The sequence below is a fragment of the Ursus americanus genome, chromosome 21, assembly GCF_024610735.1.
Source record: "Ursus americanus isolate L20-20 chromosome 21, mUrsAme1.1.p, whole genome shotgun sequence".
In the NCBI taxonomy this organism is placed as follows: domain Eukaryota; kingdom Metazoa; phylum Chordata; class Mammalia; order Carnivora; family Ursidae; genus Ursus; species Ursus americanus.
This window is the reverse complement of record NC_142147.1, coordinates 32,279,038-33,388,495: the sequence shown is the minus strand read 5'-3', so window position 1 is coordinate 33,388,495 and position 1,109,458 is coordinate 32,279,038. Positions and strand designations below refer to the sequence as shown.

The 1,109,458-nt window shown below is 42.3% G+C and overlaps 7 protein-coding genes and 3 long non-coding RNA genes across 14 annotated transcripts; 6 read left to right on the top strand and 4 right to left on the bottom strand.

The window, feature by feature from the left end:
• The first annotated feature begins 1,638 nt into the window (after window positions 1-1,638).
• On the top strand, window positions 1,639-14,897 carry GCSH (glycine cleavage system protein H). The gene is made up of 5 exons (XM_045796065.2): window positions 1,639-1,910; window positions 5,576-5,655; window positions 6,871-6,934; window positions 12,831-12,962; window positions 14,766-14,897. The coding sequence occupies exons 1-5, from the start codon at window positions 1,763-1,765 to the stop codon at window positions 14,861-14,863; spliced, it is 522 nt and encodes a 173-aa protein (XP_045652021.1). The 5' UTR covers window positions 1,639-1,762; the 3' UTR covers window positions 14,864-14,897.
• Window positions 14,898-24,766: 9,869 nt separating this feature from the next.
• C21H16orf46 (chromosome 21 C16orf46 homolog) lies at window positions 24,767-34,264 on the top strand. Its single transcript, XM_045796064.2, has 3 exons — window positions 24,767-24,903; window positions 26,020-26,267; window positions 30,156-34,264. Exons 2-3 carry the CDS (start codon window positions 26,058-26,060, stop codon window positions 31,149-31,151), a joined length of 1,206 nt encoding a protein of 401 aa, XP_045652020.2. The 5' UTR covers window positions 24,767-24,903; window positions 26,020-26,057; the 3' UTR covers window positions 31,152-34,264.
• LOC123791339 (uncharacterized) lies at window positions 24,901-29,492 on the bottom strand. The gene is made up of 3 exons (XR_006779340.2): window positions 28,654-29,492; window positions 28,056-28,330; window positions 24,901-25,122 (listed from the first exon to the last, which is right to left on the bottom strand). It is a non-coding gene; the product is annotated as an uncharacterized LOC123791339 (long non-coding RNA).
• Window positions 34,265-37,941: 3,677 nt separating the features above from the next.
• Window positions 37,942-52,806, bottom strand: ATMIN (ATM interactor). Its single transcript, XM_045796063.2, has 4 exons — window positions 52,442-52,806; window positions 43,477-43,602; window positions 42,495-42,694; window positions 37,942-41,832 (listed from the first exon to the last, which is right to left on the bottom strand). The coding sequence occupies exons 1-4, from the start codon at window positions 52,769-52,771 to the stop codon at window positions 40,020-40,022; spliced, it is 2,469 nt and encodes an 822-aa protein (XP_045652019.1). The 5' UTR covers window positions 52,772-52,806; the 3' UTR covers window positions 37,942-40,019.
• A 2,490-nt stretch (window positions 52,807-55,296) lies between these two features.
• On the bottom strand, window positions 55,297-78,405 carry CENPN (centromere protein N). The gene is made up of 11 exons (XM_045796057.2): window positions 77,989-78,405; window positions 73,828-74,008; window positions 72,618-72,663; window positions 70,166-70,225; window positions 69,672-69,748; window positions 62,875-63,051; window positions 62,430-62,531; window positions 61,107-61,170; window positions 59,418-59,530; window positions 56,557-56,683; window positions 55,297-56,321 (listed from the first exon to the last, which is right to left on the bottom strand). The coding sequence occupies exons 2-11, from the start codon at window positions 73,996-73,998 to the stop codon at window positions 56,239-56,241; spliced, it is 1,020 nt and encodes a 339-aa protein (XP_045652013.1). The 5' UTR covers window positions 73,999-74,008; window positions 77,989-78,405; the 3' UTR covers window positions 55,297-56,238.
• Window positions 78,406-78,441: 36 nt separating this feature from the next.
• On the top strand, window positions 78,442-97,016 carry CMC2 (C-X9-C motif containing 2). Of its 5 annotated transcripts, XM_045796058.2 has the most exons (6): window positions 78,443-78,630; window positions 81,488-81,529; window positions 83,875-83,912; window positions 85,561-85,673; window positions 89,919-89,990; window positions 95,545-97,016. In XM_045796058.2, the coding sequence occupies exons 4-6, from the start codon at window positions 85,593-85,595 to the stop codon at window positions 95,629-95,631; spliced, it is 240 nt and encodes a 79-aa protein (XP_045652014.1). In that variant the 5' UTR covers window positions 78,443-78,630; window positions 81,488-81,529; window positions 83,875-83,912; window positions 85,561-85,592; the 3' UTR covers window positions 95,632-97,016. The 5 variants fall into 5 exon arrangements, with proteins under 5 accessions (XP_045652017.1, XP_045652015.1, XP_045652016.1 ...); XM_045796061.2 differs by lacking the exon at window positions 81,488-81,529 and having other exon boundaries at window positions 78,442-78,630; window positions 83,883-83,912; XM_045796059.2 differs by lacking the exon at window positions 83,875-83,912 and having other exon boundaries at window positions 78,442-78,630.
• A 158,304-nt stretch (window positions 97,017-255,320) lies between these two features.
• CDYL2 (chromodomain Y like 2) lies at window positions 255,321-421,459 on the top strand. The gene is made up of 7 exons (XM_045796056.2): window positions 255,321-255,683; window positions 369,379-369,967; window positions 393,552-393,769; window positions 401,489-401,661; window positions 407,784-407,994; window positions 412,471-412,614; window positions 415,336-421,459. Exons 1-7 carry the CDS (start codon window positions 255,660-255,662, stop codon window positions 415,492-415,494), a joined length of 1,518 nt encoding a protein of 505 aa, XP_045652012.1. The 5' UTR covers window positions 255,321-255,659; the 3' UTR covers window positions 415,495-421,459.
• Window positions 421,460-459,552: 38,093 nt separating this feature from the next.
• On the bottom strand, window positions 459,553-468,679 carry DYNLRB2 (dynein light chain roadblock-type 2). Its single transcript, XM_045796055.2, has 4 exons — window positions 468,570-468,679; window positions 466,290-466,365; window positions 460,661-460,828; window positions 459,553-459,794 (listed from the first exon to the last, which is right to left on the bottom strand). The coding sequence occupies exons 1-4, from the start codon at window positions 468,570-468,572 to the stop codon at window positions 459,751-459,753; spliced, it is 291 nt and encodes a 96-aa protein (XP_045652011.1). The 5' UTR covers window positions 468,573-468,679; the 3' UTR covers window positions 459,553-459,750.
• Window positions 468,680-473,316: 4,637 nt separating this feature from the next.
• Window positions 473,317-932,236, top strand: LOC123791332 (uncharacterized). Its single transcript, XR_006779339.2, has 4 exons — window positions 473,317-477,804; window positions 624,121-624,424; window positions 858,196-858,255; window positions 928,383-932,236. It is a non-coding gene; the product is annotated as an uncharacterized LOC123791332 (long non-coding RNA).
• An 81,919-nt stretch (window positions 932,237-1,014,155) lies between these two features.
• Window positions 1,014,156-1,025,484, top strand: LOC148108243 (uncharacterized). The gene is made up of 3 exons (XR_015728077.1): window positions 1,014,156-1,015,736; window positions 1,018,500-1,018,647; window positions 1,018,756-1,025,484. It is a non-coding gene; the product is annotated as an uncharacterized LOC148108243 (long non-coding RNA).
• The last annotated feature ends 83,974 nt before the right edge of the window (window positions 1,025,485-1,109,458 follow it).

Below are 1,109,458 nucleotides of genomic sequence, written 5' to 3'. Positions count from 1 at the left end.
ATGACCTTTCAAATCTCAAGCCATGGATGTTACAAAGATGATCAGTTATGAAAAAAAAATTCTGATTACCCTAATGCCTATTAGATTTTTAAAAACTGACACATTTCCTATTGTTTTGGTGGAAGGGCATGCAATATGGTCCACAGACTGGTATGTGACCTTGTTCTTGCCACCAAATGCGTTAGTTGAGCTGGGAATAAATATTTTAGGGCATGGTTTGCAGCATGCTATGTTGGGGTATAACAAAACAACAATAAAAACAGAATATTGACATAGAAGCTAGCCAAGATCTGGAGTCTGGAGAAGACCACTGTGAGCCAGTCAGCTTCCCAAAAGGAGGCACATAGAACAGAGTTTAAGAGCCGTTGACCCAGAATCCAACTAGAGGTCAAGTCCTGCTACTGCCACCTAATAGCTGCTTAAGCTATAAATGCTTTCCCCATTCCACTCTTGGGCAAGTCATTTAACTTTTCTGAGCCTCCAGTACCTCACCTATGAAATGAAAGTAATATCCAGAAAGGGGTTTGGAGAAGATTAAAAAGGTAATGCTTGCACAGTCCCTAGCACATATCAAGGAAAGGAAAATGGAGCATGACAGCCTTTGCAAGCCACTGCACAGATGTGCTGACAGTGCCCATTTTATGAGCGGGGTGGAAGCTCAGTGCAACATGAGTCTCCCAAACAGCCCTGCACACACATCACTTTAAGGCGCCCAACCCCTAATGAAGATGTGGAGCTTGAGGTGTTTTTCACTCTGGTGTTTCTTTGCTGATTCCTGCCCACTCCATAAAATTTGTATTGAAAGTGAGGTCTTTCCCAGGACTTAATTATTTTCTGTGCCCTTGAATGGGAACATGTCTTCCACTTTTCTGGAAAGGCCTTGGTCATGGGTCTGGCCACGTAAGCAGGGAACTGACCATGCTGGGTTTCAACTTTGCTTTATAATGGCTCCTGCATTAGCTGACAGGTTCCCACCCAGTCTCCACCAAGGACCTTTAGACGCTCCCGACCTTTAGACAAATCCTGGCACCTCTGAGCTTCTTGATTCTATCTGCTCCGTTTGGGGTACCCAGGCCTCCTGGGATCTGTAAAGTAATAAAGTGGGTTCCTGGATTGTTTCCGGTATTTTGAAATGTCAAAGAAACACTATGTGTCAGAGCTCCTTTAGCCCATGCCCAACAATAGGCTTCGTTTGGAATGACTCAGTTTAGACCTGGCTATGAACCCTACTCTGCGTGACCTTGATCCTCTGTAGAAGGAGGGGAGGGTATCCTTTAACAGGACTGGGGACACTCTACCTTCCTGGAGACCTCAGGGACCCATTGGCACAGGAATGCGCGTCCGCGAAGCCATCCCTGCCGGGAACCCTTCTCACTGCTCCGGCGCGGCCCCCAAACCAGCAAAGCTGAAGGTGCTGACCTTGCACTTTCCCTTGCCGGAAAGCGACTCCAGGGGACAGGGCCCGGCCCGGCCCCGCCCCACCCCGCCGACCCCTTCAACCAGCTACCGCGCTAGGCCCCGCCCCCACCCCAGCCCCTTCCGGGCCGAAATTCTTGCGCATATCCCCGCCTCTCTCGCGCGCGTCGCCCTATCCGAGGCCGCGCCCGGCCTGGTGTCCCCGTCCCCGACCCTACCAAGCCCCGCCTCCACGCCCCGGACCAGCCGGCTCGCTCCGGCTCGCTCCGGTCCGGGGGTCCGCCCCTGCCCCGCCCCTGCCCCGTTCCCGAGCCGCTTGCACTGCGACCCCCGCACCTCTGTGAACATGGCGCTGCGAGCGGTGCGGAGCGTGCGGGCTGCGACTCGCAGCCTGCGCGTCGCCGCCGCGCCCGCCGCGCCCTGCCTACCGCGGCCCTGGGGACTGAGGGCGGGCCCCGTCCGGACACTGCGCACGGGCTCCGCTCTGCTCTCGGGTAAGCGCGGGCGGGCACGTGGGGAGAGCCGGGCTGCTTGGGGCGACGGGGCTGGACTCCTCCCTCCCGGGCCGCTGCTTACCTCGAGTCCCCAGTGAACCACCCGCCAGCGAGGCGACCCTTGCCTACGCTTCTTTCTACTGCTGGGATCCCTAGTTGCGTGGCCGACACCGCAGCCTTTGTCCTGCGGGTTGGGGACCCAGGAGGAGGAAGCCTGGAGCACACGCGAGGCCAAGTGCGGGCTCGTTCCGTCCGGCAGGATCGCTGGCCGCTCGCTGCTGGAGAACCGTGCAAGCGTCGCTAAGCTCCTTCGCGACCTTAGGTTATCTCGCGTGTGTGTGCATCGTGGGCCCTAAAATCGGAGACATGGTAGGCTTTAGTTTGTTACGTCGATTGTCACTGAGAACTCTGAAGTAAAATTAAAGAGCAGTTAGTGAAATTAAAGCATCTGAGCTAGATTTTAACTAGCAAGTGAGCATAACTTTGAAGAATCGGCTATTTCTTAAAAACAGTGAGATAAAATCTTTTGGACGCTTACATTCCGCCAAAGTCTATATTGAGTCATGGATGTGTTGGGACAGAAATGAGGCGTCACACGTACATGCAGTTGAAATAACTGGGGCCCCTGTCCACAAATGTCTTGGTCATCTGTGCTACTTTATACTTTAGCATAGTTACCGCAGCAGAAAAAGTTTTCTTACTGCGTGCGCAAATGCTTGAGACGCTAACTGCACCTCCAAGAACTCAGGCTTCTTTCTTAGGGGTGCATAGGCCTGTGATGGCTGTTGTCTCACCAAGTTCACTGTTTTAGAAACCTGTTTGGAAATGGAAGACTTGATAACATTTATTACAGTCTGAAACATAAAGATGCTTCTCTCCCTTTGCTAATATATTCCTTTAGTTCTGTTGGTGACACATACCAGTAATTACCAATTTGAATACAAAGGGGAAAGCATACCTCAGAAAAGAAATGAACTTCAAGTCTGGGGTTGTTGTGTTTTTTTTTTGTTTGTTTGTTTGTTTGTTTTTTTGTTTTTTGGTTATTCAGTGTGATGCTTTTGCTGGCTTTTTGCAGTTTCCAGTTAGCTAGTTAAATATTGTCCAAAATATCAATACCCACGATCAGGTTGAACACTAAGGTTTTTAAGAACAGAGAGACCCAAGTTCCAATTTTGATCTACCTCTTATTAGCTATGTGATCTTGGGCAGAGTCACTTAACTTCTTAGTCTGTTTCCCTCATCAGAAAAATGGAAATGATAACAACTCTACCACACAGAGTTGTTGGGAGGATGAAATGAAATAATGTAACTGCTATACATATAGCCTGACACATAGTAAGTACTTGGTAAATGTTACTCGTTATTAAATATTATAGAATCAAGTAGGTAAAAATTGGCCAATATTTGCTACCTGACTAGTGACTTTGGAACACTTTTTTTTTTTTTTAGTAGGCTCCATACTCCACGTGTGGCTTGAACTCACGACCCTGAGATCAAGAGTCACATGCTCCACCTACTGAGCCAGCCAGGTGCCCCTTGACTAGTGACTTTGAAAAGAGGAAAATGCAGACTTTTCATAAATTACTGAAAACGCCTCATTTTGAGGCCAAAAACGATGTTCTTAAAGGCTCTAAGAAAGTAATTATTTACCTAATCTGTCCACTTTTTTCCTATTGAGCTGAGGGTTAAAGGAGAGTTAAACTAATCATTGTCTTTAGCCTAAACAGCTTGGCCTTGTAAAAAGTCTCCCAGACTTTGAAATTAAGTGGACTTAACATGCATTTACCTTACTAATGTTGCTGTCTTTCCTCTAAAATTGTGTTTCCTCAGTTGTTAAACTGAGTGTGTGTGAGCAACCTTACTCCTAAGATTATCTTTACAATTAGGCAAGATGCCAAGGCCAAAATTGAGAAAATAGTCTCAGAGAAGTCATATTTATTGTTGTCCAGCCCTTACTTTAAAAAGGTATATTTAGATTTAAAGTTTTCATAATTTGTATTGTAATCAGCCAGTTCTAGAGTTGTAACAGAGTGATAGGGAGAATTGAGTGTAGCCAAATACCTATATATTTTGCTCAGAATCTCCTTTACTTAATTAAAACTAAAGAATTTCTTCACTCCTTAACCTTCTGAGTGTTTACTGTTTGGTAAGTGCTGTGTTAGAAGTGGGAATACAGATGAATATGAGATAAACTGTGCTCTTGCTTGCTTTGTACTTCATCTCCTTGCTGGGGAGAATGGACAAAAGGGTAGCTCCTTAGTGCTGTGTGTTGTGGGGTCAGGATCGGGGAGAGTGGTACAGAGTGCTGTCGGAGCCAGTTGGATGGCCTAGGAACCTTGGAGGGCTACAGAGCCTTCTGGAAGGAAAGAGCTTCTAAACTTGTAGTAGTCAAGAGAAGGTGGGGCGGGGGGGAGCCGCAGTCAGAACACCAAGTAGAAACTTTACGGAAAGATCACATTGACCTGAAGCATTTAGTTATTTGAAGTGGAATGAAGCAAAGCAAGTTCTTTTGTGACAGCTTTTACTTCTTCCAGTGAAGAATATGAAATTAATGTTTTTCAATGGTTAGGGGAAAAAGAAAGCAGTAAGTTACATTCTGCTGTGTATCAGTGCTGTGTAATCAAAGCAATTTAATGCTCTTTTAAGTACAGCTATTTTTTTGGGTAAGAGTAAGAGTGAACTAGAAAGTCTTACTCTAAAACAGCATTTGAATTGATGAACCGTAGTCCTATTAACCTCTGATGCATTGTTTTTGGAAAAATACTTGGCCTCAGAATGTGATATATATTTAAGAAGGTAGCATATGATTTCCTAAAAATTATTTATTCTTTAGAGTAATTCTAACATTAAATTCTAAATAGCCTTTTTCACATGTCTTGAACTTCGGTCAGTCTTTTTTCCAGGAATCCTTGAGTAGTTGGGCCATGTCTCTGAAGAGAAGCAGCTCATAAAGCCAAGCAAGGGCTAACCTGTCCATTGAATGTTGAGCAGAGCTTGACTTTCCACCAGTTAATGCCTTAGCTCTGAGGTGACTGTTGAGTTCTGATCTTATAGTTTGTTTCTTTAAATGATAGTAGCCATCTTCTTCAAGGGCAGGCTTGAATTCAGGGAAAATGGAATTTTAAGAACTTAGTCAAGTTATAATTGTTGCCGATCAATTTCATTCATGTAAGATTCCACTTTATAACAAGTTGCAGTGAAACGCTCTTAGGTCAACTCTACCTAAAGAGGCACATTTTTTTTTCCTTCAGGTTAAATCATTTATGAGCATTTATAAGCATTATGAGCATTTATGCTCACCCCAAGTCTACAGAGGGACAGACTACCTTCTGTAAGACAGACCAGTAATAGATGAGTATACATTTGAAGCACGCTCCAAAATAGTTTGTATGTGTGATTTAGACTAATGCTGGAATAACCAAATCTCTGGAAGATGCACAAGGTGTTCATTCACTTCAAGCCATCTTTGCCTAAATACTACTCTTGAGAAGATGTTCCGTCTTTTCATGTGATCTGGTTTTTCCTGGGCAGTGTATGATTGAAAGGCAGTGTCAGTAAGTCAAATAAATACCGGGAAAGTCTTGCCTTTTGACAGTATTGATATGAAAAGTGCTTTTTAAGAAGTAATACCACTGCTTTTCTGAAATATTGGTCTTCTATTTTAGTGCGTAAATTCACAGACAAACATGAGTGGATAACAACAGAAAATGGTATTGGAACAGTGGGAATCAGCAATTTTGCACAGGTATTGGATTATCTTGAAATACTTAAAACAGTCTGCTCTTGCCTAAATTGGATTGTCTCTGCCTTTTAAAAATTGTTTATTCTGCCCTTCATTATTTTGGGCCCTTTAAGGAACACCAGTCAAGTAAACAAGTAAAATATAAATTTAGTTAGGGCAGTATGTAGTGTTTTAAGAGATTATTAAAAGGTTAACACTTAGAAGTAAACATACCTTATTCAAGAAAGAAATATGTTTCATGTTGGGGCAATTAAGGAAAAAAATAAGAGCAAGCAAAAGGCATGGGAGTGTCGACAGTGTTTGTGGATATTGTGATACATGCACAACCCTGGGGCATGAAGAAGGAAAACCTAGACTGGCACAGATTAGACAAAGGCAAACCTTTTATTTAGCCAATCTTTTTCTCTTAATTTCGGTATTCCCACTGATCCCATATTGAGAAATTATGCAAAAGAAAATGGGAAGCCAAATAACAAGTATGAGTCAGTGATTTTCAACTGAGGCTGTGTGTGGAGTGGGGCTGGAAGGGGAAACTGTTAACTGATAGGAGTATATACTATTCTTCAGAAGTGTTGGACTCTCAGGTGTTGAGGATCAATGACGATTCTGTCTTCACTGGCCTGTGTACCTACTGAGCCCCAGTACAGGGTACTGTGTACAGTACTGTAAAAGTGTTATCTTCACCTCCTGGAGTTCAGTCTATGAGGGGCATCACCTACATGGAAAATGACCCACAAAACATTATGTGATGGATGCCCTGAGTAGTACAAGGGTTGTAATTCACCTGGAGAGCTCACTTCTTAACTTGCAGTCAAGGTCTTCAGGGAGTACAAGGTATGAGGACTATAATTTATAGATCAGTGGGTATTTCAGCAAATACAGCAGTGGAAATGGCCTAAGCAAAACTGCAAAGGTGAAAAAGCACAAGGTGTGTTTGTTCTCAGAGAAGCCTAGTATATAGGGGAGTGAGGGGGATATGGTTTGTGACAGGAGTCACTGCTGCTTATGGGCCAGGCTAGCTGGTGGCCTGTTTTCTTGCCGGTCCTGAGCTAAGAATAGTTTTGCATTTTTGAAGGGTTGTAAGAAAAATCAAAGAATGGAGCCCCTCAAGTGTAAAATATGTACTGTCTGAATTATAAAAGGTTAGTGTTTGACTTGTTTCTATTCACCAGGAGGTTTAATTTGATTTCTTAAAGAATTGTGTTTTGTTTGTTTTAGGAAGCTTTGGGAGATGTTGTTTACTGTAGTCTGCCTGACGTTGGGACAAAACTGAACAAACAAGGTATTTTTCTCATCTTGGTATATTATTCATGCCATATGTTTTCTTTACCTTGAATAATAACTTGTTTGTACCTAGGACCAGGTAGAGTGCTTTTTTACTCAAGTAACAGAGAACTTGCCTAAAAGATTAAACAGGGGGTTTATTTTATCTCCTTCAAGAAGTCTGGAGCTGGGTGGAGACAGGAGATTGGCTTAGTGGCACAGTGAAGGGTCATCAAGGACATGACCTCTTTTCATACTTTTTCTGCCTTGGTGTGTCGGAGCTCACAAAATGGCAGCAAAATCTTCAAGTATCACTTTCTCAAATGGCCATATCCAAAAGTAGGATGAGAAAGTTAAATCTGTTTTTCTTTAGAGGGAGTAAAGAATCTGTTTTTCTAAATATCTTTGACAGTATTGGTTTTTTTCTACTTAAACTTTTCCCATCATTTATCTTGCTTGAACTTTTTCTGCTTCCTGGCTCTCATAATATTAGGTCATATTCCTCTTTTTGAAGGTCTTCGTATGAACTTTTTCTGATATCATAAGACCCTTGTGATTAATAATCTTTATCTGTCCATTTTTCTGTGTTCTATACATCAGTTCTTGTTTCTCATGTTTTGTACCCACTCTGCTGCTCTCAAGCAAGAGATCCTGTTTCTGAACATCTCTTTACAGCAAGTGAGCAGCATGAACCTGCTTTCTGTGCTTAAAAAACTTATGTTAACCTAAGTATCTCTAATGGATACTGTCTTTAAACTTTTCTGCTAAAGGCTTTTTTAAAATTGATGTAAAATTTACATACAGTGAATGAAGTGTATAATCCAATGAGTTTTGACAAACAACTGTGTAAACCTTGCCAATTAAAACCCTTCTCAAGACAACCTGTTCTCTGATTTCTGTTACCATAGGTTAGTTTTGTCTATTATTTAACTTCATTCAAAAGTAACCACACAGTTTTTATATTATGTTTGGCTTCTTTTGTCCAATATCATGATTTTGAGATTTATGTTGAGTGATCAGTTTTTCTTTTTGATCAGTTTATTTTTTTTTTATTGAATAGTGTACCATTATATGACATTTTAGTCTTTTCTCCTGTTGATGGATTTCTGTGTTATTTCTAGTCTTTAGCTGTTAGAAATAAAGCTACTATAAACTTTTTTGTAGATGTCTTCATTTCTCTTGGGGGTGTGTGTGAGAGTGTGTGTGTGTGTGTGTGTGTGTGTATGGAATTTCTGGCTTGTAGTGTAGTAGTTGTATGTTTAACTTTATAAGAAACTGCCAGTTTCCCAAAGTGATTGTACCATTTTACATTCTCACCAGCAATATGAGAGAGTTCTAGGCACTGCAGATCTCACTGTGAGATGATAAATTATTCTTGAGCACCCTTCCATGTGCTTTTTGCCACTCACATCTTTTTTTGTTTATAGTCTCTAGTCAAGCCTTTACCAAATTTATTGGGGCTGTCTTTTTACCATTAATTTTTAGGCATTCTATATATTCTAGGTACAAATCCTTTTTCAGATCTATATTTTGTGAAATTTTGTCATAGTTTGTGATTTTGTTTTTTCATTTTCTTAACTGTTTTGATAAGCTTTTAATTTTTAACAAGTCCAAGTTAATTAATGTTTTTATTTATGTATAGAACATTGCATCTTTTCTAAGAAATCTTTGTCTCCATGGTTCCCATCCTATATACCCTAGAGCTATGGGATATTTAAAATTTTCAACCTCTTTTGGACACCACACACTGATAGCTCAATAGAGTTAACAGTTCCAATATCAGATCTGTTATGTTGGGTAATGTGTCTTTGAAGCAAATACTGCGTGAAAGTAAGCAAGGATCATCAATAAGACAGTGGTTGGTGTTCAGTCTGATTCCCTGATGGAGAAATTGTATAGTATCCAACAGACACACATTATAAATAAATAGTTGTAGTTAAAAATGAAAAATATGTTACTAAGATACTTAGGGCACTATGAACCGAGAAAGTTTGAGCAACTCTGGCCTGTACCAAGTTTGCAAAGATACTCTCTGTGTTTTCTTCTTGAAACTTCACATAGTTTTTGCTTTCATTTTCAGGCCTTGTTAAATTCACTGATTCTTAACAGTTTTGTAGATTCCTTTGGATCTTCTATGTAAACAATAATGTAATCTGTAAATAAAAAGCTTTATTTCTTTTCAGTCTTTATGCATTTTCTTTCTTTTTCTTGCCTTATTGCACAGCCCTGAGCCCTCAGTATAATGTTGTGTAGAAGCAGTGAGGTAGACATCATTACCCTGCCTGGCCTTGTTCCTGATTCTTGAGAATACACTAAAATTTCATCATTTAGGCATGATAGTTAGCAGGGGGGTTTTGATGGATGCTCATTATCAGAAGAGGAGGTTCTTTTCCATCTTGTTTGCTGACAGTTTTTATCATTTATGGATGTTGAATTTTGTCACATTTGTTTCATCCATCTTATCGACATGATCATAAGATCATAAGGGTTTTCTCCTTTATTCTGCTAATGTGATGAATAAGGTTATCTTTAAATGTTGAGCCAGATTTGCATTCCTGGTAGTTACGGTGCAAAAATTATCTTTAAAAATATATTGTGGGATTTGATTTGCTAATTAATCACTTTTGTATTAATATTCATAAGATATTAGTCTTTTATGATGGCTTTGTCAAATTTTGGAATTAGTTATACTGACCTCTTTTTTTAAGATTTTTATTTATTTGTCAGAGCGAGAGAGAGCACAACAGGGGGAGCATCAGGCAGAGGGAAAACCAGGCTCCCTGCTGAGCAAGGAGCCCGATGTGGGACTCGATCCCAGGACCCTGGGATCATGACCTGAGCTGAAGGCAGACACTTTTTTTTTTTAATAATAATTTTTTGTTATGTTAGTCACCATACAGTACATCCCTAGTTTTTGATGTAAAGTTCCATGATTCATTATTTGCGTATAACACCTAGCGCTCCATGCAATACGTGCCCTCCTTAATACCCATCACCAGCCTATTCCATTCCCCCACCCACCTCCCCTCTGAAGCCCTCAGTTTGTTTCCCAGAGTCCATAGTCTCTCAGGGTTCATTCCCCCTTCTGTTTACCCCCCTTTCTTCTACCGATCTTCCTACTTATGTTTCATAAATGAGTGAAACCATATAATTGTCTTTCTCTGCTTGACTTATTTCGCTTAGCATTATCTCCTCCAGTCCCATCCATGTTGCAGCAAATGTTGAGAAATCGTTCTTTTTGATGGCTGAGTAATATTCCATTGTATATATGGACCACGTCTTAATCCAGTCATCTGTTGAAGGGCATCTCGGCTCCTTCCACGATTTAGCTATTGTGGACATTGCTGCTATGAACATTGGGGTGCAAAGATACATCTGTATCTTTGGGGTAAATACCCAGTAGTGCAATGGGTGGATCATAGGGTAGCTCAATTTTTAACTTTTTAAGGGGCCTCCACGCTGTTTTCCAAAGTGGCTGTACCAACTTGCATTCCCACCAACAGTGTAAGAGGGATCCCCTTTCTCCATATCCTCTCCAACATTTGTTGTTTCCTGCCTTGTCCATTTTTGTCATTCTCACTGGTGTAAGGTGGTATCTCAGTGTGGTTTTGATTTGCATTTCCCTGATGGCTAATGATTTTGAACATTTTTTCATATGTCTGTTAGCCATTTGTATGTTGAAGGCAGACATTTAACCGACTGAGCCACCGAGGCGTCCCTATCTTGGCCTCTTAGACTAAGTTTGGAAATGTTCTCACCTCCTCTCTTTTTCTGAAAGAGTGCAAGATTGGTATTATTTCTTCCTTAAATGTTGATAGAATTAACCAGTTAAATCTTGAGTCAGATCATTTCTTTCTGGGAAGGTTTTGATACAAATTTAATTTCTTTAATAGATATAAGACTATTCATATTTTCTACATTATCTTTGGTTTTGTTATGTTTTGGGGGGAATTTTTCCATGTTATATTGTCAAATTCAGTAGTAAAAATGTGGTAATTTGTGTGTTCTCTCTTTTCATCAGTATTGTTAGGTATTTATCAATCATATTAATCTTGAAAGAAGCAAATTTTTACTGTTAATTTTTTAATAGTCCATTTATTTCATGCTCATATCTTTGTTTTCTTCCTTCAACTGAGACTTAATTTGCTCTAATTTTTCTTTCGGTAGAAAATTGGGGCTTTGTTTTAGTAAGTACTTTTTTTACCCATACTGTAAAATGCCATCATTTCCCTTGTGGTGGGTAGCAGCTAAAATCTAAGTTTAATTCTTTTAGCTTTAGCTGGGACACCAGCTATGCATGCATAGCTCAGGCATCATTCAGAGACATGGATAGAGTTTATACACAGGATTTGGGGCTCTCCCTTTTAGTCTCTCTCCTTGGGATTTCCCACCTCACTTCCCAGTAGTTATGGTGGCCTCAACTTGTCTTCTGGTCCCTTAGCCAATTAAGACAGATTTCTCTCAGAATTTTGGCTGCCCCAAATGGCATAGATTGATGCCTGTCTTCAGGCCAAAAGCCATTTTTTTTAAAAAATCACTATTGTCCCTTCTTTCAAGTGTTGTGTCCTTTCCATGAACTAACTGCTTTTGTTCATTTTCTAGTGTCTTTAGAACTCAGGTCATTGATTTTTAAGATGTTCTTTGTAAGCGAGACCTAAAGATAATTTCCTTCTAAGCACTATTTTAGCAATATCCACAAACTTGGGTATATTGTATTCTCAGTATCATTCATTTCACATCACTCAGTGTTGTCCTACAGGTGACTAAGGCTCTGTTAATTTTTCAGTCTTTTATTTCAGTCAAAAGACTGAAATATGGTTAATTTCAGGTACTCTTTGTTCATGTTCACTGACCCTTCTGCTCTTATTGTCATTTAGTGATTTTTATTTTAGATATGATATTTTCCAGTTCTAGAGTGTCCATTTTTAAAATTTCCATTTCTTTGCAGGTATTCCCCCATGTGTTCATGCATGATCTTTTTAAAAATCTGAACATGTTTGTAATAGTTACTTTTAGGTTCTCTGCTTATTCCAATATGTGGATCTGTGGGTCATTTTGGAATCTGTTGACTACTTTTTCTTTTAACCATGGCTCCTTTTATAGGATTTCAGCCCTCCATTTCCAGCCACCTTGGCAGGCCCACGTTCCGTCCTCTGACCTCTCAAGCAAATAAGACTGGTTTCTCTGTGTTCTAGTTACACTGTGCACTTTGAATGGGGTAATGTCGTCAGTACAAGTTATATAAATGAAGATCTCACCCACTTTGGGCCCCTTTTTAAGGACTGACTCCTCCTTTGGTTACTCTTCAGAGCCTTCATAAACAATTGTTTTTGTTTTGTTCAGAGTTTATAATTATTGTCTGCAAGAAGGCTGGTCTGATGAGGTACTTCACCATTACTGGAATCTCCTAAAATTTTCATATCTTTTTCGGAGCCACAGCAAATTGGAAGAAAATTAAGTTTACTGGGTTTAAGTACATCTGGTATTCAGATAGATCACCATTTGTTGTTGACTCCGTCTAAAACAGATAGGTCCACTTTATTGAGGATATTTATACCCTTCTCACAGGTGATAAGAGCATGAAGAAACCTGTGGTTTTATTTCTTAATTAAAGACATTTAGAATGTTTGGGGGCACCTGGGTGACTCAGTCAGTTAAGCGTCTGCCTTTGACTCAGGTCATGATCCCAGGGTCTTGGGATCAAGCTCCATGTCAGGCACCCCGCTCGGCAGGGAGTCTGCTTCTCCTTCTCCCTGCTCGAGCACTTGCTATCTCCCTCTCTCTCAAATAAGTAAAATCTTTAAAGATACTTAGAATGTTTTATCATGCCAGTACTAAAGGTGACTACTTCTCTGTATTTTATATTTTCAGGTCATTGACTTTTGATATCTAATATTTTAATTTTCTCAATTTAGAGGAGTTTGGTGCTTTGGAAAGTGTGAAAGCTGCTAGTGAACTCTATTCTCCTCTATCAGGAGAAGTAACTGAAATTAATGAAGCTCTTGCAGAAAATCCAGGACTTGTCAACAAATCTTGTTATGAAGATGGTAAGTTGTTGCTAGAAATTTTTTCAAAGGATTACTGCTGCAGTTAACATTTAGAGTTTAAAGCAGCAAGCCTTAGCAGGTTGTAACTTCATCTTTTTGTACTTTTTGATACTAAGTAGGGATGTTTTGCTTTAAAAAAGGGAAACAGATTAGCTGAATATATAGGGTTAGGTTTAATATCTCTGTCAATAAAAGCATTGCCTTATTTTACAGAGTTCTTAGTATTAAAGTTGTAGACTTTTTATGAATACTTGCAAAGTATTTACCTCTTCAGACATAAAGGTGTCCAGTCATACTGTGTAGTGTAGGTGGTAAAAGAATAATACCTGTTTGCATCAGTTTTGTCACGTTTTCATCTTTTTAATAACCCAGTGAAGTATGGTAGCAGCAATTTTCACCTTTTTTACATGAATTGCAAAATTAAGATTAGCTTGTAGTTCTCTGTTGCCTTGTCACCTAGCCCTTCTCTTAGTAGTGCTTTCTGCTCCCTGCTCCCCTTCACCTCATCAGTTAGTGTCATTGTTCCTTCTGTTAAAGGAAGATATCCCTGGTCTTGTATATTTGGATCCATCAGTGTTGTTGATGGTTATGACAACTTAAGGTTTTTTTTTTTTTAATTTTTAAAAATTTAATTCTAGTATTGTTAACATAGTGTTTATATTAGTTTCAGGTCTACAATATAGGGATTCAGCAATCCTACACATTACTCATAGCTTATCATGATAAATGTACTCTTTAATCCCCATGCCATATTTTATCCATCCCTCTACCCACCTTGTCCTGATAATCATCAGTTTGTTCTCTATACTCGAGTCTCTTTTTATTTTCCCCTTTGTTTTGTTTCATAAATTCCACATATGAGGGGTGCCTGGGTGGCTCAGTTGTTAAGCGTCTGCCTTCAGCTCAGGGCGTGATCCCGGCGTTCTGGGATGGAGCCCCACATCGGGCTCCTCCGCTAGGAGCCTGCTTCTTCCTCTCCCACTCTCCCTGCTTGTGTTCCCTCTCTCGCTGGCTGTCTCTCTCTGTCAAATAAATAAATAAAATCTTTAAAAAAAAAAATTCCACATGATTGAAATCCTCTGGTATTTGTCTTTCTCTGACTTATTTTGCTTAGCATTATACTGTCTAGCTCCATCCATGTTGTTGCAAATGGCAAGATTTCATATTTTTCTTTATGGTTGAGTAATAATCCATTTTATACACATACACACATATATATAATCACCACATCTTCATCCATTCATCTGTCAGTGGACACTTGGGCTACTTCCATAGTTTGGCTATTGTAAATAATGCTTCAGTGAACGTAGGGATGCATATAGCCTTTGAATTAGTTTTTGTATTCTTTGGATAAATACTCAGCAATGCAATTACTGGATCATAAGGTCGGTCTACTTTTAACTTTTTGAGGCACCTCCATGATGTCTTCCAGTGGCTGCCCCAGTTTGCATTCCCACCAAGAGTGCACAAAGGTTCCTTCTCCACATCCTAGTCAACACTTGTTTGTTTTTTGTGTTTTTTTATTTTAGCCATTCTGACAGGTGTGAGGTTAAGAGTTCTTAATCCATATAGTAGAATATGTTCTGGCTTTAATTCTTTTCAATCGTGCTATGCAAGGGTATTAACTGAATTCTTAAGGCTCCTTAAAAATATATAGCTTCTTAAACAAATAATGAGTGGTTTATGTAAAGAATACTAGCTAGATCAATTCTGAGGAACTCAAAGATTTTACATTTTGAATGAATTTGACTTTTACTCTTTAAAAAGATAATTTGAAATATGATACTTTTTTTTCGGTTGCAGGTTGGCTGATCAAGATAGCACTCAGTAATCCTTCAGAACTGGATGAATTAATGAGTGAAGAAGCATACGAGAAATACATAAAATCTATTGAGGAGTGAAAATGGAACCCCTAAATAAACTAGTATGAAACAATTTAATCTAGCATAGTTGTCTTAAATTAGTGGTGCACAGAGGATTTCAAATAGCAACTACTTAGCAATACCAGTAGAAAAAGAAACTACTTGCAACAATACCAATAGAAGAAAATACCCCTTAACTTTATAATGATTGCAAAAAATATAATATGCATCTGTTTTGCAGCACCCTCTGATTTTTATGCTCCAGTTATGATATTCAGAATCCTGAAATTATCTGTGGTTAAAAATTAGTCATAAAAATCATGTAATTCAGGGGTGACATTGTTACCTTAAGTCTTAGGGAATATTGTAACTTGCTTACATCTATTCCTGGATGGGGGTCAAAATACTCAAATAATCTTTCCATTGGAAATAACTGGAAGTAGAGAAAGATTTGTTAGTTGTATAGTGTCAGATAAAGAACAAATGCTACCTTAATTTTGCAATATACTGCACTTGCTGGTGCTATTTTTATACAGTGAAGCAACAGCCTTGCAGGAAGATAAATAGTTTAATAATAAAACATTCAACTTCTTCCTTAACATGTTTTTTTGTTTGCTCTTAATATTTCATTTAGTGACTCTGCTAGTATTTGTGAAAATGCTAATTTTAACTTATGGAAAGTTATTTTTTTTTTAAAGGAAATTTAAGCTGTAACAGTGAAAGGTTCTAAGAAAATGTTTCCTTTTAGTCACAAATCTGGTTTTTCTTAAAGACCTAAATGCCTGATAGCATTAAGTACCATTTTTGGTCATCTTTAATCAAAAAGAAAGCACTTACTTTGGTGGTTTTTGTGTTGTTTTGTTTTTTTAATGCTGCTAAGTTAGAAGACAGAAGACAAAAACAAGGAAAGTATAAGTTTGATAAGCACAACATATGGCATCCTTAAGAAAATAAACCACATTCAGGTTTCCGCTTTAAGTAATGGGACAGAAATGGACATAGTGAAACTTTGTATGAGCTCACACATTGACTTAGTGAATATTCTTCACAGCTTAAGCAATTTACAGTGCCTAGGGGTGTTTTTAAGTAGCTAAACAGCATATTTTCTAAGCCAAGTATAATATGCTGATATTTTGAAGGGGATATTATATATACACACATAACTATAAATATATATAAATGCACACACACACAGCAAGAGCAGACATACCTCTATCATTTTTCCCAGTTAATGCAGGAAAAGGGTATTCAAATACTACCACATTCTGACTGTGAGTAAACTGCAAATGTGAAAACCTAGAGGAAGTAGGTAGGTAAATAACAAATCTTTCCTGCTCAGGAGAAAGAAACCATTTTTTAATGGCCATGTCCCTGCTGAGCTATATCTTTGCACCCTTATCAAGAAAGTATCCAAAATATTTTGGATGACTGTTTCCTTGTTTAAATAATTATTAGTCAATTTTTAATTATTAAAAATTAATTTACTCTGCTTTGGAAATAGAAAAGAATGAGTAATAATTACATAAATTTACTCTTGTTTTGAAGTACTCTCATACATTACCTTTTTTGATGATTAAAGCAATATTCAGAGTTAGGTAGGACAGATCCATAAATACCATCATTTCACAGAAAAGAAAAATAGTGGAAAGGATAAGACACTTATAGAGCTGGACACTTAAAAATCCATGGTTAGGATTTTCACATTTCCTCGTCCATTCTTTATCAGTTCCTTAGCTAATGTTACTATAAAAATACTTAAATTGGAATAGGGGTGGTGGGGAGGGAGAATGAATACTCTAAAGAGGGGGGAAGCAAGCAAAAATGGCAACTTCGGAGTGAAAGGACATCAGTGATTATAATATGAAAGAGATGGGCAGTTTTTTATTCTCCCATCCTTTCCCAAAGACACACACTTGCTTTGTTAGGCTCCCTCTGAGCTTTTTCAAAGAGCCAAACGGTATGGCAACTTGCTCTTTTGCTATTTAGAATATAGAACCATTTCAACACTCATTTCTGTTGTAGTGCTGCCAAAAATAACAGGCATTGACTGGCCTTCCCAAAGTATATAAAGAGAATTTAATTTCTCTGACCTCATATTCCTTTTGAATGGTTTTGGTCTTAATAGAGCAGTTTAATAAAGGTTTTGAATAATGCTTGCTAATAATTAAAACTCAAGAAATGGAACAGGTTATCCTAGAGGTATTACAAAAATTTATCACCTTAAAAATTTTATCACCTCCCTGAGTTTAAAGAACTTGACAACATTACGTTTTAAGAAAGTACTAGGGTCACCTGGGTGGCTCAGTCGGTTGAGCATCTGATTCTTGGTTTCAGCTGGGGTCATCTAAGGGTTCTGGGATCAGCCTGCATCAGGCTCTGACCTCAGCAGAGCGTCTGCTTGAGTCTCCTTATGCCCCGCTCCCTGCTTCTGTGTTCTCTCTAAAATAAATAAATCTTTTTAAAAAATTATGCTAACTGTAACTGTCCTCATTACTGCTTAACGATCACTGTATTCTTTCAGACTCAATCATACACATGCCTTCCTCAGAAAGAGCCCTCACTTTACAAGGAGATTAAAATCTATTTTCCCTGCAAGTGGCTTTACTACTCACTACCTATCCTCATCAGTATTTTCCCTTTCTAGGCCAGATTTAGGTTCATAGCAAAATTAAATAGAAAATACAGCTTTCATATATCTCTTGCCTCCATCTTTCTGTTTTAGAAACATTCCTTGGCCAACTCTAGGATCTTATTCTACTAGAGCTTCTGATATCTTGATTCAGTCTATAATGGCTTTTTGTAAACATGACTAAACAGTTGTCCCTTAACATTTATACTCAGTCATGCTATCAAGGTTCTTACCTGCTGAACTTCAAGAGTGATTACCGCTAGCCCATTTAAAAGCAAAGTGTGCAGGCACAGTTATTTTGAAGGAAATCAGTTACCATCTTTCAACTTCCACATGTGCTTAATGAGAACAATCTTACAGTCAAGTTTAATTAAGAGTCATTTAGTAAAATACTTCATTAAAATTTTTGGTGTACTTCCCAGAAACAGAAAGTAGCTTTAATGAGTGGGTAACAAAGCCTTCCGCTAGTCAGGTGATTTCAAATTTTCTGTTTTCAAAAGAAGTGAAGGAGGACCTAGCCAAACTGTCACCTGATCATTAAAATTTTTTTTTGTTAACTGTGAATTGTGTAAAGGAGCTCTTAAAAACTTGAGAGACTGCTATAACAAAACCTCTTTCATATGCATCTTCATATGAACAAGATATCTCAGATTATGTACGTTTTAAAAATGAATAAAATTGGGCCTGAATCTGTCTCATTCTAGCCATATGTGATATTTATCCACAGATACAAGAATTGTGGAGGGAGGAACAGTGCCACCCATTTCATTCTGATACACTTCCAGCAACAATATTTATCAACCCATGTAATACATTCCTACTATTTGTCAGCTGAATGGGAAGAAAGACAATTCTTGATCTGGAAAAACAATGGACTTTTAGCCTTATCGTCTTTTAAGTTTCACTTCAAAATTATTATTATTTTTTTGCACATCCAATTGATAAGACTACTCAATAAGTCTTGGCCATTTGACCATAACAGGTACGTTAGAATGAAGTTCTGTGTAGGAAGTAAAATAAGAATACAATTATGAATTTAAGAAGAAAAAGCAAAAGAATTTCTTTTAATTAGTTTATATTTTAAAATAGATGTTGATGGGTATCAAACTGTCATTAGATTTCTTTCAGTACTTTTCAAAGAGGGTTGTAATATTTTTATTTTTAAGATTTTACTTATTGGAGAGGGAGAGCATGAGTTTGGGAAGGGGCAGGGGGAGTGAACATCCGAGCAGACTCCCTGCTGAGCGCAGAGCTGGATGCAGGGCTCAGTCTCACAACCCATGAAATCAGGACCTGAGCCAAACCGAGAGTTCTATGCTTAACTGCCTAAGTCACCCAGGTGCCCTGGGGTGTGACATTTTTAAACTCCAAGATTTATGATACTTTGCTACCATTTAAGTTTATGAACGTTTTAGGTTTTAAAACAAATGTGCACAATGAAGTAATGCAGTTTTGTACAACTGTTTTTAGAAGTATGCAGGCATACCATTTCTTCCAGGTTGTGAGATACAAGATCCAAATATGCATATTTTAGGTAAAGAAATGACACTTAAAAAAGTGGTCATGTCTAGAAAAGTACTTTGTTCTGACTTCCCAGAATGTTACACAATTGTCTTTCCATAGACTTTCCAAGCTTTCTAATTACTTTCTAATTACAGAACTGTGGGTTCTGGGGGGAAAAAAAGTAATACATAGCTATTTTTCCAACTGCCTCTTCATCATAGTGTTATAAAAGACATTCTAATGCTTTTATGCAACAGAGATATTCAGACTTGGAAAAAAAAACTAGAAAGCGACCGGTTTTGGAATCAGATGTGAGTTGGATCCAGGCTCTACCACTGAATACCCGGCTTTAGCCAGAGGTCCCACCCCTGGCTGCACCTCTAGGCGTTCAAAAGTGCGAGGATCAAAGGAGGGGAAGAGTGGGTAGCTTTGCATTGTCTTCAATCAGTCGTCGTCTGACTTAAGGGCGTGAGGCTACTTCCCTTCAGGGTTGTACAGGAACACGACACAAATTCAACGAGCGTGACCTGGTGCCCCAAGCGGATTCAAACTATTACTGCCCCATCAAGCAAGCGGGGGCCAAAAGTTAAAGAGAAGTAGATTCCACTAGGAAGTTTTTGACCCGCAGTCGCTCTCCTGGAGGAGGGGCGATTTGCGAACAGCTGGCAAAGTTGGGGACCTTTTTGGTTGCTGGGCATCTAGAGGGTGGGGGCCACGGGTGCTGCTGAGCATCCTACAATGCGCAGGGCAATCCCCCACCCCCAGCACCATCCGGCCCGACGGCAACAGTGCGGGGCGTGAGGTCCAGGGTCTTTGAGGAGGAGCCGGTCCAAGAGCCCTCTCTAACTCCACGGTCCGCGGGGCATCCGGCCGCTGCGTCTATCTCCCTGACCCGCGCTTGGTCTTTCACCTTACCTCAAACGCGTCCTCAGGCGCTCAAAGCTGGCCGCGTCTCCTCAGGCGCGGGTGGAAGGTGCGCAGCCGCGCAGAGCCTTTCGGGAGCACGTGCCCACAGCCATCAGCCGGCGACGCCTTCCGCGCTCAAGCTTTGTTACGCCAGGCGGGCTCTGCATCACTTCCGCGACAACCCCCCGCGGGCCCCGCCCCCAGCGCGTCCGTAACCCAGGGCAACTGTAGCCCTCGCCTGCCGGCGGGGACTTACCTGTCCCGGAACCTTCCATCCCGTGGGGCCCACAGAAGGGTGTAAGCGGCCGCGGCCGCTTCCCCGCCTCCGGGGCAAGGCTCCAGACCACTCCACAGGCGGCAGAGCGACAGGACCAGCCCGGCTCGAAAGGAAGCTGCCCTCCGTGGCGGGGAGGCAAAAGCGAGAGGTAGTGAGGGCCGGGGCTGGAAAAAGAGTGGGCGGGTCCTGCGGAGGAGCGGCGAGGAACGGGTGGGGCAGTGGGAGGAGCTATTGAAAGGGCGGAGCCCTGCGGGGGAGGAGCCAAGGGAGGAAGGGGAGGGGCTCGTGAGCGAGTGGGGACATTTTGCTGGAGAGGACCCCTCTTGAAAGAAGGGTATAGGCATCTTCTTTGGCACGGCAGGAGCTGCTGGATGAAGAGGAGGAAGAAGGATCTTGGAAGAAGGGAAGGAGCCTGGGGGAAGGGGAGGGTCTATTCTAGGAAAGCGAAGAGCCAGGTGTGAAGCGCCTGGGCTTTAGGAGCAACAGGTGGAGTGTGTGTGTTTGATGACTTGAGCTTTCATGTAGACTTGTAAGCTGTGTTGACAGCTAAGAAGACACGGGTTGCTTTACTATTTTGTTACCAGAGCTAGGCACCTAATAGGCACTTAGCGAGTGAATGGGTGTGAGTGGAAAGAGCGGAAGGGTCAGAGACTGGGACTGCAGTAAAAAAGGTCTGATCCGGAGGGATGGTTGTATAAATCACGCCCTTAGGATTCCTTCTATGGGTCATCAAAGCTGCTGTGCTCTCTGGGCACGTAATAAGCATAAGGCACAGATAATTAACTTGGAGAGATAAGATTTATACTCCTGAAAATGTGAACAAACTGTGCAAGTTGAGTGGTGCATGTGCTTAACTTGGAGGCAAAGATTCGACTCCCTGCCGAGTTGTGTTCCAAAACTGTAAATTAGGTTGAAGTCTTCATATCATTTTCCTTTAGAAACTATATTACCAGTGATCAGCATGCCCAAGACAGTCTTCAAGATTTATTTAACCACTTCATATGACTGAAGCTTAGCTCTGTATTAAGAAACTTCGCTTCCACCATAGGTAATGGTGTTTTTATTCATTGATTTCTTCACTCAGCACACGTTTTTAAGGATCCACAGGGCCATCCATTCAGAATTCCAGTTGAGGCTGCCAGAAGCCCGTCTTTCCCAGTCTGAAATTCTGACATAGATTCAAGATTCCTTTAAACCTGAAACTTCCAGGAAGATGGGGGGAGGGTATAGGGCATGGCGTAGAGCCAGGGAGGTGGCAAGGAGTTTTAAGGGATCATAGCTTGCTTTTGACTTAAATATCCTGAGCTTTTCACCTCTCCCGGCCCATCAACATCCCCCCCCCCGCCCCGCCGCCTATTAATTACCTGGGAATGTGTCAACCAGGTATAGGAATCTAGAGTAAGGCATTTGGAATCTGACTTTTTATATAAGCAATGCCAAATAGGTGGCACGTGTATTACCACTCTTTATTCTCTGGCAGACATCATTAATCAACCACAGAAGTCTTTCCTGAAGTGGCTGTCTTAACATCCTTTTCAACACAACACTCTAGTTGTGTTGGGACTATTTGGAACCAACAATGTGGAACACATTCTTCATCCCTAACATAGAGAGTAAATATTTTAAAAAAATTAACAGACATCAGTGTAAATGTAAATTTCTACGACTCTTGGTAGTCCTTTTTTAAAAAAATGAAGTTTATCTAAACCAATGGATCAAGAATTCTGTAGATGAGATTTATATGCATAGGCCAGATAATTGTATAGTGAGGTGAATTTGCAGCCAGTTGGTAATTAATAAATGCCCCAGTACAAAGCATATCCACGTGGCATTGTCCTTTACCCTCTCCTCGCCAACATTTTATCAGTGACTTAGATGAAGTTACAGGAGGTATGCCCATCAAATCCAAGTCTTAAAGTGGGAAGGAATGGCCAAACCGTGGGGTGTCAGAGTCAGATTGGCAAGTATCTAAGCAGGTTGGAATGATGGTCCAAAACCAACAAGAGGAAATTTTAGAAACATCTGATCCATTCAGAGGTCTATATCTAGTGAAAAAAAAAGAAGAACAAAATTTTAAAAGAAAATTAACCGCATGGATATGAAGTGAAGAAGACAGGGATTATTAACAATTCACGTGGAAAAAAATGTAGAAGTTATAGTTGACCTCCAGCTCAGTGTTAATCAAGATTGGGATATAGCTTTTTAAACATGTAGCAATCTTTGTTCAATTAATAGGTGTAGATTTCAGATCAAAGGGAGTCAGATTTCAAAATAAACATTTATAGCCAGACCACATTTGAAATATTACCCTCATTTCCAGGTACTATATTTTAAAGACATTGACAGGCAATTGTGCATTCTCAAGATGAGGGAATTTGAGATTCTCTTCTGAAGAATAATAGCTGTCTTCAGTTATTTTCAGTATTACCATGTTGCTTTTGGGAGGAACACCAGGAACTGAGGAGCATAAGTTTCAGGGTTGCAGATGTCATTCTAATCTTTAGAGCTATCAGTGGAATGAAACAAGATTCTTGCAAAGTAATGAGCTCTCAGTTGTATGATTGTAAAGCTCTCTAGAAGTCAAGAAGTGGAATAGCATGACCTACTGATTTACTTCAAATCTGTAAACTAGGCATAATTTTACTATCAGAAAATATGACTATTACATCCATACAGATGTCTGCATTTCAACGTAAAAGTAAGAATGCATACAATTTGTAAGAAATCACGTATCCACTCTTTTAGTTGATCTTTGATTGCTTCTTGTATACTTCTATTTGTCATCTCTTACATGAACTGGAAGACAAGAAGGGACAATACAACTTGAAGGCATGGTTATTGGAGAAAAATTTTAAATTAAGACTGTTCTTTCCACTAACTGAATTCTTTTTTTTTCCTAATTAGGAAAAGACCACCAACATTCTATTTTAGCAGTGGAGCATCTTGATGCAGCTTGAACACCAGTGTTCCAGAGGAACACCTAGCAATCTGGTATGCAATGATCTGGCCATTTGACTAAGAATACTAAGTTTACTGACTTCAGAGCTGATTCTTAGTGTTTGGTCATAAGGAGTCAATATTGTTCCCATGATCCTCCATTAAATGAATAAAGTACTTATAAAATGCAGTATTTATAAAAAAACATGTAAAGTGCTTATAACAATGCCTGGTGCATAGTAAAAGCTGTTACACAGCTCTTTTATTGTTTCATATTATTGTTACCTGGGTTTCTTTTGGCCCTTTGGAATATAATATGACTGGAACTTCTTCTGGTACCCTCACTGGGTCCAACTTCTATTGATGCAAAACAGGGGCTTTGCCAATACCTCGTCTTTGGCCTCTGCTCTTCATCTGTCTCGATATAGAGATAACATTGTCTTCCTCTCAGATTTCACATGTTCTCATGACATGTCAGAAATAGTTGAAGTTGCTGGAGATGGTTACCCTGACAGAGAGAAGAGTACATGAACCTTTTCATCCTTTTCATAGGGCCGTTGGGGAGCTGAGGCAACGGTCCATCTTCAGATCAATGATTCTTCAACCCTTTGCAGTGACAGACAGCTTTGTACCTCTGATGCAAGCCCTTTTCCTGAAAAAATGCCTGAGCATTTTCCAAGGTGTCCTAGATCTCCTGAAGTCCATCCGTGAATGGGGAGCCTTCCCATCACAGAGTCTTGCTCTGGAGGGCAAAATGAGGACACAAGGATGGAGGATACTGAGAGGGCAGGAAAACCTGTATTGGGGTCAATATAAGGAAGATCTTCGTAACTGCTCTGCTGGATCATACAGTCATGTAGGGTGCTTTTGAAGGCAGTGATGGCCAGACTTTGCCCAGACCAATAAGAATCAGAATCTCTGTGGGTAGGCTGTGGGGCATCATGATTCTAAGGTGCAGCCAAGTTTGAGAACCAGGAAATTAGAGCCATTGAAACAGGCTCTCTAAGTAGTGAGCGCCTTGCCAGCAGAGATACTTCGAGCACAGAACTTTTTTCTTATTCATTTGAATACTCTGGCTATACTTAATCTCTCCTAAAGAGTATCTATTTCCTTGCTATATTAACCTCATGTGCACATTTATTTTCTTACTTAAATAAATGGCTTTGCTTTTGATTCTCTACTTTTCTCCTTTTGAACTGTACACTTGTTAAGTCTTTGGGCTTCTGTGGTACCAATGTGTTTGTAATTCAGAAGGAGACACGACTGAGTCAGGAGCTTCTTTGGCCTGAGCAGTGACTGAAGTGAAATTTCACAAGATGAAAGGATCAGGCTGCTTTGCACAATCTGGTCCTTAATCATGCTTTTGTTTGTAAACAGAATAGCCCTTCTGGTTTTTAGCCACTTCTAATATAATTTTTTTCCTTTCAGATTTCATTAATTTCCTCTGATGTCATATTGGAAAAGATTAGGATGTCCAAAGATATTTGACCTTCCTTAGGTAAATGGACTTTATTAGCATCAAAATGCCACCTTAAGCCTATGTGAAAAAGCCAAAATGGTAATTAAACAGGTATTGTTATAAGAAGTTATTGATCTCTACCTCAACAGAAAATTTAATAAGTGGGTTTCTGACAGGGATCACTACGGTGAGAGAAAGCCAAGTGCGTGGTTCCCAGTCGCCTCTGTGTCATTACAAGCAAGGAATCCTCAAGAAGGCACTGGCTGTTCATCAGCATGCGGCTGGACTATTGAAGGTCGCTGCCTACGCCCTGGGATTCATCTCTGCAGCTTATGGGGTGACCAGGAGTAGCCTCTGTCTGTACGAAGGTACTATACTCATACCCATCTTTGAGATGAGCAAACAGACCCAGAAAAGTAACTTGCCCAAGGTCATATAGCTACTGATAGGATTGGAGCCCTGGCTGTTTGGCAACCAAGTCTGTGCCCCTGATCAGGATGATAACTTTCCATGGGTGGTTCAGTGGGTTAAGCATCTGACCCTCGATTTCAGCTCAGGTCTTGATCTCAGGGTCGTGAGTCCAAGCCCTGCAAAAAAAAAAAAAAAAGAAAAAAAAAAAAGAAAGGATGACAACTTTTGTAACTCTTTGACTGATTATAAATGCCAAGCTCCATTTTTCAACCTAGAAAAATATCAGTTAAGAATAGAAATTACCACTCTCATCCTCACTGTCACTGGTACCATTACCACCAAATATGGTACTAGTGTGCTAGGGCTGCCTTGACATAGGACCACAGACTGGGCGGCTTAAAGAACAGAAATGTATTGCTTCACAGTTCTGGAAGCTGGAAGTCCAAAATCAAGGTGTCTGCAGGGTTGGTTTCTTCCGAGGGTCATGAGGGAAGGATCTACTCCAGGCCCCTCTCTGTGGCTTTCAGGCTTCTCTCTGGGCCTCTTCACATGGCCTCCCTCTCTACGTGTCTGTGTCCATTTTCATAAGGACTCAGTCATGCAGGGTGGATTAGGATGGGCAGACCAGCCTAACCTAGACCACATGCTCCCCAGCCTCGGCCGGTATCCAGAGTTGCCAGGAAGGGAAAGAAGGGAAAGTGGCCAGGTCACACATGCCCACCACAGTTCCCATGGTGTTAGCACAGTAGCATCTGGACTTTTTTGGAATGGAGGGCAGGGGTGCTTAAACCTATCTTCCTTGCTGTGCTCTACCCTGTCACGAGGGATAGAACCTCTGCTAACATCCTCCTATCCTCTTTTCTTCAATCCCAACTTTGGTCTTCAATTAAATCTATTAGTCTTTCCAATTAGTCGTGTCTTTTATCATATCAATATCTGGCAATGGATGGTTTTGTAATATTTCTTTCAGTCTATTCTGAAATGTGTCTTGATGTTATTTTGCCTGGGTTATTAATTCAGTTTTTAAGAAATTAATATTAAAAACTAAGTTCAGCCTGCTTTTCACGCTACAGGAAGAAGATGTTAAAAACCTTCAGCCACAATCACAGTAATGGATCTCTGTCAGAAAAATGAGACTGAGATAGAAAATAGTGAAAATAATGAAATTCAAAGCCCAGAAGAAACAGAATTAACCTATACTTGCCCAGATGAAAGAAGTGAAAAGAATCATGTTTATTGTCTTCTCAATATCAGTGACATTACACTTGAACAAGATGAAAAAGCCAATGAGTTTGTCATCGGAACTGGTTGGGAAGAAGCAGTGAGTATCTCCTTGACTGAGGTGTCTCATGCATCTGTCTTTTGATGTAGGCCTTTCCTTTTACTTTTGCCAAAAATAGTTATTACTAAAAAATGTATAAGCAATGAGATACAGAAATCTTAGGAATAGAGGTAAAATACAAATAATGGTAAGAGCAGTACCTTTTATTGGGTATTTGTGGCCAGTTAGTGTTGGCAAGCACAGGACTAAGTGCTTTACATACATCACTTCATTCAACCTCTCAACAGTCCTATGAGGCAGGTATTATGAACAGCCTCAGTTTTCAGACAAAGATAATGAGGCACCCAAAAGGTGAAAGAGTCTGCCAAAGATCACCCAGCCAGTGGCCAAGGCAGGGCTTGAATCCAGCTCTTCTGGACTCCAGAACCCAAGCTCCTTAACTGCTGTGCTAAGCTCCCCAAGAGACCTGGGATTTCTGTCCTAGTGGTACCACTCAGAGCCCCATGGGTTTATTCTTAAACTATTCTTAGAATAGAATCCTAAATTTAGAACTGTAAGGAAATTTGGTCTAATACAGTGATTCTTAGGTGATGCTTGGCAATGTCCCACAACTGGGAATGAGGGGAAGGGGATGCTACTGGCATCCACTGGATAGAGGCCAGAGGTGCTGCTCCACATCCTACAGTGACCAGGACAGCCCCCACCACAAGGAATGACCCAGTGCTGTCTTAGTTCAGGCCTGCTATAACAGAATACCATAGATTGGGGGCATATGCAACAGACACTTAATTCTCACAGTCCGGAGGGTGGACATCCAAGATCGGGGTGCCAGCATGGTTAGGTTCTGGTGGGGGAACCTCTTCCTGTTTTGTGCTCACATGGTCCTCAGTGGTGTAAGTAGATCCCTTATCTCCACCTCCTCTTATAAGGGCACTGATACCATTTTGAGGGCCCCACCCTCTTGACTTCATTAACCCTAATAACCTCCAAAGGCCCCCACCTCCAAATCCAACACTTTGGGGATTTGGGCTTCAACAGAGGAATTTGGGGGGACACAGTCATGCAATCCATAACATGCCCTAAATCTCTGGTGCTGAGGTTGAGGAAACCTGATCTAATTGGTTTATTTTATAAATATGGAAACTGAGGCCAAGACATGGCAGACCAACTCCCCCAAGTCCACTTGACAGTTGAAGAAGGAGTTGGGTCTTCAGGACCCTCCTCTTATTCTCTCTCTGTTGCACTGCCCCACCCCTGCCTGGTGGACCCACAGGTTCATGCCAACTAAGTCAGGGTTATAGACAGCTCTATTTGAGGATTTAAAACTTTCCAAGTTTAGAAGGTTTGGTTTACTGTGGAAAGTAATGACTGAAATGTATCTATCCAAGGGCTGTTGGAAAAGAATTTTGTATTAATTGGAAGAAATGCTACATGTGCCCTGTGCTGGGAGTATGTTTGCTGCTCACAGTGTGTCGAGGATGATCGTGCCATGCTATCTCCTCCTGCCTGCTGCCTGTTGCTCTTCACTCTCTGCCTACCAGCCCTCCCTGGCTTCTCAGGCGACCTTGTCCCAAGGGGTGTCAGAGGCCTGTCCCGCCAAAACCAGCTTCCTGCCCTGGCTTGGGGCCCTTGATACTTCCTGTGCTGGTGCCAGGGACACGTGGGCCAGCATTTAAATGAGGACAGAGAACACTTTGCTGGTAGCAATTAGTGAGAACTTCCTATGTTTGCAGAGCCAAGGGACCTCTCAGGATGGGTTGCCTCAGGGCTGTACATTTTTGACCCAGACCAACCCAACCAACATTTAGCTTACCCGGGACAGCCCACCTGTGAGAATCAAAAGAGCCAGGCGTCATTGACCCCCTTCTCTGGACTTGGATCCCCTGCCAGGCCACCAGAACACCCTGGAGATATAGATCCTCTGTAGCAGCTTCAACCCAAGGCTCACTTGGGGTGTTTTTAAAACCACCCGCCCAAGTCCATCTTGTGAGTATTGGCTTAGTCGGTCGTGGTGGGGCTCAGGAATCTGGATTTTTAAGAGCAGTCCAGATGAGTCTTAGGGTCAAGCCAGTAGAGAACATTTGTTCACTCATCAGGTGCACCTGTTTAATAGATTAAATAGAACATCTGTAAACATCTGTAGAAAGATTAAATTTCCAGAATTTAGGTTTCCCTCAATAAGTATCCAGGTGAGTAAAAGGTGGCTTGCTACATAAGCACAACCAGCAGAAAAATCACCCCTTGTCTGGCTGGAGGAGGATGCAGGAGGAGTGCTTGGGGGTGGTAGGAGAGTGCAGGAGGGGCATTTGGGGGTGCGGGACTTGTCTTGTTCCAGCTGAAGCCACCTTTGGTAGAGAGGCCAGTTAGCCTGAGGATCTGTTAGCTAATGTGCTAGGTCCCTTCTCTGCAAAAGCTGGAAAATCACCTGGGAAGTCAGGTCTGAAGCAAGCAATGTGGTCCTCTTGAAGACCCAGCACCAACTTAGCAGCACACAAAGGGACAGGGTTCCAGAACAGAAGCCAGAAGAGTAGGCTGGGAGAGGTGTCCTTAGGCTGTCTCAAGAGTGCAGCGCAGGGCAGCGACCTTACAGCGCCCATATATACTTGCCATCTAAGAATTAGGACTCAATTATGCAAAAGAAAATGGGGATTTTTTTGGTTGGAATATATTTGAGGTATCAGTGTGGCTTTGGTAAGGGTACTAGGACTTTGGAGTAAGAAAGATCAGGTTCAAATTCACCACTTACAGGCAGCTAACATTGGGGAGGGCTCCTGTCCCCTAGCTCCAAGTTCCTCATCTGTAAATTCCGGCCAGAGGGGTGTATGAGGAGGACAGGAATGCCGGGATTCAGTGTCGGGCACTTACTAGACTTTTTGAAAAAGTGATGCTTCACACTTCAGAATTTGGGGAGCTGAGCACATGCAGTGAGAGGGTGCAGAGGTCAGGAGGGAACGATGGTAAAGGGATGTTTTTGGGCAAGATGACCAGAGCCTGGCCCTGTGGTCAGGCCCAGGAGACACTGTGCTCCTCACAGCCTCTCCTTGTCGCCTGCGTGGGAGTGCACAGACCTTCTGAATGTGCCAGAACTTTGCCATTGGCTGTCATAACATTTTGAACGGCGGTTTCCACGTATGTATACTGGGCATCAGAATACCTGAATTATAGTGCTGTGGCATGAGTTAAATGAATGAATGCCAATACCAATGGATCCTTAGCTCAGTGCCTGCAACATAGTAAAAACATGGGAACTATGTTTACTTCTTTTTTTTTACACACAAGGTTGCCAGATTTAGCAAACGAAGACACAGGATACCCGGTTAAATTTGAATTTCAGTAAACAGTACCTAGTATGTTTAGTGTTAAGTATGTCTCAAATGTGGTTCTGTATTTTTATCTGGCAATTCTATTTAATGGTGACATCTGTGGCAAGCTCAGCCAGGGCACTCTGGGCGTGGACAGATGGGGGAGCAGGTGGTGCAGGGGTGCCAGGGTACGCTGACTCCAGGACCTGCTTCTGCTCATCGTCTCTCGCTCCAGCCCCACCACACAGCAGTCTTCCAGGGTTTGATAACAGAGCCTGGTAGGGAGACAAGTACGAACAGTTTTGATTTTAAGTGTCCTAACTTTATTTTAATGTGCATCTGAAAACAGACAGAGTCAGCACACCAAGATGGCCATTTACAAATATTTTTGCTTAGTATTTTAGTATTAAATCCAGTGGCTACTTTTCAGATTAACAAATACTGTTACAAATGTTATTACTTAGTATGAGACTAAAATAGTATTAAAATTAAAAAAGAAAAGGGTGAGTGAATTTTAAGAAAAATATCAGTTCAGATAGGATGGCCAAAATGGGGATGTGGCCACAGCTGGGGCAGCTAGAGTTTGAGCAGCTCTGCCGGGAGTAACATGCTGCTTTATTTGCAGGTCCAAGGCTGGGGAAGGACTTCTCCAACTGCCTGCATCTGGCCCAGGAAGAAGCTTAAAAAGGCGAGGGTGGGAGAAAGTGCCAGCAGCTGCTTACTCTGTGGCAGTCTCTCCCAAGGGAGCGCTGAGGCCAGGCCTCAGGCAGAGGCGGAGAAGTTGGGGTCGGGGGCTCCGGCTGAGGTGGGTCCAGAGAAGGATCAAGGCAGCCCCTCCCAGACTCAGGGGACCCCTCTGGGCCCCACCGCTGCCTCCAGCGAGATTAGCAAGATCTGCTTTCCCCCCTACAGTCAGGGAAAGAAAAAAAGTCTGCAAATAAAGGAGTTTATTTGGTGCAAGGAAGACTGGGCCACCCCTGAGGCTCTTAGGGGCAAGGATCCCAGAAGCCCCAGCAGAGGGCCCTCCATCTCAGACTCCTTGACTTCCAGGGCCCTTTTAGTTCTACCTCCCCTGAGGGCTTCACCCCCAAACGGCTTGGATGTTCTGGGTAAGAAGAGTAAGAACTTTTTCTTGCAGCCAGAAGAGAAGGTGCTGAGTGTGGAAAAGGATGAGTGTGTGGCTTGTGCATATGGATTGAAAACAGTTGACGGGAAAGGTGAAAAGAGACCCATTGAGGTGGCCAAGCACCTCAAGGTCAATGACACAATGCCTTTCCCTCCCCGGGTGGCCCCGACATCCCTGTTGGCCAATCCGGAGCGGTGCTGCCTGCACTGGTCCCTCCTGCCTGAGAAAAACCTGGTGTGCCCTCCCAACCCCAGCAACGTGCGCTATCTCGCCACCGTGCAGCTTTTGCAGAAACACGGAGTGCAAAACTACAAGGCCAAATTCAAAGCCAGGGAGCCAAGACCTCCCGTCAACACCCAAAAGCGCATTCTCACAGAGGCCAAGCAGGAACACAGGCCCCAAATGTTGGAGACCAAAGTGTTCCCGAGAACTCTCTTGCCGTCCCTCACCGTGAGCAGAGTTGTTATTCCTGTCTCCACTCACAGACTGCTCTGAGTTGCCACAATAGAATTCCTTGGGAATAAGCACTGTTTGAATTCATTCATCCTCTCCCTGTCTCTCTCTCCCGCCTCATCCCACCCTTTCCTTTCTTCTCTTCTTCTGCCATACTCTTCCTGCCTATCTACCCTCCCTTGCCCTTTTTTTGCAGCAGAACCAGAGGAAAATGGACCTCATTGTATGGGTTTTGATTTATTCTCAAAACCCTCATATTTATGTGTCACCTGCTTCTGTTGCTTAGCCATTTACAAAATGCAAAGTGGTAATGCCAGTCTCAGCCTCTGCCTGCCTTATCTCTCCACTCCCCCTAGAAGCCAATGGACGGTGGGGCTCCGAAGGGCCTCCCAGTGATGCCCACGTCAGCCCGGAGCCAACTGGCAGGGGCTCTTTCCACCCCACCTCCGTGCCTAAAGCTAAGTGTAAGGGCTTGTTTAGACCAAATTGTTTCCTGATCTTTTGAACCAGGCAAATATCTATCTGTTGCTTTATTTTCTCTTGCAACAAAGATCTGAAACATTGCTTTAGTAGATAGTTCCAGCCTGTGTCCAAATAAATATCCTTGTGCCCAAGGTGTCATATCCTTATATCCACAGATGTATCATACCCACTACATGCTGCATATCCCAGGGTTTCATATACTTATGTTCTAGCCTCATGCTAGTCTCCATGTCTGCAAAACTTTTAACCACAGCTCTATAAAGTCCATCTTGGGAAGCAGGTTAAGAGTAATTATTTGAAAAAAAAAAAAGTCATTGTGATTATAATTGTCATCCCACATGCTTCCTGCAGCCTTACCTTGCATCTAATATTTGGGAACTCACAACCCCAGACAGGCACTTATGGAATAGGGATGTTAATTTCTCCCTTCTGTGCCTCTTCTTCCTTCATTTTACCCCAATGCATATTTCCTGAAGTTGTATATACATTAAACATTTGTAAATGAGTTATATTTTAAGTGCCAAGTGACAATGCTATGTAGAGAAATGCTCTGAAAAACCAGTTTTTAAATATGAATAACATTTAGCCGCTCTGTAATTACATAGTTAGCATTTGCTTATGGTAGGTTGTACTTGAACTCTGGACTTCCTGTCCCCTAATGATGGGTAGACAGAATATATGACTGTATTTGTTAACATCTGCTTTCCATAACTGGTCTTTGTAATGTCTTTTCTCTTAGTTTAGGTTATTGTTTTGTGATTTCTATTTACAAAACACCAGAAATGCAGAAATGATTATAGTACAACGGTCATTAAATGTGTATTTTGCCTACTGAGGTTGGACACTTTTTTATAGTCTAGAAGCAGTTTTTAGGCTCTGCCCACTTCTTCTCTGAATGAAGAAACCAACTGGATTTTGCCCCGAAGAAGCTCTGATTTCCCACTGTGTCTGGAACATGAGGTGTTGGATCCAGGGCTGTGTGAGGACCCTCCAGCTCTGGCAGCCTGCCCACCTAAGTCAGTGGTTCACCAAGCCCCTCTTAGAAACAGCAAGATCATGACGAAGCTCAATGTGTAAAACAGGCAAGAGTGTTGATTAGGGTGGGAGCGCGTCTACCAGCATGAGTGAGGGCCAGAGCCCAGCGGTGCTTACATTTTGGATCTTGAGGCAGTCTGAAAACACTAAGTTAAAACAAAATATTTTTTCTTTTTCTTTTTTAAAAGGGTTTTATTTATTTATTTGACAGAGAGAGAGAAATAGCACAAGAAGGGAGAGGAAGGCAGAGGGAGAGGGAGAAGCAGACTCCCCAGTGAGCAAGGAGTCCTATGAGGGGCTCGATCCCAGAACCCTGGGATCATGACATGAGCTGAAGGCAGACACTTAACCGACTGAGCCACCCAGGTGCCCCCAAAATATTTCTTTTGTAAAAAAAAACTCTTTAGTTGAGATAAGGGTTATAAATTCTATAGATTTTGGAGTAAACATAATGATTTAGAATTAAGAGGAGGGCTGGTCTGAACAAAGGAAGGGCCCAAATTTAAAGATGTGTAGTATCCTTCTTTTTGAGCAAATAATTAGTTTGGCCCGCAAAATATTGACTAAGAGGTTTCTCTATGAATAGATATGAGTGTTCTGTATTTGGCATCTCTTTAGGTAATTTTTCAATGAACCTGATTAAGCCCCTCCAGGATCTTATTTGCATTAGCCTGGGTTTAGCTTGTTTTTTGTGGATAAAATCACTCTAGGTTTTGCCTGTTTCCATTCAGATTAAATCAGGATGTCCAGACTGGTCTCTGATGTCCAAGTCTAACTAAAGGAAAAATGTGTAACAGAATGCAGTCTCCATCAGGGTTCTATGTCACCAACAACACTTTCAGGGGGAAATCCTGCCACGTAAGTGTGTTAAGCATGTTATAATGATGGCAACAGCCCTCTTCCTACCTCAGGGTAATGGTCTTAGTTAGGGTTTGGATCCTCTAGTCCTCTCTAAACCAAGCGTGGAGGGCTGTGTTTCATCCCTCATTCTATTAGTTTTGGATGTCTCATTAATTAAACTTCCCAAACTCCTATTTTTCTCAAAAAACTTTAAAAATCACCAAGTGGAACTGTGGCAGCACGTGACACAGGGCTCCTGCAGGGCCTGAGGTCACCTTCTGGGCGAGGCCGGGTTGAGGCCTGGGGCTGCTGCTGAGGGTCTGGGTGACGGAAGGGAGGGGCTGGAAACCTGGGCAGACAGAATGTTTCCTGACAGACAGGAGGGGTTGGCACTTTTGAAGAGAAAGAGGAAGACTTTAAATCAGAATAAGGCCGGACTACATTTGGACAAGTACGCAGGACTTTGGCTACTCAGGGAGACTGTCCCTAATTTTTATTCTTTTTACTCTGGAAGTGGCCCCCTTTTGTGAAATTTACCTGTACTTCAAGGACCATGCTATAAAATGATTGGAACCTAGAATCAAATTGGCTTTCACTCTCCCTCCCTCCAAGTTTAAGAGCTTCAGGACCCAGAGAGACCACAGAAGCCTAGCCCATCTCTCTGGGTAACCCCAGCAGGCCAAGACCAAGCTGCACGACTGGAGGAGGCCTCACATCTGGGGCTTTTTGGGGTGTCTGGGTTTGGGTCCAGTGCAACCTTGGTGCTGCAGTTTAGGGGCTACTGAGAAGCAAGGTAGGGAGTAAACAGAGGGGCTCCTGTGGCTACGACCAAGGACATATCAGGGCAGTCGTCGGTGCCCCAGGGAATACTCTACCACTGTCTGCCAAACTCACTGGGACGCTGGTGCCACGAGACTCAGTGCCGTGCTCTCTCAGTCCAGACTAAGCTCTGCCCCAAGCTCTACTACCATCCACACAATACAGTAATGCCTTTGAATTTACAAGGCACTGTTCTAAGAGTTCTAAGCCCCTTCTGGGTATTACTCTCTTTTTCCTGAGCAAATGCATGAGTGTCAAGGATCATTTTCTCCTTCCTTTGTTCCCATGGCTGGATAATTCTTCATAGGGACTGTTTTGTAAGATATTTAGCAACATCCCTGGCCTCTATCTACTAGCTGCCAATAGTATCCCTCAGTTGTGAGAATCAAGAATGCCTCCCGACATTACCAAGTGCCACAACGGCAAAATCAGCCCAGTTGAGAACCAATGCTTTAGGGAATCCAATCCCTGTGTTAGGAGCTTCTCTGACAGTTTTACTTACAGAGCACAAGCCTTGGCACAGGGACAAAGGAAAAGTGGGCGATGTCTGGCTTACTGCATCCTGGAAAGCATAGGTGCTCTGGATCTAAAGCCCTCTGGTGCTCTCAGCTTTGTCTTGGTCCTTCAAGGTCTTCTGGTGGTACCTGCCCAGGTTCCCCTCAGAAGGAAGAGACCACAAGCCTGCTTTTTCTCTGAGACAATCTCGTAATGACAGTAGGCCCACTTAGTGCCCAGAAAAGCTGTCAATATTCCCATATTTGTCTTTTGAGAATGTGCATTATTGCTTTGGCAAGGTTTTCAAGAAAATTCTATGATGTTAAGTTGATGCATTTACATGTAATGCCATTGTTCAGAATTCCCTACTGTTTAAGCAATACTCTCAACATTCACTGCTTATGATAAATCAGCGTGAGTATTAAGAGGTGGCCAACACTGCATACGTCACACCTCAGTAGCCACTGGCAAATTGACACATCGCACATATATATGAAAATAGTCCTTGTTCCCGATTTAGCTCAAACTACAAACCTTTCTTCCCCGTGTATTTTCTAAAATGAAACAATTTCTCTGCTTATGAAAACTTTGTTAACTTGAAAACATACCATGAACTAGTCGTATTTTTAGTACCACAGGACCATTAGCAATTTTATTTTAGTCAGCATGTGTTCTGAGGAAAACTAGAAATCAAACATTTAATTTGGGCTAAATACCACCTGTTCTGATATTGTTCACGACTCTATGAAGGCTTAGTTTCAATCCTCATGACTGATTTCTTTCATGTAATTTCAGGAAAATGGAGTGTCAGATCCTTATTATGGTAGCTAGAGAACACTAAATCTGAAGACTGACTACTTAGGCACGTATCTCGTTAGAGAACAGTGATTTAAATGGTTTTAAAATAGAACACATCTTACCAAAAAGGTAAAAAAGAACAAACAGACAGCAGCTTACAATTAATAGCACTAGACTCTCAAATATAGCTAAACAGAAATTGTTCCCACAAACTAAGCCAATATAAATAATCCCGAAAGCATAGCTGGCTAGTTTTGATGGTTTCTTAAAAGTGTACTTTAAGGGGTGCCAGGGTGGCTCAGTCAGTTAAATGTCTGACTCTTGATTTCGGCTCGGGGTCATGACTTTGGGGTCCCGGAATCAAGCCCTGTGTAGGGCTCAGCGGAGTCTGTCTCCCTCTCCCTCTGTGTCCCTCCCCTCCTCACCCCCCATGCTAGCTCTCTCTCTAAAGTAAATAAATAAATCTTTAAAAAAGAAGTGTACTATAAAATCTTAATTTCTGAAGGCTCACTTTAAATAGGGATGTTATTGTGGTGCATTGGAAGGTTGAATACCCTTTGTGATTACTTAACTAAGATGCATTTGACTTCTGCCACGTTTTTATTACAGCACAAACTCTACATTTTCTGAAGTCATTAAATTTCTCGTTATAGCACAGGAAAGAGAAGATAAAGTAGGAGGGGGATGACGTTCAAATTCAGTCCTAAACAGCAACATGTCTGAGAGGCAATCATCAAACCAAACAAGGACATGGAAAAAGTGATGGATCACCAGAAAGCAAAGAGTAAAAAAGCTGCTGCCAAGCAAAAGCAGTAAAAGATGCCGCGCTAGGAACAAGGTCTCACTGACACACGCCATGCTAAGAAGCTCATGCCTTTATGACAAAAAAACAAAAAACAAAAAACAAAAAAACTTTGTTCACATTGAAATGACATATACACTTTTGAGAATAACAAAGTCACCATTGGAGATATATTTTTTCAAAAAAAAAGGAATTTTCTCAAATATTTGACCATTTCACTGATAAACTAAAAATGAGTATCACTTTTTACAATTATTTTGTTGTTTCTTTTTTGTAGCATTCTATCCTGTAATACTAACTTTCTTGCCAGTCATGTACCAAAAGTCAGTGGCAGGGCCTTGGCAATAAGTTTCTGCTATGTCAACCTTCACTATTTTGACTTTGTGGACTTAGAACAAAGTTACAAATGTGTATATTTTGTTATTAGTAAGGCAATATCAAATTTAGAGGTTTTTTTTTCTTAAGTTTGTTGAAAGGAATGAATATTGGTACTCTTCAAGCGTTATCGACAATGCTTGAATTTATTCACAGAGTTTGGGCGTTTGCTCCGTCCCCACCCACAGGTTAGTAAACGTAGTGCCACATCTGTTAGTTTGAGAACACTGCAACCTGGGCATCCCCTTCATCTTCAGCCTGCCTCTCCCGAAATGTAAGCTAACACATCAATACTGCTGACACCACTGAGAGAACCCTTTGGATTGAAACACTGCAAAACAAGAGTATTTACTTGACTACCTTCTTGCGTAAGAACATTATACTAGCCAACATCTTGATGAAGAAACTAGATGAAAATCCATGTCATTTAACAGTCTTTTAGACGTTGGGAGTATGAAACCAGAAGACCGACATGCTCTTTCCCAGAGCCAAATCTGATCAGCGACACTTTGAACGCACTTCCGATGGGAACATTCACATCTATTGTGAAATGTCAGGAAAATAAAACTGCATAAATACTTGAGACTTCAAAGCCTCCGTCCCTAAATCCCCAAAGGTACACGTTTCTCCTTCCCTCTAAGAACCTTCCGGGACCCGAGTGAGAAGCACTGCTTGAAATAAAGCAGAGTAAATACTCCTTAGAGTCAATACTAGATGGCAGGTTTTGGTGAGGTTTGGACTGGAATTAAGGTAAACGTAAAACCGAGGCCATAAAGGATTACTTGATCACCCTGTCAACTTGCCACTACTAATAAAACAACTTCACAACTAGACTGACAAGGATACATTTTCTTCCGATCAAAAGAAGCTTCAAGTCTTAGCATCTTTCAGGTTAAGTCTACAAAAATTTTATATTTTTATTTCCCCTTTAAAAGTACCAAGGAATCAGAAACACATTGATTGGGCTTTTCGCAAATTAGTGACTGAGGAAAGAACTACTCATATTCTAACCCTCTTATTTTTGCTCGTAAGAGAATTATATTATTGACAAAGATAAAGGGGACCCTGTTATAAAACGGTCACCTTTGGCAAATGCATGAATTGGAGTAATTTCCTTTGAAATCCTTCAAAAACTTAAAACCATGAGGTGTATAGCTTTTACCAAATAAAAACTTCACATCAAAATAGAAAGTTTAGTAATGGAGTGTCTTTTCATTTTCTTCTGCTAGGAAAATTATTAGTGTATTTTCATGAACAGAGGTAAAACAGTAATGAAAGTAACTAGGCACAGACATTCCATCCTGTGACTATCAGAAGATGATGGGTTTGTGAAAAGTCAAGGCAACAAAATAGGTCACATTATGACTATGTCAAAGAACTCACAAAAAAAGGTAGAATTCTCACTTCTCTTTAATCACTGAATTTCAGTTTTTACGAATAATCTTAAGACAATTCAGGTAACTAAGGTTTTGGGAGGGAAAACAGTTCTTGTACATAAAGAACTAAGACATGCTCAATCGTTCTGTAAATAACTCTATTGGCTGGATTAACAAACATTTTCACAGAAACAAAATTTTTAAAGCCAAAGATCACTGCATTTATATTTACAAAAAAGCCATAAACAAACATGCATTTCTCCTTTACTGGGAGAACTTAAATCAATGTTTGAACATTAAGGCAGTGACGATTCTAAAACAATGAAATTCTAAGTTAAGGCTTTATGTTTGTTTTGAAACCCAGTCATATGCCACTGTGACCAAAGCAAACTCTTATCTACCAGGTTGGGTTCATCTCTCCAGGATGTGTTATTTATTCACTACCAACTATTCTTCTATGGGATAGGAATTAGTAGTAACATCACCTATTTACTTGGGGTTATTAGTCCATTCCTTAGGTTTTATTTTGAGGATTTAGCCTTCGGCAGCATAAGCATGTGCCACAAAACTTTTTCTTAATAAACTTAGAAAACGTACAGGCTGCACTGATTTTTCCTTTACTGAAAGTTGGGCAACAATCCTGAACACAGTAAACCTCCAAAGCATATATGCCCAAGTTCCCATCTAAAAATATGGATGTTCTTATTACTGAAGTGGTGTTCACTGCCTGTTCTTTGAAGACTGAACAAAGCAACAAAATGCAGAATACCTTATCTTAGGTGGATCTGTTCTATACTTGCTATCCTCAAGGCACAAAAACATCCCTGCTAGGCCAATGTCTTTCCTTATTCAAGGAAAAGATGAGAAGCGGACGAGCAGATTCACTTTAGAATAATTGTTGATTGCACCCTTGCCCTATCAACTTGCACTGAAATTTAGCAGGGGGGATGTCCTTTTCTCTTTCCCTTACTTTTAACATTTAGAGAGACAAAACTCAGATCCAGCCTATGGGTACACTTTGAGAAGCAGCTGTGGAGCACCACCCTCGCCTACTGGGGAGAGCAGGAGGGATGTTCCCAGGGCACACTCCAGTACGAGTTTCCACGGCTGGGATGACGTACGGTTACTTAGATTAGAAGGATCACTATTTACACTAAGTGCTTGCCGCTACTTCTTGAAGCAGGAATTTTACAGCAACACGTCTTGTGAGGAAAGTACTGTAGACCTGGGTTGGTATCGGTAACAGTTCATGTAGAGGAAGAATGGCATTGACTACATGAAGATGGTCTCCAAAGCTAAAGACAGCTGTAGTTCTCCTTTGTCTTCAAGTCAGAAAAAAGTGAGATGTCAAAGCAGATGAGGCTGCAGGCAGCATGCGTCCCACGCCATCCAAGCGCTGGCGCTTATATATGATGTGTGGCATCCGATTTCTTTAGATTGACTATCAGGAAACAGGAGTTTCTAACAGGCACTGTCAAATATTTTAGGTGCAACTTAAGTTAAGCAAGACACATTCCCACTGAAATGTTTTGAAGATCTGAAAAGTCTGTACCCTAGTACCTGGTAAGCTTGGCTTCAGCTAATCGCTAGATGGGTTTGAAAGGTGTGAAATACACTTGTGTTTTTAAGATGGGAAGACTAACTGTGAAAGGGCAAATGTAGGCAACACAGGAACAGTATTTTTAGATCAACATCTTACACTTTATAATACACTCACATTTATACACAAATTTCATGTTTACAAGTACAAAAGGCAAAGACCCTTCAAGAATTGAAGTAAATGCATCAGTAACTACATTCAATAGTGTTAACACTGTTGTCCCACTCTCCATTTTCCAAACCCAGAAGGAAACTGTATAAATGCCTTCGCATGCTCGGACTTCATTTTCAGAAGTTGGAGACCGTGTGTAGTTCCGCACACGTCTGGGTTTCTACAGAGCTGAACTGAGATTCCATCGTGTTCCAGGCCAAATCAGCCAGAAGAAAGTCATCCATTGCTGTTTGAGTTTCGTTGCTGGTGAAGAACAAGCTCCCCAGGGTTTCGAAGCCAGAATGCATGGTCTGTGTTTCTGTACTGTTCAACTCAACTTTGCTTTCTACAGCAGGTATGTTTTTAGCAGCGGAGATCCCTTCAGTTTGGGTCTCTGTGTCAGATGAATCAGTACTCATGGAAAAGCTGGAGTGTTTCAGAATACTTCCCAGAGGCAGGTGGGGGCTACTGTCTAAAAAGAAGTTTAAGTCTGTCTGTGTCTGCGTGTCAAACATTTCAAGGCCTAAGAAGTTAGAATTTCCCCTACAAGTATAGGATTGAGCAGATGTGTCTGCAAGGAAGAAGTCCGTTTGGGTCTCTATGTCCAGCGATTCCAAGACAGGCTCGGTGGTCATGGTGTTAAGCTCACTCTCTTCAGTTTGAGTCTGGATATTTGAGGCGGACAAGAACTCTTCAATATCAAAATCAATTGCGGGATTCTGGGTTGGGCCAGATGGGAGCTGGGGATCAGGTCCAGTACTTGTGTCAGACAAAAGACTACGATTGTCCAGTGTCTGACTGGGCAGATTACTTGACAAGATGTTTTCTAAATCACTTAATAAATCTATAGTTTGGGTCTGATTATCTGTCATGTTCTGTGAAGGAAGCATACTGTGCTGTGCACTGAAGTTTATAATTGGTGCAGATTTCTCAAGATCTTGATTTAAAGTCTTAGGGTGGTTCTGAGGTAACAGATCATGAGGGACGGTCTCTGCTACTAAGCTGCTGCTTATAATACTGTCTGTAGAAACACCGTAGGATGAATGGACGCTCTCAAAAATGTCTCCACCCATAACAGCTTGGTCCATCTGTACTCGGTCATCTGTCAGACTTTGCATTCCACTGGTCTGGGTTTCTCTGGAGATCCCACCTGACTGGTAACAGCCATCTATAAAAGCATCAGTCTGAGCAGCTATGGATGAGGTCACCTTAGAACTGGGCAAAAACGTTTGTGTATGAACACTAATGGGAAGGGAAACTTGAGAACCAAACGTCAAATCTGTTTGAGAACAAGAAGATACGGAGGAATCAGGCCCAGCCCACTGTGTGGAAGGTATGAAGTGTTGTGTGGTGTAAGACAGGTCTGTCTGTACATTGATTGAAGAAATGCTGTTCTTCTGACATGTGTTCCCTAGTTCTTGTAAAGGATTAGACAGGCTCTTACCCAAGTTCACTTGAACACCTGTACTAATTGGCTCCATAGCAACAGGACTTACAATTTTTGAAAGAGGGAGACTTTCCTTAAGACAGCCAGCCTCTGAATCTAGGCCGAGGATCAGGGTTCCGATTGACAAGGGCAGTATGTGTACAGCGCCCAGGGCAGAACCCTGATGATCGACACCCAACACCACAGGCTGGGCCGAGGAGTCGGCTGTAGGCACGAAGACAGGCATGGGAGAAAACTGCATAACAGGAAGTTTCACCAGAGCCACTTTGGGCTTGGGTAAAAGCAACTTCTGAGGATATCTTGGAGGTGTTGTAAGAGTCTGCTTTCCGGCATTAGAGTTGCAAGAGTCTTCAAAAGAAGCAACCAGCTTTATATCGGAAGTTTCCAGTTCTTGAGCGTCTGGTCTTGGAGCTGGTTGGGTGCTCAAGGACTCAGTGGTCTTACAGGACAACTTCTGGCTGTGTAGGCAGCTCTCCATTTTCCTTTTCTTACTAGGTGGATCCCTGAAACCAAGGACAGAGTAAAAGAGAAAAACAGTTTAGGCTGCAGCTTTCTTCAACTCTGGTGTGGTCTCTTCAACTACTTATGAATGCTGTTCCCCACACCCAGAGCAGAGGTCAGACTCCTCCAGGTGAGGCGAGATCCATCCTTTTGTGCCTCTCTGAGAACTGGGCCTACTATGTGGTGGGCAGAAGTACAGGAACATGCACGTAGGGAAAGAGGAAGCAGATCTTTTTTGGTGCCATACTGCTAAGTACCCTAGAACTCAGCTTCACTCTGTAAGCACAAGGAAGCTAACAGATTATATAATGCAACTTTTATCGTTCCTAAAGTAGGAAGCTATTACTCCAAATATAAATTTGACCTTTAAGATGAGGTACAATTTCATGGTAAAACTTAACTCTTCAGAATCTAACATCTCTCGGCTGGAAAATGCTGGAAGTTGGGATTTTCAATTGGGAGGAAGTAAGAAAGGACAACTGGGTGAGACAGATGTGGATCCTTTGCCAGCACTGCTCGCTTTTCCAAATGTTTCCCTCTTCCACGTCTTGTTTTTTCTCTGTTATTCCTCCTTTCTCTCTCTGCACTAACGGCTTTTCGGAAGTTTCATTTGAAATTCTTCCCACAGCAACTGACTCCTGGGCCATCATTTCTTCCCCTTTACCTGTGCTCTGCTGGGATCTCGTGGCCAGTGCGGTAGATGTGGGACTGTAAAGCAGTTCTACTGGCGTAGGGACAGCCACACGTGCACTGGAAGGTCTTGCCACAGTCCTCTGCGTGCCTTTTCAAGTCCCACTCCGTGCCGTAGGAATTGTTGCACTTACTGCACTTATGCTTCTTTTCAGCATGCATTTTCATAAAGTGCTAGGAAGAACACAGAAGGGACGAAAGTGGAAAACTGCATCTGCTCAAAACATTTCAAAAACCATCCACGTACCCGCATTAACAACGAGTTTGCTTGACAAACTAGAGCAGTCTAAATCGAAAGAACGGAAAAGCAGGCAAACTGCAGTTTATCACACGCCCCTTCTCCCTGTCACTGCTGCTTTGTGAAAAGTGAGGACCCTGTTTTGGAAGCAATTCATAGTACCTGCCATTTAGGTTTTACAAATTAGTGCTGCAGGCAGGAAAAAATCCACCATACTTTTCTCAGGACCCCTGCAGCCAACCCTCGGGGAAGTATTTCAGCTGCCACTCTCTGCCAGTCCTACATCACCTCTTTCCCCACTCACTGGACTCCTCCCTCCTCCTAAGGCAGCTGCTTCTGGAACTCTTCCTGACTTCTGCAGCTGCATCCTTCCTTAGGGTAACTTTTCCTTTGTGCTTTGCTCCTCTGACCTTGGAGGCACACAGATTCACACAAGAGATACGGAGCACACATTTCTCATTTGCTGCTGAATGGATCTTCTTGTCTTTCTCTCCAAACCCACTTCTGGATATCTTCTCCAGAACAGGCCAGGGCTCCTTCACTCTCGTTACACCCCGCTCACGTTTTCCCCAACAGGGAGACTCCTGGGTGGCTATTCTCACAAGCAGCTTTCTTTGAGAGTTCTCCAGGTATGTTTGGTAAGTGATTAGAATGCATGTTAGGTTTGTATCACCTGCATTTCATCCTCAGAGAAGTATACTTAAGACAAATAAGATACCTGTTTTACAAGAGAAAATTGAGAAAATGGTCTGTCAGGGCCTCTAGGGCATCCTTCAATTGGACAACAGTAGAATTTCGGTACAGTTTTCAAATCTTTTCTTATTGTTGGATTTACTATGCCATCCTGCAAAAGAAAAAATTGCTTTAAATAATTATTAAAAGAACAACAACAATGGAACTGCCTGGGACCAGAAACAGGGAATGATTAAAGATGGGCACAAGGGATCTTTTAAGGGAGATAAAAACATTCTAAAATTAGATTGTGGTGCTGGTGTTAAAACTATGTGAATCTACTAAATAATTAAATTATTCACTTAAAATGGGTAAATGTTATGGTGGATAAACTGTAGTTCAATAAATCTCTAGAAATTTTTCAAAACAACAAAAAAAACCCCCCATGTTGTTTAAAAATCTTCTATCCATTCCTTTAAAACTCCTCCTTCTAAACTTGAAATGTCCTTAAAGCCAGCTTTCTCTGTTTCTAAGTGGTATATTCACAGTTTCTCAGGCTCAAGATCTTGGTACCACCCTCATTCTTCCCTTCCCTTTCATCCCACCCTTAATTATTGGGAGCCCCTGGAAAAAACCTCCTTTCACTATGGTCTAGGCCTTCCTCCTAGCATCATGACTTTCTCTGATCCTTAAACCCCTAAAGTAGCTGAAGCTAGTCGACACAACTTTTTATATAGCAGCTTGAATATAGTCACCATGTTATGTTTGAAATTTAATAATCATTATAGTAACCAATACTTATATAGCTTTTATTACTGTGTCAGCACTTATATATAGTAACTCATATAATCCTAATTATCCTTTATTATTAAGTACGTGATTAAGTTTTTGGCTGGGAGTTTAAAGTAACTGGTGACTTAATTTAGCTTGAAGTGCTCTGTCTTGGTGCCCTCGATGAGCTCATATACTGCAGGTATGAGATACCTGTGACCTCCAGTGTAATTCCTGTCTGGCCCTAAAGGAAGGTAGTGGTGGTGTCGGGGGTTGGGGCTGGGGATGGACCTTTCGACAGGTCACTGGAAACAACAGGACATGTACTCATTTAACCAGGGCTCAAGAGTACAAGAGCACCTGGCTCCAGGGGTCCCAAAACAGACCAAATTTGGCCACTCACCATTGACACAAAGGCAGTGAAATGAGTGGCGGGGAAACAAGAAAGGGATTTATTTCAGTGAGACCAGCACTGGGAGGACAGTGGACTAACATCTCAAAGACTGTCTCCAAAGTGCTGAAAATACTTCCAGGTTTTACGTAAGGAAAATGTGGGACAAAGGTCGGTGGGTACGTGCAGACAGGCAGTAAAGGTCAGGCCAGTCACTGTCCTGGGGTCAACCATGCGGGGTCTTGCTGGTGTAAAGGCAGTCCCTGTTCCTTGAGGGAATAGTTGTGGGTCTGCATCATGGGATGCTTTGCGCCCTGGGTCTTTTGCCTGAGTCAAGACATAAGCTGGAAAGAAGAATATAATCAATTAGAAAGTACAGACTGAGGTCAAAGTGAAGGGAGTAGAAATCCCCGTTCACTCAGGCCTTAGCTACTGCTGTAGCACTCAGGGTATTCCAGTCATCTAGTGTTCTGATGACAAAGGATTCAGTACTGTTGGAACATGTCCACTTCCTTCTCTAGGGAGAAATGAGAAATGAATAATCATGTGGCTAAGACTCCTTCCCTTTGCCTTCCCAGTGGATCTCAGGAGGAACATGTTGATCTTGTTGAGTCTGTGTCCACTTATTTAGAGGGGAAAAGAAGCTGTTCCTGTTTTGTTTTTAAACAACGTAATTTATCTTTCCATATAAAATTCAATTAGTCCTCCATGTCTTCCACCCTGGTCCATCCTTTTACAATCCTACTGCACTATTACTGTCTAGATAGTCATATTCATTTGGGTTATTTAAATGGTTTCTTAAATAACTTTCCTTCCTCTTCTGATGTTATAACGAATTTGACATTCTGAAAACTTATTTGTATCTAACCATATCTTTTTCTTTTTTTTTTGAAGATTTTATTTATTTATTTATGTGACAGCCAGCCAGCGAGAGAGGGAACACAAGCAGGGGGAGTGGGAGAGGAAGAAGCAAGCTCATAGCGGAGGAGCCCGATGTGGGACTCGATCCCCGAACGCCGGGATCACGCCCTGAGCCGAAGGCAGACGCTTAACCACTGCGCTACCCAGGCGCCCCAGAACCATATCTTTTTCTGTTCTCTGTTCATACACTACCTTTCCCAGCCTCTCATTCTTCCCACTTTCAACTGCACCTTCTATGAAGGCCCAAATTGTCCTACATTCTCCTGGCTCTCTCCAGGCAGACTGTGATGGCGGAAAAAGCATTTGGCATTAAAAAACCTATAAACCACTTCTACCACCAAGTAGGGGTGTGACCTTAACCTCTCTGAGCCAGTTTACTCATTTCTGAGACAGATACAATAGTTAACTCTCAGGATTATCTTGTATTGGATTAGCATAAAGCTGAGCCCAGATCACATGCTCAATGAAACAACACTCCCTTGTTCTGCTTAACCACCACCCAGATGTAGAGATCTATTTCCTGTTTGAATTCAAGATAATAAAACTTAAGCTATTTTAAATACTATCATTTTTTTTCTAGAGTTTCTGCCTCGCCAACTAAATTTCTTAAGGGCAGTAACTATTTTGTACACCTCTTGGTATTGTTTTAATGCTTAAAGAAGAGAGCAATTGCCTGCTAAATGCAGAGCATTTTTTGAAAGGCAGTCTAGCATAGGGTAGTGGTTTTTAACTCGGGGCCTATGAAAAATCACGAGACACTTAAAAAAAATCTCTGCTTTGTTCCAACTCCAGGTATTCTGGTATCATTAGTTTGGGGTGGGGATGAGGGATCCGTATTTGGTTTTTAAATCTCCCCAGATGTTCCCAAAGTGCAGTCTAGCTTTGGAACCTCTCGTATAGTGGTTAAACCCCTGGGTTCTGGAATCTGGACTGCCCTAGCTTGAATTCTCTACCTGGCCACTTTCTTGTGACCTTAAGAAAATGAACTGCCTTGGTTTCCTTAGCTGTAAAGGAGGCAAAACAGGACCTACTTCAGGGTTGTTGCAGGGATTTAGTCAATAATGTATAGGGTTTGGAACAATGCTTATCACATAATCACTCAGTTATTATTGCTGAGTTATTTGCTGTGGAGAGTTTTGTTTCTTCTTTTGCTTTTTGCCAACCAACTTAATGCCAACAATCTAATCTAAACCAGTACTTTACATTAAATACCGTCCTTGTGAAAGTCGGACTGAAAGGCTCTTCTGTAAAAACACTGGCAGCTGCTAGCTTTCATGACAACTGACGTGGTCTCTTATCACCAAACTCTTCTTATTCACCAACTCATCTAGTACTGTTGTTTTTTTAAATGAAATATTTTCAGTTAACTTATATTTTTCCATCTAGTGTTATCAGCAAGAGAAAATGAAACGTGGGGAGATTATTACGGAAGACTCAGAAATCTTTCATTCACCGGACAATTATAAAATTCCTTTTAGTGATATACCAGGGAGATGGCCCCTTTCTATCTATGTTCCAGGCTGTTCAAACGTTCCACAAAACTGCCTACAAGGTCACTACAAAATTCATGCTCACTTCCAATAGACTCTCAACTCTGCTTAGCATGCCTTTTATTTTTTTTTAAATTTTCATTTATTTTTAAAGATTTTTATTTATTTATTTGAGAGAGAGAGAGGTAGGAGGGAGCCAGATGCGGGACTTGATCCCAGGACCCTGGGATCACGACCTGAGCCAAAGGCAGACACTTAACTGACTGAGCCACCCAGGCGCCCTAGCATGCTTTTTATTATTCCTTTTTAAATTCCCAATCATGTTCTCAAATACTTGTTTACTTCACTTTTTAAAAGTTAAGGAACTTTGCTTTTTTAGAGATGTTTTAGGTTCACAGCAAAATTGAGTAGAAAGCACAGACAGTTCTCATAGATCTTTCCTTCCCCAAACATGAACAGCCTGTTCCACTAGGAACAATCATCCCCCACCAAATTAGTACATTTGTTACAATCAATGAACCTACACTGGCACATCATTATCACCAAAAGTCCACAATTTATATTAGAGGTCACTGTTGTTGTACATTCTATGGCTTTTGACAAATATGTAATGATACATATCCACTGTTACACTATCACACAGTATTTTCACTGCCCTAAAAATCTTCTGTGCTACACCTATTCCTAACATTCTTTCCCTTAAACCCACACTGGCAACCACTAATCTTTTTTGCCTTTTCCAGAACGTCATATAGTTGGAATGATACAGTATGTACCCTTTTCAGATTGGCTTCTTTCACTGAGTATACACCTGACCTAAATTTCCTCCATGTCGTTTCATGGCTTGATAAGTCATTTCTTTTTAGTGCTGAGTAATATACCATTCTCTGGAGATACCCCAGTTCATCTATCCATTCACCTACTGGTGAACATCTTGCTTGCTTCCGAGTTTTGGCAATTATTCACTTCTCTTTACGTGTCTTCTACCACTTCCCTCACCTTTCCTTTCTCACTGTTACATCATTAGTTCAAGTCATCCTGACTCTGTTTGGACTTTTATCATTAACCTCTTAACTCATTTCTAGAACTTCAATCTGTTTTTCATTCACTTTGCCAAATTCATTTTTCTCAAGTATAGCCCTGATGTGATTACCTACTCAAACATATTTAGTGGCACCCTAAATCTACCCAAGTCCAAATTTCTCTAGCTTGAGACATTCAAGTCCCTTACTATATATAGCTTTGAATTGCTTTCTCTTGTTATTTACCTGTTTTGTCTAATGGAACTACTTAAAATCCCCCAAACCTTTTCAAGGGGAGGAATGTATTTGTATCTTCTGTTGCATTTGGGAATGTTTGGACAGAGTAAATGCTCAACAAAAACTGGGAACATTATACTGAACATGTTCATGTGGCCATCTAAGCCAAAACTGTTATCATGCACCAGGATGAAACACTAAAGACAGCCATAACCGACATCAACAATCCCCTTGTGGCCTTTATTACAGGCATGGCAACAACCTGAGAGTGTTAACTTTCCTGCTTTCTGAGGGCCAACTCCTCAGCCCTCCCCATCACCATCTCTCCATCACAGTTCCGGGGCCTTCCTGTCCTGAGACAATAAAGTGAAAGGATAGGATGGCTGAGATGAGGACAGGGGAGGTAAGAAATGCGGATGGCACAATACCACATGAACTGTGGTAAGAAAGTCATGTTTTGTTCTGGCATTCTCTGTATATGTTCAAAAACAAAATTCACCAGACTTTTTGTACCTTATCTTTTGTATGCGTTTGGGTACCTGTTACATACAAAACAATTTAAAGTAAAAAACAAACATTTCAAAAATGTTTATTAAACATTTTAAGTAGAAGAATTTGGAAAAAAAATCTATGCGAGGAAACAATAAAAAAAAACAAGATGGAAAAAAGGAAACATACAGAAGAGAAAAGGAGTGAGGACACATTTTAAGGAGAAAGGGTAAAAGGAAAGGATTCTAAGAATAGTGGCAAAAATTGGGAGGAAAAAAAAGGCATTATAACCACTCCAGCACCTGACTGTCTTCACAGAAAGCATACAAGAAGAAAATCAGTTTGCTTTGTCTTCTTATTATACATTTTAAATTGCAGGTCTTTGTACAATAGGGCCTATATAACGACTTGGAACCTTTCTTTTCCTTTGTTTTTTTTCTTAAAAAAAAAAATTCCTTGCAAATCATTGAAAGCAAACCCCGGACTGAACATAATATAAAATCCTTCAAGCCAGGTTTTAAAATATAAATGCTGCTGGGTAAGAGGTTCTTTAAGGGCCCTCCTGTCCCCTTCACTGCTTTCAAACAAGGAATAAAAGAATCTTTAACTGAGAAATGTCCATTTACTCCTACTCTTTCTTTCCCTTAATCTTCAGCTTTCATTTTCCCAGGGATCCCCCTGCAGGCAAGGCTAGATAGGGTATTTCCAATTTCCTAACAGGAGATGAAATATAGACATATATCATAAGAACTAGCATAAAACCAAAAGGCAGCATGTCCTTACACGTTACAATTCAATCCCCATTCTTACCTACCATCCTTCAGAAGGGTTTATTAATTAGTTATGTTAAGAAGGGAATAGTTGTTTGGGGGCAGGGTACCTTGTGAAGAAAGTCTAGAATAAAATAAAGACGATACAGCAACTAATGGGGAAGGGGATAAAATATTATCATAACCTAGAAAAAATAAAAACTAGGAAAGAAACTAGAACTTTGCAAGTAGCTGTAACCAAGAGAACCAGCAGGAAAAATTCCCACTGAATATTATGCAAATCTGCCAAGCAGCTATACTCAGACCACCTTCAGGGCAGAAAGTAGGCAGGCACGAGATTGGTACTGCAGTCTCTCCAAAGGGCTTTCGAAACCACAGGGAGCTCCCAGTTAGCTCTCTTCCCTAGGCCTCCTCCTCCTCCCTTCCCCCTTCTAATACTTTGAAAACAACAAGTATCAAGAGAAATGTTTGAACTCAAGAGCCTGCTCCTCAGGATGCAGAGAGTAGAGATTCACCACACTGGGGCACCGCCATACAGGTACAGCTATTTTGTCACATAGGTTACCCTCATAAAAGAAAACGAACCCCTTTCCTCCAACACAGCAGATGTCAGGGGTGGCTGGGTGCTGTGGTTAGAAAAGCAGAACAAGGCAGGAAAAGTGAGCCTCTGTAACAAGAAACAAAAACAAAAACAATGATGGTTCTGGGTGAGATTTCTTTAATTCCTCCTGAAAAAGGTCTCCCTAATGACCTACGAAGGAAAATGAGGAGACTCCACTTTTCCCTTCAACATAGTTCAGAAAGGGATCTTGAGTGCACTGTGCTGTCTTCAGACAAGAGACATCTGAAAACCGACTCAGAAATGGGAGAATGACTTCACACAGGTTCTAAGCAAGGGAGGATACTGCTGCTTTGAAAAATCCAGGTAAAGATTTGACTATCAAAATTTGTATTTGCCTCGAACATACTCTTCCTTCTTTTTTTTTTTTTTTTAAAGATTTATTTATTTATTTATTTGACAGAGACAGCCAGAGAGAGAGGGAACACAGCAGGGGGAGTGGGAGAGGAAGAAGCAGGCTCCCAGTGGAGGAGCCCGATGTGGGACTCGATCCCGAAACGCCAGGATCACGCCCTGAGCCGAAGGCAGACGCTTTAAGGACTGCGCTACCCAGGCGCCCCCATACTCCTCCTTCTTAAGCCTATTATATTTTATATTTTATATGTGCATCGTATATTGCATGTGTTTGTATATTTTGTTTATGTATGGGTATCTTCAGATATTCCTAAACTTAATATATTTCAAAAACATAATTAGAAATAAACCTATTATATGCTATCACACTAGTCCTGAAAAGTAAATGGTATCTTTGTGCTTAACAGATGCTTCACAAAGTGTCTAGAGTGAGAATGCTCCAGATAGCAATTCCAGAGAAAAGGACAATAAAACTGTTACAAAGTGCTTGTTAGAGTGATGTTTGGGCCAATACAGTCCTGGTCAGACTGGCAGCTTCTCTTGTGCTCAGAGATGTAAAGTGTCCAGGCTGTTTCTCAGTGAGGACATGATACTAAAGGTGGGTGATGGTTGTTGTAGATGAGCTGAGAGAATGAAGGGATGTAGAATTCCTACAAACATACAGTTCACTCACTGAAGTTAAAATATAAAAAAAAGGAAGGATTTCGTTAAAATTTAGCATGATAGAGGAAACACAAGATCCAAGACCGTTCCCAGACTATTGAAGTTACTGCTCTTCGGTCACTGAAGAAAAGGAATCTAGTCTGAGGAAAATTGCAGCCCCACCTGCAGGGTCCTCCTCAGCACATTTCCTTACTGGGCTCTGTAATCTTCACAGGGCAAAGTTGTTGCATCTGCTCAGCTGGTGCCAGATGGGGACTGCCTCTCATGGGCAACTAGAGACTATAACCTTTAACCTCCTGGTAAGTTAAATTCTCATCAGAAACCTGATTCTAAGGAAGTCTCCAAGGAGGATTTACCTGAAGGGTAGACAGAACATGCAACTCCATAGGTAATTCAAACTTATTCCTGAATCCAGACCATCAAAAGCTACGTTCACAAAACTGCTTTGAGTGTCATGCTTGGGAATTATGTCACTGTTGACACAGAGAGAAGTGAGTAAGAAGTGGTGGAAGGAAACTTCCTATTGGAATGATTGGGAAATTGTAACTTAACAGGTCTCGGGTGGGGCCGGACATCTGGATTTTCCGTGAGTTTTCCACAGACGTGCACTAAACGTGAAAAATCACCGCCCCATTTTACAGAGGGTGGCAGGGATGTGCACACTATTGTCATGTTAACATAGCGGTTCCCTTTTAAAAGTAGACCTGGGGGAGAAATTTCCCTTAGGTCTCATTCCTGAGCAAACCCGATTCTACCAATACTGTGAAAACGTGTAACTGAAGGTGCTTCGAGGCAAATCTGCACCTCCCTTTTAAAAACCGACCAGAACCTAAAGGCCTCAAGGAGGTATTGTGGGTGTGGTGGAAAGCACTCGGGCTTTAGAAGCAGAGACCAGGTTTAAATCCCAGCTCTAGCCCGGCTGCGCAATCCGCTTCTCATCAGTAGCATGAGGATGAGGATGAGACGGGCCTCACGAAGTTGCTGGGAACTACCGAGGTGCATGTGTCGAATGCCCGGGCCGCGAAGCCAGAGGCCAGCAGTCCTGGCTCGTCCGAGCCCGACAGCAGAGGGGCATGACACAGTGTTTTCTTACTGCGCGTCCCTGCGTGCTAGCTCCCATTCTGCCCCGCCGGGACTCCCTGGCCGGTTTGGCCCGTTTTGTGGTTGGACGCCGGCCGGCGTGGCTGCACACACACCGCGCAATCCCGGCCGCGGGCTGCGCCGCCCCGCGCCCGAGCCTCCGAGCGCCAGGCCTGGGGAGGCGCCGTTTCGAGGAGGGCTCACCTGCAGCCGGTGGCTCTTGACCAGGTGCATGTTGAGCGCCGGGCTGTTGGGCAGGATCTTGCCGCAGCCGCGCACGGTGCACAGGATGTTGGTCCGCACGGCTCGGGACAGCTCGCTCACCGACGGCTGGATCAGCTCCCGGGCCGGAGGCTCCGGACCCGCGGGCTGCTGTCTCGCCGCCGCAGGCCGCGGCCGGCTGCCCCTCAGCCGTCCGGGGGGTCCCCAAGGGCCCGAGGCGGCGGCGGCGGCTCCCCTCGCGGCCGTCGGGACGGTCGCGGCGCCCGAGGCCAGAGGCGCGGATCCCGCCGCCGCCGCCTCAGAGGCCGCCATGGCTCCCCACACGGCAGAAGGACCGAAAGAGCAGGCCCCGCCTCCCGCCTCGGCCACTTCCGGCAGGGGGCGGGGCCTGCAGGTTCATTAGCATCCGGCGGGGCCCGGACGGCAGCGGCGCCCCCTGCCGGCCATGGAGGGAGCGTCTGCGGGAAGCCGCCGCTGAGTGAGGCAGGAGGGTTACGAAACTTCACAGGGGTTCTTGCGAACAGGTCGAAGGTATTGGTCCCACTGATCCATTCTTCATCTTCCCAGAAAAATTAACCTTGGGCAATAATTGGATAGAAGGAAAAGCAATACGCTCAGGAACTTTATTTCCCCAAAGATCAGAAACAACCCATATATTCAATGGCAGGACAGGCAATGGTATGTTAATTACATCCATTGTTTATTGAGGGCTTACCATGTGCTAGACACTGGGGAAAGCACTTTTCATTTTGTATCTCATTTTGTCCTCAAAACATGTACTATAAGTTTTCCCCCATTTTGCAGAGAAGACACAAGCCCTGGGTCGCACTGTACAAACGAATGAGTCGCTATGCTTGAGTTAATCACTTTAAGGGAAGCTGGATTTACTTGCCGTATCTTTTTTGTTTTTGCCTCTTAACTGCTGAAATCCGATTACTATTTAGCGGACAGTATGACTCAGTGCAGGGTTCCAAAACCTAAGTACTTACAAGGACGAGCTAGACCATGTAAATGAGCATAGGAGGCCAGGTGTAGACAAAAGGGAGAAGTGAGGACTGCAGTGAAATGGAAAACTCCATCCTTTGTTTAAAGGGGGGCAGCTGCTACTTATCTTTGGTATCGCTAGATTTATTTTTCAAGGTTTTTATGGGAAAACTTCGAACTTGTATATCAGCAGCTGTACTAGTTTTCTATTGCTGCAGTTACAAATTACCACAATCTTAGTGGCTTAAAACAACACAGATTGTGTCAGAGGTCTGACACAAGTACCAGGCTAAGATCAAAGTGTGGGCAGGGCTACATTTCTTCTGCAGGCTCTACAGAAGAATCTGCTTACTTGCCTTTTCCAGTTTCTCAGTCAGTACTGGTGAGTTGAGTCTTCATCACATCACAGACTTCTCCCTCTGCTCTCCCCTATTCCTGTTGCACTTGTGAAGATCCTTGTGATTACAGTGACTCCATTCAGAAAGTCCACAATAATCTCCCTTTGCAAAAGCTCCTTTGCCTTGTAAGGCAATGTATTTGCAGATTCCAGGGATTAGGATGTGGATATCTGAGTAGGGGGCATTATTCTGCCCATCACAGAAGCTAATTCTGATTTTAAAAGTACTGTGGGGGGTCGCCTGGGTGGCACAGCGGTTAAGCGTCTGCCTTCGGCTCAGGGCGTGATCCCGGTGTATGGGATTGAGCCCCACATCAGGCTCTTCCGCTATGAGCCTGCTTCTTCCTCTCCCACTCCCCCTGCTTGTGTTCCCTCTCTCTCTGGCTGTCTCTATCTCTATTGAATAAATAAATTAAAAAAAAAAAGTACTGTGGGACAAAAAAACCAACCAACCAACCCCTACAATTATGTGTCGGGGGATAGGCTCTACAGGCTACTATTTTTTTCGGCATGGTGTCTAAGAGTGTAGGCTCTGGAATCTGAGTGCCTGGGGTTACTAGCGGAAGCTCTGGTATTCACCAGAGTAGAATAAGACTAGTAATGCTGCCTGCCTTATAGGATTGTTGTGAAAATAAGATAATGCACATAAAATACTTAGCACCGACATAGGAAGTACTCCATAAATGTTAGCCATTCATTTTTGGAGACCCTACCTAATGTGCAATAAATTCCTTTGGCCATAGAGGTCCTTGGGTCTGTACTACTGATCCATCTGTTCCCGAGACTGCATTGGAATGCAGTACGCGTCTCTGGATCATCAAGTACATAACAGAAGTTCCAGTGCAAGACAGTGACGTAGGAAGAAATTGAACTCACCTCCTCCATGGAATATACCAAATTATATCTACTTAAAGAATAATTCCTCCTAAAGAAGAACTGAGGGCCGACTGAACATCAAGTACATAAGAGATAATGAGTTCCAAGTATTCTCATTTCCTGAAGTAGGTGCCTCTGTCTGGGAGGGCCATAGGGTACAGCCTCAAGTGATTCCACTATAGGCTGGATAATATCATGAGTGTCTTCCTTGTTCAGGCTCCGATTGCACGTCACTGCCAAGCACCAAGGAGGGCTGTGAGCCTGTGAGAATCCATCTGGGAACCTGCAGGGCCTCTGTGCAGGCGTAACAGAGGCATTCAGGCACCGAGCGAAAGTGCCTGCCACCTGTGTGCACATAGGGACAGATGCTCGATACCATGTGTATGCCTTCAAGGAAATTAGCATAATTGAGCCCAGACAGACTCAGTGCCTCACTCTGACATAACGGAAGTGTCTATGCCATTTGCTAATTACGTTTAAAAACATATTTTTCACATATCTGTCATCTGTAGACAATACCATTACATTATAAAGCATTGCTCAGCCCTCCTCCTCTGATTGTATTTATATATCTGTATATTAAGCCTGTTTTTGATTTTCATCAAAAGTAACCAATGTACCAGTTTTTAAATATCTTCATTCACAAATTGGTGTTTTCTTTTCTGCTTTGACCACTGGCTGACTTCATTCTAATTGTCCGACTTTCCAGCAGCTGGAGGCCCCTGTATCTTGTCACATGGCTATTTTATCTTTGGCTTTATTCTGTCCTCCTTGCTTTTTGTTTGCTTTCCTATTTGCCCAGAGGGCCTCACCTTTTCATTTTATCATCATTGTAATATATGTTTTTATACCCCAAATCCTTTGTGGAACAAAAGAGGGACTATATTTTGAAATGTTATTAAGAAAGGACATGCTATTTAGTGATGATCATTGAACAATTTCCATCAAAAGTAACTGATATGCCAGTTTTCCAATCTTTATTCACAAATCAGTATAGTGTGGTGAGTCTGAATGTATGATAAAACAGATTATGAAAAGTATCATATTTACAATGAAACTATTATTTTATATTACTGAATCATCTGATATGCTACCTCCTGCAATAACATCATGGACCCAACTCTACCCTTTGACTGGACTGATTTTATGATCTTCCTAGAAAGTTTTGAGTTGAGGATAGTTTTTCGCTGCTACTTTCCAGGGTCCAAGGCTTCAGACAAAATCCTTGGAAACAAGCAATTAGAACCTGGTCTCTCCAGGATGGAGGAGAGAGCAGTGAGAAAAAGGACATGTTGTCACTTTTGAAAGGCCCACAATTGCTATGCTTTGCAGGATATGGCGGAGAGAGGTACACAGTGGAGGAGGAAAGAATCAGTCCCAACAATTATAGTGAATGTTTCTGAACTATCAATATCCAGAATTAATTTCTAAAAACACAAGTTCAAAACAGAAGCTATCTGGCTAGCTGTTGACTGAAATGCAAGAGTCAAAGAGATGCTGTGCTTACAAAACCGCATACATCTCATTTATCTCTAATTTTAAAATAATTCATTCCCTTATTGGGTATGCAAGTAAGCAACGGAGAAAGTGGTGCATCTGCAATACCTGAAATTAAAAAGAAAAGAAAAGAAAAGAAAGTCAGTCAGTTTAACAATGGCTGAGATTCGAGGGTGGATCCTGGACCCCCATGAGGTGCAGAAGCAGAACATGCAAAATAGGGTATGAGGGGATAGCAGACTGAGCCAGGAGAAAACTCAGAGGTAATTAGCCAGCAAAAAGAGAGGATCGAATGTAGTGTGTCGTTAATTCTTCCCGCCTGTAAGATAAGCTGACTACTTACCAGCTGGTGCTAAGGCTTTCAGTGCTTCCAGGAGATGCGGACTGGAGAACTTTATTAGGCACCGGAGGGGCTCTTTTCTCTCCGCCAAGATGTCTCCATTGAAGTCACTTTTGAATTTCGTTTCAAGCTGTCAACAAACACATTTACAAATAACTACTAAATAAGTCAGTGGGAATGGTAAACTATAATGAAACCAGGTTATGCATTTCGTTACTTCTTGTCATCAAGAAATACAGGGATTAAGGGGGGTGTGAGCCATTTGATTTGCTAACTGCAAACATAGAGGGCAACCAGTGTGTCAAATGGTAACACACAAAATGTCTTGCTGCCTGACACACAGGGACCTGGGAGGTGAGTTCAACCCTCAGGTGACCTTTATCTGAGCATTTACTTTGCATTCTCTTTTTTTTTTTTTTTTTTTAAGATTTTATTCATTTATTTGCGAGAGAGAAAGTGCAAGCATGAAAGGGGCGAGGGGCAGAGGGAGACGGAGAAGGAGACTCCTCGCTGAGCAGGGAGCCTGACATGCCAGGCACATGTGGGGCTTGGTCTCAGGATCCTGGGATCACGACCTCAGCCAAAGGCAGATGCCTAACCGACTGAGCCACCCAGGCGCTCCCTAGTTTGCATTCTTTTTTTTTTTTAAATTAAATTCAATTAGCCAACATGTACTACACACTTAGTTTCAGATGTACTGTTCAACAATTTATCACTTGCGCACAACACTCAAGTGCTCATCACATCCCATTTGCATTCTTAATGGCAAATTAGCACTATCCGTTGTAATCTGTCATTTTGATGTAAAAATGTCATGTCTTTTGAGTCACTACCGTGATTTCTTTTTACCTTATTATGGAAGATTTCAAAAGTACACAAAAGTAAGGAGCACAGTACAATGAGTGTCCGTGTGCACATCCCCCAGCTGAAACCATTATCAATTCACGGCTAGTCTTGTTTTATCTATGACCCCCCCCCCTGTTCCTTACTGACCACTGTCACTGGATTATTCTGGAGTAAATCCAAGACATGATGCTATTCCAACTGTGAATATTTCAGTATGTATCTAAAACAGATCTAAGGACTATTTTTATTTTTATTTTTTTTAAGATTTTATTTATTTATTTGACAGAGAGAGAGACAGCCAGCGAGAGAGGGAACACAAGCAGGGGGAGCGCGAGAGGAAGAAGCAGGCTCATAGCGGAGGAGCCCGATGTGGGGCTCGATCCCAGAACGCCGGGATCACGCCCTGAGCCAAAGGCAGACGTTCAACCGCTGTGCCACCCAGGCGCCCCTAAGGACTCTTTTTAAAAACTTTACCCCCATAACCTTACCATACCTAAAAAAATTAGTAACAATCTACCAATCCTTTAATATCACCAAATATCCAAGTCTGCTGCTTCAATAGGTACTTGAGTCTTAGATTCTAATTTCAATTTTTTTTTTACTTAAAGTGACTCTTAAAATTTAGAGGTAGTGTGCTGAATATTTAGAGGGTGAATAATGTCTGTGGCTACCTCAAACAGTTCAGAATAAATCAACAAATGTAAATGTGGCAAAATATTAACAATTGGTGAATTGAAGCAAAGGGGAAATGGGTGTTCATTGTAATATCCTTGCAAGTGTTCTGAGGGTTTGACATTTTTCAAAATAGAAAAGGTAGGGAATATTAATAGAAGGTATGAATCAATGTGTACCTCAATTACAGAATAGAGATATTCTAAACTGTATATACAGGCAGATTTGTGGATTCTTACTTACTCCCGATCAGTGGTTCTCTTTAGTGGGCAGAATCAGCCAGAGGGCTTGTAAGAACAGAGGGTTGGGTCTCCCCTCCAGGGTCCCTGATCCAATAGGACCACAGCGGGGCCAAGAATCTGCATTTCTTACCCATTATCAAGTGATGCTGATATGGTGGGTCCAGAGACCACATTCGGGAACCAGTGTCTTAGAGTATGGGCTGTTCAGAGGAACTGGGTTAAAGCTGTCATGTAGGGAGCCCAAAGTGAAAGATATCAGTCAGCTTTTCCCACTAAAAAAAACAAATCAAAGAAAACAGGTGCTGGGCCTGAGTGATCAGATCAATGGTGGATTTAAAGCATTGCCCATGGCTGTGGGGGGTGCTAAGCAGAAAGGATTTAACTAGGTGGGGGAGGGTGTTAGGAATATGAGCGCAAGTATTAGATTAGGGCAATCATGATATAAACCTTGAATTCTTCTAATGGGGACACTGGGCTTTGCCCCCAAGCTGGCCTTCCTGGTGGGTAGTGGCACACTTCTGAAATGAGCTAGGTTTGCAGTATTGACTAGGCTACTGGTTCTTCTCCTGTGATGCCAGCTGGGCTATGTCATGACTTATTTATTCAGTCACTCTTTTATTCAACGAGTATTTATGAGCACTAACTATGTGTACGTGTTGCTCTATGTACGGATGGGCTAGAAAGGTACAGCCTACAATTTTCTCCCCTCAAAAATACAGACGGTGTCTAGTTCCGCATAACTAAATTAGTATGTAAGATGAAATAAAAAGGCAAAGTCCTAATTTCTAAAAGTCTCCTTTGCTAACAGAGGCACTTAATAAATACGATGAAGAAGTCTATTCTAACTCGTAAATTCATCATACAAAATCAAAGTGATACTGACTACGCTTATCATGGTGAGCGCTGAGTAACATACAGACTTGCTGGACGCCTGAAACTGCTGTAACATCGTGTGTCAGCTCTACTCAATAATTAGAAGAGGAATTAAAAGAAGAAAAGTGATAAAGGAAAAGAAAGTTTCTTATCATTGTTTTCCACTTAAAGTTTTTGTTCTTTTAAAAACACATGGATAACTCGTAGTTCATGTTTAAAGCAATGTCCCACCTTATACTGTGCGAATTCTAGTCTTGGTTGGGGATAGTCTCCAAAAGTTTCTTGAGTCACTCTCTGGACTCTCTCTTTTTCTACTCTGTTTTCATGAATGATCCGTGAATCCACTATATACGGAAGATTTCAAAAGACAACAGATATTAGAAATATATTTCATCCATTAAGTATCCTCCTTTCATTCCTAACCTTTCAAGTTGCTCGCGTCATTTAAAAATAACGTTTACTGTTTCTTCTCTTGACTGCAGTAATTCCTTGTTATAGGAAAGTTGCAAAATGCAGGCTGGTAAATAAAATAAACCCCCCCCCCCATAATTCTACCAACGAAGGGAAAGCACTGTTAACATTTTAGTATATTTCTGTCTAGTCTTTTTCTTCATGAATAGAAAGATGTGTATTTTCTAAACGGCGATTGTAAAATACACACAAATTTGTATTCTGCTTTCTTCACCTAATGTGAAATCAATGGCAGTTCCTATGCCAGCGCACAAAGTCACAAAAATGTTTATTCCTAATTGCTGTACCATTTCATTTGATTGCCAAATCACTGCTGAGAGATAGGAAAATGTTCATTTCTAGAAATCTAGATTGTACCCCACCACTCTTCTCAACTTTCTGGTCCACTGTTGTAGTTTCTTACTCTCTTCTCCTGGGTTTTCCATGGACAGACTCCTGCCATCTGGGAGGAGCAACAGTCACAACTCTGATTAAAGAAGCAGTGTATCCAGCACGTTCGGAGCCAGGGCTCCAGACCTACACGGATTTGGATGCCACCCCTGGCTTTGGTGATTCCTAGCTGTGTAAGTTTGCCTAGCGAGCTACTAACCCTTCTGAAACCCAGCTACCTGATGAACAGGGATTGTTCAGGGGACTACTATGAACGTGAAGAGAGTGATACCTATAAGCAACTGAGTGTGATGCTCAGCACACTAGAAATGCTTGACTATTAATTTTTGTTTTTAAGCGTTATTACTTGATGTTCTAGTAAATTCTAAAAGGAACCTACGGTAGCTTAGTTTTCCTTTTCTTAAAAATTATTTATTTATTTATTTATTTATTTATTTACTTATTTATTTATATATTTTTTAATTTAAGATTTTATTTGAGAGAGGGACACCTGGGTGGCTCAGTCGGTTAAGAGTCTGCCTTTGGCTCAGGTCATGATCCCAGGGCCCTGGGATTGAGTCCTGGTTAGTTTCCTTGCTCAGTGGGGGCCTGCTGCTCCCTCTGCCTGCTGTTCCCCCTGCTTGTGCTCACACACTCACTCTCCCCCTCTCTCTCAGCCTGACAAATAAATAAATAAATAAATAAATAAGTCTTTAAAAAAAGGATTTTAGTAGAGAGATAAAGTCTGTGAGAGAGAGAGAGCATGAGTGGGAGGAGGGGCAGAGGAAGAGGTAGAAGCAGGCTCCCTGCTAAGCAGGGAGCCCATGCAGGAAGCCCTTGTGGGGCTTGATCCCAGGACCCCGGGATCATGACCTGAGCCAAAGGCAGCTGCTTAACTGACTGAGCCATCCAGGCATCCCTTAGTTTCTCTTTTCAACAGAAAGTTAATTTTCAATTTTTCTGAAAGCAGTAGATAGTTCTGAATCCAGCTCCTGGTGATTGAATGTTTAACCGAGTGACAGAAATCTAAAAAGGGACGAAGTGCTTCCAAATTTCGGTTTTATCTTAAAACACACATACTGTGTATATCCAGCTCCAGAGTTCTTTCCTGCAGAGGTGTAGTGGAGTTGTGAGTTTCGAAGGTCTAAAAAAAAGAAGGAAAGGAAGAAAAAAAGTGAATCTTTTCCTAATTTTAACATCTTGAAATATAAGTAATAAATGGTTTTAATACGTAACAGTGTGTTGAATCTTATCTTTATTTTTTTCAACAAAAAGAGATTTGAGGCCACATGCAGACTGAGGTAAGCATTTCTCTCAGAGCAGGAGACTGGCAGGGACTGCTGGGCCAGCAACATGTCTGTTTTGAATGAGCTCTGTACTTTGTTAGCATTGAAATGGATCTGGATGAAGCATGGGTGGTGAGTGCAAAAGCTAGAGGAATCCCAGGCAGGATTTGCAATGTGATGCTTCGCTTTATAGTTATGTCTTCATCACTGTGAAATACTCGCGGACGCTTGTTTTGGAAAAATCACTTTCCTACTGAAGTCAATCTCTCAATCCTTTTTCCCTTTGCAGCCAATGTTTTATAATTGTTTGACAGTGTGAATTATGCTAGGAATGCAAATGTCATAGCAGAACGGGTGGAAGGGTGGTGGGTAAGAGGGGAGCGGGTTGCTGTGGGAGAAAACCACTAACTCAATGTTAGATTTTTTTCCTTAAAGAGTGGCTTGCAGAGAGCCATCACTTCTTTCTACTTAGAACAGATGAAAATACATAAGTGTAACATGTCTAAGGGCTCAAAGTTATACACAGATCATTAACAATCCACCTACAGGAGTCTAAACATAAGAGCACACTGTTGCCATGCAGAGGAAAAAATAACCCTGAGTCTGTGAGTAAGGCCAGATCTCTTCTTATCATTAAAGGAAACAATGCATTCAAATAATTCTAACAAACAAATAAATTGTGGGACTTAATAATAAACCAATGTTTTCTCCTTTCCTTCTAACTCCGGTATCACCTGCCTGACTGATGGGACAAAAATGAATTCTACTTCTCTCTTGAATAATAGATTAATATAATTAGCTCTGAAAGACAGTGTCAAGTAACGGTAAGGATAAAATACATTCTAATTGGAATAGCTGATTTGGAAACTGCGATCTGTAACATAAACTCTAATGAGTAGTAAACAGTATGAAACACAATGCCATTGTAACAAGAGGAAAGTGAGGCACTGTGCTTTGCCTTCATGCGAACCAACTGAAAGCCTTCTCCACTTCAGTAATATCTGAAATGATCTCCTTCTGTTTGAGGTGGACTTTCCCACCTGCTCAGATGCTTCTAAGTCACGTGTGAACGAGAACATGGAGATGTAACTTGAAAGAGAGTCACTGAGGGGCTCACCCGATTATACTGTTTAAAAACAATAGCCTTCAGAGAGTCCAGATACCGGCTTCTGAGGTCCATTTTCACAATCTTATGGTGCTTGCTAGCAACTGTCAGTGCCTGGAAGTGAAAATTCGCAAGACTATTAGGATTACCATGTTTATCGCCCGGTATTTATTAGGATTACCATGTTTATCGCCCGGTATTTATAATATATATAATATTTGGTTGAATTTTTGCATTAAGCATACATTACTTCTAGATGAAAAGACAGTAACAGAGAGCTCCAAACCAATGCTTGTGCCATGCTCCCACTTGTAGAACACCTTCTGCTCCTTATTTTAGGAAATCAAGAATTACATGGGGCATTTTATATAAAATGCTTATTGAGCAGTTTAACCCCACGCAGACCCCTGAGATAAGAGCAGTAAAAATACTGTGGCTCATAGTAATTGTTCCATACCTGACCCAGAAGGGGTATATTGCTCTTTAGCTGGCAGGAGGAAGTGAAGGCGTAGGGAGTCTGGGAGTAGTACACCACGTAAATAGGTTTGTACTGGTTTGGCTTTCTGTACTGTGTTCCCCAGGCAATTCGAATCCATACTGCATTCTCCTCAGCATCTCTGAAGCTGACCGTCACCTTCAACAACAACAACAACAAAAAGAGTTAAGTTTCCTAATCAAAATCTGTGGCACCAGGGGGCTTGGCTGGCTCAGTCGGTAGGGCATGTGACTCTCGATCTCAGGGCTGGGAGTTTGAGCCCCACGTAGGGTGTAGAGATTACTTAAAGAGAAAAAAAGTCACATTAAAAAAAAGTCTGTGGCACCAGCAAGTGCTCTTAGGGGTGAAGGATGTCACTGTAACCTTGCACACAAGCTGAGATCCAGCAGTCTTCTCTGCTCTTCATGACAGTGTTTGGGGGATCTTTGGGGAAAGATTTTATGGTGCTTTGGAAAGATACATTTATACCTTGCAAAGTCTTTGGGAAGGAAAACAAATTTTAAATCGTACAATTAGGGTATCACAATTTTTCAACAATTTCTTGGGCTTGTCTCTAAAAAACTGCTCCCTGACATGTAAGAATTTATGAAATAAGGCAGCCTTACAAATGCCATACTTGTTTAATAAGGAGGACTTTTCAGCATCAAACACAGACCTAGTGTGCACTATAAAGTTTGATAGTACGATTTCTATGTAGTAATGGGCTCAAATATATGAATCCTAATGCTTGTATGCATTTAGCTCAGATGCTAACAATTACTCTAAAGTAACGTGGCAAGAAATAGAAAATTCTATTTCATTTCCATTTCGTGGATAAAACACAGATCTTTCTCAACTTCTAATTGTGATTGCCAGTGGAATTTAATAGCCTGTTCCTAGATTCTTAGCTCCCCCTTGATTTCGCTTCCCTTAGGAAGTCAGACCCCAGACAGGCGGCATCCGAGAGAGGTGCACTTGGCTTCCCCACATCTCTTACTTCCTCCCTCTTGTATCCTACTCTGGAAAAAGCTGGCTGCAATGTGGCTGCTGGCATTAGCAAAGCAGCCAGTTATTCCGACTCTGCCCACTCTTTATCTGGCTGCTTTCTCATATCCCCTCAGTGCATGAGACAAGGAACCCTCCCCGGTCTGGGGTGCAGACTGTGCGGAGCGTGTGGAGTGCGCGGAGCTGTCTGACCTTCCCAAGTGAGCAGCACAGCGCTTGTCCCCAACAGGTGCCCAGTGGACCTCTGTCAGCTTGAATGGAAGAGGGCAGGTCTGATTCTGAAGAGCCTCTTTGTGTCACATTACAAAAGCAAAGCCTGTGAAATCGAGACTGAATGCAGTATATGGAGGGTACATTTTTACCAGAGGGAGAAAATTGGTTGCACTCAACGTATTCAGGTAATCTCTCCAGCCCAGAATGAGGATAACTGAAGTAAAGCCTTGTGGAGAAGCTTAAAGAGCTCTGTGTCCTTATCTTGGATGCAGACTCGGGCACACATGTCTAAGTGTACACTTTCTTATCACTTATCAAAATTTTCATAAGGGCCTATGATCCAAAAATGTTAAATAAAAAATCAATGGGCTAAGAGAAAAAGATATTCACAGAATCAGTATAATCCTGGCCCAGATGGCTTTCAGATGTTTTGTCTCACATTCTTCTAGTAAAGATGATATTCAGATACCCGAAGAGGTAGGGCCCAAATGCAGACCTTTACTGTTTTCCCAAGAAGCTATCTTAACAGATATCATCCTTCAGTAGCCAGGAGAAAACGTTTTTCATTGAGGATAGCTCAGATAAATATTGTTCAAGCTTAACTGGGACACTAGTCCAGCCAAGGGTCCTAAGTGGTTTGGCTAACCTGGGACTGTCCTGCTGGCCAGGGTAGTCAGGCCATAAACTGGTTATAACTGGCCATGATCCACAAGCTACTGAACATATCACAAACAAGTTTAGCATGTGAATCAAATGAAGCTTACAACACATAGAATTGCTACATATTTAACTATATTCATATACTTAGTACAAATGACCATTATTATACTACATGATATGCAGGTATAAAAAGGAGAGTAAATGTGCTACCTTTTCACAATTGAAACATATTTTTTAGTTTGTCTTTTCTTTCTCTATAAGTTTTCCAAGAACACTGTATTTTGAATAGTTTTACCTGGTAAGATATACAGTTAATCTCTCTCTCTCTTTCTCTCTCTTGGATACAAAGACACACACACTCTCAAAGGCTCTGGATCAGACCCTCTGTGGCACAGGCTCCACCCATCGCTCCCCAGTTAGGCTCTCAGTTCCCTGTCATAACAGCTTCTCTACCCAATTGGTTCAAGGGCAGGAAGTTCTTAACCTGAAGTCCCTGGTTAGAATTCAGGGTGTCTACGAACTAACTGAAATTGAGCATCTCCTTCAGTTGTGAAGGCAGGCAATGGTAGAATGTTAGGACCTGTTACTTTGCTGTCTGTAGAAATCCCAAATATTTTCTTAATGCATTACAATTTTTGCACCTGCCTCAAAAATATCATTTACCCCCATCACTACTTTGCAAGTAGTTGTTTTTAGACCTACTGTGAGATGATTTACCAAGTTACTAAAGAAGCACATGATGTAGCACAACTTATTATTTTAATATCTTAATAATGGTATTTTAACATGGTTGGTTTTCCTTATAGTTTTATGTATCTTATTATAGCATTTAAAAATAATTTTCTAAGAAGTGGTCTGTAAGTTTCACTAACAGCAAAAGGGATATTGGCACAGAAAGTTTAAGACGTCTGTCCTACAGCAGCAGGCAAGTTACTTTTCAGTCTGGGAGACTCTATGGGGCATGACATCACCAACATCAGCCTTTGGGAAAGTGGGGTTAGTCAGCTGCTAGTTATGAGGAGGAAAGTGAAGTCGAGCTGGGAGTCCTTGGTCAATTGAGGAACGGGGTTAGCATATGTGGACCAGCTCGGAGCAGGGGGGACAGAGAAGACACAGGGTGGAGGGCGTTTGCTGGCCTTTCAAGCAGAAAGATGTGACCGATAAAAAATCTCCTTTGTTGTCCCAGCCTTTCCCACTAGTCTGCCTGAAATTCATTCAGGAGGCAAAAGCTTTTGGAACACAGCAGTGATAAAAGAGGAAATTTCACAACTGAAATATGTGGCCATTGAAGTATGGGAGCATTTCACTCTTCTCCTGGAATGGCTGGGGCAGGAGGCGTGGGGTTCAGACATCAGAAGTTCCTGGCGTTGGAAAGAAGGGCAGGGAAGACTGTCATGGGGGAAGAGGGCACTGAAAGGGAAGGACACAGACAAGCTCTGAAGTGCAGCTGAGGGCAGCTCTCTCTAGGCTTCTAGTGTGGAGCGAACAGGGCAGGGACACTGTTGCAAGTGTTTCTCAAGAAGAGTTAGCCAGTCATGTTCAGCTTCATAAAAAGGCTGCTTCCAGAAGGGTCCAGACCACATATTCCCATTTATGGACAGCTGGCTCGGGATTCTGTTCCAGTGAGGCTCTTTGTTTAAAGAATAGCAGGTGCACATGCCATACCACAGTGCAGATGGGACTCTCCTTTTATGTCTGAAAATTTCATGGTAAGAATATTTTTCAAATAATATAATAAAAAATAACAACTTAGGAACAGAGTAGCAAAGAGTGCTTATTCACAAAAGAGAAAAAAAAAGCAAAAAAAGAGACATACCTTCTCTTGGCTCACAATTACCCTTGAATTAGTTTATAGATTAAAGTGGACCCCCACTCAAAATGATGAAGATTTTGTTTTGTTTTGTAAACCTGATAAAATGATTCTAAGGTTCATCTTGAAGAATAGTCAGGACATTTTTGGTCAAGAAGAGTAATTGGGGGTAGGGACAGGGTTGCCTTGCCTTAATGGTTATTAAAATATTTTACAAACTACAGCAATTAAAGGAATGAGGAGTTTGCAAAGAATGTGCCCAATCCATTCACCCCCAGCATTTGTTCGGCCCTTGCCCGTGTCAGAGGGGAGAATGGTCGGTTTCCTCTCAGGGAGACTACGGGTCTGGAGGAAGACTGACAATTACAGCAGGAAGTGGGAGGAGTATGGTGATGGGGGAACCGCCATCTGGGGTGGGTCAGGGACACTCCCTGAGGGAGCACTAGTTAAGCAGAGGCCAGAGGGAGAGGGAGGAATGAGCTGTGCAAAGGCCAGCTGCTGGAGGTTGTTCCAAGGAGAGGGAACAGCCTATGGCAAGTTCAAGAACTTAAGGATTGGTTCAGTTCAGCTGGAGTGTGGAGTACAGGTGGTAATGCCCGAGGGGCAGGCAGTGGATCCAGGAGTGCATGAGGAGAAAGAGATCAGGAGTAGAACACAGACTCTAAAAACATGAACGAATCAGAGGAATCCAATGATGATAAACGAGTAGAAAAAGGTAAATTAGTCAACAATGGTGTTGGGACAACTCATTCACTTCTGAAAGGGAAGTGATGAACAACTCTATCTCTATCTCCCTCGTCTCTCCCACTAAAGTCATTCCCAGAAACTCACCGGGGGAAGGCTGGGTGCAGAACCCTGGGGGACGCTCTAGCAAAGGGCAGAAGGAAAGGAAAGGAGTTAGTCATGGAGATGATGAAGAGCAGTTTAGGGTGGGCAGAAGACAACCAGGAGAAGACAGAGATTCAGGATCAAGAGGGTCGGACTGCCAATTCTCTGACAGCATGACCCTCCTGAGCACGAGAAATGGATGTTGTAGGTCTGGCGCATGGCAGAGGCTGAGCTGTGAGAGCCTTTCAGTGCAGGTGTAAAGAGCACGAGCTCAAAGCCACCTGCCTGGATTTCAACCCTGGCTCTGATGCTTGCCACTGTGGGACCCACCTTGCTTCATCAGGACAGGGCAGTGAGTTAGTGACCAGCAAGGGCTCAGCCCAGGGCCTGGCACACACAGGTGTTTGCAATTGGCATTTCTGGTGAAAGAGAACCAGCCATGGGATTGGTGATATCACTGGTGGCCCTGAACAGGGAGGCTCTCACACTGGACTGGGCATTAGTATCACCTGGAGGGCTTTGGCCCACCCCTACCATGTCTGATGGAGCCCAAGTATTTGCCTAATATGTTCCCAGGTGATGTTGATGCTGCTGGTTTGGGGATCACATGAGAACCACGGCCTTTCAAAATTCAGTTTCAATATGGAGGCGAGAGCTGTAGTCTGAATGCAAGGGGCTTAACCACAAAGCTGGCAAAGATGCATTACCCTTTCAAAGGGCCTTTTTGAAAAGGTTTTTGAGGGGGCCAATAAATACCACCCCTTTTTCCTGTCCTTCTGGACCAACTGAGAAATAAGGTGAAAGAATTGGTAGGCGGAGGCCAACACATATTACCAAGAAACTGGTGACTGGCTCCTATCTGCAGGCAAGTGGCCCTCCAGATAACAAAATCCAGAGTCAGGCAGAGTTGCCCACATGGTCACTGGCAGAATGACTCCAGGTAGCCTCCCTTGCAGAGCCGGCCCTGGAGGAACAGACCAGGATAGGTGCCCCTGTGGGCACAGCTGCTCTTATTCACGCGAAGTCAGTGCTCCTGCCAGGGAAAGGCGAAGGGGACAGTGAAGAGGGGCCAGAGTCATTGTACCAATGGACACGTCAGGAACAAGAAAAGAATATTTCCCCACAAAAGTGCTGCAGTAGAATAAACAGAGCTTGAGGATGAGCACAGGGAGTGGACGTCCTTCCACTGAGACCTGAGCGTGTTTATAAGCAGTAGAGAAGAGACTACGAGTGTGACATAGAACAGAGAACAGCAAAGCAGGGGCCTTAAGAGGATGCAAGGGACGGATTCCAACCTCACACAGAAGGGGCACTGTGAGAGAGGAGATGAGAGAATACGCTCGGGTAGAAGTATGGCAGAAGTCACAGAGGTGAGCTGAGGAGACGGAAAGACCAGGTCAGGGAGTTTGTGTATGGGGAGAGAACATTACTATTCTGGAGAGGACGGCCAGAGTACGGTGACCGTGACAGGATTTTGGGAATGTCTTCCTTTGCAAGGAGGACTAAGGCAGACCAGGGTGGGAAGAGAATGCAGTAAGGGAGGCTGTTAAAAAAAAAAAAAAAAAAAAAAGATTGCCTGAACCTACAATAAGATGTTTGGTGGTGGGACACCTGGGTGGCTCAGTCAGTTAAGTGTCTGACTCTTGATGTCGGCTCAGGTCATGTCTCAGGGTTGTGGGATTGAGCCCTATGTCGGGCTCCGTGCTGGGCGTGGAGGCTGCTTAAGATTCCCTCTCCTCCTCCCCTTGCTCTCTCTCAAAAGAAAAAAAAAAGATACTCGGTGGTAAAAAAAGATACTCGGTGGTACTTGTGAAAGTGAAACGGCAGCTGAAGATTCTAGGCCTGCTCTATTGCTATGCTGACCAATCCTACAGCCACTCACCACCCATGGCTAGTGCCCGATTCTAGAACCATTCTAGTTCGTCGGTCACACTGGCCACATGTCAAGTGCACTGCAGCCACGTGTGGTTGTTAGCTAGTATACCAGACAGTGTGGATGTAGAACATCTCCGTCACCGTGGAGGGTTCTACTGCCCAGCGCTCCTCTTAAGAAAGAAGCATTTGGCCCTGAATTGACAGGTGAGGGGAGAGGAAAGTTTTCATAATTAAGTAGGATTTGTCTGTGATCTGGCCTAGAATAGTAAGGAATATTACTAATTAAAATTCTTACAAATAAAAAAAAAACCATGGTAGGAGCAAGTTTTAATTGCACAGATGCCTTGAAATTGAATTTCACGGAAATTCAGATAAATTTTGTTCTTACATTTTTTAATGCTCTCTGAAGAATTTTCACAAATGAACTTTTGAATTGTTCCATATCAAAAAGGTCAATGTCGTCACCTGTCAAAGTGAAAAGAAAAAAAAGACAAATCAAGGGAGCTACAATGTTCAAGAAATACGTCTGCAAAGACTCTGAAGGTAAGCATTTTGCATAACCTCAAAGAGCTACAATGATCAAATCATACCAATCTACGCCAGACACAGCATCACCAAATATATTTCTTGTTATGCCCACAAAAGAGTAATTTTGAAATTACTCATTCTGAAAGAAGAGAAATTTAAGAGGAACATATCGCTATTCATTTTAAAATTTCCAAGATATGACATGTAAATGTTCAATTTAAAAGGGAAAACATTGGGGTGCCTGGCTGGCTCAGTTGGAAAAACATGTGACTTTTGATCTCGTGGTTGTGAGTTCAAGCCCCATGTTGGGTATAGAGATTACTAAAAATTTTTTTTTAAAATGGAAAACATTACCTGGTTCTTTACTCATCTGAAAAACATCCCAAACTTTCTGGTGCCGATGAAATTGAGTATCTGAGACAGGGAAGAAGAGCTTATTACTATTATATCCTAGAACTCCCAAGTAATGTGCTTATAAATACATATTTTAAATATGTATTTAACATAATATGACACCAGAGAAAATAATAGTAATTTACAAATTAGATCATACACATTTTTAGTCAAAATATAACTTTCATATGGATTAAATTTTCTCCAGACAACTAAATAAAATTGTGAAGAATTACTTGATATAGTAGAGATTTGGCATTTACTCATACTTTGACCATTTCTTCTCTTTCCACGTGAGTCTACTCCACAGAACGTGGCACTCACCCAGCCAGGGATGCCGTGCTCCCCATGACTGGTCTTGGCACTGGCTGTTCCCTTTGGCGGGAGCCCTCTTCTCCTAGCTGGTGGTGCACCTCATTCTGGTCTCTACTGAGAGGTCACCTATGCAGAGCGGCCTGACCCGATCCCCTGCCCAAACGCACCCGCCCTCCACCACGCTTTGCTTTCCCTTGTAGCACTTACCACTACTGGAGCCACGCATACTCTTCCCACTCCCTCCACATAACCAAGCCACGAGCAAGACTGGTCCGCTTTAATCGTTGTATTTCCTGGCCCTGCTCACTTCTCTGCATTCCCTCCCCCTTTCGTCTCACCAGGGCTACATTCCTCTCTTGCTTGGATGTTCCAACAGACTACTGTAGGTCTCTCCCATCCTCCCGGGTCTGTCTCTGCATTGTAACCAATAAGTTTTGAAAAAACAAGAACCTGATTCTTTCTTGCTCATAATCTTCAGAAGGCTTTGCATTATTCTTAGAATAAAGACTGAAATCCTTCGAGTGGCCTCTAAGTCTCTGTATCATCTGCCTACCTATGCCTCCTTTGGTTTGACCCCTCCGCATCACTGAGCTCCCATTTCCCGTCTTCTCTCCACTCCTCTAGTTAACCCGCCTGCTCCAAGACTTCCAGTGCTGTGTCCTTTGCCCTCCTGCTCCTTAACCTCCCTTCTCCCCTATGCCTAGTTAATGCCACTCATCCTTTGGCTCTCAGCTCATGTCCTCAAGGAAGTCTTCCCTAAACCCTCAGTGTGGCAGATCCCACTCTGCTCTCACAGACCCCCCTCTATGTTCTCCTTCACGGCACCTACTACAGTCTGCAAGAAGGCATTTGTGTGATTAAGTAACCTGTCTCCTCCATAAGACTGTGACTTAAGAGAGAGTGAATCAACCTATTTGAGCCACCAGCACCTAGCATACAGCCTGCCACATAGTAGCGCTCAGTGAACATTTGAACAAACTTGTGAGAAATGGGAGCTATATGGATCCACCTTTTCTGGTCTAGATAGAATCCAATCACTGAAAATTAGACCGACTTAACCAGAGGCAAATGCATAAATGAATTCCACTATTTCATAGTTGGAGCAGAATATAAAGCTGATTTTTGTTACATACCAGACAGATCATAGAAAGCAGTCAATAGAAATTGATAACAATTAGTTAGTAAATACCAGGCTTTGTTCAAAGAACTGACAAGGACTCTTATTTCATCCTCATCATAACCTTATGTGATATCATCATTACGATACGGGTTTGTCAAGTGATGATACTGAGGCACAGAGATGTCAACGGCCTCCCCCCAGGACTCGCAGGGAGACAATGAGAAAGCCATGAACTGAACCCAAGAAATCTGGCCTTAGGGCCTGTGTTCTTAGACCCTCTACTATGTTGCCTCCTGACGAGGAGAGTAAACATCTTAAAAAAAATACAGAGAAGAAAACTAGGACACAAAGGGAAAAACCCAGAGAAAGGGAAGGGGAGATAACAAACTACACTGTAATAAGAACAAATTCTTGTAAATGTATTTTCAAATTCTGTTAATAACAAAACGAAGCCTAACAAATATCTACTATGTGCTTCCTGTAGTCAGTGACCTCGCTAAGAGCTTTCCAAGCATTACTTTATTTAACCCTCTGAGCCACCCTGTGAAGGAGGTACTGCTGTTTTCTCCATTTTACTTAGGAGGAGTCTAAGCCTCGCAAGGTGATGGGACTCGACCAAGGACACGAGAGTGGTAAGTGACAGAGGAGGGACTGAAACTAGGTCTGCCTGACTGAAGAATCTGAGCCCTTACATACAAAACAGCCTCTCTGATGAAACGGGACTGGGGTCTTCAAGGATGCCTGGGGGCTCAGCTGGTGAAGCGTCTGCCTTTGGTTCAGGTCAGGATCCCAGAGTGCCGGGACTGAGTCCTGCATCGGGCTCCCTGCTCAGCAGGGAGTCTGCTTCTTCCTCTCCCTCTGCTTCTCCCTCTGCTCACGCTCTCTTGCTTGCTCACTCTCTCAAATAAATAAATAAAATCTTAAAAAAAAAAAGGGAAGCAGGACTGGGAAGTGTAAACGCAAAGCACCAACACTCACAAATGATGTCTAAAAGGGCTGCGTCATGGACACTTGCACGCTTCTCCTGAAAGAGAAGATAACATATTTAGTGAACGTGGTAATAGTTTGGTTCTGCTCCATTTACAGCACATTTTAGGGTTGCTTAAAGCAACTGAGTCCGGCCTGTTCTCTCCTGCCAAGTGTCTCGGTTCAGGCACTCCCCACTCTCCTCCCACAGTCTACAGCTCGTTCATCTCCTTCAGACTCCTGTTTTGTTCTTAAATCAGCTGTATCCTTCTAAACTTCCTCTACATCAAGGTGTCCCAACTGGGCAAGACTGACATTTAGTCGGATAATTCTGTGGGTGGAGGGCTGTCCTAAGATGTTAAGGAACATTCTGGCCTCTACCCACTAGAAGCCAGTAGCATTCCCACAGTTCTGACAAGCAAAAACGTCTCCAGACATTGTGTCCTCTGGGAGGCAAAACTGTCGTAGTTGAGAACCACTGCCCTACACACATACATTTTCATGTATGTCTATTATACAGTGTTTCTCAGTGTTGTACATAAAGATCTAGTTTACTCTTTTTAACGGCTGAAGAATATTTTGGTATGTGGATGTGTCATTATCTCTTCTCCTATGTACAGCTGTTTCCAATTTTTTGTTTTTTAAACAAGGCTACTTAACATCCTTATTTATATATAAATATTTACATGTTTATACCTAAGTATATAAATGTTTATCAATTATAAAACTTATATATACCTCCTTGTTTATTAATTTCTTTCATATAGATTTCCCACAGTGGATTTGCTGGGTCATGAAACGTGTTTGTTTAAAAGTGAATGAAGGAAGAATGTACATAAATATGAAAGTTCTGTACTACACTTGCAACTTTTCTGATAATCTGAAATCATTTTAAATTAAAAAGCAAGTAAGTTAATAAATACACGTGAAAGAGGGGGTCTCTTTCCATACAACTTAACCAACCCATCTGAATAGTATTTTTTCATCTTTGACAATCTAATAGGTAAAAAAAAGAATACTGCTCCTTATTTTAACTTGTGCAGATTGTACTTCCTCCCATGGTGTTCACTTTCTTACTGATTTGTAAGCCTTCTACTGGAAGTTAAAGAAGCCAATCAAGAATTAGGTTCTTCAAATCTCTTTTGGATTCAAAAAAGGGAAGAAAGAAAAAAACCAAGGCGGTAGTATGATGCTTAAGGTTCATCATTTTGAACACTGTTACCTCACAGAGCAGAACCAAGTCCTGCACAAGAGATTCCTTCCTCTGCCGGAAGTTCACAGTCTGCAGTTGCTTTTCAGACAAAAAATTCCAGGCTTTGAGGATTGTCATCATTTCAGTCATTGGGATTTTCAAGATGGTCCTCTTGATAAACTCGACAAGAGTTTCATCCATCTCTTCGGCACTTTAATAAAAACAAAAACAGCACAACAAAGTAGTAACACAAAAGTTTAACTTAATTGAATTCTTCAGCATATTTTTAGCCAGGATTTTGATTTGTAGGTTAAACACCCAAATGTTTACCTTTTTTCAGGCACTCTGCAAAGAGTGTTTCAACAGGAGGATTTAGTTATTTTCTCCTTAAGCTGTATATTTATTTTTATTTTTTATTTTTTAAATTTTTTAAAAAAAGATTTTATTTATTTGACAGAGAGAGCGCGTGCACAGGCGGAGCGGCAGGCAGGGAGAGAAGAAGGCTCCCCACTGAGCAGGGAGCCCAACACAGGGCTCGATCCCAGGACCGTGATCATGACCTGAGCCGAAGGCAGACGCTTAACCGACTAAGCCACCCAGGTGCCCCTAGGCTGTTTGTTTGTTTATTTATTTACTTAAGATTTTATTTATTTATTTGACAGAAGAGACAGCATGAGAGGGATCACAAGCAAGGGGAGTGGGAGAGACAGAAGCAGGCTTCCCGCCGAGCAGGGAGCCCGATGCGGGGCTCGATCCCAGGACCCCGGGATCATGACCTGAGCCGAAGGCAGACGCTTAACGGCTGAGCCACCCAGGCGCCCCTAAGCTGTATACTTAAATATGCTTTGGAGGTTTTAAGAATTAGTGCTCTTTTTCCTTGACTGGCTAGAGTATTTTGATCTTTTGATGGTAATGATAAGAAAATCATTCATTCATGCACCAATTCATGTAAAAAATCTGAGCACCTGTGTGTGCCAGGGATTTTTGTGGACATTGGGGAGTTACATCTTTAACCATAAAGACAAAAGTCCCTACTGGTGTGGAGCATCCATTCTAGTGGGGAGAGAAAGGCAACAGGAAAAACATAAAATGTGTTAAAAGTGGAAAATGCTGCGAAGAGAATGAAACAGAGCTAGGAAACTAAGAGTAGTTAAAATGGAGCAGGTTGGGAATGAGGTGGGGGTGGAGTGAGCAGGCCTCATAGAGAAGGGGACATGTGAGCCAATACTTGGAGGACAGAGTGAGCCACATGGCTAGCTGGTGGGGGGACAGCAAGTGCAAAAGCCCTGGGGCTTTCAAGGAACAGGGTGAAGGATGCCTCCAGTGAAGCCGGAGTGGAGAGAGAGTTAGAAGGCACAGAGGAGGGAATAAGGTCAGAGAACATGGAGGCCCAGGGGTCACTGCAAGGATCATAGCTTCTACTCTGACAGAAACTGGCCACTGGAAGGTTTTGAGAAGAGGTGGGATCAGTCTGGTTACTGTCCTGGGGGCAGTGGTGGAAGCAGGAGGCCAGCCAGGAGGCTGCAGCAAGGCAGGTAAGAGATGAGGGTGGATCGAGGTACAGGTGGTGGGAAGAGGTCATATTCTGGATATGTTCTTAAGGGAGAGCCCAGAGGATATCCTGATGGACTAGAGGTGGGGTACGAGAGAAAGAGGACTCAGAGGTGATACCAATGTTTGTACCAGGCAGCTGGAAGAATGGAGTTGTTATTACCTGAGTTGGGGGAGACTACAGGTATAGGCAGAAGAAAGCTCAAGAAAAAAATTTTTTTATGATATTCCATTTCAAATATGTACATTTTAAGGTTAATTGTTGGACTCCAAGTGGAGGCACTGAATAAACAGCGGGATGTCTTAGTCTAGAAGACACAGTAAGAGATGGAGGTGAAGAGGATTGTAGTCTCTTTCTTCTTTAAGGTATCACCAATTAAAAGAGTGCTGCTACCTCACTCTTCCTGCCCGGTGCCTGAAGGGGAGATTTTTCAACAGTCCAAAGGTCCTGAGCCCCAAATCTGGTATGGCTCCTTCAGCAAGTGACAAAGGCAATGATCTTCAGGAGCATAGCTTAGTGGCTGTCTCATAGCTGTGGCACTGGGAAGGGGGTTTCTGAACCCTTTTATGACTTTCCTCAGGGCAGAAGCTATGGGCTGAGGATGACAGTTGACCTCATTTGGGGACCCTGATGGGGCATCTTCCCCCAGCCCCCTTTAAAATGGGCACACAAAAAGCAAGCAAGTGTGACTTCTAAGCGAAGATTAAGTAGGATAGCTGCAGAATTTAAATTTAAATTCTCTGTCTATCTTGCAAGAAAGAGCATACAGATGTTAGTGTCCATGTTTAAGAAAAGAGGCACAAGTCAATCTGTCAATCTCATCTGCTTCCACCACGCCTATGAGATTTGCAAGGACAAAGAGAGAAGTACCCCCAACAAGAATCCAGGCTGCGACTTATTTCTACTGTTTGTTGAACCCTGCATATAATCTATTACCATTGCCCACTTCCACAAAAGATACTGACAGTCAACAGGATCTTAGGAAGGTAGTGAAAACAGCAGTTAAAATAAAAATAAAGCAAACTATCAGCAGTTGTGTAGAAGGAGAAAAACAACTGAATTAAGAACATGAGAACAGAATTAAGAACATGAAAATTGAGCCTGATTTGTTTTCTTATCCAGATACAGGACCAACCTCTCTTAATGTCAAAACTAAAACCCTTACCATGGTCTACAAGGCCCTGTGTTTGCTTCTTGCCTTCCTCCCCATCTCCTACCGCTCTCTCCCTGGCTTTCTGAGCTCTAGCTACATTGGCCTTGAGTTCCTCCAGTACAAAAGGATCCTTCCAGAGAAGGGCTACTGTACCAGGAGTTACCCCCCACCTAGAAGGTTCTTCTTGCACATATTCACATGTGTGGTTCTCGTAACTGATAGCTTAGCTTAGATGCCTTCTAGTCCGAGACTTATTTTGACTACCCATTCTAAAGGTATCTCTCCACCTTCTATTGCCTATTGTCTTTACAGAACTATCTAAAATTATCTTGCTTATTTTTTTAAAAGAGTTTATTTATTTATTTGACACACAGAAAGAGACAGCCAGTCAGAGAGAGAACACAAGCAGGGGGAGTGGGAGAGGAAGAAGCAGGCTCCCAGCCGAGCAGGGAGCCTGATGTGGGGCTCGATCCCAGGACCCTGGGATCACGCCCTGAGCCAAAGGCAGACGCTTAACGACTGAGCCACCCAGGCGCCCCTAAAATTATCTTGCTTATTGATTACTGTATTGCTTTACAATATTGAGCCACTAGGGTAGGAACTATGTTTGCTCTATTCATGACTATATCCCTAAATGATAAATACATGTGGAATAAATTAGATACTCTTTGTAACCAGCGTGCCTGGGGAGATAAGAAACCTGGGGAGAAAATCAGGGTCCACCAGTGATGTATCAAACCAACGTCTCCCATCGAAAACATTGGATTTGTGGGTAAGCTTGTAAAAATGCAGACTCCTGGGGCCCCATCGGTTTGAACTGGGAGGTGGGCATATATCGAGCAGGGTATTAGAGATTGCCTTTTTTTTTTTTTTTTTTTTTTGAGAGCCTGCACTCTTAGAATGCCTCAGAAGATACTTAATTCTGGGTAAAGTTTGCAAAATGCCTTTCTACAGACTTCTTGTAGAAAGAGAGCACTCAATCTCACCAGTAAGATTGGTAAACCCCTGAGTAAACTTTTGATTCCCCGTGAGTATCTGATTTCTTCTTACTTCTAGCTCTTAGTAGTACAGTGCTTGGCATGTATCAGGTGTTCAAGACATTTGGTGAATGAACGCAGGACAAAAAAAGAACACTTTTAGCTAACTTTTCTGTAGATCTCCTCCTCTTACATTAAGGAGCTGCCACTTGAGCATAAGGAAAAACACGAGATGCACATTGACAGAAAAGAAAAAGAAGCCAAGCCTGATTAAAAAAAAAAAAATCAAAACACCCAACTCGCCACAGAGCCTCAACCCAAGCCTCGGGTAGCACAGTAGCCCGTCACGTGACAACTGGTGGCTACTCCGGAGCTGACGTACGTCCTGGTAAGGCCTCGCCCCACTACGGGCGGATGTGACGCCACGTCCAAGCATCACTGCCCTCTCTCATTCCAGACTCAACCGTAGCCCCCCACCTCTTAACCGAGGTCAAGCGCCATGCCCGTACCTTGGGACGTGTGGCAGTCGCGGAAAAGTCGCCCCACAGGCCTGGGATGTGGCTTTCTCAAGGCTCCCGCCACATTCAAGGGCCCGATCCCACGCCGCGCGAGGGTCTCTCACAGTCCGTCATCGCCAGCAGTGTCTCTTCTCAGCAGCTCTTCCCGCCCGCTGCGCCTTCAAAGCCACCAATTGCAGTTCCTGCCGCCCTCCAGCCCCGCCCCCAGGAGCTCTCTCTTTGGACTGTCACCTGGGCACAGGGGGCCGCATGGGAGAGCGGCAGAAGTGAAACTCGCCGAGTCCCCGCATCACTCTTGTTAGGGAGAATATTAGTTAAATGCAGTTAATCTCAGCCCCCTAAATCTGGCTTGTTGGCTCGGCTTGCTGTTTTAGGCTCCGCCGGGCCTCCGTGCACTCGCTCTCCTTCCCCGACAGCGCCCGGAAATGGGCCCGTCCAGACCGGGTGGCGCATGCGCCTCAGAGGCCAGGAGCAGCCGGGCCTGGTAAAGCCCTGAAGGGTCAGCTGCGGAGGGCGTGGGAGGCTTCGCTACCCGGAGCTGGCCCGGCTCTGGCGTCCTGACTGCCGGCCTTTGAATGGGGAGTCTTCGCTGGTGACTGTCGCTTCAGCCCTTCTGGTGTGGCCGCGAGTCGGGTGAGTCTCGGCAGTCCCGGCCGTTCCGAGGAGCGCTCTCTTCCTGGCCGCGGTGCCTGGGGAGGCCGCGGGACACCCACTTGCCCCCCACCTCGTTCCCTGCTCGCGCGCGCCCCGCAGTGTCCCCTCCTGCGGCTCTCGGAGTTTGGGACCTGGAGGGTCCGGCCGCTGGTCTTCGGGGTGGCCGTGGCTCGCCGGCAGTGCACTGCGCAGTCCACCGCGCGAGGGGCTGGAGGTATGTCCTGGGCTCTGCGCCCCTAGGCACTTGCTGAGGACGCGCGGGTAGTTTAGAGCATGCTTTGGCCTAGACTTTTCACTCTCTGCTGCAGTCTATGCCGCCACTCGCGAGCCTAGTGATCTGGGGCGGGCTCCTCCCCTCCTTGAGCCTTGGCTTCCACGCCTGTTAAATGGGTATAACCCATGACATCGATGGTGAGAAGGGAAGCCCTTCCATAGTGTTTGACACGGTGAGCGCTCAATGAATTGTATGATTATTATTGTTATCACCTAGGAGTTTAGAATGTGCATGTAGAAGGTGGGGGCCTTGTTGGGGCACATCTCAGCTGCAGTGAAAATTGCCACCAGTCCGTCTTGCGAAGTGGGAATGCAGTGAGATCCTCGTCAGTACACTTTTCAAGGAAAGGAGACTTTCAGATCCCTTTTACTGGGTTTAAAAATTACCGTGCTTGTAGGTTCACATTAGGTGCTTTATGAAGAGTCTTAAGTAAATCCGAGTTCTGGAAACCTTCATTTAAAATCTTAAGTGCATAAAAGAAGTTTGCACTGGCAAACTTGTGTTGTGATGCCTCTTGTATCTCCTTTCCTATACATACAGGCTTCTGCAATTGTTTAATTTATTTCAGATGAGCCTTATTTTCGCCCCCCCCCTTTAAACTATGTTGAGGTGTGAACCAATTCTCAGATCTATAATAATCCTAAATTCAACATCTGGTAAACATTTATTGAGCATTTACTATGCGCATTTGCGAGAATATTCCCTCACTAGCCTGTATGTTCTTTGGGGTGTATGGACTGATTTTTTTCCTCCGAAATTCAAGTAATTTGGTAGAATGCCCAACATCTACTGAGTGGTAAGTGTTTGTTCAGGGAAAGCTACAACTTGGCCCATTCCTTAAAAACTGTGTGGTGGAACTTACAAGCCCAAAGTCCTTTTCCCTAGGCGTCCTCAGGGTTGCTCTCAGTAGCAGTGGGGCATGGTCTGTATTTGGGAGCACTAGTCACTCAATAGCATATGTTTGGATTTGGTCACTGCAACTGCAAAGAAAAGGGTAGGGTAGGTAGTATACCCTGCTAGGTCTGCTACCTCTGCTGAATATGGTGCATAGTTTGAAATAGTTGCAGAAATACTAATTTAACTAATTCCAGTGCTTTCTGAAAAGTAGACTTTAAAAAAGATATGTTTTAGAAAGCATTAAGTATTAAGTTTACAGTTCTTTCTAGAGAACAGCTTCTTCAAACTTTGCACAAGAGACTTTTCTGGACTTGTTTTTTGTTTGTTTTAAAATGACGTTAGAAATTGAAGCTGTAGTATTAATTTCTTTCTGGTGCAGCCACCAAACAGCAGAATCTTTTGAACGAAAACCCAAGTGGCATTAAAATAAGGGGTTTCCTCCTTGTGACTGTAGATTTGCTGAAATGTTATTTGAATCCTTACTCCTTTTTCTTTACTAGAGTTAATGTATTGGTTACTCTTGGTTTATTTGCTAAAATTGTGCCACCTGGTGGTTGAAGTCTGTCTATCGTGGAATAGTCCTTAGGAAGATTTTACCTCAGTCTTGGTAGAATAAGATGAAGGAATGACTAAAATAAGCCTATAATTTTTATGTCTTTAGTGAGAGTACCATACTGTTTCTATCCTCCCAGCTTACCCCCAGGTAAAAGTTAAAATTGTTTTCCAGGGGCCTGTCACCCAGTTATCGAAACATCAGATTGTCACAGCTGAACATTTTTAAGAGTTTCAGTGGTTGTTTTGGTATAAATGTGTGCACAGTGAGGCAGTGGGTGGAGTTGAGGTGAGGAGAGAAGCACTGTAACTGTGACAAGTTAGCCCTTCTGATGTTTTCTAAATGCCAAAATAAAGGTGGGACTGAAGTTTTGTGTTTAAATGATAACAGTTTGAATGGAATTTATTCCTCTTTCTTACTACAAACACCCATGCATGAAGTCTTATCACAAATGAATGTTCCCTTCACCTTTGTTCAGCAGTGCTGCTGACGTTCTTAATTATTTTGGCACTACCCTTTTGAAGTTGTTTTGTGTATTCTTAGTGGTAACAAGTTTTTTATCCATTGACTGTAGATTTCATTTTTGGAAATAGGTTAAAATCACTTAATTGTGAACTTAGATTTGAGAAGAAACTTAAGAATGCAATGCAAGAGTACACTGTGGCATCCATAATTGATGTAGTCAGTCTGCTTGGGGTATGTGAGGACAGATAACCGGGAACTTCACCTAGCAGCCTGTTTCATTTTTGAACAGCTCCCGGAAGTGGACATCTGCCTTTGTTAACATCCACCCTTTGGTTTCCAGGCCTGTCCTGGGAAGTGCCTTTGAAACACCACTGTAAATTCAGTTCAGCCTTTCCCATCATGTGACAGAGTATTTCGGATATACAAATAATACTTTACATATGTCACACTCACTGCACACCATTTCAGATGCTCCCACATATGTTATTTTAAACTTCATGACCATCCAGAGATACAGGTCAAGAGCTAATTCCAATTTATGGAAGAAGAGACCTAGGTCTCAGATTAAGTAACCAAAGTGTTATAATTTATGGACAGATAATCCACAACTTTTGATTGCAAATCCATTGTTTGTCTTGCTGAACCAGGTTGTTTCGTTTATCTTCTCTGATGTGAGCTTCCCTAAATTGGTAAGTATTCCCAGTTTCATTAATGGCTTCCTGTTTGGATTTGACTGATCAGGACAAACACAATACTGTCCTCTTTCTTGAGGGAGACAGGCTCTCTATGTCTAATAATACAGGATAATATTACACTGACTTATTTGGAAGCTAGGCCTAGAATTAGTGTCTGTTGAACTTGTAGCCAACCAGAGGCTCCTTGAGAAATAGTTTTTACTCTCTTTATTTATTTCTTCCACAAACTGCTGGGAAGGCATGTCTTTACTATTTTGAACATGGGAATTATCTGTCCTGGTGAGAGATTGCATTGGTCAGTAACTCTGCCACTTAGTATGTGACCTGGGCCTTAGTTTTACTATGAAAATGTCAGTAATGCATATTTGAACTACAAAAAGGCAATTTCTTATGGTTCCACTGAATTTATGAAGGTACCTACTTGCTATAGTTACTGGAAGGATTATAAGATTTGTGCCTAGCATGTGGTAAATGTTCAACAAATTATTTTCTACACTAATAATGTACATATATTCTTATGGCTTTGAAGGAATCTTAAAAGTAGGAATATGAAACATACATTTAGTTTTCTTCAGTTCGTAAGTTACTTAGAATTATAATAATGCTGATTAGAATAGGCTTTTAAAGATGACTGCTGGAAGATACTAGCAGTCACATCAGCATGTTCTAAGAACAATGCCGTTGTTTTATAGCTGTGCTTTGTGGATCACACAGGAGAGTCTGGCAGTACACCTGTGTGTGCACCAATGGTTACATGAAACCAGACGACACCAGGTGCCGGAAGGGAGTATGGGTACAGGGTGGATCGAGGGAAAGAAGAAGAAAAAGATAGGGTGGAGGAAAGAGGGGAATGACTGGTAAAGCAGGGAATTTGTAACATAAGGGATTTGGTCCGTGTTTAGAACTCTAAATTATGTAGTAGCTTAGCTTTTTACCAAGAAGACTAGGAAAAGGAAACTGTATGAGAAACCATTTTCTTCTTGGACATAGTTATGTAGGATAAGTAAGTAGAAGGGAAGACATCTTATTGGTACCCTGGCTGGGTCCACAGTGGCATAAACTTTTGTAATAGAGGGAGGAAAAATATACATCGTGATATGTATGCATTTATACTTGTATACAACATGCATGTATTTATCTCAGCAGCCAAGTGCCTTCTAAAGTATTTAATTTGCCAACTAACGAGGTCATTTCAGTATATCGTGAGCTTGTTTCTGAACTGTAAAAGTATGCATTTGAGGGCTGGTTGATAGAAATATGCAAAAATTTTATATCAAATATGTTTATAAAAATATATGTTTTACTGGAAAAAAGACATTTTCTAGAGGGTTAAGCCAGTATACATCTTCCTTAGGAAGAAGTAAGTGAGGCGGAAATCAGATAACCAGATTACTAATAGGTGTAGATACATAATATTGGTATAATATTAGATGATTTAAATTGCTAGACCTTATGAGATCTCGATTTTCTAAGGCAAAAAGATTATGTCATTAAAAAGACTTTGTAGTGGGTGGCAGGCAAACCAAACTTGAACTTGGCTGCACTTCCAATTTCCATTTCAAACACTGAGCTGGCCCCAGCAGCCTGATATGTGATCTTCAGCTGTGGTATGCGTGTGTGTGCGTGTACTCAATGGAAGTCACTCAATGGAACAGTGATCTACTGATGTTTTTATAAATTGAGTTCTGCAATGGTAGGAATACTGTCATTCTCTGGAATTAATTTGTTAATGTATTTTTAAGGATTTTACTTGTTGTGAGTGGAAGGTTGATAGTTTGAATTTCTTGAACTTTTTGGTATTAGCTCTATTAAGGCACAATCTACAGATCATAAAATTCACTCATTGTAAGTGAGTTCAGTGATTTTAGTAAACTGCAATTGTGCACCTTTTACCACAATCCTATTTTAAAACATTTTTATCACATAAAAATATTCCTTTTGTAAATGAATGATTCACATGAATGAATGAATGAATGAATGAATGATTATTTGCCCAATGGCAAATAATCCTCACTGTCACTTTCAGGCCCCAGCAACCCATCAGCTTTTTTTCTCTACAATTTTGCCTTTTGTAGACTTTGCATATAAAAGGGATCATATAGTCTTTTGAATCTGGCTTCTTTCATCTAGCTTGGTGCTTTTGAGGTTCGTCCATGTTGGTGCCTGCATTCCTTTTCATTGCCAAATAGTATTCCATCGTCTAGATATACCACGTTTGTGTGTCCAATGACCAGGTTGTTGGATATTTGGATTGTTTCCAGTATTGGCTGTAATGAATAATGCTGTGAACATTCACATACATGTCTTTGTGTGCATGTGTTTTCATTTCTTTTGGGTAGATTCTTAGGAGTGCAGTTTCCGTGGTCCGGGTCCTTTGGTAAGTTTGTGTTTAACTCCTTAAGACACTGCCAAATTGTTTTCCTAAGAGTATACTATTTTACGTTTCTACTAGCAATGCATGAGGTCTGTTTTCTCTGCATCCTAACTAATGCTTGTTATTGTCTGACTTTTTTATTATAGCTGTCGGGGGCAGATGTGTAGTTACCATCTCATTGTGGTTTTAGTTTGCATTTCCCTGTGACTAATGGTATTCAGCATTTTTTCATGTGCTTAATTAACCATTCCTGTATCATCTTCTATGAAGTATTCAAATCTTTTGCCCATTTTTTAGGTCCATTTTAAATGTTGGATTGTTTATAAGCATTGTTTATATATTTTAGATAACAAATCCTTTTTCATGTATGATGTGCAAATATTTTCTCCTAGTCTGTAGCTTGTAGGATATTTATTTTTTAGAGCAGTTTTAGGTTCACAGCAAAACTGAACAGAAAGTACAGAGATCCCATTTGCCTCCTGCCCCATGCATGCATGGCCTTCCCCACTATCAACATCTCCCACCAGTATCGTATGTTTTTACAATTGATGAACCTGCATTGACATGTCGTTATCACCCAAAGTATGGTTTGTCTTTTTCTTTTCTTTTTTCTATTGTATACATTATGAAATGCTCACCACGATAAATATATCACAATATTATTGACTGCGTTCCCTATGCTGTACTTTTCATCCCTCTGTCTTTTCATTTTCTTCATGGTGTATTTTGAAGTGAGAAAGTTTTTCCAGTTTTATAAGATTTTACCAATTTTTTCTTTTATGAATTGTGCTTTTGACCTATCTAAGAACTCTTTGCCCAACCTAAGGTCGTTATTTTCTTCTAGATTTTCTTTCTTGAAACTTGTAAAAGATTAAAACAATTAATTGATTCTTTTTTTTTTGTGATGTTTTCCAAGTTAAAAAGAATAGGTTAAAAAAAGGAATAGGTACATAGTGCTACATAACTGTGGCAAACACTTCAAAATAATGCTTTTCCTTTGACGTTGGCTAATTTTCTACTTTGTGAAAGAACCAATTAAATTTAATTTCTGAAATTTCAGCCTCTTGCTTTCATTGTAACAGTTGCATTTTATGGATATATCTGCTAAATTGAAAAGCTTTTTTCCCCATCTGCTTTTTGTTTCTTTTCATTGTTTAGTTGGATTTTCTCAGCCCGATGTTAGGAATAAGAAAGCAGTCCATATGAATTGACGCTAACATGAGACTGGCTAACGAGGTGTTAACCCTCTCAGAGGAATATACATTTTAAAAGGATTAATAAGCCAGTTCTCTAATTGTATAGAATTTCATCTGAACAAAATGAGTTGTAGTCAATTTCAGGAACGTGGGGAAAATAATTGAAATCGGGCTTATTAATATAGGCTAGCTGTTTCTGCTGGAGCACTTATTTCCAGGATTGGGTCTCTTGAGGAGTTCTGATCTTTTCTGAACCTGCAGGTTCTCCAAACAACACCTCATGATTTGCTGAATCTGTTAAATTGTTGGATAAAGAAGCTGAGCCTCAGGTTTAATAATTTGCCTAAGGTCAACATTCTTTTCTGATAAAGCTCACTGCACGTTTGTACAGAAATAGTTTTAGGTCGCATTAACAAATACAGTCACACATATTCAAGACACTCTTGTATCCACAGGTTGCTCTGCTGTGCTCCGTCACCGCCTAAAGATGCATCCTGACTTATCTCCACACTTGCACACTGAAGAATGCAACGTCTTGATTAACTTGCTTAAGGAATGTCACAAAAATGTAAGAGTTCAGAAACATGACCATGAAGCAAAAATGAAACTTAGGTGCAACACACTGATGTAAAATGTTACGTCCACTAACAAAAAGGAATGATAATATAGTGGGTCTTAGCTTACTCAAGATTAGTGACTGATGTTTGTGGTGTTTCAGACACCATCTCCTTTCCTGATTAGTAAAAATCAAGCACGGTAGTTCGTTAGGGAACTTCTGAAATGATACGTAATAGTTAGAATCCACGTTCTTAATATAAGATACTTTCCTTTTTTAAATTACAGGGCACCAGAACAGTTATGTTAAATTCTGACTCTTCTGATCGTAATGGAATTATTTTAAGATTTTTCTAAGATTTTCCTTGATGTCTACCATTCCGTGTTTAAAGGAGATTGAAACATTTTTTATAATAGATATTAGCTAAATTTAAATTACGATTGGCCTAATTTGACAGGTTTGCTTACTTGTTAGTGGAATGAAAGTAAAATTCCATGCTTTAAACCAAAATAGAAAGGAAGACCATTTTTGGAAGTCATTAAATTAAGCTGATATTTTTACAGATGTCAAATATTTAGCTTTTTTCATATACTTGAAATGTGAGACGGTTATAAGGAGCATTTCTGTTTTCCTTTAATTTTGCATGATGTGTTATTTTCCTCATGATATTCATAAACTGAGATATATCAAATTATAATAATAGCAAGTATCATTTAAATGAGTACAATTTAAAGACTAATGGTAAGCTATAAGTAATTCCTGTGACCTGTGTAGTTAGGTATTTTTGTTGGTTCAAAGAATGTTGTCATTTGACAGTATACTTTAGGCAGACTCTTTTCAGCATACATCTAGATCAAGAATTGATACTGTCTTTTTAACATTAATCATTTTATGGGTGTGCAGTAGTGTCTTATTTGGTTTTAGATTTATTTTCCTGATGGCTGGTTTTTGAGCATCTTTTCATGTGCTTATTGGCCAGTCACATAAAGTCTTTTGCCCATATTTTATTTTATTTCTTAAAAAAATTTAAATTTTATCTCTTTATTATTATTTTTTTCTTTAGCCCATGTTTTAAAATTGGGCTGTTTGCTTTATTATTTAATTTTAAGAACTCTGGTTTTTTTCGTTCGACATACAAGTCCTTTGTCTGGTGAGTGTAATGTGAATATGTTCTCTAGTCTGTGGCATCATTTTTCACTTTCTTAAGGGTGTGTTTCAAAGAGCAGTTTCTAAGAATGATGAGGTCTAATAACCAGTTTTTTTCCTCTTACTGTTTGTGGGAGGTTGGGGTTTTTTGTTTTTTTGTTTTTTTTTAGTTTTTTTTGCCTTCTGAGTATCTTTGTATGTTTCCTGGTCACACAAAGATTTTCTCCTGTTTTTTTCTTGTGGAAGTGTTGAGTTTTAGCTTTTACATCCAGGGCTGTGATTCATTTCAAGTTAATTTTTGTGTACGGTGTGAGGCATGCGCCAGTGTTTCTTTCTCTTTGGATACTGTTGTTCCGGCACCATTTGTTGCAGAGACCATCCTTTCCCTCCTGAATTATCTTGCTGTCTTTGTCAAAAATCAGTTGACCATATGTGACTGTCTATTTCTGGGCTCTCTAGTCTGTTGCACTGATTTATGTGTCTGTTCTTAACCCCAGTTAATTCCAGTGTTATCTTAGTGGGGCCACCCTGGTCCCCTGACCGTTTTGTCCTCTGTCCCTGCTCAGTTGCACTGGAGTGATCATTCAAACGTAAGTTGAATCATTGTTCCCCTCTAATGGCTCCCTTTGCCTGCAAGTTATCAAATCTAAATTTCTTGCTTTGTGTTGTTTCAGGGCCTTCATGAACCTGGCCCCTACTTACCCCTTGGGCCTCACCACCCTTCTGCTCACTTCTGTGTGCTCCTGTATGGAATTGTGCAGGAACATGCTTCCCTCTTCTAAGCCTTTGTGCTTGCTTTTTCCTTGCTTGTCTTAGAGCTCTCCCCACCATCTCAACTTCCTGTGTGCTAGACCAGGTTTCACCATCCTCCAGGTTTTATTCAGCATCGTTTGTTATTTCCTCTTCCTTTTCTCCGTTCCTGGCCTAAATTCTCTTGGTGTAGTCGCTCTGTTCTCCTGTAACCCCACATGTAATACAGTTCCTACTTTAAGATAGTTCTCACACTTTTTGGTCTCATGACTCCTTTATGCTCTTAAAAATTATTGAGGACCCCGGATAACTTTTGTGTATGTGGGCTACAGCTACCAATGTTTACTTAATTAGAAATTAAAACTGAGAAATTAAAAAATATTAATTTATATAAAAGTACAGTAATAAATCCAATATATGTTAATGTAGTAATTTTTCATAAAAAAGATCTTATTTTCCGAAACAAAAGAATGAAATGAATGACATTGCTTTTGCATTTTTGCAGTTCTCTTTAATGCCTGGCTTAACAGAATATAGCCAGATCCTCCTATCTGCCTTCATGTTCGGTCTTTGGTGATACTGCCCTTTGTGCAGCCTTTGGAAAATCCACAGTAGCCTTGTGAGAGAATGAAAATGAACAGAACAAATAAGATCTTTGATTATCAGGAAAATAGTTTTTATTGTGTACATGCTCTGGAAAGATCTTGGGAACTCGTGGGTGTCTCTGGACTATACTTGGAAAATTACTGCTTTATAGCAATCACTTTGTGAGCTGGCTCTTCCCTTTGACCATGTACTGAGAGTAGGGCCCAGGTCCACCTTCCTCACTGCTGTATCCCTAGTGCTTAGGACATTGTCTTCGAGATCTCAATTGATTGATTCATTTATTCAGTCAATTGCTCAGTCGGTTTGGTTCTCTAGAAACAGACATTGCACACTAGAGGCTTATGCCATGTGTATACAAGAGAATTGTAGAACCCGGGCATTTCGTTAACCAATTTCAATGGAGCACTTTGGGTTTGTTTTTTATGTAATGTCACAAGAGTATAATTCTTCTTTGGTTTTAAGTGTTGGGAAAGCTAAAAAAAAAAAAAAAGGGCTTCTGTCTTGGATTTAAAAATAAGATGTATGTTTATGGGATGATATGAGTCAATGTAAACCAAACTATGAAATACTGCCTTACGTTCTGAAAGTCTAATCCTTTCTGTTAGTTCTGCTTCACCGGAAGGTATGTGAAAATGCATGGTTCCTGTTCATTTGTTGTCAAGGATATAGTTTAGGAAAAATACACAGGAAATACTTATTCTGAAAATGTCCTTAGGTAACCACTAGGAGATCTTAGTTTACCTTAAATGCTTGCCAGAAAAAATGACCCATTTATTCACTGTGGACCAGAAAAGGATATTTACAGTGGCGGTGAAGCAGGGAAAGAAAGGATTAGCATGAGGCACAGCTAATTAATTACGTGTTGTCTGGTTTCCATGAAAGCCTTAATTAGAAAGAAAAGGAAAAGGTGCTTATTATTACAAGTTCAGCACTTATGGCATGTCATTATAGGACATCACCATGCTGTCCTACCCATTCCTTAAAAGTCGTGATATGCAAACACACTAATTATAGCCCGACTAAAATTCATGTTCTTGACTTCAGTCTTCATCTTAATCTGGTTAGAGCACTCATACTTTTTGCCATGATAATCATCATAGGCCTTGAAACCACTAGGAGATTTTTATTTTTGCTTTGCAAAGAAAGACTTTGAACTTTAGATACAGGTTTTCTTACATTGTGGATTAGTGGCTTACTTATGTGGCTCATATAGGCCATTTAATAATAGTGTTATTGTTTCTGATGTATTTTGATGACATTTTGGATGGAGGAAAATGAGAAAATTAGTGTTGGCCCCCAGCATTTATCAGATAATTCTTCAATGGGACAGAATGTTTGCTAATGAGGAACTCACTGGTCATGTTAATATGGCCACACCACACTTGACATCATTGCTCCCTGTGATAGATGGTTGTGCTGTGATTTTCACATGCCCTTAAAGAAAGGGGTATTAGAAAACAGAATTGTTTACACTCTGTCATTGTGAGGTTTGGGCAGGTTAATAGGCTTCCCTTTTATGAAGGAAAACTCTTTTTAGTTTTCATTTCTACCTATAGAGCATTTAGTCCTCCTTTTAGGAAGGCCAGGCTAAGTCTGTTTGTTTGTATATTTTATACCTGTGATTTAACTGTTTGCTTATTAACAAGGTGGTGACACATTAAACCCATTTCTGTAGGAATAAGTATTTAAATTCTATGTGCCAGAGACCTTAGCATATTATGGGATGAAATATTTTACCACTCTTCTTCCTTTTAGCACAGCATTCTGAAATTTTTTGGTCATTGCAATGATCTCGATCGGGAGATGAGAAAATGCTTGAAGAATGAGGTAAGAAAAGTGTTAGGGGATGAAAGTGGTTGAACAGTAGAATAGAAATTTCTGATTAATATTTAGAATACCTCCATTACTAATTTTTATTCCAAATTTTAGTATAACAGAGAGAATTGACATTTTATATGTATGTCCTCCCCTAAAACCAAGAGGAGAAATGAAAGTACTTTGCTGGTTTTTTTGTTTTTTGTTTTGCATGCACATAAATGAAAACAACTTCCTTTTTATAATCATTGTGACTCTGGATGAATCGTAAGGGCTAGGAAACTGAATTTGTTTAGTAGAAAGACTTTGGTCAGTCACCTATTGGCTATAGCAGGTAACTAACACTTTCTGGGCCTCCGCTTCTTTATAGAACATGGCGGGAGCTAGACTTGGGCTCCTCACAGGTTTGAAATTGTGAATTTCTTCGTAACCATGGCATGTATGAGCCACACGGATCTAGTCTGACTTGGCCGGAAAGACTTATTTCCTGAACCCGGTTTTAGGCCATGACTTGGACTCGGGCATATAGCAGAGTGCTTTTGAAATCTTTGAAAAGAAATTTAACTCCATTTCTGTTTCATACATCAGTTGTTTTATGTCCCAAAGCTTTAAAAATACATAACTACTAAAAACCTGCCTTCCAGTTTTCTTTCCTTTTCTATATTTTTGAATTTTTTTTCCAATTAGCCTTGTATTGAAAGGTCTTAGTTACAACATTTGAAGCTGTCCAGCATCTATCTATCTTCAGTTTTTGTATTTTTCAATCTGAAGCTCTTTTTTTTTTTTTCCTTCCCAGAATCCCTTTCCAGTGTCTTTATTGTTCAAGAACTTTCTGGACTTCTGAGTTCAGGGTGATAATTTTCTTTGCACAAACGTGTACATACAGAAGTGTTTTAAATTGATTTTTCAAGAGTTTTTCTTCATATTTACTTGTAAAGCCAGTTTATATGAAAACTGAACCTAGGGCTTTGTTCCTGTTTTAAGATGGTGGGAAAATGAAGCCCACATTACTTTATTCAGTACAACTGTTTATTTCTCACATTCTTTCAGTTGTGTCAGATAGTTTTTTCCCTAAGTTTAGATTTTTTTTTCTTCTTACAGTTCAGTAATTTTTGCCATTAGTTTGGTGATTAGATCTTTATACGAAATTTTCTTCCAGGTGAACAGCTCAGGAGCTGTCAGTGACTGTTTGGTAGAATGTTGTAAATATTTTTCTTACTTTGAGTTTGTTTTCTTATAAATTCTGGATTTTCTCCTTGACTTATTTTCTAAGTCCTCTTCGTGGTTTTTGTGTCGCTTCATTACCTGATTTATAGATGTTTTTGTCTGTTCTTTCCTCCTTCAGTCCTCTGAACCTGTGCTCATTTATTTCCTCTCTGCCTTTAATGCTTTCTAGTTGACCGTTTCCTGCCTCTCTTGCGCTCCTCTAACCATCTCCTTCCTGTGCCATTTGCGTACTTCATTCCTTGATGCTTTCAACTACGCAAAAGGGTCTGGCCAGTTCCCTTATTAGCCTCTCTTTGCTGCTGTGTCGCTGCTTGCTTGCTTGCTTTCTTTCTTTCTTTCTTTCTTTCTTTCTTTCTTTCTTTCTTTTTTATGATAAATTTTTTATTGTTATGTTAGTCACCATACAGTACATCCCTAGTTTTTGATGTAATGTTCCACACTTCATTACTTGCATATAACACCCAGTGTACCATGCAATACGTACCCTCCTTAATATCCATCACCGGCCTATCCCAATCCACCACCCCCCTCCCCTCTGAAGCCCTCAGTTTGTTTCCCAGAGTCCATGGTCTCTCATGGTTCATTCCCCCTTCTGTTTACCCCCCCTTCCTTCTTCCCTTTCTTCTCCTACCTATCTTCCTACTTCTTATGTTCCATAAATGAGTGAAACCATATGATAATTGTCTTTCTCTGACTTATTTCGCTTAGCATTATCTCCTCCAGTCCCGTCCATGTTGCTGCAAATGTTGTGAAATTGTTCTTTTTGATGGCTGAGTAATATTCCATTGTATATATGGACCACATCTTCTTAATCCAGTCATCTGTTGAAGGGCATCTCGGCTCCTTCCACGATTTAGCTATTGTGGACAATGCTGCTATGAACGTTGGGGTGCATATGGCCCTTCTTTTCATTACGTCTGTATCTTTGGGGTAAATACCCAGTAGTGCAATTGCTGGATCATAGGGTAGCTCAATTTTTAACTTTTTTTTTTTTTAAAGATTTTATTTATTTATGTGACAGAGAGACAGCCAGAGAGAGAGAGAACACAGCAGGGGAGTGGGAGAGGAAGAAGCAGGCTCCCAGCGGAGGAGCCTGATGTGAGACTTGATCCCGGAACGCCAGGATCACGCCCTGAGCCGAAGGCAGACGCTTAACGACTGTGCTACCCAGGCACCCCACTGCGCTACCCAGGCGCCCCTCAATTTTTAACTTTTTAAGGGTCCTCCACACTGTTTTCCAAAGTGGCTGTACCAACTTGCATTCCCACCAACAGTGTAAGAGGGATCCCCTTTCTCCACATCCTCTCCAACATTTGTTGCTTCCGGCCTTGTCCATTTTTGCCATTCTAACTGGTGTAAGGTGGTATCTCAAGGTGGTTTCGATTTGAATTTCCCTGATGGCTAATGATTTTGAACATTTTTTCATGTGTCTGTTAGCCATTTGTATGTCTTCATTGGAAAAGTGTCTGTTCATATCTTCTGCCCATTTTTTGATTTGATTATTTGTTTCCTGTGTATTGAGTTTGAGAAGTTCTTTGTAGATCTTGGATACCAGTCTTTTATCTGTAGTGTCATTTGCAAATATCTTCTCCCATTCCATCGGCTGCCTCTTAGTTTTTTGACTGTTTCCTTGGCTGTGCAGAAGCTTTTTATCTTGATGAAGTCCCACAAGTTCATTTTTTCTTTTGTTTCTCTTGCCTTTGGAGATGTGTCATGAAAAAAGTTGCTGTGGCCGATGTCAAAGAGTTTGCAGCCTATGTTCTCCTCTAGGATTTTGATGGATTCCTGTCTCACATCGAGGTCTTTCATCCATTTGGAGTTTATCTTTGTGTATGGTGTGAGAGAGTGGTCAAGTTTCATTCTTTTGCATATAGCTGCCCAATTTTCCCAGCACCGTTTATTGAAGAGACTGTCTTTTTTTCCACTGGATGTTTTTTCCTGCTTTGTCAAAGATTAGTTGCCCAAAGAGCCGAGGGTCCATTTCTGGGTTCTCTATTCTGTTCCATTGGTCTATGTGTCTGTTTTTGTGCCAGTACCACGCTGTCTTTGTGATCACAGCTTTATAGTATAGCTTGAAATCCAGCAACATGATGCCCCCAGCTTTGTTTTTCCTTTTCAAGAATTCCTTGGCGATTCGGGGCCTTTCTGGTTCCACACAAATTTAAGGGCTGCTTTTGTTCTTTCTATCGAAATAGTCACTAATACTACTTTTGCAGCATCCTCTTTTGTCTCTCTTAATATTTCGATCCCTTTTGGTTTGGTTGTGCTGTTCAGTGAAGTTTTGTGAATAATGTCACGTTCATCCTTTTTTTTCCTTCTTTAATTCAAAGGCCATCTGGACTCCCTTTGAGGATATCTTAACATACATTTTAACATAGATTATGTTTTAATTTGCTCTTTAACCTATTTTTTTGGCTGCCTACAAAGTATTATCTTCTGAAGATTTACCCGTAACTCCTTCCTCCCAACGTGATTGCTGGAGGCAGTCCAGTGTATTTGATTAAAGATAGATACCAAATATTTTTCTCAGAGTAGGTATCTCTCCATGTTCAAGAACAGTGCCTTTTTTTTTTTAAATAGTTTTTAAAGTGATGAAATGCCCTTTCCCCCCGACAGTCTTAACAGGAAAATTAATGTGTGACAGATAAAAGGAATGATTTTGGTTAAAGGGAACCAGTGTTTCATCTGTAATTTGAAGTGGCCCTTTGATGAAGAAGAAAAAAAAGTTTGAAAACTATCATTCCAGAGGCTATGTTAGAACTCTTCAGTCAAAACTTCAGATCTAGAAAACTTCTTAGAGATGACCTAGTTAGCTCCTCTTATTTGAGGTTACAGCACCCGAAGATGCAGTAAGCATGAACCTTCCCAGCATTGTCTCAGGGGTCTGGGGCAGGGTACCAGGTTGAGTCCCTGCTTAGCTTTCTATCACTGATTTTCATTTCTGCGGCCTTTTCCCATATCTCTGGCTCTAAAAGGTTTTGATGTCTAGCTATTCACATATAATTAGTTTTTTTCAGCGTGAATTTATTTTTACTTTTTTTTCTTTTTCCATGGGGACCCTTCATTCACCTTTAAAATATGTCTATCGGGGCGCCTGGGTGACTCAGTCGTTAAGCATCTGCTTTTGGCTCAGGGTGTGATCCCAGAGTCCTGGGATCGAGCCCCACATCAGGCTCCTCCGCTGGAAGCCTGTTTCTTCCCCTCCCACTCTCCCTGCTTGTGTTCCCTCTCTCGCTGGCTGTCTCTCTCTGTCACATAAATAAATAAAATCTTTTAAAAAAATAAATAAATAATAAAATATGTCTATCGGTATATATAAGCCTATACATATATCCATACAAAAACACTTACATTCAAGTGTCTCTGCTTTAAACAAGTGCTTTTTCTAAGTGCCTGGCTGTGTATTTCCTGTTACTTATATAACCTACTGGCCAGATCCAAATACTAGGCTGAAAACCTCCAAGGTGAAAACTGGATTTAGATCCAACTGACTACAGAAATGTAGAATTTGGAGAGAATCAGGTTTAATGACTATTCATAATGAAAAAATCCTGGGAAGTTCAGCTGAATATAGGTTTCCATGTGAACTAATAGGATAATATGGTTGCCAAGAGCCAATTACTTTTGATAATATTTACAGAAATAAAATGTCTAGGTCATAAGAACTAGTAGATCCTCTGTAGTCCACAGCTGTCAGACTGCGTAAAACACTGTATTTAATTCTGGTTGTGATATTTTTTATAAGGGATATTGATATTAAAGCACCTTATAAAAGGCACTTGGTAGCTATTAGAAGGCAGAAACCATGTTCTGTGAACCTTTGTAGAAACCAGCAATGTTCAGCCTAAAAAAGGCGTAGTAAGTGGGTTTTCTGTAGTCAGATATTTGCAAGAAGAAATAGAGGGCAGTAGGAGAATTTACAGGGGAACACTTATTGGTTCAACATTAAAAAAAAACTTTTGGAACAAGTAGAAGTGTCCAACAATTAAACAGGCTACCTCTCGGGTAGTGAGCTGCTCATAGCTAGAAGTGTTCAAGCAGAGGTTAGATGACTTCACTAGATTGTGAGTTCCTGCAGAACAGGGACAAAATTCACTCATCTTAAATATTTACTGAATTCATATTTTGGGAAGAAATAAATTCAGTAAATATTTGTGCATCTATTAGGATGTAGATGCTGTACTGTGTATTGCAATTTCTGATTCAGTGAAATAAAAGACAAATAAGAATTTTATCGGCAAAAACTATTTTGCAAATATTTTGAAATATTTAACTCAGCTGATATAAATGGTAATATAATCTGCTGTCTCTTTTCTCCCCCCTTCCTTTTATTTTCCAGTACATGGAAAAGAGGACCAAGAGCAGGGAGCATGGCAATGCGATGCGAAAAAGACTTTTTAATCCCGCAGAGGAATCTGAAAAATAAATTAGAGGCATACCTCGTTTTATTGGGCTTCGTTTTATTGAGCTTCGCAGATAATGCATTTTTTTCCAAATTGAAGGTTTGTGGCAACCCTGCGTCGAGCAAGTCTATTGGCGCCATTTTTCCAACAGTATTTCTCACCTCGTGTCTCTGTATCACATTTTGGTAATTCTCACAGTCTTTCAAACTTTATAAATTACTATCATATTTCTTATGGTGATCTGTGATGTTACTATTGTAATTGTTTTGGAGTGCCACAAAGCATGCCCCTATAAGACAGTGAACTTAATCAATGTTGTGTGTATTCTGACTGCTCACCAACCAGCCATTCCCTCGTCTCTCCCTGTCCTTGGGCCTCCCTATCCCCTGAGAATCAACATATTGAAATTAGGCCAGCTAGTAATCCTACGATGGCCTCTCCGTACTCAAGAGTCCCCCATCTCACACTCTAAGTCAAAAGCTAGAAGTGATTAAGCTCAATGAAAGCCGAGATAGGCTGGAGTGAGGCCTCTTGCGCCACTTAGCCAAGTTGTGAGTGCGAAGGGAAAGTTTTTGAAGGGAATTAGAAGTGCTACTCTGGTGAACACACAAATGTTAAGAAAGTGAAGCAGCCTTGTTTCAGTGGTGGATGGAAGGTCAAACATTCCCTTAAGCCAAAGCTTGATCCAGAGCAGAGTCCTAACTCTCTTCAGTTCCGTGAGGGATGAGAGGCAAGGAAGCTGCAGAAGAAAAGTTTGAAGCTTGCACACATTGGTTTCTGGTGTTTAAGGAAAGAAGCCGTCTCTATAACCTAAAAGTGCAGGGGTGAAGCAGCAAGTGCTGATATAGAAGCTGCAGCAACATTGAGGCAAGACCCTCCACCAGCAAAGAGAGGATGACTCAATGAAAGCACAGATGATACGGTTAGCAGTTTTTAGCAATAAGGTATTTTTTAATTAAGGCATGTATGTTGTTCTTTAGACATAATGCTATTATGCACTTAATAGACTACATTATTGTATAAACATAACTTTTATACGTGTTGGGAAACCACAAAATTCATTTGACTTGCTTTGTTGTGATATTTGCTCTATTTTGGTGGTCTGGAACGAAACCTGTAGGATCTCTGAGGTATACTTCCCCTGGATGCCTTGGCTGAGAGAAGACCTAAAGACTCTTGGTTGATAACCGAAAGAATCTTTTACCTCATTTGGTCTCCAGAATCCTTTGAATGGAAAGTGACCCATGGGGAAATACGGAAAGCCTGATTCTGAATATTTGTTGGGTGGAGCCTTAGGTACTGTCTCTCGTCTGCCGACATACCTGACTTCCAACACGTTTCTTCCCTTTGCCAGCAATCAGTTCACATTTGCATAACTCATCTCCTTCAATAAAATAATTGACTTTAATTATATTTTCTCTGTTCTCTTAGACTTTCCTGGAATTAGGGCAAAGTGGTCCCATTAGACTTTGCTTTTTGACAATGTGGTGATTCTGGAGCTTAAACATTGAAGACACAAACTAGGGCAGAAAGAGTTTGGGGAAGTCTCGGCTGTGTTAACGATATGAAAATGACCCAGCTTTATCATTCTCAGACTCATTTCTAGCAGGCAACCACCCCGTGCCCTTTTTGCCAGGTGTTTCTGAAACCAGTGACAATCTGGAAGTCAGCAACTTCCAGCCACAGCAGAGGATTGATCTTCTTGTCAGATGAGGTGTCAACAGACTGAGCTGTGAGCTCCTTCTAGTGAATTCTGGTGGTATATCCAGAATGAGGCCTTGCTGATGTCATTGTTTAATAAGTGATGTCCCCATCATCAGAGGTGTTCAAGAGGCTGGACATTCACTTAGCAAGGTGGTTACGCAGGATCACAGGCATTTGATGAAGGGATGGAGGACAAAGTAGAATTAATTCTTTGAGACTGAGATTTATGAATATTTATTCAGCCCTTTCCTCCATGTCAGTCAGTACAGGTACAGAAATGAGACTTTTTGCCTTTAGAAGCTTGTAGTAAACTGACGAGTTGACTATTCCAGTAGTGTTGAAGTGCCATGTGGGCCAGTGTTGATAATGGGCCACCAGAGGTGTTTTATAGAGCAGGATGAAACTTTGGGGTCACTTGATTTTTTAAAATTCCACATTTTGATGGAACATCTGGACAACCTAAGTTTTTTATAGACTTCACATTCTAAGACCCCTCAATTCCCCAGAGGCATTGATAACTGACAGTTGGGTGGGTCTTCTCTGCATTTACATCACTATTTCGGGACAAGAAAAGGAACCCTGTATTTGGAGAAGGAGCAGGCATAGAGGGAGAGGGCAAACCATAGCAAATGGTGCCATGGAATTCCAAGAGGGTCCCAGAGGAGGGAGTGTCGTGTCACTGGGTCCAATAAGGACTGAGGTGCCCTTTGAGGCTCTGGTTCCTCTGTCATCCCTGACTGAGAGCTGCTTCCCGTGGTGAGGAGTGGCCAGGAGCTTACGGGGAGCTGGAGGATGCAAGCATATTTGGAAAGGCTTGGCCGTGAAGGGAAGGGCATTTTAAGGTGAGAGAGAGTCTTACAAAATCAAAGGAAATGGTGAGTGACACTAGGGAAAGGGTGTATTTGAAAAGAATGCCCGAAAGGAGGGAGGGGTTGATTTGTGGAGTGAAATCTTTGAGGAAGCAGAAGTGAGTGAGATTCAGGGCCCTTGCTGACAGGATTACTGTTTTTTCCAGAAAACTAATGAGAAGCTGAAAACTTGAAGCACTGTAGGGAATGTAAAGTATTCCTTTCAGAGAGCAGTAAATACCTGTCTGCAGAGGTTGTGCCGCTGTCTCCCAGACTCGGTGTCTGCTCTTTGAGGACCAAAGTCTCAGCTGTGCTAACAGGGTTACCAATAACCAGTTATATGCTGGTAAATGTTTAATACCTGGCCCTGAAAAACAAACTTAAAAGGCACTAATTTGTAGCATTTGCCATTGTCTGTGGTGCACACCCTCCTGCCACAGCAGATTTCAGACTCCCAAGGTGACGTCACCCAAGTGGAGCTGGAAAGACGTGCTCTCCGGAGGCTCTCCTGAGCTGGTCCCAGCTGCCTCCAGCCCCCTGTGGCACACCACTGCCACGTGGAAGGAATGCAAGGGATCATCACGGATTGCCCGGTGATTGCCACCTCTCCCGCTTGTCGCATTTTGTCCATTGAAAGCACCTGTCACCGAAGATGAGCAGTAACGCAAGACTGCTGTGCCTTCTGCGCCTACAGTCCAGGACTGCTAGAGTTCCAGGAGTCTGCAAGGGCGTGTCATTTTGTGGAAGAGAGGAAGCAAATGCCAGGTGGATTCGGGAGGAAATGGGACCTGCCTGTGCCTTGTTGGTTGGATTTGTGCCCCAGCACTCGGCTGTCTGCATCTCTTTCTGTTGCAATACCATGACCTTCTGGTTTAGGACATGTCACCAGTTGCCTGCTTTTTTCAGCCCTCTGTGGGTCAGTGTGAAACCTCACAGTTTTCTCCTTTGCAGAGCAAGCGTACTTTCTTCCTGGGGATTTCTGGGTTGGGTTTTTGTTGTTGTTGTTTTTTTAATCTTTGATTTTTTTTATTGCCACTTGTAGTAGTAGGAGCCTAACAGGCTGGAAGGAGATGGGGGTGGGAGGGAGCAGGCGTCCTGTGTCCTCTTGCCTTTATCAGGCACCTGGCACTGCATTGAGTGCTGGTGTTACAGTGATGAACGAGCTGGACCTAGTCCGGGTGAGGGCTCGTGTCACAAAGGACAACCTAAGTCCTGGTAAGGAATTTGGGTTTCCTTTCAAGGGCTCTAGGAAGACATTGTCAGGTCTATGCAGGATGCAGAGTAAAGTGATAGACGTACTTCACTTCGTGTGGGTTTCTAGTGGCTTTGGGTCATAAAGGACCATCTCTTGAACAGCTCAGGCCACGGTTTTCCTGAGAAATCTAATTTTGTAGACCACCGTGAGCCCTGATTCTCTGTTCATGACAAATTTATTACAGTGTTACTGCAAGAAATACGACACAATTTTACTTAAGAGTGAGGATAGAAAGTTGAACTTTTTCTGACCCTTTATAAATGGAGTTTAAAATCACTTTAATCTCCATGGGGTTTTTGGCTCAAAGCACAGAGTTTGTTTCCTGAGAAAGACTTTGGGGTAAACTAATAAAGGTAATGTCATTGGCCTGCCAGGTGACACACCGGAGAGCTTTCTGTGCTTAGCAGAACAAGTTCCTAAGTCCCAGGGGAGCTGCCTTTGCCACCACACTCAGATGCGAATTGGTGTCCTTTAAATGATGTTATACCCCGGGGGTTCAGACATGCCACATCCTGCCTTAATCCACGGTCATGCCTGCCTCCCCCGGTGAAGTCACTGAAGGAGATGGTCCACAGTGGAGAGTGCAAGTGGAGGCAAGAGGAAGGCTTGTTGTCATCAGTCTCCTGCCTCAGTGATATTCCAGGTGGGGCAGGTGGCCTAGGATGGAGGCCTGGGGGTCAGTCTCCTTCCTCCAAGTACGGCTAGTCAGGACACTGACAACGAGACTGACGGTAGAGAGATGGGGTAGGACAGCAAGCTGGCTGAGCTGCTCTCACTCATGGAAGACTCTGGCTCAGTGTGAACCACTCTGACAGCGTGAGGGACGAGAGTGCCACATGCATGTGAGTCACCTTTGCTGAGCTAGCTAACATTGCCATTCTCTTTGTAAAGGAAATGTCTCAAATTGGCAGAAGTGTGCAGACTCTATGAACACCCACGTACCCACTCTCCAGCCTTATTAACTTTGATATTTTGCCGTGTTTGTTTCAGGTTATTTTTTTAAATAAATAATACATTACAAATGTGGGTGAAGCCTTCTTGTGTGTCTTACCCCAATCCTATCCTCCTTCCTTTATCAGAGGTAACTACCACTCTGATATATTTCATGCCCGTTATGATTTTGTACTTCTAATATATATGTAAGTATCCATAAACTGTATTATTTTGCATGTCCAAATATTTTACTTTGAAGTTGTCATCATGTGTATTGCCTTCTGTACTTTTTTCACAGTTATGTTGATAAATGCTCTTTATTCATTTTAACTGCTGTGTAATATTCCATTGTATGACTGTACCACAGTTTATGCATTTTCCTTTTGATGGTCATTTTAGATAGAGAATTTTTGCTCTTATTAAAATGCCTTCATTAGTATTCTTACATGTCTTGTGCAGTCTGTGAGAGTGTCGCTTGAGTATAAACCTTGGAGCTGTAAGGATACACCTTCAACTGTACTAGAAGTTTCTAAATTATACTGCAAATAGTTGCAGACATAAAATTAATCCATCTTACTGACACTGAGTTGTTTAAATCTGTGAATGTAGTATATCTGTCCATTTTTTCAGGTCTTTTATGTTTCTCAGTAAATTTTTATGATTTTTAAATGACAATCTTAGGCATCTTTTGCTAGATTTGCTCTTAAGTGGTACTTTAAAAATTGCGTGTTCTACTTTGCTATTATTGGTATAATGCAGTTGATTTCTTTATATTGATCTTATATTCAGAAAGCTTGCTGAATTTTCTTAATTCTAATAGTTTATAGATTATTTTAGATATTTCTATGTAGACAGTCATGTCACTTGTGAATATATTAACAGTGTCGCCTCTTCTAACGCTTACACGTTTTTAAAAAATTGCTCGTAGTTCAGGCATCTGGTACAGTGTTCAATGGAAGCATCAGGCTGGTTTTGTTACTGACATACAATCCTAACATTTCACTGATATGTGACGAGTTTGCGGTAGGTTTCTGGAAGACGCCTGTGCCTGGTTAAGGAAGTTCCTCTGTGTGGTGGGTGAACTTGCTCGACGTCCGTTCCGTGTGCCTCTCAGTACTGCTGAAACCAGAAAGCCAAGCACTGCGTTTTTTCAGATTCTCTTACTGTTGGGCTTTAACAAATTAGTGTCCATTCATCACTGAGACTTGAATTTGAAATGGGCTTGAACTGAAGAGAGGGAGGTTGTCTGGTGTTCGTCTTGCTGGTGTGGGTCATGGCGGACATGGCACAGCTATGGTAGGGACAGCAATTTTTGCTGCGGTTTCCCCGTTTTTGCCACGCAGCTTCTTAATTGCGTCAGGAACCTAGACTCAGCTCTGCAGTGTGGCTTTGGGGATTGTTCATGAAGTTTCTTCACCCCTTCCAGTGCTTCGGTAGGTTATGTAATACCTGGTAGTAAATATCTTTCTGTCATTACATGTTTTATATGCATTACACTCGTCCCCCTTTGACTTTCTATCGCTTTCTCTCTCTGCGCTGCCTTCTTGGTGATTTTCTCAAATATGTTTTCCGGTTTATTATCTCTTCTGCTGTGTCTTCTCTGCTGTTTCAACAACCATCAAGGTTTTAATTTCAGTGACTGTTTTATTTGGTTCATTTTCAAATCGACCTATTTTCATAAAGATTTTAAAAATATTTTTAATTCTTTGTTTTATTTTTAGTTTTCTTTATTTAAATTTTTTATTATTATGTTAGTCACCATACAGTACATCATTAGTTTTTGATGCAGTGTTCCATGATTCATTGATATAGTTTCTATTAATAGTTCCATTATTTGAAGTTTTTGATCTCTAACACTCCTGCTTGTGTTTGCTATCTCTTCCTTACGGCAGATAATTTCCTTATGTGTTTTGCTTGATTGTTAGCATATCTCTAGTGGGTTTATTTAACTGGACTTTGTGCAGAGTTGAGGGTGTATCTGTACACCCTTGAGAACTCTTGTATTTGCCTCTGCTAGGTACCCCAGAGATGTTAATGACTCAAAGCCACCTTTCGTGCTAATTGTGTTGTTTAGGGATTCCTGGACCACTTGAGTAACTGCTCAAGTTTAGGTGTGGGAAGACTCTGGTCTCCCTATGCTGGTGAGTGGATGGATGTTTTCTAGTTACCTTTTCTTAGAGGGGGTACACTTTGGTGGTCCAGGACCATTTATTTCTCATACCGTGCCTCCTGCAGACCCAATGTCTTTCATCTTTGTCCCATGCGAGAATGAAGATCTCAGCTTCTAGGTTTACTAGGACTGGTCTAGGATACACAGCATCTGCTGACGGCTTTTACCTTTTTGGTTTGCAGTTTTCTGTGTTCAGCCTCCAAAGATTTTCTGCACTTTCTTCCGTGGCCAGCTGTGCCTTGAAAATATTTGAAATATGTTCTTTAGTATTTTCAAGTACTTTGTATTAGGAAAGTTTTCAGGTAATCGAATCAGCTACATTTCCAGGAGCAGGTGTCCCATGCTTAAAATTTTAAGCTGCAGAGATGGCTGCTTGGGAGGAATGGTTGTACTTTGAACAGTTAGAGGACTAAGTCTTTATTCCTAGAGGACAAGTGGGGAGTGAAAGCAGTTGGGAGGATGTGGGGACATGGAAAGGACATGGCAGAGAGGGGGGTTGTGAGAGAACATTCTCTTTTCATATGTCTTCATCTACATCTGGACTTTGGCTGCTCACACTGTGGTCCATGGACCAGCAATTTCAGCATCACATGGGAGCTTGTTAGAGATGCAGAGTCTCAGGCCCAGCTCCACACCTACTGAGAATCGGCTTATTTATTTATTTATTTATTTATTTATCATTTATTTTTTATTTAAATTCATTTAGCCAACACATAGTACATCATTAGTTTCAGATGTAGTGTTCAACAATTCATCAGTTGCATTTAATAAAATCCCCAGGCGAGAAGTATATTAAAAATTTGATTTAAGGGACACCTGGGTGGCTCATCAATTAATTGTCTGCCTTCAGCTCAGGTCATGATCCCAGGGTCCTGGGATTGAGTCCTTCATTGGACTCCTTGCTCAGCGGGGAGCCTGCTTCTCCCTCAGCTCCCCCTGCTTGTGCTCTCTCTCTCTCTGACAAAAAAAAAAAAAAAAAAAAAAAAAAAAAAAAAAAAAAAAAAAAAAAAAAAAAAAATTAAACTATCTCTGATATAACTACCCTCCATAAAGTGACTACTTCTTTGAGGTTAAAGACCTTTCTCCAGTCTTGTTGGGCACTTCTCTAGCTTAGCTCATTTTCTCCAGTTAATTTTTTTTAAAGGATTTATTTATTTATTTATTTATTTATTTATTTATTTATTTAAGAGAGAGTGAGAGAGAGCGTGAGTGGGAGGGACAGAGGGAAAGGGAGAAAGAATCTCAAGCAGACTCCGTGCTGAGCGTGGAGCCTGACAAGGGGCTCAACTTCAGGACCCTGAGTTCCCAATCTGAGCTGAAACCAAGAGTCGGATGCCCAACTGACTGTGCCACCCATGCACCCTCTTCTATAGTTAATTTTTAAGCACTTCTCTGAAGTGGCTTTTGTGCCAAAGTTCTTTTTTTAATTATTATTTATTTTATTTTTTATGTTTTAAAAAGATTTTATTTTTAAGTAATCTCTGCACTCAACATGCAGCTCAAACTCAAAACCCCAAGATCAAGAGTTGTATGCTGACTGAGCCAGCCAGGCGCTCTGTACTGAAGTTTTTTTGTTTTAGTTTTGGTTTTTCGTACAGCTCCTATTGGTGATCTCTTATATTGAGGGAGTGTTAACATGACATATTGTCATATTGAACGTGGCAGCAAAATTGTACTTAATTCAAGAGCAAAGCCATTAGGAAACTCTCAGGACATTTGCTTTCTACTCAGCTCTAAGGCTAGAGAACTGAGAAGTTGAAGCATTCTCTGTGGAGAGCTTTAGACCTGGTTAAACTGGAATGTTTGCTCTGCACACAGAGCATTCATAATTCCTAAAATCCCCAAGTGCCAATATCCCCTTTTGTCCACATCCTCCCCAACACTTACTATCTCTTGTCTTTTTGATGGTGGCCATTCTCATGGGTGTGAGGTGATGTCTCATTGTGGTTTTGATTTGCATATCTCTGATGATTGGTGATGTTGAGCATCTTTTTATGTACCTGTTGACCGTTTGTATATCTTCTTTGGAAAAATGTCTGTTCAGATCTTCAGCTCATTTTTTAATCCAGTTATTTTGGGGTTTTTTTGCTTTTGAGTTGTATAAATTCCTTATATGTTTTGGATAGTAACCCTTTGTCACATATATGGCTTGCAAATATTTTTTTTCCCCACTCTGTAGATTGCCTTTTCATTTTGTTGATTGTTTCTTTTGCTGTGCAGTCTTGCTAGTTTGGTGTTGTCCCACTTGTTTATTTTTGCTTTTGTTGCTTGTGCTTTTGCTGTCCTCTGCAGAAAATTGTTGCCAAGGCTATTGTCAAGGAGCTTTTTCCTCATTTTTTCTCTAGGAGTTTTATAGTGTTCAGGTCTTATGTTTAAATTTCAAATCCATTTTGTGTTCAGGTTTGAGGGTGGTGCACAATTAAGAGACTCAAGAAACATAACCAAATGTGATGTATTAATCTTGCTTGGATTCTGATGGGAACAAACTAACTGCAAAAAAGACATTTTTGGGGACAGTTGGAGAAATTTGAGTATGATTTGGTTTGAGATAAGATTACTGTAATTTTGTTAAGTGTGATAATGGATTGTGATTACCTTGAAAAAGGTGTCCTTATCAGTTAAAGATGCATTATGGAAGCATTCACGCGGGTGGGGGGGGGGGTGATAGATGTGTGGGATTTACTTTAAAATACCAGCAAACAAAGGGAGTGCAGGGGGGATTAGATGAAATAAGATTGGCCATGAGTGGATAACTGTCGAAAATAAAAGGTGGAGTTATAAGGGTTTATTATACTTTTTCTCTCTAATGAATGCTTGAAATTTCCATAATAAAAAAAAATTTTTTGGAAGAGTCTTAGATTCTTTGAGTCAAGAAGCAATTTCATCTAGAAATACAGTGTGTCATCAATATGTACTTTTCTGAGAAGAGGACTTAATACCGTTGGTTCTTCTTTTCCTAGGTAGGATTTATTTTTGTTTTTATTGATTCTGATGGGTTCTGGGTTTTTCTGCTAAAGACAGAGGGCAGCCTGGGGGAAAAAATACCAACAGATGTTGACAATGGAAACCCTAGGAGCGGCATTAGGAATATGTTCAAAATATGAGGTGTGTATGTATATCAATCCTTATACAACCCTACTTATAACTATTTCAAAGGCTTTTTTTTCTCCCCAGTCCTTATTTTCTGTGACAAATTCCTATAAATCCAAAATGTCTGTTTGGACTTTGTTGAGAGCCAGAGTACTGCCGCGGGAAGGAGTTTAGAATCAGGCAGACCTGTATTCAGATCCCAACTCGTCGCCGATGAGCTGTAGTAATGGAAGACAAATTTACCTAAACTCTCTGAACCTTGGTTCCTTCAGCTGTGAAATGGGACTAATTATAGTACCTGCTGCATAGAGTTGTGAGGATTAAATGATCGCATTTCAGGAGTGGTGAGGTCTAAATTGTGTTCTTGGAATACTGTGAGTGTCCACAGAATCTTAGCATGTGTGCGTGTATGTTGGAAAAAAACTCCCGAACATGGCCATATGGACACAAATGTCTGCTCTCTGCCCTAAAAACCCTTTCTCAATTGTGGCACGTAGCTTTCTGTGTCAGTATAAGGAACTCACTTCTCTGAAGTGAATTTGTGCAACATTCCTCTGTTTCTGGAGTTGACTACTCAGAAGTGCATTTCAAAGTATTTGTCTCATTTCCCTTTGGACTTGATTTGTCTTCTTAACTTCTCCTTGGGGAAGACAGTGAGATGTGAAAACCAAGCTTAAGCATTATTTGATCAAGGAAGGCACTGCTAGATATCACCTGGGCTGCACCAGTGAGCAAGACTCAGCCTTTGTTCTCAAGAAGGCCTAGGACATATCTCTGTGTCTTTAGGGAATAAGGAAAGAGGTGGTGGTGTGAACGGCAAGTTTTTAGAGTCAGAATTTTTCACTAGAATCTTGTCTTCTCTGCAAGCCAAGATCTTATCTTTGGCAAGTCATATCTCTTTACTTCTTTGAATCTGAGTTTTCTCAGTCATAAAATGGAGGTCTCTGCTTCACCAGTGTGTGGATCAAAGGAGACCATGGCATTGCTTTTGAACTCTGAAGGGCCACACATATTTTCTTGAGAGGGTGTGTCAGACTCCTTTTGGCATCCCAAGAGGCATCAGAACAAGTTAGGAGCAGCCCCTGAATGCTCTCTAGACTCTTCTGGGACCTTAGCTGGGTCTAGGGAGGGTCTGAAATAGTCTAGACCCCTTGTCTTATTCTTGGCCTCCCTGTGCTGCTCCTGGGCCTAGACAGGAAGCTGCATGGGGTATGCTTCTTTGGCCCATATTGCAGTATCCCTCCAAGCCAACAGGAAAGCCCTACTCAGCAAGGAGAAGGTGGCAGGGGGGGGTCACAATCCCTGGTGTCACTCTGCTCCTTCATATAAGTCCTTATGGGATTCCTAAGGAAGGCCAGCCAGTGTACTAGGTGTTGGAAATATAATATGATCAAACAGACATGGAGTTTTTAAGTTTGGTGAGAAGATGGCTGAGTGTTCCATGTGTCTGGTCTAGCACTGTCCGGTAGAACTTCCTGTAATGATGGAAATGTTTACCTGTGCTGCATAATTCAGTAGCCACTGAACATCTGTGAGTGTAGGGCTCTTGAAATGTGGCTTGCATAGCTGAGGGACTGAGTTTTAAATTTTATTTAATTTTAATGAATTAAAATTTAGATAGCCACAGGCGGCTAGTGGCTACCATATTGGACAATATTGGACAGTGCTGGAAACATTCTGAGAAGGTTAGAAGGGCACCCAAGCAGGCCAGAGGCTTGACTTCGCTTCTTTAAAAAGAGCTGTGAGACTCAAGACCAGCTCGTAGCTCTGCCTCCCACTGTGTGTGGATTTACTGTGGCACTTGGCCTCTTCTCTGATTTAGTTTCCTGGTCTGTAAAAATGGGAACAGAGGGAGGATTGGACTAAATTTTTCCCAGTCTTAAATTTTGACTGTGTTATGATTTGCCTTTTATTTTTATAGTACGTTAGGATCCTGTGGCCACTGTAACAAAATGCCATAGACACAGTGCCTTAAAACAACAAAAATTCATTCTCTCAGTTTTAAAGGCCGGGATTCCAAGATTGGGTTTCATTGGGCTGAAGTCATGGTGTTGGCAGGATTGTATTCCCACCCGAAGCTCCAGGGAAAAATCCATTCCTCACGTCTTTGAGCTTCTGGTGGCTGCTGGCATTCTTTGGCTGGTGGCTACACCCCTCCAACCTCTGCCTCTGTGGCCACATGGCCTCTTCTGTTTGATCTCCCTCTGCCTCCTTCTTATAAGGGACCCTTGTGATGGCATTTAGGGCCCACCGGAGAATCCAGGAAAATTTCCCCGTCTTGAGACCCTCAATTTAATTACTTCTGCAAAGACCCCTTTTCCAAATAATGTAACATTTATGGGTCCCAGGTATTGGGACCTGATCTCTTTGGGGGCCATTATTCAGCCTCCTATACATAGTAATATTTAATGATAGTGGATTTGCTTTAAATCTGTGTAATTGGATGTGTGAAAGTTGCTGCCTGCCCACATGCTCTCCCAGGGAGCATTTTTTCTCAGCTTTCTGAATAGGGACTTGAGTTTGATTTAAAAAGAAAAAAGAAAGAAAGCCTTCCCTCCTCCTACCTTGATATGTTTATGCCAGAGCATCTTCACTAAAAGATCCGTTAACTTATGAATGTGCCTGAACCCGTACACTGCCACTATTGAGATATTCCCCACAGCACCCCCAGTCTCCAAAACGTGTGGAAGGGGGCTTTGACTGGGATTTGAGTCAGGAAGATCCAAACCTATTGCATGCGAACAAGAGGAGAGAGCATTTGTTGGATCAGCTGGGTAAGTGATGTTTCTCTAGTAGCATACTCATAAATTCGAAAATATAAAGGATTGGCCCTGACACAGCCCAAGAACAGCTTGTTACTCTGGTTTGGAATGTCATGTTTTAGTGTTACTTAATCAAATCTGAGAGCAATGGTTGGGGAAGTAGGCTTTGTAAATATTACTCTGAAGCTTTCACATTTCAACAGAAAACATGCCAAGTGTTTTCATTATTATCAATGTTCAAAGTTATTGGAATAAAGCACAGATCTACTTCTTCATACAGCAAAATGCCAACCATGGCCTGGGGAAGGGGGAAGGTGGAAGATGGGGGAAGAAAAATGAATTTGTGAGGTTTGAATGAGGAATAAGTTGGCTGGAAGACCTTCATTTTTTGCAAATAGGCCTAAAAGTGAAGTGTGTATCACCAGAGGGATATAGAAACACAATTATAATTTAATGTGAGTCACAAACACTGTTGTTCAACCAGGGAACAAAATGACTTGGAGGCAGAATAAAATTACTTCACCTGTGTCTTTTAAGAACTGGGTGTACTGTTGGTCTGCTCATGTCCTTGGGTTAAATGGCCGAGTGTCTATTTTGTTCTGCAAGGCGGTCAGTGGCTTTTTGTTACTGGCTATTTGGGGTTACTTTTCAAATAACAACAACAACAACAACAGTAATAATAATAATAATAATTTATTAAGTGCCAGGCCCTGTGCTTGGTGCCTTACTGACTCATTGAACCCTCATGATACCCAATAGGGTAAGTATCGTTACAGATGAGGAAACAGGCTTGGAGAAGTTTGGCAACTTACTTAAAGTCTCTCGGCTCCTGGACATCACAGCTGAAGTTTGAACGCCTTGCCTTCTGATCTAGAGCCCAGCGCTTAGTCCCTTGCTCTTCCCTCTTTGAGTAAGACAGGCTTGGGAACTCCCTTCACTTTCTCCCGAAAGCCCGTGTAACTGCTCTGGCAAATTTTGCTGCGTGATGTTCATTCATGGTCACTGCCGTACGGTGGTGAGGGGACTGGGGCAGGAAGGAAATAGATGTATGTAAGGTTTTGGCTGCTTTGTAATGTCAGAGCATTTGTGCTTTTTCTTTTCTTTTTTTTACTGTGTATCTTTTCGACTTCCTCATATTTCTAAGTGGGAGAAGAGATAGGCTTGCATAGCTTTCCAGGGATAGAGAACAAAATCTTTTCCCCACTGTTTCACTTACTTCCTGGCAGAGAGGATATTTTCCCTTTGGATTCCTAGTCTGTTTCTGACTGATGAGTTAACGCTCTTGTTTTCGGTGTATGCTTGGAGCAGGCACTTGATTTCTGTGAGCTGGGTCCGTATAAGACTGCATTCACCCATTCTTTCACTCATGTATTTATGGAGATTTTACTACGTGCCAGGCTCCCCTGGGGACACACTTGTGAACATGACACGCCTCGCTTTCAGCTTCCCAGAGCGCACAGCATTTTCAATGGGGGCAGTACTGGCGTTTTAGGTCAGAGTTCCTTACTGTGTAGCTCTGACCTGTTCATTGTGGGCATCCTTGGCCCTGACCCACTAAATTCCCAAGCAGAGAGATAGCTGAAAATGCCGCCGCACATTTCCACGTGCCTCCAGAGGGCGCTGCTGCCCCTGGTTGAGAACCACTGCAGGGAAGCTGGATTTGGAACAAACAAAAAGTTTGGATGCAGTCCCCACTGTCTTGGGTGTGGTGCACACTTGTGCTTTTCTAGGAATTTGGCCCATACTAAATTAGGACAGTAGAAGGAAGTATTTGAAAAAGCAGAGGGAAAACCAAATCCATTTATGAACTCGGAAATTTGTGTGTTGGTATGCTCCCCACCAAGGTGGAACCAGGAAGGCGGCTTTTCTTCTCTTTTTTCATCCCTTTCTCCCTGCTCACCCATCCACTTCCCAACCCCCATCTCCATGAAAGGGTAGACAGGATAGACCTGAACGCCTGAGCCAGAGCCTGAGTAAGACCCTGGCCAGGAGGCTTAGTGTGGGCTTAGGTACCCAGAGCACCATGGGAGAAGGAGAGAAGAGAGGAGGACTCCTGACTGATAGGCAATTTGAGGGCAGAGGTAGAGACATCTTTTCTCCACACTCCAGATCCCATGAGTGTGCTGAGTCCTAATAGCAAGATTTTCCCAGTAACTAGATTCTACCCTCCCTCCCTTCTTATTGTTAGCAGTACAGCAAAGGGTTTATGCAGAGAAGAATGAGGCTGGGAACGTGCCCTAAAAAAGCTCGGCATCTGCCCCATCTACTTGTCATGAAACCTACCAAGTGCTAAGCATTGTCTGGGATCTGGGAGTGAATGGAGTAAGCACAGTGTGGAGTTTGGAGACTAGCAAGAATGACCATTTAAAGAAGATTTGCAAGACAAACAAATTTTAAAGTAGGGCTCAGCATGTGTTGGCAAGGGTGTGGAGGGGTAAAACCCACATATCTAGCTGGTGGGATATAATTTGGTACAGCCTATATTGAGAACAGTGAAAGTTAAAGATATACACACCTTATAACTTAGTGATGCTACTTCTATTATATACCCAAGAGAAACTCTCCTAGGAATACAGAGTCATGTACTAAGAATGTTCACAGCAGCTTTCTTCGTAGTAGTTAAAAAAGCATCAACCTAAATGTTCACGGACAGGAGAATTAATCCATTCACTGGAATGCATCCATGAAAATGTGAGAACCGGAACTTCACATATTCCTGTAGGCGTGTCTCACAAATCCGATGATGAACAGTAAAAGCAAGTTGCAGAATAGTATGTACACATCCCATTTATATTAAGTTTAAAAACATATGAAAGGATGAAACATATTGTTAGGCATACAAACATAAAAACAGAATGAAATCCATGGGAATGATAAGCCCTAAATTTATAACAGCAGTTAACTCTAAGGAGGAAGAAGGGATGTAATGGTACAGAGGAATGCAGAAATCTTCAGCGATGGGTGTATTTTATCTTTTATGGTGGATGGGATGGTGTGCACATTGGTATTGTTGCATCGTCTTTTATATACAATACCCACCCATCAGTGTTCCCTGTCCTTCCTCACAGACCTCCGTTTTGTTTAAATATCTACTCCCCATTTAATGCGTTCTGGGGAGGCCATGGGGAACCTGACCCACCTCAAGGTTAGGGTGCAGGGCTTCATTAGTTTGAGGATAACCCATCATTCTTATCAGCAATTGGTTCAAAGAAAAGGGCATGTGGTCCAATTTTGGCCAATTAACTTGGAGAGGTTTGCTGAAGTCTTCTGAAAAGTACCTTCTCTAAGGAGGGAGCTATAGAAAGCATCTCTCTCTCTGTCTCTGTCTCTCATTCTCTGAGTCTCCTCCTGGACCTAAAAGAGAAGCATGGAGCCCTACTTGCTTAGAACAGCCTTCCTCCCACAGTGAGGGGAAGAGCCTTGAGAAGTAACCAACTTCTGTAAATGGCAGAATGGAGAGATGATAAATCCGTCAATTTTATCACCCTGGCCTTGAAGTCCATCCCACCTTTGCTCTTCCAGAATGTGAGCCAGTAAGTGTTGAGGTTTAAGCCACTTTGGTTTGGGTTTTCCATCATCTTGTAGCTGAAAGTATTCTGACTGCATCACTTCAGTTGCTATGGAAACACACAACAATCACTTACTAATCAGCAGGAAAATTGTTTCTTAAATTCTCAATTTTAAGTTTTTCTCCTATTTTGACTTAAACATTTGTAGTCTACTCTGATGGTTGGCTATCAGTACTAGTAACAGTTAGCCATCGAAGAAATCCACCAAAAAGAGAAGCATGGAGCCCTACTAGAAGGAAACCAAATATTAATGGACGAGATCTTGAAAAGTTCAGTGTGGTTAGTGTGTCAAATTGGCTTTTTCTGTGAACATGTGTATTAGTTTCCTGTGTCCACTGGAACAATTTACTACAAACTAGGTGTCTTAAAACACAAAAATTTATTCTCCGAAGGTGTGAAATCAGGGTGTCAGCAGGGCCACGCTTCCTGCGAATGCTCCAGAGGGGATTCTCTTCCTTGACTCTTCTATCTTCTTGTGGCCATTGGCAATGTTCCAATCTCAACCTCTCTCTTCATGTGGTCTCCTCCTTGTGTTTCTGTGTCTCTCCTCTTCAGCATCCTATCAGGACACTTGTCATTGGATTTGGGACCACCTGGGTGCCCAGAATGATCTCATCTCAAGATCCTTAATTATATCTGCAAAGACCAATTTCCCAAATTAAGTCACATTCACAGGTTTTGGGGGTTAAAACATAGACATATAGATATATATTTTTGATTTTTCCATTCAACCCACTGTAATGTAGTTGCTCTTTGTTGTGGTTCTGTAGTGCAAACAGATAATGTGGTTCTGTTTTCAACCTAAAAAGTGGTTCCTGATTCATAAAAATAGGAATAAATAGATCAGTATTCACTGGTGTTCTGCAGAAAGCATTCAGTCTTCTCTTTCCCAAGTTGAATAACTGCCTAGTTAACACTTGAGAGATTTTTTAAAAAGATTTTAAGAGAGGAGGCATGCCTGGCTGGCTCAGTTGGTAAAGCATGTGACTCTTGATCTTGGGGTTGTGAGTTCAAGCCCCACGTTGGGTGTAGAGATTACTTAAAACTAAAAAAAGTCCTAAAAAGATTTTAACAGGAAATAAAGTTGTGTGATACAAGTGTTGGAAACACTTTCTTGACAGTGTAAGTTCCTGGATCCCTGGGAGAGAGGCAGTGTTAGGCCTCAGATATGTCCCAGGACAAATGTGGACAAAGAGGCTCAACACCAGATACGGGTTTGCCAGAAAAGGGAAGTACGAATGAAATTAGCAGAGAGCAGATGGGTGTAAGAAGGGAAAAAACAGTCACGTTATGAGGCCATTTAATCTCCTTGGAGAGGTGGTGGATAGATCCAGGAAGACAGCTGCAGACGCTGGAAGGGAAAGAAAGGACACTGGACTTGGAATGGGAGAGGCCCAGTCATGTTTTTGATGTGTTTCCATATGATCCCCGAATCTGTCTTATCTCCCCTACATTTTAGGAAAATTGCACTTCCTTTTTTTTTTTTTTAAAGATTTTATTTATTTATGTGACAGAGATAGAGACAGCCAGCGAGAGAGGGAACACAAGCAGGGGGAGTGGGAGAGGAAGAAGCAGGCTCCCAGCCGAGGAGCCCGATGTGGGACTCGATCCCGGAACTCCAGGATCACACCCTGAGCCGAAGGCAGACGCTTAACGACTGCGCTACCCAGGCGCCCCAGGAAAATTGCACTTCCTGACACAAGTTTATGTCATAAAAAATGGGGATGGTCATGCACACCTCTCAGGGTTGTTATGCAGATAAATCCAGTGAGCCTCCTCCACGAGGGGGCTTGATTCATGTCTGTTGAATGAGAATCTGAACTAGAAATGTCTTCAGTGAGTGACTGGTTGGGACCACCTAGAGTGGGTGTGTTACCACAATTCTTCAGATTCACCAATTCCTGTAAGGTTTCGATTAGAAATGGAAAGGCCAAGATAAATACACTGCACTTCAGTTTCTAGCCACGATGGAGTAACAGTACAGATTAGCCCTCTCACCACAAACAACTAGTCCTGACAAGCTATGTGGGTCAACTTTGGTCAGCCAGTGAACCACAGTAGTGTAGCAAGACTGATCCCTGAGACGTGGGAAACTTGAATCGAGTCCTGTAATCGTTCGGTCCCTGCTTAGGGACAGTGTTCTAACCGTGGCATCTGGAACTGGCATTTGAGGAGAACACAATGGTCCCGCTGACTGCAGGAGGCATAGATCAGAGTTCAGGGCAACTGAAGAAGCTAGAATTCATGGGGCGGGGGGAGCTGTGTGTGGTGGTCCCCTCTGAGTATGTGGCTGAGAGACACATGTGCAAACAAGACTACCAGACATTCTGAGAGAGAGCAGCTGCTCCAGGTCAAAGAGCAGAGTGTAGGTACTAGAGGACCAGCCGTGCTGGTCTGAGGCTCATTGCATTTTCAGCCCTGCCAGAGTGGAGAGAGCTGGTTAATGGTTTGTTAATGGCTCATTAGTGGCATGTGGCTGGGATGCTAGGAGGGCTGTGCCTTGGGAGGAAGGACTGTCCCAGAGCAGAGTTTCTCAACCTTGGTTCTATTGCCATTTTGGATAACAGAGTTCTTTGTTGGGGCTGGGGTGGGGAGACTGTCCTGTGCCTTGTGGGATAGCTAGCATCCTGGCCTCCATCTACTAGATACCAGTAGTGCCACACCACTGACTTGTGACAGGCAAAAAATGTCTCCAGCCATTGTCAGCTGTCATCTTGAGGCAGAATCACCACAGTTGAGAACCCTGCCCTTGGGTAAAACCTAATTTGTACCTTCCCTAACAAAACAAACAGGTTCCCAAAACAAAGTCATGATAAGATTTGCAGTAGAGGGGCGCCTGGGGGGCTCAGTCGGTTAAGCGTCTGTCTTTGGCTCAGGTCATGATCTCAGGGTCCTGGGATCGAGCCCCACATCGGGCTCCCTGCTCAGCAGAGAGCCTGCTTCTCTCTGTACCTCTGGACCACCCCCACCCCCGTGCTCTTGGGCGCATGCTCTCGCTCACTGTCTCTCTCTTGTTCTCTCTCAAATAAATAGAAATTCTAAAAAAAAAAAAAAAGATTTGCAGTAGAGGTAGAGTTTTCCAGTCTCATGGTTGAGTCCTACCAAGTTGGAGGAGCTTGGGAAACACTGGGCTTTCCACAGATCTGCACTAACAGCTCCTAAAACTAAACCTACACTAGTTCAAGATGATCCGCCACAAAGTGATCTGTGGAAGCAGAGCCTTTGAGGAGAAGACAAAATCCAGATTCGTAGACAGTCTTGTGTACCCTATGCACAGATTAATCACAACACACAGTATTCAGTCAAGGGACACTAGTGTACAAGCAAACAGAAAAATGTAATGTTTAGTCAGGAAAAAAAGCAGGCAATAAAGACTAAACCCACGATGGTCCAGATGTTGGGCCTAGAAAAGGAAAACTCTAGGGCCACTATTATAAAAGCATTCCAAGAACTAAAGGAGCGAACAGGCAATCTAAGCAAAGAGTTGAAGACCACGAAGAAAAACAAATGGAAGTTCTAGCAGTGAAAGTAGGACTGAAATGAATAATACCTGAAGGTACTTAGTGGCAGATTTGAGATTACAGAAGGCAAGATCCAGGAACTGGAAGGTAGATGAGTAATAATGGTCCAATCTGAAGAACAGAGAGTGAAATGATGTCGAAGAGTGAGCTGAACCTCAGGGACTTGTGGGACAACAACCAATAGTCTTTTATATATGTCCTTAGAGCCCCAGAACCAGAAGGAGGCTGAGAGAAGTCACCTGCAGGAGACCTGCACTATAAGAAATGCTACCAGATACCATTCAGGCACAAAGCAAATGATACTGAAATGTAAAGACCAATCCAGAGACCATGTCATGTTAAAGCAACAACAAAAAATTTCATGATCAAGGCAAAAAATATTCCAAACTTCATCCCCCAATAATATTCAAGGGAATCAAAATCGCAATCCGCAGCAATACACCCCTAAATACTTCCACAAATTCTTCTACATTCCTCCTTTGAAAAGATGGAGGCCAGTTCCTTTCCCATTGAGAATGAGCAGGACTCGGTGGCTCATTCTTACTGGACAGAATATAGTGGAAGTGACAGTGGAGGATTTCCAGGGCTAGGTCAGCTCCCTCCTGTTCCCTCAGCTGGCTCAGTTGCCCTGGGGAAGCCGGCTGCCATGTTGCAAAGACACCCAAGCAGCCCTCTGGGGGGCCCTTCTGGTAAGGAGCTGAGGCCTCCAGCCCACGGCCGTGTGAGGGGGGCTTTTAGTCGTCTTGTCTTGAGGTGACTTCAGCCCTGCCTGATGCGGTAACTGCACCCTCATGAGAGGCCTTGAGCCGGAATAACTCTAATCTCCCCAGTTCTTGACCCACAGAAACCATGAGATAATGCATCTGTATTGCAGTGAGCTGCTAAATTTTGGGAAAATTTATGCAGTAATAGAGAGCTACTCCATCCCCTCTCCTTGGTGCATCTCAGTTACCCGCTCTCTCATGCTATCCAAACAGCTCCAAAGTTGTCCTGTGTCTTATTTTCCTCTCTTCAAAACTTTCACAGATACCCTCACCGTTCAGGCCCACGTCTCGCCTTTTCTTCTACTTCTCTCTCATTTATTGTCTGCTTGTTTTTGTTTTTGTTCTATTTAGCCTTTTCCACTGCAAATCCCTATCCCCACATTTTTCATTCTTCTCCCATTAATTAGCTGGATTTCCCCAATAAGACCTGAAGTGGAGGGGAGCTGGGAGAAGGGACAGAAGGAGGAAATGGTGACCAGGCAGCATCAGCTTTTCTTTAATAGGAGGAGAAAAGCTGCAAATACATATACGTCTATCATTTTTGTCCCTATTACATTAGTTATTTCTAACTGAAATCTGTTATTTGCCTACTATCTGTCAGTACAACGCTAGGAGTTTTAGATGTGTGTATTTAATCCCCAAAACACATCCCAATGAGGTAAATGCTATTATTGTCCCATTTTTCAAGGAGGAAAACTGAGGCATAGAGAAATTAAATGAATTGCCGACAGCCACAGAGCTGTCATGCAACAGGGCAAAAGTCTGTGTAACTCAGAAGCCCACCGCTGAAGTCTTTGTGCACATTGCACCAAATTGGGCTCAAATCAGCTCAAACTCATCGTTAACTTCCATAAAACCCCAGGGCTGACTGTCTCACACACTTAGTGCGAGCGAAGACATTTTTAAGCCCATGTGACCTAATCTCCTTTCTTGGGCCAGAAGGGAACCCAGGATTTCCAACTCATACTGAACTCATGGTGGCCTTTCTCTTTCTTCAACCTCAAATGGGATCTGAGCAGAAAATTCCTGGAACATCTGGGTTGGGGATACACACACACACACACACACACACACACACACACACACACCAAGGAAAAACTTTTCTTGACCACTACCTTTCCATCTGTCAGTCATTACAGTAGGTGGCAGGACCATTTGCCCCAGAGGATTGAAATTACACACCCTTGGTGCATCACCCGACATATGAACATTCCTCCACACCGTGAGGTTTGGCATTGGAAAGCAGTTGTCTCTGCTGTCCATACTCTTTTAGGGTTTAGGAAGGGCTCATGTCTTAAAAAAAAAATGCTTATTTTTATAATTAAGAAAGCAGCACAATGACTATAATAGAAAACGGATGGGAAAATTACTCAAAACCCAAGGCCCTGAGACAATGATTATTCTTATGACACACTCATCAGGCATTCTGTTGGGCCACTGTTCTCTGGTCTTTTGTGAGTTCTGTCTTTGGGCTCCAGATGTTGAAAGCTTTAGCTCACAGGACTTTCTGTTTTTGCCACTGAAGCCTGGCCTGACTGCAGCTGGGACCCTGTCCTTGTTCAATTCACAATTCTCATCGCTTTGTGTCCTCTTCCCAGCAGCCCTGCTGGAGGGCTCCCTCTGATGAAAGGTGGATTTGTCATATGTTCTGTTGTTCTAGCCCATGCTTGTTTCTTGGTGTAATTGATTATGTTATTGTTTGCAACCATCTTCTTCCTCTCTGTGAGGGTTTTCTATATCCACACCCTTTGCCGCGTGACTTCCAGGAGTGATTCCAATGAATGGAATATATTTCTTCCAGGAGTTATTCCAGTAGGTGGAAGATATTGTCAGGGTTGGCCATGTGGCTTGCTTTGGCCAGTGTGATGTGAGGGGACGTGCGTTTATGCCATGTTGGAGCAGAAGCTTTTAAAGATATTGCATAGTCTGGCTTGGCCTCTTGCCTTCCTGCCTTCTGCAGTATGATCAGCATGTCCCAGATGGTGGCTGCTCCTTCAGCCTGAGCCCTGGAGTGAGAAGAGCTGTGAAGTAGAGTGGGGCAGAGATGCAGCTGACTGCAAACCAGAGTGCAAGAAATAAACCTGGTTGTTGGAAGCCACTGAGATTTTTGGAGTCTTTTGCTGCAGCAAAATACTGACTAATATACTGGTTCTCTAGGTAAGCTAGAAAGTGTCCATCTCCTAGGGCAAATGTTCTTCATTGGAAGCATCTAACTACTTCCAGCTCCCTCCCCAGACTAAGGCATGACATCACTCTGCTTTCACTGGTGGGAGTCAAATGCTGGCATGTACTTTCGTGTTGATGGAAAGCGATACAACATGGTGGTTAAGTTGGAGCCCTGCCTCCTCTGTTCTGCTCTGCCACCCACCTCTGTGTGACCTTGGCCAATCTGCTTAACAACTTTGTTCCTTTATTTGGCTTATTTTGGTAAAAAGAATAGAACCTACTTTAGAGTTTTGATGTGAAGAATAAATGCAATGAAATATAGCTATGAAGTTTGTTGTTACTGTACTTCTGTTTACTGACTCTATCCAGGCTGTTAAGAGAGAAATTCACGGAATGCGAAGAACTTCTAGAACTGTAACTGAGTCTCTAGCTGCTGGAGCTCCTGCAGCTACCTCTCATCTCTTCTGGTTTCTGACTGACTTTATTCTCTTCTCTTGAAGATTAGTTTTCTCCAGAACCCAAGAGGCAAAGGGCCTTCCATGCTGTCTCCATTTACGCAGTCCGGGAAGATGGCATGGACTCGGGTCATGTTTCCATCCCTAAATCAGCCTCTCTGTCCAGAAAATGTCCCAGGTAGCTCTGTGCCTCAGCTCACATTCCCTGTGGCTTGGGGCAAAGGCAGGTGTTCACTGCCAGAAGCATGTCATGAGTGTGTGTGTGGGCGAATCAAGACAGTAGCACCGCAAGTAAAGTTACCACGAAGACCAGTGTGTGATCACCAGTGCTTGGGTGTGGTTTGTGGTTGTTGTTGGCAGCATGGAAAACACATGGTCTTGGAAGTCAGGCAGCTGTGTGACCCTGTGGAAATTTCTTAACCTCTATAAACCTTGATCTCATATAAAAATGGGGATAATAATTTCTGCCTCACGTTTGTTATGATTAAGTGAGATAATGTATAGGAAAGTACCTGGAACATCAGTTCAACAGCTCCTAGTTATTACTCCCCAAGTTTTGCTGTACTTGCTCCTGAGCGCCCTCAGATAATGCAGCTCCCCTTTCCCAATGTCCCCATTTCTTACTTTGCAGTGAGAAACACAGCTCTCAAGTGGAGCCAAGGGCCCCCCATCAGTGGCTCACTGCACTCTTTCCCTGGAGGGAAACTACATGGGATAGCAGATTATCGGAGAGTGTCCTGAGAATGAGACTGGAATATACAAAAGAGTTTGGTGGTTTTAAGAAGAGTTTCTCTTTTAGAATGCCTGAAATACTTTCACTTACTACATTAGTAATTCGTAACCTAGTTGGTGTGATGAGAATAATAATTCCTCAAGAGAATCCGATTGAAACTATGGACATTCTTCTCTGAAAGATGTACACGTGTACATACAATTTCAACAGGTTCACAGAACTCCAGGAAGCCCAGCCATTGAACCCCCAGGTGCAGAGCCCCTGTACTAGTTGGGGAATCTTGCCAAGGGAGCGCTGGTACCTGTTAAGCTGTATGGCGCTTGGATGGGGCACTGCCGACTCTTTCTCCTCAACCCTCCTCTGTCCAGGCATACATGTCTAACCAGCTCTCCTCTGAGAGACATTGTCAATGTCAGGTAACTTAGAGTCTAGGCACAACATCTGCCCTCAATAAGTCTTTGTTCAACTAGGTTGCAGTCAAGTCTTGCCAGCTACAGGGCCATTCTGTCTCTTCATTCTCTTCCTGTACTTCTATTTTGTGGATTTTAAAGTTTTTCTCTCAAGGGGTGTTCTTATTTCAGTGTTCTTTAGGGATATTAGGACTATTCTGCTTGTGATTGATGGAAAATCCACATTTAAAATGGCTTAGGCAGAAAGAGGGAATGGCTTACACAGCTGTTCCAAGAGTCATGTCTGACTTCAGGCACGGCTGCATCTAGGGGCTTCAGTGTCACCAGGGGAATGTGGTCTCACGGGCAAACTGTCTCCCTTTGTCTCAGCTCCCTTCCCAGGCAGTGTTTTCCATGTAGTGGCAGCATGGGCTGCCAGCAGTTTCAGACTTACGTCTTAGTCACTCTCAGAAATGTAAACCAGCTTCCCACAATCTGCCTGGGGAAGAAAGCAAATGCAAGACTATCTCCTTTCCCCACCCCCAACCAGAATGTATTCATTCACTCATCCTACTCTATTTGAGATGATGTGGTCGTTGGAGGGGCCAGACTGAGATAGGACTTGGATAAATGCAATGCAGTGAAACGTGTGGCAGGAGTGGAACTGGGGAACAGTGTAAATGCAAAAAAGCAAAGAATGTCCTGGAATCAGTGAAAACCTTCACGTGGGTGGAGGAAGGTGCTTGGGTAGGAGTGTTGAGAGATGAAAATAAATGGGACAGTGTGGCAAAGGATACAAGACCTTGTTTACCATGGTAAGGAGCCTGGGCTCTACTGAGGAGCAAAGGGCAGAGTGTCAAAGAGCTTCAAACTCCTGATACAACCATGTGGAAGATTTCAGAAAGATCACCCTGACTGCAGCGTGAAAGATGAGTTGGAGGAGGAAGGCCCAGACTTAGGAGGCATCTTCCTGGAGAAGCTATTGCTATCTTCCAAGAGACAAAGGATGGAGGCCTGAACTGAGGCAGATGAAGGAAGAATGGGTTTCCAAGCTTTTAGGAGGTAGAGTTGACAGACGTGGAGACCAGATGAATGGGGGATGAGACAGGAAGGGTCTAGGATAATTCCCAGGCCTCTCCATTGGGAAACTAGAAGGATGGTGGTGGTCTGCACTGAGACAGGGAACATGGGAGAGGAGCAGGTTGAGGGGTGAAGGGGAGATGATGAGTTCACTCTTGAACACCTTAGTGCCCTTGGGACATCAGGTTGCAGCTCTCTGGGTGTTAGCTGGGTTCCTGCATCTAGAGCTCTGGATGGGCAGACATGAAGCTTGTGGGCTGTGGGTGGTGGTGGTGATGGGAGCACTGATAATCTGGATAGGGCATCACCAGCAGAAAGAAAATGCCCCACTGTTGTTATAATTTTACTGTTTTTATTAATGTTTTCTTCCGTCTCTGTATCTTTCCATGGAAGTCCTGGGGGGAAGGAGAGTCCAGTTGGCCAAGTTGGGTCCCAGGCTTACTCCTTGGCGTGAGGAGGGCAGGACACTTTGATTTTCAGCTACTCAAGATGACACAGTGCAGGTGAGGTAATTTCCCCAGAAGAAATCAAGATGATATTAACCATAAAAAGGCGGGAATGGATGCCAGATGACCCCCAAAATGACAAATGTTCATTTATAACTCCACCGCTTATTTCAGCCTGTTTTCTCCTGGTGGTTGCTGCTGAAAGGCTAAGGGAGTTATTTCACCTAAAGCTCTCACACCCTCCATCTGCCTCATAGCAATTGCTTTTTAAGTGTTTATTATTTTTTATACCAATGATCCAAAACATAGTTCTGTAGGTAGTAGGCACAGGGCCAAAGTATTTCATAGGAAATATTTAAGAAAGGACACATTTCCTCACGCACTTGGTTACTTACTGTCTCAGGGCATAAGTAACTCTAATGACATAAATCACTCCTGACCAGGTGTGGACCAGTTGGCCAGCACCTGAGGCCATCAGTCGTGTCCCCTACATAGCAGCTTCCTAATGAGTAGATAAACTAACATTTTATATTGAACACTTGGCATGTGTCCGTGGTCAGTCCAGGCATCGTGACCCACGTTATTTATTTACTCCTCACCAGCCCTGGGATGTAAATGGCATTTTCTGCATCTTAAAAACAAGAAAGGTGAGAGTTGGAGGTATCAAGTGACTTGCCCAAAGACACCGGGTGAAAGTGGCAGAGCTGAGCTGACATCCTGAGCCTGTCATTCTACAAGTTCTGGGCAGGTACTGGGAGGACAGCTTGAGCAGGAGGAACCGTATGCGTGGCACCACGTGGGCCTCCCGGCGACCTGGAGTGGGGGCGACATCAGTCAGAGAGGCGAGGGTCCTCTCCCAGGGAGAAGGGCGCCTGCTCTCTGTCCACAGATCCCACGGAGCGACTCGGGTTTAAAAGACAAACCGGCTGATCTCTTCTAGGAAGCCTGGCCGCAGTGTCTGTGCGGGGATGCCCCCCTTCCCGGGGACGCCGGCGGGGGTGAACCTGACAGCTGTGGGCGCGGAGGAGGAGGCAGCGGCGGGTGCAGGTTGGCTTCCTCCTGAGCCTTTGCGTGTTTCTGAGGCTCTGGACTGTCTCCGCAGGAGCTCTGGCCGCAGAGATGGGCCGGAGGAAAGTAGGTCAGCTTGGGGCCAGGCGGTGCTTCCTGCCGGCTCTGGCGCCTCCCGCGCTGCACTCCTCCTCCTCCCTGAGCGCGCTGCTCCTCTCCCAGCGTGCTTCCCTTCCTGCGGCTCAGCATCCTGCCCCTCCTCTTTCCGGGCCCCTCAACCCTGTCCACCTGACACCTTGCCCCTCCCTCTGTCCTGCACCACCTTGGCACGTTCACTTCTGCTGTCCCTGCTTAATACAACCCATCTAGAGTCTTCTTAAACAGATAACGTGCTTGTTCCAAACAGATCATAAGATGCACAGAAGTTAAAACACAGGGGCAAAGGAAAAATCCCGGCGCTGACACCGGGTGAACAACTGCTCTAGATGTATTTTCATGGATATAGGCACATTTTTTATGTATGTGTGTATGTGTATGGTTAGAGTATAGCTGTAAATATTTTGTAGAAGGGAGATGCTATTTCTATTAAAAGCATTCAGTTTAATACTTTTTTATTTTTTTTATTTTATTTTTTTTAAAGATTTTATTTATTTATGTGACAGAGAGACAGCCAGCGAGAGAGGGAACACAGCAGGGGGAGTGGGAGAGGAAGAAGCAGGCTCATAGCAGAGGAGCCCGATGCGGGACTCGATCCCGGTACGCCGGGATCATGCCCCGAGCCGAAGGCAGACGCCCTAACGACTGCGCCACCCAGGCGCCCCTAATACTTTTTTAAAAAAAGATTTTATTTATTTATTTGACAGAGAGAGACAGCCAGCGAGAGAGGGAACACAAGCAGGGGGAGTGGGAGAGGAAGAGGCAGGCTCCCAGCGGAGGAGCCTGATGTGGGGCTCGATCCCAGAACGCTAGGATCATGCCCTGAGCCGAAGGCAGGCGCTTAAGGACTGCGCCACCCAGGCGCGTCTCAATTTAATACTTTTATTTGAATTCAATACTAGAAAATAAATTATAGTGAGAGGGAAAGAATTGTTGAATTTTTTTTTTTTTGACGTGTCTTTACTACAACAGATTTGATAAAGAATTCCTTTAAGAGGAATGAATGGAGGTGAAGGAGGGATAGAGGTGAGACGGGGAGAGAATGAGAATTGAGTGGTTGGAGATTTTATGTACTTTTATTTATTATTTTATTTTATTTTACTTATTTAGAGAGAGCACATGGAGCAGGGGGAGGGAGAGAGAGAATACTAAGTAGGCTCTTCACTCAGTGGAGCCAGACATGGGGCTTGATCACAACACCCCAAGATCATGATCAGAGTTGAAATCAAGAGTCCTACTCTTAACCAACTGAGCCACCCAGGTGCCCCTATTTATTAATTTATATTCTTTTTTTTTAATCAAGTGTTTGAAGATTTTAAAAAGCTGCATGTTTCAGTTTTTAGCAAGTATAATTACTCTTGCTAAGAAAGATGAGAGCATTAACGTGTATGAGTTTCCTATCACTTCTTTTGTTTCTTGATTTTTAAAAGTTACAATATTTTTAATTTTTCAGGTTTATAACATTCACATTCAGTTATTTAAAGATATTTCCCAAAGTTCTTTACTCTTGGTTCTATATTGAAATAGATGCAGTGCTCATCATGGGCCCTGTTCACACGTCTTTTGCATCCCTGAATTATTTATTTAAGGTCATCTCTCAGTTGTCTGGACTTCAATAGAAGTCATTGTTTCCAGAATGATTTATAGGTCCTGCATCACTTGAGCAGCATACTGGACTGGGTATAACATTCTCAAGATACACTTTCTTCCATTTAGAACCTTGTAGACATTATTCTATTGTCTTCTGGCATTGAGTGCTGCTGTGGGACTGTCTGAGGATAGCTAGTTTTTTTCTTCCTTGTAGGTAATTTTATTTTTGTTCCTGGGTATGGGAGGACTTTTTTTTGATTCTGTATAATTCTAGCTTAACCGGGATATATTCGGTATTGAGCATTCTCAATAAAATTTTCCCACAATGAATTATGCCCTTTTAGAGCCGAAAAGTCATTATTCTTTCTATATCAGGACAATTTTTTTTGTTATTATGTCTGTAAGCACATCTTCTTCTTCTTTTTTTTTTTTTTTTAAAGATTTTATTTATTTATTCGGCAGAGATAGAGACAGCCAGCGAGGGAGGGAACACAAGCAGGGGGAGTGGGAGAGGAAGGAGCAGGCTTATAGTGGAAGAGCCTGATGTGGGGCTCGATCCCATAACGCCGGGATCACACCCTGAGCCGAAGGCAGACGCTTAACCGCTGCGCCACCCAGGCACCCCTGTAAGCACATCTTCTTAAATCTTTGTTGGATTAGCAGTTTAAGGAATCAAATATTCGTATGTTGGATAATTTTTGTCTTCCATATCTGTTAGCTTCTTTTGAATAGTTTTAAGATGTTTGTCATTTTAATTGTAATGAAAGACTTTTATTTCATCAATTCAGTTTTCCACCCAAGATCAATTCTTTCTTTGCTGCCCTAAATTATTTGTTGTCCCATAATATTGTTGTTTTGGTTCTCAATTTGTTTCCTTAGTTCTTCAGTCTCCATTCAGAAAATCTCATTCTATTGTTTTTATTCTCTTGTTTGGAGCTCTTGCTTTATTGAGATTTATGTTCTTATTTGTTGCTGGTATGAAGTAGCAATAAGGGATTTCCTCCTCTCTTTTGAGTCATGTTTTCTTCTTGCTTGAGTTCTTTGTTTTATATTTGCATGCTCCTTCCTCCCTCCCTCCTTTCTTCCTTTCTTCTTCTTTTTTTTTCCTTCAGTAAATCTGCATAGTTTCTGTGACATTTCTTTTCATCTTACTTATGCTTGGACAGCTCTGACCAGACATTCTATTTGCAATTATATTCTGTGGATGACTTCTTGACTCTCTTCCTACCCTACCTGAAACTAAATTGTTTCTTCACCAAGCTATATTTCAAGGGCTAGGTATTTTGTGCTCCATCCACTTATCTGTGACCTGGGGGAATGTTGGAGGGAGGGAGAGAGATCTAGGGAAAAGGGCTAGGTTGCTTCAGCCTACAAGGGCAAAAATACTTTCTGTTACAATTGGCTGAGCTCTATTCTCTCTTTTAAATCATACCCAATATCCTGGATCAAGGTTCACTCCACTCAATTGGGGGGTGTATACTCATCTCCCTAGGGGTTGGGATGGCCTGGTGTTCTGTTTTCCACTTCAGTGTATGGGTTTGGAGCTTTTCTAGGTGTTCTCTTTTCTCTGTTGTTCCTGCACTCTCCCTATTTCTTCCCAGAAGCCCTTTCCCCTATTTCTATATCAGAAGAGAAAAGGGTAAGGGTTGGGAGATTAAGTAAAACTTCTCTGGATTTTGTTGATTTAAAGGGACAACTTCTGGGGGATGAGGGTGGTTTGAAAGCCGAGCCATGTTGTACTTTTTGTTTTGCTCCAAAAATTTTTGTTCCTTTCTTTGGTTGATTTTTCATGAGTTTACCCTTTTGGTCTTTGGTTGCTATTGACTCTTTGGTTTTATACTTTAGCTGTTTTGCTCATTGTGTTAGGTTTTGGGAATGGGGAATTTTGAGATGGAATTTCAATCACCATATTAAACCTCTTAACCTGGAATTTCTGAAGTTGTGTTCTGCACATGACCACCAATTGCCCATAGGCTCACACTTTGATTTAAAAAAAGAAATCCTCCCTGGCCCTTGTCGATACTCATTCAATTGATCATTCATTCAAAATTCATTTATGTTTAAGACACTGTAGTAATTATACTTTTTTCAGTGTTGCTGCCAAATCACAAATACTGTATATTCCCACATCACATTGATCCAAACCGTTGAACTGAGTTGAGAACATTTTCATATGTAAGAACTACAAAAAAGAAGAAGGAAAAGGAGGAGAGAAGAATGAATGAATGAATGAATGAATGAATGAATGAATAGAAAAAAGGAAAATTTAAACTTTTTTCAAATTATTAAAAAGTAGCTTAATTTTTAAACACATTCTTCCAATTTTAAAACATCTCCTGGCAATGTTCATTGTAGAACCATCTCATAAAGAGACACATGCACCAAAAACAAAACAAAACAATAACAACAACAAAACCCCCTGGAGTTGTTTAAAACTTTATGTCATCAGCCATTCTATTTATTAGTCTTCAAACTTCCTGTTGAACCGTTGCCTTAAGTTTTTGCTATTTCCTGATACTTTTGCAACATCTTGTTTATATGGTACATTATACCTTAGAAAGTATTTTCCTTTCCTTTTTTTTTTTTTTTTAACTCAACACTCATTATTTACTTCAACTTACAAATGAAGGAACCAAGGCTTAGAAGGTGTGATTTTCCAAAAATGGTAAGGGAGAAGCAAAACAGAAATGGAATTTGACAAAATCCTGGTCCTTATTTTCCAGATAATCCTGGCTCCTGCTGTCTTGAAATATATGGGATGGTTTTGCTTACAGGGAATAAAATTTAGAACTTGCTTATGGTGAAAAACCATTACACATACAATTTTGTACATTTTTTTTTATCCAAGACTCCATCATTAGCATTTTTTAATTCTCCTCAATGTTCTAGACGTCATTTTTAGTGCCTGTGTCATAATATACAACACAACAGTCTACTGTTGGACATTTAGTTTCTAGTTGTTATTTTCCTGTAATAGCTGAGAAAGTAATCAACATTTTTGTGACCTGTAGCTTTTTGCTTTTGTTGAATTATTTCTTTAGTTTAAGTTTCCAGGAATGAAATTATTGGGAATGTTTTATAATGCTGCTTTCCAGAGAGGCCATCTTGATTTATAATGGCACCTGTAATGAATGAGGTTCTAGTTTTGCTCCAACTTGGCCCATGTTACATATTGTTTATTTTGTGAAATTTTGCCAAATTGGGTATGTTTAAAATGATATGTCAAGGTTGCTTTAGCCTGCATTAAAATTTAACAGCACGGATATTTTTTCTGCATGCTTCCTTATGATTTGTACTGGCCCATACAAATTACCTGTTTATATTCTTTACCTATCTATTATTGGGTCTTGAGGTGTCCATATAAATCTGAATTACCTCAGGGTTTGACATGTTATTCTAAATATTTTCCTGTTTTTTTTTCACACTTAAATTTTTAAAACTTAAGGCACAATTTGCATATAGTGAAAAATCCATCCTTTTTAGAAAGTGTTTTGGTAAATGCACATCGTTGTGTCACAACCACAACAGTGTAGATGAATTCCGTAACCCCCCGAATCCCCTTTTGCCCCTTTGTAGCGAACCTCTCCCCTCTCCCCAGACCCTGGTGACCACTGATCTGTTTTCCGCCCCACAGTTTTGCCTTTTCCAGAACGTCATATAAATGGAAACATGCACTCTGCAGCATTTTGAGTCTGGCTGCTCTCCCGTGAATGGGCTGTGTTTCTCCTCCTTGCTGAGCCCTACTCCATTCTGTGGCTGGAGCAGCTTGCTCATCTCCCCTTCTGTTTTTAGTTTTGCGACATCTCCCTTTCTAAAATTTTTTACTTTTAAATACTTATCTGTCAGCCAGTCTTTCCCTTTGCCATCACTTCTGTTGAGATTGTGCTTCAGCAATTTCTTCTGCAAACAGGAGAATTCTAGGAAGCATAATCCATACATTTGTCCACTGTCCTTTCACAGAGTGGCCCACATTTGTGGATGCCTCTTCTCCTACCGTGGGCAAATTCATCTTGGATAAAGTGGCACCATCCTGAGGCTCCCTTGCTGTGAGCTTTTGATTTCAGTGGAATTTTAATCGTTAGTGGCAGACATGAAAATGCCAAAAATGAAACGTGTTCTCCTGGAGGCAAGGGTAGATGCCTGGCACAGCAGGGAAGCAGCAGCACTGAGGAGTGTGAGGAAGTGGGATGGCATCTCACCTGGTTGGGATACTTAAACATGCTGAGAGTAAACATTACTTTAAATTCAAGGAAATGGTTTGTGTTTTTATATCAGTTGAACACTCAAGTAATCATTCTCCTTGGCTGCTGCTGCTGCTTCTTTTTTTTAGATTTTATTCATTTGAGAGAGAGAGAGAGTGAGCACAAGCAGGGGTGGGGAGGGATAGAGGGAAAGGGAGAAGCAGACTCCCCGCTGAGCAGGGAGCCCATGCGGGGCTCCATCCCAGACTCTGAGATCATGACCTGAGTGGAGGCGGATGCTTGACTCACTGAGCCATCCAGGTGCCCCTCTCCTTAGCAACTTCTTAGAGCAGCTGATAGATCGTCTCCAGTTCCTTACCTGGGCCATTATTAGGAATTTGAGCTTGTGTAGCTTCCTTGGAGATACATGGGAAAAGTAGAAAGCTTATGGGACCTGATTAGCATGAGGATTCTTGTACCCTACGGGAAGGGGTCCATGTGACAAAGAATCTGGTTTTTTTCCAGATTTCGCATCATGACCAGAGATTCATGAAGCACCCTCCTGTTTCCCCTTGGCAGGAGACCTTGCTACATAGGGACAGCCTTTCTGAGCCCTGGGATTAATGCCTGTTGCCACCACTGGACTATAACCTCCATGAGAGCAAGGCCATGTCTCTTTTTGTTGCTCTTCTATCCTCAGAACATAGTGCTTGCTAAATGTTTCTTTTAAAAGGATGGATGGATGAATGGATGAAGTAACAGACTGAGAACTTTTTGGTCCATTTCCTGAAGCTACAAAGGCATGCATCACATAAATCCATTCAGGAAGCTGCCTGTGTTCCCCGGCTGGTGCAGTCGGATATGAGTTAGGAAGGCAGACCTTGAGATGGGGCCAAAGGAGCTACATAAAGGCTTTTGGCTATAGCCTCTGAGACTGAAGATCTGGATGGAAAGTGAACCCAAATCTGTGCTGTGGGGGCTCAGAAATGTCCAGATTCTCCATGAGGAGCTAACTCAGTAGTCTATGGTCTGCCTGTGGTTCACTTTAACAGTCAAGGCTAGAAAGGCAGGGCTCAGCCTGATGGGGGATCTCTGCCAGTTTCAAGGGGACAGGGGGAGGGGAGATTCAGAGGAGTGGACTAAGATAGCTCCTTGGCACAAGAAGGTGCCAACACTGGGCTATTATTTGAGTAAAATACTGTCACATTTTCTGAGCCTGTTTCTTGAGCCCTGACAGCCTCTTTCACATCATTAGTCTTCCCTTCTTCCTTCTAAGATACCTTGTAGCCACCACCAGGAGATGGGTCTTCAGCGGCTGTGGAATATAGGGGTTGTGGATTGTTATTTTCAGCCTAACCCGAGTGACACTAACTCAGCAGAGTGATATTGAGCCCCCGTGGAATGCAGTCCTGGTGACTTGGGTCCCTTTGATAAGGATCAGGGCATGTCCTGGGGTTGGCAGGTGCTGTGGGTGGAGAACCTACAAACCCGAACCCCTGTGTGAATCTACTACTTACTTTCTGTTTGTTTGTGTGTTTGTTTTCAGTGTTGATACTCTCTCAACAAAACAAGTTGTTTGACTTTTTCTTTTTGTAGCTATTAGGGTTACAGAGTCCAAAACCCTGTGTCTGAGTAGAGACACTGCTAATTACCAATGTGGAGGAGTTTGATAGAGACAGATGCTGTGCAGGGAACCTGAAAACCAGCCACAAATGACAGAAACACAAACCACAGTCACCTCCTGACTGTGTGGCTCCAGCTGGATATCCCATGGAAACCTGGAGCTCCATATGTCAGAAGCTGAACACATCCCATCCCCTGGTGACTTCTCTTAGCTACAATACTGTGAATATATGCACTTGTTAATGTGGATACCCATGAGTCACTTTCGACTTCCATCTTCCCTTCACCCCCATATCCAGTCACCCACCAAGTCCTGATGATTCTACTTGCTAAATGTCTCCCTAGTCTGTGTAGTCCTTCCCCTCTCCACCATCCTCTAACATCTCCAGCCAGGGCTACTCAGAGAAGAACCTCCTAACCAGTCTCCCTGCCTTCATTATCAGCTCTCCTCAAATTTGAGCACACCACAGGCCTAGATGTTCTGCCTTCTCCTAGGATAAAGATCCTTCATGATCTCACCATTGTGAGGTAGCCCGGCTTTATGCCCTTCCTTGTAATCCAGGCTCTGGCCATACAAACCTGTCTCAGTTCCTGCAACATGTGGACCACTCTCTGTACTTCCCCTCCAACCTGGCCCCCAACATCTTATTCCTGCCGCCTGGCTAATTCCTACCCATCCATTAAGCCAAGTTAGACATCTCTCCCTGGCACCCCAACCTGGGAGAGCTGGGGACCTTCCCATGCGTCCCTCTAGTGGGGCCTACCCATGCGTCCCTCTAGTGCCCTTTATTTCCCCTGCCATGGCAGGTGTCAGGCTGTGTCATAGTTGCTTGTTGATCATTGTAGATCTGCTGCCTCCGACAGAGGCTGGAGCATAGTACGTGCTTAATAAATGTTTGTACAATGAATGAATGAACAAAAACAAGAGAGAGATTGGCTTGGCACAAAATGAGCATATTAAGATCTAATAGGTGGGGTGCCAGGGTGGCACAGTCAGTTGGGCATCCAACTCTTGGTTTCAGCTCAGGTCATGATCACGGGGTCGTGAGATGAAACCCTGCGTCAGGTTCTGCGCTCAGTGCAGAGTCTGCTTGAGACTCTCTCTCCCTCTGCCCCTCCCCTCCATGCTCTCTTCTCTCTCTTCAAAATAAACAAATCTTAAAAAAAGACCTAATAGGTTACCAGGATGTATTAATGAGAAATTATGACTTTGTGAGTAACGATAGTGGTTATTTCTAATTCCTTCCCTATCTTTCCATTCTCTGCCTCCTCCTTTTGGCTATACATTTTCTAAAATTTCTACAGTCAACATGTATTTCTTTTCTAGTAATATAAGAAAATATGATTCTTCCATTTTATTTCCCCAAAGAATGAATTTTGCGTTCTGGATTTTGAATTTTGCATCAAAAGAGAAGGCACTGAACCCTGGGTGCTGCTCCTCGAAGGTCAGCAGCAGCCCTTTACTCTGGATGCATTTTTCTCATGTAGCTACATTTCAGCATTTCAAGGATTTTCAGCCAATTAAGATAGATGTATATGGATGAAATGGCTTTTTTAAAAAGTCTTTAAAATGCTAAAATAGGCAAAATAGCAAACCATATTTAAAAGGAAACAAAAACACTAAAGGGATGAAATGCTACGTATCATGGAAAAGGGAATTAATTTTGACACATGATTGTTACAAAAACAAAATTAAGGTGGACATGTCCTTGGACGAATGAGCTGAATGGGCTCAAGAGTGCAAGCAGGGAAAGGACTCCCTGGCATGTGCGCCATGCAAGGCCATCTGGGTGACTGCACTGTGTTCTGTGTATTCTATCGGGTCCTTCACCGTGAGGCCCCGCCCACCCCACCTGCGGGTAGGGGACCCTTGGCTGGAGGAAACCGTTCTTCCCCAGGTCAGTCACCTGGGTGCCAGGGATTTCTCGGACAGGAAAAGGGGGCTGGAAGTTTTATCAGGTGGGGGAGAAGGAAGGATCTTGTTCTTTGGATCTAGACTTCAGGGAACCAAAATGTCTAGGAAAGTGCTTCCATTCTGCATCTGCCTCCCGGCTGCTTCCTGTCCCACCCAGACATTTGTTCCAGTTCCCCCCACTGTATAGTGCATTCTCCACCACATAGTGGTGTCAGATGAACAATGTTTGCATCTGTACAGTCTGTGGGGAAGGAATTCAAACAGGACACAGTGGGGGTGGCTTTTCTGTCCACCAGTGTTTGGGGCCTCAGCTGGGACAGCTCCGCAGGGCTGGTGGCTGGAGTCCTCTGAAGGCTTCTTGACTTATCTGTCTTGTGGTTGATGTCAGCTATTGGCCTGGGGCCTCAGTTTCTCTCCACCTCATTCTCTCCATGTGAGCTTATACCTGAGCTGGTTTAGTCGTCCTCACAGCATGATGTGGACTTCCCCCAGAGCAAGCATCCCAGAAGGGATGAGCAGGGCAGAAGCTGTATCCTTGGGACAACCTGTCTTCCAGAGTCACATGGCACCACTCCACTGGGGAGAGCAGTCCCAGCCCCTGTCCTGACTCAGGGGTGGAACCAGGACACGACCTCGCACTGAGGATGTGGCCAAGTCACGCTGGAAGAGCGTGTGGCATAGACGATCTTGTTGTGGTCATTGAGGAACAATCCTGCTTCAAGACCTTCGGGAGCATCCCTTGCAAGCCTGGGATAAAGGCTGCTCTCTGTGTTGTATAGACTCTCCCTATCCCTGCTGCCCACTGAGCAGTCCCCTCAGGCCTCCTTTCTGGTTCTCTAACAGATCAGGATCCTGGTCCACCCAGGGCCTTCACACAGGTTCTCCCCACACCTACCATCTTCATTCCAGCTGTGCAAGGCTGGCTGTGTCTTAGAGTAAAGGTTACTCCTTCTACAAGATCTTCCCTGGCCACCCTGAATTGGCTCAGATATTCTGTATCTCCACGCCCTCTTCATTTCCTTTATTGGCCTATTCCAGTTTATTCATATCCCCACTGTCTAGCACAGTGCCTGGCACATGGTACTCAGCCAGTGGAGATGGATTACATGAATAAATGCAACAAGGTGCCTACCTCAGAGAGGCTGGCTGGGAGCTGGAATCTAGGGCTGGCTTAGATCCCCAGGTGATCATATTTCCAGTAAGTCCCTTTGTTTAGTTCCCCTTTGCTCTCCCCTGGTGTTAGCAAATCCTGATAACATGCTTCAGCTTTGACCCCACTGAGCTAAGGTTCCTCATTAATGCAAGGGAGGGCGTTAAGTGGGAAACAGCGCCCCCTAGTGGCCAGGATGCTGGTGGCGGTCACAGATACCCAAAGGAAGGCAGGTGTCTGGGTCCAGGAGGTGAGATCCAGCTGCCCCCACCCACATGGAGATTCACTGAGGGTCATTTCCCGGTTCTACCCGTGGGGAATCTGGGTTTTATTGGTATTAGTGAAGGTCACTTTTGATTACAATTGGAAAGACCCCTTCACATAAATGTGCTTACCAAGGGCTGTTGTGTCATGTATTAAATGTCGCAATTCTTTAAAACGTGACTTTTAGTAGCTGTCACTAGGCGAGCTGACTTACAGCAGCTGTGACTTACCTTTGGCTTATAGCTTCCATTAATAAAAAAAAAAAAACAACCACGTAATTATGCCCTGACCTCATTGGTAATCCTCTTTCCTTTGCACACTTAGCCCTGGGCTAGTTGTCTCTTTGCTAATCTTCAAGCCCATGCAGAATGCCCCATCTCGGCCTTTGTGCATGCTGTTCTCTCTGCCCCAGGTACTCTTGCCCCAGGGTCATGGCTCACCCCTCATCTCCTTCAAGTCTGTTTAAAGAATGTCTTCTCCACGAGGCCTTCTCTGACCATCCTATTAACAACTGCAAACTTCCTGGCAAGGCAGGCCCTATCTCCTCTCCAAAAACCTTAGCTCCTTTTAACGTCATATAATATCGCTAATTGTCTGACTGTTCCCACCAGACTTTAAGCTCTAGGAGGGCAGAAACTTCTGTTTCTTTTCTTCACTGTTGAATCCCCAGCTCCTAGCACAGAGCTTCGAATGTAGTCCGTGCTCCATAAATACTTATTAAATGAATGATTAAACAACTCCATTAATAACCACTCTTTATGCTGGACATTTAACAAATCATTTTGATAATACACTCCAGCAACCCATTAGATATTTCTTTTTGTCTCTGTTTCATAGAAGAAACAGGCTCAGGGAGGTCAAGTCATTTGCTTGGGGGAACACAGCTACTACCTAGCTGAGTTTGGAGTCGAATTCTAATGTGTCTTACTTCACGGTCAATGCTCTGTTCAGTCCTGCTTTCTCCCTTATCGATACAGACACCCAAAAGAGACCCAGCCCTGCTCCGTGAGGCTGGGTGAGGAGGGGCGGGGTCAAAGAAGAGCTGACATACAGTTCCAGGATTGGGAAGTACGGTCTGGGCAGAAAATGTTGGAGATGTGTGTTGTTCTCCACACCATCCCACAGAGGCTGCACACCAGAGGAAATGTCCGTGAGTTTCAGAATAGCCCTGTCTGTCGCAGCCTGACCTGAAAGCACTGGGGAGAACTATTCCAACCCGATTACACACTGATCAAACTTCCCAAAGAAACTATGTTTCTGAAATAGTGGAATTCAGGGAAGTCCATGTCTCATGTTGACAATCATGATTGTAAATGATTATAGGCTATATGATGATAAGTATGGGGAGTCTTTTTAAATACAAGACTTTTTCCCTTAACACAAGGCATTTTAAAGTAAATGCCTGTCATGTGACCACCTAGTGCCAGGTCTCAACAGTGATTCAAAGGAAGAGGCTAGAGGAGTCTGGTCTAGTGCTGTGAGGTTCTCTCTCGTAGCTTGGAGATAAGGTGGACTGAGAGATCTGAGTTTGAATGGGGCTCTTCTGGCACCCCGAGCCTAAGCAGGGGAGTGTGATGGTATAAATCCATGGTCCTCAAAGTGTCATCCCTGGACCAGTGGTGTCAGTATCATCACCTGGAACTCGTTAGAAATGCATCCCCTCTCTCCAACCCAGTGGTACCCAGTATTGATCTGGGACCCAGCAGCCTGGTTTTAACAAGCTCTCCAGGTGGTTCTAAAGTTTGAGAACCACTGGTGCATACGTTAATGCAAAAGTAGAGCCTCACTGACTCCCTGGTTCCTTCAATAAGATTTGTCTCCCCCATGGCTGTGCTGTAGGATCTTGAGTCAGATCTGGGTCTGAATGCTGCTTTGAATGCAAGGGCAGTTAATTTCTCTGGGCCTCAGTTTCTTTCTCATTAAAATGGGGATAAAGAACACCCGCCTTATGGGGTTATTATAGTTAAAATGGAAGGACACCATGTGTATGAAGTTCCTGGCATAGTGTGTATTTAGTACCTTCCTTTGGTATTTGCCTCCTGCGTCCCTCCTCCATTAGTCTGGACGTTTTTGGTTATGAGCAACAGAAAGCCTTTCACAGTGGCTTAAGGAAAAATAAATATTTGATGGGTTCAAGGAATTCCTCAAATAATTGTCCATACTTGCTGGTCCAGTTTCTCTCATCCCACTCATTTGGAACCCACCCCCATCGGGGTTTTGTTCCTCTGCTCCTCCACTCAAAGTGCACTTCAGGTTTGCAGGGACGACCTTGAGGCTCAATCCAGTGGCCCTTCCTGAGCCTTTATCTGATATGCCCTATCAGTAGTACTGGACACAGTTGGTCACGTTCTCCTTGATATGCTTTCTTCTCTGGCTTTGGGGACAGCCTCCTTCCCTGACCCTCCTCCCATTGTTGGGTGACCAGTCTTCTTTGGTGAGTGTCCATCATTGTTTAGCTCTCTAAAGGCTGAAGTCCCATAGAGCTCGGGCTTTGGACCTCTGCTCTTTGCTACCCTACTCTCTTCCTAGGTGATCTCATCCAGCTTCATAGTTCTGATTCTAACCATATGCTGCTGCTTCCTTGCCAATTTATATCCCTAGTCTGGATCTCTGCGCTGGACTCTACTCGGGAATATCCACCTGCCTTTGCAGTGTCTCCACTTAGATGTCTAACAGGTTTCTCAAACGCTGACGTGCAAACAGAGCTCCCATTAGCCCCCATCTTCCGCCTCCCACCGAATCCTGCTCTGCCACAATTTTCCCATCTTGACTGTGATTGGTCAGACCAGTGCCATGTGCTCATTTCCGGAAATGGCAGTGGGTTCTGGGTGGTGGTTACCCTCTTCCCAAGTCACTGGATGGAGAATCAGAGAAACGTGTCCTTCCATAGGAAAATTGGGCTTGCTATTACCATGAGAGAGTGAATGGGTGCTAGGAAGACAAAACCACAACTGCACTATTCCCTCTAATTTTAGACTTATTTGAGATATCTGATAGGTGGAAGTCTCAGGAAGCAGAGAACAGCTTGCGGCCTGGCACAGAAGCTGTGGCACTTGGTCTGGGAGTCTGAAACAGTTCCTTGTCTAGGAGTTTGATGAAAGGAAAATCCATGGGCCACCTCAAACCAAAATCAAGGTGTTGCCAAGCCTATATTACTTCTGGAGGTGCTAGTGGGGAATCTGTTTCCTGGCTTTCTCCAGCTCCTGGAGGCCGCACACATTCCTTGGCTTGGGGCTCCCTGTCATCTTCAGTGCCAGCAAGGAAGCATCTCTCTGACCCTGCCTCCATCCTCACACCTCTGTCTCTAATTGCCTTCCTCTGCCATTTTTAAGAACACCTGTGATTACATTGAGCCCACATAGGTAATCCAGGTCAGTGTCCATATCTGAAGGTCAGCTAATTAGCACCCCTAATACCATCTGCAGCCTTTATTCATCCTTGCCATGTGAGGTCACATATTCACGGGTTCTGGGGATTAGGATGTGGCTCCTTTAGGAGCGCATTATTATTGAGATGGTTAGCTCAATCTGGTTCACGTGGCAGATGGGGCAGGGCACCATAACTGACAATCCCAGAAGTCCCCCTCATGGGTTGGGGGCAGAAGAGTTTCCCCAAAAAAAAAACAGTGAGTGGCATGAGAGAAGAGCACACGCCCACCTCCTTTCCTTCGGAAGGTCTAGGCAAGCTCTGGCAAGCATCTGTTGATGCTGAACAAGACTCTTGTTCAGAATCGAAGCTGCTTTCCATTAATAGACTTCTGATTCCAAAGCGAAGTGCCCCATTGTGAGGGTTAACTTTTCATGTCCTCCATTTCTCTGGAAAGCCATGACAGATGCACCCATGGAAAGAGAGTCAGGAGCCCTGGTCCTACCTGTGTTCATTGCTGACACAACTTTGAAGGTTCTGTCAAGTGTGGGAATTCTAGAATCCTCAGACCTCACCTGGATGGGGTTGGAGAGAAATCATCCTAGAGGGAGAAGTCAGCACGAGAAACTTCTGACTGGCTTTTTCCTTAGAGGGCCGCAGATTCTCCAGAGTTGGAGGTAATTCTCACCTGTAACAAAAGAGAGCGATGGGTCAGAACCCATCAGAGCAGCACCTTTTATCTATTACCTGTGAGAAGCAAACAAACTGTTGCAGATGTTGGCTGGGAGCCCAGCGCTCCCTGGCACTTTGCAGAAGAGGCAGACACTCCTGCTATCCCCCGACTTCTTCTGTGGTCTGGTCTGCACTGGAGGGGGAGATGCAGGCTTCTAGCTCCAAGCAGATCTGTGTCCCCAGCCTCATTTGACTGGGCAGGCACCCACCCAAGAGCCTGGGGGCTCATGACACTGCTTAGGTGTGGAGACAGAGCTAGCAGGGGACTCCAGGCCAGGACGCTGTCAGAGCACAGGTAGACAGACACTGCTTGCAAGGGACTGAATGTTTAACCCCACCCCCCCAATTCATACGTTGAAATCCTAATCCCAGTGTGATGGGGCCTTTGGGTGGTGATTAGGTCATGAGGGTAGAGCCGTCATGAATAGGATTGGCACCTTTGGAAGAAAGGGCCAGAGAGTTAGGTAGTTCTCTTTCTCCTGTGTGAGGATCCAAGAAGATTGTCGACTGTGAACCAGGAAACAGGTCCTCACCAGCCACAGAATCTGCCTGCCCCTTGATCTTGGACTTCTCAGCCTCCAGACTGTGAGAAATAAATTGCTTGTTGTTTAAGTCTGTGGTATTTGCTGTAGTGGATTAAGACAATGTCCTTGATAGTCTTCCAGGGCCTGGAAGCAAGAGAAGGACTGATTTATTAGTCATCAGCTCAGGGCAATCTCAGCTCCCCATTTCTGAAGTTTGGAGTTGGTTAGAGTCCAAAACTTAGAGGTTATATATATAGCTGTGTTAAAATTTTTCCCCTGTCTTTTGTCTAAACCCTGGAGGAAGAATAATCATGGAAATTAGAAGGAAGCATGGAATATTTCTTTCTGAGAGGCTGAAAACAAGTACCAAAGTCCACTTGAGTTATTTATAGAGAGAAAAGTTTGGACAGAGCACTTTAAAAAGTCGTTGATGGAATATAACCTTCAAGATGAACATGTATGCAAGCCTGAGAACATTCTCAAGCTTCTTGGTGGCTCGCGAAGACGAACTGTCTCTGGTAAATCTTGGGAAAACAAAAATAGGCTAACAAGGTTGAGAGCCATGAAAGGCTAATTAGAAAGGTGGTTGACCAACTTGGACACAGGCCTTTGCATATCCTGAAATCCTGTCCTGAAGATTTCCGTTCTGTGTATTTTACTAAGGTTTTTTTTTTTTGATAAAAAAAATTAAGAACTTATAGTTATCTCTTTGAAGGCTTCTTATTTCTTCATTTCTCCTCCTTTCACCCTAACACCTTCTGTGAACTTGCTGTTGTTGCCAAATGGATCATTTGAGTTAGACATAGGAGTTAATTCAAGTAAATGAATGTCCACTTAACATACATGAAGCTTTGTCTTATCAGGCAAATAGCACCTCAAAGAAGGGTAGTGGATATAATCTACAAGATTAGAAACTGTTTTGCTTTGCTTTGTTGATTTAATTTACTTTACTTTTCTTTTTTTTAATGTTTTTTTTTTATTATATTACTTTTCTTTATTTAACAGAATAGAAAATTTAGTGTAAACGTGTACTGGACGGTGAAGCCGTCTTGGTAGGTTGTTTAAACCAGGATTTCCCAAGTGCCATGTATCCATCACCGGGGTAACTTGGTAAAATACAGATGCCTAGGTTTTACCCCTAGGGATTCTAATTTAGTGCCTCATGGGTGAGGTCTGGAGATCTGTGTTTAAAAACACAAAAGTGAATTGAACATCCACTATTGTCCAAGCAGCACGTCCTCCCGAGAGCAGAGGAGCCAGGGGGGAAGGCACAGAGTCCTGGGTGTTAGCCCCAGAGAACTACATCCATAAAATGTCAAGAATGTTCCAGATGGAAATCAGCAACATGCGACAGGGACCAATGGCTGGAAGAGGAGTTCCATCAGGAGGTGGTGAGGGCCCTGGACCTTCCAGGCTGAGATGACCAGTGGACAGGTGCAGACAGGACTCTGCGCTGCCAGAGTCTTGAGCTCACAGACGATGATGAAGGCATGTGTGAAGCAGGATGGGATCAGTCCATCGGGGAGGCGCCAGATGTGCAAGGAACAGACAGAAGATACAGGTGAAGTTTCTTATCTCAGACTCCAGAGGTAGAGCAGAAGTTGCCAAGGGAGCCAGAGACTGGGACTGAGAAATAGGATGTCCAGAGTGACCTTCAACAGGGAAACTTCAGGAGCTTTCAGGGAGGAGAAGAAACCAGATTCAGAGACAAAGCGTGCATGTGCGTGCAGATCACTTGTTTAAGAAGGTTAGTGGGATAAGGAAAGAAGAAATATGATGGTATTTTTAGGTGGTCGAAAGGTCATTTTAAGTTTGGGGAAATCTGAGCTAGTTTGTAGGCAGAGAAGGAGAGGATGGTATTATTGATGTGGAGGGGGAAAAGAATCATGGAGCAACAGTGTTTTAAAGATGGCTTAAGTAAGGATCCTGGCAGAAAACGATCCACTTCAAATGGCTTAAGATTCTTTAGTAATCTTCCATTCTTAGAAGTGTGGTTTGGGTTAAGGGAATCAAGGGATGTCGAGGTACCCAAAGACTAGCAACAGCTGGCAGCCGTCACCACCCATGGCTTTGAAAGGGCAAGAGGAGAGAGTGGGGGTGAGGGAACCCCATGAAAGCCAAGGCTGTGGGCCAGACCGAGGAACTGTGGTCACTGGGGAATGCAGCCACACCCAAGCCTAGCCTGGCAGAGGGGGCGCTCCGGAGGGAGGACTTCTCTCCTCCTACACTCTGATCACCTGCAGGTGCCTCCCATTGGTTGAACCCAACTAACAACTACAAGGGAAAGAGAGTCATGGCCTAATCCTTATAACCGGTGACTAGGTTAGCTTACATGGTGAAAGAAACTTTGCAGGGGCACCTGGGTGGCTCAGATGGTTAAGCATCTGACTCAGGTCATGATCTCCAGGTCCTGGGATTGAGCCCCATGTCAGGCTCCCAGCTCAGCCAGGAGTCTGCTTCCTCCTCTCCCTCTGCCTCTTCCCCTGCTTATGCTCTCTCTCTCTCTCTCTCTCTGTCTCTCTCTCAAATGAATAAATACAATTTTTAAAAAAGAAAAGAACCCTGCAGATGTGATTAAGTTAAGCATCTTGAGATAGATTAAACTGGATTTTCTGGGTAGGCCCAGTGTATTCATAGGAGTTCTTATCAGAGGAAGAAGAAGGCAGAAAAGGAATAGTCAGAGAAGGAGATGTGACAGTGGGAGTAGCCAAGGAATACTAGTGGCCTCTGGAATTAGGAAGACATAAGGAATGGATTCTCCCCAGGAGCCTCCAGAGGGAGCAAGACCTGCTGACACTTTGATTCTAGCCCCATGAGACTCACTGTGGACATCTGACCTCTAGAACTGTAAAAGAATAGGTCAGTGTTGCTTCGAGCCAGTAAGTTTGTGGTCATTTGGTACAGCAGCAACAGGAGACTAATTCAGTGAGGGAGCCCCAGTGACTCATTCCACAGAAGTCAGCTTCCAGGGACACACCGGACAGAGAGGGTGAAGAACGGAACAGAAGGGACAAATGGCATAGGAACAGATGTCAACATCTAGAAATAAGATTTCTCTGGAAAGCTACATTCCCTCGGCTGAAGGGTAGTGCGAAGAGCAGAGGATGACTGGATGGGGGAGGTATTTTATTTTATTTTATTTTATTTTATTTTATTTTATTTTATTTTATTTTATTTTTTAAATATTTTATTTATTTATTCTACAGAGATAGAGACAGCCAGCGAGAGAGGGAACACAAGCAGGGGGAGTGGGAGAGGAAGAAGCAGGCTCATAGCAGAAGAGCCTGATGTGGGGCTCGATCCCAGATCGCTGGGATCACGCCCTGAGCCGAAGGCAGACGCTTAACCGCTGTGCCACCCAGGCGCCCCGGGGGAGGTATTTTAAAGTGTGAAGGGGGATACCAGCACACATTAGTAGGTGGATGTACTTGATTTTGAGTGTAGTAAGATGAGGTGAGGCCAAAATTGGGATGAGAGGCCAAGGCAGGGGCTGGTGAGGGGACCCGCCCCCCACCAACTCCATGCCTATCTATAGGAATTCCCAGTATCACTCTTCCACAGTAGTCTCTGATTTCTCTTTTGGTTTCATCTTTTTCCCTATTCTAAGTCCACATGTTTGGGGGGCCTACTACCAGTGATGGGCATGCAATCTAGGGCTACCCAAGCGGCATAGCTCTGTCCTTCTAGCCAAATGATGGGTTGAAGGATAAGCATCTGACACAAGTTGGTCAATCAGAGTGAAGCCTAAGTATTGCTCAGGAGTTACCTGGAAGAGAATTTCTCTCTTTTCTGCTGGACTTGAACCCGGGAAGGCATGAGGGCAAAGTCTGTCTGAGTCACAGCCAACACAGCAGAAGTACAAGATGGATAGATGCGGGCAACATTGTTCAAGTCCCTGAATCCAGGCACACCTCTGTCTGCCATAGCTCTGGTCTTTTCTGTTTTATGTCAATGAATTTTCCTTTTTGCCTAACCGTTTGTAGTCATCTCTAATTGAAATGCTGCCCTTCTGACACCAGGCCTATGCTTGGGACCAACCCCGCCCTTCACTTGGCCTCTTTTGATCCCATTGTGCATGGAACATTTGCTCCCCTGTGGCTTCAACACCTGTGTAATTTATCAAAGAGGACTGTAGACAAGGTGACAGGTCATTGATGACAGATTTTCTAAGTGGAGAAAACTGTCCCCAAAATAGGATACTTTGTGCTGTTCTTGAAATGGTTTCACAGTCAAGTCACCAAGGGAGGTTTTTGTCCTCTACATATGTAGGTATGTAACATCACAACAAAGACCCAAGAAGCAATTTCCCTTTTTCAGGATGAGTAAATATAGAACTAGCCGTTGCCAGAAACCAATGTGCTAGATAAATGTACTCTCGTAAGAGAATGATTTTCCTTATAAGTGTACCAACTGAACCAGCATTTTTTTTAGTCCTTTACCCTTTGCAAAGTATCATCTGCCTGAATCAACCCAGATTAAAACCACCCCAAGAAGTGGGTGTTATATTCCCCATTTTATGGATCTGGAAATTGAAGCTTAGGAGGTTAAAACAGGTCACCCAAGTTCCCTAGCAGATGAGGGTCAAAGATGGAATTAGAACCCAGGTCTCTGGGATTCCACGATCCCATGTAATTAACACCACACCAAGCTGGCCGGGTAAGAGAGTCAGTGTCAGTGTCAGGTGGATTTGGACTTGGAGTCCATTTCATACTCTCTGCTGCCAGGGCAACCTCTATGGCATCCTCGGACCATTGAATAAGGGTCAGAGAAAAGTCAGAATGTCCTTGGTGGAAAGCAGGGGCAAGAGTTCAGAGCTTACTAACTTGGTCTTCCTCCCTGATCTTTCACCAAGTCCTGTTGATTTTGCTTCTCAAACAGATCTATGTATTTCTGGCCATCTGCAAGCCCCCAGCTTCATTTGCCTGGACAACAGCTATTGTCACAGGACTCTTTGTTTCCACTCTTGTTAACTCCAGCCCATTCTCCAAAATGCACAGGAGTGAAAGAAATAGAAGTCAAGTTATGTCCCTTCTCTCCTTAGGACCTTTCAAGAGTCCATCTTCTCTTAGAATGAAGATCAAATACCTCATGAAGGCTTTTCCTGCATAGCTTGGACCCCTCTGACCCCTCAGCTCCATAACTCACGTCTCTCCCCCCATCTCTGGGCTCTAGCCACACCAGTGCTCTCCCAGCTCCTTTCATGATCATGATCCCTTTGGTCCCGGAACCTGTTGCTACTCCTGGGATGCTCTAACCGTGCCACTCCCCTGTCTCCCACATACAACCCCTTCCACCTAGTTTATCCTGCCCACCAGTCACTCTCAGTCTTCTCTCTTCCTCCAGGAGAGTCACCAGTTATTGGTCCCACTAGCACCTTCTTCATCTCTTTTCTTTGTAGCACTTTCCCCAGTTCGTAATGATATGTTTGTGTAGCCATTACATGCTCTCATCTCAGCTAGATTCTAAGCTCCAATGAGGACAGGGAATATGTTTGTTGGTTGTGTCTCGTGGACACTGGTTGCCTGCTTTTCCTGTTTCCCCTTTCCCCTTCCCAAGAGCACCCATACTTTCTTTCCACAACAGGGTAGAATCAACTCTGGCAAATAGGAGATTCGAGGGGGGCTGACGTATAATCTCATTCTTGGTGTAATGATTGGTATCTGACAGAGAGTAATACAGCCCTGGGATAGTCCACACATCTCCTTACCTGGCCATATTTGGTTTTTCTTTTCCCTGTTCCCCTTTGGACCATTCTAGGATGATTGAGGGAATATCTTCTGATCTGTCTGCAGCCATCTTGCTATCAAGAAGGTAATTTGCATGAGGACAATGGAAAGCTGACATTCAGAAAAAGGGAGAGCTGTGAGCATTGCAGAAAAACCAAGGCAGTGGAGATTCTTACCCTTTAATGAGGTTACATTAAAGTTGATGTCCCAATTCAAAGATTTCTTCAGTTAGTTCAGGTAATTTTCAGGGTGGAAATATTTCCCATAGGTGCTGGAACAAATCATTCATGTTCATTCTCTTTGACTTCCTCCTCCTCATGTGACTCTTGTCTACCTTTATTGGTAGAGTCCTGGTAGAAGTTCTCTACTCCTTTTTGCATCCACACCTTTGCAATGGCTTCATCATAGGTGGAGTGAATTCCCTCAATCCTTAACCAACTGACTTGCATTGTTCAATGGTATATGTGTGGAAGTGACCTTAAGGGGGCTCACATATTTCCACTTGTACTCTTGCTCCTCTGCCATTACCATGAGAGGAACAAGCCCTGGCTAGTCAGGTGGTACAAAGAGGAGGAAAGCTACATGAAGCAGAGGTGCCTCAGTGGATCCCAGCATAGATTAGCTATAGTCTACCTGACTTGAAGACACATGAGTGATAACTGATGATTATTGTTTTAAGATAATAAATAATTATTTGTGGGTATTGATGTCCTTTGTTATATAGCAATAGCTAATCGATATAATTTTCCATGAAAACATTGACCCACTGGGCATAGCCATTTCTGCTTGTGCCCTGTGGTCTGTGGCCACCTGTGTAGGTGAGTATCTTTTCCTCTTCTGCGACCTCTACCGCATTTAGTTGTATGGACCACACAGTAGGATGGCTTATGCTCAACATCTCAGTCTCTTCTGAATGCAACTCCTTCAACTTTTGGCTGTCACCCTTTTTTCTATGAGGCTCAAAACCAAAAGGTTGGGTAGAGAGACAATACTCTTGCCATCCCCTCCATCAGCTTGCTTTCCCCAGTCCCCAAACTGTACATCTCATTATCCACTTTCATAAAAAATAAAATAAGTAAAATAAATGAAAGCATTCTTGCATTCACAGGCCTGCAAACTCAAGCAAACACCTGCCTGTAGACATCAGGAGCCCATTTAATTTGGCAAACTGCCAGTTTCTGTGTGCCAGTTTTGGTCTCTAAGAAGCAGACATTAAGATGGAATTAGATAAGTGGACAATTTAATGGGGGGATTGCCTGTGAAAGGCATGATAAGGGGGAAGAGGTAGGACAAATCTTCAGATTAAATCCATGCCTGACACCTATGAAAGGAGAGTAGGAAGGAAGGAGAGCAGGGCAGGAAGAGCCTCAGCCCATAGCACAGATATAAACACATTTCGGCCAGGCTGATGAGGAGTCCTCAAGTTAACGTCACCCCTTAGTGGAGTCCCATGCTCCATGGGAATGGGCTGGCAGTGTACTGTGCTGTTCTCAATCATTGGGTGGAGTAGCCTGAGAGAAGCATAAGCCTCAGTATGAATGTGATGCAGTCAGACAGGTGGCAGCTGGGGCTGTCCATCAACTGTGTTCCCACAGTGGAGGAGATCTGAGCGATCCATTTTCATGGCTACCATACTCTGAATCCCAGATTGACCCTCACTAACTACGCCTTGGATAGAGAAATGTATTCAAATAAAGTATTGAGAGAATAGGAGATGGGGGAGGGGAAGAAATCAGATCTCCCCAAGAAGAGAATCTGGCCTCTTTAGAACATATTCTGATGAAGCAGACAGACAGACTAGCTGTCTCAGAGACAGGCATCCAAGGCAAGGCAGAACACTAACCAGTTGGCTTTGGGGCAGGTAACAGGTCTTGTGGTGGTTGTTCACCTAAATGGTATTGATTACAAAGGGCACATGGTAGCAAGAGGGGAGTATGGGAATCATTTATGCACTTTCCCCTTCAAAGCAAAGGAGGGGGGAACACAAAATCCTCAAGACCTACCTCCTACAGCCAGACTCAAGGCACAGAAGAGAAGGTTCAGGGTCACAGTGGTCATTCACTTAACAAATACTGATCTCACACTTGTGCTCAGAACTGTACCCGGGACTAGAGGAATGCTCCAGATAGCCTCCAGTTGCCCCTTCAGCCCCACTCTCCAACCTTCTCCAGTATGCTCTGGACCCAGTAGCCTGACTTGTATGGGCAGCATCAGGCTCCAGTGCTCTCTGGTTACCGGTTGTGCCAACAGGGCACCCTGGCAGGAGGTGGAGGGAGGGTGGAGTCAATTTCTTCTTCCTCTGGCTTCCTCCCTGTGGTCACCTCGCATCTCCATGATTGGCTATCACTGTTGTTCTCAAGGGGGCTGATTCGACACAACTCTCTCCTTTGTGGCTTCCCTAACGAGTCCTCCCTTCCTCCATTCAAGACTAGGGTAGTAAGTCCTGGGTTACTGCCCCTACACCCACTCCTTTGTTTAAATAAACCCTCCTCCACTTCTCCAGTTTAGATGTGCCATCAGTGTCCGGTGACGCTGGGAGTGATGGAGGAGCAATTAACAAGACAGATTTAGTCTATCTAGGGCCCCAGATATTCACTTGGTCGGCTCTGGCTGCCACAGCGAAATACCATAGACTGAGTGACTTAAACAGCAGTCATTTATTTCTCCCAGTTCTGAGGCTGGCAGTCCAATATCAAGGTGCTGGTAGGTCCAGTTCCTGGTGAGGACTCTCTTCCTGACACTTTCTTACTGTGACAGAGGGCACACACTAAAAGTGCTCTGGTCTCTTTTCCTTTTTTATAAGGTTGCTGACCCCGTCACAGGTGCCCCACACTCATGACATCATCTAACCCTAATTACCTTACAAAGACCCCATCTCCAAATACCATCATATTGGGGAATTGGGCTTCCATATATGAATGTGGGGGTGGGGGACGCCATTTAGCCAGTAGTAGGCATCAAACGAATTATTCCACAAACATTTTAAATTATAATACAATAAAGTTTACAATGGAAAAGTGCTTAGTGCCCCCTTTCTGGGGTCAGGTGGGCATCAGAAAGGGCTCCCCTGAGGAAGTGACATTGCATGTGCTCTGTCCTGGGAATGGAAGGAAAGTTTCAGGGAGAGCAATAGCACACATGAAAGCCTGAGGTGGGAAGGAGCTGAGGATGTTTTAGGAACTGAGAGAAGGCTTGGCCACAATGGGCAGGAGCCTAGTGATGGTAGTGGGTGCCATCTCAGAGTGGCTGAGAGGAGGCTCAGGAGGAGGGTGGGGATCATGGGGGATCATCCCTCAGAAGATGGGTGAGGAGTCTGCATGGGAAGAGAAGCTCAGCCCTCCAGATTCCTTTATTCTGACCTCTCAATGGGATATACCATTTCTATCTGGCTATTCCCTTGTTTTACCTCAAGTCCTGGGATTTGAGGGTCCCTTGAACTTATTTTCAATTCATGCTTAATCCATTCATTTAAGTCTCAGTCTTTCAATCTCTCTTTCTATCTCTCAAAAAAAAAAAATTAGGCTTCAAAGACCAAGGTCACCTACTGATCTTGAGAAAGACATGCGATTAGGGGCCCCCTGGCTGAGCCAATGGACAAGTCCTCAGGTTGAAACTGCTGAGTAAGCGCTGGGCTATTGCCTTCTGCTCTTCTCATCTTTCTCTGGGCTTGAGGGTGGATGGGAGGATTAACTCCTTGTGGTTCGGGTGGCAAGAGGGTCCAAATGACTCAGAGAGCAGAACCAGCCTAACGTGTAGAAGGCTGGTTATGAAAGGTTCCCAGGTGCCAGGGCATGCAAGACAAAGTGCACTTGGCAGGACACTGTGGGATCTCATTTATTGGGTCCATTATCTGAATTATGAGCAATTTGAAATTAGGACCATGAGATAGAAATAAAAGATAAGAATGTTTGCAGTCATCCTTGTTTCTGCTTATCTGTGTTGTGGGCATTGTGGGGCCTCTCCTACCTCTTCTCATGTTCCAGATCATTTAATTAAATTTAATTAGTTCTCCTGGACCCCAGGAAAGGAAGAAGGGAGCCAGCATTTTACTATGGGCTAGGTACTGTATGAAGCATTTTTTTTTTAATGATTTTTTATTGTATTATGTTAGTCACCATACAGTACATCCCCGGTTTCCGATGTAAGGCTCGATGATTCATTAGTTGTGTATAACACCCAGTGCACCATGCAATACGTGCCCTCCTTACTACCCATCACCGGTCTATCCCATTCCCCCACCCCCCTCCCCTCTGAAGTCCTCAGTTTGTTTCTCATAGTCCATAGTCTCTCATGTTTCATTCCCCCTTCTGATTACCCCCCCTTTCTTTATCCCTTTCTTCCCCTACTGATCATCCTAGTTCTTATGTTCCATAGATGAGAGAAATCATATGATAGTTGTCTTTCTCTGCTTGACTTATTTCACTTAGCATTATCTCCTCCAGTGCTGTCCATGTTGTAGCAAATGTTGAGAACTCGTTCTTTCTGATAGCTGAGTAATATTCCATTGTATATATGGACCACAACTTCTTAATCCAGTCATCTGTAGAAGGGCATCTCGGCTCCTTCCACGATTTAGCTATTGTGGACATTGCTGCTATGAACATTGGGGTGCATATGGCCCTTCTCTTCACTACGTCTGTATCTTTGGGGTAAATACCCAGTAGTGCAATGGCTGGATCATAGGGTAGCTCAATTTTTAACTTTTTAAGGGACCTCCACACTGTTTTCCAGAGTGGCTGTACCAACTTGCATTCCCACCAACAATGTAGGAGGGATCCCCTTTCTACACATCCTCTCCAACAATTGTTGTTTCTTGCCTTGTCTATTTTTGCCATTCTAACTGGCGTAAGGTGGTATCTCAGTGTGGTTTTGATTTGAATTTCCTTGATGGCTAATGATTTTGAACATTTTTTCATGTGTGTGTTAGCCATTTGTATGTCTTCGTTGGAAAAGTGTCTGTTCATATCTTCTGCCCATTTTTTGATTTGTTTATTTGTTTCTCGTGTATTGAGTTTGAGAAGTTCTTTGTAGATCTTGGATACCAGTCCTTTATCTGTAGTGTCATTTGCAAATATCTTCTCCCATTCCGTGGGCTGCCTCTTAGTTTTTCTGACTGTTTCCTTGGCTGTGCAGAAACTTTTAATCTTGATGAAGTCCCATAAATTCATTTTATCTTTTGTTTCTCTTGCCTTTGGGGATGTGTCATGAAAAAGGTTGCTTTGGCCGATGTCGTAGAGGTTGTTGCCTATGTTCTCCTCTAGAATTTTGATAGATTCCTGTCTCACATTGAGGTCTTTCATCCATTTGGAGTTTATTTTTGTGTATGGTGTGAGATAGTGGTCAAGTTTCATTCTTTTGCATGTAGCTGTCCAATTTTCCCAGCACCATTTATTGAAGAGACTGTCTTTTTCCCACCGGATGTTTTTTCCTGCTTTATCAAATATTAGTTGCCCAAAGAGCCGAGGGTCCATTTCTGGGCTCTCTATTCTGTTCCATTGGTCTATGTGTCTGTTTTTGTGCCAGTACCATGCTGTCTTTGTGATCACAGCTTTGTAGTACAGCTCGAAATCCGGCATTGTGATGCCCCCAGCTTTGTTTTTCCTTTTCAACAGTTCCTTGGAGATTCGGGGCCTTTTCTGTTTCCATACAAATTTAAGGACTGTTTGTTCCAGTTCTTTGAAAAATGTCCTTGGTATTTTGATCGGGATAGCATTGAAAGTGTAGATTGCTCTGGGTAGCATGGACATTTTAACTATGTTAATTCTTCCGATCCATGAGCATGGAATATCTTTCCATCTTTTTATGTCCTCCTCAATGTCTTTCAAGAGTGATTTATAGTTTCTAGAATATAGGTCCTTTACGTCTCTGGTTAAGTTAATTCCAAGGTAACGTATGGTTTTTGGTGCTATTGTAAGTGCGATGGATTCCCTAATTTCTCTTTCTTCGGTCTCGTTATTCGTGTATAGAAATGCAACTGATTTCTGAGCATTTATTTTGTATCCTGCCACGTTACTGAATTGCTCTATAACTTCTAATAATTTGGGAGTGGCTTCTTTTGGGTTTTCCATATAGAGAGTCATGTCATCTGCAAAGAGAGACATTTTGACTTCTTCTTTGCCAATTTGAATACCTTTGATCCCTTTTTGTCGTCTGATTGCTGTTGCAAGGACTTCTAGTACTATGTTGAATAATAGTGGCGAGAGTGGGCATCCTTGTCGAGTTCCTGATCTTAAGGGAAAGGCTTCCAGCTTTTCTCCATTGAGAATAATATTTGCAGTAGGCTTTTCATAGATGGCTTTTATGAGATTGAGAAATGTACCTTCTATTCCTACACTCTGAAGGGTTTTAATCAGGAAAGGATGCTGTATTTTGTCAAATGCTTTTTCGGCATCAATTGAGAGGATCATATGGTTCCTGAGTCTTTTCTTGTTGATATGATGTATCACGCTGATTGATTTGCGAATATTGAACCACGCTTGCATCCCAGGTATGAATCCCACTTGATCGTGATGGATAATCCTTTTAATGTACTGTTGGATTCTATTAGCAAGTATCTTGTTGAGGATTTTGGCGTCCATATTCATTAGGGAAATCGGTCTGTAATTCTCCTTTTTGAGGGGGTCTTTGCCTGGTTTGGGGATCAAGGTAATATTGGCCTCATAGAATGAGTTTGGTAGCTTTCCTTCTGTTTCTATTTTTTGAAATAGCTTTAGGAGAATAGGTATTATTTCTTCTTTGAATGTTTGGTAGAATTCCCCAGGAAAACCGTCCGGGCCTGGAGTTTTGTTATTTGGAAGGTTGTTTATCACTGACTCAATTTCTTCATAATTAATTGGGCTGTTTAAGGAATCAATTTCTTCCGGTTTCAATCTTGGTAATTTATAGGTTTCCAGGAAGGATTCCATCTCTTCCAGATTGCTTAGTTTATTGGCATATAGCTGTTGATAAAAATTTCTAATAATCCTTCCAATTTCAATGGTGCTCGTCGTGACCTCTCCTTTTTCATTCATAATTTTAATAATCTGGGTCCTTTCTCTTTTCTTTTGGATAAGTCTTGCCAGTGGTCTGTCAATTTTATTGATTCTCTCAAAGAACCAGCTTCTAGTCCTGTTGATCTGCTCTACTGTACTTCTGGTTTCGGCTTGATTGATTTCAGCTCTAATTTTGGTCAACTGCTTCCTCGTGCGTGGATTAGGCCTGTCCCTCTGTTGCTGTTCCAGCTTCTTGAGGTGAGAATATAAAAACTGCATTTTAGATTTTTCTATTCTTTTGAGTGAGGCTTGGATGGCTATGTATTTCCCCCTTAGGACTGCCTTTGCAGTATCCCATAGGTTTTGGACTGTTGTATTTTCATTCTCATTGGTCTCCATAAATTGTTTAATTTGATTTTTGATTTCCTGGTTTATCGAGTCATTCCTGAGCAGGATGGTTCCTAGTCTCCAAGTGTTTGAGTTTCTTCCAAATTTTTCCTTGTGGTTGAGTTCCAATTTCAGAGCGTTGTGGTCTGAGAATATGCAGGGGATAATTTCAATCTTTTGGTATCGGTTGAGACCTGTTTTGTGTCCCAGAACATGGTCTATTCTTGAGAATGTTCCATGGGCATTAGAATAGAATGAGTATTCTTTGGTTCTGGGGTGTAGTGTTCTATATATATCTATGAGGTACAACTCGTCGAGTATGGCATTCAAAGCCTTTGATTCTTTGCTTAGTTTTTGCCAGGGTGTTCTGTCTATTTCTGATAGTGGAGTGTTGAGGTCCCCTACTATTAATGTATTTTCATTTATATGTCTCTTTATTCTGGATAAGAGTTGGCTTGTGTATCTTGCTGCTCCCCTGTTGGGGGCATATATATTTATAATTGTCATATCCACTTGTTGAATACTTCCCTTAAGAATAATATAGTGCCCTTCTGCGTCTCTAACTATAGTCTGTAGTTTAAAATCCAATTTATCTGATATGAGAATTGCTACCCCAGCTTTCTTTTGAGGACCATTTGTGTGAAAGATGGTACTCCATCCCCTTACTCTCAGTCTGAATGCATCTTTGGGTTTGAAATGAGTCTCTTGTAGACAGCAAATGGATGGGTCATTTCTTTTTATCCAATCTGCAACCCTGTGGCGTTTTATGGGAGCGTTCAAACCATTTACATTAAGACTGATTACTGATAGATATGATTTTAATTTGCCAGTAAAGTCTTTTTTTGTATTGGCTGTGACTTTCTGTTCTGTATCACTCTTGGGGCCTTTTTACTTTTATAGAACCCCCCGTAATATCTCCTGTAGGGCTGGTTTCGTAGTTACAAAATTGGTTAGTGACTGGCGATTCTGAAATGTCTTTATTTCTCCATCAATTCTGAATGACAGTCTTGCTGGATAAAGGATCCTTGGCTGCATGTTTTTCTCTGAAAGAGCTTTAAATATGCCCCCCCAACCCTTTCTCTCATTCCAGGTCTGTGTAGACAGGTCTGACGTAATTCTGATGCTTTTGCCTTGGTACGTGAGAAATTTCTTTGCCCTGGCCGCTTTCAATACTGTATCCTTGCATCTAATATTTGCGAAATGCACTATGACGTGACGTGGCGTAGGTTTGTCGTGGTTGAGCTTGGGAGGGGTCCTCTCTGCCTCTTGGACACGAATGTTTGTTTCCCTTGCTAGATTAGGGAAGTTTTCAGCTACAATTTGTTCAAATATCTCTTCTAGACCTCTGTTTTTCTCCACCCCCTCGGGGATGCCGATGATTCTAACATTGGATCGTTTCATTGAGTCAGTAATCTCCCGTAACCTACATTCGTGGGCGTGGATTTTTTTAAGACCATCTTCTATTTTCATTTTTTCCTCTATTAACCCATCCTCCAATTCACTAACCCGTTCCTCTGCTTCTGCGACCCTGGCTGTCAGAGCCTCTAGTTTTGCCTGCATTTGGCTCATAGAATTTTTAATTTCTGTCAGATTCGCTCTCATTTCTGTCCTTAGGGATTCTATATTCTCAGTAACCTTTTCGTTAATAGTTTTTTCAATTCTACTCATCATTTTGACCATCGTTACTCTGAATTCCATTTCTGATAATTTGGTTACATCCATATCCATTATTTCTGTGGCAGAGGCCACAGTCTCACTGTCTTTTCTTTGCTGGGGGGGGGGCTTCTCCTTCTTGTCATTCTGATGAAGAGAGGTTGCGGGGTTTCCAGAGCCCAAATTATTGACTGGGTCCCAGGCCGTGCCCCTTGTTTTATAGGGATCTTAGGGATGTGGGCTTCTTCTTTAAAGATTTTATTTATTTATTTATGTGGCAGCCAACCAGCGAGAGAGGGAACAGAAGCAGGGGAGTGGGAGAGGAAGAAGCAGGCTCCCAGCGGAGGAGCCCGATGAGGGACTCCTTTCCGGAACGCCGGGATCACGCCCTAAGCCGAAGGCAGGCGCTCAATGACTGCGCCACCCCGGCACCTCGGGTTGTGGGCTTCTTGATTTTTCAGCCTGCCTTCTGGGGGAGGGGCCTGCCGCGCCGATACTCAGGCAGCCCTGTTTGGGTAGAGTCTCGGCGTCCCCTGCGAGGGGGGATGGGGATGGGCACTCTCTGAGCCGGTATTTCCAGGCTTTTGTTCTCTGGCGGCTTTCCCTGGCGGTTTGCTGTGCCTCTTCTGAGAGTCAGAGCAGCAGCGGCCAAATTTCAGCCTCTGTCACGGAACAGAAGGATTGCGGCCCGTTCTCTACTAATGTTCTGGCCACTTTAACTCTGTTTCTGTTGGTGCTGCTCAACCCTGCAGCGTCCCGGGATGTGCGCCCCACACCCGGCGTCCCAGCCCTCACTTCCAGGGCCGGCGCGTCTCTGTCCTTTGTGTTTCTAATGCCGCCAGCCGCCAGCCGCCAGCCGCCCCGCGCGCGCTCCCGGATCTCCCGGTCTCAGTCTGGATCCAGTGAGCGCACCAGGATTCCGGGGTTCCGCGAGATGCCTGGTGGCGCGCGCACCCGGCTCACGGTCTCAGTCTGCTGTTTTGCGGGTGCCGACCGTGAGCCCCGCCCGCTCTCCCGTGCAAGTGGCTACCGCTTCCCGGCGCCCGAACGCGGCGGCTCCCTCCCCCTTCCATTTATCTTCCGATATCTGTGCACAGTTTCATGGCTCCCCGCTTCGTACCTCAATACTCAGCACTGGAGATGTTCATTTGTAGAGATCCAGATGCATCTTCCTGCGTCTCAGGCTGGTTCCGTGGTTCTGTATGAAGCATTTTGATCCTGGAAGCCACACACAGCCATTCACTTCATCATTTGGTCTTCCCAGAAGCCTTCCATAGAAGGTATTATTACCCACATTCCGTGAGTGGGGATGTGCTGGAGCTTAACAAGATTAGATAACTTAATTGTAGTCCCTTAGTTAGAGTTATACACTCATCTGTTCATCCATGCAGCTGTGCATCTAGCCATCTGCCCGTCTATACATCCATCCACTCATCTACCACTTAATCAGTAATACTGTCCATGTTTTATATATTCTCTGCTGGGTACTGGGGTATCATCAGGAAAGGAGGCACCTGGTCTCTTGTCCTTACGGAGCTCACAGCCTAGTGGGGTGGGTGCTCAGACCTCTTTGGGTCCCTTGAGTGGGATGTCTCAAAGATCTTTTTATCCATAGGCTCATTTCCAAGGTCACCTACACAGTTGAGGTCTGAACTTGGGTGTCTGGAAGAACTAAGGGCTTTTCAATGACACATGAGCTACCCTCAACCTTCAAATGGAATGTGTTTTGGGTGAGCGGTGGTGTCAGTACCCAAAAACTAAGGGAGTTTCCCAGGATGTGGGACTTTTAATGCTAAAACCAGAAAGTCCTGGTTGGTCACCATAGTTCAGTGGTTCTCAACAGGAGGCTGATTTTGTTCCCCCCTCAGGGACATAAGACAATGTCTGGAGACATGTTTGGTTGACACAATGAGGGGTGGGGCAGCTGCTCCTGGCATTTGTGGGTGGTGGTCAGGACTGCTGCTAAACATCCTGCAGTGCACAGGGAAGCCCCCTTCACAAAGAATCATTGAGTCTAGAATGCCAACAGTGCCGCGGGCGAGAAGTGCTGCCCTGTTTGGTGGGGGTACAGTTCCCGGGAGGGAGGAGTACATAATCAGCAGTTGGCTTGATCTGGGCCAAGATGGAAACTGAATGGCCTTCTACCAGGTGATTTAGGAACCCCCTCCCCCCGCCCCCCCCCCACCGCCGCCATCCTCACGATCCATGGTTCTGCTGGGTCATTGTTTCTCAGCCTTGCTCAGTTGTAAGAATCACCCAGTTGTAAGTGAATAACCAGGTGACTAGGACCACTCCAGTCCTGTTGAATCAGAATCTGCAGGAGAGGAGACTGGGAATGTCTATTTTTGACGAATTTGGGAAACACTGTGTGGAGTCGCTGGTGGAGTCACTCAAAGCTGAGGATGCTGGGCGGCCTCATGTCGGCTACCTTGGTGGTGGCCCCACTACACCGTGGGACCTGGTCAGGTCCTCATGCTCTCACCCACGCATTACTTGAGCCATGGGAGGCTAATTGGCCATCTGCTCTATGAAGTCACTCTGAGTGGCTGTTCATGCAGCTGGAAGGGCTCTTGAGGTCAAATGGGGACCTCAACTTGAGGAAGTGGAGGCCCCGAAGTCCAGGGAGCACTTGTCACAGAGAGAGAAAGAGTGGGGCCAAGTCTGAGACTTTGAGAACCTTCTCTCAGGAAATGATTGCAGAGGCCCTATAGGTAGGGGAAGCAGGCAGGCTCCCGTGGACTGACCATAAACCCACAGTGGAGTTCTCTCTACTAGCAGAGTAGGAAACTGTTATCTCTGTCTGATTTTGTTTATATCCTGCCATGTTCTATAAAGGATTTTGAATTAGCTTACAAAAAACCTTACATGGAGTAACATGGGAAAATGTACATAAGAATTAAAGAATTTGCACTCTGAGGAATTATACATAAGATTGGGGAATCATCCTCAAATTTGACTTTGAGCTTCCTACCAAGGAATTTGCTAGCATTAATTAATTCGTTCCTTAAATATGTCTTGATTATTTTTATAGTGACAGGTTCTATTCTAGGTGTGGTTGTGCAGGGGTGATCTCAAAGGTCAAATAGCTTATAGTGTAGTCTAGTGGCATTGTTCTTATTAATGACATTGCATTAACCTTGACATAGACAAACACAAGTATGTGCCCGTCTGTGGAGTAGTAGTAGAAGCCCTAGCATATGACAGTATTGAACCAATAGTTAGTTAATTTAATAGTTAATGTGGAGAACCAATGCAGCTCACTCTGGACAAGCCAAGATGAGGAGTCTGGTAGAGGTAGAAGTATGTGGGCACAGTGGGAAGTACCATATTAGCCCTAAGGGTTTCATCATCAGAATGATGTACAGAAGGGATGGGGAACATTGGTTAACCTGGAGAGTGGTAGGTGAAGGTGGGTTAAAAGTTCTCCCACATGTGAAGCAACTGCTGCCAATGCCCTCTCCGTATCCCTTGGCCTGGCCACACACCAGTGGTACCCTACTGAAATATCCATGCCTCTCCACCTGAGAGCCTGCTCTGGCCCATGCACAGGGGGACAGGCTAGAAGCTGAAGAGTTACCCATGCCAGGAGCAGCAGTCAGCCTGTGGTGGTGGGGAGTTGCAGGGTAACTACCTTGGCTTCTTCACCTCTTAGGTGGGAAAACTCTGACATATATTCTGCACTGTGTCCAGATTTTCCCAGTGGAACCAAGCCCCATGTTGCCCATGGCAGCTGCTCGCTCAGTCACATACTCCTTCTTTCCTTGACTCATGCCCCCACTTTCCTACAGATGGCTCTCCCCAAAACTACTTGCATTCTTGTTCTTAACCCAAGGTCTGCTTCCAGAAGAACCCAGTTGTCCTTATAAATAGAAAATCAAACACAGCCCATCTTATTTAAAAGGTAACAGCAGTTTGACCACTTTGAAATGCTGCTTCTCCCATTTTTGGTTCTTACACTCAATTCCAGGGTCCTGCTGTGCAGCCAAATGCAGACATGTGAGAGTAGGTGGCCACATAATGCCGAGCACTTGCTCATGCAGAAGCCTTTCTTGGGCGGCCTCAGGTGCACACAGATTTGCTCAAAGTGACGTGGGAAGGGGGTGGTGGTGTTGAGGAGAGACATGGGAATGGAGAATAGAAGTAGTCAGGCAAAAGGATACGGTAGCTGTACACAGGAGTAAATAAAACATTGGAAAGAGAAAAAAAAAAAGAAGCAGTCAGGCATGCTAGGCTCCGCTGACCTTGCCTCATTGACAGGAGGCACTCATTTCTGGCCTTGTGATTGTACGTTGAGGCTTTTTGTAGCCCCAGTGAGTGTGGGTTAGTATAATAGGGTGGGCAAGGTTCCAGACTCTAGAGTCAGACCGAGATTGGAGTTAGCATTCAGTAGCTCTTTGACTTTGAATAACTTCCTTGGTTCCTCAGCTCATGTGATTTTCATGAAATGAAATGATAACATGCACAAAGAATTGTATGCATTGTACCTGGCAAGCCAGAGAGTATAAATGTAGCAATTATAATATTGGTGGATATCTGTGTCCACACATACCATCTATATATGATGTAAATGTGTATGTGTGTGTGTGTATGTACATCTTTAAAATATAATTAGAGCCTAGAAAATGTGGCTGGCATATGCCCTGAAGTATATACCTGCACAGAGATCAGATCCATCAATGCAGGATAAAGACCTGTTTTCTTCAAAAATTGTTCTCAATATTGGAATTCCCAAATCTACACAGAAGTGGAAAAAATAATGTAATGAACCCCCAAATATCCATCAGCCAGCTTCAGCAATTATCGACATGCTTTCCCAATCTCGCTTTATCATGTCCCCCAACATTTGTTTTCTGGAGCACTTGGAAGCACATTCGAGCAACAAGTCACGACCACTGGCATCTCCAGTTTGCACTGTGGTGGATTTAGCCCCGTTCTTATTCACCCGGGGCTGGGGACCCTGCAGGGAGCCCCACGATTTGGCTGTCTGCCCAGGGCCACAGGCTCTCCATTGTCACTTCCCACAGCCCTGAGGACCGACGTCCCTGCCCTCCACCTGCATGCTTTTTCCCCCCAGGTGGCGGTTTGTAGCGCTGGTTTCGAGGTCGTATCTCCTTTATAGCCAGGTGCCTGCCGCCTGTTTCTCTAGGCTTAGCCGGCGTCATTCATGCTGAGTGTCTGTCTCGATTCTGGGAAGGCGCTGCTGCATCCACATTTCACAATAAATATCTTTTTAAATGGCCTGGTGTTCAGGCTCATTTCTCATTGCCAAGGAGGCTTTTGACTGATGACCTAAAGAATTGCTTCCCTGTGACTGACAGGGGAATACAGCATCACAGACTCCTCTTCTCTCCCTGCAGGAGGCTGGGTGAGAGCTGTGACTTGAAGTGCCACAGGCTGCTTGCAGCAGAGGCGTTTACCCCAGGACCGCCCAGCTTCCTCACCCCCACGGGGCTGCTGGCTGCCAGGCAGGCAGGCAGGTCCATTTTGGTTGTGCTACAATGCAACGCATTTTCACAGGAAATCAATGTGAAAGGCCTCCAAGGGCAAGGTGAAGTAGGGCTCCCTGCTCACTAGGCTCTGTGAATGCCCTTGCTGGAATCTGCAGGTGGCCCACAATGGTGTGGTTTCGTAGCGACCTTGAACTCCACTGAACACAGCCTCTAGCAGGGAGGGAGTTGAGGTTACAAGTCTCTCTGGCATGGAGGATGTAATGTATGTAATGCAATGTAAATGAAATGTAATTCACATATATGTGCCCAGTTGCAGATAACTAGAGGCATGGAACACATCCTTTCCTAGAGCCCTCAGTGAGAGCATGGCCCTGTGAACATGAGGAAGCGTGAAGATCAGTGTTAGAGAACCATGAAGGGCCTGAAGAAGTCACCTAAATTTTTCAGTCATACTTTCCTGTGTTTTATGGAGGAATATATTGCCAAAGTTTGGAGTTCTGTGATACAAAAAAACAACTTGCAGTTCCAGGTGACTCACTGCAGTGGCACAAGCAAGCTGAACCTTTGCTTTCTAGGTGACCTGGGAAGGTTTTTCATTCTTTAGATGAGAATGGAATCCAGTTCGGAGTGACCCGAGTTAATTCTGCTTTAATGATTGATGATGCTTTAGAAGTCTGTCTGGGGGACTTTGTCTGTCTCAGAAGTCAATAAAAAATAAAAGTGCCACAACAGGGAAGGGCCTCTGGAGCATAGTTGGCTGGAGGCCATGAGGAGGCTCCTGAGTCGCTCTGGCCTCTTTGCTCTGAGATCCATCATCAGGTCGTCCTGCTGCCCACAGTTTGGTTCTCTGACTGTGTCCCTCCGAATTCAGGTTGAAGTTTTAACCCCCAGCACCTCAGAATGTGAATGTATTTGGAAAGAGGGTCTTTAAAGAGGTAATTTAAGTTAAAATGAGGCCATTAGGGCAGTCCCTAATCCAAACTGAATGGTGTCCTTATAAGAATAGGGGATGAGGACACAGACATATATAGAGGGAAGATTAAGTGAAGACACAGGGAGAAGACAGTTATGTACAAGCCATGGGGAGAAGCCTCAGAAGAACCAACCCTGTTTACACCTTGAACTTGGACTTCCAGCCTTCAGAACTGTGAGCAAATGAATTCCTGTCCTTTAAGCCCCCCACTGGATGGTACTTCGTTATGGCCCCTGTAGCAAAGCAGTACAGTTCTAGTTGTGTTAATGGATGTCTGCCTCAATCCCTTGGTCTGGGACTCACCGTCCCCCAGCCCCACCCAGGTCAATCCTCCCAACCCCCTCCCAGGGGCTGGTGTCTGAACTCCACCTATGACTGTAGCTTGGTTGTCTGTATACACTTTTCTGAAGCTAGCTCTCAAGATCCATGGCTCTTGGATCCCTTGCTGAGGTGTTGTTGTGGGCCTTGCTTGCCCGTCATCCTTCTTTTGGGAAAACTCACCTTCTTCCATTCCTTGTGTTTCGAGTAGGGCAGTCAGTCATAGCGATTTATTTGCCTTTCCTATATGGAACCACTTGTCTGGTGCACTCCCTGTGCCATTATTCTCAACCAAGAAACATTTCAGAAGGAGAATCAAATAGTTTTGGCAGCCAGCTGGAGAGAGAGAGTGGAAAGTGACACAGCTGTTCTGGCTTGGGCATCTGGATGGATGGTTGTGAGTCTGGTAACATGGAAGGAAGAGCAACTTTGGGGCGAAATGATGAGCTTTGGTTTTCAACAGCTATGAAGTGAGCTGAAAAAGGGCTGTCTTAGGAGGGCTGGTTTAGGACTGAAGGGGACCAGGGAAGAGATAATAATTGATCCTGGTGTGAGAGAGAAAAACGATATATATATATTTAAGATCTATTTATTTATTTGAGAGAGAGAGTGAACACGCAGGGGAAGGAGCAGAGGGAGAAGGAGAGAGAATCTAGACCAGACACCCTGCTGAGCATGGAGCCCACCATGGGGCTCGATCTCATGACCCTGAGATCATGACCTGAGCCGAAATCAAAAGTCAGATGCTTCACAGACTGAGCCACCCAGCCCCCCTCCCCAAATGATATTATTAACCATCCATTCTGTGTCCTAAGGATCGAAGCAAATGCCAGGTTCAGCTGAACCCGATTTTCAAAGGTGGGCTTGGAGCTGTGGTGGGGACTGGAAACCGGGCAGAGGTCATTATTTTGCAATATAGAAGGGAGAGAATTTGATGTTCCCAAGGGCTGTCAGGAGGTGAGGGGTGAGCGAGAAAGCTGGAAGGAGGAGACAGCGGCGGAAAGAAGCCCAGAGATCCACCCCAGCCTGGAGGGTCCCATGCGGGGCAGGGTGACTGGTGAAGAGTCCCTGCTGAGGCAAAGGCTGGGGAAGGTGGAGCGCAAGATGTACAACTCTCTGCTTTGCTCCCAAGCACACAGACTTAGCCAGTTTGTTTGGTTTTGTCTCTGGAAGGAAATCGAGGAAGCGTTCTTGTGTTGGTATTTTGAGCAAAGTGAGAGCATCCAAGACACGGTATGATGCGCGCAGGAAGGGGCACCAGCTGACAGGCAGGTCTCACGTGCACGTCATCTGCCTCAAGTCTGAACTCACCGCCTGGTTGGTTCTGAGGCCTTCCTTCCAGATTGCTGCGTCCCACCTCACGGGGAGGTGCTCCGCCACATGTGTAGATTGGCCGATCGCCTCAGAAAGGCTCCCCTACGAGAAGTCCCCAAATGACCCACCGTCCAGTTCTGTCCAGTGGCCTGGCCTTGACAATGCTGGTCCAAAGATAGCACAGAAATTGCCCGTTGCCACTTTGAGATCACACTCAGGGAATTGGCTGCACGAAAAGAGGCAGAGTTCGCTCAGCAGCTTCAAAAACATTTTTTTTTCCAGCCAAGTTTCTGTTCTGCTAGCAGTTCTTGCTTGTGACCTAGAAGCGGCCAGTGCCCCAGGGAACGATGCTGTCTAAACTTCCTCCTATTTACTGGCGTCCCCTCCCCCTCCCATCACCACTGGGCACTTGTGCTTCCCAGCAGCCTTTGCAGGCCAGCCCTTCCCGCACCCCACAGCCCTGCTCGGACTCTCGTCCTATCAGATGCAGGCCCGCAGCTGGATGGCAGCCAGTCGCAGCCATGAATGTTGGCACCAGGCTTAAATCCACACTGGCCTCCCTCCTCCCTGCAGCGGATCCAGCCTGGTCTTCCTGTTCTAACTTCTCTCTCTGTTCTGGCCAAGGTGCGTGTGCAGACTTTCCTGGTCCAAATCATACTCAAACAGCTGGGGTTTGTGTTTCTACATGCATTCTGAGCTTTGTGGATATGTATTCTGGAAACATTGTCTGTAAATCAATTTATCTTTTGCACACTGGGTTTGTTTGATCCATTAACATATGTACTCCCCCCACCAACTTTAAGAAATTCCAGAGTCCTCTTTTCCTTGTCTTTGAACAGAAGTGATTACTTGTCTGGTTGCCCAGATCTGGCTAGGAGCAGGGCCAAGAATCCCCTCTTATACACACCACTCCGTGCCCACACCCATCCAAAATCCTCTTAAAGACTCAGACTCATCCCCTTTATCACCTTCATTTATTCATTTACAAGAATATTGAAACCCATTGTGTGCCAGGGACTATGTTGGGTGCTAAGGGCACAATGCTGAAACCAACAACAATGGCCCCAGCATCTGGAGCTTGGTGTCTAGTGGGAAATAGAAATAAGTAAACAATTTAATCAACTGATGTAATAGGAAAAGATGAGAACACCTAATGCCGACTTGGACATTCACGGAAATGCCATATGCATGGGGCCTACAAAATGTTGACATTAGGCAGGAAGGGTGGGTTGGTGTTGGTATTAACCACAGCCTTAAGTCACGCCATATGTCTGTCATGCAGGCAAATGCCATAATAGCACCGGACATAAGGAAACAGGGAAAGATGTTGGTCAGTGGTTTTTCCATTTCTTGGTTCAAAAGCTCTTCCTTGGCAGCCTCTAAAAATGGTATTGTGGTGGACTGCTTGTCACTTTTTCACTCATAGAGCCTGTATTTGGTAGAGTCAAGACTTCTTCAGTGTCCTAATGGATATGCTTACTGCTCTGTGCTAAAGCTGTAGTTGGAACCCTCCAAAGTCAGCCTCATCCCTAAGCTCCACTTTCTGGACAACTGACCATAAGCTTCCCATAGGACGAGTGCCTTAAAGATATGTATTGAAGGTGGGCAGACAGGGGAAGAGAACTTAGTATTTTATATACATGAAACCAACTCAGCCAGTAATTTTGGAAAATTCAGTTAAATCTGGCGTTATTTCAGGTGACTCAGAGTAGATAGCATTAATTGAATGCTTGCTGTGTGCTTGGTGCTAAGTGTTTGATATGTATGACGTCATCTCATCCTATAACCACCCCGGGGAGTGGAAACTACTGGCTGTCCAGTGTAGACATGAGGAGAGTCCAGCCAGGCCCAGTGACTTGACCTGTGTGTCACGGTCAATCACCAGACAGGGTTGAGCCTGGGCTCCTGCACCTGCTGCCTCTCAAGAGTACTACTTGCTCTTTGGTTTTTTCCTGCACAGAACTGAGCTCCCTTCTAGGTCCCTGGGTTGATTCTTCAGGTTAAGGTTTGGTCTGGGGAATCTGAGCATGAAGAGAGAAGGAGGCAAGTGAGGGTGTGTGAACTGAGTTGTCCTGGCCGGAGGGCCACCCAGCTGCAGACCCATTCTCACAGCTTCTGCACTCCCTCAGGGCCACCCCAGGGTGGGGGGGTGGGTAGATGGAATCAGAAATCCAGCACAGCTGCTCATGTCGAGCCCAGAGTGGGAGCATTTTTTCCCGTTCTGCAAAGGTGCCGTTAGCTAGCCCTGGCCCACTCCCCTGCGTACCAGCACTGCACGACCGCCCCACCTTCTTGGACGGGCCACTCTGTCTTGCCTACCCTTGGGGGCAGACCCAGGTCCCCAGAGCCCTTTTTTACCTCCAGGCCTGCCCCATGTAGATTGGAAACTTTGTGGGGCTACCATGATTCTCCTTGCCCTACCCCAGACTCACACCCAACTGCCGGAATCTAACATCAGGAGGTGGATTCAGGTTTCTGACTTTCCAGGGAGGGGAATTCCAACAAGAGGTGAGTAGTAAGGAAGACGGAAGACCGGAAAGAGAAGAAGACAGAGAAAGAACTAGCATGGAGTGCCCGTTTGAGGTCACTAAATGAAGCCTTAGGAGAAAGGGGCCACACGTCTCAGGCTGGGTACGATTCCTGCCCCTCAGCTCTTCCCACCTAACGTGGGAGATAAGTTGGACCTGTGGAATCAGCAGATGTTTCCAAGTAGACACAGAATATTGGGTTTTTGATGTCCCCCAAGTTACATGAAAGAAGTATTAGATGACAGATATGAGACCAACTAAATATATTCTTGGAAATCTAACTTCTCTGGCCAGAGTAAGAAATAAGATGACATTTGTTTCTTTTTATTTTTAAGATTTTATTTATTTATTTGAGAGAGAGAGAGAGAGCACAAGAAGGGGGAAGCTGCAGAGGGAGAGGGAGAAGCAGGTTTCCACTGAGCGAGGAGCCTGATGCCAGGCTCGATCTCAGGACCCTGGGATCATGACCTGAGCTGAGGCAGACTCTTAACAGACTGAGCCATCCAGGCGCCCTGGCATTTGTTTCTTTTTAAAAGGTTCACATGTTCCCACAATACAGGGAATCTGTGTCTGCGTTTGTGCGTATGTGTCTGTAGGTGTGCCTGCTGACGCATGTGTACCGGTGTGTGACCGTGTGCATTTGCGTGTGTGCACCCGAGGCTCTCTGCTTGCAGCGTTAGTAACGCACAATGTCACTGTTGCTTTGGAAACAGCATTCTTGTCCTGGCACGCTTGGGGACAAGGGGGCATGGCAGGCTGTGACATGACTCTGTGTGGTTTGTGATTCTCTCAAGGATGTGGAGGCTCTCGGGCAGTTGGTTTCTTCTCTTTAGTCTGTGAATACACATGGGCCACATGGGAAGGTCCCATTCCAGAAAGTTATAAAACCTCCATTTGGAGGCGAATCTGGAAAAGAGAATGCCTGTATAGACATGCTCTTGGATCTTTGTTTTCTGCTGAAGAATAGCACCGATTCCTCTTCTCAGCGAGGTCTCTTCAAGAGGAAGCAGGTGGGGTGCGGTGATGCCCCTTTCCGGCCACTGGGGGGCACTATTTAGGGCATCCTAGAAAGCGTCCTATCATCGTTTTACCTAATGGAATTTTAGCCGCCACACTATATTTCGGGGGTAGAGAGGGCATTTGTGATTGCTGCTGGGCAGTGGGGAACCATCCAGTTAGAGTGGTGGACTTTTGGGAAAGCTTTAGGTACAGGCGAGGATTTATACGCAGTATGTGTCCTGGTGTGCTTTTTAAATAAGGTGTTTATACTCATGTCTTAACGAATAATGTCATTAAATCATTTAAGAAATCTAGGAGCCAGACAGTAAAGATCCAGGGATGAAAGATCCAGCCCGTGCTCTGAAGGAGTTCGCGGAGAGTGGAGAAAGTGATTAATTCAAGAGATAATTGCAACAAAGTGTGATTCGTGCTAAGGGGAAGTTTCAGGCATGGTGGAGCAGGTATCGTGTGTGTGTGAGGGAGGACGAAGCCAGCGGCGGTGACGGGTGGCGGGTTCTCCCTGCCTCTTCCCAAGCCCGATCTTTATTCATACCAGCTTGAGAACTCGCTGTTCCCAGCCAATGAATCTGTTGAGAGGAGAATGGTAATGAGAGAAGGAATGTCAATGTCAGTGTTACTTGGGGGAAAAACCCACACCAGCAGGCTCTGCTGGATTGTAATCTGACAGATAAAAGCACTGACTGCAAATTGGTATGGCTGTTAGTGAATATTAAAGCGGCTTCACAAGTGATCAGCGAATGGGAGTGAGAACATGGTACTAATGATCACGACAAGAACAGCTGTCATTTAATTGGTCTTCAGGATGGCAGGCACCGTGGGAAGCACTCTGCATCCCTCACCTCCTTGCGTCCCCATTCATCCTTGGCCCCAGTGTTTAGTTGAGAAAACTGCCCCTCAACAGGCTTAACAGGTGGTGAAGCTGTTCCGGTCTCTGTGTCTTAAAGGCCTGAGTCATTTCCACTGTCCCCCCCACACCCACGGCAGACAGACAGATGGACCCTGTCCACTTTATGTTCCAAAGGGTTCTCATTGCAGGAATGGGTATGTTCCATCCAACATAAGGGTCCAAACTCCAGGCGTCCGTAACGGTAAAGCTTCTGGCTTGCTCTCCCCCGGCTGGGTCTGCTGCCGGCCGCAAGCCAGTGGTGGGAGAGGCTGTGCCATCAGCCTCACCCCCATTTCTCTGCCTTTTGCCTCACGCAGCTTGGTAAGTGGTTTCTGATCCCTCCAGGTCCAAGGGGTGGAGGGCGGAGGGAGAAAGGACTCACGAAAGGTCTTACTTGTTAAGTCCTGTCTTGAACTTGCTGCCATATCATAGATTGCATGAAGAGAATATCATTTTACCACCCCCCCCAAAAAGAGGCAGATTTGTTTAGTTTTGGAGGAATGGGATCACTGAGAACTGGTAATGATCACTGAAACTTAACTGAGATCATTTTATGTGCTGTGCAAACACATACACACTCAGAAGCGACTATAATTACTTTTTCCCTTTTTATGGGAAACTGAGGCTCCAAGAAATGAGTAATCTGTCAAGGTCGGATAGGTCATTACGTGGAAGACCAGGGATTTGGGCCCAGGGAGTCTGACTTCAGAACCTGGTCTCTTAACCTCTCTGCTATCTGAAGTTGGGTATCTACCAGAGAGAAAGGTACTATTCCTTACCAACTTGACAATTTGCCTTCGTTCTTATTCTAGGAAATATTACCAGACCGGATAGTATTTCCTTTTAATAGCTGGTACTGAAGCAAATCTAATGAAAATGTGCAACCTGAAAAAAAAAAAAAACACTTTCTGAAATTGTACTAATTTATGATCATAAAGGGAACACTCATGTTTGAAAATAACCAACAACTCAATTGGACGGTATGTAAAGAATTAGGAAAACAACAAATCGGAAGGGAACTAATTTGTATAACTAGAAACTGTCTCAGAAAATTATTTCTTGCATTGCGTGATACTTGGGAGCGTATTTCATACAGTCAACATTTTCTTACAGCCAACAGTTTCATGCATATTTGCACCCAGAGATAATTTGTTGTGGGAAATAAGACACCCTTCTCCCAACACGTGGCTTGGAGGGAGAGAAGAATATATCACTGATAATGGTTCTCACATGTAAAGCTGTTATGTCAGTTGCTGCTATTTGTCCCTTTCCCGATACTGTAGTTTATTGACACTCACAAGAGCATCGAAACACTTTTTACACATTACAATTTCTGGGAAGCATTTTTAGTTCAAGAGATTGGGATATTTTGGGTGGAAGTGAGCATTTTGGAGTAGGTGCCTTGCATACGTCAGTCTTCACCCCTTTGTCCAAGCCACCCCCTTCACTGTCTCTACCTGTTGAACTCCTACTCATGATACAAAGTCCACACAGACTGTCACCTCTTCTCGAAAGCCTTCCTAATCACCCCAACCAGATGTGCTGTCTGCCTCTGTTGGGCCACGGGGAGTTTTGTAATTCGCCTTTGCAACATTTTACCTTAAAAGGTAAAAAGCCTAAAATATTTTCTATGTGACCCTTTACGTTTGTTGACTTTTGCTCTGGAGCAGGTGTTCTCAAATTTTCGTGTGTATCAGCATAACCTGGAGGGCTCGTTACACCACGGACAGCTGGGCCCCACCCTTATAGTTTCTGATTTAGAAGGTCTGAGGTGGGTCCTGAGAATCTACGTCTCTAACAAGTTCCCAGATGACCCCTTTGCTACTGGTTGGGACCCACACTTGGAGAACACTGGTCTAGCGGTAAAGGAAGGTCTTTGAAATCACAGATACATCTTGAACTAATCTGTTATTTGTCAGGCAGTTAACCTCTCTGGAGCTAAGTTTTTTCATCTGTAAAATGGGGCTCATGACAACCTGGTCAGGGTATAGGAAGTCGGTCGACGTTTCTGGAACATGTAGTAGGGATTCAATAAATATCCATTTCTTTCTTTCCCTCCTTCCTTCTGTTCTCTCTCTCTCCCCACCCTTCCCTCTGAGAAGGAACTGACTCTGAATCACCTTCCTTCGTGAGGCTGCTTGGGAATTTTATAGCAGTGGACAACTCATGATGTGTTTCCCTCCAATATGGTGCTTGTCATGTAACTCAAACAAGTCAGCCTGGGAAAACCCGCTCTTACCTAATTTACATAAGCACGTACTGTGTGTAAGTTTCTTCACTAAGGAACAAAATTAAGATCAAGGACTAAAGAAGAGATCGTCTGTCTTCTTCACAGAAGTTTTCCTGATAAAGGCAAAGGAGAGGGCTTAAAAAATTAATGGTTGCCCTTTAGTTAATTGTAATCAGGTGGTTTTGTCTTCCTTCCCAGGAAGAATGATAAAGGGCAAATGCCTTCGAAACAAAACCAAGCTGAAATCTTTAAGGAAGCAGAAAGGAGTGCACTCACAGAACTATAGGTGATTGGAAAGGAGGGTTTTTCTTGAGCCTGGTTTTAAAACCACGGTTAAATTAAGCACACAAAAATACTAACTTTTCCCTAGGAATGTTTTTCTTTAAAACTTAGCCATTCCTGCTTCCTAAAACTGTGATGAGAATCAAGTGAGATAATTAATGTAATTGTATTTGAAAATTATAAAGTACTGTTTAAATGCGAAGGAAATCAGGTTTAGCACATTAAGCCGCAATGTAATTAGGCGAGAAAGAGCCTAATGTATTGGATGAATAGCAGGGGCTGCAGAGAATTAAGGGGGTGCTGGAGGACCCCACTGCTTTCCATCTTAGCCCCCGGGGAACCTATGCACCTTAATTTACCTGTTAAGCTAATTATAGAGAAGACCTTTTAACCTTCTTGCTCTCAAATTTCTTACTTTCTCTCTCTACATGTGGCAGAACCTGAAAGATGAATTAACCTCACAGTTTCCCTCAACTAGGGCTCAAAACCTCCGTTGTTGGCTCCCCTTAGTGCCAGTTAGACGTACATTTTCACTTTACCTTTACCTTTTTGCTTGAGTGTCCCCCCCCGCCCCCGCCACGAACTCTTTGACTTCTTCAGCTGTGGCTACATTTGCAAATCATGTTCATCTTAATAGCCCCCTTTTACTGAGAAAAACATATTTTTAGGCAGTGGTGTGCTGGTAAATGCTTCACAACCAGTGTCTCCGGGGACATACATGGATGTTTATTATCAGTATGACCGATTTAAAGGATGCATAGCACACAATTTATAAATGATGATAAACTACACCGTACTCCTCATTGTAAAGTCGTATACATAGCTGGTTGATTTTCACAGGATGCTTTTGTTGATTTGTGTCGAATTCTTGTATCCATAGCCAACCTATGATTGCTACTGACCAGCAAGTATAGTTTTGACATGAATCCAAAATTGATTGGTGGATACTTTCCTTTATGTTTACTAGTAAGATGAAAGTGACACAACCAAAGATGGATGTAGGGATGTTTGTCCATGATATGAGCGACGCCTTTGCTAAATTGTATAATAGCAGTGAATACTGGAAGAATTTTTTCCTTAAGTTTTTATGGGATTATGACTACAGACACAACAGATTTAATTTTAATTTGCATTATATTATTATTTGCATGTTCTCCATCACTTTCTTTTTATTTTATTTTATTTTTTCATCACTTTCTTTTTAAAAAAAGTTTTTTTTTAAGGGGAGCCCAACGTGAAGCTTCAGCTCATAACCCTGAGATCAAGACCTGAGCTGAGATCCAGAGTCAGAAGCTTAACTGACTGAGCCACCCAGGCGCCCCTCTCCATTAATTTCTTAAGCCTAGATGATCAACAAGACAATGAATCAAGTCCTGATTTGTAGCATTTACCACTTTCTGTGGTGTAAATACTCCTGTTGCTCGGTACTTGGGTGCTGACTTGGGACTTGGGCCATGGTTCATCGGTGTCGGGGAAGGGCCTCCAGGTGGGGTAACCCCGGCTCCCCCTGGCTTGCCCTCACTTCCAGTGTCTGCCCTCCAAGTTGGGAGTATCGGCTAAATTTTCAGTGCTTGCTACCCATTCTTTGCTAATTTTACTTCTTTTTGCTTATTTCTTTCAACTTTAGGGATGGAATTTTGGAGATCTGCTTTGTAGCTATTATTCTTAGGGGTTTCTCATATTTTAAACATTGCAGAGAATTCTGAACATTGTATAGAGGAAGAAAATGAAAAGCAGTCATAATCCAATTTCTCGAGATGTTGATGTAGTTGTATCGGTTGCTTTTTTGATGCATTCAGATATACGATCTCACACTTCCTTTCTTTAACCAAATTAGGACCATAGTATACATTCATTTTTAAAACATTTTTTATCGAAGTATGACATATATGCTGAAAAATGCACAAATCAATAATTTATTGCTACATGAAAATACCCATATCACCACCACCTAGATAAGGTAGTGGGATGTTACTAGCCTCTCTGAAGCCCCTGCTCAAGCCTCCTACAAATTTGTATCCTCTCCCTTTTCCCCAAGTTAAAGCCTATCCTTTCATCTATCATAAATTAATTTTGTGATTATTAGGCTTCTTCTTATAATTAGAAGCATATGGAATATACTCTTGTATCTGGTTTCTCTTTCTTAGCATTACATTTGTGAGATTCATCTCTGTTGGTGTGTGCAGAATTTATGCATTTGCACTGAAGATTTTTTTCCCATTATACGAATCCATCGTAACCTATTTGTCACTCTACTTTTGATGGATGTTTGGATTGTTTCCAGGTTGGACCTATTTTGTATATTGCTGTTATGAACTTTTAAAAAATATATCTGTTATCGTTTGATACCCATTTCCTTTGGGTAATCACTAGCAGTGAAATTTCTGTTCAGACATCAACTTGCAGACATCACTTGTACTTTGCATACCTACAGGTTCAGGAGGTGATGCCGAGCTGCTTTCCTCAGTGCTCATGACTTTTTACACTCCCATTAGTGGTGTAGGACACTTCCTGTTATGTCACATTCTCACCAACTCTTGGCATTGTCCTTGTATTTTAAACACAACATCACACTGTGAACATTTCCATGCATTATTAATGTTATTTATTCCCTTATTGTTAATGGCCATATGCAGTTTATTGTAAAGAGCAGGGATTGGCAAACTTTTTCTGTAAAGGGCCAGAGAGCAAATATCTTCAACTTTGTAGGCCACACAGTCTATTGCAACTACTCAACTCTGTCATTGCAGCACAAAGGCAGCTATAGACAACATGTTAATGAATGAGTGTGGGTGACTGTTTCCCAATAAAACTTTATTTATAAAAACAAGTGGTGGGCCAATCTTGGCCCTCACACTGTAGTTTGCCAACCTCTGGTATTTATTTAGTTTCCTAATTATAACACCATTCATACTTGTTTTTAATCAGAAAAAAAATAGTTAAACCTACAATAAACATCAGCTATTTGTCTACTCTGAGCCAAGCACTGTGCTTAGTTTTGAGAACCTGGTTGCATATCACTTGCAGATAAATTCTTCATGGGTCCTACATTCTAGTTGGGGTAGCCTGACAATTACTATCCCTGCCTGCCCACCTCCCACTCCCCCAAAGTGAATCTTAACTGAAACTCAATATGTAAAAGAGGTAAAAGCAGAACTATTTGACTCAAAAATATCTAACTCAGAGTCCTAACAACCTGACCACTTTCTGGCCCCAGTAGTTCTCCCTGTGTTTAACACTAAGTGTCTACTGATCACAGCTTGAAAATCATGAGCAGACTATCAATTGTAGCTTGTTGACAGTCTTTTGTTATTATGTCACTGCTTTGAATGTTTTTGTACATAAATCTTTGATCACATTATTTTCTGCAATAGATTTCTAGCAGAGAATTTATGAGGTCAAAGGATGTAACTATGCTGAAGGCTCCTGCTCTATTTTGCCAAAACATTTTTCAGTTTGTGCTGCCGCAGACAGTATTGTATGAGTTGTGTCTCACCTTTGCCAATATCCAGTATTAGCGTTTAAAAAGCATTTGCAAATTTGGTAGGTGAAAAATACTACCTTGTTGTTTCAATTTACATTTCTTTGATTAGTTGAGTGCTGAACATTTTTTCATATTTATTAGTCATTTGCATTTTTTCTTCTCTGAATTGATGAGAATAAGACATTTTGAGCATCATTGAAATAGAGTTTTGGAAAGAGATTAACAAATCACTTCCCCCCCACCCAGATACCAGACTTTGAATTGGAAAGAGCTCATGGTCAAAAGAAGCAGATTTCTGTAGAATTCTCCTTGGTGTCCAAGCCTGTATTTTATTCTGGACACATTACTATTCTTAATTTGATAAAATATGATATTTTTTTGAAGGTTGAACACACTATTTGAAATTTTATAGGTACAGATTGAAGTATGTGAGAGAAATAGCATTGTGTCAGAAGATGAAACATGAAACTAGATGTAATAAGAGTAACTAGGTGTGTGTGATGGCCCTAATGTTTGTGTTCCACCCCCCCCCCGACTTTCCAAATTTATGTGTTGAAGCCTAAACCCCCAGGGTGCTGGTATTTGGAGGTGGAACATTTGGAAGGTAATTAGGTCATAGGGGTGGACATTCACGAATAGAATTAGTGCCCTTTTAAGAAGGGATATGAGAGAGATGATCTCTCTCTGCTGTCTACCACTAGAGGATTCAAGGTAAATCTTGTCTGCAAGGAAGAGGAATTGCCCTTGCCAGACAGTGGATCTGCTCGCACCTCTGTCTTGGACTAACGAGCCTCCAAAACTGTATGAAATAAATTTTTGTTGTTTAAGCCATCCAGCCTATGGTATTCTGACTGAGATAGAAATCTGTATTAGTCAGGGCTCTCCAGAGAAATAGAACCAATAGGATTTATATATATCTTTCTAGATATATAGAGATTTATTATAAGGTATTAGCTTATAATAAAAAAGCTAAGCAAGAGATTTATTGTAAGATATTAGCTCCCATGTTATGGAGACAGCGAAGTCCTACAATCTGCCGTCTTCAAGCTGGAGACCTGGGAAAGCTGGTCATGTAGTCTGAATGCCCGAGAGCCAAGAGTGGAGGTTTCAGTCCGGACCCAAAGGCCCGAGAAACAGGAGCACTGAGGCAGGAGAAGATGAATCAGCTCAAGCAGTCAGGCAGAGTGAATTTAACCTTCCTCTACCTTTTTGTTCTGTTCAGGCCCTTAATGGATCAGTGGTGCCCACGCACGGTGGGGAGGGCCATCTGCTTTACTACATTCTCTGCACAGGCTCACCCTCCACCCGAGTCACCCTGCCTGTTTCATTCCTGCTTCCAGTCCAGAGTTCTTGGATGTCCTCAGGGAAGCCTCACCTGACCCCTGAGATTAGGTCAGAGTCCCAGTTCTGTGAACCCCCTGACTCTCTACTTCTCTGACATCATCACAGAGGTAATAAAATAACCGGTTGTGTAATTCAGCCTTTGATGTCTACATTATGGTTTCCATGTCAATTAGGGTAGAAACAATTGATAGGCAGAATCAGAGGAATTTTATTGGCCATATGCCACACCTCATGCCATACCTGTCAGGTAACATCCCAGTCCAAATACTGAGGGGGTGAGAGAGTGAGAGAGAGAGAGAAAGGGAGTTAGGGAGACGGACTCATGTATATATTTTTAAATTGCATTTCTCTTCCTTCCTCTCATTGATTCTCACCCCAATGGAGAAAATGTTATAAAGCGGGACAGGATACATTACCTTGTTATTGCTGCATATTTCTGGGAGATCCCCTCCCTCCATTTCTTATAAGCTTTTGGCTTTCTGTCTTCAGCATCTGCCCTGAAATGCTGAAGAAGTTGGGTTTTCAACATCCTAGTGCTTTATTACCTCCCACCCATTATTTCCAAAAGGTATGCAGGAAACCACCCAAAGTTTACCATCCTCAAGGGAAAGGTAAAAAGCCAAAGGGTTATCACCTGGTGGCTGTGTTCATCAGATAAAAGAAACACAAGGTGGATGGTGGGATAGTGAAACATTACCTAATCCTGGGGTCGCTGTGACCAGACCCCTGATACCTAACTCAAGAATATTTTCCCAGTTCCCCCGAAGTCATCAACACATACCATTAGGCCAGAGCTAGGCTCTCAATCCCATGAGTGTGGGGACCCTGGGGTCTTGCCCGCTGCTCTAGCCTTGTGTCCTCACAGTAGTCTAGCTCATAAATTTGTGCCTGGTAAGCATTTCTTAAATGTGTGGAGGAATTAAACTCTTGATTCCATTTAGATTTTATTTTAGTGTATACCATGATTTAGAGAACTAGCCTTATTTTCCCCACCAATGATCAGTCTGTAACTCCAGTGGCAAATGTCAAATAATTTATCCTTTTTCCTATTGACTTAAAACACTGCACTTCCTGTATACTAAAATCACGTATGTACCTGGTGCTCTTTCTGTGCTTTTTATTCTGTTTGTGAAACTGTTGGTCTGTTTGATCCCATTACCATCATCCTTTTAGGAATTGTCTTTGATGATGTTTTCAAAAGGCCAATAATAAATTTACTTATTCCTGTACAAGGATCTTACTTTCATAGATGGTGCAAGAAGATAGTACTTGAATATCCTTGAGGCTCAGAGCCAAAGTCACAGGATATCATAATACTGCATTCTGTTAACACACTTCAGTTAATGTATACAGCGCAGCTAGTCATTGTATTTCCAATTGTGGGGTCCTATTTTAAAATTAAAAATATAGAATATATTAAAAGTACATTCTACTGAAGGTGCCTGTTTACTCAGTTAAAGGAACTTTTAGCAGCTCAAAACAATGTCCTTTTCTCTCTCTGGACAGTTATGAGTGAGCTGGAAGTTTGTCTTGAACTTCTGGTCTTTGAGAGAAGACTAGGAAGTAAAAGACATTGTAGAACACATTATGCATTTCTGGAACTGCTCCTCCTTCTTCATTACTAATTTTTAAAATCTTCTTGGCTACTCTCACCCCTTTATTATTCCTGATAAACCTTACAATTATCATGCCAAATTCTGAAAGGGAAATCCTGCTGATATTTTGACTAGAATAGAGCTACATTCAACGATTAATCTGGGGAATTTTCAGGTCTTTGAAATATTGAATGTTTTCATCCAAGAGCATGATACACTTTTTCCCCCTTACTCTGTTGTCTCTGATGCCCCTTACTAAACATTTCAGCTTCATATGAGTCCCATGTCCTCCCTCTGTTGTTACCTCTTTTCCTTCCTTCTCCCCTGCTTCTTCCCCCCTTCCCTCCCTCGCTCTCTTTCTTCTCTCTCATCTCAATTGTGAATGGATATTTTTTTTCCCCATTAACTTCTCAAAACTGGTTACTTATTTAAAAAGTAATTATTGAGTATTTGTATAGTGCCAATTTTATTCCAAGTATTCCAAGCCATTCACTTTTTTTATTGTGGTAAAATAATGTAAAATTTACCATTTGAAGCATTTTTAAGTGTGTAGTTTAGTGGAATCAAGTACATTCACATTGTTGTCCAGCTGCCACCACTAACCTTCTTCATCACTTTCTCATTGGCTGAAACTGAAACTCTTCCTCAAGCCACTGTCTTTTGAGTAATCAGTGTGATCAGACATTTTAGAAAACTGTGCTATTAGTTTTAATCATTTTACAATTGATTTTTTTGTTTGTTTTCAAGATCTATCCTTGTGTTGTATGCAAATACAGATAAGCCTATCTCCTTTTTAGTAGATACCTCATTTACTTTTCTTGTGTTATTGCAATGGTACATGGAACTTCCCCCATAATCCTAAATAACAGAAGTGATTATGGGCACCTTTGTCTTGTTGTCTATTTTAATGACTTTTCCTTTAGCATTTAAAAAAAATGATAGGTAATCTGTTATTTGGTGGCTTACCATTTGATATGGATATTCTTTACTAAATTATATAAGTATATTTCAATCCCTATTTTGTTGTGAAACTTTTTATTAATCAGGGATGAATGCACTATTTTTTTTTATTGATTTTTTATTATATTATGTTAGTCACCATACAGTACATCCCCGGTTTCCGATGTAAGGCTCGATGATTCATTAGTTGCATATAACACCCAGTGCACCATGCAATACGTGCCCTCCTTACTACCCATCACCGGTCTATCCCATTCCCCCACACCCTCCCCTCTGAAGCCCTCAGTTTGTTTCTCAGAGTCCATAGTCTCTCATGCTTCATTCCCCCTTCTGATTACCCCCCCCCTTTCTTTATCCCTTTCTTCCCCTACCGATCTTCCTAGTTCTTATGTTCCATAGATGAGAGAAATAATATGATAGTTGTCTTTCTCTGCTTGACTTATTTCACTTAGCATTATCTCCTCCAGTGCCGTCCATGTTGCAGCAAATGTTGAGAATTCATTCTTTCTGATAGCTGAGTAATATTCCATTGTATATATGGACCACAACTTCTTAATCCAGTCATCTGTTGAAGGGCATCTCGGCTCCTTCCACGATTTAGCTATTGTGGACATTGCTGCTATGAACATTGGGGTGCATATGGCCCTTCTCTTCACTACGTCTGTATCTTTGGGGTAAACACCCAGTAGTGCAATGGCTGGATCATAGAGTAGCTCAATTTTTAACTTTTTAAGGGACTTCCACACTGTTTTCCAGAGTGGCTGTACCAACTTGCATTCCCACCAACAATGTAGGAGGGTTCACCTTTCTCCACATCCTCTCCAACAATTGTTGTCTCTTGCCTTGTCTATATTTGCCATTCTAACTGGAGTAAGGTGGTATCTCAGTGTGGTTTTGATTTGAATTTCCCTGATGGCTAATGATTTTGAACATTTTTTCATGTGTCTGTTAGCCATTTGTATGTCTTCATTGGAAAAGTGTCTGTTCATATCTTCTGCCCATTTTTTGATTTGTTTATTTGTTTCTCGTGTATTGAGTTTGAGAAGTTCTTTGTAGATCTTGGATACCAGTCCTTTATCTGTAGTGTCATTTGCAAATATATTCTCCCATTCCGTGGGCTGCCTCTTAGTTTTTTTGACTGTTTCCTTGGCTGTGTAGAAGCTTTTTATCTTGATGAAGTCCCATAAGTTCATTTTATCTTTTGTTTCTCTTGATTTTGGGGATGTGTCATGAAAAAGGTTGCTTTGGCCGATGTCGTAGAGGTTGCTGCCTATGTTCTCCTCTAGAATTTTGATGGATTCCTGTCTCACATCGAGGTCTTTCATCCATTTGGAGTTTATTTTTGTGTATGGTGTGAGAGAGTGGTCAAGTTTCATTTATTTGCATGTAGCTGTCCAATTTTCCCAGCACCATTTATTGAAGAGACTGTCTTTTTCCCACCGGATGTTTTTTCCTACTTTATCGAATATTACTTGCCCAGAGAGCCGAGGGTCCATTTCTGGGCTCTCTATTCTGTTCCATTGGTCTATGTGTCTGTTTTTGTGCCAGTACCATGCTGTCTTTGTGATCACAGCTTTGTAGTACAGCTCGAAATCCGGCATTGTGATGCCCCCAGCTTTGTTTTTCCTTTTCAACAGTTCCTTGGAGATTCGGGGCCTTTTCTGTTTCCATACAAATTTAAGGATTATTTGTTCCAGTTCTTTGAAAAATGTCCTCGGTATTTTGATTGGGATAGCATTGAAAGTGTAGATTGCTCTGGGTAGCATGGACATTTTAACTATGTTAATTCTTCCGATCCATGAGCATGGAATATTTTTCCATCTTTTTGTGTCTTCCTCGATGTCTTTCAAGAGTGATTTATAGTTTCTAGAATATAGGTCCTTTACGTCTCTGGTTAAGTTAATTCCAAGGTAACGTATGGTTTTTGGTGCTATTGTAAATGGGATGGATTCCCTAATTTCTCTTTCTTCGGTCTCGTTATTCGTGTATAGAAATGCAACTGATTTCTGAGCATTGATTTTGTATCCTGCCACGTTACTGAATTGCTCTATAACTTCTAATAGTTTCGGAGTGGCTTCTTTTGGGTTTTCCATATAGAGAGTCATGTCATCTGTGAAGAGAGACATTTTGACTTCTTCTTTGCTGATTTGAATACCTTTGATCCCTTTTTGTCGTCTGATTGCTGTTGCAAGGACTTCTAGTACTATGTTGAATAATAGTGGCGAGAGTGGGCATCCTTGTCATGTTCCTGATCTTAAGGGAAAGGCTTCCAGCTTTTCCCCATTGAGAATAATATTTGCAGTAGGCTTTTCATAGATGGCTTTTATGAGATTGAGAAATGTACCCTCTATTCCTACACTCTGAAGGGTTTTAATCAGGAAAGGATGCTGTATTTTGTCAAATGCTTTTTCGGCATCAATTGAGAGGATCATATGGTTCCTGAGTCTTTTCTTGTTGATATGATGTATCACGCTGATTGATTTGCGAATATTGAACCACGCTTGCATCCCAATATGAATCCCACTTGATCGTGATGGATAATCCTTTTAATGTACTGTTGGATTCTATTAGCAAGTATCTTGTTGAGGATTTTGGCATCCATATTCATTAGGGAAATCGGTCTGTAATTCTCCTTTTTGAGGGGGTCTTTGCCTGGTTTGGGGATCAAGGTAGTATTGGCCTCATAGAATGAGTTTGGTAGCTTTCCTTCTGTTTCTATTTTTTGAAATAGCTTTAGGAGAATAGGTATTATTTCTTCTTTGAATGTTTGGTAGAATTCCCCAAGAAAACCGTCCGGGCCTGGAGTTTTGTTATTTGGAAGGTTGTTTATCACTGACTCTATTTCTTCATAATTAATTGGCCTGTTTAAGAAATCAATTTCTTCCTGTTTCAATCTTGGTAGTTTATAGGTTTCCAGGAAGGATTCCATCTCTTCCAGATTGCTTAGTTTATTGGCATATAGCTATTGATAAAAATTTCTAATAATCCTTCCAATTTCAATGGTGTGGGTCGTGACCTCTCCTTTTTCATTCATAATTTTAATAATTTCGGTCCTTTCTCTTTTCTTTTGGATAAGTCTTGCCAGTGGTCTGTCAATTTTATTGATTCTCTCAAAGAACCAGCTTCTAGTCCTGTTGATCTGCTCTACTGTACTTCTGGTTTCTGCTTGATTGATTTCAGCTCTAATCTTGGTCAACTGCTTCCTCATGCGTGGATTAGGCCTGTCCCTCTGTTGCTGTTCCAGCTTCTTGAAGTGAGAATATAAAAACTGCATTTTAGATTTTTCTATTCTTTTGAGTGAGGCCTGGATGGCTATGTATTTCCCCCTTAGGACTGCCTTTGCAGTATCCCATAGGTTTTGGACTGTTGTATTTTTATTCTCATTGGTCTCCATAAATTTTTTAATTTGATTTTTGATTTCCTGGTTTATCGAGTCATTCCTGAGCAGGATGGTTCTTAGTCTCTAAGTGTTTGAGTTTCTTCCAAATTTTTCCTTGTGGTTGAGTTCCAATTTCAGAGCGTTGTTGTCTGAGAATATGCAGGGAATAATTTCAATCTTTTGGTATCGGTTGAGACCTGTTTTGTGTCCCAGAACATGGTCTATTCTTGAGAATGTTCCATGGGCATTAGAATAGAATGAGTATTCTTTGGTTCTGGGGTGTAGTGTTCTATATATATCTATGAGGTCCAACTCGTCAAGTATGGCATTCAAAGCCTTTGATTCTTTGCTTAGTTTTTGCCAGGGTATTCTGTCTATTTCTGATAGTGGAGTGTTGAGGTCCCCTAGTATTAATGTATTTTTATCTATATGTCTCTTTATTCTGGTTAAGAGTTGGCTTGTGTATCTTGCTGCTCCCCTGTTGGGGGCATATATATATTTATAATTGTCATATCCACTTGTTGAATACTTCCTTTTAGAATAATATAGTGCCCTTCTGCATCTCTAACTATAGTCTGTAGTTTAAAATCCAATCTATCTGACATGAGAATTGCTACCCCAGCTTTCTTTTGAGGTCCATTTGCGTGAAAGATGGTATACCATCCCCTTACTCTCAGTCTGAATGCATCTTTGGGTTCGAAATGAGTCTCTTGTAGACAGCAAATGGATGGGTCATTTCTTTTTATCCAATCTGCAACCCTGTGGCGTTTTATGGGAGCGTTCAAACCATTTACATTGGCACTAAGAACTGAGAGATAGAATTTTAATGATGCCATGTTGCCAGTAAAGTCTTTGTTTGTATTGGTTGTGACTTTCTTTTCTGTATCACTCTTGGGGCCTTTTTACCTTTATAGAACCCCCCTTAATATCTCCTGCAGGGCTGGTTTCGTGGTTACGAAATTGGTTAATGACTGGCGATTCTGAAATGTCTTTATTTCTCCATCAATTTGAATGACAGCCTTGCTGGATACAGGATCCTTGGCTGCATGTTTTTCCCTGAAAGAGCTTTAAAAATGCCCCCCCCCCAACCCTTTCTTTCATTCCAGGTCTGTGTAGACAGGTCTGACGTAATTCTGATGCCTTTGCCTTGGTACGTGAGAAATTTCTTTGCCCTGGCCGCTTTCAATACTGTATCCTTGGGGCTCCTGGGTGGCACAGCGGTTAAGTGTCTGCCGTCGGCTCAGGGCGTGATCCCGGCGTTATGGGATCGAGCCCCACATCAGGCTCCTCTGCTATGATCCTGCTTCTTCCTCTCCCACTCCCCCTGCTTGTGTTCCCTCTCTTGCTGGCTGTCTCTATCTCTGTCAAATAAATAAATAAAATCTTTAAAAAAAATACTGTATCCTTGTATCTAATATTTGCGAATTGCACTATGACGTGACGTGTTGTATGTTTGTCGTGATTGAGCTTGGGAGGGGTCCTCTCTGCCTCTTGGACACGAATGTTTGTTTCCCTCGCTAGATTAGGGAAGTTTTCAGCTACAATTTGTTCAAATATCTCTTCTAGACCTCTGTTTTTCTCCACCCCCTCGGGGATGCCGATGATTCTAACATTGGATCGTTTCATTGAGTCAGTAATCTCCCGTAACCTACATTCGTGGGCGTGGATTTTTTTAAGACCAGCTTCTATTTTCGTTTTTTCCTCTATTAACCCATCCTCCAATTCACTAATACGTTCATCTGTTTAGGTGACCCTGGCCATCAGAGCCTCTAGTTTTGCCTGCATTTGGCTCATAGAATTTTTAATTTCTGTCAGATTCGCTCTCATTTCTGTCCTTAGGGATTCTATATTCTCAGTAACCTTTTCGTTAATACTTTTTTCAATTCTACTCATCATTTTGACCATCGTTACTCTGAATTCCATTTCTGATAATTTGGTTACATCCATATCCATTATTTCTGTGGCAGAGGCCACAGACTCACTGTCTTTTCTTTGCTGGGAAGGGCTTCTCCTTCTTGTCATTCTGATGAGGAGAGGTTGCAGGGTTGTCCAGAGCCCAAATTATTGACTGGGTCCCAGGCCGTGCCCCTTGTTTTATAGGGATCTTGGGGATGTGGGCTTCTTCTTTAAAGATTTTATTTATTTATATGTGGCAGAGAGCCAACCAGCGAAAGAGGGAACACAAGCAGGGTAGTGGGAGAGGAAGAAGCAGTCTCCCAGCGGAGGAGCCTGATGAGGGACTCCTTTCCGGAACGCCGGGATCACGCCCTAAGCCGAAGACAGGCGCTCAATGCCTGTGCCACTCAGTCGCCCCGGGTTGTGGGCTTCTTGATTTTTCAGCCTGCCTTCTGTGTTCTGGGGGAGGGGCCTGCGGCGCCGATACTCAGGCAACCCTGTTTGGGTAGAGTCTCGGCGTCCCCTGCGAGGGGGGATGGGGATGGGCACTCCCTGAGCCGGTATTTCCGGGCTTTTGTTCTCTGGCGGCTTTCCCTGGCGGTTTGCTGTGCCTCTTCTGAGAGTCAGAGCAGCAGAGGCCGAATTTCAGCCTCTGTCACAGAACAGAGGGATTGCGGCCCGTTCTCCACTGATGTTCTGGCCACTTTAACTCCGTTACTGTTGGTGCTGCTCAACCCTGCAGCATCCCGGGATATGCGCCCCACACCCAGCGTCCCAGCCCTCACTTCCAGGGCCAGCACGTCTCTGTCCTTTGTGTTTCTTACGCCACCAGCCGCCCCTGTGCGCTCCCGGATCTCCGGGTCTCAGTCTATTTACAGTGAGCACACCGGGATTCCAGAGTTCCGTGAGAAGCCTGGTGGTGCGCGCTCCCGGCTCAGGGTCTGAGTCTGCTGTTTCGCGGGTGCCATCCGAGAGTCCTCCCGCTCCCCCGTGCAGGTGGCCCACCAGCCGCCAGCCACCCTGCGCGTGCTCTGGGAGCTCCCGGTCTCAGTCTGGATCCAGTGAGCGCACCGAGACCCAGAGTTGCGAGATGCCTGGTGGCGCGCGCTACCGGCTCACCCGGTCTCAGTCCGCTCTCTCGAGGGTGCCGTCTGCGAGTCCGCCCGCTCCCCCGTGCAGGTGGCCACCACTTCCCGTCGCCCGAGCGCTGCGGCTCCCTCCCCCTTCTGTTTATCTTCCGATATCTGTGAGCAGTTTCACGGCTCCCCGCTTTGTACCTCAATTCTCAGCGCTGGAGATGTTCATTTGTAGAGATCCAGATGTATCTTCCTGTGTCTCAGGCTGCTCCGTGGTTGTTTAAGCTGGTCTGGTACCTATCCAGCTCGACTCAGGGGACCGGCTGAAAAAAGGGTCCCCTACTCCTCCGCCATCTTAACTCCTGAAGGCTAGCAGTTTTAGACCTGTTGTGTTAACGCTTTTCTGCATAGTTACCTTTGGCTCATCCCCTTAGGAAAGCTCTGGAAACTGTGCAGGCCATACCTCTGAATGCCCTATTTTATAAAAGACTTTTCTGCCTTTGTTGAATTAGGCAAAATTTTTACTATTTAGTCCTAGTAATATGGAACTATTTTTGCATTCTTAAGCTTCATTTTGTTGTAGCTATGGATCTCTTAATACGCTGCTTTGTTAGGCTTGTTTAAATGTTATTTGGATTTTTATGGCTGTACTTAGAAGTGAGATTTCTGAGAGAGGAATTTTATTTTTTTATTCTTCAAGTTTCCTATTTGTATTTTTTCTCTTTCATTTCTTTTTCTCTTATTAAGTTTGCTAAATTTTATCTTCTGCTTAATTGGCCATTCAAAGAACTAGTTCTCAGATATATGAGTTCTATATTTTCTAGTGTATTAGTTTCTCCTTTTTGTAATTATTAATTCATTTTCTGTAGGTTTTGGACTTCCCGTCTTGAATGTTTTTATTATGTCTTGCTTAATAATAAAAGCACTTAAGACTATGAATAGTCATCTGAATACAGCTTTGACCGCATTCTGTGAAATGTGCTGTTTATTGTGTTTGGAGAAATTTTCTAAATTGTCTCAATATATAGATTTACTTCCAACCTGACCCAAGAGCTACTTTGGAAAGAGTTTAAAATTTTCTGGCGATAGAATGATGAGAACACATGGAGTGTACAAATTCTATTTTTGAACATTTTCTGAGACTTTCTTTGTAGACAAATAGAAAGTGGATACTTTCTAGGTATACCTAGTTTATTTAACATGTAAAATGTGTTAGCTTACTTTTTTTGTCAGTTCTTCCTTGAAATTTTTATAGCAATTGCTTTATGTATTTTGATGCCAGTACGTAAAGGGTCTTGACCATTGCCTGTTTATTGGTTCTGCTTTTACCAGGTGGTTGCGTTTTGTGTGAGGGAGATGTTCCTGAAGACTTTGCAAATCCATGACTGAACTCTCATTGGAATAAATGTATAGTATGTGGGAGATGGTATTCTTGATGTGCATAAATCTTCAAGCACTACAGTGTATTTTTGCTTTAATGAGTCTTTGTCCATTTTCTTCTGCTATGTTTTTTTAAAAGACGTTTATCATAATGGCCTTTTAAAATCTTTCTTATAATATTGTATCATATGTAACTTCTACTTAAGTTTTTGGAGTTGCCATTAAGCAATAGCAATCGTATTATTATTTAGCAAACATTCTTATAAATATGCAAATAGTTTAACATTCAAGTTTAACAATTACATTTTATTATAGACTTATTTTTACTGTATACTATAGTAAAATAATAAGTACCCACCAAAATCATCTGCAGAAGTTCTAGCATTTAACAGCAATATGGATCCCAAGATAATGACAAAAGATGGTGGGTATATTTGTTTTCTGATATCACGGTGCCATCATGTGGCAGCATCAATCATCATCATCACCATCATCATTGTCACAACAAACACTATGTAATACATATGCAATGCTGTATTCTAAGTACTTTAAATATATTAACTCATTTAATTCTCTTTAATATCATATAAGATGGTGATTATTATTATTCCCAGTTCATAGATGAAGCAACCAAGACACAAATAGATTAAGCCATTTGTCTAGGTTACACAGCTTATAAATGGTAAGCTTGTAAATGACAGGATTAAAACACAGACAGCCTGGTTCTGGAGTCCACACTCCTAAGTACCATGCTCTGCTGTCTCTTCCAAGTTTACAATTCACTTGGTTGGAAAGCTCTGTAATTTTGCTATGTTTTTCAAGAACTAAAAATGCTGGGCTTTGCATTATTTCAAAATTTGCACAGAAAGTACAATTTTCTTAAGATGTTTATATCCTGTTTAACTTACCTAATTCAAGATCACACATAATGTAACTATACTGGTTTGCTAAACTGCTTTACAGAAAGCTTGCCTGAATTTATATCTGTATTATGATCTTAGTACCATTATTAAAAAGAGATCTTTGTCAACAAGTGGAAATGTAAAATGACCTGTTGTTTTCATTGCATCTTTCACTGTATTAAAAATAACTTTCTTGACCTTAGGTGTCCTTCTGTAAATTTCCTGCTTATGTCAATTTTTCTTCTGGGGTTTGAGTATTTTTCTCTTTGATTTCTGAAAATTCTTTCTGTTTTAAAGATAGCAACTAATCCTCCAAATTTAAAGCACCTTGACAAAATTGTACAGTTGTGTTCAGTATGATTCTGAATTATGTTTGTTGTAATTTTTTTGTTGGCCTTTGTGTCCAAATTTTCTTTCTGAGTTTTTATTCAGTTGATGGAAAATTTACACTTTCATGTTATCAAGTCAGTTGCTGATTCCCTTTGTGATTTATTACACAAGCATTCCTCCTACCTCAAGAGGTTGATAAACGTTTAATAATATTTGTTCTATTTTTTTAATGGTTCAATGTTTTTTAATGATTCAATGTTTCCTTTAACTCTTTGTTCTAGCTGGGATTTCCGTTTGTGTGTGGCAAGAGGAGAAATTCTTACAGTGAATCTTTATGCTCCCCTTGCAGTTGTTAACTAACACAATTTATTAAAATCACTATCTCTGATTGTAGATACACCTTTAATTAAGTTGATGTACACGGTAGATGCCATTTCTAAATTATTAATTCTGTTCTACCAATTCCCTTTGTCTATTTTCATATAATATCACACTGTTTATTGCACCCTAAGATAGATATGAGGGCCAGTCCAACTCTATTTGTATTATTCTTTGACAGCCATATCTATTTATCCTTTCAGTTTCGTTTTAAAAGACAGGTTGCAGAGGCATTTAGAGCATGGGCGCTTGAGCTGGACTTCTCAAGTTCAAATTCTGAGTTAGCCTACCTGCCTGAAAACCTTGGGCAGGTTGCTTAACCTCTCTCTATGCTTTGGCTTCCTCACTTGTGAATAATAGTAGTATCTTCTATGAGAACAATAGTAGTGTCTTCTTCATGGGGCTCTGGTGAGGGTTAATGGAGGTACAACAACCCCAGACCATATTAGAACTGCACACCTGCTCCAGTGAGAGGTAGGGGCTTTTGACTCACCAGTACTCGCAGGCTTGTGACAATGGATACGGGGAATAACTTACACAGACTGTTTACTCCTGGCACCGCTTTGTAGGAGCACTTACTGACTCATATCCTTTATTCTACTCTGTCAAAGTTTGATGCGTTAGAAACTATAGCATTTTGAAAAGCTTGCAGACTGGCTCAAGGTAGTTACTTTTGCTTTCTTATCGAGCACATGCTGTTCGTGAACAAATTTGGAACTTGCTCTTCTTTCCTTATCTTTCAAGGCTAGATAACTATTAACAGAACTTACCAGATAAATATTTGTAGTTTTCTTCATATGCCACACATAGTTTTCATGTAGATGCTTTATAGACATTGTAATTCTTTTGTTATTATTATGAATTGGATTACTTTAAAAAATGTTCTCTAATTCATTATTACTAGTGTTAAAGTTATGATTTTTTTTGAATACGTGTTTTAGCAAGCCACATTACTCTTTTAATCTTTTCCTTTCATAACTTCTACTGAGTTATTTTTCTTATTATCATTCCCCAATATTTGTCTGGTTTAGAAACTATACTTTCTTTTTCCATTCTTTAGCATCTTCTTTAAATTTTTAATGATGTATTTGACTTAGGTTTAAAGTTGATGAATGTCTTTGTCCTCTTCCCAAACATACGAAGACCTTAAAGTGGTTTAACTTTGATCTCCCCCTGCCATCTTCCATATTTTTATCGTTTAGTGGCTCCACCTTAGTTTTTTTTTTTAATACTCTCTCTTTTTTTTTTTTTAAAGATTTTATTTATTTGACAGAGATAGAGACAGCCAGCGAGAGAGGGAACACAAGCAGGGGGAGTGGGAGAGGAAGAAGCAGGCTCATAGCGGAAGAGCCTGATGTGGGGCTCGATCCCAGAACGCCGGGATCACGCCCTGAGCCGAAGGCAGACGCTTAACCGCTGTGCCACCCAGGCGCCCCTAATACTCTCTTTTGAAATAATTATAGATCCACAGGAAGTTGCAGAGATAGTAGAGAGAGGTCCCTGTATCTTCCATGGCATTCCCTGTAAAAGTTACATCTTATGTAACTGTAGTGCAATATCAAAACCAGAAAATTGACACTGGTACAATGTCTGTTTACAGTTCTGGATCATTTTATCAAATGTGTAGATTCGTGTGATCACCCCCACAATCAAAATACAGCACGGACCCACCACCATAAATATCTCCCTTGTGGTATTCCTTTTGGTCTGACTCTCACCCCTGTTCTTCCACTAGCCCCTGGCAACCAGTGATCTGTTCTCCATCTCAACAACTGTATCATTTTGAGAATGTCATATAAGTGGGATCATACAACATGTGACCTTCTGAAATTGGCTCTTTTCACATAGCATAATAGCCTTGAGATCTGTCCATGTTGTTGAGTGTATCAATAGTTCATTCCTCCATTTTGTTAAAGAGTATACCTCCATTTTGTTTCTATTCCCCTAACATTTGTGGTTATTATTGTTACTACCCTTAGATTTCTTAAGATGTTTACCAGTTTCTCTACTTAGCATTATTTCTTGCATCCCCATACTTCCTTCTGAGTTCAAATTCCTACTTTGTGAAAGTACTACAGCCTTTAGTAAGTCTTTCAGTGGGGGTTTGTTAGGGCTGAATTCTTTCCATCTTTTTTTATCCAAAATTATCCCTAGCCTCCTTACTCTGAATAGTAGTTCAGTTCGAAAGATTTTTCTAGATTCAAAGTTATTTTTTCACAAAACTTTGAGGATATCATACGTGACTTCCGTTGTTGTCAAAAAGTCCCATCAGTGTATTCTTTATTTACAGGTAATTTTGTTGACCCTCCTTTGCTAAATACCCATTCCCTGCTCCTCCTACAGCGTTTTAAGATTTTCTTATTGCCTTTTCACTTCCACAGTTTCATCACAATGCTTTTAATTGTAGATTTATTTTTATTTATCTTATTCCCATCTCAGAACAAATTTCCAAAATAAAGATTTATGATTTTTTTTCAAAGTACAGAAAATTCTTACCCAACATTTCTTTAGTATTACCCTCTTTCCTATACTCTTTCTCTAAAGTCAGGAACAGTAAAATTAATTATTTGGACATAATGTTTGGTGAATATTGACATCCATAGTCATGTAACCACCACTATGATCTATAACAAACTATTTCTATTGTTCCAAGAAGTTCCCTTGTTTCCTTTGTAGTTGAGGTCCTATTTCCATCCCATCCCCTGGCAACCATTCATCTAACTGAGGTCTACAGTTTCACCTTTTCCAGATCATCATATAGATGCAATCATACTGTGTAGAACCTTTGTGTCTGGCCTTTTTTTTTTTTTTTCTCCTCGGCATAATGCACTTGAGGTTTGTTGAGATTGTTGCATGTAGTAGTTCCTTCCTTCTTATTCCTATGCAGTATTTCATTTTAGGGCTACACCACCATTTGTTTATACATTCACCAGTTGATGGACATTTGGGTTGTTTCCTGGTTTGTGCAGTTATGAGTAAGGCTGCTATAAATGTTCGTGAACAGGTCTTTAAGGGACATATGTTTCATTTCTCTTGGGTAAATATCCGGGTTTGAAATTTCCAGGTCAGATGGTAATTGTGTGTGTAACTTTATAAGAAACTGTCAGACTGTTTTCCAAAGTGGCCGTGGCATTTTCTATTCCCACCACCACCTATATGTAGAGATATATTTGCTCCATATCCTCACCAGCACTTAATCTTGACAGCTAAAAAAAACTTGTCCATTCTAATATTGTAGTGGTATCTCACTGTAGTTTTAATTTGCATTTCCCTAATGACCAATTATATTGAGCATCTTCTGATGTACCTGTTTTGTCATCTATGTATCTTCTTTGGTGAAGTGTTTGTTCAAATATTTTGCTCAGTTTTTAAAAATAGACTTTTAAAACTATTTGTTTTGAAAGTTATTTAAATATTCTGAATATGAATCCTTTATCGGATATATATATTTTGCAAATATTTTCTCCTCGTTTGTGGCTTATCTTTTCTTTTCCTTAACTGTCTTTTGAGAAGCACATGTTTTTAATTTTTATGAAGTCTATCTTTTTATGTTCTTTCATGGTTTTGTTTCCTGTGTAAGGAATTTTATCTTTCCCATGATCACGAAGATTTTCTCTTATGATTTCCTCCAGAAGTTTTATAGTTTAGATTTTATATCTAGGTCTATGACCTAATTTTTGAACTTGTGGTGAGGTAAGTAAGCATTGAAGTTCCTTTTCCCACTTCTAACAAATTTTGATATGTTACATTTTCATTTCCATGAGTTCAAAACACATTATAATTTATAATTTTATAATTTCCCTGATTTCTTCTTTAAGCCATGCATTATTTTAGAAGTGTTTTATTTTATTTTCACATATTTGGAGGGTTTTCCAGGTATCTTTCTGTTACTGATTTCTTTTTTTTAGTTTAAAAATATTTTTTTCGGGGCGCCTGGGTGGCACAGTGGTTAAGCGTCTGCCTTCAGCTCAGGACGTGATCCCGGCGTTACGGGATCGAGCCCCACATCAGGCTCATCCACTATGAGCCTGCTTCTTCCTCTCCCACTCCCCCTGCTTGTGTTCCCTCTCTCACTGGCTGTCTCTATCTCTGTCAAATAAATAAATAAATAAAATCTTTAAAAAAATATATTTTTTTCATGGTAATTTTCAAACAAAATTAGAAAAATGATTTCTACTTCAATTCTGTTGTGGTAAGAGACTGTATTTTGTTTGACACAGATATTATAAATTTATTGAACCTTATTTCATTGCTCAGAATGTGATCTATTTTGGTAAGTGTTCCATGTACTTAAAGAGAATGTAAAATCTTGCTGTTTTTGCCAGAGTGCTCTGAGGATGTCAGTTACATCAAATTGATTTATATTGTTGTTCAAATGTTCTATGTATTTGCTGATTTTCTCTTTGTTCTATAAGTTATTTAAATAGATTTTGAAACAAATTCTAACTGTGGGGATTTGTCTGTTTCTCCTTGTGGCTTGATTAGTTTTTGCTTCATGAATTTTGAGGATCAGTTATTAGGTGCATACTGTTTAGGACTGTCATGTGCTCTTCATGAAATGACCGCTTTATTGTTATGAAATGATTTTATTTACTATTGGTAATATTCTTTGTTCTAGAATATACTTTTCTGATTTTAATATATCCACCCTAGATTTCTTTTCATCAGTGGTAGCATCCTTTTACTTTTACCTATTTATGTCTTAATATTTGAAGTGCTTTTCTTGTAGGCAGCAAACACATGAGTTTTGATTTTTAAAATCTAATGTGATAGTCTGTTTTTTAATTGGTGTATGTAGTCAGTTTACATTTAATATGATTATTAATTTGGGTAAATTTAAACCGATAAGCTTGCTGTTTCTTTTCTCTTTGTCTCATCTATTTTTTGTTGCCTTTTTCTTTCTTCTGCTTTCTTTTGGATTGAAGGTGTGTGTGTGAGAGAGAGAGAGAGAGAGAGAGAGAGAGAGATTCCATTTCGTCTCCTTTGTTAGTGTATAATATATAACTCTTTGTTTTGTTATTTCAACTTTAAGGTTTATAATATAGATCTTTAACTTATCACAGACTACTTTCAAGTAATATTATAGCATTTTACATATGAGAACTTTACAATAGTATACTTCCATTTCTCTTCTCCCTACCCTTGTATATTGTGAGATACATTTTATTTTTACATATGTTATAAACCCTATTCTACATTGTCATATTTTATACAGCTTTTTGAAAAACAGCTTTACTTAGGTATAACTTACCCATTGGAAACATACAACTGAATGGTTCTCAGTAAGTTTATAGAGTTGTGCAATTATTGCCACAATCCATTTCTGCCATCCCCAAAGGTCCCTCATATTCATTCTCAGTTAATCCCCGTTACAACTTCAGCTCTAGGCAATAACTAATCTGCTTTCTGCTCTATAAATTATATTTTCTGGCATTTCACAACACGTCATCTTTGTGTCTAGCTTTTTCACTAAACATAATGCTCTTGAGATCCATCCATGATATTGCGTGGATCATTGGGTTGTTACTGTATTGCTGAGTAATATTTCATTGTATGAATGTACATAGTTGATTTTTCCATTTGTCCACTGAAGAATGTTTAGATTGTTTCAGTTTTGGGCTATTACAAGTAAAGCTGCTGTGAACATTCATGTCCAGATTCTTGTGTGAACATGTTTTTAATTTTCTAGGATAAACACCTAGGAGTATGATTTCTCAATTGTACGGTAGTACATGTTTAACTTTCTAAGAAACTGCCATACTTTTTTCCAGAGTGGCTCTCCCATTTTGCATTCCGGTCAGCAATATATAAGAGGTCTAATTGCTCCACATTTTTGTAAGCACTTAGTCTGGTCATCATTAATTTCAGCCATCCTAATAGGGGTACAGTGGTATCTTATTCTAGCTTTAGATTGTATTTGCCCAATGGCTAGCGAAGTTGAACATGTGCTTACTTGCTGTTTATCCATTTTTATGAAGTTTCTATTCAAATCTTTTCCCATTTTCTATTAGGATTTTTTCCCTTACTGTTGGGTTTAGAGAATTCTCTATATATTATAAGATAAACTTACTTTCTAGGATGTGTCATTTGTCATATTGTCTCCTAGTCTGTAGTTTGTACTTTCATTCCATTCAGAGTCTTCCATAGAACAAAAGTTTTTAATGTTCAACCTACCAAATTGTTTTTAGTGGATCTTGCTATTAGTGTCATGTCTAAGAACTTTTTGCATAAATTTGAGTTACAAAGACTTTCTCCAGTATTTTCTTCTAAAAAATTTATCGTTTAACATTTGTTATATAAATCACCAAAAGATGGCTTCTGTTTATTGGCCACTAGGTTGTTATTTCTTCACTGCAGGCTGAGACTTATTAGCTCCAAAGTCCATTGGTGCCAAGCCCATTGATGTAAGTTTTTACACACCCTAATATTTTTAAAAACAGCCCTAAACAAGCATATGTAAAGTCTTTTGGCTGTGCATACCCTGTGAAACCTCACCCAGCATCTGCTGAACATTAGTAAGGTTATAAAACCCCAAGGAGTTCTCTGACCAAGAGACTCTGCTGTGTGGTGAAGTGACAGCACCTAGGCATGTAAGCCCTCTCTCTGATTCTCCCCTTCCCCAGGGGTCCCCTTGCCCTCCTCCTGTCTGATTGATGGCCCCCTTACTGCAAACCTCCGGATAGTTTCATATTGTGACAGAGTTCCCTTTTTATGCAATCATATCCAACCTCCACCTAATAAAGTGTGTGTCATGTCTTGTCATGATCATGTCTTTTTCATTAATAGCCCCCAAATTCCTTGAACTCCCTACAACGTTTTACATTTAGATCTATGATCCCCATTGAGTTAATTATTCTTGTGTAAGTGTGATTTATTATTATTATTATTATTATTAATTTTTTTGCTATGAGTTCTATTTGTTCCAATACTATTCATTTACGTGTATCCCTTCTCATTTTAATTACTTTCGTATCTTTGTTGAAAACCAGGGGGACATACTTGTTTGGGTCTATTTCTGGACTCCATATTCTGTTCCATTATTTTATTCTTTTTGATACTATTGTGAATGGAATTGTTTTCTTAATTTTTGGATTCTTCATTACTAGTACATAGAAATACAACCGATATTTGTATGCTCATCTTAGATCCTGGGCCTTGCTAAACTTGTTAGATATTATATTGTATTATAATGTTATGCTTTCTTTTTTTTATTACTTGTTTTTTTCTATATACATTATCATGTCATTTGTCAATAAAACCGGTTATATTTATTTCTTTCTAATTTGAATGCCTTTCTTTTCTTTTATTCTTTTTTTTGGGGGGAGGCTTTATTTTATTGTCCAGACTATACAGAATGATGTTGAATAGATTTATTGAAAGCAGACATTCATGCCTAGTTCGTGATCTTAGGTGAGAATCAGTCTTTCACCCTTCAGTATGATGCAAGCTGTATATTTTTCATATATGCTTTTTATTGTATTCCTGGGTAAACCACAAGGTAAGAACACACTTGGAGTAGTATATAATTTGTTGATATGTTGGTAAATTCAATTTGATGATATTATGTTTAATATTTTTATATTTATATTTGTGATCGATATTGGTCTGTTCTTTTGTTGTCATGTCTTTGCCTTTGTTATCAGGGTAATTCTGGCCTCAAGGAATGAGTTGGAGAATGCTTCCTTCTCTATATCTTGAGAAAATTTGTGAAGAATTGGTAATATTTCTTCTTTAAATATTTGATAATATTCTCTAGTGAATCCAGCTTGGCCTTGGGTTTTCTTTGGGTGAAGGTTTTAATTATTAATTTAATTTCTTTACTTGTTGTAGGTGTATTCAGATTTTTTTTTTCTTTTTGAATGAGTTTTTGGAATATCTTTCTAGGACTCTGTTAATTTCATCCAGGTATCTATTCTTTTGGCCTAAAGTTGCTCAAAATATTACAATTCTCTTATTTTTTGTAGAGTTAGTAATATGTTCCCTCTTTCAGTCTTGATTTTGCTTGTTTCCTTTTTCTCCTTTCTTTTCTTGATTGGTTTTTCTAAAGATTGTCAATTTTGTTGATCTTCTCAAAGAACCAACTTTTGGTTTCATTTTTTTCTGTTTCCTGTCATTTATTTTACTCTTTTCCTAGTTTCTTAATGTAGATGTCAATTATTAATTTGAGACTCTTTTATTTTCTGTTTTAGGCATTTAATGCCAGCTCTAACTGCATTTCATAAACTTAAATATATTGTCCTTTTCTTTTCATTCAATTACAAATATTTTATAGTTACCCTTGTGACTATTTCTTTGAGGCATCAATTATATGGAAGTATATTATTTAAATTCCACATAACTGGGTTTTCCCAGATTTCTTTCCGTTGTTGATTTCTCATTTAGTTCCATTGTGGTTAGAGAATACACTTTGTATAATTGTAATCCATTTGAATTTATTGAACCTTGTTTTATGCCTAACATATGGGCCATCCTGGAGAATGTTCCATGTCTGCTTGAAAAGAATGTGCATTCTCTAGTAATTGGATGATGTGTTCTACTTATGTTAAGTTGGTTGATAGTGTTGTTCAAGTCTTTTACATCATTACTGATTTTCTGTATAGTTGTTCTGTCAATTATTGAGAGTGAGTTATTGAAATCTCTAATTACTGCATTGTTATTTCTTCTTTGGTTCATCATTTTTTGATTCATGTATTTTAAGGCTTTTTAATTAGTTGCATATAAACTTATAATTATTATATCTTTATTGTATATATTTACTCTTTTATCATTATAAAATATTCCTCTTTATCTCTAGTAATATTTCTTGTTTCAGAGTTTATTTTGTCATAGATTAATCTAGCCACTCTAGCTCACTTGTTACTTAGCATTGTAAATGTTTTTCCATCCTTTACTTTGAACCTATTTGTGTCTGAATTTAAGGTGTGTTTTCCATAGACAGCATACAGTTGGCTCTTGCTTTTTAAAAAATTCCATTGTGATAATCTGTCTTTTTTTTATTATAACAATATTTTTTTTATTATATTATGTTAGTCACCATACAGTACATCCCTGGTTTTTGATGTAAAGTTCGATGATTCCTTAGTTGCATATAACACCCAGTGCACCATGCAATATGTGGCCTCCTTACTACCCATCACCAGCCTATCCCATTCCCCCACCCCCCTCCCCTCTGAAGCCCTCAGTTTGTTTCTCAGAGTCCATAGTCTCTCATGCTCCATTCCCACTACTGATTACCCCCCTTTTCTTTATCCCTTTCTTCTCCTACCGATCTTCCTAGTTCTTATGTTTCATAGATGAGAGAAATCATATGATAGTTGTCTTTCTCTGCTTGACTTATTTCACTTAGCATTATCTCCTCCAGTCCCGTCCATGTTGCAGCAAATGTTGAGAAATCGTTCTTTTTGATAGCTGAGTAATATTCCATTGTATATATGGACCACAACTTCTTAATCCAGTCATCTGTTGAAGGGCATCTCGGTTTCTTCCACAATTTAGCTATTGTGGACAATGCTGCTATGAACATTGGGGTGCATATGGCCCTTCTCTTCACTACGTCTGTATCTTTGGGGTAAACACCCAGTAGTGCAATGGCTGGATCATAGGGTAGCTCAATTTTTAACTTTTTAAGGGACCTCCAAACTGTTTTCCAGAGTGGCTGTGCCAACCAATCTCTGTCTTTTGATTGGGGCATTTAAACTATTCATGTCAATGTAATTTATTTATATGGTTGGATTTACACAGGTCATTTTCCTCCTTGGTTTCTGTGTCTCCACCTTTTTTGTTCCTCAGTTCCTGATTTACTGCCTTCTAGTGTGTTACATAAATATTTCAAGTTACTATTTTAATTCCTCTATAGATTTTTTTTACCATATTTTTTGTTGTTTTCTTAATGGTTGCTATAAAGATTATTATCTGCAACTCAATTTATCACAATCTTCTTCAGATTAATACACTCTTAATTTTAATAAAATATTGAAACTGCTGCAATTTGGCTCCATTCCTACCCCTTCTTTATACTAATCATATACATTACATTGATATATGTTAAAATGCAACTATACAATGTTATAATCATTGCTTTATGCAATATAAATTTTTAAAACAAGAGATAACAATATGTTTGTGTATTTATATATATAATTAATAAATATAATATATTAATCTTTTATATTGATCTATGTATTTACCATTTCCAGTGATTTTCATTTCATCTGTATTTTTAAATAGCTGACATCATTTCTTTTTAGCCTGAAAGACTTCCTTTATTATTGCTTGTCATATAAGTCTGCTAGCAACACGCTCCCATCTTTGTTTATCTGGGAGTATCATTCTTTCACATTGATTTTTTGAAGGATAGTTTTGCTGAATATAAAGTTATTGGTTGACAACTTTTTCTTTCAACACTTTGCATGTCACCCCACTGCCTTCTGGCCTCCATTGTCTCCAATGAGAAGTTTATTGTTAATCTATGTTGTTCTTGTGAGGACAGCTGCTTTTGGAGTAGCACGGGGCTGTGGCCAGAGTGGTTCTGTCTTCACTGCCAGCCTCTTGGAATTCTGCCTCAAGCCTCAGAATATGATCCCAAGCTGGTGGTGACTGGAGCATGGAGGAAATTATATACAAGTAGCCTACAAATGGTAAGCTGCAACCAACACGACTGGGGCCAGTACTAGAGTGTCTCTGAATCACCAGGCCAGTGACACATCTCTGGCTAGCTGGACACCTGTACTTTTCCTGGTCTCCCTTGATATCATGTCATTTTTCTCTTACTACTTTCAAGATTTTCTTTGTCTTTGGTTTTCTTTAACTGGACTAGGATGTTTCTAGATGTGGATCTCTTTGTTTTCAACATACTTAGAGTTTGTTCAGCATCTTTGTTGTGTTTATTAGTGTTTTTATAAAAGTTGGGAAGTGTTCGATCATTATGAAAAAAAATCATCGTGTCCCTCTATCTCCCATTATACGCATTTTGGTGTGTTTGATGTTTGACCATGGATTTCTGAGGCTCTATTTCTTTTTCTTCAATATTTTTTCCCTATTTTTCAGATTGGATAATTTCACTGATCTATCTTCAAGTTCACTTATTCTTTCTTCTACATTAGCTGGGTTAGTATGAATATATAATGACATATATCCGTCATTATAATATCACCCAAAGTATTTTCTGTGCCCTAAGAATTCTCTGTGCTCCATCTACTCATTCCTCCAACCTCCCAACTCCTGACATCCACTGACCTTTTTACTGTCCGTATAGTTTTGCATTCTCCTGAATGTTATATAGTTGGAATCATATAGTATGTAGCCTTTTCAAATTGGTTTCTTTCCTTTAGTAATTGCATTAAGATCCGTATCTTTTTAATTAAGCCATATCTTTTCATGGCTTCATAGTTCACTTTTTGCTGCTGAATAATATTCCATTTTTTGGTTGTATCATTTACTTATCCATTCATCTACTGAAGGATATCTTGGCTGATTACAGTTTTTGGCATTTATGAATAAATCTTTTATAAACATCTATGTGCAGGTTTTTAGGTGGGTATATTTTCAACTCCTTCAGGTAAATACCAAGGAGCAAGATTGCTGAATTATATAGTAAGGGTATGTTTAGTTTTGTAAGAAATTGCCAAACTATCTTCCAAACTTGCTGTTCCATCTTTCATTCCCATCAACAATGAATGAGAATTTCTGTTGTTCTACATCTACATCCTTGCCAGCATTGGGCAATGTCAGTGTTTCAGATTTTGGCCATTCCGATAGGAACGTAGTGGTATCTTGTTGTTGTTTTAATTTGCATTTCCTGATGACATATGATGAGCATATATTCATGTGCTTATTTGCCATCTGTATATATTCTTTTTTAAAAGATTTTATTTATTTATTTGACAGAGAGAGAAAACACAAGCAGGGGGAGAAACAGGCAGAGGGAGAGGGAGAGGCAGGCACTTGGAGCAGGGAACCCAATGTGGGGCTCGATCCTAGGACCCTGGGATCATAACCTGAGCTGAAGGCAGATGCTCAATGACTAAGCCACCCAGGTGCCCCACCATCTATATATATTCTTTGGTGAGGTGTCTGTTAAGTATTTTGGGCTACTTTTAAATTGGATTGTTTATTTTCTGGCTAGAACTTAACCTAGCTATGGAGGAAAGAGAAGCTTCACTGGGAAAGCCATAAGCCAAAAGAAGAAACTTGGATGATGAGTCATAGTTGGATAGGTTAAGAGATAAGAAGTGGGAAAAAAAGAGAAATATATAGACAAAAGGAAATAACTCCAATACAAGGAATTAAGAAACAGGTGTCACATTTGAAGAAGACTGGAGGATAATCAAATAAAGAGGAGAATGATGCCTAAAGTATATAGGATCTAGAGTTCTCTAAGATTATTTGAGATTTGAGATACTTTCCTAAAAGAAGAACCAAAATGAAAAGTTTTAAATAGCTATAAGTGGTGGGCAGGTAGATAACATGAAAAATCTTTCTGGTTGCAGAATAGTGAATGGATTTAGGTGCAGGACACAAGATTGGTTGCTAGGAATCCAGATTTGAGGCTATTATAGGAGCCTAGTTAAGAGATAATTGTGCCTTCAAGAAGTGTGGTAGTGGTGGAGGTAGAGAGGTATCCAGACATGAAAAATGCCCAATGTGTTGAATCAACAGGACTAGGTTTTTCAGTGTATGTAAAAGAGAGACAGAGAGAGAAATGTAACAAATAGCTTTGAGATTTCTGGCATGAGAAGCAGAGTAGATTATGGTGCTAGTTTACCAAGTTAGGGAATAATGGCATAGGAACACGACTGGGAGTAGAAGGGAGAGAAATTGTGAAGGCAGGCTGGACCATATTCAAGATAAAATATGTGAATTTGGAGCTTATGGGAAAGGAGATGTGGAGATACGGATTTGGAAGTTGTTGGCATATCCATGGTAATGGAAGCTATGTAGATGGCATCAAGAAGAAAGACAGAGCCTAGAAGATTGCCCAACTTTAAGGATGGATAAAAGGTGGAACCAGAAAAGGAGAATGAGTAAAAATACTTCAGAATGGTGAGGAAGGAAACTGAGAAATTTGACCCCTTTGAAACCAAGGAAAAGAATATTTCTCAGAAAGAGTAGACGGTGTCCAATGTTGCAGGCAAGTCAAACAAGATGAGAACTGAAAAGTGTCCTTTGGATTTAGTTACAAGAAAGCATCAGTTTTTCTTGGTGAGAGCAGTTTCTTGGTGACAGAAATGAAACAGGTGGAAGTCAAAATGAGTTAATTGAGGATTATGTTGGAGGTAAAGAAAACAAGGTCATGAGAATAGACTGCTCTTCAGGAAGTTTGACTATTACCCTGATTTCTGGGTTGCCTAATCCAAAGGCCACTTTCCAGTTCTTTATTTTTCTTTGAAAACTTTACCATTATTTGTCTTGGGAAGTATGTTTATTTGTCAATTTTGTCTGAAATATAGTTGGTTATCTCATTCTCAAAAGTTAAAAATGCTTAGTTTGTGTAATTTTCTCTTAACCATGCTTTTGAATATTGCTTCGATCTACTTGCTCTTTCCCTGCCCAAACATCCACTCATTAGATGACTTTTTGTAATCTATCCAGTTTATCTACCAACTTTGCTAATATCTTCATTTTCATCTAATATTGCATTAATGATTGATTTTTAAAGTGCTGTGTTTCTCAAATTTATCTTCTGCATAATTTAATCAAGACGTGACAGCATTAAGACTTTTTAATTTTTCATACAACTGGTTTTTAATTTTTTCTTTTTAAATTTATTTTATAATAAATTTATATTATGTTAGTCACCATACAGTATCCTTAGTTTTGATGTAATATTCCATGATTCATTATTTGCATGTAACACCCAGTGCACCATGCAATATGTGCCCTCCTTAATACCCATCACTGGCCTATCCCAGTCCCCCACCCCCCTCCCCTCTGAAGCCCTCAGTTTGTTTCCTGGAGTCCATAGTCTCTCATGGTTCATTCCCCTTCTGTTTATCCCCCCTTCATTCTTCCCTTCCTTCTCCTACCGATCTTCCTATTTCTTATGTTCCATAAATGAGTGAAACCATATGATAATTGTCTTTCTCTGCTTGACTTATTTCACTTAACATAATCTCCTCCAGTCCTGTCCATGTTACTGCAAATGTTGTGTAATCATTCTTTCTGATGGCTGAGTAATATTCCATTGTATATATGGACCACATCTTCTTAATCCAGTCATCTGTTGAAAGGCATCTTGGCTCCTTCCACAATTTAGCTATTGTGGACAATGCTGCTATGAACATTGGGGTGCATATGGCCCTTCTCTTCACTACGTCTGTATCTTTGGGGTAAATACCCAGTAGTGCAATGGCTGGATCATAGGGTAGCTCAATTTTTAACTTTTTAAGGGACCTCCACACTGTTTTCCAGAGTGGCTGTACCAACTTGCATTCCCCCCAACGGTGTAAGAGGGATCCCCTTTCTCCACATCCTCTCCAACATTTGTTGTTTCCTGCCTTGTCTATTTTTGCCATTCTAACTGGCGTAAGGTGGTATCTCAGTGTGGTTTTGATTTGAATTTCCCTGATGGCTAATGATTTTGAACATTTTTTCATGTTCTGTTAGCCATTTGTATGTCTTCATTGGAAAAGTGTCTGTTCATATCTTCTGCCCATTTTTTGATTTGATTATTTGTTTCTCATGTATTGAGTTTGAGAAATTCTGTGTAGATCTTGGATACCAGTCTTTTATCTGTAGCATCATTTGCAAATATCTTCTCCCATTCTGTGTGCTGCCTCTTAGTTTTTTTGACTGTTTCCTTGGCTGTGCAGAAGCTTTTTATCCTGATGAAGTCCCACAAGTTCATTTTATCTTTTGTTTCTCTTGCTTTAGAGATGTGTATGAAAAAAGTTGCTGTGGCCGATGTCAAAGAGGTTGCAGCCTATATTCTCCTCTAGGATTTTGATGGATTCCTGTCTCACATCGAGGTCTTTCATCCATTTGGAGTTTATCTTTGTGTATGGTGTGAGAGAGTGGTCCAGTTTCATTCTTTTGCATATAGCTGTCCAATTTTCCCAGCACCATTTATTGAAGAGACTGTCTTTTTTCCACTGGATGTTTTTTCCTGCTTTGTCAAAGATTAGTTGCCCAAAGAGCCGAGGGTCCATTTCTGGGTTCTCTATTCTGTTCCATTGGTCTATGTGTCTGTTTTTGTGCCAGTACCACGCTATCTTTGTGATCACAGCTTTGTAGTATAGCTTGAAATCCGGCATTGTGATGCCCCCAGCTTTGTTTTTCCTTTTCAACAATTCCTTGGCGATTCAGGGCCTTTTCTGGTTCCACACACATTTAAGGGCTGTTTGTTCCAGCTCTTTGAAAAATGTCATTGGTATTTTGATCAGGATGGCATTGAAAGTGTAGATTGCTCTGGGTAGCATAGACATTTTAACTATGTTTATTCTTCTGATCCATGAGCATGGAATATTTTTCCATCTTTTTGTGTCTTCTTCAATGTCTTTCAAGAGTGATCTGTAGTTTCTAGAATATAGATCCTTTACGTCTCTGGTTAAGTTAATTCCGAGATAACGTATGATTTTTGGTGCTATTGTAAATGGAACGGATTCCCTAATTTCTCTTTCTTCAGTCTCATTGTTTGTGTACAGAAATGCAACTGATTTCTGAGCATTGATTTTGTATCCCGCCACATTACTGAATTGCTCTATAAGTTCTGGTAATTTGGGGGTGGAATCTTTTGGGTTTTCCATATAGAGTATCATGTCATCTGCGAAGAGAGACAGTTTGACTTCTTTGCTGATTTCGATAACTTTTATCCCTTTTTGTTGTCTGATTGCTGTTGCAAGGACTTCTAGTACTATGTTGAATAATAATGGCGAGAGTGGGCATCCTTGTCATGTTCCTGATCTTAAGGGAAAGGCTTTCAGTTTTTCCCCATTGAGAATTATATTTGCTCTAGGCTTTTCGTAGGTGGTTTTTTATGAAATTGAGGAATGTATCCTCTATCCCTGCACTCTGAAGGGTTTTAATCAGGAAAGGATGCTGTATTTTGTCAAATGCTTTTTCTGCATCAATTGAAAGGATCATATGGTTCTTGACTCTTTTCTTGTTGATATGATCTATCACACTGATCAGTTTGCGAATGTTGAACCACCCTTGTATCCCAGGGATGAATCCCACTTGGTCTTGATGGATAATCCTTTTAATGTACTGTTGGATCCTATTAGCTAGGATCTTGTTGAGAATTTTGGTGTCCATATTCATCAGGGATATTGGTCTGTAATTCTCCTTTTTGGTGGGGTCTTTGCCTGGGTTGGGGATCAAGGTAATACTGACCTCATAGAATGAGTTTGGTAGTTTTCCTTCTGTTTCTATTTTTGAAACAGCTTCAGGAGAATAGGTATTATTTCTTCTTTGAATGTCTGGTAGAATTCCCTGGGGAATCCATCAGGCCCTGAACTCTTGTTTTGGGGGAGGCTTTTGATCACTGCTTCAATCTCTTCATAATTAATCAGTCTGTTTAAATAATGAATTTCTTCCCATTTCAGTCTTGGTACAACTGGTTTTTTAAATCACAGTCTTTTAAATTGGTTGTTGGTTTATGTCAGATGGTTCTTATTTCGTAGAAAATGTATCCCTTGTATCTTACCAAAATAAGAGCTGGATCTTCTTTGAACTATTATTTCATGAAGTTTAGTATAAGATCATTTATCCAGGAGTCCAAACATAAGAGTGTATGATAGAATTATTATTGCTTGCTATATACTTAAATTTTTAAGAGAAAAACTATTGTCTGCCTTTATTTTTTATTTTTTTATAATAATTATTTATTGTATTATGTTAGTCACCATACAGTACATCCCTAGTTTTTGATGTTAAGTTCCATGATTCATTACTTGTGTATAACACCCAGTGCACCATGCAATACATGCCCTCCTTAATACCCATCACCGGCCTATCCCATTCCCCCACCCCCCTTCCCTCTGAAGCCCTCAGTTTGTTTCTCAGAGTCCATAGTCTCTCATGGTTCATTCACCCTTCTGTTTTATTGTCTGCTTTTAAAAATCATTTATTATAATAACTGAAGAATGATTTCCTGATGATGGTGAGCTCCACTGAGCTGGGTCTGTGATGGTAAGAGTGGTATTGGATAGATGAAGAATACCTTTATCTGATGCTATTTTATACTGTGAAAAGCTCATAAATTTCACGGGACCAGTGTCATTTATTACTGAGCAGGAGATGGCTCACATGTAGAGGCTGAAAGAGAAACCCGAAAAAGAAAAGCAGAGGAAGAAAAGCAGATGATGGATCTTTTCATCAATGCTGTACCACTGTTCCATTCTTCAGCTTCTGTGCTGCTGTGACATCAAATCCTGCTGATAAGGGACCCTCGTACATCCCTCTCTTCAGATCAACAAGGATTTCCTGGAAAATAAAAACCTCATTAAAAAAGGGAATTTATCATTTTTACGTATGTGTCATTTTTTTTTAAGGAAATGAGTGCAAAGCAAATTCTCCCTGTGTATGAGAATTGATCAGTAAAATTTATTTGCTGTGTTTCCATCGTTAGATATTTAGATCTATGTTATTTTTTCCATCTTCGTGGTGCAGAAGTTAATCCAGATATTTCTCATGGGGACAAAATGGTGACTTGTGCCAAATTAACACATTCTTCAGTTACTTTGCATGAAACATTTATATTAGCTAAAACTCCTCCAGGATACCTATCTCTTTAAAACTAATTTATTTTTTCTATGCCATAGGTCCCACATAATATTCTAAAATGCCTTTAAAAAAATCATTGTGCTTGCTTGAAGCTAAGATATCTAAATCTGGAAATATCACTGTATTCTGTAACAGGTCAAATCATGGACATGCTAGCCAAAAGATCCTCCTTTGGAAAACTATTTTACAGAAAAATCTTCTTTGAACCTTTCTTGAACTTTATTCCTTTCTCTTGAGCATGAGAACATTTTACGATCCCTCTTGACTTCTATCATCTCTAGGTGGACTGTGCTATTTTTGGTGTGGCAAGGGACAAGAAGAGCAATTGATTGCTGCCACAATAGCTGGCATCACCAATCAACATTCAGAAATTTTCAGACAAGTAATTTAATCATCTTATTATCCATTCCCCACCCCTCCACAGCACAGTTTTTAAGCAAGAGAGGTGAGTCAACGTAGCTGATTTCATGCTTGCAGTGTTGCAAGCATAAAGATGGAGAAGGATGGCAGGATGATACCACACTAAGGTGCTCTCAAGCATATAGGCTCAATATATCCGTTTTACTCATCCAGAAAGGAGTTTATTATCTGTCAGCTGCAAACACGTCTCTCCAACTACATCACACTTCTCCACAGCTCTCTCTATCACTTATTACATTTACATTCTTCATCAGGTGCACAGGCTCAGTGTTTCTCGGAGGCATGATGTTTTTTTTTTTTTAACGGAAATGTTTATTTAATTCTGATTCAGTAATTCTTGTTCAGTTATTGCAACATTACGTTTTAAGTAATCCCATGCATTTATCACCATGTATGGGACCTCATACCATGACCACTCTCTAGATGTGATATTTAACCAGACACAAATGTCTTTATATTTAATGTACTGCTTTTTCAGTCTTGATCCTTATGGTCCATCAGACTCTACATTGATTTCTATTTTCTGTCTATTCCTTTGCTGTATGGTAACATTTCAATATCCAGCACTGGAGAACAATTAGTATCGCTCTCAATCCTCTCAATCCACAAGGGATATGGATGTTGGTTGATACTCTCTCCTGTACCTGAGGTTGACAGTGGTTCTTTTTGTGTAGTGTGTCCTAACTGTTACTGGCATATAGCAAAAGTTTAATAAAATTTCCCAAATATCCTAACAATCTAGGCAAGATTAAAAGCCTTTGTAAAAAGTTGAATTGTGTTTTAGGAAAAGGAAGATCTATGAGACCAATGGCTTGTGAAAACTGATTGTGAGATTATTGAGGCCCTAGATCAAAGAAGGTGGAGGAAAATATCAGATGAGAGAATTTTCCCCCCTTTTCTTGTTTAACTGCCAAATACAGACATGGCCATGGCTATTTTTGCTGCTGTCAAAGATGGTGGAATGACTAGTTTCATTATTTTGCATTCATTATAGATTGTCCATAATGATTGCATTCATTATAGATTGTCTATAGATTCATTATAGAATGTCTATTATGTGCTAGTTCCTGTACACAGCAAGAGTGACCCCCACATGCACACTGCCCATGGGAATTTTACCACCTGGTGAGTGAGTGGGGAAGGGGGCAAAGAACAGACATGCCAAGAAATGATTATGGCACAGAGTAGTAATAGGGGTTTTTATAAAATGCTATGAGATATACAAATGTTCCTAGTAGCATTATTCATGATAGCCAAAAAGTGGAAACAACCCAAACGTCCATCAACTGATGAATGGAACAAAATGGAGATTATTTGGCAATGAAAAAGAGCTAAGTACTAATCCATGCTACAAGATGAATGAACCTTGAAAACATTATGCTAAGTAAAAGAAGTCAGACAAAAAGGACCATGTATTGTATGACTCTATTTATGTGAAATGTTCAGAATAGGAAAATTTATAGAGGCAGTAAGCAAATTAGTGGTTGCCTCATGCTGGGGTGGGGAAGGATAGAGGAATGATGGCTAAGGGGAGCAGGTTTCTTTTTGGAGTAAAAAAAGTGTTCTTTTATTGACTTTAGTGATGGATGCACAACTCTCAGTATGCTAAAAGTCATTGTTATACACCTTAAATAAGTGAATTATATGGTATGTCAATGATATCTCAATAGAACTGTTAGAAAATGGTATAGGAGCAGGAGTGCCTAGGTGCCCCAGTCGGTTAAGCGTCTGACTCTTGATTTTGGCTCAGGGTTCTGAGATTGAACTCCAAGTCAGGCTTCATGCTTAGCAGGGAGGCTGCTTGAGATTCTCTCTCTCCCTCTCCCTCCGGCCCTACCCCCATGCTCTCACTCTGTCTCTCAAATTAATTAATTAAAAAAAGAAAATGGTGTAGGAGCAAAGAAAATACATGGATTGCTGCCAATGTCTGGGGATGGGAACTAGCATTTTTAGGGTGCATAATCCTCACGATAGCCTGGGGAATGAGCACCATCATCCTCATTTTCAGAGATGGATGTAACTTGTCCTTGGTTACAGAGCAGAGCCAGGACTTGGTCCCCAGTCTGTAGGTCTCCAGTCAGCACTGTTTCTTATTTACTTCATAGAGGAGGTGATACCTACTTTCCTCCATGAAGTACCAGCAGGAGCCCATGAGGCAGAGATGGCCCAAGAGGGGTGTTCAGGTGGAGAGAAGCACATGGTCAGGTCCTGGCAGGAAACAGATGGCACATGCAATGTGGATAATTTGAAGAAATATCAGTATAGTGACTACTTGAGGTATGTGCAGAGTTTAAGGGAATCAAACTGGGGACTGTGACACCCCGAAGCTTTACCATCCCGGGCCTGAAGGGGCAAGGGGGGAGAAGACATTATGAGAACACAGTTGGGTAGGTGTGTATGCAGGGCTGCCTTCTGTAGGGGAGCACAACAACAAAAGCAACCTGGCATGGGAGGAGCTCAGGGACTAACTTCCCTGACCCATTCTCCTTCCCTCTGGTCTCTGCTGGTCCTTATCACTGGCTGCACCTAAAAAAGAAGCCAGGTGGCAGGAGGGCCCACTGATGTAATCTACATAGGCCTTCCTTGTGTGGGCAAAGAAAGGCATGCAGGGTAGACCTGGAGGACAGCACAGGTATGGAGGAGTAACATTAATGGCATGTTCTAGGAATGGTAATTACTTCAAAATTATTTACTTTAATCATTAATTCCTTAAAATTCCCCCCCCTAATTTTTTGCTGATTCCATCAGATTGTTATTCATTCTATTTTTCATTCTGTTTTCTCCTCCTTGTGAATTTGGGTGTTCTATTGAACATTTTGGTTTCATTCTGTTTCCTTTTCTTGAGTTCATAAGGCATCTACGTTGTTATTTGCTAATAGGATTCCAGCTTTTTTCTCAAGAAAGGCAGACCCTTTTCCCAGTGTGGTGTTCTGCTCCCTGCACATCCCAATCTTGAGGAAGATGAAACCTCTAGAATGTTCCCTTTCCCTCTCTCTTCCTCATCACCCCTTCCCACTCCCTAAGGTGAGATCTTTGGGACATTTCACATTATTTCTCCTCCATTTCTTTTTTTTTTTTTAAAGATTTTATTTATTTATTTGACAGAGATAGAGACAGCCAGCGAGAGAGGGAACACAAGCAGGGGGAGTGGGAGAGGAAGAAGCAGGCTCATAGCGGAGGAGCCTGATGTGGGGCTCGATCCCATAACGCTGGGATCACGCCCTGAGCCGAAGGCAGACGCTTAACCGCTGTGCCACCCAGGCGCCCCTTCTCCTCCATTTCTAACTCGTAAGTTTGCCAGGGATTATCTAGGACTTTAGTTGTGGGTTATTATGACAGTCTCCTTTGTCATATGTCCCTTCTGTTTCCAAAGGACCTAAGTAGCATTTACATTGCACAGTACCCAATAGTCCATTAATATCCACTTACCTTTACCTATCTATGTTAGGTTCACTGTTCATCACTGTTTTCTCTCTTCTCCATCTTCCTGTATCTTAAATTCTCTAATCAAATTCTTTCCTTTTTTTTTCTTTAAAGATTTTATTTATTTATTTGAGAAAGAGAGAGAGCTTGTGGGCAGGGGCAGAGGAAGAGGGACAAGCAGACTTGCCCCTGGGCAGGGAGGCCGGTGGAGGGCTCAATCCCAGGACCCTGGGATCATGACCTGAGAGGAAGGCAGACACTTAACCAACTGAGCCACCCAAGTGCCCCTTAAATTCTTTTCTATTCAAGCCTTTGATTGTTTTCCTCAGATGGGAGTTGTGGGTGGTATAATATCCAAATTCTTACATGTCCACATGTCTCCTTTCACCTTGGCTGGTGAATGCCATCTTGACTGGGCAGAGGATTCCCAGTTGATTTCAGCTTGATCATTGGCAAATATTATTCCATCGTCTTCTAGCTTCCAGTGTTGCTGATAATAAGTTAGATAGCAATTGTATGCTTTCCCATTTGCATGTAATTTGTTCTTTCCATCTGGGAGCTTGCCAGATTTTTGCTTTTTAATTTCATTCAGGAATTTTACCAAGACATACCGCATGAGTGTTGTTCTTTGTCAGTCAAGTCTAGAACTCTGGGAGTCCTTTCAGTCTCCAGATTCCAGAGTCTCTTCAGCTAAGTAAGGATTTTCTTTTATCACACACTTCTATTTATTATAATTATTTTTTATTTTTTTATTCAAGTGTAATTAACACATAGTGTTATATTAGTTTCAGGTCTACAATGTAATGATTCAACAATTCTATACATTACTCAGTGTTCCTCATGATAAATGTACTTTTAATCCTGTTTACCTATTTCACCCATCCCCCCACCCATCTCCCCTCTGGTAACCACCAGTTTGTTCTCTGTATTTAAGAGTCTGGGTTTTTTTGTCTGTCTTTTTTTAAATTTTCTTTCTTTCTTTTTTTAAAAAAAACTTTTATTTCAATTCCAGTATAGTTAACATACCATGTAATATTAGTTTCAGGTGTACAATATAATGATTCAGCAATTCCCTACATCACCTGGTGCTCATCACAACAAGTGCCCTCTTTAATCCTCATCTTCTATTTTACCCATCCCCCCACCTCCCTCTGGAAACCGTCAGTTTGTTCTCTATAGTTAAGAGTCTGTTTCTTGGTTGCATCTCTCTCACTTTTTTTTTCCTTTACTCATCAGTTTTGCTTCTTAAATTCCACATATGAGGGAAATCATGTGGTATTTATCTTTCTCTTACAGACTTATTTCACTTAGCATAATACTCTAGTTCCATCTATGTCATTGCATATGGCAAAATTTCATTCTTTTTTTATGGATGAATAATATTCCATTGTATATATATATATATATATATATATATATATATATATATATACACCACATCCTCTTTATCCATTCGTCTACTGATGGACACTTGGGCTGCTTCTTTATCTTGGCTATTGTAAATAATGTTGCAACAAATGTAGGGGCATATATATCTTTTATTACACACCTTAAATTATTGCCTTTTGTTCTTGAAATTCATATTATTGATTATAGTATGTCTCCTAGACTCAGCTCCAGGTCTCACCTTTTCTTTCATTTGCCCACCTCTTTGCTTGCTCTGTGCAGTGAGAGTTTTTTCCATGTGTTTTTCACTCACCAGTTCATAACACTTCAATGAGTAGCATTTCTTCAATTCATTCACTGAGTTGTTCAATGGCAGGGCTGCCAGATATAATACAGAATAGCTAGTTAAATTTGATTTTAGAATAAATATTTATTTTAGTATAACATGAGAAGAATATACTAAAATTATTTATTGTTTATGTGAAATTCTGATTTAATGGCGCCTCCTGAAGTTTTTCTCGTATATGCCAAATCTAGAAACCCTACTCAGTGGAGAAATAATTTTTTTCTGAGGTGTAGGCATTCTTTTTGTGTGCTGCATTTGAATCTCCCAACTGCCCTTGTTATTTGTTTGTTCAGGTTGCCCTGTGTTGTTTCTAGAAGCTTCATTTCACTGGCCAAATGTTTTGTTTGCTCAGATTGGTCTTCCTTTCTCTAGTTTCCTTTAATGCATTATTTTAAAAACAATCATAGATCTGCTTGTTACAGCTCTCCAAATAGAGGCCGATCTCTGACTGGTGGAAGATAAAGGGATTTCTACTGCAGTGCGGGGATGCTGTGTATGTCCGAAGATGCGCAGTAGTGCCTTGTTGGTGGCCTGGGAAGGAGCATCTCAGTGCCAAGGTGTACTCTTCTAGTTCCAAAGAAGCGGATTAAGCCCACCTGTTCAGTATCCCTATGGCCTTTTAGGGGCCATGCATACTAGATATAATCATATAGAATCGATGCTATCTGTCACTTCAGGAGTCATTGTGTCCCCATGGACCATACTCTTTCTGGGATCTGTCATTTTTAATCCCTGCCTCAAGGTTCTCAGATGTTGGCATCATGGCTCTTGCTCTGCTCAGAATGAGGAAACTCTACAGAACCTCTGCCCACTAGAGCCCATTCCCTCTGGCCTGGTCTGTACACACAAGAAGTTGACCATTTCAAGAGAGGAACCAGATGGGAGTGGAAAAGGGAGATGGGTGTTGAATGCATCAAAAGTCTTAAAAGATGAAAACTGCTACAGAAAATAACTACTAAAGTGGCTGTGGGTAAAAGACCAATAATATTTTTAATATTAAAATTTGAAAGATTTCTGTTCTCAGAATGTGTCACAGTTGTCATTAAGTTTTCTTTCCATTTTAAAGAAACCTGGACTGAAAATCAGGAGGCATAGGGGTGTGGTTTATGCAGAAAAGATAACAAAGGACTCTTATCCTGTGCTGTCCAATACAGCCACATCTTTTGTGGCTAGTGATGACTGCATTGGAACAGGTATAGAGCATTTCTGTCATCTCAGAGTTCTGGTTTTGCACACTAGTGTATCCTTAGTACCTAGAACATAACAGGACATCAATAAATATTAGCTGAATGGAAGATTCAATCAACAAAAAGTTAAGAGCCTGATATCACAGGTGTGCATCAAATTGCTTTTATTCCTTCAAGGAAGGAGACATTGTCCCCTAGAGACACAACCATATTTCATTCACATTTATGCATTTGACCCCAAAAATGTCACTAGATTCTTACAACTCATTTACAGTGATGTTTGGGAAAGACTACGGACTCATAAATAACCAGCCAAGTTAAGGCTAAAGAAGAAAATAGTCGAAGAATCTGTTGCTTGTTTTAAAAACTCATTTCATGATGCATTTCTTTTTCTTATCAGAGAGGAGTGAAGCTCCTTAAAGATGAGTATCCTCAGTATCCAAGGAGTGAAGCTCCTTAAAGAACTCACCATAAAGATGAGTATCCCCCTTCAAAATGAGGACAAGCTCTTAAACCTCTCTGTTAACCAATCTCTTCATGGAATATATATGATATATTGGGAGTAGCATGTGCTTATTTAAGTGGGATGCCCAGGGAAGGAAGAGCACCATGGAAAGAAAAAACAAACCTCAATTTCACTTTATTTCAAATACTAACCAATAATTGCACAAGATATTAAAAAATATAAGCAGTCTTTTACATTTCCATTGATAGCTTAAATGTGTGCCCTAGCAATCAGAAAAAAGGTATAAAGTTCATTTTCAAGGACTTGAAATAAAAAGGCAAATAGCAAAGCATATGCCAAGACAGGCAGCTGTGAAGAACATCTTATCCCAGGACTCTCAATGCCTTCGTGAAATAAATATCAATCAGGAAACTTCTTACATAAATAAACTGAAGGAAATATCTTGATTTATAGAACTGATAGGATTTCAAAACAGGAAAGACCCCAAAGCAGATGCAATTAGAAAAAAACACAAAATATTCCTTCCCAAGGCAACATTCATTCTCTAGAAATAAGTGGGCAATCTCTTTGTTGACCTTTCCCCTTGTTCTGAAAGCTTTAGTGGTGACTTGGGTGCCATTTTTTTCATCCTTTTCTTGAGTAAATGTGCCCTGAGTGTCAGTCCCTAAATAAAACTATATTCTTTACAAAATCTCCATCTTGAGAATGAAATATGCGTCTAAATCACAAGAAGAAATAGACATGACAGCTTTGTATTTTTCTAATTTGTGGAGACGAAGGAATCTTTATAATACCAACTATAAGTTTCCTCTAAAAAACCCTTGTAATTCCTCTATTATATACTGTCTCCTTTCCAAAAATCTTAGGGCATCTGAAAGACTCAAACTATGTAAATGCAACATATCAGTTGTTGGAGACAGAGTGGCTCCTTGCCTTCTTTCCCTTGTCTTCTCACTGTTGGGTTGAGAGTATTTGTAAACTTGGCCACCTTAAAACAGATGTGGAGTGGAAACAATTATAGTGCAGCAGTTAAGCCTTCCAGCTTTGTGCTGGACACATTCTCCTGTTGCCACTTTTCTTGACCTTCTTGGGTTTGCCTTGTTTCCTTTGACACACCTGATGGGCAACTTAATCCCTCTTCCTGATGGAGAAAAGCCTCTGCAGGTGTGTTGGAGGTGCTTCCAGTGGTCATCCTTTTGGGTCCTCAAGTAGAATTACTTTGAGACCTTGGTGCAGGAGCAACATTCCTGAGGAGAGGAGTGATTGATTATACAGTAACCCCCCAATGCAGGTTGCTTTATCTAGGAAGCTTTCCTTCTTTTTCCTCTCTTGTAGTATGGTTAACCATTCTCTTGTGTGGCATCACTGTACTCCATGAGATTTCTGCACTAGCACCCACCGCTTGGCTGCAGTTAACTGTTTTCCTGATCTCCCGTCCCCTGATACATACTTCGTCGATTTTGAGCTTCCTGAGAATAGTGATAAGAAATATCATTATTATGACCATCAGGGTCTCTAACATTTACAGATTATTGACTATGTGCCATGGCCTGTGTTAAGTGTATTATATCATTGTTTCATTTAAATTTTGTAATACTTTTACAGAAGAGTAAACTGAGGCCCAGGAAGGGTAAATGACTTGTGCATGTGGGTAAGTGGTAGAGCCAGGATTAGAACCCAGATATACCTGATTCTGTGACCTGAGTTCAGCATGATGTTCTGCTTCATCAAGGCTTATTCATGCTTGGATCTCCAGTCACTGATAGCGATCATAGCCTGAAGCAGTCCTTGGCCAACATTTATTGAATGGATGAATGAATGAGAGTGTGGCAAATTAGAAGGAGCAGCCCAGGCAATGGAATAAACAGAAACAGTGCTGCTCTTGGCCAAGCATGGAAAGAGGCCAATGTTTTCCTTGCCCTCCCCTTGCCTTAAAGGATGTCTCCTATTATTCTACTGGACTACTATAGTCCTTCCATTTTCCTTTCTAGCCAAGCTTATTTTTATAGAGGATGGGATCAATTTTTCAACATGGTCAAGATCCAGGAGTAATGGCATTATAATGGGATATCAAATTTTAAGGAGACCTGAGAATAAAAACCTAACTTGTGCATCCCTGTTAGACTCATCTATAGGGAAGGTCATGGGGTTTTATGACTTGCAAAGCTTCTCAATATAGATGGTAAACAGCGTAGTTTCTCCTAATTGTGCTTCTCTTCAACTGTGTCCTCTTGGTGCTACTGGTTTGCCAGTGAATGGGCTGGGTGCAAGCACCCAAATATGAGTGAAAGATGAAAAATTCATCCAATCATGGACACTTGCTAGCATACTAAAATTGGCTAAATTAATGTTCAACCAGATGTTTCAGCTTTGGCCAGGCAGACAAAGCCAATTGCTGTATTTGAACTATTTAGGAATCTGCTTCATGGAGTCCCCACAGAGTGCATCATGGGCAGGCCTGTCTTCTCCCAGCTTCATCACAGGAGGCCAAAGATGCAACCAACAGCCCATCCCTCCTGGTTCCTTTTGGAGGTCTGAAGCTGTTGTGAGGTGGTGTTTCATAGTGCCCAGGAGCTAATGGGACCAAATGACAAGTGAAAAATCATGTTCAGTAGACCAGTGGTTGCCAAGTGCAGGCCATTTGGCCTCGGGATATTTGCAATGTTGAAAGATAGTTTTGGTTGTTACAACCAGGGAGAGGTACCACTGGCATCTAGTGGGAAGAGGCCAGGGATGCTCCTAAGCATCCTACAGTGCCCAGGACAGCCCTTCATAACAAATAATCATCTAGACCCAGTGTCAGTATGCTGAGGTTGAGAAGCCCTGCAGTAGAGAGGTCTAAACCAGGGAGCAAAAATCTGCCAATTATGAAAAGGGATGAGTGTGGGCTTAGAGTAAGAAGCAAAGCCAAAAAGTCAGAGCACAGTAGGTTCTGAGGTATTAGAAGTGAGAATCAAAAAGCAGGAGCAAAGTGAGAGAAGGCAAGACAATTGCAATGAGCTATTTGCAATGCCTGAGGTTCCTTGAACTTGTGCAGTGTGGGAGTGGGCTTGCCTGATTTCTAGGCATGGGGTTGGAACACATGCATCGGTGATAGCAGATGAGCAGCGCTCCCAGAATGCAGTTGACCACTGGATGGGCGCTAGAGCTAGCCTAGAGGTCTGGAAGTATTTGCACAAGGCACGAACCACAATAGTCATTAATTAGTCATAGAACTGAGTCTAAAGCATCACCATATGTTGACACCACACAGTTTCACCAATTCAAAGCATTTGAATGACCTGACAATTTCTGGATGTTTATTCTCCTCCTCCTCCTCCTCCTCCTCCTCCTCCTTCTATTTCAATGGACCATAGAGGAAAGTGAATTCATTGATGGTGTTTGTCTTGATATATCTTGATAAGATCATGATGCAGTATGGCAGAAAGAAAAAAAATTCTATCAAAAAATAATAGGGGCACCTGGGTGGCTCAGTCGGTTAAAGGTCTTGCCTTCAGCTCCGGTCATGATCTCAGGTCGTAGGATCAAGCCCTGCATCAGGCTCCCTCTCCCTCTCCCTCTGTGCTCTTTCTCTCTCTCTCTCAAATAAATAAATAAAACCTTTTTAAAAATTTTAAAAAATTATGCATATCAAGGTTCTGCCTTTGTGGGGGGAGAACAGTATGAATATCAGAGGTGAATGGCTCTCTGATGAAGTAAAATACTTTGATGGGACTGTGTGGTTCAGAAAGATGAGCCTCTGTCTTGCTCTTTGGCCAAGTTCTATGCAAAGCCTAGACTTGTGAGGATGAGTTGAAGGAACTTAACTGCCCCCACTAAGAAAGTAAGGATTTTGGTGTTGGTAGGCAAACCAAGAAAGAGGGCTTCAGGGGTCCAGCATGTGAGGAGAGGGTCCCAGTAATTGGACAGGAGGCAGCACCTTAAGTAAAATGGTGGCAGGGAGAAACAGCCTGTGGAGGAGGAACTATGGGGAACTATGCAAACAAAAATGGCGCAGTTTTTCCTTAAGTGCTGTTGTGAAGAAGTGGTTTCTTGGAAACCACTTCTGTTATCCCTAAAAGCCCCAGTAAAGTTAACCACACACAACAGCCTTAGATAGTGTTGTTTGGAAGGAAGAGGAAAGAAGGAAGAGTGTTGTCAGAGGAAGTGAGACGACCAGTAGAAATATAAGCCTTACTCCATTTATTCCTCCTCCACATTCCCTCTCTCTCAGACACAAGAAGAGTTCCTAGGGGGGTGCCTGGGTGGCTCAGTCATTAAGCGTCTGCCTTCAGCTCAGGTCATGATTCCAGCATTCTGGGATCGAGCCCCACATCAGGCTCCCTGCTCAGCAGGAAGCCTGCTTCTCCCTCTCCTACTCCCCCTGCTTGTGTTCCCTCTCTCGCTGCCTCTCTCTCTGTCAAATAAATAAATAAAATCTTAAAAAAAAAAAAGAAGTGTTCCTAGGACTTCTGTTAGTTATGACATGGTGACTTGAGCCGTGTTATTTGGGTAATAAAAGAAAATGTGCCCTCAGCAAGCCAGAGTACTGGGAACATCTGGTGTACAGAGCTGAGTCAATGACAATTGTCAAGCAGTGATGATGAAGCGAGTCCTGCCTTTTCATGAGTCTCCTTCGGCAACTGTTTCCTGCACAGATATCTAGAAACTTTCTCATGGCTTCCTCAAGGTCTTTTGGTGACATGTGCAGCCTGAAGCTTTTTCCAGGAGCTGGAGTATAATCACTTCTTACCTAATCTGGCTACATGAAGTAGAGAAAGGGAGATGTGATAGAATAATGCTCTGAGGTGGGATGGTCCGGGGTTGCATGGGTTGGAGCCCAGGCTGTCTGCTGGTATTGCTTTCTTCAGAAGATGGATGAATTCCATGTCATCTTCTAGAGCCCATCCCCTGGAGATCTCTTGGTTTTGCTGCATTGCAAGAATCATATCTGCTGTGCCTCCTTGCAGTTCTTGGAGTGCCCAGCTGCCAAACCCAGTGCAAGGGACTGTTGAAGAGGCTCTTTGCCAAAGATGAAGAGTTGGAGATGCAAAGAGATTTGCTGCAGTCACTTTCCTTGCCCAATATTTGTCCTCTTCCATTAGTCAGGAGTGCTAATGAACCATCACGGAGTGTCCAAATGACAGTGATTCACCTTTCCCCAATCCCACCAAGCCTGTTTAAATGTAGCTGTAGAAATCATAATGTTTGTGCATTATTGCTCTGCTTTAGGTCCCATAAACTTCTCTTTCTCCTGGGTTTTTGCTCCCTCAATTTAAATTTAAAGTGTGATCTGACACTTTCATCTCCTCTCTCTCCCTCCCTTCTACCTTCTCTCTTGTCTTTCCATTGGACCTTGCCCCTAGATCCTCACTCCGTTGATTTCTCCTTATTGCTCATGTCTTCATTCAAATGTTACTTCTTTGGAGATACCTTCATTGACTTCCCGGTCTAGAGTATTGCCCCCAACTCCCTGACATTCTCTAGTCATTTTTAAAATAATACTTATCACTATCTGCATTGGCTTGTTTAATCCCTTCTTTGTTATTGTCTTTCTCCTTCTACCAGAATATAAGCTTAGTGAAGACCAGGATCTCATCTAATACATTCACTCTTATATCCCCCACTATCTCCACTGTGCCCTGCATGTCATATGTTCTCAATAAATATCCGTTTTGTAAATGAACAAATGAATGAACAAGTGAAACTACTCTTTATAATAAGTAACTTCATTGTCTTTTCTTATATCTCATGCTTTTCATTGTCCCTGTTGGTTTCCCACCACATTCAGAATTACTGTTTATATTTCCATGCATACAAAGCCCTATTTAATTAGGGGCTGGTCTACTTTTCTGTCTCCTGCCACTCTGCCTTGCTCCAATTGCACTGTTATTCCTATTATTTGAACAGGAAAATTCTCATTGGTCAAGAGTGCAGACTCTGGACTTGGCTAAATCTGACCACAGCTCTGTTTGTTAGTAGCTTTGTGGTACTGAGCAAATTCTCTACCTTGTTTAACCCTCATTTCCCTCAACTGTAAAATGGAAGTAATGACTGCACCTACCTCGTAGGTAGCACATGGGGCCACATACTCGGAGAATTAAGGAAGTCTCTGTGAATGTTAACTCTTACAAACACAGCATGGTTGGGTCAGGATTGCAGATTTCGGTTTGCAAGTCTTTTTTAGGGAAATAAAAAGTCAGTCATGGGTGTGGCTGGGTTCTCTAGTAAGACAAGTATGGAGCAAGGATGTGAAGGGTCAAAGATCTAGCTGTGTGTTGTGTCCATAGCAAGATGGAAGAGCCTGGGAGAGAAGGCATCTGGAGAGGAAAAGAAGCAGACCAGTGCAGTGGTCGGAGGAGCTGGGAGCAGCCTGAGTAGCTGGAGTGTGGCTGCAGAAAATGTGATCAGAGATATGGGATGGTGGCAGAGTCTCAAGGCCCTGGAATGTTATCTATGACGTCCTGCAGTGTCATTCCAGGAGCTTGGGATATCATTTGTTCTTAACTGTTTAGGGTCAGGGATCCCTAGTGGTTTGAATAGTGCCCCCGAAAATTAATGTTCACTCCAAACGTCTGCGACTTTGTATGGAAATAGAGCCTTTGCAGATGTACTTAAGACCAAGATCAAGATGACACCATGCTGGATTGTGGAGGACCCTAAATCCAATGAATGTCTGTATAAGAGACAGAAAAGGACACAGAGACACAGGGCAGAAGGCCTTGTGAAGACAGAGGTGTGAATAGTGTGACCACTGACAAAGGAGTGCCAGGAGTCCCACTAGGAGTTGGAAAAGACAAGGAGGGATCCTCCCCTAGAGCGTTTGGAGAGAATGTGGTCCTGTGAACCTCTTGATATCAGACTCCTGGCCTCCAGAATTGTGTGGGAATGAATTTCTATTGTTTTAAGCCACCAAGTTTTAAGTAATTTGTTATGGCTGCTTTAGGAAACTAATCCAATCTCTTAGGGAATTTGATGAAATCTATGGATCCCCTCTCCAGAAAAAGATATGCATGTATGCACACACACGTACAATTTTGCTTTCAATTTAATGGATGTTCTGAAGCTCATCCATGGGGCCCAAGGGTAAGCACTCCTCCTCTAGATAATGGGGCATCATTAAGCCGATTGGGTCTGAATTTCAAAACAGTAATCATGGAAGCCACATAGAGATGAATAGGAACTAAGAGATTTTAAATACTGAGAATTAGTTCATCCACTTCCCTTTTCACATTTTGCTGCATTGTTTTTTTTCTGGAAACATTTAAATACAAAAGAAAATTAATAAGGTTGCTTATCATGTGTCCCAAGGCAGAATTTTTAATAAAACAAAAAGGAACAATGATTTTAATTTCTGCAGTGTGCTTGAAAATAATGGTACTGCTGCAAAGAGGAAAAACACCCAGGAGTAAATACTGTTTTGTCTCGATTCTCTGGAATTAGGTGGAGAGGTGAGGGAAAAGTGGGGGTGGGAGTGTTGAATTTTGTGACTTCTGGGGCCAGAGATGAGGATGGTACTGAAATTTCAACACCTGGGGCAAGGCAGATGCCTAGTGAAGTTGGTGGCCATGACCGAGCAGCTCTGGTTGGAGGCAGGAAGAGCCTTGCTAGCCCTGAGCTGTGGAGAAGGGACAGTGCGTTGAGTGGGGCTTTCACCTCATGGGATCCCACCTTCCCTCCCAGTTCTGTGTCAGTGGCTACTCTGCCTTTACAAATTGGGGCAAAGGTAAAGACACTGCTTCTTGGGAGATTCCTATATATTTAGGAAGTATCTGTACTGGGATGCTGGAATATATTTTCTAAACATGAGTGGCATATTTTTACTACCATTGCATGGTCATCAGAAATAAGAGCAATAGGTTCAAATCCAAATTTAGGCTTGTGTGCATTTGGATAAGTCACATGTGTGAGCCTCAGTTTCCCTATTAGAGTAAAAAATGGTAGATGTTGTCTGTAGCTGACTTTTACTCAAGCTATACTTTTTTTTTTTAAGCTAAAGCATCCCAATTTATTCAAGGATAATAGAATCTATCTCACCCTGGTGGCTTATGTCCTAGATCTGGATAAGGAGATGAAAGGGGAAGTTTGCCAAAGAAGGCCAACCTTCCAAATAAAAAGACAAAGTCTCACAGGAAAATAGCCTTTGCCCCTTCTTCATCTGTTTTGAATGTTTGATGTAATGTCCGGGGCTGCAGCAGCCATCTTGTAACCACAGGGATATATGCAGTTTGCAAACGATGGCAGAGCAGTAAGAGAAATTCTAGCTCAGGTTCCGATGTATCACTGAGAAGTTGAACCAAAGGCAGCAATCACTAACTTCTAGGATTTTTGTTATATAGTTAAATAAACTTCTGTTTTCTATCGCAGACAAATGTAATCCTAACTGTGAATCCTAAATGTGAAACCATATGTACTCATCCCAGTACTTGGCAATAGTGAGAGTCAATGGATGCCAGGGCTTTCCCTTCCTTCCTTTCTTCTGGTTTGGTTTACAGTTTGCTTTTTCTGTGTTATTTCCCAAGGACCCTATTTCTTTGTTTTGTGCATACCTTCATTACACATTTAATTTTATTCAATAACATCTTATTTGACCAACTGTCACCTACCAACCAAACCAGCCTTTCTCCAACATAGCTGAGAACTCAGAATTCTATGGAAAAGAAAGAAAAAAAACAATTAGAAGGCAATTGTGCAGAAAATGAGATGCAAAACCTTTATACTCTGCAAGTACTATGAATCTAAAAGTAGCTAGAACCTAAGCAGAGAACCTCAGTTCTTACCCATAGCTTATGTATTCTTACTTTAGATACATTTTTTATCAGAACTTGGCTAAATGATTGGAAGGATGCTCAAAGCATGGAAGTTATGACAACATAGAAAGGAACTAAAAAACCTATAAAAAGCAAAAATGTGAAGTGAGCTCTAAGTCATTTAGTGTAGCTGCAGGCACCCTCTGCACTTGAAAATTCCCAAGGGGATCCCTATATCACAGCACAGTTGAAAGTTGACATTCCTAATTATCCAGAGACATACAGAAATGGTTAATCTAGGCTCCATATATTCTGTCTAAGGCAGGGAAATGTTTTAGCTCCTTTTGAATCATTTCTATGTTTTTTAAAGCTTTTGGTTGAAAACAGAAATCTTCTCATATCTGCAACATTTCACTTCAAATATTTGGATAAACATTTTATCTTGGTTGCCTGCATATCTCAAATGTTTAGAGATTATCATCCTAAATTTTTAACCTATATCTCTGCTAAAACCTGCTATGGAGCTAAACCATTTATGGACTTATTGATCTGACTTACCTTTACCTGTACTGGCTGTTAGTCATTATAACTTCATTCATTTAATTTTTCTGCTTTTACTTTCAAGAGTTTGTGTCACGGGGCGCCTGGGTGGCTCAGTCGTTGGGCGTCTGCCTTCGGCTCAGGGTGTGATCCCGGTGTTCTGGGATCGAGCCCCACATCAGGTTCCTCCGCTGGGAGCCTGCCTCTTCCTCTTCCGCTCCCCCTGCTTGTGTTCCCTCTCTCACTGGCTTTCTCTCTCTGTCAAATAAATAAATAAAATCTTTAAGAAGAAAAAAAGAGTTTGTGTCACAATTAGAAGATTTCAAGTGGCAGAAGTGGTTCTGGTTGGGTGGGTGATCTCAGGATCTCAGGAGTGTTTGGAATGCTTTGTCTACAGGGAAATATGTATATTTTCGGAGTACTGTGTTACAAAATGTGAACTGGCTAGGTAATGATCCTCGGGGCTAATGCCGTCTCCCCTCCGGCATGGAAGGAGGTAAATGGTTCTTTAGTCTGAATCTCAGCCAGCCATGCCATTCAGATAGGGAGAGGAACACAGACTCTCCTTCACTCCACTGTTAGAGAATAAGATGCTAAGAGAACAGACTAGATGAAGTGGACACAGACACAGGGCAGAATTCTGGTGAGATAGCTGGAGTGTCACTCAGCCTGGATAAAGAAGTAGTTGGAAATCCCAGCATGGGACGTGTGGAGCCTCAAACTTGGGAATAAGGTGAGACCAGACCAGAGCAGAACACATTTCTCCATTTTTCTTGGCCGTCATGCATTCCTTCAGAAGGACAGGCAGTCAGATCAGAGACCATATATATATATACTTCCTGGTATATAATGTTTCTAATGATGGAGAACAAATGATGCAGTCCTCATGACAGACCTTGGAATCATTCATTCTCAAAACATGCTTTGTCAACTTAATAAAACACTAACAACATCCAGTCTTGTTCATTATAGATATTTGGGCTGAGTGGACCCAAGGTTATAATATCCAGAAAAGACAAATCAGGTGTATAGTACTTCTATGTCAAGGGCTAGGAAATCTTTATTAGATGTCCATGGATTTATATTCAAGAGCAGTAAGTCACTGGAGAGCCATACAAAAGTCTCTGTCTAGCTATACATGTATATTTCCAAGGCCAGTCAATCAATAGCTTTCAATATATTCTTAGAGTTCTGTGACCCTAATGGGATTAAAGAAACATAGCCCTTTAGGATAGTCTCTTAAAAATGTATTATTTTTTAAATACATAGATAATACCTTGTAGTTTAAAAAATGCATATGAACAAAAAGGAAAAAAATACACAAAAGACTGTTTACCATGTCTCCAGCCTTAGATATTAAAAAATTCTGTATATATATATATATATATATACGCACACACAACAAAATATACATATGTATATATTATTTATGTGATATGTATTAAGAATAAAATAATCAGATATAACCAAATACTTTTAAATTGTTTTTTCCTTTTTTTTTTTAAAGATTTTATTTATTTATTTGACAGAGATAGAGACAGCCAGCGAGAGAGGGAACACAAGCAGGGGGAGTGGGAGAGGAAGAAGCAGGCTCATAGCGGAGGAGCCTGATGTGGGGCTCAATCCCATAACTCTGGGATCACGCCCTGAGCCGAAGGCAGACACTTAACCGCTGTGCCACCCAGGCACCCCTGTTTTTTCCTTTTTAAATCGTGTATGTCTTTCCTTATAAATATACACTTATATAATCATCCATAATGGCTGCATAATATTCCATTGTATAACTATGTCATAATTTACTTAACCCCTTAAAACTTTTAATGATATTTCCCTAGCATAAATGACACTGGGAGATATATATATATATATATATATGCCATGTCTCATCTGTTCACATTTTATTGGCAAAATCAAGTCACATGGCTAAGTCAATGTGAATGGGGCATGGAAGTATAGTCTCATAGGAAGGGCAGTACACAGCTTAAGAGCTAAGTACAATCTATCATATGAATATTTGTAGTAGGGTTTAAATTTTTATTTTTCCAAGTGTTTAGCCAATTGTTTAAATATAATTTATTAATAATCTTATTTTCCACACTGCTCTGTGATGCTACTTTTATCATATGCCACTTTCTTACAGATCCTTCTTTTAGTTCCTGGACATTGGATTGGGTTTTATTGATTTATTTTTCTGGTCCTGCACCAAGACTAGTAGTATTTTAAAATCATCTTGGAAAATGCCCACTTTGTTTCCCTTCATTAAAAAAAGTCTTAAATAGTCTCTGTATTGATTAGTCTAGTTGAATTTTTGAAAACCTGTATTCATTTCCAGAAAGAAGTCCTATTGAGATATTGGTTGGATTATATTATATGATTGAATTAGTTTAGAGAACTGATTTGTTTGCTATACAAAGTCTTCTCATTCATGGACATAGTGTGTTACTTTGTATGTCCAAACTATTTTTATTTTTTTAGAGTTTTGTAGATTTAAAAAGCATGTCTTACACTTAAAATTTATTTCATGAAATTTCATAGTTTTTGATACTTCTGTGAAATAATTTTCTCCCGTGATATTTTATAAACGATTATATTAGTATGTGGGAAAGCTATTGTCTTATTTCATAAATATTTTAAAGATAAATTAGAGCTCTGAACTCATTTTTTAAAATTATTAAGTTTTTAGATTTAATTCCAGTTGAGTTAATACAGTGATATATTAGTTTCAGGTGTATAATATGGTGACTCAACAATTCTATACATTACTCAGTGCTCATCACGACAAGTGCGCTCCTTAATCCCCATCACCCATTTCACCCATCCCCCAACCCACCTCCGCTGTGGTAACCATCAGCTTGTTCTCCATAGTCAAGAGTCTATTTCTTGGTTTGTCTCTCTCTCTCTCTCTCTCTCTCTCTCTCTTTTTTCCCTCTGCTTGTTTACTTATTTTTTAGTTGATTCTTTTGGTTTTTGAAAACAAATAGTTATACATACTATTGTAATTTACATTTTATTTCTTTTTCTGAAAGACTGCAGTGACCAAAAATTCCAATACAATGTTGGATAACAGTGGTTATTTTGGGCATTGTTTTCTTACTCTTGATTTTAGGAGAGGAAATCTTACTGATATTTATGAACTATACTTCTCACCCTAATGCAGTAGCATTGTTTAACCAGGCATGCATTGATTGTTATCAAAGTATTTTCTTTTTATGCTTCACGATCTCCACAGGGCTTTTCTGTTTGGATCTATTACATTAGTAATCAGATTGATGATCTCATAATATTGACCTATCCTTGAACATCTGGAATTAATGCTCACTGGACACAGTAGAATTATTCCTTGAATATACAGCTTTATTTAACTTGCTATAATTTTTTTAAATGTTTTTTTATTATATTATGTTAGTCACCATACAGTACATCCCTGGTTTCTGATGTAAAGTTCGATGATTCATTAGTTGCGTATAACACCCAGTGCAGCATGCAATACGTGCCCTCCTTACTACCCATCACCGGTCTATCCCATTCACCCACCCTCCTCCCCTCTGAAGCCCTCAGTTTGTTTCTCAGAGTCCATAGTCTCTCATGCTTCATTCCCCCTTCTGATTACCCCCTCCCTTTCTTTATCCCTTTCTTCCCCTACCGATCTTCCTAGTTCTTATGTTCCATAGATGAGAGAAACCATATGATAATTGTCTTTCTCTGCTTGACTTATTTCACTTAGCATTATCTCCTCCAGTGCCGTCCATGTTGCAGCAAATGTTGAGAATTCGTTCTTTCTGATAGCTGAGTAATATTCCATTGTATATATGGACCACAACTTCTTAATCCAGTCATCTGTTGAAGGGCATCTCGGTTTCTTCCACAATTTAGCTATTGTGGACAATGCTGCTATGAACATTGGGGTACATATGGCCCTTCTCTTCACTACGTCTGTATCTTTGGGGTAAATACCCAGTAGTGCAATGGCTGGGTCATAGGGTAGCTCAATTTTTAACTTTTTAAGGGACCTCCACACTGTTTTCCAGAGTGGCTGTACCAACTTGCATTCCCACCAACAATGTAGGAGGGATCCCCTTTCTCCACATCCTCTCCAGCAATTGTTGTTTCTTGCCTTGTCAATTTTTGCCATTCTAACTGGCATAAGGTGGTATCTTAGTGTGGTTTTGATTTGAATTTCCCTGATGGCTAATGATTTTGAACATTTTTTCATGTGTCTGTTAGCCATTTGTGTCTTCATTGGAAGAGTGTCTGTTCATATCTTCTGCCCATTTTATGATTTGTTTATTTGTTTCTTGCGTATTGAGTTTGAGAAGTTCTTTGTAGATCTTGGATACCAGTCTTTTATCTGTAACATCATTTGCAAATATCTTCTCCCATTCCGTGGGCTGCCTCTTAGTTTTTTTGACTGTTTCCTTGTCTGTGCAGAAGCTTTTTATCTTGACAAAGTCCCACAAGTTCATTTTATCTTTTGTTTCTCTTGCCTTTGGAGATGTGTCATGAAAAAGGTTGCTTTGGCCGATGTCGTAGAGGTTGCTGCCTATGTTCTCCTCTAGGATTCCTGTCTCACATCGAGGTCTTTCATCCATTTGGAGTTTATCTTTGTGTATGGTGTGAGAGAGTGGTCCAGTTTCATTCTTTTGCATATAGCTGTCCAATTTTCCCAGCCCCATTTATTGAAGAGACTGTCTTTTTTCCACCGGATGTTTTTTCCTGCTTTGTCAAAGATTAGTTGCCCTAAGAGCCGAGGGTCCATTTCTGGGTTCTCTATTCTGTTCCATTGGTCTATGTGTCTGTTTTTGTGCCAGTACCATGCTGTCTTTGTGATCACAGCTTTGTAGTATAGCTTGAAATCCGGCATTGTGATGCCCCCAGCTTTGTTTTTCCTTTTCAACAGTTCCTTGATGATTCGGGGCCTTTTCTGGTTCCACACACATTTAAGGACTACTTGTTCCAACTCTTTGAAAAATGTCATTGGTATTTTGATCGGTATTTTGATCGGTATTTTGAAAGTGTAGATTGCTCTGGGTAGCATGGACATTTTAACTATGTTTATTCTTCCGATCCATGAGCATGGAATATTTTTCCATCTTTTTGTGTCTTCCTCGATGTCTTTCAAGAGTGATTTATAGTTTCTAGAATATAGGTCCTTTACGTCTCTGGTTAAGTTAATTCCAAGGTAACGTATGGTTTTTGGTGCTATTGTAAATGGGATGGATTCCCTAATTTCTCTGTCTTCAGTCTCATTATTCGTGTATAGAAATGCAACTGATTTCTGAGCATTGATTTTGTATCCCATCACATTACTGAATTGCTCTATAACTTCTAATAGTTTGGGAGTGGATTCTTTTGGGTTTTCTATATAGAGTATCATGTCATCTGCGAAGAGAGACAGTTTGACTTCTTCTTTGCCGATTTGGATACCTTTTATCCCTTTTTGTTGTCTGATTGCTGTTTCAAGGACTTCTAGTACTATGTTGAATAATAGCGGCGAGAGTGGATATCCTTGTCGTGTTCCTGATCTTAAGGGAAAGGCTTCCAGCTTTTCCCCATTGAGAATGATATTTGCTGTAGGCTTTTCATACATGTTTTTTATGAGATTGAGGAATGTACCCTCTATCCCTACACTCTGAAGGGTTTTAATCAGGAAAGGATGCTGTATTTTGTCAAATGCTTTTTCTGCATCTATTGAGAGAATCATATGATTTTTGAATTTTTCTTTCTGGATAAAATCTAAGACACTGATAGATTTGCGAATGTTGAACCACCCTTTGTATCCCAGGGATGAATCCCACTTGGTCATGATGGATAATCCTTTTAATGTACTGTTGGATTCTATTAGCCAGGATCTTGTTGAGGATTTTGGCGTCCATATTCATTAGGGAAATCGGTCTGTAATTCTCCTTTTTGATGGGGTCTTTGCCTGGTTTGGGGATCAAGGTAATATTGGCCTCATAGAATGAGTTTGGTAGCTTTCCTTCTGTTTCTATTTTTTGAAATAGCTTTAGGAGAATAGGTATTATTTCTTCTTTGAATGTTTGGTAGAAATCCCTAGGAAAACCATCCAGGCCTGGAGTTTTGTTTTTTGGAAGGTTGTTTATCACTGACTCAATCTCTTCATAATTAATTGGCCTGTTTAAAAAATCAATTTCTTCCTGTTTCAGTCTTGGCAGTTTATAGGTTTCCAGAAAGGCCTCCATCTCTTCCAGATTGCTTAATTTATTGGCATAAAGCTGTTGATAAAAGTTTCTAATAATCCTTCCAATTTCAATGGTGCTCGTCGTGACCTCTCCTTTTTCATTCATAATTTTATTAATTTGGGTCCTTTCTCTATTCTTTTGGATAAGTCTTGCCAGTGGTCTGTCAATTTTATTAATTCTCTCAAAGAACCAGCTTCTAGTTCTGTTGATCTGCTCTACTGTACTCCTGGTTTCTAATTCATTGATTTCTGCTCTAATCTTGGTCAACTGCTTCCTCGTGTGTGGATTAGGCCTGTCCCTCTTTTGCTGTTCCAGCTTCTTGAGGTGAGAATGTAAAAACTGCATTTTAAATTTTTCTATTCTTTTGAGTGAGGCTTGGATGGCTATGTATTACCCCCTTAGGACCGCCTTTGCAGTATCCCATAGGTTTTGGACCGTTGTGTTTTCATTCTTGTTGGTCTCCATAAATTGTTTAAATTGATTTTTGATTTCCTGGTTTATCGAGTCATTCCTGAGCAGGATGGTTCTTAGTCTCCAAGTGTTTGAGTTTCTTCCAAATTTTTCCTTGTGGTTGAGTTCCAATTTCAGAGCGTTGTGGTCTGAGAATATGCAGGGGATAATTTCAATCTTTTGGTATCAATTGAGACGTGTTTTGTGTCCCAGAACATGGTCTATTCTTGAGAATGTTCCATGGACATTAGAATAGAATGAGTATTCTTTGGTTCTGGGGTGTAGTGTTCTCTATATATATTTGAGGTCCAACTCGTCGAGTATGGCATTCAAAGCCCTTGTTTCTTTGTCGATTTTTTGCATGGGTGTTCTGTCTATTTCTGATAGTGGGGTGTTGAGGTCCCCTACTATTAACATATTCTTATCTATTTGTCTCTTCATTCTGGTTAAGAGTTGGCTTGTGTATCTTGCTGCTCCCCTGTTGGGGGCATATATATTTATAATTGTCATATCCACTTGTTGAATACTTCCTTTAAGAATAATATAGTGCCCTTCTTTGTCTCTAACTATAGTCTTTAGTTTAAAATCCAATCTGTCTGATATGAGAATTGCTACCCCAGCTTTCTTTTGAGGTCCATTGGCATGAAAGATGGTATTCCATCACTTTACTTTCAGTCTGTATGTGTCTTTGGGTTCAAAATGAGTCTCTTGTAGACAGCAAATGGATGGGTCATGTCTTTTTATCCAATCTGCAACCCTGTGTCATTTATGGGAGCATTTAGGCCATTTACATTGAGACTGATTATTGGGAGATATGATTTTAATGATGCCATGTTGCCAGTAAAGTCTTTGTTTCTATAGATTGTGACTTTCTTTTCTGTATCACTCTTGGGGCCTTTTTACTTTTATAGAACCCCCCTTAATATCTCCTGTAGAGCTGGTTTCATAGTTACGAAATTGGTCAATGACTGGCGATTCTGGAAGGTCTTTATTTCTCCATTCATTCTGAATGACAGCCTTTCTGGATAGAGGATCCTTGGCTGCATGTTTTTCTCTGAAAGAGCTTTAAAAATGCCCCCCCCAACCCTTTCTCTCATTTCAGGTCTGTGTAGACAGGTCTGACGTAATTCTGATAGCTTTGCCTTGGTATGTGAGAAATTTCTTTGCCCTGGCCGCTTTCAATATTGTATCCTTGGATCTAATATTTGCGAATTGCACTATGACGTGATGTGGCGTAGGTTTGTCGTGGTTGAGCTTGGGAGGGGTCCTGTCTGCCTCTTGGACATGAATGCTTGTTTCCCTTGCTAGATTAGGGAAGTTTTCAGCTACAATTTGTTCAAATATCTCTTCTAGACATCTGTTTTTCTCCACCCCCTCGGGGATGCCGATGATTCTGACATTGGAATGTTTCACTGAGTCAGTGATCTCCCGTAACCTACGTTCATGAGCGTGGATTATATTTATATTCTATTTATATTCTATCTATAAGTCCAGATTCTGTTTTAGCTTTCTCTTCTACTAACCTATCCTCCAATTCGCTGATACGTTCTTCTGCCTCATTCACCCTGGCCATCAGAGCCTCTAGTTTTGACTGCATTTGGCTCATAGAATTTTTAATTTCCGCCAGATTCGCTCTCATTTCTGCCCTTAGAGATTCTATATTCTCTTTTTTTTTTTTTTTTTTTTTTTAATTAATAATGATTTTTTATTATATTATGTTAGTCACCATACAGTACATCCCCGGTTTTCGATGTAAGGCTCGATGATTCATTAGTTGTGTATAACACCCAGTGCACCATGCAATATGTGCCCTCCTTACTACCCATCACCGGTCTATCCCATTCCCCCACCCCCCTCCCCTCTGTAGCCCTCAGTTTGTTTCTCATAGTCCATAGTCTTTCATGTTTCATTCCCCCTTCTGATTACCCCCCCTTCCTTTATCCCTTTCTTCCCCTACTGATCATTCTAGTTCTTATGTTCCATAGATGAGAGAAATCATATGATAGTTGTCTTTCTCTGCTTGACTTATTTCACTAAGCATTATCTCCTCCAGTGCCGTCCATGTTGTAGCAAATGTTGAGAACTCATTCTTTCTGATTGCTGAGTAATATTCCATTGTATATATGGACCACAACTTCTTAATCCAGTCATCTGTTGCAGGGCATCTCGGCTCCTTCCACGATTTAGCTATTGTGGACATTGCTGCTATGAACATTGGGGTGCATATGGCCCTTCTCTTCACTACGTCTGTATCTTTGGGGTAAACACCCAGTAGCGCAATGGCTGGATCATAGGGTAGCTCAATTTTTAACTTTTTAAGGGACCTCCACACGGTTTTCCAGAGTGGCTGTACCAACTTGCATTCCCACCAACAATGTAGGAGGGATCCCCTTTCTCCACATCCTCTCCAACAATTGTTGTTTCTTGCCTTGTCTATTTTTGCCATTCTAACTGGCGTAAGGTGGTATCTCAGTGTGGTTTTGATTTGAATTTCCTTGATGGCTAATGATTTTGAACATTTTTTCATGTGTCTGTTAGCCATTTGTATGTCTTCATTGGAAAAGTGTCTGTTCATATCTTCTGCCCATTTTTTGATTTGTTTATTTGTTTCTCGTGTATTGAGTTTGAGAAGTTCTTTGTAGATCTTGGATACCAGTCCTTTATCTGTAGTGTCATTTGCAAATATATTCTCCCATTCCGTGGGCTGCCTCTTAGTTTTTCTGACTGTTTCCTTGGATGTGCAGAAACTTTTAATCTTGATGAAGTCCCATAAATTCATTTTATCTTTTGTTTCTCTTGCCTTTGGGGATGTGTCATGAAAGAGGTTGCTTTGGCTGATGTCGTAGAGGTTGCTGCCTATGTTCTCCTCTAGAATTTTGATGGATTCCTGTCTCACATCGAGGTCTTTCATCCATTTGGAGTTTATTTTTGTGTATGGTGTGAGATAGTGGTTAAGTTTCATTCTTTTGCATGTAGCTGTCCAATTTTCCCAGCACCATTTATTGAAGAGACTGTCTTTTCCCCACCAGATGTTTTTTCCTGCTTTATCAAATATTAGTTGCCCAAAGAGCTGAGGGTCCATTTCTGGGCTCTCTATTCTGTTCCATTGGTCTATGTGTCTGTTTTTGTGCCAGTACCATGCTGTCTTTGTGATCACAGCTTTGTAGTACAGCTCGAAGTCCGGCATTGTGATACCCCCAGCTTTGTTTTTCCTTTTCAACAGTTCCTTGGAGATTCGGGGTCTTTTCTGGTTCCATACAAATTTAAGGACTATTTGTTCCAGTTCTTTGAAAAACGTTCTCGGTATTTTGATCGGGATAGCATTGAAAGTGTAGATTGCTCTGGGTAGCATGGACATTTTAACTATGTTAATTCTTCCGATCCATGAGCATGGAATATCTTTCCATCTTTTTATGTCTTCCTCAATGTCTTTTAAGAGTGATTTATAGTTTCTAGAATAAAGGTCCTTTACGTCTCTGGTTAAGTTAATTCCAAGGTAACGTATGGTTTTTGGTGCTATTGTAAATGGGATGGATTCCCTGATTTCTCTTTCTTCGTTCTCGTTATTCGTGTACAGAAATGCAACTGATTTCTGAGCATTGATTTTGTATCCCGCCACGTTACTGAATTGCTCTATAACTTCTAATAGTTTGGGAGTGGCTTCTTTTGGGTTTTCCATATAGAGTATCATGTCGTCTGCGAAGAGAGACATTTTGACTTCTTCTTTGCCGATTTGAATACCTTTGATCCCTTTTTGTTGTCTGATTGCTGTTGCAAGGACTTCTAGTACTATGTTGAATAATAGTGGCGAGAGTGGGCATCCTTGTCGTGTTCCTGATCTTAAGGGAAAGGCTTCCAGCTTTTCCCCATTGAGAATAATATTTGCAGTAGGCTTTTCATAGATGGCTTTTATGAGATTGAGAAATGTACCTTCTATTCCTACACTCTGAAGGGTTTTAATCAGGAAAGGATGCTGTATTTTGTCAAATGCTTTTTCGGCATCAATTGAGAGGATCATATGGTTCTTGAGTCTTTTCTTGTTGATATGATGTATCACGCTGATTGATTTGCGAATATTGAACCACGCTTGCATCCCAGGTATGAATCCCACTTGATCGTGGTGGATAATCCTTTTAATGAACTGTTGGATTCTATTAGCAAGTATCTTGTTGAGGATTTTGGCGTCCATATTCATTAGGGAAATCGGTCTGTAATTCTCCTTTTTGAGGGGGTCTTTGCCTGGTTTGGGGATCAAGGTAATATTGGCCTCATAGAATGAGTTTGGTAGCTTTCCTTCTGTTTCTATTTTTTGAAATAGCTTTAGGAGAATAGGTATTATTTCCTCTTTGAATGTTTGGTAGAATTCCCCAGGAAAACCATCCGGGCCTGGAGTTTTGTTATTTGGAAGGTTGTTTATCACTGACTCAATTTCTTCATAATTAATTGGCCTGTTTAAGAAATCAATTTCTTCCTTTTTCAATCTTGGTAGTTTATAGGTTTCCAGGAAGGATTCCATCTCTTCCAGATTGCTTAGTTTATTGGCATATAGCTGTTGATAAAAATTTCTAATAATCCTTCCAATTTCAATGGTGTGGGTCGTGACCTCTCCTTTTTCATTCATAATTTTAATAATCTGGGTCCTTTCTCTTTTCTTTTGGATAAGTGTTACCAGTGGTCTGTCAATTTTATTGATTCTCTCCAAGAACCAGCTTCTAGTCCTGTTGATCTGCTCTACTGTACTTCTGGTTTCTGCTTGATTGATTTCAGCTCTAATTTTGGTCAACTGCTTCCTCGTGCGTGGATTAGGCCTGTCCCTCTGTTGCTGTTCCAGCTTCTTGAGGTGAGAATATAAAAACTGCATTTTAGATTTTTCTATTCTTTTGAGTGAGGCTTGGATGGCTATGTATTTCCCCCTTAGGACTGCCTTTGCAGTATCCCATAGGTTTTGGACTGTTGTATTTTCATTCTCATTGGTCTCCATAAATTGTTTAATTTGATTTTTGATTTCCTGGTTTATCGAGTCATTCCTGAGCAGGATGGTTCTTAGTCTCCAAGTGTTTGAGTTTCTTCCAAATTTTTCCTTGTGGTTGAGTTCCAATTTCAGAGCGTTGTGGTCTGAGAATATGCAGGGGATAATTTCAATCTTTTGGTATCGGCTGAGACCTGTTTTGTGTCCCAGAACATGGTCTATTCTTGAAAATGTTCCATGGGCATTAGAATAGAATGAGTATTCTTTGGTTCTGGGGTGTAGTGTTCTATATATATCTAAGAGGTCCAACTCGTCGAGTGTGGCATTCAAAGCCTTTGATTCTTTGCTTAGTTTTTGCCAGGGTGTTCTGTCTATTTCTGAGAGTGGAGTGTTGAGGTCCCCTACTATTAATGTATTTTTATCTATATGTCTCTTTATTCTGGTTAAGAGTTGGCTTGTGTATCTTGCTGCTCCCCTGTTGGGGGCATATATATTTATAATTGTCATATCCACTTGTTGAATACTTCCTTTAAGAATAATATAGTGCCCTTCTGCATCTCTAACTATAGTCTGTAGTTTAAAATCCAATTTATCTGATATGAGAATTGCTACCCCAGCTTTCTTTTGAGGTCCATTTGCGTGAAAGATGGTACTCCATCCCCTTACTCTCAGTCTGAATGCATCTTTGGGTTCGAAATGAGTCTCTTGAAGACAGCAAATGGATGGGTCATTTCTTTTTATCCAATCTGCAACCCTGTGGCGTTTGAAACCAGAATTCAAACCATTAATGTTCAGGCTGAGTACTGAGAGATATGCTTTTAATTCTGCCATGTTGTCAGTAAAGTCTTTGTTTGTATTGGCTGTGACTTTCTGTTTTGTATCACTCTTGGGGCCTTTTTACTTTTATAGAACCCCCCGTAATACCTCCTGTAGGGCTGGTTTCGTGGTTACGAAATTGGCTAGTGACTGTCGATTCTGAAATGTCTTTATTTCTCCATCAATTCTGAATGACAGCCTTGCTGGATAAAGGATCCTTGGCTGCATGTTTTTCTCTGAAAGAGCTTTAAAAATGCTCCCCCAACCCTTTCTCTCATTCCAGGTCTGTGTAGACAGGTCTGATGTAATTCTGATGCCTTTGCCTTGGTACGTGAGAAATTTCTTTGCCCTGGCCGCTTTCAATACTGTTTCTTTGGATCTCATATTTGCGAATTGCACTATGACGTGACGTGGTGTAGGTCTGTCATGGTTGAGCTTGGGAGGGGTCCTCTCTGCCTCTTGGACACGAATTTTTGTTTCCCTTGCTAGATTAGGGAAGTTTTCAGCTACAATTTGTTCAAATATCTCTTCTAGACCTCTGTTTTTCTCCACCCCCTCGGGGATGCCGATGATTCTAACATTGGATCGTTTCGTTGAGTCAGTAATCTCCCGTAGCCAACATTCGTGGGCGTGGATTTTTTTAAGACCATCTTCTAATTTTATTTTTTCCTCTATTAACCCATCCTCCAATTCACTAACCCTTTCCTCCGCTTCCGTGACCCTGGCCGTCAGAGCCTCTAGTTTTGCCTGCATTTGGCTCATAGAATTTTTAATTTCTGTCAAATTCGCTCTCATTTCCGCCCTTAGGGATTGTATATTCTCAGTAATATTTTCCTGAATACTTTTTTCAAGTCTACTCATTATCTTGACCATTGTTACTCTGAATTCCATTTCTGATAATTTGGTTACATCCATATCCGTTACTTCTGTGGCAGAGGCCCCTGACTCACTGTCTTTTCTTTGCTGGGGGGGGCTTCTCCTTCTTGTCATTCTGATGAAGAGAGGTTGCGGGGTTTCCAGAGCCCAAAATTATTGACTGGGTCCCAGGCCGTGCCTCTTGTTTTATAGGGATCTTAGAGATGTGGGCTTCTTCTTTAAAGATTTTATTTATTTACTTATCTGAGAGAGGGAGACAGACAGTCAGCAAGAACGAAACAGAAGCAGGGGAGTGAGAGAGGAAGAAGCAGGCTCCCAGCGGAGGAGCCCGATGAGGGACTCCTTTCCGGAACGCCGGGATCACGCCCTAAGCCGAAGACAGGCGCTCAATGACGGCGCCACCCAGGTGCCTCCGGTTGTGGGCTTCTTGATTTTTCAGCCTGCCTTCTGTGTTCTGGGGGAGGGGCCTGCCGCGCCGATACTCAGGCAACCCTGTTTGGTTAGAGTCTCCGTGTCCCCTGCGAGGGAGGATGGGGATGGGCACTCTCTGAGCCGATATTTCCAGGCTTTTGTTCTCTGGCGGCTTTCCCTGGCGGCCGGCTATGCCTCTTCTGAGGGTCAGAGCAGCAGAGGCTGCATTGTCGCAGAACAGAGGGATTGCGGCCCGTTCTCCACTGATGTTCCGGCCACTTTAACTCCGTTACTGTTGGTGCTGCTCAACCCTGCGGCGTCCCGGGATGTGCGCACCAACTCGGCGACCCTGCCCTCACTTCCAGGGCCGGCGCGTCTCTGTCCTTTGTGTTTCTAATGCCGCCAGCCACCGGCCGCCCAGTCTCTGTCCTTTGTGTTTCTAATGCCGCCAGCCACCGGCCCGCGCGTCTCTGTCCTTTGTGTTTCTAATGCCGCTAGCCACCGGCCGCCCCGCGCGCTCCCGGGTCTCCCGGTCTCAGTCTATGCCCGGTGAGCACACCTCGATTCCGGAGTTTCGTGAGAAGCCTGGTGGCGCGCGCACCCGGTTCAGGGTCTCAGTCTGCTGTTTCGCGGGTGCCGACCGCGAGTCCGCCCGCTCCCCCGTGCAGGTGGCCCGCCAGCCGCCAGCCGCCCCGCGCGCGCTCCGGGAGTTCCCGGTCTCAGTCTGGATCCCGTGAGCACACCGGGATTCCGGTGTTCCGGGAGATGCCTGGTGGCGCGCGCGCGTTCACGGCTCACCGGTCTCAGTCCGCTCTCTCGCGGGTGCCCTCTGTGTGTCCCCCGCTCCCCCGTGCAGGTGGCTGCCGCTTCCCGGCGCCCAAACGCGGCGGCTCCCTCCCCCTTCTGTTTATCTTCCGATATCCGTGCACGGTTTACAGCTCCCCTCTTCGTACCTCAATACTCAGCGCTGGAGATGTTCATTTGTAGAGATCCAGATGCATCATCCTGCGTCTCAGGCTGATTCCGTGGTTATTTAGGCTGGTCTGGTACCTATCCAGCTCGACTCAGGGGACCGGCTGAAAAAGGGGTCCCCTACTCCTCCGCCATCTTAACTCCCTCCCCCCAGAGATTCTATATTCTCATTAACATTTTTGTTAATACTTTTTTCAAGTCTACACATCATCTTGACCATTGTTACTCTGAATTCCATTTCTGATAATTTGGTTATATCCATATCCATTAGTTCTGTGGCAGAGGCCACAGACTCATTGTCTTTTCTTTGCTGGGGGGATTTTCTCCTCTGGTCATTCTGATGAGGAGAGGTTGCGGGGTTGTCCAGAGTCCAAATTATTGACCGGAACCCATGCCGTGCACCCTTGTTTTATAGGGATCTTAGGGATGTGGGCTTCTTGATTTTTCAGCCTGCCTTCTGTGTTCTGGGGGAGGGGCCTGCCGCACCGATACTCAGGGAACCCTGTTTGGGTAGGGTCTCCGTGTCCCCTGCGAGGGGGGATGGGGATGGGCACACTGTAAGCCAGTATTTCCAGGCTTTTGTTCTCTGGCAGCTTTCCCTGGTTGTTTGCTGTGCCTCTTCTGAGAGTCAGAGCAGCAGTGGCCTAATCTCAGCCTCTGTCTCAGAACAGAAGGATCGCGGACCATTCTCCACTGATGTTCTGGCCACTTTAACTCTGTTTCTGTTGGTGCTGCTCAACCCTGCAGCATCCCGGGATGTGCGCCCCACACCCGGCGTCCCAGCCCTCACTTCCAGGGCCAGGGCGTCTCTGTCCTTTGTGTTTCTAACACCGCCAACCGCCAGCCGCCCCTGCACCCTCCCGGAGGTCCCGGTCTCAGTCTGGTTCCAGTGAGCGCACCGGAGCTCCATTTCAGTCTGGTCACATGCGTTCCCCGGCTCACTGTCTCAGTCTGCTCTCTCGTGGGTGCCAGTCTGCGAGTCTGCCTGCTCCCCCGTGTGGTTACGGTGCTCCACCGGTGGCTACCGCTTCCCGGTGCCTGAACGTGGTGGTTCCTTCCCCCTTCTGTTTATCTTCCGATATCTGTGCGCGGTTTCATGGCTCCCCACTTCGTACCTCAATACTCAGCGCTGGAGATGTTCATTTGTAGAGATCCAGATGTATCTTCCTGCGTCTCAGGCGGATTCCGTGGATGTTCAGGCTGGTCTGGTACCTATCCAACTCGACTCAGGGGACCGGCTGAAAAAGGGGTCCCCTACTCCTCCACCATCTTAACTCCCTCCTCTAACTTGCTATAATTTTTTAATGACTTTTGCTTCCATATTTGATATTGTCATTTATCTTCAAATTTCCTCTTTTGGGGGGTATTTTTGTTAGATTTTTTTATGGTATCAGAATTATATTGATTTTATGAAATTAATTAGAGGGTCTTCCTCTTTTTCTACATTTTGGAACAGTGTCAAGAGTATAGGAATTAATCCCTTCCTTAAAAGTACTCACCTGTCTTGTTCTAACAAAAATTGTTTCGACTTCTTACACTGGCATTTGTGTTTCTGACTTTTCTACCTCCTCTTAAGTCAATTTTAACTAGTTATAATCTCCAGTACATTTTCAATTTCATCAAGATTCTAAAATTGACATAGCATCTAAATTATCTTGTACCATTTAGAATATTCAGAAGCTATAAATTTAAAACCATTTTGAAATTTCAGTTCACAGGATTCTTAGACGCAAAGAAAGCCAGAGCAAAGGTGTCAACTCTGTCTGCCACCAACAGATGGCGATAACAGTCACTATATATTGTTAATTTCAATTCAAGAACAAATGGACTTTGAGTCTTCCCAAACCCGATCACTTTAGAACTGAAGACCTTTTCACCATACTTCGCATTATATGATTGTGCTCTGTGAATTCCCTTCCCTCCCTGCTTCTCTCATTTCTTTATTTTTTTTCTCATTTCTTTCATTCCCCTCTCCCCCCTCCTTTTTACCCTCTGTCCCTTCTTTCTCTTGCCTAGTCTTGGAATGTGTTGGTCTTTTCAAAGAATCAAAGCTTAGATTTATTCTTTGACTGCCTTGTGAACTCCCTGTTTTTATATCTTTGTTAACTCCTTGTTTTTAAATTTCATATCTTTTTCCAGTTTTTAAAAAAAATTAAGTGCTTAGTTTATTTATTTTCAATGTTATTTAATAATGAAAGCATTTAACTCCATAAATTCCCCCACTGGTAACACCTTGACTGTATTCTAGCAGTATTGATATCACCTGTTTTTGTTGTGATAACTTCTAAATAACCTGTCTTTGCAATTTTGGTATCGTCTTACACATAAGTAGGACAGAGTTTGTTTTACATTCCATGAAGGGGAGACTTCAGTATCTAACTCCCTACAATTACGAAGTTGTATAGGGGAACAAAACTGTCATAAACATGAAATGTTCACGGATGAATTAATATGAAATTGGTCTCATCCTAAAGGTCTCTTCACTAGTGAGACCAGAGTCTTTACCGGTATCACCGGTCAGATGTCTTTGTCCATTCACCTCTAGTTGATTTGACTGTAGGATGATTTCCTGACAAAACAAAGCAAACACATTATCTTTGATTAAAAATGGGATAGGCTGGTGATGGGTGGTGGGGAGGGCACGTATTGCATGATGCACTGGGTGTTATACGCAACTAATGAATCATCAAACTTTACATCAAAAACCAGGGATGTACTGTATGGTGACTAAAATAATATAATAAAAAAATACTTAAAAAAAATTAAGAATGATCATTATCTCCTAAGAGATGGTGTAAGCAATAAAAAAATAGTTTTAAGGAAAAATAAAAAATAAAAAAAATAAAAACATCCTGTAGAATTTTGTAAGGTTGAAGGTGATCTTGGAGAACTGCTGGAATTACCCAAATTTCTTTGACAGCTAAGGATGGGGTGGAAGGCAAGAGACACAAGAGGAAACTCTACAAGGTGATACATGATAGCTTCAGAGGAGAAATATCTAAATAAAAAAGCATTGAATGGACCCTGGGAAGACAGATTAAGCTTTGATCTTTCTTTCCAGAAAAACCACTCTTTATTGTTCAAACATGAAGGATATTAGATCTTGAGATTCCAAATTTTGTCAGAACAAATATGTCAAAATCAATATCTTCATTCTTTAATTCATTAAATGCTCAATAAAATAAACTTAACTTGGCAATTTTGTTTCATTTTTCAAGATAAAGTTCCACTCCCAACTTTTCTTCAATGCTCATTGTGAAATTTTGAACTTCCTTTTAAAGGGATTTACTTTAAAAGGATTATTCTCAGGATCAATTATCCACAGGCAATGTCTGTTATTAACATGTAATCGTATTGAATTTTGCACTTTATTTTTACATGTCCTATATTTATCAGTTTTCTAATTGCCAGGAAAATGTACTCTCTCCTCACCCCATTTTAAAAATCAAATTTACTAATTTTATGATTTAGATTCTTTGTATCTTTATTTTTTGTTTGATTTATCTTCTGGTAACAATAATGATACGTGGATGTTTCCCAAAATCATAGTATTTGTGTTTGTTTTTCTTTGTATTTCTAACAGATTTTTCTTTATATAATTAAATGGAATATTGTAAGGAACAGAGCAACTCAAAGTGATATGTATTATTTTAAATTTTAGTAGTATTGGGCATTCGATATTTCACATGAATTTTTTTTTTTATTCCTGAACAGCTGTGGGAATTGATAAGTACTTGCTGCTATTGCAACATATCTTCTTCATTTGGAATGATGTCCATTACTATAATAAAATATCTTCCCCCTTTGTCCCATTTAGTTTTCTTGCCTAGATTTCTTTCCCCTCTAGTATTCGTTCTACATTTTTACCATGCCTTCTTGTATTCTCTTATTTTAAAAACATGTTATATCACTTTTATATACATACATATATATATACACGCATACACTCACATTTTATGAAAAACGTGGTTTTTGGCTTAACGTGTTTTGGGGGCCTGATTTAAGAGTCTTTGCTACTAGACATTAATCCCCTTTACTTTGGTCATTGTAATAAATATTACTAAATATAATAAATATTACTGTAACCTTAACTCAGGTGCTTTGTCTTTTGAACTCCTTGTATCTCCTTTATTTTCTGTCTTATGTTGTGTGGATTATATTGACTTTGCTTTTATATTTGTCTATGTTGTAGAAACTAATAGATCATGTGACTTCTAGTAGTGGTTATCTTCAGTGTTTCAAATTTATTCTCTAATTGCAGGGTCAGGAGCAAAGGAGCATCTTTGGGCTTCCCAACCTTCCAGCTCCCATTTGAGACAAAGTATTTAGTACAATTTACTTCCCCTTTCTTCACAGGTTTTAGTACAAGATATTATTACATTGTGACTTTTACATTCACTTTCAGTTTTAAAACTAGTTTTAAAACAGCTATTTAGACTTAACTATGTTGAACGATTTCAGTGTTTATTGCTGGTCTCTTTATGGTTGTTCTATTCCTGAGGCTTTTATTTTGTACATAATTAGGTAATTTTTTTCAAAAAAAGGTATATTTTCTGAGTTCTTGTTTATATGAGAATGTTATTGTGTTACCTTTACATGTAAATGACTACTTTCTTTGCATAAAATAGTTAACATGTTAGATGTCATTAAGGTGGTAAACCTTAAGCTCACCACTATTTTCTTCTATTATATCTCCGGATTTTTCTTCTGTTCCGAGTTTTTCAGTTCTTCATTTGCACTTTTTAAACATCATCTTTGTTCTCCATCCTCCCTTGGTTATCCTATTTTCTCTTTTCATCTTAATCCTTTGTCCTTTTATTTTTAGATCCTGAGAGGTATTCTGAAGTTTTCCATCTACACCACATACTGTCCTTTATTGTCTGTAATGTTAATTCTCATTCTGCTATGTTTTAAGGTTCCTTCAAATCTTCTGTATCATCTGTGTCCCTTTTTATCTTTTTCCTTTGCCTATTCATCTTGATCTTTTCTTATGACAGGCTGATCATTATTTATAGAACCTATTAATTTTTTGTTCTTTTTTTGAGAATCCCAACCAGATTCTTAAACGTTTCTTCTGGATTTTGGAGTAACTTATCTTCAGACACAGGATCTTCCCTAGATTCTTTCTCTTAAAATGTTTCTTGATGTTTAGATTTGCCTTTTCCTAAGATAAATTCACTGTTTTCCCTCTTGGTGATAAAGAAGAGTGAAATCACTGCCTTATGGACATCTGTATGTTCAGAAAAATCTAATATTTCACTCTTCCTTAATGAAGAGAAAAATATTCTTCCTCTTAGTGTGTATTTTTTACCTATGTGTTAATTGACATTAATACATGTTTTTCTACAGAAAAAACTTGGCTTTAATGACCTCCTACCTATCCTGCAGAAATAATTTCTAAAAATGCTTTTATTGTATTTTGTTACAGAACCATGCTTTAAAAAAACAACAACCTTGCTTTATTTCTTAGGATAGTTCTACCTTTACAGAAAAATTATAAAGATAGTACAGAGAGTTTCCATATACTTCTCACCCAGGTCCCCCTATTATTAACACCTTACATTAGTATGGTGCATTTATCACAATTAGTGATGAACATTGCTACATTATTATTAACTAAAAGTCATATTTCATTTACATTACCTTAATTTATACCTAATATCATTTCTCCCATTCCAAGATCCCATCCAGGATACCACAGTACATTTAGTCATCAAGTCTTCTTAGATTCCTCTTGGATGTGACATTTTTTTTCCAGACTTTTCTTATTTTTGATGAGTTTTTATTTTATTTTTTAAAGATTTTATTTATTTATTAATAGAGAGAGAGACAGCCAGTGAGAGAGGGAACACAAGCAGGGGGAGTTGGAGAGGAAGATTTTATTTATTTATTAATAAATAGAGAGAGAGACAGACAGCGAGAGAGGGAACACAAGCAGGGGGAGTGGGGGAGGAAGAAGCAGACTCCCAGCGGAGGAGCCTGATGTGGGGCTCAATCCCAGAATGCCAGGATTACGCCCTGAGCTGAAGGCAGATGCTTAACGACTGAGCCACCCAGGTGCCCCTGATGAGTTTTTAAGGAGTAGTAGTGGGACATTTTGTAGAATGTCCCTCAGGTGGGATTTGTCTGATGCTATTTTCTTGAGTAGACTTGCATCATGGGATTTTGACAAGTCCCAAGGCTAACATACCATTTTCATCACATCATATCAAGGGTGCATACTGTCAGGATGACTTTTCACTGTTGATCTTGGTCTTAATTACCTGGCTGAGATTGTGTTTGTCAGGTTTCTCCACTGTAAAATTACTCTCCCCTCCTGCTTTTCACACTGTGTTCTTTGGAAGGAACTCACTGTGTGTAGCCCATAGCTAAGGAGTGGGGGGTAATGCTTCACCTCCTTGAGTGTGGCGCATCTACATAAATTATTTGGAATACTTCTGCAAAGGAAATTTGTCTCTTCTCACCCATTTATTGAATCGATAATTCATTGATATCAGTACTGACTCAGGAATGTTTATTTTATACTCTAATATAACCCAACACCAGTTCATTTATTTCATTGTTCACACTGTCCAACTTCAGCCATTGGGAACTTTTTCTGTTGGCTTCTTTGAATGCCTTCATTATTATGGGCTTATTTATTCATTTTGAGCACTTCCTTGTTTACTGTTACTATAAGAGATTCCAGGCTCATTTTTTATATTTCCTGCCTTAGTCCTAGAATCAGCAATTCCTCTAAAGAGCCCTATTCTTTTACTGGGAAATGGTATTAGAAGCCAAGATCTGGGCATTAGGTGTGCTCAGTGCTACTGAGGTGTCATTACTTCTAGGCCCTCTGAGCTGACAGAGCAAAGAGATATATGTGTATATACCAACCTGTGTATATACACACACCTGTAAATATCTCTGTATGTAGTTACTTGCATCTATATCAAGCTAAACATGAGTCCATATTGATGTCTCCAACTCCAGCTCATTACTGTATGAATCATTCTAGCCTCCCCCCCTTGCGACCCTGTAAACTCTCACTCCAGAACCTTGATTTACTTTTAAAATAACATTTTCTTTAAAAAAGTCCCAGGTCTATAAATATGCCTGTTTATGTGTGTACATATTACATACTCATTGTAGAATATTTGGAAAATTCAACAATGTCTATGGAAGAAAGCCCAAATCTCCTATATTCAATCGCTGTTAACATTTTATCCCACCCCCCACAATTTTATGAACAAAACTGTAATCACACCAGAAATACTATTTTGTGATCTGCCTTTTCCACTCAACCATGGATAATGAACTTTTCCTCCATGTCATAACTATTCTTAAAGGTCATGATTTTAATTGCCTATAGAATATTAACCTTTTGGACATTTACATTGTAATAATTTTTGGCATTATAAGTAATGGTAATAAATACTCCTAAAGATAAGTCATTATGCACATACCTGATTTTTATTTAGAATATTTTATGGAAGTTAAATTACTGGGCGCTGGGTTATGACCATTTTAAAAAGAATGATAACGAAAAATTTTCTTCCAGGAAAGATAGCAGCAATTTAGCTTCTTGTCATCATTTTATCTGAGCCATTTTCTCTACATCCTTAGCAATATGAGGTATTGGAATTATTTTTTAAAATCATCAATTAATTAATTAAGATGGCATCTTGCTGGGTTTTTTACATTGAATTTCTTTTATTACCAATGTGTTTGGATACATTTGGGTAGTCTTTTTCTAAGTTATTTGCCCACTATATTTGTTGTTTCTTTGTTGCCTATTAATACTTTTGCCTATTTTTTTTGTTAGGTATTTTTATTTTTTTATTGTTTCAAAATATTATAATTTCAAAGCAAATGTATATTCAATATAGGAAACTAAAAAACAAAGAAAAATACAAAGAAAAAATATTACCATGATCTCATCACTCATCCTGATTTCATTGCTATTATTTTCATTTTGACATGTCTATTTACACATCAGAAATCAATATTTTACATTTTATATATGGCTAATTAGAAGAATGGTACACTGACTCCTTCTTTTGTAGCCTGATTGTTAATCACTTTGTGTTATTAATATTTCCTCAAGCAAACACAATGTCCTTTTCTACTTAAAAGTTAAGACCTCTTGGGAATGAGTGTCCCTGAATCTATATGTATTTTTTTTCTTTTTCTTTTTAAATTTATTTATTTGTCAGAGACAGGGAGAGAGAGCACAAGCTCTCTGAGCAGGGAGCCCGACATGGGGCTCGATCCCAGGAACCTGGGATCACAACCTGAGCTGAAGGCAGATGCTTAACCAACTGAGCCACCCAGGTGTCCCTATATGTCTTTTCTGCAGTCTTCCTTCATCCAGAAGTCTGACTCCATTCAACAGATTGATATAGACCCAAATCTGGACCATCTTGTATTTCCATGGCTCTATTCTCCATGCCACAGGATTTCTACAGGATTAGTACTCACCTTACTTCCTGGAATTGTGAGCCACTGTGTTCCCTTGCACTGCTGCTGCTGCTGCCACTCTTTTTGCCTTGGGGCAGGGAATAGGAGGGATGGCTACTTTCTGCTTTATCACTACATTCCAATCATATATACAGGCTTGTGTCTGAATTTTCCATAGCACAACTAAGATATTGCTGTAGTATTTCACAAATCCTGGGTAAAGGCCTTGCAATGAAAGAAGATAAATTACAAAAAGGGAAAGCTAAAATCAATTACTGGATTATTCCCTGAGACCATGTATCCAGGTTCCTTCATCTGAGTCTCCAGCTGGCACTACAGGGCCACTTCCTAGACTGTGTAATTCTGGTAGTGGTTCACCTCATTTACCTCCATTCTCAATGGTTTCCTGTAATGCCTTTCTCTTTCATGGAGCCTCAAGTTCCCTCCCCACTGAAAGTACTCATTTGTCATCTCTAGATTGGTTTCCTGCCATGATGATTGACAGTTGCAGCAGCCACTCCTCTCAGAAATAGAAATAAACCTAGTGTTCGGCCCACAGTGGTGGGGCTTGTTTTTGGACACCCTCACTCCCAACATATGACCACTAATCATAATGATTAGTACCTTTTTTGAAGTCATGTTATTAAGTATAAAATTAAAATCTCTGTATAGGCTAGCAGAAAATTGAAAAGATACAGGTATAAAGCTAATCATTGCAGTACAGTTTATAACTGCAAAATGAACAACTATGATACCGACACATCATGAAGCATTATGCAACTATAAAAAGAATAATTCCAAATAATGCCAAAGAATGATATTCAAGATGTAATGCTTAGTGAAAAAAGCAAGGTAGAGAAAAATGTGCACAGTATACTAACCTTTGTCTAGGAAATAAGGATATATGAATGTATGTGCATATTTGTTCATATTAAAAATTCAATAATAAGCCATGAAATAAAATGGTTATCTACAAGGGGAGGGAGGGAACAGAGTGGAGAAAAAAATGATAGAATATAGATTTACCTAAATATACCTTGTTTGTAGATTTAACTTTGGAACCATGTAAATATTCACATAATTAAAAAATTAAACAAAAATAAAAATATTACCCCTAAAAATTAAGATCAAAATAGAGACTAATTTAAATGTATCGTGAGTTGGTGACTTAACCAAGCATGGAGAAATTATTTGAAGTGACTCTAAACCAAAGTAAGGTGACTGGACATCCCTGGTGGCATGTATCTTAAGGGCTAAAAGACCTATAAAAAATTTCTAGCTTTGTCCATTGAAAAGGCCTAAAAACAATGACCAATCTATAGCCACAAGCTGGTGTTCACTTTATGATATCTTAATGCCATTTCTCAGTAAAAAGAACCAGCGATCATTGGTGAAATGGTGGATTCCAGGTCTGGTACAAGAAATAGTTAAGATGTCTGAGCATCTTTTCATTTTTTTTAATAATAATTTTTTATTATGTTATGTCAGTCACCATAAAGTACATCCCTAATTTTTGATGTAATGCTCTATGATCATTGTTTGCATATAACACCCAGTGTACCATGCAATATGTACCCTCCTTAATACCCATCACCAGCCTATCCCAATCCACCACCCCCCTCCCCTCTGAAGCCCTCAGTTTGTTTCCCAGAGTCCATAGTCTCTAATGGTTCATTCCCCCTTCTGTTTACCCCCCTTCCTTCTTCCCTTTCTTCTCCTACCGATCTTCCTATTTCTTATGTTCCATAAATAAGTGAAACCATATGATAATTGTCTTTCTCTGTCTGACTTATTTCGCTCAGCATTATCTCCTCCAGTCCCGTCCATGTTGCTGCAAATGTTGTGAAATCGTTCTTTTTGATGGCTGAGTAATATTCCATTGTATATATGGACCACAACTTCTTAATCCAGTCATCTGTTGAAGGGCATATCGGCTCCTTCCACGATTTAGCTATTGTGGACAATGCTGCTATGAACATTGGGGTGCATATGACCCTTCTCTTCACTACGTCTGTATCTTTGGGGTAAATACCCAGTAGTGCAATTGCTGGATCATAGGGTAGCTCAATTTTTAACTTTTTAAGGGACCTCCACACGGTTTTCCAGAGTGGCTGTACCAACTTGCATTCCCACCAACAGTGTAAGAGGGATCCCCTTTCTCCACATCCTCTCCAACATTTGTTGTTTCCTGCCTTGTCCATTTTTGCCATTCTCACTGGTGTAAGGTGGTATCTCAATGTGGTTTTGATTTGAATTTCCCTGATGGCTAATGATTTTGAACATTTTTTCATGTGTCTGTTAGCCATTTGTATGTCTTCATTGGAAAAGTGTCTATTCATATCCTCTGTCCATTTTTTGATTTGATTATTTATTTGTTTCCCGTGTATTGAGTTTGAGAAGTTCTTTGTAGATCTTGGACACTAGTCTTTTATCTGTAGTGTCATTTGCAAATATCTTCTCCCATTCTGTGGGCTGCCTCTTAGTTTTTTTGACTCTTTCTTTGGCTGTGCAGAAGCTTTTTATCTTGACGAAGTCCCACAAGTTCATTTTATCTTTTGTTTCTCTTGCCTTTGGAGATGTGTCATGAAAAAAGTTGCTGTGGCTGATGTCAAAGAGGTTGCAGCCTATATTCTCCTCTAGGATTTTGATGGATTCCTGTCTCACATCGAGGTCTTTCATCCATTTGGAGTTTATCTTTGCGTATGGTGTGAGAGAGTGGTCCAGTTTCATTCTTTTGCATGTAGCTGTCCAGTTTTCCCAGCACCATTTATTGAAGAGACTGTCTTTTTCCCACCAGATGTTTTTTCCTGCTTTGTCAAAGATTAGTTGCCCAAAGAGCCGAGGGTCCATTTCTGGGTTCTCTATTCTGTTCCATTGGTCTATGTGTCTGTTTTTGTGCCAGTACCACGCTGTCTTTGTGATCACAGCTTTGTAGTACAGCTCGAAATCCGGCAACATGATGCCCCAGCTTTGTTTTTCCTTTTCAACAGTTCCTTGATGATTCGGGGCCTTTTCTGGTTCCACACACATTTAAGGGCTGTTTGTTCCAGCTCTTTGAAAAATGTCCTCGGTATTTTGATCGGGATGGCATTGAAAGTGTAGATTGCTCTGGGTAGCATAGACATTTTAACTATGTTTATTCTTCTGATCCATGAGAATGGAATATTTTTCTATCTTTTTGTGTCTTCTTCAATGTCTTTCAAGAGTGATCTATAGTTTCTAGAATATAGATCCTTTACGTCTCTGGTTAAGTTAATTCCGAGATAACGTATGATTTTTGGTGCTATTGTAAATGGAATGGATTCCCTGATTTCTCTTTCTTCGGTCTCATTGTTCGTGTATAGAAATGCAACTGATTTCTGAGCATTGATTTTGTATCCCGCCACATTACTGAATTGCTCTATAACTTCTAGTAGTTTGGGGGTAGAGTCTTTTGGGTTTTCCATATAGATAACATGTCATCTGCAAAGAGAGACAGTTTAACTTCTTCTTTTCAAACCAGAAAGCAAGGATGTGTTTAAAGTCTCAAGAACCACAAGTAATGAATCGTGGAACTTTACATCAAAAACTAGGGATGTACTGTATGTTGACTAACATAATATAATAAAAATATTATTTAATAATAAAAAAATAACCAAATGGAAGTGGCTCCTCCTGACCAAAACAGGAACAATTTGAATAATAAGAAGAGGAACAATGGCAATGGGGTGAAACATATTAAACGTGTTAAAATTCATGGGTTCATATGACACTAAACTAAATACATCATGATCCTTTGGTGATGTTAGAAAACCAACTCATGATTTGGAAAACTGATAAATAGAAGGAAAGAATGAAACATTTAGCCAGCCTTTCCTGTACAAATGCATCTTAGGACAACCAAAGAGTTGGTCAGGAAAGACTTCATAGAACTATCCAGCTGATAAATAAAGAAGAAATGATAGATAATCACCATTTTTCAACCCCAATGAAATGGATCTAGGCAAGGATCATCAGTGGCTGCTAAAATCACAAAAGGAAAGATAAGCAGACATTATGTGCCTTATGGTGGCAGCTATGAAGCACTCTTGACCCCAAAACAAACCCAAACTGCATCTAGCTACCCACATGCAGAAAATATTGGGGAGAGAAGCACATGTTAAGTGACACTACTGACAAATGATCTAGTTTCTCTATCAACAACAACAACAACAAAAAGGCAAGGGGAAAAAAAAAGGAAGGAGATACCTAAGAGTTAACAAAAATTTAAGAGTCATAGCAAGCAAATGCACATATGGATGTTTGAATACTGATTTATACAAACTAATTGTCAAGAAGTATTTCTGAGATGACTGGGGAAATTTGGACATCAAGTGAATATTGGATGATATCAAGGAATTAGTGTTAATTCAGGTGTGGTGGTGGTACTGTGGTTACAGTCAAGAGAACAGTCCTTATCTTTTAGAGATACATATTGACACATTTTCAGAAGAAATTATATGGTTTCTTCAAAGTCTAGCATGTGGGGTGAGGAAATGGGGTGATAGAGGTGTAATAATAATGGCCTTGGACTGTTTTTTTTTTAAATTAAAGATATATTTATTTATTTGAGAGACAGAGAGATGGCATGGGGGGAAGTGGCAGAGGGAGAAGGAGAGAGTGAATCTCAAGCAGACTCCCTGCTGAGCACAGAGCCCGAAGGGGGGCTCAGTCCCATCACCCTGAGATCATGACCCTAAGATCATGACCTGAACCCAAACCAAGAGTTTGTTGTTCAACCGACTGACCCACCCAGGTGCCCCCTGGACTGTTGTTTTTGTACCTGGGTAACAGGTACATGTGGGCTCACATCATTGTTGTCTCTCTTTTGCATACTTTTGGAATTTTCATGTTATAAAAAAAAAGAAGAAGAAGGAGAAGGGACAAGGGGAGGAGGAGGAGGAGGAGGAGGAGAAGAAAAAGGAAAAGGAAAAGGAGGAGGAAGGGGAGGAGAAATCTTCCTGTAGGTCTTTACCAGTACATTTAGTTATGTTTTCTTTGGGTGCCTTCAGAAGCTTGTGGTGAAGAAGGGCACACTCAGGTGTGCAGGGGCCTCTGGGCCTCTATTCTGGGCTCCTTTGGGGGAACTTTGTGAATGATAACATGCACACTCACCTCCCAAGATGTAAGAACAATGCAGCCTAAGTCTATTTAGTGAAAAAAGAATTCCATATAATCTTCAAAGATGCAACTTTACCTATAGCAAAGATAGGCTTTTACATGATTCTGTAGAAGTAGAATTCTCAAAATGTGGTCCAGGCCACCCCAGGGCCCCTGAAACCATATGGTCAAAACTATTTTTATAATAATACTAAGATATATTTGCCTTTTTCACTCCATCTTTCATAGGGTATTGGAGACTTTTCTAGAAGTTGCATGATTCTAGATAACTTGATTTCTCTGGCAGCTAACCGAGTGTGAGCTTGTGTGTTATTTTTATGTGGTTGAGTTCCTGTGTTTTAAATTTTTTCAACATAACAAGTCCAAATTCCTTCTTACAACACAGACACACACACACACACACACACACACACACACACACACACACACACACACTAAAAAATTGTTATCATTTTGCTTCCCAGAATCCACTCACCTCCTACCCCAAGATTTCAAAGTCATAGGACAAATTCTTAATTAAGGCTCAAGGCCAAACACTTGGGTTTTCTTTCCCCCCACAATGGTCTTTGCAAAAAGTAACTTTTCTGCAAACAGGTAGCCCACAGTGAGTCTGGCTACTTTAGGCTACAGAAGCTCTACCTTCCCCTTTCAGAGCACGTCCCTGGGTCACGGCCCTTTTTTTTGCTGCTATGAAATAGCGGACAATTTTTCTTACCTCATTGAAATGATGAAATGATACAACATGCATATAATAACTGGGTTCTGTGTACAGTGACTAGAAGGAATGGCTGGTTCACTCCATTATCCAAAATCACTGGAGATCATGAACGGCTCAACACATTACTTTTCCCTTCCTTAAGATCATTCAAAGAATATCTTGGTTGGGTTTCTGGAAGGTCTTTTTTTTTTTTCTCCCCTTCCTTCATTCCTCAGCCCCTCTCCCAATCCCAATATCTGTGGTCTTCTTCACCTCTCAGTCCTCACCCCAAATTCATCCTCTGTTCTTAATGTCTTCAAGGTTCTGAACATTGATCCTGTTGCCATCCTGTTGGGACAACAGCAGGTCCTTACAGTGTGAGTAGGGGAAGCAAGAAAGAGGTGAAGGAAACAGAATGATCATGTAGCCCAAGGTAGTTGCTCATGAGTGGTTAGCCTTCCTTACTGAATGCTCCATTAGAGAGTCCTTAATCCACTAATTTTTGTTCCAATCCATTGACCAACACCTTTGTTTTTATCACCTCCAACCCAGCCCTCCTGTTATCACATCCATCATTTTGTCATTATGATCACTTCCTTACATATACTCTTAACCCCCTCTCTCCTTCCATTGAACACACATGGCTAATCCCACTAATTCCACCCTTGGTTAAGCCCAACACCCAACTTGCCACTAAACAACTGAATGTGACTGAATAAATCACCACCATGCTTACTGGTCTGATTAACTTATAAATATAAATATCCAGTGGGCCTTCAGTACCTCCCAGCAGTGCCACTCTATTTTCCTAGTCCCTCCACTCTTCTCTCTGACTTGACTTCTCATATTTTGAAATCTGTACTCAAACATCAAATACTAAAAAACCATACATTTATTGTCTAAATCTGGATACCTTTGGGAGTAAAAGGGGGTACTATTAATAGATTTGGGAGACAATAGTCTAAAGCAGTGTTGTTCCAGGCAAATCACATTCTATCTGATACTTTCCTTTCTCCTCACTTTCATCTGGTGATTTCATGGCTTATCTCATGGAGAATAGAGAAATAATGGAAGTGAGTTCTAAACCTGCCAACAAGTTCATCTGCTGCTGTGTGCTTGGCCTTCCTTGTTCTTCCAGTAGACGGAGTATGAGTTTCCTGTGGCTTCCATAATAACTTACTATGAACTTGGTGGCTAAAAATGACAAAAATGTATTCTCTCACAGTTCTGGAGGCTGGAAGTCTGAAATCAAGGTGTTGGCAAGGCCACATTCCCTCTAATGGCTCTGGGGAAGAATTCTTTCTTCCCGGTTTCTGATGGTTGCTGGCAATCCTTGGCATTCCTTAGCTATAGACACATTGCTCCAATCTCTGTTCTCATGGTCACATGGCATTCTCCTGATGCGTCCCTGTCTCTATGTTCTCTTCTTATAAGGACACCAGTTATTGGATTAGGGTCAAGCTTTATCCTGTATGATCTCATCTTAACTAACTACATCTACAAGTAAGGTCACATTCGAGGGTTCCAGGTGGACATGAATTTTAGGGGGACATGATTCAACCCAGTACAGATGGACTCCCAAGTCCAACCCCTCCACTTGGGCTGTCTGCATCCCCTCGCCATTGGCCCTTTCAAAGACTCTGTTCCTGCAGTTCTCTCTTCTCTCTGTTGTATAACCATTTCCTCTTCTTTAGTGTGTCATTGCTATCATGGCACAGACATACTGTCATATTGTCTATATTAAAAACCCTTCCCACATGCAGGGCTCCCCTCCATCTACTGACCCACTTCTCTGCTCTTTATAGCAAAAGGCCTTGAATGAGTCACCTGTGCTCACCATCTGCACTTCCTCTCTGCCCAAATTCTCTTTAACTCACTTTGGTCTAGGTTTCAACTTTATTGCTCCACTACAGCTAGTCCTTTCAGGGTCACCAGAGATTTCCATGTTGCCAAATACCATGGTCCGTGCTCTTATCACCCAACCTCTCAGTGACATTTAATGATCAGTCCTGTCTCTCACTTGGATTTGTGACACAATGCTTTCTTCATTACCTCCTATTTCGGTCCCACCATTCTCAGACTCCTTTGCTGGATCCTCATCATCTTCTTCTTGACCTCTAAATTCCACATGGCTCTAGGCCCTCTTCTCTTTCAGGTCTGTGTGCACTCCACCAGCGACCATCTCTAGTCCCTTTGCTTGCCATTGGTATGCTGATCACTCCTGCCACATATCCAGTCCCAGTTCCTGACTCACATATTGAATAACCCTTCATCTTCACTTGCATGTCTAATACACGTCTCAGAATTAGCATGTCCTAGAACCAAACCATCAATTTCCCCCCACCCAGTATTTATGCCACCTACAACATGCCCCAACACCCATTTTCCCCACCTCAGTAAATGGAACCTCCATTCTTCCAGACTCTCAGACCAAAAATTTAGGGTTCTCCTGCTTCTACACATATCTCCCTGTGTTTCCCCAGTCCCAACCACTCCCCTTCATCTTGATGCCATCCTTCTTAGGCTATATTACTAGGATTTTCTACCTGAACTCCTGTAATGGCGTCCAGCATCCTTCTTGTCCCTCTCCATTCCATTCTCTACCCAGGAACCAATTACATCATGTCATTCTCTTGTTCAAAGCTTCCCCACTGACCTCTCCTCTCATATCACTTAGAGTGGAATCTAAATTCTTTGCCTACCTACAAGTCCCAACATATACCTGGACCTTGGTTAGCTCTATGACTTCCCTCTGCCTATGCTCCCGCAGCTTCACCTATACTAGTTTAATTGTGGGACCTTGATCATACCAAGTTCTTCAGCCTCAGGGCTTTGCCTTTGCTGTTTTCTCCCACTGACATTCTCTGCGCTCTGATTTGATTTGTGTTCTCTCTCATTTTGTTCAGGTTTTAGCTCAAATGTCACCGCCTTAGTGAGGTCTTGCCTCACCACCTTATCTAAACCAATTCCCCTTCTGTCCCCTGTGTACACCCATCTCACTTCTGCTCTGTCTTCTTACCTAGCTTCATTTTTCTTCATACTTTTTCTCAATCCTTGAAATCATACTATATATGCATTTTGTTTTCTTGTCCTTTTCCTCCACTATACTGTAAACTTCATGAGGGCAAGATATTTGTTGTGTTCAGTGAGAACAATACCTAGCATGTTGTACTGAATAAGTAGGACTTTACTTCAATTACTAATATTATTACTAAAGTAAAGAATTTTTAAGTTAATGCTAAAAATAAAGTTTAATTAGTAACAAGAGTTTATGGCTTGAGAAAAATATTCATTTTGAAGGTTTTATTTGATTTAATGGCTTTCTATAGAAATTTTGAACATTCAAGGATATTAGTGATACATATCAAGTTTGAAGCTGGTTTTAGTAGTTTTAATAGTAATTATAACTAATACCATTATTCAGCCCTTATTACAGTGACAATTCTATGGGGTATTTATCACCTCAATTTACAGATGTGGTGTGGTAGTTTAAAAATATGTCCATGAGTTCTTTGATTGCCCTCCCTTTAAAAGGTGGGAGCTCAGTTGCCTCCTCTTGAGTGGGGTCTAGGCTTAGCGGCTCAGTTCTAAAGAATAGAAGATGGTGGAAGTGACTTGGTTTCTAAGTGCTTGGTTTCTAAGATTAGATGGTCAAAGCCATTGTGACTTCCTCCTTGTTATTTCTCTTGGATCACCCAATCTAGGTCTTAGTTTTCTCATCTTTAACATGAAGGGCATGAACCTGACATCCCCAGTCACATAGTCTGATGTGCTGTAAATTGCCTCTGCATCAGATAGCTTTAGCATGGACCAACACATCAGGTTAATTAGGGGCTCTGTGCTAGAAAGAGCTGAAGCTTTGACAGTTGTGCTCTATTTTGTTGTATTTGGGGGACTAGATGAGAATAGCATGAGGTGACTCAGGCAAACCTATGAAGAGATCTGCATAGCTAGGCGCTGAAGCCTCCTGCCAATCAGCCATGTGTGGGCACCATCTTGGAGGTAGAACCTCCAGACTCAGTGAAACCTTCAAATAACTGCAGTCCTAGGCAACATTCTGACTGCAACCCCTTAAGAGACTAGAAGTCAGAAATACCCAGTTAAGCTTTTCCTGAATCTTCAACACAGAGATACTATGGGATAAGAAATACCTTTTGTTTTAAGGCACTAAGTTTTGGGGATAGTTGATTGTGCCGCAAAAAATAACAAATACATTTGGAAATGGAAGGGCAACATGGTTAAGTCAAGAACCTCCCAGCATATAGCTGCCCTTGCTTCTAAGTCCTCATTCTGCCCCAGGTTTGTTCAGTCATATAGTGGATATCTATCTTCCCAGTATGCCTTTTTCCATTCCTTTGGGCTTCTGCTCATCCCCACTTCCAATCATGTAATTCTGGTAAAGCTGCCAATTATTGTACTTTTCTTGCCCCATAGGTGGGTGTGTGACTTAAGCTGGCCAATCATAGAGTACTATCAGTGATTGACTACAGCAATTGGGCCAAAATAAGAGCATATGATCTACAATCAATCAAGCAGAGCCTTTCCCTGGGATTTATATTATATTATATTATATTATATTATATTATATTACTATATTATATTTTATATGTCCTTTGAGAGCTTGAATCCAGCCAACCCTGAGAGCAATTCCATCCTTTTCTAATCTATGTGAGTCAATAAATTCTTTGTTTTAAATCAGTTTGAGTTGAGTTTTATCACTTGCCTTTAAGTTATGACTAGTATGAAGAGCCTAGCCCAGTTTTTGGAGTATGGTAGGTATCTCCCATTCTCCATAAGCAACAGTGGTTCTATGTCATCTGAAGAATCTGGCATGGAACTGTCCATTGGTTGGGTCAACCTTACCACAGAGGATGAAGAACCTTCCCTTCATCCTTCAGGAAGCATCTGGCTTTTCTGGAAGCCAGTGATGGTCTGGAGGCAAGCTCAAAATAGAACAATGTTATGATGGATGGGTAGCTCAGTCACTCAGTTTAAAACCTTAGTCATCTCTGTATCCTTTCTTTCCCTAGTTGCTCACCCCTCCCCCAACTCTCAACACACACACACACACACACACACACACACACACACACACACAATGCACACACACATCCTGTTAGTCATCAAGTCCTGTTGATTTGGATCAAATGCTTTATGGAAGTAAGTGGAGTGACCATAATGAAAGTTGGTGGCTGGCGGGTTTCTTCCTTGCAAATCCAGTTTTTCTTCTTCATTTCTACTGTCACTTCCATGGACCACTGCAATTGGTCTCCCTGCCTCTAACCTCAACTGCTGAAGTCCATTTCTCCTATTTCTTCTAGAATTTGTTTTCTAAAGCACACTTGTGATTGGTACGTGCTTTTGATGGATTTAAAAGTCTTCTCCAATTTTTCACTGCTGACTTGCTAAATTGCAAACCATTCAAGACTCTCCATGAACTGACCCACATTTGCTATCCAAAGTCCTGTGACCTTGATGGATCAGTCTTCTACTCTTCCAGCACCCCTCCCATTGCAACACCACCTACCATCTACTCTTACCTTTTTCCCAAATTAGAATACTGTCCTTCCTTCCCAACGAGTCTTCAAGATGCATTTCAATTCTACCTCCTTCATAACGTATTCCCTGAGCATGCCAATCCACAGTGAATATTCTCTTCTGTGAACTCTGTAACAATTGTTGTCTAGACAAAGTTTTTTCAAAGTGTACTCACATTCCCAAGGAGAATTTGGCCAGTACAAGTCAAGTTTTTGGTGTTTTTATAAAACTACTGATTATAGATTCAAATTTGTCTGAGCAGATTATTTCCAAACACAGTTTCTTTCTTGTCTTCTACTTCCAAATTACATCCTCATGCTATGATGGCGCGTTTATTCCCAACTACAAATTAAGGATCATTAAGATTTGTTTTGTGACTTACAGACTGAGAACTGTTTATTATTAATGTTATTATTTAAAACCATAACCATTGGAAAAATAGTATGAAAAGGGGAGAGGACTGCTATAACAATTTCTACAGTTTTTAAACCACATACACTTTGTTATTTCTACACGCTCACCCTTCCCCCCCTCATTGTTTTAATATGGGATTTTAACTAGAAATTGGTATAAAATCTGTTGTATTGGCATAGCCTGACAAACATTCATTGTGTACTCGCTCTCTGCCAGGAATAGTGATAGATGCTTGTGATACAAAGATAAACAAGCCCCTGCAGGAAGAGGAAGAGTTTTCCAGATGGATTCCATGTGGAACGACATTCTAGGCAGAGGGAACAGCATATGCAAACTCATGTGTCCTAGAATGAGCCAGACATGAAAACTCTGTGGTTCAGATTCTAAGCAGTTTTTTTAATTGAAAAATTTGGTGACTTTATTTAAAGTTTGACAGCCTCTAGATTAAACCCTTTCTCTTTGTCATACACTCTCCTCCACCAACCTTCTCTCCACAAGGGCAGTTCAGGGTCCAGATTCAGACACAAATAACCTTTATTGGGTTCCACTGCTATAGGCCCCTTCATATATATGTAGATCTCTATTTAATTCTTCATTTTAGGTGTTTATCACCATCTCCGGTTTAGAGATGAGTAAAGTGACTTGTCTAAAGTCTCACAAATAGGAAATGAAGGAGGAAGGATGTGAGTTATGTCCACTTCTCATCTGGAGAGAGTGACCAACTGGGCATTTTTGGCGCTGGGATGAGGAAGACCTTCCTTCCAAGTTCAGGACAGTCTTCCCAGACTCTGAATTAACCATATCACTTATAGAGAGAAGGATGACCATTTATCCAGGTAGGAAGAGACTTTAAATTTAGAATTTGTACTTGAAAGCGCTTCTCCAGTTCTTTGAGCTCTGGAGTTTGGCACACAGTAGGAACTCCTTTTTTGTTGAAGGATTGAATCCTGTTCCCACGCCTGTGGCTAGTCTTTCCTCTTGGATTAAAAGCCCCTCGTGGCAGGGTCCCAGTTGTGCCTGTCTAGGGACACTGTGTAGTTGGGTAGGCTTTGGAAAATGTTTTTGTAGTGATGAGTGAATGAATGTGGGACAGGGGACGGCTGTTGATAGGAGGCTACACCTGGCTCTAAAGACTTTCCAGGGTTTGAGGTGCCGTGTTGGGGCCTCCGTACGGGCCATGTCTTTCCTTCTCCCCGGGGCCTCCACGTCTTACAAACCAGACTGGAGGGAGGGGCTATGCAGCCAAGATGGGCTGCGCAGCCACGAGGGGCCAGGTCTCTTAGTACAGCGCCCACTCCCTCCCTGGGCTGGGTAAGGGTGGGAGTGGGAAGAGGTGAGGCCCCTGGCCGGCTGAGCCCAGCTGGGGCCCCTTCCCTGAGACTTGCCACCGCAGCGTTCTACCTGCCTCCCCGGCCGCCCCTTCGCTGCCCGAGGCCGGGTGCGCCCGGCGGGCACCTTGCCCGCCACCCCCGGGGGGCCCCGCCACCGCCTCCGGAGCCGGCCCGGGGCGGCGGGGCGGGCCCGAGCGCTCCACGGCTCCGGGACCGGTCCCCCGGGGCGCGGCCGGGCAGCCGCCCCCGCCCCCCCTCCCCGGGGGCCGGGCCGGGCTCCCGGGAGGCGGGGACTCGCCCAGTGGCAGCAGCGTCCGGGCCGGCGGCGGGCGCGGGGCGGCTTCCTGCAGGCGGCGCCGGGGCGAGCCGTTGCCCGCTGCAGCCACCACCGCCGGGTCGCCGGGTCGCGGGGGCCGCGGCGCTCGGGCCGCGTCGGTGCCTCCCGGGCGCGCTGCGCGGCCGTCGCTGCTGCCCGCGCTCGTGCCGCCGCCGCCGCCGCCGCCGCTGCCGGTTACGCCAGCCCCGCCGCCGCCCGCTCTGATTCTGCGCATAGGCAGCCCCCAAGCCTGTCATTCTGCAAAAACACAGTTTACTCAACACACCACACACACACTCACACACACACGCGCGCACACACACGCGCACACTGGCCCCCTCGCGCACACGCACGGAGGGCGCGAGCGAGCAGACGCGCACACCCGGCGAGCCAAGTTCCGCAGCCTGGCATGGCTTCTGGGGACCTTTACGAGGTACGGGGACGCGGGGGCGCGGCCGGCCCCAGCCCGCGGGCGGCGGCAGGCGGCGGGCGGCGGGGACCGGGCCGGGGCCGGGGCCGGGCGCGAGCCGGAGTTGCCGAGCCCGCGGCGGCGGCGGCGGCGGCGGCGGCGGCCGGAGGGCGGCGGGGGCCAGGCGCGCCTCCCGCCCGCCCTCCCGCGGCGCCCGCGCCCGCTCCCTCTTTCTCTTTCTCTCGCACACACACTCTCTTACTCCATCTACTTTGCGGCCTTGGAGGGGAAGGAGGAAGCCGGGCGGAGCCGGGGCGGGGGAGGTAGCGGTCCCGGGGAGGTGTTTCTCGCCCGACGAGCCGCCTCGAGTGCAGAAAGTACAGGTAAAAGTCGGCGCCGGACGTGCCGGGAATGCTGGGGGCCGCGCGGCGGCCGGCGGGGGTGCGGGGCGGGGGGTGCGCGGCCCGGGCTGGGCGCGGGAGAGGTGGGGGGCGGGCGTGGGAGCGGAGCCCAGCCCCGGCGAGGCGGGGTCCAGGGGAGTGGGGGGAGACTGCGAGGGGGCGACCGGGTTGGGGTTCGGGGGACACCCGCCAAACCGGTCCCCAGGGCCACTGGGCCGCCTCCTCCCTCCCCCCACCTGCTGCCCCCGCCACCGGCTCGGAAGCCCTCCAGGCCGGGGCGTGGGGGCGGTCCTTGCGGGTGTCGTGCTTGCTGGGGGCGAGAGGGGGCGCTGCAGAGGGCCCTGTGTGGAAGGGAGGAGAACATGGAAGTCGGAGGTGGGTGGTAACATGTTGCTGGAGGACCTGGGATGTGAGCCCTGCTCCCGACACTCTGCGTCACCCTCAGTGGATACCTGTGTCCAGGTCCACCCAGGTCCACTCAGGTCGTGGCCAGCCTTGGAGACTTTGAAAGCGTCTTAAAAGTGGTCAAGGAAGATGTTAGTCTGGCATCTGTGAAACAATGGAGGAATAGCTGTGGCCTCTGGGAGCTGGGTAGTAGCTAGCTCTGGACACAACTGTTACAGCTTTTGGGTTCCCGACAAGTGGACAAAATGAGAAACAAGCCCCACTCCCTGGGGAGAATGCCTCCAAAACGGTGTTGGCCCCAAGATAAGGGTCAGAGTAAGGAAGCTAAGAGACCAGCCATCTTCAACCAGAAGGCCCACTGATCCTCCAAGAAATCAGCGTCAGCGCTCGGCCTGGACCCGCACTCCCTAAATAAATAAGGCCGTGAACACTAGCCCTGGTTCTCAAGGCTCTTGACTAAATTGAGATGAGCACCCCGAAAGGGTGGAATTAACCTAATGGGTAAGAAGCTGCAGGGTTGATTCACCCGCAAGAGACTGTAGGGGTGATTCACCTACGATGAGCTTTTTCCTGTGGGCCCTCTGGGCGGCTGAAGCTTTTCAGATGGTAGATTTGCTGGCTGTTGTGTGAGAAGAATGGAGAACAAGCAAGTTAGCATCTTGGCTTCCTGTGTGACTGGGTTTTTTTGGATGATGCTGGACTTGGTAAGGCCCAGTCATGGACCACTACTAACCAGTGGGCTCAGATGGGACACGTGGGTGATCTTAGCACTCCTTGAAAGAATGCTGCAAACTGACCTCTTCTTAACCCTACTGCCTTCCTCATTCTTATGCTAATAAGGAAGGTGAAGTTTGGTAGAAATCTGGTGAAGAACTTTGACAGATCATGGCCAATGTGTCATGTAAGCACTTAGGTCTGTTTCAAGATGGCGGAGCAATGTCTGAAACCAAAAGTTGAAGCACAGTAAAATGGGAGGTCTGATTGAGCTTTTCCAAGTATAGCCAGCACCATTAGGACATTGGTAAAGAGTAGATACTCTTCGGGCGCAAAGCTCATTTCCTGAGAATTGTGGATTTTTCTACCCATTGATTCTGAGTCACCCTAGAGCTGCTCACATTTGCCTAGGTGTATTGTGAAGGCATTAAGAGGCTGTATCAGGAGCTGTCAATATTTCCCCATTTGAAGTTTGGAACTTAAGAACCTTCTGGGGATAATTTCTTGTTTAATGTTCACCTGAAACTACCCTCCTTAACAATGGTAATCATAATCTGTTAAGGGGAATTTTCACACTGGCCTTGGAACTATCTTAGCACCTCAAGAGTTTCTACTGGAGTTTGATAAACAGGACAATAATAATAATTACTTCTGTGATAGTAGGTAATTGTACTAGATGTAAAATAGTTTTCCCATAGCTGATTATTTGCATCATCATTACTAAAAAGGCTAACTTGCATTATGAGAATGTAACCAATGTTAACATTTTTATGGCCTGTGTCTACATTATATAACATATACCGAAGAATTTAATTTGTTGTCCGAATTTAGCTTTAAAAACAATTAAGTGCTGAGAACTGTACATTAGTGTATATATATTTCTAACTGTAAAATTGTTGTGTGTGTAAAAAAAGGATATCGATTTAAGGAAAGATCTTGGAATATCTAGTATATTGACCTTGAAAAGACAAAAAAGAAGAAAACTGATCTTATTCTTAATTATGGTATTATATTAATTAAATATTCAAGTATATATAAGATGGCTTCTTATAACCTCTAACCAAGAAACCATACGTTGAGTGGGCTAAGAACGATTATATTTGTAATTGATACATTTTACCTGTGTGTCTACTGACATTATCCTTGACCCTTTTTAGTGAAGACAAGATTTGGATTATAGAGATGCTTCGTATTCTCTTTGGTGCTTTAGATAATTAAATTGTAAAGAGTAAACCTTCCTCAGATAGCTTTTTTTTTTTTTTAAGAAATAGGTACTGATTTAAAAAATGTCAGAAAATAAAAACTTTATGTAATGGCACTCTTCAATCATAATGAGGAAATACAGAATCAAGCTCCCTTTCCAAAATTTTGGATCTTGATAGGTACTTCTGCTTTGTTTCCCCTATAGAAGAGTTCTTCTCATCATCTTCTGGTGTATTATAGTCATCACCTATAGAAAGGTGATCTTAAATATTGGGTGATTGTCTTAGAATCTGGTATCCGGATACAAAATGAAATTCTTATCCAGATGCTCTGGTCTACATTCTCCTAGACATAAGGGTCATAAAGTGGCAGTCTGTGAGCAGGGTGGGCTATCTATGTATTTTGGTTTGCCTCCATGGTAGATAAGAAAAATGGATTTGAGTATCTCTAGATGGTACATGTGATCTCTAGTTTGTCCTTGTCCCAGCGCTCCCTATTACCATGTGCCCATTCTTACGTTACTTACCTGGCTCCAGCAAACATTAGAGTTTACAACCCCAAGAATATAATCAATCGTTTACTAAGATGTTTGGGTATCAGACATAATCAGGGAATAAGGAGCCCAGTTCTCTTGTCTATTCCCTCTCTGTGTCCCTAGCTTCTTGCACATTCAAATACTCGTTGACAGAATCAGTGAACAGAAGACTGAATTAAGCGTATATAAAGTACCTTGGCTGACTTTTGTTATCCTTGTATTGAGTGTTATCTTCTGTTCTCTTTTTCTCCCCAGCTTGTGATCACTCAGTGGTGGTAACACCATGTGTATGGGTGGCTCTCAGTTCTCTCTGGAAGGAGGTGTGGCTGAGTCCCTTTCCAGAGAGCCAGACCGTTACTCATTAGGATTGAACGCAACTAAGCTTCAACCATGTGGCTTTCCATGTGGCTGTTGGGTGGTGTTTAACACCCCCTCCCTTGTGATTAGCTGACAATTGTGGAGGAGGTCTGTCTCTTCTTCTTTGGCAAAATTGGTCAGAGAATGCTGTATATGTGTAGACAAAGTCAGTAGTAGCCAAGATGGACTTGACAGGGATAGTTCCTTGCGTGTTTGCCAACAGTTTATTTATACACCCCAGAGTTCTTTCTTAAAAGGATGAAATGTGCCATATTTCTTTTTGGGGGGGGGTTGGTAAGCATATGCATCCATATCTAATAGATATATGTGTGTGATTATGTGTATGTTTGTATGTGTGTGTGTATGAAAATACTGCCTGCCTTTCATTCCCAATAAGATAAATAACAATAATAATAGGATAATTTTAGTTTTGTTGAAAGAAATTTACTTTCATTAAAAATTAACTCTGCTGCAATGATGAACATGGGCATTTCTGCCCTTGTATTCTGCAAAATCACACACTAAAAATATGGGAAAATATGGGTTTCTGAGAAAAATGGGATTGAGGCAGATTGTTGAAAACTTATGGAATTTTGTAACCAGAAACGAAACCAAAAATGAATCTAATAAAAACATAGCTTGGTTAAATCTCCACCTGGCTAGTGTTTGCCCTTAACAGGTCAGTCCATCCTTCACAGCCTTCAGATTGGGTTCATGCCTCCTCTCTGTAGATCACAGGGGGCATTTGTTTCTAATAGATACTATTTTCATCAAAATTACCTCTGGCCCAGGGCATAGGCCTCTTTATTCATCTCTACTGGGAGAAATGGTTTCATAGCTTCTTTATCTGCAACTTGCAGCTTCGCCAGGGCTGGTTAACCTAGTAGAAAGCATAGTGGTTCTTGAAGCCATAATCCGCCACCACTCGTGTTAAAAGAAGGCACTGGAGTGCATTTTCAGCTTTGTTCCAAGGTCTTCTTGCATCATTAAATCTTTCTGTTCCTTTGTGAGGGTGCGTTGCTAGGATTGCTTCAGAATATTAACAAGCTAGGAAAAATTACATAAGAATCAATGCAACTTACTTGTTATACTGACATCATTTCCCTATTCACCAGTCAAACCTGAGGTAATTCCTGTCAAATGTGTAGTAGCTGAATAAACGGTCAGTGATGTAACTTCTCTGTACCAGTATTTGAAGAATCAGATATCTTCAAAGAGAATATATTGGTTGAGTTGAATTGATCCCTTGGCACATAGTAGGCACCTGGTGAATATCAAATGGAACTATGATTCTCCCATCTTTTGAAAGTTATTTTAAATTATTCCCTGTGGGTAGATATCAGCTTATTTTCAGGTAGACTTTTATGTCAAGTCATTCTTCATTGTGTAAGATCATTTCTTCAGGGGGTTAAACTGTCCTTGAAAGGAGTTTATACGGCTTCTTGCAATCTGACCAATTGCTAAGGAACGGTTTAGGCATGGTAATTATCAAAGATCTTAAGTATTAGAGACACACATTTAGATTCCAGAGTTATAGGTCTTTCTGCATCTCTTGGATGGTGAAGAGAGGTAGAGATATGGCTGAATTCATAGCATCATCTTTGATTTGTTCATTGTATGTTACTAGAACACCAAATATATGCCAGGCACTAGGGAAATGATGAGATTGTGTTTTCCGTAAGTCCATAGTCTAGTAGAGATATAGTTAAGGAAATGCGCACTTTACAGTGCAATGGGAAAAGTTAATACGGGGGAAGATGGGGTTCTCTGGGATGATGGGGGGAATCCAGCCTTGGAGAAGTGGAAGGCTTCTTAGGAGAGGTGGTGGCCACTGAGGAGTGTAAGGAAATGAGCTGTACCGATCCCTTATCCCTTCAAATTGAGAGAAAGGCAGGAGTTGAGGGGTAACTGTTTGGTTTTTTTGTTTTGGTCCATTAGGTGGATAGTGGAGCCAGTCATGGAGATAGAGAGCCCAGGAAGAAGCATTAATTGAAAGCAGTAGGGTGGTGGAAAGGACAGTGAATTCAGAGTGTTTGTGGAACGTTGGGTATAGAGGTCCACAGCAGTGGTCATGAGAACCTAAAGCTCAGAAGGAGCACCTGGCTCAGGAGATTGGGAATTATTAGTGGACAGATCACAATTAAAGGCGAAGGACAATATGTAAACATGAGGAGGGTCCAGTGATGGAATACTGGAGAAAACCATGGAAGAGGAGAAGGAAGTGATATCAGATTTACAAGGAATAGCAAGAGAGGTAGAAGGAAAAACAAGAGGCTTTGCTGTTATGGAAGACAGTGGGAAACTGTATTTCAAGAAAGAAGGCATGGTCTACAGTGTCCTTTGGATTTAATACCAGGAAGTCATTGGTAACCTTAGGGAGCATCTGTTCCATAGGGTGTGTTGGTGGGTGAGGGAGGGTCTGACTGCGGTATGATCAGGAGCAAGAGGGTGTGTGGGCAACACTTTTAAGAATCTTGGGCATGATTGTGTAGAGAGAGTGAATGTGATATCCAGGGGCAAAGTGGCAGAATGGATCAGCCATCTCCATTCCCCTGGTTCTGCACGTGGATGACTTGGATAACAGTTGTCATGTAGACGGTGGGTTATGGGACTTGCATTCATAGGAGAAGGGATTTTCCAAAAACCCTACAAACCCCTCTTCTGCTGACCTGTGACCGTGGGGTCTGGCATCTTCAGTAATTTTAGCTGGAGAAAAAAGTAGAACATATATAATGTAGAGATACAGAACCTTTCTAAAGATCTTGCTAAATTGAGGACCAGGAGATAAAGTTCTTCACTGAGGGTTTGTCGTACCAGCATTTTTCTGAGAGGAGAGGAATGGTGGACAGATCACCATGGTGTTATAGGTAAATGGCCATGATAGTGTTTTAGGTGTCAACCTAGCTGGCTCCAGTCCCCAATTATTCTGTCAAACACTAATGTAGGTCTTTCTGTGAGGCCATTTTGTAGATGTGATTGAAGTCCATAATCAGTTGAATTTAAGGGAGATTATTCTCAATAATCTTGGTGGGCCTGATTCAGTCAGAACTGAGGCTTACCTGAAGAAGAAAAAATTCCACCTGTGAATAGCAGCTGCAGTTGGGAAGAGTTCCAGCTTGCCCTCCCTAATGACCTGCACTGTGAACTTCCGACTGGCCTAGCCAGCACCCCTCCCCCTCAAACACATAAGCCAATTCCTTGCAGTCTATCTCTTCATGTATATATCCTAGTGGTTCTGCTTCCTTGACTGAGTCCTGATCGATACTGCCAGGTTTCTGGCCCACACTCTGCCACTTGGTAACAGCGTGCTCCTAGATGTGTCCTTTAGGTTTTTTGCACCTGGATGGCCTCTTCTGTACAGGGAGATCACTTGTGTTTTTGAAATCTCTCCTTCTGATTGTGCCTGTTACTTCTTCAAATAAACCTCACTTAGTAGGGAGTGTCATCATCTTGTTTGTCTGCATGTGTGAAGAGCTTCAGGAACCCTGCCGGGCCTTGGTGTTCTGGCCCACGGGGGTTATTCCTGAGCAGGGCACACACTGCCATGCCAGGAATTCCCCGACCAAGGGGCCACCACACTATCGTCAGTTTCTTGACCAGGGAATTTTCCACTCTGATTTTCATTTCCTTGTCTTCTAGTCCAGCGTTTTACAAATTATGTTTCAATGGGCCTCACTAACAAGCCATGGAGCTTATATGAATTCTGGATATGAATTTTACTTAAAAATAGTCATTTGTTTAATAATCCATCAATTAAGTATTTATTATGTGTCAATGGTGTGCCTAGAACCATGCCAGGTGCTGGAGCTGCAGCCACAAATGTTTTTTAAACTGTTGTTCAGAATGTGATAAAGGCCTAACGCCCACATATGGTTGTATACCACACTTTTAACACGTTGGAGTGTTCAGTACATTAAAAGAACAGCCAAGTCAACTATTTTTTGTGAGTACACCTCAGAATACAGCTTTTCCTGCCATCTCTGGACATATATTTGAACCTCTGGTAAACACACTGTTTTAGCAACATTGTAGGTCTGCAATGTTCTTAAAAAAATTCGCGCCTGTTTATATCTCCTCACGTATAATTATACAAGCAAATAGCTTTACAGCACAGTGGACCCCACTCAGTTAACACCCACTCAGTGTTCAAATGGTGGTGGTTGGTGAATGTTCTAGACATGGTGTAATAATCATTGTGTGATAATAACTGACCATCTAATGCTTTCCTCCTTTTATTGTGTAAAAGAGAGTGTTGGGGTTTATTGAGAGTTCTAGGTCATTCTACCCTGACTTTTTAATTTGAGAGAAGTAATATGAGTGATTGTTATGTTTAGAGGGTCAACCACAAACCAAACATTTCCTTTGTTTCTTCTTTCAGACTTCAGGACCCGTTAGAATGCAGAATGCCCCGAGATCATAAATCATAAATCATAAAAATAAAGCAAACCAAACCTGATACCACTTACAACTACTTTTCTTAGCAAATCAAAGATTGTTTTCTTATTTACAAGCAAACCAAATGCAGAAATAAATTGTTGAGGCTGTAACAGGAGGACAGCTAACAGTCTTGGACCTCACTGAAAAATTTCGTTATTAATCAAAATAGGCATTATTGTTCTCATGAGTTAGTTCAGTGATAAGAAAGTGGCATAAATTAAACTTACAAAAGATATCTAGACTAAGAAATTATTGCATGCATCTGATTTTATGTGTTAGGTTTCCTGGAACCATTTTTGATTGGGAAAAGGGTTCCATAGCTGAGGAGTTCCAGCATTTTCTGCAAGACTCTAAACTCTATGAGGGCAGGACCATGTCTGTATTAGTCTGTATTAGGCATTCCCAACTCGTGGCCCTTTACTGGGCACATGGTAGCTTTTCAATAAATACTGTCGGATGAATGATTGAAAATGTTTGAAACCCATGCTCTTAGACCACCTTGCCCTTCTCTTGAGTGAGCTTCCTTTACTGCTTCCCGTAGGGTTTTACTCTTAAGATGGTTCCTTCAGATTGTCCTTGACATTCAAGATTCCATTTTTGCCTTCCACCAGATCTTGTGTAGATTTATTAGATAACAAAAATCCCTTAAAGCAAATTGAAACATTCAAGGCATTGTCCCTCACGATGAGTGATGACTGGATTGAGAGTGGCCATTCTCTGAATCTGGCATGTGACAGAGCCCCTTTCACACCGACACACACAAAACTGTGGTTCACAGCTGCTTCTGCCTCTTGGCTCTGCTCTAGCCTCAGCAGCTTGGCCTAGTTTGATACACACCATCCATTTTAGGTTGAGCTGCCTGGACCCAGACTCTGAAATGGAGAATTCCATCTAGAGGGTTTCCTGAAGAAGTCTCTCAGGAGAAACACGTGTAAGGAAGTGAGGAAGGCAAAATGGGACAGAGGGGCAAGGTGACCTGCAGTGAGGTCACAACTGAGGTCTCACCTGGTGTTGTGGAAGGCTCTGGATCTGGGATAGCCCTACAGAAATGTCCCACATTGAGGGCAGGGAACCGGGCCCTCACCTCCCTGCGTCATCCAGTCACTGCTAGCAGGCTATCCCATGGTGGGGTGGGGAGGGGTGGGGAGTGTTTTCTTGGGCAGGGCAGTTCCCTGTGGCAGGGGGCAGTTCCCTGTGGCAGGGGGCAGTTCCCTTTGAGGGACACATCTGTGCACCTTCTGCAGCAGAGATGCTCCTAGAAGCCAAGGGGATGGGCACACAGACCCTGACAAGGGGACCTGGGTGTGGTGCCCGTGACCCACCACACCATTCTTGCCTTTTGCTGCTTGGTGAGCTGATTTCACTGATCGGTGAGTCCCGCTCTGAGTTCTCCAGAATACACATCTGTCACCTTGCTTGTATTTTCGGTTTTTGGTGCCTTGCTTGAAGACGTCATTTGTCACTTGCCAGCTTCTTGGGGCAGCCTGGGTCTTGATACTGACAGACAGGCTGTGTGTTATGATCATGCTTGTGATTCCTTTGTTTTTCCATTTGGCATGTAGCACAGTGTCGCGTGCAGGGAAGTATTTCAGATGCCATCGTTTCTGTTGGGTCTCCATGCCTTACTGTTGAAACATTTTCCTTGACTGATTCTCCCACTCCTGAGTTGCCTTTCTGTCCTCATCTTCTGCTGCCCGTTTCTTAAACTTTGGAGATTCTTATAGTTTTGACCCGAGGTTCTTCTGCTCTCTCATTGTGATGCAGTGACTGTATGATGATTTCCAAGTCTCTGACACTCGCCTGGGTTTTCCCTTTCAACTCCAGAGTGACCCATCTTACTCCACTGGGGCTCTTTACACTCAAAATATCCAAAGTTGAGCTTACGATCTTCCTATGTAAATCTCGCTTCTCCTTCTGGGTTCCTAGCGTCAGTAGTACCTCTGTCCGTCAGTCCCTCAGCTAGAAATACGGCGTCCTTTGTGCCGTCCTTTATGGTGTTCTCTTGGATCAGCATCCTGGTATTTCCCAGATCTGACCCTTCCCCTTCATATTCTCTCTCCCCACTTGAATCCAGGAGGCAGCTCCCACAACTTGGGTCACTCCAAAACCTCTGAGCTGGTATCTGTGCATCTGTCCAGTTTTTCTCGATGCTGTTCTCATGAGGAACTTTCTAAAATCCCAGTGTTGTCATGTCTCACCTCCTGCTGGTTCTCTGCTTATGGCTGTATTCCGTCCAGAGTTTTGCTCTTGGTTCCCGGAATATTCCATGTGCTCTCCTTTATCTGTACCTCTCCAAATGACTGGGGCGCTGTTACCAACCCTGCCACTTTGCTTGCTTAAATCCTGCTCATCCTTTATGTCTCAATTTAGATGTTGCTCTTGGCAAACCTTCCCTGGCTCCTCAAGGGTTTTCTTTGGGCTCCTGTAGGACCCTGTTTTTTCCTCATTATAGCACTCACCTCAATATGTTATAATTTATCATCTTATTTTCTAAGTCTCCTGCCAGGTTGTAAGTTTGGGGGAGGGGCAGGGATTCTCTGTGTCTTGTTCCAGCTTTAGGACCCAGCCCAATGCGGGATGCAAAAAGCAATCTGTGTAATAAAGGAAAGAATATATTCAGAACTTCCATTTACATGAAAGTTGACACTGATCTTGACAGTCTGTTTTGCATGAAGTTTGAAGGACGGTCAGTCTTTCAGTTTTCCTAAGGGCATGTAACTCTTAAGCCTGTTTTCTCTCTTTCATTGATCAGTTGATCAGTGGACATTGGTTTCTTATAAGCAAAACTCGTGGACAGCGTTTGGCTTTGTATTATCAGTAAAGCTGATGCAGTCTTGTAGTCAAAAGGATTGCTGAGTCTTGGGTTTGGGTAGAAGTTTTTAAGTCATCTGCTTTAGTCTTTTCACCAACATCTCCGAGAAGGGATCAAAAGCGAAAGCCTCTTTTACTCTATTGAAGGAGACAAATGCTTGAAAGGCTAAAACTGGCCATTTGCCTTCACTAAAATCTGAGTGTACCGTACATGAGACAGACAGTATCTTGCTGGACTCTTTCAGAGAATTGCCTTGAAAATCTTGACGTCATTATTACTTTCTTATGCAAGTCTTAGTAAAGGAGGTCAACGAGGCTCAACACAGCCTTGAGTCTCGTTTAATTCTCTCCTTGATGAAGAATGGGGTCAGGACCCATCTCTCCAGCTGATACCACAGGCCTTGACATTATGGGAAACACTTGATATCTGAACTTTCCCTGGAAACCCCAAACTTATTTGTGAACTCCTACTGGTTAAAAGGTGAATGGGTAAGATTTTAGTGTCTTGATGTTTACATTGCTGTATTTGCTTGTCTGTGTTGCCGCCTAAAACCACATTCACTTTGAAGACTATGGTACACATGGAGATCTGTGAAACAGACTTTGGTAAGGGTCTTGTAGTTAATAATAAGAAGAAGGGAACCACACAGTGGCTGCCTTGGGGATGCAAACACATATGGACCTTCTTCAAATAATAGAGCTAATTTTCTCTCTAAATTAATGTGTGTTTTGGTACTTTGTAGAAGGTCATGGATTGTTTTCTTACCTCGGTTATCACACATGGAAGAAATGGCAAAGTCTTTGATATCATAAGGCATTTCTGTTTTATTACCCCCAACCCTTCCACTCTTGTTTAGCCATGTCTCTGGTATTATGGTATTTAGGGGAAGCTGGTGCAAATCCCATTTGCTTTTGATGTAATGAATCAGTATGTCTTTTGAAGAAATCTAATCTCTGATCCTGGCTGATGCATAAAGAGGTTATTGAAGTGCACCTTCCTATGATGCTTGTATAAAATAATCTTAAGAGTAAAAACAGTGATAATAGCATTCAGTGAGTATTGACTATGTGTCAGACATGTCTAAATTCTTGGCATTATCTCCTTTAGTAGTACTTATGGGATGGGTACTAGTTTTGTTGTCCCCATTAATGATTCAGAAACTGAGACTTATAGCTACCAGATGGTAGAACCAAGATTTAAACTAGGTCATCTGGGGGGACCACTACTTATCTCTTGTTAAATTATAAAATGCCCATAGTTTCCCTTCCAATTTCTCTCCTTTTGTTACTTGGTGGTACTGCTGCCCTACCTTGTCAGGCACTGTGCTTGGCACAGAATCCCAGGCATGGGTAGGTGAGTGTTGCATTGAGAACAACAAAAGGAACCAGAAAATATCTTGCTTGTGGTGGTTCCATGTTGGTGTTACTAAATGATGCCATACTTAAATGTAGACCTATCATCTGACCTTGAAAAAAACCATTTTAGGATTTTCATGGAGAATTCACAGAAAGCTCTTTGGTTAGAAGTTTGTAGAACAGGAAAATCAGGGCATGTGTTTCTTTTCTGCCTGCAATTCTTATTTTTTAGGATTAAAAAAAAATTACCAGTCATACCTCTACAACCTTCCTTAGAAGATTTTCGGGTCCTCAGATTATAATAAGTTTGGGTCTGGAGGTTTTAAAATCAGCTACAGTAATAGGTGCTCATATGTCTTCTTTTCAGCTATCTTAACTCCGTTCCTTCTCCCCAGTATATGTTTTCTTAATAAATTAAAAAATAAGATTATAAAGCAAATAAATACCGTCAAAAAGTTTTAAAAATAGAAAAAGCAGAAAAGAAAAAATAGGTCACACTTCTTTTATTTAGCAGTCCACTGTTAACATAGATGTATATCCTTCTGATCTTTTTCTCCTTACATAAGGAATATCAAATTTCTTTATCATATATCCAATATATGATAACTACAAAATATAAAATTATGGCCATACTATCCAAAGCATTATGCAGCTCTTTTAGACAATATAAGTATTTCTTTTATTTAGTAGTATCCTATAACATAATGTCAATATGCTGTCCCATGTAATTGACCACCTTGTAGTCTATTAGATTCTATACATACCCTTTTTTTAAAAAAAGATTTTATTTATTTATTCGACAGAGATAGAGACAGCCAGCGAGAGAGGGAACACAAGCAGGGGGAGTGGGAGAGGAAGAAGCAAGCTCATAGCGGAGGAGCCCGATGTGGGGCTCGATCCCATAACGCCGGGATCACGCCCTGAGCCGAAGGCAGACGCTTAACCGTTGTGCCACCCAGGCGCCCCTATACATACCTTGTTTTAAAATTTTCAGTATTTTAAGTCAAAATCTTTGTGTAAGTTGCTGATACTTCCTTATGGTAAATTTCTAGATGGGGAAGTTCAATGAGTATCCCTTTATAAAGGCTTTTGCTGGGGCGCCTGGGTGGCACAGCGGTTAAGCGTCTGCCTTCGGCTCAGGGCATGATCCCGGCGTTATGGGATCGAGCCCCACATCAGGCTCCTCTGCTGTGAGCCTGCTTCTTCCTCTCCCACTCCCCCTGCTTGTGCTCCCTCTCTCGCTGGTTGTCTCTGTCAAATAAATAAAATCTTAAAAAAATAAAATAAAAATAAAAAAAAGACTTTTGCTAATACTGTCGATTGCTCTCCAGAAAGGACGTCCTTGCCATCCAGAAAAGATATTTCCAGCAGTAACTGGCACGTTTATTTTACTGGGGTCTTAGCGCTATTGGTATTATTGTTAAAAAAAATGCAATTTGAGAGGTGTTTTGCATTTCTTCTTGATGTATAAAGATTTAAAAGACTATTAATCGTTGTCTATAACATACATTAACAAAAATATTTGTTTTCTTTCTAGTTAGTTATTATTTCTGCCTGTTGTGATTTTTTTTATAAGGAGAGTAACTTAAACATTCATACTAGATTAAATATGTATGTATTTAAGATTCCTTCTTGTCTCTATCCTTCCAACTTCCCTCCTTCCTCCTTTACTTCCTCCTTTCCTTCCTTGAAGTAGGCAGAAGGTCTTCCTTGTGTCGAAGCATATAGTCGTTGATCTGTAGTCTTTTCTGTTTCCTATATGGCATAAATTTTGTACACTTAATATTAACTGTAATTTATTTTGCTGTGTGGCGTGAAATAGGGATACGGTCACTGCCATGGCTAATCTGTCGTTTCAACACTATTTATGGAACAATTCATTATTCTCCCTCTGATTTGAAATGCCAGGTTTATCTTTGATGAGATTATTACAGATAGTAAGTAATGTGAATTTATTTACGGGCATTCTCTTGCATACAGTTTTAGTTATTGTGCTTTTAGAAAACATTTTATTGTTTGGTAATTTGAGTCTACGTTCATAATTCTTTTCTCAAAATGTTTTTGATGATTTCAGTTGCTAAAGTTCCCAAATAAAATCCAGATGAGCTTTTTCCTTTAATTGCACTAGATTTACGGATCACTTTGGGAAGAATTGGCATCTTTGTGAGTTTGAGTCTTCTCATTCAAGAACCTATTTCTCGCTATTTATTAAACCTCTTTTTTTAGCAAAGCTTTCTAGTTTTCTTGATACAGATCCTAAGTTTATTATTAGGTCATTTAAATTGTTGTTGCTTTTGTGAATAGGGTATTGTATATAATTTTTTATTGTTTATATATTAGAAGTGTAATTTTTTAGGATATTTGTTTTTAACTATTCACCTGAATTCTTATCGATCTAATGTATATCGTTCAATTCTTTCTGGATTTCTAGTCACATCATCCTCAAATTATCTTACCTGTTCCTTTTTTTTTTTTAAGCTTTTATTCATTTATTTGAGAGAGAAAGAGAGCAAACATGAGCCGGCATTGGCGGGGAGGGGGAAGGACAGAGGGAGAGGCAGACTCCTGTTGAGCAGGGAGCCTGGTGAGGGGCTCCATCCTATGACCCTGAGATCACAACCTGAGCCAAAGCCAGATGCTTAACCAACTGAGCCACCCAGGCACCGCTCTTACCTTTTCTATTAGTCAGATACTTTATGTATTTTTCTACTCTCACTTCGTTAGCCAGAATTTTCAGAAAGCACTATATAATGGTGCAATAGTTAGGATTTGTGTCGTTTCTTGCTTCTGATTTAATAAAACTGCCCTTCATTTCACCATTAATTAAAGCAGTGCCTGTTGATAAAAGGTACATAGTATGTTTGCTGTTAATTCAAGTTCCTTTACCTCGTTTACTGTTTTCTGTTTAACAAGGAATAGGTGTTATACTTTATTAGGTGCTTTTTTTCATACTTACTGAGCTGACCATATAATCTTTCTCTTTATCGTAAACTTCCTGTAATTTAGTAACTGTAATTTCCTAAGGCTAACTTTCCATATTTTGAAAGAAACACACTTGGTGCCAATGCATTTTTAAATTTTAATATTTTGTGAAGTTGGGCCAGCTGCTATGTGTGTTTAGAATTTTAGTATTGATATTCAGAAACGTGGTTGGTCTTTGGTTTCTTTTTGTGTGTGTACCAATTTAGTCAAATTTTAATGTCAGGATAATGCTGGTTTCATGCAAGTAATTGATTAACCTTTTATTTTTTCCTCTGTTTTCAAGAATAGTTTATACAACATGCCAATTAAGCTTTCTCTTGAGTGTTTTTTGAAAGAAATAAGTTGGTTACGATATTTTCTGTGTCTGGAATATTTTTGGAGACAATTTTTGATAGCATTTTCCATTGTTGATTTTTTTCATATGTCCTCTTCTTGAGTAATTTTTGGTAATTTATATTTAGTAAGAATACCATTCATTATTGTCCCTATTTTAACATTTATTTGAAGAGGTGTAAATAGTTTTCCCTTATATTTTCAAAATATCTCTTTCATATACTTGGTGATGCTCTTCTCTTCCTAAGGTTGTAGCTCCATGCTTTCCCGCTTTTTCCTGTTTTTGAGGTTGCCAGCTGTTTGTCTCTTACATTGAATTTTTTCCATAAAATCAACCTGTAATTAAGCTTTATTTTTCCCATTTCACTATTTTCTGCTTTACATTGATCACTTTCTGATTTATCATTATTCATTCCTTCATCTATTTACCTTTTCTCCTTTTATTTATGAACTATAATATGCAAACAAAAATGTATATAGTGTCTATAATTTAATAATATTAATAATCATGAATGTACTAACAGCATACTTTTAAAAATAGAATATGTTTTCAGCCCTCTTCGTATTCCTTTCTCAGTGTATGCCCATCCCTCTAAGAGGCAACTATTCTGAATTTGTGATTCTTTCCTTTATTTTCTCTACAGCTTTACAACAATTTTGCATCCCTAAAGTTTACGTTGCTTGAATTTCCCTGATTTTGAACCTTATAGAATTGGAATCCAGTTGTGTGAATTCTTGTGCATCTTGCTTTTTGCTCAGTATTATGCTTTTGAGATTTATCCTTGTTAATGTATTTCATTTTTTACTGGAGTACAATATTTCTCTGTAAGAATTTATGAATATATGTATTTATATATATAAATCCAGAACTATATTAAAATACAATGCATAGTATGTAATACACGAATATAACATATGCAAATGTATGGAATTCATTTATCTATTCTATTATGGATGGACATTTGGACTTCAGTTTCTTCTTTTATTTTCATGATTTGCTATTACAAACAGTGTTGCTGTGAATATTTTTGGTAGCTGTCTCCTGGTACATCCACACTAGAGATTATCTGTGGTAAATACTTTGATGCAGAATTCCTGAGTCCTAGTGTACTCAAATATTCAGTTTTACTAGATCATACCAAATTATTTCCAAAATATTTGTGTTCCTAATTTTCTGGCTACTTGAGTTGAATATTTAACTTACTTATTTTCACATTTGATATTCGAAAATACGAAACGAAAACATTTATAGCTATGACTTTTTTCCAGAGTCTGATCTTAACTACAGAATTCTTATTATGTCTTCTAATTGATATTTTTTTCCTAAATACAACGTATTTTCAGTTGCTATATGCTCTTTTACCCATGAGTTATTTAGAAAAGTGTTTTACAATTTCCATATAATCAAATTAATATTATCGTTTTGATTCTCTTTTTGCTGCTTTTAACTTCAAGTTTTCATGCATTATGGTTGGAGGTTAAAATGTATATTTCACTTCCTTTTGCAGTGTTACTGAATTTTTAGTGACTTAATATGTGATCAGTATTGATATTGGAAAAATGTGTAGTTTTTGGAGAACACAAAATTTGATATCTGTATTATACAAATAACTATTGATAATTACGATACATACTTAAGTAAATAAAGCTGAATAATTATAGCAAGTAGATTGCTTAGAACCTTATTGATTTTGTCATGAGATGCAGCTTGGAAGTCTCAAGGTCTCTTTGTATGTGTACTGGATAGGTTTCCATGTCAATGTGTATGGGTAATATTGTGAATACTGATATGTTTGAAAATATTTATGACATTGTATTTTATATTTTCTGTTTATCATGCTTTTTTTGTTTTCTTGGGATTGATTATTTTGTGACATTTCTTTTTTTCTCTTTTTAAAGATTTAGTTTTTATTTATTTTAAAGCACAAGTCGGGGGAGGTGCAGAGGGTGAGGACCTCAAGCAAACTCCCATGCTAAGAGCAGAGCCCGTCCCAGGGCTTGATCTCAGGACCCTGAGGTCATGATTTGAGTTGAAATCAAGAGGTGGTTGCTTAACTGACTGAGCCACCCAGATGCCCCATCTTTTTTTCTTTAAGTGTTCTGGTAGTTATATATACACCTCTTACTTTTGTAATGGTTGTCTTTAAATTCTTAAACATATTTGAAACTACTTTTTCTAGTAGTGTCTAGGAGTAAAACAATTCTTATGGTCTCCTTCTTAAGCGAGGTAAGCAACTTAGTCTCTCTTTGTTTTCTCTCTACTCGATCCCTCTCCTGTCTTTTAATTAAATATTTAAATTTTATATACAGACTTTGTTACTATTGTGTTGTTACACTGTACCTACTTTCTTAGCATTACATCTTTAACATTTCCTTAAGTATAATAGTTAAATTATCAACGACTATTTAGATTTAAATATAAATTTACTTATCTTCTTACTACCCTTTTATATATTCCATAATTTTCTTTTTTCTTGGACTTGTGTTTCATAATGTTGGAGTATTTTCTCAGGTAGCTTTTTCAGATGGGAAGAATGCATGGAAAAGTCTTCTGAATCCTTGAACATATTTTAATTTTCTAATACAGTTAAGTTTTCTTTCTGTTTAAATCTTCCTCTTTTGAGCACTTGATATAATTCACAACAAAGTTCCTTTTTTAAAAAAAAGATTTTATTTATTTATTTGAGAGAGAGTGAGTGAGTGAGAGAGCATGTGCGAGCAGGGAGGGGAGAGAGAAGCAGGCTCCCTGATGAGCAGGGAGCCCGACATGGGGCTCAATCCCAGGACACGGGGATCATGACCTGAGCAGACGCTTAACCGACTGAGCCACCCATGTGCCCCAATTTAGAATAAATTTTTTAATGCTAACCCTCTGTATTTTAGAATAAGTTCTACTTGGTGGTGATTTTTTTTGCTTGTTTATTTGTTTATGTTCTGATAAGTTCAGCCAGTTGTTGTGCTTCCTATCCTTCCTTTTGTGGCCTCTGCCTATATCTTATTAATCTTACCTTTGTTTTTTTTGCTTTGTTCTTTCTGCCCTCCTACTGACCTTGATTGTATCATGTTTCATCTTATGAACTGTTGAAAATGCTCTTCAATCTTTGCCTGGAATGTTCTTTTCCTCCTCCATGTGTTAATTTATATTCATTTTTTTGACTTTTATCTCAGATGTCTCTTTCTATAGGAAATCTTCCTTCATATCTAAGACCAAATTAGGTTTCTTTATTTATTTTTTTCATAGGACTTATTATGGTTTGGAATTATTTACATGACTATTGGTTCACGTCTCTCTCCTCTGAAGTTCATGAGGGAAAGAACTTTGTCTCACTGTTGTATAATCCTGTCCCCTAGTTTAGTGAGAGATACATAGGAACATGCAATAAGTATCTGTTGAATTAATTCTGCTTTGTCTTGGTCTCTTTTGATTTTTTTCTGTTTTTATTTTTTTGTCTCTTTTATTCATTTATTTGAATATTTATTTATTAACTACCAAAATTATAAATATGCACCTTAGTGTATTATAAAGTGAATACCTGTCTCATTATCATCAGGTCTTCATCTTATAGAATGCTGTCAGCCCCTAGAAGTCCCATGTACATAAAGTTCATTCTTAGTATTCTTTTACTTTTTTAAGCTGTGTAGTGATTTTCCTTCTTTTGTTCCTGAGACAGCTTATATTTATCCCTTTTCTCCTTTTTTTCCTGATTATTCTTGTCAGTGGTTTAAATTTTTTTGGTAACATTTTGGCTAGCTGTTAGCTTCGTGAATTTTCCTGTTGTATGTTTTCTATTTCATTTATTTTTGCTTTTATCCTTATTATTTTCTTCCTTCTACTTTTTCTGTTTTTCTTTTTTGTTCAAATATTCTTTTTATTATTATTATTTTTTTGTTAAAAAAATTCTCAATGTGGGGGCGCCTGGGTGGCACAGCAGTTAAGCATCTGCCTTCGGCTCAGGGCGTGATCCCGGCGTTCCAGGATCGAGCCCCACATCAGGCTCCTCTGCTATGAGCCTGCTTCTTCCTCTCCCACTCCCCCTGCTTGTGTTCCCGCTCTCGCTGGCTGTCTCTATCTCTGTTGAATAAATAAATAAAATCTTTAAAAAAAAATTCTCAATGTGGTTGTTAGTTCATTAAATTTCAGCCTGCCTTTCCCTGTAAGTATATCAATTAAATTGATACATTTTAATTTAAGGATTACTTTAGCCATATCCCATGTTTTAGTATGTAATGTTTTCACTGGTGAGTTCAAAACATTTTATAACTTCCCTTTTGATTTAGAAGTATATTTCTTAATTTCCAAACATGATGATTTTCTAGTTCTCTTTATTGAGCTTTGGATTAATTGTATTGTTAGAGAACATATTCTGATATTCACACTTTATTTTTTTTATTCTTATGAAGTTTTTAATTTTAATTTCCGCATAGTTAGCATACAATATTATATAAATTTCAGGTGTACAGTATAGTGATTCAGCACTAACATACATACTGGGTGCTCAACACAACCAGTGCACCCCTTAATCTCCATCACCCATCCCCCCACTCACCTCCCCTCTGGTAACCATCAGTTCTCTAGAGTTAAGAGTCTGTTTTCTGGCTTGCCTCTCTCTTTTTCCTTTGTTCATTTGTTTTGTTTCTTAAATTCCACATATAAGTGAAATCATATAGTATTTGTCTTTCTTTGACTTGTTTCACTTAGCATTATACTCTCTAGCTCCATCTATGATGTTGCAAATGGCAAGATTTTATATATATACCACATCTTCTTTATCCATTCATCAGTCGATGGACACTCACGTGGTTTCCATAATTTGGCTATTGTAGAAAATGCTGCTGTAAACATTGGGATGCATGTATCCCTTTAAATTAGTATTTTTATATTCTTTGGGTAAATACTCAGTAGCGTGATTATTGGATCATAAGGTAGTTCTATTTTTAACTTTTTGAGGAACCTCTGTACTGTTTTCCAGAGAGACTGCAACAGTTTGCATTCCCACCAACAGTGCATGAGGGTTCCTTTTTCTCCACATCCCCATCAATACTTGTTTATTTCTTGTGTTTTAGATTTTAGCCATTCTAACAGGTATAAGGTGATATCTTATTGTAGTTTTGATTTGCATGTCCCTGATGAGTGATGTTGAGCATCTTTTATGTATCTGTTGGCCATTTGTATGTCTTCCTGGGAGAAATGTCTGTTCTTCTGCCCATTTTTAATAGGATTATTTGTGTTTTGGGATATTGAGTTGTATACGTTCTTTGTACGTTTTGGATACTAACCCTTTATCAGCTATGTCATTTGCAAATATCTTCTCCCATTCAGTAGGTTGTCTTTTAGTTTTGTTGTTTCCAATCGAATGATGTTGTCGTGTTTTAATGTTGACACTTGCCTTATTCACCTAGTATGTGGCTACTCCTCTGTTTCCTGTGTGTTAAAGCAGTCATATTCTGCAGTTTTTGGGGTACAACATTCCCTGTGTGTCCTTTGTGTCGAGATTATTAATTGTATATTCAAATACTTAGCCTCGTTGAATTTTTAGTCTGCTTGTTCTATCAGTTATTGAGAGGAGTGTATGAAAATTTCTGTTCTGATTGTGGATATGTCTATTTCTCCTTGTAATTTTGTCACATTTATATTTTGATATAGATTTGTCAATTTTTACATTATATATTTTGAGTTTATAAAACTAAGTGCATACAGATTTTTAATTTTTATATCATTCTGGGAAACTGATCTTTTTACCATTATAAAAGAATCCCCCTTAACTCTCGCAAAGCTTTCTGATTTAAAGAATACCTTGTCTTGGGGGCGCCTGGGTGGCGCAGCGGTTGGGCGTCTGCCTTCAGCTCAGGGCGTGATCCCGGCATTCTGGGATCGAGCCCCACATCAGGCTCCTCCACTATGAGCCTGCTTCTTCCTCTCCCACTCCCCCTGCTTGTGTTCCCTCTCTCGCTGGCTGTCTCTATCTCTGTTGAGTAAATAAATAAAATCTTTAAAAAAAAAAAAGAATACCTTGTCTGATATTAGAAGCACAGCATATTCTTTCTTTTTCCATCATTTTACTTGTAGCTTTTCTGTATTCAGATGTTTTAGATGTGTCTTTGTATATGGCATGTAGTTAGGATTAAAAAAACCCCAAACAGATAAACTTTAATGGGAATATTTAAACCACTTATATTTAATATAATTATGCATATATTTGGGTTTAAAACTACCATTTACTGGGCTTGTTCTTTGTCCTATTTATTCTACATTCCTTTTTATTTTCCTTCTTGTCTTTTTATTGATTAAGAAAATTTTATTCCATTTCCCTCTACTATTTTTCCTTTTTCTTAAGTAGTTACTTTAGAGATTACAACATACACATTTGACTTAAATTCTAATTTTAATTGGCAGTTACACTCTCATCAGACAATGCGGAAGTTTTAGAAATCTTTATGTTCCAATATGTGCTCTTATATCTTAGATGCTGTTGTGTTCCCAACCTGACTTGTTTAGGGAGGGCTATGACCAATCCAAAGAAAGCTTATGGGCCTTAAGAGAGATTAGTTTAGTTTTTTGAGAACGAATGGAACAAAAGGAAGTCCTTATACCACTGTCTTGCAATTCAAATTCATCTTCATCATAGCTGATGTCAATTTTCTACCTCCAATCTAGAGGAAGTAAAATCATTCCAGGCCTCAGCTGAGTGCTGCAAACACTTTTTTTTTTCCAAATACAATTCCAAGAACACAATCAAAGATAAACAGACACAAGGGGAGAAGACAGCAGTAGTGAGAACTGCAGAAATACCAGAAAGTACAAGCAGAATTACAGGAGCTCGAGATGTTGAAATGTCAGACAAAGTCTTTAAAATAACTATGCTTAGTATGTTCAGGAGCTAAAAGACAACACTGAAAATTTCAACAAAGAAATGGAAACTGAAAAACAGCAGCTTTCTAGAACTGAAAAAATACAGTACCCAAAATTAAGGCCTCAGTGGAAGAATTTTAAGACAAATTAGACAGATGATTAAATAATTAGTGGATTGGAAGGTGATTTGGAATATAACAAAAATGACCCAAAAAATGATTAAGAGACAAGATACAGTGAAGAGGTTTAACGTGAATTCAAATGGAATGCCAGAAGGAAGAAGAAGAGCAGGGAGGAAGAGAGGAAGGTTGGGCATTCCCCTAAATAGATGAAAAATGCCAACTACATAAATTCAGGTATCCCAGTAAGCACAATGCCAGCCAGAAGACAGTAGAATGGCATCTTTAATCTGCTGAAGGAAATCACTGCAACCTGAAAATTCTCCACTCAAAAAAATCCTGCACGAATCAATGTGAAATAAAGATTTTTCAGATGATCAAAAATAAGGATAATTTGTTATTATCAGCTTCTCCCAAAAGGAAATAATAAAGAGTGTTCTTCAGGACATAATTTCTTTTTCTTTTTTTTTTTTTTAATGATTTTTTTATTATGTTATGTTAGTCACCATATAGTACATCCCCGGTTCAGGACATAATTTCTGATGAAATGTTGGAGATGCCCAGATTCTTGGACTTCCTTCTAAATATCTTTTTATGCATTCATTTATTTGGTTATTTGAAAATTGTATTCATTTTTGTTTAGGTAAAACATGATCATGGTACAGAATTCAAGGAGCAAAATTACAAATAGGGAAATTAGTTTTAAATTATTTTGTTCCTCTGTTTTGTCAGGAATGAAATAGTTTAAAATTTTTTAAAAAGATTTTATTTATATATATATATATTTAGTGAGTGTGTGAGCAGGGTAGGGGCAGAGGGAGAAGGAGATAGAGAATCTTAAGTAGGCTCCATGCCCAGCACAGAGCCTGGTGCAGGACTTGATCCTACGACCCTGAGATCATGACCTGAGCTGAAATCAAGAGTCGGATGCTTAACTGACTGAGCCATTCAGATGCTTAACTGACTGAGCCACCCAGGTGCCCCATGAAACAGAATTTTTAGTAGTTGTCTTATATGTAAACTTTTAACCAGTTTTTGTTGGAATAACCAAGAGCTTTATATTTGTTTTTATAGATTTTTAAATATTGTATCTTATTTAAGGAACTGTTAGCTTTTATTGATAATTAATAAGAATTAATCATCATTAGATATTGTATCTTTGTGCCCATCATTAATTATTTGATGGCATCTCAGTCTCATTTTTTAATTTGTTTCGATTCACTTTTTGGTCAACATATATAGATACATATATTTTCCTCAGGAAGAACATGTGTATAGGTAGTGTACTTTCTGTGTGCTTGCAGATCTGAAAATAGAAAATGTGTTTGTCCTTCCACGTGAACAATATTTAGCTTGGCTGGTTGTGAAGATTTTGTTGCATGTTTGTTTCTTCGAAAACCATGATGTGGAGGAGAAGTCTGATGCTAACATGATTAAAAAATTAATAACCTTTCTTTCTGGTTCTTATAAGACTTGTTCTTTTGCCTTTAAATTAATAAATTTGAGAAGTATATATCTAGTGTGCAGTTTTCATTAGTATAGGTTATTACTTAGTCTTTTAATCTGTAGTGAAGTCCTTCAGAATTATGTCATTGGGTATTACTTTCTTCCTTAAATCATAGTACATTGATTAATATACTGTAGTTTTCCTGGATATACTCTCAATATCTTTTTTAATCATTTTGCTCATCATTTTTTTCTCCTCTTTAATTCTCAGAGAAGTTCTTAGCTTGTCTTTTAATTTACTCATTTGATTTTTTACAGTGACCATTGCTAACCCGCTTCATTTGTTTTGTAAATAGTTCAATTGTTTTCATAAAACGTGGTACTTTATAATACAAGCAATACAGAAACATCTACTTTGTTTAATACTTCTGTAGTTACTTTATTCTCAAACCTTTCTTTCCTTGTCATGGGTATTGTATTTTCAATATGATTGAAAAGGCACAATGTATAATGAATTTTATTAAGAATTTTCTAGAGGTTTAAGAATTTTCTCATTACTGTTGGACTAGGAAATGAACAATCTGATTCCTCAGTTGTCTTCCTAATTTCATCTATGCAAATATGTCTGAATTTTTTTTCGGTGTCCTTATCTATGTTTATTTGTCTAGTATTAGGAGTTTAGCTGAGAATTCTGCCAGTAAAAGTAGTGGTTTCTGTTCAGAATTTTCAGGCCAAGATGAAGGGAGCCAGGAGAAATTTACACTTGCTGCAAGAAGGAACTGTAGCCAGAGTGTTTATGTGTCCAGAAGCTTCTGATCTCTGCCAAAGGATTCCTTCCTATGTTCCTGGTGACAGCTTCATATTGGCAGGCACAGGGTCCCTTCTCTAACCAATGAGGCCGTCCTCATTAGCTGCCAGCCACAGAGTGACTGTTCTTTTACTTAGCATGCCAAGACTAATGGATAATGATGGCATCTACCTTTTAGAGTAAAAGAATTAGTTGAGACTGTTTGTTAAGCTTCAGTACAGTTACATGCACCTAGTAAATTCCCAGTAAATGTTGGCCTCCCCCATCACCTCCCTCAGCTTATGCTTGGGCTAATGTTCCTCTAGTCCTACAGCTTTTTGGCCCATCATCTCAATCACATGATGACTTAATATATTACAGCTGATTAGAATGTGACCATATACCCGAATACACATGACCTTTAGCACCTGAAACACTTCCATTTCTTCTATTTACTCGTGAAGTGTGGAGCCACTGGCTCTGGGCAGGGCTGAAGCAACTGGGTTAGAGTTGTGGGAGATGTTACGGGTGTTTGGTGCCTGCTTCCTGTAGGCTTTCAGATGTCATGCTAAGAAGTTTGGACTTTTTTCACAGGTACTAGGGAGCCCTTGAAGGTTTTCAAGTAGGGGCTGGTGGTTAGAACTACGTTTTTGATGGTTCAGGCTTTATGAGTAATAGAATCACATTAGTAGCAACAGCTAGCCTGTATGAATACTTTTACTCCATTTGCTCATCCAAAGTGCTTTATCTGCATCATATCTTTTAAACCTCAAGCACCTTTTTTTTTATAGATATGGAAACTGAGGCACCCAGAGGCCATAAAACTAATTTAGAAAGCTAGTAGATGGAGGAGGCAGGAGCCTCCTCTCAAGCAGGATCCCTGGAAGTGTAGAAACTGAGGCACCCAGAGGCCATAAAACTAATTTAGAAAGCTAGTAGATGGAGGAGGCAGGGTTTGAACCCGAGCTGTTGTGCTGCCTCTCAAGCAGGAGCCCTGGAAGTGTAGACACAGTTAGGGCAGGCGAGAGATACTTGAGGCATTGACACTGGAGTTAATAACAATAGCCGGGAGCAGACGGCCGACCAGTGACACTCCACAGGGAATATGGGACCATTTGGTGACAACTTTAACTGTAGCTCCTTTCCTGCACGTTAAGAAGCTCGAGATCCTCCAGTGCCTGACACAGAGTAGGCATTCAGTAAGTACTGGTAGAATGAATTCTTTGGTACCAGCCAGCATCTCCTTCTAGTGTCCTGTGACTGCGTAGATGTGAGCTTTTACAGAGTGATGAATGTAGCATTGGCCACCCGTGGCTCATGCCTCATCTACCATGTTCATTATCTAAAAAGTCTTTGGGGATGTCTTGGGCAAGAAAGAAATGATTAGAAACCAAATTATTTTCCATGAGATGTTCAAATCTTATGACCATCTGAGGGTTTTTCATTTAGATGGTTCATTTTCTGTAAATGCAGTTGAATAGTGGAATCTGAGCACAGTGGAAACCCTATGCCAGAATAAGGGGCCGCAGGTTTTCGCCATTGCATTAAACACCAGTTAAAAGTAACAGATAAATCTCTCCTTCCTTGAGAAATGCAGCGTGGTATATTTAGTCTTTCCAAAGTAGATTATGCTCAGAGAGTTCTTTGTAAGTGCTATGCAAAACAGTACTTGGGGCATTTCTTGATACAGTTTGGCAATTGGGGAACGAAAGGGAAGATCCATGTATGTAGTTGTTACATAGTCGAGTAAAAGTTCTATCATTTTGAAAACTAATTGTCTTCTTCTTTTTTTTTTTTTTAAAGATTTTATTTATTTATGTGACAGAGAGACAGCCAGCGAGAGAGGGAACAGAGCAGGCGAGTGAGAGAGGAAGAAGCAGGCTCCCAGCAGAGGAGCCCGATGTGGGACTCGATCCCGAACGCCAGGATCACGCCCTGAGCTGAAGGCAGATGCTCTAACGACTGCGCCACCCAGGCGCTCCTGAAAACTAATTGTCTTCTATTTCTCTGCCTTTTGGGAGAGTGTAAGAGTAGTGTAGTATGGAAGGATGTACGGGTGCTGGGGCCACATGGGTAGATTCAGAACCCACCCCTGCCACTAAGTAGCAGTGTAACCACTGGAAAATTTTCTAAACCACTTTGTGCCTTAGTTTACTCATCGGCAAAATAGGAGTAATAAGAGGCTTCATAGGGTGGTCGTGAGGTGTTGAGTGAGCTCACATATATATATAAAAAACTGCCTGGTGTACAGTAAGCACTTACTAAATGTTTTACTGTCATTTACACCTGCAAAGATTGCGTGACTATTACTTCTTCCTTTTTTCCCCACTGAGGTTTGAAACGTGGATCTCTGTTTTGTGGTGTTGCTTTTTATATTTCTGTTTGGAGAGGCATTTTGCCTCGTGTTGTAGAGCTCAGAATCTGCAGTCAGATATGTGGTATACACAGAGTCAGCTCCATGAGTTACTAGTTGTGTCATCTTGGACAATTTCTACACCTCTTCGAATCCCAATTGTCCCGTATGTAAAAGAGCTTAAGAAGAGTAGTACCTACCATACTGGGTTGTGTTAGGATTGTGTTATTTTTTAAAGCTTTGATTCTTATTACTACCCTTTTTTTTCCTAGAAAGTTTATTCCAGTTTTAACTTTCATTAGCAATTAGAGAATGCTGTTTTCATTAAACACTGGCTGACACTATTACTATTAAAAAGCCATCAGTAAATTTATAGTTGAAAAGTGGATTTTCACTTCAGATTCGTTCTTCTTGGATAGTAGAGGTTATACTTTCCCCTCTGTGTTTTGTTGGCCACTTGCATGTCCTCCTTTGCGAATTTCCTCTCCTTGTCTTTTGCCAGTAACAGTTGTATTAGGAGATGATTCACATAATGTACAATTCACTCCTTTAAACCACAGTTCAGTGGTTTTCAGCATATTTACAGAGTTGTGCAACCATCACCCCTCCAAAAAGCCTGCACCTGTTAGTTGTCACTCTCTATTTGGCCCCCCTTCCCCCAACTTTCAGTGGTTTTACCAACCAGTATGGATCTGCCTATCCTGGACATCTCCTATAAATGGAGTCAGACATTCTGTGGTCCTTGTGTCTGGCTTTTTTCCCTTAGCAGTGTTTCCAAGGTTTATCTTGCAGTTATCAGTCCTTCATTCCTTTTTGTTGCCGATTAATGTTCCACTCTATGTGGACACCACATTTGGCTTATCTATTCACCCGGTGGTAGACATCTGGATGGTTTCCACTTTTTGCCTATCATCCATATTCAAGTCTTTATGTGGATAGGTTTTCATTTCCCTTGAGTATTAGTGCATCCTATGGTAGGTCTATGTTTAACTTTTTCAGGAACTGCCAAACTGTTTTCCACAGCATCCCTATTATTTTTCTTTAAGTTATTATTTAAATTCCAGTGAGTTAACATACAGTGTAATATTAGTTTCAGGTGTACATTATAGTGATTCAACCCTTCCATATGTCACCTGGTGTTCATCACAAGTGTGCTCCTTCATCACCATCCCCTACTTCCCCCATCCCCCCACCCACCTCCCCCTCCTGTAACCATCAGATTGTTCTCTAGAGTTAAGAGTCTGTTTCTTGGTTTGCCTCCTCCTTTTTCCCCATTGCTCATTTGCTTTCTTTTTTAAATTCCACATATGAGTGAAATCATATGGTATTTGTCTTTCTCTTACTAATTTTGCTTAGCATAATACTCTCTAGATCCATCCCTATTGTTGCAAATGGTGAGTTCATTCTTTTTGATGGTTGAGTAATATTCCATTGTATGTATATATACCACATCTTCTTTATCCATTCATCAGTCGATAGACACTCAAGCTGTTTCCATAATTTGGCTATTGTAGATAATGCTGCTTTATTTATTTATTTTTTTTTAAAGAATTTATTTATTCGACAGGATAGAGACAGCCAGCGAGAGAGGGAACACAGGCAGGGGGAGTGGGAGAGGAAGAAGCAGGCTCATAGCGGAGGAGCCTGATGTGGGACTCGATCCCATAACGCCGGGATCACGCCCTGAGCCAAAGGCAGAAGCTTAACCGCTGTGCCACCCAGGCGCCCCGATAATGCTGCTTTAAACATCCAGGTGCAGTTATCCCTTTGAATTAGTATTTTTGTATTCTTCAGGTGAATACTTAGGAATGTGGTTTCTGCATTGTGGGGTAGCTCTATTTTTACTTTCTGAGGAACCTCCATACTGTTTTCCAGAGTGGCTGCACCAGTTTGCATTCCCACCAGCAGTACATGAGGGCTCCCCTTTCTCTACATCCTCGCCAATGCCTGTTGTTTCTTGTGTTGTTGATCTTAGTCATTCTGACTAAATGTATGTGAGGTTATATGTCATTGTAGTTTTGATTTGCATTTCCCTGGCCTATTATTTTTTTATTGGGGTAGAAATGCTTTTCTTATAGGGTGTTTTGTTTGTTTTTTGGGTTTTTTTAATTTTTATGTTCAGGATTTCAGATCTTTGTCAGATTTGTTGAAAACATTTAATCTGTTTCTTAATAATTTTTTTTTTGCAATTTTTGTGTAGTTAAATCTGTTATGTGTGTCTTTTGTCATTTCTTCCACCACTTTTAAACTTAGGAACCGTCTGCCCCCAGGAATTAGATGAATGTGAGATGAATGAGTAACAGGATATGGGCCAGCCTGTCCAGACTTCACCTGCCCCACCTTGCAGGGAGCTTTTGCATTGAGGACCCTTGACATCAGACCTGTAAAAAGGCAGAAAAGCCTATTTATTGGGCTGTACAGAAAGATGTATAAGGCAGAGGTGGCACTCCCTGACCATTCCCCACTCCACTCCCCTCCGTCAGTACCATGCCAGTGTCTACCAGGCCAGGTGCTCTCAGGGTGGAAGTGGCTGGGGAGGGGCCTTTCCCCTGGCTCCCCTTTCCAGTTGCTTATTTTGTTTTCATGGGAGAAGTCTTCAGAGTTAAGTCGGTTCCCAGAGCATCCTTGAAATAACAAGGTGGGTGCTAAGACCACCTCAGTTCTTGGCAGGGCCTCTATTTTCTTAAGAGCCACCCCCCCACCTGCTATCCCCACCCACATGTGTCTTTCCTCCAGAAAGCAGCTGGTATCTGCCCAGCCTTTTCTCTCTGAATCCAGGCTGGCTTCTCATCGCCTCACTTCTCAAAACCTCCTTTAGACAGTTGAGGTCTACGTATGATGTTGGTCCCGCTACTTTATTTTACTCAGGGGGATCAGAATAGTCTCTTGACCACGACAAAATCAACTCTGCTTTATTGCACATTTAAGCGAAAATGTCCTATCAGACCCTACAAGTAGACAGCATGCTTCGCTTTTAGTTTTTGTTTTAATTCTTGCATTTCCAAAGGGAAACCATAATCACAATAGTTCATGTACCATCCGTCCGCTGTTGCCAGACTGACACTGCCTTTTTGCTCATCCTCCACAGTGAGATAAAAATCAGGGGAACTTTAATAACTCATTTATGCAATATTAATTTAGCTTTTCTTGGAGTATAATCAGTATGGAATTAATTCAGGCATATTCTATGAGGAGTGGAATTCATCCCATTCTGTGTTCCTAACCAGTGGACACAGCTCCATTCATTTGCCACGCGTCTTCCTCCACTGACGGAGATGACTCCCACGGTATGTATCAAAGGCCACATAAGCTGGTATCTCACTACAGCACATAAATGTACACCAGCAGGTTTTTAATCTCTCTTCTCTTCTGTCGATCGGTTTTTGTCCCAGCAACATGCCCTTTTACTCATTATAAATATTTTAGTATTGATACTGCTTGTCTCTTTTAATTACTCACAGTAAAAAATTTTATTTCCTATTCTCCCACTGGGCTAGGGATTGGAATTGAGCCAGTCTTAAAATTTAATTTGGGGAGATTTCGATACATTACTCTCTCCGGTCTTCCTCTTTGGAATAAGACACCTAGCTCCATTGTTCCAAATCTCTTTTTATATCTCTCAGAACGGTTTTGTAGTTGTCTTTATATAGGTCATGTATATTTCTTAAGGCCGTTCTTAGGTATTATATAGCTTTTGAGGCTGCTGTGTGAAGACTGTTTAAAATCATGTTTTATAATAGCCGTTGCTGGAATGTAGGACAGTAAGTGATTTTTATTTGTTTATCTTATACCTACCCACTTTATTAAATGCTTATTGTTATCAAATGCCTATATTTCAAATTATTCTTTTTCTTTTCTTTTTTTCAAGATTTTATGTATGTATGTATGTAGAAGGTGGGATCCCATGAGTCGGGGGAGGGGCAGAGGGAAAGGGAGAGAGAATCTCAAGCAGACTCCGCACTGAGTACAGAGTCTGATGTGGGGCTAGATCTCACGACCTGAGATCATGACCTGAGTCACCAAAATTGGATGCCCAACCGACTGAGCTACCCAGGCTCCCCCACATTATTCTTTTTCAAAACATATTAAATCATACCATATTTAAAGACTTTTTTTTTTTTTTTTGGTCTCATCCTTTTCAGGATTTGTAACTCTCATTTCTTTAATGTCCTTTATTTCTCCACTGCTTTTCTTGGGTACCCTATTCTCTTTCCAGTACCCCTCTCTCACTTTATATTCCCTTCCCTGTTTTGTCTTTTCCCCAGTTCTGAACACTCTTTGATGTACTATATATTTCCATTAAAAAAAAAAACTCAACTTATTTATGGTCTCCCAGGGAAGTGTAAGCTCCTTGAGGGTAGTGTTTTTTGTTCATCCTCACCACTGTGTCCCTTAAGACTTGGTACCCAGTAACTACCTGTTGAATGAATGAATCTGCTTTATTTGGAACTCCAGATTATATACAATCTGAGCTCAGAGATCTGAACCTTTAAAGCGGTTTGGTGTTTCCATCTCTTACCCTTTATTTTACCCTTTCTGAGCAGAAGGTCCTGTTCTCTGTTGGATGTGGTAGAAGCAAACCAGGTTTTGAGTAGCTTCAGTGGGTTCTCACTGTTCCTTGCAATGCTTGCTTGTTCCAGCAGTTATGTTCTTGATGAAGTCGCCCTGAACATGGCATCAGCCAATGCTGAACCGTTCCCTTAGAGGAGATAGAGGGTTTTGTTCTTTCCAGCCTCTGCTTACATTTCTGTCAACCTATCAGTATATATCCTTCTTTTGTGTGTGTTTCTGTTCAAAGATCCATTATTTAACACACACTGTGATTCATTATGCACATTGAACTCATCGTGGCCAGCAACACTGTAACTCATGCCTGAAGGAAGCTCATGTCACACACGTGTCTTCTCCATCGGGCCCATCCCAGCCTTCTCAGGCTCACGGACACCAGGCAGCACTCCAGGACTGTTCCTGGGGCTATTTTAAATAGCAAAATCAGGAAAAAGCACAAAATGCAAAATGTGACACAAATAGACCCCCACAAAGGACACCTTTCTACAGTATGAGCTGAAACAAAAAGGCAGAGCATCACCTTGTCCCATCTCAGCTGGGATCGTGCTAGTAGCATGACTCCCATTTTCCCCACTCTGTGCATGTCGTGGAATAACCCCTACATCGTCTGGGTCCTGAGTTTGGGGGTTGGACATACATTATAGAAAGTAGGCTAATTTGCAAATGGGGAATCTACAAATAAAGAGGATCGAATGTAGTTTCATCTGGTATGATTGTAGCATCTTTTCCTGGTGGTAGAGTGGCCTTCCTTGCATGGGCTTTCTGGCTGAAATGACTTGATTCTGACGGCTGGGCAGCCATGAGTTCCCTCTGGGTCTCAGCGTTGTACACCACATTTGGCTGAAGTTCTGTTCTTCTCCTTCCCCCCACCACTGTTGGTTCATGTCCCTTTGCAGCCAAGCTCACCTCGCATTCTCTCTCAGATACTTGCTTTTCTCTTTCCTAGGATTGTCCAACCCCCCCCCCCCCGCATGGTCAGAATTTCCTCGGCGGGGGGCTCTTTTGGAGTTCATTTGAACCATCTTTTTCTTTGCATCCCTGAATAACAGGCATAGCCTTTGAATCTCAAAATGTTTTGAGTTGGTTTTCTAAGTTTGGGTTCTCACATGGAGGTGCACATCTAAACCACCTGCAGGGTTTTATGAACTTCCGTTGTCCCGACCTCGCCCCAGGCCTCCTGAGTCAACAGTGGCAAAGGGTGTGGCCTGTGTATAGATGTGTTGAGAACGTTCCACAGATGATTCCGGAGTGAAGCCTGAGAGGCACATCACTATGATGAAGAGACAATACTTAGAAACCATCAAAATCATGATCACCATTTATAATGATACCTTCAGTAGGTGTCAAGCAATTTGTGTGTTTCAGATTTATAGCTGTTTGCCATAGATTCCTGAACCCAGATTTGCAGGCGCTCTCAGTGGGTTAGTACCTTTTCCAAAGTCACTTAGCTTCTAGGCAAAGGATTGGAACCCAGATGGCTACTCAACCACCAGTGGCTCAATGTGAGCTTCTGCCAGCCAGAATCCCCTGGGGGGCTTGTTAAAGCAGATTCCTGGCCCTACCCCCAGTGTCTGATTCAGTAGGTCTGGAGTGGGGCCTGAGAATATGCATTTCTAACAAGCTCCTTGGCTGAAGTCCCTTACCATCTTTCCTTTTACTGGAGTGAGTTTGTAGCTTTTCATTAATAGGCATCTCCTTTCTAAAATTGACATGGTGTGGTCCACAGGGTCTGAAGTCAACACGGGGTGTCATTCCTGTCATTTTCACTGGCCCAATTAATTCACTTTGTCGCCTTTGCACATTAAATCCACAGAAGCACTTGTCCTCAGTGATTCTTTTAACTTTTTGAGAGAGAACTTGTTATCAGTGTGAGTCCAACTAAGTTACTATGATTTTGAGAATACAGCCCTGGAGAACTGGTCACCTCTGAATCTTCTTGCTCTCATTTCATTCCTCCTGCATTCTAGATGAACTCCCCAGTATTGTAGTTCGTGATCTACTCAGCTTATAAGATTTCTGTCCTCCCGCCAATAGTAGAAGTCTAGGCGAGATGATGCTTGCAAGGAATACAACCAGTATGGCTTTTTTTTTTTTTTTTTTTTTTTTTTTTTTTACATATCAGAGGCAATGCACGTTCTCAGCAATAGAGCAGGATGCTTTCTTGGGGGTAATTTCTATGGACAGTAAGTTCTTGCCTAGCTTAGGTGTGCCTTGCTTGTACAGTATGTGAATGCATTCCCAAGTTGGATAATATTGTAACTGCATGAGGGCAACCTGCTATTTTTAAAGGAGTCCTATAGCAAACCATCCTTGTGCACGGTGACACTCAATTTAAAAATCTAGATTTTCACCTTTTTCTTAAAATGAAATATGCCTTGCAGGTTGGAGCACTGACCTCCGAACAGAGTCTTTGTGTTTCTGCAGTTAATTTACCCAAAGACAGTAATTTCTAGGAATTCCGGTAACTCTAGTAATTTCAAAATAGTCTGAGTCAATTCTCATAGAATTTAGGACAGGACCTCAAAGAAAAAAAAATACACTTCTAGATTTTTCCACATATTTCAGGGAATCTTAGAATTCCCCTGATAGTTTCCTGGTCTTAGGGAAACTTTTGCAACTGTGGTTACACTTGAAGTGGTTTGTGCAATCCCTGAATTGATTATTATTATAAGTTTGTGTGTTTATTTTTCTCAGTGCGGTTCCTTCAGTGCGACTGCATCTCTGTAGTCCTGTGTTTCTTCCAGGTACCGTCTCTGGCTCCTGAGTGTGGTCTGTTATGCTACCTTCAAGTGGCAAACACTATCCTAAACCAAAAAGAATAATTTGATTGCTGGGCCCATAGCCATTAGCGCAAAAGTACTCCAATATTTATAGTGATTACGATTTATTATTTTTTCCTGGCCATTCTTTCAGCATGTTGCTTTAAAATGAGATAGTATTCAATTGGCATGTGGGTCACAATCCTAATCAGTAATTAAAATCATCCAGTTACCCAAGGGTACACGTGCAAGGCCAGTTCATCTTGAAGGGCCTAGCTAAAAGAACCACACTACCAAAGACTAAACTTTGTTGTGTATTTAACAATTGTCAATACCTATTACATAATTATATCTTATTATATTACATAATATCTTTATTTTTATATTTGAAACTTTTATTGACAACACTAGCCCAGTTATCTTCCATATCAGTTTGTGGAATCAATTTTCAAGTAAAAAAATAAAATCTTAGTAGCTGAGGATCAGAATGGTACTTAATTTATTAAACTTGGGAAGAACTGACTTATTTATAATAGACCAGTTGGCTTATCCCAGGGCTCACTTATACACCTCAGTGATTTTTGTTTGTTTGCTTTCTTCATGTGAATTTTACATGTTTCAGGTCATACTTTTTGGTATGTATGCTGATTGGTTTTCATCGTTACTGAGAAATACATCTTTTTCTATTATATTTCCTATTTACTAATTTTATGGGGTAAATTATTGGTTCTTGAATACTTATAACATGCCCTGTTTTCAACTCTCTTATTAGTTATTATAGTCTTCTGCTTATTTTATTAATTTTTTAAGGTCAGTTTTAAGCAAATCATGGTCAGTGTCTCTGTCCTTCTCGTTAATGGAAGCTCTGATTTCTTTAACTTGCTTTGTTTACCAGTGTTCAGTACTTCTAGGTTTCTTTACCAGGATGAATTACTAGTTGTGATAGGTGCCTTACCTGGGAATTTAATGGGAATGCCTGTATTATATCAGCTGAAGTTCTATGTTGGCTGGTGGTTTAAGACTAAGAATGTTCTTCTGGTTCTACTTTGCAATTTTTTTAAAAATAGGGAACAACTTATCAGATGCCTTTTAAAAATTGTTGAGATCATGCAGCTTTTTTTTTTCTTTTTTTGCTAATTAATGTGATGATTCTGTTATTTTATTAACTTTTTTTTTTCTGGGACAAATCCTTCCTGATAAAGTTGTCTTTTATTGTTCTGGTGGATTTCAAAAATATTTTATTTAGAATTGTTTTCTCTATATCTCTAAATAGCACCCGACTGTAGTGTGTGTGTGGGAGCTTTTTCTGTCAAGGTCACCAAAGGTCATAAAATGAGAGGGGAATCATTCCTTTTTTTTTTTTACTGCATCTGGGATATTTTATAAAGCTTCAGAGATCATTTTTTAACAACTGTTTCATATTTGTCTATAACTTTTGCTTATTTTGATGTTAATTCTTATTAAGTCAGTTGTGTTCATTTGTATTTATTCAGAAAATTCTCTATTTCATTGAGAATTTTCAAATTTATTAAGTTTTAAATAATTCCCCTAATTTTTGAATCAGTCCCATTTTTTTGCTAATAATATCCTTTTTCATTCTTTATTGTGTCTGTGTTTTCTCATTTTCTTTAATTAGGCTAGATAGAGGTTTGTCTGTTGGTTGTAGTTTTTGTTTCTAGTAGTGTTTTTCAGGGAACCAGCTCCTGAATTCTACTGCTGGTTTTTAATGAATTCATTTCTTTTTTTTTAATGATTTTTTATTATATTATGTTAGTCACCATACAGTACATCCCCGGTTTCCGATGTAAGGCTCGATGATTCATTAGTTGTGTATAACACCCAGTGCACCATGCAATACGTGCCCTCCTTACTACCCATCACCGGTCTATCCCATTCACCCACCCCCCTACCCTCTGAGGCCCTCAGTTTGTTTCTCAGAGTCCATAGTCTCTCATGTTTCATTCCCCCTTCTGATTACCCCCCCTTTCTTTATCCCTTTCTTCCCCTACCAATCATCCTAGTTCTTATGTTCCATAGATGAGAGAAATCATATGATAGTTGTCTTTCTCTGCTTGACTTATTTCACTTAGCATTATCTCCTCCAGTGCCGTCCATGTTGTAGCAAATGTTGAGAACTTGTTCTTTCTGATAGCTGAGTAATATTCCATTGAATATATGGACCACAACTTCTTAATCCAGTCATCTGTTGAAGGGCATCTCGGCTCCTTCCACGATTTAGCTATTGTGGACATTGCTGCTATGAACATTGGGGTGCATATGGCCCTTCTCTTCACTACATCTGTATCTTTGGGGTAAACACCCAGTAGTGCAATGGCTGGATCATAGGGTAGCTCAATTTTTAACTTTTTAAGGGACCTCCACACTGTTTTCCAGAGTGGCTGTACCAATTTGCATTCCCACCAACAATGTAGGAGGGATCCCCTTTCTACACATCCTCTGCAACAATTGTTGTCTCTTGCCTTGTCTATTTTTGCCATTCTAACTGGCGTAAGGTGGTGTCTCAGTGTGGTTTTGATTTGAATTTCCTTGATGGCTAATGATTTTGAACATTTTTTTCATGTGTCTGTTAGCCATTTGTATGTCTTCATTGGAAAAGTGTCTGTTCATATCTTCTGCCCATTTTTTGATTTGTTTATTTGTTTCTCGTGTATTGAGTTTGAGAAGTTCTTTGTAGATCTTGGATTCCAGTCCTTTATCTGTAGTGTCATTTGCAAATATCATCTCCCATTCCATGGGCTGCCTGTTAGTTTTTCTGACTGTTTCCTTGGCTGTGCAGAAATTTTAATCTTGATGAAGTCCCATAAATTCATTTTATCTTTTGTTTCTCTTGCCTTTGGGGATGTGTCATGAAAAAGGTTGCTTTGGCCGATGTCGTAGAGGTTGCTGCCTATGTTCTCCTCTAGAATTTTGATGGATTCCTGTCTCACATCGAGGTCTTTCATCCATTTGGAGTATATTTTTGTGTATGGTGTGAGATAGTGGTCAAGTTTCATTCTTTTGCATGTAGCTGTCCAATTTTCCCAGCACCATTTATTGAAGAGACTGTCTTTTTCCCACCGGATGTTTTTTCCTGCATTATCAAATATTAGTTGCCCAAAGAGCCGAGGGTCCATTTCAGGGCTCTCTATTCTGTTCCATTGGTCTATGTGTCTGTTTTTGTGCCAGTACCATGCTGTCTTTGTGATCACAGCTTTGTAGTACAGCTCGAAATCCGGCATTGTGATGCCCCCAGCTTTGTTTTTCCTTTTCAACAGTTCCTTGGAGATTCGGGGCCTTTTCTGTTTCCATACAAATTTAAGGATTATTTGTTCCAGTTCTTTGAAAAATGTCCTCGGTATTTTGATCGGGATAGCATTGAAAGTGTAGATTGCTCTGGGTAGCATGGACATTTTAACTATGTTAATTCTTCCGATCCATGAGCATGGAATATCTTTCCATCTTTTTATGTCTTCCTCAATGTCTTTCAAGAGTGATTTATAGTTTCTAGAATATAGGTCCTTTACGTCTCTGGTTAAGTTAATTCCAAGGTAACGTATGGTTTTTGGTGCTATTGTAAATGGGATGGATTCCCTAATTTCTCTTTCTTCGGTCTCGTTATTCATGTATAGAAATGCAACTGATTTCTGAGCATTGATTTTGTATCCCGCCACGTTACTGAATTGCTCTATAACTTCTAATAGTTTGGGAGTGGCTTCTTTTGGGTTTTCCATATAGAGAGTCATGTCATCTGCGAAGAGAGACATTTTGACTTCTTCTTTGCCGATTTGGATACCTTTGATCCCTTTTGTTGTCTGATTGCTGTTGCAAGGACTTCTAGTACTATGTTGAATAATAGTGGCGAGAGTGGGCATCCTTGTCATGTTCCTGATCTTAAGGGAAAGGCTTCCAGCTTTTCCCCATTGAGAATAATATTTGCAGTAGGCTTTTCATAGATGGCTTTTGTGAGATTGAGAAATGTATCTTCTATTCCTACAATCTGAAGGGTTTTAATCAGGAAAGGATGCTGTATTTTGTCAAATGCTTTTTTGGCATCGATTGAGAGGATCATATGGTTCCTGAGTCTTTCCTTGTTGATATGATGTATCACGCTGATTGATTTGCGAATATTGAACCACGCTTGCATCCCAGGTATGAATCCCACTTGATCGTGATGGATAATCCTTTTAATGTACTGTTGGATTCTATTAGCAAGTATCTTGTTGAGGATTTTGGCGTCCATATTCATTAGGGAAATCGGTCTGTAATTCTCCTTTTTGAGGGGGTCTTTGCCTGGTTTGGGGATCAAGGTAGTATTGGCCTCATAGAATGAGTTTGGTAGCTTTCCTTCTGTTTCTATTTTTTGAAATAGCTTTAGGAGAATAGGTATTATTTCTTCTTTGAATGTTTGGTAGAATTCCCCAAGAAAACCGTCCGGGCCTGGAGTTTTGTTATTTGGAAGGTTGTTTATCACTGACTCAATTTCTTCATAATTAATTGGCCTGTTTAACAAATCAATTTCTTCCTGTTTCAATCTTGGTAGTTTATAGGTTTCCAGGAAGGATTCCATCTCTTCCAGATTGCTTAGTTTATTGGCATATAGCTATTGATAAAAATTTCTAATAATCCTTCCAATTTCAATGGTGTGGGTCGTGACCTCTCCTTTTTCATTCATAATTTTAATAATCTGGGTCCTTTCTCTTTTCTTTTGGATAAGTGTTACCAGTGGTCTGTCAATTTTATTGATTCTCTCAAAGAACCAGCTTCTAGTCCTGTTGATCTGCTCTACTGTACTTCTGGTTTCTGCTTGATTGATTTCAGCTCTAATTTTGGTCAACTGCTTCCTCGTGCGTGGATTAGGCCTGTCCCTCTGTTGCTGTTCCAGCTTCTTGAGGTGAGAATATAAAAACTGCATTTTAGATTTTTCTATTCTTTTGAGTGAGGCTTGGATGGCTATGTATTTCCCCCTTAGGACTGCCTTTGCAGTATCCCATAGGTTTTGGACTGTTGTGTTTTCATTCTCATTGGTCTCCATAAATTGTTTAATTTGATTTTTGATTTCCTGGTTTATCGAATCATTCTTGAGCAGGATGGTTCTTAGTCTCCAAGTGTTTGAGTTTCTTCCCAATTTTTCCTTGTGGTTGAGTTCCAATTTCAGAGCGTTGTGGTCTGAGATTATGCAGGGGATAATTTCAATCTTTTGGTATCGGTTGAGACCTGTTTTGTGTCCCAGAACATGGTCTATTCTTGAGAATGTTCCATGGGCATTAGAATAGAATGAGTATTCTTTGGTTCTGGGGTGTAGTGTTCTATATATATCCATGAGGTCCAACTCGTCGAGTATGGCATTCAAAGCCTTTGATTCTTTGCTTAGTTTTTCCAGGGTGTTCTGTCTATTTCTGATAGTGGAGTGTTGAGGTCCCCTACTATTAATGTATTTTTATTTATATGTCTCTTCATTCTGGTTAAGAGTTGGCTTGTGTATCTTGCTGCTCCCCTGTTGGGGGCATATATATTTATAATTGTCATATCCACTTGTTGAATACTTCCCTTAAGAATAATATAGTGCCCTTCTGCATCTCTAACTATAGTCTGTAGTTTAAAATCCAAATTATCTGATATGAGAATTGCTACCCCAGCTTTCTTTTGAGGTCCATTTGCGTGAAAGATGGTACTCCATCCCCTTACTCTCAGTCTGAATGCATCTTTGGGTTCGAAACGAGTCTCTTGTAGACAGCAAATGGTTGGGTCATTTCTTTTTATCCAATCTGCAACCCTGTGGCGTTTTATGGGAGCGTTTAAGCCATTCACATTAAGACTGAGTACTGAGAGAGATGATTTTAATGATGCCATGTTGCCAGTAAAGTCTTTGTTTGTATTGGTTGTGACTTTCTGTTCTGTATCACTCTTGGGGCCTTTTTACTTTTATAGAACCCCCTGTAATATCTCCTGTAGGGCTGGTTTTGTGGTTACGAAATTGGTTAGTGACTGGCGATTCTGAAATGTCTTTATTTCTCCATCAATTCTGGATGACAGCCTTGCTGGATAAAGGATCCTTGGCTGCATGTTTTTCTCTGAAAGAGCTTTAAATATGCTCCCCTAACCCTTTCTCTCATTCCAGGTCTGTGTAGACAGGTCTGACGTAATTCTGATGCCTTTGCCTTGGTACGTGAGAAATTTCTTTGCCCTGGCCGCTTTCAATACTGTATCCTTGGATCTAATATTTGTGAAATGCACTATGACGTGACGTGGCGTAGGTTTGTCGTGGTTGAGCTTGGGAGGGGTCCTCTCTGCCTCTTGGACACGAATGTTTGTTTGCCTTGCTAGATTAGGGAAGTTTTCAGCTACAATTTGTTCAAATATCTCTTCTAGACCTCTGTTTTTCTCCACCCCCTCAGGGATGCCGATGATTCTAACATTGGATCATTTCATTGAGTCAGTAATCTCCCGTAACCTACATTTGTGGGCTTGGATTTTTTTAAGAGCAGCTTCTATTTTGGTTTTTTCCTCTATTAACCCATTCTCCAATTCACTAACCCTTTCCTCTGCTTCTGTGACCCTGGCCGTCAGAGCCTCTAGTTTTGACTGCATTTGGCTCATAGAATTTTTAATTTCTGTCAGATTCGCTCTCATTTCTGTCCTTAGGGATTCTATATTCTCAGTAGCCTTTTCGTTAATACTTTTTTCAATTCTCCTCATCATTTTGACCATCATTACTCTGAATTCCATTTCTGATACTTTGGTTACATCCATATCCGTTATTTCTGTAGCAGAGGCCACAGACTCACTGTCTTTTCTTTGATGGGGGGGGCTTCTCCTTCTTGTCATTCTGATGAGGAGAGGTTGCGGGGTTGTCCCGAGCCCAAATTATTGACTGGGTCCCAGGCCGTGCCCCTTGTTTTATAGGGATCTTAGGGATGTGGGCTTATTCTTTAAAGATTTTGTTTATTTATTTATCTGAGAGAGAGAGACAGACAGCAAGAACGGGAACAGAAGCAGGGGAGTGGGAGAGGAAGAAGCAGGCTCCCAGCGGAGGAGCCCGATGAGGGACTCCTTTCCGGAACGCCGGGATCACGCCCTGAGCCAAAGACAGGTGCTCCATGACTGCGCCACCCAGGCGCCCGGGTTGTGGGCTTCTTGATTTTTCAGCCTGCCTTCTGTGTTCTGGGGCAGGGGCCTGCCGCGCCGATACTCAGGCAACCCTGTTTGGGTAGAGTCTCCTTGTCCCCTGCGAGGGGGGATGGGGATGGGCACGCTGTGAGCTGGTATTTCCAGGCTTTTGTTCTCTGGCGGCTTTCCCTGGCGGTTTGCTGTGCCTCTTCTGAGAGTCAGAGCAGCAGAGGCTGAATTGTCACAGAACAGAGGGATTGCGGCATGTTCTCCACTGATGTTCTGGCCACTTTAACTCTGTTACTGTTGGTGCTGCTCAACCCTGCAGCGTCCCGGGATGTGCGCCCCACACCCGGCGTCCCAGCCCTCACTTCCAGGGCCGGCGCGTCTCTGTCCTTTGTGTTTCTAACGCCGCCAGCCACCGGCCGCCCCGCGCGCTCCCGGATTTCCCGGTCTCAGTCTATGCCTGGTGAGCACACCGGGATTCTGGTGTTCCGCGAGAAGCCTGGTGGCGCGCGCACCCGGTTCAGGGTCTCAGTCTGCTATTTCGCCGGTGCTGACCGCGAGTCCGCCCGCTCCCCCGTGCAGGTGGCCCGCCAGCCGCCCTGCGCGCGCTCCAGGAGCTCCCGGTCTCAGTTTGGATCCCGTGAGCACACCGGGATTCCGGTGTTCTGCGAGATGCCTGGTGGCGCGCACTCCGGGCTCACCGGTCTCAGTCCGCTCTCTGGCGGGTGCCATCCATGAGTCTGCCCGCTCCCTCGTGCAGGTGGCTGCCGCTTCCCGGCGCCCGAACGCGGCGGCTCCCTCCCCCTTCCATTTATCTTCCGATATCTGTGCGCGGTTTCACGGCTCCCCTCTTTGTACCTCCTGAAACGCGGGCGGGCGCCGAGTGGCGCGGTCACCGACTGCAAGCGGCGGCAGCTCCAACCTTTCTAGGGTAATGAATTCATTTCTACTTTTAACCTTATTAATGCCTTGATTTTGCTTTTCTTAGGTTTTCTTTTGTTGTTCTCTATCTTCTTGCATTGGATTGTTGGCACATTATACTTCCATAATGAATAATAAAACCCTTTAATAATTTCCTATGATTCTAGCTTTGGCCATATCTCTATTCTGGAGTACTCTATTATGGTCTGATCTGTATGGCTGTTTTCTGACTAATTTGTGATTTCATTTCTTTCCCTTTTGACCCATTAATCATTTAAGAGAGTCTTTCCTAAATGGCTGAGGGTTTTGTTTATATGTTTGTTTGTTTTTTCCAATCTCCTAATGAATATTTTGCATTTTTTATATCTAAAATCATTCTTTTAGGATACGTTTCCAGAAGCAGGATTAGCAGGTTAGAGGGAAGAGTATTTCTAGGTTTTTGATGGATATGGCCATATTCTTTTTTGGCTGTGTGGGCCGTTGAGGACAGCTGAGCTGCTTCTTGGTTGTAGGTTGGTAGGTCTTTACTGTAGGGGAAGTCATTCCCCACAGCTGCCAGGTCTCTGTAGATGGTGACGTGCTGAGAGTGGGTTCTGTTTCCCCACTGTTTTCTTCTCTTTCCAGCAAGGACTCTGGGGTGAGGGGTCAGGAAGCCCTTCCTATTCAGCCCGACATACACCAAGATGCCCAGACTCCTTGGGAGACTAAGTGGTAAGAATTCACAGTTTTCTCCATTCTGCAAATGCGAGCAGCCTCCCAGCATTCCTGCTGACACACAGAAGTGTGCAGACACTTGCTGAGCAACCAGGAAATGTACAGCATTTTACATGTTTTGCCATCTTAAAATACCTCTATGCATTAAATAGAATGTGGGTGAGGAACCCAAGTCTCCAAGGAGGGGAAGTGAGAGCTGATGCCTGAAGTTGGTTGGAGCCCCCTAAGCCTCTGCTCCTTCCACATTGAAAGTGTGGGTTGTGTAGGTGGGCCATTGCCCAAGTTCAGGAGTGCAGTTCTGAGGATACTTTTGGGAAGTCACATGGGTGTCTCACCCAACCAGCAGTGTTCCCCTTCCTGTCTGAGGCCCTGCCTTTCCCTGCTGCACAAGGCTCCCCTGGTAGCTCATTGCTTCCCTAGTTCTTTAATATTTGGGAGGAAAGAGAGCCAAACCCCTCAGTATACTGAGCTCATAGTCTATGCCTGGTCTCCCTGTGGATTCCACTGCGGAGTCCTCCCTGATGGAGGGCCGTTACCACCTCCATTGTACAGATAAGGGAAGTAAGGCTTAGAATGGCTAAGTGACTTGTCTAGAGCCACACCACTGGCAAGCCGTGGAGCCTCGTGGGCTGACACTGGACTGCCCTTCTCCATGGTAGTACTCCCGGTCACATGAGGCCACACTTTATGGATCATGATAGATGTGACAGCTCCCAGATTCTGGCATATCTTCCAAACTATATGAAGTTTCTCTGCAAAAAACCTCTTCTCTAATGGCAGTGTCCCCTGACTTCTGATATTGGGGAGGACTTGGCTCTTGCTTTATCTCCTTTTGTCCTGAATCCCAAACTCTTGTCCAGGGAGCCCTCAGAAAGCTACATAGTCTAAATATTTCATCTTGGGCTTTGACCCTGTGTTGGCTGATCGCAGGTAGACCTGTGATGATATATTCACCTCCTTGCTAATGCATCACAGACGGGCGATGATTGATTACAGCTTGTGTCTAACCAAATAGTTCAGTCCCCCTTTTCCATGCAAGGTGGTGGCACTTGGGTGTGTGTTGGAGACTAGGATTGTGCCAAAACTGTAGAATGGGTATAAACATTGGAGTTTGCTTCAAAGGATTATTGTGGAGATTAAATGAGATGGTGTGTAAAGCATGCTTACATCATCACTGTCCCACTGTAACCCACGCTCTTGGGGTCTCCTTCATCTGTTCTTCCTAGAAACCTAGGTGTTTACCCCAGCTTTTGACAAAATGGATTATATATTTTGGAAACAAATCCTTTATCAAGAATGTGTATTTGACATACCTTCTCACCATCTATGGATTACCTTTTTATTCTCTTGTGTCTTTTGATAAGCAGAAGTTATTAATTATAAATGAAGTCCAGTTTATCAGTCTTTTCCTTTATGTTGCTCTTTTGTGCTTTTTGGGTCCTAGTTTAAGAAAACGATCATGAAGATAGTCTCCTGTGTTAGCTTCTAGAAGATTGTTTTACCTATTGTGTTTAGATAGGTGGGGGATCTGGAATTGATTTTTTGTGTATGATGTGAGGTAGGGGTCAATATTCTTTTTCTTTCTTTTTTTTAGTGTTGGGAATCCATTGTTTATTGAAAAGGCCATTCTTTCCCTATTGCAGTGTTCTCTTTGTAATAAATTGATTGGTCATACATGTGTGGTTCTGTCTCTTTGACTTATTAAAGACTAATGTAAATGAGGTCTTAGAAAACTTTGACTTGGGGTGCCTGGGTGGTCAGTCAGTTAAGCGTCTGCCTTTGGCTCAGGTCATGATCTCAGGGTCCTGGGATTGAGCTCCACCTCTGGCTCCTTGATCAACGGGAGCCTGCTTCTTCCTCTCCTCCCTGCTTGGGCTCCCTCTTGCTATCTCTGTCACTATCTGTCTCTCTCAAATAAATAAATAAAATCTTAAAAAAAAGAAAACATTGACTCAATTTATACCACTTCTTGTTTTGTTACTCTTTCATTTTAATTCTGCCTCTGTTTTTGATACCACATGCCACTGTTGTTTTCTACCATGAATATTCACTTATGTTACTCATGTATTTATTCTTTCGGTTGATTTCCACTCTTTCTTGAATTTCCAAATTTCAGTATGGGAGAATTTTTCTTCTTCCTAGAGTTCCTTTTGTTGTTGTTGTTGTTGTTCTGTTGGTGACAGTGGTGTGTTCCTGAGGAGCTGATTGGGTACATTTCTTTCTCACTCTCCATTCAGTGGTATCACATTCGTAGCTTAAACTCAGCTGTGGTGACAACACTTACATCACAGAAATCGGCAACTACAAATTAGTGCCTTATGTTTTTTTAACCCAATTGTTAAATATTTACTAGCCCATCACTGATTGGTGGCAAATTCTCAGTTGTTGTGTATCTCAAAGTGTCTTTATTTTTTTCAGTTTAGAAGCATATTTCCATAGAATAAAACATTCTAAGTGGCATTTATTTTCTCTCAGCTCTTCTGTTGTTTTTATTGAGAACTCAGCTGTTGGTTTTATTGTTGCCTTTTATTTTTAAAGATAATATGACTTTTTTTTTCTTATCTGGCTGCTTTTGAGAATTTCTCTTTCCTTTTGGTTTTCTGAAGGTTTTTTTCTTCTTTTTTTTATTGTGTTATGTTAGTCACCATACAGTACATCATTAGTTTTTGATGTAGTGCTCAATGATTCATTATTGAAGTTTTTTTCTTAAGATTTTATTTTGTTTTTAAAATTTTATTTATTTATTTATTTATTTATTTATTTTTAAAGATTTTATTTATTAGAGAGAGAGAGCATGAGCAGGGGAGGGGCAAAGGGAGAGAGAGAAGCAGACTCCCTGCTGAGTAGGGAGCCTGATGTGGGGCTTGATCCCAAGACTGTGGCATCATGACCTGAGCCAAAGGCAAACGCTTAACCAACTGAGCCACCCAGGCACCCTAAATTCATTTTTAAAGATTTTATTTGTTTATTTATTTAGAGAGACAGAGAGCACATGAGTGGGGGGAGGGACAGAAGAAAAGGGAGAGAGAGAATCCCAAGCAGACTCTGTGCCAACTGCAGGCTCGATCCCACCACCCCGAGATCATGACCTGAGCCAAAATCAAGAATTGGATGCTCAACCGACTGAGCCTGCCAGGCATCCCTAAGATTTTATTTTTAAGTAATCTCTGTACCCAGCATTGGGCTCAGACTTACCAACCCTGAGATCAAGAGTTGCATGCTCCGCCTACTGAGCCAGCCAGGCACTCCTGGTTTTTGAAGTTTAACTATGGTATTTCTAGGTATCTTTTTCTTTTTATACATTCCACTTGGGATCTTTGTGACTTGATATTCTCTTTATTTTTAGAAGATTCTTGATAATTATCTTTTCACATAATGCTTCTACACTATTCTTTCTCTTTTCCTCTTCTTGGATTCCTGTCACACTTAGACTTTGCCTCCATATTCCCCAGGCCTACTTTTCTAAAAATTTTATTTCTTTCTGTTTTTGCTCTCCATTTCTACCTGGGTATTATCTTCTAATCTGCCTTTCACTTTACTGATTTTGTCTGTGTTTTATATGCTATTTAACTCATGTATTGAATTCTTGATTTCAGCTATTCTGTTTTTCAGTTTTAGATGAACTCTGCTTGGTTAAATTCTCCATATGGTTATCTTTGTCTCAGTTATTTTGAAGGCCGTGTTTGATAACTCTGCTATTTCTGTTGCCCATGGGTCTAACGTTTAATTTGACTCTTGGTCCTACTTCTTGGTATGCCTGGTGATTTTTGATTGAATGCTGGCCATTTATTCATGTAATGGATGGTGCTGCCAGCCTGTCTTCTTTGAGGATTTATCTTGTCCTCCATTGGGCAGAGGTAGATCATCTTAGTGTGATCAGACACGGAGCTGGTTTGCAGACCTTGTAAGCCTTGTGTGTTTATTTTTGCTTTGGTCAATCCTGACCTCCAAAAATCATTTCCCAGAACAACGAATGTCCTCAACACTAAGCTCAGATAGTCTCTACCTGCTCAGCACTTTAGTCTTACACCCTTTTTTTGTGATAAGAATCATCAAATTCTTTGACGAGAAAGCATGTGCAGAGTGCAAGCATACCTTTCTCTGCCTGCCTTCTCTCCCAGCTTTTGGACCTGCAAGTCTTGGTTGGACCCTCAAGGCCTTGCTAGGTGGTAGCCCCAATAGTTGTCTTCCCAGCCCTGAAAGACTGTATTAAAGCTCTCCTTAGCTTCCTTGTGCTTCTTTGCTTTCTGTTTGTATTTCTGCAAACCCCTTCAGCATCTAACCCCACACCATTTAAGTGCTGGTGAATAACCTGAGGGGAAGACCAGCATGCAGAATGTCAGGCACACCTCCATGAATTCCTTTCTCTGGGATATTGGTGCTTCAGATCCTGGCTGCCTAGGCAGTTCTTGAGTGTCTCAGAACAGGTAATGTATCTTAGCAGCTTTCCCAGTTGTTCTTGGCAGGAATATTGGTTTTCTAAAAGTTGTTCAGTCTTGGCTGAAATAGAAGTTTAAAGTTTCTTGTTTTTGTTTTTCCTGCATCATCAGTGTTGGTTTTGGAACTAGAGTTATGCCAGCTACAAAATAGACTGGGAGATTCCCATATTTTTCTATAATCTAAAGTCTATTGATTAGCTTTTACATTATCCTTTGAAAGTTTGAAAGAACTTATTAATGAAGCCATTTGGGCATGACACATCCTCCCACCACCCCCTGCTTGTTCATTGGCAGCTTTTCCTAATTTCTTTCCTGGTTATTAGTTTTGTCAGGTCTTCTGATAATTGATTTTTTGGGTCTTGTTTTAATACAATCATTAATTTCTTCTGTATTTTCCAGTTTATTGATTGCAGAGGAAATATAATAGTTTAAGATCTCTCTGTGTTTATAGCCTTTTTCTCATGTTTCAGGTTTTGTGTGCTCTCTCTCTTCCTCACTCTGGTTTGGTTTGCTTAAAGTTTGTCTTTTTTTTTTTTTTTAACCAGTCCTTTTATAAAGAACCAATTATTAGTTTTTTTCTGACCCAGTCTGCCCTTTTACTTTTTATTTTTCTTAATTATTTTGTGCTTAAAAACTTAATCCTTTCTCTTGCTTTGATTAGAATCATTTTGTTGGCTTTTTTTCAGCTTTTTATACTGAGTACTTAACATATTTTCAGTCTTTCATACTTTATTTTTAAAGTTTTATATAAGGTTAATTTTTTTTTTCACTCTGAGCCAGGTTTGGCTAAATCCTATACATTTTGATGTGGCTTGGAGCTGTTATCATTATTTTGTATGTATCCCATAATTTATTTGGCTTGCCTTCCTTAGCCAAGACTTAACTCTTCTTTGGAGCATTTTTAGGTTTTGTTTATTTCTTAGCGATTGATTTTGCTTTTTATTGTTTTGCAAACAGTTGGTCAGTTTCTGGGTTTGGTATTTATTGAGCATTTCTGGTGGATGAATACTTGCTCAATTTTTTTGTAAATGTTCAAGGGACATTTCAAAAGACTGTGTTTTGCGTTTATTATTGTGAAAAACCTAAGACTACTATAGACAAATCACCAGTTGCTTTATATATTTTCAATAATTTATTTACTTTTTAAGCAATCATTTAATCGGTTACTTATACTCAATATGACACTGTTAGGGACTCAATAGAGTTTTAATTTTTTAAATGATAGAATAAAATATGCTTACTGGAGAAAATTTGGAAAATGAAAATGACCCATAATCATTATCTTAACATTTTGGCCATTTCTTTTTTTTTTTTTCCGGCCATTTCTTTGAATCTATTTTGTTATAGATATTTTATTTAGACACAAAATAGAGCCACATTGTACATACAGTTTTATATCCACTTGATATTTCAGGCCTTCCTCTTATATCTTGACTATATTTTTCTATTTTAGATGTTCTTTATGGCAATATTCAAACATGTACAGAGAGACATACAATTAGCTTCATTTTTTAAAAATATAGCATGATATTAGTTTCAGGTATACAGCTTGATTCAACAATTCTATACATTACTCAGTGTTCATGATAAGTATATTCTTTTTTTAAACATGATCAACAGAATTTTAATAATTCCATATAGATAATGATTGCATGTATATAAATATGGTGGTTTAGGTCCAGATATCCCTTACCAGAGATGGGTGTTTTTTGTTTCTGTTTTTAAGTTTTTATTTTAATTCCAGTTAGTCAATATGCAGCATTATATTAGTTTCAGGCATACAATGTAGTGATTCAACAATGAGAAGTGTATTCTTAATCCCTTTTATTTCCTCCATTCCCCACCTAGTCCCATCTGGCAACCACCAGCTTGTTCTCTGTATTTCAGAGTCTGGTTTTTGTTTGTCTCTTTTTTGTTTGTTTGTTTTTTATTTTTATTTTATTTTACTTTATTTTATTTTATTTTATTTTATTTTATTTTATTTTATTTTATTTTATTTTATTTTATTTATTTTTGAGAGAGTGAGAGGGGAGGGCAGGGAGGGACAGAGGGAGAGAGAGAATCCCAAACAGGCTCCAAGTGCAGTGCAGAGCCCAATGCAGGGCTCCATCGCACAACCCTGAGATCATGACCTGAGCCAAAATCAAGAGACAGATGCTCAACCAACTGAGCCACTCAGGCTCCCCTGTTCGTTTTTTTAGATTCCACACATGAAGAGATCATATGGTATTTGTTTTTCTCTGACTGACTTATTTCACTTAGCATTATACTCTGTAGGTTGCGTATTGTTGCAAATGGCAAGATTTTGTTCTTTTTTATGGGTGAGTAATATTACAGTGTGTGTATGTGTGTGTGTGTACCACATCCTCTTTATCCATTCATCTACTGATGAATGGCAATTATAAATAATGCTTCAATGGCGCATATATCTTTTTGAATTACTGTTTTTATTTTCTTTGGGTAAATACCCAGTAGTGAAATTACTGGATCATATGGTAATTCTATTTTTACATTCTTAAGAAATGTCCATACTGTTTTCCATAGTGGCTTTGCCAATTTGCATATCCCACCAACAGTGCACGAGGAATCCTTTTTCTCCACATCCTTGCCAACAGTTGTTACTTCCTGTCTTTTTTTTTTTTTTTTCTCATGTACCTTCTCTCTTTTCTCTTTTTATTTTTTAAGTAGGCTCCACACCCAGTATGGAGCCCATCGCAGGGCTTGAATTCACAACCCTAAGATTAAGACCTGGGCTAAGATCAAGAGTTGGATGTTTAACTGACTGAGCCACCCAGGCCCCTTGTCTTTTTGGTTCTTGCCATTCTTGACAGGTGTATAAGGTGGTATCTCACTGTTTTGATTTGCATTTCCCTGACGGTTAGTGATATTGGGCATCTTTTCATGTGTCTGTTGGCCATCTGTATGTCTTCTTTGGAAAAATGTATTTTCCAGTTAGTTTCCTTCTTTGATATGCCCTTCTGATAGATTTCTTCGGGTGGGGTGGGCTGATTTGGAGCCTGTGGCCGCACTGGATCCCTTAGAGCTCTCAGCGTAGAGTTGGAAGTCAGGAGAGGGAGAGACAGGGCACAGTTCAGGTTTAGGGCTCTCAAGTTAAGTTGGGGCTGGGAAAGGGGTAGTTGTTTTTGGTGGTAGTGTGTGTGGGGTCTGATGGTGGTTAGGGGGTGCCGATAATAATTCACTGTGTTGTTTTACTGATATTATTTATTCTTCACAAAGATCCTCTGTGGTGTGTTTTGGTAACTCAGTCTTCCATTTGCACAGACTCAGGCTCTGAGGATTAAGTGGACTAGCTCAGGATTTCCCAGCTGAGTTTTCAATGGCAGAGCAGGATACCTGTGCTCTTTCCTTTATCTACCCTGCTGTCTTCTGAGAATCGCCTACTGGCGTGACTCGGCTCCGTGGTTGGTCTTGTGTGCTCTCCTTTTGAAGGGCACCTACCCTAGTGGGGAAGACAAACAAATGTAGACCAGGACTCAGAGTCCAGGAGTCCCACCCAAGAATTCAGGAAAGGCTTCTTGGTGCCCATGTCTGATCAGAATCTCCAAATGTGAGTAAGGACCTCCTACGGAGACAGAGGTGGGGAAGGGTGTCCTTCAGAGTGGAGGGCAGAAGCCAGATAAATAGGCATGCATGCAGGACACAGGAGACGTGGCAAGGGCATATGAGGCTGCGAGGCAAAGAAACTAGGGTGCGTGTTCAGTGGTTCTAGAGGAATCTGTACAGACAGCTTTTGGGTGTAGCCATGCCTCTTTTGAGTGCCCCGTGCTTCTCTAGCCTCAGAAGTTGGGAGGGAAACAAAGCGCATTCTTGATTCCCCAAGGGGCTCTGGATGGCAAACTCCTGGCTTGTTCCCACCAACTACCACTGCCACTGCCACCACTGCTGCCACTCCTGACAGCATGGGTAACAGTGGCTGCCAGCCTTTACTGAACACTATGGGTCCCAGGCCCTGTGCCTACTACTTTGGATACAGTATCTTTTTAAGTCTGTTCCTGAGCCCTGTGCAGCCTATTCCTTTAATGATGAGGAGGCTGAGGCCCGGAGAGGTTAGGACACACCTTTGGTCTCATAAGCTAAGATGTTGCCAAGCTGGGACTGGAATGCGGACACTTCTGATGCCAGATGCTGTGCTCTTCCCCTGGAGTCCAGGCTGGTAATGCAGATGAGGAAACCTATGTGCTGGACTTTTCCCCATTTTTCTGGAAACCTGTGGCCTTTCTGTCTGCCTTTTGTTCTACTTGCATTTTTTTGATGCTTTTAAATACAAAAGGACATTTCCATGCCGTAAGAAAATTGATGGCACACATATGGTGGTGAATGGCACCTGGCCCTGAGCTTTGGGGACACAGTAGGGAGTAGTGGGGATTGTGGCAAATCCAGGAGGGGTAATCAGTTTTTAAAATCCATCCAGTGGTTGGAATGTAGACCCAGGGCTGCCAATTCTTCCCTTGTCTTAATCTTTTTTTTTTTTTTTTGAGAAGCTGGGAATCTGGATTTTAAGTAAAGTCTACCAGTTTTTAAGTCAGTTCAGTTTTTAAATGACCCTAAGCCAACAATGATAGGGGTGGGAGGAGAGCACAGTCTTCTAGTGAGTGACCTCTATGCTGTACCGTCCTGCCCAAGGCCCTCCTGCAACCTCGTGGGCTGCCTCACACCCCAGGAAGGAGCCTTGCTGACCTACATGGTATAGGTCTTTCCTGGCATGGCTGGTGGCCAAGCGAAGATCCTGCCTGCACTGTCTGAGCCAGGGACTGTTCTCAGTGTGTCTGGGGCACTTGACTTCCTGTGCCTTACATTCTTGGGGTTACTTTTCTTGTCTTCAACACCCGATTCCGAACAGGCAGAAAATTCCAGAACACTTGAGAAGATGCAAGGAAAATTGCTCAGAATCTGCACTTTAAAAATCCGGCCACAAGAAGAAAATAAGAGGTGCCTACTGGGGTCAGGGCCAAATGGAACATTTCGAACACGTTTAAAGAAGCCCTTTTCTTCCCTGTGGCACAATTTATTCCTGAATTCTTAGTGCTGGGGATTAGGGAGTCACATCTTCCCTGGCCAGCGGGGGAGGATAGTTTTGTGTGAGTTTATTATACACTCAGCCTGTGCTTCTGCTCAGCTTCCCACCATGTGCAGATCTTAATGGGGATGGGAGGATGATCGCCCTTACTTTCACCCTGGCATGGGACCCAGTGGAGAGGCGCCTTGTCCCAGAGCCAAGGGGCAAAGGAAGGTCTTGAAAACAGGAGTAGTCTTGTTCCCTTCCCTTTCCATGACACTCTTCAAATTCCAAGGAATTGGGTGTGGGTCATGCTGAGTCAGCTCAGTGGCGGGATTGCTCATGGACGGTAGGAAGTGGCATCCTACCAGCCACAGGACTGTTTCCTCAGGGCCTGGCATTGTGCTACCTGTTCTGATTAAACCAGCAGTAGCCTTGTCCTCTGGGGCAAGAGGGCAGCATGAAGGGAAGGTGGGAGTAGAAGCCTTTCCAAGCGAAGAAGTCCACATCGGTGTTTGGTGTGGAAGCTGTGGTCCTGGGTAGAGTCGATCTCACATTCCCCACAGGTTTCAGGGAATGATGTTACTGTTGTGTCGTTTTGCTGCTGAAAGCCAAATCTGGGGGCCAGATCACCTCCTGTTACACGCTGCTAATTTGTCCGCTGTCATTCTTTGTAGCCACAGTCATACTAGTAATGCTCGTGAACATGATGGGTGCTTTCAGTAACAGACATCGTCTGAAGTGTTTTACAGATATTAGCTCACTTAATCTTCATACCAGCCCTGGTCGGTGGGTGCTCTTATCATCTTTCATGGCTTAGGTGCTTAAAGCACAGAGAGGTCAGGTGGCTTTCCCAAGGTCACACAGCTAGTAAGTGTTTGGGCTAGGATTATGTACCCCAGGGGCCCTTGACTCCACTCTGCTGACTGCCTTTTGCCTTGGAGATTTGAGTATTTGTCCGCAAGGTTTCATTTGACTCCTGGTTTCAGGGTCACTAATGTCATAGGGTTTTCCAGATGCTCAGTTCATGGAAAAGAGGTTGCCTGGTGTCATGCACAGACCCTGGGATTTGGAACCAGAGGGTATTAGTTCAAAATCCCACACCCTTGGGGCACCTGGGTGACTTAGTTGGTTAAGTCCCCGACTCTTGATTTCAGCTCAGGTCATGATCTCAATCAAGGTCATGAAATTGGGCCCAGCATTGGGCTCTGTGCTCAGTGAAGAGTCTGCTTGAGAGTCTGTGCCTCTCCTTCTGCCCCTCCCCCTGCTCTCAAACACACACACTCTCTCTCTAAATAAAATAAACAAAATCTTAAAAAAACAGTGCCACACCCCTGCATTCTACCTGTAGGACCCCCAGGCAGGTTGCTGGAACGTCTTACACTGATTGTTTTGTTTAATGGGCAGGATGCCAACAGTGCCTGGCTCTTGGGGGTTCTTGTGCCAGTGAGGGAGACCAGTGTCGTATTAGCTGGAGGCCTCCAGCAACAGTACATGTCTGTCACTCACCCCTAGGTCATGGATTTCGCATGTTTGTGGCACCAGAAGGGCCCCGGGGTGCCTGTCTGCAGAGCTTTGCTGAGGGGAGAGGAGACAGGTGGCTCAGGGCTGCAGGTCCCTTTTGCTGGGCTTATACAACTCATAGTGTGTGAAGGGGTGGTCCAAGATTGTCACCTTTCTGATCATGAGTAAGGGTGCTGCCTCTTGTCACAGGGACAAAGTTACTTACTACCTTGCTACCCTGTCGGCCGAGAAGGGAGCCTGTCAAAGTTCACTTACCTAGAACGTCCTTTTGCTGTGTACACACATGCAGTCAAAATCTTAGTCTGGGCGAGGCCCCCATGTGGCCTTTCACTGTGGGTCTCGATGGGCTGGTGTGACAACTATTGCTTTAGACAGGTCGCTTAACCTCCCAGAGACAGTTTCTTCACCTGTAAGTTGGGGACAATGACATTTTCTTGGAAGGCTGTTGAAAGGATGAAATAAAATGATGGATGGGAATTACCTAGTATAGGGCGCTCTCTTACAACGATTTCATCTTCCTTTCCGGTCGCCACCTTGTTACCTTCTGAGGTCAGGACTACGGTGAGGCTTCTTGCAGGAAGGAGATCTTCATGGTGTCTGGTGTGATGTGGGTGTTAAAGGATTCAACGTGTGAAAGGGAGGAATCCCCGACAGCTTTCCAGAGCTCTCCTGTGGCTTCTAGAGTTGCTCTGGGAATGGGGATGTGGGGGAAATCAAGGCAGGAAAGGAAAAGCATGGGCACCTGGGTCACATCTGCCACATGTGCTCATCCCTTCCCAAAGTGAGTTGCTAGGGACACCTGCCTTTTCTGCATCTCTAGCCTAGAATCACACCTATTTGATTTGATTTGTCTTGAATCTCTTGCTGCTTTCAGCGTGTGGCTTTGATGAGTTGCTTTAACTCCTCCGTGCCTCGGTTTCTTTATTTTTATAAATGGGAATGATGGTACCTAACGCCCAGGGGTTCGAAAATATTAAATGAGTGAATAAATGCGTCAGTGGGTGTGAAGTTTCTGTATGACAAACTCAAAGAGTAGAATGTTCCCTTTCCACTTAGGGGTATCAGCAGAGCCAACAGGAGCAGTATAATCCTACCATCACCTAACTACTATGATTTCTCGAGCACCTAGTAGGTGCCACTTCTGTGTTCGGGCACTTTGTTTTCCTTTTGGTTTCCTGATCATCAGGGTGTTCTTTAGTTGTTAGATGTCTTCATCCCTAATCATATTTGAAGGGGTTAAATGTTTTAAAAAAAATAAATATAAAAAATTAAAGTAATATAATGTTTATCATAGAAAACAATCTTGCTTGGATGAAGATTACAAATAACAAACAGAGAGCTCACAATGCCCTATGGTTTGGGGGGTTAATGCCGGTCTCTCACCTAGGAAGTAGGTGAGATCCATTCCCTCTCCTGGCTTCTTCTGAATCCTCTTCTCTTGTCCTTATTTTTACCCCCTCCTTGGTGATCTTCTGTATCCCATATGTTCCAGTCCACACTGGCGTGCTGCCTCCTTCTGTCAGAGCTACTCTATCAATGCAGACAGTTACCAGGCTTGTTGTCTGTTGTTCTTTGAGACCTAGACTTGAAAGGTTTCACACTTTGTGACTTCTTTTGAACCCAGTCTATTTTATGAAACAGAGGTTTTAAGAACTTTGGAAAGAGAACACCTTCTGGTTTGAGGGCTACCCCACAATGTCTCTGCTCACCATTTCTTCCTGGGAGCAGAAGCCTTGGGTTTTGCTTTTTAATTTTTTCCCACCTGTTTTGGTAAGGGCTAAGCGGTACCTGAAAATTTGCCTGCCATGAAGTTAGTGTTTAATGCATGTGAGTGGGAAGAAATGTGAGGACAGATTCCCAAATGAATGTTTTATGAATTGAGCCATCAATCCCCCCACCCATTCCCCCATCCGTCCATCCTCCCATCCATCCATCCACGTATCCATCATCCGTCCATCCGTCCATCCTTTAACCCATCCGTCCTCCACCCCATTGATTCATCCATCCATCAACTCACCCATCTATCCATCAGCTATTCACCCATCCACCACCCGTCCGCCCGTCCATCCATCCATCCATCCATTCATCCATCCATCCATCTGTCCATCCTCCAACCCATCCATCCTCCAAACAATTGATTCATCCATCCATCCATCCACTCGCCCATCTATCCATCATCTATTCATCCATCCATCCATCCATCCATTTATCCATCCATCCATCATCCATCCATAAATTCTGTTACGTGTATATGCTGGGGTGTATTTAATCAATCCCTTTTTGCTGGACATTAGGTAGTGTTAAAATTTTGCTATTGGTATTGAAGCTTCTCCATTGGCATCTTAATATTAAGAGTCTGGGCCTAGGCAGTCTCCCCCAACTCCTCCCCCCAGCTATGAATTCTGGCTCCACCACATATTAGTTGTGGGACCTTGGATGATTTTCTTGATTTCTCTGTACATTAGTTTCCTCATCTGTAGAAATGGAGATCATATCAAGATCTAGATATTATTTTTTTAAGAATTAAAATTGGTAGCATGGAATTGTGCCTAATAAATAAGTGCACATGGTGCCCATAACATGTGATGATGATGTTGAAACTTTGCACATAGTTCTGGTTATTTCCTTAGGCTATTTTCTAAAAGTGGAACTGCTGATCAAAAGATGTGACTATTTCAAAAGGTTTTTCATGGGCATTGCCAAATTGCCCTTCAGGAATGTTGTAAATTAGTCCAGCATTTACAACTCCCCAGCAGTATATTTACCTGAACATCTGCCAACACTGGTCAATTATTTTAACTTTTGCCAATTTTGTGAAAAATGCCCATTCATTAGTTTTATTTTTCAAACTTTTATCACTGGTGAGTTTAAATACCTTTTATTTGTTTCCCTGTCATTTCATGTTTCTTTTTTTTTTACCTCTTACACTTCTTTTCCTGATCTTTTTCATTGATGTGTTCATCTATTTCTTACTGAATCATAAGATTCATTTCAATATTGAAAATGTTTATCTACCATTTATGAGTCTTTCCCTCATAATGTTTTTTTTCAAATTTAGATTATGACATTTTTTAAAAATTACGATGTTAGTCACCATACAGTACATCATTAATTTTTGATGTAGTGTTCCATGATTCATTGTTTGCGTATAACTCCCAGTGTTCCATGCCATATGTGCCCTCCTTAATACCCATCACCGGCCTATCCCAATCCCCCACCCCCCTCCCCTCTGAAGCCCTCAGTTTGTTTTCCAGAGTCCATAGTCTCTCGTGGTTCATTTCCCCTTCTGTTTACTCCCCCTTCATTATTCCCTTCCTTCTCCTACCGATCTCCCTACTATCCCTTATGTTCCACAAATGAGTGAAACCATATGATAATTGTCTTTCTTTGCTTGACTTATTTCACTTAGCATAATCTCCTCCCGTCCCATCCATGTTGATGCAAATGTTGGGCAATCATTCTTTCTGATAGCTGAGTAATATTCCATTGTATATATGGACCACGTCTTTTTTATCCATTCATCTGTTGAAGGGCATCTCGGCTCTTTCCACAGTTTGGCTATTGTGGACAATGCTTCTATGAACACTGGGGTGCATATGGCCCTTCACTACGTCTGTGTCTTTGGGGTAAATACCAATAGTGCAATTGCTGGATCATAGGGTAGCTCTATTTTTAACTTTTTAAGGGACCGCCACACTGTTTTCCAAAGTGGCTGTACCAACTTGCATTCCCACCAACAGTGTAAGAGGGTTCCCCTTTCTCCACAACCTCTCCAACATTTGTTGTTTCTTGCCTTGTCAATTTTTGCCATTCTAACTGGTGACATTCTTTGATATATAGAAATTTAAAATATTTAGGTAATAAAACTTTAAAATTTTCCTGTAAGCTTAGGAAAAACTCTAACCCTAAATCACATATGTTAATTTATTTTACACTGAATTCTTGAATTAAGCTGTATTCACATTGATTTTTGATATGATGTAGGCATCTCACAATTTTCCTTTATATAGTTAACCAGTTATTCAAACCCACTTTCTTTACTGAATCCGGAATCTAACATGCCATTTTATTACATACAAAATTATACACACACACACACACACACACACACACACACACACACACACACATATAATGTATACATAGATCTGTTTCTGGGCTTTTTATACAATTTCATCTTTGTGCTTGTGACAGTTACTACTTTATTGTAGTTTTATGTTTGAGTAAATGGTAATACAAGTCCTGAATTTATTTTTCTCTTTGTTTTCTTTTAAGATTTTATTTATTTATTTGAGAGAGAGGGAAGGAGCACAGACAGGAGGAGGGGCAGAGGGAAAGAGAGAAGCAGACACCCCACTGCATGGGAACCTTGACTTGGGGCTCAATCCCAGGACCCTGGGATCATGATCTGAGCCAAAGGCAGGCACTTAACCGACTGAGCCACCCAGGAGCCCCATATTCTTCTTTATGTTTAAAAAAACTTCTGGGATATTCCTGCTTTTTATTTACTTAAAATTGTCAATTTAAAAAAATCCAGATGAGATTTTGATTGAAATTACTTTAAAGTTAATTTTGAGAAAATTAACATGTTTATAGTAACAGAAGTGTTTCCATTTGGTAAAATTATTTTTTAATGTATCACAGTTGTTTTGTGGATTTCTTCATTTAATCCTGCACATTTTTTTTGTTAAAAATATTTCTAGGCATTTTATATTTTTGTTGCTTCCTTAAATAGGACTATTTTCCTATTGTATTTTTTAACCAGTTGTTGCTGAATGTTGATTAGATCTTTATTTTGAAACCAGACATGTTTTCTTAGTCATTTTAAATTCTTTCAGTTACTTCTCTTGAGCTATTTATTTATTTATTTAGACGTATAATGATTTATGCAAATAATATTTTTTTAGATTCTTTCCTATAGATCACCTCCATATTTTTCTTTCCTGCCTTATTGCATTGGCTAGAATTTCTAGTATTTAAAATAATGGTTTTGGACATCAGGGCTGCATTTTTAATGATGGAATTCTATGCATTATAGAACTTGAAAGGGTGGGCGTCATAGTTGTACCTTTGGATTAGGCCTTCCAGGTGCTTCCCAGACTTGTATGTCCATGCTTACATCTGGCTGTTTCTGTACTTCCTCCACCCCTCCCCCAACCTCTGTTGCTTTAGAAGTGAACGATAAAGAATGAGAATATATCTAGAATCTTGGGCCTTTAAATGATGGGAGCTGGAGTAGGGGACAAGTGGCCGATTCAGGCATCCTGGTTTTTGCTGCATCTTCCGGGATATGCTTCTTCCATGTGCTGCATCAGCTTTAACGAGGGGCACTAAAGGGACAGACATCCTGTGCATGTTAACCTTACATAATTTAGTCTCTTTTTTTTCTGAGTTAGAGACCTATAAGCAGCTCTCCTGTAATTTCTCCTTGGCCCTCCCCCCGCCCCACGGCCCACCTTCTGCACTAACCCCCTGCACAGCCACACGGTGGGGGGGGGGGCTAACAAACAAAGGGGATCTGTGAGATTACCCCAGAGTAATGTTCCTGCACTTCAGTGTGATTCAGCTTCACTCTTGGCCCATTGGTCTGTTCCATTGGGCTTTTCTGGGGAATTGGGCTGTAAGGCCTGTGCATGGATGGGAGGTCCCAGGTGTGAGGCTTCTGTTCTGTGGAGTTCCCTTGGCTGGCAGGGAGTGAGTCTTTCTGTCTGAAAGCAGAGCTCCCATGACTCATTCTTGATCCCACATCCCCAAGCTCTGAGCTGGCACGTCGTGCTCCGTGGGCCGGTGCTGGGTGGCTGAGTGGATAGCAGAGCGGGAGGAAGCCAGAGCAACTTCTGGAAGGCAGTGCTGGGGTCTGTCCTGGGACTGCTGGCACTGAGATGCTCCATCTGTTTGCTCTGCTGAGGCTTTAGCTCTGGGCCTTTTGTCCTGTGAGGCCTTCCCCAAATTTCTCCCTCCTTCCTACAGCATTCCTTTCTCCACCTCTTCTATCTTATATATCTTATACCTTCCATCTTAAATAATTTTTTTTGTTGTAGGAAAATACACATAAAATTTGGCATCTTAACCATTTGTATGCGTGCAGTTCTGTGGCAGGAAGTACATCCAAGTGGTTGTGCGACCATTCCACCGTCCATCCACAGAGCCTTTTGTCTTACAAAACTGAGTTGTGTTCTCCTTAAACACTGACTGCCCCTCCCCCCAGACCCTGGCAACCATGTTCTACTTTCTTTCTCTATGGATTTGACTGCTTGAAGCACCTCTTACGAGCGGACTCATATAGAATTTGTCTTTTTGTGACTGGCCTACTTCGCTCAGCATAATGTCCTCCAGGTATATCCATGTTGCAGCATATGACAGGATTTCCTTTCTTGTTAGGCCTGAATAATATTCCATTGTGTGTGTGTATACCTCATTTTGTTTTCCATTCTTCCCTCAATGGGCACTTGGGTTCCCTCCACCTCTTGCCTATCGTGAATGACCCCCCTCTGTTACAGCTGATAACAATCCAGTGTTTTTTACAAAGTTATCCCTCTGATTTTATTTCATTTATTTCTTTTTTTTGGAAAGAGAGCATGTGCATGACAGCTGGGTAGGGGGACGGGGAGAGGGAGCGGGGCTCGATCCCATGACCCCAAGATCATGACCTGAGCCAGAATCAAGAGTCAAATTATCAACTGAATGAGCCACCCAGGTGCCCCTTCCACAATCATTTTAAATTTGCCATTGTCATCATCTTTATTTTATAGATGAAGAAACTGAGGCTTGGAGAAGTTAATAATTTCCCCAGAGTTATTTTATTTTAAAAGCAGCATTACTGAGATAAAATTCACCCACTTAAATGGTAACAGGTCAGTAGTTTTTAGTGTGTTCAGAGATCTGTGCAACCGTGACCATGTCAATTTTGGAACATTTTTTTTTAAGATTTTATTTATTTATTTGACAGAGAGACAGACAGTGAGAGAGGGAACACAAGCAGGGGGAGTGGGAGAGGAAGAAGCAGGCTTCCCAGCAGAGGAGCCTGATGTGGGGCTTGATCCCAGAACGCTGGGATCATGCCCTGAGCCGAAGGCAGACGCTTAACAACTGAGCCATCCAGGCGTCCCCAATTTCGGAACATTTTTATTACCTCAAAAAGCAACCCACACCCATTGGCAGTCCTCCTCCCCAGCCCCTGGCAACCACAAACCTACTTTCAGTCTCTATAGATTGGCCTATTCTGGACCTTTCCTATAGATGAAATCATATACTGTGTGGCCTATTGTGACTGGCTTCTATTACCTGGCATAGTGTTTTCAGGGTTCATTAAGTTGTAGCATGGATTAGTACTTCATTCCTTTCGGAGGCCCAGAGGTACTTTCTGAACCCGGATTCCCAGACTTCAACCACACTGCTGTCCTGCCTTCCCCTCATTCATAGACAAGGTCATGTTTACTGGCTGTATCTTCCCAGCTCCTCCTTAGATCACGGGGCAGGGATTCAGCTTTGTACTTCTGTTGCCCACTGCTCTTGTGGCACCGAGTAAGCACTTAGAAAATTAAAAATTAGCGAATGAAAAATCAGTGCTTCATTTGTCGAATGCTGTGTGTTGGACTGTTTTGTAAACTAAACACACACAAGGGGTCATTTGCATTCATATTCTGAGCGTGGTGGTTATGTGTCATGCTTTGCCATTCGAAATGAGAACAGACAGATGAGAAAATGTTCATTAAAAGCTCTGAAACAATGTGAATCATAAATGTATTGATGGTGGGGATGTGTGACTGTTTGCTGTTAGGCTCAGCAGCAGACAAATGCCTGCAAGAAGGTTTTTTCACGTTGCCTCTGAGCCTGTGGCCAGTGTGACAGCTGGGTGTTCCACTGTCTCAAGGTCACTGGCCTACACCATAAAGGGCTGGTTACTGAGGGCAAGCTGGGCAGGTGACCCTTGGTCCAGAGGCTAGAGCTGACCAAATTTGGGAGTGGTTTTGAGCTGCTCAAGGCCCCTGAGCTAGTAAGTGCAGCCCCGGGGCCTGGGTGCTTCCAGAGTCCCTCCTCTTTTACTGCTTTCTGTAGCCTCTGTCATGGACCTGCTCGTGTCCACGCTGGTGAGGGACAGATATCTTGTCCAAAAGTAGGAGCTGATTAAAGCTCCCTGACTGACTTAGGTTTCTTTTGAAGACACTGTGCTAATGGAAGGTGTGGGCTGAAAGCAGTGCTGTGGCTTTCAGAGCACTCTCTAGGGAGTCCAGCTATTATTTCTATGAGGTCCCTTGAGAAAAAAAAAAGTCTATGAGCAAAACTTCCAGGGTGCTCTTCTTAACCAAACCCCCAGAGCTCTAGTAGGAATCTGGAGCAGCCCTCTGGGGGGTCCGAGCTGCCTCTGAGAATTCCCTTCCCATGCCCAGCCAGGCCACTGGTGCCTCATAACACCAGGCATGGCGATGGTGGGGATCACTTACATTCAATGAGTGCCGATATTGTACCAGCCATGGAGCAAAGCATTTATAGGAATTATGTCATTTATTTCTGACAATGAGATGTTCATTACTAATCTCATTTTACAGATGAGGAAACTGAGGCATAAAGTGGGGGGAAGGTTGCTAAAGTTTGTACAGATGTGTTGGGACTGCATTTCATTTTGTACTGCTCTATGCAACACGATTTCATCTCAGATACGTTTCTGATCTATGTACAGACCCATTAAAATACGGGAGAATACAACTAATGTAAATTTTCTTCATGGCTTACTGGCAAGTTCAGTAGCTTGGGCACCATTTGTCTTCTTGGCTCCTAGGTTCTAGCATGTCCCTTGCTTTTGAATTACATCACAGTCCACTTACTTCACTGGGGCCTGGCTTTCTGCTGTCATTTCATGCTCTTTCAAAGAGTTCTTAGACTTGATGGTGGAGAGAAGGTGAACAAGTAGCATGGCTAGAAGAACCAACCAAGTACCAAGAAAGAGGATAGAGCTGGGTGATCAATGCAATTTGTGGTGACTTGAGGCAGGTGCACCTTTGTGAGATGGGTGAGGGAAACAGGATGAAGCTTAGTGCTCAGTGATGTCTTGGAAGCCTTTGCCTGGGGGGGCATCAGCAATATAACTGTAGCCTGGGGTGTCCAATGATTGCTGGAAGTTGGAACATACTGTCATGGGAGATCCATCTTGACCTCCTCTGCCTTAAATTGAAGAAATGGTAGTGACAAGTTACAAAATTAGGGACTAGCTCTTGAGGAAATGTGCATGTGCAAGGAGTCATCCAATGCTTCCATTTCCTGGGATACATCCTTAAATTTAAGGGAGTTCGTCTGTATCCCCAAGACTCAACAGAGTGTCTTTCACTTAGTAGGTGCAAATGCAGTTAAGCCTTGTTGAATGAATGAGTCCAAACCCCTTGCTGCTAATTGCCAGATAGATTGACCTCCTATGAGAAAACTTCCTCTCATCTCCTTTCTCAAACCTACTTCCATTTGCTGATTTTTTGTCCAGTTGCTTTTTACCCAGATGTCTTCTCTGCCTGGCTACTCCAGGTCCACAGTATGTCTGGTTTCCAGCTCTGCCTTCACCCTTGTGTACCTTGAGCACTCCCTTGTCCCCATGGCCCCTTATCCCCATGGCCCAGGTAAAATGCCCCTCAAACACTCCATAATACTGATACATGTGTGGTCATGAGCCCAACGTTCTACTCCATGTAGCCTGGCTACCATGGCCATAACTTGAAAGCTTTATTTTTCCCCAGGAAATTCAACAAGACTTATACATTGGCCAAATAAAGTCTCAGAGTAACACTACTGAAATACCAAACTTTGGGTGATGGCATTTTAATATAGTCTCTGAGAAGATAACCACTGTGAAAGGTCCACCCAGGTAACAAAATGAAGTATGGCAGTTGGTATCATTAGGTCCATTGAATATTGCTTTTTTTTTTTTTGGTATATACTAATTTATCTGTTACCTGGTACTTAGCAAGTAGTTAGCAAAGCCAGTTTCTCATTCAGAATAATTCTGGGAGACATAGTATGTCTTGCCACCAGGAAGGGACTTAATCCCATTGGTGAGTTATTGCTGAGTTTTAACAGGGGGATAAGACACTAAGATTTATATTTTAGAAAGCTCAGCCTGGCTTCTAAGCAGAGACAAGATTGGAGGAAGGAGATGGAGGGCTGAAGATCAGTTAGGAGCCGCCGCAGTAGTTCTGCATGATGACGACAATAATCATTGTATGTGTGACCCACTAGGAGAGCATCTCAAACCCTTGACAATCTCAGTGCTGCATTACTTATCCTCAGAGTGCCCAGGGTAGTTTCCTTTTTGGCAACAATTGCTTCACTTGAGTTTATTGACACAGCACTGGGGAAGAGGCACATCCAAGATACTCTACTTCCTCTTGCTCAGACGGGCATTTCTCCACCTTGGCGTAGCGGCAATATCCCCCAGGGGGACAGGGGTTTAGAAATTGCAATGCCCTACTGGATATCGAGAGAGGCCACAAATGCCTTCCAGGAAGCTTCCACAAACTTGTCCAGGGAGCCTTGGAAAATGTCCAGAATTTTCAAAATTTCTGGAATGTTGGACAGGCTAGGCCATCATGTAGCTGAAGTGGCTTTGTGAAATTATTCCAAGTGCTTCAAGGAGATACAGAAATTGGTTTCATCCCTGCCCACTCTCCAACCAAGCCTGCAATATGGCCTCCTCGGGGGCTTCAGGGTGTCTTAAAATACGTATAGCTGAGATTCTGGAATAATGTTAGGAGTTTTATGTTTTTTTATTTTGTTTTGTTTTGTTTTTGATAGCGATTTTATGAATCTATTTCCTCAGTTTCCTCCTGACTTCATACTCCTGGTAAACTGTCTTGGTCCTGTCCACCAGGGACACCAGGGTATGGGGGTTGGTGGAAGTAGTTGTGGGAAGAACATCACCTAAAGATACGTCAGCTTCTTGCCACAACCTTTACCCTTTTCTGGGGATGTCTTTGGGTCCTTTTTGGTCAATGGCCTTTTCATGTCTTTTGATAGACTGAATAGATTATGACAACTTGAGGGAGGAACAGAATTAAAACGTGTGTGTGTGTGTGTGTGTGTGTGTGTGTGTGTGTGTGTGTGTGTTTTATTCATTCCATGGTGTTCCCAACTTGACTCTTGTTTAAGGAGGGTTCTCACCAAGCCAAAGAACCTTAAGAGAGGTTACTTTACGTTTTTGAGAACAAATGGAACAAAAGGAAGTCCTTATACCACAGTCTGGTCATTCAAAATCATCTTCATCACAGCTGATTGCCTAGATTCTTAGACTTCTTCTAAATACTTTGTATGTATGCATTTACTTAAGTATTTAAAAATCTTATTCATTTTAAGATAGGTAAAAAGCATTCTCGTGATACAAAATTCAAAAGGAGCGAAATGGTGAATAGGGAAAGCAGTTTTCCTCAAACATCTCCCAGGTAAGACTAGGATGAGTTACAAGCTTCATATAAGGAATTCTGTGCATATTTAAGTATGTTTAGAGAGGAGACTTGATTGGGCAGATTGGTGTTTTATTCTATATTGAAGCTGATGGGGAGCAGAAGGTTCTTGCCAAGATCTTGATTAGAGGGGCCTCCAGACTTGAGTGTAGCTGCTTATATAGGGAACATACCCTATTTCACTGAATCTGAAATGCTGTCAATGATAAGATATGCCACGAAGATAGAACCCAATAGGCAGCCAACTAAACTATGATACTTCCTCAGTTGTAATATATATCCTGATTTAGGAGATGTTGAAATGTGAAAAAAGTGGCCTCAGCATCAGTGAATATAGGGCTCTATCTCTTTGTCATCTAGTCCCATCCATCCTCTGTCATTATCATGGAGGTCATCAACAAAAGTGATGATTCCAGTGACTTACATTATGTCCATTTATTCTGGAGAGAAAGTGGCTCTGAACACAGAGCCTTGCACTATCGTAGACCAAAAAAGAGTCTCACCTGCTCCAGTCTGGACTGCATTCCCCTAAGGTCTAGTGCACAGCTGTTCCCTAGAGTCCCTTCACTATCAGCATGGGGAGTCCCTGCCTTTTCAGCTGCGCTGCATCTCTAATATAGTCTCTTTCTTGATTTACATGCATCCTAATGGTGGAGTAGATTCTGAGAAAGGTTGATGGGAAGTTAATTTTTTTGAGATTGTACATTTCTAAAAATGCCTTTATTCTGTCCTCCATGTGGTTGCTGATTTGGCTAAATATAGAATTCTAGAATCCTAAATTCATTGGGATTTTGAAGGTACTGCTCTCTTGCTTCTAGTGTTCTCTTGCGCTTTGAGAAAGCAGCTCCCATTCTGATTCCTGGTTCTTTGGATATAAGACTTTCTTTTTACTTTCTGACAGATTTTAGAATCTTAACTTTGCAATCCAGGTCTAAATGTCAATAGGGATGTGTTTTTGGTTAGTCCATTTTTGGTCATTGAATGAGATACCTGTTGGGGCTCTGTGACTCTAGAAGCTCATTTATTATGGGAAATTTTTCAGAGTTTTTCTTAAATCAGTTTCTTCCCTTTTAAATTTCTTTGTTTTCACTTCCTGGAACTCCTGTTATTCAGATGTTAGATTTCCTGACTCTCTAGGTTTTTTTGTGTTAACTCTCCTGTGTTCCTTCTGATTGTATTATTGTCTTATATTCTGTATCTCCTCATCTTCATCTTCCAACCCTTCTGTTTCTGTCCTCATGTTTTTACTTTACAAGAACTTTATTTTTTGGGTCTTTGAACATTCCATTTTAATGGAATCCTGTTCTTATTTTGCATGTCAATGATCTTATCTTTTCTTATTTCTTGGAGGGTATTTATCTAACAGCTTTACAGAGATACAACTGACACAATCAATCATACATATTTAAAGTATAAAATTTAATGTTTTGACTTCTGTATACCTATGAAACCATCACCTCAGTCAGTCTAATGAACATATCCATTACTTCCAGATGTTTCTGCATGCCTAGCTGTAATCCCTCCTGCCCCTCCCACTGCTTTCCCCTACCCCAGTCAACCACTGATCTATTTTCTGTTTGCATTTCCATAGTTTTATGTAAATAGAATCATACAGTGTGTGCTCCCTTTCATCTGGATTCTCTCACTCAGTATAATTATTTTGAGATTTATCCATGTTCTTGTGTGTATCAGTATTTCATTCATTTTTTATTTCTAAGTGATATCCCATTGCATAGATACACTGTAGTTTATTTATCCACTCACATAGCACTGGGCATGGGGTCTGATTCGTTTTTGGCTATGACAAATAAAACACTATGAACATTCATGTACAGATCTTTATAAGAATGTATGCTTTTGCCATATATAAAAGATTCACAGTTAATATAATCCTCAATGGGGAAAAGCTGAGAGTTTTTCCTCTATGATCAGGATCAAGACAGGGATGTTCACTCTCATCATTGTTATTTAACATAGTATTGGAAGTCCTAGCCTCAGCAATCAGATAACAAAAACAAATAAAAGGCATCCAGATAGGCAAGGAAGAAGTCAAACTTTAGCTGTTCGCAGACAACATGATACTATATGTAGAAAACTGGAAAGACTCCACCACAAACTAGAACTGACACACGAATTAAGTAAAGTTGCAGGATATAATATCAACGTACAGAAATCTGTTGCATTTCTGTACACCAGTAATGAAGCAGCAGAAAGAGAAATCAAAGAATCAATTGCATTTACAGTTGCACCAAAAACTATAAGATACTTTAGGAATAAACCTAATGAAAGAGGTAAAAAGATCTGTACTCTGAAAATTATAGAACCCTTATGAAGGAAATTGAAGATGACGTTAAAAAATGGAAAAATATTCCATGCTCATGGACTGGAAGAACAAATATTGTTAATATGTCTATACACCCAAAGCAATCAACACATTTAATGCATTCCCTATCAAAATACCACCTGCATTTTTGACAGAGCTAGAAAAAACAATTCTAAAATTTGTGTGGACCCACAATAGACCCCGGATAGCCAAAGTAGTCTTGAAAAAGAAAAGCAGAGCTGGAGGCATCACGATTCTGGACTTCAAGCTATATTACAAAGTTGTAGTCATCAAGACAGTATGCTACTGGCACAAAAACAGTATGTAGATCAATGGAGCAGAATAGAAAACCCAGAAATGGACCCACAACTATATAGTCAACTAACCTTCAACAAAGTAGGAAAAAAGAGTCTCTTCAACTAATAGTGTTGGGAAAACTGAACAGAAGCATGCAGAAGAATGAAACTGGACCACTTTCTTTCACAAGACACAAAAATAAATTCAAAATGGATGAAAGACCTAAATGTGAGACAGGGAACCATCAAAATCTTAGAGGAGAATATAGGCAGCAACCTCTTTGACATCATCTGTAGCAGCTTCTTTATAGACATGTCTCCAGAGGCAAGGGAAACAAAAGCAAACATGAATTATTGGGACTTCAACAAGATAAAAAGTTTCTGCCCAGCCAAGGGAATAGTCAACAAAAAGGCAGCCTTCAGAATGGGAGAAGATATTGGCAAATGACATATCCGATAAAGGGTTAGCATCCAAAATAGATAATGAACTGAACACCCAAAACCCAAGTAATCCAATTAAAAGTGGGCTGAAGACATGACTAGACATTTTTCCAAAGAAGACATTCAGATGGCCAACAGACACATGAAAAGATGCTCAATATAACTTATCCTCAGGGAAATACAAATCAAAACTACAAGGAGATATCACCTCATGCCTGTCAGAATGGCTAAAATTAACAACACAAGAAAACAGATTTTGGCAAGGATGGGGAGAAAGGGGAACTTCTTACACTGTTGGTGGGAATGCAAACTGTTGCAGCCACTGTGGAAAAAACTATGGAGGTTCCTCAAAAAGTTAAAAATAGAACTGCCCTATGACATAGCAGTTGTGCTATTAGGTATTTACCCAAACGATACAAAATCAAGGGGATACATGCACCCAGATGTTTATAGCAACATTATCGACAATAGCCAAATTATGGAAAGAGCCCAAATGTCCATTGACGGATGAATGGATAAAGAAGTTGTGATACACACACACACACACACACACACACACACACACACACACACACACACACACAATGGAATATTACTCAGCCATCAAAACGAATGAAATCTTGCCGTTTGCAATGACATGGATTGAGCTAGAATGTATTATGCTAAGTGAAGTCAATCAGAGAAAGACAAATACCACAAGATTTCACTCATATGTGGAATTTAAGAAACAAAACACATGTAAATAGGGGAAGGGAAGAAAAAAGAGGGAAGCAAACCATAAGAAACTCTTAACTATAGAGAACAACCTGAGGATTGATGGGGAAGAAGTGGGTGGGGGTTGGGCTAAATGGGTGTGGGTATTAAGGAGGGCACCTGTGATGAGTACTGGGTGTTATATGGAAGTGATGAATCATTAAATTCTACTCCTGAAACCAATATTACACTAAATGTTAACTAACTAGGATTTAATCAAAAAATCGAAAATAAAATAAATACATTAGGAGTGGAATACAGGAATCATACAGTAGATGTATGTTTTAAATTTTTAAGAAACTGCCAAGCTGTTTTTCAAAATGGTTGTATCATTTTACATTCCTACCAGCAGTATAGGAGAGTTCTATTTTTTCCACAAGTAACATTTGGTATGGTCAGTCTTAATAATTTTAGCCATTTTTATAGATGTACAGTGGTATCTCATTGTGATTTTAATTTGCATTTCATTAATGACTAATGATGTTGAGAATCTTTTCATGTGCTTATTTGCCATCTTTAAGCTGCCTTTGGTGAAGTGCTCTGCTCAAATCTTTTGCGCATTTAAGAAAAATGTTTTTTATTATTGAGTTTTATGAGTTCTTTATTCTGGATACGAATCTTTTATCAAATACGTGTTTGAAATATTTTCTTTCAGTCATGTTTTGCCTGTTCATTCTCTTAATGGTTTCTTTCAAGGAGCAGAGTTTCAACTTTGTTAAAGTACAGTTTTCCAATTATTTTCTTTTTTGGGTTGCACTTTTGATGTCATATCTAAGAAATCTCTGTCTAACCCAAAATCACAAAGATATTCTATATTTTCTTTTTGAAGTTTTATATTTTTAGGTTTTACATTTAGGTCTATGATCCGCTATAAATTAATTTCTGTACATAGTGTGAGGTATGGATTAAAGTTCTTTTTTGCATATGGATATTCAGTTATTCTAGCACCATTTGTTGAAAATACTATATTTTCTCTACTCAGGGCTTCTGCCCCTTTGTCAGCTATCAATTGTCTATATATGTATTTAGGTTGACCTCAGGGATCCTATTCTATCCCACTGGTCTGTTTATCTTTACACCTGTATCACACTATTTTGAATATGGTATCTTTGTAATAAGTCTGGAAATTAGATAGTGTTAGCAGTTAACTCTGTTCTTTTGGTGTTTTGGTTACTTAGGTTATTTTCCATATAAATTTTAAAGTCAACTTTTCATTTTTACAAAAAAGCCTATTGGAATTTTTATTGGAATTGTGTTGATTCTATAGACCAGTTTAGAGAATTGACATCAGGGCATATTGAGTTTTTGACCTATGAACATGGTGTTCTTATTTATTTATTTATTTATTTATTTATTTATTTATGTCTTTTAAAATATTTCTTGACAATGTTTTATAGTTTTCAGTCTATAAGTCTTTCACATATTTTTATTGTTTTGTTAATATGGTGAATTACTTGCAGTTTTTGAATGTTAAACCAATCTTGCATTCTGGGGATAAAATTTCACCTGATTATATTGAGTAATCTTTTTTAATGTATTGTTGGATTGTATTTGCTAAAATTATAGAAGTTTTGAATTTATGTACGCGATAGATATTGGTTTGTAGTTAGTTTTCTTTTCTTGTAATATCTTTGTGTGGTTTTGGTGGCAAGATAATGTTGCCCTGATAGAATGAGTTGGGAAGTATTATCTTCTCCTCGGTTATCTGGAAGAGTTTGTATTGAATTGATATTATTATTACTAGCAGCAGCAGTAGTAATAATAATAGTTGCAGAAAGTGTTTGGTAGAAGTGGAATTTTCTTGTGAAAAGATTTTAAACTATAAATGTATTTTAATAGATATAGGGCTATTCAGGTTATCTCTTTCTTCTTGAATTCAAGATAATTGTCTTTGTATCCCTCCAGGAATTTGTTCATTTCATATAAGTTGTCAGACTTATTGGAATAAAGTTAAAAAAATATTTCCTGATGATTGTTTCAATATTTGTAAAATATATAGGGATTTCACCTCCCTCTTTTCTGATATTATTAATCTGTATCTTCTCCCTTTTTTCTGATCAGTCTTGGTAGAGGCTTATCAATTTTATTGAATTTTCTCATTGAATTAGCTTTTGGTTTCATCGATTTTTCTCTCATTTTTCTTTCCATTTTATTATTTCTGTTCTGATATTAATTATTTCCTTTCTTTTACTTCTTTGGGTTTAATTTGTTTCTCTCTCTTTTTTTAGTTTATAAAGGTAGAATCTGAGTTAATAGATTAGAGGCCTTATTTCTTTACTAATACAGGCTCTTGTGGCATATCATAAATTTGATGTGTTGTGTTTTCATTTTCATTCCATTTAAAATATTTTCTAATTTACTCTTGATTTCTTCTTAGACCTATGAATTATTTAGAAATATTTTTGATAATTTCAAAATAGTTAAAGATTTCCCAGAGATCCTTCTATTATTAATTTCTAATTTAATTCCACTTTGGTCAGAGAACATACTTTGTATTGACTTCATTTCTCTTAACTTTCTCTTAACTTTATTGAGACTTGTTTTATAGCTGAGTCTGTGGGCTATATTGATAGATATTTTGTATGCATTTGGCAAGAATGTTAATATTTCTTTTATTGGGCATAATGTTCTAGTCCACTAGAGTCACTAATAGTGGTGGATTGCTAACTAGGTCAAGTTGATGGATAGTAGTGCTCAGATTTTTCTGTATTGTGCTTTTGAATATATGTGTGATTTTTTTGTGTACTTGTTTTATTCATTTTTTGAGAGAGGTATATTTAAGCCGTTGACAATAATTGTGGATCTGTCTTCTTCCATTTTTATCAGTTTTTGCTTTTTGTATTTTGAAGCTCTGTTATTAGGTGCATAAATGTTAAGTTTATGTCCTCTTGATGAATTGACCCTTTCAACATTAGAAAATGACTTTCCTTTTCCCTGGTGATACACCCTGCTGTGTAATCTACTTTGACATTAAAGTGGCTAGTCCAGCTTTCTTTTGAATGTTAGCATGATGTATCTTTTCCCATCCTTTTACATTTAACCAATTTGTGTCTCTATATTTAAAGTATGTTTCATGTAGCCATTATTTTGGCTTTTGCTTTTTAAATTCAATTTGGCAATCCTTTTTAATTGGAGTGTTTAGGCCATTTTAATATAATGTTATTGTTTTGTCTAGGCTTAATTCTGTAATCCTAATGTTTGTCTTCTATTTGTCCTATCTGTACATTGTTCCTTTCCCTAACTTTTCTACCTTCTTGTGTAGTAATTGAATAACTAAAAAAAATTTAAATCTCCTTTGTTGAAGTATTAGCTGTGTATCTTTGTTTTGTCATTTAAGTGGTTGCTTTACAAAAAAATAATTTGTTTTTGTTTATCTTGGGACATTTTTACCCTGCTTTCATTTTTGAAAGTTATCTTTGTTAGTTATTGGATTCTTGGTTGACAGTTTTTCTTTCAACACTTTGAATATGTTCCTCCACTGCCCTCTGGTTTCATTGTTTCAGATCAGAAGTCAGTTATTAATCTTCTTCTAGTTCCTTTGTATGTGATGAGTCATTTTTCTTTTATTCCTTTAAAGATTTTCTCCTTATTTTTGGCTTTCAGCATTTAACTGTGATATGTCTATGTGTGATATCATTGTGTTTATTCTGTTTAGGGTTTGTCAATCTTCTTAGGCTTGTAGATTATTGTTTCTCATCAAATTTGAGATGGATTCAGCCATTATTTCTTTTAATATTTTCTCTTCTTTCCTTCTGGTACTTCCATTATGTATATATTGATATGCTAATGTTCCACATTTCTCTGAGATTCAGTTCATTTTTCTTCATTCTTTTTTCTTTCTGTTCAGACTGAATATGTCTACTGATTTATCTTTAAGTTTGCCAATTCTTTCTTCTACTAACTCAAATCTGTTGTTGAGCCTTGCTAATGATATGTTCATTTTGATTATTGTACTTTTCAACTCCAAGATTTCCATTTGGTTCTCTCTTTAAAAACATAATTTCTGTCTCTATTGATATTTTCTACTTGGTGTGTCATAGTCATCATACGTTCCTTTAATTCTTTAAACATAGTTTCCTTTAGTTCTTTGAACATACTTATAACAGCTGTTTTGAAGTCTTTGTCTGGTATATCCAACATCTGGGCCCCTCAAAGACAGTTTCTGTTGCTTGCTTTTATCCCCCTGTGTATTCATCACACCGTCATGGTTTTTTGCTTGGCTCATAATTTTTGGTTGAAAACTGGACATTTTAGATAGTATATTCTAACAAATATGGACACTGATTCTCCTTCTTCACCACCCCTCCAGGGCTTGTTGTTGTTTATGTTTGGCCATTTACTTCAGTGTTATTAGCTAGGCTGAACTAATTTTGTAAAGTCTGTTTTCCCTGTAGTCTGTAGCTTCTGATGTCTCTGCTCAGCTTTTCCCTCTTATTTTTATCTTTTAGCCTTGTTTCTTGAAGATTCTTCCTGGGTCAATGCAAGATACTTACTGGCCAAAAGCGATGCTTATGCCCCTTCAACCACTCTTTACTGTTGGATTTGTGTGTGGCATAGAGACTACATGGATTAGAGGGTTTATGATTTTGTTCTGTGCTGGAGACTGGTATCTGGGATATTCCCTCTCTGGTCACTTCTGAAAGGGTACAGCTTGAGCATATGCACGGTCTTCCAGACAGATGAGTGTGGTTTTAAACCTAGCTTCCTAGGGATTGTAGTTTATTGTTCAGTCAGTGTTTGATCAGAGATTATACTTAAAATCCCCTCTTGCCCCTTGCTCATGGGTCCATGTGGGGGAATGCTTTCAAATTTAATCCACATCCAGCTCTGATTGCTGCTGAATGGGTATAGCCTAATGCATGTGCCCAGGCTTCTGGATTTCCAGTGATGAGTGTAATCCAAGAAGGTCCTTTCTGTATTGTCCCTTTCTCTGCTACTTTCTTTTAAACTTACAACTTGTCTGCCATTTTGTGTGTTGTTACTAGTTTCATGGAACTATTGGCCCCCTCTTAATTGCTTGTCGTGAAAGTCTCCGTTGTTTTCCACAATGTCCTTAGGCATGATCTTCTCCATGCTCTGTTTCAAATAATGTCAGTTTCCCCAGGCCAGTCCTGATGGCCCCTCTCTACTTGGGCAGAACCTCTATACCACTGCTCCAAAGCTGGGGCTAGGGACAGAAGCTCATGTCTCCTGAAATGACACTTACTCTCTATGCATGGACACTGGAGAAAGAATGATAGCCTCTGGTCTTTTTGTTTGTCACAACTGAGGATCTGGTATTAGTAGATAATTATTATTAAACTTTACCTTCCATTTGGACTTCATTGGATTTTCTCTAACATCTTTTGTTGTTGTTGTTGTTGTTCTCAAATCAAGGGATTTAGGGGCTGGTCAAGGAAAAAGAGATGATAGTGAGGTGGCAGTGGCATACACAAGGTTTATTTGGGTGATGCTTTGACAGTTTTGCGTGTGACTGGACAACATGAGACTGTTCAGAGGCTTTGGTACACAGGGGTCACTGCTCAGAGGGGGTAGGGCAGAGAACTCCCAGGGGAGAAGGGGAAGGTGAGGGAGCTCTGTGTCAAGGTGGTATTGCTCCCAGCCCAATGGAGAGTATCTGGGTCAGAGAGCTCCAAAGGGCAACAGGAGCCTACAGTCTTTATAGTTACAGTTTATCTTACCCATCCCTAGCAAATAATGGGCACAGTTTTGCAGAGCATGCAAAACAACCAGGTTGTAAATGGCTAAAAACCGCTCTTTTGGGCTATATTTAAAACAATTAGATGTGTAAAATTTTGAGTTTTGCACCAGCAAGCTTCACAACATGCTACAAAGAAGTAAACAATGTGGAGGTCTGCCTCATTTACAGAACAAGGATCCCATTCAGGATAATAACACGTTACATTTAGTTGTCATGTCTTCTTGTCCTCCTCTCATCCGTGAGTTTCTCAGACTCCCCTCATTTCTGATGTCCTTGACAGTTTTGAGGAATACCAGGCAGGTATTTTGTAGAATGTCCCTCACTTTGGGTTTGTCTGATGCTTTCCTCATGATGATAGTGGGTTATGAGTTATTACAAGGAAGACCCCCGAGGGAAAGTGCCCTTCTCATCACATCATATCAAGGGTGCATGCTGTCAACATGACTCGTCAGTATTCGTGTTGACCTTGATCACTTGGCTGAGGTTGTGTCTTGTCTGGTTTCTCCACTGTGATGGTTCTTTTTTCATATAAAGCTCAGCCCACACTCAAGGATGGGGAGCTAAGCACCCCCTTCTTGAGGGGGGATATCTACATAAATTATTTGGAATGCTTCTGTATGGGAGATTTGTCTTTTCTCCCTAATCTATCTAATTTTGTAATCACTAATTTATATGATTAGACACATGGATATTTTATAATTTGGGTTATAAGTCATTATTTGTTTTGTTTGCTCAAATTGTTCCAGTTTTGGTCACTGGGTGCTCTTTCAGATTGGCTCCTTTGGTATGCTTCCACTCCACCTCACCCCCCACCACCCTCCCCCTTAATTTGGTGGTCACTTTTTAACTTTTTGGCACTCAAAAAGCATCAGCTCCAGGTTCATTTTGTATATTCCGTGCCTTGACCCCAGAATCAGCCATTTCTCCAAGGAGTCCTTGTTCCTTTATTGGAGAATGATATTAGAACTAGGATCTGAACCCTAGGCACTATTAATCTGCTTTTTCATTTTGCTTAGCTCAAAATAGTTTCACTTTTTTTAGATGCCTCAGCTGGTCTTCATTCAATAAATATGTATTGAATGCCAAGCTCTCTACTTGGGTTTGTGTTTTTAGTTATTTAAAACTTGCTCTAAATAGAGTTTCACTTTTTTACATGTAGTAATTAGAAATCCATTCACAGTTTAATGTTACTTTAGTAAAAGATTATAATTAAATTAGAGATAGGGTTGTACAATTATTGTTTGTAGTACTAAAATCAATCTCTTTATTTTACAAACTCCTTCATTTCATTGCTAATTTTAAAAGCAAATTATTATTGGGAGCAAACATATGGATGAATATTGATTAGAGTCACTAAATGCTCATCAAATAATTTTTCAGTGTCCACGTGGAAAATGTCAAATATACACAAAAATAGAGGATTATACTGAACTCCTAAGGACTTAGTAGCCAGCCTCCACAATTTGAACTCATGGCCAGTCTTAATTCATCTGAACTTGACATTTTTTTTTCTGGATTAGCAAATCATTTTCAAACTTGAAATAGATGTCACTGCTTTTTTTTTTTTTTGTGACTCAGACACGCATAATGGAAGAAGCTTAAATATGTGCTAAGGAACATTTCACAGTTGCCCTTTTCAAGAGCCAATCGGTGACTAATTGTCATCAAAAGATTGATGTTCCAACACATTAGAAGCTTGTGCATGAAATGACACCAGGAATGTTTTGGGCAAAGGAGAACTTGAAAAAATGGGGGTTCACTCACCTGGACCATAGAACTCTGATACTCACTCCTCTTGAATAGCAGGGCATGTGCTTGTCACAAAAGCATCCCACTCTCATGGGACTGGCAGGCTTTCAGGAGAAGAATTTGCCACGTATTTTCCAATTCTGCCTGGGTTCAGGTTTCTCAGGTCGGTCAAACACACCCATTCCCAGAATTTCTTGTGCACTGCTGGAACTTCAGACATAGTTTAGGGCACAGTGACTGAGGAGAGTTCCTAAATGCAAAAATGAGAATTCGACATTTGTGGGCTGAGATTTGTGGAGAGTAGGATGAGATTTGTTGACTCAGTCATTCAATAAGTGTTTCTTGGGCATCTGTTGTGGGCCAGGGGTGATGCTGGGGACACGGTGGTGAACAAGACACACTTAGACCCTGCTACATGGGGCGTGCCATCCAGAACTGAAAGGGGACAATCCCCACAAATCATTGATCGCCCGTTACAATCATGACAGGTGTTGTAAGGGATAGAAAAAAAGCGCTAAAAATGCAGGGTCCCTGATGTAAGGTGTCAGAGAAGATGTTATAAGGAAGTGACTAGAAGTTGGTGAGGCATGTATGGGTGTGTGTATATGGGAATTGGGAATATTCAAGCCCCCTATATCCCCAACATAGTAAGTTAATGTATTTACCTAACTTACTTAAGCCCCATTCAACCCGTATCCAGAGGGAGAATACCCACCTCCAGAGGCTCTGCAGTGGCCAAGAGCTGACCATGTCCAAGGAACTGTTAGAAGGTAGCACACCTGGAGTTGTGGGACAGAGTGGGACAGGCAGGTGGACTCCAGACTATGGCTAATGCTATGGGCTCTGATAAGAAACCTGGATTTAATCTCTAAGGCAGTGGGAAACCACCCAAGTGTTTTAGGACAAGGCCTTTCAGAGTTGGCCACTGTGTGGCAAGGGCACTGGGAGGGGGTCAAGGCTGGAAGTAGGAAGACCATGCGGGAGGCTGCAGCAAAGGTCTAGGTGAGAGATTTGGGACTCAGTGATCCAGAGAAGTGGGTATATTTGAGATCTAATTCATGGAGGTTTTTTTTAGTGTAGTGGCTTTCAGACTTTTTGACTGTGACCTACCAAAAGCAATTTGCACCATGAGCTCAGCACACACATGTGTGTGTATGTATATGTGTGCGAAACAAAAGCTTATTCATAAAACAACACCCTTTACTTCAGGCAGGACACACATACGTTTCATGCCGTGTGCATGTCCATGTGCTTGAGGTGGATGGAAGGTCTTATGGGATTTTATGAACCTTACTAACAAATCAGGATCTTTGTCTTAAATGAGGGGGGATCTAGAGGTTTAAGACAGATATATATTCTTCGAGAGAAGGAACCCTAATAGCATGGATAAAAGAGCTCTGTGAAGGGAATACCAAGACATAAGGAATTTCTCTGAGTCCGCTCATCCTCCCTTACTTCTTTGTTTCTGGCAGGGGTCAGCACACTTGTTATGTAAAAGGCCAGAGAGTGAATATTTTTAACTTTACAGGCCACTCATTCTTTGTCCACTGCTCAGATCTGCCCCTGTGATGCCAAAGTAACTGCATATAGATAATATGTAAAAAAAAAAAAAATTGGCATGACTGTGTTATCAATAAAACTTTATTTACACAAACAGGCAGGGGGCCACATTTGCAGGCTGTAGTTTGCCGACCCTTGCCATGAGGAACAGAGGGGAATAACTTGTAGGATCAACAATAAAAGAGGAGGACTTATGTGGATAAAATCAGGGTGCCCGCGGAGGAGGGCTGTTTGTCCCACCTGATCCTCCGAGGGGATCACAGCGTCTGGAGTATGGTGGTTCCTCCCAAGGGAGGCCCAATGAGGCCAGGGTGCATTCTGACATTCAAGATTAGCATTTGGTGAGTCTGGGGTTCAGGAGGAGTTGGACTTAAGGTCCTTACTTAGAGACGTCCCATCTCCCAGCCTCAGATTCAGCCACAGACAGGATGCAAACTGTAAATTGGATGTTTGGCTCAGTTCCTGAGGGCTCTCGGGCCAAAGCTGGGCTTGATACCAGGCCAAGGGTTAATTAATACAATCCTTGTGGGCAAAGCTCCCTACTGTTGGGACCATGCACCAGGAATGTAGCCTTTTGGCTGGGAGAAGAAGCTCCTAAGAGGAGACAACTTGAGATGGCTCTTGGGGTTGCTTTTCTTCTCTCCAGAAATGCCCAGACCTTCACTGTGCACCTAAATGCACCTAGAGGCAAACGGTAAGCCTGAGCATGTGCTCGAAACAAGTACCGTGACACATGGGGCTGTAGAGGGTAGGTATACAGCACTCCTGCTCACCTTGGCAGGTGAGAGGCCTTTGCCCTGCAGCAGGAGGGGGTCATGGCACCTGGGCCCCTTCGTGCCTTTGCCGTCTCCCTCTGCTGCGCTTATAGAAACCCTCCTGACCTTCCAAGGGCCAAGTCCAGAGTGCTTCTCTCTGTAGAAATTGGCTTTTCTGGTGAAGAATAAATTTTCCTCTGTGGACTTCCTCAGCCCTTAGTATGCGGAAAAGGTGGCCTGGATGATGATGACTAGGGTACCAGTCTGCTTCCTGGAGTGGGTTATAAACTCTTGGAGTGCATGGTCTGTGGCCCATCTACCCTTGTATTCTGTCTCCTAGCCCTGTATGCAGTAGGAACACGATATATTGGAGAGCCAGGATCGTGTTTTGGAAAAGGCGTAGGTTTTGGGGGGGAGGGGTCCACCAGTGACTTCCTCTATATCCTTGAGCAAGTAATTGGACTTCTTTGAATTTCAGTTTCCTCATGTGCAAAACAGGCCTAATAAAACCAGTATTAGGTATGTTCAGAGGATGACAGACAAAATATACATGAAGCCTGCATACACATTCTACTGTTGACAGCTTTGCTACTGTTGACCTGTTAGAGTGTCTCAGCAAAAGGAGCTGGAGCGCTTAGGGGATCTGGCTGAGTTCCTGGGTAAACTCTGAGCGTTCCGCACTGCTTTTCCTTTCATTGACTCTGAGACACCATTGGTCAGAAGGTGCTCTGTTATTTTATGTACCTCTAAACATTAGAATCACCTGGGGAGGTTTCACATCTCGATGCCCAGGCCGTATCTCAAACCAGTTACATCAGTGCTTTAGGGTTTGGGCATTGTTTTTCACTCATTCATCCATTTATCCGTTCATTTCTTTCCTTATTTGTTTATATTTTATTGGTATTTTTAAAAAGGCCCCAGGTGGTGCCAATATGCAGCCAGGAACCTGTGCACTAAAAAAGAAAACTGCTGTCAATCATACGAGGACGCAGTGCTTCCTTATCACTGGGCACTTCTGTTTTAATTTGTTTATAGAGCTCTTTTAGAAGTTCCCTCAGCTCCTGAGGTGATCCGTAACCACTTGTTCATCAAGGAGGGTCTCTACGGGGATGTTCGCACAGTTGGCAGATACCAGAACTGGGCAGTGACCAGGATCTCTCCCTTGCCTTTCCTGGTGCCTGATCCAGGCACCAGGGGTGCAGTGGGCGGGGGGGGGGGTGGTGCTCCTGGACTCAGGTTCTGTGGGTGGTGGAAGGGTAGACAGCCACTTCCCCCAGCAGCCCCAGTGGAAGGACTTCCCTGCAGGGCAGCCTTTCTCTGCTCAGGCCTGCTCGTGCCTTGGCAAAGAGCTCAGGCTTCAGAGTCAGTTTGGGTTTGAATCCAGCCTCCAGGGCATGACTTTAGTCAGACCTCTTAATTTTTCTGAGCCTCAGTTTGCTCACATTCCCTAGGGGAACAAGAGCCGTGGTGGACCCAGAGGATTTCTGCAAGGAGTCAGTGAGTTCCCGCACGTGAAGCCTTTCCCAGGACCCCGCACACGGGGATGGCCAGCGAATGGCAGTGACTTGGGGGCTCCTTAGGGCTCTTTCCTTAGGGCTCTTGTCCTGTGGGCGCTGTTCTCATCGTGATCTATTGCACTCCTTGCTTTGGCCGGGCACTGGGGACGCTGAGGAGGATGCCTCTAAATGCTTGGGAGCAGGTGACATTTTTCTGGGGTCTCAACGGAAACCTGTTTACTATGTTTAGAGTCTCTTCAGTATGAGCACGTCATCTTCTCTCTGTAGCCACTTCCTTATGATGATATGATGTGGGTTCTCTCTGGTTATTTTAGTCTATTCTCTTATTTAAGATAAGTTACCCCGGTGGTGACTCTAAAGAAAGCCTTTAAGCAACCACACATGCTCAATTTCTGAAGCGGTTGGGTTCTCAGGGTTTAATTTTAACACAGAAACAGTATTGTGAGTATTGCAAGCCCCACCGACGTGGTCACTCACTAATGTGTGTGTAGCTGCAGCCGACCCTCATTTGTACGTTGGTCCAGGAGGAAAATGCCTCCTGGGTCCCTGGTTGAAGTGCTCGGGACAGGCATTCCGGGTAGCAGCAAGTCTTTCAGAAGCCACACTGAGGGCATAAGCGGATAGTTCCTGGCGCCGTGCCCTCAACGTTGAAAGACTGTCAGCAGAGCACCGCGTTCCTTGCTCTTTAGAAGAGCGCACACTCATCGCCAGAGTATTTCCTGTAGGGATCAAATGGAAATGACAACAAGGTTCGTTGGAGGCATTTCTGTGTGGGGGATGTTTTTGCACTGCCTGGTCATTGGGCCCTGAGTGGTGACTGTTCACCAACATGGCAAGAATCCGCATCAAATCTGCACAGGCAAACCTGGTCCCTGTTTTTTGTCTCCTTGCTTCATGGGTTTCCTGGCATTTAGGGTTCCAGTGACAGTCCGTGGTTTCCGGGATCCAGCGTGGATCGGGGTCCACAGGGAGGAAAGCGGTAAGGGGAAGTGGAGGTGTGCTCCCCGAACCAGATGAGTGGGCTCATCTTCTTGGTCTGCGTGCATATCGTCTAGTCCCAGGGCCCTGAGAAGCCCAAATTCCCTCTCTTCCCACTCTCCTTTCTGACCTGCCTATTTCTGCCTAAATGTTGTTTTGCTCTGTAATTAAAGGCTGGTAGCTTTAGAATATTGAGGCATGGGAGAAGGGGACACTGTTGGGAAATGATCCAACACAGGGAATATTGATGATGCTTTTGAAGCTCCCCTGAATTAATGGGACTTTAGATGCAGAAATGCTGGAGGAGGGCCGGGGTGGAAAGAAGGCGAGCAAGGCAGACCTCGGTTTCCCCTCGGGCTGATTCTGTTGTCATAATCTCTGCACAGACAGACACAAGCTGTGAGCAAGGTGCTTCCTGTCCTCCATGGCTGCACAGTGTGAAGCTCGTTGGGGACGTCCTCCTTGTTTCCTGTCACTGTGTCTAGCCTCCTAGGAGAGACGGCTGCATGTAGAGCTTCAGAATTTGGATCCCAGGTGATCTTGTTTTCTGCCAGGCAGCTTGGGGTACAGATACTTGTTTGTCTCAGTTTTGAGCTGCTGGCTGGTCCCCATGTTGGAAAAGCAGGAACTGCCCACAGAGTTAAAAACAATGCAGTGATTCTCAAAAATTACTGCACGGCCGTGACTAGTGAGTGGTCTTGTTAAAATGAAGACTCATAGACCCTATTCCTAGATGGTGATGCATAAAATTAAACTGATGATCATGATAATCTTGGCTTGTGTTGAATCCCTGTTATGTGCCGAGTATAGTCATTTCATATAGCAGCCTGTGAGTCAGTCCTGTTCCGGGGCCCAGTTACAGATGGAGAAACTGAGGCCCTGAGAAGTTAGATGACTTATTCAAGGCCACACAGCCTGCCACTCCTAAACCTCCTTTAGCAGGTCTGGGACAGGGCCTTGGAATTTGCATTTTTATAGTTACTCCCAGTGGGTCCCCAGACTCTGGCTTGAGAGACATTACCCTGAACTTCAAGCTTATGGGGTTGCAGGGACTGTGTCTGTCTTATTTAAGGCTCTATCTCCAGGGCCTGGCCTGGGCCAGGTATACAACAGGTGCTCAATCACTGCTTTGCAAAGGAATTAAAGAGTGTTCTTCTCTTCCAAGGAGTTCCTTGGGAATCTCTGGGGCTCTTGCTCAGTTCCCTGGGAACATTTAAGTTGTCAAGCTCAGAACTTTGGTCATGTTGCCGAGAACAGTTCTGCCCAGCTTCTTGATTCTGCTCCTGGATCCCTGCATTGTTCCCTGACCCCAAGTCCTTGCCTCCTTTGTACCCCTCCCTGTGTCTCCAGATCCCGGGCCCTGCCTTGCTCTGGAGAGTACCTTTCTTTGAGACTGGCGTTCTGTCTCCAAAAGGCCTGGCTTCTGGGACCCTCTTACCTTGGCAGGTTTCCCCATGACACCTGCTGGACCACTGTTCTGGGTTCTCCATCCCACGACCCACCACCTACCATCTGCTGCTGAAGCCTTGGGCGTCAGGTGACACTGACCAGACTGGACTTCCTGCTCTAACAGCTGCATCTTTTCCTCATAGTGGCCAGTTCTCCTGAGCCTGGCCAATTCTACTCCAGACTGCCTTGCCTGAGAGTATAAGTCAACTCTGTCTATGATCATCAGGTGATATGCATCTTAGGCACTGGGGTGGGTAGGCTTGGGTTCAACTGCTGATTCATAAGCAAGCACTTCAACCCTCGACGCCTCCATTTCTATATCTGTACCTAAGGTATGATGGTCCTAACCTCTTCATCAGTTAATTGATGTGATGAGTAAATGGAATTGTGCATTTCAGGTGCTTAGTGTCTCGGCAGCCATGAGGCTATCCCGGTTTTATCTATTATGTGACAGTTTCTTTCCATCCATCTTTAAACAAGTTGTGAGTTTTCTCGCAGATTATTTTGACAATTATTGTACATTAACATTTTATTTTAAATTCAGTCCCTCAATTTTGTGCAAAGACAGAACAAAACACCCACGTGTCACTCCCTATGCATTGGTATAGCAGTAAGAGCATGGGCTTGGGGGGACAGTCTTGGGTTTCATTACTGGCTCAGCCCTGTGACCAGCTCACCCTCATCTGAGCCTCAGGTGCTACATTTGTAAAGGGGGGTTAATCACCTTTCCTGGGTTTGTCAGGGTGATACGGTGACAGTGCTTGGGAAAACACCCAACCTGCACCAGACAACAGAGGCACACTGCCTGTGTAGGGAGAGCTGGGCACCTTTGGCACCTCTCTAGAGTACCTCATAGCATTGCGTGGCCTTTCCAATGAGAAACCTAATAAAGACCTGCTCAATGCTCCCCTCTTTTGCCTCCACAAACCACATGGGAGAACTGTTCTAAGAGCCATGTCACATTTTGCAAGTCAGGGAATTTCTGATATTTTCTTGAAATTACCACCCTGACCCATCCCACGTTCACTTGCATGCCCTGTTCTTTGCACTTTTGCAGTTAATTAGTCATTTATCTTAATTATCAATTTCCCGTCTGTCTTCTACTTATCCTGGCTAGCCCCAGGGTCAGGTCTCATCTGTCCACTTTTCTGCTCCATGTCCCCAGCAGGTCTCATGAATACTTGTTGCCTCCTGACAGTGGGGGAGACCTGAGAAGGGATCTGGGTCAATCTCCGATTTGCCATGGGGGTTTTCTCTTTATGGCTCCGGGGTGGGGGGCAAACAGCCTTCTTTTTTTTTTTTTAAGATTTGATTTATTTATTCGACAGAGATAGAGACAGCCAGCGAGAGAGGGAACACAAGCAGGGGGAGTGGGAGAAGAAGAAGCAGGCTCATAGCAGAAGAGCCTTATGTGGGGCTCGATCCCATAACGCTGGGATCACGCCCTGAGCCGAAGGCAGACGCTTAACCGCTGTGCCACCCAGGCGCCCCCAAACAGCCTTCTTTGATGCCACCTTGGTAGAATCTTGGAAGGAGGGCTGGAGGCTCTTGACTGCCCCAGCTCAGGCTACCTCTGTTTCCACTGACCTTCCTTTGAGGCAGTGGCTATGTTCAATATTTTGTCATTAGGGTATCTTAGTGTAGTGCCACCAGGAAATCCAGTCCCCCCCTGGATTGTAAGATGGAGCCTACCAAGAATAGTGAGGTGGGAAAGATAATTCGTCATGTTCAAGATCATAGAAGATGCATAAGGTATTCCAGGACTGTGGGTAACTCATGAAGGTGAAGCTATTCGGTGTAAGCTCGATAGTAAGAATGGCTAACCGCCACATTCTGTGTCATCTGGACTATCTCCATCCATCCTTCCACCCAGTTACCCATTCATCTGTCTGTCTTCCACCAGTCTGTCTTCTCATCTATGCATCCATCTGTCCATCCATCCATCTGATCATCCATTCATTTACCTTTTATCTGCCCATCCATCCATCCATCCATCCAACCATCCATCTGTCCATCTTTCATAAGATTTTGAGTATCTACTGTATATCAGAAACGATGCTAAGTACTGGCATATTAGGTGAGCAAAACACGGACGTATACCCTAATCTTGTGACCCGTGGATGGGACATACAATAATCAAACAGTCCCTCTAAAGGATGCATACTTAATGAAGCAGTAAGTGCTTGAAGCAAAGAACGTAAGAAGGAATCTTAATGTGGGGAGCCACAGAGGAGGCTTCTCTCCCTGGAAGTGATTTTTGAGCTGAGATTAGAATAAGGAGCTAATAGTTCCTGAGTGCTTTTTGTGGGCTAGGCCCTGTGGCAATTATTTTTACCTATTTTACACATGTTAACTCTTTCATCCTCACAATGACCCCTTAAAGCAGCAACGATTATCATACCGGTGAGCAACTGAGACACAAAGATGCTTAGGCCTCTGCCCCTTAGGGCATAACTACAAGTCAGTGCCAGGGCTGGACTTTGAACCCAGGAAGTCCGGCTGAGAACCTACTTTTCCTTGGATCTAAGGAGTGGGTAGGAGTTAATTAGGGGAAGAGGTATAGGAGATAAAAGCACCCTCCAGGGCATCAGGGCCAGGCCCCGAGGTGAGGGTGGGGGGCATAGATGATTCCAGAAAGTGGCTGGAAAGTAGAGAGTGAGGAGGAGGTGGGAGGGTGAAGGGGCAGGAGATGTAGGTAGATGTAGATGCCAAACTGTGCAATGCCTTGTAGACCGTGTGAAGGATTTTGCACTTTTTCCTTTGAACACTGGGAAGCCACTGGAATTTTAAGCGGGAATGGGGGGTTGAGTGACATTAGATTTTTATTATGAAAAATACTCTCTCTGGAGACAGTGTGGAGAATGTGGAGAAGGCAAATGAGTTGGAATAGGGATTTCCGTTCGGAGGCTGCTCTGAGAGGCCATGGCCTGCCGTTGCCTGATGCCAGTGGAGAACCGTAAACGTCTTTGAGGGAAATGTAGGAGGTACAATAGCAGATGTTTGATGTGACACGTAGGTTGACAACCCTCTGGTTTTCAAGATAACTACTGTCCTTGGGTGGCTGGCTTAGTTGCAGCCTTGGTGGTGCTTGTGGTCTTCCAAAGCCATGGGTCACTGTTGACTGTGAAGGGCTTATGACTTAGGGCCCACAAAGATACCCGTATCCTCAGCCAGTGCCGAGATATAGAAATGTGTATGCTTTCAAGTCCCTCCTCCTTCGGGGCCAGAGCCAGACACAATATTTCTTCCTCTCTTTGCTGCTCTGGTCCTCGCAGCCATAACTTCATGGCGTGGACCAGGGGCCCAGTTCTGTCTGTGCATTAAGGTTCAGTTATGCTTTCTTGGGTCTCCTCTCAGTTGCTCCTTCAGTTGAATAAGATGTGTCCACTCATATGCAGGAGCTTAACCACCCCCCCAGTGCCTATTGATGTTTCTAATTGGGGATTCTGTCTGATCCCGTGTGCCTTCAGGGGCCTCGAGTGTGTTCTGAGGCTCTGGCTCCCTCCCACTTGGCCGGATGGATTGAAACACCATGTTGGTGCTGCTCTTGGGAAGCTCCTGTCCACTCAAGGAGCTTCACAAATGCTCCCCTTTCATTTGATCTCTAAAAGTGGAGCTTTTGATTAAATGTGACGATAGTCTATTTTTGGGCTCACCTTTCCCTGAGCAGCCTCAAGTGAGCCATAGAGTGAGTTGGATTGAGTATGAAACACAGAGATGGTGTTTCTTCTCAGGGTCCCCAGTTTAGCATCTGTGTGAGGCAGTTTGGGATTTTATGGAGCAGAACAGCCGGGAAGCAGAGAGAGCTGGTGTCAAGGATAGGGTAAATGACTTTATTGACGTGACCAGAACTTGTGGCCAAGTCTAAGCTAATGCACAAGACACAGAACAGATATATAAATGGTGGGCGACAAACCAGGTGGGCAGCAGCCTCTTGATTTTTCTATTTTATTGGTGTTGGATGGTAAGACCCTAAAAAGTATGTAAGGCTGTAGGAGGAAAGTGCCACCCATGCACTTTCAGGGTTACCAGGATAGAGGCTCAGCGTCAAAGCTCAAGCTGAGTGGTCTGGGTCTGGGGACAATGTTTCAGGTCCAGTGTTTCAGTTAACATTGCTGCAAAAGAAACCACCCCATCAATTAATTGTAAACCATTTTTATTTTAATGCTCCTGGATTCTGTGGGTCAGGGATTCAGGCAGGGAATGTGGGAATGGCTTGTCTCTCTTCCACAGTGTCTGGGGCTTCCCCTGGGAAGACCTGAAGCCTGGGGTGGCTTGATGGCTGGGGACTGGAATCATCTGGAAGCATTTTTACTTGCATGTGTGGTGGCTGATGCTGGCTGTTGGCTAGGACCTGAGTTGTGCTGTTAGCTAGAGCACCTATATGTGTTCTCTCCACCTGGGCTTGCTTGGGCTTCCTCACTTCACGGCTGCTGGGTTTTAAGAATGCGTGTCCCATGACAGCATGGTGGAAATGTATGCCACTTTATGATCTAGCCACAGAAGTCACACAGGGTCACTTCAGCAGACTCTTTGGATAGAGGCTGGATGGTGGAGCAAATGTCAAGGTCTCGGTCATCTCTAGATGACTCTTGATTATTTAACTAAAGCTAATCAAAGGTTCAGAGGGATATCTTGAGCTCTGGGCTAAGCCTCAATATCCGAATGGAACATCTTGAACAGTAACCCACGGCTGCTGCTACTGGGATCTAAGTGGCCATTTGATTTAATTTTTAAAAGATTGCCAGTCTTCTGAATGGTTGTCTACACATGGCAGATGCCACTCTGATTGAGTCACCTGGATTATTTCAGACTTTCCTCCACGTGCACTGTAGTCACAGCCCCTCTTCGCTTGTCTCAAAATGTCAACCAACTATTTTTCCACCTGTGTGTTCATCCATACATCCGCCCCCTCTTGCACACATCCACCTAGAGCTTAGGAAGTGCTTACTTCATGCCAGACACCCATGGGACATTACAAGCAGGAGGAGGAAGTGGAGAAGACAGAGCTCAGTAGATCACAGGCCATATCCTCCAGGCCTCACCTGCACTGTCTTAGAGAGATATTCTTGTTCAATAGGTGAGGCTGCGGGGGCCATGGAGAGGCTCTTGTGTACAGCTAAATGCTTTATGAATGAAGCCACATCCACTGGACTGGGGTGTCAAAATCTTCCAGTATCTGCGTGGCCTCCTCCTCTTGGCCCTCTGTTAGGTAATGGCAGAAAGTCCACCTATGCTATCAAGGATGTCAGGCCCCTTTTGGGCTGGACGTTGTTGAGCTGGTGACACCCAATGGGTATCAAATTGATGAGTCAGCTGTGCATCCTACGTAAAATCAGATGGGGGGGAATAGATGTGTCTGATGGCAATTATTGCATTTTCTTTTAGCCATTCATTTTCTTTTCCTCTCAGAGCTGTGCCCTGCAGCTCAGGGCAACGTTACCATATGCACCTTTCAGGGTGGGGGCATTAAGATTTTCCATCCCGAGCACCCTGCTCGGCCCTACAGAGTCCTTCCTGCCTCCTTCTGGCCACCTACCTTCTCTCACATGGAGGGAGGTGCCCCTGCCCCCGTGCTGCTGCCCAGGGTGGGATCCTGCCTGCAAGTGTTCTGTTTTTTGCTGCTGTGACAAGGCAACAGGGAGGCACGAGGGGCTAGCTGATGTGTAGAGGAGCCCAGCAGCCAGCATCTTCACGATGCTGACGCATGAATCAGAGAGAAGTACAAGGGCAAATGAAGAACACCAGGCAGCAATAATTTACACCAGCAATTTCATGCAGACTCCAGGTGACCAAGTGGTTATTTTTGAGGGACTTTTTAGACATTGCTTTAAAACAGACACAAACTTAATTGCATTCAGTTGAATCACAACGAGCAGCGGTTGGATTTTTCTTTTTTTTTTTTTTTTAAGTGAGAAGAACATTTCTTAACCCTCTCCCTTTTGCCTCCCAGTCTCACCATCTCCCACACATAGGGGTGAAGCTGGTTGGCCTAAGCCAGTGTTCGTTGGATAATGGGTAATCAGGATCCTTTTGGGGTCTCTGTCCCTCAGTGCTGTATCAAGTGTGATCAGCCAGGGCATTGTGTTCCTTCTGGGGGCATTAGGCATGGGGTATAGCTTAGGAAGAGAGGCAGTACAAGTGGCTCTTTAAAAAATTAAGCTTCATATTTATTGAGTATTTATTAAGCCCCTCTTAGAGCCAGGTGTGTTGCTTCTAAAAACATCTGTTCCACAGAACAGCCATGTGAGAGATATTGTTATACCTCCATTTCTAAAGAGGAATGGGAAGCTCAGAGAGGTAAAGTAATTTGCTGAGGGCACACAGCACATATCTTACATTAAATCCCATAGATGTTAGGATCCAAAGCTTGAGGGCTCTGTTCTACAGTACATTCCAGGTGTTCAGAGGAGGAGAGAGCTTTTTGGTATGGACAGGCTGACTCATGAAATGTTAATAATCACAGGACTTTCTGTTAAATATTCAAAGCAATTCCATCTTTGTCCCCTCTCAGGTGTACACACAGGCCTGTCTGCCCACCCCCAGCCCCCACACGCACTGTCCATGTCTGGTTCCCCGCATGAGACCTTGGGCTGATGAAGAGATTTTGACCCCAGTGGTTCAAGAATCGGGCTTCCTATTTTTCCGTTGGGTGATTCCTCCTGTGCTAAACATGAAAATGCCCCACTTCCTGTTGGCGTCTGTTTTGTCCAAAAAGTTGTCTTCGCAGTAATAGCCCTGCTTGCATCAAACCTTCCCACCCGTTTCTCTCCCATTAACGCAGTCAATGTGCAAGCGTTGTGCAATTGCCCAGGCTTTCAACAAAACCCTTACTTTCTGTTGGTATGTTTTGCCCTGTGTGTTTGCATGTTGCAAAGGGACTATTGTTTCCATATTTACAGCAAGCAGCAGGGCTGCAAATTGGTTTTAGTGACATACTGAAGATAACCAGCTGTAATTCAGGATTCAGATTTATACTGTTACAAAAATATGTATTCACGAAACTAAAATTTCAAATCACTTCCTTCACATCTTGAAATAAATAGTGCGTTGGGTATGTGATATGCAGCGAAGAACTATTTCTGATTTTTAGCAAACTGAAAATTAGCATATTCAAAACGCTTCTTGGTGACTTAGCTTTCTAAAAATTTAAGACACAACTCTGCTTGCGTGCGTGCGTGTGCAGGCATGTGAGCAAAATCATCGTCTTCCCAGTCTTTGTTTTCATACTATTAATCAGTTTACATCTTTTCCCTCTTCGCTTAACAAACAATATATTATGATCATTTACTATTTGGTTGTGTTGCCTTCCTAATAACAGTTTTTGGTGGCTTTACGCACACACACGCACACACAGATACACACCGGTGTCACAATGAACATCTTAATGCACACATCTCGTTTCCTTTTTCCTGTTGAATTATTGAATTATGCCCATAATCCTCATTGAATTATATTTACGTGGTCAAAAGATATGGGATTCCTCGGTCGAAAGACATGGTCATCACTTGGTAAATATTGCCAGATGATGGCTGGAAGGGTTGTACCAATTTATAATGCTGTGTATTTCCTTTGAAAATTAAATCAACCATGGAAGAACATTCTTCCACGTACAGTAAATTGTGCTGTCCTGTGACTTAGGTAGTCCTAAAAATCACCGTGCGGTCCAGAATCATGCAGTGAATAGCCCACAGGGGTCATGGGAAAAGTGGGGGTTAGGGCAGATAACTCAAAACCTTTGTTGGTGACACAGTAAAAAAAGAAGGGGGCACAGTTTTGCATGTGTGAACTGCAGACGTGGCTGTGGGAAGGCCAAGAGCTCTTGAGTGACCGTGAGGAGAGGTGAGGCGGGTTGTCTGAGCTGCAGACGGAGTGGACAGTGGACACGGGGAGCTGTGTGAACCCCTCGGGGGCTCTGTTCAGCTGGCTGTGGGTTTCTGCATCGCCCCGGTGTTTCTCGTGGACAAAAATCTGCGCAAGCACACGCAGGATTCACGTTATGCTCAAATTGCCCCTCATATGAATTGCATTGGAACAAATTTGTGTTTTCAAAACAAGTTATAGCAGAACTCACTGTACCTTTTCTATTTGTTTTTCCTCTTGTTTGGCGACTTACGCTGCTATTCAATTTGCAAACGGGAGCTGTGTTGCCAGAAGAGCATTTTTATCTTTATATTTAACACTGAGAATGTAGGAAGGTAATTGCCTCATTTTGCTTTATAATAAATAAAGATGGCATCAATTTTACTTCATAATAAAGAGTCCATCATTACCTGATGCCTGTCTGCTCTGCCTTCATACTTTGGAACAGAAAACAATTTGAACTACAAAACGAATTCTAGTACTTTCCATTTATAAGTTAAGAAAAAGCCATTTATTTATTTATTTATTTATCTATCAATCAAGGGAAGTGTGACTATCAGCTAATATTTCTCGATTGCCTCTTGGATACAGTGATGCCCTTTACTGTCAAGGGACAGGTTGAGTTTTCTCCTGGACGGAAATCCTCTCTGAGCCTCATCCTCAAAATGGGTTGCTGTTGTCACCCTCACGGGAGAGTGGTGAGGCTGTCCCCTGATAAGGATGTGAGTCTCTAGTTCCTCTCAGGGGAGTGAGAGTTTCCTTTTATCTGTCCATCCCATTCTGGATTTTCGATTGACCTGACATCCTCCTCAGCCTTCCCATGGGATAGCGGGGAGGGACGGGCACTGTCTTTGCCTCAGCATTGAGGAGCTTGGTCCTCTGAACCCTTCTGCTGGAAGAGGCACCATCTTTCTTGTGTTCTGGGTAACCGTAAGGTCATGTAGCCTCCCTCAGTACCTTACTGGAGAGAAAACACTTATGGTTCAAGAGACATCAACAATCTCTTACTGGAATTTGCCCAGTGAAGGGTGAGGAAACAATGTGCTTTATATTCTAACCCCCTTTAGGTACCACAGGCTTCCCATAAACTGCATTCCCCTAACTATGGGGCTGCCTCTGTGGAGTGCCGGACTTGGTCATTCTGTTACAAACAAGGATTGGGTTTTTTTTTTTTCATACAAACATGAATTCTTTTAAAAATTAAGAAAGTATTATGACTTCAGTATTGTGTCTGGATATCAGAATGTTGCCACTACAATGTTTGGAGTTTGGGGGGGCCAACCCGAGGAGGCTTTGTGTTCTGGCCTCTTTGAGGCTGCCTCCCTACTAGGGACATTTAAAACCCCATTCCTAGAGAGAGTAGCCCAGGCTGTCTAGAGTGTTCTACTGAAAAAATAGTTTACTGAGTGCCTGTGTTTACTACATTATGTGCCGAGCACCTTGGGTTGGTCTGGGTGATTGGGGTGGGGACTGTGATTGATTAGCAATGTCTGGCACGGGTGAGGGGAGGTAAGAAAGGAAAGGAGGGAGTTAGTTGGTGAGTATCCAAAGAGCACTGCATGATGTATCTGACCGATTGGTAGGAAACAAACATTTTGCTCACCTCAGGTATATGAGTTTTTACGAGTCACCTTCATGTACGGTCCCCCCGACCACATGCACACATCTGTCACCTTGTGCAGCTCAGAGGGTTGCCCTGTGTGAGCTTTGAGTACAAGGTGCTGTGAGGGGCGCACACAGTGCTGTGCAGCTGGGTGGGGGTGGGGGCTACGCTTATGTGGCTGCAAGGTTTGATTCCAACACGTTGATTCCACAGGGTGAGGCTGTTACCCAAGGGTGGGCAAGGCTAGGTGTGGTTCTGGAAACAGAGGTCTGGGAGGCAGGACTCAGGGGAGCCCGTACCCAGGACCCTGGCATGGAGCAGACTCTGGCCCTCAGATTCCAGTTCTGGAAGAAGGCCTGGTCACTTCTCTCTCTCCTCGAGTCAGAGGATGATTCAGGGTAGCCAGAATTGTCCCTAGAGGACCCCAAAGGAAGGCCCTATGGCCTGAGCCAGCACAGGCTGACCAGGAGGCCTGCTGTAGGACAGCTTGGTTGGCTGGGCATTGACCCGCAGGCACTGCTCTGCGCCAGTGAACATTAAGGGCAATCCACGGAACCGTGAGGACTCCAGCAGCTGCAGCCCAATCCTGGATCTGGGAAGGTAACAAGCCTAAGGCTCCCCATGATCTTTCATTTATCAAACATTTATTGGCCACCTACTGTGTGACAAGCCTTAGGGTTCACAGTTGAAAGACATAGCCTCTACCAACAAGGAATTCACAATGTAGTTGGGGAGATAAATTAATTTTTAAAGCATAGCGCTGTATACATACATTTTCTATGAATAAAAGGACCCTTTGTAAATAGAAAAGAATACAAAGAAGATAATTAACTTCCTCCTTTTTGGCCTAGGTATGTGCGTATGTGGGTATTGTACTCTCCATGTTTAATTCTATAAATAAGGTTTTATAATCATGTTCACATTTTCTTCTTGTCGAGGGTTTTGTGTGTGATATGCTACGTGACCGAGCTGACTCTTTAATAAAATTTTGTATCATGGTGTATCAGTGGTAGACTTGTTGGCTGAGAATAAGTTTATCATGTCTCATGATTCAGTGGGTAGGCGGGATGTGCCTGTGCTCACCCTCTGGGCTCACTCGCGTAGCTGGGGTGGAGGGTCCAAGGGGGCCGCACCCACCTTCTGGCATGCAGTGATGGCATGTGCCTGGGCACCTCGTGTCCTCTCACTCTTCAGTAGGCTCGGCCACCTTCTCCACGTGGTGGTCTCAGAGCAGTGAACCACGGAGGCAAAAGTAGAAGCCACAGTATGTCTTAAGGCTTATTTAGCATCTGGAGTCGAATGAAGTCACTTCCACCACATTCTGTTGGCGAAAGCAAGTCACGAGGCTAGTCCAGACTCAAGGGTTGGAAAATGGGCTCCACCCTTGATGGGAAGAGCGGCAAAGTCGCATTGCAAAGGGGGCACAGACACAGGAAGATTGATTCATTGAGAGCGATTCCAGGAACGACCTAGAATTCCTTGCAATTATGAAAAATCCTTGTTTTTCATTTCATGTTTCATCACTTTCCCACATCGTTAAAACCTATTTGCGGAGATAATTCTCAGGGCATGCATGTTTCCTTTTAACGTGGTCGTTAGATAGTTAGGTTTTAGTGCATTTCCGTGTAAGGCTGCAATAAACATGCATGATGCTTTGCCAAGTTTTTGGAGTCCTTGAGGAAATCTTGCTAGGTCAAAGCGTAGGGACTGTTTAAGGCTCTTACTACATACGGTAAAATTCCCTTCTGAAAGTTGTCCACTTCACAGCGGTGCTTTCAGGAGCGCCCAGCTCACCTTCTCAGCATTACCCATTATTGATTTTCAGAGAAATCATTGTTCATTTGATGGCTTAAACACCAGAACCTCATTCTTGTTTTTGTTTATATTTCTTTGTTCTCTTATGAGATAAAATGTTTTTACATATTTAATAGCCATTTGTGTATTCTGTCTGTGAATAATTTCTTCCTGTCCTTTGCACATGTATGTTTTTCTCTTAATGATATTCCAGAGATCCTCGTGCAGTGATTAATGAAGTTTTGTCTGACATTTGTCTTGATTTTTTCCATTTTACTGTGCGCCATTTGATTGTGTTTCTGTTTATATACATTTTCCCCCCCGAGTGATGTAGGTTATCTTTCAACTAAAAATCAGATGGCCATTTACCTGTTTTTCTACCCCCCCTTTGGATTTCATGGTTTTGTGTTGGGTGGTGTGTTTGTGTGCGTTTCAACTTGCTGACTCTTGAAGCCACCTGGATTTAATTTTTAAACAAACTACATACTCTGATCCCTCTATTGTGAAGATGTGTTTTCCACCCCATCCTTAATTGTTCCAATGCCACTTACTCAAGAATTCTTCCATTTGTCACTGATTTTTGATGCTACTTTTTTTTTAAATAATTCCATTTACTCGGGGCTTTCTCTCTCGTTCAGCTGATTCTCGTCCCCCTGCCCCAATACGACACTGACAATGATCACAGCTTTATGTTGTGTTTTATTGCGTGGCAGTGCCTCCTCATTATCCTTCTTTTTCAAACCTTCTCAACTATTTTTCTTTAATTCTCCCAGAGGTACTTGAGAATCATTTTGTGCAGTTCTGAAAATGGGACCCATTGGGATTTTGATTGTAACTGCATTACATTTATCGATCAGCTTGTTGCAATCTGACACCTTTAATACATGAAGATTTTCCATCCAAGCACGTCGTACGTACCGCTCCATTCATTTGAGCCTTTTAAAATACTTCTGCCGGATTTTGTGGCTTTTCTTCTTCTAGTCTTTCAATATTTCTTGTTCAAGTTAGGCTTCGCTATTTTAATCTTTTCGGTTGCTTTTTTTGGAATGTGTTCATGCCTCCCCTCATGTCTTCTCACTGGTCATTTAAGTTGTATGGGAAATGGATTCATTTTAAAAAATATTTTTATTGATTTAAATATGGCACCCATGCTTTATAAATAGCTTGCAATTGAGAAAAGTTAAATACAGAAGAATATTGAATAAAAATGAAAGATCCTCTTAGTGCCTCTTCCCCATCCTATCCCCCTGCCTGAGAGCCAGCCCTTGTTAATAAATAGGCAGTAGTTACAGATAATTAACGGTGGATTATTCTAGACCTTTATCATTTGCATATGCATATTTTGACATAGGTGGGATCCTACTATTAGGTCAAAGCATATAGCTCTATTTTAATTTCTTTAACCATTCTCCTTTGAGAGATGGTTACCTATAGTTCACATCTCTTTCTTTTCCCAGAATTGGATACCCAAAATGCAGATTGCTGGGTCAAGATTTGTGCAGGTTTTTATTACCAGTGACTTAATACAACAAAGGTTTATTGCTCATTCCTGCTGTACACGCAGGGAAGGTTGATGGGGCGTTCAGCTCTGCCCATGCCTATCTTGGAGGCTGGACTATCCCTTATCTGCAACCAAAATCAACTCATGGCTTCCTTGGTTATTAGCATGGAAGAGAGAGAGTAGGAAGTGAAATGTTTCTGTTCAGAGAGGACCCACATTTCTTTTGCTCAGGGTCCCTTGGCCTGAACTAGTGTGACTTGACAATATACTGTGTGTGTGGTGGGGGGGCATTTAAAAAATTTTAAGATGTCTGTTAAATGTGCATTTAAAATTTTTTTGTAGTTATTTATTAAATGACCCTTCCTAAAGGGGGTACCAGTTTATACTCTGACCAAGGGCACCTGTGGCTGTCCTTTCCCCCATACTCTTCCCATCATATATTATCAACCTTATTTCTGCCTTTCTCATTGTTTTGTTTTCACTCTTCCTGATTAGGGATGAGATTGACCCTGCCTTTGAATAAGTTGTGTCTGTTTTTAATTCTTTGAATTTTTAATTTTTTCCCCATTTCTTTTGGTTTTTCATTTTTTAAATTAATTTAAAAGGTGTTTGGGGCGCCTGGGTGGCACAGCGGTTAAGCGTCTGCCTTCGGCTCAGGGCGTGATCCTGGCGTTATGGGATCGAGCCCCACGTCAGGCTCCTCCGCTATGAGCCTGCTTCTTCCTCTCCCACTCCCCCTGCTTGTGTTCCCTCTCTCGCTGGCTGTCTCTATCTCTGTCAAATAAATAAATAAATAAATAAATAAAATCTTTAAAAGGTGTTTTTTGTTGTGATGAGCACTGGGTGTTATATGCAACTTATGACTCAAAAACTAATGACTAATATGTTGGCTAACTGAACATAATAATAAAAAAAATTAAAAAATAAAAGGTGTCTTTTTTTAACAGTCTAGACATCAATCCTTTGTTACGAATGTCAATATTTCATTGATCTGTAGTTTCACTGCCCTATCTTTACCCATTTTACCTACATGTAACTTACGCTGCTTCACATGTGGTTTGACAATATTGTGATAGTATATTCCCATTTCCCTTCCTCTTCTCTCTTATTGTCATCTAGCACGTTACTTTAACATTTGTCTTTTTTTTTTTTTTTTAATTGATGGGCCCACTATCACTCAGAGTCTGTAGTGTACATTAGGGCCACTCTTGGCATTGTATGTGCTATGGGTTTGGACAGATGTATAATGACATGTGTCCATCATTACAATACAGAGTAGTTTCACTGCCCTAAACATCCTCTGTGCTCTACCTATTCATCTCTCTCTCCCCAGCCCCATGGGAACCACGGATCATAGACCTACATGTATATCTGTGGGTCTCTGTGGGTGTCCCTTCACTTTTTCATTCCCATTATGGGTAATTTGTATTTTCGTTTTTTTAAAATTTGTTCTAAGTGTGGCTAGAAGTTTAACAGTTTTATAATGCTTTCAAAGGACCAGCTTTTGATTTCATTGATATTCTCTATATTTTATAACCATAAAAAGTTTATAATTTCTTCCTATCTTTATTATTTTCGTCTTTCTGCTAGCTTTGAGTTTAATTTGCTCTTTCTTGTAGTTTTTTTTTTGTTGTTGTTAAGGTGGAGACTTAGACCTTCTTTCTTTTCTTAGGTAAGCATAGAATGCTATAAATTTCCCTCTGAACACTGTTTTACCTGCCTCCTGCAAACATTGATATGATGCATTCATTTCACTATCATTTAGTTTAAAATATTTTAAAATTTTCCTGGAGACTTCTTTGACCCATGGGTTAATTTAGAAATGTGTGTTTTAATTTCCAAATATTAAGGGTGAGATTTTCAGATATATTTGTGTTAATATGTAGTGTAATTTTGTTATGGTCAGAGAACACAGTTTTGATGATTTCTATTCTCTTGAACTTTTCATGGTTTGTTTTATGGCCCCGAGTGTGGTTAAGTGTTCCATGTGCCCTTGCAAGGAACATGTACTCTGCTCTTTCTGTGTAAGGTATTTTTAAAATGTCCATTAGGTCGAATTGGCTCATTGTGTTTTTAAGGTATTTTGTATCCTTACTGATTTTATATTTTCTTGTTCAGTTCATTACTGAGAGTAATGTTGAAGTCTCCAACCATAATTGCGTATTTTGTCTAATTCTCCCTCCAGTTCTTGCAGTTTTCGTTTGATGTATTTGTGACTTAGTTAAGCACATAAACATTTTGGATTGTTATATATTCTTACAGAACTGATTCTTATTGTTATGTTATGCTCCTGTTTTTCTTTAGTACTATTCTTTGTTTTGAACTCTACTTTGTCTGATATTAATATAACTATTCAAGCTTTCTTTTCATTATGGCTATGTCTTTATATTGAAAGTAGATTACTTAAAACAACATATAGTGGAGTCTTGCTTTTTCATCCAATTTGACCACATGAGTCTTTTAATTTGATGTTTATACCATTTACATGAATGTAATTTATGTAATTGTATTACAATTTTGCATCTTGCCAGCTGTTTTTTATTTGCCCCATTGGTTCTTTGTTTCATTTTTTTTCTGCACTATTGTGAGTTAAAATTTTTTTTCAAAGCTTAGCATTTCTCATGATGCTTTTTAATCTTCACAATTATTTATACCTCCTATTTATTTTTTTAAAGTAGTTGCCTTAAAGCTTACATGATATATCTTTACCCATTTTACCTACATGTAACTTATGCTGCTTCACATGTAGTTTGACAATATTGTGATAGTATATTCCCATTTCTCTTCCTTTTCTGTCTTATTGTCATCTAGCACGTTACTTTAACATTTGCCAAGAACACACAGTACATTGCTGCTTGTTTTACTTAAGGCACTCATTTAACTTTAGAGCAATTCAAGGTAATGAAAAATTTTTATTTTTACCTTCATTTATCTCACTCTCGGTGTTATTTCTTTGTGTAGATCCAAGTTTCTGTCTGGTGTCATATTTCTTCACCTGAAGAACTTCCTTCAACCTTCTATCTAGATTAGGTGTGCTGGTGATGAAGTCCCTTAGTTTCTGTCTGAGAAATCTTTCTTTTTCACTTATGAAAGATATTTTTTCTGGATACCAACTTGTTGATTGGCAATCTTTTTTTTATCACTTTGAAGATACTATTTCTCTCTGTTCTGTCATGCATGGTTTTTGATAAGTCTGATGTAATTCTTGTTTTTGTTTCTTGCTATGAAATGTGTCCTTTTTCTCTGATGGCAAGATTTTCTCCCTGCAATTCGTTTTCTGCAGTTTCAGTATCATATGACTTGGTATATTGTATTATATTGTGTTCTTTTGTGGGGAGAGCATTTATCCTGCTCTGTGTTTCTTTCTTTTTTTTTTAATGTTTTTTTTTATTATATTATGTTAGTCACCATACAGTACATCCCCGGTTTCTGATGTAAAGATCGATGATTCATTAGTTGCGTATAACACCCAGTTTTCTGAACTCTGGATTAGTGGTTTGGTACTATCATTAATTTTGAACATTTTTGGCTATTCGTATTTCAAATGTTTCTTCTGCCCATTCTCCCTTTCTTCTCCCCCTGGGATTCCAATGGTATGTATGTTAGGGTATTTGGTTTCGTTCTACTGATCTTATATACCCTTTATTCTCCCTACTTTCTAAATTTGTGTTTCAATTTGGCTAATTTCTATTGATCTACCTTAAAATTTTCTGATATTTTTCCCTTAGCTGCGTTGAGTCTACCAGTCACTCTCTCAACTGCAATCCTCATCTCTTTTATTATGATCTTCATTTCTTGCATTTTTATTTGATTATTTTTTATAGTTTCTTTAAACTGAATTTTCCCATCTGATCTTGCATTTTTCACCTTCTCCATTAGAGCTGGTGTCCAGGAGCACCTACTTGAGGTATCGTCTTCAGTCTGTCTCTGCAACCATCTGAGATTTTGAACAGGTTGTTTTTTTCCTCAGTATCTGCTCTCTGATGAGTTCTAGACAAGTCAGGAACATAGGGTTGTCTGGATCTTTGTTGTTGTTCTGAAGTGGGAGCAGTGCTTTTTTCCAACTCACATTTTGAGTAGGAACTAGAAGCTAGTCCATAGATTTTTCTTCTGTCATATTTTTTGTTGTTGATTCAGAATTTTATTAGAACAAATTAGAAATTATGAACTGTGTGATTTCTGTTCTGTTTTCCTAGTGTATTGAGATTTTCCTTGCAGTATGATATATACTTGTTTTTGTGAGTAATTAATGCATATTTGAAGAGAATGCATAGTTTCATTCTGGAACAAAGTTGATAGTGAATTAGTCATATTTATTTTATACTTAACTATTTGCTAAACTTTTTAAGTTCTGGTCAAGTCAATTTTTTTCTACTATCTCACATTTTCTAGACATAGAAGATGTGTAATCATATTGTCTACAAATAATGATAATTTTGACCCTTTTTTCCTATATTCATGTCTCCTTTTCCTATTTAATATTTTATTGTGCTGTTCTTTCCACCCAAAATAGCTTAATAATGAAATCATTGTATCTATCTTTGTTTTGATCTTGACTTCAGTGGGAGTACCTATTAGATTTTACTGTTAACATTGATACAAACTGCTAATTTAATAGAGCTTTTCTTTGTCATAAAAAATTTTTAGTCCCTTTTTTTGCAGGGGGAGATGGCCTGGAATGAATTTAAAATTTGGGTAATTGAGTTAATGCATTTGTTAAGAGCATGCCATTTTTCCTTCTTTTACCAATTAATATGAAACTTATCTTAGACTTTTATTATTTAACCACCTGTAACTTCAAGGTATTTTATTCTTTAAATATATTATTTCTTTCTGTTTTCTAGTTCCATTTAAGACATTTATATTTTATTGATCAGTGGAATTGTTATATAGATTTTTATTGTTATGCTGTCTTTTTAAAGATTTTTCACGAAGGCAACGCTAAATTTGTTCAGTGGCTTTGGAAGCTTTCCATTTTTTTCTCAATGCACTAAAATAATATCTGTACTGTTGGAACTACCTATATCTTAAATATCTGAAAGATTCTTGAGTAGACTAATTTAAGTTAGAACTTTTTCTTAGGAAATTGTTTAGTAACTACTCATTTTTTCCTGTAGTTATCATGCTGTTTAGATATTTAATTTTAGTAACTGTATCTGTTTCTTTCTAATTTCAGCTTCTTTTGAGTCATTTTTGCTAATGCGTATATTATTTTATAATATGCATTTCATTCAGTATTCCAGACTTTTCAGGATGTTAGAATACATGGTATTGCATGCATTTAATTTACATCTGTGATATTGTCATTTCATTTCTGATTCATTTTATTTGTATTTGCTCTATTTCTTCTTAAGTGGGATTAATCAGTAATTTATCTATTTTATTCCCTTGTTTCAGGGATCAGTTGTCATAATATACCGTTTTGATTCCCTTGTCATTTCCTTTACAGAACATTTTTAAGATATATCTTAGTGGTATATTTCTTAGTGGTTTACCATTAACATCCTAAATTTCATCCTTAGCTTCAATGTCATAGAAAAACTCTGCTTATGTACAGCTCCTTCCCACTGTTTTAATTATCACTAATTGTATCTTTATATAGTATACCCATTAACATGCATATATACTTATTGCTTAATGCATTTATCTTAAGTCATATAGGAAATTAAAAGTTGCAAATGAAAAATACAGTAATTCTGGCTTTTAGATTTACTTGTTGGTTATCTTTTCTGGAGTTTGGTATTTCTTCATATGGCTTCAGTTTAATATCTGTTATCTTTTAATTTTAGCCTAAAGGACTCCCGTTAGCATATCTTTTAGGGGAAGTCTACTAATGATATTATTACCTTAGTTTTTGTTTATCTGGGAATATCATAATTTTCCTTTCATTGTTGGAGGGTAGTTTTGTCAGATATAAAATTCATGGTTGACAGTTTTTTCTTTCAGCATTTAAATGTGATTTTACTGCCTTGTGGCCTCCATCGTTCCTGATGACAAATTGACTGTTAATCTTATTGAGGATCTCTTGTACGTGAGGTCTTTCTCTCTTGCTGCTTTTAAGATTATTTGGATTTGTCTTTGAACTATCTGATTATAATATGTCTCTTGTAGATGGATCTCTTTGAGATTATCCTACTTGGAATTTGTTGAGCTTCTTGAATGTACAGACTTACATATTTCTTAAAATTTGGAAATTTTTGGCTCTTGTTTCTTCAAATATTCTTTTTGCCCCTTTCTTTTCCTCCTGTGTGTATGTTGTTACCCTTGATGGAGTCTTACAGATCTCTTGGGTTGTGGGTTTTTTTTTTTTTTTCATTTTTTTTTTCTTTCTGCTCAGACTGGATAATTCCAATTGAGCTGTCTTCAAGTTTGTTGATTCTTCCTTCTGCCTGCATAAATCTTCTACTGAAACTCTCTGGTGAAATTTTCATTTAAGTTATTGTACTTTTCAGCACTCAAATTTCTGTTTGGTTCCTTTTTTATGATTTTTAAAATCTCTATTGATGTTTTCTATTTGTTGAGACGTTGTTACCCTGGCTTCACCTCATTGTCCATGGTTTCCTGTCCTTCCCTGAGTGTATTTAAGACAGTTGATTTGAAGCCTTCGTCTACCAAGTCTGATGTCTGTCCTTCCTCAGGGATAGTCTGTTAATTTCTTCTGTTAATGGGTCTTATTTCCTGTTTATTTTTATTTTTATAAAACATTTTTTTTTATTTGAGAGAGAGAGAGAGAGATAGAGTGCACACAAGGGGGGGAGGGGAAGAGGGAGAGGGAGAAGCAAACTTCCTGCTGATAAGCCCAGTGCAGGGGTTTATCTCAGGACCCTGGGATCATGACCTGAGCTGAAGGCAGACATTTAAATGACTGAGCCACCCAGGTGCCCCTTTCCTGTTTATTTTAATGTTTCATAGCTTTTTGTTGGAAACTGGGCAGTTAGAATGTATATGCTAATTCTGAAAATCAGTTTCCTTCTCCTTCTCAGGGTTTGTTTTTGTTTCTTCTTGTGGGTTGTTGCTGTTTGTTTAGAGACTTCTCTGAGCTCTTTTTGTAAAATCTGTATTCTTAGTCATGTGTGGTTTCTGAAGTTTCTGTTCCTTTAGCTTGTGTTAAGCTAGTTGTGACAGATTTCCTTGTATTCCAGGAGAAATAAAAATAGAAACAAAGAAGAGAGAGAGAGAAAGAAAGAAAAGAACGAAAGGGAAAGAAAGAGAGAAAGATAAAGAATGAAGGAGAGAAAGACTGATTCTCCTAGATTGACTCTGTTGGGACATTCCTTCACTGTTTAGCCAGGCCATTTACAACTACCTTAGTTGTCACTTGTCCTTGCACTAAGTCTAGAAATCAGCCAGAAGTGAAAAGTGTAGGGCTGTCTCAAGTCCTTTCCAAGCATGAGTTCTGCCCTGGGCAAGTGCTTAGCTTTCTAAATTTCCAGTATACTCGGGCATTTTTGAATGCTTTAATTTTCTGAAGAAACTCTCTAGCTTTTCCTCTCAGGCTTTCTGTGAATCTATTGTTTTTCTCAACGACACTCTTTTGCCCCAGTTGGTAGCAGATTGTTCATTTGCCTTACATTGTTTTGAAAGAATGACTCCCCATAGCCATTTTTCCAACCCGAGTAAGTTTCAGGAATAACAAAACAAAAACAAGGGCTTGTGTCTGTCTTTCAGGTGGCCCATAGGCCAGTTGGGACAAACACCTTTCTTTTAGGATAAGGTCTGCTTTGCTCTTTCCAGAACCAAGGACCATGGTCCTCCACTGGGAATGTGGGCTGCCATATTCAAGACTGTTGATGAGCTGGGGAGTGGAAGGGTCAGGGGCAAAGAAAAATGATGCAAAGCTTTCCTACTATTTTTAAGCTGTGTTTTTCTTGATTCAGTGTTTGTGTGGTTGCTATAATCTTTGTTCTCCAGAATTCTTAAAGAGTTGATTCCGACTTTTTTGTTTGAGTTTTTCAGTGTTTCTGTGGAGGGACAGGTTTTTGGAGCTGCCTTCTCTGCCATTTTGCTTTTTATTTTCATTTTTGAATGCCAGTAGGTTCAGCTTTTGTGTGTTTTCTAGTTTATTAATTTCTACTTTGATATTTATTCTTTTCTCTTACTTCCCAAGAGTAATTTTTACTTTTACTGATTAGTCAGAGTCAATATTGAACTCTTTCCGTCCTCCCTCTCTCCTTCCCTTCCTCTCTTCCTTCTTCCTTCCACATCCCAATTATGTTGACAATATGTGTGTACTTAGTTTTTACTTCTCAAAAAATCATTAATTTTATAATGATTAAGATGATTTCTTAATGATTAATCTTAAAATCATAAATTTTCTTAGATCTTTATCTGATGGTCCTGAGGGTTTTTTTTTCATTTATAAAAGTGGTTGGGATTTATTTTTAAATGATGCTCTCATCTAGTATTATAGCATTGTATTTAGAGAATGTAGTCTATACAGTATTTTATTTTTAGCATTTATTAGTTTTTCTCTGATATTTTAGTACATAATCAATTTTTGTAAGTGTTCCCAAAGTGGTTTTCTTTATATTTTATGGATTTTATTTTCTTTACAAATTATGGAGTTAAAAGTTTCTGTTTATACAAATACCTGCAATATTTACTAGAATGACCATCACATTTATATTATTCAGATTTCTTATATCCCTATTTTCCATTTGCTTTATCTCTCCATATCTGAAAGTATTGAGTTTAAGTCTTCAGTTCAAATTGCTTCTATCAATTTCTGTTGAATTCTTTAGTAATTTTTTTGATCTGTTATTTGCTGCAGGAAAGTTCATGCATATTATATACTTAGTGAGTATTTTTAATGAAGAAAATCTTTCTTTTCTATATAATGCATTTTGCTCCCCAATTTTACTTTGATACTCTGTACAAAATTTGGTATTGCCTGATGTATCTTTGCTTATTCTTTTTGTTTTTTAATATTCATCCATTTATTTTATTTATTATTTTTAAAAAGATTTTATTTATTTGACAGAGAGAGAGCACAAGCAAGGGGAGCGGCAGGCAGGGGAGAAGTAGGCTCCCTGCTGAGCAAGGAGCCTGATGTGGGGCTTGATCCCAGGACCCTGGGATCATGACCTGAGCTGCAGGCATCTGCTTAACTGACTGAGCCACCCAGGCGCCCTCATCTATTCATTTTAGAAGAGAGAGAGCATGCGCGATTTGGGGGAGGGGCAAATGGGGAGGGAGAGAGAGAAGCCGAAGAGATCTCCAGCTGCTCAGGGCATGACTGAGCCACCCAGGTGCCCCCATCTTTGCTTATTCTTTTAATTTCTATCACTAAGCAAATAAGTATATGATGAGTGCTTAAAATTGTTAGGTTTTATGATTGTTGTTAATATTTAGATGCTTTTTTTTTTTAAGTTTTAGTATACACTTGTGTATACTAAATGCTACACTTGTACTTTTAAAAAAACATTTGGAGGGGCGCCTGGGTGGCTTAGTCAGTTAAGCATCTGCTTTCAGCTCAGGTCATGATCTCAGGGTCCTGGGGATTGAGCCCCGCATCAGGCCCCCTGCTCATCAGGGACTCTGCTTTCTCCTCTCTCTCTGCCTCTCCTCCTGGCTTGTGCCCTCGCTTGCCCCCCCCCCCTCTCAAATAAATAAAATCTAAAAAAAACCTCATTTGAAATAATTATAGATTTTTAGAAGAATTATGGAGATAGGACACAGAGTTCCCATATACCCCTTTACCAGTTTTCAGTTATTTACATTTTATACCATGTACATTTATGAAAACTAAGAAATTAACATTGGTCCTGCATTATGAACTAAACTGTGGACTTCATCAGGATTTCACCAGTATTTCATGAATATCCTTTCCAGGATCCGATCCAGGATACCACTCTGCATCTGGTCATTACTTTCTCAGTGCCCCTCGAGTCCCAGACAGTATCCCCATCTTTCCTTGCATTACATGATCTCGACACTTTTCAGAAATATCGGTCGGGTGTTTTGTTGATTGTTTCTCTGTCTGAGTTTGTCTGATGTTTCCCCAAGAGGTCATGGGTTGAGGAGTTATACCATAGAGGAAGCACCCAAGTGAAGTGTGTCAGAGTATGCATGGCATCGACATGATTTATTGTGGTTATCGCCTTGAGCACTGGTGTTTGCCAGGTCTCTCCACTGTACAGTTACTGTTTCTCCCTTCACATACTCTGCTCATTAGAAATAAGTTATTGAGTCCTGTCACTCAAGGGGAGAGGAATTAAGCTCCACCCCCTAAAGGAGGGGTATCAGTTGATGGGCATCTGTTAAAACTACCATGGTAGTTAATAAGCATGTTGGGGGGATACTTTGATGCTATGCAAATATCTGATTTCTCTTTAAAGTTTTACCCACTAATTTTATCATCTGTCTGTGGATCTTGACTACAGCAATTATTTCTGTGGTATTCCAGTAGTGATTTTTCTGTTTGCCTTGTTCTTTTTACATTTATTATTTGGAATTCTTCCATAAGGGATATTGGTCTTTTGTCCCCCCATTTGTTTATTTATTACAGAGTCAGCAAACTTTTTCTGTAATAAGCCAGATAGCAAACATTTTAGACCTTACGGGTCATGCAGTCTCTGTTACACTTTTGTGGTTTGGAACACCCATAGATCATACATAAATGAATGGGCATGGGTATGTTCCGATAAATCTTTATTTTTAAAACAGGCCTTGGGCCAGATTTGGCCCACAGACAACTTCTGATAAGTAATTCATTTATTTATATCAGATGAACTCATGGATATTTATTTTAGTCTTTGGGTTATAAATGTAGTACTATTGCTGTTTATTTTCTTATTCAAATTGTTCTAGCTTTGGCCACTAGGAGCTCTTTCAGTTGGTTCCTTTTGGCATTCTCCCATCATTCAGAGCTTATTTATTTAATTTTTAAATACTTTCTTATTTTCTGGAACTGCAAAATCCTAGAGGTCATTTTTTTGAATGGGTAGTTATATATATTTTGTTCCTTAACACATGAGATGTCTTCCTCCTTCCTTTTCATCTGAAGGCCCACTTCCCTGGTTTTAGAATTCTTAAGTTTACAATATTTATTTTTTTCAATTTTTATTCTGGTATTTTAATGTTCTCTGAAGTCTGCCTGATTTTTTCCCCTACCATTTTGGATAGGGGAGAGTTGGGTGTGAGAGTGAGGAGTTTAATTTTTTTGAAATTAAGACGTTTTGTGTGGCACCTGGGTGACTCATTTGGTTAAGTGTCTGCCTTCAGATCAGGTCATGATCTCAGGGTCCTGGGATCCAGCCCTGCATTGGGCTCCCTGCTCAGTGGGGAGTCTCCTTCTCCCTCTGCCCCTCCCCCCCACTCCTGCATGTGCTCTCTCTCTGTCTTGCAAATAAATAAATAAATAAATAAATAAAATATTTTTTAAAAAAGAAGTTTTGCAAGAATAAGAGTAAAGAAATAAAGTCAGTTTATTCTCAACTCTGGCTCCCCCGTCATTATCTTTCCTTGACCTACAGACTCAAGATACAGAGATTTTTTTTCTGGTAGGCCTTATTTGTGTTCTTGTCCCATTTTGATTTCTTCTCCCCTACCAGACTTAACCTTGGTTGGATCTCTGTTGACCTTCCTGGATGTCTGGTTCTCATGTTCCTTAAGGTTTTCTTTAAGAATTGCTGTGTCCTTGGAAAGCTTTTCAAGTACCTTGTCTCCCTCACGGATTTGATTTTCTGCATGTTGATTCTGTCCTTTCCTGGTTCCCTTGGGAATTTTATTTCTTTGCTTGTGTTTTTCTTTTGGTTTCCTTACATCCTTTCTTATGTAAATGAGTCTTTCATTTCAGTCTCCTGCTCAACCTATTGGTTTCATCATTTACCTTTTCTTTTCTCTCTTCTAAAAACAGAGTTCATATTTTCTATCATCTTTGGAAACACGACACAGATGCTATGTAAAAATGTGCAGTAGTGCTTTTCCTAGTTATGATTTTACTGAGAACCTTTAGTGATGATTGTGTTCTGATACATTTTAGAAGTTCTTTACGAATGTGTCTGCAACGATGTTGTTGCCAGGTTTTGCCTGTGTATTCTTGATCAAAGAGAGGTCTCTCTGGTAGAGGGGTGTGGGAATTCCTCTTGGTCCCTCATCACTTGGATGCTACTGAGATCCCCCCTTAGACTCTCCCCTGGAGGCTAGCTTAAATTACATGGCTCTGAGCCTAATTTCTTGCTCCAGCAGCTCTTGCTCCAGTGCAGTTTTGCTGGACTGAGTGGGAAACGCTGCCTGTTGATACTGCCTTCTCAACCTGAAACAATCAGCCTTCCCAACCTGAAACAGCTCATACCTAGTTGCTTCCCGGACTGGTCCTATCTTTATCCTTGCCGAGGACCTCATACCCCGAGTTGTAATGACGGGGTACCTGTGCCTTTCTGCACCCAAGGAAGTTGTCCCAGGATGTTGAAAGGATACAGAGAGAGAGAGGTCCTTGTGGGTGTGGGGCTTGAGGTCTAGAATCTGGGGATGTCTAGGGATGGTTGCTCTGGTGAATGTATGGGCACACAGCAGGCATGGGCCTCTTCCTTTATTCTTTCTTGCTCTTGCTCTTGGCATTCAGAGGGGAATCATGTCTTAGTAACACACAGTTTATCAATCCAGTGCCATCTGGTGTGGGAGGCATTCCTTCAAGAGTCTGGAAAATCTTTGGTAACCCCGGTTTCTGAGCTACTATGATTCCATACACTGTTTTTCTTTGGTGGGAAGCTGGGATGGGAATATGATTGCTGATTAGTCTGTTTCCTTTTGAACCCATGGAGAATTGGAGCAGAGGGGAGGGAGGCCCCCATGGCAAGCCAGGGGAGTCAGGCCCAAAAGGCTACTCCTGAGCCACGTATAGGTGCTTCAGGTCTTCTGTGACCTTGGCAGTGCTGAGGGCAAGTGTCCGAAGCTTAGATATGCCATCAGGTTGGGTCCTCAGCCAGGTTGGGCCCATTGGACAAGAGTGGGTGGTGGGTATAGTGCACTCACTGAAAGCATGGGTTCTGGAGCCAAGATGCTTTGGGCCAAGTCTTAGCTCTCCACTGATTGTTGGCCAAGGGCCTTAACCTCTGGGTGCCTCCATTTTATCCTCTGTTTAAAAAAGGGAGAGAATAAAATGACCTGCCTCACTGAGTTATTTTGAAGATTAAATGAGTTCATATATATAATATATAGTCAATCTATGGGTAGAGCAGCATAGAGCAGCAGCTGGCGCTTCATAAATGCTGGATGCATGTGAGATGGCGGTGGTATGATTTGCTAGTGGAAGGCTGAAGGCTGAAGGGGAAGGTGGGGAGTGACCTCTCTCTGCTCAGAAAGGCCTCTCCCCGGTTCAAATTTTTTCCACCTCTGGAAGGCCCCATTCGGTGTTAGCTTAACTTGTTCTTTCTTGCAGAAGCCTTTCCTGCCCGTCCGACCTGGAGTAGCCCCGTTCCCTCCGTCACTGTTTCCTCTCTTACATTCTCTTCACTGTCATTTGTCACCACATGTTACTTCATGCTGGCTCGTTTAAGGGCTGTGTCCCCACCAGCCTGAGGGCTTCCCACTGGTGAAGTGTGGCCCGGGGGCTGAGGACTTGGGCTGAGGGTTCTGACGAGCAAGGGGTCCCGTCTTGGCCAACCACCTCCTGACTCTGTGATCCAGATAAAGTTATCCACCTTCTCTGAGCCTCAGCTTTCTCACCTGTCCAATGGTGAGAGTCATGCCCAGCTGCCAGCCTGGGTATGAAGGTGAAATCTAAAACTTCATGAGTGTCAGCACAGTTCCTGGAACAGCATGTACCGATAAAGGTGATTATCATCATTACTGTTCCTAATGAGACAGCCATCCGCTCGTCATTGCGGTGGTGGTAATAATTGCATTGGAAGCTCTGTGCCCCCGCCTGCAGTAGGAGAGTGTCTCATGCTGCCTGGGATCACAGGGAGTAAATGTTAATTAATGATTTGGTTGAACTCTGAGAAACAGTTCAAGGTCTCAGATTGCTTATCTTTGAAAGAAAGGGGCTGGTGGGTGTGTGTGAGCACACGAGTTTTTGATATCATTCATGTGTTTGTCAGTAATTACAAGGGGAGGGAATTGATGACTGTCTCCATTTGGAGGAACTGGACTTTAGGTTGTGCGGGAGGCCTTGTGCCAGTGAAGTGGGAGGGTGCGCAGGAGTGGTGCTGCCAGAGCCTGGATGACCAGGTCTGTGTTTTCAGCAGGTATAAGATGTTAGGGGACAGTGGAAGAGTCTGGGGGAGCTCGAGGGGAAGAAAGGATTTCCCAAACAGAGAATATTGCAGTCTTAGCAAGATCACGTCCTAAATTATGTGGGCTTTTGTTATCACCAGCACAAATTAGAATTCTGGTTTTGTTTGAGAGTCTCCTGAGAAGAAGAGGAAACGAGGGTCAGAAAACCTATACAGGGATGTAAAGAAGGAAATTAGATCCCAGGAGATTGCAGATTCTAAGTATGATGGGAAATGCGGAGCCAGCTTTCTTCTGAGCTCCTTGTAAGCATTTTGGTCTTTCAGTAAAAGTTCATTTTGTGAATCTGAAAGAAGCAGGCTTTGTGAACCTATTTTACGGATGGGGAGACTGAGGCCCAGAGAAGTTGGGCAACTTGCCAAGGGTCATGTGGACAGAAGGTGGCAGAGCCAATGGTTTCCTCCCACACATTAGGCTATTAGAGATGGTCCTGTTAATACTATTTGTTGTTGGGGGTACTGGGTGGCTCAGTAGGTTAGGCATTCAACTCTTGGTTTTGGCTCAGGTCATGATCTCAGGGTGGTGAGATCGAGCCCTGCCTTGGGCTCCATGCTCAGTGTGGAGTCTGCTTGAGATTCTCTCCTTCTCCCTCTGCCCTTCCCCCTGCTTACCTGCACACAGACACACTCTCTGTCTCTCTCTCTCTAAATAAATAAGATCTTTAAAAAAATACTATTTGTTGTTGGTATTGGGTTAATTTAAGTAGAAATGGCTGTCAAGCCACCCAGTGGCTTTGTGGATGGAACCAGAGGTGGCAGCAGTAGCCTTTCTGTTTCCATTTGTGACTCTGTGACTCAATCCTCCAGTAACTAGGAGGGAAGAAACCAGGTCCCCCACCAGAAGTGTGGCCCTCAATAGCTGTGTGGACACTGTGCACTTGCTGACTCCCCAGGCTTCTTGAGCAAGGCTTCCCTGCATAGCTATCTCTCATACTTAGAGGGACTTATGTAAGTTGGTTGACTCTCCTTCCCAGGGAGGAGTTGATTATCCTTAGGAGGTCATATTTTGCAGGGTGTAGAAACATTCTGTCTTTAGATACCACCATGGTTTGTATTCACAGGAGGATATGCAAGATTAAGTGACCTTTACTAAGGAATGAAAAACTACTTATTTGTATATTCCCCACAACCACCCTGTGAGGTAGGTGCTGTTATTTCCCCCTTGCTTGATGAGTCATATGAGGCCTAAAGAGGTTTAACTTGCTCAAGAACACATAATAAAAGGCTTACCAGGAGATTTAAACCAGATAGTCTTGTTCCATAGCCTTATACACCCATTCTGATGGGTGAGTGCCATCTATCCATCCACCCGTCCATTTCTGAACTCACCTCTTTACCCTCCCTTTGACCCATGAGTCCAGACATCTGTCCATTTATCCATCCTTCTATTCACCCACCATCCCACTGTCCACCCATGTGTCTGTCCATCCATCCACCAGCCATCCATTTTTCCATCCATCCATCCATCCATCCATCCATCCATCCATCCATCCACCCCATGATCCACCCATCTATTCATTCATCCATCTGCCCACCTATCCCTTGTGTTGGTTGTTTGTCTAACATGGTTTTCTGCTTCATCCTGGGGAAGAAGTTTCTCCTGGGGAAAAAGTTTCTCCATATGCTTTCTGAAGCTGGAGACCTGCATGCCAACACAAATCCCTTAGCTCCTAAGAAATATCTGGGCTTCCTTCTGATACCCTTAGGTTGGTGTTCTTGAGAATGCTGCTATTTCAGGCAGGGCCTGGGTGCTGTTCACCTACCTCTGCAGGTTTACTGCTGTAAACCTGCAGAGCATTTTCCCCTTCAAAGACCTCCAAATGTTCAAGGCTGCAGGCTCTTCCAGAAACACTCTTGACTTTCTGGAGCATCATCATAAATGAAAACTCAACTAGCCCCATTCCTTGATCCAGAGATTGGGAAGTTGGATTAGTTTGGCATGGTTTTACTTTTTTAAACTGTTCTAGAGTTTGTGTGATACATCTGAAAATTATGTAATAAATCGAAAACAGATGTTCACAGAGCATTTTGTAAAGAAAGGAATTTTAATAGAAATAGGCCAATTTGTAGATAAATCAATTAAGGGAACCATTTAAATTGTCTCTAAGAAGCAGTGTTATGAAGAGGCAGTATGGCCTAGTCATTTGCATATTTATTAGGTGCAAAGCAGTGAAAATCATTTAATTATTTTGCATAGCCTCTGTTGTACATCAACCATTGGGAGACAATCTCACTTTTCAACGTTTTTTACTTTTTACTGTGGAAAATTTTAAACATAAAAATTCAGACATGTACACCTAAACAGTCATATAATGAACGCCCCTGCACTTGGTACGCATCTGGAAAAATGATCAACTCTACCTGTACTCACTTCTCCCCTCTCATCTTGTTTTTCTTTTCATGAGTTTCAAGGGCATATTCCTCACTCATTAATTTCACTGGGTCAGAATTCCATTATGTCGACATTGAAATGCAATGAACTTTTGAATGTAGTTGCTTTACTTTTTCATTGAAATTTAGTTTTTGGGGGGTAGAACATTGGGAATTTTCTGTCATGTTTTTTAAACTTAAAGAATTTCATCTAGGGCAAAGTTGAAAGAATAATAAATGGTGAACCCTGACGTTTTCTTCCCCTCGATTGGCCGGTTATTAGCATCAGGACTGATGTTTCTCTAAGTGTGTTCTTCCATGAGAATACTTGAAGACAGGGCAGATTTTCATAGCCTTGAAGATATGTAGACAGTAGCACATGGCTTTAGACCCAGACAGATAGAGGTTCAGATCTCACCTCTTAGCCCTGCATTGTAGGCTGGGGGAGCTTACTGTGGGTGGGGGCAGGGAGGGATATTGGGCTTTGCCAATTCAAATCAGTTTTGGTCAGTATGGAAGATTTTTGTGGTTGAGAGAATTGGTATGGCCTCATGATTAAGAAAATAAATTGGGAGTAAAAGTGTTCAAATCCCAGCTCTGCCCTTACCAGCTTGGAACTTGGTCGAGTGACCTAATCTCCCTGAAGTGTCGTTTCCTCAGTGTAGATTAGGGTTAGAAAGAATACCTATTGCACTAAGTTGTCATCAGAGGGAAATGAAATGGGGTCATCCATGCCTGACATTTAGTACCTGGCCAGTGAGTGCGACTAAGCGTTCGTATTATTATAAATAAGGACATTAAGCATAGTGCCTACCATGTAAGTGCTCCATAAATGTTACTTACCATAAGTAGGGGTGAAAAAGTCACACCAAACTGGTCTTTAAATGTCTGATTTCACTTTGGTGCAATGAAAAGAATAGAGACCTTTAGTGAAAGCTTGCACTGTGATTTCAAGCAAGAGTAAGCCTCGGACAGGCAGATGCCACCAGCCAGGCATGGCATCACACAGTTGTCATGGGAGACAGCCGAGTGCCTTTGGTTCCATTTAGTAGTGTCCTAAAATAAACCAGCCTTCTCGAACACTCCTGGAAGTGTCGGCTTCTGGTGTTGAACGGCTCGCCCCAGGGCCCGGCAGGTGCTTCTGTCCTGAGTGAGGGTTTTGTGCTGTTGTTGCCTGGGACTGATTTCTTTCCTCTCTCCTTTTTTTTTTCCCTCTCTTTTCTGACTCTCTCATCTTGTGTCCCAGGTTGAAAGGATTGTAGACAAGAGGAAGAACAAGAAAGGGAAATGGGAGTATCTTATCCGATGGAAAGGCTACGGAAGCACAGAGGACACGTGGGAGCCGGAGCACCATCTGTTGCACTGTGAAGAGTTTATTGACGAATTCAACGGGCTGCACGTGTCCAAGGACAAAAGGATCAAATCAGGGAAGCAGGCCAGCGCCTCCAAGCTCCTGCGTGACGGCCGAGGCCCGTCGGTTGAGAAACTCTCCCACAGACCTTCAGAGTCTGGAAAGAGCAAAGGGACTTCCCATAAACGGAAGCGAATCAACCCTTCCCTGTCCAAGCCAAAAAAAGGGTATTCAGCCAAGCCCCCTGCGGGAGGCGACAGGGCCACCAAAACGGTGTCTTACAGGACTACCCCCAGTGGTTTGCAGATAATGCCGCTGAAAAAGGCTCAGAATGGGATGGAGAATGGGGATGCCAGCTCTGAGAAGGACGAGAGGCACTTTGGAAACGGGTCCCACCAGCCTGGCTTGGATTTGAATGATGTAGGAGAGCAAGAGCTGGCCGAATGTGGCGTCACCCATGCGGCACTGGCGGAGAACGGGCTCGGTACGTGGCTTGTCTTCCCTGCCAACACCCCCCCCCCCGTGTTTGTTTCTGGCCATGGTGGTTTGGGGCTTTTCAGGCAGCCTTGGGGGCTACTAAGACCCCCCTAGCCCCACTCCAACAACCCTGACTCTTAGCTAGGTAGTAATTCTCCTTCTGTCTTTCTCACACTGGTTACAGACACCTGTGCACGGGGGGGGGGGGGGGGGGGGGGGAGGCCAAGCCACTGATGCTCCAGCCAAGGCCTGTAATGGGCTGAAAATTCCTGACTCCTTGAATACAGCCTGGGGCATGGTAACCACTCTGGAGCCCCTGTTGTGAGGGCAGCTCCAAGTCCTCACCCGCCAGGACCTGTGACTCATGTCCCCAGAGGGCAAGGGTCTCTCTGGGGTGGCATGCACGTCCCAGGGAAGAGGATACTTTAAGTCTCATCGAGCCCCCTGCAGTGTAGCCCAGAAAGGTGGGGGTCTGCCCTTCTTCTCAGACGCAGTTTGGACTTGAAATTCTCTAAACCCATTCTTAAACCGGAGCCTCTCACGCCTTGTCTGTTGCTGGCCTGGGGGCTCTGGCCCCATGTCTGTAGAGGTCTTGAATGCTGCCCTGACCACATCCTCTGCTAATTCTTGGGGTTTGCATCTTCTTCTTCTACCCTGGAAGCAACCCAGCAAAAGTTACAGAACTCCTTCCTTTTACCAAGTGCCCACAGGCAAAGTTAAGGTAAGAGGAGGCAATGACCCAGGTAATTAAAGCTCCCAAACCTGACATTTCCTTGATAGTGAAATTACTTCTTGACTAAGCCTTAGCGGCCCGGAGCTTCCAGATTAGCCATCTGTACACCTTTCGTGCACTCCCTCATTTGTCAGCTACCTGTGTGTCTAGGTGCTGGCATTTTTGTCTTTAGCTGCCAGAACTCGAAGCCTTGGGATGAGCACGGACAACCCGTGCCCAACAGAGAAGGGACATCTGATGCCCTGGATGGAACCAGAGTGTGTGTGGGAGTAGGGGTGTGGGACGCAGGTGGGACGGGCTGGCAGAGCTCCCAGGAGGGGGCGTGACGGAGGCAAATGCTCAGGAGAGCAATGGTGATCTGAGTGCAAAGTGCTCAGGGCATGCCCCGCTGCAGAGAGCGGGGGCGTCTTTGGGGAATCTTGCCGGGGAATCTGAGCGATCTGCTTTGAGGTTCCTCTTATTCCAGAGAGAGGAATTTCACCCAAACAGGATTTATTTAGCAGTGTCTGCCCCAGATTGACTCACGTTTCCGTCTGGGGATCCCTGATGCTGACATGACTCTGCCTGCTAACATATGTAAAAGCTGTTTGTTTTAAAAATTCATCTCTCGGGGAGGAGTGGGCTTGTGTAAATGAGGCCTGGCATAAACATCCGTGTTTGACGTTCCCCTGACAGCTGCCCGCGGGAGAGGAATTCCCTGTCTCGGGGAGGACGACGGGTGAGGGGAACTTGAGGCTCCTTGGGTGTGGATGCCAAGAACCTGGCTGGTAGCAGTCCTCTGCCCTGCTCAAAATGTGGCTGCCCCAAGAGTGGGAGGAGAAGCACGAGGGGGGACAGTTAGCTGAGGTAGCCACCAGCCTGCAGGGTGAAGCTGAGAAGCCAGACTTGTAGCGAAGTCTAGATGGAGGTGCATCTCTCATTCCACATGACTTTCCAAAGTGGGGCAGAGCTCCTAGCCATCAGCTCTCCATCTCTGGGCCTCGTCAGTGCCCCCTAGTTCATGATCTGCTGATGGGGCACAGCACCCCACAACCGGGGAGGGAGGTGAGGATGAGCCTGCTGGGATCCAAGGTGGCCTTGTTAAATCCCCATCTTAACTCCAGAAAGCTTCTTCTCTAGACCTTTCTTGTCTCCGGTCTCTAATTGGCCTTATTTTCCCCCCAACATTGAATATTCTCTATTTGAGCATATAGCTGGAGAGAGAGGAGGAAGCTACCTACCTCTATTTTGTTCTGTTTTGGGCGTTCTCAAAGGGCTCTTTGGCTTAATTACATCCCATAGTATTGGTGTCCTTGAGATTCCCCTGTAAGGTTAAGGCTGCGGTTCTCAAATTTTATGTGTGTAAGATTACCTGGCACCTTGTCAAAAATGACGGTCCCATAGAGCCTGACTTACTAAGTCTGGGGTGGAGCCCAGAAGATGGGTTTTTAACAAGCACCCCAGGTGACTCTAATGCATTTTGAAACGTGCTCTGTGGCAAAATGGGGGTGGCAATTAAGGCTCACATCAGATGTCAATTTAAGTCAATTCAGTGCTTATTTTATTATTTTTTTAGCACTTCCTAAGGGTTAGTCACCATGCTAGGTGCTTGGAGCAATAAAAAGATAGGTAAGGACTTCTCCCTCTGAAACTTACAGTTTACTATCCAGTAAGGTGAGCATGGATGGCTCCAGGTCAGTGTGGAGAGGTTCCTGAGGCCAGCTCAGTGGAAGAGGTAACATGTGTATTACATACATGGTATAGCTTTGCCATGCCCACATTCACATCCTCTGTTGGTCACTGGGCTGATAAATTCTCCAAGCACTGTCAGCCTTTAACATTCTAGTTAGAACTAGCTTACTATCTTAGGTCTTAGGATAACTGGGGAAAGGAAAAGACTGGGAATCTTTGCCAAAGAGATAAAGTGGTTCGGGGTTCTTAGATAAGACTCAAGACAGAGGGGTTTTGTGGTTCCAGAACTTGCCAGCAAGGGGTCAGAGGTGTAGTCAAGTAAAACATGGCTCCACTTACGTTTTCAACCAGAGAAAAGCCTCGATGAAGCCACAGTCCATGTCCAAGTGGAAACCTGACTGTCGTCTTCCTCCCCACTTCCCTAACTCTACCTTTCCCCACCTCCACCAAAGGATCCGGTTCCTAGTGGCACAAGGTGAGCCAGTGGGGTTTGCAGCGCAGAGGACGGATTATCTTTGGCTGCCAGAAGGGGCTGGGGAGATCCTGGCTTCGCTTTCCCAGCATTTGTTTTGGGGGTGGGCTGTTGCTTTTTATATGATTTTAACTTCTCGTTGGTGAATTAAGGTTCTGCATACAGAAAAGCAACTTATGTAACACGTTACTCATTTACTGCTGACTTCCCTGATCTGTGCTGTGGGAACAAATGCTAAATTGGGGCTCTGGCGGGTGGTGTTTTGGTTTCAGCCTGCATTTTCCCCAGTAATGTTTGTGAAATGTGTGCAGCGACTGAGTACTGCTCTTGATTCTGACTCCTCTGGTAATGACAAATGGCTCTGTGGTCTGGAACCATCTGCCTCAGTATCCCTTGGGGAGCTTGTTAAAAATGGGCTCCACCCCAATCGAATGAATCCGGATCTCAGGGGCAGGGGGTGGGTTATGCATTTTAAATGCTGAATTTTAACCATACAGTCGTTGCAGAGGAAGTACTTGGTTTCTCAGCAGTGGTTCATGGATCCCTTTGCTGGTCGAGCCAGAGTTGTACCTTAGATGTTAAGACTGTGGAAGTGGGAATGTGATTTGGTCCTCCAAAGGTTTAAACCCTGACGTCACTTCTTCTTGCTGATGCACTTTTCCACCAGGCCTCTCTCTCTGTGTTTCTTTTTCTTCTCTCTCCCTCTGTCTTTTTCTCTAAAATAGACCAGATTCATCTGTATGGAAAAGCTGTTGAGTTAGCTGGCTTCTCTCGTGGCCTGGTCCGGGAGAAGTGGCTGGCACACCCTTGTCTGAATGGGCCAGAGCATCAGTACTTTACAGACGCAGACGAGCCTCTAACCTGTGGAAGCGGCATCCCTAACTTCGAGCCAGCGTTCTGCCCCGAGCGCGAGCACAACCCACAGGTGCCCAGCGTTCCCTGAATGTCCGTGAAGCCCGTGAGCTTCCTGTGTTGATGCTGAGCCTGTGCCCCACGTTCGCTTTTCTTGGAATTCTGAGAATCCTTTTCCTTGCGTCCCGATGACTCTTGCCTGTCGTGCGGGCACTGCAGCTCAGAAGCTGCTTGATTCAGTGTTTTCAGAATGGTTCCTCTCATTGAGTGAGTCACCCCACACAAACAGGCAACATTTGCCATTTCTCTCCATTGATCTTTTAAAATGATCTCAGCTTTCACTTCTATAATGTTTGTTTATCTCTTCCCACTCCTCTTCCTGCATGATTATCATGCCCTTCATTGATCATCGGGGAGTAAGCATGCTTTGAAAGCACCTCAGGACTCAGCAGGAGCGTGGGTAGTGCCCTGTGGCTTTTAAGAACTTAGGGCTCTCACGCATGGAGCCGGCATCAGAATCCCCTGAAGGGTGTGTCACAACACAGGGTTGTTATGCCAACCCGCCGAGCGTCTTGATTCAGTAGATGTGGAGTACAGCCTGAGAGTCTGCATTTCTAGAAAGTTCCCAGGTGCTGCCGCTGGTCCGGGGACCCCACTTGCAGATCTGCTCCAGACAAATGAGCACCAAGAGGGTTGGGACGAAAATGACAGATGGTGGTTGTGAATACCAGTTGGTGGTACTGGACAGAGAGGAAGGGCTTTTGCTCTGGACCTTGAGTTGGCAGTCATGAGAATCCTAAGCTGAAAGTTTGTGAAATGAAAAATGAAGTTCAGAGTTTTAGAGTACGAGAATTTCCCTACTACGATGAGGCCTTGGGGTTTACAAAGTACTTTTTGTGATCCTCGTACGGTCCTGAGAACTAGCTATGGCTGTTCTACCCATTTTACAGAGGAGGAGACTAAGGTTACATGTGCCCAGGTCAGAACTAGGAGAGAAATCCAGGCAGTTCGACTCCGGGCCTCTACACCACTGCCCCTCTAGCTTGCAAGCAGCACAAGGCAGTTCCTAAAACCCTGATCCAGGACAAACACATGCCCTGATTTGGGGGGGTGGGGGACTGAGACTGCTGATGGGGCACTTGGACTTGCCCTTGTTGCTTATTACTGGAAGGATAGAATCCTTCTAAGCCTGAGATACAGTGACTAACTCTGTGTCATTCAGTTTGAAACCCTGGATAAGATGGTCAGTTCCCTAAAAAAAATACGGCTTAAGGAAATGAACTCAAGGACGACCAGAAAACCTGAATAGATCCATAACTATTAAAGAAATTATTAACGCCATCATTACGCAGCTCTCATAAAAATAGCAGGAAGAAGGCACACAAGGCCCAGATGGTTTTACAGGCGAGTCTATGACGTGCTTTAGAGCAGGTAATCCCTGTCTTACCCAAATGATTGCAGAGAGCAGAAAAAAAGGAGACATTCCATCTCCTCTGATGAGGCGAGTGCAACCTGGATTTCTAAACCAGCCGAGGAGGGGAAGAGCGGGGGAAATCATAGGTCGATTCTGCTTCAGGGTATAGTGCTAAAAGTCCTGGATACTTCCTCAAAATTGTGACCTCCAGAAACTTCTCACTCCGTGCCCTGAACATGACCCCAGTTCATGACCTGTAGAATCACCACTGCTCCTTGAGGTGCACAGCCTCCGGAAGAGGCTGCGGGGAAACTGGCTCTGAGTGTCGCGGTCAGCAGCTCCCAGCCACGAGTGAGTCACATCAGTGGCCTCTTGTTAATGTAGGTATCTATTTGCCCCAGCACAGCTGTTCTTCTGACACACTTTAGACACCCACTCCCAGGCCCACAGACTGTGACCAACCTTTCTGTTATTATCCAAAAGTCAGTCGTTTTCCAAACCAGCAACAACAACAGCAGCAGACTGGGGGGGGTTGTCCAGTTTGTCTTTGAAAGTGTGGCAAGGACGCGACTGGTGCTCATGAATGAACTTATAACTCTGTTACGGGGTAATGGGAAGACCTTCCAACTTGGCCACTGCCTCGGAGCGAAAGTGCCAGACGGGGATGGAAAATCTGACTGTCACCTGACCTGTGGCGAGTCCGAGGGGGAAATCAACATTGCGGTCGGTTCCCCGCTCCTGGATTTCATTTTTGGCATCCAGAGAAGCTGATGTCAAGATTCTGAAATCGACTCATCACTTTCCTTGTCAGCTCAGATACTCTTCCCCTCTCGACTACCTCAAAACAAGTCTTAGGAACTATTTCCAAGCCGCCGTTCATCAGTGGTGAACCCAAGCAAGTGGGTAAGAGGTGGAAGTGCCCCCCACACCCCGTCCCCCCCGGAGGGTACAAGCAGTAAGGGGGTGCATTGTCTGCAGAGGGTCTCAAAACAGTAATGAATGTCAGCTTGCCAGCTTTGGTGAAAAGCTTCTCCTTCCTGTCGGGTGGGCCCCCAGGCCCATGGCTTACTCCCTCGCCCCTAGCACTCAGACAAAAGGCCAGTCTTCTTTGATGATTATGGTAGTGGTGGTGCTGAGCTCCTCCTCCGTGTCCGGCACACGGGATAGCATCCAGTCCCCTCAGCATTTCTCTGAGTTAGCAACCCAACAGCATAGCCACACAACAAGGTTTGCCGTGGTTGGCCTTGCCTTTAGATAGGGAAATGGAGGCTCAGTGAGAGAGGTTGGGACACAGCCAAGGGGAGGTGTGGGGTGTGGTGTCAGGCCCAGCGATGCTGAAGCTCTCAGAGGTCTGTGAATGGTTTTAAGAAGGAAAAAAGGCACTGCAGCGATTAAGTTCAAACCAGCACACGTTTCCCTGTGTCCTGGGGCGTGATTCTGGCCGGCACCCCTGGGGCCTGCCTCTGAGACATCTTTAGTGGTTCCAAAGATGCTGACTTGGCATTCCAGGGAGGCGGGATGACTAGTAGTGAGAGATTTCCCTCTGGGCGTCAGATTCAAAGGCACACACACCACACACGCAACAAGAATCCAAGGCCTCACTGAGAAGGTGACATCCAAGTAAAGACTGGAAATGGTGAGAACATCTTGTTTTAACTTAAAAACCCGTTTGTGTCAGGCATGTGGATCTGCTTCCCCTTTGAGCTGCCCGGAGTTTTCCAGCATCCAGACAGACTGTCCTCTCTCTAATAGACATTTATGCTGCCTCCAAAGACACCCTCTCGCCAACGGTGGCTGTTGCCAAGTCTTCATCAGGCTTTTCCAGGTTCTCTCATTGTGATTTCAGTTTACAATGAGTGTGAACATCTTCTCGTGTTCCTGCCGGCGGTGTTTCTTTCCCTGGGAGCGGCCCGAACATCGTCTCACCACCAACACTCAGTGTGGTGGGTAGACAGAGGCATTCTTCTGCGTCGCCTCTGGCACGTGGCTCAGCCTCTCTGGGCCAAGTTCTTCATTCATAAACTACAGAAACAATCCTGTATTGTGGGATTGGGGTACAGAATACATGGACTCCCTCACAGAAAGCCCTAAGAATATTACCTGCCATAGGGTAGACATTTGATAAATATTAGCTCCTGTTGTTTCAGACCTCTCCCGGTTTTCTAACTGGACCCTTGTATTTTCCTACTTGCGTTTTAGAGCCCTTAACGTACTGTGCGTACTAATCCTGTCTTATAGATGTTAACTCAACCAGTCCTCATCGAGTGACTACTGTATACCAGGCACTGTTTAGACAAATAATTACAGTGCCTTGTCCCATAGAAAGAGAAGTGGCTATAGGCAGGGATGCCTAAGCTGGCTTGGGCAAGGAGTTAGGGCTTCTTGGAGGAGGTGATGCACAAGTTGAAATCTGATAGAAGGAGCCAGAGTAAGCCAGGAAGAAGGCAGGGATGGTGGGGATGTTGACGGCAGGCACAGGGCCATAGAGCCAAGGATCCACATGTGGGTGCCTGGAGCCATATCACAAGGAATGTGGCAGTCCAGCCAGTTGTAGTCTACCCCCCAGGGGAGGCTAAAGTTCCAGGGGATTCCCTGGGCTGTCAGGGTTGGCCAGAGAAGCAGACAGGTGGAGCCTGCAATAGGAGGGTGTTTTTGGATTCTTTCTGGAAGAGGCTGAGGAAGTCCTTCACACAGCCCACGCTCAGCAGGGCCTGTGAAGCCTGCCCAATCCGGCCTGCCTTGCGCCCTGTCCACACCTGCGTGTGTGTTCCCCTCCCACCAGCCCTCGCCTGGGCAGTCGACCTCTCCTCCTTCGTGGCTCACTCAAACAGCGATTCCCCATGTCGGTCAGTGTCCAGTCTGTTTGCACGCATCGAACAGTATTTCTTCACCGACAGCACGTCCCTCGGTGTGTAAGTGTCACAACCTGATCACGTGGGTGATCTCTGCTTCCCTCACTCCATGAGATCCTGAGCTGCATGAGGGCAGGCTTGGTCCCTCTTCTGCTCACAGCTGTGTCTCCAGCACCTCTCAGTGCTTGGCCCATAGTAGGTGCTTAAGAAACACCTGCCAAATAAGGGAGTGGATGCATGAATGGACAAAAGAGAGAAAGTGAGAATCCCTTGCTGCTGTAAGATGTGGGTCCCGTGCCAGGTCCAGCCCCCATTCACTTATGTCAGCATCACCCCCACCTCGGGCTGTCCCGCCTTCTCACATTGCGCTTTCTGCTCCTGGGGTCCTGACATTGAGAGCTAATGTTTTGTCAGGTTCTTTGCGGCAGCAACGAAAGGATCCCCTTTCCCTTGTCTGTCTGACAGTTGTTTTCACCATCTGCCGTGAGGGCCCTACTTGCTACGCTTCTTCTCTCTTAATATTCACGCTGTCTCACAGGCTTTTAATTAAACGCCTGGGCTCCCCCCTCCACCGCCCCTGGTTCTGCCCCCCCCACCACCCTTGAGGGTACTACAGATCCATTTCTCGGCGTGCGTTTCATTTGGGTTGCATTTCTGTGTTTTGTGTAGTCCTTTGCTATGGAAGAGACATGCAGTGGACTCCTTAATAGAAATCCCAGTTGCAGAAAGAATTAGATGTCTCCTTTAAACTTGCGGTAAACTCTGGAGGCAGCGGGGCAGGGGCGGCCTTGGAGACAGAGGGTCTGTGAGTCAAGTACAGACTCTGCCTCTTGTGGAGCCGGTGACTCTAGGCAAGTGCTCTGGGAGTAGCTGTACCTACCACGGAGGATTGAATGGTGGGGGCCTGGCTCACAGCGCGCAGTGCGCTGGTCTCTCCTTCCCCGTTGTTAGACTGTGGTGCTTACGGGGCCTCCTCCTGCTCTCCTCGAAGGCATGCTTTTGACCCTACTGCAGATGCCCTGCTGCTTTTTCATGGACACTGGGATACGGATTTTCATTCTGTTTGTGTAAACCAGTGAGGCCGATTTGGGAGGCTCACTTCTGGGTGGGAGCATGACCAACCCTGTCACTCCCACCCTTGATGGAAGTCAGAATCTTGAGCCTTCTCCCTGCCATCTTGGTGACAACGATACTGGGTTGGAGACTCCTAACTCAGGTGTGTTTTTTCTTCTCTTAATACAGAGATCGGGTGTGCTTGTTTTTTTTTTTTTTTCCACCTTCAACCTCTTTCTTGATTCCCTCCTATTTCTCCACAGTGGAGAAGGGTGAATCTGTGTTGTGTTCCTGGAGTTTGAACAAGATGTCCTCTTGCTGGCCTGGCTTCCCTCCTGCACCTCCTCACATTCGCTTGGTGGGAAAGAGAAGCAGCTGGCTCCAGGTTCGCTGAGCACCTGTGGGTGCCAGACATGGTGTCGGGTGCTGAGGCTCCAGCAGTGTGTGAGAGGTGGTGTGGTCCTTGCCCATCTCAGCCTCTTGCAGGGAAAACCCCAGGCAGCAGCCAAACATTGCAGCGCCCTGTAATGTGGGAGCGCCGTGCGTGAGGGAGGGGCCGCCAGAAGGAGGAGGTTAGAGGTGGAACTTCCAGGTGGAAGCAGCATCTAATCTGAGACCCAAAGGTTGCTTGGAGTTGTGGTCAGGCAAAGAGGAGAAGGAAGAATGTTCTAGACAGTAGACACTGGATCTTTTTTTTTTTTAAAGATTTTCATTTATTTATTTTTTTGACACAGAGAGAGAGCACAAGCAGAGGGAGCTACAGGCAGAGGCAGAGGGAGAAGCAGGCTCCCCGCTGAGCAAGGAGCCTGATGTGGGACTCGATCCCAGGACCCTGGGATCATGACCTGAGCTGAAGGCAGATGCTTAACTGAGCCACCCAGGCACCAAGACACTGGATCTTATTAAGATTTGTGGAAAATATATAATATCCACTTCAAACATCATCAATAAGCCACATGTGTACCTCTTCCTCAAACATTTAGTTACTGCTAGAAGCCAGGCGCTGTGTACCTGGAAGTGGGTCTCTGCGTGCTGTGTTCTGGGAATATAATGATGAAGAACCCAAGATGCTCACAGTTTAGGGAAGAGAACAAATAAATGAGGAAAAGACTAATCAACCATACCAAATTTCCGTACCATACCCAAACAGCCAACATTGATTTCTTGAGCCCATGCTATGAGCTCTGTATACATAGTAACTCAGTTAATCCAGGATGTAGGGCCTCTCTGTCTCCGCATTGTACAGAGAAGGAAACTGAGGCATATTGAGGTGAAATACCTGGGGCCCATTGTTTGGTACTTGGATGTCCCAGGATTCAGAGCCGGTGGGTCTGACCTCACACCCACATTCTTAACTGCTGCTGTTTTGCTTCCTGAGGGATGGGGTTATCTGAGAGCTCAGACGAGAGCTATATCATGTTTGAAAATGCTTTTTCTTTCTCTCTCTCTTTTTCTTTAGGTTCTCGAGATCATTATTTTTTTCTATAATTCAGTTAAAGAGACATTGACTTTGCGCCCACTGTGTGCAGGGAACTGGCCTGGTCTTCCAGAGAGCTTCAAGCTAAATGAAGCCAATGAAGGGATCAGAAGGTCCCAAATGACCAGCTGTGAAGCCGAGCATGCTGAGAACTCAGGGTGCAGACAGATGGCTACGGGGGGCCCTGTGGTGGACGGTGGGCCATGCCCAGGAGCTCGGGGAGGAGGGGACAGCTGCCTGGAAGAGAAATCTTGCAGGTGGCCCTGAGGATCTGCTGTGTGAAGGTTGAGAGAAATGGCATTCAGGGACCTGGGGACAGCTGAAGCAATGGCCTGGGGGCGGGAAAGTGCAGGCAGCTTCAGAGAACTTCAAGTCATCCTGGGAGGAGGGTGTTTTAGGGGCAGGAGTGAGTTCAGGTTGGAAGACAGGTGAGACCAGCCACAGAGTTTGGGAGTGGAGCCACAGCAAGAGAAGATGAGAGAACAGATTTTATTTATTTATTTATTTTAGTTTTTAAGTTTTTTATTGAAATTCAATTAGCCAACACATAGTACATCATTAGTTTTTGATATAATGTTCAATGATACATTAGTTGCGAGAAAATGGATTTTAAACCAAGTCACTTTGCACTTTGAAGACCCTAGGGAGCCTCTCTGTGGTCTAGGATTCTGGCGCAATAGTGCTTTGAGGGTTGGCATGGCCCTGGAAGGGATTTAGCACAGGAGACATGATTTGACCTGTGGAAAAAGTTTTTTTTAATCAGGTTATTTTACATGTTGGATTTGTGCTTTGCTCTCCTGTTTAAAACATTAAGTCATCTGACGATAAGCATAAGATGTACGATCTATCCCTCCTGGCAATTCTAAGTAATGTTGGAACCTCAGCTTTCCTAAAATTCATGACATGTCAGGAGGCATCATTATAACATGCCAGATAATGGCTAACACGACTAAGTGTGATTTTTAAAAATTTGTCAATTTGGGCTTTGCTCTTGAATTCAGGGATTCTGTACTCGGGGACAGTTAGGGGCTGGGACAGTGACCAGCCGTGAAATAACCACACACGTATTGAGTTCAGGTGCAGGTTGGGTGCTTTGATCTCTTTGTGACGCTAGTGGGTGCAGTGACAGGGGGGAGGGTGTCTTTTCAACTTCAGTCCCCCCACCCCCTGAACATCCTGACCGCCCAGCCATGCTTCTGTTGAAAGACGGTGCCGTCCCTGACTGCTGAGTCTGATTCCTCCCGACGCACTGGACGTGTAAACCTTACACCCCCTATCCCCACCCCCGCCTTCCCATCTCGGGGTGCTCTCAGAACCGTCCACAACGCTTTAGGGATCTTGGGTGAGTCAACCACAGACCAGGAAATGGCTCTCATGCACAAGAACTATCACTTTCTCTTCTAAGAACTGCAGCTGGAAAACCCGAACCCTGCAGTCAACAAAGTGATAGTTTCGCTCAACCTTGGAACTGATGAGTCTTCTTTTTTGTTTATTTTAAGCCTCCCTACCACCCACCCCTCTGCCATACTTTGCAGCTGAAGGTGCTCCAGTGTGAATTGCCCTTAAGGTGGTCCCAGCCCTCCCTTTTCTCTGTGAATCAATCTGCATCCCACGGCACTGATCACGACTAGAATAGTAGGGCGAATGGGCAGGACGGGTGATTCCTGGGCTTGCATCTTTCCATGGGGCCAGAAGCAGACCCCTTTCCTGCTCTCTGGCCTCTTGTTCTCACTCCCTCTCCTTCGGTCAGGAAATGGAAACTTCTGTAGGTCTTTGATTATACGTCTAACACTTATTCCTTTATCCGCTCATTGATTGCGTGCAGGAATGACTGAGCCATTTCTGTGTGCTGGGCTGCACTGCTCCTGGAGATTTAATAATGACCAACACAGCCCTTGTCTTTATGACTCTATCTAAGGGTGAGCAGGGAGTCAGACAGTCGAGAAAAGGTACATCAGGATTTGCAAGGTATGCAAGATCATTATCCTGCAGCATGATGACCTGCACTGTCCAAGATGGTGGCTACCAGTCAGGTGTGGCGAGATTTCAGTTAATTAAAATGAAACAAAAAGTTTAAAATTTCAATAGCCATATGCAAGTACTGGTTACTGTATTCGGCAGTGAAGGCATAGAACATTTCCATCATGACAGTACTTTCTGTTGAAAAGCAGGATCCTTGTCTGTTTCTGCCCATCAGCGTGTCCCAGGTGCCAGGCACCTCATAGGCACTCCCTAATTGTGCGCTGAATGAATGGTGGAAGGTAAAGGCTGTAAAAGAAGAAGGATGTCCATACAGCTGCAAGAAGAGGGATGAGCTGCTCTGGAAGACTTCCCAACCAGGTAACAGCAGAGCTGCATTGAGACGGGCGAGACCTTTAGCACACGGGCATTCCAGGACAGAGAGGGACTCCGGTCACTTGACCTCTTCCTTCTGTGTTCTGATGGCTCAGACTACAAATGGTGTTACTACTTTCTGTGCAAGGGGAGGAAAATTCATAGCACTGACACTGCGCTGTCTCCTTGGGTATCTCTGAGAGGTGAGATCTCGCTCGGCTGTCATGAGGCGGAAGGGCCAGTTTGATAGGAGTCATCTAGGTGTAAGATGAGCCTGATTTCAGAAAACAAATGTTTTCATGCACGGGGCTAATACAAAGTTGTGGGAGTGTGACCAGCACATTGGGAAGTGAACATGGAATGCGTCCCAACGTCAGGACTGTTAATTATGAAGTTGGCCCGTGGTGCAATGGAGTTGCTCCATTTGTTTTTCACTCATTCATTTCCCCGATGAGCCCTTTGTACAGCAGTTGCTGTTTACCAGACACTGTGCTCAGTCCTGCAGATGCAGACGTGAGTAACTCTCAGGCTTGTCTCCAAAGAGTTCAGTGGGGTTATCAAGCAGATATACAGATGATAACACAGCAAAATGAGCTTGGCTTGGTAATAGCATCACACGACACCGGTCCAGGTGTAACATCCGAATTTTCCTTCCTGCCCTGTTTTGTAAAGATTGGGCTCTTAGGAAGAAAAGTAGAGCCAACACCAGTGGGAGGGCCCAAGACTAGTATTAGATTTGAGCGTTGGTGCTTGAATTAAGCGTCAAGTTTGAAATCAAGATGCTGGATGTTAAACCCTATCCTGGCACTTTCTGATGGCATGATGACTTTGGCTTTTGGTTTAGTCTTCTCTAAAATGGGGATAAAATTGTGTCTTACAGGGTTGTTGGTAGCATTGGAGGAGGTAAGCTATGTGAATCGCCTACTAAGTACCCAACAAAATATAGGTATTGCATATGGTGAGCCGTCGAGAGAAAGGACCTTGAAGACGAGGCTGTACTGACCCTAAAGTCTCCATTTTGGATGGTTCTGGGCAGGTGTAGAGATCTCTCCTAACCCCACTGCCCATGATGACCAGAGTTGCCCGAGTTCCTGAGAAAGACCATTTAAGTATGGCAATAGCATGGACAGTGCATCCCTCAGTTGGGGATAGCATCCTCTGATGATCTGCCTGAACTTTCCCTTCCTTCCTCCCTATGACCTTCTGCGCCTGAGGTTTGACACGGTCTTGGTAGGGAAAATGGGCACAGACTCCGATCCCTGCCTGGACTGGATGTGTTTCTTGAAAGCTGATACCGTGTGGTAGAAGTCTTCTGTGGTCCGCAGCTCATCCGTGCCGTCCTCTCTGGCCCCCTCCAGCCATTTACCTCTGCCTTTCCTCATCCCAGGGCAGCTTCCCATGTTTTTCTATTTCTCTTTGTGTGTCTTACAAACTGCAGTGCATTTCCTGACACACCTTTCCTTCCTGCACATTGACAGGTGCACGCCATTTCTTGATAGTTTTGGAGTTGTCCCTCCATTTCTCAGTTGATTGGCCCGGTTTCCTCCTCTCTGTAGCTGAGTTGAGCTGATTTTTTCTGTCTTTAAGGGTCTCTCCTTAGGGAATCCTTCACTCACCTGAATTCTTTCATCTTTGGTTTAATCGGGTCATCTCTATCTTTTAATATATTAATCTAATCTTCTCTCAGATTAATGCAATTTTTAATATATTTGGATTTTTTTCTTTTATTTTGCCTTCTGTTTCTCTGCTCCTTCTCTCATCCCCATTCCCTGAAGTTTTGAAGCTTTGTTAATGAACTGTACGTTTTATAGGTTCCCTCACAATGGGCTGACTTAGAAGCCAGCCACATATTATATTTGTATTCTTAAATTTTAGCATACATACTGAACTATGAATCTTTTCAAACAAATAGGATGTCCTCCTATTGAATATAGCAAGGAGGACACCACTTGGCTTAAATTCTCATCGGACATCTTGTTTTTGTTTTGAACACCCAATGTTGTTAAACACCAGAGATAGTATTTATTATTTTTGTAGTGAGTGATTACATTTCTGAAAAAATTTTTCGTTTATTGAAATTTTTTATACTTTATTTTTATTTTTATTTTTAATTTTTTTTTTAGAATCCAGAAGGTATTTTATTTATTTATTTATTTAGGCTTTTAAAAAAATAACATATAATGTATTATTTGTTTCAGGGGTACAGGTCTGTGATTCATCAGTCTTACACAATATACAGAGCTCCCCACCACACATACCCTCTCCAATGTCCATCACCTAGGCACCCCATCCCCCCCACCCCCCTTCACTCCAGCAACCCTCAGTTTGTTTCTTGAGATTAAGAGTGTCTTATGGTTCATCTCCCTCTCTGGTTTTATCTTGTTTCATTTTTTCCTCTCTTCCCCTATGATCCTCTGCCTTGTTTCTCAAATTCCACATATCAGTGAGATCTTATGATAATTGCCTTTCTCTGACTGACTTATTTCACTTTGCATAATACCCTCTAGTTCCAAACACGTAATTGCAAATGGCAAGATTTCTTTCTTTCTTTCTTTTTTTTTTTTTGGTGGCTGCATAATATCATTTATTGACATTTTTTAAGACCAACTTTGTTTCTTGAGTCCTATGTCTTCCTCTGAATTAACTGTTTTATATGGTGAAGTTTCTCTTTGTAATTCCTTCAGACTCTGGTAGATAAATGCTGTTGGCATTGGGGTGTCTGAAAAATGCCCATTTACTCAGACCTTTAAATGCTGTTTTAGCTGGGTATAAAAGTCTTGGTTGACACTTGTTTTCCCAGTATTCCAATGGCAGAAGTTCTTTTTTCTTCCCAGGCCAGTGCTGTCCCTGTTGCTATCAGTCTGTCAACCCTTTGTGATAATGTGATTTTTTTTCCCCCTCCAGACCACATTTGAAGATCTCTTTACCTGTGGCATTCTGCAGTTTCACTATCATTTGTATCTTCGTCTTGCTTAAGAACCAGAGTGCTCTTTCAAACTAAAAACTTGCCTTTTTTTTTAAGTTCTAGAAAATACTCAGTGATTACCCCTTCAAATATTATTTTCTTCGAGCTATCCCATGAATGGAATTTTAGTTTGATTCTTATTTGCAGGATATTTGTTTTTTAAAGTGTATTTGACTTTTTGTTTTAAAGTAATTTAAAACTTACAGAAAACATTGTCAAGAGGCTCTTTTCACATTCACTGGTTTTTTTTTTTTAACATTTTATATGTTTGGCCTCTCTTTCTCCATATGTTTATGTATATGTATGTGCATATATATGTTTAGATATAGACTCATATACATACACACTCATAAGTTATGTATAAATGATTATACAAGTTATATACAGATTATTATTCTTTTTTGAACCACTTCAGTACGGATTGCATATATCCTGCCTCTTTACCCCTTAACGTTCAGTATGGGTATTTTCTAAGAAAAAGGATACTCTCTTAAGCCAACACAGTTATAAATTTCAGAAACTTAACATTGATGTAATAATCTATGATCCATATTCCATTTTTTCCTATTATAGTCCAAATTTCTTCCATTCCAGTCCCACTGATTTCTTCCTCGCCTTCCCCATTCCGTATTTGTTTGACCCTTATTCCATTGAGAGAACCCTGTCTCTCCACAATATCACACATTTACTTATTTGCTCAACCCTATCCTGCCTATAAAATAATTCTGGAATTGCCCCCTGCCAACCACTATGAAAACAAATCCACTAGGGAAAGTTCAGGGTTTGTTTGAGGGTATGTAAGTCATAATTTTGCTTTCAAAGGTTACTTGTATTGGTTCTCTACCCTCCCCCATTGTGCTTATGATAGGATTAGATTAGATTCTTCTCTTTCTGTTTGCATTCAGTCTATTTTTCTTCATCCTCCCTGATTTTATTTTCTTGACATGCTTTAATATACTTCTAGCACTTAAAACAGACAGATGCACTGAGAACAGTGTCATCTCTCCCCTTCCCCTTCTCCTCTATTCTCCCTGCCAACTGCTTGTGCCCACTTGTATTTGCATAACCAGTTTCATCTTCTTCTGGTGTATTCCTCCTGTGTTTCTTTCTGGAAAAAAAAAAAAAACAGATGTAGCTCTTTCTGTTTTTTTCTTACACCAAACGTAAAGTACTTTTGCACCTTGTCTCTCTCCACTTGAAGATATATTTTGGACACGACGCCCTGTTAGCTCACAGAGACCGTGCTCATTCCTTTTCATAGCTGCGTAGTATTCCATTGTGTGGTTGTACCTAGTTTATGTCCCCAACCCACGCTTGGGTATTCGGATAGTTTCCAATATTTTGCAATTGCATAGAGTGCTGTAAAGAGTCATCGTAGGCACATATATTTTTGTCCTGTTAGAGGTTTATGTTGATGTCACATTTCTAGAATTGGGTTGCTGGCTTGAGAGTAAGTGCATAAACAGTTCTGTCACGTGTTGCCAAATTCCCTTCCTTGCTGTTATGCCATTTTGCCTTCCACCCACAATTAAGAGAATGCCCAACTCCCCACATCCTCTCTGGCAGAGCATAGCGTCAGGATTTTGAACTTTTGCCAAGCGGGTGGGTGGGAAATGGTATCTCAGTATAGTTTTAAATCTTACTCCATTATTTTGGGTTTTAATTTGCATTATCAAAGAAAGTTGAGGTTTTGTGCTTAAGGGCTATTTTCATGTAATATTTGTGGGTGCCTGCCCATATCTTCTGACTACTCTTCGTTAAAGGAGGAATTTGGGTCCTTCTGACTTGTCTTTAAAACTTCTTACAATTTGGGGATCTTAGTCTTTTATCTGTGATATGCCAATATTTTTCTCCCATTTGCCATTTTTCTTCTCATTTGTTCTTTACCTTACCCCCACCCTTATTTTTTTTCCTTCTGTTTTTGAGAATTTCTTCTTATTTTCAATGAATGTGTGTTTTTTTCTTGTATCTGTCACTTTGAGCATTTGAAACATTCCTGTTTTAAAGTCCTTGTCAGATTGTTCCATGATGCTCATTTTATCTTCTTTGGAGTAATTCATGTCACAAGTGTTGATTTTGTTGGCTAGGTTTCTAAGCCTTAGATGTCTTCAGGTTTTGGAATTTTGGTGTAACAGGCTCATGTTAAGAAGGAAAGTTGTGTTTTGATTTTGTTTGCTTTCTCTCCCCGCCTCCCTCTCTGATAGTTCGTGTTTGCCTCCACCTGGCCCGGAGCTCCCAACAAAGGTGTGACCGTGGGCAGCAGGTGGTTTCCTTATTGTTGTCCTGCTTTCATGGAGGGGGCCTCGTGCCACCCCCCAGTGTCAAGCCCTGGGCCTGGGTCCCCTCTCCTGTGTTGTGTGGGACACTGGTCTCTGCCACCCTTGAGTGTGCTTCCTGCCCAGTGCTCCACGTAGTGCTTTGTGTCGACATTCTGCCTCTCACGCACAGAGATGATTATCTTGTTTGTGAGTCCAGTATTTATCTGCCACTTCCGCGTGTTTGGAGCAGAGGGGCTGTGTCAGAACGTGATTTTATGGAACTTTCTTAACGTCAGATACTCCTTTGTACTTACTTCGAAGGAAGGAATGTGGGAAGGTTTGAAGGGAAAAGAAGGAAGGAAACTGTTCTGTGTCCCAGGAATGCGGCCACCATCACTTCCTTTACTTGGCAACAATCCTGTGAGGCAGGAATGTTTTTTCCCGATTCACACGTGGGTAATAGGGGCACAGAAGGTGGGTGAGTGAGCCGCCCAGGCTTGTAGCTCATGAGAGGGAGTGTGGGGGTCTGAAGTCTGGCCCGTTCTTGGGTTTCCCCCTGATTTATGGACTCACAGGGCTGTCAGTCCTCTCTGTGCCTGGAATGCCACATCCTGGCCTGGGTCTATGCCTCAGGCTTAGAGGCTGGGAGGAGGAGCAGGGCTTACCAGTTAATTCCTCTTTTTTGGAATGACTTGGGGTCCTTCAGCTAACGTTTGTGGAGCGCCTAGGATGAGCTAGGCACTTGCTAATCCCCTGTTGGTTCTTTAACTGAACTCAAAGCAGCCCTGAAAAGCAGGTCCTGTCAGCCCCATCTTGTTATCAAGGAGACTAATGCTCAAGAGCTCATGTGGCTTCCAAGCTTCTCCCAGTTAGCAAACACAGGGCTGGAATTTCCACACTGACTGGCTGCAGAGCCCTCAGCTTCCATGCTTCCAGCATGTTCTGTTTCCCGTGGTGTCTTCCCGGTAAGCCTGCCACAGTCTCAGGAAGCACAATGCCACAGAGGGGGAGAGACTTGAGGACAGCTCGGTGTGAGGCCAGTATCTCTGAGGTGCTGAGGGGCTCTGGGGAGCAGCTTTGCTCGGAATCTCCTAAAATGCAGGGCCCATGTTAGCTGCTTTGGTGCAGATGTGAATTCAAGCCCTCAAGGAGGCTCTCCTCCTCATGTGGGCCCAGAGATGGTGCACCCTGCAAGGCACCATCAGAGGTGGGAGCCCAGGGTCCTGAGAGAGAATAAACCCGTCTGTTTTCCTCAGGTAGTTTTGTGGTTTATGGGGTCAGATGGTCCTTTGCGGGCTGCTTTATCCTGTGCTCTTGCAGAAGGAGCACAGGCTTTGAATTCAGAGACACCCCACTCCCGTTGTTCTCTGTCACATCCCTCGATATTTTCTCATCTGTCCCAATTTTAGGTAATAGTTTACTTATTGACTTTTGATCTCCTTGACCCGAAGCATAGTCTGTGAGGGCAGGGACCTTAGTTCTCTGATTTTTGTTGGATCTCCATCACCTAGCATCCGGCCGGCCCATAGGAGGTGATAGATAATCACATTTCAAATGAATAAATAAAATGAGGGAGAGCTGACTCCAACCCAAGTCCCACCATTTAAAATCTTTGTGACTTCCAGCCAGTTATTCATTTTTCCTTACCTGCAAAATAGACAGAGACAGGCAGTTTCGTAGGACTGTTGAGAAATTTGTAGACAACCTGTAGAACTGTTCACAAAAGGTAAGCCTCCTGTCCTCCTCTCTCATTAAATTGTTAATTAGTACCTTGACTTGGTTGGGGGAGGGGGCAGGAGGATTTCGGTCAAAGCTTTCCCAGACCTGGAAGGCGCTGATGTGTACAAGCCCCGAGCTTCTGACTTCTCACAGGCGAGAGCCAGTGCCCTCCGAGAGCAGCTCTACGACGCCCTAACCTCTGCCGGCAAGGCCAGGGCACGGATCTGCCCGGGCTGCTGCAGAAACCCCGGCCAGCTCCAATTAGGAAGTGCTTCCGAAGAGCTGAAGGTTTTGAGGTTAACCCTGAAGAAACAGCTCCCTCTACACCAGCCTTTTAATTAAATGCTCGAGTTTACTTTCCGGAGTTCATTGAATCATTTTACCCGCATCATGGGGCTTGACAAAGCCCAGTTGCTTTGAGTAATGGAAAAGTACGAAAGGAGGAGGCTTCAAGGACGCTGTCCGACGACACAGGCCCTGCTGCTTCTGTGCCACTTTGTGGTTCTGTGCTCACCTGGGTGGGGACCCAGCATGCAGGAGGAGGGGTCTGTCCGGGGAATCATTTCCTTTTCCCTGCCTTAGACTCGGTTCTTGAGATTCTGAGACCCACGAGGCTAAGTGAGGACCCGAGTCCACCCCCAGGGTGACTCAAGGCTCCAGGGGCCAAGGAATGATTCCCATGGACTTCTTGGCGCACAGGTATTATGCTGGGCTATGTTGTGTCTAACAGTGATCCTGCCCTTAAGATGCTTACAGTATTGCTGGGGAGACAGGGTTCATGCAGGAAAATATTGCCGGAATATTTTTGTGCTGAGCCAGGCAATAGTTATTATAAAGCAAGTAGGAGCCACCATTCATTCATTGCTTACTGTGTCCTCTTTCTTGATGCTCATAACCTGTTCTCAGAGGATCAGCCAACAGGGCGTGTTCACTCTGTCCACACAGTAATTTTCCCAACTAGGGGGCAGGTTGGGTTTCAGGCTTCCCTTGGGCTTCCCAAGCTTCTGGTTGGGTTCCAGCATCCCTGCTCTAAACTAAATGAAAGGCTCTAATAGGTAGTAAGTCCCTCTCTGTGTTTCCTTGTACCCCCTCCTCCTACTTCGCTGCAGCTCCATTCTGCATGGGGTAGTCACCCACCACCCGCAGCAGAAATGGGGACACTCAACAAGATCTTCAGACCTTCACCAGCATTCATGAAGAGGGCTCACCTGGGGTTCAGGGAGGCACCTGGTGTTGGATGACCCCTGGTTTGTCTGGACCCTGGCTCTCAGAGCCTGGTTGCTGAAGCAGTAGCAGCAGTTTGGGGTGGGGCCCAGCAGGTGGATTTTTTAACAGTTCTCCAGGTGATCCTGGTGTACATTCAAGTGTAAAAACCACTGGTCCAGGTTCTCAGACCTGCCTGCATGTCAGAATTGTCTGAGAACTGTTTTGTGGGGTCTTAAAAAAATATTATTATTCACTTAATTTTAAAATAAAAAGAACTTCACTTTTTAAAACAGTTTTAGACTTAGAGAAATACTGGGAAGGTCATCCAGGGAATTTCTCCATATGCCGTAACCTGCTCCCTCCTGTTATTAACATCTTATGTTTAGAGTGGTGCATTTGCTACAGTTGATGAACCAATCATGATACGTTGTCATTAACCAAAGCCCTTAACTTTATTCAGGTTTCCTTAGTTTTTGCTTAATGGCTGTTCTAGCATCCCATCCAGGATCTCACATTTCAGTGAGTTGTCATGTCTCTTTAGGCTCCTCTGGCTTTGGCAGTCTCTCCTACTTTCCTGGTTTTCGATGACCTTGACCGTTTTGAAATGTACTGATGAACTATTTTGTAGAGTGCCCCTGGATTTGGATTTGTTTGATCTTTTTCTCAGGCCTAGACTGGGGTTGTAGGTTTTTGGGAGGAAGACCACACATCGTGTTGAGGGCACACACCATTACTGTGACTCATCACTGTTGATGTTGGTCCCTGTCACCTGGCTGAGGGGGCTTTGGCTTCTCCATCTGCCCCAGTCGGGTTTCTCCACCACCCAGTTACGACCCCCGCCCCCCAACTTTCCATGCTGTGCTGTGCGGAAGGAATCACCGGCTCAGCCCACACTTAACGAGTGGGGACTTAGGCTTCACCTCCCTGCGGGCAGGGAATCTACAGAAACTGGAATTCTTCTGCATTCTTTTCCCCCTTTTATTTATGAATTTGATCATTTACTGACATCAGTATGGACTCACAGGTATTGATTTTATATTTTCAGTTTATAACGCAATTCTAGTCTATTGTGTTGCTCACGTTGTTCAACCTTTGGCCATTGGGAGCTCTTTCAGTTGGCTCCTCTGTCCTTTTGACATTTCTTTTCACTGCAGAGATTATTTTTTATTTTTTTACTACTTCCTTCCTTTCTGCCACCACAAGCTTATCTTGTGTGTTTCCTGCCCCAGACCTGGGATCCGCCATTTCTTCAGGGAGTCCTGGTTCCTTTTACTGAGAATGGTATCAGAAACCAACGTCTGGGCCCTCGGTGTGCTCGCTGCTGTTGGGGTGTCAATGGTTCTGGGCCCTCTCAGCTGACAGATGGAGGAAATACACGTGTATGCACACGTACCTGTAACTATGTCCGAATGTAACTCTGTATCTGTGTTATAGATGCATGAGTTCATCCTGATGTCTCCCACTCTGAACCCACTGCCGCACGGACCCTTCAACGCCCCCTCCCCTGACTTACCTGTAAACTCCCACTCCAGTGGTGAAAAGCGTTGCTTCTCTGCCATCCATCTGCCGTCCATTCATTTAACCGTTCACTTCCAGCACACGTGGATAATAGTGTCAGAATTCTGAACTCTCACCCACCCCCATGGGAATGGGCTTTGCCAGCTGCAGCACAGGGTTTCTCTATGAGCTGTCTAGCCTTTAGTTGTATAGACTCCGGTCATTCCTAGAGTTTCTGAGGTGCTGAGGGCCTCCCACCCTCTTCAGTGAGGTTGTTTCACACATTGGTCATACAGTTCGATTCTTTGATAACATGCTTCATGCCTTCCTTGGAGTCCCCCAGTCTCGTAAATTTATTTATTTTAATTTGCATCCTTTAAGCTTCACTGTCTGTGCAGCAAAGTTCTTTGAGTTTTGGCAGATGCTTAATGTCTCACATTCCCCATCGTGGTCTCCTGTAGAGTTGTTTTACGGCCCTCAAAATCCCCTGTATTTCACATGTTTCAAGTCCACTTCTACCCGATCCCTGGAAACCTGATCTTTTGACTGATCGTGTGTAGTTAGAATTGTGCCAGGCGTAGCCCTTCACACTGGCCTCTTGCACTTGCACTTGTGTACGTTCGTGGCTTGATAACGAATTTCTTTGTATAGCTGAATAATATTCCACGATATGAACGGACCTGTTTGTTTATTCATTCCCCTGGCAAAAGACATATTTGTTGCTTCTGGGTTTTGGTGATTATGAATAAAGCTGCAGTGTTTTGGTTGGTTGGTTGGTTGGTTTTGTTTTGTGGCCATCAGTTTTCAGAGTAGCGGGTTCCTTGCTGCTGAACGCACATGAGCCGAGGCGGAGGCTCCCCGGTGGAAGTGTGGGAGGGGGATTGAGGGTCCTATGGGGCCCTCCGCAGAGAGCACTCTCTGTCCTAGCTCAGATTTGGAGATGAAGCAGTTAAGTCCTGGGCCCTTCTCCACCTAAGAACAGATGGTGCACGGAGGTCCCAGCCACATCCAGTCTGAACGTTCTGTGATCACCCTCTCGTGTGGCTGTTCTGTGTCAGCTTCTCACTTTGGTTGTCTGATTTTGGAAGGTTCTGCTTTGACCAACGGGGGATTAAACCTGCACAGCCCTGTGAAGAGGAAGCTGGAAGCAGAGAAGGACTATGTCTTTGACAAGAGGCTCAGGTACAGCGTCCGACAGAACGAAAGCAACTGTAGGTTTCGGGACATTGTCGTGCGGAAGGAAGAGGGGTTCACACACATCCTGCTGTCCAGCCAGACCTCGGACAACAACGCACTGACCCCCGAGGTGAGAGATGGGGCACCTGCAGGGAGGGTCTGGCTGGGGAGGACTTCTCACTCGGAAGGGGGCACTGGCTTTCTCTTTGTTTCATCAGGAGCCAATGACAATAGCCAACACACATGCAGACTTGACTCTGGGACACACGTGCTAATCACTTCATATACATTCTCCATTTGATCTTTATGACCAGGTGATGATACTATCCCATTTTACAGAGGAAGACCCCAGTAAATGGAGAGATTCAGAAAACCGATCTGGGTCTCAGAATTAGTCAGAGGGCAGCCCCAGACCCCAAACACCGTATCTTGGGCTTTTGCAAGCATGCCAAATTTCCTTGCTTTGGAAGGAATCCGCTTTTTTTTTCAATTGAGACAGAATTCACCTACCATACATATCACCCTTTTAACGTACCGTTTTGAGGTACACAAGGTCATGTAACTATCACCACGATCTCGTTCCAGCACATTTCCATCACCCCCAAAGGAAACCCCATGCCCATTGCCATCCCCTCCCCCTTTTCCCTTGCTGAGACCCCAGCAACCACAGATCTACTTTGTCTCTACACATTTGCCCATTCTGGACATTTTGTGTAAATAGAAGTGTATTGTATGTGGTCTGTGACCAGCTCCTTCCACCGAACATGATGTTTTCAAGGTTCATCCATGGGGTAGCACACGTCCGTGCTTCCTTCCTTTCCTTGTATGGATATGCCACATTTTGTCTATCAGTCATTCAGTGATGGGCATTTGTCTTGGTTCCATCTTTGACTACTGTGTTATGACGAATATTGCTGCAAACGTTTGTGCGTGAATTTCTGTGCGAACACGTTTTCAGTGCTCTTGGCTCTATTCCTCCTTGTGGAACTGCTGGGTCGTATGGTGACTCTGTATTTCAGTTTTTGAGGAGCTGTGGGACTGTTTTTCACAGCAGCTGTGCCATTTTCCATTCCCCCTGGCCATGTACGAGGGCTCTAGTGTCTCTGTCCTTGTCGACACTTGTTATTATCTGTTCTTGTTATTGTAGCTGTTGGAGTAGGTGTGAGGTGGCATTTCACCATGGTTTTGATGTGCATTTTCCTGATGACTAATGATGTTGGGCATCTTTTCATGAGTTTATTGGCTGTCCCTCTGTTTCCTTTGGAGAAATGTCTATTCACTTCTTTTGCCTATTAAAATTGTTTTTAACCGTTGAGTTTTAAGACTTCTCTATCAGACGTATGATTTGAAAATACACTTTCATTCTGTGACTTGTTACTTCCTTGATGGCGTCCTTGGATGTATGATGTTTAAAATTTTGATGAAGTCCATTTTACCTGTCTTTTCCACCTTTCCTTTTTAATGCTTAATCGTGCTTATATTTTAGGTGAACACAACAGGGAGACAATGAATACTTAATGCCGTTTCGTAGACAGCACCATTTACAATCTGGGGTACTGAGGGGGAGCAATGAAGAAATGAGTAATATTTTTATTTTATTTATTTATTTATTTTTAAAGATTTTATTTATTTATTTATTTATTTAACAGAGATAGCCAGCAAGAGAGGCAACACAAGCAGGGGGAGTGGGAGAGGAAGAAGCAGGCTCATAGTGGAGGAGCCTGATGTGGGGCTCGATCCCAGAACGCCGGGATCACGCCCTGAGCCGAAGGCAGGCACTTAACCGCTGTGCCACCCAGGCGCCCCTATTTTTAAAGAGCTTCTTAGTGGTGCAAATGTGGGAAAAGACTCATCCAAGAAGCCCTCTCCAACTAGACCGACCTGCCACAGGGCGACGGAGTGGTAAATGACAAAAACTGTGACCCAGCCAGCTATCAGCGGCTCTTTGTGCTTTGTATCTTCTGCTTATCCCAGGACGTTCCTGATGTAGGATTCTTACGATCCACCGATCCACCTCTTACAGATGAGACAATGAAGGTTTAGAGAACTTAGGCCTAGCGTCCCATCAGCTTCAGGGGGCAGGACCCTTGCCACTCGTGCCCACCATATTGTTTCTCGCACTCAGCCCAGTGCCTGGCCCGTGGAAGACAGCGAAGTCCCCACCTCCCTTTCCCTGTCCTGTGATACCCCGCAATCTGATTCTACAGCAGTAGTGAAGACACAAGGCTTAACCACAGGGGTGTGTTAACCACAGGGACACATTCAGGGAGTGGCCATCTGCCCAGACTGGGCTCAGCAGGGTGGTCTGGCATTACCCAGTGTATCCGGTATGCTCGGGGAGGCCCAGCACGTGGGTGGGAGAGGAGGTGCTGTGTTCTCAAACTCGTAATCACATGTCTGATCATTACGATTTACATTAACTCTAGTTCCGTCAAGGGACTGTGTGTGCGACAGTCAGGAACGATTGCCATAAGGCAAGAGATGTAGCTAAAGCCTTTGCGGTTTGTGGAGCTGCTGGTCACCTGCTGCCCCTCCTCTAAGCATGGTGTTTTGGGGTCTCTCTCTTGTACCTTCAGAAACCATGTCAGGGTTCTCTGCTGCATAGACCTCGGTGGTTTACCCCCAAGGCTGCCCTTCACGTGTTTATACACCTGGAAGCCTCATTATTTTAGGCTCATCGTGAAACATCTGCACAAGACCAACTCTTCTTGGATTTTTTTCTACTTCACTGCTTTTTAAAAGCACGCTTTTAAAAGGCACAGCATTTCCTTCAATAAGTCGAATAAATGTGGAGTCCCCCAATTCATCCTGTCTCTTTGGATAGCTTTATGCGTTAACCCTTGCCTACTCACCATGGAAGATGCGAGGCCTCCAACTGGTGTCAGGTGCACAGGTTCTCAACTCCTGAGATGAGGGTTTGGTGAGTTAGGGGTTCCATTGCTAATTGGTGTCTGTCAGTAACAGAACAGGAGGAAAATGGAAAAAAATATTGATCTGGTGTTTTTAGCCATCTCAACACCCAAAGTGGATTGACTCTATAGGTAAGCTGGCCAACTGGGTAAAGTAGCCTGAAAGAAATATCCCAGTGAAAAGAAGAGGTGTTAGCAGAGGAATATAGATTTTGGAGTCTAGTGGGCTAGGTTCAAATCCTGCCTCCACTAGCTTGCCTTGGGAAGTCACTTGCTTCTTTGAGCTTCCTCATCTATAGAAGTTACAGTATATCTTGCTCGTGGGATTAGAGATAATGTCCGCAAAGAGGCTCGCAGAATGCCTGGCACACAGGAAGTGTCCGGTAAACGTTCCCATCATTGTTAAGATGAAGCAGAGGTGATTCAATGGCCTCCAGCAGACCCAGTCTTACTTATTCATGGAGCAACTGGGACGAGGCCGCCCCGCGTGTCTTAATTGAATTTCTTTTTCTACTTGTATGTGGGACATTGGTTGGATTGGCCTCATGGGCAGAAATTCATACATTATGGGGTGTGTTAACTAGATTCTGAGGCTAGCGGGTATGTTGTAATATTGCTCCTGTCTGGAATATAGCAAAGAACCAGGAAAATGATGAAAATGCGCCTTTAGGAAAGAACCAGCAAAATAGATTGTCCAAAGTGTTGGTGATTAAAAGCCCATCCACTTCCCCATTAGGAGCACTGGGTGTTATACGCAACTAATGAATCATCGAACTTTACATCAAAAACCAGGGATGTACTGTATGGTGACTAACATAATATAATAAAAAAAATATTAAAAAAAAAAAGAAGACCCCAAGCCCTCTCTCAACTCCCGGTTTTCTGCAGTGCTCCCAGCCTCAGTGAACCACACCACCACTGTCCAAGGGAGCACACCAGACATGTGGGAGTCACACCGCACACCCTCTTGATCATACCCACCATATCCAACCACCCCCGAGGCCTATTAACTTTAATCCTTGAATAGCCCACTAATAGGCCTTCTTCTGTTTCCATCAGGACCATATATTCTGTCTGGATTGTTGTAATAACCCGCTAACAAGCATACTCTTTCATCTTTCCTACCCTGTAATCCATTCTCCTCAATGTGGGCATAGTGATCTGCCGGGAATGCAAATCTGATCAAGTCACCCCTTCTACACACACAAACACACACACACGCACACACGTGTGCACACGTACTTTAAACACGTCAGTGATTCTTAGTCGCTCTGATTAAGAATCAAAACCATTCATGTGGCCAGCGAGTCTGGTGTGTTCTGACCTGCCACTTCTGCAAGCCTCCTTGCCTCGTACCACACGTCCCCCTTCTCGTCTCCTGCACTTCAGTCAGCCTGGCTTTCTTTCATGCTCACACCTGCGCCAGGGCCTTTGCATATACCTGTACTTCTGACTGAAACATCCTTGCCTAGTGGCCTTGTACTTCATTCAGGTCTCAGCTCAACCACCATTTCCACGGGATCCTTCCCCACCCCAAAGCTCCCTGGCCAGGTTATATCCCCCTCTCAGGAGCTTTCCCAGCACTATGTGTCCCTCCACTGTTAATGTACATGTATTTGTGTGATAATTTGTTAAATGTCTAGTTCCCCCCATTACGCTGTAAACTTTTTGAGGAGGTAAATACTGTGCCACTCATTCAAATCAACAAACATTTATTAAATTTTCTTATGTGTGAGGTTCTGGACTAGGTGTTACAAGGGTCATACAGATTTTACTCATCTGTTTTAGCTTTTAAGGAATTGTATTATTTATTCCTGAATAACAAATTGCCCTAAACTTAGAATCTTAAAACCATGAACGTTCTTTCACGGTTTCTGTGGGTCAGGAATCCTAATCCATGGCTTCGTTGGATGCTTCTGGCTTGTTTTCTCTCAAAGCCTGTAGTCAAGACTTGTTGCCTGGGGCTGCAACAAGGCTCAGTGGAAGAGGATCCTCTTCCAAGCTCACCCAAGTCACTGCTGGCAGGTTCTCACTGGCCAGAGACATGAGTCCCCTGTCCTATGGCTCCCCTGTCCATATGGGCTCCTCATGACATGGTCTGCTTCCCCAGACTGAGAGCTCCAAGGAGGAGAGAGAGCAAAGAGGACAACCAAGACAAGCTCTGTCTTTTTGGATCCCATCTCCTCTTGGATGGGACATCTTGTCACTCTTGCTGTACGTTGTGGTTAGGTGTGAGTCACGAGGTCTGGTCTACACTCATGGGGAGGGGCTTCCACAAGGGTATGACTCCCGTGGAGGGGATCATTGGCAAGCAGGAGGTAGGGTGAGGCAAGGATGCTCACATTCTACAAGGGAGCTTGTCACAAGCATCGTAGCAGGGACATGTGTGATGTTGGGAGAAGGAAGAGTTTGTATTTAATTAGGGATATTAGGGAAAGCGTTCATGAAGGTGGTCATAGGTGAGATGGGCCCTGGGTGACTGATTTCAGCAAGTAAAGATGAAGTAGAGAGAGGGACTCTGGTCTACTCTCCCTTTCAACCCACTTCTAATGAATTTGGTGATCTGGTTCCAAGCCATGGCAGATCCGAAGGTAGAAGTAGCAGGGGGTCTGTGCTTTCTCTAGTGGATGCTGACAGCTGGAGCAAGTGGCAGCCAGCAAGTGTCTAACAAGGGCAGTAAATCTCAAGAACATATTGAGGGCTTCAAAATGCATAGCAGTCTTGGACCGTTTGTTGCAGAGGCATTACCCGGGAGCCTGTGAGGGCACTGGTCGGTTACAGCCTAGCAAGTCACCATCCAGAGGTAGCTATGTGGGTGCAGCAGACAAGTTTAAGGGAGCAAGGGAGTCATCATTTTAGAATGTTTTACTTGAAACAAACCGGGTACGTTATACCATTTGAGGTCCTTCAAGGAGATAGAACTTCAGCCGTCAGTCCAAATTGGCTTATCGACACGAGAAAGTCAAAGGAATGCCATACTAACTAGATAAAACATTCTTTAAATTAAAAAATATATAGTTTGTACTTTTCTCGCATGAGTGAAACACAAATTTACTTTCCATTTAATTCATAAAGGAGGTGGCTGTTTTGTTTGATTTTGTCTTTACTAATTGACAAGTAAATGTGACCTCAGAGAGAGAGGCCACTGTCTGAGTCGTGTGTGGAATGGCAGCTCACGTCTTTACAGCGCGGTTTTCTTTTATTTGCCTCTCAGAGAAATAGAGTCTGTGGATTGTTCAGAGTGTGTCTATTTCTGGAGGCAGATGGATTAAAGGACCCACAAGATAGTGGCCTCTTTGCTTTTTTGATGTTCAAAATGAATCTGTGGCTGACACCCTGTTAGAATGGAAAGTGCCTCTCCCATCCTCACAGATCACAGGCTAGGAGAGTCTCCATTTGAACTGACATTCAGCCCTATTTTTTTTTCCCCACTAAAATTCACCCAATTATTTAAGTCACCCTACAACATGGAGTGGTAGAAAGAGAAGGGATTTGGGGGTGAGGTTTGTACCGTGGTTCTGCCTCTTGTTGCTGACCTTGGGTAGCTTCATGCCATTTCTCTGAGTCTCCCTTGCTTTACCCACAAGTTTGGGATACCATTCCCTCCTAGATGGGATTTTTTTTGGAGTAAAATACGTGGAAATTACCTGTTACAATCCGTGGCACCTCCAAGTGCTTAATAAATGGGTTCTTTAGAAAGTATAATTTTGAGAACATGGCTCCCATAATATTTTCCCATTGTACCCTATGATTATGCCTATTGAAAAATTAATAATGATCCCTTAAAAGCCTATTCACTTATTGTCTCCCCAGTTGGACTCTCAGCTCCACCCAGGCAAGTGCATGCCTTGTTTTCTCTTACCGTGCCTTTTTTGCAATTACTCACTTATTTTTCCCTCCTTCCCTCACTTCTGTTGGACTGAGTGATTGAGCTTTCTTTATTTTAACCCCTTCCCCATTCATTGTAATCCATGTACTTTTAAGAAGTTGTCCCTAAGTTCTGCACACATAGTGAAGCCTAAACGTCATCCTCACCTCTCCGCCACGCCCAGACCTAGAAGCTTGGCATGCGGTCGTCATTCCTTCTCTCATCTGACGCGCTAATTACCGCCTGGACCCCAGTTCTACCCTTGTGCAAACCCTCAGCCTCAGTTGGTCAATATCAGTCTGATGATTTTATAGTCATTCTTATATTGATTTATCAGCACATTCACCACATTTCTTTGTTGGCTGTTATTCCTTGCATGTCTGTTTTTCTTTCTGAATATAGTTTCCTTCTTTCTGAAGTGCATCCTTTTTAAATTCTCTCAGTGAGGGTCTAAGAGTGGTAAATGTTCTTTTGCTGAAAATGCCTGATTTTTACCCTTGCTTTTGGATGATAGTTTAGCTGGATACAGAATCTGTGTCTGATGGTTGTCTTCCTTGGCACCTTGAAAATTTTGGGAGCTGTGATGCCAAAGCGCACTTCCCACGTGCTACCCGTGAGCCATGCAAAAGTCTTAGTTGAATTAAGGATGAGCAAGAGTATAACTAAACCTGGCCTTCTAGAGAAGGCTAACATAACTTACCTGGGCTGTGCACAGCAATTTTTTTCTCACACCTTGAAAAGGGCTAAACATGCAAATGCTGGAAGAAGATTTACAGAGATTTCCCAGGGATTACATGGCTCTAAGCCAGGCTTCCAAGTCTGAGGCCAGTGACCCCACTGCCACCTTCTCAGCACTCTGCCTGCTTGGGGGTTGCTGCAGGGCAGCTCTGGTTTTGGTGTTTCTTTGCTTAGTCTGGATGTGGCTTGTATTCAGCAGAGTCTTCCTGCACAGGAAGAGAAGATGCACTCAACTCTGCCCTCAAGGGTGAGGCCTCTGGCGGGCTCAAGGTCTGGAAGCCCCTGGCGTATAGGTAGACACTTACCATCCCCAAAAATCCGTCTCTGCCCGCAGATTATGAAGGAGGTCCGGCGAGCGCTGTGCAACGCGGCCACAGATGACAGCAAACTGCTGCTTCTCAGTGCAGTGGGCAGCGTGTTCTGCAGCGGCCTAGATTACTCCTACCTAATTGGCCGGTTGTCCAGTGACCGGAGAAAGGAGAGTACCCGGATTGCAGAAGCCATCAGGTGAGCTCTGCTCGTGTTTGGACACTTTGGGAACTGCCTCCTTCTTCAGATGTAGCACATAAAAATACAGCCTGCTCAGTTAAATTTGTATTTCACACAACAAAGAATTTTTATAATAAGTATATCCCATGCAATATTTGGGATATACTTATACTAAAAAATCATTTGTTGTATATCTGAAATTGGGATTTTAATTGGGCATCCTGTATTTTTGTGCCAAAATTAAGGGTGTCTTTGTTCTCTAGGTTAGATCCCACTTTATTCTTTTGATCAAAAAGAAATTTTCTTTCTTTATATTAAGCCCAGCGTCTGGTAATACCCATGTGTTATCTATGCTACTCCCTCCCTCTGCCTGATGGTGAAATCATTGATTTTTCTGGGTGTTCCTGTGTCCTGAAGCTGATATGGCTCAGCCCTGGGGAGAGGATGGAGGGGTACCCTGGGCACAGGGACCCCTGTGCATTTGCAGACCCAGTGGCATGGGGAGTGCTTCCCCCACTCATGTTGCCTTTGGGACAAAAGTTGGGATCCTGGGGCTGACATCTGATCCCAACAATCTGTATCTCTTTAAGGACCCTGGAGGGTAGTTATTTCCCCATTACTTCTAGATTTATCAAGAGCAAGTGTGTGTTATTTCCAGCAACGCTGTCACTCAGCCTGCACCCTGCGAAGGGGTAAGGCTTGCTGCTGCACCTTGCTCCAAGCTCCAGCAAGAGTCACAGTATGGTAATGCCACCTGGTCTCTTGGAAAGAACACTTCTCCATGTGGTGTCATGGAGCCTCGGACCTCATGTGAGGGATTTTCTGGGGCCTCCAGTCTCACTGTGCCTGGCAGCATTACATGGCTGCTGATTGTCATGTGGCTGTGGGAGCCTTCCACTGGATGCTGTCTCCAAGAGATGACATGGGGATGCTGTCACAGGTGGAGTTCCAAGTCCCCTCTTCAGGGTGAAGCATCCAGTGGAGAATGCTCCAAAACACATGTGTGCTTCCTGTTGCAGAATTCTTGCCCCAAGAGACACACAAAGACCAAATGCTGTTACTAGAAAAGGCATTGTGGTTGCCCGCTGCTCCCAAGCTTCCCGGCTACAGACAGCGCTGGCCATGTCCGCCGCCGTTATTCTCTGCTCAGGCTCAGCTGTGCCTTTTAGCAGCTGCCTCGTCACTTGGCAAGGGGAGCCATGGGGTCCCCAGTAAGCTTCCTTCATTTGTGAGACCTTCAGAGATGGGGCACCCATCTCTGGGGCCTGAGGAAAGCCTTGGCCATAGCCATCATGTGGTTTACGAATTTCAGCAGAGGCCTTAGCTGGATTTCCAGAAGTCCCAAATTTGAGGAGATACTGAATGCCTTAGCTAACGTCTTGAGAAACTCGGTCAGTGGGATTTAAGACATCTGCCATCTCATCAGGAAGGTGCGTTTCTCTTAGGCAGAGTAGAGAGGGTGGTGGCAGAGGGAACTCTTCCCAGTGCTCAAAGGGAGTGGAAGTTCCTAATTCGTGAGCCTGCAGCGACACCAGGAGAGGGAATGGGGGATGCCCCCCAAACCAGTGGTTCTCAGCCCCAACAGCACAGAGAATCCACAGGGAGTTTTTCTAAAACCCAGCTGCTTCACAACCCCAAAAGATTCCGAGTCAGTGAGCGGGGGGTGTGGCCAGCTCATTTTTGGCTTTGAAGTTCCCTCAGTAGTTCCACTGTGCTGGAAGGAACGAGGGCGGGTGAGCAGCTTCATGGGGATGGGTGGGGGTGCATACGGTATGGCCCCGTAGCCAGGAGTGCCCTCGGGGTCAGAAACTGCATCGTGCGCATCATCACCAAATCCTAGGGGAGGCTCCAGCTCCACCAAATTTGGAGTGCTTCCCCCGGTAGGCACCCTCCAGAGTTTGGGACACAAGGTGTCAGAGAAGCCATTCCCAGAGAATGTTCTGCAGATTTCCACTGAAGCATCATGAGTGAAGGCACTGTCCATACATTACTTTGGGCCACGCTGCAAGTTCTGTCCCTGCTCCTGCAGATTTTCCAGGCATAGGAACATATTTGCAGTCTGAGAAGTCTCTTGTGAAAGAACTTTGTTCAAAGTCTAGCGTGGCTGAAACATTCTTTGGCCACAGAACCTTATAACCTGCAGACAGCCCTTGGAATTCCCTGGGGGACACGCATGCTCCCGGCTGGGCTGACCTCCAGGATCCGGGCACGCTGCTCGGCCACGGCACCCCCAGCACTGCTCCCACCCCATCCTCATCATTTCCTAGAGAAAACACGCACACACGTGCCCCAATATGCCGTGTGCACTCTGCAGATGTTTGTTGAATGAGCTAGCAGATGTGAGAAGAGCTCAGATGATTCATTCAGCACAGGCTTCTGTCCAGGCCCCAAACAAAGCTGTCAGCCCCATCCTGAAAGAGAGGCTGCCCTCACCTGAACTCGTCACAGGTGATGGGATGGTCTGCTGATGAAGATTAATCAGATAACCCATGTGAAAAACTTGGACGGACCCAGCACATAGTTAGTACTTAGGGCAGTGTAAGGAATTACTTTCATTGCTAGTACTGTTGTGCCCAGCCACAAGTTCTAGCTAAGCCTGCTCTGACTGTGGAGTGGGCTTCAAGAGTACCCCTCTGAGGGCCCCGGGAAGACCATCACCATGTGTGCCTGGTGCTCAGAGGTCTCCTAGTGGCTGACTTGGCTCTGAACTTTGGCAGTGGGAGAGCTGCACCCTGGCGCTCCGGTTAAAGGGAATAGATAGCCAGGTCACACAGGAAATGCCAGTGGCTCCAGGTGGAATCCAGACATCCCTGTGTGTGAATCATTGCTTCAGAGTTTCCTTTGGGCCTGGAGGGTGGATCACCAACCCCTGAGAATGGAGTGAGAGCAGCATCCGCCCTGCCCAGCAGGGGCACTGACTGTAGTACTGTAAGCATTCACGGCTGAGGGCTCCTGCATGCCAGGCACTGTCTCCTTTAATTCCCATACGGCCCTACAGTGACAAACCATTGGCTTTGCCATTTGACAGGGACGAAAATGGGATTCCGGAGAGTGAGTAACTTGTCCAAGATCTCACTACTAGTTAGGGACAGAGGAGACTTGACCCCAAAGTCCTTGCTCCTTCTGCCACATCGGAGCAGCCCAACACTGAGGCAGGCAGAGAGCACAGGGCTCAGGCTGAGTGGAGGAAGCTGCGGGGGCTGGAGTGAGCGTGACTGATGGACTTTGATGCCAAAGAAGATGGCAAGCCATCTCCCCCACACCGTCCCGCCACCCGGGTCAGGATCAGACATCCGAGCGGCAGCATCTGTAATGCATATCCTGTTTGCTGTCGGGCTTCTGTGTCCACTGGGCCCTTGTGATAGAGACCTTCTGCTTGAGCGAGAGGAAGAGGATGGGGAGAATGGTCTGTGCAGTGCATTTTCATATCCAGGACATGAGCCCACGAGACAGCTTGGGCCGAAACAGGATGGCGTGGGGGTGCAGGGGCAGAGCTGGGCACACTCGGTCCCCTTAGCCCTCCTCCGACATGTGATCCCTCCGCACTGGGCTCTGGTGGGAGACCACAGAGGGAAGGCTCTGGGCTCTGGGATGGTATGCTCCCATAAGGTTGTGAGGGCTGAGGTGAATTCTTGAAGGGCTGCCATGTGGAGATTGGAGCAGGGAGGGGGTGTCAGAGAGACCCTCACGGGGTGCACAGTGGGGAGGCGTCTTGGTAGGAAGGACCGTCTTCACTGAAAGTGTTCCACAATGGCTGGAGGGTGGTGTGTGCTCACAACGCTGGGGAGGGAATCCTGCACTGAGAGGAAGATTTGGCCTGACGACTCCTGAAGTCCTTTCCAACTCAGAGATTCAAGGTCCTGCAATTGTATGAAGGGGTTAAGATATGGAATGTTGGCCCCAAATCACCCAGACCCTGTGGTTCCAAGGTCCCTGCCAAGAAGCCCCACATATGGTGCAGACTCCAAATTGCATTTGGTAAAAAGCACATGTTAAGGCCAGTGACCGAGGCCATGAAGTTAGGAAGTCAGTCCCGGAAATGGACCACTAAGAAACCAGGACTCAGAGGGTCGTGGTGCCAGAGTGCAGCAGTGTCCTTTCGGGGGTCAGCAGCGATGGGGTCAGCAGTGATGGGCCCGGCCGTGGCTGAGAGAGCTCTGCCTTCTACTCACAAACCACCCACAGGAGTCAGGAGACGGGATGCCTCAAGCCTGGGGAAGGGTGCGTACTTACATGACAACGTACAGGGCGTGAGATCCCCCCCAGGCTTCTCACCGTGGAATCCGATGCCAGCGTATCAGCGTGATGCCCACATGCTTTGGTAAGGATTGCAGGGGAATGGTAGCAGCTGAGAAGGGATAAATCAGCTGGACGTTTGTATTCATGAAGTACTAGCTGCTGCAACGAATGAACCCCCAAAACGTGTAATGGCTCAGTTGGGATAGAAATTTACTTCTTATATTTGGGAACCTAAAATGGATGCTACTGATCAGCCCATGGCGGTCCTCCAAGTGTGACTCAAGAACGCAGACTCCGTCCGTCCTGTGGCTCAGCGCAGGCCCTCCAAGACGGCTGTGCCCGTCAAGATGAAAGGGTTTGCAGCACGGTGGGGGGTTTCTGCACTCAGGCCTGGAAGTGGGCACGGGTTTCCACTCACATTCCATCGGCCAGCGTTTGGTTACTTGGCCACAGCCAACGGTGAGGTGAGGGAGGTGGGGAAGTGCTCCAGCAGCAGACTCAGGAAGAGGAGGGAAGGGAAAGCGGGTCTGGCGAGCGGCGAGCGCATCCCGGCTGCACATCTGCAGTCTTCACTCCTCCTGGAAGACTCTTTATCTATTTGGCAGTTACTTACTCAGGGTGAACTCCAGTAGGTATGGGCACCACGCCATGCATGAGGCAGACCGCGGGTTTCTGCAAGGAGCCGAAGAGAGAGGAAAATCCAAAAGCAAGTAGGCAAGCAAATAATTAGGATAATTGCAAATTGTGATACTGGTGTTTTCCAAGAACTCTCAGAAGGCCCAGGCAGGCCATGTACTGTGAGCAGGCTTGAAGGAGACAAGAAATGAGCCTGGGGAAGTAAGCAGAAGCAGACCAAGGTCACGGTCAGGAGTATGGATTTTATTCTTGTGAGTTCTTGGTAGTTTCCAGTCTTCCACCTGAGAATAACGAAGGATGCAGGTTTTACTAGATGTCTTGGATCTTTTCTCCATGTCCAGATGAGTATTAACATTTATGGATCTTACAGAGCAGCTGTGGAAGAGGCAAAGAGTATTCTAGGGCAAAGAAAGTAGAGTTGGCTCTGCTGAATATGTACAGATCCACGTTGGAACTTTGCTCGATGAGGAAGGGGAGGGGAATAAAATGTATACTAATCCCAGAGCCATGATCCCAGATGCCTCATGCCTCCAGGGAGCTCAGTGTCCTTCCCCAGTTTTGGTTGAAGCCACCACAATATGCAGATCCTTGTCAGCATTCTAGAACCACCCTTGATGAATCTGGCATCCCTGTGGGTGATTCAGAATCAAACAATCTTAGGATTAAAAGAAAGGTTAAACATCACCTGTGCCCACCATCTGAAGCTTGAATTCCCTCTATAACATCACCTAAAGTGGTCATCCAGCCAAAATTGGAATACATCCAATAATGAGGAGTTCATACCTCCCAACGCCAGCCATTCCACCTTCGGCCAGTGCTGTTAGAACATTCTCTCCTTGCGTTCAAATATGCCTCCTTGTAATGCCCTCGTTTTTGTTTTCTTTCTGGTTCTGAACCTTGATGTTCAGGTTGTCTTCCTTAGGATGGTTACAATTTGTCAATATCCAGGGAATGGTAACTGGTTCAGGGCTGGGACCATGGCCATGACCCAGGACCATCTGGGCAAAGTGGGACATGTGGTCACCCCACGAATTTCTTTCTGAAAATGTGCCACCGACCACTGAATGTGCTGTGCTTGTGACTGCAGCTCAGTGGCTCAGTGTTCAGGAGAATGAGACGCTTGCCTGGCACCTACCTCCCTCTGACGACCTGAGGGTGCTTCACAGCACCAGGGAAGCTTATTTCAGCCTCCGCAGGTTAAAGGGTGTCGAACAGGTCTTGGCAGCCTGCCCACCTGTTAAAGAGGGTCTTCTTTTTTCTCCCAGGGACTTTGTGAAGGCCTTCATCCAGTTTAAGAAGCCTATTGTGGTCGCGATCAATGGGCCTGCCCTGGGCCTGGGTGCCTCCATCCTGCCCCTCTGCGACATCGTGTGGGCCAGCGAGAAAGCCTGGTTTCAGACCCCCTATGCCACCATCCGCCTCACGCCCGCTGGCTGCTCCTCATACACCTTCCCCCAGATCCTGGGCGTCGCACTGGTAAGTCCCCGTGTTCCTCGGGCAAGATCCCTCTTTGGGATAAGCGGCTCTGGGTCCCAACAAGACCCCTTCTCTGTCCTGGATTTAGGGTATGGCCCTTCCTATGAATACGGAACCCAGGGGTGCACCCACTCTATAAAATATGCTGAGTGTCTCTGCCTCGTCTGCCTCCCCAGAGGAGCGGGAATGAGCTCAGGCTCATCTTGGAGCCTTCAGCCACTGGTGCCTGATGCCAGCGGCAGGTGAGGCCCAGGGTCGAGAGGACGATGGGGACATTCGCTTATCAAACATGTACTTTGTTCACCTAAGTTAATTCAGTTAGTTCACTTAATTAAGCACTTAACTAGTTAAAGCACATAGTAGTTTAAGCTAACTAAACTAAGTTCATTTCGCTTACCTACGCACTTTGCTTACATTATCTCATTCTTCACAACAACCTGATAAGAGCATGTATTAGAGTGGGCTGTGTGCTGTAACAAACAATCCTGCAATCCTAGGGTCCAAACCGCAAACATTTCTTTCTCATTCCTGCCACAGTAAAATGTAGATGAAGTAGCTGTCCACACTGACTGGGGGCCCAGGCGCTTCCGTCTAGTAGACCTACCTTTGCTTCTGGCCAGTGGACATGTGGAGAGAGCCTGGAGGTTTTCATGGGCCAGGCCTGCAAGGGGCATCTTCACCTCTCCTCACATTTCACTGGCCAGGATTCAGTGGTGTAGCCACACCCACTTGCAAGGGAGGCTGGGAAATGTAGTCTTGCCACGTGTTCCAAAAGCAGGAAGGGATTTGGTAATCACAGACAGTGCCCCCTGGAGAACCTGTGTTATGGTCTCCATCACACAGATGGCAAGCTAAACTGGAGAAGTTAAGGAACAGCCATGTCACGTGTTGGTAAGCCGTCAGTGGTGTGTGAGCAAGTGATGGAGTACTTGGGGGCCACAGTCAGATTCTGTACCAGCAGAGGCAGGTGTGGTCAGGGGCCACTTAGAAAGCACAGCAGTGCTTGAGAGCCGTTAACTCAGGACATCCTCCTACAACCCGGTAAGGTAGGACAGTTGTTATCCCCACCTGACAGATTGGAGACTGAGGCTCAGAGAGGGTGAGTTGTCCAGGGTCACACAGTGGGAGTGGCAGTCGTGGGATCAGATCACAGATTATCAGGTTTCAGAGTCTGTGCTCTTAACCAGTAGGTCATAAAATAGGACCCACACCCGAGGAATGAGTCTGCAATTGGGGGCTCTCTGAAAGACAGTATTGTCTGAAATCAATTTGCATCCCTTTGTAACAGCTTGTCCCTCTGAGAAGGGGAGTAAGCAGATCTCGTGCCTCTTTCAGACCAGTTCTAGAAAGTCCCAGCACCCACATGTGTGGATGTAGGCGCTCTAATATTGAAGAAACCTGCCACATTCCATTGCAAGGGACACCTGTGACCTCCTGTGTTGAACCCAGTGGGCCCGTGGTCAGCTCTAACATTGTTTGCTCGCTCTGCTGTGGCAGATGCTCCTGGAAACTCTTTCCACCACCCTCGTCATTCCAGACTTCTCCGTGGCCCTCTAATAATTTATCTTCTGGTTTGAGTTTGAGCTCTCTGGCAAAGCTCAGTGTTTTAATGACCCAGCCCTTCTTGTCCTGTTTCCTGTTTGGTCTCTGGCCTTGATGTTCACATCCCCCAACTCCAAAAGGTAACTCCCAGGTGACCCTGAAGGCCTGTGGGCTCAGCACACTCACCACCTGCTTTCCTGACACAGCAGACTGAATTCAGTACCTCTTCCACCCTTAGGATTCCTGAGATTCTCCCTCACCGCACCCCGGGCTGAGGTCCGTGGCTGAAACCCTCAGGTGCCAGCCGCACCCGGGATGAGTGGGTCCTCACTAAAGTGTTGCTGGTACTGAGATTCTGCATGGGGATGACGCTCTCTGCTGTCTCTTTGTGATTCCTATTCTGAAAAATATGTCCCCTGTGATGCATTATACACTAAAACCAAATGGGCACTCTGATGACCAAGGACTGAGTGGGTTGGCCCAGCAAGAGTCTCTAAGCTTGCACTGATCACCTCCTATGTGCCGGCCACTTTACTGGTCACTTTCCACGAGATGGCCTCATTCACTCTTCTGAGCACCTGCAAAAGTAGGTCCTATTGCTCTCCGTTTTACAGATAAACTGAGGCATGGAGAGTTGAGGTGAAATTCTGGCAGGTGTTGCTCCTTTGAGCCCACAAACCTAAGTGAGCTTCCAGAAGGCCCCAGGCATTGCCTTACCTGCCTAGGAGTACAAGGATGAGTAACATGGAGGCTCCATCCTTGATAATGCCGTCTGTGGGCGCTGACGCATGGCTGGCATGGCATTTCCCTGCTCTTTTGTTATCTCATTGGATCCTCACAGGTGCTAACTGGTACCCACTTTAGAGATGAATAAACAGACTCAGAGAAGTAAAGAGATTTGCATAGGGTCCCAGGGCAAAGCAGAAGGCAGAACAAGGGTGTCTGATCCTGAAGTCTGTGTTTTCGTCTGTTCTGATCCTATAAACCTTGGCCTTCCCACCTGGGGAGGGGGTAACTATGCCAGTGGCCCTACTGCTGGACTGTGGGAAGGTTCAGGGGTCGTTATAGAAAGCTCCCGGCAGGGGCACCTCCCTAGTGAGTCTGGAAGGATGAGAACCTGCATTCTACCCCTTCTGTGTGGGCTTGTCACTCTTTGATGGTGGCATGAAACAGGAAGAGAAAATACAAGATCAGTGGAGACCACCAGCAGCCCCACACCCACTGGCACCTCCTCGTCTATGCAGCAGGGCCAGCAGGTGGGATCAGGGAGGCCATTCAGATTCAGGGACTTGTGGCTGGGTCTGCTTGAGGCCGTTCACAGTCTCACCAGTGGCAGAAGAATGAGGCAGGCAGGGAGCCCAGGAAGCAAACACTTTCCCTTTTGATCTCGGCCACCATGCTCTGCCCAAAGTCAGTGCCACTTCCATTCCTCCCTGTCCTTTGTGGTTGCAAAAATGTGAACATTGTACAGTCTTATCTCTTTCTGTCTCTCTTTTATTTCAATCATTTCTGAAACTCCAAGAATGTTGCTGACTGAGACATGTTCTTCCCGACCGTGTCCTGTTGGGCTCCTTCTCTAGCGTTCCTTCCTTTCATTTCTCCTTCCCGAGACAGAGGTGTTTCTAAATAAGTATAAGGACAGAGATTTGTCTTCAAACCTCTAACCAAGTGCATGCTGTAGGCTCATTACCAACCTGATAAATTTCTCTACTCTGGCATGAAAGATTGGCCCTTGGGTCATCATGACCCATCAGTGACAACCAGAACAAAGGGGAAAACATGCGCAGAGATCCAGCAGCCAAGAGAGCCTGGCGTTTCCACATCGATCCAAGAACGGCTCAGCATATAGGGGCAGGCAGATGGATGGCAGGTCAGGGAAGGGATTGTCTGCTGCGTGAAGGTGGTGGGGATTTATCCTGAAAGAGATAGGGACCCCATCACATGGTGGTGACCATTACACCCTAATTATCAGCGGGAGAGTCACTTGGTAAGTTTTAGTGGTGAAACACTGCACTGTCTGTGCCTAGGACCTTATCCATCAGGTGCCTCCCAGGATGTTTATGACAGCTGTGAAGTGCAAAGCAAAAGGAAATTCTTTGGGGAGTAGGGTGTGGAGGGAACCACAGAAGGTGGGGAGGGAGGTGGTCAGGTGGGGAGGATGCTTTTCACCCTTCGCAACTGGGCAGAGGTATGTACAGCCCTGGGCCAGCAGGAGACATGCGCCTGTCTGCGTTGGTACGATGGGATTATGTAGGACTTCCTGGCTGCCAGTGATGGAGACACTTTTAACTGGCTTAAAGCAGGAAGAAAAGAATGCAGTGGCTTCCATAATTTGCATATGCAGAAGTGGAGCCTTCTGTGGGGGTGCTGGGATCCAGGAATCCCAGCTCAGTCAGGCCTGTTGTTCTTCATCCCTCCTTTCTTTATGGACCCATCTCTCCAAAGATTGGGGACACAGCAGTGGGTGGCCATGGGCTCCTTGACTTTCTCATGCAACTGGGGAGGGAGAGAGAGTCTCTCCCATCGCCTCTCACCAGGAAACCTCTCGGAGAGCGGGGCACGCACCTGTTCCTCCGTGGACCAGTCATCATGGCTGGGGTGTCAGCACTGGGCTGTACCCCGCCCCAGGTGCGTGCTCACTCCTGTGGGTCTGCTGCCAGATGTGGGGAGGGGTGTCGGGCAGACGAACCCACAGTCAGTACGTGGCTTCCTTTGGGAATTTCAGGAAAAGTGTGGACTCTCTGGTCAGAAAGATGCACACAGATGCAGATGTTTGCACGTCGTTCCCAAAGCTTATCTGACTCCCCCCCGCCCCCCGGCTGAGAGCCGTGCTGTAGAGAACCAGGACAGTGGTACCCGTCAAGCCCAGGCCTCGCTACTAGACATGGGAGGCACCCTGGGCTCTCAGCCTTCCCCTGCCTTTGCTTTTTTCAGGCCAACGAGATGCTGTTCTGTGGGCGGAAGCTCACCGCCCAGGAGGCGTGCAGCCGGGGACTTGTGTCCCAGGTCTTCTGGCCAACCACATTCAGCCAGGAGGTCATGCTGCGGGTCAAGGAGATGGCCTCCTGCAGCGCCGTGGTGAGTTCCCGTGTCTTTGTGTGCTTGTCCTTGTAACAGACCCATTTTACAGATGAGGGTGATGAGGCTGAGAGGGACTCACTGACTTGCCAAAGGTCATGCAGGGTGTCTATGTGTATAAAACCATAAATGCCTTCTCTTGGGGTCGAGAGCTTGCATCCGGGGACAGACAGTCAGCATTCTTAGAGATTCTCCATCATGTGCAGTCTAAAAACCTCACAGAAGAGATTTATACCCTGGGGTAGAGCGCGTTGCCTTAAAAGAAAGTCCTAGACACACACAGAAGCACAAAACATGTGTAGTTTTCAAAGAATATGAGAAACAAAGGCACATAAGGACGAAGGGTGTTAAACCGTCCTGGAGATGAGAGAAGCCAGTACACGCCGTCCTCATGTCTCATTTTACCCACCGAGTGTGTGGCACTCTTAAACGTCGCCATTTGACTCTGAAGACACAATGAAAAATAGACAAATAAATAACACCTCTGCAGAGGAGCCGGATTTTAATTAAGTGTCGATTTTATCTCATAAAAGTCACTCTGAGCACAGTATGGAAATATCCTGTGGAAAGGTGGAGCAAAGGCTGCTCCTGGAGCCACAGGGCCAGTCCAGGAAATGAGAAAGGTGATTTGGGAGAATACGGTTGGGGTGGGGGTGGGCCTTGGAGTGCTTCGGAGTCAGGGAGGTGCTGGGTTAGATTTATGGGGTCAGACCCCTGAGTGTCTCTTCCTTCTCTCTGTCTGTGCGAAACACCCCGCCCCCAACATCCTGGCTGCATGCCTCTCCCCCTCCCCCCTGTCCCAGCTGCCATGCCTCTCCCGATTTGCCTCATTAGTCTTGATTGGGCACCTACTGTGTGTAAACTCTGCTCCCTGGAAGCCTGACAGTGCCAGTGATGGTGATGGACTGGTGACGGTCCTGCATCGTTGGTGAACATGTATTATGGGCCATGCACTCTGCTAATCTCTGATGCGGATTGTCTTTTAATCTTCCTGATAACTGCTGTGACCCACTCATCCCACTTTGCTTGGGGCTGTCCTGGTTTTAGCACTGGAAATCCCATGTCTCAGGAATCCCCATGGTCCTGGGCAAACAGGGATGGTTGATGAGCCTAGGATCAGCTGCACGGAGAAGCACGTAGAAATTCTAAGCAGAGGAAGTGGTGTGAGTGAGGGCACACGAGTGCGAAAACCCCTGTGGAGTTCAGGCAGCGGCTCATGGTGGTGGAAGGAGGTTCAGGGGGTATGTGAGGGCCGTTAAAGTTGAAAAGGAAGGTAGGAGAGAGACCGCAAAGCTCCATCGTGGAATCTGGTCTTTGGGCAGTAGAGGTACTCAGGCGGGCGAACTGTTGAAGAAATGCTACAAGGAAATCTCTCCTGGCAACAGTTGTGAATTCAGGAGCTTTGGGGTGAGTTGCTCGGGAAAGGACTGCTCTGCGACCTAGGAGACGGTGTTCTTCAGGGGAACTCTTGTGAGGCGGGAGGCGGCCTCGGTCTGCGGCCCATTCGCACTCCCCTTAGCCTCCAGCCCAGGCCGAGTAGGAAGATCCCAGCTTCGTTCCAGCCCGCTTGAGCAAGGGAGCCCTTGTCCTGCTTTTTCTGTTTGAAAGCACTGTGGGAGAGTGTGCAGCAAAGCCTTGATGTCTGCAGCGAAGGGTGGAGGCCACGGAAGGATGAAGGACGCTTGGGCGCCTCAGTCCCCCCCAGTCCCTGCGCCAGAGCGAGGCAGCAGCACGGCCCACCCCGGTCAGCCGGCGTCTGCAGGCCGTGTGCGCCCCGCAGCTCAGGCACCTTGACTCTACAGAGCTCAGGTCCTGCATCGTAATGTGGAGATAAAGATACTACCTCTTTATGGAGTTATCGTGAGGACGAAATGAAAGAAAGCAGGGAAAACACTTCTCATACATACTTCTGATAGCATTGCCATTATTACTGTGATCGGTTAGGATTGCTATTACTCATGACTGTGATGATTTTTACTATTACTACCATTATTACTACCATACTCCCAATATCGCTGCTATTGTCGCCGTGTTACTACCATGATACTATAGTATCATCACCGCCACTACCATCCTCACTATGACATTGCTAACATCCCCACTGTTACCGCTACTCTAATACTGTAGCATTATTACTATTGTCATCACTGTTGCTACACATCACTACAATTATTGCAATTATTACTACTCATTACTACAATGATTGCTAGTATTCTTGCTGCTGCTCTTACTCCTAAAGCTAAATAAGAGACGCTCCCGGGTGGGGTGAGTCCTCTGGATACTCTGACAGCCATCCGTTCGTTATCCTCCTCTGTGATGCCAACCATCCTTAAGTTAGGCATCATTGTCACCATTGCACAGATAATCAGAGTGAAGCACTGGAGGTGAAAGTGGGTATTTCCCAAACTTTCTCATGACACCTATAGAAAATGATACTGAGCTTATGTCACCCTTGGGTCCAGGACAGAGCTCTTGCGGTCGGGGGTAACACAGGCCCCACTGCGCCATTCCAGGGACCGAGGGCTCATCGCCTTGGCACGCCTGGAGCCCATTCCTGGCATTGCTGGGGACATGGGCCTGGGAAGTTCTGGACGGCAGGCAGCAGGCAGTCTCCTCTGGCTTTGGACATCGGAAGGTTAACTGGTGCCTCCTAGGCTGAGTACGTTCTTCCGGAGCACAGTCCCTGGTGCCGGCTAACGAGGCTTATGCGTTTCCCTTCAGGTGTTGGAAGAGTCAAAATGCCTCGTGCGGAGCTTCCTGAAGTCTGTGCTTGAAGATGTGAACGAGAAAGAATGCCTCATGCTCAAGCAGCTCTGGAGCTCCTCCAAGGGCCTGGATTCCCTGTTCAGCTACCTGCAGGACAAAATTTATGAAGTCTGAAGAGCCCCAGCCCGCCTGCCCCAGCGCACGAGGGCACCTGACTTCCAGCTTTGCCCTGTGCTTCAGAAATCTGGGCACGGCGTGCGTCGGCTAAGGAGTTTGTCAGGGTGGCTCTCTTGTGTCCATTTCCTCCTGTCCTTTGGTTGATCTGCATTGGTTTGATTTTGTATAACAGATGGGAAACGCAGCATACTCGGCTTCCTCCATGCCCCCCCCACCTCCCCCTCCCCCTCCCCGCCCCTCCACTGGCCAGAGAGCTATCGAGGGCTATATCTTCCCAGGCCTCTGCCAGATACTGTTGTCCTCTCCCCACTCGCTGAAATGCACCATCCCGGTCCAGGAAGGGGGAGACCAGTTTTCCCCATCCTTCTGACTCAGGCTGTGTCTACACAGTGCCTCTGCTTTGGAGACTTGGCTGTGGCTCTCTCTGGTTAAGTGCAGATCCGGTGACAGGGGACGATCAGTCTTAGGGAATTTCCAGACCGCTGAGCAAAACAGTTGTGTAGAGCCAGCCTCAGTCTTCTCTCTGATGCAAATCTGTGTGACTTTTAGGGCTTGGTCTTAAAACCCAATTGAGTGATTTGCAAACCCAGATATTGTATGTTTAGGAATGTTTTGTTAAATATATATTTTTAAAACAATGTAAGTGGAAATTCTGATAATTTATGTGTATTATATGTAAAGCTAGTTTTACAAAAACATGAACTACTAGGAAATTTTTTCTTTAATCAAACTTATTTAATTTATTTATTTTTGTTTATATATTATGGTATCTGTCGTTGACACAGATATTATTTTCATACTGCCCTGGACCAAATCCCATACAAGGTTCATGCCGTTCGGTGCATTCTAGCAATGAACCACGCAGAAATAAAATTCGGAGAGATGTAAATGGAAGGATCCCCGTGGATAAAAGGAATAGCTCTGCACCAGATCCTCTTTATGCAAAATGGTTTTCAGCTGTAATAATTGAATCTCTGTTCTTAGGAGAAATTATGGGAGAGTTTTCTCTTCCCTCTGCTGCCTTGAAGGAGATAAAGGGGCCTCCAGCCTGAATGGTACTGAGGCATACCCAGCCCCTAATTCGTGACGTCAGGAAGAGCTAATGGGCCCTGCCTAGAGATTGCATATTATCTAGAGTGAGCCTTTTGTCTTTGGGGCAAACAACTGAACTTGGATTTCAGAGTCCACTTCTTCCGTGTGGACCGTGTTGTCTGGGTTTGGCCTTCCAGGGGAGGTGGGGGAAGAGCTCCCACTCTGTTGAGCCGTCAGTAGGTCTGAATCATTTCGTGTTTAGAAGCGCAGACGATCTTTTTTCTAGCTGTTTACTTACATCAGGGAGAAATAACCAGGGATGAAGTCTCCTGTCCCAGGGTCCCTGGGCTGCATGGGGACCCCAGCATCTGAATTTAGACCATCATCCCAAAGTCCATGGATCAGCTACAGAGAAGGGGTGGGGGTTGGTTTGGGTTTGGGTTGATGAAGAGAAAGGTAGGCCTCAGGTCTGGAGCAGAGAAAGACGGGCACGTGTTCTGCACAAGGCTTCACCCTTCTGTGGGCCAGTTAGGTTCTCAGAGTGGTGGGATTTGTCCTTGTCCGTCACAACCCCTGAGTATTCTCAGAGGCCTCCTTGCCTCCCTCATCTTCTCTTTCCCTCTGCGGTCACCAGGCTGTCCTGGCCCTTGTTGGAGGCAGTGAGTGGAGCAGGGAGCGCTCGCTGAGCGTGGTGTGGGGAGGGGAGCCCTGCTGAGAACATGGAGGCTGTTGCCTCAGGTTTCGGTCTGCCTTGTGTTTTAGAGCGGGATGAGTGTCCACACTAAGGCTAGAAACATGGTCCTGTAGACAGTGAGTGTGAAGTTCCTCTGGATGTGATCCCAAAGATGGCCTTGGTTCTCTCTATTGAAGGGCCCTCTCCTCAGGACCCTTCCCCACTGGAAGGACTTCTGACGGTAGGGTAAGAATGTGAAACCGTTAGTAGGGTAGAACTCCTGCTGTGCATTTGTAGGTGCTGGGTATAACAGGAGGTGTTTTGAAAGATGGTCTGTGTCTTGGTTGTTTCTATACAGTTGATTCAAGGAGGGTGTTCCACAGATTGGGCAAAAGTAGGTGAGATGCGCTGGCTGCAGGGTGGCTTGCATTGCTGAATTCTTGACTTTATGGATGGTGGTTTTGATAATATGGAAATGAAATCCTGGTCACTTTTAGCAACCTGACGTGGGATGGAAAATGCCAGACCTGTGCATGTGTCCGGGTTTACCCTAAGAACTTTCTCTAGACAGGGTGCTCAGGCTTTCACTTTTTATCTTTGGTTACAGCGCCTTCTCTCCCCCCATAGGATCCCTTCTCCCCTCTCTTTACCCTGCTTTGCCTCCACCCCCACCCTATGTCTGTCCCTTCCCAGAGCCCGGGCATGTCTGTGAGGAGCTGCCTGGTCTTGGCTTGGGGTTGGGAGAACCGCTGTGGGTGGCAAGTGAGGGTACTTCTTCAGTCGAGGAGCCTTGTAGGGAACCCACCCTTTGCATCCTGCGGGCCACGCAGTAGACTTCCCCTCCCCTCTCTGCTCCAGCCCCGGTGATTAGTACCCAGCCTCCTGTGATGGGGCCACTGCAGTTAGCAGTCCCGTTCCAAGAGGACTCTGCAAACGTTGCCAACGTGGAAACCGCACATGGATGCCGATGTACCCACGTGTCCCTTCCTGCTTTTAAATAATGTCTGTGGGCAAAAACCATCACGAATTACCCTCTAAGAACAGAATCGGATAGCTCTGAGAAGGTAGTAGAGAATTGGTTTAAAATGTTATACTTGTTCGGTATAGATTAAACTAGGAAATGTTCTCTCTGAAGCATGATAATATGTTTCTTCCATATGAAGTTTAGTATAAGGATGGAAAAATAATGATCAAAATGGACTCTGATCAATGCAACTGAAGCTCCAAATATCCACATTTAAAAAGCCTCGACTGAATGCTGAATTGCATTTCCCATTAATTGTTGGTTTAAAAGATTTTGTAAACTTTTTTTAATTTGAAATTGAGTCACATTCATGCAATTTTCCGATCTAGTTTCTGTGGAAATTTTTTTAAGAGAAACAAACAGAAACATCTTCAAATCTTCCTAAGTGAATATTTAAAATGCAGAATTGCTTCTCTTCTGTGTTTCTGTATTCAGACACTCAGATCTGTTGTACATATTAGTTTAGACACTCTCACTAATATACACAGTATTTAAGACTCTAAATGAGATTTCTTAAGTATTTTATTTTATTCTCTGTAAATGGTTTTGTATAATCTTTAAAAATCTACACTTTGCCTTTGTAGATATTTAAGGGAAACCATTTGGGGGTTGTCTTGCATGTATATTTTTGTTGTAGATAAGTGTTGCTCAGTTATTTCTGCAAATTTTGGTTGAAATGCTTACAGACTTTAATACAGTATATATTTTCAGAATATAAACTTTTATATTTCTGTGATAAGTTAGGATATGCGTTTTAGGCAATCTTTTCCATTAATATCACTTGTTCTTTCAAAAAATAGCATACTGGTTTGGTGCCAATGGTTTTCTTTTATTTTTTTTTTCATTAGAATCTACTGCTCTTATATTGTTGGGGAGCAGGTTAGTTTTCTTTTTCTCAGAGTAATTGAGTTTGAAGTATAATTTGAAAACGTATTGAATTTGTGGATAAGCCTTACCATTAGGATCAGTCAATTTTCCAACCTTTGCAACATATGTAGTTTAGGACCTCCCCATAAAGTCTCACTGTGTGGCAGTTGATGGAGTCTGTGAACAGAGCCTTAAGCTTGTTGCAAAAAAAAAAAAAAAAAAAAAGAAAGAAAAGAAAAAAGAAAAAAAAAAGAAAAAAGAAAAAAAAAAGGGTAATACGGGTTGTTGTTTCTTCCAAGCAACGTAAGCCATGTTGACGGACTCAACGTAGTCTGTAAGTCATGGCTAACGTGAAGAGTTTGGTTGAGCTGATGGCGGCAGGAACCAGATAGGCAGCTTGGTGATTGTCCTCGGCCATATGAATGGACCAAGGACAGGTTTTCCGGAGAACCCTTCGTACTATTCACATGGTTTAGACATGGTCACAGGGAGGGCTGCTGGTTCATCATTTGTTCTGAACAAACGGCATTTCCTGCTCCTGACCTTGGCGGTTGACCCCAGATCCCTCGTGGGTGACCTGGAACCGTCCAGCCTGGCTGAGGTCAGCACTCCTTGAGAGATGTTAACAAAGTTTACATGTGAGTCTTACTGTGTAGACAATCTGAAGTCGATTTCAGTTACGTATTCAGCATTCCCACGTGTCCTGAGTGTCTTTTCCATGAACTATGTGTGTGAAGCCATACTCAGACCTGAGTTAAGCAGGGCAAAGGCAAACTAGATGAAGAACCTCACGTCAGCTGAGTCCGTCCACCCGGGGCTGTGTTAGTGGAGTCTAAGTCATAGAGCTCATTGGTGGTCCATCCACTGTGTCTGGGATCTAATAAAACCATCTAGAGTTTGGACTTAAATTTTTTTTTTTAATTATGATTCCTTTCGGTTGGCCACGCTTCCCTAGCCACCAACTGATTCTCCTTACTAAGGCTTTAAAGATGACTGGAGACCAGGGCTCTCGTATGGCTAAACGTCAAGTTATTGAGTGCATCTCTCGTAAGCGTTCATAAAGTCTGTCATCAGGGTGGAGATTTCCTTCCCGTGTTTGCAGTGTGTGTGGCAGTCCGAAGAAGGGATGTCAGATCTGAAGCCTCAGCTAGTGTCTCTCCTGGTTGACCATGCCTCATTGGCCCAGCACCTGACCTGATGCTGGAGCTCGCGCATTCAGGGGACTCCAGGAAGTTTGGAGGGTGTAGAGTGTTCCATCTGGTATTAAGTTTGTCCCTGTGCCATTAGTCCCAGCTGGAAGTCATTTGCTGATGTCCACGTTGACAGGATTGTGAAAATATTGCCTTTCATAAAACCAAGGACCAAAGAATTCCATTAATCCAACAAAGCACGTGTTTCATAGACTGTAGGCACATCCAGACAGAGGTGTGCGTGCTTTCTGGCACAGAGAAGCAGCTCACTTCCACCAACCTGGCTGGCACGCAGAGGGATTTATTATCACCTTGAGAAGGCTCTGAAAGAGGAGTTTCTCAGATTGAAACTCACCGTCTCAGGTGGGTGTTTCTGCTGTGCAGTCCCAGCCTTTATCCATATCATAAAAGGTGGAGGCCTGGCATTCTTCCAGCTGATCTGACCAGTGTAGACTGCTCCATCTGAGTAGGAACCTCCAGTGTGAGTTTTTAAAAATGCGTCTACACTGAGCAGCATCCTGCCATTGCTAAATTTCCACCTCCTTTTGTTCTTCATTGACCCATTCCAATTCCTGTTTGGCATGAGAAGGATTTCCCTCCGTTCTCACACCAAGGGATGCTCCATTTTTTCATTCATGATAAGGTCACCAGTCCATTAACTGGTTGAGAAATGATGGATGCTGAAGAAGTGGTATTCTAGTGGTAAGGCTTATTACCAAACTTCTGATAATGAAGCAGGCTACCAAAAACTTACCCAGCCCACCCTAGGAGTGTGTGATTTGATCGTGGGTGTCGCACACACACCAAAATCCAAGGAGACCTTTGAAAATTAGGCTACTTGTTTTATTTTGCCAGGTTATCATGGGAGAGTCTTTAACTAGTTCTGAATATTTGTAAGTATGAGTACTTCATAGAATCATAAAAGCAGGTACAACTGACCCTTTCTCACTGCGTTGTAAATATTTCCCGAGACTGGGTGCAGTCCTGAGGGATAATAATCTTCTGACTTATCAAATGCTGACTGTCTAGAGCAAATTGTACACTCTCTTTGTGAATGGTCCTGTAACGTGTATGAACACATTTCTGGGTGCCTTAGAAGTTGTATTTTTCATGTGTGCTAATATGCAGTATTTATACATTGTGAGAAGCTGCTTTGAATAAAAAGGTTGAAACTTCGTCTGTGTTTGCTTGTGTGCGTGAAACTCACAAACCTGTGGTTTCTGAACAGAGACGCTTCTGGGCCCCCAGAGGGTTTGAAACACCTGATGCATCTAGGTGGTGTCTGGGTTCCTGACTTGAGGCTTCAGTGATTCAGGCTGGTAGCCCCTGGGCAGCAACAGCATGACCCCAGAGGACCATAGATTTGGGAGGGCCCAGGGATTATTTTTCAGAGGGGTTGATATGAGCCTTCATTCCTTCCCTGGTACAGGTGGAAGGTTACTTGCACAGGGCTGCTTCCTCACCAAAGATAAACCCCCACGGAGCTTGACCCTGTACGACCCCAGCTGCCGTGCACAGTAACACAATATTTGTCACTGTGGAATTGTGTAAAATCCTTTCACACACAAGATCTTGTTGCTTCGATCATCACAACATGGCTCTTAGGAGAGGCTGGCTGTGGGGGGCACCTAGCCTCCGAGGCCCGGCTCCGGCGATGTCGCAGGGAGGAAGGGAGTTTTTCTGAGGTTCACGGCAACAGAGAATCTGGGAAAGGGACTTGCACAAGGTCAGTGTCTTAACTGTCCGTCCATCCAGCAGCAGCATTGAGCCACCTGTTCTGTCTCAGGGCCTGCACAGGTGCTCAAAGGCAGAGATTACTCAGACAGTCCCTGTCGCATAGGGGCTCGGAGTTTAGGAATGTGGGAAAGTTGGGTAATCCTGCCACGATTCTCGAACTGTCCACAATGTGGTACCGGAGAGAACACCTTCCTGCCTGATTGTAGACACCCTCAGAGTGGGGAAGGGGGTGCACTAGTGGTTGCTCAATTTCTTGGGTCACCGTGCAGTCCACGTGGGCCAGCCAGCTTCGGCTGGAGCCCAGGATCTCCCCTCTGCTGGCCTTCCCGCCCTATTTCTTTCTGTGGTTTCTGGTGTCATCATCGTCCCCATTGTTGCTTTGTGGGCCTCTTTGCCCTTTCTGCAAGATCCTGACTCCATCCTAAGTGGTCAAGGTCATACCTGAAAAGTCCTTTACATCTAAATGCCTCTGGTCCTTCCAGTAGCCTGGACGAGGCCTTTCGGATGTTCCAAGCGTGACATCTATAAGACAAACCTTGTTCCTTTGACTGCCTCTCACAGGCTAACTTTGATGGGACATTCCACTCCAGAGCCCCTTCACCAGCAGTGACAGGAAATAAAGAACAGAGATGGGCCTGGGACTCGCATCTGGTCCGACATCGACAGCAACAATTAAACGATTCACCAGTGTAGTGAATAAGCAGGAACAGAGCGTAATCCCAAAAGGTACTTAATTTTTTTTCCTCACTGTCCCTTTAAGTCTGGTTAACGGGATAGTCCTAATCCTAGATGAAAACACAAGTAGGCTGCAGGAACTTTCTGGTAAATAATTGTTCCTTAAAGTCACACACACAGTTTCAACTCAGTAATTATGAGGGTGGGGGGATGGGCAAAATAGGGGAAGGAGAATAAGAGGTAAAAACTTAACAATTATAAAATAAATAAAGTGGGGCACCTGGGTGGTTCTGTTGGTTAAACGTACAACTCTTGATTTTGGCTCAGGTCATGAGTTCAAGCTCCACGTCGGGCTCCCTGCCGGGTGCAGAGCCTACTTGGGATTCTCTGTCTGCCTCTCCCTCTGCCCCCTCCCCCCATGCTCATGCGTGTTGTCTGGCTAAAAAAAATTAAAAAAATAAATCACGGGGATGAAAAGTACAGCACAGGGCATGTAGTCAATGGTATTATCATAACTGCAGTGGCAGATGATAACTGGACTTGTGGTGAACATTGTGTAAAGTACATAACTGTGGAATCGCTATGTTATACACCTGAAACTAGTACAATATTGTATGTCAACTATACTTGAATTTAAAGATAATTTTAAAAATGGCCATGTCCCAGTTAAGAGTCAATGTTTTGACTTCATTCCAGGTTAAGGTTCCATTTACTCTTGCCGGGACTCGCTAGTCTTTTCTGGTTGTATTGGTGGGGAGCAGGAAAAGTTGTACAAGGACCAAATGGTGCTGTTGCCTGATGGGGGTTTTCCTTCTCTGGGCCTCACAGATACTTACAGCTGACTGTCTCCCACGGGGGACTCGGATGGGTTTCTTGACACCCTCCGTCAGTTGGTGGTGGCCTGTCTCTTATAATCTAAATGAACCCTATATAATCAGCCCGTTGGCCCCTCTTCAGCCCCTAGGAGTCTGGTTCCACTGCCAATTCCTCCAGATGAAGTCTGTTGGCCCTTTTAGGTCAAGAGAGTCCCCAAGCTAGCTCTCTGCCATGCCTGGAACACATGTGGCTCGTGGGGGCACCTGCTACCCAAGCAGATACAAGGACGCACACTAATTCCTGAACATCGGCGGCTGCCTCACTGGTGGAGTAGCTGGTCAGCCTAGGTCTCTTGTCCACAGAATTTCTCAGGCATGAGTCAGATGCCAGTCCACTGTGTCCCCTAAGTTTTAGGGGGTGCATACACATCTCCCACTGAAGCCCCATTTGATTTCAGATGAAAGGGAAGGCCTCATTTACTTGCCCAGTGTGTATGTGTCATGGTGAGTAGAATTCCAAAGAAACTCTTACAAACCCTGCTTAATAAATGTTAGATGCATTATACCTAGAAACTCTTCAGGCTCTTGTAAGTGGTGATTTCAACATGTTGGGAAGTCTTTGTATGGGAGGCATATGCTGGAGGGCCTTAGGAGTTGTGATGGGGACTCAAACTTTTCCTATAAGTGAGATGGGAGCCCCTGGAGGGTCTGCAAAGGAGTGACCTGAACTGACTTGCGTGTTAATGGATTTGCTGTATGACAATAGGCAAAAATGGGGTGAGGGCAAGGAGGCCAGTAGGAAATTTGCAATTGTCCATCTTCCCCCAGTGAAGGCTTGAACCAGAGGTGGGACAGTTGAGTGGTGAAGGAGTGAAGGAGTGATGTCCTGAGTTGCATTTGAAGGCAGACCAAGATTTGCTGGTGGTCGATTATGGAGCCAGAGAGCAGGGTCAAGGGCATGCCTGGGACTGGGGGTATGAACGGCTGAAAGCTGGAGTTGCCCCTGACTGAGGCACGTAGAGCTCTGGGCTTCAGGAGAGCAGGTCTGAGTGGGGGTCCCAGGAGGTCTGCTGAGACCTGGTATCATATGCATAGGTGTTCGCCCTTCTCAGTCCTTGAGGATTACAGTTGTGCCTGTCTCGTAGGGATTTTTAAAAAATGATTAAATGACATTTACACACACACACACGTATATATTTGACTGTATTATATATGAGATTTTATATCTATGGGATTTATTTAAATATATAAATGACATTAATATATAAAATTAGATTGTATATATAATATTTAAAACAGTTGTTGGCATATATCCTTTTTAATGATTATATGAGATTTGCATAATGAGATTTATATATAAATGAAATTATATATATGTATTTAAAACACTTGCTAACATATAGTCACTAATGAGTAAATGAGATTCTTATATATAGGCAAGGTTTTATATACATAAGATTTATATAAATGAAATACCATTATGTATAATTTTTAGGACATTTGTTGGCAGATAGACACAAATGATTTAATGTGATCTACATATATGTGTGATGTTTTATATATATAGAAGATTTATACAAATACATGAAAAATATAAATGAGATTACATACATACATAAATGAGATTTTATCTAAATATAAAATGTTCTGAAAAGTCGTTGGTACATACTCACTCTGTAGTGAGGAAAGGAGCTTTACATATATGTGTGAGATTATATTTGTGTTAGATTTATTTAAAATATGAGATTAGATGAGTAGATACCTACATACATACAGTGCCCCTCCCCCTGCCCCCGCCATACACACATATCTTTAGGACCACTGTTGGCACAGCATCGCTGCTGAATCCGTAGTAGCCATATTCATACTTATTTTGTCAACTGCCATGCCAAGAGCCTGGGGACACCAGTCAGGGAACTCAGTGCAGGTGTGTTGTGGTGTGAGCATCTGCAGGCCCGGGGCCCAGGAGAAGGTTGGGCAGGATGGGTCAAGTCCCTCTGGTCTCTCGGATGAGAACTTGTCTCTGCTGATAGCCAAATGGAGTGCTGTCCCCAGAGAAACTCCCTGGCGGCGACACCTGGCACGTCCTCGTCCTTGCTGGCCTCCATATCCTCGTCTCCATGTGGGGCTCGCACTGCCTTTCAGGGTCGTGAGAATGAAATGTGAGCCTGTGTGAGACCTGGTGCACCTTCCCTCCGGGATTCCATAGAGCAACCCCGTCAGAGGCTCTTGGATTCTGAGGATTCCAGGGAGGTCGGTACTTCTCCATCCTGCAGACTCCTTCCTGGAAATGCAGACGTGGTGGCATTGGACCAGACATGGACTGGGAGCCTTCCTTAGCTGGGCTGAGAATGAGAGCCCTTCAGGCACAGAGCCAAGTGGAGAAGTCAGCATCCACAGGGGGACAAGCCTGATCAGGGCACCAAGCTGGAGTGACTGGCCTAGAGCCGGCACCCTGGGACAGAATGGGCAACAGGGACAAGAGCCACCATGGGAGATCCAGGAGGAAGGGAAGGTGGAGGACTCCGTGCACTTTCATAGGACAGCAGCCATCTTGCCCAAGGATGGGGAGGGGGCCGTCCAGGGCACCAGGTGGGTGGGAAGAGCCAGTGTGTGCATGAATCAACGATTCCTCCTTTAGGACTGTCCATTTGTAAGAAATGGGAGATTTTGCTGAGAAGCAACTGCAGAGATCAAAGGCAAGAATGGCGGAGACTCTCAGGCCTTGGCGGAAAGCGTGATTTGAGGTCAGACAACCTTGAGATTGAAATGTCTCACGTGGTTTCAATGAATGACAAGTCTTGATTTCCTAATCTGTACAGTGGACACAATAACTCCTACCACAGGTTATCCTGAGGCCTATGTGAGCTAAAGGCAGAGAGTGCCTGGAAGAGAGGAACAGGTGTGTCCCCTAAATGTTGATTCCCTGACATCCACCTTCTCCCCTTTCCCATAAAAGCAATGGAAACCTGGTTAAGAATGGGGGAGGGACAAGGGGCCAACTGGGAGGCAGAGATGGTCCCTACTCATCAGAGACTTGACATCCAAGCTGTGTCATTTGAGAAGTGCCAGGAGACCCCACCCACATGGGAAATCCCCCAGCCAGATGGTGACTTGGGGGCTGTAACTTAATCACCTCCCGGATGAAGGGCCTTAGAAATGATCTGCAGCTGTAGGATGGTCGGGGTCCGCAGGCTGGCCCTGTGTGCCGAGGAAACACACACACAGTGCTACTCCAGCGCTTGTGGCCATGCCTGTGGGGTGAGGGTGGGGAAGCCTCGTCCTTGAGTTTTCCACCTGTTGTCGAACACAGAGCCCTAGGCTTTGCTGGGACAGATGGCAAATGAGCTGTCTCCAGGTGACACGGGACCTGGTGGGTGCTAGCCTTGTGGCACACTCGGTGTCCCAGGGTGCCACCTGTTCACGCACACTTCCAAAGAGAGGCATAGTAGCGGCTCTCCTAGCCCCTGGGATAGGACAAGCAGTGACTGAGAAAGAGGAGAAAATTCAGGCATTTTGGGCCAGTTCCTGAGGAATAGATATGTGCTTGATGATTTTTTTTTCCGAAGTCCTGCAGTTGTGTCTTTAAGATGGTGTCCACCCTTGGCCACATTTCCTGTTCGACGTCGGAGTCTCTCTCCCCCTTCTCCTCCTCCTAGGGCCGTAAATTGTGCATTGTTAATCATAGCAACAGCCCCTGGGGTAGCAGGAAGAGCAAACCATTTGGAATCACATAGAACCAAGTTCAAATTTTCCTTCTGTCACCAGGTGACATCGGGTGATGACCCAGCTCCTCTTGGCTTCAAGGTACTTCTAGATTTTGTTTTGTTTGTTAAGGATTCAGAAATAGCATCCTGACCTGCTGTTGAATAATGTGCACTTAGGTTAGGTTAGTTCCTTATTTATAAGGTATTTTGATGTCCAATCTCTTTTAATGCCTCCATGTAATAAAAAAGAAAACTGGGGCTCAGAGAGACAAAGTAACTTGCCCAGGGATGCACAGTGGTAAGCAGTGAGCAGGAATTCCCACTTACTTGTTTGTCTGCTTTTTCATTCTGAAGTAATTCCAGACTACTAAAAGGTTGCAAAAATTATACCCTCCAATATCTCACCCACCCTTCACCTAGATCTCCTAAAGGATAACATCTTATATAAGTATGGCACAATGATAAAAATCAGGATACTAACGTTAATACCAATATTATGATCCAATAATTTAGAATTTACCTGTTGTCCCATGAATGTCCTTTTTCGGGTCCAGAATCCAGTCCAGGATCACACATGGTATTTACTTTGCCTTTGTCTCCTTTTAATTTGGAGCCATTCCTTCTCTTTCTGAGATTTTCTTGACCTTGACAATTTGAAGAGAGTATACCAGGCTTGTTATATTTTGTAGAATGCCCCTAGATTTAGGTTTGTCTCATCTTTCCCCATTATTAAATTCAAGCTATGCATTTTCGGCAAGAACAATCAGAGAAGCGATGTTCTCTTTCCCAGTGCATCATATCCAGGTCCACATCTCGTCCACCTGTTCCCTCACTGGTGACGTTAACACGATCCGTTTGGGTTTAGATTTCAAGGCTTCTGTTCTTTCTGTTGTACCATGCTACCCACGTTCTGATGTCTGTGTACTGTACTCAAACTGTCAGAATCGATACTGCTGTTAAAGCATTGGAAAATAATATTAAATGATATTGCAACTCAAAGTGTTGCATTTACGCTGGGAGTTTACTTAAGGGCAAATACCAATTTTGAATTACTGGTGCTTTTGTGCCTCACACAGAGAAAAAGCCAAGATGATGTTCATTGAATGAATAAATGAATAAAATAACGGACACATGAATGAATGAGATTCCCCGTTCGCTTTCCTCTTTGAGGGCAGGAAAATATGCCTTATTGATCCCTTTATTTTCTGCAAACAGTAGGTACTCAATTAAATTTGAGTAAATAAAACTAAATCCTCCTGGTGGATATTTCCTTACTTATAGGAGGAAGAAAAAAAAACAGCTGTTTTATTAAAAAAAAGTTTTTATAGCTCTTTCTTTTCTAAATGAAGGCATTTCTGCTTTGATTCTGGGTATGTAAAAATGAATTATTTTCTCATTTTTGATTGTTCTTGGTGTTCTGGGCAGATGAAGACCAAGGCTGTTTGGTTTAAGAAGGCTGCTTAATGATTTGGGGCTGTGGTTGCTGAGATGGCCTCAAAGTTCCCACCCCCTGATGCTCATGCCCTGCCCTTCAGTGTGAGTAGGCCTGCCCCAATCAGGTAAACTTTTATGGGACCAGAGGTCAGAGATGGAAAAAGTGAGAGATTCAGATTGAGAGATTCAGAGTGAGAGATTCAGACCTTCTCCCTTTGGCCTAGAGGGACCTGATGGAGAGAGTCCTGGGTCAGGAAGTGGCAGAAGGTCTCTAGGAGATGATACGAGCCACCAGTCAATGGCTCTCAGCAGGAAAATAGGAACCTTGGTCTTACCAGCACAAGGTACTGAGTTCTGCCAACACCCTGAGTGGGAATGGAAGAGGACTCAAGCCTCAGATGAGACCTGAGCCCCAATGGACACCTTGATTTCAGCCTTGTGAGACCTTGAGCCAAGAGCACAGCTATGCTGGGCCCAAACTCTTGACCCATGGAAACAGTAACATGATAAATTTGTGTCACTGAGTTTGTGGTAATTTGTTACATAGCAATAGCTGTGGCTTTTCCAGAGTATCATGGAGTTGGAATCCTACAGTCTGTAGCCTTTTCACATGGCCTTGTTTCACTGAGCAACATACATTCCTTTGTGACTTGGTAGCTAATTTCTTTTTATTGCTGAATAATAGTCCCTTGTCTGGATGTACCACAGTTTATCCATTCACCTACTGAACGACATCTAGGTTGCCTCCAAGTCTTGGCAATTACGAATAAAGCTGCTATAAACATTCATGCACAGGCTTTTGTGTAGCTACAAGTTTTCAACTCACTTGAGTAAAGGTAGGAGTGCAGTTGCTGAATGGTAGAGTAGGACTATGTTTGGTTTCATAAGAAACTGCCAGCAGTGTTCCAAAGCAGCGGTATCATTTTGCATTCCCGCAGCTATGAACAAGAGTTCCTGTTGCTCCACATGCTTTGCCAGCATTTGATGTTGTCATTTGGTGGGATTTTAGCCACAGGCGGCACTTTTAGATCTTTATTACTACAGGGGAAGCCCTCTGTCCTCCTTCCCATATTCCTACTTCTGCCTCTAACATAGGAAATCCCACCAGTGGCTCCAAGGTGCTGTGGAAACAGCACCCCCTGCTTTCTACTTCTTGTTCAAATGTCTCCATGGGTGAGGAAGGTACACTCCTGATCGGTGAGAGCCCAACATCTACTGGGCCTTGTTTTCCAAGGAGAGACTGGATTCCAGATGCAAAATATGCATCTCTCCCCCAGGATTGGATATTCCTTCTTGGGCAGAGAGCTGTTATTCTTTGCAGGGAAAAGGAGTAGGTTTCCTTGGGGTGGCAGGTAGGTAGGTGGTCCCGTGGCAGCTTCTAGTCATGTTTTATCAGGGAGTTCAACTTGGAGAGTCATATACCATTAATCAATCCTGACATGCCATTTTTTTTTTTACCCTTTGTGTTTCTCAGTTAAGAAACTGAGAGATGTTAGGCTTCCCCAAATCCTCAGTAATATCCACACCACCAACAGCAACAATAATTATTCCTTATGCAGTTATTGTTCACAGTATGTAACCAACCACTACCATTGCTGATGGTCTGTAGTATGTCAGGCCCCATAGTCAGTGTACTGTCTATGCTATATCGTTAATCCTCACAACGAACCGAAGAGTTGTGTATTATTACCCCCAAGCAACTTGAGGGTCTCAGAGGTCACACATCCGGGAAATGGTGGAACCATGTTTTGAACCTTGCTCTAGTTGTCAAAGCCCACACTAGTTCTGGAGATCACAGCATGGTGGGGGATGGGGAAAGGAGGTGAGGGAGGCCCGTTCTTTCTCTCTCTCCTATCTACCATACATCCTTTTCCTTAGGCCTCACTCAGAATGGTTTTCCCGATCAGCTTCTGGATTAGATTGTTATCAAGGGAAGGAGAACATGTTTACCTTCCATGGACTAGATGCCATACACTGTTTTTGTTTTTTTTTTTTAATCACCCAACGCAATTGATTGGTTAATACTATGCTCTTCTTTATACAGACAAGAAAATTGAGGCTCAAAGAGTTTAAGTAACTTTTCTAAGCCCACAACTAAGCCCAGCTAGTAAATAGCGTGCTGAGTTTGGAGCATGGGGTGGTCTCATTTTAAACCCTGTGGACCTTTACTGCGTAGTGGTGGTCCTCATACTTTGTTGGTCTCAGGCCCCTTTTATGCTCTTAATAGGGATTGAGCTGCAACCCTTAATGAGTTGTTAGATTTAGATAATGATCACCATTCCTGGTAACATCACCATAAGGGAGACAACTAGATGTTATTTCCCTCCTCATGGCAGAATACAATGCCACCTGCCTCTAAATTGAACTTCCAATGTCCAAGAAATACAGGGGAAAGAAATATGGTAAACAAAACTCCATCAGTGTAATTAAACCTAGAATGTAGAAAACCACACAACAAAGTATTGCAGCATTTGGTTCCTTTACCAAATGAATTTCAAAGAAAAATGTATCAATGAAAGGAGGAAACTATGGAGACATTATCTACCAATCACCATGTACAGACTACTTCAGATCCTGATTTGAACAAAAAGCAGTGTGTGTGTGTGTGTGTGTGTGTGTGTGTGTGTGTGTGTGATTATGAATATTATGAAATTATTGGTAATTTTTTGATGGGATAATGATACCATGGTTATGCTTTTTTTAAATGTCCTTATATTTTGGAAATATGTAATTAAGCATTTAATTAAATTTCTATGTGCTTTACTTCTCATACCACTTTCCCCATTTTATTAGATACGATGAGAAAAACCCAGAGAAGTGATTTGCCAGGTTCACACCTGGTATACATGGCAGAGTTGGGTCTGAAGGCAGGGGGATGGAAGGAAATTGCTCTGCCTAGTTATAGCTTGGCACCATACCTTTACAGTCTCTGGTCAGTCTTTGGCATCTGCAACAAAACCTGAGCATCGAACCATGAGACAAATGTGAAAGTCATGGAATTTTAAGCTGTGGCTTTAGCAGGACTCAGTTTAGGGGCTTTACTATGGAATTCCCTATGTACAAGTTTGAAAAGTACCCAGAAACAGCTCGATGCCAGGAAAGGAAATGCCAAAAGCAGCCTGATTAAGACTGAAACTCCAGATGTCGCCAAATTTCAAGACACGTGCGATTTCGTGGTGAGTAACAAGCAGTAGCAGGGCTGCTGACTCACAGGCTGGGAGCCAAGTGGCTTGGGTTGTTTTCTGCAAGAACATTTCATCAGCCAGTTGCCATCTTGGTACGGCCATGTTGACTGGTCTCAGAGGTCGGGCTGTTTTGACAGGTTTTGATGACCGGTCCACACCAAGGGACATTTCTTCAGTCCACACCTGTGCAGAACTCTAGCCCATCTTGCTTTGGAGTTCCTGGTTGATATTTGAGGACCTTCCCTTCCTTCCAGTTAGCCTGTGGGGTTGGGACGTGGAACCGAAGAGGTGAAGGCTTGAGTCTGCCCTCACATGAACCCTTTACCTTCCTGATGGATGCATGAGTGCATGAAGGAAATGCCATTCAATCATCGAGCCCTTATCAAACAATCATCATGAGCACAGAAGCATTCCTAATGCTAACCGGTTGCCTCAACAATGCACAGTTTCTGACAATAGCAGAGAGAAGCTGTGGATGAGTCATTGTGAAACCAACCAGGTACTAAGAAGATAACCGAAAGATCTGAGCTGCTGTGTGGTCGGTCGGTGGCTCCATCTTCTGAGTGGAGGTCGCAGCCGGGAGGGACAAACTGTTGTCGGGAGTCAAATGTCTGGGCAAGTCAAGAGGATGAAGGGGTGGCCTCATGGGGTTATTTACTTGAAGCCTCTGAGAAAGAGCCATTCTGAGGGAAGACTGAATCGAGACCAAGGAACTTGGTCTGAGAACAGAGGTCAGTGTGTAAGGAACGCACTTTCCTGCTCAGCTCCCAAGCACAAGGCAGCTACAATAAAACCTGAGCAAAAAATTAGAGAGTTGCTACACATAAAACCTTGGTGAGGCACTGAGAGCCCACGACTGCAGTATTTTGTAACCAAGGAAACAGGATGTAGACAAATGGGGACAGGTACTTTCCCAGCCGGGGTGGCTGTTGAAGCAGAGAATGACGTCACGCTGGAGGGCACGCTGCAGGGCAGTGGGATATGGGGCACAACAGTGACCCTCCCATAGTGAGATGAAGCTAGAGCTGGCCAGAAACGATATATGGCGGACTCCATGGAGTATCCAGGAGGAACATATTCTTGAGTTCATGCACAAAGCCCCCTGTGGGCCCAGCTAGGGTGTTGAATAGCATATCAGAGGTCTGATGTGAGGATTAAATGAGAGAATAAGAGCTCTGGTACCATATTGCTGTTTTATATTTTTTATTGTTGTGTCAAATGAATCTTGGTTCTGAGATTCACACACACACGTCTATATATATGAGCTGTTAATAATTGAATTAATATATAATTATGTAAAGCCTTCAATCCAATGTCTATACATACTAAGTGCTCAATAGCTGTTAGTTATTATTATGAATTATTATTATTACAATTATTAATGGAGACAGTGGTACTAGAATAGCAGGAGGCATTTAAAAATAGACCAGATACTACTCAGTTGTAGATGGGATCCAGGATAGGGAAATCCCTTTTGGTTATAATTACCACTACCCCTGTTTTTATCCCGACTAAAAATAGAGCCTGGAACACACAGGTCATATTTGAATAAATGTGTTGGTGAATTCAGTAAAAGGGACTTTCAGGTTCCACTTTCCCATCTTGGTTCAGCTGCATGGATTGAGTGCACCCCGTGTTAAGTACTCTCTCCTTCCCATCGACTTAATCCTTACAGGATTCTTCTGGGGGGTGGTTTCCCCCTGTGAAAGGTAGAGAATCTGAAGCTCAGGGACTGGGAGATCCCCAGGGAGTCCCACTGTGCCCTCGGAAGAGATGGAGACCCGAAGGCTGGGGCAGGCAAACTCGCTTGCCCGAGGGTCTGCTCACACAGGAGATGCAGTGATGGAGACAGAGGACGCCCAGAGGCTTGCTGAAGATCGTAGGCTGCTTAGAGTCAGCAATGAGTGCCAACATCTGAACTCTGGCCTCTGCCTTCAAATCCCTTCCTGCCGCACGGTGCTGTCTCAGGTGTGAGAAAGCCCCAGAGGTCCCGGTGCTCAGCGTGATGGGAACTAACATGGAGACAGAGTGGGTTGGGATCTGGGCTCCCATCTGTGTCCCTGGCTCTCAGAAGGAAGTCCTGGTCCAGCCAAAGGGAGAGATGCTGTATAAGCCGGAGAACTGGTTTGGCTGACTGTTCTAAATTTAGAAGGGGACTTGGATGTGCCCTCTGCGGCTTTTGACTGGAGCCCAAGCTCAGAGCGTGTTGGTGTTTTTCCTCTTTGGTTTCCCTGTGGGGTGGGGAAGCTGCTCCCCTCTCAGGTTCCCGAGGGCTCAGACAGCGCTAGGTTTATAAATATCCTCTCCGTTCCCTGGCAGTTCTGACCCCACCTGATTGTCAGTAATTTCAGGGTTTCTCATGGAGCCTCTGCACTCCGGCTGCCCGGGGTGATCATCGAGGGTGGTGGGTCACCCCCAACCTCAGGGAGGCCCTGCGGCAGAGGCACGGCTTGACCAGACAGCTTAGGTTCCAGGAGCTGCTTTCCTGCTCACCATGGCCTCGCAGGCAGTGAGAAGTCATATGGGGAAGTAACACTTTCCTCGGTCCCGCTCAGATGAAGGGGTTTGGAGGTTAGTGCTGTTGGTCACTAAAGGGGCAGAGGGCGTCGAGAAAAGATCCCGGGGGGAGCATCCATACAGAGTGCTCTGTGCCAGGCTTGTGCTAAATGACTTAATGCTGGTTGATAGAGGGAGCTTCTAGTGAGGGTCACAAGTGTACCAGCTCCACGCCATGCTTGTTACATGGACTGTGTGTCTCACCCATGTGATTCCATATAATCTGTTCAAGATCCAGGGACGGAAATTGTCCTGTGTCACAGGGGAAGCACCTGAGGATCTGAGAAATGACTGGTCCAAGTTGCACAGCTGGTGCATGGTAAGCACCCAAATACTTCCTCTTTCCGCGTGCTGTGTTGAGAGCTGCTGTCGTCTCTAATTTGTAGCAATGAGGCAACTTTAAAAGTTTGGAAGTCATGTAAACTGGGGCTCAAATCACAGTACTGCCACTTGCTCTAAGAATCTGGGCAAATCCTCTAAACTTATCTGAGTTTCAGTTTTCTTATCTGTCAAATGGGAATGAGAGCAGCGTTCATGTGAAGATTACGATTGTGGAAGACACTAACTTGGGAAATGGTGTACCCCGAATAAATGGTAGTGAATAATAATAAGAGCCTATGTGTCAGGCTGTGCTGTGCACAGTACGTATTTTATTTAATGCTCTCAACCAGTTAGGAGACACGCTTTTATTGACCTTATTTTTCAAAAGAGAGAGCTGAGGGTAAAAAGAGGGAAATGGCCTGTGCATGGTCTCGTAAGTGGCAGAATGTTGGTTTGAATCCAGAGAGTGACTCCAAGTCCATATTCTCCCCTCATCTATATTGCTTTTGTCATCCTCGTCATTATCACCTTTGTCATCATCACCTTCATCATCACCTTAGTCATCATCATCATCATTGCCATCACCGCCACCATCATCATCACCATACAGTCACCACCAGCATCATCACCTTTGTCATCATCACCATAATAACCACCAGCATCATCACCTTTGTCATCATCACTACCCTCATCATCATCACTATCAATCTATCATGATTATCATTCTGTAACTGCTCCTATTAGCCCCGGGCTCCTCCCGGGTAGAGCCAGTTGAGGCCTGGAACATAGGAGGGTCTCAGCCTGTGTATGCGAATTGGCTGAATGACCTATGACTGACTGGAAAGACAAATGGGGCAATCCTCTATGACCTTAGCTCATCCAAGAGGCTTTCTTACCCCTGCACCCAGAGAAGTTGAGGGCTGTGGATCTTAAACCTGAAATTGCTTTGGAAGGGAACTCTGAGAGGCACATGGTTAGCAAAAAGTCCAGAGACTAAGAGTCCTACATTTTCTCTGCATTGTCCGCTGTGGAAGCCACTGCCACTGTGACTATTTAAATTTAAAAATTCAATTATTTAAAATGAAGTAAAATGGAAAACTCAGTTCCACAGTTATACTAGCCACATTTGAAACGCACCGTCACCTGTGGCTCGTGGCTACCATATTGGATGGTGTAGATATAGAACATTAGTATCATTGCAGGAGGTTTCTTTGGTGCTGTTCTAGAAGGCCCTGATTTTCAGTCCCCTCTGGGTACACTAATGTTTCCAGGCCAGGAAGCTGATCTGGGGCTTGGGGAATGTGCTCATTGTGGCCAACATACCAGTGGGACAGAGAGAGGAGCCAGAGAGAAGCTTCTAGGGCACCCATCCATCTTATTGGCATCTCCTATAAGCACACTGGGCTTGAGGTGAAGTGGTTAAAGTCACCAGCATTAGAGTGAGGGCTCACATCTCCATTTCCCAGCTGTGCAACTGTGGACAAATTAATAAACCTCCCCGGGCCTCAGTTTCCCCAGTTGTGAAATGGGTATGCTATGCCTCTGCCAACTTCACAGGGACTTCTGGGAAAATTGGATGAGCTGTGTCAAAAGCACTTGCACAGAGCAGGTTGTGAAAAATGTGTTGGTTCTCTTGCCCCCCCCCCCACTGGAGAGAAGGCTGCAGTAGGGGTGGTGGTCAGAGCCAGGTTGCGCTGCAAGCTGCACAGACCCCCCCACCCCGCCACTTCAGCCTGCCTCTCTAGACCTGGTTAGTCCTGTTCATATTGTTAGAACTTAATTTTTTATAGGTTTGGGTATTGGGTGAGTCAGAGAATCAATGGTACCTTCACCAGTAAACAAAATACAACACTTTCCCCAAAGAAAGGAGCGCAGAGGAGAGTTAGGGGCAAGAGTCCTGGGAGTCGTAGCAACAGGCTCCCTCCACCCCCTTAGTCTTCTCCCTTTCTACCCTCTACCCTCAGCTCACTCTGCTCACCCCCCTTCTCTAATGAAAACTGGTACGTCTGTGGCTCTGAATTCCAAAGCCATTAAGTGGCAATCGTAATCATAGCTACTGTTTGTTGAGGTCCTTGCTGAACTAGGCACTGCTCAAAGGTGATTACATACAATATTGTAAAAACCCTCTGGGGAGCCACAGTTATCGGCCCATTTTACAGATGAGGAAACTGAGGCCCAGAAAGATGAACTAATACGCCCAGGATTGCATGCCAGTTGAAATGGCAGAGCAGGGAATTGGATTCAGGTAGGAAGCTGAAGGTCCAGCTTTTCCCACCATGCCACCCTTCCTGTGGGGCTCAGAGGATGCTTATGTGAGAGTGACTAGCATTGGGTAGGGCTTGCTTGGCTGTGATGATGGTCCAGCTTGGAGGCAAAAGCTCAGGCTTTGCGATATCTGTTCAACTTCGAGGTCTGGGTGTGTGCTGACCAGCAAGGAGCTCTTGGGCAAGTTGCTTACAAACTTATAAAAACCACTCTAAGTTTCAATTTCCCTATCTGTAAAATGAGGATGGTAATCAAACCTCATAATGATGTTTTTAGAGTTCAATGACAGGTCTGTGTTTGACAAAGAGTTTGGCCCATAGCGGGCATCTGGGGCATATCAGAAACTTATGGCCTTGCAGGCATCCCCTTGCCCCAGCCCAGAGTCTGTCTACCTCCCCCCCGTGAACATTCTGAGCCGCCAATTTGTGGCAGGGGCTGTCCTGGGCATCGCAGAACGCTTAGCAGCATCCTTGGCCTCTCCTAAACCCAGGCTGGAATCACTTGGCTAACTTTCCTGGGGGGTAAAATGCTCCCCCCTCACCCTCTAGGTGAGAACCCCTGCCCACGTCATACTCATCACCATTCACTGAAAATGGCACAGGTGCCATTCAGGCTGGCACGCTGTCTGTGCCCCTCGCTCGTGCAGCAGACCGAGGCAGGGATCCCTGTGCGAGGCAGGGCAGGGGGCCGCGATCAGCCTGGGGTGGCCCGCGCTGGCGCCTTCTGAGGATTGGCACCCGGCTCACTGTTTCAGCTGGCAATTATCTGAACACAAGTGCTCTAATTGCCTGAGGATCAGGTTTCCTCTGGGGGTCATTTCTTTCAAGGCTCCTGTTGCTGTTTATTTATACTCATCCCAATAAAAAGCATGTGCTCAGCTGCATGAGGTATTAATGATCGGAGGGTCGCTCCAGACGGCGCCCAGGGAGGCGCCTGCAAATCCACCCTGTAGAGGTTCCTCATTTGCTGGATCTGCTTGGCAGGGCCCTGGTGGGGCTGAAGTGTGTGTGTGTGTGTGTGTGTGTGTGTGTGTGTGTGTGTGTGTGTGTCCCCACATGCTAAGAGTGGGCATTTGTCGCCTCTCTGACTTAGCACTTGTGATAACACAAGTGTCTCCCCCAAGGAAGTTTCTGCCCTCACATCTGGCCACCAGACTGGGTCTCTGCCCGCCCAGACTTTCTGCACCCCATCACAGGCCCCTGTGGCTTCCAGCTGGACTCTTGGGGGTTGCTGAAACTCAAAGCCATCACAGCTAGCTATCCCCCTAGAGGGAGCTAATGAAGTTAATGAGGATGCCACCCATGTGTGCAGGGCTCCCTTAGTAGCAACAAGCTTTCTGCTGGTGATTATCATGATAAGGATAATATTAAATAAACCTGTATTGAGCACCGCCTCCATGCCAAGCACTGCGCCCGCCCTTCCTCCCTTCCTCTCTTTCTTCCTTCCTTCCTTCCTTCCTTCCTTCCTTCCTTCCTTCCTTCCTTCCTTCCTTCCTTCCTTCCTCCCTCCCTCCCTCCCTCCCTCCCTCCCTCCCTCCCATCCTTCCTCCCTTCCTTCCTTTCCTTCCTTCCTTCCGACAATAGACCAGACAGGTGTTGAGTACTGCTTTACCCCAGCCGTCATTATAGTGCCAGAGCAGTGAGAAATAATTAGACAATTAGTAGCTCCCAGGGAGCTGACAATTTTGGGGATGTAGAGGGAAGACCAAAATACAAGTCCCCTCCTGTGACCACACAATTGTAGGCAAAAAAAAAAAAAAATTGAATGAATAGGATAATTTCAGTTCCTGATAAATGCTGGGAGGAAAATAAAATGGGGGAATATGACCAGGATTTGCTAAGATGAGAAGTCCTTCTTTCTTCAACATGAGGGTGTCATCAGAGAAGGCATCGGGACAAACCCTTAATGACAAAATGAGATAAGTATTCTTGGAGAAGAAACAGCAGAGCAAATGCCTCGAGGTGGCAACAAGTTTGAATTACTCAAGGAACAGAAAGGTGTCCAGGGCAAAGTAGAGCCTGGAGGAGTAGGGGGACCGGGGGTCCCAGGAAGGAGGAGGTGGCCAGAGAGACTGGCAGGGCCAGGAATTGAAGGGCTTCTTGGCCTACGATAAAAAGGTGAAATTCTGTTCTAAGCACAGCGGCCGTCGCTGGGAGTATGATGTCCCAGATGGTGTGATCTGCTACGTGCATGTTACAGCCCAGGCTGGCTGCCCTGCAGAGAGTGGACGGAAGGGAGCAGAGGGAACCTGGGACACCTGTTAGCTGGGGGCACTGAGGAGGTGGGCCAGGGTGTTCTTGCTGCTGTGACAAACACTGCAGATTTACTATCCCACTGTCCGGAGGTCAGAAGTCCCAAATGTGTCTTGCTGGGTAAATTCAAGGTGAAGGCTGGTTCCTCTGGAAACTTTTGAGGAGAGCCTGTCCCTTGCCTTTCTTTCCCAGAGTCTGGAAGCCATCTGCGTTTGCTGGCTTGGGGCCCCTTTGGCATCTTGAAAGCTGGCACTGTAGCATCTTCAGTCTCTCCCCTGACAATTCCTTCTCTAACTCTGACCCTCCCTCATGCCTCCCTCTTGTAAGGACCCTCCTGAAGACCTGGGACCCGCCCGAACAACCCAGGGCCATATCCTCCCATCCCAGGATCCCTAACTGAATCCATCTGCAGAGTTCCTTTGGCCATGTTAGGTGACACATCCACAGGCTCCAAGGATTTGGACTTGGACATCTCTGGGGGCCATTACCCTGCTGACCACAGGAAGTGAGCCATGATGAAGGCCAGGGTGGTGCCAGTGGGGTGAGGAGAAGTGAGCAGATTGGGGGCTCTTTCTGAGGCAGAACCAATAGGGCTCACTAATGGATGGGCTATGGGCTGCAAAGAAAAGCAAGGAATCGAGGACATCGTTTCCTGAGTTGGGAAGGCAGCAGCCTTGGGGTGGGGGCCGACTGGGAGGTTTTCTCGGCCATGTCTGTATTGAGATGCTCACTAGACAGTCAAGTGGAAATATCAAGTAGTCAGTAAGATGGATGAGCCTAGCATTGAAGGTGGAGGCCAGGTGTAGTGATATAAATGTGGGAGTCACCACCCTATAGACAGAATTTAACCATGGGTTGGGATGAGACCTTCTACGACAAAATTTCAAGAGGACCAGAAGGTAATGGGCTTCTATAAAGAGCTTATCAAACTTAATACCCCCCCAAAAAATAATCCAGTCAAGAAATGGGCAGAAGACATGAACAGACACTTCTCCAAAGAAGACATACAAATGGCCAACAGACCCATGAAAAAGTGCTCCATATCACTTGCCATCAAGGAAATACAAATCAAAACCACAATGAGATACCACCTTTCACAGATCAAAATGGCTAAAATTGACAAGGCAGGAAATAACAAATGTTGGCGAGGATATGGAGAAAGGGGATCCCTCTTACACTGTTGGTGGGAATGCAAGCTGGTACAGCCCCTCTGGAAAACAGTATGGAGGTTCCTCAAGACTTTAAAAATAGAGCTACCCTACCACCCAGCCATTGCACTACTGGGTATTTACCTCAAAGATACAGATGTAGTGAAAAGAAGCCATATGCACCCCAATGTTCATAGCAGCATTGTCCACAATAGCCAAGCTGTGGAAGGAGCTGAGATGCCCTTCAACGACGAATGGATAAAGAAGATGTGATTCATATATACAATGGAATATTACTCAGCCATCAGAAAGGAGGAATACCCATCATTTATATAGACATGGATGGAACTGAAGGGGATTATGCTAAGTGAGATAAATCAATCAAAGAAAGACAATTATAATATGTTTTCACTCATATGTGGGATATAAGGAATAGTGCAAGACCCATAGGGGAAGGGAGGGAAAACTGAAGGTGAAGAAATTAGAGAGGGAGATAAACCATGAGAGACTCTTAACTCTGGGAAACAAATTGAGGGTTGTGGAAAGGAGGTGGTTGGGGGGATGGGGTAACTGGGTGATGGGCATGAAGGAGGGCACATGATGTGATGAGCACTGGGTGTTATACGCAACTAATGAATTGTTTTTTTTTTTTAAATGATTTTTTATTATATTATGTTAGTCACCATACAGTACATCCCCGGTTTCCGATGTAAGGCTCGATGATTCATTAGTTGTGTATAACACCCAGTGCACCATGCAATACGTGCCCTCCTTACTACCCATCACCGGTCTATCCCATTCCCCCACCCCCCTCCCCTCTGAAGTCCTCAGTTTGTTTCTCATAGTCCATAGTCTCTCATGCTTCATTCCCTCTTCTGATTACCCCCCCCTTTTTTTATCCCTTTCTTCCCCTACTGATCATCCTAGTTCTTATGTTCCATAGATGAGAGAAATCATATGATAGTTGTCTTTCTCTGCTTGACTTATTTCACTTAGCATTATCTCCTCCAGTGCTGTCCATGTTGTAGCAAATGTTGAGAACTTGTTCTTTCTGATAGCTGAGTAATATTCCATTGTATATATGGACCACAACTTCTTAATCCAGTCATCTGTTGAAGGGCATCTCGGCTCCTTCCACGATTTAGCTATTGTGGACATTGCTGCTATGAACATTGGGGTGCATATGGCCCTTCTCTTCACTACGTCTGTATCTTTGGGGTAAATACCCAGTAGTGCAATGGCTGGATCATAGGGTAGCTCAATTTTTAACTTTTTAAGGGACCTCCACACTGTTTTCCAGAGTGGCTGTACCAACTTGCATTCCCACCAACAATGTAGGAGGGATCCCCTTTCTCCACATCCTCTCCAACAATTGTTGTTTCTTGCCTTGTCTATTTTTGCCATTCTAACTGGCGTAAGGTGGTATCTCAGTGTGGTTTTGATTTGAATTTCCTTGATGGCTAATGATTTTGAACATTTTTTCATGTGTCTGTTAGCCATTTGTATGTCTTCATTGGAAAAGTGTCTGTTCATATCTTCTGCCCATTTTTTGATTTGTTTATTTGTTTCTCGTGTATTGAGTTTGAGAAGTTCTTTGTAGATCTTGGATACCAGTCCTTTATCTGTAGTGTCATTTGCAAATATATTCTCCCATTCCGTGGGCTGCCTCTTAGTTTTTCTGACTGTTTCCTTGGCTGTGCAGAAACTTTTAATCTTGATGAAGTCCCATAAATTCATTTTATCTTTTGTTTCTCTTGCCTTTGGGGATGTGTCAGCAACTAATGAATTGTTGAACGCTACATCAAAAACTAAGGATGTACTCTATGTTGGCTAATTGAATTTAAATTAAAAAAAAAGAGAAGGTAATGGGCTTTTAAAGATGCAGCAGAGAAGGAGAAACTAGCCAAAGAACAATGCTCCTAAGCCACAGAGCTGACCATGCTGCTCCAATGCCCATGCACACCCCCATTCTCTGGGCCTTGGTTTCCACATCTCCCTTGGGAATAGAGATGACGCCTCACCGCAATGGGGCACTCACTCAGGCCAGGCAGAGTGCTAAGTGCTTTAGACACAGGATCCCATTTCAGCCCCACGAACAACTGGATGAGGACATATTATCTCCATCTTACAGTTAGGAGATCTGGGGCTGGGAAGGGGGTCCACCTGGCCAAGGTTCCCGTGGCTGGCAGGTGTGCTGTGGGCCCAAGGCTGAGTGGCTCCATGGCCCAGGCTCCTTACTTTTCCCACCACAGCATTTGCACAGCTGTAATACTTCAATTCATTGGTTATCATAAATGTTTTGACGTTTTCCTTCCCCACCATACTGCAAACCTCAGGAGGACGAGGCCTGTCATTTCAAGGACTGTTGTGCTTTCCCCCCGGCACCCATCGCTGAGGGACCAGTTTTCCTGCCCTGCCAGCCCCACAGGCTTGGGCACGGGACCTGACTCAGAGTCAGGTCAGAGGGGGACAGAGGCGAAATCCCGTCCTCTCCTCTGGCTGCTCCAAGCTTGTACCCCCCTCCGCCACCCCTGACCTGCACCGTCCAACCACCTGTGGGGGTACGCTCTCTGCTTTGGGGGAGCCTACAGGGCCAGTGGACTGGTGTCAGCCTGCTCCGTTCCTCAGCAGGCCCTTAGAATCTTTCAGGGGCTGGTACTGGAACGCACACCCTCCTTAAGGAGGCTCCCTGTCCTTCCTTCTCCCTTTTCTTCTCCCTTCATTCCCCCATCCCTCCAGCCTTCCTTCCCCCCTTTTTTCTCCTCTTGCTCTCTTCCTTCCACAAACAAAGAAGCAGAGCTAGGCTCTGGAGCATACAGCGGAGTGGAAGCTGACCTCGTTCCTGCCATCATGCCACTGAAGGTCAAGCCCAGTGGTTCTCTTTCCTGGTAGAAAGTGCAGATGTCCAGTCATGCCCTAGATCGACTGAGTTGGAATGGGATGGGGATTGGTACTATGATAGAGTTGGGGGAGACAGGCTTCTGTACTGTTTGAAATGCTGTGGTTGATTCTAATGACCAGTGGGACTGAGAAGTCCTGGTCTGGGGGTTCAACGGGTTAACCCAATGACTCTCTAAATAGTGTAAAACTGCAACCCTGATAACCACTATGGGGGTGGGGAGTGGTGTCCAGAAGGGATATCTGGGGGTTTTGACTTAGGAAGTCAGGGAAGGCTTCTCAGAGGAAGTGATTTTGAGTTGAGATCTGAAGGACAGTGAACCAGGTAAAGAGGAGGAAAAAGCACATGCAAAGACACTGTGGCAAGAGGCAGCATAGTGAGGACATTGACAAGGCCCTCAGGAAGAATCAATGTGCCTGGAGCCAGAGAATGGGTTGGAAGGGGATGTGAGGAGGGGGAGAGAGGGTAGGGTAGGAGTGTGGTTAAGTTGGGGAGGGGTGGGAGAGGTGGGGGATGGAACAGGTGGGCAGGAGCCAAACTGCTCAGGCTTTGTTGGCTTGTCAGCCAAGGTAGGAGCTTTGTCTTTACTGAGAGATCAAAGGGAAAGCATGAAGCATCGAGCAAGGGCTGGCATGCCCACACTTACAAATATGCTGCAGGCTACACATGGAATGTGTGAGGAGGGGGTTTCAGGGTGCATTTTAGGGAGACCCATCAGGAGGCCATGCTGTGGTCCAGAAGGAAGGCCAGGAACTTGGATCCTGGTGTTAGCGGTTTAGAAAAGTGGCCAGATGCCAGAGACTAAGTCACTTGGCTGGATTCACACGCCAGCAAGTTCAAACCCAGTTCAATTGTCTTACAAAGCCCATGTACTAAGGCACTGAAATTCTAACTGCAGGTTTGCCCCTCATGGATTCTTGACATCATTTCTGTGGGTCAGAACCAACATTTGAAAAAAAGAAGAAAGAAAGAAAGAAAGAAAGAAAGAAAGAAAGAAAGAAAGAAAGAAAGAAAGAAAGAAAGAAAGAATCAGGATAGAATAAAATATAGCACAGGGTCTTGCATGTAGTAGAGGTAAGGAGGCTTTGTGCAGATTTGTTTCCATTTTGTATGCACATCCATAGGTGGGTGTGCCAGGCTGCAGTGTAAGACGTCGTTTTTGTGGCTGGTCACACACAGCCCAGACAAGGCTGGAAAGGCTGCTCTTGCTTTCATCCTCCGCCCCCTCTCCTGCTGACGCCGGGTCCGGGAATGAGTCACAGGGGAGGCAGTCCCCCCACTCTCTGAGCGCCCTCCGCTTTCTCATAAAGCAGTATTGTGAATCGGGGGAAGGCTGGTGGAGGAGCCAGGTCCATGCCCGAGCCACCACGGCACGGGTGAGGGGGAGGCCCCGAGAGAGTCCTCCATACCTCAGGCTCCGGCCGGGTCCAGACCCTCTTCCCTGAGAGCGCAGGCTGCCCCCGTGGATTCTGTAGCAGGCCTCAGCGCTGCCAGCCCCCGGTGATGAGTCAGAGTCCCGGTGGCCCCAGCAGCATCCCTCCATCTCTGGCTGTGAGGCACGAGCGGGGTGCAGAGCAGAGAGGCCTTGAGTTTGTTTGATGTAAGACTTCTCCGCCAGACGGTGCACCATGCCAGCAAGGCCTGGCTTGGCCTGGCCCCTGAGAAAGCGCACACACGGATCTCACAGGACAGAGCCTGGAGGACAAGCCAACAAGGGAAAGAGGGCCTGCTTATATCTCCCTCCCGGGCCATGCTCTCCCTGGGCCCAGAGAATCCCATGGGCCTGGCCCAGGGAGGGGATGGAAAGACAGGGAGCTTCTAAGTCCCCTGGAGTTGGTTTTGAGCCCCAGCTGTGTACCTTCAAGCAAGTTCATCTGTCTAGGCCATGATCTCCTTGTGTGCAGGCCTCTGCCATTCTCTTTTCATAGCAATTACCACTCTCGGAGTGATGTGAACAATGCTCGAATTCCAAATAGATTCCCAGTTCAGTTGAAAAGAATGAGAAGGGAGACACCTCCCCCAATCCCCTGCCGAAACTGTATCTGGCTCTCATCATCTATTTATTTAACTCTCTTCTCTTCTATTTAAATTCCCAGCACCTCTTGTAGGCAGTTCTGGCAAGTGAAATGCAGACAGAAGTTCCTGGAAAAGGCTTCCTGTCTCAACTAGAGCCTGGCTCAGGGAAAACCACTGGTCACTCCCCTCTTCTTCCTCTAGACGAGGGCATGATGTCTGGAGGCACAGCAACCATATTGCAATCATGAGGGTGTATGGTAAAGATGCAAGAACAGAACAGTAGAAGCACATTTGTGGCATTGTGACATTAGACTGCGTCTGCTCACCTTCAGACTTCTTACCCATTTAAACACTGAAACCAACTTCTTTTGCTTGTAGGCAAATATAGTTTCTGACTTATATAGTGATCTGCTCATGTGGGGCCTTATTCCTGAATGTATTCATTCCACAAACTTTTATTGAGTCCCTACCATGTGCTAGACAGAGGCATTACAAAGGTCAATTCAGATATCGATCCTAACTTGGAAAGACTCAGAGTCTAATATGAGAGTTAAGAAGTGTGAATTCTTCATAACAAATGGGGCTCCCTGTTCCCTAAGATCTAGTTACAGTCAGCTGCAATGCCTGTTAGTTCCAAAGCAGTTTTACAACCTCAAGTTCAAATTTCGATCAGATTTCTGGCTTCTATTAGGAAGTCTCCATCTCTAAATCTTATCGCTGTTACTTTATTTCTGCCAGCATGGATCCAAATGGAAAACATCTTCTTTTATCAGCCAGTCAACCAGTTCTTGCCAAAAAAAAAAAAAAAAAAAAAAAAAAAAAAAAAAAAAAAGTCCCTGCTCACCCAGGACCTTTGTACAGCAGACTTGGCTAAAGGTTTGGGGAGGCACAGCCCACAAAGTTAAACAATGAAAATTTGTTGTATCCTGTAGCTACTCCTTTGCCCCCTTTTCTCAGTGCCTTGCCTACTCCGAACCTCAGCTACCCTCATGGAAGATTACATCCTTGTCTAAATATACTCAAGAAAGCTATGCCAGTGAAGGAAGCAGGGCTTTAAACTGAGATACCAATCATCTAGTTTGTCTGTGGCTCACTTTTCTGCATCTGCAAAAGGGAGATAATAACCCCCCACCCCTTGCAAAACTGGGGAGGGGATTCAGGGGCGTGACCTGGCACAGAGTCTAGGCCATTTATGGTATAATCCATATTCTAGTTCTGTATGACCTACCCTTGACTTCCCCCAAAGGAGTTCATGAGAAAAAAAGTGCCCATCTCAAAGAGAAAACCGTCACCCCTGGGCTTTATGTGTCTGTAATCCTGAGCAGAAAGAGCAGGAATGGGTGTCTTCATGGTGATCCAACGAGCAGAGAGGTGGAGTATTTTCCAGGAAGCAAATGGGATGTTTGGGACCACTGACATATTGGCCCACTCTGCTCCATTCCCCCAGACCAACACCTGTCTATCAAATTGTGTTACCGTCATGGGGAAATTTGAGGGAATGCACCTCTCCCCATATGCACATGCCCCAGTGCCCATCTCCCTATTTTTCTATAACCAGGAGACCTCTTCCTCCTGCAAATTTGAAGGGCCCGGGTCGCTGAGACTCCTTTTTTTAAAATTGAGATATAATTCACATAACATAAAACATACCCTATTAAAGTATACAGTTTGGTTGTGTGATGATCACCCCTAATTCCAGAACGTTTTCCTCACCTGAAAAAGAAACCCTGTGTGCAGAGCAGCCACCCCCCATCCCCCGTCTGCAGCCCGTGGCTGTCTCGATTCTCCTTTCTGTGTCGATGGCCCCTCAGAAACTTCTGGTGCCAGAATCTCAAGTCTGGGAGCCAGGAGCTCCATTTCCAACAGCTTTGGCTCTGCTGTCCCCATCTTTCCTTTGCTCCTCAGGAAGCAGTTTTAATCTTACCTAAGAGCTACGTTCCATTGTTTACCCACCATTTGAGCCTCCATCTCATATTTGTGGAATTCCTTGGTACATGGCTTATTGTAGGAGGGAAGAGTTTCATCTTTCTCTTTGAAAGCTAAAAAAAAAAAAAAAAAAAAAAAAAAGCTAGAAATGTGCTTTCCCAGAGTCCCTTGCAGCTAGACCTCAGATGCGTGAGCTAGCTCAGCCAATGACTTTAAACTTGGAGCTAGTGGCCCCCCAAAAGCAAGGACAGTGGAGAATCTTTGCTGGTAGCTGTGATGGCCTCAGCATCCATGTCCCAGGCCTTTGGCAGGGGGTCCTTGGCGGTGGAGTCATGCTCAGGGGCACCAGTGTCCTCACTGGCCTGGCTCTGATTTGGAAAGCAGTCCTGGCTACCTCTTAGACGTCCTTGTTCCGGACTGTTGTCTCCTCCGGGTCCTCCAGCCTTCCCAGCTCTCGTGTGAGCCAGACCCTATCATTGAAATAGATTCCCTTTTAGCTAAAATCTTCCAGAGTTTGCTTCTATCCTTGCAGTTGAGAATCCTTGTCTTGGTTTAATGCAAAGTGTTTCATGAGAGTGGAGTCTTAGCCGGAGCAGGTTCATAGAGGGTTTGCCTGAGAGAGAGCGCTGTGTTTGAGAGATCCTCCCTCCTCCCCCATGTTCTTACTCATTCCTGCTGCAGTGCAGGGGTGAGCTGGTCTTTTCCTCCGGGGCCGTCTCATAGTAGCAGGTGGGCCACATGGAGATGTTGACTCGAGATCAAAGGCACAGAGTGTCCATCCTGGGGTCCCTGAGTGCAGGAGAAGGCCAAGCCTCTCGTCACTCTGTCAGAATCTCCTTGTTTAGAAACGGAGTTTCTGCCTGCCTGTCCTCTGCTGTGAGTTGAATTGTGTCCCCCCAAAAGATACAGTGGAGTGCTAACCCCTCGTACCTAAGAATGTGACCTTATTGGGACAAAGGGTTGTTGCAGATGTAGTTAGTTAGGACCAGGGCCTATTGCCGCAGCGTGCGCCCTTCATCGAGTGTGACAGATATCCTTTAAGGAAGAGACGAAGGCAGAGACAGAGTCACACACAGGGGAGAAGGCCACATGGCAGAAGCGGAGATTGGAGTGACATGGCTACACACACTCAGGAGCGCCCAAGAGTGCCAGCCACCACCAGAAGCTAGGAGGAGACAAAGAAGGATTTTAGCCTCCAGAGCTACGAGAGAATCATTTCTGTTGTCGTAAGCCACCCAGTTTGGTGTTTGGTCACAACAGCCCTAGGAAACTGAAACATCCTTTGTGCCTAAGTCCCTGCTGAAGCTTTGCTTGAGAACCGAGCCTTGGAGGCTCCTTGGCTCTGTCACCACCAGCTACAGGGGTTGGGATAGGCCATTTCCCTTCTTGGGGTCCCTGTCTCCTCATCTGTAGATCCAAGGTGAACATACATCCTTCAAAGACAGTTGAACATTTAAAGTAGTGCCTGGCACAGAAACGGCCCCTTTGAACATGAAACGCCTACTCCTTGTCCGGTTCTGGCTCCCATGATCCCACCCTGTTGGGGGTGGGGCGGTGAGTCTAAAGTGTTCCCTGAATACAGATCAATGCCATGGATTATTCAAAAGCAACGAGTTTTCTTTTCAAAAGAGAGGATAATTCTACGCATGCCATGCTCTCTCTCTTTTCAATATCCTTTTGCACTTCTTAGCTTTTGGTACAGGAAGACCCCCTTCTCAGGAGGAGTGAACGCTAACACACGGGGCGACCCACTACTGCCCAAGGACAGAGCTGCCTTCCCTGCCAGCCTGCATAGGGTCAAGGGGGTCCAGATGCTGCGGAGCGCTTGGTGGGGAATCTGGCCTCTGATCTGGGGAAGCTCAGCTGCCAGGGGCTTTAATATCCGCTCTCCACAGCTTTATCTGCGCTCGAGATGGCCGTGCTGATTGGAGCACAATAAAGCTGGTGCTACGGAGGGGGGTGGCTCTGCCGTCCCTGGTTATTGCATTTAGAGGCTACTGTAGTACTCTTCAGGGAGAGATGGCAGTGATTCAAGGTAATTCAGGGCTCTTGGAGTCCTGGATGTTTATGGTTCCTTCTAACCCCGGGGATTTTAGGATTCAAGGCGTGTGGACACACAGCCAGGCCAGCTGGCGGCTGACACGAGGAAGAGATTTAACAGGTGCCAGTAACTCTCGGGTGCCAGGTGGTTCGTACACAATTGTCCATGTGGACCTCACAACATCCCTTAGCGTGTCTGAAGGCGGGTGCCCTAGAAGTGGGCCCCCTGCAAGGATTCCTGTGCATGGGATGGTTTCGGGAGGAGCTCATGGGAAACCAGCTGGGAGAGAGGGAGCTGGGTGCGAAGGGTAAGTTGCCCAGCAACGGTGGGATTTCAGGCCAAGACACTTTGGGGGGGCTGCAGGGGTCTCTGGAGGGTGAAGTGCACCTCCCCTGGGTGCACAGGAGCTGGACTTCCACACCCCTGCACCCAGCGCTCGCTGGCTGAGGGCCTCGAGGTCAGCATGAGCAAATGCCCAGGCACTGAGGGTTCTTTCTGTGTGCTTTACAAAGTGGCTTCGGTAACCCCAGAGCAGGAGGAAGCAAATCCCACCTCGCAGGCCAGCAGAAGAGTACACAGAAATGATTAATAAAGTGTTCAAGGGAATCTGGGTGGGAGCCAACAGTGTCTGCTACAGGGAGCAGTTAAGACCTCCCGTTGTACAGATGACAAAACTGAGGCTCAAAGAGCGAACCGGCATTCCCTGGAGAGGTTAGTGGCCTGGTCAGGATTTGGACCTAGGCTTTCAATGTGTGTGTTCTTTCCACTGCAGGGTGATGGTGGGCCTGTTGGCACCTGGGAACCAATGGCTGCAAGCATTGTCCTTTCTTGCTTCTTTTTACCATGTCCCTGAGATAGACCAGCCCTGGTTTCACGGACCTACTTCCTGCAAGGAGGAGAGAACTGGCTCTACCCTTCTGACTCCCTCCTGCCGCCAAAGGAAAAAAAAATATTTAAGTAATATTTTCTATGCTTGAGAAAAGCAACAAGCAACGATAAGAATAAGTGATTTACTGCTCACACATGGCACAAATGAATGTCACCATGGATGGTCGGGAGAAGCTGGATACGAAGGAGTCAGATTCCATGTATATAAAGTACGCAAAGAGGAAAAACTAACCTCTGGTGACAAAAGCCAGGCTTTCAGTGCTCCTTGGGGTGGGTTAGAGATCTGAAGGAAGGGATGATTGCATTAGTTTATTTTTTTGGGGAGGGATGCTGGTTGCAGAGGCGTGTTCCATTTGTGAAAATTCGTTGAACTAGGTCCTTATGATATGTGTGCTTTTTATATGTATATCATGCTTCAGTAAAAATTGAAGTTGCAGAAAAAAGTGAAAGAAACTGAAGATAAAGAAGGGCAAAAGGGAGACAATAGCATAAAATATAATCCCGCCCACTGGGAAATCGCTCTTGTTAATGCTTGGTGTGTATTTCTCAAGATCTTTCCATGCTTGTGTACCCACATACACAAACACACGAGACAGAATTTCTGGCTGTGTTGGAGCCGATTATCCTCATCTTGAGAGTAGAACAGCCGGTTTTCGGTACTGACAGCAATAGAAATAATAATTGCGACTCCAAATAGGAATTGATGTTCGGGCAAGCGCTGGGAAGGAAGAGGTCTGAGAGAGACTTCAGATGTTCAAGCTTCTGGGAGGTGGACGGTCCAGTGATAACTCTGCCCTTATGGATTTCAGGTGTGTGCCCCCATGTGCCCCCGCCGCCCTGAACTGGCAGCGTGGGTTATACCACACACAATCTGTGTATACTCCATCCAGGCTTTCTATGCCACGTATAGGCTAAATGCTGACTCTGACTCATGCACGGGGCTGGCGGTGATAAGTAACCTTGGGTTCTGACCTCACGGGGCTTTGAGTTGAGTAGTGTGGCTCTGGGCAAGATACTGCCTTCGCAGGAGCCTCATCTTTCTTATCAGGAAAATGGGGATAATAAAATCTGCCAGGGAGACTGGCTTCTCTGTGTGGAAGAACCATGTGATTATTGAATGGGGCTGGGACCCAAGTGAGGTCTTTGTCTGTAAAAACTGAAAGGGTGACTTCACCTAGAGCCCAAGCAGAAGGATTCCAGAAGGGGGAGTGAGGCATTTCCTTCCACTACTTCTGAGTGGACCTTGCAGGTGGGGCATTGTGCCTGGCATGGGAGGAGATGGTGGTGGCAGGTGAGGGGGTAGTGCCCACCAGAGTGGTAGTTCCCAGAGGTATGTATGATGTTTGGAACGCAGTGGTTCCCGTAGGAGCACCACTGTCCTGTGGACATGGCGGTGCCAAGGGAGGAGGGTTGGAGCAGGTGAAGGTGAAGGTCATGGAGGTGGCATGTGGAAAGTAGCTGGTCTGGCTTACTGGAAGCCCAGCGTACCCTGGGGATTCGGGGGAAACCTGGCTGGGGAATCAGCTTTGGTTGGATTTTACAGAGCGTCTCCTGTTTCTTTCTTTTAGTCAGGATGGGGGTGACACCCTTTTACTCTTCCCCTAGTTGTCCTTAGCAGTGGCTCTGAGTGGCTTGGGCTTGGCAATGGAGGAAGATTTCAAGAAGAGAAAGGTAGTGGAGCAGGAGGATTTCTAAGGCCGCCCAGTCACAGCCCCTCTGCCCGGGGCACTTGTTGGGGGAAAGAGCTTCCTGCATCCTGGAGCAGGCACTTCTCAAACTTTAATGAGAACAGGAGTCAGCTGGGAATCTTCTTCTTTTTTTTTTTAAAGATTTTATTTATTTATTTAACAGAGATAGAGACAGCCAGTGAGAGAGGGAACACAGCAGGGGGAGTGGGAGAGGAAGAAGCAGGCTCATAGTGGAGGAGCCTGATGTGGGGCTCGATCCCATAACGTCAGGATCACGCCCTGAGCCGAAGGCACACGCTTAACCGCTGTGCCACCCAGGCGCCCCAGCTGGGAATCTTCTTAAATGCAGATCTGGATTGATTCAGCAGGTTGGGGCTGGGCCCCCTAAGGGGCATTGTGTGGATGTGTCCGTGGTGGAGGGCAGGAGAAGAGCACAGAATGGAAGAGGAGCCCGCTGTGCTTTATGGAGAGGGAACAGCTTTGCTCTCCTCTGATTCAGGCTGTGTGGGAACGAAGGTCGCTATTCCTAAAGCAAGGTTTGAAAACCACCCGCCTAGAAGAAGCCTCGCTCTGCAGTTCCTTCTGCCCAGATCACTTCTTCCCTCTTCGTAACACTGTAAACTCCTATTCTGCCTTTAACAGCCAGCCCAGGTCTGTCTGCCTGAATGCAGCCTGCCTTAAACACCAAGCCGTTATCAGCCCCTTATCTGTACTGCATTATCACAGTCCCTCACACAGGCTACACTGATTCCTATTATCTCACTGTATTGAAAATATATTCGGCACACATATCTCCATTATATACCAGGAGCTTTTGGGGAGCAGGATGACATCACCCATGTCTGCTCCTGGGCACAGAGTGTGCCTAGCATAAAATAATTCCTGGCTCAATGCTTGCAGAATGGGCACTACCTGGTTAATGCTTCCCTGATTAAGAAGCACACCTTCTTTAAATTCTCAAATGGAGCCTGTATTTTTATTAATTTGAGATTTCATAAATGGTTATTAATCTCTGCTTGCATCTCCCGGAAATTGCTGGGCTTGGCAAGAACAGGTAAACATGTTCAGATAATATCCTCTTATCCGTTCTCCTGACATCACTGATGGTGGTGTGCTTTATTTATTTTTTCTTGGAGATACTAGCCATTCACTTTCCCTCTACTTCACTGAGATGTGATCAAATGCCCACTGAAAGGTTCAGAATTTGTGACCAACTTAAAGGTCCTGTTGGATAAAGGATCTAGCTGACAGCACTGTTTGGGCCATTGCAATCTGCTGATGCTGGCGCCAGCCCATTCCCCAGAGGTGTGGGATTTGCCCGTACAGGCCTCCGGTCCCTGCCCCACAGAGGGTGCAGCTGTGAGTGCTGGAACATATTCCAAGGAGCCAGGCCTTCTGCTCCCCTGGCATTGATGGGGAGGCCCCAGGTAGCTCCTTGGGGCTAGTCAGGAAGCAGGAGGTCGTGCAGGAGCAGATGCAGAAGGAGGCCCATGAGAGTCCATGACCTGCCTTAATTCATTTTGTGATCCGAATTGAGAAGTTGTAAAGCTTCTAATTGGTCAGAATCCCATCTTGAGTATTCTTGGGGGATGTAGCTAATTATGTCTACTTCAAAGGTGCTCATTAACTTGGTGAACCCCTTTGCAACCAACCCTGTGATCCAAGGAACAGTGTTTCTAAGATAGGGCTGGGTAGGGATAGAGATATTGACTATTTACCCCACAGACCCTGTGTCAGATTCTCTGCCAGGCACTGAGGTCAGGGCGTGGAGGAGTGTAAGAATAAGACAGAGTTTGTGTTCTTAAGCCCTACAGACTGTCAAATGCGTAGCTTCTCTTGAGTGGATTGTTGAGTGAATGCAGCCGGTGAATACGGACCAGAAAATCAGTCTTATGGATTGAATTGACTTATCGATCCACGCTAAATAGAAAAGCTGGTTATATGTGTAGGCAGAGTAGGGAGGGGGAAGGAAGGAATGGTTCAAGCTGGTTACAAGTGTAGACGGAATGCGGGGTGGGGGGATAAAGGATAGGCTTGGTAAACACACACAACAGTAGACGCACTATTGATGGGGAGATGAGTCCCCTGAGCCGTTCCGGACATGATGACATTCCATGAAAGGGATGGTGGTCTGACATCCTCTAGACCCAGATGGACGGTTGATCGCTGGGGATTTGAGGGGATTGATGAAAGGATTAGGAGCAATTACTCTATCTGATGACCTCCACGGAATATTGTCAAATGTCCACATTGTGACATGGATCATATTTATAATGATAATGTAACAGCTATGGTGGGCATCTGCCAGCACTCACTTCTTCTCCAGGTAGTCCTGATGAGGGTGATGATGACGTAGTATTGTTGAGGGTGATGGTGATAATTGCCACGACCCTTTGTTGAACATCTGCTAAGTGTCAGGTGCTTTTATATTATTTTTTTCTCTATGGTCCATACTATACATGCAAGGATTTTAAGGCTCAGTGATTTTAATTTCCTTGCCACAGGTCTGGTGAGTCAGCGTGGAAGGGAGTGGTTAGGAGTGTGTGCCTGAGTCAAGTTTTGGGGTTGCAGTGCCGCCTCTGATGCTTAAAAGCTTGATTGACCTCGGGCAAGCTGTGAGACCTCTCTCAGCCTTGCTGTTTTTGTCTGTAAAACGAGGCTTGTTGTGCAAACCCAATGTGCCTGTTACATAGTAAGTGATCAACGAATGTTAGCCACTGCTGTTTCTGTCCTCTTTCTTCTCTCCTTTCTTCCCCTCTTCCTCCCCTTCCTTCTCCTCTTTTTCTTCCTCTGCTTCCAAAAATCATAATATAATAACTTATTATTATTATTATTATTATTATTATTATTATTGATGGCAGGGCTGGGAGTGAAAGACAGAGCTGTCTGGCTACAAAGCAGTGTCCTTTCATCGACTCCACACTGAGTTCTGGGTCCGGTGAGTCCCTGCTGCACTTCCTTACCCCTTCTGGCTCTCATCTGGCACTCCGCCACTCCAGACGCCTGCGGCCACCTGGAGCAGTGCTGTGAGAATGCATCTGCCCGAATCCAGGGGGCCACTTCTCTTTCCAGTCAAAGTCACAGGCACAGGCCACTCACCAGGTGGAAATGAAGTAGAGACTCCGCACCTCGGTGAGAGGGACGTCTCGGTACCTCTTTCCCACCACAGCTCTGCCTCCTGAAGAGTCCAGCAAAGGCTTCTCCTCCTGTCTAGCCAAAGCCACGGGGTGTGTTTTGAAGCAAGCGAGTGGGTGACCACAATCCGTCTGTTCAGGGCCTCTGATTAATATACACTTCCTAGGGAGCCACTGGGCTCCTGGCCTGGGTCTGATTAGAGCAGCTACGGGTGACCCAAACATAGCTCAGTGGTTAGGTAAGGACTTCTTGGTTTCAGGCAACAGATGAAACCCGCTCTGGTAGTGTACGCAAAAGAGGGAAATGTACTAGCAGGCGTTGGAGGTGCTTCATAAACTCCGAGGTGAAACTGTAGCTGAGGGAGGACCTGGGACTTGCGCAGGAAGCCTGTAGGATGGACATTCTGCTCTTGCTCTGTGTTCCACAGCGTGGCAGCTGCATTCGTTTCTCCTGAGAACTGGCTCTCTCTGCTACTTCCCGGTGGAAATGGGGCACCCCAACACCTGCATCAGTGTTGCCACATGGGGACTTCCTCTCGGACTCTCTTCCAAATCTAAATACCAAGGAAGCGGCTCTCATTGGCATCCTCTGGGTCAGTTCACCACTGACAAACTTGATAGAATTGCACAGAGATATTAAGAAAAACACCTGGGTAGGGGCGCCTGGGTGGCACAGCGGTTAGGCGTCTGCCTTCGGCTCAGGGCGTGATCCTGGCGATCTGGGATCGAGCCCCACATCAGGCTCTTCTGCTATGAGCCTGCTTCTTCCTCTCCCACTCCCCCTGCTTGTGTTCCCTCTCTCGCTGGCTGTCTCTATCTCTGTCGAATAAATAAATAAAATCTTTAAAAAAAAAAAAAAAGAAAAGAAAAACACCTGGGTAGGAATGTGGACATCCTTATTAAATGATGGATAAAGGAATTAGACAGAATTGTGTCCTTGACAGCATTCCAACTCTTTAAATCTGTTTATGCGTGTGGTTAAATATTAGAAGAGGCCACAGTGAGATGTATTAAATGGCTTGTATTCTGGTAAACTTGGTTTATTTTGCTAATATTGCTATTATTCATCATAATAATTGGCATCTATGCTGTATTGTAGAGTTTGGAGTGCTGGGCCACTGCAGGTGGGCATATTTGTGGGCCAGTAAACTCAGGTCCCCGCTAACCAGTAGGTAGTAGTGTCAGACTCTAGGCCTCATGCTCTTTCAACCACACCGTGTTGCACCTTGTGGTGTAAGGTTGACCAAAGAATGAGAATTTTAAAATCATTTCTGCATGCAGCAGGAATGTTTAAGGTTGGCAACATCCAGAGAGCGAGTCCTGAGGTCATGTATGGTGAAGGGAAACAAGGCGTGCAGATTTCCCAGAGAAAGAACCCAGGAGGAGAGAAGGGGTTCAGTCTTTTTTTCTCTGTGTTCAAGGAATGGCTGAGTACATGGCTAACTCAACATTCTATACCAAATTTTCATAAGAAATATATATTAACATGTTACTAACCTTAACTATTCAAGGTGTTAAGAATATTCCGAACTGCCATGTGGATGCCTGAGTTTCTCCATCACTAGAGATGATTTCCTATTATGGGAGCACATTTAGCTCCATGATTCCCAGGATTTCAGATATCAGTTTATCATTTGTAAGGCTCCTGATTGGAGATGTCACCACCACTATGAAAGCTCAGTTTTGGCCCCAAACATGATCTACTTTTTTTTTTTTAAAGAAATGGAATATAAGACCAAATATTGGTTGGTTGAATGAATGTCTGTGGCCGTTTCACCTAAACATGCTATAGTGTTCTATTTAAGGGCAGTACATTCTTTTCTAATGTCCAAAAAGTAAGGATATTTTGCTCCATGTCAAAGACATACTAGGGATAATTGTAATTTGTCAAAGACCTAGAAAGGGGGGGAAAATTCAAGTCTTAGTCTATGGTAATTTATGCTTTTGAAGATGATAGGCAATCTAGCTCAAAAGCCAGAAGGTACCCCACAAAAGGGACTATGAGAGGCAGTACCTGCTGGAGCATTGGACAGGCTCCCACCCATTCTCTGTGGGGACGGTCCTGCTCTTCAGCGATGAAGATTTGGGAGCTTGTAACGCTAATGATGTGTAAATGCATTTTCAGCTATTTTATTAAGCTGGCCTTTCCAGGTTCATTATCATCAATATTTATGGTTGGGATATGTTCCTCCAGAGTGTCTGCAAATAGCTCTCCCATTGTTCGGGTAAAATTTATAGCAAGTTGGATTAAGGGGAGGCACCAATGAGTCCAGGCTTGTACTTCTCATAGGAAACGAAAGCTTTGGCAATGGTTTTGTATGGCTGTGGATCTTTAGTCTATGGGTTCAGGCATCTTTTAAATTGGGCTAATTAACTATGCTGTTATGAATCCAAGGGGGAATGTGAATGTCCGTGTGCTGGAAGGCAGAGAGGGGTGGTACAAATTCCCCAAGATCATATCCTCCTCCGTTGCAATTGGTGTTGGCAAGTTCTACTTTTTGTTGCCACGGTCTCTGTCTCCAACAAAGGGTTACAGTGCCGTCTGGATGAGAAGTGCAGGCAGAGTTCCCTGCCCAATAGGATGGAAGGGTCTTCTTCCCAGGAAGAGCCCATACAGAGCCCTGGCACTTGCAATGGTGTCATCTGCACCTGCCAGAGATTTCCCACTGCTACATCTCAAATGGGGCTTGAAATTTCTGGCTGGGCCAGAAGGAAGGAAGTGGCTTTACCACTCAGCCATGCATCTGCTGATGAGCTCTGGGTGGGCTGGGAAGCTATGGGGAGCTGACAGGTTTAGGTATTGGAATCAAATGTTACCTCTGGTACATTTTATAACAATGAGCTCATTTTTACTTCCTAAAAACAATTTTTGGGGGGGCGGTCGTGGAGCAGGTCTCACAAAAGCATAAGCCCTCTGAAGAGATTATAAGTACCAATTGCATAGGCAAGATCAGTCAGATATGAACCCACATACCCAATTCCTGAAATACACTTGACCCATGTTTTGGGTAAAATCCTTACCTGTAAAATCGAGCGGTCAGATAGATCATCTCTGTGGTCCTCTCCCACAATAATGGACTTTCTTGCCATTTGGATTCTAACAAGGCCTTCTTTATATTTGGAATTGCCAGCAGATGCTGAAGCTGTCCCTGGGTGAGTGAGTTACAGTACCCACACCCCACTGGGCTGAAGGATGAGGTTGAGTCCATGGTGGTGTATGTGGTCTCCAAGTCATGGCGTGGAAGGAAGGGAAAGCCTGTGACTGAGACCTGCTCTTGATCTGGGTTCAGTCGGGAGGGGTGTGGGGGTGGGGAGCAGGTGGCACTGGGGACTCTGCGGAGACGAAATAAGAATTGGATACCACCTAGAGGTGGAAAATAGAGAACAGGGGGCTCTAAAAACAGCTAAAATAGGCTGGTGATGGGTATTAAGGAGGGCACGTATTACATAGTGCACTGGGTGTTATACGCAAGTAATGAATCATGGAACTTTACATCAAAAACTGGGGATGTACTGTATGGTGACTAACATAACATAATAAAAAATTTTTATAAAAAATATTAAAAAAATAAAAACAGCTAAAAAATTAAGACACAGCAACCAAATGCAATATGTGACCATTGATAGAATCCTGGATTTAAAAGAAAGAGCTGCAAAGGACATTATTGGGACCATTGGGAAAATTTGAGTAGGACTGTGTATTAGATGATATTTTACCAATATTAAATGTCTTAAATATGAAACTGGGGTTCTGGTTATATATATATCTATGATATATACACATGTATGTCTAGAGAGAGAGATGAAACAAATGTAAAATATTAAGAGTTGGTGAATGTGAGTGAAGCTTATGTGGGAGTTGACGGTGCTATTATTTCCACTCTTCTACAAGTTTGAAGTCTTTTAAAATAAAAAGTGTGGGAAAATGACTTGAAAGTCAGGTATGTGCTATATAGTTCAGGGAACCGGGTAAAGGGTACACAGGATCTCTGTGTTATTTCTTACAATTTCATGTGAATCCTCAGTTATCTCAAAATAAAAGGCTTAATTGAGAAAAGAGAGGATAGAAGGCAAATATGGCAAAATATTAACAACTGTTCTAACAGGGCTTGGAAATCTTTTACATTTGTTCTATTATTAGTTTCATTATTTTCTGACCCTTTGAAATACCTAGTAAAAATACACCCTCCGAAGTTTTCTGGTCAGCGCCCCAAGCGTGTACCTGGCCCCGACCCACTGCTGGTGCTGCAGGCTACGCTCTGAGAAGTCTGGCGCGGGTGGGTGGAGGTGCTCAGCCGCGGGGCTGACCCTGCCCGGAACCACGCCTCCGACTCTTTACTTCCCTAGTTTAACCCGGGAAAGCGTCTAGCGCCCCCAGAGGGTCAGGACTTTCTACTTCCCTGGTTGCTGCCGCCCTGCTACACCGGATCTCGCCGCCGCGCTAAGGAAATGGGCAAGAGGATGTAGCCTGCTGCTTCTTGGTGTATCTCAAGACTGCAAAGACTGTCGCAAGGAAGCCTGCGCCCTCACAAGAATCCTTCAGTTTTGTGCCGTAGGGAAAAAAAAAAAAAAGAGACCCACATACCAGAATTCATTTATTACCTAGCTAAATCACAACTTTACAGTACATTCAAAAGGGACTAAATAAGACGTGCACAGCAGTTTAAATGTAAAAATAGAAAACAGTGTCGAAAAGGTCAGTTCAACTGGAGTAGAATCTTAGTAAGAGAGTAAAGCGTTTTCAGCCTGGAATCACCGGACAGGCTGGGCCATAGCAGGGCTATTCACATGGATTCTGAATGACAATCAAAAGATATTCCTTATCTGTGGAGAGAGGCGGACAAAATTAACCCACCCGAAAAATTAAATTTAATAAATGAATAAGTCTGCTAACCTGCTTTTCTCTTCAAAACATCACTTGGACTTTCTGTAGACCAATGGTTTCCCATCCTCATTGCACATCGGAATCACCTGTCCAGCTTTCAAAAGCTACCATGACCCGGGGCCAAGTGCCAGAGGTCCTGATTTCATTGGCCTGCAGTGAGGCCTCGGGTGTCAGTAATTGTTTTTGTAAAGCTCTCCAAGTGCTTTTAATGCGCAGCCAGGCTGATAGCATAGGTGGAGAAAAAGCATCAGTTTGTGGGTCATTCTGGTTTTATAGATGTTCTATAGAGAAGTTTGTTCTAGACTAGATTTTGGAACATGAGTCCTGTTTACAGAGACATTGCTAATGCCGTATGTGTAATTCCTTCAGGGAAAGAAGTACGTCTATGCCTGCTGTCTGTCCATGGGCCAGGTGAATGGGTTCTCTCCCAGGGAAGATTTAAGACCCTATAGGCCTTTGATCCACTCCCCAGTTTATCCCCCAGTCGGGAGACATTTCTCCACTCTCCTGAAAGTCTCCATGTTCTAAGTTCACCTAATGTGGGACCTACATCTCCCAAATATTTTGATTACTAATAATAAATGCAAATGGACAAAAATTTCAAATTCTTCAAAGGTTAGATTTGTAGCTAATTTCACAAAATTTCCAGGTTGGGTTTTTCAGATTCAAACATCTTCATTTTGTAACTGAAGAACATCATGCGCCATATTGCATGTTAAAATCTATACTTCCAGTTCTTTGAAACAAAGCTTCTATCTAGTAAAGTGGAAAGATGTCTTAAATATGAAACAAAATGACACATTACCTGGGGCAACCATGATTTCATGTTTCTTTGATCTGATCCTAAGAAAAGTGAGGTCGTTCTGAGGATCAATGTCACGGACTGTGCTCCTGGCTTTCACCGTCAGCTGGTGAAGAAGACCTGCATATTGAACCGTTGTCGAGTTGTCCAACGTTGTTCGGATAGGAATGCCTGTTACGAGATTCACTTTTGGGTTAACATTTTTTCGATTATAAAAGGAATATGCACACGGTGGAAACACTGGAAAATACTGGTGATTGTAAAGCGGAAGAAAAAGTTTTGGCCTATATTATTCACTGATAACAATTTTAACTTATTCCCTGCCAATGTTTTTGTCTTTACATGGGTTTTAAAATATAGTTGGTCAAACTGTCATTACAAATTTGACTATTGCTTTTTTCTTCATTTAAATGATAGCATATAGAAGCTGTTCTTGTCAGTGATATTGTCATCAAATTATTTTTAATGAGTGTACACTATTTTATAAACATAATGTAACCAATCCCCTATTGTTAGATTGTTAGGAACTGTTTTTGTTGTTATTGTCGTTGTTGTAGCTAATGGTGTGATGAACGTTTTTGTGCATACATTTTTTTTGAAGCTGTGAACTGATTATTTCAGAACTAAGTTAACATATTACTCTACAAAATGCACCTCCAAGTGGCCTGTCTACGCCATTTTGCTTCGAAATGCTTGGTCTGTGACTTGGTGCCAGTCTCCTCTCCTAAGGCCAGAGATAGAAAGGGATATCGGAGCCCATGTTGAAGAGTATATCAAAAAGGGACTTTAAACATTTCTTTGTACCTCCTTATACGGTATTTTGCAAACCTTAAATTTTATATTAGAGGACACAGCAGCAAAGGCCCTGTGGTTTTGCTGGGCACTCCCTGGCTTGCGCTCATTCTTGCTTTAAGTATTATTAAATTTAGCTGCTCATGTGCTCTATTGTTCCATTATGCGCATTTAAATCCGAACCTATTAATTTAACTGGGAAAATGTAGCCTTACAAATATGCAAGTATAATTCAATTCCGGTCAAATCAGTCTAGTTCAATTCAGGTCGCTTGGTGCTCAGGGCTTATTTTTTAATAGGTGCTGTGCTAGGTACTTTCCATATGTTGTGTCTCATCCAAGGGCCTTCAGATGATTTTGAGAACTACAGGATCACCAGGGAATTGCAAGGATTTGATGTGCCAAGGTGCCTTTAATTTAGGGGAACATATGAAGGTGAGTTTGGGGTTGCCCAGATTCCACAGGTACCCGAATTAAGGCCAAGCCGTGAAAGAGGCGAACATAGCTCAGGGTTTTCCCTCAGAGAATGTAATTCCAAAAACTATTAAACCAGAGAGGACTTTGAGAGTGGAACAGTATTACAAACTAAGGATTTTACCAGTTTTTCGTGAAACTCTTTGAGAACCTCCATTCTGATCTAAAACAGACTATTTGCTTTTCTCTTTCAAGAAAACCATTACCTCTGGAATGGGTCTTGCCAAACAAGAAGAGGACAATATTTACACGAAAACCTGTGCGATAAATAAGGTTTTTTATCAAATGTTTTCATTTCTGTATAATTATTTGTTGGCCACTGTACCCCGAAGTCGGGTCTGTCGTTCACAGCTGACGACACATCACCAGGCCTGTCTTTAACAAGCGTAGCAAGGACTCCACCTTCTGAAAGCACCTCCCATGGACTAGTTCTATTTTGCATCCTGAAGAGTGACTACCTACAAAGCCTGCACTGCTCAGTGTCAAAACAAGAAATACAACCGGAATAAATTATTTAAAATGTAGATGACAAGATTATGAATCCAGGGCTCAGGCCTATTTAGTTTGTCTATTCATGATCCAAGTCAATAAATAAAACAGCTAGCTTTTCTGAATAATAAGTGCGTGCTGTGGAAACTCTTGGAGTTGTTCATACACACTACAGAGCACTTGAAAAAATCAATCAACAAATATTTATTGAGCTCTTGCTTGGTACCATGTGAGGTAATTAAAAAATAATTTATTAAGAAGCAATTTTAGCACATGGTAGAAAATTCACCTGTGTCTCCTTCTGAGAGGGAGCCACTGCTCTCAGTTTCTTTGGTAACCTTGCAGAGACATTCGAAGTGTGTTCAAGTATGTTTGCGTTTGTGTTCTTCATTCCTTAATTGTGTTGTTCTCTATTCTGTGCTTTTTTTTTCATTTCAAGACTTGAAAAATTATGCCATTCAGTACACATAAGGCTGGGCCACTCAGGTTAGTGACTGCGTAACATGATTGTTGAATGGATGCCTGTGAACACGTAACTAATAAAGCTTCCTGATGGGCATCTAGGCTGTTCCCATTCTTTGACTTTTATAAGCAAGGCTACAGAATATGTCTGTGTGCATGCACTTTCACATTTGTGTCTATGGGTAGGATAAAGCCCTACAATGGAACTTCTGGAACAAAGAATATGAATTTGATATTGCAGAATTTACGGCGGTACTTTAAAATATGACTCTCTATGATCCCCAGTAAGCTGGTCGTCTTTGACTGTACGTTTGTATTTTGGTTGACCGTATTTCAAAAATATAAGGAATTGGCTGGGTGGCTAATAAAATCTAGTGAAATTCAAATGATGGGTTGTTAGAAATGTCAAAAATATTTAAAATTAAGAGCCAACAGAAATCAGGCTTATATATACATAAGAATATATAAGAGTTATGACTGAGAAACAAATATATATATTCATCAGTATCTAATTCAACGATCACTGCTGCAATATTGTAAACAATGAATGGTTTTATATATGAGAAACCAACATTAACAGAGAATCTATTCTAATAAAATCCTGTACCACTCAGCAATGGGCGAAACCGGTAAGTCTACTTTATTGTCATGGAAAGGACGCCTATGTTTCAGTAACGCTGAAACCAAAGGACTCTGGTTAACACGCCATATGAGGAGATCTGAATGTATAAACATGGTAGAAGGCCTACCTAGTCATGAAAAAAACCTGAAAGTATGTTAAAATGATTTGCTGAAAATGACACTAAAACCACTAGTAGTAAACAAGAACACATGAACACCATCTTAAATATTTTCAGTATTAAGGTTCATGGGTCTCCTGAAAGCAGCAAAGCTGCTATATAATAAATGGCACTTTCATCTAAAATTGAGTAGGTTGCCGAAACGGAATATTTTATTAATTCTGGTCACACAACTTATATAGTATGCTATTAATAAACATGCTTGTCAGACATTCTGGTTATTAATCATCTGACCATAAAAATAAACCTCTCGTTTATATTTTTTGGGAAAAAAGTTAATTTGGCTTTCAGACAAGTGCCCTGAATCCTAACGTAATCTTATCCTAGTAGGGGTTAATTAGATGAAGTTAATGGATATTAAAAATATTTTGTTGCCTTTGGATAAGAAAAACAGTGAGAAACTTCAGGAAAGTAAAGCAAAAATCAATTGTAATTCCAACACTCTGAGATGATCACCATAACACATCCCTGCCTTTCCTTCCATGTATATTTTAAGTGTGTATGTGTGACTGGCTATATTTATGATTAGAAAGTGTTGGCTTACTGCTTTGTTCCCTGCTTTTTGTCATCTAATATTTAGTTTCCCATGACTCTAAATATTCCTCAGCAATTTAAACAGAGTAATGGTTCATCAAGTAAATATTACATAATTAATTTAAAATTTTCCCAGCTGCTTAGATTTATTTACTTATTTGTCTGTTTATTTACTGCTCTTGTATACGATGCCTCAGTGAGTATCCTTTGTACCCAAATCTTTTCTTCCTTACTCCTTAGGATAAATTCCTAGGAGCAACATTACAAATTGCAGGGTATGGGTGTTTTCAGACATATGATGCATATTGCTAAGATTATGGACTTTTGACTAAGATCTTCCAATGTAACTCATTAGATGAGTTGTCCTAGGTTGAATGGTGTCCTCTCCCCCCAAATTCAAGTCTACCTTAAACCTTAGAATGTGCAGATGTAATTAGTTAAGATGAGGTCACACTAGATCAGGGTGGGCTCGAATCCAATGGCTGGGGTCCTTCTAAGGAGAGAAAACAGAGAGAGATGGATGCCATGTGGAGATCAGGCAGAGACAGGACTGGTGCGTCTACAAGCCAAGGAAAGCCAAGGACCAGAAACCGGAAACCACCAGAAGGTGAGAGAGCAGCGAGGAAGGATTCTGTAGAGACTTCAAAGAACAGCCTGTCTTTGCTGACACCCTTGTTTTGACTCCTAGCCTCCAAAACTGATAATAACTTTCTAAGGTTTTAAGCCACCAAGTGTGTGGTACCTTGTTATGGCAGCTGAGGGAAATGAATACATTACTTTTCTGGAGCCACACAGACAGCCTGTCTTAGGGGTTGTGAAGAGTTTATGAACATGCTAAGAACTAAAATCATTTCAAGCAGAACAATGTACTAGGGTTGGACCACTTCCTGGAAATATTAGGCATCAGTCTTTCTTACCTATAAGGCTGATCTTCAATCCTTTCCCTACTGATCACTGAAGCTGGGTGAGTTTATTATATTCATTTGTGTTATTTTACATTTTATTTTATTATTTGCAAAAGACATCCAATGTTTTTATCTATACATTGGATGTTTTATCTGTCCAAATCAATTAAAAACTTCCACATTCTCAGAGCTTGTTAATTATAATTCCATTAAGTGTTGCATATTGTGCCAGGGACTTGACTATTATTTCATTTAATGATCACAACCATCAGTAAAGTAGGTTATATTCTATTTTTAATTGATAAGGGATTAAAGTCCAAATTTGACTGTGGTTTGCAGTTGCTCAATAAACATTTATTGATCGACTTGTGCCAAAATAATGATGAGCTGGGAGATTCTGTTGCAAGCACTCTGCTATGGCAATGTGCCAATTTCATGGTTGCACTGTGAATTATATGAAGTAGCTACTCTTATTTCAACAAATGCTCTGGGATTTGTGGTACTTCTTGCCCTTGCAAATGCCTGAATTAGCAGTGAAACTAGCAGGAGCCTTTGAGAGGTTACCACCGTAGCTGAGCAGGTAGTGATGTGCCAGAGAAAATGCTCTGTGGATTGTTAATAGTGATTGTGGAATGAGAGCAAGTCTCTGGTGGAAGTCTACAGATTTCATAGGTGGAAATGCATTGGTCCTTCTTATGCTATATCCACAAAGACTATACCATATATGAGATTAAAACTGATTCTCAAAGATTTTATTAAGTATGGTAAAGGAACAATTTCATTTTAAATGAAGACTGAAACACTGTATACTTTATAATGTTAAAATAAAAACTGACTGCCAACAATGATATGCTTCCTATCTTTAATACGATAGTTTTATTGGTACTTCTGAAATATTAGGAGAGTTACCAAAGCTTTACAAATTAGACAATGTATAGTGTTTCTTAGGAATATATAGATATTTTTAGACATGTCTTATTCATATTTATATTTTTAATTCTCAGCAGAGCGCTTGGTATGTAATAGATAATGGATGTTTGAGAAGTAAATGTTATAGCTAAAACACAGAAAATATGCTTTTTATTTCAAATTCTAAGATGTCTGTGCTAGGCTTGGTACAATAAACAGTTCTTAGTTGACTTGTGCGTGTCAAGAAGACATCCTGTGATATATTTACCTTCTGCATTTACGACCATAGTTCCAATAACCCCTTTATGGCTCTGGATCCTCTTTAGGGTTTCCTCCACCTCTGCCTGAAGAAATCAGGAAGGCAATTAACCAAAGGGTGTCTTTGTGGTAACCCCAGTCCTACAGTGAATAATGTTTAGAGAGACACCTACCCCCTCATCTCCTTAACTTAAGGTACTGGATACTATAATCTCAGACCTTTGGAAGAGAGCTTTGAAATGGTCAAGTCCTGTATCCAAGCCTATGTAAGACTCTTACATACAACCCTGACACATCTCTTGGCCTGAACTCTTCTAGAGATGGAGAGCTTACTGCCTCACAAGAGTTCACTCAACTTTTAATGTCTCTATTTCCTGGAAAAGCATTCTCTAAATTGGACAGGTTTTCTCCCACTCAGGCTTTGCTCACTGATCTTTCTGTATTCATATGAAAAATTCATTCTCTGTATTATAGTCCTTTAAATAGTTACAGAGCTATGTGTTTATCTCCCTCTACCTAGAAGTATCACTTCACAAGAAATCTGATTCTTAGTCCTAAATGTTACCTCCTTGGGAGTTCAGATGATTAAATTCAGGATATTCTGTAAACACAACATATTCCAGGATTCTCTTGGTAATGACAGCCTGGGTTTCAGTGCAAGCTGAATGTTCAACCATGAATGATTATTTTGGAACCCCTTTAATTCACTCAGCTTTCCGAACTAATCTTATGCACAGACTATATTGTACCAGTTTTATTCCCTTCTACCAATGCTAAAATCACAAATAATATTTTTCAAGCTTGCTTATTATTCCCATGTGATCATTGGATTTTCTGAATTCAAACAGTATCTTGCAGTTTCTTGATGAGGGTTTGTGATTTATTTTTTCCTTCCAACATCACAGAAGTGAACATTATGCTACTTTAGTCAAAAGACAGTTTTCTTTTGCACTTGTTGTGAGCAGGGACACTTATGTCCTCTTTTCCACCACTACAGCAGGTACTTTCTGAATTTCAGGCATTCGTATGCTGGACTCTCACTTTTTGCCATTATGAATACCATCTCTGTTATTTACCTAGAATGTTCTTTAAATTATCTCACTACTTAAAACTTAAACACATTTTACAAGGACATCACTACCACTACTAAATGGTAATCTGCTACTATTTGTCATAAACAGAAATAACCTTAAAAGCAAACAAAATAAAGGGAGGGCATATTATTAAATTCTACCCCAAAGAAAGGTCTGAGCCTGAACTCTGATATTCAGGTGAAAAATGGAAATTACCAAATGACAGTGGTATTAAGGACCTAACAGTGCCGGGGGCTTTCTCCTGGATATAGTCTACAGGCTGGGGGGGGGGGGTGGGAATAGGAGAGGAATAATTCCCTCAGATGTAATTTTCTGTGTTGTTATTTTCGAACTACCTTACATAGCAACTAGCGTTTGCATATCACTTTGGGAAACGATGCACTAAAGCGAAATAGTTATACAGGGGATCCAAAATGTATTATATTTTTGCCGTCTTTAAGGACAATGTTCACAGCTCCTTACAACCACTGAACCCCCCTTTATTTATTTAATTCTACTTCTCTCCCAAACGCCTCTCTGCTGTCAGCCTTTCCCTCTCCTCTTTCAGTTGTTTTTTCGTGATTTCTGCGCCCCCTTAATACAATCTCTTAATCCCCATCTCCAATCCCCTTTTCATTCCTCTTAAAACTCTTTCACCTTGCTCCTTTTCAAACTATCCCCAGTCTCCGCTTTCGTTTACTTCTCATTTTTCATTTTTTTTTGTTCTCTCCTCCTTTTCCTCTTTATTTTTTTTCTTCTTTCTCAGTGTCGGCTCTCTCTCCCCGTTCCCCTGCTCTCTCTGTCGCATCTTTTTTCCTTCCCAAGATCTGACTTTTCTCCTCTCCATCTCGCCTTTTCCTTTTTTCGAACTTTCCTCGCTGTCGAGGACTCTCACCCCCTCAACATCTTTCATCCCCCCAATCTCTCTCTTCTCTTTCTCGATATCCACACCCCGCAAATCCAGCCCCCGGAATCAACACCGTAGATATCTATGCCTCAAGATAGTTTCCCCCATCTGGGTATCTTCTCCCCTCCAACATCGCCCTCTCCTTCCTTCAGGGTCTCCCCGTCGCCCCTCCAAGAAACTTTTGGAGCCCCCAGCCCTCGCCGCGGCCCCGGGACCGGCGGGCCAGGGTGGCCTCGGGGGCTGGGCAGGGAAGGCCCCCGACGTCGGCGCCCCTGGCTCGTCGGGTCGCAGAAGGAGGCTCCAGATTTACCATCTTGCTGACGGCGAGACTCGACTTAGTCCTGCACCACCTCTGCCCGGGAAGTCAGCAACGCTTCCAGCTGTTGCTAGGAGACGGGGTAGGATGTGACCTCCCGGAAGTGTCGGTGCCCGCGCCTGCGCGTACGCGGGTCCGGCGGCAGCCGGGGGGCGGCTCTTCCGCCCTGAAGTGGTCTTGACGCCTTCCGGCCGCCGTAGGCAGAGGTTGAGGTCGGTGGCACCCGGGAGCTCACCTGGGTGTACCTAGGCCCCCGGGGCGAGGGCCGGAGGAGCGGAGCGGGCATAGGCCTGGTTACTCGTTCGTCCATTCAGTCATTCATTCCTTGAGGTACGCCTTAATGTAACAGCCACTTCCTCATTCAAGAACGTTTTATTGACCCTCTGCCACGTGCCGGGCGCTCTGGGCCTGAGGAGACGCTAGCTGAGGAGACAGACCAAATGCGACACACGAAGCAACCCTGTCCACGTGTGATACGTGTTCTGGAGCCAATAAGCGGGGGTGGGTCCGTCTGACTCTGGGCTTGGGCCACGTTAGAGATTTGGTGACGGACTCAGCGGCTTAGCGACGCCCACCATACTTCCTTTCGCACTGTGCTCTTTGTTTCCCGCCCCACACCGACAGTTGTTTTTTTTTTTCCCCTTAAAATATATTGCGGCATTGAATAGTAGTACAATCATATATATGTATATATGTATTTGTTAATTTATATCTCCTTACCCACAAAGAGTAGGGTAAGCTGCATCTTACGCTCTCGTCAAGTGTAGTGTCCCCTTACTGCGCTTCACTCCGTTGAAGAGTTTCTACTCATCGGTATATTTGTTTAATCCATTAGGGGTTTTTGTTTGTTTTGGGGTTTTTTGTTTTGTTTTGTTTTTTGTTTTGTTTTGTTTTGTTTTTGATTATTATCTGTCAGTTCTGAGTTGCTGAGAAATTGCAGGTGGTAGTGCTGGGGGCTCTACAAATTGCCATAGAAGAGCATTTCACTAGGCGTTTAAGAAACTGATGGAGGAAACACAAAGATCAGTTAGGGATGGTCAAAAGTCACTTGACCTTTTGAAGGGCATTGGTAACATCTCTCTCTGTGGCCTGGGAGGCAGAGACTAACCATTGTGACAAGCGCAGCAGGAACATGTGGTGGCTGGAGTCATAAAGTCCTGGGGTTTGAAGAGGGGAAACACCGATTGCTAGATACAAGTTACAGGTTGGGAATCATCCCTGTAGGACCATGCTGTAAGGACTCCCTGTACTACTGGTGCGGTTTGTGCTCCCATTTTCCGAAAGCAGCCTCCAGCCCAACCAGGCATGCTTATTGCTAAGAATGTCCACTAGAATATGAATGGGCCCTTGTCAGGGATGCTCTGAAACAATTTTGAAGTTGGTCCATTTTAGCTCAGAGTCTGTCATTTTGTGACATTATGACAATACTGTGAGAAGCTCTAGTTCTTTTGTCTTTCTAGTTGCTTTCTTCTTTTGGTGCTGGGGGAGGATATTCTGGTCACTGTCATTCTGTCCTTTTTCCTCCAAGAAACTTAATGCCTCCCAAAAATCCGGATCACAATCTGGAACTCCAACCAAGATTACTTGGAATGGACAGCTAAGGTTGTAGGGGAGGAGCCTGGTGTGTGTGCACAGATCTGGCTCTTCACTGATTGCCTATATCTAGTATTTTAAGTAGTGAAAGTATAGGTATTTTCAGTAACAAAATTGGCTGAATTTTATAAAGACTGATTCTAGGGCTCTCTGGGTGTTTCTGATCAAGGATATTTCTACTTGGTTGTGTAGCCATTTGTTTTGCTTATAAAAATCAGTGGCCGTGCACCATATCTGTTATGTCAGTCAGCTTTAATGAACGAACCAACTGCATATGCATGGAGTGTGAATCCCCTCGTTTCTGGAGTCAGGGTGTCAAACTCGTTCAATAGCTGACAGCTGTGATTAGAGCAAAGAAAGACTCCAGCATGAAAGGCACTGACAGGAGTACCCAACTGCTGAAAAAGTAATAAGAAGTAGCCAAACTGACTTCTAACCAACAGTCAAGTTTGACTCACTGTGCACAGGAAATCAATGAGGAGAATATGAGCCATTTTCTTCTTATTGATTTTCACTTCTAATTATTCCTTGGAGGTAGCTTGGTTTAATTTTTACGCCTTTTTGTGAATTATTCCTTTCCCTTCTCCTCCTCCTGCCATCCCCTTACCCCTCCTTGTAACCTACAGCAAGTGCTAAATAACTTTGAACTTAAATGAAAGAATAAATGCATTTTTTTCAAGTACTCTGAAGTGACCCCCAAATTTGTGGTACATACAATGAGAGAGTCCACTATTCTTCACATAATTTTGTCAAATAATTTTGTCAAAATGTGGTGTTTTTTTTCTGAGGTCTCTCTTTCCCACCAGTAGTTAGCTAGTGCTCTCTGCTTAGCTCGAAGAAATCCAGGTAATTTGATAATCTTGAGTCTTCTCTTGGAATTTTCTATGCCACCCCATACATCTTTCTATCTTTGGCATTCGTTTTTAGTCGGCAAATACTATAAACTGGTCCATGGAGTATACTTGGTGCCCATTTTTTAATTAAAAAAGGCATTCTTTGTCAACTTAAACAGAACGCTAGTACTTATTTCACTCCAGAAAGTGAAATGTTAGATTATTTCATTAGATTCTTTGAAAGTGCCCCTTAGTAGTAAGGCAGAATTAGAGGATGTCAATGATATCAATAAGTATTCCACATAATACTACCTGATGCCATAGATTTGCAGAATTATAGGTTTAGGGTTTCAGAAGATCAACTATTTTCTGCTTATTAGGACAAGGGCACCCTCTAGGGTGATTCTTTCCAGGAGTCAAGTGTCACATAAGCATTTACTTGCCATAAAGGAATTCTCCCTGTTGGAATTAAAGGGTTTCCTTGAGTGCAGAATTTGGAGTTGTGTGCAGCAGGGGTTGGTGTTCCTAGGTTTGTTTCCTTGAGTAAAATAAATTCTCAGAGCTTTCATTTCCTCTTTTATAAAAAAGGAAATATAGTATCTACCTCAGGGAGTTGGTGTGAGATTTAAATCATATGGGTAAGTGCCTGGCTGGTACCAGATGCCCGATATGGATCATTTTGCCATGTTTCTTCTGTGTCTTTTCTTTTCTTTAGTCCATCCTTCCTTTTATCTTTCATTCATTTTCTCTTCTCTCTCCCTCCCCTGTTTCTTTCCTCTTTTCTTAACCATCTTCTCTTCAACCACCTTTTTCTTCATGCCTTCCCTAGGAAAAATATCCAGAATTCATATTGTTGACTTTGTCACTAAAGGACATCTGGCCCTTTCTTCTCTTATTCCCTTTCTCTTGTTATTCAAGTAGAATATTCTTCTCATGTACTTCATTCACCTCTAATCTCATTTTCCCACAAGCCCCGTTTTTATTTTTATTTATTTTATTTTTTTAAAGTAATCTGTATGCCCTGTATGGGACTCGAACTCACAACCCCAAGATCAAGAGTTGCATGCTCTACCGACTCAGCCAGCCAGGTGCCCCCACAAGTCCTATTTTTCAACTTCTAGCTCCAGTAAGCAGTTCCTATCTCAGCGAATTGCACTTAGTAGAAATTCTCAGTATCTCAGAGTTGAGGGCAAACTAAATATTTCCTCATCTATTAATTTTGTTCAAAGAAGGAAGGGCTGAAGGGAGCAATAAATCCCACATACTTTATGTACCCCCCCTTTTTTTCTGATAAACCATTCCCAAAGTCTTTCATCTATTTTTTTTTAAGCTCTCTGATGTATTTAGTTTCAGAATTAGGTAAAATTTGGTAGGTATGACACAAGAAAAGTTAGATGCACAAAACAAAAGTTAGGGTGGTGAGTTACCACAAAGTGAACTCTTCAACTAGGTGAAGAAATAGAACACTGTCTATATTCCAGAAGCATCCACATGGCCAGTTCCAGTTATTACTTCCACAGTGTATGGCCTCAAAAGCCTAAAATATTTATCTGGCCCTTTACTGAAAAAAATTGCCAGTAGTTTTCAAAATATGTTTGATGGTTGAAAACAAAAATTTATAATATTGTTCAGTTTTCAAAATACATAAATGTAGTATGTAAAATAATTATAGTAGAAAGTGGGGGAGGGTAAAGTGATTTATCAAAGAGTAAGGATCTTACATTCCACTTGAAGTATTTAAGTATTGATTCTAAGTAGACTGAAAAATGAGATATATAACCCCTAGATCAATCAATAAAAAGCATACAGATATAGCAAAACATCATAATAGATAAAATGAAATACTAAAATTTGTTCAAATAATCTAAAAGGGGAAAAGGGCAAGCAGTGGAATGGGAAACAAGTGGAACAATTAGAAAGCAAATAATATAATTGTAGAATTAAATCCTGATATATCAATGATTGCATTAAATGTAAATAGTCTAAACACATCAATTCAAAGACAGATGGTTAGAATTAATTTTAAAAAATGATCGGTGATTTCTGTTTCTGAAAATTTGGAGTTGAAGTGCATTTCCCTGTTCCTTCTACTAAATATAACTAAAATGCCTAGAAATTATACAAATACAATAAGACTCTAGAATATGGAAAGAATTAGATTGCCAAGGGAATTTGGGGCCCAAGGAACAAGACCGTAATTTACCTGGGTTTTCTTTTTGCCACATATATTCTAGACTTGGAGCTGAAGAAGCTGGTAACCCAAAAATCTGACAGACATGGAAATTTAAAAAAGCTTCTTAATTTTAAATTTTAAATTTTAAATTAATAAGTTAAAAAAAACCCCACAAAAGCTTATTCTCTAGCTAAGGGACCAGGAAAGGACCAGCCAGCAAGACAGAAACTCATAGAAAATAACCATTCTTCTCCAGCCAAACACCACAGAAAAAGACTAAAAAGGCCAGGTAGAGAGTATAGACTTCCACTCTCACTTTGCTATAACTCCCCCATCCCACACCAGATAACATCAGAGAAGTCTGAGTAAGAAGTCAGTTCTTTCATCCTTCTTGGTATTAACTAATTAGGCACCTCGCCACCCCTTGCAGCAGTTTCAGTAAAGTCCATTTGGGGAGCCTGGACTGCCATCTCAACTGTAGCATATGAAAAATCACATTAAATGTAAACAGCCAAAATATACCAATAAAAAGGTATAGCTCACTAGAGTGGATTAAAGAAAACATGACCTAACTATATTCTGTCCATAAGTAACTGACTTCAAATATAATAATACAGGCATATAGAAAATAAAAGGATGGAAAAAGGTATATCATGTAAACAATCCAAAGAAAGCATGAGTAGTTATACTAATATCAGATAAATAGACTTTAGACCAAAGAAATTTACCAGGTACAGAGGGGACCAATAATGATAACATTGTCACTTCACCAAGAAGACATAGCAAATCTTAAAATGTATGCACCAAACAACTGAGGTGCAAACTGTATAAAGCAAAAAGTGACAGAATTGAAAGAAGTGGTCATATTTTCAGTGATATTTGAAGATTTCAACACCTCTTTCTCAACAGTCGATATAAGAATCAGACAGAAAATCACCAGGGATAGAAAAATCAACATCATCAACTAATAAGACCTAGCTGACATTTATAGAACAATCAACATCAACAGAATCCGTGTTCTTTCCAAGTGCCCACAAAGCATATACCAAGATAGACCACATCCTGGGCTATAAGACCCACCTGAACAAAGTTAGAAGAGTTGAGATCATACAGAGTATGTTCTCCAACTACAGTGGAGTCAGGCTAGAAATCAATAAGAGAAAGATAATAGGAAAATATCCAAACACTTGGGAAATAAACAACACTTTCTAAATAATCCATGAGTCACAGAGGAGATCTTAATGAGAAACAAACAAACAATGAACTGGATGAAAATGAAAATATAGCATATCAAAATTGTGGGATACAACTAAAGCAATGTTGAGAGTGAATATAAATGCTTATATTAGGAAAGATGAAACATCTTAATAATGTGAGCTCACACACGAAGGGCTTAGAAAAGAACAGCAAAATCAAAGTAAGCAGAAGAGTGTAAATTATAAAGATAAGAGCAGAAATCAATGAAATTTAAAAAGAAAACAATAGAGAAAAATTAAAGAGTTGGTTTTTTGAAAAGATCAATAAAATTGAAAAGCCTATAGCAAGATGGTCAAAGATAAAAATGGGAGAAGTCACAGATTAGCAGGAATGAATACCACAAATATTCACCCAGAATGAAATAGGTAACTTGAATAGCCCCATATTATGAGACATTGAATTCATATTTGGAAATTCCCTAAAAGAAATCTTCACTGGAGACTCACTAGACAACTCTCTGAAATGTTTGAAGAATAATTAATATGATATATATACAATATCTTTCAGAAAATAGAAGGGGGAAAATTTCCCAGTTCCTTTTATGAGGTTTGCATTACCCTGATCCTAAAACCAGTCAGTAACAGTATACAAAAATTAAATAAACGGAAAGAAGGAAAGAAGACTGCACCAATATCTTCCCTGAATGTTCATGAAAAATCCTTCACAAAATATTAGCTAATAGCATTAGCAGTGTTTAAAAAAACTATACACCTTACCAACTGGAGTTTATCCCAGGGATGTGAGGAAGACTCACCATTCAAAACTCAGTCAACATAAGCCACTATGCTAACAGGCCAAAGAAGAAAAAAATCAAATGATTTTGTCAGTTGAATTTGACAAAAATTAACACTCATGATTTTTAAAAAACACTCAGCAAACTAGGAATAAAAGGGAACATCTATAACTGTATATAAAAGGCATCCACAAAAAAGCTACAGATGATGTACTTAATGTTGAAGGACTGAATGCTTTCCTCCTAAAATCAAGAACAAGTCTTTCACTACTCTTGTTTAACACAGGGCTGAAACTTTCAGCCAGTTCAATAAGGCAAGAAAAGGAAATAAAAGGCAAACAGATGGAAATGAAGAAATAATAACTGTCCCCATTTGGAGATGACATGAATTGACTATGTAGGAAATGCCAAGGAACTTACAAAAACAACTAGAAATGAAACTCTCATGTATAGAGCTAACAAAATATGACACCCTCCCCCATTTACTTTGACCTTCACTTTCTTTCATCGGAAGTTTGTAGTTTTCAACATGCAAGTCTTACTCACACACAAATGCACCCAACTGGTTTTTTGACAAGGGTGCAAAAGCATTCAATGGAGAAAGGATAGGTTTTTCAATAAGTGGTGCTGGAGAAATTGAACATCCATAAACAAAACAAGCAAACAAATCAAACCAAAACAAAGTCCTTAAGTCTCGCACCTTACATACAGATTAACTCAAAATGGATCACAGACTTAAATGTAAAACCATAAAGCTTTCAGAAAAACAAAAAGACAAAACGAGAGAAAACTTAATACTTAAGAGATAGGCGAAGAGCTTGTGGACTTTCGCCAAAAGTGCAATGTATAAAAGGAAAAACTGATGGATTTAATCAAAGTTAGTAACTATGGGAAGACCCTGTTAAGAGAATTTGAAAGACGAGCTACAGACTGGGAGCAAATGTTTGTATACCATGCATCTGATAATTAGTGTCTAAAATATTTAATGAAGAATGAAGAATTAATGAACTCTCAAAACTCAACAGTAGGGGCGCCTGGGTGGCACAGCGGTTAAGCCTCTGCCTTCGGCTCAGGGCGTGATCCCGGCGTTATGGGATCGAGCCCCACATCAGGCTCTTCCACTATGAGCCTGCTTCTTTCTCTCCCACTCCCCCTGCTTGTGTTCCCTCTCTCGCTGGCTGTCTGTATCTCTGTCGAATAAATAAATAAAATCTTTAAAAAAAAAAACAAAAAAAACTCAACAGTAAAAAAGCAGATGATCCAGTTAGAAAATGGGCAAAAGACATTACAGTGAAGAGGATATAAAGGTGACAACTAAGCACATGAGATGTTCAACATCGTTGGCCATTAGGGAAATGCAAATTAAAACCACGAGATAGCTCTATACATCGATCAGAATGGCTTCAATACAAAATAGAGACAACACCAAATGTCAGTGAGGATGTTGAGAGACTGGATCACTCATACATTGAAGTTTCATTTTGTGTGGTTTTCTTTGTATTTATCCCGCTAGGGGTTCATTTTGAGTCTTGAAACTGGCTTAATAACTTTGGTCTGTTTTGGAAAATTCTCATCCTATGTTTTGCTGATTTCCAGTAATTTAAAAAACTTTTTCTTTTTAATGACTAAAGACTATGAGCTTTATCTAAGGGAATTGGCTGAAAAATGGTTATTTCTGGTACTCAGCATGTATATTCCTGACTGTCTACACAATTACAAGTGTGAAGGTAAACAAAACAACAGAACTATATATACTCTTTCCCCTTTATTGTACCCTAAATGATCTCTGTGTGGTTCTTACTCTCAGGATCTACTGATTATCATTTCATATATGTTAAACTAATTTGGCTCTAAGTTTTATTTTCCAATTAAACCTAAGTCAGGATGTTAGCAGTGAAATATTCTCTGCAGACCTTTAAAAACTGAGGATAATGGCTATGGGATGATGGGGCAGTCTGTGGCCTTTTTATTAACATTAATAATCTCTCCCTTTTTGTTGGCTGGCATAGTTTTCCAAACACTTTGATATGCCCTGTCTCAGTTGCCCTCACAGTGACCCCTTGACTTTGGCAGGTTTACTTCCTGAGTAGACTCTGAGGCAAAAAAGTCAACTGACAGAATAAGGATCCAGAGTGGTAAATCTTATTTCATACCAGTGTGGAAATTCCCAAGATGGCTCTGACTCTGTATTTGGGTACCTACTGTGTACTCCTCAAGTTACATATATGGCTCTATGCTCTTCTAGTTCTAAATTATCATAGTCCTTCCATGGACACAATAAGTAGCTGAGCCAGAAACAAAGTTGAACTCCCTTGTTTTCCTTCTCTGCTATTATGTCAACTGCATACAAAAGAGAATAGGACTTTGTTAGCTGCTTGGGAAGAGGAGGGCGTCTTATCTCCTTCCTAATTGACTCACCAGGCACCGCAGAAAGATCCCTACTGTAAATATTTTGGTTGACCACTTCTCTTGCAACTGTCCCAGGAATTGAGATGGGTTGTCTGTGGATCCTAGAATAAGTTCTGGAGATGGTGAAGAGATGGCCAAGCAGAATTGCCATAATCCTTGATAGCAACAAGCAGCTTACCTTGTGGAATCTTGGGCCTTTCTTCTGACCACTGTAGGGATCAAGAGAACAAGGTAAGTGAGGAAGCAAAACAGTGGGTATTGAGGCACGCGTCTGGAAGGCAAAGAAATGGAGGCTGTGTACAGAACATCAGAGTCCTCACCAACATAAATCATACTTATATAGGGCAATCATTCCTTTAACAATATTGATGGAGGGTTTGAGCCAGAAGCATTGAGATGCAGGGAATATAACTGTGAATAAGATAGAGATATCCCCAGCTTTAATGGCACCTATGGCCTAATGGGGGACATAGTTGATAAACAGGTAATTATATCAAGCTTCCTCATGGGAGAAGCATAGGTTGCAATTGAGGCACATTGGAAGTCATCTTGATCCAATGTCAGGGAGTCCTGGAAGGATTCTTGGAGTTAGTGATATCCAACCTAAGTCATGAAGGAGAACCAGATACTTGTGAGGTGAATAGGTGTGGAGGTAGAATAGAGGGAAAAGCATGTGCAGGAAAATGAAGACATTTGAAAGAACTAAAATTACTGCAGCTTGGTATGACTTTTAGCGATGACTTTAGCATACACAATGGGGAAAAGATTTCTCTCGGCAAAACCTTGTATTCCTTTGGTAAATTGGGCCCAAGTGCACGTACCTGAAATTTAGAGAATCACCATGAATGAGCCACTGCCCCCTCTGCCCCCTCTGCCCTTTACTGGTGTGCTCATTTCAGAACCCTGACTTCAAAATGCAGGTTAACTCAGATTTCTTTCTTTTTTTTTTTAAATAATAATTTTGTATTATTTTTTTAAATTTTTTTTTATTACATTATGTTAGTCACCATACAGTACATCCCTGGTTTCTGATGCAAGTTTCGATGATTCATTAGTTGTGTATAACACCCAGTGCACCATGAGATACGTGCCCTCCTTACTACCCATCACCAGTCTATCCCATTCCCCCACCCCCTCCCCTCTGAAGCCCTCAGTTTGTTTTGTATTATGTTAGTCACCATACAGTACATCTTTAGTTTTTGATGTAGTGTTCCATGATTCATTATTTGCGTATAACACCCAGTGCTCCATGCAATATGTGCCCCCCTAACTACCCATCACTGGCCTATCCCAGTCCCCCACTCCCCTCCCCTCTGAAGCCCTCAGTTTGTTTCCCAGAGTCCATAGTCTCTTGTGGTTCAGATTTCTGTCTACTATTTGCCTGGCAAACTGTGACTCAGTCCCCTCTGACTGAGGTGGACAGTGCCCTCCAGTGGAAATGAAGGTGAGTGCTCCTCCTGTGCCTCCCCGCCCCAGCCACACTGCATGTGCATTTTCACCATTCCCCTGTGAGGCTGCAGTCAGCTGAGGGTCTGCAAAGTTGGCTGAGGTTCTGAAACCAAATAACATAAGGAGAGTGCTAGTTCCTATGAAGAGCAGACACATTTTATTATCTCAGTTGTAGGCCTTTTAACAGGACTCCAAAGTAGCTCCCTAGTTCAGAAAAATTACAAAAATAATAGGAGAATGAGAACTATATTAAAAAAAAAAAGGAGGTGTTTTGTTATTTTTCTGTTAATCCACCCAGGACATTGATTCAGCTTTGGCCAGTAGAAGGGAATCAGTAAGTGGATGGATGTGCTGGTGTAAACAAGTTTAACAATAGAAAGTTAATTTTTTTCTCACCTCCTCTAAATAAACACTGACCAGTAGCTCACAATATGATTTTGAAATGTTACCAAATGTCCAGTGTTTGGAGCAGATGTGTCTGGGATCAAGACAGAATAAGGAGGTGTATGCGTGTGTTCGAGGGAGGGGAGAGCCATGGCTCAGGTCACAGCGTTCCTGGCCCCAGACGCTCCAGCACACACCCAGTCCCGCCTCCCCAGGAGGACAGTTGGGATCCTTTGTCCAATTGCATCGTGATGTTGAGAACATTCAATTTCATTTAGTTCCATAAAAATTTCAAGATTTAAGAAGATGCTAAATGGTGTGGATAGAATTGAAATGCTTTAAATGACGTGAGATGGTGAAAGTCAGTAGCTACCTTTCTTTAGGAAGACTGGCAAGGGAGGGGATTGACCCTGTGCTGCTTTTCAGAATCCTCTAGGTGGTGCTGCTGTGATAGCTATTGGCCAGACATTTTTTTTAGCACTCAACTATCAAACCAAATATTTAACTTATTAAATGTCTTACACTGATGGTTAATTGCTCATATGATACTATTGATAATTTATTCCATCACATTTACATTATATTCTCTTAAGAATCAGTCTGTACACATAAATTACACAGCAGAGTAATTTCAAGAATTGAAATACACATACTTCTCTGGTTATTATTCAGTAAAATTGAAGACTTTCATGTGTTGATGGATTTTTCCACACACATTAAACCTGGCTATATGATTAGCTCTTGGTTACCTCTACTTGTATTGGACAGTGTAGGACAGTGGCTTGTACATAGTAGTTGCTAAATTAATGTTTATCAAAGGAATTGGTTCTAGTTTGTTTTTTCCCTTCCACTACCGATTGGAGATGAGATGACTAGCTGGATTCAGCTTTTTAGAACCCTAGTCAGGTATTGCTGCTTATCTTTGCTAATGAAATGATTGGGAGGCTATTTTTTCCTTTATTTCTGAAAATGGCCTGAGGGGTGTGTGTGTGTATATGTATATAAAATCACTTCTTTATTTTAAAAGCAAATTGGTTTTCAGGTTGGTTCCATTGAAATTCAGGAATGGTATGAAAATTGTGTTTGATAATTGCTCCAGTCCTAATCAAGATTTTATTAAAATCAATATTTGATATGCTGCTCAACTTAATTAAATTAAACCATAGAGAAACGAGTAATAAATGAGTTTGAAAATCAATCATGGATAAGGTATGTTTCTGTTAATTAGTTTAGCACAGAAAATGTTGGGTTAAGCAAATGCTGACCACACAAGGAACAACAACAACAAAATCACCACTTTGGTTTGTACAATATGAATGACTAATATTAATGAGCATATACTCTGTGCCAGGCACTGCGCTAAACGTTGTCTGTTAAGTTTCTTCATTTATTTTGAGACAAAATTCTTTGAGGCCTGTCTCCTCAGCTGATGGTCCAGACCTGGGTTTGAGTCAGCATGAGTGTCTTGGGCCATTTAGCCAGGAAATGGCAGAGGTAGATTTTAACACAACGATCAAGCTTTTCCCACTACCTGGAATCACTCAGAAATATGAAGAAAAATCATACTTTTATTGTGATGAATTTTAGAGAAGTGTATTGGTAGTAGTTTTCTTCCTAAAAGAAGTGTGGCTTTTATAGACGAGTGAAAGATGAGAAGCGGGGCAAAATCCCAAATCAAAAAGCATGAATGTTGACTTAGCAGCTCAGTCTCATGAACTGCCAAAAAAAAAAAAAAAAAAAAAAGGGTTTATTTTTCTGGAGGGACACAGAATACAGTTATTTACCATATAATTTATGCTTATTGGGAACGGCAGAGATTTATGGCTTTAGAAAAAAGCGCTCTAATTGGGATTAGCTAATGAAAAAATGGTAGAACTGAAGAGGGAGAAAGCGGGAAAACGTGATTTCAGTTGAGGTGTTTCTTCTCTCCTGGGATGCTAACCAAAGGGCTTGCGTTACCCACCGGGGCAAGAATCACACTTTTAATTAGGCCTTCAGAGTTTGTGCCTTTGCTTTTGGTTCTCGGTATTCTTAGTTATCCAAGGAATGGCTCTCAAAAACTAATGATATTCTTGTGAAGTACCCTCGGCAATGAGAACAAAACTGCAGCTTCCTGAACAATCTCCCGTATTTTTATTCAGTGCTTGCTCAGTGGGATGAAAGTAAAAATCAACAAAAAATCACAACCACACAACTGCACAGCTTCTCTGCCATAGACTGAGAAGGATTTTTCTCTCGGGGCACTGATTGCTCAACTTCTGTCATTCATGCAGCACATTGACAAATTTTGCCATCCCCTTGCATCTCTTGTGTTACTTAATGTTTTCCTTTAAAATGGCTCATTTTAAAACATCAAAATTAAATACACTTATTTTAGAAGGAGGCTTTGTTTCAAAGTCATAAATGGGAAACTGGAGTTACTTTCTCTTAGAAGAATATGAGTGAAAAGAAATGCAGTCAAATCAAAACACATTATCAAATTTTTAACTCCAGGAAAGTGTCCAGAGGTCATAAAGACATACTTGTACTGCCAAACTCAGACTTCCTCTTTGATTATATCTGAGCAATAAAAAAAGATTGGAAAAGGGAATAATTTTCTCATTATGTGAATCAATTTTCTCCAACAGTGTCTATTTATCACCTAAAATCGTGTTTCCCAGCCCAGGTGCATCCTTTAGCTTTTGTGATCAACAGCTCATGTATCTTTGTCTATTGCTCATGTGAAGTTTTGCCCCCTTTCTTTACTCTCCTGATTCCCCCCCCACCCCCGTTGCATTTGAACCTTGGTCTCTACCCATCTAATTCCTCTGACCTTATTTCTAAATGTTTAGAGAATTCTGTTAAGCTAACACATGGGATGGAGGGCGAATTATAAAATGAATTGTTCTGTTGTTGGTTAACACTACCTTTCTCCATGTATACTGTTGGAGATCATTTTTCTCTAACCAGATGTGGCAAATTTCCAATAACAGTAAAGTAGATGTAATGAGTGACATGTCTCTTAGCCTTCCTGACCTTCATGCACCCAGTTCCCCTCCAGAGGCATCATCATATTTTGTGTATTCTTCTGGAGATAGTTTGTGTATGTGGAAGTTTACTTGAACCTGTGTGTCTCTCCTTAAATTTCACACGGATGGAAGTACACTCTACATGTCATTCTACATTCACTTTTTTTTTTTTACCCAACAATATTTTCTGGATGTAGTCTCACATTACTGTATGTAGCTGTCATCCATTCTTTTGAATACTGCATAGAGTGCTTCATGCATGTAACTCATCTCCTTTTGAGGGGTACTTAGATTATTACTTTTTCTTCCACAAACAGTGCTGTAATGTCCCTGCATAATTCTCTTTGGGTCCATGATGACCAGTAAGAATTAAATCTGCTGCTGGACAGTACTCATTCAAATGGCTAGAGTTCTAATTACAGTAATTAGAGAGGGCAAACATGGTTATATTTCTTCCATGAGGATGCCATGCTCTTTCTTTTTCCTCACCCATAACATGCATTTGTATTTGTCAAGGTGCCCTGCACAGCATGAAGTGTCCTGATTTGTATATGAACTGATGGGTTCTAAGTTACATTTGTCCTGCATGTCTAATCCTACTTAATTCTCCCTTGTTTCGATCACATTTGAAATTAGTTGTGTGGTTTTTTGCCCGTCTCTGAGTGGATGACACGCTTTATGAGGCCAGGGAAGGACTCGATGTTATGGAAAAATCTTAAACTTCTCTGGCCTTAGAGAAAATGACTGCCATATTATTTTAATAACAAATAGATGCGCATTTCTGATGGAGCTTCAATGGGGAATATGAAGGAAAAAAAAGAAAAAGGAAACATCCCGTGGGAGTTGGGGTTGCTATTTTTGACCAGGTTGGAACTGGGAAATACCAGGAGTCTCATAGGAAATATTATCTCACTGGAAGACGATCCTGCTCTGTTGGCCAAAGAACAGGTTTGTAGTTAGTTCTGTGCATATAAAACTTGCAGACCCAGACAGAGGGCCAGTCTACCTTCTGGCTTAGCCTGCCATTTATTATCATTCACAAGGTGGTGTTAGATGCTCAGCTTTTAAAAGAACTGGCTTTTCAGCAGTATTTTTACCCTTGAGAGTATATAGAGAGAGCTCTGTGTTGTATATTAATCAGAGCTTTCACGACTCGCTTTGAATGGTATTCGAAATGTGTCTGGGAGTGTGGTGAATGAACTATGCCCAAAGTGTGCTCTATTATTTATTACTCAGGAGTCTTTCCATCTGAGACATAGGCTGAAATTAAAGGAACCTAATACCTATCGTTAATAACTCAAGGTTCTTCCCAGTTTCTGCTCCTTATACACTCCTGCCCCCAAAAGGTTTCTAGGATTTGATACCTCATAAGAGTCAGTTTGTATCTAAAATTGTACTAAAATTTGTATTTTTAAATTCCCCACTCTTTCTGTGGATGTGTAGCTCTCAGAGCATACCATGCTATGCAAACATTTAGCAAACATTCCTGGAAGCTGTTCCTTCTAGAACCACTTCCCTCCCTTTTCCCAGATGGTAAGACTTACTCATGCTACAAAACCTGGTTCAGATGTCATTTCCTCTTCTGCCCTCCCTGACTGTCCCAGGCAGTGAGTCACCCCCTTCTCTGTGCTCCCATCATCCTCTCTGTATACCTTGATCGCATGCATTCTTGGGAGGAGGGGGCAATATTGTCCCCAAGAGGGCAAAGAGTCATTCTTGGCAGACAAAAAAATACTATTCTGTTTATGCATAGAACACAGATATATATATAGCATACAAACAGATATACAGTATATAAATTTCCATGCTGGTAGAGAGATTAGGAAAAAAGTTACCTAAATACGCTTACAGAAAACACAAAACTTCCATATGTGCACAGCCCAAACATCAACCAGCTGCCTCAGTTCACCTGTGTGGTGAGCTACACTCATCCACAGCTGGTGGACCCCTTTCCCTCTGATTCAGACAGCCCTGCTTCCCCCACCTCACAACAACCCACAAGCCACAGCCCTTCCATTGCCCATACTTCTACAAGCAAACCTCAGGTCTTTTTCAAGGTCAGGTTGGTCATGTTTTAGGTAATACTTTCTTAACCATTTAACATGCAACCACTTTTATTATGTTCTTTCTTTATGTCACTATCAAAGTAACTGGGTGTTGTGCCCCTCGATCCACCTTCCCCATAGGCCCTGTGGTTTTGGTTGTGTGATTTTTGTGGAGTGAGCTGGCATTTTAGGAATGCATACATTATGTTATGTCAGAACTGACTGTACTTAGATGCTTGTCTCTGATCTAATGAATTAGTTTGGATTTAAGAAAAGTAAGAAAATTTTCAACTGAATAGGATTGATGTTTCCTTTTTCTTCTATGGGACATTTTGAAATAAGGGTGAGGTAAGTACATTAATACATATACATAGAATTGTCTTACTGTAGCAGCTCAGATGTGGACCTGTGCTGTTGAGCCATGCTAGTGACTCAGACACCATTAATGGTATTGTTATAAATGATGTGATTTTCTAAAACGGTGAATAGCTTCTAAAGTTATGAACAAAACAAAGTATACCTCTGTTTTGGTTTACACAGTAGTTGCCTTCCTAGAAAAGTCATTTAAATTAACCCCATGCAAATTCCCCTCCCCCCATATTTATAACTGAAATGGAATTTGATTCTGGCCAGTTATATATAAACACATTTTTCATCATGGCATAGGGAAAGTGGATAGTTGTCTTATCCGCTAGGGGATGTGCAAGCCCCTGCTCACTAAATAACAGTAGTGCCTCTCCCCATCATGTGACAACTCAAACTGGCCCCCACAAATTTCCAGCATGCCCTCTGGTGAACCACTGGACTATCGCAACCCACTTCAGATAAGCTATAAGTAGGATCAATGTAAGTTCCTCACCTGGGCTGAGCAAATAACTGTGCAGAGGAAAGAATGGAGAAAAATGACTTAGCACAAGGAAGGGTAGGGAAAGTTCAGACATTTTTGCTGACAGTCAGTGAGATATGAGTAAATAGTGTTGTATGACCTAATATCTTTAGGCTGATTGGAGGAAGTTACAACTGGATTAGCGCTGTCCATTGGAAATACAACATGAGTGCAGACGTAATTTCAAATTTTCTGGTAGCCACATTTAAAAAAAGGTAAAAAGAAATACATAAAATTAACTTTATGATTGAAAATACTCAACCCAACCTACCCAAAGTATTATTTTTTCAAGATATAAACAATATAAAAAGTCTGTTAATCGGATAGTTTACATATACTTTTTGTACTAAGTCTTTCTAATTTTGTACTTAGAGCACATCTCACTTTTCAAGTGTTCAAGAGTTCTGTATTGCTCCCAGCAAAGGAGTTCCCAATCCTACCGGGTTGTCACAGTCCTTAAAAGTTAAAATATTAGTTCTGTATTTTCTAGGACACTATTAAGGGCAAGTTGAGAAACCTCGACTCACACCACCTTAAACAGTAGGAACATTTATTCTCTTACTTAAGTCAAGAGGTAGGCTGTACTCTAGGGTCGGTTGTTCAGCAATTCATGCCTTCATCAGGGACACAGTTTCTTTCCATCCGTTCATCCTGACTTTTTCCATGTGGGCCACTCCTCTCACGGTTGCAAGATGGCATCTAGGAGCAAGGTGGCTCATGTTTCCTCGTTTGTGTCTGAAAGAGGGATGAAGACACCTGTCACGCAAACTTGAAATATCCCTTCTTTCCTTCAGTCTTATTGGGCCCAAATGCCACGTCCCAAATGGCTTACACAAATCTGACCCACATATTGTGTCAGACTATTAGCTATTCTTGTGATGGATGCAGGAATGCCTTTGGCCAGGCATTTTCTCTTCATTTGCTCACAGAAGAGACACCAATTCTTATGCTATTCTTGCTTTCTTCAGTCATTTACTCTAAAAGTGTTTGCATTTGTGACCTCCTCATAACACCTGGACTCCAATTATTTTTGGTCGAGCCACACATGTAACATTGCATTTAATTTTGATTTAAGGAGGTATGAAAAATGGAATAGGTTTGAAAGAGGGCTAAGGTGACAAAGAGAACTGAGGTCATGATATGGGGGATGTTGAAGGGAATGGAGTTGCAGACCCACGAGAAGCAGAAGCCGGAGGTAGGGGTAGAGCATCTTATATGTCTTCAGATGGTTTGCCTGTTCTTAGCAGTTCTCTACTCCCATCAGTGTAGCTGCCTCAAATCTATTCTGGAACTGGAAGCCAGATAATTAAGCCTGTTAGAATAACACATACAATAAGAACAAATAAACTGTGACTGAGGCTGAGGTGCTTGTCTGAGAATAAAGTATTTAAGCATCATCCATGGACCTGGTTACCCATCTTCCATCTCTCACCTCATTCCTCTGTATATGTTTTGAGGCCCTGTGCTTAGTTCTGGGTATGTAGTACAGTTTTTATCATTTTTAAGACTATGATACGAAATTTTTGAATGATCATTAGTAAATGATAATATTTGTATAGATGAATACTAATTTTATTGATGCTCTGAGCTAAGTACCATTTTGTCTGTTGTCTTCTTAAATTCTCACTAAACCCTATGAAGCTATTTGTATCTCTATCATTACAGAGGAGCTGCCGAGGCTTATGGCGATAAGTTAACTTGCCTAAGAATCTGGGATCCATGCCAGGACTGACCAGCCTCACAGCCTAGGATCTTAAATAGCCCAGGGGATGCCGAGGGACTGGCTGTCCCCTCGATGCTCATGATGTTAGAAAGAGCACGTTCTCTTACCAGTTCCCTGTGATGCCGCTGAGGCACGTGGCTGAAACGGAAGGGTCATGACTTGGATGTGATGTGGCTTTTTTTTTTTCTTTTTCACTTTCTGAGTGGCCTTCTCTTCTCAGGATGTGTGGGATTATTTTACCAGGGATGAGATTTTTAGTTCATTTCGTGGGTTCACACCTGTCTCCACTCTTGCCTGATTCTGCTGCTTTGAGCACTGTGTGTCCTCACAGAGTAGTGCATACCATGGAAGCTAGTCCATATTTGTGAAATCAGGCTTTATCTGAGGGCAATGGGATGCCATTAATGCATTTTTGAAGAAGGGGAACACTTTACAGTCTGTAAGCATTGCTTTAGCCTGTTTTGGGGAGATGAGGGATAAGAGGGACCAAGGCTGATAGAGTTCAAGAGAACCTTGTCTCTGGGGAATAGCTCTCCATCATCTCTGAATTTCAGCCCTGTTCTGTACAATGCTGAAGTCACCTGCATCATATGTCAGGGAGATGCAGAGAATGTGTTTAGAAAAGAGGGAATAAATCAGCCTGTGCAAGCTCCCTCTTTGACCTGGGAGATGTGTGTTCATTGCCCTAAGGCACTCTTCACCTCTTGTGTCTCTCTGTCCATAAGCCCTGAAGGACCCAGATTTTAATAGCTGTCTTGGCAATTTGTTACCAATGGAATACCCCATGGATAACTAGGGGGAAATTAGAAATTAGAAATCCTAGGAATTGGAAATCCTTCCATGAACAAAGAGAGAGTAGGCCATCACTATTTTATGGAAGGAAATTCAAGATAGAAGGATGAAATATTGCTTAACTCCTGAGCAGTTATAACAGCTAATGTTGACTGTGCACTTACTGTGGGCCCTGCATTGTGCAGAGCATACCACACACATTATTTTACTTAATTCCCACCACAAACATCTGAGGGAGTATTCTTACTCCCATCCTACAGGTGAGTACATTGTGGCCTTGAGAGGTCAAGTGATGTTCTCAAGGTTACATGCTAGTAAATGGCAGAGTGTAATTCAAACCCAACCTGTCTGACTCCAAAGCCAATACTTTACACCTACTACTGCTCTGGATTCCCTGATGTTCAGTTTGTGAAACCTGGGATTGCCCCTCTCCACAAAATGATACCATGCTATGAAATGTGTAGCAAGGTCGAGGCTCCTGCATAATTAGCAGTGGCCAAGTGTCACATAATCCAAATCCCATACAACATTGGCATACATGTAAATATGTAATCTCAACATTCCAAGGTGAGGTGTGCCATCCGGCAGTACACAATCGTCAAGCAAATGGTTTAGCAGTTGAGTGTTAAAGCATCTCTACAAGGTATAAATAAATAATAATGTGGAAAGAAAGACATTTGCTAGATACAAGATGCCAGCTGTAATTTCAAGAAAATGTTGATTGCATACTTTAGGAACTACTTCACAAAGCCTTGCTCCAGTACAGATTTTCCTTGTAAGGTAGCATGAAAAAAAGAGAGATTTTTATTTTTACTTGGAGTTTATTGTTTCTTCGGCAGCAGCTGTGCCGATGTGGTGTTGATTATGCAGAGAAGAATTATTTTGATTATTGACAGTTGGCATTCTTCTCATAATTTGGAGTTCTTCATCTCCGAATTGTTTCCTCACCTCCTCTCCTGTCTGCACATGAATAAAAATCTAAAAGCACTTGCCAGGATCCTTACCCAAGGCAGCTGTTAGGAGGAATGTAGTTGAAAGTTCAGATGCAATTTGACGTGAAACTCTCCCTGCTGGTTGTTCCTTTCTCCGAGCATCACTGCAGAGCACGGGAGCTCATGAGGTTCATCACGGGGCTCTGAAAGGCTCTCTGCGAGGAAGCCCCGCTCTCCTGTGAATTGCCTTTCCCCTGCGTCTTTGTCTGCTGCCCGGGCACCCCATCTCCTTTAGCCGCATCCATTCAGAACTGTGTGCCAACACCTTACCGGTCAGGGTTGGCTCAGATGAATAGTCTGTGCTACTTTCTGTATTTTTCCTTAGAAAAAAGCAACAAAATAATCTAAACAGCAAAAAATGATCTAAACAAAAAAGATCCCCCTTTGAGGTAATCTTCACATGGTGCACCTAACAGATTCCTTTGGTATCCTGTGTCACAGCCCCTCACCTGCCTGTATGTTAGCTTCAGGTGAGACACACCTCAAGTGGCAGATCCCACCTCAAGCTCTCTTTCCACGCCTGGAGGTAACACCCCTGGTGCCCTCTGTGAAGCAGGGCAGAAGCCAGTGGAAAGTGGCCCAGCTTCTCCTTCAGGTGGGCAGTTCTGAGAGGCACTTTATCTTCTTCTCAGAGATCCTGGAAGAATTGAACCGTGTTGTCTGCGGTAGTGACCCCAACGTACTTCCTTATCTTGGCTTTTCCTATTTTCCTGGATCACCTCACAAACAATATGTACCCAAGTCCTTGTCTCAGGCTCTGCTTTTTGGGGAAATACAAACTAAAACAGTAAAAAGGAAAATATTATTTCTCACTGAATTTATTTCTCTTTTTCCCTTTCCCAGATCTTACTCATTTTTATTGTTTTGGAGTAAATACTAAAATCTATTCTTAAAATAATGTAGGAGTAATATAGTTACATTGAAAAAGTATTTTCTCTATCTATACACATATGTATATGTATGTTTTAATTATAATAGATATGTCTATACATGCATGTATATTTTATATATGTTTATATATACACATATGTATGTGTTTTATACATATATGTACATATATATATATAGGTGTATATATATTATTTACATTAAAATCATCTCTTTGTGGAGAAAGTGCCTCATGGACAGAATACAGTTTTGGATTAGACAGATCTGGGATTGAACTGTGGCTCTGTAGCATTCAAGTCTTAATGTATTTGGGATAGTTATTTACCCTTCCAAGACCTCGGTTTGAGCTCCTGCAAAATAGAGTGAGCAGTTTTGCAGGTTTGTTAGGCATATTAATTGACATTGTGTATGTAGCACACTAGCATGTTTCTGAGCATTTAGCAAGCACTTAGTGTATTTCAGTGATTATTATAAAAAGCAAAACAAAACAAACTTCTCCACTAAACTGTAATGCTCCCCCTACTCCCTGAGGAGTTAGGGGAGGGAGGGGGAGGAAACCACTGTATGTGCTGTGCATCTTTCCAGAATTTTTCCCATGTTTATACAAACTTTCTAAAAATGTGCATATACACACACATATACATATATGAATTAATAGGTGGAACATTAATACATTATATATTAATAGGGGAAAGGCCAAAGCAATGGTGTATTAGTCAAGCTTCTCCAGGGAAGATACATACACATCTATATGAGGGGAGCTGGTGAGATGTCTGTGGTTCTGTCATGGAGACTCTTTGACTCCCTTAATTCACCAGAGACTTCCTCATTCCCACCAGCACCTTTAAATAGATCAGCCTTCTTGGGCTCAGTCTTCCTTCTTGATATCCAGGCTCACAGCCTACTGTTTAAGGACATGATCCCCAAGGATGCCCTGGTGATGCAGGATAGAACCCTTCTTGGGAGAATAACAGTCCTGGCACCAAAGCTGATCCAGGAGAGCTGTTAGAATAGTGCTCTTTGGAAGTGCTTGTGCCTTCTCTGACGGTATTAGACAACTAAGAGCTAGACACATTTGCATAACCTCTTAGCAAATATCTAGGTCCTTCAACCTAGGATTTCTGAAGGCTATAGACAGACTACCCAAAGCCAAACTCTTTATATGTGATTTTACCTCAAAATCTGTTTGTTCTGGATGTGTCTCATGCCCAGCATCAGCAACGACCCTGAGCATGGGAGCTGTTCACTTCCAAGGAAGGCAGAGGTTAAAAGGGAACTAGATGCAATTTAGGATTTCCCAACTCCTCTCCTACCTGGAAGTAAAAGAAGATTCCTGGTGTTGTATGCTCTGAAAAGAGTGTCTGAGGGGGAGGGGAGACTCTTCCACTGTTGAGTAGCCCTATGTGATCTACAGCCCAGCATGAGCTGCTGTGGCTCTCAGGGACCAGCTATTGAGTCAAGCCCTCCTTTTGGATTCTGCAAGTGTACAGAAATGATAATATATCCAAACAATCCAATGTCAAGCATCAGTTTTCTTCCCTTCTCTTCCTTTCTCTTCCATTGCAGTCTATGCTATTGTATTTAATTACTAGACATTCTAGACTATGCTGTTTCATTCCATTTGAACTGATGACTTTTTATTCTATATTATTCTGCTCTCTTTCTATCTCATTCCATTCTGTTCTACAGCCATGTATTGAGTTCTTGCTTGACGCAAGAATTTTTTGCTTAATGTTACCAAAAAAGCTCGTGTGTGTGTGTGTGTGTGTGTGTGTGTGTGTGTGTGTGTGTTTGGGGGGCAATGCACACATATGTGTGTTGAGGAGTAGTTTTCAGAATATCATTATACTTGACAGAAATTCTGTATTTCCTGCACCCCTCTCTGGGAATACTCAGGAGGAAATCTCAGATTAATCTGAAATATTACAGGATAAAGATTTACCTGGAAAGCATTGGTGCTAGCAGTGAATTAAGGAGAATTAAAGGTTTTAAGCCCTTTGTGTTTCTCTGCTAGTTATTTTTCAGAGACCATATATACTAACAGTGCACATCCTATAGCAAATTAAGATAAATTGAAGTCTCTTTTGAAAGTTGGAAGCTATCATGTAATGAAAAAAGATTATAAGGTAAATACAACATCTGCTTTCAGATTTATTTCTCAACCATCCTCCTTCATTGTTGGCTGTGGTGTGTACCTTGACATCTTTTTGTTTGTTTTTCCCCTGAGAGTCAGTTATTCTGGAAATAATGTGTTCTTGAGAGCCAATTTAGTGTCATGGTTATTCTAAAGGGCTGAGTTAGAATGTCAGTTCCACCAACTCCAGCCATATGAACTTGGGCATGTTCCTTAAGCACTTGGATCGTAGTAGTATCTCCTTCATGATGTTCTTGAAATAATTAAATGAGATAATTCATGTAAAGTGCTTAGGATCATACTTCCCAGTATTAAGTGGTCAATAAATATTTGTTGTTAGTTGGGAAATAGGGACAATATAATACTCTTAGGGGGATTTTGAGTATTAATTAAGAGGCTTGTGAAGCATTTAGGTCACTACCTGACGCATAGTAAGCACTCAATAAAAGTTCATCATTGACATCATTGTTTTTGCTATTACATGCTATTTGTAAAATGTAGATAATGTAATTAACTTAGTATAGTTATAAATACTAATTGAGATAATGTGAGTGAAGTATTTAGCACTGTGCCTGGCACAGAGTGAGAACCAAATGAATGTTAAAGTCCTGAAGGACAGGAATTGTGTTATTTACTTCATTTTAACCCAGGACCGTGGCTAATGCTTGGCACATTGAAGGTATCCAATAAATATTTTGTAAATAAATAAGTGAATAATTGTATTTTTAATTAGGTTCTACTCTATTCCAAATATAAAAGGAAGTCTTAGAAAAAAGTCCTGGTCTCTTTTTGAATCTGATGACCCCTGAAAAATGGGGAATAAAATAAACCCGAGGAGACAGGATGTTCCCAAACTCTGAGATCATCATCATAATCCCCTACATTAGAAAGGTCTTTATGGTTCACAAAGAACTTTCACATCCATTATGTCATTCAACATAAAAAAATTAAAAAAACAAAAAACAAAACAAAAAAACAGGCAAGAAATGTCCTTAGGGTCAGCGTGGACAAGGAACTCAATCTCTTACAAATGATTTAAAACCCATTTCGTCTTGCTGCAGATATTACTTACAGAAAACTTCAGGCACAGCAATGCTACCCAGCTTGATTTAGCTTAAAGAAACCTTTCATGACCTTATAAACAAACACAGCCCAGTGGGAACCCAAGTGGAATTTCAGAATTTTGAAGATGAGCTGAGAGAATTTGCTCAGAAATGGGACATATTAAAACAATCTCTACCAAAGGAGTGAAACAATAAAGAGATTGACTCAGAAGAGAACAAAAAGGCCAGTGCCACTTATTGGTGAGCAGTGAGCTCCTGACTCATTATAACTGTTGACTGCATAGCAATAATGTTTGGGAACATTGCAGTCTTAGAGCGGGCTTATAATGATGTTCATCTGCTCATATGGATGGACGGCCTTACATAAACTCTGATTGCTCATGGAAAGAGCTGCTTCTCCTTAAAGTAAACTACCAGAATTGGAGTGAGCAAGGCTGATTAAAATATATTTTTATAAATATAAATTTCAGGCTTTAAATGCCTCTTCTCTGATATAATGGTGTGTTCATGCATGTGTTGGGTGAATGTGTTTTGACCTTATGTCCTGAGTGGGTTAGGCTAGTTGATTAAGTGAGTTATTAAAATACAGACAAGGGGTGTATTGGTCAGGGTCCCAACAAAATACATGGTTCAGATGGAGTTTCAGAAGGTTTAATGGTGGGACTTTATTAACCAAGGTATGGGCAGGGTTGCTCCCAGATGATTCACATGGAGGGACAAAAGGACTGAGATATGGGCAGGGTTACAAAAATGGGCGAGGGATGGTGAGTGAGTTCCCTACTGACTAGCCATAATAATAAGATCTCTTAACCCCTAGGATGTACATAAAATTATGGGAACCTGATGAGAACTGGCAATGTAGCAATGTAGAGGGGAAGCCATCTGGAAGGAGCTGTGTTCATGGAAAGACACAGATACCATTGTAGGTTTGGCAAAGTAGGGAAGAAATATTCCTTCTACCCTCTAATTTCCTGCAGGTACTTCCCATTGATCAAACCCACCTGGATGCTAGCAGGCAAGGGAGATGTGGTCTGGGAGATGCAGTCTGCTGGGGCTCTTAGGCACAGATTAGGGCAGAAAAGAATGGATCTGAGTATGGGCCATATCATCTTTGTTGTAGCTACTCACCTCTGCCATTGTAGGGTAAAAGCATCTGTAGATAATAAGTAAATGAATATGTGTGGCTGTGTGCCAACAAAGCTTTATTTACAAAACAAAAGGTAGTGGGACAAATACACAGTCATAGTTCACTGATCCTTGGTCTCAGAAAATCATTTGTGTGTTGAGTCCCGCATCAACACAAGTCATTCAGTTTGTGGGTAGCAGCAGGCAACAGCAGCACTCTCCTTACTTGTTTTTGGTATGGGCCTGCCTTCACTTGGTTTCTGCCCCAAGTGTCACATAAATTGAAGCAAATGCCCCAATATAGGCTTCACACACACCAGGGTAAATTTGTGTGGAAGCCTTCAACACGCTTGAAATGAGGACGTAAATAATTCAATTGAATTACATAAATGATTCAAACCAATTCCAGTAGTGTGTGCACGTGCACAAGTGTATGTGTTAATGTTGTATGTCATGAGTAAAAGGACAATCTAAAAATTATGTGTGGATAGATTACTAAAGGCAAGTAATCTATCTCCTACTTAAACCAGTTGACTTTGAAATGGATGTGGGCCCATGTCAAAATTTTAGGCAGTTTCAGATGGCAGTAGAAATAAAACAGTGACCATCCAAAGGAGAGCAAACAGAAACCCATACTGGTAGTAGGCAGAGGCTCCCAAGCCTATAGGGGAGAAGGATGGTTGTATAGTGAAAATAAGAGAGGGTTTCAAGTATGCCTTCATTGGAGGATGTTCCCATGGCGAAGCTGGAGGTGGGCTAGAAGCGGGGCAGCCTATGTAATTGGTTTCTGGAGCATATTTGGCTTTCTCTGGTTGGTCCCGAGTCAACTAGGAGACAAAAATTAGGGAAGCTGGATATTATCGACCAAGCCCTGTATGTTTTGGATTGAGAGCTGCAGTTTGTGGTTTGGCTTCCTGGGCTGACTGCTGCAGAGCTTGTAGGTGGGAGTTCTGTCGTGGTGTATAGTCTGGCTGTAGGTCACTTGTATATTCAGTCTCAGCAGGTTACTGTTGGCTCTCTGTCCTAGCTCAGCCACATCCTGGATGATGTTCTACTTCACTCCGTACCACCACACACAGGCTGCCATGACAGAGAGCATTTCCCTTCCTATGCATGCAGCCATGCACTGGCTTAGAATGGATCTGTAGTACCTGATTATCACAGCGCTGACTTAATCACTGTTGCCAGGAGAAGCCACAGCCCAGGTCTCTGAATTCGTTATAAAACCCAGCCTCAAGTCAACCCTTCTGCATAAATCTCAAATTCTTCTCTTAATGACCTCATTCTTGGCAGCATAATTCCCTGTTCTTCCTTCCCAGATCTCCCCATGAGGTAGACCCAACCAGGTCACGTGTGGATTCTTTTCCTGTGATTCCTTACCTCATTTGCATGCAGTTTTTCTCATTATACTTTCATCACCATAAGAGGCATCCTTGAGCTGGGATGACCCAGAGTGGAGAGTACCTGGGGAAATCTCTATTCCGGCCCAAGCAGATGTGCTCGGGCTCCTCTGAGCCCCAGGCTTCTCTCTTCTGTGTGGTTAAAAGATTGCAAAACCTTTTACAGGCCTACTTTTTCTTTGTACTTTAGATCTTCCTTCCTAAGGGTTTATCTTTCTTTCCGCAACATTCGGCCAAACTGTACAGTTTGTCATGAATTTGCTAAACTACTAGAAGCTTTTCTCTCCTTCTAAAATAAAACGTATGACCTTCCGAATTTTGTTTCTCATCAGTGCTTCTCTCTCAACAGAAACTACCCTCTCTGCTTTGAAGCAGACAAGCTCTATAGGCAGTTCATTTTTGTGCATGTTCATTTGCTTACCTGAGTCAAATGATAAAATTCTTTTTTTTATAGACTTGCAAATCCCTGGAGCAGGAAGGGATCTCAGAGGTCAGGGAGGCTAATATTTTCCAAATGTGATGCGTAATCCTCTGGGGTATGTAGGATGATGTTAGCTACACATTTTAAGTAATTTTAGTTGTTATATGTTTACTTTAATTCTGTTAGGAAAAAGATGCAGAAATGGTACATGAAACTGCATGAGTTCATAAATATTACTGTTCAGGATGAGGCTGAAGCAGATGGTACCTTGGAAACCTATTGTACTTAGTATATATGAATCGCAGGTGCTAACAGGTAATACCTGGATATGAAAAAGATCATGAAAGTAGCATCTTTGAGAGCACCAATCTGCTCTGATCTCCTCCAGCAAGAGGAAATGGAGGCTCTGGAAAGGGAGGAAGTTTGTCCAAGGCAACACAGCTCATAGAAACAGGACTAGGGTCAGGTCATGATTGCCTGGGTTCCCCATGATCTTTCATACGGTTTCCAAGGACCCGTCCTTGGACACAGTAAGTTCACCTCAATATCTAATACCATGATCAAGTCCTCAGAAGGTGCCTTGGGGATGAATTTTCAAAAGCATGAGAAGCTGGACAAAAGCCCATTCTAAGCACATGGTGAATTACCTGAACGGATCTAAGAGCCTCATTTTCAAAGACAAAAATTGGTCGTTTATTGGATCTAGAACAACTGAAAGTTCGCTGGATAACAAGGTAAATGAATGCATTGCACCATTCACCAAAGTGGAGGCCCTCAAGCTGCTGGTTGTTCCGCGTAATGGGAGATTCGGAATGCAGTTAATGGGTTAGTGTAGTTTTTATTGTAAAAGCAAACTAAATTAAACTGATAGTTTTAATTAAATTTGAATTGGCTGTGATTTTACTCAGTTTTACAGGCCACTTGAGACACTAGTGTTGCACTTAAAGTCTAGTGGTGTAATTAGTGACATCTACATTTATTATAATGGTTACTGCACTTTATTGAATTTATTCAGGAGTAAACAAAAGCTCGGTATCTAAAGAGCTTGGATTTCAGGCTAGGTTGGCTGGGGGAACCTGTTTTGTTTCTGTTAAAATGTCAGGTGATGGTGCTGATCTTGAGAAGGGAAGTTCATGATTTAGCCATCCAGCCACAAGGTGAGGACCTTGGGTCACTTGGAGTTAGTTGTCTCAGAACATCATAATTATGTTTTCCCTGTACTCTTCATCTGGAAAATCCAAATCGGGTGCATGTTTGAGCATCCCTCATTCCCCTGATACCTTTAGAGTTCAAGGTCCGCAAGTCTAGATTTGGTGATATCATTGATTTGATCTGTGCATCAGACTGCCGTTTGAAGCTCCGGCAGATGTTGACCAGGAAGGCTGCTGTCTTCTTGAGGAGGGCAGTTCCTTGCTGGTGCAGTATTTGGCAATTGTCTCAGATGGAGCTGGGCTCTGATGCAGTGGTTCAAGTAACTTTGGTGTGCACAGAATCACCTAAGAAGCTTGTTAAAATGCAGTCTCCAGGGCCTCATCTTTAGGAATTCTGGCATGGTAAGTGTATAGGCAAAACCTATTTCGAGGGGTGCCTGCATGGCTCAGTTGGTTGAGCTTCTGCCTTCAGCTCAGGTCATGATCTCGGGGTCCTGGGATCGAGCCCCATGTCTGGCTCATCAGGGAGTCTGCTTTTCCCTCTCTCTCTTTCTCTCTCAAATAAATAAATAAAATCTTTAAAAAAACCCAACAAACCTATTTCGAGATGCTCTTCTCTGACGCATTAATTCGGTCTAATAGAGTCCTCAGAAAGACCAGCTGATAAACAGAAATAGTTGTCTATTCTATGCGGTCACCATATTCTATGCTTTGTTAAGAGGTCTGTGTGGCAACAGTCTCTTAAAAATTGATTGATGAGAGTGAGATTAATGCAAGGATTATATTTTTAATTCAAATTAATAAATGCTTATAAAATATTATAAAAATGTATAATATGAAAGATGAAATACCCTTACCTGAAACTAATGTAACATACTTTAATTTTTTTTTTTAAGGAGCCAACTCTATTTGACAAGTTTCAATCATTTGCTTCTTAATTCAGCAAATCCCAGTTAACCTAGTTAGAGTCCCTGTTTTGCGTGGAGGACCTGAGTGAGAATCGCTCTCATGACCTTTCACCTTCATAACTCTGCTCCCTCTTTGTCTTCCTTGGAAGACAATTCAGGTTTCTGCTTGAATCTATGTCTCCCAAATTGCAATTCTAATTGCCCAAATAAATGCCTGTTTGCTTGAAAAAAAAAAAAGGTGAAGTACCCTTAGGTAATGCATTCAGTCCCTCTCTCCAGAGGCACATAGTTCACTCTCAGGTGTGTTATCTTTCAAGATATTTGCCTCTTTACTTTTTTTTTTTTTAAAGATTTTATTTATTTATTTGACAGAGACAGCCAGCAAGAGAGGGAACACAAGCAGGGGGAGTGGGAGAGGAAGAAGCAGGCTCCCAGCGGAGAAGCCTGATGTAGGTCTCGATCCCAGAACGCTGGGATCATGCCCTGAGCTGAAGGCAGACGCTTAACGACTGCGCTACCCAGGTGCCCTGCCTCTTTACTTTTAAGCATAGATACCAGTAGATGCTTCCCTACTAGATTTTCTCTCCTTGTTACTTTGTTCTGAGGGATTTCCTCTACTCTGTCTTTTTATGTCTTGGGATATTCTTTTTGTGAAACATCCCATTCTTGTTTTATGGATATAAATATTTTCCCAATGTTTTTGAAAATAGTGTTCAGGGTTTTTCTTTGGGAGGACGGGGTACTATCTCTGTTTTCTCTGTTACCACATTTCTTTTATTTATTTTGCTCTTTTTCAGGCAAGCTGTAGGCATAGTGGTTCCCATTCATATGTAAGAATGAGGCTACAGGAAGGCTGAGTGGGAACTCTGGGATGGGCGGGATGGTTGACTATCAGGTTTTTCTTTTGAGACAGTAGGCGAGAGTCTAGACATCCTGCTTTGTACCTCCTAATGCTTGCATGTGGAGTGCTGTCCACATCCACAGTCATCCTAGCTGCCCTGGTTTTTCTCTGTTTATGCAATATTTTTAGAGGAGGAGTCCTTGTGGCTATTATTGCTGGCCTGTGTGTGTGTGTGTGGCTGTTTTCATTGTGGGTAAACACTTATCTTTGGGATGTTCTGAACGTGAGGGAGGGGAGTTGACTACTTCATGTGTACAACTTCAATTAATCCTGCTTTCTTCCTTCCTATCCTTATTTATGGCCTGATGTTTATGCATTCCAAACCTCACTGGAGTTCTCTCCTTTTGAGATAGAGTGGTCAAAACTCAGAATTTTTCAAGAGATACTCACATGCTTACTAAACAGTCTAAAATTCAAACAAGTTGTTTAATACAACAAGTATTAGAAAACAAATACGGGTATTTTAATAGTAACCAAGAGTTGGGGCACCCTCACATCATTGCATGGATTTTAGCTTTGAATCTGTAGGAACTGTGTCTATAAAGAACAGTGAATTTTGATCAAAGATGAAACAAATCTGAATCATTTGCATCTGATTCCTTCAATTCAAACTCACTGCCTTGGAATCTATAGAACCTAAGACTGCTTAATAATTATCAATTAAATAATAAAACAAACAGCAAAGAAAAATCCCAAGCTCAGTGAACATGGATATGTTGGGGAAAAATTATGTGTAATTTCTTTTTAGTCAGTATAAATCCAATTACTCTTAGACCTATTGTCAGTATAAACCTCTGACACATTGAACACCAATTTCAGAATTCCAGATTTGTTCAGAAAAGCTATAATAGTCAACAAAATATTTTAGATCTTGATAGGGCCTTATAGATCAATTGAGACAAACTCCTAATTATCTAGATAAAGAAATGAAGGAAACCATAGTGGGAAGAAGTTAAAAATTTGGGCTTTGAGTTTAGATAGGCCTGTCCTCTCCTCTGCCTTGATCTGGTACTGTTGCCACTACTCAAGTTCTGCTGCGCAGAAATAAGTACATGGCCGTATCCTAACTGCAGGAGAGTTTGGGAAATAGGGTGCCACCCATGGCGGTGAACACGAGCTGTCTTTGCCAGTATCAGCATCATCATCAAATCCAGAGAGACGAATACCTTTTGTTTAGGCTTACAGAACAAGTTATTGGCAGAATTAGGACTAGAAGCAAGATAGGAGTTTTATGCCACAGTGGAGGATTCTGTCCACAAAAGTCTTTTTATTTTACACATAGTTCTAGTTAGGTTCCCAGAGTCTGCACGAACTCCTTAAGATGGATGAATTAGGAGCAGACCTGAATTTTGTTCTTTCTACTTAACCATGCTGCCTCTCTTCTGGAGGCTTCTATAGTACCTTTTCACAATTATTTCTGTGATGTTTTCCTCCAAATTACTGAATTGTTTATTATCACCTAGAAAGAATAAGTCTTTCAATGAAATGTATGAGCATGTAAATTTTATGATAATGAGAAACATTTCCTTCTAAAACAGGATAGAGCATCTGGAAACATAAAACACACATTAAAATGACTGAAGAGACCACCCTCCTCTCAATCAAAGTAATGAAAGTTTGGTTGCAAAGATTTGTGTTAAGATCAGAAAATGCTTCTTTAGATTCTGTAATGGTGAAGTCTTGTCACAAAACAGTGTTCTAACATGTGGATACCATCGATGGTTCATTGTTGAAGGACATTCTTATAGCTGTGAGGTGTCAATGCAATTGCATGAAGTTAGTGGGTACTATCTCCACACTAGGTTGGACTTCCATTTTGGTGGATTAGAAATGGCCACAGATTCTTAACTACATTTGCCAGTGAGAGGTGGGGTCCTGTTGAGAGGATGGGTTATTTGTCTGCTTAGACCACTAGAATATGGTGGAAGTGACACTGTGCCAGCTTTTGGACTCAGACTAAGATAGTTTTCATTTCCTGTCTCCTCAAATCTTCTTCTGGGATCCTTAACCTTTTTGTGGACCGGCTCAGCACTATGTGGAGAGAGGGCTCCAGCAGTGCTCCACTTTCCAGTCATTCCTGCCACGATGACAGATGTGGGAAAGGAGAAGCTATCTTGGAAGCAGATCCCTCTAGCCTTAATTGTCCCACCTAAGGGCACATGAATCAGAGACACATTGCCTGGCTGAGCCCTTTCTGAATTCCTGGCCAACAGAACTGTGAGCAAAATAAAATGGTTGTTTTAAGCCCTTAACTCTTGGAGTGCTTGATTACATGGTAATGGGTAACTTGTACATCTGTCGTCTGTGGTTCCTCTCTAGTTATAAGTGTATGCTCTGGATACAGACTGCTTGGGTTTGAATCCTGCCACCAAGGCTTAGTAACTGTGTGATCTCAGGTAAATGATTTTAATCCTCTCTGTCTCCGTTTTTTAATCTATAAGATTAGGATATTGGCATTTATCTTAATAAAAACGCGGTTTGTGAGGACTAAGTCATCCATGTAAAGTACTTAAAGCAGTGCTCAGTAAATATTCATTCAAAGGTACTTTTTTGAGGACCTATTGTGTGGCAAGTACTATTCTAGGCTCTAGGGGCATCTCAGTGAAAAAAAAAATAGACAAAAAGTCCTGCCCTTATGACATTTACCTTCTAGTTAGATGTTATTATTCCATATACGTTTCAAATGAACCAAATGAGTAAAACCTGAAACTCATGGAATCAAGGACCTTTTAAGACGCAGGATACGGCAGTCAAATGTGTGATCCCTTGTCACATTTCTGCACAGCCCCACTTTTTTACGTGGGTAATCTTCAATTACAGTGATGGTTAGGTCACCGTAGTAGTTATTATGGTGACTCATGGGGACAAGAAACAGAAACAGCCTTCAGAAGAAAAGCCGCTGTGTAACCATGGCCAGATAGAACTTTCTGAGTCTATTGCCTTACCTGTAAGATGGGCCTGCCTATACTGAAGGAAATTGAAGGTGTCGCATACTCCTGATAATTTACGTTTCCACGAAAGGAAGTGGTAAGAGGTCACCCAGAGGTTGTGTGGAGGGTGAGGTATGGGAACACTGCCTGCTGGCAGAAGTGAGGGGCCTAGTGCCATGGGGATGGTGTTTTCTAAACTTTGAATTCATATACGTGGTTGGAAAGCATTTTTTTTTTAAATCCTTTGAGACTTTTTTGAACTGCTACAGTACATCATTAGTTTTTGCTGTAGTGTTCCATGATTCATTGTTTGCATGTAACACCCAGTGTTCCATGCAGTACATGCCCTCCTTAATAACCATCACCGGGGCAGCCCATCCCCCCACCTCTCTCCCCTCTAAAACCCTCAGTTTGTTTTCCAGAGTCCATAGTCTCTCGTGGTTCATTTCTCCTTCTGTTTACCCCCCCTTCATTATTCCCTTTCTTCTCCTACCGATCTCCCTGCTATTCCGTATGTTCCACAAATGAGTGAAACCATATAATTGTCTTTCTCTGCTTGACTTATTTCACTTAGCATAGTCTCCTCCAGCCCCATCCATGTCGATAGAAATGTTGGTTAATCATTCCTTCTGATAGCTGAGTAATATTCCTTTGTATATATGGACCACGTCTTCTTTATCCATTCGTCTGTTGAAATGCATCTCGGCCCCTTCCACAGTTTGGCTTTTGTGGACAATGCTGCTATGAACACTGGGGTGCATATGGCCCTTCTCTTCACTATGTCTGTATCTTTGGGATAAGACCCAGTAGTGCAGTTGCTGGGTCATAGGGTAGCTCTATTTTTAGCTTTTTGATGGACCTCCACACTGTTTTCCAAAGTGGCTGTACCAACTTGCATTCCCACCAACAGTGTAAGAGGGTTCCCCTTTCTCCACATCCTCTCCAACATTTGTTGTTTCTTGCCTCTAGCATCTTTTAAATTATTTTATTTTTCTCATCATGATACGTGTACTCCTTAATCCCCATCACCTATCTCACCCATTCTCCTCCTGCTCCTCCCCTGTCATAACTATCCATTTGTTCTCTGTAGTTGAGTCTGTTTTTTGGATTGTTTTTCTCTCTCTTTTTTCCCCTTTGCTCATTTGTTTTGTTTCTTAAATTCCACATATGAGTGAGATCATATGGTATTTATCTTGCTCTGACTTATTTCACTTAACATTATACTCTCTAGCTTTTTCCATGTCGTTGCAAATGGCAGGATTTCATTCATTTTTTATGGCTGATACTATTCCATTGTATACACCACCTCTTAATCTGTTCATCAGTTGATGGACACTTGGGCTGCTTCCATAGTTTGCCATTGTAGATATGCTGCTGTCAACATTGGGGAGCATGTATCCCTTAGAATTAGTGTTTTTGTATTCTTTGGGTAAATACGCAGTAGTGTGATTGCTGGTGGTAGGGTATTCTATTTTTAATTTTTTGGGGAAAGTAGGAAAGCATATTTATGACATGATTTGGATAAGGTAAGGTAAATGGCTCCCATGCTGCGGAGTCATCTGCGTGCGGGTTGCTGTGAAGAAAAGCTTTGTACCAGTGGAGACTCCTTCATTCTCACACTCAACACATCCAGCAACAGCACCCTCTTTCCATCTCTTTGTCAGACTCAGATCCTGTTATAGCAGGGCAGTCACCCTCTTTCACTGAAGTTACTGATGCCTCTGCTTGGTGGGCACTTCATGAGCTGGGATTTATTCATTCATGCATTTGTTCTACGAATATGTGCTACATGACCATTTAGTGCTGGATATACACAGGCAACAGCAATGTCTTGTGTTAGCTGCACCAGGGGAGGTCTACATAGGATTGTGTGAGAGCTGGGGAGAGAGGATGTGTACTGGGTGAGGTGGCTCAGGACCGGCATCAAGGACAGCTTTTGTTTGTGTCTCTCCCTGCAAGTAACAGCCCTCTTTCTAGTGAGGAATAAATCCTGTTCCAAGGGGGACTGACTCAGCAGCCCCTGGCATGTGACCCAGACAAATAAATGTCTCCCCTAGGAATTTTCCGACACAGCCATTGGTAGAGATTCATTTTGTCAGGGTTGCTAATTTGATGGGGTATAAATTTGGAGTGGCCACCGGTCATCTTTTTTATCATTTGGAGAAAGTTTGCTGGTGAATGGAACATATATTAAGACAGCTGAAGAGATACCCACCCCGCCCAACCCCCAGTCAATCTAAGGTAATTTAAAGTTGGCTACAAAGATTTGTATTAAAATCAGAAAATATACCCTTAAATTTTAGAATGCTCCTGTCCTGTTACAGTGATGACACTGTCTGGAACTGTGGGGGCATCTGCCTAAGAATGAAACAAGAGAACTGAGGAAAGCAGATTCAGGAGAAGGAGAGAATGACAAAGCCTAATATCATCCAAACTCCTGGATCCAACTATGCCTGAAGCTAGGCATTAGGCCTGTCCATCTTGTTATATGACCCAGTGAATTGCTTCCCTCCTCCACCTCTTTCCCCTTAAGTTAGTTTAAGATAGATTTCTCTTGTCTGCAAGTACAAAGGCTTTCTAGAATATATAATGCCTGAGCTGAGTCATAATGGACGAATAGGAATTCATCAGTGAAATGGGGATGGCAGCTGAGGTGGGTAAGATTTTCCAGGCAGAAGGAACATATAAACAAAGGCTTGTGGAGACAATTTCTAAGGAAAATACCTCTGCAAAATAACTATACAGTGGGCATTGTGATTGGCCCAGGCTCCTCTCTTGGAAAAATACTGCTCTGGAGTGGCCAAAATTAATTTGGAAACAGCACCCACAAGACTGTGGCCGTCTGAGTAAAATTTATAAAGCAATAATGAGCTGGGAAAATTCTAGCTCATAAGAATCACTTAAACGCCTTCTGGGATGAAGTTATAAGTGTGATAGACACAGAAGAAGTGACAGAAGAAAATACGTCTAATCAGAAGTTCAATTTAATCTATTAGCGCATACTTACAGAAGTTGGGGGAAATCAGTCACATTTACTGTATGCTCTTCTTCATTTTGAATGGCTGAAAAATAAGATGTTTCTCATAATTGCTTATGAGTAACAGAATTGTTTTCACCTGAATTCTGCCATTTTACAAAATTACCAGACTTAATACAGTTGATAATTAAAATGAGTCCTCTATATAGCTTACTCAGTGAGAGTAAAGCCATAAGCAATTTGAGCATATCGTTCTGTTGCTTGAAATGAGTCTTTGTCTCCTCCTCCTCTCTCCTACTACCTAGATTGACCTATCTTTTAATACCTAATTTCAAATTCTGTTTCCTTCAAGTAGTTGTTTCTGAATACTACAACAGAATCAAGCCCATCCTCTTCTGAATACATGTCTAAGTTTACTACTTGGTCTGTATACTACTTATTGTCTCTTTATCAGATTAACTTGAATTACAACTTGACTTTGGGTTATAGGTCTACTTGGATAGATTACCTGGGGCTAAGGAGCTTTAATACCCATTCCTGATTGATTGATTGATTTGGTTTACACAGTAGATTCTGTATATAACTCTCTGGGAGTCCCACCACCATATCCTTGCCTTTTATGAAAGATGTATCCAGGAATTGTAGTTTCATGGGATACTAATAAATGTTATGAAATATGGCTCTATGATAAAATGTATTTGGGTATTTCATGCATTAGATGAAATACTCTAAATTCAGTAAGTATAGTGCAGTACTTACCAGAACCTTTATTATGCTTCTATTATTCTTCCAAGGGAGGATATAGTTTATAGGTTCATATATTGTTTAACCCGTTTCCCATAGAATTTACTCCGGAATACTGGACTCCTTGGTTTTCTAGAGGAAGATGTGTTACTCTGTTGTTGCTTGATAAATGACTTCTAGAAACATCTTTTCTTCCCAGATACCTGTTTCACTTGGGAGGCAGAATATCTCAAGCTTCTCATTTTACAATAAGAAACAATCTTGACTTGGCCCAAGACACAGTGAGATGTATGCCATGGTCTTCCAGTTCTTACTTCTCATTTAGGGTGAGTCAGCAATTAACATTGAAAGAGCTGTTTCACTAAATGCTGAATTTTATAACTTCCATCACTTACCAGATGGATTCTTCTTCTCTCAAACCTTAGCTCCGAAGGAGGTCAACTTTTTTTTCCTGCTGAATCCTTTCATTCATATTCAAATGTAGGAATAGTTTTAAACACAGTAATTCACCACACCTACCTCAACTTCTACTTAATGGTGTGTAAGAGTTGGGCTTTTAAGCTGATTTCATGAACAGTGGTTTCTGTCCCTGTTCATTCCCATTTGGAAATGCCGGGAAAGACTGTTCATTTCTTCCTTTCATCGTTAGAATTGGTGGCTCCCGGAGTCATGATGTAGAAAGGGTGGGGTGAGGAACAAATGGAGCTCTATTTCTTACTAACTTTGTGGGTTTGGGAAAAAATTTCACTTTTCTGAACCCCAGTTTCTCCACCTGCAAAATTAGAATGTTAGTAAAAAACCTACCGCATTGGGAAGTTGTGACCTTTCTCTCTCTCTCTCGTCTTTGCAAGCTGAGATGCAAGACGATCCAAAGCCAGGTTATGACCCTGAGTCCCTCTGTTGCTCATGTCGTTTGTCTTCCTCTGTAGGTGACACTGGTTCCCATACCAGTCTACAGTGGCTGTTCACTTCAGTTTAGCCCACTGCCCTATTGCCACTTTGTCTGAACATGTGGTGTCCACAAACAGTAGGTACCATTTGACTATTTCAGAATATCTGTGGTCAGTCATCACCTGAGATAAAATTTTGGGTTACTTCCCTCAAATGCATCAAAATTGCCTCAGATTGAGTCTTGTATCCCTGATATTCTTTTCTGAGATACACCTTGGAATAATCTTGACTATAAAAGAAATCACCCTCAATTTATTCCATTAATCTTTATCCAAAGCATCACAATCCAATTCTTTTTTTATTATGTTATGTTAGTCACCACAGAGTACATCATTAGTTTTTGATGTACTCTATCTACAATGATTCATTACAATCAAATTTTTGATCCCCTCTCCCTCTCTGTCTCTCTCTCTCATTTTTTTTTAAATTGATGAATTTATTTTAACTTTTTGTTATGGAAAACTTCAAACATGCAGAAAAAGAAATAATAGTATATTGAAGTCCCATGTACTCCACACCCAGCTTCAACAATTGCCAATTTATGGACCATCTTGTTTGATCTGTACCTTCTACTTTGTCCTTACTGTGAGATTATTCAGAGATAAGTCCAAGACATCTTGTCATTTTTTCTATAAATATTTCACTATGTATATTTCAAAAATGGTAAAAGCACCTTGTAAAAATATAACTATCACATTTAAAAATTTTAAAATAATTTTAAATATGCCAATTATTTTGAGTGGGGGAAAGGACAAACTGGTAGTTGAGATTCACTACTGAGCCATTGCAGACTGAGAAATTATAACTTGCAAAGCCTGAGCACTTTGCAATCTTGGCCTCTACCCCAATCTGCAGATTAAAAGAATTTGGCAAATTCTAAAATCATGAAAAGGAGAGAAGTAAAGTCTGTGGAATGACCACATAGTATTCCTGAATTCCCACGCCGCAGGGTTATGGGAAGCTAAAGGTTTCTGGAGACTTGTAGTCATGTTTGCTGGGCTGCAATTTTTGACCCTCTCACCAATTGTTAGTAATCACTGTATCATTGATAGAAGGTGATTTATTCTATTTTAGAATCAAAAGTGTTTGCTACAGTATGGATTTGGACCCAAATGGGAGAATCAGTATATTTATGATATTATTATACCTCTCAGGAATGAACAATAAAGAAGAAAAATATCTCCCAGGTAAGTCCTAAGTGTGCTGAGGACCAATAGATATCCCCAAGTGGCAACGTTTTCTTTCAAAGTGTGACAGAGTTCTTTTTTTTAGAAAGGTGCCAAGTTAATTAGCACCTTATAGGACCTTGTTAGAGCTCAGAATGACTTTCCATCTGCTGATAATTTAATCGTTATACATGTGACACAAGGAAATCGAGCTTCACATTCCGTTACATAGTGTAAATCGACAGTTGGTGAGTGCCGCTCAATAGCTTGATGTCATTAATAAGGCTGTTTCTTAAAGTCATAACAACTATCAAGTTGTTTTCTTGTAGGTTAAAAAAAATAGGCCCAATGCATGTGATAATTTTGTGATGTGAAACAGCCTAGGCACATCTGCTATGCTTTCAGAAGTTGTGGGCTGCCAGTGGGGAAGATTGTATGGGCATTGATCTTTGTTTGAAGTCAAGAAGTTTCCAGAAGGACAGACTTCAGGGCAGGGCAAAGGGCTGTACAGCCACAGCTCTTCCGGGTTGTCTTTGCCTGTTGCCGAGGGGGTGAGGGTGGGTCCTGTCCTGCTGTAGAGGACTTCTGCCTGGCTAGTGTGGCGATGTGGCAGAGGCAGCACCACATGGGATGAGGGAAGGAGAGCTTTGTGAACAGATGCCAGTAGACAGGCTTCCTCTGATGCTTCTGTAGTCTTTCAGAATTGGGTCTGGGATGCTCTCTGGTCACAATATTCTTGTTGCTTCAGTGCTGGTGCCCCAGCAGAGTAGCCCAGGGAGTAACCATACAATTTGGGGACAGCAGAAACCATGTCTCCACTCTGACCACCAGCTCAGGTGGCTGGAGCAAGTTCATGCAGAGTCAGCCTGCATGGTTGGCCCTGTATTGCCTCGGGAGTGGGCTTTCTCTCCAACTTGCCCCACAATGCCGTCCTAATCCTTAATGTTGCTTGGAGTTTCTCCATCCGTGACGGTTATATTTTTCTTCCCAAACATCCGTGTAGGTGAACAATAGAAGCCAATCCACATCTTTCAGGTGGGGTAGGGTTAGGTTCAGAGTTAAGAAATTTTCAAAACCAAAGCAAACAGAGGTAAACAAAAGGCAAGACTGGGACAAAAAGAAAGATGGAGGGGGCAGGGGTTTTGGGCTAGCAGCAACGATACGAACTGGGAAAGGTTTGGGCTGGCGAAGCAGAAAGGCTGAAGATACTCTCAGGCTGCTCCAGGAGGGGGCTTGCAGACAGCAGAATTCTGGAAGATCTGAGGGAAAGGACTCCACATGCAGAGGATTAGATTTGCAGAGAGGTGTCTGAGCCCCAACTCCTGCCATCTTTGGTGAGTGGGATTGGAGCAGTGCCCACCCTCGAGGCTGCTGGGACAGAAAGCCCCAGAGGAGTGCGTCTGGGTAGCTCTCCTCAGGGAGGTGGGCACCAGGCGGGCAAGTGCAAGGCAAGATGCAGCAGCTGGCACGATTGTCGGACTGGCTGCCGGAGGGGGTCCTGGTCATCGGTCACCAGCGAAGTGTCCGCAGCCTAGTTTGCAAAGTGTGAAGAATAAGTCACATGGTGGAAGGTATGGTGGCTAAGTGGTCAAACTAAGTAAAATAGACTCCAAATCTGGCTTGTTTTGTGTCCTTGGAATAAGAAATTGCCTAGCTTGAAACCTAAGGATTTTTCCCCCTTCTTAGTAAATAAATCCATAGTAATTATAGAAAAGCAGAAAATGTAGGTAATAAAAGTAAAGAAAATATAGATAGGCAACCCCCCAATACTGTGTTCTATAGAGATTAATCACTTTGATGAACTCGATAGTCTTCTTCTCTCTTTTTCCCTTCCTTCTCTTTGTTCATCTCCCCTCCTAGATGTGTGTGAGTATATAAATGTACATATGTATATAATACCCTATTTTATATCATAAGTTTTCCTCTTAAGATTAAAGGTAACTTTTCATGTGTCTACAACATTATCTGTGATGGCTGAATAATATTCCACTGTGTGAGAGTATTCAGTCTCCTTGCCTAATGATTGATGTGATGCTCTTGCTAGTATTTTCCTTTGGGGAGATTATATTCCCTGCACTGTACCTCTAACAGTGAAGTCCTGTGGTTTTCTGGGGAGAAAAAATGAGGAATACTCCTAGAGTCATGGACTCTCAGGGTGGCAAGAGAACTTGGTTGAGGTTTTGGAAAACCCCAAGCTCACTTTATTTGAGCCATTTGTAACCACCTCACCCCTTAGGTGGTCCAGCGTCTCTGTTGGACAGTGACTAGGAATTCACTATGCCAGAAAGCCACTGATGAGCTAATTAAGTACCCATCATAAAATGTTTTTCCACAAAATGATCCAGAGTCTGCTTTAGAGCATGGGGTCCAGGAGTCAGATAGACTGACTGTAAAGCCCTGGCCTCTCTACCTGCCAGCTCTGTGACTTTTGGCAGAAGGCTTAACCTCTCTGGTCCTTACTTTCCTCGTGTGAAACGTGTACAATAAAAGAGAGCACTCCTCAGACAGTTGTTAGAAATATTAAACAAGACAAGGAGTGTGGAGTGCATAGTAAGATCTCACTAAAAGTCAGCTCCAATTACAATCATGTCTGTACATTATTGGAACAGAATTACTTGTCCCTGCCACTGACAGTCCTGTGGCAGTTTAAAGCTGCTGCATGTGTCAGATCCCCTGTCCCAGTCTTCTCTTTTTTTCTTTTGGAAGTGACTTCATAGGATAGCTACTCAAGCCCCTTCACCCCATCCAGCTCACTCTTCCCGAATATACTAACATTTTTATCCATTTTGAATGGGTTTTAGCTCTTCTCTTCATCCACTTGCTCCCCCACCCCAACTTCCCTAGACAAAAACCTACCTTTGTGACTTGATACCCAGTGAGTTCTCCAATGAGTGCAGAGGGGGGTTCCCTTCCCAGAGCTTCCACCCCATTCCAGCCTCAGGAAACAGGGTGGAGGGGCACCACTGCACAGATGAAGGGGATGTGAAATGTGAACTGTTTAGATCTTCAATATCACTTGCCCTTAAGGGGCAGACTTTGGTGGAATTATCAGTATGAAAACGTTGTGCATTTGGAAGCAACACTGTGAACTTCTTGAGATCAGGGACCTCCCACTGTTCTTTTTTGTTCCCCTAGTTTGTGGGGAACGTGCTATTAATAGTAATTGTGTATTGTGCACTTACTAGGTGCCAGCTACTCTATTAAGTGGCTAAAATGCATTGTAATTCTTCCAACAACCCTATGAAAGAAGTATTCTACTATTGCCACTTTCACAGTTGAGGAACCTAGAATTCAGAGAGATTAAGCAAAATATCCAAAGTAACACAGCTGTTAAGTGTGGGGATTTTTAGCAGGTCAATAAATAACAATATTTTCTTGCTCTCACAAATTCAGAACTAATTGATAAACACAGAGTCAAACACATGAAGATAAAATACTATCTTTAGTTCTTTAAAGTTGAAAGAAAAATGTGGTTGTAAATTTATGGCCAACAGGGCTTGTAGACATCTTTTCTTCTTGATGAGTTAAGATTTTGGGAAAGCCCACTCAAGGGAAGATTAGGGATTAAAGAGCATTTTGCTGCCCCACATTGATCTGGAATCAGAGAGAAAATGAAAGTGAGAAGAGAGGAAGAAGGACAGGGAGGGGAGAAGGGAGAGAAGAGATTATGAATTCCCAGAGCTTGCCTCCTTTCAGTAGATTGACTCTACCGAGTCATCCAGCAGGGACAATGAGACCCCACCAATCCAGTGACTTGTGTGGGCAGAGCAAGAAGGAAAGGAGGGCCCTCCGCTAATCCTCGCCTTGGATTTGAACCCAGACCCATCTGACTTTAGGGTGCTTTCAGCAGGCTTCCTTGCCTGTCAGTGGTTTGTTTACTGAACAAGTTTGATTTCCTTTTCAGAATACCTTAGGAAGAAAAAAAAATCTTTGTAGACTTTTTCATGTATCAGTATTTTTAAGAAAAATTAAATACATAGTATAGTTTTGGTTGGCAGAATTCCTGCTCTTGACACAATGGAGATCTTTGCTTGTGCCAGCAACTCAAAGTGTTTCCACAACTCATGTGATTAGAGCTATTTGCTGCAAACCATTAAGTGACCAAGAAGGTTGACAGATTTTCCAGGTCTTCCCAACCTGACCAGACATCTTGGCTAGACTGATGTCTTTCTCCCATTAGAATAGATCAGAGAAAATGGTGTCTTGCCTCTAATTAAATTCTCATCTTTGCCCAACTGTTTGAAAGGGCAACTGTCTTAAACCTTTGAACTTTATTTGTAATACAAAACTTCAATTAGATAAAGGACAATAATTAGCAGATCTTTTATCTTTGGGCATAATTAAATCTTTAAGAAGGGACATTTTAATCAATGAATTGTAATGACAAGTTCATAAATTAATTAATCCCACCAATGGAGGCTTGGCAGTAATCAATGGATCTTTAAAGAGGTTCAGGGCGAAGGGACATGGCTGTAGGAACACAGATGCTCACTCAGTTCAGTTTGATGTAAAGATTCTAATTTGTTAAGGATTAGCTGGTTCAAAAGATTACCTATTTATTTAAGGGGAAAATCATTTAAAATATTAACTTTTAATGTGAAGAAAAACCTTCTTCTTGCAAGTTTTTGCTTTCAAAACTTTCTTCTTAGAGCTCTCAATTCAGACCATAGCTGCTGATGTACATTTGGACCCTTGTCCGGAAACTGTTTGCCAATTTACTGATTTGGTAGCTAGCTTGAATTAGAAACCAAAACTAAGATGGACTACCATTAGGTATTTAAAGGTTTTTCTTCTAAGCCAGGGGTCTGCAGACTTTGGCCCACTTGCTAAATCTGGCCTACTGCCTGTTTTTATAAAGTTTTATTGGAACATAACCGTGCCCAGTTATGTCTCTCTTGCCCATGACCATGTCACAATACAAAGGCAGAGTTGAATAGTAACTATAGAAACAATATCACCTCAGAGCTGAAAATAGGTACTATTTGATTCCTTTTACAAAAAAGTTTGCCAGCCCTGATTTTAAAACGTTACATCCTTTTACCAAACGTTGAGGTTTTTGATGAAATTTAAACTCAATACAGCACTACATAGACAGTGTTTATTGTAAGAATGTAAATTAAGTATTTTCAAATATGAGGTTCTGTGGCTTTATTGGCTTATAAACCAGGTTCCTGGCATTTATCTGGGAAAAAAGCAGGGGAAAAATGATTTGGATGAGGGAGAGGAAGTGGAGCATGCAAAGGTCCCGTGGCAGAAGGAAGCCTGGCTCTTTCAAGGGGTGGAGGGAAGGTCTAAATGGCTTAAAGGAGGGTGAGGGGGAACTGGTTGTGTGTAAAGCCCAGAGGTTAGGCATATTATCAAGGGCTGTAAAGGCCATTATAATAATTTCATAGTGAAAAGTCTAGTCAGGTCCTCTTTTCTGCAAGTTAAAACTCTTCAAGGACTTCACAGCTTTCTTTGATAAAATCCCCGAACCTTATGTGGGATTCAGATCAGGCTTGTTTGCATTGGAAAGGGGAGTTTGGAGGGTGATGGTGAGGGGAGCATAGAGATAGGGGAGTACTAGTGGGGTTAGCAGGGCTCCTCCTCTGAATCCTTCCTCTGGGAACCCCCTATGAGAGAACATATCTATATTGACTTGTAATGATCTCTGTCCCTATATTGTCCACAAATCAACTTAGCTTTTCCAGGGAAGGGTCATCGTCTTGTTTAGCATCGGAACCCCAAGGGGCCTGGTGCTTAGTGTCTCCTGCTTAGCCATAGGAACCTAGAAGAGAGGGGGTTTCCAAGATGAAACCTTGCATCCCACCTCTCTAGAGTGGGATACTCCTAGTCAGTAAGATGTAGTGCCTGGTCTCAACACTCCCTCCGGCTCTCACCTCTGTTAGTATTACCACTTCTACTTCTGTCAACTCTGTTTTATAGCCTTCACTGGAGACATAGAAACAGCTCACCTCTGGAAACAATTGGGGGCCTCTCTTCACACCACTCAGACATGTTATTTGTTCCTAGAGGGCTTTTGGTTATGGATAGAGAATATGTTGATGCATCCTTCGTTCCACAAGCCATCCCTGAAGAAGCAGAAATAGAAGGACAGAGGAAATGTGGCCCCTTTGCCTTCATGCAATCCTCCAGTCCATGTGAATTATCTCATTAAATCTTGACAGTATCTCAGGAGGAGAGGAAGATCCTCCAGAGAAACAGCACCAGGAGGAGATTATCTATCTATCTATCTATCTATCTATCTATCTATCTATCTATCTATCATCTATCTATCTATCTGACTAACTCAGGGTAACCCCCACGGTAAGGTGGGCAAAGAAGGCCTCCTTGCTGGAGGAACATATGAACTGAAGCCTGAAGGATGAGGTAGAGCAGCTCAGGGAAGAGGGTTGTTGATGCTTTTGGTGCTGTGGGCTGCAAATGCCCTGAGGCAGGAGAGCTTCGTGTGTTCCACAAAAAGAATGAAAGCCGGAGTCATGAGTGGTGTGTCAAGGAGGTGGGTGGTAGTGAGGCATAAATTGAGGTTGGGGCTGTTGTCGGGGGCCCAGCAAGAAGTTTGGAATTTATTCGAAGCAGGAAGGGAAGCTACGGAGAGATTCTAAGTTGGGTATATTCATTTTCTGGGGCTGCCACAAAAAAAAATCACCATAAACTTCATGGCTTAAGACAAAAGAAATGTATTCTCTCACAGTTCTGGAGGCCAGAGTCCTTAATCAAGGTGCTGGCAGGTCTCTCTGAAGGCTCTAGGAGAGGATCCTCCCTTGCCTCTCCCAGTCTCTGGTGGCTCCATGTGTTCCTTGGCTTGGGCCTCATTACTCCCCAGGTGCCTCTGTCTTCACATGGTTGTCTTCTCTGAGTCTGTGTGTCATCTCCCTGCTCTTTCTTTAATGAGGCCAGTGGTCACTGGATTGTAGCCCATCTGATATCCAGGATGATCTCATCTCAGGATCCTTAATTACATCTCCAAAGACCTTTATTTCCAAAAAATGTTCCATTCACAGGTACTGGGGATTAGGACATGGACATATCTTTTTCGGGACACAATTCAACCCACTATACAAGAGATAACTTGATCTGCTTTTGAATTTAAGGCTACTGCCTGCTTTCTTGGGACAGGAGATTGGGCTGAAGAGACACAAGCACAGAATTAGAGCTAAGAGGCTGCTGGGAGCTTCCAGATGGGAGGTGACAGAGACTCCCAAACATGGCAGCCCTGTGGTAGGCAGGGGTTAGGGAGGTGCTGTGGGTGGGAATTGCTTTGTCGGGACCCATTTGTGGCCTGAAGGAAGTTACATAAGGTGGGTCTTTTGCAAAGTTGGGTGATTTTTCCTGTCCTCTGGGAGCATGTGCAAAGAGAAGGGCTGAGAAGAGCAAGAAGATACTATTTCAGGGAAGGGTCTGACCCAGTACATAGAAGATGCTCAACATACCATCAGCATATGCTGGTAGAATAAGTACAAGCAGAAGATTATTCCAGAAGCATTCTTCTCTGAGTGTGTGTTGGCTTTGGGCAAGGATGCAGGTCTTCCCTTTCCAAGATGTTTAAAAAAAATAGCAAGCTTGTTTGAACGGGGCTTAGAGTGCCTTGGCAGGGAGACATTGGACACTTGGAAATATTACTATTATTTCTGGAGCCAAATTTAGCAAGGACAGCTCTGTCTTTAATTACTAGTTGGTGCTGAGTTGTACAGGCAAATGATTACATGCACAATTAGTTGTCCCCACAAGTAGCCAATTATGGGAACGATTATTTAAGAGAATTGTGGCTCCTGCTAAAAGGACTTTACATTCTAGCCTCAAAATACATTTCTGTATAAAAATTCCTCTTATTGCATGTATTATTATTTTTTTCCTATCTGCTGGGCTGCTAGAAAAAGTGGCTCTGTGGTCTCATTTGATCTTTGGGGCACTATGAGAGCTGGGAAAGAGTGAGGTCGAGAGCTGGAAGCTCTGCCAGGACCCATCTCACTACAGAGACCACATCTGAACCCCAGATATGGAGTCTAGGGGAAGACATAGGCGTTTGGATGGTCAATAAGGGGATCATTAGGGAGCACGTGGAGCCCTATGGCCTGACCACAGGTCACTGCAACATGTTAACAGTTTCCACTGCTTTCTGAGGACTGTGCTTCTTACCTAGGCCACTTCTGCCTCCAGAGCATTACGATCCCTCCATGCAGACTTGTCATAAAATCATAAGCTCTCAGGACCAGAAGGGACATAAACATCATCTGGTCTATCTGTCTCATTTCAGAGATGATAAAACTAGGGCCAGATGGGCAAAGGACTCATCCAGCAGTCGTAAGTCCAGCTGAAGTATGACCCCTGCTTGATTCTAAGCCCTTGGCTCTTTCTGCCATGCCATGCCTACTGCTGAGGGTACCAGCTATGGGTCAGTGCGCTGTGACCATTATGATCAAGTGGCAGCCTAATGTCTGGCACACACTGGGAACCAAGCCAAGTAGAATTGGAAGGGACTCCAGAGAACCTTCTAGTTTAGATCTCTAATTTCATATCTGAGTGGAATTTGAAAAATGTATTTATCTAAGATTCTTTTCTCCCTTTGAACATTTCTCATGATGTAGGCCTTGAAACCTCCATCATCAACCCTAACCTCACTCACAGAGGATAAACTGCAAGTCCAAATGCCAGTGTTTCGGTTGGTACATATAAACCCTGTCCCCTGCCCCCAAATATAAAGTGTGCTTTTGTGTTGCTGTGTTAACTACTACTGATCAATAGTCAGGGTTTTTTTGTTCTTCTTTTCATAGTGATATCTGCTGTTGTACCTTAGTATGATATATTATATATCTGCTCCCAATTCTTCAGTACCCTGCCCTAGTATTTTATAGCCATATCCTTGCCAAGATCTCATGGTGGGTGAAATGTACTTTCCTGCTTCTTGAATTTGGATTTGGCCATGCACTTTGTTTTGGTTAAAGAGTTGCTAGTATATGTGACATGAGCAGAGCTTTGGAGAATGGTTACAACTGTAGGCATGCTCTTTTGTGAATAGGCTATATCCTTAGTTACCCCGCTCATTGACCACCCTTTGAAATCTGGAATGAAGAAATGAATAGATAATTGGGACTTGGCAATTTTCACTCTTTGACTTTCACTTTCACTCTTTAACTCTTGTTGTCTGACTGCAGATGTCTCTCTGTACAAGAAAAGGACTCCTTTATGTTGTATTAGGAAAGAACAAACATACAAGTAGTTTTTAAATCCAGCAGTCTTATTTTCTTTCCCCCTCAGAATGAAAGAAACCAGCTAGCAATGTTTTATAGGCCTCAACTGGCTGTCCGATAAACTTACCTCTGGCAAGATCTAACAGCATTTTTGTGTATCTTTCAAAGGCCACCCGGTGACCTTTGCTAGGTAAGCTGGAAGTAATAAATGGATCTGTTCACTACATATTTCTCTTGTTGGCTGCTCAGGGTTCTTTGCCTTTTCTGGAGTCAGGAGACCAGGCTCTGAAAAGATGCTGGTTTCACTTTATGAGAATGCACATCCAGTTTGTTCTCTGGGGGACCATGACCTAAGCCTCCCTTCTCCTGGGACACCAAAACCTTTTGGTTCTAGAGATAACATCTTTTGCAACCTTCGCACATTTGAAGATCAACAACCAGCCATTTTGTGGACTGTCCTTCAGTATGGGTTTCCCTGATGTTTGCTCACGCTTACAAGGAGGTTATGCATTTTTGGCAAGAAATTGCAGAGGTAATTCTGGGTCCTTCTTGGTGCATCATACCAGCAGACACATGATGTGGGCATGTCTCATTGCTGTGAGGTTAGTTTTGATTATTTGGTTAAAGTAGCATCTGGCAGATCTCTCCACTTTAAAATTATTCTTTTACCCTTTGTAATTAATAATTATCCAGAAGGGAGATTCCTTGAGAGTATGCAAATATCCTGTTTTTGCATAATTCTTTCAGCCCACTAACTTCAGAATCTGTTACTGATTCTCCACCTGCCTTTTAAGCTTGAGAGGTCTTTAGGGGTTGGCCCTAGGCCCTTTTGTCATTCTCCATATCCTACCTAGCACATCTGGTACACTCCCTAGCTTTGGTTACATCTAAATGCCACCAGCTCCTGTGGCTGCACTTCCAGGCTGGCTTTCCCCTTGGGAGGATTCTGTGTGGCTGTATTCAGAGGCATATCACCTAACCACCCCCATACCCATTTTGTCATCTTGGTGCATAGCACCTCTCAAATGGCCTCTCCATGCTTCCCTACCTCATCAACTGTCATGGCCTACACCCACTTACTCATACTACAAAGCTGGGACAGTCCATCCTCATTCTCTCCATTTGATTAATCACTGATACCTGTTGATTCTGTTTCCTTCCTCTTTCCAATCCTTTCCATGTCCACAGCCAGAACCACAAATTGAAACCACAGTCATCTCTGGCCACACAGTCATCTCTGCCCAGGACTATTGCTTTGCCTTTGTAACTGGTCCGTTGGCTCTTAGTAATTCCCTTATGTTATGCTTTCTCCATAACTCCCAATGCAGCTGTGTTCATGCCTCTTTCCCATTATGTAGGATATGCTAATGTAAATCTTGGTGACCGACACTTTGAGATATTATGTAGCCATTGCTAACAATGAGCTAGTCATATACCAGGGGATTTAGGAGTACTGGATGAATGAGTGCATGCATGCATACATGCAAGAGTGACAGTTGAAGAAAGGGAACAACTTTCTCCTACCTTGTGTTGATTGCTCCAATGGAATGTTGCCCAGGACTGGGACTAAGGGGTGACAAATGAGGCATATACCTCAGATGCTAAATTTAAGGGAGTGCCAAAACACTCAATAAGGAGGATAATTTTGCAATGCATTAAAAAAAATCAAAATTAATATAAAGAAATCCATGATGAACAAAATGTCAAAATTGAAATATAGACAAGATCTTTATTAAATATTACTCACCTTACCCCACTCCTGTTCCTCCCATTACCAAGGGGGGCATTTAGCTCAGCAAATTATAATCACTTAGAACAGGAGTTCTCAAGGTGGGGGAGAGTGACTTTGCCTCCTCTCCCCGCCCTGCAGGGGGCAGTTTGCAGTGTCTGGAGATGCTTTTGGGTGTCACACCAGGGTGGGAGGGGTGTGGTCCCGGCATCTGGTGGTAGAGGTCAGGGATGCTGCTAAACGTCCTCCTATGCACAGGGCAGCCCCCACAACGAAGAACCATCTGGCTCCAGATGTCAGTGGTACCAAGAGTGATAAACCTTGCCTTAGAGGTAACTTAAAAAGTACTGTATCCTTGTCTTTAAATGCTCTGCATAGGGGTGCCTGGGTGGCTCAGTCAGTTAAGCGTCTGCCTTTGGCTCAGGTCATGATCCCAGGGTCCTGGGATTGAGCCCTGCGTCGGGCTCCCTGCTCAGTGGGGAATCTGCTTCCCCCTCTCCCTTTGCTGCTCCCCCTGCTTGTGTGCTCTCTGTCTCAAATAAATAAATAAAAGCTTTTTTTTTTAAAGATTTTATTTATTTATTTGACAGAGAGGGACAGCCAACGAGAGAGGGAACACAAGCAGGGGGAGTGGGAGAGGAAGAAACAGGCACCCAGCAGAGGAGCCTGACGTGGGGCTCGATCCCAGAACTCTGGGATCACTCCCTGAGCCGAAGGCAGACGCTTAACGACTGCGCCACCCAGGTGCCCCAATAAAAGCTTTTTTAAAAAAATAAAGGCTCTGCATAACTAGAGAGAATATGTCAAGGAAAGTCTGGCAGAGGTACACCTCAGTAGTAGAGATACACGTTTTTCCCCCCCGTATTAAAAAAGAATCCAATTAATCTGAAAAGAAATATGTTGTCTCAGCTCTCAGCCATTGAACTCTCTACTTCGTATGGGGTGGGATGGGCTCAAGGAAGACCAGCATAGTAGGCCCTGCATCTGTCCTGGTCACTAGACAGTGGGCGCCCAGTGCCCACTCCCAGGGTGACTGAGACTAAGAATCAGGCCCCCTTGGGGGGTCTCCTGTCAGGCTGCCAGGTGACTTCTTAGAAACAGTGGGAAAATGAGGTGGCTGAGGCCGGAAGTGGTTCTCCAAAGACAACCTCTATCCTCTATGTTCAGTGTCCTTTTGTTTGTTTGTTGTACTTCCTGCCCCCCTCCTTAGTCTGGAACACTGCCCCCTCCTCTTCTTGCTTTATTAGTCTCAGGAGTGGGAGTGGTTTCACCCTATTGCCGATCTCGAGGGGCACCACCATTCTGTGCTTGGTCCCTTGTCCCTGCCTACACCTTGTATGTCGTCTTTTTATAAAGGCCTTTTCCTTGTCATTTCAACTACTTGGGTTGAATGTCCTCGCTGCTAGTACCCTGATAGATAAACCCCTTTTCCATGCTATGTTGGCTCCTCTCATTTCATTCCTTGGTGACCTCAAGTTTTTCTGCTAGTTCATCTTATGCCTTCTGGCTGGGCCAAGTTACCACATTATTGGTGAGATGGCCATGGGCAGGGCCCCATGATTCTATCAGCTTTGGCTTTATCATCTGTTAAACTGAGATCATAATTATCTGGCCTCTGGACCTCACAGGGCAATTCCAACCATCTAAAGAAATAATGAACGCCAGAGAGCTTTGTAAATTATAAAGCACTACACAAAGCAAAGCTGCTATTAGTATTCTCATTTCTCTGCACTCACACCATGTTATCACACCTGCTTTCAGAAGCCTGTCCCCCCAGAAAAAATCCTTAGTGATATAGGAAGTACACCTGTTCTTCTTAGATTTAGAAGAAGACAGATTCCAGTAAGCCTCACCTGGAGGTTGGAAAAGAGGCTAAATCATGGGACTTGTACACATGCATCCTCAGCAAATCTCTTCTGAGGGACAGAGCAGTGGAGTATCCTGGCTATTCATTAATTTAACAGGCATCTACCAAGCATCTTGCATGAGATGGTGTAGGGAGATAGCCTAAGGTCTTAGTCAGCTAAGTAAGGAGTGTGCACATGTGGTAGGAGAACTTTCACCATGGATGCCTTTCAATACCATAGACTGGGTAGCTTAAAAAACAGAAATTTATTTGCCCACAGTTTTGAAGGCTGGAAATCCAAAATCAAGATGCCAGCGTGGTGGGGTTCTGGTGAGAACTCTTCCTGGCCTGCTGTATCCTTCATGCTGTATCCTTACATGGCAGAGATAGGAAGCTCTGGTGTCTCTTCCTTCTCTTACAAGGGCACTAGTCCTATCATGGGGGCTTCAGCATCATGAACTCATCCAAACCCAATTACCTCCCAAAGGCCCCATCTCCATATACCATTACATTGGGGGGGTGGGTAGGGCATATTAATTTCAGGGGATAACACAATTCATTCCATAGCACCTAGTATGCTGGTTATCCCATCATCTGGGAAGCTTGTTAAAATACCAACTCACATCCTCCCCAGTATGTCTTGGGTGAGGTCACAGATTCTGTTTTAATATCCAGGTGTGTCCAGAGCAGGTGGTCTCTGGACCATAATGTGACAAACTTCAGGGGTAATTCTTAGGAGTGTGAGACTAAAAGTTCTGGCTTTAGTCCTTGCTACCTGGGTGATGGAGACTAGATTATTCTCCATTGTCTCTGTCTTTGAGGTATGCAGTTTGTTCATCTGTAAAATGGAGATGGTAATAACACATTGCCTCTTATGGGGTTTCTGTGAGAGTTTTAAATGCTTGTTTAATTATTTGTTATTAAGTATTAATTTATTATTAATTATTCATTAATGGCAGATCTTAGATGTTTTTTATTTGCAACCATCATCACCAACATCATCGGGTTACTTTCTCTGCCTTCCACATGATCGTGTAGTCTGGATCTTGTCCCCTTTTGGTCTTCCACACTTGCATCAAGAGCATGCCCCTCATTCTGCCAACTGAGGAATGCATGGCCATCCCCAGGAGTGCCCACATGTGGTAGGAGGACTTTCACCATGGATGCCTTTTACTAGAGTGTCATTTCTCTCTTTCATAGCCACCGATCAGACAGACTGGGCCTGGGCTAGGTCTTACCTCCCATGGGGTCAACAAAGGCATGGTTGACTTTTGTTTTCAACATGCTCCCAATGATTTTTTTCATGCTAAAGTTAACTTTGTCCCTTCCTGAGACAATGGGCAGGAACATAGCTCATCTGTCATGGAGCCACAAGATGGCGGTGTTTCCCTGTCATGGCCCAGAGGCCCAGTGACTCTCCCACGTTTTAGTGTCCAAGCTTCCTGCTACCAGGACCAGGTCTCCCTGCTGATTGTCATGATGTCCCTATGGTTCATCTTTGGGAGCTGGGCAGGACAACTCCGCCTTCTCTCAATAGAAATCTCCTGCCCCTGTAGGAACAGGACTTATCTGAGTTGGCCCAAGGAAAGCAATATTCCTTATTTCTAGATGGCCAAGCCATTGTTTGCTAACAGCTTTGGTCCGATTTTGGAGAACCGTGTCCAGTGGCTCACAGGAGTCAAACAGTTGATTCTCTGGCTTTGGTTTGTTTTCATTTCTCTCTTCCTTATGTAAATGCCCCCATTTTTGATAAATGAAACCCCAACAGTTAGCCTCCATAATATGAGTATAAAACCACTTCCCACACTATTTGAGGTGTGAAGAGTTCCTAATAAACTGTGAATTGCCTGAGAATAGAAACATACTGCAGGCAAAATCCTCTGATTTGCTACTGAAAAGGGATGTTAGGTCTGCGCTCCACCTTAGCCACCTTGGAGGTAGTTTCCCTACAGCTTACATGATGCTGATGCTGGGCTTTAGTTCCCCTCTGTAGCCACTCATTTTTCTGAGCTGTTCATGTCCACCTTTGCTTGTTTTGCCTAGATCTGAACTACTTGTTCAGATACCCCAAACTGAGTCTTTTACCTCTTCTCTACTGTATTTATCTCTGTGTCCCCAGGTAATTTACACCAGCAGGCAGCACAGTTAGTTAACCTAAAATCAGGCATTGGCCATGGGTTTGATTCTTGGCATCATCATTTATTTCCTTTATGTTCTGGGTAAGTTACTCAGTCACTCTGATCTGGAGTTGTGTCATCTGTAAAATGGTAATAATAGCAGTTACCTACATGTCAGTTTGTTGGGAAATGTAAATGAGATAGTATATGTGGGGCGCTTGGAGCAGTGTCTGTATACTTAATAGAGAACTTTATTATATGACTTAGCCTTGTCAGAAGGTCCTGGGAAGGAAGAAACTCAAGGAAGGGATGGAGGAAGAAGAGACAAGCGGTCTGAGTGGCACCCTTTGATTGGATCTCAGGTCATGGAGTGATGGAGTAAGGCAATGGTAGTGAGCTTCATGAGGGCATCTGGACTGGAACCACGAGGTAGGGGCTGCAGGCTGCTGGTCACTCAATCTGATCTTAATACTGCTGATAAGCCATTGACGCTGAGCCTATAATGAAAAGCCTGTACTAGCTCTAAGGTGTGTGTGCACAGTCATTTGTGTTTTTCTCTTTCTCCTTTCCATCCTCATCCTGTGTTCTGGACATTTGTAATCACTCATTATTTCCAACACACTTGCGTTCCTGTTTGCCTAGTGCTCTCTTCTCTCTCAGGGAAAGCCCCCCTCCTCTGCAAGGCCCACCTCTGTGACTTGGTCTTGAGATCTTTTCCAGGCCTCTGCCCCCATAGCCTGCTGCCCTCCTATACCCATCCTGCCCACCCCTACAACTCTAGGGTGATGCCTCCTGAGTTTTGTGCCCTGGCCCCTCATTCATTTCATCCCCTCCTGGCCTCCTGCACTTAGAACTTTTAAACATTACATTAAATTACATTGTAAGAGAAAGAATACCACTACTTTTTGTAAAAAAAAAAAATATATATATATATATATATATATATCGAACATTAAATCTAAGGCTCAGATTCTCTGACAGCCTTCCTCACCTAATCCTGACACCCCACATCCATTTTGGGTTGAGGTGGGGCAGGGCATCCAATGTTATCTCTTCGAAGTGTATCCTTCTAGACTCTTTGCTATTACATTAGTTTGTGCTTGTGTGTGCTTATCTTTAGCACTCTTTTATGTACCCTGATAACAGCATTTATTGCATTATGTTGAATGGCTTGTTTCCATATCTGCCCCACCCAATAGGCTACACGCTATTAAAGGGCACCCACTGTGTCTTATTTTTATCTCCAGGACCCACCACGAAGCCAGGCACACAAGGGGTGTGTTTTTGTAAGTAGCTGTCCAGCAAACAGGTGTGGTAGAGTGTGTGCTGGCTGGTGTGAGGTGGGGAGAAGGACAAGGCAGGGCGTGGAGGGAAAAAAACCACAAGAGGAAGGCATAATTGGAGTGTGACCTCCCCACGTTGCTAAAATTCCCAGAAGACGTCTTGGATCTCTACAGAAGCTGTAAGAAAGGGCAGGGTTGGAGTGCGCAGCTGAGCAGAACACTGAGTTAAGTGCAGGCGCTGATCCCTGAAAGACCCAGCTCAGCCGGGGAGAGAGGGCGACTGGAGGGGACAGGATGTGCGTCGTGTCAGCAAAACCTCCCAGCCCCGTGGCTGCGTGTTAAGATTCGCTTGGTCATTAAGATTCAGCGGGGAGAAGCAGAGTCTCTCTGTTTTGAAGATGCCTATTGAGAATAGACTGTACAAGCACAGATCTGGACGGTGGAAGGACTCATGAATTATGTCTCAAAACCTATGGGAAAAAGTGGTGTGAAACGGTTTTTGTTATTGGAAGTGTATTTTATTACCATAGTTTGGAAGGCTGGAGCCTGGAAATGCTTTCTCCAGGACCCTCCCCACAGGTGGAGAAGGTTTTCTGTATTTGTAGGCTGTCTGCTTTCCTATTAATCATTCTGATTCTCTCCTCCTGTGCATATGTCATGTGCCTCTCTATTTGAAGACTTTATCGGTATTTATCTTGTAGGCTTTAATAAATCATTTGCTGATTGCGTGTGATCCAGGGTAGTTTACATGAATGCAACACTACCCTATCCCTACTTTAGTACCTTGCTTTGACATGTCTGTGTAACTTCTGTTCTGGATCTCTCTCTGAAATGGGAGCTAGAGGACAGGAAGAATTGGCTATCTCATAATGCTTATTTGGGGAGAAATGGGAATTTAACTTAATTGAATTATCTGTAGTCATTATTTTATTGGGGGATGCACATTAAAGCAGAAACATTTGTTAAAATAGAGTAAACATGGACCCCTGAAAATGAAGTTTGCCTTCCAGTGGGGGGTGTGTTTAATCCCTCACACTTCTGAGGCCCTTCACTTCATGGCATGTTCGAAGCCAGGGATGGGCAAATTATAGCCCGCCTCCTGTTTTGTAAATAAAGCTTTATTGGAATGTTTGTTTTACATATTGTCTAGGGCTACTTTTTTGTTTTACACATTGTCTAGGGCTACTTTTCATGTTACGGTGGCAGAGCTGAGTAGTTGGAACAGACACCTTTGGGCCCACACAGCCTAAAACATTTATTCTCCCATCTTTTACAAAACAACTTTGCCAGTCTCTGTCGTAGACATGTCATGGATATCAGCCCGTGGTGGTGCCCCAGCTCTGTCCCCGGGGCCCTCTAACACATGTTACAACTCTGAAGACAGCTCCTTCAGGGACAATACATATGAACGTGAATGTGAATGTGCACACATCTGTATACGTGTGTGTGTGTGTGTGTGTGTGTGGTGTAGAGCTGTGCACCCAGGTGCAAGGGGAGTTCTTACAGGTTGTACACCAAGCATGAGAACAGTGGTCATCTGGGAGTCAGAATTTTATGTCATCTCTCTCATTCTATGTGTGTGTGTGTGTGTTTGTGTCTTTCTGCAATTACTGTGTACTAGTTCTACAGCAACAGTGACAAAATCCTTTCTTCATGTGTTGCCTAGTTTTTGTTGTATGGTTTGTGGCAGAGTCCTGTCAGGGGACTGAGCAGGGGAAGTACCCTTGTGTCAGGGGCTTGCTGTGTGCTGTGCCATATGTGAGCATGTGCTTGCAGCTGCCCTGATTCATGGAGAAGGAGCAATTATAGTTATCTTTCTCACATGAAAACAATAAAATAAGTTTACATATATATGCACATATACGCACGTATAAAAATACTTGTATGTAACGCTTTTTCTTCCACCTCTCCCCCTTTTCTGTGCAGCCTTTCTTTGTTTTCTCTTTAAGGATTGTTATCTTTTTTATTTTTAATATTTTTCATGGAGCCCATCGCAGGGCTTGAATTCACGACCCTGAGATTAAGACCTGTGCTGAACTCAAGAGCTGGACACTTAACTGATTGAGCCGCCACCAGGTGCCCCTATGAATTATTATTTTTGGTCAAAGTAATGAATATTGAAGGCTTTAAGCAAACCAAATGGTATCTTTTTAGATTGATTAGTTCATCTTCTAATAGGTTCCCTGCCCCATGAGAAGCTCTCATCAGTTTCTCTGTGTGCCCCGTGCTAAATCATAAGCCATGATGACCATCTTTCCACAGAAGCCTGATTCCTTGAGGGCAGGGGCAGCATGTAGTTCTGCACCTGGAAGGAGAAAGAGAAGAGCCAACCATGATGTTAGGCTCCTCGCATGCATTTTCTCATTTAGTCCACAAAAGGGGCTGGGGTGAAGTCCTTCACACTCTATTTGGCAGATTGGGAAAAATCACAGAGATGTAAAGCCATGTAGCCCATAGTTATAGATGACGGGGCTGAGGTTAGACCAGCTCTGTCTGACTTCAGAGCTCATGGTCTTCCTATCATGTCATATTTTGCCCAGTGGTTAACAGAGAGAAGGCAGAAAGAAGGAAGGTCAGAGGGGCTTATAAATTTGGAGGAAATAGACACATGAAGACATGGTGATGCCATGGGATTATGTGCCACACTAGAAGGACACGACCTGGAAGTAGTGTTCAGTTCTGCCCACTGGGGCACATGGTGGGAGGGTGCAGAGGTAGGGGAAAAGTAACAGAAACATAGGGGAATTGCTTACATTTTTTTAAAAATTGAAAATGAAAAGGCAGTTTAAAAAAAAATCTGGAAATTTACTGAGAAAAAAATTAGCTTTGGTGTCCTCTCATTCCAAATTTTGTTTCTGAGGCAGGGATAATGCTCCCTTGTGTTGGCAGCAGGGACACTGACAGACCTGATACTGGTGTGAACTCCAGGCCCTAATAGAGATCTGCTCCCCTGTTTTCCTGCCATTTTCCAATTGAAAACATGCTAAATACTGACAGGTTTTTGGCAGGCTCCAAGTATTCACCAGGTTAAAGTCATTACACTGGAAACGGAAGAGTCAATATTCCTGTTTAAAGAGTTGAACTCAACTTGTCTTGGAAAGAACACTTGCCTCATCCTCCACCCACCAGTCCCCGAGGAGGACTTGATTCTCTCACCCGAAATAGTCATCTCTTTATCACACCAGGGTGCTTGTGAGGCCATTATGTGGGATTTCTGGAATGAAGTCCTTATTGGAAGCAGCGGCTTCCTCCCCTTTCCTCCCCCTCCAGGAACTTGCGGAATGTGATTTTCCATTTGGCTGGAGTGGTTCTCTTTATGGGGGCTTATATTTGGCCTGGTCTCCATTCAGCTTTCTTCAGAAAGCCCATGGCTGCTGTTGTTTTGGCTGTGTGGACCAGCAAACAGAGTTGTGAATTGAGCAAATCTTCTGGAGAATGCAGGCTCCAAAGTTTTCAGCTCAGCGTGTCTGGAAGACCGAGCCAATGATAAAATGGTGGAGATGGGGGCTTGTGTTTCCCTTATTCAGCCACCTTCTCAAGGAAGGGGCTGTTAAGGTCCAGGTACTTGATCAGCATCTCAGGGAACATTGCTAGCAGATGCTATGCTAGAATCCCTGCCTCTGTCCCCAAGTCCATTCCCACCTATCCCTTCCCTGTGTGTCCCTGTATCACTCCTGCAAATATTTTCCTTTCAGGTCTAAACCCAGTGAGTGGGAATTCGGGGTCCAAATATTCTGGGATTTTGTCCTTTTCTGGCTAATTTTTGTGAGAGGGAATCACATGGAACACAACAAACCAGACCAGACACTAGGTTCCAAGCACATTCACAAGATGCTGGGGGAGGGAGCTTGGGGTTCAGAGCCAGAGTCAACTTTGTCACATGTGAACATCAACCTAGTCACCTAGGACTGGGAGCTGCAGCCAAGTCACTTCTTTTTCTAACATCTTGGTTTCCTCAATGGTACATTGTGCCTCATACTAACCTTTGTCATGGGATAGTTGTAAGGTATGAATGAGAGAATGTGGGAAACACTTGGTACTGCTGTGCTTGCTCGCTACATGTTGGCTGCCTCACCTCGTCTTCCTCTTCCTTCGGTGCAGATTTGTCACTTTAATTATGTTCACTTTTGAGATTTCTGAAATCTTGGGGGTATAGTAAGACAGGAAAAGAGAGAAAGGAGAATATTGAGCGTTTACTGTGTTCCAGGCCATGTGGTTCTAGAACCGTCTTGTCATTAACCCCAGGATATTCTTCATAGGAGAAGGGATGAGTAGTAGACTCTTTCTTTGGAAGCTCTTAGGTGAAGCCATTTATGTTCTCACATGTTGTCCAGGAGAATGTTAAAACAGGCCTTGAATGTAGTTCTTGTCCCCTGTTCCAACTTCAACCAAATCCAGGGGGGTAGAGATATAAGAGTGGGGGCTGAATCACTTCATTTCATCCATCTGCCTGAGTTCAGACAAACTTTAGACTCCCCACATGCCTTACCTTCCTTGTTCACTTCCACCTGCCCCCAAATTCAGCTTAGCCCCTGGCATGGGTCATCAGGCACCATTTGGCTCTTGGGTAGGCAACATGGGAGAAGTGTGCCAAGATTAACCTCTTCTTAACATGTTTCATGGGCGAGAGCCCTTGGGTTCAAAGAGCTTTTCTCTCTCTCTCTCTCAGCCTTCGATTGTGACACCAAAGACCAGAATGAGGGAGGGAGGAGGGAGAGAAAACAAAACCTGTCCCCATACTTCATGTCCTTACACTCGAAAGACAGAGGTGTCCCATGAGAGAGAGAGAGAGAGAGGATTACTCCTATCACAGGAAGGGAAGGTGGGCCCTAGAGAGCTTATACAACTTCCTCAAAGCCACATGGTAAGTGGAGTTGGGTTTTGAGCATAGGTCGTTCTGATTTCAAGGGCCATGTCTTTCTCTTAGTAGCCTAACCTTAGCTTTGGGTTTCCAAGGACCTGTGTTTGAATGTCATAATGTAGATTTTTATAAGCTTAGTTCACATTGGAAAATCAAATTCTGAGAGAAAGCCTGTCCGCTTTAGATCTTAGTATTAATTGTCTCCAGCTACCATGACAAAATACCACAGGTTGGGTGGCTTAAGTAACAGAGATTTTTTTTATAATACTATTTTTTTATGTTAGTCACCATACAGTACATTCCTAGCTTTTGATGTAAAGTTCCATGATTCATTACTTGCGTATAACACCCAGTGCACCATGCAATACGTGCCCTCCTTCCTACCCGTCACCAGCCTATCCCATTCCCCCACCCCCCTCCCCCCTGAAGCCCTCAGTTTGTTTCCCAGAGTCCATAGTCTCTCATGGTTCATTCCCCCTTCTGTTTACCCCCCCTTCTTCTTCCCTTTCTTCTCCTACCTATCTTCCTACTTCTAATGTTCCATAAATGAGTGAAACCATATGATAATTGTCTTTCTCTGCTTGACTTATTTCACTTAGCATTATCTCCTCCAGTCCTGTCCATGTTGCAGCAAATGTTGAGAAATCATTTTTTTTTGATGGCTGAGTAATATTGTATATATGGACCACATCTTCTTAATCCAGTCATCTGTTGAAGGGCATCTCGTCTCCTTCCACGATTTAGCTATTGTGGACAATGCTGCTATGAACATTGGGGTGCATATGGCCCTTCTCTTCACTACATCTGTATCTTTGGGGTAAATACCCAGTAGTGCAATTGCTCAATCATAGGGTAGCTCAATTTTTAACTTTTTAAGGGACCTCCACACTGTTTTCCAAAGTGGCTGTACCAACTTGCATTCCCACCAACAATGTAGGAGGGTTTTTTTTTTTCCCTCATAGTTTTGGAGGCTGGAAGTCCAAGATCAAGTTTCTGGCAGGATTTGGTTTCTGATGAGAGCTAAATTCCTGGGAGGCAGACTGCACTCTTCTTCTTGTGTCCTCATATGGAAGAGAGGAAGCTCTGGTGTCTCTTCCTCTTCCTATAAGGGCACCAGTCCTGTGGGATCAGGATCCCATCCTTATGACCCCATTCAAACTTTGTCACCTCTTAAAAAGTCCCGTCTCCAGTGTAATTACATGAGGTTAGGGCTTCAGCATATAAATTTGGGAGACATTCAGTTACAACAATATTCATGTCAGGGGTTCACAGAATCAGACATGATTTTTAGGTTATAGATTCTGATCGCAGCCTTCTTAAGGGTGGTTAAGGCCCAGCTACAAAAGCGAAGATGATAGGGAGAGAGCTGGTGAAAACAAATAAGAAAGCAAGTCTTGTTTGAAACATTGTTTCCCTGATTTTGATTTGCTATGGGGAAACCAAGGCCTGATTATCCTGCTCCATTCACCCTGGCTCTGTTTTTTATCGTCGTGACTTGGTTTCCCCAAGTTGTAGGTAAAGCAGTTGGGACTGTGTTAGGTTATGCCAAATACATATGAATGTTAACTACTATTCTCCTATTTGCTATGATAGTTATTAGTGCAGTTAACCAAGTATTTTCAGATCCCCCTGCTCCCTTCCAGGAGCAAAGCATTTCTGAGCCCCCCATGCCACCCCCATCCCCCATCCCCGAGTTAGATGTGGTTATATAAGTTGTTCTGGTCAATGAAATGGGAACGGAACTGGTACATATCACTTTGGGTGGAAGTTTGAAGATCCAGTGCATTATTCAGCCACCCTCTTTTTCCTTCTGCAACCAGCAAAGCTCCAGATGGTGGCTGCTCTTTCAGTCTGGGTCCTAGAGGGGCAACGGTATAGAGCAGAGCCCCCAGCTGGTCAGCCATGGACAAGTAGCATGAGCTAGAAATAAATTTCATTCTTTTAAGCCACCAAGGCTTGGGGGTAATTTGCACTGTGTCATAATCTAGTTTATTCCAACTGTTTTCTGCTGCAGAATCAGCTCTCCCTCCTGTCTACACTGTGGGCTCTGAATCACTCAGCACCTGGGGGTTCTGTGTTGCTCACTTTTTCAGAGCTATTCTATAAGACTCAGCCAGCAATTGAGAACTCATTTACCAAATCTGAGTTTTGGGCTTTGACTTCAAATATCTCATTTAAGCCACAGAATGACTCTATGAAGTAGATGGTGCTATTATCCCATTTTATAAAAGAGGACACCAGAACTCATAGTTATGAAAGTATCTTATAAGAAGAGGCAGAACCAGGAAGCAAGTTAAATCTTGAACCCAGATTTATTCAACTCAAAAGCCCATTGGATTCCCACATTGGTGTGCCTTCTCAGGTGCTTGTGGGTGTTTAGAACTCTGCATCAGGGTCTGAGCTGTCATTTAATCGAAGACTATCAATGGTCTGGTCCAGGGGTCAGCAAACTGGCCCATGGGCCAAATCTGGCCTGTTGCCTGGATTTATAACTAAAGTTTTATTGGAACGTGGCCATGGGTATGTGGTGCTTACATGCTCTAACATTGGCTTTGAATAGTTGTGAAAGAGACCATTTGGCCCACAAAACCTAAATATTTGCTATCTGACTCTTCAAGAAAAGGTTTGCTGACCTTTAATCTAGATGGGCTATGCTTCATTTGAAAACCTAGGAAACTGAGACTAGACCAGTGGAGTATGCATTAAAATAGAAAATGATTTTCCTGCAAAGCTGTATGGTGAACCATTAACCATTTTAGGGTCTATGTGCATAACTGTGCTAAGTTATATAATTCTAACATACTGTTTATTTTTCTCTGCATTAAAAAAAGATGGCTGTTTTTGCTTTTCTTTAAAAATCCTAAGAAGTTTTTTTGATAACCCTAATGAAATGGAAATTAAATGAAAAAATCAACTCTTGAATTGTTTTGAAATGAATTCATATATAATATTAGTTGATACCATATGTCATATATGGCATTATCCCTGTTTCGTTTTATTTGAGCTTATATCTTGAACACATCCCATGTCATTAACATTTAACATAAATGTAATTACTGATGGCTGCATAACATTCTGGTCTATAGAAATGCCGTAATTTATATAATCATTATAATATATAGGTTTATTAGAAAAGTTTTCCATTATACTGAATCTCTATACATAAATCTCTGTCTACATTTCTCATTTTTCCTTGGCATAGATTCCTAAAAGAATTCCTGGTCAGAGGATATTAATGGTTTAAAGGTCTCAACTCATTTTATCAGTTTCTTTAGAAAGGATTGCCCGTTTATATTTTACCTTGAGGATGAAGATATCTGCCTTACTACACTCCCCAAACCATTGTATATTGTTCTAAGTCTTTCCTATGATGATATGTAAATAAGTATTATGTTTTTAAGGATTTATTTATTTATTTTAGAGAGAGAGGGGGAGAGAGCAGGGGAAGGGGCAGAGGGCGAGGGAGAGAGAGAATCCTTAAGCAGACTCCCAACTGAGGGCACAGCCTATCTCTGGGCTTGTTTCCAGGACTCTGAGATGATGACCCGAAATCCAGATTTGGGTGCTTAACTGACTGAGCCACCCAGGCACCCCTATTATATTTTTGTTTTAATCAGCATGTTTTGATCACTGTTCAAGGTGAACTTTTTTATATGATACTAATAGTTATGTTTTATGCTCTGAAAATACTCAATTCCAATTATACATCCTTTTACTGATAACTCAAAATACTTTTAGGACTTCCCTTGTTGTATTTGTGATTACATTTTATTTAGTTTTACCATTGTCATTTGTTGGTGTTTTTTTAATTGGTTGGAAGTGGCTTTTCTAAGTATAACCCCCATCTTCATCCTACCCTGTGTCTTCCCTCCCCTCTGAGTGCACTTATTGTCATTCTAGTGATCTTCATTTCCTCATGTCAGCCTTCTTTTCCTGGGCTTCGCATTTTCTTTGCAAACTGCAAAGTGCTGTATAAATGTTGGCAAGGGTACATTGCTCATTGGTGACCCCATATGTGGTCACCTCAGCATCAGCTTTGACAGCCTCATTTCCTTGACCTTCCATTGTTTTCATCTGGCCCATCCCAAATCTTCAACACACCCATCTCATGTTTAGGTATGAGAGCACTTCTAGAGAGAATCTCAAAAGTGGAACCATTCAGTGCATTTATTTGACGCTTACTCATTGAGCATTGGCTATGTTTGAGGTACTGTTCTAAGTGTTTGGGATATGTCCCTAAACAAAGAAGGACCACTACCCTTGGAGAGTTTGCTTTCTATGGGGGAGATATACAGTAATCAGTAAACAAATTCGGTAAGTAAATTAGGCATCAGTGCTGTGGAGAAAGAAAAAGTAGAGCAAAGATCAGAGGTGGGAGGGCAGATGTAATTTTAAATGGCATGGTCAGGTTAGCCTTCAATAAAAAGTTGAGACTGGGGCAAAGACCTGAAGTAGGTGAGGGGGATGGATTTGCAATACCTGAAGGAAGAGCATTCCCAGAAGAAAACAGCCCCTGGGTAGCCCTAAGGCGAGTGTAGCTGCAGGAAGGAGGGGAGTGGCTGGAGCGGAGCAATAGTGGGGGAGGTAGGAGGGGATAAGATTAGAGAGGTAAAGAGATTTCAGGCCAAGGAAAGTCATCCAAGGTGTGTGGATTTCACTGTGGGGGAAACGGGGGACTGGAGCACAAGCACAGTGTTTTAAACAGAGGAGTGACTTGATCTGACTCAGGTCTTAAAAGGCCCACTCAGGTGGCTATAATGGGGAAGTTCTGCAGAGGGACAAAAGTAGAAGTTAGGCAGCAATCGAAGGGTCGGTGTAGAGAGGATGGTAGAGTGATGGCTTGTTTCAGGGTGGCAGCAGAGGAAGTAGGGAGATGCAATGAGATTCTAGATGTATTTTGAAGGTACAGCCAACTGGATTGACTGCTAGACTGGATTTCAGGTCTTAGAGAAAGAGGAAAAGAAGGATACCTCCAAGGTTTTTGGCATGAACAGCTGGTAGGATAGGCTGCCATCAACTGAGATGGGGAAGGTTATGGGAAGAGCAGGATTTGGGGTGGAGGATTGGGGGTTGCTTTTGGACATGTTGTATGTGGGATGTCTAATTAGGATTCCAGGTGGATGTGTTGAGTAGCTAGAGTCAAGCAGGTTTCAGGAGAGAGGTCTGGCTCTAGAAATATAAAGTTGGGAGTTTCCAGGAAATAGATGACATTTAAAGCCATTAGGGTGTATGATATCCCATGGGAGTGAGTGTAGGTAGAGAACGACCAGCTCCTCTACAAATGTCTGTGCTCTGATATCAGCTGGACTCTCTGTGCAGACTGCTAATTCCTTTGCTTTTTCCTTGACTTATTAGCCCTGGGTTTTTCAATCTGGGTTACACCTTCATTCTTCATCTCACTTAGTTTTGCAACTTTTTTTTTTAATAATAATTTTTTTATTATATTATGTTAGTCACCATACAGTACATTCCTAGCTTTTGATGTAAAGTTCCATGATTCATTACTTGCGTATAACACCCAGTGCACCATGCAATACGTGCCCTCCTTAATACCCATCACCAGCCTATCCCATTCCCCCCCCCCCACCCTGAAGCCCTCAGTTTGTTTCTCAGAGTCCATAGTCTCTCATGGTTCATTCCCCCTTCTGTTAACCCCGCCTCTTTTTCCCTTTCTTCTCCTACTGATCTTCCTACTTCTTATGTTCTATAAATGAGTGAAACCATCTGATAATTGTCTTTCTCTCTTGACTTATTTTGCTTATTAGCATTATTTTGATTATTTCTCAGATCGGATCTTTCTCCCTTTGTGAAGGTTTCTAAAGTATACAACATAGACTCTGAAAGAATATTCCAAGGAAAGGATAAATGCTGTTTGGGCCATGGCAGCACCTTTATAAATGTGTGGCCTCCTATGGTGATGATTTTATAATGAGCAATACTTGTATGTGTGATTTTTTTGATCCGTTTGTTAAAAATGCAGTTTTAGGACTTGTACTTATATTTCATACAGCTTCATTTATCCTACAATTCTCACAGTTGTATACGCATTAAAATTCTAGCTTTTCACACAGGATACACACCAGTAAAATGGAATGGGGCACGGAATCCCAGGAACAGTGACTCCAACTTAAGAGTAATGAAGGAAAGTCCTGGGATGTAGCTGGGCTGTGCTTATTTCCACCACCACATTTGTTTAGAGAGAAACAGAAGGGTGGAAGCCTCCAGAAAAGAGATATTTTGGGGAGAAAGTCTTTGATCCTTTCTTGAGACACCAGAAATACTTTAAGGATTTTCTAAAGACAAATAGTTGGAGAGTAGAAAGACAATTTAAAACTCCATGAAAAACAGAAAGCTATATAAACAGAGCAGTATTATCATTGCCCTTTACTCAGCTAGATAAATCACCCTTACAGAGGAAACCTGGACTTGTTTTTTAAACATAGGGCAAGACGCTTTTAGAGCAAAGTACATTCTTTGGGTAAAGCAACATTTATTGAGCATCCATTGTGTGTTAGTACCTTGTTGAATATAATCACTTTCTATAAAATGCTCAACTTGCCTATGGGATAACTACTAAAATTTCCATTTTTTTAATGCAAAAACTGCAATATAGAAGAGATGAGAAACTAGCTCCAAATTGTGCAGTCACTCAGTAGCATGTTGAAATTCACATCCAATCTGCTTGCTTTGAAAGCCCAAGCTCTCTTCTATCCATGCTGCTCTTTCCGAGGGTCCAGGCAGAACAGTTGCAGAAATGATTGTCAGCCACCTAAATACTATAGATGAAATCAGCGTTTTAATCATAAATACATTGTTAGCAGAAACAGAACTCTAAAATAAAGCTACCCAAAAATGAAGAACAGCATTCATCCCCAGCCAATGCATATTAATTAATAATTAGCCAATTATTCTACCATAGTAATATCGAAGGTAGCATTTATTAGAGTTCTTAAATTGGTGGTTCTCAACCAGGGGCAATGTTGCCCCAAGGGGACATATGGCAATGACTGGGGGAGTGCTGCTGGCATCTACTGGGTAGAGACCAGGGAGGCTGTTAAACATCCTACCAAGCACAAGACAGCCCCACCTGCACCCAAACAAAGAATTATCCAGCCCAGAATGTCAGCAATGCTGAGTTGAGAAACCCTGCCCTAACTAAAGAACATATGCAGTGAAAGGCAACACATGTAACTAGATAAACATGTGGATTCTTTCTCCTTTATTTCTCCAAAAGATAATCAAATTTTTGAGTGAATATTAATTTTCCAACATTATTTTAGCTGTGTTTTGTTATGAAGATGAAAACTATCCATAATAATCTGGATAAAGCAACTATTTACTGATGTCCTGTCAAGGTCCAGGTGTTTATAAAGCATGTTGGTCAGTGGAGTGTGTATTCTCTGTTGTATATACATACAGGGTATTGGTGTGTGTGTGTGTGTGTGTGTGTGTGTGTGTACACACTTGCTGGTTTTGTTGGGAAATATAAACTGGGTTTTGGAAAAAGATACCCCCCACTATCTCCAGCCATAAGCCTTCACTTCTTCCTATTAAGATTTCCCTTGCAACTTGGCCTCTTTTAAACTCCTATCTTGTGCATTCTCTCTTCTAATCTAATACCTGCACGTACATATCTAAACATGATCAGTGACAGTTTTTGCTGCGGGGTGAGGCTTTCACTGACAAGGCCAGTGAGCGCTGATTTGAGACTAGCCATTGTGAGTGACTTCAGCTGTCTCTTCAAGTGACATCCAGCTACTTGAGAAAGGAGCGATGACGAAAGTTCTTTGGACAGAAAACTTTCACTGACAAGAAGGTGACAGGTCCTTGCACAGCTGGTCTCTGATATGCCTCGGAAGGGGCCCATGGAGTGACTAATTTGAGCTTTGCAGTAGCTGGGAGGAAGTGTGGGGCCCATGCACTCTTAGGGCTTGGAGAAGTCTGTAAAACCAACTGGAAGTGGACGCAGGCTGGAGGAACCCATTGTTGGTAGGCGATAGGCCAGGGAACCCTAGCTGTTTAGAGCATGAGAACACTGAAAATACTCATGGTGAATTAATGTCTGTTGTTTTTGCCTGCCCAGAATCCATTCTTCCTTCTCCTGGTACCAGCACCTCATTTCTCCTTTATTTTATTTTATTTTATTTTATTTTATTTTATTTTATTTTATTTTATTTTATTTATTTATTTAAATGATTTTTTTATTATATTATGTTAGTCACCATACAGTACATCCCTGGTTTCCGATGTAAAGTTCGATGATTCATTAGTTGCGTATAACACCCAGTGCACCATGCAATACGTGCCTCCTTACTACCCATCACCGGTCTATCCCATTCCCCCACCCCCCTCCTCTTTGAGGTCCTCAGTTTGTTTCTCATAGTCCATAGTCTCTCATGTTTCATTCCCCCTTCTGATTACCCCCCCTTTCTTTATCCCTTTCCTCCCCTACCGATCACCCTAGTACTTATGTTCCATAGATGAGAGAAATCATATGATAGTTGTCTTTCTCTGCTTGACTTATTTCACTTAGCATTGTCTCCTCCAGTGCCGTCCATGTTGTAGCAAATGTTGAGAATTCGTTCTTTCTGATAGCTGAGTAATATTCCATTGTATATATGGACCACAACTTCTTTTTTTTTTTTCTTTTTTTTTTTTATTTTTTTATTATTATTTTTTTTATTAATAATGATTTTTTATTATATTATGTTAGTCACCATACAGTACATCCCCGGTTTTCGATGTAAGGCTCGATGATTCATTAGTTGTGTATAACACCCAGTGCACCATGCAATATGTGCCCTCCTTACTACCCATCACCGGTCTATCCCATTCCCCCACCCCCCTCCCCTCTGTAGCCCTCAGTTTGTTTCTCATAGTCCATAGTCTCTCATGTTTCATTCCCCCTTCTGATTACCCCCCCTTTCTTTATCCCTTTCTTCCCCTACTGATCATTCTAGTTCTTATGTTCCATAGATGAGAGAAATCATATGATAGTTGTCTTTCTCTGCTTGACTTATTTCACTAAGCATTATCTCCTCCAGTGCTGTCCATGTTGTAGCAAATGTTGAGAACTCATTCTTTCTGATTGCTGAGTAATATTCCATTGTATATATGGACCACAACTTCTTAATCCAGTCATCTGTTGCAGGGCATCTCGGCTCCTTCCACGATTTAGCTATTGTGGACATTGCTGCTATGAACATTGGGGTGCATATGGCCCTTCTCTTCACTACGTCTGTATCTTTGGGGTAAACACCCAGTAGTGCAATGGCTGGATCATAGGGTAGCTCAATTTTTAACTTTTTAAGGGACCTCCACACGGTTTTCCAGAGTGGCTGTACCAACTTGCATTCCCACCAACAATGTAGGAGGGATCCCCTTTCTCCACATCCTCTCCAACAATTGTTGTTTCTTGCCTTGTCTATTTTTGCCATTCTAACTGGCGTAAGGTGGTATCTCAGTGTGGTTTTGATTTGAATTTCCTTGATGGCTAATGATTTTGAACATTTTTTTCATGTGTCTGTTAGCCATTTGTATGTCTTCATTGGAAAAGTGTCTGTTCATATCTTCTGCCCATTTTTTGATTTGTTTATTTGTTTCTCGTGTATTGAGTTTGAGAAGTTCTTTGTAGATCTTGGATACCAGTCCTTTATCTGTAGTGTCATTTGCAAATATATTCTCCCATTCCGTGGGCTGCCTCTTAGTTTTTCTGACTGTTTCCTTGGATGTGCAGAAACTTTTAATCTTGATGAAGTCCCATAAATTCATTTTATCTTTTGTTTCTCTTGCCTTTGGGGATGTGTCATGAAAAAGGTTGCTTTGGCCGATGTCGTAGAGGTTGTTGCCTATGTTCTCCTCTAGAATTTTGATGGATTCCTGTCTCACATCGAGGTCTTTCATCCATTTGGAGTTTATTTTTGTGTATGGTGTGAGATAGTGGTCAAGTTTCATTCTCTTGCATGTAGCTGTCCAATTTTCCCAGCACCATTTATTGAAGAGACTGTTTTTTTCCCACCGGATGTTTTTTCCTGCTTTATCAAATATTAGTTGCCCAAAGAGCTGAGGGTCCATTTCTGGGCTCTCTATTCTGTTCCATTGGTCTATGTGTCTGTTTTTGTGCCAGTACCATGCTGTCTTTGTGATCACAGCTTTGTAGTACAGCTCGAAATCCGGCATTGTGATGCCCCCAGCTTTGTTTTTCCTTTTCAACAGTTCCTTGGAGATTCGGGGTCTTTTCTGGTTCCATACAAATTTAAGGACTATTTGTTCCAGTTCTTTGAAAAACGTTCTCGGTATTTTGATCGGGATAGCATTGAAAGTGTAGATTGCTCTGGGTAGCATGGACATTTTAACTATGTTAATTCTTCCGATCCATGAGCATGGAATATCTTTCCATCTTTTTATGTCTTCCTCAATGTCTTTTAAGAGTGATTTATAGTTTCTAGAATAAAGGTCCTTTACGTCTCTGGTTAAGTTAATTCCAAGGTAACGTATGGTTTTTGGTGCTATTGTAAATGGGATGGATTCCCTGATTTCTCTTTCTTCGTTCTCGTTATTCGTGTACAGAAATGCGACTGATTTCTGAGCATTGATTTTGTATCCCGCCACGTTACTGAATTGCTCTATAACTTCTAATAGTTTGGGAGTGGCTTCTTTTGGGTTTTCCATATAGAGTATCATGTCGTCTGCGAAGAGAGACATTTTGACTTCTTCTTTGCCGATTTGAATACCTTTGATCCCTTTTTGTTGTCTGATTGCTGTTGCAAGGACTTCTAGTACTATGTTGAATAATAGTGGCGAGAGTGGGCATCCTTGTCGTGTTCCTGATCTTAAGGGAAAGGCTTCCAGCTTTTCCCCATTGAGAATAATATTTGCAGTAGGCTTTTCATAGATGGCTTTTATGAGATTGAGAAATGTACCTTCTATTCCTACACTCTGAAGGGTTTTAATCAGGAAAGGATGCTGTATTTTGTCAAATGCTTTTTCGGCATCAATTGAGAGGATCATATGGTTCTTGAGTCTTTTCTTGTTGATATGATGTATCACGCTGATTGATTTGCGAATATTGAACCACGCTTGCATCCCAGGTATGAATCCCACTTGATCGTGGTGGATAATCCTTTTAATGAACTGTTGGATTCTATTAGCAAGTATCTTGTTGAGGATTTTGGCGTCCATATTCATTAGGGAAATCGGTCTGTAATTCTCCTTTTTGAGGGGGTCTTTGCCTGGTTTGGGGATCAAGGTAATATTGGCCTCATAGAATGAGTTTGGTAGCTTTCCTTCTGTTTCTATTTTTTGAAATAGCTTTAGGAGAATAGGTATTATTTCTTCTTTGAATGTTTGGTAGAATTCCCCAGGAAAACCGTCCGGGCCTGGAGTTTTGTTATTTGGAAGGTTGTTTATCACTGACTCAATTTCTTCATAATTAATTGGCCTGTTTAAGAAATCAATTTCTTCCTTTTTCAATCTTGGTAGTTTATAGGTTTCGAGGAAGGATTCCATCTCTTCCAGATTGCTTAGTTTATTGGCATATAGCTGTTGATAAAAATTTCTAATAATCCTTCCAATTTCAATGGTGTTCGTCGTGACCTCTCCTTTTTCATTCATAATTTTAATAATCTGGGTCCTTTCTTTTTTCTTTTGGATAAGTCTTGCCAGTGGTCTGTCAATTTTATTGATTCTCTCCAAGAACCAGCTTCTAGTCCTGTTGATCTGCTCTACTGTACTTCTGGTTTCTGCTTGATTGATTTCAGCTTTAATTTTGGTCAACTGCTTCCTTGTGCGTGGATTAGGCCTGTCCCTCTGTTGCTGTTCCAGCTTCTTGAGGTGAGAATATAAAAACTGCATTTTAGATTTTTCTATTCTTTTGAGTGAGGCTTGGATGGCTATGTATTTCCCCCTTAGGACTGCCTTTGCAGTATCCCATAGGTTTTGGACTGTTGTATTTTCATTCTCATTGGTCTCCATAAATTGTTTAATTTGATTTTTGATTTCCTGGTTTATCGAGTCATTCCTGAGCAGGATGGTTCTTAGTCTCCAAGTGTTTGAGTTTCTTCCAAATTTTTCCTTGTGGTTGAGTTCCAATTTCAGAGCGTTGTGGTCTGAGAATATGCAGGGGATAATTTCAATCTTTTGGTATCGGCTGAGACCTGTTTTGTGTCCCAGAACATGGTCTATTCTTGAAAATGTTCCATGGGCATTAGAATAGAATGAGTATTCTTTGGTTCTGGGGTGCAGTGTTCTATATATATCTAAGAGGTCCAACTCGTCGAGTATGGCATTCAAAGCCTTTGATTCTTTGCTTAGTTTTTGCCAGGGTGTTCTGTCTATTTCTGAGAGTGGAGTGTTGAGGTCCCCTACTATTAATGTATTTTTATCTATATGTCTCTTTATTCTGGTTAAGAGTTGGCTTGTGTATCTTGCTGCTCCCCTGTTGGGGGCATATATATTTATAATTGTCATATCCACTTGTTGAATACTTCCTTTAAGAATAATATAGTGCCCTTCTGCATCTCTAACTATAGTCTGTAGTTTAAAATCCAATTTATCTGATATGAGAATTGCTACCCCAGCTTTCTTTTGAGGTCCATTTGCGTGAAAGATGGTACTCCATCCCCTTACTCTCAGTCTGAATGCATCTTTGGGTTCGAAATGAGTCTCTTGTAGACAGCAAATGGATGGGTCATTTCTTTTTATCCAATCTGCAACCCTGTGGCGTTTGAAACCAGAATTTAAACCATTAATGTTCAGGCTGAGTACTGAGAGATATGCTTTTAATTCTGCCATGTTGTCAGTAAAGTCTTTGTTTGTATTGGCTGTGACTTTCTGTTTTGTATCACTCTTGGGGCCTTTTTACTTTTATAGAACCCCCCGTAATACCTCCTGTAGGGCTGGTTTCGTGGTTACGAAATTGGCTAGTGACTGTCGATTCTGAAATGTCTTTATTTCTCCATCAATTCTGAATGACAGCCTTGCTGGATAAAGGATCCTTGGCTGCATGTTTTTCTCTGAAAGAGCTTTAAAAATGCTCCCCCAACCCTTTCTCTCATTCCAGGTCTGTGTAGACAGGTCTGATGTAATTCTGATGCCTTTGCCTTGGTACGTGAGAAATTTCTTTGCCCTGGCCGCTTTCAATACTGTTTCCTTGGATCTCATATTTGCGAATTGCACTATGACGTGACGTGGTGTAGGTCTGTCATGGTTGAGCTTGGGAGGGGTCCTCTCTGCCTCTTGGACACGAATTTTTGTTTCCCTTGCTAGATTAGGGAAGTTTTCAGCTACAATTTGTTCAAATATCTCTTCTAGACCTCTGTTTTTCTCCACCCCCTCGGGGATGCCGATGATTCTAACATTGGATCGTTTCGTTGAGTCAGTAATCTCCCGTAGCCAACATTCGTGGGCGTGGATTTTTTTAAGACCATCTTCTATTTTTATTTTTTCCTCTATTAACCCATCCTCCAATTCACTAACCCTTTCCTCCGCTTCCGTGACCCTGGCCGTCAGAGCCTCTAGTTTTGCCTGCATTTGGCTCATAGAATTTTTAATTTCTGTCAAATTCGCTCTCATTTCCGCCCTTAGGGATTGTATATTCTCAGTAATATTTTCCTGAATACTTTTTTCAAGTCTACTCATTATCTTGACCATTGTTACTCTGAATTCCATTTCTGATAATTTGGTTACATCCATATCCATTACTTCTGTGGCAGAGGCCACTGATTCACTGTCTTTTCTTTGCTGGGGGGTGCTTCTCCTTCTTGTCATTCTGATGAAGAGAGGTTGCGGGCTTTCCAGAGCCCAAAATTATTGACTGGGTCCCAGGCCGTGCCCCTTGTTTTATAGGGATCTTAGAGATGTGGGCTTCTTCTTTAAAGATTTTATTTATTTACTTATCTGAGAGAGGGAAACAGACAGTCAGCAAGAACGAAACAGAAGCAGGGGAGTGAGAGAGGAAGAAGCAGGCTCCCAGCGGAGGAGCCCGATGAGGGACTCCTTTCCGGAACGCCGGGATCACGCCCTAAGCCGGAGACAGGAGCTCAATGACTGCGCCACCCAGGTGCCTCCGGTTGTGGGCTTCTTGATTTTTCAGCCTGCCTTCTGTGTTCTGGGGGAGGGGCCTGCCGCGCCGATACTCAGGCAACCCTGTTTGGTTAGAGTCTCCGTGTCCCCTGCGAGGGAGGATGGGGATGGGCACTCTCTGAGCCGGTATTTCCAGGCTTTTGTTCTCTGGCGGCTTTCCCTGGCGGCCGGCTATGCCTCTTCTGAGGGTCAGAGCAGCAGAGGCTGCATTGTCACAGAACAGAGGGATTGCGGCCCGTTCTCCACTGATGTTCTGGCCACTTTAACTCTGTTACTGTTGGTGCTGCTCAACCCTGCGGCCGTCCCGGGATGTGCGCACCAACTCGGTGACCCTGCCCTCACTTCCAGGGCCGGCGCGTCTCTGTCCTTTGTGTTTCTAATGCCGCCAGCCACCGGCCGCCCCGCGCGCTCCCGGGTCTCCCGGTCTCAGTCTATGCCCGGTGAGCACACCTCGATTCCGGAGTTTCGTGAGAAGCCTGGTGGCGCGCGCACCCGGTTCAGGGTCTCAGTCTGCTGTTTCGCGGGTGCCGACCGCGAGTCCGCCCGCTCCCCCGTGCAGGTGGCCCGCCAGCCGCCAGCCGCCCCGCGCGCGCTCCGGGAGTTCCCGGTCTCAGTCTGGATCCCGTGAGCACACCGGGATTCCGGTGTTCCGGGAGATGCCTGGTGGCGCGCGCGTTCATGGCTCACCGGTCTCAGTCCGCTCTCTCGCGGGTGCCCTCTGTGTGTCCGCCCGCTCCCCCGTGCAGGTGGCTGCCGCTTCCTGGCGCCCAAACGCGGCGGCTCCCTCCCCCTTCCGTTTATCTTCCGATATCCGTGCACGGTTTACAGCTCCCCTCTTGGTACCTCAATACTCAGCGCTGGAGATGTTCATTTGTAGAGATCCAGATGCATCATCCTGCGTCTCAGGCTGATTCCGTGGTTATATAGGCTGGTCTGGTACCTATCCAGCTCGACTCAGGGGACCGGCTGAAAAAGGGGTCCCCTATTCCTCCGCCATCTTAACTCCAGTGGACCACAACTTCTTAATCCAGTCATCTGTTGAAGGGCATCTCGGCTCCTTCCATGATTTAGCTATTGTGGACATTGCTGCTATGAACATTGGAGTGCATATGGCCCTTCTCTTCACTACATCTGTATCTTTGGGGTAAACACCCAGTAGTGCAATGGCTGGATCATAGGGTAGCTCAATTTTTAACTTTTTAAGGGACCTCCACACTGTTTTCCAGAGTGGCTGTACCAACTTGCCTTCCCACCAACAATGTAGGAGGGATCCCCTTTCTCCACATCCTCTCCAACAATTGTTGTTTCTTGCCTTGTCTATTTTTGCCATTCTAACTGGAGTAAGGTGGTATCTCAGTGTGGTTTTGATTTGAATTTCCCTGATGGCTAATGATTTTGAACATTTTTTCATGTGTCTGTTAGCCATTTGTATGTCTTCATTGGAAAAGTGTCTGTTCATATCTTCTGCCCATTTTTTGATTTGTTTATTTGTTTCTCGTGTATTGAGTTTGAGAAGTTCTTTGTAGATCTTGGATACCAGTCCTTTATCTGTAGTGTCATTTGCAAATATATTCTCCCATTCCATGGGCTGCCTCTTAGTTTTTTTGACTGTTTCCTTGGCTGTGCAGAAGCTTTTTATCTTGATGAAGCCCCATAAGTTCATTTTATCATTTCTCCTTTAGCAAGACACCCCATGCCTACTTTTCATTTGGTTGGAGCCAACCCTGGCCTGCTAGTTCTAGGGATTAGCCAATCAACACATCCATTCCCTCATCACAGTGATTGGTTCAGGGAAGGGTCGGTGACCCAAGACAATCCAGTGAGACTCAGTTCTGTGCCTTCTGCCATAATTGTTAAGAAAGAGATGCTCTTTCTCCCTGCTGTCTACCAAGCTGTAGGTGTAAGCTTGGAATTTCTGGGAATTATGATGTGGAACAAGGTACGTCAGAGAATAGAAGAGCTGAGAAATAGAGAGAAAGATACATTTCAGTCCTAATGAAATTATTTGAGCTCCTAATTTAGCTGTATGTGAAGGGCCTTCTATCCTAGACTTTCCATTACACAAACCAATGAGTTCCTATTTTCCCTTTAGCTGATTTAAATTGGCTTCTCCAGAGACAGATTCCTGATCCATACAAATAGGTAACATTTTGAGTGCCTGCTATGTTCTTTGCTCTGTGTGTCTATGACCTCTTTTTCCTCACAGTGACCTCTGGGGTGGGCCGTCCTGGTGCCCCAGCTTAGGCATGAGAAAATCTGAGACTTGGAAAGATTAGGTGATGCCTAAGGGTGGCAACTAGTAAGGGTGGCACTGAAAAGCAAGTTCTCCTTCTTAGAAATTTTCTGTGCTCCATTTTCTGTGTAGAGAGGGTAGAACAGTGTGGGTTTTGGAGCCAGACTGTCTGGAGTTTGAACTGACTACATTTTATGGTCTGGTCATCAGCTCCAGAACAAAGCCCATCCACACTGGCCTGGCCCAAAATAAAGGAGTAGAAAGCTGGCTCTATATACCTCTCCTTCCACTGATGTTCCTTTAGCTTATCCTGACAGCCTCTGGTGCACACATCTGGTGGTCCCACCCTTTTCTTTTCTCTTTCATCAGAGTCAAAAAGCTGTCTTGGCGTGTTCACCCATGTTGTTTCCTGGTGTTATGTACTCTTCCTAGGCCTGTCAGATTGACTCTCTTCATTCATCCTCCATTCTTAGTACCTCCCCTTCTTACTTTTGAGGGCCCACCAGTTCCCTCTTCCTGGACCAGAGAATCTTTTCTTTTTCCCTGGTGAAGCCAGTAGGCTCTCTGTATCATAACCAAAGTCTCACCAATCAGACTTTAGAGGGCTGTATAGGAGGGGAAGCAGCAAGGATTGGGACCCTTGGGTGACCAGGGACTCTATGGTGGTGAGTGGGTTTTGGCTTAGTGGAGCTCATAGTCTAGAAGAGACACACATGCCACAATTAGAGTATGAACAGCACATTAATTAGAATATATCCAAGGTCCAGGGTGGAGAAAGGAATAATTGATCCAATTGGTGAGGGATAGGAAATAATCAGGGAAGGTTTCCCATGGAATATAATATTTCCACTGGATTTTTAAGGATGGGTAGTATTTCACAAAGTTGGAAAAAAGAGGATTAAGGGGATTCTGTACTGTCAAATATAGTAGCACTAGTAACCTGAATTGAGATGTGCTGTCAGTATAAAATATACTAGATTTTGAAGACTCAGTACTTGCCCCACCAAAAAACCCTGTAAAGTATCTCCTTAATAACATTTTTTATTGATTGTATGTTGAAATGATAACAGTTTTTGTATTTCAGGTTTACTAAAACATATTAAAATGGATTTTCTTTGTTCATTTTTAAAAAATTATATTAGAAAATTTATTTATTTTTATTTTTCATATTTTATTATATTTTATTTTAATTTAATTTTTAGAGGGGGGAGGAGATAGAGAGAGGGAGAGAGAAAGAAAGGGAAAGGAGAGAGAGAGGCAAAGGGAGAGAGAGAATATTAAGCAGACTCCACACTCAGTTTAGAGTCTGACGTGGGGCTTGATCTCATGACCCTGAGATCATGACTCAGGTGCCCCACAAAATTTAAAATCACATATGTGACTTTCTTATTTGTGCCTTGTTTTAGTTCTATTTCTATTGTACATCGCTTCTCCAGGCAAAAGAAATAGCAGAGGGACAGAGGCAGGCAAAGCATGAGTGAGGGCAGATAACTGGTTGACTCAGTTGGAGTATGAAGGCTTCAAACCTGAGGTGTGAGGAGAGGTGTGAAACGTGGTTGGAAAGGTAGGCCCAGAGCAGACCATTGGAGGAGGCCCAAGTGATACCCTGACAACAGTGGGAGACATTGAGGAGGTCAAATGGAGAGATGCCATAGGCACATTTATGTTCCTCATCTCCAGGGCAGTCAGCAGAGTGAAGCGTCCTGATTTGTAGAAGACACAGAGATGGTGATTGTCCAGGGAAGGTGTATTTATTTCCCATGTCTGCTGTAATAGCATGCCACAAACTTGGTGGCTTAAAACAAAAAAGTCTGAATCAAAACAGGGTAGTTGGGATGGAGATGAGAGAATGTATTTGAACAATATTTAAAGATAATTTACATTAAAGCTTAGAATGATAGAATGTCCAAGATTTTCTTCGCAAAGATCCATAAGTGGGGAGGAAGTGACTGTAGTATAAACATGATTTCTCTGAGTCGATCAATTATTGAACCTGGTAGGAATGTAAGTCATAACAATATTCTCTGTACTTTTGTATATGTTTGAAATTTTCCAAAATAAAAACATTTCAAGAGAAGGTATTCAAGAATATTCCATTTCCTTATGTTAATTACTTATTAATTACATTTCCGTTTTGGTGTGCCTGGCATTTGAGAAGTCCCTTGTTGATGGATTATGGGGTAGCTACAGATTTGGTGTTCTAGTGATATGACACTCTTGTATCACCTGACAAGTAGGCCTAGAGATTTACTTTGTGTGGAGGCATGGGCACTTGTGACAAGATTTTGTCTCAGGATAAATGCCCTTTCATCGCAAGAGAATGGGAAATTCATGTCACCTTGTCCAAACCTGGAGCAGTGAAAACCCACAACCAGCCAGGGTCTTGTTAGAAGGAAACAGTTTGTTTTTCTTAATCATCTCAATGTCACTTACAAGGAGGAATGAACGACAGCAGTCCCTTTCTGACTCCGTAAACTAACTGTCACAGGGAAAGATGAGCCTATTTAACTGAGGGAAAATGCTGAAATCTCCTGCCCCTGTAGGAACAGGACTTATCTGAGTTGGCCCAAGGAAAGCAATATTCCTTATTTCTAGATGGCCAAGCCATTGTTTGCTAACAGCTTTGGTCCGATTTTGGAGAACCGTGTCCAGTGGCTCACAGGAGTCAAACAGTTGATTCTCTGGCTTTGGTTTGTTTTCATTTCTCTCTTCCTTATGTAAATGCCCCCATTTTTGATAAATGAAACCCCAACAGTTAGCCTCCATAATATGAGTATAAAACCACTTCCCACACTATTTGAGGTGTGAAGAGTTCCTAATAAACTGTGAATTGCCTGAGAATAGAAACATACTGCAGGCAAAATCCTCTGATTTGCTACTGAAAAGGGATGTTAGGTCTGCGCTCCACCTTAGCCACCTTGGAGGTAGTTTCCCTACAGCTTACATGATGCTGATGCTGGGCTTTAGTTCCCCTCTGTAGCCACTCATTTTTCTGAGCTGTTCATGTCCACCTTTGCTTGTTTTGCCTAGATCTGAACTACTTGTTCAGATACCCCAAACTGAGTCTTTTACCTCTTCTCTACTGTATTTATCTCTGTGTCCCCAGGTAATTTACACCAGCAGGCAGCACAGTTAGTTAACCTAAAATCAGGCATTGGCCATGGGTTTGATTCTTGGCATCATCATTTATTTCCTTTATGTTCTGGGTAAGTTACTCAGTCACTCTGATCTGGAGTTGTGTCATCTGTAAAATGGTAATAATAGCAGTTACCTACATGTCAGTTTGTTGGGAAATGTAAATGAGATAGTATATGTGGGGCGCTTGGAGCAGTGTCTGTATACTTAATAGAGAACTTTATTATATGACTTAGCCTTGTCAGAAGGTCCTGGGAAGGAAGAAACTCAAGGAAGGGATGGAGGAAGAAGAGACAAGCGGTCTGAGTGGCACCCTTTGATTGGATCTCAGGTCATGGAGTGATGGAGTAAGGCAATGGTAGTGAGCTTCATGAGGGCATCTGGACTGGAACCACGAGGTAGGGGCTGCAGGCTGCTGGTCACTCAATCTGATCTTAATACTGCTGATAAGCCATTGACGCTGAGCCTATAATGAAAAGCCTGTACTAGCTCTAAGGTGTGTGTGCACAGTCATTTGTGTTTTTCTCTTTCTCCTTTCCATCCTCATCCTGTGTTCTGGACATTTGTAATCACTCATTATTTCCAACACACTTGCGTTCCTGTTTGCCTAGTGCTCTCTTCTCTCTCAGGGAAAGCCCCCCTCCTCTGCAAGGCCCACCTCTGTGACTTGGTCTTGAGATCTTTTCCAGGCCTCTGCCCCCATAGCCTGCTGCCCTCCTATACCCATCCTGCCCACCCCTACAACTCTAGGGTGATGCCTCCTGAGTTTTGTGCCCTGGCCCCTCATTCATTTCATCCCCTCCTGGCCTCCTGCACTTAGAACTTTTAAACATTACATTAAATTACATTGTAAGAGAAAGAATACCACTACTTTTTGTAAAAAAAAAATATATATATATATATATATATATATATCGAACATTAAATCTAAGGCTCAGATTCTCTGACAGCCTTCCTCACCTAATCCTGACACCCCACATCCATTTTGGGTTGAGGTGGGGCAGGGCATCCAATGTTATCTCTTCGAAGTGTATCCTTCTAGACTCTTTGCTATTACATTAGTTTGTGCTTGTGTGTGCTTATCTTTAGCACTCTTTTATGTACCCTGATAACAGCATTTATTGCATTATGTTGAATGGCTTGTTTCCATATCTGCCCCACCCAATAGGCTACACGCTATTAAAGGGCACCCACTGTGTCTTATTTTTATCTCCAGGACCCACCACGAAGCCAGGCACACAAGGGGTGTGTTTTTGTAAGTAGCTGTCCAGCAAACAGGTGTGGTAGAGTGTGTGCTGGCTGGTGTGAGGTGGGGAGAAGGACAAGGCAGGGCGTGGAGGGAAAAAAACCACAAGAGGAAGGCATAATTGGAGTGTGACCTCCCCACGTTGCTAAAATTCCCAGAAGACGTCTTGGATCTCTACAGAAGCTGTAAGAAAGGGCAGGGTTGGAGTGCGCAGCTGAGCAGAACACTGAGTTAAGTGCAGGCGCTGATCCCTGAAAGACCCAGCTCAGCCGGGGAGAGAGGGCGACTGGAGGGGACAGGATGTGCGTCGTGTCAGCAAAACCTCCCAGCCCCGTGGCTGCGTGTTAAGATTCGCTTGGTCATTAAGATTCAGCGGGGAGAAGCAGAGTCTCTCTGTTTTGAAGATGCCTATTGAGAATAGACTGTACAAGCACAGATCTGGACGGTGGAAGGACTCATGAATTATGTCTCAAAACCTATGGGAAAAAGTGGTGTGAAACGGTTTTTGTTATTGGAAGTGTATTTTATTACCATAGTTTGGAAGGCTGGAGCCTGGAAATGCTTTCTCCAGGACCCTCCCCACAGGTGGAGAAGGTTTTCTGTATTTGTAGGCTGTCTGCTTTCCTATTAATCATTCTGATTCTCTCCTCCTGTGCATATGTCATGTGCCTCTCTATTTGAAGACTTTATCGGTATTTATCTTGTAGGCTTTAATAAATCATTTGCTGATTGCGTGTGATCCAGGGTAGTTTACATGAATGCAACACTACCCTATCCCTACTTTAGTACCTTGCTTTGACATGTCTGTGTAACTTCTGTTCTGGATCTCTCTCTGAAATGGGAGCTAGAGGACAGGAAGAATTGGCTATCTCATAATGCTTATTTGGGGAGAAATGGGAATTTAACTTAATTGAATTATCTGTAGTCATTATTTTATTGGGGGATGCACATTAAAGCAGAAACATTTGTTAAAATAGAGTAAACATGGACCCCTGAAAATGAAGTTTGCCTTCCAGTGGGGGGTGTGTTTAATCCCTCACACTTCTGAGGCCCTTCACTTCATGGCATGTTCGAAGCCAGGGATGGGCAAATTATAGCCCGCCTCCTGTTTTGTAAATAAAGCTTTATTGGAATGTTTGTTTTACATATTGTCTAGGGCTACTTTTTTGTTTTACACATTGTCTAGGGCTACTTTTCATGTTACGGTGGCAGAGCTGAGTAGTTGGAACAGACACCTTTGGGCCCACACAGCCTAAAACATTTATTCTCCCATCTTTTACAAAACAACTTTGCCAGTCTCTGTCGTAGACATGTCATGGATATCAGCCCGTGGTGGTGCCCCAGCTCTGTCCCCGGGGCCCTCTAACACATGTTACAACTCTGAAGACAGCTCCTTCAGGGACAATACATATGAACGTGAATGTGAATGTGCACACATCTGTATACGTGTGTGTGTGTGTGTGTGTGTGTGGTGTAGAGCTGTGCACCCAGGTGCAAGGGGAGTTCTTACAGGTTGTACACCAAGCATGAGAACAGTGGTCATCTGGGAGTCAGAATTTTATGTCATCTCTCTCATTCTATGTGTGTGTGTGTGTGTTTGTGTCTTTCTGCAATTACTGTGTACTAGTTCTACAGCAACAGTGACAAAATCCTTTCTTCATGTGTTGCCTAGTTTTTGTTGTATGGTTTGTGGCAGAGTCCTGTCAGGGGACTGAGCAGGGGAAGTACCCTTGTGTCAGGGGCTTGCTGTGTGCTGTGCCATATGTGAGCATGTGCTTGCAGCTGCCCTGATTCATGGAGAAGGAGCAATTATAGTTATCTTTCTCACATGAAAACAATAAAATAAGTTTACATATATATGCACATATACGCACGTATAAAAATACTTGTATGTAACGCTTTTTCTTCCACCTCTCCCCCTTTTCTGTGCAGCCTTTCTTTGTTTTCTCTTTAAGGATTGTTATCTTTTTTATTTTTAATATTTTTCATGGAGCCCATCGCAGGGCTTGAATTCACGACCCTGAGATTAAGACCTGTGCTGAACTCAAGAGCTGGACACTTAACTGATTGAGCCGCCACCAGGTGCCCCTATGAATTATTATTTTTGGTCAAAGTAATGAATATTGAAGGCTTTAAGCAAACCAAATGGTATCTTTTTAGATTGATTAGTTCATCTTCTAATAGGTTCCCTGCCCCATGAGAAGCTCTCATCAGTTTCTCTGTGTGCCCCGTGCTAAATCATAAGCCATGATGACCATCTTTCCACAGAAGCCTGATTCCTTGAGGGCAGGGGCAGCATGTAGTTCTGCACCTGGAAGGAGAAAGAGAAGAGCCAACCATGATGTTAGGCTCCTCGCATGCATTTTCTCATTTAGTCCACAAAAGGGGCTGGGGTGAAGTCCTTCACACTCTATTTGGCAGATTGGGAAAAATCACAGAGATGTAAAGCCATGTAGCCCATAGTTATAGATGACGGGGCTGAGGTTAGACCAGCTCTGTCTGACTTCAGAGCTCATGGTCTTCCTATCATGTCATATTTTGCCCAGTGGTTAACAGAGAGAAGGCAGAAAGAAGGAAGGTCAGAGGGGCTTATAAATTTGGAGGAAATAGACACATGAAGACATGGTGATGCCATGGGATTATGTGCCACACTAGAAGGACACGACCTGGAAGTAGTGTTCAGTTCTGCCCACTGGGGCACATGGTGGGAGGGTGCAGAGGTAGGGGAAAAGTAACAGAAACATAGGGGAATTGCTTACATTTTTTTAAAAATTGAAAATGAAAAGGCAGTTTAAAAAAAAATCTGGAAATTTACTGAGAAAAAAATTAGCTTTGGTGTCCTCTCATTCCAAATTTTGTTTCTGAGGCAGGGATAATGCTCCCTTGTGTTGGCAGCAGGGACACTGACAGACCTGATACTGGTGTGAACTCCAGGCCCTAATAGAGATCTGCTCCCCTGTTTTCCTGCCATTTTCCAATTGAAAACATGCTAAATACTGACAGGTTTTTGGCAGGCTCCAAGTATTCACCAGGTTAAAGTCATTACACTGGAAACGGAAGAGTCAATATTCCTGTTTAAAGAGTTGAACTCAACTTGTCTTGGAAAGAACACTTGCCTCATCCTCCACCCACCAGTCCCCGAGGAGGACTTGATTCTCTCACCCGAAATAGTCATCTCTTTATCACACCAGGGTGCTTGTGAGGCCATTATGTGGGATTTCTGGAATGAAGTCCTTATTGGAAGCAGCGGCTTCCTCCCCTTTCCTCCCCCTCCAGGAACTTGCGGAATGTGATTTTCCATTTGGCTGGAGTGGTTCTCTTTATGGGGGCTTATATTTGGCCTGGTCTCCATTCAGCTTTCTTCAGAAAGCCCATGGCTGCTGTTGTTTTGGCTGTGTGGACCAGCAAACAGAGTTGTGAATTGAGCAAATCTTCTGGAGAATGCAGGCTCCAAAGTTTTCAGCTCAGCGTGTCTGGAAGACCGAGCCAATGATAAAATGGTGGAGATGGGGGCTTGTGTTTCCCTTATTCAGCCACCTTCTCAAGGAAGGGGCTGTTAAGGTCCAGGTACTTGATCAGCATCTCAGGGAACATTGCTAGCAGATGCTATGCTAGAATCCCTGCCTCTGTCCCCAAGTCCATTCCCACCTATCCCTTCCCTGTGTGTCCCTGTATCACTCCTGCAAATATTTTCCTTTCAGGTCTAAACCCAGTGAGTGGGAATTCGGGGTCCAAATATTCTGGGATTTTGTCCTTTTCTGGCTAATTTTTGTGAGAGGGAATCACATGGAACACAACAAACCAGACCAGACACTAGGTTCCAAGCACATTCACAAGATGCTGGGGGAGGGAGCTTGGGGTTCAGAGCCAGAGTCAACTTTGTCACATGTGAACATCAACCTAGTCACCTAGGACTGGGAGCTGCAGCCAAGTCACTTCTTTTTCTAACATCTTGGTTTCCTCAATGGTACATTGTGCCTCATACTAACCTTTGTCATGGGATAGTTGTAAGGTATGAATGAGAGAATGTGGGAAACACTTGGTACTGCTGTGCTTGCTCGCTACATGTTGGCTGCCTCACCTCGTCTTCCTCTTCCTTCGGTGCAGATTTGTCACTTTAATTATGTTCACTTTTGAGATTTCTGAAATCTTGGGGGTATAGTAAGACAGGAAAAGAGAGAAAGGAGAATATTGAGCGTTTACTGTGTTCCAGGCCATGTGGTTCTAGAACCGTCTTGTCATTAACCCCAGGATATTCTTCATAGGAGAAGGGATGAGTAGTAGACTCTTTCTTTGGAAGCTCTTAGGTGAAGCCATTTATGTTCTCACATGTTGTCCAGGAGAATGTTAAAACAGGCCTTGAATGTAGTTCTTGTCCCCTGTTCCAACTTCAACCAAATCCAGGGGGGTAGAGATATAAGAGTGGGGGCTGAATCACTTCATTTCATCCATCTGCCTGAGTTCAGACAAACTTTAGACTCCCCACATGCCTTACCTTCCTTGTTCACTTCCACCTGCCCCCAAATTCAGCTTAGCCCCTGGCATGGGTCATCAGGCACCATTTGGCTCTTGGGTAGGCAACATGGGAGAAGTGTGCCAAGATTAACCTCTTCTTAACATGTTTCATGGGCGAGAGCCCTTGGGTTCAAAGAGCTTTTCTCTCTCTCTCTCTCAGCCTTCGATTGTGACACCAAAGACCAGAATGAGGGAGGGAGGAGGGAGAGAAAACAAAACCTGTCCCCATACTTCATGTCCTTACACTCGAAAGACAGAGGTGTCCCATGAGAGAGAGAGAGAGAGAGGATTACTCCTATCACAGGAAGGGAAGGTGGGCCCTAGAGAGCTTATACAACTTCCTCAAAGCCACATGGTAAGTGGAGTTGGGTTTTGAGCATAGGTCGTTCTGATTTCAAGGGCCATGTCTTTCTCTTAGTAGCCTAACCTTAGCTTTGGGTTTCCAAGGACCTGTGTTTGAATGTCATAATGTAGATTTTTATAAGCTTAGTTCACATTGGAAAATCAAATTCTGAGAGAAAGCCTGTCCGCTTTAGATCTTAGTATTAATTGTCTCCAGCTACCATGACAAAATACCACAGGTTGGGTGGCTTAAGTAACAGAGATTTTTTTTATAATACTATTTTTTTATGTTAGTCACCATACAGTACATTCCTAGCTTTTGATGTAAAGTTCCATGATTCATTACTTGCGTATAACACCCAGTGCACCATGCAATACGTGCCCTCCTTCCTACCCGTCACCAGCCTATCCCATTCCCCCACCCCCCTCCCCCCTGAAGCCCTCAGTTTGTTTCCCAGAGTCCATAGTCTCTCATGGTTCATTCCCCCTTCTGTTTACCCCCCCTTCTTCTTCCCTTTCTTCTCCTACCTATCTTCCTACTTCTAATGTTCCATAAATGAGTGAAACCATATGATAATTGTCTTTCTCTGCTTGACTTATTTCACTTAGCATTATCTCCTCCAGTCCTGTCCATGTTGCAGCAAATGTTGAGAAATCATTTTTTTTTGATGGCTGAGTAATATTGTATATATGGACCACATCTTCTTAATCCAGTCATCTGTTGAAGGGCATCTCGTCTCCTTCCACGATTTAGCTATTGTGGACAATGCTGCTATGAACATTGGGGTGCATATGGCCCTTCTCTTCACTACATCTGTATCTTTGGGGTAAATACCCAGTAGTGCAATTGCTCAATCATAGGGTAGCTCAATTTTTAACTTTTTAAGGGACCTCCACACTGTTTTCCAAAGTGGCTGTACCAACTTGCATTCCCACCAACAATGTAGGAGGGTTTTTTTTTTTCCCTCATAGTTTTGGAGGCTGGAAGTCCAAGATCAAGTTTCTGGCAGGATTTGGTTTCTGATGAGAGCTAAATTCCTGGGAGGCAGACTGCACTCTTCTTCTTGTGTCCTCATATGGAAGAGAGGAAGCTCTGGTGTCTCTTCCTCTTCCTATAAGGGCACCAGTCCTGTGGGATCAGGATCCCATCCTTATGACCCCATTCAAACTTTGTCACCTCTTAAAAAGTCCCGTCTCCAGTGTAATTACATGAGGTTAGGGCTTCAGCATATAAATTTGGGAGACATTCAGTTACAACAATATTCATGTCAGGGGTTCACAGAATCAGACATGATTTTTAGGTTATAGATTCTGATCGCAGCCTTCTTAAGGGTGGTTAAGGCCCAGCTACAAAAGCGAAGATGATAGGGAGAGAGCTGGTGAAAACAAATAAGAAAGCAAGTCTTGTTTGAAACATTGTTTCCCTGATTTTGATTTGCTATGGGGAAACCAAGGCCTGATTATCCTGCTCCATTCACCCTGGCTCTGTTTTTTATCGTCGTGACTTGGTTTCCCCAAGTTGTAGGTAAAGCAGTTGGGACTGTGTTAGGTTATGCCAAATACATATGAATGTTAACTACTATTCTCCTATTTGCTATGATAGTTATTAGTGCAGTTAACCAAGTATTTTCAGATCCCCCTGCTCCCTTCCAGGAGCAAAGCATTTCTGAGCCCCCCATGCCACCCCCATCCCCCATCCCCGAGTTAGATGTGGTTATATAAGTTGTTCTGGTCAATGAAATGGGAACGGAACTGGTACATATCACTTTGGGTGGAAGTTTGAAGATCCAGTGCATTATTCAGCCACCCTCTTTTTCCTTCTGCAACCAGCAAAGCTCCAGATGGTGGCTGCTCTTTCAGTCTGGGTCCTAGAGGGGCAACGGTATAGAGCAGAGCCCCCAGCTGGTCAGCCATGGACAAGTAGCATGAGCTAGAAATAAATTTCATTCTTTTAAGCCACCAAGGCTTGGGGGTAATTTGCACTGTGTCATAATCTAGTTTATTCCAACTGTTTTCTGCTGCAGAATCAGCTCTCCCTCCTGTCTACACTGTGGGCTCTGAATCACTCAGCACCTGGGGGTTCTGTGTTGCTCACTTTTTCAGAGCTATTCTATAAGACTCAGCCAGCAATTGAGAACTCATTTACCAAATCTGAGTTTTGGGCTTTGACTTCAAATATCTCATTTAAGCCACAGAATGACTCTATGAAGTAGATGGTGCTATTATCCCATTTTATAAAAGAGGACACCAGAACTCATAGTTATGAAAGTATCTTATAAGAAGAGGCAGAACCAGGAAGCAAGTTAAATCTTGAACCCAGATTTATTCAACTCAAAAGCCCATTGGATTCCCACATTGGTGTGCCTTCTCAGGTGCTTGTGGGTGTTTAGAACTCTGCATCAGGGTCTGAGCTGTCATTTAATCGAAGACTATCAATGGTCTGGTCCAGGGGTCAGCAAACTGGCCCATGGGCCAAATCTGGCCTGTTGCCTGGATTTATAACTAAAGTTTTATTGGAACGTGGCCATGGGTATGTGGTGCTTACATGCTCTAACATTGGCTTTGAATAGTTGTGAAAGAGACCATTTGGCCCACAAAACCTAAATATTTGCTATCTGACTCTTCAAGAAAAGGTTTGCTGACCTTTAATCTAGATGGGCTATGCTTCATTTGAAAACCTAGGAAACTGAGACTAGACCAGTGGAGTATGCATTAAAATAGAAAATGATTTTCCTGCAAAGCTGTATGGTGAACCATTAACCATTTTAGGGTCTATGTGCATAACTGTGCTAAGTTATATAATTCTAACATACTGTTTATTTTTCTCTGCATTAAAAAAAGATGGCTGTTTTTGCTTTTCTTTAAAAATCCTAAGAAGTTTTTTTGATAACCCTAATGAAATGGAAATTAAATGAAAAAATCAACTCTTGAATTGTTTTGAAATGAATTCATATATAATATTAGTTGATACCATATGTCATATATGGCATTATCCCTGTTTCGTTTTATTTGAGCTTATATCTTGAACACATCCCATGTCATTAACATTTAACATAAATGTAATTACTGATGGCTGCATAACATTCTGGTCTATAGAAATGCCGTAATTTATATAATCATTATAATATATAGGTTTATTAGAAAAGTTTTCCATTATACTGAATCTCTATACATAAATCTCTGTCTACATTTCTCATTTTTCCTTGGCATAGATTCCTAAAAGAATTCCTGGTCAGAGGATATTAATGGTTTAAAGGTCTCAACTCATTTTATCAGTTTCTTTAGAAAGGATTGCCCGTTTATATTTTACCTTGAGGATGAAGATATCTGCCTTACTACACTCCCCAAACCATTGTATATTGTTCTAAGTCTTTCCTATGATGATATGTAAATAAGTATTATGTTTTTAAGGATTTATTTATTTATTTTAGAGAGAGAGGGGGAGAGAGCAGGGGAAGGGGCAGAGGGCGAGGGAGAGAGAGAATCCTTAAGCAGACTCCCAACTGAGGGCACAGCCTATCTCTGGGCTTGTTTCCAGGACTCTGAGATGATGACCCGAAATCCAGATTTGGGTGCTTAACTGACTGAGCCACCCAGGCACCCCTATTATATTTTTGTTTTAATCAGCATGTTTTGATCACTGTTCAAGGTGAACTTTTTTATATGATACTAATAGTTATGTTTTATGCTCTGAAAATACTCAATTCCAATTATACATCCTTTTACTGATAACTCAAAATACTTTTAGGACTTCCCTTGTTGTATTTGTGATTACATTTTATTTAGTTTTACCATTGTCATTTGTTGGTGTTTTTTTAATTGGTTGGAAGTGGCTTTTCTAAGTATAACCCCCATCTTCATCCTACCCTGTGTCTTCCCTCCCCTCTGAGTGCACTTATTGTCATTCTAGTGATCTTCATTTCCTCATGTCAGCCTTCTTTTCCTGGGCTTCGCATTTTCTTTGCAAACTGCAAAGTGCTGTATAAATGTTGGCAAGGGTACATTGCTCATTGGTGACCCCATATGTGGTCACCTCAGCATCAGCTTTGACAGCCTCATTTCCTTGACCTTCCATTGTTTTCATCTGGCCCATCCCAAATCTTCAACACACCCATCTCATGTTTAGGTATGAGAGCACTTCTAGAGAGAATCTCAAAAGTGGAACCATTCAGTGCATTTATTTGACGCTTACTCATTGAGCATTGGCTATGTTTGAGGTACTGTTCTAAGTGTTTGGGATATGTCCCTAAACAAAGAAGGACCACTACCCTTGGAGAGTTTGCTTTCTATGGGGGAGATATACAGTAATCAGTAAACAAATTCGGTAAGTAAATTAGGCATCAGTGCTGTGGAGAAAGAAAAAGTAGAGCAAAGATCAGAGGTGGGAGGGCAGATGTAATTTTAAATGGCATGGTCAGGTTAGCCTTCAATAAAAAGTTGAGACTGGGGCAAAGACCTGAAGTAGGTGAGGGGGATGGATTTGCAATACCTGAAGGAAGAGCATTCCCAGAAGAAAACAGCCCCCGGGTAGCCCTAAGGCGAGTGTAGCTGCAGGAAGGAGGGGAGTGGCTGGAGCGGAGCAATAGTGGGGGAGGTAGGAGGGGATAAGATTAGAGAGGTAAAGAGATTTCAGGCCAAGGAAAGTCATCCAAGGTGTGTGGATTTCACTGTGGGGGAAACGGGGGACTGGAGCACAAGCACAGTGTTTTAAACAGAGGAGTGACTTGATCTGACTCAGGTCTTAAAAGGCCCACTCAGGTGGCTATAATGGGGAAGTTCTGCAGAGGGACAAAAGTAGAAGTTAGGCAGCAATCGAAGGGTCGGTGTAGAGAGGATGGTAGAGTGATGGCTTGTTTCAGGGTGGCAGCAGAGGAAGTAGGGAGATGCAATGAGATTCTAGATGTATTTTGAAGGTACAGCCAACTGGATTGACTGCTAGACTGGATTTCAGGTCTTAGAGAAAGAGGAAAAGAAGGATACCTCCAAGGTTTTTGGCATGAACAGCTGGTAGGATAGGCTGCCATCAACTGAGATGGGGAAGGTTATGGGAAGAGCAGGATTTGGGGTGGAGGATTGGGGGTTGCTTTTGGACATGTTGTATGTGGGATGTCTAATTAGGATTCCAGGTGGATGTGTTGAGTAGCTAGAGTCAAGCAGGTTTCAGGAGAGAGGTCTGGCTCTAGAAATATAAAGTTGGGAGTTTCCAGGAAATAGATGACATTTAAAGCCATTAGGGTGTATGATATCCCATGGGAGTGAGTGTAGGTAGAGAACGACCAGCTCCTCTACAAATGTCTGTGCTCTGATATCAGCTGGACTCTCTGTGCAGACTGCTAATTCCTTTGCTTTTTCCTTGACTTATTAGCCCTGGGTTTTTCAATCTGGGTTACACCTTCATTCTTCATCTCACTTAGTTTTGCAACTTTTTTTTTTAATAATAATTTTTTTATTATATTATGTTAGTCACCATACAGTACATTCCTAGCTTTTGATGTAAAGTTCCATGATTCATTACTTGCGTATAACACCCAGTGCACCATGCAATACGTGCCCTCCTTAATACCCATCACCAGCCTATCCCATTCCCCCCCCCCCACCCTGAAGCCCTCAGTTTGTTTCTCAGAGTCCATAGTCTCTCATGGTTCATTCCCCCTTCTGTTAACCCCGCCTCTTTTTCCCTTTCTTCTCCTACTGATCTTCCTACTTCTTATGTTCTATAAATGAGTGAAACCATCTGATAATTGTCTTTCTCTCTTGACTTATTTTGCTTATTAGCATTATTTTGATTATTTCTCAGATCGGATCTTTCTCCCTTTGTGAAGGTTTCTAAAGTATACAACATAGACTCTGAAAGAATATTCCAAGGAAAGGATAAATGCTGTTTGGGCCATGGCAGCACCTTTATAAATGTGTGGCCTCCTATGGTGATGATTTTATAATGAGCAATACTTGTATGTGTGATTTTTTTGATCCGTTTGTTAAAAATGCAGTTTTAGGACTTGTACTTATATTTCATACAGCTTCATTTATCCTACAATTCTCACAGTTGTATACGCATTAAAATTCTAGCTTTTCACACAGGATACACACCAGTAAAATGGAATGGGGCACGGAATCCCAGGAACAGTGACTCCAACTTAAGAGTAATGAAGGAAAGTCCTGGGATGTAGCTGGGCTGTGCTTATTTCCACCACCACATTTGTTTAGAGAGAAACAGAAGGGTGGAAGCCTCCAGAAAAGAGATATTTTGGGGAGAAAGTCTTTGATCCTTTCTTGAGACACCAGAAATACTTTAAGGATTTTCTAAAGACAAATAGTTGGAGAGTAGAAAGACAATTTAAAACTCCATGAAAAACAGAAAGCTATATAAACAGAGCAGTATTATCATTGCCCTTTACTCAGCTAGATAAATCACCCTTACAGAGGAAACCTGGACTTGTTTTTTAAACATAGGGCAAGACGCTTTTAGAGCAAAGTACATTCTTTGGGTAAAGCAACATTTATTGAGCATCCATTGTGTGTTAGTACCTTGTTGAATATAATCACTTTCTATAAAATGCTCAACTTGCCTATGGGATAACTACTAAAATTTCCATTTTTTTAATGCAAAAACTGCAATATAGAAGAGATGAGAAACTAGCTCCAAATTGTGCAGTCACTCAGTAGCATGTTGAAATTCACATCCAATCTGCTTGCTTTGAAAGCCCAAGCTCTCTTCTATCCATGCTGCTCTTTCCGAGGGTCCAGGCAGAACAGTTGCAGAAATGATTGTCAGCCACCTAAATACTATAGATGAAATCAGCGTTTTAATCATAAATACATTGTTAGCAGAAACAGAACTCTAAAATAAAGCTACCCAAAAATGAAGAACAGCATTCATCCCCAGCCAATGCATATTAATTAATAATTAGCCAATTATTCTACCATAGTAATATCGAAGGTAGCATTTATTAGAGTTCTTAAATTGGTGGTTCTCAACCAGGGGCAATGTTGCCCCAAGGGGACATATGGCAATGACTGGGGGAGTGCTGCTGGCATCTACTGGGTAGAGACCAGGGAGGCTGTTAAACATCCTACCAAGCACAAGACAGCCCCACCTGCACCCAAACAAAGAATTATCCAGCCCAGAATGTCAGCAATGCTGAGTTGAGAAACCCTGCCCTAACTAAAGAACATATGCAGTGAAAGGCAACACATGTAACTAGATAAACATGTGGATTCTTTCTCCTTTATTTCTCCAAAAGATAATCAAATTTTTGAGTGAATATTAATTTTCCAACATTATTTTAGCTGTGTTTTGTTATGAAGATGAAAACTATCCATAATAATCTGGATAAAGCAACTATTTACTGATGTCCTGTCAAGGTCCAGGTGTTTATAAAGCATGTTGGTCAGTGGAGTGTGTATTCTCTGTTGTATATACATACAGGGTATTGGTGTGTGTGTGTGTGTGTGTGTGTGTGTGTGTACACACTTGCTGGTTTTGTTGGGAAATATAAACTGGGTTTTGGAAAAAGATACCCCCCACTATCTCCAGCCATAAGCCTTCACTTCTTCCTATTAAGATTTCCCTTGCAACTTGGCCTCTTTTAAACTCCTATCTTGTGCATTCTCTCTTCTAATCTAATACCTGCACGTACATATCTAAACATGATCAGTGACAGTTTTTGCTGCGGGGTGAGGCTTTCACTGACAAGGCCAGTGAGCGCTGATTTGAGACTAGCCATTGTGAGTGACTTCAGCTGTCTCTTCAAGTGACATCCAGCTACTTGAGAAAGGAGCGATGACGAAAGTTCTTTGGACAGAAAACTTTCACTGACAAGAAGGTGACAGGTCCTTGCACAGCTGGTCTCTGATATGCCTCGGAAGGGGCCCATGGAGTGACTAATTTGAGCTTTGCAGTAGCTGGGAGGAAGTGTGGGGCCCATGCACTCTTAGGGCTTGGAGAAGTCTGTAAAACCAACTGGAAGTGGACGCAGGCTGGAGGAACCCATTGTTGGTAGGCGATAGGCCAGGGAACCCTAGCTGTTTAGAGCATGAGAACACTGAAAATACTCATGGTGAATTAATGTCTGTTGTTTTTGCCTGCCCAGAATCCATTCTTCCTTCTCCTGGTACCAGCACCTCATTTCTCCTTTATTTTATTTTATTTTATTTTATTTTATTTTATTTTATTTTATTTTATTTTATTTATTTATTTAAATGATTTTTTTATTATATTATGTTAGTCACCATACAGTACATCCCTGGTTTCCGATGTAAAGTTCGATGATTCATTAGTTGCGTATAACACCCAGTGCACCATGCAATACGTGCCTCCTTACTACCCATCACCGGTCTATCCCATTCCCCCACCCCCCTCCTCTTTGAGGTCCTCAGTTTGTTTCTCATAGTCCATAGTCTCTCATGTTTCATTCCCCCTTCTGATTACCCCCCCTTTCTTTATCCCTTTCCTCCCCTACCGATCACCCTAGTACTTATGTTCCATAGATGAGAGAAATCATATGATAGTTGTCTTTCTCTGCTTGACTTATTTCACTTAGCATTGTCTCCTCCAGTGCCGTCCATGTTGTAGCAAATGTTGAGAATTCGTTCTTTCTGATAGCTGAGTAATATTCCATTGTATATATGGACCACAACTTCTTTTTTTTTTTTCTTTTTTTTTTTTATTTTTTTATTATTATTTTTTTTATTAATAATGATTTTTTATTATATTATGTTAGTCACCATACAGTACATCCCCGGTTTTCGATGTAAGGCTCGATGATTCATTAGTTGTGTATAACACCCAGTGCACCATGCAATATGTGCCCTCCTTACTACCCATCACCGGTCTATCCCATTCCCCCACCCCCCTCCCCTCTGTAGCCCTCAGTTTGTTTCTCATAGTCCATAGTCTCTCATGTTTCATTCCCCCTTCTGATTACCCCCCCTTTCTTTATCCCTTTCTTCCCCTACTGATCATTCTAGTTCTTATGTTCCATAGATGAGAGAAATCATATGATAGTTGTCTTTCTCTGCTTGACTTATTTCACTAAGCATTATCTCCTCCAGTGCTGTCCATGTTGTAGCAAATGTTGAGAACTCATTCTTTCTGATTGCTGAGTAATATTCCATTGTATATATGGACCACAACTTCTTAATCCAGTCATCTGTTGCAGGGCATCTCGGCTCCTTCCACGATTTAGCTATTGTGGACATTGCTGCTATGAACATTGGGGTGCATATGGCCCTTCTCTTCACTACGTCTGTATCTTTGGGGTAAACACCCAGTAGTGCAATGGCTGGATCATAGGGTAGCTCAATTTTTAACTTTTTAAGGGACCTCCACACGGTTTTCCAGAGTGGCTGTACCAACTTGCATTCCCACCAACAATGTAGGAGGGATCCCCTTTCTCCACATCCTCTCCAACAATTGTTGTTTCTTGCCTTGTCTATTTTTGCCATTCTAACTGGCGTAAGGTGGTATCTCAGTGTGGTTTTGATTTGAATTTCCTTGATGGCTAATGATTTTGAACATTTTTTTCATGTGTCTGTTAGCCATTTGTATGTCTTCATTGGAAAAGTGTCTGTTCATATCTTCTGCCCATTTTTTGATTTGTTTATTTGTTTCTCGTGTATTGAGTTTGAGAAGTTCTTTGTAGATCTTGGATACCAGTCCTTTATCTGTAGTGTCATTTGCAAATATATTCTCCCATTCCGTGGGCTGCCTCTTAGTTTTTCTGACTGTTTCCTTGGATGTGCAGAAACTTTTAATCTTGATGAAGTCCCATAAATTCATTTTATCTTTTGTTTCTCTTGCCTTTGGGGATGTGTCATGAAAAAGGTTGCTTTGGCCGATGTCGTAGAGGTTGTTGCCTATGTTCTCCTCTAGAATTTTGATGGATTCCTGTCTCACATCGAGGTCTTTCATCCATTTGGAGTTTATTTTTGTGTATGGTGTGAGATAGTGGTCAAGTTTCATTCTCTTGCATGTAGCTGTCCAATTTTCCCAGCACCATTTATTGAAGAGACTGTTTTTTTCCCACCGGATGTTTTTTCCTGCTTTATCAAATATTAGTTGCCCAAAGAGCTGAGGGTCCATTTCTGGGCTCTCTATTCTGTTCCATTGGTCTATGTGTCTGTTTTTGTGCCAGTACCATGCTGTCTTTGTGATCACAGCTTTGTAGTACAGCTCGAAATCCGGCATTGTGATGCCCCCAGCTTTGTTTTTCCTTTTCAACAGTTCCTTGGAGATTCGGGGTCTTTTCTGGTTCCATACAAATTTAAGGACTATTTGTTCCAGTTCTTTGAAAAACGTTCTCGGTATTTTGATCGGGATAGCATTGAAAGTGTAGATTGCTCTGGGTAGCATGGACATTTTAACTATGTTAATTCTTCCGATCCATGAGCATGGAATATCTTTCCATCTTTTTATGTCTTCCTCAATGTCTTTTAAGAGTGATTTATAGTTTCTAGAATAAAGGTCCTTTACGTCTCTGGTTAAGTTAATTCCAAGGTAACGTATGGTTTTTGGTGCTATTGTAAATGGGATGGATTCCCTGATTTCTCTTTCTTCGTTCTCGTTATTCGTGTACAGAAATGCGACTGATTTCTGAGCATTGATTTTGTATCCCGCCACGTTACTGAATTGCTCTATAACTTCTAATAGTTTGGGAGTGGCTTCTTTTGGGTTTTCCATATAGAGTATCATGTCGTCTGCGAAGAGAGACATTTTGACTTCTTCTTTGCCGATTTGAATACCTTTGATCCCTTTTTGTTGTCTGATTGCTGTTGCAAGGACTTCTAGTACTATGTTGAATAATAGTGGCGAGAGTGGGCATCCTTGTCGTGTTCCTGATCTTAAGGGAAAGGCTTCCAGCTTTTCCCCATTGAGAATAATATTTGCAGTAGGCTTTTCATAGATGGCTTTTATGAGATTGAGAAATGTACCTTCTATTCCTACACTCTGAAGGGTTTTAATCAGGAAAGGATGCTGTATTTTGTCAAATGCTTTTTCGGCATCAATTGAGAGGATCATATGGTTCTTGAGTCTTTTCTTGTTGATATGATGTATCACGCTGATTGATTTGCGAATATTGAACCACGCTTGCATCCCAGGTATGAATCCCACTTGATCGTGGTGGATAATCCTTTTAATGAACTGTTGGATTCTATTAGCAAGTATCTTGTTGAGGATTTTGGCGTCCATATTCATTAGGGAAATCGGTCTGTAATTCTCCTTTTTGAGGGGGTCTTTGCCTGGTTTGGGGATCAAGGTAATATTGGCCTCATAGAATGAGTTTGGTAGCTTTCCTTCTGTTTCTATTTTTTGAAATAGCTTTAGGAGAATAGGTATTATTTCTTCTTTGAATGTTTGGTAGAATTCCCCAGGAAAACCGTCCGGGCCTGGAGTTTTGTTATTTGGAAGGTTGTTTATCACTGACTCAATTTCTTCATAATTAATTGGCCTGTTTAAGAAATCAATTTCTTCCTTTTTCAATCTTGGTAGTTTATAGGTTTCGAGGAAGGATTCCATCTCTTCCAGATTGCTTAGTTTATTGGCATATAGCTGTTGATAAAAATTTCTAATAATCCTTCCAATTTCAATGGTGTTCGTCGTGACCTCTCCTTTTTCATTCATAATTTTAATAATCTGGGTCCTTTCTTTTTTCTTTTGGATAAGTCTTGCCAGTGGTCTGTCAATTTTATTGATTCTCTCCAAGAACCAGCTTCTAGTCCTGTTGATCTGCTCTACTGTACTTCTGGTTTCTGCTTGATTGATTTCAGCTTTAATTTTGGTCAACTGCTTCCTTGTGCGTGGATTAGGCCTGTCCCTCTGTTGCTGTTCCAGCTTCTTGAGGTGAGAATATAAAAACTGCATTTTAGATTTTTCTATTCTTTTGAGTGAGGCTTGGATGGCTATGTATTTCCCCCTTAGGACTGCCTTTGCAGTATCCCATAGGTTTTGGACTGTTGTATTTTCATTCTCATTGGTCTCCATAAATTGTTTAATTTGATTTTTGATTTCCTGGTTTATCGAGTCATTCCTGAGCAGGATGGTTCTTAGTCTCCAAGTGTTTGAGTTTCTTCCAAATTTTTCCTTGTGGTTGAGTTCCAATTTCAGAGCGTTGTGGTCTGAGAATATGCAGGGGATAATTTCAATCTTTTGGTATCGGCTGAGACCTGTTTTGTGTCCCAGAACATGGTCTATTCTTGAAAATGTTCCATGGGCATTAGAATAGAATGAGTATTCTTTGGTTCTGGGGTGCAGTGTTCTATATATATCTAAGAGGTCCAACTCGTCGAGTATGGCATTCAAAGCCTTTGATTCTTTGCTTAGTTTTTGCCAGGGTGTTCTGTCTATTTCTGAGAGTGGAGTGTTGAGGTCCCCTACTATTAATGTATTTTTATCTATATGTCTCTTTATTCTGGTTAAGAGTTGGCTTGTGTATCTTGCTGCTCCCCTGTTGGGGGCATATATATTTATAATTGTCATATCCACTTGTTGAATACTTCCTTTAAGAATAATATAGTGCCCTTCTGCATCTCTAACTATAGTCTGTAGTTTAAAATCCAATTTATCTGATATGAGAATTGCTACCCCAGCTTTCTTTTGAGGTCCATTTGCGTGAAAGATGGTACTCCATCCCCTTACTCTCAGTCTGAATGCATCTTTGGGTTCGAAATGAGTCTCTTGTAGACAGCAAATGGATGGGTCATTTCTTTTTATCCAATCTGCAACCCTGTGGCGTTTGAAACCAGAATTTAAACCATTAATGTTCAGGCTGAGTACTGAGAGATATGCTTTTAATTCTGCCATGTTGTCAGTAAAGTCTTTGTTTGTATTGGCTGTGACTTTCTGTTTTGTATCACTCTTGGGGCCTTTTTACTTTTATAGAACCCCCCGTAATACCTCCTGTAGGGCTGGTTTCGTGGTTACGAAATTGGCTAGTGACTGTCGATTCTGAAATGTCTTTATTTCTCCATCAATTCTGAATGACAGCCTTGCTGGATAAAGGATCCTTGGCTGCATGTTTTTCTCTGAAAGAGCTTTAAAAATGCTCCCCCAACCCTTTCTCTCATTCCAGGTCTGTGTAGACAGGTCTGATGTAATTCTGATGCCTTTGCCTTGGTACGTGAGAAATTTCTTTGCCCTGGCCGCTTTCAATACTGTTTCCTTGGATCTCATATTTGCGAATTGCACTATGACGTGACGTGGTGTAGGTCTGTCATGGTTGAGCTTGGGAGGGGTCCTCTCTGCCTCTTGGACACGAATTTTTGTTTCCCTTGCTAGATTAGGGAAGTTTTCAGCTACAATTTGTTCAAATATCTCTTCTAGACCTCTGTTTTTCTCCACCCCCTCGGGGATGCCGATGATTCTAACATTGGATCGTTTCGTTGAGTCAGTAATCTCCCGTAGCCAACATTCGTGGGCGTGGATTTTTTTAAGACCATCTTCTATTTTTATTTTTTCCTCTATTAACCCATCCTCCAATTCACTAACCCTTTCCTCCGCTTCCGTGACCCTGGCCGTCAGAGCCTCTAGTTTTGCCTGCATTTGGCTCATAGAATTTTTAATTTCTGTCAAATTCGCTCTCATTTCCGCCCTTAGGGATTGTATATTCTCAGTAATATTTTCCTGAATACTTTTTTCAAGTCTACTCATTATCTTGACCATTGTTACTCTGAATTCCATTTCTGATAATTTGGTTACATCCATATCCATTACTTCTGTGGCAGAGGCCACTGATTCACTGTCTTTTCTTTGCTGGGGGGTGCTTCTCCTTCTTGTCATTCTGATGAAGAGAGGTTGCGGGCTTTCCAGAGCCCAAAATTATTGACTGGGTCCCAGGCCGTGCCCCTTGTTTTATAGGGATCTTAGAGATGTGGGCTTCTTCTTTAAAGATTTTATTTATTTACTTATCTGAGAGAGGGAAACAGACAGTCAGCAAGAACGAAACAGAAGCAGGGGAGTGAGAGAGGAAGAAGCAGGCTCCCAGCGGAGGAGCCCGATGAGGGACTCCTTTCCGGAACGCCGGGATCACGCCCTAAGCCGGAGACAGGAGCTCAATGACTGCGCCACCCAGGTGCCTCCGGTTGTGGGCTTCTTGATTTTTCAGCCTGCCTTCTGTGTTCTGGGGGAGGGGCCTGCCGCGCCGATACTCAGGCAACCCTGTTTGGTTAGAGTCTCCGTGTCCCCTGCGAGGGAGGATGGGGATGGGCACTCTCTGAGCCGGTATTTCCAGGCTTTTGTTCTCTGGCGGCTTTCCCTGGCGGCCGGCTATGCCTCTTCTGAGGGTCAGAGCAGCAGAGGCTGCATTGTCACAGAACAGAGGGATTGCGGCCCGTTCTCCACTGATGTTCTGGCCACTTTAACTCTGTTACTGTTGGTGCTGCTCAACCCTGCGGCCGTCCCGGGATGTGCGCACCAACTCGGTGACCCTGCCCTCACTTCCAGGGCCGGCGCGTCTCTGTCCTTTGTGTTTCTAATGCCGCCAGCCACCGGCCGCCCCGCGCGCTCCCGGGTCTCCCGGTCTCAGTCTATGCCCGGTGAGCACACCTCGATTCCGGAGTTTCGTGAGAAGCCTGGTGGCGCGCGCACCCGGTTCAGGGTCTCAGTCTGCTGTTTCGCGGGTGCCGACCGCGAGTCCGCCCGCTCCCCCGTGCAGGTGGCCCGCCAGCCGCCAGCCGCCCCGCGCGCGCTCCGGGAGTTCCCGGTCTCAGTCTGGATCCCGTGAGCACACCGGGATTCCGGTGTTCCGGGAGATGCCTGGTGGCGCGCGCGTTCATGGCTCACCGGTCTCAGTCCGCTCTCTCGCGGGTGCCCTCTGTGTGTCCGCCCGCTCCCCCGTGCAGGTGGCTGCCGCTTCCTGGCGCCCAAACGCGGCGGCTCCCTCCCCCTTCCGTTTATCTTCCGATATCCGTGCACGGTTTACAGCTCCCCTCTTGGTACCTCAATACTCAGCGCTGGAGATGTTCATTTGTAGAGATCCAGATGCATCATCCTGCGTCTCAGGCTGATTCCGTGGTTATATAGGCTGGTCTGGTACCTATCCAGCTCGACTCAGGGGACCGGCTGAAAAAGGGGTCCCCTATTCCTCCGCCATCTTAACTCCAGTGGACCACAACTTCTTAATCCAGTCATCTGTTGAAGGGCATCTCGGCTCCTTCCATGATTTAGCTATTGTGGACATTGCTGCTATGAACATTGGAGTGCATATGGCCCTTCTCTTCACTACATCTGTATCTTTGGGGTAAACACCCAGTAGTGCAATGGCTGGATCATAGGGTAGCTCAATTTTTAACTTTTTAAGGGACCTCCACACTGTTTTCCAGAGTGGCTGTACCAACTTGCCTTCCCACCAACAATGTAGGAGGGATCCCCTTTCTCCACATCCTCTCCAACAATTGTTGTTTCTTGCCTTGTCTATTTTTGCCATTCTAACTGGAGTAAGGTGGTATCTCAGTGTGGTTTTGATTTGAATTTCCCTGATGGCTAATGATTTTGAACATTTTTTCATGTGTCTGTTAGCCATTTGTATGTCTTCATTGGAAAAGTGTCTGTTCATATCTTCTGCCCATTTTTTGATTTGTTTATTTGTTTCTCGTGTATTGAGTTTGAGAAGTTCTTTGTAGATCTTGGATACCAGTCCTTTATCTGTAGTGTCATTTGCAAATATATTCTCCCATTCCATGGGCTGCCTCTTAGTTTTTTTGACTGTTTCCTTGGCTGTGCAGAAGCTTTTTATCTTGATGAAGCCCCATAAGTTCATTTTATCATTTCTCCTTTAGCAAGACACCCCATGCCTACTTTTCATTTGGTTGGAGCCAACCCTGGCCTGCTAGTTCTAGGGATTAGCCAATCAACACATCCATTCCCTCATCACAGTGATTGGTTCAGGGAAGGGTCGGTGACCCAAGACAATCCAGTGAGACTCAGTTCTGTGCCTTCTGCCATAATTGTTAAGAAAGAGATGCTCTTTCTCCCTGCTGTCTACCAAGCTGTAGGTGTAAGCTTGGAATTTCTGGGAATTATGATGTGGAACAAGGTACGTCAGAGAATAGAAGAGCTGAGAAATAGAGAGAAAGATACATTTCAGTCCTAATGAAATTATTTGAGCTCCTAATTTAGCTGTATGTGAAGGGCCTTCTATCCTAGACTTTCCATTACACAAACCAATGAGTTCCTATTTTCCCTTTAGCTGATTTAAATTGGCTTCTCCAGAGACAGATTCCTGATCCATACAAATAGGTAACATTTTGAGTGCCTGCTATGTTCTTTGCTCTGTGTGTCTATGACCTCTTTTTCCTCACAGTGACCTCTGGGGTGGGCCGTCCTGGTGCCCCAGCTTAGGCATGAGAAAATCTGAGACTTGGAAAGATTAGGTGATGCCTAAGGGTGGCAACTAGTAAGGGTGGCACTGAAAAGCAAGTTCTCCTTCTTAGAAATTTTCTGTGCTCCATTTTCTGTGTAGAGAGGGTAGAACAGTGTGGGTTTTGGAGCCAGACTGTCTGGAGTTTGAACTGACTACATTTTATGGTCTGGTCATCAGCTCCAGAACAAAGCCCATCCACACTGGCCTGGCCCAAAATAAAGGAGTAGAAAGCTGGCTCTATATACCTCTCCTTCCACTGATGTTCCTTTAGCTTATCCTGACAGCCTCTGGTGCACACATCTGGTGGTCCCACCCTTTTCTTTTCTCTTTCATCAGAGTCAAAAAGCTGTCTTGGCGTGTTCACCCATGTTGTTTCCTGGTGTTATGTACTCTTCCTAGGCCTGTCAGATTGACTCTCTTCATTCATCCTCCATTCTTAGTACCTCCCCTTCTTACTTTTGAGGGCCCACCAGTTCCCTCTTCCTGGACCAGAGAATCTTTTCTTTTTCCCTGGTGAAGCCAGTAGGCTCTCTGTATCATAACCAAAGTCTCACCAATCAGACTTTAGAGGGCTGTATAGGAGGGGAAGCAGCAAGGATTGGGACCCTTGGGTGACCAGGGACTCTATGGTGGTGAGTGGGTTTTGGCTTAGTGGAGCTCATAGTCTAGAAGAGACACACATGCCACAATTAGAGTATGAACAGCACATTAATTAGAATATATCCAAGGTCCAGGGTGGAGAAAGGAATAATTGATCCAATTGGTGAGGGATAGGAAATAATCAGGGAAGGTTTCCCATGGAATATAATATTTCCACTGGATTTTTAAGGATGGGTAGTATTTCACAAAGTTGGAAAAAAGAGGATTAAGGGGATTCTGTACTGTCAAATATAGTAGCACTAGTAACCTGAATTGAGATGTGCTGTCAGTATAAAATATACTAGATTTTGAAGACTCAGTACTTGCCCCACCAAAAAACCCTGTAAAGTATCTCCTTAATAACATTTTTTATTGATTGTATGTTGAAATGATAACAGTTTTTGTATTTCAGGTTTACTAAAACATATTAAAATGGATTTTCTTTGTTCATTTTTAAAAAATTATATTAGAAAATTTATTTATTTTTATTTTTCATATTTTATTATATTTTATTTTAATTTAATTTTTAGAGGGGGGAGGAGATAGAGAGAGGGAGAGAGAAAGAAAGGGAAAGGAGAGAGAGAGGCAAAGGGAGAGAGAGAATATTAAGCAGACTCCACACTCAGTTTAGAGTCTGACGTGGGGCTTGATCTCATGACCCTGAGATCATGACTCAGGTGCCCCACAAAATTTAAAATCACATATGTGACTTTCTTATTTGTGCCTTGTTTTAGTTCTATTTCTATTGTACATCGCTTCTCCAGGCAAAAGAAATAGCAGAGGGACAGAGGCAGGCAAAGCATGAGTGAGGGCAGATAACTGGTTGACTCAGTTGGAGTATGAAGGCTTCAAACCTGAGGTGTGAGGAGAGGTGTGAAACGTGGTTGGAAAGGTAGGCCCAGAGCAGACCATTGGAGGAGGCCCAAGTGATACCCTGACAACAGTGGGAGACATTGAGGAGGTCAAATGGAGAGATGCCATAGGCACATTTATGTTCCTCATCTCCAGGGCAGTCAGCAGAGTGAAGCGTCCTGATTTGTAGAAGACACAGAGATGGTGATTGTCCAGGGAAGGTGTATTTATTTCCCATGTCTGCTGTAATAGCATGCCACAAACTTGGTGGCTTAAAACAAAAAAGTCTGAATCAAAACAGGGTAGTTGGGATGGAGATGAGAGAATGTATTTGAACAATATTTAAAGATAATTTACATTAAAGCTTAGAATGATAGAATGTCCAAGATTTTCTTCGCAAAGATCCATAAGTGGGGAGGAAGTGACTGTAGTATAAACATGATTTCTCTGAGTCGATCAATTATTGAACCTGGTAGGAATGTAAGTCATAACAATATTCTCTGTACTTTTGTATATGTTTGAAATTTTCCAAAATAAAAACATTTCAAGAGAAGGTATTCAAGAATATTCCATTTCCTTATGTTAATTACTTATTAATTACATTTCCGTTTTGGTGTGCCTGGCATTTGAGAAGTCCCTTGTTGATGGATTATGGGGTAGCTACAGATTTGGTGTTCTAGTGATATGACACTCTTGTATCACCTGACAAGTAGGCCTAGAGATTTACTTTGTGTGGAGGCATGGGCACTTGTGACAAGATTTTGTCTCAGGATAAATGCCCTTTCATCGCAAGAGAATGGGAAATTCATGTCACCTTGTCCAAACCTGGAGCAGTGAAAACCCACAACCAGCCAGGGTCTTGTTAGAAGGAAACAGTTTGTTTTTCTTAATCATCTCAATGTCACTTACAAGGAGGAATGAACGACAGCAGTCCCTTTCTGACTCCGTAAACTAACTGTCACAGGGAAAGATGAGCCTATTTAACTGAGGGAAAATGCTGAAATAGTTTTTTTTTTAAATTTTTTTTATTATATTATGTTATGTTAGTCACCATACAGTACAGTACATCCCTGTGAAATAGTTTAGTTGTCTTGTCTCCATAGCAGACAGTTATCAGGGTGGAGGAGGGGGAAACAAAATCCAATGAAATATTCAGTGCAGACAAGAACGTGTGGGTGAGCGTGATTCTGTAGTTTAAACCACGTGCTTTCTTTTCAGATCATTTTTAGTTTTGCTGCAAAGTGTGGTATAAAAATGATGTCAGTAGAATGGTTTGCTGGGTTATTTAAAAGCCTGCATACACCATTTACAAGGTATGTTGTTGACAGTTAAAAATGACATATCTATTATTCATGGGGTCCCCCCCGACATAGAAGAGGTTGCTTGAACGTGGCGGCTGTAAATGAGGGAAGAGAAAAGTGATGGAGTTCATGATGTAAATCCACGCCTAAACGTGTCTCAGTCTATTTCAGGAGCTCGATATTGCAATTTTCCTATGAGGGATGACCAGCTCAGGGACATCCTCCTCTGATATAAACACCACTTAATGAAGTTTCCTTGTACCCTCCAGTCGTTTATTGCAATTCCTTTGCTATATTCATTTTTTTTTTTTTGTCTGCCTTCCTCTGACTGTGGTGTTTAGGAGCACACAGCTATGCCAGCTGTTAGCCTTGAAGCCCAAATCCAGTGGCCTAGCCCCTCTAAGGACCAGGTTCCCTGTCTTTAAAATGGATATGATGATCTCTAGCTGTTTCAGGAAGTTTTTGAGAGAATTCAAGGGTATAATGTGTGTGATGGACTTAGCACAGTGTTTGCCCTACGTGAAACACTCGGTCAATATTAGGTACTAGAGAGTTTTTTTTTTAAATAATTTTTATTAGTTTGAGAATAAAGAGATTTGCTGGGCCTTAAAAACAGCAAAGAAAATGAAACCCATGTGCTGAAGGGTTACTTGTAGACTTGGGGCAGCAGCATTACTGCCAGGGAGCTGGTGAGACTTGCAGGACCTTGGGATCCACCCTGCTGAATGAGCAGCTGCACTTTGACATGATCCCCAGGTAATTTGTATGCATGTTAACTATGAGAAGGGCTGGACACACTCCTGTTACAGGATATGGTAAGGGAGGGTTTCCTGTGGCCTTGGAGCTGGAAACACAGGTGCTAAGGAAATTATCCATTCCAGACAGCTGTCAGGAGTTGGGGCTAGCCACTCTTTTGGACCCTGACTCCACCCCAGCTTTCTGAGGGTTTATAGAACTGACTCTTCCACCACTCTAAATTAGCAGAAGCCTGGGGATTGGAGGACAGTGGGGAGAATTAGCAGAGTCGTAAATTGTTGGCTTAAAGTAGAGGAATTTTTGAATTTTTTCCTTCTGCTCCCCACAAAGCCAAGTGAGGGGATGCCTTCAGGGACATCACTTTTGAAGACCGGGGATGCTTTCAAGAACTGGAAATTGGCATGTCATACCCATTGAATGGTGGCTGAGTTGGAAACCTTCAGGCCCAGCCTGGTGGTACCATTTTATCAGAGTGGGGCACAGTGAGGGCATTCTTGGGGGATATTGACATGTGTTCCCTGAAATTTGGGAGTGTATTTGAACACAGGGACAAGGGGCTGATGCTTCTCCCCTAGAGATTTCTGAAGTCAGGACATGGCTGGGAAAAGAGATGAGGAAACTACCCCTTTTCAGGCCCTTGTGACCCTCAGAGAGCACAGAAAGGGCTCAGCAGTTCTTTGACTCCATGTGAATGAGCATGGATTTAGGGAAGCAGTCTTTGTAGTGCATCCTCTTAGATGGAGTGAGTAGGGACATGATCATTAGTGTGGTTGAATGGGAACAAAGCTTCCCATCATTAGGGTCCTTAGTGATGGACAGGGTCAGGATGAAGTTGTCTACCATTCCATAAGACCATGATTCCTCTGGGAGGAGATCACCATATTGGCAAAGTTAATTGGTAACCAACAGAATCTTCAGACAATGGCAGAGTGACTGTGTTGTTTCCCCACCACCAGGCAGGTGACCATTTTCCTCCTAGTTCTCGATTCCAGGGAGGAGATACCTTGAAACTAGCCTTTGGATTTCCCTCTCTTCAAAGTGCTAGAAGGGAAGGAGTGAAAATGAAAACACTTCCCCTCCCAGTTCCCTAAGAGTTATAAGCCCAGCTGGTGATGATGAAGGGGAGGGATTTCAAAATGGGTATGAGTTTGGAGTCTCAAGGTGGGCTGGACTTGTAGTAACTGAAAATGACCATGACATTTTGGACTCCAGTCAAAAGTTTACTAAGAGACTAGAGTTAGAAAATCAACAGACTATAGTCCAAGGAGGTGACTGGAGAAAAAAATATAATGCTTCTGATTTACATCTCTCTAAGTTGTACCACTATTAGCTCAAAACCCAGGTTCCTTAGTCTTTCAGGTATTTAATATCCATAGTTTTGGCCATGCCATCAATCCTTGGCTTTCGTGATTTGCAGTAACTTTCACTTTTGCCTAAGGATGAATTTGAAGCCCTTGTTCAGAGGTGAGACCAGAGAGGGAGCATTGCCTGTTCACCAGCCTACTCACCTCAACCCTCCTTTGTCATCCTTTAGTTGTTTTCATGGACATAGGGACACTCTGGTGTGTTGTTTACCTGTAAATAGTGACACCGAAAAGAAAACCAAGTGCTAATTCAGGTAACGGCAGGGAGGTAAAACAGGAGATGTCTAAGAAAGGAATGATTCAGAGCCAGAAAGAAATTTGGGAGAGTCTGGGGAGAGGGATGCCTGTTTCAGTGTGGCTTAAATCTGTGATATGAACGTTTTGGCTGGAAGTTCGATGCTAAGACAAGAAGTGTTTAATAAGTTAGTGCCCCTTCATCTCAGGGATGAGTAGAACTTCCATGCACTAGACTTAGCCTTCAGTGATGTGATAAGTGCTTCAAATATCCAAGGGTTGTCAGTGGGAAATGGGATTGGCATTATCTCAGGATATGGACTCAAAATCAATGGAAGAAAAAATTGGGGCATTGGAAGTTCTTTGGAACAATAAGAGCTGCTTCATGAGAGTCGGCTTTCTGTCACAAGTCATGAAATTTGAGTTTTTTTAGAGTCCTAAGAGATCTACATTACGATCTACATCTCGTTATCTGGTGTCCCTGATGCCACCCCTGCATGTGGTAAGTCCCAGACACTGCCAGTAGCCTTGAGATATAAGGGTAGATTAATCTGGAGAGTTAACTGTGAAATTAATATGCCATGGACCAGAACAGAAATGTGTAAATTTATTGTTTCCTTAATCACATTAAAAATAATACCTAAAATTACTGAATACCTGTAATGTGACAGACACTTTGGGAAGCCTCTTGCTCATTCTTCTGTCTGTCCATCTGTTCATCCATCCATCCATCCACCTACCCACCCACCCATGCATCCCTTCATCATCTGTCATCTACTCATCATTTTGTAAATCCCCAAGAAGAACCCACCCTGAGTTTGTATTATTATGTAATACAGATCTGATCTGTAATCTGGTTGAGAATATTCAGTATCCAAAGAGGAGATGGGTCTCTAGAGCTGGGGGCTAGTCACCTCTTAGAGTATGGAAAAGGAGAGACAGAGAAGCAGAGTCTCAGAGGGCAAGGATGGCCCAGCCATTATTCAGAAGGGAAGGATTCTTGTCCATGTGTCTCAGAGCTTCACTATGCCCTGGTTATGCTAGCTAGCCCTTTAGTGGGGAAGGTTTTCTACTTTGGGAACTCTTTGCTGTTGCTCTAGTGGGCATCAGTTTGGGCCTATAAATCCATCTTGTTTGTACCTTAACTGAAAAACTGCATTAAGAAAATATAAAGTGTAATGTGTGCATAGGTGAAACTGTGAACATATGTGTATATGTTTATATAAAATATGTCATAATATATGATTATATATTATATCTAATAATATATAATCCACACAGGTACAAATTAAATACACTGTTATATATACTATTTTAGCTCACCTGGGGCACTGAAGTGTCGGGAAGGCAAACCTTTCTCCCTGTGCCGGGAACTAATTTTTGTTGAGTCCCTGCTATGTGTCGTTTTCTCCTGTGTGTGATAGGGCCAAAACTTGAGCTCAACTATGGCCACTTTCAAAGTTGGGGCTCCTCCAGGTGAGACTTGTTGTTTTTTCTTTGCCTTTCTTTGAAATACCCAGCAGATGAGAAATCTGATCTTTAACTTAGTCTCAAGTAGACAGCCGCTCTTTAGCTACAACCAAGAACAGCAGCTGGGACTAGAAGCTAATGGGGACGGGAAGCCTGGTCCACTAACTGAGGGGCACCGCTCAGCCGCCCTGGCTCCTCTCATGGCTCTGCGCTGCTGTGGAGTAATGCGAGTTGAGGTGTCTGCCATCCTGAGGTGGGTTTAAATCCACAAAGGTAAATCTCAGCCACTTAGTGCTTTGTGGAGACTTTGAACAGTAACATTTGGAACATTTGCCCATGAGGATAGTTTGAGTCCATTTCCCTGAGCTGGATTTCCAGGATGAGAGCAGCTGGAGATGCATCTGAGCCATGCTGGATCTCAGGTCGGGAGCATTGGATTCATGTCTTGACTTTGAGCAAGAGTGGAATCCCAGAGGCAAGAAGAGATTCTTCTGGGAAGGGCTGTCAAGCATATCTTCTTGTTTTTTGTTTGTCTTGGCTTTTTTGTTTGTTTGTTTTGTTTTCCTGAAGGACAACTCCTTCTTTTTTTAAGAACCGAGAACCGTGTCTTCAAAGTAGATGATTGGGACATTACAATAATTAATCTTATTTCTCTGGTAGCAAAGTCACATGCCAGAATAGTTTTTTCTTTACTTAAAAACCCTTCCTATCTTGGAATGCACCATAAAGTGATGAACAGTGGTTCCCAAGGGAATGGGAAAGCCATACTTCAGCCCACCCCAAGGGAATGGCAGTGGAACTGATGTTGCCTCTGAGTTCCTCCTGTATGTATTGGAAGTTGAACTGATCAGAAGGATGGAGCATACACTTTTGTCAGCCCAGGAATGCCTCTTACTTTGGGTGGGAATTCCCTTTCTCTTCGTGCGTGAGGGCTTCATCCGTCACTGCCCTTCCTTGTCCAATTTCATTAGCCTGAGCTTGTGTTCATCTTGTGGCAGCTTAATAACCTTTATTTGTGGAACCCCTCAAAGAAAGCCTTGGTTATAAATCCCATGTCACAGAAATGAAGGCATAAATGCCAATCTGTGTCACTGCATAATATTTATTATTTTAATTAAAGAAAATGGATAGTGACATTTATTAGGTCACAAGTTACTTGTTAATGGCAATGAATGACAAAAAAATTACTGATTTTATGAGCAAATCTTGGAACGCTCATCAATGGTTATTCTGCTGCATGCTCAGTGTGAGTGGTGCTAACAATGCATTGGGCACATTTTTGGCACGTTATTGGTGAGATACACTTTCTGTAACAGAAAGCATCAGCTTACTGAGAGGGAGAGTCACAACCAACTCGTGAATTCCAAGTTTCTTTTCTCGCCCAGCTCTCTTTAGGATATAGTTGGATTTTCTGAGATAATTACGTGTGTGTGTGTGTGTGTGTGTGTGTGTGTGTGTGTGTGTGTGTGTTACTTCCCAAGCAGATTAAACATGGTGTCAGGAGCCAGGGATTTGTATTAGAATGTTGGTCTATCTCTGAAGCATTCCCACTGAGGTACCCATTCAGACTAGATAATAAGTAAAAAAGAGTGGTGTATAGTAGTCCCAAGGCTAGGGACTTCCAGAGTGTTTAAATGCACATTATTTCATTTAATTCTGTTACTGCCATGAGGAGTGTACTTTATATCTCCATCTGTTTATTTATTCATTCAGTCAATGTATATTACTGGGATTGTTTTAGGGAATAGTTCATGGATGAGAAAACAAACACACAGTGATTGAGTAACTTGTGCATGGTCTACAGCCTGTAAATGACAGTGCTGGCATGTGAGCCCATCGTTTGTGTGACTTTAGAACCTGTGATCCCATCAGTACTCCATTGTGGCCCTGTAACAGTGTCTTTTAATGATGGGGGTTTTGACCACCGCAGTGGAGCAGCTGAGATCTGTGGCTTTGAGGAGCTCACTGCTGCTGAAATTATTTTTTGTTTGCCAGGATATCTAGAAATTTCTGTTTCCCAGGGCTTTGACTCCTTTGGCTTTTGTGTGGCTTCTTTCCTGAGTGAACAGGCTGAAAATTTAAGGCAGACTCATTTTTTTTTTAACAAAAATTGTTAGCTTGTTTATGATCATAGGTGGTTATAGTCTTTATTTTAATGTATACTTTATTTGAGTCCTTTTGATCGGAAAATATTAAAATACAAAGGCTATATTGTTTTTACTTCAGTAGGCTAGCAATTGTTTTATTCCTTTAGTCCAGTGACAACAAGAATAATTTTGTTCTAAAGACAGATACAATCTACAGTCCACATTTATAAAGCGGGCTTAAAGATAAAGCCACACGAGGGAAGAGAGAGAAATAAATATTTATTGAAAGCATACTTTGTGTTAGCCATTACAGTATACACTTTATGTGTATTATAACATTTAATCTTTTAAGATATGAATTACTATTTTCCAAGTGGGAAATTGAGGCTCAGACTCTTTCCACTGTGCAACTAAAGGCTATTAGATAAATTGCACACAATTGGTGTACATTCCTATGAAGACTTTGATGTTTGGGCACTCACTGCCTGACCTTTGTAAAAATTTTTGGAGGTAACATATATATCAACATATATCTTAAGTGAGTATCTTCAGTGAGTTTTGACAAATGCATGCACCTGTTTAATTGTCATCTCAATCGAGATGTAAAAACATTAACAACACTGCAGAAAGTTCCCTCATGCTCTTTCTAGCTAATCCCCATCACCTACAGGCATCCACTGTCTTGATTTCTTCATCATAGATTAGTTTTTCTCTTGTCCTAGGACTTCCTATTAATGGCATTTTATGGTATACACTCTTAAATTTATGGCTTCTTTTATTCAGTGTATTGTTTTTTAGATTCTTTCATGGTGGCATATGTGTCAATAGTTCATTTCTTTTTATTGCTGAGAACATCACATTGTGTGGATGTGCCACCATTTTATTTATTAATTCACCTGCTAATGGATATTCACATTTTTTCCAGTTATGGGGAATTATGGATAAAGCTGCTATGAGCGTTGTTTTGAGGTCTTTGTGCAGATGTTTGTTTTCCTTTCTCTTGGGTAAATAGCTAGGATTGGGATTTCTTGGTCATAAGGTAGGTGTATGTTTAACATAAGAAACTGCCAAACTGTTAACCAAAGTGGTGATGCCATTTTCTGTTCTCACTAGCAGTATGTGAGAGATACAGTGGCTTCATACTTGCCCAGATCTGTAGCTGTCAAGCTTTTTAATCTGAAAAGCTAGTTCTAGTAGTTGCTTTTGTTTTAATTTGTATTTAGTTTTTGTTTGAATTTGTATTTCTCTAGTGACTAATGATGTTGGGGACTTTTCCTGTGTTCTTATTGAGTATTCACATGTCTTCCATCATAACGTTTCTACTCAAATCTTTTGCGAGCCTTCTATTTTCTAAAATTGGGCTGTTTATGTGTATTTTATTTATTTGTAAGAGTTTTTTTTATGTATTCCTGATCTAAGTCTGCTGTCAGATAAATATTTTGCAAATGTTTTCTTTCAGTCTGTGACTTATCTGTACATTTCCTTCCTTTTTTTGTAAACCATTTTCTTGAGGTATGATTGATATATAAAATGTTGCATATATTTTTCAATAGCTTTTCATTTTAAGTCTAACTTATTCTTTTTCCTCTTATAATTATAATTTCCATTGTTCAATCTGCTTCAAGGCTAAAGGAGTTATTTGCCTGTGTCGCCTCCTTGTAGTTTTGTAGTTTGGTTTTTATAGTTAGGTCTGTGAGTCATCTTAAATTGATTTTCATATTTGGATTGAAGTAAACGTTGAGATTCATTTTTTACCTTATAAACATTAGGTTGTTTTATCTCCATTTGTTGAAAAGCCTCCTTTCTCCATTGAATTATTTTGGAAACCTTATAAAAAAACCCTACTACCATATATATCTATTTCTGGACTTTATTCTTTTCCATTGATCTATCTGTGCATTAAATACCAATACTGCACAGATCTATGTCCTTTGTGTTGCTGTGTAAACTTCAGAATTAGATTGTAAGTTTCTAAAAAATTTAACACCTTTTGGGATTTTGATTGGTACTATGTTAGATCTACAGGTCAGTTTGGAAGAGAATCAGTATCTCTAAGGACTGAATCCTCAAATCCATGAACATGATCTATCTCCATTTATTAGGGAGTCCCTTATTTTCTCTCAGCAGTATTGTAGTATTCAGGGATGAGAGTCTTCATGAGTCTTGCATGTTGTCTACTTCATCTCTGTTGTAAATTTACACTTAAGTATTTTTGTTGCCATTGTTAAATGGTATAATTTTAGAATTTCATTTTGTAATTTTTCATTGCTCATACATTGGAGTGGATTTTTGTATATTCACTTACTAGTTCTAAAACTTAAGAACTAGAGTACTTAAGATTTTCTGTTACACAATTATGGTAATTTGAAAATAAAGACATTTTTACTTCTTTCTTTCAAACTTGTATACCTTTTATTATTCCTGCATTATTGCTCTAAGACTTCTTGCTAAATAGAAGTAGTGAGAGCAGACCTCATCTTAGGGGAAAATGCCACTTTTCACTCTTCCTATGATGTTATTTGTAAGTTTTATTTTTTTTAATAAATGCTTTTTATCAAGTCGAGGGATTTTTCTTTGTTCCTAGTTACTGAGAGTTTTTTTTTTAATTATGAATAGGCGTTGAACTTTGTTACATTCTCTTTTGAATCCATTGTGATAACTAGTCATAGCATATTTCATTTATACTATGGGTATGGTCAGTTACGTTCATTGACTTTCTAATATTAAACCAATCTTACATGTTTATGATAGAGACTATTCGATCATAAAGTATTACCTTTTAATAAATTGCTGGATTTGCTTTGTAAATATTTTGATTAGAGTTTTTCTATCTTGTTCAATGAGGTTTGTTGGGCTGAAATTTACTTTCTTTCCTCTTTGCCTTTTTTCTGGTTTTTTTTTTTTTTTTTTGTAACAGGGTTATATTGGCCTCATAAAATGAGTTGGGAAGTATCTCCCCTCTTGTATTTCCTGAAAGAGTTTGCATAAGACTGTTTCATTACTGAACTCATAAAGGCCTGGAATTTTCTTTGTGAAATGTTTTTAATTATGAATTCATTTTTTCAATATATTTAGTACTATTCAGGTTTTCTGTTACTTTCTGGGAAATACTGGTAATTTGTGTCTTTCAAAGAATTTTTCTATTTCATCTGTGTTGTTAAATAAATTCCATATATTTGTCCATAAGAGTCCCTTAATATCATTGTAATGTCTGTAGTTCTATCCTCTTTCATTATTGACATTGGTAATTTATAGCTTTATTTCTTTTTTTTCTTGATCAGATTTGTGAGTAATACTCAATTTTATTGTTCTTTTTAGAAGACTTAACTTTTGGCATTGTTGATTTTTCATTATTGATTTTTTTTCACCGATTCCTGTCTTTATTATTTCCTCCTTTTATTTACCTGATTTAAATTTGCTCTCCTTTTCTACTGTCTTTGATCTTAGACCACTTTATTTTTAATATAAACTTATATTTTTTATTTTATTATTTTTTTAAGATTTTATTTATTTATTTGATAGAGACAGCCAGCGAGAGAGGGAACACAGCAGGGGGAGTGGGAGAGGGAGAAGCAGGCTTCCAGCAGAGGAGCCTGATGTGGGGCTCGATCCCAGAATGCCGGGATCACGCCCTGAGCTGAAGGCAGACGCTTAACAACTGTACTACCCAGGCGCCCCTAATATAAACTTTTAAAGCTACAAATTTCCCTCTAAACACTGCTTTAGGTGCAACATGCACATTTTGATACATTGTGTTTTTTGTTATCATTCAGGTAGAAATATTTTCTCATTTCTCTAGTACTTTTTTTTCTTTGATGTATTGATTATTTAGAAGCATGTTGTATATTTTTTAAATATTTGGGTATTTTATAGACATTTTTTCTTGTTTAATTTCTTATTTAATTGTTTTGCATTATCTTTTATTAGTGTTTTATAAGCTCATAATCTCTCTCTTTTTTTTAAAAAGATTTATTTATTTTAGAGAGAGTGTGAGAATGCCTGCACAGGGGCCCAGGGGGTGGAGGGTAAGGAGAGGGAGAGAGAAAATATCAAGCAGACTCTCTGCTGAGCACGGAACCCAATGTCAGGCTCCATCCCCACCACCTGGGCCAATCATGACCTGAGTCGAAATCAAGAGTCAGACACTTAACTGAATGAGCCACCGAGGTTCCCCTAAACTCATAATCTCTTAATCATTTTCATCATTTAAATCCTTACAATTAATTGATTAGTAAGTAACAGTGCACTAAAAATCTTTGTATATGTACATGTATATTCTTTTCCTCCTTGTTTGCTTAAGACATATTATCAGGAGTGAAATTACAGATTTAAAGGATATGCATTTTTTTAAGCCTTTTTCCCCCCCAAGCATTCTTTCACGTATCTGCTACTTTTGCCTCAACTTACTGATCTGGATTCAATCTTCTTTTGAAGTCATAGAATCAACTACGGACAGCAGTGCTATTTCCCTCGAGTTTTCCTACAGAGATTACTGTGTGCATGGAATACAAAGTCAATAGGGCCTACTGAAGTAAGTTGTATACTATAGCTTTTCTGAGGAACAACCTGTTTTATAAACCTTCTAGATTCCACAAGAGGTAAATGGCCTCTCCCATTTCCTGTCTCCAAATATCCTTTCATTTTCAAACTTTAGGGCTGTAAGAATAATCATCACTCAGAAATTCTGGCTACATCTTTAGTGTCTTTCTTCTTCTTCTTCTTCTTTTTTATTTTTTAAGGAAGGATTTGTCTTTTTAAAATTTCTGATCCCCAGCGAGGAGCCTTAGAGATCATTTTCTTGGCACACCTGATTTTTTGGTATCTACCTAGGATTTTGGAGTAATCAAGAACCTCACAACAGGCTCACAAGCTTTTAAACATTTCCTTTCTGAGCATCTTGCTTAGGATGATAAACCCACTTAGGGTCCTGAAATCAGGCTGTAGAGTTGCTTTAGTACAGCTTCTTCACAGCTTAGTGAAATCCTTAGATCTCTGAGAACACATAGCCTTCCTCAAGTTCTAATCTATTTCTGATAGAGTCAGTATATTTATAGTAAACATACGAATTCACTGCTATTCTAGTGTTATTAATTAGTTTATGGTTCAGATGTACATTGTATTGGGATTTATAATAATGACAAACGAGTCTCCAAAATGTATGCTTAGGGGGTGCCTGGGGTGGCTCAGTCAGTTAAGCATCTGCCTTCAGCTCAGGTCATGATCCCAGGGTGCTGGGATTGAGCCCCGAGTTGGGCTCCCTGCTCAATGAGGAGCCTGCTTCTTCCTCTCCCCGCCCCCTACTTGTGCTTTCTCTCGCTAACTCTCTCTCTCAAATAAATAAATAAATAAATAAATAAATAAATAAATAAATAAATAAAAATCTTTTAAAAAATAAAATGTATGCTTAGTTTACATGAGATTCCTCAGCTTGTGGGTGTAAACAATAACTCATACATAGTAATAACCTCCATATTCAGGTGAGCACTTAGCCTTTGAGTACATGTGACTCCTATGTACTAGTTTGTCTTGTTGAGCTTACTGCTGCTTCTGCTGGGTACAGCTGAACCTGCTACCATAAGAGCAGCCCAGATTCAAAATGAGAATTAAATTTTTTCTCTCACTGGGAGGAGTTAGCAAATACTGCCATGTTTAATTTCCCATAAAATGTCATAAAAAGAAAAGCTATAGTATTAGTCTGGGATTAGTCAGGAAAACAGAACCACCACAGGTATTATGGGAAAAAGAAGTATGCTATATGAACCTGGCTTCCATGAATGTGGGAGAAGTCCAGTTTGGAAGCCAGAAGATCAGAGACACAGTCACTAATGACTAAGGCTTGACACAATGGGGAAGATGGAGAAGTCACAGCCCCAGGGGATGAGGAGCCACTGCATCTAGCACCATCCTACCCAGTGGGAGCTCACAGACAGGTCTGTGAAGCTGTCACATCTGGCTGCCAGAGTGTTCCTAAAACAATGGCGTCTACTTCTCTGCCACCTTCCAAATGTCACGCAAATTCCTGTCATTGGCAGAGTCTAACCTGAATCCATGTGGGGAAGGAGATTCTAGAAATGGACTTCCCAGCCTTGTAAGGGCATGATGGCAGGGTCAACCTTACAACAAGTTCCAGAACAGAGACTGTCTTCCTTTGCACCCTCATAACATCTAATATATGCTTGGCACCATGAAGGGGTTCTGTAAGTATTGCCCTTCTCCCCATTTCCACAAGGTCTCTTCAGAGACCTTGCACTCTGCTGTGACAGGAAACTAGGGAATCAGCCACAATGACCTGCCTAAACCCTCAATGTACCCCTAAGACAGATGGAGTCTGTGTGTGATCTGACGTGCTAGAATGGTGCTTCCACTGTAAATATTATCCCTCTATGGAGCCTGGAAGTGGTATAGTCATGTTGCCTTTCTTTCCAGGAAGAGAGATTTGTTTGACTTAACATGTATCCTTTTAAAACACAGATACTCTTGAAACAGTGATATGGTCTAGGACTTTAGTGTAAATTCATCTCATTGACATTGCTTGCTGACATAAAAGGACTCTCATCAGAAGAGTTAGTGTTAGAAGGGCATGAAGAATCTAAAGAATGGCTCACTGGGTATTTTGTCAAAGGGTCACTATTTTTATAAAAGGTCCTCAGATAGGAAGAAGCATCAGATGAATAGGGCCATCAGATTTGAGTTTCATCAGCCAGCTAACAGGTGGTACATGGGCACCTGGGACCTAGAGGCAAAGGAGAGAAAGTTCCAGGAAGAGAGGAGGAAAGAAAGTGAATATGTCACTGATGAATGACATTTTTCTTGAAAGTTTGTCCCAGGTTATTCTTGCATATTTAAAAAGAGTCTACAATATTAGAAGGAACGTCAAACCCTTAGATCTGATATCTTGAACTGAACTAAGGTGGTAGACAAACTGCTAAGTGCCATGAATTCTTTGGTGATCCAGATGACAGAATTTGGGTAGAGGGAATCCAGTGTAGGGGTTGGGTGATTCAGACTCTGCCTGGTCAGGAAAGCCATCTACCACCCAAGCTCTGTCAGTGGCATAACTCAATACCAAACCCCCATTGGAAGGGGGGTTAGGGTGGCAGATGCTTCCTACCTCTTCTTTCAGGATGACCCAAAAGGCTGGGAGTGGCCTTGCAAAGCTGCAACCAAATAGTTATGATGCCTTAGCAGCCTGGGGCAGCCTGTCATGTGAGGGACAGCTACTGGGGACCCTTTTTCCTCTCTCCAAGGATGTTGCCAGATGGTTAGACTCACCTAGCTTGTCTCTAGGTTGCTTTGAACAAAGCCTTTCACTGTTAGTTGATTTAACATTTCAAGTTTTGCCCTGTACGTACATTCAGATTCCCCTTTACTTGTACCTATCTAAACAACTAACACCAAAGTTCTTGTGTTTTTAGCACATAGGGAAACTTGACAGTTAACACAGAATGAAAAGAGAAGAATTTTGCATGCATTTTCTTTCTGCTTTCAGGATCGGTGTCATCTCCACTTTGTTGAATTCCTGTCTCTTGGTATGGAGACATCGTCAACATCATCAAAATGGTCTTAATGATCATTGATGGCTAATAGCTACTTGAGGACTTACTCAGTGCCCAAGGGCCTTCTAAGTGCTCAGTATGTAATATTGAATTTAGTTCTTAAAATTGCCCTAAGGGTTTGCAACTATTATTATGGGATAAGTTTCTTGCCCAGGTTCACACCTTAGGTGCAAATCCTTGGTTGGAATTCAGTGGGAAATATTGGGTAGGTCTTGTTTTACTCTTGGTACGTTGTGTGACATCTGAAGTTGCTAAACTCAGAAACTAAGTGATCTCAGGAACTGTGGGAAAGAGAAAAGTTAACAATTTCCTTGTATTTCTGTTACTTTTGAATCTATAGGTACTAAACTTGTTCTTTTTTTTTTTTTTTTAAAGATTTATTTATTTATTTATTAGAGACAGCCAGTGAGAGAGGGAACACAAGCAGGGGGAGTGGGAGAGGAAGAAGCAGGCTCCTAGTGGAGAAGCCTGATGTGGGGCTTGATCCCGGAACGCTGGGATCACGCCCTGAGCCGAAGGCAGACACTTAACGACTGAGCCACCCACGTGCCCCTAACCTTGTTCTTTTGACTCATATTTTATATTTCGATCCTTAAAGTAGAAATACACAAAAATCACTCTATATTATTAATACTTGCAGTATTTCTTTGATTTTACTCTATTTTCAAAGACATAGATGCTTCTATGAACACCCCTGTGTGTGTATGCTTCTAAGGGTGATACTATAAATCATTTATTAAATTCTAGTTCACCTTCACACCCAAGTCCAAGATCTTCAAAAGAAACTTGGTTTTTAGGGGATTTCAGTATAGCGTGGGCTACATTAGAGACATGTTTCCCAGATCTGTGACTCCCTTACATGATGGGATTTTAGACTAACAGGGCAGGTTGGGGATGAAGAGAGGAGAGAGAGGTATGGTAGACATCAGAGCTACAGAAGAAAACTTTATTAAATAGCCTTGAGACAAAGAGAAGGAGAAGCCAAAAATAGGTATCTTTGGTTTTCATTGAAGCCCCTATGTCCAAAAATGGGTAGAGGCTCAGACTTGAGGTGAAGGCAGTGATGGAGTCTGGAATGCTAGAAAGAGAGGGGGCTAAGGTTATATGGTTAATTTGTGTCTTGAGAAATATGTTCTGGGGAATATGAGGAGAGGCTGTTTAGGTTAATAAATGTCCCATTTAAGTCATCCATAGCACCTTAGTGGGACCAGGGTTGGGGGGATGAAACATGATAAAACATCCCTTTGTCTCTCTGTCAACTCAGGTCTCTTCCCCATACCAGAAAACCAGCTTGTAGTCCTTGGGCATGTCCTGCTCTGTGTTTGCAGTTAAAGAAACACAAAAGCACAGGGCTGGCTAGTCCAGAAGGTTCAGAGAAAGCTTATCTCATTGAGACATGGTGTTGAAGTTTCCAACCATTCACATGTTCACACTTGCATATATTGTGGACCACTTTTTCCCAGTGATTTTCACCTTTTTAGTGGCTTAGTTTCACATTGCCTTATAAGGAATAGTTTGTGGCTTTGTCAATTATTCTGTGCTATTGACTGAATGTCTGTGTCCCCTCAAAATTCATATACTGAATCTCTAACCTCTAATGTGATGGTACTTGAAGATGGAAGTAGAACCCTCATGATGGGATTAGTATCCTGTTTAAAAGGGACACTTTCTCTCTCTTTCTCTTTCTCTCTGTCTCCCATGTGAGGATACAATGAGAAGACAGGCATCTGCAAACTACAATGTGGACCCCCACCAGGAAACAACTAGCCTGGCATTCTTGATCTTGGACTTCCCCACCTCCAGAACTGTGAAAAAGAAATGTCCCTTATCTAAGCCACCCCATTCATGGTAATTCATTATGGTAGCTCAAACTCACTAAGATACATCATCATGACTGGCAGTTTTGAAATCTTTGCAGGAAGAAAAAAGTCTTTTAAATTTATCAAGAGTCACTTGAGAAGAGCATAGCATCATGTGATACAGTACAGACTTTGAGGTCACACAGGGTTGGGATTGTATCCTACCTACTTCTCATACAGGAATTAGGTGACATTAGACAAATAGCCCAATTTCTTTGAATACCACTTTCCTAATCAGAAACTATGGGGATATTGCTTCTGAAAGATTCAGACCTATTAAATATGTAAACTTCTTAACTCTGAGTTGGTATATGATAAAACCTCAGTAAGAAATAGCTATTATTTATAAGCATGGGAATGACCAGCATATTTTGCCCGATGACACCAAGTGCTGGGGAGAGTGTGGAACAACTGAACACTCATTCACCGCTGGTGGGAGCATAAATTGGCACAGCCACTTTGGAAAACTGTTTGGCACTATCCATTAAAGCTAAACTTCTGCAGATCCTGTAACTAGCAATTTCATCCCAGGTATATACCACGCAGAAGTGCATACATTTGTGTCCCAAAGGACATGTGCAGGAATGATCACAGAAACACTACTTGCATTTGTCAAAACCCTCACACAACTCAATAGTCAATCCAGCAATGAAAAAAATCAGCTATTGCTGTATGTAACAATTTGGATGAATCTCACAAAAATAACATTAAGTGATAGAAGCCAGTTGTAAAGGAGTATATATGGTGTGATCCCATTTGTGTAAAGTTCAAAGGCAAGCAAACAGAGTCTTTGTGGTAGAAGTGAGGAGGAAGTGGCTGGTGACTAGGGGGTAACAAGAGGTCCTGGGGCGCTGGTCACATTTACATGTTCTTAATCATTTCTTGATCTGGTTATGAGTGTAGGTGCTTTATAAAAGTTCTTTGAGATACATTTGTGATTTGTGTACTTTTCTGTGTATTTTTTACAGTTAGTAAAAATTCCATTTCTCTTTATTATTATTAGCTGTCTCTAGAGGTGTTTCGTCTTTGTGTCCCCTGCTCCAGCCGGAGCCTCGTGCTGTGAAGGCGAGTCCCAATGCTCTAGACTCTCTCCATTGTCAGCTTTCTGCCCACCCCCCTGAGTAATCTCAGAGACAGCACTGTAAAATCAGACTTGACTCTCCTGTACGACAAACTCTTTCCTCAGCGAGGAGTAGACAGCTGCCCTGCCCCTCAGGCGCAATGCCCTGCCAGCCCCTCAGAGCTCTTGGTTGATTAAACTCTACATCTTGCAGAGCTTGCAAAGTCCAGGATATTGTTTAGATGTAAGCCAGTGAAAGGAGGCCCTGATGGAATTGCTCCCATTCAGAATCAAAGAATTAAAGGGCTTGTTCACTGTGCACTTGGACACAAGTTTATCCGGAGGTCCTGGTAGAAACTAAATTGATGGCTAGAGAGAGATTCTGTTTTTAGGAAGGAGATCGGTTAGCTTTAGAGAAAAAGTAAAGAAAGTCATCTGAAGCACAAAGCGAAGTTGGTAGAAATTTCTATGACTTTGATCTCCTCCATTCCCTCAGGGACCCATGTCTTCCATGTGAAAATGTTTGGGCACCTAGTATGAATCAGACTTGGTATGATGCTTATACAAATGTTATCTCAAATAGAATTAGTCCATCCAGATAGCATTGGTCCATACTCCAGATGAGGAAACTGAGTCTCAGAGAGCTTAAGTAAGTTTCCTATGGACATACAGCCATTAAATTAATTCAGGAGTAGCTGATTTTTAGATATGCCTGTTTGATGGCCACAGCTGACAATCACCAAGCAAACAAGTACAATGAATTTGAAGAACTCATGAAACTGATGGCAGGATGTCTCTGCAGAAGGTCAGGAATAAATCTAGTGGTAGTGAAGAGATCTCAGCAAGCAAAAGTTGAAAAAGCCAAGAGGAAACAGCAATGACATCTACATTGTTACTTCTCTTAATTTCTGGAAGTTTCATTATTCTGTCATACTGTGATTTCATGTCAGGTGCTTGTCTTGGGTTCCTGGCCAAGTGGCAAGCTTCCTAGGGTGAGCATGTGTTCTTACATGGTGTCAGGCCAGGACAGCACATAACGATCCCACCCCACCCCCCACCATGAGCATTTGGCAGTCAGATTTGGTTATTACCACATCTCAATGGCTATAGGAAAATGCCATGTGCTTGGCCCTTGGTCATTCTCTATGACCTCTGATATGCCCAGTAAATGTAACCCTTTAGGACATGGTGGGTTTTCTTTTGTCAGACTGGTGGGTAACTGACATTACTGCTCTGTCCATTCATTGTCTCAGCCACTGCTCATCAGCTGACTCATTCCTCGAAAATCTATTGATTAAACGTAAACCACAACAGTGGCCCAAGTGACTGACTAAGTTGCAATGCCACATCTTAGGGCTTCCTGCCAACTCCTTGGACAGTTCTGCTTGCCCAGTTAAACACCTTGCATCACATTGACTACATTTGCAGAGGCTCCTCTCGCTATTCACCTGTTATTGAGCATTAAAGGCAAACTCAATTTTATGCAGATAAATAGAGTTTAGTGGTAATGTGCCGTATGACCTTTGAAGTGACAAGATGACATTAATTTTTAGGGATTCTACCTTTTCAGGCTGTCACTGTTGAGCATGTAACTTGATGAGAAGTGGAGGTCTCTGCATTTTGAGGACGTACTTACAGTTTAACATGCGGTTTCAAATGTAAGGAGGCTCTCTCTTTAATTTTTTTTTCACCAGCTTGACAGTTTTTCAAACATATTCACTGTCAGCCCTAACAACCTGTCAACAAATGCCATTATGTGAAAATTGCCAAGATTCACTTGAGGACTGTGAAAAGTGACAGACATGCCACACGGATAAGTTTCTCAAAAACCCAAGGCTGAAACTTTTGAAAGACACTCTGGCCCTTCCAAGGAAAAAATGAACAGTCAGATCTCCAGAAAAAAAAACCCCATACACTTGTCATATCAGATATCTGTTTCTTTCCGGGGCAAATTGAGGTGTATGTGAAAGAATAAAATATACAGAAGACAACAGCAGCAGACAATATATGAGGCTGGGCTGTGCCTCCGCTGTTATCTGTGAATACAAGAAAGGAACGGAAAAACATTTTTCCCCCCTTTCTACTGGAGAATTTAAGGGCAGGCTTCCTTCATTTTTAGGTTGGATGTTTCTGGGGATAGAAGTAGGGAAGAACGAATGGCTTAGGTAAAACAAAGTGGAGCCAACCACAAGACTCAGACACAGAAAAATGACAACTTGTCCTAATTTTGGGATGGGACATATTTGAGCGGGTGGGAAAGTACCGGGTGGGGGATATGGTGGTGTAGTACAAAGAGCCTTGGATTTGAAATCAGGGGACCTGGATTTGAATCCCAACTCTGCTATTCAAGCGTTTTCTGGCCTTGAGCATTTTAATTTAATTTCTCATGCCTCAATCTCCTCATCTCTGCACTGGGAATGATAATACCCACCCTAAAGTGTTGTCATGAGGATTGAGTGAAATAATCTATGAACAGGACTTTGCTAAAAAAATGGAGTTGAAATCTGAGACTCAAACTGACTTGGCAAGAGGATGTCTCTGACCTGAAGGGTCATGGATCTCATTTTAGATGTTTGCCAGGCCCTTCATTTATAACCGAGGTTTCTTTTTATCCTGTTCAACTCAAGTGAAAAGTTTTGGGTTTTGGATGATATTTCAAATCAAAGGCAACCTGCCTATGAACACTGGTGTTGAGAGAGGGAGTCAGTTAGCAGAGAGGGAGGGAAGCTGGCCTGGATGGCAGGTGGGTAGACCCTTCTGTTCAAATGATGTCTGTCCATACTTCTATTTGTCCACACGCCTGGGGCTGCTGGATTTTGTTGTTGTTGTTTGGACTTTTTATTTTAAACTCTAGGGCTTACTATCTGCTGCTGCTTTTTTACATCTGCCTCTCCAGAGATGAGGAATTCTCCCCTAAAGAGCAATTCACGTAGGAGACCCATAAAGAGACCAAGATGACAAAATCCCAAGTCCTCTATAAAGAAAGGGAGGGTTTGCCTTGAAGTTTTGGGTGTTTTTTCTTAAGGAAGCTTAGACAGGAGATATTTAAATAGGATTAGGTGAGGTTTTTTTAGGAACCCAGACTAAAAGGTAGAGTCTGAGGTCAGTGGGCATTTCAGTGCTGAGTGTACCTGTGTCTGCCCTAGTTTCCCCCTCTATACCACTTTAAAAGCCACCTCCCCATTTTTAGATGTATCTGTGTGCCCTTTGTAATTTTAGAATAACTTCTATTTTCCTGTTATGACTGGGGTATCTTCAAAAACAGTTGGAATTTATTTCCTTTCCTGTGTGGACCTTACGTGTTGTTGCTGTGCTCATGGTTCAGAGGAACACCGTTGATGCTACTGAGGTAGCATTGATCCATTCGGGGGTCTCCAATGCTGATTGGCTGGTACTTGTCAAGAGCCCTCAATATGCCGTATGAAAACCCATAGGACAAATACTCTCTGAATGAACTTGGTGTAAAAACCACATTTGCAGGTTCATGACCCCCTTCTTATGATCTGCACTACTTACGATTGAATGTGGGAATTGTGGTGATGGGGCAGGGACAAAAGAGAGAACAGCTGGGAAAATATGGATGTGTGGTCATAGATTTGCCTGTGTAAAGGTTTGTAAAAATCTTGACCTTGACCCTTGTTTATCAGATATGACACATGATGTCCTATTTAATACAGCTCAATCTCTCTGAGTCTCAGTTCTGCCACCTATGAAATAAGGATAATATCTGTGTTTCAGAGCCTTCATGTGAATGAACTGAGATTGGGTGTAAGATGACAAAGTAATCACTCTGGGACTACCTGTGGGTCTGATTTAGGTGTAACCATGGTGGTCATAGCAATTTGTGATGATAATGATCTTAGAAGCCATTTGACTGGAGAAAAAGTTTAGTATCTAAGACATTGTCTCTTCTGTGAAAGTCATAAAGTTGCTGTTGGTTGTGATGGTGTTGATAATGAAGATAGTAATGATAGCCTTATCTTACTTACAGAGTATTTACTTCGTACAAGGTATTCTGCATGTGTAATATTGTTTAGCGTCCCATATAATCTATCATAAACAGTTTAATTATATACCTCTGTTATGCCCTTTATAATGATGAATAAACTGAGATCCAGTTGGGGTTAATACCTTTCTCAAGGTTTCAAGCTACTAAATGGAAGAGCTAGTTTCACCTTTGTCTGAGGCCGAGGCTAGAGACCAGTTCTCAGAGATAGGTTATTTTCACAAAGTCTAGTACTCAGATTCTTTGAGTCTTTATGTAGCTGCGGAGTTTTTCCAATTTAAACTTCCCCTGTACTACTCTTTGCCATTGTGCCCTTGGGACCAGAGCCTTCACCTTGATTTTGGCTGTAACTTCCATTAACTCTAATGGGTGTCTAACACATCTCCCCCAGCATGTTGAGATGAGATTATTTCCCATCCAATTGTTTTAATGTTGTGGGTGTTGAGTGAATCTACAAACATTTAACCTTTGGTTTCATTATAAGGCTCAGAGCAGACAGGGTGTGAGAAGATAAACCAGGACACAGATGCCAAGAGAAGATGTATTGGAGATGGCTTTATGAGAGCACAGTGTATGGAATAATAGAAAAATAATCACAAGTGCATTTGAGAAGTAGATGGATCTTTCTTTTTTAACTTTGAATGTTAGATGAATATTGCCAGAATGCAGAATGGAAGATGCTAGGAGAAGAAAAACAGTGTGTGTTGTAAAAAATTGCAATAGAACAGCCCAGTTTATTTTTTTATTATTTAAAAAAATGTAATATTCCAGAATTTGTAGGGTACATCAGGGTTTTGTGTGCACAGTTCTTTTATTTTATTTATTTTCTTGCCCTCATGAAAATCTTGTGTGGTTTGAAGGTTCAAAGGTATGGCCTTTGGATGCCTTTGCTTTGAATCCCACTAATACCACTTACAGATTTGTGATCTAGAGAAAGATTCTTAATCCTTCTGATAAGAATGATGCGTTCATACCTCATGAGGTTATCATAGGATTTATATATATGTGTGTGTGTGTATATATATTATATAATGTAATTTAAATATGTATGACATATATATGTAAATATATAATTTACACATATAAAATCTATATGGAATAGTAATAATGTGAATATACGATTGCATCTGTATCTGTATTTATCTCTCTCTTTTTATATATATCTCCATGTCCTGCATGGGGCTTGACACTTACAAGGTGCTTATTAGATGCTGTTGTAATAGAACTGTTACTCTTTTCATTCCACATTCTCCATTTAATAGACGAGTAAGCAAAGGCTCAGAGAGGAGACTTGAACCACCCATGGTTATACAGCTCATTCATGGCAGGGTAGGAACATGAGGATAGGGTCTCTGGATTCCCTCAGTGTCCATTTTTATTGGTTATACAGGGGAAATAAATAGTTTGAGAAATGTGATTTTCTAAATCCACCGCTAATGTCTCCAGGACGACAGTCCCAAACCACTCTCAACTGGATGAAGCTGTTTCTAAAAACATTTCCATATGCAGCCCCATAAGGCATCCCTCTCTCCCAGTCTCATGGCTTACCCTGAAGGCTGCTCTTCTAGCCATTGTGTTTTGGTAGCATTGTGCCTGTTCTGCCCCCACTGGGAATCCTGCTCCTGAGGTGCCTCAGTCACTGAGGCCTGAAGTCAGGATAGCTGGCTTTCTGGGTTCTTACAGCAACCTTTGTTTGTTTCTTTCTTCCTAGAGAGGGGGAGAGAGAGAGGTGGGGGAAGGGGCAGAGGGAGAGAGAGAATCTTAAGCAGGCTCCATGCCCAGCACAGAGCCTGATGTGGGGCTTGGGTCTCTGAGATCATGACCTGGGCCGAAATCAAGAGTCGGACGTTTAACCGACTGAGCCACCCAGACATTCCAGCAATCTTTGTTTGTTAGCTCTTTCATTTAACTAGATGCTTTTTGTAACCGCCTTCTCTCCAGGATCCCAGAACGGGTCCCCAAGTAATGGTAGGTTGCCATAAGCAGCTGTTCTCTCACCTTCCTTTCCTCAACTTTGTTCTCAGACTACATTTATGACTTTTGGGTATATACCGCCCCAGGATGATATATTTTTAGGCCTACACATGCCCTTGGACCTATGGTCTGTGTCAATGGGAGGAATCAGCTTCAGTGCAAAGAACACCTTTAGGCCTTCAAAGAAATGTATCTCTTTGCCAGTGCGCCGGTCACACACCCTGTCAGGTATATCTGATGTTTCCATGGAGCAGTTTGTTCTTTGTTCTAAGAATCTTCCGCTAATTGTATTCATCAGACTTGCTTCTGCATTAGAATGCAAGTACTTTGATAGTAGAAGCTATCATATGTTTATACTGTATATAATATTAATATATTATATGAATATATATATTTCTAAAAATATTTAATGTTTTACTGCCACCCAAAAGTTCTCCTTAGGTTTTTTAAAAATTTTTTATTTAAATTCAATTTAGTTAACATATAGTGTATTATTAGTTTCAGGGGTAGAATTTAGTGATTGATCAGTTGCATATAACACCCAGGGCTCATTACATCAAGTACCCTCCTTAATGGCCACCCACTTCCCTCCAGCAACCCTCAATTTGTTTCCTATAGTTAAGAGTCTTTTGTGGTTTGCCTCCCTCTCAGTTTTTATCTTATTTTATTTTTCCTTCCCTTCCCCTATGTTCATCTGTTTTGTTTCTTAAATTCCACATCTGAGTGAAATCATATGATATTTGTCTTTCTCTGACTGACTTATTTTGCTTAGCGTGTAATACCTTCTAGTTCCATCCACATCGTTGCAAATGGCAAGATTTCATTCTTTTTGATGGCCGAGTGATATTCCATTGTATGTATATATGTATGTATGTACACACACAAACACACATACACACACACATATATATCACATCTTCTTTATCCATTCATCTGTTGATGGACATCTGGGCTCTTTCCATAGTTTGGCATAGTTTCTTTCCATTGCTCCTATGAACATTGGGGTGCATGTGCCCCTTTGAATCATTATTTTCATATCCTTTGGATAAATACCTAGTAGTGCAATTGCTGGGTCATAGGATAGTTCTATTTTTAACTTTTTGAGGAACCTCCATATTGTTTTCCAGAGTGGCTGCACCAGTTTGCATTCCCACCAACAGTGTAGGAGGGTTCCTCTTTCTCTGTATCCTTGCCAATATCTGTTGTTTCCTGAGTTGTTAATTTTAGCCATTCTGACTGGTGTGAGGTGGTATCTCATTGTGGTTTTGAATTGTGTTTCCCTGATGCCAAGTGATGTTGAGCATTTTTTCATGTGTTTGTTAGACATTTGAATGTTTTCTTTGGAGACCTGTCTGTTGATCTCTTCTGCCCATTTCTTGACTGGATTTTTGTTTTTTGGGTGTTGAATTTGATAAGTTCTTTTTTTTTTGAAGATTTTATTTATTTATTTGACAGAGAGAGAGGCAGCCAGCGAGAGAGGGAACAAAAGCAGGGGGAATGGGAAAGGAAGAAGCAAGCTCCCAGCGGAGCAGGGAGCCCAATGTGGGGCTCGATCCCAGGACCCTGGGATCATGACCTGAGCCAAAGGCAGACGCTTAACGACTAAGCCACCCAGGCACCCTGAATTTGATAAGTTCTGTATGGATTTTGGATTCTAGCACGTTATCAGATATGTCATTTGCAAATATCTTCTCCCATTCCATAGGTTGCCTTTTAGTTTTGTTGATTGCTTCCTTTGCTGTGCAAAAGCTTTTTATCCTGATGAAATCCTAATGGTTCATTTTTGCTTTTGTTTTCCTTGCCTTGGAGATGTGTCTAGCAAGAAATTGCTGTGACTGAGGTCAAAGAGGTTGCTGCCTGTGTTCTCCTCCAGGATTCTGATGGATTCCTGTCTCACATTTAGGTCTTTCATCCATTTTGAGTTTATGTTTGTGTATGGTGTTAGAAAATGGCCCAGTTTCATTCTCCTGCATGGGGCTGTCCAATTTTCTCAGCACTGTTTGTTGAAGAGACTCTCTTTTTTCCATTGGATATTCTTCCCTGCTTTGTCGAACATTAGTTGACCATAGAGTTGAGGGTCCATTTCTGGGTTCTTTATTCTGTTCCACTGATCTGTGTCTCTGTTTTGTACCAGTACTATACTGTCTTGATGATTATAGCTTTGTAATACAGCTTGAAGTCCATAACTGTGATGCCTCCAGGTTTGTTTTTCTTTTTCAACATTATTCTGGCTATTTGGGGTCTTTTAGGTTTTGATAGTTGCTCAGTGCTTATTAAATGTCACTTTTTTTTTTGAGTTTAAGAATTTCAAAACTGAGGGTAAAGGGGAAGAATACAAGGAAGCTATTAGGAAATAGAATGGTCATAAAAATCAGCTTTGCTTACATCAGGAGAATAATATAGAAATTAGAACATATTCCCTCTTTCTCATTCATTCTAAGTCTGCCTGCCTTTAGAGGGGATTCAGTTATTTTCCCAGTTTTGGGTAAGTGTGATGGGGTCAACCTAATTAGGGGTTTGAGGTGGGTATTACTTTGCTGTCTGTGGGTGTTTATCAGGCTCACTTTGGAACCCAGCAGCCTATGAAAGGATCATGGTAATGCTTGTAAACCCTTCAGAGCTGGTGTCTGAGCATGTTATAAAATGGTTTATCTACCATGCGTTCTGATGGACACATGAGTGTTCTTACTAACGATTTTGTTCAGGGAGGGCAAGTTTCTGAGTTAACAGTTTAATTTTATCAGAGATTAAACCCTGCCCATTGTGCATTTCATTGCCCCCTTTTCTAAACACAGCAAAGCTCCCAATATAAAACATTAAGACCCCAAATATTTGGAACTTCTTTTCGAGAGACAGAAAGCTGACATACATATTTCTCTGTTCTGATGAGCTCAGAAAACATTTGCTATAATGTCAATCTAATCATACTACTTTCTGGTTTAGAAGCTTTCCATGTTGTTCTGCTGCCTGTGAGATAAAGACCATCCTCATTAATGAGGATTGCGAATCCTGATCAGACACCCACAACTCCAAGGACCTCCTCTGTGTATTTCTTCTGCTTCATATTTTTAGGTGTCTGTGTTAAGGGGATCCTGGATTTGTTTTAATCAGATATGGTAAGATGCACAGACTTGGAATTGACTGTCATGAGAGGGAAGTATACACTCACAAATCCCCAGAAACAGAGGCATGCACACCTTGCACAAGGGCCATACGGGGAATCCCCAGGGCCAGCCAAGAGGCAGAGAGACTCGGAAGAAAATGCAGGCAGAAGCCTTTGTTTTGGTTTCTGAGGGAAGAAACAGGTGAGGCAGGGTTAAGAGCCTTAGGATTGGCTCGTTTGAATGATTCCAGTGGGCTCTGGGCTGTAGGGGCTGTCTAGTTGTCTGGCACCTGGACCTGGGGTGATTGGAGCAGGGATACAGTGGTCTGAAATGTGACAGCCTGATCCATCTATCATGGTGGACTGTATTTGTCTACATGGAAGAGGATGGAACTGCTTTAAAAACAAGAATGATCATGTCGAGAACCTAGTGAAAAGATTTACTCAGTATATGTTTACTGACCACAAATGGCATGGACAGTGGTGTGCTAGGCTCTGAGGACTCACTGCAGCGTGAACTTGGCTTCTCAGTGCCTACAGTTTGGTGGAAGGCTAGACTGCCATGCATGGAGAGATCAGTGGGGAAAGCAGGATAACATGGGATCATGGTATGAGGGTCTGTTCCCCTCTTCCTGGGCCTCTCAGCTAATAGAAAGTAGGCTTGAGATCTTGAGTTCCCTAAGAGGACTGTTTTGTTCAGAACCTTCCTTTCCCAGCTACATGCATGGGGAGGAGCATAACCCTTCACCTTTATGTATTAGAGGGCTAACCAAACAGATGGGAAATCTCTGCCTTGCATGGAGTGGGAGCTGAATAAATTTTGGAAGGATGAATGGATGGATAAATGGAAAGCATTATTGGCTTTAGAATTTGCTTCTTGTGCTACTCTGACTCTCTACCCCTTTATTCTCCTCTCCCAGTTAGTTTATAACAAATAATGTTTGTAAGGTGCCCAGCTCAGTGGAATCCTCAAGTAGCTATTCAGCGAATGACAGTTTCCCTTCTTCTTTGAGTTTTCCACTTCCTGGCAGCTGTGGTGCTTCCTCTCACTCTGAAGTTGACAGGCAGGAAAGTGCAGTCTTTGGGTTGCAGCTTGCCAGACTCACTGGTTACCCTAAAGAGCCTGTGGTAGCCACACTACTGTTCTCTTGGCACTTCAAGGCCAATGTCCATGAACAGCCAAGCTATTCTGGGAAACTGAGCAGTGGTAGAGTGAGTGAAAAGAGATATGAAGGTAAATGTGAAGGACATCTAGTCCTATTCCTTCTTAAGTAGGTATCCCAGAACTAGGAACTTCCTTTACATGATGACACATGCAGCTATGGTGAAGTATCTTCAGCAAGACGTAGCATGTTGAGAATTGGTCCTTGGACTCTCTACATTCATGTGGGCCTCCACCACAATTTAATCATATATCTGAGTGTTTATTTACCTTTATATGTGGATATCTTCAAGGACGACCCCATTTCCTCTCCCAAGGTTGATTTCCCTGCAGTTCAGTTCCAAAGAACATTTGTTAAATAATATCACTTACCAATTATGTCTTCACACGTTTTTGGTGATGGTTGTGTTCATTCTTATGGATAAGGAAACAAAAATTCAGAGAGGGTAAATGACTTGCTGGAGGCCACACAGCCAGAATTCAAATCCCAGTTTGCTCATCCTAATTTTTGATCCACTTCACTATTGGGCCAAGTATGGCTACATATTCTGTCTTGTTGTTGACTTTCACTTGTCCTATTATTGGCTGCAGGGTAACTCTCTCAATCAGTCATCAAAAGAATCCTTAAGTTATTTGGAACCTATAGTATTTCTGATGCAGAGCGGGACTTGGGGGGAAGAGACGCACAGTCATCCCTTTGAGATCTCATTATCCATTAATGACGTGGCTATTGACCAAGCACCTATTCTGTCCCTGTATGTCCTGGGATCTGGGGAAGTAGCACTAAATAAGGCTTTGTGACCCCATCTCAGGGAGCTCTTATTCTCTGACAGGGGGCACATGGTAAATAAGTAAACAAATGAATAAAGAAAGTAGGTAATTGTGATCCAGTGCTTAGGGCTTTGATGAAATAGGGAGCTAAGGAAAGATTTTAGTGTGGCTGAGAACTCTGTTAAATGGGGTGGACAGAGACAAGTGACATTTCAGCCAAGAACTGGAGGATAAATGATTAGCCAGTATGGGCAAATGAGGGGGAAAGCATTCCAGCTACAGGGAGGGGCACTAGAAAGGCCTAGGGGTTAGGACTTCTGTCTTGAGGAGTTTTGTTCTGTTAGCAAGACCTGACAAAGGAGTCCAGGAAGATATTGTATTCCACCTGAGGGAGTCTGCTGGGCAGATAGTCTCCTAGTGAACAGCCAAACTTCTAGAAGGACAGATTATTGCAAATCCTGAGATTTATGCACCTGGAAGGGTGGTAAGGCTGGCAAATGCCAAGATTACTGCCTGTGTCTGGAAGCACTGAAAGCTGAGGTCAGCCCCAGAGCACAGAAGCCTCTTTCTGTCTGCCTGGGGTGGTGGCAGACAGCACGAGTCCATCATTTCTGCTGCACTGCCAGCAGTAAATCGCAGCTGGCTATTGCTAAATTCTGGGATTTGCTTCTTGGAGAAAAATAATTAACACTGGCAGGAGTTTGATTGCATTAATTCACAGAAAGAAACACCCAAATGATAAATCCATAGTGGGAGAACTGCCCATATGTTACAGATTGGCTTAACATGGTTGAGGCATTAAATAAAAGAAGTCTGGGAAACAAAAACCTTTATCAGCTTTATTAGCATTGAACTCTGTGGCTTCCACTGGGGCTGACACACTTAATTAAAGATGCTCTGGTCTAATTAGGTTGCACATCAAATATACAAATACGGGCTTTTAAAAAGCCCAGGATTGGAGTTTGGATTCCCTCTGGTGTGCATATTTATTTCATCCCAACACCAGAACTTTCTCCAGTGAGATCTGGACACCGTTGGACAGTTCCACCCTGTCTGGAAGGAGTAAGCATGATGTTCTTTGTGCCGAACCTCTTTGCATGCAGAGGAAGCTAGACAAACCAGACTTTGTCTTTCTTCCTTTTTCTTAAGAAGAAGTATACATTTTGAAGAATTCATCCAGAAAGCCATTTTTGTTTTGTTACAACATTTTTTGTGCTATCTATTTAGATCACCAGTCGCCACCATCATCATCATCATCACAATCACAATCATTACCCTTGAGCCTGATTGGTATTTGTTGCTATTTTATGTGAGCTAGTCCACTTACCCTGTCATGGCTTTAGGAAAATAATTTAATATCATTTGTCTTGGTTTTCTATTGCTATATAACTAATTATGCCCCCCAAGATTAGTGACCTAAAAGAACTAACAGTTATTTCACAATTTCTGTGGGTCAGTAATCTGAACATGGATGGATTAGCTGGTGCTCTGTTTCAGCCATCAGCCAGGTCTCTGGTCTCATCTGAGGCCCCAACTGGGGGAAGATCCACTTCTAAGTTTGTTCACTTATGTGGTTGTTGTGAGAATTCATTTCCTTATGGGCTTTGTTCCTTTATGAACACCTCAGTTCCTCACCGGCTGTTGGCTAAAGGCCTCCTTTAGTTCATTGCCACATGAGACTCTGTAGGGATCCTCAGGGGCAGTGAGATGGATATCCAAGATGGAAACCATAGTGTTTTTATAAACTAATCTCAGAAGTGGTATTAAGTCTGGCCCATAGTCAAGGGGAAAGGATTACACAAGAGTGTGATTACCAGGAGTCAGGGTCACGGTTGCCATCTTAGAGGCCACCTACCACATCAGTCTTCTGATTTTTCAGCTGTCAAATGAGGCAATATTAGTGTCTACCTTGGTGGTTGTTGTTCAAAGTAAACATAAAGGTTTTGAACAGTAGCTGGTACATAGTAAGTTTTTTGTAAATGATAGCTATCGCTGATGTCTTACAATCCTTCCAATAATACTGTGGGTTAAATAGAAATATTCTAATTCTAGAGATGAAGAAACAGAACTTAAAAAGGTAACATGTCCTTGATCATGAGTATGCTCTCATACTCTGCTCTGAAAATTCTCCACCTTTCTGAACTCTGATCTCTCTCATCAACTCAATGATACTGCCATGCTTTATCATAGTTTCCCGTCCTATGCTGTAGTCTAGAAGATGCTTCCAGGTAGAGGCCTGGGGTAATTATAGTGCTTATTTCATCTATGTCTTGTCTCTCAAAAGGTTTAAAGTCCTGAGATGCTTGTTGTTCTTTGTCTGAAAACCATCATTTCATATATCCTATCTCATTTTCTTTTTGTTGATGGTTGTATAGAATGCCCAGTACTAGTTACTTCAACATGGACAAGAGTGGATATTACCCTCATCAATTCAGTTTTTAAAAAATATGTATAGTTTTACATTTTGTATATTAACTTCATTTAATATAAGGAAGGAAATGAAACTTTTCAAGTAAATCTGGGGCATCAATTGAGGAAACCAGAAAAGGTTGATATTTGGGGCTTCTTGAGCTCTTCCCTGCTCTTCCTCAGATTTACCTGAGCTTATGACCACCTCTGCTCTCAAATACTTGCTTCCTAGTTATAAAACACAAAATGCTGAAGTATAGTTATAAGGCCCAACTCTGGAGAGGGGGAGCCTGCAAAGCACATCAGTGCTGTAAGCATCTCATCTCGGGATAGAGAATAAAGTATTTAGGAAGGGTTAATGTTTTTTTGTTTTTGTTTTTGTTTTTCCTAGGAGAGTGTTTCTTAGGGCTTAACACATGGACTCTACTAAAAATGCTGTTGTTTGGCTCAAGTTTTAAGTTCTGCTAGTCTCTCCTTGTTTTCAGTTTACCTGTTGCAGCAGGTGACAGACATTTGTCTGGAATTCTGGGAAAATCTGGTGGTGAATGGATTTCCCTTAATGCGCAGGGGGCAGAAAGAAAGCTAAGGCCGGGTGTCCAGAACTGTCTCTGCATTAGTCATCCTGAAGGATGTGCCTTCCCTTGCCCGGGAGTCAGCTGAGTGGGACGTGAGCAGTGGGTGCTTCAACAGCCACCCCACTCCCCTGTGCTGGGTTCCAGTGCAAGTTTCTGGCCAAACTGGGGCCAAGGAAGTCTCTGTCACCTTTCTTTCTTTTTTCTTTCTTTCTTTCTTTCTTTCTTTCTTTCTTTCTTTCTTTCTTTCTTTCTTTCTTTCTCTCTCTCTCTCTCTCTCTCTCTCTCTCTTTCTTTCTTTCTTTCTTTCCTTTTTTTTTTTTTTTTTTGCAGCAGTATGTGCCACGTTAACTCACATGAACCTTGCTTGCCCTGGAGTCCTCTGAAGATGCCTCACTGGACCTGTCCATTCAGGCCCATCTGAAGAATTATCTGACCCCACCCTCCCTGCATTCAAAACTGAACTGTCCATTGTTTTATTCTCGCAGGGCCCTGAGCGCTGGCAGCTGTAAATATGTGATTTTCCATGAACTTGTCTGTTTAATGTCTGTGTCCTCTATTAGATGAGAGGCTCCATGGACATGTGGGGAACTGCTCATCAGTGTAGCCCCTGCCCAGCAGAGGAGCCAGTACACAACGGGCAGCCAGGGTCCAGTTGCAGTTTGAATAAAGGAAGGAAGGGATAAATTCAGCTGTACTTCAAGGTTCTATAAAGACCTAACTCAGGCTTAGAAGGCCCAGGTCTGATCTCAGCTCATTACCTCAGGGATTTTTACAAGTGGCTTTACCTCTCAGAAGGTGTTCAACAGGGAAGAATATCTGCCTCAATAACTGTTGTGGATCTTGCTGTTGCTGCTGTGAGTTTAGAAATGAGGAAGTGTCTAGCAGAGGGTTGGTTATTGGTATTTGGTTTATGCTTAGTAGAATCTGGAAAAATTTTCATTCTTAAGTGCCCTATGTTGTCCTCTTAAAAAATTAACCATGTTGTAGAGTAGGCTAAAGTGTCCCGAGTTTGGAATAAGTCAAAGTCTGGGTTTGTGTTCTGGCTCAGTCACTTACCAACTTCCTGCCTTTTTTAGTTACTTCTTTGAGCCTTGGTTCCCTTCTCTATAAAATGGGGCTAATAATATCTCCTGCCTCATGGGATTGCAGTGGGAATGAGTTAGGAGAGAGACTGGAGAGAATTCATAGAGTACTTTGGTGTGCAGTAGTTGCTCACCAAATGGTTGTTACCCTGTAACAGGTAATCTCAAAGGCATCACTCCCCCTAGAGGGCTATGGGGGATTCAACATTGGAGACGGTGATACTAAACTGGCTTAGAATGCAGGAATGCCACATAGATTTCTTACTGTGTTCCAAATCTTACTGCACAATAGTAGTTGCTTGTGGATTTGTTTTGAGAGGGTTTCTGAGGTTGCCTTTAGGCTTGGAGGAAGGGGTGCCATGATGGATTAGCAGTCACTGCCCTGTTAACAGGAGCAGTCCACATGTCATACACTGATAATCTCTGAGTTTTCTTGGTGAAACTTTTCTGGTTGTCCAGTGTGGAGTGAAGGAAGAGGGATTCAGGAATTTAATGGGGCAAGAATGAACAGAGAGGTTTGGGCATGTCTTCTCTAGGGAGATGCTGTGTCCCAGCCCATCCTGACTGCATGTCCCCAAGATGGTTTACCAGGGTTGCTGAGTTCCTCCCCAGTGGAAGTTAGGGTCCTAGCCAGTCTGTGTGTTTAATGATCCTCTCTTTGTTGCCCTGTGTTTGCCTCTAATGTGGACTCTGAATTTGTTTGCTCAGAGTTTCAAGGCTCATTAGGCAGGCCATGTTCGGCTTTCCCTAAAGAGCAACTAGGTGCTTTTTGGACAATGGTCAGCAAACTTTTGCTTTGATACTCCTCACCCTGAAACTGGGCATCACTCCTCACTGATTCTTAACTAAGTGGAGGATTTTCTTTCTCTCAGAGATGGTTGCCCCTTACACCAGCCCTGCCAAAGACCTGCAGTTATTAACTAATGGAATGAAATGGTGATGGGGAAGGTGGGCAAATAGTTGGAGGTATCCTGTGGAAAGGACCCTGAAGTGGAATGACTTCCAAAGCCTTGTCCCAGTGAGGGGAAGTGAAATAATGCACGCAGAAATGCTTGGGAATTAAAATTGCCATGGAAAGCTTACTATTTTGTTGTTTTTCCTCTAGGGATTTTTAAAAAATGACTTCTCCTCCTGGTGCTTCTTTGCAGGACAGCCTTCTAACTTTCAGATCTTATCTAAATGTCATCACTTCCAAAATGCCCTTCCGGACCACTGTTTCAAAAGTAGCCCTACACCCTGTCCTTCCCAATCATGCCACCTGGTTTTCCTCTCATAGCAACGAGCAACAGCTGAAGTTGAAGTACTGGGCTACAGATGTGACTAGAATCTCATTGCCTGCTTATTTAGTTTTTTCAACTCCCAGATCCACAAAGGGAGCCATGTCTGTCTAGTTCACCAGTAGATCCCCAATATCTAGTAGATGACTGGCACAGAGTAAGTGGTCAACAAATATCTGTTGAATGAGTATTTTGGGACAAAACATGATACAGGAACAGGATTAGTAGGATTGTAATAAATGCAGTCATGGGTTTGTGTCCTGGTTTCATCTGTTATTAGCTGTGTGATATTAGGAAAGTTCCCTAACTGTGTATTTATAGAAAGAAGAAAACCAAAGAGGAAGGGATGAATATAAATCACTGCGTGCAGTGGCTATGGCAGGTTAGTCCTTTACAAATATGAGCTACTATTATTAAAATGAGTGGCTCTTCATTCCTTCCCTTACTCATTCATTCTGTGGTTATTTACTGTGGTAATTTACCGAGTATTTATATGTTATGTGCCAGGGGGATTTTCCCCAGGAGAGAATCGAGTGGCCCTTAGATGTGCTAGCTTTTGTTCTTTTTTGTCCGCTTCTTTGCCCTATTCATGGCCCAGTCCACCGGGCTCAGGAGCAGCTTTAGCCTTTCCTCCCAATGCATAGTGGTCTTTTAAGTCCTTCTTCCCCAAATAAGAGCTACTGGATTAAGAGAAGAGTAGTTCCCTATATAAGAAGAACAACAGCACCTTGTTAACTATAGAAGTATGGGCTCAAAGTTCAGGGACATAAATAAGCAAAGGGGTACTTGTGACTTCAAAGATGCTAAGATTTAGACCCTGATCAAAGACTCGTTTAATGAGTGCCACTGTATGCTAGGTACTATGCACTTAGACAGTCTCATTTTTATTTCAGCTTTTCATCCTGATACCCTCTCCCATCTTCTTCTAAAATCAAGTAGGTGCCAGTCTTCTCTAAAAATCCAAATTCTGCTTGCCTTTTGACCTCCAGGTCATGTCCCTTGTCCTCCCCAATGAAGACAGCTTCTACTTTCTTGAATTCCCTTAGCATTTTATTTTCACATTTCTTGTGGTAATTTATAGGACTTAAACTCTTAGCTTCCTGTTGACAGTAAACAGAGAGAGGGAGAGGAAGATGTGCTGGCAGCTCTGTCATATCTGGAAAGGGGGTGGCACGAGAGTGAGTTTCTATAATTCTAACTATGTCTTCCATCCTCAATTTTATGAATTTACCTGGATTTTGTGGGGCTGTCTTATGTTGACCAAATTCAAAAAGACTATTTTATACATGAAAGATTATGCATTTATTTATTATGTGAGTTCCATTGCCACAGGGACAGGAGTAATTGCCCTAGGCGTCTAGAGCTATCTATGGGGTTCCTCACTTCCTGCAGTGTGCCATTATGTCCAGATGCCCCTGTTCAGCAAATGCACCTTTACTCTTGCAGCTGCTCCAGCCTGTCCTCGAGGAGTCATTTTTTGACACTTTTCTCTTCCTTGCTCCATACATCCAAATAATCACAAGCCCCACAAATTCAGACTCCCAGATGTCTCTTGAGTTGACTCACTTTCTTCCATCCTCACCTGCACTCTCCAAGTTTAGACTCCCCATCACCTCCACTACCACATCACCTTCTAAATTTCATCTTCCTTCACTCTCATTGGCCCTCCACACCACTCCGAAACTCAGTCTGGGGAGTGAAGGCAACCACAAACTTCTGTTAAGTCTTTGAAATGAACTATTGCTCCCCCTGTCTCAAAGATTAATGTCCCCAGCAGATGAGTCAGACTTTCAACTTGTGTTCTCATCTTGCCTCAATTGCCGATCATGGATCCAGATCCTTCCAGTTTGGAATCTGTTTCCCTCCCAGGAATGCTCTTCTCTCTTTTCTTCTTGGCCACCACATGTACGAACGATTCATACTAGACCCCAGAACCTAAAATGCTCTTCCTGAATACTCTCTTAAGACACAGCTTCCTATCTTGTCTGCCTCTCTAATGTAGCACAGAGAAATTAGTGTCTGAGACAGCTCATTATTAATGTCTTTGGACTGAATCCTGGCTGAGAAAGGGCAACAGGAGGCTCTTCCTAGGGCTCCAGTTTCAGACATGTAGGAGAATGTTCTTTAGCAGAAACATGCCATAAAAACAGTTATTTTCTAGCAAGGATGCTAGGCAAAGACACCATGGACAGTTTCCTTCTCTAGGGGCCATATTCGCTGCCAGAGCACATATCTGAAGTGGCTTAACCCCTCCCTTAGAATAAAGAGAAAAAAGCTTAGAAATGCATCTCCATTTACACGACAAATTTCTAGAAGACCACTGATGCTCTTCTGGACAAGTGACAGATTGTTCTACAAATCTATGATTACCTTACTGCCTGGACCAAACTCTTACCATTCTGATTTTCTCCCTTCCAGATACCATCTGCCACCCCTCAATCCTGTGAGGCTGTTGTCATTTACCCCATTTTGAAATGATGAGTTTAAGATAAGGAAGATTAAGACATGTTCACAATTGTTTCCCGGTTAGTGTCAGAGCCAAGATTTGAACCTTCGTCTCTGGGTCTCTAACACACTGTTTCTGTTTGATCATCCTGATTTCAAAAATAAAGAAAATAAAAGTTAATCATTTAAAACAACTTTTAAACATGACCTTTAAATAACTTTCCTAATTTCTTCACTCTGGGGATGTTTACAGAGAACATTTTAGACTTTTCAGGAGGAATTCAGAGACTGTGTAGGAGACATTGGCTCCATTCATCCACCAACACAAAGTGCCAGAATCTATTTCCGGGGGGAGAAAAGAGAAGAGGAGAAGAATGCAAAGGAGGGGCAGCTGCTGAAAGAACTTACATTTTTTAAAGCTATAAAAATAATACATGCTCATTGTACACATTTTAGATAAAACAGAAAAGTATAAAAAACAACAAGCACCATACTTAATACTAAATACTAAAATGTAGTGGGCATCTGTTATCTATCCACACAGCTCTCATGCTTACTTTTCCATCTTGCCTTAGGAAACTGAGTCTTCATTTTCTCTGGTAATCTCTTTTCCTGCTCTAACTTTATAGTTTCCATGGAAACTTCTGTTGTGTTCCGTGTTTCGTTATACCCCTTGTGCTGCCCCCTACAGGCTGCATGTGATTGGTTCGGGAGGAGAACCTGACCCAATATCAGGTAATCACAACCTTTCCCTTGGATTTTTAAATGTGAGGCCAGAAAGAGCATCTGTCTTCTTCCAGTAGCAGAAAATATGAGATGAAAAAAATATGCAAAAAGAACTCAATATTTCTATTACTACAGGTTGGTAAAAATCCATTTCTGGTGATCAGGGATAATAATGGCTTTTTGGGTTTAATGCCTTTTTAACTCTTTACCAGCTGCTTGGCTTTGGCAAGATATTTCACCTTTCTTAGCCTCAGTTTCTCCATCCATAAAGTGGTATTGTTCTGAGGATAACATTAGTTACTAAACATAAAGCACTTAGATCATTGCTTTGTAAACAGTAATCACTCCATAAGTGCTCATCACTGCTAGCAGCAGCAGCAGTAGTACTAGCAGTTCTGGTAAGGATGGTAGTATTACATGCAGAAAGATGCAGGCAGCAGAGTGGGTGAGAGAATCCGGGTGGCATTCACATTTCTTGGTTCAACTTTGTTTCTAAGATCTGCTGAAAACGTTTTCTTCTCAGGGTTGCTCTTTCAAATAGTTGTGGAATTCTGTGAGTCAAAATATTCCATTTTTATCTGATCTGGGTGACTTGAGTTTCTTGCCATCAAGAGTCCAATAACTAGATTTATTGACACTTAGCATGTTTAATATAAACGAGCTAATTATGAAAGTAGTATAACAGATACCTCTGTCCATTAATTAGAAATCATAAAATTTAACATTTTGATATTTTTGCTTCAAATTTTTATACTTATAATTATTATTATGATATAAAGTGTGACCTATCAGGAAAGCCTCCTTTGTACTCCCAGCAGCCACCTTGCCATTCTCTGCTTCCCAAAGAAAGCTACTGTCTTGGCAAATATCCTTCACTTCTATAATTTTATTCATTTGCTACATCAGTATGTATCAATAGATAATATATGGTGTGAAAATGCATTAGTGGTATATTATGCAGTGCTTATCCTTTTGCAACTTGCTTTTAAAATTCAATATACTTATAAATCAAGTTCTTTCACTTAAGTGTTGAATTTTTCATTATTTGAATATAAGATAATTTATCTGTTTCCCTCCTGATGAACACTTAAGTGTTTTCTCTTATTTATTTATGTATTTGTTTATTTTGCTCTCACAAACCATTAACATGTTTGTTAATTTCTTTGTGTGTGTGTGTGAGCATTTCTCTAAAGTACGTACATTAGAGAAGTGATGTTGCTGGTTGGCAAGACTTGAATGTTTTTAATGTTACTAGATGCTGTCGTATTGCCCAAATATCCATTTATCGGTAGTGTACACATGATCCTTCCAACATTTGATATTGTCATTAAAAAAAATGTGCCAAGTTTTTGGGTAAAAAATGGTATTTTATAGTTGTTTAACTACATCTCCTTGATAAATGGGAAAGTTGTGGAGCTTCTCATGTATTTTTTTCATTGTGTTTCTTTTTTTATGAACTAAATGCATGTAGGTTTTGCTAATTTTTGTATTGAGCTATTTGCCTTTTCCTTATTGAGTATTAAATGTTCTTTATATATTCTGATACTAATCAATTGTCAGTTAAAGGCATTCTCCTGGGCTGTGGCCTGTCTTTTGCATTTTAATGGTATCTTTAGTTATATAGAAACTGAAAATTTACTTTTAGTCAGAATTCACAATCTGTTTCTTTATGATTGGTGCTTTTTGATATCTCATTTAAAAAATAATTCACTACCACTAAGTTGTAAATACATTATTTTACATTTCTTTCTTGTTAAAGTTTTGATTTTTGTTTTGAGGTTTTACACATTTATTTCACCTAGAATTTATTTTTTTGTAAGGACTTAATTTTATTTTGTTCCTAAATGAATATCATTTGTAACAGCACATTTAAATAAGTAGTCCATCATTTCCTTACCAATTGGTAATGTCAACCCTTGTTGTATCAAGTATCCATTTACATATGACTCTGTTTCTTGGTTCTCCATCTAATCCTATCCCATCTCATCCCATCCCACCCCAAATCATGCTATTCCAGTCCATCCTGTGTTTTGTGTATCCCTGGGTCATGCTTAATGGCTATAGTTTAAATATCATATCTTATGGGAACATGCCTGTGGTGGTTTTAAAACTTGTCTGTAAATTCTTTGACACTTCTTGCATCAAGAGGTCTAGTTCCCCACTCCTTGATTCTGGAAAGGCTTAACTATCTATTTCAAACAGATAAGATGTTGTATGACTTTTAAGGCTAGATCATAAAGTGTGATACAGCTTCCACGTGGTTGTCTCAGAATCAAGCCACCATGTTGCGAGGAAGCCAAGCAGCCCTGTGGAGGGGCCAAGTATAGGTGTTGCAACCAACAGCCCAGCCTAGGTCCCAGCCATCAGGCAGCCTCAACGGCCATACAGGTGAGTTAATGAGCTTTTAGATGGTGGCAGCCCTGAGCACTACTTTCAATTTCTGCTGGTGCCTTTCGGACCAGAGATGAGAAGTTTCCACCAAGATCTGCCCAAACTCTAGATTTGTGAACAAAATAAATTATTGTTTCGAACAACTTAGTTTTGAGGTGGTTTATTACACAGCAATATATATTGGAATAGTTTCCTCTTCTTATTCTTCTTCACAGTTTTCTTTGCAATTCTTGGATCTCTCTCCTTCAATATGAATTTTAGGATCTGTTTGTCAACTCCATGAAAAACTCTGTTGGGATTTTAACTGTAACTGTATTGAATATAAAGATTAATTTGGAGAGACTTGAATTTTTAATGGTATTTTCTCATTTATAAATGTAGTATAAATTTATAAAATTTTATATCTTTTAATGATTTTAATTGTATTTCCTCCACAAGTCATATACATTTTAATAGCTTATTTCCTCACAGAAATTAAGTACCTTGAATTTTTTTTCTATAGTATTTTCTAATTGGTTAGTGCTAGTTTATAGGAATGTTATTTATTTATTTTTATTTAAACATCCAGAAATCTAGCTAAATTGTCCTTTTATTTGTAGTAGTTTTGTTTTACTGTATAATCCATAGGATGTTATGTAATTTTTATATAAAATCATTTTTTTCTTTTTATTTCTAGTCTTTACCTCTTATTTTCATTACTTGGCCTACCCTATGAACTAAGAGCCTCCAGAACAATGGAATAAAAGTGATTGTAGGACATATGTCCATTTCCTGACTTAAAAAAAAATGTTTCTAATATTTCACATTTAAGTGTGAATTTTATAGTAGGTTTTTAGAAATCACTTTGTATCAGGTTAAAAATTTTTCCTTCTCTTTCTAGTTTCCTAAGATTTTTTCATGAGTGGGTATTTAAAGTTTATAAAATGTTTTACCAGTATTGTTTGAAATGATTGTTTTCTACTCTTGTGCCATCCTTGCATTTCTGGGATAAAAATCTGTGTTATCATTGGCATCTTTTTCCGCTGTACAGGGTCATGAAAGCCGTCAGAGGATTAGAAGTCTATTTACAATCTCTGGATTAGTTGGGATATTGGTAACATTTGATGATCCAATCACCATGGCTTGTTGATTCTTTTTGATTCTCCCTTTAAACCTACATCTCATAGGTGGTATTGAGTACTTCTATCAGGAGGTACACAATGTTTGCTTGTATCTCTTTTTGAGGTTAAAATTTATCATTGGGTTCAGATATGGTCAAGTCACTCCATCCTTTTATAAAATTCCCCACCAGCTTCCTACCTGATAGCTTAATTGACCATTGATAAACATTGCCCAGATCTATAATTTTTTTAAATGTTGCAAAGTGGTGATGTTCTAAGTCTACCTTTGTTTCATTTTTTAACCTGGAATTCTTCAGAAAAGAAGAACTTTTATTTTCCTTTGTTTCCTTTTTATTCTTTTAAATTGAGGGAGAATTCATCTAGGGAAAGGGGGGCAAATATTTGATTTTTCTCATTTGTATTTTCCAGTTTTCAAAACAATGACTATAGTTTCCTAGCATCCTCTAGCAGTGACTATCTTAGTTCTTTCAGGCTGTTGAAATAAAATACCATGGACTGGATGTCTTATAAACAACAGAAATTTATTCCTCATAGTTTGGGAGGCTAGAAATCTGAGATCAAGGTGCCACTATGGTCATTTGAAGGCTATCTTCTGGGTCTCAGACTTATTGTTGTATCCTCACATGGTGGAAGTGACTAGGGAGCTCTGTGGGGTCTCTTTTATGAGGACACTAATCCTATTCATGAGGGTGTTTGTCCTCCCAAAGTAAGTATCTCCCAAAGTACCTCCCATAAGTACCTCCCAAAGGTTCCACCTTCAAATACTATCACATTGAGCATTATTTCACTATATGAATTTGGAGGATGCATACAAACATTTAAACCATAGCAATGACAAATTTTTAAAAAGAATGCAATTATAAACACATAAATTTTAACATGATTGATCTGTTTAAATCAATGACAGATACTGTTCTTTTTATGCTCAAATTGCTCCGTCTTTGGCCAATGGAATTTCCTTCAAGTTGGCTTCTGTGTCCTTTGATGTGATCCCAGAAGTCTTGGTGACTCATGCTTTCCTCTTTGTCTCTGGCTCATCTTGCTCATTTCCTGTGCTTAGATCTGCCATCAGCCATTTCTCCAAGGAGCAAGTACTTTCTATCAGTGAGACAAGGTATTTTGAGACCAGAGTCTGGACACTGGGCTCTTTGTATTTGGTTTGTCTTTATGCACAGGACTTTTCTGCAAATAGCTCTAAGAAAAACAAGTGTTTTTTTTTTTTTTAAAGATTTTATTTATGTATTTGACAGAGAGAGACAGCCAGCGAGAGAGGGAACACAAGCAGGGGGAGTGGGAGAGGAAGAAGCAGGCTCCTAGCAGAGGAGCCTGATGTGGGACTCGATCCCAGAACGCCGGGATCACGCCCTGAGCCGAAGGCAGACGCTTAACGACTGCACCACCCAGGTGTCCCGAAAAACACGTTTTTTTATGAACAAGTACATTGAGTTGATACTGACAGTACAAATGCCCAAAACTAATATTTCTTTGCAGTTCTTTTTGACCTTAGGATACACCCATTTGAGACTCATGATCAAATTATATTTTAAAGTCACTTGGAATAATGTCTTTTGATTATGTAATATATAGTTAGGTTCTTTGTTTCATTTAGTTTTCAGATTTGAGGTACTTCTTCTTATTCTGATTTAATTTTTTCAATACAGCTTGGTAAAACATTTACATAGCTCTAGAGGCATGTCTGAAAAACAAGAGATATTCAGAGAAATCTAGCTTTTACCCCAACTCCCCACCCTATTCTTTTACTTGTCCCTATGTGGCATCTTAAAAAAAAATACAGGCACTTCTGTGCCTGCATTTTTAAAATTAGAAGCAGGTTCACTTACACACACATATTCTTCTGAAAATGAGAGGAAATATACTCTACATGCTTTTCTGTTCCTTGCATTTTAAAAATTAATGGTATTTTCTGATGATCACTCCATAGCTGTATGTAGATCTCACTTATTCCTTTTTATAGTGCATGGTAGTTTATCCAACTAGTCACCTATTGATGGACAATTGTATTATATGTAGTTTTTTGCTAGTTGGTTCCTGTCACCTTATTTTTTGCCAGCATGTCTTTGGGATTTCTGAGTAAAAGGGTAAATGCATGTATAACTTTGCTAGACATTTAAAAATTCCTTGCCATAGGGGCTATACCGTCTGAAAAGTCTACAAACAAATACTAAAGCCCCTGTTTTCCCCTCACCAGCACAGTATGTGTGTGTGTGTGTGTGTGTGTGTGTGCTCATGCAAGTATGTGTAGGTATGTATGCAGTCAACCTTCATAGGCGTGAAATTCTATTTAGCTGTGAACATAATAGTTGTGAAATTCTATTTAGCTGTAGTTTTATTTTTCATTTCTTTTTTATTAGCAAGAGTGAGCACTTTTTCACACATTTAAGAATTGTTGTATTTCTTTTTCTGTGATTCCTGTATCTTTTGGTTTTGTTTTGTTTTGTTTTTGGTATAGGATTGTTGGGCTTGCTTTCTCTATTTATAGAAACTTTTAATATATTGGGGATGTTGACATTATTGTGATATAGGTTGAAAATATTTTTTCCTCTTTGTCATTTGACTTTTGCCTTGCTTTTTTTTTGGTCACATATTGAAAAATATATTTTGCCATCTGTTCTTAAAATTGTTCCCCTCATCATTCCCTTATTCCACCCTTCTTACCTCAACAATTACTGGCAAAGGGATATATTTAAAATGCTGAGTTCTAGAAAAGGCAAAGAAAAGCTCTTTCTTCCAAAAAGCTGTGGTTGCCTTCAGAAAAGGGGCTCTTGCGATCAAGATCTTGTAGGTCCAGGAAGAAACGTACTTTCTCATGAATATTTGGGAGAGAGCTCTGAAGAATCGAAGTCACAGGAATTGTCTGGGTGTGGAAAGGACAGTGGCTAAAGCTTTGTCACATCTGGGCTGACTCACCATCCTCGAGACTGTTGTACTTCCTTCACAGGTGACATTGTCAGGTAAAGTGGTAGCAGATGTAACAGAGCCTTGCATTTAGTTAGCCCTGTTTGGCTAATGAAAGTGAATAAGCCCCTTTCCTGCAATTTGCGTGTGGGAATTTTAGTTTTTCCTTTCCTGGTCATTGTTTTTTCTACTCTTTGAGGGCTACTGATTAATTTCTCCGTCTCTGCCTGTGGTTCTTTCCAGCAAGCAAGTTACTGGTTTCCTTATTTGAAGTCTTTTACTTTCCATCAGTTCTCAGACTCCCATGGAACTCTGCCCACCAGCTGCCAGGCCTTGATATTTCTTATATGAGTTACAGGTAGCTCACATAAGTTGGGAATGCCCGCATGCCTTCCTCAGAGGCCATTGCCAGAGATCTGATGGTCCCATCATCCAAGGTTTTCCTCCATGTCTTAGATATTGTGCTTGAGGTCGGCTGATTGTCCATATTTTGTCTTCAGTTTTAATATGGGGACATGTAAGTAATAAAAATGCTAAAACAGAAAGCAAATATTCTTGGGGATATTTTGCAACGAGTGACCAAGTTCACATGTCCTGTGTATATATGGTCAGTCCTATTAGTTCTGTGTCCAAAATATGTCCCCCATTGGACCACTTTCCCCGTTTTCGTGCCACCTCCTCTGTCCAAGCTACTGTTTCCCATCTGTATTCCTGTAAGAGCTTCTTAACTCTGCTCACCTCTCACTCACCTGCAACCCAGTTCTCTCCAGAAGCTCACATGAATCCATCACTACCTGATTGGAAATGACTGAATGTCTTCTCTTTGCACTTAGAAAGAAATCCAAACTTCTTATTGCATCTGCAAGGATTTGTATGATCTGATCTCTTCTCTGAGCCCATGGGCTTCTAATCTCAGACTTGTTTGCTGTGTCCTATCATCCTGTCCTTCCTCCCATCCCTCAAACCAGCCAAGTTCATTCTTGCTTTAGGGCCTTTGCACTAGCAGTTCTCTCTGCTGGGAGGTTCATCATGGAACATACTCTTTTTTTTTTTAATACTTCAGTTTAAAAATATACCATATTAGTTGCAGGTATACAACACAGTGATCTGATATTTGTAAACATTATGAAGTGGTCACCACGATAAGTCTAATTACCATCTGTCACCATACAAAGTTATTACAATATTATTGACTGTATTCCCTGTGCTGTATTTTACATCTGTGTGACTTAGTTATTTTATAACTGGAAGTTTGTACCTCTTAATCCCCTTCACCTAGTTTGTCAATCCCCTGACACCCTTCCCTGCCGGCAAACACCAGTTTGTTTTCTGTATCTATGAACCTGTTTCTGTTTTGTTTGTTCATTTGTTTTTTAGATTCCATATATAAGTGAGATCATGTGGTATTTGTCTTTCTCTGTCTGTTTTTCGCTTAGCATAATATCCTGTAGGTCCATCCGTGTTTTTGCAATCGGCAAGGTTCTGTTCTTTTTTATGACTGAGTAATATTCCAGTGTGTGTGTTTGTGTGTGTGTGTGTGTGTGTGTGTGTGTGTGTGTGTACCACATCTTCTTCATCCACTTATCTGTTGATGACACTTGGGCTGCTTCCTTATCTTGGCTATTGTAAATAATGCTGCAGTGAAAATACGGGTGCATATATCTTTTTAAATTAGTGTTTTCATTTCCTTCTGTTAAATACCCAGAGGTGGGATTGCTGGATCATATGGTAGTTCAATTTTTAATTTTTTTGAGGAACGTCCATAGTGTTTTCCACAGTGGCTGCACCAATTTACATTCCCACCAACAGTGCATAGGGGTTCCTTTTTCTCTACATCGTCACCAACACTTGTTATTTCTTGTCTTTTTAATAATAGCCATTCTGACAGGTGTGGGGTGGTATCTCACTTGTGGTTTTGATTTGCATCTCCCTGATGATCAGTCATGTTGAGCATCTTTACATGTGTCTGTTGGCCATCTGTATGTCTTCTTTGGAAATATGTCTATTCAGGGCTTCTGTCCATTTTTAATCAAGATTTTTTTTTGGCATTGAGTTATAAGAGTTCTTTATTTTTTTTGGATATTAACCCTGTATTATCATTTACAAATATCTTTTCCCATTCAATAGGCTGCCTTTTTGTTTTGTTGATTGTTTTCTTTGCTGTGCTTTGGAGGAATCCCATTCTTTATTTTCATGTAGTATATTCTTGTTGCCAACTCCATGTTATTCCCAGTTTTGCTTAAATGTCAGCATCTCAGAGAGAACTTTCCTGACCGTATTATCAAAAGCAACTCCCTGTCCAATAACTCTGTCATGTTGCTCCGTTTTATTTTCTTCATAGCATTTATATCTGGCATCTTATTTAAATGTGTCAACACATTCAGGGCTGTATCCCCAGTATTTGAAACTTTATAGAACACATTATAGATACATAATAAATATTTGAATGAACAAATGAAGAGCGTACTTGCGTCTGTGGCCTGGATGCACCTGGACATTCCGCATCAGAGGGTCTCAGTAACACTTGACATCTTTGTTGAGTGGAAATCCCACAGACTGATGTAACGGTCCATTCTGTTCACTGTGCCTATACACTTACTGCCTTGTCTGATCCTCACATGTGAGCTGTTCAGAGCAGCTAATGGGCATTCCATTTTATAGATGAGGACACTTTGCTGAACCCTCTGTTGAATGTTACACTGTGCTGAGGCAGGCCACCAGCTGCCTCCATCTTCCAGGGCAATGTTTCTCTGTAAGTTCCTTCCCTTGTGCTCTGGACTGCCGGGAGAGAAAGCGGAGACTAGACAAAATGAGGGTTTCTGCAGAGCATACTACCCAAGGAGTAAGTTTTCCAGAGGCTTAAAGTAAAATTAAATGCAAAGACTATGTCCAAAAAGAGATTGCAACAGAAAAGGCAAAGCTCATTTCAAAGAAAGAGTATATATTTATTTTTGCAATGCCACAGTTAGAAGGAGGAGGGAGATGATTTGCCAAGATTTGGCATAGCGGTATTTCCAACGCTCCCTCCTAGAGCTTTTTTTTTTTTTTTTTTAAACTTTCCCTGGTCATTTTTTACGTGGCAATTGGGAGATGGGGTTGCAATGGTGTAGACTCTTGGTTTTCTTTTAAATAAGTCACTAAAAGTTACATTCGGGGAGAATCAGAGCTCCTCAAAGTCTGTTTACTGATTCTGCCCCTTCAGCTCAGTATAGAATAAAGATGACAAGGCAGCTCATGGGAAACAGATTTATCTGCTTTGGAAGGAAGGTAACAGGGTGCTAGTGTCCCAGGAAAACAGACCCTGCTAGCCTCTCCTTCAGACACTGGTCTCAAGCCCTTTATCCTCCTTTGTTCTAAGCTCCTTGGCTCTTTCTGGCCTCATCACAGCTGAACTAGTCAGAAAACAAAACAAAACTTAAATCAGCATCTGGCATACTCATACGCAATAAATATTTGGGAAAAAAAGTGGTAGAATTCAGTCAAATTGGCAGGTAAACATGTATCTTTGAAATTGCCAGTTTAGCTGACTTCTCTGCTAAAAAATCTGCTTTTGCCTCTGTAGACAGTGGAGTTGAAAAAACCATTTATGTGCACTTTATCATTTTATGATGTTCTTTTTAAAATGTTTATCTCAAATAGCCTTTGGAACTGGAAACAAAATCACTGATTCGTTCTCTATGCACATCCCCTTCCCCAGGAGATACCCTCAGCTTTCTGATTTATTTTACTTTTAATAAAATATTGAATGCCATTTTTTCTAATTATTTCTTATTGAATGTACTCCTTAAGTCCCCTTTTTTCAAATAAAAAGAATAAAACCGACCATGTAATAGGACAATGGTTCTATCACTACTGATAATTATACATTTTGTTCTCATTGTAATTGCCCTGGTTTGAACTGTGCTTATTTTAGCAGAAAGCGTTCATTATTTTATCAACAACTGGCAGACCCCGCTGGTATTTACTGACTTTTCTTTAACCAAAACAAGGATTATAGCTCCTATCCATGGCTCAGCTGCTAAATCTTTGCTAAGAAATTTGGGAACCCCTTTTGAATGAAACACTGTACAAAGCTTTAAGCACTCTTTGCAACTGAGTTGTATTAAATGATAGACAAAAAAAGCCCTCTGAAGAATTGGTGCTTAATTACAACTTAATTAGCATAATTATGCATGCTAATAGCATCTCAAATGAATAGCAGTTGTCAGGAGGTTGGGACCATCTGTAAGAATGTCGGATTAATACATCATTTTTTATTTCTAACAACGCTGTAACTCTTTCCCTGAAAGTGATTTTCATTAATCAAGTTCATTTTTATTATATAGAAAATTTGGCATTTTTCATTATGGGCCATTATCTGTTTCCCCATGCAGCCCTAATACAATACTAATGAGCCCCCGTGTGGCTGGTCCACACTGACAATAGTGGTACAGGTGTATTATTATAATTGTTACAAACAGCACAGTGTACCTCTGGAGTAGCTGAGTTCTAATCTCCCGGCACCCGCGTTTCCACTTGGTACCTCCCCAGGGCCTAGTACAATTTTCAGAGCTTTATGAAAAACATACATGTTTGTGGTTACAAAGAAGCTGTTTAAAGAGAAAGAGGCCTGCGATTACCTGCAGTCATGATGCTGTTTTGCTGAGAATCCCTTTTGTGGAAACAGAAAGCTTTGGGGGCAGAGAGGAGGTCTGTGCCTTAACCAGCCCTGCCACTCTGGGAAGGGGGGAGGCAGCGTCTGTGAGGCCCAGGCAGGCACTGCAGAATGGCTCCCTTCCGTTCAGCATCACTCATTGCTAAACATGGTCATAAAACCGCAGGGGGGACATGTGTCTTCATGGTTCTTAGCCCCAAGAAGCACCCCAAATGGCAATCTCGAAATCCACATCTGGATCCATGCGCACATGCTGCAGCAGGCCCTGTAAGTATCTAGAGAGTCTGCCTGTCTCTGAGCTGCTCTTTACTTGTAACTTTGGCTTTCACTTGTTTGGAGGTTTTTCCATGCTCCACCTCTGGCCCCGAAGCTCTGCTGGCCCTCTCCCTGATACACAGCCACACAGGCCCTTTTTTTTTTTTTTAATGTTTTTTTATTATGTTAGTCACCATACAGTACATCCCTGGTTTCCGATGTAAAGTTCGATGATTCATTAGTTGCGTATAACACCCAGTGCACCATGCAATACGTGCCCTCCTTACTACCCATCACCAGCCTATCCCATTCCCCCACCCTCCTCCCGTCTGAAGCCCTCAGTAAGATCTGTAGGGGAAGAAAGGGATAAAGAAAGGGGGGTAATCAGAAGGGGGAATGAAGCACACAGGCCCTTTTGATTCTGTTATTTTCAGAGGAGCCTCACCTGTTTGTGCGTCGACGCCCCAGACTGAAGCCCAGGGTTGACGCTTAGGACGCCCTGCGGAGGGAGGGGCAGGAGGGCCCTTCAGTGCTCCTCATGCATTTCCAAGCTCATGGGGAGCGGCTGCCTCACCTACTTCGTGTACATGGCTACAGCTTTATTCCAAACCTCAGTAGAAAGAGGCTGCTGGCTGCATAGACAAGCTCCGTGGTCCAGAGGTGAATAAAGAGTCCTCTCTTTAGCATCAGAAGCTACATGGGGGCTGGGAGGGTGCTCTATGTGGGGGTAGTGATGTGTTTTTCTATCTTGTGCTGGCAGGTGGGATAATGGGAGGTGGAGGTGAGAGAGTCTCACCTTGCCATAAGCAGAGGGGTTGGGACAGGCTGTGGGCATCTCCCCCACTTAGGATCCTCGGCAAAGGTGAGTCTATTAGACACTGCGACACTGGACTGGTTTCACGGACAGAGGACAGGGAAGCATGCTGTGTGCGAATCATGTAGGCTGTGGAGGTGCAGGGATATTGCATGTGACATTCTTATGCTAACACAATTACTGGTCGCTTATGTGTTTCTGTTTTGTTTTGTTTTTGCAATTTGCTAAGTCTGGCAACCCAACTGTAGAGCCAGACTGCCTGGCCTTGAATCCTGGTCCTGCTCTTATAAGCTGTGTGACTATGGGCAGCTTATCGAACCTCTCTGTGCCTTGTCTCCCCTATAAAATGAAGACACTGCTACCGACTTTAGAAATTTTTTGGGAGAATTATATGATTTTTAACAGGTCAAGCATCTAGAACAATATCTGGCAATAAGCACTCACAAAGTGTTACCTATTGTCTCCCTGAAACTGGGGGCAAGTAGGTGGCCTCTGTTCTATTTCCAGGTTTATTGTGTTTCTGATCACCTGTTTATCTCCATAGTGTTAGACATTGAATATTATTAAAACCAAAAGATTTCACAAGCCCTTGAGGCTGGCTGATGTTTGCTTAAGTTCCAAGATCAGGTACAAGATGCCACTTGTGGTTTAAATGCAAAACACGAGGGCAGCTGTTGCAGGAGGGGGGCCGGTGGGATCAGAGGTGGTGCAGAGCAGTGGTTCTGAGCACGAGCTCTGTAGCTCAAGGAATCTGGTTCTCAAGCTTAATTACTAGCAGCCAGATCTTCCACAGGCTTATTGAGATGACCTCCCGTGTCCTTATTGGCAAATGGAGTTATTCATGGTTCCTGCTTCACGGGGCTGCTTAGAAAGATCACCCGAGATATGTGTGGATTGCTCAAAGCAGTGCCTCACTGTAAACACTCTACCCCCTAACCACCGCCCCCAGCCTAGTGGGAAATAGCCATGGGTCTAGATTGCTGCTCCACATCTGCCACTTACTAGCTGCGGGACTCTAAACAAGTTACTCAACCTCTGTGCCTTGGTTTCCTGCTTTGTAGATGGGATGATGGTAGTACCGACAGCGCTGGGTGGAGATCAGGTGTGCTATTATATACAAAGCACTTAGGACTGTGCCTGGCACTTAATTAGTCATCAGCATAAGTTGTTGTGGTTTTCAGCTGCTGTGATTCCTTATCACCTGCAAACTCTCCCCTTGTTGGAGGAGAAAGGCCCCGGGTTCCTTGCCAGAGTGAATTCCGGGCAAGGCATCTGCACGAGCTTGCCTGGCTTACAGCAAGCTGCCACTGGGAGATGCACTGTGTCCGTGACAGCTCCAATCAGCCCCGAACAAAAGAGCACCAGGCAGTCCTGCCGACTGCCTTTGCTGGGGGGATGCAGGGTTCTTCTGAAGGTCACAGGCGGTCTGCTTTTGTGTGTTTGTTGTTTATGGGATGGCCTGCTTTGTGCTCACGTATCCACGCACGCACATGCACACAAACACACTGTGGCCACTGGCCTGGGAGGGCCCAGGTGTGCTGTTGGCTCCTTCTGCCCCTGTGAGGTCACCTTGAAGAACATGGGTGTGACCTGAGGGAAAATAGCTTCCTGCACACTCAAGAAGGGAGAGATCTTGTATCTTCCTATTAGAAGGGTTGAGAGTAAAACCCATTGAAAACCATGAGACCTTCGTGAAGTGCTTGCTATTCACTCCATCAATTGTTGAGGCATTTGTGGATTCTTTCGGAGACGTTTAATGAATTGCTTTTCTCTGCAAAGGGAAGAAGGTTCAGAACAGTAGGACTCTGAGGGGTGTGGGGGTTTGGTCCTCAGTGGAACTTTTGACCCTAGTGGAGGAGACAGAAAATACATGAATGCTCTGAAGGCCAGAGGGAGGTTGGAGGAAAGGAGGAAGCAGGCACAAGAAGTCAGGCTGAGGTGGAAACTGGGACAGAAGGTTTCTACTGGTTCTGTACAGAGGCACTGTGATAACTGGGCTGCCCTAGCATCCTGTGCCTGATTTAAAAATGTCTGTCATGCACAAGCCTGCCATATTCTACCAGGGTCTTATCCTCCAGACCTATACTGAGACTCTGCCCGTGGCAGAGATTTGAGAAATAAATGATTAGAAAGAACCACGATGTTCATTAATAAGAGAATGGTAAATAAATGATTGTATAAACAATGGGATATTACGGACTTGTGAAAAACGAATAAAGTAGATCTCTATATGGTGACAGGGAAAGATCTCAAAGCTCTTTTGTTGAGTGAAAAATACCAAAGGCAATATGAGTTTGGAATGTTCCCCTTGGTGGAGAGAAAAGGAGATATACACACAGGCATGAAATAACATACATAACATAAATGCTTGCATTTAAAGGCAGGGCCTGGGTTCAGGAGTTTGAAGGAGACTTAACTTCTTTCTATAGGCTATTGGTATGCTTTCATTTTTCCCCATATGTGCACATTTTTTTTTTTTCAGTCAAAGGTAAGAGCAGAGAAAGAAATCTGTCCTCTGCAGTGAGGCACAGAGAAGCCTGTCCAGGGGAGCAGACTGCATGCCTGGCGGCTCTAGGGAGAGGGCACATCTATAGTCCTGCAGCCTGAAAGAGTCCTTCCAAACCTTTTCTCAAAGATCCTATACATTGTCAAATCTTGTAATTGGTAGAAGCATCTCATTGCTGGCTTCCCAATATTATGTTGTCCCACAGGAGTGTTGACGGAGCTTCATGTGAATGAAATTTGTATCCATCTGTCTTGTTCCCGAAACCAAAGTAGTTTGGGGTAGAAGAAAGTGGATTTCCTAAAAGGACCATGTGAGAACCAAGAAGCATCTCTTTTTAAGACTTGCTAATCAGAAGAAAGGAGCAGTTCACAGTCAGCTTGCATGAGTAACAATCTGTTGTGTTACCACCCCTCTGAGACTGGATCCAGGGAGCACTGGACTTACTCTTCCAAATTGCTGAAAAAGACTGAGCTTCTGCCCCAGCTGGTTCAGTGTGCATGCAGCTTGAGGTGAGTCCCCTTCCCTCGCCGGCCTTAATTTCCTTATTTGTGAGAGGGAGGGTTGCTCCCTGCCCCTGCAGGGACCCTTTGATTCTGATGTTCTGTGGTTTTATAAAACTTAGTAAGAAACAGAGAAGGGATGTAAGAGAGATTCTTCTAGCCTGTGGATATCAAGATGGAACTGCTGATACTTGCTGGTTGTATCTGTCTATACCACTTTTGACTTAAATATTTGGCTCATTTAAAAAACAACACAGAGTTCACATAGCTATTTTAGTTTTCTGCGTCCCAAGTTTGGACCGGGACTGGTGTTGATGACCCATGTTGGATATATTTGCTCTAGAGATTCTGCATATGGCGGAAAGGGTACTGGCCCCAAATCTGCAGAGAAGCATTAACTCATTCTACTTTTCCCACAGTGCTCTCTGGTCCCTGTCACCAGGCCTCCCAAGGGTTGTGATCTTTCAATTCCAAAGCAAGGATGTTTTCTAGCTGGTGTTTCTGAACTGTATATAATGTTACTTAAAAAAAAGAAAAATTCTTTAAAATGCTTAGAGAGCATAGGGGTGGGTGTGGGTAGAGGAGTGGCGGGTGCTATTCATTAGAATTCCTATAGAGTAATCAAATCTTTTCATTCCAAAGGGTGTTATTGCCTGGGAATTAATATTAGATCTGATTTTGAAATAAGCCTAATGATGATGACTTTTGGGGGGTATATATATTTTTATGCTATATTTGCATAAAGCCCTTTTCTCAGCTTGGCATATGGAAGTTAAAAATATGAGTTCTGTCTTTAAAATTCTTGTTGGCCTATTATCCAGCAGAAAAGGTAATTGCTTGTAGGGACCACAGTTAGGGAGGCTGACTTAATGTCCTTTGAAATGTTGCTTTTGAAATTAAATGGTCTTCTAGGTGCGGAAGGGCATGGGCTAGGCCGTGGTGGGAGGGCTCAGAAGCCCTGGCGTCTAGAGCCTTTGGGGCTTTTCTAGAGGCCGATGCTAGATGTGGTGGAGAGGTCAGCTTAGCATAATACATTTTCACAGGCCTTTCTCCCTTGTCTTCTGAGCCACAGCATCACCTCTGTTATTTTCTGATTTCCCATTGCTGTCTACAGGATGAAGTTAGTGCACACACAGTATAGTGTTTCATCCTATATTTGTTACCTATTGCTGTATAACAAATTACTCCAGAATATAATGACTTCAAATAACAAACTGGTTATTTCAGTTTCTGTGGGTCAGCAGTTTGGGGTGACTTAACTAGGTGGTTCTGGCTCAGAGTCTCTCTTGACCTTCGTTTTCTTCCCCTTTTCTTTGTGCACAGTTTTCTTTCTGCTTGTAGTGCTTTCCCTCATTAAGTGGCGAACTCCTATACATCGCACAAAACTCAGATTAAACAATCCATGTTTTTATTTTTCCCTTCACTCTCACTAGAAATTGGCTTCTACGTCTAGGCTCCCATGACATTTGGACATTCCTCTATTAAAATGAGATCCTCTGATTTTTTAATGTGTGTGTGCATGACGTCTAGATCTGAAGTGTCCATTACAGTAGACAGTAGCCACATTTGACTATTTAAATATAAATTTAAATCAAAATAAAATAGTAAATTCAGTTCCTCAGTCACACAAGCCATGTTTTAAGTGCCAGCTAGCTACACATGGCTGATGGCTACTGTGTTGGAGAATGTAGAAAACTCTTCCATCATCATAGATAGTTCTATTAGAAGCAAAGTCTAATGTGTTCTCTCTTTCAAATCTGGGGTTTTGTCTTCATCCAAAAAGCAGGCTTTTTTTTTTTTTTTTTTTTTTGTCTAAAGCATTAAGTATTTGACCTGTTCATCTTTATATTTCCTGTGTCTGACATAGCGTTTAGTTGAATAAACTGGGAAAGTGGTTTCGGAGCTTTTCAGAGCTTTACACCGAACACTGAATGTCTTGTCACTGGGACTGAATGAAAAAGGATGGTGTGGTAGTCAATGTTAATTGATTGGCTCAATCTCTATTACAACACCCTTCTGGAGTGTCACCTTCTAGCCAGAGGTGGCAACAGGCACTGGCCATTGGGAAATGTAGGTATAAGTCTACTCTGGAGTTCCTGGGAGTTCTTTTGATTTTCCAGTACTGTCGTTGTCACAAAGACCTTTTATACCAGATAAGGTTTCATTCTTTTTCATCTCTACTGGAGTACCAGTATGAGGGGTGGGGCTGCAGCAGCCATTTTGTGGCCATGAGGTGATGAGTGAGCATACTGAAAAGACAGAGCAAATGATAGGGAAAGGTGAGCATAACTCTATGCAATCTCTGCACAGCACTGGACCACATTTATCCAGGTTTCTTGTGTGAAGGAAAAAAGTACATCCTTGGTTTTGCAGATATTGTGGTTGGATTTTATATTACTTGCAGCCAAATGCAATCCTAATGAACACAGATGGAATGAGTAGAAGCACCGGTCCCTCCTAATCAAAGGTAAGGGGGATTCTTTTCCAAAGCTTAGTTGCTTAGGACCTCCAGCCACAGGGAACACAGCAGCTGAAGGTAACATTTCTTACCAGATTGTCAAATAAAGAATTGGAGACTGGGCTCACTGGAAGCCCTGGAATGCAGTCCTCCCCAGGTTTGAGGAGTGTGGTGCTCTACTTGGTTACTCTACTTTTGAAGTCTTCGGGGAGCTTTCAGGAGGTTGTATCACTGGGGCTATTTCCCGAGGGGTGCTCTAGAGCACCTGTACCCATGCTGACCAATGAGACGTGTGCAACACACCATCAACTAAGGGCCAAGCCAGCTGTGGACACTGGACAGTCTTCTCTCTTCCCCATCCCAGCCTGCAGCAGAGCCTAGAAATGAGCAGAAAATGTTCTGGAATTACTGTGGAGTCTTTCATTTTATACATTTTTCATATTACACTTTTGACTTCAAGCAGGCTAGAGAAAATATTTTGTTCTGGCTAAACACAGTAAAGTTTGTCAATGGGTGAGGATTCCAAATATAACATGGTGTTTGTCTCATTTAGATCTCCTGTGTGTCACATTTGAATGTGTCAGTTAAGTTCTTAAGTCCACTGAAGGAATGCTGTGTGGTGCGCTTATTGACCAGGGAAATAAAGACACTTGTTGATATTGCATAGAATGGACAAACTGAGCTGTAACTGTCAAACTCCATCTTAGCCACGGACTTTTGTTTGGCCACTGGTTTGCAAGGCTTTGAACCTTTCATTGGCCCAGAACAGCAGAGTGACAGCAAGCTAGATTTCAATCAACATACTCATGATTTGCCAGTATTTTGAGTAATAAATTGCTAGCTAATAAATTTCCCGTAGCTTCCTTTGTAAATGCCAGCTAAAGTCCTAAACATTCCGTGTAGATTTAATTACACATTTAGTGTTCCTGTAATTTTGAATTAATTACATGCCAAACAGATTTATGTTCTATGTACTTAATAAAGTTCCGTAAGTGCCCTTTTAGCAATCAATTAGTATTTAGGACCCAGTTTGTTTTTTAAAAATAATGGTTCATGTTGCTGGGTCTTGTTGTTCCTTCCATATGTTTGGGTGTTGATAGAATTACAGGCACCAGATGTTGATACTGAAATGAAAACAGAGTCACTGGCGGAAAGCAGGGTTTGGGGGTATGAGGTGAAGAAGGGAATGAGCTCGTACTTGGACTTCAGAGAGCCAAAGGAACTTCATCTGCAGGTTTGGGCTTTGGTGTCTGTCTCTGACCATGGTGTGGTAGAGAGCAGATACTGCAGTTGGGGGTAGAGATAAAGTTCAGGGAGGCGCAGCGTCCGTAGTTTCCAGCTGGTTGGCACACCAGTGGTCACTAGAGAATTTTATTTTTTCTTAAGGTGCTGCTTCTGACTGTTTTTTCTCGAGATATTTTTATTTCCAAGCTTATTGGGGATCTTGATTTTATTTATTAAGTTTACTCCATGCCCAGCACTGTGCTAAGTATTTATATGTGTTGTTTTGATGATTTCTGATTTCTCATTACAATCCTCTGTGGTGGAGATACAGGTGGGGGGAACAATTTGTGTTTAGCGGATGAGGAAACTGAGATCCAGAGATGCAGAGTCACTTGCCAAGGTAACGGCGTGAGTATGGGATGCAGTGGGGATTCAGACTTGGTAGAGTACACAGATGTCTGACATCTTTAACTGAATTTTTATTTTGAGTTTTTGTTTTTAACCTACTGAGTTAGTCTGCTTGGGCTGCTATAACAAATCCCCACAGCCCGGGCGGCTTAAATAATAGATCTTTATTTCTTATAGTTCTAGAGGCTGGAAGTCAGAGATCAGGGTGCCAAGCATGGCCTGGTTCGGGTGAGAACCCTCTTCCTGGCTTGCAGGTGGCCACCTTCCAGCCTAGCGCTCATGGGTGGAGAGAGAGAGAGAGCACAAGCCCTCTGCTGTCTCTTCTTTTAAGAGCAGCAATCCCATCAGGGAGCCGTACCTCCTGACCTCATCTAAACCTACTCACCTCCCAAAGACTTCATCTCCAAATACCATCACCCTGGGGAGTAGGGCTTCAACATATGAATTTGGGGGGAGGGATGGTGGTCACAGTTCCGTCCATACACCTCCTGAAATGGCTGATGATAAGTCAGAGGTCAGATCGGAGGAAAAATCCAGACTCAGTGACCTCTGGAATCTCTCAGGTTTGCATGATCTCTACGAGCAAACATTTCAATATATGCTGTGGAGCTGCCTCTCATTGACAATGCAGCCACCGCATTTCCTAAGAGCATTCAGCAGAAATCTTCCTTTAGAGCAGAACTGGAAGAGGCAGGCTCTGCCCTCCGTAGTGAAGATAAAAGTGGCCTGGCAGGGGAATGCAGAGGCAGGTCGGGGTGACAAGCGGAGGGCAGCGGTGAAATGAAAAAGCAGCTCGTGGGGGCGGGATTGGAATTCTACATAAAACAGAGTTGCAGAAGTTCTCCCTGCGCAGAGCCAACGTCTGATTTCCCTTGTTGTCAGAGGTCAGGGAGGCCGGTTTACAAGTGCGGGATAAAGGATGCTGCGCTATCACTAAACATGTTCTGTTCTGCTGTGGGTGAATGTCGTTCAGGCAGGTTGCAGCCACCTGCCATCCCCCTCTGCCTCCTGCAGGAAGATGCATGCATGCAGGAGCAGCTCCCTTCTCTGACCACCTCCCACCCTCTGATGGGACTAGTGAACTCTATGAAGTAAAGGACGAAACTTGCCATTTTGCTTGTGTTCTCTCTTTATCCGGAAACGTCCCCAGGCCTGTGAAATTAAGCAGTAACAGCATACGGCCGCCATTATTGCTAGGTAATTGACTATGTATCCCGAGTGAAACAAAGGTGGCCACAGAATGGTAAAGTCAATTATCATTTATTAATGGTGGTTACAGAGCATAGCAGAGCAATTTATAAATTAAATTTTTAATTGAACAGCTTTCTATTTATACTTTTAAAGGTGGAAGGCAGATGTATGGGATAAAGCATGTGACCTTTAGCTGGTGACATGGTACATACATATGTTTTTGGAGATTCTTTTTAAATGAATTCTTTGTTAGGCCACCTTTGTGAGGCATCTTGTTCCCTTGAATGGAAGCTGCTAAATGTGCTAATTCTCTCCAGTCTGATTTAGGTGAATGGATATGGCAACTAGCATGTCTTTGTATGTGGGCCATGATGTGCGTTTTGTTCACACACATATGTGTGTCCTTAAACATCAAAAGAGTACATGTAGAAACATGAAAAGAGATGTAAGGTAAAGCCAGGGGAAGTCCAGTGCTAACCTCATGAGACTTTTTCATCAGTGAATGTGCCGTTTTAATTGGTCCTAAAATGGAAAGAGAGTGCCAAAAAATCAGGGAAAAGATCACCAGTATCAGAGCTTTCATTGGAGGATGGTTTAGGCTTTGCTGTCTTTTGAAGGCCTTTTTATCTTTAATGAGAGAATGTTTAACTTGACACTGCTGATTAGCTACAATCACAGAATTTATGGTGGGCTGAATGAGTTTCTCCATTTTTTTAGGATTAAAAAGCTCCTTTCTAACACTTAGAATGAGTAAGTAAACTAATACGGTACCATCTGTGAGCTCAAAAACATGTTGGCTCTTTCCATTCATTTGTGTTGTGGGCACACACCTCAGTGGTTGTGGGAGAGCTTGTTTCTTCCATGATTTTAAAACTCACGAGACTCTGATTAATTTATATTCCAAGTCACACTTTCACCTACATGGTACCTCACGATCTGAGCCAGAAGTGAAGGTGACCTCCAGGGGGATGGTCTCACGGCCCTGTTTGGTGTGTGTTGTTTTGTTTCTATGACCACATGACTTAGCTGGTTCTCACTAAACCTGCTACGTTCCACAGAATTGCTTGAAAGATACAAAGCTGAGCGTGAGTGTCTCCTTTCACCCGTTTGAGTAGTTATAGCTATTTGTTGGCCGCACAAATCATTCTGCTCTTCACCCTCTGCCCCCAAACACCCTTTCTTTACCCCTGATCTTTGGGGCCCAGGAGTGTTCAATGTTATGTACAGATGTTGCCTCATGCATGATAAATACAATGCGCGATTGCACAGCTGGAATTCCCGCAGACCCTCTGCTCAGCGAAGACTCCCTCCTGTCAGCTCCTCCTCTCTGCTATGAAATCAGCATCGCGCCCTTCCCTTTCTGTGTTTCCATTAATTTTTCCTCAGCACATCTGATTTCGATTGCAGGGTCTCTGGGTAGAGCCCTGATTAGCTTTTCTTTTGGAGTTGGTCCTCATGTTGCTTACAAAACGAGTGCAAATCATGAAAACGGTCCTAAACAAAATCCACTAGCTGGAAATAGTGTGGGGAGAGAATATTGCGGCGGGGTGATGCATATTTGAAAACTCGCTGAGTTGGAAGCCGTTTGCCAGAGATTCTACATAAACAGTGGTGATTGTCAGGACTTATCTTTCTTGCAGTATTTATTTCTGCTAAGAACTATTGAGCAGACCGTATCTGGAAGATTACGTCTCTCTCCTAAAAAAAAAAGAGAGAGAGAGAGAGAAAAGAAAGAAAACCCATCATCTCTCTGAGGCATCCCACTTCTAACTTCCCAGCCCACTCAGCACTGACTTGGAATTTTTGGCCCCAAATAAGCTTTTGTGCCTTTTTACATAATGGCTGGGCCCCTCTGTGCAGGGATGGGTCGAGTGACAATTTTCTGCATTGTGTCTGTGTTCTATGACTGGGTCAATAGTACATCCCTGAGACTATGAAAAATAGCTGTGGATGAAAACAAAACCATCATTTAAAATCCCCACAGTCGCCCCCACCCACCGTGGATGGGCTGACATTTGGGAGTCAGCGCCCAAGCTCTGGCAGAACAGTGCTGAGGGGGCACTGGGCCAACATCATTGAGGCAGAGGGAAGCAGGTCCCCCCAACCCCCCTTCTCTATTCCAGCCAAACTTCCTGCTTGTGTTATAAATATTTAAAGCTACAGTCAACAAAGTTTAAAGACAGGGCAGTTAGGAAACCTAATCCTGTCTGCAGTGCCTGCTGTGTCCTATGGCCTGCCTCATCTATCCTTCAGAGCAAGGTCAATGGCACACAGCTCAGAGCAGATTGTTGCAGACCTTCAGAGCAGGCTTTTCTCCTAAGGAAGGCCATCAGCCCTAGTGAGTGGCACAGACCTTTCATCTTGTGACTCTCACTCTGCTGAGATTCGGACATGGAACAGTTGGCCAGAAATAAGCATTTTGAAGCAGCTTGCTCTTACAGACCCTTGCTTTGGATACTTTTAGCTCAACAAGCATGTAATGAGCATTCTGTGCTGTATTTGGGGGATGCAGAACTGAAAAGGCACAGACCCTCCCCTTCAGGAACTCACATTTATAGTACAGCATGATATACGCTCAAACATGGGGCCTTGTGGGGCTTATCAAGATATACACAAACTGCTGGGGGGTTTAAAAGACCTATTCGTTCATTCACCCAACAGGTACAGGCACCCACTATGTGCTCAGCATTGGGCTAGCCTCCGGGGTGTCAAGGATGAAGCAAGGATGAGAGTGAGGAGAAGGCTCCACTGAAGGGGCTAACTTTGTGGGATCTCAAAGGATGAATAGGAGTTTTCTAGGTAAAAAAAATAGATGAGGATTGGGGAGAGGACATTCCTGGCAGAGGGAAGTCAAGGACAAAGGTATGCAAGTGGCTGGGGCATGACTAATGTAGACAGAAACCCCATGAGGAGTTTCCCCAGGTACATGGGTGCAGGACAGGCAAGAACCTTGTAGACCAAGGAAAACACTTTGGATTTTAATCAAGCTGGAGACTCTGGTTCCAGGGCCATGCCACTCAGAGAAGGAAGTATGTTTTTAAAAATTGTTCCATCCAGATGGAAGCTCTTTTCCTAATTCTCACAAATACCTTGTTTATTATTCACTGTCTTGTGAAAACATGGAACTTGGCTTGCTGCATCCCTCACCCAAGGGGCAGAACCCCATGTAGGGTGGGAGAGAAGCAATTTCTTCCTATCTTGGCTTTGCTGTGGAGCTGACTTTGCCTTACCTGCCTGTCTACCCAAGCAGTTCAAGGATTCTTCTGGCAGAGCGGATGCTGTCTGCACTCTGCAGGGGTGAGGCCCAGGAGAGAGCAAGTCGTGCAAGTCCTGTTCTGGGTTAGCAAAAATGGATACGATTGCAAATCATACACTGAAGATGTCTCCGTAGGACAGTATTGGTTAGGGGAAAATTGGTTAGGGGAAAATGGCAGGATAAACCCTGACTCAGAGATCAGTTTCTAGCTGAGGTGGGTGTCCTGCTTTCCTGAATAGAGCTGTCCTCCTAATAGGGGGGCAATCCCAAGCCTTAATTTTAAGGGATCCTCTTAATCAGCTGCAGCAAAACTTGAATTGGGTGGCATCAAGCAGTTTTTATGAATGACACATGAAGTTGCTTTAGAAAAATTTTTTTTTAAAGATTTATTTATTCAACAGAGATAGAGACAGCCAGTGAGAGAGGGAACACAAGGAGGAGGAGTGGTAGAGGAAGAAGCAGGCTCATAGCAGAGGAGCCTGATGTGGGGCTCGATCCCATAACGCCAGGATCACGCCCTGAGCCGAAGGCAGACGCTTAACCGCTGTGCCACCCAGGCACCCCAGAAAATAATTTTTTTTTAACTACTCTTCCCTCAGTGAAAAATTTCTAATTCTTTACTCAGCCTAAGCACGTTGGAGTTTACGGAGCATTCTCATATATGTATTCTTCACAGGAACTTCCTGATGAGCAGAGGCAGAGATTCTTAAACCCATTACATGGGTGAGAAGACACAGTCAGAGAGATCTGGGGCTTACTGTGGCATGAGACTGATTTTAGCTAGTGTGGTTCCCCAGGAAGTGTGGGGTGGCTCTCAGGGTCTGGACAAGGCCCTCTAGGGATTTGAACTCTGATCTCAAATCCTGAGGCAAAAATTTGATTGGGTGCCTTGCCCAATGGTTCTGGGGGCCGAAAGGACTTAATTTGATGCCAAGGAGCTGTGGCATCAGAAGACACGTTTGTATGTTGAAGCAAATGTGTGATTTGGGTCCTGGAAGCTCTGTGATGGCTCTGCGATTGCACCCACAGCAGGACACTGCCTTCTGTTCTGCAGTGTGGCATCTGGGATAAGTTCTCTGGCTTGACAACTGTCTCCAGTGGAGGTAAAGGACTCACACATGCTGGAACTCTCAAAAATAATCAGCTGGCGATCTTGCCCTGTGGTGATCAAATGGCAGAGTTAAGTGTGTTGCTGTGATTTAGTTTTATCTTTTGAAGTCACCTGTAGTAACTCTGTATGGCCTCAAAGAGGCTCCTTAAGACTTTGGAAGTTGGCTGTTTTGATTCCCAGGTGGTATCATATTCACCTCAAACATCAATCCTCTTCTCTCTGCCCACACAGAGAGAAGTACTCTGAAATCCTTTTTTCTCCTCTTAATCACATTTGCCCATGACTTGTTTTTGAGCTCTTCCCTGTACGTGGCCTTATTTCTTGTTCTCGCCCAGTGTTTCTATTCTCTGGTCACCCTTCTGAAATGCTGTACCATGGCATGCACGCCGGGCTCGAGATGGCTAGGCTGTGTACTTGGAAACCCAAGAAGTCGAGCTGTTGCCAGTTGCATTCAGTCCTGCGGGTGTCTCTGAGGCCCGAGGTTGAGTCATCGTGTGTGTTCATTCCATTTTTCACAGGGCCTGTCACTTCTGTGCCTGTTGTGCCTCTGCCTGTGATGGAGAAGTGGCAATCTTAGATAGTTCCAAAGATTGGGGTCTGAGGCTAAGACAGTGTGTGTGTGTGTGTGTGTGTGTGTGTGTGCGCGTGCATGTGTATGTGTGTATTCTGACCTTCATCCACACATAAAGTTCTGGAAGCTGTTGTAAAGTTGGATCACCCATGGATTCCCATTACCAGTTTGGACCTAAAATGGTAATAATTTTATTAGAAAGTGAGGGGACCTTAATCTACTCAGTAATACATTCCTGTAGGAAAGTGGCTCCAAAGGAACCTTACTTCCCTTTATCCAGGGATCGTGAATCCCTGGCCTTTCCTGGGTTTGTTCTACCAGAATGGAAATTGTTCCCTGAACCTCTTCTGGAGGACAGCTGTTGTGGGAGGACAGGGTGGGGTGAGGGAACTATACCCTGAGAAGGCTTTCATGGAAAACAAGATGTGGTTCTCAAGATGAGAGCCTCTCTGAAGCGACTAACTTCTTCACTGAGTAAGATGAGTTGTCCTGTGTGAGTGCGTGTGGAACGGGGACCATGTCCGGGGACCGAGGCCCATTTCCTGGATACCATGCTTCACTGGGCCATAGACACTGCTAACCTCAGACTTAGTGTCTGGGGGAAAATCATCAGACTCTTTTTGGAGTTGTCTTTTGTTTTGTTTCTTTAAGAAGATTACCCAAGTGGTGGGCAAGTTGGGAAAGCAATATGGCTTAGCAGACTCTGATGACAGAGTGACTGGGTCAAGCCCTAGTTTCACTTGTACTAGTTGCCTGACCTTGGGCGTGTGATTCCATCTATTGTGCCTCAGTTTCCTCTGACTGCACAGTAGGAATCACATTACCTGCCTGTGACAGGCTGAAAAGGGATCCCCCCCCCCCCCGGAGTTATCCATGTCCTAATCCCTAGAACCCGCAAGTTTTCGCTTATTTGGAAAAAGAGACTTTGCCCATGTGATTAAGTTAAGGATCTTGAGAGGGGGAGATGGTCCTGGATAATCTGAGTGGGGCCTTAATGTCATCACAAGGGACCTCATAGAGGTAGGCAGAGGGAGATTTCACAGACACACGGAGGAGAAAGGAATGTGAAGATGGAGATGGAATAGAGAGAGAGAGATTTGAATACACTGGCCTTGGAAATTGGAATGACACAGCCACAAGCCAAGGAATGCCAACAGCCAATGGAAATGTCCAAAAGGAACCAGCCCTGCTGACACCTTGATTTTTAGCCAGCGAGACTGATTTTAGGCTTCTGGTTTCCAGTGCTGTGAGAGAATACATTTCTGTTGTTTAAAGAAATTTGTGGTCATTGGTTCCAGTGGCTACATGGAACTAATACACACTTCCATATTGTTATTGAGAGCATTAAATAAGGTAGTGCATGTAAAACATTGTGCATAGTCCTTGGTGTTATATAGCAAACTCTCAATAAGTATTAACTTTGATTATTATATTTTGAAGCTGGGAGGAAGATTTACATACAACAATGAAAACTGATTGAGAGGGTCAAAAGGGTGGTTGTCAAGTCCTGGCTGGCTCACTGTCACTTGTAAGCTGAGTTTCTGTTTTTCTTCTTTGGCAAGAGGAGGCGACAAAGTCCTGCCCGGTCTCCTCCCCAGGGTTGTGAGGATCAAATGAGTTAATGAACGTGAAAGCACTGTGCACGTCACCCACGTAAACTGTTAAGCTGTGGTTACAAAGACCAGGACCAAGCTGAAGCAACGTGGCAGAGGGCTGGGTGGGAGCTTTGTTCCTTTGGCTCTGTGAGGTGAGGTCATCTCTTTCAGCTTTTGTTCCTGCCTTTCTGAGCTCATTTGCTGGGTTTCCCCCTAATCCTGGCCCCTTCTGCCCTGAGTGGAGTTTCAGATGACAAAACTCCCAACAGTCCCAGCCAGCAGTGAGCCTCCCCTGGGGCATATTTATTCTGGTTTCCATTTTTAAGAGGCACAAACACAAATAAAAACAAAACCCCAAATACACTTATCTTAAAAAGGATTTGCAATGCCCACCATAAAGATGAGGTCAATGGATTCCAATTTAACTTTTACTAAGGGTTCGAGATGTTTTCAATGTATTTGTCAGGCCAGAGACCCATGAGACCCAGCAACGGGTGTCAACTTAGATGGGAACAAGTCAACCTTTGTCAAATGCTTGAAAGTGGTGAATTCATCTGTAAAGATACCCAGCCTCCCAGGAAATGTGCTGTTTTAGCCTGAATAGGCAAAGGACAACACACAGGATGAAAACAAACTGGCCTTGATTTGCTTTGTCTTTTAATGATTTTCCAGTAAAGTCCTTAGACTCCCTAAGATGGTCAGAGGTGTATGTTGTGAAGACAGCCCATCGCTGAAGGACTTGGCAGATTCCTCCAGTTCATTTATTCAAGTCTTGTCACCCACTGAAAATAAAGGACCCTGTTCACATACCTTCATTCATTTAGCAAAAATGTTTCAAAAACCTCTGCATTCTAGCCATGGTGCTAGGCACTGGGGGAATGATACTGAACACAATGCATGTGGGTTCTCTGGAGTTTGGATTTGAGTTGGGATAACAACATTAACCACACAGTGATACAACATTGACAAATTACAACTGTGCTACACAGGGGCACCTAGTACCAGGAGCCTTTCCAATGGAGATTTCTCTTGCCAGAGACATTGAGCACTCAATTCAGGAGACATCCAGGGATCCATTGAACCAAAGGAAGGGGAACACATTAGATTCAGAGACAATAGTGTGTTCGGAGGCCCAAAAGTGCAAAAAAATATGGCTTGACGTGGGAGGAACCAAGAGGAAGCCAGTGTGGTAGCGAACAGAGGAAAGAGGAGAACTGGGGGTGAGGCTGAAGGAGTAGTGGCGGCCAAAATGGAGGTCTTGTTGGCCGTTATAGGGTACACCCTATTAGGGGAAGATTTACTTCCCCGGGCACTCACTCCTCGAGGTGTAATGGTCTAGAACTTCAGCTGTGGGCTCCCCTGGCCTGTCTAGTTCCCACACCAGTCCTTCCAAGGTAGGACCATTAGAAAGCTGACTCTCAAAGACAGGTGCTCTGTAGCCCATGGTGGAACCCAGCTCAATGCCAGCCTGGAACACAGAGTCTGGAGAGCATACCTGCCAAGCCCAGTCTAGGTCTCTGTTTGACCTAGTCCATGTGTAAGGGTTTACCTCTATTTCCCTGCAGATCTAGATCTCTGTTCTGAACTCAGCAGGGCTTGCTTTGGCCTTGAAGTCCTCTTTGTCTCTAGTTTGTCCATTTACTCAGTAAGTATTTCTTGAGTGCTTATCTTGTGCCAGGTACTGGGCTAGGCACTGGGGATACTGTGCTGGCATGCTCCCTGCTCTAGAGAAGCTTCCAGTCCAGTGTGTGGGGGTGGGCAGGATCTTGGACCCTCCACAAGTAGTTATCACTTTCCCCTTTGCCCACTGTCCAAACCTCCTGTTGTCAGCCTCCATGGGTTGCTACCCCCTGCCTTCACTAGTCACAGAAGCTTGCAGATAGGCCAGACTCTAGACCATTTGCAATGGACTGCAGTAGTCCTCCCTATAATGGGCCAGGGTTAGTTCCTAGTTTGGTCCCAGCTCCATTCTCTTGCACCTTGGGTGCCTAGTCACAGCTTCAGGCTGGAGCTGAGACACCAAAAGTATCTTGTGGAGGTCTGCCACCCTGCAGTGTGACTCCAGGTGCCCAGAAAGGCCATCTTCCTTGTTATTTCCCTGTGGGCACAGGTCTTCTGAAGCCAACATAAGTACCTTCAAACAGCAGCATATTCCCACTTGCAAGCAGTTAATGAACTGTTACTGGTAATGGTTAATGCCCTGTGAAATCAGTCATTAATTGTAGAAACAACTGATTTCAGAGAGATCATGGCAATTATGAACCATTTATGACAGCAGTGGCATAAGAAAACACACTGCCATGTTGCCCATTCATCACAAGGGAAAGAGTTTGCAACATGACTTTGAAGTTGTCTAACAAGTAGTGGTCATGGGCTGCTGAGCCTCCTGCAACCGCACTCTTAAAGCCCCAGCTACAAAAAAATGAAAGTTCGCAACTATGTTCCTTGAGGGGGAAAAAGTACACCTGCAGAAGGCCGGCTGAAGGAGGCAGCATTGGATAATGGATAAAGCTGCTCTCAGCAGTGGCCTTTCCTGGTCTGGTGGCTTTGGAACTGCAGTCCCAGGAACGGTTAGGGGTCAGTGAAGGTTCTCCCCAAGGTCTCTGGGCGTGGCTTCTGAAAGTGAAGGCGCTGAGACTTCTTCATTTGTTTTGTTTCTCGGGAAAATTGAGGAGAAGCTGGCCGCATTGGTGGTGGTGCCTTCATACCATGACCATTCATTTGTTCCTTTTTTAATAATGCAGGTTTCCCTCCTGGCACTCAGAGACCAGTCACAGTAATAGGAACGGTAATAGTCTCTCTCTGAGCTGTCCCTCACAATACTGGTTAAGATTTCTAGCTTTCCACCTTCAAGTCTCCCGGTTACTTCTGGAGCCCAGATAACTGGAGCCCAGAAAATAGCTTGTGTAAACTTGTGAAGAAGTCTTTAAAGACCTCTGTCCTGTTCTTGGCAGAAGGGCTATGGGTGCCCCCGCCTATTGCTGGCCCTGTGTTCACAGGCACTGGGTCCTCTCCCCTGTGATATCCACAGAGGATGGTGAGCATAAAAGGTCTGGAAGCAGCAGAATAGCAGGACCATTATTCTGTTTTACAAAGATCAGCTAGGTCATGATTGTGGAAGGATGCTGGTGCATGCTCAGAACAAGGTGGTTTATAGCATTGAAATATTGGAATGCCCTATATGATCACCAACATAGGATTAGCAAAATGCATTTTGGTGTGTCAGTAGGTGGAATCCTCTGCAGCATTTAATATGATTATTAAAATCTATGCTTATTGACTTGGGAAAAATGCCCACACTGTATTATTGAGTGAAAAAAGCAGGCAACCACATATGCACGATCCCATTTTATGGAAAGCGTGCACACATGTGGGTATGGGCACGTGAGAATGAGTCTTTATTGATACACACCAACATGCTAACCATGATTATTCTGGGAGATGGAATGTGACTTTTAAATTCTTTCTTATACTTTTGGAGAGTGTCTGAATGTACTGTAATGAGCATGTTCTTGTCTTCTAATAAGAAAAGCTTTTTTTGAAATTAATTAAAACCTGCTCTATTTTATTTATTGTAATATATCTTATCAGGATTTCCTAAAGCTCTTTACATGACTCCATTACTAGCCCTTATTGGCCAAATTAAGGCAAAATACTATTAGAAATATAAAAAAAATTGGATTTGGAAAATAAAATTTCTCTTTCTTTCTTTCTTTCTTTCTTTCTTTCTTTCTTTCTTTCTTTCTTTCTTTCTTTCTTTCTTTCTCTTCCTTCCTCCCTCCCTCCCTCCCTTCCTTCCTTCCTTCCTTCCTTCCTTCCTTCCTTCCTTCCTTCCTTCCTTCCTTCCTTCCTTCCTTCCTTCCTTCCTTCCTTCCTAGACTTTTATTTATTTGAGAGAGAAAACACAACAGTGGAGAGGGGCAGGAGAAGTAGAGGAAGAAGCAGGTTCCCTTCCGAGCAGGGAGCCTGACATGGGGCTTGACCCAAGGATCACGATCTGAGCTGAAGGCAGACGCTTAACAGACTGAGCTACCCAGATGCCCCTCCAAAGAATTTTAAAGATCAAGTGGTAAAAGTTGGAAAATAAGTGGCTTGCATATTTTCTGGATTATGTTACAAACTGAAACCAGGTATCACTGGGAGAGGAGCTGGGCTGGCTTAAAACAGAGGTAGGGGCATGGCGGGTGCAGATGCTATCTATACAAGGCTGTGTTGTGGCCACTGAAGTGATTTGTGACCAAATAAGTCTGAGAATTTGTGACTGACAAATTTTCACTCAGTCTTAAATTTAGATTTTTCTCAAATCTGTGCATAATACTGGATTCAGTCTTTCTTTTTCCTGGTAATCTGTCCCATCTGTAATTGTTGGTGGAGTTCATCTGGTCCCTTGGCTGAGAATGGACTGCAGACAATACACAAGGATGTGATTGTCATTCCATGACTCCTTCAGTGAGGTGTTTTTCTTGTTAAACACCAGTGCATGCAAACCTCATTTTAAAATGCTGCAGCACAGTTGGAATTTCAGCCAGTCACGTTTGCAAATTCCAAAGCAAGAAGTTATTTCTTTAATGAAATTTGATGCAATGTGCAAAACCTAAAATCTGAAATCAATATGGTAAATCCAGGTTTTATCTAAGTTATGAAGCACCTGGAAGGAGGTAGCAGGAATTGTTTTAAAACAAGTTGAATAAAATGAAATTTAAAAAAAAAGTTACCTAAGTTCTGAATATAAATGATATTATACATACATTTAAAAGTATTTTTGTAAACATGATGAGAGAATTCTGAAATCAATTCCATAGCGTAAGAAGCATCAATATCATTCTATTAGTGGTTGAGCAAAAACCATATTTAATTCACAAATCCTATTTTTTTCTTAAAAAATTCCTGTATTATGTCAGAAGCAAGATTTATTCTGATTGACGTAGAGGTTCTGCTAGTAAGAATGTTGCAAGACCCAGGTCAAAAGGAAAAACCAGAGAACTCCCCAAATTATCCCTTTACAGAGTATCTTCTTTACCAATGATGAAGACAGTCCCTTCTTTACTAGCTGCACTAATGCAGCTTTGAAATAAGTTCCTTCATTGTTTCATGTTACCTGTATTTTGTCTCTCCAGCAGAATTTCAGGCTGTTGAGGGTAAGCACCCTTTGCTCTGTTTCTCTTCTATTTCCTGCTACTTTGGTGGTCAGGATTGCTGGGGACATGGCAGGCGCTTTAGCATGAGTTATTAACTGGGCAAGAAAGAGTCAGATGCAGAAAAGAATAAGTTTTATACGACTTGCCAACTCCAGTTGATTGATTGATAATTGCTTCTTGGAGTCCCAAATCAAGAAAGATTCTGAGGATGTCTGGGCTCCACAGGAAGAATATTGTGGTTGATGGGCAATGTCTGCCAAGGGTACAAGAGTGGTGGTACCTATGCTGTGTTGAGTCCCTGGTCCTGAGTCGCCATACCTCGGGGCTCTCTATTATGTAAGATAAGCACATTATTTAAGCCACTTTTAATTGATTTTTTCCTACATGAAGCTAAAAGCATCCTATATTATATTGTCTTCTATTCACCAACCCCAAAACTTCAATGGAAGTTTTTCTTTTTTGGCTCATAAATTATGTTTTTTTTTTTTCCACTTAGGAATTTGTTTTAATGAAACACCATGTAAGATACAGGGCTAGAAAAGTTCTCGAATATTGATCTCTTCCTTACTAGTTGAGTAACTTCAACGTAGGTTTTCTTAAAGCTCTCCAGTTTCTAAAAATAGGATAGTGTGTATCTCACAGAAATACTGTGAAAATTAGATAAACTCCACAAGCATGTGCACAGCTCACACATAGCAGGTGTACTGCTCAGCCAGGTCAGTCCACTCTGACCTCCCTAGGGACACGCAGCCTCAGGAACTCCGTAAACACATCCACTTTGCTTGGTCACTGGAGCTCAGTCAACATATCTTCACACAGAGCTCTAGGAGCTCTGGAGCTCTGGAGTGGACAGACTTTGCCTTTGGACTGATGGACTTCTTCACAAAATTGTCAGGTGGTTCTGGCATCCCATCCCTTTAGCTCTGGTACAGCTATAAGACAATCTAACCAGAAAAAAAAAAATCAGTGCAAACTAATATGCAATTTGCAAACCTTTTGAGAGTAGATACACTTGATACTTTGGAAGATTTTGGTCCTATTTTATTACTGGGGGTCCTGATAAAGAGAGATGAGTTGTTCCAGGGCCAAAAGAAATCCTTACATTTAAATTAAAATTTAAATCTTTTCTGTGTTTGCTCTGCCAGACCCACAGGGCTTTTTCAGAGTGACTTGAGCTATGTGACACTGTTTTATGTATAAATTTTCCTAGTCAGAAAGGTCCTATTGACTTTTTCTGTGAATCTGTTAGTTTGTCACTAGGACGTCACTCTCTAATATAAAGGAAATAAGCTGAAGCTGTAGAGAGAATGACTTAACATTTAAGAATTGATTCAGTAACAGATCGAATTCCATAATAGTTAAGAGAGTGGGTTTAAAGTCCAGATAGATTTGCTTATTAATCCTACCACAGAATGGCTGTATGATCTTGGATAAATTGTTTGCCTCCTCCAGCCTCTGTTTCTCCATCAGTAAAATGAAGATGATGCTTGTGTTGTTCGACCATTGCCGTATAAAAACCTCCCTGAATTCAGGCACTTAAAACAATCTTTTTTTTTAAAATTTCTTAAGCATTTGTGTGTCAGATGAAGTCCTCTGCACTTAGTTGGGTGGTTCTCTCAACTTGGCTGGACTTGCCACATGCTGGTGGGTTGGCTGGGACTCGGAGGGGGGGGTGGCTCTGCTCCACATGTTCCTCATCCTCCTTGGAACCGCAGGCTAGTTGAAGCATGCTCTTCTCATGGTGATGGCAGAGAGGCAAGCAGGGAGCCTGAACATTCAAGCCCTTGGCAAGCCTTTTGTCACTCCTGCTAACACATCACTGGGCAAAGCAAATTATATGGCCAAACACACAGTCAAGGAGGTAGGGGATTTTGTTCCTCCCTCTTCCCTCTTTTCTCCCTCCCTTCCTCTCTTCCCTCTTCCTTCTCCTCTTCCCCTTCTCCTTCTATGTCTCCTTCTTTCCTCATGAGTAATTTGAGGGGGAAAAACCCATGTTTTATTCACCTGTCTCCACTTGACCATTTTGTAGGTACCTGATAACATGTTGACTTAACAAACACTATAAGGGGGTTTGCACTGATCTCATGTAAACCTATGTGCTCATGCATGGACACACTCACACACACACACACACACACACACACACACACACGATTGGAAGATATTGGATACTTTTTGCTTATGAATAAAAAAAATGACCTTAGCCTTGTCACATACTTCAGGAGAGAAAAAAAAAACCAAACATTTTCTCTTTATGCCATCACTTGCTCAAAGGCAGATCCAGAGTGTTAGTTCAGATGTTTCTTCTCCCCTGATTATCTGTACAAAGCTCTCCATTTGGTAATAGTTGCAGGTTTCCTTGTTATTCTCCAGCTCTGGTTTATATAAAAATGGATCATTTGTTGAGGCAAACTTCAAAGCCAGAGAGTGCCCTAAGTTATAAATGGTTCCGTCTTTTAATTCAGGCATAATCCTATTAGAGACACAGCTCTCAGGGCCGGGGAATCCTTTTAGGCCTCTTTGATCAAGGGAGCACGTTTGAGTTCAGTGGCTTCAGCTGTCTAATCCCTAAAAATAGCAAGGAACCCATTTAATATCAGGAAATGTCAATTTCATTTCTGGTGAAGTATATTTTCAAGTGGACCAGGAACCATTTCTGAATTCAAGGGAGAAAGTGGTGTGTATTTCCAAAGTGTGGGGGCACCCTTGCTAGTATGCTGAATAACTTAGGTGACATTAAATTGTGTCTCGGGGCATTTGGTAGCCTGCTCATTCATTAGCCATCATCAAACCATTTTTCTGATTACACGAGATGAAAGTTTCAGTTTGGTCTTTGTCTCAAACTCTTGTTAACTTTTCGGTTTCACAGAGCATTAGCCAATCTTTACTTAAGACTCAAGTTCTCTACATCCTGCCATCCTCTGCCTCCCTGCTCACCATCAGTCCCTTCTCATCCCCACCTTTCTCTCTTCTCTTCATACTGCTCCAACCACCTTGTGTTCACATGCCAAACATCTTCCCACCTTGGAAACTTAGCACACCTGGTTTCTTCTGTTCTGGAATGTTTGCCCCCAGAAATCCATGTGACTCAGTCCCTCACCTCCTTCTGATCTTTGATCACTTGCTACCTTTTCCATGAGACTAGCTCTGTCCACCCTGTTGCAAATGGAACCCCATCTGTGGCATTCTCTCTCTCCTGGTTCTGCTTTGTTTTGTTTTCAGAGCACTTTTCACACTCATCACATTATAGAGTCACTTGTTTGTTTATTGTGTCTCTTCCATGAGCAGATAAGCTACACAAGTACAGGAATTTTTGTCAGTTTGGTTCACTGCCGTGCTCCCAGGATTTAGAATGTGGCTGGCTCATAGAAGATGCTCATTAAAAATTTGTTGAATGGGTGAAAGAGAGAAATGCTTTCTGACTTTGGTGATAGTACTTGGTTAGAGTTGAGTAATACTACTGTTTTCATTGTAATTATTTTTACCTGTCCTTCCTATTTAAGGCAAATTACACTAACATCTGGGCCCACAGTTCCTGGACTGGAATTCCTTATAACATTCCACATTCTGGTTCCCCAATTATCTGTCAATGCTCCGAGTTCATGGCAATATTTAACACACTCTTGGGATCATTCATAGTCCAGTTGAAATATGGATCTCATTGGGTTTGGAAATGCATATCTTGAGGCCCTATATCAATTTATGTTTTTCATTTTTTTCTAAGTTTTTCATATACAGTCTACATTTTTCATGATCTAGGAAATGAAATTTGTGGACAGAAGGCCTGCATGCCCTTTTTTTTAGCTTGTCTCAAATGTTACAGAAGAATTCACCAATCAAATTTAAATTTGGACTATACCCTGAGTGCCATCTTGGAAGGTGGAGTCCAGCAGTGGGCTTGCCTAAGATCGAGCGTGTAAGGTCTTTGCAGACGCACAGTGAATTTATTTTGAAGAAACACCAGCCTCAGGGGAATAAAAAGTGGTGAAAAAGTCTTAAATAGGCAAAGAAATCTGAAGCCTGAGCTTGACAATGATTGGGAGACAGAAGTCTGTGACTCTAATTAAACACATTCAGTTGTGTCTGACCTGTCCACACCCAGTGGACAGTGACCCAATTCATTCATTATGCAGCATATTTATTGAGCTACTCGTATATGCCAGGCACTGTGCTAAGTGCTCGCCACCCACTGATTAAGAAACAGGAAATGGAGCTTATGTCTAGTCCTATGGAGCTTAATGTCTAATGGGCAAGATAACAAGCCAACTCACTAAATAACAATCCATTTCCCAAGTTGGGGAGTATTTCTGAAGGAAGGGTGCAGAGAAGTGGCCAGAGACTGGCAGCAGGGGTGTAGGTCTTTGACTCACACTGAAGGTGAGGGCATCTAGCCTGAAGTAGAGGTGTAGGGCTCTGACTTAGACTGGGGTTCAAGCTGGAGGTCTGACCAGGCCATGCTGTGGGTTCCCCAACCTTCACCCACTCCTCTCTTCACCCAGGACCTCCTTCCTGCCCTTCTCTCACTCCTAGGCCAGTGCTTACCTAGCCTGGCTAAAGATTGGAACCTGCTAGGGAGATTACAAATGTACAAACCTGGGACCCTTCACAATTAGGGACTCCACTGATAAGTATCCAGAGATGGATCCAGGGAATATGCATTTTGAAAACTAACCCTCACATTCTTTGGTTAGCTCAGATTTGGGGGCCTGTCTACCCATCCGGGAGAGCTTCTGAGATTCCCTCACGTCTCCCATCAGTGACTCCCTTGAACAGTTTGGCTTAAATATCGGCCCCTCTGCATTCCCTCCATCATTATTTGCCATCCATTTGCCATCACTGTGCTGTAGCCCAAACACACTGGACCGTAGTAACTGATCCACCTGCCCATCTCCTTTACCTTTCTACAAGTTCCGCGAGTGCGGGGCTGGGATTTTCATGTCTGCATCCCCAGCATGCTGCATAGGGCCATTCCTCGCCAGAAACTAAGTGAATTATAAGAGCCAGCACTTATATGGTGCTTACTATGTGTTTGCAGTGTCTTGATGCTTACAAAACACGTGAAGTCCTCCCAAATTCCCCAGGAGGTAGATAATATTATTATCCCTACTTTATGGGAGAGAAAGCTGAGACATGGAGATATTAAACAATGCAAACATGTAGCTAGAAGTAGCAGAACCAGGCAGCCTGATCCAGGAATCCAGATCCTCGGGCATCCTGCCCTCAGTGAATGAATGAATGAATGGATGGATGGATGAATGAATGAATGAATGAATGATTTTTGTGTCACCCCATCCCATTTTATCCTTCAATAATTAGTGCATACCACATCGGGGAAACCCTTAGAGTGATAGGAAAGCTTTGATCTCTGTTAACACAAACCCTGTTTTGACTCATCCCTGGCTTTTGAACATTTCATTACGAATACCTTGAGACAGGCACTGGACAGAAAGTTTTGCAAGGGGTGGATTTCCTGGTAAATAGCCCATATCTTTCTCCTTCGTCACCCCTAGCATAACTTCTCATATGGCACATTGTTAAATTGTTGTCCATGGTTGGTTCTTGGATGGTGCTGAGGCAAGATATAGGGGACTAATCCTAGTTTACAAACCAGATGCATAGAGGGAGTCTCTGTGGATCTTTCCTCAAGTTCTAAATGACCAGCACCCTCTTCTCTTGAACCTAATGCCTGGTTAATAAGATGGACTTATCATGTACTCACACCTGCTACATGCTAGGCACTGCACAGGTAACACACTTGCCGCCGCTTAGCTCATAGGGGCTCCTTCACCAGATGGTTGGATTGCTTGACCCACCAGACATTGCCAATTTGCTGATTCACTGGTTCCCAAACTTGGGTCATATCAGGATCACTTGGAGAACCTGGCAAAAATACAAAGGCCTGGGTGGTATCCTATTTCGAGGATCCTGGCCTCTGGTCCGTAGTAGCTTTCCAGGTGATTCTAATACACATTTAGCAGTGGTCCCTGCTCTTGAGGACACATCAGAAGGAACTGGGGGAGTGTTTCATGCCAAGCAAGCTGGTGCCCAGTTGACTCTGATTCAGAATCATGCCTTGTGCTTCATTCTCAGCTGCTGCACACCTGCAGTCATGGAGAGGCAGTAGGTTGGTCGCTTCTCCTAAGTCATAAATACTCCAGCTTCCCCTTCCCTCCCAAGCTCTGCAGTCTCCTGTGGAAAGATCTGGAGGGACCCAGCATCCTTGGTGCAAAACCCTGGGAATAGAGGCTTTTGTTAAGATAAGGAGATCTTTGCCTTTTGTTTTGAATATAGTATTTTTGCTCTAGGTGGCTTTTGGGTTGGGTCTGTTTTTTGAAACCCAAATAGATGTGGTATCTTAAAACTTTTAAAGCCTGAGGCTAGATTTCTGTTCCACATGGCTAAGGAAGGCCCTGTCTCTAATGAGGCCTGTTTCTGTGTTACATTTTCCTAAGCCTGTTCACCCCCAGCCTCTCTTCTGGTTCTCCCCAAGTTCAGCAAGATTGGAGGGGCATTTTTTACAAAAGAGGAGACTGAAAAAAGGAGAGGAAAAATAAGGGGTTCAAGGGGCTCGGGCAAAACCGAGGACTGGTGGCTCCCAAGTGGTGCTTGACGAGGCTGTGCCAGCCTATGCACACTGGCTCCTGTGACAGCCAAAGGACCCTGACATCTGGAGCTGAAGGTGTGGATTGGGGAAATCTCCAAAACTGCACCTAACGAGGCACCACCAATTGCAGTTTCTACCACAAACCATAGCGACAATAGCTAGACTTAGGGCTCTGGTGATAAATTGGCATTAATGAAATCTCAATAATCTACCCACAAAGAGACAAACAAAAATCTATACTGGGCCCTGATGGACCATTAGGTGTTAATAAGAATAATACAAATGCCTGGCGGACTGTGTTACCTAGCTCAGCGAGCCTCACCCAGCCCCTCAGAATCTTTAACGTCTCAATATCTTCAATGTATACATATATGTTGGATTGGGTATCATAGGAACTAAGATTGCAGGGGTAGGACCATGAAAGTTAATGGTGGAGAACCTTCACCCACCAATTGAAGGGATGGGTTTGGACAAGGTATTGAAAATCTCTGACCTTCTCTTTCTAATCTGTAAAATGGGAACAAGTCATTTTCTTCAGTCTTTTTGTTGAGAAGATGAAAAGAATTCACATGTGTTGTTTTAACTTGCTTTTCCCTGATTTGGGGTGAATTGGGCATCTTTTGTGGCCGTTGCCAGTTCTTTTGAACTGCCTGTTTACCTGCTTAGTTCAGTCTTCTTTTGAGTTGTTGAACTATATGTTATGGATATTATTTTTTTTTTTGTCAGATGTGGTGCAAATACTGTCTCCCTATCTCTTTTCTTTTAAACAGCTGTATTGATGCATAATTCACATACCAGTCATTTCAACCATTGTAACTCTACAAGGATTTTCTGGGTAAATTTATAGAGTTGTGCAACCATCACCACAATATGTGTCTAGACCTCTGTCAACCCAGAAGTTCCCTGGTGCTCATTTGCAGTTATTCCATGCTCATATCTCCCAGCCGCAGGCAACTGCTGGTCTGTTTTCTTTCTCAATAAATTTGCCTTTTCTGGACAAATGGAATCATACAATATATAGTCATTTCCATCTGACTTCTTTCACTTAGCATAATGGTTTTTAGATTGGTCAACGTTGTAACACCTGTCAGGGTTTCATTTCTTTCTATTGTTGGATGCTATTCCACTGGAGGGATATGCCATGTTTGTGTCCTGTTCAGTCCCTGCTGCTTGTGTGTGTGCATCTCCAGCAGGGAATATGCCGTCCCCAGCCAAGACCACACCTTCAAACAAGTAGAGCCATTGGCCCTCCCTTGCCTCCAAGATAGTCACCTTCACTGACAAAACCCGTGGGTTTGGCTGTTGCCCTGGTGGGTGTGTGAAGCTGTTACTCCTCAATGCTATCCACCCTGGCAACATCTCTGCCAGCCTAGCCGGCAGAGGGGCAGTAATCCTCTGGTGATGGGGCTAGTGATGGTAGTGGTGGTGATGATGATGGTGCTGGTGGTGATGGTGGTAGTGGTGAGTTATCGTTGCAATCCAAGGCCAGAATACTGCAGAGTCCCTCTGTTCTTGTCTAAAGTCTAGCAGTTTTACAAGCATAAACACTTTTCATATTGTTTTGTGCCTTTGGTGATTTCCAGGACACTGAAATCGTTGTTTTTGTCATTTTTTTCCAGCTTTAGAGTTGCTTTTGTGGTAATGATTGCCAAACTCCTCATTCAGTCATAGCTGGAAGGCTCACCCTGCTTCTCAATCTCTTGATTGCTTTCAACTTCACTATGAGGTCTATTGTCACATAATGCTTTTAATTTTAGTGTGGACATGTGTCAATATTCTATGTTTTTTTGTCTTCTTTAGAGAGACTTTCTTCATCCTGAGATCATTAACAAATTCTGGTATGCTTTCCTCTAGTATTTTTACAGCTCTGTGCCTTACATGTAAGGGCTCCTGATTCATGTAAAATTGCCTTCTAGAAGGGTCATACACATTTATTATTCCGCCAGAAAAGTATTGAAATTTTTAAAATTGTATCTTAGCTAGTGTTAAAATTCACATATATTTTCTCTTCATTGAAGGTGTTTCTTAATTAGTTGTTTATCTTGTTTTATGAGTCTATGTGATTTACCAAGTATTTCTTATGGAGTCTTTACATACAAGATACTGAGCTCTTGTTAATCATATTTACTGAAAATACTTCCCCAGTATGCTGTTTGACTATTGAATGATTCCCTTCCTCCCTCCCTCCCTTCCTTTTTTTTTTTTTTTTTTTTTTTTTTTTTTTTTTTTTTAGAGAGAGTGGCAGGTGGGGGAGGAGGAGAAGGAGAGAGAAAATCTTAAGCAGGCCAGGCTCCATGCTCAGTGCAGAACCGGACACAGGGCTTAGTTTCATGACCTGGGCTGAAATCAAAAGTCGGATGCTTTAATCTAAAATCATTTTAGATTTTGTATTCCTATTATAAGAAAATAAACTCATGGGACACCTGGGCGGTTCAGTTAATTAAGCGTCCGACTCTTGATGAAAGGAAGGAAGGAAGGATGGAAGGAAGGGAGGGAGGAAGGGAGGGAGGAAGGGAGGGAGGAAGGAGATCATTCATTTTAGAAAGATTTAAAAGTCCAATTTCATTTAAATTTTAGTATTTATGCTTCCCCTGGTCTGTCTAAATATATACACATATTTACACAAAAAGATCACCTGGCATAAAGCATTTTTTTCAATTATTATATCATGAACCTCTCATGGTCATTTCATTCTCAACAGAATTTTAATGATTGAAAAGCATTCTATTGTGTGGATATACTGTAAGTTATATTATTTACTTCCTTTGGTTGGTCACTTGGGTTCTTTGCATTGTTTTATTCTATATTTCTATATTCTATATTCTGAAGAAAAAACCTGGAGCTAAATTGTTATGTATGTCTTGTTCATTTCCTAGCATGCTTTGTGAGAGAGCATACCGATTACAGAAACTTTTGATACCTGTTGACGAACTGGCCTCCAGAAAATGTATTCCAATTTACGTTTTCATTGGAGGTATAAAAGAGTAACTTTATACTGGGTGGCTCAGTTGGTTAAGCATCTGCCTTCGGCTCAGGTCATGATCCCAGGGTCCTGGGATCAAGTCCTGCATCGGGCCCCCTGGTTGGTGGGGAGCCTGCTTCTCCCTCTGCCCCTCCCCCTCCTTGTGCATGTGCTCTCTCTCTCTGTCAAATAAATAAATAAAATCTTTATTAAAAAGAGTAACTTTACTTTTAGAACAGCAGGTATTACCATTTTAAGAAGATCTCTGCAACTTTGGGAAGCAAAATTGTATCCTTTTAATGTGTTTAACATATAGTCATAATTTTAGATATTTTTATAAAAAATGTATGTAAGTGTATGTGCATATACATGTATACTTATATATGTGTGTGTATGTATTTATATGTAATTTTAAATTGCAATTATTTGGTTACTAATAAGGTTAGACATTTTTTAGCTCAGGCAATTACATTTCTTCTTTTATGAATAGCCTCATCATGTTACTTGCCCAATTTTTAAGTAAGTTTTGATCTTTTTCATATTTACTTATAGGTTTTTAAATTGTATTTTAATTCCACTATAGTTAATATACAGTGTGATATTAGAATTATGGGATCTTTATATATTTTCACTTTACAAATATAAGACTACAGTATCTCATAGTGTGCGTTTCTCAATTTAGACTATGTAGTGAATATAATTCCATGTCATTAGTAAATTTTTATATTAATATCAAGAAGATGGCATCATTTTATCTGCTCCCGTTATTCTTTCCTCACTATGGTAGGTTGATTGTAAAAATCAATCAGAAAGTTCCTAGTTCTCCACCCTTCCTCTTATCTGTGCCCTCCACAATATGACTTTGCAGTTCCTCCCATCCAAAGATGGATTGTTGAATGTATGCTTGCCTCTGAGACTTGCATTGGCCAACCAAATGGGATGGAAGTGACAGTGTGCCTTCACTCTGCTCTGTGTCTTGGGATTATGCTGCTGTCATGTGAACAAGCCCAGGGTTGGCCTGCTAGATGATGAAAGATATGGCTGGGCACCTTATTGCCTTAGCAGAGAAGAAGCCCATTGCCAGATTGGCAAATGAGATTGTCACTGACCACCGGACCCAGATGACCTGCCAGCTAACCAAATATGCATGAGTGAGTCAGGTCAAGATCATCCCAGACAGTACAGATGAACAGAGCCATCCAGCTATTTCCTGGCATTGTTAGTAATAATACATGGTAGTTGTTTTAAAACCACTATATGTTAGGATCATTGTTCTGTAGCAACAGTTTTTTAAGAAAACGAGGTCATGCAGAGTTGGGAATTTCATTTACTCTGTAGATGATTGTGATTCTATATGTATTATATTTTTTAATGGTTATTTTAATTTAATTTCATTTGTATCTTTAACAATATGGAAGTTTTCAGTATTCCCCACCAATCATTTTATGCAATGTGCTAATGTTTGAGGTCTTCATTTTGATTTATTTCTTGTTCTGTTTTTCTGCATATCAATGAGGAAAAAATGAAGATGCAGCACTATTTTAAAATGTTTCTGTTAGAGTTACCATTTATTGTCCCTTCTGCCAGAATTTGTACAAGGTAAGAAAGAGATGTTTTTTGTTGGTTTGTTTCATTTGTTTCATAACTCCAGGAGAAGAAGGACTGCTTTTATATCAGTTAAGATAATTGCAACAACTTCAGAACATTCATAGTTGTTATGTTTAATGAGTAAACTAAAATGCATTTCCCTGAAACAACACAAAGGGTAAATAAAAATTCCCTATTAGAAAAAAAGTCTAATTCTCTCTGATTCTCTCAAGTGAAGTTAAAGTCGAATCTTACCTCAGAGCTTCAAACTAGTAAGAATTCAGTTTTCTTTATGATAAAAACATCTAACAAGAAAGGACTTTTGCCCCACACTCGCTAGTATTTATTTTCTTGGTATATGTAAAGCATCTGATTCTTCTCCAACTTTGACCTTTGTATTGTAGGATGTGATGGTTTATTCGGTGCATCATATTTTTGTAGCTTTATATTGATCAAAATTTCATAAGCTCAAGATTATCTGTGACATCAGTTTTACATGTGATTTTAATCAAGGCTAAAGGCAAAATGTGGAATTTATAGGAAAATTTTCTATTTTCCTAGTGTTTTAGTAATTTTATTCCCTAAGATCATAAATGAAAGTTAAAATTTATGTGTCACTACTCATCTGAAAATGTCATGTGATTATCTTCAGGTGCCCCTGTCTGTTTGGCTAGGTATAATACTCCCAGGTTACCTGTTTTCTCCAGTTGAAAATACTGTTTGCGTGGGCCTGTTCAGTTTTTTTCTGGCATACTATTGGAGGGCCAGCATGATTTTTCTTACTTTACAGTTAACCAGAGTTTTCACTTGAGTCCTCTTAATTGTCTTATATTCTTGTATTTAAAAGACAAAACAAACAAGCAACCATAGTAAAACAGGTTTTCTCTAGCTGCTGGTTCCTTTATGTTGATTTTGCCTGCCTTCTTACTTACATATTAACGTCTTCAGCTTCATTGTAGCTTTGCATTTTACTTTCGTTTCCTTTGTTTTGGTTTTCTGCAACATTGATTACCCATATGTTGGAGTTGGAACTTTGCCATTTGCTTTTCTTACCTCTCAACTTCCTTCTCAACTTTGCTCTTTTACTTGGTGTTCTGTGAAAAGCATACCACACTTGTTCTCCACTTTTTTTTTTTCCAATGTCAATTTTAGTTGACATGGTTTTTAATGCTATTTTCTTTAATCAGTTATAGGGTTGTTTTGTTTTCCCTTAACATATGTCAGGAACCATTATATCTCTAGATTCCCTTATCTACATGTCTTACTTGAGTTCCCCACCTAGAAAGCAGATCCCATGCATGTACAGTTAAGAGAAGGTAACTAGTAAGGAATGAAATATTAAGCTAGCTGACACAGCAGCAACTATAACCAAATCCCAAGTAGAAGCTCTGTGAAATGGTATAAAATGTGTGCTCCAAATTATCCCATCCATTGTGAAGAATCTGGGGTATTTATACCTCACACCTGCCAGCCAGCACTTCAGGGCTATCTGCAGGGGAATGTTAATTTCTCAGGGACCACAGCTCACTATGCCCACAGGCGGATTGGGTTCGGGCAGCCTGAAGGCAGACCTCCAAAAAAGATGGAGGTATTGGCCCTTGTAAGTGAGGCTACTGTGCAAGGAGGTTTGAGGGACTATGGGAAGAATGTTACTTTTGGCCACATCAGGTAGAAGAAAATCAGCAAAACTGGGTTCTGTCCTGGTAAATCCCGGAAGATGAGGATGTAAGTACACTTTCAATTCAGTTCACTTCTGCTACTTCTTGGCTCTGTGTAACATCTCTAAGACTGCATTTCCTCATGGATAAATTAGGTATCATTATAGGGTAGCTTTCAGGGCCAGATATGATAGTGCCTGGTATCTAATAAGTGCTCAAATATACAAGTCTTTAAAAAAATCAGCTGTGATTTTACCTTTGAATGCAGCTTTGACCATATCCTTTAATTTTGTGATGTAGTATTTTTTGTGAAGTTTTAAATAATGTGGCGTGTGTGTGTATGTGTTCTCCTTACCTCGCTTCAGACAATTTTTTTAATTTCTATTTTTTTAAGGGTTTTATTTCTTTGAGAGAGAGAGAGAGAGGGAGAGAAGGAGTGAGAGAGAGCATGAGCATAGGCAGGGAAGGAGCAGAGGGAGAGGGACAAGCAGACTCCACACTGAGTGCATTGAAGCAGGGCTCGATTCCATGACTCTGAGATCATGACCTGAGCCAAAACCAAGAGTTTGATACTTAACTGACTAGACCATTCAGGCACCCCGAGACCATTTTAAAGAGCTCCCCAGCTGCCAGACACGAACAAACAAAAACTAAAGCAACAAGACTTTGTATTGTTTTGTGTTTTGAGGTTTTAACAAATAAATAAATCTTTTCCTGAGAGTAGCTTTGTGAGATTTCATGGATGAAGAATTATGCTTAGAGAGGTTAGGCAGGTTATCCAAGGTCACACAGGAGGAAGTAACAGAACTAGAGCTCTCTGACTTCGTTCCAGTGCTTTTTTACAGCCTCCTACTCCCTTTGTGTAGTAGTCAGATAATGGTCCCCAAAGAGGTCCACTTCCTAATCCCCTGAACATGTGAATGTTATCTTATATGGCAAAAGGGACTTTGCAGATGTGATTAAGTATTTTAGATGGAGAGATAGCCTGAATTATCTTCATAGGCCTAATTGAATCCGAAGGGTCATTGTAAGGGATGGGGCAAGAGGGTCAGAGTCAGAGGAGACCTGATGGGGAAGCAAGTGTGGTTATTTGCCAGGGCAGGGAGACCATGAGAGGGAGAGAGGTTTGAAGCAGCTGTGTTGCTGGCTTTGCAATGATGGAAGCGGCCCTGAGCCAAGGAATGCTGGGGCTTCTAGAAGCCAGAAAAGGGAAGAAAACCCTTCTCCCCAGGGAACCTCCCAAAGGAGTGCAGGTCTGCTGCCACTTTGATTATAGCCCTGTAATTTCAGACTTCCAACCTCTAGAACTGTTAACTCAATACATTTATGTCATTTTAAGTCATTAAGTTTGTAGTAATTTGTTACACTAGCCATACAAAACTGATACACTTTGTAATATTAAGTGATTTGCACACCCCTGTATGTGCTTTGGGCATTTAGAAATTGCTTATTCATTTTTTCATGCAAGGAACACTAGTAGGAAGGACAGGCAGGGATAAAGGCAGGCTTCTGCCAGGACAGACCTCAGAGCTGGGAGCAATAGCATGGAAAATTAGAACGCTTCGACCGTGGGTTAGAATAGAGACAGGCTTAGATCCTCCATGAGTAGAGAGGGAGAGCTCAGAAGAAGTCAAGATGCAACTGGAGCAGAGTCTTAAGACTCTTTTCTAGGGAGAGATGGGATATGGCTGCCCTAGGTGGTGGGAACAGCATGTGCACAGCTGTGGGAGTGGGGCAGAGGAGTGCAGGGTAGGTCCGAGGGGGCACAGGTAGCAGCTGGAGCAGCATTATGTATGGACAGAGGATAGGACAGCTGTGGCTGGACAGGTGCTTCTCCTCTACACCCCCACGTTCCCCAGGTTCTTCCCAGGAACAGCTGGCCTCTGCGCCTCTTCACCAAGGCACCTGTGGGCTTGCTCCAGGTGCTCTGGGCTGGGATCTGTGTCCCCTCAGCAGAGGAGGGGAAGCAGGTCAGCAGCTGCTGGCAGCTCTCCTGGCTCCAGAGGTGCCTGCAGTCTGCTGATTCATAAGCACTGAATGTCAATAAAATAATCAAAGGAAACCAGCAGCCCATAAACAGTATTAACTCCAGGACTGGTGGAATACACAGGGTAGAAGAATATTGGAGCAATGTGCACTTGAATTCTGGACCAAGCCCCAAGGTGAAATGTGTTTTTTGTATTAGTAACAGATGCTGATCAAAAGATCAAGATGATAATGGTTTAATTTTATATGTTGAGGGAAAGACCACATCCTTTCCTCTATTTCCGCATATCTCATCTGGAGATGTGTCTTCTCTCCCGAGTTTAGCCCTGAACATGTGCAGATATCCAGGAGGCCTCGGGACACTGTATCTGGAGCCTCCCCACTGATGGGTCTCAGGTTTGGTTGAGCTCATAGCCTTGATCCTATGACTCTTTTACACTAGAATTCAGATTCCTTTCCACCTTGCCCATTAAATAAAATTCAAATAGCAAATACTTGGATATCCAGCTCATGTAAAAAATCTAGATTGATTTGTTTTGAATGGCTGTTGAGTATGGGAAAGGTAATGAGGATTAGATACTAATTTGACCTGCTTGCTGTTTCTTTTAGCATCCCTTGCCTGGTTTAATTAACCAAGTTTACTAGGAGTGGCTTTCAGCTCACCCCTTCACCTTGTGCTGTGTGGACAGAGCCTAATACCCAAAGGCTGCGTAAACTGGACGTCTGTGTTTATCTTCTCTTTGGGGCTCTCTCACTTCACGTTATATTTTATTTATCTAGCATGTACTGTGTGCCAGGCATTCTTTGAAGCACTTTGAAGGCATGTCCTGTGCATGAAGGTATTTATTCATTTGGTGTTCATAATAATCCTACATGGCAGTGACTATTATTATCCCAGTTGGGGTGATGGAAAAGCTGAGGCACAGGCAGTTTCATTTCCCAGGGCCCAGGAGCTAGTGAGTGGCAAGGCTAGGATTGAAACCCAGACAGTTTGGTTTAGTTCTCCTGCTGCCTCCTGGGGAATGAGAGATTCAATCATTCTGTGGTGTCCTCCCGCTTGCTCACCTCTGCTCCAGGTTAGAAGCCACATTTCTTATACCCCAAGGCCTTCTGCCTTATCTCACACCAGCCCTGTGTGCCGGCAGAGAGCCAGAATCTGTCCCTGCCTGGCCATGGCTCCGGAAGCATCCAGAGGCCAGGAGTGAGGAGTGAGAAGTACCTCCCTCTCTTGCTCCTCCTGTTTTGTTCAGAGTCCCCGGTCTCTGAGTCAGCCACCCTGGGACTGCCACGAGCCACAAATGCGTCCTGCTCCCAGCAGCACAACCAGGCCCTTTTTTGGAAACTGACAAGGGGATGCCAGTGGAAAAAGAGCTTAAACCTCTTGCTGTATCCACCTTGATTGCCACTTGTCCCCTGCCACAGTCCCAGAGTTTAAGGTAAAAATGCCCATGTTCTTTTAACAACTCCTCTTAAGTCCCATCATTATTCTCTGGGGTGTAAGGGTATGCTAATCTCTTGGGGTCATTCTGTAGCACTGCAGACAAGGTAACTAGAATGAAGTTCAGCAGGATGAGCTTTTCGGGATGGTGCCTTGGTAAAGGCATATCCCTTCAGTTGCCCAGTAAGTGCCCTGTACAGAGAGTGAGTTGATTTTCTGAGATCAGAATGGTACTGGACAATTCTCTTTTGCTGCTTCTTCATTCCATCAGTAGATATGGACAAGCCAGGCCCTGTGCAAAGCACAGGGAAACCAGAGACAAGTTACTGCCATTCCTGCCTCATTGAGCTCACAGTCCCCTGGGAGAACATAGATAAATGGGCATTACATCCAAGATGGAGAAATGCTTTGATAGTAGCAAAAAATGGGGTAGAGACAGGTAGCCTATTGCAGGGTAATATCTTAGGAGCTGACCCTGCACTGTGTCCTGGAATGGATGGGGTTTATCTGTGCAGAGGAAAAAGACTATTCAGGTGTAGTGAACAGTATATGCAAAGGTACTAACAAAGGAGAAAACATTTCTGAATATTGCCTAATGTGACAGTTGATCATAGGATTAAGATTTGTCAATCAAATGGGTACTCTTGTGTGAGAAGTGATATATGGCACTTGTGATCGCAAGAAGCCACCTTGTGATCATGAGGCTGTGGGCCTGAGGATTAGAGCCAACTCCTTGGGATGTTTTCTAAGGTATTAAATATCCTTAGGATCTAAGCCACTCTGTTTTATTGTTGTTACTTTCAGCTTAAAAGATATTAACTGATACAGCTCTCATAAGGAATTTGGCCTTTACTTTATAACAATGGGAAGACCTAACATGTTGTGTAAGTAGTCTTTTCTTTAGGCATGTCCTGTGCATGATGAATGTGTGTGTGCGTGTACATGCATACATGTTGGAGTATGTTTTCCCAGTATTCCGTGCTCTAATTGTGTCCCTGCATTGTTGGTCTCAATAAGTGTCTGTCCAAATGGAGGTATAGATGCAGACACACCTCCATCCCATACAACTTCCCCAAACACAAAACCTTATGAACGGTCATCCCCTTAACAAGCCATGCTCATGCAAATGTTCACAAGGAGGATGCCAGCTCTCTTTACACCCACCCTGCAGGTTTGGAAAACTTTTCAAGTTCATCATTATTTATAAAGTTAATACTCGTAATGGAAAGGTTTGTCTTTGATGTGCGAGTGTTTTCGAAGCCTTGGTGACCTATATTGCCGACGCACTCTGTGTATGAGGTGAGGCAGGGACCGGCTGGGGAATTACCCGTGTTTAATGAACACTAAAATTAGAATTTGACTGAAATCCACAGAAATGGCTCGACAGCAAGTTCGAGATGCCCCTGGGGAGCTGTGGGCAGCTCAAATTTACCCACAGGCGTTTTTGAAAATGTTTTTTTTTTTTTTTGAATCAGCATAGTTGGCTCTTTTGAGCTGAGAATGCTGCTTGTACTCAACCCCCACCCTACCCCCTGACAGTGATGCTTCAGGGACAGCTAAGGGCCTCTGTGGGTCTTTGTCATATTGGTCATGCCCCAGTGAGCACAGAGCATGGAGCCCAGCAATGGTCCGTCTCCCCTGTTGCCAGTGGCCGTACTCCTTGTGGAAAGTTCTAAGAAAAATCACAGCATCGTGACCGGATGTTTGGTTAGCTGAGAAGGACCCTAGATATCCTCATGTTTGGTGAACCCCAAAAAGGGGGCCTCAGGGTCAGTTCTGATATCCTGATTCTACGTTTAATGAGAATAGAGGCCCTGAGCGAATAAATGAACTTAGTTTGGTGATCATCTCTCCAAGCCCAGGAAACATACACATGAAGACCTTGAGAAATGGAGTGTGGATGGTGATGAGGGATGGGTTAGGTCCCCAGGGCTCTGTGCCAGGGCCCCTCACCCTGGTTTGCATGCAGATGCTACACTAGTGGCATTAGAATTCTCAGGGAGTGCTTTACATGCTGGTGTGATTGTAAGACTTCCTTTTCTCTTTAAGTTGTAAAAGCATTTATGAAAGTGCTTGTTTTAACAAGCAAATAAAATGTAATCACTCTATACCCTTCTTGGTCTCTATTCACTAAGGAACTGATGTTAACATTTGATGTATGGTATTCTCTAGTTTTTTCTATTCTTATATAAACATACAAATATATAAATTATAACCATGTATATCTGTACTTATTTAATGGATATTATAGTCTCTACTCAGCCCTTTGCTTTTTTATTTAATAGTACATCAAAAGTGCTTTTCTTCATGTGTATGCATCATCTAATTCAGAAGAATTGTTCCATACTGTTCTATAATATGGATTTATCAAAATGTATTCACCATTCCCTATTGATCCATTCATTTACTTTTCAAAATATATTTTCCTTGTCTCTCCCTGTCACTGCTACCCTGATCCCATGCTTCCCAAACTTGAGAGTATAGAAAAATCACCTGGAGATCCAATTAAAATGCAGATTCCTGGGCCCCACTCCCAACAATTCTGGTTCAGTAGGTATCGGCCAGGCCCTGGAATCTCCATTTCCAAAACTCCCAGGTGTCGGGCGCTGCTGCTGGCTGAAAGCGAGGCTCTACTTGAGTAGCTCTGCCTTGGTCTAAACTCAGTCCTCTCGTAGTGTGATAGGTAAATTTGTCTCCTGACTCACTGGCTATACCACAACTACTCAGTCTAGTTGTGATCTGTGCATGGTGCAGCTAGAATGATCTTTTGGAAACAAAGCTCACTGAGCTTGTTACTGCTGAAAACGTTTCAGTATAATCTTTTGTGGGATGGTCTACCAGGCCTGCCCCTTTTCATTCCCACGCCCGGCTCCTCAAGGCTCATTCTCCTTGGCTGTCTGCCCTTGAGCCACAAGAGCCTTCTGTAGATCTCTCCTGCTTGCTGTGCTCTCTGCAGCCTCAGGCCCTTTTCACTTGGGGTAGCTGCTTCCTCCTGTATCTTTCCTGCCATCCTTTCCCAGCACAGTCCCTTGCACATGGGAGAACTCAGAAAATAGCTGTGGAATAAATGCTTGAACGAGCAAGGCAGTCCCACCATCTTTATAGACTTGGCAGAGTCTAAAATGGATTTTTTGAGGCACCAAAGTGTGCGGGTGCCACCTACTTGGTGTGTTTCTGATTGCCAAGGTCAAATCGAAACCAGGAGGTTTCGTGTTTTCCAGGAGGCAGAACAGACCACACTACTCTGAGCTGCTTTCTGAGGTGTGATCCTCATTATTTCTGGAGAGAAAATTCATCACCAGTATATAATCTTCCACGTTGCCCATCCCCGAATCCAGACCCCTTGCTGCTGAAGGACTTTGCTGGCGATGGCCAGAGAGCACTAATCCAAGTAGGCTGAGCCACAACCGTTGTAGGAACTGCCACTCTGTGTGTCTGGTTTTGCATTAACAGCCCCCTTCCATGTGTCTCACCCACTCCTTACCCTGTCTTAAGCACATCCTTGTACTCCTTGGCAATCCATTCTTAACTTCGGGGCTGTAAAATCTACCAAAATGGATAAATAGGAGGTATTCCCTATTTTATGCCCACCCAAACCATAATTCATAAATTGCTCTGTTTCCATATCCTATTAAAAAAAAAAAAAGCTGGGACCCATCCCTCAGATTCCAGCTTGCAAATTAATTCTCACAGAACTCACCTGTGACTCTCCCCTACCTCCACCAGTTTGGGTCGCTCTGCCTGCCACATCCTTCGAAGCTTGTATTTGTAGTCCGGATCTTCACTGTAATTAAATACACATGTGTTTGTTTAATGTCTTTCTCCTCCACTGGACATAAATTATTTTAGGGATGAAATCATGATTATTTTGGCTTTTTTGCCAGTCACTTTTCCTCCCTTCTCTATCTTCTGTGCCTGGCCTGTAGTAGGTGCTCATCAGCCCTGAGCTCCATGCCTGTGTGAGTGCGTGGACGGGTTCACGGCACACCGCTCCCACCCCAGTCCTCCACACACCCTCGAAGCTCCAGATAGAGTCCGGTTCCCTGGATACCACTATGTCTTTTCAAAACCCTTAGCCTTCTCATGGTATTCTCCCTCATCCCAAAATTGTGTCTTCTTCCTAATTTCCCTTTCTCAGCCTCATAAACACCTCCTTATCTCAAGGCCTAGCGCTATTGACATGGGCCCTGTGGTGGCTTCTCAGGTGACCACAATGAGTTTACCTCTCCCTGTGCTGCATGTGGCTCCTAATGGCTGTGAGCCCCACCCTGGATTTGAGTTAGAATCACCTTCCATAATATCCATCATCAGCCTATCCCATTCCCCCACCCCCTCCCCTCTGAAGCCCTCAGTTTGTTTCCCAGAGTCCATAGTCTCTCATGGTTCATTCCCCCTTCTGTTTAGCCCCCCCCTTTCTTCTTCCCTTTCTTCTCCTACCGATCATGATGGGTGTTAAGGAGGGCACGTATTGCATGGTGCACTGGGTGTTATACGCAAGTAATGAATCATGGAACTTTACATCAAAACCTAGGGATGTACTGTATGGTGACTAACATAATATAATTAAAAAATATTATTAAAAAAAAAAAAGAATCAGGGGTGCCTGGGTGGCACAGTGGTTAAGCATCTGCCTTCGGCTCAGGGCGTGATCCTGGCGTTGTGGGATTGAGCCCCACATCAGGCTCCTCCGCTAGGAGCCTGCTTCTTCCTCTCCCACTCCCCCCTGCTTGTGTTCCCTCTCTCGCTGGCTGTCTCTTTCTCTGTCAAATAAATAAATAAAATCTTCAAAAAAAAAAAAAAAGAATCACCTTCCATTTAACATCCATAATCCATACCCAAACCTTAGACACTCTGCTTGAACATTTTCACCGGGATCTGTATCCTGTGATGTTTCAATGGGAAAAACTACATGGCATTACATATCAACCCCAAACCCTTAACACATTTCTTAAATCATAACTAAGACTCAGCAGAACACTTATATATGTAATAAGCTATCAGTTAGAGTGTAAAATGCTTAAAATTTTTCATTTGCTCACCAACCAATAATAGAGATATTATTGTTTTGTCTGCAATGAGCTGCGAAGTGTTTAGTGCCAGCCAGGTCTGAGACGCACGTCCTATTTGTTGGCCCTCCACTAGCTCTTTAAAATATCTGCATGTCATTCTGACATTCTACTGATTTTATTTGGAAGGTCACTCAATTCTTTATTTGTACATTATTTTTAAAAATATATATTTCACAGAGTATTGGGGATGTAAATATATTTTTTCTTTCATAAACACTGGTAGAATAATATTGAGAAATAATTGCATTCTTGAAGTTTGAGTATTAAAAAACCAAAGGTGTTCTGCTAGAAAAATGGAAGATGTTCTGTCTGGAAAAATACCACATTTTCTCCTAAAACCAGCCAATCAATAACACCACCTGGAGAACTTTCTCTTAAATGATGTCTCCTCCCCCCAGAGATTCAGAATCAATAAGTTTGGGGACCTGGGGATGGGGCCCTGGAATTGATGCCCAGCTATTTCACATGAACAACCAGGTTCAAGAGTCATTGGTTTAGATTATGGTCTTTGCCAACTAGTTCATAAATTTTTCAATGACAGAAATTCTTGTGTGTCTTTATGTTTGGGTGCCTGGTATGGAATAGTAGTACAATTCAGTTGAATAGTACTGAAGCTGTGTATACAGCAGGCCTCCCATAATGCTTATTCAGAAGTATTTGTGTGGAACCAGGCTTTTTGAAGACTGTCCTTACTGCATCTGTGGCTGGGCCGTGAGCGTAAGGAATCACTTGAAGGTATTTCTTGGTGATAGATCTGGAGTAGTATTTTGTGCAAAACATTCCCTCTGCCTTTCCTGAGTCAGACCTTGTTTTGCAAGACTGAGATTTTCTCAAAGTATCTGTAAAACTGAGTGAAGCCTGATCCTTGTTATAATCATTATTGTCATCCTGTTCTCATATCCTCCTGTCCACCCTGGGGCCAGGTCAAGCTGCCCCCTTCCTAAGCTCTCGCCTCCAATAAAGCTTCCTGCCCTTGACCTTGGGGTCCATCAGCTTGCACTTCACTTTGCCTCTCTAGCAAATTCAGGGTTGCCTCTGGGGCTCTCACCTTTCACTTTATTTTCACTAAATCCTTCTGGGGCTTCTATTTTTATCCTTGTGTTTGAGATGTCGGGGCTGTTTAAGATGAGGCCTTGCTATGGTAGTAGGTCTCCTTGTAGGGGCGGGGATTGCTGTCCCTGTGTGGCCGCCTTGTAGCATTTACTGGATACATTGGGTGACTTTCTTTCCCATTCCTCCTTCTCTTCGCACATATAACAAAGGCAGGCATGCACTGCTATTTGGCAACTGATGAGAAGGGAAAATGTGGCTTTGTAAATTTTTGGTCACCTGCTTTTTCTGCATTGATCATTTCTCTTATCTGTAACACCTTTTAAACTTAAGTATTTTCTGACTAATATCAGTAATTCAGCTTTTATCATGTAATATTCTGTCCCTTCAGTAAGACTGTTAGACTCTTTGAGATCAGGAGCTTGTCTCCCCTATCTCTTTGCAGCACCCAGGAGAGCTTGGTGGCTGCTTGCTGAATGAAATGTTAGGCTCCAGATTTCTGAAGACAAAGCCATTGATGCATAGCAAAGTAAAACACTAAAAAAACAAAATTCCAATGGTTTGTTTTTGAAAATGTGCAAAATTTAAATTCTAAGGTATAAAAAAATTTATAAAAATGCTTGCTTTAACAGGTAAAAAAAATTTAAAACATTGATGATCACTCCCCACCCTTCTCCAGCCTCTACACATTAGGGAACCAATGTGAACATTTGATGTATGGTGTTCTGTAGCTTTTTCAATACTTACATCAGTTTACAAATATAAAAATATATAGACAGATCTATTTTTCATGTGTTATCCGTTTATAGTTAGATATAAACAACTGAGCAGTGCGACTTGCTCTCATGTCCAGAAAACACGTTGCTAAATGCACCCGAGCCCTGCCTCACACACGTCTTCTTGGTGATGATGCCTACCTTGCCTTCCTATGGAGAAATGGAGGAACCCATCTGAGCAGAAACCTGATCATAAAGAAAGAGAAGAGAGGCTCCAGTAATAGTCCCACAGTCTGTACTAAATAATCACCTACATGCTGGCTGTAGCCCAATCTTTTTTTTTTTTTTTCTTGAACGACCCTTTGTCCCCTAAGCTTCAGCACATCCTTCTCCCTGCAACACTGTTCCCTTGTCTTCTTTGCCTGAATAAGGTCTGCTGATTTTTCATATGTCAGTTTCCACATTACCTCCTCCTTGGGACAGCACTAGGGACCTCTTCTTCGTATTACCATGACATCCGTTCTTCCCTTACCTCGGTGTGTTATTATCCTCTGTACCAATTTGCAGCATGGTGGATGTGGAGCTGCACTGCCTAGCTCCCCTTCAAGGAAGGACTGGATGCCCAGCAGCAGGAAGTCTAGATGGCACATGGTAGGCTGCTCCAGGCTTGCCCTCAGCTGCAGGGAGCTGTGTTGGCTGGGGCAGCCCCTGTCCAGTGACTGAGCAGGGTGGGGAGGTAAGGAGCCTGCCATCTCACCCTGGTTCAGGACAACCCCATCAAGTGATTGCTGCCCCCAAGTGCCACACTCGGTGAACCAAGGCCCTCCCAGATCCACCACCCGGCCCACCTTCTCCCTCTGCTCAGGCCTGCTCCTTCCCCTCCTTTTACAGGTGTTGAACCCTAATAAACCCCTGCATATCAAACTCCGTCTCACTCTCTGCTTCTGGAATACCCACCCTTTGACATCTAGTTGATTGTTTACCTGCTTCAGTGAGGACAGGGAGAGTCGTTCACTATTGTCTCTCCAGTACCTATCGCATAACAGAGAGGATTTGTGGATGTATCCATTGGATGAATGAGTGGATGAGTGGAATGAATGAATTTGGATGACTCCAAAGGAGGCTCAGATGCTAGTTTGCCCCTGTCCTCGGCCAGATGCCCCTCTCTTCCCATCACCCCTGTGACCTGAGCCCTGTCAGTCTTCTCTTCTCGTGGAGAACCACACATTCACTGCATCTCTTCCCTTTTGTTCTCTATCCTTGCCTGTCCCTGGGAGGGCTGGCCAGGGGTGCTAAGCAGCCCACAACAGACAACCCCTTTTATTCCTTTTGACGGCCTCAAGGAAGTTTGATGGGGATATTTCCATAATCGATGAGGGAGCCCTGTCACCCCAAACATGGAGTCTTTAAAGAGAATAGGTTTATGCAAATTAGATATTGAGGAGTAATGATTAATTGGCCCTGAGCCTTTGTTAATATGCAATTGTAGTAACAGAGATACATTTATAATTATTTCGGTTAATTGTTCAAACAAGCACTCAGGACTTAATTGCACAGGGTAATTGAAGAGCCTTCGTATTAGGATTATTTCTTTCCAGAGAAAAATTGGAGGTGTTTAACTAGTTGGACTCCTGTGTTAAGGGGGTAGGTGAAGTCTGGTTCTTTGAGGTTCTCGTATCTTCACACAAGAAGAGATAGTCACATATCCTTAAGTCTTCTTGTGTTTGCAGAGGGAGGGGATATGGGCTTTGCATTTGGACAGTTAAATGTTCAGAGTTCCAACTTTGCCATTTCAATAGCTCCGTGGTTTTGGGCAAGTTATTCAGCTTCTCTGAGCTAGTTTTTTAATCTTTAAAATGAGAGGAATAACGCTTAACTTATGCAGCGGTGGGAGATATAAATGAGGCAGTCCATGTAAAGCCCTTAGCTTGGTGCCTAGTACATGGTAAACAGCCCTAATGGGAGCCAGTGCAATGATAATTTTCAGCACTGCCGTTGGCAGAGGCAAGACAAATGAAAATGAGTAGAAGCTGCCAAACACCTGTGAGCTCGTGAACAGGAAGCATTTGGGAGAGGAAGGGCATAAAAGGCCTGACTTAGAGAGTTTATTTAAAAACACAGAGATTGGAACAGATTGGAGGAACATGTGCAGGCTCTGTTGCTGATCTGCAAAAGGTGATGACAGTGCTTTGCAGGGAGCTGGTTTGGCTACCCACCTTAAGGTGACCCACTTCTTGAGGATATTACTGTGAATTCTAACTTTTTAAAATTTACCTCTGTTCAAACTCAAATCACACGCGCACGCACACACACACACACACACACACACTCCACAATTACAAATATCGTGATGGGGAGAAAAAACTTGAAGCCTTAGGGTAAGGGGGTTGTTCTTTCCAATGGTCCCTGGGTTTTCTCTGGCACCTCCTGAAAGTGGATGGTCCCAGCCAGGGCGAGAGGTTGGGGGATGAGTTGGTCAGTGCTGACAAAGGGCCACCTCAACACCTGAAACCCAGGCCCAGCGGGAGGGGAGAGAATAGGTAGTGGTATTCGGAGCGCGGGCTCTGGAGTCCAACCAGCATATTTGCCAGTCCAGACTTTGTCACTTCCAAGTAGATGACCTTGGACAGGACACTGAAGCCCTGACTCAGTTTTCCCATTAGTAGTTTGGACTTCACATAGCTGAAGTGAGGCCTCTGTAGGGTCATGCAAGTAAAGTATTTAGCCCAGTGCCTGACCATTGTCAGCGTTTGACAGATAATGTGGTGATGGTAATGAGGATCAAGATCTTTGGGGTGCTCAGATGGGCCTTCAGGAAGTTTTAAAAGGTACCAACAGGGAGATCATCCCTTCCACATCACCCCATCAACCGCAGCCATCAACAGAGGCACCCAGGCTACATGGAACATTTATTTCCCTAACCTTTTTTGGCTGGTAGGCCACTTTTCTGAGACAACGGCTAGTGACTTCTTTTGCTGGGACCCTCCACTAAGCACAGCTGACCATGCTGTCTTTTTATATCTTCAGCTGAAATCACAGAACAGAAGGAAACAGGCACAGGGAGGTTCTTCGTGGGAGGCAGACCATCGGGATCACTAGCTTATTGATTTGGTTACAACAAATGCTGTGCAATGAATAATTCTATGTAGTGAATGATTTCTTGCCCCCGTTGGCCTGGGTCTCCGTAAAGAAAAGTGCTGAGGGTGCCCCGTATACACAGTGGACTTTCACAGGGTCATCTCATTGAATCGCCTCATCAACACAGGACATGGGGATTTGTATCACCCCATTTTATAAGGAAGCAAGCTGAGACAGAGAGGCAAGTTTAATTTGTATTTGTGAGGCAAAATTCTCCATTTCCTTGTATACTGGGGAGTCCCTTTTCTTGAAATATTCTCCAACCTACTGAGGTTTAGGGTTTGTCATCAAAGCTCCAAGAAAGGCTTTCTTCCCTTTTAAGATAAAAAACCTTGGCAGAGATGTGTGCAGACCATTCTTGAACCTATTACAGGTAATGGACACTCCTGGTAGTTTGGTTTTGTCCCTGTAGAGTGGTGTATCTGCATTTGGAGCTGGCTTTATTCCCACTTTGCCAGCCGTTTGCCCTCTCTGAGTGTTGTTCGCTTCATCTGGTAAATGCGGCCACCATGGCAAGTGTCTCATCAGGATGCAGTGAGGATTAAATTCACCAACGTGCACGCAGGATTGAGCACATTGTGTGATGCCATGTGATGGCATAATGGATAATGTTGTTGTTTGTTGTTGTCTTCTTTTCAAAAGCATAGAGGAAAAGCCCTGATGGAGCTGGGTGATGGGACAGGTGAAAGGGGTAGCATCAGGTGTTGAGAGGCGGATGGGGCAGGATTGCTCTTTCTTGGGGAAGGGCTCATTTTAGGAACTGCAAGCCTCTTGCTTCATAAGGAGTCTACTCTGGTCTAAAGTTTAAGAGAAGGGGAACATCCTACATAACCCAATGTTTTCGCTAATAGTCACTCTATGTCCCAAAAGGAGAGGGTTCTGTTTTCAAAGAAGACAAAGGAAGTAATACACCAGAGTGCCCAGCATGTTCCTTATCCTCTGCTTGGTACAGAGAAAACACTCCACGAGTATGTGTCTACTCCATGAATAAATGAATGAGCTTTGGGATTTCCCTGCCTACAAACATTTCACAGTCCATATTCTTCTCTCCTTCCTTTCATGCCCTCTCCTCTCCACCCCCATCGTAGGAATCTGGGGGACCAGGCACCCCTGTGTCTCATGATCTTGATGGAGTGCAGTCTGAGACTCAGCTGAGACTATAGAATCAAAGTCCAGGGCGTGAATGGGTGCTTGCTCAGGGCCATTTGCCTAGGGCTTCTGGCTTCACGTTTTTCATTTCATTCTCCATCATGAAGCACGAAGGCTGCTGCTTTGCCCATTCAAACTCAAGGATTGCTTGTTCTGTGAATGTGACCCCCTTTATTCTCCTGTATCATGATTATTCCCTATTTCTGTCCCACTCCCTCCAGATCAGATGATGGTTTTCCTTGACACTGCAATGTGTCTGGAAACAAATCCCCAAATAAGCAGAAAAGACTCTTTGAGTGAATTTGCTTCCCTGTCTTTCCTGGCAGCTTGTCCATCCTGTGGCCTTTGTCAGCTATGATGTGCCAGGCTGCATGGAGGAGGCCAAATGCATAAAGACATTTCTGAAAACACTGCACTGACTGCTTTGCTGCCAGCTGCAGACTTGGTTATTGCTTGGGGGTGGCACCCTCATCTGCCTTGATCCTGTCCTGTGACACCAAGTCTGGCCTGGCGCACTCACCCTTAGCAGCCTCTTTGCAGACCCCTGGTTCCCACCTCCCGGGCTCTCCTCAGGCTTCCTAAAATCAGGGAATTCAGAGCCTTTATATTCCACAGCTCTCAACAAGAATATGTATTAGAATATATATTTCACTCTCTTCTCGTCTGAAGAGGATGGAACTGGGAAGCAAAGGACAGCTGCCTATGGCAGTTCTCGTCTAAGCATTTTATACAGAGTGTGTTTCTCAGTGGCCTTCTCCTCCCCACCTGAAGGACTGGCTCTCTTCTCAGCTCCGTCTCTGGAAACACGTTTTTGTCTCCATGTCTACTTTGCCAGATATTACTATAGCTGAAGAGTTTTGTAACTGCCTGCTCTACTTTTTTGCATCTAGCTTACTTTCAGTGTATCTGTGTGTTTATATTTAAGACACATCTCTTGCAGACAACATATGGTTGGGTCATGTTTTTCTCCCCTCCAATCTGACAATTTCTGCCTTTTGAATTAGAATGTTTATTCCATCAGTATTTAGTGTAATTATTGATGTGATTGGATTTCACCTGATTTACCATTTTTATTGTTTGTTACCTCTTTTATTTTATTTTTGTTCCTCCATTCCTTCCTTTTCTGCTTTCTTTTTGTGTTAAATTAGAATATGTATTAGAATTTCATATGAATTTATGAGCTTTTTAGTAAGCCTGTTTTTAGTAGTTTCTCTAGGTACTTGAATATATATTCTTTTTTTTTTTTTTTAAAGATTTTTTAAGTTTATTCGACAGAGAGAGAGACAGCCAGCGAGAGGGAACACAAGCAGGGGGAGTGGGAGAGGAAGAAGCAGGCTCATAGCAGAGGAGCCTGATGTGGGGCTCGATCCCATAACGCCGGGATCACGCCCTGAGCCGAAGGCAGACGCTTAACCGCTGTGCCACCCAGGCGCCCCTGAATATATATTCTTAACTATGCTTAGTCTACCAAGAGTCAATATTGTGCCATTTTGAGTAGAATGTAGAAAACCTCCAACTGTGTGGGTTCATTGCTTCCACCTATGTTACACTTGTATATATGTATTCTATCTACATATGTTATAAACCTGAAAATATAATTTTAAACTTGGAGTTGGCAAACTATTGCTGGCTGGCCAAAACTGACCTATCACCTGCTTTTGTAAATAAAGTTTTACTGGAACACAGTCATGCTCAACTGTTTACATATTGTCTGTGGCTACAAGTAGTTGTGACAGAGACCCTATGGGCTACAAAGCTTAAAATATCTTCCAACTCTGTCCAGAAAAGGCTTGCTGACCCCTGCTTTAACTAATAATGTATACTATAAAGGATATAAGAAGAGTAGAAAAGCCTTTTGTTGATTCCCAGATATTCCACATAAGAAACTCTCCATTTCTTCATGAACATCCAGATTTCCATCTGCTACCATTTCCCTTCAGCCTATGTCTTGTCATGCAGACCCTCTGCAGTGCCATCTTCCAGGTTCTAATGTCCCTCCAGACTCTGTCTGCACTGGGTCATTCTTCAGTGCCTGCAGGCAGTTTTAAATATTTTGTTTGACATTTTCAGTTGTTATCTTCAGGAAGAATCTTTTTGATAAGAGTTACTCTACTCAGCTAGTCCTAGAAGTAAAATCTCTAATAGCCTCTGAATTCTGAGCTATTAGACACATCCAATCATGGGCTGTGAGGAGTGACACAGATGGACTTTGTATATCAGATAGCAGAACGGATTGTAGAAGGGAGAGCTGTGCTAAATGCCACGGATTTTCTGAGATTATAGAATATTTGGAGGTGGCTTGGGCAAGGGGATTCTATTATTATTATAAGTTTCACAGAGATAGCTAACTCTGTTTTTGTGAGATGCCTAGATAGTAAACACTTTAGATACTTATCTCATTGTACCTTTATGAAAACCCTCTGACTCGGATATGATTCATGTCCTGTTTCACAGATGAGGTATATGAAGGTCTGAGGGATGAGCAATGTACTCAAGGTCACACACCCAATAGTGGAGAGTCAGGGCTGCTGTGAACTGTCTGAGGTAGGGTAGGTACTCAAATTAGAAAATGAGTGGAGTATTAGAGAATCAGAAGTCTGTGAGGGGGTGAATAAGGCAGGGGGCCAGGGAGAACGGGTGGACTGGGTTGTAGGCAAGGTGAGACACTGGAGACTTAAACAATGAAGGTCAAACTCATCTGCAAGAGGTAGAGCTGATGGGAGACCAAAATCTGTGCGCATAAGTGAAAAGGGACACGTTTTAGGAACAGGGTAGGGTAGAGAAGTAAGCCATCAAGAGAAAGCCTGGATTGTGCTAACTTGCTTTTGGAGGGTTCAGAATCTGCCACCCCTTCCCCAGACAAATGTGTGAGAACCCATCTCTCTCTCTCTTTGAAAGTTTTGACTCCCAGAGTTTGGCCTCTGATAGCAGGTGCCCAATAAATCCTTGTTGAATTAAATTAAAATGTTTAAGGAGCCATTTTCTAAGGCCTTTCTCTGTTGTCAAGGAAGGATTTATTTAACAAGACCTACACTTTGGCAAACAAACTCTACTTCTCTTGGCTGGTCTGCCGCCATGATTTAAGATGCTGATATTGCTGCCCACTGTTGGGAAATAGGTTCTTGGTTGGGGAAGGGGTGTGGCTTAATGGTTTGGGAAGCAGAAAATTTCAAGATGCTCTGAAAGTGATAGTTGGATACCCTGGTCTTCTCAAAGAATGCTGGATTCTTGAAGTACTTGCTTGTTCCTCAAAAGTAAGAATTCTCTGAGGGCATTTGGTCATTTGTTGTAGTTGCAAAGTCTTGTGTATCAGAAAAACACCTCCAGATCATTTCTCTGCAAGAGGCAGGGAGTATTAATGATATCGTTTCAGTGTCTGGTGAAAGTTTTCTTTCTGTCTCCCCTGTGGATGTTGTCCATTGCAAGCACTATATTAAATGTAATGAATATTTGCTGTGACTGGGAGCAGAGATCAGCAATCAGAAGTGGCCCCTACTTATCACTTCATGGTGTGTCTTTCCTCCTCTTATTTCATGACCAACAGCAAAACCTTTCCTTCCTTGAACAGAAAAGGTGCTATTCTTTTCTAGACACCCAGAGCTAAGATGGAATGTCTGTGCCAGGACTTAATGATCACCTGTTTCTCAAGAAGACAGCTACAGCAGCTAGAATGAGCCTTATGATTCAGTGAGGTAAGGAAGAAGGGAGGCATTTTAATTTTAGTGGACGAGTGCCTTGTGGCTGCTGGGAATCCAAGCACTCAATCTCCACTCCAGTGAATGCCAGCTCTGTCCCCAGTTCCAGTGGATAGGAGAGCCAGACCCTCTTGGCTAGGGAGGCATCTGCAACCCAGCTTTTGCTTCTTCAGTAGGGACTAGCGATCAGAGGGCAAAGAAGCCACTTAGGTACTGGTTTGGACCCATGTATCTCTTGGCCACAGGGCAGTGTGGCTGAGTACTTGGGATGCTGTTAAATTCTTCCAGCCTAGCACTTGGTCTTAGCTAGGGAGTAGGTCTATCAAATAAGTTGTAACCTTTCTTATTGGTCTCATAAATGGAACATTCAGATCCCTCCAGGTATAATTACATGAGAAGTAGGCTCTATCTCTTAATTATGTAGGATTCTCTACAACTCCAAATGATTCCTTTTGCAGAGATGATGCGAAAGATGGAACAAAGTTTCAAAGTCACCAAAGACTTAGCCAATCAGAGAGTTTGTTTTTCCTTCTATCAGTGGGGGCTGAAGTTAACAGTGAAGTAAGACTTTGCCTTTTAAATCATCTTGAATACTTCAGTGTGGAGTAAAGACAGTCTTATTCTGAGCACAGTTGTGTGTTCAGTTTTACATCAAAGCCCTCTCAGAAGTCATTTTTCTTCCTTTCGTGCTTCTTTCTCAGATATTACTCCTGCATATTTTAAATAAATAAGCAACACAAACATATTAATGACTTTAAAAATTGGAAATCTGTGACCCCACTAACTCATAATGATTTAATTTTTATCTTCACATTTCTATGTAATTTACAGAGGTAACACAAAACTGACTCTTTTGTGTTTTATTTGCACTTCAACATTTTTCTCTGTGGTTCTGTAAACTCATTTTAATGATCCTTTAGTATTCTATCCTGTTGCTTTACAGATATTTATTAAAATTGACCCCAAATACTGAATACTTCTATTGTTTTCAAAGATTAATGTTTAGAGGAAATCTGCATTAAGTATCTGCACACATATTATTTTATTTTCTTCTATTTCTGCTGAATTATATCCTTGGGTGAAATTCATGGAAACTGGATCATTACCTTAAGAAATAGGCCTGTTTTCCTGAATCTTGTTCCATGTTGTCATAGTGCTGTCCAACATGGTTATGTCCATTTCCAGTGAATGAATGAATGACTATAGGGCTGGCTGAAAACTCAATAGGATTTGATGTTACAATTTGTAAAATTTAGGTTTGAGAAAGTATCTCACTTTTGCTTAATTTTCATGCACTTGATTTCTCTCCAAGCTTTTGATCTTTCTAGCAAGAGAGACCTGACCGTTCCCAAGCCCATCAAAGACATACACAATTTTTACTTTGCTTGAAGGCATACACAATTATTTCTTAAGTGCTAAGAATTCCTGTAACTTCTCTTTCCATGAGCAAAACACAAAAGAGAGGGAATGCATTGTCTGGCGATGTGATAACCCAGGGTTGTCTTTCCCCAAATGGAAAAAATCTGCTTCATTAATTGTTTCTAACATCTGAGACCTCAGCTCTCTTGTCTCCTTAATCCAGTGAAAATTTTCAGTTTTCATTCTACTGGACCCTCAGCAGCACTTGACCCTGGACCATGTCTCTTTGAAACAGTGTCTTCCTTTGGGATCTGTGACCTTGCCTTCCCCAATTTCCTTCCACTACCCTAGCTGCTCTTTGAGGTCCTTTATTGCCTCTGTCTCCTGCCACCTGGCCTTTGAATGGGGGACATTCCTGAGACTTAGTTTTATATCTTCTCCTCCTCTATGTACCCTGGATAGTCTTATCCTCACAGGGGCTCAGTAGTGTGCCATGGCTCCTGAGTTGAAATCTTCATCCCACACTGGAGTGCCAACACAGAGATCTGGCAATCACTTAAGTGTCCCCACTGACCTTCCAATACAGGGTGATTGGTTCTCATGCCTTTGGTGTTCTCAGTCAGTCCCAGCACTGGTGCCTCTGTTTGTTCATTCAGGCAAACCAGGGACTGAGCAGCACATCCATGATACCCTCTACACTGTACCCCTCATAGCTGCACCAGCGCGAGGGCCTATAACTTCACCTCCTAAACTTTCTGGACCCCGTCAGCTCTCACCATCTCCTGAAAGGTGAGCTCTCACCTACCATCTTGTTGCACACCAACTAGTCTTGCCACACCTACTTGACCTCACCTCTCCCCCCTCTGCTCAGTTCTTTGCTTTGGCAGATTGCTTCCTTTGCTTAAAAACCTCCATGTCTTTGCTTTTAGAATGAGGACCGAAACTTCCCATGGCCCACAAGGCCCCACATGGTCTCATCCTGGCCTGCTCTTCAGCTTCATCTCATTCCACATCTGTACTTGCTTTCTGTGCCCCAGCCCTACAGGAACCTGCTCTACATTGTCACACGTTGATCCATGCTCTCCCCTACCATGGGGCCTTTACATGTGCGTTCCCACTGTTTGGTATGGCTCCCTTTCTCCTTGGTCTCTAGCTCCTTTTAGGGATATGGGGGATGGGGTACATTGCTCACCATTCCCATGTAAGCATTCACCCCCTCAACTACCAGGATTGTCATTGGCTGACAGCTGAGTCTTTCCCCACATGTTATCCTCTACTGAAGGGGGCTGCCTTCACCAAAGTGGTTGATGTAGGGGTACAAAGTCCAGGTGTCTTGCCTCAATGGGGGACATTTCTGATAAGTCTTCCCAGCTCCCGAGCTTCTATGGGTGGGCTTGGCTGAGCTTTGTTTTGCTACTTTTCCCTCTTCCTGATGCAGCATCCCTCACCCCCTTATACATATTGTTTCTGAGAGTGCTTCCCAGCAGACTCCCTGCTGATGTGCACGTCAGTTTCTTTCCTGGGGACCAGAGCTACAGCACTCCTATTCATCCTTTAGGTTTTGGCTCACACTTTATGGTACCTTCCCTGATGTACCTAAAACTGTATATTCATTAATGTCCTTGATTAATGTATGGCTAGACTTTCAGCTCCTTGAAAGCAGGGTGCTCATTAAATATCCAACTCTAGGCATAGTGTTTGGCACAAAAAAGGTGCTCATTAAACACAGTTGATTCTCATTATCCACAGTAGTTCTGTTATAGAACATTACAGGGAACACTGAATTTGCCATTACTGAACCACTTTTCCTGGAATAAACACAGGGTTAGGTTCCTTCCAGCCTCTGGTCACATCATTTTCATCAGCTGATCAACATAATCTTGTTTTATGTGTGTTTCTGTTTGAAAACACCTTATTTAGGGGTGCCTGAGTAGCACAGTCAGTTAAGTGTCTGACTCTTGGTTTTGGCTCAGGTTGTGATTTCAGGGTCATGAGATCAAGCCCCTCACTGGGCTCTCTGCTCAGCATGGAGTCCGCTTGAGACTGTCCCTTCCTCTCCCTATGCCCCTCCACCCCCTGCACACACAGGTGTGCGTGCGCTCTCTCTCAAATAAATAAATAAATCTTTAAAAAATAAAATAAAAACACCTTATTTAATATGTGTTGATTCATTAACCTAGAACTCATGGCCAGTAGAACTGAAGCTCATGCCTAAATGGAGCTTATCTAACACCAACATTTCCTCCATAAGGCACATCACAGCCTTGTTGTGCTCAAGACCACTAGACAGTGCTATGCTTTGGAGCCATTTTAAATGACGAAATCACCAACACACACACACAAAATCACAAGAATGTGAAAAAGTGGCACTCAGTAGACTATACGAAGGACCCTTGTTCTGAAACAAGAGGGTTTAGTCTGGTTTTAGCCCTCCCAGGCTTCAGCTGGGAACATGTGTATCAAGTGACTCAATTTTTTCAGTTCTGTGAGTGACCACAAAAGTGCTGTGAATTTTGATTTGGGGGTTACAAATTCATTTAGTGAGTAGGTGAATTTATAAATATGGAATCTAAGGGAGCGCCTAGATTCAGTTAAGCATCTGCCTTCGGCTCAGGTCATGATCCTGGAGTCCTGGGATTGAGCCCCACATCAGCCTCCCCTCTTAAGGGGGGGGGGGGTCTGCTTCTTCCTTTCCCTTTGCCCTTCCCCCCTGCTCATGCTCATTCTCTCTCTCATGGTATCTCCCTTTCTCAAATAAATAAAACCTTAAAAAAAGAGGGACTCTTTAAGTAATGAAGATCGACCATATTTGTTTAGTGAATAAAATGTGATAAATTAATAATGACCACTAATGATTCCCTTCTAGCACACCCTTTGGTAATGATCCCCTATACCGACTCTGAGCTGGTCTTGGGTTTTGCTTTGATTAGTGGGACAATAGCAAACAGAAAGCAAGCAGAAGATTGGGAAATGCTTATACATTGTGGCATACTTTCTTGGTGTTCTCTGGAGCCCTGCAGCCATCATGGTGTGAGACAGCCTGGTCTAGCTACTGGTATGTGGCCAAGTCATCCCCATGTTGTCCCCCCATCTGACACTGAGTCAACTGTCGGATGTGTGAGTGAGGCCCCTCTTGATCATCCATCGTGGGTAATCTGGCCCAGCTTAGAAGACCTACCAGTTAAGCCACAGAATCATGAGGAATAGAAAATGGGTGAACAAATTGCTTTAACTTACTAAATTTGACATGATCATTCCTTGTTGCTTCTTCCAATTAAAAATGTGAACACCTGAGGCAGTTACAAAGGGCAAACTTTCTGTGAGTGTATAGATTGGATTATATCAACAGTAAAATTAAAAGTGTTCTGCGCTTATCCATTCAAGGCTTTTTAACTTAGTTAGTAGAATCCTGACCTGCGCTGCCTCTGGGTGAATGAGAGAGGGTGGGTGGGGGGGAGAAAATGATGCTAGCCTGGGGAGCATGTGGACACCCAATGACAGGATTTCTTTGGTGGCCCTTCTTAAACCAACTCAATAGTCCATATATGGAATACTGAGCCCAGCCTGGGAGTGAGTCAGAGGATGGTGCTTTTTCCTGTGTTTTTGTTTGGTCTGGCTAATCTGTGGACTGACAAATCTCTTTCTAAGTCAGGTTACTTGCTGACACATTTGCCTTTGATGTTCATAGTCTTCACGTTTAGATTTCTTAATGCCATGTTTAAAAGTACTTTCAAAATCCCTGAAAATCATTTATCTCAGGCACTGGTACATCTTGAGGAGAAAGAATCTTTGCATCAAAAATCAGAAGCAGTATTTCTCAATAAAACTGGGGAAAAAATCAGAGGAGCAATTAAAAGGCATAGAGGTCTATGGGGGTAAGTATAAATTCAATTGGGAATAGGATGTACGACAAACTTTAAAAAAAAACCCAAGAACTAATCATTCAGTAAGCCAACAGTTATTTTTTAAAGCAGGCCCTTTCAACTGCTTCCACTTTATTTATTTTTTTAATGCTTCAGTGACTAAAAATGGCAAGAACATTTTATTTATGTAAAAAGAAATCACTTGTATGCAAAGTTGCAGCTGCTTCTTATAGGTATACAAACGAATAAAAGCCGGGGAACATGAGGTTTTTTCTCTTTTTAATGGAAATCTTGATTCACTCTTCAGTGTTGAGTTGAGAATCTTTCATTCAGTGGTATCTTGGAGTTTGGACTGGATTGACAGCAAGAAATGAAATCCTAGGAAGACGTCCGTATCCTGGTTATATCTCATTAGATGCAGTTTTTGCTTTTGAGAATTGTGTCATTTTTGATAAAGCTAAAAAAATAAAAATGATGCTAATGACAGTAATAATTAGGAAAATTTCTAATCATTGTTTAGTATTATTTGATATACTTTTCTCATCCCCCATACTCCTGTCCTAAAAATAATCAGTTTTTTTTCACTGAAGAATGTTCAAAAATAGAATAATGGCTTTAAAATTGTTCAGAGACGATACCAGAAAATATTCTGCACTTTGATTAACTTTTTTTGGTGACTCAGAAGAAAAAAAAAAGAAATCCATTGTATATATTGCAGACAGAAATGATGCTTTTATAAAGAAGAGCACCATTCAGGCTAGTTTATTTTTTGTTTGAACCCCGGACGGTCAACTCTGGAAGGCAATAGTGGGTGAGAGTTTAAAGAACAGAAGCTGGGCTGTGGCCAAGATGCTATCATGGTCAGACCTTGTGTCTGGGCCCCTGTCCTGAGGAGGGAAAGTCTGGGCAGAATGGGCTCCAGAAAAGGTGACTTTGCTTGGAAGAGCCCTTTATCTTGTGCTCTGACCTGCAATCTAATAGCATCTTTTAACAAGGGGCAACTTAGACACACTGTTGGTCATCAAACCTGGAAAGGAGATGCTACTGGCATCTTGTGGGTGGAGGCCAGGCCTTTTGCTGAACATCCCACAGGGCCTAGGACAGCCTCCTCCATCACAAAGAATTGTGATGTCTGCTGGGCAGAGTGGGAAGCCCTCATCTAATGAGACCATTTGGAATGCTACAAGGCTTCCACTTGGGCACATTGGGGTATTTGTGAAGAGGAGGAGGTGAATGGCACAACCACAGGGAGTTTGTCAGTAAGAGGAAGCAGAGTCACGGAGAAAGTCAGCAGAGCCCAGGTAAGAACTTAGGTCTCCAAGTTAGAGTAGGTGACTCAGGATCTAAACCTCTAGTTCCTGTGTATGACTCCCACTGTGGCAGACCCTGGAGTTTTTGCAACCGACGGGCAACAGCAAGGGCTTCCCCCAAATTGGCAGGATCTGGCTGTGCCATGGAGTGGGGAAGGGCTGTGACCCGGAGGCCAATGACTGGGGTTAGAGTCTTTGTCCCGTGATGTGGCCTTGGTGCTGTCACTTAACCTCTTGGAGCTGGTTTTCTTTACCTCTAAAATAAGAGAATTTCATCCCATTATCTCTAAGAGTCTTTCCACTTGCAAGTTCTAGCACTCTTCATGAATGCATGAATTTTCTGCCTTGCTCTAGAAGGGATTTTTAGGCAGCTGACCCTCTGATGAGCATTTGGTTTTCCCAGAGTTGTCCAACACTTTAGAGTTTCCCAATTGCTTTTGACAAAAACTGCTACGTTGACAAAGTCTTCCCAGAAGCATTTTCTCACTGTGTCCTTTAGTTTTGCCAAGAGAGATGGGGAGTGTTCTCTGTATCTTACAGGTAGGCAAGCTGAGAATTAGCACTAGTTCACCAGTTCACAGTGTTGGTAAGTGGTAGAGATGCTTGTGCCAGACATGATACACCCAGTGCTCCCCACTACATTTCTGGGAAGTAGAAGCTTCAGGTAAATGTTCAGTGCCCTGTGTATTTGTATCACGTAATTCCTATAAAACACGGTCAGTGCTGTACACGTTCATCTGAGAGAATGGTAGGTCTGGGAGAGAATCTTCCAAAGCGGAAGAAGTTAATAGGACCATGCAGAGTCAGGCAGGTGTCACAGCAGTGTCCCTCCACACCAGGCACCCCCACAGATCAGTGCAGGAGGAGGCTTTGTTTTGCAGACATTGTCATAAGGTGTCCTCCTTAGAGCGTCCAGATGGCTTGTTACCTCAATCCCAGCATCTGTCATGGGGGGCATTTTCCTGATGCCTGCAGCCTTCATATATGACCCCTGGATGGGCAGAAGCAGTGATGGGGGTGGCCATGGTGGGTCCTGATAGCTCAATGGCATAGAGCTCAGTGCATTCAGGCCTGGAATAGGATGTGGCAACAACAGAAGATGGTCCAGGTGCCTTTTGCTTCCTGGAAGTGATTTCTCTTTTTCTAGCTAGTCTAGCTAAAAGTGAAGCTGAGGGCCTTTCTGGGGATGGACATGAGGCCTTTCATTAGTGAGTATCTTTCGTGTTCCCTTCACCCTGGAAATGCCCAGAGGTTCTGTCTCTGAGCTGACTGGCATATGCCAGTCTCTCCAAGTTGACCGTGGTGTCTTGGAGGGCATGGACTGTGTCATATTTTATCAACAGCTGGAATAGTGCCTGGTATGTACTAGACACTCAGAATTTGTAGGAGTGGCCCACCTAACAGGGGAGACAGGACCCTCTGTTATCAGGGACATTTAGTAAGCCTTACTCTGTATCGGACACTATTCTAAGTACTTTCCGTGGAGTCAGTCACTTGATCCTCACCACAGCCAGTAGTAGGAAACTGAAGCCCAGAGCATTTGAGCGACTTGCCCAGGGTGCTGGAGCCCAGAGTGTTGGAGCCAGGATGGGATAACTGAAGGCTAGCCCCAGAGCCTGCCTTCTTGACAGGAAACCAGGGTTCTGTAAGGCATTCCATATTCCGTTGATGCCTCCTCTGGGCTGGCTCTGTCCCCCAACCTTGCCCCCGCTCTGTAAAGTCCCATTTTCATTTCCACTTGTGACAGTTGTAGAACTTCATGATCCCCCAGACCCTGCATCCCCAGCTGGAAGACAGTGAGCTGGCTCGTATTTTGTAGAGAAGCTGGGAACACAGAGGACTGAGGTGTGTTTTCCTACCCTCTGCTATGTCCACCAGTGTTCCTGTCCACCGTTTTTACTCCCCTGCTCCAGTCTCCCTCAGCGCCAGCCATCTCCCCCACCTCCCCCACCTCCCCCCGGGGCCTCCAGCCAGCAGCAATGCCCTCTCTCTCCTGCATTTTAACCACTCTCCACTGAATCTTCATCTCTGTACCTGGCCACAGGCCAGCCATTTCCATGCCAGAGAAACCCTTCTTTGCTTTGCTCTCCCTTCTTCATTCATGATCTCTGGTGTCCCCAGCAAGGGCTATCTTCCAAGAATGGCCTCACTCACTTCACTGGGGCACTCCTCTTCACTCTGTGCCCTCTGCAGTATCATCTTTCTCTTCTTTCTTTATTTTATTGCTGGTCTCCTTTTACTGGAATAAGAGCTTCCATGTAGGGTGCTTCTATCCCACTGTTCTATCTCTAGTGCCTAGAACGGTATGGGCACTGTAGACACTTAGAAAATATGTTTTGGAATGAACATGTGAAGGGCAATGTTTATTAAATTTCTGAAGGCAGGAGTACTCATCTGACATGTGAGTCTGTTTCTTCTCCTGGCCTCAGCTTTTCTTCCACTTAGCTTCATTCTGGGGGACATCAATTCTGAACCAACTTTGGTAATTCAAAATGTTGTGGTTTGAATCATGTTCCCCTAAAAGTTACATTCAAATCCTTAGCCCCCAATACCTGTGAATGTGGCCTTATTTGGAAAACTGGGTCTTGGTAGATGTGATCAAGTTAAGATGAGGTCATACTGGGTTAAGATGGACCCTAAATCCAATGACTAGTGTCTTTGTGGAAAGAGGAAATTTGGACAGAGGGACATGAAGTCACACAGAGAGATGCAGGCGGAGATTGGGGTGATGTGTCTATAGGCCGAGGAATGCCAAAAACTGCCAGCATGGGACAGATTCTCTCCTAGAAGCTTTAGAAGGAATGTGGTCTTGCTGAGATCTTTGTATCAGACTTGTAGCCTCCAGACTGAGAATAAATTTCTGTTATCTTGAGGCACCCAGTTTGTGGTCCTTTGTTCCAGCAGCCTCAGGAAGCCCAGACACAAGTCAACCGGTCTCAGAATGCTCCTGATACTTCAGCTAGTCCTCGAAGCTCAGGAAATTCACCCCTGAAATAAACCTGTCATGAACTGACCAACTCAGCATTGCCAGACAAAGGGTGCCAGAGAGGCAAGGCAGCAAAATTTTCACTCCCACAAAGAGGGGGATGTGATAGGAGGCAGTTCTGGGAGCCACAGGCCGAGTTGTGCAGGATGTGCATGGGGCCTCCTGGTCCGTGTCTCTGGGACACTTGGGACCTGGGGAACTAGTAGTGGAGATGTAAGCCAGCTTCTAGCTTAGACAAAGTACCCTGGTAATTGCCAGTTGACCCCATCAAGAGATGGCCCCAAAGTGAACCAGAAGAGCAAGACTCTGCTTCTGCAAAGTCAGTGAAGTCAGAGCCATCATTCTGTCCTCTTTGTGTAGATTATTGCAGCTTCTGTGCATACTCTTGGGAAGGGGCTCCTACTTGTAATTACTTACTGAATATTCATCTTTTCTATTAAGCTCTAGATTTTATGGGGGAAAATATTGTTTCTCTCTTTTTTACCACTCTGTTCTCAGTGCCCAGCCCAGTGCCTGAAACACAGTAATCACCCCATAATGTATGTGTAACTGGATTGAGTTGATTGGAGTTATATACCTTTTGCAGTTATGTATCCTTTGTAGTTATATATTCTTTGATAATTAAATAAGGAGTCCAGTTATTGTTTATAAATATGGCTGTTTTCCTGGCTTAAAATTTTAATGAGTCCTTGGGTGTTGAAAGATGTAGGAAACAAGCAATCTAAAACAAAACATCTCAAAACCGATAGATTGTACAACACACAGAGTGAGCCCTTATATGAACAGTGGACTTTGGTTAATGAGAGTGTATCTGCTTTGGTCCATTGATTGTGACAAATGTAACCTCACTACGATATTAATACTGGGCAAGCTGGTGTGGAGGAGGAAGGGAGGGAGAATGTATGGGAACTCACTCTACTTTCTTTTTTTTTTTTATGTTTTTTTATTATATTATGTTAGTCACCATACAGCACACTCTACTTTCTGCTCTTTTTCTGCAAACCTAAGAGTGCTCTGAAAAATAAAGTCTATTCATTTAAAAAAATATCTAAATACAAAAAACGAATTTCCTTATTTTCTGGAGATTTGTACTTTCCAGGATTACTATCAAGATCTCTCTCTCTCTCTCTCTCTCTCTCTCTCTCTCACACACACACACACATTAAGTACTTTTTATGGAGTTGGCTACAAGAGGGAGTATGAGAAGGGGTTTGCTTGTGTCACTCCATCCACTCTTTGATGGCCCTGTAGCAAGAGATTTTACCCATATTAACTCCATAGATTCATTTTTATATGCAGAAGCCTAGGTACCAATGAATCGTGGTGGAACCAGTAACAAACTACATAATGCCCTGCCTGAATCCTGGGGCCTCATTTTTGCCACATACAACCTTAGCTTTGATGGTGGAAATTCAGCCTCTTGTGCAATTTCAAGATCTCCTTGACATAGCCTCTTGTATGATTTTTATCCAGCTACTCAGATCTTTATTTCAACTGGAAGGCCATGTTCTGGCCACCACCACGGCCTGTATTTTCATTCTTAGTCTGCTCCTCTGCCTTTTGGGGAAAATCCAAAAACGTAGTCCGACAAAGGTGGTATCATAAGTATGACTTTAGTGAGATGAGCGTGCTCACAGGCACCCTCTTCCCCAAGTCCACTGCGGAGGAAGCTGTGTTGAAAGTAGAGAGAGGTTGTCTCTTCCAGGCCATTTCTAGCATTCTGAAATGCAGAATCAGGTAATGAGTCGAGTGTAGGTGACTGGATGGTGGAAGACCTGGGTGAGAAGGCCACCCTGAGCTCAGTGGACACCTAACATGGCCAGGAGGAGAGAAAGTAAAAACTGATCAGGCCAGAGAGGGGATGGTGGATTTGGGGGGGGCATTTTTTTTTAAGATTTTATTTATTTATTTGACAGAGAGAGAGAGCGAGCCAGGGAGAGAGGGGACACAAGCAGGGGGAGTGGGAGAGGAAGAAGCAGGCTCCCAGCAGAGGAGCCCGATGCAGGGCTCGATCCCAGGACTGGTATCACGTCCTGGGATGAAGGCAGACGCTTAATGACTGAGCCACACAGGTGCCCCTGGGGGGGGGCAATTTATTATAGGAAGATTCTGGAGAATAGGGGAGGTGAAAAACCAGGAGGAAAGAGAGGGGATTCAAGACAAGTTTCTGGGCCATGCAAGGTGTCCTTCAAGGGAAACGAATAAAGGGTAAGAGTCCTCCAAGTCATCTTTGGCTCTGTAATTGTTGACTTCTTCTTTTTAAACATAATATTTATCCGAGATGGGAATGGACACATTGTGCCTTCAGGACCTCTTACGGGATGTGTGGGACCTTTGGTATATTTTGGGGGGCCCTTGTCTATAGAAGCAATTTGATTATTAAATGTATTCAAAATTTATGGGCCTATACAAAGGATAGTGATTTACTGATGAAGATACAGAACAGTGAGCAGAGAACATAAATTTATTTATTGACCAATTGGTGCACGTGAAGAGTCCAAGTACCATTAATTCAGGTCTGGGGCCACTTCCTTGTGTTCTTTATTGTCAGTATGCCATTCCTGGCTAATTTCATATCTTCTACCATGAAGAAAAGGTGGCAATGCTGTTATTGCTCATAATGCCATGGATTTTTATAACCTGTTCCTATTCAAGCAATACAGATGTTTTTTTCTGTTTTCAGGTCCCAATAGCATTTATTTAGCACTGGTTCCATCATTACTCACAATGCTGAATCATCCTTCACGTTGCCTCTGAATACTACTAGCTTTTGTTGATTCTCTCAGAGGTTATGCTTTGTTGATAGTGACCCCAACTGCAGTCTTACCAAGAATGTGCAGGAAAATGAGAATGATGATTCACTTTCTTCTGGTCACGTTAAATCTACCATTCAGAATTTTTTTTGTGTCCACATAGAACATAGAATAACACATCCTGCAGCAATGTCTTCTTCAGAAATCATGCCTTTGCCTGGCATGTGATCTCTTTTGATGTTGATGGTAATCTGCCTTCCACCCAGTGGGATGCATAGGGGAGGACAGGCAAAGGGCCCATGAACAGAGAAATGGGAGTAGTTCACTTGCACAAAGAATATCTCTGTCTCACACAGCATGACCTTGGTAGGCCATACTCCAGGGACTAGGACCTGGCCATGAGGCCTTAGGATGACCCCGTGGTTTGAATTTTGGAGCTTTTGGGGACATCTGTTTGACTTCACATATGTGTAAAGGGCCAAAGGATACCCCAAAAGGGAGAAATGGAACCAAGGTCTCTTTCTAGGAAGGTATTCCAAAGCATGGGATCCTTAAGATATGGAGCCAGGATAGGGGTCTCCACTAGTCTGGGCTTGAAGGCATACATCTGTTATCAATAAAATTGTGAATACAGGGATGCCTGGATGACTCAGTTGATTAAGTGTCAGACTTTTGGTTTTCACTTAGGTCACGATCTCAGGGTCCTGAGATTGAGCCCCATGTCAGGCTCCGTGCTCAGCACAGAGTTTGCTTGTCCCTCTCCCTCTGTTTCTAGCCCCCCCTCGCTCTCTTGAATAAACAAATAAAAAATCTTAAAAAAAAATAAGATTATGAATACAAGTCTTCACATGGTATCACTTCTCCCTAATCTTCTGATGCTCTTTTTGACCCACTACTTGAGTTACTGTGTTCTATCAGCTCTTTGTTCTCTCAGTTCAATTTCCTATCTTATGGCTGGATAGCAGGTATTACAAGTGAATTTCCCTCTCCCAGAAAACCTTCTTCCCTCCTCCTCTTATGGTGAATACTTTTTAGTCTTCAAAATCCGGCTTATTACCTCATCATCAAGCCTTCCAGAACTTTTCCATCTGCCCAGTTCTCTACCCATCGGACCATCTATTCTTCCCTTTATCCAGCCAATGAGAACTTTTCAGTGAGCACATATTCTGTGTCAAGCTTTGTTCTGGGCATTGTATCAATAGCAGTGAACAAAACAGATCTCACAAGCTGTCATATAGGCTGCCTCTGGACTCTCTATATTTCGACTTCCATGTCTCTTGTGTTAAAATTACTTTTATTTGCCAGTAGATGTTTTCTGTAAAGGGCCAGACAGTAAATACTTTAGACTTTGAGGAACATATGACCTCTGTTACAACTACTCGGTTCTGCTGTTGTAGCACAAAAGGAACTAGAGACACTATGCAAACAGATGGATGTGGTTGTGTTCCAATAAAACTTTATTTATAAAAATGGGGGTGTGTGGATTTTGCCTGCTAGCTGCAGTTTGCTGACCCCTATATTCATATATAAGCTCCAAGAGAACAGGTCTTTTTGTTTCCTTCTAATTTTTTTCCCTGCTGCCTTCTTGGTGCTTAGAAAAGTACCTTGCACATAGAAGGTACTTGACATTGATTTGTTAAATAGAATAAACAAATGAATGTCATCTATTAAATGGGAAGTCCCTGAAAGGCAGGGCTCCCTGCACATGGCGATCCGCTCAGAGAACATGTTAGGTGAAGATGGATTGAATGAATGAATGAATGAAAGGAAGGAAGGAAGGAAAAGGAAAGGAAAGGAGAAAAGAAAGGAAAGGAAAGGAAAGGAAAGGAAAGGAAAGGAAAGGAAAGGAAAGGAAAGGAAAGGAAAGGAAGAGAAGGAAAGGAAAGAAAGAAAAGAAAGAAAGGAAAGAAAGATGGAAATACCTTCTCCCCATCAGGGCCTCTGCTGGGGGAGAGGGAGGGGGGAGGCAGGAGCCTGGTGGGGTCCAGGCCAGCCTTATTATCCTGGCATGATTGTAGCTGCCTCCTGGGCAGCGGGACTTTCACATGAGGAACCAATAACAGGATTACAGGCAGGCCTTCCTGCACCCCGCGCCCGCCCCATGGCCAGCTGTGACAGCCTGCTACAAGCTTGTAAAGCAGCAGCCCCGTTTCAGGGAACTCGGCAGCGGAAACGGCCATTAAAGTTAAACATGACTGCCTGTCAGAGGGAAGGAGTGACAACAGGAGCCCCGTTTGCCACCATCAAACTGCCTGTCAGCGCCGGCCAGTTGGGTTTTCCCAGGCGCACCTTTCTGACAATCAGCGCACTGGCTGGGACAGGGCCCTGGTGTTTGGTGGGCACATCAGCTGAAATCCAGAGGCGAAGCTAGCGTCGCTTTGGAAACTGGGGCATGACAAGTGCAGCCAGATAAAGACAAGAGGGGGAAAGGAGGGTGGGGGTGCTGCACTGGGGGACTGGCCAGCGGGCTCTCTGCTGCTGGGGCCTCACCCAGAAGGGAAGCAGCTCCTCTTCTGTTTCATGTCAACTTCACTGTCATTGGATAGTCGGTGAGATTTCAAACAGATAAATGCCCCTTTGGGAAGCCGGAATGCCTTGGCAGACAATTTTAGGCCTTGATTTGATTGATAAATCCTTTGTGACAAGAGGGGATGAAAGAGGCCCCCGGTTTGGTACATATAAATAGGAAATTAGCTGGCAAAGTTGTCAAAGATAATTAACTTTCCGATTCTGCGGGTCTATTCAGGTTGACATCCTGAAATTATTTAGAAATGCACATGTCAACGCTCTGACAGAATTTGGGGCTGATCAGATAAACAGATTTGGAGATGTTTGATTGTAAAATGATGTAAGCGCTTAGCTGGTGTTTTATCACTATGTGCTTCCATTAGCTGCAGTGAATGTTGCCGGGAGAGGGTTTGGCTGTGTGGGGAGGGGGAGATTGAAGAGGATGCACTAGGTACAACACATTCGCCTTCTTGCTTTCGCTCTCACTGAGTTGAGAAATTCCTAACCCTCAATTCAAATGCAGTTAACCTTGGACTCAGCCCAAGGACTTCTCTCTAAACCTCAGCTCCAGTTGGAAGGGAAGCATCTGAAGGATTCGACAGCATGTGTGTCGTCCCCCTATCAAGCTTGGTGTTGGCCAGGCGACTGCAGTGTACAGAATCATCTAGAGTCACTGCTATTCCTTATTCATCATGACTTTGGGTAAATTGCTGGGCGTGACATGCTGTTAAGAGGGGAGAATGCCTTCTCTGGCATTTCCATCTTGTTATTAGAAACTGCCCTTTTCGGTTTAAAGCTGGATTCTTCCAATGAAGAAGCATCGTTCCTTCAAGTGGATTAAAACTAGTATTTAGTGGGCACCTACTATGTGACAGAGGCCAAGTTGGACACTATTGTATGACTTACTTACCTTAATCTTCCTAATTTTTGTGGAGGTTTATCTTTCTCATTTGGATGAGAAAACCTACTCTGAGAAGTTAAATCAGCTGCTGGAGGTAACCAGCTATCAAAGTGCAATTTGGATTTGAACTCGGGTTTGACTATCTCTGTCTTTCCCCCCAACACTATTTTCTGGTTAACCACATCGTAGACTTTTAGATGGAAGGGAATTTGGAGATCATCTTGTTGAGGGTTTAACAACCTATAGGCCAAATCCAACTGCTACCTGTTTTTGAATGGCCACAATCTAGGAATGGTTTTACATTTGTAAGTGGTTGGGAGAAAATTGGAAGAAAAATATTTCATGAAACGCGAAAGCTAATTGAAGTTCAAATTTGAAATGTCCATTAGTAAAGTTTTATTGAAATTCAGTCTTATTTATGTATCATTTATGGGTGCTTTTTGTGCTATAAGGGCAGGGTGGTGATAGAGGCCATATGGCCTTCAAAGCTGAAAATATGTACTCTGTGGTACCTTATAGAAAACATTTGCTGACCCCTGGTTTCCTTCTGTGTCTCAGAGTGAGAGCTTATTGAGCTCTTAGTGTAACTGGCACTGGCAGAACTCTCAACAGGCATTGTCTAATTTCTCCTAACTACCCAAAGTGGGTACTAGTAAGTATTATACAGGTGAAGAAGCCAAGGTTCAGAGAGGTTCAAGAAGGTGGTCTGGCTAACCCAGAAGAGCCAGGATTCATGGCCAAGCCTGCCTGATTTCACACTCAAAGCACAAGCTTAGAATTCCCTCACTTGGTTGCCATTTCACTGTACTTCCACATTACCGGGATGTGGCTTTTTTAGACCAGGCGCTTAAGACACTGGGTTGATTACCACTGTGGTGGGCAGAATAAAGATGTCCTCATCCAAATTCCCAGAACTGTGACTATGTGACCTTCCGTGGCAAAAGGGAGTTTGCAGATGTGATTAAGGATCTTGAAATGAGAAGATGATTCTGGATTATCCAGATGGGCCTGAGGACAAAGTACTTACAAGAGGGAGGCAAGAAAGTCAAAGAAAGAGATGGGAGGATAGGAGCAGATGTTGGAGTGATGGGCCCCACAATCTGGGGAATGTAGGCTGCCTCGAAAGGTGAAAAAGACAAAAAAGAAATGAGTTCTCCTCTGACCTCCACAAATGCAAATGGATAAATTTGTGTTGATTTAAAACACTAAGTGGGGGGTAATTTGTTACAGCAGCCATAGGAAACTAGTACACACTCACTAAATCCTTCCCTCAAGCTGCTCGGTCTCAGAAGAGACTTGGCCATCAGCTGAAGTAGATCTCAGTGGAAAATTTGAGCTGCAGGAGTTAAGAATAAAACCAAGCAATTTACTGGGGAAGGGATCCACCTCAAAGGCCTTCCTCAAGAAGGGGCTAGAGGGCTTGCAATAGAGCTGTGTCCTAGAGGAGGTCCTGTCTACATTCTGATTTCTGGGGCTGGATCCTGGTATCTTCCAGGGAAGAGCATAAGGAAGCCAAAGACAAGAATCAGAGGTACATTTCCTCCAAATACATCATGCTTTAGTCTCCACGCTTTGCACTGCACATCTGGGGCTAACTGCAGGCTTTCTGGCATGTGACCTGCAGCTGATACTGTGCTCCTTAGTGGGTTGGCTTCCGGTTATTAAGGACCTAGACTTTTGCAAAGGGGAAATCACAGTCTTGCCTGCGTTTTATTAGTATTGTGACCATTTGCAAATTAATTTCGAAGGCAATATAATTTACCTCTTGTATAGAATTCAGTTTTGATTACTGCCATGTCATTGAAGTTCCAGTTTTCACGAGAGCTCTTATTATGAGAAATTAAGATACCTTTCTCCCTCATCCAAATAAAATAAATGGATGGCTATGGGATGCGATCAAATTAAAAATATCATTTAATCCAGGGAAAATAATTATTTGAATGAAAGTGGAGAGGAGAAACTCAATCTAGGGTTTGAATGTTGACGTGGAATTTTGAAGGCTATTTTCACTCATCACTGACTTTTAATAGCATTTTGTACAGAGTAATTTGCAGCACAAATCTTGTTGATATGATACTGGTTATTTCAGAATCAGGAAGTCAAGCCAGAGCCTGTCTCTAGACCCATGTTGCAGTGCCCCGATATGTTTGAATGGATATTCTAGGAGCTGCATTTAACCATGCATTCCTATGCCTCTCACTTGTTGGTGGTGACCATGATGGCTTTATTGAATTTGGTCATGCTTTGTTCAAGATGTCATTGGGAAGGAAGCAGAAAAGTTAGCTGCTGTGGTTGTGCCATGTATATGCCCCCATATCATACAGGTATCGTGTGTGTTGGCAGCATGGTTCATAGACTTGAGGGAGGAGCCCTGATTTTCAATGCTGGACAGTGTGCCCTGGATTTTGTTTTAACAGTTAAGGTCTCTATCACATATGTCCTTGGAACTTGACACTTTGGGGCACACCCTGCCTAATTTCCCCCTGCCAGCCCCTATGATTTTTTTTTTTTTTTTGAGTGCTTTCACTGGCCTCTATAGCCCAGTCTGCCTGTTTTAAAGTAAGCTGTAAATGTTCAGGCATTAATAGCCCTCAGTCAACAGCTCATGTGAATTGATGGGAGATGGAGACATAGTTTTCCCAGGGTGGGGTGTGGATGGCCACATGGCTATTCTACTCTAGGCCTAGTGTTTCCTAGTGAGAGCCCCAGTTGCTCATAGTAGTAACAGCATGGAAATTCATCCTTTTCCCAGTTTCTTTCCCTTTTCTGTCTCACTCTCCCACTTCCTTCCTGGTTTTTCCTGGGGCTACCTCCCAAGTAAACCACCTGCACCCACATCCTGATCTTGTCGTTTTGGGGAAATCCAAATCAAAACAATCATTATACCGACAAATTCATTCACTTGCTTATTCATTCAACACTTGTCAGGGGCCTGTTCAGATCAGGTAGCTGGGAACTAGGTAAGATCTCTGACTGGAGGAGCATAGACCCTGGTGAATAGACAGATGTCAAGCAGGCAAAAAGACAGAGGATAGTTTCAGATTATACCAGAGTGTCCTGCTGGAAATAAACAGGGTCATGGGAGAGTGAGGGGAGAGTATTTCCATAGAACAGTCATGAAGCGTCCTCCTATGAGCTGGTGACCGGAAGCCTAGCAGATGAGAAGGAGCCAGACGTTTAAAGACTAGAGCAGCATCGAAGTATTCAAGGAATATCGGGGAGTATGCTGAGTTTGCACCTTGAGCACAAGGAAATGATGGAGATTGGTAGGACCCAAACTGTCCAGCTTTGATGGGCTATGTTAAGACATTTTATTTTAAGGGAGAACAACAACTCAAGAAAATGTGAAGAAACTGGAGCACTTGAAGTAAACCTGACACCTGAAAAAAATATTAGACTAAATGATCACCGTTGCTGATAAAGGCTGGATTCAGGGCTCAGCAATAATAAAGATGGGGATAAAAGAAAAGTAAGTAGTATTTGTTGTGAACAAAGCAGAGTGCTTTGTGCCTGGTAACATCTCACTTGAATGCTTTCAGCAACCTGTAAATTTGGGGCTGTTTGTTTCCCATCCCTGTTCACTCAATGAGAAAATTGAAGATCAGGGAGTTTGGGTAATTTACCCAAAGCTAAGTGAGATTTGAACCTAGATCTCTCTGGTCCCTGAACAAATGATACCCCAATTATTAAAACACTGCCATATTTGCTTTATCTAAAACACTGTTTAATTAACAGGCAGTGAGTTACCAATAAGAAAACTAGTATGAGATCTTTTGATTCAGTGAAGAAAATGAGGATTTATTTACTCTATTGCTATTTAACTTGCGTGTTTCCTATTCCGTAAAAGTATTACCACCTTTTGATCATTCTACCTCATCAAGCTTTGAGTCTCTGATCTATAAAAAAAAAAAAAAAAGATTTATTTACTTATTTGAGAGAGAGAGCACGAGTGGGAGGGGTATAAGGAAAGAGAGAATCACTGGTAGACGCCCCCCTGAGCAAGGACCCCGACACAGGGCTTGATCCCATGACCCTGAGATCAAGACCTGATCTGAAATCAAAAGTTGGACACTTAACCAACTGAGCCACCCAGGCACCCCAAGTCTCTGATCTACTTTCATTTTTCATGCCTAGAAAGCTCAATAACTTGGTGTGTGTATATGGGCAGGGTATACTGGTGGTTGAGTGCACTCGGGTTCTTCATAGAGACCATAAAAGGTAGGAAAATGCTTATCTCAGTTCTGGCTGCCTAACATTAAAAATGAAAATCTTCCCTCAGCTGACTTGTATCTCTAGGATTTGCTTAATTAGAGAAAAGCTTTGCCCATCAACTGTAGATGGTTAAAGCAGTTCAATAATCTCTTAACAACCCTTATCATTTGCCAATAGAAAGAGAAGGAAGAGGTGTGAGTGTAAACAGAGGAATATGTTTATTACTCTCTAACCCCCCACCTACTATTGATAAGCAATTTAGTTCCTTCTTAGCTTGTTTAGCAAAGAAATGGCCACTTGCTCCCAAGGCAAGCCTTGACTGAGGTGATGGAATGAGGGGTGGAGTGGTGGGGGTGGTGAGAAGTCCATTAAAGTCTGGAGTGCTTGCTGGATTAATAATAGCAATTTTGTTGGGATTCAGTTTGAATTTGATATTACTTCAGTAGTTGAATCAGCCCAGCTGATTTTAATATTTTGATTGACATGCCCTCTCAACTCACTCATTTAAGAAGTAATTATTGAGCAACTGCCATGTGCTGAGCACAGCTAATGTAGCCATGACCACAACATAGACGGTCCCTACTCCCCTGGAATTTCAATCTATTGGGGGTTTCATACAAACAAATAAATCCCCACGCATTGGGTATACATGTGTGTTTTGATAGACAGTGGGGGCAGGGCATCTTCGGATAGGGTGGTCAGGGAAGGCATCCTGAGGAGGTAACCATTGGCCAAGATTGAATGTCAAGGATGACACCATACAAAGATGTGAGAGAAGAGCCTTTTGGGAAAGGGGAAGTACGGGTATGAAAGTCCCAAGGCAGGAGTAAACTTAGTGTATTTCAAGAACATAAGCACGTGGTTGGAGAGGAGAGAGGCAGAAGGAGATGTTGAGGAGGTGGTCAGGGTGATTTTTTACCATATTGTGTTGGGAAGCCACTAGATGGTTTATATCAGACTCATGACATGATCAGATACTCATTTTTTAAAAGATCATTCTGGCTTCTTTAGGAGAGCAAGACCAGAAGCAGGAGCATCAGCAAAGGAGCTGTGGCAGCTATTGGGGAACACTGCTGTCTGGCATTAGGCAGTAGGGAATATGGAGGGAGTGGTGAATGGATTTGGGAGGGGCTTTGCATGTAATTCAACAGGACTTGCTGATGAATCAGGTGACAGGAGGGAAGAAGAAATAGGAATGACAGGGTGGTGTCATTTTCTGGGATCAAGATCACTGAGAGAGAAGTTGGCTTAAAAAATAAATCAAGAGTTTTGTTTTAGCCTTGGTTTTTAGACATTGGTGGAGAAGTCATGGGGAGTTCTATGTACTATTCTACACTATTTGCTGTTCTATTCTTAGAGTTCAAAGATCAAAATTTAAAACTCAAACTAGTCAAAATGACTTTAGCTTGATATGGTCCAAATCCTCCCTTGTGTAATAATAATCTTTGTTCTTTGAGTCTTTGGTCAGACTCTGACAAAATTCTGTATTTTACTCATACATTTCCAATGAGCTTTTGATGAACACTTTCACCTTGAAGTAGGGTGAGAGAGAAAGTGAGAGAGAGGGGGATGATCTTTGCTTTTGAAAGTTTTAATTTTAAGTTAGTTAACACAGTGTTATATTAGTTTCAGGTGTACAATATAGTGACTCAACACTTCCATACATTACCCAGTGCTCATCATGACAACTAAACTCCTTAATCCCCATCACCTATTTCACAAGAGAGATAATCTTGTATTCCTTCCAGGCACTTTGCACTCACCTTGGCTTTGTAAGTCTCACAGAAAACTCATGGAGTTGGTACTTGAATCATTATGATTATATTTTAGTTCACATAATGGAAGAATCTCCTACATTGTTTTAAATATACAAGGTTTATTTTCACAAGTGAAAGAAGAAGAGGAGCTAGGCAATCCAAGGCTGGCATGGCAGCTTCATGAAATCATTAAGGGACATATTTGGGTCCCTTCTGCCTTGCTGCTCTGCTATTTTTAGCATGTTGCCTCATGGTTCAAAATAGCTGCTCAAGCTCCAGCTATTATATTACATTCCACAAGAAAATAGAAGTATATTACAGGCCACAAGAAAATAGAAGTAAAAGGCCTTCTTCTTCTTAAAGGACAGTTTTGCTACCACACTTTTACATATAGCTCATTGTTATGTGTCTACACCTAGCTTCAAAGGAGTCTGGGAAAATAGTAAAGCGGCATTTGCTAAGGGAGAAAAGACTATGGGTATTAGCAATTATCTAGCAACCTTGCCTCAGTTCGATTATACCTACTTTACTTGCCCACAACCACATAACTTAAAACAGATGGGTAGGGCTGAGACTTAACTTTTACTATTATTTGTTCTCTTACTTTCTGCATTTCTTTTTCTCAGCTCTTCTATTATCTTCACAGTTGAGAAAATGGCTAGTTTTTTCTCAAACACCCTCTTATGCTATTTATTTTCCCATTTTCGGCTCCGGGACCTTTCTCTGAGTTCTGCAAAGTGTTACGGGGGAACAGAAGAAAGGGAAAGTACTGATTTCAACCTTGCAATGCAATCTCTTCCAGCTTCCATAAATCAGCAGGTTTTCAGGAGGCAGTAAGGAGAGTGCCATCTGATTTTTACACCTGATTCACAATAAAATCTGCACAGGGGCTTCTAGGGTGCTTATTTTCCCAAAAGGCTGAGGCAGCAGAAACCTATCTATTATGTCAGAGGAGAAGGATTCACCCATTTAGAAATAACTGGTGATGCTGGTAGAGAGCATTTTAACTTTCAATATCTATTTTTAATACAACTTGGTGAAACATATCCTTGCACGTGTCTTTGCACATGTCCTAAGACTCCCAGAGGGCATCCTTAATGACTTTTCTGCTGTAAACCGAAACTTCATTTAAAAAATAAGAATAACACTGAGTACCTGGACTTCCGATCTCTTTCATCGGCATGGATGTATGGCTTCACAGGGTCCAAGAGTGCTAACTCCTCCTGCTCCAGAAGAACCATCCTCTTGCCTCTGCTGTAAATTCATATCCACCAGGTTCTCTGGCTAGAAACCTGAATTGTAGGCTTGGCAGCAGTGTCTGTACAATTTGGGGGCTGCATGTCAACATAAAGGCAAAGCATGGTGCACGTACAAAAATTATCTTGACATTGGTGAAGCCACTTCAAGTCTTGGCTCTCAGGCTCTCTTACTTGTTAATGCAAGTCAGTTTAGACCATTTACCACATTCTTGCACAGTGTGAGTGGGCGGTAAAAGTTGTGACCAGTTATCCCGAGTGTGCACTGAGGGTTCTCAGCAGGAGTATGTTAGGTGAGCTCCTTTGAAGAGATACCTTTTCCTGTACCCCACACTGGAGGGGGCACTTTGCTTGCACATTCTCCCATCATTCTCTCTTGGTGGCTTGATGGCGTAGTTGCTGACATCCATGTTTTACTGCAGGGGAAAAGTGAGGCTGAGAGACGTGAAGAGCTGACTCACACTCTCTGCCTCATTGTAGTAGAGCCCAGATCAGAACTCGGACGTTTAATACCTATACGTGGGCTTTCTTTCAAGAAAGCTAATTTATTACACATATACCCAAAATGAATAGTTTTAAAACTTGGCAACACAGGGCTGAACTAGGTCGAACTACATGAAATCACAATACTTGATGGTATTTTGTACTATGAAAATGTCAATTCCATGTGGTTTTCAATCAGTACATAAAATAACCGTTTGCCAGGTTATTTTACTCAGTTTGGGGTTGGGCAAATACAATTACTGAAGGACTCCTCTGGTGTTATTACTTTTATGTATGTATGTATGTATGTATGTATGTATGTATTTTTATTATGTTAGTCACCATACAGTACATCCCCAGTTTTTGATGTAAAGTTCCACAATTCATTACTTGCGCATAACACTCAGTGCACCGTGCAATACGTGCCCTCCTTACTACCCATCACCAGTCTATCCCATTCCCCCCCCCCTTCCCTCTGAAGCCCTCATTTTGTTTCCCAGAGTCCATAGTCTCTCATGGTTCATTCCCCCTTCTGTTTATCCCCCGTTTCTTCTTCCCTTTCTTCTCCTACCGATCTTCCTACTTCTTATGTTTGGTGTTAGTATTCTAGAACATGTAATTCTAGCCCAAATTGGGGAAGTGCCAAGAAGTGACAGCATTATTAATAGGCGTTGTCATTACTCCTTGCTAAACATCTGTTGTCTCCTCTCTTTTCTGTGCCCCACCATGAACCACTGTCTTTCCACAAATAGGGATGGTCCTTCTTCAGGGAAGTACTTTTATGTAGCTTATGTAGCTGTATTTCAAAAAATAATCTTTATTGCTACAATTATTAAAACTAAAAAGATTTCTGCGTAAAGTTTACTGCAGCAAGAGTCACAATAGGTACATGATCTCAGCCAATATAAGAAGGTTGGACGGAGGATACATGAGGGCTTCTTAGGGACTGCCAGTGAGATGGAGCTGAATCTGTTTTATTTTCTCCCTGCTCTACCCCACTTTCATAAACTGTCCTCTATCTTATATTATTTTGTATGAGAAGACAATCAAGTCAAATCATCAAAAATGAAAGAAAACTCTTCAAAAATACAATTTAAGTATGACATGACAAAAATATTGATGTAAAAAGGAGATCTTACTCCATCTTTTGGAGAAGAAAGAGTTGGATTTGCTGAGACACAGTGTGTATACAAAAGTAGTGTAGAGAGGAGTGGCAGAGAAGGAACACAAAAGGGGTGGAACAGCATTATGGTGAGCTGGGAGGACGCTAGAAGGAGGGGAACAGTGGTCACAGAGTGAGATGCCTCACTGCAGTGCCACGTCCTCCTGGAGGCCTCCCCGAGCTCCACTCTGATTAGAGTCTCCCAAGTATACCCTTACATAGAATGACATGCCTGTTTCGTCAGGACCTCCTGGTTTTAGCACTGAAAGTTTTGCTTAATGTGAACCCACCCAGAAGGTTGGACATCTGACCACGATGGCACCCTCTCCTTTCCTTTTGCTGAACTTAGCACCATTGAGTGCAGTGTTTAGTTACAAGTTGTGTAATTTCTTTATCCCCTTCATTTTCTTATATCTATTTTCCCTCATTAGGCAGTAGATGTCATGAGTGCACAAAGTATACAGTGGGTTGCACATAGTGGGCACTCAAGTGTTTACTGAATGAAGAAATGTGCTGGACAGGAGCAGGTGGTCCGACTGTACATGTGAGCCAACAGAAATGCACAATTGCACATTTTGCATGTAAATTTGAAGGTTAGAGCAACAGTGTCGAAACTACAGCCCATTGCTTAAATGTGGCCAGTGGCACGTTTGTAAATAAAGTTTTATTGGAAGGCAGCCAAATCATTCATTTGTGTATTGTCTGTGGCTGCTTTCTTGCCCGAGGGCAGAGTTGCATGGTTGAAATAGAGATTGTGATGGGCCTACAAAGCCTCAAATATACCTTTGGGCCCTTTACAGAGAAAAAATTGGCTGGCCCCTAGTTTAGAGAATGCTGAGGGCCTGTGGATGCCTAGACCTAAGATCAACCCTTACTGTAGAGGTTTGAGAACCACTGAATGGTTTTAAAGGTGATAACAAAGTTATCGGTCCCCCTTTGGGAACAGTGACTCTGGCTGTGCTGTGGAGGTGTGCAAAGCTTGAGACTGTGGTGGGAAACCTTTGTAGCAATGGCCCAGAGGTAAGATGGTAAGATTGAACTAGGACGGGGTAGAGAGGAGAGCACAAATTTTCAGATGCCTGCCTTTCCCGCTTGCTTGGCTTCTCAGCACACTCAACTCTGCTCCTGATAGAAGTGCAAAGAGAATGCCCCTGGCAGTTATGGTTTGAACTTGACCATGAGCTGCTGGGTCCCACACAGATATTGTCGAATCAGCCCCTCTCCGGCTGGTCCCTGGCAGCATGCAGAGCTCTAGTCAGGGGAATTCACTCGCAGTCTTCTGCTTTGTGCAGTGCTGGCTTTAAAAAGATCTAAACCCAAAAATTGAAAAAAAAAATTTAAACCCTGTAGGGTTCACAGAGTGAGTCAAAGAGCAAGAGCTTATTATTGGCGTTCAAAACAACCGTTGCCTTTGAAATGTGAGGTCTTGACAGTTGTGCATCAGGACAAAATTTGGATGCAGTGAGATCTAGCTACTCACTCTCTGTACCAGCGCATCAACCTTTGTCTATGATGCTGGGAGCATCAAGAAATAAAGCACAACACGTACCCTCAGATCTGCTCCCCATTACCCCCCCCGCCCCGAAACACTGTCTTCCCATTTGCCACATCAGGGCACAGGGGCCACATCTGGAGATGAGATAGATATTGGAAGTGAGTGCTTATTTCACATTTACTTTCAATTTTTTCCTCCACTTGGAAGAACTTGTGCAATTATTCGTTGTAAGCAGTGCCCTCAAGGAAGAGCTCCACCAGTGCTGGGCAGTTGTGGGGTCCAAGAATGTTTTGAAAGGTGATAAGAGCCTTGGAGGGGGGAGAGTCGCACAGATCATGCTACAGTGTGGACGAACCTCGAAAACACTATGCTAAGTGAAAGAAACCAGTCACAAAAGACCACAGATTGTAGCATTTCATTTATATGAAATGTCCAGAATAGGCAAATCCATAGAGACAGAGATCAGGTTAGTGCCTGCCGAGGCTAGAGGGAGTTGTAAATGGGGGGTGAGTGCTTAATGGGTCTGGGGTTTAATTTGGAACAATGGAGATATTCTGGAGCTAGATAGAGGTGGTGGTTGGACAATATTGTGAATGTACTAAATGCCACTGAGTTTTTCATTTAAAAATGCTTTATTTTATGCTTTATGAATTTTACCTCAATAAATTACTCTAAAAAAGAAGGAGAGGGGGGCGCCTGGGGGGCGCAGTTGTTAAGCGTCTGCTTTCGGCTCAGGGCATGATCCCACGTTATGGGATCGAGCCCCATATCAGGCTCCTCCACTATGAGCCTGCTTCTTCCTCTCCCACTCCCCCTGCTTGTGCTCCCTCTCTCGATGGCTGTCTCTATTTATGTCAAATAAATAAATAAAATCTTTAAAAATAAAAAAAAAGGAGAGGAAGAAGAGTTGGAGGAAGAAATGGAGAAGGAAGGACATGCCCCTTGAAGGATATGCTTCTTGTAGGATTCTAGGAGCCATCTTCATCCGCCCCCGGGTGGAACTGTCCTGTATGTAGGTGGCTATATTAATCCTTCCATTTGTATTTGCTCTCTCTGTCTTGCCACCACATGCCACTGATTTACCCCCATATCTCCCAGATCCGCCTGTTCCCTTCTTGTCCTGCTGTTACCCCCTTTGTCTGGGTCTTTCATCTCCCCAGAGTGGGAGATGCCCTTTCTCCCTGCCTCCACTTTCCCCATTTCCAATCTGCTCCCAGCCCTGGCCTGGAGAAATCTGCATAGCACACCTCTGGCACAGTCTCATGCTGCTGGGCCCCATGTCTGTTCTGGCCCCTACCTTTGATAGAGAGTTCTAGTTCACCAGCCTGGAGTGGTAAACTGAAGAGGACCGTGGACCTGGATTCAGAAGCTCTAGTGCATCCTGATTCGGACATTCACTAGGGTGGTGTCTGGGCCATGCACTTGCGAGTGTCTTAGTTTACACAGATTCAGTTTTATTTTTCCTTTGTGTGTTCCTTTTGTTGCATGGTGGTAGTGACAGCCCATGATGGGGCTTGGTGAGAATCAAGTGAGATTTTTGTGGCTGTCAGCGATTAAGCACTTGCCCTGGCAGACCCTGGACTAAGGACATCATTTGAGTTTTCTCAAATAATAGAAGATTGCATTCCACCTAAGGCCCTATATATGTTTGGTGTACCATTGTCATCAATATCATCACTATTTTTTACAGTCATCTTCAGGATGGCCTAATGCTGTGATTCGTTGCTTTCATGCTGTGTGTTAGGTCAGTTTCACAACCCCTGAGTGCGTCTCATGTATGCTGGCCTCCACACTTGGTGTGGACTGTCCTCTCTGCCTGCATCTCCCTTCCTTTCCTCAGAGGCAGGCTACTTGCAGTATCTCTAGTAGCACAGTTCCCAGCAGGGAAGGTCTGAGAGGACTGTAGCTATTTTCCCAAAGATTTCTCAGACTCGAGCTGCCTGAGGTGGCCATTGAGAGTGAGAGAGGCAGAGACACCCAGATCTTCCCCTTGCCCTGGCTGCTGAGCCTTTAGCAGAAATTCACAGCTGCACATGTAGCCGTGTATTCCCGAGTTGGCTCAGGAGAATTCACATACTGGTTAACTAAATTTTAACCATGCAAATATTTGCGTTAACATGTCCTACCAAACCCTTACTGTCTAGTCAGAATGCCAGTGTTGGGTGGGGCATGCCTTTTAAATGCCACATATGTTTAGTGTGGCCAGTCCAGCCTCTGACCCCTGCCCTGGGATGGACCTGCTTCTTGTGCATGGTCCAGAGCTTGGTGGCTGCTGTGCAGAGTCTCCTTTTCCTCAGATCATTTAGGTTATATCCAGGAAGGCTGATGAGGAAGGAGGACTATAGAGAGGCAGGAAACTGACAGTTGATGCTTTTGTGATCATTTGACAAATAATGTGGCTTTCCAAACACCCAAACAGAAACAAACTTCTTCCCTCCCCCCATCCATCCCTTTATTGGAATTTTACCTTAGACCTGGCGGAAAGGGAATATACAGGCCCAAGTCTTGGCGGGGATGCTGTGACACTATTTGGCTTATTGATTCCTTTAACAAATGTTTATTTGGTATGAATTCTGTGCCAGAAATTATGCTAGGTGTTGGAATAAGAGGTAAAACACCTGAACATGTTCATCGGCCTCCCCAAGCTTACTGCATGGTGGGGATGACAAATAAGGAATTACTATCAGACAGTCTTGTGAGTACAATGGTAGAAATGAGAGTGTGTTTAGGAACATAAAACAGGCATCCCCCTGGTGAGGAGTGGTCTGGGAAGGCTTCCTGTAGGAGTTAACATGTGAGCAGAGACCTGAAGAACAGAGAACAATGAGCCATGGGAGAGTGTTACAGGTTATTAGAATGGCCTGTGCAAAGGTTTGGAGGCGAATGACAGTGTGGCACATTGAAAGAAGTGAGAGAGGATCAGCGTGGTGGCTGGAGTTGATGGAGAGCTCTGTTGGGTTAGGAGGAACAGGGAAGGAAGAGAAAAGTGAGAAATGAGGTTGAGGAAAGTAGATGGGCCTGACATCTCAAGTGTCTCCCTGACCCCAGGACACCCAGAGAGAGCCCCCTCTGTGCGGAATTGTTGGGACAGCCGGAATCACAGGCCCCTCTGAGTTCCAGCTCCCCCAGCACTTACAAGCAAGTCACTACTACGCTGGACCTTGGCATCTTTCTGTACGAAGAGGTGTAGTTGGCTTCACTACACACGAAGATGGAGAGTTGGAGATGGAGTGCCCTCATTCACTGTTCCCATGTGATCAAGGCTCCCCTGAAGATGCTGATGCTGTGGCTGCTGGATCTCAGCCCCCTTTGGCCTCAGCTGGCAGACATGGAGCCTGAAAGGCTGGCCAGTGAGCAGGCAGGAGGGGCATCTAGCTGCACTCAGCCACAGACAGACCACTTACAATTTTTCTCTGACTCTTTCAGTAGAGGAGAGGGATTTGGCACCAAAGAGATGCAGATTTGGCTCTCTTCTGTTGTCTGCTCATTTTGTTCACCTCTTCTCTCACTCCAGTGTTGCTTGTCTGTTGTGCACAAGGATGTTCTCAGCCCCAGGGAGACACCCAGACATGCTGAGCCCAGACACACATGATCCTTGCCCTTGGACACTTTACCATCTAATCAGGAAGAGAGAGAGTAAATAAAGAAAAACAAAAATAATGACCACCATTGTCTGAGGAGCTAGAAAGGACCAGTAGAGCGTTACCAGGGCTCCTTCACTGCAATGGAAGTTTACAGTTCAAACCTTGGCTCTACTGATTATCAGACGGTGAAGTTCCCAGGCCCTTCTATGCCTCAGTTTCCTCAACTGCAAAATGTGAGGATTTAGGGCTAAACCACAAGAGAAATGGTGGTTTTAAACTTTGCACCAGAATCCCCTGAGGAGATCTTAGAAGTCCCAGTGGCCAGATTGTACCCACACCAATGCAGTCAGGATCCCTGAGGGTGAGGCCCAGACACTAAAATTTTCTGAGAGATTCTTAGGTGATTCTGATGTGCAGCCCAGTTTGGGAACCAGCCCTCTAGCCCAGTGCTTCTCATACTTTAATGTGCCTATGAATCACCTGGAGTCTTGGAATAGGCAGATTCTAACTCATTAGCTCTAGGATGGGGCTGGAGTATTTACATTTCTTTCTTTCTTTTTTTATTATATTAGTCACCATACAGTACATCATTAGTTTTTGATGTAGTGTTCCATGATTCAGTGTTTGCGTATAACACCCAGTGCTCCATGCAATCCGTGCCCTCCTTAATACCCATCACCGGCTAGCTCAGTCCCCCACCCTCCCCCCTCTGCAATCCTCAGTTTGTTTCCCAGAGTCCATAGTCTCTCGTGGTTCATTCCCCTTCTGTTACCCCTCCTTCATTTTTCCCTTCCTTCTCCTACCAATCTCCCTGCTATTCCTTACGTTCCACAAATGAGTGAAACCATATAATTGTCTTTCTCTGCTTGACTTATTTCAGTTAGCATTATCTCCTCCAGTCCCATCCATGTTGCTGCAAATGTTGGGTAATCGTTCTTTCTGATGGCTGAGTAATAGTCCACTGTATGGATGGACCACATCTTCTTTATCCATTCGTCTGTTGAAGGGCATCTTAGCTCCTTCCACAGTTTGGCAATTGTGGACAATGCTGTTATGAACATTGGGGTGCATATGGCCTTTCGCTTCACTATGTCTGTATCTTTGGGGTACTTACATTTCTAACGGGGCTGGGCAGTGGTTCTCAGCTGGGGTTATTTTGTCCCCAGTGGACCTTTGACAAAGTTTGGAGACATGTTTGGCTGTCAGAATTGGGAGTTGAGGGTGCTATTAGCCTCTAGTGGGTGCGGGCCAGGGATGCTGCTAAACATCCCACAGCTCCCGTAACAGAATTTTCTGATCCCAAATGTCAATAGTACTGAGGTTGAGAAATTCTTTTCCCAGTGAAGCTGATGCTGTTGGTCCACAGACCACACCCTGAGTGGCAATAGAGTTCCCTTCTCTGGCTTAGCCAAAGTGACTCTGGGCTAAGCTACACAAGTGAAACTGAGAATTTGTCACAAAGTGAGCTGGCAAAATTAGCAAAGATCAGTCTTTATCCCTTGTTGGGGTTTTGGTAGAAGGTAGAGAGGATTTCACCAGCCCTAAATTGTTGGTGTTAAAGAAGTAGCTTTTTGAATGTCTGTAAGGATTGGGCATTCAGAAACCAAAGGTAAATGTGCTCGTTTCTACTGGATTTAAGCAGCAAATACAAAAAGAACTGAAGAAGGCAAGGGCATGAATTATTAACAGGGCTGGGTGTGAAAAGTGTAGTGCAAGCCTTTTTAACACTGTTTGAGATCAGGATGAGGAAAAATGGGCAGAGACTTAATTGTTTCATTGACTTTTGCAGAGGAAACCCGGAGTCATCAAATACACACACAGAGGGCAGAAGAAGAATTCAAGCGCCACACTTTCCTCCTTTACTTTTTTTTTTAAAGATTAATTTGTAATTTATAGCTTTAATGACCTGCCTGGTGATGGAGTTGAGATCTGTATGTAGGATTCATAACACAGCGACCCTTGCACAGCTCTCCAGAGTTTTCCCTCCACCCCAATTCCCCTGCCATACTTACACCCACATCATTTCTCATCCAGATGAATGCAGTGGTCTCCTCAGTGGTTTTTCTGTGTTTACTCTGTCAGCCTTCCCTCCAGACCATCTCCACATTGTGGCCAATGGGAGGTTTCTCAAAAGAACGTCTGATTCCTTGAGCCTGGGGGAAGCTGTCCAATGGCCCTTCACTGCTATGGTCAGCTAAGCTTCCTAGGGCTGCCCTATTGCCTAGATCTGTGGTCCTCTAAGCATGATCTGTGCACCCCAGTGGGTCCCCAAGACTTGCAGGAGGTCTATTTTCATAATATTGAGACATTATTTGTCTTTTTCACTGTGGACAGTGGGCCTGCTGGTACAAAAGCTGTGGTGGATGAAAATGCTAGTGCCTTGCAAGAGTCAAAGTGGCAGTTACACAATTCTACTTGTACAAGTTGGCACGGTCTTCCCTACCATGCTCGCACATTAAGAAAACAAATAAAAAAAAACCATAAAGCCAATTTTTAAGAATGTCCTTGATAAAGCAGTAAAGATTATTAATTTCATGAAATCTCAAGCCTTGACTATACATCTTTTAATACTTTGTGTGATGAAATGGGAAGTACGTGAAAAGCACTTCTGTAGCCTAGCAAAGTACGGTGGCTGCCCCAAGGAGAAGCGCTGTGTGATTGCTTGAGTTGTGAGCTCAACTAGCCACTTTTCTCATGCAACACCATTACTTGGAAGAATAACTGGCAGACAAATTAAAATTATTCAAAGTTGGCTATTTGGCAGACATTTTCTTGACAACGGGGTAAGGTGAACCTGTTACTTCAAGGAAAACAACTGACAGTATTTGTTGGCAATGCTAAAATTAAGGATTTCGAGTGAGAATTAGAATTTTGGAAAACTGTGAGCTAGACAGCTTCCCAGTATTTAAATACTTCTGGATGATTGGTAGTATTAACAAATGTGGGTTTTTTTTAGTATCATATAAATGAAATGTGAAAATATTTGGGAAAGATCTGCATAGCTTAGGGCATCCATATTTTCTAAATGAATCATGCATGATCAACCAAAGTGCAAGATGAATTGTTGAATTTTAACTGGACAGGTTACAAAATGAAATTATTGATATTGTCTCAGATTCTACATTGCAACTAACTTTTAAGAAATACCCCTTGTTGAGTTTTGGTGTAGTATCAAATAAGACTACCTACAATTATCTGAAAAGATTATGAAAACATTCTTCTCTTTTCTGACTACATATCTATGTGAGTCTAGATTTGCTTCATAGACTTCAACCAAAAAATATAACAGATTGGATGCATAAGGGCGCCTGGGTGGCACAGTCGTTAAGCGTCTGCCTCTGGCTCAGGGCATGATCCTGGCGTTATGGGATCAAGCCCCACATCGGGCTCCTCTGCTGGGAAGCCTGCTTCTTCCTCTCCCACTCCCCCTGCTTGTGTTCCCTCTCTCTCTGGCTGTCTCTCTCTGTCAAATAAATAAATAAAATCTTAAAAAAAAAAGATTGATGCATAAGTAAATGTAAGAATCTAGCTGTCTTTTATTAAGCTAGACATTGAAGGGATTTGGAAAAAATGTTAAACAATGCCACTCTTCTCCCTAATTTTCTTTTGTCTTGAAAACTACAGTTATTTAAAATAAACATAAGTTGTTATTTATGTTGATATGTAATGGATTTAGAATTGTTATTTTAAGCAAATGAATATTTTAAAATGTCATCAGTTTGAATATCGATAGACACAACTCACATAAACTAAAACTCTTTGGGGACCTTAATAGATTGTCACTGTGTAAATGGGTTCTTGGGACCAAGAGTTTGAGTCCTGCCATCTTAGACCTTCACCACTGTCACCTCTTTGATCTTCTGTGTGCTCAGAGTGATGTACTACTCTTGCTTTTAACCTGTAAATGTGCACCACCCTAGAGATCATTGCATTTCAGAGAGTGATCACTTTACATTATCATCTGCAGTTTCACAAGGCCAAGGAGTTTGGGAGTTTGGAGGCTTAATGACCTGCAGCATGGAAAGCCATGCTGTGAAAAATAATACCAAACAGCTGGTGGGAATCTAATGCCCACTGAGAGTTGTCCTTGGATGTGTCAGTCTTTCACCTTGAACTCGTAGACCCGTAACTGTGAACTCTCCATTAAGCTGGAGCCAGGCTGGGCCATGTGAAGGTTATTCCTTGAAAGGGCATTTGTCACGGTGGATGGGATTCTTGGGGTTGCTTTCTCAGTGCTGCTGCTGCTTCTTTCTCAGAGATGACCCCTTAGTTGCCATCAAGACCCAAACGGACCGGTAGCCAATGAGAATGTCCGCCCTTCCACAAGCCCACCTCCGCAGAGCTGCAGGCATTTTCAGACCTCATCTAGTCTCCTCATGGGGCAAGTTTTCTTGGCCTGGACCAGATGGACTCCCCCAGGAGGTTTGGCTAAAACGTCTTCTTTTTCTGAACGTCTAAAGCCCGCAAGCTCATAGGCACCCATCTGTTCCTCTTGAAAATGTCTCACCATTGAGTTTGGGATGATCTGGAATTTCCACTGCAAGTGAAACATCTCTGCCCCATTTCTTCTGACACCCACTTCCCAATTCACAGGTGATGGGTTTGCAGGGAAGACAGACTTAAATGTGATGCTAGCACCTTGGAGTTCTGTCTGATTGTAGTGTCTAAATTCTGCCATTCCATCCTCTTGTTCTCTAGTCTCCTGTCTCAAAGTAGCTGTGTGAACAAGGGCAAAAGCTAAAGGAAACAACGACGGGCTTGGACAGAAACTCTTGCACCAAGAAATGTGGGATTGCTATGATAAGCAGAGGTTAGGCCAGGGACTTCAGGAAAACTACTTACTTCTCCTTCCAGAATCTCTGCTTGTTTTACCTGCAAACAAGAGGATATGATGACTATAACTCAAGAAAAAGCCAAATCAACTGTACCAAATAGGGTAACTAGACACAGGTGGCCTCAGATACTAGCAAGTTACTGGCATGGGCAGCCCAATCCTTGACGGTCCAAGTTGCTTGGTCAATAATTGGAGAAGGGAGAAGGTAGAATGGAGATGAGAAGGCTTATTCCCCTCCCACATGGGGGATAGTGCTTGGCCTAGGCTGGGACTGGAAGAACTAAGAATATGTCCTTGTGGGATAGTGTTTCTCAATTTCAGCACTATTGACATTTTGGGCTGGGTAATTCTTTGCTGTGGTGGGGCTGTTCTGTATATTTTAAGATGTTTAGGAGCAGCCCTGACCTTTACCCAGTAGATACTAGTAGGACCCTCCTTCCCCCAAATCACAACAACAAAATATACCTGCAGACATTGCCAAATATATGTCCCATTCGTTAAGCTGAGAACCACTTCTCTGGGGTCACTGTAAGAGTGACCTGGCTTCTGCATTTGAGACACAGGAATTGGTGACATGTAGACCAGTGTATATCCTCCATCTCTGGACATCAGCTTAGAAAGTCATCTTCTGGGGCGCCTGGGTGGCTCAGTCGTTAAGCGTCTGCCTTCAGCTCAGGGCGTGATCCCGGTGTTCTGGGATCGAGCCCCACATCAGACTCCTCCGCTGGAAGCCTGCTTCTTCCTCTCCCACTCCCCCTGTTCCCTCTCTCGCTGGCCGTCTCTATCTCTGTCAAATGAATAAATAAAATCTTTAAACAAAAAAAAAAAGAAAGTCATCTTCTGATGGGGAAGAGCTTGGGAAGGAATGGGCCCAGGGTCCGAGGTTCTTGCTCCACAGTGCTCCCATGGACAACCCCTCTTTCTAATGTCGTATGTGAAGAAAAACAGAAATTCAGTCTCTCTCCACCACAGTTCCCGTAAGGAAGAAGAAAATGCACATGGTGGAGTTCAGCGCTATAATGTTTGGTTTATCCCTTGGTAACATACTGTTCCAAGTATCATGCATCATCCAGGACTCAGATGAGCAGCCCTTCTCCAGAAAATGTTTTCTGGCTACCCTATTTCATATAGTTTTCCTCCGAAGTCTTTTAATCTTTGATTAAAGATCATTTTGTGTTTTCCAGTCATTTTAACGGACATTTTTTGTTTTTTTTTTCCCACCCAATAGAAGTAAGGTTGCCAGGTCTCTTGTTTATTATTAGATACAGGGAAGGTGTTTATTGATTTGGATCCATCCCTTCTCCATGGAGGTAACAGGATGATGTCACCAATGAGGGCTACACTGTGGGTTCCAATCTGGGCAAGTGTCCATTACCCCAAACTGTAAAACAAGGAACTCAAGTCAAAGGAAATTGGTGAGAAGGAAACATACAGTTGCCCAAAGACATGTTAGAGATCCATCAAACAACATCAGTTACAGCCTCTTCACTTCTAACTTACTGCCTGTTAACCTTCAGCAAATCACTTTACTACCTTGGGCCTTAGTTCCTTAATTTGTAAAATCCAAGTGTAGTAATATGTGCATTAGAAAGCTTCCATAAAGATGGAATAAGGAATGTACAGAGTAAGGACTGAGCCATGAGGAGGCTCAGAAAAAAGACTACCAAGTCTCCAGGAGTTGAGTTTGGGTGGAGTGGAGGGACTTGAGCAGGCATGTGATAGTGGAGAGATGGGCCCAAGAATATTTTGGCTGCTATGAAAGTTTGGGGAGGAATAGTAGAAACATCTAAGCATAATTTTTTAAAAGGAAGTGTTTGTAAAAAGATCTGTCTTCCATTTAGAAAAAAAAAATCTAGGTGATTGCTAGTTTATTTATACAAGCTTTTAAGTCAGATTTGTGTCTCTTTCCAGTGGCAAATTCTACACAAGAGGTATGAGGGAACCCATGTGTTTATAGATTACTTAAAAACATGGCTATGAAAAACTCCCCTTAAGTTCTCAACAAATACTGGTTTTTTCTTCTCTGATAGGATCCTGTGCAGGTATCCTATGTAGTATCCACGTGTCTCTCTCTTATAACTGATAGATATCCTCAGTGTGCCCACATATTGACAGATCTGATTGGGAATGGTGGGGAAAGGAGGTGGCACTTGGATAAAGTTTGGTATGCATTTCTATAATGGGAAAACAAACTTTGTGCGTTTTGGTCTAGACAAGAAGCAATCAAAGATGAGCTTGGACCATGGTTGAATCTATTATCTTAGAAAGTATATACTACAGCAGCCATACAGTGGAGCAACTCAAGTTGCAAAACATACTTGGCTGAAAGTGTGCTCTTATTATTTCTGGGGCCAGAGCCCATACTGATTCATTACTGAGGCATTCAGAGTGAACTTTCTGTGATGAAACCTTCCTGATGAATTTGTGACAGGAATTGGTGGAGGGTATTTGGTCCCTCATCAACTTCCCATCTCCCAGAGAGGAGACTTAGGTGAGCAGCAAAGGGCTGACGGGCCCCAAGGAGGCCCCACTGCCCAACAGAGGCAGCCTCATGTGGGGAGGGAGGTGGGTATTAGAGACGGATAGAGAAGCTCCAGCACGTTACGTGTTTCTTCTCTTAAGTAGTAGCTTGATTGAGATGTTATTCACATACCATAAAATTTACCATTTTTAAACTAGATGTTATGTTTGAGAGCAGTTTTAGGTACACAGTAAAATTGAGTGGAAGGTACAGAGATTTCCCATATATCCCCTGCTCCCACACATACAGGGACTCCCCCATTAGCAGCCTCATGCACCAGAGTGGTACATTAGCTACATTCCATGAACCTGCACTGACACACCATTATAACCCAAAGCCAATAATAGTCCACATTAGGGTTCACTCTTGATGTATGTTCTATGGGCTTGGACAAATGAATAATGACATATGTCTATCCTAATAGTGTAATAAGAGGAGTGTCACCACTCTAAAAAACCTCTGTGCTCAAATTCACCATTTTAAAGTGTAGAATTCAGTTTTTTTTAGTATATGAACATGCTTGTGCAATGATCACCGCCATCTAATTCCAGAATATTTCATGGCCTCTAAAGAGAAACTCCGTAGCCCTCAGCAGCCACTCTCTATCCCCTCCTCCATGAGCCCCTGGTGATCGCTAATCTTTCTGTCTCTGGATTTTCCTGTTCTGGACAGTTCATGTAAATTGAATCATGTAATATATGGCTGTATATGATGGGCTTCTTTCACCCAGTATAAAATTTTCAAGATTCATTGTGTTGTAGCATGTGTCACATAACATTCCATGGTAGTATCACACATTAGTGTTCATTCAGTCATTGGTTGGTAGACATTTGGGTTGTCTTCCATTTTTTGGCTATTCTGAGTAATGATACTGCGAGCATGCATGTAAAGGTTTCTGTATGGACACATATTTCTTTTGGAAATTTTCTTGGAAATATGCCTAGGAGTGGAATTGGTAGATCATGTGACTATATGTTTAGCATTTTGAGGAATTTCCAAGCTGTTTTCCACAGTGGCTGGACCGCTTTACAATTCTACCAACAATATAATAAGGGTTTCAATTTCTCCAGATCATCACCAAGACTTGTTATTGTTGGTCTTTTTGATGCAACCACTTCATTCTTTCATTTATTCACTCAACAGTTAGTTACTGGGTACCTATGTGTGCTAGACACCAAGGTATAATAGTGAGGAAATCACACAAGAAGCTTATGATGTTTTCATAGAGACAAATAGTAATTGTAGGATAATATAAATAAAGCAAACATGCAATTTTGTGAAGAGTTACAAGGGAGGAGTGGTGCATGATGGTATGAGATTGTATACCAGTGAGACCTAACTTTGTCCAGGGGTTTAGGGATGGTTTCCCTGAGGAGGCAGTGACAGAGCTGAGAGGTGCAAGCTAAGTGAAAATTGTGTGGGTATTTGATTACGAACAAGAGTATGAACGTGTCTGTGCCTCTCTTCTTCCTGTGTAATATGGAGTTAGCCAGAGCAGTTTGGACTCAGTGGAAGCCATTGTCAGTCACAGATGAGTTCCCTTGATTAGTGATTCTCTGGTTTCCACTTGTATTCTTCCACCTTCCCTGACACTCTGGAGGAGAGGTCTCTAGACAGATAATGGTGAAGATGATGATGATGTTGAAGTAGCTAGGATTTGGTGAGTGCCTTCTGTGTGCCAGGTACTGTGCTAAAAATTTTACCACATCTTATTTATTCCTCATGAGGACACTGCAATAGAAGGGGGGCAGAATGAGATTAGAGGGAGAAGATAAAGCAGACAATGGGGGAAAAAAGGCACTGGGTTTCTTTATGAGGGAACAGGGCTTATGGGTGAGGAAATGATTCTGAGGCAGATATTTCTAAGGCCACATTTAGAAAACGCCTGAAACAGGTATTTGGTTTCAGAAAATATATTTTTATGCAATTTAATTCTGTTTATACTTAGAAGGGGATATTTTATTTCTTGAATATGGAATGCAATTTCTTTTATTTCAAATTACTTCTCTGGTATTTAAACTAAATAGTTTAGCTTAATCACATATAACAAACCTCCCAGTATAAGGGCCTGGATCCCAAACCCGACTACAAATTAGTTTCTAGCCCAGGCAATAAATGCATACCTGGAGCAAATTCAAAAAGGGAAACCACTTTAATTAGGTTTGAAAGTGTCTCCAATCAGTTCCAGAATAGCTGTCACTGGATTTATGATGCACCTTCCAAACTGTAGCTCTCTTCATATCCAGCTGAAGTGAGAAAGCCCCAGAGAAAACTGAGCATGATTTCTTGAAGCCTAAATATTTATCTCCCCAAATAAGTGCCCCTAGAAAAAATGGACAAGACCGATGGACGGAAAGCTGGTTTACCTGGGCCAAGCCTGTCAGTTAAACTCTATCATCGTTTCTACTTAATTGTGAGGGTTCTAGAAGGATTAATTCAATCAAACCTTCCTTGGAACAGTTCCATAAGTACAATCTGACCCCACTAATCTGTCACACAACAATTACATTCACTCTTACGTTTATGTCCAATGGCAGTAACAGAGGGCTTTCCTGGAGCAGGAGTTGGCACTGAGATGCAGAGTGGGTAAGTGACTTGCAGAATATCGCAGAGTTCTAAATGTCAGAACCAGGATTCAAGGCCAGGTCACTCCACCGCCAGTATTTTGAGCCCAAGGAACGTACTCAAAGGAAAATGTTGCAATAAAAATAATGATCAGTCATCTCATTTATATGATTCCCAGCTGTTTTGAAGTTGATTCACCTGTTCATTTCTGTTGGACTCTTTTATCCTTGTTTTCCCAGCTGTAATACGTGAATATGACACAAACATGAGAAAATACACAAACAGCATGGGGTGTGAAGTTGGAAAAGTGGGACTAGAGCCTGGATTCCCATCGCTCTGTGATGTAGCTTTAGGCTTAACCACGCTGACCCTTATTCTCTTCCTCTGGGTGGAGAGAATTAACGCCTCTGGGGAGAGAGTCGTGGTGAATATGAAGGGAGAAAATGCCCTGTAGACTCTAAAATGACTTCCATGTTACTTACTACTTTAAAAATCTACAAGAGTATAATTAAGTCTGACAAAAGAAGTCTGCCAAGTCTTCTCTGAGAGAGTTAATTGGAGATGTCGCTGTGTCAGAGAGTTACAATGCCACTTATCCTTGGACACTCAACAACCAGCTCTTTTCTTCTTGCAGAAATAGTGTAGTGGTTGCAAAGAAGGTAGGACATCAAGGTTAGAACTCTTAGTATTTCCACAACATGCTGGACACTGTTCCAAATGCTTTGTCAGTATTACCCCACGTAAACAAGGCTGTGTGTTTGGTAGTATTATAATCCTCCCTTCACAGATGGAAATTGAGCACCGATTGGCGCAATTTGCTCCAGTTAGCCCAACTAAATGATAATTTATTTTGTTGCAACTTCTTTTGCCCTTCCATTTCCTTGTTATTATCAAAGTGGCTTGCCAATGGAGGTTTAAGTCTTTCTCCTAGATGACTGTCATCTAATTTTAATCTGACTGACGGTGTGGTGTTGTGCTAGACAGAATACATCTCTGCCCTTCCCCAAAGATGTCCACATTCTAATTTCAGGACCTGTGAATGTGTTACCTGACCTGGTAAAAGGGACTTTGCCTATATGATTAAGGTAAGGCCCTTGAGATGGGAAGATTAACCTAGATTATGTGGATGGGCCCAGTGTAATCAGAAAGGTCCAGTGTAATCCAAAAGGCAGAGAAGGAGATATGATGACAAAGCCAAAGCTGGAGTCGTACATTTTAAAGATGAATAAGAGGTCAGAGCTAAGGGATGCAAGCAGCCTGTAGAAGCTGGAAAGGCAAGGAATGAATTCTCCGATAGAACTTCCAGAAGGAACCCAGTTCTGATGACACCGTGCTTTTAGTCCAGTTGGACCCATTTTGAACTTCAGACCTCAAGAACTGTAAGGCAGTAGGTTTTTATTCACTAAACTTGAGTTGTTTTAAGCTACTGAGTTTGTGATAATTTGTTATAGCAGCTATAGGAAAATAATAAAGAGGGTCAGACCAAATAATTGTTCATAGTAAACAAACCAACCACAAAACATTGTCATAAATATTCAAATAAGTATAGCTCTCCTATAGACTATAGACATTCAGAGTGGCAACAGATTGGGAAGCCAGCCAGTGAGGTCAAGGCCACACAGTTAGGAAGTGCAGCTCCTGGAATCCAAAGCCAGGTCTTTCTGACCACGTCCACCCTCTTTCTTTATAAATATGGCTTGTGTAGCAACTCACTCAGGGGTCCACAGCTGGTTACCAGCAGAGCAGGGCTTGCATGTGGTCCTTATGCCCCAAATCCGTTTTCTCAAGAGCATGGATATGAACACAGACTCATCACAGGCTGGTCATACCAGACACGGTTCTCCTGCCGCCTCATTGTGACTTATTTCTCCAGGCACCTGAGCGTGGTGCTCATTCATCACTTGTGACTAGCTTGTCCGTACTCATGATCCTGTGCCAGTGATTAATTGGCATACAATAGAGCTCAGTGTGAAATAATCACTAATGAAGTGGTTAATGTTTGCTGAATGTCCCAAGACTGCACTTTGATTCCTCGTCACCACCACCCATCATTGAAGGAGAGTCCCGATAGAAGAATCTATTTTGGTGTAAACAGAGGCTGGGGTTACACACAGTTCAGAGCATATCCTATAGAATATCATGTCCCCCCCAGTGCTGAGGTTAGGACACAGCGATATGACAGAGCTATGTTCCTCAGGGAGGGAAGGAAACTACATGCGGACGGGCGTGCATTGTCTATACAGAATTAGACCTGTGCTTTCAGATCAATTAATGCTCTCAATGGCATTGTGAAGTGTTATGTTTCCTCTTCCCAAATATGGATACCGAGAGGCATAGAAATATGGGGTCAGTGCTGTTAAAAAACAAAATTCAACTGAGTAAATTTGAAGATCTAATTGACTTTATTAAGCAATCCATGAATTGGACAACATCCCTTCTAGCAAGTAGAGAGATGCTCTGAGGGTTGTACAAAATGGAAGATTTGTATAGGAGGGAGGGTGGGGCAAGGAAGTGATTAGCAAAAGAAAAGAGAGGATTGCTTCAGGTCAGGACATCTTTTTGTAGGAAGGGACCAACAGGATTTTTGTCATGTGGATTACCTCCTCAGTGCTGATAGGAAATTTCAGATGGACTGTTAGTCAAAAGGTCGCATTCCTGGGAGAGGTTGAAACTGTAATTCACTCTTGGTTTGCTGTCTTGGGGTCAGATGACTCCATTTTTGGCTTCTTGTCTCTTTTTTAACATTGGGGGGAAAAACAAAGTTGTAATTCATACCCTTGGGTAATCAAAAGGTACTTAGTGTCCCCTGTTTCCACTTACAAATAGGAGTTTTCAAATTCCATTATTGGCCAACGCATACCGCATAATATGTAGTTTATTTGGACATGCAAATGTCCTGAACAGAGCTGCTCTAAATCTATTTGTGTAGTGTTGGGTAAGACACTGAAGGTTAATGCAAACTATACCAGCAAAGGATTCAAAGACTTGGATTGTAGTTGGGTTATTAGTATTATTTTTTATCTTGGGCAAATTAAAATTTTAAAAAGTCTTCTCTCTGGACTTTCTTACCTGTTGAGTGCAGTATGGAAAAATAGCATAGGTTTTGAAGACAGGTAAATCTTGATTAAAATTCTGGTTCAGCCTGCTGTTAACTGTGGCCTTAAGGAAGTCAGTTAACCTCACTTACCCTCAGGTCCTTCATTAGGAAAATAAAGATAATGATATGCGGCGAGTAGGGCTCTTTAAGAACTAAAAATAATAAATTATAAACACCCAGAAAGCAAGTTGGCACATAGTAGTTCCCAGTAAGTGGTAGCTCTACAATGAGGGATGTTTGACTAAGTAATCTCTGCATGTCTGTAATTTTAATTTTTCAAAACCTTTGACTGCTGTTTGTGGGGAATTTATTACATAGTAGGCTCTATGCCAAAGATTATACTTACATTATCTCATTAAATCTTCATCACAACTTTAGAAGGTAAGGCCTATCAAATCCTTACAGATAAGGACACTTAGGCACAGAGAAGATAGATAAACTGTGCTTGTTACAAAAACTAGCAAGTCAAAATCTGAATCTAAATATCACTGTCTCCAAGGGGGAATGAAACATGAGAGACTATGGACTATGAGAAACAAACTGAGGGCTACAGAGGGGAGGGGGGTGGGGGAATGGGATAGGCCGGTGATGGGTAGTAAGGAGGGCACATATTGCATGGTGCACTGGGTGTTATACACAACTAATGAATCATCGAGCCTTACATCGAAAACCGGGGATGTACTGTATGGTGACTAACATAATATAATAAAAAATCATTATAAAAAATAAAAAATAAATAAATAAATATCACTGTCTCCAGAATTCCCACTCTTAAAATTAAGCCTTTGTTAGTAATAAGTATCCATGTATATTATCACTTTTGTAGAAAAGGCTGGACATCGATTCCCTTCTTTTCCTCTAATGCAGAAGGCTCAGCAGTGACTTACTGAGTCCCTATGAGTCCCTGGATAGCATCTGGACAAGAAAAAACCAGCACAAACCATCCCAGTACTTTCTTTCTTTCTTTTTTTTTTTTTTAAGATTATTTATTTATTTATTTGAGAGAGAGAGAGAGAGAGAGAGAGAGACTGACAGCTAGTGAGAGAGGGAACACAAGCAGGGGGAGTGGGAGAGGAAGAAGCAGGCTCCCAGTGGAGCAGGGAGCCTGATGCAGGGCTCGATCTCAGGACCCCGGGATCACGCGCTGAGCCAAAGGCAGAGGCTTAACGACTGAGCTACCGAGGTGCCCCATCCCAGTACTTTCAACAGAAAGTTATAACTGAGAACAACCGTCAAAGCTATGAAAAAAGTGAGACTCAGATGTTTGATTGTCCATGTTCTGGTGAGAGGAAGGGTTACTTCTCAAGGTGGCTTCTTCTCTCTGAGATTAGCCAGGGAATGTTTGGGCTGTCAGCCTGGTTTTTGCTCCATTCCTCCATGCTGATTCTTAACTATTCTATACGTTAGACAGTTGGGAAAGTCAGTGACTGAATTCTATAACTATCTCCAGCTTGCTTTCCAGAAAATTCATATTTAATGAGCATCTATAATCTGCATGCAGACTGCTAGCAACAAGAATATAGGAAAGAAGATGAGGTCCTTATCCTAGGGGGAAAAATAGCCCTGATGTGTAGCACCTGCCCATGTCCCTGGTGTAAATACTCTCACCACAGCCAATTTCAAGCTACAAATGTGATGTTACTGAACACGAAGTTGGGAAGAGTTGCATACAGTTGGCTCTGGTGAACTAGTACAGTTTGGCACCAGCCCCCCACCGGTCCTCCTCCTGGGTTCCCAGATATTCTCTTCACTCCTCTGCCTCATTAATGCCCGCTCATCCTTCACATCACCTCTCAACTGTCACTTCCTTAGAAGTTTCCACTGGGCCTTTGTCCCAGATGCAAAGCCTTCTGAGAGCTCGAGAGGCCTATCCAGTCTTTTCCATTGTTTCATGAGATACAAGAGAGCACCCACAGAGAAATTTTGGCTGTGACTACCTGTGAGAACCCTTGAGCAGGATACTGAGATGTGCACACAACCTTGAAGCAGTCTTTTGAGCTGGAACCTTTCTTTCGAAATGGCTCTTGGCGTGAGTCCTAGGTCCCATGGAAACTTTTGCAATAAATCAAACCCAATCTTCCCATAGAACAACTAAAAAGAGACTGCCTGTGCATTACACAATACTGAAATCTCCCAGCCCATGTGTTTATTGTGGAACACAGGCTAACACTCTTCTTTTCAGCCATTAAAGGTTCTCCCTTCCAGTGGCATTTGAGGTGTCTCAGGGCAGAGTAAAGACATTCAGTCAAAGCCTTTGGAAATACTATAGCAGCACCCTTGTCTTTTCTCTAAAGGCTGCTGAGCTCATTTGGATAAAATAAGAAATGACTTTACCCCTTAGCCTTAAACAAAATTGGGACAAAATTCAATGTCTGAACTTTAAAGGAGTTCACCCAACTTCTCCCCATTGGTCTTACTTGCTTCTGCTTTCTCTTCCTAATCACCACACGTGGTCAGCTGGGGGGATGTCCCATTAGAAGTCAGCCCTGCCTGGGGTATTTCTGGCCTCATCCAAAATAGGAAGAACCTGAGGTCTCCTGAGAGCCTTATCTCCAGAGATTTCCTGAGTCTGCAATTCTGAGAGGGAGGAACATTTGCAGGACTTGCTGTCAGTGGCTAAACTTTTGCCTGCTCATCGAACTAAAGAGAGCCACCGACTCTTGAGAGGGTCACATGTTACCATTTGTCACCATTGCCCGGGAAATTGATTTTTTCTCATGATCTGCTCTGACACCAAAGAGCCTTTCTCATGCCTCCTCTTGGGTCTAGGTGGCCTTTATCCAAAAGGCCTAACCAGGAACACTTTTATTGAACTCCTCCCATGTAAATAGAGTGAAGAATGGTCATCACCTTCTTCACCTCTGTCACCATCATTGCAGACATTCACAGAGCCTCCACCATGATCCAGTGTCAGGTTGAGCATGAGCATTTTACATGCAATATCTTATGTAATCCTCCAAGCCACCCACACACTTATGGTTTTCAATTTAAAGTTGAGGATTCCAGGACTCAGAGAAGTTAGAAAAATTGCTCAAGATCACATAGCTAGTAAGTGACAGAATTGAGACTCAAATCCAGGTCTGATGAGCAAGCCCTATACTCTATCCCATCTAACAGTAAGTGATGGGATGATGCAATTTCATTAGAGAAAAAAATAACTTCTTGATAAACAGATCACTTAAAGGTTGTATTTCCATGGTGTCACTAAGTTATTCTCAAGGAAACTTGCTAACTGACCTCTTACTGGAAAAGACAGACATAACCCATGGGGACATCAGATGTGACTTGAGGCCTGCAGCCCCTGGCTCTTTGGGGTTTAACTCATGGCCATCGTCTTTGTTTGCTTCCCTCCCATAAGGACCTGATTGGCTTCTCTTTCCATTTCTCTAAGAGCCAAGCAAGATGATAGGACATATATAAATAGTGAAAAAATGTTTTTAATAACTTTATTTCCACTGTGCATATACATGCCTCAGATTCAACAACAGGAGATATTTGGCTCTTTCATGACTAATTTCAACAGTTTTTACTTTTCCACACATAATACCCTTGTCTCCGAAGGCCTTCGGGTTTCGTTCACCATGTGGGGAGCGGGCTAGGCATGTGCTTCTTGCAGGGAGGCCACAAAGGTAGAATTTCTTTAACACAGTTTGAATGACAGATTCTGCCTCTAGGCTGCCATTGCTGTTTTTCCTGGATAAATGATGCTCAGAGTGCTGAGTGGATTCTGCATTTACTATTCTAGATACAAACAGTCTCATTGTGGGTGAGAGCAGTGGGCTTGTGAGGACCTCTTGGGAGCCCCAGGGAGGGAACGAAGGAAGCTAGGACAGGGTCAATGTTGGGAAGGGATTGGATGGCCTTGCATTTGGCCTGAGAAATTTCAGCCAAGCAGACTGGAGTGTCCTGCCCAAATTATAAGACAAATTTAGAGCGAGTCTGGCCCAGGAACTGAATCTGGAGGGCAATAGGTAAATCCCCGTCTGGTTGGATGGGCATCTTTATCAGGAGATCTAACTACATCATAAAGAAGATAAAGAGATGTGAGGGAAATTACACCTGGAGAACAGTTACTTGTGCCATGTTTTTAAATATACCTTATTTTAGTTTAATGTGTGATTGGAGCATCAGATAAATCTGGGTTCTATTTCTGGACCACCCTAATAAGTCTGTTACTTCTGCTAGGATAATGGAGTAAAATGATTGGCAGGCTGGCTCACTTGCTTAATTCTATCTTTTGTGGGGAGTCATGGTTCAATCCCATTCACTTAGAGCCCATAGAATGGGTTTCCTGCAGGAAAGAAGTGTTTAGTTACCAAAAGTGAAGAGATTAGATGTGGAGCAGCTGGAAGCAACAGATGTCAGTTCAGTGATTGATCCTCAGGTCCCCCAGTATTGGTTCATCTCTGCACCAAGGGCAGGAAGGAGGGGAGGTAGCATCAGGAGTTCCAGCTTCAAAGAACTAGGGAAGACAGAGAGGAACTACAAAGTAGAACATTTTAATCTAATTAAAGACTAATTTCCTCGATCTTTAGAGAGAACTAGAAGGTGATTCTCTTCCTCAAATTGAGTGGGCAACTTAACACGGAGAACGCAGATGCACCTGCCAGGTATGAATAGAACTAAAGCAAGATAGGGAGGGAAAGGGGTGTTTCTACTCCTTCGGAGAATGAGCGTGCCATTCTCTCCCTCCCAGGTGTGTTGACTAAGAAAGAAGGTGGAGCCTGTCGCATCCCAGCCCTGAGAGCAGCCTTGGAGGGCTGGTCCATCTTGAGGGGGTGGGAGGTGGCAGGGAAGTGCAGTTTCTATCAGCTACAGTGGCAGCTGCACAGACAGTCACTGTGGCCATAAGACTCTGTCCTGCAGCCCCCCAAATCCAGGGAGGGAAATGTACCAAGCCCCACCGGCTGTGCCCTGAGTCCTTCACTGTGTTTGTGCCAAGGAACGCTCTTCCTGTGGGCCGCTTCCAGCCAATGTCTGAGCGTGACGGCTCAGTCCAGATACATATGACTCCTTTGGTAACTTTGGCTTGAGGACTCCCGATGATCCTGCAGAACTTTTCTTAGACTGCAAAGTGGTCTAGGATTCTTCCTTTACACGGGTTCTTTTCCTAACGAATTCCCACTGAACTCCTGTATGTCTGTGTATTAGTCTCCTATTGTTGCTATAAGAAATGGCCGCAGACTTAGTGGCTTAAAACAACACAGATTTATGCTCTTATAGTTCTGGAGGTCAGGAGCCCGAAATGGGTTTCACTGGGTCAAAATCAAGGGGTTGGCACAGTGGCATTCCTCCTGGAGTTTTTAGGGAAGAATCTGTTTCCTTGCCTTTTCTAGTTTCTGGAAGCTGCCTGCATTCCTTGGCTTGTGGCCCTTTCCTTTATCTTCAAAGCTAGCAGTACAGCATCTTCAAATCTGTCTCTGTGACTCTGACCATCCTGCTTCCCTTTTAGAAGGACCATTGTGATTATGTTGGGCCCCTCTGGATAATCCAGGATATTCTCCCCATCTCAAAATCCTTAACTGCATCAGCTAAGTATCTTTTGCCAAGCAGTGTAAACATATTCACATGTTCCAGGAAGGAGGTTCAATAGATTGTCTACTACAATCTGTTGAAGCCTTATCCAGGAATAAGCTATTCTATGAAGACTTCTTTTACTCTTGAGTCAAAAGCAGCTGGAAACAAGTACTCATTCCTATGAAACACATTACTTTGGTTTTGTCATATGATACTGTTATTGAATACATCATGCTACAATGCCCTTATTTTATTAATACATCCTATGAACTAGATGGTGAGATCCTTGGGGTAAAGGGTCATATCTTACCGCTGTAGCCCCAAACTGAGCAGAATCTGGCACAGCTTAGGTTTCAGTAAGTATTCACCTGAACTGAAGGGTATACTTTGTAATGTGTAGATTGCATTTTAAATATTTCCGAGGTGGGGTAATCCACCAAAAGATCATTTGTAGATTGTCCAGTATTTAGGACCAACCAGACAGAGGGCCTATGAAGCAGGTAGAAATTTGGGGAGATTTCAAAATCCAGCCTTATTTAAAAGATTGGTCGGAAATGCCAAAGCAAGGCGGTGTGTTTAAAATAGTATCTTGGGGCAGTAACAGTCTGTTGGAGTTGCTGGAATAAAATTCAAGTAGGAGCAGAGCCTCAAGATGAGGCTGGAGGGAAAAATGAAACTCCGTGCCAGACTCTTCTACATCCTACTAAGGAGTTTGGGGCCTTGTTCTGTAGGCATCAGGGAGCCATAATGGATTTCTAAGTTGAGTGATGTGATCAGGTTTACATCTCCCAAGGCTGGACTATAGAAGGTGAAGGAGAAGAAGGCACACTGAAGGCAGGTGGATGGGAATGGTTCATGAGAGGAACACTCATGTTCTGAGTTAAAGCAGCGAAAACCCAGATGGAGAGGTAGAGCTCCGTATCAAACACCACAGTGAATGAGGGAGTGACCACATCAGTTTCTGCTCAACATTTTACCTCAGGCCCTACAAAGGGTTGGCGGGCATTCAGTGATTCTATACCTGCTGAATAAGTGACAGAAGTAGTTCTTGTTCAAAAAAAAAAAAAAAAAAGGATTGGTAGAGCTGGGCTGTTGGGACGTGTACAAATAACTGTGCTGCAGCTGGTCAGGCAGCATGGGGTAACCTGCTCCGAGGTGAGTTTTAACTGGACATCCTTTGGCTATCAGGTAACTGATTTGGAGCATGTGTCAGTATGCATGTGTGTGTGTGGGGGTGTGGTCTTGGGGTACAGGAGTCCATCCCTCATGGTTTCCATACACTTGCTCTTATATGCTCCTTGCCCTTTGACCTTTGAGGTGCCTTTCTCCTGGCCCTTCCCTGCCCTGCACCTCTCTCTCTGGGCTAATTCTCAGCTACTCAGGTTTCTAGTCCTGGCTTACCCCAAAGGGCATCATGCATAGCATTCCTTCTCCAGCCCACTCAGGGATTCTTAAATGTTTCCTCATTTTCATACTCCCAGAATTTGCCAACAAATTCATTTGGGTTCATTTTTTAATAAGCTCCTAGGCGCTTGGCTCAGACCTTAAATATTTCACTTGATTTGTGTTTGAGAGGGGGGAAAAAACTGCAAACAAACCAAAAATGATGGCCCTATATAAAATGACAAATATTTATTGGACTTTTCTAAATGCACCCAATACTTTTAAAGGCCTCTGGGAAAATATTAAATTAAAAACTGTCTGTGCATCAAACAACCTGCGAAATCAACTGCTCTTGGTACATAAAGCTCAGTTTCCCCAATTGGCGTGTATGGGTTTAGACCATTTGGCCACCACTGTCTTTATGAACAGAGAGAAAGTGGTGATGAAACATTACCTATATCTCAATGATTTTTCCTCGTGGGCCAATTAAAAAAACGCCCACCCACCACATTTGTTCTTCCCTCTTGCTTCCGTCTGTGATTTGCCTCTGTGATTCAGTAGACTCAGAGAAATTGATCTAGAGAGAGATTCTTAAATCTATAATTTTACCACAGTTGGGAGAATATGAATAGCGTAATTGACCAAATATAATTCTCATCTCTGAGGCTCATCCATGCTATGTCAGTACTTGAGAAAGGAAAGAAACCCACATTTATTGAGCACCTACTGTGTGTCAGATATTGAGCAAGTGTCTTTTTGATCCATGCTCCTTTCTTCTTCATCTTTCCCGTATCAAGAATATTATCGTCTTGGGGTGCCTGGGTGGCACAGTCCTTAAGCGTCTGCCTTCGGCTCAGGGCATGATCCCAGCGATCTGGGATTGAGCCCCACATCAGGCTCTTCCGCTGGGAGCCTGCTTCTTTCTCTCCCACTCCCCCTGCTTATGTTCCCTGTCTCGCTGGCTGTCTCTCTCTGTCAAATAAATAAATAAAATCTTAAAAAAAAAAGAATATTATCGTCTTTGCCATGTAGTTTAGGGAAAGGCAGCTCAGAGAAACCAGGTGCCTCCTGCAGGATGATTCAGGAAGTGCAAATAGCAGGGTTCAGGAACTCAAGCTTATGTTTGTCACCTGCAGGAGCCATTATAGGAATAAACAGTGAGAGCCTTCGGCCACCTCAGCAGGCCCCACTTTCAGTTGCTAGTACCCCTCAGGAATTACTGTTTTGCTGCTTATTGAATGGGGATGCTTTTGATGTTTCACAGCTAGGTGTGATGTTGGCTTTGTGGTTCAAGATGGTATGTCTTGTTTCCTATGGGTTCTGTAAGAAATTACCACAAACTAGGTGGCTTAAAACAACAGATATTCATTCTCTCCTAATTCTGGAGGCCAGAAGTCTGAAATCAAGGTGTTGGCAGGGTTGATTTGGGGTCTGTGAGAGAGACACTGTCCCATGCCCTCCTCCTAGCTTCTGGTGGCTGCCAGCAAATCTTGGGGTTCCTTGTCCTGTTGCTGTGTCACTCCAGCCTGTGCCTCTGTGTCCATCGTCTTCCCTGTTCCTCTGTGTGTCCATTGCTGTGTCTTATGAGGACACTCTCCTTTGATTTAGGGCCCAGCATGATCTCATATTGATCCTGACCTTAGTTACATCTACAAACACCCTATCTCCAAATAAGGTCACATTAGGATGTTCTGGGTGTACATGAACTTTTTGGTAGATATTATTCAGCTCATTATAGATGGATATTGTTTATGGTATTTAGAAAGTGTTTTGATAAAATGCTATGTGCATTTGGTGCTTAATTTTATGAAATGTATTTTTGGCTTTCTTTGAAATAAATCTTTCCTTTTTGATAGATTGAAGGGGATCAATCTATTAAGACTCCTTATTAAATGATACTTTATTTTTTTTAAAGATTTCTTTCTTTATTTATTTGACAGAGAGAGACAGCCAGCAAGAGAGGGAACACAAGCAGGGGGAGTGGGAGAGGAAGAAGCAGGCTCCTAGCGGAGGAGCCTGATGTGGGGCTCGATCCCGGAACGCCAGGATCACGCCCTGAGCCAAAGGCAGACGCTTAACGACTGTACCACCCAGGCGCCCCTAAATGATACTTTAATGATGATATTGAGCTCTCTTTAGCAGAGAGCTAGGTACAGTTTAAATACATGTAGTAGGTAGTAGTATTTAAATGCATTGCTAGATTCAGTTTGAAAATATATTATTATTTAGAATTTTTACGTCTATATTCCTAAATGGGGGCAGATTTATAGTTTGCCCTTTGGAGTATTTCAGCTTAGTTGCAGTCATTCTAACTTAAAAAATTTGGGAATTTTCTGTGTTTTTTGTGTATTCCGGATAAGATTACATATTGGAAAAATCAGTTAATCTGTGAAGTATTTTGTCTGTTAGTTCTGGACCGAAAGCTATTTTAAATAAGTGATAGTAGGAAGCCTTTTTCTCAATTGTGTTCAAATAAATTTTGATCTAAACAAATGGATCAATTTTGTTAGCCTCCTAGAAAATATTTTAACATTTAAGTGTGTTTTTTTCTAATTCATTAGTAGAATGTCATATAATGCTTTTTTCAGAAACTCTACCTTGCTTCTTTTTTTTTTCATTTTTTTAAATTAGTTTCTCAGAGGTAGAATTTAGTGACTCATCATTGCATAGAATACCCTGCCATGCTTCTTGTTGAAACATTGTACTTTTCTCTTTCCTCTCCTATTCCCCCCGCTACTTGACTTCTCAGAGTTCATTTTATTTTCTGCCCTGCCACACCAATGTATCAACTCTTAGACATTTTGGTTAGCTGCGTGCTTTTCTGTTTCTTACTTTACTAAGTTATCATTACTTACATATTTCCCTTTATTTTTCAACTTAAATGAAAAAAGATAAAATATGTGTGTATATACATATATAGCCTAACATGTGATATACTATATAACATTAAGATTTTAAAATATTTTTCACATGCCTAATATTTAAACTTGACTTATATATATGCATAAATATATAAACATTTACTCTCTGAATCTGCTTCTGATTGTAGCATTTAACATATCTATATGGATTTATTTGTCATGTATTGGCATTTTATATACTATATAATTTTTTTTACTTATAAGTATAGGTGCAAATTTTAATTTTGATCTTTTTTTCTGACCCATGAGTTATTTAAAGGTGTGATTACTCGAAATAATTGCAGTTCCTCCATTAATATTTTGCTCCACATTTCTAATCTTATAACTATCTGATTAGACCATGGTGTTTGGAGGGCTTGTGGTTTTGGAACTTTATTTAGATGACCAATTTGTGTAGATATGTCAGATATATTTGGGCAAAATAAAAAGTATTCTGGATAAGTAAGATATAAAATTATTATATAGACAGTCCTACTTAAATTTTCATCCCTCTGAACTTTCAGAGGGTGTTACTTTGTCTTGTTTCAGTTAGCTGACTGTCGGTTAAGCATTACTTAGACCTCAGTATCTTCGGTCTCCTTCCAGGAGGGATTTATAGCTGCAGACAATACTTTTGGCGGTCATTTCATATCTCCCACATTTTTCGGGGTCAATTTTTACTTCTTTTTCTAATGATTTTGATTTTATATTTTGAGTCTATTGTTTCATCCACAGAGCTGTATGACGATTATATTAAATTTAGATAATTTCTTTGTTTATATAGAATGAGACTGTTGCTGGTACTCTTTAATGTATTTTTTTTTTTATTTCTACCTTGTCTACTTGGCATTAATTTTCACCGCCTATTTCCCACTCGTTTGTGATTGCCTATTGTATACCTGCTTTCCATCCTGGAGGTGCAGCAGAGGTACCGTCTTCTAACATTTCCCTGCAGTCTGAGTGTGTGTGTGTTTGTGTGTTTGTATGTGTTTGTGTGTGTGCGCGCACACATGTTACATGCAGGTACATAAAGGAAATTTTCTAATAGAGGAAAGCAATGAGGGCAGGTCTGAAACTTTCTAATAGAGGAAGCAGGACAAAACTCAAGAGTCGTTTCCAGGTTTTACAAGATGGACTGCTCATTTGCTGCCACCTTCTTTTGGAAGAAGTTGTTAGTGAGACGGGGACCCCAAAGACTATTATTCTGAAATCTGGGTTCCCATGCCCTGGATAGACCAGCTTTCCGCTTCAGCGCTTTGAGGTGTGCGCCACCAAAACGACAGTTCCTATCAGGACAAACACACGCTGCACTGGTAACAGCTGTGTGCAAGTGGAGTCTGGTGGCCATATGTGATTTCTTTGGAATCCACTGTATTTTGGAAGATTGTTTTGGAAAAAAAAATAAGTCATGCATCATACCACTCATTATTCATTCAGTCAACTTTGACTGAGCAGCTACTGTGACTCTGTGAGGGAGATGAGCCCTGAAAATAGAAAGGTGAATAAAGCAGACATGGACCAGACACTCCCTTATGGGATGGAAAGCTTGTTCCTCTGGAAGATAAAACAAGTAACACTGTGGTTATAGGTCACCTCTTTCCAAGAATCACACCGTTGGTGGGGAGAGGAAGGAGACACAGGCTGCTATGACTCCCTTGCATTTTGGAGAAGACAGTACAGAGAGGTGATTTTTGTGAAAACCGCTGGGGAGGAAAGTGATGTGACAAAAAGTGTCATAGCCTTGGGCTAAGAGAAAATCAGCAATTAGCTGGAGAGAGACTTGCCCCCCCCAAAAAATTGAAGATGGAAAAAAAAATTTCCTTAATTTTTATGTATATGCTAAGGAAAGGGGACTCTGTGGGAAGTGACTTCCTTTGCCCTGGGTACAAATAAGACTACAATCCATCCACATGTCCTGGCAGACTCAACCAAGAGCACTGGGAAAGTCCTGAGGTTACATTTTTCTTTTTGAAGAATGCTGCCAAATTGCTAATTTGGACTTATGTGCTTTTTCTGCAACATAGCTTTCTCTGACCTCGAAGGAGTGAGGGTGTAGGCAGCTGAGTATCTTAATGTTTGAGAATTGCCAACTCTGCTTCTCCTCCTAAACTCTCGGGTGGATTGGTCCATAGGGTTAAATGGCTCATTGCAATTCAGCAAAGTGGCTTTTATGTGCAATTAATGTTTGTTAATTTGGTTAAATGTCAAAGTATACATTTTTTTTGGGGGAAAAAAAAAGTTCCTGCAATACAACTTCCACCCCCAAACCTTTTAAATATCTAGGGGTGAGATGTTATTCTCAAACAAATGCAGAGGCGAACATATTCAGCATCTGCTTGAAATTGAATGGACGATACCTTAGTTAAATGTCCCTCTTGGGAGAAGAGACAGTAATATGTCAGCACATCTAAGTTTAGAGCCAAAGCTAAGGGATAGTTGAGAAAACCCACTGGAAAAATATTGCCTTTACCACCTGGCCCCTAAAAAAGAAAGAGGGACTTTGACTCAACTATTGGCTCATTGTTTTGATCCCCCATCTTTATGTTCCCCTAATATTTTAATATTTCCCCCTTATATTTGTGTCTTGTGTGCTCTGGGTATTTTTTTTTTTTAATCTTTGATGTGTCGATATGTATATATTCTGGTTCTGCTTGTTTGGGTGCTAAAGGTTTGGAGATTGTTACTGGATCCTTTTTATAATGAGCGTTTTTATTAAATAAAGTCTACCATGCATTTATGTAAATGTAGTAAAAATATGCACCATAAAAATATAAATAGGCTAAAGCTCTTGATTCTTCAGCCTGGTATATATCTGCTACTAAACTAGAAGAATGGTTGTCTTTCCAAATTCACAGGGAAAAAATAGATTTAAGGGTCTCAGTATTAGGATTTCTCTCATACATTTTTTTTTTCCTTAAGAGTTTGATCCCTGCTATAGCCCTGTGCTGGTTAAATTGCACTGCTTCCATACTTAGTGTGACTTGTGGGTGTCCTAGATATTTTTAATTCCGTGTCTTGTCCTCTTTTAAAAAAATCATTCTCTTTGTACTGCTCCTGTCTCTTATCTCCATGGTAGATGCAGTGGTTAATGTTTTGTCTGCCCTACTCACTGCCCACTCACCCTGCCGCATGGTGGGTTGGAGGGGCTGGTTAGGCCAGTTCCTTCCAAGCCTCAGCGATATATTCCCTCTTGCTTTTGTTCTATCAATTGCTTTATACTCATCAGTCCTTTCTTCCTTATAACCTCAGAAAAGAAGGACCCCCAGGGCCAAGATGTGGGATCTATGGAAATCTGCTTTAGTTTGCTCATTAGGTCAAAGGGATAAAGGCCATCCTAGTGGCTCTTCCACACTAGGAAGGACCCCCAAAAGCCAGTTTATCATAAAGAACATATATTTTCTCAACATGTCCTCTCTTTAGATCATCTTCAGGAACCTATGACAATGGGTTATTTCCAGTAGGACAAACTCTGTGGGTCTGTGACCTGGTCCCCCTGCTCAGAGGGGCCCTGTTTTTTGGTTTAATGTTCTGCTACTGCCAACTTAAAATTTCTTAACAATCTTTGAACAAGAGGTCCCACGTTTTGATTTTTTCACTGGGTCCCACAAAAATGAAGCCAGTCCTGATTCTCTGTGCAGGATTCTGACCATTCCTCTTTGTATATCATCAACCTGGTAAATGTTGTTGACCAATAAATGGGAGTTCCCATCCTCCTCATCTCGGGAGGGTCAGGGACATCTATGTACCTCCCTGGGCCTGGAAGAACACGTTAATATTCCCCAGGGCTCAAAGGGGAGAATTGAGTTTGACAGTGATTTAGTTTAACTGCCAAGGAATTTATAATTATATTGGGTGTTGAGCTTGTTCACTGATAGCAATGTTTTTATGAATGGAAGGGAACAAGGTCCAAGGTACTTATCAGTACTGTGGAAATCAGTCATAGCTTATCTGGGAAGCTCTATGAATTTTGTGGCCCTGGGATCCTTGAAGGTTACATCACTTCAGGTTTGATATGGAGTCCTATGTCCTACTTTCCTTATGCAACCAGTAGTTGTTCTTTCTCCTAGAACTTCTGCAGAGTCCTCCAAAACTTTGCAGAAATAACCTGTGGATTTCAACCAAAGATTGTACCATTGCTTCTCATGTGATATGCTGTGTTCAGGAACTAGACTATAGTAAACCAACAGAAACATGGTCTCCTTTCACTTTTTCTGAATCTTTGTCTCAGGCCTTTAGTTGGATCTCCATTGCCTACTGGAAACAAACAACAACCCCTTCTAAGCCAGCTGTTCAAGACACATGTCATTCTGTTATAAATTTGTTTTTCTAGAGAAGTTCCTAACTCCAGGTGCTGGGGAGGACATTTTGCTAGAATTAGAGAAGATAAGTTACACTTTCTGTTAAGTGTGGCCCACGTGGTGTTCTGGCCAATGGGTTACAATTAAGAATGGGCAGACAGGTTGAAGGAAGAATTGACCAGCTGGCTTTTTGTCCTGGAGGCATAACCCAAGATCTCTCTCCCCTTGACTCTGTCTTTGACTTCCTTTTGTATGTGCTGAGATTTTAATTGGATTCATGAAGGAAAGAGAAGTGATCTTCCTCCAGCAGAAGGCCTCACTGTAGAATTCTTAGTGTGTAGAATTCTGGGCAGGATTGGGTTTATTTCTTTGTTTCTTTTTCCCAGTTCTTGATTTGATGGAGGAATGAATGTAAAAATTCATTTTTAATAAAAATACTGTGCTAGCCTGGACTCACTGTATATCCTACCCAGCCAGGGCCTCTCTTTCCAGGAAATGGAAGGGTCAGACTGGGGAAGGAGCCTTGGTAAGGGAACTAGGAAGTCAGGTTTCAAGTCCCAGCTGTGTGAGTCACTGTCAAACTTCCAGTCTCATCTTCCCCACATTTAAGAAGGGGAGGGGTGACTTTTATGTATCATAGTGGCTGTGATGGTTCCAGAATATGATATGTGGAAACTCCCTAACCTAGTGTCTTGTGTATAAGAGGTGCTTATATTGTATTCAGTTGAACCAGAGCAGAGAAGTAGCTCTGTATTAGTGTTTTTATTGTTATTAAATGTCCCTTTGGCAGGAAACTAGGGTTCAAAATCTGCTTCATCATTTGCCTACCTATATGTTCTGTGATTTATATATATATATGTGTGTGTGTGTGTATACACATATTCATATACATACATATGCATATACATACACACATACATACACACACACACACACACACACACGTATACATAAAAGATTGTGACAAAGAATCCCAAAATTACAATAACTGATATTTGTGCCCAAACCTCAACGCAGGCAAATATGGTGAGGTGGAGGATGCAGAAAACTACCTTACTAATGTGTTCCAAGCCAATGTAACACACCCACTAGTCCTGGGAGAATGGCAACTGAGAGCAAGAAAGAATTTACCTACTCTAGCCTGCCACTGAGGAGTAGTCCTGGTTCTGGTTAACAAGTGAATCAGAAGGTCAAGGTAGTCGCCAGGCAGCCTCCAGCATGGGGACTAGCCTGGTCTCCCAAGAAGGAATGAGGGAGAGCCAGAGTAAGAATGAGAGGGAACCAGACCTATAATGTGGCACTTGAGTGCACAGTGACCCTGGCTACAAACCAAGAGGGCTGAATCAAACACTGATTCCAGTTCTGGCAAATCCATAGCAAATTTTCCTCTTGGGAGAGAGAAGCATTTCAAAGAGGAGGATTAGAAGTTCACCTCTATCCTAATGGCCCTTCAGAGGCCACTCCTTGTAGATTTGATTTGATGTCTCTCAAGGGAAACTTAGATTTTATCTTCACGGGAAAATTCTACAACAGATTACACTCATTGGGGTCTTACTTTTCCCGCCTGAATAGAAGAGGGGCACATTTTAGGCCTTCATGGAATTCCAAACTCAGATTCCAAGAAGGAAATTGCATTTGTTCGTGTAATAAATAATAATGCATTTGGGCCTGACAACCACTAGGCATGGCTGCAGAAGATATATAATACAATTAGCCCTTGCTGGGAGTTGCCAGCTGACAATGGGGCAAGATTTATGTGTTTGCTTTTTCCATAAGTACAATTTTATTTGATAAGTACAGTCCAAAGATATAAAGAATTAATCCAAGGTCTGCATTGTGGGATGTTTCCTCTGTAATATTAAAATAAATATTACCCCTCTATCCAATTACATAAAATTATGTTAATAATATCTTCTTTGTTGTTGTTGTCTGCCTGTTTCATCTTTGTAGCCAAAGAGTTTATTAAAAGCAGTGACTGGCTTCCTTTCAGAAAGAAGTAGATTTTTTTTTTTTTATCATCGTAGAAGAGTACAATTATTTCTTTTTAAAAGAATCCTAACTGGGGTGGAGAGTCTGTGACCATCAGGATTTTTCATGTTTTCATGGGGCAACCTTTGCTCTGAACTCCCTAATGTCTAGCTGCTCCCATATGGCAAACTTGAACTTTTAGGAGTAGCAAAGTTACACTCCACTGTGAATGTGTGTGTGGGGTTGGGAGTGTATAGAAGTGGAGGTGGGCATTTGATCATTTTGAGGGATTCAACACCTATCATCCACAGGGAGTTAATTAACCCTTCAGTGTGAGAGGGTGGAGGTCCAGGGCTTGGGGAGGAGTTACTTTCTTAAATGCCCACATTATACCCAGACATTCAGGGTGTTTACTGGCGGCTGCTTAGTAAGAGATTCTCCTGGGCCAAGGATGGTATAGACAGTCTTTGTCAAGAGACCTAGAACCTGGGAGAGAAGAAGTGATGGAAACATAAAGTATGCAGCGGGCTCAGATAGAAGTAACAAGGTCCACTTCTTCACACGGACATACACAACAGACACACTTGCCAGTTGCTTGCTTTAGATCACATTTTACTGAAAGTGTGGTCCATTGTCTGGTTTGCCAGTCTGCAAACTGCCTGTTACTTACCATCCATGGTAAGGAAAGTACAGAAATTGAGAATGGGAGTTTGATTTCATTGATAACAATTCGACACTGTCAGCTTGCATCTGTGGAATCTAAAGTAACAGCCATATAAATTTGGCATTATAGCTTATATTTCACTGTTTTAGAGATTTCCTAGTAATGAATTTTTATTAATTGGAAGTACAATGAATTGGGGACAAAGGAAAAGAAGAAAATTGGGTTTTTCATCAGATTTGAAAAAGTGCAGGTCTTAATGGATAGAATTTTTTTTACCCATGGAGTCCATTACAAAAATGAATACATGGCAGAGCCTCAGTGAATGTTGGTTACCCTGGCATGAGCTTTGAATGTGATTCAGCACCTGCGCTAAGCCCTAACTTCTGCTGTTGGGGAGGCGAAGAAGAAGAAGAAGAAACATTTACCACATGGTTTTGTGTCCTAAATATGTGCATACTGAGGCCTCACAAAAACCCTTTGAGGAAATGTAATTGGAGACATTTTACAGAGGAGAAAACCAAGGTCACACAGGTTACCCAGCTCAAAAGGGGTAGAGCCAGGTGTCAATCCTAAGAGTGGATTCTTTCTTTTTCTTGATGTGCCTCTGCTCAGCTGAGACTTTCAGACAGCAGGTAGTGCATGCCCACTGCGTCCTAAGTACCGTGTGGAGCTCCTTGCAGGCATTCTCTCAGTAATTCCTCCAGAAGCCCTCAGGACTTATTTAGCTTTTTACAGATGAGGAATTTGAGTCATGGATTGCTTAACTGCTGCAAGAAAAACCAGACCAACCAGTGTCTGACCTTCATTCTGTTCAGTGAGAGGCAATATGGCCCAGCAGTTCATTTTAGGTTTAAAGGCAAACGAACTGTGTTCATATCCATCAAGAATAGGAGTGGCACAACTGCCATGTACAGCTGTGTAGGCTGTGCACTATACAACATCAAGGATCACCATTTACATCATCATCTATGTAATGGAGCCCCCTGGAGTGGTGCAGTGCATAACCTGCATGGCTGAATCAAAGGGCCTGGCTGGGAAAGGCTGTAGAGTCTGAAACCTGCTTTTTAAAATAGTCCCAGATGCACTTTTCAGAAAACACACCAAGCTCCACCCTGCTCTCAGCAAAGAGAAAGCCTCTACCCACTCCCCCTGCTGCCCCTATTGTGCTGCCCCTGGTGCAGGTCACTGATCAGAAACAAAGCAAGATGAGCTTGTGATACACCCTTTGTTGGCCCTTTAATCTCTGGCTCACTGTGCTTTTATGAAATGTGAAAGTAGATTATGGGCTGTGAAACACTATAGAACTCCGTTAGGTAATGATTAAAACATAGCAAATGCTGCCAATGATAATAAAGGAAGAATGAGGTCATAGGAAAACTCACTCACGTTTCAGCTACTCGTTGTTTTAGAAGATCCAGATTCCTGGAGAACAAAGCAAGCATTTGTTCTCATTGAGATCTCTGTTGGCCTCTCCCAGTAGACTTGATGTGGGGTACGCATTCAGTTAAGTCTGACAAACGAAGGAAGGAAGGAATGAAGGCAAGGTGGGATGATCGAATAAATGAAGTTGCAGGGACAGTAGGAACTGGGAACTTGCTACCTGCCTGTACTATTTTTGGAGAGGTAGATGGTTGTAGATTAGGAAACGGTACCTTTTTGGGTATAAATTGCTGGTCATGGAGACCAGTGTTTCTTGAAACCCAACCGTATGTCAAGCAATATACTAGGGGCTTGTCCACGTGCTGGTTCATTTAATCCCTCATCAACCGCACAGTGTAATTACTATGATCTTCATCTTAGAGGTTACGTAACTGCTTCGGTTCACATTTGTAAGTGACAAGCACAGGATTTGAACACAGTTCCACATGACTCTGGAACCTATGCTTTTCTGTCATATTTGTTAAGCCAAGCAAAACCTCCCCAAAGTTACATAGAGATATATTCCCTTCTTGGAGTCATGGGTTTTCGGGGTGTTGGGTTTCTTTTCTCCCCCTCCCTTTGTGTCTATTGTTAGGGTTTTGCCTTTCCTGAGAAATCCTCTCTTCTCCACATCTCTGGCAGAGCCTTGGCTCCAGGAGTGGCGATGGCAGGTAGAAACATGGGTCCTGGTACACCGCCGGCTCAGCTCCAGGTTTTGCTCTGGCATCAAGGTGCTGCTGCTGCCTGAAAGTGGCTTCTCCTTAGAACCAGGGCTGGGTTAATGGCTGAGAAGTGCTATTAATAAATCAGTGTGCATGAATCAGAAGATTGTAATGAGAACTTTCTTAGAAGGGGTGAGGGGGAGGAAGGAAAGAGAAAGAAAGAAAAAGACTTAACTTTCCAGAGTTTGATCATTGAATTATTGGATTTACCTTTTCCTTCAGTGATTAGTGGTAGAAAACACGGGGGAGAATTAGGATTCAGGGTAATGAAAAAAGGAAGAAAAATCACTTCTTTGTCCTGTCATCTGATGCCATAGGATACTGAGGTGGGGCTGCAAACTGCAGGCAAGTGTTTGGTTGATGCTGTTAATTTTACTTCAGACCTCTGGAAGTCTGAGCAGTAGGCCTGGAGAGGGATGTGGTTGCGGGGAGGGAGGGTAGGGTGTGTAGGTCAAGGGGGAAGAGGAGACTCACCAAGTGTCAACATTGTTCCGTCTTTCAAGCTGTCAGCTTGGTGCCACTGCTTCTGCCAAGGCCTGGAGCTTTCCCTGTGGCCCATATGTCACCTCGAATCTGACTTTATGTTTCCAGGGCATGGCTTATTAGCGCCCTCCCCCTTCTCTTCTGCTTATATGCTGACCCAGAATCCATTCCTTTCCCTGCCAGAGTGGCGGGGCGAGGGCAGAGCTCCTGGGCCCTGAGGCTGCGCTCATGTCATAGAAGGCCCTGTGCCAACTCCACGAACAGGGGTTGCTTGACAATCCCAGGGTGCTCCCCCTTCCTGTGCTGCCAGAAGGAGGCAAGGGCCTGGGTGTGGTACCTGTCAGTGGTGTGTGTTTACTCAACAGTAAATTCTTTTAGGATTTGAGGACAATCAACAAAAAGTTGCTGCGCTTGGTGAATGGGCCTCTTATCTACTGATACTGCAGAGAACCTGGAAGGCCCCAGGTATTTCGATTTGCCACGCTCAGTACTCGTCCAGAATTTGAACATATTGCCCTTATGTCTTATTTTCTCAGACAGCGTTTTAGGGACGTCTTTCAGAGCTTTGTGATGCTTAGCCACATGGTTAGGTCTTCTCATGTTTTTTACCATGTGCTCTTAATCCTGAATTCTTCTTAAGGATTTCAGACCAGCATGAAAATGTGCTCTGTGTTCAAGGCCCACATTGTGCCCAAAATCTTCTAGTTTGCTGCCAACTAATGGCTCCTGCAAAGCCCAATCTTCTGTGTCTCTGTTTGGTGAGTGGGTGCTAGACAGGTTACGATCAGAACTACCCCTTTTCCTCCAACCAAGGAATTGGGGGGGGGGGAGTCAATCCTATGGTTATTTGGGGGTGAAATTCTGCCTTCAAATAACCCAAGATGTCTGGGACCTTCCTATCTCTTGGATTTAATCCTCTGGAAACTTTCTGAATAAACCTTCCAGTCGTGGTTCTGTGCAGTTGCTAAAGCAACTGACCAAGTGTTTATATGCTGATTAGAAACTTTAAAACTCACATTGGATCTGGTTCATGGGACTTTGGGGTCATGTCCTTCACTCCTTTGATTTGGCAGCTTTTTTCCTAAGCATACTTGGGTGTGTGGTGGGTAAATTAAAGATTACTACATTTGTTTTGCTATTTCTCCCACGAGCTAGAATCTTATTCCCCTCCCCTTGAATGTGAGTGGCTTTATGACTTGCTTAACCAATAGAAGGCAACAGAAATGATACTTGGGGACACCAAAGGCCAGATCATAAAAAAGCCTTACAGCTTCAGCCCAGACCTCTTCAAACACTCGCTCTAGGGACATGTATGTCCTCTGGGAACCCAGGTGCTAAGCCCTAGGGAGAGAGCGTATGCAGGTGGTCTGTTTAACAGCCCCCAAGTCAGCAGCCAGCATCAACAGCTGGCCTTCCCAGCTCAGCCTCCTTGCTGTGAGTAAAGGGACCGCTTGGAACAGACCCTCCATTCTTCCACAGGTATCACTCCAGATAAGAGATGAGTCACCCAGCTAAATCCATCCTGAATTTCTTACCCACAGAATTGTGAACAAAGGCAAATAGCCTTTTATTTAAAGTGTCGAGGCAGTTTGGTACATAGCAGTAGGTGACTAGAACATTTGATGGACAGAGATCTGAGTTCTTGGGAATTTCAGGTACTGAGATGGGTCAGTGCACTGAATCAGAATGGAAAAGGAGTGGAGGGCTCTGTGCTACCCGTTTACAATTTCTGTACCACCTGATCTTCATCTACCTCCTCATTTCTTACAGTCTAGACAGGGGGATAAACTAACTTCTCAATTCGATGTTCCACCTGGATATTTTTGTTACCTTCAAAGTGGCTTTCAAAAATGCCGAAGCAGAGATTTTTGAGGCTTGGGGTGGTTTGACCTTAGAGTTGGATCACTGGGCTTTACTGGACAGATCTATGTGGTCATAAGGTCAGAGAGATGAATGAGGCAGGTCTGGCCATGAGAGTTCCACCCTGTGCTAAAAGGGGATGTGGGTTCAGTGTTGTGCATCATCAGATACAGTTGTCCTGTAGCAGGTTCCTGCCGTCCAGAGTGGAAAGATTCCTGAGGCTAGCATCGGGCTCAGTGGGAAAGAGTGTTACTAACAATTATGATGTTTGTGATGTAGCTAGGAGTAGTTAGTGCTACATTTTGAATTCTCTGTGGCCAGAGACTGGGCCTCTACCAATGACCACTCGTTCTGATACAAACCGTACATTGAGCTACTGAACTCAAGAAGGACCATCAACTCTGGAAAGCCCCTGAAAAACTTTCAGTAAATTATAGCTGTGAATCCTGGGAGCAAAGCCCAGGAAGTATATGATTTATCCACAGTCTAAATCAGCGAGATTGGGGAATGTGTGTACTCTTTGGAGTCAGAGAAACTATGAAGTGTGATACTTGAAATGAATTTTATGCTAGACTATAACCACACACACATACATCATGGTAGGGTGGCGTAGTGAAATATACAGTAGACACGAAATGAGAGACTTGGTGAGCTAGGGCAGCCATGACAACATACCACAGACTGGGTGGTTTAAACAACAGATCTTTATTTTCTCACAGTCTTGGAGGCTGAAAGTCCAAGATCAAGGTGTTGGCAATGTTGGTATCTTTTGAGTCTTCTCTCCTTGGCTTGCAGATGACCCCCACTTTGGTCTGAGATTGTCTCTGTGTCCTAATCTCTTCTTATAAGGACACCAGTCATATTGATTTAGGGCCCCTGTAATGATCTCACTTTACCTTAATCATGCCTCACAGACCCCATCTCCAAGTACAGTCACATTATGAGGTACTTCAGCATAAGAATTTGGAGTGGGGGGGGCACAATTTAGTCCATATCACTTGGGTTTGAGCGATGGATTTTTTTACCTACTGGTCATATGACTTTAAGTAAGATGTATAACCTTCCTGAGCCTCTGTTTCCTTATTTGCAGAATTACAGTTAAAAATCACACTTAGCTGGCAGTATGTTGGGGGTGAGATGATGTGAAATGTGCATACAGCAGGCACTTTGTGTGTACTGGCTATGGGTGGATAACCACTCCTGGTTTCAGCCTCTCCGTAACAGCCCTCTCTGGGTTGTGTGACATTAATCACCAACATTTGTAGAATTATTAGAGATTATAAAGACATTTTTCAGATGCAGTTAATTTAATTTAAAAATTTGTGTGGTTACAGTTAATATGGAAGTTGTTATTAGTACCATCATTACACTGACTTGACAAGTAGTGAAATATGTCTGTCTCTCCTCCCATTGTAAACCCCCCTAGGCTGAGTATCGCATCACTAGGAACAGCCTTCATGACCTCCGGCACTGGTAGAGGGTTGTCTCACCATCCAGCCTCAGTTCTGGGAGGTCTGTGCCAGTCTTATGATCAGGAATGTGAGGGAGACAGACATTGTCAGGCAGTACTTCTAGTTGGAAGCCAAGCGTCTGTGGGGTTTGGCATGCTCTTTCTGTCTTGCTTTCCCATGGTAAGATGAGTTGTGCAGAAAACCCAAAGTGTCTTTAGGTATTCTCTGGCTTCTTTTCTAATTTCAGAATTTGATTCCAATGACTTCTTGTTAACTCTTATTATAGAACTTCCTCTGGCTGGCTCTGAAGAAATGCCTTATCAAAGTTCAAAACTGTTATCTTGAGGAGGTCAATGAGAAGGCAAACAACATCTTATCAGCTGGGAGCCAAGTTAATATTTCTCCATTTATTTTAGCTGTAGATGGGGGATCAGAGGATTAAGGGGTATATGAGTAATGATAAAGCCTTAGTATACAGCACGTGGCATGTCACAGAGGAGCCTTACTTTGTTTTGCAGCTAAAGAGGTCTCTGCTTTGGGAATAATGTGAAGAGAAGAATCACTTACGGGGCTCTATCCAGGGAATATGGAGGGCTTGAACATGTCAAAAGCTCATCATTGTATGAAATATGGAAGCCAACATCTTGCACAAGCATACCGTGGGCTGGCCATGGGACAGGTGCTTTGCACATATAATATATGACTTAATCCTTCCACAAAGCTACAAGGAGAAAGAAACCAACTGCAACACTTGACATGTATATTCTTTTTTTTTTTTTTTTAAAGATTTTATTTATTCGACAGAGAAAGCCTGCGAGAGAGGGAACACAAGCAGGGGGAGTGGGAGAGGAAGAAGCAGGCTCATAGCGGAAGAGCCTGATGTGGGACTCGATCCCGTAATGCCGGGATCACGCCCTGAGCCGAAGGCAGACGATTAACCGCTGTGCCACCCAGGCGCCCCTGACATGTATATTCTTAATAAGGGCTCTGGAATCAGCATGATTTAGGGTCAGATCATGGCTCCATGATCAGTATGTGCTTGAGGCCAAGTACGCTAGTTCTCCAAGCTTCTGTTTCCTCCCCTGCAATTAGAGGTGATGCAAGTGGAGCCCTCTACCTAAAGTCTGTTATGTAGGAAGAGATAAGTAATGGATAGCTCATCTTCACTGTCATCACTGTCAACACCACCATCACGACTAGATGTTTTGGTTATGTCATTTTCTAGAAGGCTCAGTGAGGTGGGGCTTAGTGTTATATGGTATGGAAAATGTTTTTAAGTTCTGCTGATACCCTGCTTTATATATTATTTCTCATCGAGAGAAAGTCACTTCCTTTTCAACTATTTTTCAATCCTAATTATCTGAAGGAGAATGTCACCATTTGGTGCTAATAGGGCTTTAATGTCTCTCTAATGCTTGTTAACAAAGAGAAAGCAGGCCTTAGGCTCAGAACTCTAGATAGGGGTTGCTGTATAACTCAATTTTAACAATATGGCTTTTATTTTTGTTTCTTCATGTTTCCTTTTTATAGATAGCAAACAGTAGTAGTTTTACACTTAAAGTGGTAATTAAAGCTTCTATAATATGATAAAGGAAAGGATAAAGTAGTAGATTAAAAACAAGTAACAAATAGCACAGAATGTAAATGGATACGGCAAAAAATGATGATGGTGGTACATGAATATTTGTAGATTGGCGTGTTGCCTCCAAAAAACCAAACTGATCTTGGCTCCAGGCTCAAATTGGCTTTTCTATTTCTGCTCCTCCTGAAAAGCCTCGTACAGTGTCCACTGTGTCAGAATCATCCAGGAGAACCTAATAAACATGCAGATTCCTGGCTGGCCCTGTCCCCATGGTATCCTGGAACTAGCTCTTACCAGCTCACAAGAGCTTAGTGGGCACATCTCTTCCCAACTCTGTTCAGTGACATCACATGGGTAGTTGAAATTTGCTGCAGTGAGAATACTTACACCAGGAAATCAGCAAATGCCACAAAGAGGGCTTTCTCCTCCTCCCCCTTCTTCTTCTTTTTCTTCAGCAAAGCTGGTTGCAAAATTACCAGCACACCAATTGCCCCTACCCCAAACATCCTGAGGCAAAAATTCTAAAAGGACCCAAATATCCAAGCATATTAGGGTGCATGCCATCCAGGTGATTCTGCTGCTTGGTCTACATTTTGAAGTCACTGCCTGAGAGCCTCAGAAACTTTCTGGACCTGCAACTTTTGCTTTCTCTAAGCCACTCTCCCTGCTCCACCCGTCTCATCCCCCAGCCTCTGTGCCTGTGAAGGCTCAGCTCTGGGGAGGGAAAATGCTGTCGAGGCTTCCCTCTCTGATGAAGCAGAAAGATACTGGACAAGGGACAGAGGGAACACTCATTTAAACACAAATAGCTGAAATAATTGCTGAGCAAATCTAGAAAAATGACTGGCTAAGTAAATTGCTTTCTTTGTGTAAAGTTTCTTTGCATTTGCCCCTGGTTGTGGGGAGAGGGAGAAAGTGGCTTCTTGAGAAGCTCAGGCTGACTCACGGAATCCCTGGCTCTACCTCCCCTGGGTTACGCAGGCATTTCCTACTGCTTCGGGTCACGGCTGCCTCTGCCTGCAGAACCCCTGAGCTTCCCTTGGAGGCTCGGGAAGGATGGGAGGGATTACTGCAAGACACTGAAATATCAGTCCAGAGCTGCTGTTGCGTTGGCTTCTCAAGTCATGCTGTGGTATGTTTAGTATGGGATTCAGATCAACATGCAGCCTGTGAAACTGGTGGTCTAATTTACTTGCAAATTAAAGGCTTAGGGATGTCTCCCTCCCCGTTATTAAGCATTTAATATGTGTTGTTTATTGTGCTAAAGTGATTTTATTTAAAACATAATCATAGCACCTTGACACAGGAGGAGCATATGAGGTACTGTTTCAAAACCCTTTGTATACCTTCACTCACTAAAAACACAGAACACGTCTATGAGGTATGTATTCTTATTCTCCACTGAGAAGCAGAATTAAGACACTTGCCCAGAGTCACAGAGCTGGGATGCCAGTGTGGCCAGTCTGCCTCCAGGGGCCGAACTCTTAACACCACCAGTGAAGCTGCCTCTCAGGATGGGACATAGGCATTCCCTTCTTAAAGTCCTGTGACATGGACACGGTTCGTGGTTGTGTTGCTAAGGAAAGTAAAACTCAAGTTAAGAGACTTGCCCACCATCACACAGATCACAGAGGGAATGAAGGAAAGGGCTGGAAGGAGATAAAGAACTGAAACAGAAGTAGACACATAAGGATGTGACCATTCTGTATGTTGAGCTGCTTCTGCTCACCCTCATGTGGGATGATGAATCTTCCGGATCACAGAGCTTGAGAGTAGAAGGGACCTTGTGGGGTCCTGTCTGAAGGAACTCCCCACTCTGTCAAGTTCTAGCTCCGTGACCCCAGCAAGCCCTTCAGCCTAGGACTTTGTCTACCCCCTGTAAAATGGCCATTATAATATTAGCTCAAGACATCATCACAAACATTTAATAAGCTAGCATGCATAGCCCTTCTAGCAAAATTCCTGACAAAGCAGGGGAAAAAAATGTGGTGTTATTATTATTTCAGCCCAAAGCTGGATGTTTTTGTGAGTTTGTTATCATGGTGATTTACAGGAAAATCCCTCAAAGCCTGGAGCCTGCCTGTCCCCAAGGTTAGTCCTGCGATAAGCCCTAAACCCAATCAGGGATTTCTTCCTGGCTGGCATCCCACAAACTTTAACCCAAGAAAAAGAGAGAGAGAGAGAGAGAGAGAGAGAGAGAGAGAGATTGGAGAGGTGAGGGAGGGGGACAGAGAGGGAGAGGGAGAGAGAGGGGGAGAGAAAGAGGGAGAGAGGGAGAAGAGGGAAGTAGAGGGAGAGGAAGAGACAGAGAGGGAGAGAAAGAGAGAGAGGAAGGGAGAGGGAGAGGGAGACGAAAGGAGATGGAGGGAGAAGGAGGGGGAAGTGGGGAGAAGGGGAGAAAGACACAGGTCTGAGTGCCCTGGCCCTCTGGACCCCAGCAAAAGTCTGGCCAGGGCCCCTGGGCTGTGGGGAGGGACGTGTATTGGTTTTATCTCCCCAGAGGAACTCACTTGCTTGTCACCACCTAGTCTGACCTTAAGGTTGACTCCCTTGCCCTCACACAGCAGTAGTCTCAACATGGAGCCAGCTGCAGATGAATTTGATCTCAGAGTGGTCAGTTCAGACCAAGAGTAAACTCCCCTTTCCTGTCAGAATGAAGGCTGCCTTGGCTCCCGCTGGACTAAGTAGACATATTGGTTTCAATTTTGATCCTAGAATGTCAGCAGTTGTCCAGATGTAGTGCAAGAAGCTGCCTGGGGCTTCTTTTTATTCTTATTTATGTTTTAAAATACTTCAGAATATTATAAGTACAATACTTGGTGATTGAAGACAGTTCAGAAAATACAAATAAGCTAAAACAAAAAAATTTAAACTACAAATCCTACCCTCCATAAACATAAGATATAGCTTGATATTGTTAATTCACCTCCAGTTCTCTTATGAAGTAACGGAATAAATAAAGAACTCTGAAATGCTAAGTGGTTAAACCATCTAGATTTGGTTGCTTCAAAAATTCACATGGATGAACATTTCAGGCACTTGCTTTGAATTTTGAAAAGGAAAGAGCTGTTCCTGACCTCTTCTGAATAAAGTTTTCAGGAAGACACAGAATATTGCTGGCCTGTGCGTCCTCACCCCCCGCCCCCACGACTTGTACCCACAGGAATGCCATATTCCAGCGTCTGAAAGGTAGCTGTGAGGAGCATTTAGACTCCTATTCCAAATTGCTAGCCTTCTGTGGAATGAACAACAGTGAAGACAAAAGTGGACTTAGGTATGCCAGCACAGAGGAAGGCTCTGTGCCACTCACAGATCCACTCTCTGGGCTTCCTGATCTGCACTGAGAGAGAAGAAGAAAAGAGAGTGAGAGAGAGAGGAAAGTAAGAGCTCCCACATGTTTGCAAGGCTGGCAGAGGGGAGGAGACACTGGCCCACCAGCCACCGGTTGGCAACGCTTTGGTAATATCATCGTGATTCAAGGTCTGTCTTCCTTTTTGCAATCCCAGAATTGGCAACGCCTTGCACATGGAAAGATTCATGTTGGCACAACTGCCCCAATTTCTAGCCTTTGAGTAGTTGTAGTAGAAGCCAGATTGCAATCAGAAGATTGCTTGGTGACTGCGCCACGAGAACAAAGCTAATGAGCTGTCTAAGCTGCTGGTGCCTGCAACTCAGCCTTCCATCTCTGCCATGACGAGAGGGTGGCCAGGAAGTCTGGGCGCTGAAGACATTTTCTTTCTTGTCTTTCCTGCATCCAGTGTTGTAGGATTTGGAGAAAGTAGACCTGGGAAGTCATTCGTGTTTTCCTTGCCTCAGTTTTACCACCTGTAAAGTGGGAATGATGGCATATCCATATACGCTGGTTTATGTTAGCCGCCTGGCATGCTACATTGCTGTTGCCAACAACCATTTTCTTCATTTCTTTCTTTTGCTGTTATTGTTGACACATAGTAATGTGACTATTAGATTACTCTGAATTCAGGCTTATATCAGGAGCCATTCTGCCCCATTAAATTGACCCTCAGCCTTCAATTAAAAGTAGTTGCTAGCACTCTGTGTCCATGGCTGCCCCATTTGGTTCCTTTTTTTAAAATTTTTTTATTTATTTATTTGAGAGAGAGAGAGCATGAGAGAGGGGGAGGGTCAGAGGGAGAAGCAGTCGCCTTGCTGAGTAGGGAGCCTGATGCAGGACTCTGGGATCATGACCTGAGCCGAAGGCAATCACTTAACCAACTGAGCCACCCAGGTGCCCCCCCATTCGGTTCCTGATCCTACGTCCCACTAAGACTTCCCAGATCTGTTGGGGAAGTTGAATGGTGGGATACTCTAGGAGACAAGATAAAGACGTCCAAACTTGGATTATGGCTTCGAGGAAGAGTCAACCTTCTGAGTACCTAGAGACTCAGAAGATACCTTGTGTTCTCCACTGCCATTCTCCAGTGTAGTAGATGTCATGCTTTCCTTCAGTCCCATTTTGTGGGGGAAAACGCTCGCAAATCTAAAAGAAAAACTTAGTATCTACTTAGAGAGGCACCACCAACAGCATCTGATGTAAAATGGAGCATGATCTTATGAATCTCTCCGATTGTATCTCATTTATGGGGAAGTGTTTATTAGCAGGCATTTAGATTATAAGGAATTAATTTTAATCCAGAAATGAGTATATTTTGCAGGCAAGCAGAAACACTTCAGAATTTTTTATTAACTTCAATTGACGTCTAGGGATTTGATGGTTTTCTTAAAAGAAAGCTGGTTGGAAAAGCCGAGCCATCATGTGTAAACTTTCCCCATTAGTCAGGCTAATGGCTCATGGACTTGCCCACTAACCCATTATTTTCTTCTTGCCCAAAGCCCCCTTTATGGTCTTCACAAGGATTTAGATGCTCTGCTGGTATGCAAAAGTTGGATCAAATGATACCTTCACAAGTACAGATGCCAATCTTGGCTACTGAGAGCCCAAGATGGTCTGAAAATCTCTTTTCTCCTTCTGTTTTCAGTCCATGTTTTAAGGCAGCATTTTACAAAGTCAGGACCCTTATTCCTAGAAGGAACCTCAACACTTTGCTACCTTTGTTTTAGCTGGTACATAGTAGACAGAGTTAAGTAATACCATCACACATTGTAAGACAATTATTTCCTTTTTAATTTTCTTTCAAGATTTCCGAAGGTGTCTCGGAGAAAAGATCAGTGTGATGCTGGTGTAAATGGTCAGTCCCTTTCTAGGCTTGTCAATTTTAGCAAATAAAAATATAGGACACCTAATAAAATTTGAATGTCAGATAAACAACAAATATATTTTTAGTGTAAGTATATCCCAAATAGTGCATGGGCCATACTTATACAAAGAATGTACCTATTGTTTATCTGACATTCAGGATATCGTGTATCAGGTAATTTCAGCTCTTTCTGGTTTATACCAATAGCCCCTTTATAACAAAGAGTAGCAGACTTCAGGCTTGAAAACTATGCCTGGCAATGATGTCTAATTAAAATTTAATAAAGTTTTGTTTTCACAGTATTTATTTTTACATGTACCTTTTAACTTAGGAGAAATAACTCCAGTTATGCCTTTACAGCAGATCATTTAAAAATAAAGTTAATTTAAAAAAATTAAGTAAAAATGAAAGCATGGATAGATTAAAACATGTTAGTATGAGTGAATTTGAGTATGGACCAGAATGACTAAGGATGGGACTTGCCGCTTCCCTTTCGCTGTAGTTAAAAGTATATTATATAAAAACCTGGGATAAAATACAATACTTGGTGCAAGTTTGAGGAATCCACAGCTCTCTCTGTGAATTATTAAAATGTGGGAAGGGGGAAAAATTCCCAAATTGCCTTTTTTTTTTTGTTGTTATCTCAAAACTCAATGAGACTGGACTTCTAAGCGAAGAGATTCAAACCTTTATTCACATTGTTCTGTCATTTGGGATTTTTTTGTCTTTGTTTCCTTATACTTTCTTCCCAACTTTTCTTAGTTCAGCAGTTCTCAAAGTGTAGGCTAGAGCACTGAGTTAGTTGGGGAGTGGGTAGGGAGGCAGGTTAGAAATGCAGATTTTCAGCCCCCACCTCAGACTAGCAGTCTTGGTGTTGACAGGCTCTTCAAATGATTCTGATGGGCCTTCAAATTTGAGGTCCTCTGTTGCAATTCGTACATTGAGTCACAGCTATAAAGCAACATCCCTTCTGCTTCTCTTAGCTGGCCATGTCCTCTCCCTTATCTGAATGTCCATAGCAGTTCATCTGCAGTCCCTCATTTGTTTTTTGTGGTTACTGTAGTTATTTGCAGGCAGTGTCTGCTGTTCTGTTTTACTGTGAGCTCCCGGAGAAGAAGAGCATTATAGATGTATATAAAACTTACTGAAGAAATATCAGAACTCTGACAAGGGCTTTTTAAAAATTCACTTATAAGAGGACTTGTACATAGGAATCATTAAGAAAAAAAAAATCACTAAACCCTTAATAGCAGTACCTTGGGCTAAATAAAGGTACAAGCAAGACGAAACATAGAAAAAGAAATGTAAATAGCTAAAAAATGCAAAAATATTCAGTTTCACTGGAAAGTAAGTTAAAGCAAATTAGGATATAAATAAAGAGCCATGTTAGCTAAAAAATTAACAGAGATTTAAGAATTGTAATATTTAGGTTGGCAAGAATGCAGAAAAATAAGCATTCATAAAAAGTGCTGGAGGGAGTTAAAGTTATACAATTGATATGAAAAGTAATTTGGCAGGATGTAGAGAGAGCCTAAGCAAAGGTCATACCCTTTGACATAGTCATTTTTCTTCTTGGGGAAAAGTCAGAAATGCATATGAATATTTATACACAAATATGTTCATTGCAACATTATTTATAAATAGCAAAAATGTGGGAATGGAATGCATGCCAAAACAGTTAAATAAATTATGTTTAATAGAAATGATGGGACATATGCAACCGTAAAAAAATAATATTTTCAAAAGATATTTAATGACATGGAAAATTTATGTCTTGTAATGTTAAGTTAAAAAAAGAGAGCAAGATAAATATTTATGTATACAGTATCATAAGAATTATGTTAAAAATGTGTGTGTGTGTGTGTGTGTGTGTGTGCATGCAGAAAAGAAAATAGACTAAAACATTGGCAATAGTCACTCTGAAGGGTAGGCAATGCTTTTATGATAAGATGCTGGGTCCCTTTATTTTCCTCTAGACTTTGTGATACTGAATAGACAACTGGCTTGGAGATGGGAGTTAAGATGGCGGAGGAGTAGGGGACCCCTTTTTCAGCCGGTCCCCTGAGTCGAGCTGGATAGGTACCAGACCAGCCTAAATAACCACGGAATCAGCCTGAGACGCAGGATGATGCATCTGGATCTCTACAAATGAACATCTCCAGCGCTGAGTATTGAGGTACCAAGAGGGGAGCTGTAAACCGTGCACGGATATCGGAAGATAAACGGAAGGGGGAGGGAGCCGCCGTGTTTGGGCGCCGGGAAGCGGCAGCCACCTGCACGGGGGAGCGGGAAGACACACAGAGGGTACCCGCGAGAGAGCGGACTGAGACCGGTGAGCCGTGAACGCGCGCGCCACCAGGCATCTCCCGGAACACCGGAATCCCGGTGTGCTCACGGGATCCAGACTGAGACCGGGAACTCCCGGAGCGCGCGCGGGGCGGCTGGCGGCTGGCGGGCCACCTGCACGGGGGAGCGGGCGGACTCGCGGTCGGCACCCGCGAAACAGCAGACTGAGACCCTGAACCGGGTGCGCGCGCCACCAGGCTTCTCACGAAACTCCGGAATCGAGGTGTGCTCACCGGGCATAGACTGAGACCGGGAGACCCGGGAGCGCGCGGGGCGGCCGGTGGCTGGCGGCATTAGAAACACAAAGGACAGAGACAGGGCGGCCGGTGGCTGGCGGCATTAGAAACACAAAGGACAGAGACGCGCCGGCCCTGGAAGTGAGGGCAGGGTCGCCGAGTTGGTGCGCACATCCCGGGACGCCGCAGGGTTGAGCAGCACCAACAGTAACAGAGTTAAAGTGGCCAGAACATCAGTGGAGAACGGGCCGCAATCCCTCTGTTCTGCGACAATGCAGCCTCTGCTGCTCTGACCCTCAGAAGAGGCATAGCCGGCCGCCAGGGAAAGCCGCCAGAGAACAAAAGCCTGGAAATACCGGCTCAGAGAGTGCCCATCCCCATCCTCCCTCGCAGGGGCACGGAGACTCTACCCAAACAGGGTTGCCTGAGTATCGGCGCGGCAGGCCCCTCCCCCAGAACACAGAAGGCAGGCTGAAAAATCAAGAAGCCCACAACCCAGGCGCCTGGGTGGCGCAGTCATTGAGCGCCTGCCTTCAGCTTAGGGCGTGATCCCAGCGTTCCGGAAAGGAGTCCCTCATCGGGCTCCTCCGCTGGGAGCCTGCTTCTTCCTCTCTCACTCCCCTGCTTCTGTTTCGTTCTTGCTGTCTGTCTCCCTCTCTCAGATAAGTAAATAAATAAAATCTTTAAAGAAGAAGCCCACATCTCTAAGATCCCTATAAAACAAGGGGCACGGCCTGGGACCCAGTCAATAATTTTGGGCTCTGGAAACCCCGCAACCTCTCTTCATCAGAATGACAAGAAGGAGAAGCCCCCCCCAGCAAAGAAAGGACAGTGAGTCAGGGGCCTCTGCCACAGAAGTAACGGATATGGATGTAACCAAATTATCAGAAATGGAATTCAGAGTAACAATGGTCAAGATAATGAGTAGACTTGAAAAAAGTATTCAGGAAAATATTACTGAGAATATACAATCCCTAAGGGCGGAAATGAGAGCGAATTTGACAGAAATTAAAAATTCTATGAGCCAAATGCAGGCAAAACTAGAGGCTCTGACGGCCAGGGTCACGGAAGCGGAGGAAAGGGTTAGTGAATTGGAGGATGGGTTAATAGAGGAAAAATTAAAAATAGAAGATGGTCTTAAAAAAATCCACGCCCACGAATGTTGGCTACGGGAGATTACTGACTCAACGAAACGATCCAATGTTAGAATCATCGGCATCCCCGAGGGGGTGGAGAAAAACAGAGGTCTAGAAGAGATATTTGAACAAATTGTAGCTGAAAACTTCCCTAATCTAGCAAGGGAAACAAAAATTCGTGTCCAAGAGGCAGAGAGGACCCCTCCCAAGCTCAACCATGACAGACCTACGCCACGTCACGTCATAGTGCAACTCGCAAATATGAGATCCAAGGATACAGTATTGAAAGCGGCCAGGGCAAAGAAATTTCTCACGTACCAAGGCAAAGGCATCAGAATTACATCAGACCTGTCTACACAGACCTGGAATGAGAGAAAGGGTTGGGGGAGCATTTTTAAAGCTCTTTCAGAGAAAAACATGCAGCCAAGGATCCTTTATCCAGCAAGGCTGTCATTCAGAATTGATGGAGAAATAAAGACATTTCAGAATCGACAGTCACTAGCCAATTTCGTAACCACGAAACCAGCCCTACAGGAGGTATTACGGGGGGTTCTATAAAAGTAAAAAGGCCCCAAGAGTGATACAAAACAGAAAGTCACAGCCAATACAAACAAAGACTTTACTGACAACATGGCAGAATTAAAAGCATATCTCTCAGTACTCAGCCTGAACATTAATGGTTTAAATTCTGGTTTCAGACGCCACAGGGTTGCAGATTGGATAAAAAGAAATGACCCATCCATTTGCTGTCTACAAGAGACTCATTTCGAACCCAAAGATGCATTCAGACTGAGAGTAAGGGGATGGAGTACCATCTTTCACGCAAATGGACCTCAAAAGAAAGCTGGGGTAGCAATTCTCATATCAGATAAATTGGATTTTAAACTACAGACTATAGTTAGAGATGCAGAAGGGCACTATATTATTCTTAAAGGAAGTATTCAACAAGTGGATATGACAATTATAAATATATATGCCCCCAACAGGGGAGCAGCAAGATACACAAGGCAACTCTTAACCAGAATAAAGAGACATATAGATAAAAATACATTAATAGTAGGGGACCTCAACACTCCACTCTCAGAAATAGACAGAACACCCTGGCAAAAACTAAGCAAAGAATCAAAGGCTTTGAATGCCATACTCGACGAGTTGGACCTCTTAGATATATATAGAACACTACACCCCAGAACCAAAGAATACTCATTCTATTCTAATGCCCATGGAACATTTTCAAGAATAGACCATGTTCTGGGACACAAAACAGGTCTCAGCCGATACCAAAAGATTGAAATTATCCCCTGCATATTCTCAGACCACAACGCTCTGAAATTGGAACTCAACCACAAGGAAAAATTTGGAAGAAACTCAAACACTTGGAGACTAAGAACCATACTGCTCAGGAATGACTCGATAAACCAGGAAATCAAAAATCAAATTAAACAATTTATGGAGACCAATGAGAATGAAAATACAACAGTCCAAAACCTATGGGATACTGCAAAGGCAGTCCTAAGGGGGAAATACATAGCCATCCAAGCCTCACTCAAAAGAATAGAAAAATCTAAAATGCAGTTTTTATATTCTCACCTCAAGAAGCTGGAACAGCAACAGAGGGACAGGCCTAATCCACGCACAAGGAAGCAGTTGACCAAAATTAAAGCTGAAATCAATCAAGCAGAAACCAGAAGTACAGTAGAGCAGATCAACAGGACTAGAAGCTGGTTCTTGGAGAGAATCAATAAAATTGACAGACCACTGGCAAGACTTATCCAAAAGAAAAGAGAAAGGACCCAGATTATTAAAATTATGAATGAAAAAGGAGAGGTCACGACGAACACCATTGAAATTGGAAGGATTATTAGAAATTTTTATCAACAGCTATATGCCAATAAACTAAGCAATCTGGAAGAGATGGAATCCTTCCTGGAAACCTATAAACTACCAAGATTGAAACCGGAAGAAATTGATTTCTTAAACAGGCCAATTAATTATGAAGAAATTGAGTCAGTGATAAACAACCTTCCAAATAACAAAACTCCAGGCCCGGACGGTTTTCCTGGGGAATTCTACCAAACATTCAAAGAAGAAATAATACCTATTCTCCTAAAGCTTTTTCAAAAAATAGAAACAGAAGGAAAGCTACCAAACTCATTCTATGAGGCCAATATTACATTGATCCCCAAACCAGGCAAAGACCCCCTCAAAAAGGAGAATTACAGACCGATTTCCCTAATGAATATGGACGCCAAAATCCTCAACAAGATACTTGCTAATAGAATCCAACAGTTCATTAAAAGGATTATCCACCACGATCAAGTGGGATTCATACCTGGGATGCAAGCGTGGTTCAATATTCGCAAATCAATCAGCGTGATACATCATATCAACAAGAAAAGACTCAAGAACCATATGATCCTCTCAATCGATGCCGAAAAAGCATTTGACAAAATACAGCATCCTTTCCTGATTAAAACCCTTCAGAGTGTAGGAATAGAAGGTACATTTCTCAATCTCATAAAAGCCATCTATGAAAAGCCTACTGCAAATATTATTCTCAATGGGGAAAAGCTGGAAGCCTTTCCCTTAAGATCAGGAACACGACAAGGATGCCCACTCTCGCCACTATTATTCAACATAGTACTAGAAGTCCTTGCAACAGCAATCAGACAACAAAAAGGGATCAAAGGTATTCAAATCGGCAAAGAAGAAGTCAAAATGTCTCTCTTCGCAGACGACATGATACTCTATATGGAAAACCCAAAAGAAGCCACTCCCAAACTATTAGAAGTTATAGAGCAATTCAGTAACGTGGCGGGATACAAAATCAATGCTCAGAAATCAGTTGCATTTCTGTACACGAATAACGAGAACGAAGAAAGAGAAATCAGGGAATCCATCCCATTTACAATAGCACCAAAAACCATACGTTACCTTGGAATTAACTTAACCAGAGATGTAAAGGACCTTTATTCTAGAAACTATAAATCACTCTTAAAAGACATTGAGGAAGACATAAAAAGATGGAAAGATATTCCATGCTCATGGATCGGAAGAATTAACATAGTTAAAATGTCCATGCTACCCAGAGCAATCTACACTTTCAATGCTATCCCGATCAAAATACCGAGAACGTTTTTCAAAGAACTGGAACAAATAGTCCTTAAATTTGTATGGAACCAGAAAAGACCCCGAATCTCCAAGGAACTGTTGAAAAGGAAAAACAAAGCTGGGGGCATCACAATGCCGGATTTCGAGCTGTACTACAAAGCTGTGATCACAAAGACAGCATGGTACTGGCACAAAAACAGACACATAGACCAATGGAACAGAATAGAGAGCCCAGAAATGGACCCTCAGCTCTTTGGGCAACTAATATTTGATAAAGCAGGAAAAAACATCCGGTGGGAAAAAGACAGTCTCTTCAATAAATGGTGCTGGGAAAATTGGACAGCTACGTGCAAAAGAATGAAACTTGACCACTATCTCACACCATACACAAAAATAAACTCCAAATGGATGAAAGACCTCGATGTGAGACAGGAATCCATCAAAATTCTAGAGGAGAACATAGGCAGCAACCTCTACGACATCAGCCTAAGCAACCTTTTTCATGACACATCCCCAAAGGCAAAAGAAACAAAAGATAAAATGAATTTATGGGACTTCATCAAGATTAAAAGTTTCTGCACATCCAAGGAAACAGTCAGAAAAACTAAGAGGCAGCCCACGGAATGGGAGAATATATTTGCAAATGACACTACAGATAAAGGACTGGTATCCAAGATCTACAAAGAACTTCTCAAACTCAATACACGAGAAACAAATAAACAAATCAAAAAATGGGCAGAAGATATGAACAGACACTTTTCCAATGAAGACATACAAATGGCTAACAGACACATGAAAAAATGTTCAAAATCATTAGCCATCAAGGAAATTCAAATCAAAACCACACTGAGATACCACCTTACGCCAGTTAGAATGGCAAAAATAGACAAGGCAAGAAACAACAATTGTTGGAGAGGATGTGGAGAAAGGGGATCCCTCCTACATTGTTGGTGGGAATGCAAGTTGGTACAGCCACTCTGGAAAACCGTGTGGAGGTCCCTTAAAAAGTTAAAAATTGAGCTACCCTATGATCCAGCCATTGCACTACTGGGTGTTTACCCCAAAGATACAGACGTAGTGAAGAGAAGGGCCATATGCACCCCAATGTTCATAGCAGCAATGTCCACAATAGCTAAATCGTGGAAGGAGCCGAGATGCCCTGCAACAGATGACTGGATTAAGAAGTTGTGGTCCATATATACAATGGAATATTACTCAGCAATCAGAAAGAATGAGTTCTCAACATTTGCTACAACATGGACGGCACTGGAGGAGATAATGCTTAGTGAAATAAGTCAAGCAGAGAAAGACAACTATCATATGATTTCTCTCATCTATGGAACATAAGAACTAGAATGATCAGTAGGGGAAGAAAGGGATAAAGAAAGGGGGGGTAATCAGAAGGGGGAATGAAACATGAGAGACTATGGACTATGAGAAACAAACTGAGGGCTACAGAGGGGAGGGGGGTGGGGGAATGGGATAGACCGGTGATGGGTAGTAAGGAGGGCACATATTGCATGGTGCACTGGGTGTTATACACAACTAATGAATCATCAAGCCTTACATCGAAAACCGGGGATGTACTGTATGGTGACTAACATAATATAATAAAAAATCATTATTAATAAAAAAAAAAAATAAAAAAAAAAAAATTAAAAAAAAAAAAAAAAAAAAAAGACAACTGGCTTGATGGAACAAAATAATGTGGAGAAATAGATTCACATATATTCAGTCAGCTGGCTTTTGTGGAACATCAAAATAAGCATATAGAAAAAACAACTCTTGACCCCTACATCACTCCATAGTAAAAAATTAATTTGAGATGAGTCTTAGACTTAAGTGTGAAATCTAAACCTTTTGAGAATGAAACACAGGAGAGTATTTTTGTGACATTAGGTAGGCAAAGACTCTTTTCAGCAGGTGTGGGGGCACAGCTATGAGGAGTACCCAGAGTTAAATATATCTGTCCCAAGTTATTTTAAATTTCTTTTTTTTTATTATGTTCAGTTAGCCAGCATATAGTACATCATTAGTTTTTGATATAGTGTTCGATTCATTGTTGTGTTAAATTTCTTAACTAAGCTTTCAGTTTTGTTTTTTTTTTTAAGATTTTATTTATTTATTTATTTATTTATTTATTTATTTATTTATTTATTTATTTGACAGAGACAGAGAATGGGGCAGGCAGAGGGAGAGACAGACTCCCCACTGAGCAGGGAGCCTGACATGGGTCTTGATCTCAGGATCTTGGGATCATGACCTGAGCCAAAGGCAGACATTTAACCGACTGAGCCACCCAGGCACCCTTAACTAACCTTTCAAATAAGCACCAGGGATCTTGTCACTTTGTTTTTCTTTCATTTTTCTTTTCTTTTCTCTTCTCTTCTTTTCTCTTCTCTTCTCTTCTCTTCTTTTCTTTTCTTTTCTTTTCTTTCCCCATTTTCTCTTCCCTTAAAGGATTATATGTAATAGTGAATTGTTTGAAAAGAATGGGGAAACAGTGCTGAGTAGCACAAAGAACTCCTGCTTTGGAGCCAGGCAGACATGGGTTTAAGGATGGGTTCCTCTTTTAGTAGCCTGAGCAATTCACTCAACCCCAGAGCTTCACAGGATTATTTTACCAATTGAGCAAAATAATAACATAATGTGGCTAGCACATAGTACGGTGTCTGTCACATCACAGGTACTCAGATATCTGTTCTCTTTCCTCATCTCCTTCATCCAGGCATAAATGTTGCCTTCTCCGGGCTGGTATACAAAACACTAGGATGTAGTGGTTGGGGCAGAAGTTATGGAGTTAGGCCGTTTGGACTGAAGTCACACACACTCTCTGAGTAACTCGGAACACGTTTTATTTAATCTCTCATTGCTTTAGTTCCTTCATATGCAAAATACTGAATTAACCCATAAGGTTGATGCAACACAATCTTTGTGTGGCAGAGCGTATAGTAAGTACTCAAGAGATGTTAGCTACAATACTCTTTCTGAAGAGGAACCATCTTCCAATGTTAAATAGCATCCCACTATGATTATGGGATAGAGGGAATAGTGCTTAGGGCTTCAGAGGGCTGTCTGAGTCACAGAGATGCCTCGACTCTTCAAGGCCATACTCTTCTGTGTTCCCAATGTCAATTAGATGCCGAAGCACATGCTTCTTGAAACCCAGAACAACACCAAGGTCATTCTACTTAGCCCAAGTGACAGCTGAATTATGAACATTTCTCATGTCTTCAACTCTGGGTCAAGATAAATCACACTCTATTCTTCCTTGTTATTTTCATAGGGTCTGTGACACGGTCTCTCGAAATCATGTGGTGTTGAAACATGAAGACAAGTAACATCTGTGGGGAAAGCCCAGTATCAAACCAGAGCTGAGTGTTCTCAGTCGGCTTCCTTGCCCATGCTGGGTGGAAAGCTATTTGTAGAGTATTCCTTATTTACATCTGTGTGATGACAATTTTGCTGGCTCTCAAAGTGGAATTATGAGCAGGTACTTTGTCTCTGAGTAGGCTTCTATAGACAGAAGAAGACTCAGTGGGTATCCAAAAACCAAAGCAAAATTGAGTTAGAGCTGCCACAAGTGAGAGGGCTGTAAAGAAGAATGTTTGTAGCTCAGTGATGAGTAAGAGTTACATTCGCAGCATTCTGGGCAGGGGAACAAAGACAATGCCATTGAAGGTGGGGTGTGTTGCATCCTGGCAGCCTCAGGGTCACTGAGACATGCTGGTTCTACTAGTCTGGTGGGAGGAGGGTCATCACTTCAGCCTGCAGTATTCAGTATGCGCCGCTACAATGGCATGGCCCAGAGAGAGAGCGAGAGGACTTTTTCTTTGATGGTCTGGACTTAATGCAGTCATACTTTTATGGAGAGGGATGCACATTCATAGATGAGTCCACAAAAGCACAAGTAACTCACTTATGCGTTCTCATTATCCTCCTTAAGTTACATCAAGCATGTAACTCAGACCTTGTATTTGTATGTAGTACCATATGTAAGTGTAGGAGCTGTGCAATAATTGAGCAGCCCCTTGAACTTTGCCCACAGGACATAATACTGCTCCCGAGGGCATTTTCTATTATTTCTCTCATTCCCTTTCCAAGAAGATGATTAATTGGTGAGGCCTGGGCAAGAAGCTGGGAAAAAGGAAATCACGAGCATCTCAATGGCGTTGTAGAACAAGTTAGACACTGGGGTCTTCTCAGTTAGAGTCTTTTGATTCTAAGCATCTGAAATCAGCTTTACCTAGAAAAACTTGGGAGGGAGGGGTTTGTATTATAAGCCTTTGGGGTAGAACATGATCTTCAAGGACAGGGAAGGAACCGCCACTGGGCTTGGGTTTGAATCCAAAAATGTCATCAGGACTCTCCCATGTCTTGTCTTGGCTTCTCTCAATGTATCTAGTCTTCCCCTCTTTCTTGCTGTAGTCTTTCTTTTCTAGTTCACACGACTGGAAATGCCCACCCACATATTCACTCTGGAGACCAGGTAGACCAAAGCTGGGGTTTCTTGGTATCTGTACTCCCAGGAAAGATACTTTAGCCCTTTTGGGCCAGATGCCATATGTGTTTTAGTCCATCTTAGCCAGGGGCCCACTCCTATTGCCAGATGGATAGTGTATGGGGCAGGACAACTACCAGAAGAGATACTAAGAATATAGCCCAATTGGTGGCTATTCCTTCCGAGATAGTGATGCTTCAAGGTGGTCCTTCCCTTCCCTGGGAATGTCAGAAAGGATTGAGAAAGGATCCAAATACCCCAGCAAAGCATTCAGGATATATTTTCTTAAGAGATTAATGAAAGATGCCACTAAGATGGGGGCCTGGAGGTGGCCTTGTGACATGAGCAATTCATGCATAGGGTCAGAACATCCCATCAGTTAGTCCCTTGGAATATGCCCTTCTGTCCATCCTCGTGGCCATTACCTTCTCTGAAGTCCTCATCTTCTTCTACCTCACCATTCAGTGGCCTATTTAGCCTCCCTACCTCATAGACTCCCTATTCTCACTCCTGTCCATTTCCTGCAGTGCTTTCAGAGACTAGTATTCCTAAAATTCAAGCCTGGTGGCCATGTCACCTTCACTCTTGAAAATATTAATGGTTCTAGTAGCCCTAAGAAGTCCGTATGCTTTGCTGTATTCCAAGATACCAACCAGTGGTTTTAGCTTCACTTCCTCATCACGCACATCAACCAGAAGGTATATCCTGGGGCAATAGAGTCAGACCTCTGGATTCAAGTCCTCCCTCATAGCCAACTGGCTCTGTGACAGAGGACAAAGTACTTAGTTTCCTCCTTTCTAAAATAAAAATTAAATATAATATCCACACATAAATTTGTGCTAAGAATTAAATGAAATAGCCCACATAAAGTGCTTTAAATGATGTCTGGAATATGATAAGGATGCGGTAAATACTACCTGTGGTCATCATCATTAGCATCACCAATAAAATTAACACCTTGGTCAAACAAATTAAGTCACCATTTTGATTCCTAGACCTCCAGCTCTCATAAATTCCAAATTTTGCTATCTCACTCATTTCTCTGAATCTAAGTTGAACATATTCTTTTAGTATGGCCAAAAGGAAGCTGGAAACTTGGGATATAATGAATAAAATGCTGCCTCATTAATGAACGCTTAACCATACCTTCCTCAGAGGCACCTAAAAGATAAGAATAAATGTTTTTTTTAGAAATAATGTCTTTTTTTCCTAAGCAGAGTGGGTGGAGCATTCCAGTTCTTGACAGTGGGCTGCCTACACAGGAACCTAAGGGCAGAGAACATGAACCCAAGATGGCTGCCACTAGGTCTCTGGAACACAGGGTTTGAGCTGTAGCAGCTAGCATGTCTCCACTGTCACAGGGGAAGGATGTGGCAACCCTGTAATTCATTACTAGTGGAAATAGAACATCGTTGAAGAGATAAGGGCAACAATGGCCTTCTATCCAGTGATAAATTACTAACAGTTGCATTATTTTCCCTTATTTATATATGGGTCTCTTTATTGAATTTAGGGGGAGATAAATAAACGATCTGCCAAGCGTCTGGTTAATATTACTTCTCAGGGACTCGTGTTAGGCCCAACTAGACTCCTACTGATAATATCTGTAAGCTTTTCAGGAGGGAGAGACATAACATTTATTTCTGACAAGAACCCTCTGTTTGCCTTATCTGTTTCATTTGAGAGGCCGTCAACCCCTAGCTTCTTTGGTTAAAACAAACTCTTTCCAGCCATGGAGGAGTTCCTGAACTTCATCCTTGCCATACAACGTGACTGGGTGTCCTGGCTGCAAATCTGAGGTCCTGTGTCATCTACAGTCAGACTTCGTACTTCCTGTTGGCCACCAGGAGACGGTGAGGGACATAGTGTTGAGTTTCTCCCTAATGCATCAAGACCAAGATTTCGGTTTTAAATTTGAATATTCTTTCCTGGTTGGAATTGAGACTTTTTTCTTTTAATCACAGCATTTACTTTTTTCTTTTTTTTTTAATTTAAGAAGATATCGATACACATTGGTTTAGAAATACACAGCTGGTCTGTGGCAATGAAAATTAGCCCTAAGCCACAATAAGAAAAACAAATAACCCAAAGTTTCCACCAACATGCTGCAATAGGGCTATAAACTCAGAGACCGTCTTTATTTTCAAGATCTGCCATTCTAACACTCTGACTCTATGCACCATATTGAAGGCATTTTTCTACATGGGCCTAAGGAAACTCTACTAATTCTTTGTCAGCCATTTCAGGGGTAACAGCCTCTGAGAACCTTTCTGTGGTTCTAGGTCTGTGTCTCCAAACAGCTAATTGCTTTGCCAGGCCTCATGTTGTTGGCACCCATTGCACTGCTTTGCTGTGTTTACATGCTCCTTTTCGTTCCAGGCAGTGAGTTCCTGGAGAACACACCGCATTCTCTCTGTATCTTCAGGGTTTAGAAGAGGGTTTGGCATGGAATAGGTGCTTAGTAAATATCCTTAGGTCATTGTAAACTGTAATGGGACAGTGTTTCTCTCCCTGGAGTGCTGGTCTTAGTCTTTCTTTGGTATTATTTATTATTTGAGAAAGGCATTTCTGTCTCACCAGACTGCAATTTCTGTGAGAGCAGAAATTGCCTCTCTATGTATACGCCATTTCCCCAGTGCCTAGCACAGTGCCTGACATTTAGTTGACACTCAACATATGATTACCGAATGAATGAATAAATGAATGAATGAAAGGCACTTGGGCTTGGGATTCAAGGCCTATGCCTGTGGGGCAGTGTCACAGTACCACATAAGTACCGCGTAGAAGTCTGCGCATCTGAGTCAAGCTTCATTCAACTTCTAGCTCCCACATAGCTCTTGGGGAAAGACAAAAACAAAAAACAAAACAAAACACAAAACCTCTTTGTCCTCAATTTCATCATTTGTAAATGTGAGAAAAATCTTAAGGATGTCGATAAGAATAAATAACCAATGGCTCTAAAAGCTTCTACTTCACTTAGAGGCACAATTTTGATGTTAGTGACTCTCTTTGACTCATGTCCTAGCCTTGACTACTTCCTTGATCAGTAGTTAATAGGCAGTGAAACAGGTCCAGGTGAAGTTCAGGAAGAAGGTCAGGACCCTGGGTGACTCTCAGCTTGCAGGAGCCATGGTACCTAAGCGAGAGAGTCAGCTGGAAAGAGGCTATGTTGCTAAGGCAACAAGATCTATCCCTGGTCTCTGATGATGGTCTTGAAAGGGCTGTCCTTGTTTTGACCATCAGTGGTTCCTTCTTCCTGGAATCCTCCTTACCTCATCCCACATGGCCCATTCATTCCCTCTGTCTTTCTCTCTGACTTTTTCTGCCCTTTCTTTGATCTTCCGGTTGAGCTAGGTGCGTTTCCAACTGGGATTGAATAGAGCAAGAAAATCCTTCTAAATCATAGATGGAAGGGTACAGTTTGGGAGTCTGGCAACTAGTGATGTAGCAACATGCTCTGCATCATCCCACCCAATTAGTGTGCTGAGTTTTGTCTAAACCTTTCTCTGTGTCCTGCACGCAGCTCACCCTCTCTAATCAGCCACCACCCAACCTCATGCAGGCTCACTGCTTTGCTCTGAAATTGCTGAAGGCACTCTGGCTAATGAGCTAACTTCTAGCTGAAATTCAGTTTAAACTCTGAAATCCCTCACGTTGCTACCAACATTATTTTTTTAAAACCAAATTGGGAGCATTATACTCCCTTTATCCCATCCCTTGAATGAGTTTCTAATTCTCCCAGTTAAATTTCATATGCTTCATCCTGAGATTTAATACTCTGAATATAATGTGCCTTTAACTCAACTTTCTAGCCTCATTTCCCTCTGAATCCTACTAACTACCAACTCTGACATCCCCCTCGATCCCTTTTCGTGGATAGGGAATATGGAACACTGTCTCTATCTCCATCCTTCTTAATCTGTATTTGTGCAATTTTATGTATACCTTCCTTGGAATTTTAAAGTCCTGATCACCTTCTATTATCACCTTCTCTAGGAAATTTTCCTTAGAGTCCCACAATTAAAATAAATTTCTCTTCAACTTTGCTCCCAGGGCAATTTGTGGCACCATTTAGCCCATCACAGCTTGTGCGCTTCCCAGAGCTATACTTAGTCGTGTCTAGGTCAGGTCAGGCTGCTATTGCAATACCAATGACTGAGGAGCTTAAGCAACAAATGTTCATTCCACACAGTTCTGGAGGCTGGGAAGTCCAAGGTCAGGATGCCAGCAGATTTGGTGTCTGATGAGAGCTCTCTTCCTGGTTTGCAGATGGCAAGTTTTTCATTGCATCTTCACCTGGTGTGGAAAGAGAGAGAAAGATCATCTCTCTCATGTCTTTTTTTTATAAGGACACTAATCCCATTCATAAGGGCTTCACCCTCCTGACCTAATTACCTCCCAAAGGCTCCATTTTCAAAACTGTCACATTGGGGTTTAGATTTCAACATATGAACTTTGAGGAGACACATTCAGTCTATAGCAAGTATCTATCACTTCAACCAGGGAATGAATTTCTTGAGGACAGTGTCTTGTTTCCATGCTATCCTTCAGCTCAGAGTCTAGGACACAGTGAGTGTTAATGTCTCTATGGGAAATGAATTTTAATAGTTTTCCCATAGATATCCTTTTCCCCTTTTATTGCCAGTTCCTTTTAAAGAACTACTTATTATGGAAATTTTCAAAGTACACAAAAGTTGAGAGAATAGTTTGGCAAACCATGTATTCATCATCCAGTTTCAAAAATCTTGTCCATCCTTTTAAAAGCAAAACTCTTCTGCAGACAAAGCCTTTGGTAGTGAGGGGCATAAAGACACCATTCTGTAGTGCCCAATTAATTCAAATCAAGTTTGAGCAGAGTTTCCTCCCCCAGAATAACATCAATAGGACTCCCAGTGAAAGGATGTCTTCCTAAGGCAATTCTGAAGACAAAAACGCAATATAAGAACACACTTCCCAATAATGTGAAGATGTATGACTCTACTAAATAAAAATGTTCCCTTAATGTACTATAAAAAATAAAGATGTTTGGCTCGATTTATCAACCTGCTCCAGGGGCAGAATTAAGTTTCCATGCTACATTTTTTCTACTTATTTAAAAACACCTGAGTTGTTATATAGCTAGTCAGACAATCGCTTCATTATATAAGTATAATACATGTCTGCCCTGAAGATGTATGGTTTAAAAAAGAGGCCTCTTTGTTCTCAGACCTGTAGGATAACTCATAAGCAATGACTCCTAAGGACTCAGATGTGGGTGCAATTAGCTACATGGTAAAACATTTCTAACGATTTTAATAAATTGATAATTAATAACATATTTAATGTGCTAGAGGTTCTGACTATGTTCTCACAAAATGAAATTAAAGCCAACTCAAAATTTTGAAGTTATGCAGTTTGGAAATCTAATGACAAAGCAAGCTGGGGACAGAAATCTTTGTTCTGAATGGGATGGATCACCCCAGGAGATTCATAGTTGGTGATAATGAGTGTATGTGCATATTGACATGTCATTATATCACATTCTCATTTTAGAATCGTGCAAAGTTCATGGTCTAAAGTTCCAACAAATCGTGCATGAGGAAAGGTTTTTCTCATGTCTTTGCTCCTTACATAAGCTGTTCACCAGTGTTGCCTGCAGCTTCTCACCCGGGCAATTCACAGGCCATGAGATGATTGAAAACAATCCAATACAGAGTGCTAAAACAGCGACCTGTGGCTGCCTAGCTCCTGGAGGGAGTAGGGCAGAAGGCTGGAGAAGGCTAGTGAGAAGCTATTACAATATCATGAAGGTGAAAAATCAGAAGGGATGGGGTTTCATCACTTCTTAGAGCCAACTATAAACTCCGTTTATGATGGAACCGGGAGATTTGGAATAAGCCAACCAAGTGGACAACAGCTTCTTCTCCCAAAGGCTTCCATAAACCTGTATTGGTGGAGCATTAATTTGTTGACTTTTTAAATTTCTTCTTTTCTCTCTCAGTGTAAGCCCAAGAGGGAGCTGGAATATCACATTTCACATGAAAAATCACTCCAAACTCATCTTAGCAGCTCCACCTCAACCAGTAATCCTGCTTATGAACATAGCACAGTGTAGATTCCTCATGAGCCTTCATCAACAACTAACTGATTTGCTTAAGTTGAAGTAATGAATTATCAGTCTCCACTGGCCTACTTTCCAGTTCTCAATCTCTCCTGATCGGGACTGACATATCAATGTAATGAACGACCTCCATTCTTTTGTCTTCCAGCCATAGAAAACACCGCCACTTCCAATTAAATTCTACATGATTTATGGAAACCCACGAGCTCACTTGCCTTAATTCTTCTTTCTCCTGCCCATGTGATCCTATTTCATTTCTTCCTTAAAACCTAGTGCTCCCTACTCTGAAATGTCATGGGTTGTTTTGTGCAAAAAAGTTGGAAAAAAGAATGGGCTTAAGAAAGTCTGAAAAACAGTAATAACTTCCTACCACTTAATGGGCAGTACCATGTTCTGAAAAAAACGCACTGGACACTTTAGTAAGGAGTGTACTTGTTATCTTATTAAATCCTACAAATCTCTATAATCCCCCCTTGAAAGAGGGCAGACAGTCCCTGTTTTATATGGGAAACTGAGACATGGCGAGATCATGTGACTTTTCTAATGTTCCATAGTAAGTGGTAGAGCTGAGGCAAGGAGTGTCTGGCATGTTGTTGACAAACAATCAGGTTACTCATGATTACTAGTCTTGTCCCATGCTGTGGTTGGGTATCTATGCTCTGTACACTTCTGGAAGCCCACGAAAGTATTTTTGGTTCCTAAAGCCATTTTTTTAATTTCAAACACAGCAATAATTTTTATGCATTTCCCAATGAAATGGTGGCACAGTCTAACAAAACATGTTGATTTTCTTTGTTTGGGATGGAATTTTATTAACTGAGAGCAGCAGTTCTGGTTATCCATGCTGGTTAGAGTTCTAGCAAGGTAAAGAAAGTCTTACGAATGCAGTTTGAGATTGAAACAAGCCAAACAAAGGGAAGTTTAGCATATGGGTTCATTGGACAGAAGAATGACAATAACCATGGCAATATTTGGTCTTGTAGTGAGGAGAACACTGTTTTGTAGAGACTGGGCAGATCTATGTGCAAACTCTAGACACATGCAGACTTGTAAACCTAAAGGGAATACTTTGGCCTAAATGCTGCCTTCCTTTGTATTTCCCAGGAATTCTGGGTAAATACCAAAATGGTTAGGTCAAGGTATCATCTAAACAGTGAGTTTTAAGCTGTACTTGAATAAAGAGTGGGAGTTGAGTCAGAAAATGGACTGAACATGTGTTTCCATGCAGAGGAGCATAAACATAGTACAACAACAATCTCACCTGTTCATCATACTCAAGTGGCAAGCATGCAGTGGGTCAGGCACCAAACTAGATGCCAAGTGTAGAAATGAAAGGTCAAGGACTATCACTTGTGGAGCCTGAGTCTCATAAAGAAGGCCGAAGCATCAATAAAACAGTTTACTATGGAGTGATTAAGGCCATAAGAGAAACAAATACTTAGCAAGGCAGTGACATAGAAGAGGGAGTTGAGTAAGACTTTCCTGACCTACCCAAGCTGAGTAAAACATGGGAGCTCCTTCTTGAAAGGTGATTGACTGGGAACTGGCCAGGTGGGAAAGGAAAAAAAAAAAAAGCGGAACCCACTCATCATCCTGAGACATCACAGTGGATATGGGTATTCAGTGAATTCAACTGTGTTTTCAAATCATTTGATAAGACACTTATTCCCAGTTGAGTCAATGGAGGATATAGGCAATTTAATAAACTGAGATTCCTGAAGTCAGGAACCTTACCTTTGTATCTTTGCATCCCTGAGGGATTGACTCGCATAGAGTAGCTGCTTGATAATTTTTTTTTTTGACTCTTGGTTGAATGTACGGACATCCAGAACATGTGGTACAGTGAAGAACATTAAAATTTTTTGAAATGTACTGATACTCAGGTCTTAGAGGACAGTGATGACACAGAACTGATTACATTTGTAGGAAATGATGGGGGGAAAGGGGGTTGTGGGTAGGCAGCGGCGATAAGCATTGATGTGGTCACCAGTTGGCTCCAATAAAACAAATATTTATGTTGGGGCTATAGTTTGGTTGCAAAGGGCAGGGAAGAAGAGTGAGTTATGGGGGCGCCTGGGTGGCACAGCGGTTGAGCGTCTGCCTTCGGCTCAGGGCGTGATCCCGGCGTTATGGGATTGAGCCCCACATCAGGCTCTTCTGCTATGAGCCTGCTTCTTCCTCTCCCACTCCCCCTGCTTATGTTCCCTCTCTCGCTGGCTGTCTCTATTTCTGTCGAATAAATAAATAAAATCTTTAAAAAAAAAAAAGAAGAGTGAGTTATGGGGTAATGTCTGGTTAAAAGAAATTCTCAAGAACAAGAGAAAAAGATTTGAATTTCACCAGCGTGGGTCTATGCTGAGAGCTCTGGTAGAACAACAAGTGATGGTTCTTGTTTTGACTTGGCAGTCATTCTGCAGAAACTGATTATGACTTAATGATATTTTACTGCTTATGTCCCATACAAATTGGTCTCTTCAATCTCATCTTCCCAGAGTGGTTTCTTAGTAAGCATTGTATCCTGCAAGACTGAAACCACAGAAGTACTTGATGGCTTCTCTCTTGGAACATGCATTCTTCTTGAAGTCATGTGAAGCCACGATAGAAGATAAACTTATGATATGGGCAGCTTTCACTCTACTCTGATATAAAATCCTAGACATGATTTTTCTAAAAATGGTCAGGTCTTGGGAGGGCATTAAGAAACATTGAAATGATTAGTAACTTGGGGGGAAATATCCCTTTTCCCTAGTGTGGACTGGAGCATCATTGAAATGAAGCCAGGGAGTATCTTTAGTTTTACTTCATTAAAATGACTAATGTTTATATGGAGCTGCAGATGTTAGATGCACCATCTCAGAGAGTCAGGCACACACATCTACAATCAAGAGAGTTTCAACCACCAACACAATATCACTTTGATGTCTGAGGGATCCTAAGTTTCCACTTTCAAATCCTGTGCCATCTTAGAATTTTCTAGATTCCACCCTATTACCAAGTTGAAGACTAATGCTTGAATGTTAATAGATTTAGTAGGTAAGTTTTCTTAGTTGTCTGAAGACCAATTTGGGACTTCATGGTGTTCTCCTTCCCTGATGGCTACCAACCCAAATCCCAATGATTCTGTAAGTTGCACCTCCTTCTGGAAGCCTTCCATCATGTACCTTACAAATCCTTTTAGCACATAGAGGCTGGCTTTGAATGGGAACTGTCCTTTCTCTGGTTCTGTCATGTCTGTATAACCCGTTCCTTCAACAACCACAAACCCCAGTAGCCACAGGCACATCTTCTCCATCTTATGTTACCTCCGTCATCTCTATCCCAGAGCAGACGGTGGAATAAGCCTATGGCAGGGACCAGTGATAATCCTGCCCCATGCACAATGACATAAATGCTTAAAGGAAACAAGCATATATTGAATACTTACTGTATACTAGGTCTTGGTTCAGGTTCTTTATATACATTATTATTTTTTATTTATTTAGCAACCCTGAAAGTTAGTACTCACATTTGAGAGATGGGAAAACAGAGTCAGAGAATGTTCATAAGTGGAAGAACCAATATTTAAAGACGAGTCAGTCTGATACCAAGGCTCTGCCTTTCTTCTCAATGCTATGCCATCTTTTATCCAGACCAGGGGCCACTCAGGCTCCTGATTGTAGCTAATATACTGCATAGAGTGTGAATTTAAGATGTAGAGTGTTAAATAAGTTTCTGCTCACTGCTTGACACTATTCCTCTACTACCACTGCTCGTGAGAGGTATTGATATGAAGCCTAGGAATTGAAGCTGGAGCAGTAAATTGTATAACTTACTATAGAAGGTGGAGTCAATTATTATTATGGGGCCCATTTTAAGTGAGATACTTGCTCTCACAGTCTCATCCATGGCCGCTTCTTCCAATTAAATACAATCAGCAAGGGGCGCCTGGGTGGCTCAGTCATTAAGCATCTGCCTTCAGCTCAGGGCCTGATCCCAGGGTCCTGGGATCGAGCTCCACATCGGGCTCCCTGCTCTGCTGGGAGCCTGCTCCTTCCTCTCCCACTCCCCCTGCTTGTGTTCCCTCTCTCGTTGGCTGCCTCTCTCTCTGTCAAATAAATAAATGAAATCTTTGGAAAAAAATAAAAAAGTAAATAAATACAATCAGCGAGGAGCAAGAACCAGAGGAGAGGAGATATGGCCTCAGAAGGATTTGGTTTTTGTATGCTCAGTCACTGACTCCTGGGTTTTAATCGGCTTTTTGTTACAGGACCTTCTAAAGAAATAATTTTTTATGACCCTTGAGAGGTTTGGCAGTCATTGCTTTTTTAAACATTGATTTGCATATTTAAACATTCACTCAAACATGAATTAAGAGAGATTGGCCTTTTGCCTGTGATGCTGAACACATACCCTGTCTCATGCCTCCCTGCTTTTGTCAGTCCTGCTCTCCCTCCCATGCCATTTGCCAAGTGGAGACATCCTTTCTTCAAAATGTCACTCAAACTTCACCTTCCCCATGAAGACTTCCCTGAACCCTGTCATGCCCCCCAAAACACAGATAGGTCCTTCTATCTCTGAGATCCCAACTTTGGGATGCTTTTGGCGTCTGTCCTCTGCTCTGCAATGTGTATTAAGGCATGGATCACCACTTAGAACATCTAATTATTTGAGGAGGCCGTACCACATGGTGGTATGGAAGACCATCTGATTCCTGATCCAGACTGAGCTTCCACATCGATAAAAGCGGTATCCCTTAGGTTGCTGGGGGAGCTAAATGAGATAGATGATCCTGGTAAAATGCTTAGTACATGCCCTCAACTAGCATTAGCTATTTATATTGCTGGCCATGCAGCCCCCAAGGCTCCCTTGGACTATCTGTTGTGCGCAGAGAGCCGAGCACAGGCTGGTGAACCTTGGAGTGCATAGTCCTCCACCCCAAGGAGACTGACTGCTCTATATCCACTTGTATGGCCCCTGCTCTCGCACGGGGCAAGTGCTGTTTGTTGTACTTGGCATGTTTTCCCCAACCTCTCTGTGGCATTTTGATTCTTGTTGCCAGGGTTGACCCAAGCTGCACCTCCTCCCAAGAGTCCCCTGACCCACCCAGCCCGGGCATCCCACGGACTGAATTCCTATAGCACTTATCTGGGATGACTAATCGTCAAATTCTGTCTTTTCTCACCGGTTTGCTTCTCAAGTGTCTACATCTGATCTCAGACTCGTCGTGAGAAGCTTGGAGGCAGGGATTGTGCCAGATTTTCCTCTCTTCTCAGCGTGGATAAGGATTGTCCCACACAATCTTAGGGCCTCAGTCATCATAGATTCTGGGGCAGTCTTTCAGTTAATGCTTTTCTGTTGGTGCCTTCCACTGTGCGAGGCCCTGAAGTGCATCTGTGAACCGAGTAGCTAAGGCCCTCCCAAGTCCCCCTGGGGTTTATCCTAGCACAAGTTACAATCCAGTAAGCAAGTCAACACGTGAATGAAGGTGGTAGTTGAAGAGAGTGTTAAATCCTGCACAGCAAGTGTGTTGCAGGATAACTGGGGGTGGCAGCTTGCGGTCAGCCTCTCCTCTCATTACTCAGCAATCAGATACAATCTTTCCTAAGGAGTGCTCTCTTGAACAGCCACTGGACCAGAGGCTCAACTATGGGAAAACGAGGAGCCCTATTGTCAAAAACAGTTGGAAAATACATCCTACATGTTTATTCCCTGTTGGAGCCAAACAATTTATATGAGTATATTAAAGGCATTGATACTGCAGTAAAGACATTTCTATTTTGCTTAAGTTGGTGTTTCCCAGAACTGTTCTTCTAGAACTTTTTGTCTATATTTTAATATTTAGCACCCATTAATATTCCCTGAAACCCATGCCTAAGGAACAAACTTTGGGATATACTGATTATGTTGAAGAATATTTATTCTCAGCAACATTCTTATTTACATACCCCACAGAGAGGTTGGTCCACATGTCATTGCCAAGCCATGCAGTTTAGGCAAAGCAGAGGAACTGCATTGAGTGAGCCAATAACGAGCTTGTTTTCTTAATTCAGTTTGATCTCGCCTCCTCCCAGCCCCCTAATCATTAACAACCTACTAGATTCTAGTAAATATTCTAGGTGCTGGGAGTAGAGGAGAGAGCAAAATACAGTTCCTTCCATCGTGGAGCCATCCACACATCTTGCTGGATGAGTGCAGTCGCTTCCTTCCTGGCCTTTCCTACAATTTATTCTCTGCAGAGCAGCCAGAGTGAAACTTTAGAAGCTTAGGCAGATCATAGCACTGCTTCGTTTGGTTCCCCCAATGGCTTTTCACCTCATGCAGAGAAATAGCCAAAATCATGTACAGTGATCTGTAACTGAGCTGTCCTGAACTCTAGCCACTGACCACATGGGGCTTTTTAAATTAAAGTGATTTAAAATTAAATAAAATTAAAAACTGATAGTGCATATTGCACGAGCCACATTTCCAGTGCTCCACAGGCACTTGTGACTACGGGCTACTCTAGTGGCCAGTGCTGCTAGAGAACATTTCCATCCTGCAGAAAGTACCGCTGGTCATGTAACGCCCTATGAAATCTGTTGTCTGTTGCTATTCGTCTCATATCTTCTGCTCTTGCCCTTAATCCCTCTGCTCCAACCCCAGTGCCTTCCATGTGGTTCTCCCGCACTCTAGACCCAGTCCTACTACCTATCTTCCTACTCCTTCCTCTGTCTGGCGTGCCCTTCCCCCCATGGCTACCTGGATCATTCTCTTGCCTCTTGCAGTTCTTTTCTGATATGTTACTTTCTCAGTGATGCCCTTGTGGCTGCCTTGGTTAAGAGTGCAATGCCCACTTCTAATTTTACCTTGCCCTATGTGCCACCTAATTTTCCCCTTAGCATTTATCACCATCTCAGGCACATACCCTTTACACATTTGTTTCTTGTTTGTATATTCCATTTTGTCTGTTCTGGTTCCCTGCTGCATCCCTGTGCCTAGGATAGTGCCTGGGATATAGCAGGTGCTTGATAAACATTGTTGGCTGAGGCAAGGAGCTTTATGAAGAAAGATATAACAACAACCTCACAATAACAGCAATGTAAGCAGATATAGATTTATGATGTCAGGTAGTGATAAGTGCCAAGGAGAAAAAAACGGAAGCCATATGGAAAGTGTTTGATCACCATTTTTAATAGTTAGGGAAACAGAGGCTTAGGAAAGTTAAATAAATTGCCCGTGATCATATTCACAATGGACCAGCCAGGATTTGAACCTACATCCGGTGTGGTGCTGTTAATATCTAACATCTGGCTCTCAGAAGGAAAGATTAAGTGCTGGGTTGCAGTGTTTGCCAGTTTCCATGGTGTAAATACTCCAACCATGGCTGATTTAAGTGACCAACATGATGTCAGTGACCTTGGAGTTGGAAAGAGATGCATATAGTCTGCTCCCCCAAGCTGTGCAAGTTCCAGGGAACCACTGTATCTGACCTTGAGGTCCAAGCCCAGCCCACTGTATCACATGGTCACTGCTGGGAAGAAGCAAGCAGACCCCTCTGAAGAATCCCCACTGTCCCAGACCACACTCTGTGATCACTGGCTCTTTCTGTTAGCTCTGTCTCCTGAAACCAGTTGGGTTTACATTTGACCTGTTTGAATGATGGCATTTTCCTCCTAAGAGGATCATGCTTATTTGACTTGACAGAAAAGTTGCTCTCAGAGGATTCTTTTCTCCATGTTAGCCTTTGAAATGACTGCCTAGATGGCACAGGTAATCCTATTGGACCTTTGGGGCCTGGGTGGACTACTTTTTAATTGATAATTCCATGTTTCTATAATAAGCGGCCTCCTTAATAATAGCCTGCCACGTCATATGTGATGATTGCTAATTTAGCTTTTCAGGCTTCCTGGATGTAATGAGCTCTAATAAGCTCAAGACTTGTCACAGACTCAGGAAAGCCCATTTCCCCCCTTGAAGCAATGATTTCCCTCAATCCCCGGATACAATTGGGTATACTTTTAAAAATATTAATAAGTGTGACTGGGATGTTCACCCTTTTCCAAATAAAACATAAAGTCCTGGTTTCATTAAGCCAAGCTATTAAATTAAGAAAGTGTTTTTAATTATCTGAGCATTTCAGGGAGCTCATAAAACATTTAAGGACCTCACAGGGGTGGTGCTGAAGCCCTTTCGGAGTGAATTAGGGCCTTGACTTCTGGAGCTGGATGGAAAGGGCTGGGGACCCACAGCCACGGACTCCATCTGGCCCAGAGCGTCAACCTGCCAGAAAGGACGAAGCTGCAGGTCTTGTTGTTTGGGAGGTGGGTGTGGACTTGTGTCCAAGCTGCAGAGGAAAGCAGATCGACGTCTCATGGCAAGGAAACATTCGAACAAGCAAAACCCGACAAACATTTCTTAGCACTTCCTTTGTGCCTGGCTCTCTGCTGGATGCTGAGGTTTCAGAGGACACTCCTGCCTTCCTAGCAGTGTCTTAGATGCTCAGAACTCAATTTATATTCTCTCCTGCCATCCTGATAAAAGTCCTGTGGGTTTCCTCTTATTACCCCCACTTGATAGGGGAGGAAACTGAGAATTGAAATTACCCCTGTTAGTGAACTAGTGAAGCCAGATCCTGGGAAGAGCGCTGGTCCTGTCTGACCCCAGGCCCACATAGCTCACACTGATGGGTGAGCTGCAGTCACACTCTACTGCCACAAAATAAGAACTACCATCATTGTCACGATGGCATGATTGATACCCTTTGTCTAGGGTGCCAGGCATAATGCTATGCACTCTACAAGGCTTGTCTGATTTAATCCTAATGATCCTATGAAATTATTAGTCCCTACATGACAAATGAAGCAACTGAGTCATGGAGAGAGGTCAAGGAAGTTCTGTAAGGCAGCACAACCAGTGCTGGAGGTGGGATTTGTGCCAAGACTGTTGATCCCTGGTCTGTGCTCTTATTCACTGTGACTTTCCAAACCCTCATCTGAGTCTATCTGGTCAGCTACCCATGCCTGTATTTTGTTAAGCACACGAGTATTAGGTTGTACCTGAACACACATAAGGTGGGAAAAGGTTTGTTTGTTTGTTTGTTTGTTTGTTTATTTTTTAAATGAGCCAGAGCTATGTGTCCTTTCCAGCTTCCTCTTTTCCCTCCTTAGTTCCTTGGCCACTCCAGTTAATTCATCTGCCCCCAAATACACCTTTGTGTTAATTGGATGAAAGACCCAATTGATGATAATGAGTCCTTTACTGATAAAAGTGGAGCAATAACATTCTCCTTTTTTTTAAATATCATAGTTTCCTAACTGGTATTACATACAGATTGCTGAGAAATTGATGCCCTAGGCTACTGGGTACGTGGGTCCGGCTATCCTGCGTCCAGTTGCCTCAGGCTCTGAGCAGCTTCATTTATATACCCTGATGTCCTGCTTAGATACCATACATGCAAAGGTCACACTGGTTAATTGCTCAGCCTTTATGGCATTAAAAAACAAACAAACAAACAAAAAAACTGTTAGAATCCATTTTTTGCCTACAAGAGTGACCAAAAAAAAAAAAAAAAAAAAGCAATCTTCTAGCAAGGTTGTGGAAAACAGGCTCTTATGAGTGAGAATATAATTTAAAACTCCCACGGAGGGCAATTTAGTAACATTTATCTAAATTGTGAGTGTGTGACCTTTAGACTCAGCCACTCCTCTTCTAGGATTTTAATTTTTAGCTAAACTTTACTCCCAGTTCTATATGTACCCTATTATTTGCTGCAATATTGTTTAAAGTAGAAAAAAAGAAGAAAAAGAAAAAAAAGAAATGACATACGGCTTTGTGAATGGGGGCATGGTTTACATAAATCATGGAACAGCCACTGGGTGGAATACTATGCAGCTATAAAAACGAGACATCAGCTTGTGTACTGAGATGGAATTATCTATAAGATAAATTGTATGGTAAAAAGAGGAAGCAAGACAGATCTGTGTATAAATTGTGCTCCCCTTTGTGTAAAACTAGAAAGAAGATAATATATGTGTGGATGTGCTTGGATATGCTTAAAAAATCTCTTAGAGCATATGGATGTAGGGATTGAGTATGGGGAGGAACTGGGTATAAAGGGACAGAGTGGGGTGGAGGATTTATTCTGTATAAACTTTCAGTCTTTTGCTTTACAAATCAAATGTATTACCTATGCAAAAGTTGTGGCAGGAGTGTGGAGAAAGGTATTCCAGATGGAAGGGGTGACACATGCAAACAGGAGCCTGGTGTTTTCAGGGAACTGAGAGAGGGTCAGTGGCCAGAGCAGAGAGGAGAGAGGGACCGGAGCATGGCTTCTGGGGCTTTCTGAAGATTTCTGGCTCATTATCCTCAGAAGGGTTCTGAGTAGGCAGGGGATGTCTTGATCACACTTGCATCTCGGAAGGATCACTCTGGGCACATGGCAGGCTGGTTGGAGAGAGATCCAGGAGGAGCACCTGCCTTTGCCCAGATGAGAGCCCAGCCAGAGAATGTTGCAGCAGAGTAGGGGGTGGCTGAGACAAAGAAGTCATAGGATGTATTGGTGACACTGTTAACAGGTGAACTGATCTATCCTAGGAGGAATTGAGTGTGGAGGTGAGGGAAACAGAGGGGGTGTGGATTCTGTCCAAGAACATGTTTGTGCAACAGGCAGGTGGGACCAGTTCCTGAGAGAGGCAGAGGACCAGGTGCGTAGTAGGGAGAACTTGGGTATAACCTCACGCACTGAGTCCAGATCCCTTTGATACAGCACAGAGGAGACAGCAAGAACATGGTTGGAGGTAGAATTCTGGAATTTGGAGAAGTCTGACTGCAGCTGGAGTGTGTATGCAGATAGAAATTGAGGGTGTACCCAGGGACGAAATTTCCTGGGACAGAAGTAGTAATTATGCCCTCCTCCCAGAGACGTGAGCAGAGCCCCGTCATTTATTTGCAAGCACTGTCTGCATAATGGCTGCTTGTCTGTGTAACCAGTTGCAGAGGAGCAGCCAGCAGCAATTATGGCGGTTACCTGCTTGCTCTCCATCTCTCTTCTTCCCAGTTTGCCCCCTCCCAGCTGGGCGGCCCCTCCTGTGCCCCTTGAGTCTGTCTTCAGACCACCCACATGGTCCCTCGCCTGGGGTGTTACTCCCGCAGCTTAGAGGTGAGCTGGTGATAATGCCCTCCTTCCGAGCACCTCCCAGCTCAGTGAGCAGTAGCGGTCTCCGGGAATAATTGATATTACAGAAAACACAGGGCCGGGTGCCAGCTTCACATTCTCCAAACATTTAATGATTCAACCTTTTCAGTTTCATCAAAGCCAAGCTTGGAAACTCCCTGATGGCCCACTGCGAACAACTAGCAGGGTGCCTACTTTGGCCCTGCTGCTCCCCACATTTCCTGGGGAAGGGGGGTGAGATGAGACCCTTGGCTACATGAAAGCAGCCAGGTGGCCCCTTTGGTGCCTTTGTGCCCACACAGGGGCCTCAGGTTTGGCAAGTTGGGTGACCCCTCACTCTTGCAGGGAATCAGCCAGCTACATTGGCTTGAGTATCCAGAGGTTGGCACGAGCCATATTTTAAAATGTGTTTGTTTAAGCTGTCAAGACAGGAAACAGCTGTTTGTGACAGGGAAAAGGAAGCACAGGACAGGCCAGTTTGTGTGGTAGAAGCAAGGGGTGGGAGTATTTTGGGAGTACCAAGGCCACTAGGGAAAGGGTGTAGTAGAAGGAAGGGTGTGGGAGCAGGGCAGGGGACCCAGGGAAATGGGATAGAATGGGAAACCACAAGTCAATAAAAGACAACACAAAGATAGAGACACAGAGAGAGAGGCAGACAGAAAGTCAGAAATCAGAGCTGTGCACATGCACTCAAAGAGGCACTAAGACAGAAAGTGGGAGGGCACAGCCATCTTCTCAGACTTTAGACTGCTGACCTGGGTTCAAATTCATTGAAAGACACTTGGCTTTCACAGTTTGTTGGATTGCCAACCACAATGAGCCTCGAAAGCTGAGCCCCCCTGGTCTATTGTTGCAATTTTTTGTAGTAACAATAAGGGTAGTAATCATTGTTGTGGTGGAACTAGAATGGGCTTTTATAGAGAGCTGTGCAGATTCCTCACACAACTATCCAAGGTAGACTTTACAAACTCTGCTGATGGCTTAATAGCTGAGAAAACCAATGCTCTGGGAAGTCACATCACTTTTAGAAACTCACCTAGCTGGTCAGGAACAGAAGTCCTAGGTTCATTCACTGTCTGTCTCTGGGTATTTCCATTCCACCTTGTCTTTCCTTCCCACTCATTCCATAAGATAAATGTATTTATTTGAAGGCAAAACAGACATAAGAGGAAAACAAAATTTCAGGGGTACCATGATTTTTCTTAAAAAGCAAATCTTTGGTTTGCAAACATTTCCACCTCCCTCCTGGGTATAGGTAATGGATCCTTGGGAACAGTGGGGGAGGAGAAAGAAGTGAGACAGGAAGGAAGAGAAGAAAGAAGGCAGAGACCTTTGGTAGTAGCCTTTTGGGCATCTGCACAATGTTCCCAATCCCCACCATATGATAGAAGTTGGGATCAGGGGTGTATATCTGACCTGCAATAGGATCTTTAGGTTTCCTCCCCAGGAATATTTAAAAATTTGAAACCAGAGACCCAGAGCCTGGGCTCTGGAAGCTGAGGAGTGCCCACGGCATCCCTCTGGGGCTGCTGGCCTCAGGTCTGCTGTGGTGTCCCCCATTCTCAAGGCCTGGCTGTCCACCTACCCCTTGAATCCTGTGAGATTCCCCCACTTGCTTCGGTCATCAGGCTGCTTAATTCACCCAGAACCCATACTTGGGAAACCGCTCCTCTCCCACTCCATGTCGTTCAGGAAGGGCTGACCTTCTTGGCCTCATGACCAGGCCTGGCCAATCAGAGTGCAGCACTTTTCTGCCCATCATGATTGGTTCAGTCATGGCAGGGCCCAGTCCAGCCAATCAGAGGCCTCCCCAGCCTTACTAGAAAAACTTCTTTCTCAGGGCCTCGAGGTTATACGGGGATGAGATGAAACATTGCTGCTTGTGGAACTTCTCCCCAGATGCTTGAAGGCGACACATGCTAATGGCGAAACTAGAAATAACAAACATTAGAGCCCCAGCATCAATGTGTCTCAACATCCATGGATGCCGTCTCAGTCAAGGGAGGCAACATGAGCCTTACGTTTGATTTATGTTAGTTTGAATTTGGTTTCCGCCCTTGACAACTAGAGCGTTCTGATAAATGCGTCTTTAAATAATTCTCCCTTTCAATTTTTGGTACCTTTGTTTTCTACTCTGCCTACCCACACCAGCTTAATTTACACAGTTATTCTCCATTGACAATGAGAAACAACATTGCTCCTAAAAATGTTCCTGCAGTTAGTAGCCTCTGGGGATCATTTCTTGACTCAAAGCAGCTTCCAAGTAACTATCCAGGTGTCACAAAAATGTGAGCATGCTTGAAGGCAGGGTCTGTTTCTGTAGATTTTTTTTTCTTTGCCTGAACAAAACATAAAGCACACTCTGCATGAGCAAGGAATTCAAATGCAAAGAGGGTTCCTGTGTAAAAGGAATTAGGTGCTCTCTGAATGGGAGTTCTTCTACGTGGTGGCTTGTACAGTTAGCTCTTGCTGCTATAACAAACAACCCAAGCCGACTGATTCAATGTGATGAACATTTAGTTAGCTCTGACTTTGCAGTTGGTTATGTGATTCCACTGGCTTGAGCTGGGCTTGTTAGAGCTCACCCATTTTTGTGAGGTCAGGTGTGAGTTGGTTAGGCAGCTTTGCTGAACTTGATGGGGTTTTCCTACATGTTCTGGACTTTGCTTCCGTGTGTTTTCTTACCTTCTAGCAGGCAAGTCCAGACTCATTCCCATGCTGAAGACACAGAAATGAGAGAGAGAGTAAATGGAAAGGACTCTTTAAGCTTTTGCTTATATTGAGTTTTCTTCAGTCCTGTCTGCTGAAGTAAGTTAGGTGGCCATGCCCAGAGTCATTGCGGGTAGGTGTCACTGAAGGGCATAGATACCTGAGTATCTTCTGTTATCTTTAGCGAATATCCGGGAAAGTCTTAGAAGAGAATCCTCTCCTCATTGGGCTAGCAGGTGATAATTGCTGATGTGAGACACCGAGAATCCAGAAGTTTACATAGGGGTGGGTAGGGGATCCTTTCAGTCCATCCTCAGGAAAGAATTTAGAACTGTATGTACTGCTATTCTTCTGTTAAAAGTATTTCACGCAGAGAACTGTTGTTTTTGTTCTGTTCTCAGTGTTTCACAACTGCCTGTAATCCTTTTCATGCCAGGGCCTTTTTTTTTTTTTTTGTCTTTTCAGAAAACAGGGTCCTCAAAGAACTTACAGTCTAGAATGAGAGGCAGACACAGAAACAGAAAATTTCAAGATCAAAGAATAAGGACTGAGGCAGGAATAAGCACAGCATGCTATGGGAGTCCAGAGGCAGGGCACTTAGCCCAAGCAGGCAAACCATTTAGAGAAATCTATTTTAAATTGATTGTTTTATTTGCTGGATTTTATATCGACATGTTTTGCTTTGTTCTCAATGTGTTCTGGGACTGCAGCCTATTCATTTATTATTAAGAGAACAGTAATTATTTCCAGGAGCTCCTGAGAATACACTTTGCTTCCCCTTTGCCTGATCTCTGCTGATTCTGGTATAACCTTCATATCTGTGAGGATATCTGTGGCAGGCAGTGACAGCCCCTGTGTGCCTGGTGGAATACACTAAAGACCCTGATCTGCAAGGAAGGTTTGCAGACCACTGCTTCTCAAACTTTAATGAGCATATGTGTCCCCTGGGAATCTTGTCAAAATGCAGATTCTGATCCAGGAGTTCTGGGTGAGGGTGGAGATTTTGTTTTACTAACAAGTTCCTAGCTACTGCTGCTGCTACTGGTCTGTGGGCCACATTATGAATAGGAAGACTGTAAAAAGATCAGCAGTGCTTTCTACACTGGTGAATATTATAGCAGGGCTAAATAGAGGCTTACTTGTACCTTATCTGTCTATCTTTCTAGATTGTAAACTCAGTGGAGATAGCACGTTTTTCTTGCCTGCACCTCTATATCCAGTGCCAGGCACATAGAAAAATATCATTAAATATTTGTCAAATGAATGCCTCCCGTTCCTCCCTTTTCCATGGGTATGTATATGTGGAGGTGTACCTGATGCTTTCATTTGATGCTGTGAGTGCAGTCTGGATCTGCACCCATCCCGTGGGTGCAGTCTTGATTCCTCACTTAGTTCAAGACAGCCTGGTGGCTCAGGGCTATGCCATGGGACCTGCAGCTCTCTCCTAGATTTAGATAAAGCTCATCCTATTGCTTGAGCACATGTCTGATCTGAGCCACTCCTTCCATTGACTTTCTTACTGCTCCCTCCCTAGATCATGACCGCGAACCAGACCAGCTGGATATTGATTCTAGCAAAATACTTCACTAGAGTTCCTTACATCCTCTTAGACTCGCTGATTGATACTGTTGACTTCTTCCTATTACAGCTCTTCTGGCTTGGTTAATTTTCCCCAAATCTTTTAGCACCTTCCTGCTTCCTTACTTGGAAATCCCAGCAAAGCTGCATGGTTGTAGCTGGAGCTAGGCCAGTGATGACATGAAGGACTAACATTGAAATAAAAGATGATCACCAGGCTCTTAGCTTGAGTTCCCACCCAGAAACTTGGCACCCTCTCTGTAGAATGCATTTTTAAAAAGCCAAAAACAATTAACCATTATGCAAACTATCTAATCCTCAGCTTCCTCAACTGAAAAATGGGAATAGCTGCACCCTCCTGTGGGGTTTTAATTAAGATTAAGTTGTGATATGATAAATTGCTTAGCTGAAGATCTTACACATGGCAAGTGCTCCATAAGGGATAGTTCTTTTTATTTTTACTCCTAAAGTCCAGGATCCCCTAAGAGGAAGGTTCCAGTGAATCTTGGCTCATTTCTTTAACAGCTCATCACAGAAAAGAGAAGTTTGGATCCAGTCAGCGACAAGGTATAAATAGCTAAATTAGTGACAACACAAGGCTGGCACCCCACACAGAACCCCCGTGGTGAGAGTAAGTGGGGCATGAGTATACCAGCAGAGTAGCTCTCAGGTGCCTCAACTTCTAGGGCTTCCCTAGACTCCTTCCTCTTCTAGACTGCCTTTCTAGTCTCCTTGCTGTGAGTATAGCTTGTACCTATGTATGCCACCCAGTACTTGTCCAGAATTGCCTTCATTCTAACATATTTTCAAAGCAGTCTGGATTACCTTGAGTTTTATTTGTCTTCTAAGATTTTTCAACATCATAGAATATGGTAATTTAATTTATTCAGTTAGTCAACAGGTACTTAGCAAACATTGTCTATATACGGGACCCTATCGTAGGATAGGGCATATCCAGGTATACAGTGCTGAACAAGCCAGAGAAAGATCCTGCCCTTATGGAGGTGAAATGTATTTTGCAAAAGTGGTATAGATTTTTCACTCAGTCAGGAAACAAGATGGTGACTAGGATGAGTCCCAGCCTAGCAAAGATTCTAGTAGAGGTCCCAGGAGGAATGCATGCACAGTAGATACTTGCCTCCTGACTGAATCAATGAATATATAATTTTGAGGTTTAAAAAAAAGAAGATGGGAGAGAAGAGATGGATTCTAGTGGATTCGTTGGGACCCATTCCAGTCCTTCCTGGGAGCCAGTCGCTGACTCAATTATGGGATGACCCAAGAACATGGATTTTATAGTCAAAAAAAGAATGAGAGTGTCTTTGAACTTTGACCATGCGCTAGCTGTTAAAATTGGAAAGACAAATATTACAGTAAACAAGACAGACTAAGTCTTGCCTTCATCAAGCTCACTATTCAATTAAACATTCTTTCCTGGTCTCCCTGTATCTGAATGAGCTCAGAGCCTCTTACCATATTATCTCAGATGCTGGAAGGTGCATCCTGATGAAAAGTTTCATTGAACATAGTTTGGAGTATAAGAACTTTTTAGGTGACTTTCTAAAACAACTGGGTAGATTAAATCCTAAATCTTGAAATCCACGTTTTAAACTAAGCTGAGAAATGAGCAACCAACATTATGTCAGTTTAAAGTCAACTGACATAATGTTGCCCAGTCTATCTTGGACTGTCTTTAATTACATTAAGTCAGATTTTCTCAACCTTGGCACTATTGACATTTGGGGCCAGAAGATTCTTTGTTGTGAACAGCCGTCCTGTACATCATAGGATATTTAGTAACATCCCTGGCATCTACCTACTAGATGCCAGTAGCATTCTTTCCAATGTCTCAAAGCAATTACCAAATGTCCCTTAGGAGAAGAATTGTCCCACAGTTGAGAAACACTGTATACACATATTTGTGCTTTTAAGTAATGACAGGGTTTTTTGACTTGTACCTGATCTGGTATTAAGTATTGGTTCTGCTGCATACAATCTCTGTGCTAGCAGGCAGGCCTGGCCTGAGAGGCAGCTTGCTAATCTGCACAAAGTGGGTAATGAACTCTAACACCTGGCTTTGAGGTGCGGCTTAAAAGAGGACATGTGTAAAGGAGCTGAAAGTAGAGAAGCTCATTGGCTCTGATCATATCTTTTTCTTTGGCTAATGGAATTGACCACTGCCAAAGACTCAGTGTGCTTGGAAAGTGTGTGTGCATGTGTGTGTGTGTGCACATACACATCCATGTGTTACAGGGCAGGGATATATTGCTGAGAAAGAGCTAACCTCTGCCTGGCTCTAGAACTCCCTGGCAGACCCCAAGCGGTATAGAATGACACTTCAGAGCACAAGCTTTGGGGTGAGACAGACCTGGATTCGACTCCTGGATCTGCCATCTACCTGCTATGTGATAATTTTGGTCCAGTTATATAAACGCTCTTCCTCAGTTTCCTTATCTGACAAAAAAATAACCATACCCGTCTTGTAGGGTCATTGCATTGTGAGGATTAAATGAGATCATGAATGTGAAACACTTAGTACCATGCCTGTGGCCACGTCAAGTTTGCTTAATAACTATTAGTTGTTGTTGCTATTATTATCCATGTTATTTAGCCCTTGGGTACATCCCTGGGGGTAACTTCAAAGCAGATAGTGGCCTCTTTCCAGGGGTTTCCTATCGTGCCAGAGTAGCTCAGTCAACAACTTCCCTAATGAGCTCAAGACTCCATCAGCGGGACCTTTTGTTTTCCTACTAACTCTCTGTCAACATGGTTTCCGCTCTGGCATCAACATTATACCAATTGCATATTCACTAGCCTGCACGGGCCTCAAGACTATCAATTGCTACAATGGAGTAAATGATATTCATTGTTAAAACAGGGTAAATGCCTATTTCCTTTACACAATAGAAGGAATGGTTATAGGCTATTAAGTAAATAACTATAAATAACACACTATAAAATGCTTTACATATGCCTTATCACACTGAACTGCAGTGCTCTGAAGTAGCTGTTATGGCTGGGTAAATTATACGTGTTTTTAAACACTGTCCAAAATACATATTTACACGTACTTAAAATCCTACACTAAACAGTCTCTATAGCAACCAGTAAAACACAAAAGCCTTATTAAGCATTCTTTGTAGTATTTTTAGGAGTTTAATCATTAGGAGAAAGCTCATAGGCCATGTAGACACCAGGGAACACGAAGAAAGAAAGTCTTTATAGGAACAAAAGAATGAGGTTGGCTTTGAACCTGGTGGGAGAGGATTTTATTTTTTTAAACTAATAATCACCAAGGGCCTTCTCTTTGTGAAGGCAATGCTGTGTTTGGGGGTACATCAGACACGATTTTGGAATTACAATCTAGTTCTCAACAGAGAAGAGAGATTCTTCAATTAACATATTCTAGCAAAAGATCACTTTCAATTTTCTCTCTTTAGTCACAGCAAGAAAAGATTTCCTTCCCATTCAAAAGTGAAGAAATATGTAATATCTCTCTTGAGCCTGAGTCACATGACTCTTCGAAGGGTAATTCTGACGGTTTCATTGGGTTGGAGCCATAGCCCATCATTTGAGTTCTGTGTTTATCAAATTATTTATGGCATGCTGCAATGACAACGTACCCTAGAAATACCAGTGACTTAATACTGCAAAATCTTCTTTCTTGCTCATTCTAAGTATCCAGTGTCAGTTAGTGAAGTTTATGCACCATGCTGTCTCTCAGAGACTCTAGGGAACTCTATCCTCTTGTGATGCCACCACTCAGATACATTCTGTCCGGGGTTCTGCAGCCATGGGAGAGAGTGCTGGAGGGTAGCCTGGGGGTCCAGAAGCAGCACACCTCATTTCCACTCATACCCTATTGGCCAGAACTTAAATCAAGTAGTTCCAACCAACCTACAACAAAGTTAGAAAGATGGGGGGGCACATGGAATATTTACGGAGCACTAAGTGGTTTTGAGGAAAATTTCACTTAAATGTCAGAACTAGTCCAGATACTTTACACTGCTTGATTTTATCTTTAAAACAACTTAGTGACTTAGTAAATTTTCCCCATTCACTGATAGAGAAACAGACTCAGAAATCTTAAGTGACTTACTTAAGGTCACTCAACCACAAATTAGAAGGGTGGATTTAAATTTAGGTCAAGCTAAAGCTGAATGTAAAATACTCTATGACCCAGCAGTTCTACTTTTTAGTACTTTTCCAGTAAAGCACACATATTTTCACCAAAAGACATGTTCATAGAATGTTTGCACGAGCACTTCTCCTAATAGCCCCAAATTGGAAATAACCCGCCATCCACCAACAGTAGGATACATTGTGGCATATAAATACAATGGAGTATTATACAGTACTGAGAACCAATAAATGGTAATTTCATGCAAACACGGATAAATCTCACAAATGCCACATTGAATGAAAGAAGTCAGATATAAAAGAATTCATACTGTATGATTCCATGCCATATTACTCAAAAGCAAGTGAAATTAATCTATGGTGATAGAAGTCAGGATAATGATGACCTTGGAGTTTGGTAAGTCATGAAGAGGGTGCATGCATAGAGCTTCTGTTTTTCTTGTAATGTTCATTTATCTGGATGCTAGTAACATGGGTCTGTTCAGTTAGTGTAAATTCATCTATCTGCACAATTATACTTTTGCATATTGCTCTGTATGTGTTATGCTTTAATATAAAGTCTACTTGGAAAAAGATAACTTGCAAAAGTATAAGTCATAGATTCAGATCAAACTGATTCTAGAGCCCTGTCTGTTATCATGTAGCGTTCATTTCTTCTCCAACCACATTAAAACAAAGCTCACTTGTACCCTTAAACAGTTTAGCTTGATTTCTCCTCCATTGACACAGACAACCCCACCCATTAAATAGTTCCTTAGGATAATGGTTTAGGTAGAAACTTGCAGCAAATTTGAGAGAACTGTCAAAGTCATCTACAGTTTGCTCTAACATTGACTTCTGTAAGATAGTTTTCTTCCCTAAAATCAAATGTAAATCTGGGATTTCCAGAGGATGTAGGGAAAGGCAATGGAATCTGCTTTCTTCTCAGGCTAGTGGAATGAACATAGTTGAGTATAGAGGAGAGAATGAAGCCTATATTAAAACAAACCCCAAACCAAGAAAATACAGTAATATGGTTTGGGGCTAGAGATGTTTCCATCCATTTCATTTGGAGCCATCATAAAACTCAAAAACCATTGTACCTACCCAGCTGAAATGAACTGATAGCTGAAAAATTAATCCCATTGCTTTTCTCTGCCTCTTCCCTATCCCCCTATCACACCCAACACCAAAACAGCAATTTGGTGGAGCTCTGACTGCCAAAAGACAATGTTGTCTTAGGAAAGGTATTAGTGGTAAATCCTCAAGCTGTTTTATAAGCACCTCCTAGGTTGGCAACAGAAGGTGAAACACAAAATTGCAAGATGAGCTTAAATTTAATTTTGCAGTTTTCATCTGTCATCATGTTACGCCAGTATGGTGTTCTGGGCTTTTTGGAAGGTTCAGGGCATGAGTATGATACTCCTACTGGGAAGGACTTCTCTTCCATCTGTTCCTATCTTGGAAGCAGTGCTTGTGGGATCATGGTTTTTAAAGATCTAGTGGGAGTCACCAGAGCTCACTCTAAAGATCTGTTAGATTCTTAGTCAATGGCACTCTTTATCTACATGCTTTGCTTATTCATTTTTTTGGCATGCTTTTACTAAGCACCTGTTTTGTATTTGGTGCTGTGCATGGCTCTGGGCATGAACTAGTGGACAGAGAAGATGCGCTTCGTGCCCTTGGGTAGTTCCTAATCAGAGGGAAAATAGACAAGTATGTGGGGAAATTTGAAGAAATACCAATGGAATTAAACAGTGTACCACAAGAGCAAATAGGAGGCATGGCCACTAAGCCTTGAGGAATAAGATCACTTCTTGGAGATCATTACATTTGGCTGAAACACTTAAGAGTGCAGTAAAGCTGTATTAGACGCCCCCCACTTACCAATCACTCTGCTAGGCTTTGGAAATATGACAATGGTTAGAGCTTGGCCTGAGTAAGACCGTAGGGTGTTATTTGACAAGGGATAAAGATAATCAAATGTACTCTTTCAATAGATTGATGAAGTTCAACAGGGTGTTTGGGGCCCAGCTTGATGGAGATGATGCCTTGGGAGTTAATTCTGGGCAAATGAGTAGCAGTTAGAGGAAAAAGCAGGAAGGTACAAAGTAGAGGATGTTCTGAGACAGGGTACAGCATAAGTGGGCACAGAGTCATGAAACAGTGGACCTACAATGGATACTTTGTGTGTTTTAGTGTAATTGGAGTGGACAGCTTGAAGCTGGGGGCTGTGGAATCTGGGAAGGGCTCAATGTGACAATTACAATGAGCCCTGGTAATTTAGGTGAATAACCAATTGCTGGTGGTGACAATTTGATCATAGTGTGTTTGATAAGGATCACCCCAATACCAGTATGGTGAGAGGATGAAATTTGAAATCCAAATTAGCATGACCACTATACCAATGGTACCTGCAAGCCTTATGCTTTCCTCCCTCAGTCTTCTGGGCCATTAGAAACATGAAATCTAAGCCCAGAGAATGGCCACTAGGAACGGAACAACCTGTTATCCTGCATTTCCCCTGTAGACACACGGCCTTGGTGTGGATTTATACAGCTACATTTAGGACTGATGATAGAATCATTGGGGTTTTTTTTATCCCTTCCATGACACAAACCAAGAAAAAAATCATAATAAAATTTTACAAGTTAGCTGCCACCAAGAATAAACAAGAGAGCACTATAAGAAATGAATCAGAGGCTCTAACTGAATCTGCTCTCAGGACAATAACTCTAATGCAAAGCCAGGGTCTGAGGAGGTCGCAGTAGGAAACTCTCCTGGGGCATTTCCAAAGAGAAAGGAGATATTCTCCTCCTGTCATCTTCACTTCATGTCCTAATATGTCTGTGGATGTGCAGAGAAAACATAATCTGCAGCCTCTGCTCTGAATCAAGGTTTGGATAACCAGGGCCATTAAGGCATCCCCAAGGATCATAGAATTAACCCTCTCTGAACCTAGGGAAGCCACTGCCACTAAAGCACCAGAAGAAAGTTGCTTGATTCTAATCACAGCTGAGCCAAAATGTCACTTACCATTAGGTTCAATTGCCATTTTTTTTCCCTTTTTAAATTACAAGATTACCTTTAAATTGTGTACAGGAGCTCATAACTGCTGTCCATTGGAGGTAATCAGGAGTGATTTCATTTTACCCATAGACAGGTTGCCTCTTCTAGAGTCTTTGTTCATTAAGCCTCTGTCTATCTCAGGTTCCATTTAAGCATCAATGAAGAATAAAATCTGTAGCACGGAAGACATTGCGTGTTTGCTTTTAGAGTCACGTCCTTTGTTGGCTGATGATTCTTCGGAGCAGGCTGGATTCTCCTGGAGCCTCTCAGGTGTATGTAACAAATATGCATTCTGTATGCCCCCTGGGCAGTCTTTTCAACACAAATGGCTGTACGGGCTGACCCCATGAACTCTCCAAAAAAATCACTTGGAAAGACAGGTCTAAACAGCTAGTCATTCTGTGTTGCCTTCAATGGAAGCAACCTTAGTCTAACTGCTTGTAGAACAAGTCATAGCATTATTAATCCATTCATACCCTCATTCACATGTTCATTCATTCATTCATTTGACATAACTATTGTGCATCAACTAACTATGTGTAAGACATTGAGCCTGGCATGGGTACAATGATGAGTTAGAAGCTTACAATAAAGTGGTAGATGGACAAAATTAAACAGGCTATTTCAGTGCAATGCGATAACTGCCATAAAATGCAGAGAATTGGATGCCCAACCTGGGTACATTTATTATAGGGTCGAGGGCACAGGCAAGGCTCCTCAGAGAGAATTACATTGGAGCTGATCCTGAAGGTTGGAAAGAGACTCACTGACTGAAGGAACAGTTTGTGGAAGGGTCTAGAAGTGAGAGGGGAGCTCGGGGAAGGTAAGAATGGAAAGTAGGTATGCATGTATGAAGAAAGTAGAGCAGTAGGTTAGGTTGTCAAAAAGAAATGCAGTTGGAGGAAGACAGGGATGTATCACACAGAGCTTTGTCAGCCCATTAATGAGCATGGACTTTATCCTGAGGGCAGAGGAGTAGAGAGGAGAGACAGGAGCAGATGTGCAATTGGGAAACATTCACCCACAGTAGATGACTGGTTCTCTGGGGGTCTGATGCATTCGTAAGCCTGATAAGATCTCATATGTACCGTCCCTTTCCCCTGAATCAACCTTTAACCAGCCGCCCCCTTTGACTTTGATCCTTCCCCACCAAGAACACCCTCTGTACTCCATTTATTCCACTTCTGTGTGTAATGAAATAGAGTTGCAGGAAGAACCCATTTAATGAGGTTCACAGCAAAGAGTTGAATGTGTGACAAGAGCGTAGACACTCACGGCCCAAGACCCTCACCAGAGGCCACTCATAAGCAGAGGAAGATTTTGGATTTGCCTTGGCAAAGCAATTTAAGTAGCTGTATTATCAAGTCCTTCTGCTTTACTGATAGCAGAAATTTAAAAACCTGGGTTATGAGTTGTAACATTTCTGATACCACCAGCATTATTTTGAAGACGCACTGGATTTGGAGTCTTCAGATCCAGGTTTGAGGTTCAGTTATGTCACTTGAAAGCTTAGACAACTTACAAGACTTTGTAGTCCCATTTTTCTTTTTCATCTAAAAGTTTAACATAGCTCCTGCAACCTAAGATGTTGTGGGGATTTAATGACATATGCATAGCATATTGCAGATATTCATTGAATGAATGGAAATGTGATGCTGGAGAAAACCCTGACTCCATGGGCTATGGTCTCCTCATCTGTAAAATGAGAAGGTTGGGCTAGATGCTTTGGATTTCTTTCCAGCTTAAATGATCTGTAGTTCCCTGACGCTTGCCCATGTTGAGGCTTGTGCTAACCAGTGGCATGATGTGCTAAATGTAGGAAAATCTCGTTTGGTATCTTATAAAATCAAAGGACTAGGAATAAAAGATTTCTGAGAGAAGACACCTAGTGACTACTCTGGCCCCACTAAAATTGCTCTTATCCCAAAAGCCAGATAGTGAGAAGGTTTATTTGCTGCTGTCACTGGCTTTACTTGACTTCTCTGGTGAAGACTTGGTCTCAGAGGATGCCACTGACAGCAAATTTCCTGTAAGACCACTTTGAACTGTAGAAAAAAATTGCTTTATCCTTTTATGTTATCTCATGAAACACTATTGATGCACTGTTCATGCTAAAACAACTTCATGTTTCTTCTTGAGTAAGGACTCGAAGAAAGACAATCTGAGCACAGAAAATCTGATATTGAATAAATGTTTCTTGCTGGCTTCTGGAAGGTGATCTGATTTGGAACTTAGGCACCTCTGGGAATTACCCCCTCTGTTCAGCACCACTGAGATACATACATTCTATCCTTGCTGTATTTAAAGAATATGTTCTTTCATGTTAAGTAGACATTGGCATGACTCAGTATATAATACCTCAGCTGACTGGCCTTTAGTATGGTGACGTAGCTCAAAATAGCCACATGTGGAACTGTTCCAAAGATATGACAATGGAAAGTTTTAGGGAATAGATATCTATTTAGGACTGACTGAAATATGTCCCATTTACAGTTGGACCACCTCTTGGCCACGGTGGATTATCTCCTATATTGTTGGGACCTGATGTTTTCTGTATTATCCACATTTTCTCTTTTGCTGCTTCTGAAAAGGCTATGATGTTGATCACATCAGGCCATCCAGATGCCTTGCCTAGAATGCAACCTTTAAAATGTAGGAAACAAAGTTGTAAATCAGCTACTCAGGATGGCATACAATAGTTAGAAAGCAAAACCACACATTCAACATCGTTTTTTCTGGGAATCTGGGCTGACCCCTCTATAGGTTGCTTCCCTAGAAAGCAGCCTCATGGCATGCACTTTGTCATAGTCTCTCCTTAGATATTCATCTCTTAGCTTGGACTTTATACACTCCTAGGTGATAGGAAACCTAGTTGCTTGCTCACTTCTAGTATTAATTTTCTGGCACATAGTAGGTACACAAGAAAATTTCTAATAAAGGATATAAATCTGTTAGTGTTTCATTTTATTTTTTTTAATTTAAAAAAATGTTTACGTAATCTCTACACCCAGTGTGGGGCTTGAACTCACAACCCCGAGATCAAGAGTTGCAGACACTTCTGACTCAGCCAGCCAGGAGGCCCTGTTACTGCTGCATTTTAATTGTCTTCCTCACCAGATTGCAAGCTCCATTAAATAGAGACTCCATTTTTTCCCATTATAAAGATTTTTTAAATAGTGAAATAAAAGGAACAAAGAAATAGAAGTTGCTTTGGGAGATTTTGGCAAAATCTCCAAATGGAGTTGAATCTCCTGGCACCTGCTTTATGGCAATTTTTTCTTCTTAAGAAAACAGAAAGTATTAATACATTTTTTTAATGATATGTTAGTCACCATACAGTACATCATTAGATTTTGATATAGTGTTCCATGATTCATTGTTTGCGTATAACCCCCAGTGCTCTATGCAATATGTGCCCTCCTTAGTGCCCTTCCCCCCACCCCCCTCCCCTCCAAAACCCTTAGTTTGTTTCCCTGGAGTCCATAGTCTCTCGTGGTTCATTTCCCCCTCTGTTTACCCTCCCCTTCATTTTTCCCTTCCTTCTCCTAACGATCTCCCTGCTATTCCTTATGTTCTACAAATGAGTGAAACCATAGGATAATTCTCTTTCTCTGCTTGACTTATTTCACTTAGCATAATCTCCTCCAGTCCCATCTATGTTGCTGCAAATGTTGGGTAATCATTCTTTCTGATGGCTGAGTAATATTCCATGGTATATATGGACCAAATCTTCTTTATCCATTCATCTGTTGAATGACATCTTGGCTCCTTCCACAGTTTGGCTACTGTGGACAATGCTGCTATGAACACTGGGATGCATGTGCCCCCTTCTTTTCACTACATATGTATCTTCAGGGTAAATACCCAGTAGTGCAATTGCTGGGTCATAGGGTTGCTCTATTTTTAACTTTTTGAGGAACATTCATACTGTTTTGCAAAGTGGCTGTACCAACTTGCATTCCCACCACAGTGTAAGAGGGTTCTGTTTTCTCCACATTTGTTGTTTTTCTGTCTTGTTAATTTTTGCCATTTTACCTGGTGTAAGGTGGTATCTCACTGTGGTTTTGATTGAATTTCCCTGATAGCTAATGATGTTGAACATTTTTTCATGTGTCTGTTAGCCATTCGTATGTCTTCTTTGGAGAAGTGTCTGTTCATGTCTTCTGCCCATTTTTTGACTTGATTATTTGTTTTTTGGGTGTTGAGTTTGAGAAGTTCTTTATGGATCTTGGATACCAGCCCTTTATCTGTAATGTCATTTGCAAATATCTTCTCCCATCCTGTGGGTTGCCTCTTTGTTGTTGACTGTTTCCTTTGCTGTGAGACTTCATTTTTTAAAATAAAACACTGTATTAGAAGAGTGCTGGTTTTGCTGGTCAGTGCTCAGTAATTAAATAAATACGCATAAGCCAAAACAACCAGTTGATCAGTAGGAGAAGGAAGGGAAGAATGAAGGGGGGGGGGGTAAACAGAAGGGGGAATGAACCACGAGAGACTATGGACTCTGGGAAACAAACTGAGGACTTCAGAGGGGAGGGGGGTGGGGGATTGGGATAGGCCGGTGATGGGTAGTAAGGAGGGCACATATCGCATGGAGCACTGGGTGTTATACGCAAATAATGAATCATGGAACACTGCATCAGAAACTAAGGATGTACTGTATGGTGACTAACATAATACAAAATTATTATTTAAAAAAATAAAGGCTTTTATGTCATGGAGAGATTTAGCATGTAAAACAATAAAGCAAAGCAAAACAAAACAAAAAAAAAAACACAACCAGGGGCGCCTGGGTGGCACAGCGGTTAAGCATCTGCCTTCGGCTCAGGGCATGATCCCGGTGTTATGGGATCGAGCCCCACATCAGGCTCCTCCGCTATGAGCCTGCTTCTTCCTCTCCCACTCCCCCTGCTTGTGTTCCCTCTCTCGCTGGCTGTCTCTATCTCTGTCGAATAAATAAATAAATAAAATCTTTAAAAAAAAAAACAAAAAAAACCCCACAACCAGTTGAAAAGGGAAGAAAGTGTACAAACCTTTGCACTCAAACTCTACTACCCAGATCAAATAAACAGTGCTAAAAATGGTTGTTAAATTTTCTGCATCTACCTCTTTATTCTGAATCATCAATCCACTTTGTCTAAAATATGCACAGGCATATTTTAAGAATTCTGACATTAAAATCATTTAAGTATTTGCTGCTTATTTTTTAAAACACAGCTCTGTTGTTGTAAAATCAACTTAGAATAAACTATACATATTTAAAATGCACAGTTTGATAAGTTTTGATATATGTAGACACTGGTATGATAGAGGTAGACAAGTTTCCTTGGGTCCCTTTGTAATTACTTCTTCCCATTAGGCAATCACTGATCTATTTTCTGTCACTATAACATTAGTTTGTATTTTCTAGAATTTCACATCAATGGAATTTTATAGTACATTCTTGTTGTTTGGCTTCTTTCACTCACCACAATTGTTTTGAGGCTAATCCACATTGGGGTGTGTGTCACAAGTTCATCCTTGTTTCTCCTGAGAAATATCCCATTGAACGAATATACCTCTATTTAACCATTCATATTTGGCTGTTACAAACTAGGCTTCTATGAACATTCATGTAAAAGACTTTGTATACACAAATATTTCATTTCTTGTGGTCCAGATACCTAGGAGTAGAATGGTTTGATCACAGGTGGATGTTTTAACATTTTAAGAAATTGCCAAGCTGTTTCCCAAAGTAGTGATACCATTTGCCTTTCCCACAGTGTACGAGAGAGAGTTCTAGTCCTTTCCTATCCTTTCCAAGACTTGGTGAGATCAGCCATTTTAACTTTAGTCATTTGAATAGGTATGTAGTGGTATCTCATTATAGTTTTAACCTTCATTTCCCTAGTGACTAATGATAATGGGCAACTTTTTCTGTACTTATTTGCTATCCATGTATCTTTTTATTTACTGTGTTGTCTGCTTATTATTGACTTTCAAGAGTTTTTTATATATTTTCAGTATGAATTCTTTGCCAAGTATATGATTTGTGAAAATATAATCTCAGTCTATGCCTTGTCTTTTCATTCTCTTAACAGTGTCTTTTGAAGAGTAGACATTTTAAATTTTTATGAAGTCCAGTTTATCAATTTTTTCCTTTATGGATTGTGCTTTTGATGTCATGTCTGAGAAACCATTGCCTAGTCCAATGTCAAAAAGGTTTTATCTTACGTTTCCTTCTTCAAGTTCTGTAGTTTCAGATTTTATATTTAGGCCTATGATCCATTTTGAGTTAATATTATATATTAGCAAGTTAAGGATCAAAGGTAATATTTTTATATGGATACTCATCTATTCCAGCACTACTTGTAAAGACTACCCTTCATCTGCTGAATTGCCTTTGTACCATGTACAAAAGCAGTTGTCTGTGCATTTATCATTTGAGTTTTATCATAAATCTTGAGATATGGGGTGTTAGCTCTCCAGCCTTTTTCTTTTTTAAAATTATTTAGGCTACTTGAGCTCTTTTGTATTTCCATATGACTTTTAGAATATGATTGTTTTCTGCCATAAGAAGCCTGGTGGGATACTGATTAGCAAGAATTGACACCTTAACCATATTGTACCTTCCGACCCACGAACACAGTATATCTTCCATTTATTTAGGTTTTTAATTTCTCCAGCAATGTTTTACAGATTTCAAAGTGCAGGTCTTGAACATCTTTGGTCTGATTTATTCTTAAGTATTGCATATTTTTAAAGATATTATAAATGACATATTTTTTAAAATTTTGATTTCCAGTTGTTTGTTGATAGTACATAAAAATAGACCTGATTTTTGTGTATCGATTTTGTATACTGCAACCTTATTAAACTCATTTATCAGTTCTGGTGTCATTTTGGGGGATTCTACCAGGTCTTCTTCATGGAAGATCATGTTATATATGGGTAAGAACAGTTTTAATTACTTCTTTCAATTGGGATCACTTTTATTTATTTACGTATTTTTACTTGCCTTATTATACTGGCTAGAACATCCAGTACAACACTGAATACTGGTGGTAAGAGTGGATATCCTTTGCTTTTTTCTTGGTCGTAGAAGGAAAATATTTAGCCTTCAAGTATGAACTCAGAACATTTGCAGACAGAGACCGACTGTGCTCTGCAATTTATATAAAGCCCCAAATGTATACATTTCCCCATTTCTAATGAAGATTGCTGTAGAGTGTGGAATATCCTTACAGAAAAATTGGAATAAGTAGCTGACACTAAACCAGTTGATGAAAAATAGGATTTAAACAGGGTAAGGATAGAAATACTCCCTTCACAATCAGAGGCTAGGAGCCCGAAGAGAAGGGACTGCACATTAACATAAGAACCACACTTCAGATGATTTATAACTTAGTGTTGTCTATGTGATATTAAATAAAAATGCTGATCAGGCTTTACAGGTTGTTACAGCCAGTGTTGATCTGCGACCTGAGCCATACTGAAGGGGAAGGAGTTTGAAAATAGCTCTGGATTGACATTTGTGCAGTAGTGTGCTGGGGCCAGCTTGTATAGGCTTTCTTAGGCAATTTTGCTCAACTCTTCCCAACTTACAGTCGACAATGTCTCCTTTGTAGCTTGGAATTGACAATGGTAGGAGCATTTACACCATGAAAATTTGGCAATTGCTACAAACCAGGGACTTTTTTTTCCTTAGGGACCTGGTTGTTAAACATTTATCAGAACACCACTATATAATTAGCACTTATCAGCATACCACTGCATAATCAGTAGTCTGTATATAATTATTGATATATTAATATATTCATATGGGTTATAATTCCTTGCATCTAAGAGTAAGACACAACATAATCTAAGAAAGAAAAACTGCTAATTGTAATTTAGAGATTCCACTGATAGAGGACACATGCTATTCCCAGTCACACAAAATTTGAAAAACCCTGACCTTTAACACTGAAGAAATACAGCATTTTTAAAGTTTATTATACAGGAACACCATATAGTTTATTTTATGTATTGATCATTCACATAAAACGTTTAATTTTTATTACAAAGTCCTGTTAAATAAAACAAAACAGTTTTTGGAGTTTAACTAAAATATTTGAACTTGGTAGGCCCAGTTCAGAGTCTGAGTCCAGATTTTGAGAGCTCATGCAGGCAAACCAAAGAAGCAGCCCTCTTCCACCTAATCTCACAGAACACTTACTACCTTTTATTGGTTTAGTCTGTTCATTTATTTATCTGTCTTTCCCAACTAGATAACTGTATGCTTGAGGGTAGAACACTGGCATATCTCCCTTTGTATTCTCAGTGTTGAGTTAGTTATCTAACTATTTCATTGTGAGTGACCAGGAAATGTCAAGTGAACAAAAATCAATATCTATCTATCTATCTATCTATCTATCTATCTATCTATCTATCTATCTATCTATTTATCTATCTATCATAGCTCCTAAAGAAAGCATATTATATCTATACCAACCATGTGCATACCACACAGATAGGAACACATGAAGATGGCAACACAAAGATGCTATTTTTACAGATCTTTCATTATAACTTAGAAATTAGATATACTGTTGAGTAACCTCTTTCCTCCTGAAAATCTCACCACAGACCAGCACTCAGTGTTGACTGAATAACCTAATTGGTAAGGTCGGCTATTTCCGAGAGATGAGATGAGTATCAAGATAGTCAGTGCCTGAGCATATTGAATATATCATTGGCCTGGGATGCTGGCATTTGGGCATTCTGACATGGGTAGATCTGCCCTTTCTTGCTCTTCTCTTAAGGACTGAATGCAAGTGAGAGTCTTCAGTCAGCTTTTGTGTGTCCATTGCTTAACAACCTATGAGAAAGTCTTAGGGCAGCTCTTCTCAGGCAGCCTGGTTGAGTACGTGAGAAGCTGACCATTACTATCAGGTACCAGCCCAGCACATCACTCTGAATAGATCCATTTGGACATGGTGGCTTCTTTCCTTTCCTTTTTCCAGAAGCTGAAAATATCCCCTGATAGCTCAACAGAGAAGAATAAATTGTCCTCATGTATTTACACAGAGGAGAAGATTTTCCTCATTGTATTTGCAATTCTGTCTCATGCAATGACCCCCATTTTCATAATCCTTCATGGAGTATCATGATTTAAAAAGCTTTCTCTCCCTGCTGTTTCTGTTAAAAGGTTTTCTGGTGCGATTCTTGGAAAGTCAAATTCTGCATTTAAATGTTGTATTTTTGCAGATATAATTTTAAAGAGGCCATACTTCTGGAACGTTTTTCTTTCTGGGAGAGGAGCAAGCAATTCCACCCTTCTGCACATATTGTTAACCAAGCCACGAGAGCATACGACTGCTTTAATAGCAAGGCAATTGTGATTACATCTCGCTCGTAATTACATTTATTTGCTTACAAATGTCCAAAAAGGCAAACATTAGCCAGACCGTATGGGTATGTGTTTGTGCAAGGAAAATCATCTGGCAGATTGACGGTGAGGAAAATAGCTTTCAGCCACTTAGGCCTCTCCTGTCACGGACACTCGCGAAGACTGTCAGAGCTTACTTTGTTTTTGCTTTCATGCTTCTAAAATCAATTGCATTGGGAAAGCAGGGGAATTTATTTTGGGTGATGGATTTGCATCAAAATAATCAAAATATTGGGGGCTGCATCTAACAAGATACGTATCTGTGATCCCAAAGAGAAGAAAGTTGAGGCACACCACGGTTGAAAGCAGTGTTAGAAGTGGCCACTGTCCCATCTGAGGAAGGGTTGTATGTAACTTCTGGGAATTTAGAGGAAAATGGGAGGGTTATGCATATGAAGGAATTTTAGATCTGCATCACTGAGCTGTCCCTAAGGAAGATGAGAAGGTGGTGAAAGTGGCATTGGTTTGTTTGTGAGACAGTTGAGTTTGGATCCTGGCTGGGCCATTTCTAACTCAAAAGACTTTGGAGAAGTTACTTTACTCCTCTGTGCCTTCAGTTTCTTATCATTAGAATGGGTGTAGCAATACCAACCTTTTTGGGCTGTTTTCTCACTGATTACTCTCTGGCCTATAAATAAGTTCCTGACTCTTCGGGCCACTGCTGTGCCTTCAGAGCCTGGCATAATTCCTGGAGCATCATATTTACTCAGTGAATATATTTTTTGAATAAATGGATGTAAATTACTTGACAAATGCATGACTCAACAAATAGTATTGTATTAGTTTGCTGCTGGTGCTCTAATAAATTACCACAAGCTTTATGGCTTAAAACAAACACAAATTTATTATCTCACAGTCCCGAAGGTCAGAAGTCCTAAAATCAACATGTCAGGTTGTGCTTCGCCTCGAAGCTCTAGGGAGAATCCGTTCCTTGCCTTTTCCAGCTTCTGGAAGCTGCTTACATTCCCTGGCTCACGGCCCCTTCCTCCATCTTTAAAGCCAGCTGTATTTGCCTCTGCCTCTGCCATTCCTGCCTCCCTGTTTTGAGGATCCTTACATTGGGTCCACCAGATAGTCCTGGAAAATCTATATCAAGATCCTTGGCCTAATCACATTTGCAAAGTCCCCTTTTGCCACGTAAGGCAACAAAGTCACAGATTCTGGGATTAGGACATGGACATCTTTGGGAGTGCTATTATTCTGTCTAACACAAGTTTCTGTTTTAGAATAAAACCCACCTGACTTAGTACTACCATTTCTTTTTATTACCTGTTTGAAAGATCCAGTGGAAGGCTCTCCTAATAAGTAACAAACAACTTCCAGATTTTTTTTTTCCCCACCATGGCAATGGTGCAAGGATGCTGGACACCAACCATGTCCCTTTAGGCCTTAATGGTGATTTATCTCACTTATATTTGGAGTAAGGAGGGCATGTTGTTGGGTTGAAGAAAGTTCTCTCTGCAACTAGAAGAGGATTTGGCATTCAATAAGTGTTTGTGGGAAGATGAGTAAATCAGTGTTGAAAAGGTATCAGCCTACCTTACAGGATCATTTCTAAAGACAAGGGATGCCTTAGAGAAAATTCTTTGTAACCAGCAGAAGAGCAACACATTGCAGTGAGCATGTATCTCCTGGGACTCACTTATCAAGAAAATGTTGTGGTGGTTCACATGCCTCTCTTCCCTTGGGCTGAGAAATTGTCAAACACAGGGATAGTGCCCTCGGGTCCTGAAGCTGATTGGTGGCCACCAAATACTGTGGAACAGAATTGTGTGAATAACCAAATAATTCGGGGAAAAGCCAAGATCTCATATATGTTTTGAGCTATGAGAGGGTTCAAGAGCTGTCAAATTTAAACTTTTATCCAATATTTAGAATTTTTCTGGCCACGCAGTCTAAAATCATCCACTGAAATCCTTCTAGGATGATGTCAGAATAAATGAGTTTTCTATCTTTGGCAGATTTGGTGGGAAGTTCTTTCTTATACTGAACCAAAATTATCTCTCTATGGTGCCTGTCCTTTCATGTGCTCTCTGTGTCATACATCACCTCCTGTGGACTTCTCACAGCAGATGAACATCTGCCTCCCCATGCTCTCTTCTCCCATACATTCCACATTACTCCTATGGTTTCTGTAGTGTCAGATTTCAAGAGGCCATTTTATATGTCTTCTACTAGACTATAAACTTCTTAAAAGCCGGTTTATTTTTATCCTTGAAACTCAAAACTTCTCAGAGTGCCAGATTTATAGCATAGGCAGAGTCAAGTTGGATTGAATTAACACTATCGGTAATTGAGCATAATGGACCAAACCCAGGACATTCAGTAGAGAGTTGGGTTTGAAGTTTGCCCATGTTGCTTCTGAACCCTGTGGATTGGGCAAGGCGAGTCTCCTCTCCGAGTCATAGATTCCTGTCTCTATGGCAGCCACCTGGGGTTGTTCTGAGGATAAAATGTGTGAATTATGGGAGTGTATTATCCAAATGTGAAGGGTTGTCTCAGTGCCCTTGAAGTCACACAGAACAGATCTCATCCTCTTCTGTTTGGCAGCCCTTCAAATATTCAAAGGAAAAGGTCTCACACTCCATATCCCAATTATATATATATATAACTCCCTGCGAAGTGCCCAGAATTAAATTTCTGGGTTTCAGATATCTGCCCTGTGCTTATTAGCTGTGTGATCTTGGGAAAAGTACTGCTCCATGCCTCAGTTTCCTCATCTGTAAATGTGAGCTAAAGATGGGACCCGTTTTGGATGTAAAGATTGGCTAAGATAATGGGTATCAAAGCTTAGGACAGTGCCTGGCATATAGCAATTAGTTAATTGATCATTATTATTATTGTATGATTATCGTTATTTTCCCCAGGACTTTGTGTCCCATATTTTCATGCATCTGAGGATTGAGAAGTTGATCATTTTCTACTTTTCAGGCTTAATCTTCCCAGTGGAAGATTAAGTTCTGTGTTGCCCCCCAGTGCATAGGCTAGGGTGGCAAGAAAGGAAAGAGGAAGGTTCATAATAAAGAGAGAGAGAGCAAAGGCTGGAGCCTCAGCCCTCCCTTTTATAAAGATAGGATTTTTAGCATCCATATTAGTGTTTTCTGGTCCTGGCTGATACCTGAACTCAGGCATTGTTTCTTACCCTCTAGGAGGTGCCCTGTTACCTCTGAGGGAGAACAATTGCTTGTCTTTGAATCTTTTGAAAGTGCCATCAGACTGCCACTAGCTCTCTTCCTCCTCCTCCCCTCTTCCCCAGGCTGCACGTTAGGTTTTCCAGGCGTGGAGCCCAATCTCCTGCCACAGAGAACCCTGGATAAAACCCACTTGAAATGGCAATGCCAATTTCAGCATGAGCTGGACGGGGATTTGCAACCTAGCACAGGGCTCATGAGCTGCAGACCCTGGCTTTATTCATGCATTGCAAGAGCAAGCCACATCCTGCGATCTGTCCTCTGATTTTTTTCCTCCTCCAGAAAGAATATAATAAATTAAACATAGTATGAAATGCAAAAAGGTTACATTGAGACATATACTATTTGAAGGTTTAATTCATTTTTCTAGTGTATAAGACACAAGGCTATTAAATTTTTAAAGCCGTGATCTCCTAAACTCTCTACTTTATGAGGGCTTTCTTCATAAAGATAAATGGTTTCCTTGCCAAATCAAATGCAGATTTGAAACAAATTAAGTTAATGTTCAATGGTACAAGGTAGAATGGATGGGGGAGCTGTTTTATTTTGCATTGTAATAACCATACACACCTAAATCAATAGCTGTGGAAAAAAGGCAATAATATCACGTAACTGCAGGAAATGAAATATAGTGGCTGGGTGGGGGGGAGCAGGCTGCAAAAAGAAAGGGTTTGTATTGGAATAATGACATTTCATTAAACAGGGAAGGAGTAGTATTGAAGAGAAGTCCATAGCAGTAAATTCTATTTCTTATAATAACACTTGAGACGAGTTAAAGTTGGCTGGGTATTGTGATAAAGGATAATGCCATCGTCTGTTCGTGCATTGTGCTATAATTTTATGTTTAAAGGAAACCTGAGATATTAAAGAGGCCGTGCATGTTTTCAGAGTGCGTCTCCATTCTCCTAATCTTTTGCTTAATTTCATACAAGGCCCAATAATCTGTCTGAAAGTCAGTAGTTGGATAAGAAAGGTGGCCTAGTTTTTTTTTTTAATTGCTTTTGAATGAAGCCAACAGGTTTCCTTGTTTTCTTTTTAATTTAGGATTATGATTATGGTGGGGGGGGCAGGGCAGGGACAAAGGGATTTGCTGTTAAAAAGGGGGGCTTATTCAACAGTTATGAGAAAGAGATACATTCTCAGAGCTGGTATTTTCCAACATACACCTATCTACCTATAGGCTGTGGAATAGCTCCCTATGACGTATCCTGGGAGACCCAAACTCCTTGGCCTTCACAGGTGCAGGGACCTGACTCTGGGATATCACTGTGTGAAAACCATTTTGACTAAACCATTGCCAACTTCTCAAACTGGTTCTGAAAGAGACTGTACAAGGTCCACCATTCTCCTCTTCCAGCCACATCATCTAATGGTGTGCTCTTGGATCTCCCCGGTGCTTTGAAATCAGCCTGTAGGTGCTGAAAACTTGAAGTTTTGGAGTTGCTGCCATACATTTGTTCCCCCTGGACTGACCTCATTCTACTCTCTTCACTGGAGGAGACAGGAGCACATTTTCTATCTGCCACATATATGCCCACCCGGAGCAGGGCCTACAGGGATGCTGGCAAAGCAAGCAAGATACTAGAGGAGTGACTTCCTCTGGGAAGCCTTCCTTGCCCTTGCCAGTTAGGTGAACTTTTAGTCTCCATTTATGGTGCTGCTTTAGAGTGGGAATGTGGTACTGTGCATTTTTACTGTATTATCTCAACTAACCCTGCCTGCATAATGGGAAGCAGGTATTATAGTTAAACACACGGGCTCTGGAAGACAGACCATCCAAGTACAAAATAGTAGCCATGTACAGCCTTGAGCAATTCTCTTAACTTCTCTATCCCTCAGTCTCCTCATCTGTAGAGTGTTTCCCACCCCTCAGGGATGTTGTAAGGATTAGATGAAAGGATACGTGAAGTGATTAGCCATGTCTAGCATGCAGAGTGTTCAGTAATTGTTCACAGTTGGTTGATATTGGTATTAGTGCCATTATCTTTGTTGGTATGAACCCCATCACAGATTGTTCTCCCCTGTTTTATTTCAGGAACTTGAAGCTCAGCAGTGCAAGGGGCACATAGAATGCGCTCAATAAAACTTCCTTCCCATCATCCCTTCCTTCTTTCCTAGAGTGATTGCAGTACTGTAGGGTAATTTTATGCACAAAGGGGTCTCTCTCCAAAGCTGATGAATAAAAAGGGTTGCTTTGTTAACTAGGAAAGGAATGTTAGGTTTTTTTGCTTAATACATAAATCTGTAAATAATGCCTCAGCTGTCTCCACCCCAGACAGGTGCCTCAATGCCTCTGGGTGTCTGAGCTTCCCAATGTAAGCCCATTTACCAAATGCTGCTTTAATGACTAGGAAGCATTACATAAACTGTAATAAAAGAGCTCTGATTAGACAACCAAGGGTATAAACAGAGCACATTTAATTACCCACTGAGCACAGCTCCTGGAATTAGGTCTCACTGTTATTCTGGTCCTGTCTATTCTAAGTCACTCTCCACTCTCCCTGTCCTGGAGAACCACTTGAAGCCTCGGCCCTGAAAGGACTGGCAGGGGCCATTGTGGGGGACACACAAAAGTAGAAGGGGTTGTTCTGTCCAGTGCCCAGGGTTGAGCGGGGCCATGGGCACCCGGCTTCCAGAGCAGACACGGCAGGGGAAAGTCTGAAGGAGCATGTGGTTCCCAGACACCAGGCTGTGGGAGTACCATAAGGATAGCCATCTTTGCAAATTCTGCAGCAGTATGTGGCTAGAGAAGGTGAACGCATGATACATTGTCACCATGCACCACCTGCGTTCACTTTCCCGCTGGCATGACCAGGAGAGAAGCCTTCTTCATTCCATCTGAGGTGGCACAGCCTGGGTCTGCACTGGTGAGGGTGATTCTTAACTCCCTTGGCCTTCACACCTGCCAGGCCAGAGTCCTACCTCCCCAGCTCATTTGTCTGTGATGTCACATGTGACGTGGTTCAGCATGGAGGCTTGAGTCCCCTAGCTGGTTCCTATCGAAAACGTACCATTTCATAGCTGTATGGCCTCAGGAAAATAACTTGGCCTCTCTGAACTTTCATTTCCCTCTGAACTGTATGAGACCCATCATGGTTATGATCTGAGGATTAAATCAGATGCAAAAGATCTAGTATTGTGCCTGACGAATAACGCATGTGTAATAAATACTATTATTAATAGCTAAAGACTGACTTACCAGGTGTGCAAGAGGCAAAAATTCAACCACTGTGTATGCAGTAGGAGAGAATTTCTCATCATCCCACCCCACCATCTCTTATATTGACATCATGGTCTCATAGCCTAGTCATTCTGCATGCCAGACACTGCTAATCACTTCATGTGCATCCTCTCATCTAATCCATGGAGATGATGAAAATGAGACAGAGAGTATGCCAGAGACTGAGGGGGCAGAGCTGAGGTTAAAACTTGAGAGGTCTGGGGGCGCCTGGGTGGCTCAGTCGTTAAGCGTCTGCCTTCGGCTCAGGTCATGATCCCAGGGTCCTGGGATCGAGCCCTGCATTGAGCTCCCTGCTCTTTGGGAAGCCTGCTTTTCCCTCTCACACTCCCCTTGCTTGTGTTTCCTCTCTCGCTGTCAAATAAATAAATAAAATCTTTAAAACAAAAAACAACCACAACAAAAAACCTTGAGAGGTCTGGTTCCAGAGTCCAAATGCTAATCCCTAGGCTAGGCCTCGCTATGTGCATCTCCCACACAGCTCTGCACGGTGTCTACCCTTGCTGGGACTATGTTCCCACTGCTCTAGAAGCCCCTCGACTGCCAAGACAGTCTTCAATGGCTTGACTGCTGAGTGGCAGGTAGTAAATATCAGTTGGAGGGAAGAACTAAAGAAAGAAGGATGGAAGGAAGTGAGGGTATTATCTTTGGTTGGCAGAATTTAAAGTCATGTTGATTTTGTTTTTCTTAAATTCTTTCCTAAAATTTGAACAATGAGAATGGCATAATCACATAAAAACAAGTTAAGCCATAACTGTTCACAAAACCAGGATTGATTCTCATGTTTTCTGGGCACTGCAAAGGTCTGGAGCTTTGTAACCAAGAGACACTGGGTTTAAATGTTGGTTCAACAAAATACTAATATCTCCGTGTACTTACTAGTGAAAAAGGCATTCGGATCACCTAGCCTGTGAGGCTCTTGTGTGAATTAAAAATAAATGATGGTAACGTGTTGTCTGTGTAAGTGGTTCAGTAAGTGGCAGTCCTGTCCTTATCACTCTCACTGGTGCTGCTGTGGTTTCTGTTGTTTGTCTTAAGAGAAGAGTGCCTTCTATCTCCACGCATTTCATTTTTCAAGGAACACACGGTCCCAGCAAATTTGCAGCTTAGCCCATCTCTCCAATCAACAACATTTCTTAAGTGCTGGACCCTGCTCTGCACAGAGCTTGGTACCAGTTTCTGTGCTGGCATGGAGGAGGTCATGATCCTAAATTAGGGAACAAGAAGTCATGCTGAGTATGGTGGCCAAAGAACCAGGCTGAGCTCATCAGACAGTGTCTTTGTTCAAAGAAACAGAAGACAGATGCCTACAGGGCATTCATATTGTCTGACCTGACCACTCTAGTAGTTTATCTTGCTGCTGTAAAAAATTACCACAGACTTGCTGGCTTAAAACTACACACATGCATAATCTTACAGTTCTAGAGGCCAGAAGTCTGATAGGGGTCTCACTGCACTAAAATCAAGGTGTCAGCTGGGCTACACTCCTTCTGGAGGCTCCAGGGGAGATTCTGTTTCCTTGTCTCTTCTAGCTCTTAGAAGCCACCTACATTCCTTGGCTGCTGGCCTCATCTTCCATCTCCAAATCCAGCAGTGCATCATCCTCAGATCTCTGACTCTGAACTTCCTGTCTTCCCTCTTCACTTATGGGGACCCATGTGTTGACATTAGGCCTCACAGACCATCCAGGATAATCTCCCTATCTCAAGGTTCTTAACCCAATCACGTTTGCAAGGTCCTTTCTGCTATGTCAGGTAACACACTCCCACATTCCAGGGATGTATGCAGCCATCTTTGGGGGCCATTTTTTCTGTCTGCCACACATTCCATGGAACAGATAAGATCTCCCACAAGGGGCCTGGAGTGGAGATGTACAGAAATGCAGAGTGATCTACCAAAGTCTTTGGCAAATGGGGCTTTCTGGACATATGTATAGGGAAACATGGAGAAACAGTTTTTTGCTTGAGTTTATTATCACATTTTTCATAAAAGGACATTTCCATTTTAGGTAGGAGGTGGTAATCATGATGCTAACTGCCCTTTATGGAATGTCCTCAAGGAGTCACTCATTTTGCAAAGTACCTGACCACAGAAACTTATTTTGTCTTTATGATAACCCAGCAAAGCTTCATCTCCATTCTGCTCAAGGCCCTGTAGCTATTCTACTGTGCAGCTGGGATTTGAATCCACGTCAGTCTGACCTGGAAGCCCCAGTTTTTTCCCATAGGACACGCTAGTTCCTGGAAAAGAATTCCTTACTTTTTCCATGGACTGAGCTACTGGTCAGCAGTCTGATTCCCAGCCAGATGTGGACAGTTGCAAAACGAGGGGGCAGAAACACCAGCTGAAACACCAGCTCCACTGGGGAGGTCTGGTCTAGCAAGAGCTCAGAGTCATCTGCTCTTTTCTCATTGCCCTTCAATAAGCAAGCCAATCAAGAGAAAAGGATTTCCCATCCAGCCTGACATCAAAAGGTTCCAGTCAGGGGCTCCCTAGGCCAGGATGCTGTTAGCCTGGGATATTAACCAAACACACTTCACCCCTGTGTTTGTCAGGGGTGGTTGTGTCTTTGACGCAGCCTCATTCCTTGGACTTAATTAAAACCCAGTTCCCTCTTTTATTCAATTTATGAGGCCTAGCCGGCAGGATTAAACGATTACAGACAAAAAGCCCCATTTGTGAAACACTCCTAAACTCAAGCTGTTACGCTGCTTACTTGTACTCCATTAAATTAATAAGGAATGAATCGGCTGATCCATTATGAATAAAGCAGTGGGGAGTCTCTGCCCTGGTTCATACTTCCTGCTCCCTCCTTAGAGAACATTTGTGTAAAATGATTATGTTCATATTCATTCAATTGGAATTCTCTAAAAGTGGAATGCATAAATTACTCTAAAGACACAGAGTTTATCTTAAACATTAACTACGAAGGGTGAATTAATAAGACCATTATAAAACCATTAGCATGCAGTGTATTTACCTACAACTGCAGTATACCTAAAGCATATTCAACCCACAGTTGCCATTTGTGTTGGGTGATCAAGCTAGTTTATTTTAGCTCACAGTTCATTTAAACTCATAACACACCCTGGAATATCCAATTTTTCTGTTAGCTTCTTTTTTTTAGGGGTTCTCTCAGTTGGAAATTGACGTTTGTTGTTTCCTGATTCAACCACAAACCTCTATCCAGCAATTATTATACCCAAGTGTTTCCAAATATTGGTTGTTTAACTCTACAGAATAGGAACCAAAAGGCTAACCTTAATCAGATGAAATGTTCACATATTCAGGTCCAGAGAAGTTAATTTTCTAAGAGGTGTGGGGAACACAATTAGAGTGAGGGGCCGTTCAAGGATTTTTAGTGGACCACAAGCCCAGGCTGTTTTGAGAGGGTAATATGGTTTTGTTGAAGTCAAATCTTACTTTATCTAGGGTTTTCCAACCTGAGAACTCTTGACGTTTGGGGCTGGGTCATTATTGTGCGGCTGTCCTGTGTGTTGTAGGATGTTTAGCAGCATCCTGGGTCCTATTCACCAGATACCAGTAGCAATATTTTCTCCCTCCCTCACAGCTGCGACAACCAAAAAAGTTTCCAAATATTACCAAGTCTTTTCTGGGGATGAGAATAGCCCCAAATAACCCCTAGTTGAGAGCAACTACCTTAATCTATATAGCTCTCCAAATACTCATTTATAAACCTGATTAGTGATGGTCACTTCTTGGTCTTTCACTAGGTGGGGACACAATAGCTTGGAAAGAGGAACCACTTTGTGCTCTAAAACCACTCTCTTCCCTTCTCCCCAATTCTGTCTCCTGGTCACAATTTAACTTCTCATTTCATCATTGAGTGATACAACAGAAGCCAGCAGGAGGGAATTTCCACAGGCTTTACATCTACTTTCCCACCTGTGGATGCCTCCAAGAACCTGCCTTCCCCCTAGTAGTGTGACTCAGAATCAAGTCTAAATATTTTGTTGTCTGACTCTTTTAATCTTTACTTTCACCCAAACGGGCTTATGCAGAAGATGATTCCAAACAAGGGCCTGAGGTGTTGCCTCTTCCTTGTTTAAGATTCCAGCATGCACATATGCCCACAAACACACACCTCCTCTCAGGTTCCTGTCTGGGGGCCCCACAGCTGTCAAGAGGGGACTCAGATGCCCTGAAATCCACGCTGTCCCAGCTTCAGAATGGCGAGTCCTCTCCGTCTTGCCACAGTGAAATCCACACCGCAACACAGTCCTCTCTTCCTGTTCCCATTCCCATACCCAGGGAGGGGGAGTCTTTGGAATCAGGCAGACGTGGTTTGAAGCCAAGCTAACAGGAGGGAGTGGAGTACATGGCAGCAGATGCAGGTATCAGGGTTGACTTCTAGCATGTGGAAATTCTCTTCTCCTGGCTTCTGTTTTCCCACTGGAGGCTGGACCAGGAATTTAGTCTGATCCTAGGCAGTGCTATCCTTGTCATGGTCACAAAAGCCGAGACCAAGAGAGAGACACGTGTTAACTTCCTCAGTAACACCCATCTAGAGAGAGGCGAGAAGAGGTATAAGTGCTGATTACCTGCAACCCTGTCTCTTGACCCTCTGACCTCAGCATTCTGCTTTCTTATTACCTTCAAATTACCGTAGTCATTACAACCTATCAAAAAGCAACTCTTCATTGCCAGAACTGAGCACTGAGTAATTAAATCCATTAAAAGGCTTCTTTATACCCAGGGTTTTGAGCTCTTATGCTGTCATTTTTTCTTCTTTCTTTTAAATAGTATAGTAAACACTTTTACCATTGGCTGGTGTCCTCTTGAATCTCTCTTTTTTTTCCCCTTTCTTCTCTGTGTCAACTGCTATCACACCCTGCGTGTCACTGAGTTTCAAGAAGAAGGAGAAAGGAAGCCAGAGAAATGGACAACCAGCAACATGTTGGCCACCAGCTCATTGGCTAAAGGCAGTATCAGGCATCACTCGGGACAGACTGAGCTGTCTGTGTGGGCTGCGTATCCAGGCAGCAGGGCCTCTGCCATCATTGGACAGGGTCCCACCCCAGCTGACATTTTATTAGCTGCACGCACTAGGGCAAGTTACTTAAAATGAGTCTCAGTTTTCTCATCTGTCTAAAAAATTCATAATCTGTGCCCCTCAGTGCTACCGTGGGTAAAGGGAGCACGCTTATTAAAGTGCACTGGTAAGTGGTCCTGGCACAGCCTTTGCACCTATAACTGAGGTCAGGAGGTACTCTTCTCCATGAGGCCCCTAAACTCCTCATCCCCAGCCCAGTGGGAAGGATTAATGCATTCTTTCTTGAAAGAACTTACATGTACATATGGGATTGGCAAAAGTCTGACTCTTTGGCCTGATTCCAAGCAAAACTAATCATCAGAAACTTCATGCAGATTTATGATTACTCTTTCTATAACAGGGTTATGCCCAAGCTGCAGAGACAGAATTAAAAAGGGGCTGCTATGAGCAGAGAAGGCTCAGGTCTTCACAAAGAAGGATTTTCACACAGGGCACCTCGTGTGGATCTCTGACTCCAGGTTGGCTGTAATTTAATATCAAATGTTAAAACAGCCCAACGCCCCTTTCTTAAGATTGTTGTGATGAGCCCTCACAACTGGGCTATAGGCTTTCATGTAAGGCTAATAAAGAGGGTCACATCAGACCTTCTCAATACAGTATGCTTAATCTAAGACATAATTTAATTTTATGATGGCTGGTTTATCTCAATTAAGCCAGATGTGTGCATAGAGGTCTTTCTCATCATGAATGGAATGGCAATGGCATGGAGATATAAGCCCAGGCCCCAGACCACAGCTGGCCACATACTAACCCTGAGATCTGTAATGAGCCATCTTCTTTTTCCGCAGCCCCAATTTCCTCTTATAAAATGGCAGATTAAGGTCAGAATGAAGGGCGTCAGCTGCAGGCAGCCTGCAGAAATAGTTTGCTACACCCTGGTTACATACTTTTAGGAAACATTAAATTTATTGCGAGTACTGAAAATTGGCAGAGTTCACATACAAACGTGCGCCTTTGGCCTCTTCTAGAAAGCAGGGGGATTGGGCAACAATCTTTGCATTCTAAAATGGCAGCAGGTGGATAGCGCTGATCAGTAGTTACCACATTACTGCATGTTGCTTGGTCATAGGCTGGCTTTTCAGTTTGCCACTGTCCCCACCACTCCCTATTAGTGCCATCTGGCCCCCGTCACTCATTCATATGTGTTCTGCTTGTGTTATAGTTTGAAATCCCTGTATTGCAAAAACTCTTCTACTTGAATGACAGGATTCTGAGGATTCATGTGATCTGTGGAATTATCTGAGTAAAAGTACTGTTGCTGAGAAAATATCTAGTATTCTTCCACTAACACACCTAAGATTGCTTTTGACTCAGTTTATTCAGTAACTTAATTTTGAAAGCCTACAATGTGAAAAGGGTTTGCTGGCATTTACTGCAGATACAAGGTGGAACATAAATTTGGTGAAGAGAAGACAGAAAATAAATAAGCAAACAGCCAAGTTAATGTTAATGAAATTAATCTGAGAGAATTGTAATATCACAGAAGAACAGTTTTTATGATAAAGAACCATTCAAGGGGCGCCTGGGTGGCACAGTCATTAAGCGTCTGCCTTCAGCTCAGGGCATGATCCCAGCATTGTGGGATCGAGCCCCACATCAGGCTGTTCCGCTGGGAGCCTGCTTCTTCCTCTCGCACTCCCCCTGCCTGTGTTCCCTCTCTTGCCGGCGCTCTCTCTCTCTCAAATAAATAAATAAATAAATAAATACATACATACATACATACATACATACATACATACATACATACATAAATAAATCTTTAAAAAAAGAGAGAGAAAAAGAACCATTTAGGAGGAAGCTACTTCAGGCTGAGGGGTTGCCATTTAAGCTGAGAATTGGGGATGCAGAAGAAGGCAGAAATAGGGCAGTGTGGCTGGATGTCAGTGGGTGAGACAAAACGGGTAGAGAGGGAGCTGGGTGGTAGTTAGTGGCTAGATCAGCAGGGTTTGGAGGACCTGACTGAGAACCCCACTTAATTTTTCAAAGCTTTTGGAAAAAATGGCTGGGGCTGTTAATGAATGCCCAGTCTGGCATGGATCAGGAGTCTCCACTCAGGGAACCCACAGAGGCTTCAAACAAATATGTCATCCTCACCATCTTCAACCAACTTTCGGACCCTCCCTCTATGCCCTTTCCCCATATTATCGACACCCCAGTGGGTTGATGTCATTAAAGACATCATTTACAGATGGAGGTTTCTTTTCTTGCACAGGTCATGATCAAATTGTGAGGAAAGAAAACTAGCACTTACTGAAAATGGTCTACGTGCCAGGTTCTGCTGTTCCATATAATTAAAAAAAAACCCTTTGTATCAAAATATAAATTTGTATTGAAGTTCACAGATTGTAAGTGTATAGGTTGATGGATTTCATAAACTGTACTCCTTGTGAACAGCACCCAGATCAGGAAAGAATGTGGCCAAATACTTGAGGTACATCCTCATACCCTCTTCTACCGCCCTCTACCCCTGCCAAGGGTAACCACCAGCCCAGATTCTAACCCCGTAGGCCAGTGTTTGCCTGTTTTTGAACCTTATGTAAACAGACCCATGTGGTATTTATGGGCTTCTTTTGCTCAGTGGTATCCTTTGTGAGATCCAGTTACATTGTTGCCTGCAGTTGTACTTCTATAACCCCAGTGGTTCCATATGCGAATATAGAGCATTCTGTCAATTTTACTATAGATGGCCATTTGGGTGGTTTGGGGTTATTTGAATAGTGATACATTGGACATCCCAGGACCTATGTCTTCATACGTACGCACATGCATTTCTGTCGGGTGAATACCTACTCAGTTCCTATGAAACAGCTTTCTGTCCCTACACCTTTTCTGTGTGTTTGTGCTTTGAGTTCTCACATCAGCCTTTTGATGTTGATATCTCATCCCTTCGGCAGATGAGGAAACAAGGACTCAGACTCACAAGGACTCACTATTTTTTCCTCAAGGTCACAGAGCCAGTGAACAGCAGAGCCGGGGCACGAACTTGGATTTGTGGAGCTCCAATGTCCATGTGCTTTCCATCACAACACGAGCTCCTGATGATTCATTAGCTGTGTGGCCCCACTCACATGCCAGCTCTTCACCAACGCTTTCCTAACCCAGCCTGGAGGAGTTAACTGTGCTGCTCTCTGATCCCCAGGCTCCTCTGGGAATCCCTAGGGCCACAGTCATGGATAGTATTGCAGGTGGTACAGAGGCCGGCTTCGTGGTCACACAGACCTGGTTTGAGTGTTAGCTCCGTCCCTCAGCTCATGGACACTTGTGGCAAGTTGTGTTTATTCCTTGGTACAATGAGGGCAGTAACAATGGAGACCTCACAGATGTGGTGTGAAGGTTGAAGACGTGATTTTTGCAGGGTGTTTAGACAGGACCTGCACATAGTATCAGCAGTCAACAAAAGAGACGCATGGGCAGGTGGATGGACAGAGAAGGGTGTAGATATTTCCACAGATGATTAGTCACAGCCACAACTTTGGGCGTATATGTATTTGCGCCTCATATGTGTGCAGTTATATCTGCATTTACCCCCATTTACCCTCCACTTGATGGGGGAGGAATAACCTTTCTCCTTTTAGGGGTCTGGCTCTCCTCCTCTGTCACTGAAGAGATGCCAGCAGGTTCAGATTAAACAAGCATTTGTTGATTAACTACTTTCTGCCAGGAACCCTTAGAAGCTTTGTACCCATTAACTCCATTATTTTAATTAAGTAAACCTGAGGGATTTCATGCCCAGTTTACAGCTAGGTAAAGTGAGACTCAGAGAGGTAAAACAACTTACCTAAGATCAGCAGCTTAGGAGCAGCAGGGATAAGACTGTGTCAAGTCTCATTCCCAGAGCAGCATGTTTCTCTCATTTCCTGCATCCTAGTGTCTCCCCCCAGAGTCTTTGGTCCTCTGTGATTCTTCAAGGGCTTTCTGTGTTCCTGGCTAAGGAGAGTTTTGCAGAGGCCTGGTCTATACTTGTGAGAAGTAAGGAAAGAGAGAAAGCTGAAGGGAACTCAGTGGGAAGCCAGGAAGCCAGAGGTGATGTGAGCAAATGAGCACCACACAGACTCACATCTTCTGTGTGAGTGGCTTTGCACTCAGAGAGGCCTGGTTCAGCTCCTGCCACACCATCCCCACTGTCCCCGCTACTTACAGTGCTGGGTTGAATGGTGTCCTGCTCAAAACATTTATGTCCACACAAAACCTCAAAATGTGATCTTTTTTGGAAAGAGAGTCCAGATGTAAAGAGTTGAGGATCTTGAGATGAAATCACCCTGGACTTAGGGTGGGCTTTAAACCCAATGACAGGTGTCTTTATCAGTAGAGGCGAGGGCACAAAACTCCTGAAGAAGAGACCATATGAAGGTGGAGGCAGAGATTGGAGCCAATGTAGTAGCTGCAAGCTGTGGGACACCCCAGCCTGCCAGTGGCCACCAGAAGCGAGGAGGATGGCATGAAGCCTTGTCTCCCTTAGAGCCTCTGGAAGGGCCAGCTCTGCCTACACTTTGGTCTGTGACTTCTCGCCTCCTGAACTATGAGCGAAAACATTTCTGTTGTTTTCAGCTATCCAGTCCCTGGTGATCTGCTGTGGAGCCCTAGGAAGCTCGTCCACTTAAAGACTGTGTCCTCCCGGGGAGCCACTAACCTCTCTGAGCCTTGCTTGCACACCTGGAAAGTGGGGCTAGTGGGGAAAATGGGAACCACCTGGTGGAGTTCTGAAGCTGACAGAGCATGTATAGAACCTACACCTGTTGGCGGTTCTCACTTCTGTGATGCTACTCCAGGGCGGCTGGCTGTGAAACTGCCTGGCCGGATTGTCCCTCCTGAGAGGACCCCCTGGGTCTGGCCACTCCTGGGCCTGTGGACAATACCAGCCCTCTCAACCACATTCCCAAAGGCAATGCTCGTAAGCCCTTTCCTTAGGATTTTGCAGTGGCTTCTAGAATCAGCACACCCTGTTGCTTTTAGTTGCAAGCGTGTATTGCCAAAGACGCGTATCCCCCTTAGAACCATAAATGCTCTAATAGCAGTAACGGGGCAGCCTCTATCATGACCAAACGTGATTACATTCCACATAAAAATATAAAAGCTCATTTGAGCCGGGTTCCCTCTGGGCCCATTGCCTGCACTTTTATTGAAAACCCCACATTCCTGATTTCGTGAGCACTGACATAAGGGCCCAGTGAGGCTGGATCTCGAGAACTCTTGTAAAGCCCCAGGGTGGCCTGGTGGGCTGGACTCAGCTGGAAATCCCTGATGTTTCTGAGCGTTCACAGGCACAGAGCCTCACACTTCATTGTCTGGTGACTCCTATCTGCTCAGCGCTCTGTAGACCCGCTGTGCCAGCCCATGTCTCATACTTTTTCTTCACGTGGAAGCAGGGAACTGGTCTGGTCTGTTCCCTGCTATATCCTCAAGGCCCAGCCTGGTTCAAGGTGCATGAGTGAATAAGCCTCAGAGAACACCCCTCCCTTTATGCCTGGCCCTCTGGGGTCCTCTTCTTCACCTCACCCCCTCTTCCGTCTCACCTTTCAGCTACACTCTACAACCTGAGAGTCAGCCAGTTAGCCTCTGTCGCTTCCCCTAGGTGCCATGCTGTTCACCTCCTGGCTCTCACTCTGGTGTGGCTCTCCTTTGTGCCTCCTGAATCACCCACTGGCCGGCATCCCATGACCTGCTCACCTGTCTGGATGCATCTCTAGACTCTAAGCACTGTGAGGTCCTGGACAGTATCTTCTTCACCCTTCTCTCCCAGGCCCTGGCACAGTGTCTGGCTCATGGCAGTACTTGATAAATATTGGTCAAATCAATTGACAAGTCGCTGAGAAAACAACACATCTCCATAAAGTAGACACAAAAGGGAGAGCAGGAGGGAGGGGAAACAGAGCACTCAGTCACTATGATGACAAGTATTATGAAACGTACTTTTGCAAGCATTATCTGTTTGATCACCACAACAACCATCTGAGGAAGCTCCTGTTCTCCTCCCTTTTCTACACGTGAAGAAAAAGGGGTCAGAGATGTTCACTTGGCCGGCATCACATCCATAGCAAGTGAGCAGAGCCAGGATTTTAATCCAGATTTGTTTGGACTCCAGATCCAAATTCACAGCAAGGTGAGGATATAAAGAACTGGAGGAACAAAATCTCAGTAAATGTTTCTAGGAAGTGTAATTGTTAAAAGCACAAAACTAGGTGTCAATGCACTGGCAGGCCTGGGACAAATCAGTTCCCTGCTTTGGACCTCAGTTTCCTCATCTGCAGTGAAAGGCTGGAGACATTTGTGAATTGGATTAAGAGATTTCGTTACCCTTCTAGCTCCAAAAATATTCTGGAATTATGTACAACTTGTGGAAAAACATATATTTTGAATTCAGTGATTGAGGCAACAGCTGTCAGCCTGAGGTTTTTGTTCTATGCCTTAAAAATAGATTATACAGAAGTGTGTATGTACACATTCAGCGTATACAAGCCCATGAGTTGACCAATGGCAGCTGTGGCTCATGGCTACCTTTTAGAGTGTTGTCCCCACTGAAATCCTCAGGGAAAAAGTAAGCAGCTTGCTGACAGTGCTGCTCTGGAATCAGACCAAATACTGTGGGTTCTGTCAACATGTTTGTGTTGATTTACCTGTATTTCTGTTCAAATGGCATCTCTTCTCTAATTCAAGGAGACAGGTCAACATGTAAGGCTATCAGTCATGGGGGGCAGGAGGTGATGCCAAACAAGCTGGTGGAATGGGAGAAGAAGGCAAGCCACAATCAAGACAGACACATTGACAATAGCTAACAAAGCAGAAAAGCTAGGTGGTATCAGCAGTACCATCTCTGCTTCTGCCTGGTGTGACATGAGTCACAACTGTGGTTTCCAAAAATATATAGGCTAAACAAATGCTTAATAAGCATCTCATAGATTTTTCTGTAAGATGATTTCTTTCTGATAGAGGAATTACATTGTTCATTCATGCAAAACACACACACACACACATTCCACCAATGTGCCAGGTACTGTACTTGGCAATGATGAGTAGTCCTTGCTATCACAGAGCTTACAATCTAGTTGGAGAGTGTGGTAGAAGGAAAAGTGCCCACCCCCAAAGATGTCACATCCTATTGCTGGAACCTATGAATAGCTTACATGGCAGAAGGGACTTGGTAGATGTGAAGGATCTTGAGATGAGATTAGCCTGGATTATCCAGGTGGGCCCAGTATAATCATAAGGGTCCTTAATATGGAGGAGGGAGACAGAAAAATCAAAAGGCTTTGAAGGTGGAGGAAGGGGTCACGAGGCGAGGGATGCAGGCAGCCTCTAGAAGTTAGAAAAGGTGAGGAAACAGACTCTTCCCTGGAAATTCCAGAAAGGAATGTGGTCCTGCTGACAGCTTGACTTTATGCAGCTCTGTGAGACTGACCTGGGGCTTTGACCTCCTGAACTGTAAGAGAGTAGACATGTATGGTTGTAAGCCACTATGTTTCTGGCACCTTGTTAAGCAGGAAGAGGAAACCAACACTCTCTTTGGGAAACCAGAGGGCTAAGTATATAAATGCACAAAGTGGGGAGTGATAAGAGGGAGAAGAGCAGGGTGACATAAGAAGGACGAGTGGAGGTCCAGAAAGCTATAGGTTGGGGAAGGCTTCCCTGAAGGAGAGGGACATTGGTGCTGTGGGGACGGTGCGGGTAGGGAAGAAATTGCACATAGAGTATCTTCTCTGTGTGTAGGGCTGCACAAGGAAGGAATATGGCACAGGTTAGGAAAAGCAGGATGCTGGGGGCCTGGTACACAGAGTGTGGGCTGGAAATGATGCAGACTCAGGGTGGAAACTGCCTATGGGAGCTGCATTGTGCAGAGCCTTTGTACACTGAGTCAGGGTTTTGGGTTCTTAAGCTAAGGGAAATGGGAATGTTTTGAATGGTGTTAAGCTGCAGTGAGATTTGGTCAGATTTATATTTTAAATCTGCCCTGTCTAGTTCAGTAGCCACTAGCTATGTGTGGCTCTGTGAATTTAAACAAATAAAACATAATTTTTAAAATCAGCTTCTAAGGCACACTGGAACATTTTAAGTGCTTAGTAGCCACGTGTGGTTGGTAGCTACCACAGCAGACAGAATAGATCTAGAATGTTGCCAGCATTGCAAAAAGTTCTATTGAACAGTGCTGCTTAGAAGAAACACCACAACTGCAGAGTGGAGCATGAAGTAGGGAGGGAGGCAAGAATGGAGATGGGAGAGCAGGTAGGAAGAAATTTCGCAATATTCCAGGTGGAATTTGATAGTAGTTTACCATAAGATGGTGGCAGTGGACATGGGCAAGGGTGGACAGATTGGAAATCTATGTAGGAGGTAACCATGGATTTTGGAACTCAGATATTGGGAAATTTCTGCCTTGTTTAGACCCTTCGTTAGAAGTATAGCCTAAAATAAGTTGCTTAAATTCATGGAGTTTCAATTTCCTTACCTGTGAGTAGGAGTCTTATCTACTACAAAAGGGATATTGTAACATAACATCTCTGGCGTATTAAGTATTCAATAAAGGGTACATCTCATACCCTTTATAAATCTCCAAATTGAAATGGTCTTTGGATGTTGTTAAGATCCAGGTAGAGTCACTTTGGAACTATAAACACCTCTCTGCCAGGTGAGCTATCTCTCTCTTGAGTGGAGCCTAATGAGAGTATCTTCCACTCAGAGGGACAAGCCCTTCCTCTAGAGCTGCCCTCGGGTGTGAAGGTCATGGGGAAAGGTATGGAAAGGAAAGAGCCATATGCAGAAAATGAGCAATTCTGTTCCCACCATGACGGCAGGGCGCCCAAATGGAGCTATTTTGTAGTCAGAATACCACGTAGGACCACACTAGGAGAGCGAGCTTGGGGGAAGCAAGGAGAAGAGCGTGCCATCCGTGTAGAGAAGATAATTGAATCCATGGGAGGTCGACTGGGGCTCATTTCACACAGAACCGCACAACAGCACATGGCTCGCTCAAAGACAATACAGGCCTTCAAAGAGAACTGCTAAGGGGAGTGCATTTCTATATTAAGGGCACAACATCCTCTAAGTGAGACACATTGTTATGCCTCTTCTTCCTAGCCACAGCCTGGAAATAGCCATAAAAGAAATGAAGTATATTTGCCTTGTTAACACAGTTTGTATTACATATTCATAAACCATTTCGTGAAACTGCAAGGGAAAGATTCAATTGTCTTGGAAGCTGATAATGGCCAAACAGCCATACAGAGAGCAGGCAGCATGTTATGGAATTAGCTGCACAATGAATGAAATGCAACGCCTATAATAAACCCATTCAGTTATAAATTATGGCCGAGTAGATGCAATGTTTGTTAAGCAATAAAGCTTGCCACCCTACATGGGAAATTGAATGAGATTTATCATAAAATATGGTGGAGAATGTGCTAAGAATCTGACTCCCCAAACTGGGCTTAATCAAAACAATCTAGAGAGCAGGCTTCCAGGAACAGGAAACCAAAAGAAAATGATAGCAGTGGGTCCAAGGGGCATTTTGACATTGTGACCCGAAATACCCTTGGTCTCAGCAATTCCACCAAGGATATTTGTATTTTGAAAAAAAAAATCTGTTTTGATTTTTCCTTTGAGAATTATCAAAATGCTTGAGCTCTGGGAATACGAAATATGACCAATAATTGGCTTTCTGGTTGACCGGGGCAGTAACTGAATTCAGGGACAGGGAACTTGTCCAAGTGACACTGGGCTCTTGGTTTCCCTTGGAAATGGTTGAGGCTAATGATCCCCAGGGAGGCAGCTGGCTCGTAGACTGCACTGTTGGATGTTTTACTGGGTCCTTGAAGGGGGTGCGGCTTGTTTTCTCAGAAGACCTCCCTTGAATCTTCCACGCACAGCGCTAAATGAATATGAGGGCATGTTGTGTATCATCTCCTGGAGCTGAAGCTTGAGTTTATCTCCACTTTCTGGGAAAAATAAAATGAAACCAAATAAAATAAAACAAGAATTAACCCAGCATGATGCAGGCTTTCTGGTATTGTTACTTGAAAATAACTGCAAATATTTTATGGCTTTACAAGCTGAAGTCAACGTTTTCAGTGTATTGAGAACAATGAAAAATACCTTAGGAATGTATTATAGTCCCAGAGTTGGATTAAGAGTGTTCAGAAGTGGAAAGGAATTTTCTGCCTGCTAATAACATTACCCTGAAATCTAATGAAATAATCTCCCTAAAGCCAAGTTTATGGCATAAGCTGATTTCCCATTTGCTGTTAAAAATAAAACAAACAGATGTCTTCTTTGGTCAGCTCATCACTCAGTCCACATACTGTCAAACTGTGCTTCAGATAGCCAAGTTGTAGGATTTAAGTCATGTACGACGTTTTAGAAATAAAGATTATTACTTACGTTCAATGAAGTGACCATAGAATTTGAATTTGACAACAAGCTTCAACACATTCCCAAAGAAGCTGAAAAAAGCACACATTTTAGAATTGCTGCTGGTGACTTGAGCTACGTCATACATCCTGTGTCCTCACAGTGTGTGTGTGTAAATAAAAATATACACACATATATACCTGTATATGCAAATATACACATGTGTATACACAAACACATATGAACAAGAAAAGCTAGGTATTAACAAAAACATTGGAAAAATCAGAAGTCAGATTCTAAAAAATTGATAACAAATCTTTTCTTCCCTCTCTTCATCAAAACATGTTTTCCACACTCCGCCCAACTAAGATGAAATAAGTGCCAAATATTTGGTAAGGTAGTCAGAATAACAAGGGACTGAAACAAAACATAAAGATGAGAGCCGCCCTTAATACTGTATCTAGGAGCATAATGCCAACAGCCTGCATTTCTACTGGCTATTTGTTTTTTCCTTGCTATCATCTCATTCAGGCCTCACAGAAATCTCTGCAGAGCGGGACTCTCCATCGCCATTTTGCAGGTTAGGGAATCAAGGAAGCTTGTGTGTCATTAGAAAACATTGTTTCTGGACTTGAAATGATGACCGGTTTATCTCTCCCACATAACAAGAAGTCTGGTGGTAAGCCTTTCAGAGTATAATGTGCCCACAAATACCGAGCACCCTTTCTCTCTCTCCTCACTATCATCCTGTAGACTTTCCAGAATGAAAAAAAAGTGAAGGGCAAAGCGGCAAGAGTCACACTCCCAGTGTGTGCCCTTTGTATCGCCAAAATCACAGCTCCCCTGAAGTCCCATCCTGCAGACTTTTCCACTTTCGTTTCATTGATGAGAAGTATTACTTAGCCACCTGAACTGGGAAGAGGGGGGCTATGGATATAATATCATTAATAAATTAAACGTAAAGCTGAGTTTACCCAGTTGACATTTCTGTATAATGGAGATTACACTGAACTTGATGTGAATTGGCCAGATCCACATGCTGAAGATTTCCAAGTTCTGGTTTATGGTTCTGAATTAGTTTAACCAGTAAGGATAATTTAGCATAATTTCTGAACCATTTGGTTTTTATGGGAAGATTAGGTGAGGCAGCTGTTAGGGCTGATATTTAAAGTCTTGTAAGTACTAGGGGCTCTACTTCTGGTTGATTAGTCTAATGTGCATTATAGTTCTCCCTGAAATGAGCATTATATAGTCCTCACACTAATATGCATTATAGATTGGTTATCATATAGTATCATAGTGATTGTATATAACTAAGGTATCAGCCATTTTTCCTTACCTGGAGAATAATCAGAATTTGATCTGAGAGTTTCAGAACCTAAGAGAAAGAAAGAATATGCTTTCCTTTTAAAAGCCTCTTAATCATCTTAGTTGGTCAAACCAACCATCATCACTTCTATGGGCACAACCAGTTCGGTATCGATGTCATTCACTTTCCATGACCCAGTGTGGCTATATTCCTCAGCACAAACCCTTCCAAGCAACGTGAATATGGGAGGAAGGAGAGAGAGGAGCTAAAAAATAAAAATAAAAAAAAATAAACCACACTATAGACTACACTCACCTCTAAGACAACACTTGCCTCCAAGACAATCTCCAGGTAAATGTAGGAACGAAATGTTACATTCCATACTTACATTATCAGCTCTTACTCCAAAGCACAAGGTCTCTGTTTTTTGTTTTTTTTAAGATTTTGTTTATTTGAGAGAGAAAGAGAGAGAGCACAATTTGGGGGGAGTGGCAGAGGGAGCAGGAGAAGCAGTCTCCCCACTGAACAGGGAACCCAACGCTGGGCTGATCCCAGGACCCTGAGATCATGACCTGAGCCGAAGGCAGATGCTTAATGAACTGAGCCACCCTGGCACCCCTCACAAGGTCTCTGTATTGACAGAGTTTGGCTGATGTAGAAACTTTCTCAAAGTTTCAGTTATCTTTTACCGTGCAATAAACCATTCTAAAATATAGTGACTCAATACAACACCCATGCCTTGGCTCATATTAGTATAGTTTCAGCAAGGTTGGGTGGGGGTGGCTGATCTCTGTTCCAGGTGATGTTGCTGTCATGTGACTCACTCATCTGGGAGTCATCTGGGAGTCTAAGTGTGAGTTTTTTTATGTGACAGCTGGATCCCAAGAAAAGGAACATGGAAACTCCCACGCCTCTTGAGGACTAGATTCCAAAACTCATACATCACTCTGCCACACTGCATTGGTCACAGCAAGACACTGGCCAGCCCAGATTCCAGGGAAGGGAAGACACATCTAACTCTTGATGTAAACAGTGGATGTGCTTGCGGGGACGGGAGGAGCCCTTAGTGGCCATCTTTACGGACACCTGCACACCCAGCGTCAGCAACTCTCTGATGCTTTTATTGATTCCCTCAAGGAGTCCTCCTTGCTTTCCCAGAAATCTGTGCACCCCTCAGATTGAGCAGCAGCAGGGTATGGAGAGTTTCAGAGCGAGGGATTTGGGGGATGGATTGCCGGATTCTAAAGCTGGCTATTCTTCTTCTCACTGTCAAATCTCCGTCGAATTACTAAATGTCTTTGAGCTTTAGTGTTCTCCTTACTAAAATGAAGATCATAGTGGTACTCTCTTCATAGGCTATTTGAAATATTTTACAGAGTTAATCCATGTAAGCCAGTCAGGGCAGTGCCTGATGCATAGGTTCAGTAACACTGATTCGTAACTGCCTCCTCCTCTCTTCTATGAGTATCTGAGGCAAGGACTGGTGTTGTCTCCATCTCTGTGCTCCTGAGATGCTGTAAAGGTTTTAATGTGGCAGGTACTCAGTGAAAATGCAATAAATGAATAAAGATCCAGGGCTTTCTTTTTCTTTAATTGTGCCTATCTGAAGCAAATATTTATTTTTTTTTTAAAAGATTGGAACAGCATGTGTCATGTGTGCCAGAGGCATTAACACTTATTCATTCAGAAAATATTACTGAGCACCTATTATGGACTAGAAAGTCCACTGGGTTCTGGAGATACCATGGTAAATAAGCATGGGTAGTTCCTGCCTCATCTTTAATTATATTCTAGTAAGAGGAAAAAATTAATAAACTCAAGCACAGAAGATAATAGTGTATAACAATATGTGTTTTGAAGAACAAAGCTATAAGGTAGATTGTTTGGTCAAACCAGGAGGAGATTAAGATGCAGTTTTGGGATGGTGATACAGCTGTGGCTTGCTGAAACTTTCAGAAAAGTTGGAATTTTAGCAGAGGCCTCAAGGAGAAAAAGTCCATCATTTGGAGTTGTGTGGATGGAAGAGAGAGGAACAAAAACAAGATCTGTGATGGAAATGAGAGTGGGGTTTGAAAAACATGGGGAAGCCCCATATAACCCATATCTTGATGAGTCAAGGGGAGAAAGGCAGGCAGGGGCTAAATGGTGGGGCACTTATGATTCAAATTTTACTCTGTGTGCAATGGAATACCATTGAAGGGCTTGAAACATGAGCAATGGAAATAGCTTCCCTTCCTTGTATTTCATTCTTGGGTTATTTTATTGCTGACAGTCACCCAACACAACCATGGTCCCTCATACACAGCAGTTGGGAAATTCTGTTCTTTTGAGATCTGTCTGTGTGAAACTATGTGGGTGATGGTGGTGGTGGTCTAGGGTTGGTGGAAGGTTCTCTTCCAGCGACATTGGGAAAATATTATTTCCCTGAGAAAAATCCAGACGGTCCAGATTCTTTTTGTACCAAGAATGAAATGGTCATGATACATGATGATGGCCGCTGCTTATCTCACTTTTACTATCTACCAGGCATTGTTAAGTGCTTTACAAACATCATGTTTGATTCTCACAAGAACTCAAGAGATTACTGCCATTGACATCTGAGTTTTACAGACAAACAAACAAAGATCTATAAGGTGAAGTGCCCGCCCAACGTTAACCCACTGGAGATTTGAGTCTGAATCTCTGGACCTTCGCTTCTCAGCACATTTCAAAGTTCTGCTCATCTGCACCTCCTCCCAAGAAGCCTCCCAGACGGTGCAGATAGACAGCAAATGAAACTCAATGATCGGTTACAAGATGTTCTCTAGAACTTGCGGAAATCATAGGGTGGGAGAGCTGCGCTGGTTTTGCAACAATGCTCCTAATGAGCAATTTAGCAATGAGTGGTGCACATGTGTGGGGGAGTCTGAAGCACAGCCTGCCTTTGGCACACATTTGTGTCATTGTTTGGTGTCTGCATACAACTCGAGATTTCCAAAATGTTACCCAAAGAAGTGAATGAATGGCATTTCTCCGATTCTATAGATTCCAGGCTGAGACAAGCTAAATGTTGGCCTCAAGTCACACGGCAAGATGATGGGAGCTTCAGAGGCCTGAATGGAGAAGCCATATCCCATGTCCTTCTGTCTAAATGATAAATGATTTGACCTGCAGCTGGCTCAGTATTTCCAGGAAAAGTTCACTGGCTCATACTTCACCAATTTCTTCTTTAGTTATTCAGCCCACATTAAATAGGCCTCAGGTGCTCTGTTAGGCATGGGGAAGGCCAGGATGAAGAAGAGGTGGCCCCTGCTCCTAAAAGGTGCCAACCCTTTCCACTTGGACTCTGCCCTTCTCAGCATGTCCCAGCCCAATCCAGAAGGATGTGGATCGCGATATCTCACTTCCTGGGTTCAAGTCCCAGCTCTACAGGACCTCGGACTAGTGCCTTAACTTTTCTGCTCCTCACTTTCCTTACCCGTAAAGAAGTGAGATTGTTAGTACGTAGTAACCCATAAATGAAACACTGCTATGGAAATAAAGTGACACAGCCCAGCTTTTTGTTTTTTTCAAGTTCTTAATGATAAGGTTTACTTGGGATGCCTACTAAAAATGCAGCTTTCCATGCCTCTCCCTTGGATATTCTGATGTAGTGGCTTTGGAGCCCAAGACCTTGGTTTATGTTGTCATGGTTGCTTACTGTTTTTAAACAATATGCTGGTGATAGTTGTCATCAGGATAATCAGGGAGACATTAATATGATACATGGGAAGCAGTGGTTCTCACCTTGGTTGCATATTGTCACTAGTTGGGGAGGTTTAAAAATATAGATGCCTGGGTTCCCCTGAAGAGATTCTGTTTTAGTAGGTTGGCGTGCTGACCGGGATGTTTAAAGGCTCCCTAAGTGTTTCTAATATGCACTGAGGTTGAGAATACCTGCTTTAAAGCACAAAGTGCCACTAAATGCACTATCATCATAATTATCCTCTCCATCTTCTCCAAAGGAAATAAGAAACACGCAATGAACAAGAAAATTAAGAATGTCAGCTGGTATGTAAGAAGAGTGAGAAGAGCCATCCTGAGCTCCTACCACTTAATATGTCATGGCACTTTGGCTCTCTCACAGTCTCCAAACTTTAATCAGTTTTGTGTCTTTTCCCTCCTGGACTATAAGCTCTATTAGGAACAAAGGAATTTTCTGTTTTCACTTTTTAATGTTTTACCAAAGGTTTACCCAGTGCCTTATGTATGTAGTAGGTACTAACCAACTATTTATCAGATGAATAAGATAAATGCATTAGTGGAGAGATAGCAGAGACCAAATACTACAGGAAATGTGAGGAAGGAAGGATTTCAGACTGGGAGATCATGTGAATGAACCTCTGAAGAACGTGTGGAATTGTTTTGAGTAAGTGGAAGAGGGGTTACTGGTGGGAGAAATGGCTTGAACAAAGTTGCAGAAGAGAAGCAAGGGAAAGGAGTACCAGGCTATGGTGGAGAACCATCACAGGGAGACCTGAACCAGAAGGGTGCAGGGAGAAAGATGTGAGAAGCTTATTGGTACTGGCTCCTACTCACTTAAGGACAAGAAAGGGGCACAGGGAGGCTGAGTCCCTTTCCCAAGGCCTGCAACGGTGGTTCTGGAACTTGAAGCTTGGCTGAGGCAGCTTCCATACTCCAAGCTGCTACACCCTACTGTCTCCCAGTGTCTTGAACAGCAGGGGGATAATGAAGACTTCCCAAGCAGAAGCATGACAGCCTCAGACAGATTTTGTAGAACAGTCATCTTGGCAGCTGAGAGGAGCAATGATCGCAGAGCAGTGAAACCAGAGGTTAGGACATCAGTTCTTTCCAAAGTCTTTCCTTCTCAAATAGGGTGAGTGACGTGTGCTTATGGCACACACACACACACACACACACACACACACACACACACACACCCAGCATTGAGGTTGGCACACAAAGTCTCTAAGTACCTGTCATGCGTCCTCGTCTCCTGGATAGAGGTGGGCCACAAATTTGTATCTGAGATTTCTGGCAGCCAATACAAAAAGGGCACATGATTTATGGAGGCTATAAAATGAAAATAAATGGTCACTCAGGGGATGTCCAGCCCTTGCTGTTTCTAAAAGCAGAGAGCAAATCCCTCCTTTGGCTCTCAAAGTGAGGACCTCTTGCAAAATGCTGGATGTTTCCCTCAACAGGAGACACAGCAGAGTCCATAGCATTGCTTCCTGAATGGTCTTTAACAAAGGAAGCCTTGCCAGTGGGTAGCGCTCCATTTCAACCCTGCAGCATCTATCTTCAGGACTTGGACATTTTCATTTGTTATTGTATACCACTTCCTGTGCCCCCCCCAAAGCAATGGTTGCCTTTTCTAAGTCAACTAAATGATTAATCAGTTCCTACTATATTCTACTTTATTTCCAGTGCTGAAAATATAAGACTGGGCTTTTAAATATGTATATTGTAATTTCTTGCTGTCATATCTTCAGCATTTATAATGAAATGTCAATAGCTGTGGTGGTACATTAATAAGAATCTTCCTAATGATATATTAACGGAACAGAAGCATCCAGCCTTTCTCCCTTGATACTTTTATGCTGATTTAAAAGCCCTTTGTACCCTGTTTGTATAAAGCCATAGGTTCTCATGTTCAAAGTTGCCTAAATCTTAAGCAGTCACTAACCTTTCCCTTCACCACTTCCCAGTCACAGGATGTTGCAAAATCAGTTTGAACATGGCTTCTCACATTCCAAATACCACTTCCATCTTTGCTCCAGGAGAGCAGAATCAGGGAGGCAGACAGGGAAAGGGAAGTAATAAATGAATAGTAATTAAGCACCTGCTCTGTGTCAGGCACTTTGCACATTCCCTATCTGAGTGAGACAACATCCTTAGTGACTTGCATTAATCTCTTTGCTTAACAAGGAGAGGACATGAGACTTATGGAAGCCAAATGACATGTCTAAGTTTATGTATATAGTAGTAAGCATCAGAGAAAAATTCTGTCTCAAATCTGACTTCAGTACCCAAGTTGTCCATGACAATATCCCTCTCCAAGGCTAAACCTGAAAACATGGGTGCAGTAGTTTTCATTTCCAGCTAAAATGATATATACATACTCCATACTGTCTCTTCCATTGAATGAAGCTATAAAAGCTCAGTAGAATTGCATGGAGAAGCTATGAGAGAAGACACTCTAAGTAACAGTAGCTGGCAGATTGGGGACAAAGACCAGAATTCAAAGTGCCACTGGATCCATGGTGAGTTTACCACATTTTTTTTCTTCCTCTGCTCTGCAGCCTGGACTCATGTCAGCTTGGAACACACAAGTGGGCATCAGTACATGCAAAGATGGCTCCAACAGAAGCCATCTATCTATGGCTTGAGGAGCAGGAAAGCAGACTCCCAAAGCTTAGAGAGAATGGGGAGATTCTCTGTTTTGAAAAAATTACTCTCCTGAGCCTCAGGTATCATTGCACAGTGGTGACAGTGTAGTGTTAATGATGAAAATGGAGAGGGGGGCACTAAATCTCTCGGGAAGGTGACCCCTCCTCTTTAATTGATCCCAAGAGGGTGTGGTGTATCCTCATCACTTTTCTCTGCTCCTGTCTTCCCACTACTTGGCTCCACGTGCACGTGCAGATGTGGGAAAGCTGCAGCTGAGCAGGGTAACAAAGAACCCAGCTTTCTGGTGGGGGGACCAGAAAAGGGAACCTCAGGAAAATGGAAAGTATTGGGGAGATTATGGAGAGAGAAGAGGTTGGCCCTCTAAAGTAAACCTACTTAGTTGTGTATGAACTGAGTTCCTTCCACACTGAGCATGTGTGTTTCTGATCCCAAAGAGCATACCAAAGACTTTAAGAACTGAGCTAATAAACCACCACCTAGGTTCCATACAGCCTATAGGGTGGGACCCATGCAGGAGAAATCACAGAGAACTGCAGGGGGTTTGAAAATGGGACTGAAATTGAAAGCACAGCCCACAAAAGGGTGAGGAGAATTTGCACCCTGACCCAACAGGGTTGATTGCCTGGTAAAACAAAAATGTGAATATTCTCCATAAGATTTAAATAAGACCCAGTGTCTCCTAACCTGAGACTCAAAGTATTCAGGACACAAACCAACATTACCTGGCATACAAAGAACCAGGAAAACATCAACTTGCAAGGGAAAAAAAAATAATCAGTAAAATATCAATGCCAAAATGACACAGATATTGGAATTATCTGATGAAGTCTTTAAAACAGCTGTTATTAAAATGATCCAAGAAGCAAAAGTTTACACTTTTGAAAAGAATGGGATAATAGGACATTCCAACAAGTAAGGAGAAGACGAGATCGGGCGTGTTCAGGGTGGTATGGCCATAGACAAGTAAGGAGAAGAGATATAAAATGTGGAAATTTTAGCAACATAAATGAATAACAAACCAAACAACCCCTCACTGAATGTCCTCCATAACAGAATGGAGGTTAAAAAGAGGAAAGAGTCACTGGATGAACCTGAAGATGGATCAATAGAAATTATTCAACCTGAACAATGGGTGGAAAAAGAAGGAAAGAAATTGAAGAGTCTCAGGGACCTGTAAGGACAGTAACAAAAGGTTTGATATTTTTGTTAGAGGAGTCCCAGAGGAGAGGAGAAATAGTGTGCTACAGGAAAAATAATATATATTTAAGGCATTAACAGCTGAAAACTCCCCGAACTTGGGAAAAGACATAAATCTGCAATTCATGAATCTCAGTGAATTTCAAACAGAATAAACTGAGTGAAAGACTCAGATGTGTTATGATCAAACTATTTAAATCTAAAGATAAAGAACAAAATCTTGAAAATAGCACATTACTTTAGGCAAATAGCAATTTAAATGGCGTGGTTTTCTTCCTAGAAATCAGGGAGGCCAGAGGAAATGGCGCAATGCTTTTCAAGCATTGAAAGAAATGAAGTATCACCTCTGAATTCTACAACCAGTGAAGTTGTCTTTTAAGATTAAAGGTAAAATTTAGATACCTTAAGGAAAACAAAACCAAAAACAAAACATCCTGGTTTCCCCAGGACTGAGGGGCTTCTCAGGATGCAGGACTTCTAGTACTAAAACCAGGCAAACCACAACAGTTGGCCACCGGAACATTCTGAGATTAAATAAAACCAGAAGAATTTACTGCCATTAGACCTGCTCTAAAAGAATGGCTTAAAAGAACTGCTGTGGTCAGAGGCAAGTGATACCAGGCAGAAACCTGGAACATCCAAGAAACAAAGGAAGGGAAATAAAAATGGTAAATATCTGAGTAAATAAAATGGTGACTCATTCTCCCTCTAAGTTTTGAAAATGTGCTTAATGATTGAAAGCAAAAGTATGACTGTTCTCTGGTGAAGTTTTCATGCTGTCTAATAGCATCACATTTAATGATGAAAGGCTGCATGCCCTCCCCCTGAGATTTGGAATCTTGGAAATAGATTTAGCACTCTTATTTAACATTTTTGTGGAAGTTCTAGCAAGGATAATAAGGCAAGCAAAGGAAATAAAATTTACACGGACTAGAAAGGAAGAAATAAAACTGTCCTAATTCACAGAAGATAGGATTAAATTTTTAGAAAATCCTAATGAATCTACATGCAAAAGCAACAAAATATAAACTCTTAGTACTAATGAGTTAGTTTAGGAAAATTGCAGGATAGGGTTCACATACAAAAATCAATTGTATTTCAGCATACTGGCAATGAAGTCTTGAAACAAAAATGTAAAAAAGAAACAAGCAAAAAATACCTTCTACAACAGATCCAAAGAAGAAATACTTAGACATATATCTAAAAGTCATGTACAGGATCTATATGCTGAAAGCTACAAAATGCTGATATAAGAAATAAAGGAAGAACTAAATAAATGGAGAGATATGCCATGATCACACACTGAGAGGCTCAACATGGTAACATGTCCATGATCCCCAAATTGATCTATAGATTTAATGCACTTCCCATCAACATCCCAGCAGGATTTTTTTATATATCTAGAAAAATTTATTCTAAAATCTATATGGAAAGACAAAGGAACTAGAATAACCAAAATGATCTTGTCAAAGAAAAATGAAGGTGGAGAAGTCACTCTACCCAATAATATGAATTACTGTCTCTACAATAGTCAAGTCATGTGGCACTAGTTTAATGGAGAGACATCCAGACCTGATGGAACCAAAGGGAGATTTCAGAAATAGATCTACACCAACACAGAGATTTGGGTTTTGAAAGAGGAGAAAAAAATTCAATGGAGCAAGAATATTCTTGATAATAAGTGCTGTTGGAAAATTGGACTTTTATATATGTATATAAAAGCACATCAACCTAAACTTAACATCCTATAAAAAGTTAACTCAAATTATATAATAGGTATAAAGGTAATATGTAAAACAATAATACTTAGAAGAAAATATAGGAGAAAATATTTATTACCTGGGGCTATGAAAAGAGTTCTCTGACATTCCAAAAGCATAGTTCACTAAAAAAAGTTAATTCATTAATTAAATCAAAATTTAAAATGTTTGCTCTGTGGAAGACGTGATTAAAAAAGGAATAGATAAGGTACAGTCTAGGGAAGAATATTTGCAAATTGCATATCCAACAGAGGACTTACATCCATGATATATAAGGAATTCTAAACTCAATAGTAAGAAAGCAAATAATGTAATTTTTTAGAAATGTCCAAGGACTTGCATAGATATTTCGCCAAAGAGAAATCAAATTAACACATGAAAAGATGTTCAATCATTAGCAATTAATTAAATGCAAACTAAAACTATGTTGAGATATTGCTACATCCTCACTACAGTGTCAAAAAAAAAAACAAAACAATACCAAGTGTTGGTGAGGATGTGGAGCAACTGGAATGCTCCTGTGATGTTGGTGGGAGTCTACATGGTATATCCTCTCTGGAAAACAATTTGGTAGTTTTTCATAAAGTTAATACACACTTGTCATATGATACAGCAGTCCTACTTTTGGGTATTTACTCTAGGGAAATGAAACCTTACATTCACACAGAAACCTGCTCATGAGTATTTATGAGCATAACTGGTAAATATGGGAAACAGCCTAAATGGTTTTCAGGGGATGAATGGATAAACTCAGTGTGGGGCACCTGCCCAATACAGTATTCTCAGTAATAAAAAAAGAATGAACTATTCTAAATATAATAACTTAGATGAATCTCAAAGACATTATACTAAGTAAAATAGCCAGTCAAAAGTTTATATTATAGTTCATTCATATGACATTCTCAAAAAGACAAAACTGTAGTGGTTGGCAGGTATTAAGGATGGGGGTGGCTACAGAGTGAGAGCACAAGGAGTATTCTGAGGGGTGATGAACCTGTTCTGTATCTTGATTGTGTGGTAGTTACATGAATCTATACATGTGTTAAAACTGGTAGAATTATGTGTGCGCATGCGCGCACACACACACACCAATTTTACTACGTTAAGCTAAAAGAATTTTAAAAATAAATACAACAGTTGTTTTTCTAAAAATATTTATTTGACTTACAAATGTATTTCCTAAATAAATTCTCATTGCAAAAATGACAATACTAAAGATGCAGATAGAGTTCCTTTGCCACCTTGACTAAAACTGCCAATCTCACTCTTGGGGGGGACCTCTCTATCAGTTCATATATGTTCTTCTAAAGGAGCAATGGTTTTTAATGTTTGGAATTTTATCTCAAAGGCTCAACTCTTTAATTATAAAATAAATGAAATTAAACAAGTTTGAATCATTTAAATCCCACACATTTAAATATGTGGAAAAGCTTTGTGCAAAGTAGGTGATAATGCTGTTGTTATGACATTGTGTGACACACAAACATGTGTCTGTGTTCATTGAGCTTATTTATAAATTGTTTTCTATTCCCATCTAGTACACTCACTCACACCTCAATTCTGTCAGTGTTATGTTATTCATTTTAAATGGCTTATTTCATTCCCTTTAAACCTTCCCATCTAAACTCTTCCCCATCAATCATGGACGATCACAAAATCAATCGTAGGGCAGATGTTATGAACAGACACTCAACAGATGCAAAATTACAACAGAAACAAATCACTCCTTGCTGATGTGCTAGTCCCCTGTGCTTTCTCTTGGTCTTTGTGTCTCAGTCTTTATGCCATCTTTCACCTAGTGTCTGTGACTAAATGCACAGAGTTCCCATATTTCTGGTTTCAGATCTGAGCTCCATTTTCCAGGTAATGACCACCTCTTTTGTTTTAGTGTGGGAGTCATTCCAGACTGAGCCTATTAAGAGCACCTGTTTGGCTCACTGTTGGGGACTCCCTTATTGGTTAGTGAATGCCCCCCCTGCATAGTTAGTTGCTTCCTGTGCTAGTATAAAGCAAAGCTTGGGCCTAGACTCAAGCCTCAGGCACAGTCCATTTTTGTCCTGTCTTGCATATCCACATTCTGGATTTTTTTTTCTCTTTGCTCAGTCATAGATGGTATCTCCATGCTGCCACTAACTCAACCATATTTTAATCACATTAGTTAGTCCAATTGTCAAGTGGCAAAAAATAGATTAGTAGCTTGAATAGTTGAGCTGAAATGGTTATTTCATCATCAGTGGTTGTAATGGTTCAGTGATCGTAATGGGATCAGACTGAATATTTAGGACCAATCCATTGAATAGAAATTGACCTAAAACAGTCAATTTCATCTTTCGGTGAGAGCCAGACTCAGTTCTTATTTTTAAGCATTATCTTTCTCAATAGGATCACAAAACCACTTTCCATGATCATTTGTGTCCTGATTTACATGAATTTTCTTTGTTAAGCATTGTCATATGACAGCAATCATCACATCCACAGATGTGATAATAATGGGCAATGTGCTAAGTGATGTTTTTCTAGTACCTCAAATTCCTGTGATATCTACTATATTGATTTTATAACAAAACAACAATCCAAAGACAGGCCACCTTTATGAACATTTATGAATGGATCTGTAAAAAGAGAAGCTTCCTACATATTTAACCACCCTCCCCTACTCAAGGAGATAGCTTCCTTGTCTTCTACTCTATGTCCTGGCACCCAGGACAAGAACTGAGTGTAACAGGAACTCACACAGGGAAGGCAAAAAATGTGGCCAAAAAAAAAATTTGTGTGTAGTATGTCAGGCAGTGTGCTGCATCCTTTACTTGTGTGATATCTTAAAAATTCCTATGGTAATTCCATGAAGTTCAATATTCTGTCTCTATTTTAGAGGTGGGGAAACTGAGGCTAAGGGTCAGGGCCACCACAAGCTTGTATAGTGACTCTGTGTAAATGAAACCTCTGGAAGACATAGCTCCATGAGTTGGCTAGTGAGGCACAGGTAGGATTTCAGTCTTGACCCCTCAGCTGGGCAATTTTTTGTAGTTAGCAACCTATACAACTGTACATGGTCATCCTGCTCAGAAAAGTCAAGAAACTTATCCAGTCACAAATTAGAAATCGAGGTTTAATCAAGGTTTGACTCTGAAGTTCATGTTCTTGCTATTTTAGGAAACTACTTAATAATAAATGAATAAAACTCTTTCTGTCCTTATACTGAGAATATTCAGTGATCCAGTCTCTAAAACTAAAACTTTTAAAGAATGGATGTAACAAAATACATTTAGCTGATTTCTCCAAATTCAGCTCAGATTGCCTTCGTTCAAGAATCTCTTTATTTGTGAATGTTGTGGTTGACTTTAAATTCAACTTAAGCTCCAAAACCACCCCACCCCCTGCTCCCACCACCTCCCCACAACCCCTGCTCCCACCACCTCCCCACCTCCCAACTTCAGGAGCCAAGTTCAACAGTACCCTTGCTTTATGTCTTAGGGCCCTGAAATATTGGCAGTAGCATCGGGGAAAGCCACAGCAGCATTAGGGGAATTCAAAGAAACTAATTTGCTTTTAGTAGCTCAAATAGCCAACTCTTTCCAAAAATATCTGCAGCTTTGTCTAATGCAGATTTATAACTCCACTCCTAATAAAGCTTTATTTCCCCCAAGTTGTGGTGTTTAAAATTCACATGATGTAATGCTGTTAACTAATGTTGCAATTTATTTCTACTTAAGGCATTATGCAGGGGAAACATAGAAGAATAGCTTAACGGGAGTGATTCAAAATGATATTAAGTGTTAATCAAAGCACAATAATGTAATAATGAGCTGGATTTTCTGACCCAGGTCGGAGGTAAATTTTCCCTGAATCTTGCCCACCTCCTTATTGATTTGTAATGCTCTGCCCCTCTGAACTTCCCCTCTACTTCTGCCTCATTGAGATTTGGGTCCATGATTCACTACTTGTGCCTACAGGAGTTCTGTTTAAGGATGTATACAGCCAGATGAAATACAATAAATCTATTTTATTAATAAATGGGCAAGTGTCTGGCAGAAACATGCAAACTTTCTGGGATAAAACAAATCTGAAGAAACAGGTACACATGTTCACTGAGAGACATACAGTACAGTGCTCATAGGGGCACTTTTTGTAATAGCCTAAATCTGGAAACTACATGGGTGCCATCAACAGTAGACTGTGCTACTGGAGGGCTCAGGCAAGTGGTTGGCGCTCAGTGTATCTCCCTTCCCTTGCCTCATTTCAGCTGATTCCAAACTGATGGCTATGTCCTCTCCCAGTTGCTCCGTTCCTAGGGTGCTCATGGGTGCTCCTTGCATCTACCCAAATGCCTTGTGAATGTCAGGAAGTACAGCAACTTTGAGCTATTGATCAACTGGGTGCACTGCAGAAGCCAACTCTGGTTTTGGATGTAATAGGAAAGGCTGATTTTTCCATTCCAAGCCCATGGAGAATACAATGAAGGGAGACACTAGATTTTGCTCTGGAGTTGCTGTATTCAATGAAATGTTGTAAAGGAAGCCCTGGGAATCAAGTAACCACTTGATAAATACTGATAATTGCTTTTATGAGCTTTTAAAAGAGAGAAACAGGATATAATGAAAAGATCTTGGTTCTTGATATTGCCTCAAAAGTTTAAAATAATGAAAATCTGTTCCCTTCATATTTTCAATGGTTCCCTAATGCTTATAGAATACATTCTTTATTAAACCATTTCAATCCCAACATGATATAACTTTTCTTTCTTTCTTTCTTTCTTTCTTTCTTTCTTTCTTTCTTTCTTTCTTTCTTTCTTTCTTTCTTTCTTTCTTTCTTTTCTTTCTTTTCTTTCTTTTCTTTCTTTTCTTTCTTTCTTTCTTTCTCGCCCCCTAAATCAGACATTGGTGAACTATGACCTGCTGGCCAAATCTGGCCCGCCATCTGTTTTTGTAAATAAAGTTTTATTGGAACCTAGCAGTGTCCATTTGTTTACATATCGTGTATGGCTGCTTTTGCACTTAAATAGCAATTGAGGTTTTGTGACATAGACAGTATGGCTAACAAACTCTAAAGTACTTACCTTCTTGTCCTTTACAGAAAATTTATGCTGACTCTTTTCTAGCCTTATCTTCCCTCCAGGTCTCACCCCAAAGGGGCTTTGTTTTAGCCCTCCTGGATCAGTGATTCCTTCCTGCCTCTAGCTATTCCCTCCCATGCTTCATTCCACCCAGATTCCCCTTTCCACTGTGTCTTTCTTTCAGAAACTTATTCATTCTTTCTCCCCCAGATTTATTGAGTTATGATTGACATACAACATTGTATAAGTTTAAGGTGTATAATGTGATGATTTGATATCGTATATATTGCAAACTGATTACCACAATAAAGTTAGTTAACACCTCAATCACATTACATAACTACAATTTATTTTGTGTGGTGACAATGTTTCGGGTCTGTTCTCTGAGAACCTTTCAAGTATATAATGCAGTGGTGTTTACTGTAGTCACCATGCCGCACATTAGATCCCCAGAACTCACTCATCTCGTAACTGGCGCTTGGTACCCTTTTACCAACATCTCCCCATTTCCTCCAGCTCTTTGTCCCTGGAAGCTACCATTCTACTTTCTGGTTTTTTGAGTTCATCTTTTTTAGACTCCACATGTAAGTGAAATCATGCCCTTGTTGTCCATTCATGTTTTGCAAATGGCAGGATTCCCTTCCTTTTTTTATGTCTGATAACATTTCAGTGTCTGTGTATGTGTGTTAGCCAAATTTTCTTTACTCATCTGTTGATGGACACTTAGGTTGTTTCCATATATATCTTAGCTGTTGTGAATAATGCTGCAATGAATCGTTGCAGACATCGTGGTACTGAGTTCATTTCCTTTGGATATATACCCAGAAATGGGATTGCTAGATCATATGGTAATTCTATTTTAAATTTTTTGAGGAATCTCCATAGTGTTTTTCATAGTGGCTGTACCAATTGACATTCCTACCAGCAGTGGATAGGGGTTCCGTTTGCTTCACATTCTTGCCAACACTTGTTATCTCTTATATTTTGGATAGTAGCCATTCTAACAGGTATAAGGTGATATCTCATTGTGGTCTTGATTTGCATTTCACTGATGATTAGTGATGTTCAGCATCTTTTATGTGCCTGTTGAACGTGTGTATGTCTTCTTTAGGAAAAAAAAAAGTGTCTATTCCAATCTTCAGCCTATTGTTTAATCATGTTATTTGTTTTATTGCTATTGAGTTATATGAGTTCCTTATATATTTTGGATATTAATTCCTTGTCTGATATATGGCTTGCATATATTTTCCCCAACTCCATAGGCTGTCCCTTCATTTTGTTGATATTACTTTTGCTGTGGAGAAGCTTTTAAGTTTGATGTGCTCCCACTTGTCTGATTTTATTTTTATTACTTGCGATTTTAGTTTCATATCCCAAATAACCTTTGCCAAGACGAATATCAAGGAGCTTTTTCCCTATGTTTTCTTCCAGGAGTTTTATAGTGTCAGGCCTTACATTTAAATTTTTAATCCATTTCAAGTCAGTTTTTGTGAGTGGTATAAGAGAGGAGTCCAATTTCATTCTTTTGCATATGAATATCCAGTTTGCCCAGCACCATTTATTGAAAAGACTATCCTTTCCTCACTGTATATTCTTGGCTCCCTTGTCAAATATTAGTTAGCCATATATGTGTTGGTTTATTCCTAGGCTTTTGGTTCTATTCTATTGGTCTGTGTGTCTGTTTGTGTGCCAGTAGCATACTTTGGTTACAATAACTTTGTAATGTAGTTTGAAATTAGTACATATGATGCGTCAAGCTTTGTTCTTTAACAACATTGCTTTGGCTATTCTGGGTCTTTTTGATTCCATACAAATTTTAGGGTTGTTATTATATTTCTGTGAAAAATGCCATTGGAATCTTGATGGGGATTGCCTTGAATCTATAGATGGCTTTGACATTGGGGTAATTCATACTGGCCTCATAAAATGAGTTTGGGAATGATTGGCATTAGTTCTTCTTTAAATGCTTGGTAGAATTCACCAATAAAACCATCTTGTCCCAGGTTTTCTTTGTTGGGAGGTTTATGATTACTACTTCAATCTCTTTAGTCTTTAGCCTTTTGTTTGTTCAGATGTTCTGTTTCTTTATGCTTCAGTCTTGGTAGGTTGTACAGTCTTGGTAGGTTGTATGTTTCTAGGAATTTATCCATTTCTTCTAGATTATCCAATTTGTTGGCATGTAATTGTTCATAGTAGCCTTTTTGATACATTGTATTTCTGTGGTGTCAGTTGTAGTGTCTCCTCTGTCATTTATAATTTTATTTCATAGTAGCCTTTTTGATCCTTTGTATTTCTGTGGTGTCAGTTGTAGTGTCTCCTCTATCATTTATAATTTTATTTCATAGTAGCCTTTTTGGTCCTTTGTATTTCTGTGGTGTCAGTTGTAGTGTCTCCTTTGTCATTTATTTATTTTTTTTGTTTTTTTAAGATTTTATTTATTTATTTGACAGAGAGAGAGACAGCCAGCGAGAGAGGGAACACAAGTAGGGGGAGTGGGAGAGGAAGAAGCAGGCTCCCAGCAGAGGAGCCTGATGTGGGGCTTGATCCCAGACCACTGGGATCACGCCCTGAGCCGAAGGCAGATGCTTAATGACTGGGCCACCCAGGCGCCCCTCCTCTGTCATTTATAATTTTATTTGAGTCCTTTTTTTTTTCTTGGTTAGTTTAGCTAGTGGTTTGTTGGTTCTGTTTATCTTTCTTTCTTTCTTTTTTTTTTTTTTTTTTTTTGCTATTGTCTTTCTATATCTATTTCGTTTACTTCTGCTCTAATCTTTAGTATTTCCATCCTTCTGCTAAGTTTCGGCTTAACTAGTTCTTTTTCTAATTTCTTGAGGTGTAAAGTTAGGTTATTTATTTGAGTAATTTATTTTCCCTTAATGCAGGCACTTATTTCAATAAGCTCGTCTCTTAGAACTTCTCTTGCAGCACACCATAAGTTCTTGCATGTCATGTTTTCATTTTCATTTGTCTCCAGATACTGTCTGATTCCCCTTTTGATTTCTTCTTTGACCCATTGGTTGTTGGTGGGTGTGTTGTTTAATTTCCACAGGTTGGTGAATTTTTCCTTTTTCCTTCTGTTTTTGATTTTCTAGTTTCATATATTGTAGTCAGAAAAGTTACTTGATATGATTTAAATCTTATATTTCTTAAGGCTGGCTTTGTGACCCAACATATGATTTATCCTGAGGAATGTTCTGAGCATGCTTGAGAAGAATGTGCATTCTGGTGCTGTTGGATAGAATATTCTATATGTCTGTTAGGTTCATTTTTTTCTATAGTGTTATCTGGGTCTGTTGTTTCCTTATTAGTTTTCTGCCTGGATCATCCAGTGCAGAAGGTGCAGTATGAAGTTTCCAAATATTTACTGTACTGCTATCTGTTTCCCCTTTGAGTTCTCTTCATACTTGCATTGCATATTTAGGTGCTCTGCTGCTGGGGGTATATATATTTACAATTATTATATCCTTTTGGCAAATTGACCCCTCTATCACTTTATAGAGATGTCGTTTGTCTCTTGTGTCTGATTTTGACTAACAGTCTATTTTATGTGATGTAACTATAGCCATGCTTGCTCTCTTTTGGTTACCATTTGCATGGAATACTTCTTTTTCCATCCCTTCACTTTTAGCCTAAGTGTGTTTTTAAAGCTAAAGTGGGTCTCTTATAGGCAGATATTGTTGGATCGTATGGTTTTGTTTTGTTCTGTTTTTTTCTTTATGCATTCAGCCAATCTGTTTTTTTGTTGTTGTTGTTGTCGTTGTTTAAGGAATTTAGTCCATTTATGATTAAAGTAATTACTGATGGGTAAGGCCTTGCTATTAGCATTTGGTTCATTGTTTTGTGACTTTTTTTTTAAGTTCCTTTGTTCCCTTCTTCCTCTGTGATTTATTTTTTTGTAGGGGTATATTTTAATTCCTCTTTTTTATCATTTTTATATCTACTGTAGGTTTTTGTTTTGTGGTTACCATGAGGCTTACATAAAACATCTTATAGATATAATAGTTAATGTTAGGCCAGTAATAACTTACCTTCAATTATATACCAAAACACTTTTGCTTCTCCTTCCCCCACATTTTACACTATTGGTGTCACACTTTACATCTTTTTATATTGTACATCCATTAACAAATTATTGGAGCTGTAATTATTTTTTAACTTTTGTACTAAAGATAAAAGTGACTTATATATATCACCATTACAGTCTTCAGGTATTTTGAATTTGACCATATATTTACCTTTATCAGAGTTTTATACTTTGATATGTTTTCATGTTTTTACTTAATATCCTTTCATTTCAACCTGAAGAACTTCCTTTACCATTCCCTGTTAGGCAAGTCTAATGGTGATGAACTCTGTAGTTTCTGTTTGTCTGGGAATGTCTTTTATTTCTCCATCACTTATGAAGGATGGTTTTGCTGGGTGTATATTATTTGGGCATGGTTTTTAGATGGGTGCCCTCCTCAAAGGTAATGACCCCAGGAGCCTTGCCCTGAACAGGTACTCCATCTAGGTTAGTGCAATGAATAAGTGAATGTGCGTGGGGCTCAACCAACTCATGAAAATCCAGCCCTAAAATCCAGGCCTCAGATATCAAGAGACCTTTTGCTTTCAGAGACCATCTCTAGATTGATGGCTCCTTCACTGCAGTGGCTTCTGGCTCACTACCCCAGGCAGCGAGCTACAGGAATGATTGGATTGGGGTTGTAAAAGTCACATTCTCTAATGAGAAACAACGTGGGGACTAGATCCAGGAAACCAGCCCAGTTGGTAACACCCTTGTAAAAAAGACTGATAAATAAATAAGCTAGCCATCCAGCTTTTCTTCTCCTCAGCAAATGAGATGAAGCAGCTGGCCTTGGAAAGAGGCCCTGTGCTTTGTTAACTAGAAACAGATTAGCAGACTCGATCGGCCGTCCGCTTTTTTCAGTCTGTGGCCTTGCAACAGTTGAAAAAAGGGGAATTTTTGTTAAAAGTTTCTCTGGCAAGGACCAGGCAGCAAATGACACTAGCCTGGCCTGAATGTTTCACGCTGGTGGGTAAAAATACTTTTTTTGGGGGGGGGGTTCTCATCTTTAACTTTCCTGTGGGTCTTTGACAAAAACCTCAGGGAATTCCATAGAGTGCATGTTGTCAGTATTTTAATCAGCTTCAGCTGTCAAAACTCTTGTAACCCGCCTCTTCTATTTAAAATGTGTCTTCTAGGCATAAAATAATTAAAGGTGCAGGGCCATACAGTAGGCTCAGAGCCATTGCAATGTGACAAAACCCTATGGATGAAAGGTATTATTTCAGGAAATTTTAAATATAAATTTTGTTTTGTCAGAAGGCTGCAGGGCACACATTTTCTATACTGTCAAGCTTGATAGTAACAATATTTATATTTCAAATAAAAAGATTAAATTGCAGTCTTATGTGTTTCTGCTTTTCGTCAATTTTTTTTTTTTAACTAGTTTATCATAGTGCTGCTTTCTTGGTATGTCATCATACTTTTTTTTTTTTTTTTTTTGCTGACAATACTTTTATTTTATTGAAACATTCTGCCTTTTACTGTCAATCTCAGAGTTGAAATAATGAAGGCAGACAGGCATGCCACTCGGGTTTGGTGGTTTTACAAACGTCTTGTTTTACATCTTGTTGGAGGCTTTGTGAAGAAAATGCAAAACAACAAAACCAAACCAAATAACAAAGAAACCACTCAGGCCAATGTGTTTAGCGCATGTGTTGGAAAAAGCTTTGGGCTCTTCACCTGGAGTCATGCACATGGGTTTTCATCTTGTTGTCGGAAAGCAAACAGTGTGCAGGCGGAGCCAGTGAGCCCCAGGAACGAGGATGTGCTGTTTGCTGTGAATGGCTGGGCTGGCCATTTTGTGTCACAGCTTGTTAGCTGCCGAAGCAACAGTGTCTCCAAAGGGGCTGAGGCAGCCAGGGAGGTTTTCTGAGCCATGGGGGCTGATGAGTTTCTGAGTTTCCCCACTGGCTCAGTGTCAACCCTTCAGTATCGCACTTGACAGAGCTGTTTGGGGACAATGTGCAGAGTAAACGTCTCTCACACCTGCTGGACCAGAGCTGGATGGCTGCTGGGGACACTGGCCTTCCTGGTGTTGAGATGGAGGGAGAGTCCTTGCCTTCAGATGGCTGCTCCCTCTTCTTCTCACTTAGCAATTCACTCGGTTGAGGCAGAGTCAGCTGGTTGATCAGAACCTCTTCTCCCCACCCCCTATAGTTTGCCCTTTACAAGTCAAGGAGGCCCAAGGGAAGTACCCTTATCTCTGAGATGACAAGTCACATGAGAGCAGGAACTTATTCTCTGCCTGTGGCAGACATCACTAATCAATCTCAGTGCTTTAACGCTCAACCAGCTGCACCTCAGAATCACTTTCCATATTGTTCTGGGGGCCCTGGTCACAACCAATCAGGTGAGAGGCCATCTTTGCACCACCGGCTCCCTCTGCGGGGCACAGGGGCACCAATCCAGGCACACATGTCCCTATCCATATCATGACTTAAGCAATACTGTCACTTTAATGTTGCTGTTCACAGATTCAAATAAATCACATTTTAAACATACTTCGGTTCACAAAGTCCTGTCATATCCTGATCTTACATGGGAGCTTGGAGCTTGCAAAAGCCTCAAAGTAAAAGCTGCCAAGCTGGGAGCCACTTTTGCCGCATTCTACTGGTGAAAGAGAGAGATAGGAGCAGCCCAGATTCAGCATGGGAGGCGAGGTTCACCGGAGGCTGTCTTTGGAGTCTGGCTATCACAAGAATGCTCATGATAACCTAAATGATAGCATTTGAATAATATGGGAAGGATTTTCCATTTCATCAGTTTAAAAGTGATCTTTTGCTTTTGAGTTAAAACCCATACCCTTTAGTATAACTATCAAGGCCTCACACAGTCCAGCCTCAGTTTGTCTGGTGACAAGCTGCCATGCTTTCCCAATATATGAAATTATGTGTGTGAAGCACTTATTTTCTTCAATTTCCTCATCCCCATGTGATCCCCTTGTTATCCTGGATGATCCAGTCCCAGAGGTCCCTACTGTCTGCTGCTAGCAGAGCCAGAATGAGTCATTATTTCCCCTGAGCTCTTACAGGACCATGGAAGGGAGGAAGAGGTGGAGGAGGAAGAGGAGAAAACAGAATGAGAAAGAGTTACTTGGATGAATCATAGACAAGAGGGAAAGCCCAACAGTTTGAGCCAATGACTAGATGGGCATAGATTATGAAAACATTGTTTTCAGTGTGTCAGCATACATGCATGTACACACACACACACACACACTGAAGTTAAAATGACAGAAGCTGAATCAGACCTTATTTTTTCCCATCTAAACTGCACTGGCAATCTGGAAACCTATTGATAATATCACCCCATTTAAACTCATATTGCTGTAACATTTTCCAGAAGACAAATCCTGTCTGTCAAATGCATGTCACATGTCACTCTGTACATGGAAAGGGAGACAAAGTTTTGGTTAAATCTGAGTCATTCACTGTACTAGGCAGGTTAGATGCCTATCTCCTTTAATCTTAAGTCTTACGATATTCAGTGGCAAAGAATAGCTTAAGCAAAAGCAGAAGACAGTTAAACAAAAAAAAAGATACAGAGTGGGGTCTTGTGGAAGCCAAGGAGAGGAAGTGTAAGCAAACCTCACTAGGATGAGAACATTGTCCGCAAAAATAGGAAGTCCCCTTCTTGGGGGCTTAGCTTTTGTGTCTAATTCTGTACAGGTGTGTCTTCCCTTGCTCTCATCCTCCTTCTCCTTCACTTATTGCAGACCAGGTTTCCTCACCTCTGTGTGTGTGGTCCAAATAAGGCCACACCGCAGTGACCTTTACATTCTCCACAGCCACATCTGAAGACCTGATATTTCTATGTCCTGATTCCGTATTCCCAAAGGGGAGAATCTGATTGATCCAGCCAGCCACCAAGGATTTCTGAGAAGTGACCACTTTTTGTGGTGGCTGTGTGGGGAACAGGGACTTTACTTTCTACCATGTGGTTTTAGAGGCTCCTTCTTGTATGTCGTGGGGGAGATGTTCTCAGATAAAGGCTTGGGGGGTGGGTAGGAAGAGATCTGAAAATGATTATTAAGGCTTATAATTCTTATTTTGTAGCCAAGAAGATGGAATTTCAGAAACTTTATTTTTGGAGAGACAGACTCTTTGTCAGACCTTACATTTAACAGAGAGGCTATCTTTGTGGACCACACCTAGTATCTCCTTCAACCCAAATTTGGCATAATCTGGTCATCTCCAAATATCAGCCTTTCTGTTTGTCTTTTCTTTCTTTTTTCTTTTTTTTTGTCTTTCTTTCTTTCTTAATCACAGACGGGATCATCATTATGACACAGACCACAGCCCATTTACTTCAATGGCATGCCTAGTATGTAACAAAAGAAAAGGCACTCCCTAAAAATGCTGGAGGGGATAAGGCTAACCTCCAATTTTGTGAGCAGAAATCCTAAGGATAGAGTCACTGGGAAAAAGGTGATTTTTTTTAAATAAATGATTGATAGCTTTTGAATAGTTTTTGAATAGGTAGTAGACCTGAAATTACTGGCAAAGAAGGGTTTCATTATCAAGAACCAAAAGAGTCATTCTTAGTTTAAACAATAATGTGTCACAGGGTGGTTTTCAAAGTTTTACTTCATTTAGAAAATGTATGACAGAGCCCACTATAGTTCACCTCAATCTATCAAATAACTTTTAAATCTTCAATGAGAAACTTAAATAGTCTCTGTAGTAAAAACAAAAAGAAGAGAAAAATCAAGAAAAACAAAACAAAGCAAAACCTATATTCTAATTGTGTGAGAACATGGAATAGAGATTTATCATGGATCTAACCCATTTTCCAAAAATAGATGAAAGGGGAATCCCTGAAGCAGAGAGAGGTTGGGACTATGTCAAAAGCTATAAACAAACCATTTAAAAACAATAGAAAAAGATATAACACATCCTAGGAAGCAAGTTAATATAGGTGATCTCTACTCAACTACCTGTAGAAAGCCTGGTCTTGAATACTTACCTATTTGCAAGTAATCTCTAAAGCAGTTTCCCAGGACCTGCTAAAAAGGGGAGACATTCTGAATTCAATTCTTCCTGAATAAAAATAAACACTGCACAAGCTTAAGCAAAGAGGCAGCACTCTGCCTAAAGTCAGGCACGGGAAGAATTTATCTATGAGGGGCACGTAGGACAAATAACACCTTAAATGTGGGGAATTGCTGTAGAGAGGGGGAGATTCAGTCATTTTGGGGGAGAAGAGACTTAACAGGGAAGAATGAGGTGGGAAGATATGCTCATATCCAAGTCTGCCATGAACTGTTATTGACAATACCAGCAAATTAATCAGGAAGCTTGCTGGTTTAGTGATAAGGAAGCTGTCACTTTTTCTGCTGAGATTGACATGCCTCATGCCATCAGTAGAATTGATGTCTGTTCAATAATACTCAGATCTGTCCCAGAATCTGTGCAAGAACATCTGATAGTTACATCAGCCCTGAAAGTGAAATGCTAGAGAGGAGCGCGTCCAGATGGACACAGATGTTCTCAGACAAAATAAGATTTAAAAAAAAATATTCAAAGCTGTTTAACAGATGCCATGTTCAACAAAGGAATGAATGGTTCATGGCACACATGTTGGTTTTAGAGTAAACTATTTTGTATCCAGTTCAATGGCTGTGGCTTCATTGCCATTGTTCCTAGGACGACAGTGGTGAAGATTGTTTTCAGTAATAGTTGAGAGTTATTGAGCTCTTGCTAGATGACAAACTCAGCTTGACCCACATACCTCACTTATCCCAAAGCCTGACACCGTCAGGTAGCCATCACCCCATTCTGCAGATGAGAACACTGAGGTCTAGAGATACCATGCCATTTATCCAAGGTCACGTAATCAGAAACTGATGGATTGCCAACTGGAACCCAGTCTTGCTGCAAGCAGAGTTCATGCTTTTAAAATGGTCAGGATGAGAACCTGAGCTTCAGTTTCCTCAAGACACACTTGATTTGTGTCTGCTCTTCCCCTGACCTGGCTAGACACAGGGAATATAGGTTCACCATTTTAACTGAAACTCAGCACTGCCCTGGACTCAGGCTCAGAGAGTTTATGCCTAATTCCTATTTTATGAGCATCAAGTCCTTGTCATAGCAATGCTCGGAGAACCATCCCAAACTCCACGACCTGCTGCTGTGACTCCTCAAATATCTGTCTGTCTCATGGAGGTGAAAGTGAGAAAATGGAATTTAGTGGCTTACATTGATCTAATGAACAACACAAACCTATTTGTATTCTTTTACTCATTACTTTCTTTAGGAAATGAAATGAAGTGACACATGCAAAGTATCTAGTGCACGTTTAATTATTGGTAACCATCACCATCACAACCTCATGCTCAGACTCTTGGTCCTTTGTAGCCTCTCTCATCCCCAGAAGAAAGCACTTGAGTTTCCTTTTGGAGTATCCTTTGAATACTAAGGGCACAGAAGTTGCTTAAACAGCAGATAAGATTTATTTGGCAAAGCAGTTTTCCACCCAAAAAGGCCCAATCAGCCCCATGAGGCAAACGGCTTTTAAATCAATCTCTGTGGAGTTGGATGGCAAGATCTGTTACATCCCTGTCAGCTTTCTAGCACCCACCGAGGGGAAAACCTTCCCCCAGCCCTCCCAGATCTCTCTCTTCAGAGGAAAGGCGTTTAAATCAAGGATAGAATGGGCCCTCACTCCAGGAGGCAGTGAAGCACCCCAGCAGAGGAGCCAGTCTGTTGTGGACATTATTGGTGGATTACCCAGGATCCAATATACCTCCTATCAATAGGAAACTCTCTCTCTCTCTCTCTCTCTCCTTTTGTTTTTCCCTAGATTTTTGATTTATGTTTCTCATCTTCATTAAGTAGCTCATGTGCCTCAGGGGGAAATTACTCTATCCACAGCATCAAATGTGAGCTGGGTTAGTTGTAAGGAAATTATCTCTCCTGTCAGTGATTGTTCCATGAAGGGTGTAGTGTCCCACTGGGCCAATGGATACAAGAAGCAGTTTTCTGGAGGATTCCTCACTCTTCTGGGAGAACTTTCTAGAGCTGTGATGTGCAGTAAGATAGCCACCGGCCACATGTGGTTACTGAGAACTTGACATATGGTGAGTTCAAACAGACATCAGATCTCAAAAGACTTAGTATGAAAAAAGAATGCAAAATCTCTTATTGGTATTTTTACTATTGATTTCATATTGAAATGCTGGAATTTTGCATATATTGGTTTAAAGAAAATATATTTTGGTAAATTTAATTTTATCTGTTTCTTTTTACCCTTTTATTTAATTTATTTTTTTAAGTTCAAGTATAATTAACATACAGTGTTATATTACTTTCAGGTGTATGATATAATGATTCAACAATTCTGTACATTGCTCAGTGCTCATCATGATAAGGGTACTCTTTAATCACCATCCCCAATTTCCCCTATCCCCCTACCCACCTCCCATCTGGCAACCATCAGTGTGTTCTCTAGAGTTAAGGGTCTGTTCTTTTTGTCTGTGTTTGTCTCTTTTCTCTTCGTTCATTTGTTTTATTTCTTAAATTTCATGTATGTGTGAAATCGTATGGTATTTGTCTTATCTGACTTATTTCACTTAGCATTATACCCTCTAAATACATCCATGTTGCTGAAAATGGCAAGATTTCATTCTTTTTATCACTAAGTAATACACATACACACATCTTCTTTATCCATTCCTCACTCGATGGATACTCGGGCTGCTTCCATATCTTGACTATTGTAAATAATGCTGTAATAAACATAGGGGTGCACGTATCTTTTCAAATTAGTGTTCTTGTTTCCTTTGGGTAAATACCTAGTAGGTGGAGTTACTGGATCTTTTTATGTTTTTATGTGACTATTAGACAATTTAAAATTAGATATATGGCTTGCATTCTACTGGACAGAGCTATTTTAAAGTGACTCCCTTTAGTCTTCCGGACATTGTTGTATGCAGATAGGCCAAGAAATGCTGTAGCCATGTTGCTATCAGCCTGTGGGTAAAGCCAACACAGGGAGAGGGACAGACTGAGGGACAGAGTGAAGAGACAGAGCCAGAACATGGTGTTCAAAGAACCTCCTTACTTCCAGTTTTGTGACCTACTGGATATCTTTATTACTCAAGCAAATTTAGGATGAGTTTTCCTCTTACTTGCTATTGAAATAATTTAAACTTGTACATGGCCTTGAAATCTTCCAGAGAATGTAGGAAAGGAGTACACTGAGGTGTGACTGTTTAGACCAGAATGAGGAAGAGAAAGCCTTGATCTCCCAAGTCTGGTGACCAAGATCTGAAGGAGCTGAGCAGGCCGCCTCTCAGAGATGGGATATGAAAGTGTTTCCAGAAGTTTGAACTATCAGTGATACCTTAGATCTGGGAGACCATTTGTGAGGATAACCTCCAGAAGGGGGCCTGTGGGGCAAATACAGAGCATGGGCCTCCTGGCCTTCCACACCTCTCCAGCAACACTAGAAGGAGAAGTTGAGGCTTAGTCAACCTGGACAGGTGGAACCATTGTTCTGGTCACTTCCCTCGACCCCTGCAAGATACCTTTCACTCTTCTACACCCTGCTCCCTCCCTATAGATCATCATGCGCTGGCAGTGTCCCTCAACTTGAGATCACAGTACCTGTCAGGTGGTCCTCTCCTTCCAGCTACCATACCCTTCCCCTTCTCCCTTGTCCAGTCAGGTCTAGCAATAGTCATGGTGCCCCCTGCTACTGGCCCCAAGATTCTAAACCTGATTCTATACCTGCCCATACCATTTACCAGGAGTCTTTATTAAACTCTCTTCCATTGATCCAAATTGACTATGGTATCTTTTTCTTTAGGGACTCTGATACCATGGTGCCTCTGGCTCTCCCATGATTTTCTTTGACCAGGTTATGAGACAAGATCACCAAGGTCATGGACTGCCAGATTCCAATATGGAGAGTGTCCAGTGATCAGAGAGTAATGGTGTGACTGGTGGACTGGGGCAGGAAGGTGAAAGGAGTTAGCTCAAGGACTGAGCCACGTGAGGCAGGGGAGACAGGTCCTCCCAACTGATGGTGACTTGGTTTGGACTATTGACATGGAAAGCCAGGAGTGCAGGTCAGAACGTCCCGATCTTCCCTCTTGACTTGTGACCTACAAGGTAATCTGCAAATCACACTCATATTTGGGCTTTTAAGCGTACGCATAGAGTTTCTAGAACCCAGTTCCTAAGATACTACATATACCGTGCTTTCATGTTGAATGAACTTCCTAGAAATGCCATGAAGACTGAGCTTATGGAGCTATGGAGCTTGTATTGACTATTTATGACTCAGGTAGGTGGCCACATGATATGGCCCGAGTCCCCCTAGAGCAAAACTGGAAGGTTAGAGAAATTCAGCTCAGACATTCTTACCTCTTCCTCTTGGTTCTGCTATTCTTTTTCTTCCTTCACTTCTTCTTAAACTTCCTAAGCCTTGGGGTCTATTGGCTCAGTATTTTTCAAACACTAGTCATCCATTTGTATGCTACTTCAAGATTTTTGGCAAATAATTACAACCGATATTGATTTATTTAATATTTTCTTAAACTAACTTGCTTGTTTTTTTTTGTTTTTTGCTTTTTTTTTTAACTTGAACTGCCTTGTCCTAAGCATTGACATGTGTGAAACTACAGATTTGACAACTGGGTTGTAATGTTCCTTTTATACATACACACAGATACCTAATCATGATAATAAAAAAATCATGCACCAATTAAACCATCCCAGGGACCACCAGATCTGTGGGTGCCCCAGTTCAGGAAACATGAAGTTGTCCAACAGATTCTGGAATAGTGCTGATAACGTCGTCTATGCCGTCTGTGTCGGTGCTATCTGGTACAGCAGGCAGTAGCCACATGTAACGACTAAGTACTTGAAATGTGGTAAATGTGACTACGAAACTGAATTTTTAGTTTATTTAATGAATTAATTTAATGAATGTAAGCTTCAATTTGAATAGTCACATGTGGTGAGTGGCTGCCATATTGGACAGCACGACTCTAGCGTATCTGCACTGAGAAATAAATCTTGGCAGAAGGGATGAACCTCGGGCTAGATACTGTATAAGCAGTTTGCATATTTTTTTCCTTTCTGTGTTCCTAAGGACCCTGTGCGGGAGGTATTACCACATTCAGGGAGTAGGCACAAGTCAGCGATGGGAGGATTTTCCATTGCATTCCTTAAATACACAAACAATGAAGCCGTCCTCTGTTATTTACAGAAAGAGAGTGAGACCTGTAAATGAGCAAATTGTCATCCAGTCCCAGCCACATTCAAGATTTAAAAGGTTGACATTCCTTTTTTCCTTCTCTCTCCCTTTTTTTTTAACATCCAGCCCTCCTCATTAACCAGATATCTTTATTCTCTAAATATTTACCACCCATATGAAATTTACAGTTTAATTTGCTGTATAAAATCATTTATTGACTGATAAACCTCATTACGAAGCTCTAGCTCAGCCCCTGGTACTCCCGACAGTTTTAATTCTTGTAACAGCAGGCTCCTGCGAGAGAAAAACAATCCTGTCAAATGAACTGCGGGGGTCTAAATTATTCAAATACACTAAATCCATGCAGAACCCTTTCCCCTGCTCATAATTTTTCTTTCAGAGCCAACAATTAACTGGCAATTTTCTAACTTGAACAATGACAGCCATTCTAACAGAATTCTGGGAACAGGGAACATCCTACCTTCCCATGTGTCCTTCTGCTCCTGGGGGCACCAGAGTAGTGACCCCAGCAGGAGCTCCTGTTGAGGGGGGAGGTGTTCTCTCCCAAAGGCTTCTCTCCCGAAGGCCTCACCTCTTGAGAACATATCATTCTCTCTGCCTCTCTGTCCTGTCCCCAGGTCAGAGACTGTGTTTTGGACATCAAGGGGTGTGTGTGTATGGATGTGTGTGTGTGTGACTTCTCTAGCATTTATACCAGATGAGCACCAGTCTGCAATTAGTTAATTGCACGGGCATCTTTCTGCCTATGGGGGGAAAAGGTGCTTCCAGTTTCCTACCTGCAAATGCAACCAAACTAATTATTGAGCTGCTGATTGAGAAGGCAGGCCCATCTAACTGAGCCTGCAAAACAGAAAAAAACAAAACAAAACAAACACACAAACAAAAACTTCTAAAAATGATAGTAGCTCAGAAAAACAAATAGCAAGAATCCATCTTGCATTTGAAAAGGAAAATCTTTTCCACCATGTTGGACGTCAGTCATGATCTGCACAGTGAATGGCCTTGAATGTCAGTGGATGCTGTGTTTTGTCTAATTTCCCATAGCTTGTGGCCCTTTAACAGTGATGGATCCCTCGGCATGTCACCCAGTGTCAGAGTTCTTAAACAGAAAAAGATATTTTTTAAATGTTGATCTTGACTGTTCATCCATGCGTTTATTCTTTTATCGAATATTTATTGAGTGTCAACTCTCTGCCAAGCTTGTAGTACCTAGGAAGCATCATGGTGCTGGGCATGGAAGAAGAAGCAGAAGAATGACACTTAGTCAAATGGTGCTTAGTCCTTGCCCTCTAGCTCAGGGCTGATGTGAATGTGTGAACCAGAAAAACCTCAGAGGTTATTTAAAATGCAGATTAATTGGACTCACCTAACACACAGTAAATCAGAATTACTGAAATGATGAAACCCAGGAATCTACATTCTTCTATGCTTCCCCAGGCTATTCTTAAGTATTGTGAAGTTTCAAAGCATTGGCTCTGAGCTTGCCACTTAAACCTGAAAGCATTAGGCACCAGTGGATGACTGAAAGAAATGTCAGCATCAATGGTGCAGATAACAAACCCAGAAAATATCAGTGAGGGGCATACCCAGGGACTGCATTCAGAGCTGGCTTTGAGCTACAGAAGTGGGGTGTGGGGCAGCATGTGGAGGTGTGTTTGCATGACTGCAAGGGGCAAACTGCCATTGTAACAGTGGTCCTGCCTGGTGGGGTGCATGGGGGTCTTTGTTTTGTGTTTTACTGTTATTTATTCATGGCTTTATTTGTTGACTATATTAAACTTTTAGTTTTAGAATGATTTTAACTTTGGAAAAGTTGTGTGAAGAGTACAGAGTCTCCATAAACCTCACACCTAGTTTCCCCTATTAGTAACATCTTAAGTTAGTGCGATACTAACTGGTATTGGTCATAATTCCCTTATCAGTACTGATACATTATTATTCACTAATCTCCATATTTGAACCTAATTTCCAAAGTTTTCAGCTTAATATCATTTTCCCGTCCAGAATTCCACATTACTTGATCACCATGTCTTCCTAGGCTCCTCCTGGCTGTGACAGATTCTCTCTGTTTTTGATGACCTTGATGGTTTGGAGGTGTATCCTTCAGATGTTTTATAGCATGACCTTCAATTGGGATTTGACTGATTTTTTTCCTCATGATTAGACTGGATTAAACTCTGGGTTTTGGGAGAAAGAACACAGAAGTAAAGCACTACTTTCATCACATCATAGCATATCAACAGTGCATGGTATCAACAGGTTTTATACCTGTTGATGTTGACCCTGATTACCTGGCTGAGTATGTTTGTGAGGTTTCCCACTGTAAAGTTACTTTTCCCCTCCCATCCCATACTATATCCTTTAGGAGGAAGTCACTATGTGCAGCCTAAACTTAAGGGGTGGGGAATATGCTGCACCTCGTTGAGCACAGAGTATATACATAAATTATTTGAGGTTCTTCTGTATGGGAGATTTGTATATTCTCCTTTATTTATTTATTCATTTACTTATTTATTCATTGATTTATTTAAACATTAATTATGTCAGTATAAACTTACGGATATTTATGTTATACTGTGGGTTTTAACCCAGTATACTACATTATTTATTTTTCTTGCTCAAATTGTTCCACATGTAGTTATTGGGAGCCCTGAAAGTTGGTTTCTGTGCTCCTCTGGAACATATATGCAGAGTTTTGTCTTTTGAGAACTTCTTTAACTCCTGGCACTAGAAGATGCTCCAGGCTCACCTTGTATATTCCCTGTCCCAATCCTGGAATCAGCCATTTCTCCAAGGAGCCTTGGTCTCTTTTATCAGAGAATGGTATTTAGAAACCAAAATCTGGATGTTGTATGTGTTCTTTACTACTGGGGTGTAATTGCTTCTAGGCCCTCCCAGAACTAGGACAAAACTAGGAAATATATATGTGTATGTTAATACACATAATATCTCTGTATATACAACTATCTCTATCTATATCTTTACTTGTATCTGTATCTATGTATCCATAACTGTATATCTACATTTAGCAACTATTTATATCTGTATTAAACTAAACACGAGTTCATACTGATGTCTCTAATTCTAATCTATTACCACGTGGATTATTCTAGACTTCCCTCTTTGTTTACCAATAGTAAGACACTTGCTTTCACCATCTGCCACCAATTTATTTATTTATCAACCTCGGACAGATATATATTAGTTTCAGAATTAACCTGAACCCTCACAGGGTTCATTTATGTAATGTTCATTTATGTAATGTTCATTGACTACCAAAAACATGTATGTAATGTTCATTGACTACCAAAAACAATGTCTGTTACCTGCAGCATACTTTGGGACACTCTGGCTTGAAGAAACTCTTTTCTAGGACTACTGCCCTGGAGACACAGTGAGTGCCCTGGGCTACGTCTCTTTTCTTGGTCCATCTTTCCAGTTCATGGCTTAGCTCCCACAGGCAGCCACTCCAGAGCTTGCCCAAGATATTTATGTTATACTGTGGGTTTTAACCCAATACTATGTTACTTATTTTTTCTTGTTCACATTGTTCCAGCTGAAGTTACTGGGAGCTGTTTCAGTTGGCTTCTATGTTCCTCTGACATGTCCACATAGTTTTGTCTTTTGAGCACTCTGCCACTGCCTTTCTAGGTCATAGTGGAGTTATTAATATCCATTCATGAAGCACTTGCTGAGAGTATGTCCTATATACCTAGGTTTGTACTAAAGATAAGGATATGGAAATTAATATAACAGGGTCCTGTCTCTAGGAGCTTTGTTCCGAATGGGAGGGTGGGGGCTTGGCCCGTGTTCTATTTTTCCATTGTTGGTTTACTTCCGTAAGTGCCACCATACAAAGGAGCATGGGATGCTGCTTAGTGGCTTTGAGGAGAACACCTTCATTTAGATTGAAATATGTGGGAAAATTTTTCAAAGTAGGCAACTCTTTAGCTGAATCCTGAAGAATTGATCAATATTTTTAATATGCATCTATTCAGTGTTTTAGTACAGGCATGGTGTTGAGAACATAATGGAGGGGAGAAAACCCCAGATATGGTTACTGATCTCACAAAGACCTCAGTTAAGTGAAGAAGTCAGGCATTTAGTAGCATAAGTGGCACTGATTCAGGTGGGACATGGTGTTGCAGCCCTGAGATTTTGTCTGCAAAGTTTCCCTTCAGTTCTGGCAGCTCTGCATCCATTGAGCTCCTCTGGGAGCATGCTCTGCAAAGATTCCAAATCCCCTGGCTTACTCGGAGCCCTGTACTGATTCCTGTATATTGCATCAGGCACAAGGGGGAGGGCAGGGAAGGCGGGGGCCAAGTGGGACAACATGCATTTGATCCTTTTTATATGTAAATGTGACTTTAAATAATATTTTGTAATGACCTGCATTTCTGTTAGGAAATATCTCTTGATGATTTTCTTTCTCTCTGCAATTATGACAGCCTAGTGATCTTGTTAATTAATGCCAAAGTGGGTTTTTCAGCACCTCATTAAAGGTTTTCCCTTTCAGGACACTGACACTCGTGCACAGCCAGGGGCACAGAAAGCCATTTTCTTGTGGGAAACAGATCTTTTGATCCCCCACCTCTTCCTTCCTTGTTCTTTGCCCTCTTATTATATTTTGTTTTTCCCTGTTCTATATCTTCTCCTCTTCCTCTTCACCCTCAGCCTACCACTCCTCTCCTTGCTTCTATTCCAAAACACAATTGCTTCTTATTGCTCTGAAGCATTGTTTTAAATAGTTCAGCTATCAGCAGTATGTTCCTTGGGAACATGTTCTTTCTCCTGGAAGGATTGTTTTATTTTACCATTTAATTCAACATTTCCTATTCAACAAGTTTTGGTTCCCAAGTTTGGACGTCAGGGAAATAGTAGTGAACCAGGGAGTGTCCTGCATGCAAGACTCTTAGTTTTGTCCCATATAAGTAACTAACATGTTGAACAAATGAATGAAGGATTCTGTGGTCCAGTAAATTTGTTAATCCTATCTCAGGGTTGGCAGACTATGGCCGGAAGGCCAAACACTTGCTTGTTTTTGTAAATAAAATTTTATTAGAACACAGCCACACCCATTCACTTGCATATTATCCATGACTGCTTTGCTGCTGTAACCGCAGAGTTGAGTTGTTGCACAATAGAAACCACGTGGCCTAAAATATTTACTTTCTGGCTCTTTCAGAAGAAGTTTTGCTAGTCTCTTCTCTGTTCCATTATTGGAGATTTTGAATGCCCATTATATATTCAAAAGTCTGAAAAATTTTGCAGTTGGAAAATTTAGTTAATTTTTTTACCTCATTTTCCCCAAATGTATTTGATCACAGAATGCCCTTTCCAACCCACATTTTTATGAATTGATTTATAGACCACAGCCCCTGGATGAAATGCCTAGCCCTGAAGTTTGTCCTTCTCTGCTTTATTTCAGTTTGGTCACTATTGTGGCCTCCTCTCTTCTAGCTGGACTAACCTGTCTAAACCTAGCTCCTCTCTCAGTCTCTTTGAAAATATCCTTCCACTCAGGCATGAGGGCAGGGATTCTCCTCCAAGCCAATGAGACGTTTCTCTTTCTAGGAGTGATGATGTGTAAAGCCCAAGTCACCACTAATAGTAAAACAGGTTAGACTGGTTTTCTGTCCACGGGGTTTCCACTCTTGCCTCATCTGACTCATCCCAAAGGAAACTCATTTTGATTTGTGGTTTATTTTCTAAGGCATTGTTGAAGCTGGGATTAAACTGGGATGCCTTGAATGTCAGCCTAACCTAAAGGAAGGGTCATGGTGGTATTGAGGAGTCCCAGTAGGTATAAATTTCCCCTAAGGTCCTGAGAGAACCTGGGGAAGCTGGGGTGATATCCTTCCTACCTTAGAAGATTGGGGGGGGGGGGTTGGAAGAGAAGACTCAGATTATACCTTGGCACTTGGAGAGTGCCATAAAAGTAAAAATGGGCTGAAAGTTCACTTCCCAGTCCTGCCACCTCTTTCCTTCTCATAAATAAGGCCTGAGGAAGAGAGCAGAATGTGGGATATTACAGGTAGGGTGTGAGGATGGTAGCTTCTTCACCAGATTGGGGGCATGTAGTCAATAGATAGCTTTCAGCCACAGACCCTGGAAGAAGGCATTTCCAGAGCCAGATAAATAACCGTAGGTCTAAAGGATGAGGTTAAAGTCAAGGGTTGGTGCACAGAGCCCAATGAAAGTGTGGCAGGCACAATTATAAAAGAATATTTTCTCTCAGTCCTCCCAATTGCCTAATCCCCAGGAAAATGAACATAATGTTGCTACTCCTATGATTATGTTATATTACATGACAAAAAGAGATTTTGTAATTAATATATAATTGAGGTTACTAATCAGTTGGCCTTAAAGTAGGGAGATTAGCAGTTTTCTTTAGCTGGTGGCAGGAAAGGAAGTGAGAAAGATTCAAGGCACAAGAAGGATTTGCTGCACTGTCTCTGGCTTTGAAGATGGAGGGAGTTGTGTCCCATGACAGAAGAACAACCACTAGAGGCTGAGAGCAACCTCCGCTGACAGCCAGCAAGGACATGGGAACTTCAGACCCTCAACCACAAGGAACTAAATTCTGCCAACAACCTGAACGAACCCAGAAGCATGTTCTTCCCCAGGGCCTTTAGATAAGAGCTCAGCCTGGCTCCCGCTTTGATTTCAGCCATGTGAGATTCTGAATAGAGAACCTAGCGGTGCCATATTAGACCTCTGACCTTCAGAACTGTGAGCTACTAATTGTATTTTGCTTAAGCAGCTATGTTTGTGGTCATTTGTTACACAGCAATAGGAAACTACAAGCAAAGCATCGAGGTGGCTAATAAGTTAATTAGGAATGTTAAAGGGGCATATAATAGTGCTTTTATAGCATCCCTCACTTTGGTAAACTAACACTTCCCCCTTCCATAAAAATCCTGGCTAGCCTATATGGTTTTTAAAAAATTTACTACAAGCCTCTACTCTACTTCAGGAGTTAGTACCAGATCCAAGTCTTGCTAACAACAGGATTCCACCCTCCTGGCCATGCCGATAGGGTCAGGAGTAAGTTTATAACATAAGTAGGGCAAACAAAAATTATTGGAAAGACAGTCTTTATGAACTCACAAGCCAGGACTATGTGAGCTTCTTTCCTGTTACTTGGAGAAAGTCTGCCTGGGAATGAAGCAATCGTAGAGGAAAATAAAACTGATAGATGGAGAAAGAACACAGAACCCTGACCTAGCCATACCTGAAGCCAGAAATATATTGAAATTTTTGGTATTATGAGCTCCCTCCCTTTAATTTTGCTTCAATTGCCTTAAATTTGATTTCTACAATGTGCAACTAAAAATAACTCCCAACTACTATTCATGTTAAAATGAAGGAAGTTTGAGCCCCATACCATTCTCTGAGGTTGTGCTAGTCTTACATAATAGGTTGAATCCCTAAAACCATACCAGATATCATGAAATGGGCACACACAGCCTTTATCTGCCAGCCATGATGTACTCATGAGTCTGCCACTATCTCACACATGATGTTGGGCCAATTGCTTCTCCTCTTTGATTTATGAGATTAGGGTTTGGATTAGAACTGGCAGAGTTCTCTAACACTGTGTGATATACATGATTCCCTGGATGCATACCTACCCTCAAATTCTCTAATGGGTGTGGAACTCTATGTGTGAACATCCGAGATTTGAAATCATTTTTTATACTTATTAATGTAACAATCATTATTCACACTTTCATGGTACCCATAGATCGTTCATGGGTATGAGACCCTTTGCTTTCTCTAATTACCCAGTGAGCATTGTTATCTGCATCTCATGGAAGAAGTAATAGGTTCAGAGAAGTGAAGTGACTTTCTCAAGGTCACAGAACTGGTAAGTAGCAGAGCCAAGACAAAAAGTGATGGCACTACCCTTTTCTGCCTCAGTCCTTGACATTGTTCAGAGGTCTCAGTCAGTGTGGTTCTTCTGCATGTGCCTGCCTGTCTCTGTTCCACACACTCATGTTTGGGTTTGTGTAGGATGAGCTGCTTGCATTGGTCTAGAAGCGCCCACACTGTGGCTGCCCATGAGAAGACTGTCAGCACTACAAAACAACCCTATAAGCATTCTCCACAGAAAAACGTGAACCAGCCAAAGTGTTACACTCGGTTTGAATGAACCCTAATGAAGGATTGATTCGTCTTCTTGAACCTGAGTCTAAACAAATTGAAAAAGAAGAGGAAGGAGTAGCAGATAAAAACCACCGATTTACCTTTATTTTAGTGTCAGGTTTGAAAGCCAAGTGGGTCTGAAGACTGTACCAAGAATGACAGTCACTCAATTACAGTTCGTGCTGAGGGTAATGGCTTCCCACATTTGGGACTTGCCAGGGAAGGTTGACAGCATGAAGATGTGGAACAGACCTCCTACTTCCAGGAGGGCCCTGAGCCCAAGAGGAACAGGGAGGAGCTGGGCCAACCTATTCAGGTTATTCTCCCCAACTTTAAGCATGCTGGAAGCCACTCCCTTCTCATCTGGGGCAGAAAGAGGAGGAAGTGATATGCTAACCAAATTCATTCCAAGTGGAAGGAAATACTGTGAATTAAGAAGTATTTCCTCTCAAAATAAACATAATTCTTTAACAAGCACGTACCTTTTCCTGGACCATTGACCATGAGAAGGGCGTTGTGCTTTTTGTGCTGTGATGTGCCATCTGCCCATCCATCCTTCCGTGGTTCCCAGCAGTGTCCAGGGAATCGTTTGGAACAGAGATGAAAGCTGAGTGTGCTCTGACACCTTCCCTTCCTTTGACTTTTTTGCCTGTGGTGAACAAGATAGACCTGGAGAGCGACCTTAGACTTCCTGCGTGGAAAGTAACTTCCACTCCTTATGGTGTCTTTAATCTCTGTGCCATAGGCAGAGAAAACTTAAATAGCCATTTTCAGGTTTTATAAAGAAAAGCAATTAAATGAGTCTGGGAGGGCTATCTGCAGCAAGTCCCAAATTCTCATTAGGTAGTAAAATGAAGGAAAAGTGCTCAGGGCAGAAATTCCCTAAAGCCTTACAACTCAAACTGTGGTCCATGGACTAGCAGCATCCACCTCACCGGGAGCCTGGTAGAAATGAAGAGTCCCAGGACTTGCCCTGGCTCACCCTGAACCAGAACCTGCGCTTGAACAAAGTCCCAGGTATTCAGGGTGCTCATTACAATTTGAGAAGCACTGCCATCAAATCCTTCCCACCCCGGACAAAGGAAAATCTGGTTGTGAATACTTCAGGACAAATCCATTCTACCCTCCAGGAAAAGGATGGAAAATGTACTATTTATCAGGAGAGAGTCGTGGGGAACATGTATTTAGGTTGGGGGGGGGTACCTCTGATCCTCCTCTCTCAGAGGAAGTTGGTTGTTTTCATGAAGGTTGGGCAGACACTCATATTCATTCATTTACTTTTTGTTTGTTTTGAGAGATGACTCTGTGCTACACACTTTGCGATCATCTTGGTATACTCTGGTGAAAAAACAGACATCATCACTGTGCACATGGAATTTATAGTCTGCTGGGAAAGATGTATGTTTACTTTTGTATTTGCTTGCAGTTGTGTTTGGGAGGAAAAGAACAGAGGGCTAAGAAGGAACTACTCAATTATATTGGTAGGAACAAGGTGACTTCAGGGCATTTTGGCAGCGGAATCACACAAATCATCTCGACCAGGGACCAGTAAACTAGAGCTCATGGGCCAACTGCAGCTTGCCACTCATTTTTGTAAATGAAGTTTTAATGGAACAAAGACACTCCCATTTACTTGTGTATTTATGACAGCCCTTGTGCTACAATGGCAAAGTTCAGTAGTTGTGACAGGGACTGTGTGGCTCTGCAATGTCTAAAATATTGACTATCTGGCCCCTTAAGAATAAGTTTGTCCTTTTTGGGGTTTTGTTTTGTTTTGTTGTAGGTGAGTGAAATAAGACCCAGGCAGGGGAAGTTAATTACCCACAATCACATAGCAGATGCATGCAGAACAAGCATAGGATTCTCCCTTCCCTGATCCTCAGGGCTCACAGGGGCAGTGGGAACATCTAGAACATACTGCAGCAGAGGGACAAGTGGAGCCAAGGAGCTGCTGTGGGCAGAGGCCCACAGCAACCCGAGGACTTAGAAGCTGGTAGATTAGGAGAGACTGTCCAAGGCCCAGTTGAGGAGGAGATCACCATGCACCCAGGCAGGAGGGAGGAGCTCAAGCCCTGAGCTGATGGGCACACAACCAACCAAGAAGTGGGGTGAAGATGTACACAGCAATGGTTCAGAAAGCACACAAACAGTATCTCCTTCCAGAAAACTCCATTTCTCCAGACCTGAAATGCCAATCCCAGCAGAATGAAAATGAGCATGTTGGTGGGGGGAGGGCAGTGGTAGGGATGTAGGGGACTGTGGGCCAACAATTGTTATAGGCAAGGAGAAGAACAGATACAAACCCTACGGCAAGCAAGGGCATGAAGCAACTAAGAAACTATAAGAAATTCAGTGTGGATTGTCGAGTTTGCACATTTTCTGAGCCAGACCACACTCTGGTTAAGACTACCTCCCTGGTCATCCCCAAGATAAACTCTTTGCTGGGGCTTTTGAGCCACATGCATTTGAGCAAAAGCCTCCTATATACAGGAAAACATGCTAATTCATTGTTCTGGCTCATGCTTAAAACAAAACAAAACAAAGCAACAAAACAGGAATTCCTAATGCTAGCCATCTGATACCATCAGGTTCTGCTTCTGAGGGAGATTATGTTTGTCTATTTTTTTCAATGAAGAGAACTTACCAGAAGTAATATTGGAGTCATTAGAGTTAAGCCACATTTATCAATGTATATTGATTGATCTTAGTAATATTCAAATAGAATAATGGTGACTAATGGGGGGGGAGGTGTTTTTGTTTTCCTGTGAAGTCCAGTTAGATACACTTAAAAGTAGAAACAATAAAGGCATTAAATTCACTCTTCAGCTTGTCAAAGAGATCTAACAATTACTTTCAAAAAGAAACTCCGTGATGTCTTTCCATTTGGCTTTTTGTTGGTCTCTTACTCTTCCTGTGATATGGTTGAATCTCATCTTTAGCAGCAAGCTACTCTGCTTCTGGATGAGGGACTATTCTGAAACTTGTATTCACTAATTATTTGGGATTTTTTTCTGCCTAATATTCTTTTTTGAACAAAAGCTTAAGACTAGAGTCTCATTTATTACAATGATTCCTCTATAATAAGGAATGAATATGGAATTTAAAGATGACTCTCTTCTGAAAGCCATGCTACTTGCTAATATACAGAAACGTTCACTGAATATACTGAGATGTCAAAAGCAAGACTCTTATGAAATCTGGTAGCTATTTCTGACATACTCTGGAAAATTTTCCAATGTAGCAGACAGAGGGCTCCAAGGCTAAAATTTAACTGTTTCCCCAAATGTTTAATTTCCATGGTTTGATTTCATAAAAAGCAATTTTTCTCATGGTATTTAGGTGGTCGTAATTGAAAGAGAAATTTCTCCCCCTGAGAGGGTCTCTGAAGATAGCTGTCTTTGACATTGATGTGTCTCCCTCTTGGCCAGAAGCCACAGAGATGGGTCCCCCCTCATGCTAGATCATTAATTGTTCTTCTCCAGGTCTGCACATACTAAGCTGAGAACCAAGGCAATTATGCAATCAAGTCAAGCAAAAAAACGATGCTCGTGCTCCAATGAGCCACAATTTTAGTTGACAGTTGCTTAGACTTGACTTGTCCTGATAATTGCTTCAAGTCCTCCATGACCCTCCAAAAGAATGTGTGAGCTCCTTCAGAGAGTGTGTGATTTGCAGAGGACAGTGCCACCATCTTCTTACAAAAAAGTAAGGAATGGATTCTGATGTCCTTTGTTTAAGTCAAATATGATCTGTGTTAGTTGGGATTTGCCCAGAAGCTGACCCTGAGACAAGAACCCAAGTGAACTGGTTTATCCCGGAAGTGATTCCAGGAAGCATTGGTAGAGGGATGGGAAAATAAGACCACAAATTACTTCTGTGGGTAACGAGCTTACTCCAACAGGGCGAATCTGAGAACCAGCGTAGAACTCTGCTTAGAATTCCTACCTGAAGTTAGATACACAGACTCCTAATAGTCATTGTTCAGTGCCTTAACCAGGAGCATTAACTCTTTAGCACTTGGGACAGATTGAGCCCCAACTTGCAGGCAAAGCTGTCAAGCAAAGAGAGGCAAATGCTAGCCTAGAAGCCTGGCTGGCAGGCACTGCAAAGATAGATCCCAGAAGGATGTGGATGGGGCACCAACTATACTTCCCATCCTCCTCAAGCCAAAAGACCTCAGTTTTTGTCATTCCAGATCTGGCTCCACCTTTCTTTATTTCTCTGCTTTCAGAACAACTCCAGATGTTTGGACATGACCTTGATGAGCGTTCACCTTGTTATTCTGGAGAAGGTAAGTCACCAGCAGATGTGTTACATGACTTTTCAATCTATTTGCAAAACTCAAGATGTTAGAGACATTTCAGATAACATAGCCCTATGATATATTATATTAGATTCCTCTTATAAAACTAACTCTTTAATGTTATGTATTTTTACACTCCGATATCTTTCTTTCTTTTAAAAAGAAAAAAATTAAAACTCAAAGACCCCACTGTATCTGGTTTTTTTGGCCAATCTTCAGCCCAATGTAGCGTAATTCTGGCCAGACTATTTTCTTTGGTAGGCTACACACATAGCCAGGCCAAGCCAAATCAACACATATTTATTTAACACTTAATGTGTATCATGATTACATAAGGTAAGTACTTGTAAACCACATACTGTGTAACTTGCTCTAAGTCAACTTTTCTTCTTTGCCTGGGGCATTATTTGCAAATACAGCCAGTGAAGAAATAGATAGAGAAGTAACAATGGGTTTGTGGGATAGAAAGCATAATCCATTTTTAGCATTTTTCCTCATGGAACATTCTTAGAAAACCTATATACATAGAACTCAGAAATTGCCCCTAAAAAATATTTATGATGGGATTCTATATTCTTTCAATTACAACTTCCTTTAAGAATACTTAAGGATATTTGATTTATGTAAATGTCACGTGCACCGTAATTTAGGGTGATCTTTTGGCTCTATAAAAGGAAGTCCACATGTACAGATAAACACCCAGAAGAGAGTTTGTAAGGGAGTACCCTTGTACATCATTCTTATTAACTATCTTGCTTATCTCATCTGTTGAGCCCTAACGTTCTTTGTTCTGACAGCCTTCCCTAGCTCCCCTGGATGGAGTGAGTTGTTTTTGTGATTCCTCCCTGCCTCAACCCCTGCCACTCTGTATGGTATTGACCTATTTTACATCCTACATGGTGAATTTCTCAAGCCAGGATAGTATCTCATTCAAAATGAGAATTTCAACTTCTCCTCTTGCCTAGGATAGTGACTAGGATATAGCAGATGATCAGCAAATGCTTGTTAAGTTGACCTGAGGAAGAGCCTTCCTTATTCTGATGAAGAATATCTAAAAAAAAAAAAAATCTACACCGAATATCATAATTAGTGGTGAAATATTTAAAGGTTTCCCTTGAGATTGGGAACCAAACGAGAATGCCTACTATTGTCAGACCTTTTTAATGTCACATTTCATGTTCCAGCCAATTCAGTAAGGAAAGGAAAAGAAATTTTAAAACATAAGGATAAGAACGGAAGAAATACAACTATCATTAGCAACAATATTATTGGAAAGTAGAAATCTAAAAGAATCTGTAAATAAACTATAAGAACTAATAAGTGAATTAAGCAAAGTTTCTAGATATAAAGTCAATATGCCAAAATCAGTTGTGCTTCTACATACCAGCAACAAATAATTAGAAAATTAGGATAACCAGGATGCATTAGCAATAGTATCACATACATTAAATATTAGGGGGGAAAATCTAACAAAAGATCTACAAGACTTCTACTCAAAAAACTATAAAACATAATTGAAAGAAATTAAAGAATTGGTCCACCCCCCTCCATGCTTTCCATGTTTGTGGAAGTACAGAGTACAGAGTGTCCTGGGAGTACAGTGGCCAAGAGGGAATCACAGAGCAAATGGGAGGCCAGTTCATATAGAGCTGTGTAGTCTGTTCTAGTTATCATTTGCTGTGTAACAAACTACTCTGCACTTTTGACTTAAAACAACTTTCAGTTGCTTGTAGATCTGCAGTTTGGGCAGGGCTCAGCAAGGATGGCTCATTGCTGCTCCATGTTGCATCAGCTGGAGTGGCTGGATGGGGTGCTGGGGAATTTCAAGATGATGACTGTACTTGGGTACTAAGTTGATGCTGGGTGTTGGCTGAAAGCTCAGCAGAAGTGTGTGCCTCCCTTCGTGCACTTGGGCTTTCTCCTGGAGTGATGACTGGGCCCCAGGAGAAAGTGTCTCAAGAGAACAGGATAGAAGTGTTTTTATGGTGTTTGTATGACCTAGCCTCCAACGTCACACAGTGTCACTGGCACCACACTGTGTTGACCCACGCAGTCACAAAGCGCCACCCAGTTTCGAGAGGAGGAGACATAGACTCCACCTCTTCATGGGGGAGCAGCAAGCTTCCAGAAGAGTAGGTGGGGCAGGAGATGTTATTGTGGCCACCTTAGAAAATAAAATATGCCGCATAGACCATAGTAAGCTTCTGGAGTTTCTCTTTTATTATGGCGATTTGAGCAGAGGGGTGACATGACCTGACCTGGGATATATTTTGCCTTATTATTTTACTTTATATTTTTATGTGGGCTTTGATACCACAGGTATGATTTTGTCCCAGGACTAAAACACATGCATAATTGCATATATAACTGTGACCTGATGAAATTCAAGTGCCAGGATATGATAGAGTATCATCAAATGCTAGGATCCTTTGGATTTTTGTGTAGTTCTATCCAGCTGCCAGAAATGGGCAAACGTAGCTGCTGTGGGCAGATTTGCCTAAGAGCCTCCACAGTTCTCTAGACACAGGCATCTGTGTGTGCCAGGGAAGGGGAAGAGACCAGTTTTCTCAGGCTGGTGTGCTGGCTTCCTGAGTGATGACCCAGACTGTCCAGAGAGACAGCTGCCCCATCGAGGCAAGATCTATTGGAATGTGTCTTGACTCTACGGTAGAAGAAGTCCTTCCCCTCTCGGTTTGAGAGATTTCCTCATCCTTACACAGAGGTAGATGGAGTCTTTGGATGAGGTGAGTGAAGGGAGACAATGCACCTGCTTTCTGTCCTCCCAGACAGTGTGGAGAAGACAAAAGAGTGAAGTAGGTCATGAGATGCAAGAGGAGAGGAAACCTAGTGATGGAATTTCTAGGGGAAAACTCACCAACTTGGTTGAAATATTCTCTAGATTACTTTTACAGGTCAGTATGGCTTCGTGGAGAAATCGGTGGCAGGACAGTCAGAGAAAACTGCATTTGAATCTTAACCTCCAGCCTGCATTAGCTGTGTGCTGGTAGAACTGTAATGAAGTCATACCTCAGTCTGTCCATTAAAATATTAAAGATAAGAATAGCTACCAAAGAGCATTTTGAGGATTAAGTGAAATCACATAGGCAATATCCCTAGTACAGTTAGAGTCATAGTGGACTGTGAAAATGTGAGTTCCTTCTACTCTCGGTGTTGCTTATATCCACCCTTCCTTTCTCTTCTCTGGCCTGGCATAGCTAAGATCATGCATATTCAGCCAACACCCTTGGGGATTTTGTCTAGAAATGAGGTGTAAAATCTATAAAAGAAGACTCATTGAAGTTCTACCATCTTTTCATGGGATTAAACAAACTTGGCTTTGTTTAATTTGTTTAAACTCACAAATTATGAGTGGGGAGGGTAGTGAAAAGGAGGAAAAAGAACCCACTTCATTTGACTCATAGCAATTGTAAGCACTCATTTGGTTTTGAAAACAAAAGAAAAACATAAAGGAAAAGTGGATGGATTGATTCCACATAAAGCCAAATAAATACATATTTTAGTAGACCCTGATAAACCAGAAATTAGAGGTTTGAGGTTTTTTTATTTTGTTTTCTTTTCTTTTCTTTTAAGCTAACAATACTCTATACCTAAGTATACTGTTTGGGTCGACACAGTGATCGCCACTGTCATTGTCAAAAAGCACTTGTTATGTATCTCAGTGTGCATGCAGCGCAGCCGGGAATGAGGCTCATGTTGTTGCCATCTTGTTGGTAATATTCTAGATGGACAATACTTGCAGATTCAGACTTACAGAGGAAGACTTATTGATGTGCCAGAACCAGCTCAAACCAGCTCATGAGAGCAGATTGTGCAATTTCTTCCTAATGCCGCATTCCTCGTCATGCATCACTTTAGTAGCTTAGAATCATCAGCCATGCTGGGGTATTTACATCATGGAAACTGGCAGAAGTCACATGTCAGTATGTACCCCCTCTGTGACCAAGGCTAGTTACTAAATATCTATTAACACATCACTGGACAGAGAATGGAATGAAACTTTTAACAGGTTCATTAAAAGGCAAAGAAACTGTATTACATATTAAGATTTTATTTTTGTTTTAAATAGGCAAACATGATTTATGTACTTGAATCTATAGAAAAATCTCAACTTAGAACTTATTTTTCAAGTCCCAAAGGAGTGCAATGACCACCATCCCATTTAATTTAAAAGAATTTCATTGGTTTTGGATTCAATGAAAGGGGGATTTTTAAAGAATTGATTTTTGTTTTAAAGTTCAATAAGATTTTATTAATTTAATTAGTTCCTATCAATTTTTAAATACTTAATGGCTTAGATTAAATTTGCATGCTCTCTCTCTCCCTCTTTTCCCCCACCCCCTCTCCTTTTTTAACCCAGCCTGTTCTGAGTATATTAATGGACGTAGGCCATCATTTTGCAGGTAGAACACTCTGGTTGTTTGTAAATCAAGTAAAAGTTTTGGGCCAGGATTTTGAGGTGTTGTTTCCATTAGGATGTATGTTATACAATCTACAAACCAGGAAAAAGAGTTTGGGTAGATGCAGGACAGGGGTTCTGTTTGTGGCAGAGGTTAATCTAAGCCGGTTGTGCTGGGCCTCACATTCAGAAAGTTGATTTAAGAGCAGGAATGGTATCAGCAGGCATCAGATCCACAGGATGGTCTGAGTTCGTCTTCCCAGTGCATGTGGGCCTGGGGGAGCAAGGGAGGAGGCGGGATCCTGCCGTGTGATCAGAAGAGGAGCAAGTTAGAAGATGAAGGGCCAACTGTTCATAGTTTTTTTTTAAGGGAGGATGAATAACTTCAGATCAGGATTGAAGTCACAGTCCAGAGGAACTAGAAAAAGGAATAAATAGGTAACAAGACTAGAGTTAAATTCTGAGGAATGAGAATCCAAGTGTGATGAAGCCTTTCTCTAAATGCTTTCCTTCACCCTCTAGTCCCATGTGATGCTTTCCAAACCAAGGATTTGCACTCAAATAATTTTGCAACTTCATGGTGGCGTACTCTACCCCCTCTTGGAAATGCATAATGGGCATTGGCATATTTAAAGCTGTGTAAGCAAGTCTTACAGCTAGTAAAGCCATTTAGGTTTGTGGAACTGACTCCTTTGAGCACAGAACACATTTTGGGCATCACCGTGTGTGCATTCTGGAGAACCACGTTCTGCAGAAGGTCCGTCTGAGATGTGCTATGGCAGAAAGAGCTTGGACTCTGGTCAAATACTCCCGGACCCAAATTCTGGAGATAAGGTCTAAAAAGCACCAGGCACCTAATAGACCCTCAACACATAGTGGCCTGAATTCTCCCAAGGCAGAGGCAGGTGTAATTCTGAAAGAGTGGCTGTCCTCACAGGGGAGTGAGGTGGGATACTTGCTCTCTGCAAGGTTACCTTCCTGGAGTGAGGATGTTAGAAGATCCAAAGAAGTTTGCGGAGTCCAATAAATAACTGACAGCCATTCCTGATTCCCCTGTCTCCTTGGCTTGAACTTTTGACGTGAACTTGAGTTCGAGCCTCATGTTCCTCAGTACGAACTAAGTTTGTCAGCGGCTGGGGTTCAGGGGCTCAGAAAATCAATTTGGGGCTAAATATGTATTCAGGATTAGCATCCTGGGTTGGTTAAAGGCAGTTACCTGTTATCTGTTTATCTATTTTCTTCCCTTTCAAGCAATCTGCAAGGAAAGAGTAGTATCATCTGAAGCCTCCCAAGATGTGAAATAAGAGGATTAAAGGAAATAATGTTTATAAAAACCTGGGTATAAACAGTAGGGCTCTGGAGGGCAGGGAGGGGCTATTTGCACTCTGATGATCATGAAGGCTTCTTGGATGGTTTTACCTTCCTGCTTTTTTCCAGGGGTGTGATCCCCTGGGGGAAATGGACCATGGGATTTGCATATAGCCAGTCTTTTCCAGCTCTGCCGTCATTTTTAACACAGCCCTAAATTGGCTGAGTCATAAGTAGAGGGTGGGTTCAGATATTCATTTCTAAAATATTTGCCGTGCCAGGCATTGTGCTAGCTACTGGGAGTACAAAGAAGACAGGGCAGCCCCCTCCCTGAAATCAGTCTTGGTCTGGGCGAGGGAACAGATGTACATACTAACTGATCATTAAGCCACAAAGCAGTGAATGCTGGGATAATCCATGAAAAGTGCTTAGAATACTGTCTGAGCACATGATAAGGGCTCAATACATCTTGATTACTATTATGATCGATATAATTATTATTATTAAACAGGCAGGTTGCAGTGGGAACATCGAGGAGTGTGTGTGTTGGGGGGGGCTCATTTTGCCTGGAAGCTCAGAGAAAGCATCACAGAGGGAAGGTAATACTTGTCTTGAAAAGATAAGAATGTGGCCATGTTCAGGAGAGGGAAAACATATCCTTCTGTTCAAAGAAACATGTGCAAAAGCCTTGACATGAATATCCATGCATATTGAGATAACTGCAAATATTTTAGCATGGCTGAGTCATGAGGGGTGTGTCTGTGTCTGTGTGTCAGTGTGTGTCTCTGTGTGTGTGGCCAGAGACAAAAATGGGAAGATGAAAGGGAAAGAGTCAGCTTGAGCTTGAAAAGGTGATCACTTTTCTTATTTCAAAATTTGGAATAAACCTGTTTACAATAGGAACATAGCTATTAGTTTGTTAAGAAATGTAAATTAAAATAGTTAACTGTAATTGATAGTGTAATGCATATTTCAAAGTTGCTAAGAGAGTAAATCTTAAAAGTTTTCATCATAAGAAAAACATTTTATAACTGTATGGTGACTTACCATGGTGATCATTTTGCAATATATACAGATACTGAAACTTTATGTTGTACCCACAACTGATGGAATGGTATAATGTCAATTATACCTCAGGGAAAAAAATTAAAAGCTATTTGACCAATTTGATTCCAATTCAGGGTCTGTCTTCATAAAGCAGAATTGTTTATATCAAAACATTAGAAAAAAAAATTGAATCAAGAGAAATAGTGAAGTAAATTTTAATATGTCTCTCTGATTCCATTAGGTAATTATTCAGATTGTTATTAAAGAACAGAATTAAATAGTTTGGGAAAATGCAAATAATGTAGAATCGAGTGAATAAAGTCTAGAAATAGAAAGGGACTCTAAAAAGGAATCTGAAGTCTGTTACAAAGTGTGCTTAGCTGGAAGGTTAGAAGGCAGTATGTTGAAATGTTAAAGTTGTTATTTGTGGGTGGAGGAGGTCAAGGGAAAATTTTGTTTCCTTTTCTGTATTTATTCCAACCAGGGAAGAAAAAGGGGCGGGTGGTTCTTGTGCCCCAATGGAGAAAACAGCAGATACAGCCTCTTCAAAGCTGCCTGGTTCATGACATGCCCCCCCCCAAGCCGGGGGACACTGAGCCACGCCTCCAGGGTTCACAGTGGAGCTGAGAGATAAGCTTAGTGAGCATGTGGGTGGACCAGTACCCCACAACTAACTGCATGCAGTAACAGTAAGGCTGAATTGTCTCCAGCAGACACTACAAGAGTTCTGAGGGGAGAGCTTAGGGTGGCCAGGGTGAGGCGAAAGGCTTCTTACAGAAGGCAGGATTCAAGCTGGCTCTCAAAGGGTATGAAGGTTTAGATGCGTAAAAGGAAGGAAGCTTAACCTGAAACCACTTGTCTTTCCTAGCTCTTTACTAAGGAAACCCTCATTCTTGAAGATCTACCGCCCACTGGTGCCCTATCTAAATGTTGAGGCCTCTTTGTGGGAAGCGAGCTAAACTAAGCCAGTTGCTCTTTGGAGACATGATTATAACTGCCAATTACTGAGCACTCGCCTAGCACTTTACCTGCCTGGCTTCATTCATACTCACCAGAGCCCTATTATAAATTGATGTTTCTACAGATTGGAAAACTGAGGTTTGGCTAGATCACCTAAGGCAATGTATAAGCACTAGAGGCATAATTGGATCCAGGCCAGTCTGGCTTCAGAGTCTTTGAGTGTAAGCAATGGACATTTTCCACTGCACTAGTCTTCTGTTTGTGACCAGTAGAACTGTGCCTCTCCACCTTGTGTCTCACCTGTCCTGGTTGCGTGGGGCGGGGGGGGGGGGGGAAGCAGGACCCCCATCATGATCTCCATTTTCTGAATGGCAGCAATGAGTTACTGATGTCCATCCTTTCATTCTCTCAACCAGTATTTGAGTGTTTGTTGAATGTGCGCAGCGTGCAAGATGCTTTGGTGGGTGGGGGTGTCAGTGTGCACAAGCCCTCCCAGAATGAAACCCATAATGGGTTCCCTGGCTCCGCGGTGTATGGGGGGCCAGTGTCCCTAGTCCCAGCCTGGAGCCAAGTCCTCCACTCTCTGGGGTGGTTAGTTTGCGAGCCTTTATCATCCAGGGGAGAGACCTCTGAGCAAGCTGTGTGACCTCGGGCCAATCCCTTCCTCCCTCTGGGGCTCCTTCTCTCACTAAACCAGGGCAATGCTGAATTCAGTGATTTTCCAAGTCTCTCCAATACTCACACATGATTCTACTCCCCACCTTAGAAAAATATGGTTCCTCATAACACAGAGGAAGGGTGAATCACACATCTGGAACAGAGTGAGAGAAGCCATGCCCTGTGTGTGCTTTAATTTGTATGCAGTTCAAAAACAGTAACCTGTGGAGTTAGAATTCTGTCAGGATGCTGGTCGCCCTTGGGACGGGGGTGACTGGGAGAGAGAAGGAAGATGCTTCTAAGGGGTTTGGTTGGGTCCAGATCAGCAGTCTGAGTGCTGATCCCAAAGGTGGTGTTCACTTTGTGATGCTTTGTTCACCTGTATGCTTATGGATTTGGGTCCTTTTCTTTATGGTTAAAAAATACTTCAATTAAAAAAAAATATATATGTATATATGTGTATATATATATATATACATATATATATGTATGTATATATGTATATATATATATTCAAATGACATCAAAAGAGAGTGGTAGGGTGGAAAGTGTTCCTGAGGGGTTTCAGATAGAGGACAGGGGCTCCTGGCTCTGTGACTAGAGCAAGTCACCTCCCCTCTGAGCAGTAAGAGGTCACTCAGGGCAACAGCCTCATTTTCCAGATGATCCCAGAGGGTCCATGCAGTTGGCGCTGCGTGGATTTCCCCAGCCCTGAGCTTGAATAGGAACAGGGCGCTGTGCTGGAAGCAGGCGCCTGAGCCTGGAGCTCTGGGAAGGAGCACGCTATCCTGAGTATTCAACAGGTGGCAGTCTTCCCTCAGCCTCTGCAAGTTCCTGGTGCAGCAGGGGCAGCATGTTTCCTGCAGCCTTAGCCAGGATGCTGATCTCCAGGGGCAGGTCTCTCCACTCCCTGGAGTAGGGTTCTTATACCCAGGGTCCCAGCTCACATACTCTGCTCCTGGCCAGTTCTACTGAGTACTCCCAGGACCCCAGGAGGAGCCCAGGACTGGTGTCCTCCAGTCCCTCCTCCTTGGAGGAACGCTCCCACAAACCCTCTGCAGGCCATGTTCCTGGGGTCTCAGGCAAGGAGGATCCTCCTCCTGGGGGGCTGTCCTTGAAAGCAAGAGAGAGAGAAATTTCTGGGAACCTGGGTGACTGCTCTAACAGAGAAGGGAACATGAATATTTCATTAAGGTGGTTCAAGCTATTAAACAACATTACAAAACCAAGTGTGTTGGCAGGAATCTGAGAAGCACATTTACATGGGTACAAATAGTGTGAAAAGAGGCCCAGTGTGGAGACAGCCTCAGGGAAAGCCCCCTGCGGGTCTGCCCGAAGTAGCCTCCACTGCACCTGTACTCCCACTCCAAACACATTCCCAAGGGGGTGGTAGGAGGGGGAGCTCAGAGATGGCAGGACCCCAGCACAAGGGCTTTCAGTGCCCCAGGGATTTTAACCCTCAAGACTGGGTAGTTCTGGAGGATGGGGAACTCTCAGGCATCACTTTCCTGGTCTGAAGGGCTCAAGGGGTTGGGAGAGGCTTAGAACCCACAGCTGACCCCAGAGGCTACCCTAGAGTCTCAGATGTCTGTGCCAGAGGAAGTCAAGCCTGGAAAAATAGGGCGAGATTTTTGTCACAGTGAGGGTGGGATTCAGTGTGAGGCCCCGTGACACCCTCTGAACCACCAGCGGACAGGCTGTTTCTCCCCCATGTGTTCCTCTGGCTGAAGGACAAGAACATACAAAGGCCTTTTTGTGTAGCTTTCACCTAGAACATTGAGAAGTCTTTACATCTCTTGTATCTCCCCTCCTACAACTAAAGACTACTTCCATAGAGACTGCTTTTGTATTATTTCTGTACAAAATAACAATATAAAAACATGCACCAAACTTAGCATTTTGCATATTTAATTTCTTATAAAGCTCTGACCTAGATGCTATTATAATTTCCATTTTACAGGTGAGGACATTGAAGGTGAGAGAGGTTAGATAAATAGCCCAAAGTCACACTGCTGGTAGACATCAGAGAGGAATTTAAATCAGGTTCCTTTGAATCCAGAGCCTAGACTCTAAATCCATCTTGGCTGGAAAATGTTCAAAGCGTCTGATTCTCTGCCTCCTTGATCATACCAAAGAGAGGTGTTGGGGAGGAGAAGTCACTGAAGAAGCCGGAGAGTAAGGTCATGGTAACAAGAGAAGACCAGATCATTTGTGAAATCTGCTATTTACTCTTAGCACTTGGGCAAACAACTGCTTGGAGAGTCCGTTTTGTCTAGTTACTGTGAAAATTAAAGAAATACCTATGAAGTGCCAAGCCTGGTGTCTGGTACACAGTAGGCACTCAATAAATGGTAGAGCCCCTTTTTACTTCCTTAGGCTTCTTCTACCTGCCCAGCCAGACACAGTTCTCCTATAGGCTGATTCTTTCTGCTCAGGAAGTTTCCTAGAGAGGCTGTGAGTGGTGACTCCAAACTTCAGCTATGCGTTGGATATTCTTTCCCTGCACCTTGAACTCGTCCTACCTCAGTACTTATGACATTGTGCTGCAGATTGTTTATCATATATCTTTCTTCAATCGAGGACTTGATGTGGCAGGAAATGTGTCTACCTAGTTCCCTGTTGAATCCCAAGGTACCAGCAGAGAGCCTAAAATGTTAGAGCACTCAATAGGCATCTATTTATGGCTGTATGGATGAATGGATGGGTGGACTGTTGAGTGGGAGGAGAGAGGGAGGGAAGGAGGGAGGGATGGATGGATGAGTGGATGGATGGATGGATGGATGGATGGATGGATAAATGGATGGACAGATGGACGGACAGACGGGTGGAAAGACGTGTGAACTGGATGGGTCGTTTGATACATTGGTAGTCAGCTTTAGTATCTTCATTTATAACATTCTGTGTCACATGTGTACACACTGGGGCTTTCAGGAACACCTTCCTCCTGCTTACCATTAAGTCCGTGACTTTGACCATCCTGAGAGATGTAGAAGCCTACCGAAGGCTGGCCCTGCCCAAGCAGAAAGGGCTACTGTCGAGTCCAACACCCACAAATAAGCAAAAGCATTTCCTAAGGCTTCTTCATCTTCACAAGCTTCCAGGAAGAGAAAAATTCTGTTTGGTAAGAGTAGATGCCAAACTCTATCACTCATTATCTCATGCTGCCCTCCACTCAGGAAAAGGGGCTGCTTATGATTTCTGAAATCTTAGACTCCCCCTGCCCCCCCTTTTTTGGGTGTTGATGGGAAGGAGGGGGTCTGATAACCAGGCTGCTAATTGCTCTGCTTATCAGAAAATGGTCTTTCATTGCAGTGTGTATTTGGGGAGTGGATGGTTCAGAAGGCAGAGCAATCCTGGAGTCTGTGGCTTGGCTGTGACAGGGTCACATTGGAGAGATCAGGGTTCATAGAGAAGTGAGGAAGGGCAGGGCCAGTGGAATGCTCTCAAGATAATCTTCTGTTCTTATCAACGGCACGTTTTCCCAACACACATACTTAATGTACTTGAACTTATAACCTTGGAAAGCAAAATAGCAGTGTCAGTCTGTTGGGCCCCAAGGAAAGCAGATTCTGGTTCTGGTTCTTGAATAGGCTTGACCAGAGATCAAACCTGGGGTGGGTCTCAGAGGCCACACTGTCTCCTCCTTATGTCCTTTTTCTCCCCTGTCATGCTCTTCCTCCTTCCTTCTTGCAGATGTCATCTGGGGGCTCTCTTCATGCCCATTCCACTCCCCCTTCTAAACAAGTTCTCAAAACAGACTCAGATCAACGCAGACCTGTGGAGGTGTTAGAGACTGAGAAATCTCTTGGCTGTACCAGCACTGAGACATACCTGCCATGTGAAGCTCCCATTTGCACTTGGCCAAAGAATGACGTTCAAATCTTAAATTAACAGATTCTTCAACAAAGTAGAGTATGGGGGTGACCCATCAGGTGCTAATGAAATTATTCTCTAAAGGAGGGAGAGACAGGATAAAAAGAAAGGATGGGTGGAGGAGAGGGATGGATGATATATGATGTTTATTTAGTGTCTACTTCAGTCAGGAAATGAGCCACACATTTTCTCTAATATCCACAGCAATCTGACAAGGCAGACTTGTTGCCTTCCATGTAATAGCTGAGGCCCAGCAAAGTTCATGAATGGGCTGAAGGTCACACGGCAACTGGAATTGAAGCCTAGTAGGTGTGACTCTTCCAGGCTGCCTTCAGTCTCACCCCTGCTATGATCAGGTGGCCCATTAGCTTGGCCCAGTGAGGTGCTATGGATCAGCAGGAAAGCACCTCGCACTTAAGCACCAGTTAGGGCCTCCTTCCTGGCCAAGTCTTCATTCTGAAACTCAGAAGCTGGAATTGCCAGACCTTAGACTCATTGACTGGAGTCTGAGACCCAGTGAGAGGCCATTTCTTGTCTGGGGTCCCACAGTTGTTTGAGGCAAGAGCTGGGACTAGATCTATAGTTTCTTGAATCATTGTCAGTGCGGTTGTTTTGGGGACACTTTGAGTCTCCAGTGCAGTCAGTTCCATTATTGTGTACAATCATAGATCCCAGGGGAAGTCATATAAGTGAACAGGATGGAGGACATGAGGACATAGTGTCTGACATCTACCTTTACATAGCTGATCTGTGAAATGGGATTGTTGTGGTATGCTGTGTCCACAACAGTCCTCAGTACTTCCTCCTTTCAGTCTATTAATAGAATATTTTGAAGACTTTAGAGAAAGTATTTGGTAGATTTAAAACATATGCAGTGACCTATGACTCCGGAAGGGAGTTCATGAGCATGGTACTTTCAACTTCCATGATCAAGTTTGGTCAGTAGGGCTGATAGGGAATCCAGAAAAGATGGCAGTCAGGTGTAAGGGAAAAGACACCCAAACTCACAATTCTTGGTTTGTGCTCAAGTGTTGACCAGACTTCCTGATTATCAGTTTCCTCGTTTTGAAAACAAATGAAGATGATGTGAACAAGGTTTCCTCTGGCCTTTTTCTACCCAGTGCCCATAACAGCAGCTCTGAGCAAGTCTCTTGCCTTTTTGGGCCTTTTGATGGTCTCCTTGGATGGTTTCTGTTGTTGCTGTGATAAAGCCTGGACTCCTTAGAGTAGTCTGTGGGGCCTCTTCTAAGAAACCTCATCTCCATCCCTTTCTCCTTCCCATCGCATCTTTGGGTCCTCGAATTTGTCATGCTGTCTCCTCTGCAGGGACACTGTACCTGGAACCCCACCCACTTTTCCTTTTCCTGCCCAGTTTCTTGTCTCTGATCTCATCCCTTTTGTAATTTCCTCAGGAAAGCATTTTGATCCTTCTGTGCATGTCAGCCACCTTCTGTTGTGTGTCTTCTCTCCCACATAATTCTTGAGATCATACTTTTATTTGTGGGTTCCCCTTTAAGAGAAAAAAAACCCATAATGAGAAACTCCATGAGGTTTGGGATTGTGTTGGTTTATGCTGTCAGTTGTTTCCCTGAACTGAGAATGTGTGATAAAGTCAAACATTTGCTGAATGAATGAATAATAGGACATTTGGAGGGAGGGGTTGAGGAAGGAAGGGAGTGAGGGAGGGACTGAAAAAGGGAGGAAGAAGGTGGGGGAGGATGATCCCCAGATGTAGTTGACTTTTCTGTGTGAAGACATTTATAGTCGATTCCTAATGGGTGGACCAGTCAGATGTGCTCTCTATTCAATATGGCCCCTTTGAATTCCTCCTAATTCCCCAAGGCTGAATCCTCATGGAAGCCCCCCTCTGGTGCTTGAAGCCCTGAGGGGAGATTCCATACTCTCTGAGCTCTGGCAACCAGACTGCGCACATTATTTATTGCTAGAGGACTGCTGTTTTGTACAGTGCCCATCCCCCATCCTTTTATTACATACTTTCTTGATCAAACTGTAAACCAACAAGAGAATGCTGAGCAATCATTAACAGCTGTTCTTGGAAAAGGACTAGATCACATAATTGCACACTTTACAGTGTTCACCCTGGCCACTGTTCCACCTCCATGGCGGTGCATGTCCTCTTGTAGCTGGAAACATCACAAATGAGGCTTCTGGCTAAAATCAGAAAGGGAAGGAGCAGGAAGTGTGGGAGAAAGATCCAGAAAACAATTTACTTGTTATAAAGTTGCTGAGAAGCTTAAGGCCACTGCATTTTGGTTAGCTGCTAAGTGAATATGTAACTACTTTATATATTTCAACAAAATTAAACTTAAACCTACAGAATTAGGTTTATTAATTTCTGTCAGGGCTCAATGGGGGAATAAGAATGGCCATTCATTATGGACACACAATTACTGGAGACAAAAATGAAGCCCAGCACTATTAAGTATAATAAAAATGTTGAACACTGAAGAAATTTTCATTAAATATAATCTATTCTTTATATTACTACACTTAATCCTTGCTGTCTGCTTCTCTGTTTTTCTCCAACCTATTTAATTTTATTACTTAACTTTTTATAAATGTTTCTTAATATAATTATGATTAAATATTTGGGAGAAGAGAAGAACACTTAGTCTCTTAAAAAAGAAAACGAAGAGAAAGAAAGAAAGAGAAAGAAAGAAAGAAAGAAAGAAAGAAAGAAAGAAAGAAAGAAAGAAAGAAATTCTTCTTCTATCTCCTTTTTGCTTTACTCCTAAGATGGTGAAAAATGATGTTTTTTTTTTTTTTTTTTGAAAAAGCAAGTGCTAAGTGGGATTTTATTGTTGGGGCAAGGCTGGAGCAGGAGAGAAGGGAAGGCAATAAATAAGAAAGAAGCGCCGATCAGCAACTGCAATAGAGCTCTTTATATTACACATTTAAATAAAAGTCCAGTGCCTTACTAAAAATGCCTGAGAATATTTGCACGGCCAAACCATGTAATTAAAAGATGGGCCCGGCTAGTGTTACCACTTGCACTACACGAAAACATTTATGTTTAAGCCACGATGGGTTTTTCTGCAAGATGCTTTCTTCTCTTTAGGGTGGGGGTGGGGGTTGGATAGTGGGAAGCTAAGTGGGGAATTTAATTTTCTTTGCCAAATATGGTCTGCCACTGTGTCTTCAAGCTTCTTATTGGACATATCATGGTCTTATGTATTTTTTTTTTTAACACAGCTCAATCAGGAAGTAGCAATCCCTATAAGCATGGAATATAGGGATATGGAAATAAAACAGTGATTCAACTTTTACCCACTAATGAGTGCTTTAATGGCTATGTTCAGAACAGAGAGGTCTTGGTTCCACCACCAAGTCACTTCAGAAGTTCGGTTCTGGGCACCGCATGTTCAGGGTCAAGCATTAACTAGTTTCTCTTCTTCCAGCTATGTAAGATGAGAATCATGCTTTTGTTCAGAGCAACCACACAACCCTGCCCAACCTCCAGACCCCACTACGTGCACGTATTCATATTTCCTGGACTCCATCATCTCAATATGCTTATTTTGTAATTTTACTAAGCTAGGTATTTGGTGTTTATGTTGTACGGATTATGTAAACTCTCTTCACAGCTGAGACATGTAGTAGTATATCGTATGATGCCTTTTCTCTTTTACAGATTTCTTTGTTGCTATTACTATTATTACTATTTGCATAGTTCCTGACATAATTATTCTGCCCTCAGTCCTGCTTACCATCTGTGTAAGTCATCTCAAACCAGGACATTCTGTCAGTACCATCTTCTAGAACTCTCTGTGCCTTCTGAACTGCTCCAGTCTGGATTGGTGGCTCCCTTGGCCATTAACAGCTTGCACTCTTGGGATTTCTTCCCACTGCCATCCCAGGTAGCCTTCACCTTTCTCGAAGGTCCCTATTTCCTGAGTCCTACACCCCCCTCTTGGTTCCTCCAAGTCCCTATTTCCTGAGTCCTACACCCCCCTCTTGGTTCCTCCCCATGTTTTGTAGACCATATCTTCTAGTAACTTCCAAAGGAGGAATACATGGGAATTGGAACTTTGGGAACTCATAGAGAAGCCTTCCCTACTAGTACCATCTAAGTAATCTTCCCCTGATTTCTCCCTAGAGCATTGTGTTTTTTACTCCTCTGCATAGCCTTTGTGTGAACTGACAATCTTCATACTTACTTCTCTGCTTACTTTACTTTTTGTTGTCCCCATAAGAAAGTAAGGTCATGAGTGGTGGGACCTCGTCGTCGTCTTTGCTTACTGCTAAACCCCAGTGTCCAGAACAATAGCACATCCAGTAGACACTCCATAAATATTTGTTGAATAATGGACCTAATGAATTTATTGGCTTGCTTAAATGTCTGAACCTGTAAAGAATAGAAATTGTTGGAGAAGTTTTGGCCCTCACTTGACATAGCACATCCTTAGGCAGAATGCATGTGGTTTGCTCTATGACCGAGAACACACATCAGCCTTTGAAAATGAAACTGATAGCAGCTTCAGCTGGATCCCCTGTTCCCGGCACCTCTGGCACGTGGCTTCCCTTTCAGAAACCCCATGGAAAACCCAGACTTGAGGCACTTGCTGGAGCCCTCTCCCTGAGGGATTTGCTGTTTTTCTCCTGCCAAAAGTTCATGGGAGACATTCCAGAGAGGTAGGCTAAGGGGTGTATCCCCACGGACTCAGGAGTGTAGATTGGTAGTATCCAAACTGTGTGTGTGTGTGTGTGTGTAGATACATAGACATTTTACATGTACACACTAATTTTTTTATAAACAATACTTTATTGTGTTGTTCTCATGTATTATGGACATTATAAAACATGTGAAAAATTGAACCAAAAAATAGAAGAAATAAAAGTAACTTTTAACAGAAACTTTAATATTTTCTTTTATACTCTCTTAGATCACTATCTTTTTGAAGACCCTGATTTAAATAGGTATTTCTAAACTTTTGTATGCTGGGGAACCACCTGGATGGCTTCTTACAAATTGAGATTTCTGGGCTCCTTTCAGAGCGTGACTCATTAGCATGTGAGTCCGTACTTTTCCCCAGGACTCTAGTTACTATTCTGATATCTGTGGCTCACAGACCCCACTCTAAAATACTCACCGAGATACTCTGTGATTTGCTTCTGTTTTTGGGCAGAGCTAAGGAATCTCCTCCACATTGGGACATATCAGGACTGTGTTAGCTTAGCTTCTGGTCAGAATGCCTTCACAGATGCATAAAAGCAGTAGGCTCTTGGCTTTGATGGGAAGGGGCATCAGTTAACAACAAAAAAGGACCATGATGTTCCATTTCTGCATCTTTTATTTAAGACTTATTATTAGTACCTTCCATGGTGGGTGTTGATGTTTCTTAAGTCATATATTCTTCACCAAATTTAGTGCTAAGTAGTTGTTGTTTTTACTGAAAAATAGCACAATAATACAGCAGTCTATTTTGGGTCCCATATTTTGCACCTCATGCAGTGCTAATTACTTATTCTTATCTTTAGTACTCCTAAGAAAGAGGTAGGTAATTTTATCCCCCTTTTATAGGTGTAGAAACTGAGGCCTGGAGAAGTCATTTCATCAGTTACTCCTACCACCAATCAAAGCAAAACAAATGAAACCATAAACAAACAAAAAACTCTTGCAGAGTCATGTATTAAAACATAGGCTGATGATCCTTGCTCAGGACCACAGGGCTGGCAAGCGGTTGAGTGGGATGGCTGGAGCCTCCTCACTCAAGTTTTATGCTCTTTACACAAGCTAGAAGCTGCCTCACTTCCTCACGCCCTCCCCAGATGCTTGGCTACCTGCGCTGGTAAAAGCTGACTCTCTAGTCCTTCCCTCTGTCTCTCTTTAGTGACATCCCCAGTTGGCTGCTGAGCTGTCTACCTCCTGTGATAAGAAGTGAGCTACACAAGAGGCTTCAAATAGGATCACAAGTTATCATGTCCAATATACCTCAAATAAATAGGACCCCCTTCAGTGGTTTAGCAATGCCACATTCCTCTGGGAAATTATCTACACACTCAGTCTCTGGGACGGTTTGCCACTCAACCAGCACTGCACACCCATCATTCTATCCATGTGCTTGGCATCAGGTGAGCAAAACTGGTACATGCCAACAGCGTTCTCTCTTTTCATCCCCATGTTTTGGCACTGTAAACACAATGGCCTCTGGGGGCATTTTGATGGATGTTTTTCCCCCCTCCATCTCAGTAATATTAACCTTGTTTAATAATCTATTAACAAAGAGGATAAAGGTCTTATTAACATTCACATGCTTTCTTTGCTGCTGAAATAACACTGCCTTTTTGTGTATTTGGAAGGCTGATTTTTTTGTTCCTTTTTTTTTCTTTCTTTTTTTTTTTTTTTAATGACAGAGGTTGATGAATGTGGTGGAAAGGGCACGGGTAAAAAGACTGCGGGTCACGAGCTTCAGACCCTGGCTGGCCGCTCATTCTCTGTGCGACCTTGGCGACGTCACCCAGCCTCTCTGATCCTCTGTTTCCTCATTTGTAAAATGTCTATTATTAATTTATAATTAAGTAAATTTACAAATTAAAAAAAGTAATTTATAAAGTGTCTAACTTGGGACACAGAAAGCATGAATATATATATTACTTTTTTTTGCAATTCTTGTGCCCCGTGAAATGGGTTTTCATGGAATTGTAATTAAGACCATCCGTGAGTAATACATAACTGAGAACTCCCTTTAAGACACTTGCCTTTGGCTTCCGAGACAAAAATCATCCTGTCTACCATGATGGTATGTCTGTTCATGGGCTCAACCAATACTTGTTGAAGAAAAAAGAAACCCAGTGGATGAAGCTGTGGTGGATCTTAGGAAACAGTTGAAAGGACACAGATTCTTTTTTCTTCTGAAATGATTATTTTCACAAATTATGTGTTTATGTTCCCAAATCATCCTGGGCTTGAGCAAATCAAGCAGTTTCTCTGGCCATTTAGAATGAGTCTGAAGCTGGTTGTGTATTTGCGATCAGCTGTCAAGCAAAGAAAGAGAAAGGGAGAGACAAGGCATTAACCGTGACCACGGAACATGTTCTACCTGTTACTGAATGCCTGTGGAGTGTTTCTCAGACTGCCCATGTGCAGATGACAGACTGCAAATGCAGAGTCATTCCGAAGGGCTGGGTGGGGGCCTGAGACTCTGAGTTCCTAAGAAGCTCCCACTTGCTGCTGCTGGTCCTCAGTTCACACTTCAAGGGGCAGGTGTAGGCATTCTGTACACAGCACACAGTGGGTACATGTGAAAGTTCACATGTTTTCCTGCTCCATCTATAGACCTCCCCTCTGCCAAGAGGTGAGTTCTAGTTTCCTTTCTCTGCCCTGTGATGCTTTAATGTCCCCTTGTCCTTCTCTGTTATTCCTGTCATTCTAGCTGTTTCAGAGCCTAGGTGGCTACACACAACCTCAAGTTTTACCTCTAAATGAGGAGTTTGTATGTAGACATGGTGAAACAGAAAGAAAGCAAATAAACAAAACTGCGAAGCTACGTAACAAAGTTCTGATACAGGCAGGTAAACATCACACGTGAGTTAAAGGAGGGGGTTGTCCCTCCCAGCACACCTCGCATGCCTGAGGTCCACATTGAAAGTGTAAATGCCTGGCATTGCTATGAGATTTGGGGAGATGCTCTAAACACTTACAGAGGCTTTCCCTCACTGCTACCAAATGGCACACTCGAGTCGCCAGGCTGGGCATAAGACTCTTGTTTCTTGTGTGTTGGCGTTGGAGCCATCTGGAGATACAGATCTGCCCAGCTCTGTGTACACGCCCTTCCCCATTCATGAGACTGCGTTGGGACTCAGGTATTGATATTTTTAAGCTGCTGCAATTGATAATAGTGCCCCAAGGTAAATTGAGGGGCTGGGGTGCAGGTTGGTTGAGAGAGAAAACTCCGCCTTCCCGTGTTCTGGATTATCCGGCAGAGAAATGTATGAATGCGTTTCTCTAGGGATTCAGAACTAATATCTTCATTTAAAAAAGTGTATCCCCCGTGCTATTTTTTTCAAATATATTCTTCAACAGAGGCATACTCATTTCCCTCCGGGATTAATTGCAGCCCTGTTGCTGATGGCTTTTGCATGAAGTTCAGCTGCTGCTTGCAGTGGGTAAGGCACTCTGATTGGGAATGAGCTCCGAAACGCAGAGGGGCAGCTGCGAGTCGTGGGGAAATTATTACCATTTCAGATGTCACTCAGCTTGATTTGTGATTAAGGGGAGCTGGAGGCTCCTCCTGTCTGGGCTGCTGCAAGAGCGGAAATCTGCTCTCCAAGCCAGGCGCGCTGCATTGTCATAGCCAATGCCCGTCACCTCTGCGCCGCCTCCTCCAGCGCACCCAGGAGCCTGAAGCATTTAGCTTCAATTACAAACATCACTTGTCATTTCTGGGATGCTGACTACATTAATAAACTTTTTTTTTCCTTTTTGGAGAATATGATTAAAGTGTCTTGTGGATAAATAACATTTATCTATTTTCCTTTCATTCCTGTGTTGTGTAAACCAGACAGCGGGAAAGGAGAAACACCTGAACTTTCAAGTCCCTGGAGTGGGCAGATGTGGCATCTCACTTGGTACTCCAGGGGCTCTTGCACAATGCTAGAGAGGTTTTTGTTTAACTTGATAGGCTAAACCGTTCACTCACCCAGCAGCCTTCTTGTGCACATGGGACGTGATGAACTCCTGGAAGGGGAAGAACAGCTCTGCAGAAAGTGCAGGGCCTCCTGGAGTCAGGTGGGCCAGGCAGGGCTCAAAGTGTGCTAGGAAGAGAGCACGTGGCTCGGTGAGGCCAGGACGCCCAGGTGACTTGATGAGGACTGTTTCCTTGCAGGCCTGGAGGTTTAATGCTTATGTGGTCCATTTGCGGTTCCAGCTGGTACCCAGAGCTGGTGGCCTTTACCAATGGCAGCATAACTTGTGATAAAGATAGGGGCTCTGGGTTAGAAGTGCGATTGAGTCCCAGCTCTGTCCTCAAGGACTCTGGTCCAGACAAGCACTTGGAGCCTCAGCCTTCAGAGAATGGAGAGACATGCTGAGCGTTCCGTGAGAATGGCACGTAGATAAGGGGACTTAGCCCTGTTGCCTGTTAGGAACGCTCAGGGGTGCCCTCAAAACATATGATAACCAGTTAGCACCAGCACAGCTCTGGAGCAATGTTCTGGGCTCCTTCCTGCTGGGTCAGGCCTTAACCCTTTAGTTGCTGGATTGTAGCACTAAATGGGAAAGCCATGTAGGGGAAGGCTCAGCATGCTGGCTTGCACAGAAGTATTTATGTATTGTAGCAACTGGAACGGCTGCATGGGGACAAACAGACAGTATAACAACCATAGGCTGTTAACTGAGTGGCCCACCTCATGCCAGCCCTCTGCAGACTGGGCTAGACGACTGTATGGAGAGGAGGTTTAACCCTAGAGTTTATAGTGGAATCACCAATCCACCCAGAAGATTCCTGATGAGACCCTCTGAGTCATTCATGTGTGCTAAGTACCTTCTGTGCATGAAGCACCTGTTTCTACACAAAGTGATGGAGGTGAGCAGGAGATGTCCCACCTCTCAGGGAGCTCATGGTCCAACAGATAATCGCAAGACACACCATCCAAATTAATCAGAAGTATACAGATGACAGAGGAGTGGATTCTACCAGGGAGACCTAGCGCTTCAGAGACATGAGGCTTTTAAAAAATTATTAAGTATTAGTCATTCAGATAACAGAAGAATTAACTACCACTTATAAAAAATTATAAGTTTAGAGATAAGGTTGAAGACCCCTAGGCCACCCTACCTCCATCCCCAAACCCGCTGTAACCACAGGTATTCACTTGATGTCAATCTTAGAGGCTGTTGTTCTAGGAAATAGTAGTGGTATATCTGTGTGTGTCTCTGTGCAGTGTAAGTGAATGTTTGCATAAACTGTATCAGACTGCCCATACCAACGTTCAACTTACATTTTATTTCTTGACAATATGCCCAGATGTCCATGTGGGAAGCTATTGCTCAAAGTTCAGTCCGTGGGCCAACAGCATCAGCATCGCCTGGAAATGTACTCAAAATGCAAATTCATGGCTCCATCTCACCCCAAGTGAATCAGAATCTCTGGTGGTGGGTCACTTTCTATGTAATTGTTCCATACACTAAAATTTGAGAAGATTGTTGTTCAAGATTCCATCCAAAATTCCAGGGCTTGGATCCCTGAGTCACCATTGGGAGGAGAGCCGCTCAGGAGATCAAGCCAAATAGGATCACCTGTATTGGATGTTATGCAAAGGAAATAGTAACTACTTCTCTGGTTGAGCTGCTGAGGTAATTACTTTGTGTTACACCAGTTAACCCAGTCTACAATGACCAGTACACTGTTACTTTAAACGAGGGTCCGGATTTCTGCTCAGTGGCTTCCCTACCAGACATGTTCAGTTCCTGCTCTGGGAGAAGAATGTTTTTATAATCAATGGCCAGGTTTGCAGCTTCCAGGTGATCACAAGAGAATGGAAATAGAATCAGATCCTTGTTCCTATGGAGTGCAGAGAGGACCAGAACAAACCCATCTGGCTTACTAGACAACTTGATTGCTGATGAAGTACTTTTAAAGACCAATGTCTTCCTTGTTTGGTCTGACGTTCCTCAGATTGAGAAGTGGTTATAGCTGTCCTGTCATTGGGAGGAAGGCCTGCAAAATAAAAACTGGGAAAAATATCTCACATTCCTGTTTCCCATTTGCCACCCCTAACCCCCTTAAATGTAGCTACCCCTCAGAATAAACATTTGCATCAGAGCTAGTCCAGTGCCTCCAGCCAAATGTCCTCTGTTCCTCTATCTAGAAAAAATATATAAAACATGTAGATGATGGCAAACTGGTTTCATTTGTGTATTTGCATCATTCTGCTGTCTGTGTAGGTCAGTGAGTTGAAGATTCTGAGGCTTTGTCATAACACAGTGAGAGAAAGTACCACTTAGCATTGCTACCTATTATCAGCCCTGTTCTGGTTGATGGCTTGCTTGCCTTCTCCTCTAACCCCATGTACTTTCTGCTCTACCTGCATGATGAAAATGCGTTCAGGGGTCTTGGGCTTCTCTCTGAGGCTCCTTGGGATTCAAGTGAGGAGTCTTCTGTGGGAATTTTTTGTGGACCTCTCAGAGCATTAGTGACCCAGGAAGAAGGTGCATAGGAGAGAAGGAACACCTGATGCCTGCTATGCACCTCAAACAGCAGGTCTGGGTTCACTAGGGCATCCTAGGAATTTGGTGCTGGGAGATGCATTTGAGGCTGCTCAACCCAGTGCCCTCTATACCAGGGTCAGCAAACTATAGCCTACAGGCTTAATCTGGTCCACCACCTGTGTGTGTACAACTCACAAGCTGAGAATGGTTTTTACATTTTCAATGATAGAAGACAAGTCAAAAGAATAAAATTTAGTGACACATGAAAAAAATATAATGAAAAAAAATTGAAAATTCAATTCGAATCAAATTCCTGTGTCCATATATAAGCTTTATTGGAACACAGCCATGCCCATCCGTTTACATATTGTCTGTGGCTGCACTTGCAGAGGCCATGGCAGGGTTGGCTGCTTGAGATAGAGACTTCTATGGCATGCAAAGTCTAAAATGTTCCCTCTCTGGCCTTTTCCAGAAGAAAGGTTGCCAACCCCAGGTCTATATAGTCTGGAGACAGGAGGCAGACAGTAACACATTCTCAGGGTGTCAAATCAATTTCCTGGACTGACACAGCCTCGGTGTGGCTAAACTTTGTAAAGTATTGGGAGGGATGAGGTAGTTCTGAGAGTTTTCCAAATTGAAAATTGGGCTCTGGGCAGGGCATGGAGTCAGGCGCATGCCTTTCCTGAAGCTCCCAGAGCTCACGCAGGTGTGAAAAAACTTGCTCTGTTGGTGGTGGCTTTCACCTTGGGGAGGAGACCGGAGGGAAGCTTTAATGGAGAGGTCTTTTGCTTTCGCAGGTGCCGTTCTTTTTAATTAGGGTGTGGGCTGGTGAGGCCCAGCTCCACCCCAGAGACATCACGGGAAGGGTAGAATCCATCAGACATCAAACAAATGGCTTTGGTTGAGCACATCCTATAGCCAGCACAGACATAATCGCGGGGCTCATTGCTCCCAATGGGAGCTGGGGAAATCAAGATGCGGCTCAAGATGACATTTCCAACCGTCCCCGGAAATGGGGGGAAATCAGTTTTATTTATTAATTCCATCTTGCCAGCTCCAAATTTGGTGTGAACAGTTATATTTTGAAGCACGTTTCCACCCTGCAACTAGCAGAGTTAATTTAATGAAATGAGTAGTCTTGTGATGACCTGAAGGGGAAAAACACATTAATCTGGAAACTATCAAAGCCGTCTGACATGTATTATTGTAGGACTCAGAAAAAATAAACAGTTTATGTAGAAGATTAAGTGGCAGTGTGGATTTGCTTTTGACATATCTTGTCTCCAAATCTAAGTTGGGGATTTATTATCGCACTATCATGTCACAGCTATCTCATTTATATGATAACACATCTGTAATGTTTTACAAGTGCAGCACTACTTGTTCGAAATGGGGCTTTTTTAAGTCCTAAATTATAGTACCTGGAGAGGCATGCATAATTATAGTGTGTGTTAGCAAATGAGAGGGTTCATTTTCCACCCGCACTCAGCATTAATCGTCAGCACAGTGGGTGCAATAAAATCATAATTGCTTCTTCCAAACTTCTCATCTGAGCTGTACAGGTTGAAGTCAGTGGTTGGATGGAAAGATGCCTACTGTTATGGTGGGTGGAGGCCTCACTCCCATCTTCCCAGAGAGGCGCTTGATCATATGGCAGGAGGTAGCCTTGAGTTCAGGTGAAGAGCTAGACCCCACTGGGGCTATATCCTGAAGTCCTCTGATCTCAGTTATGCTCCCAGATCAGTACTTCAGAAGACACCAGGGAATGGTGATTATGGGTCCTGGTTTGGGGATCTGGGTTTGGATTCCAGCTCTGCCTTTCAATTTTGGACAAATTGTCTCACTTCTCTGAATGACTGTTTTCTCATCTGTAAACGAAAGGTGGTAGTCTCTAACTCAAAGTGTTGTTAAGGTAATTGACTGTGTTTATGAAGCACAAAACACACCTGTGATAAATAGTAGACGTGATTACAGCTCTCTCCCCTGAAGATTACTGTCGATAGCCTTTGCTGTCCAATATGGCAGTCGCTGTCATATGTGGATATAGAGCACTTGAAACATGCCCAGTCCCAATTGAGCAGGACTGTAAATCCAAAACACCAGTTTTTGAAGACAAAGTACAAAAAAATAATGTAAAATACATCAGTGGTGTTTTATATTGATTACATTTTGAAATGATAATATTTTGCCTATATCAGCTTACATATACTAAAATAAATCCCACTCGTTCCTTTTTACTTTTTTCTTTGTGACTACCAGGACATTTAAAATTACACAAAAGGCTCACATTATAATTTTATTGGACAGTGCTGTCTAAACAGATGAATGCTGACCAAAACGTTATGTAAATACATGTTTCGAGTTGCAACTCATGGTTCCTGGTATTAATATTATTATTATCGTTGATTTATACTTAGCCTACTTCAGAAAAAAATATTTTAGGTGGTTTAGGGAAGAAGAGAAAAGAGCTAGTGATTGCCACAAGCCACCTAATTTAACTCCAAGCTCCCTGGTAGCTAAGGCAAAAAAAAAAAAAAAAAAAAAAAAAAAAAAGAACACATATTTGGATCACGTGGGTCTTTTTAAAATGTGGAGGATTCATATAAGTTTGTTGGAAAAGGGAAGCTTTTTCCTGGCCCTGAATTCTCAAAGGACCATTTCCTGGTGCAATCCTGAGATTGCATATACACCTGCACCTCTCTGTCCTCCCCAAACAAGGCTTTTATGGACTCAGAACGCTGTGAGTCATACAAACACAGTGATGATAATTACACCTCCCTTTGTTTATGTAAATTATCTGATTTGATCCTGGAAGCAGCCCTGCAGGATGGGCCGTGTAGGGACCATTGTTCTTTTTTTATGGATGAGGAACCTGAGGATCAGGTTGAGCTTTAGTGACTTGCTCAAGTTTTCACCACCAGTGCATGGCAAGGCCAGGGTGCAAACCCTTGTTGCCCAAAGTGGAAACTCCCTGTGCTTCTGGTGGTAATGTACACTGTAGTGTGAAAGAAAGCTCAGTGGAGTGACCGATGGGAAACCGCCTCTGAGAGCCTCTTCTGAGAAAGGTGGACCCAAAAGCAGCTGGGATGCCAAGACCTCCAAAGATAAACTTTGCTTTAGCCAGAAAGAAGAGATAGGTGTCTCTACACGTGCAATTGTGTTCCTAACTGTGGCCCACCCAACTAAAGATAGCCGGTGACTGGGTCTCAAGGGACACCTGCTACATGAGCGTGTTAGCTTGCTCGCCTCTGAGATCAGCTTCCCTGGAACCTTAGGGCACACACCCGTCACCTGGGACCTCATCACAGTGCATGTTTATTCGGAGGCCCAGGAAGAGGGCTGAGCATCCGCATTGCTCACAAGCTTCCGGGTACTGCCTTTTCTGTTGGTCTGATGGTTGAGTAGTGAGCTCTAACGTGTGTTTTCTGATTTCCCCCCAAACTGCCTCAACTGTAGAGTTTTATACAAAGATCGGAGGACTGATTTACAGACTTGCTATAAATTAAAGCTTCTCTGGAGGCTTTTAAGCAGTACTGATGCTTGACATCCACCCTAGGTCAGTTAAATTAAACAGTTTCTGGGAATGGGGCTCTGAGACTGGCACATTTTCACCTCTCCCTGGGTGTTCTTAGAAAAAGGCATCCATGTTCGAAGACTACATTTGTGAATAGCGGGATCACACAGCTTAGAAGATTCTTCTGCCTGGCAGTTGCCCAGGTACCCCAAATCCGAGCACTGGCTGCCCAGAGAGTTTTTCTCCTGTTGCTACCAAAAGACAGTGTTTGTTACATGGCCCAGCCATTCACTCTTAAATTCGTCTATTGAGGGCCTACAGCATGCAAAGCACGGACCCCGCTGTGGATGCAGTCTGAACACAGCAGGCAAGGTCCTGGCCTTGTAGGTGTTCACATTCCAGTGGGTTAAATTGCTGATGAGGTGTGAAGAGCAGGGGAAGGGAGGTCTAGTAGGAGTGAAGCCCAAGTTCATAGGTCGGGCCGGCTATCCGGAGACCAAAGTTGGGACCTCAACTGTCTTCATCCCAGAGCAGTTTTAGAAACATCTGCAGAGAGCTGTAACAATCTAGTTTCCCGAGTCCCACCTCCAAGCTGGATAAGCAGAGTCTGCAGGGTGGATCTGGCAATCTGCATGTAGGTGTTGAAAGAAATTGGGGTAATTCTGATATAACGTCCAGATTAAGAAGCCCCAATCTCTACTTTAAAAAGTACCAACTTCAACAAGGAATAAAAGGCGTGTTGTCAGGCTCTCTCTCTGCTAAATAAATAGCTCACATGCCTTCTTTAAAGCAGAGGCACGGTTGGCAAAGCAGCTTTCAGAATGCCCACATCACTCCCCTTCTTCTCCTTTTGAATAAACAGCTGGCAAATATGACATCAATTTAACTGTAATGACTGCTTTTAATTTTCATTTTAAATCTATACTGTTACTATATATTGGGATCCTGGCTGGTGCCAACTGCTCTGGCCACACGTCTGGTTTTCATTTAGTCTCTGAGTTCCTTTGGGTAGTCGTGTTCAGAGGCCTGGTTTAATGCATGACCCTAATTGCAATGTGGAATTAAGTTGGTGCTGACTGTAGCGTTTTCAGTCTTAGAATCAAGGAAAGTATCTAATAGGAGGGGGAAAGAAAAGCCTCTCCAGAGTTTCACCCCTTACCAGTGCCTTATCTTTATAAATTTTTTACATTGAACATTTTTTTTAATTGAGTGCATAATATGGCTATAAAACAGCAGTTTAGATAATGTGGTCAGGCTGCTGGTTTATATATATCTCTTCTCAGTTTCAAAATGTCCCCTTCTTCCCTTCCTCATCTGACACTGGCTTCATTTCTCATTAAAAATGCTGGTGGCTTGGAAGTGAGGATAGAAATGCAGGCTGGGCTCCTTCTTCCAAGTTATGCATGGTGCTGAGTTCTCCTGGAAGCCTCAAAGGCTTTGAGGGAAGCTAGGTTGCCAGCTGATAGTTATTTTCAACAACTGTTGGTCAGAGATCTGCTACGTAAAGGATTAAATTCAATGTTTTTACATCAAATGTATTTAAGAAAAAGATTTCCTCCAAGATGGCAGGTACCTCTTGGTACACTAGGGTGTGGCCATGGCAGTGAAAATGCACCCATGTTTCTTATTCATGGGAAAAGATAGATAAAAGGAGATACCGATTGGAGATTAGATGAGATGCCCAATAGGAGAGAAGCTGAGTTGGAGCAGACCATTTTGGGGGGTGGGGGTCCAAATCAGAAGCATAATCTTCACTATACAAATATTTGCCGCACAAAAGTTAGTGATTAATGTATGTTGATTCTCCACCAAAATTGTTCTCTTGCATTGGTTCTTTCTTCTGTTTGTCTCTTCATGCATTCATTCAACATGCTGTTTATTGAGTAATTGCTGTGTTATCATTGGGGGCCATGGAGAAAATCACATGCCCACCATCTTGCACCTTCCAGTCCAGTGATAAACAGGGAGGAAACCGTGCAGTGGGAAGTAAGTGTCCCAGGTGATTTTGTAAGGGGAAGTGAGTGATGCTTCGGAGCACCAACAGGTGCCCAGCCCAGGCTGAAGGGAATAGGAGGGCCGCCACCAGCCCATGGAGCCCAGGCCCTGCACAGACCATCAGAAAATGGCCCACTCTTACCCAATTGTCCTGGCATCTTGCCTGAGGCCTGATTTGGAGGCTGTGAGATTGTCACATGGGAAACTTGGCATTGACTGAAATGATACTGCTGAAGATGATTTTTAGTCTGTCATGGCAGAAATTTCTCTCTGGTCTCAGTATAAGGGAATGCTGTGCTTTTCCTAGTTTGGTGTATCTTACGGACAGTGCAGACTTTGTCCCTGAAGATGTATCTCTTGCCTTGAGAGCTAGATAACTCAGTCATATTTGTACCTCCCTTCTGGAAATTGCCAAGATCATAAGAGTGCTCTATTTGTAATGTTAGTTTTACCAATCTTAGTATGTCTCTACCCTTATTTCATCATTTTACCCAATTCCTTTATTTATTTTATTATTTTGTGCTTTAGCCATTTTTTGAAACTGTCTCAAATCCACCAGGAACAAGGGTTAGGAACACATTTGGTGTCAGTGAAATCATTTGAGGAAATAAGCAAGTTAAAACGGGATGCTGTACTCAGAGTTGAGAGGAAGGAGAAAGGGAGGGTGGAGTTTAAAAGTCAGGTTTTAACTGTAGGGGTGATTCAAAAATAGTTAAGTTAAATAAAAAAAAAAAAAAAAAAAAAAAAACAGAACAAGAACAAGCCCTTCCAGTTTCTCCAAATCCTGGACACCTGACACCCAGCCAATGTCAATATTAGCTAAAGAGGTTTGGCCCCTGTTCAGTCTGATCAAAAATAAATTAGGGGGGGTGCTTATAAACAGGGCTTACAGGACACACACACACACTCCACGAGCAAGGATAACAATTATAGGCTTTTAATAAATGCTAATTTAGTGATAACAATTTTACATAGAGTTGTTTATGCCAAGATCTGACATTAGCTGATTTAGGATTTCAGCCATTGACCAAGAAGCCAACTGGTGTGTTCTCCAGATGCCTCATGCCTCCCCTCTCCTCCACATCCACTGCCCTCACCTGATGGCTCCAACCAGCTTCCTCTCAGTGGCTCGATCCAGGCATGGCTTGAGGTAACCCCCACTGTGGGACCTGACACACTCCCTGTACACTGACCCACAGTCTCTCTCACTATTCATCAGATTGTGTTTCTTCACTTGTCTGAAAGGAGCACTGAATGTCTCACATAGAAATTCAGGCAGTCAGGGTCTGGATTTTCATTCTTTCCTTTCTCTCTCTCTGGTGGATCTTGGCCCATGATATTTCCAGATCACAAGAGAGAAAGAAATGCTTTTCTTCAACTCTGCAAGGGATGCCTTGGGAACAGTGAGGGAAAAGGAGAACTACCCAGCCAGTGAATCTACCAGAAGTTTGAGCACATGCAACAAGGTCTCCCCGTGTTCCATCGAAGCCAGAATTACCCCCGATGTACAGTCGTGTAGACACAGCGACACTGTATTGAGAGCATGGGTTTTAGTCTGATGGATCTGTGTTCAGACTTGGCTCCCCTTATTTGCCAATTATGTTTTGGGAGACACGCCTACCCTGACCCTCAGAGTTCAGTTTCCTCATTTGTAAAAGGCCAAGAGCGTTACCTGCTGGACGATTCTGTCATGAAGCATCAAAATGGTGGGAATAGGGACCCTGGGTGGCTCAGTCGTTAAGCGTCTGCCTCAGGCTCAGGGTGTGATCCCAGGGTCCTGGGATTGAGCCCCACATTGGGCTCCTCTGCTGGGAGCCTGTTTCTTCCTCTCCCATTCCCCCTGACTGTGTTCCCTCTCTCGCTGGCTGTCTCTCTCTCTCTGTCAAATAAATAAATAAAGTCTTAAAAAAAAATGGTGGGCGCCTGGGTGGCACAGCGGTTAAGCGCCTGCCTTCGGCTCAGGGCGTGATCCCGGCGTTATGGGATCGAGCCCCACATCAGGCTCCTCCGCTATGAGCCTGCTTCTTCCTCTCCCACTCCCCCTGCTTGTGTTCCCTCTCTCGCTGGCTATCTCTGTCAAATAAATAAATAAAATCTTTAAAAAAAAAATGGTGGGAATGGTAGTAAAGTTCTGTGACAGATCCCCACCCAGTTAATCACAGCGCATATCTCTCAGGTCGTTGCTGTCAGGCACTGTGCTCAACAACTTATGTGCTGTTTTTACTATTACTTTTATGGTAATCTTCCCCTGAGTAAGCTCCAAGAGGAGTGTCCTGAGGGCATAGTAGTTACTCAATAAATATTTGTTACATGCGTGACCAATTTCATTTAGGCCTTAAAAGAACCGCATTTAAGTTAGTACTGTAAGTATCCCCTGTTTGTCGGATGGGGAAACTGAGGCACAGGCGGTTAAGTAACTTGTGCAAGACTGTGCCAACTCAAAAGGCCAAGGTGAGGATTCAATGCAGGCACTCCTAGAGCCTTACCCGTCACACTCTACCAGCTTCTAAATCTTTTTGTGGTGTAGAAGCAATCCCCATGGCCTTCTCTAGTCTTCCTCCCTTCTCTGCCAAATGCTCCTGTGCACACCCGCCCTGACCTTGGCTTCATTGTCCCTAAGACAGAGCCTGGATTTAGCCCTGGTGGGTTTGTGCAGGGCCATCCAACAACACACACTCCCTGAAGTCCCAGGAAAGACTCCTCTGACACCAAAGCCACGCAGACAAGGAAGCTGAACCTCTTGGGGGGCCCCAGCTTGCTGCCAATGGGTTGTGAGCTTGTTCACAGAGGCTCCACGCCAAGGCTCCAGAAGAAGGGAAACCTCTCCCTGAGACCACTGTCAGGGCCTTTGGGCTCTGTTGAGAGGCTCTGTGGAAGTGAGAGTGAGGGCCAGGCTTGGAGGCAGCAGGAGAGACTGCACGGGAGGTGGGGAGGGTGCTGCCTGGGTTCTGCTGCCCCCACTACGCTTTCTCTCCTTGCTCAGGTCCCCAGCAGTGCGCTCCTTCTCTTTCCCTGCCTGCCTGTCTGTCCACTCTCCCTTCTTCCTTCCCTCCTTCCCTCCTCTTCACCTTCCTCTCTCCCTCCCTCTTTCCTTTCTTCCTTCCCTCCCTTCTTTCCTCTTTTCCTCCCTCCTTGCTCCCTCCGTCCCTCCCTTTTAATGTCTCTTTTTCTCTCTCATTTTCATTTTCTTTCTTTTTCTAAAAATGAGTTTCCTCTCTTTTCCCATGTCCTTCTGTGTTTCTCTGTCCCTGTCTCCATCTCTCTTCCATTTTTTTCTTTCTCCCCACTCCTCCTTCCCTCTTCCTTTTCTTCCTAAAAATTTGAGGTCTTTTCTCAAAGTCCTCTCATCTGGTGGGGGAAAGGGATTACAAAAATAAACAGCCAACTATCCTTTTGTCCTCATTCCTCCAGTTGGCAGACTGAGGCAGGGAGAAGGTCAGTCCTCTCACCATGGTTGACAAGCTATCCAAACCTACCATGTCACATGTATATGTTTATAGATTTTGTTTCCTTTGAAGATTTGGTTTCCTCTACCTGGAATACACTTCCACTCCCCTTGCACATTTGGCAAACTCTTATTCATCCTTCAAAACATTTCTTAGGCATCATCTCCTCTGAGATGTATTCTTGGGATGTTGCTTCTGGCCCAACAGTGTGATATCTCTGTTTTATGTCATATCTATACTTTGTACCTATGTCTATTGTTGCTTTTGCTATAATTTAATATTTACTCTTCTATAATCACTTTTAAACATACATCAATGGTGGGAAGAAACTGTCTTATTCACCGTACTTCTAACTACAAAGTTTAGTTTGGATTACATCAAAAAATGCATATTATTTTGTTGAACTGAATCTTTTGCAAAACAGAGGCTTCTTGCATCTATAAAATACTACAGTGCCATCAAAAAAAAAAATAGCTCTATCTGTTAAACCCCTGAACTTGCAAGAGTCTCACTTGCTAATGATAAAATAATTCTCTTTACAGTTTCTTAGTGATTCTTTGAGATTTGTCCATACAGCTTACCAACCGTTACATGATTCCTTCTTATTCTCTCTTGGTGCACATGTGTTGGGAACCCAAATTTCTTTCTCTGTTTGCCTGCAAATAAAATACCCATCCAGGTTATTCTACAACCTACTTGTATTGACAAGTTAGAAGATGGTGAGACCTCCCTGCCCTGTTATAGATATGTTGATGCCCTTGTTCTCCTGCCCTGGTCCCAGCAGACAATGATGGTTCATTGAAAGTAAAGCCCTTGACTTATTTTTCTGTTTATGGCACCACAGCCAAACTCTGTTGGCTGGTATCAGGGTACACTCTTAGTGACCAGAATGCATCAAGCTTTATGTTACTTAAGATGTCAGTAGCAGACACAGCTCAGGAGAAGAACGAGGGTTGGTTCCAAGACAAAAACTCACTGTCTTATCCAGAGGTTCACCAAGAGGTGATGGAGGAAGTCAAGAGCCAAGGATTCCAGTCACAGGTCAGGAAATGGAGTACATGTTGGTTCACGATGATGTCTGTGAAAAAATAGTCATTTCCCTTAGGTTCTTATTGATTGCTGGAGCTTACTGGAGGAAAGATCATATGGGAAAAAGGCATAGGGCAGAACAGGAGGGATGCTGTCCCTGTGAACTGGCACCTCTGATTGCCATTGTGATGGGAAGGGCAGAGTGTCCATGTCTGTCACCTACTTCTACCTCCCAGCAGCCTTGTAAACTTTCTTCTCTACAGTTCTTTTAGCACCAATCTGTTTGTCCCCCGGAAACAGGAGCAGTCCCCAGGGGTTCTATAGAGAGGGGATTGAACCACATTTTGTGCTTTGTCCATTACCCTATTCGAATGAAATGTGTTATTTGAAAGAATTATTTAAGCCTATGTAAATTGGTCAAAGTGAGAAGATGTGGTTGGGGGGGCAGCAGAGTTGAGTAGGGTGATAAAAATAGAGTTTTATCTGCATTTGGACTGATTTTGAAAAGGTTTTTTAACCATTGCAACTGAATCCTTTTCAGAATGCCCCCCCCACTTTTTTTTTGTTCACCCGAGTTGCTATGAGAACATGAATCATCTCTTTAGCAGGATGACAGCAAGTGTAGCATTTAGGAGCGGACCCTGATTTTTCTCTGTTTGTTCTTTGCTCTCAACAAGATAAGCTGTTGTTATTTCTTTCTTCTTGAACAAGCACACCATGATTGCTGAAGTGGTAAGAATAATTGGACCAAATAGTCATGCGATTAATGCAAACAGAGAGAATTCATCTGTTTCGAGTACAGTAAATGCACTTCTGAAGATGCAGGAGCTTGCTTTCTCTGTTTATTCTTGGGCTGGGGAACAAATGTTGCTGAGTTCACTGCCACAGATTCCTGTGTTTCTTCCATGGGGTGGAGACCTGAAATGAACTGAGTTAAGGAAGAAATCCGTCCTATCTCAGAAGTGGGTGGGCTTGGAGGGAGGGGCTGCAGGGTGAAAACAGAGGAGATGGCTGCTCTGCCCTCACTTGACACCCTTCTCCCCCACTGGGGGTAAGAGGACTTCTGCTCTCCTAATGATAGGTTTCAATTAAAAGGGTGACCAACTGAAACAGAAGGGAAATTAGCATTGATTAAATCCTTCAGGTGCTTAGCTCTGCGCTCTGAATTATGTCACTTGGATGCCACAGGCATGAGGCAGGTTCCATTGTCTGCATTGGACAGATAAGGACACTGAGATTCAGAAGTCAGTCTCCAAACTCACAAAACTGGTGTGCTGAAGTGCGGGGTTTGAAGCCACGTCTTTCTGGCTCAGGGTTGTGGTGGGCATGGGCTTTGCGGCCAGCCTGTCCACTTTTGAATCCTGACGCTGCCATGTAGCAATGGTGTGACCTTGAGTAAGGGACTTCACCTCTCAGTATCTTTTTCTCGTCTGTAAAAAAAAACTGGGGATGATAATAGTACTTATATAACAGGGCTGTTTCTAGGATTAAGTGAGTTATTACATGAGAAGAGCACAGAATTGTGCCTAGCTGATAGAACATCACTGATGCATGCTGGTCACTTGGATTATTCAATGCGCGGTGCCTCCACCTGCACAGGAGCGCCTGTAGCTCATACCTGTGATTCGTAGCTCATTTGTCTTCATGCGGTCACCCTGGCCCACCCTGGAAAGGTTAGTATCTTTAAAATCCCTTTTTTTCAGGTCTTCTGATAACATTGCTATGGGGAAAAAGCTTGACCGTTCATCCATTGACTGTACCCCATTTTTCCCATTAACTTCCCATTGCACTCCCTCCCCACTCTGCAACTGCGTACCTCTCCACTCCCACCTCTGGCACTCAGCTCACCCTCCCTCCTGTCCACAGCCTCTCTGGTCCTTCTCAAGTCTCCTCTCTAGTCCATCATCTCCCAGAAATGGCCCTTGCCACATGAATCCACAGGGACGTCAGCCCCTCAGCAGCTCCGGGAACCCATACTGTTGGTGGTGCTCAGTGTTCCATGTTCATGAATTCCTGTCTCCTCACAGCAGGTGCAAGGGAGGAGACCAGGGTGATCGCACTGCACTACCACTGTTTGTTGCCTTCTCTTCCACAGTGATGTGCAAAGGGTGCTGTGGTTCCAGAAGCCCAGGAGACTTGCAAGGTCACTGCAGCAAGAGAAATCTGCATCTTGAAGGGTCAGCTGAAGTTTGGCACATAGAAAAGTAGAACGAAGGAATTTTAGGCAGAGGGAAATGTTTGTGCAGCATTATGGAAGCGTGAGAATCAACAGGGATGCAAAAGTCTGGGTTTTAACAGATGATAGAGGACAGTGTGGAGAGATGCTGACCGTTCTCAGTGGCGAGGGGCAGCACACGTGATTCTTCTTCTTGGCTCTCACCCCGCCTCTCCCCTTCCCCACGTCTCTGGAATCCGGCTTCAACCCTGAGCTTGATTCTTCTTTCAGTTTGATAAATGCTTTCACCATTTTGCTTAATTGTCTACTTCTAGTATTTATTAAACAGAAAGAAGATTAAATCCAATTAAATAAATGAAGCACCTCACACTGATTTTGACCGAGAGAGTGCCGTCCGTTCTTGTTTGTGTTTGAAGCGAGGAATCCACTGGGAGCGATTTCACCATGCATGGCTGCTCTGTCCTGGCTTGGAGAATGTGTTCTGCCCTTCTGCTAGAAGTCCTGTAAATCCAGTTTCTCTTCTGGACTTGCCAAAGTACGTGGCAAGGGGGAAATAACTAGCACAGTCTGGGTGTCCCCCAAATGCCAGATGCTCAGCAACCGTTAGTTGGTTAAGCTCTAGCATAACCCTGTGGATTAGGAGTTGCTTTCCTCATCTGATAAGTGGGAAAAGGAAGCTCAGAAAAATAGGGTGCATTTCCGGTTTCATAAAGCCAGTGAATTGTGGGGAATAACAGAGGCCCTCAGGGCTCTGCCCCTATACATTTTGAGTGTGCACTAACCTAACCATCCGCTGCTGGCACCGGCCTCCCTCACGCAACTCACCTACAGGGAAGGGCCCTTTGCCTCTCACTCCCACCAGGAGAACTCCAGTGCTGCTTTCCATTCTACACAAGCTCCAAGGTCCAGGGGGAGTGAGCCCCAGTTACCTACAGTGGTCCCTCACTTGATAACTGATTTTTATTATTCTACTTGCTGCCTTTCCTTTCCTGTCTCCCCTCCCTACTCTCCTACCAGCCTGTCCAGGAATTACCCCCCAGTACTATCTCCAAAATCCTTGCCTCAGGGACTGCCTCTGATATTTGCACAGAGATCTATCTGGCTGTGAAACTACAGCCTTCACGCTGTGTCATGCTGTAGAGACCTCTCGTGAAGGATTTCAGTGGGACAGGATAGCAGTGGGATAGTGGAACCCACTAGAGGAGTGACAAATGGGTTTTGCCTCAGGGGTCATCTATGAGTGATCAGTGGGGGCTCCCTGGAAGCTTCCTAGAGGGTGAGTTTGAGACCCATAGGAGTGACATCTGGACATAGTGTGTGGTGGTGTGTGTGTGCCCGAGGGAGGGAAGAGGAGCAAGTGTGGTGGTATTTGCTTCCTGGGCCTTGCTGCTCCTTCTCTGCATGTTTGTATATTAGGCCCTTTCTGTGAGGAAGGCTGCCAAACGGAGACCAGGGCCGCATACAGGCCGGCTTGTGAGCTCTCAGAGTCAGTAGTAATAAGGTGGGAACGGCACAGGGTTGAACAGCAACTCAGAAACTCTGAGGTCCAGTGTTGATAAAAATGCTCTTTGCACAAGTCACTTTTCCCTATCTTGCCTGTTTTTGGGACTGAAGGCATTAAGAACAACTGCTGGAATATTTGCTGAAGAGTTCCTCCCCGTCCGTCCACATGCCATCAGTCTGTCACCTCAAGATTATAGTTTTTTTTTAAGGGTACAGTGTCTTTGTTTTATCGAGGGGTTAATTTTCACACTTTAGCAAACTTTTGTTTTTTAGGGGGCATCTGTCTCCCTTCTAAACTTCTTCTTTTGGTTAGTACACACCAATGTCCTTCAGAGGATCCAGTTTTCTCCCCTGCTCTCTATATATGTCTTGAGCTCCAGGAATGGCTCTGTGCTGTAGTTCTGGCTAATTAGGGCATGGCATTTCCCAGTCACTGTGATTTGTTTGGGGATGAGAACAAGATCCAAATTACAGACCTCTGGGCCATTGCTGGCCACCTGTGACTCTGGAGAGGGGCAGATCTGCCCCCTCTTGCTCCTCAGTGGTTCAATGCAGAGGAAGGAAAGTAAGGAAATTGACAAAGAAGAATTGAGTCTGAAAAGTCACTATGTCATCCCCTTGGTCAAGCTAGGCCTGAAGCTAATCCTATTCTTGGAATTTTCATTTGAATGAGCCCAAATATCCCTTTTTTATTTTAATAAGTTTGGGTTGGACTTCCTATCTCTTGCAAACAAAAAATACCTAATTTATGGATAGAAGATTTTGCTGAGAGTCGTTACCATGTTATGCCCGCATTGACTCTTACAATCCACAGTACTTCTTTTTGGTTCAGCAAATAGGAAAAATGGGCTCCCCAAATTAGAGCCGCTCACCTCACCCCACCTACATATCTCTACCCATCCCTGCTCATGACTGGGCCCTTCCCTGCCCCAAACACAAAGAAAACTGACTAAATGGCTTTTATATCTCAAGCAGTAGACATTTATTATGGCCATAAAATGATTTCCCGGAGACTCCAGCCAGGCATGAGGCCTTTGTGTTCTGAATTTACCAATTTGCTAAAATAATCATCTTCACATTTGCTGTTAATAATCTTGCTTCAGGCTGTTACAACCAAATGGTTGGTCACTTCCAGTAATGGCCAATTTTTCAGAGATTATTGCTAAAATGATTAGGCACATCGTGATTTCCCAGGGCACATGCTTTGGAGCTGCTCCATTAGCAAATAAAAAGCCTTCTGGGCCCATTGGGAACGTGGGGGATGCTTATCTGAAAAGGTAAATATATGTCATCATATCTATTGTTTTTCCTTAGCTAAGTCCTAACTTTACATTACTTCTTGCCCATTATTGGCTCATTATTTAGTCACTAGACAGACTGCTTCTTTCCTTGCTCTAACCTCTTCATTGTAGCTGATGGGCTGGGAAACAATTTACAGTAAACCAGATGAATCAATAAGGGAATGTCCATTCTTGAGGTCCTCAGATGAGCCAGGCGCTGGCCTAGAAATTTTGCACAATATCTCATTTAATTCTCACAGCAAAGTCTTAGTTCCAGTTTGTATGCGGGAGGAGACTGAGACGCAGAGAGATTAATTTACTTATTGCATATCATCCAGCTAGTAAATGCATGCCTGCATTTGAATCCAGTGTTCTTCCCATTGTACAAGGAAGCCTGCTTTTCTCATTTGGCTCCACTCACCCAGGTTCCCTCTTGTGCCAACGCCAACCATGGCACCTGGCAGCCCAGCCCCAAGGTGGAGACAGGTTAGGACTCTGGCAAGCAGAGTATGAAGAACCATAGCAATAGCTGTCCTGGTTTGCATGTGGCTGCCTAGTTCACACCCAACGCCAGTGTGTCTGCTGCAAACCTTGGACTTTCAGCCCCAGCTCCTGCAGCTGGAGAAACTAGGTGAAGGGGAGTTTATGGAGAGCAATCTAGGCGAAACCTGACCTGAGAAATACTTTTATCTTCCAACATAAAGGGAAGAAAGTGTCTTCTCATTGCAGTTGTAGTAGGCATTTTGCAGAAGGAATCCACAGATCCTCAGCTGAGAGTAGAAAAAAATCACACCTTGATCCTCTCCTTTGGCATTGCTTAAGTGCATGCAGGACACAAATACCAGCATGTTAGGGAAAACATGAAAAGGTGGAGGCAGACGTTGTCTGGTCTTCATAGACTGAATAGGAATTGGGGAAAGCTGGCCATTTTCTGCAATTAAAACATTACCTATGACACCAGGAAATGGCCATTCTAAGATTTTATTTTTTTAAGTAAGCTCTACCTCCAACATGGGGCTCAAACTCACAACCCTGAGATCAAGGGTCATAGGCTCTACCAAATGAGCCAGCCAAGTGCCCCAGGAAATGGCCACTGTAAAATGGGTCAATGTGAGCATTAGAAAGAGATCCTTACATGGCACAGAAACTTGCTGATGAGAGGGAAGAAGACCTCACCTGAATGAGAGCAGACACATCTCTAGCCACACCTGGCAAAATGTTTGACCAACAAGTGAAAGCTTTGGTAGCTATTAGGGCTGCATTGTACTTTTCTAAGTTTTATATCCTTGCAGTGTTTTAATATCTTTAATTTTTCAGTTGTTTATTTTTTATGACAAAACTATTACTTGTTTGCCTCAAAAAGGAATTGCAGGAACCTTTCTTAACATGACAGACCCTGTCCACCAAAAATCAGCATCATGGACATCTGGCTGGCTTAGTCAGTAGAGTATGCGATTCGATCTCAGGGTCATGAGTTCTAGCCCCACGTTGCGGGTAGAGATTATTTAAAAAAAATTTTTTTTAATCAACATCAAATGTCAACCTTTAATAGTATAATGGTAGAGGCATTTAGATTAACTTCTTTGTGAAGTTATGCCACGAAAATTTTAAGGTTGACTTGTTTCTCTAGACAGATGAGCTCTCAGAGACCCAAGTTCAAAGAATCTCTGCATGTCTTGCAAAGGGGACATACCTGAAACAGATGGACTTTCTGGTATAATCAGTCTCTGTTCCAGTGACCATGTTTGATGGATCAGGAAACAGGTGCCCTAATAAAAAGGGATCCTCACAGAGATGATTCCTTCACGAGGTAGTAGCTTTTTGCAACTGCAGTCAGGTTTAAAACATGAGAAGAAGAAAAAGTATGTGCCACAATAGTGCTTCTGCTCCAGGATAATGAAGCAAACTATTTGTAAGAACGAAGGGACAAAAGCATAAGAATTGAGGAAGCCGGCATGGGGAAAGAGCTTCGACTGTACTTGCATCTTGGTGATTTGCTGGACATTGAAAGTGTTAGTCAGCCCCTTGTCTTTTTCTTTGAACTCCTCACAGTCTCTTGAAGTCGGCTGACATGGTGAATAAGTCTGTTCTAAACCAGAAACAAGCTGTAAGCAAGTGATGACTAGGATTTATTTTCAAGGAGTGTTTCTCCAAGTGGGATTTTGCAACTGCCTGATGCAGAATTACTTTGCAAATCAGAAACTCAAGGGCTGGGACTGAGAAAAGGTCCCCATGAACAAGCTCCGAGGTAAAACTATATCCACTAAAGTTTGAAAATAACTGGCCGAAGTCCTCCCCTCTGGCTATAATGTCATGCTTTGGCACCCAGTTCTACCATGAGTCTCTTGACTGGATTATTGGAAAGCAGTTTCCATTTCTTCTTTTCTCTTCAGCCATGAGAACTGCTAAATGAAGCTAGGAAAAATGATGATCACTATGAGAAGAGACATTCTTCAAGTGGACGTGACTAGTCTCAGATATGCTGGTTTGGGCCATATCTCTGTTTTCCTTGTTTATGCAGCCAGATAAACCACATACCTTTCTGAGACCAGGTTCTCACCAATGTTTGGGTGGCTGAATAGGGATGAGTCACTGAGTGCAGCTGGCGAAACTGTTTGGGGTTTGCATGCATCAAGATTCACTACCTCCTCCTCACCATGAGCCTGCTTCCAAATCTTAGGCTGGGATTTGTCATGGGCTCCAACCACAAAGGAAAGCCCACCTCTTCTGTCCTTTGTGGAAGGCAGTATCTTCAGTCGTCACCTGAGACGTGCCAGAGACTCTGAGACAAAGTCTGAATTGATGTCTGGAGCTGGGTTTTGTGTGAATTAGGAGCTTCCCTGACTACAGTAGAGCTTGCCAAGTGAGTCACTACCCTTGGTGTCACCATAGACTTTCAAAACTCAGGTAAAAGTAAAACCACTTCCCAAGAGATGCAAAACGTTTTCAGATTTTGTTCACCTCCTGGCACACTGAAAACAAAACGGACCTAAGTGAGATCACGGCGAACTACAAAGCCTGAACAAATTTTAAGGATTACCATTAAGTCAAGAAGCTTTCTCACGAATTCTTTCTATTTGTTCTTGAAGCTAATCCCGTGAGATAAGCAGGGCAGGGATGATCCTCGTTTCACAGAGGTGTGAAGGAAGCAACCAGTATGCAAAGGGTCAAATCCCCTGTAGTGGTGGCAGAGTCCTCTGATCTTCAGTTCCAAGTACAATAATAGTGCATGATGGAAAACGGGAGAGAATCAAACTCAGAGCCTGGATTTGAGTCCTGACTCTGCCACTCACTGGCTAACAGACTCTGGAGCATTTCCATAATCTCTCTGGGTCCTCGGCTTTTTCTCTCATGTAGTAACTATAATATCTTTCTCACAGGGTAATTGGAAAGTTAGATAAGGTTATTTTAAAAGGACCCAGTATAGTAGACATTCAGTAAGTTTAAGCACCTTCCTTCTTCTCATTCATGCATTCATTTTCATTCATCACATATGCGCCAGGTATCTACTATGTCCCAGGAATTATACTATGTCTGGGGGACGGAGGAGTCGACAGAATGCACCTGGTTCCTGACCTCAGGGAACATATTGTTCATCCCCCACTGCCTCAAGTCAGAACCTGTAGAGCCCTGCACAAGCTTGTTCCTGAACCTCAGCAAGCACACCCTGCTCACTCCTGCTCACTCTTCCTCTATGCCATGACCACCGCAGAGATACCATCCAGGCTGTACTTCCTTCTCTTACTCTTCACATGGCTATCCCTTTTCCTTCTTCATCCTCATCGTCCATTCTTACAGTATCCCATTCTATTTCTTCAGAGCACTTGTCCCAGACTTTATAATTACCTATTGATATATCTGTATTCTTGTGTGTCTTCTGACAGAAAACCATGAATTCCACGCAGTATATATTTACCCATGACCTATCACATGATCTAGAACACATTATAAAGTCAGTAGAAAGGGAAAAAATGCATGGATTTTTGAATTAACAGTTCCAAAAGTAAATTATTGAAATTATATTTATGTATACAAGACATTGTAGTTCAGCATATCCTAGCTGGTTCTTTGATGAAAATAAGCTTATGAGCTTGTGATTCATTCATTCATTCATTCATTCATTCATTTATTGAATCAATCAAAGTTGTAATGGTTTATAGTCTAAGGAACTATAAACCTGGGTGGTGTATACTATGCACAGTGCTTCTCCATCTGTTAACTTGTCCATGACAGATATCACTAGACAATTTGACTCTTTTCTTGCCTTCGAGCAGAGAAGCAGATACTTCTAGTAGATACCTCCAGTGGTCTCAGTGGGCCTTTACAAGCCCTTGCTCCAAGGCTTAGAGACAACTGATGTCTCTAGAAGTATCTGTGCAACATTGGTCTTGTGCCCAGCTGTCCTTCAATCTTAGGCATCCTCTTGACCCAGCAATTTCCTCAGTCAGGACATCACTGGTTTGTGAGTGAGTCTCGATTACCAGAATGTGCAGCATAGTGATGAAGTTACTGGGATAGAGACAATGCAGACTCTTTAAAAGTGGTTCCCACCTCCTTCCCCATTCATCTTTATTTCCAAGCATGCTGGTGTGAGATGAGAGATTTTCTCTTGGTCCCTTTGGAAATTTAGAAAACAAAGTTCTTTGTTTATGAAGCCCAGATCTTACCTTCAGCATCACGCTGTAACCCCTCTATATCCAACCAGAACACAGAGAGAAGCTTTGCAGATTTCTATTCTCAACTCATGTTCTTTCTCAGTGCCTCAGCACCCAGACCCTTATCTTAAAGATTTCTCTGCTCCAAACATCCCAGCCCATCTCCTGTGTGTAGCTTCCTAGCTGGCTGCAAGTCATAATTTCTCATTTGTTGTGAAACTTCATTTTCCCTGAAACCTCCGAGCTTTTCCTTCTATCCACCAACTCAGTCTTTCCCCTTCCTGTAGAGCAATAATTTGGAACCAGGGTTGATTTTGCCCTTCATGGGACATTTGGTAATATCTGGAGACATTTTTGGTTGTCACCACTGGGGGAAGGGAAGTGGATGTGCTGCTGAGCTCTGATGGGTAGAGGTTAGGGATGCTGAGTGTCCTACAATGCATAGGTCAGCCCTGCAACAAAGGACTGTCTGGCCCCAAAAGTCAGTAGTACTGAGGTTGAGAAACCTTGCTCTACAGTGGTACCAACATCCTTCCTGGCATTTTGAGGTCTCCCTAAAAATCCGACCATAATTAGCACATTCCATAGCACATCTTCAAACCAAGTCCATTTCTTTTCAGTTCTTTGACTCCAGCTGGCATAAGGAAATAACATGATGTAAGTGAGAGCTCCTCAAGCGTGCCTCCACCTTTCCTCTCTAGATGTGACAACCCTACCTCAGAGGGGTCAGTGTGAGAATCCTGTAAGAAAATAAAGATGTTTTCCTAGCCAGCACCATCCCATGGATGGGGTGTGATAAACGGGAGCTGTTCTTGCTGCTTTGTTGTTAGGACCATCTTATCATTGATATTCTCTCCCTGCAATAGCTACCTTTGACCCAAGGTCTCTGCACAAGGCTATGTCTGCTCCCCTCTTCTTGTCTTTCTGGTCATTGCCTTGGGAACCTTCGTTATTCTTTTGATACCTCTTACCAACTCCAAGCTTGTGGGGGGGAAAGTGAATTTAATTTCCTGTAGCTATTTGTTTCCTGTAGCTGTGAATACCTTTGGCTCAGACTCAAGCTTGCATCTGAGAGTTTCTGTTTCTAAACCGTGAGTCTCTTAGCAAAAGGGCAGGGTAAACATGTGACACCACAGGACTCTTGACAATGATGGACCATGTCTTGGCCCCGGGACTCTTTGAGCATGGTGCTGCTGCCCCATCATAGACCTAACCCATCACTGTCCCAGCATTGGCACCCCATTAGCACAAACACATACCACCTTCTACCTAAAGGGGATGAGCAAAATTTTAGGATTCACGTTAAGCTCACCAGACACATGTTGTGGGCACATCAGAATAATTTTTCAAACCTTTTTTATTTCATACAGGTTCACCAGGTACATATCGCGGGTATCTCAGAGCCATGGAAAAAATGTTTTATTGAAGTATATTATATATTTTGAAAAGTACAAAGATCGTGTATGCACAGCTCAAAGACTTTTAAACAAAAGAATATAACCATGTGGCTCATAACCCAGATCAGAAAAAAGACACTCGTTAGTTCACTAGAAGCCTCCTTATGTCTCCATCAGTGACCTCCTTCCCAAAGGTCACCAATGTCCTGATTTCTTTAATGATAGATCAGTGTCACTTGTTTTTGAAATTTATCTAACCAATATTATATGGGATGCACCTTTGCCTATTTGCTCTTTTTTTTTGCTGAATATTTGAAATTCAACTCTCTTGATAGGCATAGCAGAAATTATTTGTTTTCACTATTATCTGTGATTAATTTGAAAGTATATACCATGATGTATTTGTCTGTTCTATTCTTAATGGGCACTTGGATTTTTTTCCAGGGTTAGCTTTTATGTAATGATCCCATGGACCCTCTCATCACTGTCTCTTGCACTCGTACATTCCCTCGGGTTTATAAACAGGAGCAGAATTGCTCCATCATAGAAGTATTTGGCCTGAGGAGATGCTGCCAGTTTCCCAAAGTGGTTGTATTAGCTGACTCTCCCACTAACAGTGCAGGTGAGTTCTAATAGCATGACATCTTTGCACACTTTGACACTTTCCATTACATTTTTTTTTTCATTTTAGCCATTCTGGTTGGCATGTAGTGCTATATCATTGTGGTTTTAGTTTGCATTTCTCTGATGACTAATGGAACTGAACATCTATTCATATGCATATTATCCATTTGGTTACCGCTTTTGTAAAATGCCTGTTCAAGTCTTTTGCCCACTTTTCTATTGGGTTGTCAGTCTTTTTTGATTTATAGAATTTCATGATATATTCTGGGTAAGAGCTCTTTGGTGGTTATATATCGATCATCTGTCTAGGTAACTAACTGCCTATCTCCTATTTCATCTGTCTACCTGTCTATCTGCTATTATGCCACTCCATGTCTTATCCTTTCACTAAGTTAATGGTGTCTTTGGATGAACAGACATTCTTTATTTTAAAGAAAGCCAATTTATCAATTATTTTCTCTAAGGTTATTGATATGTGTATCCAGTTTACTACTTTCTTATCTTAAGATCATGAAGATATGCTTTTTTATTATATTCTAGAAACTTCACTGTTTTTTTATATGTAGTCTGACAATCCACCTGGAATTAATATTTATATACAGTGTGAGGTGAGAATCAGAATTTGACCTTTTTGATTAATTGATCCAATGCCATTTATTAACAAACTATAATTTGGTCCACTACACTATTATTTTATATAACATAATAATATAATAAATCAAGTGACCATATATATGTGACTCTGTTTCTAACTGTTATGTTTCATTGATCCATTTTCTTATCCTTTTATCAATAACTCTGTAGTTTTAATTACCATATATTTAGGATTAGTCTGGATGTCTTGTAGAATAAATCTTTTAACTTTGTTCTTTGTTAGGATTGTTCTGGCTATTTTGGGCCCTTTATATTTCCATATAAATTACAGATTCAGCTTGTCAATCTCCATAATCTCTGTTGGGATTTTGACTGGGATTACATTGAATCTATAGGTCAATTTGGGGAAAATTAATATATTATCAACATCTTTTTCATCCTTTTACTTTCAATATTTAATGACTCCTCATAGCTCTATCTCTTGTAAGTAGCATGAAATATTTTTCTGGTTTGACAATCTTTATATTTTAATTTAGATGCTTGAAAATCCGTTCCATTTATATTTAATGCAATTACTGATATGTAATTACATTACATTTATATTTGAGTTTTAATTTGCTTTTCTGCAATTGGTTTTTCATTCTTCTTACCTGTTTATTCTCTTTTTTCTTTCTTCCCTCCTTTTGGGTTAATTTCTCAATTATCTCTTCCTATAGGCTTGTTAATTATACATTATTTTTCCTTTAGTGATCACAGAAGAGATTAAAGCATTCATCATTTACTGATTAGAGTCTGATATAAATAATTTATCAATTATGCGAATTTATCAATTCGCAGAAAGCATGAAGAAGTTCGAATGCTTTAACTCCATTTATTCTCTCACACGTGATGTGTTACTGTCGTCATTTATGTTAATTGACAAAGACATTACCGTCATTTTATACAGTTAATATTATTTGAGAATGATGTGTGTACTTACCCTTTCCATTGTTTTTCACTCCTATATGCATTTCTGATCTTCCATCTAGGTTTATATTTCTTCTACCTGAAACACTCCTTGCAATTGTTCTGCTAATTGTGAATTTTCTCAGTATGCATTTTCTGGAAATGTCTTAATTTTTTTACTTTACATTTTAAAGATATTCTTGCTTGGTAAAGGATTCAAGGTTAGCCATTGTTTTCTTGCTATTTTTTAAAAGATTTATTTATTTATTTATTAAAGAGCGAGAGTGGTGGGGAGGGGAAGAAGGAGAGGGAGAAAGAGTCTCAAGCGGACTCCACACTGAGTATGGAGCCCGATGCTGGGCTCAAGCCCATGACCCCAAGATCATAATCTGAGCCAAAGCCAAGAGTCAGACAGTAAACCAACTGAGTCATCCAGATGCCACTTCTTGTTATTTTTTAAATAGTGTCATCTCACCATCTTTCAGATTCCATCTTCTCAGTTGAGAAGTCTGCTATGATGGTCTGAAGATAATGTCTCTTTAGCTCTGCAGGCTTTAAAATATTTTTCTTTGTGTTTGTTGATATCATAAATGAAATTGTTTTCATAATTTCATTCTTGGATTGCTTATTACTAGCATGTACGAGTACAACTGATTCTTTATATTGATTTTGTTTTCTGCAATTTTGCTGAATGTGTTGGTTCTAACAGTTTCTTGGTGGCTTCTTTAGGATTTTCTATATATAAGATGATGTCATCTACAAATAGAGATATTTCTTTTCTATTTCTTTCTTTCTAATTTGGATGCCTTTTTCTTTTCTTGCCTATTTGCCCTGGTTAGAACTTCCAGTACAATGTTGAATAGAAGTGGTGAGCACAGACAACCTTGTGTTGTTCCTGGTCTTAGGGGGGAAGCTTTCAGTCTTTCACTCTTATGTATGATGCTAGCTGTGAGTTTGTCATAGACACCCTTTCCTAGTTGAAGGAATTCATTTTTCTTCTTAGATTGTTTAGTATTTTTATAATGAATGGGTGTTCAATTTTGTCAAATACTTTTTCTGTATCAACTGAGATGATCTTGGGCTTTTTTCTCCCTTTATTCTATAAATATAGTGTGTTACATTGGTTGATTTCCATTTTCAAACCACCTTTGCATTCTTGGGATAAATCCCACTTGGTCATGGTGTGTAATCCTTTTAATCTGCTGGATTTGATTTTAGTATTTTGTTGAGGTCTCTTTATGTTTGGATTTTTGAAATAGTTTTGCTGTGATATGCCTTGTTGAATTTTTCTTTGTATTTATCTTCCTTGGGTTTGGTAAGCATCTTTTTTTTTTATTTTATATTATGGCTTAAAGTCTTTCATCACTTTTGGAAAACTCATAACTCTTGTCTCTTCCTATATTTCTTCTTCCTCTTTCTGTCTTTCCCTTCCCTTTTGGTCTCCAATTGCACATATATTAGACCTATTTCCCATGCCTCATAGTTCTCTTCTCCTTTTTAGGTAGTTTTCATCCTTTATACTCTCCACATTTCAGCCCAGATGGTTTTAGCTAACTTCTTGTTTCTTCCAGTCACTCTCTTCCTCCACGTCTAAACTGTTGATAAACTTATTTCGTGAGTTCTTAATTTTAGCCATCATATTTTTCAGTTTTAGCATTTCCATTGTATTCTTTCTAAAATCTTTTGTCCTGTGAAATTTTTTATCTTGTCATGGTCATCTTAAAAATCTGACAGCTTCAGTGTTTACTCCATCTTTGTTCTGCTCCGTTTGCTCATTTTTTGGACTCATTGTGTAGTCCTGTTTCTTGTTCATGCTGATAATTTTTTATTGGGCATTAGACACAGACATTGTATTTGAAAAATTATAGAAAGTGTAGATGAGCCTTCAGCTTCTGGTAGGTACTTAGAGTAGGACTGAGTTGTTTCAAGCTTGGGATTCAACCTGGGAAAGATCGAGTCTGTTTGCTCTTTGGGTTACATAGAGAGTGTATTTCCCTCAGAGTCCTGACAGAGAGATTGGTGGTGTGTTACCTTTGCTCAGCCTCTTTGTTGGAAACTGAACTCCAAATTTCATCTCCCCAGGACCACAAAATACCTGAAAGCTCTGTTTGTCTCTTCAGATTACTGCTTGCTATTTCTTGGCCTTTCTAGTTTAAGAATAGGTGAATGCCTCCTGGGGAGTCATAGCTCAGACCTTTAGGCTTTTCCTGTCTGCTTCTCTTTGTAAGATTTTGGCCCCTCAAGTGTTGGCTGCCTAAGAAGTCTAATCTTCACTTTCTCTCTTTCTTACCCCATAAGACTCTGAAAAACTCTGTTAAGCACCTTTGCTTCTTAGAATCTGTCACAATTTGGCTTCTTACTCTCTATGCCCAGGATTCTTAGAAATTGGTAAATGTCCTGAATGAACATACTGTATAGACTGTTGTGCTAGCCTCAGAGAGTTTTTCTTCACTTTGGACCTTGGCCCCAGTTGTTTTGGCTGCCTTGATAGCTCTTTAGTGGTATTTAGGTTTTCTAGTCATTCTTGGGGAGAGGTCTGTTTACTACAGGTTAGTCTGCTATCACAGCAAGCAGAGCCTCCCCAGGGCTACTTTGGACTGTGTACTGTAAACGTGAGAGGACTCACCAGGTAAAATGAGTGATCCCTTCTCCACAAAGAGTGTTTAGGGAACCTTCCTTTACTTCTACTTCTGAGGAGACCCATCCTCAGGTCCTTATCGTGTCCTACTTACCAGTCTCTCTACCTCAAGCCTGTTTTCCAAAAAGACCCTCAAGCTTTGGACAAGAGTATCAGGCTACACTGAAAGTATGAAGTAATAGTATGTAGTAATGTTTTAAAATATATAGTCCTTATCTATCTATTGGAGATTCATACTGAAACATTTAGAGATTAAGTGATGAATACCTCTTCCTCACAAGGAAACTCTTGTTCCCCTTTCTCTCCTTTTTTTTTTACTGTATCTATGTGAAAAGGTGGTTATTGTGATAATCATTGCACAATATGTGTAAATTGAACATCATGCCTTAAACTTATACAGTGATGTATGTCAATTATTTCTCAGTAAAACTGGGGAAAAAATGACATCACAAGTACCTAAAATTTGCTTTAAAATAATCCAGCAAGGAGTTCCAGTGGGAAGAGGAGATTTGCCATATGTTCATATTTGTTAAAGCTGAGTTATAGGTATGCAGTGGTTCATTATACTGCTCTATGTCAGAGGGTTTGGATATTTCCATAATGAAAAAAAATTAGGCATGTAAAAAGAGTCACCCCCTACAGAATAAAAATCAGAATTTCTAGGCTATTATACAAAGGCCCATCTACCCTTTACACTCCCTGTCATTCATGTTATAGTTCCTTATAAAGGCTGTTGTATTTGCTTATGACATTTCTTGCCTAATATTATTTAAAAATAATTTAAAAATAAAAATAATTTAAAAAATTATTTTTACTATTATTAAGATAGTGATTTTTTTAAAAAAAGATTTTATTTATTTGAGAGAGAGTGAGAGCACAAGCATGAGTAGGGGAGGAGCAGAGGAAGAGGGAGAGGAAGAAGCAGACTTCCCACTGAGCATGGAGCCAGACTTGTGGCTTAATCCCAGGACCCTGAGATTACGACCTGAGCCAAAGTCACACAGTTAACTGACTGAGCCATGTAGGCACCCCTAAGATAGTGGTTTTCAAAAGAGTTTGAAGGAGAATTTACAAGCAGTTGAAGGAGAGACCCCTGAGAAGTTTTCCAAACTGCCAAATTACATAAAGGTACAAATAAGCACCCCCCAAGCCCTCCATATTATTATTATATCCATATTATAAAACCAGTGCCATTAAAACTACCACTAATTTTCACTGCCTGCCATATGCAAAGCATCATGCCAGATGCTTTACCTGGGTTACTGCAGTCACTCCCCAAGAACTCTGAGATGATTATTATGTATTATTCCTTTGTACAGGTGTAGAAACTGAGGTTCAAAAAGTCTAAGTAGCAAGAAGCAAGGTAACAGCTACTAAGTGGCAACCTCAGATGGCTGACACCAGGGCCCCTTACCTAATTAAGGAAACAGTGCTTCTCAAACTTAAGCCTCTATCAGAATCATCTGGAGGGCTTGTTAAAACACATAGCTGAGCCTTACCTCTCAAGTTTCTGACTCAGTAGGTCTGGGGCAGGGCCCAAGAATTTGCATTTAAATAAATTCCCAGGTGATGCTGATGTTGCGTGTTTAGGAATCACACTTGGAGAAATGTTGCACTAGAGTGCATTATTTTAGGGAAGCAGTAATATGATTTGTTCCCCTCAGATATGCAAGTTAATCTTGGTGGTTCCTTTTAGGTGTTGGGGAGACCCTGCTGTGTAGAGTGTAGAAAAAATGACCCATGGCTTTGATTTCTTTTACTAGTGGCGTGGCTCTCTTCTGGTAGCTCCCATGGCCAGGAGACTGGACAGGGTCTTTCCTGTTGCTTTGCCACAGGTGGGCAGCTTCCCATTGCAGCAACAAGTCAGATGGTCTCTGTTTATGAGCCATTTTGATGATGAATTCTTCAGCACCTCTCAAGGCCACAGTGTTGGGTCTGTTAGGACTTTTCCTGGAGAAGTCTCAACTGCAGTCACAGTAAACTTGTGAATCTTTGCTCCTCTCCTGGCCCCACCTGCCACTCCAGCCTAATTCTCCACTCTTATTTACCTCCCCCCAGAGCTCCTGTCACACAAACCTGTTCTTTCTTCCCAGAACATTTTCTGCAAGGCTCTTACAACTTAGTTAGGGGAATGCTTGCATTCTGCAAAGCGGTCTTACGGTCAAGAGGGTGAATGAGTATAATGGTGATAGACAGGTTTAGCCACTATGGGGCCCTGCTGCCTAGCAGGTAAGAAGCTGCCTGCCTTCTAATACAGCTATTGTACTTTGCAGCTGGATGGTCTCGTAGAACTTAATTACTCAGCACCTCAGTTCTGTCATTTACAAAATAAAATAGCTTTTTGTGTATTTCAGAGTTGTTTTGAATATTAAATGATGTAGAGCACACAAAGGTCTTACCAAGTTGACACAAAATAAGAGCTAAGTGAGCTACCATGAGGACGAGTTCCTGCTCATTTACACGAAGGTCAAGAGCACTGGGGAAAGAATGGAGGCATGGCATTTGGACCGGAACTTGATGTGACCAGTTGTTGAGATGAGTTGTTTGGATGAAAACAGTCTCGGTGGAAAGGATGGATAAACAAAGACACAAAAACAGCCAAGAAGTACAGGGATGGGTCTTTAGCAAAGAGAAGATCTGTTCATTGCCTATTCTTTGAGTCTCTTCTCCCTTTCTACCTACCCTTTGTGATGGGCTGGAAATTCAGATAATGGCTTACCTTCCTCTGAATCCCAGTCCTCCCCAGCCCATGAACACATCACACCTGGCTTGTCTTACCTGGATTTCCTCATGCCATATTTAGGGGTGCTTTCCCTGACTCACTGTTAGCCCTTCTTTTGTGTACCATGCCACAGAATATCACCATTCTGTTTTAGATCTTATCATGTTCTATTATAATTGTGTGTGTGGTGGAGGTTTTGTCTCTGTTGAGCTGACTTTCTCTGTTTGCCATGGAGACATGTCCATCTTCATATTCTCTGTGCCGGACTCACCGTGAGGATTCAGTGGATGTTGGCTGGATGTATGGATGTATAATGTATGGGTAAACAAATGAAGGAAGAAAATATTTTCCAACTGAGAATTGCCCAAGGCATAATGAAAATATTATAATATAGAGCCTTGTTACTCAAAATGTGGTCCAGGGACCAGCAACATCTCTCTTACCTGCAAGCTTGTTGGAAATGCGGAGTGTCAGGCGCCACCCTAAACCTGGTGAATCAGAATCTTCATTTTAACAAGATCCCTGGGTGATTCATGTGCACTTTACAGGTTAAGAAGACCAGTCTACTGGTTAAGAGAGAAAGCTCTGGAGATGGGATTCAGAGTTTAGATCGACCTCTTACCCAGTTGTGTGAACTTGAGCAAATCACTTTTTCCTGCTGGGCCTTAGTTCCTACATTTGTCAAATGGGCATATTGGTAGTGATGGGGTTTTTTGGAGTAGTGTTGGTATGTTGGTGGGGTCCGGAGCCATCTGGAGCCCCAAGAAAGAATTCTTGAGACGTCTTTGGTGCAAAAAGGTGGTTTTATTAAAGCATGGGGACAGGACCCGTGGGCAGAAAGAGCTGCTGCCGCAGGGTTGTGGGGGTGGCTGATTATATACTTGGAAGTTGGGGGAGTTAAAGGTAAGGAAAGTTCCCAAAGGACTTTCATATGCTAAAGAAGACTCAGGATCCTGAGGGAATGTTATACTACCTAAGTATTTGTCAGTGGGCTGCAGATTATAAGGACATTTAATTTTATCTACATTTCCTTCTGCCTTTGTTTCCCACATCAGTAGTTACCTCATGGTCTTATTGTGAGGATTCGATGTGTTAACAGACGTGAGGTGCCTTGTAGGATATTGTCCTGGCCAATGGTAAGTGTTCAGAAAGCATTAGCGTCTTATTAGCCATGCCCCACTGACTGCCCAGAGGCCAGGAGGAAAAGCAGAGTGCACTAAAGATCTAAACAGATGCGGTGCCCTTGTGTTTCCTGTCCACACCGGCACCCGGCTGGTGGAGGCTGGCTGGCTAGGGCTGTCCCTTCCTGTGTGGGGCTCCTTTGAAGGGGCACTGCTGACGTGGGGAGCATGGCCTTCCTCTCAGCTGCTGCGCCGCCAGCCCGAAGCTTCCTGGAGCTGAGGACACCAGCCAGTTGTGGAGAACCACCCTTCCCTGGCGCTGAGTCATGCTATCCCTATTCAGACAGGGATCAAGGCAGGTGGGAAGCTCCACAGGCCTGGCGGAGGTGCCCCAGGCGCGGGTTTGGGTGACTCATACTGTACCATGAGTCATAGTTATTACATAAGGGCAGATCAAGAGCATTCAAATGCCACACAAGCCCAAATCTGTCCCCACAGACTGGGGAGGGGGTGTCAGCAGGAGACTCGCCAGGAGACACGTCCTGGAATCTCCAGAACAATTTGGCCCCACTCCTCAGAGGTTCCTTTTGTATATCCCCCAAGGACTATGTCATCATCATTGTCACCATATTCATCATTGATGTGGTTACAACTTGAAACAGACAGCTAAGTTACTTTTAAGAATAAGAGCAGAGCTGTAGATAACTTAAAGTGATAGATTAATTAGCACCCAAAGACTGGGGATATGAAAAAGCAGTAACTCCTTCTGAAGAGCTATGTAAATAAATGTGAAGTTAAATTAAAAGGCAACTCAATAAAGGGAATACATTTATTTAGCAAAAGAATAAAGCTTTTACACCAATTAATTTAACAAAGCTCTTCCCCCAAAATACAAATATTCAGGAATGGTAAAGGTAGAGGAGGGCTAACACCCAGGCTCCCACCTTGAGGCCTGAAATCAGAGCTTTCTGATGGCAAGCTGGCCTTGGGAAGGTTTGAGATATTTGACTCTCTAGGTTTATGCTGAAGACATGGTAGGAAACCACAACGATATTTATGAAGAGAAAAATTATTATATATATTAAGGGAATGCTGAAAGCACCTTTTCAATCCACTTTGCAGTTTGGTTTTGTTGTTAAATATTAAACCTACTGGTCATTGCAGGTATCAGAAAGGCTTTTGCAAAGTCCTCAACGCCATGGAAAATGCTACTGCTAAAATATTAGGTGAAGCAATAAAGCAGAAAACAAAATTTCTTTTTAAAACCTTCGGGTCGAAGGTACATTAATAACAACAGAAGCTTGCCCCACTCTGAAATTTAAAAAAAAAAATCAAAATTTGGAAGAATCGAATAAAACACTGAAAAGTTACTAGTAATTATCAGAATTCAGTGAACATTTTTCCCTCTTAATGTAAGTTTTCAAAACTTTCTGTAGTTAACATTGTTTTTATGATCTGCATGTGTGTATATATACAAATTATTATATGTTTGCATAGAACATGTATGAATATATAGTACAAAAGCAGTATATAGTATATATAACAAATATAATATGTGATATAATATGCAGTAAACTGTAAGATTTAACTGGAAGGAAGAAGTCTTTTTATCTGGTGTATTATAGTTATTCAAGTCCTGTTCTTTATCATATTCTCCTTTATATTTATGTGCAAATGGTGCCCAGCAGACAAAAAGTAGCCAATTTTCAACTTCAGGACAGTGGACTTTAGAAGAAAGTGGATATGTGCTGTATTAATCCCTGTGGATTAGGTATTTCTGTATGGAGAGCTCCGGTGGACTTCTCACTGCTGGCTGAGCCAGGGACCAGCTTTTAGTTGTGGTAGTTACAGGTCTTTCAGCTTCACAGTAGATAATCAGGTGGCAACTGGGTTGGTCCCTCTCATCCTTTCCCTCACCCTTTTAATAAATGTCAATGTACTGGGTTTTTCTGGGCCATAGAATATCTATGTCAGGGGCAGGGGCAAGTTCACAGGCATCCCCAATGCAAATACAGTAGTGAAACTCCAAATCTCCCTGAATGTCAATAGGGCTGTGGTCCTATGCCCAAAAATGCAAAGAGAGAGTCTCTCACCTCCCAGGTAATCTCCAGAAATCCATTTTATGGGAAGAAGAAAATGAGCTGTACCAGGATACAGATATCTGTATCCTGGTACATCACTCTAGGACATCTTCCGATCGTGCTAGGCAGCAGGGACTTGGAAACGCACTTGCCACTACTAGAGAGGCATGAAGTTCTTCCCAAGCCCTGACCCACCACACAAATAAACGTGTCATCTCGGTCTTATAAAGCCAGTCTTTTCCCCCTTATCATCCCCTACCCGGGGCTCGACAAACCACAGCCTGGAAGGTCCAGCCAGCTGCCTAGTTTTTGCTTTGTTTTATTTGGCCCTTGAGCTAAGAGTGACTTTTATTTATTTATTTTAATGCAGTGAATTTAAATACTTACATAAGTATATACCTATTATTCTCAAGTCTGCCTTTTGGCCTCGATTTTGCCTAAAATATTTACTCTCTGGGTCTTTAAGGAAGCATTTCTGACTGTTTCCATCCTCATCACCCCAGCTGTTATTCCGTGCTGGAAGTACTACCATGCTTCTTACTGGTGCCCCTGTTCCACTCTGCTCTGTCCCCACATTTGTTTCTGCACACAGCAGCCAAGGCGCCAATCAGAGTGTGATTTCCCCTCACTTAGCGCCTTCCAACAGCTTGTCACTGCTCTTAACTGCCCACACTCCCTACCTTGCTCCTAAAGCCTGGAGCCCCTGCCGGCCTGGCCTGGACTCTCTGATTCCCCCACATACTCATTGGGGTCCAGGCACCTGGCCTTTCTGATTTTTCTCACGTTGCGCTTCAACATGGCCCTGGTATATAAGCTTCACAGAGGTATGGACCTGGTTTTGGTGACATTATATTCCCCAGAATGGTGTCTGGCACATAATAAGCGCTCAATAAATATGTATTGAATATATGACCTTGAATCACCAAAGCGACCCTGTGAAGCAGGATTTTTTTTTTTAAGTCACCATTTTACAAATGAATAAAAAGTTCAAGGAGGAGGGAAAATCCACGAAGTAGTAGAATTGAGTTTAGAATTCAGGACTTTCTGACATCCCACTACATTATGTTCCCTTCATTCAAACATAATGGCTTTCTTCTGCTAAACTACATAGGACAAATCACTGCATCTGTGAACACATGGCTTTCTCTAGTAGAAATACCTTTCTCCCTGTGTGAGAGTCCTCTGTTCTGCTCTGTTCAGAGTGCCCTGATCCTGGCTGCTTTGTGTTACTGAGCAACTCAAATTAAAGTTTACCTGTAATCCCCTAAAGCCAGTGTCTGGCTTTGGGCTGAGGAACTTTGTTTTCTTGCGGGAACATTCCTATGTAACTACTGCCTAGTCAAGGCCTTAAAACACCACCTATCCATCCTCTCCCCTCCCAACTGGGAGGCATGAGGCCACCCCTTCAGAAAAGAAGTCTGGGCTCCTCCTGCTTTTTTCCTGATGTTCAGATGGCTGCTCAAACTGCACTAGGTTCTTGGATTATGTTTGGCATAGGGATAAGGGTGGGGATTTCATACATCCTTGGGGCTTGTTGCCCATATAGATCATGGGCCCTTTATTGGGTCTCCATCATCAGCCCTAGTCTTTCCCCAAATTTGATCATCTTACTGCTCTCATCTTGAGTTTTACTTTGTTTACTTAATAGACTCACTTTTTTTTAAACTTGTTATTTTGAAATAGTTACAAAAAGTTTACAGAAATTCTCATATAAAATTTCTTTTCTGATCTATTTATACGTACACATGTATGCATGCATGTGTATATATGTATAGGTAAACTTTCTTTTCTGAGCTATTGAGAATATGTTGTAGACATGGGTGCGTGTTTCTTAAAATTAAGGGCGTTCTCATATAACCACACAGCAGATGTCAAAGTTAAGAATTTAATATCATTGATGTGAAGTGTCTGTTTATGCATATTTTCTGTTTTAGGATCAGTAAAGGATAAAATACTGCATTTACTTGTCACGTTTCTTTAATCTTCAATCTGCAACAATTCCTTGGTCTTTGTCATTCATGAGCTTGAAATAGTTAAGAGTCCAGGCCAGTTATTTTGTAGAATGTCCCTCAGTTTGGGTTGATTCAGTCAAGGCATTTTGGGCAGAGCATAATATCAAGAGGCGCACAATGCCAATTGGTCCCATTACTGGTGGTGCTAAATTCACCACCATTTAAGGTGGGGTTTACTGGGTTTCCCCACTGTAAAATTATCCGTGTTCTATTTCATTAATAAATATCCTGTGGGAGGTACTTTGTGACTTGGTAAATATCCTGTTTCTCATCAAAGCTTGATTTACTAGTTTAAGCCTGATTGATGAATTTTGTCTGAATCAATTATTACGATGAGATATGCCAAATGGTGATTCCTTTATTTTTTTCTCTTAATTGACATTTTATTAGAAGGAATTGTAAGTTCTCCCTTTACACCCACTGTATTATCCATTCCAATACATTATTTATATCTTTATGTATTTACTTAATATCAGTATGGGTTCACATGTTCCTATATCATTCACTGAGTTATAATCTGTTGCTAGCCCTATTTATTCTGATACTCAACTTGCCCCAGATTTGGCTAGGGAGGGCCCCTTCAAGCTGGCTCCTATGTCCTTTTGATATGTACCCATATTTCTTCTAGCACATCCTTACTTTCTGACTTGGTGAGCTATTCCACGCTCATATCATTAGGCTTTTCCAGGTCTAGCTCTGAAATCAGACCTTTTTCCAAGGAGCCCTGGATTCTTTTGGAGGATAATGACTTTGGAAACTAAGATCTGGATAACAAGTAGCTCATTGTTATGGATATGTCATTGCTTCCAGATGCTCTCAGTGAACAGAGCTACAAAACAGAAGTATGATACGTGTGTATACATATGCCCACAAAAACAGACCCATAAACCTCCACATCTATATCTCATTATCTACCTATATTTATGTTTGTCCATCTATATTATAAATCATGAATTCACATTAATACCTTGAATTCCAATCTAACACCCAGGGTTCATGCTGATCTGGCTCCTTTCCACATTTCTTTCTTTCTTTTTGACCATGAGAGACTGTGATCCCATTACCCACAATATATTTACTTATTTCATCAAGCTTAGAATGCACAAAGAGTGGTTTCAGAATTGCTAATCCATATTACTGTGAAGAACAAACCCACTAACTAGATGTCAATATTTACGTACAGCTATTTTTGTCTTTAGTCTGCAGGATATCATCCGGATACTGTATTTAAGTTATTTGGGCTCATTCTTTATTCTCCTTCCTGTATGGTCATGTTATTCACTCAATATAGAGTTAGTTCACCTATTACTGTTTGTATTCTATTTTAATGTTTTTCCATTATCACTGTTGATTTTTTTTTTATGTGAAACATTAACATGCTTACAAATGTTCTTGTTCTACGGAAAGATGCCCTCAGAGAAATACCCCTCTCCCATTCCTGATCCCACACCTCCAACCTTTCTATCCTTCCCAAACCTTTTCCACCTACCCCTGCACATAACCAAGGTCACTGGGTTATGATTTACCCTTCCTGTATTTAGAAGGATACATGTATACTTGTTTTCTTTTCCTTCTTACACAAAAGGTAGCATATTATAGATATTCTTTGTACTTTGAGTTTTTTCACTTAAAAATAATTCCTGGAAATCACTCCCTATCAGTTAATAGAACTCATCCTCAGTATTTTTTACTGTGACATTTTTCTCGACTCTGTATGGATGTCCCGGACTTGGTTCAACCATCTCCGGTGTATGAGCATTTAAGTCATTTCCAGTGTTTGCAATTGCAAACAGTGCTGCAATGAATAAACTTGTGTACATGTATTTTCTTATTCTTGGAGCTATATCTTCAGGGTAAATTCCTAGAAGTGAAATTGCTAGGTCAAAAGCTAACTGCAAATGTCATTTCGTTAAATATTGTCAAAATACTCTCTACAAGACTTGTACCCATTCACATTTCCACCAGCAATGTATGAGAGTGCCTAAGGCAGTCCACTTTTTAAAAACTTTCAAAAACTTCTTTTAAATAAATATATTTATCACTAACATGACTGAAAACAATCACTGTCCAGAAAAAGAAGGTGCTCTGGAAAATAAATGCAGTGTCAGCAAAAGGTAAAGTTATAGCCAGTGACATTTGGCTGTGTAGGTGCTGTACCTGGGGTCCTGGGACTCTGTTAAAAAGAGAAATTAGCAAATGCTCAGGAAGTGTTGATGATCGACCAATGTCACGGGGACTTTCTTTGTAGCATAAACAGAAGGTTTGAAGGGGGGTTGAAATGGCAAGAACACTGTCTCTGTGACCCAGGGCTCCTTAGTGCTGGGTAAGTGTTCTGTGTAGAATCTGACACATTCTACCCCCACCACATTTGGGATACACCAGTCTGTGGACCCGGGACCAAACTCCTTCGTGGGGCCTGGAAGATTCCTGCCTCTCTGCCTGGCTTACATTGTAGCCACCTCTCTTGCACACTACTCCCTGATCTCACTAGAAGTTTCACGTGACCAAAATCTCATCATGGCACTGACTGCAGCATTGCCCGGGAGCTTACCTGGCCCAAGGCTTTCAGGCACTTTATTTCAGTTAATCCCCCCAACTGGCCAACACCTTGCCAAGGTCTCACAAAGACGAAGCAGGGCGAAGCAGGTTGAGATCCTGGTGTTGTTCCTGTATTTATTTTTTCCAGGGCCACAACCCCCCTCCTCCCCGCCGCCAAAATGACTTCTGTCTCCGGGTCAATATCTCTCAGCTGTAAGCCCAGGAACAAGCATGGATTTGATGCTTTCGCTTTTTTCTAAAACCACTCAGTGACTGGAGGAGACCATATGAAAGCTTGTCACCTGTGCCCTGGAGTCCAGCATCTCAAGCTTTATTGTATTGGCCAGAGGAGGAAGAAGACATTTTAAAAGATTTTTTCATGAAGAGATGAGGAAGAGTAGGCATACATCAGTCTCCTTCCAAATCAGCAACAAATAAAGGGTCCCATTTATTTATTTTTTTTAACCTGGTGCGAACTCTTATTTATCCAGACAACGCATTTGCTTTGCTTCTTTTATTTCCCCCTCGAGGCTGCTCCCAAGGCCACAGAATGAAAAAGGCCACAAGAAGTAAGCCATCAGTAAGCCAGCCTGCCATTCAGTACCTTTTCTTATACAACAGTTATTTGTAAACTAATCAATAAACTTTTCTTATTTTGTTTGCTCCTTTAGAACTCTTAGCAGCCGGCTGCTGAACCATGAAGAAACTTAAAATAGCGATGATCTCCCTTCCACGCTGCCTCTTTCCCCTCATAGAACCCGCAAGCCAATCTGTGGTGTTTATACTTGAGGCCATATGAAGCGAATCTGTATGGAAATAAAGGATAGAAATATTCAGATTGAGTTTTACTAAGTGAACCTGAGGTTTTTCTGTTTAGCAAAATAGGCCAGGTAAATGCGTTTCTGATACAGAATAAATCACTTGTTTGAAGACCTATATTCCCTTTTGCCATTTTGCTTAGAAGTGGAGAATTCACAGTCCTCTGCAGAAACTGTGAAATGCACAAGTCCCTTCTCTCCCCTCTCCTCCTCCCCCTGCTCCTCCCCATTAGGTAGTTCCCTGAGCTGAACTCATCTTCCCATTAGGGTCTGAGAGCCCTACTCTCCCAGCCTAGGTCTGGAGGTGCCCAGGCTCTTTGCGAAGAGCCAAGGAAGAAAGAGGAAAGGAAAAGAGTCAGAGATACATTTACAGAGCACCTTCTAGGGCAGATCCTGAGGCCTCATTCAAAGAATCTCTAACGTGAAAAAAAGCAGTCTCTGGCTTTGGGCAATAGAGTAATGCCACACATTTATCGTTGTGAAGGCAAAGATTAAGACATGTACAGAGGTGCCTCAGTAGAACATAGGAAGGGATCCTCACCAGCAAAACATGTGTCCAAGCCAACGGTTCTGAAGCACTTCATGCTAGAGTAGGCCTTTTCACTCATTTGTTTATTTAATCATTAATTCAACCAATATCTGTTGAATGCAGGTACCTTTATAGGAGTATGAGCCATGGACAAGGCAGACAAGGTCCCTTCTCTCATGAAGCATGTAGTCTTAGTGTACTGTAAAGCATGACTTGAGATCTGGGAAAGGAGAGCAAAGGAGAAGAAAGGCATTCCAGGTAGAGGGAACAGCAAGAGCAAACACACAGAGGCAGGAAACAGCCTGCTGCTTTCCCCACCTACACTGAGTTCATTATTACCTCACAGTCAGCTGAGTCTGGAAGCGGGGAGAAATAATGATGGGGAGGGCTATGCCATTGGTTTGTCCAGTAGGCATACAGACAACTTCGAATCTCGCTCTTATGATTCTCCTGTGTGCTACTTCTATATCCCAGGCAAGAAAAACAATAAATTTTAGGATTCTTGGTGCAAACTTTTCAGAGACAGATCTTTGGTTCTGTATAGCCAACATATTTTAATCTGTCTGGGGGCATAATTAATGCCACAGGGCAGAGGTAAGGGAAGCAAAGCCAGGGACAGATACTGATGATTGGTCTTGGGAGAAGACCATTGGCCAAGGCCAGCCACCTGTGGACAGGTGGTCTACAGACTCAGTGACAGCGTTTGCCTAATGGTAATCTAGTACATGTAGTCCATTTAGAGAATCCAGATGAATGGGAAGCATCTAAATAGTCCCTGGTTTGTGAATCCTGAGGGAGAACAAATGACAGACATGAATGGTCCTTACTGAATTATCAGAATTTTTTCAGGAGTGAAATCAGCTCATGTTAATTGACATTTCTAAGTCAAACCATATGAAACTGCCAAAAGTTGATGATTTTTGCTCTCTAAAAATGGCAATTTCATATGGTCTGACTATGTTACAGGGACACTATGGAGTGCTTGATATTTATCATCCCACAAAGTCTCACCTGCCCCCCCCCAGTTGAGGTATGTACTACTACTATTAAGTTCCTCATTCCATAGCTGAAGAAATGGAGACTCAGCAAGGTGACGTAAATTGCACAAATCCACACAACTAGAGGAACCAGGACTCAGACTTGTATAGTTGTTGTCAAATTCTGGCTATGATTGACATGCAGCAGTTCTATTCTCTCTGTATGGGAGCTGTGGGGCCACTGAAGGCCCTGTGTCCTGGGTGAGCCTAGCTGGGCCTTTCTACTCTGTGAATCAACATCGGTGTTCTGTGCTCTGAAGGCAACATGATTGTGTGTGTCCCAGACCCCTGCTTGGCTGGAATTGCAAGGAACTAGAGGACAAGACACAGACGTTCAGCTGAAGACTTGGTTTCTAATGAAGGTGGAGGCCAGACAAAATTCTGGAAGTATTTTGAAGGTGACTCAGTCTCTACTGGGGTTTCTTGTAATGACTGTCTCAGCACCTGTTTGCTCAGCCATACCACAGACCCTGTTTTGTCAAGAAGTCTTCCATGACTTGATTGTTAATGTCAAAGCTTGCAGAGCTGCCAGCCCTTCTCCAGAACCTGAGCCCTCAGAAGGGGTTTGAAGTCAGTATGGGCAAGGTCATGCTGGGAAAACATATTCCGTAAATCTCAGTGGCTTAACATAATCAGTTCCTCTATGAGTCTGTCTGCCTGTCTCTCTCAAGCTATGTCTCTAGCAAAGAGATGTTGTCAGAAGGCTCTGCTCATCAGTCACACAAGCACCTGGCTGAGGTGGGCATCCTTTGAACATGTGCTTCTACAATCACCTCAGCCTAGGGAGCAAACATGTGACATTGTGCACTGGTTCTTAAAGCTCCCACCAAGAAGTGACACACATCACCTTTGCTTATATTTCATTGGCCAAACCAAGTCACATGGCTATAGCTATCTTAGAAGAGGGTGGAGAAATACAATCTTGACCATATGCCTGGAAGACACAGCACAAGAAATGTTTGGTGATTGTACCAATGATCACAGCTTTTCCAGGTATTGTAGAGGAATGTATGCTCATCCCTGGACCATTAGACATGGATCTACCAAACGCATAATCTCATGGAAGGCTGATTCAATAGGACAGGAGGCCGAATGAAGCGAACTCTAACAACCAAAGAAATCATGAGGGCACATCTTAACACTATTCTATCACTGAGTGTTGCTATTGTGACAAAAGGCTAGACTCCAGTGAGCAGGGGGAGTTTGCTTTCCAGCATCTCTCCATATTGCTAAATCATCTCTTTTCCCTTGGTCTTCTACCCCAAGTAGGCCTGGGCCCAGAGAGCAATCCTACTTGAATAATTGAGAGTAAATTTGACATTGCATCCAAATAATCTTTCTATATGAAAGCCAGTGGTAATTCTGTAGGGAAACTTGTCAAAATGCCATTCCAGAATCCCTCTCTGAGTTATGAAAGCCAAATAAACATTTTGAAATCTTGCTTTGGATAGATGTCAGTCGCTGGGATGAGTTGCATACTATAAATTGATGACATTTAATGTTCATATTAAATCAATGAAATCTGTTTATAGGTAGTTTACATGTCTTTATGTAATAGATTATGTTGATGAGTTCTTACAATTTCTGATGTGTCTGATGGGAGTACAGTTTGTAAGCAATACAAGGAGACAACAAGAAGACAAAGCTAATGATTTTGCTATGTATTGTGACATTAGTTTTTTTTTTTTTTACGTTAAATAGTTCTACCCCTCCATTTTCTTAAGCTCCATCTAAATCTGGAGGAGATGGAGGCAGTGGGTAAAGAATTTAAATAAAATCTATATGCCAATACAAGCTTATATCTTCTCTTGCTTCCTTTCTTGTTTAAGCCAAATGATCATGTCTAATATGAATCCAGGAAGTAAAAGTTCTGAGAACATGTCACAGTTGCTATTTCTGCCAATAATAGCAACCATTTATTTAACAAATGTTTATTTAGGTCTGCATCGTGCTATGTATTGAACAGTGAATGAGATGGACAAGGTCCTTGATTATTGGAAATTATGTTTTAGTGGAGATGTGGACAGTGAGGAATAAAATACAAGTAAAATGAAATTTCAGGTAATAAGACTCTTGAAGAAAAAGCAAAGAATGAGGATTATGAATGACAGGTTTGCTTGAGGGAAAGTAGTCAGAGATGCTTTTCTGAAGAGGTAATATTTGGGCCAAGAAATGAACAAAGTGAGTGAGTGAGTCATTGAAAAGTCTTTGGGGAAAGAGATACAGGCAAGGGTTCTGATGTGGGAATGAATCTATTGTGTCTTTAAGCACAAAGGCCAACATGATGGAGCTGAGTGAGTGAGGCAGAGTATGGGAGGTGAGCCTGGAGAGGCAGGCAGAAGTAAAATCATGAAAGCCAAGGTGCAGAATCTGGATTGTATTCCGTGTGTGATATAAAATCACTGGAGTTTTTTGAGAAGAGGAGTGACATGATCCAATTTGTATGTGTCTTGAACAAGCCCATTCTGGTTACTGTGTGGGGAGAATCAACTGAGGAAGCAAGACTGGAAGCAGGAAAACCAGGTAGAATATTTCACGAGTCCAACTTAGAAATTGTGCTGGCCATCCAGGTGGTTAGAATAGTCAAATTTTGATATATTTTAAGATAGAGCCAACAGACGAGATTGGGGAATGAAGCATGAGAGACTATGGACTCTGAGAAACAAACTGAGGGCTTCAGAGGGGAGGGGGGGGGAATGGGATAGATTGATGATGGGTAGTAAGGAGGGCACGTATTGCATGGTGCACTGGGTGTTATACGCAACTAATGAATCATCGAACTTTACATCAGAAACCAGGGATGTACTGTATGGTGACTAACATAATATATTAAAAAAACATTAAAATAAAAAGAAAGATAGAGCCAACAGGACTTGCTGATGGATTGGGTGGAAAAAATGGCATTCCAGGTAGACATCAGAGCTAGATATATCAAGGTATAGATTTGGAAGTCATCGGCAAAGGGATGGTATTTAAAGCCAAGAATCCAAGTGACGTCATGTTGAGAATGAGTTGTAGATATGGAAGAGAAGAGAACGAAGGCCAAAATGCTTGGGTGAACCTACATTGAAGACTGGGAAAATATCAAAGAATTGGATTGGCCAGTGATGAGGGAGGAAAACCAGGGAAGTACGGTGACTGGAAAGCTAAGGTAAAGGAGGGGGGGGGGTGTTCAAGAGGAATGACCTGGGCCAAGTATGGCCAATGACCTAGAGAACTCAAGGATAATGCAGTCTAAGACATGGGAATTGGATTGAAGGAGAAGAAGACCATTGAGGAATTTATAAGAGATGTCTTAGTGGAATCATACAGAAGAAGCTTTGACGTATTCTGAAAGTGTTCTGAGTTACTAGTAAGAGTTGCGAGGCCTTTATCTGTAGATGCTCCATCTTTGGGCATGTCCAAATGCTGATGGGAATAATTGAGTAGATTGATGATGGAGGGGATGGAGGAGCAACTTTAAAAGAAAATTCCTGAATGGATGAAAGACAGTGGGTTTAGAGAGCAGTAGAGATGTTTGATCATCATAACAGGAGAGAAGAGAAGGTCGTCATAACAGGAGAGAAGAGAGAGAACAGCAGAGACACAGTGGAAAAGAGAAAACACTCTTCTCATTGCTCCTATCTCCACAATAAAATAAGAAAAAGGGTCATCTATTGACAGTGAGTGTTGGCTGGCTGAGGAGTGAGACAGTGTCAATAGTTATCTGGATAAGTGGAAGGAGGTTTTGACTGGGGAATTGTGGTTGGCTTTCAGGTGGTGTGGAAGGGCCTCTTGAGATATGTGGCCAGAACTCTAATGTGAGGCCAGTAAGTATGATCGTGAATTTTTCTCTCACCACATTCTGCTTCTCAGATCCAGGCACAGAGCAAGAAGAGAGATGAGTTTAAGCAGGGATGATGTTTACCACAGCAGTGATGGAGGGGGAGAAGGAACTGAGGTTACAGGGTTGTTGTAGGGATGGACCATGGAATCCAAACTGGAGAAAGATGGTGACAGCATGTGAAGCCAAGCCTGGAGTCTCTGATGGGTGTGAACACCGTTTGTTGGAGTGTGTAGATTAAAAGTCAGCTGTTTGTGGCCAGAAAGTCTGATGTTTGAAACCGACATATAAGAAGTGGTACGGCTATTAATAACATACAGATTTAAAGTATATCTTTGGAAGAGGATAGGTGATGTGTGCTGGAGGAAAATCACCATAAATTCACTTTCCAGAGAGAAGAAATGAAAACATTGACATTATTTTTATACTGTGGCTACTGAAAAAAAAAAAAGTGGGTGGCAATGAATTCCCAACTTGAATAGGTTATGTGGACTAATGAATCCTGCCCAATTACAGTGTTAACATTTGATATAAATGACTTTTTTTTTAAAGGAAAACAGACTTAAGTTTAATCTTTGTAATAATCTCACAGTATATGGCTACATTTTTTCTTGAATGTAAGAGAAGAAATAGAATAGAATGGAAAATACTATGGATGCCACAGCCTCTCTGGTCAATAATGTAAATTGCAGTGAGCGACCTTGAACTGTTGTGCCATTATTAGTTTCAGTGATGGTGAATTTTTGTGCTATCTTTTACTTTCTATGTAATTTGGGAGGTTTTGTGAACATCTGAACACCCCCACAGGTGTCATGACACCTCCACGTTAGTCCTATGAACAACATCTGACATATTTTTATGGAAAAATAAGGAAGGAAGATGTGCACTGCTGCAGCCCTGGGCAGACAGTATGGCAATTGTTATAGAAATGACCCCCAGCAAATCCCATTCCCTGCGAGGTGGCTTTGTTCCTTCTTCCATCCAGAAGTGAAGTTTATTTCCCCATGCTTTGATCTTAGGTGACCTTGTGGCTTGTTTTGACTAATGAAATGTGGTGGTAGAAGTGACATGGTGTGACTTCTGGGTCTAGGCCTCAAGAGGCCTTATGCTTCTGCTCTTGCTTTTCTGGAACAGAGCTGCCTCCACAGAGCTGCCTTTTGGAGGATGAGAGCTAAAGCAGCAAGAGGCCCTGCAGACACACATGTAAATAGGCCATCTCAGTTTATCCAGCCCCTATTAAGTCACTAGCTGATTGCTGCCATATAAATGACCCTAATTAAGACCAGGAGAAGAACCACCCTGCTGAGCTAAGCCCAAACTGCCAACCTATGGAGTTGTGAGCTAATGAGTGACTGTAGTTTTATACCACTAAGTTTTGGGGTTATTTGTTACACAATAGGTGGTTGATGCAACCAGTAAGAGTTACTAACAACAAGGACAGGGAGGGAAAGAAATAACATTTACTGAGTACCTACACTGTGTTGAGCAATTTATCTTGATTTTGCCTTACAACACCTCTCCGAGGAGGCATCATTTTCTTCCCTGTGAGAAGGCTGGAGGCCAAAGAAGCTCAGTAGCTGGTCCAAAGTCACATATCTAATGAGTAATAGAGCACAGAAAACACCCCTGAATCCCACTCTTAAATACATCAGTTTCACAACTTCAATGCACTTATAAAACACTTCCATAAATTTGACATATCTTTATGCTGTATGAAACATTATGTATTTAATAAAATTTTCTTCAAGTTGGCTCACTTGAATAAGTTACTAGACAAATATATTTAAAGCAGAAACATTTTGTTACTAGGACAAATACTGAATGCTTTCCCCAGGTGAGCTCTCTTCCAATTGCTTTGCATGAATGAATTGATTTAATCCTAACAGCAATTCAATCAGGTTAGAGCTATTGTCATCGTCATCCCCACTGGAAAAATGAGAAACATGAGGTAGGGGAGATTAAATAGTTGCTCAATGTCACCAAAGAAGTAGGTGGTTGAGGAATGGTTGTGCTATTGGCAACTGGGGTAGGGAGAGAGTAGAGACCAGGGATGCCACCAAACATTCAGCAGTACACAGCACAGCCTCCAATCTCCATCAAAGAATGATTCAGCACAACTGTCAGTAGTGCCAAGGTTAAGAGACACTGTTTCTACCTTTCTAAATGGTAAACAGAAACAAGTATTGCTTGCCATAAATGGAAACTCAGGGGAAAAAAAAAAAAGAACAATACTGAAGAATCTCTAGAAGCTATTGTTTGCCAAGACTGGGAGTCTTGGGAGCTCTCTTTTTGTTGAAAAGAGATTAGCAAAATGTTAGAGAGATAGTAGAGGCTAGAGACTCTCTCCTTGGGTATAATCAGAGGATTGTAAGAGATTTATATTTGGAATTAAATCTCCTTGTGTGATTCTAAGTCATTTATACCATGTCCATATCCCTATCAAATCATCCCACAATCCACTGGTGCAGAGCCAATCCTTTGGGAAATGTGGCTCTATAGTCTGGCTGGGCAGTGTGTACCCTACGGGTCAAATCTAGCCCATCACCTGCTTTGTTCATTAACTTTGGGGGAACATATCGTGTATGGCTGCTTTTGCACCATAGACACTGTTGCTTTGTGGCAGCAGAGACCATTCGGCCCACAAAACCTAAAATATTTACTATTTGGCCCTTTAGAGAAAAACTTTGCTGACCCCTGCCTAGACCTATACTTGGTTGGTAATAGGCACTCAGCCTACTATGTGCTGATATTTTCTGAATGAATAAACCCCTGGAAGACACTGTTCTCTCTGTCTTCCCTCTCTACTAGCACCTCTTTCCTCCTACTCCATCCTACCCATGCCTATTTAATAATTTGTTTGTTTGTTTGTTTTTGCATTTCCATTTTGCTCAACATGAAATGACAGCTCCATTCTTAAAACAAACACTTGTCCACCGAGTAGTTGATCACTGTAACCTGCTCCGTTTTAGGGCTCAGAGATATAAATGGGTCTCCCTGAGAGGGGATGGTGATGGATCACCATGTTCTCAGGAGTCTGAGCTATTCCCTTTCTCCTGTAGCTGTTGGCATTCACTGCACTCTCTCAGCTCCAGAGCTAAGGGGTGTATAATAGACACGGGAAGACCTATAAAAGTAACATCTGAAACTGCCACAGAGCTGAATATTGATTTATTCATTACTATAAATTTTTTGTCATTACTATGCAATTGCTCTATCTCAGGAAGAATTGATAGATGTGGTTGGAAGCTGCAACCCACTGTGCAAAACTTTTTCCCCCTTCTATAATTTCCTGTAACTCTTCTAAAGAATCATTATTCCTTATTACATAGCTCTGGCATGCCACCTATTTAGATAAATGCGTGAACAAGTGTGCAGTAAATATTCATAGTGGCCCATGTGTCAACGGTATATGTCACTAATTAGATAATTTAGTAGTTCAAATAAATAAATAAGAAAATAGAAGCACACCCAGGAAAATAGTGAAATAAAATACAGACTCCTTGTAGGAATCCAGGCAAATAAGACAGCTTTTCAGGTTAAAGGATCATCTTTATATGTTGGAGGCCAATCAGAAGGTCACAATGATGCTTAATGATGCTGCTTACATTCGGGAGAAGCCCAGACCCACGAGTGCCTATGTCTGTTTGGCTCTTCTTAGCAAGCTACATACTTGTTACTTAAGCAAGGCCACTCTGGATGGGTCTTCAGGGATTTGGTGGCCTTTTGCCTCCTTTATCTTGCTCATTTTCTTGGGTCTGTTATTTATAATCCTGCTGATACCAAGAGAACTGGGCTCAGAGTCTGAAAATGACGGGTTTAAGTTCTGAGTTTGATATAAAGTGGGTAAGTTACTCATTCAAATTGGGCCTCAGTGTTTTTATCTGTAGAATGGAAACAATTCTAATTTGAGTTATAATGGCAATGATGGTGATGATGAAATGTAAATGAAGCAAGAGATAGGTAAACGCTTTGCAGAGACCAGAGTTCCAAATGGACATTAGAAGACGTTTGTTTGTTTTAAATAAATGGTCTCAAGAAAAGTGAGCTAGGCAGACAGAGCAACTATTTAGAGAATCAAGGTACTGGGAGCTACTATTTATTGGGTGCCTCCTTTGTATTAAGCATTGAGATTACAGATGCTTCCTATAGGTTATCAACTAAAATCCAACTTGGTGAAGTGAAGGATGTTTTTTACACATTTTACAGGTGGGGAAACTGAGGATTAGAGACATTCAGTGTAACTTGCTGAAGACGACAGATCTGGTAAGTGATGCCAGATGAAAATCCATCTTTCTCTGGCTCTATCTTCCATATCTGCTATGCTGCTGGTGATATGCTATGTTGTCTCCAGGTTTAAATTGAAAGGACTTAATTTGTTTTGTATTTTAGAAATTAAAAAAAAAATGAGATTTCAATCTGAGTTGTCCAGATAGCTTGACTATATTGACCAAATTCATAGCGGTCTTCCTCAACTGAGCAAGTCAGAGTTCTGTTTACATAAATGTAGTTATCCCAAACAGTCAGTTTGATTAAGGGTCTCTGTGGTGACCTCGTGAAGTGGTGTTAAGCAAAAATAATTGGATCTACTGAATCTTGAGATCTGGCTGATTAGCTCCTAATGCATGAATCTGGCCTTAGACCTTTCCAGTGGTGTGTTAGAATATGAGGGAGATGGATTCACTTTGTCAAACAGCTAAAGCCGAGTCTTTTAGGCATGCCTAAACTAGTCATGGCCTCGTCTGGGCATATTCATTTCTCAAATGCAGATAGGATGAATCCACACGTTGCCATTAAGCAATCATATAAAAAGTAAACTTATTCATCCTACCTTTAGAGCCAGCCAAATTATCTGATCAAGGCACCACCTTTCTGGTTTGGGTTTATCTAGTCATAACTGAGAGTACTCATTAATTTATTTAGCAAATATTTAATTTGCACTTCTCTGTGTCCATCACAATGGAAGACACTGGAAGCACAAGGATGAATTTCATTTTGTGAATGTACCTATTCAGGGAGCCTTGGTTAAGAGCCCCTGCTGCGATTATTGAACAATACAAATATAGAGGGATAGATGGATAAATATATGGATATGTGGGTAGGTGGATAAATGAATGAATTGATGGATGCATTTAGGTGCCTTTTTGAGCTTCCTTCTGACCCTCAGGAAGGCTCAGAATTGACTTATCTCTATGACTATTGTTGGTACCCGAATGAATCTCTTCAGATTCCATATTGATATGCCCCATTGTAAATTTTCTTTCTTTTTATTGATAACCGGAGTTCTGGTCTTTTGTCTCTTGATTAGTTTTTGTCTCTTAGCCAGTCCTTCCCAACTACCATTTTGGTTGTACTTACTGCATGGACTTGAATCAGGGTTCATCTCTACCTCTGTCTTTGAACCTCCCTGGAAGCCTTCACGTCAGTGGAGGTGACCACGTCAGTGCCCAAGGGGTGGAATTCTACAAGGGTGGATACATGAATACATGCTAATCAATGGAAGATTGTGGGTAGATGGGGGAATGGGTAACCATATTGTTCACATTTGTTCTTCCAACATCAGCACCAGTGCCTGGCTTATAATAGGTGATTACAGATTTAGTGAACAGGTGGTTAGGTGATTGAATAAGTAAGTGATTGGGTGACTGAGTGAAGAACTGCTAGGTGATTGAGTAGGTGATGAATGGATGGATACATCCATGCATGAATGAGTAGATAAATTATTGGATTGGTTATTGGGTAAGTGGCTGGATAAATGAACAAATTGATACGTAGATGAATGATTAAAAGGGAGGATATGGGTGGATACTTGCATCAGTAGATGAATGGGTGGATGGGTAAACGGATGAATAGATGAATGGATAGGTAGATATATGGTCGTATAATTGCCTGGGTAAAACTTAGAGGATTTAGGAGTAAGTAGATGATTGTGTGAATAAAAGAATGGATGGTGGGATGAATGTTTGGATTGTAGCCTTAAAGCCTGTTGGGCACTGAGAGAGGTTGGGCTGATACTTAAACTATGCCCTGATTATGGCCAAAGTAAACAATCCTCTTGGTTTAGGGGAATGATGCTGCTGGCTTTGGGAAGATTAAGGGCATGGCACACAAGGGCATGGAAAGTCTGACTGGCTGGCCAGAAGAGTGATAATGACTCGTGGTTTCCAAGCACTGTTTATAAAATAACCAAAGAAGCAATGAGTGTGTTTCTTGGGTTCCTTGAGGCCACAGAGAGGAGGGATGTAACCTCAGCAGGGACAGCTTCATGTGAAAGGCTAGCCAACACAGAGTGCATGACTGCTGGAAGTTATAGACCCACTGTTGACCAGATGGCCTTGGTATTTTTTGCTTTTTCTCTTCCTTTCTTTCATTCCTTTTTTTTCTTCCTTTTCCCCTCCCTCCCTCCCTTCCTTCCTTATTTCTTTCTCACTACCCTGGCCCAGGCAGGGATGACCCAAGGCCAGAAGGCAGAGCCTTCTGGGAACTGACCCATGCTTTGCCTTGAAATTTGGAACTTCACCTAGGAGACCGGTTTAGACTTCTAGCTGAGCTGGCTGGCTGATTTCTCTGCTCAGGATCATTTACCTCATATGTGTTCAGATTAAATAAAAGGAGCTGTGGTAGAGAGTGGAATGAGCATGAGGCTTGGATCCAAACAGATTTATTGTCTGGTGACCTTGGGAAGTTTCCTATACTTTAAAATTCTGCTTTATCTGCTAAAGATAATGAGGAGAGTGTATAAAATTAAAAACACTTGCTTCATTTGGTTACTTTAAGAATTTAAAAAAATAATGTGAAAAAATCACTACCTGATTGGTACCCACTAGGTGTCTTATACAAGTTATTAATTCTTTGTTTTGTTAACTCCTTAATCTCCCTTCTGTAGTTAAAGTACATCAGCCCTTATGAGACTAGGGTATGGCTTAGGTATCAAGTGAGCCCATTCATTTGATCCATTGAAGACTTGAGGAAAACAGTGTGGTGAATCCTTAAAAAGTTAGGCATAGTATGCCATATGATCCATCACTCCATCACTGCCATTTGATCACATCCACTCCCAAGTCCGTATCCTAAAGAACTGAAAGCAAGGACTCAGATACTTTTACACGTTTTTTTTATAGCAGCGTTATTCACAATACCAAAAAAAAAAAAAAAGGTGGAAACAACTCAGATGTCCATCAGCAGATGAATAGATAAACAAAATCTGGGGATACAATGGAATATTCTTCAACATAGTAATTTTAATTGAATTCTGATACATGCTACAACATAGATGAACATTATGCTAAGTGAAATGAACCAGACACTGAAGGACAGTTATTGTATGACCCATTCATCTGAGGTAAGTTCACAGAGACAGAAAGTAGATTAGAGATTACCAAGGGCTTGAGGAAGGAGGATGGGGAATTATTGTTTAATGGAAACTCCTGTTTGGGCTGATGAATAAGTTTTGGAAATTGATAGTGGTAATGGTTGCACAACACAGTGAATGTACTTTATGCCACTGAATTGAATACTTAATTTATTTAATTCTTAGAAATAACTAAAATGGTAAATTTTGTTGTATATGTTTTAAATGTTAAGAAGTTGCCCATGGCTATTGGGGGTCTTTTCTTGTTCCATACAAATTTTAGGATTATTTTTTTCAGCTCTGTGAAAAACATTGATGGTATTTTGATAGGTATTGCATTGAATGTGTAGATTACCTCTGGGTAGCATACAAACATAGTGATCTGAAGGGACACCTGTACCCTAATGTCTATAGAAGCAATGTCCACAATAGCCAAACTACGGGAAGAGCCCAGATGTCCATTGATAGTTGAATAGATGAAGAAGATGTGGTACAGATATACAGTGGAATGTTACTCAACCATCAAAAAATGAAATCTTATCATTTGCAATGATGTGGATGGAACTAGAGGGTATTATGCTAAGCGAAGTAAGTCAATCAGAGAAAGACAATGATCTTATGATCTCACTCATATGTGGAATTTAAGAAACAAAACAGAGGATCATAGGGGAAGGGAGGGGAAAAATAAAGTAAGTTGTATTCAGAGAGGGAGACAAACCTTAAGAGACTCTTAACTATAGGAAATAAACTGAGGGTTGCTGGAGGGGGGTGGAGGGATAGGGTAGCTGGGTGATAGACATTAAGGAGGGCACCAGATGGAATGAGCACTGGGTATTATATAAAACTGATGAATCACTGAACTATACGTCTGAAACTAATAATATACTGTATGTTAATTAATTAAATTTAATAATAAAAGTAAAAAAAAATAAAAAAATAACAAAAATTAAAAAAATAATGTTGCCTCAGAAAAGACCCTCAAGAAAAGAAGAAGAAGAAGAAGAAAAATATTGTGCGTGTGAGCTACAAAGGTGTGTCTAAACCCATGGGGTCAGACAGCCTGGCTCAACCAGTTAATCTCAGCATATGGTTAAGTTATTCCATGGAAGGTTCGCTTTCCAGGGTGGGAGGCAGGGACAACCAACACTAGTTCTACTTTCTCTCCTGTGATTGCCGGCCTCTTATCATTCCTCTGATTGGCCTAGTGAGATAGAGAACTGGTGTTAGCTGCCATTGTTTTTTGACTGGGAGACTGTACTCAAGGTTTAAATTTGTAGAAGTGACGGTGTGATTGGCCTAACCTCTTAGAAGAAGGGGTTGGACTCTGAACACACAAGAACGATAGTGATGTTAAGACTGCTCTCACCCTTTCCCCTATCAGTGCCCAGAAGCCTTTAAATCCAACTTACCCCATAACCGTTACTATTCCTGGATATTTAGACCAGGGAGGCCACAGAACAAAGTAAGACTTTTCTGGCCCGAACATAGAATGGCATACGTGGAAAACCCAAGCTCTGCTGGAATCCTGTTACAATATATGAAGAGCTGGAGCCTCAATTGTGGGTACTGTGACGACAAAATTTCAGACTTTGCTCTGGCTTTTGTCAGCTTAAGACTCTTAAGGTAGTTTACACAAAGATTTGTATGTCTGAATTTTTCCCTGGCAGGTTCTCATTATAACTTAGATAACACAAATCCCAAATATTTGTGGTTAGCAACAATAAGGAATTTTCAAGTTGTCTGACATTTTCTAGCCATGTAGATCACCACCTAGGATCAATATTCAGCTCTGAGACAAAAGGAGACACATAGATGGTGGGAAAGTTTTTCATAGTTTGTGTAATGTCTCAGTTTCAACTCCTTAGCACCTTCACCCTCCCTTCTCTCTCTCTTTCTCTTTTATCTACACACACACACACACACACACACACACACACACACACACACACAGACCTTTTACCCTACACAGGGTTCTTTCAGAGCCATGCAAAGGAAAATGTGGGTGTCTAACGACCTAACAAAAGTATCAACAACCAGCAGGGCAGAAGGGGGAAGGGACATTTTAAAGTAAGGTTTTTGCCTTCTCTTTCCTTTGCAATCTCCTGGCCATAGGTTATACCCTTTGCTTCCATGACAAGCCGGTTTCAGATCTTCCAGAGTTGAGCAGAACAACTGTTACCACGTCCGTAAACAAAAGACTGTTTACATAAAAAGTATAGATTTCCTTTAAGCACTTTGCTTAAGCCTTTAGTACGTTGAATTTACATTATTATTGTTTATGTTCCCAGAAGTCAGCAGGAGGATGGCCTTGTTGCAGTTTATGTGGTTTCATGATTCACACTTGATGAGGCAGCTATCACACAGGGCGGGGATGGGGAGGCGGGGAGAGTCAGGGAAGCGCAAAGAAGATTAGAGCAAGCTCACTTGTGGGATCTATAGCCTTAACGTAATGGTACAGCCAAGGGCCTGGGGATTTCTGAGTCAGTCTTTCAAATTCCCAGACATGTTTATCAGTCTTGAGTTTCAAAACTGGCCCACCCAGAATAAAGCTGCTTTGCACCTGATGTTTCACTTTGGCTGTTTTTTCGGGGGATTCTCCTGAGATCTAAGCTCCTTCCCCAGCTGTCAGCTTGACGGACATACTCAGCTCCTGTCTCCTGGGTCCTGAGAATGGCAACGGTGATCTGCTCTGCCAGCCTGCCACTGGCTGCTGGCCGAGCACCCCATCCAGATGTGTCTCCAGGCTGGTGCTGGTGGGGAAGGGGAGTCTGACCCCAGTGCCAGAAGTTTCACAGTTTAAAACTTAGTAACTAATCACCATGGGCCATCTCCTGTGGTGTGTCCAGCTCAGAGCCACACCAACTAGTTTCGAGCCAGATTTCTAAGATGGGATGGGGCAAAAGCAGGAGAACGTGTTCTCTTTTATGAGGCATTGAAACCCAGTGGATAAAAACCTGTGTTTTGGAAACACTCAAATCATTTTTATTTGTTTGCTTGATTCTTTGTTGTTTATTTTGTTTTTGAGACCCAGCTCTGCTTCTCATTAACTCCATGGCTTTGGGAAAATTTCTTAACCTCTTTGTGCCTTAATTTACTCACCTATAATTGGGAGATGCTCTACCTCATAGGCTTCCGAGAGGATTAGAAGAGATAATGCATGTAAAGCACTGGGCATAGTACCTGATAAATAATAAGTTCAGAAATAATAAAATAAAAAAATAAGGCATAAAACCTTTTTATTATATAAAGGCAACAAGCAGGAAAACAGGTGTCTAAAGTGGAAGGAGGGTAAACCAGGAGGAGTGTCATGGGCCATGTTTTAGACGCTCTGGAGGTATTTTTGAGTGTATGCTCTTTCTGGCTTTGGCATGGGATGCTGGGGATATTAAAGGAGCCTCAAGTTGCTGACTCTCCTGACAGTAGCTTGAGAACCAGAAGATAGCAGGATCCCACCCATATTCCATTAGGGTATATGCCCACTTAGAGACACCTTGTCCTCTGTAACATCACAGAGCCATCTTTTAACCAATTTGCTTGGGATCCACATGTCCTGTACACTTAATATTTTAACTTGTAAGCTTTCTTTGAAAAAAAGTCAAGCAAGGTATGACCACCAGACATGAATTAGTGTTTGGGGACAATGTCTGTTTTCAAGTATGCTAACTTTGACAACTAGATATCTTTTCCAAAGCCAATGCATTCATTTCATTGTTTCATTATTACTTTATTCAACAAGTGTTTATCCATTACCTACTATGTGCCAGGCTCCACATTAAGTGTTGGGGATGTTATGGTGAGCAAAACACACACAGAATTATCACTGAACGTAGACTCTAATGTGGGGGAGTAATTATAAATAATCATAAAAATATATACAAATTATAGATTATTATAAGTGCTATGAAGATAAAACATAAGGTTCTATGAGGACATATAGGAAGGTGCCTGAGCATCTGGGATGAAGGTTATAGGAAGGTCTCTCTGCAGGAATAATGTTGGAGATTGAAAAATAAGAAGAAATTAACAAGGCTGAAGGGGCTTGAGGTAGACAGAGAAGAGTTATAGGGTGTTCTGATTATCTCCTACTGCATAACAAATCACCCCAAAACTTGGTGACTTTTAACAGTACTTGATGATCACCTCTCCTAGTTCTGTAGTTGACTGGGCTCAGCTGGATGATTTTTGCTTAGAGTTGCAGTCAGTCGTTGACTGGGACTCCACTAGATCGGGTACACAAGATGGCTCCCTTATGTAAGTGACAGTTCATGCTGGCTGTGGGCTAGGAGCTCAGCTGGGTCTGTCAAATGGAGCATCTATATATGGCCTCTGTATGGAGTTTGGGTTTCTGACAGCATGGCAGCTGGGATCTCAGAGGAAGCACTCCATGAGTGTGCTCCAATAGGCCAAAGTAGAACCTGTAGGACTTCTTATGACCTAGCCTCAGCAATCCCAGAATATCATGTCTATCCCATTCTAATTGTCAAGTGAGTTACCAAAGCCAGCTCAGATTCAACAACAAGGGAGAAATAGATTCTGCTTCTCAGTGATGGGAAGGCACACACATGCAGGGAGTGAAGAATTCATGGGCAGTCATCTTAGGAACAAGTTACTCTATGTGGCTTTTGCTCTTGCTATTCAGCCTGGAATGATCCTCCCTGAAATGGTCACATGACCTGCACCATTTAGATCTCAGTTCAAAATATCTCCTTAATTCAAAAGATCTTCCTCGAAGAGGGTTTTATGACCTTTGACCATTGTATCCAGTCACTTTCTTTCCCATGACGGTATTTAATGATTTTCATAGTACTTTTCACTCCAAAATTATCCCTTTATTGGATTATTTGCTTCACCCTTCCCACAATTAGCCTCACATACCCATAAAACATAAACCTCGTAAGGTCACAGTCTTGGTCACCAAAGTATCTCCTAGAAAGTGCCTGACACTTAGTGGGCATTGAAAAAATACTTACTGAGTGAAGGAAGAGGATTCTAAGTGAAAGAAATGGCACATGCAAAGATCCTGAGGCAGGAAGTGAGCATGATAATCTGAGGAAATGAACAAAGCTGTATGTGTTGGAACGGGGGAGTGGAGGGGCAGCTGCGTGCCTGGGGGGCTCACAGCATCATCCTGCTTGGTCACAGACAGCCTGATTCAGTCCTGACAGTGGTCACCATTTCTGAAGTGCAAAAAAAATGTGTATTTTCTGTTCTGCAGGCACTCTGGGTTGAATGTGTCTAACTAACCAAGATGACTTATTTCATGGATTAATGGAACCCATTACTCTTACTCTTACTCTTACTTTCATGGATTAATGGAACCCTTACTCTTACGTCTTACCCTTTCTAAAAGTAACTGAAACAACAAAAAGACAACTAAATGATGACTACCTACGTACCAAGAAGTTTGCCCTTTCCCAGGTAGATACTAGGGCCTTGTTTCAGTTATTTCTTACAAACCTGGCATATCAGTATTTTCAATTTCTCCTTTTTTACACCAATGATGACATTCAGATCTCAGGAAACTTGCCCAAGACTCTCCAATCTAATACCAGTGGATGCGGGGTTCACACATAAGTCTGCTTTACCTCAGAGCCCTGCAGAGTTTTGGATAATGGCTGAAGTTGGAAGAAGAAAGAAATCAGGGAAGACAAATGTCTAAACCAAACCCCAGAATGATATATTTTCCCTGTGGCATTGAATCAACTTGCTGAGCCCCATGATAACTGGCCGGCTCTGATTATAAGGCAAGGATCTGATTCCTGCCTCAATCATGACTGAATAACCACTAGTTAGGAATCATGAAAGGGCCCAAATGAGTGCAGTGGGGATGAGGAAAGGTCCATGGGTTGCCAGAGATGGATAGAAAGCAGTCAGAGGTGGGGACACTCAGTCATGCCCAAAGCAAAGCCACCAGAACATCATGTTCTTGACTAGGGTGGGGGGAGGGGAGCTGCGGTTGGGGAGATGGTTTGCAATCTATTGGCTGACAGCTATCATTTTTAACTGGGTGCTCACTCTTGGTGAGGAGAGTGTGTGTGTGTGGAAGTCACATCAGGGGACTCCCAGCTGGCTCTCACTTTACACCCTCCAGCGCCAAGGGCTCTTTCCCCTAAACTGGGGTGAACTGTTATCATTTCAATATTTTCCTGTGCTTGAATGGCCTTCTCACTTAATATCTCTGTTTATGTTTTGAGCTATTTTCCTGTTTATTTTTTCTCCATATGGGGAAAACTTAAATACATTTTTTAAGGAGATGCTATAAAAATTTACCTTAAGTCACACCATATGTATTGGCGGACAGTTTAGATTTTTGTCTGCCAAGGGGAACTTCTTTTCCCTGTTTCTCCTCCTGTTCTTCGGGAAATCCAGGGAATGATAAGAAAGAGAGGGGGAGAGAGAGAGAGGAAGGAAGGAAAAGAGGAAGGAAGAAAAGAAGGAAGGAAGATAGCTAGGATGTATGGATGGTTGGATGGATGGATGTATGAATGGATGGATGGATGGATGGATGGATGGATGGATGGATGGAAGGAAGGAAGGGAAGGAGGGGGGAGGGAGGGGAGAAATTTCCAAAGGGGGGGAAAACTTTCAAAGGAGACCTGGAAATAAGAGAAACTAAGCTGCCTAACAGGTATTACAGCAAAGCTTGAACAATATATTATTTCTCAGATGGGATATTCAAGAAAGGGATATACTGAAGAGTTTGCATTGGACTTGGAGATCTAGTGGTTTGTGCTACTCATTTCTGACATAGAGTGTGTGTGTGTATGCGCACACGTGTGCATACACACTAAAGCCAAGATTAGCTTCCTAGGAGAAATCCTAGGTGGGTTTGGAAGTGGAGAAACGTGCTGTGTGGAAGGGGAGACTCATTCAGCCAGTGTAGACCATTACTGAAATTGATGTTCTTGGCCTCCACTCTCTACCTTGATGCCTGCCAGGGTAATTGGTACCCAAGCTGAACCCCAACCTCCTAAACGATACCCAGAGCCTTCAACACCTATTCTTGCCTGCCCCAGATCCTTTCTTGGCTCATCACTACTGCCATCTTTGGCACAAAACCTTGCTATATGGAGGGTGAATGGATCAACTGAAAATGGACTGATGAGGAACATGAATGTTCCTACCCTTGGACCAACATGTCAACCACTGATGGAACTCCAGTGGCCACTCTGGTTTCAGTGGAGATGTTATTGAACCCAAGCCTGGGATGAGAATTCAGGGATCTCATTTTCTATCATTTGTTCAAGGCCAACTGTGGGCAAGGTTCTATGATATTACGCCCTTGTTATAGAAGAGAAAATTGGGATTCAGCTGTTAAGTTGTTTAAGGCCACATGGGTCTTGAGTGGAAATGTGGTTTCAATCAAGGCCTCTCTGACTTCAAGGATTGACTCAGTCATTCATTTAAAATTGACCACAGAGAAAGTCCAGTAAGAGGAAAGGGATACCTTTACTCATTCCTTCACCCATTCACTCTGTACTTACTTGTGGTTTGCCATGTGGAACTCACCAGCAGACGATCAGGCCCCAGAGCTGCAGAAATAGCAGTCGTGATCTCTACCCTCATGGAGCGCATGATGCACCTGCATCTGGCTACTGAAAAATGTGGTCCAGGGAGCAGTGTCCCTGGGTGCTTGTTAGAAACAGGAAGTGCCAGGATCCACCTCAGACTCCCTGAATCTGAGTGTTTGTGTGAAGCTGGTCTCTGGGCCATTTGAGAAGATGCATAAAGCATGAGAGCAAGGCCAATAGAAAAGAAAGTGGAAATTGGGAGCTGGCGATCCCAGCAGTGGGCAGGCTGTGTGCAGGAAACCAGCAAGCTCAGCACATTGAAGAAAAGTGAGCAATAAACCAGAGCAGGAGAGGAAAAAAGGGGAGAGAAATCCACGAAGCTGGGCTAGACTGCTTGAGGGAGGGGTGTGCACCCCTGCATTTTACTAGCAGTGAGATCTCACCCAGACTTGGTTTCCTGTTCTGTAAAAGGGGGATAAGATTGGTATCTGTCTCACAAGTTTGTAGCGAAGGTTAAGAGTCAATATATGTAAAGTGCACAGTCAAGTACTTGGCACAGAGCAAGTCCTAAGCACACTTGCTGTCATCCTTTTCATTATTCTTCTTATCATGTAGCTGCTCTGAGGACTGGGTGGGTGGGACACATTGTCCCCTTGAGGAAAGTACAGTTGGGGTAAAACATAGGATAAGCACATGTCCTGAGCAGTTGAGAGGGAAGACAAACACCCAGCACTTTCTAAAACACTTCCTAAAAATGCTTTCCAAAGTGTCTTTAAAAAGGAGCTGAAGTATCACCATGTCTTAAAATCATCCATTCATTTATTCTGATATTTTTCTATCATGAGTAGTATTATATCTAAGTAAGTAAGTAATCATGGATAATACTAGTAATGATAATAGCCAGTATTTATGGAACATCTATTACGTGCATTTACCATATAAAACCTTTTACAAGCATTATTTCAACTTAATTATCTCAGATCCTCACAGGTTTTGAGTGATTTTACCTTCCTTTTCACAAATGGGGAAATTGAGTCTTGGCAGACAGGCAAGAAATCCATCTGTTGATGTTAAGTCCTATGTCGGGGGCATAGGCAGGAGGCAACAAAGGCATACACAGGAGAGGCCCAGCAAAGGCACAGCCCCTCCCCAACTCCTCTCCACCCACAGCTCAAATGTCCATCCTCTAGTGCCCAGTTTTATCTTTGTACTAAGCAAAAGTCTAAAGATGTCCTCCACCAAGATTCCTATCCCCTGATTATTCTATCATGTGAGAATCTAGGTTCTGTGACTGGGTTTTGCAGATGTAAGTAGAGTCCAAAGTCCCCATAACATGGAAATTATCCATTTGGGCCTGGCCCCATCAGATGAGCCCTTAAAAAGCAGAGAATTTTCTCCAGCTACTGGCAGATGGGAATTCAGAGAGACTTAAAGCAGCAGGAGGACTTGATGTACCATTGCTGGCTTTGAAGGTGGAGGAGACCATGTGATGAGGACCCCAGAGGGGACTTGAGAAGCTGGGAGTGGGCCCACTGGCAGCCAGGAAGGAAGTTAACACCAGAGTCCTACAGCAGCGAGGAGCTGGATTTTGCCCACAACCTGAATAAGTTGGAAGTAGATTCCTTCCTAGAGCCTCATGATGGAGTCCTCCCTGGCTGTCCCCTTAACTTTGGCCTTGTGAGACCCCAGGCAGAGAGCCCTGCTAATCCCATCTGGATTTCTAATGTGTGGAAACTGTCAGGTAATAATGGGAGTCATTTAAGCCACGAAGTTTGTGGTAATGTGTCACACAGCAATAGAAGACTATTACAGTCTCTGTTCATGAAACCATCACAGTACATCATGCTGTTGGGGTTTTGCTCTTTTTTAGCTGTGAAAACAAAGGGCATTGTTTTACATTTCCATCAAACAACTAAACATGAAAGTGACCAAAATATGTTTCCTGAAGGAAAGACTGGATGGGGCATAGGTTTTGTCTCCTTTTGACTATGGGCCCCTGGCATCAGGCTTCCCAGATTCAACGTCCAACTTCCTCCCTTGGTAGTTGTTTGGCCTTGAGTTTTTCAATCAACCTCTCTAGGCTGCACTGTCTTTATCCATAAAATTGGGATAATAATGGGGCTGTAGGGAGGATTGAGTGATACAACCACTCATAAAGCATTGAATTCACTGCCTGGCACAGTAAGTATTCCCTGTACACAGGATCTTCACCTGGGTGGGTTAATGAATGAATGAACCCCAACACGAAGAAGCTGAGACATCATCACATGAACACAGCTCTCAGGTTTTCCCGCTCAGTGTACTAGATCAGGTCAACACTTATTCCTGGCTCTGGGCACCTGATAGGTGACTCCCACTGTAGATCCAGCAGTACAGAACCAGATCCTGAAGGAAATGGTTGGACAACCCAGCTGGAGACTCTACTTGGAAACTGGGAGTCTGCATGGCTCGGCTGGGATGCTTCTGCTGGTGTCAGAAGTACCACCAATTCAGTCATTCATATTGCTGACTCGGAGTGGGCTGCTCACAAGGGCCCACTGAAGAACAAGACTACGTGTTCAACCCAAACCATTGAGCCAGCAGCTCTAGGTAGACAAAGCCAGACTTAACAACAGCCTTATTCCCAGCATCTGTTCGTTTCAGGCTTTGCCAAGGAGCCAAAAGTAGAAATCTATGAACATTCTCCTGTTTTGATTGAGTGTGTATTACTCCTTTCTTTTTAATTTTTCTAAAGGGCATATAACTTTGGCCAATATGTTTATGGCCCATTGTTTTTGTTTTTTTTTTTTAGTTCTGTGCTTTTTCAGAACACAGCATTTCAGAGAAATATGTATCTTAAGAGAAAATAGTCACTGACAGCTGAAGACGGAAGTATTCAAGGTAAAACAGCACCCTGGCACAGTGGCAACGGGATCTTTTGATTAAAGCTAGGTACACGCTAACATCATCAGATCAGCCATGTAGGGAAAGAGGGAGAGTTCCATCCACACTCCTATAGTGACTAGAGTCTCTCTTGCAAGTCCCTCCCCCCCCCAACTATCTATTATTTGCAGAGCTCTTGAGCTAGTGCCTCTTTCTACCTTTCTTCCCCTAGATCGCTCTTCTCTAATTTTAGCAAGTTGGACAACATCATGGCATGCTGTGGAGGAGGAAACTGGAATATGTGTAAATAACTGGTAGATGCAAAGATCCATTTCAGCTGAGGGGAAAAGAAGAATGCAAAGTGCCGCGTGGTCCCTGCATGGGTGTGCATTCAGGGTCTGGCGCACAGAGCAGGGGACAAAAGCAGAGAGGGCTGGCCAGAACAATGGGCCGTCACAAATGCCATGTTATGTAACTGGGTTATTTGAATTCACAATTGTGAAGGCCACAATTGTAGGAGAAGGCCTGTCCTCCTGCTCCGTGGTGGGAGGGCAACAGGCTCCTTTGCTCCTACCTATGTGCCCTGGAAGCAGGCTCTGAGCCTCCTGATGAGGCCAACAGCTGCCACTCAGGAGAGAAGGGCTGGATTACTCCTGACCCCACAAGGTGCTTGGCAACTCTGCGTTGAGCTGCACTTTTGGATGTTTATTTAAAAAAAAAAAAAAAAAAGCAAAAACAATGAGATATTTCCCCCCCCCACAGTTTGCCATTTGGAAATGACTTGATTCTTTCCATTCAATGAGTACTTCTTGAGCTCGAACGGTGTTCTCTGCATAGCGCTTTGAGGCTGTGAGTCCGACGTCCCACAGCTGCATCAAGACGCATGGATGTGAATTAGCAGAAAGGTACCAGGGCCGGGAGTCAGGGAAAGCTTCTTGGAAGAGGTGAGCTTTGAAGAGAGTGTGTCTGTGGCCATGATAAAGACACTAAGGATCTGCACGTAGCACACGATTACCCTGCACGAGCAGTGAAAGGACAGGGCTCTCTCTTGCCTGCCTTCCTGTTTCATGTTGAGCCCTCTATCTGCAGGTCCTGAGCCCTGAAGTGTGCCAAGGAAACCCTCCCCACCTCACTCATGGCGGGACGGTCCAATTCCTCACACCCAGCCAGCATCTCACTGCTCTGTAAAGCCCTCCTCAGGGACACCCTACCCACCTGCTCCCATCCCTCACTGGTGTACGTGCCCTCTGTCTCTCTTGGGTCCTCATAATTCCGTGTGCTTCCTTCCTGCAAGCACTGACCCTGCCCCACGCGCCTGGTCTGGACGCAGACCTGCCCCCTCACTAGCGTGCCCTGCAGGAGGGCAGGGGCCAGATCTTCTCACTTCTTTATCTGTTATGTTGTGCACATCAGATGACTTTACAGTGTCTGAGTGGTGAGAGCCTTTCTCCTGGCCTCTGGGTGCTTGTAAAGCAGCTTTAGCCTCAGTATGCTTACTTGCAGATACAGGCTGAGTCCTTTCTCCTTGTGATGTAGTTGTGGTGGTGGTGTTGTGCACTTAAGCTGGATGTGCCAATGGAAGCTTCATTCTGATTCTTCGGCCATTCCACCTGTCTGGGTAGTTTGTCTGTCGGTCAGAGGTGATACGCAGTTCCAGTTGGAGAGCTATCCAGAAAGGAACAAACAGCCCAGAGGTTTGCTCGCTTACTGGTGTCCTCAGATGGAAATATAGGCATGGTGATGGTGATGATAGTCTGGTTGATGATGATGATGATGATGATGATGATGATGATGATGATGTTGAAAACTGGTGTCTCTAGCATGCCAAGAACTTTCCATTTCTTTTCCTGCTTATACCACAGAAGAAAAACAGAGGGTAGATATGATTATTCTCATTTTTTTCTTTCTTTAAAAAAACACAACACTTTATTGAGGTATGATCAACATATAAAATGCTGTCCATACTTAATGTTTACAATTCATTGAGTTTGGGGATAAGTGTTCAACTGTGAACCCATTACCTCCATCAAGGCCCTAGACAGACCCACCTCTCAAAGTTTCTTCCATCCCTCCTCCTCCTTGTCGTCCTCCTCCTTCTTGTTGTTATTATTATTGTTATTATTTTATGAGATGAGCACTTAACCTAAGATCTACCTTCTTAGAAAATGTTTCCCATGTAACACAGTATTGCTAGCTATGGCTCTATGCTATGTAGCTGACTTGCAGAAATGATTTACATTGTATAATACTTACATAATACCCTTCCCCCACCACCTGGTAACCACCATACTACTCTCTGCTTCTGTGAGTTTGACAATTTTAGATCCCATGTATAAAGGAGACCTTACAGAATTTGTCTTCTGTGTTTGGCTAATTTCACTTGTGTAACATAGGCCTGGGGACTTTATTCTCATTTCATGGTGTGGAATGGCTCGTCCAAGATCCCACATCTCAGAGAAGCCAGGACTAGAGCCCTAGCAGCCCCACTCCAGGTATCCGTGCATACTCAACACTGCTTCTTACTGCTACACGTGGGTAAGCATATGAACACTTTGTGTATGTGCACGTGTGTGTGGATGAATGCATCGAATTGGATGTGTTATAGGAGCTTGTGTGCAAATAGGTAGGTATGAGCCAGGGTGAATCTGATTTTGTCTGATCACATTAGAATGTCTGTGTATGTGTGTCCTGTGTATGTAGGTGTCTCTCCTGACCCAGAAAAAGCTTCGAGGTCTGGATAGGGCCAATATTAATAGGTGAGAGGTTCCCTGAGATTGCAGGGCCCCCCTGCCCCAGCTCCCTCCTTCCTTGTTCACTCTGAAACAGGAGTGCATTAAGTAGAGGCTGTGTTGGCTTGGGTGGGGATTCTGGCCTTACCCCAAGCGGTGCTGCAGAGAGCTGCAGATTCGGAGGTAAACTTCCACCAGTGAAGACTTGCTCTGCACTGGTAGATTTACATTTAAATGCACCCTGTCATTTTTAATTTCAGGCACTTGATACAATCACCTCCCAGGGAGCAGGCTGTTTTAGCAAGGCCTGCTTCCAGCCAGGTAACACCCAGGCTGCAGGAGCCCATCGCAGACTCCAGGGCCCAGAGGCGGGTATGGGTGTGGACGGAACGGCCTGGTGATGTATGCAAATTTTATTGTCAGGGTAACTCAGATGCAGTAGAAGGAGAGTGCCAAGGGGCATTTTATGTTACCAGGCCTTGGGCGGTGTCCCCTGAGACTGGAACTCTCTAGGTAGGAGGTGGGACCGAAGAGTGGCTTGTTCAATCCTATTAAAGGTGGGAATGCCTTGAAGGTTGCTGACAAGGTGGAGAAGCGGCTGTTTGTCTAAAGACAAACCGTTGACAGTTCAAAGAGAAGCAGGCTTCCTCGAAGCTCCCATCACTGCTCCAGATCCCTGGTTCAGAGTGTAGAAACCTGGCTGAGCTCAGTGGTTCTTTACTCTCAGAAAGTGAGCTACCCACTCCCAGGGTTTGTTTTGTTTCATTTTGTTTCATATTACTTTATTATATTTAGATTTGCAGGTTAGTGGTATTAGCGATGCCCTAAGTGATACTAGTAAATATATATACATGTTATATACCCTTGTTTCTGTCACTCATCACTGTTCATCTTGTTTGAATCTTTATAAAAGCTGCTTATTTCTCAGTACTCCCCATCTGAATTAAAAGTGCACAACCTCTCTTAAAGCATCAAGCGATCCAAAAGTAGCTCTGGAATGTTTGTAGTGGGTCTGGAGCATGAAAAGCCTTTTTGTTTTACCCAGAAAGACATTGAACTCAGGGTCCAGCGACGTGTCTGAGGCCACTCCGTGAGTAACTCAAGGAGAGCTGAGAACCTAAAGGTGGCAGGCAAAAATATCCAGTAACAGATTCATCTCGTAAGCTGTGGCTGACCACTGGGTGACATGGAATGACCATCCATAATGGAGGATGAGTCAAAAGAGTAGAGGGCCAGAAACCAGATTTGATCTGCAAAAGTCTATTGTGTGAAAGTCGGGTATCGGAAATAGTTTGGTGCAGGCAAATGACAGGTACTGATTTTTTAATTTGGAAATGGTGATTTTCCATTATAGAAAAGCCAGAATGTATAAAGAAAGGGGTTTTAAAATATTTATCTTAACTTCACACAGATGTACCCCATATTTCCTACCAGTCTGTTCTCCTGCTCATCTAAGACTAGCAGCCTAGAGACGAAGGAGGGCTGAGGCCCTCAGCTGGCTGTGTGGCCATGGAATATGGGGAATTGGTCAGATGTAGGTCCTTCCCCAACACCACTGGGGCTGTTGTGATTTTATGTTCATACTCAGTGATAACTAATATGCCTTAAACCTGCGGATGCCAATCTTAAGAAAAGCTGGTGTTGTGTGTTGAATCGTAACACCCGCCTCCCCCCAGACACACACAAGACATGTTGGAGTCCTTGACCCTAGGACCTCAGAATGTGACTTTATTTGGAAACAGGGTTTTATAGAATTAACCAAGTTAAGACGAGGTCCTTAGGGTGGGCCCTAATCCAATGTGACTGATGTCCTTACAAAAAGGGGCAATCTGGACAGACACGCCCAGAGGGAAGGCATGTGAGGACAGCCATGGAGCAGGCAGCACAGATGGGAGTGATAAGCGCAGGACAGGGAACAGCAAGAATTGAGGGCCACCACCCGGGGCTGGGAAGACTCACGGTGGGATCCCACCCAGCGGCTCAGGGGCGCGGGGCCCTGCCCACACACAGATTGATCTGGCACTTCTGCCTTCAGAACTGGGGAGGCACACATTTCCACTTTAAGCCCTCCAGTGTGTGGTCCTTAGTTATAGCAGCCCTAGGACACTCGCGTGGTAGCATTCTTGATTCTGTCCATGTGTGAGCACTTGGCACTATTTCTGTTGGGTGGTTTCGTTTGGTTTGGTTTGGTTTTGGATACAGAGACCAGAGGATATAAGACATTAAAGTTTGAGACTTACGGGACACTAGGATGCCCAAAACCTGGCACAGCTGCTGAGATGAAATGTTCTGTGTGCTCCACCTGTTCCCCTCCTGGGCCCCCTGAGAGGTAGGCTGCCAGGCCCAGCCTTCCAGATCTCCATCACAACCTCTCTTTTCCTGCCGCAGTGACCGTGGGGGCCATATGTGCTACATGGCACAAGTACAAGACAGAGGTGAGCCCCCCCCCTCCCCGGTCCCCATCAGACTTTGTGTGAACTGTACTTGTGCTATGCTGAGATACTGGGCTTCATTCGTGATTTCAGAAAATCCCACCCAATCCTAGTAAACCCGGGGGGTTATTCACAAAAGGGTTAAAGGAGATTTTGAAGGATCTGTGAAGACAGCATCATTGACTCTCACAGGCATATTTCTTAAATGAAGTCCACTCTCTGAGACCCATCTTCTCTTCCCACCCATATCCTTGCAGCTTGGAGTAAATGCATTGACATCAAGTTCAGTAGCTATGGGATTGGGCTCAGGAGTAAGAGATCCTGGATTTTAATGTACACCAGCTCTGTGGCCCTGGGCAAATTCCCCATAAGCTCAGCACCTCAGTTTGCTCATGTGTAACATGGGATAATAGCATCTGTCTCATAGAACTGCTGAGACCTTCAACTGAATGAGATATGTAACATGGAGGGGAGCATCCATCCCCCAATAAAACAGTAAACACAGAGCCTGGCATGGAGTCCTTTTGATGACTGCACTTCTCTTACTTTATCAAGAAGGCCAATACTTTTGATCATTGGGATGAGCTTCTCTCCCTGGTAATTCAGAATCTTTTTATGTCTGAACACCAGTGGCTACACACAAACCCATGGGCTTCCTTAGTGGTTAGATATTTCTCCCTTAAACATCCCTGTGGATTTGGTTTCCAGGTTTTGTTCTCCACATAGTACATGTTGGTTTTTCTATATACTTAGGGACTTGGGGACAGACTTTAGATTCTATTTTAAGATAATGCCATTGCTTATTATATTCAAAGAAGGGAAATATAGCAATGTATTTAGATGAAACCCATCTTAATAAAAAAAAAAGTAGGGATGGGTGGAGGTTTCTTGAGGAAAAAGTGAGATTTCAGTTGAAATAATCAACATCTGTGCTTACAGAGTTCTCCTTAAAGCTGTGGTTTTCACCCTTTTCTGTGTCCAGTTCACTGTACCCAGAACTTATAAACCACAGTTCCTGGAGCGGGGCCAGGCACATGTGTTTTTTGATGACCCTGAAGTGATTCCAATAGGCAGCTAAGTTGAGAAACCCTCTTCTGGAAAAAACTTGATCAAAGACCCATAATAATAATTCTTACCATCTTAAGGGTGCAGTTGGCAGAAAGGCTTCCAGAATTTTCTAAGGCTTATCGCAGCTTTGCAGAGTGATGGTAAGATAATTAGCATTCTCTCCATTTCTCGGATATGGAAACAAGTCTCAGAGAAATGACGAATGTTGCCCACATTCACACCATTAGGAAGCAGTGAAGTTAAAACTTGAGCCTCTGTCTGCATACCAGGCCTTCTGGGGAGAGGATGGCCCCCATGGTTCCGCTGATTGCTCTTAGGGTGCCTCAGGCACAATTCTGGTCATGAAAATCTTAGTTCTGTGGCTGCCTGATGGTAAACTAGATGGTGGATTTCTCCAAGGCAACATTGTGTCACAAATTTCTTAACCCAGGAGTCAGTGACATTGGTCATGGAGAGGGCAGCTAAGTTACCTCACATTCTACTCTGAAAATTCTGATGCAGAGGCCAGTCTGTTAATTGCACAGAACCACAGAATAGAGGTGATGATAATCAGTAAGAATGAGAGAGGCCAGTCCTCTTGGTTGGGGGATTTGAGGGGACCAACCTACTGAGTCATACTTTCTGCACACCAGCCAGGCCCCCTGTCCATTTACATGGGCCCTCTCACAATTCTAAATATGCTTTGATTCCCCAGCCTTGGAGAATGTCATCTCCTCACCCATCCTTTCTCCTGAGTAAATCTTACTTCCCTTGTAGGAGTGTAAGTTTTAACTTCTGCAGGCAGAGGGTGGTTCCTAATTTTGTTTTTGTTTTTTCATGGCCGATGGTCCTCTCTGGAATGGCTCTTTTCACTCTGTAACCCAAAGGTCAATTGACCTGGCATCACCCTCACAACAGGGTCAAATCTCTGGGGCTAGAACTATGTCATATTCATCTTGGTATCCCAGAGTCTGGATTCAAGAACAATGTCTAGCATATAGTAGGCCCATGACTTTAAAAAAATGAATAAATCATAAATCAGTGGGAAGTTTGGTTCTTCTGAGCTAGGCCTAGGGATTTCATGAACCAAGGAATACCTACTGGTCCTCTGACTATATTAAAAATAAAAACACCAGTGTGATGTGTGGAGCCATTTGCTGTCAGTCTCATGTTTTGTTTTATCATGGGAAAGTGACTTCAGCTTGGAGCCTGAGCCCCGGCTGTTGGGAGCATGTCAACCTCTGCCCCATTAAGAGGACTCTCCCCCCCCCCCCCCCGCCAAGTAATTACAGGGTAAATGACTTGTTAAATCTGGAGCCCTCACAATACATGTAGTTCATATTCCTTGGGCGGTTTATCGCACTTTCGAGTAGTACATATTTTATAGAGAAGGGAGAGCTCTCCAATTAATAGTAATTGTGATCGAAGTGGTAATGATCGTCTCCAGCCTCATTCCGCAAGAGGAGACTGGAAGGCCCATCTTAATTGCCACAAAGAGCTATGTCTATCTGCGGCAGTATATAAATAATAAACTAGGGGAAGGGAGAGCGCTGCAATTCTTACGGTCTTAGAGGAGGTACGGATATTTATGTAGTGCTGATTGCTAAAAATCCTCTCCAAGTAATTATTAGTAAAAGTGGAATGTCTACATTTGTAAGGATATTTAATTAAGGGGAAGGTGACTCTCGTTATGGAGAAGAAGTAGTGTTTGGGGATTAAAATGCAGGTCCAGGACCAGAGCATCCGGGTCTGATTGGCTGTCCCTGCTGCTGCTTGGACAAGGGCAGGAAGCTTAGCCCCTCTGGGTTCAATTTCCCCTGGTTTTTGAAGTGCTTGTTATAAGTGCTTGAAGTTCTATTGGATAAACAAGTCCTACAGTTAGAGGCTTCTTATCTGATTCGGCTCAGGATTGCCTGCCAGGAATGGGACGTGCATCCAACTCTTCTGAGTCTTAATTTCTTCATCTGTAACATTTGAACATCACCATTTTTATGGCTTTATATGGAGTAAATGAAACCAAGTATGCAGGAGGACCTGAACCATTTCTGGTACATTGCTGACTTTCATAATATAAGGAGAACAACTCCTATTTATTTGTTCAGTTTCCTTTGATGTAACTAATTCGGCTCTCGTGATTCAGATATAAGGAGGGCATTCCTTGTTCTTGACCCCCCAAACTACTCACCATCTGCAACTGAATGAGATACTCTCAATTCATGATCACTCTTCATTTCCACAGTGAGTATAGCGATTATTAACCTCTTTGAGGGGTGGCGGGGGGCAGACATAGATTCCTTTAGGGAGCTGATACAGGCCATGCAGTCTCTTCCGGAAAATTACACGTTTTGCACAAGAGTCCAGATATTTCTGAAACCCTATGTTGACCATCAGTGTACCTTCAGTTAAAGACCCATGGCTCAGAGGGCTGGACTAAGGAGATTTCCAGAGCTGGGTGCAGGAAATGGAGAAGCAGATGATCTCAGGTGACTTATGAGCCCTAGGAGTGATAAGCAGGCTCCCTCTTCCCCTGTAGGAAGATAAGTCAATTTCAGACTCAGCCCAGCCCTTTCTCTTCATGTCAGAGAGGAAGTTCTTATATTCCAGATATGCCTCCATCAACAGATGGTCAGGGATGCTCATTCGGCCTGTGGGAAACACTGTTTAGTCTTGACTAAAGACTATCCCAACCACACACGTGGGCATAGAAAATCAACAAATAACAACATTAAAGGGGAACTGGCCTTTGGAAAGGAGAAATTAAATTCAAATAGAAAAGGTAATGTACAAGGAAGTAGACTTAACAGAGGAAACAGATAAGTTGAAACTTATCTAATATCCCCTGGCTGATTCAGCGGGACATCATAACATTAATACAAGGACAACTCAGTTGTTAAAAATTTGAGTTCTTGGAAATAAAAATTGCAGTTCATTATGGGGATGACTGGCAGAAAAAAACACAATTAGAGGTCAAATTGGCCAACCAGAGCAAGGGCTGGCAAACTTTTTCTTAAAGGGCCGGGGAATAAATGTTTTCCATTCTGTGGGTCACAAAGCCTCTGTCACAACTATTCAGCTCTGCCCTTGTATCTTGAAAGCAGCCATAGACCACACATAATGGGATGAGTGTGGCTGTGTCCAATAAAATTGTATTTGTGAGCACAAGTTTGAATTTCATGCAATTTTCACATCACAAAATATTATTCTCCTTTTGATTTTTTCCTAATCATTTAAAAATGATGAAGCCATTATCTGTTCATGAGCTGTACGAAAATGAGTGGTGGGTTCTGTGGGGCCTGCAGGCCCAAGTTTTTGGACAGAAGATGAACAAAGATGTAGAAATTCTGAGGGAGGTCAGAAAAATGGAAGATAGATTTAGCTGAGTTTTTTTCTCACTGAAATTAAAAATGTCTACCACTCCATTTTATGGCTCATTCATTCATCCATCTGTTCTTTCCTGGGTATGACCCTGATTAAGTGACAAGTGGAAAGAGGAAATGAGCATTTGATCAATCAATGTTAGCAGGTTAGGAGACAGGTTATCTTTGCATCTCACCTCCCTACAAGGTAAGCATGATTATAGTTTCAAAGATGAGGCATCTGATACAGAAAGGGCAAAGCATCTCACCTGACAGGGCCGAGAATGACAAGGCGTATCAGGAGCTGAGTGCAGGGTTGTAGGCGCCCAAAGCTGTTTTTATTCTACCTCAACATGTGAGGATTTTAACCATTCTTGACCTGGTCCTGGGCTCAGTGCTTTCTATATTGTATCTCATTATTCCAATGTAGTTGAGAAAATCAGAAATTAAGAGGATATGTCAATCCTATGCAGCTAGTAAATGGCAGAGCCAGGAGTCAGAATTAAGAATGTAAATTGGCAAAGGCACAAACCAACCCACTGATCATAGAAAGTAATTGAATGACACAGATGTTTTCTAATTCTATAGAAATTTAACTCACAAGGCCTCGCAATGGTAAGGGACCATTATGTAAACGTGGCGGTAGCCAGTATGCTTGGACGCCTCCTCTTTTCGAGGTGCTATGCTAAGAGTCTTCCTGTATCGTGTGCACAGTGGCAGCAGGGAGGCAAGTTTTGCAGGTAGGAAACCAAGGCCCAGAGAGGTTAAGAAATTTATTTAGTATTCTTTAATTAGCTTGTATTTGTTCTTCTTGTTTACCATCACCTCTCTCCTTAAGAATGCGAGCTTCACAGGGAAAGGATTTTCCTCTGGGTTGCTGTTACATTCCGAGATTTTAGAATAGCTCCGGTTCATAAGTAGATACTTAAAATAACTATGAAATATTGAGTGAGTTCAGGAGTGAATAAAAGAATGGATGAGTGAGTGAATTTGCCCACTGTTAACGCAGGGAGTAGGTACGCGTAGTGGGATGGCCAAGTGTCCACATCTCATTAACAACCCTCAGCTCCTGCTAAGAAACATGGAGGAGGTGTGTGGAATTACTGGCCGTCAAGAGTGAATGGGAAATTAAGAGGAAGGTGGGAATCTTTGAATTTATAGTAAGCTCTGTGAAAAAAAGAGTACACAACTTATGAAAACCTGGTTTCTGCTCTCATGGACATATCTGACTGCAAAGTGAAGTACTTGGGCCCATGATCGAGACATAGCAATGGTATTTTCTAAACCACATCATGTTTTCTTAATGTATTTTAAGCAAAGCAACTCATATAAGAAGCACTTTATAAATATTTGCTGTTAGGATTAGTGTAAGGGCACAGTGGTGGTTTGTTGGTGTGGCAGAGGAAGAGGCTTCATAAAGCTGTCTGCAGGAAGTTGTGTCTGAGTTGAGCATTCAGAGGGAAAAGAAGAGAGTAAAAGAGGGAAGAAAGGAAGGGAAAGAGGGAGGGAGAGAGAGAGAGGAAGAATTGTTGATTTGAGCCGGTGAATAGGTATACCAATAAAAATATGGAAGCAGCCAGAGAAATGTCTGGTTTCTGAGACTTTTTTCATCCTCCTATTCTAGTCAAAAAGGGAATATACTTATGAAATTTGTATAGAACTTCTATAGTTCTGAGCTAGAAGGAACTAGAAGGAGCCAGAAGTTTCTGGAAAATCTGATGAAATGTTCTTGGGACTTGGAATGGCAGTTACATATGAGAGAAAATTTATTCAGTCACATTAGAGATCAGAACTCTTTGCAGTCACCCAAACTAGGGGTTTCTGTGGTCACGGGGACCGCGGGGCAAGCAGTTGGGCTGTCAGGGTGAGGAGGAAACCTGCAGCTTGTCATAGCACTGACGCTGACCTCTCAGCCACCATGGGCGCAAGCACATTCACACATGCTCACACAGCACACACTCTGACATACTCCCACACACATACCCCATATACTCACACAGATTGACACATGCTCACATGCACAGTACACATGCACACACACACATATGCACTCCCACGTACTTACACACATGCACACTCACTTCCACATATCCTCATGCACATGCACACACTCACAAGGTCATACATACAAACTCTCACTTGTGTGCTGTCACACTCACCCATGTACACACACAGTGACACATACAAAGTCACGCACACATGCTCACACCCAGACACACTCACACACACTCACACACATGTGCATCTGGGCATTCTATTTATTCTCAAACCTCAGGAATCATTTTGCAGTCCCACATGGACCATGAACGTACTTGCTCCATGAACATACACTACACATCTCTCGCGGAAGGATTCTTGTTGGCCGTCAGGCTACCTGCTACTTCAGGTTGTTTCCTTACTCCTAGAAAAATCTTGAAGAACCAGGTCAGACAAATTCATTGAAAAGCTGGAGAGAGTCGGGGGAAGGGCCTTCTTTCTGCTTAATAACATAGTCATTTGTGTAGCTGCTATTATTCCCCTGCCTTTGTATTATTCAGAAATCCATACATTGTGTTTGCCTTTTGTGTCCAGTTTCCAACAAGCCTCCCTTTGTCCCCATCACAAAGGCCAATAAACTCTGTGTGGCAAATAAGTTTCAGGGGCTTCTGGATATGATGACTAATTGTAATGCAGTCTATATCCTCGAGACTATAAACTGATATGAGAAGACAATGTCAGAGAGGGAGTCCATTGAGATGAGAGAGTCCCCTGGTAACCCCACGGGGGCCGCGATGGGCAACAAGGAGGCTATTGATGGCGGTGGCCCCAGCACTGAGCCCAGCAGAGCGGGAGCGGGATGGCATGACCACATTGCTGGGCTCCAATGCTGCTTTTGTTTGCTGGGCAGTGAAAACTGGCACATTAGAATTAGTTCTGTTTAGATTACTCAGAAACTTGTGGAAGAAGAGAAAGAGAGAGAGAGGCCCTCCCAGCCCCCTTCCTGGCCCTGTGTGTTAATGGAGAGGTCTCTTGTGCCATAGTTGCTTGCACGCACCCTCACGCGATTGTGCTAAACTAGAAAGGATAATAAAGAGATGGGAGGTGCAAGCTGATCAATGCCTAACTCCCTTCTGCACACTAAAAAGTAGTGCTTCCCCTGGCTTCTCCTCACCGTGTGACCAGGGGTGGGTGTTGGCTAGTCTCGGGCCCTTGTCTACCTATGATGAGTAGACTCTATGGGTCTGCCCAAATCTCTGATGCTGAATTTCTGAGGGACAACTGAGCTTCCACGGGCAAACAGTGCTTGGTTATTCATTTGACAAATATTTATAATGTATCTCCTGAATGATACCAGAGTGTGGACAGGTGCTGGCCAAGTCCCTGCCCATTCTCTCTTTCTCTCATTTTTTAAATAATAGTTTTGATTGATTTGATTTATTATTTTCTGATTTAAAAATATTTCCTTCTTCAAAAGAGTCAAGAGACAGTAAAAAAAATTTTTTTTTCCCTCACAGAATGTCACAGAACAACTAACTTGGGCATACAGCATTCATTTGGGCAGTATTAGGAACAACCTGAATTCTGAATGCAAATAAAGATGTCGGATTAGATTCATTTTGGTGCTAGTTCTGATTAAAGTGGGCTTCTAACAAAATGATTGTTATGATGCCTTCATTTCTGTATAAAATTTGCTATTTTATTTTTCTGCCCATCAATACTCATTAAAATCTTCTCTTTCCTTTTATTCACGTTCTTGTTCAGGATATGGAGCATAGACAAGACCTCAGTTTTTTGGCCTATCCTATTTTTTAGCTAAACGTTAAGAAAGTTAAAAGGCAGTAACTCTGGAATGTGAGAAAATGTCAGAGGCTGCTACATTTATATCTTACTTGCAGGAAGCAAGTTTGTAAAAACACCGCAACATTCCCCCAATCCTGAAAGTATATCCATTTTAAACAAACACCTTTACTAGCCTTACTGGTTGTAAAACTATAATTGGGTGTGTTTAAGATCAGCCTATAATTTACCCTTTTAAAAGATTTAATTGCCCTGCCCTCCTGGAGCAGACATTCTACTGGGAGAGAGATCATGCACTTGAGGACAGATAATGGAAGGTGTTCAGAAAGCAAGTACGGGATGGGATGAGACTGAGAGTGGGGATGGCCTACTTCATTTGGAGCCCTGGAAGGCCTCCTAACAGAGGTGACTTTGACCTCAGACCTCGGGGATGGGAAGCATCCTGAGCCAGCAAGTCCTGGGGAGAGCATTAGGGGGAGAGAAGACTCTGTGAGCCTGGCTGTTCAAGGCACAGAGGGAAGGGGACTGAGGCTTCAGTGTGTTAGTGAGTAGGGAGGAGAGGGAGGTGAGTTTGGGGGGGGGTGGGATGGGACCAAGGCAGCCAAGAGGTCTGTCCCTCTGGACTCTGGGTAACAGATATACCTCAGTCTGAATCCTAGTTCTGTCATTGACTACTTCTTATCTGTTTGCCATGAATGAGTTGCTTAAAGTCCCCAAGCATTACTTTGCTTGTCTCTAATGTGGGAAAACAATCGTACCCTTCTGACAGGGTTGATGGCAGAAGTTCACAAAGACCCTAGTATGGTTCCTGGTGTATGCTCAACACAAAGTACATACACTGTCATCCAATCGGTAGGGCTATTCTATTCATAGAAAAGATGGTGGCACATACAGTGTTGCCTGGCTTACATTTTCTTCTCAAGCCAGGCAAAATGTTACATAGAGCAGAAATCCACTGGGTTAGGGTGGCCTTCCTAAGCACCCAGTGTTTGCCAAACCCAGTCTCTAGTGCTGGGTATAAAGAAATGTCAAAAGATTAAGAGAGGTCACAGACTAATTGGAAAAGTAGGCAAAAATGTCAAACATTTTAATCAGACATGATGCGGGAATGCACCAGATGCTGAGGAACACCACAGAAGGTGCTGATCTAGTCAGAAAGAAGCAGAAACACTCCTTGGAACAGGTGATCATTGTTGCCCAGAGCAGGAAAGTTCTTATGGGAATGAATCAGGCAGAGAAGAGGGCAGACCTTGCAGGCTCCAGGTCCAACATGTCCAAAGGCAGGAAGATGTGGGCGCCCTTGGCTCTGCTGTGGACTCCTGGGCAATATGGACAGTTGGTCCTGAAAGAGCAGCAACAGAGGCAGCGGCGGGAAGTGAGGCAGGGAGTGTCTTATCTAGGAAGCCCATCTTCAAAGCCAGAATGCAGGAGAGAGAAAGAGAGAGCGCTGAGGACAGTTTTATTCACCCTTCACTGTCCCGAGTTCAGTTGTAAGAAATAATGAACTTCCCTCTTTGCTTAAGCTAGTTTGAATTTGGAGTTTTCCTCATTTACCACCTAAAGGATCCTCATATGATGCCAGGATCCATAGAAGGCTTTGGAGAGTGGAACAACAAGCTCCGTGAGCTCACGGGGGACCCACTCAGGGCTGCAGAGCCCTTGGCTGGCACTCTAAGGAACCATCAACTAGCTAGTCAATTTCCAAAACTTAATTACACAGAATAATCTGTCAAATGGATGGGCAGAGTGTATGATTCTCTCTTTTTAGCATTTAAAAATTATATTCAGTATTTCCCTCCTGGATTATTGTAATTTGTAGCTGGTCTCCAGGGCATCAGATCTTGTCCACCCACCCTCCCCTACCTCCTGCATCCATACGTTAGCCAAATGAATATTATAATATGCAAATCAGACCAGGCAACTCTCCCTTTCTCCCAAATGATCTCTTGTGGATTGTAAGGCACTTCAGAGTCTGCACCCTTACTTCTCTTCAACCTCATTTCTCAGTGGCACTTCTCAAACTCCATTCCCCCAGAGCCCTAGTCACACTGAAATTATTTCCAGTTTTTGGAACATGCCATGCTTTCGTATCCAAATCCTCTAATGCTTTGTCAACCATGGTGGAGCTTCTATTAGAGATCTTGTCCCCCTCATCCTCTCCTTCATTTACCTATTACCTGCTTTGAAGGTCTCTCCTTAGATGGCACTTCAACTGGGGAATCAGGGTCAGAAACTCTTTCTTTGGCTGCTTGAAAAACCATATCCTTCCCATGCTGTGTGGCAAAGACTCTAGATGGCCACCCAGCTGTGTCCTCTTTTTCTAGGATCACAGCCTAAGTCTCCCAGCCTCCCTAGGAATTTGGCGGGCCATGTGTTGGAGTTCTAGCTAATGGACAAAGTGGTAAGCATCAGGAATACAGTAGAAAACAGAAGGTAGACCCTGTCATCATCCTCTTCAATTCTAGTAAGGGAAGATAGTCAATAAGCAAGGAGTCAAGTAAGTTAATCTCAGGTAATAATATGTGCTGAAAGGAAACACAGAGTGATGGGTTAGAAGTCAAGGGGGTGGCAGAGAACAGGGGGTGCCCTTAGCTGAGGTGGCCAAAGAAACTATCTCTGGAGACATGACAGTGTTTAAGGCTTGGATGATAAGAAGAGAACATCCTTGTGTAGATTTAGGGTGAAGTGTTCTCTATGCTGCATACTAACCCTAATAGGTGAGGAGCTTTAAGATACATGTCATCAGTGTACTCCCACAGAGATTCTGCTTTAACTGGTCCTGGTAGTATCCCAGGCATTTTGTATTTAATTCTTCATTCGATTCTAATGTTCAGTTAAAATTTATGATGCCTCCAGGACTGAGAAGCTAGATTGCTATGAGAGCAGTAAGAATGATGGGAGATTGGTAACAGAGATCAGAGGTCAGATGTCAGAACTGAGCAAAGGGAAATCCACAAGAAGTCAAGTTAAGGAATCTGAGTTTTATTCTGATTACAGTGGGAAGTCATTGGAGTAGTGTCTTGGGTAATCAGATTTGATATACACTTTTAAAATATCCTGTCTGTGGAAACAATAGAGAGGGGTTAAGAGCAGACACTTGCAGGAGGGAATCCAGGAGCGTGGGAGGGGGTGAACAAGAGCGGGGAAGACATTACAAAAAAACTGCACACCAGATATATTCTGGACATAGAACCATCATAGTGGGGCAATGAAAGGAAACATGGAAATTAAGAGTGACTTTTAGGATTCGGGGTCTGGCAACAGGGTGGACAGATATGCCATAGACATGGATAGAATCAATTGTCAGAGAATGATTTGGAGTTGGGGGAGGATTAAGACACACCATATTGGAGATTCCTGGCAGATGTCCATGGGAAGAAGTCAGGAGAGAATTTAGGTTGCCACATGTGTAGCTCAAAGGAGAAGACAGGGTTGGAGACATAAGTGAGAGAAGCATCAGAACATAGACGGCATCTGGAAGTTGGATTGATTTCAGGAGTAGTCAACTGCATCAGATGAAGCTGAGCCATTGACTAAAAGGAATTCAGATAATTGGTCACTGAGCTTCACAAGATGTTGACCTTCCTATCAGCTACTGAGGTGACATGGAGAGAATGGAAGTTGAGGAAGTGGAGAGCAAGGGTATGGGTGACTCTGGAGGAGTTTTAATGTTAAAAGGGGTAGAGAGTTTGGGCTGTGGCTGAAGGGCATTGTGGAAGATTTTTTTTTTATCATTGTGCTTAAGATGGGCCATGAATGAATGAATGAATGAATGAGCCAACTGTTGAAGCCTTTAGGTGAAGCCCAAAGCTAGCTGCTTGAAGCTGTGTACACCGTACAAACAATCCTCTAGCCTTGCGGGCTCCACGCTATGAATTGTTTGGCTTTGGCTTATCAAAGATACAGTTCATTTCTCAAATGCCCTCATGGAAAAACAGCCATAAATTTTCCTTTCAGGATTGGGGATATGTCCAGGTGTTTCCTGGATGATCCAGGTGGATCTAGGAAAGTACTTCCCAGGGAGGCCTGGTACTTTCCTTGCCTAGCAGGCCAGGTTCTGAGAAATCCTGTGGTAGTTTTCAGACCTGAGGTTCCAGTTTTGAGTTCACAAATACAAACAGTGGCTCACATAGATGGCCTTTAGGAGAAAAATCTGACTTGATCTGTGTTTTTTCTAACAGCTTGCCTTGATTCCCACCCACCCCTCTATAATTTTCTTTTTCTTCCTGCTTGAAAAAGAAAAGAAACTCAAAGAAAAAAATGCAAGTGAAAGAAAACCCACCCAACTTTCTGTTTTTCTACTTAGTCCGAAGCAAACAGCATCAAATCAGGTGCCCTATCTGGCAATCTATTATTTTGGTGTGATCCTAAGTGTTTCATTCCGCTGGGCCTGAATAATGTTCTTTGAAGGCTGCCTCATCAATAAACCACTCTGGTGAAGTTTCACAGACCTAGAATAATGAATAACAATTAGAGGCATTTAAAAAGTAATATTTTTTTCCTGCAATTTGGAAATTGATTTATGAATTTGGGGATTCTCCAATTTCATCAAATAAGTGGTTTCTTCAATTGAGTTATTTTGCCAGTCTGAGAAAAGCCCCCTAAAGGCTGGCAGGCTTGTAGAAGTTTCTTGCCAGTTTATTGATTTTGATAGAAAAGAAACTTTTGACACTTAACAAAATTTGACTATGTGCATGAAGAAAATCTAGAGCTATTTTCACCTAGATAATTACTACATAGAGACCATTTGTCAAACAGTTTAGATTTCTAATCACCTGATCCCAGTTCTCTCAAGAGAATTTTTCTAAGCAATTTGGTCAGAATGTTTTATAAGTATATCTTTTATAAGTATATTTATGAAAGAGCATATAGAATATATAGAATGTATTTTCTCATTATTAGAAAGCAGTAGATGATTGATAAATAGGCAGTAAATTGATAGAGGTTAGGTAGGTAGATAGGTAGGTAGGTAGATAAACAGATACATAGGTAGATAGATAGATACCATTGAACATTGAGAGAAAACATCACATTTTGGGATCTCTGATTCTTGGCATAACAAATAAGACTAACTGTTTCAAAGTTCTTTTCTTTCCCTTCCCCACATTTTCCACCATCAACAAGTAACTTCCTTTTATGGTCCCTCTTTCTTGTATATTATCATGTCTCATGGCTACAAATGAATAAGCCAGCAACCTCCTACAAGGTTAAATACATTAAGAAGATTGGAAATGTGATCATATCTGGGCCCTTATAATCTTTTCCAAAATGGGGTCAAAACGTGGCTTCTGGAGGATTTCGCTGATTAATTTTGACCAATTTGAATCACTTCATCAGCACTCCTGTCTTATGATCCTTTAGCTTAGAAAAGGTAATTCATCCAGCAAACACTCACTGAGCATTTACAGTGTTCCAAGAACTGAAATGGGCCTTAAGGCTACAAAAATGGACAAGATACTGTACCACTCAATATAATTCTCGACCTAGACTCTGTAACAATAGAGAACAAATAAAATAAAAAAATAGAAAGATAAATGTCTAACTTTCCTACTTTCTACTTGTTATTTTCATGACTTAGAAATAAATTTATGTGATAAAAACAGACAAATTTTGTTTCTTTTACTTTGGTCTAGAGGTTTCCTCCCTGTTACTATTTCCACATCATGCTTCTTAATTGGGTTGACTCTACTGAGTCAATGGTGTTAAACCACAAGGTCTATATAACATCTCACATGTGTTGTGGAGAATAGCAGCAGCCAAGCAGCAAGTCCCAAGTCTGAGCTAATCTCTTGTTCTTCAATGGATTGAGCTTTGATATAGAGTCTCTGGCCCCATTGGGCTGTATGTACCAAAGAAGGTCACGGAATTGATCTTTATGCCCTGGGCAAGATCCTAACTGAAATATTATGTAAATAGGACTGTTTTATCCCAAAGAAGCAAAATATTTCAACACCTAAAAGTCAATCATGTTCTTTATAATTCTCCACTTCCACATTAATTCTTATAGAATCATGTTTTCAATTTCCATGCTCATGTTGACCATTTTAGGTCTTTATTTCTAGTCCCACCTTCAACCTGCTATAGAGATCTGGATGTCAGGATACATATACTTAGACTTGGATATTCTTCAAGAAGTTAAAATTTAAAAATCAGAAGAAGTAGCTTGTCTGTTATCTGGAAACAGGTGGATCTAGGTTTCAAATCTAGCCTAGATGTTTACAACTGTGGTTGAATATGAGAGCGCCCGGATTGTTAATTTAATTAGTTTAGGTTGAGGCTGGACATCAGTTTCTTTACATGTTTCCTAGATGACAACTTTGCCTGTTTAAATATCTCAGAACCTGTGGTAGTGATTCAGACACCAGTATTTTTTAAAGCTCTCAAGAAATTCAACTATATGGTCAAAATGGAGAACCACTGCCCTAGCCCTGCCACTTATTAGTTGTATAATCTTGGTGAGTAGTTTAACTTGACTAAGCCTCAGTCTACTAATCTTTAAATTGGCTATGATCATCATGCCTGTTTTAGAGAGTGTTATAAGGATTATACAAGATGATTTATGTGAAGTTCCTCACAGTGTTAAGCACATAATAAATGCTCCATAAATACAACTATCATCATCTTAGTCAGCTCGGACTATCATAACAAAATACCACAGACTGGTGACTTGAACAACAGAAATGTATTTTCTCACAGTTCTGGAGGCTGGGAGTCCAAGGTCGCAGTTGGGTTCTGGTGAGAGCTTTCGGGCTTACAGACGGGCTCCTTCTTGCTGTGTTCTCACATGGTGGAGATCGCTTTCCCTTTTTCTTTTTAAAAGGCCACAGCCCTATAGAATTACAGCCCAACCCTATGACCTCACTTAACCTTAATTCTTCCTAAAGGCCTTATCTCCAGACAGTCACACTGGGGGTTGGGGATTTAACATGAATTCTGGGGGGACAGAGTTCATCCCAGAGCAATCAGCATCATCATTGCCCATTTCCAAAAGTCCGAGGCTGGGATGCCCAAATGTCTAGCTTTGCCCAAGGTGTTCCAGGTTTCAACACTTAAAGTCCTGCATCCCGGGAAACCTCTGTTGCAGTCCCTACCAAATTCATCCAACATAACACCCACACTAGAATCCTCAGCCAACCTGGAGGCTTCCTTTGCATCTGCTTTCTGCATCTGCTCAATCACCAAATCCAATAATGCTAACTTTTAAAGATCATCTTAGATTTGCCCCCACACCTCCATTCTTACTGCCACCTCCATGGGTTATATCCTCAGTATCCCCCTCTCGAGTACTGTGGGGCCCTCTATTGTAGTTTCCCCCCACTATAAACCAAAACTTGAGCATGCGTCAGAATTCCCCTGGGGATTGTTAAAACACAGATGGCTGCCTCTCTGTCCTTCCCATTTTCTGACTGTGTGGGTTGTGAGTAGAACCTGAGAATTTGCATTTCTACCAAGTGATGCTGATGCTTTGGGGTCTACAGCTTTGGGGTTCGGAACTGTGTGGCTGGGTGGTTTTCACTCTGTGTTTCCAGAGCCATTGGAGAGATGGAGCCTGCTGGAGATTCCAGAAGCATGTGGGTCATGCAGCAGCAACACATTCCCATCCAGGGGCCCTTTGAATCTGTAGAATTCCACATCAGCAGGAAAGACCTGGCACCAGACTAGCTTATTGTCAAGTGACCTGCCCAGCTGGGAACTCTCTTTATTCCATCCTCATTCCTGTTCACAACAGTTACTCCTAATTTAAAATGCTGAGTCAGTTGCTCTTCACAGAGGATTTGGGTTGGAACATCCCTGACTTGTGATTGGATGTGTTATCATTCATCATGTTCAAGACCTCAGCATGTTCCAGATTCCTCACCAGCCCAAGGTAGAATGGATATCTCCAAACAACTGGGACATTGCTTCCCCTGAAAATCTTCACCTTGTCTAAATATACTTATTAATATATATACTCAACTTGGATCGATTATGGATTCTCTTTGTTCAACCATTCATTCATTCATTCATTCATTCATTCATTCATTCAGTATTTATTGTGCCAGCTGTGTGCTGGCACCTAAAATATAGTGGTGAAGACTTTCAAAATCTGTTCCAAATCCCATTAGGTTACGAGTTCAGGGAAGTTCCCTGATGTCTGAAACGTGACCAGAGACTCAGCTGCCCTGTTTCTGGTATTCTCTCCTATAGGAAGCAAAGCATTTTCTCCTCTGCTCTTGGGCCTCTGTATACACAATCTGACCAATGCCTAAAGTTTCTACCTACTGCTGTGTTCTTAAGGTTCAGACACACACACTCTCACACTCACACCTCTTTCGTGTCACATGTGAATCATCACTATTTTGGTGAAGCTCCCATCAGGTTATTGTATTAATAGTTATTACTGCTTAACAAATTGCCCCCCAAACCTCTCATCTTAAAATAGCACGTATTATTTCAGAGTTCCTTTCTGAATAGGAATCTGAGTATATCTTAGTGGGGCCCTCTAATTGGTGTCTCATCTTGCTACAGTCAAGGTGTTGGCCAAGGGTTTGCAGGCTCATCTGAAGACTCAGTTAGGCAAGTATCTGATTCAAAAGCTCCTTTGCTTTCTGTTGGCAGCATTCAGTTCCCCATGGGATGTTGGGCTGAAGACCTCAGTTTTCCTCTGACTTGACTGTAAGTCATGCTCTGTTGCTTGTCCTATGGGCCTCTCCTACATGGCAGCTTGCTTCATCAAAAAGGTGGTAGAGAATCTGCCAGCAAGATGGAAGTCATAGTCTTTTGTAATGGAATCACAGGAGTGACATCTCATCACCTGCCATATTTTGTTGGTTCAGACCACATGCAAGAGGAGAAAAGCGTGAATATCAGGAGGCATGGATCCTTGAAGGCCACATGGGAAGTCTTCCTACCATGCCCACAAAGTAGGTTAGTCCCCTTTCCTATATGTTCTTATAACACCCCATACTTAATGGCAGTAAGCCCGTGATGGTTAATTTTATGCATCAACTTGACTAGGCCACAGTACTTCGATACTTGGGCAAACACCAGTCTAAACGTCACTGTGAAAGTTTGTTTAGATGAGATTATTATTTAAATCAGGAGACTTTGAATGAGGTATATAACCTTCCATAATGTAAGTGAACCTTTTGCAATCATTTGAAGACCTTAGAGAAAAAAGACTAAGGTCCCCCAAGGAAGAGGAAATTTGGCTTCCAGAGGGCCTTTGCACTCTGGCTGCAACATCAGCTCTTTCCTGGGTCTCCAGCCTGTCAGCCTGCCCCACGGATGTCAGATTTGCCAACCCCACAATCTTGAGAGCGAGTTCCTTAAAATAAATCTCTCTCTCTTTATACACACCCCCCCCACACACACACACGACACAGCACACTATTTTTTTTTAAAGATTTTATTTATTTATTTGACAGAGATAGAGACAGCCAGTGAGAGAGGGAACACAAGCAGGGGGAGTGGGAGAGGACGAAGCAGGCTCATAGCGGAGGAGCCTGATGTGGGGCTCGATCCCAGAACGCCGGGATCACGCCCTGAGCCGAAGGCAGACGCTTAACGACTGCGCCACCCAGGTGCCCCCACAGCACACTATTGATTCTGTTTCTCGAGAGTACTATGACTAATACTAGATCCTATTTTTATTGAATCAGTTAGTTACTTATATGACATTTCTCCCCCCAGAAACTTCTATTTTCTGTGGGCCTAGTACTGTGTCTGTCTTTTTCACTGCTGTATTCCTTCTGGCTATTAGTGGATTTGACAGTAAAAGTATACTCAACAAGCATATAGAATTCACACATACACATGGGTATAATGTATAACATTCACTAAACATTTAAAATCCTACTAAGTGATACTTAACTTTGTACCAGTTAATTCTGCTAAAAGTCATGCTTTATATTTTAGCCACCTATGTAGGTATAGTGTCTTTTAAAATTCTCCAAGAAATAAGATGAATAAGCCTAGCCGTAGGAAATCATTGATTGCCCCATGGGAATGGTGACGCACATGTGAAAGATAGGTATTCCACCCATATGTGGGACATTTGCCCATATCATTACTTCTTTGAAAACCTACAGCTTGAGAGTAGATTCTCCTCATATTAAATGGAGTTAAATTTTATTTTCTAAGAGAAGAGCATGAAAATCAGGTGTAATTAACTTGGGGGGTGTGATTTGATGAGAGCTGGCTCTTTGCCATGGTGGCTCCTGAACTGTTCTGATGAATCAGCAAACTGCTGGGTGATTCAGCACGTCCCTCATGATGAACATGGAGATCACTCTCCAAGGGCAACCCTCATCTCAACTGCTACTCTTCCAAAGCTTTCTCCATGACAAAGGCTCATAATGTGTAATAGGGCCAGAAAAGAAGAGTCCAAACACTAGACAGATTTATCTCCCACTATACTTTTACACTGACGTGTGAAATTTGCAGTGCTCAGGCCCAATGTGGATTTTAAGGTATGGAATTGAGTCTCTAGGATGCAGAATTACACGGAAGGCAGGGTTATTAGTGGCTTACTTAGTGTGATAACATCAACTGGAGAATACTTCCTAGGATCCATTCCCACCGATAAGAACTTATCAGCGCACATATTGATTGGAGATTTATCTGTACCATCTGTGCTCTGGAAACTAATGATTTGGGCCGGTGTTTCCTCCAAAGGTGAAATACTGAGAAGCACCATTTGGATATGTAGGAAGCTTACAATGATAACTTCTTGTACCCAGGCCAGTATTGCAAAATGTTTTGTAGGGTAGTTTCTGGACTGCTGGCCTGGACTGAGAATCTGCAGGGACAGCACGTCCCAGAGTCAGAACAGGTGATTTTTTAGCTCAGAGGTTCACATGGTCCCAGTAGTTAGGAGGAATTCAGGGAAGGTGAAGCTCACGGGTCTAGCACAAAAAGAGCACAAAATGTAAACATTTAGCCATACTCATCTGGCCAAAGTTTTGTTTATGGCCTGAGAGTTTCTGGGGGCAGTCATCTAGACAGGGAGGCTACCTAGAGCCTTCTGCAAGGACAGCTTTAGTGCTCCATACAGACGTTCCATGAACTGAATAGATAAGGGCCCTTTGAATGGCTGAGTAGGGTGCCACAAAGGTGAGATTGAAGAGAATGGAGATTCACCAGTGATTATGATATTTGACAAAGTTCTTAGCTTGTCAAAGGACTATGAAAGGATTGGATGGGGAAGTGTGAGTCCAGCGTTGATGGGACATGTTTTTAGACATTCTAGGCTACAACTTGGAATTTCTCATACAGGAGCAAAGTAGTGAGATGTGGGATTAAGTAAATACCAATATTAACACTAACACTAAAAATGCATACAATATATTAACAACCTGTAATAGGGTCAGGGCTTGTGCCAGCTACTTTTTCTATGTACCACGTATCCCAACCTGTACCATGCCAATCAAGTATTAATTAGTCTCTCCATTTTAAAGATAAGCAAATCAAGTGTCAGCAAAGTTAAGAAATTTTCTCAGAATTAAATACCTAGGAAGCGGTAAAGCTAGGATTGAATTCAGCTATATTTGATGCCAAAGTTCAAGCTCTATTATACCATCAAGCCATAGAATGTTCTGGAAACAATGGCATTATTTCATTCATTGAGCTTCGAAAGGAATTCCTAAACATTGTTTCTGTCAGAGACTCAATGATTTTCTGTTTGAATATTCTAGGAACAGGAAGCTCACTACTTCTCAAGGTAGCCCAAGTTAATTTATTGGAGGATGGAAGGAACTTTAAAAATTCTTCCTCATTTTAATCCATAAATTTATGTATACAATATATAAATAAATATGTATGTGTGTGTGTGTGTGTGTGTGTGTGTATCTTTCTGACTTCTTTCCATCCTGCAATGCCCATCAGAAATATCTATGGAGCTTTTCAAAAAATGCAAATGTGCATACCTTTAGAAAAAGAACGATTTCTCAACATTTGCTGCAACATGGATGGCACTGGAGGAGATAATGCTAAGTGAAATAAGTCAAGCAGAGAAAGACAATTATCATATGGTTTCTCTCATCTACGGAACATAAGAACTAGGAAGATCAGTAGGGGAAGAAAAGGATAAAGAAAGGGGGATAATAAGAAGGGGGAATGAAACATGAGAGACTATGGACTCTGAGAAACAAACTGAGGGCTTCAGAGGGGAGGGAGTTGGGGGAATGGGATAGGCCGGTGATGGGTAGTAAGGAGGGCACATATTGCATGGTGCACTGGGTGTTATACGCAACTAATGAATCATGGAACTTTACATCAAAAATCAGGGATGTACTGTATGGTGACTAACATAATATAATAAAAAAAAAGAAGAAGAAGATGTGGTCCATATATACAATGGAATATTACTCAGCCATCAAAAAGAACGATTTCTCAACATTTGCTGCAACATGGACGGGACTGGAAGAGATAATGCTAAGCGAAATAAGTCAAGCAGAGAAAGACAATTATCATATGGTTTCACTCATTTATGGAACATAAGAACTAGGAAGATCGGTAGAAGAAGAAAGGGATAAAGAAAGGGGGGGTAGGGGCGCCTGGGTGGCGCAGTCATTAAGTGTCTGCCTTCGGCTCAGGGCGTGATCCCAGCGTTCTGGGATTGAGCCTCACGTCGGGCTCCTCTGCTGGGAGCCTGCTTCTTCCTCTCCCACTCCCCCTGCTTGTGTTCCCTCTCTCTCGCTAGCTGTCTCTCTCTGTCAAATTAATAAATAAAATCTTTAAAATAAAAAAAAATTTAAATTAAAAAAAAAGGGGGTAATCAGAAGGGGGAATGAAGCATGAGAGACTATGGACTCTGAGAAACGAACTGAGGGCTTCAGAGGGGAGGGGGGTAGGGGAATGGAATAGGCTGGTGATGGGTATTAAGAAGGGCACGTATTGCATGGAGCCCTGGGTGTCATACGCAAGTAATGAATCATGGAACTTTACATCAAAAACTAGGGATGTACTGTATGGTGACTAACATAATATAATTTAAAAATATTATTATTTTAAAAAAAGAATATTACTATCACCCAGAAAAAAAAAAAAAGTCTAGATATCTGTTCTGTGAAAAACAGTCTTAGTTAATAACTTTTTTATACCAGTAGGTTGGCAAATAATGGCTGGTGGGTCAAATCTGGTTTCTCCTTTTTTTTCCTTTTCTCTCTTTTTTTTCAACTCTGTTTTTGTAAATAAAGTTTTATTGGCCCATAGCCATGCCTACTTATTTAGGTATTATCTTTGGCTGCCTTTAAGCTACAGTGGGCAGAGTTGAGCAGTCCTAACAGACACTGTCTGGCCCACAAAACCAAAAATATTTACTATTTGGCTTTTTGCAGAATAAATTTGCTGCTTTCTGTTCTGAAACATTTTAGTGTTCAGGAAAAAATCACCTGGAGAAATTGTTAAAATGTCACAGTGCTGAGGGAAGAGCTCTTTGTGCATTTGGCATAGCACATAAGAGATTCTAAGGCAGGTTAGAACTTGGCGTAGTCATGGGGCAAAGAGGTGTTCAGTGGTGCTGGAGCAAAAAGGACAAAGGGAGGTCAGGGAGGTGCCCACTACCTGTCACACGGGATCTGATGAGCTGTGGAAGATGTCTGGACTGTATTCCACTTATTAAAACAAATGAAATGTTTAAAGTAAGGGAAGCAATACAAATACCTTCATGTTTTCAAAGGATCACACCAGCCACATGCAGCAGGGAGAACAGGGAGGGGCAGGAAAGGACACAGGATGACCAGTGGAGACTCCTCTGTAGTTTAGTTGAATAATAATGGTGACTTGGACAAGACTGTCCCAAGCCATATATCCTGGCAAGAAGTCCAACTGGGATTGATGGAAATAATGGAGAAATGAACTCTGGGCAGCGAGAAAATCTTCATGGGAGATGGTGGAATTGAGAAGGGGCTTAAAACATGGCTGGAATGTGGGTACCCAAGAAAAATCAAGTGGTTTCTTTCTTTCTTACTACATTCTAATTTAGGAAATGGTCTAAAAAAACATAGTAAGTAGGCAATAATTCTTTATAAGAATTCTTGAATTGGTATTTCCTTTTCTTTGCAAAATTGCCAACACCGTATTAGAGTTACACTCATACATAGTTCTGCATTCTTTCTCTAGCCCACTGAATCTCGCTCTAGGAGTCTGCCATTTTGAGGGTTTCATATTAATCCATCTTTAATAACAATTACAAATGGAATGTTTACTTTGCTTGATAACATTTATAGTTCTTCTGGTTGGCTAGATTTGTTATTCTTTATTTAAAACCTCTTATTAGGAAATGCTTGTACTGCTGAACTTTCGAGCATTTTTATTGTTTATTGTTGTAGTCTCAAGTGTGTAACCCTTCATACTATGGACAAGGGGTGTGTGCATATGAGCAATGTGAATGCATGCACATATACATGGTAGGAAAAGAGACTTTTTTATGGATAAAATTAATATGGATACTGGGCTCAATTCAACACCATCAACTTGATCCAAAAAAGTATATAAACTTAATTACTGACCCTTCTGGGGCTTAGCTTTTTGTGTTGGAATATGGGATATTCATGACTAAAGAATCAGTTACACTTATATTGCTGCTTTCTCTTTTTCACCACTGTCTAGGATAAGTAACACTATCTTTAATGGTTTGATTCCAAATTTTAAATGGAGCGCCGAGTGGGAAACATTAATGCTCTGTGGAAAGGAAATGTAATCTATGACATCGTAGCGTCTCATGAGTGAGGTATTCCAGGATGGGTGAGAGATAGCCTACAGGATGTTTTACTGATGCTTCACATAAAGAAACTTGGGAAGAAATTCAGGATTCACAGCATAGCACCCAAAGGATCATCCACACGGGGAGGAAGAGAAATGAAAGAGTGGGGACGGTAAGTGAGGCTGTTTCATGGATGCTACTGACCTGGCTGGGCTCTGGAGAGCCCCCTGTGGAATGAGTGCCTGCTTTGGAATGGGTGGAGGCTGCTCAGAGCCCCTCTTGGCAGCCATGGTGAGAAAGGAAAGGAAGGTTGAGGAAGGCCACATTGAAGGTACTCATTCTGTGTGAGAAAATGGTGACTGGAAATAGCTTTCGTCCTGGCCAGAGGACACACCAGAAGACATTGGGCGAGTGTCATAGTGATGGCCAGGAAACATCTGGCTTAGGCAGGAAACGGATGGAATTTGAACATAGGCACATCTGTGGTGATGGTAGGATGGGATCCAAAAATATGAAGAAATTTTAACTTTTGGGAGAGGAGATATAATTGAAAAAAATAAGAAAAGGAAAATATCTAATTGCCTATGTTCTTTTTTTTCCTCCTACTTTGTAGCAAACACTTATTTTAAAAATTTTACTTAGAAAAGTTTTGCATCGGGTATATTATGAATTCTGAGATAGAAGACTCAGGAGAACACACTTCAGGGAAAGGCCAGAGAAAGAAGACAACCAAAGTCTTCTGGAAGAGATACCTCAAACTTAGTTTCTGCAAAACCATTATCAGGTATCCCCTGGGAAGTGGCAGATTAGATGTCTAATTAACATATGGCCTGTGGTTATACTTGATGGCTACTTTCCAGTGGGAGGGAAAACATCTTCCTCAAAATATTTTGAAGATTGCTGAGTCAGATAAGAGACTTTAAAAAAGGATTAAACAATTCAAATTCAGAGAAGCAAAATGGAGATTAGGGATGAGGTGATTTGGATGCTTTCAAGTACAGGGGAAGCAGGGAGATATCAGGGAGGCATCAAAGGCAATTTAGTAAGTCAGGAGCCAGAAGCCCCTATCTGGGGAGTTTTGTATCTCCTACTAATTTGATTCATCCCTGACTACACTTCTCCCTGCTCTCCCTCTCCCCTTGCACCCCCAGAACTGTATTAGGCCTCATGCATTCATTTAAGAGTGGGTAAGGGGTAGGGTGGGGAAGAAATAAAATGAAGAAGGAATCCAAGAAGACAATAAGGAGAAGGTTTTAAATGTGCAAAAATAGGAATATCTTGGTAGCATGAACCTTTTGAAAGTTTCAGTTGTGAATTTTCCCCAGAGTCCAGAAAGCTCAAAATGTCAACCATTAGGTAAAAACAAACCAACCACCAGCTGAGCAATGGTGGGGAAATGCACATGAAATTGACCCAAATGAGACTTTACAGTCAGAATAGAAAAGGAGACATAGAGTTGAGATGGGAGCATTTTCAACACTGAACTCTAAGAAGGGATCAGGTGAAGGCGATATTCAGGACATTCTTTGCAACAAGCGTGTCTCTCAGTCACCATCTCTTGAGAGTTTGACCTGGTTTTTCCAGGAGGTGATGAAGGGTGTCATAGGTGAAAGTAACATTCAGCCAGGACTTGAGAGCACCCCTTTAAATCATGAACTCCTTGAGGATGGGGTTTCTCTGTTTCTAATCTAAATCCCCATAACTCCAGGACTTAACTCACTGCCTGAAAGACAAAAAGTAATCATAAATATGTGTTCAACTGAGTATCCCTCTTAGAGCTTTGCTCATAGTTCCATAAATACTTGGATCTGGATTTCTGTGGAATGTGCACCAAAAGGAATAGCTTCAACCTATTACCTTCTCTTAGCCTTAGAGTCCTCTTCCATAAAATGGAAATATCAGACCTACTGGTAAGCCTCTTGGGAGAAATAAGGCTGTGGTGAGACCTAACTTGGGTAAAGCAGCAACAATTCTTAGCCTCTTTTTAATCTCCCTCAGTTCAGGAACTGCTAGAAAAGCTGAAGGGTCCTCTGATGCAGAATCAGCTTGATTTGTGTGGGAAAAGGCAAACGTGAAGCACTGGGTGAGGGCCAAATGGTCCACAGTCAAATCCATCTGTCCCTCTTCACCGAGGCTGCATCCTGTGGGTATGGTGGCCTGGGGGCTGGGGAGGATGCTTGGGGGGGATAGGTGCCAAAGAGGCCAATAATTCTGTCAGGGGTTTGAGGAGATACAATGGGGCCTGAGGGCACAGAGCCAGCAGCAGGCCTCCCTTGGAACAAGGGTGGCCACACTATCACCTGCCCTGCTTGTTCTACTGCTTTTCCTCACCAGGCCCTGGAAACATCCTTTTTATTTATTTTTTTATTTGTTTCTGTTTGTTGGTTGGCTAGTTGACCACTTGTTTTGTGAAATTGGACACAGAAAACCTGGTTAAGTCAGCCCTGCATGAAGGGCTTGCCTTGACCCAGCCTGCCTGTCTGGGCATTAAAATCCTGTCTGGGCTTTAAGGGAGGCCATATAGTAGAGTGGTAAAACACTCAGGCTTTGGAATCAGGCTGACCAGGGTCAACATTTCCGCTCCTCCACTACTGGGTGGAGGGTTTGGGTGTAGCCATTCACAACCAGCTTCATGGAGCCAGTGATGGGATGCATTTCTATGATCAAGTATACTGATTTCCCCTTCTCTCTCCTTCCTCTGAAGGAGGCTTTCAAGGCTTTAAAGTTTCACACCGGATTTGAATCCTGGCTCCTACGCTTACTTGCTGAGTGGCCTTGGGAAAAAAAAAAATCCCTTAATCTCTGTAGGTCTCAGTTCTCTCAAAGAGAACTAATATTACCTGTTGGAGGATTAAACAAGATATAATTTGTAAAATACCTCACAGGATTTTCATCACATGGTGAGCTTTCAATAAATGCTAGCTATTATTGTTCTCTTAGCTGGGAACATCTTCCCCCAGGTATACACATGGCTAGATCACTTCCTTCAGGGCTTTGCTCAAAAGCTTTTTTGAGGGAGGTCTTCCATGCTCACACATAAAACACGGAAAAGTTCACCCTTGTCCCTGTGTTTCTTCATTCTTTCCTCTGCTTTATTTTTCTCTGTGGTGCTTTTTGCAGTCTCAGACTAATTCTATGTATCTATCTATCCAACCATCCATCCATCATCCATCCATCCATCCATCCATCCATCCATCCATACATACATACATACATACATACATACATTGTACTATCTGGCTATTCATCATCCATCCATCCCTCTAGCTAGCTAGCTATATTCATCTTGTATCTTCCCTCTAGGATGTAAGTTTAAATAGGGAAGACATGTTCATCTGTTGTTTTGTTTTTTTTTTTCCACCACTCTATCCACAGCACCTAGAATAATGCCTAGCACTTAGTAGAGACTCAATAAATATTGAATGGGTTAATGAATATTATTATTGATGTTATTATTTTAATTGGAGCTTTATGGTAGCAATATAATACTTAGTTCAGAGTTATTAAATTCAGGCATTAACCTGAGAGCTAGCCATAATAACTTCCATCTATTAACATCCATTTTCTTAGAATAATTATTATATGTGTTTTATGCATTGGGATTAGTGGGGTAGTTAACACAGTGGTGTACCATTACACCCACCTTCAGTACTGAAGCATGCAGGCACTCATTTGTCTACTTGCCAGGAGCATGGCCTCTTTGGGAATTGCCCTTGGCTGATAAGAGTTACCTTGTCCAAGGCCACAACTCCTGCCTAAAGGCAGCTCACATCCAGTAACTTGTAGATGCAGTGGTATAAAGGGATGGCCCACTTGTCCCAATTCAAGACAACTCTAAAGAGTAATCCCATATCCTGAGAGGTTGGTTGAAGCCTCCATTACTACTGCATCTCAGCTCCACTTCTCCCTTTGCCTGGTCCTGCTTCCTTCATTCCCAATGTATGTGTTGATCCTGAGATCTTTCCCTAATAAGCTTTCTGCATACAAATTGCCATTTCAGAATCTGCTTCCCACTGACCTTCAGTAGTGACCTTTTATTACTATTGGTGAAAATTTCTAGTCTTGGAGGTGAAAATGCCCAAACTTCACAGCCCGTATAGGCTCCATCATATGATTTCTCAGAAACAGTGTTTTTTTCCAATGTGATGTATATAATTCTTCATCACTTGTTCATGATTAGCTTATTTTGCTCATCCAGTGAACAAATACTGAGTGTTTCCTATGTGCGCAGCACTTTGCTAGACTTGCTAAATGGGAAGATAGATTTATCTCTAGGTTCTCCACCATGATCTGCATTTCATTCCCTTCCCTAGGTTGGGAAGAGTCACTTGGCCTGATCCAAGTTAAAAATGTATGTTTCCATTAAGCATAATTATCTATTCCATACTGCTTTCTGTGTGAACTTCTTCAGGTCAGCTCAAGAGTGTGATACTGTGTAGATAAATACATATATCATCAAACTTGAAAATAAGTTGGGTTATTCTATGTATCTTTTTCTTCTTTTTTTGCCTAATGTGTCTTGGAGATTTGTCTATGTTCATTCATGCAGATCTCCCTTATTCTTTAGTAATACACAATAGTAAGGCTTCATAGTTTTCATTCGGCCATCAACTCATTTAATCATTCAACAAATATTTATCAAGTGCTTCCAAAGCCATCATACCTTGTCAGCTCTGAGCAAGACCAATGATTTCTGTACCTTCAAGGAGATAAGATTCTCTAGTGAGCAAATCAGAAAATAAACAAGAGTGCGAATAGAAGAATATGATCTTTTCAGAAAGGAAGAAATGTGAAGAAATGGAATAGGAGGGTAGGTAGTAAGGAGAAGAGCCTGAAAAACCCTTCTTCCCCAAACTGGCTGGTCAGAGAAGGTCTCTTAGGAAGTGACACTACAGTTGAGTACAGAGAGCAGAAACAAGCCAGACATAGGAAAATCTTGGCAGTAGGCAGTCCAAGCAGAAAGTAGAGGATATGGCAGTGATATGAGACAGGAGTAACTGTGGCTTTTTCCAAGACCAAATAAAAGCCAGCATGCTTGAGCTCAGAAAGTGTAAACGTGAATTTGAATTAAGGAGGCTGGATCTAAAATACAGCCTAACCTCCGATAGAAACATCTCATGGGATTTCCTGTCTCTGAGAAATACATTTTGAAATTCATTATTCATTCAAAAATATTTATTAAGCATTTTACTATGTGTGAAAGATAAAAGAGTAAGCAAAGTCAACATAACATTTGCCCTCATTGAGTTTATGGCCAACAGAAGAGACAGAAACTTTTTTAAAAGTTTAATCATTTAACTAGCACAATAGGTATTTGGCAGCCTAATACTGTTTGAGCATTGCATTTGCAGGTGGTAAAGTCCAACCTCTTAACATAACTCTTTCCCACTAAGGCAGTGAATGGTCATACTCCATAAAAATTAATAATGTTGTCTTTAGGACCTCATTGGTCTTGGAATTTATTTTAACTACATGCCTAATTCTCATTAATCACTGTTACACATCATTTGTTAGATTTTGTCTCTGAAAGTTCCCATTCATACCATGCTACAGTCCTAAACACAGTGTTTTCCTTCCCTACTTCCTTAAGTTCAAGAAAAATGACTTTTCTGACAATGTCAGTGATCCCTTGGTATACAGAAATTCTCGTTTAACTTAGTAGGTTCCTCAGCCATCTGTCCAATGCATGGGGTCTTATTTCAATTCCTATTTTAACATTAGATCTTTGTTATATTATAACCATTGAAAAGGGTTTAGCAATCCATCTGTCTTCTATTTCCCCCCAATTCCATTATTAGCATTGTCCTTTAGGGACATTCCTGCTGGCAATACCATCATGTTGCCTGATGCTCCCACCTGCCCAAATGGTAGTAGATAATTTTATTTGGCAGAGACAACAGAGGGTAGAAAGAGTGAGGCTTCAGAGTCAGGGATTTCTGAGTTTGAAATCTCTTGTGTAGAATAGGCATATAGTCTTGGGCATAGGCCAAATATTACATGAGCCTTACTTTCCTGATTTGCAGCATAGACCTCCAGGTCAGGATTATAGTGAGGTAAGTGAGGCATTCCCTTCAGGTGCAGAATTTAAGGGGGCATCAAAAAACTTTGTAATCGGGGCGCCTGGGTGGCACAGCAGTTAAACGTCTGCCTTCGGCTCAGGGTGTGATCCCGGCGTTATGGGATCGAGCCCCACGTCAGGCTCCTCAGCTATGAGCCTGCTTCTTCCTCTCCCACTCCTCCTGCTTGTGTTCCCTCTCTTGCTGGCTGTCTCTATCTCTGTCGAATAAATAAATAAAAAATCTTAAAAACTTTGTAATCAAGATAAAAAATGCCTTAATGCAATCATTTATAAAACTCAAAATTAATGCAAAAAATCCATGATGAAAAAAAATCAGAATTTTAAATAAAGACAGGGTCTGACAAGATCAGGATTAGGACAAGGTGAGAGAGACTGAGTTGTACAAATGTGGGGTGCCCCCTTAAATTTTGTACCTGAAGCTAGTGCCTCCCTCACTCCTCCTAGCCCTGGCCCTAATTGGCCTAATCGCATTACATGATAAGTCTGTTATGAAAATACATTCTGATAATTGAAGTAAAGAATCTTACGTAGTGACTTGTACCCACTTAAGATATTTCTCTCCCCTAACTTCCCATCTTTGACATCTTACTCTGCCTCCCCAAGATGAGGCAAGATGGGGGATAGATCAAAATGAGGCTTCCACTCATCAAGTACTTATCAGCGTTGTGTACAACTCATCAACCCTCCTAAGCCCTGGAACATTGGTCTAGCCAACTGTGAGATGCTTCTAAGTGCTTTTCTTTCATATGGATCTCTTTGCCTTTCTCTCAATACAATATTGGCAGCATATTTATTTACTCTCTGTAAGAAAACCACTGCAGGCCTAGGCTGGGACACTCTCTGGCTCCATGAGACTTACCCAGACATCGTCTAGATCTATGACTTGAAACTTTTCCCATCAGCCTTCCTCTCTTGTACAAACCGAGGCATCATGCACACTCATCACCTGGAATCCTGTGCCAAGTTCTTGCTTTATGTGCACAATTTCAGATCCATTGGCCGTTTGGGCGGGAAGCCTAATATGAACTCCTAAGTATCTTCTTGGCACCAATTCCCTACCTAGTGCTGTTGCCAACCTCATCTTCCCCCACAGTGTTCTCTGTACTCACTTGTGTGGAAGATGAGGGTTTTCTAAGCTCCTTAGACTCTTCTCATGCTCCTTCACCATCGCACAGCATTCTCAAGCCTATGGATTCTTCCTATAGCCCCTGACCTACTGACATGTGATGACCTTAACTTTGATGTGCAAAGGGCTGACCAAACCTGCCAGTTGGGCAGGTGGGAATGCCAGCCAACATGATGGTATTTCACAGGGGGATGTCCCTCAAGGACAATGCTAGTAATGCAATTGGGGGAAAATAGAAAACCTATAGATTGCTAAGTACTTCTCAAAGGAAAAGTTCAAAAGTTCTAATATAACCAAGAACAAATATTAAAATAGGAATTGAAAGAAGACTCTATGCACTGGACAGATAGCTGAGGAACCTATCAAGTTAAATAAAAATGTCCGAAAACCAAGTGGTCATTAATATCTTCAGAGAAGCCATTCTTCTAGAACATACTCAAGGAAGTAGGAAAGGAAAATAACTTATTTAGGACACTACCATAATATGAATGGGAGCTTTCAGAGACAAATCTAATAATCTAAGAATGTGGTTAAAATAAATTCAAAGACCAATGAACGCCTACTGGTGACATCTATTTATTTTTACCTGGATCTGGGTAATTGCCACAGTACTTATTTCCCTTCTTCACACCGAGGGATGTCCTTTGAATCATTTACTTAATCAAGCTTGTTCAGAAGTGGGCCATCTTGGATTCCTCAGGCCCCTGGAGAAGGAATCTGCTGCCTGGGACAGAGGGGCAGGGCAGGATGATCATGGACTTTGAAATAAGACCAACCTGATTTCAAACCTGTCTTTAATTAGTGGGGTGACTTCATGAAAATCTCTTCAAACTTCTGAGCTTTAGTGTTCAAATACATCAAGTGGGCAAGCCCTCTGACTATATTTAGAAAAAAATAAATCTCCATGCAGAAGAATGAAACTTGACCACTCTCTCACACCATACACAAAGATAAGCTCCAAATGGATGAAAGACCTCAATGTGAGACAGGAATCCATCAAAATCCTAGAGGAGAACATAGGCAGCAACCTCTGTGACATCGGCCAAAGCAACCTTTTTCATGACACATCTCCAAAGGCAAGAGAAACAAAAGATAAAATGAACTTGTGGGACTTCATCAAGATAAAAAGCTTCTGCACAGCCAAGGAAACAGTCAAAAAAACTAAGAGGCAGCCCACGGAATGGGAGAATATATTTGCAAATGATACTACAGATAAAACACTGGTATCCAAGATCTACAAAGAACTTCTCAAACTCAATACGCGAGAAACAAATAAACAAATCATAAAATGGGCAGAAGATATGAACAGACACTTTTCCAATGAAGACATACAAATGGCTAACAGACACATGAAAAAATGTTCAAAATCATTAGCCATCAGGGAAATTCAAATCAAAACCACACTAAGATACCACCTTACGCCAGTTAGAATGGCAAAAATTGACAAGGCAAGAAACAACAATTGCTGGAGAGGATGTGGAGAAAGGGGATCCCTCCTACATTGTTGGTGGGAATGCAAGTTGGTACAGCCACTCTGGAAAACAGTGTGGAGGTCCCTTAAAAAGTTAAAAATTGAACTACCCTATGACCCAGCCATTGCACTACTGGGTATTTACCCCAAAGATACAGACGTAGTGAAGAGAAGGGCCCTATACACCCCAATGTTCATAGCAGCATTGTCCACAATAGCCAAATCATGGAAAGAACCGAGATGCCCTTCAACAGATGACTGGATTAAGAAGTTGTGGTCCATATATACAATGGAATATTACTTAGCTATCAGAAAGAACGAATTCTCAACATTTGCTGCAACATGGACGGCACTGGAGGAGATAATGCTAAGTGAAGTAAGTCAAGCAGAGAAAGACAATTATCATATGGTTTCTCTCATCTCTGAAACATAAGAACTAGGAAGATCGGTAGGGGAAGAAAGGGATAAAGAAAGGGGGCTAATCAGAAGGGGGAATGAAACATGAGAGACTATGGACTCTGAGATACAAACTGAGGGACTCAGAGGGGAGGGGAGAGGGGGAATGGGATAGGCTGGTGATGGGTAGTAAGGAGGGCACGTATTGCATGGTGCACTGGGTATTATACACAACTAATGAATCATCGAACTTTACTTCAAAAACCAGGGATGTACTGTATGGTGACTAACATAATATAATAAAAAAAAATAAATACATCATCTAAATTAAAATAAAATAAACATGAACTGTCATAAAGAGAAAAAAAAAAGAAGTTCCATTTTAACCTCATTGCCTGCAGAAATCCATTGATTGAAACAACAGAGCTGAATTAAGAACCTGCAATGATATAGCTTCAGCCCCTGTCCTCTACTGATTCAAAGACAATCAGGTGGGGCGCCTGGGTGGCACAGCGGTTAAGTGTCTGCCTTCAGCTCAGGGCGTGATCCTGGCGTTCTGGGATCAAGCCCCACATCAGGCTCCTCCGCTGTGAGCCTGCTTCTTCCTCTCCCACTCCCCCTGCTTGTGTTACCTCTCTTGCTGGCTGTCTCTATCTCTGTCAAATAAATAAATAAAATCTTAAAAAAAAAAAAAGACAATCAGGTAAGAGAGACAAATAAGCAAACATGACATCAAAAGGACGGGGAGCTAGAGGACAATGTGAGAGGAGATACAACAATGGCCCAAGGAAGTTCTGGAACCTAGTCTGGGAAGTGGGTGGGATAAAAGAATGCTCCCCAGAGGAGATGCCCTCTGAGCTGGGTAGAGATTAGTGGTTGGCAGAAGAAAATGAAAGTGTAAGGACAAAGATGTGGATTCAAATGCATTATCTTTCTTTCTGTTGCCAACCCCAGGGGCCATAAACCCCTGGGTTTGGCAACCCCTTAACAATCTTCATTTTTAGTCCTTCCTTGTTCCTTTATATTATTTGATTATTAGTTTTGTTCTTACCCAACAGTACTTTGCTTCTTCCTTAGAGAAGGATACTTTGAAAAGCATCACCTATCTCAAGGAGTTTGCATTATGCAGAGCGAGATGAGCCATGGGATTTTGAGGGCTGCCACCAGAGGCTGACCTCATGATTCACAAGGTCCAGGAAAAGGAACAAACCCTTTGCCTGGGAACATTAGGTAAGAGTGGCTGTTTTGAGTCAGAACTTAGAGACAGCAGATCTGGGATAGAACCTAGTTCTTCAGATGCCAGAGGTCACTTCTCTTTCCACAGTGCTTGCTAAATAGGAGCAAAGATGAGCTTCCACTGTTAGTGCTTCTCAATCTGGCCAACAGTAGAGTGACTCAGGTAGGGGGCACTTTTATTAAATATCAACTACTGCTCTGTTGCAACTTATTGGATCTCATGTCTGTATTTCCAATAGATGATAAACTTCCTGAGGCCAGGTATGCCGGCTATAGTCAGTGACCAGCATAGGGGTCTGACACATGGTAATTTATACCACAAAAGATGATCTTTCTACATCAAGTTTATCTGTTTCCTTTTAAAAACACTGATTTGTGAATGCACCTGGGTGGCTCAGTTGGTTGATTGTCTGAATCTTGATTTCAGCTCAGGTCATGATCTCAGGGTCATGAGATGGAGCCCCAAGTTAGGCTTAAGGCTCAGCGCAGAGTCTGCTTGAGATTCTCTCTCTCCCTCTTCCTCTGCCCCTTCCCCTGCTCTGCTCTCTCTAAATAAACAAACAAATAAATAATAAAATCTTAAAAAAAAAACCCACCCTGCTGATTTGTGAATCTCGCCTTAGACCCATGAATCAGAATCTCTAGGGATTGGAGAGGACTGGAACCTTCATTTTAATAAAGTTCCTAAATAAGTCTTATGCTTAATCAGATTAACTACTTATTGTAGCGATTCAACCATGGATAGTGGAGAGACAGCTGGTGAAATTGTGCCCCCTTTGTTTTTTCAGAACTTTAGGATGATTGGAATACCCAGCAGAGATTCAGGCAGGAAGAGCAGGAGGAAGGGTCCTTGGATGGGACACAGAACCTGGAGAGAGTGAGGAGTCTGTCCATGTAGACTCAATGTGACAGTAAACTACAGGAAAACCTAGAAATTGTTGAAGGCTGAGTCAAATCAACTGTCCTAATGGATGTCTGTCAGTATATTCCAGTAAAAAAATTGGTAGCCTGTGCCTGGCTAGCAAATTTTGCCAACAGTGAGACTTCAGTGGGGTCGTTAAAATAGCCCCTCTGGGTTCAGCCTCCTCTGTCTCCTCCTTTGTGCCTGACACTCTGACTGATTCACACCAATCCCCTTCATCCTTGTCAGATGCACCAAATCCACTGTGAGCAGCTTTGGCATGAGTCATTGGGGATGTGGAGGATTGGACAAGACCATCATTCCAGAGAAAGTTACCTGGAAGTGTGTGTGTGTGTGTGTGTGTGTGTGTGTGTGTGTGTGTGTGTGTGTGATGCTGTATCAATTTTCAAGGACTTTGCCATTTAAAGGGGAGCCTATGTTCTTGTTCTGACATGTTTGACCCTAAGGCATTCTGGAACATCAGTGACAGCCAAGTCTGACAGGAAATCAACTCCAGTTATACCTAAGGGCTAATGGTTTGGTTCTCAAGTCAGACAGACTGAGTTTGGATCTCGGCACCACCATAATCTCTTGATCTTGTGCCAATTATGGGAATAAGAACAGTAACACCAACCTCAAACAGTTATGAGGATCAAATGAGAAAATCTAGCCTTATAAAGGACTGGTCCCCTGCAAATGCCAGTAAATGTTAGGTTCACAGTTCCCCAGAATAATTCAGTTGTCTCAAGTCAGCCGCAACATCTTCCTAAGAAGCCTATCTAACCTTGTCAATCCTATTTTATAATGTTTAAGAGTCTCCCTGTGTTAGTCAGGAGGGAGTAGGCTGGAGTGTACCAAAATCCTGGTGGCTTGACCTAACAGAGGCTTACTTATTATTCATGTTAAGTCGGCTGTGGGTCCAGGCAACTCTCCAGGATAATTTACCTCTCTGTGGTTGCTGGGTGTTCATGGCTTTGTCTTCTCTACTGGAGGCTCTGTGGATCTTCATCAGAAAGAGAGAGATGAACAAGGAGGGGGAGAGGGGGAATTCAGGTCTACCTATTGTTAATTTCAGCCTGGGAGTGACAGCCATCACGTCTGTCCATAGCCTATTGGCCAGATCTGGTAATAGGGTTGTCCCTAAATGCAAGAGTGCAGAAATGAGGGGAAGTGTATAAAACGAGAAGTGATCACCATTTTCTCTGCCACAACCTCCTTCACTGTCAGAATCCAAACACTGTGACTTTTATCTTGCTATCTCCCTGCTGCCTTATCTCCCACCATTTGCCACCTTCTGTTTTGAAATACTGGTGGTTCTCTAGGTGTGTCATGAACTATTGCACATCCATGCCTTTGCCATGATCTTCCTTCTAACCGGCTGCCATGTCTCTACTCATCCACCTGACAACCTCCTATGACTCTGAAGTCTCATACCCTTGGAGGGCATTTTTTCAGGGATGATGAACTTTTGTGACAAAGAGTTGAGGGATATCCCATCACTTTCATGAAGTCATTCCAATGCTATTCCTCACTCCCACAGCTGGTGTTTGAGCCCAAAGTCTTCGCCATCATTAGTTTTAAGCCATACTTCACAGTGACCTTAATAAAAATTTAAAGACCATATAACATACATTATCCTGTAGGTGTGTTAATTAGTCTTATATATGACATATCTGGGCTCCTGGGATTTTTTATTGCTGTCATATATCTTGAAGGAAAGATTTAGCCATTCTCCACATAACTACGTAAAATTCTGTTTAGTTTGCCAGGCACCACAAAGGAAATATATCCTCTGAAATAGTAAATATATTTTGCCATCAATATTGCCAGCAATACTGTATAAATACAATAGCAAAATAATTACAGAACAATATTTAGAGAATATTATCTCTTTCAAATAAATATGTAAATTTTAAAGTATTAATTTTTCATAATTAATACTGACACATGATCAGTTTCAGTCATGTTTCATTGTGTCATTTTAGAAGACTTTAATATTTGGAAGACTTTCTAAATTTATGTATAAGCACAATATCAAACATATGTATAATATTGTCAACTTCTTCCTTTACCTCATCATGCCAGACCTCTGAAAAAGTCTGCCAGTCTTCTGAATGTTCCCTTGGTATATCTATTTAGAAAAATAGCTGAATGTTTTAGTCCTTTCTTAGCATTTTGGCACTTTATAACCACAGCCTTCACACTTCAGACCCAAATTGAATTCTTGAAAGGAAGGTGATACAATTGATCAGAGAATTAGAAATTTTTATTTTTTTAAATCACGAAAGTGTTATTTCAGACAATCAGTGTCATTAGAAATGTGGGCATTGAAGAATTATGGATTTTGTGTGTACTATGTCCAAAGAGTAGGGTCATGTAAAATTAAAAGCTGTATCATATTTTACATGTGGTTCATAACAGCTTGACTCATTTTTCTGAACTCATTGTAAGTTCCTCAAGGCAAAGAAAGATCTGTTTCTACCCTGTTAGTGTGGACCTTCTTATAGTACCTTGAGTATGTTAAACATAATGTTTTCCCCGGGGCACGCAGATAATTTAACCAACAAAATAAATGTCCTCCTCCTTTCCAATGAGAATTTTAACATATGGTCCCTATTACCCAAAAGATGATACAAACAGAACACACAATTATATTCAAAGGGATTTGGAGGAATATATGGAGCCAGAGAATGTCATATATTATCCTTTGGGATCACATAAGTGACAGGAAGGATAGGTCATTGGTATCTTTGTTTGCATCCCTATTGGGTTGCAAGTTACTTGATGGCAAAGAATCTGACAATTGGCATTCATTTATGCAGTCTACACATATTTATGAAGTGTTCACTCTGTCTTGCACTGATCTAAGTAAATAAATGCCTAATTAACTGGTCTACTTCCTATAATCCATTCAAAGGAGTTAGTTATTTTTCTAGTGGTGGTAAAGACCTTGGCATGCTTTCATCTCCTCCTACTCTTATAGCCAATAGCACATGATGGCAAGGAGCTAGCTGCCTTGGACAGAGTCTAGAGCCATGTTCATGAATCAAAAGTCAGGCCAGTGCTCTAACAGAAAATGACCCTCACAAGTAGCACCATGCTTTAACCCATCACGTTCCCCATCCTTTGGTATTATCCAGAGTATATCTCCACCAAACTGACATCGTTGGCTGACCCAGTGAAAAGGTATGAGCAGGTGTCACAGAGACCTCATATCTCCATGACAATTCTGTCCTGCTCCATTATATAAAATTCACTAATAATACAATGTGTTTGTGGTAAGATCAAGAAATGTGCAGACTTTTTACGAAGTATAGGGTGGCTGCTGGACACGGAATACTAGAAAGTGGGCTTGATAAATTTGGTTTTTAAAATTCCAAGGGAAATACATTTATATAGACCATGTAACTACTGCCAGGGATGAGATATAGTGTACCTCCTGTTCCTCAGGGGTGAGAAGGGGGAATTGTCAAGCCATCTAAACAAAGCACTAGAACTTGTTAATGAATTAAACCCCATTGATTGGTGGAAGAAAAGGTTTAGATGTGAAGACTAGTAGAGAAGCCCCAAAAGGTAGAAAGCCCACAATAATTAGTTTGAACAGTTTTTGTTGTTGGCGTTTTAGGTATCAGATCAATAAAGCAACATTAATAATTAAAGACCAGGATAAATATACCAATTCCAGATTAGAGCTTTGAGCTTTAAATTGCTTGCACCCAAGGCCTTTTTTTTTTTTTACTTTTTTTTTTTAATATATAAACGCCAGTCTTTCCAGATGTACTGAAGGGCTGTAAAGTGACTTCTTATTCTGTGGATTTGGTGAGAAGTATGAGGTAGTTCTAGATGAGGGCTGTTGAGAGGTGGCCGAGCAGCCATCTGGTGGGGCTGCAATAGGAAGGGATAGGTATGTCTCATTGAAAAGAGCTGCATCTTTGTTGTACTCCTTTAGATTTAGCTTTTCAGCTCCTAAAACAGAGGGCAGGGGTAGACATTTCTGCTCATCAGGGGCTAGCTGGAACACTGCCATGAGAGCTCAAAGTTTGGGAGAGGAAGAAGGCAAGATATGAGGGAGATGTGGCTGAGAAAGGGCTGCTGGAGCTCCAATTCTAGGGCGTGGCCATTCTTGGATGGCCATTGGTAATGTACTGACAAGGCAACTCCCAGCAAAGAGAACTTTTGACCCCTGGGAGGGGACTGGGGGTGGGGGAATTGGGAAGTGGTACTTGACGTAGGAAAATGTCATGACTTTCCCCCTGTCTCGGGGAACAGAGAAGTAGAGACTAAATGTGCACTTCACAAGTCTTTAGTCCAGGGAGATGTGCACTGATCTCAGTTCTCCAAATAGCCATGCCCCATGAGGGGAGAGGACAGCAACTTCATCAGGCCCGTTTGCTAAGGGACAGTCTTTGTCTGAATCCATGTTTCCTGTAAAGCCTTCTGGATGGATTTCCTGAGGAGCTCTTCCCATCGGGAAGGAAGTTGACTATGTCCACATTGGTCTGGCCTCAGGCCAGGTACATCTCATCCTTAAAAATAAAAGACACACCCACATCCACCACTACTTCATGTCCTTCCCATTCTTTCTGGCTCTCATTTTGTTGTTTAATTCTGCCATTGTCCAGTGTTTTGTTTTTTTTTCTATTAACAATATATATAAGTTGTCTGTTACCCTAAATCTTATGCCCACCACTCTGCTTCTCAGTCACTCAGAGACATCCCTACAGGGTCTGTACCTTTATTTCCCCTCATTCTTACCCCTTGTTTCTAAGACAGTGGTCCGTAATTTTGCTAAGATATTTGTACTCTTGGTTTTTCTAGCAACGTACTCCATTAAATTTGATCACAGCTAGGAATGTTGATGTGTTTTCTCTTATGGACTCAGGGAATCTTCAAGTTGAAAATGATTGGGAGATCTTATAAAACTCATTTCATCACACCTCTCTCCCCTTGCCCCCAGTGTGATTTCCGTCCTCATGTAAGGTTTCTACTGTACTGTTGAAGGTGGTGCATACTAACATCCCTCTTGGAGACACTCAGTGCTAAAGACATGTGACACCTTAAACTTAGGTTAATTTAGTGGTTCCCCTAATTACCTAATCAGCAAATTATCCTCTCTTCATTTTTTCTCTAATAACTATGAATATCCTGTAACAATATTTTGATGAGCATAATGGGGGATGGTGATTGAACCTAACACTTCTGTTCAGTGAAGTCATTCCCTCTTCAACATTCGGTAGAGATCATCATCTATATCTGTTTTGATATCTCAGGTGATGCAGAGCTCGCTACCTCTGAAGGCGGGTTCATTTCATCATTAAAAGTCATTGTAACTTGTATCTTTTCACCAATATTGCTACCTTCGGTTGGAATGCTGCTGCTTACCATAGATACACACTATTTCCAGAAGGTTCTCACACCTCTTTTCTGCCTTTCAGCTTGTTCACCTTCATACCGTGTATCATCTTCTTTTTCTTGATTAGACCCACTCTTTTTCCTGATACCCATCTATGAACGTTTTTCTACACATTTTTAGCATGTCCCAACACTCCTGAAAATTTTAACGGCCAGCAGGATGTTTTTCTTAATCACTCTATTTCTGAAATTCCCGAGTTCAAACACAGGAGTTTGCCCATTTCTGTCACATTTTCAAATCTTGAGAAATCAATTTTGACTGTATTCATTGAATTGATTGCCAAAAGGAGACTCTTTCCCTCTGCAGGCCACACCCTCTAGTTTTTCTTGCATAGAAGTCCAAGCTCATTTTTAAAAGACATGCACTTCAGACTGCTGGTAGGTCTATTGAATTACATCTTCTTCTGGCCTACAGACTTAGTCTTAGATAGCGGGCTAATGGTATGTCATGTTTATTTTTCCTTCCAATCTGTATACAATTTGCTGTTAGGAAACATACCTAGTACTACCCTTTCTTACTGCACCCAAGGGATCCACCTTGCTCTTGTAAAATCTCTCATTCTAGATGTTCATTCTAGGAGCTTCCGTATTCATAAACGGTTCCCACTCCACACGCATTTAGTTCACCCCTTCATTTCCCCCTCTGCACAGTGTTATTCCTTGGTACCGAGCCAACCCTAAGATTTTCAGTTCTAGAAGTGCCACAGATTATAGCCTGGCTATGACAATCATGTACTGACCCTTATCAATGACATGTCATCATGGGCAAGGAAGCACATAGCTAGGTGATTAAGTGTGTTGTTTTGTTTCCTCATTGTAACTACCCTAAAAGAAAAGAGTTATTTCCCCCATCTTAAAGATAAGGAAACTGAGGCTTATGAAGTTTAGAAGTTTAGGTAAATTCATCTGTGGTCATATCAAACATAAGAGCTAGAGTCAGGATTGAACCAATCTGCTTCCACAGTGAACAGCTCTAAGCTGCTAAATTATGCTTCAGTTGTTGTGAGTCTAATGGCAGTTTCCTATGTCTTGAACTTTATTTTGGAGACTTGATTCTTATCTACAATGGACCCTTTCCTTCCTCCCTCCCTCCCTTCCTTCCTTCCTTCCTTCCTTCCTTCCTTCCTTCCTTCCTTTCTTCCTTCTCTTCCATCCCTCCTTCCTTCTCTTCCATCCCTCCTTCCTTCTCTCCTTCCCTCCTTCTTTCTCTCCTTTCTTCCCTCCTTCCTTCCTTCTCCCCTCTCACTCTCTTCCTCCCTCTCTTTCTCCTTCCCTCCCTTCACAGTTCCTCCCTTCTTTCTCCCTCTCTTTTTATCATTAATCCCTCCTCTCCTTCCCCCTCTTCCTTTCTTTCTCTTGTCTTCTTTAGTTTTACTTTAATATTAGTTTTACTCTATTCTCCTTTCACCTCTTTAAACTACACAGGAGCCTCTTCCAGCATGGAGAAATCATGCTCTAGAATGAAAGGCCTCAGAAAGAGGCCTCAGGAGACTAGGGTTCTTGTTGGCCATGATCTTGGGTCCTTAATGCCCACATTGTCTTCCTAAAAGGAGTTTGGCGATGAGCATTTATCATGTGCCAGGCACAGAGGGTACAAAAAACTAAAACATGGCTGGTATCTACTAAGATGTACTGTTTGCTTAGTTCTGTGCCAACTACTTTGCATGCCTTTTCCTCACTGTATTTATTCTTTTCAGCAACAATCCTGCTAGGTAAAGGGTTTCATTCCCACTTAACAAAGAAAGCAAGCAATGGTCACAGAGGTTCCATATCCATATTTAGTAAATGGTGGACCTGGGACACCAACCCAGGCTCAAGACTCCAAATTCCTATTCTGTGAACCACTGTACCACCATGAATTCTGCAAAACTGGAATATCGATAGGTGTAATGCAATAAAAAGGCCTCTTTGATCAAATAAGTTTGGGACATTCTGGGTTAGGTACGATTCAATTCGATCACACTGGTGGTAAGTGGCAGTTCAGGATTCAAGATAAGACACATAGGACTCCATTTCAGTTCTCTTCCTACAGCATTATACTGCCTCTGTCAAATTCTCAGAGAAAACTTGAAAATACATTTGAGCTTAAAAACATACTAATATTGAAGACTATGTAGGACCCAAAGGCCTTAATAAGAATGCATACTTATGCTAAACGACATTGCAAATGTAAATGTCATGTGTCCGTATTTCTTCTAAGAATAATTCATAACCAAAAGGCGGGTGCATGCTCCAGCGGTGACGACAGCAGGACAATTCTTTACAACCGATAGCCGCCTTTTTAGTAATTAACATGCTCCGTATAGATTGAAAGGTCATTTCTTCTCCTCTTTCTCTAACAGTCTTTAATATTTACCAAATAGTGTCTTATTATTGGAAATGTCACAGGCTCTACAGCATAGGGGTGATTCCACACAGTGATTCATGATGACTTAGTTCATTAAGAAAATTACAACTCATTTATTTGGATGCTATATCTCTTCTGCTCTCAAAGAATTCTCTTTGATTAAAAAAGTGAATTATGTTTACTTGTTTCAGTATCATAGGTGGCTTCTAATTAAAATAAAAGATAATGTGTCTTAGCCTTAAGTACATACTTCCTTTTCAATGACCATTAGACGTTTCCATAAAAAAAGTTGTGATGGCAGAGCCACAGCAGTTCAGAGCTGAGTTCTCTTCCTTTTCTGCTGTTACTCACCTCTCATTGCGTGGCACCTTGGATAAACTTGTCTCTAAGCACAGACAAGGGAGCTATCCTGGAAACCCGCCTCTCTTTCTTCACCAAGTCTATCAGTTTCATCTTCAATACTTCATTTTAGTCTGTCCCTTCTCCCCACCTCCACAACAGTTGCCCACATTACTGTCCCCAACACAATAGTCTTCCCACTCACCTCCCTTCTTCTGGTGGCCTCCCAAACAGTAGCCAGAGAAGTGTTGTACAAACCATCTGTGATAAAAGACAAGGTATTTTCACCCAGTGTACTGTGGACCAACATTCTTATAAAATGGAAGAGAAGTAAAATAAACATATGCTTGGATGTTTCAGCAGTCAAATGCCCTGGAATTTTTTAAATGCCCATGCTCCGTTTCTATGCTTATCTCGTGGTCTGGAAAGACTTTGTAGTCTGGCACTTATCTGAGGCTTACATTTTGAGTGTCACTGAACTAGAAAGATTTAAAAAATGTATAAATCAGATCACAAAACCCCTGATTCTGATTTCTATTAAAATAGAAATTAAAATACTTAGCATCTCCTCCATGGCCCAGCCTGAGCGGTCCCTGTGCTATGTCCTCAGGGCTTGCCACCATCAGCCACCCCAGCTGTCTTTCAAGTCCTTAAAATGCTGAGTATCTGCATACTTTTCTCTATCTGAAATGCTCTTCCCCAACCCATCAGCCTCCCTTTCTCTTATATTCTTCAAGGCTCACCTAAAATATCTCTTATGCAGGAAGATGTGTTCACACCCTCCTACCACTACCGCTGCTAATAAAATTATTTGACACTCCTTCCATTGAAAGGTGCGGTCTATGCCTACTGCCTTGAATCTGGACACACTCGGTGACTGCTTGCCCAATAGGATACGGTGGAAGGGAGACTGTGCCAGTTTCTAGGCTCAGCCTTTGATACTGACGACTTGCATTGGGTGCCTCTTGGATTAGGTGCTATGAGAAGGTGTCCACCACGTAAAAAGTCTAATGGCCAGAAACCTCCATGCTGGGAGGGAGCCCAAACTAGCCATGTGGAAAAGCTCCATTTAGACACTCGTTCCCATGCCGCCAGGGAGTTGAGTGAACAAGTGACTCCAGTCTCAGCTACCATCTAACTATATCCACAGAAGGACTCCAAGTGAGAGCCCTGCCAGCTGAGTCCGTCCACCCCAGACCCATAAATGATAATAAATTACAATTATTACACACTAAGTTTTGTTTGTTATATAGCAACAGATAACTGGAAGAGTTTCTCTGCTCTATTATTTGATGCTATCCTGTAATATATATTTTTTTAGAGTGTAAATGGCAGCCATTGGTATGAACTTGTCTTGGTTTGGATTTCCCTCAGAAGCGGAGCCTGACACAAGGATTTCGGTGCAGGTGGCTCCTAGCTCAAAGAAAAATATATTATTTCCTAGCTTAAGCCTATATTCCTTTTTCTGCACCCAATAAAGATTTTAGTGCAAAACTGTCAGAATAGCATAATAGCGGAGCAGTTTGTAGTTGCATTTGCCTTGTTCCTGTCATCATCTGGGGTGGTGATCCCAGAAGGCCCTGTGAGCAAGACAAAGCTGGGTTCTTTGGGGCCACTGAGGCTTCATACCACTGGGGACCCACTAGAGATTGTGTGGAACATGCCTTGCAGTGACTGCACTGCCAGTAGGGGATGCAAGAAAGCTGGGGTGTCCTTTCACCAACTTCTACTATCCTTGATTGAGGGTTACGTCTGGAAAGTTAATTCTCAGAAACATTAGCCTACACAGCAAGAAGTTTCACCACATTCCTGAAGCTGGAAAATGGCCTCAGGCAGAGGGATGCAGACCATGTGTTCAGAAAACTCTGTGGAGACCTCTGGAGTGGAAGGAGGGGATGTGGTGACAAGGTTCCATGGGCAGGAGGCACGTCTGTGTCATTCTTTGCTTTATATGTGGTGCCCGGGGCCTATGGGGCATGCGATAAACATTTGTTGAATAACTAAAGGAATGGCAAAGATACCTTTTTCTAGAAAGATTGTAGCAATGACATGCTCTAGAAGTCTCAGATTTTGCTGTTGACCTTGGCAAGACCCCCTTCCTTCTCTCTAGGCCTTAGTTCTCTGCATATTTGATAAAGGGGTTGAGGTTCATGATTTCTGTGAGCACTTCTAGCTATGACGTCCTATGGCCTATGGATAGAATATATATAACCTCATTAGGCTAAGAGATCATATTCTAAGCTGAAGGAATTAGTTGGTTTTTACCAAGAAATGGAATAAGTGTTTTAACAAGAAAGTGCAATTAATGATATCATGAGAATTACATTGTGATCTTCTGTCCTTTTAAAAAGGAAGGTTAATTATTGCATAAATTGGGCTACATATACACAGAATTATTTAGTAACCATTAAAAATCAACTTTATGGGGAATGTTTTATGATATTGAAATATAGGCATATATTATATGTGTAAAACATTTGTGTGTCTGTGTTTGTGTGGTGTGTGTGTTTGTGTGTGTGTGTGTGTGTGTGTGAATATATATCTGAAAGAAAAATGGGAATATCTAAGCTATCATTTTAGGTTGGTGGGATAATGGGTTTTATTTTTAGATTTAAACTTATTTACACCTTCTAAATAGTGGAAAATAAGCATGAATTATTTTTATGATCAGAATTTATATAACAAATGTGCGCATAAATGTGTTTAAATGGTGCAAAGAAAAGGTAAGGGAATGCAATCAGGGGAGCATTAAAAGGCCCCTCTGACCTTACTTGCTTGCTCAGGAGGAGACTATAGTGCTGTCCTTATGTAGACCTTGAAAGCTACATGAGACGAATGAAAAGTACGACATGTCATTTTAGATGCATATTCAGGCATTATCATTGGCATATATCCCTCCTAAACTCTTCTATCCTCAGTATTTATATCTGTATAATGGGTATACCAATACTGAATTCACATAATGATTATAAAGACTACAGGATATAATAATAAAAATACTGGTACATTCAAGGACAATTAAGGTTTCATGAAAGATAATAAGAAACAGAACATAAGCAACTTTAATAGACCATTTTATAATAAATGGAATTTCAAGGGCAGGGAAATATAGCCTAGTTTTTATTCTGCCAGAGTCTGCCAACTACTCCTGGACCAAACAATGGGTGCTCTAGCATTGTAAGACATTAATGGTGCTGAGGGCATTGATTTGAGCTGCATGACATTTTTTTTTAAATTTATTTTTTATTTATAATAATATTTTTTTTATTATATTATGTTAGTCACCATACAGTACACCCCTGGTTTTTGATGTAAAGTTCCATGATTCATTAGTTGCATATAACACCCAGTGCACCATGCAATACGTGCCCTCCTTGCTGCATGACTTTTAAAAATAGGCAATGAAAGACAAAATAGCACTGCCTGCAGCTCTTTCATGAGACATGAACCTTGGGAGCCCTGAGCCAACATGAGTGAAGTCTGGCTACCTCGAACTCACCATGCTGGAAAGTCTGCATGGAGATGCCATGTGGAGATGAAGAGAGGTGCCCAGGAACCCCCATCTGCTCTAGCTCCCTTTGGTGAAGTCTTCCCAGCCCAACACTAGACCTGAGAGTCCAGAAGCCTTTGAGATTATCCCAACCTGAGTCAGCAGCACCCTCTTGCAACTACATGGGAGACTCAAACGAAAACTCCCCAGCCACTCCTCAATTCCTAACCAGTAGAAACTATAAGATATAATGAGTATTGTGATTTTAAGCTGCTAAGTTTTAGGGTGATCTTTTGCATAGTAACAGACAACTAATCAGATTTACACCATGGGGAAGGCGCATCATTAAGCTGCGAAGTTTTAGGGTGATCTTTTGCATAGTAACAGACAACTAATCAGATTTACACCATGGGGAAGATACATCACTAAGCCACTTCTAATTCCAAGTCTGCGCTTGCGTCGTCATCGTTCATTATGAGTAACCTAATGGGACTGAAGGTCCCTCCATGGGCAAGCAGGGTTCAGGGAGGAAGCACGGTCTTGGGCTTAATATAGCCACCCTCTCACCTCTGACACTCTTTAAATGATGACTTATGTATGTATATTGTGGCTTTCATTTCATTTTGCCCTGTGTAAACACATTTTTCTAACCTCATTATTAACAATGGCCAAGTAGAAATTAATCAGTGGAGAGAGAGCCAGCTCTTTAATTGATGACTGTGAATGGACTTGGGATGAAGTCCTGGTAAGCACATAGCTGCATTGCTTTTACATTTTTCCCACCACTAATTCACAAAAGAAGACATAGGCTCAATTTAAGACAATGCAAAAATGTCTCTAAAGGAGAGGAACACAAACTATCATTTTCTATTAGCAAGTTTCCGGCATTAAAAAACAGCTTCTTCCTCATCACATTAGCTACTTTTGGATTGACTTGCCAAATTCACTGAGTCGTTCGGTGCAACATGGACGTTAATATATTATCTCACCTGTTAAGTCTTCATTTTCATCCATAATAGAGTCAGTAGTTCAAAATATAGGTTATTCTGTATGTATCTCCTGTATTGCAGCAAGCATTGTACTAGCCACTAGAAATGCAATGGTAAAAAAAAAAAAAAAAAAAGAAAAGAAAAGAAAAGAAAGAAAGAAAAAAGGAGAAAGAAAAAGAAAAGGTACATGTGATTCTCTCATCCTCATGAAATTTACAGTCTAGTTGGAAAGATAAACATTAATTGGATAAACAAGCAGACAAAAAACGTAGTCGTGTTGAGGATGTCGGAACACCTGGAAGTTGCTTTTATGGCTGATTGAAGAGTATGTTAGAACAATCACACTTAACAATTTGATACTATCTACTAAAACTGAACACTCTTGACTATATACCCAACTGAAATGTGTACATATATTCACCAAAAGACACGTATTAGAATGTTTGCAGCAGCACTGGTTGTCGTAGCTCCGATAGCAGCTCTCTAGAGCAATATGACGAATCTAACCAGCATAATATTGAGTAAAAGCACACACAATATAACTATATTTACATGAAGTACAAAACCAAGAAAGCTAATCTGTGCTGTTAGAAACAAGGATAGTGTTACCCTTTGTTAGAAAGTAACTGGAAATGGGCATGGAGGAGGGGCTTCTGGAAGCAAAGGTCATGGTCTGCCTTTGGATCGAGGAGTTGTAACATGGGTGTACTCGTTTTTCTGTTCATTTTTCTGTATGTATGTTGTACCATATTGCAGAAAGATAAGATGGTCAGTGGCTTTTTGTTGTATGCAAGTTTCATCCTAAGGCCTTGTGAATGAAGACTGAAACTCTTACGATCAAGTTCTAACCCACCCCTTCAGCCTTTCTTCCTTTCCCTCCCTGCCCACACTTACCCAACTGAGCTAGCCCCCTTTTGTCAAGTACGCCATACTGTTTTCTGTCTTCTTGATTCTATAAATGTGGTTTTCTTACCTGGAACACATCATTTCTCTTCCCCACCTGGAGTGCCCCTTAGCAGATGCCCCAGCTCAGCTGTGATGTTATATTAGCAAGAAATCATCCCAAATTGTTCTCTACTCTCATATTCCATCTCGTGTGTTGTTCAATTCCCTTGCTATATTTATTATGTTGTATTTAAAATGATCCATTTACAGTCTGATGACCTATCTCACAAACCCTATAAGCTCTAGACTGTGAATAGTGTCTGTGGAGGGGTCTCACCTATTCTTTAACTCCCAAGTGCCTGGCATAGCTCCTGGCATGCTGTGTGTGCTAATAAATGCTTGAATAATGATGCATGAGTACATTCTGACTTGGAATGCATGAAAACTAGGTTGTCAAATAAAGAAGGGAATCCAGCCATCTGTAATTTGTAGAAACAGCAAAACTATCAACTCTTATATGATCCACCCAACCAGGAGATGGGACTTCTGGAACATTTCAGAGAAATGGTGTAACCAGACAGCATAATTATTGATGCAGGTTAGAGTGTTGGATAAGGAAAACTTTGAGCACATAAAAAAAGGCCTTTTAAGCAAATTAATGTTAAAGACAATTTCCGTACAATAGAAAGATATTGTTTTCTCCCTTGTAGCTAATCTATGCATCTAATTCATGCATTCACTCACTTGTTCATTCATTCATTCATTCATTCATTCATTCATAGTTCTTTATTGAGCTATGACTATATGTGCTGGAGACCACAGGTGACTCAGTCACTGCCTATAAAAGGATGAAAAACCTGCAAACATAATATCATTAGGTGGATCCAACTTGATTATTGAGAATCAGGAAACATCTCTACCATTTCAACTATTCTTGGTGTCTTTGGTATCACCATGTTGTTGATATGAAACATTTCTAAATAGTTTCTGAATCAATTGTATTATTTTAGTAGCTGCCAATTTTTTGCCTGCATGTATTATATAGGCAATAAGTCATTTTCTTTTCTTTTGGAAGCTAATAATTATAATAAGCAAAAAGAAAAAAGAGAAACTTTAAGTGAACATTATTCTCTATCCATAAAATATATTCTTTCAGATTTTTCCTCAGGAAAGTCTGCTAACTTGCCATTGGGAAACATTGAGAAGCTTGGTCCAGTGTTATCTCTGCTTGGTTGATAAATAGGTCATAAGGAAGAAAGTGTTATAGTGATAAAATGTGATGTTTTATAACCTTAGTGTCTATTACTGTCAATAGTTACTTTGCCACTTTGGGGACAGCTTTTTAAAAAACATTTAAATATACTGGAGACCAGAATTCACTGAACAAACCCCAGTTTACTTGTTTTTCCTCTTTCCTAAATGTTAATCACAACTATTCAGATTGGTAATGGTCCCAGGGAGAATTGGCAACATCCTCCTGTGTGCTCTTAACTTGTATATATCACTCTGCACTCACCTCTCTCCCTGCACAACTGTGCACAAGGCATATGTTGCACTTCATTTAATAATTTCGTTGTGCATCTATGTCTCTTCCTTGGCTGTAAACTTGTGGAGTGGAGAGAGCAGGGCTGTTCATCTTTACATCCCTGAACCCAGGTTCATTGCATGGCATGTTTTGAAGATTTTATGTTTTTGAAATAAACTGAATGAACGAGTTTCTTACCTTTTGGTTATTTTCCACATTATTTCTCCAAAGATACATGTTTTGAGTAGTCCACATTGTGCTGGGCTTGGATTTTGCACCTATTGAGTCCTTTGATTCCAAATTGACCTAGGGATTTTAAAGCACTGGGCTGATAAAATATCCACAGAGATTCGGGATGTTGGTGCTTTAATTGTGTGAGGGAAGACACGCTAATAAATGCAGACACATCCCCCAAAACAGAGAATAAGAGGAAATGTGTGAGGTCACCCCTCTGGGAATCCCACTGCCCGCTAAAGAAGGAAGTCTGTCTTTGAAAGTTGGCGTGACTGTGGGATGCTCAGCTGTCACTTTTTTCTCACATTTATTCTGAATGAGGACAATCCATCCATCAGTGCTTAAAGAGTTTTCCAACAGTACATTGACCTTGAATGCGGCACATTGATTTTCAGTAACGCACCGCAAATAGGGTCGTTACTGAGTCACCCAACAGTGAATGTGATTGGGAACAGATTTCTGAAATTCCAATAGGGTGCCACCTGCCCTGGATGATGGATCAGCCTACTGTAAACCATCCATCCTTGCCGAGGTCTTGAAAAGGGTGACACCTGTATGAAATTTATCATTATATACACCACCAGGCACAGCATAAGACCATAACTAGGCTTTTCTGTGATGGCAGGGCCTCTCCAGTAAGTGGTCTGTTTTGTTTGCAGTAGCATTTATTTACTGAAATGCTTTTCTGAGAAGGAACCACTGGTGATGGTGACAAAGATGTAAGCACTATAGGGAATTACATCTGCAGCAAGGATTGAGCGATAGATAAAGAGCCCCTGTCTTAAGCTGTTAGAGGTTAACGCCCGATCAATTAAGGTGATTGTTTCTTAGATTGCATTGGACAAATGTATGCACACAAAGGGGACATTAGCACAACCAGAGGAGAAGAACAAAGAGAAATTAACTGATGCTACACTCCAAATCAAACTGGAAAATGATTTTATGTTCTTTTGAAATGCTAAATTATCTTAACGAAGAGTTTTCTTCCAAACCAAAGCTCCTATGTCCTTTTTTACTTTAGTGTAAGAAACCTTAGAATAAAATTAGAGGTTTCATCAAGAACTGAGTAATTGTAGAAGCTGTGCTAATTTTGCAAAAATACAGATTTTGAAATGTATGCCTTTTTTTTTATAAAGTGATAGTGTGTTTTATTAGTGTAAGTAATAATAATTGTCATTTATTATCTGCTATGTGTAGACACCATCCCTGGTACATTGTAGGCTTTACACAGACTTTTTAATAACCTTGCGAGGTAGATTTGATTTTTCTCCCCATTCTGCGGGTTAGGAAACTGAGAGTCCAAGATCTTGAGGAAGTTGCTCAGGCTTTATAGTTATCGATGGCAGAACTGAGACTGAAAATCTGGTCTTTACTGTCTGACTTCAACCCTCCCCCCCCACATGCACATATTTTCTGCTACATCCTGTCCTGCTGTTGCTCACATAGCATGAGAAATTCAGTTGCAGGCATTTAGGTCTACCACCTGGTTTTATTATTGCTCACCTTAAAAGCAGCAGCCAGTGAGAGCAGACCACATCCTGATTCTCCATCTGAAAGGGTTAACAGATGTTGCTGGCCATGTGCACTTTGTGAAGGTGCTCTTTTGGGAGCTGCTAAGCTCATGATTATCCTTCCCTAATTATAAGCTGCTTGGGAGAGGGAAAGTGTGTGGAGGGGTCTGAGTCTACTATAATTGATGCCTGCGAAACACACAGCCCAACCCAGCAGTCGTCTCTCCTTGCTTCAGACACTCCAGCATCGGATGAACATGATGCCCCCCTCTCGACCCAGGGGCTGACATCCAGCCAGCCTGGCCTTGCAGTAATGATAGGGAGGGCTTCCACGAGTCCAAACTCAGCCTAGGCTGCTCATGGTTGGGAAAGTGCTCACCTCACTTCTTTGATAATTAAGTTCTGCATTGGGGGGGGGGGATACCATGTCTGTAGCCAGAGTGGGCTGCTTGCTGATTCTGCTTGTTCTTGGAGCTCTTTTCTGCTTGCCTTACTTCCTGCAGCAGGCGCAGAGGTCTGTTCCCAAGACTCAGCTTCATTCATGTCCATCTCCACCTCTCTCCTACGTTCAAGTTTGGGTTCCAAAAGGTTTTGTAGAGCTGATTCTTCTTTGTCTTTTTACTTTGAGCACCTAGTATACAGCTTTGTATATATAGAAGACCCTTGTTGCGTGTTCATTGGAAGACAAAAAAAGTAACAGAGGAACTCATCATAGTCTATAGCAAATGCCCATTCTTCCACCTCACAAAGGCTGCCAGACCATGTGGCATAAGCAACAAGGATTATGGCCTTTCTGTGATGGTGACATGAAGACAGGAGGCCTTTCCTGGGATTTATCGGCTCATAGTGAGAACAATGCAGCTGCCAAGATGAGCCATTCCCGTGTCTTACATACAGCAGAAATTTAACAAATGTCCATTGAAAACACAATTATTTGTTAAATAAATGGATGAATAGACATCTATTGAATGAATAAATATCCCAGTGAATGGATACTGTAAATAACTAAATATTTGCTGAATGAACAGACGGATGGTTATTTGTTGAATGACATGACTTGGCTATGTCAAGTTTCCCACAGTGCTAGGAATTCAGGCTGAACCAATACAGTAGACAACTTTGAATCTAAACTTGTCAATGTGTTGTGTTCAAAATGCCCAAATACCTAAACTCCCCAACTGCACAATTGATGGAATTGACTGCATAGAAATCTGTCCTCAAGATTTCAAAAACTTGCAAACAATTCTAGTTTCTGTGTCTAAAGATGAACCTCCCACTCATTTTTGCTATTCATTTCCGCATTTTTGAATGACGAGAAAATGGTATCCTGGGTGGTGGGCACACTGTGTGTGTTCGAGGAATGAATGGTGCCTCCTAAACTTCTATTCCAGGAGCTATCAGTATTCAGAAAGGAGACTGAACACATGACAAATGTGATTAGAAACAACCGTCAAATAATGACAAATAAGTTCTAATAAAAACAGACACAATCTGAACAATTACTTGAAATGCAGGTATTTATCAAACAGGTCGAGATTAAAAATGACCATATTGCATTAAAGAAATCAAACTGATGGCATTTTAAATATGCAACTTGGCTGTTTCCCTTTGCTCACGCCTTTCTCCTCACCAGGCTCCTTGCACAGAAATGGGGTAGGAGTGAATTCAAACAAAGAGCATTCTAATGTGCACTGAAGTATTCACATTTTTTACCAATGTTATCTACAGAGTTGGACACTGCAGAAAAATGAGACCACAGTATAGAGGAGAGTGGGACAGATGACAGCCTCTCAGACTCCAATTGTGGGAAACAATGGAGAGATCTCAAGTAGCTGACTGTTTTCTGCGTGGGTGAGGGGTGCTCCGGGGCCCCTAGGAAACTGCTGTCAAAGGGCCATGTATTATTAATGGAAAAGTCCAGATAGATTGATCTATGGAAAAATAACTCACCGGACATTGATGGTTAGGAAGCGTTTCTCTTGCTCCCTCTGCCAGTTCATGAATTATCTATTTTTATTTTAGGGGCTTTAGAGAAATTCTGTGACTCTAGCCATAAGGCACCGAAAAGAGCCTGATATGAAAATTTTACCAGTTATTTGGCTTCCTGTAGAAGTAGTGAGCATATTTGTAAACAACATCACTGATCATCATCATCATCAGTAGCAGCAGCAGCATCAGGATATATATTTTCATTTTAATTGCCACCATGATTTATAACTTATTAATATGAAAAATCTTTTTTTTAAGATTTAGTTTTTAGAGAGAGAGAGAGAGAGGGAGAACACAAGCAGGAGAGGCAGAGAGAGAGAGAGAGAGAATCTCAAGCAGACTCCCCACTGAGCCAGGCTCTATCTTAGCACACTGAGATCACTACCTGAACTGAACCAAGAATCTGAGGCTTAACTGACTGAACCACCCAGGAGTCCCAATATGAAAAATCTTAAGAAGCTCTGAAAAATTCAGTGGAACCCCTGCCATCTACCATTTAGTGAATGCTCCCTACATGTCAGCAGCTGAGATCTGGACACTCTATGGGTTCTGTGTGCCTGAAGCTTATGCAATTTGGGGACTCTCCTTAAGAAAAATTATGCAATATTATAAATACAAAATTCAGTATGAAAGTGCATATTTATTTAGAAAGAGAAGATTGCAAATGATAAATTTTAACAAGCTTTCAAATACTATGAACATTAAATACTTCCAGGGTCTCAGGAACGGCCTACAGGAGAGAAAGCCCTCAAAGATTAATCTTCAGCAACGTCAATGTGGTGACCCTGACACTATTCTGACACTATTTGGGATTGTTGTTTAATCCTCCTCCTCACAATCCTACAAAATAGATGCAGCACTTTTTTGAAGATTTTATTTATTTATTTGAGAGAGAGCAAGAGATTACTAGTGGGGGGAGGGGCAGAGAGAGAGGGAGAAGCCGACTCCCCACTGAGCAGGGATTCCCAGAAACCTGGGACCTTGACCTGAGCTGAAGACAGATGCTTAACCAACTGAGCCACCCAGGCACGCCTGATACAACAATTTTTGACATGCTGTAGATGAAGAGACAGGTGGCTCAAAGAGGTGGAATGACAGGCTTGAGGTTGCAAAGCCGGTATTAGCATTCAGCTCCAGGACCAAAGGTGATGCTCCTCATCATTATGCTGGACTCCTCATTGAGTGAGCCAGCATTCTGCACAACCCCTCGAATTGAAAAGAATTACATATCACATGGATCTAGGGATGTCAGGACTGGGGTACATGTTGGTATCCTAACAGGTACCACCTCAATTAAAAGAAAAGAGGTGAGGAAGAAAGGAAAGGAGGGAGGGAATAAGGAAAGGAAGAAGGGTATGAGGGATGGACCGTGGTCAGGCCAATACCCATCCTTTGATCATTAGCTATGTCGGGCAATGGTGCCCTAAACCAAACCACTGATCGGCATCTTTTTTTACTTAAAGGAAGAATCACACAATAGGATGTCTTATTGGTTGAGAGATGCCTGTTGTCTTTGGTGATGATCACGGTTTTTTTCTGGAAGAATCCATAACCTATCCCTGAATATCTTCCCCACCCAGGAGCCTGAGTGTGCTACTGTGGCCAGAACCCACTCCCATCTCTCTTAGACATTAGCATCCACTTATTCATACCCACCTTCCTTCAGAATAAGAAACAGGACAGAAGGAGTTGTCAGATTTTTGACTTTTGAGTTCTTAGGAAACTGTTTTTTTTCCCCCAACTCTCCAGTCCTTGCTGAATTCATCTAATATCAACATCATTTTCCATTAATCCAAACTAATTTACAGGGTTCCCTTCAGAATTAAAGATTCCAGATTTGTTTATTTGTTTTTGTTTTTGTTTTTCCTGCTCCTCAACTAGAATATGTGGTAGCTATAGAGAAATGGAGAATAATCATCTTATCCCTAAGTGTTTTGAAAAAGGAACAGGTGGGCAGTGAAGAACTAATGAATCATGGAACTTTATATAAAAAACCAGGGATGTACTGTATGGTGACTAACATAATATAATAAAAAAATATTATTACAAAAAAAAAAGAATGTGGAAGGGTGAGTTTTTCAGGGATGTAGAGGGTTCTGCCCCAGCATGTTCAAGGAGCCGTGGTACTAACTCGTGATGAAGGTGAAGAGAACCCTTATCATGGAGGAGGCTCTATGCCTTGCAAAAGTACAAGTCTTGGTGCGGCTAGTGTGACAGGTATGATCCAAAGAGGAGCACAGATGGCTCCCCTTCTCTGTCTCAGGCCAACTCTGACTCTCTTCTGACTTCAGGTCCTGGTGTGCTCATTTCGGACAGTAGGGGTTAGAAAGGCTTATTATGAAATCACCAACACCTTAAGGGTTCCGTGTTGAAACATTCTAGAACTCGTGTCTTTGGCTTGGTACCTATTTGATCCTTCTTGGCTTAACTGACCAATAGGGCATGGTGTCTAACCCACCAAACCTTGAAAGAGCCTATCCCAAACTTTTATAGCTCAACTTCCTACCAGTTAGAATGATGATACCCATCCTGAGTCTCCCTACCAGATGGGGCTACATTTATTCATTTTTTAATTTATTCATTATTCATTTACAAATATCGATTATGCATCTGTTATGTTCCAGGAGATTCACTGGATTTTTCTACATCAAAGTCTTGAGTTTGATTATAGGCAAAGTGAAGAAAAAAGTCTTGAGAACCTCACTTGGCATATGCTTGTCTGATGGCCAACTTTAATAAAGGTCTTTGGGGAGCTTCTCTAGCATCATTGACTTCCAAGTCAGACAGTTCCTTATTTAACCAGTGCTCTCTCAAGCTTTCATCACCCAAAGCTTATGGAGCAGCAGAAGCAGTTTCCAAACAAGGAGATATGAATCCGAGGCAAGGGCCAGAAAGTCACCATGACTCATCTTCATCATGATATCCTTTCTCTTTCCTGCATCGTTGTGTGTTCTTTATCGACTGGACCATGCCCCCCAGCATACAAACCTATATCACCTTCCCATCCCATCATATACCACTTTCCACTCAGTCTCTATGCTCTAGAACCCTGGATTTTCTCAGTTCCTGAACTTATCAACCTCTTTTCCAATTTGAAGGCTTTGCAACATACTGTCCCCAATACGGTACTGAAAACGTGTTCTAGCTGGCTCCTTAAGTTGCGAATCTCAACTTAAATGGTTAATCTTCTCAGAGGCCTTTCCTACCACCCTATCTATAGTTGGTCTGACTGTCCTTTTTCTTTCTGTGATCATCATTTGTTTCCAGCTTAGCTTTTACCATAGTGTATGATGATCTTGTTTTTTTCCTATTGTTTTCATCATCTCCCCACTAGAAAGCAGTCTCCATGAGAGCAAGGATAGCTGCAAGAGTGGTGAAAGCTCCATCTTGTTCGACATTGTTGTCTTGGCATGAATTATGTCCTTTCTACGTATTTACTGGATGCGTGAATGGATGCATCCTCTAGTAGTTTTGCCCCTCATGCTTTTATAAAGTGCCACAGAATTAGGGATGCTCAAAATGTCCTTTTTTTTTTTTTCATGGATGAACAGGATATGCCTGTTCAACTTCAGGAGATGGGTGAGAGCAGAGGGCAGACAAAGAGGACCCAGGCAGCAAAGATTTTGTGTGAATATAAGATGTTTATTACCCACCATCTTTGATCTGTGTGTCTGTGTGAGCCCATCTGTGGTTCTCTTGCTGGTCATCCAAGTGCGAGCAAAAACCTACCTGGAAATGTCATTGCATAGATCATCTCAGGTGTGGAACTGCTCATTCGGAGGGATGTAGGGAGGATGACAAAGGCCAAGGTCAGCAGACAAGCTTACCCGGCTGGCTGGCTGCTTTGTGTGAGCTTCCTGTTTACCTTGAAGCTCTGTGTCCAGTCATTGTCCTTCCCTACTGGGTGGACTTCCCATCTCCCTGCACAAGAACATGGAAAAAGGGAAAAATCAAAAACACATTGTCCAAGCTGAGATGTCTGTAAGCAGCATGGTAACTTAGAGCACAGGGCTGAGGATCAGAGAGACATAGCGTGAGTCTGAGCCCTGCCATTTACCAAGGTAGGGCTGTGGGATGCGCATTTAATCTCTAAGCCTCGATTTACTTATCCTTCAGATGAGAACAACAGAAATACCTGCAACACAGAACTTCTATGGTGGTTAAGTAAAAAATACATATAAAGTGTTTAGCACAATGCTTGCTACCTAGTATGTATTAGCCAAAATGGAATAGCTTCTAGCAGTAGTATTACTAGCAGGGTAGTAGTGGAGTGGTAGTAAGAGTAGTGGGAGGGGGAGGAGCTGTAACAGAGTAGTGGTGGGAGTTGTACTATTCATTGTAAGCAGGGGAGGAGGAAGTGTAATAGGTCAGTGTTGATGGTAATTGTAGTAAGATGGAGGGTGAACGGAGCTGCAGTGGTGGTAGTTCTAGGAGCAGTGAGGGGTGCAGGAGGAGTTCCACACATGATGGTGGGGTGGCTGGAGTTGTGGTATTAGTCATGGTAGGAATAGTCCTAGTAGTAGTTTCAGAAATAATAATGATCTCAGACACTAGTTTTAATAATAGCCATAATAACAACAATAATAGTAATGATAATAGAAGAATCATTTTGATAAATGTTCTTCCCATCCTCTTGGGCCCATGCTTTCAAAATTCCCAGGATTGATTTATAGTAAGTACTGTATGCTGGCTCATTCTGAAGAATCCCTGACATGTTGTGAAGTTCAAAAAACATGAATGTGCCCTATAAAAAAATGAAATGGCTTTCAGGAGGTTCTAGGAGATAATCCTGGAGTCTCTCACGTGGGGAGCAGTGGGCTTCCTTCCAGACACACAGGGAACACACGTGAGAAATGGGGAGTGCCCTATTTCATCCCTTAGCCTTGGCAGCAGGGAAAACTTAGTGAAAGAAAAAGGAGGGATTGGTGCTGATTTGTGCCCACCAAGTACCAGCCATCATTGCCACTCGCCCCGTTTACTCCTGTGCAGAACATTAAGGAGGAGGTTGTTCTCATGTTGTAAGTAAGGGAACAAAGGCTCAGGGGTGTGTAGAAACTTGGTCAAGGTCACCCAGCTGGTCCGATGAGAGCTGGGATTGTGATCCAGGTCTGTTCATCTCACCAGGGAGCGACCAGCCTCCTCGAGCCCTTCTGTCTTCCTCTTCTGAAGGCCATATTAGGTTATGAAGCACAAAAGTCTTAGCGTTCACTTATTCCCTCGCTGACAATGGGCATTAATCTGTCCTCAGCTAGATTGTAAAATCTTCAAGAGAAACCCAAGGATGTCCTTTGCATCACACATGGTGCCCATTAAACAACAGCAACAATAAAAACAGAAAAGAACCACTTTGTTGCTCAACTATCATGTGCTGGCAATTGCCCTCAAGACGGAGTTATTTGTACAAATAACCAGAGGGAAATTGAACTAGTGCTTTGCTGGGTTTTTGGCTAAAAAGAAAGCAGACAGAGGGACGTTTAGATCCAGCCTCATTCCTTATTAACTGAGAAATAGGAGAAGAGCAAATTACATTGCCCTCCCGGGCCTCAATTTCCACATTTCTCAAACAACCAAATTTCTCTCTTTGAATTTAGATGCTCGTAAATAAGCATAACATGCAACGTGGTGCCTGGCAATCGATAAGTAGCAGCGACGGGCAGAGAAGGAAGAGTTGAATCCCTGACTTAGCCATTTACTAGCTGTGTGAGCTTGAGTCAGTTTCCTCATCTATCAAATGAGGTGACAATAATCGGATCTCATAGGGCTAGAACTCACTGAGTGAATATACATATGGTGTATTGGGGAATGTCTGGCACACAGTGAATGCTCAATAATTTTTAGGAATTAGCAGAATCATCTCTATTATGGAAGGTGGTCTAAAAATAAATATGAGGCAAGACAATATAATCTGCAGAAGAGAGGGTATTTGAGGTGGTCCTTGAAGCAGACGCTGTTTTTCTGGAAGGCTAGGAGGTCCCACAGATTCCCAGCAAAGGAAACAGCATAAGCATGGTGGTGGGAAAGGTGTGATTTTGCTAGAGAATTGGGAACAAAATTATCAATAATGTCACGTGTACACCTTCTCCCTCCAGGAAGCTGGGATGAGGTGAGTGAAGCTGAAGGCTATTCCTTTGATGCATCTGGAATGGCCAACCCTACATTCTGACACTGGCATCATTCTAACATTTATATTCCACTTATTCTCCATGTATTTTACTCTGCACACTGTGTACTGATTTGTCACTTTTTTAGGGTAAGATTACGTCTCTGAGTAAGCTGATTAGTGTTAGACTGATTGTTTTAAAATAACTCAAGCGGCATCTGAATTTATTTACATACATGATATTGCCTTCTATAAACACAGCTGTATGCAGAAAGAAAATTCAACGGTATTTTGGGAAGTTAAGCCAACAGTTTTAGCTGTAATAAAGTCAGGCTTCTTGTTCTGGTTTTGCTTTATTTTTTTTTTCTTTCTGGATTAAGTTTTTACAGGAGGGGTGGGCCTGAGTACTCCTGCCCGGAAGGGTCTCAGGCACTGAGGGAGTTGAAGCTCCGGTGGTTGTGGGTGGCATGTCACCAGCCGGCTGTCAGGGTCTTTGAAGGAGGTGACTCTGGAGAGGACAGTGAGCTGATGTCCTGTCCTGGCATGGATTTGACAAGGCTATGCTGACTTCTGTGCCAACATGGAAACCGTTATGAGTATTAGGGCTGTTTCTAACTTCTGCCTGTATAGAGAAAGGCTTTTTTGATTTTGTTGATTCCATGTGCATTTACTGAACACCATTCTGTGTGGCCAGTCTCTGGGTTAGCTCTGGAGATATAATAAAAAGCAAGTAAGATATAGATCCTGACCCCATGAACCTTAAAGTCCACTGACAGAGTCAGGCATTCCGTAAGAAGGTGTGAAAATGACTTTATCATTGCCAATATGGCAGGTACCGATAAGCCAAGTACAGAAACGCATGAGAGGATAGAGACACTTAGCCTGGATGTGGGTGGGTCAGGGAAAACTCCTTTGATGAAAGGGCATTTAAACTGAGTGAAGAGATGGGTATGAATTGGCAAGTTGGAGAGACAAGGAAAGCGTGTCACCTGGAAGAGAAAGGCATTTGGTATGCCCAAGGAAGCAGAGATGGGTCATTGTGGCTGCAGAGGAGAGTGAGGTGAGGCTACCGGGCAGGTCAGGAGCCAGAGCAAATAGGCTCTTGCAGGCTATGCCATAGATTTTCACTTTATCCTCCAAACAACAGGAGTCCATCAACAGGTTTCAGCCATGGAGTGACATGGTCAGATTTGTGTTTCAAAAAGATCACTTGGGCTGCCAGGAGAGAATGGATTTGTAGGGAGCCAACAATGGACGTGGCCAATCAGTCAGTTGGCTACTGCAGAGATCCAGGCAAGAGGGGAGGGTGATTAAGACTAAAGAAGATGGAAGTAGGCATAATATATGGGGTTCATGTTTGGATGTGAAGAAGGGGAAATGACAGGTCCAATTACTGTTTTTTTCCGTGTTGCCTGAGCAAAAGGTATACACAGAAGTGCCACTTAAGGAGATAGAATTGATAGGAGGGACCCAGGGTGGGCCAGAAAAAGGAAATGAAGAGGTCTTTCTGACTTACATAAAATTTAAGATGATTCTAGACTTCCAAGAGGAGATATGAGAAGATTAGAAGATGCATAGGTCTGACCATCTCAGGAAGAACTTGGGCTGGAGATTTTGTTTGAAGATAAAGTATGGAAAGCCATGGAAAGGATGAGATTAGCTCAGGAGAAAGGGGAAAGGGAAAGAGGTTTATGAACACACAGCCACTTGGGAACATCTCTGTTCATTTCAAAGCAGAGCAGGCAGTTGGACGTCCTGCCTGGGGAGCAGGACTCTAAAACAAGTTTTGTATATCATAGGGAAGAACTCAGAAAGTAAGCTGCGCACCCAAAACAGAGCATCGATTCCAATCAGAGGATTTACGCTGTTTGTCTCCTGATGCATCACGATGCAGGAAAATGTCAGTGTTCAACCCACAAAAGATTTATTTCAGCCCTCCAATGTGGCCCATTTTTAAAATCCAGTGCTGAAGGGATTTATTAGGTGCTGGTGCTTGATCATTTTTTTTTCTTGAAATTTTGACTGTAGCACATTATTCTTTTAATTATTTAAGCTCTTGTTATATTTTAACCCATTGTCACGAAGTCTTCTGGGTAATGTGGAAACTTTCTTCAATGCCCAGCGAAAGGGAAAAAAAACAAGAAGGACAAAGTTGGTAGGAGAATCATTTTCCTCTAAAAATGCCACCATTTGGAAGTTATCTTACTGGAGCTACAGCACATTTCAAGAGGCAGTCTGGTGGAAGCTTCTTAGAAGGAGCCCAAATCCTAGCTCTGTCACTCAGTAGCTGTGTTACCTGGAACAAGATGCTTAACATCTCTCTGTCAGTTGCCTCATCTACAAAATAGTCGAAAGTACCTACCTCATAGGTTGGTGTAAAAATCGGGTGAATTAATACAAAGATTTAATTAGAAGCATTTCTGACACATGTAAGTACTTCTTAAGTGTTAGCTGGTATTATTTTCATATAGACGATAGGGGCCCATAACAGAGGGAAACATCAACTGTTTTCCCTAATCATTTGCTGATAACTCTGTGGCTCAGGCAACCAAATAGTTTGAACCATATCTTCCTAGGAAGAGAAAGGGATTATTTTATCCATAGTTCTATAAAGACCATTTTTTTTGGCTAATGTTAAAATAAATTAAGTCCCGAAATATTGAAAAAAGTCTTTTATGTGCAAAGATGTGTATCACATCTTTTATGTTGGAGAAATATGGTAAACTTAAATTTCCCATAACTAGGATATGATTAAATAAAATGTGGCCCGTAAACTTGATGAAATATTAAGTAATCAAAGTTATTTTATGTATGTTACTATATGCACAGATGCACATTATATAGATGTATATATATGCATATACATATATAAAATATGCTATTTTTGCTAGAAAATCCATAACTAGGCATGGGATAGAGACATTGTACATTATATATATTCTGTAATGACTGAATATTAGTAGATAATGGGATTTATTTTTCTTCTTTATATATTTCTGTGTCAAAGACAACTGTTATTTTTATTATCAGCTTTATTGAGGCAAAATTTACATAAAGTAAAAATCCACCAATTTTGAGATTATAATTAATGAGTCTTGATAAATGTATCCAAGGCATATAACCACTTTTACAATCAAGGTATAGGACCTTTTCAGCCTCCCCCAAAACTCCCTCATGCCCCTTTGCAGTCAGTTCCCTCCTCCCATCCCAGCCCCTGAAAACCATAATTTACTTTCCATGGCTTTACTTGTGCTGTATCTGGAATTTGTATAAATGGAATCCACTGTGTGTAGTCTTTAGCCCTACCAGTTTGACTTAGCATGCTTTAGAGATCTAACCTTGTTATTGAATGTAACAGTAATCTGTTCTTTTTTATTGCTGAGTAATATTACGTTATCTGGATCTATCACAATCTGTCTATTCACATAGACAATCATTTGAGTTGTTCCTAGTTACAGGCTATAATAAATAAAGCTCTTATGAGCATTACAGTACTTTGTGTAAACAAGATTTCATTTGGTAAATACCTAGGACTGGGGTTCCAAGGTGGTATGATGAGTATGTATTTAACTATAAAAAGCTGCCTAATGGCTTTCCAAAGAATCTGTACCATTTCTCATTCTCACCAGAATTGAAAGAGACCCCCACCTACTCCATATTCTCACCAATATTTGGTAGTATCTGACTTTTAAGTTTCAGCCATTCTAGTGTGTATAGTTGTATCTCTTGTGATTTTAATTTGCATTTCTGTAGTAACAAATCATGTTGAGTATATTTTTATGTGCATATTTGCCAATTGCCTCTCTTCTTTGTGGAAGTTGCCAAATATTTTACCAATTTTTTACAGAGTTGTTTGGGTGTCTATTGTTAAACTGCAAGACTTAGTTTGATATTATGGTTGTAATTCTTTTATCAGGTATTTTACAGATATTTTTCCCACTCTTAGTAGTTCTTTTTTGAATAGTAAAAATCTGAACTTTGCTAAAAATTTGTTTTTTCACTATTTTCCTTATATTTTTCATGATTTTGGTGTTCTTAGCTATAAATTCATCTTCTTTAATAGATATAAGCCATATTGGTTGTCTGTTTATTCTTGAAGGAATTTTGGTTGTTTTGGTATCTTTCAAGGGATTTGTAAATTTTATCTGTTATCAAATGTATTGAAATTAAGTTGTTTGTAATATTCCCTCATTGTCCTTTTAATGTCTGCAAAATCTATTGTGATCTCTTTTTTTTTTGATACTTGATATTAGTAATATGTGTCTTTTTTCTCCCTGCTCTTCTGTCTCTCGTGTGTCTGTGTGTGCTTGTGTGTGTGTTCAGTCTGAAGATTTATCAATTGCATAGCTCTTTTCTAAGACTCTGCTTCTTGTTTCATTTATTTTCTTGATCCATTTTTGTTGATGATTGCTCTTTTCTTAATTATTTCCTTGCTTCAGCTTCTTTTGTTTTAATTTGCTTTTCTTCTAATTTATTATGGTGGAAGGTAAGATCACTGATTTGAGACCTTTCTTTTATCTAATGTAATTATTTAATGGTGTAATTTTCCCTCTAGGTGCTGCTTAAGCTGCATCTTACAGATTTTGACATCTTGTGTTTTCATTTTCATTCATTTCAAACTACTATCTAATTTCTCATGTGATTTCTTCTTTGATCAATGAATTATTTAATAGTTTTAAGTTTAATTTTCAAATGTCTTGGGATTTCCCCATATTCTTCTGTTATCAGTTAGTAGTTTAATTCCACTGTAGCAAAGAACATATTTTACATGATTTTAACTATGGTAAATTAACTGAATTCTGTTTTATGGCCCAGAATATAATTTATCTTGCTGACTATTCCATGTGCATTGAAAAAGAATGTATATTATGCTGTTAATGGATGGAATGTTCTAGAAATGTCAAGTAGGTCAAACTGGCTGATAATGTTGTTTGAGTCTTCCACATTCCTACTGATTTTCTGTCACCTCTATCATTTATTAAAAGAGGAGTCTTGAAGTCTCCAAATATAATTGTGGTTTTGTCAGTTCCTCATTTCAGTCCTATCATATTTTTCTTCATGGAATTTGAAGCTCTCTATTAGGTACACATGCATTTAGGATTGTTATGTCCTCTTGATAAATTGACCCCTTGAGCATATGAAACGTCCATCTTTATCCCTGGTAATATTACTTGTTTTGATTTTAATATAATCACTTCAGCGTTCTTTTGATTGGTGTTTGCTTGATATATCTTTTACCATATTTTCACTTAAACCTATCTGTTTTTGTGTCTAGAGCAGGATTCTTACAGAAGCATAAAATTGAGTATGATAGTTAATTTTATGTGTCATTTCAGCTAAGCTATGGTATGAATTGTTTGGTCAAATAGCAGTCTAGATATTGTTGTAAAGGTAATTTTTATTTATTTTTTAAGAGGATTCATCTATTTATTTGAGAGAGAGAGAAAGAGAGAGAACATGAGCTGGGAGGGTCAGAGGGAGAGAAACAGACTCCCTGCTGAGTATGGAGCCCATCATATGGCTTGATTTAATTACCCTGAGATCATTACCTGAGTGGAAAGAGAGAAACATTTAACTGAGTGGGCCACCCATGTGCCCCTGTAAAGGTAATTTTTAGATGAGATTAACATTTAAATCAGTAGACTATGAGTAAAGCAGATTTATTTACCTAATGTGGGTGAGCCTCATCCAATCAGCTCAAGGCCTGAATAGACTGAGGCCCCCCAAAGAAGAAGAAGTAATTCTGCTTCCACGTTGCCTTCCAACTCAGGATTGCAACATCATTTTCTCCTTGTGTCTCCAGAATATTGGCCTGCCCTGAGGATTTTGGACTTGCCAGACCCAGAATTGCATGAGTCAATTCCTTAAAGTAAATCTCTCTCTATATATATATTCTGTTGGTTTTGTTTCTCTGGAGAACCCTGGTTAATACATTGGTCTTGCTTTTTGATACAACGTGACAGTCTCTGACTTTAATTGGAAGTGTTTAGACCATTTATATTTAATGTAATTATTGATATAATTGAGTTTTAATCTATCATTTTGTTATTTGTTTTATATTTTATACCTCTTTCTTCTTGTTTTCCCTTCTTTTCTTCCTTCTTTTGAACCAATTGAATATTTTAAAATGTTGTTTTATCTCCACTATGGCTTACTGTTCTAGCTCTTTCTGTCTCTTTTTAAAAATATTGTTCTAGTTATATAGTTATGAAGTTATATATAGTTATATATATGTTACATATATATGCAACATATATATGTAAGTTATTACAGTCCACCTCCAAATAGTGTATCACTTCATATATAGTAGAAGACCCTTACAGCAGTATGCATCAATTCCCACCTCGTAACTTTTTGCTATTTGTCATATATTTTATCTTTATAGAGCTACTCAATCCCACAGTAAATTGTTATTTTGCTTTAAATAGTCAATTAGATTTTAAAGAGTGTTTTAAATGAAAGAAAAAAGTAATTTATATTTACTTATATATTTACTATTTCCATCATTCTTCATTAATCTGTTTAAATCCAAATTATTGTCTCCTACCATTTTATTTTACATAATTATCAGTAGGATTCTTCTGTCATTTTTATCTTTGTTCCTGTGTACATAATTTGCAATATTTCTGTGGATGCTCTTAAGATTTTCTTTTTATCTTCAAATATCATCAGTTGGATTTTGATATACCTTGGTGTGGTTTTCTTTGAATTTATTCCCTTTGTGGCTTGTTTAGCTCCCTGAATCTGTTGACTTCTAGTTTTCATCATATTTGTAGGATTTTCAGACATCGTTTTATCAAATATTTTTTTCTGCTTCTTCCACCTCCTTCTCGGAATCCAATTACTTGTATGTTTGGCTACTTTCTATTTTTACCAGACGTCACTGACTCTGTTTATTTTCTCCGTGCTTTTTCCCACTTGTCTTTCTTTTTTTTTTAACTTTCTATTGTTCTATCTGTAAGATCATTAATTTTATCTTCTGCAGTGTCTAATCTGTTAATCCCACTTAATGTAGTATTTTTTATTTCAGATATTGTATTTTTTCATGTCTGCAAGTTCCATTTGGGTCTCTTAAAAATATATATCATTTCTCTATTCATCATGCTCTTATTTTCCTTTATCTTCTTGAACATGTGGGATATATTTAGAAGTGTCTTAGAATAACTTTTATTTCAAGTTCTGATTCTATTGACTGAATTTTTTTTCCTGGTTTTTGGTCATATTTTCTGCTTTTTTGTATATCTGGACACTTTTGATTGAATGTAGAACATTGTAATATGTTGTTGATTACTGCATTTTGTTATATTTTTGACTCGCAGTTATTTAGAATTAGTTGGATCCTTTTGAGGCTTACTTTTAAGCTTTGATGATTAGCATTTAGTCTAATTTACCCCCACTACTAAGACAATAACCTTCTGAGAATTGTACTTAATGCCCTGTATTTTATTACAATCTTTTCTCTCTGGCTGGTGGGAAGACAAACTATTCTCAGTTCTATGTGAGCTCCAGGAATTTTTCTGCCTACTACTCTTGTGGGTAATTTGCTCTCACTCATGTACAAATTAATACCCAGCCAAAGAATCCAGAGCGTCCCGATGCAGATTTGCCAAGCTCTCTCTGCGCACCTCTCTTGTCATCTTACTCTGTCCCACAGATTCTAGTTACCTAGGTTTTCCTGAACTCTGACTTCTATCTTCTTAATCAGCAACACTGAGTTGGATCTGTTTGGTTATCAATCTCTGGTCTGTCCTGGTAACTGACTTGTCTGTAACTTATTAAAATCATAGAATTTACCTTACCCATTTACTTTTTTTCAGGAATCATAGTCCTAGAGTGCCTGTTGTCCAATGTCTAAAAGCTGTTGTATATATACACACACAGAAACACACACACACACACACATACTTCTAACTATTTAAGTTAAGAGGATAAATCTGATCTTTGTTAATTAACATTAGTCAGGAATGGAAATCTGGAATTAGGTTTTATTCTGATATTTTTCTGACAATAACAATGATAAATTGTGAATGTTTTGCAAAAATACAGGAATGTATGTTTTAATAGTGATAATCAGAAAATATATACATGTGCATATTACTGTTTTTATGCCATCTGTACAAGAATAGCATGAAAAGATATTATGGGTCCTCATTGTGGGTGTCTTTAGATGGTAAGAAGATACAACATATTTTTTTTCTTTCTTCTCACTTTTTTGTATTTTCCTAACTTTTCAATGGAAATTGAGAAATTGATTTTATGTTGGAAAAATAGCCTTTATTTTAAAAATAATTAAATAGTTATGCACTGAGGAAGTAATGCTAGAGTAGAAAGGTCTCATCTACAAAAAAATTATATGTACATGAATTAACATTCACATGCAGATTATCTTTTTATGTATCCAATCTTGGGCTTGGTGGTTTCCCCTCTTATTTCCCTTATTTTCAAAATATAATTGAGGCTTGTAATAAACATAGATACAATAAAATAATAAAAGTGTCAAATGGAGGTTAAAGTTCCAGATACAGGAAATGAAACGGGTTGACAGTATATAGGTTGAGTGGAGAATGGTGGGCAGGGAACAGAAAGGAGGCACTGTAATTTTAGCAGCAAACCTGCTAAGGTTTGAACTGGGGATCGCTTTAGAAACTAAGCACAAAACTTCTCTGGGAGCTTACTGGCAGCCAAAACAAAGAGGGAGACAGTAGGATTTGTACTCTCAGAATTTAAAAGTGATTTCATCTAGAGATTCCCTTTCAATTTTATATTTTCCAGTTCTTATTTCTGAAAGAACATTTTCACATAAATTAGATCAAAGAAACCCTCCATAGATAGAAATGTTGTGCTCAGCTCTTTTAGGACAAAAGAGAATGTTAGGCCTAGACCCTTTCCTTAATGGGACTGGGTTCAGGCCTAGACCCTTTCCTTAATGGGACTGGGCTCCTAGAGAGTAGGGAAGACGCATATATAAACCTGGAATCATTTGAGACTGAAACAAGACAGCATATGATTGATCCTAACTTAAAGACAAGGCCTGCAAGATTCCACTTAAAGGGTGACCTTTGGGTCTTAATGGATGGGTGAGTATGGATAAGCACAGGGGAGGGAAAGGCATTCTAGGGGAAATGCACAGCACAGAGTAAGATAGAGAGGGAGATGAGGCCATTATAGACGGCCTGGGAAGGTTAGGTGCTGAGGCTGCCTGTGGGGGAGTGGTGCAGATATGGAAATAAACACACTGACTCTTCAGTGAGCAATTATTCCATTCAAGTCACACAGGAGTCCAAAATGTCATGGTGGAGGAAGCACTGACAATAAGCCCACAAGCTCTCAGTTCCTATCCTATCTTGGCTAAATCAAAGTAATTAAGTAAAGAAATGCAATAACCAACACCCCGAGGTTTTAATAGGGCTAGATGAAGTTTCATATTTTACTGTGCACTAGGCACCAGGTTCTGTCATATGTGTTAAGACATTTTGTTCCATTTTAAAGACAGTGCAAAACCTCACATACAGGAAGAAATAGTTTGAGTTCAAATGTTGTCTTCATTATTTTGATAATGTTTTAATGTAACAAGGCATTTTTGGCCAGCAGAGCTAAGACTTGGAATTTCTAATAGAAAGTTCCCTGACGTGAGCCCGCAATTATGCATAGAAGTTTTGTTTTGTCAGTTATTCCAGCTAAGAGTTTGGGTTTGTTGAAAGGGCGAGGAAGACATCAGACTGGATGAAGTTTCTAATCTGAGTTTGAAAGCCTATGGTTAGAAGACAGAGGGCCTGAGACAGGTATGTCACTGGTGTGTGTGTGTGTGTGTGTGCGTGTGTGTGTGTGTGTGTGTGTGTGTGTGTGTGTGTGTTTGCTTTTGCATTCAAGTCCTTGGGGAAGAAGTAAGCTTCTCTCAGATTGAGTAAGAGAAACCGTGAAGTTCCTTTGAAAGGCGATGCCCACCTTTGGCCCTCACCCCTTGCATCAGCAGAGGTCCAGTCAGGAAAACACAAACCACACTGTTCCAGCTGAAGAATAAAATGAAAGAATTGGTTGCACAGGCGTTGGAAAACTCAACAGGCAGAAACAGGCACACGGAGGTCACACAGCAGTAATGCTTGCAGGAGGTGGCTACAACACCCAGGGCTGGGTAGATGTTAGGGATGTTTGGCGTGGTGGAGGAGCAGATGATTCCCAACTGTGGCTCAGGCGAGGGACCCTCGGAGCTGAGCCCCAGAAGGCTGTTGGTGTTCATCCCTCTGAGGGGGTGCAATGAGATTGCTTGTGGGAGTTCTCAAAATGCCATACAGTCAACAGCTACTTCAGGGATGAAGTCCCACTGCCAAGGTGAAATAAGGCTGTGAGGAACAGCCAGCCAAGAAAAGGTAGCCGACCCCTTCTCCTGCCCTTGCCCTGCAGGCTGCCTCTAGCGCCCCCTCTTGGCAGGTTCCAGCATGGAACCAGCTGCAGGCAGAAACGCCGCGCGCCCAACCCCAGCCCCAGCCCCAGCCTCAGCCTCAGCCTCAGCCTCAGCCTCACAGAGTGGAGTGGAGAAGGGGTTTGTGACCGACACAGGCAGCCTTGTAACAGGATTCCTTTTCAGGGTCTCACAAAGGCTAGTACAGCATGTGGGTGCTCCCTGGCTTCATAAAAACGAAAGGCAGCTGACCTTTTTTGAGGAATGACTCTAGACTGTGCACTGAGATGAAAACATTCACGTTCTTACTTTATTTTATCCTTACAATAACCTGTGAGATGAGTAGTAGTATTTCCATTTTACAAGTGGAGTGTCTGAAGCTCAGAGAGTTTGTGTAACTTTCAAAGGGTCACAGAGTTAGTAGGTGGGAGAGGCAGAACTCAGTGACTCCAATCCTCTTCCCCGTTCACTAAATGACAACTCTCTCTGCACTCTATTTGGTCATGCTAACCTACCTTGAACACTGACCAAGCAGTGATGTCTTCCCCACTGACGAGGAAGCCCCATGAAGTCAGCAGTGTGGAGGACTTGCTCAAGGCTGCATGCAGGTCACCAGCACTGTGTACATAGAAGCAGAGGCACTCCACGAATACTCATTAAATTACAAAAAGTTTTATATATATATAAATTTAAAAAGTTAAGAGAATATATATGATTAATTTCTGTTAGCCTTCCTTTAGTATAACAGAAATGTGTACCCAGATGTATAATTTGATACCCAAACATATCTAACTTATATGTAATGCGCGTGTATGTCTAAAATATATTTTAGCACTGCACAAAGAAAAGCAAACACTTTTGAAGCCAGAAGGAAGCACATGACACCAACATGCCCGTCGTTCCTTCTTCTGAGGAACTACATGTAGTTTTAAAATGAGGCAAATATGAATGCATATGTGGTCTTCGAATTAACTATCCCATTGAACTAGGGTCGCTTCTCCCCCACCCCCACCCATCCCCCACCCCCAGCACAGCCTATCATTAGCCGCTATCTGGAATCGACAGTAGAGTAATTTGAACTCTGGTTCCCAAGGGCCTATTCTTTTACTTCCTGCTGTAGGAATACGGTGTGTATTGATTAGATATCAGACCGTAATGGGCTTCCAATCTCTCTGCCTTAAGATATATGATGGAGATGACAGGAAACAGATACTCTGTTACTACTTGTAAATAGTCTGGTTGAACAAAATGGTTGGTAACCACTTCGGTGCCGAGCCCTCTTACCACCAGGAAGAAACTACTTTATCACTCTTTCCAAAATAATTTCTTGGAAAGGCAAGGCAGGGGATTTCCTTGTGGGGCCAGAGCCACTGCCCAAGATTGTCATCTCCTCTGGAAACTGTGCCATGAGGAGAGTTGCTCAGCTGGCTCAAACAGCCCCAGCAGTATCCCAGCCCACTTGCCCCTGTGCGATTGCTGCAAGGGGAGCAGGGATGGGGGCTGAGCAGAAGCCAGAGCAGGGCTGGGCTTCTCCCCTTATGAGCAAGACCTAGAGCCAGACACCTCCAGGAGCCTCAGTTTCCTCATCCAGAAAATGGGGGCAATAATCTCGTTCTCAACACTGCCGCAAAGATTGAGCTCAACAGTGTTCAGGGTGGCTAAGATAGTGCCTGGTGCCTGGGCAGTTCTCTTTCCTTTCCCTACCCCTGACCTATTAGAAGCTCTCCCTTTGCTGGAATTCTGACAGTCCTTCAGTTTGGGTGAGACATGGCCACACTTAGTCTATCTCCTTGTATGGCAGAGTTCAGACCCCAAAGAGCACACAGTGGTGGCATTTGCAGGCCAATGCTCTGAAAGTCCCAAGCTGAGCTGAACTTCCTCTGGCACCGGAGCAAATGCTGGTTCCACACTGCTGATGGCAGCCTGGCCCAGGCACTGATAACTCCCCGTTTGAAGCTGCCTGGGCTTGTTTCGTGGGTTTAGCCTACTTCCTGCACTAGGCCTGCGATGCTGGAGTTAGCAGGACCCTGACTCACAGCTTGATAACTGCAGAGGTAGATACGCAGTTGACTCTGCCATCTTCCTCTTCCTGGTGGCCCTGCAGACGCCAAGGAAAAGCTTTACACGCTGCCCTCTCTCGTTTCAGATTGATTTCGCACAGATCTGGGTGTCTTCTGTTGGATCGTAAGTTTCTTTCCCCTTTCTTATCAGCAAAGATGACTAAAAAGCAAGTTGGACGACAGTTCAAAAAGGATTCCAAAGGATGATTGTAAACTTTTAAGGAGGAATAAAATGTGAGTTTATACATTTTTAATTACACCAGGCCTGAAGCTCATATTCATTTATTACCAGCAATATCAGCCACTTATCTGCCACTTCTCTAATCTTTGCCCTGCAAACAGGCCTGACCTCTGATCAAGGAAGATAAGAGGAGAATAAACAATGGCTACCTGCTAGGAACTGATTGGAAGAGAGGGATCAAAACGCCAGAGGCTCCAGTTAATCCTGGATTCTTTCCCATCTTTTCTGCAGCCACTGCTTCTGTGGGTGAAGACAAGTGGATCCAACCGCCTCCTTTGCTAACATTTCCCCATTGCTCCTTCCTTCCCTGCCCCCATTAGAATCAGGGGATCAATAAAACCAGCTTTGAGAGAGGAAGGAACCGATCTTCATGCCGGTATCAAATGCCGTATCTCCGCAGCACGTGGAGAAGGGCCAGTGTGCAGCGAGTGACCTAATTGCACATTCCAAAAACACCGAATTCATATTATTGGCTTCATCAGCATTGTCCCTCCTGGTGGTTGCTCTTAATTAGCCCAGGAGAGGATTGAAGAAAAGAACTGAGACTGTTAGCTTCAATACAGAAGGATCTGGCCAGGAGAGAAGCAGACACACATAATGACGGCACCATTTATCGAGTGCTCTGTCCATGCCAGGCTCCGAGCTGAGTTCCAGAGGGTCGCTGTCTCCTTTCATCCTAGCAACAGCTCTCGGAAGACAGTCTGATTATTCCTGTTCTACAGATGAGGACAACTGAGGCTTGAAAATGTTAGGAAATCTGTCCCCATTTGCACAGCTGGTAATTGCAAAAGCAGATTTCATACAAAGGTCTATCTGACCCTCTCTGCATCCCCAAATTCCAAAATGAAGGCTGCCTCCAAGTCTCCATTGTGTCAAGCCTCCTACTCCCCATCAGCAGAATAAAGGAGGATGTGCAATGAGGTAATTGAATCCAGGGCTTCATTTTTCAGATGAGGAAGCAGAAGTTCAGAGAGGGAGAGTGGTTTGCCCAAGGTCACACAGCAGAGCTATTGCTAGGTGTCCCGATTATGGACTGTCAGCCTCCTGCCCTTGGCAGAGATAAAACACACTTGTTGGCTTGAACTGCAGCCCCTCCAGACAGTAGCAGGAAATACACCACTCCTCAGTAATGTGGATCTACAAAGGCCAGAAAAGTGGAGAGACAGAAACTTGACATGATACAAGGGAATTTCACAGGTTATTTTGTTTATTCAACAAACAGACTTCCATTGTGCATCTAATATATATAAAGCACAGTTAAGGTGCTGCTCTTGTAGCAGTGGAAAACAGGTATACTAAAGGTTTGCTTGTGTGTGTGCGGGGGGGGGGTATTTTCTTACTTTCAAGTAGCTATACTAGAGACAAATTTGAGCTTGTAAGTAAAACGAGGCAAATAAGATTTTAAATAATAAAAACTTCAACTACCTGTAGACATGCATTACAGATGAAGGCATCAGAATATACATTTGCTTCAGAATTTATCTTGATCACCCAACATGCTTTTTTCAGTATTGAAGTAATCAAGTTTTTTGAATTCACTAGTTATAAAGTAAATAAAAACAAACTAAAGTAAAAGCACTTCTAAATTGGATGTTCTTACCTGGGAGTAAAATGCTGAGTATTTTAGAAAGAAGCCATAATGACACTATCATTTGCTGAGTACTTACTCTCGGCCAGGCATTCCACAGACATGATCTCATTTAATCCCCTCGAGACTCTTGCAAGGTGTTATCATCTCTATTTTACAGATGGGGAACTAAAAGAGTAACAAAATCTCACTAAGACCCATAACCAGGCAGCAAAGAAATAGCCAAATTAATTGCAGAGCTCATATCACAGGTAAGATACCTTCCCACTTCATCACAAGAGGATTGTTAGGGCCATATAATAATGATCAAATCACAATGACAAAAAATAATAATTATCGTATCTTGAGCATATGCAGTATATCAAGTACTATGCTGAGCACATTTCAGACATTATCCTATTTGATCCTCACAACAAACCCAGGAGGGACATACTATTATTATCTTCATTTTACAGATGAGAAAACAAAAGCACAGAGAGGGCAAACAACCTCTTCAGGGTCACACCGCTAGTACATGATAGGGCCAGGAATCAAACCCAGCTGAGTACACCAGCAGCCCTACACTCTTAACCACTATGCTATATTGCCTTTCCAAGAAGAAAAGATACAGTTCAGCATGGCTAAGCGTATTTCCCTTAAAATATGGTTTTAAATGGTAGGTCAAAAAATGCCAGAAGGGTGGAGGGGGGAAAAGCAAAACATCAGAGAACACTGAAATCAAGAATTCTAGAAATATCAAAATATCACTGTTTTCATTTATGCCAGTCAATGCAAATATGGTTTAAATGGGAAACAATCATCCCAGATTGTATTTTTACTTAGAAGTTGGATGAATTTTTACCCTTTAACATATATTGTGTTATTTCCTTCCCTGAGATATAAAACACACAGGGAAGTTCACACTGAAAGCTCAACTTTTTACAGTTATGTTTAAGGGCCTTTTGATTTTCCCTACTGTACTTCTTACCCATTAAGTCCATTCCTAGCAGTGAAGGACTTGTGTTCATTGTCCCCTGCAACAAACATGCCTGGATTTTCTGTGTGGTTATATGTTGGATTAGCAAAGTGTCTTCCACCAGGTCTGGGAGGATTTTCTTCAGGCTGTGAAATGCTGGCTTGCTTCCCCCATCTGTCTGCCCTCATCGTCTCCCAGGGGCTTCCAGAATGCTCTCTGAATGCCCTATTCCACTTCATCCTTTATGCTTCAGGGCACAGGAATATTTGGCTGTGGGAATGTTGGGCCTCTTTCTCTGCTGCTCTTTTTATCAGACTCATAAATAATTCTCCAGGTCACCCTTAAGCCAATATGAGCGTCCTCTCCTCATAAATGGCAACAACCAGTTCACAGAAATGTCATTACTCCTCCACAATAAGGGTCATCCACTAAGTAAAATCAGAGAGGAAAATCACCTGAGAAATTTTATGCTTCTCCCTGATGTCAAGCACTTTACGTATACTATCTCATTTAATTGTCATAAGATCTCTAAGAAATTGGTGTTACCAGGGTACCTGGGTGGCTCAGTTGATTAAGCATCTGCCTTCTGCTCAGGTCATGATCCCAGAGTTCTGGGATCCAGCCCCACATCTGGCTCCCCACTGAGCGGGGAGTCTGCTTCTCCCTCTCCCTCAGCCCCTCCCCCCACTCATGTTTTCTCTCTCTCTCTCTCTCAAAGACATGAACACATTCTTAAAAAGAAAAAGAAATTGGTGTTACTGCCCCATTTTATAGATGAGAAAACTGAAGTATGATATGCTAAAGATTATAAAATTTATTATTATTAATAAATACAGCTACCATTTATTAGGTTCTTACTATGTACCAGAAACTGTCTCTACTACTCTGCAAATATTAGTTCATTCAATTCCACAATAACCCTGAGGGGTAGACATAATTGTCATCCCTATTTTATAGTTGAGAAAACTAAATCACAGAGATGTTAAGCAACTTTTACAAAGTTGAACAGCTAGGGAGCAGTTTAAAATCACAAAGTATGATTTTCGAACTTATGCTCTTAAGACAAAATGAATGGCTACCAGTTTTTCCAACAGATCACAGGAAGGTTCTCTGACCTCCATTTTAGAGATCTAAATGGATGGGACCAACTCTGGGCAATCGCCAGTCTTGGGATTTAAGGTCGGACAGTATTAACTGGAGGGTTGGTTCTGCTGCATCCAGCAATATGATCTTGGGCAAGACCCCTCTGGGCCTTCCAGGCAGAGTTGCAAATTCTCTCAATGTGAGAGAATGTAGGAAAAGGATCATCATAACTGTAATTGTCCATATATTGGCAGAACCACAGAAAGCAGACAAAAGCCCTTCTTCCAAAGAGGAATCAGCACACACACACCCCCCCACCCCCCACCTCAGTTTAGGGCCACAGCTTAATACGAAAGGTATCCATTTTAAATTTCTCACCAGAATAGCTACTTTTATATTAGAAAAACACACCCTTCACAACAATCCAAAAGATTACTTTCATTGGAAAAATATTGACTTGATTTTTTAAAAAAATGAAGATAGCACTAAATGTGTAAAAGAGAAAGTTTCTGCTCTCCTTTGCAGGAGAGATGTTTAGCATGTCTGTGCAATCTGGGTCTGGCACTTGGCTATCCTCCTCAGTAACTGATCATGGGCATCGTTTTGCGCCAGAGTCTGAGGGGCTCCTTCGTTCTTTCTGATGGCCTCAGCAGCCCTGTCATGTGGAGGTGCTGTCACTTCCTCCTCCTTTCCCCTGCCAATGGACCTACAGCTTGTTTCCTGCTGGCTTTAGTTACTGCACATGCAGAAAAGCACTTACATTCTGTTTACATGGATGTTTTTGTACAATTGCTTTTTGTAAATTGACTTAAATGAGATTAAATGCCAACATTTAATTTGGCTTATGGGAGAAACCACTGAGAGATGTTGATAAGTGTGTAATTTCCACACACGAGGGAAAGAGGCAGGGAGTTTCACCAGACCCTGAAGATCTCCTCCAGGAAAGGGATCCCTGCACCACCCCTCTGTGTCCCTGGACTCCTTCCCCTGCTACACACCCCCACCCCAGACCCCGGCGTGCCTCCTACAGACTCCTGCCTTTTACCTAGCTAGACCACCCAGGCCATAGCCAGATTGCTAGCTAAGTCTTTTGAATCAGCTCTTCGGAGAGTTTGGTCTACCATCTTCTTCACAGTAAGAACTGATCTGCAACAATAACAAAAAAATATTTTAGCGTGATTCACTGACTGTTCTTTGCTAGAAGTGTCCCAGCCCAGGAGTCCGTGGCAGTGGGTGTGCGATGCAGGTCAGACATTAACCACATTTACTTAGTGAGGTCACTCCAAGAGAAGTTCCCCCTTCTGTCATCTTTGCAAAACCTAAGAGGTGCTCAGAAAGAATCTTCATCTCCTCCCTAAGACCGAAAATGAAAACCAGTTGCCTCGAGTATCCCGAAGATTTTTGCTCGGTTTTTCTCTCCTTTTAAGAAGAATGATTGGGACAACTGTCTCAGTCTTCCATCACCTATCATTAGGGTGCCAAGCTCTTCTTAAGGTGAACTGGATGTGAGAGGTAATGTCTTAAATCAATTCCTGCTATTTCTGCTTTTAAGCCTCACCTGGTCAGATCTGCCCTCGGCATGTTGCAGCCACAGTGTGACTCTGGCCCCACGTCCCTGAATCTGCCTGGTGCTAACATGAAGAGTGTATTTGGATTCGGATGCTTACTTATCTTTTTGGCTCCTTCCTCACCTCAGCAGCCAGCCTCCCACTAGCTGGGGACTGACAATTCTTTTTGGAAAACTAAGCAGATCTTTCAAAACAGTTTTCAAGTCTTGTAACAGCACGTTTGTGCTGCTAGAGCTAAGAGCTGTCAGGTCTCCAGCATGCTCCTTGATTTCAGCTCAGCAAACAGAGCAAAATATCCATTCTGTGCATGAAATTGCCTGTGTTCTGCATGGGAATCTCTGCTTTTCGACACCCTGTGCACGTAGCAGGCTGCGTTTGGCTTTTCCTTGGGTTGGGAAATTGGGTCCCGGAGAATAGTGCCTTCTTGCCCGGTGCTGGAAAAGCCATCCCCGAGGAAACAGAATTCAAAGTGAGAACCATGAATTCTCACTTAGAAAGTTTTTCCTTGAAAAGTTTTTTTTTTTTCCCTTGAGAGTCCTCAGTTAGTGGGGATATGATCAAATCTTCATGCTCATCCAATACTTTTGAAAGTCCAAATTGCTCAGAACCTTGATGGTGTGAACTTATTTCATGCAAACAAATAAACTGGCAACAAGACAGACAACCAAAGTTGCCCTCTATGTGCAATATGAAATAGCATCAAGAGCCTCAAAACCCTCTCATTTCACTTTTTGGGATCAATCCTGAGGACATAAGCCTTAATCCACATTTCCAAGGGCATACAAAGATAGTCATCAAAGCATTACCAAAAAGAGTGACAATCTGGAAAATAGAGAAATTGCTTTGAATCAACTAGATGGGACATTTTGCAGCCATTAACATGAGTTCACAAAAGGAGTTGACAAAAAATATTATGCCTGATTTTTTAAAGTAAGTTTTATCAGACAATAACAAATGTGCCCAAAAGTGCACAAATCCTAAGCATACAGCTCAGTGAATTTTCAGAAAATGAACACACCCATATAACCCGTACCTGGATGGAAAGAAAAGGAATCCTAGCACTCCAGAAGTCCTGCCTCTACCCCTTTCCCATCATCACTTCTCCCTCCGTCAGGATAATGCCTTAAAGACTTTCGCTCAGTTTTGCCTGTCTTTAAACTCAATAAATGGAATCGGAGTTTCTATATTTGTTTGTCCTTTTCCTTCTTGAATACTTTGTTTGTAACATGCATCCACATTGTTGTGCCGAGTTGTAGTTTCCTGATCCCCATTCTGTTGGGTTAATATACTAGTTACTCATTCGTTCCACTATTGATGAGCATTTGGGGTGTTTCCAATTTTTATCCATTATGTATAGGTGTGGTTATATGATTATTCTTGAAAAGGTTTCCTTCGGTGATCATATGTACACATTTCTGTTGGGTATGTACCTAGAAATAGGATTGCTGGATCACGGGAGATGCATTTATTCAGCTTTTACAGAGACCACTGAGGAGTTTGCCATGTGATTGTACCAATTTCTCCTTCTCCCAGCAGTGTGTGATGGCTCCAAAGTGCTTCAAATAGTTGCAAACCCGGTGCTATGTGTCAGATTTCTTTTTAATTTTAAAAACATGGAGCCAAAATTACAAATACAATGTAATCACAGATTTGTTAAAAAAAAAAAAAAAAAAAAAGAAAGAAAAAAAGAAAACACACACACACACACACACACACACACACACACACAGAAAAAAGCCTGGAAGGGAACACTCCAACATGATAAGCATCAGTAGCTGTGTGCGGATTGTGGAGTTACGTTCTTTTAAAATTGTTCTATCATTTTTTCCCCTGACATTATCTTACTCTCTAGAATGAAGAAGTATTTATTCTTGGAACTCGTTTTCATCAGGCCATAGATGAGGGGAGGACATTTAGGGTAGGGCTTTAGAATTAAGCAGAGTAAACATGAGACCACCTCCTCAAATGATGGTCACTTTCAAATGCTCTTGGCCTTGAGGGAAATCACTGTTGTCATTGGACATCTCCATGGGCCAGTCAGGCATTTATTCACCTAACCATTCACGCATCCACATGCTCATCTACTCATTAGTTTATGCATGCATTCAGTAAACGTTTGCAAAACAGCTACATGGAGCCAGGCATTTTGTTGCATAGCAAGGAGTCGTGAAAAGATTTTGGGGGGGGGGTATATTATGTAGTTTTGTAATTAGGCATCAACAATATACCAATATCAAGGATATACTGATAAAAATAAAATACCAATAACAAATATTTTTTGAGGGCTCACAGCATACCAGGCACTGTGCTAAGAAAGTTACATGTAGATGGTCATTTAAATCACAATCACCTTGGGAGCATATGCTTTCTTTTTCTTTTTACCTTCATAGAATAGATATGGAAGCAGAAGTTTAGAGAAGTTAGAGTACTTGCCCAAGGTTACAAAGCTAGACTGGGATTCCGATCCAGGTCTGCAGAACACCAACCCTAGGCCTTCTTGGCCCTGCTCCCTCCTCCCCAGGTAGGGTTGAAGAGGGCACAGTGGGAGAAGGAAGCCCAACAGAAGTGACATTGGCCGGGAATCTCCAGATGGGCTTTGAATGTGCTTTTAAAGGATGAAAAGGAATTCATTCGGCAGAAGAAGAATACAGACATTTTAGGAAGCTTGTACAATGCAAAGCAAGTATGATTCCAACTCTGATTGAGGGAGGGCTGGAAGCCAGAGGGAAGGCAGGAAGAGGGAATGCAGTGGACTTTAAACCTCCCAAATAGTCCCTTAGTCTTCTCTGTGTCATCCCAAATTTGGGGGCCAATCCAGAATGAACCAAAATACATGGAGGACTGCTTTTGACCCTGTGCCTCCAAGTGCCATTTCTCCCTTCCAGACTGTGAAGTCTCCCCTCACCTTATTGCTCCCACAGATTCTCTTCGCACTCCCATTACCACATTGGCATCTTCTATAGCTGCATTATCCAATGTGGCAGCCATTAGCCACACATGGTTATTTAAATGTAAATTAATGAAAATTAAGTAAAATTAAAGTGCAGTTCCTCAACTGTACTAGTCACATTTCAAGTGCTCAATAGCCAGATATGCCTGGTGGTTGCCATATATAGCTATAGAACATTGTTGAGCATTCTACTCAAGAGCGCTGCTCTATTATCTATTTCCTGTGCATGGAAAAGCACCTAGGGACAGGAACCATGCGTGAAGGATGCTCCCAATGCCTTGTATGGAACCTGGTGCAGAAAAGGTGCTCAGTGGTTATTAAGTCAATAATTTTAGAGCTAGAATGTAACTTATGCCCTACACCCTTTTCAACAGGGAGGAAGTCTAAGGCTTACACTACAACTAGTGACATAGCCTTGACAAGGGACTCTACTCTGCACTCTTTCAGTGCTAATGTGCATGAGTTGCCTGTGGCTCTTCCCAGCGGTACAGGTCTTCGTCCAGTAGTTTGGGGTGGAGGATAGATTCTACATCTCTGAGAAGCTCCCAGGTGAAGCTGGAGATTTTGGTCTGCCGACTGCACTTAAAGACAAATATAAAATACTAAAGGACAAATCTGGGAAGTCTAGCTGTTGGTATGGAGATGAGTCCATGAATTTATTTTTGTGGACACAAGGACAAATTTGAGCCACTCATTCATCTGTTTCCTTTCTGATGCATTCATATTGCCTTTTGGAATATGAGATCTGAGAATATGTTCAGAAATCGGATATTAAGAAAACCAGCCCCCTTCCCTTGCCAATACTTCCATCATAACCTCAATGAAAAGTTAACGATGATAACAAAAGCTTAAATTCAAGGAATAATCCGTTATGATTCCATTTAGCAAGAGAAATCTTAAAACAAACAGATCAACACACGTCTGAAACGTGAGTCAGAGAGGAAGCAGAAAGGCCAATGTGTTTTTAAGAAACTTCGGGAAGAGAGGTACATAAGCAACATGCTCTTCCTAAGAAGAAAAATCTCTTTGCAAGTCTCTCCCTCCTGCCGGCATCTCCTTCAAAACCACATCTGACATGGGTCTAATTTCCTTGCTCAATAACATCATCATTAAACAGCCACACATCACAAGTAACATGTTTATCATTTTAACATTTCTTCCAAGATTGGGTTTGAATTATGGATTGTGAAAACATAGATTCTGTTGCTTGGAAAGGGGGAAAACAGAGATCTATCAGTGTTCCAGAAAACGAATGTTTAATACCATTTGAAAGATTACAAATACTCAGAGGTTTTCACTCTTTAAGACTATCTTTATGCCTGAAACAAATATGTTTAATTGGGCAGCTAACAGCTCTCCTTAATGGTAGAGAGCTAGAGAGAAGCATAGAGAAATTCTTCAGGAAAGGAGTAGGCACTTTTAGCTCAGAATGCTGGTCCAATGACCAGAGTGTCACAATTTCTTCAGTGTGTCTCTTCCCAGCTTCAGGGAATCACAGCATGCTTGACATGAGTCAAATGGATGTGGGATTAAATCTGGCTGGTGCCTCTTTTTAGCCATTTAATTTTGGCCAAGTTACTTAATATTCTCTGAGCCTCAGCCATCTGGACAATAGTAATACCGTTTTTGGGTTATAGGAAATATTAAATTAAAATAATGTACATGAAGTACCAGATACATGCTAACTATTGTTTTAATTGAGGTAGTAATACTCCTAATGGTGTTTGGCCTTCATCCCGGGATGGAGAATTTGAGTGGTGGGACAGGTGTTGAGTTTCCAAGGACATAGAGAATCCATCCGTCCACTGACCTGCATGGATGACCACTTTTCTATCTCCAAGGGCGTCTGTGAAAAGGCATACTAGATGTGCCCATCAAAGTAATGGTTTTCAGAGTGGGGGTGAGGGTGCAAAGAACAGAGGAGGGTGGTAGGCATACCAACAGGTTGAACATGATAGTCAATATACCGCTTTTATTCATGAATATAATTAACATTGATTGTATCCCAACTCACACCAGGCAACGTGGTAAACATTTTCCGTACCTTACCTTGTTCAAGCTTCATAGCAGCCCTGGGAGATCAGTACTACTATTTCTTTTTAGTATCAGGTGTTTCAAGTTTGACACTATGGACATTGGGGGTCAGATAATTCTGTGTCACGGGAGCTGTCTGGTGCATTGTAAGATTTTTAGCTGCATCCCTGGCCTCTACCAGCAACGTGCCAGTCGCACACTCCACCTTCCCACCCAAGATGTGACAACCAGTAATGTCCCCAGGTATTGTCTGGTGACCCCTGGGGGGCAAAATCACTTCCCGTTGAGAACGGCTGGCTAAGTGAATAAAATGAAGTAATGAAGTTCAGTGACATCCCGAGATCATCCAGCTAAAACGTGTTGGAACCAGGTTAGAAATTAGGTGGCGAATTCACAAAACCTCACTCTTACATACAGAAGCTATATTGTTGCCTAGACTCAGAACATAAGGTATAGAAAGCTCTGCACTTTCTTGGGTTTGAAAGGGGAGAGGAGCCTTTGCACAAAAATTCTGCTGTGATGAATGAGCATAATTAGCCGTCCCGCAACCTGGCCACATCTGACATTTCCAGCTATGTGTTTTCTCTCCAGAAGCTCTACTGTGATTCCAACAACATTGCCTGTGCACAAATGATCTGAAAGCTATTCCTTGGGAATATCTCCCTCAGCCAGTTCACAGCATTCAGGAAAAATCTGACATTTGGCCCCAAACTATTATCTCCTCCTTATTAACAAGACTTGGCAGTGGATGTCTTTGGCTTTAAAAAAAAAAAAAAAAAGAAAGAAAGAAAGAAAAGAAAAAAGAAATCAAGAAACCTACTTTCCAAGATGGAGATTTGTCTTCACTGAGGACATCCAGATGATTATATCATAAGTTCAAAAAGCAAATTAAAAGAAAACTTTTCAATTATGCTCAAATATGTTTGGTGTCCCAAGTGGACAAATTTCATTTAAATAAGTGATCTCTAAGTGGTTTGTTAAAACATAGTTCCTCTTATTCCTAGAGTCCCATCTCTGTAGATTAGATGGATCTTTCACAGGCACCCGAGAGAGCCCATTATCACATTGGCGAGCTTGGCTTTAATAACACAACTTGCTCACATACATCTTACAGTCACCAAGTGCATTCATGTTCATCTTAACTCATCTCTGCAACAGTTCCTTAGGGGTATTATTATGAGTCCTATTTTTACATATGTGGAAACCCACACTCAGGGAGGGTGATGTCCATTGGTTGATGCCTGGCAGAGATCGGGCTCCAGTTCAGGTCCTCTAATTCCAAAAGGGTGGATTAGTGATGGGTGCCTGGTCAGGAGCAGGCTTTGGAGGCCAACTTCATCTATTCCCCTTTGGCCTGTGACCAGCATTGTAGTGGAGCCCCCAGTAGACCCAGAGAAATGCACCAGCTAGCAACAGTCAAGTGGTTGGTCAGGCAGCCGCTCAGGCCTGGACTTATCCAGGGCCATGGGAACGTGTGTGCCCGCAATGCCACATGGGCCAGGGCAGCATGCACACGTGTTGGTAAACGTGGGCATGGACAGAGGGCATATAAACAAGAATGCTAGCACTCAAACTGTGCACAGGTCAACACATAATCAAAGTAAGGAAGGGACTGGCCCCTGCAGGAGTCCCCAGTGCCTAATTGTGTCTTTAATTGTTCTCCCAATCTACCTTCACTGCCCACCTCCTCACACACCCCTCCTGCATCCCCAAGTGCTCACTCAGTTTGCTCAGCTAAGTCTGACTTCTTCCTCTGCTCCCTGCAGCTCAAAACTTATCTCCATCCCTTAGTGCTTCAGACTTTTCTTGTCTACAGTGCATGAGATTTGGCTCCAAGAACACCCATGGAATATAAGAGCCATAAGGTCAGAAAGTGAGTATAGTTTATACTGATGTGTCCCCGGCCGCAAGTAGAGTCACTGGCACATAAGAACTGAGGAGAGGTAAGAAGCATACTGAGCCAGACCACCAAGGCTGCAAAGCAAGGCCTGCCACTCCCTGAACCTGGGACCATGAATGAGCCACTTAAATTGTGGCCACATAATAGGTTACTTTACATACCAAGAGGGGATTCAGGTTGTATATTGAATTAAGATTGTTAACCAGCTAACCTTAAAGTGGAGTTTATCCTAGATTATCCAGGTGGGCTCAGTGCCATCACAATGGCCCTTACAATTAGAAATGAGAGGAAGAAAAGAAGTCAGTGTCACAGTGATGCCCTATGATGAAGATTCGACCCGCTGTTGCAGGCTTTGAAGATGGGGGAGCCACAAATCTAGAGGCTGGAACAATCAAGGAGATAGATTCTCCCCGAAGCATCCAGAAAGGAGTGCAGCCCTGTCCACACTTGGATTTTAGCCCAGTGAGACCCATGTTGGACTTCTGACCTCCAGGACCACAAGATAAGAAATTTGTGTTGTTTTAAACAACAAAGTCCATGGTAATTTACTATAGCAACATTAGAAAGCTAGCATCCTGTCGATTTCACCATCTTTAAAATGGGGGTAATGACAGCACATATCTTACAGTAGTATGAAGAATAATGAGATAGTACCTGAAAATTTCATGGGCTAAAACTGGGCTAAAATAGTAAAGTTTAGTGATTATTAGATGTGCAAATGTCTTTGTTGAATGCATGAATGGATAAAAGAACAGAGTTGTTTGAGGCAAGAAGCAAGAAAAGGGGCTTAGGACATGTTCAATGAAGGATCAGAATATTTGCCAGTTTAAGGTTGAGTGCATACTCAATTAGTTCCTTGCTGTTTGCCATTCTCTGCAGGAGCTGAAAGTATGATAACCAGGCCCTTCATTGATGTCACCCCTGAGTTTCCCCACTAACCTGTTTCTGGCATGTTCAGCCAGGGTCTCTGTGCTACCATGCTGGTTTTTTCCAGAAACTGATGGATTCAAGGCGCCTTGAATCTCTCTGCCAAGAAATAAATGATAAAAACAATAATATCAAGAGTAGCAGTAATAAACAATTAAACTCTAATGCTGTGAGAGCAGTGGATGGTGGTGTCTTCCTACCACTGTATTAACTAAAATGTGAAATGATGTGGCCTCCATTGCTGTTCCCTCAAACTCATTTGCTTTCACATCATTTTTGCCTGTGGGAAACAATCCACCCTGAAGGAACCTTGTCTCCACCAAGATGTTTTTTTTTCTTCCTTTTTTTTTTTTTCTTTTTTGCGGTTCCCCTGTCCCAGGCCATCAGACATGTAACCTACAACAGAACAGCCTGCTCTGTCTTCACCCCCTAGCATTTTCTAAATATTCACATTCTTCACATGCCAGCTCCTTCCTTATTTTCTCAATTCTGTATTTGTTTACCCTCAAAAGCTCCTTTGTAGCTGCCCACACGAATCTGGGAAAATGTAGAGGCCAGCCCTCTTCCCTTGGGCGGCCCAGGACCTACCAAGAGCTCCATTTTCCATGCTCTCTACCTCGGGGGCACTTGCCTGAGAACAGAACTAATGGCGAGGTCCCCATGGACGAAGCCACTGATCCAGTCCTTCAAATACAAACCAGCCCTCTGAAGATCTGCGTCCTGATAGGCACAGGACAGGGAGATTTTCAAACCCCCCACTCCCTGTTTTGTAAGTAAGAGCTCCACGTTTGAGCCTGAGCCCTCTCAGATAGATGTCAGAGTCCAGGGTACTCAAAAACCAGGGATCACTCCCTGGCCAGGGTGCCCTGAGTGTGAGCTGCTTCCAGAAGGTTGCAGCCCTTGCTCACAGATCACAAGGTATCGAGAAAACCTACTACCTGTGCTGCGGCTGCAGCGAGCCCTCTGTGCAGGGCTGCGGAGCCCTGTGGAAGGCAAGCAGGCAGGGAGTTGGAAAGCAGCAAGCTGAGCACCCAGGTTGCCAGCCCCAAAGGAGGGTCAGGAGGAAATGGCCTTTCTTTAGGCTGCAAGAAGTCATTCTCCTTCTCTCCAGCATGGGCTACAGTAGGACTTAAAGTCCGAGAGGTGGATTCTAGAATCATTTCTTCTTTTGGGGCGAATGAGTAATTCCCTTGCTTCACACCCTTTAACGTCTCCCCAGGGCCTTTATTTATTTATTTTTATAATAATATTTTTTTATTATATTATGTTAGTCACCATACAGTACACCCCTGGTTTTTGATGTAAAGTTCCATGATTCCTTAGTTGCGTATAACACCCAGTGCACCATGCAATATGTGCCCTCCTTACTACCCATCACCAGCCTATCCCATTCCCCCACCCCCTCCCCTCTGAAGCCCTCAGTTTGTTTCTCAGAGTCCATAGTCTCTCATGCTTCATTCCCCCTTCTGATTACCCCCCTTTTCTTTATCCCTTTCTTCTCCTACTGATCTTCCTAGTTCTTATGTTCCATAGATGAGAGAAACCATATGATAATTGTCTTTCTCTGCTTGACTTATTTCACTTAGCATTATCTCCTCCAGTGCTGTCCATGTTGCAGCAAATGTTGAGAACTTGTTCTTTCTGATAGCTGAGTAATATTCCATTGTATATATGGACCACATCTTCTTAATCCAGTCATCTGTTGAAGGGCATCTCGGTTCCTTCCACGATTTAGCTATTGTGGACAATGCTGCTATGAACATTTACCCAGGGCCTTTAAAAAAGCTCAGACTTCTCTGCAGAGCCCTCCAGAGTCCTGCTTCTCCCTGCTTCTCTGCTCCACCCACCTCCTTCCACACTACTGCCTTTCAGTCATCCCAGACTGCTGGAAAGTGCCCCCAAATTCCGCATGCCTTTTAGACTTCGGTGCCTTTGGAAAACTGTTTCCTCTGCCTGCAGGACTCTCTTCCCTTCCTCACCTGGGTAACCCTTAGTCACCTTCCACACCTGAACACAGCTGTGACCTCTCCAGTTGGGTGAGAGGTCTACCCCTATGGATGGTCAGGTGGTGCAGAGAAGGTCCCAGTATTTGCATGTGTTAACAGTCCCCAGCTTTTGGCATGTGCCACCTCATTTACTCTTCACCACTGCCCTGTGAAGTAAGTAGTATTATAAAACCTATTCTACATATTAGGAAACTGAGTCCAGAGAGCTTCAGTAACCTGCCCAAGGTGCAAACCTGGCAAGAGGCACAGCTGGGATTTGACTCTAAGAGAGCTAGGCTCTGTACCCAGCTGGAGCGGGATTCATACCCCTGATTCTCACCCCATGTGACCTTGGGTGGATTACTCAACCTTCTCGAACTTCAGTTACCTCATCTATAAAACAGGATTACGAGAGAACCTATATGAAGAGGTCACAATGGTCATGCTAGCTAAGCCTGTGATGCATCCTAGACACATACCATGGAGCAGGCACTCCATTCAGACCTGGCAAGTGCATTATTCCCACTAGTCATAATTAGTATGCCCTCCCAAGCCCTAGTGCCCTAGAGCTAATCACAGTCTGAATCCCCACATAGGGCAGGAACCATGTTGTTTCTGCCTTATAATGTAGTGCCTGATTCGGAGCTTAGCAAATATACGGAACTTAGTACGTGAGGAAGGGATCATTGCATCTAGTTTAACATTTTAGCACACCAGGTGATTCTTGAGCATTCAACTAATTATTAATTCTTAGTATTATTATTTACTTGGATGTCTAACATAGAGATACATTTCCAATGAAGGGGGGCTTCTAACTGTGCCATATTTAATGAAAGAACATCACAGTTTTCTAGTTGATTCAGTTGTAGTTGCAAAGTTTGCTGCCATATCCACTAAAGAGTAATAGCAGCACTCTTAACTGTATCATGCAATAAATTGAGATTCCTTTTCTCTTGTTCAAAACAGCAGTGGGGATGGTGGAAGAGTCAAAGGGGGTAAAAGCCGTAAACAGTCCAATCATTTACCCTGCAATGGGAATCACTAACCACAGGGCCAGGGTCAATATTAGGGCAAGTTACATATCAATTTGGGGTCATTAGTCTCTGTCCTTCATAGTTCTGGGACAGCAGACTGGCCCTGAGCCAGCCCCATGTGAGGGGGGAGCTGGCAGTGTGGACTCTAACCGTGAAAAACAAGACGCTGGGAGGTTTTATGCTCCTGGAGCTTAAAGGTCAAACCAAGTTGTGGTTACAATGTCCATACACTTTCAGGATGTGCTGTCCACAGGGGTGAACGAAGTCCAGCTTGCAGGAGGGAATCGAGGGACTGTGTGCTTGGTAACAACAGGGAGTGGGGGTCTGCCTGGGTTTCCAGAAGGGCTCTGGGAAAATGGCAAAGCACCACACAGAGGGGCTCAGAGCCAGGGGATTTAAGGGGGAGTATTTCCATTCTCATTACTAATTATAATAGTTACTCTCACATGCTAGGTGCTGCAGACCGTGCTAGGTGATTTCACATCATTTAACCCTTCAGATGCCTTGGGGGAATTATTACCCCAATTATACAGATAACAAAGCTGGAAAGGTCGAAATTGCCCAAGCTTAGCATCTAGTAAGTGGCAGAGAAGAGATTCCTGATGAGGCATGTTTCCAAACTTAGCCATCGGATGGATGCGGGCAGAACTTACCCCAAACCCATCCTCTCCTTTCTTTTTGCTCAGGAGACTCCAGTTGCATCCAAAACAGCAATGTACTCACCACTTGGGAAATGCTTGCTCCCCTGGAGCCCCTTGCAGCCGGGGTAACCTCAGACAGGACCATCAGTGAAGTTTAAGGGAAAGCCCACTGGGAGAGGAGTACTCTTTTTTCCTGTGTTTACTTTCCTGGGGGGAAAAAAAGGGGGGACAGGCTCATCTGTTCCTTCTCTGTCTCAAATGAATTCTTAAGCCCAGAGTAACAGAAGCCTGCCCGACTAGCTTCACTGAGGTATAATTGGCAAGTAAAAATTGTATAGTGTGTAAGATTATACGTATACAACGTGTAAGATATACATGTATATTGTGAAATGACTGTCACAGTCAGGCTAATTAACACATCCATCACCTCACATAGATACTGTGTGTGTGTTTTGTGGGTGTGTGATGAGAACACTTAAGGTCTACTTTCTTGGCAAATTTCAAATACATAATACCGTATTATTAACTGTGATCACCATGCTGTATATTTGATCCCTAGAACTTTATCATCTTAAAACTGAAAAAAAATTATAACTGAAAATTTGTATCGTGCATGAATGGATAAAGAAAATGTCATACACAGGCACCCAGAATATTACGCAGCTGTAAAAAAAGAAAGAAATCCTGTGATTTGCAACAACATAGATGAAACGGGAGGACATTATGCTGAACGAAGTAAGTCAGACACAGGTGAATTCTGTATTCTATATTTCTATAGAATCTGGAAATTTCTATATGGAATTTGGGGGTGGGGAGGCAGAATCCTTCTTATGCTGCCCAGGGAAAGCTGTCGACCCTCTCCAGGTCCTTGAGTCGTGGAGCAATGCCTGCAACCAGGCTCCTCGAGACTCCTTCCATCTGTGTACAACAGAACCCAACGAGCAAGACAGGCAGCCGCTCCTCTTCACGAGCGGGGGCCCCCATTCCTCACAGCAGGCACAAGACATACCTGTGAGGTACCCACTCATTGTCTGGGGGGAACAGAAGAAATAAGATATACAATACATATAAAATGAGAAAAGGTATAAAATCTCAACAACTGGAACTTGGCCTTGGTGACCATCCTTTAAGACTCGTTTTTCTTCCCAATTATTTTCCTTGAGCTGGGGAACTGGTTTTCCTTGGAGTGGCCTGCTTAGCTGCTGGGAGGGTTTAGCTGTGAGCTCCGACCCTCTAATTGCACTTATCATGTACTAATTAGCATTTAATAGGCAGCAACCGGGCACCCTTACCTAAAACAATAAAGCAACCTCATCCCCACTTCAAAGATGAAGAAACTCAGATTAAGGTGTTAACATCAGCAGTAACGAAGGGCCGCACATGGCTAATCGGAGTGGATGCCACAGTCAGAACCCAGAGCCGCCCAATTCGGAATCTGGTTCTGGGCCAGAGGCTTCATAATTAGCTACCATGATTCCTCTGCGTCTCTCGCTGGATGGAATAATTAATGCAGTCAGAGTTTGTTTCAACGGGAGCCAAGTCTCAGGTGTCTAGATGTACGTTGCAAGGCCCCAGCAATCTTTTCTGCCAGGTGTGAGTTCTTGAGTCTGGGATGCTCTGCAGAGTGCAGGGCGGGCCCCCCTGCCCCCTTTGCTTTGCCGTAGGGCTCCTGACCTTGGCAGGCCAGAGTCAGACCGGGGAGTGGTTTGCCTCTAAGAGTGTTCCCAAAGCCTGTGCCAAGGATTTAGTGACCAGTGGCGACGTTTTATAATCCTTGCTTGATCCAGCATTCTCAGCTGGGACTTGATACCTACCTGGGGAATAACATCAGCATCACCTAGAAACTTTATAGAGACCAAATTCTCAGGTCTCACCCCAGACCCATTGAATCAGAAACTTTAGGAGTGGGACCCAGAAATCTGCATTTTAATAATCCCTCCATTGAATTCTGATTGACACATGTTTGAGAAATGCTGGCTTGGGCTTAAAACAGGAGCCCTCTTCATAGCGTGGGGCAGGAGAGGTGAGAAGCCCTCAAAGATGGGCCATTTTGGAGCAAAGGCCTCCTGTGACCCCCATCCAGCCTGTCACCTCTCACAGAACTGTTCACACTTAGGAACTTTTCTGTAGACAACAGCTTTCTCATCTGCATGTTTTGTATCTCCCCGCTTTGTTCTCATGGTTAGCTCTGTAAAGAATAGCCTTCCTCTTCCAGAAAGCCTTTCCAGACTGCTTTCTCTGTCCCAAGAGTGCAAAATAGCCTGTGAGCTCTTACTTATAATATGTCAGTCTTTCCCTAAACCATGCTGTCCACACGGACAGGCACACTGAGACTTGTACATAGTATGTCTTCCATGGCATTCTCCTAGTATGATTTCAGTAAATATTTTTTACATTAATTTGAAGAACTTACCCAATGTCATATTTTCTTATTTTTACCCTTTATTCCCCAGCCCCTTTTTGGTTACATGTAGATTTTAATTTTTCCTCTTCTGTGCTCCACTTTAAAAAGGCATAATAAAAGTATCTCTTCCCTTCAAACTGGTTCCCTTTCCTCTGTGAGAAAGTCAATGATTAATAACTGGCTTTGCCGGACTTTTAGACACCGTGTTGTCTCATCATTATTTTTCACCTGATCAGCATCTATTTACTGAGTGTCCTCTCTGTGCTAATGGAGAAATATATAAAAACACATTTCATAAATTGGTTCTGTTCTTCTGATGTGCAGACCCTGGGCTGGGACACAGCCTTCAAATAACTGAGGCAGCCCTGCCCCACTTAAGAGCAGTTTGTCTGTATGATACAGAGACTGCTTCCCTGGGCCAGATCACAAGTCCTACAGGGAGCTAGGGAAGGACAAAAGCGTGTGTGTTTGGGACATCTAGGAAGGCCAATGAAGGAAGGCAGTCTTGAGATCAACAAAGAGGATAGCCCCTTGGGGCGAATGTTAAGAACTATCACTTCATTTATTGAGCACCTACTCATCACTGGGGACCACTCTGACATGAGCCCTTCCTGTAGGAACCTTAACAGTTAGGTTAGGGAGACAGGTCATTTAAACACACAAGCCTTATGTGATTTGGTACGTGCAGAAGAGAAGTATGGAGGGCTCGGGGACTTTGGATCCATCCAGGGCAGTCCAGGCAACACTCCGTGGATAAAGTGACTTCTAAGTAAAGATATGAAAGCCGAGTGGGGGTTTTCCAGGGAGGGGAAGGGAGTATAGAACAGACATGGGAGAGAAGTTTCTTTCAGCCAGGGCTAGGTGTGTGAGCTGCGAAGGGGCAGTAGTGTAAAGAAGGGGTTCTCAGATTTGAATGTGCACTCAGATTGCTGGGTCCCTCCCCTGCCCAGAATTGCTGATTCACTGGACCTGGGGTGGTATCTGAGAATTTGCCTTTTTGACAAGTTCCTAGGTATAGCTGAAGCTGCTGGTGAGGGAGGTGCATTTTGAGAACCTCCGTCTAAGGAAAGGGAAGGTTGCCAATACATAAAGAGCTCCCATGACATTTAACACCAACCTGGCCCTGTGAAGGGGGTCTACTATTGTTATGATTTTACAGATGAGAAAATAGAGAATCTGTGAGGCTGAATCTTTGACTCCAGACTCCAAAGGTAGCAGATGCTGTTATAATCCATGTTCTTTGAACTGGACCATGCTCATGTCCCTGACCACCTCGTGTCTCAGGCCATCCACAGGATATGAACCATGGAGCGGCCATGTATGAAGACACTAGAGCATCTTGCTGCCATTTAATCAATGGCATTTCTGAGGGACCTGTGGAGGAGATGCAGGGGGGTAAGAGAGTGAGCTACAGTTACCCCATCCCTTCCCCATCCACTTTGCCCCAGACAGGGCTAAGGCATGGGTAGAATTTTCCTGTGACTAGTCAAAGGAATGGATCCTGCAGTCTGCACACAATTTCAGATGCCGCAGATTGCTAAGACAAATGTCGAAAGGGTCAATAACACAGTAAAAGCTGATTACCAGCTGTTTAATCTCTGTTAAAGGTTTCACAAACAATTCAAGTTTCTTGAAGGAAAAGGAAAGTCACCACTTTAGCATGTGTACTTACTAATTGTGCGCGCACGCACACACACTGAGTGCAAAGTTAAATATGTATACCAGATGACGATTAATTTCTGGATGCCGCATGAAAATAAGATTCAGTTTGTGTGCATAGGAAGTTCTATGGCCCTAGTTAATCTTACACAAGAGATACCTACATCTAGAAACACACCAGAGTTCAGAAGTGCCTCATCTCATTATAGTACTCATGGTAATCCCACAAGAGAGGCACGGAATTATCTTGGTTGTGCTATGTTCTACGGATGGGATCAGATCAGACATGAGAATCACAGCACCCAACACACAATACACCTTCAATAAGTGATGGCTGATACATAGTTATTACTGGTCAACATTTCAGCTTCATCTCTCCCTACCGCTTAGTGGCCATGTTGATTTGGGCAGCTGTCTGTTTCTTTAAACTTTAGGCCCTTTGTCTTTAAAATAGAAAGAATGGGTGGATAGACTAGTTCAGAGGTTTCAAAACATTCCTGATTTTGGCTGAAGTGTCTTGTGTTCAAACAAAATCGTATGTGGGAATGGATAAAAGTGGAGATCTTCTGGCTGGTTTGCATAAACACTCAGATTTTATTTAACATCTCAGACTGTTTGACTTAATATCTCAGAGCCTTAGTTTTGTCTTCTGAAACATGGGACTGTTCACAGAACTGACCTCTAGGGTTGTGGCAAACAGAGCATTTACAGTGTGTTAGCTCAGACGAAGGGCCCACGTCTGCCCCCTCCAGCCTCCCCTGTCAGGGGAGGCCTCGCTCTGACCCACCAGTCCTTGGGGCCGACTCACAACCACTGGAAAGATGCTCTTTTAATACTGCTTCTGCCTTGAAGGGTGCAAGGGTGATGATTGATGATGGGGCCTCTAGCAGGCAGACGAAGAGCATGTGCTCACAAGTGCTCAGAGCTCCTGTCAGACAGAATGGTAGGCTCAGCGAAGCCTACAAATCAATGGGCTTTTCAATATGCCCAATATGTTTCCACCAAGATCCATCCCACTGGTCTGAGTCTTAGTAATAGCGAGATGGGGGTGCTTTAAGGGGAGTGGGCTGGGCAGAGGAGACGGAAGCGCACAAGGTTCTTTGAACAAGCATTTTTAGAACCTGGGGGTCTTTTTCCTGCCCCAGAAGCTCAATTTATTGAGCTGAGTCAAATTACTGTACATCCTGACAGAGTCCTCGCTGCCATTGATCAGCCCTGAAACTCTCCTCCGCATTACATCACCATTTCAAGAAAGAGCATGTTCTCAGAAATATGTGTGATCTGGGAATGACCCCTGGGCTGCATCCTGCCCACTTGGAGAGAGAGGCATTCTGGGAGATTGGCAATCGATGGGCCAGAGACACACCTGAGCATGGAGGGTGGTTCCTACCTGGGCTGCTGTCAGTCAGTGCATGCCTGGCTAAGTGAGCCAGCGTCTGGCATCAATATGCCAGAGCAAGATTCTCCATACTGAACATAGGGATGAAAGGGATGAAGCAGACCTTGGTCATGCTCTTTTGATTTTAAAATTGAGAATATTAACTTCTCAGCACCAGTTTGGATTTTGTAAACATTGTTCAGGCTTTGGCCCTTGTTTGATGTATGTTGGATACTGCTACTTAATGATGTTTTAATGATGGGTGTGTGGTGTGTGCAGGGTATGTGTGTGTGTGTGTGTATCTTTGTGTGTGTGTTTGTGAATGGCCAAATTAGCTGAGGATTCCTTTGAAAAAAAAGAAAAAGACTGTATCTTATCACTTTTAAAATCATTAGTCCAAGAATGGGATCTTATTCCTGTTCAAAGTTCAGCAAATGTTTCCTAAAATTGGATTGAACTTTTAAATTAATTTTGTATTATAAAAGAAGTACAAACTATTTGGAATTTATTTTAATATCCAGAAGAATGTGAGATAAAAAAAAAAAAGTTACCTCTTATCCTTTTCTCAGCGTCCAGATATTGTCTAGAGGAAATCTCTGCTGGAAAGCTCTATAATGTGTATCTATCTGTATATTTTATGTTATGTGTATACACAAACTTACATAAACATACACAATTGTTCATTTACATTTCTTAAACAGAATCATATTATATATACCGTTTCTCAATTTTTTTTTTTTCATTTAACAATATTTGACTTGAAGTTGCATGGAACCCCTATCAGATTTCAAGTGAAGGGAAGGGAAGTCATTATGCGCTGTCATTGAAGTTGAACACAGGAGAAAGGCCAGTGTCGATGCTACAAAGGGAAAGCAGGAAATCAAAACCCAAAGTGTGAAACAAAATGGAAGGAGAGACAGACCAGAGAAGAGACAGTGCCAGGTCTGAGTGGGGTGAGCATGAGATGAAGAATCTATGGTCAAGTGTGGCCAGCAGCCTTTGGTGGCGGTTGACAAGAGAGACAGTAATGGATGGCAGCTGTTCTCCAAAGGCAGCCTCCAGTGAGCCTCACGTTCTGGCTCTCACCCCCTGCTATAGTCCCTTCCACATTGAATCTGGACTGGCCCGCACTCCTATTGAACTATGGAATTCAGAGGAAGTAAGGCAGTGTTGGTTCTAGCCCAGCCTTTAAGAAGACTGGAAGCTCTGCTTCTTACTTCTTGAAATGCTCACTCCTGGGAGCCTGGAGACACTGTGTAAGAAGTCCAGCTGCTCACTTGGAGAGACTGCTGGGTGAAGACCACCTGGTGAGGCCACATGGAAAAGAATAGCCCTGAGGCAGCATGCAGAAGGGAAGCGCCATCTCATGACCCTGTCTTCGGATGAGCGCAGCCCAGCCACCAGCTAACCACAGCTGCAAGGAGTGACCCTTGGTGAGACAAGCACCGATCCACCCAGATGAGCCCAGTCAACCCACAGACTTAGACATAATAAGGGGCTGTTCTTTTAAGGCACTGCACTTTGGGGGTAGTTTGCTTCACAGCAAAGGAGAACTAAACACGTAGGTAATGTCTTGCCTGTGTGTTCATTGCAGACCCAGATGTCTTTTCAGGAAATAAGGACATTTGTGGTGAAAGGCCACTCCAGGTAAGGTTCTTGCACGTCGCCTGAGTCTTGAACTTGCTCACCTCTGTGATCAGCATCTCATGTCTTTAACTGAATTTGACTTTGAAATTCCTTTGAGAGAATAGGAAAAGGAAGACTCTGATTTTATTCCTGGTATTACTATCATAAATCCCTGGCCAGTGCTCCTTCTACCAAGGGTAGAAATAGGCCTGTGTCTTCTTAAATGGAGGTAAATATCAGGAAAAGACAAGTGAGCAGACCTCAGTCCATGGGTGTTTAGTAATTAGATATCAAAAAGTGTGGAAAAAAATGAAGAAGAAAAGCATCAAGGCAATCTGGAATGTCTCTATATATTCTGAAGAATATAATAATTTGCAAGCAGATTGCTTGTTTGGCCCCCTAGGACATTGGTTGACATAATTATTTAATTCCTGGGAAGGGTTATGTGTGTGTTCTTTATTAATTGACATTTTCCTTTAACAAGGAACATAAGGACCAGGAAAAATTGTCATTATCAGAGAGTAATGGGTTTTCTTTTGAGAAGCCCATGTGTTTAACGAGGATAGCATCTTTCATCCTGCAGCATTCCAAAGGTATTTAGAAACTTTATGGGGCTTGAAATGGAGCCACCTCTGGCATGAAACCCGGGAACACCTCTCACCATTTGAGGACAGGATGTGCGGAATGCCAACCGAAACTACCCAGAGCACGTAATTACCAGTTGGAATTATCAATTACCAACTGGCATGGATCCAGGCCCCGGGCTCAACTCTTGTGACAAACATCAAGGGCTATTTAAAGACCACACACAGTTCGACATCTTTGCTTTGGCCTCTTCACCATCTGGGACCCCAGAGCAGAGAGTGCATTAAATAGATTAAGTCTCCCCTGATGGCTGATGTCGAGTTCTGACTCATACAGGGCAGACCTCAGAATCAGGCACATGAACCACATTCACCCCTGCAGAGCACCTGGTCTTGGGTGCCAGCGGTGAACTTTGAAGAACAGAGGGTTCTAAAATCCCTGTGCAGTCTCCTTTATCTGTTCCAGGCCAGGACGCCACCATATCATGCCAGCTGACCACCTGGAATTATGGAGAATTATCTACATGTGGAGAGATGTAGGGATGTTGAAGGATGAACTGAACAACCTGAGAGATAGAGATAGATATGCAAGTGTGTAACTCACATGTGTGGCTTGTGTGTGAACATGCATCTGAGTATGATCAGGAATATCCATGAGTTGGGGATTTATTTGTGAGTTCATATATTGGCTGTGCCTATGTGGTTTTGAGTTCATTTGTTTGTTTTTTAGTTTTATATAGTCATTCAACAGAGAGCTATTGCCAGACAGCAACAACACAAAGCAGACCAAAATAAATAAGACTTAGTTCTCTGAAGTGTATAGTCAAGTAATAGGCAAGAGAACCAATCAGGCAATTATGATCCATTGTGATAAAAGTGTAAAGCAGTTAGTTGCAAGTGAGTTTCTTAGTGTGAACGCCTCTGTCCATCGGAGCATATGTCAGAATGTGTAAATACGCATTATGGTGTGTTTGGAAAGTAACAGAAGTTTGCTAAGTGACTGAGGAACATTTGGGGCCATTGGAGCACTTTATGGTGAAGTCAGGGTCATGAATGGACCCGCAGAGATGTGCATGGGTGGTGGGCCAGGAAGGTCCGCACACAACCCCAAACAGCAAATTTTCTGACCACAGGATCTCCATGCCCATCACTCCCCATGGCTAAGTCAGCATGCACTGTGCATTTTGTGTCCAGAACAGAAGAAACAGCTATTTGTTACTGAGAGTAAGATCGTGGTGTGAAGGGATGAAGTGCTGTGTGTGTGTGTGTGTGTGTGTGTGTGTGTGTGTGTGTCCTTATCTGGTCCTCAAATGGCTTTTTGGGTCCCATGACAATTTACATCCTCTGAAAAACCTGGAATATGAGGTTTTGGGGGGCTTCTGCTATTAGATGTGCCCTGCCTTCATTTGGGTGAATTAGATCATGTAGGAAAAGAAAAGGAATAGAAACTCACACTTATGTCATGCCACCTAATGCCAGGCATTAAACTGAGCAGGATTCCCCCTTGTTGTCTCTTTTCAACCTCCCGACACTCCTTCTGGGGAGGTGTCAGCATGCCCACTTCCACTTGAGGAGACCGGATGAGACAGGTGACATGTTTGGTACATTTCTATTTCTGTCTTCTTCCTCTCCTCATCACTCTAGGCCCCAGAGTTCTGGTCACAATCTCTAAAGTTCAGAGCCCTTCTCACCTGGAGCTCCTCACCTGCACCACAGAACCCAGAAAATGAGTGACTATTTCCCCAGCTCATCCAAGGATGATACATGGCTAGATGCAGAAAGGAGAAGGTCACTCATCACATGCAATGGATGGCTTAGAGCATGATTCTCTTACAAACCCCAGCTCTTCCAGAAGCTTCTAGGGTGAAGTTCCTGAAGCAAGGCTTGATGCAAGCTCCTCTCCTTTAGAAAAATCCTCTGTGGTTCACCACTGACTTCCCTTGGCTATTTCCTTATCCTTTTGGGGGGAGTCCTTGTAATGCCACCTCTTCAGGGATCCCTTCCTAAAGTAGATGTCCCTGCTCCCATCAATCTCTGCATTATAGTCATTTCTTCCCCCAGGAATTACTACAGACAACATTTAAAGTGCTTAGCTATTTACTTTCCTCTTATCTGTCTCCTCTCACTGCTAGGACAGTCTCATGAAGAGCAGGGTTAATCTTTCTTGTTCACTCCTGGATTGCCAGCATATAGCATGAGTGTGTAGTATGTTCTCAATAAATATCAGCGGGGTTGATTATCAGTTAATACTAGGATTTATCAAGCCCTAGGAAGAATCTCGAATCTACAAAATTAAATAGTTATTTATAATGCACATGCACGAACACACGCATATCCCAGAAACATCTGTATCTTCATTTTTTTCCCTCTTTTTTGTCAACTTCCTGAACCCAGCACACCCAGAATCTCCTCTTCCCGAAAAGCAGGATCATAAATATTCAGCCCAGTTTATCTCTGTCTGTGAAGATCATGTTAGCCCAAAGGCCCTCACACAGTCCTGCGGGAAGAGCAGCCATTTCTGGATGAATGGCAGGAAGCCCACAGCTGGGGGGTGGGAAGGGATGGAGAAGGAGGGGACGGAAAAGGAAACAGTCCCCCATTCGTGCCACTGAAAGAATGATGAGTGCATCTCCCAGATATTGATAACATCTGCTTGGCCATTAAAATTGACAGAGTTTGTCACGGTGAGGCTGCAGCTCCAGCAGGAGGAGCAAATGGGAACATTTGGGAAGGGCACATACTAGCAGTGCTGGAGGGATGGGCTGTTGGGACACAGTGGTTTTCCAAGGCAGACACGCCCAGACACGCAGCCCCCACACCACGCTCAGGCATGCACGTGGAGCAGCCCACTTGGGATGAAATTGGACCCTGCAGAGCCCTTCCTATCAGAGAACTGTTCCACGGGCCCTTCGTCATGTGGCAGTTGGATTTCATTATTATTTGTCAAATTATGTGTTTTGATTTCACTCAGTGCTAAAACGAATATTGCAACAGCGATCCATGAATACTTAAAAAATTAGAATGTCTATAGGATGCATATATGTATGCACACACACGGCATGCATATATCTATGTATTTCCTCTCCTAATCAAGCCATAATGATGTCCTGGCAATAGCTTATATTCTATAAAGCTGTGGCCGGCACACTGCAAAGGGATTGATGGGTAGGGTTGCCAGATTTAGAAAATCAAAATACGGGGCACCAACTAGGTATAAGTATGTTTCAAATACCGCATGGGACATACTTATGCTAAACGATTTTTTTGTTTTTGTTATCTGAAATTAGAATTTAACTGGGCATCCTGTATTTTATCTGGCAAACCATTTATAGTTGTATTCATTTCTGAAGGGTGCTGTAACAAATGACTACACACTGGGTGGCTTGAAACCACAGAGATTTCTTCTCTCACAGTTCTGGAGGCCAGAAATCTGAAATCCAAGTGTCAGCAGGACTATGCCCCAACTAAGACTCTGAGGAGAATCCTCCCTTGCCTCTTCTTAGCTTCTGGTGTTGGCCAGCAATCCTTGGCTTGTGGGCACGTCACTCCAATCTCTGTCTCTCCTCTCTGGTCACAGGGAGGTCTCCCTGTATGTCCCTGTCTCTGTCTTCTGTCTTCTCCTCAGGACACCCGTCATACTGAATGCAGGGTGTACCCTACTTCAGTATGACCTCACTTTAATGATTACATCTGCAATGACCCAATTTTCCAAGAAGTTCTGAGCTAGTGGGGGTTAGGACTTAAACATATCTTTTCGGGAGACATAATTTATCCCATGACGTGGGTTTATCCTAATTATAATTTTTAGGATAACTTGATTCTGTTTCATTATTAAGAATTCTCTTTAATATATGAGAAGCTGAGTCCCAGATGGAGTAAATAACCTGCCCAAGGTTTGTACTGCTACAAGAAGGTCTTGATGAGACCTAAACCCAGGCAGCTTAGGCCGAAGCCTGTACTAGCAGTCACTACTCAGCAGGGCCCCTAGAGACATGAATAGTCCCCAACACGAGGAATGAGAACCCAGAGCTGTGGCCTCTGGTCAGAATAGACTCCTTGTGGGCTGGCTATGGGTCAGTCCCTAGCCCTCTTTGGCACAGGGTCCTGATGTCAAAAATGAAATGATTTTACTAGAGCTGCTGTGCTGTCCACCCCAGGAGCCACAGCCACATGTGGCAAAGGTGTATCTGAAGGGGGGCTAGTTGGAGTGGAGATTGCTTACATGTCAAACACACATTGGGTTTGAAATACACGCTCCAAACAAAGCAAAAGAACTCATCAGTAATTCCTTGATATTGACCACATGTTGAATTAATAGTAATTTGGATATGTGGAGTTAAATGAAGCATCTTACTAAAATTAATCCACCAATTTATTTTTTTAAAAAATGTCAGACTTTAAAAATATTTTCAGGTCATTATTTTTATTTATGTTTTTTCTTTATATCATTTAAATATTTTATGCATGGCTCACACTGGCTTAGATCATTAAGTCTCAGGTCATATGTTTGCTTTTTAAAAAAATGTTGTTTTTCTTTAACTTTGAAATTGTTCATTCAAGCACAACATAGGGTATACTCAAAGAATTAGTTTTGCTTATGTAGTCATGTTTATTCAACAAATGTTCACTGAGCACATCCCAGGCAGCATGCGCTGTTCTGGAAACTGGGGATTGAATGGTACACAACAGATTTGACATCTATTCGCCCCTCTAGGAGCTTGCATTCTCAGAGATGGTAGGGACAGAATGTAAACAAGCAAACAAATTAAATATACATTTAACTTGAATACAAAAGTTAAGTTTTGTGTGTGTTAAGTTCCAGAAAAGAAACGAGCAGGATAATGAATTGAGAGAACAGCATAGAGACCCTGCTATAAGGTAGGGTGGCCAGAGAAAACCTCTTTAAGAGAGAGCACTCACACAGAGCCCTGAAATCTCTGGGGAAAGATCTTGAATCCCTACTTAGTGTCCTTTTTTTCTGCCTTCCCCTGTCTCCCAACCCCACCCCACTTGGGCTACATTCTTAATTCAGTTCACTCACTTCTAAGGCGAAGGATAATGGCTCCTTCTTCAAAGTGTAGCTGTGCGGAACCAAGGAGCAATCCAGATAAAGCCTTCAAGCCTTCAGGTCCCAGCTCAGTGCTGTGTGTGTGTGTGTGTGTGTGTGTGTGTGTGTGTGTGTGTGACGAGGCTGGGCACCTGCTGTACTATGGGAGAAGGGTTTCTCATACAGTAGACCCATCAGCAACAGACATTTTAATGCCATGTTACCAGTTTTCCCATTTCAAGAGGTCAACCAAGAAAGGATTAATATTGAGGCAGAAAGGAGGGAACAGAACGGCTGCAGAGAATCAAGAGAGGAACCAAAAGAAAGGTCCTCTCTTGTGAAACAAAATCAAGAACAAAGACAGAGTTGGGGAGGACCAACGTAGAGGAAGGAAGAAAAAGGAGGAGGTGGGGCAGGCAGAGAGAGAAGAGATTAGAAAAGGGGGAGATGGTGGGATGGTCCATCATAGAGTTTGCCATAAACCAGTGTTCTTTCCTTCATCTCCTTGAAAGTTTGATTTAGTCTTGAATTGTCTGGTCAGGTCTCAGAGCCTTGAGATGCCCTAGAAGTTATAGCTGCTGCCAAAGATGAAAAGGTGGTAGTAGGTGGCCTTCGTCATACTCTGTGTAGACATTCCACTATCCTGGGGGTGGGGGCACAGGCTCAGCACTATGGTCAGAATAGGGGAGCTACCGAGACGGAACCTTTGCCAGACATCCTTGTTTCCACAAAGAAGAGTAGTTTGTCTAGGCTTGAAATGCATTAATTTACCCAGGACATGCTTGGGGTGGGGGAGGTTCCACTCTAAGCTCCCCTTACCCCAGACTCCTATATGGGAGCAGTGTTTGGTACAAGTGAACTTGAGCTCTCTTTCCAGAGCACTAGAATAGAGACTCACCCCCCAAGCAGGTTTTGTATGACCTTTGCAAGCCCTTTGTCTTATCCACCACTGCTATCTCCCACTGGGGAGGGGGACTCAGACCACAAAATGCAAACTCTGGGCAAGGTGCTGACTATATCAACCTGTTAAAATTGGGCCAGCAGTGTGGTGTATATTTCTTCTTATTCTCTTTTTAATAAAAACATTTGATTCTTTTAATGGAGAGAAATTAAATAGAGTCAGGTTTAACCTTATTATAGCATTGATATATTTTCAGTCTTTAACTCTGATATGAGAAGCAAATAAAACCATGAATAGAAGGGAAGTTGAAGAGAAACACACAAAAAACATTATGAACATTTGATTGACAGTAGGGTAAGGAAGAAGAACATTTTAACCCGGAACAATTGCTCTGATAGTGAACATATATTATTTTGAATCCCTAAGATACAATATTTATATGGAGAGATAATAACATAATAAACCATGCCAGACTATTAAAATATATTTTGAACGTAAATTTGTAATTTTGAATACGTAAAAACATAATTGGATCAAGTAAAAATGTAAGAAATGACTGTATTTAAAAATTTTAACTATAAAAATACTATAAGAACATTAAAAATCATTTCAAGAAAAAACAACCGCCCACTATCTCACCATCCTAATAGACCTGCTTCCATTTTTTTTTTGCAAATTCCTTTCTGTGTCTACACGTGTATATTTACATATTGTAATTATAGTACAAGTCTCATTTTTATTTATAGATCTTCCATCCATCTGTCTTCAGAGTCATAATAAACATCACATCTCAGCTTACTCACATGTTCCTTGGGGAAATATCTAAGTATCCCCACTCCCTCACTTGGTCAGTACTCCCTCTTTAATCACAAAAGGACCATTCTTCTCAACACTGATCAGTGTTTTGTGTGTGTGTCTTTAATATGTCTTTCCTTCTGGAGAAACAGAAGTTCCTTAATGTATCATTTTTTTGCTCACTGTTATGTCCCTAACTGATAGTAAGTGCTCATTAACTATTTCATAATCACACAGTACATAACAGCTACATGATATCTCATTGTGTTCATGTTGCAATATTCCTGACTTCATACCACTGTCCACTATGTTGTTTCAGATGTGTTTCTTGAATAAAATGTAAGTGTGATAAACATCATTATGCACCTAGTTTTTTAAAAAAATTAATTTATTTCCTTAAAGTACAAATTATCAGGCCAATGTTTATGAACATTTTATGGTGCTTGATGTATCTGTCTGTTATTCCAAAAGGGTTAGACCCATTTATAAACAATGTGTGACTATCAAAAGATGAGACTGTTTTAACCATTTATGGTTGTAAATTAAATACATATAGCATAAATAACTTAAAATATTAAAAATTATGAAGAAGACACTTCATAACATCCATAAGCACATTACACAAAGATGATCACCATGAAATTTTCCTTCCAAGTTGAGTTTCATATGTGTGCATTTAGAGTTAGGTCCCAATTATATAAATTCTGAACCATGGGATTTCCATAGTTGAATACTCTGCTCCCATCCCTTCCATTTGCATACATAATGATAATTTTCAACTATCATGACCACTTAGTTTTCATGGCTGTGTATATAATTTCATTGTATGGATAAGTTGTAATTTAATAGTATCCTACTATCCAAAGATTGTCTTTGGTCATTTCTTATTTTATGGATACTGTAGCAATGAGGGTTTTTGTATATACAGTCAGTTCTCATTATTCTTGGTAGTTATGTTGTCTAAAGTCACCATGGATACCGAATTAGCGAATACTGAACCAGTGCTCCTAGGGGAAATACAGGGTTAAGTTCCTGCGAGCCTCTGGTCACATTTTCATCAACCGATTAATACATAACCATCAGGCTATTTAACATATATTGGTGACTCAGTAACATTGAATTCACAGCCAACCACACTATAACTCAGGCCTGAGTGAAGCTTATCAGGCACAACTGTTTTCTCCATGAGACACATTCCAGTGTTCTTGCTCTCAGGAACGCTAGATAGCACTTCAGCTCCATGCCTAGGGGACATTTTAAACAGCAAAATCACTAACAAAAAAGCATAAAAATGTGAAAACTACACTAAAAAGACTGTGAAAAGGACACTGTTTACAGGATGAGGTGAAATAAAGAGGCAGAGCATCACCTTATTTGACCTCACCAGGAACGTGTGCATCAAGCAACTCACATATTTTGCTACTCCACACTTGTCCACGGGCAACCACAAAAACACCACAAGGATTGATTTTGGAGTCACAAATAAATTTTAGGAAATATGGAATGTGTGAATAATAAGGTTTGTCTGTACATGTTAGGGGTATCATTGCATATGTCCTTGGCATAAACGTGAAGTCTAATGCTCACATTCCTTGAGAGGGCTGGAAAGGCTGTTTGATAGCCATCCAACCAGAAAAAGATAAAGAAGTTCTGGTCTGGGGCATTTTATCTAGAAAAGTAGATGTTAGAGAGGATCTTCTTCCATAATTACCTTCAAAGTTCTTATTAGCCAGCTCCTTTTAGCACAGTCTGACCTGGTTTCCAGTCCCTCGTATGCCACTCCGATATTCGAGTGACCCTAAGTCGTTTCCTCACCCCTCTGAGTTCTTTCATCTGTAAATGGGGTAATATTAGAACTTACCTCAAGAACTTGTTGCAAAGAATGTAAGTAAATATAAAGGACAGGGGCCCTGGTCAGATTCAATAAACCATGGCGAGAGAGGAAAACCTTCAAAGCTACCCTTCTTCAGAGTCAAATAGAATGGTAGGGTGTGCCATTCTCCTGAAGGCTGGATGTGTGCCAGTTGGGGAAGTCCCCATATTTTACCATTCACTACTGCCCAAGGGGATATATAATTAAGATTTTTATTTCAAAATCCATGCAGTTTACAACCACCTGAGAAAGGACAAGAATCCATAGTTAACATTTAAGGATCAAAAAGTTACCGCAAGATCCTCATTTTGTCTCAAAGCCAGTCTCTCTATCAGTTGGTTTTAACACAACCTTGGAGGTCTTTGATTTTATCTCAGGTCACCAAGTGATATCTTCTCTTTTTCCTCAGTGATGCATTATCTAAAAAATCAACTGTAAACCACTAAGGTGATGCGATGAAAAGATCACTGGGTTTTGAGTTGTACCCACCTGAGTTTGACTCACTACTTCTTTCTCTTACTGTGTCTGACTTTCAGGCCAATTACATTCTTCCCTTAATACTTGGTTTTTCCATCTGGAAAATGGGCATGAATCATGCATAGTTCGTATTTTTGTTGTAGATGTTTGTCTAGTTATTTGTAAAGGACCTAGCCTGGTGACTAGCACCTCTTGATACTAAATAAACACAGCTCTGGTTAGAGCGTCTGTGTGCACTGTTTGTGCATTATTAAAAGTCACATTACTTTGATTCTTATCAATATCCTGTAGCTTTCCTGTGCATCAGTTCACATTTCCATTTTGCTTCCTCTTTTTCGATCTTTTCCTCCTGACAGAAAATATGACTAACTGTATCACAGGACAGAATCTTTACTTGGAATCTGAACCTGCAGCAAGAAGCAAAATATGATGGTGTGTTAGAAAAGGCATCACATTGACTTCTACTTCCTTGAAATCTATTTCAAAAATCCTGAGGGAAGCAAGACTCTAATAGAATGATGGTAGAGGGATGACACGTGCAATTGTTATAAAATGATGAGTGTTCCAGGGCCAAACTGGAATTAAATAAGAAGGAAAAAATATTCCTGCCCACTTTCTTTGCAAAACCAAGGGAGCTGTTCAACATAATTATTACAAGTTCCCCATCCCAAATACTTATAACTTAATATCCTATTGCAAATACTCTATTTAAAGCTAGAGTTAGGGTGTTTTTTTTTTTTCTTAAAGAAGAGTTAATAATTTAACAATTCCAAATTTGAGTTAGGCAGTTTAATATGCTATAAAAATAATATATATGTGTGTGTCCGTACCCTTATTTATGTATATGCATACATATGTGTGTGCACATATGCACTTTTGCCCAGAGAGACATAAAGATTTGTCTCAGGGAAGTAAACTAGCTACTTTTCATGCTGGGGCTCTTTGATAATGAAGTGGTTGTTTGTATTGTTTATATGTGTAGTTTTATTCTCCTTAAAAAAAGATGGGGGAGGGGAATCAATGTACTCTCCATTTCCTGATCGTGGTATTACACTAGAATTAAACAAAATGTGAGATGGAGGGCACGTATTGCATGGTGCGCTGGGTGTTATATGCAAGTAATGAATCATGGACCTTTACATCAAAAATTAGGGATGTACTATATGGTGACTAACATAATATAATAAAAAAATATTATTAAAAAATATATGTGAGATGGAGAGAACCAGGTGGGAGAACCAGGTGTAACATATATGGAATCTCTGTGTTATTTCTTATAATCATACATGGGGCTACAGTTTTCTCAAAATAAGGATTTAAAAGGGAGATGGAGAAAGATGGAAGGAGGAAGGTGGGGGTGGGGAAGAGGGTGACTCTCAGTCCAGCTGGCACACCCTTGAATCTTTACACTCTGCTTCAGGCACTCACCCACAATCGCCCACAACACCCGCATCCACCCGTTTATGTGGCCCATGCGTTCCCCACCTTCAGATCTGAGCTCAGCTATTGCACCTCAGACCCATCCACCTGAGTCCTTCAGGCCTTCAGACCTTTACTGTTGAACAAGCTCAAGGTTCTCTCTGTCCGCAGCCCACTCCGGGATACCCACATAATTTAAACTAGAGAATTTACTGTCAATTGGTACATCAGTCTCTTCTCCCAGTGAGGATGTGGGCTCCCGAGGCAGAAGCCATTTCTCCACCACCCCCTTTCCTATCGCCTGGGTTTGGCCCAGTACTCAGCATATAATGTGTATTTAATAAAGATTTAATAGAAGTGATCATTTCTTTATGCTTAACAAATTCATGCTTTTGTAAAAATGTTGGGAAGGCTGTCCTGTAACACTGATCATTAAAAACTTCCATTTTTGTTGACTTTCCTAGAAGAGTGAAGATAGCATCTCCTGTCTAATTATGTATTGTCTGCAGGAGATGTCATCAAACTCCTGAACACTACATCACACAGTCTCTTCAGCCAATGAGTACTGGTCCCTGTCCACCTTTCCATCTTCCCTGCTCCCTCACATACTGATGCCACGCGCCCCCTCTGCCCGGTGTGACACCCTTGTCCATGTCTTTGTTTCTTTGTAACTCTGCTCCCTGCATGGCGGTTCTTACGTGTGTCTGTTCTCTATCTGAATAACCCACTCATGCTTTAGGTTCCAGCTTAAATGTCAGTTCCTCAGGGAGGCCCTCAGAGATCCCCCTGGAGTCTGGCAACCCTCCTGTGTTAGGTTCCATAGCACCCTGCACTTCTTGGTAATAATGATGATCGCACCTGCAATTTCATCTCCCACATCTGTCACTTGCAGCAGGCGGGGGGCTGTCTGTCTCACCCACTGCTTGGAGGCATGCATCCAGCCCAGCACTGGCCCCGAAAAATGTGCAGCACGTTGTGTTGGTTAAAGCATTAGCACACTCCCTTCTGGGGGGTGGGATGCATGGCTCTGTCATTTCCAACTCATCCTGCTGGTCTTCTGCACCCATAAAGTATTCCCTGATCTCTCCCAGCACCTCTCTCCCATGGTCCTATGATCCACAAGCCAGGTGACTACCATCACCTGGAGCCTATTGTTTCATTCTTGCTCTGGCTCACAGGTACAGTCCTCTACCTAGGCTTGTATCTGTACAAGGACTGAGACCATTTTCTGGAAATCTTTGCAGCATCAACATCTGGAAATATGTCTGGCATCCAGGAGTCTTTCAATAAATGTATGGCAAGGAACCCAAGCTTCATCCTGTGTATATTCTCTGGTAGTTATGGTTGTACAGGGTAACGAGATGTTACCCTGTATTATTGAATTTATTTCCCCATGAGTGGTCTCACTTGTGCGTGAGCCCCATGGCTCGAGTGAAGCAGACTCCACAGTTATCCCTGTGCATCAGACTCACCAGGCAGCCCAGTGTAGAGACTGAGTCAACTGGTGTGACACGGAACCTGGACAACAGTGTGTCACAAAAGATCCGCACATGGTTGGGGATCCCCAAGTGGTTGGTTCTAATGCACACTTGGGATTGAGAACACTGGCCAGGAATGAGCTGGAATTCAGCACTAAGTAAACAAAATGAGCTAAACTTCTTTGAAGGATTCTACAGAAAGTTAGACACCAGGGCTGAGCAGGTAGGTTTGAAGTAGAGATGCAGATATGGGATCTGAAAGGATTTCCTAGGCTTGGGGAGTCCTGGCAGGGGTGCGGTGTGGGGCCTGTGGCTCAGCCATGGGCAGAAAGGGAACAGCATCTGAGGTGGGGGACCAGGCTGGTTTCATGTGTGAGGCTCCCAGTATTCCTCCTCCCTAATTACTCCTCCTGTCTGACTGCCTAGGAAAGTTCTGTCTCTGTTGCTTGGGTCCTGGGCTGTGGCAAGACTCTGGAGGGGACCCCCAGGAGGGAGGGAAGAAGGTCTGCTGTGTGGCTAGCGAGGGCAGCCCCTGGCAGGGCTTGTCCTAGGGGGGCTGTGGAAAGGGGAAAGAGGGGGAAGTTTTTAAAAGGAAAAGGGAGAAAGGGAGGAAGGGGAGATGGGAAAGAAGGTTTTTTGAGTTTAGAAAGGGAAGGATTCAGAGTAGCTGTGGATTAGGTGCAAGAATTGGCGAGAAAAGGCATTTTAGGAAGGGTTGCTCATGAGCTGCGTTCTCTTTGGTCTTGTTCGGAAGACCAATGAAAAGATCCCAATTTCTTTCTTTTTAATTATTCTCCACTGCTAGACTGGGCTTCTTTGAAATGAGATTTCCTGCAACACTGTGTCATGGGGAATCCCAATGTGTGTGTGTGTGTGTGTCTGTGTGTCTGTGTCTGTGTCTGTGTCTGTGTCTGTGTCTGTGTTTGTGCCTGCATGTCTGTGTCTAAGTGTGTCTGTGCGTCTGTGTGTACTGATCTAGGCAGTAAATTCAGACTGGGCTCAGTCTGGACCCAGACTGCTGAGATTTGCACGCTGACACTAGTGCTCCCCACCCCTGCAACCTCAGAGTTGCTCACCCCTCCTGTGACTCAGTTTACTCATTGGTAAAATGGGGATCATCATAGTGCCTGCCTCATGGGATTGCTATGAGGCTTACACAAGGGAATATATAGTGGTGCCAGGCACACAGCAAACACTCACGCACTTAAATATCAGGCACCAGAACGTCCTCACCAGTCAGCAACTCTGGGTACAGATGCCTGTCTTCTCTAGCACCCCATCTCTTTATGGACCAGTTCCCCTGTTTGCCAGGGACAAAGGGGCTTCCTGGGACCCAGGACTTCTCAGTTGAAAACTGGGCAGTTCCAGGCACACAGGAGCCAGTTGGCCACCATATCTGTCATCCTCCACCCCCTATTCCAACCTCATTCAAAGCCTGTGTACAGCAAACACTTAAGTATTATTGGTTCTCTGAGCCAAGAAATTGCCTGACTCCTGGGATAATTATTTAACTCTTCCTGGGCTGTCTTTGCACTGAGTATTTGGACAATCCATTGCCTAATGCCTTCCCAGAATGGGTATGATCGGTTCCAGAAGGGAAACTGGGAAGGGAGGAGAGGCAGGGAGGGGGACTGAGGACATGTGGGGGTGACTCAGCACTGAGTCTGGGGGCTCTGTCACGACAGGCTCACCTTTCGCTGGAACACCCATGCCCCAACAACGTGCCCTGCCCTGAGCTGTGAGTCAGCTGGGACAGGGTGCTCCAGCTGCCACTCAGTGAAGGCTTTCTAGGGCTAGGCCCAGCCCCTCCTGCCATCTTCTTGGGAGGAGAGAGGCACCTCCCAGGCAGAGGGCAGCAGCTGGGAAGCCAACTCAGGTCCTGGCAGAGGTTGCGTGCTGTACCTGCTTTCCACTGGTCACCCTCTGTAGATGCATGAGCTGTGTCACTATAATAAGGGGCCTTTGCCATGTCTGTTGCATCCCGAGCAAAGTGGGTGCACTCTACACCCAGCTTTTGGGAGGGGATCCTCCCAGTTTCGGTTATTTCCAGGCGTAACTCTTCTAAGCGAAAATGTGGTTGGCGGGCTTCCAGGCTCATCTCCCCAGGAAATAAAGAAATGCTATCATTATAATGATTGTATCATTGCCACCATTTCCCATGATTCCCTGTCCTTCCCCAAGCACCCCCTGCATGCCCAGCTCTTTATTTGCTTTCTACCAGTCAGCCCTTGAAATGGCCCTGGGAAATTGTTATTACTATCCACACCTAATATTTACATCATTAGTACAAGATGAAGCTAAGACACTGGGAGGGTCTAAAACATGGGCAAAGCCACAGGGTTATGACTGGCAAATCCTGGGCACCTAGGCTCACCCCAACTCCCCAAATCCTGCCTCTCCCAGGCCACCCCACCCTGAGCATGTGCCCAACACACCTTGTGCCCTGGTTTTTAGCCAGAAAAAATATGGAGAGCTGGACAAGGTGTTGGATTCAGAGGCAGTATGAAAAGAAAGGAATCTAAACATGAAAATAAATAGTATGTTAAAAAACTTCTTCATGGGGCTCATGGGTGGCTTAGTCAGTTAAGCATCCAACTCCTGATTTTGGCTCAGGTCATGATCTCAGGGTCATGAGATCCAGCCTCGAGTTGGGCTCCACGCTGAGCATGGAGCCTGCTTAAGATTCTCTCTCCCTCTCTCTCTGCGCCTGCACATCCCCCACACACACGCACGCTCTCATAAATAAATACATACATACATGAATAAATAAACAAACTTGTTCATGGATTCACAGTCCCTTCCCCGTCTTTATCTGAGTTTCCTGCTCATGTTGATGTAGAGCTCAGCTCCGATTGCCATTCCCATTCATTTCTTAGCACCTCTTAGGCTTGCACGTTGTGTTTGGGGATCTTTCTGTGCTCCTTGGTGCATTTGCCATAACACACTCAGTTCTATGTCTGTCTGTACTTCTGTCAATTCAGTGTTTTAATTATATTTGAACTAATCCACACGATTGTTCTTCATAAAGAAACCAAACCCAAGTAATATAGTCTTGCACATTTGAAAGTTGCCGAGAGAGTAGATCTTAAAACTTCTTGTTGCAAGAAAAAAAATAAAAAGTTTGTAACTAAGTGTGATGATGGATGTTATCTAGACTGATTGTGATCATTTTGCGATGTATACACATATTGAATCAATACGTCGTGTACCTGAAACTCAGGTAACTTTGCATGTCGTTGTACTGAAATTTTAAAAATGTGGTTGTGTTATCTGCTTACAAAATACGCTTTATAAAGTCTGAATTCCTTGTACTGACTTGTCTCCCTTCTCTTTCAGACCTCCTCTGTTTGCTGTCTCGGGAACTCTGGGGAACTGTCTGGTGTCTGTGTCTTCCCCTCTGACCGGGTGTCCTTACGCTCTTCCTCATCTGCAATCTTTTCCTCACCTCTCAAACCATAGTTCCAGCGTCACCTCCCTAAAAGGCTCTCTTAGCCCTGACTATACCTGCCACAGAACTTTGCAATAACTCAAACAGTTCTTAGCATGCATGTCTGCTGGGGTTTCCAAGCAGAAGGGCAAATCAGGGTTATTTGGGATTCTGGTAAAAAAATGATATTCCCAGGGCACATCCCCCAGCCATTTTGGTTCCCTAAATCAGCTGCAGTAGAGGGATCTATATTTTTAACACATGCTCTGGGCAATTCTGATTCAGATGCTTCTCAGGCCATGCTCTTAAGAAACTACACATTATTGTAAGTATTTATTTATATCTCTGTTCTCTGTGACCTCACCTGCCCACCCCCTCAATGGTCAAGAGCTCTCAGGAACAAGACCAACATACTTTCATTCCTGCAGCCCTGGTGTTTGGGCTAAGTACTGGGACACAGCAGATGCACAATAAGCATGTGATGACAGAATCCTTGTAGTCATCTTGTTTAGAATAACGTATTAAGCACCTACTGTGTGCACACACTTGTTCTATGCACTGGAAGAAGCAAAAGAAAACAAGAGAAACTAAGATCCCTGCCCTTGTGGGCAAAGCAATGGACCAGATTCTGCATTTCTAGTTTTAACAATCATGTACCAGATGGCTACTGTTTGCCAGTCATTAGGCATTTTCCATGGACACTATGTTATTAGAAATCACAATCAATAAGAGATAAATAATACAAGAGAATTGTTGCTCCTGTTTCCTCCCCATTTTCATGACTTCTTGAAAAACATTTTTTATTGAAGTATAGTTGACACAGAATGTTACGTTAGTTTCAGTTGTACAACACAGTGATTCTACACGTTCTCCTGTGCTCACCCCACGTATAGCCACCATCTTTCACCATCCAGTGCTCATACAGTACCACTGAGTGCATTTCCCATGCTGTCCCTTTCATCCCTGTGACTCATTCATCCCATAACTGGAAGCCTCTACCTCCCACGCCCCTTCCCCCCATTGTGCCCAGCCATTTGCTCCGTTTCCCTCTGGCAGCCATCAGTTTGTTCTCTGTATTTTGGGTCTATTTCAACTTTTTATTTGTTTTCTTGGTTGTTTGTTTTATTTTTTAGATTCCACATAGTAAGTGAAATAATATGGTATTTGTCTTTCTCTGTCTGACTTCTTTCACTTAGCATAATATCCTCTAGGTCTATCCATGTCGTCTCAACTGGCAAGATCTCATTCCTTTTTATGGCTGAGTAATATTCCATTGTGCATGTGCCACTTCTTCTGTATCCATTTTTTCTATTGATGGATGCTTGGGCTGCTTTCATATCTTGGCTCTTGTAAATAATGCTGTAGTAAATATAGGGACGTACCTATCTTTTCGAACAGGTGCTCCTGTTTCTTTTTTAACCATGAGGAAATTAAAAATTGGAGAGGTAGTGACTGGCTGTGTATTGTAAAGCTACTCACCCGCAGAGTCTGAATTCAGAGGCTGGCTTGTTTGTTTCTAGCAGAGGCCTTGGTTTCCCCCCGTGGATTCCTTGTCGCCTTGGCATTGTTGCAGTGTTCTTTCACATGGTCCAGGTGACCGTCCTCAGCACAGCCCACAGACGTGAACGGGGGCCACCCAGCCGCTGAGCGAATGGGTCGCATGGGACTGCATGTGCACCTGCACGCTCACTGTGGAGCTACCTAGGCACCAGAGTTCTCCCGAGCCAGCAAGCTGAGGGCGTATTAGCACAACAGTGCTTCAGGAGGGGAAGCGTGTTGTCATGCCTCATGCTTTTGTTAAGATGCTTTAGAACAGAGGAGGCTGAGATGGCTTCGTGTTAGCACAAAAAGTCAGAGATTAATAGTAAACCTTGAAAATAGTGAAGCATCTGATTTGGGCTTTTCCATCAACAAGCCCAATAACACAGAGGAAACTATTAACATACAAATAGACAGGCTTCCCATTAAAACAGCAGCAGACAGTTCTGGAAAAGACCTCTTCACGCAGAAAGCAATTATGATGGGAAATCGAGTCCGATTCAGACCCATTTGCAGCAAGCTTGGAAAATCAAAATATAACCACTCATAATCGGGTAGACAACCCTGCCGTGGGGGGACGGGCAGCCAGTTCTTTATTATTATTGCTACTACTATTATTATTATTATTTTAGTTTTAAAGAATTCAGTGTTATAAGCTCCAAATCTTACTGACTTGCAACCTCAGCTCAGAGGGTTACAGCATAGTGCAGACACATTTATTCACCAAAAAAAGAAAAAAAAAATCAGCCGACATACAAAAATTGATTTTTTGGTCAAATTTCCAGAGGTTAATAGGGTTTCTAGCTGAGATGCCACTCAAACCAAGAACTTTTAAATAAGTAGACATCTCCTTTGAGTGTCTGCACCCTCTGTAAGTCAGAAGCGTTGGCCGGGGCCCTTCCTATGTAATGGGGCTAGATGTGCGGACCAGAACCTGAGAGGCATGGTTGCGTCTGGACATGAGAGGTCAGATCAAACACAATTGGAAGCTCCAAGCAAAGACAAAACTGTTCTAGAAAGCATGAGTGTTTTCTTCCAAACGGTTGTGGAAAACATAGCAGGCAGAGATCACAGACACACCACTCCAAGACCTTCATGAAAGTGCAAGAGGTTAGTGATATTGCCCACGGTGACTTTGTGTTGTTCAAGGGTCAACTATAAATGTTTCCCTGAGTTTTGTGAGCCACTCTAACACATTGATTAAACCAAAAGGCACAGAAAGTCACAGAAACCCCTGATTTGTAGCCACTCCAGACAGACGTGAGGAACTTTTGGACCTGCTACTTGCAATTGGCGTCTGGAGTGGGTGGGAGCAGTCTTCTTGGACCGAGTCTTAACTGTAGAATCTTGACACTACTTCCAGGTAGGATAGTACCAGAGCTGAGTTGAATTGTACAACACCTGGCTGGTGTCATGGAGAATTATTTGGTGTGGAGAAAACACCCCACATATTTGGTGACAGAAGTATCAGAAGTGAAGTATTCCAAGTGAATGGGGTAGTAGTGTGAGAGTAAAAGAGAAACACACAGGAGTGGAGAACTGGATTTTTCCCTTTCAGGAAGGAAACACTGGGTTTTTCTATTCAGCTGTGTTCTAATTACATTTTATTTATGGATAATGAAATTTGAACTTTATATAATTTTCATGTGTCACAAAATTGCCTTTCTTTTGATTCCCTCCCAACTACTTAAAAATGTACAAGTATAGATGAGATTTGGTGTCCGTCACATGAGCTGACCGGCTAAGCCCTCCAGTACTCTAACAGACTCCGATTACCTTTCAGGAGGAGGACCAGCTCCTTGCATCTAACCTAAGACACCCTCCAGGTGTTGGCCCTGCCTGCATCTCTAGCAGAGCCTCCCTCACTTCTCTGTGCCCCAGCCAATCTGGTTGTCTTTAGCTCCATAGACATGCAGGACTCCTCATGCTCTGGGCCTTTGCACATGCCTTTCTCTCTGCCTCGAATGCTACTCTGTGTCCCACCTCCCCACCTCCTGCCTCCCACATAGCACCCTTGTTAACCTTGTGCTGGCTGATATGCACACATGGCAAAGAACTGGAGTTCTTTTCTCTTAGTGCCTTTGTCCATAACCATAAACTAACTTGGGTAATTATTTGGTACATGCCAGTATCCACCACAGACTCTAAGATTCATTTGATCATGAGCTGACTTTGCCAGAACCTAACACAGTGTCTGGTCGAAGGATGAACAAGCCATTCCCTAGCAACCAGCTTAGACCCTGCTTCTAGGTCACGCTCTTAGACCTCACAAGGACAGTCCAGTTCTACCAAGGAAAATTTTAGAGCTATCTCATTCATGTATTCGTTCATCACTGAATCGGTCATTCAGCAAATCCCCTTTGATAATTTGTTGGGCTGGGACAATAATCCCACCTGATGTAGCTCACTTTCTAGTGGAAGGAACAGGTGACCAACAAATGAGCAACTAAATATGGGTAGGGATATGTGAAGTGTAATGAAGAAGTAAACAGATGATGAGACAGCCGTGTTAGTAAGAGTCATACTAGAAGGTACTACTGAGTGTAAAGAATTATGTCTTTTCCTTCTTCCTCTTTCCTTCTCCCTCCATTCTCCTCCCTCTCTCTCTCTTGCCTTTAACTGGTTCTGCCTTCTGGGATATTGTGCATGTTCACTTCACACCATCTCTCTATGCTGCTTACCCCTGGCTAAAGCAGTCTAGTTCTGCAGACAAATGAGGGTAGGACAAAGGGACCTCACACCCAAGCCCTGCCCTCAAGAGGCCTACAGCCTGGAAGAGACAGACAGGCCTATGACTAATTGTGATAATGCCAAAGACAGCCAGGCATACTAAGTTTTGTACTGTGGTTTGAGAAAGAAATGAGTTGCTCAGAATAGAGAGGAATTAGTCCCATGTCTGGAGATGGAGGTTGACTTTCATTAGAGTTTGGGACCTGAGGTTATAAAGATATCCCAGTCTAGCCCATCATTGTTGGTTTTGAAAATATGTTCGCAGATCCTTTGATGTTCCTCCTTTCAGTCTGTAGAACCTGGAGTGGGATAGATTCAATGCACAGGGTTTGGTGACAATGAGATTTCTTCTGACTTGAAGAGTGGGGAGATTTCAAACAATTTTGCCCTGTGTAAATCCCAGACACACTCCCTTACAAATGCAGAAAAGTTAAACTCATTTTATATGCACAAATCTCAGAACTGCTATGAAATGATACATGTTTGTTGTCTTCAAGTGCTACATGGGGGTAATTTGTCATTCAGCAACAGGTAGATAACAAATACACCAGCCCACTCTTTAGATCTAGTACCTAGGAGCTAGGCGCCTGCATGGTTCATTGTTGGAATAAACCAGATTATAGACTGTACTGAGGGTCAGCCTTAACTCACTTTCTATTTGTTCAGCCATGGTATGATTTTATCAGAATTAGAGACTCAATTTGTGCAGAATTCTTTCCCTTTATTCATTTACTTGTTCCCTATGGAATAAAATGGCCAGTTGCATGGATTTGAAGTTAAACATATCTGAGTTCATGTCTTTCTTTCGCTATTTATTATATAAGGGATTGTTGGAAAATTTAATCTCTCCAAGATGAGATGTTTTGCAGTAAAATCAGGAAGGTAATACTACTTACTTCATTGAGTTGTACACTCCAGGTCATGAGGGGTTTTATCAGGATCCACTTAGATAATGTATACAAAACATTTAGCATAGTGGCTGGTACCTATTAAAGATGCAAGTAATAATAATTATTGTTATTATCTTTAATAATAGTCACCCAAATTCCCTCACACCAGCAAATAGGAAATTCCTTTCATTCCAAAGGATTGTCCTTACAGAACTTAATTCTGATAGACAGCATGTTATAGCAGCTGAGTGTTCTGAAAATGTGGTCCATGAACTTTCTGCATCAGAATAAGCTGAAGTGTTATTAAAAATGAAGACTGTTGGGGTGCCTGGGTGGCTCAGTTGGTTGAGCGTCTGACTCAGTTTCAGCTCAGGTCATGATCTTGGGGTTGTGAGATTGAGCCCTGCATCGGGCTCCGGGCTTGGTGGGGAGTCAGCTTGGGATTCTCTCCCTCTCCCTCTGCTCCTTCCCCCCACTCTCTAAAATAAATAAATAAATCTTTTTAAAAAATTAAGAGTCTTAAAACCAATTTTAGACCCATTAAGTCAGTATCTTTGGGATGGTAGTAGGATAGGGAGGACAGAGTGGGAATCTGCATTTTTTAAACATCCTCCCCACCCCCTCCCCAGCTTGATTATAGTGTTCAGGAAAGTTCCAGAATTACTGAGGTAGAGGAAAGAAGATTCATCTCAGAACAGGAGGACCTGAGGTGATAGTCTGGCTTCTGACATTTACTGGCCAAAGTGAGTTAACCTTTGTAATTCCCAGTTTCTCATCTGTGAAAAGGAAACATGAACCTCCTTCTCTAGCTTATAGAGCAATTTAAAGATTGGCCGGGATAATAAAAACATTAACTGACTTCTATCTAGTGTGTACACAGTTTACAAAGTGATTATATCCACTTTATCTCATTGAAACTCAGGACTGTCCTATGAAGTCAGTCTCCCTCCCTGTTGACAGGGACAGGAGCTAAGGTAGGCGAGGTTACATCCAGGCTTGTCCAGGCTGCATCATGGCAGAGTTAGTGTGCAAACTTGGGTCTGGACCGCCAATGCAGAACTGAACTAAAATCAAGGTGCTATGTCAGTTTGCTATTTGCGGACATCACTTTGGTCAAGACTGTTTCCCTGGTTACACTACTGAGAGTAAAGGAGAGACCAAGGGAGAATCTATGTTCTAATTGCCCAGATCACAATTATATATGCAAAGAGCAACAATTATTTTCAAACAAAACCTGTGAGGTCATTGGAATACATTTCCTTAGCAATGACATTAGAGAGAGTGCCAGGCTTAGTCTGTCAAATATTTCTAACTCATGCTCTCATCTTAAATTATTAATTTAATTTCATTTGTTTGCTTTTTCTGGGTCATCATTTTGTTTCTTCTGCCTAGGTTTATGCAAGAGAAAAATATTTGGAAAATCATTTGTATTCTCCAAATGCTGTATGAATAAAGGAAACAGTTTCCATTGGATAGTTTACCTTTCTACTAATAAATTAAAGTGTCTGCTATTACACCATGTGGAATGGCTGGACAGGTTTTCACCAAGTTTGGAGGGTATGTCTAGAGTGGTCTGATGTGAAATATAAGATGTGTTGTGTGTATTAAGTAGATCTTTGGGTGTCAAGGATGGATGTGACTCTTCTAAAGATAGTCACACATCCTTTGGAATAACTACATGTGAAGAGGACTCTGTGGCCAGGACAAGACATATGTATTAGATTCTTTAGCACAGAAAACAATGTGAGAAAACAAATATGAGCCCAACCTGAAGTCACAAGGTCAGACATTCTTAACTGTCAATACTGTTAGTGATCCACTTGATTCTCATATGGTAACCCCAGGGTTGAGAGCTTGAGGATCAGCTCCGTACTTAACTAAAGTGTTTTACATTGGGTTCCCCCAAGAGGAGACCTGAATACAAGGGTCTTGAGTGAAGATGGTTTATTTGGAAAGTGGTCTCAATGTACTGGTAGAAAAAGGGGCAAGTTTGAAGGGGAGGCAAGAAGGCCAAGATAGGGAGCATGAGTGTGTAGGCTCCTGGTATGGGCAGTTGGGGCTCAGTCCAACTGCCCAACTATAGATAACACTTCACAGTAATCCCACCCAGGCGCAAGGAAGCCAGGGGGTATTTATGCTCTGACTCCCATTTGTCATGGCTGTTACCAGGATGTTAAGACCCTGGCACTTCTGACCTGCCTTCTAGTGTCCAGAGAAGGCCCTCAAACAGGGAATCAGGGAGATTTACAGCTAATAGCCCTCAGCTTGATTGACTTAAAAGACTGTATCCTGGGTAAGTCTGAATGTGGTAATAATGATGATTCACTGGTGATACAACAATAGCCATATACTACGTGCCTGTCTTATAGTGGTTACCATAGTAGGTCCATTATGCGTCTTATTTAACCCACTCTGCAACCCCATGTCAAAGGCATTATGGCTCATATTTCACACCTGAGGACAGGAAGAGTCAGACACCCTCAGTCACTGGCCTAAGGTCACACAGTTGGCAGAGGAAAGCCAGAATCCGAGCCCAGGCTTCTGACTGCGGAACATACTTTATCCACAAAGCAGCTGCTAAATACAGATGTGTCTCATGGTTGCACTGAACATACATCCAGAGTTCTTTTAACTTTGACACTTTGAAGTAGTATTTTTGTTGACTTACATCTGTCTTGAATATTTTCTGAAATCCAGCCCTCACCTGCCTCTCTCACCACCAGGCAAGGCTGCAATGTGTTCCATAATAAAATGTGGATACTTTTTTGGCTTAAATAAACATGTTTGTACCATCTGTGTGTATATAAAGCCTCAGAAAATCAACGTGGGGAATTTGAGATTGGTCAATGGGGCCCAGACCTTATCATGACTCATGACAGGAGTAAACGGACTCCCTCATTCTCTACCACACCTTCCCGCCTTCAAGTTAAAAGAATATGTTCAACTTAGCTTCATGCAATATCCACTTGTTTTCTGGGCTTGTTTACAACAAATATTATCAAAGTTTAAGAAAATATGTTGGGCTTCCAACAAGGTTTGAACCATGCAGATGTTAGTGGGGTAGAATGTATGAGATAATCTATTTCCTACCACAGGAAACTTCAGCTCCTCGCGGTGGGTTCATGGTTGACAGAAGAATAAAAAAAAAAAAAGTAAAAAAAAAAATGCAGACATATATGCGTACATACATAAAAAATTATGAAAGTGTGTTTTCTAAATGCAATTTCACTGAAACTCTCAGGTGACCTGGTCAGAGGAAGAAGGACTCTCAAGAGGGGTTCAGCTTTTAATCTCCAAGAGTTTTGGCCATCAGCATGCAGAGTTCATCTACTTGAAGCCATAAAAATTTAGAATTTGGAACAGTTAAGATTTGCCACGCAGTAAGCTGTATAACAATGTCTTTGTTTATTACCCAGCCACCCCACTTAAGCTCCAAGAGGGAAACCAAAGCTATTTTTCCAAATGGATCAATGTCTGAAATATTGGCTTCTATTTCTGAAGAACTCACTTTTGAGCTTGTTTGTCCAACGCTGTAGTTCAAATTAATTTCACCCTTCAGGGATTTGTAGGCATGCTGACAGATTCAATGACAAAAATGGAGTTTTATTGGAAAGGGTGTTAGTCGGGGAAGCAAAGGGCTCAGGGAATAATTTGGTAATGGGCTATGGAGACTTTCTTCTTAGGTCACTGGTTTGAATCTAGAACCTGCTTGGCAGTGATTGAAAATCGTTACTATTTGACAGCTGCCTGACAGGCGGCCAGTAATGTGTTGGTACCCTATTGCTGTAGTTCCTTCTAGGCGAAACAATCACATGACAAGAGGGACATCATGGATGAAATGAAGTCACAGGAGTTGAATTAACCAGGTTTCTTTCTCAGTAGCTTCTTACGGAATAGGTTAAAGTTTTTATCACGTTACCAGGTAATGACCCACAACAAGATTCCAATGTCTACCTCTGTTTTTGTTTTTGTTTTTGTTTTTCTGTTGATGTCTGGGTTTGCCCACATTAGTTATTTATTTGTACCTGAATCATGATTCTTTTTCATTGAGGTGTAATTGATATGTAACATCATGTTAGTTTCAGGCGTACAACATAATGATTTGATATTGTATATATTGCAAAATAAGCACCACAATAAGTCCAATTAACATCTATCACCATATATAGTTATAAGACTATTTTTTTCTTATGAGAAATTTTAATATCTATTCTCTTAGCAACTTTCAAATATACAAGTAGTATTACTAACTATAGTCCTCATGCTGTACATTGCACCCCCCAGGGCTTATTCATTTTATAACTGGAAATTTGCACCTTTTGATCTATCCCCTTCTACCATTTCACCCATCCCCTACCCCCCAATTCTGGCAACCACCAATCTGTTCTCTATATCCATAAGCTCGTGGGGTTTTTTTGTTCTTATTTTTTGTTTTTTCGAGTCCATATATGAGTGAGATTATACAATATTTATCTTTCTTTGTCTGACTTATGTTGTTAGCATAATGCCCTCAAGGTCACTCCATGTTGTTGCAAATGGCAAGATTTCATTCTTTTTTATGGCTGAGTAATATTCCATTGTATGTATATACCACATCTTGTCTATCCATTCTTCTGTTAGCATTCCAATGCCTACCTCTTAACAGTGGTTACACTGATTAAAACCAGGGAGAAAAATGGGAATTAGTGAGAAATGAAGGGTGAGTTACGGTAAAACCTCACATCAACCAGCTGCTTATAGCTGAGGTAATAATCTACACATTTATATAAAAAACAGAAAATCTTAAAAGGCCAGAACTGACATCAGGAAAACACACAGGGACAAGCCCCAAATAGACCGGCTACAGGAAGAAACTTGGCAGATTTCCATCTCAACGGCCCTTAAGAGACAACCAGGCCAAGGAGCCACATAAGACCCATTATGGGAAGGTTGGCGCCATATTAATTTTGGCAAGGCCATTCTCAGCTGGAATCCAGTCACCTGACCACATCTCCACAGGGGTCCATCCTTAATGCAGGCTGGGACAAAATAATGAGGACTTGATTCTAAGCAAGGTAATTTCCTTATTTCAATGGGCTTAAGCCAAAACCTTTAAAATTATTTTAATGTCATTTTTCTTCTTAATGGGACATGTAAGTACTAGGAAAATTATAGGCATTAAAAGGGTTTCTATGGACTTTCTTTTTTTTTTTCCTTTTTGTAATTGCCTTTTAGAGGGTAGAACTTTTAATTCGTTCTGAATGTTTCACTCTGATATGAGAAACCTGAGCTAAGCCTCATATGCTGAGGTAAGTTCCTTATATTTCCCCCTAAAATAACATTCAAGACACTCACTAGTTTGAGCTCAACATGTGTTCTTACCCCTTGATGATAAACCACCAGATTTCCAGAGAGGTGACAAGGTTTATCTGCAGCTGTTGGCCAAAGTAAAGAGTTTGCCACAACCACATTAGAGATAAACGTATTCAGCCGTGTAACTGATATTTAAATAACATCACAACCCGTCCATCTAAATGAACATTGCTCTCTTCAAAGTACACCTGGATGAGACTGATGATTTTAAATGTGGGTCCCTGCCTTAAGTTTTAACTGCGATGATGTCATGAGCAAACTCCCAAATCTGAGTGGCTTACAATCATAAACATTTATTTTCTTGCTGCCAGGTTTGTGTTTTGGTTGTGGCTTAGCTGTCTTTGGCCAGAGGCTCCACATGTCTCTTATTTTAGGACCTAAGCTGTAGGGACAACACCTGGGGAATGTTCTTCCCATCGTGGAGAATAGGAGATTAAGGAAGATGAGCACGAACATGCAGAGCCTCTTACAGCCTTGGCTTGAACCGGCACATAGTCATGCCTGATCATGTTCCATTGGCCAAACATGACCAAACCCCAAGTGGGATGATGGGTCAGAGGGAGAAGGGATCTTTGTTGGTCATTAACACAATGCATGGCTGTCACATAGCTTCAAACCCTCTGCTGTACAGGTGGGACTCTTTTATTGACTTAGTCCATGTTGATGGAGTTCCTACTCATTACAGGAACTCATTACAGGATTGAGATGAGCAAAATACATTCATTATATTATGCTATCCTCACAGTGAACTTCCAAGGGAGGTACTTTCCCAATTTTATAGATGAGTCAGTGGTAGCCCAGTACAGCAAAGTTCTATGCCTCGGCCCTAACACTGGAAAGTGGTAGAGCCAAGATTGGAGTCCATGTGCTTCTGCAGTACCTGGCTGTGTGCTGAAGCATGGGGCTGGGAGAGGACGGTCACAGCCCGCATGTGTAGATCCTTGGGCCAGTGCACACACCACTATCACCTGAGGGATAGGATTCTGTTTGGAAATGATTTGAGGACATCTGGCCAATTCTGGAAACCAAGGAGATCGATTAGGCTTGGTATTCCCAGTTGAGGTCTAAGTGAGATGTGATAACAAATTAATGAGGCTGATCTTATGTGCCTTATAACCTGGCTTAGGAGGAAATTCTCAAGTGGTATCCCCACCACGTCATCATCCTCTGCCTGTAATGGAGGCTGGGGATATCTTTACCATTGAGGCCCATGCGTCATTAATTATACATGGAGGAACAGAAGTATGCTATTCCAACATAGTAAATACAAAGGGACCTTAGTTAATATTCAATATGCAATGTTCATTATGTTTAAAGACCTAGATTATGTACTGAGCATAGGAAATTAAAAACTAACCAAGACAATCCTTGCCCTCATGGAGCTTACGGTCTAGAAGGAAAGACAGACTTTCATTAGATAATCCCATTAGTGGCTGTCTCATTACAAACTGGAGTCATCTGAAAGAAAGGGGCACAGTTCCATGAGAGGATTTGACAAAGGTGAGAAAGACATTCACAAGAAGTGACAGAAATTTGAAGGAGAGGGCCTTACAGAGGCCAAGTGTGTATATATGTGCATGTGCCTGGGCCTGCATGTGAGCATGAATGTGCACGTGTGTGTGTGTGTATGTGTGTGTGTGTGTGTGTGTGTGTGTGTGTGCATGCATGTGCATTCATGTGTGTTAGTGGAGTGAAAGGTGGGGAGCATTCTAGACTGAAGAAGCAGTTTGTGCCTAACTCTTGGATGGGATGAAAGGAAAGCATCGGCGTCCAACAGAGCTTACGTGAAGGGCTGGTGCCTGTAATACCCCCTTACCTACAGCCAAGTTCAAAGAGAAGAGATGTCACCTCTAGTGAGATCTTTCTTAGTGCCTGCTGCAGAAAGGAATTGTCCCTCTGTTATAAAGGGAAGCTTTTTTTTTTTTTTCAATGAGAAATCAACTTCCCACTGCCCCAGAGAGCCTTGAGGTATAACTAAGAAACGACCCTGCACAGGTTAGATGCAGAGCAGTAGAACCACACTTTGCCATCAGTTTATGGAATCAGTGCTTTGCTCTTGGGCATTAACACGTGTGTACCCAGTAGTCACTATATTCCAGAATTATGGGAGAGAGAGAAGACTGGTAAAACCCTTCCATTAAAGAATTCATGGTCTGTGCAAGAAAACACCCCCACAAGCACGCAATTGCAGTACAGTATCCAGGACAATGCTCTAGAGTGTGGAGCATGGAGAGGGCTCTCACTCAGATTTGGACTGGAATGACAGGGAAAGCTTTCTGAGAAGAGTGGAGGGCAGAGGAAATTCCTGGATCATTAATAGGAGTTGACCAGGCAAAAAAGAGGCATTAGTAGCTCCATTAGAAGGAACAGTTGGTACAAAATCAAGGGTAGGTGCAAAATAACAAAACAAAGCAAAACAATTCACACTGTATTAGGGCATCAAGAGAGCATTTCGGCTGCAGTCATCATCCCACCTGGAGAAAGTTCTTTGATTTAACATCCTCCCCCATTCAATCTGCAGCAATATTGCTTCATGTTTTCCTTCTGCCCCCCTGCTTTATTGAGATATCACTGACATGTAATATTGTGCAAGTTTAAGGTGTACAATGTGATTTGATACACTTATATATTTTGAAATGTTTACCACAGAGGACTAGTACCATACCCCTTTCCTCACATAATTGCCATTTTGTTATTGTTGTTATGGTGGGAACAGATAGTTGTTAACTGTTGTGATAATGCTGTGAATTAAAGGCCCAGACTTTACTCACCTTATAACTCAACCAATGTCTGCCCATTTCTCCCACCCCTAAGTCCCTGGCAACCATATTTCTACCGTTTCTATGAGTTTGATATTTTTAGATTCCATATATAAGTGGGATCCTACAGTATCTATCTTTCTCTGTCTGACTTATTTCACTTTGCCCAATGCAACTGTGCTTTCTGCTTCCAAACTTGTCTTATATGGCCTCTCTGGAGTGTCACTAGAATCACTGCCAAAACTCCCATCTGGATGTTGGGTATCTTTGGAGTTGGAGTTGCGTGCAGGGTTGGTGTTGGTATTATTGGCACTATTACTAGTTATTTCATGGGCATCAGTGCTCCCGAGCCTTGGCGGTCATTTGCACAACACACACACAGAGCACCAAGAGATGTGATGGGGCAGATGACAGTTTCCTTCCCACCAACTCTCAGGTAAAAGCGAGCTGCTTTGAGAAGACTTTAGCCATCCAGAAGTCACCTTCTACTCCTTTGATGTTTGTAGGAGGATTTTCTTCATTGTGTCTCTGTTTTATATACATATATAACCTCTCCTATTGGACTGGGAAATTGTAGAGGCTCTGTCTAGTTGATTTGGGATGTAGTATAGGGTAGTGTTTATAGGTAGAGCTTTGAAGCTCTGCCACATTCCTGCCACCTCTCCGCAGGCAGGCGATGGTGCATGCTGAGCCCTGTGTTCCTCTTTCAAAATGTCACCCAGTCTGTTTCTGTAAGAAATGCCATTGGATTTTGATAACAGTTGCATTGAACCTGTAGATCACTTTGGGTAGAATGGACACTTCAACATTGTTCAGGCTCCAATTCATGAACAAGGGATATCTTTCCATTTGTATCGTCTTTAGTTTCTTTCATCAGTGTCTTGTAGTTTTCAGGGTACAAGGCTTTCACTTCTTTTTTAAGTTTATTCTTAAGTATTGTTAGGAGGATTGTTTTCCTAATTTCCTTATCAGATAGTTTGTAATTAGTGTATAGAAACACGACTGATTTTTGTATGTCGATTTTTGTATCCTGCGATTTTATGGAAATTATTTATTCTTACTATTTGTGGAGTCTTTTGGGTTTTGAAAAACTAGTTCTAAAATTCATATGGAGCTATAGTAATTCCCTCAAATAATTCTATAAATTTAATAAAATGTGAATAAAAATATCTAAAGAGCTTATCATTGAAGTTGACAAAATTTATTCTAAAATTTATTGGCAAAACTAAAGTGCTGAGAATCCATTTTAAATCAAGTGGAAAGCATGGAAAATTCAATACAAAGCACGGGAATATTGGCATCCAAACAGAGAGGGAGACCAACTCAGATCTCCGTTTCATACAATGTTCAGTAATGAATTTCATTTGGATTAAATATCTTAATTTGAAATGCAAAATTTAACACTTCTAACTTTAGGACCTTGGAGTGGGGAAAGGTTTCTTAAACAAGACATGGGAAGCACAATCCTTAAATGACATTTGTTAAATGTAAAACTTTTCAACAAATGTTAATTTAGAAATTCATAAACTACGAGAAATGCTATTTTTATAGTACATTCCAATATACAAATAATTATGACAAATTAATAAATAAAAGATATACAACTCAATGCATGGTGGAAAGAGTGGCCAAATGATAAAATAAAGGAAATTCAAAGAAGAAGAAAGCCAAACATTGGGTAAAAATAGATGCATCATTTCCTTCTTTGACTTGCAATACCTTCTTGGTCACATACCAAACATTGGTGTCTGTCTTTAGACTCCCTTTATTGTTTCTTTGGTCTGCTGGTCCACTGAATAAAGTGATCTCTGCTGCTTTATCACAATGTTTTGTTGCTCTAAGTCTGTGCTGTCACTATCACATTTGGCTATTTAAATTTAAATGAGTGTAAAATACAGTAAATAGTCAATTTCTTGGTCACGTATTTCCACAATCCCAGTGCTCACTAGTCATATGTGGCTGGTGGTTACCATTTTGAATAGTGTAAGTATAGAATATTTCCATGATTACAGAAAGCTATATCAGACCCTGCGACTTGGGCTCATAAGTAAGTCCTAGTATCATTATTATAATAGGACATGTCTTCTTTCATTCTTCCTCATCTCTAAAATTGCTTTGGCTCTTTAGTCTTCCAAATAAATTTTAGGATAAGTTATCAGGGAAATGGAAATTAAAACAACGATAAGACACCACTCTACAGCAACTAATATGAATGCATTACATGTATCAAAATAGATGTCTGAACATAATGGGCGTGCGTGAGAAGAACAAGCTGCTGAAGGGAGTATGCATGTGTGTATGTGTGTACGTGTAATGCTATGACACAATTCAAGCATATTTTTAAAACACACATGCAAAACTATTCTACTTATGGTTTATGGATCATAATAATCGCTAACATTTATTAAGCATTTATTTTTCCCAGGCTCAGTTCCAGGGACCTGAAATATATTCACATTTGACTCTTGCACCCAGGCTTAATTCACTATCATCTTCCTCATTTGACTGAGGCATAGAAAAGGTAAGCAGTGTTCCCCAGCTTACCCAGCTCGCTGGTGCAGAGTTGAAGCTCACAGCCAGCCTGTCTGGCTTCCAAGTCTGCATTCATAACCGCGGTACTATCCTGGACTCAGACCAAATGACACTCACTAGGCATGCATGGGAATGTTTCCAGAGAGGGAGAAAATAGAAATGGGCTGTAGGGCTTTACCTTCTGTATAATGTGTGTGTGTGTGTGTGTGTGTGTGTGTGTGTGTGTGAGAGAGAGAGAGAGAGAGAGAGAGAGAGAGAGGAGTTGGGGGAGAATGGGAGATCTAGAGGAAAAGATAGGATAAAATATTAATGTCTGTCAGGTTAGGCTGGTGGATATCATTTTCTGTTTGAGTAAGATGTAAAATAGGTTAATTGGTGACGTAAAAATTAATGGGTATATTGTGACAGGAAGTAAGGCTTCCAGGACTCGCTATGATCTGAAGTGTGCTAACTAGACTTATGCACTGCTAAGTCTTACCCCTTCTGCTTTGCAAAGCCAGGTATGCCAGCTGAAGGGTCTGTGAGTGCAGGTAAGAGAGACACAGAGCCATGGGGAGGGGGGGACAGGGTAGAAACTGCTTTGAGAGGTTCCCTGAGCAGACCCGAGGGAGGGGCCGCTGCTGCAGGGGAGGTGGAGGAACCCCTGGTGGTGGATGTAGTCCCTGTCCATTTCCCCAGGGAGAACTTCAGGAAAATCTACATTTTCCACATCTTTAATGGTTGGATTACTCTTTTCCTTTGGCACATGAGAAGAAGCAAGACTGGCCTCCGTGAGACCATGGTATGCATGATGTTACGCTGAGGTCACTTACAGAAAGTGTCTCTTCTCGGCACCCAGAGGCCTTTGCCAGGGCAGTTAGTATTAGTAGCCAGCACTGCTTCCCATGGAAAGCCTCTTCTCACCTGGCACTTTTGGTCATCTGAGCAGGCCAGCTCTCAAGCTTCATGCCTATGTCACCTTGCTCCAGTGACAGAGCTGCCTGTGAGCCTACTGCCCCAATGTCCCAGGCAAGGAGCCTCTTTGGCTGTTCCCTTCTGCCAGCTCACATGGGGGACTTCTTGCACAACTGCTGTCCTGGGAGCAGACAAGTGGGAGGGGCAACGTGGTGCCTACACGGGCAGGTCTGGGACAGTTTAACCGTGTGAATGGCAGACACCTGCCAAGCCACCAGGAAGGGGATCTGGGTTCATTTAGGGGAAGGGAGGGTGGAGGGGAGGTGAAGAAGACAGCTGGAGGGAGGTCTTCGTTCCTCCTTTCCCTGCAGCTGCTCTGCACAAGGGACCCACTGCCCCTGCCCACACAGCACCCCCCATTGCCGATTTATGGCTTTTCTGCAAGCTCATCAGTAATCATGGACTAGAAGGTTCTTAGGAAGCAAACCTCCTGCAAAGTGCAGTCTAGCTCTGGCTCGGCTGCAGCCCCTCCTTGGACGCAAAAGGAGGTTTCCAGATCCTGGGATTGTGGCTGGCCTGCACCTGCCTCCAAGCCAACAGCAGGCCTCATGCTGCTTTGTACAATCCAAACGTGGAGCTGCCGGGTTAGGCTTCCACACATGCCAACACACTTATGTGCAAGCCAAAATGCTAAGGTAAAAAATGACAAAATGCTGGCTTTTTAGGGTATTTTACAATTGAATGAAGCCCTATAAGTCTTGCTAAGGAATGCCCCACTGCGAAATCTTCCATTCTCTGTGGGGTAAGGCTCTTGGGCCAGCAAGAGGTGAAGGCACCTGTCACAGTTCATTCCTGCTGCTTCGGCCACCTGTTCCCAGATGTCTATGAATCCATGCCTGCAGGCCTGCCTCAGATTTTGGGTTTATGGAAGAGGCAAGATAGGTTAATGGTAACAAACAGTCCTGGGATCAGACAAGACTGGGTTGGGACCCAGCTTCACTTCAGGTCCTTGGTTAAGCTTTTTGAGCTTTCTTCTCTTTACTAGAATGGAAAACTTACCTGCTTTGAAGAGTTTCTAAAATTAGAACTAATGTATGTTCATGTAGCTAGTTTCTCTCGTTAAGCCTCTTGGGGACCATGACAGGTTATTTTATGGTTCTTGGAATATTCTGCATGTTAAAAAGTTAATCGTGGGTTGTTAACACTGATTTACTTTAAATAAATTTACTATTAATGAAATTATCAGGTATGTCCATATGTATGTTTTTAAATCCTCTCCATCTCGAAGGGTATGGGGATTGGGATAGGCTGGTGATGGGTATTAAGGAGGGCACGTATTGCATGAGGCATTGGATGTTATAAGCAAATAATGAAGCATGGAACATTGCATCAAAAACTGGGGATGTACTGTATGGTGACTAATATAACAAAATAAAAATCATAAATAAATAAATCCTTTCCATCTCAATGATAAATACATAAACAAGTAAATGGAAGATAAATAGATCCTTCATTTATTTGTTTTTCATGTATTTATTAGTGCTATATTTTGATATATAGCTTATATAAATACAAAATATATATTTAATATATTTATATATTATATGTATATATTATATTATGTTTATATATATACTATTTTTATATTATATATAATATAGTATCATTATGGCTTAAGAAATAAGAATGGGGCTCTGTATAAACAAACCCGTGTCCCACTGTTTGCTCTAACACATTATAACTTTGTGACCTTAAGTAAGTTAATTAACCACTCTGAACCTGGTTTTGCTTATGTGGGGAGACAGTCTGCAGAATGGTTAAGGGCTTCAACTCTGGAACCAGAGTATCTGGGTCTGAATCCCAAGTTCACTACTTACTCGTCTTTCTGTGCTTCAGTTTCCCCAGATGTCAGACTAGGAGCTACCTCATGGCTAGGCTGTGGGGATTACATGTGCGAAGAGAAAGTCATGTAATGCAAAGAGCTTAAAGGACTGTGTGAGACGCAGTGATTAAGATGGCCCCCGGAGGTCACGGTGAAGATGAGATGAGGTGATGCGTGAAGCTCACGGCTCAGAGTTGGACATCCAGGTGCAGCAGAAAATGGTAGCTGTGGTTGCTGATATTTGACTTCAGGGCAGGAGGCAGGAAGCTGGCCTGCAACTCACAATGCCCCTGATGCACCAGGATCCTAGGATATGAGTGGGGGAGATGGAGCAGGGGAAAATGGTGCTAAGGTCCTAGGCTCAGGCACAGACAAGGGCTGCCGAGGCTGCACGCACCACACTCTAGGAAGCCCAGCCTCTGCTGCACCCGGGCCAGGACCATTTTGCTGATCCACTTCCTGCTGCCAAATTTTGTTCCACCCAGAGCTCTTTGATCCACTGCCAGTCCTTGGGCAATGGAGATGAGGTGTGCCGGGATCCAGGCAAGGCCCTCGGGGGAGGGCCTGCCCATCCTGACAGTGGCTGTGCCAGCGCAGGGCTGGGGGGGGGGGGGAGGAATGTCCCAGAAGGGTGGGGATGGGCTGGACCTCCTGAGCTCTCACAGCTAGGAAGGCAAAGACACTTCACAGGGATCGAGAGGCTCCCGGCTCTGGAGTTCAGAGCCTCCACGGCAGCTGGCACCCCCAGTGGGAAGTGCAGCTTTGTTGGCAGTGTTGGCAATGTTGCTCATGGCGTGTGTGCTCGGCTCCTCATGCCCACCTAGTTCAGACCTCTCTTTGCAAAGGTGAGAAAGCTAAGGCTAGGAGAGGTGAGGAAAGTCTCCTGTGGTCATGGAGAGTCCATGACAAGAGAGGGTATTGCAGGGTCTCTCAACCTTGGCTCTGTTGATCTTTGGGGCTGGGTCATTTGGGGCTGTGGAAGGCTGTCTGGTGTATTGTCGGGTGTGGACCAGCGTCCCTGGCTTACACCCCCTAGATGCCATATGCCCTTCCTCCCTTAGTAGTGACAACCAAAAATGTCTGTGGACATTGCTAAATGTCCTCTGGGGGCAAATTTGGCCCGATTGAGTCCCACTCACTGCCTTATATTCCGAAGAAGGAAGGAGGGGAGAGAAGCCAGGAGAAGTGGGGAAGAGGAGAGAGAAAAGGATGTGCCCACAGAGCAAGCATGGCCTCAGGAGCCAGTGTTTCTTCTTCTTCAAGCCAGGGACCTCCCTCTGACCGGGCCCCAAAGGGCAGATTGCAGGAAGAACACACCTTGGAGCAGCTTCTTCCAGAAAGGCTCAATATGGTAGCACTTGCCATCACACTATGCTTTTCCCAGGAAATACCTCTTCTCCATCATCTGTGCCAACATTTGAGTCTCTAATTCCCCCGTATGTTCCTGCTAAGGGGAGGGGCCCACGCCATGTCCTCCCAGGGCTGCTTGTGTTTTCCTGACCAGGTCCAAGTGCCCAAAGTGGGGGGTGCTAGCTATGTCCAAGGTTTGAGTCTCTTGCAGGGCTTGCCCTCTGCCGAGAACAGCTAACCCCCGACAAGCATGCCCAGAATGCAGAGCAGAGCACCGGCATTGAGACATTCAGACTAAAAGAGTACATGCTGTTTATGTGAATGTCCACAGTTAATATAACTGTGCCTTTTGTAATTTTACTGGCTAAGCCTGGCTACCCTAGATGGGCAACTCAAACTTGACTTCTGTGGCTGAAATGGGAAGAGACCAAGAGGTCCAAAGTCATGCCCCATCACACCTCTGCCAGGAAGGCCGCCAGCTTGGGAGGGCTGAAGTGTGTCCATCCTGCCAAATGGCAGGGTGGTTTTATCCCTGATGAGAAACGGACAGAGAAAAATCATTCTCTTGGTTATAACTTGGTGCTGGAGCAGGAAGTCCCTGAGGCCCACATATATCCCAGGGTTTTTGCTATCCATTTACGTTCATCTGAGGCATAGGATTTCCATTTCTGTTTGCATCTGTGCAGATGCCATGAGCTACAGAGCTCGATCAAAGGCTGGCACAGATGGCACCATTCACTGTGTCCTGCTCTTCTCTTTCTCCAAACCTGTACAATATCCCTTTCTCAAAAATGAGCACCCAGCTGTGCCTGCTATCCCAGGTGAGCCAGAATCCAAAGGCAAATATGGTAGGCGATAAGGAAGAAAAGACTCAGTCCAAGAAGCTAGGCAGAGAGAGTTTGGGTTGGCGGCACCCAGCCCTGAGTCAGAACCCAGCTCTGTCACTGCCTGTGTGACTTTGGGCGAGTGACAGGCATTGCTAGAGCTTCAGTTTCATCTGCTAAATAATTGGGATAATAATGCACACAGTACAGGGTAGTTAGGATTTAATGAGAGAATGCATAAGAAGTAAGTACTCATCAATTGAGCTATTACCTACCTCAAAGGATTGTTGGAGAAGTATAAAAGGGATCTAAAGTAAAGAAATGTAGTACATGCTTCATAAATGGTAATTATGATTATTGTTACCAACACCCTTTGGAATTGGCTATTTGTTTACCAGAAGCCACTCAAAAATTCTATTCCTATCGCACAAGAATTGGATAAATGACTTCTTTGATAAAGTAGTTTTTCACCTGGGGGACCTGGTTTGCTGATCCTACTCAGGTTAAAATGACTGAAAATCAATTTGATTTGACAGCTGTGGAAAAAACAAAATGTGTGTACAAAGTGTTGAGCAGCAGAGTCCCCTCAGAACTGCTATAAAGTGAGACACAGAAAGGGCCTGCTGTCTGTGACCCAGTGGCTGGCTTCCTTCCGTTCAGGGCACCTACCAGACCACCCATCCCAGCCTACAGATGGCAGGTCTTCCTGCCTCGCTGACCCCGTGGTCTCCTCTGGGGCCTGCAAGGTACACACAGTATCCCAGGCACTGGGGCTCTGGTTTGTTTCTTTGCTCCCGGAGCCTGGCCTTGGCAACCCGCCCAAGGCCTGCAGACTCCAGAGTATTCTCAGCAGCCATGCAGCATAGTTAGTGACCACTAATAAGCAGAACCCCAGGGATGGGAGAGCTGTGCCTGTTGATAAGGTGAAGGGAAGCAAAGGTAATTTCATCCGCTTGTCCTTTGCCAAAGCTGGCCAACAGTGCCGTCTCCCTCCCTGCCTCACTCAGCCCTCCAGACCCCTACTTCCAGGGCCTGTACTCCTCCGCTCTCAAGTGTCTCCTCAGGTCCATCGGCCCAACTCTTGAAACGACACATCCACTGAGGCTACGAGGCACAGATCAGGCCACCTGTGTAACCCCGGGAAAGGGCCTTAGCCTCCTCAGTTTCCATGTTGGTCAAGTAGGGAGAGGAAATGGACATATCAATGTCTGCCTTGTGTGGTTGCTGAAAGAACCAGGTGGCAGATGAAGGCCGGAAGGGCTTTGCAAACTGGGTGTGCCTTCAAGTGGGAGTTTTAGAGTATTGACCGTGCTCTAGAATGCGGCAGATGTTCCCTGTATGAGAGTAGGGACATTACTCATTGACCTCGTTCTTCTTGCCATTTTTCCATGTATCCTGATTTTCTTTCACTTGCTGTGGGATAGGGTTGGGATTGTCACTGGGTCTATTCCACAGGAGACTGGTCTCCCTGAGTCTTTAGCATAAGTCACCTAGTACCGAAATTGAGGAATCTGGTTACTTACAATATTCCCTATGGGTTTATTTTAAATGAGCTGCTAAGAATAATCATTTATCATTATGACATAAATAAATCCTGTGGCTGCTTTCGCTACCATATGAAGTTGTCCTAGGAAGCAACAGCATCTCCTCAGACCATACCTGGTCCCGAAGACATCTACCTTTAGTTTTATTCTGTTTCTGTCTCTATCTACCCCCCCACCCCCAGCTCTGATCTTCATATATCATGAACTACCTTCCTAATCAATGAGCACACGGACGATATGCTAGTATCTGAGTGTGATCTCCTCTGGAAGATGCTTGCCTATTTTTTAAAGTACAGAACACATGAAATTCCTATATACTACTTAGCCTGTATTTTGAACCAGATCTAAACACACCGCCCAAGTTTTTGAACAACCATTCACCCCAGTTTTATGTACCCAAAAGAGGTTCATCTTATTTATAAGGATAGATATAGGAACTATCTCCCTTCAACCTAGAGAACAGATTATATTAGACAATCCTAGGCAAGTCGCTTAACTGTGTTCGAGAAGATGCCAATTACTTGCAATATATTGATATTTGCTTTCATGGAGTGAAAGCTGCATGTCTGCCAGACATTGTGCTAATATCTTATTTAATCAGCAAGACCACCTCCAAGGGTTAGGTACTATTATTATCCCATTTTACAGGTGAGGAAAATGAGACTAGGAGAGATTAAGCAATTTGCTCAGAACTAAGGTATTAAGTAAGAGTCAGGATTCAAAGCAGGGAGTTTAAATAAAACACTTTCCACTAAGCCTGTTAATTAACTCACAGTGCTTTTGCGTGCACAAAAGGCCTATGAGCTAGGTGCTGGTGTTGCCCTCATTTTATAGAGGAGGGGTGAGCCCAGGGAGCCTTAGGTGTGATGAATTGAATGGAGAGAGATGAAAGTTGCCCTTGAACGTCAGCATAGGGGAGGGGCCTGGGAGCTGCCATGACCCAGCCTTGCGGCAACTGAAGAACACTCCACACATGATCATGCATAAGATTGTTTCATTAATTCCATTGCTCACCTGTCACAATATCTACCTTTATGAAGTGTCTTTCATCTCGGATCTCCAAAGCAGGTGTAAAAGCTATAATTAATTGTAATTGTTGTTGTGTTTTTTAATAGTTACCTGCTGTAATGTCCCTTTGATAGGTAAAGGTGCTGAGGCTTTGGGTCAGAGGGAGATATCACAAATGTGGAGACCCAAGGTATACATTAGCCAAGGCCCTCCCATCTCAAATTCCCCTTGAGTCTCACAGGAAGATTTAGCACGTCATCAAACAAAGAGCTGCCGTGGACTATACAGATCTGTCTCCTCTTGCCCCTAGAAGGGGCTCATATTTCTTCCTAGACAGAACAAAGTGGTCGCTTTCCATGGCATTTAAAGCAGGTAGGTGTAAATAGTCCAATCCATTATAAAGGTGAAGGGGGTTCGAGATTCAGGATGGTACTGCAGCACACACCAACCTGTGTGTGTGTTGACAACAGAAGGGCATGAGGTCGTGATAAGTTCTAAATCACAATGGTTTTATACTCTTTTATGTGATGGTCAGCTGGGTGCAGCTCCCAGAGGAGACACAGTGAGGCTCAGGAAAACAAAGCTTATTATATCATCAGGTGCTAGAGACAGGAGGGACAGCACACAGGGTCACATGGGAAAGATATCAGTTGGTCAGAAGGCAGAAGACAGGAGTAGGGGAAGCCTTTAGGTCATGGTTTTTATTGGAGTTACTAAGGGAAAGGCAAGACAGGCCAGGGTAAACAGCTTAGGATTGGCTAGTTGGAATAATTTGGGTGGGCTTTGGGCTACAGGGTGGTGTCTAGTTGCCTATTGGCCCTAGGACAATTAGGTAGAAGAATATTAGCTCCTGGTGTACATGGGCCAGATAGAGGAGGTCTGGCTCTGGATTGGTTAGTTTGCATGTCAGTGGCATTGTTCTGGTCCTTTGCTACCTTAAAAATTGGCTAGTCTAGAGAGGGACAGTCTCTATCCAACTAGAAAGGTTTATTTATTTATTTATTTATTTATTTATTTATTTATTTATTTATTTTAGTTGTCTGTTTTGGCTTTTAATAACGCTGTTTTCAAACATTACCATATTGTTTTCATAATTAATTTCTTAGGAAAGACAAATTATATCTAACTTATATCTGTAATTTAAAGTTACTGCAAATTATACCCAACACATCTAAAAAAAAAGAAAAAAAGAAAGGTTTTTTTAGAGATGTCAAATGGTATTTTATAGAAAATAAAATATATTGTGTTATTCGGCTTCCATAGCACACTGTGTGTGTGTGTGTGTGTGTGTGTGTGTGTGTATGTGTGTGTACACGTGTGCATGCATGCATGTGCTAGGAGATGCAGTTTTTGAGGTTTGGGAAGAGAGTAGTCTCCTCTCTCTAATAAAAAGCAAGAATTAAGAATAAGATGAACTTATCTACCTTCCCTTGAAGGAGTTCATAAGATCCTCTAAGTGAAATTCTTCTCTCCTTTCCATTGACTCCAGTGACTATATCTTTGAGTCCAGGACAATCTGAAATACAGAAATGATGACAACCTAGGTCTTTGTAAAAGGCACAAAGAATGTCTTTGGTTAAGCTTAGAGATTCCTTTGGATTCCCCTATTTTCTTGCCCTCTGTAGCATACTGAATCTAGAGTATTCTTCTAGTTCTGTTTCTTCAGATGTCATCGTTCTGAAGTCAATTCGAGTGTAATAGCCATTCAGTATAGCTGCTTGGATGCTCAGTGCAAACCTGTGAGGTAAACAAGATTGACCCAAAGTCATTATTAGTAAATGGAAGAAGCAGGTTTCCAGCAAGTGCTCTCTTCTCAAACGACCCCCACTGTGTGAGTGAGAGAGAGATGAACCTTGGCTGGGTTGCCATTTTTCAGGAAGTCATGAAGTGGAAACTCACCTTTGGAAAATAAATTCTGCAGAAATAACAGGCTGGCTGCTTTGGAGCAGACTAATGAGAATCTTTTGCCAACCAGACGGTTCCCCATGGGAGTAGATCTACAGACTCTTACCTCTTCATCAGTTCAACCCCTGTGTGTGTGCTCTGGAAAAGCTCGTCTTCATGTGCATCAGAAAACATATACACAAATGTCATAGGGTCATATTTCTATAAGAAAAACCCATGACACAAAAGCCAAGTAATGGAAAATTACCCCATTCTCCATCCGCAGAAGAATAAACAGATAGAATAGAACATGATATAGTAGGGGGAAAATGAACTACATATAGCTACAGACACCAACATCTTGGAAATGAAATGTCAAGAGGAAAAATCAAGGGAAGTAAGGTATGATAGCTTACAGTGATGTTTTTACAAAGCTGAAAAACAAGGCACACACATACATAGTTGAGGCATACTTGCATAAGTACATCTTTAAAGGAAAACAAGAGACTGATAAACATAAAATCCAGGATAGTGGTGCTTTGGTAAGGGAAAGAGAGGGCCTTGGGAAGGAAGATTCATCAACATTTGTCTGTGGTTCTGAATACATTATTTTACAGGCATTTTGTCATCATTTCATGGCTAACATATAAAGGACATATATAATTTTGCATGTCTCAAAAATACATATTTCCAAAGAGAAGATTTGTAGCACTAATGGCCCAAAGGCAAACTGCTTCATTCAGTGAAAACAGACAAAGGTGAACTTCACAGAAAATGTAAGCAATGTGGTGTCTTGGGAGATGGACAGGTGCCCAGGGGGGACCATGGAAGAAGTAGAAAGTGGAGAAAAATACTACAAGCAGGGATGCTATGAAAATAAGTGTCCGTGGGTCTTGATTTTATTTCTCCTGTGTCCATAAGATACTCTCAGCTACTATCTCCTCTTCCTACACTCTCCGAGATACTCTTTTTCCTTAAAAGGAAAAGAATATCCCCCATGCACAAAGGAGAAAACAGGAAGTTCCCCCAGACCAGGATGTAAGGCTCACACACTTTTGTGCTGGCCAATACACTGGCAGGAGAGAGACCCCAGGCAGAGTCAAACCCCCAGGGTTCTCTTTCCACTCTGAGAGGTGGAGGTCTTCGTATCTCTCAGTAATGGGGGCCATGTGGGCAGAGTACACATGAGAGTGCATGGTGGGCTGTGAAATGCTGTGCCCATATGTGCCCCTAGACCCAGAATCGAGGCTCGCTTGCTCCGCCTTTAAGGAGCCAAGCTCCATTGTGCTCACCCTACTTTCTATGTCATATAGGTTGCCCTTTGCCAATATGTAGGAACACCTTCTGAGTTTGAAGGAGGTAGAAGTAATGTTTCTCTCAAACATTATGACTGAACCTATAACACCAAATATCCTAATGAAATGAAAAGAAAATTATCTGGATATCATAAAGATCTGTTATTGACTATCTTAAAGCACTTATGCTTGGATTATGGACTTAATGTTACTTTCAGTTTATATATGAATTAGACGCCCAGTAAGGAACACCTTAATAATAATAACGTTGATGGTGGTGGTGGTGGTGGTGGTGGTGGTGGTGATGATGATGATAGTAATGGGAGCTACCATTGAGTAATGTCAAGAGCATGCCACACACACCAATGAACTCACATATGGCGCCCTATTTATTTTCAGACAATATTTTGAGTCTGTACCATTATCCATTTACCAGTAGGGGTTGGGGGTCATATAAAGCAGCTTGCCCAAAGACACTCAACAATTAGGAAGTGGCTGTGTTAAGATCTGAACTGGGGTCAGTCTGGAGATTAAAGCCACTCATATTATATCCAGGTCTAGACAGAGTATTTTCCAAGGATTTAGCAGCCAGGAAAATGTAACAGCCAAGCTGAGAACAACCCTATTTAATGAAGGGCTTCCATTTATTTAACATACATACCTACTCAGAGCAATTAATTTCTAAGCACTTGCGAGCCACCTGCCTTAGGCTGCAGCTCTGAAGAGCAAAGGCAAATGTCTGTATTTCGGTGAAGCCAGGGATGGAAGGAAGAAGCAAATCCATTCTGATTCTGCTTGCCAAGCCACATAGCTCCCTCCAAAATTCAAGAGTTGTTACCATTGGCAAAGGACATTAAAAATCCAATGATGCTTGATTGGGGTGAGTCTCACCTTAGCTGCTTTTGCTTCCCAGTCCTCCAGGCTGTGGTCCAGCTCTGTTCTCAGGTGACGGTGGTGAAGGCCATGCATCAGAGGCCCCTCGGTCCAGGCCCGGGTGAGGCACTGACCAGCCCGCATCCTACTGGGGCCATAGTGCAGCTCTGTAAATGAGAGCCTTTCGTGGGCTCCTCACTGGAAGCTGGGCCCAGAGAGGGCAAGATATTTGGTCCGGGTGGGAATTATCAGGAGATCAGAAGAGTTTAAGAGCTCCGGCCTGCTCCAGAGCTCCCACCATGGACGTGCATGCCATCTCTTCAAGGCAGGGCTGCTCAACTGAACAGATACATTAATAATGCCCAGAGACTTTTTTGATTGTCACAACTGGGGAGTGAGAGCTGCTGCTGGCTGGCGTCTGGTGGGCAGAGGCCAGGGATGCTGTTAGACACCCCACAATGGATAGGATAGATCCCCCCTCCCCCAACAAAGAATTCCTGGGCCCCAACCATGACACGGTTGAGAATACTTGGACAACATTTGGCATTAAGGAGACAAATGGGAGAGAGCTAAGTCCACTGTAGGAAAAGGGACCTTATCAATAGCAGCATGCCTATATTCTAGGCCCAGGCTCTGGCCAGCCTGGCTCTTAGAAAATTCTGTGCCTCCCTCTACGCAAGGTAGTTTGAAACAACCAGAGACTTCCGAGGAAACCATTCTCCTGCCCAAAATCTCTCTCAAGAGGCTTACACCTTTGAGGAACTATCAGGGGTAGGGTTGTTGAGGCTAGGGAGGTTGAGGGGGGGGTTGTTCTCTAGAAGCATCGAGTGGTTATAGACAGGCAACACTGAGTGCCTGGGCTGCATCTCTAGGGAAACATCCTGCTTCCCAAGAATCACTTGGCAGTGTCAAGGGGAGCAGGAGAATGTCTGTGAAGGGTTAAACGCCTATCCTCTCTTGCTGGCCTGTCTCCCAGGCTATGAAGGCTGCTTCATCTCACGTGGATGTGAAAGAGACAGTGCAGATTGAAAGCAGCTGTACAGCGAGCGAACGGGCCGCATGGCCACGGCGCCATGCCGTTTAGCTCGGTCGGTGCCCTTTTGTTTGACTTCGGAGGAGCAGCACAAATAAATACAGTAGGTTCTGTTTAAACAAAAGACTCTGATCAATAGAGGTTTGGATAGCTTACGACCTTCAACCATAAACAGAAATTTGAGGTAAAAATCTACAAATCCCAGATCAATTACAAGATTATTTACCCTTTCGCACTGCTAATGTTCCACTCTGCCTTGCATATTAAAAAGCCAAGGAAGAAAAGGACTTCTGTTGCAGGGAAGAGGGAGGGCTGTGTGGATTTATTAGTCGTGGCAATCAAAGCGTGTGCCATACGTTTTCCATATAAACCCGGCTGCGGTGATTGTGCAAATTGGCTAAGGCAAATTTTAGATTCCAGAACTGTTCCGCTGATGCTACCAGTAGCTTCAATAATCTCTTTTTCTTTTCTTGGAGGGGCTTTAACCATCTGCCATGAACCTGTTATTGCCTTGTGGTTTGCCGTAGAGGAAAGTACATATGTTAGGGGCTTCAGTCCTGTCTAAAGTCCTTGCGGGCTGTAAGTCCCTGAGATGAGACCCCACCCTGGGTTGCTCCAGGTTCAGTTTCTCAAGGTGTAAACTGGGGCTTGCACAGACAGGTCACACTGCAGCTCTGTACCATGGCAAGTTGTCAATCTCTTGGAACCTCTGTTTTCTCATCTATAAAATGGCAAAACCCATTGCTGTTAGCTCCTGGAGCTCTGATGAGATTAACTACTATGTAGCATATAAGAGCACAGCCTATTCCCGGCCCACAGGACAGGGCACTCCGTGGGCAGGAGCTGCTGTTCTCATCATTTGTCTCTGTTCTTGTCAGGGCTTCTTCTCTGGTGTGCTGAACTTGAACATCTCCACAATGTTTTGGAATGAACTCTGTGAGTCAAGGGCTTGTGGGGAGAGGCTAAGAATGATGATCTTGGGACTAAGGGAGAGGGGTCTTATTGCCACCAGGAAGAGAGGAGAAACATTCTCCTAACAAGTTCCCCTGAAGAAAGACCCCCCACCAAGGAAATGTGATGGGTGCCTTCATGAGACCCCACATCCCCTCCCATACACCCACAGAAGTCTTCTAGCTGGAGTGCTTGCTTATCAGAACTTACAGACCTATTCTCTCAAAGAAATGGCTTGGGTGTCCCCTCCCGTGCTAACCCTGTATGGGACACTGGCTTTGACAAACACAATTCTCACTCCATTTGCTAAAAGATTGGTCTTTCTGGGGGCTAGGGACCTGTGCCCATCTTGTTCACCTCTGATCCCCAGCCCTAACCCTGTGAAGGGCGCTGAGTAAGCTTCAGAGCACATTTGTCAAATCAGTGGCTCCTCCGAACTGCCCAGGAATCTCTCCCTTCTCCTTCCATTCTGGAGCATAGACTCTAACCTTTCTCTTTTGTCCTGAGCCCTTTTTACTCCCCTACTCTGACCTCCCGAGCCAGTCACAGAGGAGATGTTAGGACTTACCCTATACTCCACGTCTCTCTTCCTTTCATCCATAATCAGGAAGAGATAGAGAAAGCAATCTGTGCCCGCGCTGTGTTGAGAGCTTGACATCTATGGACTCATTAATTCACACAGGGACACCATATTATCCACATTTTACAAATAGGGGAGTGAGTGTGAGGACCATTATTTATAGGGTGCAAAGCTGTAGGTGAGGATTTAAACAAGGTCTGTGGGACGCTTAACCAGTGAGTGGTTCTCAAACTTAAGCAGCATCAGAATTACCTGGAGGGCTTATTAAAATGTGGGTTATTGGACCTCATTCTAGAATTCCTGTTTCAGAAGGTGGATGTGCATTTCCAATAAGCTGGCAGGTGCTGCTGCTGCTGCTGTCCAGGGACAACTCTTAGAGAAATATCATCCTGAGTAAACTTCTTCTTCGGCCAAGTTCCCAGCACCCCTTCCCTCACTCCCAGAGAGCAGGGGCAAAAATCCTCACCAGTGTACAATCTATCCCTTTCCTAAATTTCTAGATATGAAATGGAAGACATTTACATCATCAGGTGGAAGACAAATCGAAATGATGACAAAATATGATCGTCATTTTTCTTCTTGTATTTTGCTGCAAGAACCAACTTAACTTGGAATCATCTGTGTTTTATAATCGTCTTCAAGTACTATATATAATTTGAACTGAAATTGAAATACTCATTAACCAAGTCTTGGGAAACTTTCTGGGGGATTAAGGAGTAGGGGATGGGAGAGAGGTCCAGGGGGTGAAAAAAATTCTTCCAAATTAACCTTAGAGATCTAATTATAGCAGAGGTTGGCTGTTTCTTTAAAAGAAAGCAGTTTCTTGAGTTGTAATTATTCTACATATTGTAAAATGTGGAAAGTAATGGGGTGAGAGGGAGGAGGACAAGAGACTTGCATTCCTTAGTAATGAACTACATAAGCAGTAAAAGCCCAAGTTAGAGTATTTTTTCCAAACTTTTACTCAATAAATATCCTGTCTCCAAAGTATCACAAATTCCAAATTAGCAGTGTGTGGATTCATGAAATCCATTCATTTCTCCATTCATGCATCCCACAAACATTTATTGAAGCCTCTACTCTGTGCCAGGCATCTGCTGGGTGCCGGGCCAGGAGAGGGACATGACTGGTGTGTGCAGTTCTGGGATGTTGACATTAAGAGAAATAAGATACAGGCCATATCCTTGAGGAGCTCACAGGAGAGTGGGGGAGAGAGAGTCATGGAGGAGATGTGTATGCCTTTGTGAGGGGATGGTTGGGGAAGGGGTTTCCAGACAAAGGAACAGCGTATATTGGCAGGAGCTATAGATTTTGCTGGTCCTTCATCCAGATACCCTTTACTGGGCCACTGCATCTGTCCCACAGCTGTGGGCTACGGTCCTTCCTTCCATCTGATGCATCCATGTCAGGTCATGTGTCTGGCTAAGACCAATACCACTTAACAGGAAATGCTGTGCTCTGATTGGCTTAACTAATAGAGACGCACCTCCAGGGCTGGGAATGGGATGCAGGCAGTGATTTGCCTTCAGTGACTAACAGCTTGGACTTGGGAGCCAGAATGCTGACGTGCAAAACCATGCTTGTGCCGCTTACCAGCTCTATGACTTCAGGCACCTTATTGATCTCTCTGGCTGGCCACAGGGCGTGAGAAACAAGAGAGTTGTAGTTAATATCAAGGCAAAGTATCAGGAGAAGATGGAAATACTTCCTGGCAGGTCTACACTAACCCTAAAGTTGGGAATTATACGCTGGGACGTCTGAATGGGGTTCAGGTGACCACTAAACCCCTTTACTTATGCACATGCAGGTGGGCCTGGCCACTGGAATTTCCTAGTAGGAAGAGCTTCAGCTTCCCATGGATTCTCAGAAAGGTTGAGATCCACTGCACTGAATGACCTCCCAAATCATGAAATTGACTACCTATATTCCTTGCTTATTTCCTGATGACTTCTAAGCTCCAACAAGGAAACGTGAGCAAGCTATCTATGTCTCTCAGATCCAGTAATTTGTGAATCTGAAGCCAGGACCTGGGGAATGCTGAGGACCCCAGTACATCCTGCTCAGGGGTACTCCAGCCCCACCCTGTCGGAGCCCTCAACAGAGAGTCAGAGTCAGATTGCTAGGCTTTAACATGATTCATCATTAATTAGTGAGAAGCCTGGACTCTGTGGCCACAGAAAACCCCATTTCACACTCAGCAAGGCTCCAAATCCCACCCTCATGTCACCCAGGGCTACTACTCCAGTATGGCCTGGACATCAAGCAGCAACTTACAGTCACAACCACGGAAGTAGAGATGGCGGGTCTGCATTTAGGAAATTTTATAGGAATCAGACACAGTGACTTTGTTTGCTTCATCTAATAGTTAAAAAAGTGAGGCTTACATTGTTTGTTCTTTTTTTCATTTTTCCAGTCATCCACTTCTGTTTTATTTAATAAAATTATTAGCCTTGAAAAAACCTCTGCTCTTCTCCTAGAGTTTGGGAAGCAGTGACCCAGGGAATCTGGCCTGCACTCCCAAGACAGCTGTAGGGCGGAGCTGCAGGAGCAGGGAGCAGATGAGCCTGATGCAGAAATTCAGATGTGGAATTTCTGTAAGAACTCCTATAACCTGAAAATTTGAGGAAGTTTCACTTCATTCTATAGTATATCCACTTTTGTTTTAATATATACATTGGTTTGCTGTTTTGTTTATATTCATTCAAGTTGTCAAGTAAAACTTTAGCTCCAAGAAGATGCACAGTGAGTTTTTAGTTTGAGTCTCTGAATAAAACACACATGTTCTGTGTATGACTCTGAGTATGCTTTGAAACATTGTCATACATCCCTAGGAAATGGCAGCCTGTGTCATCTGTGTTAGCTTTGCAACGGATATTCAATAGCATTTAGGTCTCAATTTGAGATTTAAAAGCAGTTGAGTCGGGGGCGCCTGGGTGGCTTAGTCAGTTAAGCATCCAACTCTTGATTCCGGCTGAGGTCATGATCTCAGGGTCCGGAGATTGAGCCCCAGTCAGGCTCCGTGCTCAGCAGGGGTCTGCTTGAGACTCTCTCCCCCTCTCCCTCTGCCCCTCCCCTTTGCGTGCTCTCTCTCTCTCTCAAATAAATAAATCTTTTTTTAAAAAAAAAGATAAAAGCAATTGAGTGGAAGAGGGGTTTTTGTTTTTGTCCTTCAAAAAGCAAATGTAAGTTTGAGAATTTTATACAAGTGTGGCTTCCAATGCAGTCTTAATATATAGTAGTCAGTGCAGTCTTAGTATATAGGGGCAAACTCTTAGTGTTCACTGTGCACTAGGGAATGTTCTAGGTGCTTCCTCTACATCAGCCCTTATAATCCTTACAGTAGTCCTTGGAGATAGGTGCTATTAAGAGCATCTCCATTTTATAGATGCAGTACTGACATACAGGGATGCTAAGTCACTTGCTGAAGGTCACATAGCTGGTAGGTAGTAGAGCTCAGGTTTTGATTTGGCAGCCTGGGGCCAGATACTGCCTCTGAACTTATCCAGTGGACTGTGCCTCCCCAGAGCCCTCCAAATGGGACAATCTTAGAGGCTGTGTCAACTAAATAAAGTTGTGCTGCAATATCAGTCTACTAGTAGGTTTGACTTGGGACCAAAGAATTACAGGGAAGCCAAAGTTATACACAGGTCTGCCTTAGACTATGTTTGGATGACATTGATTGGGTTATGAAACTGGAAAATAGACCGACTTTTAGTGTCCAGTTTGCTGTGCATTCTGTCACCTGGGTGATGCCTCAAGTCACATCCACCTGGAGAAGAATTGTGTTTGGGGCTGTCCAGTTCAAGGCACCCTGGCTAGAGCAATTTGCTGGAAAATTTGGGGCAGTTTTATAGCCACAAGGACACCCTATCAATTCCACTAACTCTTTTGGACATGGTTGATTTTGTCGTGGCTGTGAAGATTCAGCCCTTGTGAATTATCCACATACCAACCCACATCAGCATTCGATTTGGTGTTTCAACCATCCCATTTGGTTTTGAAATTAGTTGAAGAGGATGCTATTTAGGGGCCATGTGAAAAAAATATATAATCGGTCTTATGCTTACGAAAAAAAAAATTGCTGTGTTCTGATTAACTGCACGTGATGCTGAGATATATCCCTGCGAAAATGACCTCCATTTGCAGTCTGATTTTGATTTGCAGGCTGTGGAATTAGATTCCACCTCATTGGTTTTATGTTTCTCCCATCGTTTGTCCATTCATTCACCAAACATTTATTGAGCACCAACTACAGCCAGGCCCAGTGCTAGGTGCTTGTGGGGAGGAAGAGAAGGAGAATACCCAGGGATGCATAAGTCCTGATTTCTGGCCTTTGGTTTAGTTTTGTCAGTGAGATGAACATGGAAACATGCAAAACCCAAGCCAGCATCTATGATGGATCCCAAATTAATTCATTTTCTATTAGCTTGGTTACTTTGGTTATTACACATACCAGGTTGTATTGCCCGAGAGTCTGTTACTGAGCTTCAGTTACTGTTTATCTACAACTAAGGTTGAAACAACCAATCAGGTGTTTATAAAGCTAAACTCAGGATGATGACTAGAAGTGATAGTACCATTTGTGCACTTGACCCATTCTAGTTAAAACAAAGTCAACAAAGGACTGAAAGCATGTATGTCCCTGACACACCTGCACCTATCCCAGTAACACCACCTCCATCTACCCCCAGGCTTCACAGAGCCCTTCCACTCCACAACTAAGTTACCTTGTGGCATTAACCTCTGATGATAGGCATTGCCATCTACGGAGAGTTAGGTGACTTGCCCAAGGGCACCCAGCTAGTTAATGGTAGAACAAGGGTCTCTAATCTACACCTTCTCATTACCAAAACTGTCCTAGCTGGTTCATCACGCTACCTTAACTATGTACTGAACATCTATGGTACATTCGGCTTTGGATTCATTTTATGATTGGACAGTGTAATTCCAGTCTCCAGATGTGGGTCATTTGGGTCACCTGGCCAGCCATCTTATGACTGTAGGTGAGTGGCCGTTCTGCACCTGGTAGCATCATGATGAATCCAGTTAGGACAGAAGCATCTGTCCCAGTCACTTTCCTGGCCTCAAAACCTTGATGCTTTCTTTTACTCTTTGAAGGAAATATCTTTCTGGACTGATCTACAGGATGATCATTTAAAAAAAAAAAAGTCTTTTTTTTTTTTTTTGGTTTGACTCAAATGGGAAACTCAGCTCAGCTTTTTGAAAGTCAGAGTGGCCTTTGTGTTTGGAAATTAACTTTTTACAGCACCCGGAGGGTAGTTATTACTAACTGGGTACTTTTAGGAATTTAAATGTGATCGATTAATTGATGGTAAAAATTATATTATGTAAATGCAAATCCAAAATTGAGTTGGTGTTCGCAGAGGCCTGAAAACATTTTAAAAGGCCAGGGTAGGCCTGAGGAAATTGAAGTTTTAGTCATTGCTGTGAAAAAAGGAAAAAAAAAAAAAGAATGAAAGAAAGAAAAAGTGAGTTTGCAAGAAACTCAGTAATGAAGGCCAGAATTTTCTTTTTCTTTCTTTTTCCGACAATGTTATCGTGATCTGTTATCACAACCTAACTGTACCATAGAAACTCTGATGTAAGGAATCAGGCGAGCTTTTGTTTGACCCTTTTTGTTAGAGATTCTGCCCTCCCAGGCTTATCAAGCTTATAAAGCTCATAAACACTAGAACCCCAAACAACTTAGGGAGATAGAAAGACAAAAACTGCAAGAGAAGAAGGGGGGAAAAAAGAATGGAGATAAAATGAAATTGAAGAGGGTAACACAATAGAATCTGGAGCCATTAATTTTTATAGCTGATGCAGCTACTAATATTTTATGAGGTTTGGAAATATGAGTATAAAAAACACCCTCATATCTGCTCTTGCTCTCTCTCTGTTGTTGTTTTAATACAAAGATAAGCCCATCATATTTTGTACCTTGAATACGGCCTTATTACAGTTAAACACCCGATGGTAGAAAAGATTCTGTGCGTTGGAATTTTTCCAAATCAGCATCCTTTTGTTTCTGCCTAGTTTGGTTTTCCACCTTTTCCAACAGAAATTCATGGACCACATCATGTGCCATTTCTCTCGTTTTTCCCTTTCTCTCTCCCTCTTTCTTTCTTTCTTTCTTTCTTTCTTTCTTTCTTTCTTTCTTTCTCTCTCTCTCTCTCTCTCTCTTTTTTTTTTTTTCTTATCAGAGCTTATTTCCAGTTAAATTGCAGCAGGGTTTGTGTTCACTAGCTTTCCAGGACTGTATTGCCTGCAATGTCTCCATTTAAATGTAGATTTTGACTTTACACTTGGGAGGGAGGTGAGAGCCTTTCTGGCGTAAAATTAACACCAAGGTGAAAATATGAGCTTGAGATAGATGCCCTGTTTCCCTAAGCAGGGCTGTGTGAGCCCAGTTTGAATATTCTGAGCCATTTATTTACAAGTCGCCTTGTACCCCACGGGGGAAAACATGGCCCGATTTAGAGCTTTATTCTTATTGAGGCCACAACTCCAAACTTCAGGTCAAGGAAATCAAAATGCTGAAGGGTTGCACAGAGACTGGTATGCATACTGACCGGATGCCATGGGGGCGCTTCCATGACCCTTTGGAATTAATGATAAATAGGATTAAAGGGGTATGTTTAAGAACTATTCACATCTCTTTTCATTGTTCAGGAGCTATGTCTACTATGAAGAAGTGGAATAAAAATATATACACTGTAAATAAAGCTCAATCATGTATCAAACATAAAGCACTTTGAATCCGATGCCCCCACTTCACATACACTTTGTTTTAGCTGAACTGTGGTAGGTATCTATGAAGTGTATTTTATTTTATTTTATTTTATTTTATTTTATTTTATTTTATTTTATTTTTTAAAGATTTATTTATTCATTTTGAAGAGAGAGAGCAGGGGGAATGGGAAAGAATCTCAAGCAGACTCCCCACTGAGCGTGGAGCCTCGATCTTATGATCCTGAGATCATGACTGGAGCCAAAATCAAAAGCCTGACACTCAACCAACTAAGGCATCCAGGCGCCCCACTATGAAGTGCATTTTATTTGGTTTTTTTTATTATTATTATTTTTTAAAAGATTTTTATTTATTTATTTGACAGAGAGGGAGACAGCCAGAGAGAGAGGGAACACAAGCAGGGGGAGTGGGAGAGGAAGAAGCAGGCTCCCAGCAGAGCAGGGAGCCTGATGCAGGGGTTGATCCCAGGACTCTGGGGTCACACCCTGAGCCTAAGGCAGACACTTAACGACTGAGTCACCCAGGCACCCCTGTGAAGTGCATTTTAAAGCAAGTTAATGAAATTCATGATTTGCCCCCCACTTTGCCCCATTTTATTGACAAGCCATTAAAAAAGGGGCAAAATTAAGTTGCTATACTCACCTCTAGATAACTTATACAGGTTTTTTCTCAGCTATTCATGAGACAATTCTACTCCCAACTGACATTGACCTGGAGACTTCTGCATCTTTCAAATGATTCAGTGAAGAAAGTACATAACTTTGTCAAGAGCTCTTCAAATGTCCTATCCCAGTGAGCTCATAAAGATACTTGTACTTGTAAAATTATGTATCTTGGTTTGGTTTACCAAAAATATGGTATTCTACCTCTCCTAATGCCCCAAATAGAATCCAGACCATACCATGGGAAAATGGTTCGAAGCTTTAATTATATATGATTCTTAATCTACCACCATATGCAAGCTGAGTGATTTTGTTCAAGTTACTTAACCTCTCTGTGCCCAAGTTTGCCCCTCTGTAAGTTGGAAATAATAATAGCATTTGCACCATGAGTTAATTTGGATGATTAATTCATTGTGTGCATGGAAAGAATGGTATATGGCACAAATAAGGGCTCAGCAAATGTTCAAAATTCACATCTGCACTCCCCCCCCCCACATTGATATAAAATTCTTTTCTGGAGACTTAAGGAGCCAGAGAGAAGAGAAGAGAGAGAAAGGAGTAGCTGTAGACTAAACTCAAGTATCATCTACTTTTCTGGAGACCTTGATATAGGGAGAAAAAAAAAAAGAGTACTTCCAGTGATAAAACAGTAAGGGAGTCAAGTCAAAACCAGCAGATCCTGACAGAAATGAGAAAGGAAGAAGACAAAGGGAGGTATTTTAGTGAAGGCCCCCAGATGGCCGATTCAGCTCAAAGGCCCAGCTTCTCTCAGGGCTAAAAAAATTAAGATTCCCTTCCCACTTTGACAGTCAGACCCAGAAAACCATCATTTGCACCTCATCTGGTCTAAATATTCAGTTTACAAATGGATGTTGTTCGGCATCGTGTGTTATAGATGCTTTATGTTTATTTAAGAACTCAGTTTCAAGGAATGTTTTCCAGACATGTGGTTCACCGCAATAGACAGCTGTTGATATTCAGATCCCAGGAGCATTATAATATGTTTAAAAATTGCGACACTTTTAAAACCAGATGTTCTACATAAACTGCACACGGGGGAGAAAAGTAGAGAAAGGAAGAAGAAAGAAAGAAAGAAAGAAAGAAAGAAAGAAAGAAAGAAAGAAAGAAAGAAAGAAAGAAAGAAAGAAAGAAAGGAAAAGAAAAGAAAGAGGGAGAGAAAGGGGAGAGAAAGGGAGAAAGAAAAGAAAAGAAAAGAAAAGAAAAGAAAGAAAGAAAGAAAGAAAGAAAGAAAGAAAGAAAGAAAGAAAGAAAGAAAGAAAAAGAAAGAAAAGGGAAGGGTAAGAGGGTAGGGGAAGGGAAGAAAAGAAAAGAAAGGGGGAAGAGAAGGGAGGGAAGGAGGGAGGGAGGGATGGAGGGAGGGAAGAAGAGAGGAAGGGAGGGGAAGGGGGAAGAAAAAGGATGGTCATTTGGTATAAGAATAGAGCCCTTCATGCTCACAGAAAATTCACAACAGATTGAAGTGAAGCTTGTTCCTGGTTTTCTTCTATAGCAAAGATTGAAGGAAAATCATTTTAACAGAAAGGAAAGTCCTGTCCTCAGTAAAGACAAGCAAGAGATCCATAGCTAACGCCTGAAGGTCAACCACTGGCACTCCTGTGGTTCAAGGTTTTTTACCACAGGTATTTTCTAGGATACACTGAGCATGCGTGTACTTGACTGGCTTCCAGCGCTTCTGAGGTTCTGTGTGTATTGATCAATTTTACAAGCAACCTCTACTTCCCTCCTAAGAGTTCCTTTGGGTGAAAGTGGGCCTTGTGTGATATGTTGATGTAGGTATGTGTATGCAGGATGGAGTCTCGTGGTTACAGGTAGAGCTTCTGGGGTCAGACTACCTGGGTTCAAATCCCACCTCCACCATTGCTGAGCACACGTGGGCAAGATACTTTATCTCAGGCTCCTTTGCTCCCTCCATAGAATGGAGACGATGATGGCACCCACCTAATAAGGGACTAAAGCATTTAGCACACTGCTTGGTACAAAATAGATACTCGATACACGCTAGGTAATTTATAGGTAAGACTTTTTTCTTTCCAGTTCAAACCATTTAAGACTAACTTGCTTCGAGAGAAAGTTTGGCAACTCTACATCATCCCCTGGTATAATTGGATAATTTAGGGTGTCCTCAAGTCAGTCTTGAAAATCACTGGTCCACACAATTGGAAATGATCAGTTTGGGGAGAAATGGAGCAGTAGCATGGTGTAATGGAAAGGTGGCATAATCAGACAGCCCAGGGTCAGTGCCTGTCTCTGCACCTCACAAGCTGTGTGGCCTTGCAGAGAGCCTCTTCCCCTTGGGCTCCAATTGCATCCTTGGCAGTAACCCTTCTTCTCAGAGGGGGTATGAAATTAAAAGGAGCCAATTTAGGTGAAGTGCCTTGCATACAGTAGGCACTCGATCAGTGTTTATTTATTTTATTCCATTGTTTATATGATTCCTGAAAAACGTGTTTTTATGTATTTATCAAATGGCCTCTGTCCAAGTACAGAATTTATTAAACTATATTCTTCATATACTACCCCTGCTTAAAACCAACCAACCAACCAACAATCCATTCAAACAACCAACAAAATAAACAAATGAAACAAAAGTAATAAACAAAAAATAATAATAATAAACAGAAATATCAGAGCAAAATGTTTAATGGCTACCCATTGACTGTTGTAAGATCCTACTTACCTCTCTGATGCCATCTCTCGTCATTTCACCCCATCCCATCCTCTCATGCAGCCACCTGAAATAAGTCGCTTCTCACGCATCTCCATCACCTTCACCTCTGGCCCTTGCCCTTCGTGCTGCATTTCTGTCCCACACTGTCTTCAGGCTTCAAGTCTCACCTCAGACCACTTCTAGAAAGCCTTCTCTAAGGTGTGCCCCACTCCTTTGTGCTCTCTTAATACTTACTGTTAACCCCTATCCCAACCCAGAGTTCCTTATGTTATCCTTTCCTATTTAATTGTTTATTTGACTGTAAGCTTTTTCAATGCAGAAGTGGTGCCCATTCACCATATTATTTCACCAATCAGTGCAATGTTGTCCCTGGAGAATGGAATGAATACTTGGTGAATGCATGAACAAATCACTGTATGGATGGATGGATAGGTAAATGGATGAATGGATGGATGGATGGATGGGTGGGTGGACAGGTGAGTAGGTATGTGGATAGATAGATAGATGGGTGGATATGATGGGTGGATGAATCATCTGGAACTGGAAAGGTGAATCTCTGACCTCAGCTACCTAGACCATTTTTGACAGGTTGGTTGTGAGACCCAGCAGCTGAACGAGGCTTATAAAATCAACAGTGGCAATGAATTAATTATGAATCCAGACCTCTCTAGTTGCTAACTGACTTAACCTCTGGTAAGTGCTATGTACTCCTCAATGTGGCCTTCTTGACTGTGCCAGCTCTGCTCTGCCTATTTCTTCAGCCTCATTTCTCACCACTGGTTACCTTTTCATCTGTGCTTTAGACTCACCAGCATTATCTTTGTTCCTGTACATCTTCAAAGTCCCCTTGCCTACAGTGTCTTGGGCATATAATTCTCCCACATTTTCCTGCCTTATTTATCCTTTGGGGATGAGCTTCACTGTGGCTTTCTTTAAGTGGGTTTTTCAAAATGTGCTGGGTCTTCGACCCTTATGTCCAAGCTGGGTAAGGCCCCTCTGGTATTTGTGCTTACAGCCCCTTCTCCTGCCTCATGTAGCATTTACCACATGTCTAATTATGTAGGAATTGATGGGATTATTGGTTTAACATCTGTCTCTTCAAGCACAGTATAGCTTGAGGGACCAAGCACAGAGTATTCATTGCTGTAAGCCCAGGGCATTCAGGGCATTGCTGGACCCTGACAGAGAGTATGCACTTAAGAGATAATGCTCATCATTGAAATTAATGTATGGGGAGCAGGGTTCCATGAACCCCATTAACCCCATTGTTTGCAGAGGGCAGGATTGGTATTCAGTTGGCATGAACTAATATCATTGTTCCAGTTGTTTGTAGCATGTGTCCATTCTGATTAGTCAGATCTGATTGGCTAGTTATAGACATGGTCAGTATCTCAGGTTTTATATCGTATTTTCAAACGGGGTTTGTAAAAGTTCCCTATCCCCTCAAATGCAGTCAAGGTCCCCTGCTCTGGAATCTGAAAAGAGCTCATATCATGGAAAGTTCTGGAAAGCCATCAGGGCTCTGCCCACAGTCCTGGGCAATGAGTCAGTCTGTGTTTTCCATCTGAGCATGCCTTGTATGTGTTCCCTAACGCATAGTCCTTCCCAGCTGTATGTTACACATGAAGGATATTCTGGGGCATTTGATGTCATCAATGACTCATTTCTAGGGAATGAGTTGCTCACCAAGGAAGACATACATGGAACAGAACAACATGCACAGCAGTTTCTCTCCTTTGAAGAAAAAAAATGTTCAGAAACGTCTGGGGAGAAACAGACTTCAGTGGCACACATAGCATATGTGAGCATCTCCCTCTATTGTTACCAGGGTGTGGGGAGGAGGAGGAAGAGGAAGAAAAGGACAAATCAAACAGCTATCTCTACCTAAAATGAGAATGCACAGCTCTGCGCAGATACTCCCTCGCAAATGGCAAAGAGAGGGTCAATAATAAGAAGGCAACACATCCTGTTTACTGTGAGCCAGGTACTGTGCTGAGTGCCTGCTAGGCATTCTTTACTTCACGAGCTGGGTACTGTTGTTATCCCATTTGTGTATGATCAAAATCAGCCTTGGGGAGGTTAAGTAACTTTCCCAAGATCATTTGTCTCACAAGCGGTGAAAGTGGGATTCCCCCTGGGATCTGAGTCCAGGTTGGTCCCTAAACTACTATACACTGTGTCCAAGTAATCAAGGGCTCTTCTTTTGGACAATGGGGACAGCTATTCCCTGGGCTATGCTGCCATACCTAGGTAATCACTGAATAAATGTTTACTGTGCACCTACTATTTGCCTGGTGCTGTTCGAGGTGCTGGCAAAGAGTGGTGGTCAGATCACATTAGTTCCTTGACCTCTGGAATGTGGTCTGGGGGAAGTTAACTTTAAGCAATTAACTACATTGGAAGAGTCTTTATAAAGGAGAAAGAGAAGTGGTGGAAACCCAGAAGCCAGCCCAGGGTATTAGATGTTCAGTCAGTAAAATGATATACCGTAAAATGTACTATTGATCTTTTCAACAGAAAAAAAAAAAAAGCAGCCCATGAAATTGTGACCAATGAAAGTTGTACAAGGGTCTTCCACTACACTGTAAGCCCCATAAGCTCCATATGGGCAAGAATGGTATTGGATCCACTTATTTCTGCATCTCTGGTGCATAGCACAGGGCCTGGCATATAAAAGATCCTCACTCAATAATTGTGGGTGAATGGATGGAAGAATGAATAAAGGTCATAGATGCCCAGAAGAAGTATGATATGAGCCTAGAAAGTTCTTATCACAGGAAAAAAAAATTAAATCGGGGAAAGAATGGGGGAAACAAGGAATAGCCATGGCACCAGGGCAATATGCCACTAAATCAGAGGTCTTCTAAGATGTTGGTACCAGTGCTATTTCAATCAAGAGCCCAAAGGGAAGGAAGGGCTTGAATGAAAGGCCATTAGTTATGACATAAACTCATCATGGCTTACCAGCTTCCTCAAAGTCCAGACCCACATAGGAAATTAAGTGAGAAGACCTGGTTGAAAATTCTTGTCTTACTCATAATTAAATAAAAAGCTTCCATGGACTGATGGGTGGATGAGCTACTTACCATTTGGTGTTTAACATCAGCTGGTAGATTAGAATTGCTATCAAATTCACAGTGCGCTGTTAAAAACATTACTCAGCTATCAAAAAGAACGACTTCTCAACATTTGCTGCAACATGGACAGCACTAGAGGAGGTAATGCTAAGTGAAATAAGTCAAGCAGAGAAAAACAATTATATGGTTTCTCTCATCTATGGAAATAAGAACTAGGAAGATTGGTAGGAGAAGAAAGAGATAAAGAAAGGGGGGTAATCAGAAGGGGGAATGAAGCATGAGAGACTATGGACTCTGCGAAACAAACTGAGGGCTTCAGAGGGGAGGAGGGTGGGGGAATGGGATAGGCTGGTGATGGGTAGTAAGGAGGGCACGTATTGCATGGTGCACTGGGTGTTATACGCAACTAATGAATCATGGAACTTTACATCAAAAATCAGAGATGTACTGTATGGTGACTAACATAATATAATAATAAAATATTATTACAAAAAAAACCAAGAATTGCTACATTCTTACACAGGATATAGAACTAACTATGTAAATGACTTTATGTAACTGATGTTAAGTGAGCAGTTCAAATTACAGCACCTTTAAGTGGAGGGAATTTTTTATGAAATTTAATGGCCCAAGAAGGTTTAACAGAAACAAGACTTGAAAGTATCAGTAGTAGTAGTAGTCATCATAGAAGTAGTAGCAGTGATAACCAACAGCAGAAGTAAAACAAATAATAACTACTATTATTTCAGCCTCCAGTAAGGAACAGGCCTGAGATATATGATACATGACATATGAGTGTGTGTGTGTGTGTGTGTGTGTGTGTGTGTGTGTGTGTGTGTGTCTAGAGAGACAGAGAGATCTTATTTAATTCTAACAAAATCTATGATATTATAGGATCACAGCAACTATTAGTTCCCACCTTTTTTATAATGGGGAAATGGAAGCATGGTGAGATTAGGGTCTTGCCGAAGGTGATACAGCTAGTAAGTAACAAGACAGAGCCTGAATCACTATCTTTGCAATACCAACAATCATCTTTCCACTGGATGCTGTTGTTTAGATACATGCCGGAGTTTTTGAAACTCAGAGAAAAGGGAAAGCTTGCTGGAAACTCAGCAAAGCCAATTATGAACAAACCAACATCGTATTTGGTAAATACATATGTCTGGTTAGATGGACTGTGAATGTTGGGGACAAAAGTAAAGCAGGGTAGAAAAGGTTGACTGGGTCATGGAAGATCTGTTAACAGAGAATGGGGTCTAAACTCTATCCTCTTGGCAATATGGAGCCTCTGACCCATTCTGAGCAGCAACATAATTTATTAAGAATTATTTGTTGGACTGAAGTGCTGGGAGAAGATGGAGGCAGAGAGGCCAGCCAGAAGGCTGTTGCAATAACTTACTGAGGAGTCCTAGACTCATGTCATCCCATTATGAAGAAATGTCTGTATTTGCCCAAGTCATTGACGTCAACTTCTCAACAAGACATTAAAGACCATGCATGGTCTGATTCCATTTTTCTCTTTAGCTTCCTGTAGTGCCTTCTATCCACCTTTGCTCATGACAGTTTTATACCACTGATCTTTGCACTGTTCAAGTTTTCTAAACTCCTGCCCAACTCACATATGCTGCCTTTGTTTCTGAAAAATACTCTTACGTTCTTCAGAGGATGAACTCCTATTCATCTTACACAACCTCCCAGTCCAAACATCAGCCCCACTTCCTCCTGGGAAATTTCCCTAACCCTTCTAAATGCTTGGATGGCCCCCTTGGTATATTCGCATAACCCCATGGCTTCTGTGTTCACCTTACTTATCATCACAGCTTTCCTGAGTTTGGTCATATCATTTCTCATATGCTTCTATTGTTTTGTCATTTATTCCTTGAGCACTTGTAGGTCTGCTTCGAGGCCTCACTTCACAGAGGTCATGCTTTAATCTCTTGGAACAGTTGGCCAAGTGTATGCAATTGCCATTGCCAGGTTCCCCTGAGATAACCTTCTCATTGGATCACACTGCTTAAGAACATTCTAGCACAGGAAACAGTTGTCCCTATTTACCACTCAGGGAATGGAGGGTTGTAGGATTTGGAGGGAAGCAGTATGCTCAGTGACAGAGTCAGCCATGTAGTTGGTTTGTTCAAAGCATCATATGTGCCAGAACCTTTCTCAGAGGGCGCACCAAGGACCAGCAGCATCAATGTCACATGGGAGTTGCTAGAAATGCATAGTCTCAGGCCCCCCAGACTTACTGAATCCAAATATGCACTTTGACAAAATCCCCAGGTGACTGACATGCACATAATTTGTGAAGCACTGCCATAGAAGACCACCAGGGCAATCCCTATTGCCATGAAGATCATCCACTCCTGTCCTGGTGTCTTCACCAGTTGGGTTTTACCCATACTCTGTGAAGAAGTAGGGTAGACAGCCCACAGCTTGAGAGAGAAAGCCTATGACTGTATTCAAAGCTTCAGAGTTTGTAAATATTTTTCAAAATGTGAGCCTATGTCAGCTGAGATTTACTGCCTATTTGAGGGGGAGAATAGCTGCCTGAGCAAACATACTGATCAATAATTCAAATTAAGAAATCCCATTTTTAACGCTCACCCCAGACCAAAATGATGGCAGGGCCCAAGTTGTAATTATTACAAACTCCAGCTATTAGAGATTCCACTCTGATTCCTGTAACCAGGAAAAGAGAAAGATGAGAAAAACCACTCTGCTTCTCTTAAGAGATTGTGCTTCTTCAAGACATGACCAATGGTTTGTATTATCCCCGTGGGAATCTTTCATTGTGGGCTGTATCATATTCTGAAAGAGTATGCACTGGGTCTCCGTTAATGAAGATGGAGACACTGGGTTGAGTGGAGAATATGAAGGTTGCAAACACAACAGATTGTTTCCCAAAGATCCAGATATATCTAACATCCTAAATGTGATTTTGAGGCACTCAACACTCTCGGGCTGTAATTTGTTTTCTGAGAGGACAGTTTAAGAGAACATGGTCTTCCCGGGCACCATGAGAAATGTGAGTTACATAGAAGGAAGAGTTTCTTCACAGCACAAGGCAGAAATCAATGAGGGGATTGTCTACGAGTGTCTCCGCTTTGGGAATGTCTTTATACACATAATGGATGGCCGTGCGCTACAGAAGGATATTCTCTCTGGAGGCTGAAGGATGAAGCTGATGACCTTCAGAGGCATTTACCAATTTTTCTGGACTGTAACTATGTGACAAAGCCAAACTATTTTGGAAATAAAAAATAAAAGGTATGAATCCATGGTTCAATGTCTGTGGCACAAAATAGAGTGCCAATTCCACTCATTTCAATACTCTTTTCACAGGAAATGGAGAAGTCCCACACAAAAGTAGAGTGCCCAGAGGAATCTCACATTCACTCCTTCCAGAGCTTCAGTGCAGCTTCTCTCCCTTGATTTATACTCTACGAGGGGCCCAACTATACTATTTCCCCATCTTTGTAGCACCTCTGTTTTAAAAATGTATGCACTACTTGGATCGATATATTTAATCCTTTGAAGGGACTCGGAGGCAGATGATCCCTTGTTTACAGATGAGAGTAATGGAGCTCAGAGAAGCTAAGACACGTTCTTCAGGTCACCTGCCTCAGCTTCTATGAGTCTGAATGGGAACCCCAGGAGTTTCACTCCACATTCAGAACTCTTAGCCACTAACTACAGCAAACAGTACTGAGAGCCAAGTGCTGTCCTAAGTTTTCATGTAGAGAAGAATAGAATACACAGAACACACAAGTGCTAAGGAGGTGTGGAGAGGAGCTGGGGTTGTCTTGGAGGTAGCCTTTGAAGAGAGTTCCATTCCCAGATAGGCCATCAGTGAAGCACCCCATTATTCAATACTCTGGCATGATGGTAGTGAAATGGTGTACATTTCCAGCTGATTGTATATAAAATGAGGAATGCTTTTGTCTGTGAGTAACAGAAAGCCTGACTCCAGAGGCTTAAACAAGTAAGAACTTAGTTTTCTCTTATTGCATGATATCTGGTGGTAGGAATTTTCTGGAATTAGTTGAATACAGTGGTTCTCAGCTAGGGATGATGTTGTGTGTTGCTCCCCCACCCCCCCTCCCCCCCGCATGAGAATTTGGCAATGTCTGGATATATTCTGGGTTGTGACAACTGGGAAACCTGTTTTTCATTGCCACTAAATGCTGCTGGCATCTAGTGGGTAAAGGTCAGTGATGCTGCTGAGCATTCCACAGTGAACTGGTCAGCTCCCACAACAAAGAATTATCTGGCCCCAAACGTCAATAGTCCAGAGGACGAAAACTCTGGATCTAGTAGTGAATGATATAAAGGCCCATCTCTGCGTTTCTCTTGGCCTTCACCTCATGGTCTCAAATTAGCTGCTGAGCCACACCCTCATTTGAGACAGGGTGATGTGGCATGGGAGAAAAGATGGCTGCCATAGCTATATCTTTTCAATTTGTCGGGAAAAGAAATGCCTTTCCAGAACCCCAAGAAGACCACCACTTCCATATGACTGTTCAGAACTGTGAACCCATAAGGGATCTGGATAGGCAACTTCTTGTGTGGGACTGGGGATACTGCTGCCCCAAAGAAGCTCAGGGTCTGTTGGCAAGGAAGGAGAGGATGGGCTGGGGCACTCGTGTGTGTCATAGCAGGCCGATACAGTGAACCGATATTCCTTACAAATGCAGGTATTCTTTCTGATCAATCCTATAGAGGCCCTGAAAAGTGCAGTGACCACACCCTCTTTAATGGTGTTAAACTGAGTGGCCTCCTTAGTCTGCCAGCATCTCTATTTAAAGGGCTAGCCCCATCTCCCAAAAGCAAATGTTTTTAAAGCCTCTTTCCCATTGATAAATCGTCTGAGCAGAGACAGATTAAATTATTTATCTAGACTCTAAAAATCAGTATGGGCTATTCTCAACACGGCTGTGGTCCAATTTTAGAAAATGTATTTGTGGTGTAATAAATAACAATATTAATCCCAGACTCCTTTTATTGCTGTTTGATTCATTCATTCAACAGATATATAGAGGGCTCTGATTATGACTGCTTTTGCTTAAGTATCAAATCATGGACATGGTGAAATTTCCAGAGTGTAACCTCCTTGAAGCAAGGGATCATGTCGTTCTTAACCATCTGGAGCCTGGCTTGCTGAATGGCTCATGGATGATGGCATGCAGTGTTATCTTCGTGGGGACTATGTTCTAGTTGGGGGTGAGGGTGGATATGGAAGGTATTGTGATACTTCTCAGAAGTGTCAGATCTTCTAGGATAGTCTCCCCATCCAGCTTTGGGGAATTCAAGGAAGATTTCTGGAAGGAAAGGCTATCTAATGTGAAACCTGAAAGAAAGGAGTCAAGATCAGTGGATCTTCATTGCATCCCCTTCTCACCCACTCACCCTAGACCATCTCCTCCCTTACCCATATTATATTTATTACATACTATATTTAATATATATCATAAAATGATATATATATATATATATATAATTTTATTTAAAGAAGTAGACAACTCAATATAAGATTTTAAAACTTCCTCTAAGTTCCAACAATTTGTGAGTCTATGATTTCAGTTCAGCCTTTCTGGCTGGAATAAGCATCAAGATGGCCTTCCTTTTTGAAGCCTTACCACATACCAGAGACCGAGGAGAAGAGAAGGGAAAAGCTGGACACTTAAACTCCCTCTGAGTTTTTGCATAGGCTGTCTCTGTAGGTAGGTCAGAGGTGTTGCTGGCTGCCACAACTGTGTTTCCATTTTGTTCATGTCCCCTTTGCTCCCTCAACCTTCCTGGCCCCCACATTCTGGCATACCACTGTCCAAGAAATGGCAACCTTCTCCTTGCTGACAGCCCAACCTTCCAATACAGAGCTCCCTCTTGGGGATGCTTTCATGACATTTTTGTTTGGAGCAGTTTCTCTGATGCTTCCGTGTAGGAGGGAGTCATAATTTTCTCCAGATTATTCCATTTGCCCTGTGTGAGGAAGACTCTGTTGTGAGACATGGATTCACCAAGCCAATGACCAATGACTCAGCTCAGAGTGGTCTCAGTCACAAAGTATTTGTTGACCTTTTGGCCTGAAGAAGATTTGATTGCACCCACCATATCTATCTGCATGTCTATCCGTGTGTTTACTGATAGCGCTTACTGTGTCACACTTACTTTAAATCTATCCATCTGTGGCTTTCTAGTATTTGATGAGCTCTACTGTTCCTGCATTTACTGAGCGCCTACTTTGTGCTTGATGAACATAATGGTCAATGAGACAGACATAGTAGTCCCTGTCCTAATGAATATTACATGCAGGAAGGGAAGACATTCAATTAAATACTCAAGGTAAAAAAAAAAGCAATGAGAAACAGAGAAGGGTGCTCAGATGATCTTGTGCCATGGGGACACTTAGCAAGGGCCCTGGCATATGTAGCAAGTCAGGCGGGGCCCGCAAGAAGAGCTCTGTAAGCTGAGGATAATAAAATAAGGACAAAGCCTGTGTCTCATCTGTCTTGTGTCTCTAGGGCCTGGTATGCCTGGAACACAAAACTGTGTGCTAACCAGAATAAATGAATGAGTCTGCCACTGAGGTATCTTCTGAGTCCTGCTCCTCCACTCTTCCTCATTAGCTCACTGATTGCCTGCAAACCTTCACCATCCCTCTCTTCCATAGCAGCCTCCCAGCTGGCTCCGTCACTTCTGCTAGACTCTCCCTCTCCAGCCTCCACTATGATGAGAGCCTTAAAGCACAAAATGGATCATGTCATTCTTTTGCACAAATCCTCCCATGGCTCACAGGGTAGACCCCCACACTCTCCGTCCTTCCTCGTTGGCGCCCCTGTTTCCATAACATAGATCCTCTCATGGACTCCTCAACTTGCAACACTCTTTCTTTCTGTTGCACCTTTACACCTGCCGTCCTCTTTACCCCAATGGCATTTCCATTTTCCCTCATGTGGTAAACACATTAGCATGCTTGCGGAGCCCATGTGTGGAACGCCGTCTTGGTTACGTTTTCCCCACTTCACCCTCTCATAGGTAGGCTTCTGTCATGATTGTGTCATGATTGTTGATGAGCCTCGCATCCCCCAGTAGACTGTGGGAAACTTCTTCAAGAATGGGGATGTTATTATTAATCTTTGTTTCCCTGGCATTTTATCTCAAGTGCAGTAGGGGCCTTATTGATATTTCTGAAAGGAAAGGGCATTTTCATTGCCTTCCAGAAATATTCACTAGAAGACACAAATTAATAGCCTTTTGTTTTCTAAAAGTGATAGCTGCTACTACAGGCAAATCTTAGAGTTATTTATTAAATACTGAAAACTTTTTTTTATGAGCAGCAGCAGAAAGGCTGCATTTGGCTTTTGTTTATACTGTAAATACTTCACTTCAAAATGAATAATCAGCTTGACAATGTCTGTGCCAGGGTCTCTGGCCTAGAGAAGATCTTCAAGGGAACTCTGAGCAACACCAAGACAAATGGACACATTTCAAAAGCATCTTAGAGAACTTCTTTTCCAGAAAAGCATCTGAAATAGATGGCTCTTGCCAAAGGCTCTATTTTCCAATAATTTGCTGGAAAACTGAAATAGGAACAAATCAGATTTCCTCCTTGAGAAGAGGACTATGAGTCAATGGAAATAAGCAAGCCAGCTCCACCCTTGCTGGGTGAGTATGACATCGCCCAAGAGCAAAGATCACCTGCAAACCCTCTCATTAATTGGGGTATTTTCTTAATTGGTCACCAAGAAATGAAAGTATATATAGTACTCTACTTAGTATCACTGTGATCACTTTATAAGGTCAATTTATCATTGCCACTTGTACCTTCCGTAGAAGAGTGCTCTACTGCTGAGCCTAGAGCTCTAATGAACTTGAACTTCACAATAGCTACAGGAAATTAAGCAGTGTCATCTCAGAAGACACCAGCCCATTCATCAAGTTAATACTAGGCTTCCATGAACAGGAT

Bases quoted from the DNA above. Each gene is read 5' to 3' on its own strand.
- C21H16orf46 (XM_045796064.2), top strand. From the start codon at position 26,058: ATGGATCTCTGTCAGAAAAATGAGACTGAGATAGAAAATAGTGAAAAT. The intron at 26,268-30,155 runs GTGAGTATCTCC...CTTTATTTGCAG, and splicing joins GAACTGGTTGGGAAGAAGCA to GTCCAAGGCTGGGGAAGGAC.
- GCSH (XM_045796065.2), top strand. From the start codon at position 1,763: ATGGCGCTGCGAGCGGTGCGGAGCGTGCGGGCTGCGACTCGCAGCCTG. The intron at 1,911-5,575 runs GTAAGCGCGGGC...CTTCTATTTTAG, and splicing joins GGGCTCCGCTCTGCTCTCGG to TGCGTAAATTCACAGACAAA. The intron at 6,935-12,830 runs GTATTTTTCTCA...TTCTCAATTTAG, and splicing joins GACAAAACTGAACAAACAAG to AGGAGTTTGGTGCTTTGGAA.
- CDYL2 (XM_045796056.2), top strand. From the start codon at position 255,660: ATGGCTTCTGGGGACCTTTACGAG. The intron at 393,770-401,488 runs GTGAGAGATGGG...CTCTGCCCGCAG, and splicing joins ACAACGCACTGACCCCCGAG to ATTATGAAGGAGGTCCGGCG. The intron at 407,995-412,470 runs GTAAGTCCCCGT...TGCTTTTTTCAG, and splicing joins AGATCCTGGGCGTCGCACTG to GCCAACGAGATGCTGTTCTG.
- ATMIN (XM_045796063.2), bottom strand. From the start codon at position 52,771: ATGGCGGCCTCTGAGGCGGCGGCGGCGGGATCCGCGCCTCTGGCCTCG. The intron at 43,603-52,441 runs GTGAGCCCTCCT...TTTCTTTTGCAG, and splicing joins TCAAGAGCCACCGGCTGCAG to GATGGCATAGTAAATCCAAC. The intron at 41,833-42,494 runs GTAAAGGGGAAG...CCTTGGTTTCAG, and splicing joins GAGATCCCAGCAGAGCACAG to GGATCCACCTAGTAAGAAAA.
- CENPN (XM_045796057.2), bottom strand. From the start codon at position 73,998: ATGGATGAAACTCTTGTCGAGTTTATCAAGAGGACCATCTTGAAAATC. The intron at 61,171-62,429 runs GTGAGCCCCTCA...TCTTTTTTTTAG, and splicing joins TTTTTAAACAGTATAATCGG to ACCTTCGAAACTCACAACTC. The intron at 56,684-59,417 runs GTGGGACATTGC...GTTTGTTGACAG, and splicing joins TAGAATTCGCACAGTATAAG to CTTGAAACGAAATTCAAAAG.
- CMC2 (XM_045796060.2), top strand. From the start codon at position 85,593: ATGCATCCTGACTTATCTCCACACTTGCACACTGAAGAATGCAACGTC. The intron at 85,674-89,918 runs GTAAGAGTTCAG...TCTTCCTTTTAG, and splicing joins TTAAGGAATGTCACAAAAAT to CACAGCATTCTGAAATTTTT. The intron at 89,991-95,544 runs GTAAGAAAAGTG...TTTATTTTCCAG, and splicing joins GAAAATGCTTGAAGAATGAG to TACATGGAAAAGAGGACCAA.
- DYNLRB2 (XM_045796055.2), bottom strand. The intron at 460,829-466,289 runs GTAAATATATCA...ATCTCGTAACAG, and splicing joins TATGGTCGTAAATGCAGAAG to GCATTCCTATCCGAACAACG. The intron at 459,795-460,660 runs GTAATGTGTCAT...CTCTCTCCACAG, and splicing joins TGAAATCATGGTTGCCCCAG to ATAAGGAATATCTTTTGATT.